Source organism: Eumetopias jubatus, unplaced genomic scaffold (assembly GCF_037043125.1).
Source record: "Eumetopias jubatus isolate StellerSeaLion01/CBP00866 unplaced genomic scaffold, mEumJub1_p1.0 scaffold_1, whole genome shotgun sequence".
NCBI lineage: Eukaryota > Metazoa > Chordata > Mammalia > Carnivora > Otariidae > Eumetopias > Eumetopias jubatus.
This window is the reverse complement of record NW_028274807.1, coordinates 188,143,281-189,188,909: the sequence shown is the minus strand read 5'-3', so window position 1 is coordinate 189,188,909 and position 1,045,629 is coordinate 188,143,281. Positions and strand designations below refer to the sequence as shown.

Below are 1,045,629 nucleotides of genomic sequence, written 5' to 3'. Positions count from 1 at the left end.
TTTATATTTACATACTGTGCCACATATAATTATATTTATTATGTTATGTTATAAAATTATTTCACTTTGCACTTATCACAGATGTTGCAATTGACATCTCTATCCCCATTTTATGGAGGAGAAAAGTAAACCTCAGAGAAGTTGAGTAACTCATTAATAAATGGCAAAGTTAGAACTCAAAACCATATCTTGGAAGACTGAATCTGAATTTTGTGCTCTTCCTATGTGACCACAAAAGATTCATTTTTAAGAATTTCCACCTGAAAGAATAATCCAGTAAACATATGTGAACTTTGAACTTAAACATGTATCTTATCAAAGTATCTCACAATTCTCTGATAACATAGCAATCAAGAACCTAAATTGTTATATCATTGTCTTCATTCATTTAGGTTATTTCTGCATCCTTGTTAACACATTGGAGTATATCAAACTGATGTGAAAACCATTCATCTCAGCTGTACCCCAAATTTTCCTCCTGTGGTGAAATTCTTTTACATTATAATGACTTTCCTGGTACCATTGCTTACCAATTTCATTCTCTATTACTCTCACATAGGCTATAAAAATCTTAGCAAGTTGTTTGGAAACATTAATTCAAACATCTATATCATTAAAGGTAAAATAATGTTCTATTAAAAAAAATCTGTCGGGGGACAGAGCAAGATGGCGGAGGAGTAGGAGACCTGGATTTCGTCTGGTCTCAGGAATTCAGCTGAATAGGGATCAAACCATTCTGAACACATACGAACTCAACAGGCGATCGAAGAAGAGAGTAGCAACAACTCTCTGAACAGAAAAGTGACCACTTTCTGGAAGGTAGGACGTGCGGAGAAGTGAATGCGAGGCAATATTCGGGAGGATAGACGGCGGGGGAGGGGGCCTCCGTCGACCGCTTCGGGCAAGTGATAGAGCCGCGGAGCACAAAATTGGAACTTTTAGAAGTCGGCTCCGCTGAGGGACGTCGCTCCAGTGGCTAAGCGGGGGATGGACCCCTTGCGGGACAGTGTGGTCTCAGAACCCTCGGGGTCACAGAAAGACCGGGGGCGCCTGACTGCGGCAGAGCTCCCAGATATCGGAGCGGGGAAGCCGGCTACAGAGATGGAGCCGAGGCGCGGGCTCTCAGCTCGGGGTTGCCATAAACTGTGATCCGCGGGCCAGTCGGGCCACTGCTCCTCCAGCAGGAACCCAACAAGCGGCAGGGCTGGGGAGACTCCCCTTCCTCCCCAGGGAGGAGCAGCACGGGAGCGCACCGCAGGGATCTGCTGGGTTTGGAGACTCCACATGGGGTTGGGTGCCAGAGATAGAAATGCTTGGTCACAGGCCGGGTGGGCACGGAGTGCGGCCCGGAGACCAGGGAGACGGGAGTGACTGACTGCTTTTCTCTGGGGGCGCACTGAGGAGCGGGGCCCTGAGTTCTCAGCTCCTCCGGGTGAAGATTGGGAGGCCACCATTTTCACCCTGGTCCTCCGAAGCTGTACTGAGAGCTTGCAGGGAACAAAAGCTCCTGAGAGCACACCCGAGCAGCTTGCTTAGCCCGGACGGACAAGGGCGGGGCAATTCCGCCTTCAGCAAAGACATTTGAAACCACGGCAACAGGCCCCTCCCCCAGAAGATCAGCACAAACAGTCAGCAAGCCAAGACCAAGTTTACCGATCAAGGAGAACGGGAGAACTCCAGCGCTAGGGGAATACTGCACATAGAATTCATGGCTTTTTATACTATGATTCATTAGTTTTTCAAAGTTAATTTTTTAACTGTTTTTTTTTTTCTTTTTCTTTTTCCCTTTTTCAACAAACATCTTATCAATCCCTTTTTTAAAAAAACATTTTTTATTTTACATTTTTAGAGTCATATTTTATCCCTTCATAGTAGTTACCCTTATTTTTGGCATATATATATAAGTTGTTCTCTCTTTAAAATTTTAAGATACAGTTTCTTCTAACAGATCAAAATATACCCTAAATCACTAGTGTATGGCTTAGTTCTAGCCTCCTGCCTGATGACATTCTCTCCCTTTTTTTTCTTTTTTTTCTAAATCATCTTCTTTCTTTTTTCAAACAATTTCTTATCTTATCAATTCCTTTTATAAAATCTTTTATAATTTTTAAATTTACACTCATCTTCCAACCCTCCATTGTGTCAACCCTTATATTGTACATATATGTCTTTCTTCCTTTAAAATTTTAGGAGGCACTTTTTTCTAACAGACCAAAATATGCCTAAAATCTAGTGTGTGGCACGGATCTATGCACTTGCCTGATCATATCTGATCATATTCGATTTTTTTGTATTGTTCTGTTTTTGTTTCTATCTTTTTCTTTTTGTGTCTTTTTTTTCTCTTTCTTTTTCCTTTCTTTCTTTCCCTTTCTTTCCCCTGGTTGCAGGTCTTTTCTGATTTGTATAGAGTATATCCTACTTAAAGGGTCTATCCAACAAGAAGATCTAACAATTGTAAATATCTATGCCCCTAACAAGGGAGCAGCCAATTTTATAAGGCAATTAATAACCAAAGCGAAGAAACACATTCACAACAATACACTAATAGTGGGGGACTTTAACACCCCCATGACTGAAATGGACAGATCATCTCAGCAAAAGATCAACCAGGAAATAAAGACTTTAAATGACACACTGGACCAAATGGACTTCACAGACATATTCAGAACAATCCATCCCAAAGCAACGGAATACACATTCTTCTCTAGTGCCCATGGAACATTCTCCAGAATTGATCACATCCTGGGTCACAAATCAGGTCTCAACCACTACCAAAAGATTGGGATTATTCCCTGCATATTTTCAGACCACAATGCTTTGAAGCTAGAACTCAATCCCAAGAGGAAAGTCGGAAAGAACTCAAATACATGGAGGCTAAAGAGCATCCTACTAAAGACTGAATGGGTCAACCAGGAAATTAAAGAAGAATTAAAAACATTCATGGAAACCAATGAAAATGAAAACACAACTGTTCAAAATCTTTGGGATACAGCAAAGGCAGTCCTGACAGGAAAGTATAGAGCAATACAAGCCTTTCTCAAGAAACAAGAAAGGTCTCAAATACACAACCTAACACTACACCTAAAGGAGCTGGAGAAAGAACAGCAGATAAAGCCTAAACCCAGCAGGAGAAGAGAAATAATAAAGATCAGAGCAGAAATCAATGAACTAGGAACCAAAAGAACAGTAGAAGAGATCAACAAAACTAGGAGCTGGTTCTTTGAAAGAATTAACAGGATTTATAAACCCTTGGCCAGACTTATCAAAAAGAAAAGAGAAATGACCCAAATCAACCAAATCATGAATGAAAGAGGAGAGATCACAACCAACACCAAAGAAATACAAACAATTATAAGAACATACTATGAGCAACTCTATGCCACCAAATTAGATAACCTGGAAGAAATGGGTGCATTCCTAGAGATGTATCAACTATCACAATTGAACCAGGAAGAAATAGAAAACCTGAACAGACCTATAACCACTAAGGAAATTGAAGGAGTCAACAAAAATCTCCCAAAAAACAAAGGCCCAGGGCCAGATGGCTTCCCAGGGGAATTCTATCAGACATTTAAAGAAGAATTAATACCTATTCTCTTGAAACTGTTCCAAAAAATAGAAATGGAAGGAAAACTTCCAAATTCATTTTATGAGGCCAGCATTACCTTGATCCCCAAACCAGACAAAGACCCCATCAAAAAGGAGACTTACAGACCAATATCCTTGATGAACATGGATGCAAAAAGTCTCACCAAAATACTAGCCAATAGGATCCAACAGTACATTAAAAGGATTATTCACCACGACCAAGTGGGATTTATCCCTGGGCTGCAAGGCTGGTTCAACATCCGCAAATCAATCAACGTGATACGATACATTAACAAAAGAAAGAACAAGAATCATATGATCCTCTCAATAGATGCAGAAGAAGCATTTGACAAAGTACAGCATCCTTTCTTGATCAAAACTCTTCAGAGTATAGGGATAGAGGGTACATACCTCAATATCATAAAAGCCATCTATGAAAAACCTACAGCGAATATCATTCTCAATGGGGAAAGGCTGAGAGCTTTTCCCCTAAGGTCAGGAACGCGGCAGGGATGTCCACTATCACCACTGCTGTTCAACATAGTATTAGAAGTCCTAGCCACAGCAATCAGACAACAAAAAGAAATCAAAGGCATCCAAATCAGCAAAGAGGAAGTCAAACCCTCACTCTTTGCAGATGATATGATACTGTATGTGGAAAACCCAAAAGACTCCCCCCCAAAACTGCTAGAACTCATACAGGAATTCAGTCAAGTAGCAGGATACAAAATCAATGCACAGAAATCAGTGGCATTCCTATACATCAACAACAAGACAGAAGAGAGACAAATCAAGGAGTCGATCCCATTTACAATTGCACGCAAAACCATAAGATACCTAGGAATAAATTTAACCAAAGAGGCAAAGGATCTGTACTCAGAAAACTATAAAATACTCCTGAAAGAAATTGAAGAAGACACAAAGAAATGGAAAACGTTCCATGGTCATGGATTGGAAGAACAAACATTGTGAAGATGTCACTGCTACCTAGAGCAATCTACACATTCAGTGCAATCCCCACCAAAATACCATCCACTTTTTTCAAAGAAATGGAACAAATAATCGCAAAATTTGTATGGAACCAGAAGAGACCCCAAATAGCCAGAGGAATGTTGAAAAAGAAAAGCAAAGTTGGCGGCATCACAATTCCGGACTTCCAGCTCTATTACAAAGCTGTCATCATCAAGACAGTATGGTACTGGCACAAAAACAGACACATCGATCAATGGAACAGAATAGAGAGCCCAGAAATGGACCCTCAACTCTATGGTCAACTCATCTTCGACAAAGCGGGAAAGAATGTCCAATGGAAAAAAGACAGTCTCTTCAACAAATGGTGTTGGGAAAATTGGACAGCCACATGCAGAAGAATGAAACTGGACCATTTCCTTACACCACACAGAAAAATAGACTCCAAATGGTTGAAAGACCTAAACGTGAGACAGGAGTCCATCAAAATCTTAAAGGAGAACACAGGCAGCAACCTCTCTGACCTCAGCTGCAGCAACTTCTTCCTAGAAACATCGCCAAAGGCAGGGGAAGCAAGGGCAAAAATGAACTATTGGGATTTCATCAAGATAAAAAGCTTTTGCACAGCAAAAGAAATAGTCCACAAAACCAAAAGACAACCGACAGAATGGGACAAAATATTTGCCAATAACATATCAGATAAAGGGGAGGGGCGGAGCAAGATGGCGGAGGAGTAGGAGACCTAGATTTCGTCTGGTCTCAGGAATTCAGCTAAATAGGGATCAAACCATTCTGAACACCTACGAACTCAAGAGGAGATCGAAGAGGAGAGTAGCAACAACTATTTGAACAGAGAAGCGACCACTTACTGGAAGGTAGGACGTGCGGAGAAATGAATGCGAGGCGATATTCGGGAGGATAGATGGCGGGGGAGGGGCCTCCGCCGGCCGCTTCTGGCAAGTGCTAGAGCCGCGGAGCACAAAATCGGAAATTTTAGAAGCCGGCTCCGCTGAGGGACGTCGCTCCAGTGGCTAAGCGGGAGGTGGAACCCTCGCGGGACAGTGGGGTCTCAGGACCCTTGGGGTCACAGAAAGGCCGGGGGAGCCTGAGTGTGCCAGAGATCCCAGGTATCGGAGCGGGGAAGCCGGCTGCAGAGACGGAGCTGAGGCGCGGGCTCTCAGCTCGGGGTGGCCATAAACTGTGATCCACGGCCCAGTCGGGCCACTGCCCCTGCAGCAAGGACCCAACAGGTGGCAGATCCGGGGAGACTCCCCTTCCTTCCTGGGGAGGAGCGGCGCGGGAACGCACTGCAGGGATCTGCTGGGTTTGGAGACTCCACACGGGGTCGGGCGCCAGAGATACAAATGCTTGGTCACAGGCCGGGTGAGCACGGAGAGCGGCCGGAGACCAGGGACAAGGGAGTGACTGCTTTTCTCTGGGAGCGCACTGAGGAGCGGGGCCCCGAGTTCTCAGCTCCTCCAGGTGGAGATTGGGAGGCCACCATTTTTGCTCTGGTCCTCCAAGGCTGTACGGAGAGCTTGCAGGAAACAAAAGCTCCTGAGATCAAACCCGAGCAGCTTGCTTAGCCCAGACAGACAAGGGCAGGGCAATTCAGCCTCCGGCAAAGACATTTGGAAACCACAGCAACAGGACCCTCCCCCCAGAAGATCAGCACGTACAGCCAGCAAGCCAAGACCAAGTTTACCGATCAAGGAGAACGGGAGAACTTCAGTGGTAGGGAAATACTGCACATAGAATTCATGGCTTTTTTTACCATGATTCATTAGTTCATCAAAGTTAGTTTTTGTTAACTGTTTTTTGTTTTTTTGTCTTTTTCTCTTTCCCTTTTTCAACCAACATCTTATCAATCCCTTTTTTTTAAAAAAAAAAAAACTTTTTATTTTTCATTTTTGGAGTCATATTTTATCCCTTCATAATAGTTACCCTTATTTTTGGCATATATATATAAGTTGTTCTCTCTTTAAAATTTTGAGATACGGTTTCTTCTAACAGATAAAAATATACCCTAAATCACTAGTGTATGGTTCTGTTCTAGTCTCCTGCCTGATCACATTCTCTCCCATTTTTTTTTAAATCTTCTTTCTTTTTTCAAACAACTTCTTATCTTATCAAGTCCTTTTATAAAATCTTTTATAATTTTCATCTTTACAGTCATCTTCTATCCCTTCATTGTATCAACCCTTATTTTGTACATATATGTCTTCCTTCCTTTAAAATTTTAGGAGGTACTTTTTTCTAACAGACCAAAATACGCCCAAAATCGAGTGTGTGGCACTGATCTATGCACTAGCCTGATCATATTTGATCACATTCTGCTTTTTTTCTATTGTTCTGTTTTTGTTTATATCTTTTTTTTTTCTCTATCTTTTTTCTTTCTTTCCCTTTCTTTTCCCCTGGTTTCAGGTCTTTTCTGATTTGTATACAGTATATTTGCTGGGGACGTTGTAAACCTGTTAGCATTTTGTTCTCTCATTCATCTATTCTCCTCTGGACAAAATGACAAGATGAAAAAAATCACCTCTGCAAAAAGAACAAGAGGTAGGACCATCAGCCAGGGACCTACTCAATACGGACATTAGGACGATGTCGGACCTAGAGTTCAGAATCATGACTTTAAAGATACTAGCTGGGCTTGAAAAAAGCGTGGAAGTTATTAGAGAAACCCTTTCTGGAGAAATAAAAGAACTAAAATCTAACCAAGTCGAAATCCAAAAGGCTATTGATGAGGTGCAATCAAAAATGGGGGCACTAACTGCTAGGATAAATGAGGCAGAAGAGAGAATCAGTCATATAGAAGACCAAATGATGGAAAGTAAAGAGGCTGAGAAAAAGAGGGAGAAACAACTACAGGATCACGAGGGCAGAATTCGAGAGATAAGTGATTCGATAAGACGAAACAACATTAGAATAATTGGGATCCCAGAAGAAGAAGAAAGAGAGAGAGGGGCAGAAGGGATATTGGAGCAAATAATAGCAGAGAACTTCCCTAATGTGAGGAAGGAAACTGGCATCAAAATCCAGGAGGCACAGAGAACCCCTCTCAAAATCAATAAAAATAGGTCAACACCCAGATATCTAATAGTAAAACTTATGAGTCTCAGAGACAAAGAGAAAATCCTGAAAGCAGCTCGGGAGAAGAGATATGTAACCTACAATGGTAGAAACATTACATTGGCAACAGACCTATCCACAGAGACCTGGCAGGCCAGAAAGGACTGGCAAGATATCTTCAGAGCACTAAACGACAAAAATATGCAGCCAAGAATACTATATCCAGCTAGGCTGTCATTGAAAATAGAAGGAGAGATTAAAAGCTTCCAGAACAAACAAAAACTAAAGGAATTTGCAAACACGAAACCAGCCCTCCAAGAAATATTGAAAGGGGTCCTCTAAGCAAAGAGAGAGCCTAAAAGCAGCAAAGATCAGAAAGGAACACAGACAACATACAGTTAACAGTCACCTTACAGGCAATACAATGGCACTAAATTCATACCTTTCAATAGTTACCCTGAATGTAAATGGGCTCAATGCCCCAATCAAAAGACACAGGCTATCAGACTGGATTAAAAAACAAGACCCATCCATATGCTGTCTGCAAGAGACTCATTTTAGACCCAAAGACACCCCCAAATTGAAAGTGAGGGGGTGGAAAACCATTTACCATGCTAATGGACACCAAAAGAAAGCTGGGGTGGCAATCCTTATATCAGACAAACTAGATTTTAAAAGAAAGGCTGTAATAAGAGATGAGGAAGGACACTATATCCTACTTAAAGGGTCTATCCAACAAGAAGATCTAACAATTGTAAATATCTATGCCCCGAACATGGGAGCAGCCAATTATATAAGGCAATTAATAACAAAAGCAAAGAAACACATTGACAACAATACAGTAATAGTGGGGGACTTTAACACCCCCCTGACTGAAAGGGACAGATCCTCTAAGCAAAAGATCAACAAGGAAATAAAGACTTTAAATGACACACTGGACCAAATGGACTTCACAGACATATTCAGAACATTCCATCCCAAAGCAACGGACTACACATTCTTCTCTAGTGCCCATGGAACATTCTCCAGAATTGATCACATCCTAGGTCACAAATCAGGTCTCAACCAGTACCAAAAGATTGGGATCATTCCCTGCATATTTTCAGACCACAATGCTTTGAAACTAGAACTCAGTCCCAAGAGGAAAGTCATAAAGAACTCAAATACATGGAGGCTAAAGAGCATCCTACTAAAGAATGAATGGGTCAACCAGGAAATTAAAGAAGAATTAAAAAAATTCATGGAAACCAATGAAAATGAAAACACAACTGTCCAGAATCTTTTGGATACAGCAAAGGCAGTCCTGACAGGAAAGTATAGAGCAATACAAGCCTTTCTCAAGAAACAAGAAAGGTCTCAAATACACAACCTAACCCTACACCTAAAGGAGCTGGAGAAAGAACAGCAAATAAAGCCAAAACCCAGCAGGAGAAGAGAAATCATAAAGATCAGAGCAGAAATCAATGAACTAGAAACCAAAAAAACAGTAGAACAGATCAACGAAACTAGGAGCTGGTTCTTTGAAAGAATTAACAAGATTGATAAACCCCTGGCCAGACTGATCAAAAAGAAAAGAGAAATGACCCAAATCAACAAAATCATGAATGAAAGAGGAGAGATCACAACCAACACCAAAGAAATACAAACAATTATAAGAACATATTATGAGCAACTCTATGCCAGCAAATTAGATAACCTGGAAGAAATGGGTGCATTCCTAGAGATGTATCAACTACCAAAACTGAACCAGGAAGAAATAGAAAACCGGAACAGACCTATAACCACTAAGGAAATTGAAGCAGTCATCAAAAATCTCCCAAGAAACAAAAGCCCAGGGCCAGATGGCTTCCCAGGGGAATTCTATCAGACATTTAAAGAATTAATACCTATTCTCCTGAAACTGTTCCAAAAAATAGAAATGGAAGGAAAACTTCCAAATTCATTTTATGAGGCCACCATTACCTTGATCCCAAAACCAGACAAAGATCCCATCAAAAAGGAGAATTACAGGCCAATATCCTTGATGAACATGGATGCAAAAATTCTCACCAAACTACTAGCCAATAGGATCCAACAGTACATTAAAAGGATTATTCACCACGACCAAGTGGGATTTATCCCTGGGCTGCAAGGCTGGTTCAACATCCGCAAATCAATCAACGTGATACGATACATTAACAAAAGAAAGAACAAGAATCATATGATCCTCTCAATAGATGCAGAAGAAGCATTTGACAAAGTACAGCATCCTTTCTTGATCAAAACTCTTCAGAGTATAGGGATAGAGGGTACATACCTCAATATCATAAAAGCCGTCTACGAAAAACCTACAGCGAATATCATTCTCAATGGGGAAAAGCTGAGAGCTTTTCCCCTAAGGTCAGGAACGCAGCAGGGATGTCCACTCTCACCACTGCTATTCAACATAGTATTAGAAGTCCTAGCCACAGCAATCAGACAACAAAAAGAAATCAAAGGCATCCAAATCGGCAAAGAGGAAGTCAAACTCTCACTCTTTGCAGATGATATGATACTGTATGTGGAAAACCCAAAAGACTCCACCCCAAAACTGCTAGAACTCATACAGGAATTCAGTCAAGTAGCAGGATATAAAATCAATGCACAGAAATCAGTGGCATTCCTATACACCAACAACAAGACAGAAGAGAGACAAATCAAGGAGTCGATCCCATTCACAATTGCACCCAAAACCATAAGATACCTAGGAATAAATTTAACCAAAGAGGCAAAGGATCTGTACTCAGAAAACTATAAAATACTCATGAAAGTAATTGAAGAAGACACAAAGAAATGGAAAAACGTTCCATGGTCATGGATTGGAAGAACCAACATTGTGAAGATGTCAATGCTACCTAGACCAATCTACACATTCAATGCAATCCCTATGAAAATACCATCCACTTTTTTCAAAGAAATGAAACAAATAATCGTAAAATTTGTATGGAACCAGAAGAGACCCCGAATATCCAGAGGAATATTGAAAAAGAAAAGCAAAGCTGGCGGCATCACAATTCCGGACTTCCAGCTCTATTACAAAGCTGTCATCATCAAGACAGTATGGCACTGGCACAAAAACAGACACATAGATCAATGGAACAGAATCGAGAGCCCAGAAATGGACCCTCAACTCTATGGTCAACTTATCTTCGACAAAGCAGGAAAGAATGTCCAGTGGCAAAAAGACAGTCTCTTCAACAAATAGTGTGGGGAAAATTGGACAGCCACATGCAGAAGAATGAAACTGGACCATTTCCTTACACCACACACAAAATTAGACTCCAAATGGTTGAAAGACCTAAACGTGAGACAGGAGTCCATCCAAATCCTAAAGGAGAACACAGGTAGCAACCTCTTCGACCTCAGCCGCAGCAACTTCTTCCTAGAAACATCACCAAAGGCACAGGAAGCCAGGGCAAAAATGAACTATTGGGATTTCATCAAGATAAAAAGCTTTTGCACAGCAAAAGAAAGAGTCCACAAAACCAAAAGACAACCAACAGAATGGGAGAAAATATTTGCAAATGACATATGAGATAAAGGGCTAGTATCCAAAATCTATAAAGAACTTATCAAACTCAACACCCAAAGAACAAAGAATCCAATCAAGAAATGGGCAGAAGACATGAACAGACATTTTTCCAAAGAAGACATCCAAATGGCCAACAGGCACATGAAAAAGTGCTCAACATCGCTCGGCATCAGGGAAATCCAAATCAAAACCTCCATGAGATACCACCTCACACCCGTCAGAATGGCTAAAATTAACAAGTCAGGGAACGACAGATGTTGGCGGGGATGTGGAGAAAGGGGAACCCTCCTACACTGTTGGTGGGAATGCAAGCTGGTGCAACCCCTCTGGAAAACAGTATGGAGGTTCCTCAAACAGTTGAAATTAGAGCTACCATTCGATCCAGCAATTGCACTACTGGGTATTTACCACAAAGATACAAATGTAGGGACCCGAAGGGGTACGTGCACCCCAATGTTTATAGCAGCAATGTCCACCATAGCCAAACTGTGGAAAGAGCCAAGATGTCCATCGACAGATGAATGGATAAAGAAGAGGTGGTATATATACACAATGGAATATTATGCAGCCATCAAAAGGAATGAGATCTTGCCATTTGCAACGACGTGGATGGAACTGGAGGGTGTTATGCTGAGTGAGATAAGTCAATCAGAGAAAGACATGTATCATATGACCTCACTGATATGAGGAATTCTTAATCTCAGGAACAAACTGAGGGTTGCTGGAGTGGTCGGGGGTGGGAGGGATGGGGTGGCTGGGTGATAGACATTGGGGAAGATATGTGCTACGGTGAGCGCTGTGAATTGTGTAAGACTGTTGAATCACAGATCTGTACTTCTGAAACAAATAACGCAACATATTTTAAGAAAAAAGAAAAAGAAGAAGATAGCAGGAGAGGAAGAATGAAGGGGAGTACGTCAGAGGGGAGAGGAACCATGAGAGATGATGGACTCTAAAAAACAAACTGAGGGTTCTAGAGGGGAGGAGGGTAGGGGCATGGGTTAGCCTGGTGATGGGTATTAAAGAGGGCACATTCTGCATGGAGCACTGGGTGTTATGCACAAACAATGAATCATGGAACACTTCACCAAAACATATTATTTAATATATGGTGATTAACATAACAATAAAAAATTTAAAAAAAACATATCAGGTAAAGGGCTAGTATCCAAAATCTATAAAGAACTTATCAAACTCAACACCCAAAGAACAAAGAATCCAATCAAGAAATGGGCAGAAGACATGAACAGACATTTTTCCAAAGAAGACATCCAAATGGCCAACAGACACATGAAAAAGTGCTCAGCATCGCTCCGCATCAGGGAAATCCAAATCAAAACCTCCATGAGATACCACCTCACACCAGTCAGATTGGCTAAAATTAACAAGTCAGGAAACAACAGATGTTGGCAGGGATGCAGAGAAAGGGGAACCCTCCTACACTGTTGGTGGGAATGCAAGCTGGTGCAGCCACTCTGGAAAACAGTATGGAGGTTCCTCAGTTGGAAATAGGGTTACCCTGCGATCCAGCCATTGTACTACTGGGTATTTACCGCAAAGATACAAATGTAGGGATCCGAAGGGGTACATGCACCCCAATGTTTATAGCAGCAATGTCCACAATAGCCAAACTGTGGAAAGAGCCAAGATGTCCATCGACAGATGAATGGATAAAGAAGAGGTGGTATATATACACAATGGAATATTATGCAGCCATCAAAAGGAATGAGATCTTGCCATTTGCAACGACGTGGATGGAACTGGAGGGTGTTATGCTGAGTGAAATAAGTCAATCAGTGAAAGACCTGTATCATATGACCTCACTGATATGAGGAATTCTTAATCTCAGGAAACAAACTGAGTGTTGCTGGAGTGGTCGGGGGTGGGAGGGATGGGGTGGCTGGGTGATAGACATCGGGGAGGGTATGTGCTATGGTGAGCACTGTGAATTGTACAAGACCGATGAATCACGGATCTGTACTTCTGAAACAAATAATGCAACATATGTTAAGAAAAAAGAAAAAGAAGAAGATAGCAGGAGGGGAAGAATAAAGGGGAGTAAGTCAGAGGGGGAGACGAACCATGAGAGACGATGGACTCTGAAAAACAAACTGAGGGTTCTAGAGGGGAGGGGGGTGGGGGGATGGGTTAGCCTGGTGATGGGTATTAAAGAGGGCACATTCTGCGTGGATCACTGGGTTATGCACAAACAATGAATCATGGAACACTACATCAAAACTAATGATGTAATGTATGGTGATTAACATAACAATAAAATTTTTTTTTAAAAATCTGTCTCAATTTTGAAATAAGCTATGTGAAAATGCACTCAAGCCTAGTCTCAATAGATTTTTTTTCACCATTAAAATGATCTTTCAGATAATTAGGTCAAAACAATGCAATAAAAATTGAGATTATTGTTAGAACATTTTTTTCTCAAGCTACTATAACTGTTTTTCACATCAAGACTGACAATTAGCAATGGTTTCCTACATCCAAAGGTGAACGAATTTCTCTAATTTCTAGCAGTGACCCAAAATTAATTATTTCTGGAAAATTAGTATTGTTTGTTTCTCCAGCTTCACAGTTCATAATTCAGTTAAAGACTAAAAGGATTTTTAAATTTCTCAACAATGGATCTCCTTGTTTTACATTATTATTGATATGCTCCTTCACAGTAACATTTTTTTTCCTTTTGACATTCGAGACTGTTGAACTTGTTGAAAGAGAGAAGGCTTAAGAAACGCATTAATCTGTTTTTTCTGAAAAACAGAACTCCTGTAAGTCTAATCTTAAAATATGCATAATAAAAAAGTATATCTGTAGCATTTCTGGGAAATAAAAATTTTTCCCAATTTAGCTGTTACGCAATTTCTTCTACTGTTTTCATTACTAAAGAACTTGACATCAAACAAAGATCAAACTGAGAATTATTACATAGTATATCCCTCTACCTTTTTATTTGCAATTGGTCTTTGAAGGACACTCACCATCTTATATCTTGCCATGGAATTACTTATGCAAATGGCTTATTTTCTTCTCCAGTACATTATAATTTGTGTATAACTAGGGCTGTTCTTTCAAATGTTTGGATCTTTTTCAGGCCCTAACTGAACCTCTCAAATTACCTACCTCTCAAATTAAGATCTTTTATGGGGCTTTTAGCCCTATAGGATTTCAGACACAATGCTAACAAAGAAATAATGGCTTTGGTCTCTGTATGGAACTTTTGATATTTTCCACTTATTCATCCATTCTTCAAAAGTGTCTATGGCAGGTTAAATTATTGGTTCCAACTCTTCACTCTCCTGTGATTAGAATTATGTGCATAATTTTACATTTTTCTCCCGTGTTGAATAAAACATACTTCTCTGCCTTGGTGACATCAGACTTCGTCGTTGACATACCTGCTTTGGTCAAGGAAATGTTAAAGGAGGCCACAGATGTGCTTGCATGGGTTGGCTGGCCTCTTACATTCTTGTTATTCATTATGAGAGCAACATTCTACAGCTACCTGCTGGTTCAAATGCGGGGGAGATGAGAGAAATGAGGAGTAAGTAAACCTGGACTCAACACGTAGATTGTGAAAAGGTCAGCTGATGCTACAGAAGCACAGTAGAATCATAGTCAGTGGTAGATCCACGAGCAAAACAAGATTAAATGCTTGGTATTGTGAGGCACTGAGATTTAAGGTAGTTTGTTACACAGTGTTATTGTAGTGATAGCTGTCCATTACAGTGTCCTCCTGTCTTTGTTGAAAAGATGAAATGAGATAATACGCTCAATTACTCGGAAATATTGGTTGCTGCTATTCTGCCTAGCTCAGCAAATGGATATAAACTATTCATTGACCTTTGAACAACACAGGTTTGGACTGCATGGGTCCACTTACACAAAGATTTTTTTTTTTTTCGATAAATACAGTATATAATACTATAAATGTATTTTTTCTTCCCCATGATTTTAATAGCATTTTCTTATCTCAAGCTTACTTTATTATATAGAATATGTAATATTATATATATAATATCTATTATATATTATACATAATATATATAATGGAATAGAACACACATAACATACAAAATATGTGTTAGTCAACTGTGTTATCAGTAAGGATTCCAGTCAATAGCAAGCTATTAATAGTTAAGTTATTGGGACACCAAAGTTATACGTGGATTTTCAACTGTGCAGGCGTTTGACACCCCTAACCCCCATGTTGTTCAAGGATCAACTGTAAAATCGAGAGATACAAGACCCCAAATGTGCAAAAATATATTTCCAATTGTTCTGCTATAGTAACACCATCCACTCATACTTATAATACAATGTAGTGCACGGCACAGTTGACTTCAGAGACATACGAATTTCATTACAGGAAAATTAAAATGTAGTACAGAAAAAAATCTAAGTCCAACCTCAGCTGCTGAGAATTAACTTTCTTGAAATCATAGGCAAACACATTTTGTAGGGGAGATAAGAGGGTTAAAGTGTGGGGCACTGAAAATACTCATTTAATTATTAATTCAGCTTTGGAAAACTATTTACAAAAAAAACAGAGTTGATTTCTATCCCAGCTGTCCACAAAGATTTATCTTTATAGTTAGCATTATTTTAGTAGCGAAAATGTTGGAAACAACATAAATGTATAACAATAGAGAGTTAATTAGATAAACTTTGACACAAACATGCAGTGGGATGGTATGAAGTTATATAACTTACCTGTTGTAAAAAAAAAAGTTGCATAATATGAAAGCATGCCCATTATATATCACTTAAGTGAAAAAGAAAGAATTACAAAATGATATTTGTGCCTTGACTTTTTTTAAAACATACACTTAAAATGTGAAAAAAAATTATGCTTATGAATTTATTAGAAGTATAAATTAAAACTACATCAAAAGCCATTTTCATGTATTAGATTACCAAAGACCCAAAGTTCAATAATACATCATATGGTGAGGGGGGAAGGAAGAAGTCATGCTCCTCCATTCCTCAGCAGAGTTGTCAGCACAACTTTTATGGAGGGTAACTTGGCAACACCTATAAAAACCACAAATGAACATAACCTTTTATTCAGCTATTCAAATTCTTGAAATTTATCCCCGAATATACTATATTATGAATAAAATGACATATAAACAGGTGTTATAGGTCTAACTGTGTCCTCCTCAAAATTCCTATGTTAAAGTCCTAAACCCCAGTACCTCGGGATGTGACCTTATTTGGAGATGGAGTCTTTACAAGGTAATCAAGTCATAATGAGATTAGGGTGGGCCCTGCCCCAAGATGACCGGTGTCCTTGTATAAAGGGGAAATCTGAACGCAGAGGCACACACATGGAGGGCAGATGAAGTGAAGACACATAGAGAAAAGATGGACATCGAGAAGCCATGAAGAGAGGAGGACTGGAATAGATCTTTCCTCATAGCCCTCAAATGGAACCAATGCTGTTGACGCTTCAATTTTAGATTTCTAGCCTCAGAACTGTAAGACAAGGCATAGAACAGTCTGAATATTAAGCCACCATTTGGGTGGGGGTAAAAAGGAAGAAAACATACATATAATTGTTTGAATCTACTTAAAATATCTCTGCAAGAAGAAAGAATAGAGAATAGGAGCCTCTATGAGAGGGAACTGGACAGCTGAAGTTCTAAAGGAGGAAGATTTTTTTTTTTTAATTCATAAGCGTAAGTATTTTTTCACATTTTAAGTGTATGTTTTTAGGCTGCTTAGAGCTCGTAATCTTTTGAATTTTGAACTATGAGACTGCATTACTTATTTGGATATAATCCATAAGTATGTGTGTGAATGTACATCCATACATTAGAGAAATTCATTGACAGCATATAAACAACATTCAGGCAGTGAGATAAGAGGTTGTTGTTTCTATTCTTGCCTCCTTTTTGCTCAAAGTGATTAGAAAAATCACTATGTTTTTAAAATAGTAGGTCATTCTTAAAATAGGGCTGTTTTGTTTGGCTTTGCTTTTTAACCAACATGGTAGTAGGAAGTACATTAATGGGACTTTAGGAAGAATCTGCCAGGCATATTTTGGCCTGAGGAACAGAAAAATAATTGGAATATTGGGTAATTTTTATAGTTACTGTAAATTAACTTCCACTTGTACCAAGTCAAGAATTATTTTCTTTCAACAGGTACAAATGCAACAACATAGTTTAATTCACTTGCTCAAAATGTAAAACCCATCATTCATTAGGATGTCATTAAAACAAAATCTACATGTGTCTGCTCTGAGATTTAGTCTGCTTAGAGCTAGTAATAGTCCGCCACTATAATTGTGAAGAAGCAGGTGCCATGCCATCATATGTAGAGTAGCATTAACAAAGTGTATCCTATCTGCAAGACTGTCTCTCCAAGGAGAGAAATGAAATTGAGGGCAGACAGTTGAACCCTTTATCAGTTTATTAATGAAGTAGCAACCTCTTCTGTATAATAGATAACACCACAGGGCCAACCAAGCTAAAGCCAGCAGTGATACTATTGTCCTTGAAGAAAAACTGCTTCTATAGGCATGCTGTAAGATAAACCAGGAAAAAGAAAGCCCTGAATAATGTGAATTTTAATGTTGACTTTGAAAAGATTTCATTTTTCTATAGGATAATCTAGGTCAGCAATAGACCGTTACAGATTTGCTAGTATTAAAGGTCTATAGAAGGAAATTGCTTATAAAAAAAAAAAAGACTGAACAATCTGTATTCTCTTGATTTTACAAAGCAGACAACATATCACTCATGGCCTCATATTTATCTTTAATATGTGGCTATTCAAGAACAAGGTAGTTCAAATGGGTTTTTCATTTGCTAGGTTAAAAATAAAATCTTGTCAAACTCAGTAGAGAATTTACACAGCGCTAGGTAAGATTGGTTTTGCATTACAGGTGGATTTAACATCCCAATTTCTTGAGTCAGATCCAAATGCTTCTCAGTTCTTCCTCTCCTCCTACAGAAGTTGGGATAAAATTCTTGGCTCTGCATCAGGAGGGAAATAATACATTGCTATTTGATGCTGGGCCGGAATGAGGAACACTGAGGCAAAATCATGTCTCCATAACTCCCAGTATTATGAAGAATGTTGAAGTTTCTGGATAGCGGATACTCCAAAAATTACCTTGGGCAACAAGAGGAAGATATTTCCACATGCCCGTTGGGGACCCTTTGTGATGGTTTAAAGCATGTGTACAACATTTTTGCTACTCCTCCCTTGAGAGATGGGGGTTTGTGTCACCTCTCTCTGAATCTGAACTGGTCTTAGTGACTTGTAACCACAAGAATGCTGTGAAAGGAAGGCTACATAATCCTGAAGCTATGTCAGAAGAAGTCATGTAGCTTCTGCTTTGTTCTCTTGGGATGCTCAAAGCCAAGTGCTGTGTAAGAGATCTGACTGTCCTGAGACCACCATGCTGAAGATGCCATGTGTAGGTGGTCAGATAGACAGCCTTGCTGAGCCCCAGCCAAGAGTTAACATAACTGCAGCCATGTGAGTAAGCCATCTTGGATATCCTGTCCACATATCTACAGCTCCAGCCAACACCTGACTGTAATCTCATGAGAGAGCCCAAGTAAGAACTGCACAGGGGCGGAGCAAGATGGCGGAGGAGTAGGAGACCTAGATTTCGTCTGGTCTCAGGAATTCAGCTGAATAGGGATCAAACCATTCTGAACACCTATGAACTCAACAGGAGATCGAAGAAGAGAGTAGCAACAACTCTCTGAACAGCAAAGTGACCACTTTCTGGAAGGTAGGACGTGCGGAGAAGTGAATCCGAGGCAATATTCGGGAGGATAGACGGCGGGGGAGGGGCCTCCGTCGGCCGCTTCTGGCAAGTGCTAGAGCCGCGGAGCACAAAATCGGACCTTTTAGAAGTTGGCTCGGCTGAGGGACGTCGCTGCAGTGGCTAAGCGGGGGGTGGAATCCTCCCAGGACAGTGTGGTCTCAGGACCCTTGGGGTTACAGAAAGACCGGGGGTGCCTGAGTGCAGCAGAGCTCCCAGGTATCGGAGCGGGGAAGCCGGCTGCAGAGACGGAGCCGAGGAGCGGGCTCTCAGCTCGGGGTTGCCATAAACTGTGATCCGCGGCCCAGTCAGGCCACTGCTCCTCCAGCAGGGACCCAACAAGCGGCAGACCTGGGGAGACTCCCCTTCCTTCCCGGGGAGGAGCGGCGCGGGAACACACCGCAGGGATCTGCTGGGTCTGAAGACTCCCAACAGGGTCGGGTGCCAGAGAGAGCAACGCTCGGTCACAGGCCGGGTGAGCACGCAGTGCGGCCGGAGACTGGGGACACAGGAGTGACTGCTTTTCTCTGGGGGCACACTGAGGAGTGGGGCCCCGAGTTCTCAGCTCCTCCGGGTGGAGATTGGGAGGCCACCATTTTTGCCCTGGTCCTCCAGGGCTGTGCCGAGAGCTTGCAGGGAACAAAAGCTCCTGAGATCAAACCCGAGCGGCTTGCTTAGACCGGACCGACAAGGGCGGGGCAATTCAGGCTCCGGCAAAGACATTTGGGAACCACGGCAACAGGACCCTCCCCCAGAAGATCAGCACGAACAGCCAAGCAAGCCAAGACCAAGTTTACTGATCAAGGAGAACGGGAGAACTCCAGCGCTAGGGGAATACTGCACATAGAATTCATGGCTTTTTTTTTACCATGATTCATTAGTTCATCAAAGTTAATTTTTGTTAACTGTTTTTTTTTTATATTTCTTTTTCCCTTTTTCAACCAACATCTTATCAATCCTTTTTTAAAAAAAAACATTTTTTATTTTTCATTTTTAGAGTCATATTTTATCCCTTCATAGTAGTTACCCTTATTTTTGGCATATATATATAAGTTGTTCTCTCTTTAAAATTTTGAGATACAGTTTCTTCTAACAGATCAAAATATACCCTAAATCACTAGTATATGGCTTTGCTCTAGTCTCCTGCCTGATCACATTCTCTCCCTTTTTCCTTTTTTTTTCTTAAATTTTCTTTCTTTTTTCAAACAACTTCTTATCTTATCAAGTCCTTTTATAAAATCTTTTATAATTTTCATCTTTACAGTCATCTTCCATCCCTTCATTGTATCAACCCTTATTTTGTACATATATGTCTTTCTTCCTTTAAAATTTTAGGAGGCACTTTTTTCTAACAGACCAAAATACGCCCAAAATCTAGTGTGTGGCACTGATCTATGCACTAGCCTGATCATATTTGATCATATTCTGCTTTTTTTGTATTGTTCTGTTTTTGTTTTTATCTTTTTTTTCTTTTCTTTTCTCTTTTTTCTTTCTTTCCCTTTCTTTTCTGCTGGTTTCAGGTCTTTTCTGATTTGTATACAGTATATTTGCTGGGGACGTTGTAAACCTGTTAGCATTTTGTTCTCTCATTCATCTATTCTCCTCTGGACAAAATGACAAGACGAAAAAAATCACCTCAGCAAAAAGAACAAGAGGTAGTACCGTCAGCCAGGGACCTACTCAATACAGACATTAGTACGACGTCAGACCTAGAGTTCAGAATCATGACTTTAAAGATACTAGCTGGGCTTGAAAAAAGCGTGGAAGTTATTAGAGAAACCCTTTCTGGAGAACTAAAAGAACTAAAATCTAACCAAGTCGAAATCGAAAAGGCTATTGATGAAGTGCAATCAAAAATGGGGGCACTAAATGCTAGGATAAATGAGGCAGAGGAGAGAATCAGTGATATAGAAGACCAAATGATGGAAAATAAAGAGGCTGAGAAAAAGAGGGAGAAACAACTACAGGATCACGAGGGCAGAATTCGAGAGATAAGTGATATGATAAGACGAAACAACATTAGAATAATTGGGATCCCAGAAGAAGAAGGGGGGGGGGGCAGAAGGTATATTGGAGCAAATAATAGCAGAGAACTTCCCTAATGTGAGGAAGGAAACTGGCATCAAAATCCAGGAGGCACAGAGAACCCCTCTCAAAATCAATAATAATAGGTCAACACCCAGACATCTAATAGTAAAACTTATGAGTCTCAGAGACAAAGAGAAAATCCTGAAAGCAGCTCGGGAGAAGAGATATGTAACCTACAATGGTAGAAACATTACATTGGCAACAGACCTATCCACAGAGACCTGGCAGGCCAGAAAGGACTGGCAAGATATCTTCAGAGCACTAAACGACAAAAATATGCAGCCAAGAATACTATATCCAGCTAGGCTGTCATTGAAAATAGAAGGAGAGAGAAAAAGCTTCCAGAACAAACAAAAATTAAGGAATTTGCAAACACGAAACCAGCCCTCCAAGAAATATTGAAAGGGGTCCTCTAAGCAAAGAGAGAGCCTAAAAGCAGCAAAGATCAGAAAGGAACACAGACAACATACAGTTAACAGTCACCTTACAGGCAATACAATGGCACTAAATTCATACCTTTCAATAGTTACCCTGAATGTAAATGGGCTCAATGCCCCAATCAAAAGACACAGGCTATCAGACTGGATTGAAAAACAAGACCCATCCATATGCTGTCTGCAAGAGACTCATTTTAGACCCAAAGACACCCCCAGATTGAAAGTGAGGGGGTGGAAAACCATTTACCATGCTAATGGACACCAAAAGAAAGCTGGGGTGGCAATCCTTATATCAGACAAACTAGATTTTAAAACAAAGACTGTAATAAGAGATGAGGAAGGACACTATATCCTACTTAAAGGGTCTATCCAACAAGAAGATCTAACAATTGTAAATATCTATGCCCTGAACATGGGAGCAGCCAATTTTATAAGGCAATTAATAACAAAAGCAAAGAAACACATTGACAACAATACAGTAATAGTGGGGGACTTTAACACCCCCCTGACTGAAATGGACAGATCCTCTAAGCAAAAGATCAACAAGGAAATAAAGACTTTAAATGACACACTGGACCAAATGGACTTCACAGACATATTCAGAACATTCCATCCCAAAGCAACAGAATACACATTCTTCTCTAGTGCCCATGGAACATTCTCCAGAATTGATCACATCCTAGGTCACAAATCAGGTCTCAACCGGTACCAAAAGATTGGGATCATTCCCTGCATATTTTCAGACCACATGCTTTGAAACTAGAACTCAATCCTAAGAGGAAAGTCGGAAAGAACTCAAATACATGGAGGCTAAAGAGCATCCTACTAAAGACTGAATGGGTCAACCAGGAAATTAAAGAAGAATTAAAAACATTCATGGAAACCAATGAAAATGAAAACACAACTGTTCAAAATCTTTGGGATACAGCAAAGGCAGTCCTGACAGGAAAGTATAGAGCAATACAAGCCTTTCTCAAGAAACAAGAAAGGTCTCAAATACACAACCTAACCCTACACCTAAAGGAGCTGGAGAAAGAACAGCAAATAAAGCCAAAACCCAGCAGGAGAAGAGAAATCATAAAGATCAGAGCAGAAATCAATGAACTAGAAACCAAAAGAACAGTAGAACAGATCAACGAAACTAGGAGCTGGTTCTTTGAAAGAATTAACAAGATTGATCAACCCCTGGCCAGACTGATCAAAAAGAAAAGAGAAATGACCCAAATCAATAAAATCATGAATGAAAGAGGAGAGATCACAACCAACACCAAAGAACTACAAACAATTATAAGAACATATTATGAGCAACTCTATGCCAGCAAATTAGATAACCTGGAAGAAATGGGTGCATTCCTAGAGATGTATCAACTACCAAAACTGAACCAGGAAGAAATAGAAAACCGGGACAGACCTATAACCACTAAGGAAATTGAAGCAGTCATCAAAAATCTCCCAAGAAACAAAAGCCCAGGGCCAGATGGCTTCCCAGGGAAATTCTATCAGACATTTAAAGAATTAATACCTATTCTCCTGAAAATGTTCCAAAAAATAGAAATGGAAGGAAAACTTCCAAATTCATTTTATGAGGCCACCATTACCTTGATCCCAAAACCAGACAAAGATCCCATCAGAAAGGAGAATTACAGGCCAATATCCTTGATGAACATGGATGCAAAAATTCTCACCAAACTACTAGCCAATAGGATCCAACAGTACATTAAAAGGATTATTCACCACGACCAAGTGCGATTTATCCCTGGGCTGCAAGGCTGGTTCAACATCTGCAAATCAATCAACGTGATACAATACATTAACAAAAGAAAGAACAAGAATCATATGATCCTCTCAATAGATGCAGAAGAAGCATTTGACAAAGTACAGCATCCTTTCTTGATCAAAACTCTTCAGAGTATAGGGATAGAGGGTACATACCTCAATATCATAAAAGCCATCTACGAAAAACCTACAGCAAATATCATTCTCAATGGGGAAAGGCTGAGAGCTTTTCCCCTAAGGTCAGGAACGCAGCAGGGATGTCCACTCTCACCACTGCTATTCAACATAGTATTAGAAGTCCTAGCCACAGCAATCAGACAACAAAAAGAAATCAAAGGCATCCAAATCAGCAAAGAGGAAGTCAAACTCTCACTCTTTGCAGATGATATGATACTGTATGTGGAAAACCCAAAAGACTCCACCCCAAAACTGCTAGAACTCATACAGGAATTCAGTCAAGTAGCAGGATATAAAAATCAATGCACAGAAATCAGTGGCGTTCGTATACACCAACAACAAGACAGAAGAGAGACAAATCAAGGAGTTGATCCCATTTACAATTGCACCCAAAACCATTAGATACCTAGGAATAAATTTAACCAAAGAGGCAAAGGATCTGTACTCAGAAAACTATAAAATACTCATGAAAGAAATTGAGGAAGGCACAAAGAAATGGAAAAACGTTCCATGCTCATGGATTGGGAGAACCAACATTGTGAAGATGTCAATGCTACCTAGAGCAATCTACACATTCAATGCAATCCCCATCAAAATACCATCCACTTTTTTCAAAGAAACGGAACAAATAATCCTAAAATTTGTATGGAACCAGAAGAGACCCCGAATACCCAGAAGAATGTTGAAAAAGAAAAGCAAAGCTGGCGGCATCACAATTCCGGACTTCCAGCTCTATTATAAAGCTGTCATCATCAAGACAGTATGGTACTGGCACAAAAACAGACACATAGATCAATGGAACAGAATTGAGAGCCCAGAAATGGACCCTCAACTCTATGGTCAACTTATCTTCGACAAAGCAGGAAAGAATGTCCAAGGGAAAAAAGACAGTCTCTTCAACAAATGGTGTTGGGAAAATTGGACAGCCACATGCAGAAGAGTGAAACTGGACCATTTCCTTACACCACACAGAAAAATAGACTCCAAATGGTTGAAAGACCTAAACGTGAGACAGGAATCCATCAAAATCCTAAAGGAGAACACAGGTAGCAACCTCTTTGACCTCAGCCGCAGCAACTTCTTCCTAAACACATCACCAAAGGCACAGGAAGCCAGGGCAAAAATGAACTATTGGGATTTCATCAAGATAAAAAGCTTTTGCACAGCAAAAGAAAGAGTCCACAAAACCAAAAGACAATCGACAGAATGGGAGAAAATATTTGCAAATGACTTATCAGATAAAGGGCTAGTATCCAAAATCTATAAAGAACTTATCAAACTCAACACCCAAAGAACAAAGAATCCAATCAAGAAATGAGCAGAAGACATGAACAGACATTTTTCCAAAGAAGACATCCAAATGGCCAACAGGCACATGAAAAAGTGCTCAACATCGCTTGGCATCAGGGAGATCCAAATCAAAACCTCAGTGAGATACCACCTCACACCAGTCAGAATGGCTAAAATTAACAAGTCAGGGAATGACAGATGTTGGCGGGGATGCGGAGAAAGGGGAACCCTCCTACACTGTTGGTGGGAATGCAAGCTGGTGCAACCCCTCTGGAAAACAGTATGGAGGTTCCTCAAACAGTTGAAATTAGAGCTACCATTTAATCCAGCAATTGCACCCCTGGGTATTTACCACAAAGATACAAATGTAGGGACCCAAAGGGGTACGTGCACCCCAATGTTTATAGCAGCAATGTCCACAATAGCCAAACTGTGGAAAGAGCCAAGATGTCCATCGACAGATGAATGGATAAAGAAGAGGTGGTATATATACACAATGGAATATTATGCAGCCATCAAAAGGAATGAGATCTTGCCATTTGCAACGACGTGGATGGAACTGGAGGGTGTTATGCTGAGTGAAATAAGTCAATCAGAGAAAGACATGTATCATATGACCTCACTGATATGAGGAATTCTTAATCTCAGGAAACAAACTGAGTGTTACTGGAGTGGTCGGGAGTAGGAGGGATGGGGTGGCTGGGTGATAGACATTGGGGAGGGTATGTGCTACGGTGAGCACTGTGAATTGTGCAAGACTGTTGAATCACAGATCTGTACTTCTGAAACAATGCAACATATTTTAAGAAAAAAGAAAAAGAAGAAGATAACAGGAGAGGAAGAATGAAGGGGAGTACGTCAGAGGGGGAGAGGAACCATGAGAGATGATGGACTCTGAAAAACAAACTGAGGGTTCTAGAGGGGAGGAGCGTAGGGGCATGGGTTAGCCTGGTGATGGATATTAAAGAGGGCACATTCTGCATGGAGCACTGGGTGTTATGCATAAGCAATGAATCATGGAACACTACATCAAAAAGTAATGATGTAATATATGGTGATTAACATAACAATAAAAAATTTTTTTAAAAAAAGTAAGAACTGTACAACTCAGTTGTTCCCCATTTCCTGACCTACTTGGTAGTGAGTAAAATTAGGCGGGTATTTTAGGCTACTCAGTTTGGGGACAGTTTGTTACAATGCAATAATAATCAGAGCACTCCTTTACACAAATTATGAAAAAAAAATAGATAATGCTTCATCTTTTTAATGTCTACAAAATCTAGAATCAGCAACCAGGCTTTGCTCCTTAAAAAGCATTTGGTATTTTTCAAACCTGCTCAGATACTTTCTGGGCTCTCAGTATTCCACTGATAGACTCAAATCTAGAGCATAGATGGGGCTAGAAGAGATTGGGCTGAGATGCCAATAACTTCAAGAACAATTGTTGGTCTCGTTTACCAGCCAATACAATTGATTATTCATGAAAGCTGAACAAATGCTACTTTAGTGAGAAATCAGCCCAGAGGAAGCCATTGTTCATGCTATGCTCAAGGGTCTAAGAATATTGACCACACAGAAATATCTCACTTGAGCATAGACATTATGCTCATGTCTTTTCTTAACCCCTAGACATTTTCATTCTCCGCCTATATTAGTCAAGGTCAGAATAAAGCTGGGATGTGTTTTTTGTTTGTTTTTTGTTTTGTATTGGCCCCAAAGCACAATAACCTCAAAGGCTAATAACACAGAGCACACCTAGAGCTGTCAGGATTTATGAAAAAACTTAGTTAATGGCCCATGGTTCATCCATATAACTGATTGTTGCAAGACATTTAAAGCCCCAAACCTAAATTTATCCTGCATAAAAGTGGGATGGTTAGATAGATTCAGTGAGCTTCAGTTCTCACTTGATTTGCTAATGAAGCCAAGAACTTCCTGAGATGGGTGAGCATTTTCAAATGATAAATGACAAAGCACCTTGACTCATCCATTTAGATCACCTCCACATGCGTTAGGATGAACTCAGGCAAAACAGACTGACTGGATTTCACAGTTCTGGGTTCAGTTCACTTGTGACATTTGTCCCATCATAATGATAAATTCTCAAACAGATAAGTAGGGGAGCTGTACCTGTCTCTCAGCTAAGAAAGGATTTTAAAATTTGCCCTGAGTTGTAATATTCTGTATGAATGATGCACCACTTCAAAGATGTTCTGTTGCAAAGAAAATTCAGATTTCTTCCTTACAGACATTTTAATGATTTTGAATCACCTAACCTCTTCCTAGATCACTTTCTCTATATATTAAGTGAAATTCGAGTTAACTGGTTAAAGAGGTTATTCAAAAAAAGAGGTTAATCAAAATGATGAATCAGTTTGGGTAGTTGGGGACTTTCAAATAAAGAGCCCTATATGATATCTATTGTATGCTCATTACCCTTAATAAAGTGAGTCATTTACCACATGTATATTCTACAGCCCATGATGGTTGATGCTAGGTGGATATAAACTGTGTTTTCCTGGCCAGCATCCACTTCCTCTTATTCTGGCAACAGGGCCCATATTTTCATCTGGGAAAATTACTTTCTTCATTCATAGGCCCTACATCTGTGTGAGGCAGACCCCACCCCACTCCCATTTCCAAGTGTGGGTACAGGATCCAGATCTTGCCAAACAGAATATTTTAAGAAGGGAGTGAGGGAATCACAAGTGGTGGGTGATGAAGAAACAGTTCATTCAAAGGACTCAACAAGGGAGAGCACAAGATGAGTGTGCTCATGGAGTACAGAGTTCAGAGGAGGAAGTGGGAAACTGTGAGGAATAGGGGCCTTGGATGCTTGCTGAGGAGTTTGGAATTCTTCCTGGGAGTCATCTGAGGGCTTCAGGCAGGGAACATAGGAGATCATATTTATGTTTTTACATAGTAATCCAGTCTGCATTGTACAGCATGAATTTTAGAGGCCCAGGATGGAATCAGGGAGATAGTTGGGGAGATGGTTATAGGAATCTCAGCATGTGATAACTGTGTCCTCAACCAAGGCTGTGATAATACGGAGGGCAAGAAGAAATGCTAAGGAGGTGAAAGCTGATTTCTGATTGACTGGGGATAGGAAGAAGGGGGAGGGAGAGAAAGACACAATTTGTTTACTTACAAACCCTCTATTATGTTGTAAACATCTCGGGGTAAGACTCACTTCACTATCTCTCACTAAGGGAGACCTGGTTTGAATCCAATATAGTGAGACGGTTAAGAGCCCAGATCCAAAAGTCAAACAGCCTATGTTTGAGTCCCAGCAGTGGCATTTACTAGCTGTGTGACTTATGCACTGTAGCAGGCCTTTGGGGTCTGTTTCCTTACCTGCAAAATGGAGGAAATGCCTAGACCTACCTCATGGGGTTGTTGTAAGTATTAAATAAGCCATTCCAGGGGCGCCTGGGTGGCTCAGTCGTTAAGTGTCTGCCTTCGGCTCAGGTCATGATCCCAGGGTCCTGGGATCGAGCCCCGCATCAAGCCCCGCATCGGGCTCCCTGCTCAGCGGGAAGCCTGCTTCTCCCTCTCCCACTCCCCCTGCTTGTGCTCCCTCTCTCACTGTGTCTTTCTGTCAAATAAATAAATAAAATCTTAAAAAAAAAAGCCATTCCATGTATAATACCTAAGATAGTTCTAGAACAGAGCAAGTACTACATAAGTGTTAGCTACTATAATTCATATAGCATACTCTCAATAGATATTATAAAAAGCAATTGACACTCCCCCCAAAACATATATATTTCAGGGGCAAGTATGATGTCTTTCTGACATAATTTATCTTGGCTATGTGTTCCTTGGTGTTGAAATTAAGAAAAGTTACAGGCTACTTTCTGTTTAAAAAAAAGATATATTATAAAAAAAGATATATTATAACAATATTTTAACAAGAAGAAAAACCTGACAGAATAAAAAATAACTGTTAACAGGCTAGAGTCAAATTGGGAAAAGCTGGGTGCCAGAAGGCAAAAACTGAAGCACATGCTATTTAATATCTTTATTAATGATCTGAAGTGCAAAATAAATTGTACATTATTCTTATTTGCAGAAAATCATACACAGTGAAAAAATAGATCAACAGCACAATAATCTAGAGACCTTGGAGAGGCACACGAGTTTAAGTGTGATGAGTTCAATTTACAAGAACATAAAACAATGCACTTTGGGAAAAATACTCTGAAGCACAAACATAAACTGAGAATTCTTCTAAAGAGTGAAAGGCTTAAGAGGATTTGGGGGTGATAGTCGATAACAAATTCACAAGAGTTTACAATGTGCTGCTAGTAGCAAAAAAAAAAAAAAAAAAAAAAATGCAGGGAGGTAAATGTCCTAGAAGAGGAGCAATACAAAATTACTGGTACTGAGTGAGCAGAATAATACCTGTGGTAATCGAAGTTATTCCAAGTCACCCCATGATTTTCCAATTTCTGCTCTAGGAAAGTACCTAGCAATATCTATCTCACTATGAAAACGTGCCTCTTTATCTCTGCGCTCCTAAAATAATGAGGAAATATAAGAAATAAATGGAAATAAATAGGACTCTTTTCATGGTGAAAAGAGGGCTCCCAAATAAAAAATTGCCCTTTAGGATTTTGGGTGAACAATAACACAGCACTGTTAGAAGCTAGTTAACTTTTAAAAAGATAATAGTTATTACAGATGTCAGGCTTTGCCATAGTTATCTGTAAGGGAACATAGAGAAAAAATACATTGTGTTCATTCATTTACTCATTCAGCAAAATTTATTGAGAAGTAAGATAAAAAATAATGAAATCAGGGAGCCTGGGTGGCTCAGTTGTTAAGCATCTGCCTTCAGCTCAGGTCATGATCCAGGGTCCTGGGATCGAGCCCCACATTGGGCTCCCTGCTCGGCGGGAAGCCTGCTTCTCCCTCTCCCACTCCCCCTGCTTGTGTTTCCTCTCTCTCTCTGTCAAATAAATAAATAAAATCTTAAAAAAAAAAAAAGAAGAAGAAGAATGAAACCCAAGTGTTGTGCAATGCCTAGAGATGCAAAAACGGTTGGGGTATAATTCTTCCGCAGGAAACAGGCCCTAAAGCTGAGCATTGTGACCCCATAAACCCAGTGATGGATGGACATAGGACAGGAACCCAGAGGATGGAGAGAGCTGGGCAGAGCTAAGCCGGGAGAAGCTGTAAGTAGTTAGTGAGGCCGGAGCGTCAGGTCCTGGCTGAGAGAGGTAAGAAGTGACACGAGAAAATCACAGGATCCCTAAGGAGTCACTACAGAGTGGTAAGCCAGGAAGAAGAATAGCCAGTTTGGGGTTCTATGGGTTGACCCTGGCAGCCGGTATGGAGGTTGAATTTGAGGGAAACAAGTTTGGAGAAAAATGACATCTAAGGGTTCAGACGGGGGCTGCTGTAAGTAACATCTGCTGTTTTTCCCGTGAGTGGCCTTTGGAAAGCAGGCCTTAGGGAAGACCCTTCCCCACTGGCTTTAGGCTTGGTGGGAAGATGTGGGCTGCAGGCTCAGGCTAGGCTAATTACACTCATCCTGGGTCTCTCCCTGGAATTTGAATTATGAGCCAAAGGACAGAGGGATTGAAGACAGATGGAGCCTCTTTACCCCTATGACAGTGTTCTCAGGGGATCACACTATTTTCTGTTCCCTACATCCCCAAAATCCACTATTGCCCTTCTACACCCCTGCTTGCCTCAGTTCTTCCCCTGGATTGTGAGAAACCCCCCATCTTTTTTGGGGGGGTTAAGTTAGCCAAATTCCCATTCTGTTACTTGTAACTAAAGAAATCAAACTAATTAATAAAGGTCTGAGAAATAGTTAGGAGTTAAAATAAGCCAGGCATAATTTCTAGGTTGTTTTTGTTTTTGTTTTAAGTAGGCTCCACGCCCAAATGTGGACTCTTAACCAACTGAGCCACCCAGGTACCCCGAGTTTCTAGGTTTCAATTTTTTGATTAATAAGTATGGCTCAGAATATAACCATACTCACATACATAAAAATATGTGCAATGCTTCTAAAAGAGTATGTACCAAGTTGCAAATATTAGGAAGTCCTAAAACTAGCAAAAGTGGGGCACCTGGGTGGCTCAGTCGGTTAAGCATCTGCCTTTGGCTCAGGTCATAATCCTGAGGTCCTGGGATCAAGCCCTGCGTTGGGCTCCCTGCTCAGTGGGGAGCCTGCTTCTCCCTCTCCCACTCCCCCTGCTTGTGTTCCCTCTCTTGCTGTGTCTCTCTCTGTCAAATAAATAAATAAAATCTTTTAAATAAATAAATAAAACTAGCAAAATTAAATTAGCAAGGATTTATAACTACTTCAAATGAATCATTCCAAAAACTTTTATTTGTGGAATTTCTGTTTTCAAGGCACAAGTAATTTAACTTTCAAAGATATTGGGTTTTTCCAACTAGCATTCACAGATATTTAAAGCTCTACTCCAGATCTCTTAAACACATCCTGAAGAGGCATATGAAATCAAGTCATGGCATCATAAGAACCACTGAACGGTGGGCGCCCCAAGCATTTTCCCTTAGGGAAAATGGGTTGAGTGCTTAAAATGATTTTTTCCATTAGGTATGGCAATGAATCAATTTGAAATTATTGAGTAGCTGACATTGTAGCACAGAGGAATAATGTCCTGGAAGTCTTACTTAAATTACTGACATCAGATATTTGAAAATGAATGACTATGAAATCTGCCTACAGGTAAGACACTATGTATGCAATTATTCTTTCCATTTCAACTAGAGAGACATGCTTTTAAAAGCTTAAAATAAAAGTTTTTTTTAAAAAATTCCATTACCCATTGTATGCATAATTGTACAATCATGGACACGGGGGCCTTCTCTTTCTCTAATAATTGGAGATTGTAAAGTGAGGGCCACCCCTACCCAGGAGTTAAGTACCAGCAAGATGTATACCATCGGGACACATTCCCGCTCAAAAATCTTTAAGGATTCTCCAATTCTCCTAGAATGAGTCCACACGCTACATGTAGCTTTCAGGGACATCTGTCATCAAATCACAAGGTCTTCCAAATTTCAAGCTGTGGCGCTGAACAAAATGTGCTCATTCTACTGTACTCTCTTGCCCTTGACTCCCTTCCTTGTGTGAAGTTCTTCCCCCACTGCCGCCGTTACTGTCTATCTGCCTGTCCAAATCCAGTCAGTGCTGAAAGATGTCCTCAGAGCTTATCTCCTCTACAAGGATCATTGCAGACCACCCTGGTTTATTTCTCTCTCAAGCTCCTCCTACCAGTGACTGGCATTGATCAAACATCTTTTTGTGTCGTTACATTCTTGTTACGTCTTCGCCTACCAGTTCCATATCAACTAGTCCCTGAATTCCTACTGTGTACAGACACGGTCCTCTACAGAAAGAATCCAACGTGAGCAAATCAGACATAGATACAGGCTAGTTGGGGAAGGGGGTGGAAACTGATTTTTTTTTAATTAATCAAATAATCACGCAGTTGAAAATGAAATTATTGTGTCCATGAAGATAGCTCCAGTTTCAAGTGGTAGAAAAATCACCTCAAACTGGCAAACAAACACAATATGGACATGTGCCACCTCTCATGAGAAGCTGAAGGTAAGGTGACTCCACTTGCTTGCAGGTGTCTCAGTGCTTCCCACCTCTTTCTGTGCTCTCTGTCCTCAGGCTGGCAGCAGATAACTAAGCTGTTCCAGGCAGCCCATCCTGGTCAGCAGATGCAGAAAATGGACTGTTTTCTTCGGAATCCTCTTTTTAACAGCAAGAAATACTATCCCCCCAGCCACCTCGCACACATCCCAAACTTGGTTATGTGCCTACCCCTTAACCAATCATTAGAAAGAGATTTACTAAGAGATTGAAAGACAGACAGCTTCTACTAAGTTACACAGGGAGGTGCAGATACCTGAACAAAATTTAGGTTTTGTTACCAAGAAAAAAGGTGGAAATGAACGCGTAGGCGGCTAGCTGAGTCTGATACAACTATCTACTAACTACCTACTTGGTGTTATGAAAGGAAGAAACATGATTCCATGAGAAGAAAAAAGGAACAGGGCACAGAGTTGGTACAGTGAAGAGCAATGGTAGGATTTGCAAGATAGGAGGTAAAATTGGCAGGTCTTGACGATGAACAGGCCAGCATAGTAAGAAGGGTGGCAACATCAGCAATGACCTCCAGTTTTCTGGATTGCCTCTGCCTTGAATAAGTCAGATAGATAGTGGGGCCATTTTCAAAGCTAGCAAATATTGGAAGGAGACTACATTTGGAAGGAAATTAAATCATAATCCCAGTTTAGTGCATGTGCTTTTTTATCCTATGAGACATCCAAGAAGCAATATCCATGAAGCAGTGGGTATATGGGTTTGGAGTGGGAGGAGCAATTTGGGCTGAAAATGTAAATCTGTGAAACATCTGTTTATGAGAGGTCAATGTAGCCAGGATCATGAATGAGCTTTTTTTCAGACAGAAAAAGTAAAGACAGAAAAGGAGATGACTCAGGACTGAGTCTTGATGAACTCCAACATTTAATGGTGAGAGATAAAAGATAACTGAAAGGGGGATAGAGAAAGAAAAGCCAGAGGTACATTGCAAGCATATCATATCACATCATATTTCCTATTTCTTGACTGGCTACAATTACTCTTTCCTTTTTTTTTTTTTTAAAGTAGTCTCCATGCCCAACAGGGGGCTTGAACTCACAGTCCTGAGATTAAGAATCACACGCTTTACCAACTGAGCCAGCCAGGCACCCCTACAATTACTCTTTCTATTTGACTCCCTTAATTAATGATTATCACAAGTAGCATCTTTAAAAAATACCATTATTCTCAGGTTGTCTCCAATATACAATTTAGCACTTCATCTTACCCATGTATATTGCAGCTCTATAGAATTGCACTTGAACTACATACTTCTGTTTGTTTCCCCAGCCAGACAGTAAGCTTTCCATTGACAGTGATGAACTCTTATATTTTATTTCCTTTGTTCTCAAGATCATAGCACAATATTCTTCCTACACTAGTCATTCAGCAGATAATTTAATTGATTCTGACACTTCCCATACATTTATAATGTCCTTAATTCTGGGGCATGGAATAAGGCTTATTGTTCTTGTATTGAGTTTAGAGCTAGGCCCACCTTACAGTACAGTAAAAAGAACTCAGATGAGGAACCAACCAGTCTATTTCCAATCCGCACCCATCATCACATTCCCAAGGTCAAAATTATCAAAAGGCATTTTTTACTAACTATGCCTTTGCCATTTAATCTGCAGCTCCTCATTATTTTTCTAATAGAATACTTAATAATTTACAAAGTACAAAAATGAAGATTGTGACTTCAAAGACACATGGCCCCTCCCTCTTTCAACTAGGAAGGAATTGCTAATAACATTAGACTGCTGTCCATCAAGCCACACCATTCTAATTTTATGTTCCTAAAATGTATTAGAATTCACTTATTCTCTGTCCCTTTAATGGCCAACACTTCAAATTAATTTTAGAAAGTCAATGAATAATGACCATAAGCTGTCCCACTTCTAAGAAGCTGGGTCTTAAACACAGCCTGTGGCCACCTGGTGAACATCTGTCCACTTTGGCATCTCCAGTAGAGACATAACCAAAGCAGTTGTCTTATGAGCCTGTAGAATCATTTTAAGTAAAGGGGCAAATAAATGCCCATCCAAATGGGCAACATAAAAATATCTCTGCCTGACTTTGAGGAGGGAAATGTTTTCACACCAGTCATCAGGAAAACAAAGGCACGGTATGGTCAGCAAAGAAGAAAAGAGTTGGTGACCACCACTAGTAAGTCTGGGGGTGAAAACAGCCAAACCAGAAATTCCAGAAGAGTTCTCTCCAAGTCTGTTGGAATTTCATGGCAATATCTCTGATATTTTCAGTAGGAAAAACTCCTGGGCCACACTTTTACCATTTGTGAGGACCCCAAAACAAAAGAGCTAGAAGTGTTATAAGGTGTTTCGTACCAACCTGAACAATTTACCTGCTTTGTATCCTGAAGCTTGTGTCCAACAGGCCATCAGTTAAGCTGTCAATCAAGCCATAAACCCATATTGAGAGCCTTCTGTAAGTCCGTGTGGAGAGGAAGCCAGGCTGGGGAAGCAAGCTTTCCAATCTGGCACCTCTCATTAAATTCTAAAGTCACTTGTCTTTGTCTCTGTATTAAAAGAAATGATTTCATGTCCAGTTTCTCTTTTAAAAAGTGACAGAACTCAACCATGAAATATTCATTAGTTCTTTTTGGCAACCCCATTTAGCTAATGGAAAGTCAGGTACATTCATGTGCAATTATTAGATATTGCAAAATCATAAAATGTCCAACTTTTCTTTTTATGGCACACACATACTTGCAGGTTTTACTCTAAGGCTGTGAAATAAACACATGCAGCTGTGACATGTCAATAACCTTCTGTGTAATTGGCAAGTTTTCAGTTTGCAGTATCTACGTATAATGTGATAAGCAGCCAGTTACAACATCTTTATCAGCTTATCTTTGCTGTAGTTTTTCCAATAAAGCTGTGCAGCTACTAACCACAATTTACCCAAAATAGGAGAAAGTTTAGGAAGGTGGCCTGAAGTGGGGAACTGTGCATCACTTCTACGCTTCCTTGACATAGACACCAAAAGGGCAGAGAACTCTGCATTGGTGGCTGACAGTGCTCAGCCTGGAGTCATCTGGGTCGCCTACATGACTTAGGGCACTCTGCTTCGTGTGGCTGAGCCTCGGCTTCTTCATCTGGAAGATGGAGATAATATTAGTACCAAGGCTAGGAGCACTAAGTTCAGGAGCAAAATTTAAGAGGGCACCGGAAACTCAGTAGTCAGATAAATCATATTTTAATGCAATATTCTAAGAAATCAGATTGGCAATCTACAGCCACCTATTTTTGTAAATAAAGTTTTATTGGAACCAGTGCCAGCATTGTAGTGAAGTAAGTAAGGCAGAGTTATGCAAGTGTGGAGTCGGTTCTGTCTTTATTTAAAATGTTGGTATTTTAGGGCGCCTGGGTGGCTCAGTTGGTTAAGCGACTGCCTTCGGCTCAGGTCATGATCCTGGAGTCCCGGGATGGAGTCCCGCATTGGGCTCCCCGCTCAGCGGGGAGTCTGCTTCTCCCTCTGACCCTCTTCCCTCTCATGTGCTCTCTCTCTCTCATTCTCTCTCTCAAATAAATAAAATCTTAAAAAAACTTTTAAGGGCGCCTGGGTGGCTCAGTGTGTTAAGCATCCAACTTGGTTTCAGCTCAGGTCATGATCTCAGGGTGGTGGCCTGAGCCCCCTATTGGGCTCTGCACTGCGCGTGGAGCCTGCTCAAGATTCTCTCTCTCCTTCTCCCTCTGTCCCTTCCCCTACCACTTGTGAGTGCTCTTGTTCTCTCTCAAAAAATAAATAAAATAAAATGTTGATATTTTTAGTTAGCATGCTTTTTTGCATTAATTTTGAGTCTTTCAAGTATTGCATTGAAGTATGATTTATCTTGATTACTGTGCTTTTTGGCACTCACTTGCTTTACCCTAGTACCAACTCTCATGGCATTATTGGGAAGGTTATATGAGATATTGGCCATCGGCTGCTCTGGGACCTCTCCCTCTATTTCCCCTCATTCTGAATCCTCTGGGTCCACCCCAACTGCAGGGCATAAGCTCCATATATGCTGACAGCTTCGCATCTCATGTGTCCAGCTTGTATCCTCTGCCTGGGAGCTCTCTCCTACACCAGGGGAGCCTAAGTAGCTCTTGAGCAAGGCATTCAGAATTGCCAGGAATTTAGGGGCGCCTAGGTGGTTCAGTTGATTAAGTAGCCAACTCTTGGTTTCGGCTAGGGTCATGATTTTGCAGTCATGGGATCGAACCCTGCATTGGGCGCTGCGCTCAGTGTGGAGTCTGCTTCAGATTCTCTCTCCCTCTCCCTCCAGCTCACATGCTCACTCTTTCTCTCAAATAAATAAATAAATAAAATCTTTAAAAAAAGAAAAAAAGAGGGGTGCCTGGGTGGCTCAGTCGTTGGGCGTCTGCCTTTGGCTCAGGTCATGATCCCAGGGTTCTGGGATGGAGCCCTGTATCAGGCTCCCTGCTCCGTGGGAAGCCTGCTTCTCCCTCTCCCTCTGCCCCTGCTTGTGTTCCCTCTCTCGCTGTGTCTCTGTTAAATAAATAAAATCTTTAAAAAAAAAAAAAGAGGGGCACCTAGTTGGCTCAGTCAATTAAGCATCTGCCTTTGGCTCAGGTCATGATCCCAGGGTCCTGAGATCAGTGGGGAGTTCTGAGCAAGGTTCTGCTGCTCCCCCTGCTTGTGCGCACTCTCTCTCTCTCTCTTTGTCAAATAAATAAATAAAATCTTTAAAGGAAAAAAGAAAGAATGCCAGGAATTTAGCACCTCCAGTGGGGAGACCTCAACCAGTGAGGACAGCAGTTGGTAAATAGATACCTCCATTCACCATATGGAGCTTTCTTCCCAAAGGCTGTTGACAAGCAGAGATATAGCAGCACTAAAGGGAAGCAAGTGAGGTGATCATCTTAGAAGCAAAATTTAAGGGAGTGCCAAAAACTCAGTATCAAGATAGAGCTTTTTTTTTTTTTAACTGAAGTACAATACACATATGACATTATATTAGTTTCAGGTATACAACATAATGATTCAATATGTGTATACATTGCAAAATGGTCACCCAATAAATCTAGTTAATACCCACCATCACACAGTTACAAAATTTTTCTCTTGGGGTAAGAACTTTTAAGATCTACTCTCAGTGGGGCACCTGAGTGGCTCAGTCGTTAGGCATCTGCCTTCGGCTCAGGTCATGGTCTCAGGGTCCTGGGATCGAGTCCCACATCGGGCTCCCTGCTCTGCTGGAAGCCTGCTTCTCCCTCTCCTGCTCCCCCTGCTTGTGTTCCCTCTCTTGCTGTGTCTCTCTCTGTCAAATAAATAAATAAATAAAATCTTAAAAAAAAAAAAAGATCTACTCTCAGCAACCTTTTAATATGCAATACAACATTATCAACTATAGTCACCATGCTGTAAATTATATCCCCATGTCTTATTTTGTAACTGGAAGCTTGTACCTTTTGACTCCTTTACCCCATCTCTCCCACCCCCACCCCTGACTGTAGCAACCACCAATCTGTTCTCTGTATCTATGAGCACAGGGTTTTGTTTTTGTTGTTGTTGTTTATAGATTCCACATACAAGTGAGATAATATACTACTTGTTTTTCTCTGACTTTTCACTTAACATAATGCCCTTGAGGTTCATCCCTGTTGTCACAAATGGTAGGATTTCCTCATTTTCTATGGCTGAAAAATACTCCATTGTATATCCAGACCACATCTTCTTTCTCTGTTCATCCATCGATGGACACTTAGGTGGTTTCTTATCTTAGATATCGTAAATAATGCTGCAATAAATGTGGGGGTGCAGACATTTTTTCAAGTTTGTTTTCTTCAGATGAATACCCAGAAGTGGAAATACTAGATCATATGTAATTCTACTTTTAATGTTTTTAGGAACCTCTAGATTGCTCTCCACAGTGGCTATACCAATACACATTTCCACCAACAGTGCATGAGGGTTCCCTTTTCTCCACATCCTCGCCAATACTTGTTATTTCTTGTCTTTTTGATAATAGCCATTCCAACAGGCATGAAGTAATAGCTCATTTTGGTTTTGATCTGCATTTCCCTGATGGTTAGTCATGTTGAGCCTCCTCTCATGTGCCTATTTGCCACCTGTATGTGGTCTTTGAATAGAGTTTTAATGCAATATTTTTTAAATCTCTTTTTTTAAGATTTATTTATATTTGGGGGGGAGGGGCAGGGGGAGAGGGAGAAAGAGAATCTCTAGCAAACTCCCTGCTAAGTGTGGAGCCCGACATGGGGCTCAATCCCACGACCCTGAGATTATGACCTAAGCCAAAAGCAAGAATCAGACTTTAAGCAACTGAGCCATCCAGGTGCCTCTGCAATATTTAAAAAAAATTTAAAACCACAAAGTTTAAGGACAGAAACTAAGATTGATTTGAGGAGGTTTCAAATCTTAAGCTCCACATCATATCACCTCAATCGTGAGGTTAGAGCTATCAATGTAGTTTCCAAATTAACAGAAGAAAGAGGTCTGACTTGCCAGGGATTCTGTTCCTTTTCCATTCCTAACATCGTAACACTCCCCTAACAACAGATGACTTATCACATGTGAAAACTAGGACTACCATGTTTTTGCAAAGCAAACGATGAGGTATAAAGAAACACATGCGGCCCAAAACCATTTAGCGAAAACCATTTAATGCTTCTCTGTTAAGAGAGGAAAACAAACTCAAAAATGTGAAACAAATAAAAGGTTTCTATGTGTTTTAATTCATTAGTTTCTTCAACTCAACCTAGTTTTTAGAGAGAAGCCAAGTAGAGTCTGTCAAGATCACATATCATATGCCTAATTCAGTGTCTCTTGGAAGGGCTGACTCTTTTCTTGTTTACATTCATCTCCTTAAGACTTAGAAAACCTAAACATGAGATTTTTTTTCTCTCCATAATCCTTCACAGTGGTGCAAGATTTTAATATCTCGCTTGTCCTTGCCAGTTTTACCTTACTCCTTCATTGAGCCAAGCCCTGAGGAAAATCAGTGCTTTTGCTGCCAAGAGGGATTGGAGAGACTGTCTGGAACAGAGATGTATGGGAACTGTAGTTTGTTTTGTACTGAGCTTCAAGACTTCCAGAAAAAGCATGTTATTCTGAAATAAATAATCCTGGAGGGTTGGGGATGTAAAGTGTCTATCTTTACTCTGTCAGAAGTACAGCATCTTTTGTTTTTGATTGTAGTTCTCTTTTTGAGGAAAACCTATATTCACTTGAGTAGCTGAGTTGTTTCTGTTCAACCTGAGACATAATCTTCCTCGCTCCCCCACTTGTGTTTCACCATGGCTGCCTCCGTGATTGTAACATACATCAGCCAGCATTTCTTTCAACTCTACACATAAGCCACCAGTCAAGCGGAGATTAGCTTCATCCCATTTGCATCTAAAATCTGAAGATCCATTCCCAGGAGAGCCCAGGCAGAAAATACTGATGAAAGTCAATAATAAGTAAGAGTAGTTATCATGGCACACTAAATTCAGCAATACCCTGGTAAACTTTCCAAACATAAATGCAGGCTGTAAGGGAGTGTTTTGGCCAGGTAAATTTCAAAGTACTTTATTGAAACTGCATGCACAGCTCAGAAAGAAATTAAAAGATAGGCAGGATTTCTTTCTTTCTTTCTTTCTTTCTTTCTTTCTTTCTTTTTTTTTTTTTTTTGCCCTCGGCAAATATCATAGCCTATTAAGCTACATTAACTTAATGCAAAATTAATCCCATTTTAATATGTTAGATATCAAAAATACATAATTTTTTAAGCAGCTAAGAAATATGTTAGTCAAAAGTGCTAACCACACCGTATGAAACCCAAGTAAGTGGGTGTTGGATTGTTGAGATGCATGAAAGTTCAACAAGGTTACCCAATGACAAATATTGCCTCTGAAGAAAATATTAAGCCCACCTTGAAGTGCAAACCATTCCAATATAGCTTAAATCATTGTGCAGAAAGCCAGTTGGAAAATTAGTCTTAAAATCAAGTGATAAATTAGTGCTATTAGAGTAAAATCTGAAATGGAAGAAACTGGCCAGATTTTTAGAAGATTGAATAAACAGGGCCATATTGAAAATTTTGCTTGTTGCTTAGCTTTTGTGATTTCAAAATTAGAATTTCCTTTAAACATTCTCAAAGTCTCTTGTGAATATTCTTCAGAATATATTAAGGGATGGATTAATCAGATTGCTTCAGGAATGACACATTCTGGTTAATCTAAGTAACCAGAAAATCTTTTTCTCCAACCTGTAACCTTGAAATTCTTACTAGAATGCCTTATGAAGGAGAGGGTACTGAACTTCATCTTCCCTTGAGACTCTGTCATCTTGGATGATCAGGCATCACTTAGAGCTCTGAAAGTGAAGCAGAGATTCAGTTGCATGGGTGCAGATATATGGCCATATTTGGAGGGGTGTGGAATACAAGCCACACTCCTGCCCTATATCTTCCCTTCCCTCTGACATATAAAAAGCCTGCCTAGTTGGGATCAGACTTAAAAATAGCTGGGGGTGGAAGTGGGATCTCCAGAGAAAGAGAACCAATAGGATGTATATAGAGAAATTTATTCTAGGAAATTGGCTCCTATGACTTGGGGGAATGGCAAGTCAAAAATCTGCAGGGTAGGCAGGCAAGCTGGAGACCCAGGGAAGGGGTGATGTTGCAGCTTGAGTCCAGTCTAGAAGCGGAATTCCCTCAGAGGAGGTCAGTCTTTTTTCTCTCAAGACCTTCAACTGCTTGGGTAAGGCCCACTCACATTAGGGAGGGTAATCTGCTTTACTGAATGTCCACTGATTTAAATGTTAATGTCATATAAAAAACAACTTCACAGCAACATCTAGATTAGCATTTGACCAAATACTTGGGTACTGTGGCCTAGCCAAGCCGACACATAAAATTAACCGTCGCGAATAGGGTAGAAGAAGAAATCACAAAATATACCATAGGATAATAAAAAATACAGGGAAGAAAGCTAGAGGGCAAACTCATCTGCTTCACCTTCAGATGTCAGGGCAAGAGAAGGAAAGGGTAGAGAGGTTAATATTATGCACATTAACCGAGGTCTTTTTTCTTTTAATCACCTGGTTTAAATATTTCCTTAAGTGCTCCAAAGCATTAAGTCCATGTTGAATGTTCTAGCATTCCATAGCTTTGCTCTGGGAACCTTGTGAAATGTCTGAGAGAGGTGGTATAAAGACATCCTAATGGATAATAGTGATTGAGTACTAGACACTTGCCATGCACTACCTGATTTCACTCTCCTAGCAACCTTTGAAGTAGACAGTAATACACTGCCATTCCACAGATGAGGAAGCTGAGGACCAGAGAAGTACAGTGACCAGCCTAAGATCACCCACCAGAGAAGGGGCAGAATAATGACTCATAGTCAGGTCCATAGAATCCCAAAGCCCATGTTCTTACACACTATAGTAGACTGCATCCCTGTTTTCCTTCATTAATTATCAAACACATATCAGTTGTGTGCTGCAAATAAACAGTGTGCCAGTGAGGCTACAAATAAATAGAAAGTGACAAGCTAAGTTTTGTTCCCTACCTCTCTCTCTTGTTCATTCCCACTTAAAAACCCCAGCCAAGCCATCTAACACATGCCAAATGGGTTATGTCACTTCCTTACATAGTTCCTTGAATGGTTACTGAAAAGTAAAATGAAATCATCATTCAGGCACAGAAAGGCAATTTAGGTATAAACAACAAAAAGGGGCAATATTGATCATCAAGGGAGCTAAATGTAACATGTATGACATGGTATACTGTACCTGGAAGGGTGTAAAAATTGCAATCACCCAAAGTCTAAACTTGTAAATGAATGTAAGTTGTTCTCCTCCCTAAGTATTTATGTAAGAGCAAACAAGGTGCACTATGCTCTCAAGAAGCTCAAACTCTCTTTGGAGAAACAAAACTGTGCTGGATGAACCAGAAAGGGGCAAAAAGTCACTCAAACATAATTTAGCACCAGCAATACGTATTTCAGGGTCCTCTAGGTGAGAAGCAAAATGTTGGTTAATAATTGGTCTCCAACTTCTAGATCCGCCAAGAAAACTCTAAGAAAAGCCAGACTCCTGCCAAGAGGCAGTGAAAATCAGTCAGTGACACCTTTCAAAAGTGGCATACCTCAGCTGGGAACTTCCAGTTCAATAAAGCCCTAATAACAACCTTTGGTGACTTTCCAAATGGTTGTCTTCACGAGATTGGCCTCCACAAGTGGCATCCAAAGAAATAAAAGCAACCATGAGTTTCATCAATGTTAAACAATAATATGGCCAACTTGGCAGTGGCAGCGGGCTCTGGTCTCCAGCACCTGTGGGATTTGGACCCAGCCCAGGGTATCCTGCTGTTATGCTTCTGGATGGTCCATGACAACAGAATCTGTGCCTAGTTCACTCCCGTGCCCCCAGTGCCCAATGCATTGCCTGGCACAGAGTGGGCACTCAGGAAATCAAGCAAATGAATGAAGCTACTCAATCTGATGGAAAATTGCAGTGTAATTTGTGGATGGTATTCACTTCTTTAGGTTCTTCCTACATTTTTATGATTCCCATCTCAAACAGAGAGCCAGACTTTGGGCTTCCTTATCTTGGGGGAGGTCTGAAGTCAGCAGCAATTCCTGTCTTATGTGGAAACCCAGTCACTGAACTGATTATTTTAATGGATTTTCTGGAGCTGGTGGAGAGAGAGGAATACCTTTAAAGGTTGTAGGAGGAGGGAAGGAGGCATTTCTCAGGGAAGATGAGGAAGCGGACAAATGCTGAGGATGTTCTGAGTAGCTGGGACCAACGGCCCAACCATGGCAGCACTCTGGGGTCACCAAGATCTCAGAGGGAATTACTCTGTGGTGCTTAAGCAGGCTGAAAGCTAGGCTCCCAGTTTCAACCTCTGCCCTGATTCTAGTGCGCCAAACCCAAGCAGGTCATGCAGCAGCAGAGAATGATACGCCATGTTTTCTTTGGGGCCACACTTGGTGGAGGGTTGGTGGGGGAGGGAACATGGGGTAGAAAAGTGTCCCCATAATGGCCAAGGTCAAAACTAGACTCACTCTGGCAGGATGAGAAAACATAAGCAAGATTTAAGAAAATTCAGAAATGCAATTACTCAGTCCATCTGTGGGATTGTAGGTGGAGCGTCATGCCGGCTACAGCAGGTTGGTTTACAAATTGGAAACAAGTGTAAAGTACTCAAATGGTGATGCATTTATCACCCAGCGAAGCCAGGTAAGTTGGTAAATATCACTCAGCAGGGAACAGCCATGCAGAGCTGTGCTGGAACGTGGGGATGCCCACATGAACCCTGCTATGGCACAGGCTCACGGGGTCCGACTTCCATCACAGGAGGTTCCTATTTGGAGCCTCAGGGAAGGATGCTCCACAGGTGGCCTCATCCAGCAGTTTCTTCAGCCCTTTCTTGCCTGACTACTCAAGTCATAAGGCGGCTCCCCAGGATTTACACGTTCATTTCAATGCTGGAATTTATGGTTCAACTTTGAAGTCTTTCTACCACCTAATGCGTGACACCTAATTGGTGCTAATAATAGCAACAAAGCCAACAACAACAATGATGGAAGTAACAAAATAACAGTGATACTATTTCAGAGTTCTTTTTTTTTTTAAGATTTTATTTATTTATTTATTTATTTGAGAGAGAGAATGAGAGAGAGAGAGCATGAGAGGGGGGAGGGTCAGAGGGAGAAGCAGACTCCCCGCCGAGCAGGGAGCCCGATGCGGGACGCGATGCGGGACGCGATGCGGGACTCGATGCGGGACTCGATGCGGGACTCGATGCGGGACTCGATCCCGGGACTCCGGAATCATGACCTGAGCTGAAGGCAGTCGCTTAACCAACTGAGCCACCCAGGCGCCCCCTATTTCAGAGTTCTTACTCCCTGCCAGGGACGACATTCATCTCTTTCCATGGATGGGTGAGGTAGACAAATGAAAAACAAACAAAAAATTCTTATGTTACCATTTTACAGATGAGAGGATTAGTGTATTATCTCCATTTTACAGATGCGGAAATGGAGAAGAATAGTTCTTGCCCAAGGTCCCAAGGAATAGACCTTGCCCCAGGTCCCCAAATTAGCAGGTGGCAAAGGCAGAGTTGTGATCTGGGCAATCTGACTCCAGAGCCCATGCTTTTCAGATATTACAGAAGATTGCCTTCATATGCAGTTATTAACAAATAAGTAAGTGCTAAGCGTTCAAAGGTAGTCCCGGGTTCAGAAGAATGTACTCTCCAAACCACAAAGATCCAGACAGGCCAAACCTTACCATGTCCCCTGATGTCCCCATTTTCCATGAAATGCTGGAGAGAAGGTGGCAATGTGTACCATGCATGATAGTTTATCACATTCTCTGTGCAGTGCAAGTAGATTTCGAGAAAGGGCATTTCAGCTCCACTTCATAGAAAAATACTTCTGTTTGATGGAGAAACGAGGGCAGTAAGTTGGAAACTCTCCCACTGGCAGGTTTGCATTCAGAAGAGAACTGAGTCCATACAATTAATATTTACATCTTCTCTTCAAAACCCCTAAAATATTGACTCATATTTTAAAACACAACATCTAGACCAATTCAATGTGACTGAAATTAAGCCACAGGGACAGCCTCATCATGTTGTTATGGCAACTTCTCACACAACTGTCCTTTTAGTCACTGAACAATTGCTAATTTCTTTGCTTTGCAAGAAGCCCCAAGTTGCTTCCTTAGAGGTTCATCCTGCTATCAAAGGAAATTGCGTATGATGGTGATAGAAATGTTCACAACGGTAACTTTTGGAAGAGTAATATTTTATTATTAGTCACGCTTTGCATTTCAATTTCTTTTCCTCCTCAGCATGCCATTTGTGTTGTCCCTGGCTTCCAACCGTTCAGCAGACTTTAGCAATAAAGGGGCGGGTTGGAACTTTGCTTTTTTTCTAAAACTCAGGCTGGCACGAAACACCAAAATCATCTGTTCCTGAAAAGGGATTTTACATCCATCTGCAATTAGAAACTGAGTTTCTTAAAGGCTGAGAATGAAGCTGTCTCTTCTCTGTGTCCTTCAGTTGAGCTAACATGTTTACTGGACAAACAACTTCAACAACACTGAAGTTCTAAGGTGTATTTTAAAATTATTTCCATCTTTTCTAAAATGCATAAGAATTATTTTATTTTTTAAAAGATTTTATTTATTTATTTATTTGAGAGAGAGTGAGAAGGAGGGAGAGGGAGAGAGAATCTGAAACAGACTTAACTGACTAAACCACCCAAGTGCCCCCATAAGAATTATTTTAATATTTTACCTTAGCAGGGCTCCATGGAATAATCCATGAAACAAATCAGGAATTTGATGAGTGGTTGCACCTAGATCCATATGCCTGAAACTTGGAAGGCAAAATGCAGATGTTTATAATAGAGATCTTTATTCATGAAACACTAAAATGTCTGAGGAACTGTTCTAGATTAAAGAAAGCAAAGAGACATGGTAACTGAATAAAACATGGGATCCTCAATTGAATCCTGGACTAGAAAAAAAAAAGCAATTATAAAGGACATTATTGGAACACTTGGAGAAATTTGAATCTGAGCATAATATTAGATAATGATCTTAAAGTTAATTTAGGTCAAATGTCCTGTGTATAATCATTGTATTATGTATCATATGCACACATACAGGTGCATGCACATTTATGCACATATGTATATAGAGAGAGATTTTAAAAAAGCAAATGTGGCAAAATGTTAACAATTGATGGATCTAGAGTATAAACTTGGTTGTTGTGCTCCTCTTGAATTTTTCTGTTCAAAATAAAAAGAAGGGCTAGGAAGTCCTTTATGATGAAAAGCTTCAAAATCTGCAGGGAGAGAAATGGCAAAAAAAATAAATAAATAAATATGCAGTAATTAGGTAACAAGAGAATATGATAATCTGACACTGTATTAAATTGTACAAAAATTCTTTGGGGACCAAAAGCATTCACGTAAGTCTCCATAGAGATAATATCTGACACTTACTACAGAAACAGATTTTATTGCACATAAGAAAGTACCCGTAGAATAAGAGAACTCAAGTGCAATGATCCAAGACCACTAAAGAAGTGCCAGAAATGGTCATTAAAGCAAGTCAAGAGAGAGAACTAGATATCTCAGACCTGTCTTCTTCAATGACGAGTCCATAGACAGATGAGTGGCAGAGCAGGGAACCTCGGCTTTCAGCCGCTCCCATTAGCACTGACATCAATTGTGTGACCTCTCACCAAAATGCCTAATAGCCTGCAACTGCTGAACTCAAGTTCATAAGCTTTCCAAACAGCAGAAAGATCCAATAAACCAATATTGCTTCTCAAGTTCATCTTAATAATGGATGCAAATCTGACAAATATTCCTTCTACTCATGTCTATTGTTCTTGTAAATTGTTTTCAGATTTAAAAAAAAAACTGATCAGTCTATTTCTTCCTTCAGTTACATTCTTCAAGAATCATTAAAACGCAGTATAATGGACTGGTAAAGGGTGTTTGCTCTGAAATTGCACTACCACAGATTGAAACTTATTAGCTATCTGATCTTCCACCCTGAGTCCTAGCATCCTCATTGGTAAAGTGGGGAAAATAAATACGTTGAATCTCACAGACTTCCTGTGCTTATTAAACTAGGTGATGCTTTGGGATAAGACTAGGCACACTCTAGACACCAAGTAAACATCAGCTAATATTATTTATAACTCATTTCAATGTATCTACAATACTTATTTCCTAAAACAAGAGATAGTGATATCTAAAAGCTACACACACAGCAGATATACATTGCCTGTAGTAAAGAAGACTCATCAAAATACTAACTCATAACCATCTAGGATGGCTGGGTGCCACATCGAGTGGGAGAAAGTATATAAACTGAAGAGTTTTAGAAATCTGAGTTTAAGTCTCTAATTTCTTCTCTTTAGCTACGTGCTCTTTGGCAACTCCTTAAGATCTTTCTGGTTCCATGTCCTCATCTGGAAAATGGGAATAATATCACCTTCCCTATGCTGAGCTGACACACCATGGGTACAATGCCTGGCACACAGCAGGCACTCAGGAGATGGGTAGCCATGGTGATTCTCATTCTGCCAGCCTACTGAACAGGTACGTGTGTCCAAAAACAAATCTATGTGGGTCTCTATCAAATTTTTAAAATATTTCAGATCGCTTCAGATATAGTACATAGCTAATGCAAGTATTTATTGCAACTTTTTAGCAACTGGCTTTGTAAACACATCCATTGTTTTGTTTTGTTTTACTTTTTAATTGAGGTTTAACATGCAGTGAAGTCTGTTCATTTTAAATGCACTAGCCACAAGTGTACAGCTTGATCAGTTTTTACATAATACATAGGTACACATCCATGTGCTCACTATCCACATCAAGATACAGATCACTTCCAGCATCCTCAGGCCCATTTCAACCAATACTTACCCCCCAGAGGTAATCACTGTTGTGATTTCTATCCACTTCAGTTGGGCCTATTCTAGAAACTCACATAAATCTAGTGGTCAGTGTGTACCCCCTTTTCTTCAATTGTCGTAAACAGTATGTGCACTTTTGAAGACACATTTTAAAATACGTTATAATTTCCAGTGTGTTTCTGGTAGGGCATATTACTGAATGTGGCTCCTTTTTATTTTATTTTATTTTTTTTACTTATAACTGGAAATCCCTTGTCTTGGTTTCACATATTCACTCACTGTTTGTTTCAGATCAATTTTCTGGACATGCTCAGAAATTAATGGACTACATCCAACCATCCTTCAGGAACTAAATGATTACTACTTGTGTGGATCCACTGGAATGAAAAACATGGGTGTGGGCATTCAAGTACATTCTCTAGAAAAAGAACACACAAGTGGCTGGTGGGTGCTATTATGTAACCAACAAGCATATTCTGATATAGGAGGGTTCAAGCATAAATGTTTCCTCTTAGAAGAAAAAAAGCAAAAATCCAATTGTATGATGAGTTCAGGGAAAAGAACACCCAGTATGAAGAAAATATAACTCCAGGAGATGGCTGAAAAACAGAATTAGAGAAGCAAAAGAAGCAAGAAAATATGGCAAAGCCTTCTAAAAATACAGTGGGACATTACACTCAAGAAAACAAAGGCTACTTTTGCTAAACCAGGAGAGAGAACATATTATAAAAGATGCAAAGAAGAGCGAATATAGAACGACTATTTTGTCTCTGCCTTTAACACAAGAATGGGGGAAGCAGATAAATATTAATGAGTCTCTGGGAATATCAAGGAACAGAATTAATAAGAGGCAGGTAAAAGAATACTTAAACAATTTAAATATTTATAAATCAGCAGAGCTGGATGAGATTCATTTGAACATGTTCAACGAACTGGCTAAGGCAGGACGTACCTCCAATACTAGTGTTTGTCATGGAGACTTATGTACCAGAAAAATTTAAGCAGGCTGATTTAGTGTTGGAGATAAAGCAGCCAAAAGCAGATCCAGGAAAAGGTGGGCTAGTTAGCGTATCCAAACTACCAGTCAAAACCTTAAATGAAATCATAAATCAGTCCATGAGCACCTTGAGGAAAATAACATAGTAAGTAATAGCCAAAGAGATTCATAAAAAATAGAGCCTGTCAAAGCAACTTAATCCATTTTTGGATATGCTAAGAAATCTGGAGAAGGTAATGGATGTTATAGACATAGTTTAGGGAGGCTCTGCAGATACCACCAGCCAATTTGTTTTTGACCCATCTTGTTGATGCAATGGCTGTTGTTCTCGCCCTTTCCAACACTGAAGAGCAATTTCACTTGCACATTTAATATGTGGGGATAGGACTCTCCATTTATTGCCCCATGACACCCCAGCATGGAATTTAGTTATCGGGTAAGTGTAGTTAACACCCAGAAGTACAAACTAACTGTTACCCAAATGACAAGGAGAGATACTGATAATACTGAAGCAAATCGAACTGACATCTTTTGGAGAAACACGTGTGTGTGTGTGTGTGTGTGTGTGTGTGTATGTGTGTCTACAACTATCAGCATAATTCAGGCAAAAACAAATGTTTTTGCTCGACCACTCATTTAATTATAGAAAATATAAAAGGATGTGAAAACAAAGGCCCTTTTAAAGATATGCAGATCCAATCACGCCACCAGGTTTTGCTGAAACTGTACAAAAGCTTCCCATTACTTAGACCAGAACGGCTAACCTGCCTGGGAAGCCTCCCTACTCTGGCTTGTGCTCACCTCTCCAGCCTCACTGACACCACACTTCTCCCCCATTCTGGACAAGCCAGCTCCTCTGGCCTTCTTTCAGTTCTTCTAAGGCATTCTGTTGTTCTTGACACTGGACCTTTGCACATGCTGTCCTGCCTTTCACTTTCTGACTCATTCTTCAGCTTTCTACTCAAATCCCACTTTTGGGGGGAAACTTTCTTTAACATCCCAGATCATATGCTGTCCATTGTATTTTGCTCTAGTAAAACCACATCTCCTTCCCAGAAGTGTTTATTTCAGAATGTAGTTTGATGCTCATTTCAAATAATGAATATAGTCTTTCCCTACTAGACTATAAGCTCCACAAGAGGAGGGACTAAATACAGTTTTTGTGAAGATTGTATCCAATACCTTGGACAGTACCAAGCACAATAAATATTTGTGATCAGGTGAAAAACAGTGAAAAATAAATACACAGATGGGCTCCCTTCATAAAGGGTTAACTGAAAGAACATCTTTCCATCCTGAGTATTACAATATTCTCTTCAGTTTTCATCTCAAGTAGGATAATGGAAAAAAACCTTTAATGAGCATCCTGTTGACAGAGGTATAAAAAACATTAGGCAGCTAAAACTTGAATTGTTGAATTCTACATTTGCACATTCTACTTACCTCTGATGTGTTCTGAAATTCCATTTCATGGTGATAATGAATCTGTGGGAAATTAGCATTCTATCACTCTTCACATGAGAGTGTTAGTGAAGGTTTTCTGAGCCATGTACCAGGCAGAAAACAAAATGTTTTTCTGGTAACTAACTTTGACATACCCTTACTACTTCAAGAGTGTTCATCTTTATACCTTGGAGGGGTCTAAACCTAGACTGAAGGAGAACCATGAAGTTAGAGAATGATTTTCTATTCTCAGGTCGGTCATTAACAGGAAATTTTCTCCTTTTCCAATAAGGCTTGGATGATGAGACTTTTTTAACACAGATTTGTAAATTCCTAAGAAACTAGATCGCTGAATGCAAGGTTTTGATATATTCAAGGGGGAATTAGTGACACAGGGGGGACTAGAACTCAAGTTTCTGGTTTCACACCATTGTTCTTTCGTTCAGGAAATGAGACTTGAACGGATCCTGTGAGTCTGGAACTGCTGGGTACCCTGGAAACAAAGATGGAGAAACTCTCCTTGTCCTGATGGAGTTGGTTAATCTGTGTGAAAAACCAAGCAGGAGGGAATGATGACAGCACCCCTGAGATGAATGCTATCTGGAACAGTTGCTGGTAGAGCCCCAGGCTCAAGGCTGTCAGCCCTTCTCTGACTCCAGGGCAGCTGTGGTGGACAGCCCCAAGCCTGCTGACAGCTTCCCTCTGCAAGGGCTTAGCTCAGAAGGTTGGGGTGTGACTGCCTTGGAGACTGACCCTCAGTCAGAAGGGGATGAGAGTCGGTGGATGAATGTCCCACGATTCGTCCTTCAGAAGGACAGCTCTGAGGGGCATTCTGTATGGTTTCTCAGAGGGTCTCCTCGAGAGTCAGCCCCTCAGTGTCCCCAGTAATAATAATAATAATAATAATAATAATAATAATAATAATAGTGTATCTTTACTGGCTTTTTGTCCTCCCCAGCTCACTCTCCCCATTCCTCACTCCTGCTCCCTAAGATCACCTCCCACATAAATTCCCTGCACCCAAGCCCTTGTTTCAGGTTATTGGGAGAATTGATAGCACCTCACAATATCAGTGAATGAGTTGAAGGAAGGAAGGAAGGAAGGGAAGGAGGAAGGAAGAAACGAAGGAACGAAGGAATGAAGGAATGAAGGAATGAAGAAGAGACACTAGGGACAAGGTTGCAAACTGGAGCATCTCTTATTGGCTGTTCACAAGATCACTGTCTATAGTGCAATGGTTTGTGGTTTGGTTTGGTTTGGTTTTTTAACCTACTTGAGGAACATGTTGTTAAGTGCTAGCTGTGGGGACGCAAGATTGGAGCATCCACATCAGAGCTGAATTGCTTTCCAAAAGAAATAAAGATGTATATGTGGGAGGAAGGGAAGGACCCAGGAGCAGAAAATGCTGGGCTGGCACACCTGTGGCCTAGAGAAGGAAAGAAAGGAGAGGAAAAACGATGAGCAGAGGAGAGGATGGAAAAACTCTGGGTACTGAGGACTGCTTTTGGAAACAGAATGTTAGGTGGTGTGATAAAAAAAAAAAAAAAAGTCCCCTGAGCCTTGGCCAGGCCCTTGTGCCTCCCAAGTGGCTGGGACCATACACACAGGACCAGGTTTTCAGAGTCATTTTTGTGACTCCAGTCTGAGCTCCTGGGAACTGCTATCATTCACAAAGATCCCTGTCAAACAAAAGACAGTAAATGAGAAGTTCAATGTCTGACTAGGGCTGGCATTCCTTAGGCTCTTCTATGAAAACCACTGCTTCCTTACAAGTCATGCCTTACAAGGCAGGAATAAAGATTCAGAGTGAGGGCAATACTGCCAATCAACATAAACTGCATCCGGTCACTCCCCTATGATGCTTCCCATTGTATTGGGATGATGTCTGTGCTGGAGCCCGGGCATGCAGTATAGTGCCTGGCACACAGTGGTACTCAATACATAATTATGAAAGAAAATCAGGAGGAAAAGGAGGAAGGGAGAGAATTAGTATGATAATCAATCAGTGCCTCATCAATCAAAAGATCCTGGTGTACACTCAGGATCAAAGCACAGAGCCCAGTAAATTAACTCTGTATAAGGATGAAGACATTAACATAATTCAGGATTTCCTTGGGTCCTTTGATGGAGAGGGCACTGAGGAATGGCTGGAGAGAACATTATGTTCTCATCGAAGAAGAAAAAGTTGTGGTTTTTTTTCCTTCAGAAAACATCAGTGGGTAAGATGATGCTCTCTTATTGGTAATGAGATAGGAGCTTTCTTCCAGAGAGTGACAGAGATCCTTCAAGCAAATCTCATGGTCTTTGATGTGAGCACTGCTGAGAAAATACTTTCAGCTGAGCAAGTATGGAAGAGAAATTTGAAGAAGGCATTTCATGTTCTTCTCTGTTGCATCTTTGATGTACACAAAGGATTTAGTCCTAGAAGATGAAGACTTTATCTGTTTTCCTTCTCCCTAAGGAGAACTTTGTTCCACATTTCCCTGTTGGGGCATGATCCTGGTGAGTAGGTGACGGTTAATTACAGGGTTTTCTCATTACCCAATTCCCCATAGGCAACAGGTCGCACAGAAAACTGTAAGTCATCATAACACAAAAATATTTACCAAAGAACTTACCATTTATAATATCTATAATAACCTTGATTTAAGTATTTCTTGTCAATTGCAAATACTCATATTAAACTCTGAATTCAAAACAGATCAACTCTTGGTGTTCCTGGTTGGCTAGTTGGTAGAGCGTGCAACTCTTGATCTGGGGGTTGTGAGTTCAAGCCCCACATTGCGGGCAGAGTTTACTTTAAAAAAAAACAAAAAAGCAAACCAACTGCTAAGACAAACTGAAAATCTTGTAAAGGCTACAAAGTTTCATGAGGTCAATAAAAGTGATCTGGGAGAAGTGCCCCAAGTATAGGCAAAGTCTTTGGCAAATGACAAATCAGCCTAGTTAAAACTAGTTAAGAGCTTAAAAAAAATGCAAAATGGGGTGAAGGGGGTCAGAAGGTAGAAACTTCCAGTTATAAAATAGGTAAGTCATCGGGATATAATATACAACATGGTGACTATAGTCAATAACACTATATTGCATATTTGAAAGTTGCTAAGAGAGGAGATCTCAAAGTTCTCATCACAAGAAAAAAAATGTGTAACTATGTACAGTAACAGATGTTAACTAGATTTATTGTGTTGATCATTTTGCAATATATATGAACATGCAGTCATTTGTTGTATACCTGAAACTAAAATAATGTTATATGTCAGTTATATTTCAACATTTAAAACCATAAGGGGATGACATAATAGCACTACAAAAAGAAAATGATCTGAATATGAAAAGAAGATACCCCTGGGAAAACTGGCAAAGACCAAATATTTCCCCCAAAATGATCTTTATTATGAACTCAGCACAAAACTTAAAATGAAGTGAAAGGTGTCACTTTGTCAATTTGTGTTGAAAATTTTGCCTTCTAAAATCATGGGATCTTTTTTTTGTCTTAAAGTTTAGTTCATAATTATAATTAATAATTTATTATATTAAAATAGAGATTTAAAAACTAATTTTAGTTTAATTTTTCAAGTTAGAGTCTCAATCTTTTGCCCTCACTATTTACTTGAAAAATTGGTCTCTGCATTAAATGGCTTTACTTCAGTGACCTCTTCCAGGTATCAATTCTCCTTGAATGAAGAAGACCTCCTCTCTTCTTGAATATCTCTCCTTTGCCCACCCCTATAGTCATTTCCTTACTCCAGACCACCTATATTTCTCTTCGGTTATTACACTGCCTCCGCCTCCAATTGCCCTGCCTTTTGGCTTGTCCACCCCCCAACTTCTTCCTCCCCACTGCAGGCAGATGGAAACTTGTAAAACACAAACATGGCTCTATCACTTTGCTCCTTGTGATGTTTTTATGGGTCTCATTGCCCTGTGTGTGCCTACAAGCTCTTCATGATTGAACCCCTTTCTTCCACCTTCCTGCTTCATCCATCTCTCTGACATCTTCAGCTCTCACTCCTATACAGTGGGGCTCTTCCTTCTAGCTTCTCACCAACATCCAATGTGCTAGCATCCCCAAAGCTCTGGTCCTTAAAACAGCCTAATGTCAATACAGCTTTCAGTTCTCAACTAAGAGATCACTTCCTCCAGGGAGCCTTTCCAGATCACCTGCATTTGGTATCCCTCCCTTACGGTCCCACAGCATCCTGCACTAACTGACAGTAATAAAGTACTTATGACACAACACTATAATTATCTATTAGGGACGAGAGTACCAGGCCTGACCCTTCAGAAGTCTCCAGCACCTTGCTCGGGACCTGGCCCAGAAAAGGGACTTAGTACATGTTTAATAAAGGAATGAATAAATGAAATGCCCAAGCTAACCAAAGCAAAACTCATACAGTCATGAAAGGAGCAAAGCTATGTGACTAAGCTAAGACATTTTCAAGTCTGGTAGGTAAAGAATATGAAAGTTAAGACATCAACACTGTACCCAATGGTTGTTTCTGGGAAGTGGGATCGGGAGGGTATGAAAAGGGAATTTCATTTTTTACTTTATACACCTAACAACATTTCATAAGACATTTTGTAAGAACGCATTATCATTATAACAAAAATTGTAAAAACAATAAATACCCATAATCAAATGTTCACTGTTAGTTTTCAAACAGCCTCTAATCACCTTCTTAATTTGAGTATTTCTACTTGTTTATTTGTTTCCAAGTTGTTAGGAAATAGAAAAACTTTAAAATAAAAGCTATCTTAAAGGAACAACATGTTCTGGACATTTTTAGTTTGCCTGTTAGGTGATGTTTATACAGGATCTCAAGGATTTTTGTCTTTTATGGAATCTTAGAATGTTCTTAACAATCACGTGTCCTGAGAATTGAATGCTGGTTTTTTTGTTTTTTTTGTTTTTTTCAGAAGGGTGAGATCGATGCGGGGTTGGCAGAGGTGGGCGGGTAAGAGGGAGATCAGGATACATTCAGAGGGAAGGGACTTCTAGTTCCCACAGTATACCTTTCTGTGCTTTTCAAAAATTTTACAAGAGGCACATATTACTTTTGTAATGAAATAAAAAGTGATTAAAAATTCAAAAGCAAATATTGGCAAGCATTTTATGAGGCTTTTAAAAGATACATTAACACTCCTGGCAGTTCTGCAAGAGAAATATTCTTGTCATTTTAAAGATGAAGAAACTGAGACCCCAGAAGTTCTGTGACTTATCCAAGGTCAAAAAGGTAATAGTGGCAGATGGAGGACTCAAACACAGGTCTGGTTTTAAGGTCAAGGTATAGCTCTTTAAAAACGTAATACACCATGTTTTCTTGTTTTATTAAACAAGCAGATGGTTGTTTGCTTTGGAGGATAAGTGTGTTACCTTAGGGATGGAGAGAGATTTATTTTCTTAGTTTAGGGCAGTAATAAAGCTTAGGGATTCAAAATAAATGCTTTCCTGGACTAAGGTACCCAAACAGGAATCTTACTAACTGCCAAATTTAAAACAAATTTCCTTCTAACATTATTATTAGTATCTTAAACATTATCGTATTCCCTAACTACTCTCCCAGCTTTGGCAACAATAAATCTTTCAACATAGAGCCTCGACTACAGGAAGCAATCAGTATTTGTTAAAGAATGAATGTGGGTGTATATGTATATACATAAAAATATGTATTTGTGTGAGAGTGTATATTGTATATTATAGAAAAATATACACCGACTGTTAGCAGTTGCATCTGAGTGATTAAATTATAAATACACTTTAATTTCTCTGGAATTTTCTGTACTTTTTCAATTGTCTAAGATGGGTACTCACTAATGTTATAAGAAGAAAAAGAGTGGGTATAGATCCACAATATAGAGATTTATTATAAAGTCATAGTAACCACGTGTATTGGTTCAGGAATAGACAAGTTGACCAATGGAACAGAATAGTGAGCCCAGAAATACATATGGAAATTTGATACACGAGAGAGAGAATATGGCAGAGTGGGGGGAGGCTGGGGAAAGGGAGAGATAATTCAATAAACTGAGCTGGTAAAAACTAGTTGCCCATAATAGAAAAATATGATTTTGGGTCCCTATCTCAATCATACTCAAAAGTCAATTACAGATAAAGTAAAGACTTAAATGTCAGAAGGAAATAGAGAGGATTGAAATTATTAACAAGATACAAAGAGTGCTAATCATTAAAAAAAAGAAGGCTGATAAATTCAACCCCATTAAAACTAAGAACTTATGTTAAGAACACCTTGAAGTAAGTGAAAAAGGCAAGTCATAAGCAGGGAGAAAATATCTGCCATGATACAACCACTGTATTAGTCAGGGTTCTCCAATAGGAAAGAGATTATATCTGTATGAGGAGATTGATTATAGTCATTGGCTCACATGATTATGGAGGCTGAGAAGCACCACAGTTTGCCCGTTGCCAGCTGGAGACTCAGAAAAGCAGGTGACCTAATTCAGTCTGAGCCTGAGGCTTAAGAACCAGGAGCACAGATGTCTGAGGGCAAGAAAAGATGGATGTCCCAACTCAAGCAGAGAGCAAATTCACCCTTTCTCCACCTTTTTGTTCTCGTGAGGTCCCCAAAGGATTGGATGATGCCCACCCACTGGAGGAGAATGATATCTACTCAATCTATAAACCCAGATGTTCATCAATTCCAGAAACACCATTACAGACATACCCAGAAATAATATTTTACCAGCGACCTGGGCATTTTTTAGCCCAGTCAAATTGACACATAAAATTAACTCTTGCAACCACCAACAGATTAATATGAAAATCTTACCGAGGACTTCTATAAATCAATAAGAGAATGGAAACAATGAAATAGAAAAGACAGGAACAGAGAATGCACAGAAATGGAGACATTTATGGCCAGTTAATATAAGAAGAGATGATCAACCTCATTAGTAACCAGAGAAATCTAGATCAGGGCCAAAATAGCATTTTATACCCATTAGCTTAGGAAAAATAAGAATACCAAGTGTAAGGGAGGATGTGGTTCAAGAGGAAGGCTGACATGTTCTGGTGGGAGTACAAATTATTATAGCCACTTTGAGAAATAATTTCCTATTATCTGGTAAAATTGAACATTCACATACCTTCAAGCCAGCAGTTCTACTCCTGGGTGTGAATGCCCAAGGAGAATAGAAGGAGAATATCCTGCTCGTGTGCACATGAAGACGCGTTCACGAAGGCCCGTGAAAGTACTCTCTGTTATACCAACAAAATGGAAATGACTGAAACGTCCATTGACAAGAAAACAGATGAAGGTGTCCAAGAGAGTGTCTGGTACATAGCAAACACTCAATAAACAGCAGCCTGTTATCTCCAGCCCTGAGTATCCATGTCTTCATGCATAATATGGCAATAACAGCACCTGTTTTACAGGAGTGTGCAAAGAATTAAATGAGAAGTGTAGGTAAGCCCTTGTCACATAGAAGGCATTTGATAAATGCTTCCGCCTCCTCACAGATCTGTGTGAGGGCTGGGCGTGAACTATCCAGTTGGTAATGGAGGTTTGTATGCAGGCCTCCAGTCAAGGCTTATTTCCTCTTGGCAGGCTTCCAAGGCTAGTGGTTTTTGTTTTGAGTCAACATTTTAATGTTTACTTTGTGCCAGGAAAGCACCATCGGAGGTAGTACTACTCTTATCCCCCAATTTTTGCACATTTGGATATCGAGTCCTGGAGAGCTGAGATGATTTGCCCCAGGTCACCCAGCTCAGAAGGATCCAGAAGATCTGGATTTGAACTAAGGTTGTTTGATTCACTCTCAAACCACCACTCTCTACTACTTTCCAAATGCCGCCAGAGCTGAACATCACCTCTAATAGGAAGTCAAACAAAATCTCAACTGGCAGAGAGTCCATGATCCTCCTTCTATTACCTATCCCAAGCTGAGGGCTGTGTGTGTGTGTGTGTGTGTGTGTGTGTGTGTGTGTGTGTGTGTGTGTGTGTGTTGGAGGAAGGAGGATACCAGTCTCGACAACTTGACACAACCAATGGGAAACCTTAGAGCAAATGTCAGCTTAGAGGAGCAGAAGCCATAAATGGTTAACAGCATAATTCCCTGAAGGGCATCAGAAAGTCAAGGAAGCAATTCTTGACCTTTCTGAAGCTATTATGAAGAAAACATAAAGAAACAATTCTGTAAGCTTAATGAAGGAACGCTGTGAAAAGTGTAATGGGCTATTTGTGCACATCTCAAAAGCATCATATAATTTGGCACAATTGGCAGTCTGTTCTCCAGCATGACCAAGCAGAGTGTTGCTACTTAGGCCCAAAGTGCCTTGGCAAAGCCAGGTTCCCACCTCCATCTCTTCTCTAAAACCCAGGGCATCTATTATTTAATTTCAAAGACTTACATAGCAGTGGCTGAAATGAAATGTGGCACAGGCTCATTCATTTTACCAGAGTGCAAAAATATGTTTTATGCTCCAAAATGTGAGCCCTGTTTTGGTTTTGTTTTTTTTTCCTGCTACACATACAGAGTTCTTTTTTTTTTTTTAATTACATTTTCAGGCAATTAGTTCATTACATTGACTCAGCTCTTTGTGATTCTGGTAGAGGCTGATGGAAGAGTGAGGTGGTAGAGTACTTCATTATTTTTAAAAATGGTTATTGGCCATGTTCAGTTCCCATATTTCATTCCCAATTTCATAAGGGCATTTAGTATGCAGAGTCTCTGTATAAGATCATCAGCTGCTACATTAGCACAATGGCTCTTTTGGAACCATAACTGTCTACCACGGAAATGATCCGTAGATTATACAAGTTTATAAGGTCTGATACATTTACAAACAAAGACTTTTTTTTCACCCCCTTTCCATTATTTATTCCTCATTAGGCTTCCTCCTCCCTTTTTTCTTTCTGCTTTTTAAAATGCAAAAATAATACACAAGGCCAGGAAGAAACACTCCCCAGTATGTTTAACTAAATCTAAGAGAATTCTAGAGAGACGATCCCACAAAAGCAATGGTTTTCAGTCAGCCCTGGGCTTCACCTACATCCTGTGTCTGTAGAGCGTCTGTTCGTGGTGCTTATTGCCTTCCAAGTAAAGGGAGCATGTGACTGTGGGGGTTAGAGTCCGCTAGCTTCTTGTGGTAGTTCCCACGGTCCGGAGGACAGTTATGTTACTTCCATACGGTGTTGCTATGTTGGCTGGAGTCTATTCCCGATTCTCAATAGTTCTAAAACTGAGTGGTAGAAGCAGGAAGCCAAACTGGTAACCATGCTTTTGGAAAACGTGGGCCTTTATAATCAACTGACTTAAAAGAGAGGAAGGTTTGCCTTAGGCTGGCAGAGATCAGTAGGCAGAGAGCAAACTGAAAATACCTTCAGTGGCCTGAGCGATGCCAGAATGAGCACCCATGTTTGCAAAAGCCATAAAAAAAAACAGCAGCGAAGTGAATGTACTGATAACAGAAACATGCCCTGGACAACTGTCACTGCTCATATTTGATTTGGATAATTCTTTACAAGCAGTATAGTCTTGCCCCTCACTTCTGACACCAGAGAATAGATTGTTTTCTTAGAAGTGGAATATTCAAGTGCTAGGTATTTTTAGACATCTGTAGAAATGCATCCACTGGAAACAGAGGGTTGACCATAAGCATTCATCGTCTCTCTCTGCCAAGACCCAATAAATGATAGTAAAAGAATGAGCCTATAACCAAGACAAGTACCGAAGGAGCGGGGGGGGGGGGGCATCAGTGAATAAGTCACGGGGACAACTGATGGGTGGGGAGAGGGTAGAAGGCTTTTGGTAGATGAAGGAGAGGAAGCAGGGAAGGAGCTGCAGGGTGTGTAGGAGACTCCAGAAGAGGAAGGAGAAACGTGGCTTAGAAACTATAGTCAAGATGGCCAGAAGCAGCAAAGGCCAGGAATGAAAAAGAGGTTGACTGAAATTATCTTTGGGGAGACTATTTCCAACAGGTCCCTCTCTCACCCACCTCCCTTCCCAGCCCTGCTGCAGTGGTACAGCACTTGGTTGACAGAGCAACGGTGGCTCCCACACTCCCCTCCCAGTTCCTCCATCCCCAAGCAAACAAAGCTAGGTTTCACCCTACTGCCACTACCTCCTGACCCCAGGATTTTACCCCTGGACTGAGAAACCGGAGGACTCTCATCCAAAGAAGCAGAGCTAAGGCCTAGGGAGGAAGGAATGTTAGCATGGATGCAGGTTGTCCCACGCTACAGACCTCTACCCTCTGGCGCTTGGAAGCCCCCAGCTTAGAATCCAGCTCCCTGCCTGCTGAATTCATTCCCTCCCTGAAGTGAAATCAGGTAAACAGTACTCCTGACCCTCCTACTCAGAGTGCCCAGGCGGTCTGCCCATTCTAAGGCCGTCAGTACAGATACCTACTGAGCCACACAGTCCATAGTCATCATTGTGGTCATCGTCAGTGTTGCTGCTGCCATCACCATCATCATCATCATCATCACCCTCATCATTACCATCATCAAACACTGAGCACCATCTGATATCATTCCTCAGATCTCTCAAAGGCATTCCAAACTCTTGCCCCAAACTGGGCTGACCACTTTCTCCCCCAACTTCCCCTCCCTGAACTCTTCCTCTTTCAATATTCCTCTTCCAGAAAATGGACCCACCAAACACCATAATTTACATCTATAGACCACATACCCTACTCCAGGCACTGTTCTAGGCCCATGACATGCCAGAAAAAGCCCACAGCATCAAGAATCTTACCTACAAGCTACATCTGTATCATGTCATGGGATTTACCAACTGTCCAACAAAAGAAACATGTATCTTATTTTTTTAAAAAATTTTATTTATTTGACAGAGAGACAGTAAGAGAGGGAACACAAGCAGGGGGAGTGGGAGAGGGAGAAGCAGGCTTCCCGCTAAGCAGGGAGCCCGAAGCAGGGCTCAAACCCAGGACCCTGGGATCATGACCTGAGCCAAAGGCAGACGCTTAATGACTGAGCCACCCAGGTGCCCCTGAAACATGTATTTTAAATTATAATTAAGGAATCCATTTTCTTTAGGGCATTATGAATATTTTTTTGAGGTTTCACATAGACACCACCACCACCACCACTACCACCACACACACACACACACACACACACATCCCTGAATCAACCAAATACAACGAATTACTGGTCCCATGAGCAAAGGGTGAGCACTCTACTCATCACTTCATTTATTCATGTTTCAACAAGGTATTTATAGAGTACCTACTAAGGCATAGCACTAAGTGCTAGGTCATGTGCAGACCCACTCAGACCCTTAAGAGTTGAGGTGAAGATTATGTTGAACTAAAAACATTGGAGACTCACAGGGACCCTGGGTGGCTCAGTCGATTAAGTGTCTTAACTCTTGATTTCGGCTTAGGTCATGATCTCAGAGCCATGAGACTGAGCCCCACGTCAGGCTCCACATTCAGCAGGGAGTCAGTTTGGGATTCTCTCTACCCCCGCCCCCGTTCTCCCACCTCCCCACACACACACACTCTCTCTCTAAAACAAACAAACAGACAAAAAAATTGGAGATTCAACAAATCCAGAAATAATCCTTTCAAAGCTTCCCTTTTCTGACTAAAGACAGAAACTTCTGGGAACGAGGCTGCCATAAATCTCCTCTTTGGGGCACCTTCACTCCCAGAGACAAAACAGAGTGAAACTGCCATAAATTTCCTCTTGGGGTAGTTGTTACTGGCCAGAAAGAAAAGGGAGAGGAGTTCTTGCACCTGCATAAACAAACATTTAAACAAACGAATCACAAACTTTCTTACCTTTTTGTTCTCTTAAAAGCACATTTGTTTCTCCTAAGGAAATTCATCTGTTCTTCCCATAAAAGCCTTTTCTCCCCACCTCCCTTTCCCCTTATGAAATGGATATATGAGCCTTTGGCGATCTTGTGAATCACGGTTTTTCTGTTAACTCTCAGGTCTATAAGTGAATAAGAATCTGCCTTTTCTCACGCTAAGCTTTGTCAGTTTAATTCACAGGCCCTCAAACACCAAACTTAAGAGAAGGAAAAAAAGTTTTTCCTCTCTGATAGTGACAAAGACAGAATAATTCTTGCTCTCGTGGAAACCACATCCTACCAGGAAAATATACACGGAAAGAACAAATACACAAATGAATATTTACAGATTGCAACACTGCTGTGAATCAGATAATCAGGTGGGTAACAGCCTCATTAATCTCCCCAGGACAAGGAACTTACTTGTTAATACTGGGGTCTGTTCTGAGTGGTTGATACCTATGCCTGAGGATGGTTAAATATATAGAACATCACGTGTGGCGGTCTAGGAAGGCCGCTCCATGTAGGCTGAGTCCAAAAGCATGAGAGCCGGCACTGGGAGAGATGGGAAAGAGCACCGCAGGTAGATGGAGGGGCACACACAAAGGGCCCCTGCCCCTCGGAGCGCTAAAAGAAGATTTTAAAATGGATCAAGCAAGCCTGGTGAAGAGAGTCTTTTTGAAAACAGGGTCAGGAGGCCACAAGGGAGGAGAAATTTATGTCTGTCCTCCTTGGAAGAACCATGAACTTTTTGCCAGCTGCAAGCCCTCAGCCAGGACTTAACCCTCTACTCACCATGACACCTGAGTCGTCAGTGCAACTTGACAAAGTTTCCATCCCTCGTTTGCATATCGACTCAACCAATTCCAGTTAACCTGGTTCCTATTCCTGTTTTGCTAACAGGCCTGGTTGACAACTGCATTCCAGAACCTTTCGCCTCTATTTAGCCCTGACCCCTCTTTGTCTTCCTGGGAACACAGGTCAGGTTTCTACCTGAATCTCTGTCTCCCAAATTGAGATTCTAATTGCCCAAATACATGCCTGTTTACTTAAATGTTCAATGAATTCTTTCTTGGTCGACAAAACTTGAAATGTCAAAGTTAAGTAGAAGGGACGGGGGAGGCAGGGAGGGGGCAGGTGAAGGATAGGCAAGGCCACATCCCACAAGACATGGCAACGCCTGTGTGTGTGTGGACTTCAGAATCTGGGAGGGTCACCCCTGAAATCATCAGTCTCCATGATGGCATTGGGGGAAGAAACTTAGTGCTTACAGATAAGTAAAGGGAGATACCAAGGAAAAAGAGAGAGGGCAGCATCTAAAGTCAGGAGATCTGTGAAGTACTAGATAGTCAATTAAAGAGCAAAGACCTGGCAGGAGCTACGGACGTCAGTTAGAAAGTAGAAGCTATCTGACCTTCAGAAATTGTGGGGGTGGGGGTAGGAAAGAGTCCTGATAATTGTTTTCGCCACGTGCATCCCAGGGCCTTACCACTTTATCACGTGGTACACTTGAATAGTACGGAGGGGGTCAGTGGAGCTGAATTCAGAGGCAGAAATATAAAGACCGAGTGCTTTTATCAACCCGTATAATATGGTTTCCAAACATCTGACCTGCCAATGTGTTTTGGTTTTTCTTTTATAGGAAATGTATAGAAAGGAAGGGTCACACAGTGGTTTCTGGACTCAAAAGAAGTAACATTAAAAAGGTCTCTTTAGCCCTCATCAAGTAAAAGGGGTCCTGATTTCCCCTAGAGACAGGCCCTAACACCCGGGGCCTCCTAGAAGGTAGGCAGGTCTGCTGAAAGCACTATTTATATGCAACAATAATGGGAAGAGTCTCCAAAATTACATGACTCCAATATTCCTAGAATTCTGTCTGGAGTCATTTATTAAAGACCTGGATTTATTTTCTCTAAAGGAGAGTGAGTTTTATGTCATCCTCGAGGAAATGCAGTATTTAAAGTTAACCTTATTACAGGAGGGATTCCTGGAAAGACATAATAAAATCCAACAGTTGGTGGATTGAAGCTGGAGGTCACTCTAATTAAGAAACTAAAGAGTAAATGGAATGCAAACAATCTTATTTAAAACTAAACAATTTAATGTGGGGGAATCATTTTAACATAATGACTCAAGGGCAGATTACATTCTCCCATGCATAGGCACAATCCCTATTGACTACCACCAGGGACGCTGATGCATATCTACAAACAGTTTGGGGCCCAGAGGCTGGTGAAATAAACTGTGTGAATCAATTTAAAATGCAGCCAGATGTTTTTGACTCAGAAAGCTGGGGAAGCAGGGATCCACAGAGAGCCCACAGGACAGAAGACTGAGGCACTGGCCACTCTCCCAAGTCAGCCATAAATTGGCTAACATGACCTCTTTTCCTATCTTGCTATCTTTTCATTCCATTAAGGAAAAATTCATATCAAGACATTATTTCATTTGATAAGCGTTCCTCCTCATTTTAAAGAACTCTGAGGAAAACAAAGATGGATTGACCTGAATGTTGATCTCAAGAAGTTTGGTTAATAGGAGAAATGATATGTGCATGTACAAGTTCAAATAAGGAAGACATTCAGAAAATAATCACAGATGTGTGAAAAAGTCACCTGTGGGGATTTCATGGAAGCATTATTGCAGTGAAAAAAAAGTTTTAAATAGGGAGTGAGGAATGATACTTTGTTTTTTTAAAGTATCTATTAATAATGATGGAATAGGTTGTAGTCATTAAAAAGGATGTTGGAGAAAATATTTAAGAACTTGGAAACTGTTGATAAAATATTAAGTAAAAAAAAAGCAGCTAAGTAAATGTCATCTACAGTGTGACTCTGTTTTTGAAAGAGAAAAGGAAAAAATGTTTTTATGTTGGTTTGTTTGTACAATGGAGAAAAAAAATATTTACCGAAATATGAACAATGCTTATCTTTTGGTGGTAAGAGTGGTTGTTTACTTTCTTTTAACTTTTTGGGTTGTCTATATTTTCCACAGTAAGTGTATACTACTTTTTGACAACTGAAAACGAAAAAGAAATATTAAAAGAAGCGTATAAAAAGAAGACAGAAATGGAGCACAGAGCAATTTAGAAGAGGCAGAGAATGTCTGACTACCAGGCATCATCCATTTATTATTCCAACTTTTCTTACTGAGCATCTCACAGGGAAAGTCAGTCTATAACTGGGAAGAGCGACTAAATACCCACATTTTCAGGGCTTAAACTAGAGCATGTCTAAATACAGAAAGGGTCTGCTAGATAAGGATTCCCTCTAAATGCTTTCCTGTGTGCTTGGATCGTGCCTTTCCCAAGAGATGTTAGTTACTTTAAAAAAAAAAAAAGAATTAAAAAAGAAGAAAAAGAAGGAGAAGGAAAAGAGATTGTCTAATAGATTTAAGGCTCTTGTTTTACTACACATTTAACCATTTGGGAATAAAACAAGCAGTCTCAGAACCAACTCACAGCTTTATTTTACAGCTTCGTTGTTAAAGAGGGTTAACGTTTGCCCACTATCTTGCATGCTTTTTGCCTGTTTGTCTGTTTCCTTTCCCTTTCTCTCCATGGCTTTAATGAGTTACCTTCAGAAAATAATTTGAATACTTGCTTCAGTTTTCTTGGTTCTTTTTGGCCACCCATGCCTTGGCAGGTCTCACCTTGTGTGGGTATAAGTACTCACGCTACATCTCTTCTGCACCCACTATTTCGTGAATCAAGTGTTAACTAACTCTGTAGCAAAACAAATCCATCTGGAAATTGGCATTTCTACGATGTGTTCTTAAAACTGCTGTTCATCATTCCCGACGTGTGAGCATGTGTGAAAACTCTGAATACATTTAAAGCAAGAAGCCCTGGAAAGGCTAGGCATACATTTAGAAGCTGGAATGCATGCCACAAGGGGAGGGCGTACTCCAAGAGCTCTGAAGGTTGACTTTGCTGGTATCAAGGCATGCTAAATATTTGACCATTTCAACAGAGCACCATTATTCTGAACATGTTCCACCTTCTCTATTTACCAAAAGATTATTTCCCAATTGCAAAAAGGATTACAGTTATAACAAGTTAAAATATATAGCCCTTTTTCTTCATTAGTTAATTTATTTATACCCGGCCCCGCGTGTGGCAAGAGGATTTGAGGTAGCTCAAACAGGACTTGATGAACTGAATAATCCGGGGACGCGTTCTTTTCCTATGCTGATTGCTACTTCCAAATGGATCACAGTAGTAAAATTAATAGCAAAGTAATGATTCAGCATCCCTAACGTCCTTGTACTGCCTACCGTGCGCCAGACTGCCAAGTACTCTGCAAATATTTTCTTACATAACCCGCACAACCCTATGAGTAGACAGTATTTTTGTTCCCATTTCATTAAAAAGTAAAACGAGGTGTTTTTTAAAGATTTTATTTATTTGAGAGAGAGAACGCATGTGTGTTTACATGAGTTGGGGGGGCAGAGGGAGAGGGAGAAGCACACTCCCCATTGAGCAGGGAGCCCAAGTCTGGGCTCGATCCCAGGACCCCGAGATCATGACCTGAGCCGAGGACAGAAGGCAGACCCTTAACAGCTTGAGCCACCCAGGCTCCCCTAAAATGAGGTTTAGAGAAATGGAATACACAACAGTGTAGTAAGGGGTGAAGCAGAGATTAAAATCCAAGCCTTTTCCAGAAAGTTGCCTCCCTACCAACACTTACCACTACATTCCTGGTGGGAGGTGTCAGGCTGAAAGAAAAGTTCCTAATCATTCACTTGAGTCCAGAAGCCCCTTACTGACACACTGGAGATGGATGATTAAGGCTGGAGGTACTAAGACAAAATGTGTGATTATCTGGAGTTGCTCAGATTGGTGGGGAAACATAATATAATGAGTTCCTATATGCTGGGGCACCCGAGGCATCCCCCTGGACTTGAGGGCGGTGCCCATGTCCATTATCTTGACTAGTCTATCCCCAGTGCCTAGCATGTTGGTGTTCAGTGGATATTTGCTGAATGAATGAATATACCATTGGGTTCACCAGATCAGAAAAGGAACCTTCTTAGGAGGTGAGAATGTCTGAAGAGCTATGACCTTCAGGAATTAAAGACTGGAGCAGAAAGATAAGTAGATTTCCCTCAACAATTCCACTTCCTGATAATCACACTCAGTATAATCCTTCCCATGATTATAGGCCAGATTTATTGGTTTGCTTTTAATGAACAGAATACGACAGAAGTGGTGGGATGTCCCTTCCAAGACTATTAGAAAAAGGCTGTGTGTCTTCTGAATTTGTCTCTTTCTGGTGCTCTCTCTCTCTCTCTCTCAGATGACCACTGTCACATCATGTGAATAATCAGGCAGCCCACAGAGAGACCCAGATGGAGAAAAACTGGGGCCTGCCAGCAACCTAAAAAGGGAACTTAGAAATAGATCTTTAGAAGCCACTATCAGCCATATGAGTAAACTTGGAAATGGATTCTTGAGGCCCCCGTAGTTGCCTTAAAATGACTGCAGCCCCAGCCACACATGGCCTGCACCCTCGTAAGAGAGCTGAACCAGAAGCACCCCGACAATCCGTGCCTGTATTCCCCAACCTGGAGAAACCATGAAATAATAAACAAGTATTGTTTTAAACTGCTCAGTTTTAGGGTAATTTGTTATGCAGCAATAAATAACTAATACATTCCCTAATAACTTTCAGTGAAATGAGGACTATTAACACATGTTGAAGCTATGAAAGGGGTATTAGGCCACTTATAACCGCCCCGTTTGTTACTTCCTGGCTGGTTTCCCCCATAGTGATTATGAACATCCTTACAATAGAGAGGGACCATGTGCTTATTTTCAGGGACAGCAAAGGAGTGAGGCAGGCTGGGGACTCTTGGTCCCCTTCCACAACCAGTTCTAGGGAGAGAGGACCCTCAAGAAGATGGACACGTCTCAGCATAGGGAATACAGTGGATGGTATTGTAATAGCATTGTATAGTGACAGATGGTAGCTACATGTGTGAGCCGAGCATAAGGTCTAGACTTGTTGAATCATGATGTTGTACACCTGAAACTAATGTAACATTGCACGTCAGCTATACTTCAATTAAAAAAAAAAAGATGCACATGTTGTCATAGCTTTGAAAAGGGAAGACAGCCAGACATGAGGAATGTGTCCAGAAGTAAAAATTAGGTCCGTGAAAAATTCATCTTGGTTCCTCTACGCTCATAATGCTTACGTTGGGTGATGTATCAATTAGAATTAGGTTCAGCTATATAAAACAGGAACCCCCCAAGTAACACTGTCCTAAAGGAAAACAAGCTTATTTCACGTAGGAGATTTCTCCCATAGGAGGAAGTCATTTGAGGACTGGTCTGGCAGCTCCAAGAAGTCATCCAGGTCCAGGCTCTTCCTATCCATCCTCAAGGAGATGCCTAGAAGACAGCCCCACCCTCCCAGTCCGGCAGAGTAGTTTGTTCACTGCACGTAGATCCTCATTCCAGCAGCCCGATGCAGGAAAGGACAAGCAAGAGCACACCCACCACTTTAAATAGACTTCCTAGAGTCCCATGAGACCCTTTTGTTTATATCTCATTGACCAGAACTTACTCACATGGGCATGCCCAGCTGCAAAGGACGCTGTATAACTTGCCCAGCTCAATATCAAGGTCCTGTTACTAAAAGGAAGGGGAGAACAGACATTGGGGAGGCAAGAAGTACCCTCCACTACAGGTAATCAGACTGAGAGAGCACCAGATGGTGTGTCATTCTAAGAGTTCCACAGTCTGACTCATCTCGTTATTTTTAACTTTCTTGTTCTTTAATTCCATCAAGCAGGACTAGACACCACTTTTTATGCTTTTCCATGCTGGCTCTACTGCTGGAGTCCCAGCCGCCTGGTCACTATGTATCCAGCTCCCATACCACTTCCTCTACGGTTCTTTTCTCAGTCCTCACCTTCTTCTGAAAGCTCATAGCACTGACTTGTGCCTTTGTCCAATTTAATAGAGAAAAAATCATGTACTTTTCGACTGCCAGACATTGCATTAGGAATGCAAATGTGAATAAAAAAAGGACCCAGCCCTCAAAAAATGTATCATAATCAATTGATAAATGTTTGTTAAATAATGAATGACTAATCTGCTTCAAAGTCTCACATCCAGGTTTGATTACATATAGTTTTTATAATCATGTGCGTAATGAAGGATGGAACGTGGCCCATGTACACTCTAATTCAACACAATTTTGCTTTCTTCTCCTAGGTGCTTGGCATTATGTTTTCCCATGATCCTTTCAGCCTTCATTCACACATTTATTTAATATCTACTTAGTGCCCAACATTGTGCAAGGCACTGGGCGTAAAAAGAAAGACTTGATCCCTTCCTTTGGGGACTTGGGGAAGAGACAGACAAATAAATAGGTCATTACAATACAGTACTGCGAGATAATAGAGTATCACAAAATAAGAATATATATACACATATATCTCAGTATCTGCCCCTGGTTCCTGGCATAGAGCTCCTAAACGCTTGTAATTTCCTGGGCAATAGGAGCATCTTTGGTTCTAATGAGGTGACTCTGAGTGGGACTCCTGAATGGGGGCTGGTCACCGGAAAGACCCAAGCCATGATTAGAAGCTTAGAATTTTCAGCCCTGCCCCCCACCCCCCATCTTCCAGAGAAGGGAAAGGGGCTGAAAATGGAGTTAATGATCTACCATGCCCACATGATGAAGCTCTCATGTAAATCCAAATAGTGTGGGGTTCAGAGAACTTCCAAGCAGGTGAACACATCCACGTACAGGGAGGGTGACACACTCCAACTCCATGAAAACAGAAGTGTGCAGTACGGTATTGTCGACCTTGCCAATACCTTGATTTTTAGACTTCTGGACTGGAATGTGAGAAAATAAATTTTTGTTGTTTAAGCCACCCAGTTTATGGTAATTCATTACGGCAGCTTTAGAAAACTAATTCAAGATTTAAAGAAACGTTAAGGAAACTATATCAACAAGACTGAGTGAGCATGAGGGAAGATTTTGTGGTTTCTGATTGGGCCAATTGGACAAATGATGGTGCTTTGAAATAAGGAACACACAAGGAAGGACAGAAGTGGGAGGGGGGAAAAAGGTTCGTCTGTAGACAAGTGGCTTTGGAGGTGCCTAAGGGCCATGGAGGTGACAGGTCTGGGATGGGGATTAAAAGTAGCAGCACTTGAAACCACTACAGTGGATCTTGCCCACAAGTTGAGACTTTCACATGTGAGATGATTCAGGAATATTCCAAGACAGTATGTACCAAACTGCTACAACGTGGAGCATAACTATTTCAAGAAGCTTGAATTCAGGGAAATCAATGTAAGGTGGAAAAAATGGCCCACGTTTCTATAGTAATGACAGGGTTGTTTCATTTTTATTATTAATTGGCACAGACCTGCATTAGCCTCTGACCAAGCAGGTTGTACCAACTCCGAGATCGGTTTTCATCACAAGCGAGGTTGCTCACAGAATGTCAGACCCAAGAGGACACGTGGCGTCCAGCCCCCATCCTGACAGATGGAGAAGCAGAGACTTTGAGGGAGACTAACTTGCCCATGGTCAGTAAGAGGACCAGGTTAGATCCCAGCATAGGCTCGGCCTTCACCCTAAAACTCACGAAGTAAAGGGAATCGTAAAAAACCTCATCTGAAGGAAAATGAGGTGTTGTTTGATCTATAAAAGTCGAGTGATGAGGAAAATGAACAGATAAAAATATTGTCAGGCTCCAGAGCCAGAAAGACCTGGTTTCAAATCCAAATAACCATCAGGCATTATCAGTAAGTATGCTTTCGATTTTTTTTTTTTAATCTCAACGATGAGGAAATTATTGGTTGGCATAATTGAAAAAGTCCAGCGACAGGGAGGGGTTTGAATGTGGTTTGAGCAGGGCTCCGATTCTGTTTCACTGCCTTCTAGGCTCTCTTCTGCTTTTAGCTTTTAGCAGCTTCGCCCTCTGACTGGTTTCCTACAGCCCCGTTCTGTGGATCCACCTTGCACCTGGAGCACACAGCGTCTGTACGCTGGGGTACAAAGGGCAGGGAGCAGGGAGCGGTCGACCACGGTGCAGGCAGTAGGGGGCATGTGATCTGCAGAGAATTTTAAAATAACAATAAAATCAACCAAAGTGGGTCTATTATTATCATCACAAAGCAGTAGCAATATGAAACCAGGTCAGTGATCAAATGCTTCTCCCAGCGAGGTCTACTGCTACGACACCCAATGCTTGGCCTGTCAGTACCTCTGTGCTCCAGAATTTCCAAACAGAAGTCCCCACCGCCACATAGGTCGGACTGGATTAAGTCAAGTACCTGCACTTCAACTAATCCTGGCGCATAGGAGCTTGGAAGGTGCTGATTGGCTTAGCTTAAATCATTGGCAGATTCCCAAGGCAGAATCAGCTTTCCCAAACACCTGGAGCTTCCCAGTTAAAGTCTGGAGTGGATGAGATGGAGAAAGATGAATCACATCTGTGACCTCAGGCAAGTTCCTTGACCTAAATCTCAGATATACACTAGATACTGTCCCAGGAGCTCTACATACACGTAAATTCCAACAGCAGGAGGTAGCTAATCTGATTACCACCACATATCAATCAGGAGCCTAACAGAAAACAAATAGCACACTCAAGTTAAAGCCCTTGGAGGAAGGTGTACTTGCAAAAAGGCTATTTTTAAAGGTGTAGGTTGGGTATAGGGAGCCACTGGGGAGCCCGCAGAGACCTAAGAATAGGAGCAGCTCAACCGTCACTACCTTCCCCGAGGACAAGGGGAGGGAAGAGTTGTCCCAAGCTGAGCGACAGTGAGTTCTATAGGGATGGTCTCAGCAACCTAAGAGAAGCCATGACATTCAGCTAAGAGGAAAGTTAACCAAGGCAAATTCCCAGGATGGGAATTCTGGGAAATAAATACCCTGCCCTCCTTCTCCTCCTCCCAGCTATGGCCAGGGCCTCCTGTTGGCCCGCCCCCACAGGAAGCATAGGGTGCCAGAGTCTGCTGATGGCATTCATACAGCTGGTCTCTTGGAGCAGAAATCAGGGTAGAAAGGGTGGAGAGCAGATTTGGAGGGACAGAGAGAAGATACCTAACATACTCCATCTTACAGATGGAGAAACTAAGATTCAGAGAGGTTAAGTCACTTGTCTGATGCAGAGCATAGACTCTTTTTTTTTAAGATTTTTTTTTTTAATTTGTCAGAGAGAGAGCACAAGCCCAGGGAGCGGCAGGCAGAGGGAGAAGCGGGCTCCCTGCTCGGGAATTGGTCCCAGGACCCTGGGATCATGACCTGAGCCAAAGGTAGATGCTTCACCAACTGAGCCACGCAGGAGTCCCAAGCATGTACTCTTTTTATTCCTTTTTCTTTCCTCCCCCCAGCTTTATTGAGGTAGAACTGCCAAATCAGAGTATATACTCTTATACTATACAATCTCTCAGAGCAAGTAAAGCGAAAGGTGGAGTGCCAGATACATAATATATGCTTCACAGATGTTATTTTTCCACTACATTTTAGTCTCTACTGGCAAAGACAAACCACTGATAAAATCAGAGTGTCCAGATCCTTTCCAGGCAGGAGCTCCCCCCAGCAAATGAACCAAGGCTCCTTCCCAGGGAGTCAGCCCACATCTCACAATCCACACTGTGCCGAAGCACCCGGACACCGCAGTATAAATGTAAAAGACATGCTGCTTTTCCTCTCTGCATTTCTAAACTAACTTGAATCCCTGGCTATACCACGAAAATAAATCAAAATGTGAGAGTCTGTGAACAGTATCCATCCAAGGTGCAATTGATTTGTTCCACGATGCACACTGTAACCAGAGCCACGCAGGCTAAGTAAACAGGATGTCTGACGATCTGTACACACTCTAGCGAAGCAGTGCCGGCATGCCCCCTCTTCCCAAGAAAATCAAAGTGTTCGACTGCCTTCCTCTTAATCCAATTCACACTCGCCTCACTCTCGTTGGAAAGGTGGGTGGCAGATATTATTTATCATCCCAGTGTCGCTGGTGGGCTCAGAAGGGTGACATGATTTACCTATTGTCAAACGAGTGTTCATAACAGCCTAACTCCATTTGACACATTCCTTTCAGCAAACCAAATATGCTGTCGGTCCATACCTTGAACGTGTCAAAATAATTTGCAAGCGACACCCACATCCCCATCCCGCTTGATAGAGTTGGGTTAGTCACTTGGAAGAGTTGCTAAGGAGATTATTCAGAAAAGAGAAATGCCAGAAAATCAGAGCTGCGGGGGCTTCGCCTCACTTGGACCGGGCTGATAATTAATTACAATACTGCCGTGTACAAGAGATGATGGGGGCAGGGCGTGGCTGCCAGGCCCCCATGTTCCCGTATCTCATTAAATGCTCACAAGCACCCAGTGAAGGGGGACTTCTGTCTCTACTATTCTACAGAGGAGCAATCTGAGTCTAGAGAGATTAAGTCACTTGCCTGGAGGCAGGGTCAGCCTCTTGAGCATACAACTTTAGAAAGGACTAGTACTTGGTTCAAGGCTCTGCTGTTGCCATCTTGAAATTCTTATTAACTTCTGAACAAGGGGCCCTGCATTTGCATCTTGCACTGGGCCGGGCAAATAATGCAGCAAGCCCTGCCTGGAGGCATTTATCCTCATTTGTCAGCATGACAAATGCTGACCTAGTCTGTACCAGGCACTGGACTAGGCAGAGGGGGTCAACAAGAAGGTCAAGTCCCTGCTCTCATGGAGCTACCATCCCACTGAGGGAGAAAGATGGCAAGGGAGGGAAGGGCAAGGTAACTAGAGATTATGATGAATGCTATGAAGAAAGTAAATGTGGGTGGGCGGGGTGCGACCTTATACAGTGTGATCACCTCCATACAGGTGACACTTACTGAGGTGTGAGGCTGAGGAAGAGCCAGCCTGGCAGGAGCCGGGAGAGAGGCTCGCGCCAAGGGAGTGCAAACGACAGTAAAGGACCAGGGGAGGCAGGCGTCAGATAGGCTGAAGAGCCGGGAAGAGACCTCAGTTCCTCAGCTGTGTGACAGGGGCTGAAGCACAGTGAGAGGACAAGCGCAAGGTACAGCTGAGAATCAGACAGAACCCAGATGTCACAGGGCCTTTTAGGCCAAGGGTAGGAGCTTGGATTTGATGCCCCTGCACCGGAAGGCCAAGGACACAGTACTAAGATGGCGCAAGAAGCGCTGCGGATGCATATTTCAGATTCCTCAGGCCGTTATGTGGAAAACGGGGGTTAGAGGAGGGCAACAGGCACAGGAGCAAATCCCAACTATAGCACCCACCACCCGGCACAGCTTCCAACGGGACCAGCCGGCTAGAGTATGAGGATTCCATGAAGGCCTCCAGAGAATCTACACATATACTAACAAATGTACAAATATATTTATACATACATAGGTACATCTATATGGTATTATGTGTGTATAAATATACATATGTCATATATTTTTAAATGAAAGGTAAAAAATATCCAATATGTACATATACAATATATCATATTGCAAATTAATACATCCAATGTATTAATTTGTGCTGGGTTAATGCATTTGTGTGTATAAACCGGAGATATAAAATTCCTTTGCCATCTTTGCTTATTTGAAGAGTCTCCTAGGATTGCATGACGAGATGATTAACAACACCATCACCATTTCAAAGCATTATTAGGCGCTTCCTAAAACTGCACAGCCAGATCAAAATAAATAGGATGCTGGGACCCATAGAAAATGGTAACTATTATCCAAAATCCATAATTTCACATTTGGGGTTCCCCAGCTTGTCAATGGCTATCTTTAAAGAACATAAAATGCTACATATTTAAAGCCATACTTGTGTTTTGTACTCTTAAAGACCAATTTGTCTATTTCATGTCCATTCAGCAAATGATAAATAAAATGAATACTGACAAGACAGCTTCCTTGTCCTAAAGCTTCACACATATTTACTCATGAAAGCTGACAAGAGCAGAAAGTCTCTATTATTACCCCCCTTTCACAGGTGATACAACTGAGTTTTGGAGAACGTAGTAACTCCTCCTGTGAATGACTTAATAACAAGTCACACAGCTAATCAGTGTCAGGGCTAGGATAAACACCCTGGCTGTCCAGCTGCAGGGCCATGCTCTCAACCAGAGGCTGGCAGACTGGGTTGGTAAACTACAGCCCATGGGCTAAATCTGGTCCTTTGCCTGTTTTGTTTCGTTGTTGTTGTTGTTTAAGATTTTATTTATTTATCTGTCAGAGAGAGAGAGAGGACAAGCAGGGGGAGTAGCAGGCTCCCCGCTGAGCACGGAGCCTGATGTGGGACTCGATCCCAGGATCCTGGGATCATGACCTGAGCCAAAGGCAGCCGCTTAACTGACTGAGCCAGCCAGGCACCCCCCCCCGCCTTTGCCTGTTTTTGTAAATAATGTTTTATTGGAAAGTTTATTAATAGCCAAAACCATGTTATCTATGCCTACTTTTGCTACAACAGCCGAGTTGAGTAGCTGTGGCAGAGATTAAATGGCCCACAAAGCCTAAAATACTTACTACCTGGTCCTTTCTAGAAAACATGTGCTGACCCCTGCTTTAAGCCACATAGAAAACTATATTGTCTATGTGGTAGCCACTGTTCCAGGCACTCGGGATAGAGAGCACACAGAACTAATGAGGCTTCTGCTCTCATGATGCTTATAATTACATGACAGAGTGGGCAAGATTTTGTGTATGTGTGTATGCAGAGGGGCCACGTTCTGCTGCTAAAAATCTTGACCATCCAAATTTAGATGATCCCTTACATCTCATTCCTTTGTTTCTTAAAAAAAAAAAAAAAAAAAAAATCTGGTAGTACCAGAGCCTTGGGTGTCTTAAAATTACTTAGGAAGGAAAAGCAATTGATATGGTTCTAGGGACTTCGGTCACAGGCGAAGTTACAAAGTGTGTGGCTCTGACCCAGCAGGGTAATTCTCATGTATAAAATACACCTGCCTATTAGAATGGTACAGCTGGCTTGTTCTTGACAAGTATGCCAATAAAAAGATAATTGATAGAAACAAAGATTGCTAACATTGATAAACGTTTATATCACCAAATCTGAGCTTGCAACTGAAAAGGAAAGCAGGCAAAGACTGCAGGAATTAAACTATTTCTGAATCAAAACTCTACCTGCAGGATTTATTTTTCCCTCACGCCCTCAGTAGTCTCTATTAAGAATTTGTGATTGTCAACGTTACCACGGCAATCTGTTTGAAGGGGCTGCAAAGAGATGCACCTCAGGCTTCCTACAGCTGACACTCGCCAATGATGCTCATCTTTGACTAGAGGGGTGGAGCACAGACTCTTGATGTAACCAGCATCCTATACCGAAGGACTTGGTGGTGGGTTCTTTTTTTTCACATTATCAGATAATTAAGAATTCATTGAATTCCTAATATGAGCTGAATCCAGGTAAGATTTCACATTTGTAATCAAAATGTGGTGAAAATCCATCAATAGAGAACAGTTTGCTGATCATATTATCATAATTGTTGATTGAGTGATAGATGACATTACCAGTCTAAACACAGATTTTCTTCTCTTTTGAAAAATTCACTCTTAATTCTAACTTGTGGCCTTCCTTCATGAATTTTGAAGCCACTAATTTGGGATTTGTGATTCAAATTCAATCAAAATGTATTGAGTTCCTAGCAGGTGCCCTCACATGCATCTTTCATTTAATTCTCTTAGCTACACAACTATTCTTGGAAGTAGATATTATCTCACCTATTTTGTAGATAAGGAAACAGAAGCTCAGAGAGGTTAAGTCACTTGCCCAAGGTCACCTAGTGAGAAAAGGGAAGAGCCGACAAATACTAGTCTACTGATGACATTGCCAGGTCCAAGCTAATGTCTATCATTGCTTAGCAATATTTTCTCCATAGACTGTTGATGATATATAGGGGGGAAGGGTAAGTATAAAATAAATGAGGCAATTATTTTTTTAATTTTTTTAAGATTTTATTTATTTATTTGAGAGAGAGAATGAGAGAGAGAGAGAGAGCATGAGAGGGGAGAGGGTCAGAGGGAGAAGCAGACTCCCTGCCGAGCAGGGAGCCTGATGCGGGACTCAATCCCGGGACTCCAGGATCATGACCTGAGCCGAAGGCAGTCGCTTAACCAACTGAGCCACCCAGGTGCCCCAATTTTTTTTTAAAGGTTTTATTTATTTGACAGAGAGAGACACAGCGAGAGCAGGAACACAAGCAGGGGGAGTGGGAGAGGGAGAAGCAGGCTTCCCGCCAAGCAGGGAGCCCGATGTGGGGCTTGATCCCAGGACCCTGGGACCATGACCTGAGCCGAAGGCAGACCTTAATGACTAAGCCACCCAGGCGCCCTGGCAATTATTTTCATGTTGCTCAAACTCTTTAAAATCTAACATCTCTATCCAAATATCTAACATGTTTGATGATAACAAGGAGCTCCCTCACTTATCAAAGTAGTTTAGAGAATTTTCCAGAAAATACTTGGCTTATAGTTAAGTTATTGAATAACCTTGAAAGAAACTGTGCCAGACATTCTGCATTTGTTCCTCTAGACCCATCATTGTCCACCCTATTCTATGCTCTGGGAGGCTTTGGCAGACCAAGTCTTCCTTTTGCTCTGGCTTCCTTCTGGGCTCAGTCAGTTGGCAGCACCATGGACTGGTGGACAGAAAGGACAGAGGACAGAAAGAAAGCAGGGTATTTATTTCCTTGACTCCCTTCCCACAAGTTGACAGTGGCCGCATTACTCTAGCAAATGCCAAGCTCCTTCCAGGGCACCTTATCCTAAAGCTGTAGTTCTCTCCAGGTTTCTGTAGAAACTCCCTCTTCTTGTGTCTTCAGGCATAAAGGGTGAACTTTCTCCCACTGCTACACTTGGGATGCTTCACCAGTCCTTGTTAGTTTCATTTATCCCTGCGCTACCCTTTACCAACAGTCCCTTTACTGAGTGCTCTTCAATCCTGGCTCTTGAAATGAGAGCTTAGATTATAGGTTTGAGAGCTTCCTCCTTCTTTATACAAGCATTAATGCTATAAATTTTCCTCTCAGCACTGCTTTTGCTATGTCCCATAAATTCAACATAAAGTCTTTCATTTGGTACAATGTTGTTTTTCTTTTTTTAAAAAAAATATTTAACTTATTTATTTATTAGAAAGAGAGAGCATGAGCAGGGGGTAGGGGGAGAGGCAGAGGAAGAGGGAGAAGCCGGCTCCCCGCTGAGCAGGAAGCCCAATGTGGGGCTCCATCCCAGGACCCCAGAATCATGACCTGAGCTGAAGGCCGACATTTAACCGCTTAATCAACTGAACCACCCAGGCGCCCGTTTTTTCTTTTTAATTTCCCTTGAGACTTCTCTTTTGGCCCATGGATTAGTTAGAAGTGTGTTGTTTAGTTTCCAAGTGTTTAGAAATTTTTCTGTTATCTTTCTGATATTGGTTTCTGGTCTGATTCATTTGTGGTTGAAGAACATGCTCTGTATCATTCCATTTCTCCTAAATTTGTTGAAGTTTCTTTATGGCCCAACATGTGGCTTATGTTGGCATATGTACCATGGGCACTCACAAAGTGTGCATATTATTCTGCTCTTTTTTTTTTAAAGATTTTATTTATTTATTTATTTGACAGAGAGAGACATAGCGAGAGAGCAAACACAAGCAGGGGAAGTGGGAGAGGGAGAAGCAGGCTTCCTGTGGAGTGGGGAGCCCAATGTGGGGCTCGATCCCAGGACCCTGGGATCATGACCTGAGCCAAAGGCAGACGCTTAATGACTGAGCCACCCAGGTGCCCCCATATTATTCTGCTCTTGTTGGGTGGTGTGTTCTATGAATGTTGGTTTGGGATTCTGGTGGTCGGTGGTTTTCAGTTCTTCTATATCCTTACTGATTTTCTGTGTAGCTGTTCCATCCACTAAGTTTTCAGGTGTAATTGTGGGTTTGTTCACTTCATCTTTCAGCTCTATCATTTTTCATTTCATGTATTTTGGAGCTGTGTGTGCGGCACCTCAGTGACAGCCTGGCAAGGTTGGGGCTTGGCTCCTCACACCATCGGGGCAGACAGGGATAAGGGTGGGGCAACAATTTCTTCTTTACAGCCATTGTTTTCTAAAAGTTTTCTGTCTTGCTAGGCTGCCCTTTTCCTGGTCCTTTGGTTAAAGAAAACAGGCTTTCCCTGCGGCTCATTTGTTTTGCATTGGTGGTTTGGAACTGCCAGTTTCTTCAGCAGCTGTCTGGGACATATGAGAGAATAAAGAAAGCCTAAGGGGACTCACTGCCATGTTGTTATTTGGGTCCTGAGGTCCCTAGCCAGTCTGTCTTCTCTCCACCTTTCATAGTCTTCTTATATTTGTTTTAAATTTGTAATATAATATGCTATAGCATAATAATAATTATATAATATATAATTTATATTTATAATATACATCATATAATTATTACATTACATTACATTATTTCTACGGCTTTTACTTAGAGTAGAAATAGGGTAAAGTATGTTATTCCATCTTCCCAGAAGCAGAAGTCTTTATGTCAGGAAGTTTGAAAAAGAAATTTAATACAGACAACTAGTTACAAAAGGTTAGACGAGCTGAAAAGCTAAACAGAGAACAGTGAAGCCACCCCACGATTTGCAATAGCAGAAAGCGGCTACTACCCGAGGACAGGTGGCACAAAGGGAGTACATGGTGTTACCAGAGCCCAAAAGCTGGAGCTGCTCAATGGGACATTGGACCAAAGAGGGAAGGGGTATCCCACAGAGAGCATGAACCATGAAGAAGATAGAGCCAGTGAAGGACTGTCATTTCCACCCCAGGTAGAAAGAGAGAGAAAAATACATTGGCTTATCCCCTCCTCCTTCCCTCTAGTTCCCTTCCAGTGCCTCCCAGTGGCCAAACTCAGCCACAAGCCACTTGTCAGGGGAGTTAGGGAAATAACATTTGTAGGGGTTGGCAATCTGGACACTGAACAGAGCAGAGGCAGACAGGGAGCAGGTCTGAAGGGGAGCAGGTACATGATTGGCACAAGGATGAATAGTTATTTCAGAAGTGCCTTAGATCTGGAGTTGAGAATCCCTAACAGAAGGATGGAATAATGGCAAAAACACAGTATGTCAGAGGCCACAGGAAAATATAATTATTGGGTGGCTCACTGTGTGCTGGGGGAGGAAGATGACCATCCTGGCATACCCGAAACATCCAGGTGATTTACTGAAAATCCATCCACTTTCCTCTGGTTATCACTACCTAGCTTGAAAGATAACAAACCTCCAATGTTTGTTCTTATGACTATGCTATCTTTAGACCCCAGTGTTCTAACAACTGGGGGGAAAATAAACCTAGAGGTATTAGGTGTGTCTCCTTCAGTGATCCTTCTTCATGATGTGTTTTCTTTTCATTCATTAGTGAAAGCAACTGCGTGTACAGTGGTTTTCATGCACCTGGGTGATCTGAGTAGAAGTTGACTATGCTACTACTTTCAGATGGGTACATGAAATTATAAAGAGCATTAAAAATGCTCTGTTTGAACAGGGAAAAGTCAACATTGTTACGAATAGATGTTCTATATCTAGAAATCTCATGGGTAGATCCATCCACAGAGAAAATCAATGGGCTTCAGATGGACGACTACCACTGTACCAATGATATTAATTTGATGGCAACTCATGAGCATTTTCTTGGAAAGGGTCTAGGATAAATTTAATTCAGCAGAATCTGTGGGGTTAATAACAGAGAATGATGAAGAACTTCAGCCAAGTATTTTCAAGAATACTTTCAAAGAATCCATTTTAATGAACAACTACTGTATTCATCAAAATTCTTATCCTTTTATTATACTTGGAAAATATATTTTGGAAATGTATTTCTAAACCTGGGAGATTAAATCAACATTTTTATAAAAATATTTATAACTCAGAGTTGTTAGGATACTTCTCTTGGTGCTGTAGGGGGTTTGGTTAGTTAGATACTATATGAAGGAACCTATGTACAGGACAAATAAGCTATGTCTGTTCCCACCAGTAAGTAACAGCTTTGATTGACAGTTTTTTCCTAATTAGTAGAGCAAACTATAGCTGACTATACTGGTGTTGGAAGCCCAATACAATAAATTATCCTTCAATTGTCATTCAAAGCAAAGTTCAAGAAAGAACTAAACATTAGGCAGGGGTAGAAAAAGCACCGTACACATGGTTTATTAATAATGTACAAGAATGGCCAGCACAGTACTTCATTGAGATGGAGGTGACAAAAGTAAATTAAAATCTTGAGACAGTTTTTGAGATTTGGAATATTAATTAGAGAAAGCAATTGCAGAATACTGGCATGACCAGGCACACATTTGAAATCTTGTTTGTAGTTCAAGAAGCCCATTTTTGAAAGCACACTTGAGAGACTGAAAAGATGCATCCAGAAAAGAAGCAATTAAACTAATTCAGAGCTGGAAGATGTTAGGTCAACTCTGCACATGTAGTACAAAAGGATAGGGTGGTCATCAGGACCCTCCAGGAAAACTACCAGCACAACTACTTCTGTGGGACTCTAGTGGTTTTTGTTGTAGGTTGTAGTTTTCATTTTTGTTTTTTGTTTTTTGTTTTTTGCAAAGGCCACTTTAAAAACGCAAATACAAGAAAGTCAATTACAAGCATGTAGTGTTGCAAACTATTATGAGTTACCTCTTTCAAGCATAAGTGAAAGAAAGGCCATTTCTACTCTGGTTAAGCAAATCATCTCTGTCTACAATAGAATTAGAGATGCCACAGACTGGGTAGCTTGGCTTCATTTCTGTGACAGGATATCTACTCTGCAAAAATAAAAATAACTAACATCTTTGAGAGCCTTCTTGTGTACCCAGCTCTGCAGCAAGCTTCTAAATGCTTTAGGCTCTCCAGAATATAAGTGACAGGAAGGCAAGGAAATTTCCTTGTGTTGTTTTGTCCCATGCCTGGCACACAGTAGGCACTTGATAAATACATTATCAATGCATGATGTTTCTCAATGAGTAAATTTTTTTTAAAGATTGTATTTAGGGGAGCCTGTGTGGCTCAGTCATTAAGTGGCTGCCTTCGGCTCAGGTCATGAACCCAGGGTCCTGGGATCGAGCCCTGCATCAGGCTCCCTGCACCACAGGAAGCCTGCTTCTCCCTCTCCCACTCCCCCTGCTTGTGTTCCCTCTCTCGCTGTGTCTCTCTCTCTCTCTCTCTCTCAAATAAATAAATACAACCTTTATTAAGATTGCATGCAAGTGAGTGGGGAGGGGCAGAGGTAACGGGGGGAGGGGAGGGAGAGAGAGAGAGAGAGAATATGAGGCAGACTCCATGCTCTGCATGGAGCCTGACACGGGGCTCAATCTCACAGTCGAGAGATCATGACCTGAGCTGAAACCAAAAGTTGGATGCTTAACCAACTGTGATACCCAGGCACCCCTCAATGGGTAAATTTTTTTCTGTATGTATTACTTTCGTAATCTGAAAAAATTCAATTGCATTTTTACTACCTCTTGGTAGGCATGCCCTTGTGCAAAGTCCCTCTCCTTGAAGGTTGGCTGGATATAGTCACTTACTTGTAATAAAGAAGTAATGGAATGCCACTTCTGAGATTAGGTTACCACATGACTCGGATTTCCTACTTGTCTTCTAGCTCTGTCTGGTGGAAGCTGGCTGCCATGTTGTGAGCTGCCCTGTAAAGGGTACAGGTGGCCAGGAACTGAGGAGACCTCTGGCCATCTTCCAGTGAGGAACTGAGGCCCTTAGTCCAATGTCCCATGAGCAACTGGATCCTGCCAGCACATATATGAGTGAGTCTGAAAGTAGATTCTCCAGCCTTAGTTGACTCTACAGATGACTGTGGTCAGCCTTGGCCATGTAATCTTGTGAGACATCCTGAGTCAGTTACCCACCCAATCCATACCTGGATTCCTGAGATATAGAAACTATGAGATAAAAATTATTTGTTGTTTTGAGCTAAGTTTGTGTAATTTATACACAGCTATTAAGAAGTGGTCTTTTTTTAAGTTGGCTTTTGGGTGGGTTTTTTTTTTTTTTTAAGACTTTATTTATTTATTTGAGAGACAGCAAGAGAGCAGAAAGAGGAGCAGAGGGAGAGGGTTAAGCAGACTCTGTGCTGAGCATGGAGCCCAATCCTAGGACCCTGGGATTATGACCTGAGCTGAAATCAAGAGTCGGTTGCTTAAATGACTGAGCCACCCAGGTACCCTGGTACTGGTTGGTTTTTTGTTTTTGTTTTTGTTTTTGTTTTGCAACAACATTCTAATTTTCTACTTTCAGTTCTTTATGGAATGAACTACTATTTCTCAAAAATTGACTTTGCTCTGGCAATGTGGTAACAGCTGCTCCTTCCATGACCAAAAGATGGAGGCAATATTACAACTGAAAATTTATTTTCCCATTCTAATATGCTACCCTAGCATATTGACAAAGTGGGCTTTAAACCGTTCCTAGAAAATTATAATTAAGACCAAATTCTAAAAATACTTTAAAAGCCATTAGGTTAATTCAGTGCAACATTGTACATATCATAGCGATACTAAGTGTGAAAATTGATCTTCAGACACCTTCCCATTGAAGTGAAAATGGGCTCTATCTGGTTCTATCTATGGTATAATGACATTCATCTGTTTTCTTCCTTATAGGCAGACAACAGCTGTACAAATGAATCCCTAGGATTCACACCATTTCACCATTCCATTCTAAATACAGTAGTCCACCCCCACCCTTATCTGTGGGGGATACATTCTAAGACCCTCAGTGGATACCTGAAATCGTGGCTAGTACCATACCCTCTATAGCATTAACCCTAGAACAACACAGGTTTGAACTGCCTAAATCCACTTATATACAGGGTTTTTTTTTTTTTTTGGATACAGTACAGTACTATAAGTATATTTTCTCTCCCATATGATTTTCTTAACAGTTTTTTTCTCTAGCTTCCTTTATTTTAAGAATACAGTATATAGTACATATAACATAAAAATATGTGTTAATCAACTGTTTATGTTATCAGTTAAGGCTTCCAGTCTAACAGTAGGCTTAGTTAAGGGGTTTTTTTTATATTTTATTTATTTATTTATTTGAGAAAGTGATTGAGACGGGGGTTGCAGAGCAGAGGGAGAGGGATAAGCAGACTCCACGCTGAGCACAGAGCCCAACACGGGGCTCGAGCTTACGACACTGAGATCATGACCTGAGCCAAAATCAAGAGTCAGATGCTTAACTGACTGAGGTACCCAGGCTCCCCACTATTAGTTAAGTTTTGGGGGACTCAAAAGTTTAGGCAGATTTTCAACTGTGCAAGGGGTTCATACCCCCAACCCCATGTTGTTCAAGAGTCAACAGTATACTGTTTTTTTCCCTATACATACATGTGTGCTTATGATACAGTTTAATTTATAAATTAGGCACAGTAGATTAACAATAATAATAAAATATAACAATTATAACAATATCCTATAATAAAAGTTATGTGAATGTTGTCTCCCTCTCTCAAAATATTTTATTGGAATGTACTCACCCTTGTGTGATGATGTGAGATGATAAAATGCCAATGTGATGAGATAAAGTGAAGTGAATGATGCAGGCATTGTGACCTAGTGTTAGGCTTCTACTGACCATTGGACAATAAGTCAAAAAGGAAATCACCTGCTTCTGGACCATGGTTGACTGCAGATTAATTAAAACCACAGAAAGCAAAACCAGAGATAAGGGAGGATTGCTATTTGGATATCATCCTGTTTTCTGGCCCCCAAGTTCCAATGATACCTATATATTACAGCTTGCTTTTGTACTACCAGTATTATAAATCCTTAAATTTTATAAGATACATCTAATACTTTAATGGAACCAAAGAGAAATTTTTTTATTAACATAGAATATATCATTTGTTTCAGGGGTACAGGTCTGTGATTCACCAGTCTTACACGATTCACAGTGCTCACCATAGCACACACCCTCCCCAATGTCCATCACCCAGCTACCCCATCCCTCCCACCCCCCACCACTCCAGCAACCCTCAGTTTGTTTCCTGAGATTAAGAATTACATGTATCAGTGAGATCATATAATATTGTCTTTCTCTGATTGACTTATTTCGCTTAGCATAATACCCTCTAGTTCCATCATGTCGTTGCAAGTGGTAAGATTTCATTTTTTTCTTGATGGCTGAGTAATATTCCATTATATATATATACCACATCTTTATCCATTCATCTGCTGATGGACATCTAGGTTCTTTCCACAGTTGGGCTATTGTGGACATTGCTGCTATAAACATTGGGGTGCACATACCCCTTCGGATCACTACATTTGTATCTTTGGGGTAAATACCCAGTAGTGCAATTGCTGGGTCATAGAGTAGTTCTATTTTCAACTTTTTGAGGAACCTCCATAGTGTTTTCCAGAGTGGCTGCACCAGCTTGCATTCCCACCAACAGTGTTAGGAGGGTTCCCTTTTCTCTGCATCCTCACCAACATCTGTCATTTCCTGACTTGTTAATTTTAGCCATTCTGACTGGTGTGAGGTGGTATCTCATTGAGGTTTTGATTTAGATTTCCCTGATGCTGAGAGATGTTGAGCACTTTTTCATGTGTCTGTTGGCCATTTGGATGTCTTCTTTGCAGAAATGTCTGTTTATGTCTTCTGCCCATTTCTTGATTGGATTATTTGTTCTTTGGGTGTTGAGTTTGATAAGATCTTTATAGATTTTGGATACTAGCCCTTTATCTGATATGTCATTTGCCAGTATCTTCTCCCATTCTGTCAGTTGTCTTTTGGTTTTGTTGACTTGTTTCCTTTGCTGTGCAAAAAAATAAATAAATAAATCTTTTTATCTTGATGAAGTCCCAATAGTTCATTTTTGCCCTTGCTTCCCTTGCCTTTGGAGAAGTTTCTAGGAAGAAGTTGCTGCAGCTGAGGTCGAAGAGGTTGCTGCTTGTGTTCTCTTTAAGGATTTTGATGGATTCCTGTCTCACATTTAGGTCTTTCATCCATTTTTTATTCTATTTTTGTGTGGTATAAGGAAATGGTCCAGTTTCATTCTTCTGCATGTGGCTGTCCAATTTTCCCAAAACCATTTGTTGAAGAGACTGTCTTTTTTTTCCATTGGACATTCTCTCCGGCTTTGTTGAAGATTAGTTGACCATAGAGTTGAGGGTCCATTTTTGGACTCTCTATTCTGTTCCATTGATCTGGGTGTCTGTTTTTGTGCCGGTACCATACTGTCTTGATGACAGCTTTGTAATAGAGCTTGAAGTCCAGAATTGTGATGTCACTGGCTTTGCTTTTCTTTTTCAACATTCTTCTGGCTATTTGGGGTCTTTTCTGGTTCCATACAAATTTTAGGATTATTTGTTCCATTTCTTTGAAAAAAGTGGATGGTATTTTGATAGGGATTGCATTGAACGTGTAGATGGCGCTAGGTAGCATTGACATCTTCACAATATTTGTTCTTCCGATTCATGAGCATGGAACGTTTTCCATTTCTTTGTGTCTTCCTCAATTTCTTTCATGAGTATTCTATAGTTTTCTGAGTACAGATGCTTTGCCTCTTTGGTTAGATTTATTCCTAGATATCTTATGGTTTTGGGTGCAATTGTAAATGGTATCGACTCCTTAATTTCTCTTTCTTCTGTTTTGTTGTTGGTGTATAGAAATGCCACTGATTTCTGTGCATTGATTTTATATCCTGCCACTTTACTGAATTCCTGTATGCATTCTACCAGTTTTGGGATGGAGTCTTTTGGGTTTTCCACATACAGTATCATATCATCTGCAAAGAGTGAGAGTTTGACTTCCTTGCCGATTCGGATGCCTTTTATTTCTTTTTGTTGTCTGATTGCTGTGGCTAGGACTTCTAGTACTATGTTGAACAACAGTGGTGATAGTGGACATTCCTGCCACGTTCCTGGGGAAAATCTCTCAGTTTTTCCCCATTGAGAATGATATTCTGTGTGTTTTTCATAGATGGCTTTTATGATATTGAGGGATGTTCCCTCTATCCCGACACTGTTGATAGTTTTAATCAAGAAAGGATGCTGTTCTTTGTCAAATGCTTTTTCTTTGTCTATTGAGAGGGTCATATGGTTCTTGTCCTTTCTTTTATTAATGTGATGTATCATGTTGATTGATTTGTGGATGTTGAACCACCCTTGCAGCTCAGGAATAAATCCCACTTGGTCGTGGTGAATAATCCTTTTAATGTACTGTTGGATCCTATTGGCTAGTATTTTGGTAAGAATTTTTGCATCCATGTTCATCAGGGATATTGATCTGTAGTTCTCCTTTTTGATGGGGTCTTTGTCCGGTTTGGGGATCAAGGTAATGCTGGTCTCATAGAATGAGTTTGGAAGTTTTCCTTCCATTTCTATTTTTGGGAACAGTTTCAAAAGAATAGGTATTAGGTATTAATTCTTCTTTAAATGTTTGTTAGAATTCCCCTAAGAAGCCATCTGGCCTGGGCTCTTGTTTGTTGGGAGATTTTTGATGACTGCTTCACTTTCCTTAGTAGGTTATGGGTCTGTTCAGGTTTTCTATTTCCTCCTGGTTCAGTTTTGGTAGTTTATACATCTCTAGGAATGCACCCATTTCTTCCAGGTTATCTAATTTGCTGGCATAGAGTTGCTCATAATATGTTCTTATAATTGTTTGTATTTCTTTGGTGTTGGGTGTGATCTCTCCTCTTTCATTCATGATTTTATTTATTTGGGTCCTTTCTCTTTGCTTTTTGGTAAGTCTGGCCAGGGCTTTATCAATCTTATTAATTCTTTCAAAGAACCACCTCCTAGTTTCGTGGATCTGTTCCACTGTTCTTTTGGTTTCTATTTCATTGATTTCTGCTCTGATCTTTATGATTTCTCTTCTCCTGCTGGGTTTAGGCTTTATTTGCTGTTCCTTCTCCAGCACCTTTAGGTGTAGGGTTAGGTTGTGTATTTGAGACCTTTCTTGTTTCTTGAGAAAGGCTTGTATTCAAGTATTTGAGTTACTTCCAAACTTCCTTTTGTGATTGAGTTCTAGTTTCAAAGCACTGTGGTCCGAAAATATGCAGGGAATAATCCCAATCTTTTGGTACTGGTTGAGACCTGATTTGTGACCCAGGATGTGATCTATTCTGGAGAATGTGGAACCAAAGAAATTTAATCTTTGACATTGGAAGGGTGTAAGAGTGCCAACCACACTGAATCCATCTTTGGCCCTCCGTCTCGTTCATGCCCATGCAATGACCTTGGTAGGGGCTGTGTGCTCCAGGCCCCTGTGGAGATTAATGTATATCCTGACTGGAATGTGGTGGAAAGGCACAGAAGGCTCCACTTTAGATAAGTACCTGTGACCCCACCACCATGCCCTTCATTCCACAAAAGCTGGGGATTAAGGTCTGGATTGGGCAGAGAATGGGGGGTAGAGGATACCTGTGTACCCCCTGGATTGTCTGTCAGCCCAATCCCCTCTATCAGTCAGTTATCCTAAATAAAACTCTGTGTAAATGGTATGGTGTGGCTTGCTTCATTTTTCTGTCTCAAAATGTGTACCCAGAAGGATACTTTACTGACCCTCCTCTACCTTCTAACACAAGGGTGTTAGGGTTACCATTATGAATACCAAGTATTATTCTACTTAATTAAAATAAGCCTCTTAGCATGTAGCTTTACCAAAGCCCTTTTACTTGTCTCCTCAGACTGGAGGTAATCTGTTTTATCACTGACAAGTACCTGGCATATGGTAGAAACTCAGGACTTTATGCCTAATGAATCAATACGTGAACTCCACCCTCCTTTATGCAAGGGCTGATGGGAAATGGAAGGAAATACACAAATAATCATGATATAAGACAGTAATAATAATAATTACTTTGAGAAGTATTCAAAATGACATTGAGGATTTATTAAAAATACACAAATCTCTGGACCCCAGCCTTCATTTTAATGTATAATTTAGAATGTGAGGGGTGTTGCAGTCAAACTTTTTCTCTAAAGGGCCAGCCATACAACTTCTGTTACAACTACTCAACTCCACAATTGCAGTGCAAAAGCAGCCGTAGACAGCACATAAATGAATGGATGTGGCCATGTTCCATTAACACATTATATATGGACATTTAAAGTTGAACTTCATATCATTTTCTCATGGTATGAAATATTGTTCTTTCAATTGTTTTCAACCATTTAAAAATATAATAACCATTCTTAGCTCATGGACTGTATAAAAACAGAGAGTTGGCCAGATGTGGCCTGTGGGCTATACTTTGCCAACCCTTGGCATAGATGAAAGAGCACAGACTCTGGAATTATCCTGACCTCACTTGATTCCAGCTTTGCTCTTTGCTAGCCTGTGACCTGGGGAAACTACTTACCCATGTGAACATGCTTCTCCACCTGAGTGATGAGAGCCTTCAGGAATACCTCCTACATCTTGAAGTGGCAAGAAACTCAATGAGAGGAAAAGAGAGGGAGAAAGAGAGAGAGAGAGGGAGGGAGGGAGAGAGAAAGAGGCTAAAAGCCTTGCATGCTAAAACAACAACTGTGCTACTTGAACTATCATAGTAAACATGTTTTCTTTTTACATGCCAATCAGGGAACTAATTTGGACATGAGATTTAATTAAATGCAGTTGGTTGCATCACTAATATACTCCTTTTTCTTCATCATATTCTTTTACATAGTAGTCATTTCTTTTTGGCATTTGTTATTGTAATGTGATGAGACCTCACCATAACGTGTCATGGAGTGCACCAGGCAGCATCTTTTATTTTTATATGACTAGGTTTTAATGGGATTTTGCAATTTAGCTCTAGGATGTCTAGCCTGCCAAATCATTCCTCAAAAGCTAAGGAAATTGTCTTAACTAGCACACTGCAAGTAAATGGTTCAGTTTAATACATCATAAAAATAATAAAAAAAGGAAAATAAAATGGGTAGGGAAAAATCATTTTGGAGAAAATCCTAGATTTCTCTTCAATTAAGATTTTAAGAAAGAAAGTTTACCTTTTATTTCTTCCATTTAAAGAGGGACAGACATTATACTTATCCTGACCATGATTCCTCCTCCTTTCCCTCAAAAAGACACATTCCTCATCTAATCACATTTACTTTACACTGTGCCTGACAAGTGGTCAGTCCTCCAGCCTCATTTCAACAATCTGTCCCTGATAAAGGGGAGTCTTAAAGGAATAATGCCTTAACCAGAGAAAATAAATATTCTAATAATAGAATATTATGCATTAGACTAAAGGCAAGTGGATCGTGGTGGGAGTGGTAAGGCAGTAAAGTTATAGACAGAAAACAAGCCCATACCTGTGATATGTGGGATCCAGGGTAAAAAGTACAAATGGAGACCACATAGCATGATGAAATACTTAGAAGTTATAAATCAACCTAGCTCTCAGCCAGCAACTCACCCAACTCTGTAGCCCAATGTCTAGGAATTTAGCCCTCCAGCCTGGATGTTAAAAGCCTGTTGCACCTAAAACTACAGCCTCGCAGTAGCATGGGAATGCTGGGCAAGACAGGGTGAAAGGTAGACCTGAACTAAGGGCCAAGCCTTCTGAGGGGTGCCTGGACTAAAATACTATGAGAACTCATGATTGAGTTCAGCAAGGTTGCAAGATAGAAGATCAATATACAAAAAGCTATCTGTATTTCTAGACACTGGCAATGAGCAACCCAAAACCAAAATTAAGAAAACAATTCCAGGGGCACCTGGGTGGTTGAGTCATTAAGCGCCTGCCTTCGGCTCAGGTCATGATCCCAGAGTCCTGGGATTGAGCCCCGCATCAGGCTCCCTGCTCAGGGGGAAGTCTGCTTCTCCCTTTCCTACTTCCGCTGCTTGTGTTCCCTCTCTCGCTGTGTCTCCCTCTGTCAAAAAAATAAATAAAATCTAAAAAAAAAAAAAAAGAATTCCATTCACAGTAGCATCAAAAAGAACAAAATACTTAGGCATAACTTTTCTTAAATTTAAATTCAATTAGCCAACATAGAGTACATCATTAGTATCAGATGTAGAGTTCAGTAATTCATCAGTTGCATATAACACCCAGTGCTCATCACATCATGGGCCCTCCTTGATGCCTCTCACCCAGTTACCCCACCCCTCCACCTCCCTCCCCTCTAGCAAACCTCAGTTTGTTTCCCATAGTTAAGAGTCTCTCATGGTTTGTCTCCCTCTCTGATTTCTTCCCATTTAGTTTTCCCTCCTTTCCCCTATGATCCTCTGCACTATTTCTTATATTCCACATATGAGTGAAACCATATGATAATTGTCTTTCTCTGACTGACTTATTTCACTCAGCAGCGTACCCTCCAGTTCCATCCATGTCAATGTAAATGGTAAGATTTCATCCTTTTGATGGCCAAGTAATATTCCCTCCACAATTTAGCTACTGTGGACATTGCTGCTATAAACACTGGGGTGCAGGTGCCCCTTCAGATCACTACATTTGAATCTTTGGGGTAAATACCTAGTAGTGCAATTGCTGGGTCGCAGGGTAGTTCTATTTTTAACTTTTTGAGGAACCTCCATACTGTTTTCCAGGGTGGCTGTACCAGCTTGCATTCCCACCAACAGTGTAGGAGGGTTCCCTTTTCTCTGCATCCTCACCAACATCTGTTGTTTCCTGACTTTCTAATTTTAGCCATTCTGACTGGTGTGAGGTGGTATCTCATTGTGGTTTTGATTTGTATTTCCTTGATGTCAAGTGATGTTGAGCATTTTTTCATGTGTCTGTTGGCCACCTGTATGTCTTCTTTGGAGAAATGTCTGTTGACGTCTTCTGCCTGTTTCTTGACTGGATTGTTTGGTTTCTGACTATTGAGTTTGATAGGTTCTTTATAGATCTTGGATACTAGCCCTTTACCTGATGTCATTTGCAAATATCTTCACCCATTTCATAGGTTGCCTTTTAGTTTTGTTAACTGTTTCCTTTGCTATGCAGAAGCTTTCTATCTTGATGAAGTCCCAATAGTTCATTTTTGCTTTTGTTTCCTTTGCCTTTGGAGACGTGTCTAGCAAGAAGTTGCTGCAGCTGAGGTCAAAGAGGTTGCTATCTATGTTCTCCTCTAGGATTTGGATGGATTCCTATCTCACATTTAGGTCTTTCATCCATTTTCAGTTTATCTTTGTGTATGGTGTAAGACAATGGTCCAGCTTCATTCTTCTACATGTGGCTGTCCAATTTTCCCAACACCATTTGTTAAAGAGACTGTCTTTTTTTCCATTGGATATCTTTCCTGCTCTGTCAAAGAGTAGTTGACCATAGAGTTGGGGGCCCATTTCTGGGTTCCCTATTCTGTTCCATTGATCTATGTATCTGTTTTTGTGCCAGTACCATACTGTCATGATGATGACAGCTTTGTAATATAGCTTGAAGTCTGGCATTGTGATGCCACCAGCTTTGGTTTTCCTTTTCAACATTCCTCTGGCTATTCGGGGTCTTCTGTGGTTCCATACAAATCTTAGGATTATTTGTTCCAGCTCTGTGAAAAAAGTTGGTGGTATTTTCATAGGGACTGCCTTGAATGTGTAGATTGCTCTAGGTAGCATAGACATTTTAACAATATTTGTTCTTCCAATCCATGAGCATGGAATGTTTTCCCATTCCTTTGTGTTTACCTCAAATTTCATTCAAAAATGTTCTCTAGTTTTTAGAGTACAGATCCTTTACCTCTTTGGTTAGGTTTTTTTTTTTTTTAAGATTTATTTTTACTTGAGAGAGAGAGAGAGCGTGAGAGAGAGAGAACACAAGTTGGGTGGGGGAGAGGCAGAGGGAGAAGCAGACTCCCCGCTGAGCAGGGAACCTGATGTGGGGCTTGGTTGCAGGACCCTGGACTCATGATGTGAGCCGAAGGCAGACACTTAACTGACTGAGCCACCCAGGCACCCCTCTGGTTAGGTTTATTCCTAGTTATCTTATGCAACTGATTCCTGTGCATTGATTTTATATCCTGCCACATTCCTGAATTCCTGTATGAGTTCTAGCAATTTTGGAATGGAGTCTTTTGGGTTTTCCACATAGAGTAACATGTCATCTGCAAAGAGTGAGAGTTTGACTTCTTTGCTAATTTGGATGCCTTTTATTTCATTTGTTGTTTGATTGCTGAGGCTAGGTCTTCCAGTACTATGTTGAACAACAGTGGTGACAGTGGACATCCCTGCTGTGTTCCTGACCTTAGTGGAAAAGCTCTCAGTTTTTCCCCATTGAGAATGATATTTGCTGTGGGCTTTTCATATAATGCTTTTATGATATTGAGGGATGTTCCCTCTATCCCTACATGGTCAATAGTTTTAATCAGGAAAGGATGCTGTATTTTGTCAAATGCTTTTTCTGCATCAGTTGAGAGGGTCAGATGGTTCTTGTCCTTTCTTTTATTACTGTGATGTATCATGTTGACTGATTTGTGGATGTTGAACCACCCTTGTAGCCCAAATATAAATCCCACTTGGTCGTGGTGAATAATCCTTTTAATGTACTTTTGGATCCTATTGGCTAGTATCTTGGTGAGAATTTTGGCATCAGTGTTCATCAGGGATATTGATCTGTAATTCTCTTTTTTGGTTGGGTCTTTGGTTTTGGGATCAAGGTAATGCTGGCCTCACAGAATGAGTTTGGAAGTTTTCCTACCACTTCTACTTTTTTGAAAGAGCTCCAGAAGAATAGGTATTAATTCTTCTTTAAATGTTTGGTAGAATTCCCCTGGGAATCCATCCAACCTTGGACTCTTGTTTGTTGGGAGATTTTTGAGTACTGCTTCAATTTCATTTTTGGTTAGGTGGCTGTTCAGGTTTTCTATTTCTTCCTATCTCAGTTCTGGTCGTTTATATGTTTCTGGGAATGCATCCATTTCTTCCAGACTGCCTATTCGCTGGCATATAGTTGCTCATAATACGTTCTTATAATTGTATTTCCTTGGTGTTGGTCATTTTCTCCCCTCTTTCATTCATGATTTTATTAATTTGGGTCCTTTTTCTTTTCTTTTTGAGAAGTCTGGCTAGGGGTTTATAGATCTTATTAATTCTTTCAAAGAACAAGCTCCTAATTTCATTGATCTGTTCTACTATTCTTTTGGTTTCCATTTTATTGATTTCTGCTCAAATCTTTACTAATTCTCATCTCCTGCTTGGTTGAGACTTTATTTGCTGTTCTTTCTCAAACTACTTTAGGTGTATGCTTGGGTTGTGTATTTAAGACTTTTCTTGCTTCTTGAGAAAGGCTTGTATTGCTATGTACTTCCCTCTTAGGACCGCCTTTGCTGCATTCCAAAGGTTCTGTACTGTTGTGTTTTCATTTTCGTTTGTTTCCATGAATTTTTTTAAATTCTTCTTTAATTTCCTGGTTGACCCATTCATTCTTTAGTAGGATGCTCTTTAACCTCCAAGTATTTGATTTACTTCCAAATTTCCTTTTATGATTGAGTTCAAGTTTCAAAGCATTGTGGTCTGAAAATATGCAGGGAATAATCCCAATCTTTTGGTAGCCATTGAGAACTGATTTGTGACCCAGGATGTGATCTATTCTGGAGAATGTTCCATGTACACTTGAGAAGAATGTGTATTCTGTGGCTTTAGGATGGAATGCTCTGTATAAATCTGTGAAGTCCATCTGGTCCAGTGTGACATTCAAAGCCTTAGGCATAACTTTAAAAAATAAATGGAAAATGTATACTCTGAAACTATAAAAACATTTTTTAATTAATGAAAACCTAAATAAATGGAAAGACATTCCATGTTCATATTAGAAGACTTAATATTATTAAGATGGCAATACTTCCCAAACCAATCAACAGATTCAACATAATCCATGTCAAAATTTCAGCTGGCTCCTTAGCAGAAATTGACAAACTAATCCTACAATTCACATGGTAATGCAAGGGATCCAGAATAGCCAAAAAAAAAAAAAAAAAAAAAAAAAAAAATCTTGAAAAAAGAAGAGCCAAGTTAGAAGACTCATACTTTCTAATTTAAAAAAAAATACAAAGCTACAGTAATCAGTAATCAAGGCAGTGTGGTGTATATATATAAGGGTAGACAGATCAATGAAATAGAATTAAAAATCTAGAAACATAACCTCACATTTATGGTCAATGGATTTCCCACAAAAGTGCCAAGACAATTTAATGAGGGAAATGTTTTTTTTTTTTCAACAAGTGGTGTTGGGATATCCACAAACAAAAGAAGAGGTCTGTTCTCTACCATATAGAAAATTTGACTCAAAGTGAATTATAGACCTAAACTTAAGAGGTAAAACTAAAAAACTCTTAAGAGGTAAAACTAAAAAACTCTTAAGAGGTAGGAATAGAGGCACCTGGGTGGCTCAGTTGGTTAGCATCTGCCTTTAGCTCAGGTCATGATCCCAGGGTCCTGGGATCGAGCCCCGCATCAGGCTTCCCACTCGGTGGAGAGTCTGCTTGACCCTCTCCCTCTGCCCCTCCCCCCTGCTCATGCTCTCACTCTGTTCTCTCTCTCTTATTTATTCTCAAATAAATAAATAAAATCTTTAAAAAAATAAATTTTAAAAAAGGTAGGAGTAAATATTCCATTAGGTAAAACCTTGTTAGATACAACACCAAAAGCACAAATGACAAAATAAAAATAGATAAATTAGACTCCATCAAAACTTAAGATCTTTTGTGTTTCAAAGGAGGCCTTCAACAAAAAGAAAAGACAACCCACAGAATGGGAGAGAGTGTTTGCAAATCATATATCTGATAAGGGACTTGTACCCAGACTATGCAGAGAACTCTCACCACTCAAGTGTAAAAAAGACAAATAACCCAATTTTAAAATGGGCCAAGGACTGGAAGAGACACTTCTCCAAAGAAGGTATACAAATGGCCAATAAATACATGAACAAATGCTCAACATCATAACTCATTAGGGAAACATAAATCAAAGTCATAATGAGATTCCACTTCACACCCACTAAAATGGCTATAACCAAAAAAACACGACAAAATGTGTGTTGGCAAGGATGGGGAAAAAATCAGAGCCCTCGTCCATTTCTGGTGTGAATATGAAATGGTGTAGCCACTTTGGAAAAAGTTTGGCATTTCTTCAAAAAGTTAAAAACACAGTTATTATATTGCCTAGCAAATGCACATTTAGGTAGCCAAGAGAAGTGAAAATATATACCCACACAAAAACATGTATATGAGTGTTCACAGCAACATTATTCTTAGTAGCCACAAAGTGGAAACAACCCAAATGTCCATGAACTGATGAATGGACAATGGGATATTTGACAATAAAAAGGAATGAAGCACTAGTACATGCTATAACACAGATGAACCTTGAAAACATGTGCTGGTGTAAGAAGTCAGCCACAAAATACCACATATTATATGATTCCATTTATATGAAATGTCTAGAATAGGCAAATCTCTATGGACAGAAATGAGAATACTGATGGCCTAGGGCTGAGGTGGTTGGGCAGAAATGGGGAATGACTGCTAACAGGTATGGATTTCTTTTTGGTGTGATGAAAATGTTCTAAAATTGTGGTGATTGTTGCATACCAGAAACTATTGGATTGTACACATTAAGTGAATTGTGTGGAATGTGACTATATCTCCAAAAGCTGTCTTTAAAAGCCCTAAAACTACAGCACCCAGTTATTTGAGTAACCGAGTCTGTCTAGACATCTGCTTAGGGTGACCCAACCTGAAACAAAAGCACAAAGACTGTGGTTTTCTCTCCCTATCCCCCACCCCCATACGTGCAAGCCCTCAGTCTCACATTCTCAGGCTGTGAGGTCCCAAATAGGTTCAAAGGTCATTCTTCTTTAGTTCCTGATCACTCAACTGTTCACTCAATTTTCTTACAAGAGTAAAAAGAAAAATAATCTTCAGGCTTGGATATTTGTCATATGTGGGGTCCTTTAAAACTTGGGTTCTTCTTATCTATGTCTAAGGGCAGAATCAGAAGAAACTTTTGGGAGGCCCACCACAGCACATGGAGAAAGTCATTGGGAAGCTCCTGGACACTCAGTTATTTCTCTTTAGCCCTTTAGTTCTCTTTAGAGAACAGGAAGAACCTGTCAATGTCCTCCTTCTGTTTGAAGGCTGAGCATTGCCAGGTTAGATTAGTTGCCTTGACTGCCACACTACTCACGGGTGAAGATTGAGAGGGTTTGTTTTAATGCACTTTAACTTAAATCCTAAGACAACCTAAATGGTCTAGGACGGGAACTGGCAAACTTTTTCCTCAAGGGACAGATATTAAGTATTTCAGGCTTGTTGGCCATACATTTAGATAGTCTATGACTGCTTTCAAGCAACAACACAACTTAGACAAATGGGTATGGCTATGTTCCAATGAAACTTTATTTATAAAGTCAGGCAAGAAACATAACCCAAATAACAAGGGGCCCACAAGCCTAATTTGCCAATCCTTGGTCTATGGCAGCCCTGTACTATCTCAAAACCAAGACTTCTGATGTGACAGAGTATACAGTTTGGATATAATCTGTCTCTAACTTTCCTGGTATTTTTCTCCTCACCTCCCTAAAGTGGAGCCAAGGCTTTATATCCCAGAGAAATCAGCTTCTCTTGCCCCAGGGGAGAGTTAAAGACTGTTTTTAATAAACTTCCAATCACAGAACAATATAATGATAATTATAATAATAGCTGACATTTATTGAAGGTTTAGTAAGTACTAGGCATGGTGCAAAGCATGCTTTATGACAATTAAATTATTTCATCATCTCCATAACCCTATACAGTGGATTTGTTATCATTCCCATTAGCTAGGAAACTGAGGTTTAGAGAATACCAACACATAGGTAGCTCTGGAAAGAGTAATGACTTCAACCTGGGCAGAGCCCATGATTTTAACTGCTACACGTATTAGAGTGCTAGAACCTGGTGTGGCACAGATAGAGGTTCTTAAAAATTGAAGGGAAGTTAAGTAGTCTGACCCCTTAGAAAGCTGGAATCCCCTAAAGCCAGGGAAATGGAAAGGCTCAATAAAGATGAAGACCTGTGCCCCTTCCCACACAAGAGCTTATAGGTTGACAAGAGCTTTGGTGGGAAAGTATGTGGGTCTCTGGGGGACTGAGCACCAAGCTTAATGGTATTGAAAGGTAGTATGAAGTCCCAGTAGCCAGGTGTGTCATAGAAAAAAGGGAAGAGGGGTGCCTTCAGAATTCCCCTCCCTCAAGTGAACCCAGGTGAGGGAGAAACAGAACAGTCACCACCAGCAGGTTTTTCCCAGACACTCATAAGTCCCTAGGACCATTTTCCAGCACTGAGAGGAAGAGTGGCCAAAATAATCCTGAGCAGATATCATGCCAACTAGATTGTTGAGGTCTAAGTTAAATGCAATTTAATTTGGCAAGCTAAAAAATACATGTTTCCTTGAAACCAAGAATCCTAGAACAAATTCATAGTACAAAGTTGGGGGGGGGGCATGGAGAGGAATGATGAAGAGATACTATCTGGTGACAGAACAAAAATAAGTTTATGTTTCTTGTCTGAAGGAGCAGAAGAGTAGAGGTCACTGGAGGAAGTTCTGAGGAAGGGGGGGGTGTAAATAACCTAATCAATCTTCATATATCATAGAAGGAAGCTACTCAACACCTAAGAACCCAGACCAAAACTTGCTTTCTGTTTCCGTGCTAAAGAGTACTGGGACCAAACTATACATAACTTAGTGCCTTGCTCCAGGGAATACCTGCAGCTGGTTGATAAGACCAAACTAACTACGCAGCTTCCTTATCAAGACTAACAGGTTGCTCATCAACATTTGCTTCAAAGTATCATCTTGAGCTCACCAATCTAAAATTAGTATCCCCCTAACTCAGCCCAATTCCAATCAGTTTCTGCCTTACAAGAGTTGCCTTAAGTCACCCAAAATTTTATACATATCCTTCTCTGATCTCCCCTTTCTGAGACTCTAGTAAGATTCTGGGAAAGTAATCTTTCTACAGCAGCAAATCTAATAAACTTAAATTCGCTTGATAAACAAGGTTTTCTAGTAGTTTTTCTGAGGAGTCGGTGGTCAACAATCCAAAGTAGATAAATTAAAAATTAGTAGCAAATGAAAAACATTTAAAGATACTGAAGTCATCCCCTGAAAACGGAAATGGTTAAAAGAGTCTCCCTCTGGTGGTGGGGAGGGATAGAGCAGGGGACAATTGCCTTTCCTGTTAAGCCTTTCTGTACCAATAATTTTTTAAACCATGTGGGCATATTACTATGGTAAAATATATTTAAAAGTTTTAAATATTAATAATGGTACCACAGTGGCTAGCAGGCCATTTCCCTAAACCTTTGTTTATACCAGGAGAGCTGGTATTCCTCTTTCTGGACTCAGCCCTGAAAAAAATGTAATCCTGAGCTAACAAAGAAACATTACAAGTTATGTCCATCCCCGTGGCACAAACATAAAAGTCACGGCTAATAGACATATTTTACAAGCACAGAAATGAGGCCAAGAGAATCAAAAATATTGCCGGAGTCCATAATGCACCCTTTACCTGCTGCCGTAGAACTTTCTAGGTAATCATGATGTGTGTGAATTGATCTTATCTGGGATTGGGTCCCCCTCCCCAAACCGCTCTCACTACACACATTCCCAGCCAATTCCTACTCTTAACTCACCTTCAGTGAGAAAAGATCACAAGGGAAGAAGTCATTTTTCTTAGAGGACAGACCTTTTCCCTCAGCCCCAATTATTTTTTAATCTTAAACCTTAGAGAGGAAATTACCTCTTCAGATTGGAAACCCCGAGTTTCTGCCTCGCTCCAGCCTGAGTTTATATGTTGAGTACCTTGCTATGAGGGCTCTGTGTTTGAGAAGTATTAGGAAGGCTGATGGGGGAACAAGTGGGGGATTATGGAAGTCCGTTGAGAGGTCTCAGCAGACCAAATGCACATCCGCTTCAGTTCAAAGACTAAATATGTATGTGAAGAACTTCTTTGAAAGTACATTTGGGATAAACACACACACATACATACACAAATGGCATGTACAAGAGCCTCTTTCCACAAAGACCATAAAGCAAGCTGAGACTGGATCTCAGAATGTCCTCTTCCCTGAACCATGAAACAAAAAGAAACTATCCACTGAGTCAAGTTCCCCTCACTTCAGAATCCAATGCCAGAAGTGGCTAAGAGACACATTCAGGACAGCAATGCAGCTTACTTTTTAAATACTCCCACCCCTTATTCATTCAACAATATCTACTAAGTGTCTCCACACGGCAGGCACAGCTCCAGACACTAGGGATGGGGGTGAACAAGACCAGAGTCCCTGACCACAAAAAGCCCCAAACTAGTCATCTGTACACAGTAGGCGCATCATAAATATCAGGTGATCAAATGATTCAATCAATAAATGTAAATATTAGGTCAAAAGATAATAAAATCACTCTTGAGTGTTGGATTTTTCTAATTCTCTTATAACACATTTAAAAATGCTAATACAAAGTAGCTAAGGTGGAAAAATAGTCAATGATGGGAAATATATGTGATACTATCTTAGAGAAAAAAGGACAATACAAACTCGATACACAGTTTTGTTTGTTAATAAGAAATACATAGGAGGGAAAAAAATCTATAATAAGACAATCCAAAATGTTAACTGTGCTTTTCTTTAAGTAATTTCTAATTACTTGTTTTCATATTTTTATTTTTCCCTTTTGTTCAATTTTTCTATACTAAGCACATGTTGTTTGTGTAAGGGGGACAAACTGCTTTTACAAGAGAAAAACATTGCTACGGTCATTCTGCACTTAGCAATGGAACTAAGGGATCCTCAGAAAATAGAGTGCTGACAAGCTACCTAGTGTCTATCAGCTTTGCCCTCCATATCACAAGACAACTTTATTTTCCTTTCTCAAATCTCATCTCTGTGTGGCATGATGGAGTTGCTAATGTTCAGAAAACGAACCAATGGCTCTGGGTCCAGGAAGAAACCGCCATAGCACAGAAAGCTGGAAGCAATGAGGAACTTGTTTCAGGCAGCGTGCATCTGTCACAGGGGAGCTCTTAAAATCACACATGGCTGGAAATGTCAAAAGATCGCTTGTTGTTGTTGTTTATTTCTTCAGTTCCCTAACTCATGAAACTGTAATAGTATATTTCATATTTACTTTCGTAGGTCTCACGGAACAAATGGACACTAACAATTACAATAATAGCTAATGTTGTTGCATACTTTCTGGGTGCCAGGCACTGTGCTCTACTTTGTACGTGCATTATTTCATTTAATTCTCAGACCCATGAAATAGGACTATTATCCATCACACTGAAAGGCAAGGAAACAAAGAGCAATGATAAGGAACTTGCCCGAGATCACAATACTAGTTGGCAGAGGTGCCTCAAACCCAGGTCTGGCTGCATCTCAGACTCCTAAGGACTAAGATTCTTAATTATTTACTATGATTTTTCTCTGCCTGTAACAACGAGAAATTTTCCAGACACTGTAGTAGATATTTTTCCAAAAACTGGGAGGAAAAATGCAAGGCTTAAGTTTTAGCAACCTCTACTTACCCTTTTGCCCATCTCATTTTTTCAAGAAAGTGAGGCTTTGGAGAAGGAAACATGCTAAAATAATTTTTTTTAAGACTGAAAGAATTAACTGTTACATATTATGTGATCATTTCCACATCACTTTTTGTCTTGTATCTTATACTGAAAAAAACACATGCCATACCATTATTGGGTATTTCCACCAGTCTCAAGGGGTCCGATATAGAAAACTGTGTAGGCAGGATAATATTCCTTTTGATGAATTTATTGCTTCAACTTAACATTTAGAATGTTGTGAAAAGAATCAATAAGCATATACTCTTCTTGGGACTCATAAACATTTATTTAAACAAACTCAAATTTCCTTTTGTGTATATTCAACACATAAACAGCCTGAAATTGGAAATTGGATCTATTCCCTTAAAAATCTCAGATGAAATCAAGTAAATGGAAAAGGGATTGTATGAGACAACAATGGCATGTATACACTCAAGGAGCATTATCCCCTTCTATTATTTGATAATAGTGTAAACTGGAGAGGTCAGATTTGGATAAAATGTCCCACTTCTATTCAGGGTCATTAGAACAAAGAGGAGTGGTTCTCAAACTCAGAAACTCTCAAACTTAAGAAAAATTAAGACTCATAGACTCCCATTTCAGAGATTCTGCCCGCTTTGGCAGCTGGGAATCACTACTTGACAAGTGTCCCCTGGGATTTCATGCAGGTGACACAGGGCTCACACTATGAGATACTGCCGTGAACAACAGTTAATAAAAGCATGGGTTCAAGAGCCCACCACACCTGTTTGCATCACAGCCCTGCCACCTATGAACATAGGTGTCCTTCATCAAGTAATTTAATCTAGAGTCTCTAAGCCTCAGTTTCTTCATTTGTGAAATGGTAAGACAGCAAGAGTATCTTTCAGAGTTGTGAAGAATTTTTAAAAATAGATTATATATACAATATCCATCCATATAATATCCATATATAGAGAGAGAAACTAACCACACTGTCCAATACAAAGTAAATGCTAAATACTCTAGCTTGCTGATATTAAATTATTATTTTAAAAGAGGAAGCCCCAAATCTCTAAAACCTCCTGCTGTCATGTTCTCTTTATTTCTTAGTCTCCTCTCAGGGATATTGACTTGCCTTCACATTTTCTCTTTGTTAAATCTTCCATGACTATTAATCTTAACTTGCTTTGATCATGAGGTCCCCAAATTTTGTAAATGCAGTACTAGGCATTCAAACAGTTCTCTCTACACTTCAAAATATTAGAACATTAGGAGAATCTGTTGCCTAATTTGGCCTTAGTTGGTACTATAATTGTACCTGGTCTTCCTGGATCCATTTAGGTGGTGAATAAAATAAATCCCAAAGCACAGAAGATCAATGAATTAATTATCAAAGTATTGTGCAGACATTTTCTACTAACAGCATTCTGCCCATCTGTTTGATTTTTTAAAGGTTATACACATGCACCCAAGAATTGATACTATACTGTTTCCTTCATCTTTGAATAATAGTTGGATTTTCCATTTCCAAACATTATAGAATCTTTACCTAAACCATTTTGCTATAGTTTGTATTACAGAGCATGGCAGAAGTGTTTTAATATTGAAATTCAGGTTTCCAGGGGATTTGTGTTTTTTACTTTGTGTTGATATATAATATTCATACAGTTAAGTACACAAATCTTAAGGACACTGCTCGATTAATTTTGACCACACTCCTATAACCACCAGTGCAACTGAGATTTAGACCAGCACCAGCACCACAGAAGGCTCCCTCATGCTCCCTCACTCATTACCACTCCCACAGGAAACCACTACTCTGACCTCCATCACCCTGATTAATTCCATCTACTTCTAAACTTGAAATAAATGGAATAATGAAGTATGGATTTCCCCTTCAGTATTAAGTCTGAGATTCAACTATATTTTTGTTTGTAATGGTAGTTCATATTTCTTTCATACATATATCATATTCCACTGTATGCATGTGTCACAAATTATCCATCTATGGACATTTCTGTTTGGGGCTATCACGAATAAAGTGACTCTGAACATTCTTGCCCATGTTTTTCAGCATACGTGTGCATGTAGGGCAGAATGGCTGGGTGGTAGGGTAGGTGTATGTTTGGTTTTAGGTAACATTGCTTAAAAAAAAAATGATTTTATCAGTTTACATTCCCACTAGCAGTACATAAAGCTCCAGTCTCTCAACATCATCACCTATTTTGGTATTCTCTGTCTTTTCATTCTAGTCATGTTGGAGGATGTGTAGTGATAATGCACTGAGGTTGTCACTTGCATTTTTCTCATGACTGATTAAACTGATCATCTTTTCTTGTCTGTATTGGACATTTGCATATCATTTTTTTAATTCCTCAGGTTTTTGCCAATTTTTGTTTTGAGTTATCCATTTTCGTTTTTTATTTTTAATAAATTTGGAGAGATAATTTTAGACTTACAGCAAAGTTGTAAAGATAATGCAAGGACTTCCAATGTACCCCTCACCTACTATCACCGGGTGTTAACAACTTACCTTACCATGGTGCATTTGTTAAAGCTTAGAAACCCACACTGGTACATTTTTGTTAACTAAACTTCAGGCTCTATTTGGATGTCTCCATTTTTTCCACTATAATGTTCTTTTTCTTTTCCATAATCCAAACCAGGCTAGCACATTGCATTTAATCATTATGTCTCATTAGTCTCCTATGGTCTATAAGGGTTTCTTAGTCTTTTCTTGTTTTTCATGACCTTGACAGTTTTGAGAGGTATCAGTCAGGTACTTTGTAGAAGTAATTGTCAAATTGTCCCTCAATTTGAATTTGCCTAATAGTTTTCTTATGATTGGACAGAGATTGTGGATTTTGGAAAGAATATCTGACATTTGTCAACACTTGCTTTATGACTCAGAGAATGGTTTATTTTAATAAACATTCCATGTACTAGAGGGTATTATGCTAAGCAAAATAAGTCAATCAGAGAAAGACAATTATCATATGATCTTACTGATATGTGGAATTTAAGAAACAAGACAGAGGATCATAGGTGAAGAAAGGGAAAAAATGAAACAAGACAAAACCAGAAAGGGAGACAAACCATAAGACACTCTTAATCTCAGGAAACAAACTGAGGGTTGCTGGAAGGGAGAGGGGTGAGGGGGATGAGATGGCTGGGTGACAGACACTGGGGAGGGTATGTGCTATGGTGAGTGCTGTGAATTGTGTTAAGACTGATGAATCACAGACCTGTACCCTTGAAGCAAATAATACATTATATGTTAATAATTTAAAAAAAAACATTCCATGTGCACATGAAAAAGAACGTATATTTTTGCATTTGTTGAGTGCAATGTTATACAACACACACACACACACACACACAGGCAAGTTTGTTAATTGTATTGCTCAAATATTCTATATCTACTAAATTCTTTGTTTGAGAGAGAGGTGTTAAAATCTCTCACAATAATTATGGATTTGTCTATTTCTCCTTTTATTCATATCTGCTTTTTTTTTAATGTGGGAGTCTATGTCATTAGGTGCACACAAATTTAAAATTGGTATATCTTCCTGTTGAAGTGTCCCATTAATCATTATAAAATGACTCTTTTATCTCTAGTATAGTTCTTGCATCAAAATTTGTCTACAACTGGTACAGATAAACCACCTTTCTATGGTTAGCATTTACATACTGTATCATTTTCCATCTTTTTCATTTCAACTTTTCTGTGTCTTTATGTTTAAGGCATATCTTTTATAAGCAGTATATAGTTGAGTTGTTTTTTTTAAATCCAGTCTGACAATCCTTGCTTTTAATTGAAATATTTTACCCATTCACATTTAATATAATTACAGATCTTCCTCAAACTTATGATGGGGTTGCATCCTGATAAACCCACTGTAAGTTGAAAATATCCTAAGCTGAAAATGCATTTGGTGCATCTAACCCATCAAACATCATAGCCTACCTTAAACATGTTCAGAACATTTACATTGGCCTACAGTTGGACAAAAACATCTAACACAAAGCCTAGTCTGCAATAAAGTGTTGAATATCTTATGTGATTTATTGAATACTCTACTGAAAGTGGAAAACAGAATGGTTGTCTGGGTAGAGAATGGTTATAAGTGTATTGTTTGTTTACCTTCGTGATCCTGTGGCTAACTGAACCGCCAGGGCTGTCACTGCTCAGCAATGCAAGAAAGCATGAGGCTGCATATCACTAGCTTGGGAAAACATCAAAATTCAGAATTTGAAGTACAATTTCTACAGAATGCAGATTGCTTTCACACCCAAAAAAATCCTAAGTCAAATCATCATAAACCAGAGACTGTCTGAACTAATATATTTGAATTTAAATCTACCATGTTATTATTTTTCATTTATCTGATCTTCCTGTGTTCCTTTTTTCTCCTTTCTTGCATTCTGTTTGACTATTCAATTATTTTACCATTCCATTTTCTCCCTTTTATTAGATTGTTAGTTACAGATTTTTTTTGTTAATTTAGTATTTACCTTAATTATTGCAACATACATTCAGAACTTAATAATCCACCTTTAATTAGTAATTGTACCACTTCCCAGATAATGTAAGAATCTCACACCTTAACTCCCATTACTCTTTTCCTGCCTTTTGTGCTACTGTTGTCATGTACTTTAATTCTGTATATTGTTTATTTTTTAATTATTTATTTATTTTAGGGGGTGAGGCAGAGAGAGAAGGACAGTCTTCAAGGGACGAAGCAAGCTCAGGGTCCCCCTACTACTCTGCCATCTTAACTCACTCCCTAGAGGGAGAGAGAGTCTCAAGCAGACTCCATGCTGAGCTTGGAGGCCCACGTGGGGATCAATCCCACAATCCTGAGATTATGACCTGAGCTGAAACCAAGAGTCCAACACTTAACCAACTGTGTCACCAGGCACCCCAATTCTGCATACTTTTTAAACCCACTAGACCTTATTCTTATTGTCATAGAGTCAATATTTATTTGGAGTTATCCATATATTTATCTTTGCAGCAGCTCTTCATTCCTTCCTACATTTCCATGCTTAACTTTTTCTTTTTTTAAGATTTTATTTATTTACTTGAGAGAGAGAGAGAATGCACAAACTGAGGGGGAGAGGCAAAGGGAGAAGCAGACTCCCCGCTGAGCCGGGAGCCTGATGCAGGGCTTGATCCCAGGACCCTGGGACCATGACCTGAGCTGAAGGCAGATGCTTAACCAACTGAGCCACCCAGGCGCCCCTAATATCATTAACTTTCTGCAAAGAATTTCCCTTAGTGTTTATCTTAGTATGGTTTTTCTAACAATGATTTCTCTCCATTTTTATTTGAATGAAAGTGTCATTATTTCACCTTCCTTTTTGAAAGGTTTTTTCACCAGGCATAGAATTCTTCTTTGGCAGTTATTTTCTTCCTAGTGTTTATATATATCATTGGTTATCTGCTAGCTTTCATCATTTCTTTTTCTTTTTTTTAATTTTAATTTTGTTATTTAAATTCAATTAATTAACATATAATGTATTATTAGTTTCCGAGGTAGAGTTCAGTGATTCATCAGTCTTTTTTGTTTTGTTTTGTTTTGTTTTTTAAAGTGTTACTATTTTATTTTTTATTTTGTTGAATACACATTTGTTTCACTGGCAGTCCAGATAAACAAGAATATAAAGGAAATATTTAAATTTTCTTTTGGTAGATGTCAAGATAAACTGTGCAGATTAAAATGCCTCAATTTAACCTGAAGAAATGGTTTTGAATCATACAAATTTTTAAGAAGAAAAATAAAGACTGTCCAAAGGGATTCTCCTAGCTTATAACACATTTCCAGAATAACTCTCAAAAAAAAATTCAAAAATACTCATTGACTACTTTAAAAATATGTCAATACCATATGGCTTTATGAAATAACTTCTAAAATTTATATTTTTTTATTTAAAAAGGATCCCAAGTTTTAAATAAACTGCTAGCAGTATCATTTTCCTCACTTAAAAGTGCATATCTCTGAGGGTAGGACATACATACTTTTTGAATAATGATTTTTACAAATTTATAACACACACAAAAAAAATCACTTAAAATATTTTTAAGAGGGAAAAGAGTTTTCACCAAAAGTCATCTTTAAATAGACTGCAGGAGATGACACTGTTCTTTTTTCTTTTTTTTTAATACCATCAGAATTCTCAAAGAGATGCTTTGGCAGTTTTAAGACGTATCATGGTCTCTACCAAGAGACACTGACATTAATGATGTCCGTGGAGATGGCAATTGCCTTGATGACTCAGTTTGAAAAGAGACATTACTGGGCTGATTCTCCAAATCGGAGGCAAAAGTACTCTCTTCTCTTACATCAAGAGTTTGTTCAACTGAAGCTGCCTGGGGTGGAATATTATCCATAGTTTTGTTGGCATTATTCAAGTTGTTATTAAGTGTGGTAATACTACACTCCTTGTCCAGGATGCCAAATTCATCTTCTATTGTAACTACCTCTTTAGCTTCAAATGGTTCCAAGGGAGGAGGCAAAAACTCATTTTGTAGAGAGTCCTGAGGACCACTATTGTCACATTCTGTATCCTCCTTTACTTCTGAATCCTTATCACTATCACTATCAATGGTAACTACAACTGGCGAACGTGAAAGATTGTCCCCATGGTGTTTCTTATGTTTCTTCTTGTGCTGCTTCTTTTTCTTTTTATGATGTCTAGTTGTATCAGTAGCTTTCCCTTCATAAACTATCTCTACACTGAGGCTCCGGGTCCTCCTTTTCTTCCTCTTGTGTTTTGTCTCTCTGTCTGATGATCGGCTGTCTGAGAAGCTGTCGCTCTCATTTTTGTGGTTGCCATCCAATTTTGATGAGGATTTTTGGTAATGACTTTCCTTTACTTTAGAAGCAAATTCACGAGAAGGTTGAGCCACTTCATTAGTACCCTCCAAATGCCGTGTCTTGTATTTTCGTTTCCCTCCGGGCTTTTCATTTCTTACCCAGTCAGGGCCTGTAGATGCAGTCTTTGATCTATTACTGGATAGGCTCCTTGATCTGTGCCTTTCATAGTAGTAATACTTTCTTTCACTGTGATTATTTTTCTTCCTAGCATTTGTTCTTTCAGAAAAGGACTGAATTCTAAATTCTGGACTTGAAGATTGTCTGGAATAATGAGCTCTGGACAGAGTCCTCCTCCTATAAGATGATTCATAGCCATCCCTGTCCTTGTTTCTACTATAGTAAGTATACTCCCACTTATATCTGCTTCCATAATTATTTCTTAAATAATAACGATCTCTATTTCTGCTCCGTGATCTTCTTTTACCATGATCACTGCTACGAGATCTTGATCTGCTGGTACTTTCACTACTGAGAGAGAGAGTTTGGCTTCTTCTTGACCAACTGCTATCTCTAGTTCTAGATCTCTTCTTGTCTCTTCTACCTCTAGGTCTGCTACTCTCCCTGCTTCTGGATCTTTTGCTTTTCATCCTTTTCTTTCCATGATGCTTTCTACGATTCTTCTGATCATGCCCACTTCTACTCTGGGAACGGGAATCTGAACTTCTTGATCTTCCCCTCCTCCTGTGTCTGCGGTTATATGGGGAATATACTCTGTCTCCTCTGATAGATGAGCTCAGGTCTCTGGGAGATGACAAGGACGAAGAATGTTTCTCTTCCTTTTTTGACTTGATTCTTTTACCAGAACCACAATGACCTTTATTCATTTGCTCATCCTTTCCAAGGACAGAGCGTGGAGATGAACATCTACTAACATCACTATCACCAGAACTGTAAGACTGTTCTTGTGTCTTCACAGTCTCCATTTTCTCATAAGAGCCTAACTCCTCAGAGGACAGTTCAACAAGTTCTGGGGTCCTCTCAGCTAGTGGTTTAACAAACCCAACAATGACACAATTATCTGAAGAAGAATCACTGTCATTATTTAGGTCTTCATTAGTTTGTACTCCTTGTATCTGAGACGTGGCTCTTCCTGTTCCAAGTTCTTCATCTGAACTATCAGAAGTATTTAAAAGGGAAGACATAGCAGCGTGCACCTGCTCTGAGCTTGAGTAAGATGGCCCTGGAGTTTCATCATCCCATGGTGCCTGACTAACAGTGGTTACATTGATATCCAACTCTTGGGTCTCAGCTTCATCAGGAGATATTGTTATGACTGAAGAATCAGAATGGCTACCTTCTTCATATGAAGGAGCAGGGCAATCATAATTAGCATGCTGGTCAAAAGCTGCCATGTTAAAAGGAGATCGAGCAAAACTGATAAATTCATGTATAAAATGCTCAGTCCGATTAAGGAGAAACGGTCTTAAGTCAGACACAAATTCCCGACTCTCCAAGTCATAGCGAGTAACATTACTCATGATGATGTGCTGGACGATATTCACTAAAGATCCATGAGCTCCAAAAAGAACTGTAAGTTCACGTTTTAACCAGGGGACTAATCTGTGAAGGCAAGCTGGATTTCTACGGAAAAATTCAGCTGAAATATCCCTGCAGCGACCACCATCTTCAATATTTCTAACACGGGCACCGGCACGGTACAGAGTTCGCCTAAAATTAATAATGTCCTGTTCTTGAATTTTCCGCAAAGATCTTTCATCTGCAGTAGTTGGCCTCCTAATTGCAATCTGTCTCATAAGTTGAGGAATTTCACCATTTCTAGGTCTTGTTGAAATGCCTAACCCTTCAAATAGTACTCCACTATCTGGTGGAGTTGTTGTTCTTCTATTCATGGTATTATTAGGTGAATAAACAGAAGCACTTCGATCCCTTGTCATAGTTGTACAATAGCGAAATCGTGGAACATCAGGGGTTGCAAAGGAACCATTATATGAAGGCCTTAGGACATACTCCTTGAAGTCATCTTCTGCCCTCACAGAATGGAAAATAGAATCAAAGGGCTGTTTACATAGTGGACATTCAGCTTTGTTTTTTGACCACTCCTGTACACAGCGAAAACAAAACTTATGTAAACAGCGATCTAAGTAAGACACGTTATCAAATCTATCCAAACATATAGGACACTTAGAATCAGGAGATGCATCAGCTGGTACTGTCTGTTGCAATTTGCTAGTACCAGCTTTAGGTGAAAAGTTGTCCATTTTAAATTCCTTAGCAGCTGATGCCATTATCTCGGAGGATACCGGCGCAGTCCCGGCCGGGGCGCTTGTGCCAAGCTCCCGGCGGCCCAGAAAGCTAGGTCGGTGACGGCAGGATCCGCGAAGGCATACCCGGCGACTTCTCCGCCGGCCTTCAGGAGCGGGAGCAGGCGGGGGCGCTTCACCCTCTTCGCGAGACAGCGGAGACCCCGGCGGCTGCTGCGACCCCATGAAGCCAGTGAGTCGCCGCACCCTGGATTGGATTTATTCAGTGGTAGGTCCCTGGTCTGGCGAGGCTCCACGGTGTCGACTCCGTAGGCCCGCAGGCGGAAGGCCCCCTATTTCTTCAGCGGCCAGAAACTCCAAAATCCTTTCCTGTAGTAAGGCTTTCACTCTCTCCCATCAGTCTTATATAATACCTAGTGTTCATTACATTACGTGCCCTCCTTAATGTCCATCACCCAGTTATCCCATCCCCCCACGTCCCCTCCAGCAAACCGCAGTTTGTTTCCTATGATTAAGAGTCTCTTATGGTTTGTCTCCCTCTCTGATTTCATTGTTTTATTTTTTCATCATTTCTTTTGAAAGGTCAACTGTCAGTTTATTGTCGCTCTTTTAAAGGACATTCACCTATTTTTTCTTGGAATATGATTTAGATTTTCTCTTTATAGGTGTCATCATTTTTTCCAGTGACACTTTGTGTTTATTCTGTTTGGGGTTTATAGGGCTTCATGAATCTGCAGCTTGATGTCTTTCATTAGTTTCGGAAATTATTTGGCCATTGTATATTCAATATTTCTTCTGCTCCATTTTCCCTCTTACACATTACTAGATATTTTTACAAAGTCTTATGTGGGCTCTATGCTCTTATCTTTATCTTCTATTTATTTTTTCTCTCTGCACTTCAAGCAATATTTTCTACCTACCTACTCATTAATTCTCTATTCTGCTGTGTCTAATCTGCAGTTAAACTCATCTTTTGACTTCTTAATTCTTCTGCTCTAGAACTTTTATTTAGTTATACTTTTATATTTTAATTTTATGGTGACATTCTCTATTATTTTACCTCATTTATTTAACATGTTAACCATGTTATTTCTAAATTATATCTCTGTTAACCCTGATATTGCATTGCTTACAGACCTATTTCTATTGTCAGGGGGTTTTTTTCTTAGCTTTTTGTCATTTGGTCCTGTTTCCTGGAATAGCTGGTAATTTTGGATTATGCATGAATGATTAGAGAGACTATAGACGATGTTATAGTTCTCCAGAGAATATTTTATTTCCTTTGCCTAACACGCAGGAAATTTTAATCCAATTAAAACTGAAATAATTGGAGGCTAGTATTAAGACTTTGTGAGGGCTGGGGTGCCTGGGTGGGTCATCCAGTTAAGCATCTGACTCTTGATCTCAGCTCAGGTCTTGATCTCAGGGTCGTGAGTTCAAGCCCCGCACTGGGCTCCATGGTAGGCGTGGAGCCTACTTAATAAAAAATAAAAAAATAAAAAAATACTTTGTGAGGGCTAATCTATTACTGATTTATCCCTATCACCAGCCATGATACTTCAGAGGTCTATTTTTAAAGCCTGGGGAATTTACTGAGATCTCTTCTCCTTGGCAGGTTCTAAATTAAAATTTTTGTGTCTCCTTAGTGCCATGAGGCTGCCAAAAGCTCTGGTTAGCTTTTTAACTGTTTAGCAACTACTTTTTTCTGGGTTACTTAGGCTCTCACTCCATTCATGCTCAGTTTAGGAATTAGCCTTATGTCTGACTGTAGGTTAGAATAGATAATTCAATGCAAACTTAGATTTGCTTCACCTTTCCCTTCATTTGAGGGAAAATTGTATAGAGAATTCCAGATCACTTCTCTGAAATTCCCATTTCTTCAGGATCTTGGCCTCATAAGTCTTGGCTACATTCATAGCCCTAAGTTAAATTTGTGGTTCCCCATCCTAGTGATATTGCTGCAAGCTCTAGGTCTCTGCTTTCTCTTCAGTCTCTATGCCTCACAAGGTAAATTAACAAATGTTCGAAAAGCAAAAGCATCAGTAAATGTAGGACTCACCTTATGCTTTTCCCCATCTTCTTGAGATGCTGGCCTTTCAAGTTGTGGACACCTTGATTATTGTCTGATAAAGGATGGGCTTTTGTACAACATCCACTTAGCTGTCAATTTCCTGGTGTCATTGCTCAAGAAGAATTGGCAGAATGTCTGGGCTTTATACATTAAGAGTGCCATGGGCAAGCCCCAGTGCTTAAACTAAGACACAGCTTAATAAACCTTACTGCCACCAGTAGCACTCACACACACACACACACATACACACACAGATTTTATACATATTATTTGTGCATGTCTTAGAATTAGTATTTCTTCTATTTACTTGAACATCTGACACATCATTCTGGAATCAGAAAAAAAAGTTTATAAATTTAAAAAAATCAAGGAGATTTCCATATGTTCAAATAGATAATCAATTCCAATGTCTAAAAAGTTATATCATGTGTGAAAACATAAACATGGATATGAATATGATACATTCATTTACAAAAGTCAACCTTTTTTCTACATATATAATTTTCATAATATCTTAGGACTAGAAGAAACCTTAAAATAATTGAACTCAGCCATATATTCTTTTTACAGATAAAGACATTGAGGTCCCAAAATTTAATTTAGGGTGACCTGAATGATTTATCCAACATCACAGATAGATCCTGAACTCTTCTGACTCCTAGTTCAATGCAATTCTGTCTCTATAAACTACCCCACCCAGTGTTTTCCAATTAGCAAATTCTTCATGTTCCTATAACAACAAACACTTCTCACTCCTATGTCCTAGTACACAAAGATAAAGGGTTTGGAAATCCTTCCATATTGAGTTATGTACAGGCAAGATTTATAAATTATAAAAAGGGCAAGATTTAGGCCTTTCACAAAAGGGCAAGAGATCTTCCTGTGAATTTCATAAAGTAATCATTAATATTTCTATTCACTAAACATTTGCCAGAATACCTACTTGGTAGTCCCCAAGGATTTCGTGTTGCAGATGGTTCATTAGGATTCTTTGTTTATTTCAAATGGAAGAATTTACAGAGTACATGATTTATTAGATAGTTGCAGCAGACACATCTGGTGCTCTGAGTGACATCTGCCTAGGCTTACATCTGATTTTAACCAGGTTGGAATAGATAATTCCATGCAAAACTGTATTTGCTTCACCTGATAGCATCTCACCTGTAGCCCACACAGTATCTCTAGTTTCTTCCCCAATGGTTGTCTTGGATACTAGCAGGAGTTTACTTGGCCCTTACATATGTGCAGGGAAAGAGCAGGGAGCAATCTTGACCAGTGAGCAAGAGTTAATGGATAAACATTCCTGCCTCCTAATCATTGTGTAGACAATTCTGGAAGGCATTCTATGTGTTTCTTAGCATGTTTCAGTAGAATGAAGCTCTGTTATCCACAATGGGTGTCTCAAAATATCACCCTTATGTTTCTCCTTTTTCTCATTTCCAATCTCATTCTTCCTGCTCCCTCATTCCTGCTCCAACATCACCTCTCAAATAAACATGCACGTAAGTCTTTGTCTCGGGGTATGCTTTTGGAGAACTCCAGCCACATAATGCTCAAACACTAAATCCTCCACTTATAAAATGTCCTTGTTTCAAACCTTTCAACTTCAGTTTCAAGTCTGAAGGCTCCTCCATAGCTTCTATTTCTATGGCATGTTTTCCTAGACAGTAAAGGATAATAACTATAATGAATGTGTTCTATTATGATGCCATCTAGTGGCAAGGATGAATCAAAACTCATGGCATCCAAGTAACCATGTTGTAAATATTAAATTTAAACCCTGGTAATTTTACATTACATGAGATAGATAGATGCATTCAAGAGCAGGCAATCTTACCACAATTCCACTGAAGGTCAAAAAGATAAATGTTTGTGACAGGATATTAAAAGGTTGGGATAATTTTATGATATGTAGGTAACACAAGCTAAGACAATGATAAAGATAATCAAATCTCACGCATGAAAAGGCAAAAGCTAATCACCTACAAGGTCAGGTAGAGCTCTACCTCTATGTTTTGATTTAGCTGAGCATAAAGCCATATTAAGCACACAAAATTGGTTCACACAGTATAGAAATCTGCCCCAACAGCCAGTGCTAAAGAGATCTCATGGTAGAAATAAGCAGTAATATGAAATAATAATGATAATAATTAATAATAATAGCAGCTACCATTTAATGAGTACTTACTATGTTCCAGGCCCTGTGCTAAATATTTTATCCATGTGATCTCATTTAATTTTTACAACAACCCTAGAAGGTAGGTACTACTAATATCCTCATTTGCAGATAAAGAAAAGGAGGCTTAGAAAAATTAAGGAAGTTCTTAAAGTCACACACCCAGTAAAGAGCAGAGGGAGGTTGAAACCCAGGTCTGTTTGGGTGCAAAGTCTGTTCTCTTATCCAGTTCACATTTCATGCTGCATCAGAAATCATGACTAATTTTATGCCAAGTACATTGTTAGTGATTGTTATCAATAATGACCCCCCTTTTTACAGATAGATATATTGCCTCAGGTCACTTAGAAATCAGTGGCCTGCCCGAATTAAGACTCTTTGGTCACTGGACTCTAGTCAAAACTTATATTCTTTCTCTTGACTAACTTCTGTCAGCGATTAATTTATATCCCTAAGCAAAAGATCTGATTGCCTTATCTTAGACTGTGTAACTACAAATACTATTATTAGATAAGATATTCAACAGAACTATGAAAAAAGTCTATCCAGAGAGTTTAACTCTGTGACATCTCCTGACAGTGAGATTCATAGTTCAATCAGGTTTGGGGTGAATCAGAACTCAATGGTCAGCATATGTTTCCCTAGCAATTCATCCTAACACAAGAATCAGGGAGGAGATGGATTTACCATCAAAGGGCATATGGAGTTTGATCATGATAAAAAGTAGAATCTCCTGTTACAGGCATATCCTCTTAAGAGAGAAGAAAAAATCTTCTGGATTCTGTTGAGCAACCATTAGCACAACTTTGGGTGGAATATTTAAACTTTCTGGACCTTAGTGTTTCATCTTTTAATAAGAAAAATGAAATCAATGCCACGGAGTGGTGATGAGGATTCATCTACATAAATAATCAGAATAACACATGATACTTGGTGGTAGGACCTTAAATGATTTTTCTTTTCTTTTATACCCTTTGTTTCATTAAGAATTGTTTAAGTTGCTTATGAAAAAAAGCGTCCAAAAAAAAGTTATCACTTTTCTTCTTTCTTCCAGTCCCAAAGAAGAAAAATTTTTTCAGCAAGTTGAATATCATATAGGACTTGAGAAATTAATACTTTTGGAATATCTGGGCTTCCCAATAGAGGACAGTTTAGCAATATCTAACACCTTACAAATATAAATACTGTTTGATCTACCAATTCCACCTGTAGGACTTTTCCCTGCAGATAAGTGATTGATGTACAAGGGTATTCACTACAGCATTAATTTTTTTCTTTAAATTTTTTTATTGTTATGTTAATCACCATACATTACATCATTAGTTTTTGATGTAGTGTTCCATGATTCATTGTTTGTGCATAACACCCAGTGCTCCACGCAGAACGTGCCCTCTTTAATACCTATCACCAGGCTAACCCATCCCCCCACCCCCCTCCCCTCTAGAACCCTCAGTTTGTTTTTCAGAGTCCATCGTCTCTCATGGTTCATCTCCCCCTCCGATTAACTCCCCTTCATTCTTCCCCTCCTGCTATCTTCTTCTTTTTTTTTTTCTTAACATATATTACATTATTTGTTTCAGAGGTACAGATCTGTGATTCAACAGTCTTGCATAATTCACTGCGCTCACCATAGCACATACCCTCCCCAATGTCTATCACCCAGCCACCCCATCCCTCCCACCCCCCCACCACTCCAGCAACCCTCAGTTTGTTTCCTGAGATTAAGAATTTCTCATATCAGTGAGGTTATATGATACATGTCTTTCTCTGATTGACTTATTTCACTCAGCATAACACCCTCCAGTTCCATCCACGTGGTTGCAAAAGGCAAGATCTCATTCCTTTTGATGGCTGCATAATATTCCATTGTGTATATATACCACATCTTTTTTATCCATTCATCCATCGATGGACATCTTGGCTCTTTCCATACAGCATTAATTTTAAGGGCAAAATATTTTTTAAAATCTAAATGCCCATCAGTAGAAGATTGGTCATATAAATTATGGCACATGGTACATCTACAGATGAGAATAATACACAACTAAAAAAAATTCCAGAATGCATTTTTAAGTGAGAAAGCAAGGTATATAGAACATTATGCATAATATGCTACTATTGTATTAAAAGGAAAGAAGATAAATATATATTAAGATTTGCTTGTATGTGTATAATAAACTCTAGAAACGTACTTGAAAATTTGTGGTTTCTGGTGAGTGGGGTGGAAGAAACCTGAACCCATGTGTGAAATGGGTGAAAAGGAGATTTTCACTGTATTTCACTTTTTCTAAACCAGTGGTAAAAATTTAATAAACTAATTAAATTTTTAAAATATTTTAATTGGACTTGCACCCACTTCCAAAAGATACCAGGACTTTAAAGTTTGCCATCTTATCTCACATATCTTCTAATAGACAAATGGATGAGCTGAGCCATAAGCTACCAGATTTTTCCATGGAAAGACCATCATCACATCCCGGAGACAGAGAATTACCCACATCTATAACTATTTCCACTATTTGTATATTGGTCACTATTTTATTTTTCTGATGCTGTTCCAGTAATAGAACCATATGGTGGCCATTGGTAGGTGAAGCACAGTTTCACTACTGACCTTTAACATAACTGACAACACATGCCCATACCCTTAATTTCCTTTCCAATCAAACAATTGACACTTAATTGGGAAGTGAATCACATTACTCAAAAGAAAAAAGCCTGGAAATTTGACATTTTTTAAATGTCAAACTCTTGCACTTAAAATCAAACAGAAGTCAGAAGACCACATGATGAACTCTCTTCTGATGGTGTTCTATTTAGTAAGCACTTCCTTACTTGAACTCTTATCTTTCTACTTCATATGTATACTCTAGCAAGAAAACATGAGAACAATAAATTTCTTTTACAATGCCAAGAGTCATCCATTGACTTCCATAATACACACTCAACAATATAACTTAAATGTTCAGACCTAACTTCTTGACTTCTACATTAAACATGCTACTACCCAAGCATTCCCCACCACATCACACCATACCACCAATTTACCTCGATGCTTAGGCCACAATCCTTAGAGTCAAACTTGATTACCTTTTTCTCTCATTCCCCACATCTGGTCTATCAGCAAGCCGTGCCAGCTCTGCAATAAAACATAAAGAGCAAAGATCTGTAAACTAAAAAATATAATTCTAAGTAAATTATTATTAAATATTATTGCAAAGTAAATAGAAGGAAGAAAACAATAATGATAAGAGAAGAAATTAATGACATAAGTCACACAAAATAATACAAAAAAATGAACCAAAAAAGAAAAGTTGGCTCTTTGAAGGGATTGATCAAATTGATAAACCCCGAGCAAGACTGACCAAAAAAGAAAAAAAGCCTGGAAATTATAAATATCAAGAATAAATGAAAGGTATCACAACAGATCCTATAGACATTAAGAGGATAATGAGGACTAGCAATTTTATGTCCATAATATTGACAAGTTGTAGGAAATGAACAATTATTTAAAAAACACAACTTATAAAAACTTAGAGAGAAAAAAATATAAAAATTTGAATAGCCCAATAAGTTAGCACAAATGTAAAGCACAAAAGTAAAATAGTATTTTTTCACAAATGATTTGGCTTTCTACATGGAAAATCAAAAACAATCTATGATTTTAAAACTAGTAGAATTAATAAGCTAATTTAGTGAGATTATAGGATATACGGTCAATATGCAAAAATCAGTTGTATTTCTCTATATTAGCAGCATCTAGAAAATTAAAACGTAAAATACCATTTCTAATAGCATAAAACACCATAAACATTTAGGAATGAGTTTAAGTGGGAAAATAGTACAACTTGTACACTGAAAACAACACATTAACCAGAAAAATTAAAGAAGTCATAAATAAATGCAGAGGCACATCATGATTAGAAGATTCAATATTATGAAAATGTCAGTTCTCTTCAAACAGATCTGCAAATTTAACAATCCCAAACAGAATTTCCTTGGGATTTTTTTCTTGTAGAAATTGACAAAAGTAATTCTAAAATTTATTTGGAATTTCAAAGGGGTTAGGATAACCAAAACAATCAAAAATAGAAAAGCTAAATTGAAAGCCTCCTATCACTTATTTCAAAACTTACTATAAACCTACAGTAGTTAAGACAAAAGTTACAAGATTACTCACTGGGGCTTAAAGAACAGGTTTCTTTTCAATAAATGATGCTGTATTAAATGTATATTGTACTAAGAAAGATGAAACTCAACTTCTATGTCACATTATACAGAAAAGTTTACTTGAAATGAAACACAGACCTAAACATAAAACTAAATTTGATACTTCTAGAAAAAAATGTAGAATACCTTCACAAGGTTTTTGAGGTAGGCAAAGATTACTTAGATTTAAAAAGCATTATTCATAAGGGAGTTTTTTCCAAAATCCTAATTTTTTGCTTGAACACTCAAGTTTTATCATTGGCAACAAATCTGTCAGTTGTTTTGAGAAGACAGGCTCACCTTGTTCATTCTTTAGAAAAATTTTGACAAAATGTCTGCCAAACACCTAAGTCTAAATAACCATAGTTTGTTCTATGAGAAAAACAGCTAGTTCAGCTTGCAACTCAAAACATCACCCAAATGTTCCCCAGCCTAGACGCAGACATTGAACTTTGTTATGCAGCATAAGTAAGTACTTAATGCAAATTTCCCCCATTTTGTCACACAGAATATTAAAAAGACTCGTATTCAGGAGTGGAGATTTAATAAAAACTAATCATTTATACTTTTTCAAAAAAGACACCCTTAAGTGAAGCTGGGTTTTTTTCTTTAACTGTGATTGCATGGCAGTGAGGAATACAATGTCAAGGGCAGTTTGGTGCACTGCCTTGATGCATGCTAAGGCACTAACGGTTTTACCCACCCTTGCTTTTGCACCATTAGTGCAAATGTCAATACAGTGAAGTCAGCAAATAGCATTTTAGTATTATAATGAAAACTCTTTTGACCTTACGAATTGCCAGGGGTCTGCAGGTTTTCTGAGCTACTCTTAGAAATACATGTAAAGGCCTGAAAGACAGATTAACGAAAGCCATAAAATCAGCTGCAACTTACATTCATTCATTCAGTTAAGTAATTAGTAAGTGTTTGCTATGTTCCAGGCCCTCCTGGCACTGCAAATAGAGTGATGAACAAAATAAGTCATCTCTTTTCTCAAAGAAATTTCATGTAGGCTGGGGATTAGGTAGGCTGAGGGGTGGGAACAGAGAAGAAAATACACGAATTAGTCCATTGTATGAAATATATTACTATTTGTTTATCCATTTATCTGTTAAGGGACATTTGGGTTGTTTCCATTCTTGTTGTTATTAAGAATAAACATGATGTGGGGCGCCTGGGTGGCTCAGTCGGTTAAGCACCTGCCTTTGGCTCAGGTCATGATGCCAGGGTCCTGGGATGGAGTCCCATGTCATGCTTTCTGCTCAGTGGGCAGCATGCTTCCCCCTCTGCCTACCGCTCTCTCTGCTTGTGCTCTCTCTCTCTTTCTCTGTCAAATAAATAAATATTTTTTTAAAAAGAATAAACATGATGTGAACTTGTGTGCACTAGTCTCTCTCTCTTTTTTAAAAGTAATCTCTACACCCATGGTGGGACTCGAACTCATGACCCTGAGATCAAAAGTTGCTTGCTCTACCAACTGAACCAGCCAGGCACCCCCACTAGTCTCTCTTTGGACATATGTTTTCATTTCTCTTGAGTAGATAACTAGTTGTGCAATGTCTGGGTCATAGAGTAGATAAACGGTTCTCAGCTGGGGGCAATTTTGGCAATGTCTGGGACATTTTTGTCATGATTGGGGAGATGCTTCTAGTGGGTGGAGGCCAGGGATGCAGCTATATTTTCTACAATACACAGGACGGCATCCGTGGCAAAGAACCAACTGGCCCAAACTGTCAAAGCATTGAGATTGAGAAAACTTGGGTCAGATGTATGTTTAAAAATTTAAGGAAACATCTAAACTGCTTTCTAATGGAATTGTGCACTTTTGCACTCCCAGTAGCAACATATGAGAGTACCAGTTGCAGAGAGAGAGCCGGTTTCCAGAACTTTTTTATCATCCCAATAATTACTCTATCCATTAAATAATAACTCCCCATTCCCACTGCCCTCCAGCTCCTGGCAACCTCTGTTCTTCCGTCTCTGTGAATTTTCCTATTGTAGATACCCCATATATGTAGAATCATACAGTATTTGTCTTTTTGTGTTTGGTTTATTTCACTCGGCATAAGGTTTTCAAGGTTCATTCATCTGTGTTGTAGCAGGTGTCAGAAATTCATTTCTTTTTTTTAAGATTTTATTTATTTATTTGAGAGAGAGAAAGAGAGAGAGAGAGAGCAGGAGCAGGAGGGAGGGGCAGAAAGAGAGGGAGAAGCAGACTTCCCACTGAGCAGGGATCCTGATGCAGGGCTCAATCCCAGGACCCCGGGATCATGACCTGAGCCAAAGGCAGATACTTAACTGACTGAGCCACCCAGGCACCCTTTTTTAAGACTAATATTCCATTGTGTGTATATACCACATCTTGTTTATCCATTCATCTGTCAATGGATGATGTTTTGTAAATAATGCTATGAACATTGTTGTACAAGTGTCTGTTTGAGACAATATTCTCAATTCCTTTGAGCATATACTTGGAAGTGGAATTTCTGGATCATAGAAAATTCTGTTTTACTTTTTGAGTAATCCTCAATAACTTTGAAGAGTATAAAAGGATTGGAAACAAAAAAGTTTGAGAACTGCTGTCCCAGAACATCCCAGCTTTGTCTGGATAACTCCTGCTTGTTATTCAAGGTAAAGACCAACATCATTTAAGAAGAATGTCAAGTCCACCCCTCCTCTGCATGGCCCATGTGTACCTCCCTCTTGGCTCTTAGTACATTGTATTTTATTACCTGTTAGCGTCACTTCTCTAACAATAAGTTCTTTGAGGGTGACATTCAGATCTCTTCCATTTGTGTGTATGCTCGATGTCTGGAATATAACAGTGCACAAGAAATATTGTGCAATATTTGAAGGAAATTAAAGATGATTATTTGAAATGCTCTATAGGAGGACTGATAAAGAATTTCACTTGTATGTCACCTCTAATTACCTGATAATGGCTGGTAGGATGGCTGTGTTGAGAGGATTCTGAGGGCATCTAGAGGCTTAGCAGGAAGAAATACAAGGACTAATTAGCAATGCAAGTAGGCTGTAGAAAGATCTATACCTAGACTAGATGCTAAGTCCCTTTCAGTTCTAACATTCCATGCAGGAAAATGTCATTATTTTTGTCTTCAAATCTCATCCTTATTAGTTTAGTTTAAAAATCTGATACATCTTTTATTAGTAAATTAAATGTGACTATGTTTGCAAAATTCACTGGATAAAAAACACAAATATTCCCTCTTCAGTCTGCATCTCTACCCCTGGATCCTACCAAGATCAAAAGTTCCTTTCAGAATTCTTCATGGATTTTTACAAATACATCAATGCAATTTTATGATAATATGAGGCTGTTAGACTTGAAATGACTCACACTGCTTTCATCTGGGGACACATTCCTTACCCGAGTAGCATTCAGATACAAATATATACAGCCTACATTTCAGTTTATTTCTAGTTTCATGTCTTTGGTTTTACTTACAAAAAGCTATACATGGTTAGAAAATGAAAAACATTTGAGTATGTGTTATTGTATTATTTCTCCAATCTCTCCTGTTAACAAAAGGATATTTATTGGAGTTAAAGAAATTACTGGCTAGGCTAAAAAAAAAATTAATGATGTCTCAGAAGAAAGACTAACAGGACACACTTGAATGGGGAGTCTGAAATCTTTATGGCCTCCATTTCAGAAAAAAAAAAAAAGGAAGACATCTATAAATTAAGTGTGGGTATGTTATTATCCATGTGGGTGACATAACACGCTGGTATATCACAGTATTAATTTATCAACAGATTGATCCATAGATGTTCAAATTGGACTGGAGATGTTACTCCCAGAGAGATCCTTTCATTTGTGCTGTTTAGATGTGTTCTAAGATTACTAGGCCTCAGAGAATGAGCTATGTACTTATCTTAAACTCACCAGGGACAGTGCAGAATCAATAAATGAGGAATTGAGAATTTCGTGAAAATCTAAGTGATACTACCTTCATAAAGGAATAGAATAACATCTTCTAATTTCTTTGTTTTTAAGATTTATTTATTTATTTATTTATTTATTTATTTATTTATTTATTTATTTATTTGACGGGGGGGCGCACACAAGCAGGGGAAGCGGGAGGCAGAGGGAGAGGGAGGGGCAGACCCCCCCCGCCCTCCGCTGAGCAAGGAGCTGATGCGGGACTCCATCCCAAGAGCCTAGGATCATGACCTGAGCCAAAGGCAGACACTTAACCAACTGAGCCACCCAGGCGCCTCAAAAAATATCTTCTAATTTCTTGAGGATAGAAGACAAGGAAGAGGGATGCTTTTTTCACACGCATATACGTGGGGAACAGCTGATAAACAAGGAATGCAATACAAAACGACTTTGCAACCAAGGCACCAAAAAATACTGCCCTGAGCTTTACAGCACTTTTTGCTTTTTGAAAACACGCTCACATTCATTATTTCATTTTATCCTCCCAAGAAACCTGTGAGGTAGGTAAGACAGGTTTCATTATCTCCAAGATTTATCTACCACTCTTGCCACTACTGTTTTATGATAGGACTCATGGATCCAGAGAGAAGTACTCCTCACATTATGACCATATCTGATGACTCACAAGAGCTGGAAAAATGAATTAACGAGTATGTACTGCGAGGGATAGGAACACACTCTCTTCACTTGGGAGTCAGCTTTCCTTTATAAATATTCTACCAGCAAAATTAGCAATAAACACATTTGTTCTGCTATATGGAGGTCGGGATTTCCAGACAAACAGCTTTTGACTTGCCAGCACTGGGGATAACCATAAAAGGTGACTCCAATGACTATGTGCAAAAAAACACTGGTTCTTAATTTCTTACCCCCTTCTTAACTCTTTCTTTTATTTAACCCTCTTTCCAGCCTGTAGAATATCAAAAATTAAGAGAAGGGGAATAGGAACATTTTAGATGAGACAATGCAATGACTAGAGATTGCCCTGGGTGGACAGAGACCATGTTTCTATTTAATTTAAAACTAATATATGTATCACTTATTCCATACCTTATTACAAATACAAATGGATAGCATTTATTACATGCAAATTATATACCAAGCAGAGTAAAGAAACCTTATAAAATTTTCTTTCAAAAATTCTTACATAAAGGGGTACCTGGGTGGCTCAGTAAAAAAAAAAAAAAAATTCTTACATAAAAATGTTTCTTGTAAAAAAAAAACCACTAGCTCCATATCAAAATGTACTCTTCTATTACAGTGAACTGAAGGATTTCTTTAGGAGCAGAGGGGGAAGAGCAGTGGGTCAGCTGTGTTTATCAGTATGGCCTGCTCACTTGTTTATGGTGAACATTCTTTGGACAGATGACTGGTGCCTGCTAGACATTTCACATACCATCTGTGACATAAACATTTGCTATTTTGTTCTCCTTCCTTTTGTGTATGCTTGAAATGACACACATGCACACACACGTATACATGGATATATATTATTATGTATGTTTGCAAATAAACATACATAACATGTATATTGCACATTTCTTAAAAAGAAAAACAGGTATCTATAAAGCAGGTCATCTTGGCTTATACAGTGGGGGCACCACTGCATGGGGGAGGGTGCCTGCTCCACAGGTATCTATAAAGCAGGTCATCTTGGCTTATACAGTGGGGGCACCACTGCATGGGGGAGGGTCCCTGCTCCAGTGCCCTTCAGGTTCTGATCTCCACAACCCCACTTACCAAGTTCTCGTCTTAGACAAACATGGCTTAGAGTCTGTCCTCTACACTGGGTCTTAAAACCAAACACAGTTGTTCTGCAGAGGCCTTCCATGTTTGGAGGTAATGAGAATGTTATATAGGAGTATAAAATAAGACACACATTTTAATTTGACAGTATTTCAGGAAGCCTCTACTGACACTTGCTGTGCCTACAGTTGAACAAATCTGGCCAAAAGGTTTTCTTGCTCCTCGTCATCCCCATCAATTCAGCCCGATTGGATAATACTGTTTAAGGGGACCCAGTGCAGCTGGATTTTGTCCTAGCTATCAGCAATTTACTTTTAATGGATGACAGGGGAATACCATGTCCTCTCTCTCCTAGGCTGGTGGCTAGAGCCTGGGTTCTGGAGTCACATGAGCCGGAATTTGAATTCTAGCACCTCTCCTTTCTGAGTGACTATGTGGCCCTTAGTTTCCTGATTTGTAAACTAAAGACACTGAAAGGCCCCACCTCAGAGGGTGGTTGAGGGAATTAAATGCTTTGGACACAATACCCAGAAGGTAACGAGTGCTTGATGCTAGGAAGGCATAGGTATATCGCTATAAAACATGGGTCTTGACCCTGACAGCAGACAATGTTATGAAAGGCAGAATGCTTCTATCCTGACATCTCTTCAGTCAGACCCCAAGGTGAGTACACACCTGTATTGAATTCTAAAGCCATGCTAAAGCTTAACATTGCCTTTTTATACCTTTTGCAATCAATTATTCCCTATCTCAATTCTACCTTGTACCTCACACTCACTTACATATTATTCTGCACGAATGCTTGCCCTGTCCACTATTTTGTCCTGTCTTAGAGAATGAATGCCTGGAGAATAGGGATCTTTTACTTAATATTAGCTTCTGCTACTCTAGCGCCACTGAAGTATGGTTAAGTTGATTTCTAAGACTTCCACAGGGTCTTTTCAGTCTTGAATATCCTGGGTGTACTTTGCTATTGGACCCAGTTGACTACTTAGGTCTTCTCAAAACTTTCACTTTCTGAGATGTTACTCTTGACCAATTCTCTTCTTGCCCACCTCTCTGTTTCTTCTTCTCCTTCTCTTCCCACCTGCCAAACATTGGTAGTCCCAGTGGGCAGCAGCAGGAAGAAGTAGTTCTGTACGCGTTGATGTAGATAGATTTCCCAAATATCTGGTAAAATGTGGGGAGAAAAGTATTTTCACTAATAACTTACTCTCTTTCTTTTTCTTATTTTTAAATATCCTAACCATGGAAATGTGTATTAGTTTCCCAGGGCTGTTCTAATAAAGTACTACAAACCAGATGGGTTAAACCACAGAAATTTATTCTCTCATAGTTCTGGAGGCTGAAAGTCCAAGACCCCAAGGTGTCAGTAGGGGTTGGTTCCTTTTTAGAGGCTCTGAGGGAGGAACTTTTCCTTGCCCTCTTTCTAGCTTCCAGTCCTTGCTGGAAATCCTTGGCATTCTTTGGCCTGTAGACTATGGCTCCAATCTCTGCCTGTTGTCACATGGCATCTCCCTGTGTGTCTCTGTCTTCACACGGCATTCCTGTCTCCATGTGCCTGTGTCCAAATTTTCCTTATTATATAAAGACACCAGTCACTGAATTAGGACCCATCATCCCTAAGCCTGTATAACCCTGTTAATATTTTAAAATAATTACAATCAGGAGTGCCTGGGTGGCTCAGTCAGTTGAGCAACCAAGTCTTGGTTTTGGCTCAGGTCATGATCTCGGGGTCCTGGGATGAAGCCCTGCCTCAGGCTCTGTGCTCAGCAGGGAGTCTGCTTGAGGATTCTCTTCCTCTCCCTCTGCCCCTCTCCCTACTCATATCCACACATTCTCTCTCTTTCTCACTATTCCTAAAATAAATAAATAAATCTTGAAGAAATAATTAAAAGCAAAGCATATAGTTATGGGTTGAATTGTGTTCCTCAGAAAGATATTTCTAAGTCCTAACCCCAGAATCTGAGAATGTGACCTTATTTGGAAATACATGTGCAGATGTAATTAAGATAAGGTTACATACATACACAGATATATATTTACATATAACATAATAATTAGTGCCTTGTAACTTTCTTTCCTTGTTCTTCCTACTCTATCCCCATCCTACCCAGAGACATCCAATCGGGAAAACTGGGATTCCTCCCTTGAGGGCTCCTTCTCACCACCTGGCTGATTCTGTCTCATTAATATCTCTCAATCCAAGTCCTCCTTCCAGCCTACCTGGGCTGTGCTTGAGTCCAAGCACTCATTATCTCTTACCTGCACCATTGCAATCACTTACTAATTAGTCCCCTAGCATCCAGTCTTGACCCCTGAAATCCATCACTTCCAGGATAGCTAGAGTTATTTATATAAAATGCAAATTAGATAAGTTGCCCTGCTGTGTACAATTCTGCCTTGCCTCCCTCCCCTCCAGTTCTTCAATCCATACATCCCACCCTCATTACCTGCCCTACCCATCCCTTCAGCCTTATCTCTTTCTTCTCTTTGCCTTCAACACTAACCTAAGAACATCAGTGGATTGCAGATCCTGGTTCACACTTCTTTTCCTCTGCTCTGCTAGTCTTCTATCAGGAATGTCCTGTCCCCGTCTACACTTTTATCAATCTTCAGGATGTATTCCGGGTGGGCATGTTCTCCAAGAAGCCTCTCTATCTCAGGCAAAGCAAAGTGTTTTTCATACGTGTGGCCAGAGCACCTTGAGCACACTGATCTCTTAAACTTTCCCATATATATTAAATAGCAAATTCTGTCTTTCTGTCAGTAAGCACTTGAACAATGAATGTCATATATTTTAAACCATGTATCTGTAGCATCTACCCCAGTCCCTGGCACAAAGTAGGTGCTAAAGAAATGTTGGTTGAGTGAACAAAGGAAGATATACTTTATTATTCAAGAATTTCTACAAACTGTTAATTAACAAAAGAATAAATGACCAGTTAGTTTTATTTTAAGAACATCACAAAACACTTTTTTTATATAGACCAGGGTTTCTCAACCTTGGTACTATTGACACTTGGGCTGGATAATTCCTTGTTGCAGGCGCTGTCTTGAGCATTATAGGATGTTTAGAAGCATCACTGACCCCTACCTATAGACAACAGTAGCTTCTAGTCTCTAACTGTGACAACCAGTTCGTTGGTTGTCACCAACCAATATTATCAAATATCCCCGGGAGAGGAAGGGAAGACAAAATCAGCCCCAATTCAAAAGCACAGACTGATGTTCAATATATATTTTGAATTTCATAACACCTGTAAAGGCAGGAATTTCCATAACATTTCATTTGGTCCCTTGGGATATCAATTATCCTTTGTAAGAGCAAATCTGCCATAGTTTATCATATGTTTTTAAAGGCACTTAAGGGGCAATTGGGTGGGTCGGTTGGTTGAGTGTCCAACTCTTGATTTCAAATTGGGTTGTGATCTCAAGATGGTGGGATCAAGCCTTGCGTCAGCCTCCGCACCCAGCAGGGAGTCTGCTTCTCTCCCTCTCTGTCTGCCCCTCCCCCTGCTCGCACTCTATCTCTCTCTAAAATAGATGAATGAATCTCTAAATAAATACATACATACATACATAAAGGCATTTAAATCGGCTGTATGTAAAAAAAAGTTTTTTCTGATATAATTTGTAAAAAGATGAGAGCATGTCATTTATTATTCTATAAAAATGTAGGTTTGTTTTTTTAAATATAATATAAAATATAATTTTAATTTGAAAGATGCTCTTCTCTAGCTATGAGAGAAGGAAGGAGGGAGAGAAGGAGGAGAGGAGGGAGAGAGAACTGTTTTACTGTATTTTTTTTTTCCAGTAAGCTCTCCACCCAACATGGGGCTTGAACTCACGGCCTTGAGATCAAGAGTCTCATGCTGCACCAACTAAGCCAGCCAGGCATTGCAAGAGAGGATTGTTTTAATCCAAAACAATTTAGGGGGGAGCTCTTTTTATATTAACTCCCCATTTTATTTGCTCTCCATGTGATTCTAATTCACTGTTATAGACCAGTGTGGTCAACATTAAATGAAGAATAGTGAACTATGTTACACAGCCTGGTCAGGCAAAAAGGTCAATCCAATACCCTGCTTGACAGAGGGTTTGCAAAATGCAAAGTAGTCTACTATTTATAAACACACCAAACATGAAAACTATACTAAAACATTTTAGAAATTCTGTGAGTGAAAGGAAGTACCTCCTATGGGCCAGGAATTACAGGCTTTTAAAAATGAGCCACACAGACATGATCTCGTTTCTCTGAAAGTTTATGGTCTAGTAAATGGAAATAAAAAAAATAATGAAATAGTCACACTGATGGGGGTATAATTAGAAATTGAATAAATAAATGCTATGAAGTAAAGTGATTAAGGAACATGATCTAAACTTGGGAAGTGATACTGGAGTTGAGACCTGAAGAAGAAATCTAAGAAATTAACTAAAATAGACAGAAGAAGAGCAGATGAAGGTGCAGGGGACAGTGTAAGTAGATGCCCTTGGCTAAGGGAGCATGTCGGGGACTGAGTGAAGAGAAGAGTAGAGCCTAATGGAGCTGGGGGGTAGGGGAGGAGCGCAAGGCAATCAGGCAGGGCCTGTTGGGCTGTATTGAGGGCAGATGGAAAGGTCATCAACTGATGAAGATGGAAGAAATCTCTCTGGCTGTGGTGTGGAGAATGGATGGATAAAGTATGCAGGGAGACCAGCATCTTACCAACATCAACATCCTTACTATTCCTTGAAAGCTCAGGCCAAAGACTCCCTGTTCTACAACGTGGATGAATCTTAAAAACATCATGCTAAGTGAAAGAAACCAGTCACAAAAGGCCACATAGCGCATGATCCCATTTATAGGAAAAATCAAGATAGGCAAATCCATAAAAATAGAAAGTAGATGAGTGACCGCCAGGGGACACACTGAGAAGGGATGGGTGACTGCTAATGGGTACTGGGTTGCTTTATGGGGAGATTAAAACGTTTTTGAATTAGATAGTGGTGATGGCTGCACAACTATGTGAATATGCTGAAAGCCAATGAAGTGAACACTTTATAAGGGTGGATTTTATGGCATGTGAATTATATCTCAATAAAGCTATTACAAAAAAAAAAAAAAAGCCTTCTTATTATGTCTTGGGAGAAACCAGGTTCTAAATTCCTAAGTAAAAACAAGGTTAAGAGCTGACTTTTTAAATTCTTAATTTTAAAGTCATGTTCTTTAAAATGATCCTTGCATTCTAAAATTCAATTAGCTGAAATGTAAGAATTATATTGAAATGGAAGCATTTAAACAAGAGCAGCTGATCAATGATTTAGAGAGAGTCCCATAATTCCCAAATCATAGTTTTTGTTAAGAAAAATTACAAAAGCACCAGCCACTGGGAATTAGATCAATTGGAATTTTACTATTTTGTCAATTCATTCAAATAGTGGACTTTAAATTTTTGCACGATTTTCATTTTCTACCCAGACAGCCACTTAGCAGTTATGTGATATCAATCTTGATTTCTAGCCTCAGCTTTCTTTATGAATTTAATGGGGGAAGTAATTGTGCAAGAATGTGTTTTAAAACACAAATCTCAACTAACCTATTATTACATTTACAGCTGATTACCATGTGAATTGCTTTCATGCTATGCAGAGTATCACTAACACTGTTCTTTCAAGGGGTACAGTAGAGAGTATAGGATACAGAAAATAGCCTTTAATAATGATGACACTGGCTAATATTTATTCTTAAATTCAGATTTGCATTAAAATTATTATCTAGAAAAAAGAACTAATGTGAGAGGTCACTTTCTACATCAGGACTCTTTTTGGTGTAAGTGACAGAAAATCCAACTCAAAACAATGTAAGTGAAAATATAATTTAATGGCTTTCTTAACTGTAAAGTTCAAAGGTGGTGCTACCTTCAGGCACAGCTGGACTAGTTTTCTGCAAATTATGAATTACAAATTTTCTGTAAATTTCCCCACTCACCAAACTCAACCAGAAGTCAGACGGTGCAGGAAACTTGCCCATTCAAGTCAGCCTTTGGAAGAGAATCCAAACTGGTTTCATTTTTGTACTCCACATTGTCTGGTTTTCTGCAAATTGGTTTTATTTTCATGCTCAAGGTGTCTCTCCTGATGGCAAGATGGGGGCAAGCAGCTCCTCCTTTCTCTCTGCCTGCATTCTTAGCAAAAGACTCATTGTGTCTCTCAGGTTCTAACCAAGCCATGTGTTCAGTTTTGGACCAACCACCATAGCCAGCAGGACTGGGCATGCTGATTAATTCAGGCCTGGGTCATATGCTCAGTCTTGCAGGACAGAATCCCACTCCAACCATACGGCCTTACAGTAGGGGTGTGGGGAGATAGATACCAATGTAAGTATTGTTGCTAGAAAAAACAAAAAACAATGGAGGCTGGCAGGGAAAATAACAAATGTCTGCCGGAACTTCCAGCTAAAAGCTGGGCCAGAGCAGTGGGTGGGCAAACTGACAATATGTTAGGAAGTTGAGTGGACCTCTCCTGGGGTATCTTTCTAACTGACCACCCTTCTCTGAAAATCTCTCTATTTGCCTCATGAATTGAGCCAATACCTTCCAACTTCCCCTCTGGATCCACTCTGCACCCTTCTAACCACACTTTCTGTCCCAAAGGCAGACTTGAATGGACAAGAGTAACAGTCCCTACACCCTTTGACTTCTGTTGAGTTTGGTGAGTGGGGAACACCCACAGCAGATATAAGGGAGGGAGGAAAGGGTCCTTGTAGTCTAGTTACAACCCTCAGCCAACCATTACAGTACCTGTTTACTTCTCCAGCTTTATAGAGATATAACTGACATAGGATATTGTGTGAGCTTATGATGTATAACATGATGATTTGACACACATATATATTGCAAAATAATGACCACAAGAAGGTTGGTTAATATATCCTTCACCTCACATCATTACTTTTATTGTTATGGTGGTGATGAGAACATTTAAGTGTACTCTCTTGGCAACTTTCAAGTATACAATACAGCGTTGTTGAATATTGTCACCATCCTGTAGATTAGATCCCCCTTTATGACCACCTTCTCTACTTGAACTTTCCTTCCTGGCTCTGTTAATTGCTCCCCCCCTTTTAGGCATAGAAATGGTAAGGTCTCTTGGGGTACTACGCTTTTCTTTGTGGGATTTCCTAAACCCTGCCAATAGCTTTGAAAATAGTCCCATAATTAAACCCTCCTTGAATTATCATAATTTGAATGCACCATCTGTTCCCTGCTGAGACCCTGACAGATATATGTATTGAATGTGGTGGACATGCACTTACTATACGACCTCACTTTATGTATTGTTCCAAATATTCACATTTATTCTATGAAATAGGTATTCTTAATCCCTGTTTGATAGATGAGGGAACTTGGGCTCAGAGAAGTTAAGTAACTTGACCAATATCCCACAGCTAGTATGGGACCCAGATGACACTGGTCTAATTTCTCACTTTGTATGCCTAAACTGCATTATCTCTGGACTGGACTATGACTTCCACTCTTGCCTTCTTGTAGGTTTTCTCCACAGACATCATCTGTTTCATAGTTCTGCCAAGCTTGCAATCAGCAGTCAAAGAAACAGCAAGCAATAACACATAGTAAAGTGCCTTACAAATGTAGCATATTATTAAGAGTACACTGGTGAGCGCTGTGAATCGTGTAAGACTGCTGAATCACACACCTGTACCCCTGAAACAAATAACACATTATATGTTAATTTAAAAAATTTTTAAAAAAGAGTACACTTGTCTCGATGAACACTAAGTAATGTCTACAATTATTGAATCACTCTATTGTACACCTGAAAGTAATATAACATTGTATGTTAAATATACGGGAATTAAAATTTAATATATATAAATAATAATAATAAAACATAATATACATATATTATCACTTAATATATATGTAGATCCTCTGGTCCCTTTCACAATTAGATTCCTTGAAGTTGGAGGATCCAAAGGAGACCCCAGAGGAATTGAATCTAGGCATCCAATCCCTCTGCACTCAGCTCATCCATCATCTTCTCCAGGAAGACTTTTCTGATACTCTGGGATGGAGAGGTGCCCACTCTATGCTCCATAGTATTTATCCCACCATAGCACTTATCCCATGTAGTGTCACTATTATTTGCTTTCTTCTCTCTACCCCACATTCTACACCATGATAATCATCCATTCACTTCTCTGTCTCTTTCTAGATTATAAGTTTTCGGAAAGCAAGGTCATAGCTATTATTTTTGTATCACTGGTGTCTGACACACACCTTTACATAGGTGCCAAATATGTATCTGTTTCTCAGAACATAGTTCTGAAAAAAATTCATGGCAAGCATTCCTCAAAATGGGACAATATCAAGGGGATTTCCTCAAGAGGAGGAGGATGAACTATGACTACTGAGAAGGCAACCAAACTAAAATTCTGTGATTTGGGATAAAAGAGCCATAAGCTAGTCAGTAGATGTGTTTCTCTCAAGAATATGAGTTAATAATTTTAAAACCACTTTATGTATTATAGGAGATCCACCCAGAAGAAGAAAAGAGAGAAAAGGGGGCAGAAAATTTATTTCAAGAAATAATAGCAGAAAACTTCCCTAATCTGGGGAAGAAAAATAGACATCCAGAGTCAGGAGGTACAGAGAATTCCCATCAAAATTAACAAAAGCAGGCCAACACCAAGACACACTGTAATTAAATTTACAAAATAGCAATAAAGAAAAAAATCTTAAAGCAACAAAAGAAGTCCCTAACTTGGGGCACCTGGGTGGCTCAGTCAGTTAAGCGTCTGCCTTTGACTCAGGTCATGATCCCGGGGTCCTGGGATCGAGCCCCACATCAGGTTCCCCTCCTCAGTGAGGAGCCTGCTTCTCCCTCTCCCTCTGCCTGCCACTCCCCCTACTTGTGCTCTCTCTCTCTCTAATAAATAAATAAAATCTTTAAAAAAAGAAGAAGTCCCTAACTTACAAGGGAAGACCCAGAAGGCTAGCTGCAGGTTTCCCAACAGAAACTCGGCAAACCAGAAGAAAGTGGTATGATATATTCAACATGCTGAATGGGAAAAGTCTGTAGCCAAGAATACTCTATCAAGCAAAGCTAAAATTCAGAATAGGAGAGATAAAGAGTTTCCCAAACAAACAAAAACTAAAGGAGTTTGTGACCACTAAACCAGCCCTGCAAGAAATACCAAAGAGGACCCTTTGAGTGGAAAGGAAAAACCAAAAGTGATGAGAACAAGAAAGGAACAGAGAAAATCTCCAGAAACAACAACAAAACAAGTAATAAAATGGCACAAAATTCATATTTATCAATAATTACTATCAATGTAAATGGACTAAATGCTCCAATCAAAAGACATAGGATGTCAGAATGGATAAAAAAAAAAAAAACAAGATGCATCTATATGCTGCCTACAAGACACTCATTTTAGACCTAAAGACAGCTGCAGATTGAAAGTGAAGAAATGGAGAAACATTTATCATGCAAATGGGCATTGAAAGAAAGGTAGAGTAGCAATACTTACATTGGACAAACTGGACTTTAAACCAAAGACTAACAAGAGACGAAGAAGGGCACTATATCATAATAAAGGGGACAATCCACCAAGAAGATCTAACAATTGTAAATATTTATGCCGCCAACACGGGAGCACCCAAATATATAAAACAATTAATAACAAACATAAAGGAACTAAGTGATAATAATACAATAATAATGGGGGACTTTAACACCCCATTTATATCAATGGACAGATCATCTAAGCAGAAAATCAACAAGGAAACAATGGCTTTGAATGATACACTGGACCAGAAGGACTTAGATATATGCAGAACACTGTATTCCAAAGCAGCAGAATACACATTCTTTCCAAGTGTACATGGAACATTCTCCAGAATAGATCACATACTAGGTCACAAAATAGGCCTCAACAAGTAGAAAAAGGCTGAGATCATACCATGCATATTTTCTGACCACAATGCTATGAAACTTGAAGTCAACTCAAGAAAAAATTTGGAAAGGGGCACCTGGGTGGCTCAGTCGGTTAAGCGTCTGCCTTAGGCTCAGGTCGTGATCCCAGGGTCCTGGGATCGAGCCCCGCATCGGGCTCCCTGCTCCGTGGGAGGCCTGCTTCTCCCTCTCCCACTCCCCCTGCTTGTGTTCCCTCTCTCGCTGTGTCTTTCTCTGTCAAATAAATAAATAAAATCTTAAAAAAAAGAAAAGAAAAGAAAGAAAAGATTTGGAAAAACCACAAATACATGGAGGTTAAACAACATGCTACCAAACAATGAATGGGCCAACCAGGAAATCAAAGAAGAAATAAAAAATACATGGAAACACATGAAAATGAAAACACAGTGGTCCAAAACCTTTGGGATGCAGCAAAAACAGTCCTAAGAGGGAAGTATATAGCAATACAAGCCTACCTTAAGAAGCAAGAAAAAACCTCAAATAAACCACCTAACCTTATACCTAAAGGAGCTAGAAAGAGAATAACAAATGAAGCCTAAAGCCAACAGAAGAGGGAAATAATAAATATTAGAGCAGATATAAGTAACACAGAAACTAAAAAAAAAAAAAAACAATAGAAGGAATCAATGAAACCAGAAGCTGGTTCTTTGAAAAAATTAATAAAATTGACAAACCCCTAGCCAGAATTATCAAAAAGAGAAAGGACCCAAATAAATAAAATCACAAAGGAGAGAGGAGAAATAACAACCAACACCACAGAAATACAATTACAAGAGAATATAATACAAAACTATAAGCCAACAAATTGGACAACCTGGAAGAAATGGATAAATGCCTAGAAACATATAAACTACCAAAACTGAAGCAGAAGGAAATAGAAAACTTGAACATACCAATAACCAGCAAAGAAATTGAATCAGTAATAAAAAATCTTCCAGGGCCAGATGGCTTTGTAGGTGAATTCTACCAAACATTTAAAGAAGAGTTAATACCTATTCTTCTCAAACTATTCCAAAAATAGAAATGGAAGGAAAACATCCAAATTCATTCTATGAGGCCACCAAAACCAGATAAAGACTCCACTAAAAAAGAGAACTACAGACCAATATCCCTGATGAACATAAATGCAAAAACTCTCAATAAAATACTAGCAAATTGGATCCCGTGTTACATTAAAAGAATCATTCACCATGATCAAGTGGGATTTATTCCTGGTTTGCAAGGTGGTTCAATATTCAGAAATCAATCAATATGATACACGACAGTAATAAAAGAAAGGATAAGAACCATATGATCCTCTCAACAGATGCAGAAAAAGCATTTAACGAAGTACAACATCCATTCATGTGAAAACTCTCAAAAAAGTAGGGTTAAAGGGAACAGATATCAACATAATAAAGCCCATATGTGGAAAACCTACAGCTAATATCATCCTCAATGGGGAAAAACTGAGAGCTTTCCCACTACGATCAAGAACAAGATGGGGATGTCCACTCTGACCACTGTTATTCAACATAGTACTAGAAGTCCTAGCCACAGCAATCAGACAACAAAAATAAATAAAAGGCGTTCAAATTGGCAAGGAAGAAGCAAAACTTTCACTAATTGCAGATAGCAAGACATCACCAAAAAAATTTCTAGAACTGATATATGAATTCAGGAAAGTCGCAGGTTACAAAATCAACGTACAGAAATCTGTTGCATTTCTATATATCAGTAATGAAGCAGAGGAAAGAGAAGTTGAGGAATCAATCCGATTTACAATTGCACCAAAAACATAAGATACCTAGGAGTAAACCTAACCAGAAAGATAAAAGTCTGTACTCTGAAAACTATAAAACAATGACGAAAGAAACTGAAGATGACACAAAGAAATGGAAAGACATTCCATGTTCATGGGCAGGAAAAAAAATTGCTAAAATGTCTATATTACCCAAAGCAATCTATACATTTAATGCAACCCCTATCAAAATGCCAACAGCATTTTTCACAGAGTTAGAATAAACAATCCTAAAATTTGTATGGAACCACAAAAGACCCCAAATACACGAAGCAACTTTGAAAAAGAAAAGCAAAGCTGGAGGCATCACAATTTCAGACTTCAAGTTATATTACAACACTATAGTGATCAAGACAGTATAGTACTGGCACAAAAATAGACACCTAGGTCAATGGAACAGAAAACCCAGAAATGAACCCACAATTATATGCTCAATTAATCTTCAACAAAGCAGGAGAGAATATCCAATGGAAAAAAGACAGTCTCTTCAACAAATGGTGTTGGGAAAACTGGACAGCTACATGCAAAAGAATAAAACTGGACTACTTTCTTACATCATAAATTCAAAATGGATTAAAGACCTAAATGTGAGACAGGAAACCACTAAAAGCCTAGAGGAGGACATAGGTGGTAACCTCTCTGACATCCGCCGTAGCAATATTTTTCTAGATATGTCTCATGAGGCAAGGGAAACAAAAGCAAAAATAAACTACTGGGACTTCATCAAGATAAAAAGCTTCTGTACAGTGAAGGAAAAAATCAACAAAACTAAAAGGCAACCTCTGGAATGGAAGGAGATATTTGCAAGTGACATATCTGATAAAGGGTTAGTATTCAAAATCTATAAAGAACTTATAAAACTCAAAACCAAAAAACAAATAATACAGTTAAAAAATGAGCAGAAGACATGAATAGACATTTCTCCAAAGAAGACATACAGATGGCCAACAGACACATGAAAAGATGCTCAACATCACTCACCATCAGGGAAATACAAGTCAAAACTATAATGAGATATTCACCTCACACCAGTCAGAATGGCTAAAATTAGAAACACATAAGAAACAACAGGGGTTGGTGGGGATGTGGAGAAAGGGAAACCCTCCTACACTGTTGGTGGGAATGCAAACTGGTATAGCCACTCTGGAAAACAGTATGGAGTTCTCTCCAAAAGTTAAAAATGGAAATACCCTATTCAACAGTTGCACTACTAGGTATTTACCCAAAGAATACAAAAATCCTGATTCAAAGGAATACATATACCCCAATGTTTATAGCAGCATTATCAACAATAGCCAAATTATGGGAAGAGACCAAATGTCCATTGATTGACGAATGGATAAAGATGTGGCACACACACACACAAACACACACACACTAGATTATTAGCCATTAAAAAAAAAAAATGGAGTGAGAGAGTCATGCTAAGTGAAATAAGTCAGTCAGAGAAAAACAAATACCATATGATTTCACTTCTATGTGGAATTTAAGAAACAAAACAAATGATCATAGGAGAAAAAAAGAGAGAGGCAACTCTTAACTATAGAGAACAAGCTGATGCTTTACCAGAGGAGAAGTGTTGGGGAGGATGGGTTTAATAGGTAATGGGGATGAAGGAGGGCACTTGTAAGGAGCACCAGGTATTGCATGTAAGTGTGGAATCACTAAATTGTACACCTGAAACTAATACTACACTGTGTGTTAACTAAGTGGAACTTAACTAAAAACTTCAAAAAACCCGCCTTAAGTAGTTTCTACAAACACTGATCAAATAACGAAATATATTGTAAATAATAAGACACAGACCATTCACTGTTGGACAAAAGGCTTTAGGGGAAGAACTGATGGAATTCAAATAAGGTCTTTACTGTAGTTAATGCTATCATAGCAATGTTAATTTCCGGTTCAGATCGCCGCATTTTGGTTATATAAGATATTAACATTAGAATAAGCTGGGTGAGGAATAATGAAACTTTCTGGACTATTTTAAAAACTTTTCTGTAATCTAAAATTAGTTCAAGATGCCACTGTCTAATGGCAGATTCTTTTAAAGCCACACCCTTAGAATCTAAATAGGTGATAAAATTTCACCAAGAAGTTCACAGAGTGTAACATATTAATAGCTTGCTGTGTTATTCAGAATCACAGACTTTACAGTTGGGATATGAGCTTGGCAGTCACAGTCCATCGTTCTCCTCTCAAGGAATCCCCTCGGTATCGTCTCTGACAGCCTGAAGCCTTTGCTGGGACATCTCCGGGGACTGCAGTGTACCACGGCTCCATAAATGAGTTGTGGAAGAAGAACCTGAATTGCAAGAAATGTCCTCCTCTTTCTACCCATCAAGCTGAAATCGATCTCTTCTTGAATCTCTGGACCCACATAAAGAATCATCACCATTCCAGGGCACCTGGGTGGCTCAGAGGGGCACCTGGGTGGCTCAGATGGTTAAGCGTCTGCCTTCGGCTCAGGTCATGATCCCAGGGTCCTGGGATCGAGTCCCGCATCGGGCTCCCTGCTAGGCGGGGAGCCTGCTTCTCCCTCTGCCTCTGCCTCTCTCTCTCTCTCTCTCTCTCTCATGAATAAATAAATAAAACATTAAAAAAAAAAAAGAATCATCACCATTCCTCCTGTGGTTTTTCTTCTTCAGCAAAACATCCTCAAACCCTCACCCACCCTCTCCAGCTGACATAATGATGTTCTAGCAGGGGGCTCCGATGCTTTGACACGGCCATTTCTGAATTTTTTCTTCTACCACAGAACTCCTCTTCAAAGAAATTCTTATAGAAGACAGTATGTAAAACAGATGTAAGTAAAATTCCTTTGCTGGAAGTAGTGGGGGACAGGTCCCAGGACTATCCAATTCCCGCACACCCTTCCGTACTTCCTTAAAGTACATCCTTGGAACATTAAAACTTCCAGAATTTGCCATAAACTCCTCCTTAAACCAAAATCAAACTTTTTCTTAAACCAAACCAAAGGTTGAAAGAACATGGAAACCTCAGATCCCAAGGCAGTTTTGTGGGGGAGAAGTTTTGAGGTACATGCTTTCTACCATGCCCAAATTATGACACATGGACTATCCCTGATTGTAGAGCTACACATGGTGGTGATTATAACAACAACGAAAGCTTTATATGTATTAATTCAAGGACCAACTGATATAGGTATTAGGATCATCCCACTTTATAGAAGAGAAAACAGAAGCATGAAGGCAAACCAACTTATTCAAGGTCAATAGAAGCGATAGAACTAGGCTTTTAACCTAGATCTCTCAGACTCTCAACCACGCCCTTCACCACTGTACCCTCCTGCCCTTCTGGAACAGAAATCCAGAAGGATGATGAGACTCCAGCCCCTTCATCTCTTGTACACTAGTTACTTTACCATTTGTAAGTTGTCCTGGAGTGGATTCAATAGGGAATCCATCATAAACAGTGTGTCTCTGACCTCAAGGCTCTACAATACAACCAGCATCCCTTCCCTTGGATATACATAAGTTTATTTGTTTTAAAGATTTTATTTATTTCACAGAAAGAGAGAGAGCACAAGCAGGGGAAGTCACAGGCAGAGTGAGAGGGAGAAGCAGATTCCCCACCGAGCAGACAGCCTGACACGGGGCTCAATCCCAGGATCCAGAGATCATGACCTGAGCCTAAGGCAGATGTTTAACCAACTGAACCACCCAGGCACCCCACGGATATACCTAAGTTTAAACAGCATTACCTGGCAATGTAATTGCTCTGAGGTCCTGAGGATTAAGGACTCTTACAATGGCTGGTCCATACACAAGGGTGGTCTGCAGACATGCTCCAGTGGATACCCAGCAGGGTGGTGGTTCACACCAAGCCCAAGAGCCACTTGTGGTTCTGACCAGTGGCAGTTTTATCCTTTCATGCAGGGCAGATGGTTCATGAGCCTCAGTCAGCAGCCTCTCTTCCCCAAGCAAGGGCTGGGATAGCAATTATCTGTTACTGCCTGTCTGGCATCTATGCTCCCTTTACTGATAATAACATGTTTCCTTTTGATGGAAACCTCCCACTTCCACCCTTCAGTATCTGGGGTTTGGGTCACCAGACCTCACTTCCCCAGCTTCACCCTGCGGCAGATACCTGGCTGAGCAATCAGCAGATTCCCATTTCCATGTGTTCCAAGCCAGATCAACAAGACCCAGTATCAGAACAGCTGTTGGAACCACTAGAGAAGACATCTCCCTTTTCCCTAGGGCTTCTCATTAGAGAGGTTGCAAATTCAGCAGCCATCTTGTCACTGGGAGAGTACCGGCCAGATACTGAAGCCAAGGAGAGGTGGGGAGAAAGCCAATAGATAAAAAAAACAGATTTCCAGAAATCTTCTCAGACACAGCACCCGCTGTGCCTAGGGAAAGACTTGTTACATTTATGTGAACTTACTTTTTTTCCCCAGCACTGATCGAACACACTATATATTTTACTTATTTGTCTTATTTATTTTCTCTCTCCTCAACAAAAGGGTAAACACCATAAAGGCAGAGTTTTTGCGTATTTGTTCATAGCTCTATCCGGAATGGTCCCTTGGAATGACGCTGGAACATAGTCGGTGCTCAAATATCTGTGGAATGAATGAATGAAAGAACATCAAGTGAAATAGTTCTAAATGCTTTTGACTGTTATAAAAAGAGCCCTTCTAGAGAGAGACAGGATGGAAACTTTCCCTGTGACCTAACATGAAGCAATTTCTCTCTCAATGTCAAATATCCATTCAATAAACATTTATTGAGCATTTACCTATGGTACTCACTCTGCTAAACACAAAGATAAATAACAATGCAGTCCCTGCTCTCCAAGAGCTCTCAGTCTGTTGCTACCAGTCCACCCCAATAGCAAGTAAACAGGGTGGGAGAAGAACCAGCTTTGGAGTATGAACATAACATCCATCCATAGGAAGACAGTGTGCCAATCTCTCTCTCTCTCTGTGTCTCCCTCTGTCTCCATCTGTCTCTCTGTCTCTCTCCCTATTTACAGGCTGACCTGCAAACTCAGAAGGAGGAGTCATAAATACCGCAGTCTGGAAACTGGCTATACAAGTTAGAAAGACAAAGATACAGCTTAATTAAGAAGAGTCTAGGAGAAATAACAACTTAAAAAAAAAAAAAAAACCTCAATAAAAACTAAACTCAAGTTTATGTGGCAGTGGTGAAGCTGACTCAATACTTGGCATCCGCTCCCTTTAGGTTGTAGGGAAGCTATTGCTACTAATTTGAGAAGATTGTAGGGATACATATGGCAGTGAGGGAGACAGGAGTCTCAGAAAGAACAGTAAATCTGACTGACCGTCTTCATGGGGCCAACTATAGCTCCTTCAGTATCCAAGGCTCCTAGCCATCTGGTTATCTCAAGGTCTCAATGGGAGCCTGCAGAGGTCGCCTCCTAGAGGCTGCTGTTAGCATGACAGCCACCCTTGGTTTGCTTCTCTTGACTTTGTTTTTCCCGTCTTTCTTCCTTTCTCCCTTTTGTGCCCCCCCCACACCCCCTCCCTTCTCCCCTCCCCTCCTTCTTTCCTTATTTAGCTTCGTTATTTATAATTGACATATTTAAAATTCAGAGTATAATTTTTGACATATGTTTACACCCACGAATCCACCAGGATCAAAAGAGTAAACATATCTGTTACCCCCCAAATTTTCTAAACCCCTTAATCCTCTTCCCTGCCCCTCCCCACTCCCAACCTCAATCCTCAGCAATTACTGATATGCTTTCTGTCACTACAGATTAGGTCATATTTTGTAGAATTTTTAATAAAAGGGATCATACAGTATGTGCTCCTTTTCTTTAGTTTCTTCTGCTCAGCATGATTTTGAGATTCATGCATGACACTGAATGTCTTTTTTTTTTTAAGATTTTTTATTTGAGAGGACGCACGCATGTGCACACACAAGTGTGTGTGCACACACAAGTGGGGGGAGGGGCAGAGGAAGAGAATCTCAAGCAGACTCCCTGTGAGCACGGAGACCAATGGGGGACTCGATCTCACAATCCCAAGATCATGACCTGAGCCGAAACCAAGAGTCAGATGCTCAATTGACTGAGTCACCCTGGTGCCTTAAAGTCCATTCCTTTTTACTACTAGGCTGTATTCCACCATATATACCACAGTTTGTTTATCCATTTACCTGTTAATGGATATTTGGATTTTTTTTTTTTTTTTTAGTTTTTAGCTATTATGAATAAAGCTGCTGTGAACATTTGTGTACAAGTTTCTACATAGACATATGTTTTCATTGTGATGGGGTAAAAACGCTAGGAGTAGCATGGATGGTCTTACAGTAGGTGCATATTTGTTTGTTTGTTTTTTAACTGCCAAACTGTTTTCCAAAGTGGTTGTGCCATTTGACATCCCTGCAGCAGCGTATGAGAGTTTCAGCTGTCCCATGATGGTATGTCCATTTTTTTAACTTCAGCCATTCTAATAGGTGTGATGGTATTTACTTGTGGTTTTATTTGCTTTTCTTTAATGAATAATAATGTCCCACATCTTTTTGTGTGCTTAATTTGCCATCCATATATCTTAGGTGAAGTATCTGTTCAAATCTTTGCCCACTTTTTTTATTAGGTTTTCTTACTGTGCTTTGAGAATTCTTTGTATATTATAAATACAAATTTTTCCTCATATATATGATTTGCAAATATTTGCTCCCAGTTGGTGGTTTACTTTCTCATTTTCTTAACTGCATTTTTTAAAATAGCAGAAAAAAATTTTTTGAAATATTTTATTTGAGGGAGCGCGAGCAGGGGTGGGGAGATGCAAAAGGAGAGGGAGAAACAGACTCCCTGCCAAACAGGGAGCCAGACACAGGGCTTGATTCCAGGACCCTGAGATCATGACTTGAGCCGAAGGCAGATGCTTAACTGAGTGAGCCACCCAGGTGCCCCAGAAAATTTTAATTGATGAAGTCCAATTTATTAACATTATTATGGTTTGTGCTTTTGATATTATATATAAAACATCTGCCTAACTCAAGGTCACAAAGATTTCCTCCTGTTTTCTTAAAGAAGTGTTATGGTTTGGGGGTTTACATTTAAATCTATGGATCATTTTGATTCAATTGGGGTCTATAGTGTAAGTTATGGATTAGGGTTCACTTCGTTGCATATAGATATATAATCATTTCAGCACAATTTGTTGGGAACACTATTATTTTTCCATTGAAATACATTTGGAGTGGCCTTTGTCAAAAAAATTCTTTTGACTGGGGCACCTAGGTAGTACAGTCGGTTAAGTGTCTGACTCTTGGCTTCTGCTCAAGGATGTGATCTCAGAGTCATGAGTTCGAGCCCCACATTGGACTCCACATTCAACATGGAGTCTGCTTGAGTTTCTCTCTCTCTCTCCCCCTACCCCATCCCCCCCATGCTAACATGCGTGTGCACTCTCTCTCTAAAAATAAATAAATAAATCTTTAAAAAAAAGAAACATTTGACTAAATATGTGGGGGTCAATTTCTGGACTCTGTATTCTGTTCCATTGATCTATTTGTCTATCTTGGCATCAGTACCACACTGTCTTGATTACTATAGCTTTATAGTAAGTCTTATAACATCTGATAATATTAGTCATCCAATTCCTTTTTTACAGAGCTATGATTATTATTATAATTATTATTATTTTGACTCTTTAACAAAACAGTCTGTTGGAATTTGAATTGGGATTACATAGACTCTATAGTTTCATTTAGGGAGAATCAGTGCTTTAACAATGAGTCATTCAATCCATGAATCTCTCTCCCTTTATTTATATCCTCTCCACTTCATCTCAGCAGTGTTCTGCAGTTTTCAGTGTACAGGTCTGGAACATCTTTTGTCAAATTTATGCCTAAGGACTACATTTTTTCTGATACCATCATAAATAGCATTGTTTTTGTAATTTTACTTTCCAATTGTTTGTTGCTAGTGGAGTTTCTTTTGTTTCCTTTCTATTTAGAGCAGATCTCATAAAGCCAGGCCATCTTGCAAGGTGCTGTCCTGAGTGGCTGTCTTAGGTGAGGGATCAGACCTGTCTAATCAGCTGTAGCTAAGAGTCCAGAGTCATTTGGTAGAGAGCATGCCCCTTGCCCACCTGAAGGATCAGCCTACAGTCACGGACCCTCAGCAAGGATAGCTCTTGATTAACCCCTTCCATACACAGGATGAAATTATCACTAACAAGCCAGTGAAATTATCTGAACCAAATGTTAATTTTGTGCTTTGAAATTTTCCCTAGGAAACATCACTATGGCTGTGGAAAGGGCCAGCAAAAGAGAATCTTGCACTAGAAGTTAAGTATTTATTTCTGCTGGCATCTCTAAATACAACCATATGGTCCTAGAGGCCAGAGTGTTACAAATTCCACCTACTGCAGGAAGATCTAAATTCCTAGGACACCATATATCTAATGATGTATCTCAGGCCTTTAACTTACACTCTGGTCTGTCAACAACTCTGCTTTTAACTGGTCTGCTAAGCATAGAAGGCAGGACAGTCCACTGAAGAGAGGATGAGTAATTAACAGTATCTGCTGTGAACTGCTATTTTTGAGAGGATTTAGAACTTTGTAACTAAGCCACTGCCCACCAAAAACAGGACATCTGAAACCCAGAGCAATTTTATTCTTTTAAAAGATTTTATTTATTTATTTGAGAGAGAGAGAGAATGAGAGAGAGAGCATGAGAGAGAGGAGGGTCAGAGAGAGAAGCAGACTCCCTGCTGAGCAAGGAGCCCGATGCGGGACTCGATCCCAGGACTCCAGGATCATGACCTGAACCGAAGGCAGTCATTCAACCAACCAAGCCACCCAGGCGCCCCCCAGAGCAATTTTAAAGGAAGGCATTTCTAAGCCCAGGTTATTGGTGAATTATGATGTTTTTCAACACAACTCCTATGCCTTGGTTTTGTCTTTTGTTTCATTCATTCATTCATTCATTCACTCATTCATTTTTTTTCCAGTAGACATTCCTGAAGAACTACATTGGGTCTCAGTGCCAGGGTGGTGGGAGGGAGGGAGGGAATACTGAGATTCATAACACTCAGTATTATGAATAAGCAGGGGAAACCCACACACCAGTACCATCTAAATAAAGATACAAGGTGGAATATTTGACAGTGATTTGTCAATATAAGGCACTATTGCGATGTGCAGTATTTTATGGCTCAGAAGAGGAGATAATGCTACGGAGAGCTGAGGAAGGCCTCACAGAGGATGCAGGAGGGTTCAGTCTGGTTTTACAGGTGAGCAGGCATTACTTTACTAGGAAAGAGGACACAGAAGGAGTCTGTTTTTGCCTATCCGCTTCACTGAAGAGCTTAGTGTGTTATGTTGGAAGGAAACTAGAGAAGAGGATGTGGTGGAGCGATGTGGTCAATCATCTTTTCCAAAGATGGCACATTTCTCACGAAGAGATGGATGGAATCTAATTCCCTGCCCTGGAACATAAATTGGCTTTTGTGACTATTTCAACCAAGAGAATATGGCAGACACGATGCTAATTTCAAGATTAGGTTACAAAATTTCATTTCTGCCCTTTTCCCCAGAAAGCTCCAGCTAGAGCCCTGAGCTACCATGTATGTACCCCCACTGCCCTGGTGGTGCCCTGTGGGTGCCATGTGGTGAGAAAGCCCAACCTCATCACTACAGAGATGGCATAGAGGAACCTGAGAAGACATAAAGAGAGAGAAATGGCTGGCCGGCCCGCAGCTGCTCCAGCTCCAGCCACCTCTGATTGCACGAGAAATGCCCAGCCAAAACAGCCCGGTCATGCCCTTCTCAAAGTTCTGACCCAAAGAAACGATGGGGCGGGGGGGGCGGGCATGTGGGTGGCTCAGTTGGTTAAGCATCTGCCTTCCTGGGATCCAGCCCCACATCCGCTTCTCCCTCTCCTCCCTGCTCGCTCGCTCTCTCTCATAAATAAATAAATTTAAAAAAAAAAAAAGAAGCAAAGAAAGGTAAGGAAATTACTGTTGTTGCTTTAAGTCACTAAGTTTCAGGGGGATTTCTTACATAGCAATAGATAACCAGAGAAAGGAGATAGGTGACTCAGCTGGGTTTTTTTTATTCATTTCATGTCAGATTTGGATTTGGTAGAATTGCCAGACTGGGGCTGATTGGAACTGACTCCCCAGTGCAAAAGACATAGTCAGGTTAAACCCAAGAGTAGGAGTAGAACCTAGATAATTGGTCAGAGATATAGTAGTGGACCAGGCCCTACTAAGCCTGGGGGACAAGACAGAATCACCATTGAAGCAAGGTTACTGCTAAACTGAGAACCAAAGCAAGGTCTCACACGCAGGGGGCAAAGGCAGGGACCTCACTACTCAAACCAGCGGCAAAGTCACGTGAAAATAAACAAGAAGTGAAGCTTTAAGATGAACAAGAAGTAGATGTGATGCTGAGTTGAGAATCTTTGGCCATAGTGTTTCTCCTAACTAGGGAAGCTAGAATGTTCTGAGCTTTTAGTGATGTGGGGCCTGTTATCCCACCTGTAGGGTTTAGATGGAGGCAGGATCAGGAGCTGGGTGCCAGACAGATTATTTTGTTCCCAGCCAGCCCTGATAACTGCCTATTTCCTTCCACCAACCCTCCCATGGAAGTTAAAAGAGAGACATCTAAAGAAGTCTTGAAGAAAATAAAGTCAAAGGAGAAAGTGGAGGGGACCATGGTTGGTAACCTGGAAGAGTCTACACCCACTAAAAAACCAAATTAGGTACACATCAGTGAATTGGCAACATGTATCAAAACATGCCTGGAAAAGTTTTAAAAAGACAGAACACCATGTAAACATATAAGCAACAGAGGAATGATTGCTTTGACAGTGTTTACAGTCACTAGATCCAAACCTAAAAGGGGAACATCAACAGTTTAATTTTCCAATAATTAGGTGAATTGCAGATTACCATGGAGGCTGTTTTTAAAAATGGCATTTGATAACATGAAGAAATATTCCCAAAGCATTGTTTGGTTTTTAAAAAGTCCCTTGAGAGCAGGTTTTTGGTTCTGTATTTTTATTTATTTTTTTAGAGATGGCAGGGAGGAGCAGAGAGAGGGAGAGAGAGAACCTTAAGAGGCTCCACCCCCAGGGCAGAGCCCATCTCAGGGCTTGATCTCACTACCCTGAGATCATGACCTGAGCCTGAAATCAAGAGTCAGATGCTTAACTGACTGAGCCACCCAGGCGCCCCAGTCTCTGTATCTTTAAACATGCCTGTAACAATTCCTTACACCAGCAGGTCCTCAAGAAATGTTGGTACAATGAATGAATCCTGTAGTTAATTTTTAGCGAGGATCTACTATATGCCAGCATGGTTTTAAGTTCCCTCCACATGTAAAATGATTCCACCTTCACATAACCCTAGGAGGTAGATACTTTTATCATCCCTGTTTTGAACAAGTGCAAACAGGGGCAGGGAGATTAAGAAATTTGCCGAGTAAGTAGTATAGCACTGGGACAGGTAGGGACAGGCAGCCTGGCCCCATGATATTGAATTGTCTCTTGAGCTAGATGATTCTTAAAACAGTGATCTGAAAAGAGGTCAAAAAATTAAAATTCAGTTTTGTCTTTACCAAGGCTGTACCCCTAAATCATCAAGAAAAAAAATACCATTTATTAGGTTAACAAATCTTTGAGAACTAAGGGCAAGGAGAAAAGTAGCAACGATTCCAGAATTAAAGAGGAGTAGGAGGGATCCTAAGATAGTTTTTATTTACATTTTTAATTTTTTTTCACTGGCTAGGGGAAATAGAGAAAGCAGAAGGGGAGAAAAAAGGAAAACAAGCTTGCTATTGGGTAATTTGGAATCATTACACAGGAAAGAAAGATTCCAGTAAAAATATTTTAAATGCATTATTCTGGGATCCTCCACTTCTGGATCCATTTTATTTCCCTACTTATCTGTATGCATTTGTTTCAGCACCTGTAACACAAGCATAATTTGTCATAAACTAATTTAGGTCTGTTCAGGCAATTTAAAGAAAATCTTACCATCAAGAATTAAGACGAAATGAGACTAGAGAAATAGCTGATCACCCCCTTCTCAAGAGACTGTGTCATGCTGTTTCTCAGCTGTTTCCAGCCTCAGGTTAAGACACCCCAACTCTGAACCAGGATTGATGCTGCATGCATATTGACCACTGGAAATGGGGAGGGTGCCAGCAAGTCGTTCTTACCCTCACACCCCTCCCCATTTCTCTGCCAGCATGGGGAATTTGGACTGAAGTATGGGTGCTGGTGAAGTGGGAGATGTGAACCCAAATCCCCCTCCCCCACCTTCTGCAGGTGCAGCGCGGAACATTTCAACGCGGTGGGCTCCCCACACCGGCCAAAGCGAGAGAGCATGTGGAGCTTCTCCTTGTGTTTCCATTCATTTCTCTCTTCTTTCTCGCTCTCCGAAGGAAATGGGCAAGGTTAGATAAAATTGCTACTTAATAAGGGGTTACTGAGTGTGTAATTTCTCCCAGAGTGTCTTTAGAGTGATAGTCCGCTGGTAGGAGCCAAGCTTCCTTCAAAGAATCTCGCTAAACTGCCCAAAGACTGCAATTGCATTCATTTGTTGCATAGCGTGTTATTTGAGTAACACGCTAAAGATGAAGGAGCATCATTTACTAAAAGCCTTTTCCTCTTACCTCATCCTCAAACCGGTCAGCAAATTCAGAAGTTCCAGGTTTTAATCTGTGAGTTGTGGAGCGAACAGGTCCTGAAGTTATTGCAGAAGTGACTCCCGAACCTTCTCTCGTACATCACAATTTCCTAGCACGTAGATGTGATCTTTGATAGGGTTGTAGGCAGATCACTGCACTATGTAACCTTTCAGAGCTTAAGAGACCTCAAGGATCACAATTATGTTCACGTGCCCTAGTTCACAAAGTAGGTCACCCAGCTGGGAGGGGCAGTTAGTTCTGCTGAGTGCTAAACTACCAGTATTTGTTTTCTCCCAGGACACAGGCCTGTCCTGACCAGAACTAAGTGCGTGGAGGTCCAAGAGGGATGGGTCACCGTCTGACTTGGCAGGGAGGCTTCTGCTCAAGTTGATACCATTCTCCCGCGGTATTAGCACTTCTCTTGATGAAGACTGTGCCAGTTTTCCAATGGTCCCTCGCCCCTGCCCCACACCTTATAGTTCTCAAGGCTTCCCCCTCAAGGCGAGGTGGCGACAGTGCAAGCCTCCCCATTTTCACAAGGATGCTCAAGGAGTTGTGTAAGGCCGCCATTAGAATTGCTGAGCTGCGGGGCACCTGGGTGGCTCACTCGGTTGAGCCTTGGACTCCTGATTTTGCCTCAGGTCATGATCACAGGGTCATGAGATTGTTCCCAGGGCCAGGCCCCTGACTCCCCCTGGTCGGGGAGCCTGCTTAAAATTCTCCCGCCTCTCTCCTTCTGCTCCTCCCCCTCTTGCGCAGGCGCGTGGAAGCGCATGCGCAGGTGCGCACTCTGGCTCTCAAAAAAAAAAATTTTTTTTTTTCCTGAGCCGTGCGCTCCTCTCCGTGGTTAAATTACCCGAATCCACTTCACAGTATCCAGTGTACAAGCCCGCCCCACCCCAAAAGTGGGTGCAGCCAGACTTCCAGTTGTTCCCGCACATCCAGTCCTGGGATTTGCACTTCTCAAAGGAGGCAACCCTGCCAGGCACATCCAAATCAGCTGTGTTCCCAGCGCCATTTACAAAGTGCTTTAGTCCGGAGAGCAGCAAGGGCAAGGAGAGCTTTCAGGGTGTCTGTGTCTCCAGGTTGGGGTGTCAGGAGAAGCCTCAGATTTTGTGCGCTCAGTAGTTTCTGGGGACCCAGACAGAATTAGGGGTTAGACACCCCACACGCACCTCCATATTTCCATGCTCTTTGGAATCTTGGAGGGTTTTTTCTTGTTGGTTTTTTGTTTTGTTTTGTTTTGTTTTGTTTTGTTCTTTCTTTTTCCTCAGGAGCCCCCATTCTGGGGGTTTTATTACCTTCGGTTAAGCTGCTCTGTTCAGTTGCTATAGGCGAATTTCTTTTGTTCATTTTTGCCATAATTTATTCCTCAGGTCTTGGGGAACAGATTGGCTGTGGGTTAGCTCTCAGGAAGCCATCTTCACTGGAGCAGCATTCACAAGGGAAATAATACCATCATGTGCCATCATCCCTTTTCTTGTATCCATTCTGTGAACTATCCACATACATAGTCCTTCTCTGTTACTCAGTGTGACTCTAGGCTTTACCCATGGGAGAGCTCACTGACGGCAGGGACCTCCTGTTCACATCTTTCCAAGATTACGGACAGTGTCTGAAATAAGCAGGGGGTCAACAAGTGTTTGTTGAATGAATAATAGTGAAATGTTCAGAGGATACAAATATTCAGAGGATTGTTTTTTAATCATTACAAAGAGAGCTTTGAAATTTGATGGGGTGCCTAGCTGGCTCAGTGGGTAGAGCATGCTTACAAGTTCTGGATCTCATATTTGTGAGTTCAAGCCCCAAGCTGGGTGTAGAGATTGCTTAAAAACAACAACAACAAAGAGATCTATGGGATTTGAGAGGAGGAGGAGGTGATCTAGTGATTTGGCTTACACATGTCACTGTTTACCATTACTAATATGGATAATTAAACACTATGGGTCCACAGAAAGAAAAAAGTGATAAATAATGGTCAATTACAAGGACTTAAAAGTGAACATGCTCACAAAATGATCTTGAGTTAGCTTTATAGCCTTTTTCCTCAAAGCTCTTTTGATTATAAGCAGTAGAAACCTACTCAAAATAGGAAACAAGCTGAGGGTTGCAGGAGGGGAAGTGGCTCGGGGGATAGGGTAACTGGGTGATGGGCATTAAGGAGGGCATGTAATGTAATGAGCACTGGATGTTATATGCAGCGGATGAATAACTGAACTCTGCATTAGAAACATGATACACTGTATGTTAGCTCTTTGAATTTAAATAAAATAAGTTTAAAAAAAAGAAATCCTACTCAAAATAGCTTAAATGAAAATGAGGGGAGGGGGTTTATTGTAATACTGTAGCAATCTCACAAAATCCAAGAAGAGTAAACAAAATTTAGCTGGGCATTATGCAAACCAGAGCATAAAGAAGAAAACAACCAAAATTTCTCTACATGGCTTTTCTCATTTCTGCATCTCAGAATCAGCTCCTCCCTCTTGCCCTGGCCTGGCTTCTTCTACCTACTCATCTTCAGCACACTCCAGCAATAATATCTTAAAATGCTAATTGTAAATTTACTGTGCAGGGGTGCCTGGGTGGCTCAGTCGTTAAGCGTCTGCCTTCAGCTCAGGTCATAATCCCAGGGTCCTGGGATCGAGGCCCGCATCGGGCTCCCTGCTTCGCGGGAAGCCTGCTTCTCTCTCTCCCACTCCCCCTGCTTGTGTTACCTCTCTCACTGTCTCTCTGTCAAATAAATAAAATCTTTAAAAACAAACAAATAAATAAATTTACTGTGCAACACAGCAAAATCATTCCTAGGTATCTAACCAGCAGAACTGAAAACATATGTCCACATAATGGCTTGCACACAAATGTTCATAACGGCGTTATTCATGATAGCCAAAAAGTGGAAACAACTCACACATCTATCAACTAGCAAGTGGATAAACAAAATGTGGTGTGTTCATATAATAGAATACTATAAAAATGAATTAACTATTAATAAATGCTACATGTGGGTGAACCCAAAATGTATTAGACTGAGTGAAAAAAGCCAAATACAAAAGACCACATATTGTATAATTCCGTTTATGTGAAATGTCCACAAAAGGCAAATCTGTAGAAACAGAAAGAGTAGATTAATGGTTGCCTGAGGGTAGGGTTGCAAACAAGAAGTGACTGCAAATGCATGTTTCTTCAGGGAGTGATAAAAATGTTCAAAAATTAGATTGCTGTGATGGTCACACAACTGTAAATTGATTAAAAATCATTGGATTACACACTTTAAATGAGTGGATTTTATGGTTAGTAAAGTATACATCAATAACGCTTTTTAAAAAATCTACGAGACTAAAAATGTGTATATAGGTTATGTTAGATAACCAAAACCCTTTGGCTGTTTTTTCATTTCATCATTTTGCACCCAATCCACTGTTAGTTTCACATCTTCCCGGCAATCAAACTTGTACAAAAATGATCTGAGCAGCATCAGAGGGGTCAACCAATTCATTGTGTGCTCTAAAGAGTAACAGAATTGTGTCCAGATAACATCACCAACTAAAGCTAAGATGATATTGGTTGGAGTAGCCTCTTCTTCATGTTCATGGCCTGGATGACCAGTAAACCATCCCCTGCAGTATAGACAATTTACTCATCTGGGCAGGTATGATACACTGTTATTATATGGGCTGTTGTTTGGTCCAGAAAATAGGGCCAGCTGGTTATTCTAGGGATCCCTAACAACTATAATGTAATTGTTTAATATAGAATGTAACATCACTGAATGGAGAGTGATGAATATTACATTCTTCAACAATACATATTGTGATGCTGCTTCTATAATCTCTTGAACATAAACTTGCCATGTGGAAGAGTTAAGGCTGGAAATGACATAAGGATATAGGAACAGTCAAAATATTTCTCAGCCACCAGTACCCTCCTCTCTCCTAAGTGGTAAAAGAGACATGATGTTGAACAAATAACAATTATAATAATAACAATATCATAGCTAGATATTTTGTAGATACTTTTCTAATTCAATAAAAAAAACTAATCTTATACAATTAGGTGACCAAACTCCATCCTTGCCATTAACACAATGCTTGAATACATGATTTGAAGTAAGGAATCACTCAACTTATCTACCGTTTCCCAAAAAGACTTGTGCTCTTAAAAAAAAAAAAAAAAAAGTTTATGCTTTTGCCCAGTCTCCTGGATGGGTCATAAATAATGTGAGGTATGTTTTAAAGAAAACTGACTCCTTTATTTTTTTTTTAATAAAGAAGTGGATTACCCTGACAAGCTGATTCGTTAGTTAAAAGTTTTTAATGCATGTACAAATATGTATTAAATATGTATACCTCAATGTTTGTATTTTCTTTCCACAACTGCTCCAGTTTGTTTGATATGGGTAACTTCTCTGATGATCAAACTGAACTGATAAGTGTTTGATTAATCTCTATGGCGAACCCCTAGCACTATAAAGTAGTCATAGAGAGGATTGTGATAGGAAATGCTAGTCAAGGAGATTTTTCAAGGTAATAGAGCAGGGCCTATAGTCACGTAGAAAAGAAAAGAATTAGCACCAAAGGAGTGAAAACACAAAAATACTTGCCGTAGTCTCTAGAAATGCACAGGGAACAAAATGGGTTAAGGATTCTTAAATGCAAAGTCAAATTATAAAATGTTTCCTAATTAACCAGAGCACCTTGTAGGTATTGATTATAACTTAGAAAAATAATAAACTTGTGCATCATAAATCAGGCAGAACATATTCTTTAAAGCATGATGGATGGAAAACAACGGGTTGAACTTATTAAAAGTTCATTGCAAAAATAAAACATTTTCGATGGTAACTGTTTATACTTCCTGTTTGTCATATGATCTTCCTAAATGAAATAGATCTTAAAGCACATTTTTCAGAAGCCAAGATACTGATCTTTCTAAATTAATAGGAAAAAAAGGAAGAAAAAAAAACATCAATCAGTCCAAAACATTACATGACTCAATGTCTTAGGGACATAATGGGATTATAAATAATGAGAATTTGATACCGATTTTTTTTTGGCTAATAACAGACTAAAGTCTGGAATTGAGGTGTCTGTCTTTAAAGGTTTATATGCAAGATATTTATTTATCTTTATCTTGGTCCATTTAAAATATACCTGAGCTTAGAAGGAAAGAACTGGAAATAATCACATTTTTGGAACTCTAAGTAAGAAAAGCATGCCTAAATAGTGTGAGAACAGAAGAATAAGTGTTCAAGAATGTGTGTACTGTAAAATGGCACTAATTTGGATTAATGAGGATAAGGCCAAGCTAAATTAGTAAAATATAAACCGGAAAATATTTGAAAATAAAATAAATGTTATTGTTTTTCTAGTACCTGCTCCTGAAATGGAAAAAAAAAAAAAAAAAAAAAGGCTAACAAAGCGCTGGACCTGATGTTAGGACAAGTTTTAATTGGTGAATGAGATTCATTTGTAAATGTGCATTAATTGCTTCTTTCACCTATATTAATCAACAAGTATTTACTGAGCTCCTTACCGCATGCCCACCCATGTACAAAATGCTAGGGAGAACACCAAAGGAACACAAGAGGACGAACATAAATCTGGCTGTCTTACAGATCAATTAATTTATAGAGCAGCCTACCCAATTAGAAACCAAGTATTTCTAAATAGTCAGGGATCCCTCCAACATAATAAAAGAACCTGTTTCAAAAAGAGTCCTTTTTGTGGGCATTCATCATTGACCTATACTATCATTCCATGATACCCAGGAACTATCAAGGAGCAAACAGTTCTGGAATATTTTCAGTCATTTTTACTTAGCATCTTCTCCAAATGCTGCTGGTCTGCCTTCAGTAACAACCCTCTCCGTTCTAATTTCCTGCTTATTCTCTCTATCCTTCTCTGATGGGAGACCGATTGTTCCCCCATTTTATTTTTATTTTAATCATTTTCATTATTTTAATCAAATCATGATTTCACAATTTCATTTTAATTTATTTTCATTTTAATCATTTTCAAGGTAATCATTATAATAATAATAAAGATTTCTATATGCCAGCCTCTATGTTAACCTGCTCAGGTGGACACATACTTTTTGCCTATTTCTTTTGGAAATAGCATCCAGATTTTACCTTGAAGAACCCCTACTCCCACACCTAAATACACACACACACACACACACACACATAATTCATTTGGTTTAGGTGAGTGGACATGTGATCCAGTCTGGGCTTCTCAAAGTATTCCATTTCCCTGGCTATCGTCATTGGTCAGGGTTGGTCCAAGTTGATCCAAAGAGAATTGGTTGCACTTTTGCTGGAACTATTGGGAGGGAGATGGTCTCTTTCTTCCATGGTGATTAACTATAAGGTCAATAATGTACAACTGAAGAGGCCTCTTAAGGATGATGCCAACACAGAAGAAAGCAAAACCTAGAGATGGGAAAAGAAGCTGAATCCTAATGATGGGTTTCCTGAATCCAGCTATACCTGAAATCCACTTCTAGACTTTTCTGTTATCTGAATCATTATAGCCTCTTTTTTGCCTTATGACATTTTTTATTCTATTTCTGACCCTTACAACTAGAAATAATGGCCTAATAAACACCTGTTTCATTTGATTTCTGTAACAATTCTCTGGGGAAGATATTGTAATTCTCTACATTTTATGCATCAGATATCTGAGACTCACTGAGATTAAGAACTTTGCCTAGTGACCCAACCATCAGGGGACAGAGCCAGGACACAAGTCCATGTCCATCTAACACCAATGTCCATGCTTTCAACCCCTGAGGTCATCTTCCACCATGCTTCTTTTCTCTCTGTGTCTCCAGCATTTAACACAGCTCTGACACATACTTGGTGTTCTGTTAATGTTTTATGATGAGCTGGCATTAGAAGACAGAGGAACCGGCTTTCCTGGCTAATGGTCAAAGACCTATAATAAAATAACATGGAAGAAAATAAATTGGGGAGTGGGGATTGTAGGGGGTGGGAGAGAGGAATGAGACAAATTTAGACTAGAAAAAAAGAATTGGGGGAATGCCTGGGAACTGGTCCAGTTAAATCCTTTAAAAACAGTTGATTTTCAAAAGTGGGTTAAACATTACCTGAACTATCTTATATATCTCATTCATTTACATTATAACCCCATACTTCATAGATAGTACACAGGTAGATTTCAAAATGCTTAAGCTTGCCCAAATTCCTAATGAGTAAAGGCAAATCAACATGTTCTTCTCCATATTCAAGACAAGCCTTTACATTTTGCTATTATATCATGACATAGCTTCTTTTTTTTTTAACTCACACCAGTTAATAATCTCAGAAGGGCCTACTTTCTCCTACTTTCTGCTCATGTTCCAAGGGCTCTGATGCTTATCTGAGGACAGACCTCTCACGGAGTTCAAAGGGAACTCTGCCGTCAGATATGCTCTGTGGAATAGTGTAGCAAGACAAGAAACAGCCTCCTAACTGGGCATAGAGACACATCTGTCCTAATTAAGTAATAGCCTGTGGATTAATCACATCACAAAGCACACCCCAAATATCATTAGCCCCAGTGTACACACAGTCCTATGAGAACCAGCACCGCAGTGCTAGGCAAAAATGTGCAGTATGAAAATGGTTGCTAAATTATATCCACATCATGGATCTCTGCCAAGGATGGCTGACAAGCCTCACCTGGCTAGCTCGCTCATCCTTTGCAGGTCTGAGTCCATTAGGCAGATGATGGGGGAGCGAGGCTAAAGCAAACTGAAGATATTAAGACTCCATACGTCCATGAAAATGGATGATTGTGCAGAGACTCCATCCCAAGTGATAGCCTGGGAGGCAAAGAACTCATTGAGAAACTCCATAAATTGTACTGACTATTTAGCATATGTAATATGTGAAATCACACTAATAGCTTCAGCTCACAGAAGGCTTGCTGTATTGTCCCGACACTGCTAAGCTTCCTGTGTTTCTCATCTCATCCTCATAACTGCCCATGGGGGTGTTCTTCACCACGCTAATTCCACCGCTAGGGAGAGTGAGGCACAGTGAAGTAAGTGACTGGCCCAAAGTCACACAATTCATAAGTGATGAGACTGAGGTTCAATCTTATGGCTGGCTGTCTTGGTCTGGAATGAGGGTACTTAACCACCATGTTTTACCATTGCTATAAGGGACTGAATAGAATATTAAAGATGTCCACTGCAATGCAATTTGGTTCAGTTGCATTGCTTTTCATATTATTTTTTTTTTGGTGGTAAAATACACATAACATAAAATTTATCATTATAACCATTTTTAAGTGTACAGTTCAGTGGCATTAGGTACATTCACAGCGTTGTGCAACTCTCACCACTATCCAGAATTTTTCATCCTCCCAAACTGAAACTCTGTGCTACTTAGCAATAATTTCCCATTATTCCTCCCCCTAGGCCACGATAACCATTAGTCTACTTCCTGAATTTGATTATCCCATGTACCTCATATAAGTGGAAATAAACAATGATTGTCCTTTTGTGTCTGGATTATTTATCTGACATAATGTTTTTAAGGCTCATTAATTTTGTGACATGTATCAGAATTTCTTTCCTTTTGAAGGATGAATAATATTTGACTATATATATGTATATGTGTGTACATACATACATATATATATATACCACATTTTGTTTATCCAGTCATCTCAGTAGACATTCAGGTTGTTCTTACCTATTGGCTATTGTGAATAATGCTGCTATGAACATCAGTATAAAAATAATTATCCAAATCCCTGCTTTCAATTCTTTGGGGGATATACCCAGATATTAAATTGATGGATTATATGGTAAATCTATGTGAAATTTTTTAAGGAACCATTCTTACTGTTTTCCACAATGGCTGCACCATTTTTCATTCCCACCAGCAATGCACAAGCATTCCAATTTCTCCACATCCTCATCAACACTTGTTATTTTCTGGGCTGTTTTTTGGTTTTGTTTTTTAATAGCCGTTCTAATGAGCACAAAGTGGTATTTCATTGTGATTTTGATTTGCATTCCCCTAATGATTAGTTATGTGGAGCATCTTCTCACGTACTTATTCACCATTTATATATCTTCTTCGGGGAAATGTCTATTCAAATCTTTTGTCCATTTTTTAATTGGGTTGTTTGGTTGGTTTGTTATTGTGTTGTAGGAGCTCTATATATTCTGGATATTAACCCCTTATCAGATAGATAATTTGCAAATATTTTCTCCCATTCTGTGGGCTGTTTTTTACTCTGTTGTTAATGTCTTTTGATGCACAAAAGATTTTAAATTTAACTGCATTTTAATGAAAAAATGTTTATCTCCTAGGCACACAGTATCGTAGTCAGGAAGTGAAGCTAAGCTGGGTGACTGAAATATTCTGCATCAGGGAGTGAGGCATACAAGAGGTATGATATGATTAAAGCCATATGGAGACATTAAAAAATTGTGGAGGGCAAGGTACAGAGGGAGTGATGGCTCATATCAACAAGAGGGATCTGGAAAGCCTTGTAAGTCATCTCAAGTGGGAATTATTGCCCAAGAAGTGAAGGTGGAGAACACAGAGATCCTTGATGACCACCTGCATATTCCCTAAGGGAGGACGAACAGGATCCAACCAGGGAGACTGAGAAGTTAGAGGAAAAGGAAAAGATCTACTGATTGCTGTAAAAGATCAGCATGTACATTGGGCAAGATGTCTTCCTGTTAAAAGACTAGCATTCAAGTCCTAGCTTTGCCAGATATCAAGGATGTGGAGCTGTTTGGAACAAGTCCCCTAACATTTCTGAATGTCAGTTTCATTCTAAAGAGGGGACAACAAGACCCGCCCTTTCTATATTCATGTTTGCTCCAAGGATTAGGTGAGATAATGTAGTTTTGTCATAAACTGCAATGCGCTGTCCTTACAGAATTATGAAAGCCAAGAAGAGACATCAGGCAGGAGGACATGCTCAGCTTTTTATAATTTGGCAAACCATTTAAGAATTTAAGACAGAGGTATAGCAATCTGGAAACCCTTGGTGTCCAAGGAAGCCTCTTTAATGGCAGAGGAGGAGTGGAGAGGCCAGATCACCACTGGTTGAAAAGTAATTAGGGGGTCGCCTGGGTGGCTCAGTCACTAAGCCACTGCCTTCAGCTCAGGTCATGATCCCAGGGTCCTGGGATCGAGCCCCGCGTTGGGCTCCCTGCTCAGCGGGAAGCCTGCTTCTCCCTCTCCCACTCCCCCTGCTTGTGTTCCCTCTCCAGCTGTGTCTCTGTCAAATAAATAAATAAAATCTTAAAAAAAAAAAAAAAGAAAGAAAAGAAAAGTAATTGGGAGAAGAAGGAGTCAATTCTGTGGAGAATGCCCTCAAGCTGTTTGGCAGTGGTTATTTGAGAGAGAAAGGGCATGGGAAAGTCATGTGGGTCTGATGGGGATGGCAAATTTATGGGATCCACTGTCTACAGCTCCCACAGGAGTACATGTCCACAAGACTTTGCCCTGGCTGATTAATCAGAATATCCCACCCATTTATCCACAGTGGTTGGCCCATGATAAGCATATAAAACAAATCAATCCTGTCAGACAGGGTTATAGTTGTAGATACTGGAAGACAAAAGAGGCACTCTTTCCTCTGAGGTAACCAAATCAGAGTGGTGAGGCGAGAGTTCTCATTGATCTCACGCCCCATCCCACCTCCACTCACCTGGTCATGTGGAGGAAGTCTATCTTTAGTCGAAAAGAACGAGATCAACATCAAAAGAACAGAGCCCTGTGAGAAAGAAACATGCACACTGACACCAGCACTTGACAATGCCTTCTGGGTCATCAAACATGGGTCATCAAACATGAGTCATCAAACTAATATCCAAAGGTCACATCCAGCCCTCCACCTGTTCTAATATGGCCTGGGAGTTGAGTATAGCTTTTACATTTTTATATGATTGGGGAAAAAATCAAAGGAAGAATATTTTGTGACACATGAAAATTATATGAAACTCATATATAGTGTCCATAAATAAAGTTTTATTAGAAAACAACCATGCTCATTCATTTACATATTATCTATGGCTTTTGTGCTTCACCTCAGAATTGAGCAGTTGTGACAGAGATCATAAGGTGGACAAAGTTGAAAATATTTACTGCCTGGCTTTTTACAGAAAAGGTTCACAGATTCGTGCTCTAGAGCAAGGCCAGTGCCAGCCCTGAACTGTTACGTGAGCCCCCAACATTTAAGCTAATGGGAGTTGAACCTCTATCACTTACAACAAAATGTTTCCCAAAAAATATTCTTTTGATTTTAAAGATGAAAAAAGGAAGTTTTGATGGAATAAGTGACTGGCTTGGTCATATAGTTAGTGACAGAATTGGACTAGAATCCTGGTATTCTGTCTCTCAGCTCTTTGCCATATAGGCTGGCCTCATGAGCAGTCACACAAAGCTCCCCCGCTCCCCGCTCCCGAGCCCTGGCTTAGAAGGACACTGCACTTGGATTAATGCTGTGTTACGACAATCTTGAGATTCTTAATACATTTTGAACAAGGGGTCCCGCACTTTCATTTTTGCACTGGGCCCATTAATTATGTCTCCAGTCCTGGTGCCACCCACCCAGTGTCCCCAACCCCGTAAACCGTAACATTTTCTAGTCACTTTCCACATCTACATTATAATTTTCTACCACCCTAGCACATTAGTATTAGAGAAAGTGAGATTGTAACAGCCATCATGTTGTAATTCCAACATAATTTATATATACTTAAAAGCACACATTTTCCCACTTTTATAACAAAATTAGGCTCCTCCAAGGTTCAAATAAAATAGCGATAATTTTATTTTTCGTGGGATTTAGTCATTCTCCTCACCATAATTGTTTCGTATTTACTTTTGTATTTCACTTGTACTCTAGGAGTGATACGGCACAGGGAATGGATTCAGTAATTCTGCAAGTTCAAAAATTGTGAACAGAATTTCCAAAATGGTGCCTGTTATTGAAGCATCTGCCTGTGAGGATAATTAAAGTGAAAACATTTATGAAGTGCTTTGATATCCCCATAGCAGAGCAATATATGTGTCAAAAAACTTACAGCACCGGGCAAACCACGAGGCTTAGCTGCCTAGTCAAACCTAAATCTCTGTCCAAAACAATTGGGTCCACAAAAATGAACCTAAGAAATACAAGAGAAAGGACAGTTAAATCACATGGTATAATGTTGTTCTCCGTTTTTTCAAACATTAACCTATTCAGGCTATGTTGAGTTTTTATTTTTGCAAATTACCAAAGTAATACATGTTTATTGTAGGATATTTTTTAAGTAAAGGTAAATAAAAATAAGAATGGAAAATCACCATCGTTTTACTACCCAAGATGGCCATAGCTAACATTAATTTTTGTTATTGCTAGCATTTAGAATATGCTTTCCTAATCAATTTTCTATGCATACATAAAACTTTCAAAAAATGGAATCTCGCTATATTCCATGTTAGGAATTTGCTGGGGAGAACTTCCCCATGTCTTCATTATTCTTCCTCATTGCCATTTTAATGACTACACTGTATAACACTGTGATGATTAATTTTATGTGTCATCTTGACTAGGCTGAGAGATGCCCAGATAGCTGGTAAAACATTATTTCTGGGTGTGTCTCTGAGGGTGTTTCCAAAAGAGATTAGCACTTGAATCAATAGACTGAGTGAAGAAGATCCACCCTCACCAATGTGGGGGGGCATCATCCAATCCTTTGCAGGCCCAAAAAAGAACAAAAAGGCAGAGGAAGGGCAAATTCTCTTCCCTCTGTCTCTCTTTTTTAATCTTTTTTTTTTTCATCATGGTAAGTGCACTCTTTAATCCCCCACTCACCTCCCCTCTGTCAACCAACAGTTTGTTCTCTCTAGTTAAGAGTCTGTTTCTTGGTTTGTCTCTCTTTTTTTTCCTTTGCTCATTTGTTTCTTAAATTCCACATATTAAGTGAGATCGTATGGTATTTGTCTTTCTCTGATTGGCTTATTTCGCTCAGTATTATACTCTCTAGCTCCAACCACGTTGTAGCAAATGACAAGATTTCATTCTTTTTTATGGTTGAATAATATTCCAGTGTGTGTGTGTGTGTGTGTGTGTGTGTGTGTGTGTGTGTGTGTGTGTGTGTATACCACCTCTTCTTTATCCATTCATCTATTGATAGACACTTGGATTGCTTCTATAATTTGGCTACTATAAATAATGCTGCAATGAACATAGGGGTGCACGTATCTCTTTGAATGAGTGTTTTATATTTTTGGGGTAAGTACCCAGTAATGTAATTCCTGTATCATAGGGTAGTTCTATTTTTAATTTTTTGAGGAACCTCCATAAAGTTTCTACAATGACTGCACCAATTGCCTTCCCACCAACAGTGAAAGAGGGATCCTTTTTCTCCACATTCTCACCACCCTTGCCTTGTTGTTTCTTGTGTTTTATATTTTAGCCATTCTGACAGGTGTGAGGTGATAATCTGTGTTTTTTTTTAAAGATTTTTATTTATTTATTTGAGAGAGAGAGAATGAGAGATAGAGAGCACGAGAGGGAAGAGGGTCAGAGGGAGAAGCAGACTCCCCGCTGAGCAGGGAGTCCGATGTGGGACTCGATCCCGGGACTCCAGGACCATGACCTGAGCCGAAGGCAGTCGCTTAGCCAACTGAGCCACCCAGGCGCCCCTGATTGTGGTTTTGATTTGCATTTCCCTGATAGTAAGTGATCATGAATATCTTTTCATGCGTCTGTTGGCCATCTGTGTGTCTTCTTCGGAGAAATGTCTGTTCATGTCTTCTGCCCATTTTTAAATTGGATTATTTGTTTTTTGGGTACTGAGTTGCATCAGATCTTTATATATCTTGGATACTAGTCCTTTATCAGATAGGTCATTTGCAAATATCTTCTCTTATTCAATAGGTTGTCTTTTAGTTTTGTTGATTGTTTCCTTCACTGTGCAGAAACTTTTATTTTGATGTAGTCTTAATAGTTTATTTTTGCTTTTATTTCCCTTGCCTCAGGAGGTATATCTAGAAAAATGTTGCTATGGCCAGTGTCCAAGAGATTACTGCCTGTGCTCTTCTAGGACTTTTATGGTTTCAGGTCTCACATTTAGGTCTTTAATCCATTTTGAGTTTATTTTTGTGTATGGTGTAAGAAAGTGGTCCAGTTTCATTCTATTGCATATGGCGGTTCAGTTTTCTCACCACTATTTTGTTTGCCTCTTTGTTGAAGAGACTGTTTTGTTTTATTTTTTACATATTTCTTTTGTATTTCTTTTATATATTAGTTCCTCCTTTGTCAAAGATTGACTATTTAATTGTGGATTTATTTCTGGGTTTTCTGTTCTATTCTATCGATCTATGTATCTCTTTTGATGCCAGCATACTATGCCAGTAGTTTGAATTACTACTGCTTTGTAATATAACTTGAAATCTGGAATTATGATACCTCCAGTTTTATTTTTTCTTTTTCAAGATTGCTTTGGCTAGTCAAAGTCTTTTATGGTTCCATACAAATTTTAGGATTGTTTGTTCTAGTTCTGTGAAACATGCTGTTGGTATTTTGATAAGAATTGCATTAAATCTGCAGATTATTTGGGTAGTATAGACATGTTAACAATATTTGTTCTTCCAACCCATAAGCATGGAATGTCTTTCCATTTTTTTGCATTGTCTTGAATTTCTTTCATCAGTGTTTTATACTTTTCAGAGTACAGGTCTTTCATCTCTTTGGTTAAGCTTATTCCTAGATATTTTATTGTTTTTGGTGAAATTGTATATGGGATTGTTTTCTTAATTTCTTTTTCTGCTGCTTCATTATTAGTGTAGAGGAATGCAACATATTTCTGTACGTTGATTTTGTATCCTGCAACTTTATGAATTCATTTATCAGTTCTAGTAGTTTTTTGGTGGAATCTTTAGGTTTTTTTTTTTAAGATTTTTATTTATTTATTTGACGGAGAGAGAGAGAGAGAGAGCACAAGCAGAGGGAGGGGTAATAGGAGAGGGAGAAGCAGACAGGGAACCCAACACAAGGCTTGATCCCAGGACCCTGAGATCATGACATGAACTGAAGGCAGACACCTAATTGATTAAGCCACTCAGGCACCCCTAGGGTTTTCTATATATAGTATCATGTCATCTGCAAATACTGAGAGTTTTACTTCTTCCTTACCAATTTAGATGCCTTTTACTTCTTTATGTTGTCTAACTGCTGTGGTTAGGACTTCCGGTACTATGTTGAATAAAAGTGGTGAGAGTGGACATCCTTGTCTTGTTCCTGATTTTAGGGGAAAAGCTCTCAGTTTTTCACCTTCGAGATGATGTTAGCCATGGGTTTTTCATATAAGGTCTTTATTATGTGGAGATATGTTCTCTCTAGACATACTTTGTGAAGGGTTTTTATCATGAATGTTGTACTTTGTCAAATGCTTTTCCTGCATCTATTGAAATGATCATATGGTTTTTATCCTTTCTCTTATTGATGTGATGTATCACATTTATTGTTTTGCGAATATTAAACCACCCTAGCATCCTGAAAATAAATCCCATTTGATTGTGGTGTATGATTCTTTTAATATATTATTGGATTAGGTTTGCTAATATTTCATTGAGGATTTTTGCATCTATATTCAGATGAGATATTGGCCTGTGGTTCTCTTTTTTTTTTTTTATGAGCTATTGGCCTGTGGTTCTCTTTTTTTTTTTTTAAGATTTTATTTATTTGAGAGAGAGAATGAAAGAGAGAGAGCACATGAGAGGGGGGAGGGTCAGAGGGAGAAGCAGACTCCCTGCTCAGCAGGGACCCCGATGTGGGACTCGATCCCGGGACTCCAGGATCATGACCTGAGCCGAAGGCAGTCGCTTAACCAACTGAGCCACCCAGGCGCCCTTCTCTTTTTTTTTTAATAGTGTTTTTATTTGGTTTTTGTATCAGAGTGATACTGGCCTCATAGAATGATTTTGGAAGTTTTCTTTCCTCTTATATTTTTTGGAATAGTTTGAGAAGAATGAGTATTAACTCCTCTTAAATGGTTGGTAGAATTCACCTGTGAAGTCGTCTGGTCTTGGTCTTGTTTTTTGGAGGTTTCTGATTATTGATTCAAGTTCATTGCTGGTGATTGGTCTGTTCAAATCTACTATTTCTTCCTGCTTTCTTTCTCTCTCTTTTCATAAGCTAAGACATCTATCATCTCTTGACCTCAGACATTATAGTTCTGGTTCTCTGGCCTCAGCTCCTGGTTTCTGGGCCTTTTGGATTGGAAGATACACCATCAGTTCTCCTGGTTCTCAGAACCTCTGCCTTGGACTAAATTATACCACCAGGTTTCCTGGTTCTCCAGTTTGCAGACAGTATATAATGGGACTTCTCAGCCTCCATAATCATGTGAGCCAGTTCCTATTATAAATCTCCTCATGTATATCTATATATCCTATTGGTTCTGTTTCTCTGGAGAATTCTGCCTAATATAATTATTTATTTAACAAATTCCCTATTGTTGAATATTTGGATTATTTCCAATTTTCAGCCGTTCAAAACAACATTGAGAAGAACATCCTTATATATTGATAAGTACACCTGTGTTTCTTTCTTTTTTTCATTTTATATTGAAGGCTAAAAGAAGTAGCCCTTAATCTCTGATTATACAACTTTCCATGTCTATAACACTATTGACAAGAAAGCTTAGATGAAAGTATATATATAATTTCAAACAGTTGCATAGCACAGTGCTACATACAGTATTTGCTCAACAAATGAATGTTATTAATAGCTCCAAGGCAGTATAGCCTCCTTGACATCAAATTCAAAGGACAGTTTTCCTTAGCTGCCATTTATACACTTTGACATGGCCTTTTTTAAGGGATTTAAATGTTTGTGTTAGGGCGCCTGGGTGGCTCAGTCTTTAAGCCCTCTCTCGCTCTCTCGCTCTCTCTGTCAAATAAATAAATAAATCTTTTTTTTAATTTATTTGACAGAGAGAGACACAGCGAGAGAGGGAACAGAAGCAGGGGGAATGGGAGAGGGAGAAGCAGGCTTCCCACTGAGCAGGGAGCCCAATGTGGGACTCGATCCCAGGACCCCGGGATCAGGACCCGAGCCAAAGGCAGACATCTGATGACTGAGCAACCCAGGCGCCCCTAAATAAATAAATCTTAAAAATATTTTTTTATTTTTTTTATTTTTCAATATTTTTTAAAATAAATGTTCGTGTTATACTATCCTCAGGAAATAGGTTCCATTTGTTTAATACTCTTGTAAATGGTATATTTATATATATTTTTGCCCCATTTATAGTTCAGTAAACCATTCATCCCAATATTTTTTTTAATTTTATCTTATTATGTTATGTTAGTCACCATACATTACATTATTAGTTTTTGAATGTAGTGTTCCATGATTCATTGTTTGCGTATAACACCCAGTGCTCCATTCAATACGTGCCCTCTTTAATACCCATCACCAGGCTAACCCATCCTCCACCCCCCTCCCCTCTAGAATCCTCGGTTTGTTTCTCAGAGTCCATAGTTTTCATGGTTCATCTCCCCCTCCGATTTCCCCCCCTTCATTTTTCCCTTCCTACTATCTTCTTTTTTTTTAACATATAATATATTTTATTATTTGTTTCAGAGGTATAGGTCTGTGATTCATCAGTCTTACACAATTCACAGCACTCACCATAGCACATACCCTCCCCAATGTCTATCACCCAGCCACCCCAACCCTCCCACCCCCACCACTCCAGCAACACTCAGTTTGTTTCCTGAGATTAAGAATTCCTCGTATCAGTGAGATCATATGATACTTGCCTTTCTCTGATTGACTTATTTCGCTTAGAGTAATACCCTCTAGTTCCATCCATGTCGTTGCAAATGCGAGATTTTGGGGTTTTTTGATGGCGGCATAATATTCCATTGTATATATATATATACCACATCTTCTTTATCCATTCATCTGTTGATGGACATCTTGGCTCTTTCCACAGTTTGGCTATTGTGGACATTGCTGCTATAAACATTGGGGTGCACATACCCCTTTGTCATCCCAATATTTTAAGATAAGATAAACCCATTCTTAAAAATCTGAAGAACACATAAAACCTATGAATTTATAGGGATATATTGTATGCAAAACAGAGTTCACTATTCTTTTAAAAAATAGATTAAAAATAGTTTTAGAAACAAAGATTCAATCACATGAATAGAAATTAATAAAGGGAGCTAAGGATTTTCACTTTTTATGTTAAATACATCTAAAATACTTTATTATAACTGGCAGTTATTTTTCATTTTTAAAAAATATCTGAAACACTATTAGTAAAAGGATGAAATTTCTTCCTTACTTGCTTCAATATGCTACAGAGAACTTAGGTCTCTTAGACTTTCAAGCAACCAAGCTTCCAATGTGGCAAATCTTCACTTAGATGTCAGCAGAGAACTCCTATATATTGCAGGGTTTTGATGAGTATCTAAAATAATCATCCCTTTAGGCACACTAAGGACAACCTTAGAGAGTGTTATGGCTTAGCGCTCAGGGTAGGGTCTGGTAGATAGGTTAACAACTAAAATGTTATTAAGTAAACAAATGAATCCATGTCATCAGATACTGCCTTTGGCCATTAACATCTGAGACAACTTTTATTTCTTCCCTTTATTTACAATCACCATTGATTTACAACTTCTCTTGTTTCCCTCATCTGTAAAATGGGAACAGCAACAGTGCTTTGTACGTTGTGAGGGTCCAATAATGTTGTGTATGTAAGGCGCCCGGCAGCAAGCGTAGAACTTGATAAGCCCTCAACAAATACTAGCTGTTCCCATTAACAGCAGCAGCATCATTAACATCACCATCATCATCATTATCATTCTGGAATGTAAATGCCATCTGCCCTGCTCTCTTTTTAAGCAGTGATGAGCCTTATTTTCTCCTTGAGAAAAAGATCGTTTTACTAGAGTTGTTTTCCAACACATTCCCCACCAGAGGGTACAATGTGGAAGGGAGTCAGAGTGTGAGAGCTGGAGGAGAAAGGGAGCCCATTAATTTGGAAAAAGTGACATGTTCCAGAAAACCTTGGCCTAGTATATGAGAAAAATGGACTTAGTAATTACAATTGTTATGAAACTTGTGTTTTATGAAGCCAGAGGCTGGAACTGTACAATAAAACAACTTGAAAATATCAAAAGATCACTTTGGGTGGCCTGCCAGTGGATTATAGACATGCCTTTTAAATTGAGAGGGATTGTCTGGCATTGAAATCAGAGGAACTATACTGTTTGAGCAGCAAGATATCAGTAGCTAGTTTAGGCTTAAAAAAAAATCAAAAGTGGCAAATCAGTACAACATAAGCAAAACCTAAGAGATTTGTTATGTACAGTGTCAAGGAAGAGGGAGTTCTCTGAACACCCAACTCTGGAAGAAAATGTTGGAGTCTTTTTTTTTTTTTTAAACCCTTTCTCTCAGTGCACTGAAATTTTTAAGGTCTTAATTGATTTTTAGGAAGACATTTAACATTGCAATCTGTATGGGAACATTCTTCAAGTTGAGAACAAATTTATCATAAAAGCTCATTTTTCTAATTATGAGGGGAGAGTAAAAAAGATTACAGGTTGGAAAGAGACATGGCAGAGGCCAGAGGGGGGAAGAAAATCACTCCGATTTCCTAACACAAAAGGAGAGGAGAAGTGCAGAAATTGTCCTTTGTTGAAAACCACACCTGCAAAAGCTAATGAGAGCAAGTCATGGCTCTGTGTCTGTCAACCACTGATGGTTGATAAGCAGCTAGCCTTAAAAATGTTACCAGTTTAAAATGGAAACAAAAACATGCATGAGTTTTAGCTCATAATTGGTGGAAAAGACTACTGCCGTTCCCAGAACTCAGCTTCTTGCCGCTCCCTCTTTCCAAGACAGATTACTGATCCAGGTGCCATTCGAGTTCTAAATTCATTTTTGCAGCAACCATGGCCATTTCTCATCCACTGGAATGCAACATATACCAAAGGTACAAGGTAGCAAAATGGAGTTATGTTTTAGGATGCTTAGGATCCAAGCCTTCTGTTAAAGCAGGTAAATTATGAAATAGAAGAGGATACCAGTGCTAAAACTGAACGCAAACAATCCATCATTTCTACTGGAAACTTTCAAAATGATTTTGCCAGTGAGTCACTCCATTCTAACAAAGAAGACATTTCTGGGCTTTGTAAATAATGTTGCTACATCTGCAGAAAGCCATCTCCGAGAAATAGATTTTTATAATATTAATACATTTTAAATGTTTATGACTGGACTCTAATTTACCTAGGTGGTTATTAAAAATAGAAGGCTTCTTGATGTGAGAATCTTGTATGCTACCTTGTCCTACAACAAAGCCTATTTGACTGGAGATCTGGCCATTGGCCTCCCAATCTTTCTAGAAGCAATTTCTGAATGCCTCCTTGATTGCCGCTAATTATCTCAGCTCCAACCAGTGTATATATATATATATATATATATATATATATACACACATATCTAGCCCAGACTCTTCTATCAGTGCTGGGAAAATCAAATTCTCTTTCTAAACTCTGACCAGTCTTGCTGTCACCAACCTTACCTCGGGGGATCAAGCCTCCACAGTGCCATCAGACACACCTTTCTAAAACTTAAATCTGATATTGTCAGGACGCTGTTTTAAAAATCTTCAATGGCAAACTGTTTTCCTATTGGATTACGTCCAAAATCTTTTTTTTTAAGATTTTATTTATTTATTTGAGAGATAGAGAGCACAAGTAGGTAGAGTGGCAGGCAGAGGGAGAGGGAGAAGCAGGCTCTCCGCTGAGCAAGGAGCCGGACATGGGACTCAATCCCAGGACCCTAGGATCATGACCTGAGCTGAAGGCAGCCACTTACTGGACTGAGGCACCCAGGCGCCCCTAGGTCCAAAATCTTGATAATAACCATAAGAAAAACCTATATGCTGAGCATTTTATAAGCAATTCATTTAGTAGCATAACAATTATGACATTTTATAAATTATTGAATGAAGATTTTTAAAAATTCCTCCTCAAGAATGTGCCCTGTAGCTTTTTGACTATTGAGTAAATGGTTTCAATTTTTCCTGAGTAGAGCAGATACACAGTAGAGCAGTGGTTTCCAACTCAGGACAATTTGTCCCCCAAAAGGACAAAAAGGTATGGAGACATTTTTGATCATCACAACTGGGAAAGGAAGTATCTAGTAGGTGGAGGCCAAGGATGCTGCTCAACATCCTACAGTGTACAGGACAGCCCCCCACAACAAAGAATTTATCCAGCCTGATATGTGAATCATGCCAAGGTTGGGAAACCCTGGGCTAAAACAATAAAATATATTGCTCAGCTATGACCATGAAATTCAGGTTTGGAGCCTCCTGCTACAGGAGTGGACCTCAGAGGCTGATGGGTGGGTCCCTGTGGGAATTGACCTTCACGTCATTCAGGTTATAGCGAACACTAAGGAAGGAGTCAGGACTGTATTGCACCAATATATATGGCACCCCTCTTGCTGGAAGCTCCAGATAAGGCAGACAGGAAAATCAAATGAGTGAAGGGAAAAAAGAGAGAGAGCCATATCAAGTAACAGACTCTTAACTATAGAGAACACATGCATGGTTAGCAGAGGGCAGGTGGGTGGGGGGATGGGAATGAAGGAGGACACTTGTCCTGATGAGCACCGGTGATGCATGGAAGTGTTGAATCCCTGTATTACACAACTGAAACTAATATAACACTGTACGTTAAACACACACACACACATACACACACACACACACAAAACAAAGGCAACCAGGAAAAGAGGTTAGGGGAGTTTAGAAAAAAAAAATGGCAAAAAAGACTCTTCTCATACTTGGCAGGGTCCTCACTCAGCACAGGTAATGACACTCATTGATGTAGGTCCTTATGAAGAACTTCGGGGACCCGAGAAGCCATCCTTCTGAGACCATGCAGTGACAAATTCTGCTCTAGCTAACAGTCTGTTTCTATATCCTTTGCCATTTAAGATCCCTACATCCTCCAACTTCATCGGGGGCGTTTCCATTAATCACCATCTCTTTAGGACAATGACGCACCAGGGAAACAATGATTTTGGAAGCTAGACTGAGTTGAGAAAGAAAAAGCAATTCCAAAACCCCCTTGAACATATCAAAAGTAAAGCTTGAAGATCTGAATGTACATTTTTTTTACCACAAGCCAGAGGAACCTGGAAATCAAGATATGACATAAGGAAATTTCCCTGCTTCCCAGATCGGAAGTGGAGGGTATTTGCACGGTAAGGGAGTCTGGAGGGGAGTGTGCAGGAAGAATAAAGGAGGCCAGAAAGAGGTCAGGCACAAGGGTACTGGCTTCCCTTCAGGGTCAAGAGCTTGGGTGGGGCTGAGTGAAAGGCAGTAAAAAAACGCCAGTAGCTTGAGATAGGAGCTGAAAGCCTCAGGAATTTGAGACCTACTTTCTACTTGTATTAAGGAAAGGAGCCTCTGGGTCCCTCTAACAAATGTGTAACAATGGAGGAAAAGGAAGTATGGCATGCTTTTGGCAGAAATGGCATGGGAGGAATCCAGATGTTTCCACACGCACCCAGTGAGGAATACAAGAAGATTGGGAGTCAGCAATGCAATGAGAGGTGACTGCTGTAGAGGCTCAGGGTGAACCACCAGAGTGTGGGCTCAGATGCAGGATGGAGCTGAGACTCAGGGCATCTGCAGCAAGAATGCCCACAGCAGCATGGAAGGGGAGGAAAACACAACGAAGAAAACAAAACATAAATAAATAAATAAATAAATAAATAAATAAATAAATAAATAAATAAAAGCTTTCCCAACTCTGAACTTTAGTGGCAATTACCAAGTGGGACCAAGGACATCTTCATGAGGCCAGCAAACACCTGGAGGGACCAGCCTTGTGAAGCAGCAGTCCAGAACCCAGGCCGTGACAATACATGTGATTCCTATACACAGGAACCAGCTTAGGAGAAGGAGGAAGAAAGACAACTCTGAAAGCAGCAGAACTGAAGATGTATCCAAACGTCTACGCAAGATTCAGGGAATGCGCGCTTACAATGTTTAGATAAGTTATAGAAATAAAGAAGCTATAATTTTTGGCAGTTGGAAATTGTAGTATTTAAAATGTGGCTACTCATTTTAGTCGGAAACTCCTACTTACGAGGGGTAATTATGAGGAATCTGAAGTCCAAAAAGTAACAACTTGCACCAATTCACAGAGCCAGTAGGTGCGAGGACTCTGGCTCCAAAGATCACCATCTTTTTCCACGGTGCCTCCTGTTATCGCGATATTCGAGCAGACCCTGGGCAGTCCTGCCCCATTTACTACTTACCTTCCCCCTAGGCTCTTGGTTTCAGTCACAGGATTATTTCCCAAACGTGCCCTGCATTTTCCTCCTACGTGCTCTTAAATATGTTTTTCCTGCTGCTTCAACGCACATCCAATCCACCTTTTTCTCTTCCGCCCAAATGAACACCTTCGGGTAGACTGTAACCCTCTTTGTTGGTAGTAAAAGGCGGGACGTCCCGAGAAACAAGCTGACAAAATTTAGTTACCCCAGCCAATTCCCAGAGAAAGAGAGCTACTGTCTCGCCCAGTCGGGCCTCCCCGAGGGGCAGAGGCTGCGAGGTCCACAGGCAAGGCAGCGTGGGTTTACAACAGCCTCCTTGATTTTTGCTGGCTGCGACTATGTCAGCAGAGTCACCCCAGGTCCGCAATGGCTGGGTAAGCTCTCAAATTCAGAGGCTTGGTTCAACCATTCTGTTTACCACAGCCCCACTGCCCCCTGACATTTCATTCTTGCTCCTCTGACACACAACCCTCTGCAATTTCTTTCCGACTTCCCTCCACAGTGAAATTGGCCAGACCACACACTGTTCTTGTTTATCTCATTTGCATGTGACTTTTCTCCTTATAATGTCATTAAGGGGAGATGAAAACCCCTCTAGACAGACAATCAGAAGTACCCCAGGCAAATCCTCTGCTACATTTGGTTTATCTCCAACTGGTTTGCCTCACTCTTGTGGTCACGAGAATCTAAACACTCTGCAACCTCTTCTCTTACCAACCCTTACTGAACTCTTCCTATAACTCCTCTGATCAATTCATGTTCCCCTAAACCCAATTAGGTTAGTACAGCACTTTCCAATAGAACTCCCTGCAATGATGGAATATTCTATGTCTGCACTGTCCAATATGGTACCCACTTAGCCTCATGTGGCTATGGAGCTTTTGAAATGTGACTAGTGTTCCTGAGGAACTGATTTTAATTTTAATTAATGTAAATATAAATAGCCGTAGGTGATCGTCCACTACACTGGACAAACACAGGGGCAGAACCTTCTATTTCAACCAGTGTGACACACAAGACTATTTCCCAGCCTATATTTAAAACATACATGATATATTTATATACCCACTGACCAAATACATCTTCTATATTAATATTTAACTTAAAATACTTTTCTTCCTCCCATACAGTGGATTTCCCTTTTCTTCAAGTATAAGTATCGGCTGTTATAACCAAGCCAAAAAATGACCTCCTCAGCGAAGCTGTCCCTGTCACCTCTATAGGAGCAAGTCATCACTCCTTTCCGAGGCTCACATGTAGTTGTGTACACGTGTCTGTCATAGAACCCATCATGGTGTATTAGTTCATTGTTTCTATTTTGATGTCCCCTCCCATTAGAATATGCTCTCCTTGAAGGAAGGAAGGGACTTTCTTATTCATCTTCGGCTCCCCACTACCTAGAGCAAGAGCGGACATGGTAAGATTGAAACTGTTGGATGAGTGAATGAATGAAAAAAATCACTGAATGGAAGATTGATAGAACGGTGGCAAATATTTTTTTTTAAATGAACATGGGAAAGATTAAACCTAGCTGGAGCAGAGAGAATTAAAGTATCATCCGTTTTCTGTCTTTTTCTTTCATGTTTCTTTTATGGAAGTCCCCGTGATCTACTGGAAAATGCTATAGACTCCTACTTGCTAATGAGGCCTCTGCAGGGCCAGCATTAAGCAGTATTTGAGTTGTCAGTTACCAAATGTTGGTGATATATGGGGGACAACATGCCTGGTGGAACAGTTCTCACCACAGTTGTCATCTGCTACACACACCAACCCAAGACATGTCTCGGCAGACTTTTGGGCACAATTAATACACTGGAATGTTGCCATCACTCCAGCCCCTCCAGTCCTTTTTCCAAACCACTGCTTCAGTTGTCTTTTTAAACGCAAATGGTGTTGGGTCACATCCATGATTCAAATCCATTGCTGACCAAACTCCTTAACATGACCTGCAAACCCCTATGTGATCTGGCACACGACCAACTCTCCAGACGCAATCCAGACTGCACGCCCCGCTCTGCTGCTCCTGCTACGCTGGTCTTTCCTCTGCCCGACTCCAACAAGTTCCTTCTGACCTCAGAGCATGCACACTTTCAGCTCGTGCTCCCTGGAACTCTCTTCCCTCTCTTTTTTGCCTAGTTAATGCCAACCCATCCATCAGCTCTCAGCTCTGGAATCACTTAGTGGGAGAAGACTTTCCTAATATCCAGGCAAAGCCAGATCCCCTTTTATAAACAACACATACCTCTCCTTAATAACACTCATCACAGATGGCTTTATATATATTTGTGAATATTTGATTCATGTCAAATACCACATGCTTTGTTCCACATGGACCTGAGTGCGTTTACTTTTATAAAAAATCATTTTAATATTATTTTTTAAGTAAACTCCGACACCCAACCTGGGGCTCAAACCCACCACCCCGAGATCAAGAGTTGCATGTTCCACTGACTGAGCCAGCTAGGCGCCCCATGAGTGCACTTACTTTTGTTCATCATGTGACATCTGGCCCCTAGCACTGCCGCTGTCTCCACAAAGTGGCACTCAAAAATATTTGCTGGATGAATGAAAGATTGCATAAATGATTGGCACAAAAAAATCGCCCTTAGGAATATAAGCCCAACAATTAAATATTATTAAAGATCACAACTAAAAATCATAACTCAAGTACCTAAAGATCACCAAGATTAGGTGCCCGATAAAGAATCAACACATCAACCATGGTCTGACTTCCTTATATTTAAAAACAACAACATTAATGACTCTCAAACAAAGGATAAGGTGCTAAGATGACTTAACAGATTCCATCTCATTCTAGGAAGTGATCCATCCAGTGGTCACTAAATCAGTGCCGCACCTCACCATCTGCGGTGACCAGCCAGATGCTTCCAGGGATAACTGGAAGCACTGATGTTAAAAAATCCAGACATTAGCACTGCAGAATTTACTCCAGGGGTCAAAGATATGGACCTTTTACTTTAACTATTTCCTGATTGTTAAAACAAAAGAAATGGTAAGTTTCACTTTTCACATTTTGCATCTGGTTTTATCCAAAGCTATACTATGTACTTTATAAATATACAATAAAACACATCGATCACATACTGATATTCACCCATTCATTCATTCAACAACTATTCAGTGACTCGCTAATATTGCCCAGCAGTAGCGGACAAACACAGATGTGCTATCTGACCTCATGGAGCCCTCACTCCAGTGGATGGTAGCAGCTACTATTTACTGAGTGTCTACTCTTGTTCCAAACACTGTGCTAAGAGCTTGACATGCATTATCTCATTTTAATACTAATAAAAATCATGTAAATTAGTACAATGGGCATTTCTTTGATGGAGGACTGCCCCAAATCCACAATTCTTAGCACCCACTGTTTCTCTCAAGAAATTATTCTTCCCAGGGATACTCTCCAGCTCAGACATTTAGACAAGGCTCCAGTGTCAAGATGTAACCCAGGTTTCTAGGCTAAGCAAGTGCTTGCTCCCTGGAATTTGAATACCAGTCATAGAGAATGGGACTGAAAGGGGCTGCATTCAGACCAGACTCCTGTGACCAGGAGACCACTCGGGGTGTCCTTCTTCCTAACATCTCATGTGTGCTGCCTTCAAATCTTTGAGTCCCTGATATCCTTCCCATAAACTGTTTTTGCTTAAGTTAGTGTCATTTTGTGTTGCTTACCAACTCAAAAATATTGTCATTGAAAGGATGACAACATGGGTTGAGAAGTTTTTCCAGTCATACAGCTAGAAAATGGTAGAGTTTGATTAGAATCCATGCATGCAGTCTCATTCTAGAGCTTTCCTCACTACTGAAAAAGAAGAGATGTCCTCAGGTGCCATGGGTAAATTTTAACATGTTCTGTGCTGTCCCACCTCAATGTAGGCTTTACTCATGTGCTACCAGCAGCCTATAATAGGTCCATGTCTCACACTCTTTATTTGAGTGGAAAGGGCCTCCTAGAGCAGAAACATGGAGGTTGGCTGCAGCAATGGCTTGGTGAAAGTTTATGAGTAGAACCAACCAGAGTCTCTAGGTCACCTACTACTATCACTTCAAAATGGACCCAGTAGCAGACAGGCTGGCTCCTGGCAGTTGGTGCTTTCCCTTGGAGAGCAACCAAAATGACCTTGGAACTGAGTCAGCTTCCAGTTTGACTGGTACCTCCCAAAGCTCTCCCCTCTTCCCAAGCAAGGGACTTACCTAGTTCTGGGGAGTAGAAAAACTTACCCTGAAAACAGGCATTTAACATCTTAGGGCCAGAAGCCTCTTTCTCTGAGTATTAACGTCTCTGTTGCAGCTTTCAAAGTGAATGACTCAAGCCTGGGGGAAGAAAAAGGCCCTCAGAGTACAAGTGAGAAAGCACAGGGGGAGGGAAACCAACCAGTTGGGGTTATAATTCTGCCCATTGACCTTGCTCCAAAGGAGGGCAATGATAAATGATCCCTGTAAACTCATGCAAGAATGAAATGTATGTACATACATTGTTGGAGTCCAGTGAAGAGTCCAAGAGTGTTTCTGTGACTATGTTGGTTGTGGATTTCTCACACATACAATAACAAGTTTCTGGCTTCCCTGGCACATATGCTTGAGCAATGTGTTGCTGTATCTCTGACAGTTGGTGACATTTCCTTTGCAATCAGCAAGATTCGTACAGAGGCTGTGTGTCCGATGAAGAAATTAACATCCTGAGTCCCTGTATTTTCTATTACTCATCTGTGCCTTCCTCCAAATAACATTCATTGAACACCTACTGTGTGCTTGGTCTTAGGTGACACAAAGATGAAACGAAAGCAGTGACTGCTCCTTGCCTTAAGGAGATGATACATGTACTTAAGTAAGTATATTGCCCAGTGATATTGATTAGAACCATTGCAATCAACATTTATTGGAGGACTTGCATTGTGACAGGAACTCTAAAATATTTTAAGTGCAATGTCTCCTCTAATCCTCACAGTAGCTCTGTTATTATATGCATTTTAGAGATGAGAAGCATGGAGAAATTATATCATTTCCCCAAGATCACACTAGTGAAATAAGATGGCAGGCACAGTACTTCTGGATTCCAGAAGAGCCATGTGAGTTGCACAGAAGAGTACCAGGAAGGTTTTGTAGAGGAGACGGTGTGTGAACTGGCGCAGTTACTCTGCAGTCTCTTAAGCTGGTGTTAAGAAAATGTGATCATATTTCTCTTGTAATTCTCACCCTTAAGTATCATTGTTAACACACATCCCTCGTCTGAGAATTGCTTATGAATCTGCAGGTACTGATAACAGACTTAACATGAAGACCTCAGGCTTATATTGATCTCTTTTCAAAGCTTGAAAAAGTTCATTCTATTGGTCTGTTGTGTTTGAGATCTGAGAATTCAGTAAATTGGTTTAAAAATTGCTGCAGCATTAAAAGATCAATAGAAGAAAGTGATATCTTGATGGATTTACCTATTGGCCAAAAGGCCATTAAACAATCAGAATGTTTCAACGGAGTAAGACTTTAGACACAAACTGATCACTTTCAATTTAAAAATGAAAGGATGAAGACACACAGAATTAGAAAGGGTTTGCTTAGGGCCACACACACACTCGGTATAGGAGCCAGGGCTGGCACCCTTGCCTTCCAATTCCTAATCCAATGTTCCTTTTTATTAAAACAACAGCAACAACTTTACTGGGGTATAACTGAAATATGCTCCATCACATATTTTTAAAATGTACAATGTGATCCATTTTGATGTATTCACCTGTTGAACTCACACTGCAATAAATACAAATATTTCTATCACCCTCAAATTTTCCTTATGCCTCTTTATCCCTTTCTATACTCCCATTCCTAGGCAGTCCCCCATCTGCTTTCTGTAAGTTTGTATTTTTGACAATTTTATATAAATGGAACCATGTAGTATAAAAGTACTCTTTGAGGCTGGCTTCTTTCACTCACATAATTATTTTGAGATTTATCCATGTTGTATGTATCTATACTTCACTCCTTTTTATGGCTGAGTAATATTCCACTATATGGATACAACACGATATTTTTAGCCATTTATCTGTTAATGGACATTTGGGTCATTTCCAATTTTGAACTATTTAAGTAAATCCATAATAAACATTCCTGTACACAAGTTTGTGTGGACATGTGCTTTCATTTCTCCAGACCAGATACCTAGAAGAAGACTGGCTAGGTCATATGGTCGGTGTATGTTTATCTTTTTAAGAAACTGCCAAACCGGGCGCCTGGGTGGCTCAGTCAGTTAAGCGTCTGCCTTCGGCTCAGTTCATGATCTCAGGGTCCTGGGATCGAGCCCCATGTCGGGCTCCCTGCTTAGTAGGGAGTCTGCTTCTCCCTCTTTCTGCTCATGCTCTCTCTCTCTGTCTCTATCAAATAAATAAATAAAATCTTAAAAAAAAGAAACTGCCAAACTACCTTCCAAAGTTGTACCACTTCACATCCCCCCAGCAATGTATGTGAGTTCTAGTTACTCCACATCTTCTCCAGCATTTAATGCCAATTTTCTTTTCCCTACTATTTTTATTAGCTAGTCACGATTCCCATCACCAGGGACTAGCACATTCTTCAATGCTGCACTGGGAGAGGACTGCCTTTCAATTGTCTGAGGCCTCAGGTGAGTTTCCTACCTTCATACTTCCTTTCTTCCCCTCCTAGTCAGTTTTGGTGGGATATAGTCTTTGCTCAAACAAAGCAAAAGAATAAATATTTTTAGAAGAGAGGTCATTGTTAAGTACAGAGAGGACTGACTTTCCTAAAAGTGCTCCCTTCCGTGAAGGATGTTCCATTACCACCAAGCTGGAGGGGACATGCACTCATAATACCAGGACCCTGAAGGATCCGATGATGAGAAGGAAGGAGCAAGACAAATGAAAAGTCTTTCCTCTCTCATTCTGGTGGGTTCCTTCAAGACCCCAAGTGACCTTCTCTTTCTTTCCCTAGACTCTTTGAGAGTGGACACCTTCTGTTGGTCATCCCTGTAGGAAATCCACAAATACCTAGTATTCGTTATATAACTGCAAGAGCTACTATTAACCTAGCAGAGACCTTGGGTCAGGAACCGTGCTGAGAATTTACATCTGTGTTCCCATTTTAATTCTCAGAACAGCCATGGGAGGTTGGTATTACTAGTTTCATTTTACATATAAGGAAAGTGAAATATAGAGATGTTAAGTAATATGTCCATGATCACCAAACTCGTTACTAGCAGGATAAACTTTGAACCCAGTTCTGTCTGATTTTAAAACCCAAACTCTTAAGCACTCAACTCTACTACCTTTCCAATGACTGAATATGAATGTTGTGGATGTAAGTGAACAGTAAATGAATAGAAAACCCTTTCCAAGACTGACCCTCAATAAGCCTATTCTGTAATATCATGGATTGATTGCAGGCATTGCATGCCAAATATTCAAGGAATTTCTGCAATCTTTAAATGTTCGCCAAGAGTAAGTCCTTCATGCTCCCGAGCAAATTCTGGAGGGAAGGGGGAATCCATATTTAGAATTTCAGTTTCTAACTGCACCAGTCTTTTCTGCCCATCCATTCAAGTTGATGTTACAGCAATCGCTATAGTATTTTCTGATGTGCTTACATGCACGTACCCCTGCCCACAATGTCCAGTGGTTATCCCCATTTGGTGTACCTAGGGAGCTTGTTAAAAACAGAAATGGCAGGGCTTCACATTCTGACCTGCTGATTCAAGAATTGGTTTTGAACCCAGCATCTGTATTTTAAACAAGCATCCTAGGTAGAGAGACAATCTTTACTTTGTAGCTACCCACCATTCACTCCCTGACCTAAAGTCAACTCGGTTTTTCCTTAGGGAATTGCCTCTCCCCTGTTGGGCTTGATCCTGTTGGGTGAGTAGTTCCAGACACTCACCTCCACTGAAGGCAAACCCCTTTCCCAACAATTGGTTTGGCCAAGGACTTGGCATGTGAACTAAGCCTAACTAATCATATGCCCTCTCCCAAGACAGTTTTGAGTGACGGAACAAGTGGAAATGAGGTAGCTCAGCAACAATGTCCTGTCTCACCCACGAGGTAATTGTCCACTGATTGCTTCTTGGCCAGTTTCCTTAGTACCTACCTTGTCCCTCAATTCAATGAACCCCCATCCCACCTACCCAAATATCTTTTCAACAAACACCTTTTTGCCGAAGTTAGCTGGTCAGTTTCTGACCCTGGCAACCAAAGAGATATCCCTTGGTGCCTCGGGTAATTTTGATGCAAGACATCCAGAGGTCAGCCTTTGAGAAACACTGCCCTTAATTTTCAGTAGTTCTCCACTTAACGATTCTGCGAAAGGATATGTTAGCAGCACTAGCGATCTCCAGCCATCATTCCCACATGAGTAAACTTGTCGAATCTCTTCAAAAGCTTAAGGAGACCCTATTTTCACAATACTTCATTCTCCCCTTTTTGCAAACCATGCTTGTAGCCTCTGCATATAATAAGGGTCTTTTGTGGGTTTTCTGGCCCTCTTCATTATTGTTAGAGCTCCAAAATACTGTTCTCGGGCTAGCAAACTCAGAATTACTAGCTCTTCTTTATTTGTACACCTTGGGGGACTCTGTTAGCCCAAAGTACGGGAAGAGTTGGTAGAGCCAAGTAGACATCTGAAAAGCCACTAATTACCTGCCTGGTAATATATTGATGAGGGACCTCAGGGAACTGACTGCAATAGGAAGATCCATAGGAAAGCATGGAAAACCAGAAGAGCACCATTATTAGCAACTCCTGGTAAAATGATGACATTCCAATGATAAAAATAGACACTAATTATCCCCTCAAATAAAGTTTCTATGATAATAAGCTTTTGGTCACAGATTTCTGACTAAAGAGTTAGTCATTGCAGAACAAATTGTAGCAGAACAGAATAAGGGCTGTAACCCTCTTTTCCCAGCTAAGGCAATCTCATGTACTCTCATGTTACATAGTGCTGTTAACAAACTAGTTATAGGCGCTGGAGTTATCTTGATATTTGGAAGCATGGATTTCTGGTGAGGGAGGGGACTTCTGAGGCTTTCCATTGGACAACATCATTATTATTCCCCTTCTCTGAGGATGGCAGCCCAGTGGGCCTCTGGGAGACCATTTCTCCATCACCATCTACATAGTTTCAGGGGGGCTGACACCACCTCCTTAGCTCCAGGGATGGGCACAGAAGCTAGGCTTGGCCAGTCAGGTCATTCTGTCTCCCTGGCCACAGTCATGGATCTGAGATGGACATATGACACAAGCCAGACCTGTGAGACTCTGACCTAAGGTTTTGCTGGAGTCATTGGGAAGAAGGTGCTTTCTGCCGAGTTTGTTAAGGCAGATAGATCCAGGCCAGTTCTGTCACGATCGAGGAAGGGCCTGTTTAAGAATCGAACCAACTAGGGGCGGAGCAAGATGGCGGAGGAGTAGGAGACCTGGATTTCGTCCCGTCTGAGGAATTCAGCTGAATAGGGATCAAACCATTCTGAACACCTACGAACTCAACAGGAGATCGAAGAAGAGAGTAGCAACAACTCTCTGAACAGAGAAGCGACCACTTTCTGGAAGGCAGGACGTGCGGAGAAGTGAATCCGAGGCGATATTCGGGAGGATAGATGGCGGGGGAGGGGGCCTCCGTCGGCCGCTTCTGGCAAGTGCTAGAGCCGCGGAGCACAAAATCGGAACTTTTAGAAGTCGGCTCCGCGGAGGGACGTCGCTCCAGTGGCTAAGCGGGGGTGGAAACCTCGTGGGACAGTGTGGTCTCAGGACCCTCGGGGTCACAGAAAGAGCGGGGGTGCCTGAGTGCAGCAGAGCTCCCAGGTATCAGAGCGGGGAAGCCGGCTGCAGAGACGGAGCCGAGGCGCGGGCTCTCAGCTCAGGGTGGCCATAAACTGTGATCCGCGGCCCAGTCGGGACTGGGTTTGAAGACTCCACACGGGGTCGGGTGCCAGAGATAGAAATGCTCGGTCACAGGCCAGGTGAGCACGCAGTGCAGCCGGAGACCAGGGAGACGGGAGTGACTTCTTTTCTCTGGGGGCGCACTGAGGAGCGGGGCCTCGAGTTCTCAGCTCCTCCGAGTAGAGATTGGGAGGCCACCATTTTCACCCTGTCCTCCAAAGCTGTACCAGAGCTTGCAGGGAACAAAAGCTCCTGAGAGCAAACCTGAGCAGCTTGCTTAGGCCAGACCGACAAGGGCGGGGCAATTCTGCCTCCGGCAAAGACATTTGGGAACCACGACAACAGGCCCCTCCCCCAGAAGATCAGCACAAACAGCCAGCAAGCCAAGACCAAGTTTACCGATCAAGGAGAACAGGAGAATTCCAGCGCTAGGGGAATACTGTACATAGAATTCATGGTTTTTTTTACCATGATTCATTAGTTTTTCAAAGTTAATTTTTTAACTTTTTTTTTAATTTTTCTTTTTCCCTTTTTCAACCAACATCTTACCAATCCCTTTTTTTAAAAAAAACATTTTTCATTTTTCATTTTTAGAGTCATATTTTATCCCTTCATAGTAGTTACCCTTATTTTTGGCATATATATATAAGTTGTTCTCTCTTTAAAATTTTAAGATACAGTTTCTTCTAACAGATCAAAATATACCCTAAATCACTAGTGTATGGCTCTGTTCTAGTCTCCTGCCTGATCACATTCTCTCCCTTTTTTTTTTAAATCTTCTTCCTTCTTTTTTCAAACAACTTCTTATCGTATCAATTCCTTTTATAAAATCTTTTATACTTTTCATCTTTACACTCATCTTACATCCCTTCATTGTATCAACCCTTATTTTGTACATATATAAGTCTTTCTTCCTTTAAAATTTTAGGAGGCACTTTTTTCTAACAGACCAAAATACGCCCAAAATCTAGGGTGTGGCACTGATCTATGCACTAGCCTGATCATATTTGATCATATTCGGGGTTTTTTGTATTGTTCTGTTTTTGTTTTTATCTTTTTCTTTTTGTTTTTTTTCTTTCTTTCTTTCTTTTCTCTTTCTTTTTTCTTTCTTTCCCTTTCTTTTCCCCTGGTTTCAGGTCTTTTCTGATTTGTATAGAGTATATTTGCTGGGGACGTTGTTAACCTGTTACCATTTTGTTCTCTCATTCATCTATTCTCTTCTGGACAAAATGACAAGACGAAAAAAATCACCTCAGCAAAAAGAACAAGAGATAGTACCGTCAGCCAGGGACCTACTCAATACGGACATTAGTACGATGTCGGACCTAAAGTTCAGAATCATGACTTTAAAGATACTAGCTGGGCTTGAAAAAAGCGTGGAAGTTGTTAGAGAAACCCTTTGGAGAAATAAAAGAACTAAAATCTAACCAAGTCGAAATCAAAAAGGCTATTAATGAGGTGCAATCAAAAATGGGGGCACTAACTGCTAGGATAAATGAGGCAGAAGAGAGAATCAGCGATATAGAAGACCAAATGATGGAAAATAAAGAAGCTGAGAAAAAGAGAGAGAAACAACGACAGGATCACGAGGGCAAATTCGAGAGATAAGCGATACGATAAGACGAAACAACATTAGAATAATTGGGATCCCAGAAGAAGAGGAAAGAGAGAGAGGGGCAGAAGGTATACTGGAGCAAATAATAGCAGAGAACTTCCCTAATGTGAGGAAGGAAACAGGCATCAAAATCCAGGAGGCACAGAGAACCCCTCTCAAAATCAATAATAATAGGTCAACACCCCGACATCTAATAGTAAAACTTACGAGTCTCAGAGACAAAGAGAAAATCCTGAAAGCAGCTCAGGAGAAGAGATATGTAACCTACAATGGTAGAAATATTAGATTGGCAACAGACCTATCCACAGAGACCTGGCAGGCCAGAAAGGACTGGCAAGATATCTTCAGAGCACTAAACGAGAAAAATATGCAGCCAAGAATACTATATCGAGCTAGGCTCTCATTGAAAATTTAAGGAGAGAGAAAAAGCTTCCAGGACAAACAAAAACTAAAGGAATTTGTAAACACGAAACCAGGCCTCCAAGAAATACTGAAAGGGGTCCTCTAAGCAAAGAGAGAGCCTAAAAGCATACATCAGAAAGGAACAGAGACAATATACAGTAACAGTCACCTTACAGGCAATACAATGGCACTAAATTCATATCTTTCAACAGTTACCCTGAATGTAAATGGGCTAAATGCCCCAATCAAAAGACATAGGTTATCAGATTGGATTAAAAAACAAGACCCATCAATATGCTGTCTCCAAGAGACTCATTTTAGACCCAAAGACACCCCCAGATTGAAAGTGAGGGGGTGGAAAACCATTTACCATGCTAATGGACACCAAAAGAAAGCTGGGGTGGCAATCCTTATATCAGACAAACTAGATTTTAAAACAAAGACTGTAATAAGAGATGAGGAAGGACACTATATCCTACTTAAAGGGTCTATCCAACAAGAAGATCTAACAATTGTAAATATCTATGCCCCGAACATCGGAGCAGCCAATTTTATAAGGCAATTAATAACAAAAGCAAAGAAACACATTGACAAAAATACAGTAATAGTGGGGGACTTTAACACCCCCCTGACTGAAATGGACAGATCATCTAAGCAAAAGATCAACAAGGAAATAAAGACTTTAAATGAAACACTGGACCAAATGGACTTCACAGACATATTCAGAACATTCCATCCCAAAGCAACGGAATACACATTCTTCTCTAGTGCCCATGGAACATTCTCCAGAATTGATCACATCCTAGGTCACAAATCAGGTCTCAACCGGTACCAAAAGATTGGGATCATTCCCTGCATATTTTCAGACCACAATGCTTTGAAACTAGAACTCAATCCCAAGAGGAAAGTCGGAAAGAACTCAAATACATGGAGGCTAAAGAGCATCCTACTAAAGAATGAATGGGTCAACCAGAAAATTAAAGAAGAATTAGAAACATTCATGGAAACCAATGAAAATGAAAACACAACTGTTCAAAATCTTTGGGATACAGCAAAGGCAGTCCTGAGAGGAAAATATATAGCAATACAAGCCTTTCTCAAGAAACAAGAAAGGCCTCAAATACACAACCAAACCCTACACCTAAAGGAGCTGGAGAAAGAACAGCAGATAAAGCCTAAACCCAGCAGGAGAAGAGAAATAATAAAGATCAGAGCAGAAATCAATGAAATAGAAACCAAAAGAACAGTAGAACAGATCAACAAAACTAGGAGCTGGTTCTTGGAAAGAATTAACAAGATTGATGAACCCCCGGCCAGACTGATCAAAAAGAAAAGAGAAATGACCCAAATCAACAAAATCATGAATGAAAGAGGAGAGATCACACCCAACACCAAAGAAATACAAACAATTATAATAACATATTATGAGCAACTCTATGCCAGCAAATTAGATAACCTGGAAGAAATGGGTGCATTCCTAGAGATGTATCAACTACCAAAATTGAACCAGGAAGAAATAGAAAACCTGAACAGACCTATAACCACTAAGGAAATTGAAGCAGTCATCAAAAATCTCCCAACAAGCAAAAGCCCAGGGCCAGATGGCTTCCCAGGCGAATTCTATCAGACATTTAAAGAAGAATTAATACCTATTCTCCTGAAACTGTTCCAAAAAATAGAAATGGAAGGAAAACTTCCAAACTCATTTTATGAGGCCAGCATTACCTTGATCCCAAAACCAGACAAAGACCGCATCAAAAAGGAGAACTACAGACCAATATCCTTGATGAACATGGATGCAAAAATTCTCACCAAACTACTAGCTAATAGGATCCAACAGTACATTAAAAGGATTATTCACCACGACCAAGTGGGATTTATCCCTGGGCTGCAAGGCTGGTTCAATATGGGCAAATCAATCAACGTGATATGATACATTAACAAAAGAAAGAACAAGAATCATATGATCCTCTCAATAGATGCAGAAAAAGCATTTGACAAAGTACAGCATCCTTTCTTGATCAAAACTCTGCAGAGTATAGGGATAGAGGGTACCTACCTCAATATCATAAAAGCCATCTATGAAAAACCTACAGCCAATATCATTCTCAATGGGGAAAAGCTGAGAGCTTTTCCCCTAAGGTCAGGAATGCGGCAGGGATGTCCACTCTCACCACTGCTATCCAACATAGTATTAGAAGTCCTAGCCACAGCAATCAGACAACAAAAAGAAATCCAAGGCATCCAAATCGGCAAAGAGGAAGTCAAACTCTCACTCTTTGCAGATGATATGATACTGTATGTGGAAAACCCAAAAGACTCCACCCCAAAAGTGCTAGAGCTCATATAGGAATTCAGTAAAGTAGCAGGATATAAAATCAATGCACAGAAATCAGTGGCATTCCTATACACCAACAACAAGACAGAAGAGAGACAAATCAAGGAGTCGATCCCATTTACAATTGCACCCAAAACCATAAGATATCTAGGAATAAATTTAACCAAAGAGGCAAAGCATCTGTACTCAGAAAACTATAAAATACTCATGAAAGTAATTGAAGAAGACACAAAGAAATGGAAAAACGTTCCATGCTCATGGATTAGAAGAACCAACATTGTGAAGATGTCAGTGCTACCTAGAGCAATCTACACATTCAATGCAATCCCCATCAAAATACCATCCACTTTTTTCAAAGAAATGGAACAAATAATCGTAAAATTTGTATGGAACCAGAAGAGACCCCGAATAGCCAGAGGAATATTGAAAAAGAAAAGCAAAGCTGGCGGCATCACAATTCCAGACTTCCAGCTCTATTACAAAGCTGTCATCATCAAGACAGTATGGTACTGGCACAAAAACAGACACGTAGATCAATGGAACAGAATCGAGAGCCCAGAAATGGACCCTCAACTTTTTGGTCAACTCATCTTTGACAAAGCAGGAAAGAATGTCCAATGGAAAAAAGACAGTCTCTTCAACAAATGGTGTTGGGAAAATTGGACAGCCACATGCAGAAGAATGAAACTGGACCATTTCCTTACCCCACACACAAAAATAGACTCCAAATGGTTGAAAGACCTAAACGTGAGACAGGAGTCCATCAACATCCTAAAGGAGAACACAGGCAGCAACTCTTCGACCTCAGCCGCAGCAACTTCTTCCTAGAAACATCGCCAAAGGCAAGGGAAGCCAGGGCAAAAATGAACTATTGGGATTTCATCAAGATAAAAAGCTTTTGCATAGCAAAAGAAACAGTCCACAAAGCCAAAAGACAACCGACAGAATGGGAGAAAATATTTGCAAATGACATATCAGATAAAGGGCTAGTATCCAAAATCTATAAAGAACTTATCAAACTCAACACCCAAAGAACAAAGAATCCAATCAAGAAATGGGCAGAAGACATGAACAGACATTTTTCCAAAGAAGACATCCAAATGGCCAACAGACACATGAAAAAGTGCTCAGCATCGCTCTGCATCAGGGAAATCCAAATCAAAACCTCAATGAGATATCACCTCACACCAGTCAGAATGGCTAAAATTAACAAGTCAGGAAACGACAGATGTTGGCGGGGATGTGGAGAAAGGGGTACCCTCCTACACTGTTGGTGGGAATGCAAGCTGGTGCAGCCACTCTGGAAAACAGTTAGGAGGTTCCTCAAACAGTTGAAAATAGAGCTACCGTACGATCCAGCAATTGCACTACTGGGTATTTACCACAAAGATACAAATGTAGGGATCCAAAGGGGTACGTGCACCCCAATATTTATAGCAGCAATGTCCACAATAGCCAAACTGTGGAAAGAGCCAAGATGTCCATCGACAGATGAATGGATAAAGAAGAAGTGGTATATATACACAATGGAATATTATGCAGCCATCAAAGGGAATGAGATCTTGCCATTTGCAACGACGTGGATGGAACTGGAGGGTGTTATGCTGAGTGAAATAAGTCATCCAGAGAAAGACATGTATCATATGACCTCACTGATATGAGGAATTCTTAATCTCAGGAAACAAACTGAGGGTTGCTGGAGTGGTGGGGGGGTGGGAAGGATGGGGTGGCTGGGTGATAGACACTGGGGAGGGCATGTGCTATGGTGAGTGCTGTGAATTGTGCAAGACTGTTGAATCACAGATCTGTACTTCTGAAACAAATAATGCAACATATGTTAAGAAAAAAGAAAAAGAAGAAGATAGCAGGAGGGGAAGAATAAAGGGGAGTAAGTCAGAGGGGGAGACGAACCATGAGAGATGATGGACTCTGAAAAACAGAGGGTTCTAGAGGGGAGGAGAGTGGGGAGATGGGTTAGCCTGGTGATGGGTATTAAAGAGGGCACATTCTGCGTGGAGCACTGGGTGTTATGCACAAACAGTGAATCATGGAACACTACATCAAGAACTAATGATATAATGTATGGTGATTAACATAACAATAAAAAATTTAAAAAAAAAGAATCGAACCAACTCAGAGGAAAGTAGAGACTAAGAAAGACAGATCCATGGTGTCCCTATGTGAGCCCCTGAATCCAGCCATGACGGAAGTGGCACTATCCACTGGGCTTTTCAATTACACCAGCCAATAAAGTCCTGTTTGGTTTGGCTTAAGTTATTTTTGAATCGGGTTTCTGTCACTTGCAACCACAAAGATCTTGAGTCATGCCCATGGGAAGCAATAGATTGACCCCCACAAAGATTATCCCGTGACCTTGTTAATCCATTCATCTGAAACTTTATAAACTACTCTTTCTGGTCTAGCAGGGAAAGTGATCAGGCATAAGGGAAGGACAGGAAGCTCTTATAATTGAATCCTCCTGCTACAAACACTTTCCCACACATTTCCTAAGCTATGCGGCAAAAATCTTATTTCCTTGCCTTCCTTCTGCACAATGTTTTCAAATTCAGAACATATGCCAAAACATTCCAAATGAACTTGACTTCCACTGTTTCTCTTTCTTCAGGAAACCATTTTACTTTTTGTGGCCTCCCCTATCATCTTGGCGATTTTCTTCCGGTTGTAATTTTTTTAAGAAGCAAGAACACCTTCCCATCAGACCAAGGTCATTAGCTCTGGCACTGCCATCCTGCACCTGGATCAAGTTCTTCATCAGAATGAATCCTAGAGAGAAGGCCCAGAGAAGGTAGGTTGGGGTTGCCTCCTCGAACTCATCCCGTTGTGCACACTCTGCTTCTTAATGCCTTCACACCTCAGTGAGGGACTCTGGTCCATTAATATTTAACAGCTTTTCTGATGCAATTGGATGGAAGTCCTGAGTATCCCAACATGCCTCACTCGTGTGAAGTTATAAAATCAATTTGCAGCTGATGACCATCCTTGACTCCTCACAAGTAATTTATTGCCCAACCCTGTGATCTCTGTCCTCAAGGAGCTTAAAAAGAAAACACAGATTGCTTAAAAGAAAACACACGGGGGTTTTCAACACCACTGCACCAGGGTGCAGGTAACACAAAGATCCTCTGCTTTAGATATATGACAAAAATTCAAGTCTAAAGCCTTGCAGAGAATGACTAGAGACAAAAGATTAAGGAAATGTGAAGGAAAAAAGATAGTAAGATCTAGCAAAAACTGGATGTGTGAATACAAAGAAAAAACAAATTGGAAATCGTGCTAGAGTTTTTTGCTCAGGAAGTTAGACACCAAATAGAAAACAGCCATGGATTAGAACTGGAAAATTAAAAAGTATTACTTTTTTTTTTAAACAAAACTAATACCATATTGTAGAAATAAGAATCACCTCTAATCACAATGCCCAAAGATAGACATGATTAAAAGTTAATGTGTTCTTATTATGCCTTGATTTAGAAAGGTAGGATTTTATTAGTATTATTTATTACAACCTGTTTATTTAAATGCAATATTTATGATCATTCTTCCACATTATTAAAATTCTAAACATGATTTCTAAAATTTATTCTTTTCAGTTAGTTATTCAGTATTTCAGACACAGGAAGAGGTATAAGAAATAATATCATGAACATCCTATACCCACCACCAAGCTTAAGAAATAAATAACCATGAACACAGTTGAAACTTTCTGTATATACCTCTGGAGTAATGTTTTCCTCCCCACCTGCCCCTTAAGTTTGATTTTTTTTTTCCTGGGTACATAATGTTCCCTCATAAAAATGTATCAGAATCTACTTAATTCTTGATTGTTCTGCATTTAGACTATTGCCAAATTTTCATTATTATAAATAACACTACAATGAACATCATTACATATATATTTTTACACACACATCTGTGATTATTTCCTTAAGACAAATTCCTAGAAATAAAATCCCTGTTGCCAAACGGTAAGAACATTTCTAGTATTGCCAAGTTACCTTCCATAAAATTTCCGACCAAGTACTCCCAGCACTGTTGGAAAGAGCTTACAAAGTAGCTACACGTGGAACACCGGGGAAGCCTCATAAAGTTTGTTTCCAGTTCATCTTTTCAACTAGCTACCAGGTGTCGGGTCCTGGGTGCAGGCTCTGTGCTGGGCACTGAGGGTATAGAGACGAGTATAGCCCTAACCATGTAGCAGAGAAGGATAGTGCTGGAACCGAAGTGGAAAATGTGCGTGTGTGCTGGAGACACCGCCTAGCAAAGTGGTTAGATCACTGCTATGGGTCCCAGACTCTCGCCGTGGGCAAGTTATTTGACCTCTCTGTGCCCCAGTTTTCTTTTCTATAAAATAAGCGTAGTCAAACTTGCCTAGCATAATCCGTAAATCGAAGGCACCATGCACAGTGCTACTCGCTCGGAAGGCAGTGTCACTCACCTACATGCAGAGCGTCTGCTGGGGAAAACAAAGGATAGAAAAGGACAGAGCTGCAAGTCAGAAGACAGAAACAAATGCAGAGCATGGGCAGTGCGGAGAGCAACCAGGTTTGTGCTCATGGAACAAAAATGCAATTATTCTCTGGAGGAAGAGGCCTGGGCAATGTCCTTGCCTGTAGTTGCCCCCAAAACAGATGAACTAAATGCTTCGTGACTGTGAGCTGCTCCACCTGCCTGAGGCTACCTCTGAGCCATTCAGAGGCAACTTACACAAGGGCCTGGGCTCCGGTGGAGAGGGGTGTGTTTTCTGTTGCCAAGAAATAAAGGAAAAGACTCTCCCTCATCACACTGTCAATACAATCTCAGTGTATTCATGTAGCCCCTGTATCATCACGTAGAAAAAAAGCACATGACAGACAGTATGTTGCATAAGAGCCCATATATATATATAAAATATGTATATAAAGCTGTAATTCATTCATTCATATAATAATGCATTAAAAAGTTTTATTGAAAACAAACAAACAACAGAAAAAAAACAGACTCATAAATACAGAGAACACACTGGTGGTTGCCAAAGGGAAAGGAAGTGGGGGGAATGTGGGAAATAGGGGACACAAACTTCCAGTTATAAAATAAATAAGCCACAAGGATAAGAAGTACAGCACAGGGAATACCGTCAATAATACGGTAATAATATTGTTTGGTGACAGTAAGTACACTCATCATGGTGAGCACAGCACAATGTATAAAATTGTGGAATCCCTATGTTGTCCACCTGCAACAAATATAACATTGTATGAAAAAAAAAAAAAGAAGTGTTTATTGAGTGCTTACTCCGCTCCAGGCCCTGTGCTACCACCCGCTGGGGGATATAATGAGGCTGGGTCGCTGCTCTAGAGGAGTTTCCATTCCAGCAGCAGAGACTGACATGGATCACGTCATATACTCAGATACTGTTTGATTTCTGTAAAAAAAATCACAGTTAGGTACTACTGGACTAATAAAAAAAAATGAACCTTTTTTGAGTTTCAGAATAATGACTCATCTGTAACAGCTGTAGGAGGAAGAGAGCACTAAGCACATGAAAACACAACAAAGCCAATAAAAAATGAACCGGGTCGAAGAAAGCACGGAAAGCCACGGTCAAGGGGGAAAGCACAGATGCTTCAGGAAGGGCAGTGGATGAAGAGGACACTGCTATTCCTAAGAATCTCATTCAATCTGTTCCAGAGCAGGGGTCGGGAAGCGTTTTCTATAAAGGGCCCAATAGTAAATATTTTAGGCTTTTTGGGCCACATGGTTTCTGCCAACACAGCATGAAAGCAGCCAGTGACAGACAATACTTGATGAATAGGCGTGGCTGTGTTCCAAAAAACTTTATTTCTGGATACAAGAGTCGAATTCCATATGATTTTCATGTGTCGTGAGTCTTTTCCTTTTAATTTTTTTTTAACCATTTAAAATCATTCTTCACTTGTGAGATAGATTTGGCCCATAAACCACAGATTGCCAACCCCTGATTTAAACAGCTACGTAATAGTCCATTTCATGGATAGTCCAAAATAGTTTTTTAAGATTTTATTTATTTATTTGAGAGAGAGAGAGCAGGGGGAGGAGCAGAGGGAGAGGGACTAACAGACTCCATGCTGAATGTGGAGCCTGACGCAGGGGCTGGATCTCATGATCCTGAGATCATGACCTGAGCCGAAATCAAGAGTGGAGCACTTAACAGACTGAGCCACCCAGGTGCCCCTGGATAGTCCAAAATATTTTTAACAAATCCCCAATTGGTGACATTTAGTTCATTTCCAGTTTTTCCCTATGACACACAGCGCTATGATGAACACTGTACATGTGTCTTTGCATCCTTGAGTGTGTAAATGACTATTTTCTACCTGTCTCTGAATCCACGCCCATGTCCCCAGCATGAGCCCATTTGAGAAAACAGTATGAGAGTGATTCTTGAAACAGTCCTGCTGAGCTCTGAATGCAGAGGATAATATTGCCTCTTTTATTCACCAACCTAATAATTCTATTTATAAAGGGCTGTCAAATTGCCTGCTATGAGTTATTCCATATGAACCCTGCTGCTTGTTTTCAGTGATCCACTGCGTTCAGTTTGTGCAGAATTTCAAGATGGCCTTTGCAGATTCATCTAGAAGCTGTCAGAAACACTCCACAGCCATGGGCCAGCCCACCCTGCCTCACTAAGAAACCCCTGCTCCCAAAGTCCCTCACCAGCTTCCTTTCCTATCTTTCTTTTAGACATTCAGTCATTTTGATATGAGATTTCCTTCCTACCTCCCCGGAAACTCAAATACTTGGATGGGGGTTTGGGGCATTGGTAGATTCTTTTCCCCAAGGATCCTAAACTATTTATACGTGGCTATCACCATCCGGTCTGTGCAATGCCTACTTTTTCCCTTTGTTTGCATCGCTCCAAGTTTTTACAGAAAATGTTTAATTTTTTTTTTTTTTTTGCAAAAGGAATGCAGGCTTACCACTGTAAGAAAAACAAAACAAACAGAAGCTCATTCAACTCTCTAGACTGTCTTCCCTTCTCTGCTCCCACCCCCAGCAGCCGCCCCCCCTTAGAAGCAGCTGTTATTCTCAGACACATCAGGGCTCGAGCTGCAGAACTCCTTGTCTGTGTGGCCTTAAACAAGTCACTCAACTTCTCTGAGGCTTAGGGTCTCTACCTGTAAAATAAGAGTGATGATTCCTGTCACCTCAGCTGGATATCATGCTTACAAAGCGTTTAACACTTAGCACAGTGCCCAACCATATAAATGCTCAAGAAACACTATGTTATCCTTCCTCTGTGCAAATGTAGTTAGTTTTTTAACATAATTGTTAAATGGTACCTTTCTATGCATAAACTTTTGTGATTTTTTAATCGCTTAATTTATCTGGAACATCTATCTTATTCTTAATCTTATTCTCTTAAATAACTTTATAGAATTCCAAGGCATTAGTATCCTATTATTTGTTTAATCATTTCACTATTGATGGTTATTTAGGTTTTCAGTGCTGGAAGGAAAATCCTTGAACATACAGGTTTGGGTGTTAATGGGAGTATTTTCTTAGGATGAATTTCCAAAAATGGAATTGCTGTGTCAATAGATATAAACCTTTTATTTTAATAGTTATGGCTCAAGGTAGACTCTTCTGTTCAGGTCCCAGAATGTTTCCAGCTTTCTGCCTTCCAGGGCCTCATAGGGTTGTACCTCCTGGTCCCCTTGCCGGTAGAAAGGCTGTGTGACTTGGCCAATAAGTAAGGAGCGCAAGGGACAGATGTCATCACCATTTTACTACCAATTTCAAACCTTCCAGAGCCTTCTTTATCTTCTGCCACAGTGACCAGCAATATTCCAGATAGTGACTGCTCCACCAGCCTGAGTCCTGTAGTGGGGACCATGTGGGACAGAGTCTCAGCTGACCCACCACAAACACACACATGAATAAGAAATAAACATTTGTGGTTATAAGTCACCATCATTTGGGAGTTGTTGGCTCCTACGATTAACCCGATTGATACACTGCCAAGTTCCTCTCCCAAAAAGCCTCTATCAATTCACATGCCTACAAAGAGGCCACTTTGTAAGAAAGAGCCACTTTGCTACACCATTTCTGCAACTTTTCTTAATTGTATAGACTTCTCCTTTCCATTAGTCTTACTAGAGATGATCAGGGGGTAAAAAAAAAAAAAAAAAAAAAAAGTGTGTAATGCCTCAGCTACTTACTAAGCCTTTCTTAATTGCACATGCCTCCTTATTTATTAGCAAATCCCATTTTTTCAGAAATACCCCACCATGCCAACATATAACTGAAGACCCTTCTCTTATTCTTTAATTGCTTTTTTCCCCTGAACATTATTTAATTCCCTGTTGCTGGCCAGATCTCAGGTTCACTAGCTTTAACATGTATGCCACAATTCCACCCATGTTTCTCCCCACCATCTTGATTTTCACAAGAGACTTTTTTCCCCCTCCTAGACAAATGAGCAGCCACGCTCTTTCATATCTGATTATACTGAATGGTCCTTTTGAAAAACACATCAACACATTAACAACTCTGTATCTCTTGCCTTTATTTTTAACAAGGGGGGGATAAATGTAAGTGTAGATCCCAAACCTTGCCAGTCTTTAAGAACCAGCGCAAAAGCCATGTACTTCATGAAGCCCTTCCTCATAGTCTTCAGCTCAAGGTAATGACTCCCTCTTCTAAATACCGTGTACATTTCCACATCTTTTTCACAGTGCTTACTTTGTAGAATTACAGTGAGAGGGGTCTGCTCTGCGAACTGACCCTTCCAGTTTCCCTTTTACAATCACATCATGCATTTATTTGCAACACAGTTTGCAATCACTGCATTACAAAGTTATTCACTGGGTAGCAGCTCTGACTGGGAGAGAAGGAACCACGTGACTTGGAAAAAACCTAGAAGCCTTAAAATCTGAATGCTCAAATTCTCAAACCCCTAATGCATTCTTGTATTTCTTTTTCTACACATTAAATGATTCTTCTACTGAGAAAACCCAGGAAGAAAGGGGACAAAGGATGCATTTTATGATAGCTATTGGCATCTGAACAAACTCTCCACTGGGGCGTAGCTATCTCTTGCTTGGAAGGATGTAGTAGGACAGTGTGAACTGACTCGGACCAGTTTGGTTAAGTACAAACTACTAGGTTTTCTTGTAGACTTAAGTTCCCAGAGGACACATAGTTGTTTAGCAAGCAGTTGTTCAAGACATGGCTAGAGATAGGTCAGCCCAAACTACCTCCCCCAAACCTTGCTGTAATAAAAGTGACTCTAGTACCAAATTCTAGCACACAAACTTTTATTAGCTAAAGACTTATCAGCAAGCAAGCACAAGAACACTCCGATAACTTCCAAGCTCAATGACATCCCCTTTATGTGTCGTGACTATTCTTTGCATGACAAATTCTCTTGAAATAGACACAACATTATCAAGGCAGGATTCAGTTAGTCTCCTAGCCAGCATAAGGCAACTAAAAATAATCTAATTTATTGGATGGAGGTAGGACCATGTTAGAATCGAGCCACCATTCCAAAAGTTGGAGGGTAAAGGGCCCACTGGAGTTTTATGTCCTGTTCATATAAGATTGGGAAGTAACTGTCTTTAATTTTTTTTAGTCAATCTACGTATCTTGGACACCAGTCATTTTACCAATAAAAAACCCTGCTAATATTTAATATGCTATTAACAAGACCTTTGGTATTGGTCAAAGATAAATATAGTTGAAGCACTTGTGGTTAAATTCATCTGGAGTGTGATGTTATGAATAAATGCAAACTAGCCCTTTCTGGAGCATATCCCCAATCAGAGAGTGTGCCCCTGGGGTATAGCTTAAAACTAATCAACCAGATATTTAGTTCATATTATCTCTGCTGGCATAATTTAAAATCAATCGTGAACATCAAAACACAAAATGTCGCTCATGTGAGCGTTTAAAGTATAAAAATTAGGGTATTTAAGCCAGCCATTGAAACCTGGGGTGGAGGTGAATACCAGGCACAGGAGACACCTCTCTGTATATCTCTAGTCATATTAACTTATGTGGCAGTATAATTAAAAGGAGAATTTGATTCACTAGGAAGATATGTCTCCTGGTAGAGCACCTGTGTTTAGTGGGAAGAGCTGAGAGGTGAGCCTCAGCTGTCCAGATTTGTCAGGGAGACCCCACCCCGTATGCCTCTTCCCACCTCCATCTCATTACAAGCATCTAATGAGTTTTAACTAAATGTTACAAGTTGTAACCCACAACTCTAAGATTGGGCATAAACAGCAGATCCTTTATTCTTTTTTTATTGTCTTTAAGAAGGACATAAAAGAGGCAACACCTGTTCTTGGCCCTTCATGCAACTGCTCCTTCTCCCGCATCTGTACCTCACTTCCCCAGTACAGATGTGGAGTTGACACAGATGGAGAGTTGAAAGAGGTAGCTCTGGACAACCCTTATTCCTCTCTCTCCTCCTCTCCATTGTCACTGCTCTCCGTGAGGGATACACTTTTTCTGGCCATGGGATTTTGTGCAGCATCTCACCGTGCCCCTTTAATTCCTCCACCAAGCCAAGGGGCAACATTTTAAGGGACATATACTTGCATATGGCCTTTTATTATTCCTTCAGTATTTACATAATGTCTTTTAAGTGTTTTTAAAATGTGTTTTAGTTCAGTGTTAATAGATAAAAGTGTTGAATGATAAGGTTCTGAGTGTGTACCTAGATTTTTTAATAATAATCCTTATGGAAATAATTTCCCATTATAGGTCTTTGTGCTGTAAGTTGCATTTTTCCTGAGAGGTAGCCTTGACATGTGATAAGGACTGCCTGTGTTTGCAGGCATGTTTATGTCCCCTGTTAGAGCACACCAAGCATAGGATCTAGACCTCTCTCATTGTTGTATGTCCAGCATCTAGCTCAGTGGAACAGAACATAAAAGGCCTTCAGTCTGAGTTTCGTGAGTAGGTGGATGGGTACTTCCTCGATTTGCAAACAATTAGCCATTATTTGTGCTTAGTTTGACTGTAATCCTGGCTGCATACAGACTTAAATTTGTTCTGAAATTATTTTTACTGCTCATGTGTTTAACTGTATCCTAAGTGCACATAGAAATTTAGAAAGTAGTTCATTTTATTTTTTCCCTAGTACTATTTCTACATTTTTACAGAAGGATGGTAGGCATTGCACCAAACCTACAGAATTTTTGCATAAAATTAAGTCAGTAGTTGCCATTTTGTAAAAGACTCCAAATTGTGGGGATGATTGGTAGCTAAGCAATTGTATAACTAGAATAAACCCTGGAGATAATTTAATAGTACTGGGGTACATTTCTTGTGTGCTTACTATGTGAAAGGCTTTGTGCTAAGTACCTTACAAACATGTTCTCATTCACACTTTTTTCTTTTTGCCTCAGACTCTAGTACAGCTTGGCACCGCACCGTTACGGATCCTGTCTTCATTGAGAATGTTGATATTTTGTTCAGCGTGAATTTTTTGCATTAATTTTGACTTTTTTAAAGTATGGTATTAAAATATTATTTGTTTTGGGGCGCCTGGGTGGCTCAGTTGGTTAAACGACTGCCTTCGGCTCAGGTCATGATCCTGGAGTCCCGGAATCGAGTCCCGCATCGGGCTCCCTGCTCGGCGGGGAGTCTGCTTCTCCCTCTGACCCTCCGCCCCTCATGTGTTCTCTCTCTCTCATTCTCTCTCTCAAATAAATAAATAAAATCTTTAAAAAAATATATTATTTGTTTTGATTGCTGAGTTTTTTGGCATCCCCTTAAATTTTGTACCCTATTCCTGGCAACAGCTTTAAAAGATTAGGACTATTCTTTTTCTCCCTTTAGAGTTGAGGACACTGGAAGTCAGAGTAATTGCATTTGCCCAAGGCTCTTAAGTGCCAGTGATGGTAGAACCAAAACTGAAATCTGGATGACTTGACAGATCAGCCCTCAGCTTAGGCACATAATCTCACAGATGGGGAAATTGAGACGCAGAGTGGTATGAGGATGGTTGGAGTCACTCAAAAGCTCTGCAGCAGAACCAAACTAGAACCCAGGATTCCCCACCTGTCATTAAAATAGCACTGTGGGCTTTTCATCGTAGATGCATCATACTCAAGGCTGCCTCAGGGAGCAGAATTCATTTGTTCAATAAGTGTTTATTAAGCACCTCCTAGGTGCTATACACTATGTACATGGTATAATGATGACTGACCTTCCTGGCACGGAAGCTGGGAAAAGTAGTCTTAGAAGCCACTCACTCATTCATTCATTCATTTATTAGCTCTGCTAGGCTCTGGGATACACAGAAGAATAAAATTCCAAGAAGTCCATTGAAAAGAGAGGTACAGACATATGCAACTAAAAAATTGGAATAAAATATAATACACTCAAAAGTTACAGAGCGTCCGTTCCAGATTCTGAAAGCTGGGTAGCTTTGGTTTAGGGAGCACCTTCAAAATTGTAAATGTTATGTTATATGCTGGCAGAAGAGGATTCAGAGAAATATAAAGTAAGCTTCCTGCCTTTCAGAAGTTGATAGTCAACTTGAAGAAGAGGGCCACATGCACAGAACATGTCCAGGATTTACCTACCTCCTTAATTTGATAGTTGACCCTTTTAAGGATTCTCATAGCTTATAGTACTTCTCTGTCATGGAATCATTCATTCATTCCCTCAATAATTAAGAATGTATTGCACCTACTGTGTGCCAAGCATTCTTCTGGATGTTGGAGATGTAAGTGTACATAAAATGAGCAGGGCCTCTGTTCTCATGAAGCTGTATAAAGAAATTAACTTTGCATAGCAATGAACACCTAAAGCAGGGTGATGGGACAGTTTGGTAAAAGAAGGCTTCTCCGAGGCATTGACATATGAGCTGAGACCCAAATGATGAGAAGAATCCATCAAGCAATGGATATTCCATATCCAATGATATGGAACAAGACCATGGGGAAGCAGCAAATGTAAAGACTCTAAGTACAATGACCAGCTCAGCTGTGCTGTTAAGAGCAGGGACAATAGTTTGAGATAAGGTAAGAGACATGCAAAAGGCCAGACGTTTGTGTTGCCTCACAGAACAGGGTAAAAATTTAAAATTTTAAACGAAATTTATCCATCTTGGGGGCACCTAGATGGCTCAGTCGGTTAAGCGTCTGCCTGAGGCTCAGGTCAAGATCCTGCAGTCCTGGGATGGAGTCCCGCATCGGGCTCTCTGCTCAGTGGGAAGCCTGCTTCTCCCTCTGCTTCTGTCACCCCTCCCCTCCCCGTTTGTGCTCTCTTTCGCTCTCTCTGTCTCTCAAATAAATAAATAAAATCTCTTAAAAAATTATCCATCTTGTAATTATTTAACATCTACCTTCCAAACTAGAAAATAAGATTCATGAGGACAGGGCTTTGTTCCTTTTGTTCTCCATAGTATTGCCAATGCACAGCATATACATGGTATAGAGTCGGTGTTCAATGAGCATTTTTGGAGTGATGAAGAATAAACAGAAATAAGCCTCTTAGGAACTGTGTCATTCTGATGGAATTTTGGATGCATATTATCTGTCTTAAAAGTTCATTTTGACATATTTATTTTTACCTTCTTTTTCTTCTCCTCAACCCCCAACTTTAATGATCCATCTGTGTCTCTATGGGCAAAAGCTATAAGAGATAGAGGGTATTAGGATAAAGGGTCCTTGCTGAAAAGTTTGTCTTAGAATTTCACTTCAGTAAGGAAATGGATGGTCCTCTCCCAATCTCAGGATTTAAGAGTCTAATAAATATTCGGTCCTTGGGTTAATGGAATCTAATATAATAACGCCCCAGCTATGAGGAGTCAGGTAGATCTAGATATATATCCTGGCTCCACCACTTGGGCAAGTTGCATGACCCCTCTGACCCACAGTTTTTTCATATAAAAAGTGAGGTTAACAGCATCCAGCGTATAGAACTGTTGCCCTGATCAAATCCAATAACATACACCATGGTGAACATAGATAGAGATGGGCCACCCACAGCCCCCTTCAGGGAGGAAGGTACCGTCGGCTACCCCCCAGCAGACATTCCAGCTGGCACTTCTCCCTCAGCTGCAGAGAATGCCTCATTCAAGGTCATGCCCTTCCCAGGGGAGCCCACACCTCGTGAGTGAGTGAGGTGTAAGTATGCAGCTTGGCTATTTCAGCCTAATGCAGGATTCCAGGATGGCTAATACTCACCTCAGAATTCCCCACCATGTTGGCTGAGAATTTGGGGGCCTTCTTCCACTGCCCTGTCCTGCTTTCTCCTCCTTCCTTTCACACTGTTGATCCCTAATAAACATCCTGCACCCCAAAATCCAGCTTAGCATCTGGTTTCTGGAGAACCCAATCTGAGACATATGCCAACTGCTTCTTCTTCTTCTTCTTCTTCTTCTTCTTCTTCTTATTATTATTATTATTATTATTAACGGCCCTAATGAAGACAAAAGTAAAACTGCTTGCTTGTTCTCAATATGATATTCTACAATGGTACTGAGACTAAAATTTTTCAGTGTCATTGCTGGGACTTTTGAGCCTCTGTCTATTGGTCTGTCTCTCTCTCTCTCCCTCATGAATGTGGATTCATTCATTTTTCCTAAACCATGAGTGACTACGGTGGGCCAGGCTAAATGCTGGAATGAGAAGAATACAAACAGCACCGCACAAACATTTTAATTGGCCTCAGCCAGACACAAAGATAGGAGTGGGACTTACTGCCCTCAGGAAGTGATCTTGCAAATGTATAGCTGTCTGTCCCTTGAAGCAGGGGCTGCAATAAGGAACGGGAAGGAGGAGACAATCCAGGGGTTCCACAGAGCATGGCAACAGCTAATTACTCTGTTGGGAGAAAGGAGAAAGTTACAGTTGGCCAAGGTCAGTGTGTCTACTACCACGTCCATCTGTTTTCTCTCGGGCTTATCCACAGGTGACAGAGGAAATGTGGGACTCCCTATGTGCATGGAGATTCTGGCTCCAGCTATGGCCAAAGCTAAAGAAGAGGAACATGCAAATAGTCAAGAACATACGAACACAATCAGGAAACAGAAACACTTTTAAGGTCCTTTTATTCAATCATTTCCTGAGCTGGCTGGATGAAAAGCCCAGCGATGATGCTGGGAGTAAGAGACATAGGAATAAGTAGGATGGTCTCTAGCCTCAAGAAACGAAACGCCTTTGAGTAGAGACTAAGACCTACACAGGCCAACTGTATAGAAAGTAGAGGGTTCTTACAAGTATTTGGGTGAGAACACCACATATGCATGAATATAAAGTGATTTTTATTTTCTCATTTATCCACCAGAAGGAAGAGATTTGCCTTATACCTGAATCCTTACCATGTCTCATTACAGGACATGAGCTCAAATGTCTTAATTTGGAGAACGAATTATTGAACCAAAACTGACTGCAACAATGCTGGTTTGGGATAATTATGGTGCTCACCTGAGGTTGTTTTTGTTTTTTGGTTTTTGGTTTTTGGTTTTTTGGGTTTTTTTTTTTTTTTTGGAGAATGAGAGAGAAAGAGAGAGAGAGTGCAAGTGGCGGTGGGGTGGGGAGAAGGGGGGTGGAGAGGAAAAGGGAAAGAGAGAGAAAGACTCCCCACTGAGCATGAGCCCAATGCGGGACTAGATCTCATGACCTTGAGACCATGACCTGAGCCGAAATCAAGAGTCAGACACCCAACTGACTAAGCCACCCAACCGCCCCAATGTTGCTTTTAAAAATAGATAAAAAGAGATTTAAGATAGATGCAGAAAGTCTTCCTCAGTGTATGACCTCACATATCTACGAGTCATATTATTTGTAAACAAAACTTTGAAAGACCATTTTTTTAGAAAGCAATTCAGGACTTCTGTGTCAGCAGAGCAGACACTAGATAAACAACACCACTGAATGAAACAAGTAAAAAGCTGGATTAAAAACATAAAAACGTCTGTTTAAGTGCTTTGCTGGGCTAGGCTGGAAAGAAGGATTCTCCGGAGGCCAGGAACAGAGAAGCACGGTTCCTGGGAGACATTCTTCTGAGACTCAAGACCTTGAACTTGACACTGACCGCTGCTCAGAGTGGATGTCTGAGGGGTAGGGTTGGGGTTGCAGAGGGGTGCTAATTTGGTGTTCTCACATAAAGTAGAAACCCAAACAGGTTGCACCCTCAGTGCAAGGAGCAAGGAGAAATAAACCTCGCATACTGAAAGCAACCAGAATAAAACAGGTCTGAATGAAGGCAGGGGGAAAAAAAAAACCTCCCCTGAGAATTTGTAACTACAAGCCAGCCTTCGCCTGGGTTTGCAACCCAAATTCTACTGTGTGATCACAAAACACTTCCAGAATAAAATTTAATATAAAGGAGGGGGCACCAGAGTGGCTCAGTTGGTTGTGTCCGACTTCTGATTTCTGTGCCGGTCATGATTTCAGGGTCGTGGGATCGAGCCCCCCTTTGGACTCCACATTCAGCGTGGAGTCTGCTTGAGATTCTCTCTCTTCCTCTCCCTTTGCCCCTCCCCCTGCTCACTCTCTCTTAAATGGAAAAGTAAATAAAATCCTTTAAAAACTAAAAATAAATAAAATTTAATATAAAGGAAGGGCAGGATAATTTGAAGGCTGTGTCTTTTCATCCATAAAACTATACAGGTACACTTAATTATCATATTTTAAAAAACAGAAAATACAAAAAATTTTAAAAAGAACAATTTTCAACAAACTCTGTATTCTAGAGAATGAATAAGAAATCAAAGAGAGTTTTAAGGAGAGTAACCAAAGCTAGCTCTGAGAACAAAAGACTTGCAAGAAGCATACTACAAAGAATGACTTGTTCTAACTATTTGCTTAACTTTTTTCTAACCTTTTCTTTTTCCTTTTTTTTTTTCCTTTCTGTGAGAAAAATGAGATACTAAGCTACTAAGCTTTGGGAGACATTTTGGACAGAATAAAGTGGTATGATGCTCCTTGTTAATTTGCTCAAGAAATGACAGCCAGTAACTTTCTTTAATTATATCAATATTGAAGCTTACCAGGAATGATATTAGACTTGCCACTGGGAAGAGGAAAAGTGTTAGATATTGGTTAAGTATTCAGGTCACCAGGGAAAAGCAGTATAAAGAGAATAATTATCTGACATACCAATGTTTTCCTCTGGTTATCAACTTCACTCTTCTCGATGTTCAAATTTGCTTTATGATCAAAGGGAAACAAAGAAGGCTATAAAGCACATGACTTAAATAGTCAGCTTCTAAATTTCATCCAAATTTGATTATTTCCTCTATTATATTATTTTCCCACAACTCAACACTCCTTTTTGCAGACATCCCTACTATATGTAACTTCAAGTAATTCAAGCATCATCATAAATTTAGCTGATGATAGACAATGAGATGAAGCTAATGCTCACCAATGCCTAAATAATTAGTAGTAGCTCTGTAATGGGAACAGGGCTTGGTAGTCAGGCTGGAACTATTTTAAATCCCAAATCAAGATGTCTCAACATGATTCCCTTCATACTATGAAAATAGATCTGCATAGTATTTCATTAAACATAAAAGGTACTTCCTTAATAAATCAGAACTGATCTCATGTTTCTGATGGATATCTTCAATAGGAAACGCTAGAGCCCATCCTCTTCATATATTTCTGAGGCAGTCCATAATCAATAGGTGGATGATTGTTCTCTCACTAAAGTCAGACATCTAGCTATACTCACCAAAAATTGGCAAAAAGATTATATTGCATTGCGATCTAGAGAGGAACACAAGAGTGGGCCGTGAAATAAAAAGGTACATTTTGGAGAGAACCTTTGTTGGTTGTCACCCGTGCATATCCTCTAAGCCTTTTGCCTTTCTAACAGGACCTCAAACTTCTCAGCCATGAGGTTTGGCTGGGATTAAATTCTCCCAAGAGTCTAAAGCTAGGCTCTGACTGGTTTATGTCAACCAGTGTTTCCTTCCAGCCAGAGTGAATGGTTTTTTGGAGGAATTCTGAGAAAGAAGAATCCTCTCTTTTCTGTGGGAGCTACCAAAAGAATTATTTCTCCTGTCCACTAAAACAGAAAAGTATCACCCCTATTCCTGTTGCCAGCCTTTGGTGTCCATAAAAGATGCCAATCTTTAAATGAAACTGATGATAGGGAAGACAGTATGGAGAAACAAGAAGAAACAGGGCTCCTAGTGACGTGGTTGAGCCCCTAAATCAAGCTATACCTGAAACCTGCAATCCCACTGCACTTTTCAGTTAAATAAACTGGTAAATCCCCCTTATTATTTAAACTACTCTAAATGGGTTATCTGTTACTTGTAACCAAATGTTTATAAATAAAAGATACTTGCAACCTAGTTAATTATGAATGGAGGCTGGAATAAGATTAGAAGATAAACATCCTTTAAAAACCAGACTTGAATAAAGTTATCCAGATGTCAGAGAGTCACAGCTTAGACAGGGTAGGGCATCTTACTCGACAAGAAAATGTAGCCTGGTGTTTAGTAAAGTTGAATCCATTACAATGAAAAGATTTTAACATTAACGTGTAGAGAAGTCTATTATTGCTGATAGAATGGCAGATTTTGTTAAAACACTTCAGTTCATCGTGGAAAAAAGAGCTGAGGTTAATATCTCCATCCATCCCTATGCATAGACTATGGGAAAAAAAAGAGCCAGTGCATAATTTCCTTCATCATCTCCATGGCAATTTGCAAAGTCTCCATCATGAAATGTTTAATCTAAGAACACTGTTTTGCTTTGCTTTGTTTTGTGTTTTAGTATAAATATGAGAATTCAGAGATATTCTTTGGACATCCCAGATAAAACAAAGACTGGGGGCTTTTTGTTTCATTTTTGTTGTTCGGCTTTCTGGTTTTGTTTCTGCTTTTTTTTTTCCTTTCATTTTTCCCTTTTCCTATTAAACACCACTAAGGACATTTAGAGGTTTTCTTGGTGTATTGTATACTCCTCAGTTTGTCTGGCCAGTGACCACCACCTGTCCCCTTTCCTCCTATCCAAGTGGTTAGAATACTGGGTTCCTGGCAGCCATTATTAGTTAATAAGTCCCTGCCACTGGATTCAGTTCATAGATCAGGGATGGATGCCTATTCCATGAAGCCAAGCAATTTCTTCTCTAAAAATGTCGATTTGGAACCAAGAGAGTGTCAAGTTAATTTGTTCCCTGAAGCTGGGATGGACTGGCCATTCTTAACCATGGAGACTGGAAAGTTAAGAAATTGAGCCTGCAGTGACATATTATAATAATAAGGAGAATTCAAAAACTAACAGTGACTGAGTGCTTGCTAAGTCGCAGGCACTGCGATCTGCCCTTCACACTCATTACCACTTCGTGCTCAGAACCACCTATGAGGAAGCTGTTGTTCTGATAGTTATTTTACAGATGAGCACAATGAGTGGTTAAGTAAATTGTTCAAGAACAGAGGGCTCACATCAGAGCAAAGATTCTGACAATCTGTCTGACAATCTGTCTTCAGAGCCTTTGCTCCAAACCTTCAAAACCCATCCCCACTGCCGTTCAGTGCCTAAGATCCTCCCTCTTGGAAACATGCAAAACCACCCGGTATTTCAGTCAGAGAGTTTCCCTTTCTTCTTAGTTTAAGTTGGTTTCTGTTTCTTACAACCTAAAATGTCTTAAGGAGCACATTACTGACAATCAGGAATCAACCTTTATAGCCCCCAGGAACTCAATAAGCGGTGAGTAAATGGATAAATAAGCAAATGAGTGTCTCATTACCACAAAGCTGCCTCTGCAGTGGGCTATTGGGCATCTTAATTCAGGGATAACTTCAGACTCAGATTCTCTGCACAATGCCTCTCATTTGTGCCCTGTACACAGCATATGCTCCATCCGTGGGCATTTTGGTAGTAGGTGGATAATTTCCTGGAAACGAAGCAAGTTCTTCATGTTCTTGAGAGGTACCACAGACAATACCCTCCTCTGCAGTCTTGGCATTTTGAAGGCCAGATGTAGGACTCGATCAGTAGTTAGAATCTAGGGGGGGAAATGATGCATTGAGGTTGAATTTTTGAAAAATAAACTGTTTTATCACTTATGGCAAGATTAACTCAAGGCTGAGAATAGAGTTTTGGAGTCAAGCAAATCTGATTTTGACACCCCCACCCCCACCCCACCCTCCATTGACTCTACCTCTGGCAGCTTTCACACTGGGAAACTTAATGTTTTTAAGTTTAATAAATTTTTAAAATATTACTTTGGGGATTGAAAAAGTACCCCAATAAAAATACAGAGAAAGAAAGAACAACCATATTTTCCTCAGAATTAATTGCCATTACAGCTTGGCTTATTTGCCTCCACCTTCTGTGTTTGCTTATTGGCTAATTGGTTTAAAAAAAAATCACATGATGATCTTCCTAAAATCATATGCATTCAATATAAAGGATCCAAACAATGCAGAAAAGTAAGAGGGAAGCTTGTTTTACTTATATCAAATTCTATCATCCAGAAATTCCTATTACATATATCAGGTGAATATTATCACAGAATTTTTTCTAGTATGTGCAGAGGGAAGGTTATCTACGTAGGTAAGCGAATTGTTAGATAAGTAGGTTAGATAGATGGATAGAAAAGCTTTAGTAAAATCAGATATTTTTAAAACCAGATGGTTTTTTAAAAAATCAGATGGCTTTTAAATAAAATATTAAATTTAATTTTATTTGACTTTAATAGGAAAGAAAAACCCAAAGGGCATTATTCTTGAAATTCTTAAGGTCTAATTTTCTTAGATTAAGACGCCCGAGTTTCAGCTGATGCATATACAAGTATCCCCAGCCCCCCTTACATCCACGTATCCTGAATTTCAGAAGATCATCCCACGCTCGTTTGTTTGTTTTAATTGGGGTAAAATATAGATGTCGCAAAATTCACCATTTTAATCATTTTAAAGTGTACAATTCAGTAGCATCTGGCACATTCACAATGTTGTACAAACACCATCTCTATCTAGTTCCAGAACATTCTTATCCCCTCAAATGGAAATTAAGCATGCACTCTCTCCTCCCTCCTTCCTCCAGTCCCTGACAACCATTAATCTGCTTTCTGTCTCTATGAATTCGTCTATTATGGACATTTCATAGAAATCGAATCCTAGAATATGTGGCCTTTTGTGTCTGGCTTCTTTCATTTAGCATAGTGTGTTTGAAGTTCATCTGTGTTGTAGCATATATCAGCCCTTCCCTCCTTTTGGTGGCTGAATACTATTCCCCTGCATGGCTATCCCACAGTTTGTTCATCCATTTATCAGTGGAGGGGCATTTGGGCTATTTCCCACATTTTGGCTATTGAGAGGAATGTTGATATGAATGTTCATGTACAAACTGTTGTGGGGAGACCTGTTTTCAATTCTTTGGGGTACATACCTAAGAGCAGAATTGCTGGATCACATGGTAATTCTGCATTTAACTTTCAGAGAAACCACTAAACTGTCTTCCATATCAGCTGCACCATTTTACATCCTCTGTTTTAATTTTCATCACTCACTCCACATCTTCAAAGGCTTCCTCCTGGAAGAGTTTAAAAAACCCTAAAGCCAGTTCCAATGCCTTTCCCACCACATTCTGCCAGTTGCTCTTTATTTTACTTGAACGGTGCAGTCAGTCATACAGGCAATTCTCATGTGAATGCATAACCTAGAACCACTACCAATCAACCAAACAGGAAACAGAAATTAAACCTTTTGTCCTCCATGCATTAAACCTCCTCTTATCTCTTGTTGGCTTAGGCCATCTTCCTAACTTGGAAAACCCTACTGGTTTCCCTAATCTCTGATAGCTGCTTGTTTTTGGTTTTGTTTTTCTAAGATTTTGTTTATTTATTCATTTGAGTGAGAGAGAGAGAGAGCACAAGCAGGGGGAGCAGCAAAGGGAGAGGGAGAAGCAGGGAGCCAGATGCAGGGCTGGATCCCAGGACCCTGGAATCATGACCTGAGCTGAAGGCAGACGCTTAACCGACTGAGCCACCCGGGGCGCCCTGGCTACTTGTTTTTAAGACCCACATCAGACCCATTCTCCATGATTTTTCCAGTTCCTGTGAACTCCCAGAGCCAACTTATTGTCTGTGCCCCATAGTTTGTGCCTATCTTGTATCAGTTAACTTTTATGGCTTTTGTTTATATGCATAGATATTCTCTCCAGGATAAATGGTGAAAAGCACGCACACTTGAATGGACAGAAAGTGGATCACAGAAGTCAGAGCAGGCTTGAGTTCACACTGTATTTAGCTGTGAACTTCCAGGACTACTTCCATTTCCTCTCTTATGGAATGGGGTGAGCGGGGTGGGAGGGCTGGGGAGGGACACAGATATCATAGGCTGGTCGTGATGATTAGAGATAATGCCTATAAAGCATCTAGGAGATCACTGGTAAACTGTAAAGATACAGTCTACATCATCACGGATATCTTGTATCTCCCTGTGTCACTGACAAGCAATGCACATAGCAGACGCTCAGAAAATGTTAGCAGATTGCTGTTTTCATTCCGTCAGCTTTTGGGTGAAGTGTGAGAACCAGGCAGAATCTCTTCCTTTTTTGTTATTTGTTAGTATTTTGTGCGTATTCATTTTCCTATCTATTTACACTCACCTCTTTCCAAAAAGTTGATGGGACATATTCTCTTGTCTAGATAGGTTCTTCCCCAAAAATCCCCTCAAAGTAGTCATGGACACAGGAAAGTGCCAGAAGGCCTACTTTACAATCCTATCCCTTAATAGATAATAACTCAATCGGACAAATATTAGCTCCCATTTACTAAGTGATCACTGTGTGCCAGGCTCTGACTCTGCATTTGGCATTGTTCCCCCGAACCCTCACCGTAACCCTATGATTTGAGAGGCACAATTATCATTCCTTTCAGGTGAGGAAACTGAGGCACAGGGCAGACACACAGCATCTCAGTGAGTGGCAGACATGGAATTTGAACATGCCATCCGACTGATGCCAAGTCCATGCTCTAAACTCATACACTATATACTCTCCCTCCAGCCTGTGACTGACCTTCCAGAAGGAGCAAGTTTTAAATCACATGGAATTTCACTTTATCAAGCACCTACAAAAGTGAGTAAAAGGGCCTCCGAGAAACTGGTTTGAATCTATTAACAAGGAAGAGGTGAAATGAAATGCCATCAACACTAATATACCCAATTCCTGAGTTTCACCAGAAGCTAGGTGGCACAGGTCAAATCACATTATCCCCAAATAAATAACAAAGTAACAGCTTTCAGCCCCAACATATTTCAACATCTATAAAACCTGATATGATCACACAGCCTTTCAATCATTAAACCAATGCTCATGAAACACTACTCTGTGCTGAGTACTGGGCTGATCACATGATACTTTTGAATGTTGAAAGAGGATTTATCCCACATGTTTAACTGTTAGATGTGTTGTATGTTTCAGGAAGAACATTGAAGGTGCTTTGTGCTTCTGGAAGGAGCTGATAATTAGCTACTAGGAATGAGGTTAAAGAGGAGCTTGAGTTTGTATTAAAAGCTCGATCGGTTTCTCCATCAATATTACTATAATTTGAGTAATTCTTATCACTTTTCTAATGTGAAAATTAAATGTCGGCTAAGCCTAAGAATTTCAAGTGTTAAAAAAAAAATCAAGTCAAGATGGAATAATTCAAGCATGCTGTCAGAATGAGACCACACATCCTGCACGTGCTTATACTCTAGCTATGGGAGGCAGAATAATGACACACACCCCCTCCCCCAAAGATGTCTGCATCTGAATCCCTGGAACCTGGGAAAATGTTACCCCATGTGGGAATGGGGACTTTGCAGATGTGATCAAGTATCTTGAGATGGAGAGATTGTCCTGGATTATTCAGGTGGGCTCAAAGTAATCACAAGTGTCTTTATTAAGAGGGAAGCAGGCAGGACAAAAGAAGATACACTGAAAGAAACAGGTTGAGGTGATACAGGGCCAAGGGTCAAGGATGCATGTGACCTCTACAGACTGGAAAGGCAAGGAAACAGATTGTCCCCCCAGAGTCTCCAGAAGGAATGCAGCCCAGCCAACACTTGGATGTTAGCCCACTGATTATGGGTCTCCAAAACTGTAGGATAGTAAGTTTGTATTGTATTAGGCCACTGAATTTATGGTAATTTTTAGAGTAATAGCAATAAACTGGCAGACAGAACTTTTTGATTCATAGGATGGTCAGATAGTAAATTACCTCTGATTATCAGATATGTCATCATTTAAAAGAACAGGAAGTGTCTTTTCATACTGTTCTTGTTAAAATGTTGCAGAAACTAAGCATGTTCCATTTAGGGAAGGCAAGGGAAGAGAGAAGGCAGAATGGCACACTGTGCAATCTGACCTTATGGAGAGGTCAGACCATCTTTTATAAAAATGGGAAAAATGTAAATTCAAAAGACTGTTTTAAGTGTAATCCCCATGAAATCTACACAAACCCTTACTATGTGGTTTAGTTTCAACACACACATCACATTCAAAGAAGCAACAACCAGAGAGAGAATCATGAGTCAGAGAATCTCGATTTAAACTTTCAAGAAAATTATAATGGGGAACATTCATTCTTAATAATTTCATGGGGCGCCTGGGTGTCTCAGATGGTGAAGCATCCAACTCTTGATTTTGGCTCAGGTTATGATCTCAGGGTCATGAGATTGAGCCCTGCATCGGGCTCTGCACTGCTGAGCGTGGAGCCTGTTTGGGATTCTCTCTGTCCCTCCCTCTGCCCCTCCCCCTCTTTCTCTCAAAAAAAAAAAAAAAAGATAATTTCTCAAAATCCTTTTGGGGCTTCTCTCATTCTCTGTCTATAGCAGTAGCTCCAAAAAACTTCCTCTTTCTACCACCCAACACTGTCTGCAACATCCAGTTCTGTCACCTCTCTAGCCTAGCTTCTTTCTCCTCTCCAAACCTCAACCATGAACATATATATCTGTGACTCTCAAGCAGGGAATGCTAAACATCCTACAATGCACAGGCCAGCCCCCAAAACAAAGAACTATTTGGCACCAAGTATCAAGGTGCCAGACATGTAGATGAACTGAGTCTCTGCATCTTCATTTTCACTTAGGAACACCTGGATCCTGTACAATAAAAGTAGCTGCTTAACTAATGCATCAACAAGACTCCTTCCTCTTTAGAAATGGGGGGGTGGGAAACACTTGCAGTCTCTCAAGATTCAATATATTGTTTCATCCTGTCCCATAAGAATTCAATGCAATAACATATACAAAGTGTCCAGCATGGCTGCAAAAACCATGGATGCTAATGGGTGCTCAAAAACATATTAATTCCCGTCTCTTTTCCCAGAAGGGAATGAAGAATCCAATTTATTCGTAATATGGTATCCCCAAGATAATAGCATCTCTGCCTACTGTGTCCTCCCACCGCACAGCGGCCTCAAATTTTTGAATATTTAAATTATAGAAATTGTTCACCTGCTATAAGAGAGATAGTGTAATGCATTCCCCAGGAGAATTGGGTTTTAGAAATAAGAACATCAGAAAAACAACAAAGAGGATTATTGAAACCCAGTGTTCAGCTGTGGAATATTGAAGGTTCCAATTAATATTTCAATGTTTAAAATAAGCAAAATTTTTACCGAGTAATGTTCACAATGTGTAAGAAAGGAAATGACTTCTACCTGTTTTTCAAAAATACCTCATTTTTATTATGATGACCACGAAAGCCTTTGCATTGAAATATAGACTATATATATTGAATATATAGAGTTGAAATATTGAAAATTTTATATATAGAATTTCAATTTTCTGTATATGTGCTTTTTTAAAACTGTGGTAAAATACCTAGATCATAAAAATTCACCATCTTAACCAGTATTTTAAAGATTTTATGTATTTATTTTGGAGTGAGAGAGAGCACGAGCAAGGGGGAGTGGGGAGGGGCAGAGGGAGAGGGAAAAGCAGGCTTCCTGCCAAGCAGAGAGCCCGATGTGGGGCTCGATCCCAGGACCCCGGGACCATGACCTGAACTAAAGGCGGACGCTTAACCGGCTGAGCCACCGAGGCGCCCCCCATTTTAACCACTTTTAAGTGCACAATTCAGAGGCATCGAGTACATGTTCATTGCTGTGCAACCATCATCATCATCCATCTCCAGAACTTTTTCCGTCTTACAAAACTGAAACTCTACCTAAGAAATAGTAACTCCTCATTTCCCCTTCCCTCCAGCCCCTGGCAACCACCATTCTACTTTCTGTCTTTCCACACTTGACTACTCTATGAACCTCATACAAATTGCATCATACAGCATTTGTCCTTTGATGACTGGCTTATTTCATTTAGCATAATATCTTCAAGGTTCACCCAAATTGTAGCATGTGATAGGATTTCCTTCCTTTTAAAGGTTGGACAATATGCCATTGTGCTTATACATAACATTTTATTTAGCCATTCATTCAGCAATGGACACTTAGGTGGCTTCCACCTTTTGCCTGTTAAAATAATGCTGTGATACACCTGGGAATAGCATATGTGTTTTTAATGCTCGAGTCATGGTGATAAAAGAACTCATCCCTGTACATGAGATTTGTACATGTTTAACATGGAACTCATTTTACTTCTACTGGCCTCTAAGAACATTGCAGTAAGGTAAGCTTTCTAAAGCAAAATTAAATAAAACAACAACAAAAGATGACATAATTATAGTAAAGCCAAGATTTCTATACAGTTTTTTTTATTTAAAAGATTTTATTTATTTATTTGACAGCGAGAGAGGGAACCCAAGCAGGTGGAGTGGGAGAGGGAGAAGCAGGCTTCCCACTGAGCAGGGAGCCCGATGTGGGGCTCGATCCCAGGACCCTGAGATCATGACCTGAGCCGAAGGCAGTCGTTTAACCGACTAAGCCACACAGGCGCCCCTGTCTATACAGTTTTATAAGGGTTCAAGGTGTGGTGCTCTGGCACCAGCTACTCTGGGCAAGTAACTTAACATTCCAATAATATTTTTTACCATTTATTGAGTACTTACTAGACACCAGATATTGAAATAAGCACTTACATGTATTAACTCATGAAATGATCATAATGGAACTATGAGAGGTATACCATTATTATTCCCATTTAGCAGTTTCATATCCAGCAGTTGAGCATATATGCTAGAGCCACATTGCCTAGTTTCAAATCCTGGCTTCTCTACCTACTAGCTATGGGACCTTGGTCAAATTATTTAACTGTGCATTAATTTCCTTGTGAAATAATAATGATACCACCCATTTCAGAGTACTGCTATGAAGATTGAGATGATTTACGTAAACTTTCATTTCAGGGCTTTGCATGTAGTTAGTACTCCATAAATATTACATGTTAATATTTGCATCCACTTTTTACTCAAAACAATCCAGGTACATTTATTCCCCATTCTTGGGAGTATAGAGTCATGTCTGAAGAGTGAGTACAGAATTTACAACTAACGTTAATATTAACTTAATGTACACATAATTAAGAAATGCTATGACTCTTGGGGTGCCTGGGTGGCTCAGTGGGTTAAGCGACCAACTCTTGATTTCAGCTCAGGTGCTGATCTCAGAGTCCTGGCATCAAGCCCCACGTCAGGCTCAGTGCTCAGCACGGAGTCTGAGATTCTCTCTCCCTCTCCCTCTGCCCCTCCCCACAATCATCCCCTCTCTCTCTAAAATAAATAAATAAAATCTTTAAAAAAAAAAAGAAATGCTATGATCCTCAAAGTTGATGTTTGTATCAAGCACCAATCATCGAAGCTGTATCAACCCCATTTTTTGGATAGCTCTTCACCTTTGGGTCCAACCTAACAAGACCCTGCTTAGGTTGGTTCTCTCAACTCTGTTGAACAGACAGGAAACATCTGCCCACTATATGACAAGTGTGCAAGGCAAAAATCTTTGCATTGGATTAATTCTACTGAATAAACAGTTCTTTGAAAAAAAGTCTACTTCTTCCAATAAGAAATCCCTAAGAGGTGACCTTTGGTTAAATATATCTCCTGCTTCCTATCTCTTCACCATTATGAATGAAACAGCTGACAAACTGAAGTTTTGCTGACCAGAAGACCCTGCACAAAGTCCATGACAGATGGATTTGGCCCCTTTCTGACTTTCTCATTTCTAGGCTTTTGCATGTGCCATTTCATCCACCCAGCATATCCTTCCTTCCCAATGGAACTATTATCCATCCTTCAAGGTCCAGTTCAAATACCATGTTCCTCCATGAAATCTTCTAGAGTCTACCAATTGTAGGTTTCTTTCACCCTTCAGCTTCAACGGTGTTAATTCATATATTTTCCATTGATCCTTATCATATATTTCTTTGCTTTCTTTGCATACATATGTCTAGGAACCTTATCTTTTTCATGTCTGGAATCTTCATAGCATTTAACGTGGCATGTTACAGATGCTCAGCAAACACTGACTGGTTGGACGCTACCTATAGACTACGGCATGAACCTGTAGATGCTACCTGTGAGATTGAATCTGATCATGCCTTCTCTGTGTCCCCCCACAACCACCCTCAGAGTAGAGAATGTTGGATCTACTTATCTGAACAGATTATTTGTTTTGCATTACCTTTACAATGTTTAAATACTCTGAATCAGAAAGTGTGAGAATGAGAAGCCCAGGAAATCAAATAAGAGCATCTTTGTTTATTTTAGAAGGAAAAAGCTACTTCTTATACTTGATTTGGTGCTGTCCTTAATGACCTAATGGAAAGAAAAACAAGCTTTGACTGGGATGACTTCAATAGTGCGCTACAAAGTTTCCCAAAGATAAACAATCAAACAACAAACAATTTCAAAAGCCATATGGGTAATCTCAAAGGACACTAAACTGGACCAAATCTCATTGCAAACAAACAATTTTGGGTAGGAAGAATGGTTGGAAATACACAAACATGGACCAATACCAATTTGCAACTTCTGTGAAGAGAAAGCAGATGGCCTTTTGGATTTATCAAAGTTATTTTTAAAACTCCACAGGGCTGTGGATTAAGAATAAAGTATTAGGGAACTGACAAGATATAAAAGCCATTGGCTGATGTTACTTAGAACTGAGGAGTTCACCTTAAATGTTGAAAGGGGTCCCTCTGTTTCACCTTGAAGAATTGAGTGATACATATTCAGAATCATCAGAGCCAATATAAACAAAGATGAAAGTTGGCAAGCAGTATTTACCATGAACAATTAATGTGGGGTTGGCTAAAGCCAGATTTCAGGTAATTCCTTGATGTAAAACCAAACTCACTGAATTACCTCCAGGGAAGTTCCCCATGTGTTAAATGGAAACCAGAGTCCGAAGATTCTGGAACTTGTTCTTGGAAAGAGAAAAAGTTGGCTACATTTCTGATGTTATCACCAGAAACTCCTGCCCACATGCTGAGTGATTTACATGTCCTGTCTTCCTTTTTTCTCAAAATAAAATCATATAAATATAAAATGGTCATTATTTTAACCAGTGCAACACATTTTACTGAAAACATCTATGCTGTGTTAAATGGAAGATGATTAAGACAAAGATGATGGGAGCAGTGTAAAGAAGAGAAGGCCAGAACGACCCCCCCTCAGACTGACCAAAGCCCGCATCACTGCATCTCTGCATCCAGCGCCTACATCCCCCTGTCGTCCCCATGCCCAAGAGAAAGGCTGAAGGGGATGTTCCAGGTAATAAAGCCAAGGTGAAGTTCTGCAATGTTATCTGCTAAATCTGTTCCTCCAGAACCAGGGTCCAGGCCTAAAAAGGCCCCTGCATAGAGGGGAGAGAAGGTACCCAAAGGGAAAGGGGGTTAAGCTGATGCTGGCAAGGATGGGAATAACCCTGCAGGAAACAGAGAGGACAAAACACACCAGGCACAGAAAGCCAAGGGCGCTGGAGATGCCAAGTGATACCTGTGTACTTGCGGTGACTGTACAGTCTGAAATACATTTTTTTTATCAAGTTTTCTAAAAATGCAGAATTTTGTTTCAACTTTTTTTAAAGCTATCTTGTTAGCACACAGAACACTTCATAGTTGTTTTGGGAGAAGGACATATGTTACTAATAGAATATCTCCGAAGTTAGATTGATACAGGAGGGAAACACCTTTCCCCTCTACTTTTGAGAAACTTCCTCTTGGTTCCCAGGAGGAGGGATTCCTTGATGTTGATATACATTAGCCACCTTGACACAAATGCCTTGTGGTGAGAAAAAACTAAAATTCATTTTTTTTATGTCCTCTTCTCCCTCTCTGTCTTCACCATAGACTTGACTCCCTTAAACCCAGAGACCTGTTGGAACCTGACCCCAAAACATGGCTTCCAGTATGTCAGGCAATCCGGACTCTACAGTGTCACCGTGGAGATGGCGTCCCTCAGAAGAGCTCCCTTTTTAGCTTGTGGATCTTCAGATGGATAATTCTGCCATCTTCATTTCATTTCCAGAAAGTCAGGATTGGTTGGTAAAAGTTGTTGAACAATACGCTAATGTGAAACATCAACCCTCACTCTAAACTCTCCCTGTTCAGAGCATCACATGAAGTGGCTTTCTGATTTTGGTAGTCCATTGAAGAAGGGAGTTTGAAAGTTGTTATATACTGTTAATGACTGTCTGCCCATGCCCAGCCTGAAATGCCATGACTGTTTATGAAAAGTATCTTGAATAAGGCTAGATACAGTATGGGAAAAAAAAGACAGAGATGACTAAGACATGGTCCCTAGTCTCAAGGAGCATACATTACATTAATAATTACAGTAAAACATGATGAATAAAATAATAGAAATAGCATAGAAGCACTCTAATCCAATGAAGAGTGAGGCCTCCAACCTTGGTTTTTTTTTTAATTGTGTTGACAAATCTAGAGCGTTTGCATCTACATTTAATTTTGAGGACTGTTTGTCAATTTCTATAAAAAAGAGGACTGAAATTTAGATTGGGATTTTGTTGAATCTGTAGGTCAACTTGGAATGAGTTAACCTTAACAACATTTAGTTTTATAACCCATGAATATGGTATATATATATGTATATATATGTATATATGTATATATCTCCATTTATTTGGGTCTTATTTGAAATCTCATCAATATTTCAATGTAAAACTCTTGGCTATCATTGGTAGTTTTTTTAAGTATTTTGTATTTGGGAGCAATACTGTACAAGGAATTTAATTTTATTTTCTCTGTTGCAGCTAACATATAAAAATACATTCACACATATTATAAATATTTTATATATTATAAATATGTATTTTAATTTTTTGCTTATAGTTTGTTGATAATGGTAGATTATATTGATTAATTTTCAAATGTTGAATGAGCCTTTCATAAATGGAGTAAATCCACTAGTCATGGCATATAATTTTTTTCCATACATACTTTTGGATTTGGTTTGATAACATTTTGTTAAGGATTTTTTTTTATTACAGCACTGTATACATATTTTTTATTATGTTTTGTTAATCACCATACATTACATCATTAGTTTTTGATGTAGCGTTCCATGATTCACTGTTTGCGTATAACACCCAGTGCTCCATGCAGAATGTGCCCTCTTTAATACCCAACACCAGGCTAACCCATCCTCCCATCCCCCTCCCCTCTAGAACCCTCAGTTTGTTTCTCAGAGTCCATAGTCTCTCAAGATTCATCTCCCCTCCGATTTCCCCCCTTCATTCTTCCCCTCCTGCTATCTTCTTCTTTTTTTTTTTTTAAACATATAATGTATTATTTGCTTCAGAGGTACAGATCTGTGATTCAACAGTCTTGCACAATTCACAGCACTCACCATAGCACATACCCTCCCCAATGTCTATCACCCAGCCACCCCATCTCTCCCACCCCCCACCACTCCAGCAACCCTCAGTTTGTTTCCTGAGATTAAGAATTCCTCATATCAATGAGGTCATATGATACATGTCTTTCTCTGATTGACTTATTTCGCTCAGCATAATACCCTCCAGTTCCATCCACGTGGTTGCAAATGGCAAGATTTCATTCTTTTTGATGGCTGCATAATATTCCATTGTGTATATATACCACTTCTTCTTTATCCATTCATCTGTCGATGGACATCTTGGCTCTTTCCACAGTTTGGCTATTGTGGACATTGCTGCTATAAACATTGGGGTGCACGTACCCCTTCGGGTCCCTACATTTGTATCTTTGGGGTAAATACCCAGTAGTGCAATTGCTGGATCGTATGGAAGCTCTATTTTCAACTGTTTGAGGAACCTCCATACTGTTTTCAAGAGCGGCTGCACCAGCTTGCATTCCCACCAACAGTGTAGGAGGGTTCCCCTTTCTCCGCATCCCCGCCAACAACTGTCATTTCCTGACTTGTTAATTTTAGCCATTCTGACTGGTGTGAGGTGATATCTCATTGAGGTTTTGATTGTTAAGGATTTTTACATCTAAGTTCATGAGAGATATTGGTTTGTGGTTTTCCTTTTTGTACTATCTTTATCCGTGTTTTGGTATCAGGGTGGTATTGGCCTCACACAATGAATTGAGGAATGTTTCCTCTTTTATTTTCTGGAATAGATTGTATAAAATTGGGGTTAACTCTTCTTCAAATGTTTCATAGACTTTTCCACGGAAATTATCTGGGCCTGGAGATTTCTTTTTCGGGAGCTTTTAAACTATGAACTCAATTGCTTTAATGCCTAGAGGGTTCTTCAGATTATCTATTGGTTGAGTTTGGTAATTTGTGGTTTTAAGGAATTGGTCCATTTCTTCTAAATTGTCAAATTTATGAAGATAAACGTGTTCACAATATTCTAATTATCTTTTTAATAGCTGTGGGATCTGTAGTGATATCCCCTTTTTCATTGCTAATATAGGGGATTTCTTTCTTTTATATATATATATACACATATATACACACATTTTTAAAAAAGATTATTTATCTATTTAGAGAGAGAGAGAGTGCGAGCACATGTGCACACATAGGGGGAGGGGCAGAAGGAGAGGGTGAGAGAGAATCTCAAGCAGACTCCCACCGAGTGTGGGACCTGAGGCAGGGCTTGATCTCATGACCCCAAGATCACAACGTGAGCGGAAACCGAGAGTCGCATGCTTAGCCCACTGGCACCACCCAGGTGCCCCATATATTTTTTAAAAGATTTTTAAAAATATGTATTTTTTAAGTCATCTCTATACCCAACATGGGGCTTGAACTCACAACCCTGAGATCAATAGTTGCATGCTCCACAAACTGAGCCAGCCAGGTACCCCTCTTTCTTGTATATTTTTATTTTTGTAGGTTCTACCAGAGGTTTATCCATTTTATTGATGTTTTTTAAAGGATGAGCTTTCTTCCCATTGATTTTCTCTACTCTTCTTCTACTTTCAATTTCACTGATGTCTGCTCCTTTCTTATTTCCTTGTATCTACTTACTCTGAGTTTATTTGGCTCCTCTTTTTCTAATTGCTTGAGGTAAGAATGTAGTTTATTGATTTCAGATCTTTCTTCATTTCTAGTATCAATATTAGTGCTATGAATTTCCCTCCCAACACTGCTTTAGCTTCATTCCATACACTCTGCTTCACCCTCTCCTCTGCCATTCCCTCCGTTTGTGCTCTCTGGCTCTGTCTCTCTATCTCTCTGTCAAATAAATAAATAAAATCTTTTAAAAAATAAACAAATAAATAAAATCTAATTTATCTTGGGGTCAGTTGATTATTTCTCAGTCATTGTGATATTCTTAGTTCTGGTATTTCAGGTAATTTTCAGTTGTATTCTGCACATTTTGTCTATTTTATTAGGACACTGTGAGTCCTATGTAAATTTTATTTTGGCAGTCAGTCACCTTAATTAGGTTTAGTGTGTTTAATTTTCAGAGAATTTATGATGTTATTTTGATTTGCTTGGGTTATCTGATTCCTCTGTTGTTGTCTGATAGGACAAATGAGGTTTCCCCAGGCCAGGCCACCAGATGTCTCCTGGTGAGGGAGATCCTAGCTGCCTTGTTGATTTTGAGTGAGGGAGGAGTTTTGAGGACTTGGGGGACAAAAAAGCTTTCTGAACCAGGCCACCTGATGTAGTGGAGGCTCTCCTGCAAGACTCTACCTTGTCCGCCTTGGTATCTCTTGGCAGAAATGGAGGTATCAGGTCTGGCAAGAAAAAAGAGACATCAGTTGGGTTTTAATGTTAAACCAATCTTGCATGACTGGAATAAATGCTACTTAGTCATGATATCTCATCCTTTTTATATTGTTGCATCTGATTTGCTTATTTTTTGCTAAGGATTTTTCTATCAGTGCTTCTGAATTTTGTATCAGTGCATCTGGGTTTGGGTGTTAGGGTTATGCTGGCCTCATAAAATGAGTGAGCAGGTATTCTCTCCTCTGTTTCTTAATAAAAATTGTGTAATAGCGGTTTGATGTCTTCCTTGAATGTTTGGTGGATTTTATCAGTAAAATCATCTGTGCCTAGAGGGTGTTTTATTTGTGGGAAGATTTTTGATAATGTATTTAATTCTAATAGATATGGACCTATTGAAATTTTCTGTTTCATCTTGAATTAGTTTAGGTAAGTTGTATATTTCAAGAAATTTGGCAGTTTCATCCAGCTTGTTAAATGTAGCATAAAGTTTATAACATTAAATTGTCCTTTTAATGCCTTTAGGATCTGTAAAAAAAAACAGCTATTTAATTCCTGATATTGGTGATTTGTGTTTTGTTTTTCCCTTTATCATTCTTAGCTAGAGGTTTGTGAATTTTGTTGATCATTTCAAAGAACCAAATTTTTGATTGGTTAATTTCCTTTGTTTATCTCATTGATCGGCCCTTTTATTTTTTAAAAAAATATTTTATTTATTTATTTGAGAGAGAGAGTGATTGAGAGCAGAGCTGGGGAGGGGAGAATGCAGGGAAGGAGCAGAGGGAGAGGGAGCAGACTCCTCACTGAGCAGAGAGCCCTGAGCTTAATCCCAGGACCCCAGGATCATAACCTGAGCTGAAGGCAGATGTTTAGCTGACTGAGCCATGCAGGCATCCCAAATTGATGTGTTCTTATCCTGATTTTTTTCTTCTTATTATTGAGGTTTACTTTGCCCTTACTCTATCTTCTTGTAAATATATAACTTTTGGTCATCGATATAAGTTTTTAAAGCTTTATCTTTCCTTCTGAATGCTGTTTTTGCTTCATCCCACCAATTCTGACAGGTGATACGTTCTTTATCAGATGGTTCAAAATATTTTCTAATTTTCCCTGTGATTCCTTTGATTCATGAATTATTTAGAAGTAGTTGTTTAATTTCTAGGTATTGAAGGTTTTTCTAAATATTATATTGTTATATTTTTTAATTCCTCTGCAGTCAGAAAACAAACTTTGTATGATTTAATTCCGTTTAAATTTATTGAGACTTGTTTTATGACCTTGTTTATGGTTTATTTTTATGAATGTATCATGAGCCCTTAAAAAGAATATGTATTCTGTAGTTCCTGCTATAGTAACATAAATATCAATCAGGTCAAGGTGGTTGATTATGTAGTTCAAGTTTTCCACATCTTCACTAAGTTTTTTGGTCTAGTCTTTCTATCAATTCTTGTGATGGAGTATTAAAATCCAGCACTATAATTGTGGAATCGCCTTTCTCCTTTTATTTATTTATTTATTTTTATTTTATTATGTTATGTTAATCACCATACATCACATCATTAGTTTTTGATGTAGTGTTCCATGATTCATTGTTTGCATATCCCCCGCCATCTATCTTCCTGTATATCGCCTTGTATTCACTTCTCCGCACGTCCTACCTTCCAGAAAGTGGTCGCTTCTCTGTTCAGAGAGTTGTTGTTACTCTCTTCTTCGATCTCCTGTTGAGTTCGTAGGTGTTCAGAATGGTTTGATCCCTATCCAGCTGAATTCCTAGGACCAGACAAAATTTAGGTCTCCTACTCCTCTGCCATCTTGCTCCTCCCCGCCTTTCTCCCTTTAATTCTGACAGTTTTTCCTCAATATTTTGAAGCTGAGAAGTAAGAAACAGCAGGATATAGTCAAGAAGCCTACTTTCAAAGTTATGTAAGACTGGGAATGAAGTAATGCTAGAGCTATTAATTTTCATCTTTATTAAATAATAATTGTGTGGGTAGTAATAACAACATTATCATGCTGTTCCCACCTCATATTTAAGGTTTTATTACAATAAAAATAGTGTTATCAGGAGAATCTGCAGGCATTTCCAGAACAAAATATCATTAGATGGAATTTAAACGAGATTCTTTATAGAAAATTATCTTAAAATGTATAAACATGAGTAGGTGTTATCATAATCATCATCATTATAAAATCATAGAGTCTTCTTCTACCCAATTCCATGCTAGAGAAGGTTGTGTTCTATCAAGACATTAGTACTCCTAAACTCTATTAGAACTGTTTTAAAGACTCTTTAAAGATGTCTTTAATGACTACTCATTAAACTCGTAGTCAACAGGAGCTATTTTCTACGGAAAAAAAGGGGAGTGGGGAGATGAAAATATTTTGAAAATTGCAAAAGGTACATTATTTGGAATACAATAGGATAAAAATTTAAATCTATGCATAAGCATATGGAAAGTTGACTAGAATACATGGTTAAATGAAAAAAAAGTTGGAGAAAAATATGCAATATGGTTTTTAAGAAATGACCATGTCTATAGCCACCTATGTTTATTTGTATCGTTCTAGATCCGGAATGAAACTGTTACCCATGGACAACTCTGGGGATTTTCAGGATAAGAAATGAAGCTGTTAACTGCGGACAACTCTGAGGAAGGGTATTTCAGGATAGTGAAGTGGCTGGGGGGCAGGGGGTGGGGATGAAAGAGGGCACTTTCACTTTTTACTTTCTAGAGTGTTTATTATTGGTGTCTTCTTTGACAACCAATGTGCATGACTAAACAATACTTTTTTTAAGTCTGAACAAAAAACAACTGATCAAAAAAGTGGAAAGTATGTAAAAAAAAAAGTTAAATTTTCTGATATTGGGACAGAGTAGAAACTTGAAGTGAGACAAAGAGGAGCTACTCAGTGAATTTCCCTCTATAACGCAAGGCTGGGTAAGATTACCGGAGTATTTTTTTTCATAAGTGCATGAAAATAATCTTCTCTGAGATTAATGATAATTATACATTGTAACTTGTTTGTTGTATTGGATTTTTAATCAAACTTTAAAAAAACTAAGCAAATACAAAGCTACGTCCAGAGCACTGCAGCACGATAGCAGCCTTCTTCTCTGCTGTCCTTTATGAGATTAATTAAGTTAGATTGCCTCTCAGGGCATCCGGAATTCTCCAGAAGCCCAAAGGAGGAAGACACATAGGGGTCCCTCGCCACAGCAACACTGAATCAGGACTCAGTTTGTTGGGGTGGTCAGTGAGACACAAAGGATTTGCTAGCAGCTGTAGCATCTTTAAGCAAATTCCTTTTCTCCTAACAAGATACTCCAACCTGCTCAAACGTGGTCATTTAGGATGTAAAGATAGAGTATATAATGGAAAGTGGTATGACCATTGTGTCTGAAAGCAGACACTTTTGGTTGGCAACCTAACAGTGATTTTTCCTACCTTAATTTCTTGCCAGCAGAGCCTTCCTCATGTTCCCAGGGAAGCTGAAAATCCCGATACTCAATTTCTGAGCCTCCTTGACGTTAGCGTGTGACTACGTGACCCAATCCTGTCCAATGGGACTTGAAGGGGAAATTTTCTGGGATAAAGAGAGAGATGAATGAGAGAAATCTCTTTGTCCCTTCCTGCTTTTGGACATTGTTGCTTTTTTGCTACTGCAGCAACCATCTTGTAACCTTGAGGGAATAGAAGTTGCTGATACACTGTGGATCAAAGAGCGGAAAGATGGAAAAAGTCTAAGCCCGTCCATCAGCTGGGAGACCCACCTTGGAGTCACCCACTTCTGTACTTCTGTTTCTTTGTCTTGGGATATAGAGGGGTCTGCTCAGGGGTTGAACAGAAAATGTGGGCAAAGAAGAGAGGTCAGGAGTCATCCACATCTTTGATAGAGCTAAAAGGATGGCCACAGTGTTACAGCAGAGATTTTAGGTATGTGAACAAGGAAACATTGTAACAAAAAAGTGTGGGACTGGCATGAAGACATATATATATATATATATATATATGATATATATCAATGGGATTGAACAGAGTCCAGAAATAAACCCATATATCTATAGTCAATTGATTTTTGATAAGTAGGCCAAGATCATTCAATGAAGAAAGAACAGTCTCATCAACAAATGGTTCTGGGACAACTTGTTATCCACATGCAAAAGAATGAAGTTGGACCCTTCACTCATACCATATTCAAAAATTAGCTAAAAACTGGGTTACCTGACTGCTTCCATTGGTAAAGTGTACAACTCTTGATCTCAGGGTCATGAGTTTGAGCCCCATGTTGTGCATAGAGTTTATGTTTAAAAAAGTTAACTCAAAATGGATCAAAGACCAAAAGACTAAAACTATAAAACTTAGAAGAAAACATAGGAGTAAATCTTCATGACCTTGGATTTGGAAGTGATTTCTTAAGTATGACACAAAAAGCACAAACAACAAAAGACAAAATAGATAAATTGGACTTTATCAAGAGAGTGAGAAGACAAAGCACAGAATGGGAGAAAATATTTGCAGATTGCGTATCTGATAAAGATTATTTAATAACCATAATATATAAGGAATACCTATAATACAACAATGAAAAGACAAATGACCCAATTTAAAAATGGGCAAAGGACTTGAATAGACATTTCTCCAAAGAAGATCTACAAATGGCCAACAAGCACATGAAAAGATGTTCAATGTCATTAGTCATTAAGGAAATGCAAATCAAAACCACAATGACATCACACCCACTAGGTTGGCCATAGCAACAACAACAGAAACCCCCGAAACCAAACAAAAATGGAAAGTAAGTGTTGACAAGGAGGTAGGGGAATTAGAACCTTTGTATGTTGCTGTTAGGAATGCAAATGGTGTAGCCACCATGGACACCAGTTTGGCGCTTCATTAAAATGTTAAACATAAATTTACTGTATGACCCAGCAATTCCACTCCCAGTTATATACCCAAAAGAATTAAAAACAGGTATTCAAACAAATACTTACATAAGAATGGTCATAGTTTCATAGTTTCACAGTTTGATCACTGTTCACAATAGCCAAAACTTGGAAATAACTCAAATGGCCATCAGCAGATGAATGGACAAACCAAATGCAGTGTATCTATACAGTGGAATGTTACTCGGCCATAAAAAGAAAGAAGTACTGATACATGCTACAACATGGATGAACCTCAAACACATTATGCCAAGTGAAAGACTCCAGATGCAAAAAGCCATACACTAGACGATTCCATGTACATGAAACATCCAAAATAAACAAATCCATAAAGCAGAGAGCAGATATATGGCTGCCAGAGCTCAGAGTATGGTGGAACGGGGAATAACTCCTTAATGGGTGCAGAGTTCCTTTTGGGGTGATGAAATGTTTCAGATAGTTAGAGGTGATGATTGCAAAACATTCTGAATGTAGTAAAAGCCACTAAATTGTACACTTTGAAATAGCCAATGGTTAACTTTATGTTTTGTGAATTTTACCTCAATTTTACTTAATGTCCAACAGGATCATAAAGTATAACCTTTATGATTGTCTATGTCCACCAGATAGAATTTAATTTCATCTGGCTAAGCCCTATCAGACAAAAACCTACAAGTTAACCTTGAGTCATAAAATGGCCTTGACAATAGAAAAACAACCCAATATTGCATTGAAGAACACCGAGCAAGCTCTTCCTTATTTTTAAGTTTTGGATATTTTTTCTGACATCACACAGAGTCTGAATTACCAGTTCAGACTTCACTCTTACTGAAGGTTGCTTTCCTCTTTGAAGACGACTTCCTTTTTTTTTTTTTTTTTTTCCCAGACAGCAGGCCTTCATCATCAGGGCCTTCGTAGTCCATTAGAAATGCTGTATTAAACTGGAAAAGTATTGGGATCTAGATGCCTTTCCCCCCTGAAGATTTCTTAACCCCTATGCAAATTTGCCAAACCATTCCCAGCAACAACAAGTAATCTGTATGTGGGTCTTTCTATCTACTTATTTGTAGGATATATTTTATCTGTGTCACCAATGGGTAAGGAATAAGAGTAGTGTCTTTCTCTCTGCTTATAGAATTGGATTTTCAGCCCTTTGCAAGTAAAGCAAACAGAAAGGTCTTTTGCCAAAAGATTAGAGAGAGGCAGAGATAGAGACAGAGAACTTTTCTGTAGCATTTCAATTTATACTAAACATTTTGGGGGGCTTTGGGGGGCAAGAATTTCCTGTTCTTTTCGTGATCCTTCTTGCTGGACTAAGAAGCAAATTGACTTGAGACAGGTTAACAGGACAAGATCAGATTTAATAGTGGACATACAGTGAATCCACACAAACATGGAAACTCCAAAGACAGGCATAATGAGGTATATATGTCATTCTGAACTAAGGAAAGGGGTATTGGGGGCTGAGACTTCAAAGGGAAGGAATGCAACTCACAGGAAGATGAAAAAGAGTAAATGTTTGGTAAATAAATGTTTGCTGGGCCACTCAGAAACAATGGGACATAGAGGACTTTGATCAAACAAACTTTGCTAGGTTTCTCCTGGGGGTTTCCCACACCTACTTTCTGTCAAAATGCGGTTATCCATGGTGATAGCTCTCTTCCTGCAGCAGTTCCTCTATCTAAACTCTTTGGTGGTGGTTGAGGGGGGAGGTAAAGAGCTTTTCCTGAGTCTGCTGGGTTTCAATTGCTTTTTAACTCAAAATAATCTTCATCCAAAGTGGCCCATCTTGGGGCAACCTGTCCTTGTCTACTATAGGGGCAAAAGAACTCTCTGAAAATTCAAAGGAAATTGAGGATTTTTCCTGCAGGAAAACACACATGGATACGTGAACCCAAAATTTGGCAGACAGGGGCGCCTGGGTGGCTCAGATGGTTAAGTGTCTGCCTTCAGCTCAGGTCATGATCCCAGGGTCCTGGGATGGAGCTCCACATCGGGCTCCTGGCTCAGCGGGGAGCCTGATTTTCCCTCTCCATCTGCCTCTCCCCCTGCTCATGCTCTCTCTTTCTGTCTGTATCTCTGTGTCTCAAATGAATAAATAAAATCTTAAGAAAAAGAAAACTTTGCAGACAGTTTCTAAATTTTAGATGGCTTTGTCCTTCCTGAAAGGTTTCTAGCTAAAGAATTCCTACTCTGGTTACCCCTAACCATCAGAAATGGCCAAAATAAACCATTTTATTCTATTTTTTTAAAGATTTTATTTATTTATTTGAGAGAGAGAGTGAATGAGAGATAGAGAGCACGAGAGGGAAGAGGGTCAGAGGGAGAAGCAGACTCCCTGCTGAGCAGGGAGCCCGATGCGGGACTCGATCCTGGGACTCCAGGATCAAGACCTGAGCCGAAGGCAGTCGCTTAACCAACTGAGCCACCCAGGCGCCCCAAAAATAAACCATTTTAAAATGTTCTGTGTGATCTATCTAACCCATCTGTGTACAAAGCCTCAAGTCTATAGCTTTCATCTTTTTGCAAAGATCCACAGAATATATGAAATTGCTTCCCCTATTTGTAGGATCCTGAAATGAGGAAATGAAATTGTGAATAGGAGAAAAAAACATCAAAGAGGAAAACTTCTTCATAGGCTTGCTTTTTGGAGTTGTTGGTTATTTTAACTAATTAGCTTACTACTCTTAAAAGATATTTATTTTGAAAAACTTCTTTATTTTTCTCTACCACATTTATTTGCTCAGTGTCACTCTTGCGTAGATTACTGGTCAATAGATTACTGGTCTAATTAGTTTAGCACAGCCTTATTCAGCGTGCATTTCCGTTTTAGGCTGAAAATGGCATGAGCTCTCTACATCAACTTCTAACTGAAATTAATCTTCTTCACTTTCTTCTCAGCTTGAGTACTTTTTATAGGCCTTGCTGCCTCTCTTACTCACAAACTCATTATTTTCATCTGCTAATTTACTTCTTAATTACTTATTTCTACTCTACTATACAACTGCATTCAGTGATTCTTGACTTAGTAAACCTTGGCCTATTTCAGAAAGAAAAACTCTCAGAATGGTATATTTTCTTTTGAATCTAGAGTTAAAAATAAGATTTACTTTGCACGCACCATTAAAGGTGATAAATCTCCCAGCTTCAGTTAAGAACATAACAGCATCAAATGTCATAGAAATTCCTTCTTTATGCCACTTATTTCATTATGAAAGCTAAAGAGAATTTAAGGTCTTTTTAAAAATGTCATCGAGTTGATGAACAATGCTTCTGGAAATTTGAGGAAAGAGCTATAAAACCAGGGCTGCTAATCAGTTACCATGCACCAGCACCCAGTATGGCTTTTTACATCAAGCATCCCTTTTCACTGGGCCAGTGTCCATTCTAACTGATCAGGCATCCATCCCTCTTTGAATGGGTTTCCCCAGTTTAAGCACTGGAAGTCCAGCCTCCTGGAAACCTTTTCAGTTCTGGGAACAGTGGGACAGCTGGTCACCCTAAGGAACCCTTCCAGCAAACCCCAACATCATTAATTTCAAAGTGCCTCGAGTCCACATTTTGTAAACAATTCACCGTCTTCAGGTTTGTAACACACCCCAGAGGTGTTTTTTTTTTTTTTTAATATTCAACTTAAAACATATTTAAGACCAGAATGGAAATTAGATGAGTATCCTGTTAGAGAAGCCTGGTAGCAGGAAAACCAATTTGCATTGGCATTTATAATGGAGAGAATTTACATATTACTTGTGAAATTAAAAATAAAGATTTTTTAAAAGGAGACAGATTTGGAAATATGCCTAAAATATGTTAATCTGAGAAGAGTATAGAATAGAATTTCTTCTGCAGCTGAGATTTGTTATTGTTTTTAAATTTGAACTTCATTGATTGGAATAGGTATAAATTTACATAGTATAAAAGTTCAAAAGGAACAAAAAGTGTGTGTACAATGAAACATCCCACCCTTGTCTCCCAGCCCTACAACTGCCCAAACAATTGTTATTAATTTTTAATACATTGTCCAGAGATCTGTGCAAATGCAAACAAAGAAATAGAATTTTTAGAGAGTAAAATGATAATTACTGCTGACAAGATCAGAGGGGTGCAGAGAGGCTGAGTTTGGAGTTGAAGGGAAGGAGTTAGCCAAGGCAAAAAGACAAGGAAGAACAAAAGAACAGCAATGGGTAAAGGCACAGAGTATGGAGTACCTTGGAGTATTCGTGGAAGGGCAAATAGTTCAGGTCAGAGCTAAGGATGCATGAACGGTGGGGGCAGTGAGAGATGAATCTAGAGAAACAGGCAAGGTCAGCACAATTTCTTCAGCATGAAAGCACAATTTTTATTTTCAATGAATGCGAGCCAAAGAAAATCAGATTAAGTCTCCATGGAGGTAGGATTTGGAGGCAGGGGGAGACAAATCAAAGGTCTTGATAGGCAGTTCTCTTAAAGCCAAGCCCGGTTCAAACCAACCTCTGGATAATGTTTTAGGTAACATAGCTTGAGGAGGGGAAAGATATGTGCATTTAAGACCAAGCTGAATTTCTTCAAGACCAATGTCCATCTCTATGAAGTGAACCATGAGCAAAGCTTTGACAAAAGGGAGACATTAGAGGAAACAATTTCAGTAAGGGCCCCTACATCCACCCAGACTGCCTTGAGAAGCTCTTTGTTTCTTTAGATTGTTGGAAAGTGCTGCTTCAAACAGCTCTCATCAGTCCCGCCTCCCACAATCTTCACTTGTCAGATGTCACAGCTGCAATCTTCTGGGACAGCGTTCTCTGTAACTGAAACTCTCTACTGGAGAAGCTTCAGGAACACCGTCCTTACTTGTGCATTCCTTCTGCATGTCAATAAACTTCTGGCAACTGTAAACATGTTCCCAGTTACTGAGCCAATAAATAGGTACACCCGTTCTAGGGAGGATAACTTGCACATCGCATAGCAGTTTCTAAGAAAGAAAAGAGACACAGTGCAAGATAGGAGTTCCCTAACCTGGCTTTTGAGAAATTAAAAAAAAAAAAAAAAGGATTCAGGACACCAACCTTGACTTATTAGGTCAGAATGGAGGAGAAACGATAAGAGTCTATCTTTTTTTATTTTTTTAAATATTTTATTTATTTATTTGATGGAGAGAGACACAGCGAGAGCAGGAACACAAGCAGAGGGAGTGGGAGAGGGAGAAGCAGGCTTCCCGCGGAGCAGGGAGCCCGATGCGGGGCTCGATCCCAGGACCCTGGGATCATGACCTGAGCCGAAGGCAGACGCTTAACGACTGAGCCACCCAGGCGCCCCAAGTCTATCTTTCTTAAAAAAGCACCACAGGGATTATTATTATGATCAGTGAGGTTTGGGAAACTCCATCTGCTAATTCAGATTGGATAGAGCCCTCAATCTTTTGTAATCATAGACTCATTTCAAATGAACCTAATTGCACTGTGAGTGTTAAAAAGTTTCTAATCACCTTCGTTGGGAGAGTCTAACTTCTTGGCAGGTTGTTAGTCTCCAAGCAGAGGAAATGGCCAGTGGAGAAGAAAGTCCTTACTGAAAGCCATTGGCAATGGGTCATTTAACTGTATTGGTGTATCTTAATGCAGTAGATGTGTTCCAGAAAAGAGTGAATAAATCAAAATTTTATAAATGGAATTTTTTTAGTGTACTAGGAGACCTAGAGGGATCTTGTGGGGCATTTTTCAAATCAGGATCTTATTTTAAATATAATGCATGCTTCATGGTTTAAAACAAATCCACACATAGCAGAGAGGAAAATAATATGAAAGGTAAAATCACTCCTCTCTCCTTACTTCACCCAAATAACCACTTTTAACCCTTTCTTGCCTCCCAGCCATTTTTGCTACATATTCCAGCATGATTTTTATAAAATGTTTGCCCCTTTTCTTCTCTTATCAATACATGACGGACACTACTCCATGTTGCGAGATAGAAAGTCCCCTTCATTCTTGCAATTGCTGAATGGATGTACCAGGCATCTATGATCTACATAAATATTCCTCTACTTATGGAAATTTAGGTGATGTCTTCTCTCTCTCTCCCACACACACACACACACACACACACACACACACACACACACCACTGCTCCAATGAACATCTTTGTGCATATAAGCAAGTATATCTATAGGGTAATTTCCAAGCGAAATTGATGGGTGAAAGAGTATGTACATACCATATATGTTAACTAACTTGAATTTATATAAAAACTTAGAAAAAAAGAAAGAGTACGTGCATTTTAATTTTGGTAGATAGACATCTCAAAAAGTATTCCCTAAAAAGGTACACAACTTCCATCCCCAACAGAGGTGTAGGATAGTCCTCTCATTCCCACGGCCTCATCTCTTCTCTGTATTATCAACCTGCTTCATCTAGGGCAATCTCATCAGCAAAAAATATTGTACCTCATTCTTACTGTAACTAGCGTTTATTTTATCATAAGGAGACTGAGTAGATATTCCTGTGTTTACTGATCACTTGGATTTTTTTTACCACAGCCTATTGAGAATTTTTCTGCAAGGCAGAGAATCCCTTCCCATAGCCATCCTTCAGCTGCCACACTTTATCCCTTTCTGAGTTTGGGTCATCAGAAATCAGCCTGAACAAGTCAGTTCCAAAGGGTAACCAAACACAGGTCACTCTTATTGTGAACAAGCTATTCCTTGATCCTGCTGGCATCCCATTTCTCTCCTGTGTTTGCTGCCAAGAGATGGACTCTTATTTCCTCTCTGTCCATACCTTTCTTGGTCCCGGAGATCTGGCGCCTGTTTCCACCACCCTAAGGAGCATGCTCTCTGGAAGTTTACTGAGGACCTCCTATGGCTAAACCCACAAGCTCTACTCTATAATCATTTTCTTTGATTTGTGGGGGTGCTTAGATGCTCCTGTGCTCTGTAAATCCTCTGCACCTCAGATTCCCTGGGAGATACTGATAAGAACACCCTTTCTGTCTTGGGTTTGTTGGGAGGCTTAAATGAAAACAGATGGATGTACTTGGTAAGCTATAAAATACTACCTAAATACGAATTGCTACTATTGTTCCCCTGGGCCCCCAAAGTTCCTAGCAGAGGCTTACAGCTTAAGAGGAGATCCCTCATTCTTATTGGTCGACTGATGTATTGCCTCCTTTAGTTCTTTCCCCATCTCTCTCATCCTGAGAGATTGACACTTATTAAGCCCCTACTATGTGCCAAGCAGCATTCAGGGTGCTGGGGAAACAGCAGTAACCACTTCGGGGGAAACATCATTAAGTGTTGACGGTGTGCAGGCACAGTGCGTAGAAACGTTCAGGGATAATGATGTTTAATCCTTTTACTGATTCTCTGAGGCAAGTATTAGTTTTACTTTGTTTTTAAAAGATAGGAATCTGAGACCCAGAGAGGTTGAGTAATTTCTCCAAAGTGACGCAACTAGTAAGTGGGAAGGTCAGTATTTGAACCCAGCTCTCTACTGCTGCTCCATGTAATGCCCATTCCACTACATCCTGTGTCATGGCTATTGGAAGAGTTAGGTGAGATCCCTCCCCTAGGTGCTTCAGGTGATGATGGAGGAGGAGATGAGATAAGGAGGTGCTTAATAGAGGCAGACTCTTCTAACTACAGGACCAAGAATGTCAACATAGTGAACTCCAGCAGGAGCAGATTCGAGACAGGACTGACAGGGGCAACACGCATGCCTCAGAGCACTTGGGTTTTCCAGGCGAGCACAACAGCGGCCCTGCATGATGGTCAGTCTTGCCACGACTGATTACCCATTTCCTCCTTCGCCACAGGGGTCCATGACAACTCTGTCTCATCCACTCATCTATCGGCCTCTTGCTGGAGGGAACGACAAGGGATCACGTGTCACACTACAGTCCTGAGTCCCAAGAAAGACTTTTGAACCAGGTCACTGCAGGCAGAGAACAGCATGCTTTCTTGGGAGAGAAACTTTGGCACTTCAATGTGTGCATAGTGTTTTCTCCAAGCAGGCACCCACGATTAGGAACTCTGGGTCATTTCGCAGATTCACTGAATAGATGAGAGACAAAGTTCATTGGCCAGCCATGATTCCAAAAAGTTTTCGAAATGAGCTACACATTGCTAAATGCTTTCATCAGAGAGTACACATGGTCCTGTGGTACATAATCCAAGTACTATCGTAACAACAATGGCTGCCGCCGTTTTCCACCCAACCTCAAGCAACATCAACTGTTGAAGAACAGTTGGCTAGAACATGCCACTTCTTCATGTGCAGTGAAGAAAAAGCGCTGCCAGTTAAACTGTGGCATGCCACCAGCTGCGAGACACATCGTCATCTCTGAGGAGGCTGAAAATGTGAAAAAATTAGGTGCCTCTAAGAATTGATAAACTTGGTCATGGTAAAAGCAACTGAATTTTCATTTTTTTCCACCAGCGAGGCAGTCTTCCAGGTGCTTTGCATACCTTGTATTATTCAATCTTCAGAGCCTTGTGAAGGAGGCTCTGCGCCCCTCGCCCCTCATTCACAGGTGAGGGTGCTCCATGAGGCTTGGAAACTTCCCTATGGCACACGCAAGGTCACAGAAGCACCACTGGGACCCAGGTCTGTCCAGGCCCAAGTGCAGTTTCTGCCGCCACCCTCCATCAGTTCAGAAAAGGTCAGCCTGTCCTTTGCAATGCCCAGCAGGCAAAGTGGAGTCTCTGAGACCACTCGAGAATGAGTGGTGGTGGGAACAGTGCCCAGAGCTGCCACCTGCCAAATGAGCCTGGGATGTGACCTGCGGAAGACCAGCGTGGTTCCCCAAATCATTTCACCAAGGTCATATAACATCAAAGAACATGAGAAAAGTTCAACACCAAGTCCGGCATGTAGTTTACCTACAGGCCATTATTCATCTCAAGCAATGAGCTGACATAGTGAGGGTGACAGTGAGCACAGTGGGTGGGACTCACTCAACCCATCCTAACGTCACTTAATGTAGCTCAATTCTAGAATGCTAAGAACATCCACAGAGAAGAATGGCTAGCAGAATCAGAAGCGGAAGGAAGTGCTCCTTCTGAATATGTTCTCTGAGAAACCTCCAGTGAATGCTCGAAAAGCACTTGTTGCAGTACGGATGCTTTTATGATTAAACACCTACTCTGAGCTCACCCTCTTCACACCCTTGCATGGAGCCACCTTATCTTCGTTTTCACAGCTGAGAAAATACACAAGAAGGAGGTTATCCAAATAGGGGTCATGGTAAAATAAAAGTCAGCCCCCTGGCTGCCCAATCCCACTCAAACCAGTTTGTATCAGAAGAAAACAGCTGGATCTTTTTACAGCGGAAGTCAGAGCTGTGATTAATAAGGGACAGCAACGTCCTCAGGCAACACTCCCAACCTGACCCAGTCTTAGAGCTCCCGTGGGGATTCTCATTTAAAATTCTGATGCCAGCACCCTTTCTTCCCAGACATCCTAAATCAAATTATCTAAGAATAGATCTAAAATTTGTGTTTTAAAAAGTGCCATAAGTGCTGGATAGTTTGGAAAACCCTGCCCCGAGAGCAGATCTAATTTCAATGCTTGGAGAGCCATTGAAATAAGATATTACATGGGTGGACGAATTGCTGGAATACATATGACCCCTTGAGACAAATGGATAAGTGAAAGGTTATTGGTTCTTACTTACCATTTTCTCTCAAAAAAATAGCTTTCAGCCAATTGCCTGGACATTGATGAGGATGAGTTGCACTCTTGGTGGCTACAGCATAAGAAGGAAATTCAAGCCTGCAAATCAGGGGGGTGTTTTAGTGGCTTTTGTTAATCTTCATGAAAACAGTGGTTGGTATGCCCTGTCATTATTCCCACTTTACAGATGAGGATTCCAAAGCCTACATAGGTTGATGATTTGGTGACGAGTCAAGTATGAATGAGACAAATGGGAGCGGAAGAGATAGCAAGGAGTATAGGGTGAACTTGGCATTTAAGGAGAGCCAATCTCAATTTGGAAATAATCTCAGGTCTTTTAAAAATCATTAGGCTTTGAGTTGGGAGGAGTAAATCCTACTCTAAAGGAAATTAGGTTCCAACTTCTTCTGCCATTCAAACTCAACTGAAAAGGGTTATCAAAACCCAAATATATCCAAGTATCCCAAATATTCTACAGGTATCACATGATGAGGTTTTTAAAAAACTGGTGGGGTGCCTGGGTGGCTCAGTCGGTTAAGCATCTGCCTTCAGCTCAGGTCATGATCCCGGGCTCCTGGGATCGAGCCCCACATCGGGCTCCCTGCTCAGCGGGAAGCCTGTTTCTTCCTCTCCCACTCCCCCTGCTTGTGTTCCCTCTCTCACTGTCTCTCTCTCTGTGTCAAGTAAATAAATAAAATCATTAAAAAATAAAATAAAATAAAAAACTGGTCCACTCTCTTATCATCCTTATTAATAAGGATGGAAAAAATATTCATTGCAATTCAGCTGCACTCAGTTGTGTTTTTAATTGCAAAGGGGCAAACTTACAAGAAGGAACTTTAACTTCCACACAAATCCAAACAAGATTACTCCATCCTTGTGAGTGTCGTCAAAACAATTCCCTAGTTCTGCTGATCAAAATTCAGTGTGGAAGACGAACCATGAGAGACGATGGACTCTGAAAAACAAACTGAGGGTTCTAGAGGGGAGGGGGCTGGGGGGATGGGTTAGCCTGGTGATGGGTATTAAAGAGGGTACGTTCTGCGTGGAGCACTGGGTGTTATGCACAAACAGTGAATCGTGGAACACTACATCAAAAACTAATGATGTATGGTGATTAACATAACAATAAAAAATTTTTAAAAAATTCAGTGTGAAAAGAACCTCTTGTGCAGCTTGTTAAAAATGCAGATTCCTGGCCCCAGCCCTTGAGATTTTAATTCAATAGGTTAGATCTCGGGTGAAGCCCAGAAACGTGCATTTCAATAAACTGCCCAGTTGAATCTTGTCCTGGGGACCCATTTATAAGATTCTGTAATAGTAAAACCTGTTTGTAACTGCTTTCCACTCTTACGGTTTCTTTCACTCCAAGGGAGACTGTTTTTTGTTTTTGTTTTTTAATTCAATTCAGAATTGTCGGAGGTGGCTGAAAGAGCTCGGAGTTTCAACAAAAACAGGTGAATTCCAGCAGAGTGATTTATGAAGTGAAGTAACTCACTCATTTAGGCAAATCGGCTCCCCCTTGTGGAATGTGTTCTGTGGCCGGTGCGGACCTCATAAAGGAACCAGAGGTCCTGGGGCTGCTGAGCTTGTCGACACAACTCAACCAAGACTATTTTTGTGGTTCTCGAAGCTGAATTCTGGGAAAGCCGTTTGGTTCCCCAAGTCCTGCTTCACTTGATTTCTTACATCTGATATGATGCTCAGAGTTTCTGTCTCACTGATGGCATGAATAGAAATTAATTGAATTAGCCATTTCCAATTTTCATTTTCACAAACCCACTTAAAATTTAATTCTACAATGTCTGCTTTCCTGAAAGCCCTCTCTTTTTAGAGGTAAAAATCCCTAGATAAACAAACCACCAATGAAAAGTTTTTCCCTTGGCTATTTCCAAAGATAGATAAGCTAAATGAATTTTGTATAATAGGTTCCATCATCATTTCTAAAACCAAATTTTTTTTCAAAATCTCTTAATTCTATGATAAGCTCTTGTAATGTGTGTTTGCTGTATTATTTAAGATTATTCACTTCTGCGATGGAAAATAAGAGAAGCAAATAGGGAAAGGAGATGAAACTAAACAAAGAAACAAGTAGCTTGTGAGTCACATGAGACATAGATAAACTAAGTGGAGGAATACATGTGCCAACATACACAGGAAGGGATGGACAAAACAAGAGGCTCCAAATATTTCTGCTACACACATTAAGAAGGAGATTTTTTAAAAGGATGCCGTGTAAGGAAATTACATTAATGTGATGGTTGCCTCCAAGTACATGAAGCGCACAATATTCAATCTATGAGGTCTTAAATTGGCTCCTGTTGCTGATACTCATCCTGATACCAGGGTTTCTGCCCAAGAAGCAATGATGGCTCCTCATCTGGCTTTTTGGCAAGCTACGGATGTTGACCAGTGGTGCTTGACAGGGTATGTGTTTCCAATAGAGCAAGTGTGTTTTATGATTGCAGGTAACTTAGGTCTGTTGGGTGCTCAAAACTCACTTCTCATCCTTGTAAACACACCATCGCTGGGAAGACTGACGTGGCAGAGAGAGACAGAGAGGGAGAGAGAATATGCAAACATCTCCAGAATTCAGATAGTGTGGGCCTTTCACCCCATTAGTACCCTATATTAAATATGTTGACTTATCCCATTTCTTCTTCCTAGCTTTGCAATGTGTATTTTATTTTGTTTTAAAATTTATCTATTTATTTGAGAGAGAGAGAAAGAAAGCATGAGCAGAGGAGGGGCAGAAAGAGAGGAAGAAAAATCTCAAGCTGACTCCCTGCTGAGCGCGGAGCCTGACCCAGGGCTCCATCTCACGACCCTGAGATCATGACCTAAGCCAAAACCAAGAGCCGGATGCTTAACTGACTGAGCTACCCAGGCACCCCTGAAATGTGTATTTTAAATTGCTTCAATTAACCATATGAATTGAACATCTTAATTTGGTTTGTGAGCCTTTCAGTTAAGTCACCTCTGAGGTACCTTGCCTGGTAATTAATTTGGAGGCTATCATTGATTGTTGTTTTCTCACACATCTATTTTTATATTGTCTATAACTTGTTTCAAAATATGTCAGCAGATACATAGTAGAGTGAAAGGATGTGAGCCCAGATTTGGGGGCAGCTTTTGGACGGAAGAGGAATTTTGAATAACAGACTCAGAGATCAGGAAGGAAGTCCCAGGGACATGGGGCACAAGAGATAGCCTCCTACATGGAGTGGGGGCAGAAGCAGCGCTGAGAACACCAGGAGTATATAGATAGATGGCATTGGAGTAGCACTGCGTGGTGGAGGAGGGTAGCTACACGTGTGGTGAGCACAGCAGACGGTCTAGACTTGTCCAATCACTGTGTTGTACACCTGAAACTAATGCAACATTGTGTGTCAACTAGATCTCAATAAAAAAAATAAAAACAAAACAAAAAATCCCCATACCTTGTGAGATGAAGCACCTTTGCCTGAAACACAGAATGAATACTGGAAACATAATATTCTTAAAAGAAGAAAAGAAATGAAAGAAAAGAAAGAAAGGAAGGAAGGAAGGAAGGAAGGAAGGAAGAAAGAAAGAAAGAAAGAAAAAAAGAAAGAAAGAAAGAAAGAAAGAAAGAAAGAAAGAAAGAAAGAAAGAAAGAGAAAGAAAGAAAGAAGGAAAAGGGGAACACCGAGAAAACCCCCAGATACCTTTTCCTTCTTGAAAGAGTCGATAAGGGCGCCTGGGTGGCTCAGTTGGTTAAGCAACTGCCTTCGGCTCAGGTCATGATCCTGAAGTCCCGCATCGGGTTCCCTGCTCAGCAGGGAGTCTGCTTCTCCCTCTGACCCTCTTCCCTCTCATGCTCTCTCTATCTCATTCTCTCTCTCAAATAAATAAATAAAATCTTTTAAAAAAAAAAAAGAAAGAGTCGATAACTCCTCCTGGCTTCTGTCTCTATTCTTACTGAGCCCTGCTTCGCACACACAAACATGGGCCATTCTATCATTTCTTCATCGATAACCAAGCCTTGGCCATGTGGACTGTTGGAGACAAACTCCCCCACTTTTAGCAGTAGCCCAAGACCAGCAGGAACATTCACAGCATTCCAGATATCATACTGCGCCATATGGTTTCCTTTTTCATCTAAGAATATGTGGTCCCCAGCATTGTTTAGAAATTGGATTCCCTCAGAAATGGATGAAGCTAGAAATGAGACAGAATTTAGAGATGAGGAAGGCATTCAGAATGGAGGTGGCAGGTCCATATTTACCAAGCATTCCTTCTTTGTCTGCCCCACTACCTTTCTTTCTCTTTGGTAAGGACTCAGTTTCATTTGTGTGCCCATCTCATGGACTCAGTGAGGCAAACTCTTTCCTCATAGGAACAGTGGGGGAGTAACCTAATAGGATCAGCAAAAGTCTATTGTGTTGCCAAGAGGGTGGCTTAGACATGGGTTCTGGTGCAAATCTCAACAATAAGGTCTTGGCAACAAAATAAAAAAAAACGTTATCTTACACTATACAAGTAATAATAATAATAACTCAAAAAGTCTAAAAAACTGGAATGTAAGACATGAAATCATAAAACTCCTAGAAGAAAAGATAGGTGGAAAGCTCCCTGACATAGGTCTTGGTGATGATTTTTCAAATCTGACACCAAAAGCAAAAATGAACAAGTGGGGCCACATCAAATTAACAAGCTTCTGCACAGCAAAGGAAACCATCCACAAATTCAAAAGGCAACCTGCAGAATGGGAGGAAATATTTGCAAATAACATGTATCTGATAAGGGGCTAATCTCCCAAATGTATAAAGAAGTCATACAATGCACTAGCAAAAACCAAAAACCAAAAACCAAAAAAAACAACAACAACAACAACAACAACAACAAGCAATCCGATTTAAAGATGGACAAAAAATCTGAAGACATTTTTCCAAAAACATAGATGGCCAACAGGTACACGAAAAGACACCCTGCATCGTTAGTCATCAGGGAAATTTAGATCAAAAGCACAATGAGATATCATCTCACTCCTGTTAGAATAAATATTATCAACGAGACAAGAAATAACAAATGTTGGGGCACCTGGGTGGCTCAGTCATTAAGCTTCTGCCTTCAGCTCAGGTCATGATCCCAGGGTCCTGGGATCGAGCCCCACATGGGGCTCCCCGCTCCGCGGGAAGCCTGCTTCTCCCTCTCTCACTCCCCCTGCTTGTGTTCCCTCTCTCGCTGTGTCTTTCTCTGTCAAATAAATAAAATCTTAGAAAAAAAAAGAAATAACAAGCGTTGGCAAGGATGTGGAGAAAAGGAAACCCTTGTGCATTGTTGGTAGGAATATAAATTGCTGAAGCCACTGTGGAAAACAGTCTGAGATTTCCTCAAAAAATTAAAAATATAACTATCACATGAACCAGCAAGTCCACTTCTTGGTATATACCCAATGAAAACAAAAACACCAACTTGAAAAGCTATCTGCACCCCCAAGTTCATTGCAGCAGTATTTACGGTAGCCAAGCTATGGAAACAACCTAAGTGCCCACCAGTGGATGGGTCGGTAAGGAGGTCGTGGCATATATATACAAAGGAATATTATTCAGTCATAAAAAAAATGAAATCTTGCCATTTGCAACAACATGGATGGACATTAAAGGCACTATGCGAAGTGAAATAAGGGAGACACAGAAAGACAAATACCAAATGATCTCACTTATATGTAGAATCAATCAATCAATCAATAAACAAATAAAAAAACTCACAGATGGAAGAGATTGGCGGTTGCTGGAGGTGGGAGGATGGGAGAAATGGGTGAACTTTCTTTATCTTTTTAGTTTAAATACACTGAATAAAAAAAGACATAATACAGAGGATGAACTTCGGAGCAAAACAAATGTCATCTCAAACCCTGACTCTAACAATAGTTTTGTGAGCTTGGGAAAGTTACTTAAGGGGGGAAAAAAGAGGGAGACATTAAGACACATGTGTTCTGTATGCGCACCACCATCTAGGTGTGGTGAAGTCAAAATGTCCTAATCAAGAGTCTATGTTCAGTCAGCATCGAAAGGACCTTCATCAGGAAATCAGCACACCAGAGAAGCCCCTTCCTCAAAAGCTTCAAATATCTCCATCTGAAACTGCACCAGAAGTTTTATTAATTAGCATAAAAGATGTTAAAAATAAGTTTCCATGTGTGAAATGATGTGAGGTTGGCAGGAAATTTTGTGCAGGCATCTTCATTCTGGCATGAATGAGGTATAATTATCTGGTGAGCCCAGAAGCCTAACGCCTCCTGAGTGACACCTGAAGTAGATAATTCAGTTCAGTTCTGTGTCATCTCGACTTATGAGAGGATTCCTTCACCTGATTCAACTAGAAGGTTAGTAGATTCTGCCTGTGCAACATGGTCACATTTGCCTTGAAAGGAACCTTTTATGCACAATGCTATCAGAGAGCCTAAAATGACAAAGACAAGGACTTTACGGAGTTCATGAGACTACATATGTGATTGTTTTGTGTCGGCTTGTTTGCACAGCAGAATTAGATCTGACACCTGACATTGTTTTTTCATTCAGTAATACTGTCAGGAAGAACTAGAGCTCTCACTTACCCTAATTATTGGAGGTTATCAATATCTATTGAAACAAATAATACATTATATGTTTAAAAAAAAGAAGATAGTAGGAAGGGATAAATGAAGGGGGTGAATTCAGAGGGGGAGACGAACCATGAGAGACTATGGACTCTGAGAAACAAACAGGGTTTTAGAGGGGAGGGGGGTGGGGGGTGGGCTAGCCTGGTGATGGATATTAAGGAGGGCAGGTACTGCATGAAGCACTGGGTGTTATACGCAAACAATGAATCACGGAACACTACAACAAAAACTAATGATGTAATGTATGGTGACTAACATAACATAATAAAATAAAATTTAAAAAAAAACAAAGTAAAAACAAAAAAAGAAAATAACATACAAATTATAAACGAGCAAATTTACTTAGGTTAATTTGAAGCACATACTAGTTTTCTACTGCTGTGTAACAAATTACCCTAACACTTAGTGACTTAAGAAAATAAGCATTTATTATCTTACAGTTTCCGTGAGTCAGGAATTCAGAAGTGGCTTAACTGGGTGGTCTGGCTCATGTTATCTTATGAGGCATTCACTGCCAAGTTATCAGGGTGAATATGGTCTCAGTATATCCAGAACTTATGATTTTTCAAGAGAAGGTGGGACATATATACACGCCATGTTTAATTTCAGAACAAAACATTTTGGGGGGGGGAAGTCAGTGAGCCTAGTTCAACCAAAGTTTGCCATTTTACAATGTCTAAACTTTTCATATTCAACAAAATCCTGTTGATTTCGGGATGATATGAGCAAAACTAAGGAAGTAATATGCAAGGTCAAAATTATAAAGTAACACTTTAAGGGTTGAAAGATGAGACCTTCACATATAAATATCAAATAGACAAAACTATTCACAGCAAGTTCTACAGTTATCTTAGTATTACTAATGAACTTGAATACTAATAGATGCCGTATTTTAGAATGATGTTAGTAATTTTTTAAAGGCTTAAAACAAAGATCTTTGAGAAAAAGAGTGAAAAAAAAAGGTATAGTGGAGGAAATTGGAACTGTCTGCATTTAAAGAAAATGGACTTATAATCAAGTATGAAATATCCTGGATAACTTTTCCCCCTTTCCTCTTACTGAAAATAAAGCAATTCTGGTGTTTAAAAAATAGATAGATGGGGCGCCTGGGTGGCTCAGTTGGTTAAGCGACTGCCTTCGGCTCAGGTCATGATCCCGGAGTCCCAGGATCGAGTCCCGCATCGGGCTCCCTGCTCGGCAGGGAGTCTGCTTCTCCCTCTGACCCTCCCTCCTCTCATGCTCTCTCTCTCTCTCATTCTCTCTCTCAAAGAAATAAATAAAATCTTAAAAATAAATAAATAAATAAATAAAAATAGATAGATGTGGAATATTATGCAGCCATCAAAAGGAATGAGATCTTGCCATTTGCAACCACGTGGATGGAACTGGAGGGTGTTATGCTGAGTGAAATAAGTCAATCAGAGAAAGACATGTATCATATGACCTCACTGATATGAGGAATTCTTGATCTCAGGAAACAAACTGAGGGTTGCTGGAGTGGTGGGGGGTGGGAGGGTTGGGGTGGCTGGGTGATAGACATTGGGGAAGGTATGTGCTATGGTGAGCACTGTGAATTGTGCAAGACTGTTGACTCACAGATCTGTACCTCTGAAACAAATAATACATTATATGTTAAAAAAAAAGAAGATAGTAGGAAGGGAAGAATGAAGGGGGGGAAATCGGAGGGGGAGACGAACCATGAGAGACGATGGACTCTGAAAAACAAACTGAGGGTTCTAGAGGGGAGGGGGTGGGGGGATGGGTTAGCCTAGTGATGGGTATTAAAGAGGCACGTTCTGCGTGGAGCACTGGGTGTTATGCACAAACAATGAATCATGGAACACTACATCAAAAACTAATGATGTAATGTATGGTGATTAACATAACAATAAAAATTTTAAAGAAAAAAATAAAAAACAAAATAACTAAAAAATAGATGATAGATAGATAGATAGATAGATAGATAGATGATAGATAGAAATAAAAATAAAGGTATTGAGATATGCCCTAAACTCAGCTTGTTGTTTTTGGTGATTTAGAAGTAAGTAAGTGCTATCATGGGGCACCTGAGTGGCTCAGTCAGTTAAGCCTCTGACTCTTGGTTTCAGCTCAGGTCATGATCTCAGTGTTGTGAGATCTTGCACCACCACCTGGGTGGGGCTCCCCAGTGGGAAGTCGCTTCCCTCTCTCTTTCTCTCCCTTTGCCCCTCCCCCTATTCACACACTCTCACTCTCTCTCTCTCTCTCAAATAAATATATAAATAAATAAATCTTTAAAAATATAAATAAAATAAAATAAAAATAAGTGCTATCAGGGCACCTGGCTGGCTCAGCCATAGAGCATACAACTCTTGATTTTGGGGTCATGAGTTCCAGCCATACATCGGGTATAGAGTTTACTTAAAAATAAATAAATAAATAAAAATAAGAGCTCTCTGTACTCTTAATTGATCAAGGCCCTTGTCATTCATTTTATCTCCAAATTACTTATTCTGGTTGAGTTTCTTTTGTTTTGGTTTTGGTTTTTTTTTTTTTTCCTTTTGTCAGAGAGAATGAAAGCACAAGCAGGGGAGTGGCGGGCAGAGGGAGAAGCAGATTCCCCACTGAGCAAGGAGCCCATGCGGAAATCGACCCCAGGACCCTGGGATCATGACCTGAGCTGAAGGGAGACGCTTAATCGACTGAGCCACCCAGGTGCCCCTATTTATTCTGTTCTAAGATGCAGATTACAACTGGGAAATAGAAATGATGATGTAGCGTGTCTTACTTTAATAACTTGAACTTTAAAGTCAGTAAAACTTAATCTACTAGGCTTTCAAATTTAAATAAGAAATCACGACTAATATTCTGGAAATGAAGCAGAGTGGGTGTGGATATTTGGTTTGAGAAGGTGAATGACTTCTGTAGATATATAAGCACAGGGTTAACATCAGGAGGGTATTGGTTAGAACTTGAGTTTTTAGCTTCAGATTCTTGGTTCAAATTTTAACCTTCGATCTTAGACAAGTTATTAGATCTCTCTAAGGTCTTTATTTTTTAATTTGTAAAATGGAGATAATAAGATACACATTTCAACGTGTTAGATAATAAGTTCATAAAGTAAAGTTCTATGCATATTGTCAGGCTCAAGAAATGTCAGCCACTTGCCTTCCAAATAGCTGCCTCCTGGTAGAGAAGTCGACCCACCTCATATAGATCTTCCTCATCCTTAAAAATCCACAGGGTTCCTTGTAGACCTCAATTTGGGCCAACAGCTGCTTTCTTCAAAGATAGTTTAACATCACCACGTGGGTGTTTGTTAAATCCTTGAAAGATTGCTGTAATGGTCTTTGTACAGGTTTAAATCCTGGAATTCTGGCCATGACCTCCTCTTACAAAGGGTAAATCACTTAAACTCTCAGCTTGTTTGCCTGGAGAAAAGAATAAAAAGTCACTTTCCCAACTGTGATATTAATTAGTAGAAGTAAAGTGTTTTGGAAATGCAGAATATGGTTAATTTTTAAAGGGTAAGATATAAATGTTAAGTGCAAGGAATTTTATCATGCTGTGGAAGAAATGTAACTGTTTCAATGCTTTTTTTGCAGAAAAACATTACATGGTGGTGATAATGCTTAGCTTTCAGAGGCCTGAGTTCATTTTGAGCAGAGCTAAGAAGACTTGGGAGATAAGGGAAGTTTTTGAAATTGGAGGAAAAACAAAAAGCACTAGGAATTTTATAGAACCACTTTCTCCATGAGATCCCTTTAGTAAAAATGAATTTGTTTCCAGTTTCCAAAGATTTCCACTACTGACTATCTCTAGCTTTAATATGGGCGTAATAGCACTCAAATTTTCTCTTTGTCACGAAGGGGCTCTCAGTTGAGTACTAAATTGCTCATTTCACTTGTGGAAGTGAGGGTCCTTGAGTCACTTACTCAATGTAATGGATTTTGCGAGCTGGTTTAGATCAGTGAGGTGTTCTAGAAAAACCACTTGCTTAAAGAACTATTTAGTTTTCCAGAATGGAGGTATTATCCATTTGACCAATAAAGTGCACATAGAAATCCCAAATGGGGGAACAATTGTCATGGCCCACATTGGAAATAGTGTTGCTCATGAACAAGGAAACTGGTGTGTTTTTTTGTTGTTTTAAGGGTGCTGATTTTGTTTGTATCCCAGTCTTTAAAAATCCTCTATGGGAGGTGTGCCTGGCTGACTCAGTCGGGGGAGCACGTGATTCTTTATCTCAGGGCTGGAAGTTCAAGCCCCACGTTGGGTGTAGAGATTACTTAAAAAGAAAATCTTTAAATAAATAAAAATCCTCTGTGGGGTCAAAGAGTAACATTGTCTCCCATTGACTGGAAGAAATCAAGGTAGTTGGACTTGGTGACTGTTTCTAAGCTTGTGACTTAAGCTAATGAAAGCCTGAATTAGAATCACTAACTTCCCGCACCCTCTCCTTGCTCCGCTGGACCCACTCCATCCCAGGCGAAAGCACTTTACTTCACAGTTTGCTGTTTGGTCTCGGAGTTCAGCCCCTCCCTATTCTTTTTTCCTTTGACTGACCTTCCAAAGACAGGAACATTAATAAAGTCCTCTCTCAAAATGGCCTGCCTGGCACTTGCCATTTTCAGACTTACCATAAAGAACAGGCTGGTGACACCCTAGCACTTAGCGAATTCCTTAGAAGGGGACAGCATGCCTCCAAAAAGGGGATTGACCCTGATGGGAAGAGCCTGGAAACGGGTCCTAGGAGACGATGGTTGGAATTAGATGAGAATAGGGAAACAAAATCTGAAGAAGGCCTGGAAGAGGAAATATGAAGGGGAAAAGACCAATAGTAACTGATGTTCTGCAGTGATTGAGAACAAGAGCCGGAAATCAAAGGACGTAAACTGCAGGAAGGACGTTAAACGAGGAATTTTCTGTCTCCTGGCTCTGCACAAAACGGTGGGTAACTTGAAGATGGTAGTGATGATATACTTAGGGAATGCTGTCCAGAGCAGAGAAGTAGACCAATGAGTTTGTTGGACCTCTTTGAGCCACACAGGGTTGCCGACAGTGCAAAAAACTCAAGAAATGACAGCCTGGGGGGACACCTAGGTGGCTCAGTCCATTAAATGTCTGCCTGTCATGATCCCAGGGTCCTAGGATTGAGCCCCACGTGGGGGGAGTTTCCCCCTGCTCAGTGGGGAGCCTGCTTCTCCCTCTCACTCTGCCGCTGCTTGTGCTCTCTCGCACTCCCTCTATCAAATAAATATATAAAAATCTTAAAAAAAGAAAAGAAAAGAAAAGAAATGACAGCTTGAGGGGCAGGTAGGGACTGAAGGATCTTGGTCAAATGCAGCTTCTGACTGAGTCTTAGCTGGGGTTCAAGTCTACATTTCTTTTTTTTTTTTAAGATTTTTTTTATTGATTCATTTGAGAGAGAGAGAGCGTGTGTGAGCAGGGAGGGGCAGAGGGAGAGAGAGAATCTCAAGCAGACTCTGCATTGAGCACAGAACCCGACTCAGGGCTCAATCCCATCACCCTGAACTCCTGACCTGAACCAAAACCAAGAGTCAGACGCTCAACTGACTGAGTCACCCAGACACCTCTCAAGTCTACATTTCTAATAAGCTCCCAGAGGACACTGTTGCTGCTGATTGGTCAGTGGACCACATTTTAAGTAGCAGAGCCCTAGGGTTAGGCTGTTAAATAGAAATATTAGAACCTCTGAAACAAATAATACATTATATGTTAAAAAAGAAGAAGAAGAAGAAGAAGAAGAAGAAGAAGATAGTAGGAAGAGAAAAATGAAGATGGGGAAATCGGAGGGGGAGATGAACCATGAGAGACTATGGACCCTGAGAAACAAACTGAGGGTTCTAGAGGGGAGGGGGTGGGGGGCTGGGTTAGCCTGGTGATGGGTATTACAGAGGGCATGTTCTGCATGGAGCACTGGGTGTTATACACAAACAATGAACCATGGAACACTACATCAAAAACTAATGATGTAATGTATGGTGATTAACATAACATAATAAAATAAAATTTAAAAAAAAGATTCTTCTTTGAGCTGCAAAAGAAAAAAAAGAAATATAATATGAGCCACAAATGTAATTTAAAACTGTCTAGGAGCCATCCTACAGAAAAAGAAACAGAAATTAATTTTAATAGATTTTATTGAACCCTATATATCTAAAATATTTTACCATAGAATCAATATAAAAAGCATTCATGAGATATTTTACTTTTTTCCCCTATACTAAGTCTTTGAAATCTCGTATGTATTTTACACTCTATAGAACAAGTGCTTTCTATATTGGGCAGTGCAGGTGTAGATAACCCTAGCAAAAACGTAGAAGGACCCAAATGCTCTTGGCAAGCTGAGAAGTTTTAATACTAGAACCCACTTGGGTGGGAACCAACCCGAGCCTTGGGGCACAATGAATTTCCTGCTGCTACAAAGCAGGAGACCTCAAGGCTTAGTTATTCACCAGGATCCCCTGTAGACAGGGTTAAAGTGCAGATTCTTGGGCTTCACCCCCAAAGATTAAAAAAAAAAAACAATACCTTATTATTATTTTAAAAATGTGAACATCCATTCCCCAAAATAGAGAGAGTGGAATAGTGGATGTCTTCTCCTTTTTTAACGCCTTTGCTGTGTTAGTTAGAGAAACTGGGTTGTCACTTCTTGATTTGGCTTATTTCTTCCCCATGGCTTTATTTCCTTTGTTCTTCTGTTCCTTACATTTCCTGCAAACTGGCATTTAGTCCTCTAGAATGGATGAGATTCAGGTCCCAGAGATTCTACTGGGAGCGGGAGGTTTCCACCATGGCTCCATAGGGGAAACACCTGAAAGCTTTAACAGTGACTGAGGCCAGGGTACCCCTCCACCCCCACCGCCAGAGTTTCTGGTTTGATTGGTATGGTGAATGGCCCACACACCAGGAGTTTTAAAAGCTTCTGGGGGGAAAACCATCAGATTAGACAAACTCAGGCTTGAAAAAAGGCAAGTGCTCAACCTCCTTATCACTCTGCCCTAAATAGCCCGTGAAGGAGCTTCAGCAAACAGCACAGGGCTAAGAATTAGGGTCTCCCAAGGAGCTGAAAATACTATCAATATCCACCTCTACCACCACCCCCCACCCCCCCCCCACCCCCTGCCACAGAGAATCTGATGTAATTGTTCTGGGTGGGCCTTGGTATCTAAGGTTTTAAAGTCGCCCCCAACCCAGGTGATTCAAATGTATGGCAAGGATTGAGAAAAGCAAGGACTCATGGTGCTTCTCAAATTTTCAAGAGCATACAAATCATCTGAGGATTTTGTTAAAATGCAGGTTCTGATTTTGCAGGTCTGGATGGAGTCTTGGGTCCTTCATTCTTATTGCACCCCCAAGTGATGCTGCCACTGCTGGGACCACCATCTGAGCAGTAAGCACGTAGATGAGCAATACGCCTCTGGAGCCAGAAAGAACTGCCTTAGAATTCTCTTTTTGCAACTTACCAGCTGTGTGGTTTTCAGCAAGTCACTTCACCTCTCTGAGCCTTTCTCCTCACCCAGAGTCGGGCTGATAAAGCCTACCTCTAGCCCATCCCATGCCAGTCGCAGTAAATGGGGCCTCATTACTGGCTGATGTGAATGACCCAGGGGATCTAGGTGGATGTTGAGTCTCTTTAGAGACCTTAGGTTCTTTTCCCATTGGGTGCTGGGTCACTTCCGGGGATGCTTGGCCATCTAGCCCATCCTTTGTTAAAAACTGACAGATCAGGGCATTTAAATAAGTGTTCTGAGGCCAGCATCCATGTTCCCCTGCTTGGTGCCAGACTTTCTGCTTGGCAAAGCAGAATTTGAGGTTATCCATGACCTGTCTCCTCACTTCTAGCCCTCATTACCTCTGATCATTTCCCTCCCACTTTGCTTCCCCCAGTGCTCTGGATTAATTGTCTTTATGTCACTGTAAATCACAGCCAGCACCACGTGTTTCTGTGACTCTGTTGAAATGAAAACTCTCTTTTCTCACCATCTGCCTGGCTTGCCCCTATGTCTGAACGTCAGCGGATTCTCCGGGCCGACTTTCAGCACTCAGAACACACGCCAAGAAGAACTGCCTCTATCCTGAGGTTGAGAAAGAAACTCTCCTGTTAACATTACTTATGAACTACAAGTTCAGATCCTCTATTTTTAGCCATATGGAACAATTTGGAAGTCTATAAATCACATGACTGCAAAGTAAACCAAAAGCACCTCTTTTTTGCATTTTTTAAAAAAGCTTATATTTATTCTGTTTTTGAAAGCTGACAGAAAAAAACAACACACACACACACAAAAACCCAAAACAAAAAAACAACCTGTTTGCTATGGCTTCCTGACTTCATAAATGTGCCTTCCAGGTGCTTTCAGCATTGTTCTGAGTCTTAACGGTACGGTACACAGTGGAAATTGATTAACAGCATTAATATTTTTCCAGTTCAACAGCCCTCTCCTATCTGAATTATTTTCAATATTTGTCTGTTTCTTTCTCCATACTCCTCATTCAAGCACCTGACTTCTTCTCAATTTGAAGTTCCAGTTATGTATTTTAAGGGATCAAATAAATTAGAAGACTTTTTATTTGTTTCCCAGTAGAGATGTTCTTATGCTAAATAAAGTGACTGAAAATGCATTTTCTATTCAAATTAAAGGGGGGTGAGATATTCTCCATATCAGTATTTTAAAAGCAACTATTTATTCATGGATTGAGTAAGCAATTTTTGGGTGTTTGCTGTATTAAAAACACCATGCTGAGTGCTCGGGAGGGCACCTACAAGGATGAAAATAATGAAAACACAAAGTGTCTTGAAGGACATGAAAATCTAGAAAGGGAAAGAAATCTACATATATGAGCACTTATCATATGAGCACAATGTGAAAGACGTTTTTCAAAGCCTTCCCAGGTCCTTGTACCCTGGGCTCACAATGCAAATATTATCCATTGTCTTATCATTTTAATTAATTGCCTACTGTCTGTCTCCTTGTCAAGGGCTATAAGGACTCTGGGTCTTAGCAAGGCCTGGCACACAAAAGGTGCTTGATGAATGAATGAAAAAGAAGAGCAGGCGGAGAGAGAGAAAGAGACAGAGAGAAAGGGAGCACTAACTTGGGAGTGACCTTAAGAGTCAGAAATGGGGACTGTGCCACAGACATTCAGAGCCTGTAGAGGGAGGTGACATTTAAGTCAGATCTTTAAGTCTGGGAAGAAAAACTTTGGGTAAAAATGAGGCAGAAGAATGGATCTAGAGGATGTAATGCTAAGTAGAATAAATCAGTCAGACAAAGACAAAAAGCATATGATTTCACTCATATGTGGAATTTAAGAAACAAAACAAATGAACGAAGAAAAGAAGAGACGACAAAACAGAATCTTAACTATAGAGAACAAACTGCTGGCTATGGGGGCGGGGGTGATATAAGGACAGAGATAAAGAGTTCGCTTACTGTGATGAGCACTGGAGTAACGTGTAGAATTGCTGAATCCCTATATTGTACCCCTGAAACTCATATAGCACTGTATGTTCATTATACTGGAATCTAAAAAATGAGGCAGAAGACAGTTAGGCTTCAGAAATGCTATGAGGAGAGTGGTTGAGGCAGAAAAGGTAGGGCCAATCTGAAGACTAATTCTTGAAAGTCCAAGATAGAGACTCTGAGAAATTTTACGAGGAAGAGTAAGAAGTGGAAACCCTCAGTAGCAGAGCTGCCAATAACAGCTGGTAAAAGGTCTGTGTCAAAGCCATCCCTCTTTTGTTCATGAACCCAACATGCTTGATTGTATGTACTGAGCCCTAGTTATGTACACATTCTAGTCCACGTTCTGGGGACTCAGCAGTGTGAAATGCAAATGGGTGAGCTTGCTGTCTGTATGAGACTCATACTCCAATGGAGGGGAAGGCAATGAGGGAATAAAACAACAGGACCATGCACACATGGGATGTGATAATTTACCATGAAGGGGATAGTGTGTCATGATAGGAAGTGACCAGTTGGATAGGGTGGTCAGGGAAAGCCTCCCTGAAGCTGAGTTCAGAGGGATGAAAATAGTATGGCCACACCAAGACATGAAAGAAGTAACTCCAGCAGAGGAGCAATCTCAACCTGGGGTGATTTTGCGCCCCCCCACCCCCCCCACCCCCCACCGCACAGGTAATGGCAATGTCTGGAGACATTTTCATTGTTCTCATCTAGGGGGGATGGAGGAGTTGCTACTGGCATCCACTGGGTAGAAGCCAGGGATGCTGCTAAACATCCTACAGTGCACAGGACAGTCCCCACAGCAAGGAATTATCCGGACCTAAATGCCAGTAGTGCCCAGGTTAAGAAACCCGAGCTAGAGGGATGGGCAACTGCAAAGACCCTGAAGTGGGAATTCACTGTGAAGCCTCAGAAACAGACAAAAGTGTGGATGAGAGGCGTCTGGGTGGTGCAGTCGGTTAAGCATCCAACTCTTAGTTTCAGCTCCAGGTCGTGAAATCAGGGTCGTGGGATTGAGCCCTGAATCAAGCTCCATACTCAGCGGGAAGTCCGCTTGAGATTCTCTCTCCCCCTCTCTCTGCTCCTCCCCCAACTTGCTCTCCTGAGGCCTGGGAGAGTAGAAGTTGTCGAGGGAGATACTTGGAGCCCGGTTGGCTTTGGCAATGAGCACACCTAAATGGTGGTGCTTCAGAACAATTAAGCTGGACCCCTCAGCTGCTACAAAGGATGACTTTAGGTAAACAAAGTATTTCCTTTAGTAACTTCAAAATAAACCAGTCATTGTTTTGGGTTTCTTTCTCTGGCTCACTGCTATTCCAATAACAGAGCAAAAAATGATTTTGGTACAATTTTCTTCTGAGGGTGTAAAGAAAAAAACTTCCAAACAGTTGGCCCCTTCATTCTGTGGATCAACAAAATTCCTGCAGCAAAAAGGGACCCAGAAAATGGAATCTTGTTTAACCTTGTTTAATCCAATTCACCAGTCTTCTGTCATACATCTTTATGGCTCTTTTGCCCACCCAAATTGCTAATGTGGAAAGAAAGACACCTTCATTACTGAGAACTCAGGCATGATGGATGATGATGTAATGATTGATTTGCCGTTGTTGGAAAGCTGAGCTGTACATGTTAAAACCTCAGCAGAGAGAAGCGAGATTGAAGGGAAACGTGGCTATTAATGTGGTTGCAGAGAAACATGAAATAATGTGCCTTTATAGGCTTTTGATGTGTACATAAATGTATAGTTTTATAAACATACTCATATGTACTTAGTTACCACTTATTCTATCATTCATGCATGCTCTTAATACTATTCATCACCTACTATGTGGGAAGAATGTGAATGGTGTTGGAAACTAAAAAAAAAAAAGGCAGCCTTTGTTTGCAAAGAATTTATGGTTTAGAGGTAAAGTATCTCATAGTCAACAGAGAATATAATTCAGTATTAAAGAAATACCAGGTGGAAGCCAGAGACATCCTTTGTTTCTGCCTGCCTGGCATATATTCTTTTTATTCTAATAACAACAACATGATCTTTCTTGGAGCAACATCTCCCACATTCTGTCCCTGTGGATTGGATCAGTCTGATCCCCAGGTGGGGTAGGCATGTGACCAAGGCCAGCCAGTCAGCATATTCCATTTCTCTGGCTGTGATGGTTGGCATCCACAATGCCAGGATGGACACGTGATCCAAGTTGGTGCAATGAGTCAGTCCTATCAAAGTAAAGGCCAGGCTTGAAATAAATCTAGCCTGGAGTAAGAGACACAGAATTGGAGAGAGGCTAATACCTGCTGGCATCTTTTAAGCCCCTGAATTCAGGTATTCCTGAAGTCAGTATTACCTGAACCAGCATTTTAAAACAATTTTTTAAAAATTTACATACAGTAAGGGTGCCTAGGTGGCTCAGTTTGTTGAGCGTCTGACTCTTGGTTTCGGTCAGGTAATGATCTCAAAGTCATGGGATGGAGCCCCACATCTGGCTTTGTGCTCCGTGAGGAATCAGATTCTCTCTCCCTCTCCGTCCTGTTCTCCCGCTCTCTCTCAAATAAAGAAGCAAAATCTTAAAAAAAATAAAATAAAATTTACATACAATAAAATTGACTTACTTTTTGGTGCATAGTTCTGTGAGTTTTAACACATGCACATGAATATGTATAACTAGCATCACAATCAGTATACAAACAATTGCATCACCTCAAATGCTCTCTCCCTCATGCTGCCCCTTTATAGTCAAACCTTCTCTATGTTCCTCACCCCTGGCAATTACTATCTGTTCTCTACCCTTATAGTTTTATCTTTTCCAGAATGTTACATAAATGGAAACATACAAATGTAAATTTTGAGACTGGCTGCTTATACCTGGGATAAAGCCTTTGAAATTCATCCGAGGTGTAGCATGTATTAATAGTTCATACCCTTATATTGATGAGTAGTATTCTATTGTTTAATTGCCCCACAATTTTCCTTATTCATTCTCCCATTGAGGACACTTGGGTTGTTTCCAGGTTCTGCTGATTATGAATATAGCCTCTATAAACATTCAATCATAGGGGTTTGTGCAAACATAAGTTGCATTTCACTTGGGTAAATACCTAAAGTGGAATTGCTAGGTCCTGTGGTAAGCATATGTTAAACTTTATAATATTTTCCATTTTATATCCCCACCAGCAATGAATGAGAGTTCTATTTGCCTTGTATCCTACCTAGCATTTGGTATTGTTAGATTTTTTTAAAAAGTCATTCTAATAGGTATGCAGTGATATCTTATTATGATTTAATTTTCATTTTCATAATAGATTATGATGTTCAACAACTTTTCATGTGTTTGTCATCCATATATCCTCTTTGGTGAAGTGTCTCTTTATATCTTTTGCCCATTTTTACTTGTTTTCTTACTGTTGAATTTTGAGAGTTCTTTAAATATTTTAGATACACGTCATTTGTTGGATATGTGATTTGCAAATATTTTCTCTGAATCCGTAGCTTGTCTTTTCAGTCTCTTAACAGTGTCTTTTGTAGAGCAAAAGTATTTACTTTACTGAAGTCATATTTATCGATTTTTTTTCTTTTAGGGATTGGTAAATCATTCTGGTATATCATTGAACACTTTGTCTAACCCAAGATCACAAAGATTGTCTCCTATGACTTCTAAATTTTTAAATTGTTTTATGTTTTAAATTTAGATTTATGATCCATTTTGGGTTAATTTTTGGGTAAGGTATGAGGTGTAGGCTGAGGATTATTTTTTTTGCAATGAATGTCCAATTGTTCCAGTACCATTTGTTGAAAAAAAATCCGTATTATATGAAATTGCCTTTGCACTTTTGTAAAAATCAACTGGCCATATTTGTGTGGGTCTATTTCTGAGTTCTCTTTTCTATTTCATTGTTTTGTGTCTATACCTCCACCGATACTATATTGACTTAATGTAGCTTTATAGTATGTCTTAACAATCATGTAATATATGAGGCTTCCAACTTTATTCTTCTTTTTCATAATTGCTTGATTTGCTTTTCTTTTCCATATATTTAGAACCAGCTTGTCTGTATCTAGGAAAAGTCCTCCTAGGATTTTGACTAGAAATGCATTAAATCTATAGATTTATTGAAAGTTGACATTGTAACTGTAATGAATGTCCCAATCCATGGACATGGTATATCTCTCATATATTTAGCTTTACTTTGATTTCTTTCAACATTTTGTAGTTTTCAGTATAATGATCCTACACATGTTTTGTTAGATTTATACCTAAGTATTTCACTTTTGGGGATGTATTATAAATGAGTTTTTTGACATTCAGTTTCCCATTAATCACAGCCTATATGTAGACATACAAGTTATTTTTGTAGGCCAACCTCGTATCCTAGAACCTTGCTAAACTCACTTATTAGTATTTAGAATTTGATAGGGATTACATTGAATCTATAGCTTGTTTTAGATAATATAGACATTTTAAAAATATTTCTTCTGATCCATGAATATGGGATATCTCTCCATTTATTTGTATCTTCGTCAATTTCTTTCATCAAAGTCTTGTAGTTTTCAGTGTACAGATCTTGCATCTCCTTGGTTAAGTTCATTCCTAACTGCTTTATTTTTTTTTTTATGCTATTGTGAGATCTTTTTATTTCTGTTTCAGATATTTCATACTTTGTGTATAGAAACGCAATTAATTTCTGTATGTTGATTTTGAATTCTTCAACTTTACTGAACTAGTTGATTAGTTCCAATAGTTTTTGGGTGTAGTTTTTAGAATTTTCTATATATAAGATCTTATCTGCAAACAAAGACAATTTTGCTCTTTCATTTCTAACTTGGATGCCTTTTATTTCTTTTTCTTTTTTCTTTTAAATTCCAGTATGTTTAACATACAGTGATATATTAGTTTCAAGTATACAATATAGTGATTCAACAATTCTATACATCACCCAGTGCTCATCACCACAAGTGCACTCCTTAATCCCCATCACCTATTTCACCCACTCCCTTACTCCCCTCCCCTCTGGTATGTTCTCTACAGTTAAGAGGCTATTTCTTGGTCTCTCTCTCCTCTTTTTCCTTTGCTCATTCGTTTTGTTTCTTAAATGTCACATATGAGTGAAATCATATGGTATTTGTCTTTCTTTTATTTCTTTTTCATGATTGTTCTAGCTAGTACTTCCAAATGTCCTGTGTTGAATGGGAATGGTGAGAATGTGAACTCTTATCTTATTCCTGATCTTAGAAGAAAAGCTTTCAGTCTTTCACTGTTGAATATGATGTTAGCTTTTATCATGACCTTTATATGTTGAGGTTTATTCTTTCTATGCCCAATTTGTTGAGTGTTTTCACATGAAGAGATGTTATATTTTGTCAATGCTTTTTCTGCATCTATGGAGATGATCATATGATTTTATCTTTCATGCTATTAATGTGGTGTATCACATATTGATTTGTATGTACTGACTATCCTGGTATCCCAGGGATAAACCTCATTTGCTCATGCAGTAGAATCCTTTTTATGTGTTTGTTATTATTTTTCATCAGGGATATTGGCCTGTAGTTTTCTTTTCTTGTGGTGTCGTTATCTGACTTTGGTATCAGGGTAATGCTGGCTTTGTAAAATAAGTCTGGGAGTGTTCCCTTCTCTTCATTTTTTTAGGAAGTGATTGAGAACGATTGGTGTTAATGCTTCTTTAAATGCTTGATAGAAATCACCAGGAAAACTATCTGGTCCTGGACTTTTCTTTGTTGGGAGGTTTTTGATTACTGATTGAATCTCCTTACTTGTTATTGGTCTGTTCATATTTTCTATTTCTTCATGATTCAATCTTGGTACGTTGTTTGCTTCTAGGAAGTTATCCATTTCTTCCAGATTATTCAATTTGTTGTCGTACTACTGTTCATAGTGGCCTCTTATGATCCTTTGTATATCTGTAGTGTCAGTTGTATGTCTCTTTCATTCTGATTTTATTTATTTGAGTTTTTTTTCTTAGCTAGTCTAACTAAAGGTTTGTCAATTTTGTTCACCTCTTCAGAAAAAAAAACAAACAAAAAACTGCTCTTTCATTGTTTCTATTGTTTTTCTGGTTTCTATTTCATTTATTTATTTCATCTATTTTTATTCCTTGAGTTATAGTTATATTGCTTATTTGAAATAATTTCTTTAAAAAAAAAACGTTTTCACAGTCTATCACTGTAAACTTCCCTCCTGGTACTGTTTTTGCAGCATCCTATAGGTTTTGGCATGTTAATGTTTCCTTTTTTTTTTTCCCAAGATATTTTAAGATTTCCCTTTTTCTTTCTTCTTGGACCCATTGCTTGTTCAGAAGTGTTTTGTTTAATTTCCATATATTTGTGCATTTTCCAGCTTTCCTCCTATTACTGATTTCTAGTTTCATACCATTGTGGTCATAAAAGGTATTTGGTATGATTTTAATCTTAAATTTGCTAAGACTTGTTTTGTGACCTATCATATGATCTATCTTGGAGGATGATCAAGGCACACTTGAGAATAATATGTATTCTTCTGCTGCTTAATGGAATATTCTGTATATTTTTGCTGGCCCATTTGGTCTAAAGTATAGTTCAAGTCCAATGTTTCCTTGATTTTCTGTGTAGGTGATCTATCCATCGTGAAAAGTGGGGTATTGAAATCTACTATTCTTCATGTTTGTGGGTTTGATTACTGGAAAATTATTGTGATCCTCATGTTACCTGATTTTTCATATTCCTTAAAGTTTTGCATTGCTGTGTTTGCATTTTAAAGTAGCATCACCTCCTCTGGTCTTTACTAAATACCCATTCTAATGTGTCCAAACTCTTTTTTTCTCCCCCTCTGGTGGTGGTGTACTGGGACTTCTCCTCTGGAAATCTGAATTTCCACAAAGCCTCTCGGGTCCACAAGTGATTGTTTAAGACAGTGTTTTTCATGGGCTCTCAGACTGTGGCCAAGAGGGGCCGGAGCTAGTTTGCAGGCCACTGCAGGGTGCACAGCTGAGACTGAGGTCTGTCTGCCTACTGCCTGATGTGTGGGTGGGCAACTCCTTCTGGGCCACTTTGTGAATGGTGCTGGATCCTCTAGCTCCCTCAAATGCTTTTTTTGTGGATGAATGTCAAGGTTTTGTTGTTGGAGGGGGGGATAAAAACAAAGGACATTTTATGTAACCATGATGTTGATATTACCATAAATGTTTTGTTGTTGTTGTTGGTGGTGGTGCTTTGAGAGACGGAGCAGGGGAAGAGCAGCGGGAGAGGGAGAGAGAATCTTAAGCAGGCTGCATGCCCAGCATGGGGCTCAACGTGGAGCTTGATCTTACAACCCTGAGATCCTGACCTAGGCCAAAACCAAGAGTTGTATGCTCAACTGACTGAGCCACCCACACGCCCTGTCTCTGTTTTTTAAAATAAATTTATTGTAGAAAAGTTTAAATGTATAAGAAATATAAAGAAGAAAATAAAAATCACTGGTAATTTTATCATCCTAGATAATCATTTAAAATATTTTAGTGTATTTACTTCCAATAACATATATATTTATTTTTTATTTTTCTTATTTTTTAAGATTTTATTTATTTATTTCAGAGAGAGAGAGAGCAAGTATGGGGGGAGGGACAGAGGAAGAAGCAGACTCCCCTCTGAGCAAAGATCCTGATGCAGGCTTTGATCTCAGGACCCTGGGATAATGACCTGAGCCAAAGGCAGACACTTAACCAACTGAGCCACCCAGGTGCCTCAATATATTTATTTATTTTTTTTAAAGTTATTTATTTATTTAACAGAGAAAGAGAGAGAGAGAGAGAGCAGGAACACAAGCAGGGGGAGTGGGAGAGGGAGAAGCAGGCTTCCTGCCTAACAGGGAGCCCCATGTGGAGCTCGATCCCAGGACCCCAGGACCTGAGCTGAAGGCAGATGCTTAACGACTGAGCCACCCAGGCATCCCTATATATTTATTTTTTATAAAGTTAAGCTAAGACTATGTATGCGTTTTCCCATTTTTACCTTACAAGCAAGGTAAGCATTTTTCCCATGTCCTCATAAACATCATTTAAATTTCTATGAAATAATCTATTACAACAATGATAGGTGTTTCAATTGTTTTTATGCATAATTTCCTGTTATAAATATCATTGCAAGAATACCTTTATAAACATTTTTGAGAGATTTCTATTTCTGATTATCTGTCTCTCTCTTTTTAAATAACCTCCTTTTTCCTAATGATGGACAATACTTTCCCATAATCGTTCATGAATATGTTTCTATTATTTTATTTATTATTTATTTTTATTTAGGTATTGCATTTTATTTATTTTTTTAAATTCAAGTGGAGTTGACACTGATTATCTCTCTTTTAAAAGTTTATTCACTTATTTTTTAGTAATCTCTACACCCAGTGTAGAGCTCGAACTCACCACACCAAGATCAAGAGTCACATGCTCTTCCAACTGAGCCAGCCAGGCGCCCCTACTATCTCTGTTTTAAGAAAGTACTAAAGTTAAATTTCTGGGGCCAAAAGTTGTAAGTATTTTTGAGGTTCATGATACGGATTAACTAATTTTTTTTAAGACATTTATACCAAATCGTATTTTACTGGCAGCATACAAGTACCCCCTTCGCTGCATTTTTACCAGCGTTTAGTTTATCAAGGAATATTTCGCATGTGAATTTTCTCTTTCTTTCTTTTCTTTTCTTTTTTTCTCTCTTTCTTTCTTTCCCTCCCTCCCTTCTTCCCTCCCTCCTTCCTTCTTTCCTGCCTTCCTTCCTTTTATGTTGTTTACTTTTTTAGGGGGTTAGGTTACTGAGACATTGTATATGTGGAAAAAAAAAGCCCCTTCAGAAAAATTTGGGATCTTCCTTCACTAACAAAATCCTAAACAGAAAACTTAAATCCATTGGTGTCACATATTTCCTATTTATTTGAAGTCCCCTTATTTTCTGCAATTGTGGAAAATGCTGTCTGTGAAAACAATTTTAGGTTTTAACACATTCACTTTCAAAAGCATCATTGTAAATAGAGCATAATATTCCACTAGATAGCTATATAATTATTCAATTGATCTATAGTTGAAAATCTACTTTTTTCCAAGTTTTAGCTGGAAATACTGTGATAAAGATTCTTGTTCATGAATTGTTATCACCATCTCTGATGACTGGGCCTACGATGTTTGTGAATCATGTTAGTATGATTTTGGCTTTGACTTTAGCCTTTAGGTCTGGTAACTAGGCTTCAAGACTTACTTTCCGAGCCCTGCCTTACTTTGCAGTCCTTGGTAGTGTCACTTCAAGTTACCCAACCTTTTGATGTCTTAGTTTTTACTTCTTTAAAATAGGAATAATAATTGTTCCCACTTTAGAAGACAGTTGTCAAGGCTTAAATGAGATTATAGCTACTTTTTTGCTGCCTATTCTTCTTCTATTCCTTATTCTTCTAATGCACTAAAAATCAAAATAAGCCTTGCCTCTACCACCAGGTTTGTCGTCTATAACCCTAGTCCAGGCAGAGGTATAGGGCCCAAGCAAGGGCAATCAAAATACATTCTGGGGAGTCAATATGGACATTGGGAAAGATCTCTCTTTGAGGCCAGGTGTCACCAGGAGCGAGACAGGAAAGTCAAAGGAAAGGAAAGTAGAGCCATCAGAGCTCCAGAGGGAATTTGGAGACATCATTGGAGCCTTAAACTTCCTTCCAAAGCCTTAAACTTCCTACCAGTGATATAAATCATTAACTTCCTTTCTTTGCTCCAATTGGTTCATTTGGTGCTTCTCCTGTTTGTAACCAAAGCAGCTTTATCAGTCATTTTTGCTGATAGTATTTAATCCTACTTTTATTTTTATTTTTAAAAAAGATTTTATTTATTTATTTGAGAGAGAGAGGAGAGAACAAGTGAAGGGGAGGGGCAGAGGGGCAGAGGGAGAGGGAGGAGCAGACTCCCCGCTGAGCAGGGAGCCCAATGAGGGGCTCCATCCCAGGACCCTGGGATCATGACCCAAGCTGAAGGCAGACGCTTAACCAACTGAGCCACCCAGGTGCTGCTTAATCCTACTTTTAAATAGTGTATTAAAACAGTACCACTACTTGTTCATTCTCTTTAGGCCGCTGAATATAGGGCATCATGTAATGACAAGTATCATTACTATTAGAGGTCTTTGAGGTTTTTCTTTTTTACATTTTTTTCTAAATAAACATATTTTGCTGTCTTTATTTCTTTTACCCTAAAATAAACACTGCCCCCGAATTGGAAGTCAGGATGACTAGAAGAGGTTTTCTGTTGTTATTGTTTTGCAAGGATTCACTTGTGTGGTTGAAAATATGGTCACAAGTGTGGTTTGTCTATCCATGAAAACCATCTAAGGGGAAAAGGTTAATGGCTTCTGTGCAAGGTCCTAGAGCTGCTCTAACAAAGTACTATAAACTGGGTAGCTTAAAACAGCAGGTATTTATTGCTGCACAGTTCTGGATGCTAGGAGTCCAAAATCAAAGTGTTGCCTGGGCCGTGCTCCTCCTGAAACATGTAGGGAAAATCTTTTGCTTCTTCCCAGCTTCTGGTGTGTGCCATCAATCCTTGGCATTCTTTGGCTTATAAATGTGTCATTTCAGTCACATGACCATCTAGTTCCCATATGTTTGCACATTGCCTTCCCTCTGTACTTGTCTGTGTCTGTGTCCATATTTCTCCTTTTGGTAAGGACACCGGTTTATTGGATTGGGCCCCCCCTCTAATGACCTCATTTTCACTTACCTCTGTAGAGACCCTGTTTCCAAATCATGTCATTCTGAGGTACTAAGAATTAGGTACTAAGGGTTAGGACGTCAAAATTTCTATTTTCGGGGGGACACAATTCAACCTACAGGCATCATCTGGTTTTAACAGTAGATAGTTTGCAAAGGCCACCATTCCTCTCACCCTTGTTTTCATACCCCATTTGCAATGAGAGTTTGCTGCTTCTCCTCATAAGAACTAGAGTCTATTTCTCCCTCTCCCTGAACTGGGGCTTTTAGACTTGATTTGACCAAGTCAAATCTTCCATAAAATGCAATGGAAGAGATGTGATGCCACTAGTGAGTCTAGATTTCAAAACACTTTATAGCCTCCACTCTCATTCCTACTAGCCTGAGACCATTTTGTGAATAAGTCTGAGACTGGCGGCTGGAATTGTCCATGGATGAGAACTGAGGTGCCCCAGCCAACAGCACTAATTGCCCGGCATGTGAGTGAGGCCATCTTGGACCAGGCTGATCCAGGCGAGACTCTGGTAGCTGGTGCTAAAGCTGCATTGAGTTACCTCAGACACAACTAGCAGAACTACTGCCCAGCCCAGCACAAATTGCTGGGCTACAAAATCAAGATTATATAAAAAAAAAAAGGTTGTTGTTTCAAGTTACTACGTTTTCCAGCGATTTGTTACGTAACAATAAATGATTGATACAGTCGATCTGAGCGTTTTGTTTACTATCTCAATCACATCACCTTGGTTAAATCACTTCTAAAAGCTCCTGCTTGTTTCTTTGTAAAATGTGGGTATTTTACTGATCTTTTGCAATCAGTTACAGGTTTCAAGTCTTTAGTTTCAATTTAATAAAAACCCAACTCAAAGAGGCACACGGAATAAAGGGACCTTATCAGTCCAAGTAAGTGACAAGTCCAGGGGCTTGGTCTGGCTTCCAGTAGCTTAATTGAAGGACTCAAGTGATTGAATCAAGAGGTCTGTTGGCTTCCCCCTCTCCATTCTGTTTTCCTCCGGGTATCAGCTTCATTCTCAAGCAGGCTCTTCCCAAGTGGAGCCCTGCTTTCTTGTTGAGGCTTAAGGTCATCCAATTTGGCAAACCCAGGAAGAAGTTTGGCGTTCATTGGACCAAGTGGAAATATGTGGCTGTTACTAACTCAATCAGGCCAGGAGGCTGTGATGCTCCAAATAGTCAAGGCTGGGCCATGTGTCCATGCCGAACCAGTGAGGTAGAAAGGCAGAGGGTAGTACTGGAGGAAGAAGGATCAAGACCATCCGTAGAGATTAGGACAAAGGAAAACTAGAGTGCTGTTACCGGAAGAAAAGACATGGAAGTTGAGCAGGCAGAAAGTAACATTTTCACCCTCTCTTGCATAGGCTTGTTGAGCAGAGAACAGTAATAGCGCACATTTATTAAATGCTTATTAGGTGCTCCACACTGTTCTAAGTACTTCACTCTTTTTAACTCCTTTAATCTTCTCAATTTAGAAGCAGGTGCAGTTATTACTCTCTCTTTATGAATGAGGAAACTGAGGCACAAAGTGGTTCAGTTGCCCGTGGTCAAACAGATACAAGTCCCATCGGACTAGACTGGCTTGAAACTGATCACCTGTAACTATCAGTCTATACTCAAAACAGACCACCAGCACTATGGTAGGTAGAACTCTAGGATGGTCCCCAAGATTTCTACCCCCTGGTGTATAATCCCCACTTCTGAGAGTGGGGTTAGACCTAAGAATGTGATGGGTTAGTTACTCCCTTCATTAGGTTATATTTTACACCCAAAGTGATGGGATGGTCACTCCCAAAACTTCTACATAGCTGCCTGTAGGGAGATTCTCTGTTGGCAGAAGTGAGCTGCCTTTTTGTGAGGGCTGTGCGGTTTGGACCTGAAGACCATCCCTAGCTGAGATCTACCTCTGGCGCACAACCAGAAAGAAAATAGGGATCTCTGTCCTCCAAATACAAAGAACTGAATTCTGTCAATAATCTGAAAGACCTGTGAGGAGAACCTGGAGATGCAGATGAGAATGCCTGGCAGACACCTTGATTTCAGGAGACCCTGAACAGAAGACACAGTTACACTGCACCCCAACTTTGGACCTGCAGAGCTGTGAGATAATAAACGTGTACTGTTTGAGGCTGCTACGTTTGGGGGTAATTTCTTACCAATACCAGCCCTCTCTGTCACCTTCCTATCTTCTCATCAGGGTATCTCTTCCCTCCTTTGGCACTCCCAAAGGCCCTCACACCAACTCTTCTGGGGTGCTCACCATATTGTGTAGCCCCCCATGTCTCCTGGGGGAGGGGTGTGTGTTGTCATCATCAGGTGGGCGCATTGTCGGGTTCACTACCTGGTCATTCTGTGCTCCCAGCACTTGATACAGTTGTATATATGGTATGTATGAGCTGTTCTGTAATTGATCATAGAGTGAATGAAAAGGCATCCTGTTTGGTATTCATTTAAACTTCTATTTTTATTAAGAGGCCTGGTAAGGCCTGGGTTGTGGGAGGGTGTTTTCCAAAACTTCAACCCAGGGCCCCAAGACAGTCACCAGCCTGGATCTAATTCAACATTAATTTTTAGTGTGGGGCATCCTCTACCATAAGGGTAGTGGTAATTTACTCTCCAAACCCATGTGAACTTTCCCCCACTCCTAAGCCACTTCTCCCACTCACATTTCAGTGTCTCCCCAAACCAACATTTCTTTGCCTTTGCCAAGCTATGAAGGCAGACAGGCCTCAGAATCCCGACTTTACTACTCACTAGCTGGGGATCCATTATTCTTCTCTGAGCCTGTTTCTTTGTCCATACATGAGGGAAAAAAATAATCCCCACCGCTGGCAGAACTCTTGTAAGGATTCCGTGAAAGAATGTATCCTGTACTTTGGCAGGTAAGCTCCACAAAGGTCACAGGCCTTGCCTTTTTTCTTCATGAGTGTGTTCCTACTATGCCCTGCACAGCTCAGCGCTCAATTTGTTGAATGAACACTTTGTGCAAAGAAGTCAGCACAGTGCCTGGGAGGTAGGAGGCATTCCACAAATGGCAGTTTTTATTATGTACATTTTGCAAAGGAGGAAATTCACCTGGGGATGTCTGTCCAGGAGGTGTGTTCTGTTCTGATTCAAATTACACGGATTTTATCAGTCACTCTTTAGTAAGGTAGCCAGACACGCAGGGGTCATTTTAACCTCTCTCAAAGCTCCTACTGACAAAGGGATATCCCTTAAATACGACACTCCCAAGAAAACTGACCTTCAAGCTTTTATGGGGGAGTCAGGATTCCAACAAAACCAGGAAGGACTAAATCCCAAAGCAAACAAACTCATTACCCGCACTGAGGGTGGGTGTTCACCCCTGTTCAGCTAAAGATAGAGCGCGGGCCCTCCCCGGGAACTTCCTGGCTTTTATTAGTTTGTAATCCCAAACGTAACTTTTCAAAGGTTTTTCTTTTGGAAGTGTGGGTGTGAAACTGCTTCCTAATCACATCTTGCAGGAGGATCTCCGAACATCTGTACATTATTTGAAAACCTAGCATCCGGTTGGGGATGTTTGGGTGGGTGGGTGGGGGACCCTGCGTGGTGGGATGAAACAGCAGGGGCACGTTGAAAACATGTCAGAATGGCTTTTAAACAGAGGCAGAAAAATTAGGCAAAAATTACAAATGGCAAATTACCTTGGCTCAATTACACGTTTAATCAAAAGCCCGCCTCCCCCACTTTTAGCACCCGCGTTAAGAAGAGAAAATAGGGCGCTCAGAAGTCTGAGCGATAAAGATCTTCTCACCGAGAGTCAAGAGACAAAACTCATTACAGATAAGCCCAGTCCTCCCCTTTCCCCCGGACGCCTCTCCCGGATTGCTAAAGAGACAGCCGCTCCCGGGGTAGCTGCCAGGAAATCGGTCCTGCCCCGCGGCGCTGCTTTCACCCAGCCGGGGGTGAGAGGCACACTTCCTGCGCTCTCCCCACCACCCAGCCGGAGCGCGGGAACCTTCCCTCCTCCCGCGGAGCTGCGAGTTGGAAAAACTCCACCGATCCTTCGTGGCGAGGGGAAAGAGGGTGTGGGGATCGGAAGGGCTGGATTTTGCAAGCCTAGGATCGATATCCCTCCCCACCCCCCGTCCCCAGCCGCCGACTCGGCCAATGGAAGCCTGAAAGAAAGAAAAAAAAAATTAAATCCCAACGCCGCCCGAGTGTACAGGCCTCTCGGCTTTGTTTCCAGGCGGGGGAATGTGCCGGGCTGGGGGTGCGAGCCGGGACTGAGCAGGGCGCGCCCCGCTGCGGCGCTGCTAGAAGCACTGGCAGCCGAACAGGAAACACCCTCGTTCAAAAAAGAAAGGCAGCCGGCCGTCCCCCTCCTCTCCTTAGACCCGAACCAAGCCCCCCCTTCCCCACAGGGGAAGCGAGCAACGCGGACGGAGGAGAGACCTTTCGTCAAGCCCGCGCAAAGCTCTGCGTCTTGAAGGGCTAGCAGAACTGGAATCTGGTAAAGACTCGCCAGTTCCAGAAGGCGGCCGCCCTCCTTCCTCTCTCCGAGACCCGGCCAGAGCCGTCCCCAGCCCTCAAACTGCCTCAGCCGAGCCCGCAATCTCGCGGGCCACGCGCGGGGAGAAGCCGGCTTTGAGACCCCTCGGAGGCTGGAGCCGAGCGCGGCTGCTTTAAGAGCGCGGTGAGCGCGCTCCCGCGGCCCGCAGCCCCGGCGGCGCGCCCCCGTGCCCGCCGCGCGCCCCTGCTCGCGCGCCGCCGCGCGCCCCCTGCTCGCTCGCTCGCTCGCTCGCCGGCTTTAAAGTCTCTGCCAGGATCCATGCTCACATGTTACTTCCTGTATGGAGGCATGGCCAGTTTCCAGCCCCGCGCTCCTCGTTCCTCCCCAGCCTGCGCTGGAGCCACAACTTTCAGGAGCATGGACTGAAGGCGCCCTCGCCCCAGCGCCCCTCTGAGATCCTTTGTGTTTTCCTCCGTTTCCTCCGGCCGTTTCTATTTTGGGGGGGCTCTTCGCTCCCCCCGCCTCTCCCCTCCCCTTCCCCGCTCGCAAACATGCCTCCTTCCTTCCCCGGGCCCTGGAAGGAGCTGCCTGCTTGAAGCCCGAAGACGCCGCGCCGCGCTCAGCCCCACCGCCGCCCGCCGGCTCTCGGGCTGCGCTGCGCCGCCGACTCAAGTTGGGGATCTTCGGCTGCTCGCCGCCGCCGCTTGCGGTCCCTGCCTGCCCCGGGCCCCGGGCATCGTCGCCGCCCGCCGATTCCTCGCCCTGCTCGCTCGGCTTGCTCTTTTTTGAACGGAAAGCAGCCCTTCTCCACCGAGGATCGTCCCCAGCGTGGCTCCGCGTTCCCGGTCACTTTTTGAGATTTTTCCGGGGGGCGCTCGGCGGCTTCCCGGATTCCAGGGGGACTCGGGCCGCCGAGCGCGGGGGGCCCGTAGAGCGGGCGAGCAGGGGAAGAGCCAGGGTTTAGCGGAGGCTCACACGGAGACAAGAACTTATTCAACAAGTTTACCCCCCTGCCTTCTTCTTTTCGATGTGCGTTTTCGGACATGCGGAGGTTACTGGAACCGTGTTGGTGGATTTTGTTCCTGAAAATCACCAGTTCCGTGCTCCATTATGTCGTGTGCTTCCCCGGTGAGTGCCGGCCGCTGAGGGGACCCGGCCCTGGCCGGCGCGCGCGGGGGATGCGGAGTTGTCTCCGCGGCACGGAGCTCGGGCGCCCGTCCCGGGGACCCCAGAGAGGGTGAAGGGGGGCCGGGCAGACGGGGAGGAGAGAGGGATCCGCTCCGCTGGTTCTGGCGGCGTTTAGAGAGGCTGATGGTTGGTGTGGGTGGAAGCAGGGGCTGGCCGGGAAAGGGGGACAGGGGCCGTAAGGGTCTGCTCTCGCTCAGGTTTTGGGGGGGTCTGGGGGAGCCCGAGTAGGAAGAAAAGCTCGCTTTGCTGATCCGTCACCGTTCGGGAGAGCCAGAGCTCTGGGGCGGTTGAAGAGACTGGGGCCAGGGGAGGATGGTTCTAGATTTGGGGGGCCCAGGGTGCGCCTCTCGCCCCCGACAGGATTGAAGGAGCTCGGAAGGAAGGGGGACTTGCTTTGCTGCTTCCCGACCATTTGGAGAGGGTGTTAAGAGGTTGGAAGCTGGAGGCTGACCGTGGAGGATTGGGATGTTGGGAGCAGCCTGCGTACTCGTGTCCGGGGCGAGGGACGACCCCCGCTCGGGGCTGGGACGCGGGGCTGCCCTTCGGTGCTGGAGCGAGGCAGCCTTCACGGGCGCGGGGGCCGGGCGGAGCTGGGAGCAGGCGGTTTAGGGAGATCGTGGCTCCCCCAGCTCCGGCCCGCGGCCCCTTTTACCCTGCAACTCTGCTCCGCGGGGTTGCTCCAGTAGGGGCGCTGGGGGCGGGGGTGGTCGGCGGCTGGGTTGCTGTTCGCGCCGGGGCGGATTTTTTTCTCGTCTCGCATGCCCTCCCTACCTTCATCTTTGCCCTTTTACAGGCTGTTCGTGGCTGGCCGACCTAGACCCGGTCCTTTATGGCCGGGTTAAGATGGGAACGGTATTGGCCATTGGTGACGATAATACATCACCGCACGTAGCGGTGTGCGGCTCGGCGACCCTCCACTACCAGCCCTCCACTGGCCGACCCTCTTTCCTCTCCCCTCCGGAAGGGCAGAGACCAGCCGCCCCCCTCCCTCGTCCCCCCCCCCCCCCCCCCCCCGCTACAGCTACACCTACACCTACACCTACACCTCTGAGCTCCTTTGAGTCTGTCCAGCACCCTCCCCTGGAGTGGAGGCCACGTCCTCTGCCCTAGCCTGGGGAACGGGTGGGAAGAAGGGGGTGATTCGCTTTTTCATCTCGTTGTCCTAGGGATAGAGAACTCCCCAGTTTTTCTGCCCTCTCATCCATTAACTCTTGGCTACCCAGAGGTGGGGGTTATCTGAACGAAAAAAAAGGAACGTGCCCTGATGTTTCTGCTCTCTCTGGTCACAGCCGCCTGTCCCCGAGCGGCCTGAGCGCAAGGTTTTGGTGCAGCGGGCCCCCCAGCTCCATCGTGCGCCCTGCAACAGGGCGCGGGCGCTCTCGCTGCCCTCGGGGACCTGCTTGGGGAGTGGCAGCGAGTGTCCCTTTTGCAGGCACAGGGGTGGCCTCGAGCAGAGAGGCAAAGCACAGTCTTTTCTACGGCACCCCCTTTCCCCTCTGCGCATCCTCCTGCCCTCGGAGCCGCAGGGAGCTCCTGCCACTGCCCAGGAACCCAGCTCGGATGGCTAGCGAGGACGTGTGCCCACACTAACCCTGAGGCCTGCGGTTTGCCTACCAGGGTCCTGCTTCCACGGGGCTGGGGGCGGCGTGGACATTTCCCTTTTAAAAAATGCCCTCTGTCCCTTAAAAGACTGTTGCTCCTTCTAGACTTTCTTTGCCGTGGACTTGCCGGCTGAGTGGGCTCAGGTGCACAGTGGGGTCGAGCTTTGTAAGGGTCACGCTTTAATGGGGGCAGGGGGAGGCAGCAGGAGAGCAGCCTTGCGAAATAAGAGGAATTTCTAATTCCATGTCTGGCGTTATCCTTAGCTCGGGTATGCAGCCAGTGGGTTGGCCGTGGTTTTCTTTTCCCTGATGTCTCAGGAAGCTTGAAATCCAAAATGGGACCTCCAGTGATACCGCCTTCGTGGGGCTTGGACAGTTTTCATCTTCCACATTTTCTTTTCGTGCCCACGCTGCGAGGTAAATAGCACATTCCCTCGCCTCGGAGCCTAAGGGTGTCGGAAAGGGAAGGGGCAGTGGTGTGAGGCACGGGGAAGAGGGTCTGTGGTTCGGAAAAGTGCCTCCGGAGAGGGCACAGCGAGCAGCCTTTGGAACCAGGCAAAGTTAAAAATGTCAGAGCCGGCTTTCCGTTTTTCCAAGGTGCCGCGACGCCGCTGGACCTCAGGGGGCGCCCCTGAGCCACTGGTTGGGCTCCTACCACCTCCACTGGTCCGGCTCGGCCTTCTGGGTGCGGTGGGGCGGCGGTGGGAGCGGGGACCCGGCGCACGCGGCCGGGTTCCGAGGCTCGGGAGCTGCGGGTGCGCCCTGGAGCGAGGAGGCGGCCTCCGCTGGGCTCTGCTGCTCCTGGCCCGCTCGGAACCCGGTGGGGGCCTGCGTTGGCTTTGGGACCCCCCCTTCTTGCCCTCTGTAACCTCGGAAGCCTTTATCTGGTTGGCACGACGGATAAAGATGCTTCTGGTGTTGGATTAGGGTCCTCCTTGTGAGGTCTTACCCCAAATCCCTCGTTATTTTGTTTGTTTTCTCTCGGGATGACCGAAGTTAGATTTGTTCTCAACTCTTGTTCAGGATACAGGATATCTGTAATTTGGGAGGGTTTTGGAAACAGCCCTGCCGTGGATCTTTCCCCAGCTAGTCGGAAACAGTGGCTTTTAGTCTCCCAACAACAGTACAGTATATGGCAGGTGTGGGACCCGCATCTCGGTTAGTGTTTAGAGTGGTATTTCCACTTTTCAGAGCAGAAGTGTTAGCAAACATATTTCAGTGCATAGTACCATTCTTTTCCTACATCTTTTAAAAAAATACTCTTACAGAAAGATTTATGAAAATAGGAAAATATAATGGATCCCTATGGATCCCCCTACCCACTTACAGCAGTTATGAGCTCAACCTTTTCTGTCCACCGCCACCCTCCCTAACACCTGCTTAGTTTAAAGCAAATCTTATGCATACTTCTTTTAAGCATTTGGCATATGTATCTAATCATTGGGAGTCTAAGTGCCGGCAACAGGATATAAAATACGGCACTTGAGAGGGTTAACATTTTATGTATTTTACATTTGTAAGCTATTCAGCAGAAACGTAAAAAAAATTTTTTTTTAATTGATTTCTTCTTTCCATCCTCAGTGAAACCGTTCTCTTTGATTCTGGTATGTTTGTACCATAATTACATTACATCTAGGAGGCTGACATTGGAAACACTTCAGATGGATAAGCTTTGCTGTGTACTTTGGATGTGTCAGAATCAGAGGATCCATGATTGATGTCTGGTGAATCTCTCTCCAGCGTCTCTTGGTGCATTTGCATGTACATGCTTATTCCTGATGGACATTCTATATGGCCTTCTTAGAAAAATGCAAAAGTAATGTTCGAAAACCAGCAGTCTTACTCTTTAGGGATGGAGTGAGAAATCATGCATGTCCCCCCACACCCTAACCCCCACGTGAGATATTCTGTTCCAACATGAAGAATCTTTGTCCAGTCTTGAAGCTTCGTCCCTTTGTGGTATACAGTCTTTTCATGTTTCCGTCTAAACAGTGTTCCTCTTACAGAGCTGATGAAGTTAGAACATTAATACAAATACACCTATCAGGACTCTTTAGAAATGGGAAGTTGCTGTTGCTGGAGGCAGAAAGGTTAAGGAAAGGTTGGCTGAAAAGAGAAAAAGATCTATCCAATAGTGAAGCATCTCCCCTTAATTATGGACTTGTTTTCACCGAGTAAAAGATTATATCGTTTACATGAAGCAGTGCAGGGATAGTAAAACAAAACAAAACCCCTTTCACGTTCATCTTTGTGTTCTGAAAAACTCCCAAGTTAATGTGGTATAATCAGTTATATATTGGTGTACCAGTTGGAATGGACTTCTGCCGTTCATGTAAGATCATTAAAAATGCCCCATAGCAGTTGTTAATTCAGACCACCCCCCCATCTTCCTCCCTCCCTTGTTTTTCTGGAAACTTCTTAACTAAAAGGACAGTCTGGACACTTAACCATTAACCTTACCTAGGTGAAGACAGCAAATGTTGCTAATGCTTTGTTGCTTCACCTCTTTCCTTTTATGTTTTTTTTATCTGAATTTCCATTCAATATTTTATTTGCATAGCATGCAGGATAATGCAGTGGTATTTCTAAGCAGGTAAAGCTTATAAGATGGGTGTACATTCTGAATTGCAAGAATATAAAAATTATGATTAACATTTTCATCCTGGGGCGTATCTTCATGTGGCCACATTTCATAAAGCAAAACTTCCGAAGTTATCTGAAGTTATCTCAGAAATTCTTGATTCTCTACCCCCTTCCCTCCCCAATAAGCCCTTGATGTGCTTTGGTACAGGTTGACCACTATCAGGCGATAAGTGGTAATCACTGAAACTACATTTTTGGCTGTATGTGTGGAGAATAAAAGGCCTGTATATCTAATAATATGAGGGAGGCCAAGGAGGTGTGCCTGGCTCCTAGCAGAGGTCATTTTAGGCAAAGCTACTAAGTACTGTATAGGGCTTCGTGGAAAGAAAAGAGATGTTCAGTTGAGAAGAGCCTGCCCCCAACAGGCAGTGGGAGTTGCTTATGGAGTTTGTCCCCGAATGAGGTTGCTTGGGCACCCATTAAGTCCTCACTAAGTATTTGCAAACGATGAAAAGATCAGGTACTTTGGATTCCCTGCCTGAGAAATGGGAATGACCATCTTGCTTGTAAAGAACTGAATGCCGGACTATGGCGATTTTCTGTGCACTTAAAAGATCAGAGGCACATTTGTAAGGTAAAGTGTTATCTGTGTCTTTGTTTTGACTTTTTTGGGGGGGTTCCAGAGGGCAGGGTTGTGTTTATGAGGAATTGTAACCAAAAAAAAAAAAAAAAAAATCCAAAAAGGACATGTGTTTTAAAAACCCTTTGTTTACCTCCCTGCTTTTTCCTACAATTCCTCTTTGTCTCCAGTTTCCAAGACCATGGAATTGTTAATGTCTCTTTAAAAAAAAATAAATCTGGAAGTAATGTAGGTGAGTTTCATTTTGAGGACTGATGATTGAGATCTATAACAGATACGTTTGTGGCTTGCTCCCATTCTGAAGAGGATGGGAGGTTTGTAAGAGAGCTGTGTAAGATTGCTTGAAGTAGCTAGAGGGCTCCCTGTGCCACTGTGTGCTTCTATAGGGACACCTGTACTTGGAGGGGCCATTTTACCTGGTATCGTTCGTAGCAGAATCTTTGGTGTTTTGACAGGAAAAAATATATATGAGATGGCTTGCCAGGCCTCTACAGGTTCAAAGATTTTATGAATATAGTGCTTGGTAAGCTTCTTTTCAAAAACATTGTAAAAAAGTGCTTTTAGGGTTACATGGAGGAATGACTGGACCAGGTTGGAGATGTGGCCGGCTTCTCTTTTTGAAGCCCCTCTAGCTGAATTGGGTGGTGTTCCTGCTGTACTGGGTGTGGGAGGCAACTTTCACATTGAGGGAGAACTTTGTTTCTTTTGAGGGTCACTGCAAGGAAAAGTCTTGTAGGAGCCTGAAACTTGTTAATACTTTCTGTTTTTGTTTTTAAGCCAGGTAGCTATGGAGAATTGTACTGAATATATTGAAGTATGTAATATTATGGTCTTGCGGGCAGCTGTGCTGCCTTAGACAAGTTACTTAACTTCTCTGTGCCTGTCTTTTTTTCCTCTTTCTCTGTGAAGTGGCACAGCGATAGTACCCCGACTCCTAAGGTCTTTGCGGGGCTTGAGCAAGATTGCATGCTAAAGGACTGAGAACTTTGCATGGTCAACAGTAAGTGCTCAGTACATTAGCCATTTTTATTTTACGTGTACTAAAGAGATTTGAAGAGGAGTGTACGGGAAGAGGAGACTAGAGCCGAAAAGGACAACTGTATGTAAAAACAAAAACATTTAAGAAGTATTTACATAAACTTGCGCAATGGGTTTTGGACCTGGTTTTGCTGTTGAGGGCCAGGAGTTAGAAGGACTAGCAGGAGGATATCCCATGTGAAAATAGTGAAATGGTTAGTTTTTGAGGTTTAAATGAGAAAGCCTCAACAAAGTCTGAGAGACCTCCTCGCTCACATCGCAAAGGAGGGTCTCCATGTCCCCAACTTTAAATGGGAAAAATGTTTTCCTCAGGTTTAAAAGGTGCCACGTGAACCTCCAAGGTGTTATCCTTTGTAGAAGGAGCTGCGTGGTCCTGCACCCTGGGATGCTGATTCTTCTCAGGCCTTCTGGACTGTGTTGTAACCCAGGAGGATGAGTGTGCCTGTTACTGTAATTTCTGGCTCTTAATTTTGTGCTGCTGTTGGGGAGCAAACCGTACCATTTGGGTGTTGCTTTTATTTTGTACTTGTATGGCCCTTGGAACACAGGCACGTCCCTGTCTCCATGTCTTCATGGCTTCAGGCTTGCAGAGCATGCAGGAGAGAGCCCCACACCGTGCATAGCTTCTGCCCTCGAATCAATTTATTGCAGACTGAAATCAGCATGATGGTTTTCTGGCCAAACAACAAAATGCGATTTTCAGCCACTCGACTTAGCTATTTTGGGGCTTGTGGCAAAGTGACACAGTTGGCTGCTAAAATCTAGCAACTAAAAAAGAAGAAATGAAAGCATAGTTCATGGAATATGTAACACTTCCATGTAAGAAAATAGGACAACTGATCTTATTTTTGGGTCTGCGATAGTATTTTTCTAAACGAGGAGAGCGAAACAGGTTTGTGGATTGATATTGCAATGGGTATACTTTTGAGGAATTCACACTGGTTGTATGATCCAAGAGGTAGTTGAATTCTTAACCACACTGCAGCCTTGTAAACTCCACAGTACACTTAAATCAGATAAATGCATCAATTTGGAATAGTTTGGATAGAGGACACAGCCATAAATAATATACCAAATATGAAAGCACAGGCCAGATCAGTGAGGAAATGTCATTGACTTTTTGCAAGGGTAGAGTTAGTCACACATTGGATTTATTTACAAAGCAATTGTTATTTATAAATGATTTCTTTTCCACTTTTTTTTTTTTTTAATTCACTTTTCCTGAAGTGTTTCCATTCAGCAAGTGTGGAGGCCGAGAGCTACCTGTGCTCTTGGCTGTGGTACTTGGTAGTTGGGCTGCCTTGGGCAAATTACCCAACATCTTGTGGAAGTGGGGCTGAGTGGTGTTGGTGGTCTGGGAGGTTGAGATAGATATATCTCTTCTTCAGGAACCACTCTAGGACCCCAGAGGCTTAGGCTGAAATTCTTGTTCTATTACAGCAGTGTTTCCTTGGGCAAATGGGCCTCAGTTTTTTAATCTATAAAATGGGAACAATGGTTATACTAGCTCACACTCACCAAGTGCTTGCCATTATCCAGGCACTGTGCCTAAGCTTTTTTTTTTAAAGATTTTATTTATTTATTTGAGAGAGAGAGGGAGAGAGCATGAGCAGGGGGATAGGCAGAGGGAGAAGCAGACTCCCTGCTGAGGGAGCCCGATGTGGGACTTGATCCCAGGACCCTGGAATCTTGACCTGAGCCGCCCAGGTGCCCCTGTGCCTAAGCTTTTTATGTACCTTTGATCTACCTGGAAGTAGAAACTGAATATATTTGCTTTAGGATGAAGTAACTAAAGCTGAGCGAAGTTGTCATTTATCCAGGGTATCACCCTGTAGTAAGTGGGGGGTGGCTAGAATATGTCTCTCTTAATCATCTGTCAGGATAATTTTGAATTTCAGACTGGTTGTGTTTGTTTGAAAACTGTTTCTCCAAATTACATAGGAAGGCCAATTAAGAGACAGACCCAGCCTGGTGTATTTTGCCCTCCTTATTTTCCCATATAAGCGAGGACCATAAACACTGGGTGAAGTAAAGGTGTCTTCCTGTATTTGCCACACATAAATAAGGAAATAATGCAATTAGTATAGGACTTTATTTGGTTTCATTGAAGAGATGAGCTTTCAGCAAATTACTTTAGCTTCTCAATAAGGTGATAATAACTGTGGACAGAGGGAGTTTGTTGGCGGTAAGTTTTTTTGATTCCTCTTCAGAGTGATCCAGTATAGTCTATAATTTGAGAACTTTTGTTTGGGGCATCAAATAAGGTTATGTTCTAACACTGTGGTATTATTACTCTCCCATATATCATTTAAGTGTGGGCTGCAGGCTCTGGAGCTCAGCTATCCTGGTTGTTTCCTTTTTTGACTGCAGGAGAAGGTCCGAGGGAGTTATACCTGGGGGCAAGAGATGATTTAGGTTCTGGATTTTTCCTCTGCAGTTTAGAACTAGCCACGGGAGCCAGCCAAGCCAGCTGTGGGATCTAGGCAACACCCTCTGTTTCTTTGGGGTTTTTCCCCCCAACACACCCTTAACTAAATGGCTTCTGAGATTTGTCTGAAATTTTAGGGATTGTTGATGCCAGGCTGGGCAGTTGGGGAGGTCGTGGCCTTCTGTAGTATGCAAGTCAAATGCTCACTGCATATGATGCTGTGATTTCTGAGATGTACTGCTTAACTTTCCTCTGAGAGCTCGCTTCCTAAGGCTCTGTCTATGAACCCTTTGATTATGTTGCTAACCTTGTGACAGAGTATCCCGAGGGAGTAGCAAACAAGGTGGTGAGTGGATCTTGGTTAATGGAATGCCTATAAACTGTTTTTTTTTTTTTTTTTAAACATTAAACCTTATTTCTCCAGGAGTTCAGGGAAAAAAATGGAGGCTTGTTCATGCCAATCAAGTTATGTATGGCCTTTAAAATGAACATGATTTGTGATTGGGGTTGGGTCGGTGGGGGGGCAGGATTCTTTGTCTTAAAAAGAGAACACAAAGTTGGTTCTGGATCTTACTCTGGAAAAGAGAAACGGAGACAGGCCAGTCATTCGGGTTATCTGGAGTTCTGCAGGGGGCATCTGGCCATACTGTTTTGGCCATAGTGTGTTGAAAAGAAAAAAAATGAAATTAAAAAATTGGGCCTTTTTGCATTTATGCCATCAAAAAGTGTATCCTGAGAACTTACAGTGTGCCAGGTGCTGTTCTAGGCCCTGGGGGGTGGGGATAGTGGTGACCAAAACTCCTGTCTTCATGGTGGCTTCCCATAGAAGTCTGGGTTACTCCTGAAAAATGGGAAGGTATTGCAACCTAGGGCCTGTGTCCTTGCTTGGCAACAGCAGTAAGCTTGAATTCAGTAATGGCTGCCCTCTGAGATGGGGCGCTCACCTGGCCCGCAGAGGTTATTTACAACACTCAGCTGGTCCCTGGAGGTGTTTGCCATCTGCCTGTGGGAGATTTCTGTTTCTGCTTGAGGGAAAGATTTTTTTGTTACTGTCTGTTTGAGGTTTTGTCTTCTCTGGATTGGTTGTATGTAAATGTAGATGTATGCATCTGTGTTACTGCAAGGAAGACCATCCCTGGCTGATGGAATGACTTCGTTCCTATCAGTCTGGCCAATGAAAGCTGGAGCTCAGCTCTGCTGGTTGTGTCCTTTTTTTGCTCTGTAAGTGGCCTGCTGCTTGGGTATTTTACAGTAACATGGTGACTTCTCTTGCTGATCTAAATTGCTGTTGGCTTATTCAATTTTTAAAAAAAGTTGTTTAAAAAATGTATCATTTAAGAACTAGCTGTCTTGGTCACTTTCTTGTTACCCAACTATCCAGGAAGGGGATGATGGTGGTGGAGAGTAGAGGTGGTTAAAGAGGATGGTGACCAATATAGAAGGATCCGAGTCCATTAATAGTGCAGATGTCGTTTTAGTGGGTCCCTTGCCAAAGATGTTTTTCACATAACGTCCTTGAGCCATAATTTTTTTTTTGCGTATGATACCCATGCATGGATTAATATATGATAGAAATATCCCACTTTAATTTTTCCAACAACATAGGAGAACCTAGACTTTGAATGAAGTAAATGGCCAGCTTTTGGCATAGACAGATGGAGGATTTGATTTCTTTGCCCTCCTTCCAGCACATTTCCTTAAGTGGCCATTCTAGTATATGGCATATTCACATGAATTCCTCATATATGATTCAGAGCCTACGTAGGCTGTTCGCTCTTTGAGACCAGGATGTCATTCCTCCTTCCGTCTGCTCTGTCTTCAGTATCTAGGTGGTGTTAGTCATATTTGAGGACTGATAGAATGAATGCTCCCTAAAACACTTAAGAGAACATTTTATAAGACATTGATATCATTGTGTATGGTTTCCAGAAATCTCACATTTGTAAATTGTATCATCATTAGAGATACGACATCCAAGGTTAGCTTCTTCCTTAAAAGAATTCAGAGTGTATATATTGTCATGGTGTTTGAAGTCCCATCTTTTAAAGAGAGAGAAGCTAAATTTGCACCTTCTGTTGCTCGCCACCGAGGTATCTTTTGCTGGAAACAAAATAAATTCTAATTAGAGTCGAATGTCTTAAGGGGCAGCAGGGTTATGTTTTGATGGTCACAAACTTTTTTTTTTTCCTTCTCTGTGGAATAACTTAGGCTGCATTCTGATGAACTGGTATTCATTTCCATCCGTAGTACCCTAGGTGTTAAAGGGTTGATTCCAGAGGAGTAGGCAACCTCATTTCTGCTTCAGTTGTTCTAGTCCTAGTGACATGAGGTATCTAGAGGACAGCAGAGCTTGCTTGAGCTGACCATAGAGCCTGAAGATGAATGTTGATCTATTGCCTGGTAATGGCTTTGGGCGGGTTGGTCTAGGAAAAGGGCTTGCCTGAACTGATCATTTTGCTTGCTTGAAAAGTATTGGTTGACAACCTTGTCGAATGACCTTGATGAGACAGAGACTCACTGGTGCAGCATGGTGGTTCCAAATGTTGGCTAGACAGAAGCTGAGTTTTCTAGAACACATTGCTAGTCGACGCCCACCCTATTTTATTCTTCCATCCATTTGTTTTCTCAAACTAGTCATTTTCTCTGCTTACATGTGTGCAAAGGCCGTGTGGAGGGTAAGGACAATCACTTGACAGTTTTAGGCATCAGCCCCTCATTTTCTTGACTGATCAGCTTGTGCAGAAGCTGCTGAAATTATTTCTTGTGATAGAGGGTGGGTAAACACTGGCATTAAGAGTTCTTTCGGGACCTTTTTTTAGGATGTGCTTTTGAAAAGAGAAGCTTCTCAGTGACCGAGGCAAAGGGGAGCTGCTGGTTCTTGAGGTTTCTGCCTTCACTCGGATGCCAAGTGGAGGAAAAACTGATTTCTGGAGAATGTGGGGGGAAATGGTAAGCACTCTGGCCAGAGAAACAAAGGAGTCTGCAGAAATAATTTTTTTTTAAGTTTTTTTTTATTCATTTGAGAGAGGGAGAGACGAGAGAGCACAAACAAGGGGAGAGGAGAGAGGGAGAAGCAGACTCCCCACCGAGCTGGGAGCCCGACATGGGGCTCTATCCCAGGACCTGGAGATCATGACCCGAGCCGAAGGCAGACGCCTAACCATCTGAGCCACCCAGGCGCCCCTGAAGAAATAATTCTTAACGTGCCTTGGGACCTTTAACAGTTTTGAGGAAATGAGACTTGAGACAGGTGGATTCTGGTGAAATAGGCCACTGGCAAGCTCATGGGCTTTGAATTGCACAGGTCTGTCCATCAACTTAAGTAACTGGCCCAACTTCGCGAATCCTGGCTTTCTGCTTTACTTACCTGGGCCAGTGACTTAAATTAGTTTTCTCATCTGTAAAATAAATAAGCGTTGAACCTTCTAGAGTCCTTTTGAGGATGCAGTGAGACTGTGAGTGCAAAGCACCAGAAAAGCATTAAGTACACAGGGCATTATAAATGGTGCCTAGCTGTTTTTAATAAAATCTATAAGAAATGCTTGCATAAATAGGTTCTTAGTTAATGCCCTGCCACCCCATGAAGAGGTGAGAGAGATGGCCCTCAGGGAGAGCGGAGATCCCACAGTTAATGAAACGGCCGAATCAGAATTTGAACTTGGCTTTCTAGATGGTGTCATGTTCCTTTGCTGCTAACAGAGTAGGTGGTGGATAAATTAAGGTGCATGTGCTACTCGGGAACATTTTCTATTGACAGAGATTTACCAAAGATGGCTATTAGGTTTCCATTTGCCCTGTATGCCCCCAGCTTGAAGGAACAGGTTTACAGTTACCCTTGGCATCTCATAACCGAAATTATCTATGTGGGTAGGATGTATATATGTCTGTTAACGTGGAGCCCGTCTTACCTGGTACACACACAGATGGAAATAGTCTGTGGAAGTCTATAGCATGTGTGTGTTCGTGTGTGTTTGTCTCCTTCTTGCCCCGGTGTTATTTTGCAGTTTTTCTACACAGGAATTAGAAATTGGCATTTGAGGTGAAGGTCCTCATTGCCCTAGCCTTGACAGACATTGCTTATTGATCCCCAAGCTCTTTCCTGCTGACACCTGAACTGGGTCTTGAAATTCTTTGTCAAGAGTTGGCCTGGAGAGGACTTTTGTGCCATCGCTGCTATTCTGAGACATTTAGCCAGCCTTAGAAGATAGCATAAGGAAAAGCATTTCCAAGGGGCTTTTATAGTCTTGCTGCTATAGGGGCGATTTTTAAGCCATGGAGCTATTTTGCAATTGACCTGAAAGAGCAGGTATCAATAGCAGGTATCATGTGCAAAGGCTTCCTGATCCATGACATTGATTTGACTCACGTTCATTTATTCAAGGGGAAAAAAATCCAATCTCTTGGTGGTGGTTACATCATAGGCTAACTGGTGAGCTTTACTAATGCAGGTTTAGGGACTTAAAATTGGTTGCTTATTTTTCCTTTCTTCAAAGCCCAGAGGTTTTGCATCAGATTAAGGCTCCTGTAGGACTGTTTGTATTCCAAAGTGACACCTTTCTGAATTCTTAGCTATTTAAGTAAGTGTTAAGTATGGGCTTGGTGACAGCAGTCTTTAAAAGTGTGACTGACTAAATGGATTCTTTCCCCCTGTTGTTTACATCTGGTAAAGTGTCTTGTATTTACTCTGAATAAATTCATTGTTGCCTTTAGGTAGCTTGTTTCTCAAAATTTGTGTGGTCCCCTGATCAGGGTTATTTTTGCTACCAAAATTGGACAGCAGGGATAGAAGGTGAAAGGGATTCTTCTGTGAAGTGACATCGGATAACTCTTTGGTATTTGGTAATACACCAAGTACTTGGAGGACGTCAAGTAATCCTGTATTTGTTCCCTGGATATGAATTTTTCTCCCTGAAGGTCCCCTCTGTCTGCTATAGTAGCCACTGGCTACATAAAACTATTGAACACCCAAAATGTGGCTTGTCTGAATTGAGATGTGCTTTTTTTTTTTTAAGATTTTATTTATTTATTTGAGAGAGAGAGAAAGCGAGAGAGCATGAGTGGAGGAACGGGGGACGGCCGGGGGAGGGAGAGGGAGAAGCCGACTCCCCGCTGACCAGGGATCCCGACGCGGGACTTGATCCCAGGACCCTGGGATCGTGATCTGAGCTGAAGGCGGATGCTTAACCGACTGAGCCACCCAGGCGCCCCTGAGATGTGCTTTAAGTGTAAAATGCACACTGGTTTTCAAAGACATATGGAAAAAGTATGTAAAATAGCTCATTACAATTTTACATTGATTGTCTATTGAAATGATAATATTCTCAATATATTGGGTTAAGTGGAATGTATTATTAAAATTTATATCGCCTGTTTCTTTTTACCGTTTCATGTGATGTGACTACCATAAAACTTAAAATTACATATGTGGCTTGCATTCCTCTTTTGTATTGTAGTTTTATCTGGTAGCAAGGGTTTAGAGTTCTCTTTCCAGGCTTATCTCGCCTTCCAGAAGAGCATTTCCCAGCTGGCCCCTGGTGTGACAAATCACCTCTCTTCCCCTACCGTATCTTTTTAACACATAGGGCCAGGAGACTCCTGTCATTGGTGGAAGGGCTTGCCTCCTGGAAGGCGCTGTCCCTAGCAGGCACTAGTCTGGGTATCAGGATAGTGAGTTGAAGTCATTCAGCCATGTGGGCTTGTCTGCCCATCTGTGAAATGGGGTAACAGTCCCTGCTCCGTGAGGTTGTTGAAGGACTAAATGAGGAAAGCGGTGTAAGGCAGTTGACACAGGCCCTGGCAGATAGTAAGCATTTGAAAATAACAGCCATTATTGTTATTTTACTAGCTCCTGAGTGGGCATTTGGCAGAGTTCCTGGCTTTGGTTTCTCCATCTTCTGGTTCCAGTTGATGATGCATTGTGGGATCTGTGGAGGGTTGCAGAGCCGACCTGCATGCTTTTAAAACGCCAACTTCTGCTGCCCTGGACATGCAGGACAGCGTGAAAGACCTTGAGCATTCTGACTGAGTTTGTGCTCAGCAGTTTGAAAGGCAGAATGGGCCTCGGAGATCTTCAGACTTGCAAGCTGGTTGTGGGGTTGTCAAGAGTGCTAATCCATCCCAGTGCCTGTTCGCTCCTGCCTGGTGGGAGGAGGCTGTGGAATGTTTCCTCATGCAGCACCCTGGGCCCTTGCTTTTGTTCTCCTGTGTATTTGGTTTTATTGAGGCCCAAGTTCCCATCTCTAGTTAATAGCCAAGTTCATAGCAGATCCACGTGCTGGACTGCAGGCTGTCAGCATTGGTCCAGGCGTTAACACAGCTGTGGATTCGGTGAGTTGGAGCAGGTGCATCTATGGAGTGTAGAGCTGTCCATACTCCTCTTAAGATGTTTGGTTTCTTTCTCCAACAGAATATGAAAATAGGAGGCTCTTCCAAGCAGAGTAAATATTCTGAACTTGCCAACCTGCTACTTAATTATGAAGTGGGAGATGGGGAAAATGCGAGAGAGGAACACCCTTTTCTTGGACAGCTCAGGTCCGCCTAGAAAGGGTTTCTAGCATTGGGTCCTGTGTATCAGTGCCCATCTGCAGGTCAGGAACTTGGGCAAGGGTGGCTGATGCTGGAAGGAAGTGGCTAGTTGGCTGGGAAGACCCATCCCTATTGAATTATTTTTCAGGGTCTGGTTGGGAATGCTTCCTTCACAGGGAATGTTTGACAAGGTGGACACATGCCCTTTGTTTGGTGCAGGTGATAAGAATCTGGCTTTCAGTTCTAAGTTCTTTTAGGAGGGATAAACAAGGATGTTGAAGTCCTCAAGTTAGAGTGTTGAAGGAGCATTAGCAGGTCCTCAGGACGCACCCTGAGTTGGCCGTGGACACCCAGGGGAGGGGTGGGGAGAGCAGCTGTGCATGCCCACGTGGAAAGGGCAAGAAAAGGAGTTCTCCAAGGACTTTCTTGTTCTCTTTGGCATAGCCAGATTTGAGTGACTCGTAAAGGAGCATGGTCCTCCAGGCCTTTCTGTCCACACAGAGCTTTAGTGTTTCTGTTGCCAGATTATCAGGGCACCTCCGTTTTTAGGTTTCCTGTGATCACCTGTGTCTGCTGCTCTGTCAGTTGCTTCCCTCTTGGTCTTTGACTCGGTCTGGGAGTTTTATACTCCTGAATAGTGTTTTCTGCTCTAAGCCCTGATTTCTAGAAAGAACACCTCCCTCCCAAGCCATTTTTGCTTGCAAGGGAGAGTGAGGATATCTGGAAATTTGGCTATTCCTCCTTCTCCAGGTGTTTTTATAGTGTGGCATGGCTAACATTCACTGCTGTTGGTTGAGCACCTACTATGAGCAGGTGGGCCACGCTAGGGGCCAGACACACCCTATTCGAAATCCTTGCATTTCTCAGGTGTGCAAGTAGAAATTCTGCTTAGTTAAGATACTTGCCCAGCATCAGATACCTTTGAAGGTGGGGATCCAAGTCTCTTGACTTCAAAGCCAGAAATCTTCTTCCGAACAACACGGGCTTCTATTAATAGATAATTGGCTTTGCACTTCTTGTGAATTGCACTCACTGGGTTGAACTCCGGGTTCATTCTGAAAAGGCAAAAGGCCAGGTGAGCGAGGACTGAAGGCTAACTTGAACAGTTGTCTTAATTCTTTCGCACTTGGCCAACATAGGGATATATGGGGTAGGGTCAAGTCTGTGTGTATTCTGACTTCTGACTAACTAACGTTGATGAAATGCTAGAATGCATTTTAAACTCAATAAATGATATGTATGTTAATAAAAATAAGGAAAAAAAGCCTTACTGGGTAAGTGTGTTTTATTCCTGTGGCCCAGAATAAAGTCAAAGGACTTAAAGATTATTATTTTCTTTTGGCTGTAGAAACCTTTCAGGAGCTCGTGGTAAATTACCTTGGATAACAGGATATAATTATACCTTTCAACCGCTGAAGGCATGTTTGCAAGGTACTGTGTGATTTGTACAGTTCCTGGAGGATTCCGAGTAGTTCCAGAGAAGTAATGTCTTTGATGGAGGGAAAATATTTCTGTTTCCTTCTTGCTCTCTTAGTCTCAGAGCCTAGCCCGCAGACATTCTCATTCTGACTTTTATAAGGCTTTGGGGCTCAGTCCACTCAGGTATTTTGTCAATATTTTTGGCATCATCTATAGCCAAGAAAGCAACCAGGTAATCGGGGATGCATTTTTGACTTTACTTACTTGGTGGTGGGTACTTCTAAAGGCGGAATAGGTAGGTGGACATTCTTTGAATAATGAACCCACCTCACTGAGTTCTCTTCTAGTTCCTTCCTGGAGAAGCTGTTGTAAATCTAAAGCCATCAGTTCCCTGGGAGAAAGTTGCCAAGGTTTGTTTTCTTCTTTCTTTCTCGCCACACCTGTTAATTAGTTCCAGACACTAGCTAATCAGATGGCAAGCGGGGAAAGCTCAAGGGTGAGAAGCAAGGTCAAATCAGTTGTCTTTCTCCCTATAACTGAAGCCCTCCTTGGAACAGAAAGGGTTTGCAAGGGTTGTTTTTCCTCTGTTCCCAAACTCTGTGTTTGAGTCATTTGTGAGTACAGCCTGCACGTGGTATGGGGCTCTTTGTCGCTTGTGATGTTAGATTTGTGCTCGCCTATTTGAGAGTATGTGGCTGCAAGAATGTGGGAGGGGAAAGCAGTGAGCAAAAGGGGCAAGGAGTAAATGAGAGAACCTAGAGTTGCTGCTTCATCTTGGCAGTTGCTGGATCCTTTTAAGTTTTTTGGCCGGGCATGCTAGATATATAAATAAATAAATATATAGAGATATATAGTATATAAATGATACAAATTATAAGGATAGCAACATGAGTGGCCAAAGTGATAAGTTGTTTTCAATACATTATTTTTTTTTAAAGATTTTTATTTATTTATTTGTCAGAGAGAGAGAGAGAGCACAAGCAAGGGGAGCAGTAGAGGCAGAGGGAGAAGCAGGCTCCTCACTGAGCAAGGAGCCCGATGTGGGACTCCATCCCAGGACCCTGGGATCATGACCTGAGCCGAAGGCAGACGCTTAACGACTGAGCCACCCAGGCGCCCCTCAGTACATTGTTTCTTATCTTGGCATGGCTCTTGAGATAGATAACTGCTTCCCTGGCAGGGCATGGAGAGGATGAAAGCTTGAACAGTTTAGCCAGGGTAGTGAACGCAGCTAGAAGGCAGTGTAATTTGAACCCAGGGAGCCTTTGCCTGTGTTCGACAAGTGTGGAATCAGTGTTGAATTTAACCATACACTCTTGTGTCTCTTGAGATGCTGGGAAGGGAAAGATGACCAGGTTCACTGTTGGGTGTGGCTGTTGACATCTTGACTTTGCTATTTCCAATCTATAGACTGAAATGAATGTCTGAGCTGTCCAGTGGGATGTCATGGTTTGTACCTACAAAGGGAGGGTATCCTCTTGTACATTAGGGCAAGGAAAGGAATGGATTCAAATCAAATAGTAGTGAAAACGCCTGTGTGTGTAGCACTTTGCTTCATGTTCATGGGGGTTCTAAAAATGTGTGTGAATTGGGAAAATAAGGTAAAGGCCCATAAAACAGTTTGCCTAGCTGTTTGGGGCTGAAGATATGATAAAATGGTGAAATACTGATTCAGTCCCTGAGTGTTTGGGAGCAATAGAGAGATGAGAAAGATACGTGCTCTCTAAGCCTCTGAAAGGCTGGCTGATACTGTCTGTGTGCACAGGAAGGAAGGGGGACCTAGTGAGCAGAGACAGGAATGATTCTGTTAAGGCGGGTTGACTCGTGGGTGAATGGGCGTATTCCAAGAGCAGAGTCATGCCATTCTGGGACATGGACCCGTGTCTGCCTTTATCTTAGCTGCTTCCTCATGGCAGAAAGCCACGAGTGACCGTCTGCTTGCAGATGGACCCTGTGGAGATTTGAGAGGCATGGGAGCCAATGTTGGATGCATTGGCTGGCTGCTGACTGCCAGGCAGAGGCACTCGGACTTGATTGTGGAGTCTGTAAAATTTCCCAGGGAGAGACTTTCTCCCATGGCCTTGTACACTGAGACTGTCGTGTTTTCTTGCTTCGTCCTGGGCTAGCTTGGTGTCCTTAGTCCCCGATTTCCTCATCCATAAGATGGGATAATGGTCATGATCATATAAGCTTGACATTTTTAGAATTAAGGCCCTGTCCCCTGCAAGCACTTGGCTATGGTCATTATTATTACTGCACTCTTGATTTTGCCTGCCCGGCATCCCTTCACCCTTTTTTGCTCTTAGCATCCTTGCTACTCTTGGGGTAATGATCCCTCCAGGACCTTCTGCTGATCGGGGGGCTCTATCCATCCCTCTTTGAGGCTGGCACAAAACCCAGGCGAGGTCGGTCACGGTCATACCTTTTCTCCCTGGAATTGGAGGGAGAAATATGGAAGGCAAGTGACACAAGAATGCTGACATTTCTCTTCGTTCCTGCTGTCTGAATTCCCAGAGCTGCCCTGATCCTTGCCCTTTCAGAAGCTGGATTGTTTGGCTGTTGATTGGATTCTTTGAGATGTCCCAAGTCCTTTCAATACATTCTTTTTTCCGCCTGTGTTAACCAAGGGTTGATTTTGGTCCTTTTCAATCAAAGGGCACCAGCGTCAGCCGGAAATACATAACGGGGTTGGTAACCAGGTGTATTGAGAAGGACAGGAACCATCTCCCTGGCCTTCCCGCAATAGTCCTTTAATAACGGCTTCATCCCTCCATTTCGCTTTTTTTGAGTTCATTCGTTTTGAGCTTTTTATCTCCAGGAATTCAAAGCGTTTTATTTTGGTGCTAGGGACAGCTTCTCTCGAGGAGACATGCTGATAACACTTAGCCTTAACTGCTTCTTTTGATTTTTGTAAATGAGAATCCAAAGGATCTGTAAGGAAATGAGTAAAACTTAATTGAATAACATTTAGAGGCGGAATTAAAAAAAAATAATAAAAAGTCCATAATGGTAAGAGACCCTGGAGGATGAGATTAATGCAGAGCTGTGAGTCCGGATGTGTATTTTGTCTGCACCTCCCACCCTGTCTATCATGTTGTAACTACTGCTTAGACCAGAGGTCAGCAGAGTGTCTGATGGCCTCCAGAGCTCTCTCTTATCATATCTTGTCCCTGCTCACAGTTTTCTCTGCTCGCATTATTGGACAGCAAATGTTCCAACCTAAATTAAAATCAATAAGAAGCAATTTCATTTTGTTTTTAACTACAAAGACATGTGCGCTTCCAGCAGAGCACTGTACCTTCAAGTAAAGTTCAGTTTTGTTTTGCTTCGTGTCTCTTTCCTCTTTCCGGATGGGGCCCCAAACGCATTAATTTTTCAGCGTAAGATGTTGCCGATGCTGCCCTGCTTTGATACAGGCCTCGTGGTCCTCCTCTTTTTTACAGCTGGGATGGTTGTCATCTGAGTTGTGCTGGTGTTTTGTAGATCCTTGGCAATCAAAGCACCATTGGGTTTGTCTAGCGATCACAGGAGAGCTTGTTGGAAATGCAGGACCTCGGCCCTGCCCCAGACTGATGGAGCCGGAATTTGCTCTGCAGCAAGACCCCCCCCCCCCACCCCGCCTCCCGGCTGATTTCCCACACCTTTGGAGTTTGGAGACTGCTCTTTGCCTTTGAATGGGAATGTTACTTTAATCTCCCTGGTTTTTGTAATGTTTTCTATTGAAGTGTAACAAGTGTTCATTGTAGAAAATAGGGGAATTCATAAAAGCACATAGAGGAGAATATCATCATCTGTAACCCCAACACCCAGTCATAACTAATGACTGACCATTAAGTTGTTGGTCTGTGGTCTTTTGGTGGGTTGTTGGAACGTTTAAAAAAAAAAAGCAATATTAGAATCATATCGTGAAATATATTAAAACATCTTTTATTCAGCGGAAAGCTTAATTCTCGGGAGAGGAAGGATGATCCAAGATCTCCTTTGGTCAATACAGAAGACTCTTGGAGACCTTCGTTTCTCCCAAACCTGTGTCATTTGTTAGGGACCTACTATGTGCCAGGTACTGCTACCTGCCTGTAGGACCCTTAAATCAGTAATCACAGAAGATGAAAATTTGAGACCCTTACTGGGCTTTTGATCCCTAGCATGCATTTTCTGGGTAGTTGAGACAAAGGAAAATTATTAATATGGCTTGCTTTTTACGGAATTTCCTTCCTTTGTATTTATTTATTTTTGCTTTGCTTTGCTCTAATACGGATTTGGAATTAACTGCTCCTTTGATTTCTCTGATTGAGCAGACCTTCCATCTGAAAATATTTAGGATTTGAAACTTAAGGTCGGGGAGGACAGCTTCTTCATCGGTGGGGGAAGAAAAGGTGGTTGTCTTGGCAGCAGAAGCTTGCTAATTACCCTGCCAGTTGTAATATCTATTTATGATGGAGGCACTGGGGACCCAATTAGCAGGTCATTTTCATGTCAGGGTTTTGGGAATGATACGGCAACCAGTGAGCACCTTCTCAGTGCAGGGGAAGTGGGGATGGTCTTAGATCTTGTCACCTGCTATAGCCACAGCTCACAGATGGGAAACTAAAATTCAGCTCTTCTGTCTGTTCATTTGAATCAACAGTTTCTAACGTCTTGTCTGCAGGGCCAACAGCATTAAAACATTGCTACTCTTGGGGCGCCTGGGTGGCTCAGTTGGTTAAGCGACTGCCTTCGGCTCAGGTCATGATCCCGGAGTCCCGGGATCGAGTCCCACATCGGGCTCCCTGCTCGGCAGGGAGTCTGCTCCTCCCTCTGACCCTCTTCCCTCTCGTGCTCTCTATCTCTCATTCTCTCTCTCTCAAATAAATAAATAAAATCTTTAAAAAAAAAAAAAACCAAACATTGCTACTCTTAAGAGATGCTGGCTTCCCAGGAAGGACCTGGCCATGGTGATGAGGCCAGAATCAGCAAACTGGGAACCACAGGGATGGGAGAGGCTGTGAGATCATCTCTGTGGTCTTGATTTGACATTTATCTTGGTGGAGGGTGGAGGGTGGGGGTCAGGGGTGGGGTATCTTCTTTTTCTGGACAGGATCTATTTGGATTCTTTCACTAGTGTTGATATGAAAAGACAGGGCATCAAGGGACAGACTGGGCAACCTTTTTCTACTCCTGTTTAATCCTAATCATTTGTAGGGCCAAGTATCACCTTGCTAGGTATCAGATGTCCAGGTATGTCTGTGCCCAGATATGTCCTTCTGCTTCCAGTCCTGTGACACTTGGTGTGCACCAAGGGTAGAGAGGTTGCCTGTGACCAGGCCACTAAAGGGGTCCCTGCTAGGGGGGATGGGGAGTGTTTTGCTTTTTTTCTTAACCCAGGGCAGAAATTCAGGTCCTATTGGTGACATCAGACACCATCTTGGTTTTACATAAGCATAATACAACCATCAACAGCAGAAAATTAACATAGAGACAGTGCTATTATCTAATCTATTGACCTCACTCGAATTTAGTCCGTTATCCCACTAATGTCCTTTATATGCAAACAACACATTTTAAGGTCGGTTTTTTTCTTTTCCTTTTTTTCTGGTTCAGGATCCAGATACTTGATTGCACATTGCTTGGGGTTGTCCTGTCTCTGTAGTCTTCTCAGATCTCAGACTTTCTTTGTGTTTCGTGAACTTGCCCTTTGAAGAGTATATATAGGCCACTTATTTTGTAAAATCTCTCTCACACTGAATTTGTGGCTGGGATGTTTACTCATGATTAGATTCCTGTTATTATTTGTTCTTTATTGCAGCTGGTACCCTGTTTCTGAGAAGAAACATAGAACTTGCCTCAGCTCTTCTCCGCCCCACCCCCCGCCTTCATGCCTCAGCTCTTGTTGTTCTGATACCCTTATTGGGGGCAGAAAGTTTTGAACATATACTCCTCATATACATATTTCTCTAAATTATAGATTATATTAGTCAGCTGGGGCTGCTTTAACAAAATATCACAGACTACGTGGCTTAAACAACAGAAATTTATTTCTCATAGTTTTAGGAGCTAGGAAGTCCAAGATCAAGGTGCTGGCTGATTTGGTTCTTAATGAGGATTCTCTTCCTGGCTGGCAGATGGCCATCTTGCCGTGTGAACATGGCAGAGAAAGAGAGAGCACACACGTGAGAGAGCTTTTGTTTCTTCTCCTAAGGGCACTCATGACCTAATTAAGTACCAAACGTCCCACCTCCAAATATTATCACATTGCGGCTTAGGCCTTCAACATCTGAATTTTGGGGAACAGAATTCATTCCATAGCATAGATGTACTATTATACTGATGTTATGTATCATAAAAGATTCCCAAAATACAAATTATGAGGGTCAAATGGATATTTATGTACATATTCATATAGATACACACACACATACTCTCCTATACATACATGTATGCGAACGCATAGATAATTCTGTTGTTTTCCTTCAAGTAGCCCAGTGCTGGAGACTCCTGCAAACAGCAGCTATGGTTGGCTCTCTACAGGGAGGAAAAATTAGTTGCATGATAGGTTGGGATTTCTTGGTCTCTGTAGGTTGTAGGATTTCCTCTGACACAGGGGTCGGCAAACCATAGCCTGGGACCAAGTGTGACCCTGCTGCCTGTTTGTGTATAGCCAGTGAGCTTACTAATGTTTTACATTATGGGGCACCTGCGTGGCTCAGTGGGTTAGGTGTCCCACTCTCGATTTCGGCTCAGGTCATGATCTCAGGTCGTGAGATTGAGCCCTGTGTCGGGCTCTGTGCTGGGAGTGGATCCTGCTTGAGATTCTCTCTCTCTCCCTCTGCCCCTCCCCTTGTTTGTGCTCTCTCGCTCTCTAATAAATAAAATCTTTTAAGAAAAAAGAATGTTTTACATTATTAAATTGTTGAAAAGATTAAAAAAGATAATTACTGAAGACAGGTGAGAATCATGTCGTTCGATTTTAAGGTCCACAAATAAAGTTTTATTGGAACACAGCTACACTCAGTTTTTTACAAACAGCAGCCCTACATGCCCGTACTACTTATCATATGGCCTGTTAAGGAAAAAGTTTGCCAACTTCACTCTGACACCATGTTATTAATGAAACTACCACCTGCTAAGTGATATGTGCCAGGTGATCTGAGCTTAGAGCTATCACAGCCCCATGAGGTAGGGGTCTGCTAATCTATCTTTTTCTAAAATACTGTCTCCATTCCCAAAGGAGAAACTAAGAAGCCCCCAGGGAGAAAAATTTGCCCCCAATTATAAGCCTGGTAAATGCAGGGGCTGGGGTTTGAAAGCAGCTTTTCTGAATGTTGGCTTTTGGTGGTTCGAGGCCATTCTGGACTTTAGAAGTCAGGTCATTGCTGGGGTGGTTGGGGGTCAGTGTGGGTAGCCCAGGCCGCTAGATGGCTCTGTGCAATTAAGTAGGCCTTGCCCATGGCCGTGTGTTTGGCATGCTGGGTACTGGTGGCTGCTTAAAGGGTTGAAGGATGGATAGATAGATGGGCAGACGATGCCTAAACCCAGTCTGAAAAATGAAAGTAGAATATGGGAGGTGTGGTCAGGCTCAGTTATTGGATTAAAGTTACAGAAATGGCCACTTCAAGCTGGGCTAGAGCAAGAGTCCTATGGCCTTAGGGAATCTAGGCAAGACGTTGAGGAGTTAGGAATACGAGCCGAGACTAGAAGCCCCGAAGGTGTCGGACCAAAGGTGTCCCAAGTATCCTGGTGAGTGGTTTCCGTGGCTGGCACAGTGCTTTGGGAATGCCTAGACCCCGTCTCTGTCTTCCATGGACGTGCGCCTTCTTAGGAGGATATCCTCTGTTTCTGATAGAGATGATGGGCCGGAAGCAAGGGGTCACCTACTATTGGGGTAGACACCCCTGGCATTAATTTTTTTCTTCAATAAAAAAATTGCATATCATATATGAATATACTTTTTCTTAGAACATTTCAGCTAAAGCTTAAATCTGTTGACTACTCATTCTGCCTCCCCAGAGTGTGAAGCCATTTTCATAGGTTTACATATATATTTATACAAATACATAGATTATTTTAACACAATATACTGTATCATCTACTGCCTTTTTTTCATTGCCATAGTCCTTTTACCTACAGTGTAGTATTCCGTCGTTCAGACTTTGCTGCAGAGGGTGGGAGCTTCTCCAGCTGTTGGTCATTAGGGTTACATGGCAGAGAACAACCTTTATACGCTCCTCCTGGTGCACATTTGCCTGTATTTGTTTAGGGTCAGTACAGACAATTAGAACTGCTGGGTCATGGAAACAGGAGTCTTAGCTAGTCTGTGCCCCCTTCGGGCCCTGGATACCCGAGGCTAGGATTCAGTTTTCCCTAGCTGGGTCACTGAGCCTTGGTACTTGTGTAAATTGCTTTTTTCTTTTCTTTTCTTTCTTCTTTTTTTTTTTTTTTTGGAGGTTGAGAGGGCAGGAGGATGAGCTTGCTATGACAGTTGCAGGCCAAGGTGTACACGAGCTCAAGGATGTCCCACATACTCTGTCACAGGCCCCACGATGGGTTTTCTTCCCTTGGTTTGTTGTGGAGTGACAGAAAGGTGTGCAGCAGGCTCACTTAGTGGGTAAGCCTAGAAACAAGATGCAAACCAAATCTGTCTACCCAGTTCCAAAGGCTATGCCCCCCCACCAACTGTATCACGGTGCTTCTGTGAATATTTCAAGATAGCACATCACGTGTTTTCTGCCAAGTTCAGTACCCACCCTCCACAGTTTCTCCCTAGTTCCTCCTACACGCCTCACTGCCCTCCCCTCTTCCTACCACCTTGTCCCCAGGTCGTTTTCACGTACTCCTGGCCCCTTCTCCTAAGACAGTTTAACATTAAGGTGGGGCTGTCCTGGAAAACCGAGTTAGCTGCTCTAAGTCTGGGTTTCGTTAGGATCCTTGAGAATCATTCCTCAAGGAGGAGATTCCCAAAGACAAGGGATACGAAGGGCCACACTCAGTGCCTGACCCTTACTAGGTGCTGTTAATTCTCTACTTTGTCCCAATGAACTGAGTTTGGTGCCAGGACTAGAAAGGATAATAAGATGTCTCACCTTCGGAGCACTCACAGGCTAGAAACTGGTATGTAAATAAATGAGCATAAGGAAAATGTTGGATGAGCCCTGAAGAGACAGGAGAAACTGCTGGGAGTTTCCTTAGGAAGAGGCGTTAAAAAAACCTGAGGGAAAAAAATACCTGTTGACTGAATCTTTCCTTTCACTGGAGCTTAAACTGCTAGAGCAAGTGAATATACCTGGGGTGCCTGGGTGGCTCAGTCAGTTAAGTGTCCGTCTCTTGGTTTGGGCTCAGGTTGTGATTTCGGGGCCGTGAGATTGAGCCCCAAAGTCAGGCTCTGTGCTCAGCGCGGAGTCTGCTTGAGACTCTACTGCTGCCCCCTGCCCCCTGCCCACTCGCTCTCTCTCAAGTAAAATAAATCTTTAAAAAAATAGAATAAAGCTTATACCTAAACAAAATGATTTCAAATTAGTTTTTTTAGTAGTAATTGTAAGAAATAGCCATTTTTCTGGTGGGGAGGAAAGGGGTGGATCTGTCCATCCGTGAACTTGATACACTTCTTTGAAAATCACCTTCTCTTGGTCAGCTGTACCCCAAGAAAGCTGGGGAGGAACAAAAGGGAAATCATCCTCCACCTTCCTGAAATCCGGCTGGTTCTCTTCAGTCCCACAGTGGATGCTGGGCATGCAAACACAACTCAGGTTCTGAATGGACCTAGGGCATTTGTTCTGGGATATTCCGTATCTTAGTATTCAAAGCGTCATGCTCTGACCAGCAGCATCAGTATCCCCTGGGAACTTGATAGAAATGTGGAATCTTAGAATCCCGCCCCACTCTGGATCTGTTTATTCTTAATAAGATTCCCCAAGTGACTCCTATGCACATGAATATATGAAAAGCTACGGGCTGGGACAAGTCAGGGCAACTGGCCATACCCATCCATCCCCTCTTGGCTGGCTTTTCCTCACATACACACGGGACACCTCTGTTCCCCATCAGGACAGATACCTTTGGAACCCTCAAACAATAAGCCAAGAAGGGCCCCGCTATGCTGAATTGCTTTTTGGGAGCCCTCTCCTTTCCCTTCCGCCCAGGATTCAGCATTTCCTTTGTTAACTAGGTAAAAATAATGAGATTAAGAAAGGAAGAAGGTGATCCAAATCTTGTTGCTCACAGTCAAAACAGCTGTGGTAGCACGGGTGGGAATTACTGCTTAAGATTTAAAGTCTGTTCCTTAAAAGTAAGCTGTTGTATACAGTTGTCCTTTTCTTAGCTAAACAAAATGAACTGGGTTTTGAAAATTGGAGATAGATGAATGAGGTTTTTATAATAATCACTTGCATTTACTCATCTGCTCTTGCTCTCTTCATTTCCTTTCAGATCGAGGCATTTTTAATGAGGAATTAGAAAATGAATGAATTAGAAAAGGGGCCAGGGAAACCAAAACACAGAAAGAAAAATTCTGCTGAGCTCTGTAGCTGTTCTCAGTTCTTTAAAGTGTTTGAAAAGTAATATTTTGCTGCTACTAAATCTAATTAATAGCTAGCTGGTACTCATCAAGACCTCATTTCTTTCAACCTTGAAGGCAGTCGGAAAGATACACAGATCTGTGTATTATCACAACAAACAAATTCTCTCCTCCCCCCTTAATCATTTAGAGCTTTATCAGCAGTGTAGGCAGTGGATGGACAGCTGTGTTTAAAAAAAAAATGAAATGCATCTCAGGGTGTTCACTGTGGCATGTAATGAATGTGTATTGATTGATAAAATTACTTTTTTAAAAAAATATATAATTTTGAAACCAGAGTCTAAACTGTGTCCTAGGCATGGTTCTTCACTGAGAATCCAGCCCGTTCCTGAGTACTGGGATGGAATCAACAAGTCTTTGGAAGCCTGTTTTCTGCCGAGCATGGACTAATCAGGATGCCCTGGACCAAAATGGATTTAAACACAAAGAGAGGATGAAAAATGCTCATCCGGGAGGAGCGGACCAGGAGATTACAGCAGAGCCCTGCATCTCTGCCCCTGCAGAGTGCAGCTGTGGACTGTTAGTTACATGGGCATTTCTTCCATTCTGAGCGGACGAAGTATGAATTGACTTGGTGGCTGACGTGCTGATAGGCTCAAGTAAAGTAGGTCAAGCCTTAATTGTAGCTATCAGACATTGGGAGTCCAAGCAGAAGAGAGGCAGCGATGGCAAATGCAGCTTATTTGGAGGACAAGAGCAGCTTCCAAGGGCGGCCTGTGTGCCCCTTGTCCAAATCAATTATTTCTTTTGAAGCACACCCAAGACTGGATGATGTTCTGTGGTTTTTAGGTAGAGTGTTACTCAGTTTGGCAAATATTTATCAAGTATCTGCTTTGGGCCAGGTCCTTGGTACAGCAGTTTAAGCCTCAAATCTACCATTTGGTTGGTGGTGCCCGGGGAGCCAGCCCCCAGAAGCGCTTTGCATGTCCGTAACTTACACTATGCTAATAATCTGGCAGCCCTGCTCTCAAGCCTGACTCTTATCAATAAAGCATGACAGAAAAATCTGCACAGTGTGTTTGGGGAAATAGCTTACAGGAAGAAACATGATGTTACAACAAAATTGGCCTGATGTAAGCGTAGCCAAGGTCTGAATCGACAGGGAATTGTTAACAATTAGTGCATTTTTTTCTTTTCCTTTTAACCATTCTTAATCTGTTGTGGGAAAATGAAGGAGTTTTTCTTAATCCAGATGAAAAGCGAGAAAGCCTGTCTGTTTACAGATGTTTGTCATTTAGCGAAAACACAGATGACAGTGTATGGTGTTTGGTTTCCATCTGGTCATGTGGCATGTGCCTGTGTGTACAGAGCAGTGATAATCTCCCACCTCCCTGGACAGAACTGAGCAAGACGTGGGCTGTTTCCTTTGTACCCTGGATGGAGGAGCTTTGCCATCTGTGTGTGTTGAGGAACTGTTCGTTTCCACAGTAGCTGGATGGTAGGATCTGCACAGTCACATTCACTTTATAAATTTATTAATTGTACTTACATCGTTTGCAGGCTGGGAGGAAAGTCTGATTGGATAGTGTGACTTCACTGCTCAAAGAAGTGATCCGAAGTAAAACTACGGAAACTCCCAAGGTGTCTTTTCTGAAACAGCTGGTAGTGTGTCTGCCCGGTTGGCTTGCTCTATGAGATGTGTTGACAACGTTGCGGTTCTAGCAAAAGGATTAGGTGTCAGAACTTGGGTAAAGGGGTATTTCTTATGTCTGTGTGAGGGAATGTGTCAGGGAATTTCATTAAGGCCTTGACTCGTCTACTAAATGAAACAGTTAATGTCAGGTTCACGAGGGAGTAGGAGGAGTACCACTTACATACACCCAGCAGCTGGGAAGCTCTAGGTGGAACCGTGTCTCAAATTTCCGTTCCTGACTGGATCTGGCTCTTAGACTTTATCAGTTTTAGAGGTTTGGGTAGCTGGTTTATTATAAAGGGCAAGAAATCTAGTTTATGTTCATATGAGGGTAAAAGATTAGAAAACTTAAATGTTGTATTTCTTTTTAGACTTCTGTTTCTTGAAGTAAACCAAGTTTGAGGCAGCTACACACTGAATTGTTAGCTCCATTGTATTCTGTAGCAAAACTTGAAAAATTGAAAATAGTTTTGAAAAAAAAACTTTTTTTCCCCATTTAATTTATACATAGGTCACTTTAAAAAAAAAAGATTTTATTTATTTGTTCGAGAGAGACAGAGAGTGCGAGCAGGGAGAGGAGGAGAGGGAGGGGGACAAGCAAACTCCATGCTGAGCGTGGAGCCCCATGGGGCTCGATGATCCCAAGCATCCGACTCTTAACTGACTGAGCCACCCAGGCGCCCCCATAGCTCACTTTTAAGGTAAAGCCTGTTTAGGCGGGAGGACAATTTGTTTTGGGGGAAAAAAAATGTGAACATCTCACTTTATTTGGTTTGGCTTCAGCAGGTATGGAAAATGTATGCCTCTTAGATCACTTTTTGGTAACTCTTCCCAAGAGCTACCTTCAGACAGGGGCGCCTGGGTGGCTCAGTTGTTTGAGCATCAGACGCTTGATTTCGGCTTAGGTCATGATCTCAGGGTTGTGAGATTGAGCCCCTTGTTGGGTCCTCCTGAGCATGGAGCCTGCTTAAGATTCTCTCCCTCTCCCTCGGTCCCCCTCCCTCCACTCACTCACACACTCTCACCCTCTCTCTCAAAGATATCTTCAGACAGAATTATTCTTCAGAAGTTGCTTATATTGAAATGGCTAGGTTAAAGCAAAAATTTATCTGTGATTATCTTATTCTTGAGCCTCCTAAAATTGGTCTCGACGTTTTTCCTTTATATATGAAAACGCTGGATATCTACACTTACCTTAGAAATAAGTGGAATTTTATTTTAAGTTCACATTACTTGTGTGCGTGTGAAACAACATACATAGTTAATTCATTTCTACAGGTAACAGGATTATTTTGGGGGGGGGAAACCCAAACAAAAAACAAAAGGCCAAATTTCACCAGTGGTTTTTCAGATTCTGTTTTTTTAAGCATAGAATCCGTTCTTCAAATCTGATTTTTCTTGTTGAAGCACAGAATGTGAAACACATAGAATGCCTTCTTTATTTGACAAATAATTGGGGGGCGGTACACAACACTCTCCTTGCCACGTTAGGTTTTAGAATGAGGTATTTGTTTTTGATGGAGTCCAACCCTGTGTCATTCCTGATGAGAATACTGAGGTCTGGGGAGTCAGACCCATTCAGGGTCACAGGGATTTAGTATTGGAATGGGTTTGAAGTTCATGTCTCTGAGTTGCTAATTCCTGATTGTTTTCTTTTTGAAAGAATGATGAGCAAGCATGATAATGGCACATATGTGAGTTTAGAGTCGGAACTGCTTTTTGGGATCGAATAATTTACTCAAGGTTTTTATTGTGTTTAACCAAACCTTTAGTAACTGTGTATGGGATTGAAGAAAATGGTATGGAACATATAATGTCAAATTTCATGTTCCTGACCTGTTAGCTATAGGATACTGCCAACTGACCACATTGTCTCAGGTCGCCAAGTCATTTAAGGGTCTGATTTAATCTTTTTACCATGTTGAGTTTGGTGTGAAGTATTGTCCTAAATTTAATAAATTTGTTTTAACAGCCTGTGTATTGTTTGCGTCTAGCATGTTTAATCAGTTATAATGGATAAATTTGCAAGGACATTGAAGATCCTGTATTTCTTTGACAGATTTCATGAGTCATTTAATCATTTTATTTAGCCACATATTGATATTTCTGTGAAAATGGAGAGACAGAGTGGTTTGTGTTAGTTGTAATTAGAGTCATTTTACTAATATGAAATTTATCCCCTTAAAGCATTTGGAACCATTCTCTTAGAGTATAAAACAAAACAAAACGTTATCCTAGCATGAAAAATCCACTTAAAGGGCACAGTCGTTGCTACAGTTTGCTTTTCTTTACCAACTAAGATAGGGCTTTGAAACCAAGGGGCATTGGCCATGGGAAGGAGCTATTGGCATGGCATGAATAGAAATTTTGCACATGCTTGTTTTGAAACTCGGCTACTTCTGTTCAGGGTTGACTGGTCTCAGTGGTAACAAGCTTAAAATGAAATAATGCCTTTTTGCCAACACCATCTTGATTCTTCTTGTATGGACTGCTTGAGCCAATGTAACACATAATGTAGAGCAAAACAAGGAATCGATAAAGCCATTAAGTAGCTCACTGTCTGGCTAGGAATGTTGATGAATGGGTCCGCATTTCCCCTTGGGTGTTTTTATTCACCATGGGAAGAAAAGGAACGGGCCAACAAAGTAGAGCAATTGAGAAGAACAGTTTTTCATGCTTGAGTGACGCAGTTCAGCCAGTGTCTCTTTTTACCTTGAAGACTTCCGCTTTCTTATCTGTGAACCAGGACCTGCAGTTGGTCATCCAATGCTGCCCCCTTCCTGTCTCTTATTTGTTGGGTTTATTATTAGTTGATGATAGAAGGGGGAGATATCAGACACATTCATAAAACTCAGGCATCAGTGAAATTGTAACGCTGCCGAGAGTCATGAGACCAGCGCCCGTGAGTGTGGAGCGGTGGTGTATACTGGGGCCACAGAAGAACATGTGAGCTTGTATGTTGTGTTAGTTTGTTAGGGCTTCTGGAACAAGGTACCAGAGTCTGGGTAGCTTAAACAGCAGAAGTGTATTGTCTCACACTTCTGGAGGCTACAAGTCCAAGATCAAGGTGGACAGGATTGGTTCCTTCTGAGGGCTGTGAGGGAGAACCTCTTCCATGCCTCTCCCCTAGCTTCTTACGGTTTGCTGACAATCTTTGGCCTTCGTTGGCTCATAGAAGCATCAGTTTGATCTCTGCTTTTATCTTCACGTGGTGTTTCCCCTGGGTGCGTGTCTGTGTGCAAACTTCCCCCTTTTTTTTTTGTAAGGACACTAGTCGTATTGGATTAAGTTTCACCCTCATGACTGCTTCTTAACTGATTACTTCTGTGATGACCCTGTTTCTAACAAAGGTCATATTCCGAGGTACTGGGGGTTAGGTCCTGGGATTAGGGTATATATGTGATTTTGAGGGACAGAGTTCAGTTCGTAACAGATGGATTTGATGGCTGATTTTGTGTGTTTCTAAAATTTTAAGAGTGGCTTCAAGTCAGCAACTTACAGATTCAAAATTAGTAAACACCTACTGCATTTTACAGTTTTTTTTTTCTAGGTACTTTCACATATCTTGTGTTTCTTCCCACAACAAACAAATATATTCGTGTTTGTGAAGGTTGTTGAGATTTTATAATAGAATAAAATAGAGCAGACTCTGTAGATGAGCAGGAACACCTCAGAATCTTAAACTCATCTTGTTTTCTTCTGGGTATGGAAAAACATAATAAATCCCAGTCACCTGCATGAAGAGTTTTTACTTTAATCAAGCTCAGTGGGTGGCAGCTGTTGGCATTACACAATACCTGTATTGTCGCATGACATAAAACGTACACTGTACTTTTCGAGTGATCCAAGGGATTTGTCAAGGGTATATTTTGACTCTTGTTAAAACCTTGTATACTGACTTTTGAACTTAGCCTCCTCACTACCCCAGATGGTAATCTCTCATTAGATGAAGGTTTGGTCAGATGGGTTTTTGTTTGTTTTGGCAAAAGGAAAAAATGTCTTAAATGAAGTTGTCTTTTTGTTTTTAAGGATTTTATTTATTTATTTGAGAGAGAGAGAGCGAGAGAGAGAGCGTGAGCACGAGCTGTGGGAAGAGCAGAGGAAGAGGGAGAGAGAGAACCTCAAGCAGACTCTGCACTGAGTGTGAAGCCTGAGGTAGGGCTCGATCCCGTGACCCTGAGATCATGACCTTAGCCGAAATCAAGAGTCAGATGCTCAACAGGTGCTCCAAATGAGGTTGTTTACAAGTCTGCCTTTCAGCAGTGGAAACTGTTTTGTAAATAAAATGGTACTTGATGATAATTTTTAAGGTGTATTTTCTTAGCAACTTTCACATATGCAATACGGTATTTGCAACTGTAGTTGCCATGCTCTACGGTACATCCTTGTGACTTATTTTATTTTATAAATGGCAGTTTGTATCTTTTGACCCCCTTCACCTATTTGGTCTACCCCCTCACCCCATCTCTGGTAACCACCAATCTGTTCCCTGTATCTGTGAGCTTTTTGGGTTTTGTTGTCGTGAATGTTGTTTTTTAAATAAAGAAGATTTTATTTTTAAGTAATCTCCATATCCACCGTGAGGCTTGAACTTAGAACCCTGAGATCAAGGGTTGCATGCTCTGCCATTGGAGCCAGCCAGGCCTCCCTGTTGTTGGTTTTTGGATTCCACATATAAGTATGTCTGTTATACCTCAAATCAGTTTTCACAATATGTTCTTTCGTTCATTTGTTCAACAAAAGATGAGAGTAATTTGTAAGATGTTGGAGATTCAAAGATCCGTGAGATATAATCTCTTCCATAACGGTTTTCAATCTTCGTTCATTCACACATCCAACCTTCCTTCATGCCTATTGAGGGGCTCCTATGTACTATGCCTCATTCTCCATGTTTGAAAAAGTGATGGAACTAATAATACCTGCCTTTGTGGGCTTGTGTTTTAGTGGGGGAAACAAAATGAACATGGTAGAGGTGATGAGGGTCAGGAAAAAGGCAAAAAGGTTAAGAGGAATTGGGTGTTGTTGGAGCTGGGGAGCTCGGTAGGCGCCACCTATTTTATTTTGTTTATTTTATTTTTTATTGTTTGTAAAGACTTATTTTTAAGTAATCTCTACGCCCAACTTGGGCCTTGAACCTACGGCCCTGAGATCAAGAGGTGCATGCTCCACCGACTGAGCCAGCTAGGTGCCGTGCCCCCTTGTGTCACCTATTTTAAATAGACCCATTGGAAAAAAAAAAAAAACTTTACTGACGAGTAAAGTTAAGCACGTGGTATCTGGGACAGAGGGGACAGACAACCCCCTCTCTCGCATAATCTCATTTGGACCCAACAGTAACTCTGTAAGAGCACGTACTGTTATGATCCACATTAAGCTAAGGCTAAAGTTACCCGGCATCAAGTGCCTAGGAAATGGTGCTGGACTTCCAGCCTTTTGATGCAGCATGCAGCTGCCTAACTGGACAGACATCTCTCTGTGACTTTGCTCATAGGAACCTTCTTAGGCTTCTTTCTCACGCCCTCCCTAGTTTTTTGCTGTTTTCCCTATGTGTGCTAGAAGGGCTGTGGCTCTGTCTTGCCCTGTTTGTCTTGGGGTGCCTAGCTCCTAGCTGTTGCTCATTATACACATGTTGGTTGAATAAGAAGGATAAAATATGGTTCCTGCTCCCTTGTAGAGAGAGGGTCAGACACCCAAGCCTGTGGTTGGTAACACCATTCCGAGGGGAGTAAGACCAGCGTCCTCAGGGTGGTACCAGCTAAGCATCCAGCTTTGGGTTGGAATTTCCGGAGCGCACTGCCCCTGGGGCTTACATACATGGGCTTCTCCTTTTCTCTGTGGGTCACGCTAAGTATTAGTCCATTGTTCATCAAGGAGAGGGGAAATTGATTTCAAATTACTCCTGTATTGGTTAAAAACCAGACTGCCACAAATGCTTTATGGGATCAGGGGGAAGATAGGCCCAGGGTTTTAGCTGCACTAAAACCTGCTTAATTAACCGAACACCTAGTCTAATACCACGTGACAGCAGGCGTGACCCCGCTTCTCAGAGGGGCTCGGTTTTGATGGCCGTTCTGCCGGGGCCAGGAGTAGTTTAGACCTGGGAGGGTGGAGGATTTATGCGTCGTGTGCTTCTCTTCTACAGCGTGCTCCCGTTCCTGGGGTCAGGGCGCTGTTTGTGCAGGCTCGTGAGAACGGACTGTTTTACATTCCCAGGAATTTTGTGAGCTGCTTATGAAACATAATCTTTTTAAGCATAAAATTATGTAAACTTAAATTGTATTTAGAAGTGATAAATACCCCAAGCTCCTCACTTCCCAGTTATGATACTCCATCGTACTGTTACCCGCGGTCTTGAGCTTATTTATGTCTGTTGTATCCCTGTGGTAGGAAGGCTGGATGACGGGGTGCTTTGGTCATCCCCTTCCTGCTTCACATTTAGTGATGTCACAGTGGTAGTTTGAAATTAGCTTAAACCATGGAAATCAGCTAATGGTACAGACCAACCCCCATCCCAGAACAGGATGGCAAAATACTTACAAATGCACCAGTGCTTGGGGCCATCCTTCATCCTGCTTCGCCGGGGCTGCCATGACAAAGTGTACTGCAAACGAGATGGTTTATAAGAGCCGAAGATTCCCGCCTCATAGTTCTAGAGACTACAAGTCCAAGGTCCTGGTGTCAGCTGGGTTGGGTCCTTTTTGGCGCCTCTCAGGGAGACTCTGTTCCTTGCCACATCCTAGTTTCTGGTCCTTGCCCGCAGTCCTTGGCATTCCTTGGCTTGTAGGTGCATCACTCCGCTCTCTGCCTTCATCGTCATTCACGTGGCCTTCTGGGTGTGTCTGTGTGTCTTCACATAGCCGCCTTCCTTCTGTGCTCCTTGCTCCTTACCATAAGGACACCAGTCAGATTGGATTAAAGGCCCATCCTATTCCAGTAGGACCTCCTCTCTAATTACATCGGCAATGACCCTATTTCCAAATAAGGCCACGTTTTGAAGTGCGAGGGGTTGGGACTTTAACATAATGTTTTTCTGGGGACACAATTCAACCCCTAACAGCCTCCAATGGTCTTGTATTTCCTATTGGGACATTTTGCATTTGCCAGCTCAAATAATAAAAATAAACGTTTAGGAGCCCCACATATATAATAGCCTAGTGGCATACTACGTGCTAAGTTTTTTTTTTTTCCCCCCCTGCATGTGTTCTCAGTGAATCCTCTCAGCCACCCTGTAATGCAAGAGTAGCATTATCCCCGTTGAACAGGTTAGGAATTTGGTTCTGGGCAAATTGGAACAATTGTCCTAGATAGCATATTAGGTATTTGAATCCAAATACCACTGCCTTTAGTCAGCTTACCTGTCATGAGTCTTATTCTCCAGAGCCCTATTAGCTGTGCTAAATCCACGTGGAGGGTTAATTGTGGCATAGTAGGAGAGAAGAAGGAAGAGCTGATGTTTTATAAACTCTTTGCAGAATCAGGCACCAGGTCTGGTGCCTTCATCTATGAATTACCTAATTTAATGCTGATGCCAAATTTTTGAGTTGTTACAGTCTGTGTAGCTGAGAAAATGAACCAAAGGGTGATAAAGTGAATTTTGTTCACTGGCCAGGAGCACAGAGCTGATAAAGGGGATGGCTGAGACCAGAAGCCCAGGTCTTTCTGGACCAGAGATCCTTCTTGTTGGGTTCTACCATGTTGTCTTTCAGCAAAACCCACATCTGATACAGGGTACATGCCATTCCTGATCCTTCTTGTGGGCTGAGGTGTTAGACATTTGTGTATTTATTTTCTCATTCAATTAGTAAGTACTGAGAGAGCCCTAATGATGTGCCAAGGACTGTGCTAAGGGATGGGTTATGACTTGTAAATAGATACTAACAGCTCAGCTCTCAGAACTAGAAGTTCTTTGGATTCCTCCATGGCCAAGCCTAAAAGGTCACGGGGTACTCTGTCTCTGCCATTTTCCTAGTCGCAGACAATTCTCAGCCAATCTGGTATATTTTGTTTGCTATCGTGGTGTAATAAATCACATAAACTCAGTGACTTCAAGCAACACAAATGTATTATCTCAAGTAACTATGGAACATGAATCCGGGAATTAGTTGGGTCCTCTGCTCAGGCTGAAATCAAGGACGTGGGCCAGGGCTGTGGTCTCATCTGAGGCTCAAGGTCCTCTTCCAACTTCCAAGCTTGCAGACGGTTGGCAGAATTCAGTTCTTTGTGGTCGTAGGACTGAGGCCTTAGCTTCTAAAAGCTGCCTGCCTTTGCCTGCTGTGTGGCCATCTCCACAACAAAGATGTTTGCTTCTTCAAGGCCAAGAGGAGAGTGACTCGACTGCTTCTAGGCTCTCAAAAACTCACCTGATTAGGTCAGGCCCACACAGGATAAATTCCCTATTCATTAAACTGAAGTCAGCTGATAAGGGACATTAACCTACAACGTCCCTTTTTCTTTGCCGTTCGTAATGGCTAGAAGAAAACCATAGTTTTCACTCCTACTCAAAGGAAGGGGATTATGGAAGACCCAACACAAGGGCCTTGGTCACAGGCCATCTTGGAATTCTTTTACCAGATACGGTAAAGGACTCTTCCACGCTTTTGGGTCTGGACCCATGTTATTTGCACGTATCTCCCTTACCTGAGCTGAATATGTCCACATAGTTCATGAACAAGTCAGAGTTTGAGTTCACTGAGCGTTCAAACTGTGTCTGGCTTTGTATGATTAGCATCTGCTTCACCAGTCCTTGTGATTAGTGTAAAGCTATGCAGATTCTTTGTATAGAGTCCTAGTTCTCTGGCTTCATCTCCAATACTTCTGTTTTCTATTACTAAAATATTCTTAATTTCAAAAAATTGCATTTTCATTTGGAAGGAAGAGAAATCAACACAAAGTAGCTCAAGCAGATGGAACTTAATAGTGCCACAGTATGAGGATGTAGTAGTGGTGGGTTCAGGCATGGCTGGATCCAGGTTTTCAAACCACGTTATCAGCCCTCCCCCCTTTTTTAATAGCCTCATCTGGTAGCTCTTGTGATGTTGATAGATAGCCACCCTTACTCCCCTAACACCTGCAGACTTCTGTGATATAATCTCCTTATTTCTGAGGAGAGAAACTTTTCCTGAGTCTCAACATCATGTCTTACTCTTTATTATCAAGACTTGGGTCACATTTGTCTAGACCAGTAACAGGACAAGCTCAGATCATGTCCCCACACCACTGTGACTGAGGTAGGAGTAGAAGCCCCACATTAGGCTCTTGCAATATCTTTCTGTTAGGATCTTTCCTTTGCCAAGGGAAGAGAGAGGAAGCATTGTCAGGTGAAAATAACAAATACCCAGTTTGGAACCTGGAGTGATAGATACAACCTAATGGATCATCTTTGGTATAACTGGTATTCCTTAACCCTCCTTCCTCAACCCATAGCTGCTGAGACAGAAGTGGTGTGGACAGCCACCTGTGGAGTAATAAAAGCTTTGGGTAAGTGGCAGTCCCCGGTAGGTTTTCATTTTCGTGTAGATTCTCTTTCTTCTTGACACACGTCTCTTTTAAAGACTTACGAATATTTTCCTGAGAAAATGCCACATGAATTCAAGAAGTCGGATCAAACTATATTCTTTGGGATTCATTAGAACTGAAATGCCTGGGGCCCAATCCTAGATGCATCAAACGCATTAAAACTCAGACAGCACTGAGTTGGATCACTCTGATGCTCTCATTTTATAGGATTCTTCCTTACCACAAAAAGGCAGCTTCGCAAACTCTTTCAGTCTTATACGACTTTTTTGGGCGGGCGAGGGGGACCTAAGAATGTGGCTAGAAATTTTTTATTACTAACCTACCTTTCCCCCTGCTTCTCCTTGGAATTGAATTCTCTGTGAAGAGGCCTAGAGGTGGACCTTCCTCTTGCTGGGTTTTATCAGTTTGAGGGCTCACGTTCTCCCCTTGGGATGGCTGATGTCGAGGTTGCAAACTCATATAAATGCCCTCTGGGCTCTGGAAGCTAACACGGAGGAGTGAGGAGAGCCAGAGGGAGGGGCAGGACTCTGGAGAAGTGAACACAACTTGCCTTTTCTCCAGGACCGGCTCTGTTTGGTTTGATTGTTGCCCTGAGGGGATTTGAGCCAGTGTTCGAACATTCCAGTATTTCAAGAGAAACTAGAGATCTTAAAATTCACCGAACTACTTCTGATTTAAAATTTTTCTAATGACTTTAGTTCTTATTACACCACGAAGGCTGAAGTAATTATCTTTGGGCTAGGCTCGTCCTCAGGGTAATTTTGGTCTCTGGTGTACATCTCGCCCAGGTCACAAGGCCTGCTGTGCATGTTGTTTGATGCCTTGTAGGATCCATTTCCTTCTTCCTCCCAGAGCCTCAGTTTTGGACAGGGCCCACCCTCCTCTGTGGACCCTTGTAGCTGGGGAAAGGCCAAACCCTAGGTCCGGGGTTGCATTTCTTGGGTTTCCATCCCTTACTAGTGATTGGTTCAGGATTGGCCATGGGCTCTGACTCTGTCCAATGGAAGGAGAAGATGTATCTGCTGGGCCCTCCCCTGGAAAGCTGCATCTTTCCTTGAAGCCAGGGAAGCTGTGGACTCTACTTGCCCTGGTTGCTGTCAGCTGATGGGCCACCCACAACTGCTGCAGCTGTCTTGCTGTCAGCCTAAGGATGAAGGCAAAGTTGAGGACCAACCCGGACGGGAAGGGAAGAACCTGGATTCTTGTTGACATCCTTGGAGGGCTGAATCAACTAGCCCTTCCACTGGACTTCCTTTTGTTTGAGATAATAAATTCTTTCTTGGTTAAGGCAGCATGAGTTGGCCTGAGAAGCAGACTAGGGGAGAGGCCCCAGTCCATTTGTAGACCCCATGAACTATTGGTGATAAAGAATGCCTTTCCTGATGCCGGGCTGGGCTGTCACTGCCTCAGGGCTAGATGATGGAGGGATTTCTTACGTCTTTGCTCTGATCCCTTGCTGTTGCCCCCCCTGGAATATTATCTAGGATAATACTCCATCTTTCTGTTGAGAAGGATGGTCTCTATGGGGAAGAGAAACCTCATCAGTTACATCTGCCACGGGCGCCCCGAGTGGTGAGCAGACCATGTGTTTGCCATCAATGGTTTGTGGTCGGATTCAGCCTGAACATGAGCCGAGGACTTAGGTTTCTTCAGACGGTTAGAGAAGGATTAATAATAACTAAACTATGACCTTTACCGTTTAGGAAAATTGTTCTTCAGGTGGATACACCTTCATTATGGAAAGAGCCTCATCCTTCCAGGAAAGGCTGAGCGGTGTTTTGTATAATCCACAAAGCTTCAGGCCCTTAGAAGAGTACAGAACAGGAAGGGGTCCCTGCCTGACCTTTAGTCTGAATGTAAATCAACTGGAAGCATCCCACTGTCTCTGAATGTTCCAGATGTTATTTTTTCTTCTTCTCCTCCTCCTTCGTTTAATAAGGAGTAACAGTGTATTTTAAGATGTTTTCTTAGTTCTGTCAGTTTATGCAGAGGATTCTTCCCAACCTTTTTCCAGTTGTTAAAAATTAAAGACTACCTTTCTGCTATTAATAGTACAGATAAGCTTGCTCATGCACAATTGATACTCACATTTATTATTATTATTATTTGATCTGGCATGGAGAGGCAGTGAGTGATGTGGTTGGTAAGTGGTGTGATTTCTGACGCCACAGTTTGGGTTTGAATCCCAGCTCTGCCACCTACTGGCTGTGGGTCCTTGGCAAATTGCTGGATTTCTTTGTGCCTCAATTTCCTGATCTATAAAATAAAAATAATTATAGTGCCGACCTTGTAAGGATGTTAGAATTAACAATTTAATGCATGGGCCCTTTTAAAGTGCTTGGAACAGTGCCTGTGTGTGTTCGCTACTAGACAGCATCACAATAATGGTAATAAAATCTGTGATAGGACGAGTAGCTGTAGCATCAGGCTTTGTTAAGAGATTTTGGAAGACCTGAATCATTTGGTAGATGGAGTGTCAGTGTCTCTGAGATTACAAGTGATTTATTGCTGGATGTAAAAAAACTGCCCTAGGAAGTAAGCATAGGGGAAGGAGTCTCCATGGGGCAAGGATGCTGGGCTGTAGCCAGCAGTCTTCATAGCAGACGGATAAAGAGATCATATAGCGTGTTTGCCTAGATGGATTTGGCTGTACTCAGGGTGATGGTAAGTACAGGAACCGACTGTTACTTAAGAGCCCCACACTAAAGCATGCAGCATTTAATAAGACAAATATTTCTCTGTTAAATGACCATTCCTTTCAAAGGTAGGTATTTCTCTCCTTCCCTTAAATGTTACTTATTCTCTTACTGTCTCGTTCTCTTTTTCTGAATTGCAAAGGCAGTATGAGTATTCGATCAGGAGTCCTAATCATTTTGAAATCGTTAAAAGTATGGGGTTTAGAGCCAGTGAACCCTGGGCCAGAACTCTGAAGACACCACGTACTGCTGTGGCCTTGTGAGGACCTCATGAGGATGTTGGACAAGCTCCCTGGGGCTCAGCCACTTCATCTGTGAAACGGGGGTAACCATTCCTCAGAACGTGGGTCTGCAGATCAAATGGAATCATGTATGTAAAGTGGCCAACAGAAGACACAGTGCCTTCATCTTTTTTCTTTTTTTTAAAGGTTTTATTTATTTATTCATGAGAGACAGAGAGAGAGAGAGAGAGAGAGAGAGGCAGAGGGAGAAGCAGGCTCCCAAGGAGCAGGGAGCCCGATGCGGGACTCGATCCCAGGACCCTGAGATCATGACCTGAGCCGAAGGCAGACGCTTAACTGTCTGAGCCACTCAGGCGCCCTCATCTTTTTTTTTTTTCATCTTTTTCCTACCCTTTTTTTTTTTAATTTTTATTATTTTTTTAAAGATTTTCTTTATTTGACAGAGAGAGACACAGCGAGAGAGGGAACACAAGCAGAGGGAGTGGGAGAGGGAGAAGCAGGCTTCATGCCTAGCAGAGAGCCCGATGTGGGGCTCGATCCCATGACCCTGGGACCATGACCCGAGCCAAAGGCAGACTCTTAACGACTGAGCCTCCCAGGCGCCCCTCCTGCTTTGTTTCTAACCACCATCTTGGCTACCAAGTCAGCAAACTTGAAAGCCTTTTTGCGGACTTTATGTACGTACGTTGTGTCATTTCTGCTGAGTTTTCTGAGAAGGGAGCCTATTTAGAAGGTAAAGAACAATTTTTCATTTATTAGTAACTACGTTTTTTTCATGGGCCTTCAGTTTATTTGGAGCTGTTTTCCTAAAATTTGTGGATGAATGAAGGCAGGGATTGCTAAACTTTTTCTGTAAAGAGCCAGATAGTAGACGTCTTTGGCTTTGCACGCTATATATCTCTGTTGTGTTACAGCTCAGAAGTAGAACATACGTCAATGAATGGGCATGGCTGTGTTTCAGTGAGACTTTACTTATGGACACTGAAATTTCAATTTCATGTATTTTTCAGATGTCACAAAATATTCTTCTTTTGATTCCCCCAACCATTTAAAAGTATAAAAACCATTCCTTTTTTTTTTTTTAAATATAAAAACCCTTCTTAGCTTGAGGACCAGACAGAAAGAGGCCATGGGTTGGAGTTTGCCAACCCCTCCATGAAGGTTTTGCTGAACCATATTATATAATCCAAGCAGCAGAGAAGGCTGTCATTTACAAAGCTTTTCTGGCAGCGTCTTGGAATCGGAAGCATCTTCCTGTAATATTGGTGGTGACTCCGCAATTTGATCAGGTTCCGATGCTGTTTTCTTGGGTGGCCTTTGCCCAAAGTGAGGTGCATCTGGCTTCCGGTTTAGTGTAGCATGAGGCCTGTTTCCAATTAGAAATGTTAATGCCTCGAGCCTCGGTAGCTGCTAGGCATGAATGGCTTGATTGCCTCCCCGAAAAGCTGTTAACTTCTCCACTGCTTTTGAAAGAAACTTGAGCTTTATGCATTCTCCAGCCCATTTTGTTCCCTAGGTGTCCCCCCACTGCATTAAAGGTGCATTAGTGTATTCTCAGCGCAACACTTTAGAGTTCTTGGAATGGGCAGAGAGCGGTTATATCCCATAATAGCAGGATAATCAATGGAAAGAGATAGATTGCCAGGTTGTAAATCATGTGAGAGAATTTGATGATATCAGCTTCGGGAGAATGGGATCCTATTACTCGTTCTGAATTTTCTGGTTCCTGGAATTAATTTTTTTTTTTGTACTTGTAATCGTTTGATGGAACAGACTTTGCCGTGAACCAGAGGATGACAAAGAACAGGTCAGCTGTGTCCCCTCCTTTCCTCGGTGTCCTGCTCACCCCTGTATAATTTCGGACCTGCTGTGTGAAATGCTGTTTCTATAACCATAGTGTGCAGATACACTTAGACTGTCAAAGTCTTGAAAGAGCATTTATTCCTCCATATTCAAAAGTGAAGAAAATCACAACCTTTAGACCAGGACACTCAAAAACCTAGCAGGATTCTAGCAGATGCAATTACTGGCAATAGAAAGCAAAGAGCTTTTTTTTTTTTTTCATTTTTAAGAGAAATAAACTGTACCTTTTACTTTCTGACTTAATGCAGAGAGATGAAAATATGCTAAAGACGTGGCCTTTTTTTTTTTTTTTTTTTAAAAGGCATAGACCAGAGACATTTTGGAACCTTTCACCTAGCAAATCCGGCTTCCCTTTAAGCAGAGCATCAGGATTGCTTCAATATTTAGGTATTAATATTCCCTTGTGGCTCAATTAGCTCCTTGAAATGAATTTCTCAGCACTGCTGTCATAATGAAAGAAAGACATGCTGAAGTGAAAGAGAATTTGTGTGTTTCTTAGATTGGAAGGATATGTTGAGTCAAATGAACATCCTCTCAAGGTTAAATTACCTGTTTAAAACCCTCCCAATTACAGTGCCAGGTACAATCTTTGATGAGATTCAGGGAGAACAAATGACTTAATCGGTGGGAGAAAGAGTCTCTTTGTATAAAGGAAAGCTATGAGATCAGAATGAACTGGACATTGTTTATTTTCTGGGGAAACGGTTGCTTCAGTTGAACGTGGTGTCTCACTAAAACATGAACTGTTACTGGGTGACTGAAGGCCCTGGAATAGAAGGGGTGGGGGTCAGTTCTTGCTCTCTGTGCTTTAAAAAAAAAAAAAAAAAGGAAGAAAGAGAAAGAGAGGAAAGAAGAATTGTGAGTTGACCAGAACAGAAAACTACCAGTAATATACTGTGACCTCTCTGCATGCAGTCTCATCCATCTAAGGAACTTGGATGGTGAATACAGTTTTATTTAAAAGGTAGTCTCCTGGCTTGGCCATCTAGAACAGTCGCCCAAGTCCTGTTGCTTTTACTCCAGATTTTAAATCTTGACTCTCTCTGGCCAGTGTTCCCCATCTCTTCTTTTCCTGACTTTGTCGAGGCCACTGTCCTGCCAGAGTTAAAAGACAATGATCACCCTTTTTTAAGTGTCTCTCTGCTTTCAGCAACATCTTCCCATTCATTGCACTTGGCAAAATCCAGACTCTCGCCTAGCGGTCCAGCTCCGTCCGACCTCAACATCTCATGCAGTTCGTCGTTTGGGGTAATCCTGATGGCGTAGGAGCTGAGTCTAGACCCTGGAGCCAGACTGGGAGCTTCAAATCCTGGCTGTGTTACTAACCAGCCTTGTGACCCAGATAAGTTACTGAAGATTTCTGTGTCTCAGTTTGCTCATCTTTAAGTTGGGTGTAATAATAATTCTAGTTGCTAATACTTAATAATACTCCTAAGTAAAGTTGTGAGGAATAAGTGAGTGAAAATATGGAAAGAACTTAGACCATTGCTTTGCACTCAGTAAGCACTGTGTAAGAGTCAGATGATGGTACTGTTTTGTTCTAAAATTAGCATCATAATTATCTCTTCCCATCGGAGTTTTGTGTGCTGGCTTCTTCTCTTGTACATCCCAACTTAAATGTCCTTTCTGAGTGACCATCCCCATCCACCTTCTGAAAGGACCCACCCCTTCCATTGCCACCTTGCACTCTACCCATTACAGGTTAGAAAAGCTTTTTTTTAAAATCATAGAAAAAATAGCAACAATAAAAAAAAGAACCCCCCCTGGCCTCCCGGAACCAGGTTGAATTCCTTGCCCACCTGGTGCCCTGTCATCTCTGAACACTTACATGTGTGTTTTCTGTATGCGTATTTCCTAAACACAAGGTCATTATCCTATCATGTCACAATCCATCCATCAAAATCAGGAAATTACCTTTGATACAGCACTTGCATCTAATCCTCAGGCCCCATTCGAATTTGCTGGGATTGTCCCAATGGAATAAGGAGCCATTTGGGATCATGGGCTAGTTGTTAGTCTCCTTGGTTCTGGAACAGTTTCTCAGGCTTTCCTGGACCTTTAAGACCTTGATAATTTTGGAGATAACAAGCCAGTTATTTTGTACATTGTCCATCTTTTTGGGTTCGTCTGGGGCTTCCTCACAATTACATTCAGGTTATGTGTCAGGGTGGAAATATCAACAGAAGTGAAGCCCTGTTCCTTTCATTGCATCTTATCAGGTGGCCCATGATTTCCATATGCCCATTGCTGGGCATGTTCACTTTGATCACTTGATAAAGGCAGCATGTACCAGACTTCTTTATTGTAAAGTTACTCTTTTTTTCTCCTTTGTAGTATTTTGTGGATGGATACTTTAAGACCCTTCCTAAACTTTCAACTTGTTTATTTATCATACCAGGTTTGAACTCATGGATTTCTGTTACCATTAGTTTGATGCTCAGATTCTCCCCCTCTTTAGATAGCGGGAGTTCCTTCCAGCTGATTCCCATGTCCTTTGACGTGTGTTGCCATCATTCTTTGAGTTCTAACTTACTTTTTGGAACAAGAAGTTCCAGGTTCATCTTGTGCTTTGCTGGTCCCAGGTCTGGATTTGGCTGCGTTGCTGAGGAGCCATGGAGCTCAGATTCCTTTTAGAGGAGAATGGCATTTAGAAACCAAGATCTGGGCATTAGATGTGTTAATTGCTTGTGAGATGTTATGGCTTCCAGACCTGTTCAGTGGATATATCAAGGGATCATATTAGGTATATGTATGTATATATATATATACACACGTACATTTGTATTTATTTCTGTATTTTTATGTATTAAAACTCACAAGTTCACTACCTCCAATTCCATTTCAACAACACGTGGTTCAGCTTTGTTTTCTCCTTTCTGTATTTGTAACTCCTTTCTCTTGACACTGAGTAAGCTGGTTCCCATTATCTTAGATGTATTTCCTTTTTCAATCATCCCACGCCATGTTGGGCCACTCTTCTGTAGAGACACTCTGCTCAGCTCTCTGAGATGCCAGCACTCCATGCCAAGCCTTTCTTCTCCTCAGGTGGAGACACCCTCTTCACCATACTCTGGACAGATGGTGCTTTTGTGCAAAGAAAATGGTACCTCCTTGCCCCTGGCAGATAGTGGCCCCATGCCAGGGCACCTTGAGTGGCAAGTGGCATGTGTTGGCTACATTTCACTTCTCTTGACTGACTTGTGCTGTACATCAAGTACCCACATTTTATGTGGCAGTGCTGATGACTCCACCCCTGACTACGCTGGATTAGTTGATGGCGGGCTCCTAACCTACATTGGGACGTAGGTGCTATTGCTGCTCATGCAGGGACGCTGCTGTGTTGCACCCAGGAGGTTTGAGAAAGGGTGCTACTGGTAGTTGACTTCCTGCCATTGGCACTGGAAGACAGAGGAAGCTTGGTTCAGTAAGAGGGAATAAAGTAGATGGACAGAGGGGATGGAGGAAGAAGACTGTTGGAGGCTTTGTAGAGGGGTTGAGTGCCTGATCCTAGTTTGTGTCTGAGGCTAGATACATCCCTGCTCTTGGTAGTTGAGTGACAGTCTCATATTCTCATAATAAATTCACTCTTGAAGGTAAGCTACCAACCCAAACCAAGTCACGTGGCCAAGCCCCAAGAGACAGAGAAGTCCAGCATAGAAGGAACTGCAAAGTTGATGGCAAAGGACCTGGATCGAGGGGCCAATTGATCCTGTCTACGAGGGAGAGGTCAGATTGTCTGCCAAAGGCTAACCCGTCAGTAAGTGGCAGAGCTAGGAATCAAATGAGGTCGGTTCAATTAGGACGTCGCCATGTAATCACTCTTCTGTTGCTTCTGGATAAAATCGGGGCTTGATCTGTATGTGGATTTATCAGGGTGTATAGGCCACGTAAAAGGGTGTTCCTCTCTTCTTGCTTTCTCCTGCCCTTTCATACATAGGAGGTTTACTTTCAAGAAGATAGTGTTAATCAGATACAGAACTTCTTCCTAAGAACCAGATGGCCTTCATTTCTTTCTTCCTGATTAGCTACCTAAAGCTAATTGTCCAACTGAGAGAGGCTTTAATTTTACAGGCATTCCTTACTGTTTACAGCTTTCCACCCCCCCCTCTTGTCTTCTTTGCCAGAGGCTCTGCTCCAGCAGGGAAGCCGGAATCGAATGCTAACAAATTTTGGAAGAGGCTAAATTTTTATAAGGAGTCACCGCGTAGTGGATAGAAGTGAGAACAACTTCTCTTTAATCCTACAGGTTAAAGGTGTGCCTGTGTTGTCCTTAGGTCCTCCATTCTCCGTCGTCTCTGTATTTATTTACTTTAAAGGGTTTTGACTGACACCAGGAGTCTGTATGGTGGTTTTCAGATAATGCCTGCGTTGATGTTCTGTAGGCAGAGGGCCGGTTGTGCTGGAGACCATATTAAGGAATTGTAATATAAAAATTACACGAAATTATAAACATGCAGGGACACATCATTATAACTAATTATTAAGCGTACAAAGAGGCCAAGTGGTACTTGGTAAATCTTAGTATTTCGTGTGGTGGAAAACTATTTTGCATCATTGGAAATACTACATGGAAGCATTGTGCCTTTTATACAGCGTAAAGATAATAGTGGCTGGAATACAGGGTCAGCCAGCCATGTGCTGTGTGAAAGATGGCAGGCTTAAGAAATCCATTTGTATTTCTGGCAAATTGTCTTCGCGTTCGAATTTAAAATATGAAAGTTAAACAAAGTTTATACTGAAGTTACATCCATTAGGAAACTGGTAGAACAGTCAAGTCTCCCAAGCCGAAACTCCAGTGTTAGATGTGTGTGCGTGTCTCCTGCTCATATCGAATTGTGAATTCACATTGCATTCCCTTGCAAGGATGTGCCATTTTTAATTAAGACTAAAACATGGTGGGGTATTCTAAATTAGGCCTGATTATAATTGCAGATGGCAATTGAGCTTTTGGAAGCTGGTTTCTTTTAACTGTTAAATAAAAATTGTCTTTTTTAGTGTTGGTTTGCAGAAGTTCCGCAGTGGTTGTTTAGGGGGGAAAAACCCTTTCATCTCTTTATTGCCATTAAACTAAAAATCACAGCGTATCCACCCATCTTCTATTGGGGGGTTTGACTCTGAAGAAATTTTTCTTAAGGGTTTCCTGACAATTGAGTAAATGAAAAATTTTGGCTCACGAAGCTGAACTCTCTGGGGGCTTTCTGCTGATGAATATGGGAAACCCGTGACATATTTTTCAGGTGGTGTTCTCTGAATAGTCCTCGAGCCAAAGCAATAATAGAGTGACAGGTTTTTTTTTTTTGTTTGTTTGTTTTTAATAAAAAGAGTACTTTTGACTATTAGGAGACTTTTAATGGTCAAAATTAGTAACTTAGCATACTTTCTCTGTTTGGTAGGCTAACTTGATTTTGTTCAGTGTCCCAGAAGGGTTTATGGGCATGATAAGACTATTGGGTCTGAACACCCCTGGGTGTTCAGTGGGTTTATGCTTGTTGTTCCCAGCTTATGGGAACCATATACATACAATTTCTGCCTGTTGATGGCACAAAGACTCAGTAGACCAGTGGTTTGCAACCAGGGGTTCCTAATTTTGCCCCTTCTCTCCCTTCAGGGGACATTTGACAATGTCTGGAAACATTTCTGATTGTCAGGACTGGGAGGTGGTGCTGCTGTCATTGGTAGCAGAGGTCAGGGTTGCTGCTAAACATCCTACCGGGCATGGGACATCCTCCCATAGGAAAGAAGAATCTGGGGCAAAATATCAGTAGTGAGGCTGTCGAGAGGCCCAGCAACAAACAGGGACCTCATCACGCCTCCCTTTGTCTCCCACGGTAAAGATGGGCATGGATTCGCCATGGATCTCCTTGTATTTTATCCTTCCATTACAGCACCGGTGGGTAGTATATGATACTAACCACGAACTGATAAAAAATCGTGTTTTCTGGAAGAATTCAGTAGGGAAGTCAAAAGTGAGCTATGTGTTTGGTAAGAGGCAGAAGTTTGCAGCAGGACCCGTAGTGGTTTTGCTTCATGGGCTTCAGTGAAAGTGGGTTGCTCTGTCCCACCCAGGAAGTCAGCCTTAGTTAGAGTAGATGGTGCCCTACCAAGCTGGTGACGAGAGCAGTGTCATAAGCAACGTCAATCTGTTGTGTTCCGCCTTCACCCTAATGAAGACTGGCTGTGTACAGCCCCCACTGCTTAATTTTGTTGCATTTTGTGTACACACCTCAGAAAATTAAGAGACCAGGGAACTAGGATTGAGTAGAATAATAAAAGGACTTACTTGAATGGTGGCACTTTGGGTGTTTTCCTGCCTTTCATGGCTGGAGCAAAACGGGAGAAGGACGTCATGGGCTTATAAACAGCTGATAACAACAGGCTTCATTTACATTTTGTAGCTTGTATGGTTCCCCCCTCCTTCAAGCACATGTGTAGGGAATTGAAATTGCAGTTTGCCTATTATGTGTTGGCAGTAATCTTTCAAAAAAAATTTTATGTTTCAAAATCAGGCAGCCAACAGCAGTAGCCAGTGATATATAGGGCTATTGATGTGAATTGAATTTGCAGAGGGAAAATGGGATTTGGTTGCAGTATGAACTCATAATGAGGTAGCCCCACAGATTTGTAATGGTCAGCCATTGTCTGTGCCCAGAATCAGCTAAGCATCAAATACCTTTCAAAGAGACTAAAATGCAGCTTGAGTTTTTGTTGCTGCTGTTTTTTTTTTTCCTCTAGTTAATGGAGTGGTTCCACAGTTGTGTCATTTAGTTTGGCTATTGTGAGGGTGCTGGAAGGTAACAGGTTCTTCTTTTAATAAGTGTGTAGCTGAGGGGCGCCTGGGTGGCTCAGTCGTTAAGCGTCTGCCTTCGGCTCAGGTCATGATCCCAGGGTCCTGGGATCGAGCCCCGCATCGGGCTCCCTGCTCCGCGGAAAGCCTGCTTCTCCCTCTCCCACTCCCCCTGCTTGTGTTCCCTCTCTCCCCTCTCTCACTGTGTCTCTCTCTGTCAGATAAATAAATAAAATCCTTAAAAAAAAAAGTGTGTAGATCAGTGGTCTTCATTGATCTTACTGTCTTATCAGGAAAAAAATTGGACCCATGCCCCCAGTATATGTCTGTTGTCGATTTTGTATATATGGTCTTATACTAAAATACTATATAAATTATAAAATGTAAAGAAATAGGAGTCATGAAGTAAGAACTATTAAGATAGAAGATAGTTTTTTTTTTTTTCTCCCATGCCTAAGGAACCAGGTTGTGCAACCCTTGGGTTGCTCACTGCTGGAAGTGACAGGTGCTCCTGTTGCCTTGGGTGACATTGTCAGGTCATGGAGAACTCTGGGCTGCCCTTCTTTCCATGGAAGAGTCTTAACCTTGAACCTTGATTATGATTGTGTGGTGGGAGCTGCAGTTGGGATTGGATTGATCCTAGACATTCAGAAGTGGTTTTCCTCCCTGGATGCGGCACACAAGATGGACTAGAATTAAGTGCACGAAAGCTGACATCTCACGTTTTATCTGGACGCTCTGCCTTAGAAGTTTACTTTCCGATTTATCTCTGTTATTTATTTTTTTTTTCTTGTTCTTTTTTTCCCCCCTCCCTTCCTCCTCCCCTTCTTTCTTTCCTTTTTTTTTGGGGGGGGCCAGGGGAAACTGGGACACCTTCTTTTCCACATATCGATGTTTTCTTCTAAGGTCTTCTCTCTGTATGAGGGTTGAAGTTAGAATGATTACAGCACTTGAATGAGTGAATGAAAGCATCAGTAGATGTATCCCTCTGTCTGCACTGGACTGGTTAGGTGATCTTGGTGAAGTCCCCCATTCTCTGTTTTCCTGTCTGTGCGGCCAGGATCACAGCTGACCCGTGTGTGGTCTGTCGGGTTAAGGAAGGTGCATGTGAGCCTTCCCAGCGCTCGGCACCAGGTCAATGCCCATTTCATTACGATGTGATTCTCTCAGCAGTCCCTGTCCTCCTTGGAATTCTTCTTTTTTTTAATTAAGCTTTTATTTATTTATTTATTTATTTATTTATTTTAAAGATTTTATTTCTTTATTTGAGAAAGAGAGAGAGGGAGAGACAGAGAGCATGAGGAGGGGGAGGGGGACAGAGAGACGGAGAAGCAGACTCCCTGCTGAGCAGGCAGCCCACCGTGGGGCTCGATCCCAGGGCCCTGAAATCATGACCTGAGCTGATGGCAGACGCTTAACTGACTATGCCACCTGGGCGCCCCTTAAGATTTTATTTTTAAATAATCTCTACACTCAATGTGGGGCTCGCATGTACAACCCCAAGATCAAGAGTCCCCAAGCTTGCTCCACCAGCTGAGCCAGCCAGGTGCCCCCTTCTTGGAATTCTTGAAAGTATTTCTATTTTTAAATTTTTTATTTTATTTATTTACTGATTTTTAGGGGGGAGAAAGAGAGAGAGAGAAAGGGAGAGAGAAGAAGAGGGAGGGGGAGCGTCTTAAGCAGGTTCCATGTCTCGCGTGGAGTCTGACACGGGGATCGATGTTATGACTCGGAGATCATGACCTGAGCCGAAATTAAGAGTTGGATGCTTAACCCACGGAGCCACCCAGGTGCCCCAGTTCTTGAAAGTATTTCTTGGAAGTCTTCACTTACTCTGGCCAACACTGATTTCACTTAGGTGTTCTTTCACTTCTTTTTTCTCCAAGCACATTTGGTTTCTGGAGGATGGAAACCAAGTCTTAAGTTTCTCTTGTGGTTGGTTGCCTTTTCTTGCCTTGCTGTCCAGCACCATGCTGAGTGAGTAATCAAAGAACTAATTCTTAATTGTCAGGTGAAAAGACATTTTTGTGCTGAATCAGAAGACTTAGCTTTGGGTCGACTCAGAAGACTTTGGAATTAGGGAAGTTGGAGGAAGAAGGGGGGAGTGGGAGGAATTTCAGAAATGAGATTTTGCTCATTGTAATTAGTGCCAAACAGAAGTTGGTACACTTCTGTAGTTTTGTGTTGTCAATCACTTTGGACTATGATTTTTTTTTTTTTTTTGCTATTATTTTTAAGTGACAGATTGCGGTACATATTTTAGGACCTGCCACCCATTTTGATTTGCAAGATTATGTTGTTGGAATTTCAGACACTGCAGGTAAAGATCTAATTTTACTCAACAACAGGGACTTAGGAATCTTGTAAATTACTTTGCTCTTGCAACTGAAAGTGTTTTTCTCTGATTTATTATGCGAATAATTGTAAATCCTGTAACAGAGCAGAGTAAAACTTCTCATGTCTTTTAGAATCTGTTTTCTGGTTTTGCTCATTCTGTAACAGTCTTACCTTAATAGGCAAGAAGTATAAATTGTGTGGATTACTGAGCAGAGATGAAAGGTAATATATTTTGGTTATTTCCAGTTAGCAGATTACCTCTTAATGAATCAGATTAAGGGCCTCAATCGCTTCCTTTCTTACAACTTGTCTTTAGTAAGCCACATTTGTATCCTGTATGCAATGCAGGGAGATTATTATTTTGCCACTTTTACTAAAAGCAATAATATCCTTATTTTCCTGTTCTGGAATTCCAGGCATGACCTCCTGAAGCTGAAGGAAAGACTAATTTCCAACTGTGTGTCTTAATATCAGGGAAATAATCTCACACGCGTATCACACTGATGCAAGAGGGTTTCCTTAATTGCTAGCAACGCGCTGGATTCCCACTGACTTAAGTCAAAATTTGGCTTTGGAAGGGTAGTATAGGTTTATTTTCAGGATCAAGGAAAAATGGGAGAGCTTGTGTTAGAATGAGTTGGCCCTTACCATGTCTTGTTTTTAGGGATGACACGTCACTCAAGAACCAGATCCTTCCCTGGTGAAATTCTGCTTTGCTTGGCCGGGGAGGACAGGGAACCTGCATAGAAAACGCAGAGGAAAATGGGGGGGATTATAACCTAGAGACGGTGGTGAAGGACCTTGAGGGGCTCTGGATTCCTCATGAAAGCCCTGAGTGAGCGATGTGGTGAGGGGATGCTACAGCTGTGGTTGTTCAGGCTAGTTTTTGTCACCTTTGCATCAGGCTAGAGAATTTCAGTCCTCAATGATGCTATCTAACATTGGGAAAGAAAATCTCTTTCAATTAGCAGAGACAAAGTATTGACAATGAAGTGGAGTGGATGCCTATAAATACAGGCCTTCTATAATTGGAAAGGACCAATTAAAGACAACTTGAAGAAAACTTCCAGTTGCTGTTTGTAGAAGCCAAGTAAATGACTACCTGTGAAAGCCTTCACCTGTTTGAGGAATATAAATATCACTTGCACAAACAAATACCCGAGGGGATAGTAGCAGGCAGTGTAAGTCTATTCTTAAATCTTATTGCCAAGCCCCAAATGCATCCTCTAGAATTTCCTCAGAAAATGCTCTTTTGGAAGCACATCAGAGGCTCCGTTGACCTGACTGCTTCCTTGGGTGCTTAGAGGTGCTCAGTTTATCTAGAAAACCAAGAGGAGAAGCCACTGAGCTCAAGAGCAGCTCCTGAGAGGCCAGAACTTCTCCAACTCCTTTTCAGTCAGGACCACCCCTTCAGAAGGTTTTGGGTTTGCCAAGGGTACAGTATAATGTGGTGGTTCCACATACGGGATTGGGATTCAGATGAGACCAGATTTAAATTTCAACTCTCCCATTTCATAGCTCTGAACTTGGGCACGTTTTGAACCTCTTTGAGCCTCTGGTGGATTTGCTTAATCAAGATCTATTCCATCCTCCCTTCCAACTGAATCCTTGTAGTGTTGGGGATAGCAATAAATCTAACTAAAAAAATAAATTTCCTACCTTCCAATGATGCAAATAGGGATGGTTGATGAGTTACAAGTAGAAGTTGTTGTTTAGGGGCTTCCGGGAAAGCTGTTCTGAAGGGATTTATTCCAGTGGGAAGTATGCTTTTTTTAAAAAATTTTTTATTTTTCACATTTTGCATTTCAGATGTGGGATATAGATGTGATGGCTAGGAGCTACAGCAGCCACTTTGAGATCATGAGGGAAAAGTGAAGGGAATTGCAGAGACGGGGCATCTTTGAGCTGCTGAGTGTCTACCTGCAGCCCCTGCCTCCAGACTTCTTGTTAGATGAAAGAAGTCAACCCTTATGTGTTTAAGCCCTCTCTGATAGCATCAGAATGCAATTCCTGACCCCAAAACTTCAGATTCCCCATCTGCAAGATGAGGATACTAGTACTGTGAGTTGTGGGGTCATTGTAAGGACTTAATGGCAACATGTGCAACAAAGTACTTACCATCATGATTGACAGCTGCTACTTTTCTTTTGAAACGATTGTTACTATTACTGCGTATTACATACATATCACCTATAGGTCCCTATATTCCTTTCCTAGGATTGCTGTAACAAAGTACCACCAATTGGGTGGTTGAAACAGCAGAAATTGATTCACAGCACTGGAGACCAGAAGTCCCAGATCGTTGGTTCTTTCTGAGGACTGTGAGGGGAGGGTCTGTTCCAGGCCTTTCTCCTTGGCTCGTCGATGGTTATCTTCTCTCTGTGTCTTATCATCTTCTCTTTATACGTGTTTGTGTGTCCAAATGTGCCCTTTTTGTAAGAACACCATCATATTGGATTAGGGCCCACCTGAATGGCCTCATTGTAACTTGATTACCTTTGTAAAGACCCTATTTCCCAAAAAGGGTCACATTCTGAGGTCTGGGGATTAGGACTGCAACATATCCTTTTTGGGGGGACATGGTTTAACCAGTCACGGTACATACATACGTAACCCATTATCAATGAAGTTTTAGTCTCTCATTCTTTTTCTCATTATGGAAATTCCTTATAAAAATACCAAATACTTCTCTATGAAAATCCCCCCCCCAAAGTGTCCTGTTTTGTAAATTACTTTTAATTTATACTTTTAGATTCTAGAATTAGTAAGGGCTTGTGAAAGGACTCTTTGCTATAATTTTAGGGCACTGACTATCAGCTCTGTGGCCCTCTTGGGTCTGAGTATTCACTTGGGTAGCTTTCAGGCCCCTGAGTAAGAAATCTGAGTCTGCTCTTTGTTATTTGGTGTTCTTCAGAATTCTTTAGAATGAAGTATCATTGTGGTCACAGTCATACACATTATGGGTCACTGGGCGCTCTTGGTGATTCCCACAATGGTGTTGGCCTCAAGGGTCCTCTCACACTGTGCCCAGGACATACCACCTCAGACTACTGAAAGTATCTGTACTGATGCTTCTAAACATCTCAGCCTCCAGTGCAGGCTCCGTAGGGTGGGACTTGTTTAAATCATATTCTGGTCATAAACATTTAAAAAAAAATGCTGCAGTTTCTACCATTGGAGACTTTTTTTCAACTCTATTTAAATTTGGAAGAGAAAATGTTAACGTGTAGTGTTCTTACAGCTCCTTTCTCTTTCCAAATATTTCAGGTATGGAGACTGTTACCCCCTGAGTGAAGCAGAGTAGTTTATGTATGAAATGAATAAATTTCCTGTCCCGTTAGGGTTTTGTTTTGTTTTTTTTTTTGAAGATCACTTTTAAGCCACATTATGTATTTGTAGGGGCTTGTCTTCAAATAAAAGGCATAATTGAAATACAGCCAGGTAGGAATCAAGAGTGTGATTCAAGTGTAAGGTAAAATTGATGACATCCCTTATTGCTTTTAGATGAATTACTTTATGGTGGCTTGTTTCCCGATAACGCTTTTTTAAAAACTAAAAATGCATTTTTCTACCCTCTAATCGTCCATACTGAGAGCAGCAAAAAAGAAAGTCTGTTTTCCCCCCCTCCCTTAGCAGTGATAGTAGAAATTGCTTATTGCTTGAAAATCTATATTTGCCTGCTGGTGTGCCATTAAAAAGGGATTTTGTAGCCTGAATTCCATTTTTTTTTATGTAACATAAGACATAAGGGGGTGCATTTTCCATATTGGCAGATTGTGAAATGGGTGGGTGACTCGAATGTGGTCTTTTTTGTTTGAAGTGTTCAAAACCTACGTGTGCCAAAGAATTGGGAATGTTTCCACATGAGAGCGAACAAAGATGATATTGGGGTTAATTTTCTCTGCACTCAGCAAGTTATTAACCTTCTCTGAGTTAGGAGCTCAGCCCCGGAAGGAAGATGACCACTTTTTTTTTTTTTTTTAAGATTTTATTTATTTGAGAAAGAGTGAGCGAGGGAGAGCACAAGAGGGACAGGCAGGCAGAGGGAGAAGCCGACTCCGCGCTGAGCGGCAGCCGGATGCGGGACGTGATTTTAGGGTCCTGAGATCATGACCTGAGCCAAAGGCACATGCTTATCCACCTGAGCCACCCACATGCTTATCCACCTGAGCCATCCAATGGTCACTGACTTGAAGATGAGCACTCTTTAACTGGTGCTGCTTGTACCCTGTCTTGGATGCCCACTTCCCAACACAGTCAGTAGTAAATGCCTGGAGGGGAGGATGTCTGGTTGGCAAATCGTTAAATTGTCATCCAGTTTAATTTATGTGGCCCGTCTCCCCACCTGTGATGTTTTCTTGGAAAAACGAGTAATAATTTGAGTCAGATCAGGCCTCTTGATCAAATGTTCGGGATAGAGCACAATGGAAAAGGACACACCTGGGATGCAATCAGCAGAACCCAGAACGAGAGGCAGTCTGTACTTCACATGACTCCATTTATTCAACAAACGTATTGAATAGTTTAAAGAATCAGAAAAGAACCTTTAGATTAAAAAGGATTAAAGAGGCATATCAACCAAATGCACGGTGTGGGCTTTGGATACTGATTTGATGAAATCAATGTTAAACTTTTTTTTTTGAGATGGGGAGATTTGAGTACTGATTATCTGACTCATGGCATTATTGTTATTTTTGGGTATAGTCAAGATGGCAGTTACGGAATTATATTTAAAAAAGAGTTCTTATCTTTTAGTGATAGATACTGAGTTAGTTATGGAAAATCATGATGCCGGGACTTGCTTTAAAGTTAATCCAGCTTGAGTAGGGAGTTGGGGTAAAAAGAAATAAGATTTTTCATATATGATTAAGTAAGATTTTTCCTGTCCGATAATTGTTGAAGGCAGGAGATAGCTATGTGGGGATTCTAATCTCTATTTTTGAATGTTTGAAATTTTCAATAGAAAATTAAAATGTAATAATGACCTACCTGTTTTCTACCCTCCATGATGACTGCTGATTTTACCAGACCTACTTCTTAAGTATTCTTAGGGCAATAAATATTTTAATATATAACCTTTCACCTCAGAGTAATCTAAATATAAATAATGGTCACTGACTTGCAGGAACCAAGCCTTAAAGAATTGACAGTTTTTATTTAATGACCCATTTTCCTTTATTTGAACTCAGCCCTGTGGAATAAAGGGGATGTTTTATTCATCAGACTCTTTCCTTTTTTTTCTTTTAGAATGCCTTTGTAGGAATTAGCAGGTGTTTAATTATCAATGGGAGGATTCTTTATTTGCTGAACACAGTGGAAAGTCATTAAGAGAAGTTTAAAATATGAAAGAATCCAATGGGAGAATTTGGGAGAAATGAATAAATCTGTTCTCCCGTGTCCTGGGTTTATTAAGGTCAAATGAGGTGCGGTTTAATGTTTTCCAGCTTCATTGTAAACTAAGCCAAAGGAAAATCTTTCTGCCCTTTGGTCAAACATTCCTGGGTGAAGAGAACACCAGCTACAATGGAACACTGCCAAGGTTTTTTGGGGTCATACCTTAGGCCTCCAGTGTTGTAGATAGTTGAGATAAGCCAGGATTTATGGACAGATTTATCACCCATCTCAGTGGTGGAGTGTGACTTCCACTTCTGCATTTTCTTTTCATGCTATGAATATTTTTCTGGAGTGCCCACTGAGGAACAGAGCTAACCAGAGTTTACATTTTCTTGCTCTTTTGTCTTGAACATAAACTGTTCCCTGCTCCTTCCCATCTGCCCCCTAACTTTTTCTTTTTCTAGCAAACATTGACCTATCAACTTCCAGTGATGCAAGGCCCATGGTGATGGTAAATGATTTGGATCTAGGAGAAAGGTGTGATTAAGTCGAAGCAGTTTGGAGGTGGGGTGAGGGAGGGTGGGGAGAATGGCTACCGTCGACCCAGCTCTGACCCTGTGCCAGGTACTGCCTGAAGAAATGTCTACTTTATTTCATCCAAAATTTCTGCAAGGTAGGAATCACTCCTATTTTACGAGGAAGGAAGGAAGCTCAGAGAGCTTGGATAACTTGATTTAGGGTCTCATGGTGCCTAAGCATCTTTGTTGGTTAATGCACCCAGGTCTGTGCAAGGTTGTGTTTGTAACCAACACGCCATATGCATTCTCCAGAGTGTAGGTAGTGAGGGCAGTTTTTCTTTGAGATAATGACTCTCTATTTTCACCATGATGTTGCTTCTTATGGACTCCATATGGCAAGTTGAGGGGCAGGAGGAGGGATACTGGGAGATGGGCATTTGTGCCTTTGTGTGGTTCACCTTGGGCACATGCACGGACTTCAGGATTGCCTAAATTAGATCTGTAACTCGCTTCTTTTCTGGATAAAAGGGGGCATAGGAAGGACAGACAGACACCGGTAGTTTGGTTACTGTGAAATGGCTTCATTACCTCTTTGTATTGCAGCTCTGTTTTAACCTCAAAGGTGAAAAGGTCTCCATGATGTAATACAGACAGATCTTTGTGAACAAAGCTGCTTACAAACCTCACGCATCGACGGGAAAGCAGTATCTTAAAGCTTGCAACTGACATTACTTTTGTGGTCTCCGGTAAGAAAGAGATAAAAAGCGTAATGGTTTACTGTAGATTCTTTTGAAGGCACATGGAGTTCGTGAAGTAATGATAAATGGTGGATCGCAGTTGATCTCGAGGCTCTCCAGGTTCACTAGTGCGCTCGACTTCGGCTCTGGGCTCCTTTTTCCTTCAGGAGCTGTTCTGTCGGGCTGCCGAGGAGCACCATGCCAGGAGCAAAACATTGGAAAACAGTTAGAAGGTGGATGGAGAACAGCAATTTCAAGTAATGGACAGTAAATCATAGGATTGGAGAAGTTACTCAGGCTGCGGTAATGTGCCCAAAGATGCTGAGTAGGGGCTGGTGACTGAGACGTGCATTTAAGTGGTATTTCTTGGCCGCAGGGCAGTGGGAATTGGTCAGCTAGATGTGTGCTTTAAATGGATGATCTTATTGGTGGGAAATAAAATGATGGGGAGAGAACTGTAGGCTTGCTTCCTGGACCTTACTCCGAATCTTTTTTATGGAGTTGTTGGCCAGAGCAGATTTTGAGATGAGGAGGTTGGCGTGATCTTCATTCTGAAGTAGTTTACTTGAACTAACTCATTTAATCTGAACAAATTCCACTATTCTGGTTTTCTACCTCTTTATATGTATAAGAGAGCCACATAGAAATAAAACATACACATTTTCCTTCAGTGTTTTAGGTACTAGACTATGAAATACCTGGTTAATAATACTTTAGCATTCCATGCTTTACTAGGAATAGCGAGTTTTTTCTAAGTCGGAGGTATTTTGTACTGTTGTTCTCCCCAGCCCCCATCAGAAAAAAAAAGTTAACTCTCTTTCTTTGGAGAGCTCTTTGGGGGATCTTTTTAAAGACTGGCTCAGCTGAAGGAATTTTCCAGTTCAGTTGACATGCTTTGCAGTGTTTGTGGTTTCACATGGTTCAAAATATTTATCATCTCAAGTTTCTTTGACAACAAGGGTAGAAAGAAGAATTCGTGTACTTTCCCCAAAGTAGTATGGTAATTGTCAAATCCTTAGAAAATGTCCTGCCACTTGCAACAACACGGAGGGACCTTGAGCACGTTGTGCTAAGTGAGATACATCAGAGAAGAAACAAGTACTATATGGTATATTTTTTTTTTTAAGATTTTATTTATTTGACGCAGAGAGCGACAGCGAGAGAGGGAACACAGGCAGGGGGAGTGGGAGAGGGGGAAGCAGGCTTCCCGCGGAGCAGGGAGCCCGATGTGGGACTTGATCCCAGGACCCTGGGATCATGACCTGAGCGGAAATCAAGAGTCAGATCCCTAACCCACAGAGCTACCCAGGCGCCCCTATGGTATCACTTACATGTGGAATGCAAAAATTCCCAAAATCTTTATCTCAGTTACTCATCCTGACGAGTAATAACCTTTATAGCTTGGGTACTGTTACCTCCCCTTATATATAAGAAAATTAAATCAGCAACTTGTCTGTGGACACAAATATTTATACGTAAGTATTAAGAACAGAGTACCCAAAAGTTAACATTTGTGCCAGTTCTTTCTCTGATTGAGACCTTTAACTATGATATTATACTGTTGTCTTCTAGATTTTGGCTTCGCTGCCTTGTTTTCTAGATATTTCCACGTATCCTTCAAAGTGGGTAGGGACTTAACCATGAAGTTCTGCAAACCAGATCAAGAGCAAAGGATTCTATAGAAGATGTAAAACATCAACCACCACAGAATCTGTGCCTGATTATGGTCTAGATTCAAATCTTACGATTCTAGTTCTTTCCACCTAGAGTGCCTGTTGCACTTGTTTTTTTTTTTTAAAACTCCTGCTTTCTGATGTTTCAATTGAAGTGTAGCCTCCTCCGTGAAGCCTTTCCTGATCTCAAAAAAACAGGTTCTTTTTCCCTTTATGTGGCCCTTGTATCTTGCAAATGGCTTCACTGAAACAAAATTTTTCACAATTATTTTCATTAAAGTGTGTAAGTTTTTTGGAGAGGCTGCTTTTAAATCTGCATGGCACAGTAGTTCTCAGACTTTGCGCATCAGAATCATCTAGGACTCTTTATTTTAATTTTTTTAAAAGATTTTATTTATTTATATGAGAGAGAGAGACAGAGCACGAGCAGGGGGAGGGGCAGAGGGAGTAGTAGGCTCCCCACTGAGCAGGGAGCCCGCCATGGGGATCAATCCCAGGACCCTGGGATCATGACCAGAGCCAAAGGCAGACGCTTAATTGACTGAGCCACCCAGGCGCTCCTAAGACTGCTGAGCCCCGCCCAGAGGTTCTGATTTAGTAGGTCTCTGGTGGGGCCCGCGAATTTGCATTTCTAACAAGGTCACAGTTGATGTTGATGCTGCTGGCCTGGACCACACTTTGAGAACCGCTCATCTGTCAGCGGGCATAAAAACATGTTAAATGAGTAGCTTTCTCTAGACTTCTATTGATCCCTCAGAACAAGTTTGCTGATACGTTTTCAGCAGAAAGAGTGATAAACTAGTAATCTCAGGTATGAAACTGATTCCCACACAGCACAGAGGATCAGAAGAGTTTACAGAAATATATTGCAGGTTTTGTCTTCCCCTCCAGTCTCCGTAACTAGTTTTTTTTGAACGGACAGGAGGAAATAGGTGGATTCTGAACTTTGAACGAGAAAAGGAAGTTCAGATTTCTGTGTCTTCTGCTTTGAGTTTTTAGGTGCTTATACGTGTTTATCAAAAATACAAAAACAATTTTGCTTTATACAAAACAAAATTAAAATTAATTAAATTTAATTAAAAATTAAAACCTAATTTTAATTTGCATTATTTTGGGAAAGTGGATAGCACACGATAGGAATTAGACTTGGATTTTAGGCATTCCTGTTTTATGGGAACCATTAGATTTAAAATCATTGGGCCCACATGTATCAAAGTAATTCATTGGTGTACTTCAGTAAAATAAATTTGCATTTTGTAGTATAAAAAATTTAAATAAATAAGCCAAACTCATAAAAATAGAGTAAAATGGTGGCTACTAGAGCATGGGGGTGGCTGGGGGATAAGGCAGATATTTAAGGTACAAACGTCCACTGTGCAGTAAATAAGCCCTAGAGACCTAATGCACACTATTGTGAGTATAGATGATGTCGTATTATAATTAACAAACTTGCTTAGAGGGGCGCCTGGGAGGCTCACTCATTAAGCGTCTGCCTTCTGCTCGGGTCATGATCCTGGGATCCTGGGATCAAGCCCTGCATCAGGCTCCCTGCTCAGCGGGAGGCCTGCTTCGCCCTCTCCCACTCCCCCTGCTTGTGTTTCCTCTCTCGCTGTGTCTCTCTCTGTCAAATAAAAAAATAAAATCTTTAAAAACAAAACAAAAAAACCAACAAACTTGCTTAGAGACTAGAACTTAATTATTCCAACCACTGAAAGAAGAAAAATTAACTAATGTGGTAGAGGTGTTAATTATTGCTACAATGGCAATCATATTACAGTCTATAAATGTAAAAAATTAACAAGTTTTACACCTTAAATTTACATGTTATTTGTCAATGAAAAAGAAAACGTATCTTGGAAGATTAACTTAAATCAAATCTTGAGACTTTTTGGGGGCAAGAACTGTTATTGGGTTGAGGAATCCAAACTAAGAGTTCTGGTTTCACTGCCTTGAAATTGGCAGTTAAAAAAAAAAAAAAAATGGTTAGCAACTTTTTGCCAGATGTAAAGATCCTCCCAGGTTTGTTATGTGAGTATATTATTTTCTAAAAATTGCATTTGTTATATGCAAATACATGTTGCTAACGTTTTTAAGCCCTTTGTTTTTGTAAATAGTTTGAATTCTGTAAGGGTGTTTATTTTACTCACATGTTAAGGAGATGCTTGATCAGTTTGGAGGAAAAGGGAAATTGCAAACACATGAAAAGCTTCCCCCTTTTGCAGTGATGTAGGCACTGGAAGTCTAGATATGAACAAGATATGGAACCTCTTTTCAAAGGAATTTTTAGTCTAGTGACAAAGATGGACACGTAGCTAATCAATTGCAATAAAATGATGTAGATACTCTGTGGTCTAGAGTGGGGGCAGTGGAAGCCAGTAAATAGGGAGTGATCAATTCTGCAGAGGTGAGATTTGCATCTTGTGTCTAGAAGAAGTGATAAGATACACAGATAATGCTTATAATACTGAATAGAAAGTGGTAAGTATTAAAGAAGGTAGACCAATAAAGTGCTCTTTGTTTCTAGAGAAAGAAATTACTTCTGTTTTAGGAGGTTAGGGAAGGCCTCAGGAAGGATGATGATAATTTTGCTGTACATTCAGCAGCAAATTTCAGTTTGCAAAGAGCTTTCAAATTTATCATCTGGGAGGCAGCTGAGCTATAGTAGATACTGGTTCAGAGAGGTAGGGTGGCATACCCAGGGTCACACAGCAAGTGATTATGCAACTGTGTGTTTGAGTTCAGCGTTTCTGACCATTTATTCCACAGAGAAGCAGAGTGATCCCTCATGTCACTTCCCTTCATTCCTCTTTCCCTGCCCAGTGGATTCCTGGCACATATCAGGGTAAACCTTTCCCTCTGGACCATAGCCTGCAAGGGTCCCGTATGATCAGAGCCCCGTCTTCCCCCACAGGGACTGGCCTTGGACAAACCCCCTTGCTTGCCCTACACACTGGTTGGTTCAATAACACACCAGGCTTGTTTTCATCCCAGAGTTCTTACATATGCCTCTGTGGTTGTGTGGAAACTACACAGAAATCCAGGCACGTGTCTGGCTCAGTCAGAAGAGCATACAACTCTTGATCTTGGGGTCATGAGTTGGAGTCCCACGTTGGCTGTAGAGATCACTTAATAAATATTTTTTTAAATATTTTATTTATTTGGGAGAGAGAATGAGAGAGAGAGAGAGCACATGAAAGTGGGGAGGGTCAGTGGGAGAAGCAGACTCGATCCCGGGACTCCAGGATCATGACCTGAGCTGAAGGCAGGTGCTTAACCAACGGAGCCACCCAGGCGCCCTTAATAAATAAATATTAACAAAAAGAAGAAACTACACAGAAACCAACCCCCACTCCACATCCCTTCTTGGTTTGGCTCATTGTTAGATTATTACCTCCTCAGAGAGCTGTCTTGACCTCTGCATCTCAGGCACACCCCACCTTCCCATCAGCCTCCATCTCTCTTCTCTGTGTTATGTCTGTTATGACGGTTAGCACTATCAGAAGTTACAATTTTTTTGTGTGTTCATCTGTTGTCTTTTATTCCAACTACAATGTGAGTTTCATGGAGGGAGGTAGTAGGGAATATTTGTTCACTGCCATTTCCCTAGTGCCTGGTATCGATACAGGAAGCACTTGATAAGTATATATTAAATGAACAAATGAGTCTTTAAGGGCTTAAGGTATGATCAAGATAGTCTTCCAAGAGCCAAAAACAAACATTATTGGAATGACTATAATTTCCTGTGTGTAGGTTGGAAATCTGGAATTTTTGGGGGACAAGGCTGATGTGAAACACAAATGTTAATTGCATTTTTGGATTGTTCATTGCTAATGTATAGAAATAGGATTGATTTTTGTATGTTCATTTCATTCTGCAACCTTGCTGAACTTCAACTTGATTGAATTGTTAGCTCTGATAGGTTTTTTTTTTGGTGGATTCCTTAGAATTTTCTATATACAAGATCATGACATCTGCAAATAGAGATAGTTTTAGTTTTTCTTTTCAAATCTTCATGCCTTTTATTTCTTTTTCTTGCTTAATTGCCCTGGTTAGAACCTCCAGTGTAGAAGTGAACAGAAGTGGTCCCCAGAAAAGAAGCGGTGAGAGCAGACACCTCATGCTGTTCTTGATCATAGTGGGAGGTTGTAGTCTTCAGCATTGATCGTTATAGCTTTGGGGTTTTTGTAGATGCCCTTTATCAGGTGAGGAAGTTCCCTTTTCCTCGTTCGTTGAGTGTTTTTACTATGAAAGGGTGTTGGGTTTTGTCAAATGATTTTTCTGCAGAAAAGTGGACTTTTAGACTAGCATTTTTCTTTTCTTTTTTTTTTTTTTTAAGGATTTTATTTGAAAGAGAGAGTACATGAGCAGGGGGGAAGGGCAGAGGGAGAAGGAGAAGCAGACCCCCCACTGAGCAGGGATTCCCAACTCAGGGCTCCATCCCAGGACCCCTGAGATCATGACCTGAACCAAAGGCAGAGGTTTGACTGACTGAGCCACCCAGGCGCGCTAGCATTTTTCTTTTTAAAGCACAGATTGCAAGACAAAAATATTCTTCTTGACCCCCTGCAGCAGAGGTTTGGGAGTTCCCCCTTTCCTCCTGTGAGCTCCTGAACGGCCCAGGGAAGCGTTGGTCACAGAACTGTCTGAGAAGGATGCCTGTGCTTGTTTTCTTGGAACAGCTCTCCTGACGGGATGTCTCCCTGTAAGTCGCAGGCACAGAGTGCTGGCCCGTGATGCCATACCTGCCACGCACCTTGTTGCTATGTTTGTTTTGCGGGTGTAATACTGTCAAAGCAGTGTTGAATGAGCTGATTTCAAGCTGTTGATATAGTTCAGACTTTGGCAGTTCTCTAATCTCCTCGAAGCTTTAGTGTTTGATTGCATTCGTTTGCCCTGCAAATAGTCAACGGTGTAAGTGATCTCAAAGTGAGAATATATCTAAAGCCTGTATTTATAATAGACAAGGTTCGAAGGAGAGCAGAGACCTTGTAAAATACACATGGACTTCCTGAGCATGTAATAAAGACTTAATTTCTACTCGTTGGAGCCTGTCAAACAGCCATATTGCAAAGCATGATTTGGTGCCATGGGACTTCTATTCTTGTTGTTAAAATAACATCCAGCAAAGTGAGTTGGTGCAAAAACAAGCTGTCAACTGTGAGAATGAAGGGTAAGGTAGGTTATCCATAAACTCATATTGCGTTCATTTAGCAAAGTCCGTAGTTTGAAGCATATTAGTTCTTTGTTGGGAGAGTCTTAATGTCCAGTATTGCCCGGTACCTTCATTAAGTTATTAAAACAGCACTAATGTTTCTTAGAACTTTTGGATATTTATTGGAAAACCACATATATGCTGGGATCTCTGTTTAGCAGAGAGTCCTGCCCCTTTTAATCTGTGAATGCTACTGGGTGGTATTTTAGTTTTAGTTGGAAATTTTTATATTATCGTTCATGTAGTGTTACTAAAAATGCTGAGATGCTGTGGCTTTGACTCATCTGGCTAAAAATTCACTGAGATCTATGAAAAGGGCCTCATCCTTTTGCTGTTGAGTTCTCACCAATTAGTCTATAAAGTATTGATTTGTTATTATTATTAACTCCATTATAGAAAATAAAAAGCTGAATCTTGGGTTGATTGCTTCCCTAAGGCCATATTATGAAATGGTAGAGAATGGATTTGATTGCAGGCAGCCTACCGCCACATTTTGTGTTCTTGAACATATCCGAATTCAGTGATTAATTCTTCAGTTACTTAAGTGTCAGCCATGGCAAATATAGAATTTTAGTATTTAGAGATAGTTTCTTGGAGTTTTCAGCCTGTAAATGAAATAAATCCCTTTGGTTGTATTCTTGACCAGAAAGTCAGGTGGTCTCTGCTTGAATGCTTCCAGCACTGAAGAGCTTACTACTACTTCATGTTGGCAAATGTTTTCATTATTCTTCCTTATTTTGAGCCAACCTATAGGTCAGATTGTTTTCCTAGAATTATAGCATGCAGGATTCTCCCACTATACCAAAGTAGAGTGTTTCTTTCATAGGACCTTTTGTAAGCCCAGGTGGCGTAAAGCCAAGAAGCAATTACCATTAATTTAATGTGAAAAAAATTTTGAGCATTCCCAGATCCCAAAAATAACCTCTTTTAGGCTTTTCTGATGCCTTAGGACACAACTTGCTAACGAATGCACAGAATAAATCGAGATAAAGCACAGATGCTCATAGACACAGTTCAAAGCTACAGTGGCGTGATGCTGAGATGCTGAGTGTAGTTCAGGGAGGAGCTTGGAGGGGCCACTCTCACTGCTTAGGGTACGTACTGCCTCTGTAAGGCTTGCTGCAAAAGAGACAACGAACACAATTTTTGCTTTTCACCTTTTTCCGTAAAAGCAAAAATCCCCTTCAGATTTCTTTTGGCTAGTGAAAATAGGTACGAATGCAAGTCTTTCTTGAAAGCAAAGTGGTGTAGAATTTCTGAAAAGCAGGGGATATCTCTATTGCTATCTCTGTTTATTTATTTTTTAAAAGATTTATTTATTATTTTATTTTTATTTTTTTAGAAGATTTTATTTATTTATTTGACAGAGAGACAGCGAGAGATGGAACACAAGCAGGGGGAGTGGGAGAGGGAGAAGCAGGCTTCCTGCTGAGCAGGGAGCCCGATGCGGGGCTTGATCCCAGGATCCCGGGATCATGACCCGAGCTGAAGGCAGACGCTTAACGACTGAGCCACCCAGGCATCCCTCTTTATTATTTTAAAGAGCGAGAGTGTGCATGGGGGTACAGAAGGTGAGGGAGAGAGAGAATCTCAAGTATTGACTTTCCAACTGAACACGGAGCCTGAAGTGGGGCTCCATCTCATGACCCTAAGATCATGACCTGAGCTGAAATCAAGAGTCAGATGCTTAACTGACTGAGCCACCCAGGAGCCCCTGCTATCTCTTTTTAAACATACAGACAGCTAAGTGCTCCAGATGGGTTTTTTTGGGGGGAACAGCTTTATTGAGATAAATTCACATACCATACCGTTCACCCATCTAATACAGGGTTGTGTGACCTTTACAACAATGAATTTTAGAACATTCTTAGCACCCTCCAAAGCAAACCCCATACTATTAGCAGAAACCTCCCAATTTTCCCTTAACACCCCCTAGCCCAAGGCATTAGTGATCTGCTTACTCTTCGTATCAATTTGCCATTCTGGACACTTCCTAGAAATGAAATCATACAACATGTGGCCTTTTGTGACTGGCTTCTTTCACTTAGCATAATGCTTTCAAGGTTCATTCATCTTGTATGTATCAGAACTGCATTCCTTTTTATGGACAAATAATAGTCCACTTATGAATATACCACATTATGTTTATGCATTCATCACTTGATAGACACGAGTAGTTTCCATTTGTTGGCTCTTATGAGTAATGCTGGTATGAATGTTTGTTCCAAATTATTTTTGACAGAACAGTCTGGTCTCTCCCTGATCCTGCATTGTATTTACTTTCTGGTTCATCTGAGTCTGATATTTTACATGGTAAAATCTTATATTGTGGGTTTTAGTCTGGTTCCACCTTGCTGGATGTTTGAAATTTGGGCTCTTTGATCTATTGTGTGATCTGTTCATTCCAACCTTGTACACTGTGCCAGTTGATTAAATCTCCACTCTCTGTCTTCCCTGAAATCATAGATCAAAATGCTGTTCTGTACAGAGTGCCTTCTCTGCCACATGGCTTGTGACTGTGGGAGGGCCACCTCCTTCCAGCCACTGATTTGTGTACAGGTTGGGGACCAACACACTTTTATGTTAGTATGAAGTATTTTAAGTTATGAAAACTTTTTTTTTTTTTTTTAAATTTCTGCCAGCCCCAAAGTGTTCTGGTATTACAGGATTATCTGTGTCATTTTCTTATCTCTATTTAGGTTAGTTGTTTCTTGTTCCAGCTCAGATCAGAATTTGAATCCTGGCCCTTGCATCACTTGTTACCAGAATGACCTTGGGCAAGTTACGGGAAGCTTGGTTAACGTTCTCTTCTGGAGAATGAGGATCAGAGGGGCATTTACTTGCCCAGGTTGTGGAGAGGGCTGAAGGAAGGAATCCATACAGAGTCCTGATTGTGTGCCAGGCTCCCCGGTGAGGGCTGTATTTCAAGGAAGAAAATGGGAGCCAGAAAGTTTTCTGTGGCTTTCTCAGTGCCAAAGCTAGGGCTACCACACATCGAGTGGCACTCTTCCTGTTGCTTGGGGGCCTTGTTCCCTTTTCAGTTTCTGAAGGAAATGAAGCTGTTCCACATCTGTGGAACTTTAGATTCCTGAGGAGTTGACCAGGTTCTGCACTGCCTCCTCCTCAGCATTTTTCGCTTGTGAGTTTATCATTGTTGGCCCCTCGCCACAAAGATGTCAGTCACATCTCCAAGTGCTGCAGGTCACCATCCAGAGAAAACTGCCCAGGAACATAGCCCTGTCCTTTGAGGGTCCGCCTCCCTTGTGATGGTGATAAGTGAGGATAGCCATCTCCTCATTCAAGGCTGTGAATGATTATTCATTCAGACTGGAATAATCTCGTGACAAGAACTGTGTGTTATCGCTGCATCGTAATCGGATTTCAGTTTATCACTTGGAGCTGTGACTTAGTCTTGTGAAATTCTAAGAACATCGTTTAAAGAAAACATGTCTGCTTGCTTTTTGAAAAGGCCGTTTGTTGGCCTTACATTTGTCAGACCTTCTGCCGCTATTGTCTTTTTTAAAATAATATTTTTTTCTTTAGTAAAGTCAAGTGTTTTTATTTTTATTTATTTTTTAAATTTTATTATGTTATGTTAGTCACCATACATTACATCATTAGTTTTTGATGTAGGGTTCCATGATTCATTGTTTGCGTATAACACCCAGTGCTCCACGCAGAACGTGCCCTCCTTAATACCCATCACCAGGCTAACCCATCCCCCACCCCCCTCCCCTCTAGAACCCTCAGTTTGTTTCTCGGAGTCCATCATCTCTCATGGTTCGTCTTCCCTTCCGATTCCCCCGCTTCATTTTTCCCTTCCTATAGCTTTTTTTTTTTTTAACATATAATGTATTATTTGTTTCAGAGGTACAGGTCTGTGATTCAACAGTCTTACACAATTCACAGCGCTCACCATATTGTAAGTAAGCTCTATGCCCAACGTGGGACTCAAACTCACAACCCCGAGATCAAGAGTCACATGCTTCGCCGACTCAGCCAGCCAGGTGCCCCCCAGCCACTGTTTTCAAGGTGTGGTACCAAGTTATCATCTGCAGATATTCACATAGCCTCGCCCTTTGAGGCCTTAGAAAAATGGAACACGCTGAGGGAAGAGAGGCATTTTATTGCTAATTCTCTTCAGACGCTGTTGTGGAACTGATAACTGATGTTCTTGTATTCAAGATGAAGCATAGTTAAGTCAATATTTGTGTGTAGTTTTTTTTTCCCCCCTGTTACGTTGAGCAAAATGTCAGCACTGTATCATAGAGCAGTGTTTCTCAAATTTCTTTATAGGCCTCTTATCAAAGGGGGAATCATCTTGCCAGAGCCCCGTGAATTTGTCCGAGCCCCACAGATACAAGACACCTAAGGTTTGTTGTAGGAACATGCCTTTTGACCACCAGTTACCAGGGTTCTGGCCGGGTTTGGTGTTCATAAATGGGAATATTTTATTATTAGTTTATCATAGAAGTAAAAAAAAGAAATCTTGAGCTTGTGGACTTTGGAGAAGACTGTAGTGTTCTTCCAACTGCGTTTTGAGAAACCTTGCCCTAGAGAAGAGCCCACTGGTAGGAAGTGAGGGGCTCTGATGGTCTCCAGGAGGTTGTGGTTTGCAGATTCATGAAGTTCTAGATCAGACCATATGAGGGCATCCTCTGAGATTTTGTTTGCTTGCAAGTTTGCAGATAATTTTTTAAAAAATTACATTTGTGTATGTGTATGTATATATAACTTAAATATATGTTTGATTTATTAACTTAAAATACTAGGCAGTCTTCTTTAGAGCTGACATCCATGTTTTTCTTAAATACCTGATATTTGTCCTCTACTGTCCTTGCATTCTTGCCTTGCCCCAACTGCCTTGAACTGCACTGTTGCTGTGTCACTTTCTGACATGGCTTCTTACCTGGCACCTGCCTCCTTCTATTTGTGGTTCTTGGGACCCCTTAAGAAAGAGGAGATAATGACTTGAGTGTGTTACCTGGATGGGTACTTAAATCTGTGAGTGAGGAAACTATATTCGTTTTCTAAAGCAAAACTTAAGCAAAACTTAAAACTTAAAAGGAGAATCTATTCTTTACCTCTTCTTCCTTCCCATGGCTGTCAGTATCCCTGGACTGATGACTCCATCTCTGTCTCTGTGGTCCAACTGTCTCCACCTCTTCTGCCTGTTAAATCTCCCCTTGGCCTCGCTCTTCTAAGGACACTTGTCATTGGATTTAGGACTCACCTGGATCATCTAGGATCAGTATCTCTTGCCAGAATCCTTAACTTAATCACACCCTTTGCTTGTAAGGTAGTATTTACTCTTTGACCATATGAGGTAATATTCACAAGTTCTGGGCATGAGGACATAGACTTATCTATTTTGGGGGGTCAGGGGTCACTACTAGTGTAACCTCTAAAGTTCTAGATTTCTTCTTGCTGACAAAAACATAAATGCAGAATGTTGGATGCTCAGCAGTCTCGAGAGCTGCCCTGTTGCTTTCCAGGGAACGAGGTGATGTATTAGTCTTCTGTTGCATCCTTCTGTTTTTTGCTCAGTAAAAACTTCGCACGTACTAGGCACCGGGTAGGCGTGGAGGGGGGTACCCATCAAAGCATTACAGATGCTTTGTGTGTCTTTAATTGGGTTTCCATTCCACTGGAGACTCTCAGTGTGTTGTTCTACTTTGAACTCTTAACCACCAGCTAGCCATACAGACGGTTCCCTCACTCCGTGGGCTCTCTGAGAGTCCTGCCCATCATCCACGATTGACAGCCTCCTTTCTGGTTGAGCGCTTTATGTGAACATGAAAATTCATAGCAGCCTTAGGGGAGGAAGTGAAGCTGATGTGGTTGGTGGGCAAGGGATAGCCATCACTATCTTGTCATTTCCCGAAAATGAAAGCTACCCTCTGGAGAACTCACAGTAGAACCTGGGGTATATGGCATGGCCATTTCCAACAATGGCCTTTCCATTGTGTGATAGATGTTGATCATCATCAGCATCATTGTCACCATTGTCCTCATTGTCATCATCATCCTCTTCATCATTCACTTCCTCCTCATGAACACAACTTGTAGACCATATAGGAAAAGTCAGACCCTGTGCCAAGTACTTTTTGCACATTACTGTATTTAATTCCCATACAATTCCCAAAGGGAGCTACTATTATCATCCCATTTAACAGATGAGACAGATGAGTCTCCAAGGAGTGAGACAGATGAGTCTCCAAGGAGACGTCACCTGTTTATATTCCTGTGGCTAACACATGTCTGAGCTAATCGATCCAGAGCCTGAGCTTTACCAGTAAACAACCTGCCTCTTTCTTCATCTTGCACAGTGGGCTTTCAGGTTTTAAGGAAATGAAGTCTAACACAAACTGTAGTTATTTTAAAAGCATTGCAATGATTTATTCAAAGTCCATTTGCTTTTGGATATTTCATGTCTTGTCTGCTTTCTTTTTAGTTCACTTTCAGAATATAATGGATCTGGAATAAACAGGGCCCCAGCCTTTGGAGTTTCTTTTCCTTTACTGCTTTAACTGGGAAGGTTTTTGCAGATCAGAGGAGAGGTTGATGGATTGCATGATGGCCCTCAAAGTTTGGGGGTTTCTGAAGAGCTTAGCATGGAGATGTGGGGCAATCAGGGGAGAGCTCTGCCAGCTTTCGCTGGAAGGGGTTCAAGCAGGTTGCTTCCTGATTATGTGCAGTTAGAGGCATAGTCACAGAGAAGAATCTGAAGCTGAACTATTTGGTCATCTCTTTGGAGTATCATGTTAGCTCTGAGTTACCTGGTTCTACTGAAATGAATGGAATTCCTTTCTTCTTTTCTTTCTCCCTTCCCCCTCCTTCAAGTATATATAGGACACCTATCATGAAGCATTGTTCTTGGCTTTAGGGGATGCAGCGGTGAACAGAAACGGCTGAAAACCCTTGCGTCAATGGGTGCTTATTTAACTGGGACAAATTGGAAATCACGAGAGGCAGAAGCCACAGCACATGGTTACCTTGTGGACTACAGCTATAGTATGAGGAGTTTGTTAGGCAGTGATTATTTTTATTAGTCTGGGGGAGAGAAATTTTTACAAATGCTTATTTCTCCTTGCTTTCTTTATTAATGTATTTTTAAAGGAAAAACCACTGCGTTAGTTCTCTCATTTAGGTAAGTGTTTCCAATTCATTTAAGGCTTATCAGCTTCTGTGTTTTGTCCCACTGCAGATGGACTTGTGGTTTCTGTTTAAAAGATGGACCGTTAGTACTTAGATAGAAACTTAATCCAGGTTTAGGAGTATCAACAGATGCCTCATGAAATCTGACAGGGATTAAGAAACAAAAAGTAATTTCTTTGTTTGGTTTGGGGAGGGGTGGGGCCCAAATCTAGATGCATGGTCATGAGCTGAAATTTCATTGCTTTGACTTTTAGAAAAATTACAAGCTGGAAGTAAACCCCTCCTGCTGTAAAGAGCTGAGATTTAGGATGGATGGGTCTAATTTTGTTTTGCATTTATATTTAATGGTCCCGGTGTCTTTCCTGTGGGCTGGTGCACATTTAGCTAATGAATGCCTTCTGAGGACACCTGGCTGGCAGGAAGGAGGTCACGCCCAGCCTCCCCATTTGGAAACCCCGGAGGGAAATTTGGTGCGGTGTCCAGCGGGGCCTTTGCAGGGCTTACCTGCGGACTCGTTTTCGCGTTCCCCGCTCGCCTGGATTGTTAGTTTTTCAAAATCAGAGGCCCAGGTAGAAGCCCAAGTGTGACCCGGAGTTATTAAATCGGCTCTTCTGGCCGTTTTTCATAGCCGCAAGCTGCCCACCAGCCACAGACCCTGACCCCGTGCTGTGGTGTGTGCCTTTCCCCGCCTCAGGCCGTCAGCCTTCCAATTTGTAAAGCCATCGTTAAACTGAGTTCAAGACTGTTGATTCCATTTTTCTTGTGCACAGTTTGTCAGTTCTCTCTGCTTTAATGCCTCCTGCGAGGACTCTCTTTGGCCAGCCCTTGGGGAATCTTCGGTTTGGTTCACTGATGCCTGCTTCAGGGCTGATGGTGCTGAGAACGCAACCGAGAGTGTTCGGGTCCCAAGTTCTGCACCACCCGGGCGCGTGCAGAGAGGTGGCGCATCACCCCCAGGACAGGTACGCCTGTGCCAGGGGCACTGCTGAGGAAAGGGAGGCCTGAGCTCTCTGCAGACCCCAGAGTGATGGCTCTGCTGCACTTTGTACCAAGTGCGCCCCTCCTGACCTTGGGGTACTCCTTGAGCTCTGGATCTGGCTGGAAAATAAGGAGGCTTTTGCTGTGGCTTCTGGTTATTCTATATGTAGTGGAGGCTTAGGTCTATAAGTATGTATGTATTTTAAAAATTAAGAATAGCTTTTGAGGGGCACCTGGGTGGCTCAGTCCTTAAGCATCTGTCTTCAGCTCAGGTCATGATCCTGGGGTCCTGGGATCGAGCCCCACGTCGGGCTCCTTGCTCTGCGGGAAGCCTGCTTCTCCTTTCCCGCCCCTCTGCTTGTGTTCCCTCTTTCACTGTCTCTCTCTGTCAAATAAATAAATAAAAATTTAAAAAAATATATTAAGAATAGCTTTTGATACCGAGTAACCAGGTAGTAGGAAGGTTTTCCTTTATGCAGTCACTGTAGCTAACAATGAAGGCAAAGCGGTGGACCACTTGGGAGGATTGACATTTTGCAACCACTAATGAATTGCCAAATCTAGACATGGGCATCAACACTTCCTCATATCGCAAAGACAGCCAGATTTTATGAGCTTCTGGGGGTAGAACAGATTACATCTTAGGAAATAATAGTCTTGCACCCCCTTCTCCCCTCTACCTTCCACCCCCGCCTCCAAAAAAACCCCAAACCAAAACCCCAGGTGAGTCTGTTCAAGTGTCCAAGTAAAGGAATTATGCAGGACTGAAAAAACATGGTAAATGGCACCATAAGAATACAGAAGGCAAATTCCAGACTGACCAAAGATCTGGATTAAAAAAAAAAAAAGATTTATTTATTTATTTTGGGGGGGACGGGCAGAGGGAGTGGGAGAGAGAATCTCAAGCTGACTCCTTGCAGAGCATGGAGCCCTGTGTGGGGCTCAATCTCAGGACCCTGAGATCACAACCTGAGTGGAAACCAAGAGTCAGGTGCTTAACCAACTGTGCCAAACAAGTGCTTCAGATCTGGATTTTTTTTTTTTTAGTTTTTATGTATGTATGTATGTATGTATGTTAATCACCATGCATTACATCATTAGTTTTTTGGATTTGGATTTTTTAATGAGTAAATTGCAAGGGAGAAATAAGAGGAAAACCTATAGATTAAGATTTTCTTTTTTTTTAAGATTTTATTTATTTGAGAGAGAACAAGCAGTGGGGAGGGTTAGAGGGAGAGAGAGAGAAGCAGACTCCCTGCTGAGCAGGAAGCCCAATGTGGGGCTTGATCCCAGAACATGGAGATCGTGATCTGAGCGGAAGGCAGATGTTTAACCTACTGAGCCACCCAGGCACCCCTAGATTAAAGATTTTAAAAGACATACTTGTCAAGCTCTGTATGGACCTTATCTGGATTCTGATTCAAATGAATTAACTATTAAAAACTAAGCATTTGGAAATTACATTTCAGATTGGACATGGTAGAGTATTAGGGAAATATTTTTACATTGTTTAGGGATAATGATAGTTTTATGGATTTTTTTTTTTTTTTTTAAAGTAGGCTCCATGCCCAGTGAGGAGCCCAACTGGAGATTAGAACTCAGGAACCTTAAGATCAAGGCCTGCGCTGAGATCAAGAGTCGGAGGCTTAACAGACTGAGCTACCCAGGCACCCCAGTTTTATGGATTTTTTTTTAAAAAAGAGCTTCTATTTAAAAAATATTTATGGTTTTGGGTAATACGCAAGGAGGGAATGCAGGGGGGCATCATGGAACAATATTGGCCATGGTTCATAATCCCTTGAGGCTGGGCACTGAATATGGGAGTGGGGCTTCTATTTATATTTGTGTTTGTTGGAAATTTTCCAGGGTTAGAAATAAAAAAGTGAGATATGGTAAAGCTTTTTCCAAAAAAGCTTTTCCTAATGTAAAAGCCACGTGTTCATTGTAATAAACACAGATAAAATAAATATGCCTTTGCATTAGTTACTTTGAATACCTTGGTGTATTTATGCATATAATTGTGTTAGATTTTTTTGATGAAAATTGTATTCTGTTGTAATTTGCCCTTTTCATTGAACTGTTTATTTTGCATGTTCTAGGCCATTACTCTTCTAAAACCTTTAGAGTTGACCATCGAGAAATGTTTTGTTTAATGCTTATACCATGATTTTATTTAACTATTTCCTTATTGTTAAATGAATGGTGCTTATTATTTTGGATATTATAATGAGTGCTGTGATGAAAATCCTTCTAACTAAATCCTAACACTTGGCCTACTTTCCTAAAATAAATTCTTCAGAAATGTAAGGCAGTATTTGTCCCTAGTGTTTTGGATAGCTTTTGCTTGCACAGTTGCTTCTGAAATGTTCTTAGCTTTCTTTCAGAATAGTAAACCTCATACTTTCAATATCCTTCCTGTTTCATAAACTTGTCAAGATGTCCATGAATGTTCACACAACTGCCTGTCGTTCCCTAGGTCTTTGAAAGACGCCATATTCTCATTGGAGCTTGGAAAGAAGATACCATCTTTATTACTTAGGTGGAGCCTTGTAATGACTGTAAAATAAAATGAATGTGCAGCATTTCATCCAGCTAAAAGCAGTGAGGCCCGCCCTATGCTTTGACATTTATTAGTCTGAAGGGGAAATTTCCTTGGTAAGCGTGGAGCATTGGAAATGCAGGAGCTCCCAGATGACTTTGTGGCCTTGGCGTTCGGGACAGATTTGGGAGAAGAACATAATACTGCCCTCACTAGTGTTTGAAAATGCTTTGGGTTGGGTAGCTTGAGTGCGGCCAGCTGCTAGGGTTGTTCAGAGACCACATTTTGTGATCAGAAGTCCGCTCTCATTTCTCTGTCCGATTTTTCTCTTTTCCTCACAGTGAGAGACTGGACAACCCGTGAAATTCATTGTATTTCCAGATTCCACACAGGAGCTTATGCGTTTCTTTTCTCTGGATGAAGGGACTTTGGTAACTAAAGAGTGAGATGCTTGGTTTTGGAGGTGGGGAGATGGGGAGTGGTAGGAAAGGTCTTTTTGTGCCTTTAGATAACAGAAATAGGAGTCAGATTTTAAAAACTAGAAATGAAGTTGCTCATCTAATTTGACAGTGCTCAGGCTGAAAACAAGAGTCCCACCTCGGCCTTCTGTGAAGGCAGCCGAGTGAACGGAAGTGCTCAGGACCCCTGCTTAGCCTTGTGTCATCCCACGGATGTGGAGGTTTTTTTGCACAGGCCTTAGGGAAAAGTGATTAACTCTAGCTTCGTGGTTAAGAGCAAAAGCTCTGTAACACAGACAGGACTGAGGTTGCGTCCTAGCCGCGCAGTTTCGTGATCTCTTGCAGATGATGTGAACTTGTGCGTCCCATTTCCGCATTTGTAAAATGGTGGACAGTAGTCGAACCTACCTCACAGGGGGGCTGTGAGGGATCAGTAAAATAAAAATGAAGTAATACATATGTTTACACTGAGTAGATCAGTGCCTGGTATATAATAGTGGCTTTATAAATAATAATTACTGATATGCTAGCTTTTTAAGAAGCATTTTAAGGCATCTGTGCCAGCACAGTGATTGCATATAAGTAGGCAGTCAGCTAATGCTTGTTACACAGTCAGTTTGAGTGTGTAACACTTAGCGTTCATTTAACTCTTCCAGATTGACTGGGCTACCCTTTGGTTTGAGTTTGACTGTTTACACCCCACAGAAAAGAACAGATGAGGCTTCCAGTTTTTTCCCTCATCAGGCTCTGTGGAATTCAATCCATTAGGTATACAGCACCTATCCTAACAGGGGTGATCACGATCACATTTAAATTATACTACACACCTACAGAGTTTCAGCAGATGTGTGAATATTAAGTTATTAATAACTAATTGGGTGCTAATTATGTGCCCTGGAGTTCTTGGAGCTGATAAAGAGGTGTCACCTATCGTGTCAGGCCTCTGTGCAGCCCTGGAAAATCATTTTTGGCAGATGTGCCAAAGTTAACTTTGGAGCTCTAGTTTTCAAACATCATCTCCCACAAGCCTTGGTTTCATTTTTTGGGCATTGTGAAACCTTCCCATGAAATTGAGGTGACTTCCCGTCAGTAGAAATTCCATTTGCAAAGGGGGTAGCCAGTATGCAGGTATAGTTTTTAATCTATGAGATGCAAGAACTAAGAGTCCTCTCAGGGAAGAACTAAAAGATGTGGAAGGGAATTCAGGAGTGATTCTAAAGGCTGGTGGGTTTTTGGTATATAAGGGGAGATGACTCTGTTCTTGAAGGAAACTTCAAATTGGATCTTGCAAGATTTAGCTTCAGCACTAAGGATATGCGTCTCCTATCGGCCTCCTCATAGCCCATCAGTATTTCTTCAGTTGTTCCAAATCTATCCCAGTTGGTAATAGTTTGGCTCTGTTAACTGGAAAAGAGTGTTGAGTTAGAAATCCTGGATGCAAGTCAGCATGCTAGGAATATGTTCCATGGTATCTAACATTTATGGAACCAGATAAAATCAAAGGAGCTATTTTTAATGAGATAATCATTGAAAATACTACTCCCTCTATCTTTTATCTCTCATTACCTGTAAGCTTGAGACTGCTGGAACAGGCCAGATACTCATTTGTCTTAAAGTCAGTATGATGAGAGAGGAAGGTGTTGTTTTATGATTGACAGAACCCATTTGCTGCTAGGGACTTGTTAGAATATTAGGGTTGCCTGGTTTGCTTTGTCTTTTAAAATTAGCTTCATCAACGCACACAATTGAAGAGACTCCTGAGCTTGGGTATTACCTTTCCTCCTACCCAACTAAGAGCATTTAAAAGAAAAAAAAAAATCAAAGCATTTCTAGGCCAGGGATAAAAATATACTTTAAGTGATATAAGGGAAAACTGAAGATGGAAGTAAACAAATGAGAGCCTAGGTTTAGCAAATATTGACAATGATTAACACCTCTTCATGGTCAAGTTGGCAGAAAACCCAGTGTTTGGGTTGAACCACAGGAAATAAAAACTACCCAGATGGGTTGTGGTTGATGGCTTTGTCCACACTACACATACCAGTTCCCTCCTGTGTGTTTGGCTGTCTGGTGCTAGAAACCCCTTCCTGGGTTTGGGCCTTGTCTGCTCTGAGTCGTGGAGGGGCCAGAGGCTGTCTGGTCAGGTTTCCAGCTTCCCTTGCAGCTAATATGGGGGCATGTGACCTGGACCTTTACATGTACATATGTCTGCCTCGGACTTTGGATCTCTTGCTGGCATTGCCAGGACATAGGGACAGAGGAAAAGGCATTTTGGCAGTGGCTACAACATTTTTTGACAGGCAGCGGTGGTCAGTTAGAGGGGCCCTTTGCCTTTTTTTTTTTTTTAAGATTTTATTTATTTATTTGAGAGAGAGAGAATGAGAGATAGAGAGCACAAGAGGGAAGAGGGTCAGAGGGAGAAGCAGACTCCCCGCTGAGCAGGGAGCCCGATGCGGGACTTGATCTTGGGACCCCAGGATCACGACCTGAGCCGAAGGCAGTCGCTTAACCAACTGAGCCACCCAGGAGGGGGCCCTTTGCCTTAACCGGCTTGGCTCCTGAGCTTGGTTATCTAGCCCAGAGGTTGGCATGTTTTTTCTGATAGTAAATATTTCAGGCTCTGTGGGACGTACAGTCTTTTTTGGAACGACTCACCTCTGCTGTGGTAGCGTGGAAGCAGCCATGGACACTATATATGGGTATGGGTTTGGATATAGTTTGCCAATCCCTGATCTAGCCTACCCTGTGATCCTGGGAGCTAAGCTACCTCATACGTGCAACAAATTTTCTTAGATTGGGCAAAATTGGTTTATTTTTCTTGCCTCCAGGAGGCTTATTCCTCCTTGCAGACTCCTTAGTCCTAATTTAGTGTGTGGAGGGGCTGTAAAATCCCCCCTGCTTTGTACAGACATAGATCGAGGCTGCGCCTGCCTCCAAAGAGATGGCAGCTCTTTGCAGGGTAAAATATGGCTTGCTCCTAATTCTCTGCAGTGTTCATTCTTTTTTTTTTTTTTTTTAAGATTTTTATTTATTTATTTGACAGAGACACAACGAGAGAGGGAACACAAGCAGGGGAAGTGGGAGAGGGAGAAGCAGGCTTCCCGCTGAGCAGGGAGCCGGATGCGGGGCTCGATCCCAGGACCCTGAGCCGAAGGCAGATGCTCAACGACTGAGCCACCCAGGTGCCCCTGCAGTATTAATTCTTAACTGAACTTATGCTCTTCATCTAAAACTCTTCGGGAGTTGCGCATCCTGTTACGATCTCACCAGTTTTGCACACACTCGGTTGTGTACATGGTATGCCTGTGTGTGTATTTCTGTGCGTTTTGATCATATTGTGTAAGATTCGTGTAACCACCACCACAGTCAAGATGCAGGACTGTTCCATCTCCACAGAGGTCCCACGTGCTACCCCTTTATGGTTACACTGAGCCCCTCCCTAATTCCTGGCTATCATCAATTCATTGTCCTTTAACCCTGTAACCTTTTGGGGTTGGCTTTCTTCACTCAGCATAATTCCCTGGACCCATCCAAGCTGTTGGTCCCCCTTTTTTTTTTTGGTTGTCAAATGATCCTTTATTGAAACATTTTCCTTTGTAGTTAACTAGCCGGGCATTCCAGCACACCACTGTTGATGTCATCTATGATGTCATGAGGGTGGCGGCCATCTACATTGCAGCCCACAGACTGGGCAGTCCCCAGGATCTCTTTAATGGTTCCAGAGAGTTCTCTCGCTAAAGATCGGTGTCGCATCTGTCGGGCAATATTGACAATCTCATCAAAAGTGGTATTTCCACTGTGCTTAATGTTTTTCTGCTTCTTTCTGTCTCTTGGTGGTTCCTTGAGGGCTTTGATAATCAGGGCAGAGGCAGAAGGTACCACTTCAATCTGGGCCTGTCTGTTCTGAATGGTCAGTTTCACCATAATCCTTAGACCCTTCCAATCACCGGTTGCCTTGGTGATGTCATCACCAACCTTTTTTGGAGACAGACCCAGCGTGCCTATCTTCGGGGCCAGGGCAGACGTGGCACCGACTTCGCCACCGGTGCACCTCAGGTACACGACTTTGATCTCGTTGGGGTCGAACTTAGGCCGCATGGCGGAGGTGGCTGGTGTCGGATGAACCTGGATTCGGGACGACCGAAGAAAGTTGCACCTTTGCCCTCCCCGAGCCGAAAGCCAAAAGCGCTGTTGGTCCCTTTTTGTTGCTAAGTAGTACTCCGTGGGATGGATGTAGTTTGGTTTGTTAAACAGTTATCTGTTGAAGGACTTCTGGATTTTTACAGTTTGGGGATATTACAAATAGAGTGCTACAAACCCTCACGTCCAGGTTTTTGATTGAACCTAAGTTTTCATTTCTCTGAGATAAACACCCAGGAGTGCAATTGCGGGGTCATGTGGTATGCACACGTTTAGTTTTATAGGACGCTGCCAAACTATTTTCCTTAGCTGGAGGCATGACAGCTTTTATTAGCAGTGTTGGAAGAGTTCTTCCTGTCTTCTGTTTTATCCTCTGTCAAACCATTATCTGGGTTAATTTTACTAAAACAATAATTGCAGCTCTCTTACCTGCCAAATATTATACTAAGCACTGTACACGTAGTGTCTAATTTCATCCTCATAACAACTCCTCAAGGAAGGTGGATACCATGGTTTTCTCTTGGAAGGGAAACTGAGTCACAGAGAGTGTAATTAACTTGTTCAAGTTCACCCAGGACATGAAGAGGCAGATCCCTCAATTCAAACTCTGTCTTTGGAACCAGTGCTGTTGACCACTTCTCTAGACTGCCTTTCTAAAGCACCACTGAATGTTTGATTCGCTCAGCACCCTCAGATGTTTCCTTATAAAGTATCTTAATTCTGATGATGGCATTTTTTTAAAGCCCATGACAGCCCGCCCACCTACTGACACACTCTTGCACCCAACATGAATCCTCTATTGCTTTGGATTATATTTGCCCTCTTGGCTTTTGACATACAGGAAGTCCAGGGCTTTCCACAACTTCGTGGTAAGTGGGGGCTTAATGTTGGACTAAATGGATCCTGTTGCATGGTCACCTGAGAATATTCTAACAGTGCAAGTGGTAAAGGACAGTATTGTAGGGTCTTGTGAACCACACTGGAAAAGAATTTCTGAGATTAAAATAACCCAACACATTCGTGTAGCTGTAGGTTTGTTACTTGTGCAAATCCGTTCCATGTCCAAGCCCTCCTAACTGAATCTTAGCTGGACTTAACAGAACTTAACCAGTAAGGATTCGCTGGCATCCCCAAGGAACCCATCCTTTTCCTTAAATGCCTTCATGTGTTTCAGGCACAGTCCCAGGCTCCACGGATCCAGATGTAAGACACTTAGCCTGCCCCCCATCGGGGTACACGCATTCACTAAGAGGAATGGCAAAAGAGAGTATCCAAGGAAAGAATGAAATACTCTTATATGCTCCTGTGGTAGAAGAGAAATTTTCTCCCAGAACACACATCTTGAAATACCTAAATTATTCTGTTCTGACACAAAAAGCCTTTCATTTTGTGCCGGTGACTAACTGCAGGGTGTTTGATTGGGGTGACTCCAGGCTAATGTACCAAGGGAACGCCTGCACCTCCTAGGCTTTCTGCTGCAGAGCGCACACTCCTGACACACTCATTTGGCTGCCATCTGGAATACACTTCTTCCAAAGAGAGGGGGTAGGAAATGTTCTATTTGGTTCTCTTACCCTGTATTGGAAGAATAATGACGTATTGCTTGAATGTTTCCCAAGAGAATGTTTTCATGTGCTCCTTGTATATTTCAAACTCCAAATAGGAAGAAGAGTAATGGTGGCGATGGGTGGGTTGGGTAGTGAATCTCCACTTTAAAGACTCTGATCTTTGTTGAAGCAATTATGTAGTTACATGAGAAAATAAAGGATGTCTTTTCCTTGAACTGTCTCTGCAAGCCCAGAAGCTTAAGAAATGCATACGTGTTTAATATAGGGTAGTGATGTCTAGGAACAGTCACGTGAGTTTATCACTAAGGTAGAACAAAGTCTAGTGGAAACTTTGGGCTCAATCAGAGTAACAACTAGGTTATTGTGTTCAGTGTGGTGCAAGGTTCTTTCTATCTTGACTGCTCTCGGAAGTACATTGTCCTATTTCACACATAAGCAAACTGACAGTTTTTTTACTCAAGACCACATGGCTGGTGGAGCCTGGGTTTGGGGTTTGGACTCTGCTTTATTATGTCCCTTAGCCCATTATTTCAGCCAGCATGCTGTGTTCTGTCTTGCCAAGAGCAGACTGTAAAGAACACCCTTTACAAAGAGTAGCCAGGAGGTCCTAATAAACATGGCACTGGAGTTTACTGATAACCCTAATAAGGGACATCTCTCTCTCAGTCTCTCTCTCTCTCTTTTTCGATTTCTCTTTGTCCTTAATTCTCCCTTCTTTTCTTCTGAAAAGGAAAAATAAAACTTAGAAGCACCAAGGGTTAGGATGCCTGGTAATGCTGGTTTTCCCTGTAGAAATTGCAGTGATAACATAGTAAAAATATGAAAAGCACCGCTTATCCTGCTGTCGAGAAATGATCTTTTGATGCAAAGGAGTTACAAAATGGAATCAAGGAAGCCAAGGGTGGAGGCTGCATATCCCGTAATCCTGAAAATGTTGAATGCCAGCGAAGTATTACGGAATTGGCCATTGCCACATTCCCGGGAACATTAGCGGGAATGTGTAATACAAGATTTTTGTGGAATGAGTCTCATGTTCGAAGAGCAGAATGGAGAGCTCTGCACAAAACTGCTGAGAAGCAGCCAGAAAAGAGCTCATGAATGATTGAGCCCTGGCCAGGAGAAAGGATATTTGGCACCTGACTTAATAGGATGCACTGTTATCCAACCATTGGATGCATCCGCTGTTTTCAGGAGGAGGACTGTGGGACCTCGCTCGGGGTGATGACTGAGGAAGGAAGTTTTGTGTTTGAGCCCATGTGTTTCTCACCAGCAGTGTTCTTTTCTGTGGAATGGATGTTTCTGAGCACTAGTGTGAACATTTAACCAAATTAAATAAACATTTCATCATCAAATGCAGTCAAGTTTTATTTTAAAATTTATTAACGCTATCATTTTCAGCTGCTTTGTGTTCTTTTAACTCTTGAATTGCAAATGAGCTCCTTTGTCAGATGTTTGCATTTGGAAGGGGCTTTCACCACTGCTTGGCTTTATGGCTTGCTTTTCTTGTTTATGTTATAAATGAATTTTGACTACCAATAAAAGTTTTAGGAATCCTATTTACATCTGAACAATGATTCAGCAACTTGAACCTCTATTTTTTGCTGTGGAGTTGTCTAGTAAAAAGTTTATATGATTCCGCTGGTTCTAATGGCTCAGATAAATTATACATTTATCTGTGTGTGTGTTTTATTTCTTTCTTCACTGCCTACACTTTTAGAACCCTATTTATCAACCTCAGTTACACCGGTGTATTTGGACACTCAGTTTTTTTTTTTTAAAGGAAAAACGTAATTTCTATATGCTACCAGATGGATGTGTTGGCTATAAGATAAAAATCCCAAAATACTTAACAGACCAGCTGGTGTCTTGGTAGGGTTTAGTTGATTAAGTTCTTGTGAACTGATTTCCGGTTCATCAGGGGTACCTCCTTTGGATTTTTATTTGTAAAAAATTGTTTATATTTTGTCCTATTGTTAATCTTTCTTTAGAACTTTCACCCAAGCTGTTGGTGATAGATGGCACCTGCCATTTGTTTATGTGCTCATGCAGTTACCGATTTGACCAGTGATAGGGTGTCCTGAGCAAACCTGATGAAGTTCAGGATTAGACTCAGTTCATGGCACACAGCTTTCTCCAGGAGATAGTAAATAGTCCATATGGGAATTGCCCTTCCCTGGATTCATTGGCATTGAGCTTGAAGCTATGCAATTTCCATGCATGTTTGTTGGAAGTTTTTTGGGCATGTACATTGTCCTTAGCAGGTCACCTCTTGTGTATCTTGGGCAGTGTTAAAAGCTACAGACACGTTGTTCTGTGCAAGTCATACAAGATTTAAATACATGGCACTATTATCCTCACTTTGTCCGTGCACAGTCTGTTAGCCATTGGCAGAGCCGATCTTTAAGTCTGTCTGCGTCTGACTTTGCAGTTGGAATTTCCTCCACAGTGCAGTTCTGTGTTCCCAATGGATGGCACACTTGCTAAGCCCCCTCTCTGTGCTGTGGACAGTGCTAGCGTTAGGGAATCCTCAGAGGAACGAATGTTCCCCATCTCTGTCTTTCTGGAAATCTGCTCTGGTACAAAACATTTTAAATACTGTTAATAATTTTTCTTCTCCTCTTATTTGTCTTTCGGATAGGCATTTGGGCTCCCCACAGTATGACTTTTATCCTAATACTTTAAAGGAGGGTTTCTCAACCTCAGCACTGTTGATACTTGCTGGCCAAATGATTCTGTGTTGTGGGGGGTTGTCCTGTGCATTGTGGGATGTTTAGCAGCGTCCCTGGTCTCTGCTGAGTGGATGCTACTAGCGTTCCTGCCCCCAAGACGAGACAACCAGAAGTATCTTCGGACATTGCCTAAAATCCTCTGGGGGCAAATGCGTCCTATTTGAGAACCACTCCTCTAAAGTTACTGCCAGCTTTTTGTCTTTGGGTAAAAGGCCAGAAGCTTATGTTTGCCGCTGCAGAAGTCTTCCTGTCAAAGGAGAGATTTACAACACAACCACCCATGTCATGGAGGTGGGAATTACGTCAAGCAACAAATTTGTATTTATTGTAAAACATTTTATAAATACATGTAAGATGGGGAAGGGCAATTTTTCTTTAAGATTTTATTTATTTGACAGAGAGAGCGAGAGCACAAGCAGGGAGAGGGAGACGCAGACTCCCCGCTGAGCAGGGAGCCTGATGTGGGGCTCCATCCCAGGACCCTGGGATCATGACCTGAGCCGAAGACATACGCTTAAGTGACTGAGCCACCCAGGTGCCCTGGGAAGGGCAATTTTTCAAAAGTACTTATAAGCAAAAAAGGGAAGATCATGAAGAAAATCATCTAGTAATCTAGAGATAATGCTGACTTGATATTTTGTTCTTCATTCTTATAGCTTTTGATTTATACATCTTATGTGTAGGAAAGACATAATACGCATAGAGGGAGAGATAGATATATTGCCCATGATGTTTTACTTTTTCCCTTTATATTGTGAACATTTCCCAGTTTTTCTCATTCCGCTTCTCCAGCATGGTTCATAAGGGACAGTACACCTTGTCTGCTATTCCTCATCCTTTTTAGCAGCTGCAATAATAATCTTTAAGTAATGGAACAAGATTTATTTTTCTATAATTTTGATGTTAGACGTTTAACTTGTTTTCAGGGTTTTTTTCCTGTTGTTCCAAAGAGTGCTTTGATTTATTCCCCAAGTATTTATTTATAATGTGCTATGTGCCAAGCCTTCCTGTTTCAGGTACCCAGGGTAGAACAGATGCGCCCCAAAGCGAAGTCATTGTACATATCTCTGCTTTGTCCTGTTGAGATTCACTGTGCTCTCCTGTTTTCTCATATGTGTCAGCTCCCGCTCCAACTTCCTTTGCTCATCAGGACCACCTCTTCTGAGTGTAAAGACTTAGACTCTATGAACGGAAAGCTCCAGAATCTGCTTGCCTGTGAGATTAGAATTAACCTTGGCTCAGGCTGCTTCCAGTTTCCTAGCAAAATCAGCGTGAGCCAGAATAGACTAGAAACAGCATGTGTGTGCTTTGTTAACTGGGGGAACTGTCAAGGAACATGTAAAGCTAATTGAGGAATTTAACTTTACCCAGAATGTTAGTGGTGTCTTTCTTGTGCTGGTTTTCATGGCTGGCCTCACGCGAAGCCCGGTGCAGCTCAGGAGAGGCATTAAGAGGGTGTGAGATTTCGTTCCTTTCCTATTGACCTTGGTGAATTACTTAATCTCTGGGCCTCAGTTTACTCTCGTGCCTCCATAGAACTGTTGATAGAAGTGGATCAGCTGGGTGAGCAGCCTGTGGCTTAGGGTCTGGGGTGTGGCACTTAGGAGAATGGTGGCCTTTAGACAGCTTTTGAATCACTTTCTAAGTACCTATTGTATGCCTACTCTATGCCAGATACTTGACATGCATTCTCAAGTCTTTTTTTTTTTTTTTTTTAAAGATTTTATTTATTTATTTGACAGAAAGAGACACAGTGAGAGAGGGAACACAAGCAGGGGGAGTAGGAGAGGGAGAAGCAGGCTTCCCACAGAGCAGGGAGCCCGATGTGAGGCTCAATCCCAGGACCTTGGGATCATGACCTGAGCCGAAGGCAGACGCTTAACGACTGAGCCACCCAGGCGCCCTGCATTCTCAAGTCTTAATGGTATGCTCGGGAGATAGATGGAGATGGAATTCTGTCAGTTTTTCCTTCATTTATTTGGAGGCTCCAGTTTTAGGTGAATGTACCTTTAGAATGTCTTTCTGGTCTGTTGACCATTCTGTCCTGGGTTCTTGTACTTGGCCCAGGGTTTGCACGGTTTGAACTTCCTGCAAAGGAGGGTTTGTCCGTGCTTTCTTTTCTTTCTTTTTTTACATTTATAAACATTTTATTTTAAAAATATCTATTTGTGTATAGGTTTTATACATACAAAATATATATTTACAGTGTATTTGTATAATTTATGACTAGAATAGATATATATTAGAGGTATGGGTTCAGGAACATTTTACTGATGGATCCAAGGTCAAAAAAGCCTGCAGACCCCTACTTTATGGCATCTAATTTAATTTTCTACTTAGTCAACCAAACAGGAAAAACATTAAAAAAACAGAAAAGGAAGATGTGAATTAGGAAAAGTGATTTTTATACTAGGTAACTGTTTTTCTATTCTTTATATTTTATTTTATTTTATTTTTTTAATGAAGTTATTTATTTTTATTAACATATAATGTATTATTTGTTTCAGGGGTACAGGTCTGTGATTCATCAGTCTTGCACAATTCACAGCGCTCACCATAGCACATACCCTCCCCAATATCCATCACCCAGCCACCCCATCCCTCCCACCCCGCCTCCACTCCAGCAACCCTCAGTTTGTTTCCTGAGATTAAGAGTCTCTTATGGTTTGTCTCATTCTGTGGTTTCGTCGTTTCATTTTTCCCTCCCTTCCCCTATGATCCTGTCTTGTTTCTCAAATTCCTCATATCAGTGAGATCATATGATACTTGTCTTTCTCTGAATGACTTATTTCGCTTAGCATAATACCCTCTAGTTCCATCCACGTCGTTGCAAATGGCAAGATCTCATTTTTTTGGATGGCTGCATAATATTCCATTGTATATATATACCACATCTTCTTTATCCATTCATCTTTTGATGAACATCTAGGCTCTTTCCATAGTTTGGCTATTGTGGACATTGCTGCTTTAAACATTGGGGTGCACGTGCCCCTTCGGATCACTACGTTTATATCTTTGGGGTAAATACCCAGTAGTGCAATTGCTGGGTTGTAGGGTAGCTCTTTCTTATCAGCTTGCTGAGATGTGGGCCAGAAGGGACCCTATGTGTCTATTGAGTCATCCTACAGGCAGGGCAGTGGAGTCTCAGAGTCCCCTGCCATGTCTGTCCAGAGTTGCATGTGTGTCCAGTGCTGCCTCTTAATGACAGGAAATAGGTATTCACTCCTTACCCTGCTTCTCCTTAGTCATCGTCGATTGCTGTCTTCGCAGCAGTCAACCACAGTTGCAAGTTGCACCTTTCATTTATTTGTTGACCTGTTCGTGGTCTTCCTTTACTCTGTAGGTTGAGGTAAGATTGGCGAGGGCTGTATCACTTTTATTCATTCTTACACAGGCACACCTCATTTTATTGCTCTTTGCTTTCTTGCACTTTGCAGAGACTGTTGTTTTACAAATTGATGGTTTGTGGCCGCCCTGTGTCCAGTAAGTCTATGGTGGGTGCCATGTTTCCAACAGCATTTGTTCACTTTTGTGTCTCGGTCACATTTTGGTAGTGTACAATTTAGGTATTCAGCAAGTCTGTACATTATGCTGTGCTCACCACAAGGCACAGCTACTATCATCTGTAATCTGTGATCTCTGACGTTACTCTTATAATTATTTTGGGGCACCGTGAGCCCCGTCCATATAAGATGGCGAACTGTTCCACCTTCGGGTTGTGCCTCCATCTCTTTCCCTCTCCTCAGGCCTCCCTATTCCCAGAGACACAGGAATATTGAAATTAGGCCCTTCACCCTACAATTAAAAACCTGACAATGACCTCTAAGTGTTCAAGTGAAAGGAAAATTTTCATGTCTCTCATTTTTTAAAAAGATTTATTTATTTATTTTAGAGGGGGAGGGGCAGAAGGAGAGGGAGAGAGAGTCTTCAGTAGACTCCGCGGTGAGCATGGAGCCTGATGTGGGGCTTGATCTCACAACCCTGAGATCCACGACCTGAATTGAAAGCAAGAGTCAGACACTTAACTGACTGTGCCATCCAGGCGCCCCTGCATGTCTCTTATTTTAAATCAAAAGTTAGAAATGATTAAGCTTAATGAGGATGGCATGTCAAAAGCCAAGATAGGTCAAAAGCTAGGCTTCTTGCACCCAACAGCCAAGTTGTGAATGCAAAGGAAAACTTCTTGAAGGAAATTAAAGATGCTACTCCTGTGAACACACGAATGATAACAGCCTTGCTGATACAGAGAAGGTTTTAGCGATCTGGATAGAAGATCAAACCGGCCACAACATTCCCTTTAGTCAAAGCCTAATCCAGAGCAAGGCCTTAACTCTCTTCAGTTCTGTGAAGGTTGAGACAGGTGGGGAAGCTGCAGAAGAAAAGTTTGAAGCTAGCAGAGGTTGGTTCATGAAGTTTAAGGGAAGAAGCTGTTTTTGTATCATGAAAGTGCAAGATGAAGCAGCAGGTGCTGATATAGAAGCTGCAACAAGTGTTACAGATCTAGCTCAGATAATTTATATAGACGTGCCTACACCTAAGCCATTTTCTATTTGAAGAAGATGCCATTTAGGACTTTCATAGCTAGAGAGGAGAAGTCAATGCCAGGCTTCAAAGCTTCAGAAAACAGGCTGACTTCTTGTCAGGGGCTAATGCAGCTGCTGACTTTAAGTTGAAGTCAGTGCTCATTTACCATTTGGAAAGTCCTAGGGACTTTAAGAATTATGCTAAGTATACTCTGTGCTTTGTATGTGAAACAAAAAAGCCTGGATGACAGCACATCGGTTTATGACATAATTTACCAAATATTTTAAGCTCATTGTTGAGACCTGCTTAGAAAAAAAGATTCCTTTCAAAATATTACTGCTTATTGACAATACATTTGATCATCCAAGAGCTGTGAAAGAGATGTACACAAGATAAACGTTGTTGTCATGCCTGCGAACACAGCATCCATTATGCAGCCCATGGATCAAGGTGTAATTTTGACTTTCGAGTCTTATTACTTACAAAATAGGGGGCACCTGGCTGGCTCCCCAGTGACTCAGTAGAGCATGGGACTCTTGATCTTGATGTCATGAGTTCAAGCCCCATGTTGGGTGTGGAGATTACTTAAAATATATATATATGTATACATATATATATATATATATATATATATATATTTCTAAGGCTCTAGCTGCCATAGAGAGTGATTCCTCTGATCGATCTGGGCGAAGTAAATTGAAAACCTTCTGGAAAAGATTCACCATCTACAGGCCATTAAGAACATTTATGATTTAATAAAAAGAGGTCAAAATATCAACATGAACAGGAGTTTGGAATAAATTGATTCCAACCCTCATGGATGACTTTGAGGGGTTCAAGACTTCAGTGAAGGAAGTCACTGCAGATGAGGTGAAAACAAGAAAACCAGAAAGAAGTCGGACCTGAAGATGGAAGTGAATTGCTGCAGTCTGATGATAAAACTTTAGCAGATGAGGAGGTACTTCTTATGGAGGAGTGAAGAAAGTGGTTTCTTGAGATGGAATCTGCTCCTGGTGAGGATGCTGTGATGATTGTTGAAATGACACAAAGGATTTAGAATATTATATAAACTTAGTTGATAAAGCAGCGGCAGGGTTTGAGAGCATTGACTCCAATTTTGAAAGAAGTTCTACTGTGGATAAAATGTTCATCAAACAGAATCACATGCTATAGAGAAATCTTTGGTGAAAGGAAAAGTCAATCAATGCAGCAACCTTATTATTTTAAGGTTATTTTATCTTGTTATTTAAAAAAAAATTGCCACAGTCACCCCAACTCTCAGCAACCACTATCCTGATCAATCAGCAGGCATCACCATCGAGCAAAACCCTGCACCAGCAAAAGGATTACAATTTGCTGAATACATTGTTTCCTTAGACATAATGCTATTGCCCACTTACAGCACTACAGTATCAGTGTAAACACAATTTTTATATGTGCTGGATAATCAAAGAATTAATTTGGTTCACTTTATTGTGGTTTTTGCTTTATTGCAGTGGTCTAGAATGGAACACACCACATGTCTGAGGTATGCCTGTGTTACATGTTCCTAGAGCAGTGGTTGGCGTGTAGTAGGTGCTTAAAAATACAGATTGAATGAATATTATTATTGAAACATCTTAGTTAAGGGGCATCTGGGTGGTTCAGTCGGTTAAGCGTCTGCCTTCTGCTCAGGTCAGGATCTTGGGGTCCTGGGATTGAGCCCCACATTGGGCTCCCTGATCAGCAAGGAGTCTGCTTCTCCCTCTGCCCCTCTCCCCACTCATGAGCGTTCTCCCTCTCAAATAAATAAATAAAAAAATCTTAAAAAAAAAAAAGGAAACATCTTAGTCAAGAAGGAATGTCAGTTATACTCAGTTTTTCTTAAAGGTATATTCAGGTTGATCTGTGCTAATTCATGGTTACACAGTTTGGCCATTTCACTCTTGAGTGTTGATGTCATCTTTTTCATGGAAGGGTTTCCTTTCTTTTGAGTTTGTGTGTTCCTGAGCATCCCTCACCTGATGCAAAAGATGAGGTGACACAGAATTGACCTAGTCTCAATGATTAGCAAAGGTAGCAATTGAAATGCTTCTACAGTGCCCAGTTTACATGTGAATCAATAAGAGCTGACTGTTCACAAGGTAGAGGATGGCTTGGCTGGATCATGTTTAGAATTCTTGAATATTGAAGACATTTTCCTTTATTTCTTGATCTTTTCTTTCTGGTTTCATAGCCTTAACCCTGTTTTTGCTTTTTTTGCTATTGTAAACAATGTTTTCTCCAGATATTATTTACAACCCACTGTATGCTTAGGCACCCAGGATAGAACAGTGAACAAAGGGGCGCCTGGGTGGCTCAGTCGGATGGGCGTCTGCCTTCGGCTCAGGTCATCATCCCGGGGGCATGGGATCGAGTCTCATGTTGGGCTCCCTGCTCAGCGGGAGTCTGCTTCTCCCTCTGCCCCTCTGCTTGCTCATGCTGCCACCCCCTTCTCTCTCTCTCTCTTCCTCAAATAGATAAATAAAATCTTAAAAAAAAAGCACCTCCATATGTCAATAAAGGAGCATTTATTCTTTAAAAAAAAAGGAAAAAGAACAGTGAATAAGACATCCCTGCCCTCATGAAGCTTACATGCTTGCAGCTAAATCATTGCATATATCTTTGCTTTTTGGGGGGCGGGGTTCGTTGTGCCCTAGTGTTTTTTTGTTTTTTGTTTTTGGTTTGTTTGTTTTCAATTTGTTTGTTTTGAGAGAGAGAGAGAGTGCAAGCCAGCTTGGGGGGAGCGGCAGGGGGAGAGGTGAGAGAGAATCTCAAGCAGACTCCCTCCTGGGTATGGAGCCCATTGCGTTGCTGGATCCCATGACCCATGAGAGCATGACCTGAGCTGAAATCAAGAGACGACGCTCAACCGATGGAGCAACCCAGGCGCCCTGCCCTAGGATTCTTTGAATGTGCTGTTCCCTAGCCCTCCAACTCTCTTGGCTCAAAATGGAATCAACTGATTAAAAATGAAATGAATACAGGAGGCTTTCAAGCAGTTATTCACAGTGAGCTGTTGGATTTTCCTTCTCAAAGAGTGCCGTTCACGTGGCTGCTGAGCACTGTGCTGTCCTCCCTGTCCTTAGGTGTATCGATAGCAGGCATCAGCAGGGAAGAGGCCCGTGCTGTGCTTGTCGAGAAGTGGGCTGCCAAGCAGCTGGGGTCCACTTGGCCATTGGTGATGTGCGAGCGCTCTTGAGCCGTGGTTCCTGTGCTTGCCTGGGCACGCACACCGGGTACTCACCCCATGGGCAGGCAGCTCTGTGAAGAAGACGTCTGGGAAGTGTAAGAGCTCCAGGCCCCAGGATGGGAGGGAAAGAGGACCTAATTTTCAGGAACTGCAAATGCTGCCAGAATAGGAATGTTCTAGCCTGGACCAAGCAGGTACCGGTGGCTGTAGGTTTGGGGTTGGTCACATCACACTTGGACTTTGTGAATCCAGATGTCACGACGAGAGGGTGTCCCAAGAGAGTGACTAGGTGAGATCCTTGGAGTGAGCACAGGGTTATTTTAGGAGCCAGTGTACCGTCATGACTCAGAGCTTGGATAGGCCCTCCAGCCAGGAAGCTAGCTTTGCCATTAACTATTTTGTGTGACTTTGGCCAAGTTGGATGACAATATGAGCTCATTTCTCCATCTTCAAAATATGAGTCAGATGCTTGCTTTAGTCCCCTCCCCCACCCCCATCACATGTGTGCTTTCAAATTTTGTTTTCTTTTTATCACTTACCACTGAGGTAAGGGTTTGTTTTATTGTTTATTTCCCCAACTAGGATGCTGTTTCTTTGAGTCAGAGGTTTGATTCTTTTTTTTTTTTTCACTGCTCTATTCCAGCAGCCAGCTCCTAAACAGTTGAAATATTTGTAGAATGAAAGAGTGAGTTTGCTGGAGTCTGTGTACTGGAGTCTCCTGGTCATTATCTTGTGCTCTCTGGCCCATATTTCTTTGCTGCAGCCTGGAAAAGATCATCTCTAATTAAGAACTCAGTATATGTTTTAGACCTCATGGATTCTGCCCATCATGCCCTTGGCACTCGACTTTTGAGTCTGTTTTCAGACCAAGAATGAGACACTTGTTCCCATGGCTTGCTTTGGAGGATGTCTTTGGGACTTGCTGCTGACAGCCTTCTACTAGGGAGCATGAGCTCTGCTGTGTTTTCTCCTGCCCCTGCCCCTGTTCCTTGTTCCCCTTTCTCTGATGGTGCCCGAGGCCAGACAGGGGCACCCGGGGGCTCCTGCAGCCTCAAAGACTTGCTGATCCCTGCTTTTAAGGGTCCTGAGCTATGGCCTGATGAACATCAAAGACAGAAGGCTGGTTGTTTTTATTTTTTTAGTTCCACAGCTGTCAGTTTGATTAGATGTTCTCAGGGCTTCATAGAGGCATATAAAATATATGTTTGCTTTCATCAACAAAGGCTATGATTGTGCAAGTCCAAACAGTGCCGCTCAGTTCAGTATTTTCTAGTTCAGTTTTCAGTAGCTCTTGACGGACTCTATTCTGCTTCATCGGAGAGGATGATGGTTTGATGGTGCCGGGTATGTTCTTTAAGTGAAAGAGCCTTTGCAGATAGTTTCTCCAGGCAGTAGTAGGATGTAGCAGGAAAGATAGCTAAAAAATGGGAGTCTGAATTCTGATTTTGAGCACTCACTACCCAAAAAAGCTTAGGCAGATACTTTTTTTTTTTTTAAACCCTGAGCATCAAGTTCTTCCTCTATCCAAAAGTAGATTAGATTCAATGTGGTATGGACATTAGATTTAATTTTGAGTGTCATGGGTGATTCATAGATTGAGACTGCTTGGATCACTGTGTTGAGAAGGATTTGAAGTTGTGTCTAGGCTCATTGGCAAAGTGTCACGATTGACTTACGATTTTCGGTAGCCTGTTTACCTAAACCGAACGATACTATTTTTCATTCCTGGATGGAATGTAAAGTTTCCGTTAAAAATAAGTTAGTTTAATTGAAAGAACTGAGTTTGTTTTTTAAAATAAGAGTAAATTCGTGTAGAGAGGGCATAGCTCGGATATGGCAGAAACCATGAACATACACTATGAGAAAGAATGAAATTCTGGAAACTTGAAGCCTATGAATGTTAACCTGTCTGACAGGATCGTTTGGGGGGATTTTCATGCAGGTGGAAGTTCAGTGTGATTTCTAAAGGTAGTGCAGAGGTATTGAGTTTTGTTAAGCTTCTTTTTGGACTGGGAGGTAGATCTGAATCCAAAGCCTGCCCACGTACTCTTGGAGAGAGGCTTTGTGTGTAGGAGTGAGCAGCAGTACAGAATGTAGAATAGAGGGGCGCCAGGGTGGCTCAGTCATTAAGCGTCTGCCTTCGGCTCAGGTCATGATGCCAGAGTCCTGGGATCGAGTCCCGCATCGGGCTCCCTGCTCAGCGGGAAGCCTGCTTCTCCCTCTCCCACTCCCCCTGCTTGTGTTCCCTCTCTCGCTGTGTCTCTCTCTGTCAAATAAATAAATAAAATCTTAAAAAAAAAAAAAGAATGTAGAATAGAGTAGAACCTGTACTCTGAACGTGGGTTGCCTAATGTTTATGTAACTAGGGGGAGGAGCTTCAGTGCCTCTTCATTAAAATTGGGGCAGGAGTCCTACCTGCTTCATGATGTTGGTAGGAGGATTTTAAATGGGTCCATTCAGGGGGACTATTGGACACAGGGAACCTTAAACAATTCATTAAACATATTTGAATATTTCCCTCCTCATTTTAAAAAAAGAGGCCTTACTGATTGCCGATACTACTCAAGTCTGAAGTCTTATTATTTTTATGAAAGTTTGCCCTTTTTTTTTTTAAAAAAAAGGAAGTTATTTCTGGATGGAGGAGTAGCAAATCTTGACTTTGGTGAATATCTTATTTCCCCCCTAGTTTCTATATATTCTTTCTTGTGCTTGTGTATATCTTATTTATCTGGTTGCCCTAGGCAGTTTAGAATATGTAAGCGTTTATGCAACTGAATATTTCTTAGAATTATGGCATCTTTGGTGAATGACTCTTTTCTAGTATCATGCTATAAATATCAGAAACACTAGAAATTAAAGAATGAGTTTATTTCATTTTTGTTTATAAATCCAACCTCTTTTATTTTCCAGTGGATGAAGTAATGTTTTAAAGGATGTTTTAAAACTACCTTGCTTTTTTTCTCCCCTGCAGAGTGAATAAACGTAGATAACTCATTTGTGCATAGATATTAACATTTTTATGTAAAGACTGCAGCGCTAGATGCATAAAATCCCAGTACCTGTGAGCTAGTTTTGAAATGTGATTTTGGAAAAGAGAATACTGATTTAAGAACACTGGTTTGTCAAAACAAAACAAACAAAACAAAACAAAACACCATTCCCTTACAGTTTCTTTCCAAATATTGATAATTTAGATTTTAATAACCACCAGGCCTAATGCCTCATCAAGTATGGTTTTCTTTTCTTATAATCATACACACTTTGGTGTAGCTCACCTAGATCTGGGAAGCAGACCAACCGCTCTCCTCCTCCAGGGGGGCCCTGGAGCGGCCCCTGGGGGAGGGAACCCTGGAAGAAGCGCAACAGTTGTCCCAGGGGAAAAGCTAGGCTCTCCTGGTACTGGCCCCTCCCTCACCAAGTTCCTGAGGGTTAGGCTGTGCCACTGTGACAGGACCAATCCTGAGTGACCCCGAGGGCTCACACAGGTAGGCCAAGGAAGTACCTGGTCTCTGCCAAGTGGGTGGAGCCATTTCAAGCCCAGGTGGACTCCCCCCTGTACCTTGTCCTTGGGGAGTTGGAGCACCAGAAGGATGAGGCCTCTGTGGGCAAGGTGTGGATGCTTACTTGTGTGGAAGGAGTGAATCGATCTTAGTTCAAACAAGCCATCCGGGAGCAAAGGATGTGCCAGCAAGAGGGGACAGCAGTTCGTAGGAAATGGCGGTTCCTGGCAACCATCCATCCCCCGACCCCAACCCAGCAACCTGCCCGGAGCCAAGCCAACTGGAGATGCAAGAGCTGCTGCAGAGAAGATGCAGGACTTTCCCTGGAGTCCTAGCCTTTGTCTGGAGCCGAGAGAAGAGGGGAGAAGTTGTTTACTTGGATTGTCCCAAAGAGACACCCTCCCACCAGGGGACTGTGGGAGCCCCTGCCTCCGGGGCTTTGGGGGCTGTGCCTGAGTGACAATATGGAGGGTTCTGGAAGGTCCTTGTGAATAAAGGCCCCAATGGGTGAAACCTTGGGGGAAAAAAAAAAAAAACCTTGGGGGAAAAAAAAAAACTTCCCGTCTGTGTCTAGATTTGCGGTTAATAAACCTGAGCTCTCTTTCCTCCTGTCTTGAACGGGATTATAAGGTAACAGTCCTCTTAAAGTATGCTCACAAATTCTTTGATTCTCCTTTCAGGAGCTGGAGCTGCTGATAGAGCTCTTTTATTGAGCATGGGCTGGACTCAGTGACTCATTTCTAATGGACAGAATTAAGATTAAAGTGATAGTGACTTAAGCAAGCAGGTGTCTGAAGAGACTTCTTCCCTTGGGTCACTCAGTGTGGGGGAAGCCACCTACCATGGTGTAAGGACACTCAAGCAGCGCCCAGGAGAGGCCCACATGGTGAGGAATGGAGGCCTTCTACTGAAAGCCATGTGAGTGAGCTAGGAAGTGTATCTTGTATCCCAAGTCAGATACTCAGATGACTATAGCCCATCTGATAACATTGAGGGAAGCCTCAGGAGGGAGCCTGTGCCAGAATTCATGGCTCAACTGCTCTGGAATCCCTGACCCACAGAAACTTTGAGATAGTCAGTGTTTGTTGTTAGAAGCAGCCATGTTATGGGATAATTTGTTACGCAGTAGTAGATAGCTAATAAATAGGAGCAATTAATCATCACTGAATCTCGATACCCTTTGAATTGGGACCAACAATGGTGGACACCCCGGGAAAGGACTTTTTAGGAGAGGGAAGGGGAATATTGTGGGGTTAGAATTGGTACTTTGCATGCATAAGGAAGATCTGTTATAGTAGCTATTTTTCAAGACCTCCCACTTAACACTTCTTGATGGTGACTTGGTTCCTTTGACTGTCAGTCTGCAGGAGTGCAGGTGGGCAAGGGAGGGCAAAGCAGGTGCTGCAGGTGTGCAATACAGAAATCGGCTTCTGATTAGTCTTCCAAGTCTGTTGTGATCCATTTACTTAGTTTTCGGAACCACTGGAAAGAGCTAGGACATGAAATCTGGCTTTGCCACTTAGAAGATTGTCATCTCCACAAAGGCCAGGATGTGTCATTCCCTTCTGAAGGTGTTGTAGAACATGGAAGGTTTTCAGTCGATGTTTGCTGAGTGACTGAATGAGCATCATCTTGTGATTTGTGAGCAGGTGACAATCTTTTTTGAGTCTCAATATCCTGTTCTCTATAATGGGGATGAATAACGCCTGTCTTACAGAGTTACTGTAAGGGCTGGAAATCATAAACATCCTAAATTGCCTGGCCTAAAGGAGGTGGGCACGTATTTTGTGAAATCCTCCAAGAGTGAATGTGAGGTTTGGTCATGTTCTTTCTGTTTTGGTGGAATTAGTCTTGTTAATTCAGTTCCTTCAGTTCTTGGTGATGAATTCAGAAAGTGGACTGTTGGCGTTGGCTTCAGGTCTGGATCATATTAAGTGGAATATCACCAAGTTCCCGCTCTGCATGCTCTTTGTAGTCTAGCTGATGTCACTCTCCTCTCCTTTCTAAGAAGTTAATGCTGCAGCTGTGAGTTGGAGTTACCCAGCAGGAAGCCCTGTTCCTGGGACTCCCTGGGGTGGCCTTGAGCAGAGCTCTGGATACTGATGGACCATCATCACTCTTCATCTGTCTTCTTCTGTCCAAGAGTGCCTCCACATAATTTCTTTCACTAAGATTGTTTCAGTGACCTAGTATAAATCCATATATTCAATAAAAACAGTGCTGCCTTTGTGTGGTAAATAATACTTAGCAGTAATAGTTTGGGGGTTAAAAAAGGCATAATGGGAAGATACTGAGTAGGAATTTTCTGTCTGAAGGGTTATATGAAGTTTAACCAATTGGGTGTACCCTACTTGTGTGTGTGTATATGTGTGTGTGTTTGGTACTTCTGACAAGTGGAGTTTTCTTTTCTTTTTTTAAAAAATTTTTTATTGTTATGTTAATCACCACACATTACATCATTAGTTCTTGATGTAGTGTTCCATGATTCATTGTTTGTGCATAACACCCAGTGCTCCACGCAGAACGTGCCCTCTTTAATACCCATCACCAGGCTAACCCATTCCCCCATCCCAAGTGGAGTTTTCTGAGAAATCTTAGTGCTACTATCAATATTAGTCCTGTTTGAGTGGGGACTCTGATGGGGGAAATTCAGATTTAATGTCCATTTTTGTTCTGTTCTGTTTTGTATTGCTGCACTGTGGTTGGGGTGGAATTGTGAAGAAAGGAAATCCTGTGTAGTAGGGGGGGTTAGTAATCTTGATCATGTGAATTCCTACCTTTCTACCATTCAGAACTTGAGACCTAGAAGAGGTACAAAATGGGGACCCAAAAAATACACTGTTTGGCCTTCTGCAATACTTGCCTATATATGTTTATGTATGTAAATGAAAGATTTTATTTTTATTTATTTATTTTTTAAAGATTTTATTTATTTGACACAGAGAGAGAGAGAGTGAGAGAGAGGGAGAGCACAAGCAGGGGGAGTAGCAGGCAGCAGGCAGAGGGAGAAAAGTAGGCTCCCCGCTGAGCAGGGAGCCTGGTGAGGGACTTGATCCCAGGACCCTGGGATCATGACCTGAGCCGAAGACAGCTGCTTAACCAACTGAGCCACCCAGGCGCCCAAGATTTTATTTTTCCAAAACTGAAATGTGCAGATGAAGCTCCAAGTGGAAAATTTACATGTGAATTTGAGAAGTCCCGCAATTGGAAAGGACTAGAAGGCTGGCTCTTAGAGACTTTTTTTTTTTGCCATACGAAATGGCTAATTACACTGGGAACCAGAGAAAGGTAGCTGTGGCATCTTACTTGGTAAATAAAGAATGATGTTAACCTCTCCAGAATGCTGGTGGCTATTGAATTTGGGCAGAAAATCCTATAAAGGAGAAAGAGCTGCAGAGTGTAATAAACTCCCAGGTGCTCAGTAAAACCCCTTTTCCGCTTAGACTGGCTGGTCAAGATCAAGGGCGCTGCTGCAGAGCTGTGGAAGGCTCCTTACCGGTGGGAAGGTGATGAGATTTCTCCTCTCCTGCTATCCGTCTGAATTACATCTAGGCTTCACGGAGACAGGGGACTCGCTTTTGATAGCAGTTCAGGACTTTGGATATCTTATTTCCCTTAAGTTAAACCCACCAGTCTTCGTCTGCCAAATAATTTCCACTTCTGGGGAGGGTGTGTGGTAACCCTGACAAGCTTGTGTTCAATTCTCTGCTGATCCTTTGAGGCCGTGGGACCTGGAGCAGGCGGCTGAGCCTCTGTACCATCTTTTCCTGGGTGAGCCAGTGGACCAGGGGAAAACCAGCTTTGCAGAGGTGTCGGGGAGCTGATATCAAATGATGCACACAGTGAACCTGGTTGGTGGTTTTTCAGTTACTGGTTTTCTCTTAAGTTTAAGGCAGTCAGCACAACCTCAGTGCTTCTGCTGTTTTGGACTGAATAATTCTTTGTTGTGGGGTCTCTCTTGAGCACTATGGGATGTTTAGCAGCATCCCTGATGCTACTAGCCTCCCCCTTACCCCCCTACCTGTGATACCAAGGATATCTCCAGACACATTTGCTCCCTGACCACTGATAAAAAGGTAATTAAAACCTAATGTTAGATTTTTCTTTTGATCGGAAATGGTGTTGAATAGTATGTGGAATGAAGGAATGACTTTAATTTAATATTATCTCTGATACTTAATAAAAAAATTACATCATGATAGTGTCTCTCCCTCCCTTTTTTTTACTCATTCATTGAATTGGTGATTTAAAAGGTGCTTTTAAAATTTAAGCCAAGCCGTGCGGCGCCTGGGTGGCTCAGTCAATTGAGCGGCCGACTCTTGACTTGGGCTCGGGTTGTGATCTTGGGGTCGTGAAATCAAGCCCCGTGTCAGGGAGATTCTTTCCCTCTGCCTCTCCCCCTGCTCACTCTCTCTCTCTCTCTCAAATAAATAAATCTTTAAAGAAAAATGTTAAGCCCAGCCGTTGGCTTAAACTAGCGTTAATCGTTTTAGGATAGACTTGAAAACAATAGAATGGTCTTCTGAGACCAACAATCATAATAGAATAACTCAAATCCTAAGGGAATCACAAATGAGCCCAAAACTTAAATTGTCCCCAACAAGCTGAATTCGATTGCACAGGTTATGTATTTGATTTAACCTTTTAACCTCTGCAGATCTCTAAAAATTTATTTTTCTAAGGTGCATAAGCACTGACATAGGGATGGGGAGAAGATATCTTTCTAACTTTTCCTGTAGAGTCTGGCATTTTTAACATAAGCATTCTAGAAATGAAAATATAAATATTTGGTGCTGGTTGTTGGATAATGATATTAGTCATATTAAAAATCATGCTCTTAGCCAACTTATGGTACTCAATATGTGCCAGCTACTCTTCTGAGCAGGTTCCTTATATTAATGTCATCTGCTTCACAGAACAATCCTATGAGGTAGGTTCTGTCATGACTGCAGCGCTCTCTGCATTTTACAAACAAGGAAACTGAAGCAAAAAAGTTAAGCAACTTGCCCAGAATTACCCAGCTAGTAAGTGGCAGCCGGGCTCCTCGTTTTTAACCTCATTTTTGCTGATTCTAAGACTTGATCCACAAGACCAAGGCGTGGCACACCATAGTCCAACAAGCAAGCATCTGGCCTACTATGTATTTTTATAAATAAAGTTTTACTGCAATACAGCCATGTCTGTTTGTTGACTTACTGTCTATGGCTATTTTCTTGCTAAGATGGTAGAGTTAAGTGGTTACAACAAACATATGGCTGGCCAACCCTAAAATGTTTATCGTCTGGCCCACCCCTGCCAAGACCATTTTCATCCACATGTGTAGTGCAGAAAGCTTGCGTAGGAAAATACAAATAATCATAATTCCGTAGACTTTCAAGTATGATTTAGTTAACATTCATCTCCTACATTGAGAGTCCAAGTATTTGGTGGTGTTCGTTCTCAGTGTTATAGTGGATGTTAAGACATTTCTAGGACACCCCTCTTCCTCAAGGTATTCTCAGCTGTTCTTTTTGGGAGGGGGAGAGGACCAGATAAAGTTAAATACGTGAAAAATTGGGGACAGCATAGCAGAATAGATAGAGGGACGTTTGTCAATGAGTGTGCAATTAAGGTGCGCAGAGATGGAGAATGAGTGTGGGAAGTATTACACTAGGAAGTGGGCTTTAACGCTTTGCAAAATTTGAAAATAGCACTCTGAAAGTTTCCATTCTTCTTCTTGCTTTTCTGTAACAGCTTCAGGATAGAAACTGACAGGCAGCTCCCCCCCACCCCCTGCCTTTTTTTAGAGAGAGAGAGAGAGAGCACACAAGTGAGCTGTCAGGGATAGGTGGGTGGGGAGGGGCAGAGGGAGAGAGGGAGAGAGAGAATCCCAAGCAGGCTCCACGCCCATCGCGGAGCCTGATGTGGGTCTCGATCCCACGACTCTGAGATCACGACCTGAGCTGAAATCAAGAGTCAAGACATTTGACTGACTCTTGGCCCTGACAGGCCCGTTTTTGTAGAAGGCAAATGGCAACATGTTGAGGGTGGGGGATAGAAAACAAGAAATGAATTCCTTTTGTCAAATCAGAAATTATGCAGATTTTACAAAAAGTATTAGAGGGAATGTATGGGCTTTAATTGGTTTTATGGTTTTATCACTTTTTTTTTTAAAGGTTACTTTGTGAGCATTACTCTCTGCTGAAAATTGTAGATACTTCCTGTGTAGACACTTAATGAGATCTTGGAATAAAATCACAACAAATGTGACTTTCCAACATTTTGAAGAGATGATATTATTTTAGACTAAAAGTATGTTACACTAGGCTGTCATTTCCTAGGAGGATTCACTCTACCACACAGGCTTCTCTTTATCTGAAATTACTATGAGCTGCAACATAAAGCTTTTTGGGCACACCTAATTCACAGAATACTTAGTGTATATTAAATCAATGGTGGCCTAGTTTTTTAGGCTCACTTACTACAGTGAACTTTAGTTAATATAAAGATGCTTTATAATTATAGTTTTGTCCCCTGCTAAAACTAATACTGCACATTGCATCTTTTTTTATTGACATGTTCTACGTACTCCTGAGTGAAGGCTGCTGGCAACTCCCTAGGCTTGGTTATTGAAAATTTTGATTTTTAGGGGCACCTGGGTGGTTCAGTCAGTTAAGTGTCTGTCGTTAGCTCAGGTCATGATCCCAGGTCCACATTGGGCTACCTACTTAGTGGGGAGCCTGTTTCTCTTGCTCTCTCTCCCTATGCCCCTCCCCACCGCTCGTTCTCTCTCTCTCTCTCAAATAAAATCTTTCAAACAATTAAAAAAAATAAAATTTTGCTTTTTAGGTTAAGAGGGGACCAGGCTTGTATAATCAAAACAAAAAGTACCAGCAGGAGTGTTCATTTCGTGGATTTTTCAGTGCTTCATTTCCTGTGGGATTGATGGATGGTTTTTGTGGCATAGAGTTGCTCACTGAGACCCAGAATTGGGTCAGAAAGACCAATGGCAGTGTGGCCTGCAGAGATGCCGGTCTCCGTGTGAAGGGCCGGGAAGGAATGTTGAGCACATCCATAGCCATGACAGCATCGTCCCAATCTGCCGCGTGCCGGTGGCTTGCTGCGTCTGTAGGGGTGCCTGCGCCTGTTCTTCCTTCCGGCGGCCTTCACAGACCCCCCCTCCTGCCCCCCCCATTAATTACAGTTTGATGTCTGTTTCTTTTTTTTTTTAAAGGTTCTTGAGATCTCTTTTTTTTTTTTTTTAAAGATTTTTATTTATTTATTTGACAGAGAGAGACACAGCCAGAGAAGGAACACAAGCAGGGGGAGTGGGGGAGGGAGAAGCAGGCTTCCCGCGGAGCGGGGAGCACGATGCGGGGCTCCATCCCAGGACCCTGGGATCACGACCTGAGCCGAAGGCAGACGCTTAACGACCGAGCCACCCAGGCGCCCCGTGATGTCTATTTCACATAGCCGATTTTACTAGTTGACGCCGGGACCTACAGTATGTTGTTGAATGATGGACCGCTTTGCCTTTTTCTTCCGAAGCAAGGAATTTCCTGCTTGGAACCACATCGTGCAGGTTTACCTTCGCCTCCTGTAGGACGCATATTTCTGAGGCATGTGTCCTCCACGGCCACACAAATCAGCCGTGCTGGACTGGGAAGGGACCCTGGCTCCGCCCTGGCGTCACCAACGGCTGGATGGGCCATATGAGGAGGCGGCAGGTGGGACCGGAAGGGAGCTCTCCGTGAACGAAGGTAGACTTCAGTGGATGCAGTGAGGTGGGGCTACTCCTTTTGGGGAAGAGGATGCTTGATAGAGAGGTTACGGCCTCAGCTCTGGAGTCCAGCAGACCTAGATTTCTGCCCAAACCCGGACTCCCTGGCTGTTTGACGTTGGACAACTTTATTCAGCCTTTTTGAGTATTAGTTTGTGTTTTAGCCCTTTTAGGCTGCTCTAACAAAAATCCCAGAACCTGGGTGGCCTATCAACAAATTAATTTCTCCTGGTTCTGGAGGCCACGGAGTGCAAGATCAAGTTGTCAGCAGATGCTGTGTCTGATGAGGTCTCTGAACCACTTTTCTGGTTCATAGTGTCTCACTGAGTTCTCACTTGGTGGGAGGGACGAGCCAGCACCCAGGGGTCTCTTTTTTAAGGAACTAATCTCAGTCGTGAGGGTTCTGCCCTCCTGACCTCATCACCTCCCAGCAGCCCCACCTCCTAATACATTATCTCACCTTCGGGGGTAGTATTTCAACATAAGAATCCGGGGGTGGGGTGGGGGTGGCGGGGGTTGGGACACACACATTCAGACCATAGCAGTCTCCCATGTCCCTTTGATGGGACTAAATACCTGTCTCATACATAGGATCTGGGGAAGGTGGTGAAAAGCTCAATACTGGGCTTGGCATGCAGTAAATGCTCTGTAAGTGTGAGCTTTTCTTTAGTTGAATCTCAGTGGCTTGAGTTGCATTGGGACTCAGTATGTAGGTTAGTGGCTAATGTTGAGAAACTTGGGCATTCCCTGAGTGGGGCTTGACTTATCCTGAAATCAGGTTCTTTTTGAAAATTTGTTACCTCTTTCAGGCCAGCAAGTGTCATCTAAAGATGTCAGAGACTTAACTAGTTCCCAGGGGTCTCAAAATGTCACTGTGGCTTTTGGACACACGTAAGTTATTTTTAAGAGCACCTTGCCTGGTAGGAGTCCATTTTGTTATATTTGTTTAAATTATGTTACAAAGCACGGTGGACTTGTAATCGGTGTCCAAAATGGCATTATCTGCCCCCATGCTGATCAGCTCCACATCTCTTACTTGCTTATCTATCTCTGCTTTGCATATGGTGAAATTCCAAAGCTGGACCTAAAGGAGAGCCACTAAACTCATTAACCTCTCTGACCCGATATATAAACCTTCCAGAAGGGGACTAGCTCTGGGAGGCAGAGTGTTTAAAATCTCTTTCGGCCCCACTGATTTTTTTCTGAGTCCCAGTCAGAGGTATTCGTATTAGTGCGAGTTGTCACAACAGGGAGGGATTTGGCTTTTTTGTGTGTGTTTGTGTTGTGGTCATTGAAATCCCAGCCCTCTGCAGGCTTGTTCTAACTTGGGGGAGGTGTGAAGTAGAAACTTCGTAAAACGGGAAGAATCCAGCTAGGTAAGGCAATGCTTATGTTGGCATCGGTTTGAGAACATGATTCAGTTGAAAACATGTTGGATGGTGGTTTAATTATTCTGCTTCAGGTCTTAGGAGTTCCCCTGACATGGGGCAAAGTGAATGCTTTGTCCAGAAACTGTTTCTTGCAGTTCCTCATATTTTGGAGGCTAAAAAGTTATGTTATCTCTGCAAGTAAAACAAAAGTAGTCCCTGCAGGTAAAGCCAGTGTTTTGTGCTTTCTGAAAGTAATTGAAATTTCTGTGTATTAACAGGTTGCCTAAGGTTCTTGACAGATCTCTGGCTTACAGTTTTATTTATTTATTTATTTATTTGAGTGGGGTAAAAAACCAAGAACCTGCGTGGTCCATGGGATAAAATACCAGATTGAGTCTTTACAAAGCTGGCCTCCCCTTGTGATCTTTCAGCGTGCAAAGTGAGGATACTCTATTAGAAACGTTACTGTAATTCAGTGCTATTACTGAGTGTGAACTTGGCATTAGGCATCAGACTGACTATAAAATATATCCCTACATGTTCTTCTAGTAAATATGAACTCTGAGCAACACTTGATTGGATGGGAGGGTTGGAGTAATAAGTAGCATGTAAATTTCTTAAGTTAAGAGGTAGTAGGAGGGGTGCCTGGGTGGCTCAGTCCCTTAAGCTTTTGACTCTTCATTTCAGCTCAGGTCATGACCTCAGGTCCTGGGATAGAGTCCTGAGTGGGGATTGATTCTGCTTGTCTCCCTCTGTCTCTGCCTCCCCCCAGCTTGCTTGTATACTCTCTCTCTCTCTCAAATAAATAAATAAATCTTAAAAAAAAAAGATGTAGTAGGAAAAAGAAACATGATTTTGTGCATGAGAAAAACCCATTGAGCATCTCTGAGATAGACATGCCTATGTCTACTTGAGTAGAAAGATCTGGATACTGATCTCCATTTCCTCCCTCTCATTTTTGGATTTTACTATTACCTCATGTATTTAAAGCCATATTGGAATCCTGTACTGTATTTTTTAAAAAATTGGCGGTGATGGTAGGAGGAGAAGATCCCATAATTCCCCAGAAAGTTTGATGTGCTTCTGGATTCTGTTTATTTAGCCAATGTTATTGAGCACCTGCTTATGGTTAAAAATGAATTTAAAATAACTTTATCTTGACCTTTCCTTTTTGCAATTTTTATAGCACCTTATGAGGTAGCTGGAGAAGTCCTGGAATGTCTTTCAAACTCTGAATGGGAATTCCTGGTTAGAAGTTGTCAGCTAGGGGCGCCTGGTGGCTCAGTCAGTTAAGCCTCTGCCTTTGGGTCAGGTCATGATCCCAGGGTCCTGGGATCCAGCCCTGCGTCTGGCTCCTTGCTCAGCGGGGAGTCAGCTTCTCCCTCTGCCTCTCCCCCTGCTCATGCTCTCTCTCTGTATCTCTGTGTTTCAAGTGAATAAATAAAAAAAAAAAAATCTTAAAAAAAAAGTTGTCAGCTAATGTCACTAGGGTGATAATTCCCCTCTGTGTGAATGTCATGGTTACAGTCTGCTTTTTTGCCTCTAAAAGAACAATTATATTCAAGAAATTTCCTAGTGCATTTAAAAACAGCTGGGTGAAAGTCATTTTAAATCCCCAAATCCAACACATTAGTTCTTTTATGCATTTAATTAAGCAGAAGTTAAAATAAATTAGAACAGAAGACATTCAGTGCTGATTGTTGAATCAACAAAGCAAGAAACAGCCTAGCATTACCCAACCACAGATGTCTGTCACTCAGCACTGTTGCCCTATAAATTTGCATCAACTCTTAACATTTTTTGAATAATGATTTCTTTTCTAGTAAAAACTGGCACGTGATGTATAGCAAGCAATGTTCTTTATACAGACTTTACTTCTGCATATGCGTGTGTGTGTGCGTGTGTGTATGTAATTTCTCTTCTCTTATATTAACTTTACATTGCTGGCTTGGATCATTTTTTTGGGAAGGAGGAGATTAGCCTAGTTTGGTAAAGTTTAGGAAAATAGAGAAAACAGAATAAAAAAGATGTTGCAGTAAATACAGATATTAGTGGAAATGAATCTGGAGATTGTTTCATTTTTAGTACTAACATATTCTTAAGGACAGGATGAATATGAGTTTAATTTGTCTTTATAATGTGAGTAATATATGTCTGGTTCATTGCAGAAGTAGTTGATTAAAAGCACATCAGCCAGAAACTTAGCTATATATAGTCTGATTATCCATAGGTATTGCTGTTACCATTTGAGATATGGATTTTTCTCGTGGTATGTATGTACTTTTTGCTTTTTTTAAATAGCAGTATGTTTTTTTTTTTTTAAGATAGTATTTATTTACTTGAGAGACAGAGAGTGAGCACAAGCGGGAGGGAGGGGCTGAGGGAGAAGCAGACCCTGCTGATCAGGGAGCCCGACATGGGGCTCGATCCCAGGACCCTGAGATCATAACCTGAGCTGAAGGCAGATGCTTAACTGACTGAGCCACCTAGGCACCCCTGCAGCAGTATGTTTTATAGGCAGTCTTATGTTGTCTTTTTTCCCATTTGATAGAATATCATGATTGATGTGGTGTCCAGTGTTGGCTTCCAAATAATCTTGGGGAGAAGTGAGGGTATGGCTGGTGTTTCAACTGAAACAAGATTTCACCACACATTTTGGATACTTTTTGCAGCTGGATAAATGGGTACATAAGGGTTCACTGTACTCTTGCTTTTGCATACATTTTGAATTTCCCTTAATAAAAAATTTATATCACTATGTGTCACTTAGTCCTAAACATCTCCCCAGTTCTACAGATGAACATTGCTGTCATCATTTTTGCAATCCACGTGTCATGCGATTATAGCATGGATCATAACCAGTAGTGTAATCATGATTTAACCATTGCCTTCATGTTAGATCTCAGTTTTTTAGACCATTCTTGCAAATGGATGCAAACTTATTTGATCATTTTCTTAAGAATTTCTTGGTTAAATATTATTTGTTTTTCATTACTCAACAAGGAATCTTGAATTACTGAAGAGAGGAGAACCAGAAATATTTATTTAGCAGTTAGTAAAGTTTGTGAAATCAGTACATTCTCTGAATGTGTAGCGGTAAACGGATGAATCTTACAGTCTCCCTCTCTCTCTCTCTCTCTCTCTCTCTCTCTCTCTCTCTCACACACACACACACACACACACACACACACACACACACTTTAGTCCACAAAATAATTTTTATTGCCCGATCTCTTGGTGCCTTGATATATTTTAACACCTGATGCAGTTTCCCTTGACGTTTCTGAAGACATCTTTTGGGTACATGGGAATTGCATAGTTCACATGTAGTCTGTCCTCTTTGTGTTGTCTAATTTACTAATTCCCATTTCTCAGCTGAGAGCTGTTCTAGACCTTCCCCTGGCCAGGGGGCAGTGTGGCCAGGCAGAATAGAGACTGGGTAGCTGTGTGATTATGGACCAGCAGTTTCTTTCTTACCTGATTCTATAGTTAGATTGAGAATCCTGAGTGAGGAGTATTAGTCTGCTCTGTGAGCCTCAAGTCAATTTGGGTAAGTTAATTTTGGGTTAATCTAACACCATTCACTAGTTCTTATGTGAGCTTAAGTATAGGGCAGGTTCTGTGTAATACCTGGTACCTACTTTAAGCAACTGAATCTTTAGAGCAGTTTGGAGGCAGTTTCTTTTATTCTCCCCCATTTTGCAAGTGTGGAAATGAGCCCTACACAGATAAGCGTGCTCAGAGAAGGTCACACCGCTAGATAGTTTTGGACACAGTAGTCAACCCATTTAGGAGTTTGGATCAAGAAGCAAATGGATCAGTGGTGAATTTTTGGTGGATGTGTATTTACTTAATGATTATAATATATGGAGCTGGAAAGCCTTAGAATACAGTCTGGGGATTAAAATCTGCCCATTGGTTTTGTGTCTTAAAGTTTCTTTTCTAGCTATGCCTCAGTAGCTAAATTTTACCGACTTTCCATTTTCAGCTCTCTTACTTCGGTTTGGAATAAACCGAATTGCTAATGTGTGGGGTCCCAGAGTGGTAAAGTGTCTTGCTTGTTTGATATATATGTTTTTTAAGTTGGCAATTTCTGATAATTGGCAGCCCCCTTTGATGTGGAATACTTAGAAGATGAGTCACTTAGAAAGGGTGTTTTGATTTATGGGCTGTGGCTTGAGGGTGGGTCAGGGAAGCGACTAGTAGAGTTTTTGAAAGGTAGCTTCTGTACAGCTCTTTCTTATGGCTTAAAATTTATGAAATCTTTTTGGGAAGTTCGATACGCAGAGGTACAGGCATCTTGTTTGGAGACACAGCATGTTGTGTGCAGAGCCTGAGCAGAGTCTCGATGTTGAGTATATTCAGATGCTTTATCATCATTAGTCAGAGGGTGCACACTAGCCGGTAAGGAGGGGGCTATGGCAGGGATGAGCAGGCCCCACTCAGCACCTTCCCGTGGCAGCCTCATGAGCAAGCCAAAGGCATGGGTGCAAATGCCCTCCCCCATGCCAAGGAATATGGATGATGAAGGTAAAATGATTGCTTCTTTGAAAGACACTTGAAAACCAGCAGTTGAAGGAACGATCCAGAATACCTGAATGGGTAGCCTGGTGAATTTTAAAAACTGAAGGAAGGGATAGATATTCATGTTTGGCCCAGGGAAGAAATCCTCAACATGTGTTTTAAAATGTCTGCATAGTGGTCTGGTCATTGTAGATAAAGTTGTCTGAATACACGAAGTAGGGCGGAGCCAGGTGGGATTAGAATTGTCAGGCATGACCTGATGGTATTTTCTCTCATCCCCCCCCTTTTATTAAAGATTTTATTTATTTATCTGAGGGAGAGAGACAGAGACAGAGAGAGCATGAGGGGGAAAAAGAGGGGGAAGCAGGCTCTCTGCTGAGCAAGAAGCCTGATGCAGGACTCGATCCTAGGACCCTGGGATCACGACCTGAGCCAAAGGCAGATGCTTAACCGGTTGAGTCACCCAGGTGCCCCTCATCTCCCTTAAAAAAAAAAAAAAAGGTTTCTTTCTTTACTTATTTTAGAGAGAGCAAGCGAGCAGGGGGAGGGGCAGAGGCAGAGGGAGTGAATCTCAAGCAGACTCCGCACTGAATATGGAGCCCGACCAGGGACTCTATCCCAGGACCTCGAGATCACGACCTGAGCTGAAATCAGGGTTGGGTGCTCAACCGATTGAGCCACCCAGGCGTCCGTCTCATCTCCCTTTTTAATTGGAAAGAAGTGAATTCCATTGTAGCTTTTCACTCCATCTTCAAATCTTTGATCTCTCCAGCTTGGAGTATCCCAGGAAAGATGGCCACCCCCGTGATAAAATGTTGAGTGGTTGAGAGCCTAAAGTGAATTTCCATCCTGGCTTCCAGGTTTCTCAGCTTGACGTGTTCCACATTTCTAGTACGGCATTATCTGAGCTATTTCACAATCCTGTTATAACCGTGTCCCATTTTGATAACTATTAAAAACAACCTGCAAACTCGTCCGCTTTCTGTTAGACTGAAACTTTCTTTTTGTTCTCCAAAAGTAAGTGCCCATTGTAGCACCCCATATGTTCTTTTAGATTGTATTCCCACCCCTAAAGTTTGGGATGCCTCTAAATGCCCACCCTTATTAAGAGTCTCTGTATCAGATAATTTTCTTTTTCTTCCTCATAAACTTTTCTGGAAGAATGTTTTTGTTTTTTGTTTTCTTAAGTGAGACAGTCATCCCTAAGTTAAGTTTATATGAGTAGGAAAGGGAGAGAATATTCATGAAGAAACTAGCTTGAAGTGACTGGAAACACTGCAAGACTGTGCCATAGTCAAACTGGATAGTTTGGAAAGCTTGCAGCCTCAGGGATGAATGTATATACAGAGTCCCAAATGGTACATTAATTGATTTTGATTATATGACTCCAAAGCTTGAGGATTTCAAACTGTTTTCAAACTAATGGCCGCCACATTTGGCAAGGAGCCCAACTGAGTCTTGGGTTCATTATAAAAGGAGATCTTGACAGCTCATCAGGAGGACAGAATGCCTGCTAGGTTTTTGAGTAGTTGCTCAGTTTCAGAGGAACTTGTAGTTTTTCCTTAAATGGTACTAGAAATTTAGGGCCTCTACCACCTGCCAGGCCAGAGTGACTCTGGTGAGCACTCTCAGAACCTTAACAGTATGATCTCAAGGTCTCATTAGATTCCAGCTACTAAAACCTCTGATGATCAGAGGTTTGCACAGTTTAATGGAATTCGATGAGAAGTTAAGGATTTTCCCCAGGAGAAGTAAAATCCGTGACATTTGCCCCCTTCAACTTGTCCCACTTTTTCTCAACTGTCCCGCTCCTGGAATTTTTTTCTCTTTCTCAGTTTCAGTTGTCCCCTTAAGCAATTTACTAATTAGACATTAAAATTTTCCAGCCTCTCACTCCCAAAGCAAAACTGATGAACACAGCAAACCAAAGCATTTGGGTTAGAAAAGAACAAAGACAAACGTGCTGCAGAGATTTGAAGCTGGAGCCAACATCAGTAACCTGACCAGGGTGGCTATATGTCCCGTTAACACCACCTTGTCCTAGTGCGATTATTAATAGTGCCCCCCTTCACTCTCAGAAGCGTCCCATTTTAGACAGTTAATTATGAGGTCATCGTAAGAATGAGTGGGGGTGAGTGAAGTGGGGCCAGGGGGGATGTAGTGAGTGATGGGTCCTCATCTCTGGGAGTGGCTGGTGCTGTGATCGACCAGCAGTGCCTTAGGTGGATGTGTCCCCACTCTTGTCCCAATTGAGCCTCAAGTCTCAAGCTGGAAATCTGGACTGTTAAGTGTATGTCCTAATTTTTAAAAGTTGGCAGTTATTCAGCTTTATAATAAACACTGTGGGACAGGCAAAATATGTGGTAGGTAATCCATTGGTCACTTTTTTTTTTTAAGATTTTATTTATTTGAGAGAGAGCGCGAGCACACGAGCAGGGGGGAGGGGCAGAGGGAGAAGCAGACTCCCCGCTGAGCAGGGAGCCTGATGTGGGACTCGATCCCAGGACCCTAAGATCATGACCTGAGCCGAAGGCAGATGCTTAACCGACTGAGCCACCCAGGCGCCCCACTGGCACTTTTGAAGAAAGTTCTTCATTCGTTCTTTCAAAAACCAAAACCAAAATAGGCAATAAAGGGGAAAAAAGGGAAGACGTGGCGAGATACTAGCCCCTCGTATGGGACATGTGGGTGAACAAACTTTTCCATGGCTACTTCTAATCATAAAGTCCCCATGGAGGGTGCTGGGGGCGATGACCAGGGATGCAGGATGCAAGAGAGTAATTATTGGCACCCGGCCAGTGTTTGGTGTTTTCAGCATAACTTGCTGGGTGATGAAAATCTGTACATGGCGTGTGTCAAGTGCAGCATGGGATGTATTTAATGGGAAAACGAGAGTGGTACAGAAATCATTATTTTCAAATGCATTTCAAAAAGTCATGGCTTTTAGGTCATGGATTTTTGTTCCTTTCCACAACCAGTTTAGATGAACGGCTTTGGGTTTGAGTCAGGTTGAGTTAATCTTATATCTTTATGTTCTCCTAAAAAAAAAAAATGTAATAAGGTCCAAGCTTCCCTGGAGCCATTTCTGTCTTTGTGAAATAGGCGATTTAAGGTCCATCCCATCCTAAAAGCTTTTAGCTTGTGAAAAGCTTCTTTTCTGGCATTTAAAACCTTCACTCTGTGTTTAGAATAAATGGCATTCCTGGATCTGTTAAATAGGCAGTTAATAATGCCATAGAAACTGCCCACTGCCCAGCCAACCATAAAACTTACTCAGGGGGCAAGGCATGTATTGGGATATTCTGTAATGATCAAATGCTGAAACATTATAATCAGCCCTGACCCTGCAATATGCATTCTTAATTACAGTCTTCTTTTACAGTGGAGTATTGATATGCTCTTAGTTTGTCCTGAAGGTTGACTGGATCTCAGTAATCTATTCATGTCAGAATGCTTGCTGGGACCAGCTTCAATTCAGCTTTTTAGAAGAGCATTGTCATAGGGAGAAGTCTGGGTGGTTTGTTTCACCTTGACGTATTTTTCAGCCTATGCTTTATTCTTGGGAGATGCTTTTTCGTTCCTTTTATAAGAAATGTGGACTATAAGGACTCACGCTCCATGGAGTTGCTGTGAGGTTTGATTGAGACAATTCTTGTAAAATGCTTGATAGGAGAACATAGTAAGCACCACATAAATAATAGCCATTATGATTTTTCTTACTCCAGATTTAAATTATTTTCAATCCTGAATTTTGGGTTACTAGTCTTGTTAACTATTGAGAAGAGTTGAAAAACGATGTTTGGCTTCATTTTCTTGATTATTGAAAAGTGAACTAGTAATGAAAATAAATGACATAAAAGAAATTAGTGGCATAATTGGTGAAATTTGAATATGGACTGTAAATTAGATCATATTACAGCAATGCTAAATTTTCTGAATTTGATTATTGTACTGTAGTTATGTAAGAGAATGTCCTGTTCTTAAGAAATTTGCTGAAGGAGGGGCGGGGTGCCTGGCTGGCTCAGTTGGTGGAGCGTGCCACTCTTGATCTTGGGGTTGTAAGTTCGAGCCCCACGTTGGGTATAGAGACTACTTTTTTAAAAAGAAAAAAAAACTCAGAGAAGAACATGGGGTGGAAGGGGCATAATGCTTGCAACTTACTCACAGTTGAGGAAGAAATTCTGTGAGAGAATTAGAAAGCAGATGTGCTAAATGTTGAGAAGGATGGGTATGGGTGAAGGATCTACAGAAGCTCGTTGTATTATTTAATCTCAGTGTTTTTTTGTTTGTTTGTTTTTAAAGAGAGCTGGGGAGGAAACATGTAGCTGTAAATGTTCCGTATTTATCACCAGGCCAAACTACTGGTTCATTTCTCTTAGAGCTTCCTGTCAAGTGATGGGTTTCTCCCAATTAGAAAGGTCCCTGTCCAACCGCCTTTCCCACCCTCCAGTTCTTGATTCCTGGGTATGGGTATGGTTATTTGAAAAGAGGAACTGCTTTGCCCGCAGTCAGCGCTCCTGCTGTTTCATTTCTAACTCCAAGTCATAATCCTTTGTTCATGACATTATAATCATCACCACAAGTGGCTAATTGTGATGTCACGAATGGAGGATTATGACTCAAATGAGGAATAAACAGCAGGGGCGGATTAATTCCTAAGCAACGAAGAAGGTTCTGTTTGGTGCAAATGCCCCAGGGTAATAAAATTTAAAAAACCAGAAATAGGCAAAAGGAAGACAAAGCTGAACATATGTGATCTATTAGACAAATTTGTCTTTAAGTGGAAAGCTCCCCCACCCCCCTTTGCTCCCCTCCTTCCTTAATTTTCCATGTGGTATGAATAGCTCCTCTCTGGCAGATAAATGGATTTGTTTTTAAGGTCTAACAAAGCTCAAGGTGAATTGCTGACTAATTACAGGGATGTCACGCCTGGGCCGAAAAGGGTATCATTACGGAGCCATCGAGGTGTTTTTATTTTCTGTCATGTCGAATTGCTCCTTGCAGTCAGCATCACAAAAGTCAGGCCGGAAAGATCAGCACGATGGCGGCAGACAGCTGGGCCGGTCCTTGACCGTCACCCCAACCTGGGGACCCTGGGTCAGGCTACAGCCCAATGAGACCCGCGTCAGTGGCGGAGGCTCAGGACAGTTTTCTGAATGGGTTACATGTCAGTGAAGCAGTGGTAACAGTTGTTGCTATGGGTTGGGCTAGAATTAGTAGTCAATTCTCCGCAGAACTGTAATTTTCAATTCCAAGTCAAGGATATATATATTTTTTTCTCTTTTAGGAAATGTGTGGTTCCCATACTATTTGGTTAACCAAATACCCAAATTCTCCTCTGCAAATGACACTTAACAGCTTCTTTATCCTTGGGGTTATTTGGCTGTCTCAGGAGCCCTTTTGAATTTGTGGCCTTTTCTAAAACCATGGTTTCTGTAGCCAAACTGGAAATCCCTTTGAATTGTTTTCCTCTTCGCAGGACACAGTGTTCCCTTCCGCCGTCTGTTAAATTTAGTTCGCTCGCGTCGTGCTGTTGGAGCCCTCTCTCGACTTATGACCTAACCCTCGCTTGAGTTTTTGGAAGCCTTCTTGAAAAACACCGGCTACGGTTTGGCATTAGGCGCAGAGCGAATAAACCCACATTTTAAAAACATGGTAAATTTAGTTATAAAGGAGACTTCCCAGTTGAGTCGAGGCATTTAATAATAGCCTCTCTGCCCAAAGTAGAAATTATGCGATTATTATCTCGAGGCTGTGATTAGAATGTGTTGTTATATTGGTAACATTGAGAAATGTGTAACCTCAGCCCTAGTTTAGGTGAAGGCACTCCGTGGTACCAGCACGCATGACATAACGTGGTCTTGTAGTTGTGCACTGGTTTGAGGCTCCCTGGAGACAAAACAGCTTTCTTTTCTCCTTTGTTTTCCTGAAGTGACCGGAGATGTTTTCTGTGTTTTTAAGAGTAACTCAAACAGAAATGCATCCGTGGCGGTGAGGCAATCGTGTGTGTGTGTGTGTGTGTGTGTGTGTGTGTGTGTGTGTGTGTGTGTGTGTGTGTGTGTGTTGGTAAGGGGAGCTGGGACACTGTGACCAACTCTTCCAGCATATGCTGTCTGGATGCAGGTATGTGGCTATGTGTGTCCTTTCGGGACTTCTCAAGGTGAGCGTACATTCAGTTTTTCCTTTGAGAGTCTTGTTTGGAGCATTTACAGCCCTTCAGAAATGCAGTCATTTTAGTGTGGGTTTTCTCTGAGTCAGTAATTGCCACACTCCAGCGATATTGGGAGAAACAAAAGGAACACGTCCAAGCCCAGAGGGGCTCTGTCAACATGTGACGGGAGCTCCCAAACCTGGTGTGGTTGTTGTTGTGGGAAGTGTCACAATGAGTGCTGTGGGAGACACAAAAGTCGTAAAATTGGGGGGCTTCTGATCCTGGGGGCATTTACAGCTTAGTTTGGGAGCCAGAACCTGACCATGTGAAATCGATCAGAGCAGTTTCAAAACCAAGAATCAACAAATGTGGATTGATATAGATTAAAATTTGCCTGTATGGTTCCAAGGGACTTGTGGATTTAAGTTTTATAGTTGGTTGGGGAAGGCTTCCTGGAATAGTTGCATTTGGGAACCAGATTTTAAAAGAACCAATATAGTGTGTGGTGAACATGATGATGATCTATGCCATTGGGAGGCACCTGGGTATGAGTTGCTTTCCTGCCATTGACTGACCTTGGGACAACTATTTAACCTAAGTCTAGTCTCCTGGAGATGGATCTTCCCTCTGGCTCTGGCTCTGCCCTTTCTCTTTCATTCTCTCTCTTAAATACAAGAGTACCTGCCGACCCCATAAGGCCACGGTTATGAGGATTAATTGGGACAGTGCCTGTGAAGAGTTGGGCCAAGTGCCTGGTCTTATTAAATTGAGAATTTGAAGTTATTGATGCAGGCAGAAAGTATGCAAGATGGGGAAACTGCCAGGTGCAAACGAACCTTGATAGACACGGGTTCAATCAAGAGCTTTGTGGAGAGCAGGATGGCTTTTAGAAAGGAAGGGTCTGATGAGGGAGATGAGGAGGGTTTGGTTAAGATAAGAGTCCTCTTGATGATCCCAACAGGGTGGTCTATCCACATGAGTTTAAGAGGGATGCAGACGCGGAGTTAGGGATACAAGGGGCTTTTTGGGGGTTAATGCCTGTGACAGATAAATGGTGGGGGGAGGCAGGATTGGACAGGGAGAACCTCAGAACGTACTGCAGTTCTGTCACAGCCTCAGCCAACCCCCTGGGAAGCACCGAAGCAAAGGTTGCCCATTACAGGAGTTGGGCTTTGGGCAGAAACATCCATCCCCCAGTGCCTCTGAACCCTTTATAGCTCTTGCCTGGGAGATGCTTGGGAAGAGCATTGTCTTGGCCCCAAGCTGCTTGGATTCTGAAGTTTCCTTGCAGCTGAGCAGCAGGTTCTTTCCTGAAAGGAGATCTGAGTTGTTTGCCCTGCCCAGGGTGTGGCCCTTACCTATATAATTGTTTGTCAGCAGACCAATAGGTATAGAAGAGGGCCTTTCCTGGCAGCCTGGCATATGACAGTGTGAGGTCTCTCATTGCCATGATCCCTCATTTGGCCTTGGAAAGAGTGCTTACCTCTTGATGGATTGTGAATTAGAATGTGGTCATTGTGAACGTGTGCTAAACATTCCCTGGGGGTCATGCATTGCAGTTACCTCACTTAGTCCTTCCTACATTCTGGCACAGGGAGGAACTAGCTTCTATTTGTTTACTGGGAGGATGCATGCAAGCATGTATGTCCACTTTATGGATGAGGAAACTGAGCCTTCGAGAACTTAGATATTCAGACTCTCCGGGGTCACTCGTCTCAGGAGTGGCAGAGATGGAACTTCAGTTCTTTCTGGCCACCAAGCCTATGATCCTGACTGCTCTGCTACCATGGGACCAGGTGGAGTTGGGAGCTAGGGGAATTAATGAAAGGAGGATTTGACCCATACCAGTGCCCTGAGACCTCTCATTGTTTTCTAATGGCCTTTAGAATTGGCCTGTGCTGTAAATAGTTGGTAAGGCTTTGGGGAGTTGGGGAACCTTAGCTGCTGCTGCTGGGGCCTTGAAATTGTTACAACTTCTCTGAACGTATTAGGCTATGTCCGCCATAATTACACATGCACATAACCTTTGATCCAGCAACTCTGCCCCCAGGTGAGTATTCTGCAGAGGAACTTCCACAGATGCCAAATGACTTATGTGAAGGTTATTCATTGCAGGAGCTTTTGGATTTGGAAGCAATTGGGAACGACCTGACAGCCCATTAATAGGATCTGTTTTAATAAATTATGGTATGCTAGATAATGGCACATGTGCAGCTGTTACAATCAGAGAAACAACTCTATCTGAACTGATGCATATGTTTATCTATATATCTATATTTCTGCGGATATGTGGTTAATTAGGGGTGGGGGGGAGGCAAGGTGCACAACAGTATCTAGATCCAGCTACTTTGTTCTGGGGCACGTATAGGGAACTAGTTTCGTGGTAATAGGTGTTGCCTTGGGAGGTATGCAGAGGAGGTGAGGGAGTAAAATGTTTCTACCGTGCATCTTTTTGCACCTTTGAATTTTATAATATATGCACGTGTTACCAATTCAGAACATTCAATAAGGGAATCGCCCTAAACCGACTAACTAAAAATGAATTAGGCATTGGCCATTCGGACCAGGGAGAAGAGATCATAGAAAGTTTACCGGTTAGACAATATCTACATTGCAATAAAAGGCGGAATATCTGTTTATTTCCTGTTGAGAGGAAAACACCAAGGAGATTTTCACCAAGTTTGGAGGAGATGTTGGGAATCATTCCGCTTGAAAATGTTATTTTCTGGCTTATCTAGAGTTTGCTTCAGGGGGCCTTCCGTGGCACCTCAAATTGGTACTTAGCCATGTGCCAGGTTACCCACTGACCCAGAATTGTGGCGGAGGGCCCATCTGCAGCTGTGTGAGCTCTGTTCAGAGTGACAGCCAACATTTATTCATGCAACAACCGTTACTAATTCTTCCGGCCAGTGAGGGGGAGTCCCCCATCCGCATGTATTTGGCAAGGCCGTGCATGGGCTCTGGGGGCCGGACATGAGGGGACCTGGTCTGACCTGACTAAATCTGGCTCTGGGATCCTTTTGGAAGTTACTGGTTGATGTTCTTTTTTCTCTCCCAAACAAAGTGATTTGCAGTGAAAAGAAAATGTAACTGTTAACTTTCATATTGATACAAAAGTATGAAAAAGAATGTGAAGTTAGGAAAGGGTGAATTATTTCTTAAGTAGGACTTTGTAGCTTTGTTGGTCGTAGAAATCTTTTTATTAACACATTAGACAAATTCTTTAGAAGCCAATTTGCATTCACTTAGAGAAACATTTGTGGGGGTGGCATATAATGTGCAGCAATACCTGCTTCTTTTTGGGAAATCAATTTGTTAAATAGCCCTCAAAATATGACAGCTTTATGGTAGGATTATGACTTTTTTTGTTTTCATGTCTGCTAAAGGGCTAACAGAATAAGACAGTTTAATCACATGCCATTATGTTGATAGGGGTGTGGGAAGCTCCGATGAGCTTCCCGAAGTGGAATTGGGTACCTGGCTTTTGCAAGCTGCTTCTTAGCAGAAATCATGTAAGTACAACTCTGCCATAATAACATGATTTGGGGACGTGCCCACTGAGCCCCTTCTTCCAAGGGTGTCTGCCCTTCCCAAGCTGTGGTTGACGTCATCTTCTCTACCTCGGGCCCATTGAGGTGGTTGTCAAGGAAGATGTGTTGCCAGGTAGGGATGTTGTCTCCAGAGAAAGACAGAGAGAGAGGCCTCCCCTGGAGTAATCCATGTTTCCAGCCAGACTTAGATTATTATTATTTTTTTAAAGATTTTATTTATTTATTTGACAGAGAGAGACAGCGAGACAGGGAACACAAGCAGGGGGAGTGGGAGAGGGAGAAGCAGGCTTCCCGCGGAGCAGAGAGCCCGATGGGGGGCTCGATCCCAGGACTCTGGGATCATGACCTGAGCCGAAGGCAGACGCTTAACAACTGAGCCACCCAGGCACCCCTCCAGCCAGACTTGGATTATTTTCAGGGGATTAGGGAGGGACTGGGATTTAGACCAGTGTTGCCCTGGAAAATTGTTTGCTGACCTCAAGCCTAAAAAAGGGCTGGGTGCTGACCAGCCTAGGGAGCAGCCTGTATTCAGCTTCCAGGCATTTGTTATCAGAGCTAGATGAAGCATGGGCTCTTCAGAGGCCCCCTTTCCTGGGCCGCCTCCATCTTTCAAGAGAGGCAGAGACAACCAGCGGTGGAAGCAGGTCTTGAGCTTTGTGGGTGATTAGCTGCGCGGCTGGAAGGCTCTTCACATTTCCCTTAGTCCCGGAGCTCTTTGGTGGATCGGAGAGGTCTAATCGGGCTCCTCACTGAGTGGGATCCATTGCAACTTAGTAAAAGAAAGGAGCCAATGTCCCATTGTCGCCCCCCCCCCCGCACACCCCCCCCACCTTGTGTTTTCCATACCAAAGGACCTAACACTTATGCTTGCAAAATTCAACTTTAGTGCCCTTGTCAGCTGCTACTTTAAATTGTGTCCTTTTCTGTTTTTGGGTCACTGCCTAGCAAATGGTAAATATTGCCATATCCCCCACTTTCCTTTTCTAGGTTGTCTTGTGGCGTGAGGCTTGTCAGTAGCAGAATCTCAGATAGGGTGGCTTGACCTTAACTGGCCTGCCAAGCTCGTAGACTGTCCTACCTCTTGGCTCCGTGCATCGGGGAGAGTATCCTAACCTGTCTGGTATAATCTTTCAGTTCACAGAGAGGGCAGAGGTTGAGGTTTGGTGATGGACCTGCGGTTGTTGAGGGAGCTCAGGCTGGTGAATCAGACGTAAACTCAGGCATCCCGGCTTCTGTTTGAGGACTCCTTCTACCAAAATAATCCAGCCCTCTGGGTTTTATATACTAGGAATGAAAATTATATTTTGCCATTAGCTCAAGGAGAACATCTTGCGGTTCCTATTTGGAGCTGCTATTAACAAAGCTCCCTAAGGTCAGCCGGAAGTGATTTGGTGATTGGAATGACCTATTTGGGGGAATGATTCATATAACTGCTCCTCTGTCATCATATGTAGTAAAGAGTTTAAACCTTGGATGGTTCAACTTAAGCTATTTCAACTTTACTGTGGTGCAAAAGCAATACACATTCAGTAGAAACCGTACTTCGAATTTTGCATCTGGATCTTTTCCTGGGCTGGCGGTATGTATAAGATCGTCTCTCTGATGCTCGGCAGCGGCGGCCTGACTTCCAGGCAGCCGCCCCATGGTCATGAGGGTCAACCACTGACACACAGCCATTCTGTACCCACACAGCTGTGCCATTTTCACACCTGTGCTGTACAGTACTCAATACCTTACACGAGATGCTCAACACTTTGTTTATAAACTAGGCTTTGTGTTAGACAATTAGACCCTAAGGTAAGCTAAGCTGAACTATGAGGTTTGGTAGGTTAGGGGTATTCAATACATTTCTGACAACAGTATTTCAGCTTATGGTGGGTTTATCAGGACGTAACCCCATTATAAGCCCAGGAGGATCTGTATAGGTGTCTTTCACCCATGTATGAATGCACAAGCGCACGCGTGTGCGCACGCAAACACACGATCCAACCACACGTGGTTGGATCTTAACTCTAGAAGGATTTTCGACAAGACTTGATATACATTTTTGATGGTTTGACTTAAAATGTGGACTGTGTGGCATATATAAAGTTCACTTCAAAGCGGCCTCGGGAGGCCAGCCTAAATAAAGAACTAAGTTATCTCTGGATTATCTCTGGAACTGAGTGAGACACAGTGAGAGGTCGATGAGGCTACCCGGTTTGGAAGACCTAATCTCCCTTATAGGATGCAAGCACCACGGTGTCCTTGGACACTTAGGAGCCCAGTCTGAAGTGGCACGGGCAAAGCTGAATTGCAAGCATTGATTGGCATCAGATCTGCTTCTCTCAGAAGGAGTGTAGTGTAGGTGACAGTAGCATTAGAAATTCTAGTCTTTCTATTTATTGACGGTGGGTAAATTTTCTCAAGAAATGGAGAACATTCTAGCATGTAGTCATAGTGATGACAGAAAGAAGTCCATCTTATTTTGGAGTGTGCTTATCCCATCGTTGAAATTAGTTGATCAGAGAAATCAAGGATTTAGCCAGCTTCCTCCACTGGAAAGGGTTTTGGGAATCTCAGTTTCTGTTTTGAAAATTCTCCAGCTCCTAAGCTTTAGCAGTTAGAAACTGTGTTCCTCTTAAGTGTTGTATAATGAGAGCACATGTGTGGAAAGACCGTCAGTCGGGCAAGGAGCATACCTTCTAGCAAGTCTCATTGTTCGTTCCATACAATTGTTTCCAATACTATTGTTCTTCTGTTTTTCTCCCCACCCTCCCTTCCTCTGGGCACTGTCCAAGCGGTTCCCTGGGTTCGGTGACGGGGGAGCTTTGCCAGACTTTGTTCTGGCATTAGCGCGAACCAGGCCGTGGGCCTGACTTGTTGTGACGGCTTCACCAGCCCTCATTGTCTGTATAGCAGATGGCTTGGGGCGCAAATGCTGTGACTAGGGTGACTGCTCTCACTTCTTGGAGGAGCGGAGGCTTCATGGTTCTTCTTCAATGACACCAAACCCAAGGATGGAGCGAGTGTGAGAGGACAGAGACTTACTAAGGGTCATGGTTGGATCCCTTTTTGAGCGTTTGTTCCTGATTCTCTCCAGGACAAAAGGCACATGTTTACTTGTCCCTGTGCTTGACTGGGACATGTGTCATATACAGCAGCTGTTTTGGGATCCTGTCTGACTTGCTTTCCATCTCTTGGACATCTGATACATGCAAAGTGTGCACAGGTTGGGGGCGGGGACAGGTTGCACCAACACACACACACACACACACACACACACACACACACACACACACGAGCCGGGAAAGCCTGGGACCCTAAACAATCAGTGTGTTTTTGCCCTGCAGATCCAGGAAGGGAAAAATTCATCCTCCCTCCCTGTCAACACACATTAAGGCCAGCATTGTGCCATTCATAGATTCCACGTCCTAAGAAAACCATTCACTCGAATGGTTTCTGGTAGTTGACTCCTGTTCTCTTTGAAATGCCCTTCTAAGTATTTGACCAGAAACAAAGCTCTTTGAATAACAGCAACCCTCTGCTGGCTTTTGAGCTTGTGTCAGGCTATTGCTAGAGAGTGGTTTTTTGTTTTTTTGTTTTTTTTTTTTCCAAGGAAATTAATAGATGAGGACTACACTCAGTGCCTGGCAGTTTTAGATCTCAGTGCTGTCTTCCTTGAAAGGCATGTTAGTATTTCTTCACATCTCTCAGATGAAACTCCTTAGCAGCAATTGATTTTTGCAGGGAATTGCTGTGTTTTTACATGGACAAAAGAAAATCACATTATCTGTCGACAGAGGAATGGTTAAATAAAATGTGGCACACTAGAAATGTGGAATATTAGACACCCTCAAATGATGTAAGCCTGTGTATGCTGACATGGAAAAATGTTTAATGTGTTGTTGGGTGAAAGAAGCAAGTTGCAAGGCAATATGTAGTAGAATTCTATTTCTGTTTTTTAAAGAAGTGGAAGGACCAGCCCAATATGTATGTGTATCTCTGTGTATGTATGTGTAATCACTTAGAAAAATGACTAAAAAGTTACAGACCAAACTGCCTTCAGGGGGCATGGGGCAGCCCTGGGTGGGAGGGGAACACGGGTGACCATTGTGCTTTGTTTGGACCTGTGTGTGTCCTAATCTTATAACGAGGATGCCTTTATACAATATGGGCATACAAATTTTGGAAAATATCCCCGTGAGATTAATACAGACAGTACTTTGCCTGAGGTCACCATTTGGGTTTCCACCAAGAACAGATATAACATCGAATACTTCAGTTAAGTTTTAATACTCTGAAGGGCAAATGGGGCTTTCTTAAGGGCTGATGGGTACAGCGTAGTTACGTTAAATAAACAGGAGTTACATGTGAACACTGACTCATAAAGAACTTAGTGATGGGGGCAGGGAAAAGGGATGTTACATCACATACAGGTTGAAGATAGTACATTTTAGGATATGGAGAGTAACTAGGTAATTAGGATGAAGGATGAGCATTCCATGCTATATTTACTTATATCCTTTTTGTATATTCTCCACTGCTAAACTATATCGTATAAGATAAATAATGAGTTTTGGGGGTGCCTCAGTGGCTCAGTTGGTTGTGTCTGACTCTCGATTTTGGCTTAGGTCATGATATCAGGGTTGTGTGATTGAGCCCCATGTCGACCTCTGCACTGAGTGTGGAGCCTGCTTGGGATTCTTTCTCTCCCTCTGCCCCCCACCCCGCCCTGCCCCATGCATGCGCTCCCATGCTTTCTCTCTCTCTGTCTTTAAAACAAAAATGAGTTTTCTTATAATACCATATGGTGTCCCCTCTTTAAGGATTCAGGTGCCCTTCAGTATGTGTGGTGCCAGTTAATAGTTTGAAGAGTTTTGTATTGCACGTAAATCGCAAATAATATTTTAAAAAATTTAACATAGACATTAGCAACTTTTTTTTTTTTAATTTATTTATTTACTTTGGAGAGAGAGACAGAGAGAGCCAACGGACTGAGCCACCCAGGCACCCTGGACGTTAACAACTTTTATGACACAGAGAATTGAGGTTTGGGTAGCGGTAAAGAGCATGCCCTGAGAAATTGGACAAACCACTATTCAAGTCTCCATTGTACAACTTGGTAGTAGCGCATCCTTGTGTTAAGCTTCATCTCATGGCGTTCAGCTACGAAATGTGAACAATAAAAACACTTGACTCCACACAGTTGATATGAGTATAAAGTGCGTGAAATAGTGTACCAAACTGACCTAACTACAGTTTGTGGCACATGTTGTTTGAGGGCTGTTAGCTGCTATTATTCCGTATTATACTGTGGAAATGATCAGAAGTGAAAAATTCATGGCAAAAGTTAACCATTTCTAGGTAAGCACATAGAAGACTTTTTAGTATGTTTTACGTTTTATTCAACATCTTCCCAGCTCTTTTATGAACAGTTGTTTTTATAGCAATTGGATATAAGAGTAAGAATTTTTATTAATTGGTTGCTATTCCTTGGAATAAAAATGAAAAAAAGATTAACAATGGAAGAATATTAAAAACGCAATTTGCCCATTCATTATCTCAGACAGTTCAGTTTTATGGAGAGGTAGGCATCATATTAACATCCAACTATTTAGCAAGATGTATAAATGATTAATATGTGAGAAATTCTGAATTTAATACCTGTCCCAAATTTGTTAGAATAAATGATTTTTATGTTTCCATTAGGTTTTGTGATGGGAAATAATATATTTTATGTAAGGGAATATTCAAATGCTTCTACTCATTACCCATGAGATGTTCTTAAACTTGGCACTGTGTTCCTTTTGCTAACGTATTCTTAACTCTTATGGTCGAATGCCCTGGCAATGTGTTACAACTGAATGCACGTCCATATCAGTATGGTCTGTCAGCCAGGATCCAGTAGATTCAGCAGAAATTTGCTGCTCATTAGGTGGCTGAACTTAGTGCTAATGAGGACCAAAAGATGGTTGAGTCCTAGCCCTAGAAAGGTATGCTCAAATACTCCCAAGAAAAGAGACAAAGGATATAATCTGCTACAGAACAAAGATACTAAAAGGTGTGTGTTGGGGGCGGATAGAGATGGTGAAGAAGAAGACACAACGGAATCTGACTCTGGGCCCCTGTACGGAGAGGGGGTGAGAGAGGCAAGACTTTGACAAGTAAGTGGTGTTTGAGTTGAGTAGGGGATGACCCAGTTGGGCTTGAAGGTCAGCACAGACATTTTAGAGAGTTGGGCTTGAAGGTCAGCACAGACATTTTAGAGAGTTGGGCTTGAAGGTCAGCACAGACATTTTAGAGAGTTGGGCTTGAAGGTCAGCACAGACATTTTAGAGAGAGCAACATTTTAGGTAGAGGGAAGAGTGTGTGTTAAGACATGTGGGCATAAAAATGTCAACTCTTTAAGGAGTGGCTGAGGATGTAACAGAGATGAAACTGGAATAAGAAGGTGGGCAAGAGGCCACTTCATGAGGGGCTTTGTGAGTCTTTTAAAGGCATTAAGGTTATAGTTAGTAAGTAGGGAGAGGTCGGTAAAAGGGTATACACACTTGCAGCTGTAGCATGAATAAGGTTTGAGGATCTAATGTAAACCATGGTGACCACAGTTGATAACACTGTATTATATCATTGAAGTTTGCTAAGAGAGTAGAACTTAAATGTTTTCATACTCTCCCCCAAAAGAGAGAAATATGTGAGGTGATGGATATGTCAAAATCAACTAGATGTGGGGAATTTTTTTTTTTTTTTACAATGTATACGTACATCAAATCACCATGATGTACACTTTCAATTTCTGACAGTTTTATATGTCATTTACACTTTAAGACAGCTTCAGTGACCAATTAAAAAATAAAAGAAGACCTGCTTGGTGTAGATACCATTTTCCACGGTCCTTACTCCAGCCTTCATTTTGCAGTTGCTTACTCCTACCAATGTGGTAGGCTATGTTTTCCTGTAGTTCCTCGTTCTCCAAGCTAGTATTTAAAAGGAGCAAGAAATTTTTCTGCTTTTTTCCTAAAGTTGAATCCTCACATACTGTTTAACCATTACCTTCTATCTTTTTATCAGTCCCATCACATAAATACTGCTTTTAGTAATTAATATGAATACTCTTTAGAACATGGAAAAAGCTGGAGAGAGTGGAATGAAGCAGTAAGGTGTGAGGCATTTATACTTTATCTCAAGCTAACAGTCAGTTAATACAGCATTTTACACACACACACACACACACACACACACACACACTACCTACACACCTTTACCTCCATATTTCTGATGACTGGTTACACTCATTTATTCCAACTCTTTTTTTTTTTCTCTGATTTCACTTTTTCTCATCTTTTTTGGTCCCAAATTGATCAATGGGTTAAGGACTCCAAGATATCACATGCACCAAGGATTTCTTTTCAAAGCAGTAAATATTACACATTAATCAAAAGGGCCAAGACTGATTAACATGATCTTTTTTACTCTCTAGGTCTTTAATAATAATTTAGAAAGGATTATAGCTAGTAAGGAGCCATTATGGGACTCGGTTTCATAAACTCCTTGCATATTAAAAACATAGTGAGATAACATTATTTATTTTATATTGATTGGTGGAGATTAATATGTTTGATAAAGCATCAATTAGTAAGGGTATGGATAAAGGTACTATCTACTTCTGGCCGCTATAACCATGTTAGTGGGAATGCATGCTTGGTTCAGAAATCTTTGGAAGGCAATCTTTAAGTTTCCAAGGAAAAAATACATACCTTTTCACTCCCATTCCTACTTGTGGGAGTTTATCCTGTGCAGAAACTTGCACATCTGTACCAAGATTTAGGTATAGGGATGGTAAATGCAACAGTCATTGGGTATAGCTGGAAACTTGAAACAACCTAAATATGCATAATTAGAATTCCTATTTGTGACATATTTGCATAGTGGTGCACTATGTAGCCTTTTATAAGAAAAGAGTTAAAAAAAAAAGTGGGGGGAGCACCTGGGTGGCTCATTCGGTTGGGTGATGACTCTTGATTTTGGTCAGGTCATGATCCCAGTGTCGTGAAATTGAGCCCCACGTTGGGCTCTGCACTGGGCATGGAACCTGCTTAAGACTCTCTCTCCCTCTCCCTCTGCCCCTTCCCATGCCCCTGCCCACCTTGTGCCCCCCCACATGTGCACTGTATATATTAAGAATAATTTCTGATTTAGATAGTGTGAAAAAAGGCTAAATGCAGAATTTGTATGGTATTCTATTTAAGTTTTTTCTCCAGTGAGAGGTGGGCGAAAGAAACATTCTTGTTCTCTTTTTGTCTATGTCTTAATCATTTGCACATGCGCACACAATTACCCATTCAAAGGATGTGGAAGAGCTATTCCGAAGGTAACTTCTGGGAACTGGGGAGGGACCCCAACTTTTCACTTGTATACTCTTGAACTACTTGATGTTTTGTTACAGAATACTCCCATGTCTTCAACATTTAAAAATAAAAATTCCTATATTGGTATGAAGCTCCCTGATTGTCCTAAGAGCCCTGGACTGGGTGGACCCAGTTATATCAAAGGCTGTGCTACTTAATTTAGTTTCTGGGTCTCAGTTTTCTTGCTTTGAGAATAAGTTCTTCTGACTAAAGGGTCTCTGTTCCCTTGCCATCTCTGACACCCTGTGCCTGGTGGGACCCCATGTAGCCCCTCCATTTTTAAGCATGACTTTGAGATTTTAGAGTTTGATTTGATTTGATTTTGTTTTGTTTTTTGTTTTTTTTTGACTCCTGAATATTGAAGAGATTCTTTTAAAGTCCGACATTTCAGGGCACCTGGGTGGCTCAGTCAGTTGAGCATCTGCCTTTGGCTCTGGTCATGATCTCAGGGTCCTGGGATTGAGTCCCACATCGGGCTTCCTGTTCAGCGGGGAGCCTGCTTCTCCATCTGCCCCTTCCCCACCCCACACCCCACTCATGCTATCTCTCAAGATGAATAAATAAAATCTCTAAAAAGGGGGCGCCTGGGTGGCTCAGTCGTTAAGCGTCTGCCTTCGGCTCAGGTCATGATCCCAGGGTCCTGGGATCGAGCCCCACATCGGGCTCCCTGCTCCGCAGGAAGCCTGCTTCTCCCTCTCCCATTCCCCCTGCTTGTGTTCCCTCTCTGGCTGTGTCTCTCTCTGTCAAATAAATAAGTAAAATCTTAAAAAAAAAAAATCTTTAAAAAATATAAAGTCCGACATTTCTATTAAAGGTATGATGAGTTCTATGGCCAGTATGACTTCTTCCAGGTAGCAGTAGTATAATTCAGAAAGTACTTTTCTATTTGTTTTGTTTTAATAATAGTAGTGCTTCTGCCAGCTTAACACTAATTGTAATAATCAAAGATGCTATTGATTATATGATACACAGAGTCAATTTTGAGATTAATAAAACACTACTACATTAAATATACGTTAATTTTTAAACATATACATATCTAGTTCAAGAATGTTAGAATGAGTGAATGAATGTATTTCGGCAAGGGGGATGGTGCGAGATAGAGACTTAAGGAAAGGTTTTGAGAACGTTCTATGGCACCGTCAATATGAGATTGAACTGATTGGAATGTAAATACAGGTTCTTAAAACTAAGACTTTGAGGGTGTTGCCATGAGAACAAACCTCATCGGTGCTTCTTTTCACAGTGTAGTACCCATAAATTCCCTCTAATGCTTATGTGGTCATGTTAAGTATTTCTTGTTGTTGTTCTTGTAAAGGGCCACAAATTGACATCTTAAGTGCACAGCCATTTAAGAAACTCCAACCACAGGCTCATTTCTTCTTTCTTGTTCTTTCTTTTTTTTTTTTTTTTTTAAGCGGTGGGTGGAACTTTTATTAACCTAATCAATAGTACCTACCAAAAATCTACAGCAGGCATCATACTCAGTGGCTAATGTTGAAGCTTTTTCTCTGGGAGGATTCCCATTATGACTACTTCTTCCTGTTCTCCTCCCCCTCCTCGGTCTCCCCCTCCCTCTTTCCTAGCCTCCTCCTCCCCTTCCCTACTCCCCCCTTCCCTACTCCCCCCTTCACCTCCTCCTCCTTCCAGCTTTATTGAGATGCACCTGATATACAAGAAAAGCACACATTCATCTCTAATGTAGTCCCATCTTTTGTTTTATAAGACTTTTTGCAGATTGGTTGCACGAAGACACCTCCTGGTATGTCTGCACTAGCCAGGCACTTTAGTGTGAGTGTACAGATGAGTAGGGAATTAACCGGAGAACTAGCTAGTCGTGGAAACAACGAGTCCTGTGTTCTCTTCAATAGAAAAGTACCTTTCTGAGTTTTGCTAGAAGGTTTTTTTGTTTGTTTTTGTTTTCTGTTTTTTCCTGGAGGTCTTTTGGAAAGTTACCATGTTTATTTTTCTTGCTTCTGTCAGGTTATGGTTGAACTTTGAGTCATACCTGGGTTTGCATATTGCCTCCTCCACTGAGAAAGCCTTGTGCCCAGAAAGTCCTGGAAGCTTTGAGTTTTAAACTTTTCCTCTGTACAATGGGGTCTGGTGGGGTTGCCCTCCTGGAGTTAACTGGGAAGATTGAATTGAGCCATGTAAAGTGCTCATAAGCACAGTGCCTGGTGCATGGGAGATGGCCAGTTAAGACTGATCATTGTCGCTGTCACCAGTATCATTTTTTCTGTAAAAGGCCAGATGGTGACAATTTTAGGCTTTGCAGGTCATACTGCTCTGTGACAACTATTCAGCTCTGCCTTTGTAGTAGGAAACCAGCCATGGATGATATGGAAACAAGTGGGATATAATTGTGTTTCAGTAAAATTTTATTAATAAAACCATTTATTAAAAACAGGCTGGATTTAGCACATATACAGTCTATAAACAACATAGCTGTGTGCCGATAAAACCTTACAAAAGCAGGCAGGTTGGATTCGGCCCAGGGGGTAGAGTCTGCTGATCCCATTTCTATAGTAGTGGTTCTCAAACCTTTAAACCTCAGGTATCCTTTACACTCTTTTTTTTTTTTTTTAAGATTTTATTTATTTATTTGACAGAGACACAGCGAGAGAGGAAACACAAGCAGGGGGAGTGGGAGAGGGAGAAGCAGGCTCCCCCCTGAGCAGAGAGCCCCACCTCGATCCCAGGACCCCAGGCTCATGACCTGAGCCAAAGGCAGACGCTCAAGGACCGAGCCACCCAGGCGCCCCTATCCCTTACACTCTTAAACATTAGGGAGAACCCCTCATAGCTTTTGTTTATGTGGGTTTACTTCTATGGATATTTACCCTATTAAAGTTTTAAAGAGATATTTAAAAACTATTAAATGACTAAAAATAAAACGAATAAAACCATAACATGGTAACATAAATAACATTTTTTATGAAAAATAACTATTTCCCAAAACAAGAAATGTTAGTGGGAAGAATGGCATTGCTTTACCTTTCTTTTTTTTTTTTTTTCCAAATCTCTTTAATGTCTGACTCAACAGAAAACGGCTGGATTTTCCTGACTGCCTTTGCATTCAATCTGTTGAGATGTTCCAAGTCATGGGGTCTCTGTGAGACTCCCACTTTATCCCCTGAAAGCATGACCCCCCAGGGGTCTCTGGACCACACTTTGAGAATCCTTGTTTTGTAGACATCATTAAGGGAGATTGAATTAGGTACTACCCTGTAAGTACCAGCTGCTTCCACCTTCCGTTTCCAAGTTCCTTTGTCATATTCTGAGCTAAAAGTGAAGGTTGGGCTGTGCTTCCCCTCCCCCCATCGCAGGAGGCATATTTAGTCATGTGGTAAGAGTTTGTGAAAGCAGCTTTGCTTTATTTTCTGAAATGATTGTCACCTTAGCTTAAATTGTCTGCTGCTGCATTGCAATAGAGTTTTACTAGTGTAGAGGAACAAAAGCCAGGAGAGAGTCTGAATTCACTGGAGTAAAGGAGAACAAAAGAAGGGAGCTTCAGAACAGGAAAATGCTTCTGATGACAAAGAAGCCTAAAAGACTGATTTGCATAAAATTGAAACACTTGAAAAAGTCCTAGAAATAAGGTTAAATGCAAAAAGAGACTCAACCCTAGAGTGGCTGTTTTTGAAATAACTTTGCAGGATTTTGACGAACAAATGTCTCCTACTTTAGTGTTGAGGGCCCTTGAACTCTAGGGCAAAGATACTTGGAGCTCTGGATTATTTGGGGGGGGAATGTGTCCCCGTGGTCCTCTTGGAATTGATCATTATTTAGGGAACAGGTGGCTCTGAATACCTTTGGATTTTTCATACCCAAGGATTTCCATTGGCTGGCGGAACTTGACTTTTCCACCAAGAAAGAAGTTGACTCATGCATTGCTAAAACCATACTGTGAGATCCCAATATGAACCCATCAATGTGTGATTTTCCTCATAAAGAAAGGCAGAATTACTTTATCTAGATCTATGTTGTTCATAGATACTGGCGAGCAAATAGATTGGGGGATAAAACTGCAAATAAGCTGAGAATGTGCAACATCAAGATTTTGTGTAGCCCCAGCTAGATAGAAATGAATATTAAAGTAATTCAGCACAGTGCTAAAAGCTTGTACCTAATTGCCTTTTCTGTATATTTAGCTTAACTTTAAGGGAAATTTATAACTAAATTGGGCTCAATGAATTCCCTGGTTGCCTACTTTTATTACACATGATAACATATTTCGGTTTAATTTACCGACTTTAGCACAGTGATACTTGCTGAGGAGATGAGTGTGCATCTGGAAGGTGGTGAAGTGAACTTGACTGCCTTTGGCGGGTGAATGCTAGGGCTTCTCAAAAGAAAAAAAAAAAAAAGAAAAGAATGGCAACAAAACAATCCTCCCTTGTTTGAGGACGCTCACATTTTGGGTTTTCTGCACGGAAAAGGATAAATATCCCTATTTTCTCAGACTACTGGTGGGTTCCGTCCCTTTCATTCTGTGTCCACCCCCCACCATTTATGACATGTTACTTGGATCCCCCTGTGCCCCTGTGAATCTTAAATTGCACGCTTTTCTACTCCGCAGGAAATACAAGTAAAACATCTTCACAAGTCTGGTGGAAACAAATCTGCATCCCTATGGTGAATGCTACCCCGGTAGGCTTTGCCTCCATCCAGGATCAGAAAGGCCCTTCTCCCATATAGGTAACCCCAGCCATTAGCCACGGAGTGAGCACGGTGCCAGGAGGGTAAGACTCCTGGTTTTCTGGAAACATGTAGGGGGAGATTTAGTAATTGCTCTCGGCCCCCCCCCCACGGCCCCCCTCGCCGGACCCTTTGTCTGTTTACCGCTCACTACAGATTTCTTCCTGTGTTTTCACCGAGCACTCTCCCATCGCGCCATATGGGCTTTTTCCTCTGGTGATTAATCAGGCTGCATGCTGGGCGCTCTGATTCTTTGGGGACCGTGCTTCCTCATGGTCTTGTCAGAACATGCAGAATAGCAGTGTGATACTTGTCACGTTTGCAACCCCTGCTAACAAGGTAGGTGATAAGTCCTCCCGCTGCACCTTGGCGGCGGGAGGCGGGAGGCCCCTCATTTTCAGACCTGTGGGTGAGGCTGAGTCCAAGGAGGCCCCAGGCCGCATTTTCGTATGTAGGCTGCATCTCTAGCTGCGTGCTAGGATGGGAAGCATGTATTTGTTCTCTTGGTGCCTGGTTTTGTGGGCCAAGGGGTGGGGGTTGAAAACAGCCAGGGCCCACCCGAGGGGCTGGTCCTTTCTCTCTAATAGGCTGACAGAAGTAAGGACAGGAGTGGCTTGAAGAGTTATCCCCGTAGTGTGAATGATAGACATCCCAGCAGCCTTTGCGTTTTGAGGCATCGTGGGAAGATTTAGTCCTTCCCTTGTTCACTGTTTTCCCACAACTTGGTGAGAAGACAGCCTCTTCTCTCCATCTCTCTTCTGGGAAGAGAAATTTGAGGCCCAGGAAGTTAAGTATCTGACCTTCAGTACCTCAGCTAGTACTGGCAGAGTTGGAGTTCTATCTTTTTACTTGTCTTTATTTTTTTTTAAGATTTTATTTATTTATTTGAGAGAGAGAGAATGAGAGCCAGAGAGAACGAGAGGGAAGAGGGGCAGAGGGAGAAGCAGACTCCCCGCTGAGCAGGGAGCCCGATGCGGGACTCGATCCCGGGACTCCAGGATCGTGACCTGAGCCGAAGGCAGTCGCTTAACCAACTGAGCCACCCAGGCGCCTTTTACTTGTCTTTAAACAATTAAGTGTTTTGATAGTTTGAGTGAGAATGTAAGTTAATATACAAATAAGTTTACAGATTATGTTGTAATTTAATTGGTATCAATAACCATATCTAATATATTAAATGTATATGTGTAATATATTAAAAATATAAACAATATGTTTTATTAAAGTCTCATATTTAATATAAATGTATGCATAAATCTTAAGTGCCTGGCTGGATACATTTCCATGCGGGTGTTAACTATTTTCCCCTGAGTGATCACTTTCCAGACCAAGAGTCAGACCATTTCCGACATCCTGGCCACCCCCGTCATTCCTCTTCACACTCCATAAGGTGGCCACTCATGTGATTTCACTCACCATACATACTTTTTTTCCCCACCGTACCTACTTTGCCTGTTCTGGGATTTCAAATAAACAAAACCATACAGTATGTACTCTTTTGTGTGTAACTTCTTTTGCGTAACGTAATTCCCGTGAGATTTGTTCATGATGTTGTGTGGGTTCTTTGGTTTTCCTTGATTATATAAATATATCGTAGTTGACTCCCTTTCCTATTGGTAGACCTTTGGGTTCTTCGTAGTTTTAGGCTCGTAGTAATCAACCGTAAAGAGCATTCTTGTATTTGCCTGTTAGTGCATGTTTGTCTGTAATTCCCTTGGGTCCCTACTGTAAGGGGATCCTAAGGTAGGTACAGAGCTTGAATTTGAACCTTGGTCCTTTATCCTTGGGGTATTGGTACTTTACCACTATCCTTTGCCTGCTGCCTATAGTTTAGAAATCTCCTCAGGTGATGGTGTTATAGGGTTGTTTTTTGGTTTTTTTGGTTTTTTTTGGTGAAAGTTCACTGGATTGGTACTTAGAGATGTGAAAAGAAAAATCTGTTTCCTCCTCTCCTCAGTGCGACTATCACGCTCTCACTCATGACCCTCGGACACCAGATGTGTGTTATTTTTTCCACACTGAGCAATTCTCCAGTTCTTTGCAGACACTTAACTGGGCGTCTTACAGTTTAATCCACTGTACTTGGAGGTAGCCTCAGATGCCAGAGGTTAGGGGCTTAATCCCACAGGATTGAATGACCTCTCCATTACCCCCCCCACACACACACACTCGTCAGATGACAGTTGCATGATGGGCCCCCAGGTTCCCCAGAACTTCTGTCCAACTTGGTTACAAATCAGAGGTACCCACAGTTCCTTCCTCAGATCCAGTCATTTGCTAAAGTGACTTAGAACTTGGGAAAGCTGTTTACTTACTAGATTACTGGTTTATTACAAAAGGTTATCTGAAAGGATGTAATTGAACAGCTAGATGAAGAGATAAATAGGGCAAAATCTGGAAGGGTCCCAAGCACAGGAGTTTCTGTCCCGGTGAAGCTTTGGGGTGTGTCACCCTCCTGGCACGTGGATGTGTTCTGGTTCAAACCTGAAAGCTCTCCCCACCCTATACTTTGGGGATTTTTGTTGTGGCTTTCTAAAAGTCACCTCATTAACATCAACTCATGTGTGGTCGAAAGGGGCTTGTTCATCTTTATAGTTGTTAACACTTAGGAAATCCCAAGGCTTTCAGGAGCTCAGTCAGGAACTGGGGCAAAGACCAAGCGTACATTTCTTATTGTAGGTCACTATATCACAAGATTTTCTTAGCAAACTTGTGTTTGCCTCATTTATACAGGTGCCAGACCATGAAACTGCCCACCATTTCAGTTTGTTTTCAGACTTACGCCTTTTTGTAAAAACAGATACAGGATGCCGGAAGAATGCATCTTCTCAGGATTGCTGGTGTAAAAGCTTGTGAAGAAGTTTTGGTTACAGTAATGTCAGATTCCCTAGGATTGGGCTTGAGAGGAACTATGTTTAACGAGGCTGGCACTTTTTCTATTTTGGCTTTGTTTTATTTAATACCAAGTCTGGGTAATAAAGGTTGAGTGATCCAAATTCAGAAACCAGAAATAGTGTTTCTAAATCGTTCCACAGGTTGGGGAGAGTTGACATCATTTTTTTTTTTTTCCTGTGCTCCCCTTGGGTTGATTGATTGTGTGGCCTTGGGAAAGCCACTTTCTCTCATACCTTAATTTTTTCAATTTTAAAATGGGATGTACAGGATTGCTTCAAGGTTTCCTAACCTCTTCTTGGTCTCCGATCCCTGTGGTAATCTGAAGGATGATTCTTTTGAGAAACAAATAGGGATCTGTGTCAAAGTTCATATGGGCTTGTTCATGCGTAGTTCCTCAGGATTCCTTGGTTATACAGGATATTTCCAATTCTAATATTGGATGAAAGTTTACCTCTCTGCATTTTGGAGGAGAAATCTTTTATTGCATTGGGTTTATTGTTTGGATGCCGGTAGATACTGTCACAGTCAAAATGAAAATGATACTCCATGGTCACCACATAAAATGAGTGAGCTGGGTGCACTTGGTGGTTGGTCACACGTGAAATAACTTCTTTGTGGACTGCCACTCTGAGGATGGAAAAGTGAGTCAGACTCCAGCCCCGCCCTTCTAGGATTTAGGGTCCAGGCAGAGGAGGAACAGGATGCGATGTGGTGAAGAGCTGCAGGAGAGGAGGAGCAAAAATTGGTTGTCTGTGAAGGCGGGTCGTATAATGGTGAGTAGTTGAGTTCCTGGAGGTAGACAGAGGTAGACCAGATGGGAGTCTCTGATGTATATGGGCCGGTTATTTAACTCTCTCTGTATCTTGTTTGTCCTTCTGTGAAAAGAGGATATGTAATAACTGTACCCACCTTTGAGGATTTTGGAGTTTTAAATGAGTCAAGGCAGTTACCCTGAACTGAGTTACTTTGAACCAGGTCGTTCACTGTTTTGGGGTGACCGTCCTGTGCATTGTGGGATGGCTAGCAGCATCCTTGGCCTCTACCCACTACATTCCTCCCCTTGTAGCAACCAAAAATGTCTCTAGGCATTGCTAAATGTCTTGGAGGAGGTAACATCCTCTGCCTGCCCTCAGCCCCTTGAGAACTACTGGCCTTATGTTAAATTCGATTTTCTAAATGCTATGGAATAAATCCTGGTGACTACTGCCTTAAAGAAAAACTATTTTAGGGACGCCTGGGTGGCTCAGTCGGTTAAGCGTCTGCCTTCGGTTCAGGTCATGATCCCGGGGTCCTGGGATCAAGCCCTGCATCGGGCTCCCTGCTCAGTGGGGAGTCTGCTTCTCCCTCTCCCTCTGCTGCTCCCCCTGCTTGTGCTCTCTCGCTCATGTGCTCTCTCTCTCAAGTAAATAAATCAAATCTTAAAAAAGAAAAACTTTTCTGTATAAGCCATAATTCCCTACCTGATGCCCCATTGGTGGAAACAAAAGCAAGATACTAACAAAACCAGGTAACAAAAGTCTGTTTTGTTCCCTGCTTACTGAATTATTGATGTGCTCTCTGAGATGAACTGCATTCATTCAGGTAGGATTAATACCCACCTGCTTCTTGAAGAATCGTCGCTATCGCCTGCCTTCTGCCCCTGGCTGTTGTGATGTGACAATTTCTGTCACCTGCCCATTTGCAGCCCAGCTTCCTGCGAACAGGGTCTGTTCTCCCGGTCCTTGCTCAGAACAGATCTGCTAAATAATGATAAAGCCAGGCCGCTCTGCCGCGAGCGGTAGCCTGCTGCTGCGGGTGTGGGCACAGGCGCCAGGCCGTGGGCGAGCTTAGCAGACGGTGATGAAAGACCCGAGCTGGAAGGGCTTTGGGTGGCTGAGACGCAAGCCCTGGTATTCTCTTCTCACCAGTTAATGACCACACACCCCAGAGGAATCAACTAAGAAGTGGTGCGTGGGGCCTCTGAGGCTGGGCGGTGCGTTGGTGTAGATGCTTGGGTTGTGCGTAAGAACGGGTCGCTGTGACCCTGCTGAGAAAGCCCTTGGCCGCTAGGGAGTGCAGTAGCAGCTGGCTTTGGTGGGGGTGGGAGTTGGAGGTTGGAAGAGACAGGGTAGGTAGATTCTGATTCTTCCTTTATTCTCCCTTTCTTTGTTCTAGGATGTTGTTTGGCTTCTGGCTTTGGATTTTGTGGACCAGTTTCAAATAAAATTTGAGGGTGATGTCAAGTAGCTGACCTTTACATTTGTCCATTAAGGATGTGTAAAGAAAAAAAAAAAAGAAACCATTTACGGTCACTATCATGGCATAAAAGAAAAGATGTTTTGTCCCCAAAGAAGTAGGAAGAACGTGACCATGGAATAAAGAGGGGTCGTTTATGTGGAATAAACTTGGGGTTCTGGACGGTGTAGGCAGCGGTTCTTCTTTTCCCTTCGTTCCCCAGGGCCAGGAGAAGAGGTCGTCCATTGTTTTACTGAGAATAAGAGAGACTCGGTGCATTGTGTTGCGTGATTACTGAATTAGTGAGTGGTGCTCTCACGTGTTTGCCCGCCCTGGTGGGGACTGGTGGTTGGGCAGAGGCTGTGATGCCCCTGATATTTGAGGTGCCCTCCTGAGGGCGTTTCTCTCATTTTTTTCCTGCACTCCTCTCCCCACCCATTCCCTCTGACCTTCCTCTAAATGGCTGGCAAGAGTGTCGAATTACCCAAGCATAGTCCCACTCCCAAGATGGGGTACCTCTTTTCTGCTTTGTTTCCTGTTAAACGTTTCTGTGTGCCCTCGTGTTGTAAGACAGTGAGTCCGCAGTGTCACCCACCCGGCCCCCCGGGTCTGGAGAGGGATAGCTGTTGAAAGTGCAGAATGTAATCGCTCTTGATGCAGACAAGATGAAATGCTAGCAATTCACCGCCATGCTGAAATGCTGTGGGCACTAAGGGGACATTTGGAATTGGGGGCTACCTGTCATTAAATAAAAGAACAGCTCTGAAAAAAAAAAAAAAAAAAAAAAGCTTGGGAGAATGCATGGTATCCAGCTGGGAGTTGTCCCATGGTGTAAGTGCCCAGTATGAGCTACATCTTCCATCTAAATCAAGGCCCTGACTGGTTTGTTTTACTAATAATTGGGCAACACAGTATCTGTAAAGCTATCGGTGAAGGGAGCCTCTCATTTCTGGCATTGGAGAATGAGCGCTGAAAGTACATTTTGTCAGTTTCTTTCTTTGATTTTTATCTTATTCTGCCAGTGTGTTAATATTTTTAATTTTTTTTGTTAGGAAACAAGACCCTTTTGAAAGATAAATGTAATGAATTTTGTGCCTTTACTGTGCTTTTACATATAGACAATTTTCATATTACACGAATGATACACAACTGACCCCTGAACAACATGGGTTTGAACTGCATGGGTCCACTTAACATGCAGATCTTTTGTGTTGAATACACCACAGGACTGTAAATGTGTTTTCTCTTCCTTACGATTTTCTTCTTTTATTTTTTTAGAGATTTATTTATTTATCTGACAGACAGAGACACAGCGAGAGAGGGAACACAAGCAGGGGGAGCGGGAGAGGGAGAAGCAGGCTTCCCGCGGAGCAGGGAGCCCGATGCGGGGCTCGATCCCAGGACCCTGGGATCATGACCTGAGCCGAAGGCAGCCGCTTAACGACCGAGCCACCCAGGCGTCCCCTTTATGATTTTCTTAATAACATTTTCTTCTCCCTAGCTTAGTTTATGATAAGAATATAGTATGTAATACATATAACATACAAAATATGTGTTAAGAGACTAGTTATGGGTAAGGCTTTTGGTCAGTAGTAGGCTATTAGTTAAGTTTCTAGGGAGTCGGAAGTTACAGGAGGATTTTTGACTGTGTAGTGGGGTCAGGGCCTCTAGCCCCTGTTTTAAGAGTCACCTGTATGTGTATTGTTAGACAACCTCTTTTTTTTTTGCAGTTACTATACCTTGGAGATCTGCACAGGTCATTCCATAAATAATGTCCTCATCCTTGTTTGTGGCCGCATGGTATTCCGCAAAAGAGCTATGGCCGTAGTTTATAGAACTGTGCATGGTTGTGTGTTACTACAAGTAATGCTGCAGTGAAAACCGAAGACTTAGTGCCTGCATCTTCTTGCACATGGGTCTTTTGACCTATGGTTAAATACAGAGAACTTAAATTGGTATTAAGGGTATTTTTAAATTTTATTTTTTTTAAAGATTTTATTTATTTATTTGGCAGAGAGAGACACAGCGAGAGAGGGAACACAAGCAGGGGGAGTGGGAGAGGGAGAAGCAGGCTTCCCACTGAGCAGGGAGCCTGATGTGGGACTCGATCCCAGGACCCTGGGATCATGACCTGAGCCAAAGGCAGATGCTTAACGACTGAGCCATCCAGGAGCCCCTTTAATTATAATTTTAATGTATATTTTTTCCTCCTGAAAATGCTCTGTCATTTTGTGTTACTTCCATCAACAGTGAATGCAAAGACTATCTTCATTCTGTATATCGTAGCCAATTGGTGATCTAAGTCGATTAAAAAATACTGAGTCACGGGCGCCTGGATGGCTCAGCTGGTTAAACGTCTGCTTTCGGCTCAGGTTGTGATCCCAGGGTCCTGGGATCGAGTCCCTCATTGGGCTCCCTGCTCCTTGGGAGCCTGCTTCTCCCTCTGCCCCCCCCCCTCTGTCTGTCTGTCTCCCATGAATAAATAAATAAAGTCTTTAAAAAAAATACTGAGTCACTACGATGCAGTGACTTGACTGTTGCCTGTCTTAAGTTGAATAGTGTGTAAAAATTTAATTCTGAATGGAGAACACCGGTCTGGGTTTCCTATAACATGGTTTGGGAATGTGTCATTTTTCATGTGGCTATTCCCAAACCGTCTTTGAGGTGACTGGCCCTGAGAACACAAATCAAGCAGGGTAATTTTAGAAATTGTCACAAGGTCTGGCAAGTTCGGATTCTAGGTCTGTCAGAAGGAAGTAAACACTAGGAGTAGGAACGCAGTTAAAACAAAGCGGCTAGCAGAAGGCAGGTTACTTGAGCAGGTGTGTGTGTGTGTGTGTGTGTGTGTGTGTGTGTGTGTGTGTGTGGTGTGTGTGTGGTGTGTGTGTGTGGGTGGTGTGTGTGTGGGGTGTGTGGTGTGTGTGTGTGTGGGGTGTGTGTGTGTGTGTGTGTGTGTGTGTGTGTGTGTGTGTGTAGAGGGCTGGGGCTTTTTGTGTCACAAGTCCATTCCGTGTTTTAGTCCTTCCCACAGCCCCACAGGATCAGAGCTCATGTTATTTCCAGTTTGCAGATGGGCCCACTCAGTACAGAGGAAATGGATAAACCAGAAAATGCATGTGACAAAAGTCTGCCTGAGTCCAAACTCTTGACTAAGGGTCCACAAATGTGACCCATCACCTGCTTCTGTACAGCCCACTGGCTAGGAATAGTTTTTACATTTTTAAATGGTTGCCTTTTAAGGGACCTACATAACCTTGATTTTTGCCTCTTGGTCCACAAAGCTTGAGATGGGTTTTATTTAGCCCTTCACAGAAAAATTTTGCAACCCCTGCTCTTGACTATTAAGTCAACTACCTAAGACGGAAAAGGACCTTTTGCACGCAAATGGGAAAGGTAGGTAGGCCAGTGGTTCTCAAACATTAGCATGGGTCAGAATCATGTGGAGGCTTGTTCCAACACACATTACTGGGCCCTAACCCTGATGTCTGCAGTGGGACCATAGGAGTGGCATTTTTAACAATTTCCCAGAGGGCCTGATACTGCTGTTCCTGGGAATGCACTAGAAGTATTGACTGAGTGAGGAAAATGAGGAGAAATGGAGGAGAATGAGACCTGCAAGAACGTCTCACTCCAGCTGCTCACAGAACAGCCTCTTGAAGCCTGAGCCGTAGGTTTGTAGAATGACAAAATTGTGCATTAAGTAAAGAAAGCTCCTGTGTGGAGAATGAAGAAATTTAAAATATGGTGGCAAAAGCTAGATGAGAATAGATAGCTAATACTTCAGAACTTCATTTTTTCCTCTTAAATATTTTCATCCTTCATGTGATTGAATATATATTTAAACCTGTTTCTTATTTAAATGATAGTAATTGGTATCAATTATTGATAACTTACTGTGTGCCAATCTCTGTGCTAAACTCTTAAAGGAATCCTATGAGGTTAGATGATAGTATCTCCATTTCAAAAGCAAGTAAATGGAGAGCTAAGATGTTAAGAGCTGTGAGAAGCAATTTCCCATCTAAGTCACTTGGCTAGTAAGTGGCCCCAGATCATTTAGACCCTTATTGATGATACAATGTCCCCATTACTCTCTTATCATCCGACCTTCACCCTCTTCCATGGCAACCATGTGTGAATCCTGTCTTTCTCTTCAAACTTAGAAACGTGTTACCCTGGGGAAAAAATGGCTCGTTAGGTAAATTGTTATGAATGTTATTTTCTTAGAAAAAGCTTTTGATTCTAGTTTAACTGTCATAATTATTTTTTAAAATTTGAATTATGGAAAAATTTTACGTGCAGAAAATAACACTAGACACTCAACAGTGAACAGATGCTAATATTTTGATCACAGTGGTTTGAGATTTTTTTGTTTTTTAAAGGAGAAAAAAACACCAGAGAATTGCTAAGCTCCGAAACATCTATAGTCCTTGCTTTCCTACCCAGAGGAATGCCTTGTTTTGTTTATGCATACTTATATATGTACCCAAAGTACCGAAACATGCAGGGGAAAATCATATATGTCAGCTTCAGCATGTGACATTATCATCGATCATGTGTTGACAATTTATTACGAGATGAGATCAGATGAGAGAATGTTGTTCCTTGATGTTCTGGGGGATTTGTAGGCAGCAGATGAATAACATTTACCACTTTCAGGTATTCCTATCTGGCACCCCAATTCCCCCGCTTTTATCATCCAGGTATTTTGTTGTTGTTTGTTGGTTCTGTTGGGATTCTCCAGTGTCTTGAAAATTCCTAGGATGTGTCTTTGGGTTTGGATCTTTAAGTTCCTATCAGAGTTTTGACAGAGTCTTTGAAGCCGTTGTATTTGTGTAAGTCTTTGTAGTGACCAGGTGTTTTGCTAGGCAAGAGGGAATAGTAGAGAAAGAGACAGATTAAGGAACCTGTCCCCATCAAGCTTCTATTCAGTCTGTACCAGTTCTCATCCCCAGGTCTCCCAATGCAGTATGATAGGATTTGTCTAAACGTTAGTGATACTCGTAGTTAAGTGGAACGCCAGATTCTACATGCCAGTCTCAGCATTCAGTAGTGGTCACCATGATCCCTGTGCATGTGCCCCAATTTTTGGTTCATAGAAGGTGGTCACCTTATCTATTATGTGGCAATGAGGCACCCGTGCTCTTATTAAATGGCCTGCAAAAGTTATGTGCCCATTTCCATTTGTTATTAGTCAGTATGCTAATTGCATGGGTGACTTAAATGTTAAAAAAGCTTTAAAGCATTTGTTGTAATAATTAACAAAGGATTGGTAGGTTACAAATGAATGATAGTGTCATATTTTAAAAATACAATGTTATATATCTGTGCAAAGTGGTGTATGTCATGAAACATTAATATTCAAATGAGAGATTTGAACTGAATGATCTCTAAGATCCTTTCTAGTAAGTTCTTTCTGGTTTTCTAAAGTACGAACACTATAACTGTTAATATATTTCGTGAGACATCAACCGTGTCCCTTCAGAAAACCTCAAGGAGAGGCCACAGCCTGCCTGTTGTCATATATCGGTGTATGAACCGACCCTTGGGTAGTGGACTAGGGATTGATGCTTTTCTTCTCTTCCTTCTTAACAATAGGACATCAGTTTTTCTAGGCAGACAAAAATGAAATAAAGTCCAGCTTTTAACCTCTGTGTTATGTGTGATTTCAATTTTGGCTGATGTGATATAAGTGGAAATGGCATGCAATGTCCAGAAAGTTTCCTTAAGGGGAAAGAAGCATTCCTTCATTATTTCTTCCTTCTTGTTAGCTGGAATGTGGACATAATGTCTGGATCTTGAACAGTTACCTAGGACCATGAGGTCGGTATTACATACAGTTAATGGCAGAGCCACAAGATAGAAGCAGTGTGGTTAGCACTAGACATTATATATATATATATATATACACACACATATATATTTCTGTGCATATTATTTTCTTGCAGAAAGATCTCTGGCTGAGAAGTTGATTAAGGGGCAGCAATTCAATACAGGCTGTGCTTCCCAAGGTGTGTATCTAGAGAAATGTTGGGCCTTTTGCTTTCTACAAAAGAATCATATGCTTTTTAAGCCTTGTACCCATAAGGGCTGCTTTCACCCTGAGGGGTACCTTTTCCTAATTTATTCAAAGGTGCCACATGAGCCTTGTTACTGTGGAATGTCTCAGCATCCCCAGACCTCCCTAATTTTGAATTTGATTAATAGTGGAGAGAAGTCACCCTTTAGCTTGTTTTAGCCACTGTTGTTTTGGCATTTTCTATGACTGGTGCTTTCATAGGCACCACTAAACCTGATAAGTATATCACTTCTTTGTAAGGGTTATTTTGGACTTTTTGTTTGCTCGCAAACAACAGAAACCAAATCTGGGCAAGTTAAGTCAACTGAAGTTCTGTGGAAGTTTATCAGGAACTCACGCAATAGGTAAGGTCATAGGCAAGGAAGAGAGAAATGCCAGGAGACCGGGAAGCGGGAGAGTCTGGTCAGAGGTGCATCTCCTGCCCCAAGGAACAGTAATCCCCTAGCCTTGTCTTTTCTCCGTAAGGAGCTCATTTGTGATTCAGCTGTGGCATGAGAACAGGGTGTCCAGTTGGCGAGGTGTAGATGCGAATGTCCTGACCCCTTGGCTTCCAATTCCTGTAATGGGAGCATGCACATCTGGGCTGACTTTAACGGCCTGCAGTGAAGGAAGCATGCTTTTCCAAAAAGGAATGGACACTGCTGGGAGCATGTGGGATGGATGCTGAGCACCAAAAAAGAAATAAAAGGGAACTAAATAGAAGAAGAGAGAGGAGGCACCTGGCTGGCTCAGTTGGTAGAGCATATGAGACTCTTGATCTCGGGGTCATGAGTTCAAGCCCCATATTGGATGCAGAGATTACTTAAGAATAAAATCTCTTAAAAAAGAAGAAGAAGAAGACAGGGACAACACGTGATCATACCACTGGGTGCTCTCAAAATAAGAAATGGAATAGAGTGAATGCTAGTTTCCCACCAAAGGTCTTTTTTTCCTCTTTGGTGCCTAATTCTGCACCGTTTAGAAGGGAGTGCTGTTTCTGTGTTGATGAGTCCACAGAGTGATCACCAGATCCTTACTGCCTGCCTGCCATGTACCGGGCAGTGTGCTAAAGATGAGAGGGACATTGTGATGTAATAGCTGGAGAAGGCCCTCCCTGTGCTGAGGGAGCCCAGAAGCTGGGAGAGGCTGCAGACATGGCTCTGGAGTCTTCGCTACCCTTGCACCTGCCACTCCTCTCCCCCTTGTAACTCTTTAGGGAATGCTTCATTTGCTTTTTTCCCAGAATTGGGGCTGATGTCTCACATCACACATCACATCTCACATCTCACATCACAAGGCTGAGGGTCTCACATCATCTTGAACCCTGCGGAGGTATGTTTCTGCCTCTGAAGTGCTATTTTGCGGTAATTTTATGGTTTTTCTTTATGAATAATTTACCCGTAGAGTCCTAGTATTTTTGTACGACAGTGAGTTTTGGTGTTCATCAAGGATATGTCTCAACTGGAGGAGAGAAATCAATTTCTTATTACAAAGCAAAGCAAACCATGAGATCATCTACCCTATGGGAAAGCAGTATATTTTATAAGCATTTTTGGATTATTATTATTTAAGTCAGGAACCTTTGGATATATAAACAAATTATTGTTCCTTCTTATAAAGAAAATAGTATGCTTATTACTCTCCTTATGTATGTCCTCACCACCTACTATTCTTATTGGGTTATAGAATGTTTGTAGTCACAGCATTTTAGGGGCTAAAAGACAAACCTGTGCTTAAACCCTCTTGCATAAATATTTGCCTAATCTTTTTATAAGAATTCCCGGGGACATTGACTCCTAACCTGTTTTGATGACTTAATTCTTTGTTAAACCCTTCTAGCCCTTATTGCAAGAGATGTTTTGGTGCTCTTGCCTACTTTTCATAAATGTTTCTTGGAATCACATGCTGTAAAAAGTTCCTTTGCCTCTTAAATTCAGCAGTCCATACTAGCTATTTTTCTTTGCCTCTTCTGATTAATCTCTGAATGCCCAAAGGAGAGAATAGTGATAATAGCAGTGGTTACAAGTAAGTGCTTCCCAAATGCAATGCATAATTCTGACCCATGACCCTATGAGGTATGGATGGTTATTATCCCTATTTTACAGATGAGGAAACCAAGGCCCAAATTCTCAGGGCTAAAGGCAAGAGAACCAGAACTTACCTGTGGGAAATCAAAATCACTCTTCTGTTTTCCCACAAACCATGAATTGATAGATACTTTGCATTTATAGTAGGTGTTACTGTAAGGGATGGTTTGTTCTTGATTGATCGATTGATTTATCCATCCAAGAGAGAGGGAGGGGGCGAGAGAAACCCAAACAGACTCTGCACTGAGTGTGCAGAGCCCGACGCAGGGCTTGATCTCACAACCCTGAGATCAGATGAGATGAAACCAAGAGTCGGACGCCTAACCAAAGACGCCCCAGTGGTTTGTGTTTTCTTGTAGGTATTAGAATCTGTTTGCTCCTGTTTGACCCAAACACAATTTATAAAAAGTAAGACTCAGAAAACCTTAACATATTTAGAAACTCCAAGTTCCTTCTCTTACTATTGACTTGTTATATTCAGGAAAGAATTTGTTAATGACATTGCTTATTATCGTTAATTACTTTTTGCTCTTGCCCACTGTAATGGCACATAGAAGTGAAGTGAAAAATGCCAGGTAGATTTGTACTGCACACTGAGGAAGGCCTGGACCCATGGGACATATACACTTTCATTCATTTTTGACTTTAGCGAGTTAAAAGGGTATGATGTTTGATACTGTCCTTTAGTTTTACAATCAAGGACTGTTTTATATTCATTATTGGGGTTGAGGGGAAAGCAGGAAGGTGGAAATTTTTCCAGTGTCTCTGTTGCTTTGAAATAGATCAGGGAAATTCGGTGTACCCTGAATAGCAGCTTGGGTACCAAGCTCAGTGCTCCCTTGACTTAGTAGCTTTTCTTTGGCCTTCTGGAAGCAGAGGACACTGAAGTGGCCCAGAGACTCAATAGGACGGCTTGATGAGCTCACCAAGGGGAGCCAGATTTTGCAGCAAGGTTGTGATAACCTTTTGGCTTGGTGCCCTGTCCCCTCATGTCCTTTCCCATTTGTAATAGGAGCATAGGTTTCAACGCTGTTGGCTTTGAGCAGTCATTGAATTGTGATGGCACACGGTGAATTTGAAGTATGGGTCTTAAGTTGAAAGGGGATAAACAGTCAACATTGAATGCCTACCTGGTTATAGCTTTGTTGGCTTCATAAATTGTCCCTAATGATCCCTCATGAGTGGTACAGGTACTGGCCATCACCTGGCTTACTAAAAGCCATGGAAATCCCTAAACCTCGTTGCAGGCAAGTATTTCCACTTTGGCTCCGGCAAAAGCTTTCTCAAACAGTAAGGATTCCATATATAAGACGTTGTGTTGCTCTTCCTGCTACTGAACCATAAAATCCTACCAAGGAGAGAGAAAAGGGCAATAGTGTATGAATGGCAGAAATGTTTAGGAAGGAATCTGTCCGATGTCGGGTGTCCGTGAAGATGTAATGGGGGAATGGCCCCGGGGTCCATCTCTTTCCTTAGAACAAAAGACTCCAATATTCTCAGGCATTTACCAAGCACCTGAAGCCTTGGGCCTTGACCAGAGGCTACGGGCACGACTGAGGTGCGGAGCCTTTGCCTACCAAAGCTTCTGGGGAGTGGCATCGTCAGAGTTTGGGCCCTGTTCTCTGTCCTTCATAGCTGCTGTAGACTCTTCTGGGCCTCCGTGCCTCCTGTCCTCCATCATGCAGCCTGAGGTAGTGTCTTTGGTGGCTGTCTCCATAGTGGAAGAGAAAGGGCAGTGGCGGGAGGCAGAACAAATCCGTTGGGTGGCCTGCCTGTCCTGTTTGGATGTCTTCCTCCTGTTTTCCTCTTCTCAGCCTCTTACCCTGTCTCCTCCTCGTGGCAGGTACGTGTGCATTACCTCAGACCTGAAAGCTCATCTCTGAGTTGAGTCTGTGTGCGCATCAGTCTTGGGAAAAGTGGGGCTGGCCACTGGGTTGAGTTTCTCTGATCATCACTTTCCCGGTTCCTTACAGAATGATGCAGGAGTGTCATAGGCCAGGAGGTCCGGCACGTTCTCTCTTTCCTTGCTTCTAGCCTCCCTGGTATTCCTTCCAACACTACAAAAGGTCTGTGGTTTCCTCTCGGCTGCAGTGTTTCTCAGCTGGTTGGGGGGGGTGTGTTGCTTCGAAGAGATTTGGCAACGTCTTGAGATGTTGTCATCTCTGGGGGAGGAGCTTGCTAATGGCATCTAGTGGGTAGAGGCTAGCAGTGCTGCTGTATAAATCCTGCAGCGTGTAGGACAGTCCCCACTCCCAACGCCCACCCCACCCCCCGCCCACTGCAGGTTATTGTCCTGCCCCCAGTGTCAGAAATCCTGTTCTACCGAGACATCTCCCTGGCCACCATGTGAGCCCGTCTTGCCTGGCACATGCATCACTTGTTGATTTATTTGTCTGAAATATATCAAACTGGTTTGCTAAGCCAGCTCATCCTTTAAAGTTTAATTTATGTTGCAAACTCTTTTTCTAGACAAGGTCAAACTAATCACTGCTTTAAAGGATCACAGGTTCCAAAGTAGGGGAATCAGAATTAGAGGTTCTGTTCCTTGGCAGTAATACCAGTTATCCACCATTTAAAGGAAAATGCTTGGGTAATCCACAGTGTAACCCACCAGCAGTATATGGGCTGGTAAGAGTAGGGGTTTTGAAGTTACACGGTGGTCCGGCTAGTAGCTGGCATCTTTTAGGTTGATCCCTTACTTTGTGCCAAGCCATGTGCTGTGTTATTTCTCTGGCCTCTCTTACACCAAGCCATTTGTCCTTTGGGGCTCACCTTGGCTACCACTTCCTCCAGGAAGCCTTCCTTCCTGCCTCAAGCTCAGAGTCATATACCCCTTCCATGTCCCTGGTCCTCTGGTGACAATTCTCAACTCCTTGAATCAAGTGGCTTGACTTGGAGGGCCAGCCCCTTCCACCTTTTAATTTTATTTCTGCCAGACACAGTAGGGCTTCTCTAAATACTTGCGGAAGAACTCTATCAAGGAAAACTAAAAGCCAGCACTTTGCTTAATTACAGAAGGAATTATAGTGGCAAAAAAAAAATAGAAACTCAGAGTCAGAGAACATGTGTTTTGGTGTTGGTTCTCTGACTCTCATTTATCAACTGAGTGGATAAATAAGTGGGTCTAATGAACCGCTTCTAAATGGGGAGCCTCTGGGTTTCTGGTAAGCACGTGAATGTGTACGATGCTCTCACTGTGAAAGGTGATCTGTATTATTAAAAACAAAAGGATTTGTGTGTATCTGGGATTGGCAGCAAGCAGAGTACTTTGAAATTGTTAACATGGATCTTGCCCCTCCTGATTGACATCCCTCTTCTCAAGCACGATTGCTCTCGGGAGCATCCGACCTCTGCCCCTCACTCACTCTGCTCCAGCCATACTGGCCTTCTTGCTGTTCCTCACACTTCCCAGACACACACCTGCCTCAGTGTTTTGTAATTGCTTTTCCCTTTGCCTGGCATGTTCTTTTCCCAGAGGCTGCCGTGGCTTGTTCTTGACTGCCTATGGGTCTCTGCTCAGAGGTCATGTTTTTGTAAGTCTGTCTCTGGCCACTCTGTCTCAGATGATAGCCCATCCCTGGCTTGTTCTAGCTGTGCTCCCTGATTCTTTTCACCTGAGCACATGCCGTATGTTTTGGCATTCTATAGGTCTTACTTTGATTTAGCTCATTCATTTTTTTCTTCTCTGCACCCCTCCACCCTTTGGAATGTAAAGCACCATGATGGCAGAGGGATTTCTTGTTCATTGTGATGGAGTGGAAACACGCATATGGAAAAGTGCAGACATTATGGTGGATGGCTCAGTGAATGATCTCAGTCTGAACACACCTTTGTGACTGGTCTCCAGGTCAAGAGACAGGATGTCACCAGCATTTCAGAAGGACCCCTCACATCTCCTTGTAGTCACTGTTTTTCACTTCAAAGGCTACCGCCACCCTGAGATCTGACAGCACAGAAGCACAGAAGACGTCTGGATGGTAGGGACCTTGTCAGTTGCCATATCCACAGCTCATGCATGAAGCAAGCGCTGGTTGAGCGAATTAAAACACTATTGGAAGTGAAACCTGCACAGCTGATGTAGCTAGATGTCTAAAGCCAACCAGCCTCCTTTTGTGGCTTCATCCCAGTGATTGGGAAATGCAATTGGAGGCTTTTCAAGTATCCAGTTACAAGACATTGGCCACTATAACTTAGCCAATTAGATTTGTCACTTGTTTCTGCTGTGTTGGCTTTGATTATTTAAGTATTTTACCTGTGATCTCTTTTAGTCCACTCTTCTTGCTCGTTATTTTAATTTATTGTCTATTCTGTTTGCTAGGCACTTAATCAGACATCTCTCTGGTGATTGTCTTACAGGATTATTTAACTTCTTCCTGCCTTTCAACTACATTGTAAATTCAGCCGAGCATAATAAATTTGCACCGAATTTTACCCTTCAGTCTTGATTCTTTCCTAGCTGGAATTATTGTACATTTCTGTTCCTGGTCACTGGCCACTCTCTGGGACTCATGGAGAGAATTGGTTACTGTTCCATTTGGACGCCTACATTAGAACTGCAACCTGAATGGTTTTAGTGCTTTAAGTAATAGAGGGCCATCAGATTTTATTGCATGTTAACTGTTTGAAATTTGATAATGAATTTAAGGATGCAGTGGTTTCCATTTAAGCCCCTGGGTTGGAACTGTATCCAGTTAAGAGATGTCTAGAAACTCAAGGATGTGCCGTTCGCTACAGAGGCACTATATGGTTGATGAGGAAAGTTACTGGGCCTTTGTCTTGGCAGATGGCCAGGGAAGTGTCCAGAAGAGGTACCATTTTTAGCTCACACATGTCACCATTATCAGCTGATGCTGGGCTTGACTATCTATATGACCGGATATTATGCAGTCATTAAAAAATGAAGAAGATGAGCATTATATTTGAGGACACATTTTATATTCTGTTTTTCGTAGTGAACACCATGCCCTGTATATTTCCCTAAGTCAGGAAGTGCCTGGAGGGCTTGATTTTTCTTAAAACCCACAGAGACCACACACTGGGTAGGACTGCCTTGTAAGGAAGACCCTTGTATTAATTCTCACGCTCTCAGCTGCCACTGAGGAGAGACCCAGCTTTGAGCGAGGAGGAAGAAGAAATGTTATTGTCCGTACTAGAGATCCGGAGGTAGTGGATTTCCAGGTATCAGTGGCCAGCCACTCCCCTGAGAACTCAGGTTGTTTCCAACGTTCTGCCTTGTCATCGGTGCAACAGATTTGTCCTCAGAGTGGCTCTGCTCAAGGGGACAGGGTGGAGCTACACAGGGTATCGAATCCAGACCAGCAGAAAGGGGGTTAGGTTAGACCCATTGGGGCTACTTCGCTGGGGCCATGAATTGAGGCAGCTTTCTTGAGGCTCACAGCTGAGTGGTGGAGGGGAACTCGGGACTGAATGTGGGTTCTGATCGGGAGGAGGGAGCAGGGCAGGTAAGGCTAGGGAACAGATACGGGCCAGGCATCCGACCCACTTGGTGGAATTAGAATTGCGCTTTTGGAGCCCTGTTTGCAGAAGTCTCCTCTAAACATTTCAAATTCTAAGCAACTGTTTGAAATAATGAAAGTCAATATCAAAGTATAAAAAGTGCCAGCCCGCATTTTGGACTTCTGACTGTAACGTTTTAATTGGAATGAGTTGAGGGAGAGAAATGGAACTTAAAGCATTGTTTGGGGAGGGGGGGGAGATTGGGGGAGTGGGCAGTGTGACTGATTACTTTAAAGGAGCTGGTTTTGTAATCTGTCCCTGGGTTACAACTATTTGGTACTCAACCTAGGCCAAATATTTAGGACTATGTTTTTGCTCTCTTTCCTTTCTTTTCAGGAAATGTCTTTGTTTTAGAAATGATATAATCTGTTCCTTAATTGGTACATTGTTCAAAGGCCTGGTAATGTGTGTTAACATACTCTTGTTTTATGTCCCAAGTATTTTATCAGCTGCTCAACAGGAAATTACAAATTTAAAATAATGGTGGCTTTTCCACTTTTTTCTCTGTCACATCATTAATTTTCATGATCAGATTATCTATGGGGATATCTTCCTAAGAAGTTGCTAAGCTTCATCTCATTGTCCCCCCCAACTCCCCCCATGACTATAGTAAATGGGATGTGTGCATAAATTCGGGGGAAAACAAGAAAAGGGGAAACTCTCATGGTACTATTGTCTGTGAACACACATTTCTCCTGGTATGATTTCCTTATTTCCATGCGAAGTTATCAAAATGGGTTAGCTGCAAAGCAGAAATTATGGCCCTTGTTAGACTGTCTAAAGTATTCTCTTTCTTGACTTTTAATTTTGAAATTATTCTAGATTGACAGAAAGGTGCCAATGTAGTACAGAGAGGTTCCCATGTTCTCTTTACCCAGTTTCCTCATGGGTTCCATCTTATGTAATTACAGCACAGTATCAAAACCAGAGGTTTGACATGGTACAAGGTGTGTGTATAGTTCTGTGCCATTTTATTACGTGTCTAGGTTGGTGTACCCATCACTGAAATCAAGATACAGAATGATTCCTGATTGTGGTGAGCTTTGTGTGTATAGAACTGTTGAATCACTGTGTTTTTGTTTTGTTTTGTTTCGTTTTGTTTTGTTTTGAGAGAGAGAGAGCCACAAGCGATAGGTGGGAGGGCGTGGATGGGGCAGAGGGAGAAAGGGCATCTTAAGCAGTCTCCATGTTTAGTGCAGAGCCCCACGCGGGGCTCCGTCTCATGACCCCGAGATCCCGTCCTGAGCCAAAATCAAGAGTCGGATGCCTTAACCCACTGAGCCACCCAGGCGCTCCTCGAATCACTGTGTTTACTCCTGAAGCTAATATAACACTGTCAACTATATTTCAATAAATGTAAAAAAAAAAAAGATAGAGAATGATTCCATCACCACAAAGATTTCCCTCATTCTGCCCCTTTACAATCATATGTCCTTCCTTCCTCTCCCATCCCCAATTCTTTCTTATGTCTGTATAATCTAGTCATTTTGAAAATGTTAGACATGGGATCATACAGTATGTGACATTTTGAGATTAGCTTCCCCCCCCTTTCTTTAAAGAGAATAATTGACATACAATAATACGTGAGTTTCAGGTATACAACATAGTGATTCCATTTTATGTCCATCATGAAATGATCACCATGGTAAGTCTAGTTACCATCTTTCACTATACAAGTTGTGACAACATTATTGCCTTTGTCCCCTATGCTGTATGTTATGTCTCTTATGTCTTCTTGTTTTGTACCTGGAAGAGCATACCTCTTAATCCCCTTCACCTGTTTTCATCCATCCTTCTCCCCCGACCCTGAGTCTGTGTTCTATTTTGTTTTGTTTTTTAGATTGCACATGTAAGTGAAGTCATATGTTATTTGTGTTTCTCTGTCTGACTTATTTCACCCAGCATAATACCCTCTAGGTCCATCCATGTTGTCGCAAATGGCAAGATTTCATTCTTTTTTACGTCTGAGTAATTTTCCATTGTGTATATATATATATATATCACATCTTCTTCATCCATTCGTCTATCGGGGCTGCTTCCATATCTTGGCTCTTGTAAATAATGTTGAACAAAGTGAACAAAAGGCATGCATAATTCTTTTCAAATCAGTGTTTTTTTTTTTTTTTCAGTTGAATATCTAGAAGTAGAATCATATGGTAGTTCTATTTTTAATTTTTTGAGGAACCTTCATCCTGTTTTCCATTCCTACCAACAGTGCACAAGGGTTCTCTGTTCCGCACCCTCACCAACACTTGTTATTTCTTGTTTTTTTTTTTTTTGGATAATAACCATTCCAACAGATGCGAGGCGGTATCTGATTGTAGTTTTGATTTGCATTTCCCTGATGGTTAGGTGGTTAGTGACGTTGGCTTTTTTCCCCCTCAGCATAATGTCCCTGACCTCCATCCAGGTTGTTATTTTCACCCATAGTTATTCAGCCTTATTTTATTTTATTTTATTTTTTTTTTTTAAAGATTTTATTATTTATTCATGAGAGACAGAGGGGGAGAGAGAGAGAGAGAGAGAGAGAGAGAAGCAGAGGGAGAAGCAGGCTCCCAAGGAGCAGGGAGCCCAATGCGGGACTCGATCCCAGGACCCCGGGATCATGACCTGAGCCGAAGGCAGATGCTTAACCATCTGAGCCACCCAGGCTCCCTATTCAGCCTTATTTTAGAGGTATGTCATGGCGTGGACACACCACAGTTTGTATAACCGTTTACCTTCTGAGGCAGGTTTCATTTTCTTCCCCTTGCTTCAAAACAAAGTCCGTTATTAATAGCTATGTACAATTTTTTGAATGGGCATTAGTTTTCACTTTTCTGGGATAAATACTCAGCAGTGCAGTTGCTGGGTCATATAGTAAATGTAAATGTTGTGTGTGTGTGTGTGTGTGTGTGTGTGTGTGCGCGTGTGCGTGTTTTTAAAGAAACTGCTGGAACGATTTTCCAGAATACCTGTACCCTTCCATGGGCCCACCCTCAGTGTATGAGAGATCTGGCTTGTCTGCATTTCCATCAGATTTTGGTGGGTGTCACTGTTTTTTAATTTAGTATTCTGCTAGGCGTGCAGTGAGAGCTCATTGGGGTTGCAATTTGAGTTTCCCTAGTGACTAATGATGCTGAATAGCCTTCCGTGCTTATTTGCCATCCTCTCTGCTGAAATGTCTCCTCATGTCCCTTTCTCACTTTCTCATTGGATTTTTTTTTTTTTTTTTTTTTTTTTACTGTTGAGTTTTGAGCGTTCTCCATATAGTGTAGATAGTAGTTTCCTGTCGGATATGTGGTCAGCAAATATTTTTCTCAGTCTGTAGCATCTCCCCTCATCTTCTCAATAAGGACTTTTACAGGACAGAACTTCTTGTTTTTGATGAAATGTAACTTACTCATTTCTTCCCCTCTGGATCATGCTTTTGGTGTTACTTCCAAGAACTCTTCACTGAGCCCCAGTCTGGAAGATTTCTTCCTGTTCAATCTCCTAAAAGTTTTATAGTTTTACATTTTACATTAAAATTTATGATCCATTTTGAGTTAATATTTGTAATAAGGTATAAGGTTTAGGTCAAGATTCTTTTTATTTTGCCTAAGGATATTCAGTTGCTCTATAGAGCACCATTTGATTTAAAAAAAGACTATCCTTCTTCCATTGAATTGCTTTTTGCACTTATGTCAAAAATCAGTTGTCTGTGCTGTGCAGGTCTCTTTCTCGGCTCTCTGTTCTGTTCCATTGATCTGTGCCTCTGTGTGTCTGACAGTTCCACACAGTCTTGATTACTGTAGCTGTATAACCAGTTTTAAGATTGGGTAGAGTAATTCCGCACTCTCCGTTCTTCTCTTTTGATGATATTCTCTTTTGAAGACTTGATTCTCTGCCCATCCCCTGCTTTGTTGTTGCTTGGAACCATCACTGTGTTCAATGTAAATGACCTCAATGCCCTTTAAGAAATCTGTACTTTCGGGGCGCCTGGCTGGCTCAGTCTGAAGAGTATGCGACTCTTGATCTCGGGTTGTTGAGTTCAAGCCCTATGTTGGGTGTAGAGATCACTAAAAAGAAATAAATAAACTTAAAAATAAAGAAGTCTGCACTTTAACGTGGCACATTTTATTCTTAGAATCAATTCCAGTGGATTGGTGCCGTCTGTTATAATCTGTTTTGTTTTATTCTTTTTCTGGAGTCCAATTTTGAGCAGGATTGAGAAGACAGGAGAGGCCTGTGAAATTTGAGTGACATCTGCCTTAGGTTTAGGATAGGCACATGGTGGCAACAATGCTGGGTTTCTGCTTACTGGTACCAAATAAGGCACTGTTGAATTTTTCTGGAGAAAAGCCAGAAGTTTAGGACTCTGGCTGGGATGGGTAAGAGAGGATAAGCCTTCCCCACATACTTAACCTAACCTCTCCCGGTGTAAATATTTCCAGTGACTCATCATACTCTCTGACCTCGTAACATAAATCAGAGAAGAGCTGCATTTCTGATTTGGTGGGATTTTTCTCACCACGGGTAGAGATCTGCGTGGATTAATGGTTGAAAGGTAAAGGATTTGGTTGTTAGAATATATCCAGAAAAACTGGGTGAATAACTTCTGGGGAGCATATTATTAAAAGCTCAATTTTTATAATGGAAATATACTACCATTAAATGGAAAACACCAACATATTGCTAAACATAATTGTAAGGAGATATTTTCCTACTTAGGATATTGATGTCTACAAGACCATCTTTTAATCCATTAAAGACCAGTGGTTGAATTCTATCTTCTTCAGTGCCCGTCTTCTAAATCACCTGTTCTGATGCCTGAAATTTCAGCATCTGGGTCTTTATTATTGTATATTTGCATCTCTAGAAATCTTCTCTATTAGATTGTCTGTTCCCCGGGCGCCTGGGTGGCTCAGTTGGTTAAGCGACTGCCTTCAGCTCAGGTCATGATCCTGGAGTCTCTGGATCAAGTCCTGCATCGGGCTCCCTGCTTGGCAGGGAGTCTTCTTCGCCCTCTGACCATCCCCCCTCTCTTGTGCTCTCTCTCTCTCTCATTCTCTCTCTCTCAAATAAATAAATCTTTAAAAAAAATAGATTGTCTGTTCCCCTAAGTTTGTGATATGTTAAGCTATAGACTTTAATTTGATGTTCCGTGGCATGTTTCTGAGTATACTAGTTTGGAAATGGAAGAGATGAGAGGGATAGGCCTGTGGCCCAGGTTGTTCAGGAGAGTGGGTTATATTATTGTGGCATCAAATCGTAATTTTCAGAAGTTAAAAGCATGACTCTTATACAAACGGAATTAATACATACCAAATTCAAATAGTTAATGAGACAACCAATAACGTGGTAAAGCTGGTGGTTGGAAGAGCTGGGTATTTTTAGTTAATAAAGAATGTCAGACTGTGGTTGCTAGGTTAGCTCCAACAATGGTTACTCTCCCACAGAGTTACAAAACCATAAACTAATTCTTTTGCTTTTTTTTTTTTGAACTGCATAGAAATCTCCAGGTTAATGTGTAACTTCACCAAGTCTGGCATTTACTGATAGTGAATAGCAAGTTAAGGTTGACATTCCCCTAGTTAATTAAATTATTTTGGGTGAGTTTGTTAAATTCAGCTGCAGTGTGACATCGAAAGGGACTTCCTGCATCCTCTTCTCTTTATTTTTTGTTTTGGATAATTTTTCTCATCAGCAGTTGGTGAAGCTTCAGAAAGACCGACAATGCTTGGGTTTTGCCTTTGGCTAGTGTTGATGGCTGGTCTGCCTGGTAAAGCACTTTCCAAGGTTGCCCTTGAACTCTGTGATATTTTCATTGCTTTCCTCCTTCTCTGTTGGCATTTTGCACTTCAGTCTCATCTCCAGCCTCACTTATTTCTTTCATCCTGGTAGAATGCATTTAAGCTTCTCCTATTTACTGAGTGTGCTAGCAAAAGAATGGGCGGATTCCTGAGCAATTTAAATTACTTTGCTGTCCTTCAGTTGGACACAACTCTGCCATGTCTTACCTGTGTGACCTTGAGCATATCCCTTAACCTCTAAGCCTCCCTCTTAGTCACCTAAACTGGGGTGAACAATGGTGCTTACTTCGTAGCAATGCTGCGAAGATTATAGGATTAAAGGAAAAAATGATGCCTACACACATAGATATGTGCATCTTGGTACTTCACATACTAGATGTTCTCTAAACGATTGCAAACCGACTTGCTTAAAAGGACCAGGGAGGCACACCATAAGTAACTGAAGAGTCTTAAAAGATCAAGCGTAGGAACAGTGACAACTGGCAAGTAATAGCCGGCATCCTAGCTGGGGAAAGATTCGTGATTGGCAGGTTTGGTGGCAAAGTTCACACTAAGTGAAGGGGGCTGCAACTATGTGTCTCAAGCCCATTGTTGCTATATGGTTCAGTACAGCTTTATACTGAAATTGTTTAAAGAGAAGACCACAGTCTGGATTGTCATAATGTCATTTCCCTTTGTAAGTGTTGGCAACTGATCAGCATAATGTACCATGTGTATGGGCTCCATAGAGTGGGACACCCATTTGCCATATTTGCTCTTGGTTGATTTAGATTGTTCAATAAGAAAGGTAAAGTTTTTCACATTAGACCATGTCAGCACTTGAAGTGACCGAAGTGCTTAGTCACTTCCCCAGTCTCCTGCTTTTATAGACAAGATAGTCCGTTAGGGCAAATTGGCAGGGCCCTTTTGTGATGGTACTTTTAACTTTTTTGGAAATGAGCTTTACTTGTACATATTCTTCCACTTGGGGAGTTATAAGGTTTAACACTATTTTTTTTTTCTTTTCTTCATTAAAGTATAACTGACAGTGTTATTAGCCTCAGGTGTACAACCTATTGATGGGACAATTCTGTACATTACTCTGCTCATCATAAGCGTGGTCACCGCACAACGTTAGTACAGTACTATTAACTGTATTTTTTATTTGCATGACTTATTTATTTTATAACTGGAAGTTTGTACATCTTAATCCCCTTCATCTATTTCATCCATCCTCCCACACACCTCCCCTGTGACAACCACCAGTTTGTTCTCTGTATTTAAGAGTCTTTATTTTTTTATTTGTTTATTTTGTTTTTTATGTTCCACATATAGGTGAAATCATGGTATTTGTCTTTGTCTGATTTATTTCACTTAGCATTCTACCCTGTAGGTCCATCTATGCTGTCCTTAACACTGACTCTTTTTTTTTTTAACACTGACTCTTTTTTGAAAGATTACTATGTATTTAAAAAAATGATCCTATTGATTATTGAAACAGAGGAAGGAAATACACCAAAATTTTGACGGTGGTTATGGTCATTTCTGTTTTCTTGTTTATGCACTTTATGTGCTGTCTTGTCTTTTTAATGTACTCTGCTCATTAATGTACTTTGCCTAATGTGCTTATACAATGAATAGTTATTGCTTTTCTAATCAGGAGAAGCGATAAATGGTATTAAAAACAGACTTCACTGTGGAAATGCCTAGGTATGTGATAATATGATTATTGATCAGTTTCATGGTTCCAGGATTTTTGCCAACAAAGTAATGGTTCCTTATTTCATTTGCTTCAGGAAAATGATAGTGTGATGTATCTTAGGGTGCTATTTAGATATGTTTAGATGGTCTTCTTTAGGTCTGCAGGAATTTCTTTGATGAAATGGGTTTTCGACCACACGGGGCAAATAAGTTGCCGGTTCTACTCTTGGGCAGCTTGCCTGCAAGGGATGCCGTCTGTTTTGGCAGAGCCGGAGGCTTGCCCTGCTGGGCTAGAGCCCACCAGCTGTCAGAACCACAGTGGCTCAGCTGTTGTGCTTTTATGCTAACTGTTATTAGCCATGCAGACCTTTATGGTTCAAACCAGGCCACATCTGTTGTGAGTCTCATGACCTTCAAAACCCGGAGCAGAAAGAAATGCAAAACTCCAGGCTTTCTGTAGCCAGGTCTGTTTAGAGGGCTTCATTAAAAATATTTTTCTAAAGTTACTCTGAAAAAGATTTTCATTTTCCTTGTTCTACATTAGCAGTGGATTTACAGTGTTGAAGATCTGAACAAATTAGTGTTGCTCAGAATGTGGTTTGTTGACAACCTGCATCTGATCCCAAAAGGAATTTGTTTAAAAAATTTTTCTGGAGCCTTACTGTAGACCAAGAGGATCAGGTTCTTACGGGTATATTCTTGCACCAAGATTTAAACCAGTGATTTAGGCATTAAGGGCAGAGCGCCCAAAGGGACATCCTGTTCTCTTTTAAAGAGGTGGGCACAGAGTCAGATGACACCAAGATCAGTGGTTATGTGGTGAATCGGGCACTCCCAGGAATGCCTCAGCTTCTGAGAAGGTTTGCTTTTGGGTGTAAGATATTGGGAAAGGTCCTAAAATCATGTTACCTGGAAAATGTTCATGGTCATTGTAAGAATGGAAACTGTATTTCCAGGTTGAACGTGGTGATTCATTTGGTTATGCTTTCCAGAAAGCGTAGTGTTTAAAGTGAAATTGTTCTCTTTGTAGATGCCGTGTGTCCTCAAAACTTAGTTCTTTCTGTGAAATAGAATGGCCTGCATGCCAAAAACTGTGATGTTTCTGCAGTGTTCAGTGCCAAGCCATTAGACCTCCTGATGCATTTATGACTTTATATTTCCATTGCTAAAGCAATGAAGAGACCATTGGACCATATGTCTCTATGAAAGTCCTCCCCCCTACCCCACCTCCAACTGAATTAATAGTCGCTTCAATAGAAGAATGAAAAAAAGAAGTTGAGTTTTTATATTTTGGGGGAATGAAGTAAATAGAAGGAAGAAGGAGGGTTTCGCTAAAGTATTTTAGGTCACATTTTGTCCTTGGCGCAGGAGCAAAAGAGACTAAAGCTGACTCTCACCGTGCTATTGACATCTTTAGAGCAACATGTTTCGGACTTTTTAGGTGGAGCAGATTTATTTTATCCAATATATGCAAAATATCATTTCAACATGTAATTTAAATGAAAAATAATAACGAGATATTTTGCACTCATTTCTTCTTACACAGTGTTGAAATTCTAGTGTATTTTATTCTTACGGCACAGTTCAGAGTAGCTCCATGTGGCTGGTGGCTACTGTATTGGAAACGCTTCTTCTCATCCCCACCATCTCTGTTAAAATGAGAACATATGCCTGCATGGAATATTCTTTTTTTTTCTGTTTTAGAGAGAGTGAATTGTTTTCTCAGCAGTTCATTGGTGTTAGTGTAATGCCTTCCTGTGTAGGCTGTAGTGTTAGAATTCTCTTTGCAAGCCTCATAATAATTTTGAGGAATTGTCACTTTTATTATAGTATTTTTAGTTGCAACTAGAAAGTTTTTAAACTGGGAATTCTTTCAGTGTGAAATCTCTTAAATGGACAATAAAAAAAAATCTCTTAAAAGGACAATAAAAAAAACCATATTGTTTCTTCTGGGACACGGGGTTGGGGCATCTAACTAACGAAGCGGAGTTCCAGAGACAGAGGATGTAAAATTAGATTTTAGATGCGTCCAGGAGAGTACGGGGTTCAGAGGTCACTTTGTATCAGTGTAAAAGGTTCTGTGTTAATGTTTTATGTTTGGGTCTTTGTATTGTTTTCTTAAAAGAACCCACCTGAGTGGCTCATCAGTTAAGCATGGGACTCTTGATTTCTCAGCTCAGGTCTTGATCTCAGGGTTGTGAGCTTGAGCCCCATGTCAGGCTGTGCACTTAGTGCTGAACCTGCTTGAGATGACACCCTCTCCCTCTGCCCCTCCCCTGCTCATGAGCAAGCTTGCACTCTCTCGCTCTCTCCTTTTCTGTCTCTCTTTCTCCCTTCCTCTCTCTAAAATAAATAAATAAATAAATAAATAAATAAATAAATAAATAAATAAATAAAATCTTAAAAAGAACCTAATATGCACTATTCATTTACATGTTGCAGGGCCCAGACTTTATAGGGGAGTCTTAGTTATTTTTCCTGTCTTCTGTGCATTCAGAGTGTCTGGGTTTGAATTCCTTTTGCATGGAGAATGTAATGTGACTTGGGTGAAGTACTTTGCCGTTCTGTGCCTCTGGAAAGGGGAATGCTGGGGGGATTGACCCCTCAAAGTTCTGGCAAGGATTAAATGAGAATCCCACTGAAGACCTTTGACACACTGCCTCTCAGCATATAGTAGTTACTACAGAAATAATAGCTATCTTCAGCACCTTCACTAATTATTTTAATTTTAGAAACTAAAGCAATACAAGGGAAATTTTAGGAATGAATGGATTTCTTTGACATTGAGATAAGGTTTAAAAAAATCCTTCCTTCTTCCTGAAACATATGTTTAAAATCTTTGTTTCTGCCCCAATATCTTTAACCTCATTTCCCCATTCCATCTGCTGTTCTGTCCTGGGATTGAGCATCTCTTCACTTTGGGGAAAAATATTTTAATAAGAATTCTGGTCAGAGCATCTCTATTCAAAGACCCTTCACCCCCCACCTCACAGTGTGAAGGGAAAAGTCCTGAATACATTTCACAGAGTAACTTCTCTCTTTCTGAAACATTGATTCCTGTATAAGCCTCAAATATCATGTATGATTTCTCAAACACCTAAAATCTGCAGCTTTTCTGGTTCCATTGTGTTAAATAACAAAGAATGGATTAACCTGAATGTGGACCTGGCACAAAAGAAAAACAGGAGGTCTCCAGCAGCTTCTAACACCATCCTTTCCTCTCAGTACTCACTCACTGGTTATACAGAGGCGTTATTTAAGAGCAAATGTGTTTAATAAACCTTTGTAAGTAATACTGAAAGGAGTGCTTATTTTCCAGAATTCGCTCAGGATTTCTGTAATCTGCAGTCCTGTGGTTTGGGTACATGTGTTGTACCCGTTTGTTCCAGAGTTTTCTATTGCTTATGCTACATCCTTCTTTTCTTTTTTTAATTTTATTTATTTATTTGACAGAGAGATAGCAAGAGTAGGAACACAAGCAGGGGGAGTGGGAGACGGAGAAGCAGGCCTCCTGCTGAGCAGGACCCTGGGACTCTAGGATCATGACCTGAGCAGAAGGCAGACGCTTCACGACTGAGCCACCCAGGCGCCCCATGCTACATTCAGTTTTGCCTAATAGGAAAGCCTCCAAAGACACAAAATTTCCTTTTGACATCATTATATTTATTTTTTTTTAATTAAAAAGAAACTGCCCCTCTAGTCTCCTTCCCAGCGCCAGTTTGATTGACTGTATTTGCAGAGTCATAAAAGGATTTAAATTCAGAGTTGAAAAGTCTCCTTGCAATTGATTTCATTCAGCTCCTTGTATACAAATAGATATTGAGAGGGGAAAAAAAGCAATATTGAACTGAAACTTTCAATTTTAGAGTTGAGCTTTGTGAAGTCATAAACCTGCTTTTCCATTTGACTCTTCAAATGGATCTTGCGGTATAATTGGTCAGAGTCATAGAAGGCTTTAGAAAAAGCACAACCAAAAAAGAAAAAAGAAACAAACTGTTCTTATTTAATAGCTGCCATTTCTTCACCAGAAAAGGACTTTTGGTTAAATAGCTCCTTTTCCAAAAAAGGGAAAAAATTTCCCCCCATATAATTAGTTTAAGCAACTGCTTTTAAAGCTAGTTAAAGCAGACTGAGAAATGCGTTAGCCGTCTTGATGTGATCTGGTGACAATTTTTATGTGGTTAGAATTTTTAATTAAATCATTTTATTTAAGATTGTACTAGCCCTTTCAAATTATTTTCGTTGAGACTTGCATTGTGTTATTTCAAGTTAATAACTCCTCTTCAAGCAAGCAGAATGCAGGATATTTCTTCTGATGATTTCTTTGTGCAATTGAAGAGAACAAAGCAAACCTCATTCTTGCTGGAAAGGAAGCAAAACTAACACCTAATAAAAATAGAGATAACAAAAATGAACTTGTAGCCCTGGGATATTCTGACCAGCAACATTAAATTCCTTGGATCATTTTTTACCTTTTAAAAAAAAGATTCATTTATTTATTTGAGAGAGAGAGAATGGGGCAGGAAAGGGCAGAGGGAGGGTGAGAATCCTGAAGCTGACTCCCCACTGAGGAGGAGCGAGATGCTGCAGGGCTCAGTCCCAGCACCCTGAGATCATGACCTGAGCTGAAATCAACAGTTTGGCCGCTTAACCAACTGAGACACCCAGATGCCCCATATTTTTTACTTTTGAAATTCAGGGTCCAGTCTAATTGATTAAATCAAATATAGCTGATGGGAGGCCTGGGCCTGTTCTCAGTGTTTTAGGAGGGAGAAGTCATTCTACGGACTTTTAATAACAGAGAGGGGTATGTATATATTTGGTAATCTGTCTCCTGACCAGCCACAAGGCATACTTGTCCCTGAATACATTTTTGTGATTATAGACAATCCTGAACAGTTGCTAAGACAAAAATTTTTGTCATTGTGCAGAGATGAATTACCGTAGATTCAATTTGTTAATTATCCTTTACTTGGGTCACTTTTCCATCGCTCACACCTAACTGGTGGGAGAGAGAGGTTTCTTTTAAGAATTGTTTGGGGAGGCAGAGAGAAGTCAAATTGGATTTAAAGCCGTGCATGTGTCTGTCCATGTTTAACCAGTAATAAAATTGTCCTTAAAAAAAAAATAACCCACCTAAGTTTCTTCTGGAATCTATAGTGATATGCTGTGTACTTCTCCAAGTATACCATAGGGAGGTATTTTTCTTATGTGATATTGAGGGTATAATTTTATGCAGTATATAGCTCCCAAAGAAAATACAGTGATAATGAGCATCTTGCTTTCTTTTCCTCATTTCGTTTGTAAATAGTTGTATCTGGTTTGCTTCTCATTGACTGTTACCTATTTTTTTTGACATGTACTGTATAAGCAATTAATGCTTGATCACATTACTGCAGATCCTAATTTAGATGAAAAGGCAAAGGGAAGTTGTAGAAAATATTAGCAAACTAAAACTAAAAATGAGTTGGGTAGGCTTTTGGCCATGTTGCTGTATATATTAGGCCATTGTTCGCTCTTCAAAACGTTCCCTCCAGGAGCTCAGCCTCCCTGCCCGAAGGTGCAAGTACACAATTGATGAGCGATTTGCCTCACCTCACCGTGGGGATCCGGGAGATGAGGCACTGTTTTTGACTCTTGCCTGCCTCCCTCCAATCTGTTCCCTGCACATCACAGTCACCTTTCCAAAGCGTACATTGATAAAAATGTCCTAAAATTAGATTATGGTAATGATTGCACAGCTCTGTAAATATACTAAAAACTATTACATTTCAGTAAAAGTGCTTTAAGAGAAAGCACATACCAGACCTAATTGGCTGACCCCTTGGAGTCCTTGGGTGCCTTTCCAGGCTCATTTCAAAGTCCATTATGGTCTTGCGGATCTTCCCTTCTTTATCCTCAACCTCCTTTTTCTGCCCCAACCAGCTCACCAGGCTTCCGCCAGGTTGGCCTCTCACGCATACTCTTTCCTGTCACAACATCCTCATACTTGCTGTTCCTCTACTTTGGACTCTGTCCTCCTGTCTTGACAATGCCTTCAGCTAAAATGGCATCTCCTTCCTTGACTACTCTAAGTACATTCCTTTTCTACTTGTATTCTCTATGATTGTACCATGTCTGTTTCATTTAATTTTCATATTTGTTTTGCCATGCATATCAATGATAATTTATATACTTTTGACTGCCCCCTCCCCCCCCCCCCCCCCCCCGCCGTGGACTGGAAGCTCCAAGAGGGCAGGAGCAATGTAGGGTATACACTGTTGAATGTCTTGATGTAGTAGCACCCTACCATGGAGAGAACATGAATACTTGCCTACACCTTACCAAACTCCTGAGAAATTCTCTTCTTAGCCAGAGGAGTGAACAACAACCTAAAACAGATAGTAAGTGTGAAGATGGAGTAGGTAGGTACTTTGCTGACCAAAAGCACAAAGCTCTGGGCAATAGATAGCTACCAGCCACTGAGTATCCAGGCTGGCCAGGATTCAAGTTGTACCTTTAATATGGCCCTAGAAGTCACAGGTTTCTGGGTTTACTAAGCCAGTCAGATCTGTCTCCACCATGATTAGTATCTTGAGCAAAGGAGTGTCATGGTTGGAGTACCCTCTGTTTTTGATCCTCAAGCCCAGTGTTTAGGGCTTGTGCCTACAGTGTGTTTTGCTGAGTATTTTTGTCACTGCACATTTTGCTAGGATTGGTAGATGTGCCATGGTTTGGAAATAGGGGCCCAGTGATATTTAAGACGACAGCTTTCTTTGTCCATTTCTTTTTGTTGTGTAAAAAAAAATACCCATTTCCTTCAATATTTTTCATTCTATATTTCATAGGGACTATGTGTGTATAAATGACTCAACTATATCAAAGACCCAAGTTATGAAGCTTATCCTTTATTTCTCAAGGATAAACATTTATTAGGCAGTCACAATGACAGATTTTAAACAAAAGAAAATATGAATGAAGAGAATTTAGTAATCTGTATCACTTTGTTTCCCTAACTCAAGTTGTAACTTAGTATTTATTTCTGCTTGACTAGAAGTGACTTTCTTTTTTATAGACAAGGACCAATGTTTATATAATTGTAATTGGATCTTCTCCACATCTTGTTAGAAAAAGCACTATATTTTTCTGTTCGTATTATCGGAACATGATTTTATCTTAGACTTGCCAGTAGTGGTGGGAAGAATAGCTTAGACAACTTCTTTCTTTTGAAATTGTTATGTTTTTAGAGGCGCCTGGCTGGCGCAGTCAGAAAAGCATGCAACTCTTGATCTCGGGGTTGTTAGTTCAGGTCCCACAGTGGGCGTAGAGCTTACATTTAAAAAAAAAAAAATAATAAAAATTACTATGTTCTTAGGGACGCCTGGGTGGCTCAGTCAGTTAAGCGTCTGCCTTCGGCTCAGGTCATGATCTCGGGGCCCTGGGATTAAGTCTCCCATCAGGCTCCTTGCTCAGTGGGGAGTCTGCTTCTCCCTCTGCTGCTCCTCCCCCTGCTTGTGCTCTCTCTCTCTCCCTGACAAATAAATAAATAAAATCTTAAAAAAAATAAAAATAAACTTGCCTTTAAAAATATTACTATGTTTTTAGTTTTCTGAGGCCCATGTAGAAGAATTTTTTTTTTCTTTTGAGCAGGTGTAGTAGCTGTTAGCTCACTGATATTTTTATGAGTCCTAAACTTCAATTTTGTGAAAAATAGTTGTAGTACAGTGTTAATTTTGTAGGTTTGAGAGTAATATCTGGTTCAGGGCTTTGTGTTCTTGGGCAAGTTACGTACCTTTTCTGAATAATTGTACCTAAGCCACAAGATTATTATTGGAGGAATTACACAAGCCATTATATTGATGGTACTTTTAGTAGTGTCTGCCTCATAGGCAATAAGCAAGTGAGTTAGTGAGTAACTTCTTATTGGGTGAGGCCATGGGTGGTAAACTCAGATAGCCGTAAGGACTAGATAGGAAATACAAATGATAAAGTAGGACTGCGTGGGCTTATGATTCTTCTCAAAAGAGCTACTTGCTATTCACAGAGCATACTGTTGCAATTAAAGTCCAGATTTCATTAAAAAATACAGATATTGGGGTTCGCTCTTGATTTTCCCATACTGACAAAAACACACAAACACACCCCATACCATACATACACACACACACACACGCACACACGCACACACACACACACCCATACCATACCATACCATATCATACTATACGTATCTGGAGGGATCGATTGATGGCTGTATTCCACGTGGTGGCCACCAGGTTGAAATCTCTGATCTGTATTTGCCAGTTTTGTTGATCATAAAGGATTCAAAGTGATGGCACAGTTGCAAAATCGAAGTACCAGTTTGTGGTACTTGACATCACCACAGCTCCATCTCTGACTAACCCTTGTTTTCTTGATAATCTTACAGAATTGAGAGACTTGATTCTTGGAGAACCAAACATTGTTAGCGTGGATTAGAAGAATTGATTGATTTATTTTATTCTGATGTTACAGAATATTTGAAGCCAGGAGCCCAATTCTGTTTTGGAAGGGTGGCTCTGAGGAAGAGTGAACCGTGGTATTTTTCAGATTTTTTTATGACAAATGTCTAATGAGCCCCTGTATAAATCAGTTTTCTAAGTGTACCTCTTCTTGGACTTGTTGGGAAGCATCTATTTTTATTTCTGAAGTTTTTAAGCTAGGATATAGTTAATAGCAGAGGGATGTCTTTAATTTTTTGACTCTTTTACTCTTGTCTGATCAAAACAGTAGATTCTGTATTTTGTAATCAGTGTTATTTTAGAGTAAAATCACAAAGAGAAGTTCAGTCTTTTGCTTCTCTACCTGACTTGAGCAGTCAATTTTACAAAATTTTTGGTGTTCTTTTTCCCCCTAGGTTACTACATTGCTATGTGATTCCTCTTTGCCTTGAATTGCAATCTGTTTTACTTAAAAAAAAAAAAAAGTTATGGCTCTATATTAGGTCTCTTTATCACTTTAGGTGATGCAAAAAATCTGTATATATTTTTGTAGCTGGGATAATAAGTACATTTGAATATGATAAAATAGGTAATCTCCTGTAATATACTCTATTGTGTTTAAGGTTAGCTCAGTATCACAAACAACTGGAGGGACCATTTATAATGCAACAGTTACAAAGGAATGTACTTCTTGATTCTACTTTTTGGGACACTCACTAAGTATATATTACTACGATTAATTGGAATACAGGCACAAAGGAGATGAGAGGCTGATCAGAATATTTAATTACTTTAACTATGATTTGATACTTTTGCCCATTGTAGGTACAAAAAAGATAAAGATTTATTCATTTTAGACTATTGTGTGGGATTTAATGTTCTTAAGTGCCCTTTAAAATTCAGAGAAAATTATGCTTGTTAGAGATTTTGCCATCCTTGAGGGATCTTTAATTTGTTTGTTGTATGAGCAGTTACAATAGATATAAACAGCTCCCTTAACTGCTTGTCTGCCATTCTGGAAATACGCATTCTGGATGTGAAAATGTGAGTGCCTGTACTTATTTTTAGTGGGCTTATTTTTGGCGGTAACTCTGGCAGAGAATTAGGACTCTTCATATGAGAGCCATTCGTCCATCATCTTAAGTAATTTTCATCCTGGCACTAGGGAACCAGAATGTCTTTCTTTCTTCTGATGTTTTCAATTTTGGTTGGAAGCTGACCAATTCTTCTAGGCTTCTAAGTCCTTTGGAATGACCTAGAACTGGACATACAGTTGAGTGGAAATACCCTCAAGTGTCACTCTCCTATTTTGCTTTGCGTACAAGATGTGTGAGACCATGTTATAGATGGGACTCTAGCCTGGTCTCATCATAAACTTACTCTGGTTTCACCTCTGCCATACAACTACTTTCCCTTGTAGAAGATCATGACATAGCTGGGATCAAGTAGACATTGTTGGTTCCATGTGGTAAGGTGAAAACGGTAATATGAAGGAATGCTGTGGGTGTGTTGAAATGCATAGGGACCGTGTGCCTTTCTTTCTTGGTGGGCATCCCAGACTTCCACTCATTTTCAGATACACAAATGCACGTGTGAATGAATGTACCGCCTTTGTCAAAAAAAAACAAGCCCTTAGTGTCAATTCATTTGCAATTTTGGAAGAAAAATATTTTCCATTATTCCGTAACTACGTTTAGTGTTATCCCATGTAGATTCAATGACCCCTCTCCCCAACAGTAGAGCCCAAGAAAAGATGCTATGTTGAGAATGTTATCTAATGTAGTGTTCAGAGGGGCTGGTCTCTTTGTAAGAAAAATGTTCAGCCTGCATATTAACACAGTAGAGTTCAGACAGCTTGAAACCCTTTCTTTATTTCCCCCAAGTCAAAATTTCTGTGAAACACTGAGAGTCAAGATTACACGGAATCCTCCTGAAGATACAGTTAAGGCAGATGGGATACACATCTGCTTTTATATTCCCAGAATACAAACATTTATTTGTATAAACTATGTCCGGTGGCTCTGGGAAATTAAATCATGCACATAGGAAACAGTTTCGTTGATATCCTCAGTGGTAGGTAACTCTTAGGATATTTTTATAGCAAAAGATTGGGCCTTTGGGTCTGGAAACATTTTTATCTTTTTTTTGCTTCGGGCTGGAAATGAGGTAGGCTCCAGAGAAGTTCTGAGAGGTGGTGGAGTTTATGAAATCTCCCTGATGAAAATACCTGTCACTCATTTTGCTCTCTGCATAGCAACCAACCTGACTTTTAAGCTTCCTCCTGCTGAGCGAGGCGTAAGCATCATTGGCTAGTTAATGCTATTGGTTTTGAAATCTTCACTTTCATCCTGTCAAAATTGAGAGGCTCAAATTCTCCTGGATGATGGGAGTAGCTGGGTGTTAACTTCCTAAACTCATTTTATTATACCATTCAGACTCTGGAAGTCTGCCCTGGTTTGATATTCCTCATGCCCAGGCGTGTTACCTGTGTGTGTCTGTGTGTTGGTGTGTTGGTTAAAGTCACACTGGAGACTACCTCTTTTGAGGTGGAGTCTATAGCATTGTGCACTATTGGACATCCTCTGTGTCTTCTACACTTGTTCCATCACTATGATCCCAGTTCCTTGAAGCATTAGCACAACACTCAAAGCCCTCCTGAGCTTGCTGTTGACAGATGACGTCAGCTCCATTAACCATAGTAAGTTTGGTGCTGTAGAACTTGATAGAGTATATGTTTGCAAGACACTGACTCCTCCCTCTTGTTAGTCACATGATAATCATAGGCAGATTTATACTTACTGTCTATTCCAAAGAATGAAAATACATATTTTCCTAAGCATGCTCCATTTTTAATTGTGTAATTAAGTTGCTGACATAAGCAAGTATGCAATTTCACATTAAGGTAAGGATCCGTAAAGGCATGCATTTGCATAATTTAATTTTCTGCACAGAAGATATTGAAAATCAATAGCATGATTCATAGCCTTACCGTATCATTGCCATGCTGCTGTTGGTTGGCTGTTAGAGTTTAGAAGAGTACAGAGAGTATTAAAATTGATTGAATTTGGTGTGCTGAGTCTGTATCTTTACTTGGGAACCACAGATTGTTTCATTTTGCAAATATCTCCCCCCTGCCAATAAAATATTATGTTACTTAATATACTTAATATACATTTTTTTTGACTGTGGCTCAAATAATTTCTAAAAGTTGTTTTTTAAAAAAATACCTTATTTTATGATTAAAATACATTTGAGGAGGGGACTAAAAATTTTGTTTTGTTTTAAATTATGCAAGTACCATTCATACATGATTATGTTCTTAGGGAAAAAGAAATCACACATTACTGATCCAAATGGAGTAAAAGGGGAAACTAAATGTAGTCATCTTTAATGAATAGTTTATGTGTCTCAAATCTGGTGCCAGGGTGATAAAGTCCTTTGCTTCCCTGTTCATTTCTAAGTTGCCTCCCTAAGCAATTGCTTATGAGGTACTTGGGGATCATTCCTTCCAGCTTCATGTTTTAGATGTTTGCCGTTGTGATGGGTGGGCAGGGACTAGAAAGTGAGACAGTGGGGAGAGGGTCGTGGTTTTGCTTGTGACTTATATAAACACACATATATACATGCATACACTCTTATCCCCAGCACAGACACCATCAGCCTTTATGTTGTTCATGTGTATAAGTATTCATTCACTCATTCACTAATTCACTAATTCACTGGGTATTGAAAACCTACCGTATTCCAGACTCCATCATGGCGGGTAGGTTGAGAAGCTCCTTATCTTCAGGTGGCTTAGAGCCCCTCATAGGCCATGCAGCATGTCCTTCAGAAGCAGAGTTTTTTGTCCATTCTTCACTTGCTGTGTGCACCCCACATCGTACCTCAGTACTTTGGGGGGTGTGATGAAGGCACGGATAACACACCTTCCTTGGCATAGCCCTGCTTTCTGTGTTACTTTTTGTCCGTTGGTCCGTGTCCACCCAAACCACACCTCTTCCTTTTGTCTGGGAGAACTTCCTTTAGACAGTTGTACAGCTCCTTTGAGCCGCTTATGCCACAGTATCCTGCGGATGGATGGCTGGGAACGTAACTGCTCTTTGGGGTGTGGATCCCGTTAGGTTGCAGCGTCAGAGGAGTTCTGATATTTACCTCCCTTGTTTCTTGAATTGGATATATCTTTGTAGGTTTGCTTTTTCCACTGAATGTTTAGTGGGCTTGGGAAGCTGGCCAGTGTGGGACCCCAAAACCCATGACCTCTCTCAAGTCTAGTTAAAGACTGATGGAGATGTAATCTAAGGCCGTGGAGGTTTTTACACTTCCCTGATATAGCTCTGGACTCTGTTGCTTTGCTTTTCCAGCAGCTGCCCACATGAAAGCCACTCCAATGAGAGATGGTGCTGGCAGCCTCTCTTGTTCCCTAGCCCAGTGTTCTCAGAGTTTTTGGAAAATGAAAATGAAAAGCACTGCCTTTTCAGGAAAGAAAGGGGGGCTAGTTGTGGAGATTGTGATTCTAGATAACATCTTTTGTAAAAGGTGTAAGTGAATATCCTTGAGGAGAACTCCATTCCTCCTTTACTTTTGTTTGAACTTTCTATTTCAGTTCAGATTTAGCTAAATTCTGAGGTTGACTCCATATTGGTGTGATTTATATAGCAGGCACTTCATCTCTGTCTGGCTAGCCTTTTCCCACCATTAACTTAGCCTGTCAGGTTCCGGGCTGTGAGGGTGAATTGAGAATGTCAAAGTTGAAGGGGACCTCGGGTTCAGCTCAGCAAGGAAGTTTGCGTTTTTTTTTATCTCTGGCTTTAAAATAGAATTTGTGGTGTTTTTTTTTTTTTTTTTTTTTTTTTTATCTCTGGCTTTAAAATAGAATCACTCATGGGGCGCCTGGGTGGCTCAGTCCCTAAATGTCTGCCTTCGGCTCAGGTCATGGTCCCAGGGTCCTGGGATCGAGCCCCACATCGGGCTCCCCACTCCACGGGAAGCCTGCTTCTCCCTCTCCCACTCCCGCTGCTTGTGTTCCCTCTCTCACTGTGTCTCTCTCTGTCAAATAAATAAATAAAATCTTAAAAAAAATTCTTAAAAAAACAGAATCACCCAAACAACATTTTTTTTTCTTTAAAGTACCTGTATCCTATATCGTGGTCCCACCCCAGGTCACTCGAATCTGAATCTCCAATGGTAGGGTCCAGGGAATAGGTTTTTTTTTGTTTTTGTTTGTCTTGCTTTTGTTTTGTTTTATTTTTAAAGCATCCAGGTTGAGAGTTAGAGCTCTAGTCCAACAATGACCTTTTATGGAGAAATTGATGATCAGGTGTAGAATCTACTCATTTGAAGGTCACCAACAAGGTCACCTTTCGTGTCATTTGGGGGATCTTTTGCATACAAGGGACGAAAAGCAAGTGGTTCCTGTAAATATAAAGCATCCCACAGGATCAGTTTCAAATTACCTCTGTCATGGGCTTAAATTTTGTCAACAGAACTGATGTATAGATTTTGCTTCCCTTGGTGTGGCTACATTTTTGAACTCCTCTGCTGATCTACTTGACCGCCCAACCAGGCTCCTGAGGCTCCTGTCCTAACACTGGCAGGAAGAAAGAAGAATCTCTCTGACTGGCTGATGTCCCCATTGCCAAACAGGTCGTAGGCACCAAGGGCATGGTTTACAATGATTGGCTAGCTTAAGCCAAACAAGGTCCGGCCCCTGGAACTGGCAGGGACGGGCTGACGGGACATGGCTATGCACTGCATGACTTGTGGGTAGGTGAGTGCGGGGTATGATGATTACAGAATCGAAATTTGCAACAAATTTCTACTATATTATTAGGTATTTTTAAAACACTCCATGCCCACTGCTGAGTTAGTTGCTCTGCTCACAGTGTCTTATGTTGTTTTTGTAACAATGCTGTGAAGTTGTTGCTACTTGTAGCACCATTTAACAGGCAAGGAAATTGAGGCTCAGCCATGCACCCTAATGGAAGTCCCATTGCCTTGTTTAAGACAGTGCTTTACTCATTACCTTGATAGAGGAAGGATTGTTTGGGAATAATTATTTAGAGTGAACTAGCTCTGAGAAGCATATTAAACAGATGCATAAAAATGTTTCCTGCATGCACAGACAATAAATAAGCCGAACAATTATTTATGTAGCATGCTTTAGTGGAGGGAAAAAATAGATTAGGAGTGTAGGAGATGGAAAATTTTATTTTTGATCCCTAGAAGCTTAGAATGGTCAACTTCTTAGAGCTCTGCATGGCTCATCTGCAAAATTGTAGGATGGGCTGGATGGTGGATACCTAAACCTTCATTATATTTTAAAAATGACCAATGAGCAAACATAAATGATACCAGATTTACTTTCTAGATATGTGCTTGAATTTTACAAGATTCCTGTTTCCCTGTAAAAGGCCCATGTATCTATGGAGTATCTTTGTTCTTAGTTCAAACATTTTTTCTTTTAAAGCCAGTCTTTGGAGTTGACATGCAAGCATAAAACGCAGATCTTCCTCCACTTATGATGGGGTTACGTCCTCATAAACTCATTGTAAGTTGAAAATATCTTATGGTGAAAATGTATTTAATACACTCAACCTACTGAATGTCATAGTTTAGCCTAACCTGCCTTAACGTGCTCAAAATGCTTACATTAGCCTACGGTTGGGAAAGTCATCTAACAAAGCCTAGTTTATAATACAGTGTTGAGTATCTCATTCATTGAGTTTGTATGGAAAGTGAAAAACAGAATGGCTGTATGCATGCAGATGGTTCTAAGTGTGTTGGTTGTTAAGCCTTGTGATCGTGGGGCTGACTGGGAGCTGGGGCCTCTGCTGCCCAGCATCACGAGAGAGGATCTTACTCTACATATTGCCAGCCCCGGGAAAAGATCCAAATCCAAATTCAAGGTTCCATCCTGCTGAATTTGTATCACTTTATTTTTTTTTTTTTAAAGATTTTATTTACTTATTTGACAGAGAGAGGGGGTAGCAAGCATGCATGAGCGGGGCGGGGTGGGGTTGGGGAAGCAAGGGCAGAGGGAGAAGCAGACTGCCTGCTGAACAAGGAGTCTGATGCTGGACTCGATCCCAAGACCCTGGGATCATGACCTGAGCCGAAGGCAGGTGCTTAACCGACTGAACCACTCAGGCACCCAGAATGCGTATCATGTTTGCGCCACTATAAAGTTGAGAAATTGCTAGGTCAGTCCATCATAAGTTGGGGACTGTCTGTACTTTACACGTTTCCTAATTTGCCATCATGGTGACATCATTATCATTACTTGGACTAATTCAGAATAGAGAATGTACTGTTTTCCTGGTGCCATCTTAATCTTAAATTGAATCTACAGCTCCCCTAACCATTTTCCCCTGCTTTTTAAAAGAACACTTGATTTTGTTTGGGTGCATTTAAATATTAACATAGACATCTGGGATGTATTGTTTGAAGTGTAATTCCATTTCATTTTGGATTCTGGGCACCTGTGGTATTTGTCTTCTTACAAGTCAGTGCATTCGGGTGTGGGCTCACAAGAAAAGAAATTTACATTCATGAATTGGCTGGGAGGGGAGGATTTTGAACACTGTAGCAGGCGGATGGAAGCTCTCTATAATGGCGGCGAAGATTGGATTCATTATGAGGTTTCAAAAAATACATCATTAGCGTTTCTTTTCTGAGCATCGTTGGCCTTGTGGGTTTCATATCTTCAGGTGTAACAGGTGACTCTTTGGGCTCCAAAGGATATGGAGGACTGGTACTCACCATGGGATGTCTCCCAGGCCTTAGACCATGATGTGTTTGGATGGCAGAGGCCCTTGCTTTGATGTAGGCGTGCTTGTGTTCGGTTGCCTGATGTGCTGCATGCTTACCTGTGTCACCTGGAGCCAGTCACTTAGTGTCTCTGAGCCTTAATTCCTCCATCTGTAAAAGAGATGGAATGACCCCTTGCTCTATGAGGATCATATAAGGCTCAGAGGCCTTTTGCAGCTAGGACATAGGCTTATACATGTAGTCGGAACAAAGACCTCAGGTTCCAAGTCTTCCACTACTAGTTGTATGACCTTGGGCAAGTTAAAGGTACTTAACTTCTCTAAGGTTCGATTTGCTTATCTATAGAATGGTCTTGTTATTGGGACCACTGGGTCTATTGCCTGGTTGTGTTCTGCAGATTATGTAAGATACTATATATATATATATAGAGAGAGAGAGAGAGAGAGAGAGAGAGAGCTTAGTGCCCCGTGCTTGGTGGCCCAAAGATTCATTGTAAGCTACTATTAGTATTAATATTAATCCTGGTCGTCTCGCTAGGTTATCCCATAGCTGTTTTTCTGTACAATCAGGAGGGTCTCTTCCGTTATCCCTGAGGTCTGTGCTTCTGGGAAGTCGCCGGTGGTGTGTTGGACACCCTTTCCCTGTCCAGTGGAGTGAAGACTTTTACTCATCGTGTTCTCCCTCTCTTCCAGCCTTGACGGAAGGCTACGTTGGGGCCCTGCATGAGAACAGACACGGCAGCTCAGCGCAGATCCGCAGGCGCAAGGCTTCAGGCGACCCGTACTGGGCCTACTCAGGTGAGTGGATGGGGTCCGGCCAGACTCACACCGGTCAGTGACCATCCCGTTGAGCTCACTGGAAAGTTCTCTTTGAATCGCTTTCACGCCAAACCTGTTTGTTCAGACCTTTTTTAGTTTCCTAAACTTTGTTGAGTTGAAACACTCAAGCCTGTTTTTCCTCAAGGTTCTAAGTACCTTAATTTCTCTCTCCCACCTGTTTTCTCAACCTGCTTTCCCCCCTCAGTTTGCATTTATTTCTGAACTTTACTTGTTAATGAGTGATTGTACCAAACTTGTCATTTCCCCGAAGACCCAGCCTTTTCTTCTCTGTCTTTTCAGTAGCTGCAATATCAGAAAGCAGAAAATAGAGGGCTAGTCTTGAGCTGCTAAATGTCTGCTAAATATTACAAAGCGTCACATATCAAAATGATCTGTTATACTTTAATCTAAAAAAAATGCAACTTTATTTTCAAATCAGATCTTGTTAGTTGAATGTATTTCAGCCCTCTATGGTATTCTGCAGTTCTTTTCATTTTTGCTTTTAAACTTTTAGCCTTCTAGCCAGTGAAGACCGAGAGCATTGTTAAAGCTATGTTGAATATTACATTGCAAATAATTTTCTTACGTTCTAAGGGGGGGAAAATGAAGACCCACAAGAATATACAGATGTTTCTGGATTATGTTCCCAACAACTACGAAAAATATGATAGGTGGATTATTATTTCTAAAAGAGATTTTGATGCTCCAAAATATATGGAAAATGTAGCTAATTGAGGAGCAATGGTTGAGGAAGATAGATCACTTTGGAAATTACTTCGGCACTAAATAATTCAAGTTATTTGTCTGAAAAGGCTTGAAGGCACGTGGTATTAGTATTAATAATAAATCTGTGTTTATGCAATGTCATTGCGTATAGAATTGAGAGGCATTATTTTCATAATGATGCTCTGGTTTTAAATCCTGAATTTCCACCTGCAAATCTTGTTAAGTTTATGTCAGTATAAAATTTATAGGCTTGATCTTTAATTATGCCTTATCTATTGGCTTTTTGCATCCTTTTGTCTATTGATAAATCTCCTGCCCCTACAGGGAGAATAGCCTATCTGTTTTGTTTTGCAAGGAACAGATAGTGATTCTGAAGTCTTCCATCACACCCAACTCCTTGTGATTAGAATTATCTAATTAGAGGCTTTTTGTCACCATTTCTGATAAATGAAGGGAATTGTGAGATGAAGGCCAAAATTACATATATATATAGCTTCTTGCCAAGAAACCGAAAGAAAATTTATCATTTTGTTCTTGTGGCTCTGATATCAGTTAGGAAGAGGCATAAAGTGGCCTGCTATTTACAGTTCATCAATTTAGAATAACAATGCTGTTAGTCAGGAAATTGGAAGTTATATCCCATCAGCATCTCCAGTTGCAAATGGCAGTGAAGAAATGAAAGTGCTAAAACTTTCCCCATTACTCAGTTAAGAATGGACATAAGTGGTGCAGTCTTTGGAATGAAGCAATTGTTGATATCCTTAACTCTAGTGGACTTAATGAGTCTCCATTTTGCATTTCTGGAATGCATTTGGGAACCGCTTCTATAGGTGGAAGGGCTAAGAGTTTGGCTGCAGACTTTGGCACCCCTTTTCTGTAAAAAAGCCAGACAGTAAATATCTTAGGCTTTGTAGGGTGTGGGGTTTCTCTTGCCACTACTCAACTTTGCCAGTATGTGCAAAGGCGGCCATCGATAATGCTAGATGATCTGGCTGGGTTTCCATAAAAATGTATTTATGAACACTGAAATTTGAATTGTATATAATTTTCATGTGTCAGAAAATACTATATTTCTTTTTCCTCAATCATTTAAAAATACAGAAACCATTCTTACTTAGGCTATATTAAAACAGGTCGCAGGTTGGATAGGGTACACAGGCTATAGTTTGTCAACCTCTCTCCTGTTTGATTTTTTTTTTCTGGGTGGGATGGGACAGTCATATGAGGAATCCCCCAGAAGGGTATAGACTGGTTTGGAAGAACCGGTGAAGTCACTTGCTTAAGAGCGAAATGGAGAAAATAAAGCGTCAAAGGAGAAGAAAAGAATGACAGGTATCCATTGATACCTTATGCTTTCAGCAGTTGTTCCTGAAAATTCTGCAGGATCAGTGGTCGCTTCACACCAATATGGTGGAATAGTGATTCTTGTGTCAACAAGGCTTGGGTCCATCAGAGACACTCCTTAGCATTGGGCCAATAGACAAAGAGCAGGAAGGAGTTGTTACCTGTCACTTTTGATGTTTCAGACCCAGGCCTTGAAACCACAGCAGACCAGAGGTCGGCTCTTAGCTGCAGGTACATAGACCTCTAGGCATAAATGCTGCTTGAAAAGTGGGGCGGCCAAAAGAAAAGCTCGTTGTTTGTAGAGGGAATTGTTTTTAAATTCAGCTAAAGTGAACCAGGCCATTTCTGAAAAGATGGGTTTAATCGTCCAGATTTTAATTTCATGCCTCTAATTCACAGATTTGTCTTAGTTCCTCCTAAGGTCATATTGGTGCTTTGGGGGTATGGTGTGTGAGAGTATGAATTTTTTTTTAATTTTTTTTTTTTAAAGATTTTATTTATTTATTCATGAGAGACAGAGGGGGAGAGAGAGAGAGAAGCAGAGGGAGAAGCAGGCTCCCAAGGAGCAGGGAGCCCGATGCGGAACTCGATCCCAGGACCCTGGGATCATGGCCTGAGCCGAAGGCAGACGCTTAACCATCTGAGCCACCCAGGCGCCCGAGAGGATGAATTTTGAAGTCATATGGGCTGTGGCTCAAATACAAGTTTTATCTTGTAACATCTTTAGGATGTTGGGAGGACATTTAATTCCTTGGAGATTCAGTCTCTCCGTCTTTGAGATGGGGATAATTAGCAGCACTTCCCTCATAGTGTTGTTTTGGGGATGAAATGAGATGATATGTGTGAAAAATGTACCATAGGCTCTTGCATCAAGTATCTAATATTCCTGCTGTTTTAGACATTATTAATACTTTCGGGGCTGTTGATGTTGTTACTGGGATTGTCGGTGGGTAACTGTGATGAACAGTGGGTGGGCACTAGGTTATCCTGAGAGCTAAGTAAACTGAATTTTGTCACTTACGATTCATAAGAACTCCCCATTTGGTATTTGGGAATGAGGGTTTAAACAAACTATCCTCAAGTTCAGGACTTGGCAAATTATACAAACCACTGCTGTTTTTGTGAATAAAGTTTTATTGAAACACAGCCATGCCCATTCCTTTGGCTATTGTCTATGGCTGCTTTTGTGCTGGGGTTGAGTAGTTGCTACAGACTGTTTGACCAAAAAGCCTAGAATATTTTTATCTGGCTCTTTAGAGAAAAGGTTTACCAGTTCTTGCTCACATTGAGATCGCTTGGGTTTTTGAGCAGATGTTAGCCTGACTCAGAACTGTTCAGAGATTTGGAAAATGTCTTTTTTTTTTTTTTTTTTACCCTCCCTTGCATTTTATCTTGAGCTGGAATGTCCTCCAAGTCTCCTAGTTAGCATTCAGAGTGAGTCGGGTGATCCTGCTTTTTGGAAAGGACTTGGGAGGAACAAAGATATGAGTGCAGTGGGATGTGCTTCAGGAGATGGATCAGGGAGGTGGGTGCTTGTTGGCGGTTCTGGGGCCCCTTGCCCCTTGGTGACTGTGTGTCCTGCTCATTAGGTTGCCTTTTTGTGGGTGGGGTTTGGTGCCTGATGCTGACCCAGTTACCCCACTGGCATTCCCCCCAGTCAGTTGAGGAGAGTTGCAGAAGTTTTCGAGCTGTGGATAGCTTGTCTTTAGGAGATTGTCACGATAGTAGTTCATTAATATTAGTGTAACTTTTACATTAGGACTAACCATGTTATTTCAACTTGTCTGTATCACTTTGAATAATGCACACATCCTCATTATATTTGAGATGCTAAAACCTTGACTTCTGTAGGCTTATTAGACAATGCCGTTGTGAACACCTACAGCTTTAGCACTGAGGACTGTTTATCGAGGAGCCTGGAAATATGTGCTGTGGTCCCATTGGGATCACCTGAAGATTGGTTATCTCTCTGGTTCTTAATTTTGTCTACTGTAAAAAAGGGGGTCATAATATCTGAATTCAATATGAAAGCATCATGCATAAGAGACATGAAGTGGAACATAAATTTAAGATACTATTATCGGTAACTCTCAGTAATAGCTTTGTAAGTTCAAGATTGCTGTATGTCTTTGGGTTTATTTTCCTTATTCCAAGACAGGGGAAAAAAGGGGAAAGACCTCTTTATACATACATAATTCATACAGAATTATACTGGGAAAAAAACCCCAATACATTGAATAAGAGTTTCTCACTGGAAATACTAAAACAGTTTTTCTGTTACTTTTATTTGACTAAGACACGGGTATTTTTCTGTGTTACTTGAAGTGATGACAGCTCATGAATTTCGGAATTTGCCCAGAACGTCTGTAATTATTACACAAAAAGTAACAAGTGCTAGGTAGGTCATTGTTGCTGGAAAGGGAAATGAGAAACAAATCTCGAGCAAGTTCAGGGGGAAACTGGAGGCATTTTTATAAAGCTATCTGTTTCTTCTCCTCCCCCTCAGAGACTTGGAGAAAAAAAATAGGTTGTGGTTTCTCCTCCCATCCTTTTTTTACTTCCCGCATTTGGTTTTCTGCATTTCGAATAATCAATGTCTCATGTTCCTTCCATATAGAAAGATTCTATGAATCAGTACAAGGGGGACAATTCTCATTGTTAGAGGAATCCAACATTGGGACATGTAATGACCAAAATTCCCTGTAAGAAGTGTCTGGTGTTGTGCTGAGGAGAGGCCAAGCAGGATTGTTCTAAGAGGCACTCCAGCTGTGGTCAGGACATTGTAGGAACAGACATCCAAGGTCCCTTTTAATTGCCCCGGGCTTGATGACTTGCTCAGCTGTAAAATGGAGGTAAAGAGAAGGACATGCCTTGCTGGATGGCTTTGAGGATTAGAGGTAACTTATCTACGCACCTGGTGGAATTCTTGGCCTCCGCTCTGGAGTGGAATACTTATTACCCATCTGGCTCTTAATTATATGCCACCCCACTACATTATTCATATAAACATCTTGTTTTATAATGCGCGTGTATGTGTGTTTGTGGTGCATGTAGGTGTTAAGTTTCATTTTCTCCAGCTACGTGTCCAGTGCTTGAGGGCAAGGATTATAGTTTATAATTCCTTGTTTTTTTTTTTTTCCCTGCTGTGTGTCAGAGTATCTCATTTTGTGCATATTTAGTGCATATTTTTCAAGTGGGTGAATGGATGTACCGATAAATGAATTCGTGTCAGAGTCTTGGCTTGAGAACACACTCGGGGGATCCTGCCATGAAATTTAGATAAAGCAGTGGGTGATTTACAAAAGGTTTCACCACTGGATCCTTTTAAGTAATCAGCTCCCCTGGTGAACTTAAGATATAATTAAATTCCTAAAATATCATTTCCATGCTTATTTTTAATCATGTCTATAAAAAGAGTAAAGCAAAATATACGTGCCTGCAGAAGTCTGCCTTTGTCCTGAGAACAATGGAAGCCACTGTAGAACCTCCGAGTTTGATATTAATATTGCATTATTTGCTCTTCTCCTAATGCCTTCTGTGAAGTTTCTTAAGGGAATCATTTCCCTGGAGACACTGCATTTGCAGTAAAGAGCTTCTGATCCAACGGAACCATACTGTTGGGGAGGCATCAGTCTTGAGATTCATCCTTCCAAGTCCCAGCTCAAAGTTACCTCCATGTTGATGCCTAGCCTGACCCCTCTCTCCCTTATCAGTCTCCCTTTATTTTTTTTATAATTAATTTATCTCTTCTCTATAATTCCCTATGACTCTCTTTATTGTTGTAAGTAAAAGATTTTTTCATTGAACACACTTACTAATTGCTTACTGTATGCCAGGTGTTGTACTATAATGGGAGGGGTCAGAGAAGCTCCCAGAATTGCTGCTGCCAGATCCCAGCCATCGAAGATGGGCAGGTGTTTGCCAGGATGTGCAGACGCCTTGAGCCGTGAAATGGCCTGGCAGTGACTGGGGAGCTCAAAGGAGCTTAGTAAGTATAGAGCATATGGCAGGGTGGACAAAGTTGAGGGAATAATGCAGCGTGTTGGACCATGAAGGGTCTTCACAGTATTCTACTAGTGACCTAGAACATCTATCTGAGGGTTATAGGAAGGCATTTCAGGGTTTCATGGTGGAAATGGACTCAGTTGGTTTTATATTTGAATAAGACACCTCGGGTTGTAGGGTTAAGGATTGGTCAGCGGGGGAAGAAGGCAGGATGAAAAATGATGAAGTTGTGTCATCAGAGATTTGAGAGATAAAAGGAGAGAGTTCATGGGAATTCTTACTATTAGTATGTGGAAGGGAACGTAAAATAGTCTAGGATGATCCTGGGGATGATTGAGGATGGCACTGCATTTAATTTAAAACGAGTAAAGAAGAGTGGTGGGTTGGTTGTGAAGGTAAACATTTTGGACTTGAACCTATTAAGATACAGTATAGAGTTTTGTCCATATTTCTTATACTCTTAAACTTTCTCCTTGAACAGAACCTTTGTCTGTAATTACTCTTGATATTTCCCTATTCTTTCTTAAATGTTTTGGAATAGGAGGGCCTCAAGGTAGGGAACACATTGTAGAACAAACTGTTTCTTCCTATAGGTACTCTTTTTTTCTTTTACACATGATTTGTGATTACAGGGATAGATAGGGTGAGAAAAAACACATATGGTCACACACTAATCAGGACTTTATGTATAAAAGAGAAAAATGTGTTGCCATATGCTTAAGATACCTTGAGCATTTTTCAATACTTGGCCGAGTTTGGCTTCCCCCCGCCCCTACCAGTTTGAAAGAAACTGTTCTCATATCTTAGAGATGCCTTCTTTTTCTTTTTTTTTTAAACTTTCTTCTCATCTTTGCCACCTGAGTTCTGAAGGTTTTTGGCATCTTCTCTCTGAAGATGGTTTCACAAGTGTTTGCAAAAGTTAATGGATGCTATCGTATGCTATGAGAGGGCATCAATAAATTCCTTAGGGTCCTCGTGACCCTTGGAAAAGCATCTTAGGAAGATGAAGTATTGTTCAATGCTGAATTGGTATCAAGTAGCATAGATCTGTGATGACCGTTTCAATTGTTGCTCTTATGGGACATTTCAAATGCGGCTAACAGGAAGCCTGAGAGTTGGGTTTTAAATGGACTCTGAAGGTAGCAGGTTGGTGGAGTCTTTTGGGAGGGCTCTTTGGCAATATCTGTGAAAATGTTAAATATTGATAGTCTTTGATCCAGCACTTCTGTTTTTGGGACTTTGTCTTTTAGAAACACTTGTGCACATCCCCAGCATGACATTGTGTTTAACAGCCTAAGTCACCGTAAGTAGGGAGTTGGGGGAATTGTAGTATGTCCTTATAATGAAAGTCATACTCCACATCCACCAAAATGAGATAGGTATAAGATACATTAAAATAATGTGGTGAGGGGTGGCTGGGTGGCTCAGTCATTAAGCGTCTGCCTTCGGCTCAGGTCATGATCCCAGGGTCCTGGGATCAAGCCCCGTGTCTGGCTCCCTGCTGAGCGGGGAACCTGCTTCTCCCTCTCCCCCTGCTTGTGTTCCCTCTCTCACTGTGTCTGTCTCTGTCAAGTAAATAAATAAATAAAATCTTTAAAATAAAATAAAATAATGTGGTGAATAGGGTCCTATTAATGAATAGAGCTGAGAGGTCTGGAGACTGTACGCAGACATTAATTGTGATTATTATTGAGAAATGAGGGATTCTGCCTCTTTTACATTTGTATCTATAATACTTTAATATCTTACAGAATTGTATCTAGAACATTTAAATTTCTTATACCAGTGCATTCATAATATTTCCTAAAGTAACCGTTTATTGCAGAATAGATGGCTGGATTGTATTAAATTTAGGCAGTTTCCTTTGAAGCAGTTTTGAGGAGAGAGGAAGAAAGGAAAAACTAAAAGGGAAGCCAGAAGGGAAGCAAAAGTCCCTTTGTCTCTTTAATTGGCTGTATCCAAATTTTTTAGGTGAAACATTTCCCTGGCATTTCAAATATTATAAAATGCTGATACGAACGATGCAGAAATTAATGAACTGATACTGACTCAGTTTGAAAATGGACATCAAGATTTATTGAACAAAGCAGTAAATATTGACCCAGGCAGAGATAAGGTCAATATTTGCTTTGATACAACATAAATCTCAACATTCAATAATCTATAAATTTAGTGTCTATAGAAGGCATCCAGAGTTACTATAATTTTTTCATATCTGTGATGGGTCAAAGTCAAATATCTTTTTTCCTGGTTTCAAATTTGAAAGGATGATGTTCTCTCCTTTGAAACTAGCTCGTTGGGGGCAGGGGTGGGGGGGGAGTGTGGGTTAGTGGAAGGACATCATTTATTTATTTATTTTTTAAAGATTTATTTATTTATTTATTTGACAGAGAGGGACACAGCGAGAGAGGGAACACAAGCAGGGGGAGTGGGAGAGGGAGAAGCAGGCTTCCCGCCGAGCAGGGAGCCCGATGCGGGGCTCGATCCCAGGACCCCGGGATCATGACCTGAGCCGAAGGCAGACGCTTAACGACTGAGCCACCCAGGCGCCCCTGGAAGGACATTATTATTTTAAAATTTCAAAGGGAAGATATACCTCGCCTTATACATGCCTTAAAAACACTGGAAAGCAATTATCTGAATGTGCTCTGTGATTTACTTAAAGGCTACTCATCTTTTTTCTAATCTGACACTATGTACTCATTTATTATATCTGATTTGGTTCATAAAACCCACTACCCTGACTCTATAAAACAGGGAAATATTCTGTCTTTCCCTTTGGATATTGTTAAGCAATGTTACATGGAATTTTTTTGGCAAATAAAATGTCATTGGTATATATCATGATGAGTAACACTTCACTGGCCTTCCCCGGGTTGAAATTAAGTTGAACTGCGCTCCTATTCTTAATCCTGTTGTCTCTTCTCTTGTTGGGGTAGGCCTGGTGGCAGTATAAAAGGGAGAGCTGTTTTGAGGATTGTGAACTTTTATTACTGCCCATATATAGCTGGTATGAATGTCTAATATGTGCTTAAAGATTGGATTTTCTCCCTGTTTATTTAAATGCAGAAGGGAACTCAGCCCACAAGGTCAAGTGTAATAAATCTTGTACCTGAGTAGAAGTCTTACATAGTCCAGTTGTGGTCAGTCCACCTTGAGTGTTCTTCCAGTCTGATGACAGTGTGAAGTGATGTTAGCCTTCAGTTGTTCGTTAAGTGATCCTGAAATTAATCTCACCGCCACCATTCAGCTGGTAATCTCCTGTGACCTTACTTAAAATCAACAACATTAAGGGTAGTGAATCTTCTTGGTTGTCTTTCTTGCTATTAAAATTTAACCTGTCTTCTGTTCCATTTACAGTAACCCCATTTTCTATCATGTGACTAAGACTTTGTTTAGTGGTAACGTATATAACATAGAACCTTGCCTTCTTGAGAAATACTTTGTAGTAGTCAAGTTAGAAATCCTTACTTTTCGTTAAGAATACTGCAGTGTATAATAAATAATGTTTTTCCTGAGTGGAGTATTGAATGTGATTTTATGTCATATGAGAAATGACTACCTGCTATATAAGAACCTGACTTTTAACATAATAAAGGCATTTCTTCTTGAGTTGTTTATCAAGGAGAAACTCACGGCATGGAGCTAATAGGTCTTTAATACTTCAATCACTTGCCAGTATCTCTTTTTAACAGAGACAGGTCTTGCCCAGAGCCTTTAGCTGGGAGAGTATTTTAGAATTTGATCTTGTGGCTTTTAGTATTTTCTGGTACCCTTCCTATCTGGCAGGCCATGCTAGTTTTCCATTCTGGTTTGTTAAATTTCCTGTTAATTATATATTTAAGGTTTTATAAGAAGTGAGCCAGTTTAAAGAAAGAATTAAACTTAGCATTTGTACAATTGGTGTTCCAATATGGCAACATAAATCGTCTTCTCTAGGAGACACTGTTACTATCACAGAAGAATTGAAAGCCTCTTATTGCGTGCTATACAATCAACTTTATCTGGGATGTGAACAGTCACAAAGGGTAAAGAGTTTCCATGAAGTAGCTTAAAAATGAAGGAAGATATTTAGTGGCCCACTTTATATAAAGTATGGCTTGCTGTATGTCCTGGTTCTAGTGCAGCCATATAAATTATTACAAATCTTAAAATACACAGTGGGCGAAGCCCCCTGAATTTCCCCTCCCTCACTTCTTGGCCACTCCTCCCATTTTGATACCTTCCCAAGATCAAATAGTGGACCCATCCTCCACCATCATTGTTATTGGTTATTGCCTCTGATTTCGTTAAATATTTTAAATAGATGGAATTTCGGAGTGAAAGGGTGTGGGTGTGGTGGGGTATGTTTTTTTTTTTTTTAAGATTTTATTTATTTATTTGACAGAGTGAGAGAGACAGAGAGAGAGAGGGAACACAAGTAGGGGGAGTGGGAGAGGGAGAAGCAGGCTTCCTGCCGAGCAGGGAGCCCGATGTGGGGCTTGATCCCAGGACCCTGGGACCATGACCTGAGCCAAAGGCAGACGCTTAACGACTGAGCCATCCAGGCACCCCTGGTGGGGTATGTTTTATGCTCTTCAGCCCACTTAGTGAATTCAGTTAACCATGACATCTTCACTGGGCTTGGGAAGCCACTTGATCCAGTTTTCCTGTTTACATAGATTCACATTCTCCCAGTTGGATGGCCCATTTTCTGGGAGGAAAACAAGCTCCTTCTAGAAGCTGCATGAAAACTTCCTACTCCCAAAGGTAACATTTAGTAGCTCTGCCCCAATTATTATTGGCCTCGTTCCCCCCTGGAACCCATTTTTCTCGGTCCCACCCTTACCCTAGTTCCAAGGGTTAGGACAATGTTCTTCCTTCTAGCAGGCATGCATGCTATTAGTACATTTGGTATTGATTGGTTTCTGAGAAATTTTAGCAGGAAAATAAAGTATGAGCTTCTTCTAGGCTGTTTGAGTAGTATCTGCAAAGATGAGAGGGGCCATTCTAGCGTGTTTCGGCTCCTGGGACTCAATGTGATAATGGAGGTATTTTCTCCTCACTTTTGTGAAGTACATAGTCCGCACTCTCCTCTTGGGGAATGATTTTGACACTTTTTGAAGGTCCTGTGGCTTTTACATTCTTACACCACCTCTTAATGAGCTATCTTATAACATCTTTTTCCTGTAAAGATTGCCCTTACCCTCACCATCCACTAGAGTGCGAAAAGGAAGTTTCAACACTCATGGCCAATTGGACCACATACCTGCTGTGTCCGAAAGAACTCGTCAAGATTTGCTTTCCTTCATCCTATGAGCCCTCCTGGCTGCTGGCAGTATTACCAGGATTTTTTCTCCCATATTCACACAGAAGTCATTTCCGGGAGCATGTCTGCGTATAAGGATTTGTTTTTGCATCCTTGACTGTGTTTTAGCCTCTGGAAAAGACCTCCTCCCTCTCTAGCCTTAATAATAAGAGCAATTTATGATCTAACATAGCCCTCTAGAGGCAGGGCACCTCCACACAGTATCTTTGAACTCTGCCATCTTAAAAGTATACTCCATGTTGTTTTACCATCTGTGGGCTTGTTCCTTAGAGTCACTTTCCTCATGCCTTTAATACAGCTTCAGCAGTCCCAGAAGTCACAAGCTGAGTGTACCAGGTCCGGAGAAAGAAGAGAAAGTACCCCCTTATTGCGTCTCTATTTAAGCGCAAGTGAAATGTTCTTCCAGGCACCCCACCCCTGGCCAATCAACCCTTTTCTCTCATTGGTCAGAACTGGATCACATGTTCGTGCTTAATCCAGTCACTGGCAAGAACAGGGAATGCACAAGGTTGACTTAGACCCATCAGGATTTACCCAAGCGTAGTAGGGGGAATGGCTGTTGGAGGAGTAGCCCGTGATGCCTGCTACCTTCATGATCTTTTCCAGATCTCAGAAGTGAAGCAACTGTGTGGTGCCAAATAAGGGAAGAAATTACAGGAAAGATATTTCTTTACTTTTGAAGTGAAAATGTGATTTTAGAAGCCTGACATGGTTGCACATAAGATAATAAAGTTTCCCGAATTTCGGGTGCTTTACGGTGTTAAAGGTTGCACTCTCCAGTTCTATCACCACTGGCCATACTTGGCCATTTACATTTAAATTAATTAAAGTAGATAAAAATAGCAGTAGCCAGACTTCAAGTTCTCAGTAGGCAAAAGTGGCTAATGACTATCTGGTCAGGCAGTGTAGATATAGAACTTTTCCATTCTTGCAGAAAGCTCTATTGGAGAGTGCCGTTGAGAGGATTTAGATATTATAGAGAAGCCAGCAGGTACATTTATTGAGTACAGACTGTCTCAGGCACTGGGCATATTGCTCTGTCTTAATTGATATTCAGACCAGCCCTCTGAGATAATGCCATTTTTTGCAGGAAGGCAAAACTTGGTTGGGAAGTGGCTTCCCTGAAATAAGATGGCTTAGGATTGCTAACCATGAAGGAGCCTCCAGAATCGCTGATTAAGCCACTGCAGGGCCATGAGAAAATTTAGTTACCCCGTGTGAAACCTGACAGGTCCCTTCATAGCTGGGTAGAGCATAGCACACATTCCTGTTTTTTTTTTTTTTTCCATTTTTTAATTGAATTGTCTTTATTATGGCTATGTAGAAAGTCTTAACATATTCTTTTTTTTCTTTAAATTTTTTATTGTTATGTTAATCACCATACATTCCATCATTAGTTTTTGATGTAGTGTTCCATGATTCATTGTTTGCGTATAACACCCAGTGCTCCACGCAGAACGTGCCCTCTTTAATACCCATCACCAGGCTAACCCATCATCCCCCCACTCCCTCCCCTCTAGAAACCTCAGTTTGTTTTTCAGAGTCCATTGTCTCTCATGGTTCGTCTCCCCCTCCGATTTACTCCCCTTCATTCTTCCCCTCCTGCTATCTTCTTTTTTTTTTTTTCTTAACATACATTATAGCATACATTCTTAAGAGATCACTTTTAACAAGGGAGTGAAAAGGAAAATAGAGCTCTGAATGATTGGCAGGTCATCATGATCCAGCATTTTGTCAAGTGTCAGCAGCTTAATATGGGATACGAGTTATAATAATGTTATAATAATGGCCATGGAGTCCTCATCTTCTGTGAGTGGATTAAACAAATCACATCATGTGGGGGCCTATAAATGTGGGTATATTTATCTAGACAAGTCATGGTGTCCTAGACTTTCTACAGAGCAGATGGCTGTTATGTGCTTTGTCCCAAGCCCTCTTGGACATGTTTAGATATAAAGACAGATTTATATGGTTGCTGACCCCAGGAGCGCAAAGTTTTTTCTCCTTTCTCTTTCAGAAATGAATGGTTAATGTTAGTGACACTGAAGGTTAAATATACCAAGATCTAATATATTTATCCTGATACTGTTATGGTAGGTCTTTGGAGAGTTTGAAAAGCTGTGGGATCACTCTAATGTCAGGCTGGCCCAGAAATATTCTTTCTTTATATATACATATTTTTTTAAAAGATTTATTTATTTTAGAGAGAGAGAGAACACGGGAGCCCCTATGCTCGGAGGGGAGGGAGGGGGAGAGGGAGACAAATCTCAAGCAGACTCCTTGCTGAGCTCAGAGCCCGATGCAGGGCCCATCTCGGGACCCTGAGATCATGACCTGCACTGAAATCAAGAGTTCGACGCTTAACCCGCTTAACCGACTAAGCCACTGAGGTGCCCCAAAATATTCTTTCTTTAAATTGGGATGATAACACCTTATGAAAATACTGACACATTCATTTAGATTATGTTCAGACATGTGTTGTTCTTAGTCCCCACAGTCTGAAGCTCAAGTCCAGAAGCCTGTTGATGGTGAAGGTAATGTGAGAAGCACTTGTCTGCCCAAAGAAATTTTGGAATTATTTTAGCTTCTTTTGCCCACCTTGGATTCTTTCTCACATCCCCGACTAATTCCAAAGGACTTTCCTCAGTCATTGATGTTGACAAGAGACTTTATTTTGGAGTATTTTTTTGTTTTAATTTTTTTCTCTTTGATTTTGAGTCTAACATTTCTGATTGATTCCACATTTTCTGGGTCCCCATCTGCATATGAAAAGGAATGGATTTGGGATTTTTAAATCCGGTGAAAATACAAACTGTTATAAAAAGGAAAGTATGTTCCTGTCACAGATGTATTATCTAACACCATTATTATATTAAAATATAGTTTCCTAATTAAAAATTCTGGATATAAAACAGCTACTCATTTTTAAAATGTGTGACTTAGAGTAATTACCATGTTCCCCTCCACCCCGACACACGCTCCATTTTTTTAATATGTATTTTTTAGTGGTAAGAATGCTACAGTGTATTCTTTTACTGTATTTTCTGGTGGCTTATTCAAATACATAATAATTTCACTGTAGTAAATAATTTGTCTTAATTTTCTTCAGGTAGACAACCCAAAATGTATAGATTCTCATTTAAGTAATTTGTCTAAAGGTTGCTTCACTGAGCACTGCCCTTTGCAGAATGTATTTTAAAGGATAGTAAGAGCATTTAAAGTATTCTTTCATATTAATTGCCTGGCATTTAGGTGGCTTCAGTTACTTTAATAAATTAGGTACAGGTGTAATATAAAAAGTGGAAAATACAGACTTCCAGGGTTCACAGACACTTCAGTGGGTTGTTGAATGCTTAAAATACAAGTTCCATACAAGTTCAGATGAATATTTGATACTTGATTTTGAGTTTCCATTACAGAACAGAATAGATTTATGCATTGGGAGGACAGGAAATATAATAATTAGGCATATATTAATTGATTTCAAATTTTTGTCTGTGAAATAGTAGTCATAAATATGGTTATTAGAATCCATGTTTATGGTCTTGGGATTTGATTCAGAGAGTGAGTTATTCATCAAAACAGACACTAGTCCTACCATTTATCACAACGAATCATGAATTTATATCTCTGTAACTCACAGGTGTGATATATGCCTTTTATTGGTAGGAACGTTTACTACAGGAATTAATTTTAGACATTGGGAGGCTTTTATAGCCATTTTAACTGTTACTTAAAGATTTAAACAATTTTACTGATTTCTTGGTGTTAGCCTCTTGGAGTAGAATTTTTGTGAGCAAAAAGATTATCATTAGAACAGAATTGTTGGAGTATCTCTGTGTTAACCTCAGTACTGAGTCTCAGGGTAAGAAGTCTTGTCAAGGGGTAATAAGTAGAGGTGGTTGCTCAGCGTTGTTCCAAAGTCTCTGCCTGGAACATGAAATCAGTGGGCTGTTAAAAGACTTTCTATGGCAGGAAGGTCCTGTGGCCAAGGAAGATGGGGAATTCCTGGGGGAAACACAGCAATGTTGGTTTCTTTATTGCAGGACTTACCAGAAACTTTAATACCCTACTCTTGGACACCTGACCTTCACTGTGCACTCAGAGGAGAGGGAAAGGGCGTGTGGGGGCAGAGTGTCAGTAGGTTAGGTAGGAGATTGGTTCTCGGGAGCTGGATTCGTGTCTTCTGCCATCATTATTTCCTAAGAGCTTTGAAAGGGCCATGCTGGTACTCTAGAGTATGGTTACTGAGAAATTTCAGTTGAAGAGGATGAGTTTCACATGATTCACACATCCACTATGAAGTGCAGAGATACATATGCTCGTTTTAAAGGAAAAGCCATGCCCATGTACATCAGAAATATTTTCCATTTTCTTCCTTACTTAGTGGAAATGGAACATTTGTGTATAAGAGAATTCCTTGGGGGACAAAATGCCATTTAGTTGAGTGTGATAAAAATATGCGTTCAAGTCACTATAAATGAAAATATTTACAAGAAACGACTACATTTAAATTTATGGACACGTATTTTGTATAATACCTTCTTTAAGAGGGTGATGATGTATGGGTTTGTGGGATGGTTTTATTTTATATTGAATTTGGGAATAATAGAATTGTCACCAACAAATGGGTAGATGAAAGGAATAAACCCCTTAAGAAGGGAATTTGCAATAACATGGAATTAAAGATTATTGTCAAACCAGACTACACATAATTGGTTCTTAGCAGTGAAGATGCCCGGGAAGATTAAGTTTGAATATTAAATTTCAGGAAGGAAGAAGGGTAGATAGTATGGAGAGAGAGATGAAAATAAGTGGTGTTGGCAAGTATGGAGAGAAAGAAGGGGGCCTTGATTCTCTTATTGTCCTTTTGTTTTTCTGGAGTGTGAAAACTGGCACATCCCCCAATCAGGAACTCGAAACATGTTTCCACATATTGCCACATGTCCCTTGGGGGTGCAGGCAGAGCAAAATCGCTCTTGGTTGAGAGTTGCTGCTATAGAGCGTGGAAGACATGATAATAATGGGTACTAATAGTGTGCAGTAGTGTAGGTTAGTTAGATGGTAAAGTTGGCCACGATGCTTGACCTGACAAATTTATTTAGGTAACTATCAAAGGTTCCTTATTGCAAGTGGGGGATTTTAAGTGTTTCTTCCTATTTGTTAGAACAAATGTGGTGGGCATGGATTTTATTTCCTCTTGATTTGTGCTATGTCAGCCCTGGAGAGCATGGATGAAGTTGGTTGTAATTCAGATTGAAGATGAAGAACAGTAAGGAATTGCCTTGTTAATGGGATGTATATTTGCCTCTGATTTGTACAATTTATTGTTTAAGATTAATACTTAGGGATGAATGATTTGTGTGTTTTTAGACATTGTCTACCTTAGCAGGATTATACCTCTAGCACTTCATTCCACATTTGCTTGTCTGAGGAATTAAAGATGCTGCCTGAATTAAGTCAAGACAGTAGACAAGGTCATAATGTTAATTATCCGAATAAGTCAGCCTATAGAATATATATACATACATACAGATGTACCATATTAATATATATATAGTTAATATATATACACACACACATACAGACATACCATATATATATATATATATGTCTGGGGGTGGGGAGGATTAATTCTTTGAACGATTTTCTTAACTTTGCATACACTGCCCCCCAACATTTAATCTTGTTTCATTCAGATCATCTCTAATTTCTGTGGAAATGGCTTCATAAAGCATTTAAAATGAACTGTGATTTGAGATCTTCTTTTAAAAAATGGAAATTGCATTTATCCGGGTTAGAATTTTATCTAGAATTGTAGCTTAATGACTCATAATATTATTTTCAAATTCATATTTTAATGCAATTAAAAGTTGGCTTTTGAAATTTCAGAGGAGCAAGCAAGCTTTTTCAACTTCTCTTTCGCCTGCCAAGGAATGGTTCTTTCCCCTTGGCATGGATGATGAAGGTGCCCTTTGTCACACCTTTTACCTTCTACCCTTGTGTCCTGGGCTTTTAAATTCTGTTTGGCAGACTTTTCCCACCTCCCTCTTCACCTCCCACCAGACCTAGAGAAGTTATCCCTACCTCTGGCTCTTGTTTCTGTGCTGTGACAGCTGAAATCTCCCATTTGCCATGGCCTCCTTCATTTCTCCAACTTTTTGTGTTTCATGTTTGGGGAGCCTGGTGAGGTAGAGGGAGTCCAGTTCAGTGAAAGGAAAGTGGACTCTTATCTCTTGTACACGGTACAAGAGACTTTAAAAAAAAAATCAGAACAAAGAGAAGATAAGAGGCATTATGATGAAACTTTGACACTTGATCCTAATGAAACTTTTAGTTCTCATAATGTTGAGTGGAGGCCGGAAAATCTGCCAAACTCTGTGTTCAAGCTCAAGTTTGCTCTCACATCTAAGAGGGGAGGAAAAAGGGGTTGTGGAAACTTGAGCGCTTTATCTTTCTTTTTTTTTTCTTAAACTTTTTACGTAAGTTGAAAGGCATATTAGTTTCATATTCTGGTAGTTTCATTGGAACCATATAAGCTGTCCTTTACGTGTGACTTCTGTCTATGTGTTAACTCACATTTAAAGATCATTAGGATGCTGAGGGTTATTACTCTAATCCGTTGGCTTCTCTTGTAACTTATTTTGTTTTGCCATTTAATTATCATGGAGATGAGATATAAATCCAATACCAAAAATAATTATTGGACCTACACAACTCATTTTTCATACATTGGCTTAATGTGTTCCTATTCCATTGAACTTTGGGAACAATGTTAAAATGATACTCCCTCTTCCTCCCTGTCTTCCTCTGTTTTTATTTTTTATTTTTTATAAGAGAGAAAGTGTGCATACCTATGTGTGCTTTGTGAGCAGGGAGGGCAGCGGGAGAGAGAGAATCTTAAGCTCCATACTCAGTGGGGAACCCAACCTGGGGCTCAGTCTCAAAACCGTGAGATCATGACCTGAGCCGAAATCAAGAGTTGGTCTTGGTCGCTTAAGCGACTGAGTCACCCAGGCACCTTTCCTCCTTTATCCTTTGCTGAACCATAGTAGGGTTGGGCAGATAGGAAAACTGTGATAACTACTCTAATCCTTGTTCACATGCACAACATTTTTCTTTTTTTAAACCATTTGCTTTTTTTGCTAACGTTATTCTCTTAGCAATGTAGAATAGATTTGCATCTGAGTCAATACATAAAGGCCCATTTTTTTTAATAACCACATTTCATTCCATAATATAGATTCAGATGTATCATAAATCACTCAAACATTTCCTTAATAATGGACATTTGCATTGTGTCCAGCTTTTTTGGACACTACTGAGGGGCTTCAGAATTCATCCTTACATGCTTGTGCTTTTCTTTTTGTTAAAGAGATCATCATAAATAAGGGTGCGAGATCAAGGAATATGGTGTCACTTTTCCCCATGCACTTCATTATAGGGCTTTTCAGATCTGATTATTTCTCTATCACAAAGAGTGGGAGAAATGAATGGAACAACTCCATTATATATAGACTGAAAATAAGTGAATTGGTCAACCATGAAAGAATTGCTTTTATAGCCAAAGACAACATTTAAAACATCTGATGTTGGTTTGCTGAGCTTAAAATACACAGGTGCATGTCTTTTTTTTTTTTTTTAAGATTTTATTTATTTGAGAGAGAGAGAATGAGAGATAGAGAGCACGAGAGGGAAGAGGGTCAGAGGGAGAAGCAGACTCCCTGCTGAGCAGGGAGCCCCATGCGGGACTTGATCCCGGGACTCCAGGATCATGACCTGAGCCGAAGGCAGTCGCTTAACCAACTGAGCCACCCAGGCACCCCGTGCATGTCTTAATAGATATGTATGTTGAGGGCTGGTGTAAGGTAGGGTGTGATAAGGTTGTGTTTGGGGAAATTTAATCTTATATAAAATCTTTGGAAGGATTTCTGGACAAATGTTGTCCTGTGGAAAGTATTCTGAAAAAAAGTGACAAATACCGTACTCTAACAATTACTTATTTAAATTAGAAACTTAGGAGATGGAAATTTACCAGATACACTATTAGAAAAATAAAGTGATCCAGTGGTTTGCTTGCCCTGTTATATATTGTTTATAGGTTTGAGAACTATTTATTGCTTGAGCTGAGGAAAAGGAGGGAGGAAGAAGACACACTGATACCTAACTATTGACCAGTGATAGAAAAGTAGTGAAGGACTCCTGTGTGGTAGAAAGTTACAGGGACACTGTAGCTTGGGAGTTTGATACATGTGGCCAAAATGAAACATTTTTGGGATGGATGATGGTGAGTGGATAAGTAATACTTTATCGAACGGTTCCTTTGTATAGAGGTATTTCAGGTGAATATTGTCTTTTAATTTCTCCCATCAAGCCTGAGATGAGCATATGGTTATTGGTGTTCTTTATAGGTGTGCAAATCAAGGAACTTAGGGTTAAGTAACTTGCTTTCTGCTCACTTCTGTATCCTGAGGTCCTAGAAAAAGGTCTAGCACATAGCATGTGGTTAATAAAAATTTGTTCCATGTGTAAAATACTTCAAAGCTTCTACCTGTCTACTTGTCTATCCATTGAAGGCTTTGAGAGTATCTAAGAGATTGCAATCCTTCCCCAAATTTGACCACACAGAACATAGCAAAGCATGACACTGAAGGAAGATTTAAAAAAAAAAAAACAAAAAAAAACAACCCAAAAACCTAGTTAATTCACTAGGGCAGTGTCTACATGGGTTTGGTGACCAAGGGGTCTCCATAGTGAGAGATCTTCATGCTAGTCCGGCTGGTGCAGTGGGAAAGTGTGCCTAGACTGCATGGCTATTCATTTGTATGCTTCAGCTAATCATCTTTGCAGAAGATAGTATGGATGTAAATACCCCATTTGGAATTTGTTTCCTGGCCCTTGGAAGTTTCGCTTTTTCTGTAAGTAATGTGACAGTTGGTACCGGGGCTGTTCATAAGAAGTCCTCACCTCATAAGAAGTCCTCGATCAGCTTCTCGGGTGACCGTGAAAACACAACCCTAAAACAGGTTAATGGTGAAAGCAAGATTGAAATGGGTGCCTAAATGACCGAGGGATTAACTGGGTGTGACCCATTCCCTAAAATGGAGAATTTATTCTTTCAGAACACCTGCTCCATCCAGTTCCGGGTTGGCCCCCTTTCCTGCACTTTCTATAGTTCTTAATTCCCTGGTCAGTGCCCTGTCTCCTCACTCCCCCTCCCCCCCGCCCCACCCAGCCCCAGGAATAATTTTAACCAGCTTGCGATTGAGTGTGATATTTTATCTTTTATTTTTTATTTTTTGATATTTTATCTTTTAAAGAAAATTCTTTCAACATTTTAAACTTGCAAGGCTTTAGGAATGCTCACATAGCAACACGGCCCACCTTATGTCTTGAATATGGGTGTTTCTTTTTAATAGTACTACAATAATATTGCAAGACAAATGCTTACCTCATAAGGGAAATCTTCCTTTTGATAATATAGTTGATATAAAAAGATAAACCAAGTCTTATCAAGTGCCCAGCAGACTTAAAAATACATATATAGCTCACGTGTAAAGCGAACACTGAAGATCTTGGCTGAGAGTTGAAGGTTCTGTTATCAGTAGATTAGGTTGGTCTGACAAGTTCACATCTCCAGGTTTTTCTCGTTGTCATGGCAGTGGTTTGGATGCCATGGATGGGACTGGAATGACTCTCCAATTCCAAAATGTTTTGCCATTTTCTTCTTTGGGTGAATGAGAGCCATGAGGCTGACCCTCAAAGGTGGATGAGTGGAGCCCCAAGTTCCCATTATTGTTGGAATTTTAAATTTAGTTTTTTTGAACACATGGATATCAGCAGAGGTGCTTTTCCCTTTGCCCAACATGAGTAGAAATCCCACTTATCACTTGATGGTTATGGAACATACCAGTTTGTGTCTGTTAACTTATTTTCTCTCGATTGGACTAGTTCTCAGCCTCAGAAAACTGGGGGAAGCTCCATCAGTAGTGAGCCTTCTACCCTTGGGTCTTGCTAGGGCCACTCCACGTTTTCTACACAGGAAAATCTTTCCCTTTAACAGGAGGCTCCAGTTTCTCCATGGTCTCTGGTTGCAAACATCTATAGCCTTATATTTGCCACACTCTGTCTTAGACTTTTACTGCAGTGCCGAGGACATTTGTTATTCCTGAACGTTCTCTGATTTTTCCTGCACCTGAATCCTAATTTACACAGATTTTCAATCTGGGATAACCTCTTGTTGTTTGTGAAAATCCTCCCTGTCTTCAAGATGTATTTCTTTGGGGCACCTTGTGGCTCAATCGTTAAGTGTCTGCCTTCGGCTCAGGTCATGATCCCAGGATCCTGGGATTGAGCCCCGCATCGGGCTCCCTGCTCATCAGGGAGCCTGCTTCTCCCTCTCCCACTCCCCCTGCTTGTGTTCTCTCTTTCGCTGACTCTCTCTGTCGAAATTAATAAAATCTTTAACAAAAAGAGACGTATTTCTTTGCCCAGTGTTTGCAGACTTTTCACTTTGCTCCATCCTCCAATTTGAATTAATTATTGTCTGCTTCTGTGACTCCCTTGTTATTTTTGCGCTGAATTTTAGCGAACCGCTAACTGATGCTCTTTTGCCTTTTGAGATTCTTGAGGGGCAAACTTTGTGTTCCATTCCTCTCTGAATCTCTGTTGGGCCTAACCTGGTATTGCACACAGAGCTCTGAGTTCCTAAATAAATATTTGAAGTATTTTATTGAATGACATGTCTCTGGAGAACACAGAAATAACATTTCTTCTAGTCAATAAATAATAAAGTGTTTACTTGGTAGCTTTATTTTGTAAAGATCCATACCAGTGCTGTCCAAGAGAGTTCTTTACAGTGATGGAGATGTTCTGTTCTATGCTTCCTAACAGAGTGGCCAATAACCAGATGTAGTCATTGGACATTTGAAATATGGCTAGTGTGGCTGAGGAACTGAATTTAAATTTTATTTAATTTAAATTTAAATAGCCATGTGTGGCTAGTGACTACTGTATTATACAGTGCAAGCAGAGAAAGAACTATTTTAATCAGGATCTTTTCCTCTTTCATTTCAGCAGTCTTTTTAAAGCACCTGTTAGGTGACAAGACAATTTTTAGGCCCTGGTGATACCAAGAGAGTTTGTTAATTCTAGGACTTGGGAATCTCTCACGGTACCGCAGAGAGACCAGCAAGATGCCAGCACTCATTCAAGCAGGGCAGTAAGTGTGCTAGTGTCAGGAGAAAACAGAGAATTGGGGACACGTAGATGAGGGTGGTCAAGCCAAGGGTTGTTTGCAGCTACAAGTGTGGAATTGGGGGCAGGACTAGAGCGGTCAAGTCCTTCATTCATTTCTTTGACTCTAAGCCCTGACGCTTAAATTTCCAAGGTTTTCAGGTTATCAGGTATATTTAGCTTATTGAATCTCCAGTGCCTATCACAATACCTTCCATGTGGAAGGCAGCCAGGAAACTTACATTCATTCATTTTTTGCATAGCAAATACTTGATGCTTTGGTGGAGGCCAGGTACCGTGGCTCCACTGGAGAACGTGACCCTTTGGGTCCCTGGTTTCATGACACCCATCTTAGTGGGGCAGGCAGGCAAGACATTGGTGAATATCAATCGATAAAACTGACCCGTTATAGCCTTGAAGGAAATGAATGGGTCTGGGTTAGATAAAAGCCGTCGGGGTCTGTTTTACGAACAAAGAATATATGGTGGGAAAAATGCTTGGCTTGCTCTGACATCTATCTGATGGGAGATCATGGAGCTTGGAGTAAGGTAAGAAAGAGATGGAAGTCTTGTTAGATGAGGTCCCAGAGGGAGGGAAGGAGGAAGGCAGGAGCTAGAGTTACAGAACATTGTAGGATGTAGAGAGAGCACAGAATCCTGGGGATCGTGAGAAATCATTAAAGGTGAGCAACTTTTACATTTATTTCAAGAAGAGTTACTTAGAGACACACTCAACACATTTTGAGGAAAGGAAGTTTGTCAAATTTTATTTTATTTTATTTTATTATTTTATTTTATTTTATATTTTATTTTATTTTATTTTACAGATTTTATTTATTTGATAGAGAGAGACACAGCGAGAGAGGGAACACCAGTAGGGGGACAGGGAGAGGGAGAAGCAGGCTTCCCGCAGAGCAGGGAGCCCGATGCGGGCCTCGATCCCAGGACCCTGGGTTCATGACCTAAACCCGAAGGCAGACTCTTAACGACTGAGCCACCCAGGCACCACCAAGTTTGTCAAATTTTAGTCCCTCCGAGAAGTTACTCAACACTTATGGTCAGTTACACTGCTATTTTGAGATACCCTCCTTTTGGCCATACATTAAAATCCATTAAGAAACTGTGCAGGATTCTGTATTCTCGTGGGAGTACTTGAAGCAAAGTAAACTGGGGGGACATCTGATGAATCCTTGGAGAGACAAGCATAGAGGACATAATGCTGCACAAGTAGGTTTCGACTGCAGGTCTCATTTTAAGAGTGAGCCCCCCTGCGAGAGGCACTAATTTGCCAGAAGAGTGTGATTGCTCCTAATTGCCTTCCTAATTGCACATGTGGGTGTTGGGGACTGCAGGCCTGGTGCTTGGCACTGTACATCACAGACGACTTGTTCCCGAAGCCACAAGACTGAACTATCTCTCAGGAATGAACCTTTTTTTCGTAGCCCGCACAGGCAGTGGAGATGGAGACTTGGAGAGGTTAGGGATTGTAGGTTAGTGAAGGGGCTTTTGTAGGCCGGTAGGCGCGAGCCAGCTCGGCACACATCCCACCAAACCTTTCAGCCCGAGGAACATTTTCTTAACTTCGTATTTAAGCTCTTGGTCATTATCAATAGGGTGTGCCAAGAAGCTGAGATAGCATATAAGCTATTCGTCTTTTGCCCCTGTTTCCTCTTCTCCTGGGTGCTGGCACCTGTAAGTTTTTGCTTGAGGGCCCCATGGAGCCACAGGAACCTGCGCGGGGCAGTTGGGAAGAGCCAGGGGGAAACCCACACCCCTTGCCAACAGCTTTCAGCCCTTGGTTGAGCAGAGTTGGGTAGTACTTCCCTGAGTCCTTCCCCTCCCCTGTTGTTTCTTCGGTCACCTCCCAAATGAAGTACTCGTACTCGAATCTTTGTCTCTGGATCTGATCCTGGGGAACCCCAAACTGAGATACTCTACATTAGGAAGAGTTGATCTAACAACTCAACGTCCACAAAGCTTCATTACTAGACAGGGAAGTCACGTAGGAAATCTAAGTATGTCTCTGGGAATAAGACGAAGTCAGAGTTATTACATAAAATGTAATCACGTGATGACAATTTACGTGAGATCAGTCATTTAATCAGCAGCTCTGGGCAATGACAATCAGATGTTGCCTCTTTTTTTTTTTTTAAGTAGGAAGGACCATTTTATGAAGCTGGAAAATACCAGAATATTGAGTGGGGGACAGGCAAGACACTAAGGCCCTCAGTGAAAATTTTGGGGTTGCTTGATGAAACTATGGCGAATTTCCTTCATGAGACCAAATCAGAGGCAATACATTTGTCTCTGATTTGGTCAGCAGATATTTTATTTGTATGTCTTTGAATTAATTTCCAACTTTTAAACATAGGGGATTTTAATTGAAAAGGCCAATATTAATATCTTCCTTAAATTAAACGTGCAGTGCACACATTCTAAATGAAACTATAAAATCAGGTGGTCTGGTGATGCTGAGCCCGCATTCCTGTATGACAGCCATGCTTCCTTCCAGTCAGTTTCTGCTGCTCTGTAATTTTGTGTGCTCTGCCATTTATATTATCTGCCTGGCCCCATGAGACAGTTGAATTTGCATCCATGATCTAAGAATTTGTTTTCCGTTCATTAACTCTTTGAAAACTTAATTCTTACTCGCTCTTGCCAATTAGCTTTAAATATGGAGATAAAAGATCTATGAAATTAAAATGTGTGCCTGTGTCCATCTTCTTTGTCTTAGAGGGTGATCTACTCGATGGTGTGACATTATAAGTTAATGGGATTTTGTTAACAAAAACATCGATTAGCTCAGGTCTCTCCCAGAACGTGCCTCGAGAGGGAAAGGGGAAGTATTTTTGTAATTATGTAGCTCTTAGAGTATCTGACTTGGGTCTCTTTAGTTATATTAGCTACTTTCAGATGACTTCTGAGTGTCTGTCAAAAGGTTGAGGGGAGATGTAGATGCTAAACAGGTTTGGGGAGGAATTTCTGCTCACTGATGACCTCTGCAGGAGGAAGGATATTCTTTGTATCTGTCGGGAGATTCATGATTGATTCCTTCCTCCCACCCACTTTTAAAAAGTTCATAAACCTTTAGGAGTAGAAGAGTCAGTGAAATGAATTGCAAATGTTTCATATAAAATAGGTTTATTTGTGTGCGCGTTTCAGTTAAAACATTGAAGGATGCCTGGGTATGTGCGTGGATAGGGTCTGTTTTCCTAGGAGTTAAATGGTAGGAGAAAACTACTTATCTTCAGTCTGATGATTGTCCTTTGAGTGATCACTGTTTTCAAATCTATTCTATTTTTTTTTTTTGAAACTTATGAGAAGTACTCTGTGTTGTGTGGAACAGGGAATTGGGTTCATGTTATCCCTTCCCACATTCTGACCGCTCTATGCAGACAATCTTGGCCATGACCACGGTGGACTTTTTGTCAGTATGCTAACACCAGCCACTTCTAGATAAAGGCAAACAGTTGATTTTCAGTTGGATTATTATGAGGATATCATTTATTTAAATTAGTGGATTTGTTAAATCATTAATTATTCTCCTCATTTTTCTTAATAAATGGGATTTAAATTGGTCAGAACTTCTGCTACTTCACAGAGTGAATATAATTCCATCTGCAAGCAAAGGCAACCATGACAGTTATTTTGTGTAGGATCTTTACGATATTGGGAAACAAGGTACTTCGTGGTTCCATCTTCCTTTGGCATCCATTAAAACTTATTTTAAATGAAAGAAATATGCCTGTCTCATTTATCATCTCTTCAATGTCAGATGTTTATTTTCCAGGTATCACTAGGCTAATTTGACAAACCAATCAGTGCTAATTTAATAATAGACGAGGACAGTGCTTTATTCATCAGTTGACTCATGTGTTAAATCAGTCAATAAATTGAGTGTGAACCATCAGCCTGGCTGATGAACCCTGCCTATCGTTGGTATTAGAAACAGACAGGAGACAAATAATTTCACCAGTCATTGATTTAAAAGCATGACGTGTGCAAAGATGTTTGGTGTGTGGCTGACCAAGAGTATTGGGTGAGCCGGAAACTGTCAAGTTTTAAGGAGGGGGTGGTGTTAACTGAGATGGAGTGGGCTAGAGAGACAAGGGCCAAAGAGATTGTTTAAGAGGAATATGTAATCTTGTTGAACCTGGGGCATTGTAGAGCCCTCTCTTGCCAATTGATATTTAAGCTGAAGGTTATATCCAGGATCTGCTCTTTCTTCCAAGTTCGTAATTACGTAGGGTGGTTGTTTATTTCATTTTGTAATATACATTTTAAAGGATATTGACTGAGTGTCCACTTTGGGTTAAGCACTGTCCTGGGTACTTAAGCACTTAAAGGCTGTTCATTGTAGTTAGGGTAGGTGAGATACAGGTGACAATTCACATAATACTACCATGTGGTAACTGCAGTAATAGGCAAGGGTACATTTGGTTGTGGGACCTCGCTATAATCTATCCTGCGGTGTGGTTGGGTGGACAGGGAAGATTTTTTGGGAGGGGGGTGGCACCTGTGCTAAATCATAATAAATTGAGGCCATCTGGCTGAGGAAAGTGGTGTGTGTTGGGGATAGAGACTGAGACTGTTTGGGTTGGGGTGGGGCTGGGGGCAGCCTGTTTGATGCAGGGAGCAGAGTGTGAGCAGGCTGTGGTGAACAGACTGGCCTTTCTCACTGCTGGGCAGCCCCAGGCAGATCCTGAGCCCTGAAGGAACTTGAGGGCAGGGAGTGGAGATGGGTGAGCCTGGATTGCCGAGCAAGGGCTTTATCATGGAGAGTCTTTGTGCCACATTTTGGAATTTGAAATGGGGAGCCATAAGAGGGAGCTGTGCCAGGGATTGACTGAGTTAATCTGAGGATAACCAGAGGGTATCTTGCTGGAGAAGTCCCACGAATCACTGGATGTTTGAGCCTGAAGATTAGGGTGGCATGAAGATTTGGGATTCACTGAGACGGCTGAAGGAGAGTTTATAGACCAAAGCCTCCTGAGAAATGCCAATTTTTTAGGAGCTGATAAGGGAGGAGGAACCCCAAAACGAAGGCGAGGGATGGCATGCAGTGTGAAGTTAGAGTGTCGGGAGGCGAGCCAGAAACTGCTTGGGAAGTTGTAAGGAGCGCCTCACTCACATGAGACTGTCACCCTGTTCTCAGTGGCCAACCCGAACTGCACAGCTCCATGCTGCCCGGGGTGGGGTGGTGCCGACTGGGCAAGAAGTGGCTGCACAAGGATGTATTTTTTTTTTAAAGATTTTATTTGTTTATTTGAGAGAGAGAGAATGAGAGATAGAGAGCACGAGAGGGAAGAGGGGCAGAGGGAGAAGCAGACTCCCCTCTGAGCAGGGAGCCCGATGCGGGACTCAATCCCAGGACTCCAGGATCATGACCTGAGCCGAAGGCAGTCGCTTAACCAACTGAGCCACCCAGGCGCCCCAAGGGTGTATTTTTAAACTCAAAAGTGTGTGTGTGTGTGTGAGAGAGAGAGAGAGAGAGAGAGAGATGGAGAGGGAGAGGGTGTGTGAGAGAGTGTGTGTATGTGGGAGAGTGTGTGTGTATGTGTAAAAGAGAGGGAGAGGGTGTGTGAGATGGAGAGGGAGAAAGTGTGTGTGTGTGTGTGTGTGTGTGAGAATGTGTGTGAGAATGTGTGTGAGAGGGAGAGAGTGTGTGTGTGTGAGACAGGGAGAGGGAGTATGTGAGAAAGAGAGTGTGTGTGTGTGTGGAAGAGAGAGGCAGAGCGTGCGTGAGGGAGAAGGGAGTGTGTGTGGGGGGGAGAGAGAGAGTGTGTATGTGAAAGAGGGAGCGTGTGTGTGTGTGTGTGTGTGTGTGTGTGTGTGTGTGTGTGTAAAAGGACTCCCAGAGTTCATTCCTGGAAGGGGTAACGTGGATGGGGAAATTGAGGCTGCATTCGAAGTTACATGACTGTCAGCATCTGTGAGGCACCAGCTAGCAGAGCTAGTCGATTCTCTAGGGAATCTTTTTAAGTTTCTTGTGCATGGTACTGGGAAACTAGGAGCTTGATAATTTCATTTAGTGATCATGATCTGTTTCTTCTGCCCTTCCCTTTTTACATGTAGAAGCAAATATCGTTAACAACCAAAATGACCCATATGCTCTCATTATGAGATACAATTCTTTTAAGAATTTAGTATGCATATCCTTGACCTTTTTGGGAATTAAAAATTATCTTGAAAATTTACCTCTCCATCTGTAATTTCTGTGGTGTGCTCAAGAACAGCTTAATAGTCTGAAAACGGATGAATTTAAAATTAGAGAGTTGAAGGTCGTAACCCAGCAGTGATAACTCAGCTAATGAAATATTCATTTCCAACTACGAAGTGGCACTGTATATCAATATGTTGTCACTGTCTGTCATCGTTACGTAGAGCGCAGGTATATTTATGCATTTATAAATAGCTGAGGGAAAAAAAAGAGGCTAATTACATGCAGAAGCGCGACAGAAATTTTCATGGCTGTGCTTCTAACAGGCACCAGCTAACCATTTTTCCAAGCCATGTTTGTGAATTAAGTATAGGTTCTGCGCATTAACCTCTGCCGTATTTGGTTTTCAGAATGTTGTAATTAGAGGGAGGACAATGCAGGAGATATATGTGCTTTTTTAGGTCATGTCCATACCAGGGGTTTGTTTATACAAATATAAAACGAAGTGCAGAATTTAGCACTTACCTAGGAAAGTCAAACAAGAAACCCTTTGGATTGAATAATCTAGAAAATTGTAGAAGAGATATATATTTATATAATTAGCTTTACCAATTAAGAATGAATTTACTTTAGCAAAAATCAATGCCATTATCCAGATAATTCAAGCTAATTAAAGTCCTTCCCAAATCCTTAGACTTTCATTGGCTGCATGTTTCTGGTTAAAGCAGTATTTTGGGTGTTAAATGAGCTTTATAATTTGTGTCGGTCTTGCTCTATTGTGTTGGTGTAGACCTGGCTTCCATTGATAGTGCACACTTGATAAACAGATGTCCTTCAGGGAGAAAATAAAATGGGGAATATAAAATATTACACATCAAGTTGAAAGCATGTTGGCACTCATTGACAAATCTTCTTGGAATTCAGCGTGCATATCCAGATCTACATAGACAACAGTAGAGGTTTCATTAGAAGTTATGTGAACAGATTTGAACATACATATATAGGGTTATCATGATAATATCCTAGTGACTAGTCCGTTGTGTACACACACACAGCAGGGTTCAGGACTCTGCAACCCCTTTCCTTTCTTTGATTTCTGTACTTCTCCCTCTTGTGTAAAGAACCCTTCCTCCTGATTCTGGCCACCCATTAGCCTTTTCCTGTAGCCTTTCCCTAAACTGAAAAGGACAACCACTAATTAGATTTATAAATAAATGCCCCCAAATCATATGGGTATCTTGCTTTTCTCCCCCATTCACTGTCGAATTGAAGAAAAAAAAGCATATTTTTCCTTGTTATTTGAAGGGGGTGGAGTAGGTGGTATTAGATGTGCCCGTCAGAGCAGTTGCTCAGAAATTAAAAGACGAAGATTTGCCTCGGGCAACTGGTACTTTATTTTAGCTTCTAAAAAATTCATTTTGTTCCTTTTCTTCTTTCTTGTTTGTTCCTAGCTTTTAATGTGAGAAAAGAATACAGACGGTAGCTCAGGCTAACCTCATGACCAGGAAGGCCTATGATACAACAAAGCTTAGTTCAGCCAGTATTTAGCTGTGGGTTGACTTGGTAGCTGAGCTGCGGATGGCATTATCTCATTATCATTTGGTCACTAGATGTAGTCCTTCATCTTTGGAGAGCTTTAAGAAACATTTTGAAACAACCAGGATGGTTGTCCTACTGCTGTAGGAATTCAAGAGTGGTTGGAGAGTTAAGGTAGGGAAAATCTGGAAAAGATGAAAGAAATCCATTTTACAGGTGGGATTATATCATTTGGTAGGGTCAGGAATAGGCAGGAGTGGTATTTTTGGAGGAAATGCCTGCTTTTACCTTTGTGGTCCTTTTATTATTATATTTGTTTGAAATTTTTTAAACACTAGTAATGACATATATCTATCACATTTTGGAACTAATATGTTTTAAAGTGATGAGTCTCTGTCTGATTTGATCATGTAGATTTAGGGTATCCTAAATCTGAAGAAATTTAGCATGATACCTTTGAAATGCCCCAGTGGGACTAGAAGCCATACACATTGCAACTGTGCTTAAGTGACAGGGAAAAATAGTTGTGTTCTCTGTTCTTTCTGAATTACCACTCTGGTTTTCCATGTCTCGCTGCTGGTCTTTCTAAGCAAAGTACAGTTTCAGTTTTTAACATATATCCCAAAAGGGAAAATAGTAGGTGATCTAATGTGCTTCTTCAATTGTGTTTTATAACATAGACTGAAAGAATCTCTAATTTTTTCCCAAGAGCTGGATGGTTTGTGTGGAAAAGGGGGGAAAAAAAGAATAAGTTCTTTAACCTAAGAATCAAGTAGCTTGTTGAGTTTACATCCCCACCTCTGATAAGGCGGTTGTTGAACATCGAATCCCAGGGATGAATAATTCGTAGTGGTTTTTCAGTGTTCATTTGTAATTCCTGTTGATGATTAAAGTTGAAGAAATTATTTTGGAAAGAACCCAGAGGCATGAAATCTCTACATGGAATTATTTAAATTGGATGGTTAGTCTCTGTTCTGTCTTGTTCTTTAGTGGACCTAAGGCAGCGTTGGTAGAATGACATTGTCTCGGTTCGAAAAAAAAACTTTCCTGTGTTTGGTTTCGGTGGATGGGTTACCTCACTGGTGTTTGAAACCGTGAAGGTTGGGAGTGATATCGTTCCTGTTTTGATTTTCAGTGATCTGTGAAGTAGAAGGCCCCTCCTCAACACAGGACTTTTTACTCATACAGGCAGTAACCGAATCGCCATGGTCTGCTTTATTAGGTTCTTCTGGAGAGCTCAAAATTGCTTGATCACTGACCCCATGGACCACAAATGTCTCCCTTTGCCTCTTCTGGACCTTAATGTTTATTCCTTATTAGAAGCCTTTAATTTTGGTGTGATGGACACAATTATATCACAATGGTTCCTATGGAGTTGTTAAAATCAATTTATTCTTAGAAACTTCTTAAAAGGCCAATTTATTGACTTGATGGGCTGTAAAACTATTTCCGTTTATTAGGAGAATTGCCCTTTTAGGTAGACACTCGTGCCCACGATGGCTGTTGTAATACCCCTCGTTACCCAGTGGAGTCCTATTCAAAGTACCAAAATTAGGCCATTGATTCCCCAAGGACACCGTCTCCATTGTTGTACTTTCTTCTTGAAGATGGCGCCTGATGTGGGGGCAACTGCCAACATGTGGGTTTGAATGAAAAAAAAAGAAAGGTTCTGTAGCAATAGCCAGAATATCTAAAGATAGTAGCTCCGAGTTTGAGAGCCTCCTGCTGCTTACTTCTTCTTCTGTCCTCAAAATTGGCCATGTTGGCCAATTTCTTTTCCTTTCCCAGTTTAATAGCAACATATTCCCATGGTTCAGAGTGCTATTTTCAGCATCTGGCTGGACTGCATGGGATAGACTCAGTATCAAGACAAAGACTCACCATTTCTCCTGGGAGTTAGAAAGAAGTTCAGGTGCCTAGGACGACTATATTTATAATCACTATTTTAACTGCATGTATCAGAGTCCATAGGATCACAGAGGGAAGTAATTGTTGAGATAGTTATAAAAATATTAACATTTGTGACTTGGTCTTACATAACCGCTTTATTAAACAAGATTCTAGTAGCAGGTCTAACAGTTATTGTCATATTGAATATGAAGTTGTCATGAATGCCTGTCGTGTTTTGAGATAAATGGCAGCAACCGTTAGGTGAGTGATTTCTGATGGTGATAAATTCTCAAGTGCTGCTCATCGTCCTGTGGTTTTGCCGACATACATAAATTGAAGGAAATGCTAAGTGCTAAATTCAGCAACCAGTTTGAGGTGGTTGAGAATAAAACTAATTTCTTGTTTTCATCTCAAGTCTACAGATGACTGGAGTTCTAGCTACAGGTTGTGCTAAACCAGGGGTCACCCCCTTTTTCTGTGAAGAGCCACATAATAAATACTTTTGGCTTCATAGGGCATAGAGTCTCCTGTTGCATCTGTCCAGCTCTGCCTCGTGCAAGTACTTCTAAACAATACCTAAATGAATGGTCAGGGCTGTGTTCCAGGAAAACTTCGTTTAGAAAAAGACCAGGATTTGGCCCGTGAGCCATGATTTACCGACCCGTTATCTAGATGAAGGCTCTTGCTGAGACTCAACCCTCTCAACTCCACCTGGCTGACACATTCTCACTTTGGGATGTAATCATCAATACTGTTCTTTGTTATTTTGCATGGGTCTTTCTCATCACTCATGTTTGGGTGCTGTGTCTTACACTCCTTGTATTCCATTCAGTTTAACAGGTGTAAGTCTTGAGCCCGGGTATGTCTGTCTTTTTACATCTTTACAGCGAAGATGATCAAGACATACTCCTGTTCCTGACTGAACCTCCTCCTGGTTAAGGAGACCAAAATGGGTCACTCTAAGTCCAGTGTTACCAGTGCTACAATAGTTAAGCATGAAATGGTACTGGAACCATGAGGAAGACAAAAATAATACCACACTCCTCCTTCACAAGACCTCTTCGTGCTTTTCACTTAAAATTTTATATGGATGATTTTCCTTCTTTTCATGACCCTATGTATCTGAAACATCACCATGTCTTCATTTACATAAGTATTTTATTTGAAAAGGGCAGAGAGCTCAGAAATCCTAATTGTTCAGATTATGGTAATGTAAATTTGTTCGCAGATGGAGTAACGTATTACATTGGATATATTGTGTTCCATATGAGTTGGTTATTATTTTAGGCTTCTGTTTTAAGTAAGGTGAGGTAAAGATGATGCTAGAAAAGTAATTCTTTCATCTGAGGGAGTGAATTTTGTGCATAAAGTGAGTTTTTTTTTACAACTGGCATGTGCTGTCCTAGTTGAGATTTTGTACAGCAGGTTATGTAAGCCTTCATTTTCCTGGTACCATCAGGGTCAGGATGGCCAGTGGGGCTTTCGTTTGCTGCATTTACTCAGATGGATGGTGTCTACCCTGAGATCTTGGAGTTCCCGGGCTGCACTTGCGTGTGTGTGTGCAGTGACCAGTGTGAGCACATGGCCACGGCTGTCATGGCCAGTGGAGAGGCAGGGGCTTGCTGCCCTCTCTCCATCTCACACCTGCACTGGGGAAACCCTGAGGGCTGGTTGCTTTTCTATTAACTGAGAAAGTCCTCGTCTCCTACAGTTGCTTGCCCGCCCCCCAACCACCCCACCACCTTATCTTCATAGTTAATCCTAAGAGCCTATTATGAACTTGGCATTTGAGTGAAAAAGTTTTTAGTCCAGGGGTTTAGATTAAAATCAAACTTGATGACAAAACGCAGACCAGTTACTATTTTACTGCAGACATCAATAGTGACTTTATTTGAACTTTGAGAGCTAGATAAGAATTATCACGGAGAACAGAATTGCTATTGATGTGTGACTGACCTTCATGGATTAAAATATGGACACAGTTTTTTGGGTAAGATTATGCATGTATGTTTTGGCTACATCCACACGTGACAAAGTACTGGTGCAGAATCTTGATAGCTATTTATTTATCACAGCTTCACCAAAACAACTTCTCAGCCTCAGAATTCCTTCCAAAAGTTCTTTGACTTGTCTGAAATTTTTTTTTTTTTTGGTAATTTTTTTCCCTGAAAGTCAATTATTCACTTTGTGATTTAATTATTTTATCTGGTAAAGTATACCTGAATAAGTCATTCATCTCTGCCATTGGTAGGTACAATGATTGATTTGTAGATAAGTCTTTGTATATCAATAAGATTGGGTATATGTAAAATCTGATCTCTTGATCTGTTGTATATTACCAAAGGAATTCTTGCTTGAAACGAATTATAAATCAACACTGCTTTTTTCCTCTTCCTGTGCAAAGATGAGGCGTGGGTCATCAGTTTAAAACAACAACAATCCAATCAGTTATTGCCATGTTGGTAAATTATTCATGAAACAGGGGAAGAAGTATCATGTAACTTTTATTATTTGACTTGACTTCGCTACATATATTTATATATAATTAATCCAGAGCTATTAGCTCTTGGGCTTTGGGGATAGTTTTGGGAAGCCATTTCTCAGTGGTCAGGACAAATAAGAACATTTACCAAAAGAACATTTACCTACTTAGAATGTCTTGTTTCTTAGATTTGCAATTCAGGCTTGCTCTCAACAGAGGCTGGGAAATTATTTCTTATTGTAAAGTTCCTTGAGACATGTTGTTCCAGCCTTTGATTCAACATCATCAAGTATCTTGAGGAACTAAAATGATCCTATTATGTAGGTAATCTGCTTGTGGCCGAGATTGGGCAGGTATTTGTAACAGTTTTAGATGCCCAGGACTGCTATATTTATAATAAATTTATTTGTAATCCTTTCTCAGTGATTATTCCACAAACCACAAGTCTCTGTGCTAGTTGGGACATTGTTTAAGATACTCTTTTGGATTAGGAGGAATTATTTATTAATGAATTAATTTTAATCTCATCTCACTTTTTTGGTTTTGTGAATGGTTTGCAGAGCTCGAAGAGAAGAGGGCAGAAAAGTACGTATTTAATGCATCTTCATGAATAAGAAATAGGACCCTGAGTTCTAAAGGCTGGAACACTTTAGTTATTAAAGCTCAGCTTTCTGCTTGGGTTGCCATGAGCTCAGAGTACAGACTGTTTTGGAGGCACAGGAGAGGTGAGAGGGTCTGTGGTCTTACCATTGGTGCCGTGTAACCAAAGGGGGTCTCTGGTGAGTGCACGGATGCCGAGCCCCTCCTCTTCCCCAGCACAGGAGACTTTGTGGCTTTGCTTCACCCATGACTCTACCTTTAGGGACCTCATGTTGGCACACACCACCTTTCTCTGTTCTGGGTCCCTTCCCACCAAAAACTGCAGGAATTTGTGTTCGAATCTCAGGTGTGTTTTTCACATCTTCCTTAATTCTTTTTCCCATGGAATGTCTTCCTCTCTCTTTTCTTCTCCCAGCTCACAGCTTACCATTCACTGGCTGAATAGAGGCTTTGAGGGCGGCACAAGAAATATAAGCACGGGGAGGAAACGGTCTCCAAGATCGGGAAGGTGTGAGAGTACTGAAGGCCTCTGAAGAAGGGTCCCTCATGGCCCAGCCCATCCCTTCCCCAGGTCCTCTCTGCACCCGCAGTTTACACAGTGCTTATAGGGTTGTCTGTCACAGTGATCAGAGCCGGTGCAGGCCAGTTACCTAGATGGGTGCCTTTCACATGAATGAGGATGTCACCCAGGCTCGTCAGAGTACCAAGCCATTGTGGTGGTTTGAAGACTGGTTGTGCATCCCAGGCAAGCCTCATGAGTGTCTCCCTTAGTTTGCTAGGTGGACCCCTTGCAAACAGTGTCTCTTCATATTTATTTATATACTTATTTGAGTAAGTAGGCTGGCTCTTTGTGCAATGTGAGGCTTGAACTCAGCATCCTCAGGTCAAGAGCATGCTCTACCAACTCAGCCAGCCAGGTGCACCCAGAGAGTGTCTCTTCTTTTGGATGTGCCTCTCATCCAGAGGAGAGTGTGTTGCAGGTTTTGGCTTTGTGAGGACAACTTTTTTGTCTGAGAATTAGAAAAAGAATCAGAGCCATGATGACACCTATTGTCGTCCTTGGAACCAGACATACCTGAAGCCTCATGCTTTAAACTTTCCAATTATTTAGTCCCAGGTTATTTAATTCCTTTTTTCTTTTCTTAGAAAAGGTCTAGATTTATGACCCTTTCAGTGAAAAGGTACCCAAGTAATACACGGGGATGAGGGGCATAAAAAGTCACTGATTCAGTAAGAACCAGAAGCTGCTGTTCTTAGCACAGGGCCTTAACCTGCAGATCGACAGGAGTTTAGGTACTGCTTTCTGGATGCTGTCTACTTGTCTTCTCTTTGGTCACCACCCCCCGCCACCCACTACCTTGTCGGTTTCCTTTTAGCTAAAAGGACCAAAGTTTAATTCCTGGTTTGGGTAGGTTGTAAAGAAGGAATTGTGCGAATCATCTGCTCTCTGTTTCTTCCTGCCATACAGAAATAAACAGCTTTTTGATTATTCAGTTAGAGCAGAACTGATGTTTTTCCGTGGCATGTTGAAGCTGTTCCCACCAGATAGCTTGTTGGACCCGACCGATCGCCCTGGAGGAGGTGACATCCCCCAAAGTGGATAATGACGCAGTTTTTGCTGTATCTGCTTAATGCCGGAGACTCACTTTGTTTTCAGTTTGTTCAAGTGCCTCTCCACTGTATGAGCACAGAAGATGATTTTGGATAAGTGCTTTTTATCTGCATCCTATCTTTTTGTTTTTTTACTACTTTCCCCTGATACTACCCCCACCCTCATTTTACTTTTAAAAAATCAGAATGAAATGTATTTTGCTTAATGATGTTGGACTAGGGTTTGGGGTATCTTTTTTTTTTTTTTTAAGGATATGTTAGATTTACTGTTTTTTTTTTTTGAATTCTCCTTTATTTTCCTATTGCCATCTGTTCGTTTAAATTTTCTCAAATTGTTTATGGTTTCAGTTATTCCCTCCATACATTTCCTGGCATTTGGCTCCCCTTTTCTGACACAATAGGTCAGGCCTTCAAAAATCTGGCCCCTATGTAATTGGCCTTTTTCTGCAGTCAACACACTGCCTATGCCTTCTGAAGGCTTTCATCTCCTAGGTCTTTGAGCAGATGTTAACTGTTTAAATATTTTGTTGTTTGGGTGTAAAGAAAATTGAAATGTAAGAAGTCAGTGATAGCTTGCTTTGTTATACCAGAGCAGATTGCTGCCTGCGAATTGACTACGTAAACGCCTTTCAAACATGGAGCCAGCTCCCCTTATGCATTTTAACCATCATCTACAGGTTCTGTACTTTGAGAAATGAGTTTAATTTCATCAGGTTATAATGAAGGTTTTTGTTGTGTCTGGAGCAAAATCACTGGTGTTTTTCTTTGGCTTGGTTTACAACAAGACTTCCCCTGGGGGGAAGGGCTCACCCTTCTCTGTGGGGATGAGAAAGGAATCGGGTGTGTTTGATACTCTGTAATTTCTGCTTCGTCTTGTATTAATGATGGCGTGTGGACTCATTTGGTTATACTATGAATGGGCTAAAATAAATCGTCAGTTAGTGATGTTGTAAAATCGAGAAGGAACGCAGTGGTTTCAGTAGCATCAGTGACCAACTTTCACTCTATGCCTCGTATATTCCTGACACCCTGCCAGGTGTCTCACTTAATCCTTCAACCAACTCTATACATTGATCCCTAGGATGGTCCCATTTTACAGACAAGGGAACTAAGGCTGAGAATGGTTAACCGGCTTTCCTAGGTCATACAGCTCATAAGTAGTGGAGCTGGGATTTTCCGTCTTGGGGTCTGAGTCGCAGTTGCTTATGGACTGAGCCTCTGAATTGCATTTCCTTGTGGTATAGGCCTTACGAATACAGGCTGTGAAGGTCATGAGTACTTAACATCACTAAATCTTACAGGTTTTTTCATCTGTAAAATATAGACGGAAACTGTATCTACCTTCAAAGTGTTGAGAGGTAATTGGTAAAGTACGGATGCCTAGCTGATAAGTGCTCAGTAGCTACCAACTATTATCATCGTTATTATTAAGGCTATTGATTCGTGTTCTCCTGTAGAACTTTAAGCTTATTATGTACCCCCCCTCCCTGCCACCCCCCCCCCCCCCGCCCAGTCCCAGAGGCCTCTGAATAGTAAATGTTCATTGTGGCTTTGTGTGCAATCATATTGTTAAAAAACAAAATTCAACTGAGTAAATTGGAAGATCTAATTGGCTTTATTAAATGATTCACGAATTGGGCAGCATCCCGTGTAGCTGGAGCTCCCCGGAGCTGTACAAAATGAAGGTTTTTATAGGCAGAAGCAGGGCAGGACAAGGAAGTTATAAGACTGGATTATTTTAGGCTAAAAGTTACCTTTCTTTAGGGGAAGGCAGGGGGTCTTATCAGACTGATTACCTCACTAGTGCTGACCAGGAAATTCCAGACTGATTGGTTTAAAATTCCACCCCTTGGGAGAGGCTGAAACTGAATTAGGGTAGATATTACCGCTTGGTTTGCTGGCATGAGGCTTAGCACAGGTGGTTTCATTTGGGCCCTATTGTCTTTTTTTTAACACTACCTTTGGGTAGATAATGAGTCCCTACCTCTGTCTTACGTGACAGATTAAATAATGGAATAGCTGCAGATTTCTCCTTAACTTTATTCAGATTTCATCCTTGGCCTGTTCCCCACCAGCCAAAATGAGGAGAAATTTGTAGCTCGGGCCCTCAAGTTGAAAGTGGGCATTAATATTAGCAAATTCTCTTTAATAATCATCACATTAAATTTGATAACCAGAGGGGACGTCCTCATAGCTTGTAACTGAAAGTAATGTCTCTGGGAGACAAGGGAGCGTTTCCCAAATGTTAACCACTGAGCAAGATTAAAGAGAGTGCTGACCCGGGAGTCCGTTGGTCGGTGTTATTAATCCTGTACTCCACACTCAGGTAACTGGAGTTAGGTTTTCCAGAGCATCTGTGGCCCTTTAATCATATAGCTGCAGAAATTTAAAAAGAAGATTGTAGAAAGCAGTCTCAAAGCAAAGATTATTGATAGTTTTTCCTCCTAAATGACTCAAAACAAAAGAGGACTATAATAAATAATGGCTCTGGCCCTTGAGGTAATTGACCATGAGTCATTAAATCCAGCAGCTGGGAGAGCCCAGAGCTGCCAGTGCTAGAGTCTGTTGAGGCAGAACTTGGTTCCTTGGGGAGAATGAAGCAGTGTGGTTGCTTAGAAAGGACCATACCTTTGGACCCTTGTGTGCGTTGTTGCCGTTGCTCTTTTTTTCATGGCAGGATCCCCTCTTCTCTAGATCACTGGTTCAATGTCGGTTCTTAGGTGTGGCGCCTCCGGAGCAGTCTTACCTTAATCCATCCCCTTATTTGTGTGGTTGCTATTAACTTGTTGATTGTTTCTGTTGCTGTTACTAGACCCCATGGCGAGGATTTTGTTTCTCCACCACCTACTCGGGCCTCACATCGGGCCAGGTGGCAAATAATGAACACATTTACTCCCGTCCGTATGTTTTAAGTGTAGTTTGCTCTCAGGTGAAGGGCTAATTTTTGGACCCATCTTTCTATGCCTGAAAATAAGAAACCAAGTGAAGGGCTGCAGATAGAACAGGAGCGTGCTTTCTGTCAGGTTATTGAAGGCCAGGGCATCATGTGAACATTCCTGCGGTTCCCAGCGGCTTGGATGTCCATCATCAACTCTTTGCACCTAGTTTCCATTTCATGTGAAATGCAGGGAGGATGCTTACCCTGTTAGGGCCTTCCCCTGAGCATTACATGATGTAGTAGGTCTCACGGATGCTGAGATTTTTTTTTTTTCTTCACATTTTAACATCTCTGAAATCAGAATGTAATTTTCATTTAGTGGTGTTTGAAAATGGTTATTGGGTGTTGTTGTTTTTATCACATTTGAACATCCCTGAAATTGGGATGAGTCTTATAATCAGTGGTGTCTTCACCTTCTTGAAATCAGGTAGTTAGGGGAGGTGTGTCTGTGTTAGGTGTATACTAAATGTTTGTTTCCTTATCTCTCTTATCACAAAGCAGAAGAAAACGTTGGTACCAACATCACCGAGAGAAAGAAAGGCAACGTCTTGCTGAAGCAGAAGCATAGGCCTGGGAACTGGGAGGCTGGGTTCTTTCAGTTCTAGCCTTAGCAGGAAATAAGAGTCATCTCACCTCTCCCCGCCCTCCTTGGTGAATCGAGGTTTTGGTTTTCTGGATTGTCAGTTAGGTTTCCTGTCTGGTGCCACTGATGGCCAGTGGCTCCTTGGAGCTCTGCGTTCAGAGCTGGGGAGCCAAGGCCTGGGCCGGTGGGCGGATGTCAGAATCATTGCGTGCTGCCCGCTGGGAGCGAGGCGTAGAGGAGGCATCTTACCAGTGCCCTGTATTCCCACTCCTGGGGTCCCTGTGCTTCAGCTCCAATTGTCAGTGTCAGAAAGCAGGAGACAGAACAAGTGGGGGAAGGAAGGAAAGAAGGAAGACGAGAAGAGAAAGAAAAAAGAAAAGAAGGGAAAAACAGGGCCTGTGGAATTTTCTTCCTAGCATAAAATAAAAGAAGTTGGATTTTGAGACTGTCTACTGAATCCATTCATAGAGTACTTCCTTTGGGACAGTCCGGCCACGTACTTTTTTCCTTTCTTCTTAAAATATTTGTCTACGTTTACATACAGATAATTGCATGAATTATTTCTCAAAGGAATAAGCTTTTTCCACAAAGGCTCACCCTGCCTAGCATTGTCCAGGGCTTGCTTTTAAAAATTAATTTAATTTAATTTAAATATAATTAATTAACCATTAATTAATGATTTTACTTATTTATTTGAGAGAGAGTGAGAGAGCACGAGTGGGGGGAAGGGCAAGAGGGAGAGGGACAAGCAGATTCCCTGCTGAGCGGGGGGCCGAGTGCCCAGCTGGATGCCAGGATTCTGAGCCAAAGTCAGATGCTTAACGGTCTGAGCCACCCAGGCGCCCCTGTCTAGGACTTTTAAAGAGTTTAGTAGCTGGGATATAGGAAGGATGACTGTGGAAAGTAATGGATACAACTGTAACTGTAAATTGCAACTCAACATTTTAGACTGCTCCCCCAACCCCCATAAGTTCCCACCAAAATACTATAGATGACAGTAAACAACAAAGAGCTCTTTTGATAGGTTAAGAAGGATTCTTTGGGTGTTGAAAATAATACCAAGGTAACAATCAGTGTAGTGCTGGTCAAAATCCTTTGCAACTTACTGTTCTTCCTCTGACGCTTCTGTACAAAACATTTCCCAGAAAAGAATAAACATTTTTCAGTAACATTGCTTTTTAAAAAGCCTGTTCTTTACCACCATCCGAAGGCATTCCAAGTTCTGTGGTAGTTGCCTTTTATTTTTTTTTTAAACCTTTTTATGATTTTGAATCTTTTCATTTTTACCTTTGCTTTGGAAGGGGCGTTTAATGAAGGTGTTTTTTTTTTTATTGGTTTTGTTTTTTGTTTTCTTATTTGTTTTTTTGTAAATATTTTCACGTTTTTTTGGTAAATGTTTTCAGTTAGTAGTTGGCTGAAAAAATGGCCAGTCTGATAGCTCAGATAGCTCAACAGTGGGAATTAGATAATCTGCTTTTATGGTTGAGTAGCAACTAGAGAATGAAGCATTCTGTGGGACAGACTAGAAGCATGACGACTTTTGGAGCGCCTGTAGCTCTGCAGGATTGGGGCCAGCCTTCCATTCCTGATCACAGTTCCCTTCATTGCTAGAACTGTAAACTGAGGGCTTCTTGATCTTTCACACCTTTCCTCCAACTTGTTAGGGACAAAAACACTTTTTACAGTAAACCATTGCTGTTACATAGTTTTAGATTTATGGAACAAGTGCAGAGATAGTACAGAAAGTTCCCATATACCCCATATCTAGTTTCCCCTATTATGAACCTCTTCCATTAGTTTGGTACATTTGTCACAACTAATGAGCCACAGTTGATGCATTGTTATTAAAGTTCACATTTACTCAGATTTCCTTAGTTTTTGCCTAATGTTCTGTTCTGTTCCAGGATCCCATCCAGGATACCACGTAACATTTAGTTGTCACGTCTCCTTAAGTTCATCTGTACTGTGATGGTTTCTCAGAATTTGCTTGTTTTTTCATGATCTTGACAGTTAAGAGGAGTATTTCTTAGATACTTTGTAGAATATCCTTCAATTTGGGTTTGTCTGATTATGTTTCTCATGATTAGACCGGGGTTGTAGGTTTTTGGGTAGAAGAAAACAGAAGTAAAGTGGCATTTTCACCGTATCCTATCCAAAGGTACATGCTACTGACATACAGTTTATGCCTGTTGACGCTGACCTTCATCACCTGGCTTGCTGGGATGGTTTTTTAGGTTTCTTCACTGCGAAGTAACGACCCGCTCACCCCTTGCTTTCCCACATTGTACTCTTTGGAGGAAATTCACTATGAGCAGCCATACCTAAGGAGTAGGGAGTTACGCTCTCTTTCCCTTGAGAGCATGACATAACGTTTCCTCTCCAGAACAGTAAGTGTTAGCAAGGAACTGTACTCCTGATCTGAGATAGTGTACTTCTCGATTTGGGGGATGGCCTGTACGCTACGCACATTTGAGTGTGGACACTGAAGCCAGACCAGCCTGCGTATGAATTCCAGCTCTGCTACTTCCTAGCTGTGTAGCCTAGAGAAGTTACTTAAACCTGCCGTGCCTCAGTTTCCTCCTCTGTAATAGGGGGCTGATGATGGGAATATAGTGAACATTAAATGAAATAATCTATGCAGTGCTTAGCCCAATGTCTGGCAAATTGTAACCGCTTAATAAATATTATTGAGATTATGTAGTAAACAAACTAGTTTGTGTGTGTATGTGTGTGTCTGGGAGTGGGGGGGGGGGACTTGTACTATTGATTTTAAATGTATTTGATGTGATTTTTTTCATAGAGCCATCTTTGTGGAAGGTGGTAGGGCTTCCAGGTGAGTTGAAGACAGATGTCATGCTGCTCCAGCACCAGTTTCAACAATCAGAATGATCAAACATGGAAGCATATGGTTTAAAACTATCCGGAGCCCTGGGAGAGGATAAAGAGTTGTTATTAGAAGAGTAGTAGGCTTGGAGACTTGTGGATATTGTCAGGGTTGCATCTTGGCATCCTGGCCGCTCAAGAGGGTGCTCCTTCTGGGGAGGATGTCTATCTTGCCTCCCTCTGAAGCCAGAGTTCCCTGTCAGGGTATCGTGTATTTCATCCTGTCTCTCAGGATCGGTGTTTCAAGCTGTTTTGGAGAAAGTCAGTTTTCCTGAGGTGATAGGAGTGGGGGAAAGGAGAGTGACCTTGGGTGTGGACATACCTCCGAACACCTCCCTTGAGGAAGGAGCCGGGTGGAAGCAGACATCTGTTAAAATCTTTGTTTGCAGTTTTGCTCAGGTGAAGCCCCCCAATCCAGCACTACCACTTTCAGTGTCCCTGTGGGAAGTGACTTCCTGGTGAGGTAAAAACTGTAACCAGCTGCTTCCACAAAACAGATGCACTGGCAGCTCAGGGGAGTGCTTATGAGGTGGGAAATGGCTCCTGACTGCTTAATTTCACTTCAAAAGCACACATATTTTCATGATTACTCCCCAGTGGTGTTTACCTGGAGGATGTCTGTTTGTGTGTGTGTGTATGTGTGTATGTGTGTGTATTTTAACACTCACACAGAGAGAAGAGAAGAGTGATGTGGAGGGAAGGAAGGGGGAGGGCATTCAGGGCAAAAGAAGGTGATGGTTATATGAATAAACCTATGTCAGGTGCAAGCAACAGAAACTCAACTCAAGTTGGTTTCAACAGTAAAGGAAAAGAATAAAGTTTGTGTTGTACTCAGTTTTGGTCGGCTCCGGCAGCCTAAGACTGCGGTCAGGGATGCGGTTTATTTTGGTCTCTGGGCTCCGCCACCCACAGCGACAACATTATCCTGTTGCTGGCTCCCCATCATAAAGGAGAGGTAGCTTCCACAGCACAGGAGGCAGGAAGGGTGGTTTGGGAGCAAGAACTTTCTTAGAATACCCAGTGGCTCAGTGTTCCAGACCGTGTCAGGTGCATCCCAGCTCCGTTATTTGTGCAGCTGCTTATCTTAAGCTAATTGAGGTTCATGCTACAACTCTGAAGTCCAAGTGGAACCTTAAAAAAATATTTTTTGAACTATGAAAATTATCAATAATGTGCAAAAGTAGAGAGAGTAGTGTAATATGCCCCCATGTATTCATTACCCACCTTGGGTGGAACTTCTTAAGAATTTTTTTACTTTTATTTGTCAGTTTTTGTCAGTACAAATAAAAAGATTTATTTTAGAGAGAGGCAGAGTGCTGGGGAGGGGCAGAGGGAGAGAGAAACTCAGACAGACTCCCTGCTGATCATGGAGCCTGCGTGGGGCTCAATCTCAACGACCATGAGATCATGACCTGAGCTGAAACCCAAGAGCCAGACACTTAACCGACTGAGCCACCCAGGTACCCCTGGGTGGAACTTTTTAAAAAATCATTAGTTCTTGATTTGGATAGGGAAAGCATGACCTCCCAGACTGAATCCACCAGGCATGTTACCCAGAGATGGTGAAATAGAGCTTGGGAAGCTGACTGAAGAGGTGAAGGTGAAGCCCACTCCAGTGTTCATTGCAGACAGTAAGGGAAGCCAGCCCTGTTCGATCGGTTTGGTGGGTGTGTTTCATAGTAACACGATGTGCTACAGAGGAAATGGCACTGAGCATTCCCTTCTTTGTTTATGTCTGCATTTTGGAGAAAGTTGACCAGTATTTTAATTATAGGCCTAGCTTCTTCTTTCAATAATGTAACTGTATACATTCTGATGGAAGCCTGTTCTCCAGATATAATTATCAATTATGCCTATGTTAATTCTCAAAATTGATTTTGTTGGATGATCAGTTATATGGTCAACTAACTTACCAGCTCCTGATAGAAACGCCTATTATCTGATTGGCTGACTGTCCAGCTCTTTGTTATCACACCAGTTTGACCTCGGGAATGCTAAATGCACATGACTCCTGTGTGAAGGCCAGACTTGGGGAGTGATGGTCAGAGGGAGGGAACTGTGGGAGCTGGAACCCCCTTGGCCCGTTCTAAAGGCATTCAAGTTCAGATTTGCTTAAAACCCATGCTGGATACAAAAACATATTTGCAGGCTGAATTCATATCACAGGACCCTGGTGTATTCATCTTCCTCTTCATAGGGAACTGTTAATGACTGAGACCCCAGGTTGGCAAGCTGGAGCTCACAGGCCAAATTCTCATTTTTCTGCCTGTTTTGTAAAGAAAATCTTATTGGAATACAGCCACAGATATTTGTTTACATATTTTCCATGGCTTCTTCACGCTGAGACAGAGCCTGGAAAATTTACTATCAGGCCCTTATGGAAAGTTTGCAGACTCCTGTTCTAGAACAGAGCTGTCCATTAGAAATACCATGTAAACCAGACATGTGAGTTACATATATAATTGAAATTTTTTCAATGGTTGCATTAAAAAAGTAAAACAGAAACATGTGAAATGAAATTTAATAGTATGTTCAATCCAATATCTCCAAAATATTATCATTTCAATATGTAATCAACAAAAAAAATTGTTAGTGAGAGTTTTCTTATGTTCTTTTTTTCCTGCTAAGGCTTTGAAATCCAGTGTGTGTTACACACTTTGAGCTCATCTCAGTTCCGACTAAGCCACATTTCGAGTGCCTATTTGACCATGTGTGTGTTGGAGACTATGGCTCTAGGTCTGCCTGAAGCATTTTTCTGAGCTTATGGCAACTCACAATACCTTTTCAACTTAGGTTCATGTTTTATAGCACACTCGATGAGACTTGCTGAGAGAATTTTTTTTGCTGCTTCTTGAACGTTGCTGTTTTCTAAGAACTCAGGGCTGGAGCGTTAGTGGTGGTCAGCTAGGCCCTCACTGGATGACGTGCCACCATGCACCAGCTGTCAAGTCGTTCTACCTTCAAGAGATTCAAAAATACCTCCTTGCTGTGGCTCTTCTAGGTCTGTTAGAATAATTGCCAGGCATTTGGAGAGTTAAAAGTTGCAGTGCCGGGTCTTTTGTACTACTTCCTCTAAGACATAACTGTCAGGTGTGAAAAATCTACGGTGGCTAGATCCATTTGTTGTATTAATCACTACCTTTCCTTGGGAGTTGATTTACGTTTCAGGGAGAAATTCTGAAAAAATGCTTAGTGCAAACAAGACCACGTTCGTTCACGGAGAAAGATTAGAAGGTAGGGTTGAAGTAAGGAAAAATAAGTTTCCAAGGCCCCTGGGAAAAAGTGTTTGGTCACTTATGTTTCCGTGAGTTTTCTGTGAGTAACATCAACCTATTCTGTATATGGGTCTTGTAGTGTCTTACACACAAGAGCAGGGGAGCAGTTTAATGACCCTGGGGCGACTCACTATTAGAAGCCTTTTTGGATTAGTTTCAGATTCCCATTGTAGTTTGATGTTTGATGCATAAAGACCTAATGGCCCAGACTGCCTTTCTTCTTTTGTTAGAAAGCTGTGGACTTTGGGGGGCAAACTGGGGTTAATGGTTAGAACTAAATTGGCACCCTCTTCACTGGGACGTGAGCTCCGTCACCTGAATAACCCAATTTCGGGGACAAGGATGGTCATCTCAGGTTTTAGCTTTCAATCTGCCAGACTTGGTTTGCTTTTATTTTCCCTAAATGGTACTGGAATCTTCTTTATCCCAGTGGTACCTTGTGGTAGACCGAATTTGGCAACCTCTCCTACCAAGGGGTTAAAATAAATCTGTCTCATCAGTGTCTTTTTGTTTAAGAAGAGCTTAAAAGTGCTGATGGTTAGCTTTCCTTCCTCATATGCTCATTTTTTATTTTTACTGCGGGAATTACTGACTTTTTCTCCCTGTCTCTCTCTCTTTTCAAAAAAAAAAAAAAAACTTCATTGATATGTCAAAAAGATGAAAAGATGTTATAAACATACTTTGACTTTTCTGTTTCTTTGCTTCCTTGCCCACTCCCCCCCACCACCCTAAGTTTTAAATATGGGTCTCATAGAATCAGGCATTTGCCAAAGCAGCAGTTTTTAAGCATAAGGTTTTCCCCTTTCCTGATGTATCAGTGCTAACTTTCCTCCCTCCTTTGCAGACACAGGCATTTTCCCTTTTTGGGTTGTAGTTTTATGATAGCACATTATGAAGGGTTTGACAGCTTCTTTAAAATAAAGATCGATTCATGATCTTGGCTTACAGGTCCTGGCAACTCACGGAGGCTGGACAGACCTGCAACATTCCTGGGCCAACGATGCCAAGACCTACCTTTTATAACTGTAAAGGGACTATCTCTTGCTCTAACGCAGTGGTTTTCAACTGGGGGCAGTTTTATCTTCAAAGGGGCCCTTTGGCAATGTTCGGAGACTCTTGGTTGTTGAAATAGGACTGGAGCTACCAGCATCTAATGAGTAGAGGCCAGGGATGCTACTAAAACATCCTACAGTGCACAGGACAGCCTCCCACCAACAACAAACTGTCTGCTCAAAATGTCAGCGGTGTTGAGGTTGAGAAACCCAGGTACAAGGGATGCTTTCTAGGATTGAGCTATGGCCTGTGTGTTTCTTTCTCTTGTTTTTAAAAACATGCCAACAAATGAAAAGCCACCAACTATATTCATAATAATAAACTGTCTCTAAGAAAATCCCAGGTCTACTCTTCCTGCAAAAAGGAAAGAGAAAAACATTGAAGTGGCCGCATGGTATGAGTGACCCACTGATGATATTCCCTCGGAGAACCGTTTTCTGGGTTAGGGTAATTAACAGAGCTCAGAAGGTTGTGAAGTCACAGCTAAAGGGTGTCAGAGATTCATTCCCCAGATGGGCCACCCCACTGGGATGTATGACGGTATAAACCACAATCAAATCTATGGTGCGTTTCCTTTTTGATGGGAGGAAAAGAAAGGAATGCTCTTTAGTCATTTTTATTGGAGAAAAACTCGTATTTTTTACTTTAATGTGATTTCTTAGGAAGGGTAGATGCCAGATAGTGAAAAGGGGGAAATGAATTTACAAATCTTGTGCTTTGCAAAGTATGACGTGACCTTTTATTTTTATATTGTGGTTTGTGTTTTCTATTAAGCCATCGATCATATTTTCTCTTTGCCATTTAAAAAAGAAAATACAGACCTTTTCACAGATTTTAGGACACGGTGACAAAATTTGGTATTATGATGGCTAAAGTTCTGGGCCAGACTTTTGGAGCTAATTTCTTTTGAATTGACAGGTATCAAGGGCACTACACACGGTTCTGTGTGCCTAAGTCTCTGCTAGAGCTTGGGCACTGTTTTTAGCCTGAGCTTAATGAGTTGGGGTCACTGAGATGATACTTGAGCATTATCATTTTGATCTTTCAGAGTGGAGGGAGGGAGAGAGAGAGGATCTAGTTATATCAAGCATGCTGAATTGAATAATCTTAGAATGGACTTTGTGGGTAATAATGGTGTTGACAAGAAACAGAGTTGGGTTTCTCAAGTCAGTGACCCCACTCCTCTGTTGGTGCAAGTGCATCCAGGCAGTGTCTCCTCGGAATAATCGAAGGGTATTTGCAAAGACCTTGCTTCACCCATCCGCCTCATCCAAGTTCTAAATACATCTGCCCTGTCTCATTTTAGATGCAACTAGTGGAAAATTGAATTTAATGATTAAGTCCTTTTGATTTCTGAATTGTGGAAATTCTTGTGATTTTTGTACTTCTGGATTTGCAGTGCATCTTAATGAAAATCCTTTTTTCTTCTTAAATTAGCAATGTGATAGAGTAGTTAGTGGGGTTGTGCTGGTTATATCTGTGGGCAAACGAAAGAAAAGGAAGCGACAAAATGGGTTCTGATAGGCTGAATCTCACAGAGTGGTAATTATTCTTTAAATACTAAAATAGAGTTTTACCTATTAGAAGCCTCATAAAACCAGCGTCCACCATCTATCTGATTTTGCTGTTGATGTAATTTTAGGAAATCAAATGAACCGCCATGGAAATTAGGTTTCATCCTCAATGGCTTGTGTACCCCTCTAAGTTCTATTAGATTTAATAGGAGTTTTGCAGGTGGAAACACAGCAGGGCTGAAGCTTTTATCACTCCAGAGAGCAGGCTTTCATAAACAGAGAATATAAAATCATGCCTTTTATCTTGCCGTTTAAGAATTCTTCATTTTCTGCACCCACGTTATTTATCACATGCATGGAGAGGACATTCCAGGATATTGTATTTTGAAAAAGGGAAAGAGAAGCCATTCAGATTCCTATTAGAATGAATCGCACGAGCTGTACATCACTTTCTAATTTCTGAGACTACTTGTAAATCATAGGGAAAGAGGGCATTGTACCATTGGTCAGGGGAAAAATGGGAAATTTAATAGTTTGTCAAAGATTAATAAGAAAGGATTACCGCTTGGAGAGACCCTGACTTGGTGAGCAAGTACGTTTTGAAGTTCATCAAGCTTATAAGCAGATGGAGAGTTTAATTAAAGTTACTTGTCATCGCTCAGGTTTGCCTCTGCTGTCCCTGGGACCGAAGGATATGCAATGCCAGTGACTTTGTCAAAACTTAGATTTGACCTCGAGAGCCATGTGTTGCTCTTTCATGTTCTCTCTATTTTCCTTTCATCATTTAGGTGCTGATGAGTATCTTTTTGTTGTGGTCTGTTCTATGTCTTGATCAGTATAAATTCCAGTAGTCAACTTTGTTTTATTCATTTAGTGTTCACTATTTTATGTTTTGATTAATTATTTAGCCAATACAGAGTCAAGTTGAAATAGTCTAAGACTGCCAGGAAAGAAGGGGTGTGTGTGTGTGTGTGTGTGTGTGTGTGTGTGTGTGTGTACACATGCCCATTTGCACATGTGTAAACGTTGGTAACAGAATCAAATGTGTGTGTACATATGTGTGTGTGTGTATGCATTTATTATTGAATGTTATCAGGATATTTAACCTTTCATATTCTGAGCTGCATATCGAGACTATTCATACATTTCTTCTGAGCAAAGCCCTTTCTTTCCCTCTTGTTCTGGCAAGAGAATGACTTTATCTGGGAGGCCGCATTTTTGATCTCATATAGAGCTAGGAGCACTCTGATGGTTCAACAAAGGCACCCAAGCTCAGGCATCCAGCATTGGTAGTGCTCCAGTTAATGCTTGTTTATCAGATTATTGAAAGGCAAGCTGCTTTCCTCAGAATGTGCCCCCTACTCCCTGAGTATGTGTAATCCTACTTGGGTACCATCCTGATATCATTATATAAACAGAACTCTCAATAGACACTGCTGAAACTCATAGACTGGGTTCTTTAGGATCAGGCCTTTTGTGTGGATGTAATCAAATATGTAGGAGTAACATTCACAGTCTCGAGCTTTTCAAAATTGTAGTTGTTGGAGATGAAAGCCAGAAACGATGACAAATTCCATTGATTTTTTTTTTTTTTTGGCATGGTTATTTTTAAATTGGTGAGTAACAGAAGTGTTAACAGTTGAGGTATAGAATGGACTGGAATCCAGGGGTTCTCAAATCTTGCAGTTCATTAGAAACCGCAGGCTTTGTAAATGGCTCCCATCCCTATTCCATAACTGCGAAATCTGTTTTTTTCAAGCACCCCCAGGTAATTCTTATGCAAGTGATCCCTTGGTCCAGTTTGGGAACCCCTAAAATTAGGTTATCAACCTCATCATAACCTTCCCAGGCAGGAATTGATTTCTTTGGACGTAAATCATTTAAATTCCATAATGTGATTTTGGATTTTAAAGCAGATTTAATTATGTAAGATAGACCATCCTTTTCATAAGACACACAAAAATTTCGAGTTAGGCCTAAAATCTTTGGGACATATAGTCTGTTGGGCACAGATCCACTGGCCTAGATAATACTGAATTAAACTCTTCTCTCTCTTGGCCTCCCACAGAAATTGGCCAGGCTATCCCAGCGAAGGTTATTCTCAAAACCAAGCCTGTTGTTCAGATCTGGCAGTGAATAAGCCTTTTAAACTTGGGTCCACTCCTAATGGAGCCTTTTGATCCAAATGCTTTAGAGTTAGACCTTTTGTATCTTAGTTGATGAAAACTGAGGTATAATATAGCATTAAACATTTTTTATTATTTCTTTCTGGGCCTCTTGGATTTGAATCTGGTTTGCTACCTGTGAGGTGTGTGACCTCAGACGGGTGACTCCATGTTGCCACACTTTGTTGTGCAACCTGTAAAGCGAGGGTAATAGAATTCATAAAGTTATCACAGGACAAACTGAAGGAGTGTGCAAAGTGTTGGCTCACTGTCTTCCACGTAGCAGAGGCTCAGTAACTGTTGTCTCTTACCACTGTCACGGGGGGTGGGAAAGTTACAAAATGAATGAATGGCTGATCTTACCTTCGTCAAGAGCTTGCAGCCTCCAATTTGGCATAAGGTGTAATTAAATTACCATAGTACAAGCAGGGAAGGACTGAAGGCTATGAGGGAAGAAGGGAAAATGATTTGCAAGTTTTTCAGAGGAGAAGGTGATTGCGTAGGACTTTCTGCCGCATCTTGATAGGAAGCATCGCATCCCTTGTGAAGTGGTTTTTTGAGCTGAGCCTCGAGGGAAGAACCTAAAGGAGTGGGACAGATAGAAGAACCCACTGGAAGAGGAAATGATGTGGGGTAAAATAGTGTCTGGCACACAGAGGGTCCCCAAGAAATAATGGTTGGTTGAAAGGCACGGGGCTTCATGGAGAGAAATTGACATGTGGACTCTGGTCCTGTTGTCTTTTATAAAATGGGTGCCACGACACTGACACTGAGCACGTGGGCTCATGGAGTGAGTGGATGGTACATGTGATTTGCCTAGTAGGATACTGGGCATGTCGTGAGCACCCAACTACCGGGGGCTAGTGTGTCATTATTCTCTACTGGTATGAAGGGGAATAGAAAGCCATCAGCTGGCGATATAAATGTGCACCAGATGATGAAGACATTTTAATACTGAGCTAAGGGGCTTGAGTTTTATTCACTTGACAGGTGGGAGCCATGGGAGCTTTTTGATCAGGTGCATAGACATTGAAGGGTTCTCCTCTCCTGATTTCAATGTAATGCCTCAGGGAATAGCACAAAAAATTTCTCTCCATACCCCTCTTTCTGTCGGGGAGTTAGACCTTTTCCAGAAGCTCCACTGCACACTTTACCTTGGATCCCTTTGCTTGGGATTGGACCCCAGGCCCATACCGTAGCCGTGTGTGTCTGGAAACTTGGTCAGCCTGTGGTGTCTCTGTAGCTGGAAGACAGCTCTCTGTGTGCAATGGGAATGGCTCTTGGAGTATGGCCAGGCAACCAGCAATATCTGTCCCTAGGAGTAGCATGGCATGTTGGAGCCCAGCGTGTACTCAATAGGAGGCACAGGAAAAAATAAGAAAAATACGCCGCCGCAGAAAAACAGAGGAAGAGGTAAAGGTGTGTGTAAAAAGCTGTTAAATTCAGTTGTAGACCCAACGTGAGTTCAAGATACAGGTGATCGCTTCCAGGAAGAAGTGATTCACAGGCAGGAGAAATTAGGATTAGACTATAAGGTTGGAGAGGCGGCTGGGTGGCTCAGTCAAGTTAAGTGTCTGCCTTTGGCTCAGGTCATGATCTCAGGGTCCTGGGATTGAGCCCTGCATCGGGCTTCCTGCTCCGCGAGAAGCCTGCTTCTCCCTCTCCCTGAAGCTTGTGCTCTCTCTCGCGCGCGCTCTCTCTCTCTCTCTCAAATAAATAAATAAAATCTTAAAAAAAAATAAAAAGACTACAACCCTGGAAGTATTGATTTGGGAATCATTTGCTTAGAAGGTTGCAAAGAACCCTTGAGATTCCCAAGTAAGGAATGAGTAGAGAGGCATGGACAAGAACCAAATAGTAAGGCTAAGGGAATGATTTCTTTTTTGGGAGCTTGTGCCAGTGCCAAGGGAGGCCTTACTCAACATTGTTAAAACCACCCTCTCCACTGTTCTCCATTAGCCTTCATTTCCTTTAAGGCATGTGACCTTCATTAAAACAGCAGTGGGCTTATTACACACGCCCAGCTAGAAGACAAATTCTGGCGTGGCTGCCCACCCCCACGCCCACCTCTCCTGGGCAGATTTCTCCTCTCAGCTCCATCTGTATAGAAATTCCATTGTTGGGCGCCTGGGTGGCTCAGTTGGTTAAGCGACTGCCTTCGGCTCAGGTCATGATCCTGGAGTCCCAGGATCGGGCTCCCTGCTCATCCTGCTTCTCCCTCTGACCCTCCCCCCTCTCGTGCTCGCTCTCTTTCATTCTCGCTCTCAAATAAATAAATAAATAAATCTTAAAAAAAAAAAATTCCATTGTCTTCACTGTGGCCACTCCACTGGCAAGCGACAGTCCCTGTTAACCTGTCACTTACCTGTGGTGGAGATTGGGAGACTCAGCAGGAGGGCGGCAGGTGTGATATACGCTCCCTGTAATTGCCCTGCAGCCCCTTGGCTGTGGAACTCTGCTAGGCCTCCAGGTGGGTGGACACCTTCCTGCCCCCATTGACTTTGGGCTGGGCTCTGTGATTCTCTTTGGTCAGTGGAATGTTGTAGAAGTACGAGAGTAGAGGGCTTAAAACGTGCTTGTGTGGTTTTACTTGGCCTTTTTCTGCTCCGGCACCTGCTGGGAGAATAGCATGTCCCAGCTTTCCTGGTAGGTAGGTTATGGTCCCAGAATGAGAGACGTGTGGGCAGCATCCTGGCCCCAACCCGCAGCTTCTGCTTAGTCATCTAGCACACCTGAACCCCAGTGAGGGAGTAAACCCTTGTTGTTATCCACCACCAAAATGCTTTTCTTTATTTATTTAGTTTTTGGTCACGGTGTTTTTTAGCAGAAATCTGACCTATCCAGCTGCCACAGGGACTTATGTAAATATTCTTCATCCAGAAAACTGAGGAACTAGAGTGGTCAGCAACGTGGGAAATAAATCCGTGGCTCCCGGGGGCACATCGTCTGCCCTCCGTTTGACCAATGCTGAATTCCGTTGAAGTGCCCTATTCAATCATGCCTGCATTCAGTATTGTAAAATGATATACTTTTTCACAAAACACAACTTCGTCTTGCGTATTCTGATTAATAAAGGCAATGTGCATTATTAGACTTAATTTAAAGGTGTAATTCTGTGTCAGTCACGTAAGGAAAAAACAGTACCATGGACCTTTTCCAAATTCCCAGAGGCTTAAAAAATAAAAACTCCCTGAAGAGTGCTGACAGCACACCTTGCCTGCTATTATAGCCCAGGTTTTTTGTTTCCCTGCCGGTGCCAGAATATCATTAGGTTACAAATCAGATGTAACGGCTCAGATTATTGTTCATCTTGAGCTCTGTGCTTTCTCTCCATTAGTTGTGACATAACAGAAAAAATTTAATTTATTTGTAGGCCTGCCTTCAAAAGAAGCTTTTATTTCAAAATGTGTTTGAGGATGTAGTAGGGAAAACCATGAGTTTATTTATCCTCAGTGCCTCAGCTAAAATTGCGAGGATAGGACAGGTTTTGAAATACATGTGCTTTTGCAGAGTAAAAGTTGCTTGTACCCTGATACAGCACATCCTTTCTGCAAAGAACAGATTTTTCTAGCAACTTCTTTTTGGTAGCTTTAGTTTCGTGTTTGTTTTTTTTGTTTGTTTGTTTTTTAACGTGTGTCCTAACCATAATTTTAGGTTTATTGTCTCAAAGGTAAGTGAGCAGTGGTCCTGACATTTATTCATTCGTTCCACTTTGTCAGTTCACCTGTCAGCTGTTCAACAAATATTTATTCTCCACCTTCATTTCAGGGCATGATCAATTTTCCTTTTGTACATGGTCATCTTTCACACAAGGTTGGAGATTATTCAGAATGGATATGTACGTTTTACAATATGGCGAAAACTCCCCGATACAAAGTCAGACTTATTTCAGATTTGTCAGGTTAAATATCCTAAGTTCCCATACAGTGCCTTGGTAAGCTGCTTTCTCCAGTGGGAGCTGAGGATTATTCTAACCATCTGTGTATGCCCATGTAAGTGCTGTGCTCTTAGGGCCCTTTTAACACCTACCCACAGTAGACCTCGGTAGTCCTCTGCGTTGCGCCAGCCCTGAATGAAACCCGCTGTTGTGAATGGGAGTGTAGGAAGTATTTGCGGGCGTTTTGGCATATTAAAAAAAAAATGCCGTGAACAACTGTTTTGCTGGTTTGATGAGTATTTAATGTGCACCTACTGGTGGAGGATGCTGGATTCATTTAAATGTGCATACCTGTCTTAGGGTCTTGAATGCCCCATGCTTTATGGAGACATTTAAATTTTAAATCCTATAAAGCACTTCTGTTACTTGCAATGAATAATAGCTTAGATTACCTTAAATAGGTTTCCATCCATTATTGTTTAGCAAAGATGGGTCTTGATAAACGAGAATAGGTCAGTGAGGGTAGGACGTTAGTAAAAATCTAGCATGAGGTATTGGGTGGGGGTCAATTTAATGGCAGAGTATGGTGTCCAAGGCGTTAGGCAGGGTGAGAAAAATAAGAACTGAAATCTGCTTGTGTGTGTGTGTGTGTGTGTGTGTGTGTGTGTGTGTGTGTGTGTGTGTGTGAATGTAGTGGTTTGTTATCAGCCGTCAGGGTTTTAAGAGTTCTGGATGCCTTTAATATAATAGTAATAGTTGAGTGGTAACGCAAACCAGACCCCTGGCCTAATGCTGTCCTCTTTACATGGACTATTTAGGTGGATTTATCCCAACAGTCTCACAATGAAGGGGCTGTTAAAATTCTCATCTGACAAAAGGAGGAGAGGGGTTTCTTTATGTCCCAGACATTTATGTAGTGTTTTAGTATGTGCCAAGCATTCTTCTAAGTGCCTTTCAGTTGTCACCTTAGTCCTTACATAAATCTTACGAGAGATGATTTTTACAGAGGAAGAAATTGAGATGGAGAAAGTTAAGGGACTTGTCTGAAAGTTAAGGGACCAGTTAGTAAGTGGTGGAGTGGGATTTGAACTTGGGCCCTCTGGTTGTAGAGTGGGCTCCTTAACTCTTTCCAGTGGTAACTAGCCCATCATAGTCATGGTTCTGGGATACACTTTGGAACCGTCTTGCTTAGGAGCTTGTGTTCAGTAGCCCATTACATTATTCCACCTCTTGTATAAGAGATCCAAAGACAGGCTTTGCTTGTCGTTAACAGAGAGCAAATCTGAAATTGGCCAGGAGAACTATGTTTGGTGGTAACTTGCTTTTCTGGGGTTTGATTTGCTGTACTTTGGCCTCAGTCGAATAGTCCCATATATGTTTTCCACTTGTTTATTTGTTTGTTTTATAATTTAAGATCTGCTCTTGAAGTCTTCTCAGACCTCAGGGAACTGTGAGTTACATGGAAGGCTGCAGTCTTTATGTATAATAAGCAAAAGGAGAAAGAACATATGTAAAAACTTAGGCGCCCTTACAGGGTATCTCTCTTGTGTCCTACCTCCATCTCTCTCTCTCTTTTCTTTCTTTTTTAAGTAGGCTGCAAGCCCAGCATGGAGCCCAACACAGGGCCTGAACTCAACGACCCCAAGATCAAGACCTGAGCTGAGATCAAGAGTCGGTCACTCAACTGACTGAGCCAGGCGCCCCTTCTTTTTTGTTTCTATTTATTTAGGATGACTGGGAGGGGCTTGGGAAAATAGATTTCATTACACGACTGCTTTGTGCAAAGTATGTTGTTGCTAAGTGCTTTGCATATCTGATCTCATTGGTGCTGGGCAGCAACTCTCAAGGAACTATAGTTGTTAGCCCTATTTTATAAATAAAGATGCTGAGGCTTAGGGCTGCCAGAGTAGAAATGGAATTCAAACTCACATCTGCCTAACTCCAATTCTGATACTTTCTTTCCTCCGGAGGGCTGCCTCAGACTCAAGTTCTATGTGACCTGCCTGCTAGTTTGGTCCTTAAGGGCTGCTGCTTTCTCAGATTTAGTTTTGTTTGTTATTAAAAGAAATCCCATTGTTTCATTTTGCTGGCTGTAATCTTGTTTCCAATGCAGCCCAGAGATGGCATACATTACAATGGGGATTACCATTTCCCAGTGTCATCTCTCATTTGAGCTAATAGGAGAATACGAGCTTATATTGGCAAGATTGTAGGGACCCAGATGATGGGGCTTCATTGTTTTACTGAGCAAAAATAGTTTATCCATTCTCTATTGCCAGGGCTCATTGAGAACCATATTGCTCTACGGTGTCAGTCATTACCAAGCAAGATGAAAGATACCGTGACTGTTTATTAGGTTAAGGGAGGCCCATGCCTCCATCCCACAAATATTTATAACGCTCGTGTTACATGGCGCTGTTATAGGCCCTGGGATACAGCGGTGCCCGAAGCAGATCAGGTTCCTGATTTGGCTTCAGAAAGTAACTAGAGTTGGGGAATTCTAGAATGGACCTCTCATTATTTTAGTTTTATTTAGTCAGAGGCTATTTTATTTCATAAAAACACTGGTTACTAACTGTCTTAACCCCTGAAAATATCACTGCAAATGAAAAATTTTTAATAGCGGAACTGATGCCTCTGGTTTGCTGAGTGTTCCTTTCACTATTGAATACACTCTTTGAAGTTTGTTAGAAATCTGAAGGATAACTTCAAGATCATCTAGTCAAGCTCTAGATGTGGAAATTGAGGCCCAGGGAGGTGAGATTCATATAGCAAAGCAACTTAGTTCTGAGTAGGGATTTTACCTTGCTGTTCTTTGGTGACTTGGCATTCCCGAACAGAATTCAGGAACCCACAACAAGTGGTAGACTGTCAACTGTGTCCCATCTAACTACTAGACTGTCCCAGCGTTACTGGTGTTGACTGCATCCCATGTAACTACTACTAGGGAGGTTATAGCTCTACTGGTTCTTAAAAGTTTTGGGGGCCAAAGGACTCCTTGGACATCCTCTTCCCAGAAAGCTACCCATGGCTACAGATAATCAAATTGTTTATATGTTATTCAAAAATGGTTTGAGGAGGGGCATAGATGGCTGGTTTTGCAGTGGCCATTGGGAGACATGCTGAAGATTGACTGGGGATGATAATGGGGGAGGTAGGAGTGAAGGGATTCGAAGGCTCTGGTGAGACACAACTGACACCTTGCTGTGCTGATCAGAACAATTTCACTTGTAAATCCAAATGGAAATAGGGCCTTTTTGGGGAGATAATTTGTTGATAAAATTAATTTAAGTGTAGTGGTGGGAAGCTTGTTGGTAAGTATATGAGGGTTTCATTAATCAGTTCTCTTTTTGTGTATGTATTTTATGATATGTTCACAAAGAGCTTAATAATCTAAGAAAAAAGGTATTGCTAAACCTTTTTCATTTAAATCTTTAAAATTATTTCATGAAAAACAACAAAAACAGAGCTTGAAAAATTTTACAGAAAACATTGGTAGGTGGGACTCTTTGAGGGGAGTTTGAAATATTTTTATGTACCTATTAATATTTATAAGTAATATAAGAAGTTTAACTGATGGTTAGTTTGCAGTGAATTCTAGGAAGAGACCACCAGTGGTGCTAGTTTTTCAATCTCAAATTTCTCCAAGGAAAAAATAGAGCAGTGGGAAAGCTAAACTACAAAAACCACAAGCAATATCTGCGATTAAAACCGGGTTACAAGGTATCCCTGTCATTCTCCGAATATGTGAATGAGACAAACCACTCGACAGCTCAAGACCTGTGTAGAAGTGGCCTTAGATGGAAGTGAGGGAAGATAAGAGCTCCCCAAATCAACCACAGATTCCCACTGGAACATTTGGTGGGCCCAGAGAGAGTGTGCATCCCAAACCCGGAGCGGTTCCACAGGTATCTGGTTCCTGGGTGAGGGCAAGCAGCCTACAATGTAGCAAGTTCTGGGCACTGAGTGTCCCTTCCGAGGTAAAACTCAGCACCCAGAAGCAAGTAATGGGAATAGAACCCAGACTGAGCAAGACGGGGCAGGGAGGGTCAAGAGAAGAGAAACTCAGATAAATGTTGAAAAGACGGACCATGATGGTAGGTCAGTTTTTGGAATTGCTCCGTGGGAACAGTAAAAGCAGCAGACCAGACCTTTGAACAAGAGAATCTCAACTACCAACTCCCCTCTCCACAAAGTTGGGGAATATTTATTTTAAATAAGAAACAGGCAATAGGGTTAGAGTTAAACTCCATACACATTTATTATAATTAAAGAGAGAATAAGGAACAGTACTGACAAGAGTTGACTACTATATGCCTGACTACGACCCAGCAATTGCACTACTGGGTATTTACCCCAAAGATACAAATGTAGTGATCCGAAGGGGCAGGTGCACCCCAATGTTTATAGCAGCAGTGTCCACAACAGCCAAACTATGGAAAGAGCCAAGATGTCCACCGACAGATGAATGGATAAAGAAGGTGTGTGTGTGTGTGTGTGTGTGTGTGTAATGGAGTATTATGCAGCCTTCAAAAAACCCGAAATCTTGCCATTTGCAACGATGTGGATGGAACTAGAGGGTATTATGCTGAGTGAAATAAGTCAATCAGAGAAAGACAAGTATCATATGATCTCACTGATACAAGGAATTCTTAATCTCAGGAAACAAACTGAGGGTTGCTGGAGTGGTGGGGGTGGGAGGGATGGGGTGGCTGGGTGATAGACATTGGGGAGGGTATGTGCTATGGTGAGCGCTGTGAATTGTACAAGACTGATGAATCACAGACCTGTACCTCTGAAACAAATAATACATTATATGTTAAAAAAAAGAAAAAAAAGAAGATAGTGGGAAGGGAAAAATGAAGGGGGGGAAATCGAAGGGGGAGATGAACCATGAGAGACTATGGACTCTGAGAAAGAAACTGAGGGTTCTAGACGGGCGGGGGGTTGGGGGTGGGTTAGTCTGGTGATGGGTATTAAAGAGGGCATGTACTGAATGGAGCACTGGGTGTCACATGCAAACAATGAATCATGGAACACTATACCAAAAACTAATGATGTAATGTATGGTGATTAACATAATATAATAAAATTTTAAAAAATGAGACAAAAATATTAAGAACATGATGGGGGTATGAAAGAGCCTTCCTTATACATCAGTATAAGGAAATGAAGATTTGAAAGGAGGGGTGCCTGGGTGGCTCAGTCGTTGGACATCTGCCTTCGGCTCAGGTCATGATCCCTGGGTCCTGGGATCGAGCCCCACATTGGGCTCCCTGCTCAGCGGGAAGCCTGCTTCTCCCTCTCCCACTCCCCCTGCTTGTGTTCCCTTTCTCGCTGTCTCTCTCTGCCAAATAAATAAATAAAATCTTAAAAAAAAAAGATCTGAAAGGAAAGATGGCAGAATTCAGGAAAAAGCAGAAATAAAATGATAATTTTGGAAATTAAGAGTAACTAGAAAAACCGCAAGAGCAGGTGAATGCAATTGTTAATGCTTAGACGCAAACAGAGGAGGTGGAACCTTTAATGAGCAAAAAGTATGGGAATGAGAAAGATTTCAGGTGAAATTGTATAGACGCTATCTAAAAGAAACCAAATATGTGTAAGAGGAGTCCCATACAAGGAAATTGGAGTTAAACGGCAAAAAAGAATAAGAAAACTTTATTGAAAGAAGACTCCTTTTAGCTAACTGTTGAAAAGGCCACTTTGTTCCTCATAAAATCATCTCAGATCATTACTGAGATGTATAGTATAGTAAAAGTATGGTCCTTAATGAAAGGAAAAAAACCTTTGAACATCCAGACCAAAAACCTTTATTCCTGTAAGGGAAAGAAAATTAGATTCTCATGAGACTTTTTTTTGACAGCAGTGTTTTGTGCCAAAAAAACAATGGAGTATCATATTTAAGATAATCGTGAAAAAAAAAATGTGAGCCATGAAATTTATAACCAGCTAAACTGATCTTCAAATATAAACCAGGAGACAAATTACCGCGATTGTGCTAGAAATCAGGGAATATTATTCCTGTGAGTTCTTCCTGGAGAACTTAGTAGAGAATAAGCTTCAGAGAAGCTTAAAATGTCAAGTATTGATGATACACATCCAAGTAAGTAACTAAATGGTTGATGTAGGATCTTTCTCTTTATAGAAGTATTTCAGGTAATAAAGCTGCAGTTCTGCCTTTGAGATCATCATGATTTCAGTGTCCAGTGGGTTCAGGGAAGATTGCACCAGTGGTGATCTAGTTGGACCACCCTGAATCCATTTATGGATCCAGGCCATAATAATATATTGAGTGCATTACAAATAAGGAGACTCCTAGACATTGTGTCCTTTCTTTATAGATGTATGTAGCACTACCTGAGAAGTTGTTTTGCCAAAGAGATATGGAGCTTTAGTCTGATCAAGCTTCTAGGTCTGTCTCTAAATTTACAGAAAAAAATAGGGTAACATGTTAAATCACACCACGGGGGGATGTAAAGAGCAAAACTGGCAAAATCCAGACCATGGGAAACGTTACAGTACAAAAAAGGGGAACCCATAGATTTAGGAATACATTGTTTTATCTTAATGTATGGACAGTTTTTGGTTCCTGAATCAAACAAGCAAACACCTTGTAAAATAGAAAAGAATGGTAATGTAATTGGGAAGATGTGAATATTGGATTTTTAGGAATTGGCAATTCATATTTTGTGTTTTATGTTTTCATTTTTTAATTAAAAAAGATTTTATTTACTTGAGAGCGATAAAGAGAGAGCATGAGCAGGGGGGAGGGGGACAGCGGGCGAGGGAGAAGCCGACTCCCCGCTGAGCAGGGAGCCCAACACTGGACTCATCTAGGACCTCGGGATCATGACCTGAGCCGAAGGCAGACGTTTAAGTGACTGAGCCACCCAGGCGCCCCTGATTTTTATCACTAATAAAGAAAAAGAATAAATAAATAAAAAAGGTTTGAGTGACCAATTAGTGAACATGGGATGCTGGATAACTCAAGATTTTAGTAGATGTATTAGAGTTCTCCAGAGAACAGAACTGGTAGGATATAAATAAATCAAAATAAAACAAGCCAAGCAAATAAAAATAGAGATGTGTTCTGTTGAATGGGCTCATGTGATTATAGAGGCCGAAAAGTCCCGTGAGGCCCAAGAGAGACAGTGGTATGAGTCCTGAGTCAGAAGGCCTAAGATGACCAGGCACAGCTGGACTTTTTATTCCTCAGCTTTGTGGTTCTAGTCAGACCCTCTGAACAGATTGATGCTCACTGTGGGGAGGGCCCTCTCCTTTACTCAGTCTACTGATTTATAATCTCATTTAGAAACACCCTCGCGGACACGCCGGGAAATAACGTTCTGCCAAATGTTTGGGCAGTCAAGTTGACACACAAAGTTAACCATCACCATAGGAGGCACCTTTTTCTATTTCTCAGTCTTGTGTTCCTTTTGTCTTCTTGGGGATAGATGATCAAGCAGTAATTATTGGTGTGGAATCACGTGGTCATCAAAATGGAAAGAGCATGTTTTGCTGTTGAGTAAATTGAGACTTCTGGTCATGGGGGATCGTTCTAGTAACAGCTACAGTGTTCACCTTCAGGGGTTCCCTTTTCGCACTTCCTCTGTTAGGGTAGTGGGAAATCGTATGCGAGCGAGATTTCCTGGTGTTCCTGGCCCCTTGGAGAACTTAACTTGTTACCTCTAACACCTTTGTAAGACATGGGGTGTTGTTGGTTTTTTTGGGGGGGGATTCACTGTGAACTGTTATGGGCTTATTTCTTTATTTCTTTTTGTACACCAAGCATTTCAAATGCTGCTTTCCTTAGAACTTTTAAAGGCTGTGGTTCTTACTGACTTTGTCTTTCTGTTATACTATTCATCTCAATATAGATTTACGCTGGCTATTGACAGCTACTTCTCAACCTTAAGAGCCTTAACTTTTTCACTAATATTGACAAAATCATATTTATTCTCCGTTAGTTCACATTTTGTAGGCTCTCCTCAGGTTGATAGAAAACCTGAGAAGTTTCGCGTTGTTTTACATTATTGAATCCTTTATGGTGCATTGTCTTCCTTTCAATTTTGAATGCCAGAAAACCAAGGTTTATGTGATAAGTGACTTGTTAGGGGTCAAAAGCCAAAGAGGGAAAGTTAGGAGGACCCTAAGGGTACAAAAAAGAGGCAAAAGAAGAGGAAAGAGACAGAAAGGTTAAAGTGGTATGGACAGTAGGGTGTGATGAGTGGTGAGCTATGTATATGAATAACAAGTAAGTGACGACCGTACCCATGATTGTAAGGGTAGAGAACATTCTCCCAGGAAGCACGGTAAGCGCTTTTGTAGCATTACACCACCGGATATCCGGGCACCTTTTTGAGGTACACTATTTCCATTTTATAGATGAGTAGACAGAAGCCTTGCACTGGGCTGGCCTAGCCAGTCAGTGTGGGACCGTGACCCCATGATTTAACTGCCTCCCCACACATCGCAGTAATGTGTTTCACTCCTTCTCTCAGGGAGTAGGTAACTGTACACCCCAGACAGGTTAAGTAACTTTGCTCAGCACTTAACGTTTCAATCAATGGCAGAGCCAAGAAAATAATCTCTGTTCACTGACTGGGAAACATTACGACTCTGCTCAGTGAGTTTGTTTTTAGAATAGCTTCTCTTAAGGCAACATTCTTGTCTTTTCAGTACTGTTTCTTTCACTTCCTTGACTGTTTCTTATTGTTCACCTCTTCACTTTCCACCCACATTCCCAAGTATGAAGGAAGTAATGGTTGAGTTTCACGTGATAATCGGAAAAGATAAAAGCCAGCCTGAAAATAATCCTGGTCTGTTGGGAATGTTTGCTTGATGTTTAGAGAAATTTTTTTTCTTGTCCCTGACTTTAGACTTAACTTTTCCGTTAATGAGCAACGTGTTAATGTTGTCCCTGAACTTTATTTTCAATAATTCACCAATGGAAGCACTCATAGCCAGCTCTGCTAATGAATATAGAACAGTGACATTCTGTAGAAAAGGAAAGAAAAAAAATCTTTTCTCTTCTCCCAGGGATCTTTCCTGTTTGGAAAAACCAAACAGACAAGAAAAATAAATCAGGCACTTGAAGGAAAGAAGCTACATCCCTGAGAGTGTTATATTTATAAAAATTCTAATAGCCCAGAGATTTTCTTTCCAGTTTAAGCAATGAGGAATTTTCCAATGTGAAAATGGCCATTAATAGGGTATTTTTGGTGCTAAAATAGTTGCTGGTCTGTGGTGTAGCAATCTTGACTCTTCCAGCCGGAGGAGAATTTCCTCTGACTGTGTTCTCAGACCTTCCCCCAAAAGGGACATGGGGAAGGCAATATTTGTTTTATTATTTATTTATTTATTTACTTATTTTTAAAGATTTTATTTGTTTATTTGACAGAGAGAGAGAGACAGTGAGAGCAGGAACACAAGTCGGCGGAGCGGGAGAGGGAGAAGCAGGCTTCCCACTGAGCAGGGAACCCAGTGCAGGGCTCGATCCCAGGACCCTGGGATCATGACCTGAGCCCAAGGCAGATGCTTAACGACTGAGCCACCCAGGCGCCCTGGCAGTATTTGTTTTAGATCTTTACGTGGCTGAGAGTGTTTGAGAACACCTTCCATGCGTTTCTCTTCACAGGGAAAAAGAAGAACAAGGGAGTGACCATTCTCAAGGGTCAATATTCCTGTGATATTCTTTGTGTTGTGTTTCCCAGTCAGGAGTTCTTGAGGCATTTGATACCCTCAGGTTGAATATCTTCCACCATCCACCTTATCCCATTTTGTGCTCTTTGCTCCTGAAAGTTTGGTTGCCTTAAGAGATTGATGGAGCTGGAGTTAACGAACCAGTTGCACAAGGGTTATGAATTAGCAAAATCATTATTTAATGCAAAGGAGTAAGTAGAACTTAACTGCTATGTATTTTTGATGTGCAATTAAAATAGGATAGATTTTAACTTGCAGGTAGATTTTATCTCGCAGATTACATGTTAAGGTGCTACAAAATAGAACCACCCCTTCCCCCAAAACCCTGTTCTTCATGGAGATAAAAGTCACATGGATTCACAATGCAATTAGGAATGAATAAAGTAGGACAATGGAAAAATATCTTTAATTCTTGAATTTGCCTGATTTACAGATGATCTTTTTCAGTGTTTTAAAAAATTCTTATTTTAAAAATTGCTGCTTTATTGAGGTAGAATTGACATAAAATTGTAAGATATTGAAAATGTACATTGTGGTGATTTGATACACACATATATGTTTTTTAATGGTTCTAAAAAATTAGTTGACACTGTGAGATTTGGGTCAGAAACCTTAAATAGTTTCACAAGCCAGACTAAAATATTCCTGTTGAGTTATTTTTATGTATTTCTGGAATTTTCTGTAGAAAATACTTGTCATATTTATAGATGAACATGTTCATTCTGCCTGGGAAACCAGGCTGAATTTTCATTTGTTTGCTTCCTTGGCTGGTAAGATTATACTTCCTAATACAGCAAGCATCTTTCACCCCACAAAGCCCATAGAGCCTTCTACGACCAGGCTGTTCAGGTAGGGTAGTTATATAGAAGCAAACCAAAATTTCCATTGAAGATGAATCCCCTTGAAGCAGGGAAAATGTAGCAAGTTCATTCCACTGTGAGAAGTTTTAGTCTCAGTTAGCAGCTTAAGTAAAATTGTGATTTCTCTACAGTCAAGAAAATTTTGCACAAGGTAAGCCAAAACACCTTAACTATGCTGCTTCTCATGTTCATAACCCATGCAAGGTCCAACTGGCTGGCTTCCTTAGGTTTAGCAACCCACTTAAGGTGAAGCCTCTGATAGTGGAGGAACTGGGCTTGACATCTAGTTGCTTTCATGAGGTGTGGCCCAGAGAGGTAGAATGGCAAGGCTACGGGAGACATTCCAGAGGAGAGAGCAGAGATTGCCTTCTAACCCTTGTGAGAAGGATCAGAACACTGAAGATGCAGCACAAAGCTTACCACTGATATTTACATGGTCTGCAGAGACTTTCTGGGTTATTTGGCAGAACTTGAAAACATTACACATCAATGTGACTCAACACTTCTAGGGATCACCAGTTAAGAGAAACTCAGTGAGTGGGCTTACTGTCTTCCCAGGTTTTATTTTGAAGCCCAGTAAATTATATGCTTCATGTAGATGACTGGTCATTTGAACACGGAATCGATAGAACAACTATACAAAAATGTAAGCGGGTACTGGAGGTCATTTAAGAGATGAGTTTGCTTCTGATTATGATCTATAGATATAGTAAAGACCAGAATATACAAAGGGGAAATGTGGGTATTTTAGTATTCCATATGTATTGACTTGGTGACTTTATAACATCTATTACAGTTAAAAATATTTTTTTAAATAGGAGATAATATTATATGGTAGCTAAATTTCACAAAGTTGGGAGTGAGACCAGATTTGATATTAGTGCAATTATTGCTAATTCCGTGGTCTTGTTAATAAAATGAAGATAATGGTAACAGTTTTGTAAGATTCATAGAAATAATTCATCTAAATTATTTAGTAATGTGAATGGTACAGAGAGTGCTCAAAATTCCTTGGCCAGTATTCTCATTAACAACTAGCTCTATAGTTTTGAGAGGATAAAAATCTTTTCTGAAAATTTTAATTTTTTTTTTTTTTTTTTTAATCAGTGAGTGTGGTTTTTGGGTGGCATAGCCTGCAGAAGCCTCTTCCTTTGTTTCACTCCTGGAGAGTTAGTCTGTATGACTAAAAGCATTCATCCCTTTTCTGTCAAAGGGTCCCCTCTTCCCCATGGTGTGTTGCATATGGTGAATATCAATGCAAATACATTCAAATCAGGGAGGCGCCAGGAGACTAATGGGCAGTGATGCTAAGTAGATCGGACATGATAATGACATGGAGGGTATTGATGATTAATGCAGGTCACTGGGGATCATGGGAAATGCATGTGTCCTTTCACCTGACCCTCCCACCCCCACAAAAGTTTTTGACAGTAATCTTGGGGTCACTCAGTCCATTTCTCCACATCTTTCAGAACTTACAAATCTGATGTTTATACAGTTTTCCTCCTTTCTACTTTGGGTGACCGCTAACTTGTTAAAAATGTAAGAATGGGTGAATGTTTAATATTTTGTTAGTAGCAGCCTGGAATTTAGTATGTTTTTCTTTGATGGTAAAAATACTTGCTTCTTACCCTACCACTTGTTTATTCCACCACTCTGTATCACCGTTTTTGTTTTTTTTTTTTTTGTAAGCAAAGATGAGTGACTCCTCTGTGGTCCATCTGCTAAGTACTATTGGTCTAAAGTCCCTTAGACTCAATGCTCAGATATAAAATTTTCTGAAAAGGCAAAGTTCTGTTTTATTGTTTTTAATTGGTCCTAGGGTGGCCAAACCTCACCTGTCCTGAAATCATTTGGTGACAAGTAGTAATGACTGCACTTCGCCTGGGTGGCTCAGTTGGTTAAGCGACTGCCTTCGGCTCAGGTCATGATCCTGGAGTCCCAGGATCGAGTCCCGCATCGGGCTCCCTGCTCGGCAAGGGGCCTGGTTCTCCCTCTAACCCTCCCCGCTCTTATGTACTCTCTCTCTCTCTCTCTCTCATTCTCACTCTCTCAAAATAAATAAATAAATCTTTAAAAAAAAATGACTGCACTTCAAAGAAAAATTTTTAACTCAATGCCTCTAGGTAGACGGTTGCATGACTCCACCCTGCCAAGTTGAGGGTGGCCCTTAGATTCGGACCAGGCATCTGGGATGTGAGCAGGTGGGTGTAGTGTTCTCTTTAGGTGGAAGCCTTAAGAGTGAGTGCACACTTTGCTGTGTACCCTTTTCTGGCCTTGGAAGTCAGGGAAGTGTGAGGGTGGAGCTTTTCAGCTTGGGTGCCTGAGTGAGGAGGATGAACCTCACCTCCTAGAGGGTACATTTGCAGCATGAGCAAGAAAATGTCTTGTTTGAAATTTCCATTTTGGAGGACTCTTTGTTTCTGGAGCATAACCTAGTTTACCATGAGAAATATGGGGTAAAAATAAGACGTCCGTTTTTTTAGTCCCTAATGTAATTTAATACACGTTTTGCTTCCTGCTTCCCACTGTGATCTCTTCACACTTTGTTCCTAGTTGGGCTTCATCTCTTCCCTCCACACTCCGCCCTAACAGCCCACGTCATATGGAAGGAGGACAGAATCTGGAGGGACAAGGTTCACTCATGGATCGAAGGGCAGACATCTTTTGGGTGCCATCTAACCAGTGTAAACATTCTTCCCATGGCTTCTTGGCACCCTGTGACGTCCTTGATTTGCCCTTCAGTACATGGAAATGTCCCTGGCTGTAGGGGTAGTTTCTTGACAGATTTATGCGTATATGTATGTACTTACGTATGTTTGTATGTACATACGTATATAAATATGTATATATTTATATATGTGCATATATCTATCTAGAAGGATCAATATTCCTCTTTCTATCAATCATCTATCCGTTCCCCGGAAATAGATTATATAATCATCAAAACGATATAAATATTAACATCAAGTGGATAAAATACAAGGTCTTCTATTCTAAAATACAGATTGTCACTGGTAGTCCTATCTTTATATAGCTAGTTTTTTTAAAAAAGATTTTATGTATGTATTTGAGAGAGAGAAAGAGAAGAGCATAAGCGGGGGGAGCGGCAGACGGAGAGGTAAAAGCAGACTCCCTGCTGAGCGGGGAGCCCAACGATCCCAGGACCGTAGAATCATGACCTAAGCCGAAGGCAGATGCTTAACCCACTGAGCCACCCAGGTGCCCCTATATAGCGAGTTGAGAGGCCTAAGGAGATATTATCTACTTTGTAGGATTGTTTCAAGAGAGAGTACATGCTGTGCTCATTATATAGTAACTTAAAAATACCTATATTAAGAGATAATGAGATAGCACATTACCTCATGTGTATTACTTGAAGAGAGGTACTTAGTCTCCATTTATTTGGAAATATTAGGTACTGGTTTTACAATTATCCTATATTTTTCCTTAAATCAACTCATGACCCTTGGATCAAGTCAATTATGCATTATCTGCTTTGGTTCCATCTATAATAATTAGTTTTTGTTTTGCTTTTAGTCCTAAGTCATTGCTACATTTTTGTAGTTGAGTGTGTGATTTTATTTTTCTACATGCCCTTTCTTCTTGGTATATCAAGTCATGTCACATGGATTTTATATTCCAAGCATTCCTATGAAACAAAATAATCGTCATTCACGTTTTATAAGTTTAAAATCCTGGGCTTACACAGGGGTAAGTCACTTTGCTATATGTAGTAATCAAACCTGGGTGCCACAGTTGGAAAGATAAGTTAATCTCTGTCTATCCATCTGTCTGTCCATCCTTTAACATAGCAACACATGCGTTGTACTGCTCCAGTGTATTAGACACAGCAGCACCTGGAAATGTGCGAAGGAAGAAGTCCTAAGTCCTTGCTACTCCACGGGGAGAATGCAACTGGACTGAGACAAGGTGGACAAGGTCTGTTTTGTACATGGCCTGACCCCTGCATGTGCACGGTGCTGGCATGTGCCCAACACCAATAGGGAGTGAGCGAAAGCAGGGGCACCTGTGGCTGATAATTGCCATGCTTCCCAACAGGTGCTTCATCTAGCCTCTCAAGGGGCTATGTGTGAACCCCAAGGAGAGAGTGACTAAGCGTGCATGGTTGGGGTGGGATCTGTTGGAAAGGCTTCAGATAGGGTGGTATTGGACTCGAGCCAGCGGGAGTTGGCTTGGTGAAGACTTCCGGGTGTGTGTGGGTGTGAGTGACAAGTCTTGCCTACAGTGACAGCAGCTTGTGTGAAGGCTCGGTGGCAAAGATTACGAGAGAAGAGGTGAGGTATGGTTTTCATTTCCCTGAGGACTCTTTTTATTTGGGCCAATATCTTTTATATTTCCTTTTTTTTCTCTTGGTCATAGGTATGGTATAGTTACCTATGTGCCCGAGCCTCTACTCAGAAGAAGTCAAAGCCCAGACCGTTTCTCCAGTATTTACAGGTTTAAGTTGGGTTAATATCTGCTTTCTTTGTTACAGATACACATCCTTTGCACATGGTGTGCGTGCGTGTGTGTGTGTGTGTGTGTGTTTGTGTGCACGCACATTTGAGCAAGAAAGAACAGACCTGGTAGGCAGCATGAGAATAAAAGATATTTGGTATTTGATCAGATACGTGTATCCCAACAAAGGAGAAGTAAATGTCTCTGTGGTATCCCACATAAAACATGAAGCACTAAATAATATTGAGAGCGCCTCGCTGAGCCCTCCATGAATTGTACATTAATGTCAGGGAAGTGTTGAGGAATTCCCAGAGAGCATTGTAGTTCAATAATGACCGTTATTTATCACAAACGTGCACTCTGTTTGTTCACATTGGGTAATGAATGACCTTTCTGTTTCTGTGGCCAGAGCCAAACGGGCCTGTGTCGCCGCTGGTGCGGGCTGGAGGGCTATTCATCATGCCTCACTTAGCCGATCACTGCTTTAAACGACACCACCAGGGAAATACGCCAGCTTAAAGGATCATTCCAAAGGAAAGCCTTCGTGGGTTAACTACTTCAAAAGCAAATATCGTCTGACCCTCCCTGCTGCCTCTGTCTTTCTTCCTCCCGTTCTCTCTCCATCTCTCTCTCAGATTCGACTCTTCTAGACCTTGAATCAAATCACTTGACCGTGTTGTCAGGGAGAGGATACTAATCCACAGGAAAAGTGTATTTCCAACATTGATGACTCTTGCAAGGTTTTGTTGTTCTGTTTCTGTACGGCAGAACTTCCTTTTTTTTCCCCCCCATTGAACATTTCTACCATCCTTCAAGTGAGAGGCCTGCGGTCCAGAAAATCACTTAGTTAGCCAGCCTCTCATGCTCCTGAATGTCGAGTAAAAAGTTGTCTTGCTCGTGGTGTGTTTGGTTCTGTTGGTTTAGCATGTAGCTAGGGAAGACCCTTTCCTTTGATTTATTCTGGTAAATCCCTTGAGGTTCTTGTAGCCTCCCCATGGTGCTTATCTTACAGAAAAGCAGACAAAACCCTTTGCACAAGACGATTCTAATCCTGCAACGTAAGGCTGGTACCTTGGCTGCACACCATATTTGTCCCTAAAAGTTAGATTTACACCAAAAGCTGGTCAGATTTGTTCACTTAAAAATGCATTTAAAAGCCGGCTCTGAGAAATGCTGTGATGTCATCTGGCCTAACCCTGGGAATGCTGCCCGTTCTGGAAACCTGTGCAGCCAAGCAGAATTGCCATATTTTTGGAAACGTCACTGTGTGAATTTTGAGACTGCTATGCTTTAGAGAATTGTACATTGTGAGCTGTTACTCTCTCATAATGCTATTGCCTTCGAGGTTGGTAATGTTTAATCTAGTTGCATGATTTTATTCCAACCATAAACCAGAAAAGAAAACATATATGTTAATATTAAATGCATGCGTGTGTGTGTGTGTGTGTGTGTGTGTGTGTGTATTTTAAATGATGGAAAGCCGATTTTAGGGTCTCTCTAGGTTTGCTGATCCTTGATAGATATGTTGACAATTTTCTCTTCATCTGGGACTACATGGTTTAAAACTGGTGGTGGTGCTTTTCATCAGGAGCTAACAGCACATCACGATCTGTGGAGCCAAAGTGAAATTTGTGCTTAATTTTATATAGTGGCTTTCTTTCAGTTTTAGGACCCAAAGAGAATGAGTAGCAAACGTTCTGGTTCAAACGTAGGAAGCCTTACCTCACACAGTCTAGTATTTTCAAGTCAGGAAGCAAATCAGGAACGTGATGGGCATTTAGCTACAAATTATATTTCTTGTGTTCCTGTACTAAAAGCTGGGGTAACACCATATATATATCTATGGTATTTCTGTGGAGGGGTCAGTCGGCACATGGAGGGGTCAGTCGGCGCACAGCTCGGAATATTCCTAGCTAATAATTGCCAACCTTTTCGTTGAAACATATTAATAATGAATATAAACATCTGTCTCACAAATTTCATGAGAGAACAAATACCCACTGATGCTGAAGAGAAGGAATAAGCTGCTAAAAAGCAAAGCAGTTAAGTGAGCAATTTTAACTCCTATAACTTGCTTGGAACTATTGGGATAATTTTTACCTATTATAAATATATTGTGAACAGAATGAACCTTTTTAAATTTTATTTTAGGTGACCCTGGTTTTCTCCCCATATCACTGCCCTTGCTTCATGCTCAACACAGGTGAGAGTGGAATTGGACATTCTCTCCCATGGCTCCATCCATCTGTTATCCTTTACTCTGCTAACCCGATTGCTCCATGTGTAAGTGTTTCCCCCATTAATGATTTGGGAATTTCAGGACTGGATGAGTTGGCATAATGCCAGTGGTCATGGAAACCAAGACACAGTACTACCAAATTTGGGGTATTTTTTGACTTATCTCTTTTATGGGAGATGATATTTTTCAATCTTTTTTCTCCCACTGAGAAAAGGAGCTAAGTTTTTAATAGGAATCGTTGGTTCAAACAGTATGTATATGTGCATATATCTATACCTGTGCATTCACATATATATCTGTATCTGTGACGGATATTGATGGTGGTGAAAGTTTTCTAAATGCTTCGGACAAGAAAACCAAAAGAATTAACTTATTGCGAGAGAAAAGAGGATACACTCACATCTTAATCGTTTATAACTATTCTAGGTGGCATATTTGTTTCAAAAAAAAAACCATTTAATATTTTACAAAGTATTTCTAGATGAAGAACTTCAGTTATACATTGATTTATATATTTGTATCTTATAAAGTATCCCAGAAAAAGTCAATCAAGAAATTATATCTGGCAGAATAAGTGTAATTATGTTGTTCAGCCTAACAAGACGGAGGTGCTTTGCATGCACAACTCCATGCAGATGAATTCCCATTTCCATGTGGCTGTAGCAGGAATAGTCCCTCCACAGCTGTGCTTTTAGTTTTGACATGGTGATAGAAGCTCCACTTTCAAAATTATTGGATTTGGAAATAGGGTTTGGAATATTGAATTTGCTGCTTAAAATAATGGCTATCGTTTTTTCCCCAAATGCCGTGTGTGCCAGGCACTGCTCAAAATCCTTTGCCTATACTAACTCATTTGATTCTCCTAACAATCCTCTGAGGAGGGTATTGTGATAATCTCATTTTTGGCGGGAATCTTGAGGCATAGAGAGGTGACGCATTTGGTACAGGCTCACACAGCTGGTTAGAGACTGGTCTGGACTTGAACCCAGGCTTCCTGGCACTGTTAACCACCTGGTATGCGTGCCTTCAGGGTATCAGACCCTCACTTCACCTCGTGTTGCCTATTTTTCCGGTGCTCCTACGGCAGGTTGGGGGGGGGTGGGATATTGTTATCTTCGTTTTACAGCTAACAAAACTGGAACTCAGATTAATTCCCTGGGACAAGAGCATTGGTATTCTTATCTTTATTTTCCTGCATCTTTTTATTGGACAGAAGGAGTGGAATTGGCTGAGATGTAGGTAGAGTCTCTTGATTGGAAGTTTTAAGTAAATTCCACACAAGTCCCTAAATATTCTATAGGGCATATACCTTAATACCCATCATTTTGCAGGGCAGTTTGCTCCATCTATCAAGATTAAGCATACATACTTTTAATAGAGCGACTCTAATTAAAAACAAGCAAAAGAAATCACAAGAAGATTGTTACCAGCTTTTCCTGGTTTAATCTGGTTTATTTCGGAAACTTAGATTTTATACTCGAGATGGTTTTTGCAGGTATCCTACACCTCGTAGAAAGAGAGCTTGCAAGCTTGTACCGAACCAGCGCATCCAGTGTGTTCCTTTATCCACTGCCTCTTCTCCCCGATTCCTCATTCCTTCAGTGTTGAAGTGTCTTCCATGGAAGCACATTTATAGAAGGAGAGCTCTAAGTGTTAGGTATTATTATCCACAAGGCTATGGGTTTTCTTTCTTTCCTCTCTACATTACTGCTTCAGTTAAAATGCTGTGCAGTGGCTTCATATGATTAATGAAGTGAAGGTCAGCTTTAGGACGCCTGAAGGTATTTTTTATTTTTTTGGCAAATAAGCATTACAGATAGTTTATTCTTATATTCTTTCTTTCAGCTTGTTTGTCAAAAAAGACATTTGCCTTGAAAGGAGATTATTTGTATAGCCTCTGCTTTTGGCATGTTTCTTCTCTTAAGTCATTTCTTCACACACACACACACACACACACACACATCTCCTGTGGTTATAATAGTTGGAATGAGCTTTGATAAAAATTGGTCTTGGAATCATCTGGAATATTTTTATTGTCAAGTTTGTTCATAATTACTTCTTTTTGACCTTAAGAAGTTTCTTTCTCTCAAATAATTCTCCCTGCTGGGGGCGGGGCAGTTTATAGTACAGAACTTTCTTTACTGTTGAGCTTAAATTATTTAAAAATCTGGTTCTGGTGTGTGATGCTTATTTTTACTTTTTTTAAAAGATTTTATTTATTTATTTGACAGAGAGAGAGAGAGAGAGAGCACAAGCTGGGGGAGCAGCAGAGGGAGAGGGAGAAAAGCAGACGTCCCTGCTGAGCAGGGAGCCTGATGCGGGGCTCGATCCCAGGATCATGACCTGAGCCGAACGAAGGCAGTCGCCTAACTGACTGAACCACCCAAGCACCCCAAGATTATTTACACTTGTATTCAGAATTAATGCTGTCAGGTTTGGTACTTTCTAGGTCTCTTTTGCATTGGCAGAGATAGGCAGCTGTTGAACTTAACGGCGGTTGTATTCCTATGACTCTACCTCAGGGTTCTCTTGGAAGAAAGGGTTTAGGTTATTACATCAACTGCTGGTCAGTCCTTCGTGACTGTAGTGTTCCACCATGGAGTCAATTGTCTTTCTCAGTTGGATCATGTCATTGCAACCATTCAAGTCTTTGATGGTCTGACCTTTGCCATCTTGAAGTCTGTATCAGTGGTTCTCAAACATGGCTCTCTATCAGGATTCCTGTGGAGCATTTGATGAAAATACAGATACCCAGGCCCCACTGCACGTTCATGGCTCTTTGGGTACTTTCAGGCATTGTCCTTAAAGCTGTGGCTGAGAACCATTTGTGAGTGAGACCTTCCCAGTCTCTTTTCTTCTTTCTTGTTCCTTGTATATGCCTTTATTAGAGTATGTATGTCTTGTCTGTTTCATCCTCTCTGGTCTGGGCATCCTTAGCTTCTACCATGTTTTTCTGAGTACATAGCACATAGTAAGTACTGGGACATAAACAGTTGAAGTGAATGTCATTTGCAGTTATAATATTCTGGGGTCTGGTATTGGTATGCAAGGGTGGTAGGCTCAATTCTAGAACAGGCCACTCTGTTTTCATCTCTCCTGCCTGCCAGCTTCACTTAGGGATAATGATACTAAGTATAGCAGCTGCTATTTACTGTGCTCTTAATATCTTCCACGCATCTTGCTTAATGTCTTTTTAGTTTTCAATGAGGAGATGCTTTCAGGGTTTGATTTTTGAGGGACCATCAAAAATAGGTTGAAGGAACAGCAGCTAGGTGCATTAGCATGCTAGGGCTGCCATGTCCACATAGCACAGACTGGTTGGCTTGAAAAACAGATTTTATTTTCTCATAGTTAGGGGGGCTGGAAGTCTAAGATCAAGGGGTGGGCAGGTTTGGTTTCTCCTGAAGCCTCTGTCCTTGGCTTGCTGACTGCCATCAACTCGCTGTGTCCTCCTGTGTTCTTGCCTCTGTGTGACCTCTTATAGGGACACCAGTCCTACTGGATTAGGGTACTGCCCATATGACCTCATTTATTCTTAATTACCTCTTTAAATCCCCTGTCTCCGAATACCATCATTTTAGGCATTAGGCCTTCAACACACAGATGTTGGAGGGGACAGAATTCAGTCCACGACACCAGGCAAGGGTAAATGACTGGTCTGAAATTGCAGATTTGGCAAATGGGAGGGGACTGGGCCAAGAAGCCAGAAAGCCACAACCTATGGTAAAGGTACCGCAACCATTGTCTTCAACTTAGTATGTGAGAAGCAGTTAACTTGGAAAGGTTATGCTGTTGGGTGGCCTACCGCAGATGAATTGAAGAAGACTTGTTCTTTGTATTAAATGATTAATTCTAGAGGTTCAGCCTGACTGTAAATTAAGGCCACCAAGGTATATTTACTTTTTTTTTCTTTGTAAGATCCCTTTTAGATTTAATTAGAAAATAACTTTGCCACATTTAACCTCATCGTAAGTTTTAGCACACCCTTGAGTTTTCCACGTTCTTGATTCAGTCAGTTTAGCTGCTTTGTAGGCCTGGCCTTCCATGAGACAACGAGTGCCTGAGTTGTGTTATTCTGGCCCTCGTGGTGATCGAAACCAGGCTTTTCCTTTAAAACTCTTCATAGCAGTTAAGGGCCACACACATCCCTTAAGTAAAGATGATCCCTTAAGTTAAGTGATGTACTTCAGTTTGCTGGTGTGGACTGAACCTTTTGAACCAAATACCAAGCTGGAAAAACTTTTTAAAAATCGTCGACTAAGTTTTACTTCAGTAACACTATAATCTTCGTTATCAAATGACTGGTCAAAAAGAAAAGGAGTATGTCTTACCATTCTCCCTGAGCTTTTTTTTTTTTTTTTTCCCATTTGCTTTCTCCTGCTAAAACTGTCATTTAGAATTAGTTCTTGTCTCATGTTTTTGTAAATAAAATTGATGGCATGTTATTAGTGTCTTTGTTTCCAGAATTCTGAGAGATTGCATTTAAAAAGGAACTATATAAAAAAATCTATGCTGTTCATGCTTAATGGGCTGGTCTTTAAGTGAACAATAGTGTGAAGTTAGCACATATTAATTAAAATGTCTGGGAACCAAGTGCTTTAGGAATTCCATGAGGATTGAGAGCAGTGTGCAAGTTTCTGATATATATGTTACTACCAGAGAATTTTTAATGTAAGCAAATCTAAATCCAACAAGGCAAATCTCCTGTAAGATAATAAATAACTTTCATTGGTGGGTTTTAAAAAGCTGAATTGTAGTAAGAAACATCACTGAGGAAAGAACTAAGGATGTTTGTTTCAGGGAATTTTAATTTTTTTGGTGGAAGAAAAAGCTTATTTGATTCATTCACTCCGTCAAATATCTCTAGAGTTGATGACACACGAAATGCATTTACTGTTAGATAGATCTGGAGTTTGGCCTCTGGAGAATGGAAGTTATTTCAAGTGCACAGCCAACGGTGGACATGAGAATGTTCTGTGTCTTTAAAAATATGTCTTCCAACTCCTGGAAGACCCAGGTCAGCCAGGAAGATAAATGCAGAAATAAACTAACAGAAAACAGCAAATATTCTCCAGCTGCCAGAAGAGGGGAATGTCAGGGACACACCAGCTCCAAGAGCTTCGGCCAGAGATCTATGAAACCGAGCTTGACAGAGTTGGGGCTTAAAGGGGAAAGATAGGAATTTGCCTAACACAACTTTACCTAGCAACATGACATTCTGGTTTGAAAAAAAGGCTGTAAAAATATCTTTTGATGAAGTTTATTTTTAAAATTATAGAGGCAATGTGTGTGCTCAATTTAGAGAAGCTGGAAAATAAAGAAAAACTTAGAGAAGTAAAAATAACAATTAATTACATTAAGGAAAAAGATTGCTTTTGACATTTGGCGGGTTTTATTCCAGTGCTGTTCTCTGGCTGGGTACTCTCTCAGCTCTCACCCTCGTGCCCCTACCTATGCACAGCATTTTCTTCGTCATAAAACTCACCCTCCTCACACATTTGGTTTATTTTGTAATCCTAATGCATCTCAGAGCCGTGTGTATTTTATGTGGTGCTATTTCTTTTTCCTCCCAAAAAGCTGCTATTAAAATGACTGTATTTCAGAATTCATGGAGTCTTAGAATTTAGGGAATATAGTGCACATATATTTATATATACACTTAACAATTTATATGCATATATATATATTTAGATGTGTGCCTGCATTTTTCCCTTGGTATCATAAGCATTCCCCAGTACTAGTAAGGTCTTGGTACTTACAATGGCTAACCCATGGGAATTTGTGTGATTGTGTCTTAATTGATACGCTTTTGTTGTAGTCATTTAGGTTGCTTTTAATTTTTTGACTAAATATAATTAACTTTCTTAAGAACATTCTTTGTGAATTCTCTGTCTAAATATCCAGAAACCATTTTGATCTGTATTCTTCTAGTTACTGAATCTTTGAAGTTTGAATATTGAGGGTTGTAAGCTCAAATTATCTAAAAAGTGATTGTCTTACATATTGAATTACGATTTGGGAGTATGTATCGTATTGTTCTAAGGCAACAAAAAAAAATAGGCTTTCATCTCTTAAACTAAGTGATTTAATAAACAGTTAATAAGCATGTAATGAGGACGATTTGGGGTTTATTTATAAATGATATCAAAGTGTGAATTGTGCAACTATTTTTTGCTTTGGTCATGTTGATTTAAGCATGGGATACATATTCTTTTATTCATCAAAGAATACTTTAGTTCCTAATCCTGGGGAGACACTTTTTGGGTATGGGTGAATGGGACAGAGAATGTGTTTTATTTCGTTGGAGGAGGGAGGATTAGTAACAAGGGTTAGTAACAAGAGGGAGGATTAGTAACAAGGATTAGTAACAAAGACAGTTACTTTCAGATAGGTATCTCTGTTGTTTTCCCATAATACCTTTTATCCATCCGTTGATTATTTTGCCAAGTACATCACAAATGGAAAAAAATTAAAAAGTATCAGCTCATACACTGTGACTGTTACAGAAGTTAAACCAAAAAAGTGCTAAAGAGGTGTTTTATATGTAGTTAAGATAGTCATAGTGAGGGGGGAAATACTGTTTTATTTGGCTTTCCAACTCAGATGGTTGTTGAAAAGATGAATTAAAGTGAGAACTTTCAGTGCACACTCCAGGTGGAGAAATTACAAGCCTATTGTTTTCTTTACATTAATCAAGTTTTGTGAGTTTTTTGTTTTTTTGTTTTTTCTTTTAAAAGGAGGAAAAAAATCTTTGTCCTGTAGGTGTAAAGTCATTCCTCGGACTAATGGGGCATTGAACTAACCAGAGGTACAAGGTGGACTCTTTTTAAACCTTTTTGTTGAATCCTTGACTGTCAAGTCAAAGAAGGTGTGATTAAATGTAGTCCTCCTTCCCCCACCCTGTTGCCCTTGAGAAATGTTTTCCTGCCTAGGAAATGGCACCAAAAAAGAACAATTAGGTATTCCACCCACTGGTATTTTACGAAGTGAAATTAACTAAAGGTAAAGGACAAAGAGAGTACTGTGGATTGGTGAATTTGCTTGGTTACAGGTAATTGGGTGAACAAAGGACCACAAATGGATATGCCACATGGTCAAGGGGGCTCACTGTGGTAGGACCTTGTAGTCCTGCTCACTGCCTCAGTGTAAGACTGAGGTAGGTGGCGTGATGTCCCTGAGAAGATATTCCGAGGTGATGGAGGCAGAGAACCTAGAGCCGAAGGTAGCTTCCTGAGGTGCAGTTGGGCAGTGAATCAAGTGTTTTTGGTGGAACCAAGGAGGGAGTGTGGGCTGCCACCTAAGTTAAAGGCAAAGGCTGTGTAGACGGGGAGATGCAGGAGTCCTGTGGAAGGCTTGGACCAGCAGTGAGAACTGAAAGAGGAGGATCCAGCCTTCTGAGATGCCCAGAACTACCCTTACTCTGCGCAAGCCTGGCAGTTTAGGAGCCCTGTCTGAATGCACATGATCAGGGCGGACAGAGGTGTGAGATGGACGACAGGCTAGCCAGGGAACCTACGCGTTGGAGTCTCTTACAATTACGGCTAGAAATTGACATACAGATTCTAGGCGGACTCAATAAAAAAAAAAAAAACAAACCACCATGCCTTTTTATAGAAACTGGCAACCTGATTCTCAAATTTATTGGAAATACACAGGACGTAAATAGTTAAACGGAATCTGAAAAAGAAGAGCCGGAGGACTGAAACTAACTGCTTTCAAGACTTTCTGTAAAGCTACAGTAATCAAAACAGTGAGGTCCACCAAAAACTTGTATGCCGAAACTGGAAACAACTCAAATGTCCCATCAGCTGGTGAGTAGATCAACAATATGTGGTACATCCATATAGGGATTCAACTCAGGAAGAAATGTAGAAAGAAATGTACCACGAATACATGCAACAACATGGATGAATCTCAAGCCAGACGTAGAAGATGATGGCATGTATGATTCCAGCTCTACAGAATTCTAGAAGAGATGAAACTCTAATGATGAAAATCAGATGTGTTGTCTACAGGTAGCAGGGAGAAAATTGACTACAAGGGGCATGAGGATTCATGCTGGGGTAATGGAAATGTTCTGTAACTTGATTGTGGTGCTAGTTATATAATTATTTTGTTAAATAGTCAAATTGTACACTTGACAATGAGTGGATTTTATTTTATTTTATGTAAATTGTACATCACATAAGTTGATTTAAAATGAAAATGAGAGGTATCTAGACCTCCTCCCTTCATCTTTGAAGTTATGTCTGAAAGGAGGGTTTGGAAAGGTATTCCGTAGTAGCTGTAAATATAAATTCCCTAACTGATCTATGACATGGACGTAAACCACAATGTTATTTTACTTTGCCTGAGTTTTGCAGCATTCTAAATGAATGGAATTGATAACTTGGAGAATTTTATTTTTTTAAAGGAACATTCAATTTTTCAAAGAGATTTTCTGCTAGAGTACCTTGAGTATCAGGTGTTGGCATCAGCTAATAATGTATTTCACTTTAGCACTGTTAGGGAAGGATTTGAGCTAAGATTTCGAGTTTTAAAGGAAAAATCTTTACTAGTCAATGGAATCCTGCCAATAAAGTAAATATTTCTGGTACAGTAATAAAAAATGGAGGAAGATTGCCTCGGGGATATACCTCTTGGATTTGGGAAGGACTGAAGAATTTGGGAACTGCCAAAATTATTAAGATACCTTACATACCAGTCCAATCAGCATTTTAGCTTCTTCACCTAAACTTTTTAGTTAATTTCCCCTGTGAGTTGTCGAGGGTAGGTACTAGCCTATATTCTTTATATCTCTCTTATTTTCCATTTGTACATGGGTCTGTTTTTAGGCCCTGCATGTATATTTTATTTATCTTTATCTATTTTTGGCAGTACCACAATGTAGGGTGTTTTTTCTTATAATGCAAATCCTTGATATTAATTTTCCTTCTTGCAAATTCTTTCTGGTGATTCTTGTTCCAGAAGAACTGTAGACTTAACTTCCAAATAGTGGTGGTAACATGACTGATGAAAATTTAAATTGACATGTGTAGCAAAATTGGATTTTTTTTGCAGAATGAGTCAATATGAAACTGAGATAAAAGAGATTTTTTTTCCCCTCTAAAGTAGAGAAGTATTATAATTCAGGCCGGAGTGACAGAATTTTGGAGAGATTTCATTAAATTTCATTTCATTAAATATATTTTGGATTTCTATTTGCAGTGCAAAGGCTTGGGCATATACTGATAATGCGAGTGGTTATAATAATAGGTTCTCAAATCTCAGTAGTTCCAAGTTTGCTTTTAACTCATGTACAGTTAGGAATGCAGGTCTAGGTTGTCATGCACAGAGCCAGGTTCCTTCTGTCTTGTAGCTCTGCATCCTCATCAAACTTGAGAGCATATTATGGCTCAGGCCTAGAAGCGGTGCACTTGCCTTCTGCCACATTCCACTGAGTTATATGATTTCTTTTGTCCTCTCCTATATTGTAGTGAGGGAGTTTGGGACATTTACTGGATGTGTCATCAGGATGAAAAGGAAACAAGTTTCATTGTAGCAGAAGATGACTCTGCTGCAGCGTATTAGTGCCCTCAACATGCTAAATATACATTGGGTTGCTTAAATGTGGGCCTTCAGAATTTTGCTTCTCTGGCTATGGAATACAAGAGCCAAGTGCAGTGAAGCTAGATTTGGACCATCCTGCCTTGGGGATATTTCTGGTACTGACTAAGGTCAAGATTGAAGATCTTAGCCCAGGAATGCTGCTCACCAGGCTGGTGAGAGAATGTATGAGTGTATTTATGAGGTATGCATGTGCATGTTGGAGTTAATCCACTGCCTTTCAAGAGTGTGGCGTTCTCTCTAGAAACAGTAAGAAAGTGTACTACTACCGAGTGATGGATGCACATAGTATTGATAGATGTTTGGAGGGACGGATTTCTAACCTTGACTTTTTTGGATTAAGTGCGGGACAGGGTGTGATAGCATATTCAAAGACAGACTTATGTATCTCTTCCCCCTGTTCAACACTGCATTGTTTCTTGTAACTGCACTTATCAAATAAAACCAGAAACTGCAACCCCATAAAACAAAATTTTAGTTAGGTCTTCCATTTTGTTGTTGTTGTTGTTGTTCGGCCGTGGGGTGCCATTCACAGCTGTGATGTCGTGTTTCACATTTCCACATGCAAAGATGAGAAACACGACATGGTAATTTGCCTGAAGTTATTAACTATGAGAGCCCTGGTGCAGAAATCTGTATTTCATATTTATTTTGCAACCTAATATCACTGGCCAAACAATACGTTAGGTTTGCCAGATGAAATATAGGACATACTTTTTTTTTTGTTTTTAAAGATTGCATTTATTTATTCGACAGAGAGGGACACAGCGAGAGAGGGAACACAAGCAGGGGGAGAGGGAGAAGCAGGCTTCCCGCAGAGCAGAGAGCCCGATGCGGGGCTCGATCCCAGGACTCTGGGATCATGACCCAAGCCGAAGGCAGATGCCCAACAACTGAGCCACCCAGGCGCCCCTAAGTATAGGACATACTTTACATTAAAAATTATTTGTCCCTTATCTGAGGTTCAGATTTTAACTGGTCATCTGTATTTTATGTGCTAAATCTGGCAACCCTGGTTTCTGGAACTATATTATTTGTATGACTTAAAAAGGATATTAAATGGGTTGATCGTTTGGAGATAAAACTACAATAAATATGGTGATGTTGAAAGGTTTTTAAGTCTCTATAAACTAGGGTAAGGCTGTATCTGACTTATTTGTTGCTCTGTTCCTAATCTTGTTATAGTGCTTGTCACATGGTAAGTGCTCAATATCCATTTCTCACATGATTGTTTATGAATAAAGGGGAAATTGATCCATTCATTTTGGCATTCTGTTTCTTTTCAGTTTGTCACACTTTCCCTGGCAGCCCATTTTAAGCATCTTGTGGGTGGAGATTGTTTCATATTTTTTTTCTGTGTGTGTGTTTTCAAAGCAATAGTGATTTGAAAGGCACCTTGTAAGTAACTGGTAGGAGGTTCATGAATGAACAGTTACTGATCAAGGGGTTTTGGTGGGTGCAAAACGCTGAGAGAGGTCGATTATTTGGGATAGCAGCTTGTGGTTACCATGTTGAAATTTAACAGAAAGAATTTTAAGCTGTAGATGAGGACAAAAAACCTAACAGTGAGGACGATTAAACTGTGGGGTGGCCTCTTGAGGCAAACTGCAGAGACTGTTGCTTTAGTTAGTCAAAGGCAAATGCCTCCACTGGGAAGTTGTCTATTGATCTTATTATCTGGGGACTTGAAATAACGTTTCAATTTTCCCCTTGAAAAGCCATGATGTCGTTTTTTTTGTTTTTTGTTTTTTTTTTTTAAATCTCATACTTCATCCTTAAACTCTCATGCAAAGCCATTACTTGAGCTAAACCTTCCTCACCAGAAATATCTTCAAGGAACACATTCCTTGTAAAGGATGTGTATTGTGGAAGATTAGAAAAGAAAGTGTTTTGGTTCTCTACGGTACATGGCATGGGCTCTTTCCAAGGTGAACCCCTTTGGAGGCTGTGAGAAACTTACTATCCTACAGCGTAGTATTTTCCATTATATTACTGGCACATAAGCATATATATTAATAAGTTTTATATAAAATCAAATGGCAAAGTGGTTTAGGGAGAGAGTTTTGGAATTCTGAAAGATGTCAGTTGGGGACCATTCATTTGCTGAAGGCAATCACTTAACCTTTGAAAGCCTCAGTTTGCTCATCTATGAAATAGGGATGATAAGAGTAATTAATGCCAGGATTGGAGGGTATCTGTATAAAGCACTCACGTCAATGTATAATATCTGATAAATGCTATAAAAATTTGAGTTGCTATATTTTATTATTTACGCATGTACTATTTAAGAGATAATTATTGTTACACTGTTAAGACCGAAAGCTATAATAGCAAGTAATTAATCCCTATAATAGCAATTAATATCTGAGTGATGAATTGTCTTCCCAGAAGAGGCAGCTAGGAGTGCAGTCATCCATGTTGCATGTCCCAGGAGAGTTACAGAAGTTAAATTGTAATGCAAACAGCTGTTGAATCAGCTCAAGGCATAGGCTTTGGAGTAAAAATATTCCACATCCTGATTCACTCTGACTTAGAGGCTCTTTGACCTTGAAAAAAGTGCAAGTAATTAGCCTCTCTGAATTTAGAGAAAATATTTTGGGGTTATATTGTCCAGTATAGTAGCTGCTAGCCACTTGTGGCCATTTAAATTCAAATTAATTAGAATGAAATATGATTAAAAATAAGTTCCTCAGTTCTTTAGTTTAAATCGCATTCTCTCAGAATTTGTATGTTGAAGTCCTAAACCCCACTACCTGAGAAGATAATCCTAATTGGAAATAAGGTCATCGTAGGTGTAATTAGTTAAGATGAGCCCTTAGAAGGAACCAGCCCTCCCCACACCCTGATCTCTGGACTTTTAGTCTCCAGTGTCCTGCAGTAGTAAATTTCAATTTCTTTTTTTTCTTTAAGTATTTTGTTTATTTGAGAGAGAGAGAATGAGAGATAGAGAGCACAAGAGGGAAGAGGGTCAGAGGGAGAAGCAGACTCCCTGCCGAGCAGGGAGCCCGATGTGGGACTCGATCCTGGGACTCCAGGATCATGACCTTAGCCGAAGGCAGTCGCTTAACCAACTGAGCCACCCAGGCGCCAATTTAGGCCACCTCGTTTGTGATACTTTGTTACGCAGCCTGAGCAGAGAAATGCGCCGAGTCTCCCTAGCCATGTTTCAAAGCCAGAAATAGCCCCATATAGGGTGTGCCTCCTGTACTGGATAGTAAAGATAGAGAACATTGCTCTCATTGCAGAAAGTTCGGTTGGACAGTACTTTTTGGGAGATTCCAGGCTGCTCACAGCCCTTTTATACTTTCAGCTTAAAACAAAGTACAAAAGGTTGAATGAATTTTATGAAGTATGTTCTTTGTCCTGAAATCCAGGGCAAAACACATCAAGGATTTAAAAGGGAAAAAAAAAAAAAAGCTCTGCCTGAAAACTGGGCTGGTCAGACAGCCAAATATTCAGGAGGACTTCCTGTTCTGGCGGATATGGAGAAAGAAGCCAAGACACCCTTGTCTCATGTGCAGGATGAATCTCTGCTTCTGCTTCCACCGTTAACACTCTTACATAATTCTATTCTATATATAGAGCTTCCCTTTGTATCCAGCCCTGTCTTTCCCTCTTGTTTTCTTCTTCAGGCTACATAAAAGTGTTTGCAAGGAATCCTTGCCCCCACGCCGCAAGCTGTAAATACACAGGCTGCTGGGGGATTGCCGCTCTGGTTTTCTGCTTCCTGATGTGCAAGGGTCGCAGAGCCTTCCCTGTTCCCGGCCGTGGCCGAGGACATATGATGAAACTCTTGTGCACCCTCTCCTTTGGCTGGAGCTCGGATGCCAGAGAACCTATCTGGGAGTGGCTCAGGTCACCGGGCTGGCAGGGGAAAGCCTCTCAGCCCTGGACTAGACCTTAAAACCTCCCTGGCACGGAGGCCCCTCCTCCTGGATGGGGACCGCAGCTTGCTGGCCCCCGTGGTGACCCTGATGGGGCGAGGTCACAAGCCTTTCTACACACTTCGTCCTTCTTTTCAAGAGATTGTACCTTGGATGCTAGTCAGGCTCTTAGGGTCCTTGGTCAAGTGAAAACAGTTTGTTCACCTGACCTTGGAGTGGCACCTTTCTGCGCTGAAATGCCTCTGTTGGCAGAGGTAGCCTTCCATGAGTCAGAATTGAAGGGGAAATGTTGGAGGAATATTTGCATTTTTTTAACCTGTTTAAATTAAGGGTGTTCTTTTAAAAGTGGGGTTATACTTCAGAGTATCTTTAATATACCTTTTATAGCAACTAATATGGTCTTGAAAACTTATCTTTTCATATTAGAATTGTTATTTCAGACTATTTTTATTCATTTAGGGTTTTGTTAAGCTGAAGTCATTGCAATAATGAATATAGAAGATAAAGAACTGTTCCTCCTTAAATAGCTCAGTATATTGTTTCTTGAGTTGTTTTATAGTTAATCGTAATACTCTTTATGAGAAAAAAATTTCCATGTATGTTATAAACAAGACCATTACTGTGCCCTACTGTGTGCGCCAGGCATTCCACTAAGCACAATGCATTCATTTTCATCCTTACGCTAAATCTTAATAAAGAGGCAGGTGTAGTCCTCATTTTATAACCTAGACAAGGAAACTGAGGTTGAGGGAAATCTAAACAGATCGACTGGCTGGAGAACCGTGGAAGCTTATCAGACATCACGGTACAGGCCCCCCTCCCAGAGAGTGTGTGGAAGGGTGATTTCACGAAACATTGTTAAAACCGAAATTGTGTTTGTTCTTGCAGTCTTGGGAGCACACGGGGCCTTTTGCAGTCAGGACAAGCCCATTTCCTTTCTCAGTGGGAAACATTCCAAGTATTCCTCTTGAAACAAAACGCCAAGGATTATTTTTGCAGACTTCTGTGGACTCGTTTTTGGACAACACCCTGGAACAGGAAACCACAGTTTCTCCTAAATTTGTACAGGATGAAAATAGATAACATTCTTTATAAAACCACTGCCACAATTAGTGCTTTCAAATCAGCATCACGGTGGATGGTTTCATTTACGCATTTCGTACCTGAATAAATTACTGGAACCTACTGCATGGGAAATTCATGAATAATTTTATAGGGCTCTATTTTATAAACTGGAGATGCAGCAAAAAGATATGTGTCGTTGAGGAAAAAGAGCACTGTATGATTGGAGCTATTTGAAAGCTTTCTTTGGAAAATGGATTTGAAGTCAAATAGGGTACTGCACCGTTAAGTGATGAGAACAAGATTTCCTGTGGCTACCTGAAGCCTGGGTCCAGCTAATTGGGACTGGAGCAAATGTGGCGAGCTTAACGAAATAGGGGATGACAGGCGAGAGAGATCTACCCAGTAATCAGAAAGTGACGGTCCTTACACTTCGCATTTTCCTTGTCAAAGAACAGTAGCCGAAACTATGCATAGAACAAATCCCAGGTATACCCATGGCGGATCTGAAAGGATGGGGGTGCTCAACGAGTTTACCCCAGTCCTTGGGCACGGAGTCCTCCTTCCTTAACCGTTGGAACTCCTTTTGTATTTTGGTAATAAAGTTCGGTAGCTGAATTGACTTAGGCTGAATTGAAGTTTTTTAGGCTACTATATTTTTATGGTGAATTTTAAATTATTATAAGCGATACGTGGTTATATTCTCCTGGGAAAAAAATAGAAATGTTTTGTGCAAGCGTCATTCTCTCATTTGTTCCCTAATACCGGACCCTTTTCTTTCTTCCTCTAAAATAAAAGATATCACTGGTTTTGTGAATATACTAACTACTTTTAATGTGTATATGTGGATCTTCATATCCCCTTGGGAAATATTTATGTCCTTTTTTTTTTTAATTTTTAAGTATAGAACATATATATGTTTATGTGTACATGTGTGTATAAATATTATGCTTTTTAAAGATTTATTTGAGAGGGTGAGAGAGAGAGAGAGAGTGTAAGCAGGGGAAGGGACAGAGGAAGCAAATCCTCAACCAGTCTCCCTGCTGAGCATGGAGACCGATGCGGGGCTCAATCCCAGGACCCCGAGATCATGACCTGAGCCAAAACCAAGAGTCAGACACTCAACCAATGAGCCACCCAGGTGCCCCTAAATATTATACTTTTAAACACCTACTGCCCTGTTTGTGTCTTGCATATGTTGTCCACATTAGTGTGTATTTACTTGCGTTTATATTACTAGATGTTTAGCTTGTTTATATTTTGTTGACTTTAAGAATTGTACTTGACTGCACATCTGTCTACATGCCTTCTTATATCCTTGTGCTATCGTTATGGTAGGCATATTAAAAATTTTAATAGTGCAAAAATGAGAGCGGCATCATTAAGCAAATTTTAGGGATGCTTTTTGCAAAACAAAACATGCCTTTGTGTGAAAAAGGATATATTTAAAGGTAGATCTCAGTTTTGCTTCCCTGTTTAATGTCTTATCTGCAGGGATATGTTCCAAGACCCCCAGTGGATGCTTGAAACCATGGATAGTACTATCTTTTTTCCTTATACATACATACCTGTAATAAAGTTTAACTTATATATTAGGCACAGTAAGAGATTCATAGCAACAACAATAATAAAATAGAACAGTTAAAACAGCATACTGTAATAAAAGTTACAGGAATGTGGTCTCTCTCAAAATTCCTCATTGAACTGTGCTCACCCTTCTTCTTGCATCGTGGTAAGATGATAAAATGCCCTCATGACATGAAGTGAGGTGAGTGATGTAGACATCGTGACATAGCTACTGTTGACATTTTTTTTTTTTTAAGATTTTATTATTTGAGATAGTGAGAGAGCGTGAGCGGTGGGGTGGGGGAGGCAGAGGGAGAGGGAGAAGCAGACTCCCTGCTGAGCAGGGAGCCCAATGTGGGGTTCAGTCCCAGGACTGCAGGATCATGACCTGAGCTGAAGGCAGATGCCCAACCAGCTGAGTCACCCAGGCGCCTCTGACCTTCTGATGTATGTCAGAGGAGGATCATCAGCTTCTGACCACACCTGACCTCGGGTAGCTGAAACCGTGGATAAGCGGGGTGGGGGGGGCAACTGTACTAGGTTTCTGAGAGCTTATGCGCCGATGAGCTTCGTGCCATGTTAGGTGGGCTTGTCAGAATGCTAACAGTAACTGCCCCTCTTTCTGTCTGCTCACTGATAGTAGAGTGCCCTGGTTGTATGATACCGACACTGAATTCACAAATAATGTAAAAATTAACTTACGGTGTGTCAGTGTCACAAACAACCAAAGGCTATTCTGGCTAAGCTTAAGGAAAGATGGACTTTACTGCAAAAAGATAGGGGGGCTGGGGAACACTCTGGGAAAGCTGAAAAATCCAGCTCAGAAAGGATTGGCTTCAGGGATGAATCTGCTCCATGCTTACTTTAACTGTTGTGTATAAAAGTCTCTTGGTTCTATCATGGGGCTAGTCTAGGGTAAGGTGAATACCTTGCTTGAAAAGATCTAGTGGGGAAAGCATAGTAATGCAAAAGGAAATCCAGTTGCTTTTAGCAGAAGGCATAACACAAAGCTGGGGACACACAGTATCTGCTGCCACTGAGTAAATGTACCAATATATTCCATAAACTATTTTATGAATACCCACTATTTTCAAAGTTTGGGTTTCACATCTAATCCTTGTTTACTCCCATGGTGGGGGAACTGGTTGTTTGACTTAAAGTACCCATTTTCGGATGCCTGGGTGGTTCAGTTGGTGAAGCGACTGCCTTTGGCTCAGGTCATGATCCCAGGGTCCTGGGATTGAGCCCCGCGTCGGGGTCCCCATGCTCTGCGGTGAGCCTGCTTCTCCCTCTCCCTCTGCCTGCCACACCCCTGCTTGTGCTCTCTCTGCTCTATCTCTGTCAAATAAATAAATAAAATCTTCTTTAAAAAAATAAAGTATCCATTTTCAAAGAATAATTAGTTGAAGGTGAAGTATACATTAAACACGTTTGAATTTTCAAGTGCCTGAGAACTGGCATCGGGAGGCTTGGGATTATTAGACTGTTCTTGATGGGTTCATGGTTACTTATAAAGATAGAAAAGTATTCTGATGGGGGTACTCAAATGGCTAGTACAGTCAGTTCTTTTCTCTTTTGCCTTCAATACAATAATTTTGAATGTCGAAAAATGAGAAGGTGTGGTGAAGAAGGAGTCATTTTAAATTGGAGCTACATCGTTTTCTAATGTTTTCGATTGTGGTTGTGCAGATGGCTGACCCTCAGAAACTGGGATGTAATGAATGTCAGTGGCTTTGAGTTACTGGATTTTGAGGTCATTTATTATGCAATAACTGATAACAAATGCAGTATCAGTACAGTTGGACCTCTATTTTTGGTTGGTAGGAATATATTTCTGATGATTTGGGGATTTGATTTTAGAGAATTGAACAAAATCAGCTGTGTTTGCCCTCTTTCTAAGATGTTTAAGGACAATACTAGATTCTAGTTTTCTCTGCCTCTACCCTTCCCTAAAATTCATCTTTGAAAAGGAGGTACTTTGCTTCTTGTTCATTGTGCTTTTCCAAGAGGCCTGACTTTCTCTTTTTATGGTCAGTTCTAATGTTGTAATGAGGATTATGCTGACCTTCCTTGAGAATCTGTCATGGTGGGTTACATTTCCAACATGTTGTACAGTGATTATAAGATGGGCCTGGTACCTAGGATAACAACTTAAAAACAGAATCTGACATTAAGATGCAGGTCTAGGTCTAGATGTATCCGCTTCCACAATTCTTATGTTGCTACTTGCACAGTTTTATTTATTTATCTTTTTAAAAAAAGATTTTTATTTATTTATTTGAGAGAGAGATAGCAACAGAGGTAGTGAGAGTATGAGCAGGGAGGAGAGGGAGAAGCAGGCTCCCCACCAAGCAGGGAGCCCAACGCGGGGCTCGATCCCAGGACCCCGGGATCATGACCTGAGCTGAAGGCAGACGCTTAACCGACTGAGCCACCCAGGCGCCCTTCTACTTGCACGGTTTTAAAAACATGCTCATCCTCTGTCAGCCTCTAGCTTCAGTTGCAATTATGGAGATGAGTTCGTGGGCACAAATATGTTGCTCCTTATGAGCACTGTTGAGTGCCAGACAGGTGAGGGGACTTCTAACTCCTACAGGTCACACACTGTCGTCTGTGCCATCGTCTCCTGATCCCACTAACTAGCTCTGATTCCTTGGGGGAACATACCAGCAAAGGGTGTGAGTCCCAGGAAGTAAGGATCATTGGGGGCCATTTTAAGGCTGGCACACATCTTATCTAAAATTTCAGCTTTCTCCTACTTCTGCTTTAACTTTTTCCCCTTGGAACTTAACACCTTTTAAATTATTATTCATTTATCTTACTCATCGTCCACATCCCGCAGTAGAACGTAAGTCATAAAAGGTTGGGAGTGTTAAAGTTTTGTTCACTGTTTTATCCCTTGTAAAACTGGGCCCGAAAGGCTCTGTGGCTTCTACCTTGGCCTCATGGTTTCCCTTGGAACAAGTGACCACGATGTCGCGAGGTGCTGGGAAAGAAGTGGGTCTCCTGCTAACAACCAGCACCATTTTGCTGGCCATGTGACTGAGAAATGGACCTCCAGTCGAAGTTAAGTCTTAGGTGGACTACAGGCCCAGCTAACTTATTGTCTGCAGTCTCATTAGAAATCCTAAGGCAGAACCAGCCAGCTAAGCCCTTGCTAAATACTGACCTGTAGAGACTGTGACAGGTCATGAATGTTTATTGGTGTTTTAAGCTACTGAGTTTTGGGGGATTTTGCTACAGGGCATTTGATAACCAATGTAGGGTGCCAGGAGAGACCTTACCTAAAATGGCTTTGGGGAAATACCTGTGCCCTTCTTTCCTTTCTCCTCCGAGTTGATGGATTCTGGGGTGAGCTCTTTCCCTGCCCTGGGCTCTAGGCATGGTTATGCGACCCAGGCATGGTCACTCAGGGTCTGATGATTGTTTTGACTGGATCAGAGATGTACGTGTGGCCCAAGCCCATCTAAGGAGACTCAATTCTATGCTTTTCTTCAAACTGTCATGACCAAAAGCCCTTTCTATGCTGAGGCTTTTGTGCTGATAGGAACATAAGCTAGGAACTACTGGTGGCTGTTCAAGAGAGGAAGGCCTGCTTGAGATCAAAGCCAGCACTGGAGAGCAGAACTGAAAATGTGGGGAGAGGGGAGGGAGTGTTCTGAGACGAGGCACTTGGATTCTGTATTTAGTGGCTCTGTGTCCGTAGATGCAAGGTGTACCCCTGGACGTTCCAGGTGTGTGAGCCAGTTAACTCCTTTGCCCCTTTGTTTTGTTTTCTGTAAGACAATTTGAGGTGGATTTGTTTCATTTTGGTTTTCTCATCTGTAAAATGAGATTTCTGATTTTTTTTGAGAAATCAATATGAGCATTTATGAAGGAAGGCAATATACAATCCTGGCAGTGGGAAGGGGAAAGATTCTATCACTCAGATACTTCCATAGGATACTGACCCAAGAGCAGGGCTCAGCACCAAGTTCCCAAACCACACCTTCCAGAACAAGTATTACTGAGCACCGTGCCAGGCAGCAAGGGGGATGTGCGGGAAGTTGTCTTACACATCGCATCTGTCTTTATGAGCTAATAATACTGGCAGGTGAAACAAAACACATGGAAAAATCTAGAGTATAAATACTAAACTGTGTATATTGTTAAAGGGAAATTTTGTCCAAAAGTAGGATTCTGGCTAGGGTTGCTTTCTGCCTTCCTTCACGGGTCGGATTTTACCTACTTCAGTCTGTCTGTCCTGAGATGTTGATAGGGGAAGGTAGGCAAAAATCTTCCTCTGTCCTTTCTGTTTAAGTCCATTTGCCCTACCCCGACCTACACTCCATTTCAAAACGTGGATTTTTTTTTTTCCAACTAAGATCTGTGCCTCTTGAAAAACAAACCGAACAAAAATGTGAACCAATGTATCTATCTGTACGTATATGTGTATGTATATATATGTGTATATACATGCACAACTTTTTTTTTAACCTTGCCCTATTGTGAAGACTCTCCTAGTGCATTATAATGTATGTTTAGCAGTAGGAATTTGCAGCCTTATTGGGAACTATGCTAGGGGAGGGACATTGATAAGACTCAAACAGGTCTTCTTCTGTCCTATGAGCCATCTGGGTGGGCAGTCCTTAACCTGAGGTTTAAACCAGGTGTCCCGTGAGAGCACCACCACTCTGGAGAAACACACACCCTAGCAATCTGTGATGTGGGGTGTGTAGAGAAAGAGTGTTGAGTATGCTATACAGAGGGATACGTTATACTTCTGGTTTACCAGATAATGCTGCAGGTATATCTGCATGTTACAGTTCTAAATTTGAGATTCAAAACTCTATCCATTTTAGCTTCTTTCCCCTTAACTGACGGAATCAAATATTTGCATTACTTTTTCTAGTAAAGCTGGAGAGCTGCTGGTTTATAGAGGTCTAAACTGGCTGTGATTTAGATTTTTTCTAATTGTCATTGCACTGGAAGGAGAGCACAGTTACTGTACAATTTTCATGTTTGATGCCGAGCATTTCCTTGCCTGTTTTGTGCCCAGATTCATGTTGAGGGCCCTAAAAAGATTGCTGAGCTCTCTAACACGGCAGCTGCTGACCTGAAGGCATGATCGGGTAGGGGGTGACAGTAGTAGTAGGATTTAAAGCTTTCACAGTTGGGCAAATGTACTCTTTTTATAGTTCATCTCTGCCCTTTTATTTCCTGTAGGAATTTTTTCCCAAGTGGTTCTCTGAAAACCATGGGTTTTGTGATCATCTCATTACAAGTTTTACAGGGTTAAGTCTTCTGTAATTAATCCCCTCTATGCTTTCATGGTCTAGATGGAGATGCTGTCACACCCCTTCTAAAAGAACAGGATCTTTGCCCAAGTCTGATGGTTTTTCCAAGCGTATTCTAGAATTCTCTGGCTTCTTGGAGTCTTAACAGAATTTTACTTTCTATATTTTGGTCTTCCAGGTAAAACTTCAAAACTCAGTTTGAAAAAAGACTTGAAATAGCTTTAAAAGTTTATGTTAAAGTAGACTTTATAGTTCTGTAATATTTTACTTGGGGATATAAAATACGATGGGAGGGTAGACCTTTTAAGGTAAAGCACATGCATAATTATAATAATTTCTTAATTTCACTACTCATGTTCTTGGTTTGACTAGTGCTGCAGGCTTCATAATAGGAAACTTGCTGTGGCTGAAAGCCTCGGTTGCATGAACAGTTCTTGCTGGGGGTCCTGGAAGACCTTGAGGGATTGATAGGCATTAAACCAAGAACGTTTAGGGGGAGACACCTGCTGGAGATCAGGGTGTTGTGGAACCTGGGGATGGGTTTCCTATGAATTAGGGAGAAGCAAATGTTTATAAACCCTTTTGGGCACAGCTAGGCATACCTCTTCCTACCCCTGGAGGGACTTCCAGAGTTCCTTTCCTTTCTTCCCACCACTGTTGCCTTTATTGCTCCAAGTCGGCTGCTGGAGGTATAAGTGATCGTGGTCAAATGTGATGGTCTCAATCTCTTCTACGCATATGAAACATTAAGACCAAGAATGATGTTGGGGCGCCGGCTCGGTTGGTTAAGTGTATGCCTTTGGCTCAGGTCATGATCCTGGGCTCCTGGGATCCAGCCCTGAGTTGGGCTCCCTGCTCAGCGGGGAGTCTGCTTCTCCCTCTCCTTCTGCCCCACTAACTCTCCCCGCCCCACTCTCGTTCTCTTTCTCCCCCTACCTGTCTCTCAAATAAATAAATAAATAAATAAATAAATAAATAAATAAATAAATAAATAATCTGTTTGGAAAAAAAGACCAAGAGTGATGTTAATTGTAAAATATATATAACATAAAATTCGCCATTTTAAGCACCGTGAATTGTACAGTTCAGTGGCATTTAATACATTCACAGTGTAATGCAACCAGCACCAGTACCTACTTCCAGAACTTTTTCATCACCCCAAATGGAAACTCCATACCCATTAAGCAGTCATTCTCAACTTCCCACTTCCTGGCTTCTGGCAACCTCAGTCTACTTCCTAAGACCAAGGATTTTTGCAGGATATTAAAAATATGAGATTTAACTTTTTAACCTATAGATAGCATAAGGACAAGCCGAAAGGATGAGGTATGTTGAAGCAAAGCGCACAGTCTAACCCACAAGTTTATGCTTCTTTTTACCCCCCCAGCCTTGGTGCTAAACATCTTAGGGTGTATCCTTTCCCCACTTTTTCTCATTGCATGCACACATGTATTCACATATCTTTGATTCGTTTTCTTATTCCTTATGAATACGAGGTTATACTGAACACATTCCTCTGCAACTGGCTTTTTCTGAACATATTTTATGGATATCTCTCCAGATAGGTGCAAACAGCTTTGACTGAGTTACTGTGCAGCTCTAGTGTGGATAGTCCATAAATTACTCAGTCACACTATCTCTTGGGAGCCCTTTGAAGATTCAGTAATTAATCTAGAGGAAGTCCCGTGAGGAGGGCCAGGCAGGTAGAATTAGCCCCTTTTGTATATTAGGACACTGACCTCAGAGAGAGGTTAGATCATTTATCTTAAGTCAGACACGGTACTGCTCTGTGATGCTCTTACTCACTTTGAGGTCTTAAGGATTTAATTCCAGTCGATTTTTTTTTTTGTGCTATTGCATGCTGTTTCCTTTTTTCTAAAGATAAAATGCCCTTTTTTTGCTGGCCATTTCTTTTTTCTAGTCAATTCTCACCCTATTCTATTCCTGTGTGTGTCTAATACCTCTTCTTCATTCCCACCACAGAGCCTCAGACATTTAGTATTTGGCAGTTTGCAGTTGAGCTATGAATACCTCATTACTCCAAAAATCTCATGTTGAGACATCTTGCTTCGAGTTAGAATTGAAAACCCCTTGTAAGAGCCCCTAATGTGTGTCATATACCTGAAGAAGTAGACTCAGAGAGGTCAAGTGACTTGCTTAAGTTCATACAGCCCTCCAGTGGCCAAGGCAAGACTTGACCCCAGCCCTCCTGAAAGCCTATTCTATCATGAATACCAGATAGACAACATCTCCGGGTCAGTTCCATGCAGTGGGGCACCACGTGAGAAAGAATCCAAAACTCGGATTCATTATGGTATGGTATCTGTTATCTGCCATGAATAGCGGGGCTGACTAGTCAGTGGTGGTACCTGTGTCATGTCTTCCCGTGTCCCAGTGTCCCGTGCTGATGGTGACAATTCTCGAGTTTAACCAGAGACCTATGATACTTAAAGGGTTGCAAGAGTCAGCCTGGGGACCAATCACAAACTCAGGTTCAGGTCTTAATGTGTTACAAGTCTTTGAGATCAGTTAGCCAATATTTGCTTTAACTCTTTTTAATGGTTGAATTATAAGTTGCTAATTGGTGCTGTTACTAATGTCTTTTTACTCATCTTGGGAAGACTGATGTCGTTCCTAACTTTATCCATTTTAATTAGTGTATTACTCTTGAATGATATGTTTGTGGACTTGGCTTATTTACTTTTTCCTGCAATAAAATAAGACTTTCTTTTTCCTTTAGAAGAAATGACACAGTTAAACACAGCTGTCTCAACCTCAGCCTGTGGACTTTGGGGGCCAGATAATTCTTTGTCATGAGGGTTTGTTCCGTGCTTTGCAGGATGTTTAGCAGCATCCCTGGCCTCTGCCCACTAGAAGCCAGTAGCCCCACACCTCAGTTTTGACAACTGTCAATTTCTCCAGGCATTGCCAAATACCTCAGGGGCAAAATCACTACTGTATGAGATCCACTGGCTTCACTGGGTTGTAATAATTTTTTAAAAAGCTTATTTTCTCTGGGCCAGAGCCCATTTGTATTTCAGGTGTTAGAAATGACAGGAAAACATGAAGGAAAAGAAACTCATTATCTTGAGAGAGACAGTAGGACATTTGGCTTCACTGCAGAGCAGGCTAGGAAAAAACCCACAAATATAAAAGCTCATTTTGTGACAATAGGTGGCACACTACTACCAGAAGCTACTTCAGAAAGTGGATGGAGGACATCGTTTCATGAGTTGAGTGTATTTCAGTCCATTTTTATTAACGACATTGCCAGCTTCTTTTAGTTCTTTTGAAAGGATGTTACTGTCACAGTGCTTCTACAGCCAATTTTATTCTTAAAAACGAGTACAAATTTGCCACTTAGTGTAAAAAACAAACCTATAATCACGCTAGTGTTTATAATAGAAAGATCCTATCATCATGGGAATAAATGAAATTAACTTTGATGCGTCAATTATTTCCTCAGTGCAGTACAGAAAAAAGACATTTTTTATTTTTCCTAGGATATTGGTGTTCCATGTATATTATTTTAACAAGTAAATGAATTTTTACTCACTGTTAGTACTTTAGTAAAGAAGCTATTAGATATGGCTTCTGTTGGAAACAGGTCCTGAGATAGCCAGCTGCAAGGAGGTGAAATTAAGGCAGCCCGATGCCTACTTTAGTTATAAAGTACCCTGAACTTTTTACTGTGGTGTCTTGGGTATAACTGGAGAAGACTATACATTGAATTTTAAAGATTATAACCATGCTGCTTATATCTAGCATGACAGACTAGTTCAGTACAAGCTCGTTTTAGTAAATTGTACACTAATAAGTTTAAAAATAAACACAGCCCTTTTCCTATTTTAGTAAAACTTCACTTCTGGTGTTTTGTGTTTCTAGGTTGTGATGAAAAACTTAGAATGTGGAGACAAAATTCTCTGAATGAATATTTACATTTTTTATGATTGTGTCCTTTGACTCGTTTTGCGGTTGGTTTTTAAAAACTTTAAGTGGAATAAAGATTAAGCTAGTGGAGACTTTCAAAAAGAGTGATAATCTTTTTCAAAATAATTCTACTTTAAGTACATTTTAGTATTAATGTTTTAAAATATTTAAAGATGCTTGGATTTTTTTAATCATTAGAATACTGTTGATCATTTATTACGTACCTGCTGTGTGCTATGCATTGTCTAAGACTTAAGGGACATTGTCGTACTATAATCCATACAATAATTTTGTAGGAATGACAAAGTTGAGTCTGAGGGAGGATTATTAAGTAGCTCACATCACAATGTTATTGAATCACAGAGCTGAGATTCAAACCCAGGTCTGATTATAAATTACCCTTTATCTGAAAATCATAGAATGTCACAGCAAGGAAAAAAAAAGAGTCATCATGAAATTAAAAAAAAATCACCACTTATTAACCCCAAAAGAAACAATGGCTTTAATAAGTCATCAATACGTGTTTATAGCATTAGGTAAAAATTTTGTGGGGAACTTTAAAATGAATGTGTGGATGATGCTAACATCAACAAACCTATACATCAATCTTTAAAGATTCTTTTTTATTATTTATTGAAGTACAGTTGACACACAGTATTCAGTTAGTTTCAGGTGTATCATATAGTGATTTGACAATTACATACATATGCTCACCCTGGTAAGCGTAGTTACCACCTGTCACTATACAATATTACTTTAATGTTATTGACTGTATTCCTTATGCTATACTTTGCATCTTCATGACTTACTTATTTTATAATTGGAAGTTTGTACCTGTTTACGCTCTTCACCTATTTAAGTCATCCTCCCACCTACCTCCTCTATGGCAACCGACATTTTGTTTTCTGTTTTTGTGCATCTATTTCTGTTTTTTGTTTCTTTGCTTTTTTTTCTTTTTTTGGATTTCAGGTGCAAGTGAAATCATATGGCATTTGTCTTTTGACATGTAACTTCTTTCACTTAGCAGAGTATGCTCTGTGTCCAACCATGCTTTTGCAAATGGCAAGAATAAAATCTTATGTCTTCCCATACCTCTGTTACCGGTTTCCTCCTTCCTTTAGGTATGGAAACTTTGTTCAAGTAAAATCTTGTTGACAATTGGACTTGTCCTTTCAGCTGTCACTGACTCAGATGATTCCTCTCTGCCATTAGGGCGGAAAATGGCTTTTTCCTATTATGGCATAGAAGTATAGCTGTTTTTTAAAATTAAAATATTTCAGATATCCGAAGCTTCACATGTAGTTGTAACTGGGAAACTGTTTCCTCTAGGAGGTAACATTTTTGCACAACTGTAGGGTCACATCACAACCAGGCTCTTGACATTGATACTATGTGCCTGGCTTACTCAGGTTTGCCCAGATTTCTTGGACTCATTTGTGTGTGTTTGTGTGTGTCCATGTGCATGTTATGATCTATACAGTGTTAACCACCTGTGTAGGTTCATGTATCCACCCCCACAGTGAACAGTTCCCAAACCAGGTGGATCCCTTGTGTTGCCCTCATTTATCTGTACCTACCCTACCCCCAGCTTCCCACCCCTGCCCCTAACTAACCCCTATCCCCGACAACCACTACATTTCCAGAATTTTGTCATTTCAAAATGCTTTATGAATGGAATCATACAATCAGTGATATTTTGGAATTTCGCTTTTTTTCTACTCAGTCTGATTTTGATTGTTGAATATATCAATAAGCGGCTTGTTTTTAATGCCAATTTTTAAAAATACATGGACTGTTGTTTTAAGACCATCCGTTAGGAAGCAAGGTTTCATGATAGTAGTTTCGGTGACATAAGATGTCAAAGGCAGGTTTTTTGCTATAATTGTTGTTCTCCAGAGTGTCCACTGAGTAGCTTTTTTTTAAGTTAAAAAAAAAAATGGCACAGACATCTCTCCTTGAAGCTTTTGTCAAACTGGGGGCCGAAAACAAAATCCCACAAAGGCAAGGATCAAAGATATCATTGTAGGACGAAGTCCTCGAGGGCAGAAAATGCTGTCTTCCTTTTACTGGCTTGCTGTGGTTGGCTGTTAGTGGAGTCCCATCCTTTGTCTTCAAAGCTTTGGAGAAATGCTCCACATAAAAGAAAATGATGTGGGGGGCCACTGAAGAAGCTTGTCTTTGTTGTTGTTTATGAGGGAAAGTATTGTTCTCTGCTATTGGCAAAGTAATTTTCAGCTCCAGGTGAGCCGAGATCAGTCACAGTGGTTTTCACAAGCCTTATAGGAAGGCCTAGTGTGGTGTTAATTAGTCAGAGATGGGAGAGGGAGGGCATGTGTCGGCTTACATGATCAGGTTGGATTTCCTTCTGGAGGCTGGGGCACTCCTCTGCTCTCATTGCCTCAGAGAACAGTTAGTGTACGTGGGTGCCCGGGGCTTTTACTGTGTTATTTAACTCTTCTGCCGTGTATCCTGATGGTGGGGTGCAGTGCTGTTTGAGACATGCCGTATGAGTTGTGACTTTAGATGGAAAGAATTTTATAGGGGCAGAATGAAGATAGGACACAAGGAGAGATTGAGGGGGTAAATGTCCTTTAAAGGTGTAGCATCATGTAATAAATGCGCTGAAACTTTTTAATGTCGTCACCTGGAATAATGGTCTCCCTTGAACTTTGGCCAAAGAACCATAACTCATATTAGGGTCTAATTAAGAGTCTTACACTAATTACTGGACTTACTGGTAATGTGGGTTATTTCCCAGACTTAAAAGAGTAGCCGAATACAGTTACCTTTTACTTATCTGGGCTTTGTGTTCTGGGCCTGCTCATAAAAATCTATTTCAAGGGATTTCCTTCCTGTTTCCTTAGTTTCTTCCTGCCCTCTGCTCAATTCGTATTTCTGCAAAGACTCAAGGCGGTTTACTGGAAAGTTCTAAGGTCTCTCCTAGTATGTGACCCTGGGCCTGATGTATAACCTCTCAGGGTCTTAATTGTCTCCAGTGTGAAGTAAAAGATTAGATTTCACTTAATGACCCCCAAAGTCTCCTCCAGTTATAGCAGTCAACAAAATCTGTGAGTATAAAGTATAAGACCTGCCACCTTTATCTGACCCGAGATTGAGGAGACGGTGGGTTCCCTGGAATTTCTTGCATAGACTCAGGAACTGGCTGTTTAATCAAAGGAGTGAGCCAGTCTCATTTGGTTTCTGGTGCTTAGGACCAGGCGGGCACAAGTGGGGTGCTTCACATTAGTTGGGGAATGAGCTAACAGTGGACTGGTACCGTGGAATCGCCTTCCTCCACCCTCTGCTTGAGTGAGGATGGTTTCACCTGTCTCATCTGTAAGGCCTGCCTCGATGATGTCAATGGAAGCATTTAGATGGTGGGCATGTAGGTGTTCACTAGAAAATTCTTTCAGTGTTGTTGTATGTTTGAACATTTTCATTGTAACATATAGGAAAAAGATCAAGGGGGAATTTCATTGCTTATACTTCGGGAGCAAATCAGAGTGTGTGTTTAGCTGTAGGTCCCTATAGCATAGACTTAATTCCTGGTCTTCTCAGGTTCTTTTTCAGGGTATTCCTGTGGAGTGACAAGTGTCTACAGGGCAGGAATTTGTAATGGGTGAAGGACACCCCCATCTTTACCTTCTCTGCTTTCTTGTGCAAGGCAGTTTATCCCAGTTTTTCATCATGGAGGCTTGGACTCCCCATGTCATCTTAGGCAGCATGACCCCAGGTTCCTGGAACAGGGCTCTCCTCCCTCCTACATGACTTTGTCCCCCCCCCCCCCCCGCCCCATCCTAGGTCATCATTCAATTCTTAACGTATCATTTAAATTAGTAAAAGGAAAGACCAGTTTTGCATGTGTAGTGAGTGTGCAATTCAACTTTTCCCCACTTTCATTAAAAGAGAATTCAGGAGGTTAAGAGAATTACCTAGAAGGAACCTCAGAGTTGCCTCATGTACTTAGCAGAGCTCATTTGTCAGTGCCAAGTCTGAACACGCTGCCCAACGTTGGGTTCATGCTGGTTGAGGAAGATAGCAGTGGGGCCAGATAGCTCTGGGTTAGAATCTGAGATCTCACCCTCTCCTAAGTTAGGGAACTGTAGGTAAGTCACCTACCTTCTCTGAATCCCCAGTTCTTCTCCTTTGTAAAACGGGGATGGTAAAATTACTTAGCACATGGGATTTTTATGAAAACAAAATAAATAACCCCTATAATATCCCTTTGTACCTGCCACTGATAATGGTGGTAGAATTCTTGCCACCTAATTAAGACTTATTCTGTCATTTCGCTCCTTTATTTATTTACCTAGAATTTTGTTCAATACCCCTAGGAGACAAAGGTGTTTTTCTCATAGACACATGGGGATGTCGTCCTGTGACCTGATCTGTAAAGATGTCCATCTTTGTCTGACATATTGGCAAGTGGATAGTGCTGCCCCGACCCCTGATTGCTGGGTATGGAGGTTCTCAGCCCAGTTGTAAGCAGAACAGCTACGCTGAGCATCTCAAGGATTCTAGGAGAATTAAGGCAAATCCCAGGAGTATTAGGAAACCACAGTCGTTTGCTTGTCACTTGATCTTTTCTCTCATCAACTATCAAGTTCAGCTTTGCATGGTGAATAGAATTTGTTTCAGCTCTTAATTTTTCACCTTGTCGCCATAATCCTCTGGCTGCCATTGACGTCTTTAAACTGGTTCACCAGCCACCCGGAGCATTTAATAACCCGGCATTTTAAGTTTTCCTCTTCAACATCTGTGCTTTGGAAATTGAGAGGAGACCACAGTTTAGGAAAGCACTCAGAAGGAGGCAGGGAGGACCGCAGGATCCAGCTCCTCATACTGTGTAGTGACTGTTTTCTCATTTTTACCAAATTGTTCCGCTGCTATTTAGTGGTTCTGTGGAAGCTCTGTCATGAGATTTCAGTGTCTTCCAAGGGTCCTCTGTGTCAGCATGCTGCTGTCAAAGAGGCGCATCCAGTCGTTCTCTCATTCACCCATGCCGACACCATTTTCTGTTTTGTTCTGTGCCCTGCTGCATGCTCAAGCATTTGGTTGTGTCTGGGTATCATTTTTGACCAGGAGTCATTTTTGTTGATCAGGGGGGATGATGGTGCTTTTGTCCGGAGGGAGCCTGGGGAGTTGCTTTGTGTATATGGCCAAAGTATTTGTGGGGTCAGATATGATGCAAATTAGAACGTTGCCATTTGGGGTCTGTTCCCTACTCTATCCATGTCAACCATATCCATGCACAACGATAGTGATAATGACAATAACAGTAACAGCAGCTACCACTAGTGAGAGAGCTCCACTATTGGATCATCTCCTTTAATTCTCTAAAAGTCCCATGAGGAAAATACTATCTCCCCCCTTCCCATTTTCTAGTTGAGAAAACAGAGCGCTGGGGGTCTCCATCCAAAGCACCTGTCTTGTAAGCGGTGAAGCCAAGATTTGAACCCAGGCCGCCTCTACCCCTATACTCGAGTTTGTACTGACTGTGGGTTGGTCCTTCCTGACTGTAATTCTCAGCTGTGGAGTAGGCGGGGGTAGGAGCGATGTCCTAATACAGATGGCCTCATACCTGAGCTAATAAAATCATCCTGTTTTGGACTTGGGCACCCCCCATGCTGACAGGGCAGGTGGCAGCAAGCTGCTTCCACGACGTGAGCATGGCAGAACCCTCCTACCTTCTCATTGACTGAGTCCTGTCTTCCTGCGTGTGCATCCCCTGCCGGTGTAGCCAGATTTCCGGGCCCACCTCCCTAAGGATAAAATGTATGTCCTCTGAGGGCCATGTAGCCGCGGCAGCCACAGAAGGCCTGGGGTGTTGTAGCCAGGTTATTTTCTGCTGGCTTTATCTGGACTCTTCTAGGAAACGCCGAGATTCGGCACTTGTTCAAAAGGCACTGACATCTAATTATCCTGTAGGCTGTTGCCATCACAGGGCTGCAGAGTTAAGTCAGTGCTGATACAGGCTTCCTTTGCCGGTCAGAGCCGCTCTGGTTTGTTTATGGGCCTAATCTTTAACTCTTTTGAATGGACCAACATAAGGATAGTGCAGAGATTGGGTCAGTTGTAAATGAACCAGCAAAACTCGTCTGGTCCAGGTAACTTGTGCAAACGCCATCTCCACTACATCCAGAAATGGGCTGACTTTCATCTGTCCCCTCTTTAGGGACACTGCCTCCAATTACTTTCCTTGGATATCACTTTGTTATTCTGTACTGCCTTTGGAACACCTGTATTTCCTTATCCCCAGCTTTGATGCACATGTAGAAATGCTCTTCATTTTCCCCACGGTAACACACACTTCTGTTCACCCTCACCGTGATCATTACCCTTAGCTCTGGCCTCCCAGAGGAGCAGAAGATGACGTTGGGGATCTGGAAGGCTTCTGACCCCCTGTCCAGGGTGGTGTGAGGTTGGGGCTGTGACTGAGGACCAGACAGAGAAAGGAGGAGCATGTCCGCATGTTAAAGCACCTGGCTGGGAGTTGGGGGGAGAGAAGTGGGCATAGTTGCTTCTGTAAAAATGACATTTATTCAGAGTTTTCCCCTCTGGAACAGGTTGCTCCTTTATCCTGGTGGAGACTTGGGTTTGTATGGAAGAGATACCGCCGGAGTGCTAGGGCCCGAGTTCCGAGAAGGGCTAGACAGGAGAGTGAAGGCTTCTTACTAGCTGTGAAGAGCATTAGCCTTTGAGCCAGCAGTAGTCCTTCCTCAGATTGCCCAGGATTGGGAAGGAAGCTCTACCAGATGGCCTCCTGGCCCCAGAAGTTCCTTCTGGAGCCGAGCAGGGTTTTCTTGTCACTGTGATTCAGCAACAGCAGGCGTTGATGGTGCCCCCACCGGGTGCCTGGCATGGCCTCCTACCTCCTGCCTCCCACAGCCTGCAGCCTTCCTCCGTGGCCAAGGAGCGACTGCACGTGGAGGCAGAGCAGCGGCCCCCATTGAGCTCCGTGGTTGCCTGAAGGGAGAATGGTTAAATGGGTAATTAATGGAAGCAAAAAGCCAAGGGAAGTGGGTCCCTGCTGGGTAGCTGGTTAGTTAGGGGGCTGTGTGCCTGTAATGGGGCTGAAGTTGGTAACCTTTCCAAAATTCCAGTCTTTCCCCTTGTCTTCTTTCTCCTCTTTGTGTTTTATAATAATAACTTCAGTTCATTGCTTTCGTATGAGCCATAACTAAGCTCTTTGCACCCAGTATCCATTTGATCTTTTCATGACTCTTGAATTCATATTAAAAATAGGGGAATCGAGGCCCAGTGAGGTAAAGTGACGTGTTCAAGGTCATGCGTTTTGGTAGATGACAGACGCTGGGCCTGGGACGGCTCTCTGGAACCCCATCCTGTGCCTCTTCTCTGTCTCTCTCTCTAGCTCTCTCTCCCTCCCTCCCTTCCTTGGGGATTCCTGAGTACCCATCTTGTGCCAGGTTGTGAGGGAGTTCCAGACGTAGAGGGCATAGGTCTTTCCTTAAGGAACTGAACATGCAGTTGTTGGGGGAGAAGCAAATGCCTCTCAACCTTTTATAAGGTGAGGGAAGCCCAGAGCTGTGCGGACCCCAATGGTGAGCTCCCACCTCAGCCTGCAGTTGGGTTATAAAGTTGGAGAGCTGCAGAGAGTCTGAGGACTTGGGACAGCGCAGGCCTGAGCACCTTTCTCCAGACAGCCCAGAACCTGAGCCGCTGGTGTGGTTCCCTTCCCCTTGGCTGTCCTGCAGATGTGGCTTAACAAGCCGGGTTGGTTAGGTATGCCCGTGTGCGTCAGGTCTCCTGTTTCACTCCATCTTCCTCGCTCTGCCCTTGATGTCTCCCTTCACGGAATGACGAAGTACAGAGGAGAAGAGAAGGGACATGTCTTGAGATCTGGGTTTGTGCCAAGTGCTGGACTGGGCATTTAAAATGTTATGTGTTGGGGCACCTGGGTGGCTTAGTCAGATAAGCATCCACCTTCGGCTCAGGTCATGATTCTGAGGTCCTGGGATTGAGCCCCGCCATCGGGCTCCCTGCTCAGCAGGGAGTCTGCTTCTCTGTCTCCCTCTGCCCCCCCATCCTGCTCGTGCTCTCTCTCTCTCTCTCAAATAAATAAAATCTTTAAAATTATTTAAAATGTTGTGTCCTGTCATCCTCATAAAAACTCTGTGCACTGGATCGTGTTCTGTCTTATCTCATGGTGAAAGAGTCCTGGGATCAGAGAGGGTGAGGTATCTTTCGTGTCTCTTCTTTGTTCAGAATCCTCTTGTGGTTCCTGGCCTCTCAGAACGGATCGCAGAGTCCCTGAGTTCCGGAAGAAGAGCCTTATATGATCTTGCGCATGGTTATCTGACTTCATTTCCTACCTCTCTGCCCCAGCGCCCGGGCCTCTCTGCGGCCCCTCGGTGTGCTGTCCGCTTCCCACCTGGCTTGGCTTGTGTGCTCGCTCTTGCCTCCATCTCTCTTCCCTTGCTCGTCTCCCTGTTCCAGATGCCCCCACCTTCTGTTAAATGTTTCTCGTGTGAGTTTGATGTTGAAGGTTCTGATGGGCAAAGTGAACACATTTGGCTTATAGAATTGCCCTGAGGCTAATTTGTACAGAACATTGTTTGTGAAGGGATGGATTTTTTGTTTGAGTAAGCACAAGTTAGGCAGACATTCTAGGGTCAATGTCAAATACTGTTCCTTAAAGCTTTTGAACTTTCTAGGGCCAGCCTGTCTAGTTTTCGTACTTAGTATTTTGGATTCCTTTGGGCATCACTCTTCATACCTGAAATAGCCTCATATTTAATTCAACATGCACATTTATAACAAGGTTTTATTTGATAACTCCCTTAGGCTTTTTTTTTTTTTTTTTTTTTAAGATTTCAACAGCACCATGGGATCTCTGGTCTTTGGGTTGGTCACCAAGACCTGTCCAAGATCTTTTTTGGTAGAGCAAGTCTGGTCTACTGTGTGGCCTCCCTGCTTTGCAGACAGTGAGGAAGATGGGATTTCATTTGCAAGCCACTGTGGCCTTTCCTGCCCCAAATTTTAGTTTTGCTCTGAGGTATCTGTGCTTGGTCCATTGTTCTAGCTTAACTGTCAGTTCCAGGTCAAGCGATGATGTGGTCCATGAGGGACTGGGTTCAGATGATGGACAGTACTCAGATCTCTCTACATACAGGTTTCCCACTTTGAAGCATCCCCATGGAATTCAGAGTTTATTTTCTCTTTTGACTTAGGGGTGTCCTTGCACAAAGCCCTGTGGTCGTATTGAGCAGGCGACACAGCACAAAATGAACATCTTGTGGTCAACCTGTAGGAGGCAGACCTTTGTGAAAAATTTAATCATGTTTCAGTATTTCAGCTGCATGACTAAAAAAAAAAAAAAGGTCAAAACCCCAAACGAGCATTTGCTTTAAAGTCGGGCGGCTGCAGGCTTTTCAGAGTGTGCCAGTAGATTCCTTAATGTGTTGACCTGCGAACATTCCAGAATTATCTGTGGTGCGCTCCTGTGCCCTGGGTACCGTTCTTGATTTTGTCACTTTAACGCCCTTGTGACATTCTTCTCCTTTTCTCTCCCTAGTGCCACCGTGACCCCCACCCCGCTCCCGGTCCTCTGCCGCTCCTCCTTGTCATCACCCCTGCTTATTGAGCAGGAATGAGTAAACCTTCCCTGGAAAGGGCCAGATGGCAAATACAGTAGTTCCCCCCTTCTCTGTGGTTTCAAATCCTCTTATCCCGTAGGCATTTTATTGTCTCACATCCTCACAAGAAGAAGGGTGAATACACTACAATCAAGATCTTTTTTAGAGAGAAAGAAAGAGACCACATTCCCATAACTTTTATTACAGTGTATGGTTATAATCGTTCTATTTTATTATTTGTTATTGTTGTGAATCTCTTATTACTGTGCCTAATTTTTAAATTCAACTGTATCATAGGTATGTATGTATAGGGAAAAGAAGCATAGTATATACAGGGTTTGGTACTGTCTGTGGCTTCAGGCGTTTATGAGGTATGCCCGTGTGCGTCAGTGCTGATACAGGCTTCCTTTGCCGGTCAGAGCCGCTCTGGTTTGTTTATGGGCATAATCTTTAACTCTTTTGAATGGACCAACATAAGGATAGTGCAGAGATTGGGTCAGTTGTAAATGAACCGGATGAAGGGATGTAAATCATGTAATTGAAGGGATGAATCCATCCCTTATGGATGGGGGGGGCATGACCATATTTCGGGCTTCGTGGCCCCATGGTTTCAGCTGCAGCTTTTCGACTCATAAATGACTGAGGAAGCTGTATTTGGCTTGCAGACTGTAGTTTGCTCACTTCTCACTTGGAGGGATGAAGTCACTTATCCAAGAACATACAGCTAGTAGTGCCAGGGGTAAGATTTGAACCCTTACTACCCAATTCTAAAGTCTCTTTGTTGAACCTCTGTGTACTTCACAAGAGACGTATTGGACTGTTCATCAGCTCATTTGCGCCTTCCTCTTTTCTCCTAAGCAAATGTGGTTAATAGTATTTTTTTTAGGGTTATTTCAAGAGTCAACAGTATAGGAAAGGCTCTAATTATTTGAAAGAATAATGATATTACATAGGAACTAAAATAGGTCTTTAATAGATGGATAACTATTAAACAAACTTTCAATCTGCCTTTTCTTTTGACTTGTAATTATTGAAATGCCAATTAGACTCTCACTTATTGTTATGGAAGAAAAGCACAGATGTGCCTATTTATTAGCCTTTGTATACATCAAGGAGTATGTTGATCAAATAAATGTTTCAACTATTTACAGAGATCTTTCTAGCTTTTCAGAATGTATTCCTTCACTGAGCTCAGACTCGTTACCCTGTCCTTTGTTCGAGGGATCAATCAGGTCCTGTAAAAATAATATGCCACTTCCCGCATGCTTCTGCAAATTAGTTTTGTTACTTTTTTTTATGACAGGGTAGCACATGTGTGGGTAAAAGTGCACTCACCTTCACTGTTCAGCTCAATGAGACATATGCTGAAATGCACATAACCACTACCCACGTGGATGCCGAGAATATTTCTAGCACCTTATAATGATTCCTTTGCACATCTTCCTTATCTGTAAACTGCCCTCTCCCAGAGGCAATCGCTGTTCTACTTTCTGGGACCACTGATAAATGTCGCCTGTTCTCAATCTTCCTATAAATGAAATCGTATGATAGGTACTTCCATGTGCCTGGATCTTTCTCTCCGTCCATCTGTGAGATTTGTCTATGCTGTTGCATGTACCGGTGATTTGTTCCCTCTTCTTGCTGTGTTCTGTGTCATTGCATGTGTGTATTACCATTTATTTATATCTTCTTCTGTGGATGGGCATTTGGGTTGTTTCTGGTTTGAGGCTATAGTGAATAAAACTGCTGTGAACTTAACTGTCAATACTATTTTTGTGGACTATGTATTTTTATTTCTCTTCAATATGTAAGTGTTATTTATGAGGGGACATTGGAGGGCACTGGAATGTTTGTATTTGAGAGTGCTGAAGAGCCATGGTGACGGAGTTTTATTCCAGATACGTGCATATTAGGGCTTTAAAGATAAAAACATTTTAAAAAGACATAATTCTGAAAATATTTCAAGTGTCTTTTTAAAGGAGGGCATAAACAGTGATGATGCATATTGTCTTAGTTAATTAAAATATAATAGGATGATTTAAAATCATCCAAGCAAGAATATATGTGAAATGCAAAATGCCCTGCATTATCGTTTCCATCATTTTAGAAAAGAAAGTGTTTATGCTATTGTATAAACATCATTGTTTTCTTGTCTTTTGATGGGAATACATAGAAATAGTTTCTATACACAATGCACTTTGCCGATGCTAAATTTTCCATTGTAAAGTAGGAAAAGGGATTCTTACCTCCTTATTTTGAGTATCAGATGAATCACCTGATATAAAATCTGCAAAAGTGCTGTATAAATCACAAATTTCCATTGAAATGTTGGTTAAAATAGAGGCAGTCATAACAATAATAACTAGGTTGTGCTAGGCTTCCGTTTGAGAAATAAATTAGATCATTTATGGAAAGCTCCACTAACGATTACGACTGTTAAATTTTTTTTTTTTTTTTAGAAATTAGCAGTGGAATATAGTTGCAAATGAAGATGCAAATCAAGGGTGTGGGGGAAAACTGAGATGGCTTTCTTTTAGATTGTCAGTCTCTCTGGGCTTTAGTTTCCTTGTTTCTAGAATGAAGGGGCAGTAAGTAGAGTATCTTGAAGGTTCCTTCCAGCGCTCCACTTTCCCCACATCCCCTTTTCTTGCTCAAAAGCATCAAGATGCTGATTCTCCACTGGGTATTTGATTCTAATAGAAAAAATTTCTCCTCTGGGGGCAGTTGGATCATGGGATGGATTGTTTGATGGAATCTGTAGTAACTTCCGTGAAAAGAAGGAAGATTTGTTGATGTGTTAAAAAATTTATTTTCTCTCTTCTGCCAGGATCTGACTGTTGTGTTCGGAGCCACTGGGTTTCAGGTTAGTTACCCTAAAAGTGACAAGTTGGCACAGGGGAAAAGGAGAAAGACTTGTTTCTCTCTAGCCTTCTATTTTAGAATTCATCTTGCGTCCCACTTTCCATTGATTCAGGGGGTAGTAGCTTTGGTAGTCAGGGCAGCGGGTTCTGGAAATCAACCGAGGCCTTTTGGAATCACAGCTCCCAAGCAACAGTGCCTGTTTGCCTTCTCTTTTGAAGGAGATAAATGGTGCTCTCTCTCTTTCTCTCTTTCTCTTTCTGTCTGCCTGCCTCTCAGCAAGGCTGTTTAACTTTAAAGGCCAGAGGCATTAAGGATCCAGGGATCTGTGTTTTAAAGCTGGGTGTTCCTGCCCAACATTTCAGAAGCCAAACTCAAAGCTCTCAGCTGCAAATACCCGCTTGCTCTATTCAGCCAACACAGGAGCAGCTGATTCTAGGTTAACAGAGATTTTTCTCATAGGCTCCATTTACTGTAGAAACCTCAGTAAAAGGAAACACTTAAAATGTCTTGTTATGGAGAGGATTGGGCCAAATAAATACACTTCCGGTGGAAAGTAACATATACACTTGTAGTAAAGGGCAGTCTCTGTAGGGTAGCTGCTGTTTGAAATGCAAGAAGAATGTTGGTCCTAGAGTTAGGATGAGTTGCTTTTCCAGTGTTGGGCTCTGCAGCCAGCAAGCTTTGTAATCTCGGGTAAATTACTTATCTGAGCCCCCATCTATAAAACAGGCATCACGCTTAGCTCTGGGATGGCTTGCTAGTACAGGCAGTGTTTGCTTTGCCTGGCCCTTAGTAAGTGCTCACTCAGCATGACCACCTTTTTCTTTTCCCCTCGTGACTATCTGTGAAGTGTATCATCATATATAGAGAAAGGGTCCCAGCAATTTCTCCTGGGGAGCCTTTCACGTGGTCTGCCTCAGTGAGCTGCACCAGTGTGCTCTTGTGGAGACGTGAACAGTCTCTGGGCCTGGGCCAGGTTGTGTATGTGAGACTTTGGTATGGCCAGGCAGTGTTCCTAGAAGAATCCAGAAGTCGTGGCAGGAGTAAACTAACCTGGCAAAGCGATGAGGTCTGGGGTGGATGATGCAGGATGGTTTCCTTGAAATTCTCTTCCTCATTTGAGATCCATCTTTAGAAAATCCGGGGAGTTGGTTTTGGCTCAGACTCAACCATCATGGGAATGATGAAGAGTCAAAAAATTAAATAATAGAGCTACAAAATGTGATTGTCACCCCCTGTTCTTCCTTAGAAGACTCACTGGATGGGACAAAATTGATTCAGCCATTTGGGGAGGCTGTTCGGTAAAGTGGAAGATGTATATGTTTTATGATCAGGTAATTCCACTGGTAGCTTAAGAAAAAGAAAACTCCTGATACATGTAGCCTGGGTGACACGTACAAGAATCTTTATAACAGCACAGTTTGTGACTGGGAAAAATGGGCTCAATCCTAACATGATTTTCACCAGGCAGTAAGTAAATATATGTGGTCTATTCATCCCTTGGGGGGACCATGTGGCTGCTAAAATGAATAAACCAGAACCGTTTATCTACGTGGATGCATTTTCAGCTTTACCCTGTAACATTTCCTGTCTTTAATATTAAAGGAGATCTAAAGCAAGAAGGGCAAAGCATTAAACGTTGTTAAATAATGGTGGTGGCTATATGGCTGTTAGTCATATTGTTTCTGTGTATTTGAAACGTTTCTTAATTTTAGATAGCGGGTAGAAAAAAAAAGAACCAATGTCATAGGATGGGTTATGGGTTGCTCTTGGCATTTATCTTCATGTTATAAAAAGAGGCCTGGTGGAAGATGACCTGAGGGGTTGAAAGCATGGACATTGGTTTTAGATGGACATGGATTTGAGTCCTGGCTCTGTCCCTTAATGGTTGGGGTCACTAGGCAAAGTTCTGGAGGGAAATAACGGTAATATGTGGCACAAACAAAGTGTTTTGTGTGAATGTGGGTATTTTTTTTGTGTTGGGGTAGTTTTTCTTAACCTCATTATCTCCTTACCATGAAGACATTTTTTTCGCACGTTGGCTCTCCAATGTGAGAAAAAGCAAGTGGCCGGTCAGAAAGCAGCGTATATGAGATGCTGAGTGAGCAGGATGCTGAGTCAGCCCTCAGGGTGTCTCTCTCTGTTCCTGCTCCGAACAGTTATGGGCTATGAGGATGAGAGCCAACCTTCCGCCCTGCTGCTTCTCTATAAAACAGTGTCCATTAGGGTCGTAGGCAGTGAATGGGGTTATTTCTGTTGATTCAAACGCTAGACGGTGTTTGAGAACGAATGTTCGCTGTTTTTATTCTTATAGTTTGCTGTGGGAAAAGAACTCCATAATGCAATGTGAGGGCCCTAGCAACAGAAGCTCTGCGCCAGGCTCTGTCACAGCCCGGTGAATCCAGAGCCCATAGCACTGAGCCTCGCCATTTCCCCACTACTCAGCTTGTCTCTGCAGCTCCCGATCTCCCTGGGCACTCTAAGAAATAAGTGCTGTCCCCGTGTCTGTCTATTCCCCTCCTGGAGATGTGGGGTTGGCCTGGCTGCCTTTGCCGGATTCCATCAGCTAGCTTGGGGAAGTTCATGATCTCCACTTTGATCCTCGTTCATCAGATTTGTTTCTTATCCCGTGCACGTGGTTTCATGTTGGTGATAACATACACACACTCCCTTTTTGTTTGTAGGACTTGGTCTGGGACGGTGGGGAGTCCTCCACCAGGGGTGCCCCTAGTAGACATTTGGTAACGTCTGAAGACAATTGTTTTTTTTAAAAGATTTTATTTATTTGAGAGAGAGAACAAGCAGAGGGGAAGGGCAGAGGGAGAGGGAGAAGCAGACTCCCCACTAAGGCCCCCCCCCCCCATGCGGGGCTCAATCCCAGGACCCAGAGATGAAGGCAGAAGGCAGACGCTTAACCAGCTCAGCCACCCAGGCGCCCCGTCTGAAGACAATTTTGATTGTTATGATTTGAAGGGTGGAGGGAGTGTGCTATTTGCATCTAGTGCACAGAGGCCAGGGATACTGCTGCCCCATACCCTACATTGCACAGGACAGGCCCCACGACAGAAAATTCTCCAGCCCCAAATTCAGTTGCGCTGAGGCTGTGAAGCTCTGCCCTTGGCCCAGTGAAAGTTGTAAACTGAGGGCCATAATGGGAGTTTCTGGGCCTCATCCCATGAGTGTTGTTTCAGCTTGGAATAAATATGGCATCAGAGACTGATGGAGAGCCAAAGACAAAGCAGGCCAGGGGAGGAGAAAACCTGTTAAGCATCCCCCCGCCAAATCCAACCCCCCTGCCCCCCGGCCCTGGACTCCCAAGGGTGTCCAGGATAAGCCCGAATAGAGAATTGCTTCCTTTAGAACTTCTTCTCCCGCTTTTTCCTCTGCCATGTGCGCTTATCGGAAGAAGGGAGATTCAGAGTGGATAATGATCTTGAGAAATCTGTTGCTCTGGCTTTTGATCCCTCTTCTCATTTTCTTCTTCTCTTTTCAGAGGGTAGAAATCATATGTCAAAGCACAGACCTGCTTAGAATATTGAGTGTTAATAGCGGCTGGAGCCTTCTTTCTGCTGCATTCTGGCTCAGCAACTGACACTCGAAGAAGTACTTCCTATTGATACCATTCGGGAGCCGTTTCAGGAGGGCCCTGGAACTGTGAGGGGATGGTATCAGAAGCACTTGAATCCCATCTGCAAGGCAGAAGGCCTTGAGGGAGAGAGGATCCTCTTTGAAAGGAATCATAATGTTTTTAATGTTAATTATACAGTCTACCCGATGAATCCTTTAACTTGTCTTTCTATATAAAGGGAACTGGGAATTGTTCAAAATGAAGGTTACCTAGTGGCTTGAAAGATCTGTTTGCTCTGTGTTTATATTTGGGGACTTGGATAGCTAGTGATTCAGACATCTATCAGATGGAGGGTTGTCTGCTTGGAGCTGTGCCTCAGCTGCCCACACGCACACGGACATGCACACACACAGATGCACAGATTTTATAGACTGGCTTCATGCATTTTCTGAGGTCCTTCTATTCTTACTTTTAAAAGTGCCATCATTTCTCGCAGGGATGTAACTGGAGAGCAAACCTTACAGAGGCAGTTGAATTTGTTTTCACTTCTATCCTCTGCCTAGCATCAAGATGAAGGATAGGCCAGAATCTACTTCATTCTGGACCCACTTTGGTAAGAACCCAAGGCAAGAGACATAACTGGCAATGGGGAAACCTTATAATTGAAATCCAATCTCCTTTAAAAAGTCTTAATCATGATCAACTAAAAGCAGGTTTTTTTAATTAAACAAAGCAAGATTTTACTTATTTATCTGAGAGACAGAGAGCGAGGGAGTGCATGTGTGTGGGGGGGAGGGGCACAGGGAGAGGGAGAAAGAGAATCTCCAGCAGATTCCCTGCTGAGCGTAGAGAGAGAATCTTTTCTTTATTTTTTATTTTTTTATTTTAGAGAGAGAACCTTAAGCAGGCTCCATGCCTGGCACAGAGTCTGATGTGGGGCTCGATCTCACAACCCTGAGATCATGACCTGAGCTGACACCGAGTCCGAAGCCCAAGTGACTGAGCCACTCAGGCACCCTCAATTTTTCCATTTTTGTTAGCCTTATGTCAGTAAAAGGGATTTTTACAATGAGGTCAGTAATTAAGAGGAATACAACATTACTTATATGACCTTCTTGCCAAAAATGCATAATCTCATGCCAGCCTTGGGATGACATCAGACAACCCAAATTGAAAAACCTACAGCAACTAATGAGGACATTTTTGTCAAGATCGGGAAGACTGGCAAATTGTCACAAACTGGAGGAGGCTAAGGAGGAATAACTTAGCGCAATATGGGATGGGGAACTGGAAAAAGACATTAAGGGAGAACCTGGTACAATTGAAACAATGTCTGTTGTTCAGGTAATAGTATCATGCCAATATTAACTTCGTGGTTTTGATCATTGTATGGTTATGTTAGCATGTGGGGAAGCTGAGCGAGGGGTGTATGGAAACTCTGTGCTATTTGTGGAACTTTTCTGTAATTCTAAAAATTTTTTCAGTACAAATTTGTTTTTTAAAAAAGCAATAATTAATATGTGTAACCAAACTAAGTTAAACAGTTTCTGTTCTTCCCTCATCCAGGTAGCAATTTAAATAGCACTTCACATAAATAGTTCGCAAGGGTGTTTTATGAATTACAAAACGATGAACGTATTGGTTGCAAATATTAAATGGCAAATTTATTTTTTAGATTGAGAGGATACATTAAACTTTTTCAGGTTAGTACTTGGCATTTAAAAAACTATCATGAAGGCAATTAGGCTTACTGTAAACATTTAAATAATATAAAGCAGAGATGAGTATTCTTCTCAGTTGCTTTCTCCACTTCTCCTGACATTATCTCTGTGCCACTTTCCATTGTGAAAAGTTAGGTGCAGACATTTCCAGGATTTCTAGTTCACCAAGTACCTGAGTTACGGAATATCTATTAAGCAGAATGTGATCGTGCTGTATGAGCCCTTCAATAACTGACAACCCCTCCCCCACCTAACAGTAACTCAGGGCTTTCTTCAGTACGTGTATTTCTATCTTATCTGCTATCAAATATTATTTTTTTGGATCCTCCATAATGTATTCATTCATCTACTTATTTATGGAAATTTCATCTATCTTCCAGATTTCATTCATCAAATGTTAAACATCTCCTCTTTTTGCATTCCTTTTTTTTTTTTTTAAGATAGCTTTTAATTCAGGCCTGTATTTTTGTGCCAGAAAGAGAGTATGGAGTCTTTTTTGCCTTGTGCAATCTTTGCTTTCCTTTTTAATTATTTTATATCTACAGTGTAACTCCTAGACACCAAATATGGGTCCAAATATAATAACATTTTACATTTAATCTGCAAAAAAGCAAAGTCATGTTTAAGTCTGTGGTTTCCAGCTTTTTATTGAATTTTTAGACCAGTGTGGACCTGCAAGGAGCTTAGAAGTGTGACTTTGTGTCTGGATATTTATTCCTAAGTACTGAGAAGGCGGCCGCTGTTCGGCAGAAGAGAAGTGCGTGCGAATGCTGGCCTGGCCTTCAGAAGTTAATTTTGTGCTTTTAAACTCTGCTTTACATGCCTAAGCTCCCAGCAGGGGGTTAATAAGTAAACCACAGAGAAGCCACACAGGTGCCTAGATTTGGTTGTTCTGCAGTTTATCAAGAGACCAGAAAGGAGGGGGAAACAGCTGAGTAAACAGTTCTCAGAAATTTATCACATTTGAGTGGTTCATAAAAATGCATTAAGGAGAATGAACTTCAGGAATTGTGTGCAGGCCTTGGCAGAAAAGGCAGTAATGGCTTAGCTTTACATCAGTAACATGTGCGTGGGATGCTAATATGTTTACACATAGGCATTTCTGAGGCCTTGGGACTGATATAATGAAAATGATGGAAAAACAGGGAGAAAAGGTAAAGTGAGTACTAGCTGGGGAAGGAAAATATCTCTTTGGTTCCCAAATATTTAAACTCCAAACAAGCTGATCATGTTGTGGAATTTATTGTGTTAGTGGTGACACCTTTCAAAATTAGGAAGAACAAGTTGTGTTCTCAAATATAGAAGGCTGGCATAATTACTGAGAGTACAGTAAATGTCCCTATCATTCTTTGGGTTTAATCTTAACATAATTAGCTCCTTGCACAATAGAGTAATTTGAAATGCTGCCAAGGTTTATTGAGAGAACTACTTCCTGAGATCTCTTTTGTTAAATCTGGGACTTTGTGTAGGAGATAATTTTCACTAGAATTGTCAGGGTATCTGAATTGTTGCTCATATTCTGGCCTTTATCGCTAAAACTCACTGAATCACTTAACATTTTCAGTTTTATTGATGGAGCCTTTTATGAATATTGTGGAGTTTGCCCAATCACATGGAAATAAATTAATTTCTGGAGACCTGACAAGCCCATTTGCCCTGCAGAATCTTCCTTGTTCAGTGACTTGGGTAGCAAATGGGCATCAGTAGGATTTAATTCCTTCATTTCTTGTTTTGGATTTTCTCTAATTGTTTATTGCTGAGTCACGGCAAGAAATATAAAATTGTGAATACCAGTTTTCTTCATTTGCATGCCTGTTTGGGTTGTCAGTTGACGTTTCCCAGGTTTGTAAAACACAGTGGAGTCTTCAACAGCTTTGGGGTTGGAAAGCAGGGTGCTTCCATGTGCTTTCATAGTTTGTAGATGTATCAAGTGATGTGGTTTCACCAGTAGTACATGCTAGTCTGTAAGGTCACCAGCCTGTGTGTACTAGAATTCCTTGGTGTTTTTAACCTTCCATAGAGTACAAGAAAGAATATCAAGAGTTTTATAAAAAACTGAAAAGCAATCATTATTAAGAACCAACCCAACATAGGTTCAACCTGGAATAAATCCTGTGGAACTCACTTCATTTCCTTTTTTGTTAAGAAATAAACCCGAGTTCTAAAAAGTTCCTTACAAAAATAATTGGGAAGTGTGAGCTCTAGGATGATGAGACAGTTTACTTCACAGGGTGGTCTAACAACTTGGGTGATGATTAATAAGGCAATGGAAACCTAGATAAGGCTTCTAGGCTGCATATCTCTGTGTCTTCAGGGTCTGTTCAGATTGAATACTAGGGCAATTTTAAGTCTTCTGATACACGAACATGGGATGTCTTGTTTATTTAGGTCTTTATTTCCATGATACTTTGTAGTTTTTAGTATACAAGTCTTTTACTTCTTTTGTAAAATATATTTCTAAGTGTCTTACTCTTTTTTTGTTTTCATTGTCATTTTTCCCCCAAATTCCTCAACAATTTTATTAAAATCACAAATCTAGCAGATTTTCATATGCTTCTAAGAACCGAAAACACACCCGCATATGCACACATGCGCACCCTATATGTCTTAATCTTTTTGATGTTTTAAATGGAATTGTTTCCTAATTTCATTTTTGGATTATTCATTGCTAGTGTGTAGAAAAACCACTGAGTTCTGTATATCGATCTGTGTCTTGTAGTCCTGTAAGTTTGTTGAGTTCATTTATTAACTGTTCATTTTTTGGTGGTTGTCTTTAGGGTTTTCTGTATATAAGCTCATGTCATCTGCAAGTGGAGATAGTTTTACTTATTCATTTCCAGTCTGGGTGACTTTTATTTCTTTTTCTTGCTTAATTGCTCTGGCTCGAACCTCCAGTACAGTGTTCAATAGAACTGGTGAGAGTGGACATCCTTGGCTTCTTAATGTATTTCTGGGTGTAGTTTCGTCCTCTTGTACTGGATATATAATCTTATGTGGTGCTTTGTAAGTCTTCCTATTATAATGAAACAAACTGGAATTCATTTTATGGTTGAAGATGGGGAAGAGAGGACCAGGGGTTGTTTTCACTGCAGCACACTGCCCTTTTTCTGAATTTTCTTGTTACATGGTCACACGAAAACTGACCCAGTAATGGTTCCAGTGACAGACCGTTTTCTACGCATCTTCACTGCATTGTAGTGTAAAAAAGAAATCCACAGTCTTTGGCTCTATTAAAAGAATAGTCACATCAAACAAACGTGTAGCGTATTCACCAAATATTTAATAAGTGCTTACCAATACCAGGCAAAGTCGATGTTCTAGAGAAATAGCAGTTCGTAAGAAACTGAGAGTCTGGTTGCTTGCAGACAAATTAACACTCAAATTGGTAGATAAAAAATTTGTTTAGACTGTTTATTTCCTCCCCACTACCTTTCCTAGAATTACTATTTTCATATGCACTCAGAGACTGACATATGGCATGGTGAGAAGGTCTGAAACCATGTAATGTGAGGAAGAGCTAGAAGAATCAGGGAGTGATTGAATGATGTTTTAGCCAAGAATCTTGGGATGAATGAGGGAAGAAGGAAGGTACATGTTAGTGGTTGCTATTATTTATCCTCTGGACACAGTGACATCTTGGTTAGCATTCAGATGGTGGCCAACAGGTGCAAGTTGGATTAAGAGAGATTCTCCATCTCTTTATACCAAGAGATTTTCACTGGGTCAATGTTTCTTTCATTGGGACAGGTTAGACTGTGTAGCCACTGACCGCTTTTGACAAAGCATGCTGTCTTTTTTTGCCACAGTCCCTACCATTCCCTACTGTCTCCATTTGGCCTGTTTCATTCTTTTGTTATCTTCTTGGCATCCTTATCATATCATTTGGGTTGTCATACCATTTTATAGTGGGATTTTTCTGGCTATTTGAGATGTCCATAAGAAGAATAGGGAGGAAATCAATGATAGTAAAAGTGATAGCTCCTTTCTGCAAAGGAAAGTTCTAGTTATTTTTCTTAGAAATACAGAGTTGGCTAGATTTATTATTTTTAGGTACAGAACACTTCACTCAAATACTCTTTCATAACACGCCTCCTTACCCCCTACCTCCAGTATATAGACATGAAGTGAGAATCTTCGTCTCAGCCCTGTCCTCTTAGCTTCCTTCTCATTCCTTAAATAGTTCCTGATGGGCCACTTAAGGACCATGGGGCACATGTGGAAAATCACTAGCTTTGATAATCATTGGAAATCTGCATTCCTCTACAATAGTGTTTCTCAGGTTTGGCACCATGACATTTTGGGCTGTGTAATTCACTGGTGTGTGTATGGAGCAGACTATGTTGTGGGATGTTTAGCAGCATTGTTGGTTTCTATCCAATAGATGCCAATATCACTTCCCTCCCCATATTGTGACAATCAAAAATGTTTCTAGACATTGCAGATGTCCAGGGGGCTGTGGGGGTGGTCAGAATTGGCCCTGGTCAAGAACCACTGCCTCTACTTTAGTTTGTCATATCTTTTTAGTCTTCAGTACGTATCTAAGAGTATTTACCGGGTTTTCATGATGATGCATCAACTTTAGTGAATTAGGTATTTGATTCCTCTATGATTTATTTGTAAAATGGATTTTATTAATACCTTTCTCATGGGACTTATGAAAGTAAATGTAGACAAAGTATGTAGCAATATAGAACTTAGAGACAGAGTATAAACATCACAATAGATTGGACTGTTTTTAGTGTGTTTATTTCTGAAACTGTTTTGCGCAGGCTATTTCTAAACATTCCTGTAATTCCTTTGAAATACATGTTTATTTCAGAGTGTTAATCACCTTTCACGGTACCCACTCCTGTGAACTATATTCTTACAGCCTCCTAGCCCCACCCTCAATCACTGCACATCTAAACACACACATAAACAGGCTCTGTTGCTTTCCTCTTGAGGTCTCACGCAAGGGGTAAGAGGTTTGTGGGATGGGCATTCCACATTTGATTAACTTTGTTACGTGGCATTAATACTGGGAATGTCTTTCCTTCCTTCTCAATAAGGAACTTGCCAAATCTTTCATTTCCTGAGAACATAAGCTGGGAACAATTTTCCAAATGGAAAAATCATTTGGCATTTTGAAACATAATTAAAGAACATCTGAGTAAGTCATAAATTGTGGGTCAGTGAACTGCATGGGCTGTGTACACAATGCTAGCGACTGGTTGGAAAGCTCTCTCCCCTGAACTGAATAGCTTGCTCAGATGGATTTGCTTTCTGAAAGACAGGGGCTGTTAAAATAGGTTTTGTACCCTTTGGGTAACCAAAATATCCTGGAAACTGTGCTGTTCTGATATGACATAACTTTGAAGTTATATTAATGTACTTACTATGGAGTTACTCCTAATTGCATTGGGTAGATGAGTTGTTGCTCTTGGTCATGAGGATTTGGCTTGGTCCTATCTTGGTGACACAGTTAGTATGAGGTAATTTTAAGCAGTGTGCAATGTCACTTACCTATATTTGTCCAGAAAAGTTTGGAAGTCCCACACACTCCCATGACTGTCAAAATTCGTAAGTCATAGATTTATGCATCTAGATAGCTTATACCTCATGCTAGTTGACATCTTAATTTTTAGAGTATTCCTCTCTGGATTCAGGGCACTGTGGGTTTACCTCTGTCAGAATCCTTGTTATACTGTGGTGCAATCACCTGTTCATTTCTCTGTCTTTCCTGCTAGATTGTGTATTCCTGAGCACCGGTTTTCGTACTTGCTTTTTTCCATTTTTTTTAAAGAGTTTCTTTATTTTACAGAAAGATAGAGAGAGATCATGAGCATGGGGAAGAGCAGAGGGAGAGGGAGAGAGAGAATCCCAAGCAGACTCCCCGCTGAGTGCGGGTTTCCATCTCACAACCCTGAGATCATGACATGAGCCAAAATCAAGAGTTGGTTGCTTAACTGACTGAACCACCCAAGCGCCCCTTTTTGTCTATTTCTCTATCCTACATGTCCCTAAAGAAAGTAGACACACAGCAGATGTTTGCTGATTACATGAGTAGCCTGGTCTCCTCTGGTTCTTCCTCCACAATCTCTTTTGGTATTTACCCTCCCTTTTGCATTTCCTCTGTTGCCCTCTCGAGGCTCTGCCATCTTGACTGGGTGATTCTAGGAGATGTTTGGTGGTCACCCCAGTGCCCATCTTCCTCTTAGAAGGCAGAAGTCATGATATAACCTTCACCTCCAGTTTTCTGAATTTCTCAAGGCAGCTGTGTCCGTAGATGGTCACCCACAGTTGAATGCCATGGCAATTTATATGGACTGGGTTTGAGGCTGGGCCATGGGGTTATATATCCTTCTTGGGGATTTATAAAAATTTTTTAAAATTCTCACTGTCAACGTAATAAAACCTAGGGAAAGAAAAAAAAAAATGTCATAAAATTGAGATGCTGAACTACATTCCTGTCTTCTAACCAAAGAACCTCTCAGCTTCTTTCTGTGCTCATTCCTGTATCAGGCTCTTTGCCTCTCTTGTGTACTGGCGAGTGTCCTTCTGTTTCCGGTTCCTGTCTGCCCTTCCCTGTAGTTCTCCACCTGGGGTGCTCTGGCCCATTCCACAAGGCCTATGAAGTACAAAAGTCCTATCATTTGGAAATATTTTCCTGATTTCTCCAGGCAGTATGATCTTTCTTACTAGAATGTCCTTTTAGAATACTTGGGAGAAGGTATTTGCAAATGACATATCAGATAAAGGGCTAGTATCCAAAATCTATAAAGAACTTATCAAACTCAACACCCAAAGAGCAAATAATCCAGTCAAGAAATGGGCAGAAGACATGAACAGACATTTTTCCAAAGAAGACATTCAAATGGCCAACAGACACATGAAAAAGTGCTCAACATTACTTGGAATCCGGGAAATTCAATTTAAAACCTCAGTGAGATACCACCTCACACCAGTCAGAATGGCTAAAATTAACAAGTCAGGAAACGACAGATGTTGGTGGGGATGCGGAGAAAGGGGAACCCTCCTACACTGTTGGTGGGAATGCAGGCTGGTGCAGCCACTCTGGAAAACAGTATGGAGGTTCCTCAAACAGTTGAAAATAGAGCTACCCTATGACCCAGTAATTGCACTACTGGGTATTTACCCCAAAGATAGAAATGTAGGGATCCGAAGCGGTACGTGCACCCCAATGTTTATAGCAGCAATGTCCACCATAGGCAAACTGTGGAAAGAGCCAAGATGTCCATCGACAGATGAATGGCTAAAGAAGATGTGGTATATATACACAATGGAATATTATGCAACCATCAAAAGGAATGAGATCTTGCCATTTGCAACGACGTCGGTGGAACTAGAGGGTATTATGCTGAGCGAAGTAAGTCAATCAGAGAAAGACATGTATCATATGACTTCACTGATATGAGGAATTCTTAATCTCAGGAAACAAACTGAGGGTTGCTGGAGTGGTGGGGGGTGGGAGGGATGGGGTGGCTGGGTGATAGACATCGGGGAGGGTATGTGCTATGGTGAGCGCTGTGAATTGTGCAAGACTGTTGAATCACAGACCTGTACCTCTGAAAGAAATAATACATTATGTGTTAAACAAAAAAGAAGAAGATAGTAGGAAGGGAAAAATGAAGGGGGGAGATGAACCATGAGAGACTATGGACTGTGAGAAACAAACTGAGGGTTCTAGAGGGGAGGGGGGTGGGGGGATGGGTTAGCCTGGTGTTGGGTATTAAAGAGGGCACGTACTGAATGGGTATTATACGCAAACAATGAATCATGGAACACTACATCAAAAACTAATGATGTAATGTATGGTGTATAACATAATAAAATAAAATAAAAAAAGGAACAGATGTATTCAATGGTTAGAAATTGTGTAAAGTCCTCTGGAGGAGGAAAGTTTGAGATAGTTGATCTGCCTTGAATAGAGGTTGCAGAAGGTCTTCTCAGGATTGCATTTGAGCCGAACCACAAAAAAGTGTGTAGACTTGAGATTTTCTTGGTTGTTGAGGTGGGGTGTTGTCTCTGGCAGAGAGAACAGTTTACCCAAAGGCCTTAGGGCTAACGATACCTTGATAGGTTTGAAGAAGTGAGGAGTGTCCAATTATTATTGGGGGGAATAATAATTAAAAGGTTTTTCATGGGAAAGTTGGAATTCTCTTTAAAGGCATGAACTTTTTACTTTGAAGGTCCTCATCTCTTTTTGTTTAAAGAAGCAGGTGTCTATACAAGGCTGCGTTGGGCTTCCAGGTTTTCACATGCCACTTCTACTAAATTGTACGGGAGTCGTCTTCAAATTTGATTCCTGACAGACTTAAAATGCCCCTAGCAAAAGAAAACCCCAGAGGAAAAACATGGTTAAAGCCTGGGAAAGTGGGATGCTTCAAGTTTAATCAGAATACCTGCTCTTATGCCCAGAGCTGCATATAGATCTGTCCTGCATTTGTAGTCAGTAAATAATGTTGGCATGTGGTGTTTGCTTGCATTGTCGGCTAGAGCAAAATGTCATTTATTTTACTCTGCCAATTTGAAAACCATGCTCTTTTATGGAAATACAAGTAGATGAGGTGTAGAGGTGGAGTTTTTGCTGTCTTTTCAACCACGGTGTGAATTTTATACATCATCTAACAGGGTAAACTGTGACAGTTTTGCTTAGAATCAGACACTGGGCAAAATTTGTTCTGAGTTTTGCCTGTGACTCTCAATTTTGCTGTCCTGTTTCAAAAAACCCCAAAAAACTCCCCAAAACTTACCTGTGTGGATTTCCTTTGAATACTGTGGGATATTTGGAAAATACACTTAAGACTACAGAAGCAAAAATTATTACCCATTCTCCACCACCAAGAACTAGGTGTTATTGGTATGTTCTTTTCTAGTTTCTTTTTCTGTATTAGCATGTTCAAATTGATTTATGCAGAAACTCTTGTGTGTGCAGTTTTATTATCCTGCTTTGTTCTTTCCTCTCCCCCGTCCCCCAGTGAATGTCCGTTAATTGAGAGAAAAAGCGAGTGTCAAATCAAATTATCCATTTCATCATTGGTAATGCTGAATTGCACAGCACTTTACAAATGGACGATCTTTATACTTTTTTCTTCAGTCTAAGTCTTGGGACCTATCCATAGGTAGATGGAGCATGCACGGTGGATCTAAAGCAGTTAGACACTTAGACGACTACCCTTTAGGTGCAGGTTGTATACTAGTTAGAGAGAGAGAGAGAGAGAGAGAGAGAAGGTATCATACATAGACAAGCTATCCCTAGAAAACCTGTAAGATAACTGCACTATACCTACACCGACTAGGCCCTCCTTTCAGTTATTCCACATCAGAAGGGCCACCTCCTTCCTCAGGAGAGAATTGGAGAGGGGATTGAGATGGAAAAATTATTATTCCCCTTTTATAAGGGATGGAGTATGGAACCATTTCCTTCCAGGCCATTTGAGGATACACATAAAAGTAAGCATTTCTTTTTTTTTTTTTAAGATTTTATTTATTTTTTAACAGAGAGGGAGAGACAGCGAGAGAGGGAACACAAGCAGGGGGAGTGGGAGAGGGAGAAGCAGGCTTCCCGCCGAACAGGGAGCCTGATGTAGGACTCGATCCCAGGACCCCGGGATCATGACCCGAGCTGAAGGCAGACGCTTAACGACTGAGCCACACAGGCACCCAAAAATAAGCGTTCCTGCTTTAAATTTCCAAATCTTAATGTTATGTTGAATGACTACCTAATAGTTCATTTATTTATCTGTATTTTTTATGACTTTTTATGGGGCGCGGTGTTTTTGTTTTACTGAATATTTTAATTTGAGATCACATGGAAACCATTGCAAAGATGGGTGACTTGGAGTAATTAGGATAGTGGTCAAGGACGTTGACACTTGATGTAGGTTATTCTGCAGCTTGTCTTGTGTGCCTGCTAGAGCCCATCTATAGTTTAGGATGCGCACAAGTCAGAGGGGAAGGTAGAACACTCGAATCAGGTAATGGGGAAGCCAATCCGGAGGGTTATTTGACACAAGACATGTTCCTGGGGAAATACTTCCTAGTTAGTCATGAACCACGATCATTTGGAGCTACCTTAACTCCCCTTCCATTTTACATTTCTTTGCAGATTTGTGTTTTATAGATAATCTTCTTCCAAATAGAAGGGTTCTATTTTCTGCTTAATTAAGTGTAAACAATTGATTACATGTTTGCTTCACAGACTCTGAGTGTTGTGGCATTTTTCTGCTGTTGGAGAATTGATCAGCAAGAGACCTGGACTTCTCTCTCTCTCTCTCTTTTTTTTAAGTGAAGTTTTGATTAGGGATGAAGTCAAACAGTGCTCAGTGTTCATGGACGATCAAGCAAAGCAATGAAGCATCTTGTGTGCTCTGCTAATAGGAAAAACTCTTCAGCTCCAATTTTCTGATTGTCTTCCACTTAACCATTATCTGTAAATACTGTTTTTAAAATATAAATAACCTTAACATCTTATTTTTAAGTGCCATCATTAAATACTCGTTTCAGCCTGGTAAAACAAATTCAGTCCTTCCTGGGGAGAGAAAGGAAAGTCAAAAACAAATCTATGGGATGAGACTCTGCTGTGATTGCTAACCCCCTGGCAGTCATTTCTTCACCCCAACCAACAGCCATTAAACCAATTTTAACAAGACCTCTAGACACAGTGAAAAACACAAGCTAAGAATAAAAAGTCCAGAAAACTTTGAAGATTTTCTCACTTAGATTTCCCAATGCACTATTTACAGTCATGTCCCCAGTGTTGAAGTGTTTTCAGATTTCTTAAGGCTAGGAAGAAATAAACACATACATACCATAAGGGAAACTTATTTACCGAATTAATGAAATTCTTGGAACTTTGGATGTGAGTTGCTGTTTTAACCTTTTGTTTGCTGTGTGGTAGCTTTGGACAGTAATCACATTATATGGTTGGACTACCGCTGTGCAAATTCTAAACCATGCTTTAGTGGTCTAAACAAGCTTTAATTATTGATGATAGCTTTCAGTAGGCTAAAAAAAGGTGGGGGGAACAAAAGCTGACCGTTAAATCATCTATATTTATTTAGGGCCAAAAAGAGGACCTCGGAGCATCTTTGCATATATTCTTTACTCTCAAACAAAAATTAATACAATACTTATCTAAATATTGCTGAGGTAACATTCCTGGAAATGCAGAGATATTAGAGGAATATTACTCAATCTAATTTGCCATAGAAACAATGTTATAGATTCAGCTGGAGAGTTCTGGAGAATCCAAAAATGGATTAAGGTGATATCAAATAAGGGAGATATGTTTAAAAAAAATAACAGAGCTTGAGATACAGATGATACTCAAATATGTGGTTTCACGACTGAGTAAATCATTCATGTCTTTCTCTACACCGTTAAGAGTTTTTTGGGTAACTCTGTATTTTTATATAATTTCAAACTTCAAAAAACAGTTGAAAAATAGTGCAAAACTTTGTCTTTAATCCAGATTGGTCAATTTTTAAGTCATTTTTTCACTGTATTTATTTTATAAAGTTCCAAACGTTATGCCCCATAACTTATAAATACACACTTCACTATATCCTGAGAAAAAGGATATTTTTGTACATAACAAAAGTAAATTGTCTGAATCAGGAAATTCCATGTTGGTGTGATACTGTTATCTAAATCCACACTCCATATTCAGATTTCACCATTTGTCTTTATTATGTTCTTTATGGCAGTTTTCTCTCCCATCCAGGGTCATGCACTGCATCAGCTGTAATGTTCTTTTCGTGAACTTTAATCTGGAACAGTTCCTTAGTATGTCTTCGCATTTTATGAAATTGGCATCTTGGGGAGAAGAAGCTTGCTTTTTGCTTTTTGTTTTGTTTTGTTTTGTTTTTGTTTTTTGTTTTTTGCAAACTGTTCCTCAAATTAGGTTTCTCTGATATTTCCTTATGGTTAGATTTAGGTCATGCATTTTTGGCTGGAATAATCATAGGTGATGTTGTGTTTTTCTCTGTGCATCAAATTGGGAAGCATCGGATGTCAAGTGCTATATATATATTTTTAAGGATTGTGTTTATTTCTTTGAGAGAGAGAGAAAGAGAGCATGAGCGGGGCAGGGGAGGGGGTAGCAGAGGGATAAGAAGACTCCCTGCTGTGCACTGAGCCAGGCACAAGGCTCAATCCCAGGACCCCGAAACCATGCCCACCCAAGCCAAAGTCAGATGCGTAACTGACTGAGCCACCCAGGTGTGTCCCCTCAAGTGATATTTTTTAAAACTGAAGATTAAATCTGGTATCCACCAGATTTCTCAACTGTGAAACTATCATATTCTCAGGTTATTATTAATAAATGTTCTTTGGGTGATACTGTGTATCTGGGTGAATTTGCTCTTTTTTCATCAAAACTTTACCCACAGTTTTAACGGCCATTGATAATTGTGGATGATACTGTGACAGTTGTCAAAAGGTTCTTTTCTCACTCTGTGATTCCTTTACAATTATTTCTCCACATTAGTTGGCATTTTATTGGAAGGAAGTACTTTCTTTTCTCCCCAAATTATTTGCTTATTCATTCATTGTTGTTTTGTCATGAGAACTCATCTGTTTTTGCTTTTATTCAATGGCTAAAATTTTGGTGTTCAAATTGATTGTCCTCGATTTGGCTAGTGGGATCCCTTCAAGCTAATTCCTGTGTCATTTGAACATGTCCCTATTATGTCTAACTTGATTAGAAAAGTTAAATTTTAACAGAAGAGTGGAATATTTATATACCCCACTGGGTGAAAATTTTAACCATTATAAGGTTGCTTTGTTCTATCAGTATTTTTACGTTGCTCACACAAAAGGCTGTGGTTCTTATTTCTGGTGTATATGTTTGAATTTTTAGCTGGTTTAGACATTATGGTGTACTTAAAGTTAATTAATATTGTCTTAAAACGGAATCTTCCAATAAGTGGACGATTCTTAGGGGGATGGCATCATGCTCTGTCCCAGAAATCAGTCATGCCCAGCTAAACTATTTCCGTAATGAACTGCAGATGTGATTTCATGTGTATTTCCTTCTTGTTATTTTAATATTTAGCTTATTTCCCTTGTCACTTCGGCGGCAGGCCCATATTCATAATCTGGATTTAATTAAAAATGGAGTTTTATAATACAGTGCCATACCTGCAAACACAAATCGATGTCAGAGAAACTGAGGATTGGGAGGGTTCTCTGTTAACCACATGGAATCACTTTAGCAAGTGTTCTGCCAAGGGACGGCCAAATCATGAGATTTTGCACATAACTATTCTCATACTTATTGAAGAAAGATATTTTCAGTTTTTCCCACTTAAGCTTTTCTGCAGGGGATATGGGGACAGCTGTTGCATTCTTTTTAGTAGCAGAGTATGATTCATTTTGCAGTCTGAAGATCAAACTGAAAATCAGACTCAATTATTATCCTTAAGGTATTTATTGGATGGAAGATAATCCATAGCTTGATATTTAAGGTTAACTGGATTGTCAAAATTAACTACAGGAACAGTTTAGCAAAGGATCTTATCATTTCTTTCTTTTTTTTTTTAAGATTTTATTTATTTATTTGACAGAGAGAGACACGTCGAGAGTTTATTTATTTATTTGACAGAGAGAGACACATCGAGAGAGGGAACACAAGCGAAGGGTGGGGGGAGGGGAGAGAGGGAGAAGCAGACTCCCCGCTGAGCAGGGAGCCCGACGCGGGGCTCGATCCCAGGACCCTGGGATCATGACCTGAGCTGAAGGCAGACGCTTAACGACTGAGCCACCCAGGCGCCCCGTGGGGATCTTGTCATTTCAAGTCTTGGATTCTCCTTATCTCCCATCTCAGTGAATACCTATGTTAGTATTTTGTATTAACCAAGCCCTGCATTTTCCCACACAAGGTGGTGGGTGATGGAAGTATTGGTAGGTATTTCGGTTTATCTTTCTTCTTCTTCCTCCTCTTCCTCTTCTTTTTCTCCTTCTCTTCCTTCTCCTTCTTCTTCTTTGCCTTTTCATAGTCAGGTTTTGTCAATTTTCTTTTCAGGTCCTAACTTAATAGCTCTGTAGTATTCGAGCTAAGACATCTGGAAGCTTTAGCAGCAATGAAATTACAGGCGTTCCTTGAAGGCGATGTTACTACATTTTTCTCTTCTTGTTCTAAACATGCAGAGGGTTGAAATCAAGTCTCCTTATCCAAGTTTCAAGTTTGATAAAGGGTATTTGGTATACAAATTGGCTTTTTACATCTAAACCCAACGTGAGCCCAGTCAGAGTTCTTGACAGAAGACTTTGCTTATGTCAGTATGAGAGAAAATGGGGTATGTCCCACAGTGTTTATCCTGTTACTTTTCACCAGCGTCAAAAGATTGCTCTTTATTTTAGAATTAGTAATGCACTTTTACAAACCTTGACCAGTTTAAAGTCATTACGCTGGCTCTTGAAAGTTCAGTGTTTTCATGGGTAGGAAGTGTTGGTTTCGGGTGTCTGCTTTATTTAATATCATCGGGGCCTTCCTCATCCTCCATCCCACCCTGCATTTGTGGTCAGCTGGCTCAGGTCTACTCTGTGAGAGACCTTTTTCTGAATCCTCTGAATGACATGAGTCTATATGGAGGTTATCAATGTGAAAACCATTCAATTTTTGTGTTCCAGTGGAAACATAGCTTGGCCGACTTAAAAAAAATCCTTTCAGTCAGCCATTTTTTTTGGTGAGTCAACCTGGCGTTCACCTAATAGTGGAGAACAGATACATTATTCAGAGAATAAAATTCTAGTCATAAAATGTTCTTATGTAGACACTTACCTTCTGGAAAGTACATGGAGTCACTGAGAGCAGTAGAGACAACCAGAGGTTGGTTTTTACCAAGGTGTACCATCTAAGTTCTTAAAGGGATGGTTCTAGGACAGGTCAGTATGATTTGTTACACATCATGTACTTACTGCAACTTATTTGACTCTTTAACTTACTATGGTCATTATCTCACTATAGACAGTAGTTGATGTAAGATGTTCACCCCAAGTGTCAGTCCTGGAAGTTGGCACTTTTCGAAGAACAGTTGTGTGATTTCCCTCAATTGTTAACACAAACTGGTAATTCTTTTTCAGTGTAAATGGATTTAGCTGATTTTCAAAATAATTTCATGGCTGTCCCTAGGAAAGTAGTTACAGCTTGAGTTCTACTGAGAGCTGACAATGTGCTAGGCATTGTGATATTTTTAAAAATGATTTTCATTCAGTATTTTCCAGAGCTTTGTGACATCATTAGTATTATTGTTAATCTCCATTTTATAGATGAGAAGGCATATCTCAGCTTAAGGGTTGCTCTCTAATCCATCCAAGGTTCAAGTATTAGAAACTAGGTTTCCAACCCACTCGGTGTGACTGTAATGCTGAGGTAGGTACCTGGCCTTCTCTAGTGGGTTATCAATATCTACATGTATCAATTACTGAAATAATAAACCAGGCATACTTTGTTCAGTTTTAAGTAAGATGGTCTTATGGGTCTAGGCTGGCTAACAACTAAGGAGAAGGTATAATACAGAATAACAGTCAAACTTGATGTGCTCAAAGCCTCCATTCCCAGTTTCTAACAGGGATGTAACAGATGTGATTGCATTTGGACTGTTATCTTGATCGGTGGCACATCGTTATCTGCAAGTCCTGATGGAGTGCAGATGACCACTGCTGGGAGCCATGTGCCACTGGGGAGGGAGCTCTAATTGGACTGCTCCGAGTGCAGAAAATGGAAGACCTTATCAAGGTCTTCGGTGGTAGCATATTTGGACAAAGTGAGTGAGTCTGCAAGCTGTTGAGAGATGTTAGGGTAGACACGTTGAGGAATCAAGAACTATGAGATGCGAGGTTATAACCTTCAAATTCCTTTACTAGTGAGGATAATAATAGCACTATTAATTGAGCAGCAGGTCCTGTTGGACTGCATTGTATGTAATAACTAATTTCATCTTCATGAGAACCCCACGAGGTAGATACGGTTTTATCTGTTACTAACATTCGTAGCAACTAAGACCCAAAGTGCTTCGGTTATATTGATTGTAGGTGGAAAAGCCAGTCGGTGTTTGGATTCTTGACCAGTGTAGTTCAGCTGGCTCTGTGGTTTGATGCCCCCTACAAAGATCCATTTGCAGATTCGATAATACTCCCTTTAACAGAAAGGTTTTCCTTTATCTAATTAGTTACCTGAGTGCGTTTGGAGTCTTTAGGTGCAAACATTTTCTTCTGACCCTCGAAGGAGCCGCGTCTGTGAGTTCTCTATTTTCTTTTTAGTACCCAACATCGCCAGGCTCTCAATGTGTGCAATAAATATTTGTTGAGCAGACTTAGATTCCTGAGCTGCGGCATCTGGTTTATGTGACTAGGGCCCCAAAGAAACATTTTGTTTATACAGACAACTCTTAAGGCATATATCTGCCATACATTTCTTTGGTGTCAGTCTTGTGAACTACTGCATAGATAATGGGAAAGGTGGTTTCTGCATAGTTAAGTTTTCTCTTATATGAGTATTCGTGGAGTGAGGGAAGTGGCTGATAAAGATGCTGGCCAGGTTATCCACAGAGAAAGCAACTGCCACCTAGTGTACAGACTAATTAGAAATGGCCAGTTCTTATCTCCTGCCACAGGAGAAGAGATCAGTTGAAAAGTAACCAAATTCAACCCCAGAAAGATGTAGCATCAGAAGTGGTTCACTCCATTGGCAACTGAGAAATAACAGATGGAGGTGAGAATGGGAGAGAGTCTATTCACAGTAACAAAACACATTTCTTGTCTGGGATCTATGCTGAGTCTCTGAGAGTGTCCTATCTTACGTATTTTCATTTTCCTAACAGCTCTTAGAGGGGAAGAACAGTTATGAATCCCCCTTTACAGATAATAAATGGAAATTTGCCAAAGGTAACTACCTAGTTGAATGTCACCCAGATATTAAGTGGCAAGACTGGGATTCCAACCTCGACTTTGTGGCTTCTGAATTGACGCTCTTAAAGCATAGTGATCACAGAGAAAATCTTTCTTGGGATGAATCAGACTTAAGAGGATGAAGGGAGTAAGATCTTCCTTTGCCCTTGGAGATTTCAGTTCCCCTTACTAGCTCTAAGTTATTAAGTTTGCTCTCCCATGTTTTTATAGTATGTGAATATTCCTCTTGTTCAACCCAACACAAGTCTTCTCTATGTTAGTGACCTTCAACCTCAGCATGACTGATGTGTTGGGCCCAATAATTCTGTGTTACGGGGCCTGTCTTGTGTATTGCAGGATGTTTAGCAGCATCCCTGGTCTCTACTCACCAGAGGCCAATAGTGTAGTCCCCCATTTGTAACAACCAAAATGTCTCCAGACTACTCTATATGATGAAGAGAGCAATAAATTGTAAGCAAGGAATTATTTCATCACAGGTTCTGAGATTTTGGTGTGCATGAAGTCACTTAATACTCTGTGAAAGAAAGGTGGCCCTTTCTTTCTTTCTTTCTTTCTTTCTTTCTTTCTTTCTTTCTTTCTTTCTTTCTTTCCTTTCTTTTTTTTTTTTTTAAGCATACTTTGTCTTAGTAGGTCTTGGTAGCAGCTGAGGAATCTGCAAAGTGATTGATGTGGGTTAGTTCTTGGACGGTCCTTTAGAGGAAGTGGTCAAAGAGAGATGATACCGGCATCCTTTTCTGCAAGCCAGCCATGCTTCCTTCCTACTTAGCAACAGAGCATAGTACCTTTGTGGATATTTAAATGCTTTTCTCCCTGTCCTTTTAATCTTTGATCTGCTGGCCTATCTTGCCAGTGATTAAGTTTACAGTTCAGCTAATGATTTGCTCGAGGTTTTCCAGCGTGTAAAATCGCATGTCGTGCATATAAATGTGTAGGATTTTGACCTTATAAACTGAGGAGCAATTATCTGCATATCTTAAGACAGGGGAGGCCACCTTTTGACTTTGGAAAATATCACCAGGAAGACATTTTATTTTAGGAAGTCAAGTTTTGTGTTCCCAAATACCTGTTTATTGGGCTTCTTGGTAGCAATTTAAGACAAAGTTTTATTATGAATAGGGGCTGAAACAATGATAAAAATGAAGTTTGGGATTTAGTGATGTAATTTAGATTTTATGTGTTACTTATTTCTTGTTGCTGCAAATAAGCAAGAGTTGGTTCTCTGGGTGAATTCTGCTGGTATTCTGTATTCAGTGTGTTCTATCAAACTCTCAATTGGGAAGACGATCCTTCACATAAAAAGGTGTACTTTGCTTTTCAAAATACTATTTGGAAAAACAAAACAAAACAGAATTAAAAAAAACAAACCCACTGGGGCGCCTGGGTGGCTCAGTCGTTAAGCGTCTGCCTTCAGCTCAGGTCATGATCCTGGAGTCTGGGATGGAGCCCCGCATCGGGCTCCCTGCTCCGCGGGAAGCCTGCTTCTCCCTCCCCCACTCCCCCTGCTTGTGTTCCCTCTCTCGCTGTGTCTCTCTCACTGTCAAATAAATAAATAAATAAATCTTTAAAAAACAAAACAAAACAAAACCCACTATTGTAGGCTTGCCTTTGATAAATTTAAAAGTGATACCATTTTCCTTTTAGGATCCTCACATTTAAGCAATATATCTGTCCTGGTCAGCAGCCTACATTTTTTTTTCTGTTAAATTAAATTTTTATTGAGATTTTATATTCACTTGGTAGGTATACAAAATAATACAGAGCGATCTCTTATGTATTTTGCCCAGTTTGCCCCCATGGTAACATCTTACAAAACTATAGTATGTTACAGGATACTAACAATGATACAATCTATTCATTTCATTCAGATGTCCAGAGGTTAATGTATACTTTCTTGTGTGTGTGTATTATGTTCTATACAATTTCATCAGCAGTGTAACGGTTCACGTTTCCACCATCACAGCCCAGAGAACTGAACAGCTCTGACACCATAAAGATCTGTCAAGAATCCCTTTATGACATACTCACCTCTTTCTGACTTCCATCCCCAACTCCTGGAAACTCCTAATCTGCCATCCGTTTCTAAAAGAGATGGCCACTTCAAAAAATATTTTATAAATGGAATCTTATAGTATGTAATCTTTAGGGATTGGCTTTTGTCAGTATAAATTCAGGGGATTCATCTAAATTGTACGTGTCAGTGGTTTGTCTCTTTTTACTGCAGAGTAATACTCCCAAGTGTGTATGTGCTAAAGTTTAACCTTTCACCTGTTGAAGGGTGTCTGGGCTGATTGTGGTTTTGGTTATCACAAATAAAACCACTGTGAACATTCATGTACAGCTTTTTGTGGGAACCTAATTTTCTTTCCCTGGGATAAATGTCCAAGAGTATAATTGCTGGTTCTCTGGTGGTTGCATGTGTAGTTCTGTAAGAAACTGGCAAATGGTTTTCCAGAGAGACCCTATAGCATTTTCCATTGGCACTGCATTGTATGAGTGATCTATTTTCTCCGCATTCTTGCTAGTTTTTATATTGTCACTGTTTCGTTTTGTTTTTTAATCTTACGCATTCTGGTAGGTGTGTAGATATAATCTCACTGTGGTTTTAATTTGTATTTTCCTGATGGCTAATGATGTTGATATCTTTTCATATGCTTATTTTCCATCTGTATACTCTCTTCAGTACAGCATCTTTTCATGTCTGCTGGTCATTTTCTCTTCTAATTGAACTTCTTTTCTTTTGACTTCTGAATTTTGAGAGTACTTTATGTATGCTAAATACTAGTCCTTTGTTGGATTTTTGATTTGCAAATGTTTTTCCCACTCTGTAACTTATCTTTTTATCCTTTTCATGTGGGCTTTCACAGAGCAAAAGTTTTCAGTTTGGATTAACTTCAATTTATCAGCTTTTTCTTTACAGATGATGCTTTTCATTTCAAGTCCCAAGAATTCTATGCTCAGCCCTGGACCCCAAGGATTTTCTCTTGTTTTTTTCTTTTTTGGGGGGGGCACAAAAAGCTTCTCCAGCACTTGGCCTGCTTTTATTTTTTAATAATTTTTATTGTTCTGTTAATCACCATACATTACATCATTAGTTTTTGATGTAGTGTCCCATGATTCATTGTTTGTGCACAACACCCAGTCTTGTTTTTTTCTTAAAAGTTTTATGTTCTACATTTTACATTTAAGCCCATGATCCGTTTTGAGTTAAGTTTTGTATGAGGTACGAGGTTTAGGTCAGTGTTCATTTTTTTTTCCCTTTTCCTATGGATGTCTAGTTATTCCAGCACCATCTGTTGGAAAGGCTGCCTGTCTTTATTAATTTTAAATCTTCATTAAAAAGAGTTGAGCATATTTCTGTGGGTCTATTTCTGGATTCTTCCTTCCATTCCATTGATTTATGTGTCTTTCCCTCCACACTGTCTTGATGATTGTGACCAGCATAGTAAGACAGAGTGATTCTTTCCCGTTTCTTCTTCTTTGTAAAGATTGTTTTAGCTTTTGTAGGGCTTGTGCCTTTCCATATAAATTTTGTAGTAAGGTATTTTATGTCTACAGAAAGTTTGCTGGGATTTTTATAGGAATTTCATTAACACTATAGATCAGTTTGTGGAGCACTGACATTTTTACTGTGTTGTGTCATACAGTCCATGAACACCGTGTCTCTGTTTATTTAGGTCTTCTTTGATATCTTTCAACATCATTGAAATTTTCAGCATACAGATCATGTACGTGTCTTGTTTAGTTTATACCTAAGTATTTAATTTTCTTTGGAGGTATTTGTAAATGGTATCATTTTCATTTCTGTTTGTTCATTGTTATATATACAAATGTGGTCTATTTTTTTGTGCTCATCTTTTATTCTGTAACCTTGCTGAACTCACTTGTTAGTTCTAAGATCGTTTATTTTGTAGGTTCCTTGGGATTTTCTGTGTAGACAATGGTGACATCTGCAAAGATAAAAGTTTTCTTTCTTTTTTTTGTTTGTTTTCTCTATGCGTTTACTTCATTTTCGTGCCTTATTTTAGTGGCTAGAACTTCTAGTACTATGTTGAATAAGAGTGACGGGAGCAAACATCTTGTTCTCGATCTTAGGGGAATGCGTTCTGTCCTCCATCATTAAGTATGATGTAGGTTTTTGGTAGATGCTGTTTCTTTAAAAATTTTTTTTTAAAGATTTTATTTATTTATTTATTTATTTGAGGGAGGGAGAGAGAGCACATGCACACACGCATGTGCAGCAGCGGGGAGAAGGGGTGAGGAGAGGGAGAAGCAGACTCCCTGCTGAGCAGGGAGCATAACAAGGGGCTGTATCCCAGGACCATGGGATCAGGACCTGAGCTGAAGGCAGAGGCTTAACTGACTAAGCCACCCAGGTGCCCCAGTAGATGCTGTTCTGTAGATGCTTTTTCACATTGGGGTAAATCTTTTCTATTTTTAAGTTCCTGAGAATTTTGATCATGAATGAACATTGGATCTTGTCAAATGCTTTTTCTGTAGCAATTGATATGATCATATGATTTTCTTTGTATAGCTTGTTCATACGGAGGATTGTGTTCTTACTTTTTTTTTTAATCCTTCAGTTTCACATTTTATTTTCATGACATTGGGTTTATAGAAGTCAGGAAGCCTACATCTCTTTAAGCATTGCACAGAGGTGCACTTGCTTCATTGCTTGTTCTCATGCCAATTTTATTTCTCTGTCTTCCTCTTGTTGTGACTTTGTTTCACTTGTTATGTGTCTACAAATTATGCTTCAGATAGTCCAGGCCAGAAAAGTTGGATTAGGTACTATTAGTTCCTACATTTGAATCATCTGAGTTCATATTTAAATATAGCTTTTCTGATTTGGCAGTGGATATAGGTGTGACATATCACGTTGCATTGTTATTCACAGGTATTGTCACTCTTCAGTATACGATTTTTTAAAGGATTCTCTTTTGGATTGGTCAAAGCTTATGGGGAAGGACTTGATATGGTAAGAGGGTCTTCTCTTGTTGGTTTATGTGGTGCAAAGTGATTAAATAACACGGGGATAGAGAGCCAAAAGAGGAACTTTTAAAAAAACTGAGAAAAATAGAAAATGATTATATTGATTACAGGGTTAAATTAATCTAGCTTGAACCCAGTTTCTGGGAATTAGTTATAGTAGGTCCCTGGGTAACATGTTCAACCTTTTACAAGTTGTTTTTTTTTTTAAATCTGTGAAATGGGACCATCTCTCTCAGGTGCCTAAAATGAAATAATACAAGTCAACGATTGCTTAGTCCCTAGGAACCTTGTAAGTTCTTCATCAATGGTGGTTCGTTCAGGTCATGGTGTTGCTGGACATGGAATGTGTGGATAATTCTAGCAGGGAAGAAAAATGAAAAGTAGAAGGTGGCTGTAGAATGAATGCCAAAATGGAATTGCTACTATTATCAGGTAAAAGGAACTGAAGGGGAATTTTTTTCGGGAAAAAGGCCAAAATGCCCCAAACCGTTGCTTTTGAGAGTGAACATGATGAAAACCTGTGAATTGAAAGTGATATCTAATGGGTTGTTAAAGGCACCTTCCTGCAGGAGAGCTGCCATTTTCCGCTTTGGTATGTTCTAGTCCTGCCTGTGGGGAAATGTGGGGAAATGTGGGGGTAGGGGGTGCTTCTGGAAGACCCACCAGTGGCAGGTCCTAAACTGGATGGCCCTGCAGACTCATCTGGGGAGCCCTCCTGTTATGTGAACAGATTTTCAGGACCTGTTTTGTGGATTCTGAGTCAGAATGTTTGGAGGAGGGCCTGGGAATCTGTATGGATTCTTTGAGACAGAGATCCCAGGAAATTCTGAAATGGAGCTGAATGGGGAATGAGATCCACGGGGATGAAGTCACCACTTGAGGTGCAACAGCTAGATTCTGCTACCAATTTTGTGTGCAACCCCAGGTAAGGCGCTTAACCTTTTTGTACCTTCCTTGACTCAGCCTTTTGAAAGAGGAAGCATATGGGGCTCCTGGCTGGCTCAATCAGTAAAGCAAGCGACTCTTGATCTCAGGGTCATGAGGTTGAGCCCCGCTTTGGGCATAGAGCTTACTTAAAAAAAAAAAAAGAAAGAAAGAAAAGAGGCATAAGGGATAAGAACTCTTGACCCACTTTACATGGTTGTTGTTAAGAATTACTTAAAACTGGAAAGCACTTAGCAAATAGAAATTGCTCTCTAAATGCCTTTTTAAAGAAATGTTATTTTCTAACACAGTTTTAAACACAAATAGTCTTGTTGAGTGCATTGTCTCAAATTATAAGTATCAGATGACATGATATCATGATGTCCAGAACCCAAAGTTGGAGGCAATAAGGAAACAACACAAGGTTGTAATGTCTTCTTTTTATCTGTATCATCATTTAAAAATAATGCTGATGCTAACCTCTAAAATCCACATTTGCCCATTTGGTTTGTTTTGTGTTTTTAATAGGCTACTCCCACCAATTTGAGAATTTAATTGGAAAAATAAATGACTTTTACCATTGCTGCTGTGTTGTTCAGCCTCCCTCCCCCAGTCTCTCAATTAGTGGCTTGCTCCTCCTGTCACAGACACATCTGTGGATCTGTTAGAAGTCTGTAAATTGATGCACACCTGCAGAGTTGGTGAAGACACTGTTAGTCCCGTCCCCTGATGCAAAATAATGCTCCCCTGTCATCCAGGCATCCCCACAGGAGTTCCCGAATCTGTTCCCCTTCAGGTCTGCCATCGTGCAATTTCCAAACCACCCTTTCTCCAAGGCTGAGACAAAAGGAGGCCCTTTGGGGAGAGGTACATGATGTCGGTTTGGGATTTACGGATTATAAACTCATTTTTCACCTCAAAAATCAGTGGCAGTATTGTTGAGGTGGCAAGAAAAATCAGGTTCGAGGGGAGAGTCCACGGGTATTCAGAACGTGTTAGTTTAGGCAATTGCTGCCATATTCATGTTTTGTAGTTAAGACAAAGATGTAGGTGGTCATATAGAATAATTGTTCTGGAGTTGGACTGGCCACGTACAAAGTCCTGGACCCACTGTGGCCTTCAGCAAGGGATCTGAACTCACTTAACCTCTATTATCTTTCTTTATTTTTTATTTTTTAGGATTTTATTTATCTATTAGAGAGAGAGAGAGAGAGCGCAAGCATGAGTGGTGGAAGGGGCAGAGGGAGGGAGAGAAGCTCAAGAAGACTCCATGTTGAGCATGGTGCTCAATGCAATGCTCACTCTCACAACCCTGAGAGCCTGACCTGAGCTGAAATCATGAGTCAGCTGCTTAACTGACTGAGCGACCCAGGCGCCCCTCTGTTACCTTATTTTTAGTCTGGGGATGCTAATAGCAACTATCTCATAGATGTGCTGTGAAGCTCAGTGGAAAGCAGCCATAGTCTTAGTTTCGGTTCTGCCCCACATAGTTGAGCATCATATCTAAGATAAAGGCAGTCATGCCTTGTAGAAATAGAAGGCAAACCAGGTGAATGACTGTGGATCTCAGAGCCTGGAGCAGTCTGCATTTACACGTGTTAAACTCAGAAACCAATAAATGTATCTGTATGTATTGCTTACCTTTCGTCGGATTTTCTCTTCAATTGTATTTTGTGATGATTCCAGTGAACGTTTGTAGTTCTTGGTACCTAAAACCACACAGAGTGATGATAATATGTGGTTATTTACAATGTGTTTTTATAAGGCAATGGGAAACAAAGTTGAATTGGAATGCAGCCTCCATTTAAAATTTTTGTTTTGCAGGGGCGCCTGGGTGGCTCAGTTGGTTAAGCAACTGCCTTCGGCTCAGGTCATGATCCTGGAGTCCCGGGATCGAGTCCCACATCGGGCTCCCTGCTCAGCAGGAAGTCTGCTTCTCCCTCTGACCCTCTTCCCTCTTGTGCTCTCTGTCTCTCATTCTCTCTCTCTCAAATAAATAAATAAATAAAATCTTTAAAAAAATTTTTTTTGTTTTGCAAAATGTTATTGGATGTCTATATTGACTGCAGATGACAGGAAAGTATTGTCTTAATCAATGGGTGTCTGTATTGACTGCTGATGATAGGATAGTGTTGTCAGTTGCTCACTCTGGGTGATGTACATTGAGATCAGGTAGAGTTGGAAATAAGAAAAACTTTGAATGTAGTGCACTAGTCCCTTGGATGCTATAACTCAGAGGGAAAATCTGCATGATATCTGCACAATTTATATGCCTCCTAGTTTCAGCTGGAGATCCTTCAACCCAAAGAGAAGTGGTCTCCTTTTGCACTGTTGAGACCAGAGTAAGTGTTAATAGCATCCCAGAATCTTCAGTCCGGGAATCTTAGAGCCTTTTCACACTGTGTCTGAGATCAGCCAATTTGCCAGTTGCTCTCCTAGGGTGACCACCTGCTCCTGGGGTCAGAACCATCCTATTTTAGATAAACTGAAGGTTCAATTTTATTTTTTTTAAGAGAGAGAGAGACGTGCAAAGGGAGAGGGAGAGAGAATCTTAAGCAGGTTCCACAGCTAGTGTGGAGCCTGACATGGGGCTCGATCTCACAACCCTGACATTATGACCTGAGCCAAAATCAAGAGTCAGACGCTTAACTGACTGAGCCACCCAAGTGCCCCGAGGATTCAGTTTTTGTAGACTGCCTTTTTCTTTCATTTTTTTAAAACATTGATACCATTGCCAGATACTTGCACTATTAAAAAGCAAAAGGAATCTGTTTAACCAAACAGACATATTAGAATACTATTACCTCATAGTTATGATTGCCTATTTTTATGCCCGCCCCCCTTTTTTTCTCAATGAAGATTTTTATCTTGTAAGGAAACATGGCAATAAAGAACAGATTGGTTGAGAAGGTATTTTCCTACTAGCTTGGTATAGAGAGATTGAAAATGTTAAGTCTACACAGATTGATGGGTTATCACCCAGTGTGGATTGACCCTGTCTCACCCACCCTGATGGTATACCCCATGTTGACCAGTTAGCTTGCTTTGTAAGCCTGCAGAGAGAGAGAGAGAGAGAGCGAGCGTTTTTTCTCTTCTCTGTCTCCCATGTGGGTTGAGATCAAAGAGGGCTGGCGTGGCTGTCAGGGTGGCCTCAGAGAATCTTTCTGCCAGCTTGTGGGGAAAGGATTAGGTAGGAGAACATCCGAGAGTGTGGTGTGGATGTTAGGACTGCTGAGCGTGCTTAGATACAAGTGCATCTAGGCCCGGGAGGATGCACTTAACTTCATGGAGCCCTAGTCTCTTATCACCTGTATCTTGAGATGACTGAATACTTTTATTTCATCAAGCAGATGATTAATGATAGTTATAACTCACCATTGTGTATGAAACTTACTACTCTTTTATGTACCACTAAGGAATAAAATTCATTGCTAGTTTAACTATGACATATTGCTAAGGATGCCATCAGTTATAGGATCTCTCCTGATTTCAGAGAGACGAAGATGTGAGTTGTAAAATACGGAAGCAATCACAGCATACATGTGTGAGAACCATAGCACTTCATACCTGTGATATGGGAGTGGTGTCCGAACACATGGTGAGCACTCAGGAATCAACTCTTTCCCCTTACTCCTCTCTCCCGGTGCTGTTTTCTTCCTAATCAATTGGCAAATCTCTTCTGAGCGCATAATCCATATCTGACCTTGTTTTTTGTGTCTGGGACGTATCAGTGAACAAGGAGACATAAACCCTAGTGCTGGGAGCTTGTACTCTACCTTGTGGACATAATAAAGGACCGCCTAGGGTCCCTCAGTAACCAGCAGCATTGCCCTCCCCCCCCGCCCCAGCACCCAGCCCTCTTTCCCACCAGCGAGACCTGCTTTTCTTGGCCATGTCGTTGGGTTGACTGTCTCAGTAGCATATACACATGCAAGATCTGCCAGACTCCTTCCAGTTTCATTACCCTCCCGCATTTGCTGTGTACCTTGCATGCTGGCTAAATAGATAGCTTCTCTCCGATCTCTCAAACCTTGCCATGCCTCACCTCCTGCGTCTCCCCATGCTGGTTGTTTTCTCCACCTGGCATTTCCCGCCCTCAGCCATGAACAGGCAGCTTGGAAGTTACCTCTTGCCCGATGCCTCTCCTAGCCCTTGCATCGGAACGGAATTTAATCTTCTTAGACTTTTTCCCCCCAGTGCTCCTTTGCATTCGCTTCTGCTGTGTTCCCCTCCCAAGGCAATCTTGTAGCCATGGGGATGGAGGATCCTGAAGGAAGCCCAGCGAACAAGAATTGCAGGCCACAGATACATGCTTTTATGAATGCGTATCAGCACGTCACACTGAATTCCTCACTTGGATATTCTCTGTTTCAAACAAATTAAGTCCAGAGCCTTCTAGCTGGGTCCCATGGCAGTCCTGCACTTACTCAGTTATTTGTATGTTTTACTAACAGGAAGCGTGTCAGGAAAATCTGAAGGCTCTCCCCACCTATTTCCTTGGTATATGTATCTGTTCTGTCTTCTCACATTTCTGGACCAGCTTAAACTTGTCAGCCAGAAAGACGGATGTCATTCAGGTATTGGCAGGAAGAGATGCTTCTGTAAATAGTCTTTTTCACATCTGGGTGTTCCGTTTCTCCTGCTGGGGCTGAGAGAATCTGATGAGCTCTGGGTATTTTTTTTTTCCCCCATACTCAGGACAGATCTCCCTTGCCGCTCTGTGCCTCCGCTCTGGCATAACCTCATTCTGTTCTTCCTCGTTCCAACACCCAAGTGCAGCTGTGGGGCCCTTCATCCGCCTCATACTTGCTGGTATCCACCACTTGAAACTGGGCCCTGCTGTGATGCTAAGTCTCCATCTAGAAGGAGCTGGCTTTTTTTTCCCCCCTCGGGACTCAAGAGACTGTGAAAGTCTCATGAAAAGGAAGAATTTTGTGCCAAGAGAAAGGAGTGCAAACACCCTCTGTTTTCTGCCTCTAAAGCAGGGCCAGTGGTTTCTGCTGCTGTGGGTTTTTTTAATGTCATTTGACTAACCATCTCCCTACAGGCCCGAGCAAATGTGGGCAGCGCTGATGCAACCTCCCAGGATCCTTTGAGAGTTCCTGTGATACAGTATTTTACTGACTACCTCCTTTATAGGATGGAAAACTTTTCCTCTCAGATGCCCACAAGCCTCCGGCTCCTATCTACCTAGTTCTCTGGTCAGTTCTCTAACTCTTACATAATTCCCAGGCATACAGCTGGGTTTTTCCCTGCATTGAGAGTGTTACTTAGATTTTAATGTAGTCTTTTTCAAAAGCCGTCCCCTAGGTGGCTTAAAAAAGGTGTAAATCCAATCGGTAAAAGCCACAGAGGCGTGTATATGTGAACACAGTTGGCATTTAACTATGTGTATTGGCATTTCACACATACATTCTTTTTTTGGCTGACACAAATCAACCAAGTAATTTTATACTGGGTTTTCAACCCTGGAAAGTAAATTGTTAAATATGACCAAAGTATAAAGTGATCTTTGATTTTAATCAGAAAGACTTTTCTTTTTGATGCTCAAGAGCAAAGTTGTAAATGGATAGAAAATTGTACATTTGGCTCCTGCTGTCTGCCTTTTCCAGCACTTTGATGAAGGAATGGCTTTTATCGGCACATAGAAGACCTCAAAGGGACTGCTTTTTTAAGGAACAGGCTCCTCCCTGCTCAAAAGATTGCCATACTGTCAATAACTGAAAACCAGAGTAATAATTAAGAAGGTTGTTCTGATCATCTGACTGCGCTGACCCATCCAGTTGGTATTACACTCACATATATGTTAGTTATTCCAAGAGAGCTAGGCAGGGCACCTAGACTTCCGTGGGGGTAAACTGAGGTTTATAGAGGTTTAGGAGGCCTGCTTATGATCATAGAGCCAGGACGTGGTGAACCCAGGACTCCAAGCTTCATTTCCCCTCCTTTTTTTTTTTTTTTTAGATTTTATTTATTTATTTGAGAAAGAGAGAGAGCATGAGCGGGGGGAGGGGCAGAGGGAGAAGCCGACTGCCCGCTGAGCAGGGAGCCTGATGCGGGGCTTGATTCCTGGGTCCTGGGATCATGACCTGAGCATAAGGCAGACAGACGCTTAACCGACTGAGCCACCCAGGCGCCCCATTTCCCTACCTTTCAGTGGTCTGGCCATGCACTTTCCAGGAGTCACATTAGAATCTGCGAAGACCAAATCTAGTGGCTGTTTAAGTCCTTGAGAGGATCACTTCCCTTACTGTCTTTTGATGCTTCTCTTCAATCCTCATGGTTCTTTGCTATCTGAATTTCGTTTTCTGGAATGAACTTTCATCTTCTCGGGTGTAGCTGTTTTTTTAACTGTTGCTTGGCATAGTTTACGAGTTCATCCATTTCTTTGTTGGACACTGAACACAAATCGCCAGGACCCAAAAGTCTCTTAAGTGCATTTCTGAGAACATTTCACATTTGGGGGCTTGCATCTGAGTGAAAGACCCACATGTTCAAGACAGAGCTTCTGAAATCATCAAGCACATTCAGATGTTTATCCAACTTTGTAGGATATTCAGTCTTGCTCTGGTGGAATAAAGAGAGGTAATACTAGAAAATTTTCTTTCTTTTTTTTTTCCTTTTTTTAAAAATTTTTATTGTTATGTTAATCACCATATATTACATCATTAGTTTTTGGTGCAGTGTTCCATGATTCATTGTTTGTTCATAACACCCGGTGCTCCATGCAGAACGTGCCCTCCTCAATGCCCATCACCAGGCTAACCCATCCCCCTACCCCCCTCCCCTCTAGAACCCTCAGTTTGTTTTTCAGAGTCCATCACCTCTCATGGTTCGTCTCCCCCTCTGACATACTCCCCTTTTCTTCCTCTCCTGTTATCTTCTTCTTTTTCTTTTTTCTTAAAATATGTTGCATTATTTGTTTCAAAAGTACAGAACTGTGATTCAACAGTCTTGCACAATTCACAGCGCTCACCGTAGCACATACCCTCCCCAATGTCTATCACCCAGCCACCCCCCATCCCTCCCACCCCCAACCACTGCAGTAACACTCAGTTTGTTTCCTGAGATTAAGAATTCCTCATATCAGTGAGGTCATGTGATACATGTCTTTCTCTGATTGACTTATTTCACTCAGCATAACACCCTCCAGTTCCATCCACGTCGTTGGAAATGGCAAGATCTCATTCCTTTTGATGGCTGCATAATATTCCATTGTGTATATATACCACCTCTTCTTTATCCATTCATCTGTCGATGGGCATCTTGGCTCTTTCCACAGTTTGGCTATGGTGGACATTGCTGCTATAAACATTGGGGTACACGTACCCCTTCGGGTCCCTACATTTGTATCTTTGTGGTAAATACCCAGTAGTGCAATTGCTGGATCGAACGGTAGCTCTAATTTCAACTGTTTGAGGAACCTCCATACTGTTTTCCAGAGGGGTTGCACCAGCTTGCATTCCCATCAACAGTGTAGGAGGGTTCCCCTTTCTCCACATCCCCGCCAACATCTGTCGTTCCCTGACTTGTTAATTTTAGCCATTCTGACGGGTGTGAGGTGGTATCTCATTGAGGTTTTGATTTGGATTTCCCTGATGCCGAGCGATGTTGAGCACTTTTTCATGTGCCTGTTGGCCATTTGGATGTCTTCTTTGGAGAAATGTCTGTTCATGTCTTCTGCCCATTTCTTGATTGGATTATTTGTTCTTTGGGTGTTGAGTTGGATACGTTCTTTATAGATTTTGGATACTAGCCCTTTATCTGATATGTCATTTGCAAATATTTTCTCCCATTCTGTCAGTTGTCTTTTGGTTTTGTGGACTGTTTCTTTTGCTGTGCAAAAGCTTTTTATCTTGATGAAATCCCAATAGTTCATTTTTGCCCTGGCTTCCCGTGCCTTTGGCGATGTTTCTAGGAAGAAGTTGCTGCGGCTAAGGTCGAAAAGGTTGCTACCTGTGTTCTCCTTTAGGATTTTGATGGACTCCTGTCTCACATTTAGGTCTTTCAACCATTTGGAGTCTATTTTTGTGTGTGGTGTAAGGAAATGGTCCAGTTTCATTCTTCTGCATGTGGCTGTCCAATTTTCCCAACACCATTTGTTGAAGAGACTGTCTCTTTTCCATTGGACATTCTTTCCTGCTTTGTCAAAGATAAGTTGACCATAGAGTTGAGGGTCCATTTCTGGGCTCTCAATTCTGTTCCATTGATCGATGTGTCTGTTTTTGTGCCAGTACCATACTGTCTTGATGATGACAGCTTTGTAATAGAGCTGGAAGTCCGGAATTGTGATGCCGCCAGCTTTGCTTTTGTTTTTCAGTATTCCTCTGGCTATTCTGGGTCTCTTCTGGTTCCATACAAATTTTAGGATTATTTGTTCCATTTCTTTGAAAAAAGTGGATGATGGTATTTTGATGGGGATTGCATTGAATGTGTAGATTGCTCTAGGTAGCATTGACATCTTCACAATGTTGATTCTCCCAATCCATGAGCATGGAACGTTTTTCCATTTCTTTGTGTCTTCTTCAATTTCTTTCATGAGTATTTTATAGTTTTCTGAGTACAGATCCTTTGCCTCTTTGGTTAGATTTATTCCTAGGTATCTAATGGTTTTGGGTGCAATTGTAAATGGGATCGACTCCTTGATTTGTCTCTCTTCTGTCTTGTTGTTGGTGTATAGGAATGCCACTGATTTCTGTGCATTGATTTTATATCCTGCTACTTTACTGAATTCCTGTATGAGTTCTAGCAGTTTTGGGGTGGAGTCTTTTGGGTTTTCCACATACAGTATCATATCATCTGCAAAGAGTGAGAGTTTGACTTCCTCTTTGCCGATTTGGATGCCTTTGATTTCTTTTTGTTGTCTAATTGCTGTGGCTAGGACTTCTAATACTATGTTGAATAGCAGTGGTGAGAGTGGACATCCCTGCCGCATTCCTGACCTTAGGGGGAAAGCTCTCAGCCTTTCCCCATTGAGAATGATATTCGCTGTAGGTTTTTCATAGATGGCTTTTATGATATTGAGGTATGTACCCTCTATCCCTATACTCTGAAGAGTTTTGATCAAGAAAGGATGCTGTACTTTGTCAAATGCTTTTTCTGCATCTATTGAGAGGATCATATGATTCTTGTTCTTTCTTTTGTTAATGTATTGTATCACGTTGATTGATTTGCGGATGTTGAACCAGCCTTGCAGCCCAGGGATAAATCCCACTTGGTCGTGGTGAATAATCCTTTTAATGTACTGTTGGATCCTATTGGCTAGTATTTTGGTGAGAATTTTTGCATCCATGTTCATCAAGGATATTGGTCTGTAATTCTCTTTTTTGATGGGATCTTTGTCTGGTTTTGGGATCAAGGTAATGCTGGCCTCATAAAATGAGTTTGGAAGTTTCCCTTCCATTTCTATTTTTTGGAACAGTTTCAGGAGAATAGGTATTAATTCTACTTGAAATGTCTGATAGAATTCCCCTGGGAAGCCATCTGGCCCTGGGCTTTTGTTTCTTGGGAGATTTTTGATGACTGTTTCAATTTCCTTAGTGGTTATAGGTCTGTTCAGGTTTTCTATTTCTTCCTGGTTCAATTTTGGTAGTTGATACATCTCTAGGAATGCACCCATTTCTTCCAGGTTATCTAATTTGCTGGCATAGAGTTGCTCATAATATGTTCTTATAATTGTTTGTATTTCTTTGGTGTTGGTTGTGATCTCTCCTCTTTCATTCATGATTTTGTTGATTTGGGTCATTTCTCTTTTCTTTTTGATCAGTCTGGCCAGGGGTTTATCAATCTTGTTAATTCTTTCAAAAAACCAGCTCCTAGTTTCGTTGATCTGTTCTACTGTTCTTTTGGTTTCTAGTTCATTGATTTCTGCTCTGATCTTTATGATTTCTCTTCTCCTGCTGGGTTTAGGCTTTATTTGCTGTTCTTTCTCCAGCTCATTTAGGTGTAGGGTTAGGTTGTGTATTTGAGACCTTTCTTGTTTCTTAAGAAAGGCTTGTATTGCTATATACTTTCCTCTCAGGACTGCCTTTGCTGTATCCCAAAGATTTTGAACAGTTGTGTTTTCATTTTCATTGGTTTCCATGAATTTTTTTAATTCTTCTTTAATTTCTTGGTTGACCCATTCATTCTTTAGTAGGATGCTCTTTAGCCTCCATGTATTTGAGTTCTTTCCGACTTTCCTCTTGTGGTTGAGTTCTAGTTTCAAAGCATTGTGGTCTGAAAATATGCAGGGAATGATCCCAATCTTTTGGTACCGATTGAGACCTGATTTGTGACCTAGGATGTGATCAATTCTGGAGAATGTTCCATGGGCACTAGAGAAGAATGTGTATTCCTTTGCTTTGGGATGGAATGTTCTGAATATGTCTGTGAAGTCCTTTTGGTCCAGTGTGTCATTTAAAGTCTTTATTTCCTTGTTGATCTTTTGCTTAGATGATCTGTCCATTTCAGTCAGAGGGGTGTTAAAGTCCCCCACTATTATTGTATTGTTGTCAATGTGTTTCTTTGCTTTTGTTATTAATTGCCTTATATAATTGGCTGCTCACATGTTCGGGGCATAGATATTTACAATTGTTAGATCTTCTTGTTGGATAGACCCTTTAAGTAGGATATAGTGTCCTTCCTCATCTCTTATTACAGTCTTTGTTTTAAAGTCTAGTTTGTCTGATATAAGGATTGCCACCCCAGCTTTCTTTTGGTGTCCATTAGCATGGTAAATGGTTTTCCACCCCCTCACTTTCAATGTGGGGGTGTCTTTGGGTCTGAAATGAGTCTCTTGCAGACAACATATTGATGGGTCTTGTTTTTTAATCCAATCTGATAGCCTGTGTCTTTTGATTGGGGCATTGAGCCCATTTACATTCAGGGTAACTATTGAAAGGTATGAATTTAGTGCCATTGTATTACCTGTAAGGTGACTGTTAACTGTCTGTTGTCTGCGTTCGTTTCTGCTCTTTGCTGCTTTTAGGTTCTCTCTTTGCTTAGAGGACCCCTCTCAATATTTCTTGGAGGGCTGGTTTCGTGTTTGCAAATTCCTTTAGTTTTTGTTTGTTCTGGAAGCTTTTTATCTCTCCTTCTATTTTCAATGATAGCCTAGCTGGATATAGTATTCTTGGCTGCATATTTTTCTCGTTTAGTGCTCTGAAGATATGTTGCCAGTCCTTTCTGGCCTGCCAGGTCTCTGTGGATAGGTCTGTTGCCAATCTAATGTTTCTACCGTTGTAGGTTACATATCTCTTCTCCCGAGCTGCTTTCAGGATTTTCTCTTTGTCTCTGAGACTCGTAAGTTTTACTATTAGATGTCGGGGTGTTGACCTATTATTATTGATTTTGAGAGGGGTTCTCTGTGCCTCCTGGATTTTAATGCCTGTTTCCTTCCTCACATTAGGGAAGTTCTCTGCTATAATTTGCTCCAATATACCTTCTGCCCCTCTCTCTCTCTCTTCTTCTTCTGGGATCCCAATTACTCTAATGTTGTTTCATCTTATCATATCACTTATCTCTCGAATTCTGCCCTCGTGATCCTGTAGTTGTTTCTCTCTCTTTTTCTCAGCCTCTTTATTTTCCATCATTTGGTCTTCTATATCGCTGATTCTCTCTTCTGCCTCATTTATCCTAGCATTTAGTGCCCCCATTTTTGATTGCACCTCATCAATAGCCTTTTTGATTTCGATTTGGTTAGATTTTAGTTCTTTTATTTCTCCAGAAAGGGTTTCTCTAATAACTTCCACGCTTTTTTCAAGCCCAGCTAGTATCTTTAAAGTCATGATTCTGAACTCCAGGTCCGACATCGTACTAATGTCCGTATTGAGTAGGTCCCTGGCTGACGGTACTACCTCTTGTTCTTTTTGCTGAGGTGATTTCTTTCGTCTTGTCACTTTGTCCAGAGGAGAATAGATGAATGAGAGAACAAAATGCTAACAGGTTTACAACGTCCCCAGCAAATATACTGTATACAAATCAGAAAAGACCTGAAACCAGGGGAAAAGAAAGGGAAAGAAAGAAAAAAGAAAGAGATAAAGAAAAAAAAAAGATAAAAACAAAAACAAAACAATACAAAAAAGGCAGAATATGATCAAATATGATCAGGCTAGTGCATAGATCAGTGCCACACACTAGATTTTGGGCGTATTTTGGTCTGTTAGAAAAAAGTGCCTCCTAAAATTTTAAAGGAAGAAAGACATATATGTACAAAATAAGGGTTGATACAATGAAGGGATGGAAGATGACTGTAAAGATGAAAATTATAAAAGATTTTATAAAAGGACTTGGTAAGATAAGTTGTTTGAAAAAAGAAAGAAGATTTAAGAAAAAAAAAAAGGAAAAAGGGAGAGAATGTGATCAGGCAGGAGACTAGAACAAAGCCATACACTAGTGATTTAGGGTATATTTTGATCTGTTAGAAGAAACTGTACCTCAAAATTTTAAAGAGAGAACAACTTATATATATATGCCAAAAATAAGGGTAACTACTATGAAGGGATAAAATATGACTCTAAGAATGAAAAATAGAAAATGTTTTTTTTTTTTTAAAAAGGGATTTATAAGATGTTGGTTGAAAAAGGGAAAAAGAAAAATAAAAAAAAACAGTCAACAAAAATTAACTTTGATGAAATAATGAATCATGGTAAAAAAAAAAAAAAGCGGCCATGAATCTATGTGCAGTATTCCCCTAGCGCTGGAGTTCTCCTATTCTCCTTGATCGATCAACTTGGTCTTGGCTTGCTGGCTGTTTGTGCTGATCTTCTGGGGGAGGGGCCTGTTGCTGTGGTTTCCAAATGTCTTTGCCGGAGGCGGACCTGCCCCGCCCTTGTCGGTCCGGGCTAAGCAAGCTGCTCCGGTTTGCTCTCAGGAGCTTTTGTTCCCTGCAAGCTCTCGGTACAGCTTTGGAGGACCAGGGCAGAAATGGTGGCCTCCTAATCTCCACTCGGAGGAGCTGAGAACTCGGGGCCCTGCTCCTCAGTGTGCCCCCAGAGAAAAGCAGTCACTTCCGTGTCCCCGGTCTCCGGCCGCACTCCGTGCTCACCCGGCCTGTGATCGAGCGTTGCTATCTCTGGCACCCGACCCCGCGCGGAGTCTCCAAACCCAGCAGATCCCTGCAATGCGTTCCCGCACCGCTCCTCCCCGGGAAGGAAGGGGAGTCTCCCCGTATCTGCTGCTTGTTGGGTCCCTGCTTGGGGAGCCGTGCCCCGACTGGGCCGCAGATCACAGTTTATGGCAACCCCGAGCTGAGAGCCCGCGACTCTGCTCCGTCTCTGCAGCCGGCTTCCCTGCTCTGATACCTGGGACCTCTGGCACACTCAGGCACCCCCGGTCTCTCTGTGACCCCAAGGGTCCTGAGACCACACTGTCCCGGGAGGATTCCACCCCCCGCTTAGCCACTGCAGCGACGTCCCTCCGCCGAGCCAACTTCTAAAAGGTCCGATTTTGTGCTCCGCGGCTCTAGCACTTGCCAGAAGCGGCCGGCGGAGGCCCCCTCCCCCGCCGTCTATCCTCCCGAATATCGCCTCGGATTCACTTCTCCGCACGCCCTACCTTCCAGTAAGTGGTCGCTTCTCTGTTCAGAGAGGTGTTGCTACTCTCCTGTTCGATCTCCTGTTGAGTTCGTAGGTGTTCAGAATGGTTTGATCCCTATTCAGCTGAATTCCTGAGACCAGACGAAATCTAGGTCTCCTACTCCTCCGCCATCTTGCTCCCAAAACCAATACTAGAAAATTTTCAACTGAGTCGATACAAGTTAAAATAAGAGGCCAAATATTTCTTCGCTCTTCATCTCTGTCCATTTGACTTCCCAAATATTTCTCTTCCAGGAAACATGGAGCGTATTGAATATTGTAACACTCACGTCACATTCATCGTGTCTTCAGGAGGAAGGGCCTTTGTATTTTAGCAAAAATATGCTCTGCAGAAAGAATCACGTAAATATTAATTTTTCCATCAACGTGTTTCATTTTAGACAGCTGTGAACCTATGTAGCCTTATTTTTTATGCTTTCATTTAGTTCCACAATTGCATGTGTCCTCATTAAAGTTGGAGGGATCCTTTCCTGCTGTGGAGAAAGTGAAAGCCTATTTGAGGAAAACATTTCAAGACCTGGGATTTTAAAACTATGGTTTTGTATTCCTGTTGTAGAACGCTAACATATTTGAATTAGGTTTTTAAAGTTCTGACTGCTATTGCTCCTGGCTAAAACATTAAGAAAAGCGCTCAGCTTTGTCTTTGGGAAAGAGCTCAATTTTTTTCTTCCTTAATAGAAAACAGAATGAAATTATTGCACTTCTGATTTGGACAACTTAAACACATAAAGTTTGAAATTACAGAGCATTTTCTTGAGCAGTCGTTTTTGGGGGTAACATTGCCACCGTATGCTATGGGTCCTTCCTCCCTCCTGGTTTCCCTCTCTTCTTTTTTACATTAATGGTGTCTCTTAATAAATATTCATTATAGAGTATGCCTGGTTCGTGCTGTCACTACAAAAAGCTTAAGGGTGACTCTCAAACCTAAGACTAGTTTAAAACTCAATGATTGGAAAGCCTTCAATCCGGATCTCCAGGCACATCTCTCGCCGTGCTCATGGAAGACCTTGCCAGTGGATCAGTCTTCCCCACAGAGCCCAGATAAGCCCCCCTGGGTCTTTTCAGCACAGCTCTGCAAGCTGCCTCCATCAGTCATGTCAACATGAAATCTGTTTGTCATTTTTGGATGAGAGTATCTATATCAAAGGTCTTTTTATGGGCAGACCCCCGTGTTGAAGGGGAGGTACAGAAAAATTCTTTATTCTAGGAATTGGTATTTCTGGTTGGGAGGGTTGCTGCAACACCATAGCACCCCGGGACTGTAGCACCATCTTACAGAGGCAGCGGCAAAGTGCACATCACAGCTCTTGTAATTAAGAGGATACAAATGGTCACTGTCTGCCTGGGAAAATCCTGAGTTATTCTGATTTTATCTGAAGTCGGACTGTCAGGGGAACTTCTTTCTCAATTGTGGTGAAGCTGAAGGACTTGTTTCCTTGGTAAGTTTTGCAAAGAGACCTGAGTACGGTTTTGAATCAACTTTTTGAAATCCGTATTGGGAGGCCACTGGCTGCACACGTAAACTTTGGAGGACATGGTTAGAGTTTTGAGTAATTTAGGATCCACAGTTCAATCCTGTATAATTTAGTGACTCAGCACAGTAATAAACCCTGGAACGTTCTGCTTCTGTTTCTTCTCTGCAGGAATAAGGGCAGATAGGAAGAATGCAAACATGAATTAATTTGATTTTATGTGCTTAAGCAGACATAATGAGAATCTGTTGGTGTGGCAGAAGTTACCACCAATCTACATAAAAATGAATAATACTGACATTAAGAGAAAGAGCATTAATTATGTTGCTCTCAGTGCAGACTTAAATCATTTCAGGGGCTTCTGCTTACACATAAGGGTCTCAGGTCTCTGAATTTGTTGGACATTACGGGGAAGCCCATGTGGGTCTTAAACGTTGCCATGCCTGTCCCAGGTGCAATTTCCCGGTGTTCCATTCATTGACTTGCTCTTTCACTAAATAATGCCACCTTTTCTCAGAAAGACTAAAAAGGCTTTTGTGTTTTCTAAGAGTAGAAGCGAAATGGGTTTTCCCACCCCTTTTGATAACTAGGTACTTTTAAATAGCAAGGCTATTCTTGGCTTCGTTTCTTGGCCAGTTTCGTGATAATTTTTTGAGCACTTGGGAGTCCACATTCTCTTCAGTGGAAAAATCAGAGATCAGTAACCCAGGATTCCAGATTTCCTGTTATCAGAGGTCAAGCAAGTGGTACAACCTACACATAAGTATTTCTTGGAAGGTAGAGATGCTGTTCTCTTGGGCTGTTTGTCCTTTCCAGCTTGCTAATATGTGTATACAGATGATTCTTTATGTGCATATATGTTTGTACATTTGTGTATATATCAATCCCTCCATCCAAAATGGGTTTCTTGAAGTTTACAAATATAATGAGTTTGGTAATTAATGAATTTCACAAAGGTCTGTTCCATCACCTCCCAAAATGACTGTACCATTGTGCATCACCAGCTTTTGTGTATGGGATTCACATGATCTTACCGATATTTCACATTGCCTGATATTCTAATCTTTGCTGATCCAGTGGGTATAAAATGTAACTAACTCTTTTAATTTTGCCCTTTGTTTCTTGCTACTTAAATTGAGCATTATTTTATGTATCTAACCATTAGATTTTTCCCCTTCTGGAAATTGCCTATTCAAATCAGTTTCTGTTTTTATTTTTATTTTTTATTTAATTTTATTTTTAAGATTTTATTTATTTGAGAGAGCGAGAGAGCAAGAGCAGGGTGAGGGGCAGAGGGAGAAGCAGACTCTCTGCTGAACAGGGAGCCTGACGTGGGGCTGGATCCCGGGACTCTGGGATCACGACCTGAGCCAAAGGCAGATGCTTAACTGACTGAGCCACCCAGGCCCCCCCTCCAGTTTCTGTTTCAAAAATTGCATTTCCCTTTCTTTTCTCGTGGTGGTTCCTCTGTTTTCTGAGCTATGTTGGAGAAGTTTGCATGAAGTCATTCTGCAGTACTTGGAGCAGACTCCATGACTATGAGATACCACCTGAGGTTCCTTTTAACAACCTCAAGACTTGCTTGTCCCTGTGCAGTTGTTCCCCACCTGCTGTTTGTACCCGAGCTCCTGCCTCCCTGCAAAGCGATCCTGCAAACTAGAGCAAACGCTTTCTGGTCATTGCTTTGCTTCAAACCTTCAGTGGCTTCCCTTGGCTTTGAGGATCAAGGTCTGAATCTGCTTGGTCTCCAGGCCTGCCTTTGATTTCATCCTTGACTCTGGTCCTCCCTGGTGCTCTGTGTTCCAGCCACAGAAGACTTCTTCCTCACCTTTCCAGGGCCTTCTCTGCCTCAGCCCAGGCTGTTGTTCTGCTCCTGTGGCTGCCCTCCCTCTACCTGGAGCTTTCCATGACATCTTCAGGAAAGCCTCCCTGGTCTTCTTCACACTAGGTTAGGTCTCTTAATGGCCCGTATGGCCACCTCTACTTCTTTCTTTCTTCTTTTTTTTAAATGTTATTTATTTATTTGACAGAGAGAGACAGTGAGAGAGGGAACACAAGCAGGGGGAGTGGGAGAGGGAGAAGCAGGCTTCCTGCCGAGCAGGGAGCCCGATGCGGGGCTCGATCCCAGGACCCCGGGATCATGACCTGAGCCAAAGGCAGACGCTTAACAACTGAGCCACCCAGGCGCCCCTCTACTTCTTTCTTTGAAACTCTTGCTCTTACTGAACGGTATTTAATAAATGTTTTGTTTTAAAAGCAGAAGGGTGGGAGCAAAAGCATTTCCCTTGGGAACTCCATGAGGTCAGTACCTGTGTCTCTGTTTTTCTCTACTGTATCTCGAGCATCTAGCTTAGCCCTGGAGATATAGAAGCAGAATTAGTATTTGTTGACAGAAGGATAAAAGTGTATGTACATTAAATGGTAATTCTGTCACTTTGGTTTTGTGTCTCATTTTTGCTAAACATTTGGATTTATTAGTCTCTCTGGGCCTACTTTTGATTCTACTTTTACGTTTAGTGCATAAATGTATTTAATTGCGTTTTTCTTGTTGATTGAATAGATATATTTAAGTACATTTCTCTCTCTTAACATTGTCTACCAGTTTATTTTTAATAGGGTTGTGTGTGCATGTTATTAGCTTAAGTATCACTATATACTGAGCTGCTATGTCATGGCTTGTATAATTGTTCCCTTATTTTGAAGCATTAGGTCGTTTTCACTTTCATTACTTTATAATGAAATATAATATTTCTTGGTGTAAATTAATTTCTCTTTTTCCCCAAGTTATTTCTTTGGAATTACTGGTTTTGAGCAGCTCCTATTAAAGGCTGACAGATTGTTTAGAAAGATTGAAGTTGGTTTCATTGCCAGGCAGTGTGTACCTGTTTATCTAGAGCTCCACCAAAATTGAGTTTTATAATTTCATTGTATTTTAATAGCTCTGAAGTGTAACTTTAAAGCTGTTTCAATTTGCGTTTCTTTCTCTGCTAGTAAATCTGTGCATTTTTTGCCGCCATGATTTACGCCTTCAATTTCCTCTGCTTAAATTGTCAGAGTGCATCTTTTGATGTCCTCCTAATGTAATCACATCTTTTCTTTTTGTGAGTGGCATAAGGAGCAAGTAGTCAGGATCTTACCTTCCTGCTTACTATTTTTGGGAGTAGTTTTTGAACCTTACAGGATTTGCTTCTAAGAATATTCTTTAATACTCTAAGAAAATATGCAACAAAATAGAGTCAGCTTTAGAATTACCCCTTCTTGGGTACGTGCACCCCAATGTTTATAGCAGCAATGTCCACAGTAGCCAAACTGTGGAAAGAGCCAAGATGTCCATCGACAGATGAATGGATAAAGAAGATGTGGTATATATACACAATGGAATATTATGCAGCCATCAAAAGGAATGAGATCTTGCCATTTGCAACGACGTGGATGGAACTGGAGGGTGTTATGCTTAGTGAAATAAGTCAATCAGAGAAAGACATGTATCATATGACCTCACTGATATGAGGAATTCTTAATCTCAGGAACAATCTGAGGGTTGCTGGAGTGGTCGGGGGTGGGAGGGATGGGGTGGCTGGGTGATAGACATTGGGGAGGGTATGTGCTACAGTGAGCGCTGTGAATTGTGCAAGACTGTTGAATCACAGATCTGTACTTCTGAAACAAGTAACGCAACATATTTTAAGAAAAAAGAAAAGAAGATAGCAGGAGAGGAAGAATGAAGGGGAGTAAGTCAGAGGGGGAGATGAACCAGGAGAGATGATGGACTCTGAAAAACAAACTGAGGGTTCTAGAGGGGAGGATAGGGGGATGGGTTAGCCTGGTGATGGGTATTAAAGAGGGCACATTCTGCATGGAGCACTGGGTGTTATGAACAAACAATGAATCATGGAACACTACACCAAAACAAATGATGTAATATATGGTGATTAACATAACAATAAAAAATTAAAAAAAAAAAGAATTACCCCTTCTTTATAAGTACTTTCCATTTAAATGTTGTTTTGGCCCCTGAGTGCTGCTAAAACCAAGCCAGAGCATTAACACTTCTCTTCGTGTGCGTGGGAAATATTCCACCAAAAAGATAGGTATGCATGGCATGGAGAGTGTGTTTTCTTGGTTCCCTTTTAAATTTAAAAGTTATTTATGAGTTTATATTCCATGGTGTCCCAGCATCATTGGGAATTAGGCTTGCTTATTGAACTCAAACTGCAAAACTTCACTTAAGCATGACTCAATTACGCTTTAATGTACCAAAAAAAAAAAAAGGCAAAGAAAAAAAATCCATCAGAATTTGTCATTATGATTGATTCGTGTGCACAGAAGACTGGCAATCTTTCCCAAAACTTTCATGACTGGTTTTTTTGATCCTTTGCCTTTTTGTTTGATATACTTGAATAATCTGCATAGTTTTGATATTTAATTCCCCTTATTCTTGTCAATTGGGAGCTCAGATTGGGAGGCTGGCATTTCTTTATTCTCTCTGCAGTTAGGGGTTTCTTCTAAAGCATTTAAATTATGCAGAGTCTAGAATTATTTCAAGAGTGGTTTGATAAGGGTAGTTTGGTTTACAGGGAGGAAAAGGACTGCATGGACTCAAAGCAAGTCCTAGCTTGATGTTTAGATGTTATTTATTTTCACTATTTATTTATTTATTTTTTAAGGGCGTCAATTAATATTTATTTTTTAAATAATTTTTTATTGTTATGTTAATCACCATACATTACATCATTAGTTTTTGATGTAGTTTTTTCACTATTTAAAAATACTTCTTTTTGTTCCAATTTCTTTTCACTGTTTTTTTTCATGCTGCAAATAGCATGCATTTTTTCATGGGAAGGGCTGCAGTGGACAGCTGAGCAGGATGTTCACTGTGCCAGAGCGCTAGCCAAGGGCACAAGGTGGCTGCATTCCAGAGCTAGGAGTACCTCTTCCCAAATCACAGACACTCTCTATGAGGTGGTAGCCATCTCTGCTGGTACATTTGCATTTTTCACCATGATGGATGTGTGAGCTTAGTAGTTGCTAAGCGTTTTCTAGGTTTTGTACTTCTATGTGGGTTTCTTTTCTTTTGTTTCTTTATAATCTTCCTTTTCTGATCTTCATGAAGGGATATCCAGTGTTGTGGGGGCCTTTTTTTTTTTCTATTTATAGCATATTCCTCAATAAATCAGCACCCTTAGCTGGATCAGCATTACTCTGTCCATTTAAGTTCAAATGAGTGTATGCCATTATGTTAGTAACCTAAGGGAATACTTCCTAGTTTTTAGTTCTTTCTGGTGCTTTCTTCTCACCGGTGGGAATGTCTATTTTCTCAAAGCCATGTAAACTGAGAGGCGAGCGAGCTCGGCTCTCAAGAAATGAGTAGAAGTTTACTAAAGAGTTTTCTTTTGTGTCTGTGCTCTAACAAAAAAAGAACTTCACCCTTTTTTCAGCCTAATTGAGTTTATTTCACAGTGAAATCACGAAGGATCTGGTTTTTTTCCCATCTGAAAGGAAACCTTGGGTCATGGAGTTCTTTTCTTCTCTTTTGGAGTTCCCTTCCAGCATCTATCTTGAGTGGGAAAGGACTTTGGGCCGATGTTCCCATAATTGTCGTCAGGATCACAAATCAGATGAAGGTCATGATAAAGATTCCATTGACCTCTGGCTTTTTGAATTCTTTGACCCAGTGTTCCTGTGTTGGAAGGGATTCATGTCACTTGACATACCATTTCTTCCTTGTCATTCCATGTTGGCGTAAGACACCAAGTTCATTGATGTTCCTGGAGGTGAGTCTTTCTCTTTAAGAGCCAGTTTAAATCAATGCCCTCTTGGGAACTTTGGATTTCTGCTCTCTGCTCATTTTTAGAGAAATGTGCTGGGGACTCTCAGCCATATTTGGCAATTCCTTGCCATCCGGTAGTCATCACTGTCTATGTCTCTTTCCTGCTATGAAGATGGCAGTTTAGGAGGGGGATATCTACCCATCTCCTTTTTCACCTGTTCCACGTTTAAGCATCTGAAAGTATTCTTCATAAGTAAGTCCCAATGGTCTTTGTCTTTATGGCTGGAGGTGGAATTCTGAAATGACATTAGTTTTTCCTTTTTAGAGAGAAATCTCTGCCCTGTTTCATTAGCTTAATCTGCATCCTAACTTATTACCAAGGAAATAAAAGATAGATTCTACAGAGCAGGCTTGATTTCCTGGGTGTATACGTTATAGAAAAAGAACTGGCAGGGTATTTATAAGCCTAGGATATCATTCCGTCCCCTCTGAAGAGGATGAGGACATGGATCAGGAAGAAGATGAGGGGTGCATTTTGTTTCACCAAACACAACTGCATTGTTTGACTCTTTGACGATGAGAATCTGTTGCTTACAAAATAATTTAAGTGGACACAATTTTAAAAATTATTCGCTGTTTTCTGAGTATTTCAGGCTCGCTCTCTTCTCTCCTCTTGGCTTGAGTATGGGAGTGACGGGGGAGTTGAGCTAAAATCCTGATTAATGTGGAAGTATTCGTGTTTCTTTACCGTTTTGAGCAAGAGACAGCTTCCAGTTGGAGGAAGGCATTGTTGTTCTGTAAATAGAGCTGCAAAATCTATCTTCCTTGTCATCATCTTATTATTCTTTGGCCTCTCGCGAGACATCACCATAAAGTTTGTGGATCCCTCTTCAGAAGTATCTGCCATAAAATGGAACTTTTTTTGTTCTTTCTTAGAAGTTCGGGTAGTGTTTATTTGTTTGTTTTCAGATAGTCTATGTAAATGGAAATTAATTTTTCAGCAAAAGTGCTCCATTGTAAGGGGTATTATCGGAGTTTACAGAGCACCATGTTATCACTTGATTTAATGTCAAATACCTGAACCTGAATCATAGAGGAAAGTCCAAATAGTGACACTGAATTTAAGACAGCTTGGGTTGCTGGCACCTGGGTGGCTCAGTTGGTTAAGCGACTGCCTTCGGCTCAGGTCATGATCCTGGAGTCCCGGGATTGAGTCCCACATCGGGCTCCCTGCTCAGCAGGGAGTCTGCTTCTCCCTCTGACCCTCTCTCCTCTCGTGCTATCTCTCATTCTCTCTCTCTCAAATAAATAAATAAAATCTTTAAAAAAAAAAAGAGAAAGCTTGGGTTGCATTTATAACTTGTAGCTGTACAGAACGAACAATTCCAGTCCGTTTTGGAATTAATATGTCCGGGCCTGTGTGACTTAACACATATGAGGGTGGAGTCACCAAGTAAACGATTCAACTGTTGTTAATTCTTATGAATAGGAAATACACTCAGCACCGTTAAGTCAAACATGAATATTATGACCCTTTAACCCTTCAGCCTAAATGGAGTCCATTGTATTTGACATGGGACATGGAAGAAATTCTGATTTATCCTTTAGTCAGGAAGCTGAAGGAACATTCTCCTCTTGAGCCATTAAAAGTTGGCTCTGCATTTTTCTTTGTTGGCATTTGTAAATTGAGGTTTTGACGACATTCTAGACTTATTTTTGACTCTATCTATAAAGCCATAATATTTATTGAAAATATAGTTCAATTCAGAAATAGGGCACTATTAAAAATTATTTCAGTAACAAGATTATCATAGTCATAAATTAATTTTGAAAGTCCTAATTTTAGTGCTAGATGGCACCCAAGAGACCGTCTGTCTGACCTCTTGGGTTTTTTATAAATGATTTCTAGAGGTGAAGCCATGGCAGAACAAATTTCACTTTCAAATAGGGCACTTTTTTATGTCTAATATGAGATAGTGACAACTTAGGTGAAAGATGGGGGCTCCATAGATTCTTGTTTGCTTGTTTCTCTTTAAATCTGTTCTGGAAAAAAAACTAATAAGTACACATTATTTTAATTTTTAACCATTATATATTTTTAATTACTTGTATTCGGCTTCATACATGTTCAAAATTCCTATGTATATTTAATCCTCATACCAGTCATGTGACAATTAGGTTACTGTTTTCATGCCCATTTTTTAAAATGAAGAAAATGGGGTATAGGAACATTACATGACCTGCCTTGGGGTCATTTAACTGGTGGCATGTGGTAGATCCATTTCCATTCCAGATATCAAGCTTTTAATCACTGTTTATAAAACTCCAGCCAGTGCCTTTATAAGTTTAAACATTACAACATTCTGAAAATGTCAAAATAATGGGACCACAGCAATGGTGAATGATGCCCATTCTTGTGGATAATTTTTTCTTGTGTTCTGAGCCGTTCTCCTATTAAGCCTTCGACCTTTCTTCATCCCAGTGATGCCGGAGCTGGAATCCTACAGAATCAGCTGTACTGGCTGATGGCAGATGCATTTTGGGTCAAGGTGGCAGCCAATGCTTTTTGTGTCCCCCGCAGCTGTTGAGACAATATGAGTCTGTGCGGTGGAGGTCTGCCAAGTTAGACTCGCAGCTCCTCATTATCCTCCGGGAACTCACACTTTCCACAAACCTCCTGCCCTGCAGCGGCTCACATCAGTGCATTGCTATGTCAGGCTGAATAATTCGCAGCATTTAGCACTTAAATTGGCTCATTGCAGACAATCCAATTAGAATAAAGTCTATTATCGTTTTGGTACCTTGGAATGAAATGGAGTGTTTAAGCGATGAACATGCCACGTTGCTGGCAGTTGCTCTGTGTCTAACTCATCGTCTTGCAGGTCCTTAGCGTCTTGCTAAAATGACGCCCTGCCTTGGTGTGAGCCATGTATGAAGTTCGGTAACACACCTGTCTCATGCAAGTTTTCCTTTGGTGTGTCAGGATTTGGGGACTCCTCAGAGCTCAACACACACCTCTTCAAATCTTGGTTACATGTCCTGTTAACAAGGGACATTGAGTTAAGGTTGCTTTTCAGATCGAAGCGAAGAACCCAAACAGGCGTTGATGAAGGAGGTGGTAACATTCTGCAAGGAACAGACCACGCCCCACCGAGATCAGTAAAATAGAAGTTTTCAGCAGGAAGTAGTTTATGGAATTCTTGCATCACGCTTCCCCCCCACCCCCCAGCCCCGCTCCCATAACTTGACCAGTAGTAAGTGAGAAGAGGGGAAGAAAGGAGGCAAAGGCAGCATGGTGGAGATGATCCAAGAAAGATGCTGAACAAAAAGTCCCTGCATTGTATCCAGGATGAATGATGGTTTCTAGATGTGGTGGGGGGTGGGTTTGTGAGCAGTAATTTTGATGTGAATATGAAAGTGGGACAATTTTGGGAGACTAACTTAGAAACAATGAGTTGTTCCTAGCTGATGTCATAAGGACACAGATACATTTGGACTGGTCAGGTTTATAAATTAGGGGAAAAACAATTATTGAATGGATATATATTTTTAAATTTATTTTTAATTATTCTAAGATGCCTCACGGTGCTCTGGAAATAGCACTGCGTTCCAGACCTGGATTTGACATTCAGCGGCATCATTTTCTAGTTGTATAACACATCAGCTAGAGACACACCAATTAATTTTTCCGAACTTCATCTCTAAATGAGTATAACGTCATCCCCCCGTACAGATAGTAGCAAGGGTAGGAGATAGTATGTAAATGCCACTTGCATTTAGTAAAATCCGTAAATACTAACTGTTTATTTCAGCTGTTGACCGTGGATACAGAAATCCCATGCATAAGGAAGGTGCCTGGAGCAGCTTCCTCTGCCCCTGGAAGGTTTTGAAAGGACTGTATTTGAATTAGACACCATGAATGGATTGGGGGCCAGGGGTGGGGAATGCCCTTGCCATGCACTGAGTATGGTGGTGATTTAAACCATCTCTCTCTACCTCTCCTTCCTTTTTGTCTAACGTACATTTTATATAGCTAGCCAACTGATCCTCATTGATTTCTTTTATACTGTGAGTCAAAAAGGCTACCTCATTTCCTGGGGAAAGCCTGGTTCTGTAAATACCATTTTATCTGTCTGTAAATGCTGTTAATGGCTCCTTGAGAATTCAATGGTTGTAAGAATGGAACCAGGGAATCACTGTAGTCTGCTCCCACAAGGTAGGAGGTGAGTTGGTTTTTAACTTGGTTCCCAGTGGTGGAAATGCTCCCAAAGGTCAAGGCTTTGGTGCTTGTAATTCCTGTGATTGCCTGCCTTTGAAGTCCCACACGTGATCTAGACTTAGTGCTGTCCTCAGTCAGCACCGCTTTCCAGCTGCAAAGGGAGTGCTGCTTTTGCGTGGAGTCTAGCCATCAGATAATTGCTTGTCTCCTGCTCCGTTCCAAGTGTTGTGTGCATCGTTGGTGACGCAAATGCGGTTGATCGTGCATGGTAGAATGGGGGAGTGTTTGGGGTCTCTCCAAAGTTAAGAATGTGACAGTGGTAGCAGAACGTCTAGAGAATGGTCAAAAGGGTTACTCTCTGCTTATGTTGCAACAAAGCAAATAAAAAGCCAGACAATATCCAGATTCATTTGTCGATGGACCTAGTTGTCCACTAACCTACTACTAAATTAATTAAACAAGGAGGCTGTTAGACCGAGGTGGCTCTAATGTCATGGTGGCCTACATCACAAACCATACATTAAGCCTACAATGTGTCAAGGTTATGAAATTGACACCAAAGGACAACCAGTCACAAGCAGCCAGTGAGGCTGTGAGCTATAGCCAATCAATAATTTCCTTCCTTCCTTCCTCCTTTTCTCTATGAAAGTCTCTCCCCAGCTCCTGTTAATGGATTGCTCCTAACCACTTCCGGTTTGGTGTGTCCCCATTTGAATGGACTTCTGCTCAAATACATGGTTAACATTTGTAATACGCCTCCCCGTTGATATTACACTAGCTATTCACCTGGTGTATGAAAGCTGCAATTTTTAAACAAAAGTGCTTCAGAAATTGGGTGAATAGTTGTTACCCCTTCTTCCCTTCACCCATCCCTCTTCCCCTCGGCAGCCTGTCCTTAGTACAGGGGCACAGTCATCTTCCCGGGGCCTGCCTGAAGAGCACTCACAAGTAGTTGCTCTCTATTAATCCTCTTAGTTACCCATGAGAAGAAAAAAATTGTCACCTGGCACTACTTGCATCCCAGGCACCAGTTAGGAAATTCTCTTGATTCTCGCCTGTAACAGGAGGCACGGTTAAGTGTGAAACTCAACTACGTTCCAGCCGTAGGGTAGTCTCAGGAAGTGTGATGATCTCTGTTGTGAGTGAGGGAGATGTTCCCTTGATGAAGAGAGGTTTCCCTCCATGAGGAGGTAATGCATGCCTGGATATGTCCACACATCTCATTTCTAGAACAAACCCCTCCTCCCTTGTCAAATGTGCTTTCCAGAGTATTTCCAACACTGTGCCTATGGGAGGCCATGTCAGGAAATGTTCTACATCATCACATACTCCTGTTGTGAGTGAGAGAGAGAGAGAGAGAGAGAGAGAGAGAGAGTGTGTGTGTGTGTGTGATTGTTGCAGGACCCAAGGACTGTCTTCCTTTACAACAGGCTTGGGGGCTTGCCCTTAGTGTTTCTCATCTGGAACATGAGCCCCTCTCCACCATCCACCTCTGCTCCCACCCCCAAAGCATGTAACTTGCTCCTTCACTCCATTCTGGTCTCTCTTCAAACTTCACCTTCCCAGGGAGCCCTACAGACAAGCCTTTGTAAAACAGTACTTCTGTCACATTCTATTTCTTTCTCCCACCTTCCTTTAATTTTCTTCAGAAAAATGATCCTGCCGGCCATTGTTGTCATATTCCTCTGTTAGAATTTAACCCTTGGAACCCTGTCGTTTCCCTAGTGCCTAGAGCCTAGTAAGAACTGATTAAAAGTTATTAAGTGCATTAATGCTTACATGTCATGTCAGTCTTTTTCATAAATTTGAGCCCTTTAAGCTACTTGTCTCTTTCCCCCAATCATCACAAAATTAACCTCTGTTTTATAGGTGTGTAGGTGGAAGCCCTCAGCTACTAATGACTTTAGAATAGTAGTAACAGTGGACTTATAGATACATGATATTTGCTGTTCTCATGTATTTCTTATGTGCTGACGGAGAGGCCTCATATTGCAACTCTGTTTCTTATTCATGTTTCCTTGAGGAGGAATATTCAGACACAGCCTGCAATAGATTGGTAATGATTAGCTTATATAGTATTTGTAATATCTTTTTCAGGAACAAGCAAATATTGTAGGATGGGGAAGGTTCCAGTATAGAAAACAAGGGGTTTGGTGTCAAAATAGTTTATAGGGAGTGGCGCCTGGCTGGCTTAGTTGGTAGAGCATGCGCCTCTTAATCTCAGGGTCGTGAATTCAAGCCCCGCATCAGGTGTAGAGATTACTTTAAAAAAAAAAAATAGTGTATGGGGAAAGGCAATTAAATTTTAGAAAAAGAGTAAAGTTGTTAGGTAATGTATTTGGATGATTTTCTATATTTTTGCTTTAAAAATGAAACTGCAACAGAATATCTTATCATCTAATTAAATATTCACCTGACAAATGTGTAAGAGAGTTATTAGTATTATGCCTATTTTAGGGAATAGAAGCTGAGGCTTAGAAAGGTTAAATGAAGGGCACTTGGGTGGCTCAGTCGGTTGAGCATCCAGTTCGTGATTTCAACTCAGGTCAGGGTCTCAGGGTCCTGGGTTTGAGCCCTGTGTCAGGCTCCACGCTCAGTGGGGAGTCTGCTTGAAATTCTTTCCCACTGCCCCCCGACACACACGCATGCATGCTCTTTCTCTCTCTCAGAAATAAATAAATCTTAAAAAAAAAAGAAAGGTAAAATAATTTATGTAAGTCCCCAAGCAGGAATTCTAGCTACATTCAGATTCTGTGGTCTATGTTTTTTGTTTCATCATTGTGTGATTCATTCATACGCTATGTAATAGCATGGAGGGGATGTATGGACTGCTAGTTTTATCAAGGAAACTCTTCATCTTTGAAAATAACTAGTAAGCATCTATTTCCATCATAGTATTTTGGTATAAGACGGTTTTATGACATGTTTAGAGGTCCCTTTAAGATATCCTGAAGTAGCTCTTATGCAGTAGGAAGTTGGGGCTTTTATCATCCCCGGATCTTCTGCTTCTTTTTCCTTTATTCAAAATTTATGTTTCCTATTGTGCTTACACCCCGCTCCTGCGTGTTCTCTCTGCTGTGATCTCAAGTTGCCTGGAAAACAGGCTGTCCACTGCGCATTTGCCCAGGGTCTGGGGGGTCACGTAGATTCTGACCTGGATTTCCAGGTCTCGGGGTCTCCTGCTTCTGGATAAGGCAAGTCCAGATTTGGAAACTCCATTCTGTCCTGGCTGTAATCAGTCTAAGAGGAAGGAAATGGAGTTTGTAAAGGACAAAGAGCAGGTTATTGTTATTAATAGGAGGCTATATGAAGAACTGTGATTTTTAGCGTATTCTAAATGCCTTACATTGAAGAGTCAGAGAAGGGAACAAAACTTCAAAACATCTTGATTATAAAGTATGGGCTTGGGGCGCCTGGGTGGCTCAGTCGGTTAAATGTCTGCCTTCGGCTCAGGTCATGATCCCAGGGTCTTTGGATCGAGCCCTTCATTGGGCTCCCTGCATCGGTGAGTCTGCTTCTCCCTCTCCTTCTGCCTCTGATCTCTCTCTCTCTCTCTTAAAAAAAAAAAAAAGTATGGGCTTAATTACAATTTGCATCACTTGTTGAGTGTCTCCTCTATACCTGGTGCTGTGCTACGGAGCAGCATCTGGTAAGAAGCAAGATGGCTAAAGAGTTTACTGTCCAACAGGAAGACAGCTGTTGAAGCAGTAATGACTAGTTCTGGAAGCGCTGTCAAGGTGAGATGGAGGATGAATAAAGCATGTAGCATATGGAAGGTGCTTGAATGATCTAGGCTAGGGGTCAGGAGAGTTCTTCTGAGAAGGGCCAGATAGTACGTTTTTTAGGCTTCAGGAGCCAGGTCTCTCTGCTACAAGTACTCATCTCTGCCACATTAGCACAGAAACAACCCTATCCGTCAGTGAACAAATGGATATGGTGGTGTCGGGTATAACTTTATTTGTGAAAACAGCGGTCTGGAGTTGGCCTGTGGGTCATAGCTTTCTGACTCTTGATCTTGGCTCTTTTTTTCTGCTTTCATTTTGTCGCTGTGTGCGGTCCTTCAGCCTTGTCTTTCTCATTCTGTGATTTCAAGATGGCTCCCTCAGCCTCTTATAAGCCCAGCCTCCCATGGCAGGGGCCAAAGCAGGAGTTAAGGGAGGAAGGAAAACAACTTTTTCCTCACAGGGAGTTTAGCTGACATCCCCTTACAAATCACTGTCCAGTGTTGGATCATTTCCTCACCCCTCTGCCGGGATCTAGCAGAGAGGACTGGGATTCCCAGCACTGGCTGGCTTGAGCATGACCCATCCCTTGGGTTGAGTGTGTTGCTGTTCCAGTGAAGTCAAGTTTCTTTGAGTGAGAAGAGAGGAGAAGGCTGATAGTGACGTCGCCCACAGTGTGTCCATAGGAACCGAGATCCTGGCTACTCTCAGCTTGATCCTCTGACCTGGGACATCGCATCACCTGGAAGCTTGTCAGAACTTCAGAACCTCACACCTCACCCAGAACTACTGAATCAGAACCGAATCTGCGTTTTTAAAACAGGATCCTCAGGTGATCTGCAGAAACATTAACATTTGGGAAGTGCTGGTCTAAAGGGCCATTTTAAGGATGGTTAAACTGGATTGGAGAAAGAGTGTATTGAGTGGTTGGTAGCGCCACCTTGACTCCTGTTCATATAATGCCATCGGTAACTACAGTTTGTAACATTTCACCTTTAAAATTTTAGTACATTTTGTGGTATTGAGTGTTCAAAGTGAACCACAGTTATTTAGAGGACCCATTTCATTCCTTTCCCCCCCCAGCAAGTCCTAGCTGTGTTCATGGTATTAGGCGATTGAAACAAAAGAAAACAAAACAAAACACAAAGTCCGGGGAGTAAAGCAGTCTATTAACCACATTGTTCTTTTGGGGCGCCTGGGGGGCTCAGTCGATTGGCTGTCCGACTCGTGATTTCAGCTCAGGTCATGATCTCATGGGTCATGGGATCGAGCCCCATGTCAGGGTCCCTACTCAGCAGGGACTCTGCTTGGCATTCTCTCTCTCTCTCTCTCCCTCCATCCCTCCCACCACTCACACGCACGTGCACTCTCTCTCTCTAAAATCAATTAATAAATCTTTTAAAAACACATTATTCTTTCTTACCCATATTAGAGCGAATATAGGTGACGTGGCATTTTCTTGTCTTTATTTTGTATAAAATTCTCCATCATTCATTATGGGCCATTGCCTGAGTGCCTGTGATTGTCAAGTGTCTGGATTCCATTTTGGACTGCAGGAAACTCCACAGTTAAGCAACCAAATTCCACTTCAGAATTCTATTTCTTTTTTTTGTTCTTGTTCATTTGATCTTTTCCACTGGTAGGCACACTATCTTCCAAAGCACGAAGGATGTTTTTTCTTCCAGCCGTATTCTGCTCAGAGTGCTGAGGGCTTCCCCAGGAAATAAAAGCCCGCCTAACTGGACGTGTGGCTGGTCTCATGGTACCTCTTTCAGTCGTGGCCAACAGGTCTTTGCTTGTGGTCATTTTTGTAAGACTTGCAGCACAGTCTAGGGCAGAACTCTCAACTGTGCCCTGGAATTTCATTAACTGGTGTGCTGTCGTGAGCTAAATATGGGGAGAGGCCTATTGAAGACTGTTCCTTCCAGCTGGGCAGGTCTCCCACTTGGCCGTTTGGAGGGTAGTTATATCCTGTACTGTTGAAACAGGATGAACTTGGCCACGAGTGTCGGCCAGAAGCCCTCTATCCCATTTATGCGGCCATGCTGGCTGGGTTCTGAGAAGTGCATGATTTCATTTGGGAACTCACTGTGGTTTGCTGCTAACCATCTGAGTCTGCAAAATGATGCCTTTTAAGCATGACCGGGACAAAATAACCCTGGGGCTGCATTTGGTGTGGTTTGTCTGTAAGCTTTAAAAGCTCACTGTAGGATTTTCTTGCTTTATAAAATTGAGGCCTCCTTTAAAGTTGTGTCATTTCTATGTTTTATAAATCGGATTATCTTTCTATTGTAACAGTGGTAGCTTAATATTTAATAGAAACTGGAGATAAGATTCCTCTGGAAAGATTTCATAAGTGTTTGTTTGGTAAAGTTGTACATTTTCTCTCTCTCCAGGTGAAGTATACTTTTCTCAAAGAGGAAGGGGTGGGAGGGGGAGGGGGTGCGGGGGAAAGGGGTTGTCAGGAAGCCGTCTGTACCTTGGGTGTTTTGTGTGTGTCGGCCACCCATCTGAGTGTGAAGGAGAGTCTTCCATGAAGGTGTGGAGGAAGATAAATTAGCCAGATGATAGATTACCCGCCATGCCATCCTTCTCTTGCTATAAGGCGTATGGAGTGAGAGGTTAAGTGACTGACATACAGTCACGTCATTTGTCAGCAGGGGGACAACAAAGCAGGGCTGCCTGGCCTTTGGAGCTCGCTCTGATAGCTCACACCTAATTGTTGAAGTCATCCACCAATGTGTTTGTCAACCACACAGAATGTGACCACTTTCCATCTCAAGTGAATGGGGACTGAAACCCAGTCACATTTTCCAAATCACGCTTGTTCTTTTGCCTCCGCGTCCATTTTGTGTCCCTCAATTTCTTTTGGGAAGATGAAATTACATGAATTTACCGAAAGAGATATCGTGTCAGTTGTCAGACTGCACGTAGAGGGGATTGACTTACCTTTCACAGATGGGACCAACATTTCCTAGAATAAGTTGCTGAAGTTTGTGAGCTTTTACATGATAGAATGTTGTTTGGGAGTCTTCATAAAACTGAAGCTTCTCTACCCCCGTGGTAATGTGACTTGGAGAAGACCATGACGCTGGTGGTTTAATTTTTTTTTTTTTTCATTTTAGTTCTTCTATTTTAAAAGTTTTGGATTTATTTTTGAAATTGCAAAGATGTTGGCGATAAAGAGGTTGAAAATGTCTTTATCTCTTTCCAGGCTTGATAGGTTTATATAAAGGTATCAACTACATTGTGACAGTCTCTGGATGTAATAAAATGTCATTTCTCTATCAAACAGTGAGATTGGAGTAGAACAGTGGTTCTCCACTAAAGGTGATTTTCCTCCACCTCCAACCCCCCAGTAGGGGGTGACATTTGGCGATGTGTGGAGACATTTGTGGTTGTCACAACAGGGAAGGATGTCGCTGCTGGCATCTAGTGGGTGAAGGCCAGGGACGCTGCCAACCATCCTACAGTGCACAGGACAGATCCCACATCAATGAATTACATGGTGAAAAAGAAACCTTGGAATAGCATAACCAAAACCAAATGTTCCGCCCCTGAGCTTTTTGTTATTTAACGTGACATTTAAGACATCCCCCAAAACATGTCAAAAACGTATCAGCCATTTATCACATGCAAAAAGCATTGTGTTTTAAAATAACAAGTGTGAGCCTTCTGAGCCAAATTGTTTCCTAGAGGTTTTTCTCTCTTTGGGAATGAAGGCTGAAGTACTATTTCACATTATAAAATTCTAGTTTTTTGAAGAACTATCTTCAAGTTTTTAAAAACTGCATTGCTTTACAGGACTTACTTTTTCTTTAGTGATTTTCTTTTTCAGTTCAGTGATTTTTGGATGATCCCATATTTAGTCCTGAGGTTCTTTTCCTAGACTGGAACTCAACATTTAATTGTAAAATGAATAGCCCATTCTGGTTCCGTATGCTTTTCATTGTGAGCTTCCTTTCAGAAAAGCCCATTAATTGAGTCAAATGTCCTTCGATGTGGGTTTTTCATTGTGGATCAGTGCCCAAAAGATGATGAATGAAACTGTTAGATTCATTTTAGTTGTGACCTGAGATGAGCAGAAATGCACTTGAAAAATGAAGCACGGATTGTTTAGACACACTGAGCACCACACCTCAGACCCATGACAGGCATTTAAGTCCTGCTCTTCCCCTTCAGCCTGCAGTGTTTGAGCAGAGAGAGCTCTGGATAGATTCTTTGCAAAGTGACATCCTTTTGACCTTGAACTGCATTAAAGTTTTCAGGTGTATAGTTTCCGCTTCTTGATTTTTATTCTCTTTGTGTGTATCCTATGAATACAGACTCCTGTATACCAATTTCTATTAAATAAAAGGCACTGAATTGTCAGTAATGAACTATCAGGTTTTAATTAAAGTTATCAGTAATGCCCTTTCTTGTGCTTGGAACTTAGATATTCACATGCTTAGTGATAGAATAACAGAGAATGTGGTATTTCTTTGCTCCTGCAAATTGCTTTTAATTCTTCATGATCAGGTTGACAATTGCCAGGGGAAGTATTTATATAGAAAGATAAAGCTGGAGCTACCTACACTGTGTCTATAAATACAGCCGTACATACAAAATGTGATGGTGACAGCCATCTTGAATGTAGCATATATGTGTGTTTTTAGGAAGATTTGAATATACAATATTTATATAAATTAGTTTCTGTATTTTATGCGACTTTTTACCTTCCAGGGTGACCCAGAGACACCAGAGAATTAATCCCAACAAGTTTCATTTGGAGGAATGTGGTGATTCTCTGAAGATCAGAGTTGTGGTGCTCTTTCTCGTGTGCTCCCTCTCTCTCTTTCTTAAGGAACATACTTAGAAATTCACAGCCCAAGGGGGATCATCACATCACTTCACTTTGGGGTATGGGCCTGGAATGTTCATAGTACCTCTTTCTTTTTTACATACTGTTAGGAACTATTTTCCTCATCAGTTGGTTAGAGACAAATGAGAAGCAGAAAAGGAGGGAGAATACTGAACATTATTTGAAAAACAAAAGACCTCAACCGTCTGAAAGTAGGGTAGCCTGTGGTTCTTCCTCTTTTTTTTCCTTGGAGGCAATCATCTTGCTGGGCATCATCTCTGGGTGTCTCAGAACTAAATAATAGTTTAAGAAATAATGCTGGTAATTGTGCTGTTGAATCCCCATAAAGGAGTTTGTAAAAGAAGGTCGTGCAGCTGTAATCCATTTCTTAGTAAGGACCCAGAACTTTCCTGTGCCCACGGGACCGCACCATCTGCCCCCCACTGGCCACGCTGGTTTGGTCTCCTACTTCCCCGTCTCTTCCTCCTCGTGCTTCCGCTGAGCTCTCTGCTGCTTCACCACGCAGTGTTCCCATCTGCCCTTGGGTCTCTGCTCCTGGCTCTTGCCTTGTTGAGCTCATTGTCACTCCCAGCATCTCTTAGTAAATGCACATTCTCATTCCTAGTCATGGCTAACTCCAAGTTACCTTGTTTCGTTTGTTTTAGAATTATTTTTGACACTGCTGTGTCATGAAGGTAAATTCTTCGAGGAGAGAATTTGTCTCAGTCATTGCTTATCCACTATCCCCCATGCTCTACCACCACCGGCCCCATGGAGTGAGCACTCAGTAAATGTTAATTGAATGGATGACTAGTTTTTCTACCCTAAATTATTTAAATCGTGCTTTTTTTTAATGATTTTTATTTATTTATTTGACACATAGAGAGCACAAGTAGGCAGAGCGGCAGGCAGAGGGAGAGGGAGAAGCAAGCAGTCTTCCCGCGGAGCAGGGAGCCCGATGCAGGGCTCAATTCCAGGACCCTGGGATCACGACCTGAGCCGAAGGCAGCATCTTAACCGACTAAGCCACCGAGGCGCCCCGAAATCATTGTAATTTTAATGTTTAAAGGAATAGACATCCATTTTTCTGGAATTCTGCTTGACAGTATTTGATGAATAAAGTATCGTTCAGCACAAATTGATTTTCTACTCCATTTTATACTACAAGGTGATGGCATGTCTACAGTCATTTTAGTTCCTTTCTTAGCTAAGTTGTGACTACCTTGCCTTCCCTGCCACCTCTGGAGGTAAACTAAACTCAATGGATCTTCTGGAATGGCACTGTGTGTGCCTGGCCCCAGTGGATTATTGCTCAAAGGACAAGCCCTCCCTCTCCCGGCCTTCCCAGCCACCTCTGACCATGATGTGTCCTCATTTCCCTCAGCCCAGGCAGGTATTTAGGTTTATGATCCACCTCGATTATATATTTTTTTAAAACTTTTTATTTACTTATTCATGAGAGACAGAGAGAGAGAGAGAGGCAGAGGGAGAAGCAGGCTCCCAAGGAGCAGGGAGCCCGATGCGGGACTCGATCCCAGGACCCTGGGATCCTGACCTGAGCCGAAGGCAGATGCTTAACCATCTGAGCCACCCAGGCGCCCTCACCTCGATTATATTTTGTGAGGATAGCCAAACTAGCAATGGAGTCAAGGCTCTTAACTTTGCGGTAGATTAAAAGAAAAGAAAATATACCTCTATCGGAAAAATAAAAACAAAACCAAAACAATGCCAGTACATTGTTCAAGAGTGATGATCATCCTAATATTTTTCAGGGTTCCATCCGTGGGGGTTGTTCGATGGCTATCAGAGCAAACTCTCATCTTTATGAACAACATGGTGTTCCCATTCTCTGCTCTAGAGTGAACCCTTGGGGCCAAAAGTTTTTAAGATTACCCTTGAAACACTGCTCTTCTTTGTTGTCTTCCTTTCTTATCACCCAACAAAACTATTTTATCCCCAATATAATAATAATTATTCATTTGTATTTTCCTTTTTTCACTTCCTTTTTACGATTTGAAACATATTTTCTGTGAAAAGTATTTCCCCCTCCAAAATCCGTTTGCTTATTCTCCAGGTCAGTTCAGTAGGTCCCACTGAAAGTATGTGATGTGAGGTCTACAGATGTGGGGCTGGCTTGCTTCCTTCTTAGACTGATAGTTTGGTAACGATTTGTTGACCTGGGAGCTGCATCCTTTGGTTGGATATTGCATAAATTCTTGTTACACGGCACTGCATGGAATTATCCCAATGTGCACACTGGTGTTGAACACAGCAGACCATAAAATTCCATTTCGTTTCTGTTGCATAAACATAGGTTCACAAATAGTGTGATTACTTCTGGCAGCCTCAGGCATCTTAGTTGGGAGGAAGATGTGGGAAAATATGAATACTTAAACGTATTATGAGCTTCCCAGCATGAGCTGACCAAGTGCCTTTGGCATTAGTCTTTAAAAGAGTCAAATACAAAAACATCTAATACCATCATTTGCTGAGTTCTTACCATGTGCAAGGCACTGTTTTCAATTGCCTCGTCACAGCCAGTCTTCAACATTGTGGTGTGTTACATTCTCATTCTCCAACTGAGGAGGCCCAGAGAGGTCATGAGACTTGGCAGAGTTGCACAGGAAGAGAAAGGGCTGGGTTTTGAACCCACATGCTTTGAACCCAAAACTTGTAACCACCACCACCATGGAAATCTTGGTTATGTAGTTAGAAACAATTCACTTGTCTCACTGTTTCTTTGATCTTCATTGGCTTTCCCTTGCAGATTTTTCAGGTGTAACATGCCTCAGTATCTCTTGAGAGGCAGGCTGTCCCTGAAAGCCACGAGTCACATGGTCAAGATGGGAGCTAAGAAAAAGCAATTACCACCCCTCCACACACTTGCTACTTTACTTTTAACTGAAGAAGTGAAAGTCCAGAATGGTGATGCTGGCCGTCTGGAGAGGGGACTGCCAATTATGAAACCCATATGGCCAAGAATTTGTGGTCAGACAAGCAAAATTGTTTGAGCAGAGCCTCTGCTACAATTCTGTGATTGGGGTCCCAAAAGCAAGTATCTGCAGGAAGCCAGGCAGGGATTATTATAATATGTAAAACAGGGAAGGTATAAGAGAGTCGGGACGATGGAGCCTGAGTCTGCACCAAAGGGTGCATTCTCTTTTCGAGTTAGAAGAGTAACAGTAATAAAATTTACAAAAAACTTAATGGCTTTTCAGAATGTTGCCGGGATACAAATTTGTGTTCTCTGTAGTTAGAATGTCAATCTATGGAGGCAGAGATCTTATCTTCTTTTGCTCCTTTATGTTCTTAATTAGTAAGTGTACAGGGAACCCTGTGGGCACTCATCGAATCTGTTGTGAAGCAACTGTAGGCCTCAGTTTCCCCATCTGTAAAATGGCCATGATAACCAGTGGCCAGTTCACAGCTCAGGGTTATTGAGGAGATAAAATGAGATTCGACACAAAGTGCACTTTGCTTATAATGTCTGGTGATTATAAGTGATACCTGAAATGTTGGTCATTAACAATAGTTTCCACTTATTGATTAGTTGGTTCCTGCTACATCACTTCTTGCTTAACTTGGTAGCAATAAATTTTTGGAAAAGATTATCTTAGATTTTCAAAGTGTGATTCTCATCGATCGTGGTGACCTCCGCTGCTATTTCAATCCTATTGTTTCTGTATATTTCCTAGGGTTTTCAGACTCTGTATCTCACCAGTAGCAAAAGGACATGATGAGATAATCCAGCAGATTTCCTGCTTGTCTCTTCAATGATGCCAGTCTTTTCTTTCTTGGGCATTCATATCAAACATGTAATCAGTAGATCAGCTAGTTTGAAAATAGTCTCCACTGTAGAAATTCACTCCATTAGATGGCTGTGCCATCAAGCCCAGGGAAAGCAAATTTCCTCTCTGCAAGTGAGCCATATGTGGATTGGGCTGGGGCCTTGTCTTCCATTCCTGCACCTGTGTTTCCATGCCTGAATATTTTTTGGATGCAGTTATAGTTACCTTGCTCTGGGACAACATTTCGCTTGTTCTACTGGGTGTTTTGATTCTTAGTGGTAGGGGGGAATGCATCCAAGTTATATATCTTAGAGTAAAAAGTAAGGTATCAGTCTTAAAGAAAACTCTCATCATATTAAGTTCTCTATATGCATGTAGGTAGATGTGTGTATATATACTTACGTATTTTTATATATGAATGAGAATTAGAATCACTGACATTGCATATTCTGATATATGTCAGAATGCCCCCCTGGAGATAGATGTGTAAGTGATCTAGAGCGGATTATATTCTTGCATTTGCCCTACAACTGGAATTTTCCAATACAGTCTTCCTCCACTTTCTGAAAGTAGGATGTTCCTATGAAACCTTTCATAAGCCAAAATGGCATAAAATAAAGGAGTAATTACCATTAATTTATACGGAAGAATTTTTGAACATTCCCAGACCCTCAAAATACCCTCTTTTAGGCTTTTCTGATACCTTACGACACATCTTGTGAACGGATGCAAAGAATAAATCGAGATAAAGCACACATGCTCACAAACACAATTCGGGGCTATGGCAGCTTGATCTGGAGAGGCTGAGTGTAGTTCAGGGAGAGTTTAGTGGGGCCGCTCTGGCTGCACAGGGTGTATAAGGGGTGCTGCCTTTATAATGGCTTGCTGCAACACAAACTTCAGATGCTATTTTCGTTTTTCACCTTTTTTGGTAAAAGGGAACATCTTCTAATGCTTTTCGTTTAGCAGAAACAGGTACTAACGTAAGTATTTTGTAAATGTGACGTGGTGGAACACGAACTTGGGAAAAGCAGGGATACCTGTATTAATCTACCATTCACAAAATCCAAGTATCTTTTCTGAGCATGTTTGTTTGTATTATCCTATTCGTCTGCTCTGACAATGGCCTGTGTAACTGTGGCTTAAACAATATAGTGAATTTGGTTCTCAGGTGGGCACCCCAGCTCTTGCTATCATATCTGTCCTCTGGCCAGGAAGGTGTGAAAGGGAGGTGGAAGGTGTGTCCTGTTCCCTTTAAGCGCAAGTACTTTGAACTGTCCATTCTGCTTCTCTTCTTTTTTTTTTTTTTAAAGATTTTATTTATTTATTTGAGAGGGAGAGAATGAGAGACAGAGAGCACAAGAGGGAAGAGGGTCAGAGGGAGAAGCAGACTCCCTGCTGAGCAGGGAGCCCGATGTGGGACTCGATCCCAGGACTCCAGGATCATGACCTGAGCCGAAGGCAGTCGCTTAACCAACTGAGCCACCCAGGCGCCCCATTCTGCTCCTCTTCTTGTCCTATTGGTCACAGTTTACTCCCATGTGCACACCTAGCTGCAAGGGAAGCTGGGAAATGTAGTCCACTGTGAGTGGCCATTTGTCCAGGTAAAACTTAGGGGTTCTGTTACTAATTTCTTTCAGGTGAGTTGACAAAGGCTATAATCTTCTCACTGTGAGGAACCTTTTTATCCTGTTGAATGCCATGTCCCTGGTGCTCAGATCAGTGGCTGCCACGTCACTGAGGCATGACATGTATTACTTGAATGAATGGATAAAATGGAGCCCTTTTCATCTTTGCAACTTGAGTGTGGGGTTCCCCACAAATCTTTCATTGTTTTTCTTCCTATTCTAAGGGTTTACCAAATAACCCCATTCCTCATGCCACGTATGTGCCTTTAGTTGGTTTCAAGATAGCTACCGAGTATATTCTCCCTGTCTCCCCCCGCCACGTCTCCCCAGGCCCAGCACCCACATTTCTTTTTACTGTTGCACATTTTTGTAAGCTGAGGTCCTTCCCCCATACTTGTCTCTCACCTCCAGGCACATTCCAGTTTTGCTCATTTCTCATTTAAAAGTGTGATCTACAGAATGGAACACAGCTTCTCAGTTTTGCAAGTAACAGATGGACAGAAAGCACTCTGCTTCATGTGCTTTTGATGGACACCCTGTCTTCTCCAAACTTTTGACTGCAGCTTCTTTCTATGTGGCACAGGAGTGGCCAAGACATGCGTGTGCATATATACCCGCCCACACATGCTGCCCCTCCAAAAATACACATTAAATACATTTCACAGCAAGTAGAAGGGATGAACTTTCCTCATTCTTCTCTAGACGCTGGAAGTATGGTTTTGACCTCTGGCTTGCTGCTTTCATCTTTTTTTTCCCCCCTACCCTCATTCTCAATGCCCCCATCTTTTGAAAAAATGTTACATTTTTTATATATTTGCAAGATGTCTCAAATCCAAGGAAGCGCTCTTTATATTAAAGATGTATGTCTTAAAATTATATTAGTATTTGCCACCTTCACCTAACCCTGGGTTGGACCAGAGCATTGTTCTAAGCACTTCATTTAGAATATTTAATAACCCTGTGGAGTAGGGACCACTTGCATCCTCAAGATAACTGAGACTAAGCAAGGCAAGTAACTTGTCCATCCTTCCTTTTCAGAGATGAGATTTAGCGTTAGGAGGTCTGATTGCAGACCTCACGCTCTTGAGCAATCATTAAGCTCTACGGTATTCACTTGTGACTTTGATGGTATCCCATGGCTGTCATCACAGTTTGGTGTACAGTAAGTAACTGATAAATGAAAGCCAGAAAATAGTCACAGAAACTCCCTTCACCCTCCCGATGTGCATACATGAATATGCACATATGAGCGTGCACGCATGCACTTACCAGTCAAAATGGAACTGATCCCAGTCTGTTGGAGATATGGTGACGCCCAGAATGGAGAGCTGGGTGTTGAGAAGGACCGATTTCCATTGCGGCTCTGTGGCTCAAAGCATGGTGTTTTGCTTTTCCTTTACATGTCTGCCGCAAAATGGGGGTAACCACATTTGAGTTCTTTGTAACACTTCCAGGGCTCGGGGTTCTAGCTCAAAGCCTTACGTTCTGGATGTGGAGATCATGTGTTATTTATAGCTGACACGTGAAGAGAATTTCCAGAAGCGATCATCGGGAGACAATGATCGATCACGATGAAGCTGATCGTCATACCTTCCGTGATTTTACTTTATAAAAAACAACCACCGCACAAACACCCCCTTAAAAAAGCCACACTAAGGTATGTTTGGTGTAGAAGCAAACCTTGATCCTTGAAGAAGTTCAGAAAAGTGAGGTATCCGAAGAAATTCTTGCTCTTAGCCTCACAGGTATCTTGAGAATCAAGTGGCCAGGCAGCCCGAGGCTTTCTTTTTAGACATTCCTCAGCATGTTCTGAACTAAAATAGGAACCTTCTCTAAAGACGGTGCATTGTTGCCTCCTGTTGCTTAGATGAGATGTACAATTGGGAAAAAAAAAAAAGCACTCTGGATATTTCAGTTGCAAAAGACTTTCATTGGAAGTCACAAGTTTTGGAGGACACCTGATCTGTGAAAGGAACTGCATTCTTGGGAGTCAGCAAGTATGGGATTGACTGTGCCCACCAGATTTGCCTTCCTGCCAGTCCCTTTTGATGAAGAATCCCCAGCCATTCCATTTTGGGCTCAGCACTGTTGCACGCCGTCCTTTTGAATCCCGAGGGCGCGGACGCAAAGCTTGCCTGCCACATTCTGACATCACGGACGTTCTGTCTGTGAACCAAACCTGGAGTCCGGGCCAGACCACCCTTAGAAACTGGTTATCAGATCCAAAGTCTTGAAGCCATTTGAAAATACAGTTCTTGTCGTTGAGGATTTCAAGTGGATCGTATTTCTATTATTCAGAGCAAATGCTTAAAAATGTAAAAGCAACTCGCAGCTGAAGAAATTTCCCTTTATGGGCTCTCTGTTCTCTTCTTTGAGGCCTGGAAACTTGGAAACATTTTCACAGCTTCCTGCTTATTTTAGAGGCAAGAAGCATGCAGTCAGAGTGATCACATTTTTAGATTTATAACAGGTGACGGCAAAAGGAGAACATTGTGCTCATCGAACTGCTGGTGCCACTTCCAAGTCCCAGCCCCAGTCTATTTATTAACATCTTTTTTAGTAAAGTCTTAAAATTATCTATTAAGCACAATTTTTCACCCTTTCTGACAGATTACCGGTGCTGCCAAGAAGCTTTTAAGCTGTAAATGAAAAGGAAAAACAATCCTGCATTTGATCTTGGGTTTTTTCCCCCCCTTTCTGAGAATTTATCTTAGAATTTTGCCATGAGTACTTTTGTTGGAAATTAAAACTATAGTACCACCTTTTAATTCTGTCTGGACTTAAGATTTCCCACTGTTCCAAGCCTGCATTTGAAGTGATCTGTCTTATCTTAGGAAAGGTTTTAAAAATACTGTTCCTTTTAATCTAAATTTCTTTTCTCTATAGTTAACCAAATTTGAGTGATTCATTTTAACAAAGCTTTAATATGGTGGGTTTCTTTTTGTCCTCCTGGGCAGCTTTTCCCTTTTCTCTTTTCCTGTCTTTTTCCTTTTTTTTTTAGATTATTATTTGCGAGAGAGAGAGAGACAGAGACAGAGAGAGCACAAGCGGGGTGAGGGGCAGAGGGAGAAGCAGGCTCTCAGCTGAGCAGGGAGCCCGATGCGAGACTTGATCCTGGGACTCCGGGATTATGACCTGAGCCGAAGGCAGACAATTAACCGGCAGAGCCACCCAGGTGCGCCCCCCACTTTTTGCTTTAAATTATTTTCCAGATTTACTTGAGTAACCATGTGGTATGGGTGCATAACTTTTTTGTATGGTCATAAACTTTGAAAATCGGTTTTAAGAGAGTATCTGTCTCGTCTTACCCTGAAAATCAGAGACTTTCTGATTTGGAAAAGGGATTTCGGTATGCCTCATACATTTCTCTGGACTTGTATGGAAATGGAAATTTACTATGAATCAGGTTCTATTTTTGGTGTTTTAGGGGTGTCTGTAAATAACCAGTAGAGAAGGGAGATCGATCCAGTCTTCAGTACTCTTTGATGAATATAATAGGAAGTGTGTAAGTGTTCTCCCTAACATTAGTGATATTTTCTAATACCCCTTCAGAGGAGCCTGCTCATGAAAGCTGTTACCAATTTTTGTTGCTTGGGGTGTGGTCAGATGAAATACGTACTGTTGCTCTGTACTTTCTACAAAATGGAGTTCAAAATGTTGAATGACGGTTTTTATTATCATGGCCTATTTCTCTAGAAGAAGGGAAGAGGTAGATCTTCTGGAATGAAAAGAACTTTTAGCATTGGTTAACATTTTGATCCAGCTGTTGTTGGTGTCCAGATTATGGCTTTGGGCATGGAAACTTTTATAAGTGGCTTTTAATTCCCCATTCTCTTTGTATGAATGGAAAGTAAATTCAGACATCAATGATGATTACTTGAAATGGCCCACTGAAGTTGAGTGTAAATGTGTCCTTTCAATTAGAACTTGTAGAAATTACTGATGCTGTTGGCACCCCAGACTCGGGGACAGCTGCAGTGTTCCCACTTGCCATTTTGGCAGGTGTTTGGATGCTGTGTAGGTTAGACCGAACTGGTCATCACACTTGCAGTGCATTTGGGAGTAATTTTTACACAAATTAAGGAAACTTTTAACAATAAAACACTGTTTTCTGATGCAAAGCAGCTCTATATTTACTCAGCCTCAGATCACAAAGCTTAGTGGAATAACTTGCTATCAGGTGCCTCTAAGCAGATGTCAAACAAGCTCCTTACCTCCAATAAGTTTAAGAAGAGGATGCTTACAGAGCAAAATTGAGTAAATATGTGCAGAGCTCATAAAAAGTCATAAGTGATTGAACCTAAAGAAAAAGCCAATGCTTAATGAAATTGCAGGGTGAAGATATACTGCTAAATCTATTGTCATAGCAAAATGCCAGGCAAACACAGAGAAATTGCCTAAGACTTTCTAAGATTTTTTCTTTGAGGTGTAGGCATGTGAAAGGAGTGAGGCACCACAAAATAATCCATATTCCCATTTCTGAAGTCATGGACTTCTAGTTTTTATTAATAGTACATAAAATGGTTTGAGAGGTATGTTTAACTTTGTTTTCGTGTAGCTGGTAGCAGATCGGCTGGCTGGCTGCAGGATCTTGACCTAGTTTTGCAACATTGAGAGAGAGATGTTTAACTGCATTCAAGGGTCCAGATAATGCAGACTTTTTATTATTTAGGAAATAATAATTCTTGATTTTGGAAAGCTAAATAGAAAACTCTAGCTTGCCTTTTCACAAAGAGGTGGAGTTTCTGCACCTAGAATCTTGCGTGCAGGCTCCCTGAGCTGCCTCCTGACCATAATGCATTTGCTGTGTGTCCACCCATGATAGATTGGGAGGTAAAGCCAAAGAAAATGCCAGGGACCTTTTGAATTGAATAAAAGAAGTCTGGACTGGGTTCAGGTCTTGTCTTCATCACCATCTTGTTTTTGAGGTGCTTGTGTGACTTAATTCTTCTGTACCTCCTTTAAATTTTAAACAAGTCATTTTATAAGAAAATACGGAGGAAATAATCATGCAGGCGATGGGTTGGTAGGGCACCAGTTGTAGATGGCACACATGCATGAGTGAAATTTGATTAATGCGGACCTCGGAACCTCTAATCTCAATTCTTAGAGAATACTTTGAAAGCAGTTTTGATATTTTTTCTAATTTCACCAGTTGCTGGTTTCGGACCTGATTGTTTCTGCATCTGATGTGGCGTATGCTTATATATATGTCATGTGATTGTTTCCGGTTTTGTTACGTCAGTAGGGTTTTGCATTTTCTTTTCGGGAAAAGACCAAATTTTATTTTGGTTTTTACTGAGTCCTGTGGAGTCCATAGATGCTTATGATACGGTGTTCAGACCGATGTGGTCCTGATGGATGCAGTTCTGTACTTGAGGTTGGACAGATTGACATTGTGATCCCAACACCAATTGTGGGTTGGTACTTCTTCGGCAAATTAATTGACAGCATTGTGCATTCAAAAAAATGGGAAAGAAAAGTCCTATTTCACAAACTTGTGTGGGTCAGAGATGACAATCAATGATGTCTCTGTAGGAACCGGTGTCCTGTGATCTCCTACAGTGCTTCATTCATATGTGACTCTCATCTGTAGGATTCTCTCCAGGGATTTTTCTCGTGGGGCCAAATGATCAAGATGCTAATGATTTTGGGTACCATAGAATATGACTTAGTGGTGAATTGTCCACTTAAATTTAGCCAGCAACCTCTCCCCGCTTCTTGTTCTTGTCCTTCTTTCTGTCTTTTACAACAGTTTTTAAATTGCCCATCTTGGCTCTATATGGTTCTCAAACATTTTGGCTCCTACTTTGTTGATTTACACTTTGTTTTAAAAGAAATGTTTGACATTGCTATCCAGCATGTAAAACCATAGATTTTTTTTTTTTTTTAAATCAGAACACTTTGCATCCTGACAAAAACTAACCAGAGCAAAGTTGGTATTGTTCTCTTTACCTGAATATGTGCTCTCGCATTAGCCCTGGTCCCCATCTGTCCCTACTCCCTTGTAATTCAGAGGCCAAATGTTCATTGCTATTTGTCGCCTCACGCACATGCTGTTGTTTTCCAAATAGAACTAAGAAGTGAAGTACCTGTTACCTTCCTATACCTATTAAATAAGGAAAAACGAAAATTAGGCCAAGATCAGCCAGGATTTCCCTTGACCCTACGGAGTCAAATAAGTTTACTGCTTGGCCCCTTTGATCCTTTTTAGTTTACAGACTTTATTTGTGGGCCAAAATCCAGCCTAACAAATATTTATGGCCCACTTTATGCTAAGTACTGTGCTAGGTATGTTCCCATATCTCATTACATCTTCCCAACCAATCTTTGAGATAGATAATGATTATTATCATTATTTCTATTTTCTTTAAGAGATGAAGAAATTGAGACTCAGAAAGGGTTTGTGAACTAATCTCAACTAACGCAGCTATTAATTAGAAGAGCTAGACATAACACCCAGACCTAGGTAGTTCTCGGTTATTTTTACCCATTTTCACCAAATCTGCCCCAAATCTTGAAGCAAAAATATAGTCAGTTATTATTATCTTTATGTTGAAAATAATCAAGAAAACATTACTTCTTCCTCCATTAAATATCTTTTTTAAAACTGTCCCAGGGTATAGAAAAGGGTGACTTTTTTATAAGACTTGGAGCAAGCTTTCTTCCTTAGCATGAATGATCTAGGAAGTAAGTGCAATCTCCTTCAAGTAGACACTCAGACTTCCAGAATATTGTTTGCCAGTAGATAAAAGGGCAGTACCCACAATTGGAATGTGGAGAGTGGTGTGCACAGACCTTTGTCATGTGGCTGGTAGCGGATCTGCGGGCCAGATGCAGAATGTTGACTTTGCTTTGCAACATCGAATATTCCAGCTACGCAGACAGATCATTTCGAAGTTCAAGTGATTTGTGTGTAAGCAATTGTGTTTTCATTTCAAGTTTTTTCCTGCTGTTGAGGCACCAGATGCTGAAAAATCCCCATGTTAAAAAAAAAAAAAAGATACACTAAAAATGATTATTCATAGTGTGAAGAGCACTGAATTAGGGAACGGAGTTACAGGGTTTTTGGCTTAACCCTACCCTAGTCTGGGAGTTTGGGCATATCATCTTATTGTTCTAAGTCTGCTTTTTAAAAATGCTGATATATAAATGCTAATAAAAATACATAAAGTAGTTCTCCTTTCAGTTTACATTGCCTATGCAATACTGAGGAACACAGAGCAATTAATAAATTTTTATGTTTTAATTTATTTTTTAAAAATTTATTTATTTATTTTGGTGGGGGGAGGAGAAGAGGGAGAGGGAGACAAGCAGCCTCCACGCTGAGTGGGGAGCCTCTGTCGCCAGGCTCATTCTAGAACCCTGAGATCGTGACCTGAGCTGGAATCAAGAGTTGTATGCCTAATAGACTAAGCCACCCAGGTGCTCCAAGATTTTATTTGTAAGTAATATCTATGCCTAACGTGGGATTGAACTCACAACCCCGAGATCAAGAGTCACATGCTGTACCGACTGAGCCAGTCAGGTGCCCCAGTAAAATTTTAATGAAGGGTAGTTTTTAATCATGTCATTGTCTTAACACCACCATCATATTGCCCTAAAGCATTTCATTCCCTTGGTGGGATACTTGGGAATTTTCCATACCAGTCACTCAGTGTGAGTCCGTATAAACAAAGCATGAATGAAATGAGGGGACTCATGCTCTCAGAAGATGGGATAGCTGATGTTTTGCTGATGGAGTAGAGATCATCACCAGTCCCCAGGGTGGACACCTAGAAAATCGAGAAGCAGGAATTTCAGCGGTAGTGCTCGCTTCGGCAGCACATATACTAAAATAGGAATTTCAGCAGTAGTCTCAAATCTGGGGTTATCTCTTTATACTTCCTTTAGTTCACTTACACTAAAAGTCATTTTATCTTTTCATTTAATATATATTGAGCAACCGCTATATGCCTGGGAAACAGCAGCAAACAAAATAGCCATATTTCATCAGTAGTCTCAGGGTTTCTCAACCCCAGTGCTAGTGACATTTAGTGGGTGCTGTTCTGTGCATTCTACGGGGTTTAACAGCATCCTTGGCCTCTACCCTCGAGATGCCAGGAGCATTGTCTCCCGGTTGTGACAATCACATCTCTCTAGACAGTGTCCAGATGTCCGCTGGGGAACTAAACACCCGGGGTCGAGAGCCACTGTGTTTATGATGCACGGTTTTTCTGTATTAGTGTCCCTGTCATTGGGATGCTTCTTACAACGGATGACCTCCTGTAGTCAGGAGCGGCAGGAGTGAGCGGCAGGGTGGCATCGGATCATAGATGAGCAGACCCTTCAGCCATTGTTTACTCTGGCTCTGTGCTCAGCTCACAACATGCTGGCTGCAGTGCTAGTCTGGAGACCAGATTAAGGTGAATTTAAGTGCCTCCCGGTTTGAAGAACTCCTTGATGTTATGAAAGCCTCAATCTCTCTTTCCCAGAGGGCCAACTTCATGCTACACAATAATCAAATCGTCTGATTTTGAGCCCTTTAAATTTACCAGGGAATGGTTGGGATGACTTGCCAAAGTATAATCCTGGGGAAAAAAAAACAAACTCAATTTAAATCTACAGTCTTTTCCTCTGGAATGTACTGTTACCAACAATAGACTGGGTCTGGTTAATTTTTTTTTTAAACTTACATGATTAGCATTTATCTTAATGATTTTAGCTGCTGAATTAAAACCTTTTGGGACCCAGACAAGATGGCATCCTTGGGCAGCAGGCTTCCCCCCAGCCCCACCCTTAACAGAAATTCTTCCTTTTGGTGTTAAAGGTATTTTGTAAAGTGCTCCCTGAGATCTATCCTACAGACTGCAGTGGTTGCTGAGAAAGAAAGGAATTATATTTAAGCTACAGTGTATGTCCTGAAGACTTCCACAGAGTGTGTATGTTTCTCTTTTTTTCTTCACCGGGCTCTTCTGTGAAATGTGTCTGCAGCGGATGGCAAAGGGGCAAAGCTGAGTTTGAGTCCCACTGTAGAACAGAATATCCAGTCATGTTTTAAGGTATACAGTCTTTGTCAGCAAATTCTAAGCAAAGTACCAGAATTTTTTTATAGTTTGACAAACGTCTGATGAAACATTGGATGCAGCTGACCCTGAAAGTTCAAGTTGGAAAACTTTAAATTGAGGCACATCTAGGCGATTGCATGAACTTAGCTGAACCACTAAGGATTCATCTACAGATTTCTCAGGGAAACCATGACCTCCTGCTGGAAACATACATTTGTTTGCTCTATTCAGGTCATTTTGCTAAATTAATAACAGGGGCTACTGCTTATTGAGCACTCACTGCATACCCAGACACTGTTCTGAGAACCCTGAATATAAAATTAAAACCGACAGTGACCATGAAGATGGACCCAGCAGTAGATATGATTACTGTTCCTGTCTCATGGGTGGGAGAAATGAAGCACAGAGACGTATAGTGGCTTGCCCAGCCTGTGTGGTTATTAAACATCACTGTCGCAATGAGCTCTCCTCTGCCTCGCCAAGTTTTTTTGACTGAATTCATTCATTCATTCATTCGTTCGTTCATTATATTTTCAGTATTATCTTACCCCTTGTATCAGACAATAAATTGTTACCTAGAATACGGGATGTGTGATTCAGTTATTGAATATTGAAACAGCACAAAATTAAAAACCTGTTTTGCTGGAACGTTCTTAAGGCAGGGCTGGGGATGAATATTTTCTGTCTTCCTCATCCAGTCCCAAGTTCTGCTCCATCCTCACTACTAGCAGGAAATAAAAATCTGACGGGATAAGAAGTTTCAAATTTGTCTATCAGACGTGTGATCCAGGCTGTGCTCTGAGAATACCACCACCCGTGGCAAAAGCTGAGAACAACATAATTTTTTTTTAAAGATTTTATTTATTCATGTGAGAGTGAGAGAGAGCGAGCAAGCGAGCACAAGCAGGGGGAGAGGCAGAGGAGAGGCAGACTCCCCGCTGAGCATGGAGCCCGACTCAGGGCTGGATCCTAGGACCCTGGGATCATAACCGAGCCGAAGGCAGAGGCCCAAAGGACTGAGCCACCCGGGCGCCCCAACATACATTTCTTTTAATGTTGATAAATAAAAATGTTAATTCCTGCCTTGCCTGAGAAGTTTGGAATGGGAATAGAGAAGGATTTTAATTTAGAGATGATTTCATAAAGACTTAAGTTATAATTAAGAAGAATGAAGTCCCACACTTTTCTCTGGGACTATTTGATAGTGGGCCGACTCTCCCCTTCAGAGGTGTTCTCCTTCCCCGCTTGAATAGTAGCGTGCATGTTTTATCCAGATGAGTTGCTTATCCACAGGTAAGGCAGGTACAGGTACATTTCACCGCCATGGAATGGAATGAGCTCTGTCTTGCTTTTGCAAATGAGAGGCCAAAAATACCTGGGCTCAGTAATTACTACCGCATACGGTACCGACGTGCTATTTTGGCACTGCTCTTTTCTGTTGCAGAAATGTGAAGACATCTGTTTACTTTCAGCTGTGAAAGACCTTTTTAAGCACGCTACATTTGTAGGACATGAGCTTGTTCTTACGTTAGAGTTCCTTTCGGTATCTTATCTCTTCTAGAACATTTTTACTAAATTATTGAAAATTAGTGAAAACATTTGAACAAATTTAGACGTGGCATGATGAGAAATGACAGCTCTCAATACAGGGAAGACTGTTCTGCTCAAATCTCTTTTTGGGGGATGTGTGCTCTGGTTCATTCAGGAAGGGTTTCAGAGGTTTCCCGTAGAGATTTAGCCCTTTCTGGAAAAGGCCCAAGTTTCTTTTAAAAATCACCAAAGTGGACTGACCAGGGTGACATTGCTTTTATTAGTGGTGATAATTAGTCCGGCTTAATTATGTCAGCATTTGGGCTTTTGATTGCATGGTAATTTGTGGGCCTGGAAAGGAGATAAACTTTTGTGGAATAAAGTCAGTTTTGTGGTTGGCCTGTGTAATGAGCAGCTCTTCAAAGTATATAGAACGACTGTTTAAAAAATCTACTGCAGTTCTCGGAGCTACCTTACAGTAGCACGTAGCACGGCCAGTCCTTGATTGATACCTGAATGTAACATACGTGACACAGGGGTGGATTAATTTTAAGCAGCAGTGGTTTTAGACCCGTGGCTCAACAATATAGGAATGCCAGATTGATATCAAGTACAAACAGGTGAGGTACTCAAGGGACAAATGCCAGTGATGTTTGGGAAATCTTCAGATGGGGGGTTGTCCTGATGAAGGGCAGGAGGTGCATGTATCCATGAGGATTTGTTCAGGAGCATGTAACAAAATCCAGGACAAACTGGACTGTAGCAAAAATCGGAATTTATAGACAGAAGTAACTGAAGGGTCTGGTCCTGGTTCTGGGTTCCAGCTTGACTGGGTCTGTGTGCCTCTCCTGGGTTGGCTTCCTTTGCGTTTGGGTCCTTTCCTTATAAATGTCTCTAGCATTTGCAGGCTTAAAACTTCCTTATGGCTTGCAATACTGACGGAACAAGAATGCCTTTCCCTAACAATTCCTGCAACGGTCTTATCCTGGGACCAGTCACTCTCTGCATCCAGAGAGATAAATATGTCTAATGGTTAGTTCTGGATTTCTGCCTGCCTCCTTTTTCAGAGGACATCCTGACACCTCGCTTGCCTTTTTCAGAAAGATGGAGTATGGATCGAGGAGATAGTTCTCCCAAGGGAAATCTGAGTGTGTCATCAGGAGAGGAATTGATGCAGGCTAGGCAGGGACAACACCTCTTCTACAAGGGATCAAGAAGGAAATTGTGGTCTGATTATTCATTCATTCACTCATCTTTTCAGCAAGGAATTATTGGGCACCCCTTATGGCCAGGAATTGTTCTAGGTGCTGGGAGTTCCAACAGTGCACAAAACCTCCCCAAATCCCTTTCTTCTTGGAGCTTATTACATTTTCATGCTGTTGGAGGGGTCAAGAATGGAGTACGTTCCCCAAATATGAAGCGATGGTTGCTATAGGTACCATGACGGGCAGTGGGGTTGACTGGTTCTGGAATGGCACAAATATTCAAGGGAAGTGGAGATTGGGTGTGTTAGAGAAAAGGAGAGAAAGGATGGAGAGAGGTTTGAATATCTCTCAAGAGGAGATTGAGGGCGGATGCCTGGAGTATTTTATAAAGCGCAGAGGGATTTAGCACACGTGTGTAAAGAGCCTTTTTGTTCATTGGGACTGAGAGTTAATGTATTTACCTCTGAGGATGCAGTCATGACACTGTGTTATTTTAGATGCTTTGCCTGCCCTGGAATAAGCACTGAGTTGATGATCTAATAGCTCGTTACCACTGTTAATGTCTATGATTATCTTTGTCACCGTGGGAATATAGCTGTCAAGGAAAGCAAGAGGCATTTCTTCTTCACTTTCAGTAACAGAGCTCAACTTGCTAGCGCTCCAAAGAAAAAGCAAAGGTACTTAACGAAAAATACAAGCAAAATAATGCCACAGGGCTCTACCATGTGGTAGATTTTCTTTTCAAGATTTTATTTATTTGGGAGAGAGAGAAAGAGAGCGTGCGCATGCACACAAAGGGGGAGGGGCAGAGGGAGGGGCGGACTCCCCGCTGAGCAGGGAGCCCTGTGCAGGGCTCCATCCCAGGACCCTGGGATCATGACCTGAGCTGAAGGCAGACCCTTAACCGACCGAGCCACCCAGGCGCCCCTCATATGTGGTAGATTTTAATGTCAGTGCTCAAATGGTCTCGCCAGTGGCCTGACTCCACCGACCCCCCGCCAAGATCTCTGCTGTTTAGAGCATGACCTGGTGACGTTACAGGTGTGATACAGCTTTCCGTAATGGAGGAGAAAATGGGACTAAGTGAGCAAATGGAAAAATAAAAATAATACAGTTTTTCTTGTTGATGGAAACAGAATAAGGATTCTGGCACTCTCTGTTTTTTGAGTGGGAATATAAAGGAGAGGGTCTGGTGCAGGCTGAGGAAGGGTGGTAGCATCAGAAATCAGGTATGTGGAGGAGAACCAGCGTCTGAGCACTGCTGGGGAGAAACCGTAATTCAGGCGAGGCTTTGTGTGGCATTTACCATGTGCCACTTGCCTCACAAGGGCCTCGTGTGTCTTATCTTTTGCACAGCTCACCCTCCCTGGGAACCCAACATTGTCCTAATTTTACACGTGAGGAATTTATGACAGAGAGAGGTTAAGGAGCTAAGTTTTTACAGCTGGTAAATGGCAGCTCAGGCAGTGAAACCCGGGACATTTCTAACTAAGCCTTTGGTTTTTAACGACTGCCTGGAATATCTCAAATCATCTGTTCAAACCTTGCAAAGGTGGCCAGGACCCTGCCTCTAGGGATTCCCTGAGTGGCTTTGCATGGTCACTGAGATAAAGTCTTCAGTTACTTCGCGTGGATTCCAGAGTTCTTTCTGGACCAGCTCCTGCAGATAGTTCCCACGCTTACACTGAATTGTTTGGTCCTTTCTGACATTCTTTTTGCTCCCACGTCTTTACCACCCCAGAGGCTGCCATCTTGTTACCTGCTTTGCCCATGTGATTTTGCTTATGCCTCCTATGGTGTTTTCCCATGCGGGAGCTCTGGGGAGGTTCAGTTTTGCAGAAGTTGCATCTTATTTTTTTTTCCCACATAGTAGGTATTCAGTGAAGTAGATGCTCAAAGAAAAAGTAGAAATGGTAGTTTTGAGCGGATGAGTAGTTCTTGGTGTCTCTTGTCAGACTGAATGAGGCCTCAAGAACTTTAGGAGTAGCAATCATACCTTAAGTGGTCTTTATTAACATTAAAAAAAATAAGTGAGGGGTGCCTGGGTGGCTCAGTTTGTTAAGCGTCCAACACTTGATTTCAGCTCAGGTCATGATCTCAGGGTCTGGGACTGAGCCCCACATCGGGCTCAGCACAGAGTCTGCTTGTCTCCTCCCTCTGCTCCCCACCCCCCCCGTTCTTTCCTCCCCCTCTCTCCCTTTCTCAAGAAATTAATATCTTAAAAAGAAAACCATTGACTAAGGATTCGTTTGCTGTGGTTGTGTTAGGGACAGGTTGCATTTGCTTTCTTGCGCGTCTGATAGTTGGATGAAAAAGTCTTCATTCGCCTAGGAAATCTTGATTCGTACCTGAACTGGCTGATTCAGTCCTGATTCTCCATATTTGTGCCTGCCCCAGGAAATGTGAAATTGGGTATTTTTAGGACCTTTGGTTTAAATGTTTAATACGAGAGGTCAAAACTGGAAAGAGAGCTCAGGTGCTACATTCATAAACATTTTCAGGTTGAAGAGTAGAATGTCCTGGGATGAATCAGGGCAATAATCCTTTGTCCTGTGGTGTGGACAAGTCCTGCATGTGGAGATGAACCCGGGAGTCTCCAAGCCATGCCATCTTTCCCTTCCAGCTCACTGTCTGTGCAGAACTTCATCGCAGGAACTTGGAACTGGATAAGAAATCATTTGCTTTTGTAGCGCAAGAGGCCGTGGATCGTTCCATAGTTCTTAAAGACAGTAATCGTTGTCAGATGTGATAATGCATACCATGCAGAATTTAGGAATGCTTCAGTCTTTTTTAGCCTGTTATGCTCTTATCTTTTCTATTGGAAAAGAGTCTTCTCCCCTCGCATTTGAGCTCATTCTCCTAGTTACTGGAATTGGAAGTGACAGTTCTAATCTCGGCTGTCCAGTGTTTTCTATGGGGCCTCGTCTCTAACGATTTAGGAAGTGTTCTTATTGGACCAGGGTAGCTGCTCCAGCTGTGGCTTCTAATGGTCTTGGTTTCGTAACAATTCTGTCTTTTCCAAAATGTACTTGTTTCTTTAACCTACTTAGACTGTATCTTTGTGCTATTTTGGAAATTTATCCTTTCACTTAGTATTACAGATGTCACATCAAGGTTGCATATTTTCCTCAGGCAAACTTTTCAGAAACATTCGTCATCTTTGTATAGTGGTGGGAATTCTTCACATGTTTAGATCTGGATCATTCAGCAGCAGAGGCATCCCAGTCTGCCCTCTTTGGTCGTCCTGAGAGCACAGAACTCATCAAATTTCCCTGTGTATCTCCCGTGCCCACTTCACTGACCGGCTCTGAGGCCAGCTACAGAAAGTGCTTGTGGGGGCAGGAATGGGCAAGGCTATCTTCTGGGCAACAGTTTACTAAAGACTGATTTTTACTAAGTGCATAAAGCGTGTGTTCTGCTGCTGAGAGAGCGCTTTTCGTGAAGTCCTCCTTGTCTGATGGGCATTAACAGATAACTCAAACCAAAATAAAAATGGTAGAATCAGAGTCCCATCGTTCCTGAGACTTCAGAAGTAGAGGCAGGTCATGCTCAGCAGCCTTAGGAAGGACTGCAACCCCAGGGCCCCGGGCAGCCACCGCTGACCACACAGGACCGTCTTGGCATCTGGCCTGTCAGCCAGGATTGTCAAGTTTCTGTGGGCAGTGTTGCTTTGAGCAGTGAAGGGGAATTCTGTGCAGCTTTGTGATCTGGGAGTGACAAGCCATCATTTTAACCACATCAAGGCTCTGAATGATAAAAGGGTCGAATCATTGTCATTCATTAAATTCGTTTAACTGTTGGAATTTCTCTAAGGATCCAGATGGAGGCCCTTTCTCTTCTCACTCTGTGCTCTGTCTCCCCAGGCAACCTTATAATGGCTTAAATTACCATTTATTCCAAGAGCACTCTCAAACTGATATTTCTGGCTGAGATTTCCTCTTTGATCTTAAGGCCTGTATAGCCTACTTCTTCCTGGGGACACCTTAAAACGGGGCTTGGTACTTGCTCCCCTTCTGCTTCTTTACCTACAACCTGCTCCCTTCCAGTCCTTCCTGCCGCAAGGAATGGCAGAACCATAAGTCCATTCGCATTAACCTCAAACCTGGGCTTCCTTTCTTCTTCTGTCTTCGTTAACCTTTAGCTAATGTATGTCAATTTTACCCCTGGATGTCTCTGGAATCCGTTTTCCTCATTGCTCGAACTCTATAATATCGCTGGCCTGAATGACTTAAAAGCCTTCGGACATCTCTCCAGGTTTGCTTTCCTGTGCACTGTGTTTTACACAGAAATCTGGAGCATCCTTTAAAATGGAACTGTGAATGTATTACCTTCATGTTGACAGCATTTTAGTGGCTTTCCATTAGTCTGAGGATACTTTCCAGGATCCAGCAATGGCTTTTCTTTTCTTTTCTTTCTTTTTTTTTTTTTAAGATTTATTTATTTATTAGAGAGAGAGAGAGAGAGAATGAGAGGGGCAGAGACAGAGGAAGAGAGAGAATCCCAAGCAGCCTACCTGCCAAGTGCGGAGCCTGACTCAGGGCTCAATCCAACGCTCATGACCCTGACACCATGACCTGAGCTGAAATCAAGAGTTGGGTGCTCAACTAACTGTCGCCATGCAGGCGTCCCCAGCAAGGCTTTTCTTCGTGATCTCTCCCTGCCGACCTCCTGTGGCCCACCTCAAGTCCACAGTTGCCCTGCAAGCCTTAACACCTGCAGCTGATTCTCCTTGAAACTCATTCATCACTACCCCCATGTCCAGTTTTGCCTTTCCACTGTCACTGGTTAAACTCGAACTCCTGCATCAGGATTCAGCTTACATTACCACCTTTGTTCGGACTGTTAAGGATTACTTGTGAGGGGTATAAAAGAGAGAGAGAGAGAGAAAGGAGGTGCTGGAGTAGGCATGCAGGTGAAAGGAATGGTTACACCGTTGAGGGACTTGAGGCTACACCTTGCTGTTTGTTGTTGACTGTGCTTTTTAGTATTTAAAAGTCTGGCATGATCTGAGAAGGCTACCTACTGTATGATTCCATCTCTATGACATTCTGGAAAGGGCAATACTATGGAGACAGTTTAAATTATAGTATAGATCATGGTTCCTCGGGTGGCTCAGTCCGTTAAGTGTCCAGCTCTTGATTTTGGCTCAGGTCATGATCTCAGGGTGCTGAGGTCGATCCCCATGTCCGGCTCCATGCTGAGCGTGTAGCCTGCTTAAGATTCTTTGTTTCCCTCTGCCCCTCCCTGCTGTATGCTCTCTCTCTCTCTCTCTCTCTCAAATAAATAAATAAATAAATCTTTAAAAAAATTATAGTATCGATCAGGGGTCGCCAGGGGTTTGGCAGGTGGGGAAGGGATGAATGGCAAAGCACAGAGGATTTTTAGGGCAATGAAAATACGCTGTATGGGGCACCTGGGTGGCTCAGATGGTTAAGCGTCTGCCTTCGGCTCAGGTCATGATCCCAGGGTCCTGGGATCGAGTCCCGCATCATGCTCCCTGCTCCTTGGGAGCCTGCTTCTCCCTCTGCCTCTCTCTCTCTCTGTCTGTCTCTCTCTGTCTCTCATGAATAAATAAATAAAATCTTTAAAAAAAATACGCTGTATGATACTACAATGTTGGATACTTGTTATTATACATTTGTCCGAACCCATCGACTATACAACACCAAGTGTGAACCCTAAGGTAAACTATGGACTTTGGGGTGATATTGATGTATCAGTATAGGTTGGTTCATTGGTTGTAACAAATGCACCGCTCTGGTACAGAATGTTGAGAATGGGAGAGCCTATGCATGTGTGGGGACAAGCGATATATAGGAAATCTCTGTACCTTCCTCCCAATTTTGCTGTGAATCTAAAACTGCTCTAAAACTCAAACCTACAGAAGAACCCCTAATCAGTGCTTCTATAGGAATGTGAACCCTTCTGGATGCCAGGCAGCACGTTTGAAGGTTTACCTAAGGGCTCCCTAGTAAATTAATGTTGGTTGGATATTGCAGTGGCAATTAAGCAGTGTTAATAAATGTGATTGTTGTGGTTGTTCTGGGGGGGAGGGTAGATTCTTCTCACAGGCTGGGTGCCTTCCCTGCTGCTCTTCTAATTAACATAATTTCTAGCCCCAAGGCTCACTGCTGAACTTTCTCCTCCAATGTAGGACCGTGGAGATGTACCTTGTACTCTTTTAACTCATCATATTCAACTACACTGAGAGTGAGGGGAAAAGAAACAAAGACTCATGCATTTATTTTTTATTTTTTATTTTTAAAGATTTTATTTATTTATTTCAGAGAAAGAGAGAATAAGAGATAGAGAGCACGAGAGGGAAGAGGGTCAGAGGGAGAAGCAGACTCCCCGCTGAGCAGGGAGCCCGATGTGGGACTCGATCCCGGGACTCCAGGATCATGACCTGAGCCGAAGGCAGTCGCTTAACCAACTGAGCCACCCAGGCACCCAAGACTCATTCATTTAAATACTACATCTAGTTCCGCTGGTCTCCCAGATGCTGCAACCGCTTCATAGGGTGACTTACTGCATGGGATTCTGAAGTTCAAGATTAGTCTGTTTCCTACCCAAGGTCAAGTCGTAAGCCAACTACTGTATTGAGTGTCCTTGGACAAAGAGAGATGGGTTGAAATGCTGGGTAGAGGACAGGCTGAACGGCCTTCCAGTTGTCTCCCTAAGGATTTTGGAGGGTAATTTTGATGATATTCTGAAGTCACGTTTTGTGCTGACTTTAGCACCTAAATCCCATCCTTGCCTAACTTCCCACCCCCCACCAAATGTACTAGTCCACTGCCCAGATGTGAATGCATGCATAGTTCCCTGCTGAACTTCTCTTGTTTGAGGTTCATTGTATATAATCTGTAATGATGATGTGTGGGGAAAAGTATCAGTGGTCAATATGCACATTTTTGTTACAGTGTTGAGAGAGGCTGTGCAGCAAGGGTGTTGAATTATAGGATTCCTGACTCTTAGGGCTGGTAAAAGCTATAAATACCATATGTTCCCATCACCTTGATGGACTGTATATGATAAAATGATAGATAAAGGCAAGGTTGGTTTGCAGAGCTTTTCTTTTTAACGAAGTAAGCAATAGGGACCTTCAGAGATTCATGGGGGAGACATTTCTTATAACCCAGAAAAATGGCACACTTTGGGCAGGCGAGATTGCAGAGGGCAGACTAGACTCGAGAAGCAAGGGGGAGAATTTAAGATGATTTTTCAGATACTGACACTCATAAGATACTTCCCTTTATCCCTCAAGAGATCCCAAATGACATCCATTACTTTTTCTTGAGCTAGGTTATAGCAGTGATTCACTGGAAATATTTTGTGGTGAAATTACGAGAATTCTGCAGCATAAAGTAGAAAAATCAGGAGATGTGCAGGGGACAACATCTCAATGAGATGTGGAGCGGAAGGAAGACTTAACAAATCAGATGGGAGAGGAGATGCTTGAAGAGAAATCAATTCAGTTAAAAGGGATGCAGGCATCAGAGTTTGATTGAACAACACCAACATATCCTGGGAAACTTCCCTAATAATGGTCTAATCGAATCAGCTTGTGATACACTGTTAGAATCATAGTATTATTTCAATCTAATGACCATGCATACTGGCATCTCCCAGCAATTAATCTAACATTAACCCCCATCTTAGTTCTTGGATATAAGCTGTAGTTTCAGCTGAAAACATGATGGATAAAAATTAGTGACTGTTCTGGACCTGTGTATATATGTCAGATCATTGAATTTTATTGTTATTTTCCTACTTCAGTCATTTTCAGACCTTCCTCTATGAGACCCAATTCTTTATTAATTGTGACCCAATAGATATTAGGTGTTTTTAAACTGGGAAATGTTAATGACCATTTTTTTTTTATGAGAAGCAAATGTTGTATAAATTGAATTTTAATGCTTTTATTGTCCCAGAGGAAGATAAAAACCATTAGCTAATGACGATAGTAATGTTCAAATAGTTTTTAATTTTAAAATAATATTTATAACATGCAATGCTATGTTGTCTCATTTTGGACTTAGGAAAAATTTATGAACATCTACATAAATGTATGTGAATTAGACAGTAAGAATAAAATGGCTTAAAAGTACAACTATGGCTTAAGTCTATTTATATGTATGTTTGGAAACTGAGCGATGTAGGTATAAGTACAACTATGGCTTAAGTCTATTTATATGTATGTTTGGAAACTGAGAGATGTAGGTATCTGGCTAGAAATCTGCCTGCTAAGTTGTAACTGAATGTCACATTTCCCCTACAGTTACCCATTATTAAAAATATCCTTGTCTTAAATTTACTTTGGCAGGGGAATGTGCTTGGTGACTATCATATTGGGTTACTCTGGGGAGTTAGATTTATATTGTTTTAGTTCTGCTGAAATCGTAGCACTTACAGGCACAGACGCATCTATATGTATATACAAATGTACTTGAGAAGTTGTTTTTTAACAATAGATGATTTTAATAATGTCCGAAATTAAAAATGCTCTGTTTCATATCACTGTGGAATGTCATGGGGTTCTTACTTATTTCTTCACTCCCCAAATAGGTAACACAGCATAATATGTTATGCTAATTAAAAAACAGAATTTCAGTTTCTGCGATAGTTCATTATTTCTGGAGAAAGGAACAAGTACTCCTTTGTTTAACCTGAAGATGAAAGAGTGCATTAACTAATGAAATGTATTTATTAGAAATGGAATTTTCTTAGATAGTCTTTTATGTCTTTATTTCCAACAGACATGGGATTCCCACCCTCCAAACAGTGCCATGAGGAATTATTTTTAATTTTTGATCCATTAATTATTTACATTGTATATATCACCATAACATTCAGCACACACACGCGTGCGCGCGCGCGCGCACACACACACACATGTGCTTACCGCATACTCCACACATTTGTTCTACAGGGAAGGAGAGTAATAGAAGAAGGTATTATTACTGATACTGTTAGAGCTGTTGCAAAATCATCTCAGAGCCTTTTTATTGCAACTTTTGGTTAGACTTTCTGCATATCATTGCCACTCTGCCCTGCTCTTCATTGCAAAAATATTTAACGAGGATCGAGTAGGGGTCACAGTCTGGTTAGTTTAGAGAGATCCGGAAAGACTGATCACTTACCAATTCCTGTTTTAAAACTCATCTCAACATTCAAGTCTATGGATGTACCAGACACTTGAATGTAGGTAAACTGAAAGCCAATAACCAAAGGGCAAAAAGCATTGTTACTTGTATATTAAAGTGAGAAATATACTAAAACTTCCATATCTGTGTGTTGAGATTTTTACTGGTCAGTGGTGGTAGAGTTCAGTGGCCTGTCTTTCTTTTCAGAGCCATTGCAGGATGTAGTGGCTTTTTAAAAAAGATTTTATCTATCTATCTATTAATCTATCAATCGATCTATTTATTTGAGAGAGAAGGAGAGCGCGTGAGCATGGGGAGAAGCAGAGGGAGACAGAGCATCTGAAGCCGACTCCCCTCTGAGCTTGGAGCCCAACATGGGTCTCTATCCCACAACCCTGAGATCATGACCTGAGCCAAAAACCTGAGTGGGATGCTTACCCGACTGAGCCACCTGGGGGCCCCCCTATTGTGACATTTCTGATTGGACTGGTTATGTGACATCCAGGAGGGATTTTTAGTCATTGGTGATTTAACCATCTCTCTTTGTCTAGGAATAGTACCTCAGTATGCTTCTTACTCTGTTTAAACATTCATTAATGAAATTGCTCTCTGTCCATACCCATCTCTCTGATTTGCTTCTTTTATTCTGTTGACTGGCTTAAGGTATAGAGGAAGTTGGGTCGAGAACTTGTTAGCATTCCACATTAATATTAACTTCAACTCTTTCCCTTCTATCCCTAAATCACTACAAATAAAAGCTTGTACACTGATGCATGTGGTTTGTTTATAAATATCACCTGAAACAGAACAAATAAAGTCGTGTATGTTTAACTGGGAAGAGTTGAGAATTAATGCTAAATTAAAATATTGTCACACAGATTAGTGTAGTCATACTCACAAACAGTCTTTGATGCCATTCTTTTTACTGTGAACACTGAATAATAATTATTTTATGAAGGTAGTGCATTGTAAATATTTATAAACAGAAATGTAAAACAGTGAGACCACAGTGAATAAATTATTTTGAAATATTTTAAAATCCAGTTTTTATATGCTTTTTCGTAAAAATTATTCATGGTGATCAATATTTCTTTCTCACTTCCCATCTGCTCTGCTTCTTCGGCTGTGCCGTTCTAGGTGAATGATGAACTGTGCTGTATAATGCACTCCACAGATTTATTGACTTGGATGCAGCATTTTTACAGAGAGCATGCAAACATGTAATCACTAAACATAGGTCTTCTGGTATAGGTAATTGCCAATTCTTTCCCAACCCTGAGGACAGTTAGGTAGTCATTAGGTTTGCAACGGGATGCCTTCTCTCTTCATGTAGGTGTCATTCAGTGGCTCCTCTGTGGGGAGGTGGAAGAAGTTCATCCCACGGATTCCTGGAGTGACTGGGCAAAAGAATTTTATTTTGTCTTTTGTAAGCAATTGAGGATTTTCCCTTTGCATCCGTGTAAAGATCCCTGTTTTCATGCCATTCCATTTTAATTGACTTTTCAGCAGTAAGTTTTGCACTATTGAGGCAGCCCACCTGCAAGCCTCAGCTAGGGTCTTTGGGGTGAAACAATGGCACTTAGGTGGTTTGGCCACCCCTCTCTTAATCTGAAAGCAGATGTTTGCAGCCAGTTAATAATCTGTGACTCTAGTACTTTACTTTCCGCATCTGGCTTGGAGGATTTGCCTTAATGAAGTTTATGTGTTTTGTTGGTTTGTTGGATACACTTTCCATTACCCCAAGCAAACCATTGTAGACCCTCTTATTAATTAATTAATCAGCTAATTAATTAATTAATTTCTGCATGTTGTTGGGCTGGTTATAACTATTCAGGGAATTTTCTTGAATCAGTTGAAATAATAGCGATTTAGTGATATTGCTTGCATTTGAGGACGGATGAGGGTCAAGTGTTGTTAATGGTGCCTGTCCTGTGAAGCTGTCTTTGCTTCTCCTAGTTTGAATTGATCACCCTGTTTTGTATGCTTCCATAGTTACTAGTTTTTCCTTTGTTGTGTTCTTTTATGAGTCTTCCTTGCTTAACTTGCCTTTATGATTGCCTCCCTACTGGATGGCAAAGCCTTCCAAGACAGGAACGGAGTCTTATTCATCTTTGCTTCGCTTTTCAGAACACAGAATATGCACTTGATAATTACTTGTTAAACTGGAGATTGTCAGATTTTCTAGACTAAATACCCTCTGAACCCTCCTTGTATCTGTCAAGGATTATCGGGTGGCAAGAAGGGAAATCTGCATAAACTTGCTTTAGGCAAAGGCGGGAATTTGTTTGGAGACTGTAGATGTGTCTCTGGCAACCAAGAGGCGGGTGTCTTTTTCTCTTCCTGAACTACTGGGGCTCAGAACGATCTTGCCTTTCATGATGCTTTTAGAGAATTGTCCATTCCCTTCATTTTGCATGTGCTTGGGCTGAGCCATGCCCTGCTCCCCAACTTCTACACTGCAGGCTTCTTTCCTACTGTGCAGTGTGCCCAGACTGTCCTTCCCTGTTTTTCTGTATCCATCAGGGCTCAGCTAAAATGTCACCTGCTCCAGACGCCCTGTATTGCGGGGAACCCCCCTGAAAGTTTTACTTCACGTTCACTTATTTCATAGTCTTTTCCTTCAGTGCATTTGAATATGTTTGTGCTTTTTTGCTTCTTTACTGCCCTCCTCACCCCCTGGAATGCAAGCCCCCAGAGGAGCCTTAGGCCGCCTCTGCCTTGTCCACCTTGGATCCCAGGGCTTGGTATGCAGTAGGAGCCGCCCCATGAATGCCTCTTTAACATGCAGTTGTCGGGCTGCCATACAGATCCCCGAGATGTGTCAGAGCCTCCTCTTGAGCAGCTGGAGGTGAACCCCGCGTGAGGCCATCTGTATCAGGGTGATAAATTCCCTGTTTGTGCAGTTAGCTGCCCTGCCATGAACATAGCGCTCCATAATGTGCATAATATAATCATTTAGCTTTTGGGGTTGTTTTTCTGCATCATTTGATCAAGTCATAAACTTAAGTTATGAAGTCAACTCTTGAGACTGAGTCTAAGTAAGACAGATCAATGGGATCTGTCTCAGGAACCAGAAACTTAATATACCCTGCTTGACAGCCATTGTTTTTTGCTTCCCAGAGGCAGGACTAATTGTCCAGATATGACAGAGGTGTTTGCTTTTTGTTCTTGCTTCTTGATGAGCAAGCTAAGAGTTCTCTTCCCCTACCTTCTGGATTCGAGGATGAGATGGTTTCTGGCCTGTCGATCATGGTATTAAGAAATCACAGCTTTATAGTGAGACTTGGGAGGTATCGCCCATCCCTGTGTTCCAACTAGTGTTTTCTCTCCTTAGCCACCCAGCTTCTAAAATTCCTACAAGGAATTTAAAGAGCCGCCAGTCGTGTGGGTAAAAACTTGCACGCCTAGAGGACTAGGTTGACATTCTTGCCGTTCCACTGATCAGCAGTGTTATCTTGGACAAGTTATGTAATCCATTAGCCTCTGTTTTTCATTTGTAAAATAGGGATAATAGTATTATTGCTTGAGCAGGGATCCAAGAAGGATTCATTAAGGTGCTCTATGTTCTCGGGGCGCCTGGCTGCCTCAGTCAGTAGATCATGCACCACTTAATCTCAGCATTGTGAGTTCAAGCCCCACAGTGTGCGTAGAGCCTACTTAAAAAAAAAAAAAAAAAAAAAAAGATTCTATGTGTTCTTAACACAAAGGCAGACAGTGAGGTGTTTTATAAACTTTGTCATCACCCTCCTCATCTTCATGCCTCCGGGAGACCTTTAAAAGATGCTACAAATGTTACCTGGAACGAGGCCAGAAAGGGGGACAGGTGGTACTTCTAGGCACAAACAGTATTTTGAGCGAGATAAACATCCGTAAACATGAATTTCTTTATTATTTATTGCTTTGAATTGAGCTATCCTGATTGTTTCCAAATGACGTCTTTAGGGGTTGAGCTTGGGGATAGGCATGTGTGTGGTTTTCCCTCAGCAGTGGTGATACATTATGGCTTAGGTACAAACGGACATCTTAAAATTCTAAACTTTGCCTGACAAAGCACAGCAAAAATAAACCACTTTACTTCACTTCATTGCCCACTTCAGATTGTGTTCTGTTTTCTTGGGGGAAACCCGGCTTAACGCTTTGCTTTGGCCCCGAAAAATTAAAGTTTAGGCACATCGTTCTTCAAGGATTGAAATCTTGTTCTGTTTGATTGGCATGCTACTTTAAAAATAAAAATAGAATGGGAAAAATCCAGCCTTGTTCAAAAAATCGTAAGGTTTCTCTGGATCTGCATTTCTTTCTTTCAACTATGGTGTCCAGAGCTAAGCTGCTGTCCTTAAACCTGTTGTTTTCAAAGTGTGGTCCCTGGACCAGCAGCATCAGCATCGCCCGGGATCTTTAAGAAACACGCACTCTAGATCCCACTCCAAGTAAGGTTTCCAAGTAAGAAACTGTGAGGTGGGTGCAACGACCTCGATCAAGCCTGAAGTGTTGCTTATGTGGGGTGTTTGAGAAGCTCTGTGTTAGCTTGTGCCTTAAAGTTCTCCACAGTCCCCACCCTTCCTTGTAATCATGCACCATGCGCCCAGCTCGACTCGCTGAGCTAAACCACCTTCCTGGTACCTACAGGCATTTATGTCTGGGGAGTGGTATGGATTTTAGAGTTGGTTTGTCTGTGTGTTGATTTACGTTCTGCTTCAAACAGATCTGACACCTTAAGCTTTTAAGTCCCCTTTGTGTCTCTAAATCTAAGGGAGAAATACACAGTGAAAGGGATATATCTTGAAGAGTATGTTTACCATTGTGGAAGAACATTGACAGCTGTGTTGACTCGCAAGACAAGATCAAGGGTAATAGACTATCTAAAAGGAATGTATTAATTTTATTCTTTGGGACATAGGGAATCAACCCTTCCTATGTACACTAGAAAACTGGGGTTTAGAATCAGATTTACCTCATTGCAGAATCTCAGCTTTGCTCCCAGAACTGTGTGGTTTGAGTGAACATCTTCAACCTCTCTGAACACAGCTTTCCTCATCTGTGAAATGGGTATAATTCATCCCATCTCAAAGAGAAACGGTGAGGGTTAAGCTATATGTACACAGAAAACATCTCCTTAGCTTCCAGGTTCTTTTGCAATCAAGTGTATCTGGCTTTTCTGAAGAATGAACACACACATTGAGAAGTATAGTCAAAACTGGTGAACTTATTTATTGATTAATCAGTAAGCCATATATTTATTAATTCGTACATTAATCTGTTATGTGCATAGCGTAAATCCAATATGACTCACACTTTCAGTTAATGGTTTTGGGGGCTTAATATGTGTCAGGCACTCTTTTAGAGACTGGGAACAATGCAGAACTCTTCAGACTATTCATGCTTTTATGGCGCTCATCTTCTAATTTGGAGATGAAGAGAAAAGACAAGAAGCAAGCATATGAAGTAGATGGGTTTTGTGATTTCACTTATTCTTTCTAATGGCATCCTAGACAGTACTTTAATCACAGTACAGTGGCTCATTGAATGCATTCAGGGAATGTATAAATAGTTGGAAAGCAAACTTTATTAATATAAACGGAATTGCAAATATCATATGGAAGCTGCTTCAGGAGGTATAGACCACACGGTTAATGTGTTATCTTTTCAGGAATATAAAACAAAGTTGATGGGACAGAGAGAGTCATTTTATCTTATAATCGCTAAAGTGGTTTGGAGATTTTCCCAAAGATATTGGCAGGATGGCTTTATAACATAAACCATGACCTTGAGAGGATGAAATTAATCAATAATCTTCCCTGAGGATTAAATGGTGAATGAGGTGGGACGTGTCATGGGGAAGATCCCTTTTGTACATTTAGGGAGTTTCTTGAGCGGTTCCCCCCCAAGAGTGTCTACTCCTGGCCCGTATTATAACATGTCTTTATTTATTGTGGGGTTATGAGTTGATCACCCACCCCCACTATCTCTGTCATAGCAAAATGTTAGTTGGAAATCAAAACCCTGTATCCAAAGTTGTTGAGTTTCAAATTGCTAAACTGCCCTTCACTGCAAGGAAAGTGTTATGACCTGTTCTGTGTTTCTCCAGGCGCCTATAAAGCCAATAATTCTCCATTCATGTGAATCTCCTCTTGTTTTTATTGCCTCGGCCCCCTTTCCCCACTCTTTATTATAGTTCCTTTGTCTGTCCTTGTTGTGTCACGGCTTTACACGTGTGGCTCAGCCTGAGCTTGAAGCTTTGTTCTTGCTGCTTTTTTAAAGCCTTTTTGATGAGTCGCCAGGTAGTTCCAACCCACACTGTTGTCATTTGATCGCCTACCATCTCACTGACCTAGAATTTTAGAAGAAATTGTAGTCTACCTTAGGTGTGTTTGAATTATTCAGCCTTTTTTTTAAAACAAGAAATCCGGCCAAAATGAAATAATAGTGTCTTTAGTAAAGAATCCAGGATATATATAATGCTAAGTTAAAGCTTTTACGAGGGACCCATATTTATAAGTAGAAAATGTACAAGTTCTTTGTAATTGGGTTCCATTTAAAAAAATAGAGATTTTGGTATGCTCAGTCATCTCATGGGCCTACTGTGTGTTCAGTGTGATGTAATAATATGCTTACAGTACTAATAGGTGATACTTAATAGGTGGTATCCTCACACTTTGCAAGCACCATTTTAAGCACTCTGCTTCGTTCTAGTGCTATGAGGTACGTACTGTTATTATCCCCATTTTACAGACAAGAAAGATGAAGTGCAGAGAGTTTAGGAAACTTATCCAGGGTCACTTCCCCACCAAGTGGCAAAGGTGAGATTCAGTGGTCTGGCTCTAAAATTCATGGTCTTTATCACTAGGCTATGCACGTCTTCTTTCCTTACTGAACTTCTCATCTAGTGGAACCTGATCCATACAGTTGCATTTTCAGGGTTGGCAAAGCAAACCTTTCCCATAGCAAAAAGCAAGTCTTTATTCTAACTCTGTCTGCGTGACCACAGAATCCGAATTAATGGAGTTCGAAGGATTGAGATTTAACCATAGGTACCATGCCCCCGCACCTGACAGGTGACTTGTGTGTCAACAAGGTCTTCCATATTGACTGACACTTACATGTGATATTTGGTTATGGAGTTTAACTTGGGAAGCAGCTTGCATGCTTAACTACCTGCTGGTGAAATTTTCAATGCCGTGGAATGCGTCTGAGCCGGTGGGCATTGCAAGTTAATTGCTTGTGTACACCGCGACCAGTGCTGCACACAGGCAGCCCCCAGCTGTCGGAGGATGATCCATTACTTGAGACCCCTGACGTTGGGCTGTTAATGAGTCATTTTTATGAGTAGGGAATGGGGAGTGTCAAGAAGGCCACATATGGCCTTGTTCTGGTGGCATGTTTAGCCTGTGAACCAAACCGTTGTTTTAAGGCGGTGCACTGATGAGAGAGAGGTTGACTTCTGGTGGCATCGGGCGAGTTGGAGGACAGAGATTCAGCATTGATAAGGCCACATCAATTTCATATGAACACCATGTGTGAAGATGATTGGAGCCACTGGCTTCGTTCCCATTCATTTGTCACTTTGCCTTTCACTTACTCATTCAAGAAAGATTTCCTGGGTGCATAATATGTGCCAGATACTTCTGCTGTGCTCAGTGGGAACAACTGGGAGCAAAATGGACAGGTGGCTTTACAATTTCTATCGAAGATTCAGCCACTACAGTGTGGGTGGAAGTTGGAGCCAGCAGGATTTGTCTTGCAGCAACATGGGTATAGCAAGCACTTCACCTTTACTTAGCTTGTATGTTTGTTTACATGACGTTGGGGAGGTCCACAGCCAATGTTCTCTCCTAGCTATTTCTTGGAGATGCCATGAAACGTATTCTTGGTTCTGGTGGGAAGTAGGAATCGTCACAAACACTGGAGGCCCCAAATCTTCCAAGTGAATGAATGAAACTAGGAGCAGTGGTACTAAAGGAAAGCAACGTGGTTTCCTAAAGCTTCTGACAAAGTCAACTGACCTAGAATGGGGGACCGAGGAAATATTCCTTGAAAACATAATTCACACGTGATCCTGAGCCTAGGCCTGACCTGGGTCATTATTAGACCAGACACAAGGCCTACTGCAGGTATCACAGGGCTGACCTGTATCCCATATTCCTGGTAGGGAGATGAGCCTGTCTGTGGGGGCTGCTGATTGCCTCTCACATGGAACTCTAAAGCCTTTCTAACAAACGAGGCAGAATGGAGTGTTAAAAACCTCCATTAGAAAAATCTCAGCTTTTCCAATTCCATAATAATCTGCTCTACTTGTCAGAAGTAGTAAGAAATATTATCCCACCATAGGAATGGTCTCAAGCCTCATTTCAAATGTTAGTGATGCATCAAAACCCTCAGTGTTGTATTAGCTGCATTCTAGATGTCTAAATTCATTCCCTTACCAGGAAGGAAAGGTGTACAGTTAAAGGCAGAAAAGGGCTAATGACATAATATTTGATAATCATGGCCTTCTGATTGGAAGTGAGTGACATTCTTCCAGATTTCATGCACACGACTGTCACCCAACACTGATTATAAATTTAGCTAATTTAAACAAATGCTTTCCATGTTGGTTAAGACACCTTGTGAAGGGGCTCTTGGCCGGCTTGGTCGGTGGAACATGGGACTCTTGATCTTGGGGTCATGAGTTCAAGCTCCACGTTGGGCGTAAAGCCTACTTAAAAAAAAATATAGCTTCTGTATCCCTGACTATTGTTGTAGGAAAATATTCTTTGAAGTGGAATTTTTGGGTCAAAGTGAATGGGTGTTTTTAAAGATGTACGTAAACAGAAGGTTGTATGCATTTTGTGAATGCATATGTATTTGTGTATATACAAGTGGCTTTTAGATTTTCTCTAGTGGACATGTAAATGAAGTATTTTCAGTAATAATACAAATGGTGTATGACTAACTTTACATATAAGATCAGGTCTTCCATGGAAAGCTAGGAGTGGGAAATATGTGTGTTAAAATATATCAAGCCTGTTTTATTTTGGAAGTTGAGTCCAAACATGGAGAAATTCCCTTAACATCTTATTCTTCCGTGAAGTGATTTCTTTTGACATTGAGCTAAGCAGTTGATATCATTCTGATCACAAGCAAGTACTACATTTCGCTGTTAAATGATCTGAACCCTTAAAGGTAAAGAATTTTATTTTGTCAAACCTTTATGGTTGTAGATGCCGTTATAATCATAGTAGATATTTGACCTCTTATCCTGCTTTTCCTACTTGTCATAATCGTTTCCCTAGTCATAATCATTTCCTCTGTTTTGGATCTATGTTATATTCCACCAGGTGAGGATCCTCTCTCATTTTGGGACAGGCAGTTGGTTCTTCCTTTTTGTCCTTAAGAAAAAGGATATGAAGCCTATGTACGCATAGCTCTCTTTCTTTACTAAACTAGGTTTTCTTGAGTCCTTAGATTCCCACATATAGACTCCGTGGGTTTCAATTTGAAACTGTTAAGACATTATATATATTGTGAGAATTCTCCCCAAAATATCTGTGCTAAATTGTAGTGCCTCTGGCATTGTCTGACAGTGCTTCCGCCCTTGTGGTGATCGCGGAAATCACTGGTGGTTTCCCGTGTGGGAATATTTGTTTGATAGAAATTCTCAACATGGTAAAGTCAAGGTGCTGCTATTATTTCTGAGTTGTCTTTGGGCTATTTATTTAAGCTCCCTCAACTTTACTTTCACCTGTTAAAGAGGTGGCGAAGGAGGGTGTGGTAAAGGATGATGATTGTGGTGGCACTCCCCCTGGGATTGAGGATGCTCTTTCAGGGGAATTAGACAAAGAAAATAAATGGTAACACAGTTGGTCCACCTTAAAGAACATTTTTTTAGGGTCACTATTCTTATAGCTTGCTTTGATTTAAACTCACGTTCTTCTGAGACATGGTGTCTGTTCTCTGCACGTTTTACTGCAAAGTTGATGTCATGTATGATGATAAAGAGTACAGATGAGCCTCAGATTCATCAGAATTTGTATTCCCACTCCGTGTGACTTAACTCCTTCATGCATCAGTTTTCACATCTATATAATGGGAATGAATGCCATATTGTTGGCATTCAATTGTTGGGAAGGTTGAAGAGTGAAATGAAATATTACAGGCCCATCGCCTGGTTCAGTGAATGGTTCACTAATGGTAGGGAGCAACAACCACAGCAAGACTGGTGGTGGTTGTGTGCACAGGAAATGTGTTCTCCATTGTGGCTCAGAACCTAATCCCTCAACAGCGTTCCAGTATACCCAGGATGCAGAGCTTGGTAACAATGAGCCCTGGAGAAAACGTTGAATGAATATTTGCATCAGTGAAAGCAGAATAAAAGTAGTAAATAATTATCGATATGTGGTGGGTGAATTAATTCTTCTTCTTGGGGGAATTTTAATTAAATACATGACATAGAAAATAACAGTTAGGCACACAGTCATGCAGTACTGAATTGTGTGTGGTGCAAGTCCTCTTGCTCAGAAAAAGTACTGGAGAAGATGAGGAAGGAGAGGGGCAGGACCTGGGCAAAGGGGTGAGTGCAGTGTGATCAGAGAATAAAATGAAGAGGTGGGGTGGCTCTGGACTCTGCAAACCATGCTGTTTAGAATGATTTTTTTCCACAGATACACTGCAAACTCGGTGCCCTTCATTCCCTCCATCTTGCACGTGCTTCACATGCTTTGTGGCCCCTGGTGAGCACATCTGGCCATCCAGGACTAAAACCTGTGGCATCTTCCAGCTGCAGGTAGCCAACCAGGGGAGCAAATCACCTGGCCCAGTGTGTCTTCTGGCTGCCGTGGGGGAGGAAAGTTACAGAATGTTTTTCCTCTTGGAAAGCTGCAGTGGGGAGATGTACATACTCATGTGCCTCTTAGTTCTATCTGTAAGGTAGATTTATTTACATGGGTATGCAAATTAATATGACATCAATGAGGTAGTTTTTGGGGATTACATTTCAAAGTAAGTTTGCAATAATTTTGAGGTCAGCCTATCTCCAGCCATAGATTCCTATCATTTTCTTTTTAGCGTGGATAATTGTTCATTTGACTCCAGTCATAAACTTTTTAAAAAACATTTTACTTATTTATTAGAAAGAGAGAAAGAGAGAGCGCAGGAGCAGGGGGAGGGGCAGAGGCAGAGGGAGAAGCCGACTCCCCCTCAGCATGGAGCCCAATGCAGGGCTCAGTCCCAGGACCCCAGGATCTTGACGTGAGCTAAAGGCAGATGCTTAACCAACTGAGCCACCCAGGCGCCCCTCCAATTGTAAATATTCTTAAGCAAGTTAATGAAATGCCAGCTTTTTGAACCATATGAGGTGTATCTTCCCGTTGTTTGTGTTTATAATGTCAATTCAAGTTAATTTGATTCACCAGTATAGGGGATCTGTGTGACTTTTGGATGGTACTTCATCTCTCATGAGGGAAGGGAAGGAATGATTTTAGCTCCTTTGTCATCTGCCAGCGTTTTTTTTTTTTTTTAACTATTTTCTTTATTTATTTAATTGACAGAGAGAGACAGCGAGAGAGGGAACACAAGCAGGGGGAGTGGGAGAGGGAGAAGCAGGCTTCCTGCCAAGCAGGGAGTCGGATGCGGGGCTCGATCCCAGGACCCTGGGATCATGACCTGAGCTGAAGGTAGTCGCTTAACCAACTGAGCCACCCAGGCGCCCCTTTTTGTTTTAAGACCATACGTAAGGGGTTTTCTTTTCTTCCTTGTTTTTAAAAAATTGCCAACAAAGAAATGAAGAAAACAAATATCTAGTGAGGTCTGAAGAAAACACAGTCTCCTTATTTTCAGATTTGTTGTTAATGTTTGCTACTTGTAAAGCTAATTTAACATCTGCATCTGCAATTTATAAGTAATACTTGAAAGGACAGACACACTGTGTGTGTTTTGCTTTGAAATTCTAGTTGTTAATGTGTAACAAATTTTCCATAAATATGCAAGGGAAAAAACACCTTTGGGATTAGAAGGGGTTGCTTGATATAATCAATAGTAAGTGTAGATTACTAGTAGTATCTTAATTGTGGTTTTTAAGTTGGATGTTCAGAATTTATTTTGAGCTCTCTATGAAAATTTTAGGATTTGAATCTGAATCTTAAAGTGATACTTACATCTTGGCTTTGAATTTTGTAGGTCTGCAATGGCAGGTTAGGGGGAGAAACCCCAATAAATGAATTTGACCCAAGTTAGCTCATGTATGGGAAGTTATACCTGTCATTTTGGCTACAATTTCTAAAACCCTAAGGGTAACTACATGATGTTGATTAACTTTTTATTTATTCTCTCTCCTGTAGTTAGTTTATTAATGTCCCGGGGTGGTTCAAATATTAGCGAGTGGTAGTTTCAAGGAGCCCTTGGTTTCCAAAAGTGAAGGTTGCTAATTGTAGGTTCACCGTCATGGAAGGACACATCTGGTTGTATTTGAATGAGAACCCATTGAGGAGGAGCCGAGTCCCATTGGTACTATATCAAGAGGAGAAAATGTTTTCCACATTTGGTAGAGACAATGCCAGGAACTCCATATTTGTATATTGATTTCCTGTGTATGTTACCCAGTGTTTTCTGGTAAAAGAACACAATTCAGATTCTACTCCTCTGTTATTTCCATTGATCTCACGGTACTGGGTACTGTGTATAAACTAAAAAAATGCTTCCATCTGGTAACAAAAGGAAATCATAAAATGATGAGTAACAGCGGTCCATGACCAAGTTACTTTTATTAAAAATCGTATGCCTAGAAGTTTGATTGCCTTTTGTAGCACAAGGGAGGAAAGGTTATGTAGGTACTTTCCAGTTACAAATTTCTCTCCAAATCGTTTGATGTAATGGAAGTGTTCTGAAACTGGAATGTGTTGATGGTTGTATAACTCGATAAATTGACTAAAAATCTTTGAATTGTATGCTTGAAATGGTTGAATTTAAGCATATATCTTATACCTCGGTAAAGTTGTTTAAAACCCTCTCTATTTTAAACTGAAACAACATTGTTGTTTATTTACGTTTGGTAGACTGTTTCCTGACTTGTATATATACAGTGCATGTAACAGGCAGACCCCTGCCCTTAGAGAGAGTTTGCATTCCGGTGGGGGCGGTGAGTAGATAGCAGGCAATGTACAAAACAAGTATTTAAAATATTAGGAGGTTGAGGGCTTTGGAGGTAAAAATAAAAGGAAGAAAGCATGTTGAGCTGGGAACATAATTTGAGTGGTAGAGCAGGTCTCCATGAAAAAGTGACAGGTGAGGAATGGTCTCAAGGAGGGGGAGGTGAGGGGTTACTTGTTGCCTTGGGTAGGCAGAGAGGACAGCAGGAAAATGCTGGACACGTTCAGGGACAGCAAGGAGGCCTGTTTGGCTTCCATTGTGGGATCAAGGCGGACAGAAGTAGGAACTGTGATCAGGGAGGTAATTGGGGTCAGGAAGCAGATGCGTAGTGCCTTATACACAATTTTTCAGTCTTTGGCTTTTTCTCTAAATGAGCAGGATGCTCTTGGAGGTTTTTAAGTCAACGGCCTATGTTTTAACAAGGTCACTGGCTGCTGTTCTGAAAAAAGACTGAGGGAGGGGAGGGGTAGTCAGGGAGTCAGGGGCGGGGGAGTCAGGGACTCAGGGGCGGAGACAATGGCAGTGATCCCTAGGAGACCTGACAGCAGCTTGGTGGGAGCAGGTGGAAGACGTCAGCTTCTGGATCTCCTCTGAAGGTACATCCTAGGATTTGCTCCTGTATCTGAGGAATAACATATAAAGAAGGTGTGAGGGTTGACACCAAGATTTTTGTCCTGAATACGGGAAGGATGCCAGTAAGAGGGTGAAGGCCACACTACACTGTATGACGTTCAGGATGGAAGAACGATCTGGAACTTCAGGATTACACACGTGAAGTCTGAGATGCTCACTAAACACTAGTAAAGATGTGGAGTAGACAGATGGATTCAAGACTGGGATTTTGTGATCTGATGTCCCCATGGGATGTAGATTCTGCCAAAGCCTGTCCTGTGGGGTCAGAATCAACACTTGCACTCACCACAGCACCCTTCCAAGCTTGCAGAGAAGTGTGAGGCTGAAGGTACTGCTGATTCCTTTATCTACCTCTAGTCTCAGAAGGAGCCGCATGCCCTTGGGGGCTCAGGACTTTGTGGGCAAATGAGGACGTCAGGCCAAAAGCCGTATGGGTGTTAAGTTTTATTCACTATTGATTTTTTTTTGAATCCTTGCTTTATGTTTTATTTATTTTTAATTTTTTATTGTTATGTTAATCATACATTACATCATTAGTTTTGGATGTAGTGTTCCATGATTCATTGTTTGTGTATAACACCCAGTGCTCCATGCAGAATGTGCCCTCCTTAATACCCATCACCAGGCTAACCCATCCCCCCACCCCCTCCCCTCTAGAACCCTCAGTTTGTTTTTCAGAGTCCATGGTCTCTCGTGGTTCATCCCCCCCTCCGATTTCCCCCCTTCATTCTTCCCCTCCTACTATCTTCTTTTTTTTTCCTTAACATATATTGCATTATTTGTTTCAGAGGTACAGATCTGTGATTCAAGTCTTGCACAGTTCACAGCGCTCACCATAGCACATACCCTCCCCAATGTCTATCACCCAGCCACCCCATCCCTCCAACCCGCCCCCCCCCGACTCCAGCAACCCTCAGTTTGTTTCCTGAGATTAAGAATTTCTCATATCAGTGAGGTCATATGATACATGTCTTTCTCTGATTGACTTATTTCTCTCAGCATAACACCCTCCAGTTCCATCCACGTCGTTGCAAATGGCAAGATCTCATTCCTTTTGATGGCTGCATAATATTCCATTGTATATATGTATATATATATATATATATACCACATTTTCTTTATCCATTCATCTGTCGATGGACATCTTGGCTCTTTCCACAGTTTGGCTTTTGTGGACATTGCTGCTATAAACATCAGGATGCATGTACCCCTTCGGATCCCTACATTTGTATCTTTGGGGTAAATACCCAGTAGTGCAATTGCTGGATCGTATGGTAGCTCTATTATAACTGTTTGAGGAACTTCCATACTGTTTTCCAGAGTGGCTGCACCAGCTTGCATTCCCACCAACAGTGTAGGAGGGTTCTCCTTTCTCCGCATCCCCGCCAACATCTGTCGTTTCCTGACTTGTTAATTTTAGCCATTCTGACTGGTGTGAGGTGGTATCTCATTGAGGTTTTGATTTGGATTTCCCTGATGCCGAGCGATGTTGAGCATTTTTTCATGTGCCTGTTGGCCATTTGGATGTCTTCTTTGGAAAAATGTCTGTTCATGTCTTCTGCCCATTTCTTGATTGGATTATTTGTTCTTTGGGTGTTGAGTTTGGTAAGTTCCTTATAGATTTTGGATACTAGCCCTTTATCTGATATTTCATTTGCAAATATCTTCTCCCATTCAGTCAGTTGTCTTTGGGTTTTGTTGACTGTTTCTTTTGCTGTGCAAAAGCTTTTTATCTTGATGAAGTCCCAGTAGATCATTTTTGCCCTTGCTTCCCTTGCCTTTGGCAATATTTCTAGGAAGAAGTTGCTGCGGCTCAAGTAGAAGAGGTTGCTGCCTGTGTTCTCCTTTAGGATTTTAATGGACTCCTGTCTCACATTGAGGTCTTTCAACCGTTTGGAGTCTATTTTTGTGTGTGGTGTAAGGAAATGGTTCAGTTTCATTCTTCTGCATGTGGCTATCCAATTTTCCCAACACCATTTGTTGAAGGGACTGTCTTTTTTCCATTGGACATTCTCTCCAGCTTTGTTGAAGATTAGTTGACCCTAGAGTTGAGGGTCCATTTCTGGGCTCTCTATTCTGTTCCATTGATCTGGGTGTCTGTTTTTGTGCCATTACCATACTGTCCTGATGATGACAGCTTTGTAATAGAGCTTGAAGTCCAGAATTGTGATACCACAGGCTTTGCTTTTCTTTTTCAACATTCCTCTGGCTATTCGGGGTCTTTTCTGGTTTCATACAAATTTTAGGATTATTTGTTCCATTGTTTTGAAAAAAGCGGATGGTATTTTGATAGGGAATGCACTGAATGTGTACATTGCTCTAGGTAGCACTGATATCTTCACAATATTTGTTCTTCCAATCCATGACCATGGAACGTTTTTCCATTTCTTTGTGTCTTCCTCCATTTCTTTCATGAGTATTTTATAGTTTTCTGAGTACAGATCCTTTGCCTCTTTGGTTAGATTTCTTCCTAGGTATCTTATGGTTTGGGGTGCAATTGTAAATGGGATCGAATACTTAATTTCTCTCTCTTCTGTCTTGTTGTTGGTGTATAGGAATGCCACTGATTTCTGTGCCTTGATTTTATATCCTGCCACTTTACTGAATTCCTGTATGAGTTCTAGCAGTATTGGGGTGGAGTCTTTTGGGTTTTCCACATAAAGTATCATATCATCTGCAAAAAGTGAGAGTTTGACTTCTTCTTTGTCGATTTGGATGCCTTTTATTTCTTTTTGTTGTCTGATTGCTGTGGCTAGGACTTCTAATTCTGGGTTGAATAGCAATGGTGATAGTGGACATCCCTGCCGCGTTCCTGACCTTAGGGGGAAAGCACTCAGTTTTTCCCCCTTGAGAATGATATTTGCTGTAGGGTTTTCATACATGGCTTTTATGATATTGAGGTAGGTACCCTCTGTCCCTGTACTCTGCAGAGTTTTGATCAAGAAAGGATGCTGTACTTTGTCAAATGCTTTTTCTGCATCTATTGAGAGGATCGTATGCTTCTTGTTCTTTATTTTGTTAATGTATTGTATCACGTTGATTGATTTGCGGATGTTGAACCAACCCTGCAGCCCAGGGATAAATCCCACTTGGTCGTGGTGAATAATCCTTTTAATGTACTGTTGGATCCAATTGCCTAGTATTTTGGTGAGAATTTTTGCATCCATGTTCATCAAGGATATTGGTCTGTAATTCTCCTTTTCAATGGGGTCTTTGTTAATGGTGGTCTCATAAAACAAGTTTAGATGTTTTCCTTCAATTTCTATTTTTTGGAACAGTTTCAGGAGAATAGGTATTAATTCGTCTTTAAATGTTTGGTAGAATTCCCCTGGGAGGCCATCTGGCCCTGGGCTTTGGTTTGTTGGGAGATTTTTGATGACTGTTTCAGTTTCGTTTGTGGTTATAGGTCTGTTCAGGTTTTCTATTTCTTCCTGGTTCAGTTTTGGTAGTTGATACATCTGTAGGAATGCATCCATTTATTCCAGGTTATCTAATTTGCTGGGATATAGTTGCTCATAATATGTTCTTATATTTGTTTGTATTTCTTTGGTGTTGGTTGTGATCTCTCCTCTTTCATTCATGATTTTGTTGATTTGGGTCCTTTCTCTTTTCTTTTTGATAAGTCTGGCCAGGGGTTCATCAATCTTGTTAATTCTTTCAAAGAACCAGCTCCTAGTTTCGTTGATCTGTTCTACTGTTCTTTTGGTTTCTATTTCATTGATTTCTGCTCTCCTGCTGGGTTTAGGCTTTATTTGCTGTTTTTTTCTCTAGCTCCTTTAGGTGTAGGGTTAGGTTGTGTATTTGAGACCTTTCTTGTTTCTTGAGAAAGGTTTGTATTGCTGTATACTTTCTTCTTAGGACTGCCTTGGCTGCATCCCGAAGATTTTGAACTGTTGTGTTTTCATTTTCATTAGTTTCCATGAATTTTTTTAATTCTTCTTTAATTTCCTGGTTGACCCATTCATTCTTTAGTATGATGATCTTTAGCCTCCATGTATTTGAGTTCTTTCTAACTTTCCTCTTGTGATTTGAGTTCTAGTTTCAAAGCATTATGGTCTGAAAATATGCAGGGAATAATCCCAATCTTTTGGTAATGTTTGAGACATGATTTGTGAGCTACGATGTGATCTATTCTGGAGAATGTTCCATGGGCACTAGAGAAGAATGTGTATTCCGTTGCTTTGGGATGGAATGTTCTGAATATGTCTGTGAAGTCCATTTGGTCTAGTGTGTCATCTGAAGTCTTTATTTCCTTGTTGATCTTTTGCTTAGATGATCTGTGCATTTCAGTGAGGGGGATGTTAAAGTCCCCCACTAGTATTGTATTGTTGTCAATGTGTTTATTTGCTTTTGTTATTAACTGACTTACATAATTGGCTGCTCCCATGTTAGGGGCATAAATATTTACAATTGTTAGATCTTCTTGTTTGATAGACCCTTTAAGTAGGATATAGTGTCCTTCTTCATCTCTTATTACAGTCTTTGGTTTAAAATCTAATTTGTCTGATATAAGGATTGCCACCCCAGCTTTCTTTTGGTGTCCATTAGCATGGTAAATGGTTTTCCACCCCTTCACTTTCAATCTGGATGTTTCTTTGGGTCTATAATGAGTCCCTTGCATACAGCATATCGATGGGTCTTGTTTTTTAATCCAATCTGATAGCCTGTGTCTTTTGATTGGGGCATTTAGCCCATTTACATTCAGGGTAACTATTGAAAGGTATCAATTTAATGCCATTGTAGTGCCTGTAAGGTGACTGTTACTGTATATTGTCTGTGTTCCTTTCTGATCTATGTTGCTTTTAGGCTCTCTTTTTGCTTAGAGGACCCCTTTCAAGATTTCTTGTAGGGCTGGTTTCGTGTTTGCAAATTCCTTTAGTAGTTTTTCCTGGAAGCTTTTTATCGCTCCTATTTTCAGTGACAGCCTAGCTGGATATAGTATTCTTGGCTGCGTATTTTTCTTATTTAGTGCTCTGAATATATCATACCAGTCCTTGCTGGCCTGCCAGGTCTCTGTGGATATGTCTGTTGCCAATCTAATGTTTCTTTTTTTTTTTTTTTAAGATTTTATTTATTTATTTGACAGAGAGAGACACAGCGAGAGAGGGAATTCAAGCAGGGGGAGCGGGAGAGGGAGAAGCAGGCTCCCCGGTGAGCAGGGAGCCCAGTGCAGGGCTTGATACCGGGACCCTGGGATCATGATCTGAGGCGAAGGCAGACACTTAATGACTGAGCCACCCAGACGCCCCACCAATCCAATGTTTCTACCATTGTAGGTTACATATCTCTTCTCCCGAGCTGCTTTCAGGATTTTCTCTTTGTTTCTGAGACTCGTAAGTTTTACTATTAGATGTCGGGGTGTTGACCTATGTCTGTTGATTTTGAAAGGGGTTCTCTGTGCCTCCTGGATTTTGATGCCTGTTTCCTTCCCCAAATTAGGGAATTTCTCTGCTATAATCGGCTCCAATATACCTTCTGCCCCTCTCTCTCTTTCTTCTTTTTCTGGGATCCCATTTGTTCTAATGTTGTTTCGTCTTATGGTATCACTTATCTCTCTAATTCTGCCCCCGTGATACAGTAGTTGTTTCTCTCTCTTTTTCTCAGCTTCTTTATTTTCCATGATTTGGTCTTCTATATCACTGATTCTCTCTTCTGCCTCATTTATCCTAGCAGTTAGCACCCCATTTTTGATTGTACCTCATTAATAGCCTTTTTGCTTTTGACTTGGTTGGATTTTAGTTCTTTTATTTCTCCAGAAAGGGTTTCTCTAATAACTTCCATGCTTTTTTCAAGGCCAGCTAGTATCTTTAAAATCATGATTTTGAACGCTAGGTCTGACATCATACTAATGTCTTTATTGAATAGGTCCCTGGCAGTCCATACTATCTCTTGTTCTTTTTCTTGAGGTGTCTATTTTCTGTGTTGTCATTTTGTCCAGAGGAGAATGGATGAATGAGAGAACAAAATGCTAACAGGGTAAAAACGTCCCCAGAAAATATACTCTAAACAAATCAGAAAAGACCTGAAACCGGGGGAAAAGAAGGGGAAAGAAAGAAAAAAGGAAAAAAAAAAGAAAAAGATAAAGATAAAAACAAACAAAACAAAACAAAAAACAGAATATGATCACTTATGATCAGGTTGGTGCATAGATCAGTGCCACCCACTAGATTTTGGGTGTATTTTGGTATGTTAGAAGAAAAGTGCATCTCAAAATTTTAAAGAAAGAAAATCTTATATATGTACAAAAATAAGGGTTGATACGATCAAGGGATGGAATATGAGTGTAAAGATGAAAATTATAAAAAATTTTATAAAAGAAATTGATAAGAAGTTTTTGAAAAAAGAAAGAAGAGGATTTAAAAAAAAGGGAGAGAATGTGATCAGGCAGGAGAGTAGAACAAAGCCATACACTACAGATTTGCGGCATATTTTGATCTGTTAGAAAAAACTGTGTCTCAAAATTTTAAGGAGAGTACAACTTATATATACATGCCAAAAATAAGGGTAAGTACTATGAAGGGATAGAATATAACTCTAAAAATGAAAAATAGAAATGTTTTTTATTAAAGGATTGGTAAGATGTTGGTTGAAAAAGGGAAAAAGATTAAAAAAAGACTTAAAAAAATTAACTTTGAACAACTAAAGAATCATGGTAAAAAAGCCATGAATTCCATGTGCAGTATTCCCCTAGCGCTGGAGTTCTGCTGTTCTCATTGATGGGTAAACTTAGTCTTGTCTGATGGTTTTTGCTGATCTTCTGGGAGCAGGGCCTGTTGCCGTGGTTCCCAAATGTCTTTGCCAGAGGCGGAATTGCCCCGCCCTCGTCCTCTGGGCTAAGCAAGCTAATCGGGTTTGCTCTCGGGAACTTTTGTTCCCTGCAAGCTCTCGGTACAGCTTTGGAGGATGAGAGTGAAAATGGTGGCCTCCCAATCTCCGCTCGGAGGAGCTGAGAACTCGGGGCCCCGCTCCTCAGTGCGCCCCCAGAGAAAAGCAGTCACTCCCGTCTCCCCAGTCTCCGGCCGCACTGCGTGCTCACCCGGCCTGTGACTGTGACCGAGCGTTTCCATCTCTGTCACCCGACCCCGTGTGGAGTCTCCAAACCCAGCAGATCCCTGCGGTGCGCTCCCGCGCCGCTCCTCCTGGGGGAGGGAGGGGAGTCTCCCTGGCTCTGCCGCTTGTTGGGTCCCTGCTGGAGGAGCAGTGGCCCGACTGGGCCGCGGATCACAGTTTATGGCAACCCCGAGCTGAGAGCCCGCGCCTCGGCTCCGTCTCTGCAGCCGGCTTCCCTGCTCCATACCTGGGAGCTCTGCTGCACTCAGGCAGCCCCGGTCTTTCTGTGACCCTGAGGGTCCTGAGTCCACACTGTCCCACGAGGGTTCCACACCCCGCTTAGCCACTGGAGCAACGTCCCTCAGTGGAGCTGACTTCTAAAAGTTCCGATTTTGTGCTCCGCGGCTCTAGCACTTGCCAGCAGCGGCCGACGGAGGCCCCCTCCCCCACCGTCTATCCTCCCGAATATCACCTCGGATTCACTTCTCCGCACGTCCTACCTTCCAGAAAGTTGTCTCTTTTCTGTTCAGAGAGTTGTTGCTACTGTTTTCTTCGATCTCCTCTTGAATTCGTAGGTGTTCAGAATGGTTTGATCCCTATTCAGCTGAATTCCTGGGACCATTCGAAATCCAGGTCTTCTACTCCTCCGCCATCTTGCTCCACCCCCTACTATTGATTTTGATAGAGTTTGAACAGCCAGGGGAGTAGTTGGATTGATTTCTCTTAATGTCTACCAATTTGCTTCTCTTTAGAATCTTACCCAAAGAGAGGGGGGCAGCCCTAGTTTGACCTATTGTAAAGCAAATTCAGACTAAAATATTAAGTACATTACTTGAAGATTGCTCAGCATCACAGTGGTTTAGAGGTCTGTTCATATGACCCAGTAAGCATGGTTAAGAACCTACTGCTTAAAGAAATGTCTGTTTCTACTCAAATCCTTTCCCCCCCTATTTTTCTGCACTCGGTGTTTTTGGAGCACATTGGGAAGAATTTTTAATGCTAATAAATGAAAACAAACTCTCTTACCTCGATACCCAAAGGGTCCTGATTCCCCTGTAAAGAGTGGTCCTACGGTTGAGTAGTAAGGGTACAAAGAGCATGAAAGCTGATTAGAGTATGTTTCGTCCTCTTTGCCCAGCATCTTCTGAATATGATTATTTTATATTGAGGCTTTGTCCGTGTTAGCGGTTTTATCTGCAAGGAAAGGACTTGTAATTTGCTAATTAGAGATCTTCTTTTTCACAACCGGGATCCTGCTGTTTTGGAAATCACTAAGCATTTTCTCTGGGGTGTGAGCTCCTAAACTAAAAAAATTCCAGCAAAGTTCATCAGTATGGTTGACAGGTATCGACTTTTACTTGCTTAGGTGCGGCTATCGTTCTCGAACCCAGAGGGGAAATGTATGGTCTGTCTCCTGCTTAGTCACAAGGTATGGGTCCTTACTTCAGTTTCGTTTTAATCCTATTTCTGCATCTTGCCAAATAGGATTCTTCGTTGTATTATCTAAACAGTGTTTGGTTTCTTCTCTTTTCTTTGAAGAGTCCCAGATATAGGAATCCCAGCATATAACTGTAAAACTGTGCTTTGTTTTCTTAATTTCATAGGTAGTATACCTCATGGTATTGATACTTAATCAACTCATAGAAGAATTACAGAACCGATACCAACGGCCACACCTCAAGCAAAGTTTTTTCTTTTCATCGAAATATAGTTATTTACTGTGATGCCTCACCACTGTTTTCTTTAAAGTGGGTTAATATTGTTTTAAAACATTGTTAAACCTTTTATTCCTTAAATAAGGAAGATACTCTCAATAAAAAAGGATGTGTGATTTTAATTAGTTGTATATGTAATTTTTCCCATCAGTTTTTTCCTTCCATCTTAATTCTGCAATGTTTGTGGTATTTAGTATGGTAATTATGGGACCTTCAGTCCTGTGAATGGCTGGCTTTAGACAACTAATAGTCCTTGCTTACTCGCTTCATTTACCTGTAGCTGTCTACTTAGCTTTGTGCTCCAACTAGAAACACATGATGTTATTGAAAATGTTAATACATTTGATGTTGATAAATATTTTATTTGCTGATCTTGAGGTACCAAGGTCAAGGCTACCAGTAGGCTATTCTCCCCAATCTATGGCCTTAACTGAGATATTCAGTCCTTTTTTGGAGCAGCTTTTTGGCTCTAGCCATGCAACCCAAGCTGCAATTGACCTCCAGATTCGGTTTACATCAGAACTGCCCAGAAGTGTCTACCCATTAAAATATTACTACAGCAGGATATTTAAAGGGTGAGGGGAGTCTCTGGAGCCAAGTGAATGTGTTTGAATACTGGTTCCACTTTTTGCTCAATGGTGCGATCTAAATACCAAACAAAGTAACCTTTTTATAGGCATAATATCTTCATCCATAAAATGGGAATAGTATTGCCAGGAACGAATAAAATAATCTAGGGCCTTTGGTCCATTGTTAGTGACCTGCAAATATTAAGCTACATGTAAAGAATGGGTGTGAAGAGGGGAGGTTAAAAGCTGCTTTTACTAGGGATGTGGTCTTGGACCACTGTGACCCTCATGTGCATCATCTGTATGATAGGGATAATAGTGAAGTTTACAACTTCTGATGGATTTGAGGATTAGGTGATATTCTTGTAAAGAACTTTGCACAATGTTTGGAAACAGTACTCAGTGTCCTATCTTAGGACTGGTGGTGGCTGTTTTCATTGTTTTCAAAACACAGTTTCTTTGACCTCCACTCTTGAAGGTGCTGATTTGAAGGCTGAGGTATGGGGATTTTATTTTTCTTGAACTTCAGTGCATCAAGCCCAGCATTTGTCTTTGGTTCAGCATTTGGGAGCACTGTTCCTATCATTCCCACGGCCGTCAGTGGGCTGCCACATCTTGCCACTTAAATCCTGAGATGAAGTTGTAGTGCACTTACCATTTAAAATTGTTGGTATTTTTCTATAGGATACTGTTTTTTTTATGGTGACTGCAACTTTCTTGCTGTCAATATAGTTAGCTCGCATCTGTAACTCTCAGAATTACATTTGTTTATTCTTCATCAATAATCAATTTCATTCCTAAAATATAATAGTGATTCTTAAGATTTATGAAATTCCCCATCAGACATTTTCTTTTGATCACACATTTTTGACAGAATGAAAAACAAGAGAGCCTACCATTTCTGTGCTTTTCCTGATTGGCTCTTTTTAATATTCCCCTTATATGCCCTATTTATGTCCTGCAATCTTTATTGATCCTAAATGGCTGCACTGCCAGATGTGGGTAACAAGGGCGAGGAAATTCAACTGTGTCCTGCCCTCAGATGTTCTAATGTTCTGCAAGGGAGGTTCCTGTTTTAAGCTGTGTTGTGTGTTGAAAACATTACTAGATTTTCAGGAACAACCAATATGGGTATCTGGATCTCAGAGAGAACCTTGACAGAGTATCTCTTGATATTCTCAGAGTTGAGATGGAGAAATGAGGATTCATAATAGATTGAAGAACTCTTCCCAGGGAATTTTGGATAATGTACCACTGTAATGATGGAAAGTTTTATCTTTGGCTCTGGACTTTTGAGTATTTTTATTAACAACTTGGTGGAAGGATGGATTTATTAAATTTGCAAATGGCATGCTGGCGGGAGGCACAGCCCTGAGATTAGATGACAAAATCAGGATCTCCCCAGCTCCTGAGAGGCGGGAATGATGGATGGAAATTAAATACGATATAGAAGAGAAGCAACAGGTAGTGCGCCCGTATGGAAAAATTGTACAGACTGTTTTTCAAATCACAACTTCAAGACTCGCAATAGCCACTGCAAATAACGGTGAGGAACATAATGACTTGTCAATAATATTGGCTCTTTTTATAGTTTTCTCATTTTAAGGTTAAAATAGAATATCTGCTTTAATAAGGATCTGACTTAACAATCATAGTGAAAAGATTCAAGGATTCTTTTTGCCCACATAATTGCATAGTACTTTCTTTTCTCAACCTTGTTTTCTATTATTGTCTACTCCTCCAGGAAGCCTTTTTAGACATTTTTATCCCTATCATACCTAGTGCATGAAATTTTAGTAACATCAGTAAACATAGACTGTGTATGTGATTATGGATTCGATGTGTATCTATGCTTTAAAGCTAAATAGAGTAACATTTTGCCCCCAAGAACAAACTTTTTTTCACCCAATATCACCCCTGTTCAGAGTACATAATATATAAGACCTCAGGAGTTCCAGAGTCCATTGAGAATATTCGGAGGTCTAGATCTCAGAAGTGTATGTGTCCAAATTTTTTTAAATAAGTTTTTTTGTTTTTGTTGTCAATTACAGAAGTACTACATGTATTCTTTTTTTTGTTTTAAGATTTTATTTATTTGACACAGAGGGACACAGTGAGAGAGGGAACACAAGCAGGGGGAGTGGGAGAGGGAGAAGCAGGCTTCCCACCGAGCAGGGAGCCTGATGTGGGGCTCGATCCCAGGACCTTGGGAACATGACCTGAGTGGATGGCAGGCGCTTAAGGACTGAGCCATCCAATCGCCCCTACTACATGTATTCTAAAAATAAATATCTTCCTAGATCATAAAGAAGTAAGAAGTGAAAAGTGTCCCATCCCTTTTCCTCTTCATTTACTAGTGTTAGGGTTTCTTAAATATGGTTCTGAAGGCATTTTATGTACATACAATAAACATATATATATATATATGGTCTTTTCATTTTTAAAAGAAAATCAGTAACATGATTATAATGTATAGCAGTTTTTTCACCAAAAAAAAAAAAAAGTCATTTGGGGGATACCTGGCTGGCTTAGTTGGTAGATCTTGCAACTCCTGATCTCTGGGGTCCTGAGTTCTTTTGGTGTAGAGTTTACCTTAAAAAAAAAAAAAAAGTAACTTGCAGGGTTTACCATGTTAGCTTAAAGAGCTCTCTATCTCTTCTTTGTTTTCTCCCATTCCATACTATTCATTGCAGTTGATTTCCCCTAGTTTGGTTAACTAGCCCTTTGGTGATGGATGTTTATCGTGTTTCCAGTCTTGGATATTACGAACAATGCTGCCATGAGGAACCTTAACCCTGTACAAAGGCAAATATATCTGTAGAAATCACACTAGTGTCAAAGGAGTGCACATTGGCTATTTTAATTGTTACTGCCAAATTTTCTTTGAGAAAGATTGTATCAGTCATTCAATAGCCATAAATGAAAGTGCTTATTTGTATACATCCTTGCTTACAGTGTGTAATCAAACATCTTGATGTTTACTAATTTAGTAGGTGAAAGAATGCATATCTAAAATTTTAATTTGTATTTGTCATTATTAATGAGGCACAGCAACTTTTCCTACATTAAGGGTCCATTTGTATTTCCTTTTTTGGAACTATTGGTTCATAGCCTTTTCCCATTTTTATATGGGTTTTGTGGCTACTGATTTCTAGAATCTCAGTGCTCTAAAGAACATATATACTAAAGAATTTTCCCTTTTGTGGTATGAATTGCAGACGTTTTTGATGATTATTCATCTTTTGATGTTTCTTATGTGCTTTCTGGAATCAGAAAATTAAATATTTGTTTAACATATTTGATTTCATCAGTCTTTTCTGACTTTGGGATTATACATGATATGTAGAAATGTTTTTCCTATTACAGATTTCCCCACAACTGGTTCTTGTGCTTTTTCTACTTTATTTTAAGTGTTTAAACCTTGGATCCATTTGGAATTTATCCTAGAGTAAGATTATCTGCTTTTGAACCATGGAATAGTATTAAGTAATGGCTGTAGTTTCCTTAACAAGTCTCCATTGATTTTTTTTATGTTCCAGTAAAACTTTATTTAGAAAAATAACCGGTGGGCCAGATTTGGCCTGCATGTCATACTTTGCAAACGCTTGTAGTGTATAGGTTAGTCCCATAGATCTGGAATTGACTCTTTGATCTGCCACTTACTATGTGAGGGTAAGTTTCCTCTCCTGAGCCTTAATTTCTTTATCTGTGAAAGGGGGGAGACTAGCACCTATCTTGACACAAGTTGTTGAAAGGATTAAGGAAGATAAAAATGTCAAAACTTGTCATCACAATGCCTGGCATACATTTTAAACTTTAAGATATTACATTAAAATGTTATTTAACTTGACAGCTGAGGTTTTGGTGAATGCCTCAACCCAGTGGTAGCCCTTTTAAACAGATATTTATTATTGAGTATCTTCTGTGGACATTATGAACAAAATAGACAAGGATCTGACATCATGGAGCTTATTTTCTCATGGACTGCTTACAAGGAAGAGAAGTGAACAAGGTTAGGGAAATGGAATGTGGATGGGAGTGCTCTTTCAGATGGCTAGGTTCAAGAAGACTCCTCTGACTAGGGCAAGTGGAGTTGTTGATGTTCTTCTTGTCACCGTCACTTCTGCTAAATCCCTCCAATTTTCCGTCTAGATCCCCTTTATGGGAAGTTACTTACACTTCTACATTTCTTGAAATAGAGAAAAGTACAAGTTACAGTGAACTGTTCGCAGTGCAACAGAGACACAGGCGCCGTCATGTTGTTTTGGCTTTACCTCATAAATGTGTCGCTTTATGTCTAGACATTCCCCCAGATAGCGTTTAATAGTTAATACATTTAGAGCATACATTCCTCCTTTGATAGTTGCCACAGGAAGCGTGTTAATCATCCTGTCTGCACCCTCTGAAGTGCCTCCCAATCCCACACACACCCCTCCACACCAGGCCCCTCAGCTGTTGAGTGAGTGCCTCATAAAACTGTTTTTAATTTCTTGTTCTTTTCCTCTCAGCCCTTATGTTGGTGGATTGTTACATAGACTGTGAGCCCTCCCAAACACCAAACTTTGGGAATTTTCCCTCTTTCTCCTCGTGATTGGGATTTCTCCTGAGCATGTGGAGCGTGATGCTGGCATTAGAGAGTCATGGCGAGAAAAAGGACCCCCGAGCCTTGTCTGAGCCAGACCTCAACTGTCGCTTTTGTCTCCTTGGTGGGATGTGGCTGCGACCCCGGGGGGTCTTCCCTACCTACTGATTGTACTGTGGCTTGTGTCTGAGGCAGAAGCCTTGGTGAGAGGCAGCTGTTCCAGTGAAGGCTTTCAGGGATTCTTACCCCTGACCCCTCCTTTACCAAGAGTAAGAATTTACAGCAAGGGACTTCAGAGTTTGTCCCTTTTCCTGTTGTCTAAATGAGATCTTTAAACCCTCTCCTACAAGGAAAAGGGATAGCTAGAGACTCAGGAAGGAAGGGGGATCAGGAAATGTTATCCTTCTTTGTAGTCCATCCAGCATGCATTTCTGATTTTTATCTTTATAATTGGACATTTTCGTCTTAGGGATGAATGTAGAAAAAGCATTGAATAATTTAATTGTTGGTCTTTTTGAACAAATACTCTGATTATATCTTGTATTTTTCAGTGACAAATAGCAGAAAGCCTACTCAAGCTGTTGTAAACACAAAAGCATATAAAACTGAAAAGTCTAGAGGTGAAATTTAAGTTTCAGGAATGGTTTGATCAGTCTTGCTTCCTCCCTCCCTTCCTCTCTCCTCCCCTCCCTCTCTCTACTCCTCTCCCTTCCCTTCCCTTCCCCAACCCTCCCCCTCATCTCCCTCTCCCTCCCTTCCTTCCTTTTTTTCCTCTGGCCTTTATACTTGTCAGTTTTGGCCTCTGGTTGATTGCAGTTCAGCTCACTCGCTTCCTCTTGTTCATTCACATTCTAGGAGGAGGGTAGGTTTTCCCTCAGGCTCTGAGCAGAAGTCTGGAGTTTTGTTTTTGTTTATTTCCATTATGTATATTTAATATCTTTATTAAAAGTCAAAATGATACAAATTAGCCATATATAAGCAATTTCAGATTTATGAAATAAAAATGAAACATCATAGGATTTCCCTAATTTCTGAAAATTTATAACTAAGCAAATCATAATTCAAATATTTATTTTAATGTAACCCAAATATTACAACAATTCATAAAATAACATATAGATTTCATTAGTTTAATATTCTTCCTCTAAATACTAAGGTCAAACTATTTTTAACATTAAAATTTTTTTAAATTTTATTTTATTATGTTATGTTAATCACCATACATCATTAATTTTTGATATAGTGTTCCATGATTCATTGTTTTGCATATAACACCCAGTGCTCCAATCAGTATGTGCCGTCTTTAATACCCATCACCAGGCTAACCCATCCCCCCACCCCCCTCCCCTCTAGAACCCTCAGTTTGTTTCTCAAAATCCATAGTCTCTCATGGTTCGTCTCCCCCTCCGATTCCCGCCCGCCTTCAATTTCCCCTTCCTACTATCTTCTTCTTTTTTTTTTTAACATATAATGTATTATTTGTTTCAGAAGTACAGGTCTGTGATTCAACAGTCTTACACAATTCACAGCGCTCACCATAGCACATACCCTCCCCAATGTGTTATCACCCAGCCACCCCATCCCTCCCACCCCCCATCACTCCAGCAGCCCTCAGTTTGTTTCCTGAGATTAAGAATTCCTCATATCAGTGAGATCATTTGATACGTGTCTTTCTCTGATTGACTTATTTTGCTTAGCATAATACCCTCTAGTTCTGTCCACGTCATTGCAAATGGAAAGATTTTGTGTTTTTTGATGGCTGCGTAATATTCCATTGTGTATATATACAACATCTTCTTTACCCATTCATCTGTCAAGGGACATCTTGGCTCTTTTCCACAGTTTGGCTATTGTGGACATTGCTGCTATAAACATCAGGGTGCACGGACCCCTTCGGATCACTACATTTGTATCTTTGGGGTAAATACCCGGTAGTGCAATTACTGGGTTGTAGGGTAGCTCTATTTTCAACTTTTTGAGGAACCTCCATACTGTTTTCCAGAGTGGTTGCACCAGCTTGCATTTCCACCAACAGTGTAGGAGGGTTTCCCTTTCTCCGCATCCCCGCCAACATCTGTCATTTCCTGACTTGTTAATTTTAGCCATTCTGACTGGTGTGAGGTGCTATCTCATTGAGGTTTTGATTTGGATTTCCCTGATGTGCAGGATATAAAATCAATGCACAGAAGTCAGTGGCATTCCTATACACCAACACGACAGAAGAAAGAGAAATTAAGGAGTCGATCCCATTTACAATTGCACCCCAAACCATAAGATACCTAGGAAGAAATCTAACCAAAGAGGCAAAGGATCTGTACTCAGAAAACTATAAAATACTCATGAAAGAAATGGAGGAAGACACAAAGAAATGGAAAAACGTTCCATGCACATGGATTGGAAGAACAAATATTGTGAAGATGTCAATGCTACCTAGAGCAGTCTACACATTCAGTGTAATCCCTATCAAAATACCATCCGCTTTTTTCAAAGCAATGGAACAAATAATCCTAAAATTTGTATGGAACCAGAAAAGACCCCGAATAGCCAGAAGAATGTTGAAAAAGAAAAGCAAAGCCGGTGGTATCACAATTCTGGACTTCAAGCTCTATTACAAAGCTGTCATCATTAAGACAGTATGGTACTGTCACAAAAACAGACACATAGATCAATGGAACAGAATAGAGGGCCCAGAAATGGACCCTCAACTCTAGGGTCAACTAATCTTCGACAAAGCAGGAGAGAATGTCCAATGGAAAAAAGACAGTCCCTTCAACAAATGGTGTTGGGAAAATTGGACAGCCACACGCAGAAGAATGAAACTGGACCATTTCCTTACACCACACACAAAAATAGACTCCAAATGGTTGAAAGACCTCAACGTGAGACAGGAGTCCATCAGAATCCTCAAGGAGAACACAGGCAGCAACCTCTTCGACCTAAGCCACAGCAACTTCTTCCTGGAGTCTTGTTTTGAGTCATACCAACCTAAAACATTCCCTCTGATCAGGGAAATCCCATGTGCTAATTGGCTTAGTCCTGGATTAACACCCTTTCCCAAGCCAATTACTTTTTAAGGAGGATGAAATTAAACTGAGGATCAAATACCAATCAGACATTATTTCCAGAGCCAGAAACAGGGTCAGGCTTTCCAGAATTTAGGGTTTGAATGTAGTTTCCAGAAGAAAGTATACATAATCATATTTATTGAACAGATACTGTGTGCCAAGTACTGTGGGACATGCTTTATATGTAGTAACTTATTTAATACTCATCACATCTCTGTGGTATTTATTCAGTGAGGAATGTATTCAGTGAGAGTGAATGTTGGCTAGGCTATTAACAAATATTTTATATGCCTAGTTCTTTCTTCCAGGTGTTACAGAAAGCGTTCTTGTGAATTTAGAACTCTTATAAATTTTAGCGATAACCTGATACAATCTTCTATTTTGTGTGTGAGGAAATTGAATCATTGTAAGACTTGACCGCTGCCACATCCAAGTCTGCCTTCCAGAGTTGAGACTGGAATGAAAAGAGCAATTTTGTGGCAGGACTGTCACCACCTACCTCTCTGGTGCTCTTGACGGGCATTGCTAACTGATCTGGTCTTTACTGATAAGTCATCATACAGTCATTTGGAGTTAACATGTCAGTTAAAACTTATCGGCCATCTTTGATCTAGAACTCAGAAGGCTAGTTTCCTTACCCAGCGCTCTTTCCACTATGCCACCTGGCCATTTTCGTCCTTGGATGTTTATATTAAATTTTGTGGAAGGCAGTCAGAATTCTAAAAGAGTAGATCTTTGTCACATGAAGAGTGTTGATTGCTTGAAGACATAGTTGATCTGAAGGTTGAAAACTTCAGGTCTGGAGCAAACTTACATATAGCTTATAAACACTTGAGATGTTTGGTGATTTGTTGTTGTTGTAGTAGTTAATAGCTCAGATGCTTTTTTAACCAATTCCTTGTTGTATCTACAAGAAGCAAAAATGAAGTTGGCCCAACTTTAAACAATATTTGTTAGATTTTGAGTGAATAAATTCATCTCAGTTATTAGTAGGAATTTTGACTGCATGTTTGGATGAGGGTAGATTCCATATGAAAGATACAACTTTTTATATCCCAGGTACATCTAGACATGCATCAGTACAGACTTTGTCTTTGAAGGACCAGAATCCTCTAGTCTGTGAATTGCATGCCTGCATAGTGCCTGCTTTACTGCTGTCACATAATCATGCAGACATCACTAATCAATCACCCAATCCTTTTGAGCCTCTACTCAGCCTCAGATCTGTGGCTCAGAACTCCCAGGTAGTCATTACTGGCATCCTTACTCTATGCAATACCCTCATTTTTTTTAAGACTTTATTTATTTATTAGACAGGGAGAGGGAGAGAGAGAGAGTGGGAGTACACAAGCAGAGGGAGCAGCAGAAGGAGAAGGAAAAGTAGGCTCCCAGCTGAGCAAAGAGCCCAGTGACAGCTCAATCCCAGGACCCTTGGATTGTGACCTGAGCCGAAGGCAGAGGCTTAACTGACTGAGCCACCCAGATGCCCTGCCATACTCTCATTATTAAGGACAATATCATAGGCTCCGGGGAGATCTTCAGCATCAGGATTAGAATCAGGGACCTTCAATTTAGAGATTGTGCTGTTCTCTAGTTTTAACATCTAGTCCTAAGATAGAGATCCTGTGGAATTAAATGAATAATAGTTGGTATTAAAAAAAGTGTAAAGTAGTTCCCATGTCTGGTGTTACTGTCTGATAGTATTTCTGGTGTTATGGTTAGTTATTGATAATACCTTAAAAACACACCATTGATGTGAAATGGAGGAATGAAGTTTTTATACCTAAAATTTAAAAATAAAAAATTTGCCCAACTCTTTTATTACCGGGAAGGAAAATTTACATTTTCTTAACTGGTTTAAAAATTAGAATATTCCTATGAATAACGTTGAAACACTTCATAATTATGCATGTGTAAAAAATGAAAACACTGGAGATCAGCAATGTGAATGCTTTCTAGCACTTTTTCCTTTTTTTAATATATACGGCAGTAAATGCATAAAAGGTAATTAAGTTCCTGGTAGTGGAGAATGCAAAAGAATCGCAAGCTAAATCCCATAAAGCTTTTTAATTAAAACATGGAACAGTTTTAAGATGTGTTTTAGATTTGGGAGAAAAAGCATTAGTTATAATATTAGGTAAAAAAATGAATACTAATATTTTTGAATTGTTGCTGTTGGTTAAAAGTAGACAACAAGATGCAGGGTAATAAGCCTGGATTCAGGTAATACTTTTAATATAAGTTCCTCGAGGGAGGCATTAATAAGCATATTTGACTAGAAACAGCACATAACATGTATTATCAGTTTTGTTTTTAATTAGATTTAGACAGAATTCATTATTTTTAATGGCTTTTCATTAGTGAACAGAAACCGTTATTTGGATGTATTATGGTAAAATAAATTCAAGTTGTATGCTTATTTTCTGCAAAGAATCTCTTAGGTATTTAAAGAAATCATTGTTTGGAACATAAATCCTAGATAGATATTTGAAATTCCTCACTTTTAGATAAATGTATGATTTATATGCTCTAAAAGTAGCAATTTTATCTCTTTCTCAAGTCAGGTGTTAATAATGAACTATAACTAAATAAGATTGTTTACTTCAGTTGTTTAAAAGTCTTATTGATATATTTGTATCTCTTCATATTGGGCTTTTCAAATAATATTGCTGGAAGTTGGGGTCAAAATTAGATTTTCCTCTCAGATTTTTATTTGAATTTTCTTCGAACACGATAACATACTTTTGGTCCAAAATTTATGTATGTCCACCAAATTCTTTGGATTAAATCTGCCTTAAAGAGACACCGAATTTAAAGTGGGATCTCAGACGTGAGCCCAGATTTATAGTATTTGCTGTTATTTTCATGTGGGGAATTCTGTCTGCCTTAAATAGGCCAGTTGGACTTAAACTCCAGTTGTGTGATTTTTTCACTTTACTGTAGAAACATGTCTTCCTGATGCTAGTCTACTGAATTGTAGCATCTCAAAATGAGAAAAATACAGTGACTTGTTAATGGTACACCAGGGAGGTAGAAGTAGGGTTCTTTCAATGCACAAGTGAGCTGTAAATTAAGCTAATGATGTTCTTCTTTAACTATAGTTTTTAAAGGTGAATTTCTCCAACTTTATAATGTTTTTATATAATGTTAAATAATGAAATATCACCCACAGGCTTGCTGTGTTTTCTTCAAGTCAGTCTCTCTCTTCCTTTGGTTTTACTCAGTGGAAATTCATGCAAAGAGCTTAGGACAGCAATCCCAGCATTATATATAAACCAATGCCCATCACCTTTATCTGTTAGGCCATAGATCTGCCCCCAAATATATAACAGTACATCCAATAAAATCTGGATATTTATATGACTTCTGAGCAGTTTCATACATATTTCTTCATCTTGTCGGAGTAATCACTGGAAAATGACCCCATAGACAAAGAACAACCAGGAAATAAACATGGGTGTATTACTATTAACTGACTCAACTTCATTCAGAGCTCATGAGTTTTCCCACTCATTTCCATGTTTGGTTCTGCTACTTAATCTAGAATACCACCATGCAGTTTTGTTTTGTTTGTTTGTTTTTGACCACTCCTTAGTCTTCTTTGTTCTGTGACAAATTTTCAGTCTTTCCTGGTTGTTCATGACCTTGACATTTTTGAGGATTATCAGCCAGGTGTTTCATAGAATGTTCTTCAGTTTGGGTTTGTTTGATGTTTTCCTCATGATTAGACAGAGGCTATGAATTTTTAGAAAGAACCCCACAGAGGTGATGTACCCTTTTTACCACATCTATTAAGATGTGCATGATGGTCTGTGGCATCACAGGTGATGGTAACCTTCACCACCTGGTTAAGGTGGGATTACCAGGCTTCTCCACTGGGACATTGCTCTTTTTCCCTTGGCCTTTTCTGTTCTTTGAAAGCTATTGGAACTAAATCCAGCTGGTGCTGGGATTACGCTCCTCTTCCCGGAGGATCAACCGTACTTTTGACTCTCGTCCTCCAAAATGGGAAGCACCAGAGCCCCATACACCTCTTAGCATTTCAAGGAGTGACTCCCCTGAAATGTCACCTTCAAAGTCCTGCCCCTGGGGAGGTGAGGCCCCCCCCATTTGTGTATCACAAAATACTTGCATCCACCTGCCTTAGCCCTTAGCCCCTGATTGGACTGCATATTGGTTTCCTCCATTAGATAGTCAAGTTCTTGAGGGCCTATGACCTGTTTTTATGACACAATAGCAGTGGCAGTAGGAGCACCCACCATTTACCAAGTTTTCGTTGTCGGGCCCTTCTTTTTTCAAGATTTTATTTATTTATTTATTTGAGAGAGAAAGAGAGAACAGAGGGAGAGGGAGCAGACTCCCTGCTGAGCAGAGAACCTGACGTCGGGCTCCATCCCAGGACCCCAAGATCATGACCTGAGCTGAAGGCAGATGCTTAACCAACTGAACCACCCAGGGGCCCCATTGTTGGGCACTTCTTAAAGTACTTTCCATTGCTTATCTCATGTAATCCTCAAAACTACCCTTTGATGTGACACCACTAATTTTTCCCATTGTACAGATGAGCAGACTGAGGCTCCAGCAGCTTCAGTTGTCCAGGGAACCCCAGGGGAACTGTGGCAGCTCCACCTGCTGGCACCCATTTCATAGCCCTGTGCCTGGTACTGAGCAGGTGTCAATTCCATACTTAAATGTCTACAGTGATAAACGGATTAACAAGACTGCTTTTGCTCTTTAACTGACCTTCTTTCAATAGAGAACTCTGTTAAAGCATCGAAAAAATAAGAGAGCCTTAAAAATAATCATGCTTCACTAGAGGCGTTAAAAGCGAAGTTCTGTCACATTCCTTTCTTTAAAAAACTGTAATTGGTGGGCTTGTTAAATTTGCACACAGATTCCTTCATGCACATCATACACCTGGAGCTATTTTACCTTCTCCATATTCAGACTAATTTAACATATTAGTGATGAAAGGAAGGAGGTTGACATCCTGACTCTTGAGACCAAGGGAGTCAGGAAGACTAGTAAGAAGTCAGCAGATAAAAGTATAAAATTAAATCCAAAATAGCACTGTAGTGTCATTAGAAGACACAACTATGCAACTCTTTAATCTCGTCTTGTAATTTATGTATTTGTGCCTAAAAATAAGTACTAGCAGCGCCCTGTAGGTAGGGCCCTGCTCTAGGTATAAGAATAATGCTGAACAACACAGAGAAGGAAGCTATTCTCAGAGCGTCATGAACTAATGAGGAAGACAGACATTAAATTAAGGAATAGACGCCAAATTACATTAGTGATAGGACGTCCCAAGAAACACAGGCGCCCATTGCCGGGATGGTACACGACCCTTGTGTATGCCTCATGGAAACCCTCCATGACAAGGGTGTGTTTACGATGACATCAAACCTTTAGCCAAGAATTTTAAATGCATTCGTGGAATTCATTAAAAAGAAAGTATTGTTTCATCACAGGTTGAGTGAGATTCCACTGCCACTGTTAGATTCTCTTGCAGCAAATATGTTGGCAGTGTGTCTCCATTAAGATCTCGTTGCCACAAGACTCTCAACAGGTGAATGGCAGATTACTTTTGGCAGCCCAACTGCCCTGTGGTTTCTGCCCTCCCGCTCCGCCCTGCCCTCTTTGAGAAGGTAGCCTTGTATAGTAGGTCGCCATGTCAGAGTTGGGGAGCTGTTGAAAATGGGTCCGGCTGCCAACTGCACATATCCTGCTCATTCTAAGAAAGAGTCAGTAAGGGGAAACTGAAGTGCAAATGACTTTTCCTTCTTATTTAGATGGGTTATGTCATACCTGAGGGTAGAAGGCTTCTTGCTGATTGGTTTTCTTCCCAAAACTAGGTTTAAGTTAACCATGGCCTTTATTTAGTGTCATATTTTTTACTTAAAAGCGTTTATTCAAACTTCTGAAAAACAAAGCATTCAATACTGTGAGATTGTACAGCTGCAAATGATTAATGATATAATTCTCAGCGCTTTATAAGTGTCCTAACACTGAAGAGATTTATACAGCGTGAAATGACGATGGTGCTTCGATGTGAGAATAGGTAATCAATACCTCGAAGCTTGGAAAAGTGTTCTATTTCCTCCACTAATGACATAGGGGTTTTTGCAAGGCAAGGGTGTTTGGAGCATGAAGCACTCCAAAGAAAAATTAATTTAAAATCTGAAGTGGAAGATCAGTTTCAATTAAAATTGCACTTGAATGTACATTGGGTAGAACTGTGAAAGCAAGCATGTAGTCGGCTTAAGTCTTCAGATTGTTACCAGTGAATAAATTAATCCCACTGGTATGAACCCTGGTTATCTTGTTACAGAGTGCTAAATTGTATTTCACCCATATCTAGAGGGTTTTGAGAAATAATATGAATGGAAAGTGCTTTTCAGAGGTTGTAGAGTACTTTTCTTTATTAGTAGGATAATTATAAGGAGTCTGTGTTTTTACAAATGACAGCTTGCATTCTTATTTCTTTGGAGTCATACATATTTGGATTTATTTTACTGTGCATTTTTTTTCCCATCGAGTATAATTTTATCGTACTAGGGACTTTCTAAAAGTCATTACACACACACACACACACACACACACACGCACGCACGCACGATATTAAAACACTAGTTACCAGGGGCGCCTTGGTGGCTCAGTTGGTTAAGCATCTGCCTTCAGCTCAGGGCATGATCCCAGGGTCCTGGGATCGAGCCCAGCCCTGGGGCTCTCTACTCAACAGGGAGCCTGTGTCTCCCTTTCCCTTTGCCTGTGGCTCCCCCTGCTTGTGTGCTCTCTCTCTCTCTGTGTCAAATGAATAAATAAAATATTGGGATGCCTGGGTGGCTCAGTCGGTTAATCATCTGCCTTCAGGTCAAGTCATAATCCCGGGGTCCTGGGATCAAGTCCTGCATTGGGCTTCTAGCTCAGCGGGGAGCCTGCTTCTCCCTCTGCTTCTGCCGCTCCCCCAGTTCATGCACTCATTCTCTCTCTCTCTGACAAATAAATAAATAAATCTTTAAAAATAAATAATAAATAAATAAATAAATAAATAAATAAATCTTTTAAAAAATAAGGTAAAACATTAGTTTCCATAATTTGAACTTAGAAGCTCATGAGATACATCAACAATCACTTTATCTGGAAGAAAATTTAAAAAATGGACAGGAAAATTGGAGCCGTTCCTTATGTCCCCTTTCGCCTCCTTTTTTCCTTCAAATGTAATGATGCAAGATGAAAATAAAGTTTGGCTAGAGTATATGCAAATGCACACTCTGTTCCTTTATGACTCATCAGAGTCTTAGGGAATTTGACCAAGAGGTGAAGAAACATGAGTGAAAAGCCCTTGATGTTTCTTCTTTTAGCAAGAAGTCTTAAATGGTGATGTTAACTTTTTCTAGAAAGCCTTATGACACTTGTAAATGATTTTGAAAAGTGCCCTGAGGTTGCTAAACCTTTGCCAAGCGGTGAGCATGTTCTTTCTGATAGTCTCTTTTATCCTACTGTTTGGGATGAGAATTAGGGAAGATGACCCAGGCCAAGTTATTTGCCAGATAGCAAGAATATGCACCATTTTCAGGGGGTCGCATTAATTGCTCTTGTAGCCTTGAAGCTTCCGTTATTGAGACTGAAAAGATGTTCTGTGATTGTCTCTTTTTTCATGGGACCATTGTTTACACCACCTGTGAATTGTAGAGGCTTAGGGGGTTGGGGACATTCATGGCCTGTGTGAACATGGCAGTGGGTTGGGCACAGGTGTGTGGGCTTTTATTCAGCAGTAGGGAGACTCTGTGTCTCTGCTCCTCCATCACACAAGGCTAGGTATAGAGTGAGGTACGAAAATACTGATTGTTGGTGGTTTGGTCTCTTCAGATCACTTTGGCCATTCATCCTCTTCTGTCTGATATGTGAAGAAGTTTAAAGCTATAAATCTTAGGAATCCATGTATATGTACGTATACATATGTATACACATTACTGAACCTAAAACCTAAAAATTGTAACGTTTAGACTTATTTCATACCTAATTCTTAGAAAGAGATTTATGTTAATCTTTCTGGCGAAGGATGTTTCCTTTCAATGGGCCCTTCTGCTTTTTGTCATGTCAAGAAGGTTCAAGGCTGGGTGCAGAAAAATCTCAGAGCTTGTTATCAACTTAATAGACGTCCCCCCAGATTATTTCATTTCCAAGTAGTGCAGACAGGCGGTGCAGTATGTTCTCTCTGCCTGTGCCTGCTTGGTACCCAGGAGGATTCTGCACTGTTGCATTCTCTCTTAATCTTGCAGCATATATGCCCCCAAAGCCTGTATTTATATGAGAGCTGCGTTCAATCTGCAGTTACCTTTATACCTCCATCTCCTTTGCCTGGGAGGGATTGAGAAGGAGAGGTGAGTGCCTGAACACGCAAATTTACAAATTCTGGCCCAACTGAAAAATCTTCCACAATTAACCAAAGGAAAACCCTGCGTCATTGACCCATTATTTGTAATGACTCTCATCCTGTATTATGGTGCCTTTAATTTTTTTCTTTTTCCAGTTCACAGACTCCTAGGAGCTAATAAGAAAGTTAGGTTTGGGGCACCCAGGTGGCTCAGTTGGTTAAGCAACTGCCTTCGGCTCAGGTCATGATCCTGGAGTCCTGGGATCGAGTCCCACATCGGGCTCCCTGCTCAGCAGGGAGTCTGCTTCTCCCTCTGACCCTCTTCCCTCTCGTGCTCTCTCTCAAATAAATAAATAAAACCTTTAAAAAAAAAAAAAAGAAAGTTAGGTTTGGTATACCATTGGTAATAGCAAAACATGCCGAACAGAGGAAGGTGTTTTCTTGTGAATAAATGCTTTGCTTATTTTGGAAGACTTACTTAGGATTTTTTTAAATGTTTTATTTATTTATTCATGAGAGTCAGAGAGAGAGAGGCAGAGGCAGAGGGAGAAGCAGGCTCCCCACTGAGCAGGGAGCCCGATGCGGGACTCAATCCCAGGACTCTGGGATCATGACCTGAGCCGAAGGCAGACGCTTAACCATCTGAGCCACTCAGGCGCCCATTACTTAGGATTTTTTAAAAATAAGAACAACTCTGACAGCCCTTCTGCTCAGCTTCCTTAATCTGATTACAGATAAAGTAGCAAATGTTTGATTACAAATCAAGAAACAAAACTATCTTAAGGAACATGTCTTTTCTCCAGTCTTATTACCCTATCAAGCAAATGGTTTGGATTCATAGTTTTCAACGGACTGACATCTTTGGAGTCGAACGTGGGGGGAAATGTACCTTTAGAGATACAGCGGTTGGCTTCCTACGTCCTGTTCATTCCATCACCAACCCTTGGGGCATGAAGATTGAAGTATTGTTTTCTTTTAACAGGTGCCTATGGTCCTGAGCACTGGGTCACGTCTAGTGTCAGCTGCAGGGGCCGTCACCAGTCTCCCATAGACATTTTAGACCAGCATGCACAGGTCGGCGAAGAGTACCAGGAGCTGCAGCTGGATGGCTTCGACAGTGAGTCTTCTAACAAAACCTGGATGAAAAACACAGGGAAAACAGGTAGACTGTGATTTTTTTACTAGTCAACAAATAATCAATGTGGAATATTTTTGGCTATCTCTAGTATTTGCCTTACCCATGATTTGTCCCTTAAGTAGTGCATGTTGTTCTGATGAACATACAGCTGAGTGAGAACTTTGGAATCAGCTAAATTGCTTCAAGAACCAGCCACTTGCTCCCCTAGCTGTGTGATTTGGGGCAAATTACTTAACCACTCTGTGCCTCAGGTTTTAGAAATGCAATAAAGATGCATAATAAAATAATATCAGCCTTATAGGGTTGTAAGGATTTAGTGAATCCATATATGTAAAATGTATATAGAATGGACTTTCAGAAATCTGCCCTACCCATTATGGTGGCCACTAGCCCCATGGCTATTTAAATTTAACTATTAAGTCAGTAAGTAAGTAAGATTAAAGTTCACTCCCTCAGTTGTAATAGCCACATATCTTTTTTTGCTTTCCCCCCCGACTTTGTTAGGTTGTCTACGTGCAGTGTTTGAAAGCAGAGGATACACATTCAGATCTTTGTGGAGTTTTTTGGGGGGGAAGTTCACTTGACTTTTATTTAACATTAAATAAGTTTAATATATACAATGTGATGATTTCATATATGTTTATATTGCCAAGTGGTTATCATAATTAGGTTAGTTAACACTCCCATCACTTCACATCCTCAGTTCCCTCCCTCCCTCCCTCCTTCCCCTCCTTCCTTCCTTTGTTTCTTTTGATGAGAATATTTAAGACATACTTCCTTAGCAGTTTTGAAGAATAAGGGATTGTTGACTACAGTCCCCATGATCTACATCCCCAGAACTTACTTCTCTTAAAATGGCCCTTTATATCCTTTGATCACATCTTCCCATTTACTGCATCTTCAGCCCCTGGCAACCACCATTCTACTCTTTGTTTCTATAATTCCAGCTTTTTTAGATCCCATATATGAGAACATAGAGTGTTTGTCTTTGTCTGACTTACTTGAGTATAATGCCCTTAGGTCCATCCATGTTGGCACAAATGGCACAGGATGTCTTTCTTTTTTATGGCTGAATAATATTCCAATATATATTTTCTTTGTCTGGTTATCAGTTGATGGGCACTCAGGTTGTTTCTGTGTCTCAGCTATTATGAATAATGCTACAGTGAACATGGGGGTGCAGATATCTCTTCAAGGTAGTAATTTCATTTCCTTTGCATACATACCCAGAAGTAGAATTGTGGGATCATATGGTAGTTGTATTTTTGGTATTTTGAGGAGCTGCCATACTCTTTCCTATAGGAGCTGTACCAATTTCCTTTCCCAGCAACAGTGTACAAGGGTACCCTTTTCTCCACGGCCTCACCAATACTTTTTATTTCTTGTCTTCTTGATAATAGCCATGCTCACAGGTGTGAGGTGGTATCTCATTGTGGTTTTGATTTGCATTTTCCTGATGCTTAGTGACGTTGAGCACTTTCCATGTACCTATTGGCCATTTGTGTGTCTTTGGAAAAATGCCTATGGTCTTTTGCCAACTTCTAAGCAGGGTTATTTAGGGTTTTTTTCTTGTTGTTGTTGTTGTTTGGGGTTTTTTTTTGGATTTTATAATGGGTTTTTGTTGTTTTATGCTACTACGTTACATGAGTTCTTTACATATTTTGGTTATTAAAATCTTTATCACATGTATAGTTTGCAATTTTTTTTTCCTATTCAGTAGATTGCTTTTTCATTTTTTAAATTGTTTCTTTTGCTGTGGGGAAAGAAGCTTTTTAGTTCAATGTGGTCTCACTTGTTTGATTTTGCTTGTGTTGCTTGTGCTTTTGGTGTTCTGTCCAAAAAATCATCGCTAAGACCCTTGTCTAGGAGATTTTACCCCATGTTTTCTTCTAGGAGTTTTGTGGTTTCAGGTCATACATTTAAGTCTTTAATTCATTTCAAATTAATTTTTGTGAGTGATGTAAGGTAGGAATCCAACTTCGTTCCTTTGCACATGAATATTTAATTTTCCCAGCAGCATTTATTAAAGAGACAGACGATTCTTTCCCATTGAGTGTTCTTGGCTCTCATGTCAAATATTAGTTGATTGTATATTGTATATGTGTGGGTTTATTTCTGGGCTCTAGATTCTGTTCACTGGTCTGTGTCTGTTGTTATGCCAGTATTACACTGTTTTGGTTACTATAGCTTCGTAGCATAGTTTGAAATGCCTCCAGCTTCATTTTTCTTTCTCAGGATTCTTTTGGCTATTCAGGGTCTTTTGTGGTTCTATAGGAATTTTAGGATTGTTTTTACTGTTTCTGTGAAAAACGCCATTAGAATTTTGATAGGAATTACATTAAATTTGTAGATCATGGGTAGTATTGTACTAGCCGCATTTCAAATGCTCCGTAGCCACAAAGGGCCAGCAGTTACCATAGTGAGGTAGCCAGACAGAGTACGTTCTATCATTGCAAAAAGTTCTGTTGGACAGTTCTGCGCCAAATGCATGAGTGGAAGTAAAATTCTTACCTCCTTGAGTTTTTTCTTTAATATTTCCTATTATATTAGGGCACAGAGGAACATGTTCTCGTCCTTTTATCTATCAGGCCAGCAACTTGAATCTCCTGCTTTTTTTTTTTTTTTTTTTTTTTTTACCCCCATCACCCTCACTTGTCTTTTGAAATTTTTTAACACAGAACATCGTATTTTCACCATGGCTAATACAAAGAGCTGCCTCCCTCTTAATCACTATTGTACAATTACCAGTTTCAGATTGTCCATGGAATTAGAGAATGCCTTGCTGTCCTCCGCTGTCTGATCTGAAAATAAACACAGGGCTGTTGTATCTTTGCCTAGTGTTACCTGGGTTTTTATTGGTACTAAATATATTTTTCATATCTTATTTTTTAACTCTTATAACTCTAACCCATTAAAACAAGCTCACTCTCTTTCTCTCTCTCTTTTTTGAAATGATCCCTTTGTAACCAAGGATGTCACTACAAACCACTCTTAGTAATCCCTTTCAAGAGCCTGGGCTGGCCACAGCCCCCACACTGGGCTAAAATGACTTCACTGTCAGCCCTTTGGTTTCATTCTTATTATGGGTCAACAGAGTTGCCTTTTCTTTTTCTCTTTTCTTTCTTTCTTTTTTTTTTTTTGGTTTAAAAACTTTTATTTTAGAAAGGGATAGAGAGCCCCCACAGCTCGGGAGTGTGTGTGTGGGGGGTGGCACAGAGGGAGAAGGAGACAGAAACCCAAGCAGACTCCACTTTGAATGTGGAGCTGGACCTGCGGCTCGATCTCACAACCTTAAGATTAGACCTGAGCTGACACCAAGAGTCAGTGCCCAACCAGCTGTGCCACCCAGGCGCCCCAGAGTTGCCTTTTCTTTTAATCTAAGTGGCCGCATGTGCAACTTTGGGAGGATCCATTTTCTTTCTCCAAATAAGCAATTATCTGAGATTATTCATGGCTGATGCTTTGGGTTGGTCTGGTTTCTTCATAGAATTGCTTCTCACTAAGTCAGCACCGTGATTCCTGACTCCGGGCTCTTCTCCGTAATATTTTCATAATCAGTTCTCCTTGCCTCATCACAGGCTACCCTCTCCTGTAACTTGAGTCATCCATCTGGGTAGCTGCTTAGGAAAAATGTGTGACTGGTAAGATTATCCGTACACACTTTTTCACCCCTACCTCTAGTCTCCAATGTAGATTGTACATTTATTGTTACAATTCAGAATTTCTTTACCAGTGGTCCTGCTTTATATTTCCAATGTGAGCATCCTTTGGAGAACCGTGATGGGAATATTGACTCCCCCCGACAATCTGAATGTGGTGGGCGGGAGTGTTGCCATACTGGGTGTAATCAGATCTCAGAGCTGAGTGCCACATTCCGGAAGCCTGCCAAAGGCAATTCGTTGGGCTCTCTGATGCGGATTTCTGCTTGACTTGCAATGCTTGACAGCCTTCTGCAAAGATAACATGTTTCAGTGACAGCTTTCAGCTTGGTATCTCCAATGACAGGTTTTAGATGAGTGTGGGGTTCACCCAATGCAAGTTGATTCATGACTTTAGTCTTCCAGGAGCTGATTATCAATCTCTGTCACTGTGCTGACTTCCTGGAGTAATCCACAACTTGTTGCATATCTGTGAGTGTGTGCGCCTGGTTTTGGAGTACAGCCATCCAAATGTGAGCTCATCTCTCTCAGAAATTTCAGAAGAAGCACACCTTTCTGAGAAGCAAGAATAAGTCCTCATTACTTCTCAAATTGTACTTACTGTAAATTGGTGACATCACCCTAGATAGACTATATCTCAGATAATCTAAGATGATTCCCTAGGACTCTTTTCTAAAAAGTGACAACCACGTATATGCAACTTCAAACAAGGACATGGAATTGTTTTCTGTTCTCTTAAGTTTCAATGTGTGATGGCGTAGAAACTTGGGTGCAGAAATCACCCTTTTTCTTCGTTTTCTTTGTCTTCTTTTTTTTTTTTAAATAAGCACAGACCTAGAAGCTTCTTTCATCCTGTACTTCTTAAAATGCTAAAGGAGTTCATGAATTTTCCAGTATTTTGGAGAAATGAAGATTCAGTGGCTTTGTTATTACGCATGGATCATATAAATTAAACTGAACAACAGTATACATATAGTGCAGGTGCTGTGTCTACATTAAGGGTGAGGATTGATAATATCCCCAGTGAATACTGTTGATAGGTAACTTAGAAAAACACGCATATCATCAGCCCTAATTGAAGATGAAATGGACCTATAGGACCCCAACCGGGGAAGGAAGAGACCTCAGAGTGTGAGGAGAAAGTGGCCAGCAAAGGAAAAGCACCAAGTGCTGGAAAAGTCCGAAGATTAAATCCCTTTGCTGCTACTCGTGGCATGAAAGTCTCCACAATTCGGTCCTGATCCCAATATAGCTGTGGGAAGACAAAGGCCTTCCTAGGTTTGGCGACCTCAAATGCTGCAGAGCCCAAGACCCACGGTAGAGGCCCAGGGAAGAAGCCGAGAATCAAAGAAGAGGAAGAGAAAGAATGAAGTTCTTCATTGGGGAAAGAGGACCCATGACAGACTCCCAAATAGCAGAGGCCAAGTTTTTCACTACTCCTAGTAAATCTGCAAGAAAAGCTCCCCACACTCCAGAAGCCTGGCCCAGAAAACCCAAAGTTCCCCAGTCGACCTAAAGTCAGAGAGTCAACCAGAAGGAAACATCCAAACTCCCTGAAGAGTTTTTAAAAATACCCAGGTCCTGACGCCTGTTGCAGCCTTCTCCAAAAGTGAGCCCCGGACTTAAGTGCTTTTTTAAAAGCCTTGACAAGTTTTACGGGTGTATGTTTGTGGGTATGAGAACCCGTACTTTGAAGTAAATCCATTTCTTTAAAATTGTTCTTCTGTGTATTTTCTAATATAATTGGGGAAAAACACAATGCTTCTCATGGTTTTTTTATTATTAAAGTATAACATTTGCTTCTGAGTAAACTGTTGGCATTCCAGAAAAATTTTTAAAAATACAAAACACGCATATCATTTAACTATGGTTTTGCCAGATGTTACTTTTTTGAGGAACTGGACAAAGGGGACACAGGACCATTGTGTTATCTCTTACAACTGCACGTGAATCTATAATTACCAGAAAAATTAAAAGGTTAATTAAAGAAAAGCCACATAAGCCACATGGTCTTTCTTTGTTGCAGTTCTTCATTTTATATTTATCTTGGATACCTAGATGAAGAAAAAAACTTCCCTTTCCTTCTCCATTAATTTTTAAGCAACACATGGTTTTTCTCCAAAAGTCCTTTTTTGAAATTTGTTCTTTCAGAAAATAAATTCAGTAGAAAGTATTTATTTTTTGTGATGGAAATTTACAGGTCACTTATCTGTAAAATAGACTGTCTTTTGGATATTAAAATATGAATATAGAACATTAATATTTAAAGCAGCCTATTACATACAGACAGTAACTTTCCCATAAAACAGTTCTAATGTTCATATCTGTCTTAACCCCCTGAGAGTGCTATATATCCAATCCAGCATAATCAATAGAGCAAGTTAGTTGTACGTAGCCCACTTCTCGAAAGTTGTCTAAAATATCTTTATAAGACAGATAGCATCTCTCTTTTTCTTCCTGAGGAACCATAACTGTCTGCGTGCCACTTCTCATTTGATTTCATCTAAAGTTATTTCCCTTTCTTTCATTTTTGTAGAATGAAAAGATAATGCATTCATCAAGAACATTTCAAGATAATCTTGCTGTTCCTAGCATTAGCTTCTAGCTAAATGATCAGAATTTAAGACTTAGATAGTGCATTTGATGTATGTTAATAAGCCATGGGCTTCTGTGAATTTTAACTATTTGGAGGGCTTTTTGGTGTTTCACTACTTGTTCTTTCCTTCCACACCAAGGACAAATAGTAAAGGCATTTGTCATCATGCATTCATTTACTTCCATTTTCCCACTTTGTATTTTATTTGTTCACTATGTGCTTTTGTCTTTGCCTACATTCTTTTCTGTTTGTCTGCATATGCCACCATGCCTGGCATCGATGGATTCAGGAAATCGTTGTTAAATTAATAAAAGAAGATAGATTGCAATAGGCAAAGTATGGAAGCAGCCCAAGTGTCCATCCATAGATGAACAGATAAAGAAGAGGTGGTATATATATACAATGGAATATTATTCAGCCATAAAAAAGAATGAAATCTTACCATTAACAACACAGGTGGAGCTAGAGAGTATAATGCTAAATAAAATAAGTCAGAGAAAGACAGATACCATATGATCTCCCTCATTTTTGGAATTTAAGAAGCAAAACAAATGAACAAAGAAAGAGACAAATCAAGAAACAGACTCTTAACCTCCCCGGCTGGGCGGGGGGGTGGCGTGGAGGTGGCGAGTTAAATAGGTGATGGGGATTAAGAGCACACTTATGATGAGCAGTGAGTCATGTATAGAATTGTTGAATCACCTGAAACTAATATAATTCTGTATGTTAACTAGCTGGAATTAAGATAAAAACTTAAAAAATAAAATTTTTCCTATTTCAGAGGTCCAAATTTTTGGGTTCTTTCATCCTGTTATTACTCAGTCTTGCCTGAACTCTGGAATTCAAGTCAGAGCTATTTCACTGGGTCTGTCTTTAGCTAGATATACTACAAACTCTTTTTCATGTCTGCTCAGCTCCATTTCTTTTCTCTGAATCCCACAGCCCCAGCCCCTATGGTAAAACTAGTTTTGGAGGAGACAGAAGCCAATTATGGTCCAGTTACATAACCAATGATAATGGGAAAACCAGTGCTATTTTACGTGGGGAGACTTAAGTAAATTTTGAAGTTTGAGGGTCATTTTTGAAGGCTGTCTTTCTTTTTTAGGGCACAGGACTCTGCTAGATTGACATACGTCATATCTTGTATGATTAAAGGGTCAACTTACCCACTTTGTTCATCCTGCTCAGGTTAGCAGTGAGTTAACTGAGACCCTGGATAATCCCATGACTTGACAGCTCATCAATATCTGAGGCTGTTCCAACTTAACGTGTCCAGTCTGTCTTTAGCAGATGATGGCAGTAACCTCCCAACTTTTGTTCCCCCAACTAGTGTTTTCTTTCCGGGCCTTCTTTACTTAGTAGCCGGAATAATTTTATTTCCTAAATCTGATCATGTCTGTCTTTCTGTCTCACCCTCTTTCTTTCTTGTTCTCACTTTCAGCCATATCAAGGACTTTCCATTTCTCCTGGGGGTAAAGACACATTGATCACTGTCCCTGCCTCATTCCACAGCTTCTGTGTCACACACCCTGCTGTCTGGGCGCCAGCCACCCTGGCTTCCTCTTGCTTACTCCCACTACCACAGAGCCTTTGCGTGAGCTTCTTTTTCCTGCTCCCCTCTCGTCAGCACTTCCCAAGGTTGCTCCTTTAACTCTCAGCTCATGTAATTTCATCAGTCCTTGCGGATACCCACTCCTCTTCTCCTGTCTGGGCTTGGTTTCTCACCTGTTACCACTTGTCCCACTTGCCGGGCTGTTTTTGCTGTTTAGTTGCCAGGGCCTGTCTTTCCCACCAACTGTGCCCTCCATGAAAGCTATGCCAGATTTACTAACCTTTTCTTCCCACTCATAAGTTGGTCAATATTTGAAGAAATAAATGCCAGTGTTAAGCTCATGTTTCTTGACTTCAGACCAGAACATTTCCCTTTTACCAAGGGCCCAAAGCATCCCCAAATGGACACCTATATTGTGGGTGGTCGGGGTGGGGAGTGGGGGCCGATCCCACCATTAAGATCCAATCATAGTGGTCTTTTCTCATTTTATACTGTTAAAAATTGGTTGGGGATAGTGGAAGGAAGATAGCAAGCAGCTAGTTTCCCTCCCATCCATTTTTATTTAACTTTTGGCACCTACTGCTGTTTACTCAGATTTTGGTGTGAACATTTGCTTTAGCCCAGAATCATATAGACATGTTGAGTTTAATTTATAAACAGTGGGTGGATGTCCTGCAAACAGTGCCATGGATGCCAGGTCCTCAGTTATCCCTTCGAGCTCCAGGGAAAACTAATGTGACTCCCACCTGTCCGTTCCCCCTCTGCATAGCCTGGGGTATTGTTATATTCTGGGGAGACTCAGATACAGGGGCTCCTCTCCCGGATGATAACCTTTATAAACAACACTTACACAATTATGCAGTGTCATCTTTATGCTATAATGTCATACAGCAATTACTGTTGTAAGCATTCTTCATTTGTCATTCCTGTCATCTCCTAGCAAAGCCGTGAAGCTACTGTGGTATTATTCCAGTTGTACCGAACAGGAACTGGGGCACCAAGAAATATAATGCCTTTCCCACAACTGGAGTGTGACAGATGGTAGTAGTCAAATTCAGACTCCACTGGCTCCAGAGTCTGGCCCCAGATCTGCACCCATGCTCTGCATTTTACTTCCTGTCTCAGGAGGGTATAGACCCTGAAGCTCCTGCCGTGGACTATGAACTCTAGGTTAAGAAACTCTGAATTTGGAGACTTAGCTCCTTTCACTCCCTTCATTGTTCTTCTGTGATTCCATCCCAGTCCACAGTAACAGTTCAACAACCAGAGGGCCTTATTCTAGAAAGTCCACTCCGAGGTACCTTTCCTGCTTACCCCTCCTTTCCTATCAGTCTCCGTTTGTTAGCTCTTGCTTGCTACCTTCCTAATTGTCTCCTAATCCAGATTCAACTTACTTCTATTCTTTTAAAATTGAAATTGAAATTCATTACTACCAGCGTGGAGCCCAACGCAGGGCTTGAACTCACAACCCTGAGGTTAAAACCTGAGCTGAAATCAGGAGTTGGACGCTCAACTGATTGAGCCACGCAGGTGCCCCTTTATTATTATTGTAGTATTATCTACTTACTGTTTTTTCTTTCAACTGGCTCTCTTTATTTTAATTAGAGGAATTGATTATAAAGGAAAACTTTTTACCAACACCTTAATGGAAAGACCCGTGCTATTTGACATGAATAGACTAATATAAGCATGTATGTCTGTGATCTGTGAAAATAAATCAAATTATACCAAAGTTATTAAATTCAGCATAATACTCTTGGGTACAAGGGGGAAATGAATGAATATCAGGGAAGTGTGGAGAGCATGTTAGCACCAAATTGAGACTTGTTTTTCCCCTCGATGTGACCAAAGCATAGAAATAATCAAGAAGAGGAAATACCTTTTTACTCTGTGTTGTAATGAATTCAAAGCATCTACTCAGCACTTATGATCTCAAGTATTGCTGTGGTGTCTGTCCTAGGACACTTCATTTTGTGGGGAAGTCAGTATTGCTTTAAAATGGAACTTGATGGACTCCTGGCTGGCTCAGTCAGTTAGGCATCTGCCTTTAGCTCAGGTCATGATCCCAGGGTCCTGGGATGGAGCCCCAAGTCTGTCACGGTTCTTGCTCAGTGGGGAGTCTGCTTCTTCCTCTGCCCCTTCTCCAACCCCTCCCCCTGCTTGTGCTCTCTCTCTCTCTCTCTCATAAATAAGTAAAATCTTTAAAAAAAAATGCAACTCTATCTGAAAAAGGAGAGGTCCAAGGGCCTTGCCACTTAGATCCTATTAGTGCCATGTGAACAGGGGTGGACACTGAGGCACAAAGAAGTCAGGTATCTTACCCAAGGTCATACTGCTCTGAAGTAAGCGGAACTGGATTCCAATCCAGGTCTGTCCATCTTCTGAGCTCTTGGCTCTTAATATATTCTGTGTTCTGTGGGAAGTACCTTTGTTTTGTTTTCAATCAGCTCTGTGTCATCAGTGGTCATCAGAAAATGGTTACATGATAGCTGGGAAAGTTTTCACTTCCCAATTTTGTAGGTAAACAAAAATAGAAGCCACGTTCAGAAGAGGGAGTATGAACACGGAGCGTGCTGTGTGCTCTAGTGAGGAATACAGTAAAATGAAAAATGAGATTAATGTTTCAGATTGTACAGTTCCCTAATTATGCTTTTAATTATTCATATAAAACAAGTAAAATGACCCCTGACGGAGACATAAATGATTTAGGTAAAATCAAATATTTATAAGATGCTGCTGAGTCCCTGGGTATATATTGTAACAGATGCACTCAAAATGTTTTGCCTTCATCCTTTGGATGCAGAGTGTTATGTATAGAATTTATAACAGGATGAGAGTAATCAACAGTATTTAAGACACTACTGAGCTAATTCATAGGTATTTTGGCTTTAGAACTAAAGACATATGATTGGTTTAATATATTTTATCTTAGAAAATATCATACTGTGTTTTAAGGATCGCCAAATTACAACCCCTGCTTGTTTCTGCATTCTTAATGGTTGAAAAAAAAAATCGAAGCTAGATTAAGATTCCATGACACATGAAAATTATATCCATATTTTAATTTAGGTAAAGTTTTGTTGGAATGTTCATTTTCATTTTGTGTTTGGTGGCCTCAGTGCTACAGAGACTAGGTTGGGTTGTAGCAACTGGGATCCTATGGCCCACAGAGCCTTAAATAGTTACTATCTTGCCCCTCACAGAGAACATTGCCAACCCCTGCTAAAACATGCCTAGCACACAGCAAAGATGAAACAGCGCCGTAGCATGTTTAATTGGCGCAAGAAACACTTGGCTTTGACTTCGTTTCATCTCTTAATTTGCTGTCCCACTAATTAAACATTCACTGTATTTTTTTTCAGAAATTGGAGAAAAACTGTCTTTTGAATGCAATAAAAAGGGATTTATATGAGCAGGGTTCCTTTACTTGCTTTTAATGCTTCCTTTATATAGAGGAGAACTGAAACTAATTGCACTGTTTTAGAGATGGGTCATTAGCCTAGTCCCTATCTTTTATGGAGACCTAATTTTCATGCAGGATTTCTCTCTAAAGCTTGAACTGGTATCTCTTTAGGAAGAAGAGACAGTGATGATACAAGAGCTTTTCTGTGGTTTACACAAAGTTGACTGTTGATCACAAACCATGAAGTGTATTGATTGACATCTTACCCGTATTTAGCAGCCAATAAGAGTTGAACGAATGCATGAATTCACTTTAGAAAACAAACAAACAAAAAAAGGGAATGTATCACTTGTAAGATAAAATCTGTTTGTTAGGCATTTGGATACTACATTCCTTTTGGGAAGATAATTGTTATGCTAGTATAAATCCAAGTTATTTGTTCTCAATGTCTCTCTCCTGTGTTTCAGGAGGGGAATGTTTTTGAAAGTTAGGGTTTAAATTGACGAAGTTTCCCTATGTCTTGGAATTCTCAGGTGTTCTTTTGGATGGGCTAAGTAAAATTTTCCTATACATGGAATAAAACAGAGTATTAAATGAAATCTGGTTATCTGCAATTATTTGAATGACTTAATGAATAAAATTTTGCCAGCATTTTCCTGGGCACCATTTTCAAACACCATGAATGCAGCCCCCACCTTGGCCGTATGCCCACTGATATTGCCTTAAAATTGGAAGAACCTGCAAATTTTACTTCCTGATATCTTTGCGTAAGCTTTCTAATCAAAGAAACGTGCCTCTCACATCTGGCTTATCATATGTTTTTCCCATCTCATTTCAGACCTTGAACCCTGGGGTAGCCCCAGGAGTCAGGGTTTACAAAAAGAAAAATCTCCCTCTCCAGGTTGTTTTGGTCGTCGAGCAGACTTAGGAGACCCTGATCCAGAGCGTCTTACTCTGTGACTGTCTCCATTCTTTTTCTTTTTTCCTTTTTTTCCATCTGTGAAATGGATAAGAAATTCTGAGATCATTCCCTGGGAATTTTCAAGATTTAGAGTGAGCTGGAGCTTGAGAACATTCTGCAGCTAGATTGTGCTAATTTATTCAAACTAGTGTTTTTGAGTTGTTTTTTAAACAGGAACGTGAGGAAATAATTCACATCATGTAAGCCTGAACTTTATTTGAAGCAACGGAGGAAGTCATTCAGTTTTCCCATGGAAAGATTCACTTTGTTCCCTTCCCTTCCATTTTATACAGTTGCCATCCTCCTAAAGGACGACTATTTTGTCAGTGGTGCCGGCCTGCCTGGCAGATTCAAAGCCGAGAAGGTGGAATTTCACTGGGGACACAGCAATGGCTCGGCGGGCTCTGAACACAGCATCAACGGCAGGCGCTTTCCTGTGGAGGTGAGAACACATCGCGATGTCAAGTGTAGCCCTTCTTTGGGTCCTCACATTAATGAGATGCTTCCTCTTGACCCCAGTGACTTCGCAAATCAAACTTGTACCGTCCATGCCTTTGTCTCTGGAAATCCTTGATATACAGCTTGACGGGTGTTATTTTCCTCCTCAAGCTTCTCACCTTTGTTTAACTGGAGAAGCATGGGGAAGTCAGGGGCATCATGTTCTGAGTAGACTCACCCCTGGCCAAGGATTTTCAACCATTTGTTTCATTTGACACAATTCCTTTACTCTGTTTCTGAAGTCCCACTTTTTAAAGCTGAAATTCTGTATGAAACTCAGGTGACTGTTTTCAACCTTTTCTAGAAAAGAGAAAAGTTACTTGGTACATGAAGAGCCATCTCAGAACCTTCTCTCAGTGGGGAGGCTGTTGTAAGATTTGTTTGCTCCTGCCAGTTTTCGAGAAAGAGGCTGTGGCCATTGGTGGTGTGACTCTCGGTTAACATTGCTGGGATCAATGGTGACATTTTGCCTTTCCTGTGTCAGTTTTCTCAAAGAGCCACGCTGCTAGACACAAGAAAGGTGTGGGTACGGGAGATGGTTTGTATCTTTTTGGTAAGGAACGGAGGGAGAGAGCAAGACTCTAAATTCCTTCATTAATGTTGGGTGGGGGCAGCACACCCTTTCCATTGCTAACCTTATTTTTACCTTTCATCATCATCAGGATGTGGATATTCTTTTGTTGGGGCACACAAGTTTGTTAGGTTGTTTGGTTCTCTTCTGTGGTAAGCTTTACAAATTTGAGGAAGAACTGAATGGGTGTGACTTCTAGCCTATGACTGGACTCAAACATGGAACAGCAACTCTTAGTGTTTTATAACTTCTAGTAAGTCATGACCTACTCTGATTATCTGAGGAATACTTGAGATCCCCTCCATATAGGGAAAATACATGGATATACACACAGATTTGCACATAGTTTATAGGATTTCATCATTCACCCTACCTCCTCAAGCCCATTTATGGACCATTTAGGCATCCTTGAAGCATAAGTGAAGAATCCTTTCAAGATGAGAAAATCAGTAGTATTTCTTTGTTTGGAGATGCCTATATTCACATATAAATTTGTTTCTTATCTGTGATTGCTGAAGAAACCAGAGATAACTATTCTGAGAAAATGCTTCACGCTTTTTCTTGTTCAGCTGACAAATTCCCGGTACTAAGATTCTTCTGTCTGTGGGACTTCTTGTACTAGTTACACTAGTTAAAGGTCTCCTGAGTAGGGCTTTTGCTAATGGGCTCTCCTCCTTTTGTACTGAATGAATCACTTCTTAGAGTTCTTAGCTTTATTGCTGCTTGGAAAACTTGATTCCTAGAAGCAAAATGATATCCTCTTTTTACAGGTTTAGGGTTTTCCTTCTGTTCTTGCTGACCAGTTCTCATTGGCAGTGTGAGTTGAAGGGATAATTTGTGTCCAGCTAGTTTTTCTTGAAAGCCTCTTTATCTCAGAATTGGGCTGCCGTTTGTTCATCTGGTGTTGTTTGAACAAAAGACCTGTGCTTTGAAAGATTGGGAACTGATTTTGGCAATTGCCTTGGTAAAGAAGAGCTCTAGAGATGGGAACTGGGAACTTTTGCCTCATTCTTAATTACATCCCTTAATGTGGTGACGGGCCTGTCTCCTCCTCTTATTCCATTCATATTTGGAGAAATGCATAGACTAGATGCATATTCTTTCTAAAAGTTACTACTTTAAATGAGTATTTCACTTTTCTTTTACTCAGAATGCCCTGAAATTCAGAAGCTAATTAGAAATGGTAGCTACAATGCACAGACTTATTGTTCAACCAAGTTGTTTGAATTTATTTCTTTTAAGTAATGTCAGATGGTAAGGCTGCCTGTATTAATTTGGTTCCTCATCGATGTCCATCTGGTTTGTAGCTTGTTTTTTTATTTTTTTAATGTGATAAACATGTTAGATTACTTAATGGATGTATTTGGAGGAAATTGGAATTTCAGAGATCAAAGGTAATGGGATCAAATTTAACTTTAAAAAAATGCAAGGAAAAGTTGCTCACTTTTTCCCAAAACATGTCTGTAATATTTTATGTTAAATTGCTTTATTTGAGCTCTTTATCAACAGGAACTCTCCCTGATGTTCTTACAGTTTGAACATCTCAGACTTGGTTTATTTCACTCCATATAACTATGTTGTTTTCTAAGAAATTAAAAATGAAAGTAAGAAGGGGCACCTGAGTGACTCGGTTGGTTGAGCCTCTGACTCTTGATTTTGGCTCAGGTTATGATCTCAGGGTCATGGGATTGAGCCCCAAGTGGGTTCCGTGTTGAGCACAGAGTCTGCTTGAGATTCTTTCTCTTCCTTCTCCCTGTACCCCTCCCCCAGCACATGTTCGCTTTCTCTCTCTCTCCCTCTAAAAAACAAATAAATAAATCTTTTTAAAAAATGAAAGTAAAACTGTAATGTATCATGGGGTCATTTATCAGCATTGGGGACATTATTTATCTGTCTTGTAAACAGAGTCAGAGAAGAGTCGTGGTTGAAGATTGCACTGAGATTGATAGAACACAGCGCTGTTTCTCAACTAGAGATGGCCTTCCCCGCCCAGGGGGACATTACACATTGTCGGGGGACATTTTTGGTTGTCACCACTAGGGGCAGTGGTATGCTCCTAGAATCCAGTGAGTAGAGACCAGGGATGCTGTTAAACATCCAATTCATAGGACAGCCCCCCAGATAAAGTATTATCCTGCCCAAAATGTCACTGTTGTGAGACTCTGAAGCAGAGAATGCAGTATGTTTCTTTGAAATCGAACCTTCCTTTACCTGTGTGTGGCATTGCTTTAAGTATGTTTGAATCCTGAGGACTCCCTGCTTGAGGGGTTGTTCCATCTTCTTGTGGATTTCAGAGAGGAAATGTACCTCGCCTGATGGGTAAGAGCATTGCTGGTTCTGGTTCCTTGAGGTTCCACTTGAGGTTAAGTCGTCACCTTGGCTATTGATTTCAGCAGCTGCCTCAGTGCTCCAGCTCTGCAGGCTGAGTTGTAAGCATATGCCCTGCAAGAATCTGGACCTGCTCCCTGAGGGTCAGTTGCAACAAGCCCAACTTTGTAGGTTTTGCTGCTTCCCGGGAATTCCTTGAGGTCACCTGTAACAACTTCGTACACATCCAGAGATTAGACCTCCCCACATTTTCCTGGCTGTGATCCTGGACTTGTTCTTGGAGTTCCTACACTTCAAAACATCCCATCTCATAGAAAAATAAATGGCCTTGTAAAAACAAAATAAGAGCCTTTCAATATCCAGTTTTCTTTACAGCTTAGTTTAAGTTAGGAAACAAAGTCGGAATCAGATTACAATGCCATGCCTAGGAGTTTAGACCCAATTTGGATCCCCAGATGCCCTCACTTCCTATTATGCAGTTTTATTCCTTGCCGAGCAGCAAATTTTTCTGGAGTACCTACTGTCATGTGGGCGCTGGGTTATAAAAGTGAACCAGAAAGACAGTGACCCTAACTCTGAGGTATTTGCACTCTGGTAATGACACAGAAATTGAGCAAGCAGTCACATAAATATAGCTGTGTTATATCGGTCATGATACTGTCTCTGAAGAAGAGGGATATTTTGCCATGAGATATGGAAGACCTCTAGGCAGATACTTACTAAGCTATATTTATGAAGTGATATTTGTTAAGGTGGAAGAGATAAGTTGGAACCTGCCTGTAGAACAGGAACATGCAAAGGCCCTGAGACAGGAGATAACTTGGTAAGTTGAAGGAATAAAGAGAGATCATTGGGGGTTTTGATAGGCAGGATAGTGCCCCCCCAAAATGTCCACTCACTCATCCCTGAATCCTGTGAATATATATATTACTTTACATGGCAAAAAGGATTTTTTAGATTTGATTAAGTAACCTTAAAGTGAAACCACAGAACATTCAGTGATTAAAACAGTGGTGTGTCCCGCTCCAGTTCTTCCATGGCTCTTCAACTTTATATTACCTCTGCGACCACGGTTGTCTATGACAGCTTCTACTGTATCCTAAGTTTTCTCTCTGCCCCTGCTCATTCCCTGTTCTGTGATTGGTAACTTGAACAAAGGTTCATGTAACACTTGATAGGATTGAATCATGTGGATTTCCATAGATAACTGAAGTTGGAGTTAATGCAAAGAGAAATCTCCAGATAAAACCTCTGATAGCTCCATTAAAGTGGAGGTTCATTGCATACTTGTTGTCTAAGGTCATTAAAATCTTGTTTATTACAATAAGAGATCGCAGGAGTTGTTGGTTCAAACTTATTGGTACTTTATGAGTTGAAATCTTCAATAGGCTTAAATGATCCAAATTGATTGTGTGCGCCCTTTCCAGTGAAACTCACAGCTGGTTCATTTCAGCTCTGCTTTGAGCATCCTAGCAAGTGAATAGCAGCAAAGGCATTTTTCCTAATATACACCATGTACACATTACCATATGGTACAGGCCTGCGATCCCTTAGCTGAAACTCATGAGGCCAGAAGTTTCAGAATTCAGGATTTTTTCTGGAAAGGTATTATGGTGCATATGCTATACATATTACCGAGGACACATAGTGGGGTCTGGCCCTCTAGAACTCCTTGAATGTACCAATAACCCTGCAACATGCAGATGAATATTCACACTAAGTGGGAAATCTCAGTATTCTAAATGGCTTCACATCTCTTTACATCAGGTTTTACCACCAAATTAGTTTTCTCCCACAAATCATAAATAACAATAATAACAAAACACGTTTGGTCTTGAAAGCCTTTGAGATTTCATCATCACTGATGAAGAATTTATGAATCTGTGTTTTAAAAAGTGGATCCGTAGCATGGCTCCACTGGCTTAGGTTCCTAAGAACATGGGTTCATTGCAACCATGGCACAAACACATTGGATTATTTGTCTCCCTGGTGGGCCGTGTGTGCGGGAACGATTTGGTGGTGGTGTACGGCATTCTTAAGAGTAAAGTTTTGTTCAGGGGGCAAGAACTTACTTGTTTTAGGCTGACCTTGCTCTGTGATTCTTTTCCCTTTTAACAGTCTGCTTAGGCCTGCAGTTGTCTTCAGTATCCGTGTCTTTCGGCATGTTACTTTGCCCTGCTCCTGTCTTCCCTCCTGTCCGCCAAGCTCCCATCTTCCTGCCTAGAGACAAGCTAATATTAACACTTTTCATTTTGGGAAATGGATCTTGGTTCTTCGAATGCTTCTGTTACATTCTGCTTAGACGCTTATCTTTCTATTGGACCCCTCAGTTATGTTGCCAGTGACTTGCATCTGCCTTCCTCCTCCCAGGTGAGCTCATGCACTTGTGACACACACAGAGGCCTCCCCCAGCGTCACTCTGCACACTCGTGCAAGCATGGCAGGCTGCGACACAACTCAGACGTGGGCCGGTCCACCAGAGGCTGAGCTCCTGTATCGACCCCTGGCTTCCGTAGTCTGATATTCTGGAGCACGGACTAAATGGTCAGGTTGGCTAGCACTCCTTTATGGATTCCTTCTTTTCTGCTGGAAGTAGATTTAGACACAAAATGCCTTCCTGCAGATGTATTTTATATTGGCCAATTTTAAAGGCTTCTTCTCCACCAAAGAAATCTGTTTACGTTTATTTAACTCAGTTTTTGTCCAGACTGGTATAACCCCAATGTCCCACTCTCCTCTCGGTTTAAGTTGGCAATATCACTCTTTTGGAAATGAGATTTATAACTTTCTCCTGTCCTCTATTCCATATTCCTTGTAAGAAACGGAGGGGATGTCTGGGTGGTGCAGTTAAGCGTCTGACTCTTGGTTTTGGCTCTGGTCATGATCCTCGGGGTTGTGAGATCAAGCCCTGCATGGGGGCTCCATGCTTGGCGAGGAGTCTGCTTGGAATTCTCTCTCTCTCTCCCTCTGCCCCCTGCTCATTCTCTTTCTCTCTCTCTCTAAAATAAATAAATCTTAAAAAAAAAAAGAAAGAAATGGAATCCCGTTCAAATAAATGTTTCCAGAAGACACCAATAATGATTTTGATTTCACTTATCTTGAAAATTGTGAGACCCAACTTGGCTTGTTCACAAAACAGTTGTCGTTAATAAACTCGATAGTGTCTTGCTTTCTCTCTCATTAAAATGGGAGATTGAGGGGCACCTGGCTGGCTCTGTCAGTAGAACATCTGACTCTTGATCTCAGGGTCGTGAGTTTGAGCCCCATGTTGGTTGTATAGATCACTTAAATAAATAAAACTTAAAAAAAAAAGAAGGAAGATTGAGACATTTTCTATTAAAAATAAGTTTTGCCACATCATGTTTTTCACCCTGCCTTGTACTTGACTGGAATTCCTGGAATTATTGCAGTTTCTCTGAAAACTTGCTTTGTTCCCGGAGAGTCCTTTGTGGGTGTGCTCAAGGCACTGTCTGTTTTTCTTGTCCTGCCTCCTAATGAACACTGGCAGTATCAAGGACACTGTCCCTGGTTATCTGGTGTTTGCTGCTCTGTGATGGGGCCAATCGTGTCTCTCTCTGTAGTGACTTCCATTAAATGGTGAGGGAACTGGCTGAAGTATATTCAATGACTTTACTGAAATAAAGATTCCATTTTAGAGCAGAATGTTTCATCCTTTGGTAGTGAAATACTTGATTTCCATCTGGCTGATCTTTTATGTGTATGTCCTGGGTTAATATGAAGGAGAACATATGAAGGGGCCCTAGTACTTAGCTTATGCTCAGTGGAGGGGTAATGCCTGGTTGTACGAAGCTGGAGACCTGGTTTGGCGAGGCAGAAGCCGCCTTGGCCTCTGGCCTCCATACTGTCCCACAGGCCCCATCACACAGAGTCTTCCTTAGATGTGAACTTGGCTCAGGGCTGTTTGATGGTGTGTCGCTGACATGTGTGGTGTGCTCCTACCGGGTTGGATTGTACTGAGAATCACAGAAATGCAGATGAGAGTGTGAAAAGAAAACCCAGTTAAATTGGAGATCATTTCAATCTAGAAACGTGATGACCCCAGGGGAGCCCTTGGACAACCAAAAAGAAGGCGGAGAGGTGGTGGTGATGGTGTTGGAGGTGGTGCTGGTGGTTGAGATTGTAATGATGATACTGTAGACACCATTTAATAAGCGTTGCCGGTGTCAGGAACATTCTAGATGGTACCTCATTTAATTTTCTCACCTCCCTTATGAGAGGGGTACCCTAAGGACGGGACAACTGAGCTTCTGGGAAGGTACGTGGCTTGGCTGAGATTTATTGTTAGGACTTCAGAACCTAGACTTCAGTGTCTACAAAATCCTAACCAGCATTCTTTTTATTTGATAAGTCGTTTCCTTATTTTTCTTGTTATTGCTTTAGGTTGTTTTTAGAATCACTGATGCAGTAGAAATAACTTTGCTGGACTCTTAACTGCTATTTATTGGATAACAGGGAGAAAAAAAAAATCAAAGAGCTTCATATGTTCGTAGTGGCTGAACCAGTAGTAAAACATACAGCGAGGAGAGGTGAGGGGAACTGGAAATGCTCTCAGCTCTTTGTCTAGAGGTATCTGTAAGAAACACTATACATTTTGTCTGGATCGGCCACTTCTGTTTATTTTTAATCACGTAGAACAACACTGATAGAAAATATAATGTGAGCCACTCATTGTACTTTTTAATTTTTGACAGCCACATTAAAAGGTAATAAGAGGGCACCTGGGTGGCTCAGTCAGTTGGGCGTCCGCCTTCGGCCCAGGTCATGATCTCAGAGTCCTGGGATCAAGTCCCGGTTGGGCTCCCTGCTCAGTGAGGTGTTGGCTTCTCCCTCTGCCCCTGCCCCCGCTCGTGCCCGTGGGCATGCACACGCTTTCTCTCTCTCTCTCTCTCTCTCTGTCTCTCGCAAAAATAAATAAATAAAATCTTTAAAAAATAAATAAATAAAAGAGGTAAAAAGAAACAAGTTATTTTACTTAATTTGAATAATTTATTTTATTTTATACAATTTGTGGGGTCTATTTCCCCTTTAAATCCCCAGCATAGAATTGCTTAGATTCCCCCCCTCCCGCCACCTGTACCCCCTTTAATAGAAGGGAGAGGAAACTCCCGAAGCTTCCCTCCCTGGTTGCAAGGCCTCGTGCTGTGTGGAGCGCAGATATTGCATTGGGTACATTTACTGCAAGATAGGGAGACCAGCTGGGCAAATTCACCAAAACCTTATTTTACTTAAAGATATAAATTTCATCTCTTGAATGTTTGAGTATGTCTTAGAAGACAGGGCTTTAAAACTCAGGTTAATACACGAAAGGTATTTGGGTTAGTAGTAAAATGACTCCTAAATCCCAGCTCTTAGTAGATAGATAGAGCTTTGATTTCTGAATCTCCCTATTGCAACCTTTCCTGCATTGGTTTATAAAGTTCACTATTTCAGGGAATCTTCTTACGGTGTGCCCCAGTGTCCCCCATTCCCTGATCAAGGAAGGCTGGGGGTGAAAGAAAACTCATCCCACTACCCCCTGCCATTTCTCAGCCGGTAAATTTGCTCTAGTCTCTGTCTCTGATCACTGTATTTATTGGCAGGGGAAATGTGGGCTAAAACATGATAACCATATGTAGCAGCCCCTGGTACATTTTCTGGATTTTGTTAGTTGGTCTAAATGCTCTGCACAAAAAGTATCTGGTCAGATACATTTAGGAAAATGCTGCCTTCTATTACCTTTCTCTTGTACCTTGATCATGGGCTCACATAGTAAAATTATTAACAAATACTCCAGCAGAAAAACTTGTTCAATTTTCATGTAACCAGGAATCTCCCAAACTCAGTTGACCATGAAGTTCTTTTTCTTTCTTTCTTGCTTTTCTTTCTTTTTTTTTTTTTTTTTTTGTAATATCCTGAGAGGCTAATGATAAGGAGAATTTCCTGCATGGGGGAAATGCTCCCCAACATGTGGGGGAGCTCTTTTTTATGCCCTGATGCTATATAAAATGTTTAAATTATGTTCTTACACTCTTCTTTCATTTCTAAATTATCAACAGTGTTCATTCAGTTTTTAATAGAGCCTTCTCTGTGTAGGACAAAGAATGCCCTGGCCTCAAGCGGCTTTTATTTCAGTAGGCCCTGAGGCAGAAGCCTGTCCTGCACGTTTGAGCAAGCAGAGGGCAGAGTGATAGGAGTGCAGTCAGCAAAATAGTTGGGGTCCTGATGATATGGGTCCTGGGGGAGCATGGGCAGCTCTGTGGCTCTTACTCCAGGCGAGATGGAAAGCCCTTGGACTGTCCTTAGCAGATAGTGGACATTATCTGCCTTACATTTTAGAAGGATCCTTCTGGCTGCGCTTGACCATAGGAAACACCTGTGGACACTGAAGTCAGAAGGTGATTATGATATTTCAAGAGAGGTGATGGTTGCCTGTGATAGAGATGCATATACTTCGGATTATTTTGAGGGAAGGAGGTATGCTAATCGAGAGATAAGATAGGGATGCTTATCCCTTTTGATAAAGTTTGTATTTCCTGTTTTAAAAAAAGGCAATTTTAGGATAAAAAATCATGGATCAATGATCAGTCTGTACTGTTTTATAGCATTTTGTTTCATTTTTTAAAAAGTCTTTTAAATTGTTGATTATGTAATATTCAAATTTTATTTGTGTTATATGGATTATAGACCGGTTTGGATTACATGCTATCTCTTGTACACTAAACAAGAATGTTGGGGCAATGTCGGGGCAGCTGGGTGGCTCAGTTGGTTGAGAGTCTGACTCCTGGTTTTGGCTCAGGTCATGGTATCATGGGTCCTGGGATCGAGCATTGGGCTCCGTGCTCAGCGGGTAGTTGCTTGAGGATTCCCTCTGCCTCTCCCTTCCCCAATAAATAAAGAAACCTTAAAAAAAAAAAAAAGGAGAATGTCCCATAGTGAATTGATGAAACACAACAGGGCCAAAACAAAGCCCCTTTCCGAAGGCTTCCTTTGAGTTAATAGATGTAAGTGCTTCCAGCAGGACCCGGCACAGGCGGCATAGGCTAAGAGCTTGCTCGGTGTTAGCTGCTGGTATTGTGTCCGGATCCTCTGCTCACATTAGGCAGCACATCCTGAATTCATCTGTTTCTTTTCTTTGCTACTGTTTCTCCCCAGGTTCAGGCCATCACTGCTATAGATTCCTGAGAGTTCTCTCTTGCCCCTGGACCATCCAATGCCTGTCTAGTAACCAGAGTGTTCTTCAAAACACTTGGCATCACATTATGTTTTCCCTTTGTTTAAAAAATCTGCCAGTGGTTTTTCCGGTCACATGATGAATAAATCCAAAGATCCTACTTTACCCTACAAGGCCTTACCAGATGTTGGCCCTACTCCTCCCACCCCTCAACCTCCCCATCTCAGTTTTCACTGGGTCTAGAATGTTCTCTCCCCCATTATCCCTTCTTGTGGCTCATTCCTTTCTAAATCCTACCCATCATGACATTCCACGCTCTCTCCTCTCAACTCAGCCCTTTTGTTCCTATTACCCAGCTTCATTTTCTTCATAGCACCCATCATTTTTTGAAATTACTTATTGATTTGTTTACTTGTTTATTAACTCACCTCCCTCAGCCCCAACCCCATACGCTGCATGTCAACTTCTGGAGGGGAGGGGGGCCTGTCTTGTTCACTGCTGAGTCTCTGCTACTGACGGATATAGTCCCATAAAAGAGTAAGCAGTGATACGTATTAAGAAACCAACATTCTTGGATTGTATCTTCATCTTCTTGTCTCAGGGGTTTTAAAGGGTAAGGAGCTCTAAATCCTGAGAAGAAAAGGTTCCATAGTGTAATGGTTAGCACTCTGGACTCTGAGAAGAAAAACATGTAATTCATTCATAAAAAGGACGTTTAAGGAAGCAAATCCTCCCCTAAAACTACCTCTCGTATTAAGGATGTGAAAGACCCAAATAAATTAGTTACTCCCAAATAAACACGTCATCCTGTTGCCTCACGCTCTGAGGCTGAGGATTAGTCATGCAGCTCACAAAAATGATCTTTTTAAGGTCTGTTCTTCCAGAGTGTAGCTCTTATATTAACAACCATTACATCTACGTATCAAGACAGATTGTTCCAATTAGTCAATGAGGTCCAGGTTTTTGAGAGTTGTTAATATGTCCATGAGCAATTACTGGAGCAGAGTTAAAAGGCGTGCCTTTGGGAATTTTAGATTGAGATTATCAGTTTCATTCATGAGCTAAGGCAGGAACCCTGAGAGTTATGTGCTGCACTTCTCTGCAGATTCATTCACTAGAAGGTTCCCCAGTGCCTATACATAAAAGTTTATGAAGTTGCCAGATTCCTCTCCTCTGCCCCAGCCTCACCCCATCCCAGACCAGTGCCTGCCTCTGTAATCATTTAGAACCAGGCATTGTGAGAAGCACTTGGGAATTTCATAGTGAAGAAAACAAATAAGTCCCTTGCCTTCATGACACCTAAGAGACCAGCAGGGTGGATCTTAACCAGAAGTTACTTCAAAATCATGCAGGCATTTAAAAAATTTTTCTAAAATCAAATTTATGTAATTTTCACTCATTTCTTATTACTGGTGAATGGAAACAAAACAGAACAAAACAACAAAAACACTCATAATCAGTCTGCTTTTCCATATTCAAATAAAATGCTATGTATTCTTCACATGAACACCGTGCCTCTCCCCTGTGCTCAGAGTTGCAGCGTTTACTAGAATCCCATGATTTATGCTGGAACTAGATTTGGAGTCAGATAATAGATGATTTGTAGACTCTGGGAAGTGGCCCCCTCTTTCCTGTAGACCAGTCTCTTTAAATGATTGAGACTAGGTCAGTGTCAAATGTGCCTGAAGTTCCCCCATTTGAGTTAAGGTATTATTGCCTCTTCAAATGCTAACACAAGGGAAAGAACAAAGTATAAGAGTTTTATCTCTGTTGAACACATTAATAAAACTCACCAGATCCACTCCTCATTTGGAGTAAGATGGGTCGGAAGTAGACTCTAAGGATACACAGTGGGTTGGATGAGATACCAACCAGGGAAGGAGGCCCCAGATACTCTGTGAACAAGGGTGCCGACTAGGGAGAGGAAGTGTCAGATCTGGAAGACACACTGGATTGATCAGTGCTGGTACTTGAGCTTCTGTCATCTGGAGAGCAGATGATTGGCATGAACCGTGGTGTGCAGATAAGAGTGTGTTAGTGGGTCTTGATATTTTCAAAGGGATTCTCGTGGAAGAAGGAATCCCCTTAGTCTTTGGGGGTGCAAAGTGGAACCAGAACCTATAGAAGCAGACTCTACTGAAGAAACTGGTTACAGCTGGGGCATAGCACCCTGGCCACATAATTCAGAAGAGATTTTCAAAATCATATTCCCTCAGTCCCTCTGGGAACCTCCTGCTTTAGGTGGGGAGAAGCAAAAGATATTCCCCCATTTTGATAGTTCTTCTATCAAAACGACTCCTGTGATAATAAGGATAGGTAGCTCTTCAAAAGGTACCCACTGTGTGTACTTAGAGACCTCTATAAACATTGCATCATTTAATCATCACGTATTAGAAACATCTTTCCATAAAAACAGCGGTTAGGAACCAATATCTCTTCTTCTCAGTCAAGAAAATTGAGGTAAGAGAGCCATTGTGAGCGAAATCTCAGAGACTACACTGAATTTTAAGGAGTTTAGTGGTCTGAGATTAGATGCCGTGTTTAAGTGATCACAGAATGATCCCTGTTACCATTTTGAACAATTTCCTTCCAATATGTGGTGGAGGATGGGGGGGGAGATAAAACTATGGTCCGTATTGAAGTGAATCATAGCCTATTCATCACTTCACATTTTGTGAATATTTTCCGTATTTTGAAAGATTCTTCACTCCTTTAAAAATGAAATCTAATTTTCTTACTTGAACTTTGCTGCCTTCTACAAATTTTTCAGAATTAGCAGATTTTACTTTAAGATCAGGGAAGAAAATAACAAGAGAATGAGTAATTTAATGTCATTTCGGAGACCTTATTTTTTCTAAGCAGAAGCAGGTACAAAGGCAGCATATGAAAACATAAAAAATAATTTTTTCTCAAATTGCAAATAGTTTCATAGTCTTTTGATTATCAAAGTTATATGTGTTCATTATAAAATAATTCAAACAATATATGAGCTAAGAAGAAAGGACATGTTTCTCTTGCAAATACATAATCCTCTTTAGAAATGTCAGTATGCACATCGTTTTATAGGCTCATCATCACTTACTAGATGATAGAAGTCTTCCATTGTCAGTAAGTAGCTGTCTGCATCATGATATTTAAATGCTGCATCACTGAGGCTCTGAGCCAGATTACTAGAATTCAAATCTCATCATTGCCATTTATGAGCTGTGTGACTTTGGGCTTCTATTAAACCTGTTCCTTTATCTGTAAACTGACATCTAATACTAATGTCGACCTCATGAGAGTTTTTGGAGGACCTAAAAATGTAATATTTATAAAGTACCTAGTTGAGTAACACATAGTAGGTTGATAAACATTTGCCTCTCTCTATGGTGTGGGTGTGACATAATTTATTCTAGCAAAGCCTTATTGGTGGACATTTTGGCTGTTCCCATTTTTTCCTGTTACACCGTCACAGCTCTGTAGAGCATGCATTTGGGATAAACTGAGGTTGTCTGGGGACCAGCTAAATGACATGAGGTGAAAGGTAGGAATTATCTAAAATGGTTTTTGGATTGTTGACATTTGGGAATATAAGCCAACATTAGTCAGAACTTCCAGCTTTTTCAAAAGAAGCTGGAAATCTCTGTTTGAAAAAGCAAAAATCTCTGTATTCATCCATGAACTACATCCTTTATGTAAAATACACTATCTTGGCTTTCGCAATTTACTGGTTGGCTAGCACTGGTGATCAGTTAGGGTTTCATATCCAGGGTGTTTAATCTCAGAGCTAAAGTTTTTTGTGTTACAGTTCACCTTGTCTGCCTTTACCTTCATGAATTAGGAATGTTCAGGATGCGGAGCGCCTGGGTGGCTCATAGTTAAGCATCCGACTCTTGATTTCAGCTCAGGTCATGATCTGAGGGTCTTGAGATTGAGCCCCATATCGGGCTCTGCGCGGGGCAGGGAGTCAGCTTAAGATTCTCTCTCTCCCTCTGCATCTCTATCCATCTCTTAAAAAAAAAAAATGTTCAGCATGCTATACAAAGTCAGTTTGGTATTGTATGATAATATAATTTGGTAGCTTTGTATACAAATTCTGAAACTGTCTGTAATAATAACTACTTTACCCACCAGGATGTAAGTTCCTCCTATGGGGCTAATAAACTTCCTGAAATTTAGTTGTCTTTTCTTTTTCCTTTCCTTTCCTTTCCTTTCCTTTCCTTTCCTTTCCTTTCCTTTCCTTTCCTTTCCTTTCCTTTCCTTTTTCCTTTCCTTTCCTTTCCTTTCCTTTCCTTTCCTTTCCTTTCCTTTCTTTCCTTCCTTTCCTTCCTTTCCTTCCTTTCCTTCCTTTCCTTCCTTTCCTTTTCCTTCTTTTCATTTCGTTTTTCTTTTTTCTTGAATCTAGGGCTTCATTTAGACTCTGGGATTGTTTTCTGTGCTCCTCTGTATTCCCCTCCAAAATAGTAAAGAATCTGGAGGGAAAGGAACAGATTTTTATTTTGTACAGGACTAATTTGTCTTCTACTTTCTAATGTACAGAATATATGAAGTTTACATAAAATTTTATTCATAACCTCTTTACTAATGTCGTGAATTTTCTAGGATCCTGAGGGCTCACAATGAAGGGTGATGTGTCTATTCTACCAGCATCAATGAGCATGAACCATCACTCTCTTGTTAATTTCCGTAACGTCACTGCCAAGCACAGAACCTACTTTGCAGGTGACCTGTTTAAATTTCTTGTGAAATAAAGGAATGTATCCGCTATTCTCTATCTTAGTTAATTTAGACATATAAGGAGCCTTGGAGCTCAAGCTGTTCACAAGAACTAGCTCATAAAATGTCTCTATCAGTGAAATCTGGTCCCAGGGCCAGCCCCTGGCACACCAGAATCAGTATTGATGGGCATTTTGTTTTGACATACTGACTGGCAGGCACAATGCTTGTCACCTTCCTTTGGCTCTGGAGAGGGTGGAAAGTTCAGCAGGTCTTACCCAACAGGCTTTGTTCAATTTAAGTAGCTTATAGTGTGAACGATGGAGGTGGAGATGAAAACTGGCAGGGAGCTGAGATTTGAATAGGACCTTCAATTTATTTGACATGTCTAATATCTTATGAATGGGGAAGGAACCCTGGTTTTTGGTGATAGGTAGAAAGATTGGCTTCAGGATTGATAGAGTCTTGGGTGGATTAGTAAATCGATTTGCTAAGAGCTAGAATGATACACTTTGGGGTCTGAAATTCACCCCAGCAACTGCTTAAGATAACAAACCTAGTGGTGCTAGCTTTTCAAAGTTATTTTACACATAAGCTGTAAGTGGCTTTTCTGTAGAACTATTATTTCTGTAGAATTAAAAGCTATTATTTTTATTCATAAAATAGGTAATTGATTGCTTGGTGATATATTGTTTATCTGAAGCCTCTTATTTTTCTTGGCTTTTTTTTTTTAAAAAAGATTGTTCTTTGGCCTTCTTATTGTATGTTTATTAAAATAATATGGTAAGTAAATTCAGAACAAAACGATCTCATTACTTAGGAGATACTCTACCAATTAATTAAATTTGACCTCAAAAGGCTGCAGCTTAACTTTACTGCTACATGTTTATGGTTAAATTACCTTTTCCAAATAGTTTAATAAAACAGAAAAAGCCAGTACCAATGCCTGTTTTCTATTTAGTAAATTATACCTCTGTGTTATATTTACACACAACCCTGAATCAATCTCAGATATGAATATATTAGCAAGCAGATGTTAAGGTTTTTACCTTCATAGTCCGTCAGGAAATCAGAACTTTTCCTCTGCTAAAGATGGAATTGATCAAAGTCATTTATGATGACATTCATATCAGCTGTTCATTAGTGCTACTGATACAAATGTACATTTTCCCAGTGTGCAGCCATTTGGAAATTTTAGCCAAAGACCCCCTCCTCCCCCCACCCCTGGTCTCTTCCAGTTCTCTTTATATCTTCTTGCTGAGATTTCTGCAGCCATTTTTCTTTTTCTTCTTTTTTTTTTCCTTTTCAAACTTCATTTTCATTTTTTAGTAATCTCTACCTCCAATGTGGGGCTGAAACTCACGACTCCAAGATCAAAAGTCGCATGCTTTTCCCACTAGGCCAGCCAGGCGCCCTGTATTCAGCCGTTTTCCTTTAGTTATTAGTAAGGGCTCCATCTGGTTTGGAATGTTTCTGATGGTTAATGCATTTCTCCGAGTATTGTTTTTGAATATGATTGCTCTCCATTCTCTCCATGATCCTTGGATAAATACATTAAAAACACACAATCAATAAGCAAAAAACAAACATTCATTTCTAGGCACGGTTACCAAAAATAACTAGGATTTCTGAATTTTAGATAGTGTGAAAATCTGCCTTTTTTAACTGATGTGGAAACCCAGAGAGACTGAACGTTCTGAGATCCCAGGGCCAACTTTGGCAATGCTAACTCTTGTGTATGAAGAAGTTAAAATCTACTTTCCTGGTCTTTGGTAAACATTAAGGAAGGCACTGGTTATTATTGTGTTTTAAAACACACTAGAACCTGGATAAATGTAAGGTTTATCGAAAAATACAAGATTACAAGTTATTGGGGGCGCCTGGGTGGTGCAGTCAGTTAAGCATCTAACTCAGGTCATGATCTCAGTGTTGTGAGATTGAGCCCCATGTTGGGCTCCTCGCTCAGATTGGAGTCTACTTGAGATTTTTTTCTCCCTCTGCCCCCCCCACCACAAGCACGCGAGCTCTCTCTCTCAAATAAATAAATAAATCTTTAAAAAAAATTACAAACTACTGTGCAATAATCCTTCAATGACAGTGTTATTAACCTCATTCCTCTTGGGGAATACTTGAATTCTCAATGAAAAACTTATCTTAAGACATATCATAATTGTCTTTTCAGACATGAAGAGGTTCAAAGAAGTCTAAGTGTGGTCATTATCAAAAAGACAAATGAAATAAGGTTGTTATGAAAGAGTCTGTTTAGTGGTACCTACCAACACTTTCTAGACATTTACTTTCACCATTTTCCAAATGCTTTGTGCCTTAATTCAGTACTTTGGTTTAACTGAACCTGGTGGTAGTAGTGAATGAATTTCTTTTTCTATCAAGACACTGTTACTGGGACACCTGGGTGGCACAGTTGGTTAAGCATCTGCCTTCAGCTCAGGTCATGAGCCCAGGATCCTGGGATCGAGTCCTGCATCGGGCTCCTTGCTCAGCAGGGAGCCTGCTTCTCCCTCTGCCTGCCACTCCCTCTGCGTGTACTCTCTCTCTAGCAAACAAATAAAATCTTTAAAAAAAAAATTTAAGACACTGTTACTGATCCCCCATGTCTCCATCTTTCCATGATGTAATTTATTTTGGCAATAGCTATAATGAAAGTCCACTACGTTATCTTTGTGGTGTGTTTGCTAGAAGAAAGTTATAGAATGTACACCTTTTTTGAATGCCAGGCAACTTCAAAAGCGCATTTGGCTCTGTTACTGTTATGGACTGCTTTTGATTTCCCATGCCATCAGACCGAGATAGCCTGTACCATCTGCATTTCAGCAGATAGAATGGAAGGTGGACTCAAATCAGAGTTGAACTGAGTTTCATTAGCTGTGTGTGGATTTCCCACTTTACTCACTTCTCTGGAATCTTTTCGGCATTTCACTGCTTGCTACCTTTATATCAAGCGGGTATTTGAAGAAAGTAAATGCTTTTGGAGGCAAATCTTCTTCTTGAACCCCTACTGCGTTATCTTAGAAAAGTTGATCAATTAATGAATGAATTTAAACTCAGTAGGTCTGATAAATGCTTTAGACCTGAATTCTTATAACTGGGCTTAGGATCGTGAATTAGGTTTTGCTTTGTGTGCGTGTGTTTTGTTTTTGTTTTTGTTAGATTTTCCTATTTGCCACCATCAGTTATTTGCCACATTTTCAGTCATTATCGGTCTTGAAGAGCGGGTTGCTACCTTTGTCATTAAGACCTACACTTAGAGTGCTTCCTTGTTGTTTATTAGTATGAGAGTGATCTTCCTGGAGCGTGAAAGTCATGCTTGTGACCCCAATTAGGAGGGAGATGTTTATGTAATAGCCTGGGAGTTCGACCAGAAGGTTTTTGTATGTGGGCAGTGAAGCCCGAGTTAGACGCTGTAACTGGGAGTGGGAGGCAGCACTAAAAAATTTTAATATGTGGTGTCTTAGCTGTCACTACCCACCTCTGCACTTCAGAGAAGAGCGTATTGTAAAAAAAATTATAGGTCTGAATGCATATATATAGTAACACACATATTCTTGATGTAGATGCACTAATGTTATCAGGGGGAACTTTGCTTTACGTTTTGCTTTGGCCTTCGAGAATTTGGTTGTGTGACCTTGCCAGAAGCACTGGGAAGTGCTCTGACAGTGTGTGGTGTGTGTGTGTGTGTGCTTCTACCTACAATTATTTTTTAGGAATTCTCAATTCAGTATGATGGAAAACCATTTTTTCCTAGTTCTTTTGATGGCCGTTTTTCCTCTATTACAGTAACCAAATTTTCGTCTATTATTTTTGAATTGAGATGACCTGGTTTTAAGCTCCTAGGACTTCAAAAGGGAGCCAAGATTTTTGTTTTCTTGACAAATGTAAAATATAACCATTCTGGAGTAATTTCTTTCCCCCTTTGAATTCTTTTCATATGACCCCAATTATTCTTATGTTTTTTTCCCTTTAGTATCTACCCATCCTTAAAAATCAAGTTTCAGAACAACCCTCTTTTGAACAATGTAAGAATTATCAATGTTTTAGCATAAATGCACAATAAAACCAATCTGATTGGGAAAAAAAGTAGCTGGGGTAAGCTATGTAGAACCGTCAGCAATAACCTAATTAATTTTTTTCCGAGTTTTAAGAGAAAACCTCAAGTATTATCTTCCTTAAATTTTGGCTTTTAAAACGCAAAACCATTTTTATATCCTTTCTCATATTTTACTGATATATTTATAATCACGGTTTTTCAAAAAGCTTAATAGAAATTGCAGTGCTGTATTGTCGTGATGCTTAAATGATTTCTTTTTCAATAGGGCATGTTATTAAAGAAAAAAATGATTTTGCAACCCATGCATTAAAGAATGTAATGCTATCTGTCTTAAGGCTTGGTAATCAATGGTGTAAGTGAGGCCAGTTTATTTCTCATGGATTTACTAGCGTCACTGCATAAATAGCCATAATGGAATTGATCTGTTAGGCTGAAGCAGCTTTTATCACATACAAGGGTTTGATGATGACTGTGTTAAACATTGGCCTTTGATCAGCCGTAGTCTTTCTTGGATACACAGGTTTCGGAAACCTCATACTTAAAAGATTGAAAACGTGTCATTTTTGACATTAAATTTTTTTTCACATTAAATACTTGCCCATGTGTTTTACTTCCTAGACAAGTCCTATCTTGCAGGTATCTTTTCTGTCACTCAGTAGAGTTACAGTTTCCGCCGGCACCCCTCTGTGCTCACCTCAGAGACACAAAGAACAATGTGGTGAATAAGCTTCAAAGATTTGAACTCGGACGTGGACCTGGGTTTGAATGGCAGTCCCTTCGCTCCTGCCCGTGTGACCTGGACACATAACTTGACTTCTGCAAGTCTCAGTTTTCTCATCTAAAAAATGGGAATGAAAGTGCATAGAAGATTACTGTATAAAACAGAACAAGTATGTGTTGATGGTACTTGGCAGCCTGCCCAACATACAGACAAATACATGATCATGATTGTTGCTATTATCGGCTCTTCTTATTACTACCACTGAGTCCAAACAAGACTCATGCACAGCAGTCATTGAGAGTCAGCATGGGTATTGTATTCTCTTGAGGAAAATTTAAATTTTGGGGTGTTTTTTTTTTCTTTTATCATAGTGTTCCCCCTCAAGAGCTATTTAATGGAGTAAATTGGGGATGGCACTTACTATATTAATCCAAAATGGGTTTTCTGCAAAGGATTTTTAAAAATCACTAATTAATAAGGCAGAGAAGACCTAACTTCTGGGCAGATCCAGCTCTGAGGAACATTGTAAGGGTGAGGACATCTGTCTGTACACCATCCAGTGCCCTGACTATCCCCAGAACGGTCCTTTAAGCTGAATTTCACTGCCTGTACTATATTCTGATTCTGGTCACAGAAGGTGGCTGACAGCCTCACCTCAGAGCCACAGCTCTCCTGCTGCCAGCCCCACCCTGCTCCCGGGAGATGCAGTGTTTACCCAATGGGCTTGCGTCGGAGTAAATCAGCTCCTCGACACCCATTCAACAGACAGAGTCTTAGATGTTCAGGATCCTCGGTGAAAGCAAATGCCTGCTTAAAAATAATTTGTCCCTTACCTGAAAAAGCCTCTCTACCATGCTAAATCTAATGTCTCCAAATATTTTCAAGTGCCAATTCATATTTTAAGCCAAGCAACTGACAAAAATTTACCTGTAGGCTAGCTTAATCTGATTTTAACAGTTAGAGGCCTAGCCAAAGAAATAAACTTTCTTCGTGAGTACAGATTTCCAAATCTGTCAAAAAAAAAAAAAAAAAATGTGCCCCACAGCCAATGTGATTTTTTTTTTTTTTAAAGGATTTGCTAAATGAGAGCCCGGGGAGTGTGTGTGTGTGTGTGTGTGTGTGTGTGTGTGTGTGTGTGTGTGTGTCTATAGGACAAGGCCAGGGGTTAGAAGAGAGGCACATTTTTGTGTTTCAGTAGGTAATTTTCCTTGTTATAATAAAAAATCACATCCCTTGTTGGAAATCTGGTTGGTGCCCAAATGCTCCGGGCAAGTATTTGCAACTCGTGATTATTTATTCCCCAGATCTTTTTAGATGTGCTATGTGTGAATCAGCTCAGCCTGCATTTAAGGCTTGAAAAATGTTCTTTAGGATTCCTTAGTATCAAAGCATCCATTAATTACTGAAAGGATAAGTCATTGGCTTACTGGAAGTCAGAATCTGCCTGGTTCTTTGTTCTGAGAAAAGGAGTCCTCCATAGAAAGGAGAACCACTTTTAACGATACCCTTTTAATATCCTGTTGAAAGGGCATTTTTTTAAATATAAGAGTTCTTTCAAAATGATCTTTTTCTGATGACATCCACATTATACTGGAAAATATTCTTGTGTTTCTGGCAGTGATACACTAATTAATGCCTATACATTTTTAATAGTTTAATCTGTCATATTCTGGGAGAGAACTGATTCTGATTCCAAACAAAACTCAAATGCATGACCAACCACATTATGAAATATGTGGTTTCATTAAATCCTATTGATAATTCAGTCAGAAGAAAATTATTTAGTTCAAACAGAGGAACAGGAGTTCTGAGGTATTATGATTGCATTTCCAAATATGCACAGACCTTACTATTTGTAGTCAAACCTGCCGCCATGTTATGTTATGTTGCCTGGTAGCCATCAAAAAAGGAAGTCATGTCACAATTTGAAATCAGAAAATTGTGATATGCTGTGGCTTTGTTTGCATTCATGGGCTGCGCAGAACAGAAACCCATTCTGGTCAGCTTAAACACAGAAGAATAGTTTTTCATAAATATATAGGATTGCCTCATGGAATGCAAGAGCACCACTGTGGCAAGAAAGGGACTAGAAAATGGACAGAATTAATTAATTAATTTATTTATTTATTTATTTATTTTACATATTTCGTTTTTGTTTGTCTTCCTGGTTTCTTCCTTTGTATCTTCTGATGTAAATAGGTTCTCTCAGTTATTGTGTTACTTACTGGTTCCTGAGCCTTCTTGAGTTCATAGATTATGGGTTGATTCTGACAGTCCCTTGGGCCTAAGACCAGAGACCCAGGAAAGATAAACTGGTCCAGTTGGCTCAGGCAGTTCACGCCTGGTCCAGTTGGCTATGCCCATGGAATAAGAACAATATGGCAGGCCTGGGCCTATCCTGTGGTCCTCTGTGTGGATGTTTCCAGAGAAAAGGGGGCCCGCAGAGTCCCTAAAATGTCCCTTTTCTTGCACACTAAGAACTTTTTCATTTTTACCTGTGAAAGACTATGTGCATCCGGGCCAGCATCAGATCTCGAGTGATGGTCTGGCAAGAACTCTCTATGTATCATCTAGACACGGCTTGGCAAGCACGACTGGCAGAGGTCTGAGTTAGAATTTATCTAGAGACCCTACTTACTACTTCAGTCTTCCATTTTCACATGCTTCAAATTTGCCTCCTAGAACAGAAGAGAAAGGTGTCTATTGTTTAAAGGCGGGCTCATTATCAAAAGGTGACCAGGGGTGTCCTAGCTACCATTCACGTTCCTAGCACGCCCTTAAAAACTGCTAAAACACTAGGTATTATTTATGAACAAGTCAAAATAGCAGCATGTCCTCTGAAGGGATGCCTAGGTTATTTATTTATTAATTTATCCATCTCCGTTGGAAAACTTACCATCTGGATGCTGTCCACATTTAAAAAACACATAAATTAAAATCCAAGGCAAGTTGACTGTAATGTGGATGACCTTCAAACCCTCTCTTATAGCAGACAGCATTTCCTATTCTGATGCTACAGAAAGGTGGGGGAGGAAAAAGGGAAAATGCATGCACACAGATATATCTGTTCTTGTTTATTCGGTGAGATCAGGTCTTCCTTCATAAGACCTTGCATTTACTTTAAACTTTGTATTATAGGCAATGAGAAAATGTGAGTTATGAATACCGTGCAAGAGTCACGTTCTTAAAATAACACAATGCATTTCCTCTTGCCTGGCCACCTTCCACCTGTCATAGGGCATTGTCCAATCTGATTTTCCAACTTGCATTTTCTGGCTGTGCTTGAATGACTTCATAAATTGCTTTCATGATTATCCTTACGTTCTCTTAGAGGATATGGGTTATATACGTAAATATATTTTTTACAGTTTGCCTCTATCATTTGTATATTTTGAGTTATTCAAGTTTTAACTTACTTGAGGCTTTTCGGGAAATCATGTGTGTCTGAACACCGGTTTAATTTTGATGCAGATACGCATCTTGTGGATACACACAGTTCTAAAACAACGGAAACATTTTCTCTTCTTTAAAACTTAAGCCATTTTCTGCATTTCTTTTATCTAAGTCCATTTTGGCACATTACCAAAAAAAAGTTTAGTTTATTAAAATGTTTTTGTTGTTATTGACATTTATATAGCAACCTAATGTCAAACTGTCAAAATCCTCATAGATGAGTTGCTTGTAAAAACAGTCTTACAGAAAATAGTGCTTTAGGGAATTCGAGGCAGGTAGGAAGACGAAATATACATAAGACTAATTAGTATTTTTTAATAGATGGCACAACATTTCTGTATATTAAAACTTTCAGCCTAGGGATTTATTGTACCATTGTCGCTAAATGGGTATTAGTCAGCTTCGGCATGTTTCATAATTACGGGTAAAGAGAATCAGGCTTTTACTGGAAATGCCATCACTGATCCATCAGTGGACTTTCAAGTGAGTACTGAGGCATAGATCTGGGAGTGGGGGGGGCGGTTTCATAAATCATAAAGTCCAGTTTGGTATGCAAGATGTGCTCATGAACAGTTATGGAACAGCAAACAGTGTGAAATGAAGACTGTTGAGTTGCAGACAAATCCAAGGATATGACATGAGTGTCTCTAATGGGATCAGTGGTGCAACAATCTGAACAAGACAGGAAATTGTCATTGACTTCATTCAGGATGAAGGCTGACTCACCTCTGGAACAGGGTAGGAGTTTAGACTGACCCCCACCACCGCTGTAATAATCAACAAAGGGGTATAGAGCATGGACTGTATGCCGATCTCTGTGCTAGGTGAAGTGAACCTGGTGCCCTAATTTCAGTCAAAGGACAACAGGTGACCTATAGGCTATGGGGAGAAAAGCAAGATGAGTGATTTATCTAGCCTGGAAGCTCAGGAATGACTTCCTGAGAGGAGCTACAGACTCTCTGAAACCTTAAGAATATGGAGGAGTTGGATGGGGGAGCCTGGGGAACTGTGTGTTTCATGCAAAGGGGACAACACGTCAGGATCCAGAGATTAGGGAGAGAATGGCACATTTGAGGAAAAAAGTCCAGCACAGCTAATGGACAGAGTGAAAGCATAAGAGAGGAGACTGGAGATGTGCGCAGTAATGAGTTTGTGTTCTATCCTGAGGGAAATGAGAATCCCTTAAAGTGTCCTGAAGAAGGAGAGCAAGGTGATCAGAGTTCTCCATTAGGTAGTGACTGTGACTGTGGTGAGGATGGTGGAATGGACTGAGGAGGCCTGCAGTCTGAGATCACCTTGGGAAACTCCCACAGTAACACAGGTAAGTGATGATGGTTACTTACCTAGATCTGCCTGGACACAAGGGCCAGGGAAAGAAGTGGACTGCTTTGAAGGATATTTAGGAAGTGAGATTGACAAGGCTTGATGTGGGTTGTGGAGAGCTAACAGAGAGATGATGTCAAGGGTTTTGGCTTGCACAACTGGATCCAAGGTGCTGCTCCCCTAAGGCAGTGTGCCCTGTGGAAGGCCCTAGATCCATTCTGTTGTAGACAAACAAGGGCATGTCCAGGGGGAGAGGTCTCAGAAACCGGTTCGTCAGTTGGATCTGCCACTCAGGAGACAAGTCAGAACTGGAAGTAAAGATTCGAGAAGTGTTCACACGCCTGCACAAGTGAATGTCTTAGCGCTGATGCAAGTGAGCAGGGGCAGTGCGGTTGAGAGAAAAATGGGGGGTCGTGAGCCGTGAGTGACACCAGCCTTTAGGAGACACCTGGGGGAGGATGGCTCTGCTGCGAAGACCGAGGTGGAATCGTCCTCAAAGGCAAAGGGAAACCTGTGCTCCCAAGGGCAGGGGACACCCTTGTTTTGAGAAGGAGGAGCCAAGAGTGTCACGTGTTCCCTTCAAAGCCACATGGGCATAAGGACTGCGATGGAATTCAGCCACAAGAAAACTGGTGACCGTTCCCCAAGCAGTTGCTTAGATTTAATCAAGACAGATTTAAATAGAAATATTCAACACCCCATTTGCTGAACAAACCTGAAGAGCAAACACACTATTAGAGGAGATTCCGAAGTTTCCAGTGGCTAACCGGCAGTGCCCATAGACCCTCTGTGGCCAGGAAGGAACAGAACAACTGAATTTTATTGAAAAGCATTCCACTTTTTAGAGAAGTATTGAAGGAAGGAGGGAAGCAACAAATCTGATTTAGTGAAGACATTTTCCTTGACAGCAAGATTTACTCCTGGGTTATAAATTTGCCATGATCGAGACTAAAATGCAGTGAAAGTTAAATTTCACCTATATCTCATTCAACGCCTAACGTGATTTAAATGACAAGATTTCAGAAGTGACATGTAGCCTTGGATCTAAATATATTTTTTATGGCTGGAAATTTTAATTTCAGATCAGTGAAAAATCATGACGCCTCTTCATGTATAAGAGACTTAGAGTGGAGTGTGAGGCCGGTGCAGATGGTTTTGTCAGGCAGAACTATTAATGCTAAAGGGAATCAGATGGCAGAATTTGCACAGGCTTATCTATAAATTCGCTTCTGCAAGATAATATTGAAATGGTTGAATGACCGACCTAGTTCTAAGATAGAGACACGATGAGTTCATCTTGTTTGAATCTCACATTGGATGTTCAATTTGCCTGTGACGATGCTGGCATAGACATCCTATAAAAGTATTATGTGTGCATGACCCCCACTCCTGCCTCCCACCCCTGGCCGCCACTGGGAATACCCTTTCCCTTTGTTTCTCCACTCGTTTCAGTGACCCTTTTCCTTTAAATGGCCTTGCCCTTCCTGCCCCAGGACCTTTGGACCTACTCTCCTGGCTTGTCCTACTTCTGAACAGACTTATCCTCTTTGTATATAGTCTCAGTGCACATGTCACTGTGGGAGGAAGTCTCCCTTGCTGAGATCTAGGGTCCCTGTCTTCTATTCTTATTGTCCCCTATACTTTTTTGAGTGAGTGCAAGTTAGGGAGGGTGGGAAGAAAAGAGAGAGTTCGGTAAAACCACCCCTTTAACCACCCTTGAGGTTTCCAGTGACCATTCTTGTTAACTGAGGATTCTCATAGAGAAAATGATAACGCAAACTAATTTTTGAGTGCTCGTTATGTGCCGAGCATATCGATCATTTGAATTCTCACAGGAAACTTCTGGTGTCTTCATGCACATCACAAGAGGAAACTGAGATACAAAGAGGTTAAGTCACCAGCCCAGGTCACCCAGCTAGTAAGTGCAGTGGATGGTGGTGATGCAATTCAGACCCTGGAGCGGCGTCCTTCGTGAGCTCTGATGGTGGTGTGGAGTCTCTTGAAAGGCAGCTGCTGAAAGCGGAGTGCTGAGTCTCTTGCTAGGATGTCTTTCAAACCTCTCTTGGCCGAACTTCCTAGTTTGTCAGTTACACATACTTCGCGATAGGCATCCATTAAGATTCTTCACAGCTAGCGTAGGTTTCTCTCTTCTGATAGTGACCAGACTAGTCACGTTATCGAGGGAACGGAATTTTGGCAGCACTAAGTCAGCACTCCCTCCCCCCAAAGAAAGTTTAAAAGTACCCGTCCCGGCAGAAGAAAACTGTGAATGATTTAAAAATAAGTAAAATCAACGCTGTGTCTTTGCTGGGTTTTCCGGATGATCGTCTGCAGTGGGCTTGGCCTCCACAGCAGCCTTTCGCGGGGGATGTTGGTTCGATAAATGTAATGGAAGCAATCTGACTCTATTACTTTTAAATTAACTTAGTCTGTGTGGCTGTCCTCATTCCTGGCTCCTTTTTGGGGAGCAGGACTGCTTCGTATTGATTCGGGTGATGGATGAGAATATTAAGCGTTTCAAGGCAGGACCGGAACCCTACATTGTGGGCTCCTCCAAGGCAGGCCCCCGGCCTCTGACTAAGTTAGTGCTGCTGAATCAGAACAGCAAAACCCTGGGGCAAAATTAAAGTTGAAAATCTGAACATCAAAGCTCTGCTTGGAGCTTGAAAACGACACTGTATTCAGACTCTGCATTTTGAAGACTGTTTTTTCTACCTACAAGTCAAAGCTAGAAGAGAGTGACATGAATCCCTGGTCATCAGTCAAGGCTGGTACTTCCAAAAAAAAAAAAAAACTTTGCAGTACCTGGAAACAGGGAGGTAGTTCCTTGAAACATAAAAGCCAATCAAAAGGGTTGCAGTTCAGCTTTCATGCCCTGACAAATAGACAGGGTGGGGTGAGAAGGTGTAGATTCTTCCAGGACATTTCAGAGTAATTATAACAATAATGCATTAAAATGTCAGTAGGGGAAATGATTAATTGAGTTTGCCCTCATTTTTCTCATTTATTTGCTTTTGGTCCTGTCTTCACTATCCTCCGTTTAAAAAAAAAAAAAATACAGGTAGTTCTATTCTGCCTAGTCCCCAGCACTCTCTCTGAAGTCCTTTATTATTGTAAGTGACATATATACGTGAAACCTTGCCACTGACATTCATAGACTTATAATCCTACCGCTTCCATTGCTTTATTAATGCTTTGGCTTTCAGCATAAAAGCCAGCATATTGAAAACCACAGAAAATTTCTGATTATGACAATGACATTTATCATTCTCTAATGGAGGAGCTATAAGCTTCTAGGCGGAAAGTTGGCGGGTGCATCCGTTGCAAAATTCCTCATTTTAAACGCGATGCTTGCCGGGAGTAGCTGTTCTCTCTGGCACGGGAGACTATGTTCATCTTACACAGTCGTAGGTGCCTGTCCGACAGTTGGTGGGAACGCTGTTAATTTTTAACTCTAGGTTTTAGGGGTGAAGAATCGATGTTCTATTAATTCAATGCTGCATCCCACGTATTTTGAAATGCTTTCTATGTGCTCCAGACGCTGTCCACGCACTTGGGATATATCGGTGAGTGAACAAGAATTCTTACCATCAAGGAACTTACATTCTAACAAGGGGTAGAGAGACCAAAAAAACATGATAAAATATCATATGTTAGAAGGTGAAAGTGCCCTGGAAGAAGAGTGTACATTAAGGGAAGTCAGTTGGGCCAGGGATTTGTTGGGGATCAGGGTAACAGCTTCATAGACCTCATGAAGAAAGTGACATTTAAGTAAAGCCTTGAAGGAGGGGAGTCTGACCTGGGATATCTCAGAGTTCTCACAAGGATTTCCGGATTAGGCGGGGGAAAAAAAAATCCGTATTAGAGAATATTAAATCCTGGGTTGCTGGAAACTAAAAATCCTTTCCTTTCTTTCCAATTTCTAAGTCCTCTTTCCTTCTTTCCAAGCCCCCAGCAATATTGGAGGACAGTGGCCAGCCCTCCTGCCACTCCTCACTTCAAGGGGAATTGGATGAAACCGGGAGACTTCAGAATGTGACATTTGTGTGTGATGCTTCCAGTGTGTCCTGAGATCCATTCAAGAGTTAAACAAATGGAGGGTGTTGGCTTCAGGCATGCTTTTGCCTAACTTTTATTAGCGTTCACTGTGATTCATGGATCTGATTCAGTTCTAATGGTTCACTTATATATGCAACTTCATAGGAAGGGAAAAGATAAAAATGTCCCCAGAGCAATTTTACTGAGATTTTGGTCCAAAAAGGAACAGTGTAAATAAACAGCAAGAAAAGCAGTAGCTAAGGCAGTGTGCTGCAGAACAAGCCAGAAGACAAATGCTGGGTAATTTGTACTATCCTCTGATTAAATGGCCACGAGCAAATCATCAGGGCCTCCGGGGCACCCTCCATTCCTCTTTGTTGTGGCTGTGGGACGGCGCCCACACGTGCATAGCTCTGCCCTCGGATAACTCACGCTTAATTGCCGCCACCCCTCCCCACCACCCTCAGTACCACACACGTAGTGTTCCCTTGTGTACAGACGCCAGTAATGGTAATTATTTAATGATAATAATCTTTCTGGGCATTATCTAATCTCACAATAACCTTATTAGAGAAGTGCTTTTTTTAGGTCCTCAGTCTACAGATATGGAAACAGAGACCACGTGTCGCTAAATTAGCGATGCCTGTCATACACAGCTGGTTAAGTGAAGGGGTCGGGGTGGCCACCCAGTCAGTCTGGCCCCAGGGGTCGTGCAAGAACACATCCAGTTATATCCAGATACGTCCTTTACATTGAGTTGGTGCTGGATTATAGGGCTGATGGAGTTTGTCTCTTGATGTTGTAAGTGAACATCTCCAAGATTCACATCTTGACTTTAATCTGCCCCTCCATGTCCACGTGTCCCTTATACTTGGATATCTGCTTTCTCACCTGGAGACTTTATGCCTGTTGATAAAGTCGGTCACCGCGACCTGCCACTTTTCTGGTGCTTCTGGGAAGTTCAGGAATATGAACACACCTGCAAAAGAACCAGTGCCTGGTTTTTCTTGTAGCCACTGGCCTGCCTGGCAGGGAAGGTACTCTCTAAGTATTTGTTGCATTCATCCACATGCTTATGCAACAGTGTTTATGGAGGGCATAATATATGCCAGGCAGTACTCTGGAACAGGGGTTCTCGAACTCAACACTACTCAGATTTTGGGCCAGATAATTCTATGTCGTGGGGGCTATCCTGTGATTTGTAGGATGTTTAGTTAGCATCTCTGGCCTCTCCTCGTTAGATGCCAAGAACACCTCCTCCCGCCCTTGGACAGATACTGCTAAATGTTCTTTGCAGGGGGAGATGGCCTCTGTTTGAGAACCTCTGGTCTAGGTGCACAATTTACACGGATTTGTTCTCATGTGTTCAAATCAGACTCTTTACCTCTAGTCAAATTTCCAGTCCATCTAGGAGCTTTCAGCTGTGGCTGCATGTATTAGTCAGCCTGGGCTGCGTAACAAAATACCAGTGACTGAGTGGGTTCAACAATTAGAAATTTATTTCTCACAGTTCCGGAGGCTGGAAGGCCAAGATTAAGGGGCCGGGAAGGTAGGTTCCATTTTGAGGCCTCTTCTCTTGGCTTAGTAGGCAGCATTCAGCTTGCTGTGTGCTCCTATGACCCCTTCTTTCTGCCCCGGGAGAGAGAGAGCAAGCTCTCTGCTGTTCTTTTGTAAGGGTGCTAATCCCATCATGAGGGCCCCATACTCTTAATTACTTCCCAAAGGCTCCATCTCCAAAAACTATCACAGTGGTAGTTATGGCTTCAACATAAGAATTTTGAAGGGACACATCCATTCAGTCTATAGCCCTGAGCCTTGATGTGTTGGAACAATAGAGAGGATGAAGTCAAAAGACAAGAGTTCGCTCTCCTTCCAGCTTAACCTTTCTTAGCCTCTTTCTTGACTTGCTATATAGAGATAAAACTCTGTGGGTTTTGGTTTGGAGATTAAAAGAAACAATCTGTCCTCAGATGTGTAATTTTTAATAGGAAAGAGATTTTTGTTCTTTCTTTTTCTCCAGAAGTCTGTCTCACCATACATACCCTAGGTGGTGATACAGGACTACCTTCAAAGTTGGAAAAATACACTGAAATTGAAGTTTTTAATATGGTGTTGTAGTTTTTGTAGAGCAGTTGATTACGTGTGTTATAATTTAGCCAATGAATAATTATGCTTTAATATTTCGTCACCAGAATTGTCACAGCTGAAATGAGGCAAAGGTATATGTATGGGGATACATCTATCTATCTATAGATCTAGATCGAGATCGAGAGATGTATTTTTTTAAAAAAGAGTATAGGTGTGGGGGCACCTGGGTGGCTCAGTCGTTAAGCGTCTGCCTTCGGCTCGGGTCATGATCCCAGGGTCTTGGGATCGAGCCCCTCATCGGGCTCCCCGCTCTGCGGGGTCCCACTCCCCCTGCTTGTGTTCCCTCTCTCGCTGGGTCTCTCTCTGTCACATAAATAAATAAATTCTTTAAAAAAAAAAAGAGTAGTAGTGTTTATGTGTACAGCTTTCGTAAAACAAAATTTTTTAAACTAGTAAGAAACTTCTGGAAAGTTCTTTACCATACAGAATCAGTGTTTTTATGCAATGGGGCTGGGGCGGGGGGAGAATCTCATTTCCTTTAATGAAATCGTGGAAACAAGATGAATAATAGTCATGTGGAAGCACAGGTTTTCCAAATACTTTGGTGTTTGACCCACATTTTCCTTCCCTCAAGGCGAATCATAATCATGTACACAAATGTGAACTTCAGATCGATTTTGGGGTAGAGCTGAAGAGAGTCTATGTACAGAACTATTATTTGCCATTCCAAGAAATTAATTTCGGGGATGCTAGAAACCAATGTGGCTGTGTGTTAAATTGATTTCAGAATATGTTTGGGGTGATGGTCTTTGTAGGGGCTTCTCCAGCTGGTGATCCTTAAAAATGCTTGATACGGAGTCCCGTCTGCTACCAGCACAGCTGTAAACACTTGGCGCCTTTGCTTTGTAATAGTTACAGCACGTGCCGTTTTTCCCCCAGCATTAGCGCAATGCTAATCATTAAGTATGTTAAGTAAAAAATACCTTCTCAGACTCCGAGTGACTCTATCTGTTAAATATTTTAAAAAGTTATTCCACTCAGTGAGACACTCTTGACATTAAATAGATTTAATAAGAAATTGTTGGTTTCTGATGGTTTTCAGTGTTAAGTATTTTTTATAGGTAGTTACTTTTCCAGCCGACAACCAGCTCCACGTGTTTAATATTTAAAAAGTTGCTTTTATAGCTGCTTGGTGCATCTGTGTATAAAACATAACATGAGGATGGACTCTAAATTTTGAAAGACTCCTCCTAATGAACATAAGAAGAAAGCGTTTTCATTTTCTGAGCATATTTATATTTCATACACCAAAGTAGATTCTAAGCTTCACAAATTGGAGACAATTTTCCCCCAAATATCAGTTTAAATGTCTTATAAGACACCAGACACAAAGGCACAATAGAAGAAATATATTTATTTAGCATTGAGCACCTATGGGGAATGTGTTGTGGGTAATGATTAAGACATATAATTTTGTTTCCCATGGAAGCTCTCTGAGACGTTACAGATAAGCCAATTTGTCTTCACTGAGTTTATCTGAGGTTGTACATGGTTCCCACGAGTGGAGTTTTAAAGTGGAACATAGGGCAGCGAAGTTCAGGAATTCGGAGCTTGGTCAGCGACTTCGGGTGGGAATGAGTCCACACCTTGATTTGTGTTGTGAGAGAGCTCCATCCTAGGCCTCTGCAGTTTATCACTCTTAAAGCTACCGTGTGCCCTCGGCATGTACAGTAGCTTCGATAGTCTTGCTTACTCTGATCAGGTGGCTCACTCAGGCTAAGCGTTGGGGCTGACATGCTGCAGGGAGCAGATGGAGAGATTAGGCAGAGGTGATGATGTGCAGCAGACTGAGCTTTGGGGCCTGGCCCCGCCCACTTGGCTTAGTCAGTCTGGGTCAAGATACTTAACCTTTCATTAGATCATTTTCTTCCTCTATAAAATATAGATAGTAATATCTGATTCTTATGACTGTCATGAGAATTAAATGAGAATTAAATGAGCTAATGTATATGGAAGTCTTCTCGGCATCCACACTGTATTAAGTATTCATGAAGTATTTACTGCTGTTGTGTTTTTGTGGATGTGTGCAATGGAACAGCAGAGTTCCTTCTTTGCAGCATTGTTTCAGAGAAGGATTGACTTGGAGACTTAGAAGCCTACCGGGATGCCAAATTTGATAAGTCCAGGACACAAAAGGTTGTTTCTTCTCTTACAGCATTTGACGAACACACTGGCATATCTTCCCAAGCGTGAGCTGTTGTGGTCAGAAGGTTGAGGTGATACCATACATGAATTCTAGGAATATATAGGACTCTCTGTCTGAAATTGACAAAGGATTGAGGTTGTGCTTGGATTCCTTCCCCTTTGCAATGCAAGGGGATTCTCCAAAATCTCTCCCTTTAGATAAAACCTATGACCCCTTATTTGGAATATCCAGATTTCTCCCACTGTGCTTAGAAATCATCTGTTGGCCATCTCCTACCCCCCAACATCTGGCATTCTGGGAGAGTCTCCTGGATTAAAGTGGTGAGCTAAAAGGAATTTCTCATTTCTGCCTGCAAAATCTTCCACTAGACCTTTTTGCCCAGATATGGTGATGGTGGTGATGGTGGTAATGGTGATGCTGGTGATTTTGGTGATGGAGATATTGGTGGTTGATGGTGATGGTGGTGGTGGGAGTGATGATGATGGAGGTGGTCATAAGGATTTTGACAATAATGACTTTGGTGATGATGGTAGTTCCCTTGTCTTTGCTATTACCATGTGATAGGCACAGTGCTAAGTACTTTCCCTGCCTTATTTCATGTAACCCTCTTCTTAATTCATCATCATCATCCCTCTTAAATGGGCAGATTTTAGTTGACCCAGGACTTTAACCCAGGAAATGGTGCGCTGAGGTCAGAATCCAGACCTGCCTCAGCTCCTGACTGCTTTGTGTACTAACCCTCAGAAGGTCCCTGACAATCTGACCTGGCTGCCATGCCAGTTATTTCTAGGCTAAGCGCAGAGTCAGAGATGGGCACATTTGAGTTGGAGCTTTCCCTTCACTTACAGAGATGTAAACAGTGTTTCTAAAGCCCTGCCCAGGGATTGGTGTGGAATAAGCCTGGGCTTTGAAGGTGGGAATCCAAGTGACCACATGCCTTCAGCACAAGTCCCACGGTGGTTCACTGTCCATGTTTTAAAGACCTGTGATTTCGACACTACGTCCTTTTTAGGCTGAAACTCTTGCTGTATTTAAACGTTCTGATCATCTGACAGTTATTCCAGATCTCATGCTCTCTTTCTAGATTCCTGGCCCTTAAGGCTGATTGATGTTTCTTTCCCTGAAACTTTCTTCCCAACTGCTCTCCCACCCCATGTGGCCAATCTTTGCTGTTAATTTTCCTCTGCCATCTCAGCTTAGTTGCTTTATTCTAGAAACCTTTAGACCTCTAACTGCCTTCTCAGGTGCCTCTCCTCAGTGTCCTAGGGTCACCTTCTGCTTTCAGAGGCTGTGTCACAATGTGCTTGTTTCCTCCTTGTCTTTCTCTTGAGACCATCAGCTTCCTGGAGATGCTAACTCTTGTGACCCCTTTCATCCCTGTGTGCTCAGCATTTAGCGTTTGCCTTGGTACAGGGAAGGTGCTAGGTAAATATTAGTTGCCTCCTTGAATGAATTCATGCCATGTTTGCATCTCTGAACCGTAGAGTTAAGGTTGTGACCTTTTATCTTAGGCCCACATTGTAAAAGGGTCAAACCCTTTACTCAGGTACAGTTAACCAAGATGTAGTAAAAATAAATTTCCAGTTGGAAGATACTCTTCAGGGTATACTTTTTTTTTTCTTTTTGTCATTGAGAAACATGTGTCAAGGAGGTTATTAGGGTAATGGGGCTAATAAGTTCATCAGTTTGAAATTTTCACTTTTAGCGGACAGAAGGCATAAGGAAATACAAAACTCATTTTTCTACTCTGTTTAATTTGATCATATACGATTATCTCGACAAATACGAGGAAGCCCAGTATGTTTTTTCATTAGGCTTCTATATTTATTTTGTAGAATCAACGCTACAGGTCCACGTCCAGCATTTTGACTTCCAAAATGCAATATTGTTTATTTTCAGATCCTATTTTCTCTCTCCAGCAGCACACATCAAGATTTTTTAAATCAACATTTAATTATCGACAAATGACTTCCCTGCCTATTCCAGAATGATTTTAACGTGGTGGTGTTTATTTTATTAAAGAATTTTTATATCTGCCTTGGGATAATGCAATTAGAATTTGTCCTCTTATGCAATCACTACAGAACCCTTCGCAGGAGAGAATAAAGAAACACTTTCCTAGGGAAGGAAAGTGGTTTTGTTTTATTTTTAAAGGACAGATAAGATTGTCCTGTGCTTTAAAAGGTCTTTTTCGGCCCTCTATTGAAAATTCAACAACTTGGGAGACTCTCATGTGTGTAGAATTTAGGGCATCTTGATTTCGGTGTAGAAAAACAGCTTACGTCAGGGCTCAGTTTTATTTCTAAAGTTCTGCCAGTTTTATTATCGGGATCATGGTAGCCTCTCATGGGTTCCAAAAAGGTAAAAAAGACACAACTCCCATCCAAGGGGTGGTATGATTTAGTTAGGAAGTACATGAAAGAGAAAACAAAATTATCGGTGAAATGCAGTTTTGAAATCTCTGTCAGAGCCCCTTAGAAAACAGGGCAGCTTTTCGAAAGTCATGGTGGGCTAGTGTGCAGATGGTTAATGTGTACAAAGAGCTAGAAGCAACATGGAAGATTGAGGTGGAAATTTTCACTTTTCTTGGGTAAGACGTTTTGGGGGTAATCTGTTCCCAGTGATAATGGAGCCAGCACCCTCTTACCGAGCCATGAGTCCCTCTTTCTTTTTTTCTTCAGTTCTGGCTTTGCAACCTATCAGAGTGACTATCACATTTCAAATGCTGCCTCTTTTCAGAGGCAAGATGACCAGAATCTGATTTTGAATGCAGATTCCCACCTTTGCTGCTTAGTAGCTGTGCAGTAGGGAGCAAGTCACATAACCTCTCTGTGCTCAGTTTCCCCATCTTTAAAGTTAATAGTGATGCTTCTTCCCTCTGGAGATGATTGTAGAATGAAATGAGCTGTGGCATTTAGAGCAGTTAGTTCAGGGCCAGCCACACAGTAAATACTCCTGAAATCTTTGCTGTGGCTATTCATTAAAAAAAAAAAAATCAATAACATATATTATTATGCAGCCGTACTGTCATGATTGTTAATATCCTTCTAATCTCAGATATGCCATTTCTCAGCCCAAATGCCAGCTTTTCCATTATGCTTTCCCTCGTCACCCATTGGAATTAATTACCCTTCTGTATTCTTATTTACTTTTTCCTATATGTTTATTAGAGCCCTTACTACTTAATGGATTTTATTACGTATGTCCTGGAAACTTGGGACCACTTCTTACCCATCCTTTTAATCAAGCCTGAGCAAAGTAATTTATTTTAAATTAAACAGCATGGTGGTAGAGGAGAGGATAAAAGAGTGTGACCCAGAGGAGTGTTTTAATTTGCTTTCATTGCAAGAATGGGCAGGGGGTGGTGTTGGGGGTGAGGGCAGCCATTTCGTGAAACCCTGAAGAGTTGTCCCAGAATGCTACCTTGATTCTTAGCGTTTGAATGTTGGCTTTCAAATGATGCAAACTCTGTCTTAGGTCGAATATTCGTTTTCCAGTTCAGGAAGAAGTTTCCCCAGATGGGAAGCCCTGAATTATTTATGCAGTGTTTATCTCTGAGTTTACTTCCCATCACAACCAATTAAGGCTATTTGGTTTCATTAAAAATAGCATTTTCTCGTTTGGGAAAACATTTATCTGAAGGAAATTTAAATTTACCCACTTGGAGGCTCCAAAGCTGGTGTCGGGTTAGCCGTAAACCCTTAGCCAAGAAACAGAAAAGGAAACTGATACATTTTTCTCCTCAGTGGACTTTTTTATTCCTTTTAATTCTTCAAAAGACAAGAATTATGTAGTGTCCAACCTTATTTTGTCCAGTTTTTAGATTTGAATCTTTACAAGTCAGAAAGCATATAAATGGCGCGTGTAGGTAGATTGCATGTCCCTGAAAGCTGCTCTTCTCTCTACCCTGTCAGGTGCCCTTAGTCATGAGTTGTAGTACTTCAGTACACGGAGAGTGGGGACAGTCACTCAGTGCTTAACCATTGTTCCCCAGTCATTATCTTGAATAAAATATGTTAAGTCTTCTCTTAGTAGGTCATGACCTATATAACTCATGGTTCTGAGCTCCTCCTTACCCCCAAACCTAGTGGAATTCCATTGAAAATTCTACTTAAGCTTTACCTTTTACAGTACAAGCTTTGCATTCATTCATAGATGCCATTTTTAAAAAAATTTATTTATTTATTTGAAAGAGAGATTGGGGGGGTTGCAGGTGGAGAGAGAGGAAGAATCTCAAGCAAACTCCCCCCTGAGCACAGAACACAACATGAGGCTCTATCTCATGACCCTGAGATCATGACCTGAACTGAAATCAAGAGTCTGATGCCCAATTGACTGAGCCACCCAGGTGCCCTGATAGATGTCATTTTTTTTAAGATTTTTATTTTTATTTATTTATTTGAGAGGGAGAGAGAGAGCACAGAGGTAGAGTGGGAGGGAGAATCAGACTCCACACCGAGTGGAGAGCCCGATGTGGGGCTTGATCCCAGGACCCCGAGATCTTAACCCCAGCTGAAGGCAGATGCTTAACCGACTGAGCCACCCAGGTACCCCGACAGATGTCATTTAAAAATTTTTTAATTTTATTTAAATTTCAGTTAACTAACATATAGTGTATTATTAGTTTCAGGGGTACAGTTCAGCGATTCATCAATTGCATTTAACACCCAGTGCTCATTACATCACGTGCCCTCCTTAATGCTTATCACCCAGTTACCCCATCCCCCCACCTCCCTCCCCGCCAGAAACTCTCAGTTTGTTTCCTAGTGTTAAGAGTCTCTTACGGTTTGTCTCCCTCTCTGATCTTATCTCATTTTATTTTTCCCTCCCTTCCCCTATGATCCTCTGTTTTGTTTCTTAAATTCCACATATGAGTGAAATCATATAATTTTCTTTCTCTGATTGACTTATTTCACTCAGCGTAATACTCTCTAGTTCCATCCATGTCATTGCAAATAGTAAGATTTCACTTCTTTGTTGGCTGAGTAATATTCCCATGTATATATTTACCTCATCTTCTTTATCCATTCATCTCTCAATGGATGTCTGGGCTCTTTCCATAATTTGGCTATTGTGGATGTTACTGCTATAAACACTGGGGTGCAGGTGCCCCTTCAGATCACTATATTTCTATCCTTTGGGTAAGTACCTAAGTAGTAGGTGCTATTTTTGAAATAAGACTCAGTTATACTTTGGTATGGCGAAGTGAGACAAAGGGGTAGGGCCAAAGGCTGAGTGACTGTTATGCCAGGGCATCTCAAGGACAGTGTCCCAGCTGGACCACCACAGTCTCGGGTTCTCCACTAGGTGGTTGACTCTGAGAGGTGCTCTGTTCCCTCACCTTCCCCACCTGAGATGGTTGCATAAATCAGCATTAGCTTCTCTCTGCTGTTATTGAGGGCCATAACTATCTATGGGATGCTCAGTTACCTCACCAGGGCACTTACCATTACAAACCTGCAGAAGGCCAGTTATAACCTGTTAGATAAGACTGGTATTGGAGCAGTACTTAAAATTGGATGATGTTGCTCTTTCCCCCAAAAGATGTCCTTGTGCGTTTGCATCTATTCTGCTCTATCTATGGTTTGAAGGTTCATGCCGGGGTATACCGTGCAGGATTTCTTCTGTTTTTCTCTCTTCCATGTGACTGTCCACCTTCCACTGACCTTTTCTCTTTCAGGAGGATAACAGCAGTATATATGGAAGAATTTTAAGTGCCTTATGTGTAAAGCTCCTGAGCCCGTGCTAGACATCACTACCTGATCATAGAATCCTTTCCCCTGAGTCTAATAGGATTTCCTAATCCTTCTGGAAGATTGGAGCCAAACAGCCACCACCAATTAGTCAGCATTCGCATGCTACATTAAACCTATTTGCTACCTTTGATTCAAGTTCAACTCTTTCTTCCCGATGTGCAGCCTGGGGGAACTCTCTGTCTCCTACCATTATGTGCTGATTTTTTTTAAAAATCAAACTTTCAGAATTCATGCATCACCCACAATCTGAACTAGTTACATTTCCTCACTAGTCACAGATTTCCCAAAAATCTCTGTATATGTCAGCTATACCTCAAAGGAAAAAAAATCTTTTGTGTGATTTCATTCAGAGGAAGAATATTGAAAAAAATCTTTTGGGAAGATCATCTTTGAGTTTAGCAGTAGATATTTGTAGGTTATTTGGATTGATATGACCCCTCCTGGAAGGATGTTTTGGACCTGCTGTATGCATTGGGAAAATATGCTAAATATAACCACTACTCTTTATTCGGCACTAACTGGGTGCGGGATTGTGTGCTGAGCTAATTATGAACATTATGGCATTTAATTCCCATAAATGTGCTAATAAGTAGGTAATATCACCATCCCGTATTATGGATAATATGAGTGGGGCTCGGAGAGGCTAATCTGACCATGTACACATGGTGCCAGAGCCACAAATAGAGCCCAGAATTAAAACCCCTATCTAGGGCGCCTGGGTGGCTCAGATGGTTAAGCATCTGCCTTCGGCTCAGGTCATGATCCCAGGGTCCTGGGATCGAGTCCCGCATCAGGCTCCCTGCTCCTTGGGAGCCTGCTTCTCCCTCTGCCTCTCTCTCTCTCTCTCTCTGTCTCTCATGAATAAATAAAAAGTTTAAAAAAAAATAAAACCCCTATCTACTGGATTTACATCTTCATCTCGAATTTAAATCCTAGTCTTTCTGTGTAAAATACACTGTCTGACACAACCCCATCGAATTCTGTCTCTTTGCCTTGTGCTGCATGCAAGGATTTATTTGGATTTTTTGTATCACTTGCACAGCTTCCTGTTATTTACATAGTATCCCTGAATGCCTTGCTCACAGTTTCAGACTTGCATGAAGTTCGAGTTTCTTCTGCCCCATTCAGCTGTCACCTTATATAATACGCACTTCCCTCTCTCTTTAATGCTGGCTGTCAGTGTTGGCTTCCTCAGAGATAGCACATGCCTCAGGATGGTAGGACCCCTTCCCAGATAGAAAGCATTCCAGCAGAGGCCTTTGAGTTCATCCATGCAGTAAGCTTGACTCTCCCTGTCCTTACCACTCCCTTCCCTGCCTTCTTAAAACAGATTTCAGGTTAAGACTCACACGAATGCAAAAAAAAAAAAAAAAAAAAAAAAAAATGCCAGCAAGGTTATTGAGCTGCAGTCTGCAGTTAAAACAGTGGGATGCATAGCTAATTTCACTCATATTTTTGTAAATGTGCATTAGTAACCTGACACTCCATTAATTACTATATTTCATATTGGGAAGTGAAACTTGCTTTTCTTAGAAGCCTGCTGAAAGTAAAACAATTACCTCTGCAAGCCGCCTCTGAGTGTTTCATATTTAATATAACATGTTAACATAATAATGTTGTTTTATGGAGAAAAGAGGGTGAATTATATACTGATGTTAAAAAAGCCTGCTCTAAAAAAGGAAGAAAAGAAGGTGATGATGAATATTGCTCTTTCCCAGGATTAGAGAAAACACACCCACATGAGGCAGTGTCTACACATAAGCCAAAAAAACCCCGCAAATCTAGTCAGGTGCAGGTGGGTAATGGGTGTTGTAACCTGCTCATTTGGGCAATTTATAACTTTACTGCTACCTGCCTTTGACTCTTAGGGGGTGGGAGTATGGGGGACAGAACAGTCTAGAGTGTCCCTACTTCTCCCAACATGTGTATTTTGTGACCACTAAGTGTAGACATAATAGGTAGAACTAAATCCTTCTGTCCGTTCAACGGAAAACTACAGTAGCTTTTTATCACCTCTTATAAAGTTGAGAGGTAGGAAAACACTGTAATGTTATCAACAGGAAGGATACCTTTTGTAAATGTAGGTCTTCATACCACCTTTTTAATTTACCACCTAGTCTCTTTGAGTCCCTGGAAGCCCCTGGAACACTTGCAAACTGAAACTGAAGGAAAGTGTTGCGGTCTTTTATTCTCCATCTACAATCATGCAAGTTAGCAGCGTTACATAATTGCTGTGTCATCACATTTTATTTGATCTGTAAAGGTGAACATGTTCTTTTTCCCCTCTTGCAAGGAACAAAGCCAGAGAATATGTATAATTCAAAAATTGGTCCAATGAAGGCCCATAACTTTCATTTAATTAAAGGCTCTGAGTAAAGGAAGTTTGAGATAAGCTTGAACAAGTGGCCCACTGCCTGTTTCTCTCTCTGGCCTTTTCAGAGGGGATACAATGTAGAACTGAATTTTTATGAACTGAATGAGGAAATAGGAAAAAGGAGAAATGACTTTGACACAAATTTGAAGTTGATAACCTTGAAAAACAGTGTGAGAAAGCGAAGATCCTAAAAACTATTAAAAAAAAAACAAAACAGGATCTAGGAAAAGAAGAATCTCTCCTTGTACCTCTTTTGTATCCTTCAACTAACTCAGTACCAAACGACTTCCTGTCCATTTGGGATTTATATACAGGAGTCCCCCCTTATTCCTGAAGGATACATTCCAAGACCCTCAGTGGATGCCTGAAACCACGGATAGTACTAAACACTATATATCCTAAGTTTTTTCCTATATATACATACCTATGATAAAGTTTAATTCATAAACTAGGCACTGTGAAAGATTAGCCACAACAATAAAATAGAACAATTATAACAATATACTGTTATAAAAGTTATGTGAATGTCGTTTCTTTCTCTCAAAATATGTAATGATACTATACTCTTTCTTCTTCGTGTCTTGATATGATAAAATGCCTATGTGATGAGATGAAGTAAGATGAATATAGGCATTGTGACATAGCGTTAGGCTACTGCTGACCTTCTGATGATACATCAGAACGAAGATCATACACTTCGGACCATGGTTGACCATAGGTAACTGAAACCATGGAAAGCAAAACCGTGAATAAGTAGAGAAGACTGTAATGTGAACAGCATGTTTGCTTTTATAAGGTTATGCTCCATATTGTACATGCTTTTTTTAAAAAAAGATTTATTGAATTTTTTGAGAGAGAGAGAGAGAGAGCGTGTGGGGGGATGGGCAGAGGGAATGGGAAAAGGAGGGAGAGAAATTCCAGCCGATTCCACACTGAGTGTGGAGCCCGACCCACTCGATCTCACTACCCTGAGATCATGATCTGAGCTGAAGCCAAGAGTTGGGCACCCACCCAGCTGCACCACCTGGGTGCCCCTATGCATGCTTCTTTTTGCCTTGAAAATGAGTTTTAGTTTATAGAATTTCTCCATTTCCAAATAAATTAATGAGGTGCTTAGTCATTTGATATACTGGGTAGAGAAGAGTTTGTTTAGAAGTAATTTTGAATGTCTCAGTCTGGTAAAAATGTCTTTCCCATTTGAAATATTTACATGGCAGTGCATGTTTAATGAGTTTACTTTGAAGATGCTCGTTTTTTCACGTGATCAAATGCATCTTTACTCAGTAAGTTTCTATGTAATGTGCCGGATTTTCACTGTCTTGTGCCCATTAAAGTCATCAACTGGATTTGTAGATTTTTGCTTATCTTGGTAGATAAGTAGCAAAAGATGCCAGGACGTAATTTGTTCTTGAACTTGCATGGGTTTGCAATACCATAACAGGTTGATGGGAAAAACTTCTAGGGAAACTTAGATGTAGAACACTTTATGAACTCTGCAGTACTCAGCTTGCATGGTAAGTCAAAAGGAATTCAAAGCAGAGCAGAAAAATATTCCTGAGCTGTTCAGATAAATTCTGAGGAAAGCTAAAATTTGTTGGCTGAAGTACAGTGGTGTTGGGAAGTAATTTTCATGGGACTTTCTCTAGAATTTATCTTGTTTCTCTTGGACGTTGAAAAACACAAAGGATGGTGTTAAAGTAGGAAAATATTAGAAATAATTGAATGTGTGATTCAATTGACACCAAGGAGTTTTTTTTAAAAGATGTCAGTGGACTGAAAAATTAAGCTTGTTCAGTGTTTTAGTGGACATCAGTAGTATCAGAAGAAGGATAATATCTAAATAGGGAAATTGTTAAAAGAGGTACAACAGGTAAAACACAATAAATCTATTATATGAAGAAAAATAAGATACAGCGATTCTTGACTTGTATAGAAAATAATAGAAATACAGACTTGGCTGGTGCTTTAGAGGCAACCCAGTGGCTTTGATTTTTTACAGAAAATTAACAAACGGGGTTAATAATGGCTTCCACAGTTGTGTTAGCATTGTTTTGATTGGGAACTACAGAATCCTTAAGAAAAATCTGGGAATTGAGTGGCCCACTTAAGTGCAAAGTCCATGGGTAGGATCGGTTTATGACCATAAAGACAAGTTATCAGGAATCTCTCTCTGTGGCCTGGTTCCTCTTCTCAAGCAGGCAGTCTTCTTGGGGGTTCCTACAGCAACTTCAGCTAATATCCTTCTAGGTTCAAATCCCATGGAAAAGAGAATTCGTCCTGGAGTACTTCTAGATTTTCCGTTGAATTTTGTCTTCCTCTGAATGGATCACATTTCCATTAATCCAAAGCTCCTTAGGAAGCTTTTCTTCTAAGAGTGGGAAAGGTATCCAAAGAAAATCACAACTTGGTTTTCAGAGGTGGGGGGTCAAACCTGCAGGTGTCCCAGAGGCCATACATAATAAGGCTACTTCTGGGCAGAACTCATGCTCACCTCTGGGTGTCCTGACTCTATGACATCAGGCCGCTATTCTTTCCATTGGGACTTAATCCTACAAACACTTAACTGCATGTCATCTATGAACAGGGTATAGAAGGTAGCAAGTTTCACTACCAAATTGATCCTAGGTTGGATTGGAGAGACACTAGGGTACTCGTGTCCAAAGCTGGCTGCCATGGGAATCCTTTAGCACAGCTCCTCTGGACTTCCTAGATCAGAATTTCTGGCATGGGAGCCCAGAAATGTGCTCTTTCAACAGGCCTCCTGATGAGGAACTAACTACTTGCTATAGAGGAGTGTTCTAAGTGGAGAAAAATGTCTATTAGTCATTTGCAGATTATTTTCTATCATATGTGCGAACCGCGTTGGAGTTTCTCAAAGCTGTGGGCATAGAGTACCTGATGTGGAATTAAACTCTTCAGATTCCAGGACCCCTAATGGAATTTCTGATTTTAGGCTTAGGAATCTTTGTTTTCTTTAAGCTACTCAAGGGAATTCTGATACATGATAAAATTATTCTCTAAAGTGAGCTGCATAACCTTGAACCGCTGGGGCTCAGGGAAGAGTATTTGCTAGAATATTGTTTTTATGTTTTTTAAAAGAAAGCTGTATTAATATTTGCTATGTACATGGCAGCTGGTGCCCTCACGTGGTCTGTGTGCCAGGTGGTCATGTCTTTTGTGGCAGGTACCCAGTGGAAAGAAAGGTGTGCCAAAATGCATGAGCTTTCAGTGGCTTTCAGCATATTGCAGTCAATTGCATTTTATGTATCCCTGTGTAAGTAAACGTATGTGTTAATATTATGTTTGTAACTAAACCGCCATTCCCAAAATAGACAAATGGCTTCATCAACATGCTCTATGTCATCCATCTTCTGGGTAAAAATTAATTAGGCTCTAATTGGCTCAGACAAGGAAACTATAGGTTATCAAGATAATTTGATATGTGCTTTTATGTCCCTTGTCATTAACCATTATCAGTCTCACCTAAAATTACATTTTATGAATTTACCAAATAGTAATATAAAGATGAGCATTATATTTTGAAATCATGTTTATTTCAACCCTCTCATATTCCTTTTTCTATTTCTACTTCCGTGTGTGTGTGTGTTAGGATGAACGTACTGTATTATTTTTATCAGTGAACAAGAAGAGTGAGAATGCATGTGCACAGAAGAATTTGTACCCATGGGGTAGGCGCATCATCTTAAAACGATAGAGACCAGTGCTTGGGTAAAAAAATTAATGACCATCCTTGGAGGTCTGGCTCCCCTATGATGGTGCATTTGGCTAGCCTTTCATTTCCTTATTGCTTGACTTTAAAAAGACAAAAGAGAAGAATCAAAAATAAACTGCCATTTAGTGTTAGATTTAAGCCATAAGGAAACTACCTCCTCCGTATTTACATGTTAATAAATTGCCTTCGCTCTGTCAGATTCATTTGCGTATTGCTTTGCTGATGGGAAAGAGGGAGATACCCAGAGTAGCCAGGGAGCTCAGCTCAGGCCACACATTAATTTTTAAACTATTCTTCAGATCAGAGTCTCTTAAATCCATTTGCTTTTCCAGTTTCAATGCCATTTGACAAAAGGATGCACTAGTGTGCATTCTCCGGCTTCAAAAAAAATTTTTTTTCCTAAGTGTACATCAAACTCTTGACAGATATTTGAGTGTCATTTTTCTTGGTTTAATATAGACTGTATTCATATTTATAAATGTAATTACTCTCCAAAGGAAATCAGTAATTTGTAAGCGATTATCTGTATTTTGAACATCACTGCCTTGCTTTTAATATGTTTAAAATTTCTCTAGCTAGTGCTTAATATTCTGAAGGCATGAATTTGTTTGCTGTAGGAAAGATAAGCATGACATCTGGTTCACACCTGTGGTGTTGGGGATAAAAAGTATGCAGTAAGTTATATTCAGGGCCCTCTGGGTCTTCAGGAAATGGTCTCCGTTCTGAGATTTCTTCTCATCTAAATGTAAACCAAAATATAGACACCCCTTCTCTCTCCCATTCTTCCTCACTCCCAAGGCTTTTTAAAGGGTCAGAAGGCTCCCACTGGTGGATAGGTAATTTGGCTTCCTAGCTCTTCCAAGCCAGCTATTGATTCAGTGCTGGATTTTTGAAACATGCCTATAGTAAAGTTTTTAGGTAGTAAGTGTACAGCTTGATGGAATTTACAGACGTGTACACCCACATAACCCCCATCCAGATCAAGATACGGGATATTTCCATCCCCCTTGATGTCCCCCCGGGGCCCCTTCCCATTCAGGAACCTCTCTTCATCCCAAAGCTGTCACCATGCTGACTTGGGTCCTCTCCTGTCCCCTTCTGCCCGTTTATGACCAAAGTTAATCACTGCTGATATCCTGGTTCTTAGTGTATTAGAGTATTATTCTTGGGATACTAAAACCTCTATGGCACCTGTATCTCTGAACCAGGGAAAAATCCTATCAGAATTTTACAGTAGGCTTTCTATAATAATCAAGCATCTATTATTAGTTAGCTACTATTTTGAATTATCGTTTTATCCCTCCTTTGGTCTTCTTTCTCTCCAGTTGTCTTTAATATACTTTAATAAACAAACACCTGTCTGTTAAGATGTTAGTATCTGCAGAACCATTTGTCAGGGTCACTGGATCCCATTGGCTTGCTGTTCCTTGGTGATGGGTTGGCCCTCCCGGGAGAGAAACACGGGCCGGGTAATTTGATGAAAAGAATCAAGAAAGTCAGTGGTTCTTCTGAGTGTCCCTTGATTTCACCTGTCTGCGAGGCAGGAAGAGCCAAAGTTAACAGTGGAGCCCCGGGCAGCTGCCTGATCATGGGTCTCTTGGGGATATTTGAATTCTTCCAAGTTTGTGAAAATGGAAACAAAAATGGGGATCTCGATTATGTTTGTACCTTTAAAATTCATATAATAGTCCTTTTTAAAAAAATATTTTATTTATTTTTAGAGGGAGAAAGAGAGTGCGAGCAGGGGGAGGGGTAGAGGGAGAGAGAGAGTCTCAAGCAGATTCCCTGCTGAGCAGGGACCACCCCCCCAATGGGGCTTGATCTCACAACCCTGAGATCGTGACCTGAGCGGAAATCAAGAGTCAGACACTCAACCGACGGCTCTACCCAGGCGCCCCCAGAAGTCACATGTCGTAGTCTTCACAAAACTGTTTTCCTTCATTTATTGAGCATGTGGCAGCCTGTGACAGGACATTCAGAGATGAAAAAGATGTGGTTTCTGTCTATATGGCGCTTACACAGGAGACACATGTATGTTGCCAAATAAGTTTATAGACAAGTTATAAAAGCCGAATGATAGCCTATTTGGGGAGCAACATGTGGTCCCTGCCCTCCGGGGTTTGTGGGGAAGCAGGTTGGGGAATGATGGCTCCCTGGTCAGGAAAAACTTCGTGTAGCAGGTAACACTGCATCAGAATCTTGGAAGATGATGAGTGGGAGTTTTCCAGGTAGAATTATATCTTAGGCTTTCCTGCTTCTGGTTGTTCTGAATTAATACACTCACATCACAGCTTGCTATTGTGGTTAATATTGTAATTAAGGCCCAATTACGCCTCAGGCATTAGTGGGATCGAGTCCGTGCTTTTACTGCATTGCAAGATTTAAGACAGTAATTAATATAGGACTATTATTATAGCATTACACTCAGTTTAAAGATGACATCATACTTAATTTTTAAATTCTGGATTAGAATTGCAAAATGTGGTTAAAAAAAAGGTGAAGGTGTAACAGAAGTAGGGGTAACATGGCTGGTGTCGTGGAGGCGAGGCAGGCTAACAGGACGGATGCTGCTTCTTGCCCATCCAGTGGCAGGAGTGGGAAGTCACTTTGCGTCTCCCTGTGTCTCACAGTTAGATCTAGCCGCTACTCTGTTTTGTACCACTTAACAGCTCTAGAAACCTGAGATGTGTACTAGTTTTCTAGGGCTACCCTAACAAGGTACCATGAACAAGAGAGAGCTTAAAACAACAGAAATTTTCTGTTCTTCATTCCTGGAGGCAAAAAGGTCCAGATCAAGATGTTGGCCACATTGGTGTCTTCTGACAGCTCTGAGAGAGAATCTGTTCTCCGCTTCTGGCAATCTCTGTCATTCTTTGGCTTTGTAGACACAGCATCTGCCTTCGTCTACGTATGACATTCTCACTGTGTGTGTCTTTGTGCCCAAATTTCTCCTTTTTTTTTTATAAGGACATAGTCATATTGGATTAGAGCCCACTCTAATGACCTCATCTTCATTTCATCATTTGCAGAGACTCTATTTCCAAATCAGGTCACATTCCCAGGTCCTGCCGGTTAGGACCTCAGCATCTTTTTCAGGGGACACAACTCAAACCATAACATTGTGTAAGCTCTCACAGCTAGAAAGCAGAAAAGAGATAGAATTCAAATTCAAGTCCACGTGACTCCATAGCCCAAGGCTCTGGCAACTGTGCCTCCTACATTTGGGAAATGCATTCATATCCAAGTACATGGTGCACTTCTGAATTCAGCAGTCAGTTAGCAAACATCATGGTATTAACATCTTGTCCAGACAGGGGTGACGGAGGAATGTGTCCTGGTAAGAAGTGTTAGTCCAGTTGTCATGGACTTGAAGGGCTTTGATTGCCACTCAGATATAAGTTATGTGCTTCATTCTGTGTGCAAAGAACAAATGAGTCACATTGCCTGTTAGTCTAAATAGAGCAGAGCATCTCAACCTTGGCAATGACATTTTGGCCTGGATAATTCTCTCTTGTGTCATGTGCATTGTAGGGTGTTTACGAGCATCCTAAGCCTCTACCTATATGCCGATGGCACCCCAGCCACAGTTATGACACCTGAAAATGTCTGCAGACATTGTCAAATGTTTCCTGGGGAGCAACATCACCTCCGTTTGAGAATCACTGGTTTAGAGAAGGAGGAATAGCGTGTGGCCTGGCACTTGCTCTGCTTTGCCTAGACTTCATGTTTATTTAGGTGGTTGCCAGTGGAGAGGGGGAGGAAGACAAGCCATCCTTGCTGAACTTACTTGAAGCTCGGTGGCATCTGTGGGCAGGAGGAGAACAATAGAGGTAAAGAGAGTTATTTTTATTTTTTTTAAAGATTTTATTTATTTATTAGAGAGAGAATGAGAGATAGAGAGCACGAGAGGGAAGAGGGTCAGAGGGAGAAGCAGACTCCCTGCTGAGCAGGGAGCCCGATGCGGGACTCGATCCCGGGACTCCAGGATCATGACCTGAGCCGAAGGCAGTCGCTTAACCAACTGAGCCACCCAGGTGCCCAGGTAAAGAGAGTTAAAGACCCAAGGCACATTGTGTGCTCTCTGAACAATGTGATTTCTTTTTTTTTCAAAGCAAGATAGTGGTTTGGGAATACATGTGAGATAAAAGGAAAGATCTTTTATTTGAACATTAAGGGGTTATCCATGTTTCCAGAAAAAAAAGCAAATGACTATAATGGCAGACCAGAGGTTAGTGTTTTTACTTGCTGTTTTGGGAGATACTTGCCATTGAGATCAGGGTTTTAATGGGCCTTCTGTCTTGGGGAAAGGGAGTGGTTTACCCCGGTTACACCGGAGGACATTCGTGAGGTCTTCTACCTTCGTCTTTATGGTCTGAAGCCATGGTCATTCTCAGCCAGACACTGGAGCAAATCATCAGGAAATTCTGACTTAAGGCTCACCCACATCCTTCAGCTTCCAGTCCACACTGTTTTCTCCTGCTCAAGAAAATGGAGTGTTGCTCTTCTTTTCAGAGAAATGCTTCTTTGTGGGTCACTTTGCTGGGACACCCACGGGACACCATTTCCCAAGATGTGCTGGGTGTTACACCCTAGGGTGTTATCATGTCTCCACATCAGCTGGTGCATTTTCTCTTGGCCCCAACCATTACCGTGGTTGTGTACCCTGGTAACAGCTCACAAAACTGGAAAATGAACTCAGAGCTCTCCTGCAAGAAATGCCAACTAACAAAGATAGCTCCGCCTAAGTGGTACCCGGACAGGTTTGCGGCTCCAAGAGCCACTGTGTTGATGGCCTGGAAAAGCCCGATAGAATGCTTTTGAAAAATGAGAAAAGAATATCCATCTGCTCTGAGGTTAACATTCCAGAAAGGTAATGCTTTCTCCCCGAGGGGTCCTAATGTGCTGTTTAAGACACAGGAGCTCTATGTTCCACACCACTCCGTGCTCCCAGACTAGGAACGAAAAACAGGGCATCTCCATGAGGTGCAAATAGACAATCATGTGGGGGGATCTGTGGGAAGGAATTATTGAGCCAACATGTTAAAAATACTTGAGGTGTAGGCGTTTGAAGAAATAATAAACCCCAGTACTCCAACCTTTAGACCAGGACATAGGGCTATATTAAGATGGAATACAATACTCTGAATAAAAATATAACCCCTACCTGTGACCCCTTTGGAAAGCCAACAGTGCATGTGCAGATGTGTTCCTCCTAGCACGCAGATCTTCATTGATCCAGCCTTTCTCTGTGCCGTTCAGAAAGTAGCATGGAAAATTGTGCTCACCTGGCCAGTAGCTATGCATCTTTCTGCGCCCTGTGTAGAGTGACTCCACTCCTGACCTCTACTTTAGTAACTTTGGAAGTGAGCATAAGTTGCCTTGTGGTGGGGAGGGCGCTTGACAGCACAGTGATGTTTGGGTATTCAGTTTTAAATGTGTCTGTTCTTTTATTCTAAAGCCTGCCCCCTCTCCCACATTTTGTTAGTATCCAAGTAATTGGACGCTCCTACAGATTCTGCTGGTCCTTGTTCTCGCCCTGCATTTATGGCTCTGGGAAGTTTGTGTGCTAAGTCTGTGAGCAATGGGTCTGCGCTGGGCTGCAGTACATGCCCAGGTTCTGTTGGTGAGGGTGACCCTAGTAGGAGGTAGTGGCCAGGTTGAATTCAGAGTCACTAACAGCGTCTAGCAGATTGGAGAGAGTTTGAATTCCAGCCCAAGCTGTTATTAAGACAAACTAGGTCCAGGTTCCCTAAAGAAAGAAAACAGAATCCCAGTGATCGGACCCTCTGAAGTTGAGCTCTGATCTCAAGGCAAAGGCTCTTTCCTGCTCCAAACTGCGTTATGGTGTCTGCTGGGTGCATCTTGCCCTTTGGCCATGAGTGATCATCTCATCAAAGGGGCTCCACTCTTGATGGGCCAAAGTGAATAATCCTCCGGCATCTGACTGGCCCAATGGGGTATACCACATCCCCAGGTATCTGATCTGTTGAGGAGGAGCAAGTCTGGGTCCCCAACTGCTTACTGGCTGTTCCTGAAGCAATTCCTTCACTTTTCTAAATCTCCTGTTCCCAGCCTTTAAAATGGGGTAACAGCAGCACCTCCCTCACAGTGATGCCAAAAAGATAAAATTCCCTTACCTTTGTAAAGTATAGTTTGTGATTTTTTTTGGAGTGGGAGGTTCTCAAATTCTCGTTCCTCAAACCTCATTCCATCCACCTTGGGCAATCGTCTTCAAAATGGATCTACTAAAAGTTACCTCTGAAGACTCTGATACCACTCCACCAAACTCCCATCATCCATAAAACAAGTGCTCACTGATCGTACAGGTGTCAGCCTTGTAAACATACGGACTTTGCCTGATCTGAGAGGATTAACTTTAAAGTATCATAGAATCTCATGCATAGAATGCCCTTAAAAGAGAATTCTGGAAGATGAGTATCTGCTATTGGAAGTCAGGAGATGGTTACTCTTGGTTGAAGATACTGGCGACCCAGTGGGAGCACACAGGGTTTCTGGAGGGCCAGAAGGTTTACATGGGTGTGCTTCCTCTGAAACTGCATCAGGATTGCCCGTGAGTGCACTTACGATGGGCCCTCTTCCGCATATATGCCAGTACTTTGTAAAGTTTGATAAATCTTTTCATCCATGTGCTGTTTGGTTTCCACTTCAGTCTTTCCTTGTGGCTGTTGTCTTTCACTTATTATTTCAAATATCTACAGAAGCAGTTTTCATCGACCAATCTTTAAATAGCACTGAACACATGGAGTCAAAATGGAAGCCACTATTTTGTACTTGTCTACATTTTCAGTTCTCAGAGGTAACCACAATTAAATTTCTCATAGATTGTTCCAGGATTTTTTCCCTCTGTGTATGTTTTGGTATATTTTTCCTTTACTTGAAAAATGAGATAGTGTACCATAACTTGCCTGTTTAACTCAATAATATATCATGGGCGTCCTTGCATATCAGATACAGAATCTGCATCATTCGTTTTAGTAGCTGTGTAGTATTCCACAGTATGGATACACCCTGATTTATTTAGTCATTCTCCAACTGATTGACAATGGACTTGTCTACAGTATTTTGATATCATGAATAATGCTTCTTGAACTCTGTGAATCTCCCTTGTAACATCTGTGACACTGCTCTAAATCCCAGACAAGGCAGCAACTTAAGCTGCTCTTGATTTAGAACACCTTCTTCATTAAGATTTTGGGCTAGGGTTTTTGTGAGCAGGGGTCTGGAGATAATGAACCAGGTTTTCTGGGTAGACTCCTGAGTGTGTTCACTGTTTCATTACATGTTACAGGTTCAAGACAAGTAAAATGAACAAGTGTTTGAGCCCAGTTATATTTATTGTAGAGTCTGTCTGTTTGTGTTCTAGTGTTAGCTAATCAGGGACATGAATGGAGCCAATCAGTAACGTGATTATTGGCTGACATTCTCTCCTGTAGATTCTTGGCTTCATAAAACCATGGCTTTGATATTTTGTTGTTTTTATCTCCTCCCTTAAACGCTGTCTTTATTCCTAATTATTAATAGTACCCTGCTGAGATGTGGCTATCAGAATCTCAAGATGTTCTCATTAATAGCATTATTAACCCCCTCGCAAACCAGCAAGGCGTCCTCTGGCTTGGACCCAAAGCTTGGAATATATTGCTTGGCTTTCTGTTAATGTTGAGACTACTAGTTTGACAATGGCTGACTGTTGGGAGAATGATGGTGGGTTTTTTTCCTTGAAACCTCAGTACCTGACTGAATGGATGGATAGAGGAATGGACTGTTGCTTGATAGAGAAAGTGTATTAAAATGTTAATTGTAGAATCTAGGTGCTGATATACAGGTGTTAACAACAGCAGTATTCTTTCCAAACTCATCCAAAGTTGTACTCTAGGGAATTCATAGAAAGAAGGCTCACTCAGCCAAGAATAGTTTGGTCTCTAATCACAGTGATGTTGGTGGCAGAGCTCTGTCTTCACCACTAAGGCTGTCAGTCTCTCCCAGAAATCATCCCCCCGCCCAAAAAAAAGCCTCTCCCCAAATCACCCCTTCCGGGTTGTACCCAGTAAGAACATTAGCAAAGCTGGTGCTCTGCCTGGCTTTGGGCAACATTGTTTTGCTCCCTTTGCTGCTGTCTTTCTGACCAAAGATATGGTCTGAGACAGTTAGTACTTTGTGTTTACCAGGTGTGCACTGTAATTTTATGGTTAAGTAGATGGGAAACTATTCATCTACATAAATCTATTTTTCAACAGAGTTACTAGGTTGAATAGTCTGTGCGGATCAGAAACAGGAGCTTCATTTTTTCTCCCCCCCCCCCTTGCAGTGTTAGCTTGAATGGTTGTATGTTTCATTGCAGGCAGAAATAAATGAGGAGTGGGGCGCCTGGGTGGCTCAGTCGTTAAGCGTCTGCCCTCGGCTCAGGTCATGATCCCAGGGTCCTGGGATCGTGCCCCGCGTCGGGCTCCCTGCTCGGCGGGGAAGCCTGCTTCTCCCTCTCCCTCTGCCTGCCGCTCCCCCTGCTTGTGTTCTCTATCTCTCTGTGTGTCAAAGAAATAAATAAAATCTTAAAAAAAAAAAGAAAGAAAGAAAGAAATGAGGAGTAAATTGTGGCAAAGTGATATCAGGGATAAAGCAGGATCATAGCCTCTGTGATGTTGTGCTGTCTGTCACTAGGGGCTGATGGATTCATTCCTTTGGAGCACTTTGCTGATAAGGCTGGTTTTCTGAGTTGGGTCCCCAAACAGAATCATTAACTTCACCTTCTCCCTCTGCAGCAGTGGTAGGGATTTTTGTTTTGTTCTTTTCCTTTTCGATTTTTCTTTTTTTCCCTCTCTCTCATTTTAAGGAAGACTTTTTCCCTTAGATGGGCCGTTAGTTAGAACCACCAAATATTTTAAACAGTTGTGATGAAACAAACCACCTTTCTTGGTCCCAAACCAGTCCAAGCCCCCTCCCTAGAGAAAACCACGGTTATTAGTTTGTGTTATTTTCCAGAGCCTTGCCCCGCACCCGCTTTCTTAGTTCTGGACATCTGTGCAGCTACATACACAACAAATAAAGTACTTTGATTTATGGCCTTTTTTAAGTCAAATGTGTATTTATTTTGCATCTTGACTTTCTCCATTAGCAATATATCTTTGAGAACTTTTAATGTCATTGCTTATTGGTCAACTTCTGTTCTCCCCTCCATAGCTCATTTTACCACTTCTCCTATTTATTATGCATGTCCATTTTTTCCCTCTGATACCAACAGTGCTGGGGCAAATCTGTTTGCCTTTGTATTTGCAACACTTATGGCAAAGTCATAATTTTCTTATTAAAGAGGCTTCCCAAATGATAAAAAGAAAAATCATTAGAAAAAAATGAGTAAAGATCCTTATTCTTATTGGTTATTGGGAAAATTAAAAATAAGAACAGATATGTTCATCCAATGTATAAAAAATAAGAAATAAGGATTCATAAATACGCTGTTAGCAATGGTGTAGGAAGATTGGCATTCCCGTACATTGTTGACTAGAATATAAAAGGTGTGTACAATTTTCAGAGGACGGTTTTAACTGCTTCTGGGTATCTGTCTTAGGGAAAGGATTTTGTGCTCATGGAGAGCATGTTCACTTTTTTTTTTTCCTGTAGCCCTGATTCTTAACCTTTCTGGCTTGCAGAGCCCTTGAAGATTTTGACAAAAGCCGTAGACCATGTGAGATCAGGGCTGAAAATGTACCTTGAAGAGTTATCAGCACATGGTAGTAGATGGAACCACAAGAGTTCATCTGATGGAAAATGAAAGACACTGTCCACATGGCCATATTTCAGGCAGCCCTTCTGGAAGCCACAGCCATAGCTCCATAAATTCGTTTTCCTTACTCTACCAGTCATCTTCCCAAAGGTGTTGGCTGTTAGGGAGACTCAGGAATCAGAGAGGCTGTGAATGGAGCAGTGCAGTGCATTTCCTCCAGTGTCAGAAATAATGTCCATTCATTTATCCCATAGTCATTGCATGAGTGCCTACTACGTGCTTGGTCCTGGGGCCAGCATCTCCCCCGGGGAGAGGTCCCAGCATATTGTATCCAGAAGAGTCCATCAGAAGGGAATCTCCACCGGAGTTAAACAGGTGACCTGAGGAACAGACAGCGGTTTTATAAAATGTTGTATTTGGGTTGACCCAGCTAATCTAAAAAAAATCCTTCAATGTTGAGATTATCCTAAAGACACTAGAGGATTTGATTTTGATTTATAGAACTCAGAAGCATTTGGGAAGCATCCAGGTTGTCTTGGATATGTGTTCTCAGAAATGTTTTGCATGAACCTTTTTCTTACAGATACCCTGATCTGGTGGCATTCACTGTGTAGGGCAAATTACAGTTTTCTGGATAAAACTGCCTAACTTTTCTTTGTGCCCAAGTTTTCTTGCGGGATTCTAGCTAGGAGAAAGGGAGGAATACCACCGGCGCTCTACCTGTGTTAATTTCATTTAGCTTAATTGCAAATTCTTGGCGTCATCATTTTCCCAACTCTTATTATGGGGTAGAAAATACAGTATCAGAAGTGAGGAAAGAACTATAATGGGAACTTTGGGTGAGTAAGTAACAAATAAACTATATTTCAGGTTTCTTGTATTTCAAAAGGAGAGCCGTATTGCTGATTCCTAGTTGGTTTTGAATGATTTATAACCTTTTATTTGTGGTTGAGTGCTGCAGTCTATGTTGTCATGGAAATTCTATTGGATTTATAGGTCCATTTATCCAAAATGATTTTCCAGACTTCATTTCATGGTGAATCATGTGGCTGTTACTACCAAGTACAAAGCAATTTCTAAAAAGTTTCATATTACAAAGAGCACAAACACTGCGGTGGTTATTTTCGCGTTTTTGAAATACAAATGAGTTCCAGATGCACCTAGGGATCTCCTCCTCTCCACTGTGTCCAAGGCGTTAAGCTCCACTGCATTTCAGAACCAGCCTCATGTGTTAATATAGTTACTCAGGAAAGGAAAGGTTGTTTTAATAGAAAAGAAAGTTATTACAGTAACTCCAAGCATAGGTGAAAGTGGTTTGAACTTACTGGTTCATGCGTAGGGGTAAAACTGCTCTCCCAGTCTTTGGGCCCTATTACAATAGACTTGTTTCTCCCCCTTTAGAGATCAGTAGTAGTGGGAGAGGGGAAGAAAAACAAAATGCTTTACCATATCCATTGGCCAGGTTTCATGTGACGGTGAGTATAGACAAGGTGTCTACACCTCAGCACTATTGACACTTTGGGCAGGATAATTCTTTGCTTTCGGGGGCTGTTCTACTCATTGTAGGGTGTTTAGCAGCATCCCTGGCCTCTACCCACTAAATGCCTGTAGGACCCCTTCCAGTACTGAAACCCAACATGACTGTAGACATGGCCACTGTCCCCTGGAGTCCATAGTCACCCATGGTTGAGAACCACTACTCTGCAAACTTTGTGCGAGGGTCCTGGAGGTAACTAAGAGGTACTCCTCATTGCTAGTGGGAATTCTGATCAGGATACCTTACAGAGAGGATTTTAAATGTGTGGGTTCTGCAGTCAAATGCCTGGGTTTGAATCCCAGCTTTATTACTACTCAGACAAGAGTAGTAATGGTGAGGATGAAAGGAATTAATTAATGTAAAGTATTGTAAGAATCGGATACATTTAAGTGGCCCTGTGGAATGTTTTATGGATATGCTACCTCTGGGCTTCCTTGGCCATGTCTGCCTTCAGGGAAAAGGTGGGGAAGAGGTGATGCTTGGTCCAGGCAATTGTTACGCGGTCCTAGGCTGGCCTGATTCTGCACACTTAGGGATGGTCCCCTTTAACTTGCTCTGTCAAGCAGATAAGTTATCTCTAGCCTTACCCTCAGATTTGGAGTAGCCTCCATGAAATAGAATGGGTCCCACAGAGGGGTGCAAACTCTTCCCTGGTCTTATTATTAGGTGGCATTATACTTTTGTTTATCCCAGTTTCAAAAGCACAGCAGTTCATGAATTTTATTTAGTATTGAAATATCCTTTACAAAGAGGAAAATGAACAAAGAATAATAATACAGGCTAATGAATTTTCATATTCTTGTAACCAGCCCTGAGATCAAGAAAGAGCACTTATTAGCACCCCCAGAATCCCTTTTTCACTTACTGCCCCCATGGGTAACCACTGTGTTGGCTTCGAACTGCATAAGTTTTTCCTGGTTTTTGTACTTCATTTCAATAGAATCACACAGTGAACTTTTTTTTCTAATTTTAATTCTTTTTTTTTTTGTATCTGCCTTATTTGGCTCAGCATTGTTTGTGAGATTCGTCTATATTGTTACCTGTAATTATAGTGCATATTCCATGGTGTGACTCTCCCAATTTGTTTATCAATTCCGTTAATGTTTAGTGTTTGGTTTCCAGTTTGGGGTGATTGCAAATAATCCTTTCACCAACTTCTTTCCATTTTATTTTTCCTGTTAACTAATTGTTAAAGACATGTGAATCATTTCTGATGCTTTCCTTGACTTATTTTGTTTAATGCTCACTATACCCCAGTGCTGCATTTCTTATCCTCCGTTTACTAATGGGGATGTTAAGACTCAGAGAGGGTGACTGATTTCAACTGGGTCACACAGCTAATTAGATGGCAGAGCTGTAGCTTACCACTCCCTTTCCTGAGGACTTGGAAAGGGTAGCTGGCCAACATACAGGCAGATGTTGAACCTACCTCCTTTGTGTCCGAACTTATGCTGAACTGTAAGAAATAATTCGTGAATCAGGCATAGTAAATCCTTGAAAAACTCAATTTAATACTGTAAACAAAGCCTGAATAGTTCCTTACCAAGGGAAAAACACAAAGATTAAATATTTATGTGACTAATCAGATGCATCATCGAACCAGAAATTCCAAAAATCAACTGATAAATAGACTTAGAATGGCACAAACAGGTAACACACAGAGACTTTTTAAAGGGATCTCAGAAATCATTCCAGCACCTCATTGTGTATGAGTCAGAGCCCTAGTGTGCACTTTGAATTCTTCTGCTCCAGAAATTTGGATTCCTGCTGTAAAGTAGTTGAAGATAATTCCATGTTACAGGGAAAGTAAGAAAAAAAAAAAGGGAAATGATTAAGGATTAGCGTACTCCGTGATTAATGATATTGTATAAAGCAAATGTTTCAGAATGTTTATTTAAATGCTTCCTTGCCTACAAAGGGGCTGAATACCTGCTATTCTTTGGAGCACAGTTCTTCTAAAAATAGTCATCCAATGAAAGCTGGGTGAAGCCTGCACACACCCTTCTTTGCTGTACCTTGTGGCATGATGCACTGGGTTGTTGGCTGGCCTGTGGAAACAATTGACCTTCAACTTAATTCATATATCCCTCTGGTCATAAAGTAATAAAGATACGTAGTAATAAAACATGGGAGCCCCTCAGTTCTTTCTTTACCATAGCATGTGCAGAGTGGATGTGATGAGGTTAGCAATACCCCTGTAGGACAGAAGGGGACAGCACTGAGCCTTGGGGCTCTCATGTGTCTTCGGTATTTGAATCAGGTCTGACTTTATAGCCCAAGCTCTTGGATCACCATTTATGTCACCCATAGTCATGTGGTCTGCCATCTTCATGGCCACCTTGCTGTAAGCCACAAGAGTGTGAACTGTGTTTTAAGAGGGGCTACATTCTCCAGGGGAGAGCCCTGTTAGAAAGAACCAAATGAAGACATGAGCTCAGAGCTCAAGGAAGTAACTGGTTTGCAGAATGGTTTTAGAATGCGATACACAGTCACATATACGTGTCTCTTATATAGGTGCTTAAAATCAGTCCTGACCTTTGGGGGTGTATGTCTCATTCAGTTGTGGGGGCAGTCAAGTCCAAAATTTGCAGAACAGGCTGGAAATTCCAACAAGAGTTGATGTTGTAGTCTTAAGTCTGAAGGCTGTAAACCCAGGCAGAATTTCTGTGTTAGAATCTGGAAAAACAATTCCTTCCACTTAGGGATGCTTCACACTTTCACCTGACTGGATGACACCCATCACATTATGGAGGGTAATCTGCTTTACGCAGAATCTACAGATTTAAATATTAATCACATCTAAAAAATACCTTTATAGCGACATCTACAACGTTTAGCCAAACAGCTGGGCAGCCAGGCCTAGACAAATTGACCTATAAAATTAACTGTCATGGGTAAAAATATAATAATCATCCTTTTAAAAAGTAACTGGGATTAAAACTGTTCATTGATATAAAACAAAATTCCCATATAATGATTCTGAATTCAGAGTGTTTGTGTTATCTATTTCTATATACTATAGATAGCATGTATTTATCATGCTCTCCATAATTTACATGACTAGACTTTCTTTTGTTAGAGTATCAAAATTTCAGGCTACTTACTTGGTAGAAAAGGGTTTGAATTTCTTGTAGATTGAGGAGAAAATAATATAATCTGTGTTTAGCAGAACCATACCTGGGGCCACTTAGCATTTCCAAGTGGTTTTGGCATGTATTTGCGCTTCCGTGAGCATTTTCTCCAGTGATTTAAATCCATTCATTCTCTTGGTAATCTAATCCCTCCTTGCTCCTCATTTAGTTATTTATTCCTATATATAGGAAGAAACCCATTATATTGTTTTTGGATTTATCATTTCTCTGCCCTTGCTTCCAGCCACTCAGAGCCCCGAACTGTGTTACTCACGCCAAAAATAAATTACAACTATTTACAACGAACAGCGCTCTGAAAGACCTAGCTTTGACTTGGCAGATGTACTTCTGCCTGCATCGATCTTCCTATCTGATGGCAATGGCAGAATTAAAGAAGTAGAACATGCAGTGTTGAGTGTGTATGATCTGGCTTCATAGCAGTTAAGATGCAGCACAGTCTACAAATCGAGTTAGATTAAGAAGTTATTTTGCAAAAATTTCAATTCTGACATCATCCTATCCAAGTCCTCCAACAAGCCGAACCAGCGGATCATTAACTGCGTTTGAAATTTCGCTTCGTCGTTACTGCACATTTTTATACTTGGGCATGTGTTTCTAGTCCTCCACCATGTTCTCAGCTGCCTTACTCCAGGCTGGTGCCAAGTATGATCAGAAAAGTACATTTCACCTCTTTGGTTCTGCTATCTGCTACCTCCTGTGTGGTTTTTAATTTCGCTGTTGCCTTTCTTGTTACCATCTTTATCTCATCCCATTTACATTTCATCTCTGTCTGTTCTTCTCCTGTAGCAGTGTGTGTATTCTTCCACTCCATTGAAGAGGCCCAACAGTATCTGGAAATGTCTAAGGAATCATTCAGTAGATTGCCTTTCCTCTGAACTATCTGCATGCTCTTTCCTTACTTAATTTATCATTTTTTTTTTTTTGCTTGGGTGTGTAGGTGTGTGGGGGGTGCAGAAATACCAGTTGTTTGAAATTAAAATGTAGAGCTTTCTAAATCACCAAAGAAGTCAGTGTTGGATTTTTCCCACCATGTTGGGGTCATTGCCTCTTACCTCCATTATCCTGGAGATGGGAGAGCTGACTTATGCTCACAACTGTAACAGTAAATGATAGAAAGTCCACCTTAAAGGAAATGTCCCCTCTGACCCATCACCCGCATTATTTTAGTATTCATTTACTACCTGCCTCACTTGTCCAAGAGCCATTCATTGCCTCATGTTTTTTTTGTGATACATTTGTGTACGGCTCTAACTTTGGCATTCAAAAAAAAAAAAGTTAACCTTTCATCGTTGATTTTTTTTTTTAAAGATTTTATTTATTTGAGAGAGACAAAGCATGAGTGGAGGGGGAGGTCAGAGGGAGAAGGAGAAGCAGACTCCGCACTGAGCAGGGAGCCCAATGCAGGACTCAATCCCAGGACCCTGGGATCATGACCTGAGCACAAGGCAGACGCTTGACCGACTGAGCCACCCAGGCGCCCCTCATTATTGATATTTCAATCTTTCTAAGCACAAACTGTGTCTTCATCTGTCGTAGTACCTTATATATAATGGGTAGTAAGCAAATTTACTTGTCCACTGTAGGGAAGCCCAGTAATTAAGACCTGAGCTCTAGGATTGGAAAGATTAAGTTTCTGTGACAATCCCCCCCCCCCATTCCCTAACTGCTTTGAAAATTTTGGAAATCCTGGGTTTCTTTGGCTATAAAATGAGGATCATGGTGGTACCTACTTCAGTGTGTATTCATGAATGATAGCACAGTACTTGGCATACAGTAAGCACTCCCTCAATGTTTGGAAAATAACAACATTAATAAAAAATATAGAAGGCTCTAGTTTTCAGATTTGTTGCTTTGCATTTGTTCAGCTTAACACAACTAGTGATTCAAGTTGGAAACCAGGCATAAAGATAGTTTTTATATCAAATTTTACCTAGAGTCATTTTAAATATATGGGGGGAAATGGCTCAAGACAAGAGAAAGGAGAAGGTAAGTGGGCATTTTGTTGTGACTCTGTATGCATCATGCTAGTACCTTTCAACAATAGAGCATTGACCTTGGTCAACCTTATGCTCACACTATCCATTTCATCCCCCTCCTATTACTTGGAGGTGTTGCTATTCATTCAGGCACTTTTCATATCTATATTTCGGTATCTGCCTCCTGGTCACTGGTAGGGCTTTTTCTCTTTGTAAAATTCTCCTTTACAAATGTCAGGTTATGACATAGGATATTCTGTTTTTTCTGTCACCCTGATCTGGCTAGAGAAGTGCCTTGATGGGGCGCCTGGGTGGGTCAGTTGGTTAAGCGACTGCCTTCGGCTCAGGTCATGATCCTGGAGTCCCGGGATCGAGTCCCACATCGGGCTCCCTGCTCAGCAGGGAGTCTGCTTCTCCCTCTGACCTTTCCCCCCTCTCATGAACTCTCTCTCTCTCTCTCTCATTCTTTCTCTCAAATAAATAAATAAAATCTTAAAAAAAAAAAAAGAAGTGCCTTGATGGTTTTCCAGTCCAGCCATTCCACAAGGAGAATCGAATGATCACCCAGATCTGTGAGGCTTGCTCGTGAATTTGAAGGATTTTGTAGAATTGGTCCCTCGACTGTGCACTGGGTACATAGACTACCAGTGGCTTTTTAGTTGATCTTAATATAGTTTGTTTCAGTGGTTGAGGAGACTTAACGTGTCTCATGGCACTCTGTGTGATAGAGTGACATCAATTTATACAAAGTTGATCCAGCTCTCCTTCCCTTGCAAGGAAGGCTCTGGTTAGAATAGAGTCACTGAGCCTTAAAGCCATATAGTTTTCTTGAAGCACCACATTTTCTAATCTCAGACATATTTGGAAAATACTGACTTAGGGATATAATGTCTTTAAATACCATTCCTTGTTAAAAGGAACCAGAATTCACCCAAGTTATGGCCAATTTTAGGGCTGGGGCAGGGAAAAATCAAGATGAGTCTAGAACATCTGTATCAGCTAATAAGGAGATGCTAAAAAATATAAAATGATGGGGACATAGCAAAATGACAGAGGAATCCATTTGGACGGTTTCCTGCTGTGCAAAAGGTCTCCTATTGGGACAGTTTGTACATTGAAATAAATAATGGTAATGGATTGAATAAAACAAAATAAATGAGTTCATGTGGATTTACATAAAGGAATGAACGAATAAATAAACTATGCAGAAGGGAAAGCAATTCCTTACACTGGAATCCCTTTCATGCATATAGAAGGGTAGTGCAGTTAGAAAATCATCAATGACTACTGAGACTAGCGGGTGGACATCAGATGACAGACAATGTGTTTATGTAATCCTAAGCAGCTCCCTACAAAGTACTTTTTAATTATAAAAGGAAAATTAATGACTTTATAGTGGAGAAACCTGGCAGACATCAACTTAGCCATAAGATCAAGTTAAACACCCCTCATACTGGGAGAAATCCACAGGGTGCACTTCCCGATACGGTGCACCGTGAAGACAATGTCACTCCTGTGGAAACCTGCCCCGAATGCATCACCTGAATCTAATCATGAGAAACCACGAGACAGACCCTGATTCTCTCTAACAACTGACCTGCACACTTCACACTGTTCAAATAAAGAAAGACTGAGTAACTCTCCCAGATGAGAGTGGGGGCAGGAGGGGTCAGTATAAAGAGGCGTAACAACGAAATGCAGAGTTTGATCCTAAATTGGATTCCTGGACTAAGAACCAGAATAATGATCTGTAATGGACTTTATTTGGGCATTTGCCAAAACTCGAAATGGATTGTGAATGAGATAATAGTATTGTATCAATGTGAAATTTGCTAATTTGAATAATTATACTGTGCTTACCTAAGAGACTGTCCTGATTCTTAGAAATTATACACTTAAGTAGTTAGTGGTAAAGGGGCATATTTTCTCCCACTTACTACCCGGTGATTCGTAAAAAGAAACTGTGTATCTATGTGCACACACACACACACACACACACACACACACACACAGAGAGAGAGAGAGAGAGAGAGAGAGAGGATGAAAATAGGATAAAATGTAAATAATAGGGGATGCTGGTAAAGGCTGTGTGGAAGAGTTCATAGATCTCTCTGTTGCCGGATTTTCCTGATCTTTTCCGTCAGTTGATGTGTATCGTGATTCTTCAGGAGGAGAACTGCTACCCTAAGTAAGCATGACTTTGATTGACTTTATTAGGAAGAACACTCTTGGTGATGCTAGAGGGAAGACTCTGGGTATGGCTTTTGAGAGCAGATACAGAAAGCCAGTGGGCTACTGACAATATTTAGTAGCCACCCCAACCCCTTCCAAAGATGGTTTTGTGAAACAGTTTTCCAGTTTCTGCCCCAATTTGTCCCATCAACAATAACAACAAAGCGATTTAAAGTCCAGTTCACTCAGAAAAACTCCATCCACTTCTTACTGTCATATTTAAGATAGCTTCCGAAGTTAACCTAATTCAGTAGAATACAACTTTAGAGAAAAAGCATGGAAAATTGATATTTCATACTTATGCTACTCTTCGCTTTATGAGACATTTTATTATCCTGCTGGGTGGAGCCATGACTCAAAGACATTTTCTGAAAATGAATTTCCTCACCCGGTCGTAAATGAAAATGCCCTTGAAGAGGTCTTAAAGTATTTTGTATCACACACTATTCAGGTGATGCATTAAACAATGCCACCCCTGCTCATGGGCTGGAGAATAAGAAAAACTTGTATGAACTTAATTTGAGGGCCTGAGTTTTAAAAGGAAACTGAAGTGTTATTTCCTGAATATGCTTGTGTGGCGTTTCTTTCTTGAGTTCTTAGCATTGTACCCAAAGCAATTCACCTAAGTATTAAACTCTTTTTTTCTGCACCTCGTTGAATGGATTTTTCTTAATGTACATGCATGATGTCTAAAGCTGTCCAAACCTAAAGGCAACACATTTGTAAGAGGCTGCTAGAATTGGTGAGAATTCACAGTGTTAGAAAAATTATTCCCTGTAAGAAGGGAAGTCCTTCAAAGGAATCTACCCATCCTTCTTTCATCCACTTGGGTGTCTGACTTTTCCTAGAAAGTATCCTGATTGAGCCACCTGATCTTACCCTTCAGAAAAGAAGTGTCACCTTATTCTTAATGTCTCAAGTAACCTTTGACTTCAGCTAGTTTTGCTGACTAAGCTTTCCTCTCCGGGAAGTTATCATTTGGTGTCATATCTCCAAACTCCCTCTGGGGGTGTGGTTGTTCAGTTTGTTGTGGAGAATAGCATCACGTCATTTGGAAAATAGGAACGACCTAATGAATGATAGAGGAAATCTGATTTTCTGTAAGGAGTAGGATCATTCCAGAAGATTCAGTGACATCACGGTCTTATTAGAAATTTTAAGGTGTCTACCAGATGTTAACCTTAAAATATGATGGTGATAGTGATGATGATGATGATGGTGATGATAGTGATTTGCTGAGCATGGATGAAGGGTAGGCCTGATGCTGCTACATGCTGTACACTACAACGACTCATTTACTTTCCATGCCCACCCTCCCAAAGGTAAATACTTTATTCTGTACATGAGGAAGCTGATACTTTGAAATAGGCTTGTTTGTCTGAGGTCTCACAGGCAAGTAAATGAAGAGACTAGAATAGAAACCCAAATCTGTTATTTTTATTATATATGTATTCTTTCGAGAACACTCCGTGGTCCATTTTTGGTCTCTGCATCGTACTAAATATCAAAGACTATTCAAGCATTAGGATCATATAATGACTTTAAGTTGATCTGTCTGTATTCTGCTTTTTGAGTAAGAAACTCTACCCAAATGTAAGAGAAGGTATTTCCGGTTGCAGTGAGAGCCCCTGGATTTTATAGTTTTCCTCTGATGTTCAGTCTTAGCCAAGTTAACATGAACTTTCTAAAAGCACTATTTCTTCATCTGTAACTGAGGGTAGTCATTTCTGCCCTGTCTTCACAGGGGTTGTTAGATGAATTAAGTGAAATAATGTATGGTACAGTTTTGCAAGCTGGAAAATGTGAAGTATTATTATTATTATTATTACCATTAAATTTCGGGTGGATTCATTGAAATACTCCATTTGGGTAATTGACCCCTTCAAATTCCTCCAAAAGAGTGTTTCTTATAAAGATGTGCCCATTTAAGTTTTTATAATTTAAGCATGTGAACTGAATCTCACAGGCTTAGTTTTGTTTTGTTTTTTGTTTTTTGTTTTTTACTTCAAGGTGTTTTACTCCATTAAAATTTTGCTCCATAATAGGGAACTTTCACCATGACATGAATATCAGGCAATCAGAAGGTGTCAACATTATTTCTTTTGGGTAGCAGGAAGGCTCTCTGGTTATGTGAGAAGTGTGATTGTGTGGTTTGTAGGGGTAAAATGATACGATGTCTGGGGTTTGCTCTTAAGTACCTTAGCAAGGGAAAAATATGGATAGATGAATACATTTGGCCAAATCTTAGGAAGTGAGGAATCTGGGTCCCTTGTACTATTCTGTCTACTTGTGTGTAGGCTTGAAATTTTCCCTAATACATATTTTAATTGTTCTTTTACAGATGCAGATTTTCTTTTATAATCCAGACGACTTTGACAGCTTTCAAACTGCAATTTCTGAAAACAGAATAATCGGAGCCATGGCCATATTTTTTCAAGTAAGTTAACGGTGGCTCAAGTACTTCAACCAGAGAGTTCTCTGAGTATTTTTTTTTAATTCGCCGAATTGTTCTATGTTTAATGAATGCATCTGTTTTCTAGTTCACACCTGTCTAAATGAAAGATATTTCATATTGTCTAATGCGTGATTTAAAATGTAAATAAGTATGTTTAGAAACATAATGAAAATTTTTGCATGAATTATTCTGATTTTATTGCTACTTGACTGGTGCACAGATTGAAGAACACATTTATCATGTAAGTTACTTCACTGCTGAAGCATTTTGAACAGGTTCCTTCAGCATATTAAAAGGCTGATGCAAGAAAAAAGGAGATTTTCTTTGGAGCAACTTTAAAATTTGACGTTACTTACAAGTACATTAATAAATAGCATCAGTCACTTCTCTGAAGAGACCCCTTTTCTTTCGCTCCCAGAAATCCCCATTGTAACTAAAGTTTTCACTGAGACCATTTCCACGTTAGTACATTTATGAACTCTCACCCTTTCTTTCTCTTTTTTATTGTGCTTGTAGTGAGTGTTTCTTCTGGTCTGTGTGTTGGCTCTATAGCTAGAAGCCAAACCTTGTATCCTCCCATGGGATAATACTGTCCAGGCTTTTTAATAAGTCACATCAAATTAAAATAGTGTCAACCATCAAGTGTCTTGAAATAGTAACTGAGAGGAGACCCGGTGCCTTTTTGGGCGGAAAGTAACCTGAGTAGTAGGTATGTGACTTGTCTTTCAGTCTTAAAATTTGCCTGAAGACTACATAGCAGTGTTTCTTTCATCAGTGAGGCATTGTTGGACAATGATGTCTTTCTGACAACTCAAAGGAATATTTAAGACAGCAGAACCTTTTCCACCATGGGTCTTTGACCCCTGCCTTTTGGGGCAAGCTTTTTTGTCTTTGAGATGGAGCCATTCTTGTTTGGAGTATGTTAATTTCACTACGCTTTTTAGCATATGACACATGATGGACAGTTCTATGCACTGCCTTCTCTCCCTCTTAACTAATCCCCCCTTCCTTTCATGCGTAAAGGTTCAAATGGAAGATTATATATGAAAAATTGAAAAACCCAATATTCTACCCAAACCTCAGAAATGGTAAGAAGAGTGGTGGTCATTAGGATTGGTTTTGGCACTGGTTTTCAAACTGTGGGTTCTGACCTCCTCGTGGGCCATGAAGTAATTTCAGGAAATCCTGCCAGCACTTTTAAAATAATGATGGAATAGAAAAAATGATCAGAAAATATCAGAGTGTATTACTCATAGTAAGGGTAAATATTTTTGCAGAGCTTTTTTTTTTGTAGAACTTTTTTTAGTTGCTTTTATATAGAGAAGCATAGTGGGTATGTATTTCGTCATGTTATAAAACCTGTTTCTTACCACGGCTCATGGTCCGATGTCTTGTAAGTTTTCTGTTCATGTATTCGGTTGGGCTCCCCTTTGTTCTTCTACACATCTCTTTTCCCTGATTACTTTCATAAATCAGTTGAGCATAGCATTTTAAAAACTCATTCACTAGCGTCAAAACTATTTGCTTGTGAGTCCCATCTCTTCCACTTAATAGCCGCATAATGGTGAAGGAGTCATTTAAACTTCCCAAGCTCAGTATTCCTACCTGTGAAATGGTGATAGCAACTTCTGTCTGCGCCATCAAGGTTGTAAGATTGTACGTAGTCATTAAATGAAGCCCCTAACGTGGGTTCTGGCATGCAGTAGACATTCGTTCAATGCCAAATAGTATGTATCCATATCCATACAATTGTTTTCCGATGGGATGGAGACCTGTGGTATATGTGTCGTCTTTGCATCAACAGAAGTCTGTTTCGGGCACTGCCCTGTGGGCACGTTCCTTGAGTTCTGTCTGTACCACTTCTGCATCTAAGCCATGATCAGTTTGCCTTAGGCAATGCTGAGGTCACTGGAGCCATTCTTAAACAGTGCCCACCTCCACGGTTAATCCCTTCTTTTCTGTGATCGCCCTCTTGGTGCGCCACTCTGCTTGTAGCCGCACCATCAACCTACCCTGTTCTCCTTCTGCCCTGCCCACCCGTGCCCAGCCCAACCGGGTCCTACTGTATAAGATCACCTTTCTGAGAGGAAAACAAATTTTAAAATGTTCCTCTGAGTCCTGGAAGAACCAGTTCACAATATGTGCTACACAGAAGGTTTCTGTGTTTCAGCTCCTATAAACTCTTGTGAAACGTAGGACCAATTAGAGTCTTAGGCAGGCAAAGCCCGTTGGTGTACGAACCCGCAAAACACCTCAGTGTGAAATGTAGATTTTAAATTTTCAAAGTATTTCTAGGACATGATGACTAGTTCACACACAAAGATATATTTCATCTGATACGTCCTTCTAAAAATTTTTGCTTGCTGCCCCGTATACGTAACATAGAAGGTAGGTAACGTAAAATAGAACAGATTTTTTTTTTTTTAGATACCAGCTGTATTGACCTGCTGCTTTTGTTTTCCTTTTAAGTCCACGTATGCATTTATACATCTTTGTTCACACTACGTGGAGCAATGGGGAGGAAAACAGTATTCCTGTTATTTTAATTTGGCAGTCTAGTTACATTCCATACTTTGAGATCTTCGTATTTTGAGCCTTCCTGTGAGAATGTTCAGTTTCTTCCCCCAAGTAGTCAGATAAATCTTCATATATATTTTCAAATTCAAACCTGGTATCTTGCATTTTGGTATTGAAGAAGTATTTATCATCTATTCAGCACTGATGCAGTGCCGGGAAGGGCACTAGTTGCTACATTAAATATAATAAATGCAATCAGCTCCTGCCCACTAGGACCTCACTGTCAGAGTTGCACGGGATAATGGCTAGCATGAGGTGAGTGGAGAAACCCTTACATTTGTAAAGAGGCTGTGTGCTGACTTACAAACCCACATATTAATTATCCAGAGTGACATGATGTGAATGACAAGAGCATGTCTAGGCAAGGCTGAGTTCCATGTAGATGTTGTCGTCTTGATGTTAACTTACTCCGTACCCTAGTTCACACACATCTTTGGATCAGCAGCTCTCCAAAAGATCTAGGAGATCAGTAAGGGGGAAGGTTGATTTTAAAGGATTTTTAAAACTAATTAAAGAACTGGCAAAGGATGGAGATATCTGTTGTTAAACCACTAAAGAGAATAAGTGCTTGTGTAGCTAATTTATATAAGTACAGAAATTAAAACAATTGTTTGTTAAAGTAGAATCTCTACTGTTCTTTGCTGTTAGCCTCATTTGAATTCCTGTAAAAATGTAAAATACCAAGTGCCATTAAAATATTCTTTAAAAATATTCTATTATTCTGGTAATACTCTACCTAGCTTATCTGTTTAAAGAAAGAAATATGAAAAACTTACATTGACAGGAGAGCTGAAATGACAGGGGAATGATTAGGTAATTTGTGGAAGGATGCTTTGCTTTGAAAACAACACACAAAAGGATTTGATTGGCTCTGGGTTAAGTTTATTGAGTAGAGAATACCAGGTACTCAGAATGAATGACCTTACCTTAAGCAGGCCTGTATGTTTTTAGACCAAGAAATCTTCCATCATCACCATCTGAATTGGTTTTTCTTTCTTCCACTGTTTCTTCACTGTTCTTGTTGAACGCTTCCCTCCATTCCCCGTCAGAATCCACATGGCTTCTCTCCGTGCAAACATCTGCTGGCTTTCCATGAGATGCTCCTACAAAGTTGGTATCCCCAAGCTTTTTGCAGTTGTGATTACTGTGGGTTTACGGGTATGATGATTGGGTTTTTTCAAGAAGCACATTATTATTGCTGAGTTTATCATGGGGGGGGGCATCTCCTTTGTTTTACTACCTAGTGGTCATTGTTGGAATGCCTAAAACTTTATTTATATTTCCTGATTCCCTTGACCTATGGGATTATAAATGCATGATTTTTTTAAGAGCAGCTACATTTAGAAACTTTTCTCATGAGATTTTCTCGCCGGCCTCCTTGGTAGACCTTTCTGGGTAGAGTCTCTTCTTTTTTTTTTTTTTTTTTTAAGATTTTATTTATTTGACAGAGAGAGACACAGCGAGAGAGGGAACACAAGCAGGGGGAGCGGGAGAGGGAGAAGCAGGCTTCCGGCGGAGCAGGGAGCCCGATGCGGGGCTCGATCCCAGGATCCTGGGATCATGACCTGAGCCGAAGGCAGACGCTTAACGACTGAGCCACCCAGGCGCCCCTGGGTAGAGTCTCTTCTGAATCTTTGCATCAGATGCAAAGATATAAAATTTTTATTATGTCTGCATCCGGCGGCCCAGTCAATGGCATATGCCTTGTACTTTTAAGAAATAAATTGCATCCTGATTTATTTATAGATTGTCTTAAAGTGTTGTGTTTTTTGTTTTTTGGTTTTTTTTTTGACAAGTGATCTTCAACGAGGTTTCTTCATTTAATGTTTCAATTTTGCTCCTGGCAATGTTGAGCCCCCTTGCCCCAGTATTTTTTTTTTCTATTTCTGTGTAAATTTCTGCCCAGAATATGACTGTGGTCGCTTGGTTTTCTCTAACACCTCCAGTTAGGTGGTTGCCCCCTTTTCATTTCTGCCCTCACTTCAGAGTCAAAAGCAAACTTCAAAACTCAAATGTTTCACAAGTTGCTAACCCATTCTTTATATCATGTCGGTGGTACAGACTGCTTAATTATTTTTCTCCATCTGGAGAGACTTAGTAATTAAATGAAATGGCAGCACCTGGGATTATTTATAGACCTTGAGAAGGCAGGAGGAGTTCTTGATGACTCATCTATCTAGGGCTGGCAAGGAAGGCTTTTTCTCCACTTCCCCGCATTTCGCCCTCCCTCCCGCCCGCCGCGGGTAGATGGGATTCGTCCTTCCTTTAACCCGCTGTTCTCTGAGCATTCCGTCATGCATTAAAGCTGTTCCTTTACTTGCTTGCTTCTGCCTTTGTACTGTGAGATCGTTGAGGACTGGGAGTCTTCACTTGGTCATCACTGCATCTCTTGCAAGTGACTAACACTGTGGCTTGGTTGTGCCAATTCTTAACTAAATTCAGTGGAGACATACTTGGGCTCTGTTGTCTTGAATGGAGAGGAGCAACCTGATAGCCTATGAGCTAAGGAGTGTCAGAAACAGGCCCTAGGAGGTGAGGGACCTAAGAATACTACAACGGAAACTCTTTGAGGCTGAGCTCCATGTCTTGTTCCCCTTTTGTTTGTACCCGACCATCCACCTTTCCCTTGCCCACCTGTCAGTGTCTTGACCTCAGTTACTGTTCAGAAATATATACTGAGTAGGGCTAAGTTATAGGAATCCTCTCAGGGTCCTACCACAAAGTGAATCATCTGGGTTGTGGAAGAGCATGTCTAGGTGGTTGTTTGTGTAAGCTTTACCTAAGAGGGGCTGTGGTCATATAGAAGTTTAAGACCATCTCTTGAGATGGTCAAGGACATGAACGTGAAGGCTACAAGTCTCCTGATTCACTGAGGATGGTAACCCTCTGAGGATGTTAACAGGGCTCCATTGGGTCTGACATGCCAACAAAGGAATGTTTCTCCATTTACGACTGTGGTTGTGAAAAGGCAATCTTAAAGTAGTAGTGCATTCAGAGGCCTCAAAGGAGTGTTTCAGTGCCAACATGTTGATTGCAATGTTGATTGCAAACAACAATCTGTATCAGAGAATGTTTTTTGTACAGTTTCCTCCTAGGGTGCCTGGGTGGCTCAGTCAGTTCAGTGTCCTACTCTTGATTTCGGCTCAGGTCATGATCTCAGGGTTGTGAGATTGAGCCCCGTGTCGAGCTCCACGTTCCACAGGGAGTCTGCTTGAGATTCTCTCTCCCCCTCTGCCCCTTCCACTGCTGGCGCGGGTGCTCTCACATGCGCTTTCTCTCTCTCTCTCTCTCTTTCAAATAAATAAATAAATAAATCTTTTAAAAAATAATAAAAAATAAAGTTTCCTACCAAAATGCTTTTATCTCAGTAGATGGTGGATGGAGAGGCTTTTGTGGATTATTTTGCTATATTTCTTTCTGGCTTGCCTGTGGTTCTTTCTTTTTTTTTTTTTAAGGATTTCATAATGTGCAATTTATTTTTTTTTATTTTTTTAATTATTATGTTATATTAATCACCATACATTACATCATTAGTTTTTGATGTAGTGTTCCGTGATTCATTGTTTGCATATAACACCCAGTGCTCCATGCAGAACGTGCCGTCTTTAATACCCATCACCAGGCTAACCCATTCCCCCACCCCCCTCCCCTCTAGAACCCTCAGTTTGTTTTTCAGAGTCCATAGTCTCTCATGGTTCGTCTCCCCCTCCAATTTCCCCCCTTCGTTCTTCCCCTCCTGCTATCTTCTTTTTTTTTTTTTTTTTAACATATACTGTATTCTTTGTTTCAGCGGTACAGGTCTGTGATTCAACAGTCTTACACAATTCGCAGTGCCCACCATAGCATATACCCTCCCCGATGTCTATCACCCAGCCACCCCCTCCCTCCCACCCCCCACCACTCCAGCAACCCTCAGTTTGTTTCCTGAGATTAAGAATTCCTCATATCAGTGAGGTCATATGATACATGTCTTTCTCTGATTGACTTATTTCGCTCAGCATAATACCCTCCAGTTCTATCCACGTTGTTGCAAATGGCAAGATGCCGTTCCTTTTGATGGCTGCATAATATTCCAGTGTGTGTGTGTGTGTGTGTGTGTGTGTGTGTGTGTGTATATCACACATCTTCTTTATCCATTCATCTGCCGATGGACATCTTGGTTCTTGCCATAGTTTGGCTATTGTGGACATTGCTGCTATAAACATCGGGGTGCACGTACCCCTTCGGATCCCTACATTTGTATCTTTGGGGTAAATACCCAGTAGTGCAATTGCTGGGTCGTATGGTAGCTCTATTTTCAACTGTTTGAGGAACCTCCATACTGTTTTCCAGAGTGGCTGCACCAGCTTGCCTTCCCTGTGGTTGTTTCTTATTTATATCCTTCTGGGGTCTCTTTGTGATAGTTGATGGGTTAGTTTCTGTGTGTTTCAGGGCACCTCTATGTATGTTTCTTTGCTTTTTCTTGCTCTTGCTATTCTTTACATGTCTGTGTTTTTCTTCCTCTGTCCCCCTTTTTCTCCTTCAGATTCTCTAACTGAACAAAATGTAATATTTTCTCATTTATTTATTCATGCACTCATTTGCTAACTCATTTGTTCATTCTGCAGTATTTGTTAAGCATCTTCTCTGTGCCTTTCTCTATGAAATGTGTCAGTGTATCCTCAGAATACTAGCTTGCCCACAAAGTAATTGGGAAACTGGAGGTTTTGAAAAGAATTGGCTTCTGAATCCTTTCTTCAGTGGTAGCATCATTTTATTATTGGAATAGGAAAGGCAGATCAGGTAAGGGAGATGAAATATCAAGGAAAAAATACAAAAATGATATCTTTTGTACATTTTCCAAATGGTAAATATTTCATTTTAAAGTATGAAGTTCCCTATTTGTGAATTTTAGAACTGGGCTCTCCTGTCTGCATGTTTTTTTTTTCTTTCCTCCATCTTTCTACAAAGCAAAACACCACTGTGGAAGTATAACTCATCCCTTTTATGCATGGTGAGCTAAATCGATCTTTTTATTTTTTTGACCATCCCCTAGGAGTCTTTTCCTTATTTATTTATTTATTTTTTTTGCTACATAAATTAACCCATTTATTATAGGCTAGTAATGTTTCAAATGGTGAAGCTTCTACTGGTCTTTCAACTCCTTCAGTCTTCTGATAGCAGACTTTACTGTGACAGCAGAAGTTGTGTTGTAGGTCCAAGCGCCACCAGCGACAGTTTTCATGCAGGAGCCACAATGCCAGATCCCCACAGCTCGTCTTTTCATCTTTGTTTTGCCACAGAAGGAGCAAATGTACTTGGCGTGCTGGCTTATTTCAATCTTCTTCACCATTTTTCTGAGGGAAGCACCATAATGGGTCCCGTGTTTACCCACGATTCCGACCTTCTTGGTGCGTTTCGCCGTGTCGCCACAAACTAGGTCTGAGCCCAGAGAGCAGTCTTTTCCTTTTTTAAATGAAGAATACATTTGCTATCATTCCTATAGTTAGCTCTAATTTTTTTTTTTTTTTTACTTTTGACCATTCCTATTGGGAATGTGAAACAAGGGCCCCTACTGCATAGGAAAAAAGAAAAGAAAGAACAGATGCAAAGAAGGAAGAGAGAGAAAGGAGCAGGAAGAAGAGGAAGAGAGGGAGGGAGGAAAGGAACTAAAAGAGAAAAGGAATTACTAATTATACCCATCTACCAACACCCACCCCAAAAGCCAGTAACTATTTTCTCGTGGGAGAACTTGTGAGTTTGAGTCAGTGAGCGGTGGTGAGTTGTAAAACTTCCTTCTTAGACTGCTCTTCAGGCCAGTTGCAAATACTGACATGATTCTTAATTTCTTCCTTGCCAGTTGCTGATGTTTGAATATCATCCTTCTCACTTTTTCCACATCCTCGGTTTTATCCGGTTACAAGTTCACTTCTTTCACTACATTACCTAGAAGTGTAATTTCAGAATGTTTTGGGTTGATTAGGAAGGCTTTTTTTATACACACACAAAAATTAAAATACATATGTTCCAATTAAACTGTTTTAACAGCTTAATTGATTTCATAGGATTTACCATTAAGTGAAGGCTGCAGTCATTTTTAATGTCCGGATGCAAGTTTGGAGTAGATTTGTGGATGTACAACATTGAATTTATAGCCTATCAGGTGTTTTCAGTCCATCTCTTGTCTGCAAATGGCCTGTAATTCAAATTTCCTCTTAGCGGACATTACAGAGGACAATTTAATAATTGGCAAAGCATCACATAATTAAGAGACTTTGAAAAAGACCGTGTGAAAATCTTCTTTAATTAAATCATTGCACTTCAAGGATGGTTACCAAGTACTTTGCCCCTCTGTATATCACTAAGTGAAAATAGTTTAGAATCTGTCATTTGGTTTAGAATTTAGTTCTTTGGGCCATTTGTTCTCATAGAAGTCATAGAATCTGATTGTCATAGGGACATACTAGGAACTCTATAGCGGTCCACCAAACAGGACAATTTAGAGACCTAGCTCTGAGGGGTTTTAAGATTGACCATGATCCTCTAGCTCCTTGGCATCTACCAAGACAAGAGAATCCTGGTTCCGTGACTCCTGATCCAGTTCTCATTTTTCCTAGCCTTGCTCTTCCTGGAAGTGTGATCTAGTAGGTCCTTTGGCTGACTACAGCTTTTGGGAGATACAGATAAAGGACTTTGCATCCCAAGTAGAGAAGGAAGTGGCAATTCTTTTTCTTCCTCCTCCCCTCCCCCAGATCTAGTTGAAAAGATGCTTTTAAAAAGAATACGGGGGCGCCTGGGTGGCTCAGTCAGTTAAGGGTCGGCCTCTTGGTTTTGGCTCAGGTCGTGATCCCGGGGTCATGAGATTGAGCCCCATCGCTGGGGCTCTGCATTCAGCAAGGAGTGTGCTTGAGATTCTCTCTCTCCCTCTCCCTCTGCCCCTCCAACTGCTTCTTGCATGCGCATACACTCCCTGTCTCTCTTTAAAATAAATAAATAGAATACAAATACTGCTAATAAAAGTTAATATCTTATGTGGACTTAATTCATGTAAAATGCCAAAATAAAGTGCCTATAATTCAGTATTACCTTATTTAACCTTTACTGGGACCCCTCAAGGTATTATTATGCCCATTTTACAGATGCAGAAGCTTGAGGCATGGAGCTTCTTTTCAATGTCGATTTCGCAAGACTACACAGGCCAATAGAAGTTAGAGCCAGTATTTCAACAGCAACAGCCCGTCTCCAGGGTCTGTGCTCTTAGTGGAATACCGAATCAGAGAAGCTGGTGTTCTCTTCAAAAGGGTAGAGAAAGAAGTAGATATCATTGGTTCCAGTTATTATCACATGTATAGAAGTGCTTCAGGGCCTCTCTTAATTTTGCTGGTACCTGAAGAGCTAGTATCTTGTGACTTAAAACTGTGTTCTTATTCTTTCTGTCCATAATGAAGAACTTTGGTCCTATTCTATATTCTCTTGCCTGTAATTACGTTATACATTTGATGACAGCTTTTTTTTTTTTTTTTTTGCTTCTTCCTTTTTATAAAAAGGTATAGAGTGTTGAATGAATGGTGTAGTTAGATAAGGATAATGTGCGTGGATGGGGTAAAGATTTCAACAGTCACTTACTCACTTTTTTAATGACAGTGGTTCTTATGGGGGGGGAGGGGACAGGGACTTTGCCTTGTGGCTATGTCTGGAGACACTTGATTGTCGTACTGGGGTGGCGGTGCCCTGGCATCTAAGGGATAGAGACAAGGAACACTTGCCCAATGTCCTACAATACACAGGACAGCTCCTCCCAGCAAAAAAGTATCCAGCCCAGAATGTCAGTGCTGAGATTGAGAAACCTTGCTTCATCTTTACCAAGTAAGTATTTGAGGACACTTCAACGTTGTAATCTCAGTGGATGGGGGAGCTGTTTGCATTCTTCTGCTCGTTGATAGCCATAGGAATAACTAAAAATTTCCTGCCTGAGAATTCCCCAGTCGCTGGCCAACCAAGGTATGAAGATTTACATGCCAAAATATTTAAATCGGCCCCGTTTTAAATCAGCCCAGGTATTCCAGGTTCACCTATGCCCCTTTAAATTAAAGAGCCCACATGGGTGTTTATTCCCAGATGCTACAATGGTTTGTGAAAGGAGCACCAATTTGATAAAACACTCCCTCAGACATAGAAAAATAAACAAAGGTAAGAGCATGTGCAAATGCCTTTGAACTTGAAATCAGTGGGAGCTGGTTTGAAAACCTCAAAGATCAGTGAAACTCCCTTGTGGGGGGTGATAGGAGACTCTGTCTCTGCCAATCACAGCGCTACCCTGGTCCCATGGCTTCGCAGAATTTCCCAGGGCAGGATGCTGGTTTTATTTTAGGGATTTGTTACTGTCTCTGAAAGTCTTGTTAGTCTCCGTGCATCTAGGCATTATCCCAGAGGAATGATTAGCCATCTTTAACTGTATGAATTCTGATGCTACTCACCTGTGGTGCTGCAACACGGGATTGCCTATAGGAGAAGAAGCTTACAATTTTCTTTTGTATTTAGGCGTTACATTGAAACTACTGTTTGTTTTCTCTGTCTGTAGCGTCTTGATATATATATGGTATGTCTGTACCCATCTGAAGCCCAGAGCCTATTTCTGGAGGGTGCCTCTGACGCATACTTTCAAAGCACATGTCATGTACCGTTTGGGTGGTGTTTCAAAATAGACCAGTTTGCATAGATGCTTCCTATTTAGTGGGAATCCATTCAACCATTTTTACAGGATGTGATAACAAACCAGTAAGAAACTGAATTTCACCTATCTGTGTGAGACTTTGTATGAGTTTCCAGTAACCCCCTTTCCTCTGCACCTTGATCTTTGTAAGACTGTTTGGCCAACTCTGGTGTTTTTCAGGAATGCAACTCCTTTGGTTTGTGAGGGATTAGGAGACAGAGACAATGGGGAGAACTTCCAAAATAGAAATATTTTATCCTTCCTGCCTTTTAACTTGCAACAAGTAAGTGTCCAAATGGGATAGAGTAAAAGGCACAGTAGTTGGGGCTCACCTCATTTCTTTAAGACTGCCCATGTGTCTTTCGAGAAAATTATTAGTGTTGGATCCTCTCCGTTTTGGGCTTTCTTTGTGAGATCTGGGAAACATACCTGCACATAGACTCATCTGGACACATTTGTAAAACAGATTCTGTTTCTTAGCCTTCTGTGTTTTCTGAATATCTATGAAATTACATGATTTTGATGTGCATGCAAATTCCTAGGTAGCTGTATACAAAATAATACAATAGCACTAATTTAGAGCTTGCTTACCTGGAATTTGGGTTTGTCCAAAGTTGAGGTAAGCCAAGACTGTTGCTGAAGAAAGCATTAATTAAGCACATCAGTCCTATAGACAACACTGAATGAGAAGAATTGCTTAATCTGTGTATATCAATTGAGTACTATCAACCGATTTTATGTGGTATTCATTTGATATCAGTCCTTTGGTTCTAACAGATAACTTTTATATATCAAATAAATGGGTTTGGTCAGGAGTACTCTTAAAATCACACTACTAGGAATTGGTTTGCACCACATGTATGAAATAAAATCATATATCTCTGAAACAATACCCAGTTCTGACTCTTTGATAATGCAGTTCCTAGAACTTCTAGATTCTATTACTAAGGTCTTACTCGACTTTCTGCAGTGTTTTCCCTGGTGGCTTGGCATCCTTGAGCACCATTCTAATGAGGTTTCAGTGAATTATTTCTATTTTTAGTCACTCTCCAAAGGTGGCTGCCAGGCACTGGTTCTATTTTTTAAAAAAAAAAAAACAACAACCAATTATAGGGTTTAGCGCCAGATGTGTCAGAAATGCAAGCAGCTAACTAACACAAAGCCAATTCCTAAATCTTTCAGGAAAGGAAATGAATATTTAGGGCCACATCTGCACTTGGTAGGCTGACTAGCCTTCCCCCTTTTTTAATGGAAAGCAGCCTAAAGCTTTGGTTCTTCTCTATTTTACATTGTATAGATGTCCTCATCCTGCTAAAACAGTTCCGACAGGTAAAGTCACAAGTCTTCTAGAAAGAGATTTCCAGTTTCTGATTCTCTTTGAATATAAACATAGTTTTTTAAAATAGGTGACAGTTATGGACTCTGGTCATGTGTCAGGCCCTCTGCCAGTTCTGTCAAGCATTCTACATACATTATCCCACTCAGTTCTCATAACAGCTCTCTGAGAAGGAGATTCCGATTCCAGAACCTTCCCCAGATGCTTCGATTCCCTTCGATGATGAAATCAGTGTTTAGGAAAACCGCTGGAAAGGGTTGGGGTTTTGGAGTGAAAGGCTCTATGCTACAGTTCTAACTTGCCACTCACTGCCATGTTCCCCTAGACAAATCTATCTGTTCCCTCACTGCTTCAATTCCTTTTGTCCATCAGATGGAAATATTGATAGCGATGGGCTTGTTGTGAACTTCAGATGAGATCCGTATATATGAAAACACCATGGCGCAGACTTTGAAGCACTCCATACAATGTGTTAAAATAGTAACGATGATGGTGGCACTTAGTAATAACTAGAGCTGACCTGCTAAAATAAAAGGGAATACTTTGAACCCTTAGTCTTGCATATCCCGAAGCCTGGCCCAGAACTGGTAACATTCAAATAAATAAACATTTTGCTTGGGGTGCATCAGATGTGTGCCTCCTGCCAGTGTACTTGCATTTGGGTGGAGGGTGCTTCAGTTCTCGGATGGCCTTGGCTGGGAGACAAGATTCCGAATTCTCAGGGGTTGTTGTTGGTGCTGTCACTCACTAATTCAAGAGGAGGTAACCAAATTCAAATTTCCTCAAGGAGCATCGACACGTCTGTCTTACTACTTTCAAGAGGAGCTAAAGTAATTAGTTGTAACACCTTGGCTAGTGAAATAAATAGTTATTTAATTGGAGCCGCCAGGCATCTGAGAGCGAGACAAGCAACATATGATATGGGCCCGGATGCCTGCAGATGGTGGGGAGGCCATTTGGAAGTAAAAGGGCCTCCTCGGATTTTCCACTGGCCCCCAGTGACTGCTTATTAATTCCTGGGAGTGAGTTTCTCTCCACTGGCAAAGGTGTAAACCAGGCAGCCTTTATGTGGCCTTATTTGTGCTGGAAATGTCTCCTCATTTAGGAGATCCCTTATTAGTGTCTACTTGGTTAGAGGCACTGCCATCCATAACGATGTGATCGTTACAGATTTTTAAATACTATGGCCTGTGAATTATTGCCGTTTGTGGCAGTTCATTTCACTCGTCCTTGTGTTTGATGCGCACTGAAGATTAGGGTTGTGAGTAGGAAGTGCGTTCCCTTCTGCATTTTGGCAAGTGTGGCCGTGTCCCCCCTCATCGAAGGGGAATGAGATAACCCCGAACACACGCCCCTCTCTTCTCTCTGTAACCCTTCTCTTGCTTCTTTGTTACTTCCCTTTGCAAAGCCATGGAGTCACGATGGTGTCCCATGTACGGCGGTCAGCGTAGTGTCCAGAGGATTGAGTAAGGCATGGTCCCTGTTGTCGAGGGCGTGACTCCATGCTCTCTCTCTCTCCCTCAACACACACGTACACACACACACACACACCCACACACACAGATGCGTGCACATATCCACACACTTGCAAGCTCCTTAAGACAAGGACCTCTGCTCGTTTGGTGTTAATATTCTCCATGCTGACCATAAAGATATTGAATGAAAGCAAGAGACATCACTTGAGAGTCTGCTTGATAAAGAAAATGGACTCTAAGGCCCAACAGCTTGATTAAATCCCAGTTCTGCCCATAAGTAACGGTTAACTTCGGTCAGGTTCACTTAGCCTTTCTGCCCCTGGGTTTTCTCATCTGGAAAATGGAGCCAATAATAAGATACCTATCTTGGAGGGTTGTTGTGAGGACTGTAGTAGTTAACACAGGTGAAATGACTATGTGCCCAGTACATAGGAAGTCCTCAATCAATGTCCACTTTCATTACCACTGAAGCAACAACATGCATTGTTATTAGTGAAGTGGTAAAAAATTAGCCACCAAACATAACAGTAATGTGGACAGTAGAGTGGTTAGCCTTCGCTGTGTGGGAGAGGCAAGGCATGCTCACCTGAACAGGGTTTATGACATATCATCTGTGGGTTTTTTTCTCTTCTTCCCTAGACTTAGTAGGCTGAAAGGGCATGGACAGTTGTCCTTCACGGTGGCGGGGCAGTGGGATCGCTGAGCAAGCGCTAAGTAACACTGATACCTGGGTCCCTCTCCTGGGACTTCGATGGCATTGGTCTGGGAGGTGGCCTGAGCATCGGTATCTGTAACAGCTTCTCACGTGATTCTTCAGTGCAGCGCAGGTTGTGAGAACTACCAGCCCACCCCCACTCCTGCCCAGCCGGCCCTCTGCTTAGCAGGTGATGTTCCTTTAGACCCTACTCTGTGGGCGTCTCGTTTTCTTGAGAGACTGCTGAGACCCTGCGGAGCCTCCCTTGCTCCACTTCTCAGAGAAGCACCAGTGCCACGCAGATTCTGTTCTCACATTATAGGGAGCGGTTTCAGGAAATGCTGTCCTCTGTTGGGGACTCCATCTTGTATTTATGAAAGCAGTAAAATTCTCAGAGGTGTAGGGGAGCCTGGTCATTTGTGCCTCCTCCTAATTTGGGCCAGAAGAAGCTCAGGCGTAAGCATTGTTTGGTGATAAGGCAGATTGAGCGATATGACGGGGACTGGAGCTCACATGAGTCTACCTGTCTTGGTCCCTGGAGAGGCTGAGCAGAGTAAGGCCAACCTGGCTCATGAACCCAGGAACCAGGGGTTAGGACTGGGGTCTTGTCTCCGCCGGCTAGGTTTGCTTAGTGCTGGAGGCTAGAAGCAGGGGCATCCCCTCTGACTTGGGGATGGCTGGGGAGCTGGGAGGACAGCTCCAGGGGAGAGGGCTGTGCTTGCTTTTCTTGGAGTGGCCCAGCCATTGAGGAAGGAGGATTGCCTTTCCCTTGGGGAGGGGGCTGTGGAAGGCAACTGGGAGCAGGAAGTTGGAAGGAGAAGAGAGCGCTTCCCCAGCACTTGTGAATCAATGCGGGTTGGTACAGATTTCCACTTCGGAGGGAATGTGGGAGAGAGAAAGAGAGAAAGAGTACATGCTTCTGATGTTTCCATCTTTGTCCTCCTGCTCCTTCTGTGACAAATAATATTAGGGAGGAGAGTTTTATGTTTCTGTCGGCCGGTCTATACCTGTTACTTTTTTTGATGCCTCAGGTTTGTGCAGTAGGAACATCTATGCCTACCTGACAAATGAGGAAACCAAGGAACAGCCATGTTTGATGATTGGGCCAAAGTCACAGGACTGGAAAATGGTGGGATTTGAACCCATGGCTTCCGTACTCTGGAGGCTCTTCCTCTCTTCTCAACCTCAATATTATGCTGCTTCGTACCATCCTGTAAACCCCATAGCCCCCCTCTGCTCCCCAGAACTGTAGACCTGGGGTGGACGCCCTGGTGGCCGTTCCCAGGACCTGACCCAGTTAGGACTCTAAGGGAAAGTCTTCACTGGAGAAACCTGTATTTTTGAACCACTTCTCCTGCCAGCACCTCTTGTAAAATTTGGATGATGCTAAGGTGGTGAGAGCTTTGCGTTTTCTACTACCCTGCCTCCAAAGCACATGCTTTTAATTAGCTACCTATGGAACCTAGCTTCAAGCCCAGCAAAACTGGATTTTTATGGTGGGTTCCATGCAGCTCCCTCAGCCCCGTTGCTTCTGTAAAAGATTTTGGATCTGGGACGTTCCAAGCTCTGGTGGCCTTTGCTCGACGTCTCAGTACCAGAGCCAGGCCCCACCTATGACCCCGTGTCTCTGGTGAGGCCATCTGGAGTTGATGCCGAGCCTCCCCAACCCATGGGGCCAGGAGGCAAATGTGTTTGCCTCGTGAGCCTGAGGAGGCTTTGGGGGGTTGGCTGATGAGCCTCTGGGTGCTGCTGAAACTCTTCAGAAGCCCAGAAGCAGTTCTGCTCACATCTTAGCTGTGTTCTGCCAACACTAGGCATTTTTTGATGTTTCCAGATCAGGAAGGCTGTGACCTGCTGCAGGAGTACTTCTGTCCACGAGCTGCCTTTGCCCATCCGATTGATAATCTACCTTCCGTGCCTTTATCTGCCCACGCCCCAAAGTAATAATCTTCTCCCCTCTCGCTTTATAAATGATGAAATGTGGCAGTGTTTTTCTGTCAGGCAAATGTGTAAAATCAGCCCAGACACCCAGCAAAGTACTGTGCCTTCAATTACATCCTTGTTGTAAAAGCTTCATTGAAAAATTCTTGAGCCATAAAGCAAAGTGAGAGCAGTATCTACCATCACAAGTTGTGAAGCAGAGATGGTCTTGGTGTCAGAGGTCTTGGTGTCAGAGGGGCCTCTGGTAGGCAGTGATGCTATCAGTCATCGACAGTGTCAAAGCTACATCCCCTGTGTGGCCTTCAGTGTGCCAGAGAAGTATGTCTAAAAAGATTTTTACTATTTGGTTTGGGTGCTGCCTAACTAAGGACTTCTAAGACTCTTCTGCATACAAATGACAATAGTGGACTCTATACCACGAGTCCAGCAGATCATGGACCGTTCTGCATCCTCCATGAAAGAACCCATTTAGTATCTAGGTCTTTCCAGCTTCTGTGTATAGAATTATCTGTCTCCTTTCAGTTTTCATTGACCAACTATTTCTTGTAGCCAAGTGTATACCAGTCTCTCTGATAGGCACCGGGGCTACCCTGGTAGACACATAACCATGTGGTCTTTGTCCTTTGCCAAAATCATAGTCTGTTAGAGGAATAGATACTCATCAGAGAAATGTGCCAGTGGATGCATAATTCAGTCGGTGTTAAGTCCAGCGAAGAAAAGAGATAGTCAGAGCTTCAAGAGCACACGATGGGAGGGTCAAGAAGTTCTCAAGTCCAAAGGATAGCACGCGTGATGACTCCAGTGTGGGAGAACAGAGTGCCCGTGGACCTACAGGAAGGTGCTAGGGCTGGCGCTGGACCCCACGGACCCTTGAAGGCCATCAGCTCTAGACTTTTATCCGGGAGCCATTGAAAAACTGGCTTGGGCAAGGGGACCAACTTGGTTAGCTTTTTGGAGCTCATCAGGAACACTGTGGCGAGCTTCAGGCTGGAGAGAAGCCTAGGAGGATACACTGTCACCCGTTTGTCATAAAGAAAAGAGATGGTGGTAGCTGGAACCTGGGGAAAAATTATCTCTTTCTATTACCAAGATTGTGGGAATTTTATGTTCTTATGGAGGAGGAAGAAAATTAGTTTCAGGCTCTGGGAGCATGCATCTGAAGTAACTTGGTGACTAATGAAAATAACACTTCTGGGGTAAGAAAGCAGGTCAGAGGGGTTTATGAATGCTGCTCACGATCGGGTTTGTAGAAACATCCTCGTTGTTTTGATACTGGCAATTTCATTGCTTTTTGCATTTGATGTTTTCTCCTGTTTGTGTTTATTTCTTTACTTGTTTTATGGGCATTGTGCAAGTGTATTGAATGGGCCTTCTGTCTTCTTCGGCTTCCATTTTAATTTTGGAGAGCCGGACAGGGCTATGATTATGATTATCAGTTCATATGTGCATTTTGCCGGGGTGTTGTCATTGCAAATTCACCCGACTGCTTTCTGCTGTGAAAGTTAATTTTGCAGGCACATTGCAAAACCTGGAAACCCACCGATCGAACTTCTTGGAGGGGAATTCAGTCATGTGTTTTGCAAATAGTTCTCAGATGTCTGATATATAAAAATTAGAGTCGTCATTTATAATATCACATTATCTCTCCACCCTCTGTGTTTCAGGACAGATTGATGACCTGGCTGAAACCTGATTATAATTATCACAATAAAAGGCCAAATTAGGTGGATGGCCCCTAGCTGCAGTGGCCTTTAATGCCAATCACACTTACACTCTGTTGCAATTTACAGTTTAAAAGACCTTCCATTTAGGTTTCTTTTATGGCACAGAAGGATTTTTTAAAAAAACACAGTTTACCAGCTCATCTTCAAAACACAAAGCAAAAAGCCATCCATCTGAAAAGTGAAATTATGGGGCTAAGCTGGCTTAAGATGACACCATTAGGAGCCCACTGTCAGAAGCACAAAAAAGCCCCTAGCCAGTTACTATTATCATGCATTTAAGCAAAGGGCAAACTCTCAGATTCTCTTTGTAACTGATTGCCTTGCTCCACTTAGTCCTATAAAGGAGATATTGGTTGTAAAACCTAATGGTATGAAATAGACCTGGTAAAGGATGGCCTTCCCAGTTCCTTTAGATCTTGCTCATGTAATCTTCCTGCTGCAAAGTGAGAATATGACTCCTATTAAATGTAGTTCAGGATGTTCTGCCAAAGGCGATATTATTACTCCTCCAGACCTGTGACTGTTCCAGCAAATGAAAACTTAAGTAACTCCACAACAGCACCTAGTGTTCTTTAAAGAACTCCTGGTTTGAGCAAGCATTTCCACATAAATAAACACTCTCAGGAGTTTTGACATGCTCATGTTACTGGTATATGAATGTGAATTTTGGGGGCACGCCTCTTTTAGGGGCAAAAGAGGAGTGAGTCCTCTACAGCCCTCCCCCAAATTAGAAAATCCCATAGCATAGTAGGGATCTGCTCAGAAAACAGAGTTCTAGATGGTATCCCTTGTGTGAAATAAACTTCACTCAGACCTTTGGACCCTCTCTATCCAGAACGCTCAGGAAATAGACTTTTCAAGAACCCCGCCCCCCAAATAGTCCAAAAGTTAAATTCAGTGTTTTGTATATTAAATAATAATGAAAATGATACTGAATTATGTATTTAATAAAGAACAAGTATTAACTAGTCAGAAAATACTTAAAAACTAGACATTTGTTTTCTCAAGGATCTCTTCCATGGAATTTCTATCCTGCTATAGTCTTTCTATTTTGAAACGTGGGTTAAATTAAATTATGTATTTTTAATACAGAGGAATGGTGTTGATTTTCCTCCTCAGTCCTCTTCTGATTTTCTATTATTTTAGAAAGGACACAAAGTATATTATTTATGTTTTTAGAAATACTGTTAAGTGGAATGACAAGCGTAGCCAAACAGCATCATCTCAGAAAGCAATCTCTGGCAGAGGAGACATCTGGGATTCTCAAAAGTACTTTCAGTAAAAAAAAAATTTTTTAAACGTAGTATAATGCTAGGAAATTAACTTTAGTCATTAAAGCAGGCAATAAATATCTCAGAGTAATTACCACCATGATACGTCACCAGGCTTGAACGGTCACTATCTTAGAGATTTACTAATCCTAATTAGACATTATGTTCTTTATGGGTCCTAAACTTTTGAGAGATTAAGTAGCTAATTGATAAAAGAACTAGAACGAATACTTTAATACCATTTTACCTTTCTACAGGGCTTGACAATTCGTCAACTGCCTTTACTTACATTGTTTGATCCTTAGGACAAGTAGGCAAATAAGGTATTGTGGATTTTATCCCACCTCCCATCCTGGCCCTCATTTCTGTTCTGGAGATTTTTCCTAACAGACTTGGAGAAAGAAAAATCAGAGGCTAAGTGACTTTGCCCTAGATCACAAAGCTGGAACTGCCTGACACTAAATATTATGCCCATATTCTTTACTTCCTTCCAGGAAAGCTGATGTATCTGTAACTGTTGGCCTTCTCTTAGGTTTCATGGGTGGACAAGTTCAGTGAGTGTTCTGAAAGGCATGCTAGGTAATTTGATATTTACGTCCAGGAAGGCAGCAAGGTCTAGTGGTTCCTAACCTTCCATGCCTCGAACTCACCATTAACAGGTGGTAGGACTGAATCGAATCCATGCACTGAAAGGGTTGTAGCCACAGAGTGTATCCTGACTGTAGGGAGGAGACACTGAACATGTAGAATGTCTTAGAAACAAAAGTGCATCTTTCATTGGCACTGGACAAATTCTGAGACGATGAACTTTTATTCAAATTTAGAACTTAGTGTTGTTTGAGACAGGAAGTGCCTCTGACAGCCATCAGCCATATAGCTGCGTTTTCGGATGTACTCCTAAAATTCCCACATTTAAAGATTCTCACCGTCGGTGCTAGAGGTGGGATCCCTGTCTGGGCTGTGACTGTCTAAGAGGATTTGCTTGTACTTGTGACTCGGAGCAAAGTACCAGAATCCACCATTGGATTCGTGTAGGGTTTTCAAAACCATTTCTGCTTTCACCACAGCTTGTGGTTGAAACAAACCCTCAGTGTGGAATATGGGTGTTTTTTTATTCTTTACCACCCACCCCTACTTACAGTAGTCTTTCAAAATGGTATTTTAGGACTGAAACTTAATCCTGAGAAAGGTGTTCCAATGGTGGAAAAGGTTTGGGCACAAAAGTGTTCATTACACTATTATTTATGATAATGAACAAGTCGATATGCCCAGTCTTTCAGAAATGATGTAAATCAGGCCCATCCTGAAGCTGGAATATTATGTAGCCATTAAAAGTTACGCTTTATGGAGACTCTGGATGACCTAAGTGACAAAAATCACATTATTAAATAATACTATTATTGATAAAATATCATTACTGTGACTAAACAAAGCAATTAAGAGCAAACACACATATTTGTACGTATTATGAGGTGCTCATCTAAGCACTTGACATACATCATGTCACGTTGAGGTTAGTACTCCTGGTACTTATGAGGGAAGTGCTTTTGGTAAGTTCATTTTTTAGATGAGGAAACTGGATTCCAGATGTTGGGTCACACAGCTAATAAGTGGAGGAGTGGGGATTTGAACCCCTGTCTTAACCACTCTGGTTGTTCTTCCAGATGTAATGTTTGTCACACATGATCTCCTCCATATTGCTGCATGTGTGCATGTGTGTATGGAAAATTTGGAAGGGCATGTGACCCAATTTCCGGCTCTGGTGACCGGTGTGGTGGGAATTTGGATGGCTTAACCTTGTCATAGTGTTTCTGTCTCTTCACTTGATCGTAGCCAAAAAGCCTTCCAAAGAACATGTGCTGTTTTTGTTATTAGGACATAATGCAATTTTAAATAAATGAATAAAGGGGAGCCTTCTTTACACTTCCGGAAATTCCTGTCACTGAGTGAAAACCCACACCTACGCTGTCATTCCTGTGTCTTCCAGTTTCTGTGCAGTCAGACCACAGTGGCCAGGCTTCTTCCACCATGATATGGAGGTATCACTTGAGTGAGTTTGGAAACATTCCAAATTTGCCTGGACATTTTTCTGCTTGTCAATCATATGCAAAAATCCAGGAGGCACGGGAGAATATATAATCTGAGTTCTGGATCCCTCAGATCCCATCTTGTAATTTTTAGTTGATTTGGCTAAATATATGGGCAGTTTAGCCATGGAACAAATACAAGTAAAGACTTTATGGAATAAATAATGGGAAACATTTTCAAATAGTGAGCTGTTTCCATTGAACTATGGACAGATGGGGTGTTTATGCTATTTCAAATGCAGCCCCCCCTTTTTTTTAAGTCTTTTGCTGGTAAAAAATAGAATCAGAGTTCTTTTGTTTTTTCCTTGACTTTCTTCTAAACCTATTTATTTATTTATTTATTTATTTATGAGAGAGCAAGTATACAGTTGCGTGAGCTAGGGAGAAGGGCAGAGGTAGAGAGAGAATCCCAAGCAGACTCCACGCTCAGTGCAGAGCCCCATGCAGGGCTCAGTCCCACAACCCTGAGATCATGGCCTGAGCTGAAATCAAGAGTTGGATGCTTAAAGGACTGAACCACCTAGGCGCCTCTCTGCTAAACCATATTTTCAGTGTTTGCCTTTATAAACTATAATTTGCAATGATCAAGTCATACCCCAAATGCTAAAGGAATCTCTTGAAAGACATTTGAAAGAGTCCCTTTCTTTTAAAAATATGTATGAAGATAGTTACCAATAAAACATTGGTTGAAGATTTGCTTCAACATAATTGGTGGATGTGAGGATAAAGATGAAAGAAGATTGGTCATGAAGTGGAGTGATGAGCTTATAGGAGCTCATTACTCTTTCTACCTTTGTTCATGCCGAAACATTGTCATCATCAAAAAAATGAATCAGACACCTAACTGCTCTCCTGGTGATTCCATTGCATCATGAGACGCAACAAATGTCGTTTGAAAGGGAAATTTTCAGGGAAGTTACATAGAACTTTAGTCTATAAAATGCCAAAACAAGCAGTTAAAATGTGAAAAATTGTGACAGTCTATCACATTGTTTGCATACAAGGCTTAACCATGCCAAAGAATAATTTGACGGGTTTTTTTCAACTTAGCTAACCTCATAGTAATCATATTAATGGGTTTTGATATGGTAAGTGTGGCTTTTGAGCTGTCAGCCTTTTAGAAGCCCTTAATCTCTTACCCATGAACTTTTGTGCAAGTATCTGAAATGTCCCATTGGATTTCAGACTCTCAGCCCTCCAGGCCATCCTACCTGTTCGCTTGAGACGGGTAGCACTTTTCCTTCGTCATGATCCTTGCCTGGAATTTGACAGTGAACCTCTGGTTACCTGTGCATAAAATCCGTGTTAGTCTGGCCTAAACCTACCCTGAAGATTGATTGCTTCGACTACAGACCATTTCCTAGAAATGGAACCATACAATGAAGCAAAGAGCATTTTGAAACCTCTTGATACTCATTTTCAAATAGTCTTCTGAACAGGTGGCACCACGGTGCTCCTACCGAGGATGTAACTGTGCCCATTTCACCACACACACAAAGAAGCAGTGGGCATTATTATTTTTCAGAATCTCTCCTGATATGGGGGGTGGGGTTCTCCTTTTTATTTATTTATTTTTTTAAAGATTCATTTTTTCATTTTAGAGAGAGAGAGCACGTGAATGGGGGTGGGGGAGGCGAGGGCCAGAGAGAGAGAGAGAGAGATAGAGAGAGAGGCAGAGAAGCAGTCTCGCCACTGAGCGCAAAGCCCAGCACAGAGCTGGATTCCAGGACCCCGAGATCATGATCTGATCCGAAACCAAGAGTTGGAAGCTTAACCGACTAAGCCACCCAGGCGGCCCCAAAGTCTCCTTTTGAAAAAAATTGTCACGGAGGATAAATATTTCCCAAGTTTTCATTATTGTTCACTTCTTTTTCCATTTAAAATGTATTTGTTCATAAATGCCCATCCTTTTAAAAAAATTTTTATTTATTTATTTGACAGAGAGAGACACAGTGAGAGAGGGAACACAAGCAGGGGGAGTGAGAGAGGGAGAAGCAGGCTTCCCCGCTGAGCAGGGAGCCCAACTCGGGGCTCGATCCCAGGACCCTGGGACCATGACCTGAGCCGAAGGCAGAGGCTTAACAACTGAGCCACCCAGGTGCCCCATAAACTCCCATCTTTTATTATTATCATATTTAGAGCACTGTTTTACAGCAGGATGCAGGCTCACCCTCTGTTCTCATATGTAAACTTGCTGAGAAGATCCTGTTATCTGACCCATTTCTGCATTCGCAGTACCTGCTCTAATGTCTGGTGCAGGGTAGCTACTCAAATGTGCATAGAATACAATAGTGTCCATTTTGAGTAGGAATTTCTATAATATTTGTTGTTAGGAAATCTATTTTATTTCATCAGTGCGTCTGAGAGGAAACCCCTGGAGGGTTCTGGGAAGCCAGTGGCTGTAATGCAGGAATAATTGCCCTTCTGATTCGTGAGCTGTGCTTTCCATACCAGTAGCATCTTGTGGGAAAAGGAACAGTGTTGTACTGAAATGTGCAGATTGATTGTATGACATCACACTCACCAGTAATTTCTCTTGCACTCATGCCATCGCCTAAATTAAAGACTTAGTATGATTGACAAATTTGGGGAAGACTTTTTTTTAGCTTGTTGCTATAGATTATTCTAGTGGCATTTTTTTTCCATTTCTCAATCTTGGTATTAAAAATTAAGAGATAAATCAGAAGCTTTTTATTATTTCTTTTTTTTTTAAGAATTTATTTCTGTGTGGGCGCCTGGGTGGCTCAGTTGGTTAAGCAACTGCCTTCGGCTCAGGTCATGATCCTGGAGTCCCGGGATCGAGTCCCGCATCGGACTCCCTGCTCAGCAGGGAGTCTGCTTCTCCCGCTGACCCTCTTCCCTCTCATGCTCTCTCTCTCTCAAATAAGTAAAATCTTAAAAAAAAAAAAAAAAAAAAAAGAATTTATTTCTGTGTAAGCTTTACACCCAACGCAGGGCTCGAACCCATGGCCCCGAGATCGAGAGTCGCATGCTCCACCAACTGAGCCAGCTAGGCACATCACTTTATGTTATTTCTTGCTAGTGCATCTTTTTTCGTTTCCTGCTTCCCTTCTTTCCCTCATGATTTTTGGTCCTATAAAAATCCCTTTTTCATAGAGATTTTCTCATAAATCTTGTTTCTCAGCTATTTCTCATCAACTTTCCTTCACTTTGTATTTCTAGCTTCTGGGAGCACTGAACCCAAAGTTATGTGATTTTCCTGTGGCATGCCTGGACTCTGGTAAAACCTGAGAAAGCCAATCTTTTAGGTTCTTACTGTTCTGGGTAGATGTCCATTATGTCACAGTCTTTTTTTTTTTTTTAAGATTTTATTTATTTGACAGAGAGAGACACAGCGAGAGAGGAAACACAAGCAGGGGAGTGGGAGAGGGAGATGCGGGGCTCGATCCCAGGACCCTGGGATCATGACCTGAGCTGAAGGCAGACGCCTAACGACTGAGCCACCCAGGTGCCCCATTATTACATCACAGTCTTAATGAAATTTTGTGTCACTCAGCTTTCCCCAGGTCACCGCCACTTACAGAGCTAAGCAGAATTTTGCCTTCTCTTCTCCCACATTGTGCATGGAATTCCTCTGAAAGAGTAAAATAAGAGTCATCCATTTTAAACACCTCAGATTTCAGTCCTGTTTTTCTAAAAGCATCTTCCCTGTTCCCACAGTCTGAGATGTACCTAGAAAGGCCAACCCTAGGAAGGAATATTTGATTACCCACCCCCAGTTCAGTCCATCTCCTCAGTTCCTCGTTCCATCAAAGCCTATGATGCTTTCTCCTTCTTTTCATTCTGGTGTCATTTGGTGACAGATGGTGAATAAAAGCAGCGATCCCAGGCCAGGTGAGAGAGTATCTGTGTCTGCATTTTGACGACACCTGTCACTGGAGAATGTAGGCATACAGACTGAGATAGTGTCCAGGGACAAGGCAGAGGAAGTGGGCAATCTGGAGGCCCCTACCAGCTGAGGAGTGTACTGGGGTCTCACGAGCTTATGCAGTTTTGATCTGATTTTGTAGGTAGACCCAAATTTTTAAGCAACTGGCATTTCACAGGAGTTGCTCATAACTTGACTCATGTTTTCTCTTGCTTGACTTTCCCACCATGAGGTGCAGGATTCTGTACAATAAAATCATCAGTGAAATAAAAGCACAGTCAACATTATGCCACACCTGTGATTAACCAAGGTTGTTAGTTCAGGTTCTAGAATATTAGGTATATTTTTTTATTCTCTGGCGTAACTGCTTAGTACTATGCTTTGGTAAAGAGAGTAAGCTAGAATTGTTTCCCTAGGTGACCTGCTATCCAATCTGCATGTCATTTTCAAATCAGCTGAACTGTCCAAACTAAAGCAATCCACCAGCAGAAATCTACCCCCAACTTCTTGCCAAGCTAACATTCTGGTGGGACTGCAGAAATGGAAGAATTTATCATTTTGACCTCTTGACGTGACAGGCTTTTTTGACACAGGGCAAAAGAGAGGAGGAATATGCTTACATTTACTCTGTGATCAGCTGTCTTTCTGTTGGCCTCCTAATACTTTCTGTTCTGAAATATAGAGAGAGAGAGGGAAGAGAGAGAGAAATGCATGGATATACGTGTCTGTATCTGCATGTAAGTTTAGCTATTTACTGTCTCTTAAGTGTCACCGTCAGTCTGTCCTGTGGTTCCTAGATTATAGCAGAGCTTTCCAACTCTAGCTGCTAACACTGCTTCATCAGGGCTGTTATCCTCTAGCCAAATCAGCAGAGAATGAGCCCTGCCTGGTTTTGAATATGAAGCTTCGTGGCTTATTCGTCTCCCTCGAGTTATCATTTGTCTGATGTCCTCTGCTTGGGGTCACACACGGTGCTACAGCCCACACTTTCTACTACGTGGGAGGGAGTCCTACTTGCTTTACTTTCTGTCCAAACACAAAATGCACTTTATGGCAACACTAGTGTGGAACCTTCCAGAGATTTTTTTTTTTTTTTTTTAACAAATGGCAGAAGGACATAGGACATTGTTCTGGTGCTGTTTCACCCAACGTATCGACTCAGGAACAGTGTCATGGTGACATGATAGTATATGTACATTGCTTTACGTGTATCCTGCCCTACTCTCGTGATGTGCAGTTATTGTCTTGTTTTATTTTGTGAGCCAGAAATGAGATTGGGCCATGAAATCCTACAGCTTTGGATAGTCCAGAATCCCTCTCTTATAGCCAAAATTAAGTAGCAACTCTAAATGATACTGAGAAGTCCAGCCTAAAGAGCTTTCGGTTCCTTGTCTTTGTTATCTGGAAATTGTCCTTCTCTCGGCAATGATTTTGGCTTTATTCGCTTGTACCGTCAGTCGTTTCACTTAGTAAATTAGGATGAAATATCAGGTATGCCCCAGGCACTATTAGATTATCTCATAGCAAGCTCATTCTCCAGTGGAGAAATGTGGACTGGTGTTTGTATTTACGGTATTAAGGACCATATAAAAGAGTGGACTTGAGCTCCTCATTAGGTTGCTTTTGGTGGGGAACAGAATTCACTTAAACACTTCATCGGGAAAAGTCCCTCCATGCTCTGTGGGAGTGAAATCTGGAAAAGTCTGTCTGCAGTGCCATGTGTGACCATGAGTCCAAAATTGTAGCTTTACCGAGTTTTCGAAACCTGGCGATTTTACTTCTAGAAGTTTATCCTAAGGAGCTTAACATGCATATGCACATAGCTGTAAACATGCTCATTCAAACTTTAAAAAAATAGTGAAAAATTGAATACAATCTCTATGTCTGCAGGTGAGATGAGTTACATACATTGTAGTCTATCTATGCAGTGGAATCATAAACATACACCACAAGTGATGTTGGGGGCTCCTGGGTGGTTCAGTCGGTTGAGCATCTGACTCTCGGTTTTGGCTCAGGTCATGATCTCCGGGTGGTAAGATGGAGCCTCTTGTTGGACTCTGTGCTCAGCTTGGAGTGTGCTTGAGATCCTTTCCCCCCTTCATCTCCCCCTCCCCTCTGTTCCCCCCCCCGCTTGCACACCCATGCTCTCTCTCTCTCTAAAATAATTTTTAAAAAGTGATGTTGAAGAATATTTAATAACCAGGAAAAAAATGAAGTTGTTTTTGTACATGTACTTTTCACACATTTGAGAAACAGGAAAATGTTGGGGGCCCCTGAGAATCCGACTTCAGTTTATCAATCACATAGGGTCACTGTGAAAATCAGTGGGCTAATTCACATAAAGCCCAATATTTGGCACGTAATAAATGTGGTCTGTAATAATGTCCATGATAACAATGATTGGAGATTGCATTGAATAAAGACTAGAAGTCTACACATTGAAATATTAACATTGTTTACATTTGCGCGAGAGAATAAACTTTGATTTTGATTGTTCTTTTTTTTTTTCCACTGTGCCTGAGTATTTTTTAAATTTCTGCAATTAACAGTGGAAGTGTGGTCACTTCGGCATTACGAGCACCAATATTTTTTTATTAATAGATGTAGGAACTTCATTGTTACGGTGGAATTGGGGGCAATGAAACAGTTGCCCACAGATATTTATGGCTAAGTTTCACCAAGACAAAGAGCATGCTTTCGCCATTGTCAGTGGGAAAATTCATTGTATTTCTAGGGCATCTGTATTAGCAGTGGTGGCCAAATAGCTGTATTAATGTTCTGGTGTGTGATTTGGGTTAATTACTGTCATAGTTTTATTAGACTTTGACATGACTTTTTTCCCCAGGAAGTAAAATTTGAGGCTATTCAAGATTGGTATTAACTATCTTGCTACAAATGCATCTCTAATATGGACAACTAAAATCAACAACTATAAAACCGCAGTGTCTATAGGGGAGTGAGGATTTCCTAATACAGACATCGCATAGAAAGCCTCCTTTGGTTTTGGTTTTGGTTTTTTAAGATTTCATTTATTTATTGGTTTGTTTATATTGGGGGGGGAGAAGGTGTCAGAGGGAGAGGGAGAGAGAGAATCCCAAGCAGACTATGCTGGGTGCGGAGCCCAACATGGGGCTCGATCCCACCACCAGAGCCAAAACCAGGGGTTGGACACCCAACTGACTGAGCCACCCAGGCACCTATAGAAAGCCGCCTTTGATCTTACTTGCCTTTGGACCTGTGCTAGTTTACTTGCCCACAGAAGCATTTAAGACCAGAAGGTTCTAGAAAAGGGACTGGTTGCATTTGTTTCTCTTATTTCCGTTAGAACCTTTTTTTTTTTTTTAAGCTTTTTGGTAGTTAACCACTTTTGACTCACTAGCCATTCTTTATATTAAATTTTCCCTGTTCAAATTACTGATGAGGCTCCTGTCTCCTAACTGGACAGTGACCAAAAGCGAAGGGACGAGAGAAAAGCCACCTGCAAAATGAATTAATTGCTACCGGACTGTCAACTCATGACCAACACTCTGTATTCCTCAACGTGCTTAATAACTGATTTTATTTTAGTCTGGATTACATCAGACAGCCCATAATCAGGTGCTGAATATGCCCATCAGCATTACCACATTGAGTACAAAATAAGTAAATACCCTCTATGCCTCCATAACATGAAGGCATTTATCCACTCAGCAGAGATTTATCCAGCAGGGTCAGCGTGCTTGGCACTTGAGGAGGCGCTAAAGAAAGGAATGGTCCTCTGGCCTGGCTGTGCAAGCTCGTGGAGGAGATGGGCCCTGGGTATGTGGAAAATTAACCAACAATGCAATAAGAGTTTGCAAGGCAGCTTACAGTACCATTAGCATTTGTGTTGCTTCATATTTCCAGACTAAGTAATGTTGCAGAACACCAGTATTCTGTTCTGTGCCACCCGCTCACATTTCTGAGCGCATGGGCATTCATTTGTCTTTTCAATTGTTTTCCATTTTCCCCGCATACTCGATACTTGCTGGTAGGAATTTCAAGGGCTGCAAATGGGTAGGTCCTCTGTAATCAATGAAAATAGTTTATGACACCGGATCTTTGAAATTGTGTCTGAATATGCACACTTTGGGACTTGAGGAGTTATCTCTTTTACTGTATAAATTACTGGCAGCCAGCTGTGCAGGATGAAGCAGGAGTGCTTTGTGGAATGCCAATGGTTTGGAGATTGTAGGGCTCCATGGGAAGCAACTCAAGTTTTGGAACCTTTACGCAGCTAAGACTCATGGAGCCAGATTGAGAGTCTGGTGTCCCTTCATACATGTGCCCTGTATGGAATAATACTGAAGATGTTCCCTTCTCAGCATTGTTCTAGTGAGTCCCTCGAGGGGAACTGTGTGCCCTTCTCTGTGCGGTTCATGCAGAGGCGTTAGATCACACTGACAAGCCATACCTTGGTGTCTGGGACTCTGAACTGTTAGTGAAGGTAATGCTCTGGGATTTGCTAGCCCAGCCTTTGTCAGCACATGCTTTGAGTAGTACTGGTCCTGGAAGATGCTCGACCTTGGTCAAGTCCTGGAAAATGCTATCTGGTCTAGAATATCCTCCTTCCCTTGGACACTGACAGTGCAGTTTAGCGTAACAAAGGCTCTCTGGCAAATCCTAAAATAAAACGAACATGTCGTTTTCTAACAAGGTATTCATGAAATTGTGTCTACGCTGGATCCTTTCTTCCTTTAAGTATTGATTGTCCCACCAAAATACTGTTTTCTCTACTTTAATTAGGGAATCTGACTGTTGTTTTTGAATAGCTGTCTTCAAAGCCTTCAACCCACCTGTGTGTGTGTGTGTGTGTGTGTGTGTGTGTGTGTGTGTGTGTGAATTTTTTGGTGGCTCCTGCCGTCCCTAAGAATTAGAAGGTCTGGATAGAGGGTCATGGGGCCTGGAAGGGGAACCATGCATTTGAGGTATAGGAATTGTGAGGTAGGCAATGGCTTAGATTGTACCAGAAAGACCATGGTCTCCAGTTGGAGCCCTACAACTTTCTAGCTATAATTTTGACAAACCACTTGTCATAAAGCCTTGGTTGCCAAATCTGTTACGTGAGCATGATTACTTGTTCTTAACCTCAGAAGTATGTTGTGGGCAAAGTGAAAAAAAACGAACATATAGCACACGGCGTAGTATGTGGCTCCTTGTCCCCTCTGGCTGGATACTAACTGTTATTAATTTGAGGAAACATAGACGGTGGCCGGGATTTGGGATGGTCCTATGCAGAGCCCACCTGGGCTTGACAGAGGCAGTGACTGAAATTTTGAACTAGGTTTGTTAAGCCAGAAACATTGCCATGTCCCTTAGGTGTGTGTGCGTCCACGTCTGCAAGGAGGGGTCCTTGAGGAATGCAAACAAAACCCAGCGACTCACACAAAGGCTGCTGGAGGAGCTGGGCATCCCATGTCTGCTTTTTCACCCCTGGGCTGTGGTGTTCCTCCAGCTTCACTGTGCGGTGTGTTTGCTCAGTGCAGAGCATCTGCCCTTCAGCGCAGAGCAAGTCCCTTGAAATCCGATCCCAGTATAGAGGATCACCTGCTGCACAATTCACGGGATTAAAAACAGTGATTCCTGTCTCCGAGGGGATTTCACTCTGTGCCTGTTTGGGAAAATAGCTGCTTATGCTTAGCTTAGCAAAACACTTCTCTGTTTTCCTAGCCCGGGTCAGGGTGAGGCGGGGCTTGTTAAGGTCCATAGAGATGTTCATTTAGTGGCATTTTCTGTCCCCATCCAGGCCCCCTTGGGAGGAGGAGGGGATGGATGCAAGAGAAGTGGTATGGGAATGTGGCCTCTGGTTTTCCAACCTCTCAACAGTGTGTCAGAAAGACAGCAGCCCATTGGAAGCCAAGGCAACACTGTTGGTGTCACCGGCCCTGGGTTGTCTTTGCCAAAACACTGGCTTACTTTAAGATAGGCATATGTGAATGAATTCGTTTATCATGTGAATATTTGATATACATATCAAATTAATCAAAATTAATCAATCGATATATACAGATAGATCAGTATTTGAATGCAGTGTTTTCTCGAAAAGCAAATGCATTTTTTTTTCTGGTTCTAAAAATAATCATGTTGTTCAAATTTCAAACAGCACGAGGGCAGGGCCCATTAAGGAGAAGGGAAGCTGGGATGTCCTTGATCCCACCCTCCCAAGAGAACTGCTGTTGTTTGTTCTATCTGCAGTCAAGAGTTTAAAAAAATTTTAAGATTTTATTTATTTGATAGAGAGTGAGCTAGAAAGAGAGAGCGTGAGCAGGGGGCGCGTCAGGCAGAGGGAGAAGCAGATTCCCCGCTGAGCAGGGAGCCCGATTCGGGGCTTGATCCCAGGACCCCAGGATCATGACCTGAGCCAAAGGCAGACGCTTAACCGACTGAGCCACCCAGGCGTCCCAGCAGTCAGGAGTTTTAAAAGCATTTATAAATATGTGTCACCTAAGTAGGATGAAACTTTACTATAAAGTGGTTTTGACCCTAGTAGTGTGTCATAGACATGTCTTGATGTTGGTAGATACAGATTTTCCTTGCCCTGTTTTAACCACTTTATTCTGTTATACTGATACCATAATTTAACCAGTTAGCTATTAATAGATTCTTTTAAGTTGTTTCTACTTTTCCCTATAACGAGCAACACCAAAGTGTTATCGTCACTTGTCTGTGCCCTTACTTCTAAATTTTTTTCTTTATATAAGTTCTTAGAAGTGGATTTTCTGGGGTAATGAGTATGCCAGTAATAATTTTGGAAGGTCGTCACAGATAATACTACTCGAACCAAGTCTGCCAGTACCTACTTGACAAGTTTCTCATCAACACGGGGCATTTTTTGTTCTGGAAGTCATTATTTTAACGTGCAAAGTTTTTGTGCTGTTATACCGTCTCATGCCTCCTCTCTTCTACCCGTAGTAGCCTAATGACTTCACCCATTTCAACTGTTGAAAGTGTGTAAGTAGGTCAATAGGAAACAACAAAAACATACAAAGTTAATTTAAAAAGTAACCAATTTTTTAATCCAAAATAAATAACAGCAATTTATACTCTTGGATTAGTGGTAGTAGCTACAACCTTGCTAAAATGGGATCCAACTAAGTGCTTTAGCTGTACAGAGGCACAGTCAAAGCTTACCGATTTCCAAGCCATCAGGAGAATATAGATTTCCAGGCCATGATCACGTTTGTCTCTTCTCTTATCATCCTGCCTCCCGCCTCTTCTGTGCCCCAGTGGCCTGACTTCCAACCAGACAGAATTTTAATCTCCCTTCGGTTTCATGGGAGGTGGTATATACAGAGGATCTCAAATTCATAGATAAACCTCCTATAGGTTTATCTTCCCAACACTAATGCAAATGACTAAAAATCACAAATGAAAATTTTCCTTTCCCTCAGGAGATTAAAAAGAATGTTTATCTCTGACACAGACTCCCAACTAAAATGGCGTTCTTTAGTTTTTAGTTATACCAACAGATTTTCAAGGGGTTGGAATATAAGCAGGTGGGTTACTGCTCTGTAAAAATGAGCATGGAGGAAAGACTCTGAAGCTCATGTTTGCTCTTCACTGACAGCTAAGCGCAAAGAAAAGAATTCATATGTCACTTATATATGTGCTTGAAGTATTATTAATTTCTCTTTATTATCTAAGAATTTCAACTTACATTATAGAGTGTAACTGCACCAAGCACCGTATTGATTGATCCAAGACACATTCTCATAGTGGGAGAGAATGTAAGTAGGAGGGTTATTACAAAAATCAGCTTACTATGATTTTTTAAAGTTTTTTTTTTTTTTTTTAAGATTTTATTTATTTGACAGAGAGAGATAGACCAGGAACACAAGCAGGGGGAGTGGGAGAGGGAGAAGCAGGCTTCCCGCAGAACAGGGAGCCCGATGCGGGGCTCGATCCCAGGTCCCTGGGATCATGACCTGAGCCGAAGGCAGACGCTTAACAACTGAGCCACCCAGGCGCCCCACTATGATGTTTTTAATTAACCAGAGTTTGTGTATATTGTAAGCAACTTTTCCAAATGTATTTTATATATTGTATTAATATGGTACAGTGATAATAGTAGTTGAGGGTGCATATTCCGTAGGTGGATTATAGCCTCAGTTCTCATGACAGCCATAAGAGGTTATTAAAACTGTGTTTACTGGGCGCCTGGGTGGCTCAGTCGTTAAGCGTCTGCCTTCGGCTCAGGTCATGATTCCAGGGTCCTGGGATCGAGCCCCACATCGGGCTCCCTGCTCGGCAGGAAGCCTGCTTCTCCCTCTCCAACTCCCCCTGCTTGTGTTCCTGCTCTCGCTGTCTCTCTCTCTGTCAAATAAATAAATAAAATCTTAAAAAAAAAAAAAAACTGTGTTTACTGAATTTTTCACTGCTTATTTTGAGATGGAGAGAATGGAATTGCAATGAGGTTCAATGACTTGCCCAAAGTCAGCCTGATATCCAGAACTGAAACCTGAGGATCTGCCCAACTCACAGAGACCTTGCACTTGACCATGAGGCTCTGCTGACTGCCCTGGTCATGGGACAGATGGTTAGTCTGTCATAGTATCAGCCATGCCTTTTGGCACCATTTGCATACAATTCAAATTCAGTCTCATTGCTGTGCTGTCTATTTTCCCGAGATGTTGTCCCACACTCTTAGGTGCTTTATTGGCTGAAAACCTTCCCATAAACTATGTCAAATTGGTCATGGTTTATATGACAGAAAGAGACATAATTTTCCACTAAAATAGCAAATGTTGGATGAATAAATTATGATCTATTCATATGATCGTATTCTCTACAGTAATAAAAAAAGAACTATTGCTACATGGAACATGGATGAATCTCATTGATACCGCAATGAGCAAAAGCAGGTGAAATGAGAGACTGTATGATCCTATTCTAAATATATATGGAATATGGAGGGGTTACCAACTGGTGGGGGGGGTCATAAGGGAGCCTGCTGGGATGCTGGAAATGTTTGTCTTCATCTGCACTGAGATGACAGGGGTGTATACACCTGTGAAAAGTCCTACAGCTGTATACCTAAGGTTTGTGTACTTTATTGTTTTATGTTGTATCTCGATTTAAAATCCAGATGAAAAGTAAATCACAACACACATTTCATCTGGGGCTTCAGTGTCCATGGGAGGGCCATTTTAATCTCAGGACATCTGCATCTTAGAGTTGATGCTTAATGAGGCCTCTTATTTAAAGCCTGCAATATATTTTATAAAGGTTTTACCCGAAATTATAAGAAAGTTTGGGAACTAAAAGGGGACGCTCCCCATCGCTGACAAACCACTTTATGTGGCTCATTCTCTATACTCTTCTATCAACAGAATGATTGCTCTGCGTCTTATGTAGCAAGCAGTGTTGGACTTCACAGATTTAACATTCTAAAGCAGCTCTCGTGTTTCCCGGTGCAGTGTTAGCCTTTTTGAATTACTTTTGCAGTGATATTCAGGTCTGACTAGCACAACACCTGCCAAAAGCTGTTCCTAGATTTTAGGAGATTTTTGTGTGATGTTTACAGATGGACACAGTTCATTTCTTGTGCCGTAAAACTTGGGCAGATTTTGCGCCATCATTGAAACTCCCTGCTCCGGAGTTGTAGCAACCATCAATCAATCAGTCATTCATCCCTGGAGATTTTTTTGAAGTCTTAACGTGGAAGAGTCCACCGGCTTCCTATTATAACTCTTCAAACAAAACAAAGCTCAAAGTCTGGTTAACACCGTCCTAATATTATACCTCCTAATACTCATGTCACTGTTGCATAGCTCATAGGCTTTGAGAACATTATGGACAGAAAAATTTCATACTCTTGTGTTTCATGTGCTTTTGTTCATCTAATAGATATATGTGCAGCCAAATAGATCCTGCTTCAATTGTTGGCACTTATTAGGTGCTTTGTAAATATTTGTTGATTTTATTTTATTTTTTCTTAAGTAGGCTCCGCACTCAATGTGAGGCTTCAACTCATGACCCTGAGATCAACATTCACAGACTCTACTGACTGAGCCAGGCAGATGCCCCAATATTTGTTGATTTTTATAAGTTAGTGAGTCAATTAATGAATAGGCAGGTGGTTGGTTGATTGGACAGTTTAGCACTGATAATTGAACAAAAATATTTACTATTCAAAACTTAGCAAATTCTTCATATAAATGCCTGGCGCTGTGCTAAGTATCTCATTGAACTTTCTCAACAGCCCTATGAGGGATATATGGTTAGTATCTCCATTTCATAGACTGAGGACACTGAGGCTTAGGGAAGTGAGGTAATTTATTTACCTGAAGCCAGGACTGGCAAACTTTCTCTGGAAAGGTCAGATAGTAAGTACTTTTGGCTTTGCTGCTCAACTCTCATTGTAGCCAGAAAGTAGCCACAGACAATATGTAAACCAATGGGCTTAGATGTGTTCCAATAAAACTTTACTTACAAAAACAGATAGTGGGTACAATTTTCTCAATGACGTCTTTTGCTGACCCCTGTCACACCCCATCAGTGATGGAACTTTGACTTGAACCAAGGCAACATGACTTTGAAGACCATGTATTTAACCAGTTAGGAACAAATTATGATCCATTAAAAAAAAAAGGTAGGAGACTTGCTTTAGCAGTCTTCTTCATTAATAATTATTTTAGTCTATTTGCTTGTTTGTTTTGCTTTTTCTTTTCCTTCCAAAGTCTTCCTTTATCAACATTACTTTTCAGTTGTGATTTTGGAAGAAAATAAAACCAAAGCTCACCTCATAGTAATAGTCCCCTGGTCTGTATGCTGTGGAATGTGATGCCTGTTGTCATTCACATCCTTTCATTCTACACCTGCAGGCCTGCCCCAGGAGGTGTGAATCACTGTCCACTTGCCCAGAGGTATCAAGTCATGGACCTCAGGTCACACAACCAATGCAAAGCCAGGACTGGAATCAGATTCTTGGGACATAAATCCCAGATTTCTTGGCTAAAAATTTCTCTTATCTTTTTTTTTCTCTCTTATTTCTTTCCCCCTTCTTGCCTCTTTTATAGCTACCTGTTGTTCTTTCTGGAAAGCAAACATTTGTTAGTGTTTGCTTGGTGCCAGTACTCAGGTGGATAGAGCTGGAAATAGAAAATCAAATTAAATAAAGGATGAGCCCTGCCTTCAGGAAGCTGTCAGGGAGGCAGGTGTTTAAGCAGGTCATGCTATGACAGGGTGCATTACAGGTGGCACCTGGTGACACTGGGGGGGATGAAGACCTCTGACTTGCTTCAACTTTGAGGACCCCCTCCCCCAAGCCTGGATTTCCTCAGTGGACCAACCACCTGGGTTGCCCTCTGAGCTTCGGCTAGTGACAAGGCAGGGACTGGTGCTAGGGAGGAACAAGAGAGTGATGAGTTAGCAGATGTTTGGTAAGGCCAGTGTGGTTGGGGTGGTTGGGGAGAGCCTCTTGTAGCTGAGATCTGAAGAAGGAGAACCCACCCTGCAAGGATCAGACAGAGGGGACAGGGTCAGGGCCAAAGTGAAAAGACCCACGAGTATCTGAGGAAGAACGAGGAGGAAGGCCGGCGAGGCTGGACTGTGAGGAACCACGGGAATCGTGGCGGTACAACTCTGCAGGGGGCCTTGGCCCAGATCCTGGAGAACTGCTAAGCAGGCATGTCTTGTGATTAGATTTACCCTTTGAAGGATCATGCTAACCCAGTGGTTCTCACTGTCAGAGTCACCAGGGAGCTTTCAAACATCCAGATGCCCAGATCCTATCTCAGGTCAGTCAGAACAGTGTTTCATCATTGTTGTTGTTTGTTTTTCTTGCTCTTAAAGCTGATTAAAGGTGATGCCAGTGCTTGGAGGGTACAGTAGACAAAGTAGGGAAGCCGGTTGGGTGAGGCTGTGGGAGGTCTTTTAGGTTCAGAGTGATGGTAGGCTAGGCAGCAGAATGGAGGAGCTGGAGAGAGGTATGTTTAGGAGGTAGAATCTTCTGGACTTTCTGGTATCATCCTACGTGGGTGTGGAAAGAAAATAATTCCTGGGTTGGGTGGAAATTAATTCCTGGTCTACTGGGTGGAAAGATGTTACCATATTACTGAAATGACAAATTGGGGTGGGGGAGCTTATGCTTGGCTGGATTTAGCTTGGAACCCTGATACTATTGGTCTGTCTGTAGCCAGAAGTAACTGTACCTGTATCTTTATGTATGTTTCTGGGTAGCAGCAGGGCATGCCTTCCCCTTTGGGGTAAGAGTAGCTATGGCTAGTTTTATAGAATCCTGGGTATGTTAGGCACTGCGCTGAGCATTCATTTAATCCTCTTAACAACCCTGTGGGGCTAGGGGCAGTAATCATTTTTTGACAGATGAGGAAACTGAGGCACAGTGAGATTGTAATTCACTTTCACATGATCACCAACTGTCAAGTGGAAGAGGGGTTTTGAACCTGGGTCTACCAACCTGGTTTCAAAGACTCCGCTTAACCCCTATGCTAGTCTTATACATGCGAGTTTCCGATGAGTTCATCACAGGAGATGCATGCTCATTGTTTTCCAAGAAGTGACTTATTCTCAGGTCATTATCAATGACAGTTTTCACAAGATAAACCTCTTCCTGGTTAAATATTACCTATACCTCCCCTACTGGGGCCATTTTTTTTCAAGTGAGCTGCTGGAGGAATTGGAAGATCCTGAGCACTGTGGCCTAAATAAGTAGACTGCATGCTCTATGAAGAAATCATATCATTTTCTAAAAGGAGAGAAAGTTGGCCCAGTGAGACAATGATTGCTGGGAACAAACTTTCTGGTTTTCCATTTTGTTCTGCTACAAATAACACATTCTATCAATCAAGACCTGCCGGGAAAGATTTTGTCTTTCCTTATTGCAATTTAATTTTATCCTCTGTTGAACTCAGGTGCATTTTCAATACAAAGCTGAGATGTTCAGTTAGCATTAATCTGTGTCCTTCTTGAGATGGGGCTGGCCCTCCTGTAGACTATCACGTACTTGAAAGGAATTTTCCTAATTTATAGATTTGAAGACATTTATACACTTAAATAATATTTAGTATCCCCCAAAACATTGCTTAACTAAGGCTCTTAAATCAGATACTCCAACTTTAATGATAGTATCCTGAAAACAATTTTCACTGGTTTGTTGGTGTATACATGGGATGTTTAAATGAGTTAATGGATTGAGTCCTGAGGCCAGTGATGGCATAAAGTCCCATTTACAGTATTGGGCACCAAATCCTTCACGTAAGTGTGTGGTTTGGAATAGGGAATGAGCCATGAGATATTGCTTGGGAAAAGTGGATTGATACTTAATGAATCTTCAGGAGCTACAGTATGGGAGCAATCATCCAGTGCTCTAAAAGAGGCACAGAGAAGAAATGCCCCTTCCAAAAGAAAACGTGTGAAGTGTGTAATTAGTCTGCACTTAGCTTGGTTGCTGTGAATCAGAAGCAGCAGCTGCTCACACTGGTGCATTTTGCTGTGCACCTTGCCCAGGGGCATCTTTCTTTGAGAAAGCCTCGGGTTTGCTGCTGAAATTTATCGGTTTCCTATGTTTGTTCAAACATAAAAGCTACTGAAAACACTTTGTCCCAGAATTGATAATGGATGGCTGTTTGCTCCATTTGGGGTTTGCTCACTATTTTTGCCAAATTTCCTGGTTGGAACTTGGATTTTAAACATAGTGCCTCCTCTCAAACTCTAGAATCTGTGATGTAACATAGCATTCAGGTCTGTAAGAGGCAAGAACCTGTTCAGCGGAGTGGGGACTGCCTTGAAGAGCTGATGCAGCAGTGTAAGGAAAATGGTGACATGTGGATTTTTTAGGGAGGCCAGTGCCCTCGTCTCCCTGTGGGAATGAGCACTGGACTGTCAGATCTGTGAGGAGGAGGTCTGTGATTTGTTCAGTGCCATAGCCCAGCCCCCAGTTCTTGGCATGTGGTTATCTACTGCTGCATAACAGATGACCACAAGCTTAGCAGCTGAAACCACACACATTTATCATCTCATAGTTTCTGTGAGCCCCCCTGCTTCCTGCTTTCTAAGCAGGCTGCAATCAAAGTATCAGCCAGTGTTGAGGTCTCATCTGAAAGTTCAGCTGGGGAAGGATTCACTTCCTCAAGGGCTCTTTGAATGAGGGCCTCAGTTTCCTTCTGGCTGTTGGCCAGAGACCACCTTCAGTTCTCACCATATGGGCTTCTTTAGCATGGCTGTTTACTTCACCAAAGTGTGCAAGCCAAGGACACCATAGTGAGAGCAAGATGGAGATTAGAGTCTCTTATAACCTAATCATCGAAGGGGTCTCTTTTTGGCTTGGCTACATTCTACTTGTTAAAAGGAAGCTGCTGGATCCAGCCCATCCGCAAAGGGAGGAGATTACACAAGTGCCTAAAAACCTGGAGCTGGGGATCATTGAGGGCCATCTTAGTGTCAGCCCACCACAGCATGCAGTTGGCACATGGCACATAGTTATTGAATGAATGAGTATAAGACCTGGGTTCTTGCCATTTAGGCCAAGGGCATCATTCCATTTTCCCATCACCTCTTTATAGAACTATAAGATGAGCAAGATCATTTTAATATTTTATATATAGTACCTACATGGTATTTACAGAGTCTTCCCCCATCCCTCATACCACCATCTGGATGCTTCATTTATTTCCAACCTGATGACCTTACCTACTTCTAAGGAGGAATGTTTTCAAGAGAAGGATCAATCTGGTGACCCCTTTGATCCGATATGCCTCATCTTTCATATTTTTCTTGCTGCACACATGGTAGGGATTTAAAGCAGTCCCCACACAGTGCTTTCTGGATTCAGAGTCTTTTGTAAATGGACTGCCCTAAGCAGCTTTTTGCTTCGGGGAATGAGAAAGCCAGGGTGAGAGTTCACATGTAATGTGTTTTGGTTGAAGCTGCTTGCTCCCTGTGGAAGCAGTCCGCTCTGCTTTCTCCCCCAAGACTTTGATATCGTTGGGGCTTTTTAGTGCATGGCAGGATTATTAACAAGAGAAAGGCCAAGTTGTCTAGCACTGCCACACTGAATCGAGAGAAACTTGCAGGCGAGAGTCGAGTCACTGAACCTGAAATAAGCTTCTCTTGCCCCAGCTTCCCCAGATTGCATGCCCCTTTTCTCCCCCCTTAAATTCAAAAATCATAACAATATCTGTGTGAAATGGTTTGCACTCTAGCCTAAGACTCTCGGTCCTACTTTGCTAGGTTGGGATTTTTTTTTTTTTTTTTTTTTTTGTCTCTTTCCAGTTCAAGAGCAACCTTTACTTTGAGAAGACTGGCAGGGGTGGGACAGGCAGGTTCTGGGTCTCTGTTTGGAACTGCTGTAAAGGCTTCCTCACTACCTTCTTGGCTCTGAAACACAATGCATTAAAAAGACAAAGAAGGACAAAAATCACCATGTGGAACTTCCATTTGTCAGGTGCCCCAGCCTGCCCATTTTCTCTCTCTCTCTCTCTCTCCTTTCTTGGCTTTGAAATTGAGTTTTTAAGTGAGTCCAAAGCCAGAGGAGATGGCATTGTCTACTCAGTCCGGGACAGTTTGATCCTCATGAAAAGGAGAAATTGCCTGCATTGACAATAGGCAAGGATGCTGCTGGCAAGATCCACAGGAGTGCAGATTTGCTACTGGGCCTCGCTGTCACCCTGCTGGGTTGGTTTTTCCAGTAATAGACTCCTCCAAGCCAGGTCTGACAATTAAGTGGTAAATACTCTGGTGAGCAGGAGTGGTGGGAACAGAGGGATAGAGAAGGTCCGTTTAAGTAGACCAAGAGCATTAAATTCATTTCCTCCATGGCCTTCTGTGGCCATGCATCTCAGTTCCCTGGAGATGAATAACTTGTAAATTGACTGGTTTCCACTAATGTTATGAATTAACAGTAAGTAAGCTGTGTCATTGCTCCAGCTCCATTGGCGGGGGAGTGAATCCTATTAGCATTTATAATTGTGTTGCCTTTTCATATTAATCCCTTCCCGTGGCTGAGGAGTTAGGAGTTTTCTCATCTGTTGATGGAAACCAGTCCCAAGAGGGTGTCCCGTCAAGTGCCGGAAAATGGATGATGATACGGGGCCATACCCTCCCTCCCCACCACCCCCCCCCCCACAGGAGCTCTTGCCTCTCTTGTGAGATGCATCTGTAATGTTCTGCATATCTATGAGATAAGGCTTAAAGTATGATTCTGGAAATCTCTTATTCAGAGTTAACCAATCCCCCTAGCCAAGAGTCCATACTTGGTGACTTGCTTTTAGCTGGCTGGGAGACTAAAATCCCTCCTTCCATGAAAGGCCCTATAGCTTCACAGAGCTCCTTTTTCCTTTGCCATGCCTCATTCTGGATTGGGTCTATATTTTCTCTCTGACCTTATTCCATGGTACTTGGGGGTGCTAAATGCACCAAGACCTCTGATTCTGCCTTTTGTGATCCCATGGCAGCAGCGACAGTCAGGAGATAATAGAAACCATCGCTGGGATGTCAAAAGAGAAAAAAAGAAATTTCTCCCATCAGACACCGAGGCTGTAGGCTATACATGAAGAAAAGCCCTATTTGTGAGTATTTATAAGGAAAGTCAGGAGAACAGTGTTTTCAGTGTGGATCAGTGGGTTAGTGGTTTGATGCTATGTCTCCTTGAACATAGACATGTTTCCTAAATTATCGACCAGCGTTTAATTTATTAATAAAGAAATCTGGTCTGTGTTCTGTCTCTGGGTCGGGCTTAGCCGAAATGCAGTTTGTGAACATGGCCAAGTTATGAATGATTTGAGCCAGGAAGCTCCTGATGGCAACTTGAATCAAAATGTGGTGAGTGGTAACCAAGGTGTTGAGGTCAGAATGAAAGAAGCTGAGGCATCCTTGCTACGTGGCTCTTTAGGTAAGAGCCGTGGGAGGAAGAGGAGAATCAGATCTGAAATCAGATCTCCTGAGAAGTGCCTGCCCTTGTCCTGATCAGCGGACAGAGTTACCCACTAACCCTCGGAGGGGCTGGATCATCGCCTCTGCAGTTCAGGAAGGCCAAAAAGGTCCTGCTGTTTGTCACTTTCCTTTGCAGGCACGGTTTAATGGTGTAGCTATTCACTCCCAGCAGGCATAAATCCTTTTTCCCACAAGAGGATATTGGCTGGATGTGACGTTTATAGGACTAAAGGCACGATGTTGGATTCAAGGCAAGTAGGTTGTCTTGGCCATCCTAGTTAGCAGATGGCCAGGACTTGAGAGATTGAAGATAATCAGGATCCAAGTCAAGGGCCAAATGGCACGGTGGACTGGAAAAGTAGATGGTGGCAGATATCTGAACGCTGGGGCCTCTCTGCTTCCATTTCATCTGGCTTCCAGCAGGAGAGACCACAAGGTCCTCCTAAGGGCCTGGATTCCAGACACAGCTCTAGAGATTATTGATAACTTGGTTACGAATCTGATAGTTGGTTCAGTCCTTATCATGGTCTATTTTTTGGGAAGAGAATGTTATAAAGATTAGATTTCATTAGGCATTCCTATGAATTCGGCCTTTTGCCCAAACATATGTGTCACGGTTTCCTGTATTGCTGATGTCTCTGTGTAGTTTGTTATATCTAAAAACAACTTAAAGGCTTTAATTCAGAGTCCTCTGTCGCGGGCATGCCGTCCTTTTGAAGATGACTAATGCCACGAAAGCTGCTCCGAAATGGAAGGGCCAGGAGCTAAGTTTTGCTGTGAGAGCACAAACCGCAGGGGAAGGTGGCTGGCGGGGGGGGGGGGGGGGGGGGGACGGGGAGAGGAAGGGGGTTCCATTTCTTAGAAGTCATTTTAGGCTCATTTGTGCAATTGCCACCTTCTCAGTATTACTTCACAACTCCTTTGATATCGGAGTGGAAGGTGGCAAATTTCAAGAGCCAGGAAAGCTCTTCATGTGGCTTTAAAAGGAGCAGGGCATTATGAAGTTGAGTGGATGTCAAATAAAACATAAATTTGGATCTTTTGAAATGTGAGCTCAAGTAGGTATTACTTTTAGAGCCAAGTACACTGAGAAGTTCAGGGTTGAAATTGCTGTTGTTTGACACTCGTTTAAATGTGACCGTTTGGATCAGGTTGTTGCCCAGTCATCTCCATTCCTCTTGAATGTTGCATTTGGATTCAGCGTGACGCTCCAAGCTTTGCGCATGTAATCCTCAGGACAGCATTATGAAATTATATCCCCATTTTACAGGTGAGGACACTGAAGCTCTAAGGGTTCATCCCTGACTCGAAATTTCATTTCCCCCCCCCACCCCTTGCCCCCTCTACTCTGGATTGAGACCAGAATGTAAATACGGGTTGCTCAAACATCCTTCTTCACTGTAGGCATATTTCAAAGCTGTCCAAATTGCTTAGCTTATGTTCGTGAATTTTTTTTTAAGTGACAAATTGATTGAAACAGTAAATGGAAGGGATTATTTCAGTTAGGGTGGTGCCTTTACTGGAACAAACCCACTTATTAGCATGCTATTTGGATTCCCACCCTGAGTTTTGGAACCAAGACACAGACTGGAGAGTAAGCTCGGTATTATTAGTAAGTTACTTGGACCAGCCAAAAATAATCTCTGTTATTTTCTCCCCTTCTCCTGATCCATCTTCTCAACTCCCGCCATGGAAACTAGCAGTGGGGGCTGTGGAGGTGAATGGGCATTGTAGAGGGGTTTTCATGTATGGGGTTGCTTAAAGTCCGGGGTCAAGCCCTTGAGTTTGAATGAGACCAGACCTGAGTAATCAGATATGGAGATACCGTAGCCAGAGGTGGTCAGAAAGTAAACCTGCATTAGGTTGCTTGGTTATTTTCCTCTTGTATGAGCTCCAAATGTTATTGGTGGGTTTAAGTCATGGGGGGTTGGAACATTTTCTTTGAGTTTTCTCATCATCAAATAAGACTGAATGCATTAAAAGGTACCCCTGACTACAAAACATCACCTCCCCCCACAGTTGGGATTGAAAATTAAAGTGTCTGTGAAATATTGCCATGGTAGAGGAGGCGGAACACAGTTTTTGCGAAATGCATGAGTTAGTTGGGTTGAGGGTAGATGCTGTGTCTTGGTATGTGGAACCTCACTGAGAAACCTTTATGACAAATCATAAGCAAAGCGTATTGGTTAAGAAAATTATTGGCATCATAGTCTGTCCCCAATCATTCACTTCTACACACACTCATAGAAACTCTCTCACAGTTAAATTTTCTGATGTAATAAATGATCCAAATTAGTTAACATAACAATTATTTTACTGCTTTATGACTCTGTAGGTTAGCTGGTCAGTTCTCCTGGTTGGGACCAGTTTGAGTGGTCTCTGCAGACTTCAGGTAGTTCTTCTGAGGCTGGTGATTCTGGAACGACCTTAGCGGAGACTGCCTGTCTGCTCCATGTTGTCTCATCCTCCAGGAGACTAGCCTGGGATTCTTCAGCTGGTGGTCTCAGGATTCCAAAGAGTAACAAGAGAGGATAAACCTCTGGCAGGCAAGCCCTGTGTCAGCTGCTCCCTATATCATGTTCGCCAATGTCCGATTGGCCAGAGCAAGTGATGTGGTCAAGCCCAGTTTCAAAGAGGGGAGAAGCTGATAGACCCTCTTGATGGGAGGAGTGGCCAAGTAAAAGCACAGAGATACGTGTGACAGGGATGGTGGGAGTTTGTGGCCCTTTTGCCATTTCCCACAGATGTCAGAGTAACTATGGGTAGTTGAACTGGCATAAACTTCTCTGCCAGACTGAATCTGGACAAGGGAGAAGGAAGACCATGTTTTTGTCTCTAACTTCAATTTGATATGGGATATTTCTCTCAGCTCTTATTTTATTCTTTCACTTTGGAAACTTGGCCACATTTACTGGTAGACTCACTTGTCTTGCATTCTTGAGTTGTGATTCCATTTTTGACCAGGTTTTTAAAATGTTGGTAAGTATTTGCTATGGTGTAAATATGAATGTTTCATTTTGGTGTATTTTTTGTGAATGTTTGCCTTTCAAGAATGTTTTGTGCTCAACCAGTATGTTAAAGCCCTGACTAGGGCTTCCTGTCAGGCAATTTGGAGGTACGCTAATGCCAACTCCCAAAATTCCACTGTTGTGATCTGATACACACTCGGTTCTTATTCACTCATCCCTTTTTAAGTACCTGTAGTGTTTACGGTGTAGGACCAAATTCCACCTCACTTTATTAGTCTGTAAACATAACACCATACCTAATGATACCTGTGTTTGAATTTAGTCATAACTCAGGGTTCCAGACATTAATAGGTAATCACTGTTACCTCATAGAGCACGTAACCCGAATTTCTCAACCTCAACTTCTGCCCCATTGACACCTGGGGCCGGGTAATTTCTTGCTGTGTGAGGTGCTATTCTGAACATTATGACATTTTTAGCAGCAGCCCTGCCTCTATCCATGTGATGCTAGTAGCCCCTCCCTCTTCATCCCTACTTGTGACAACAACAATGTCTGCAGTCATGGCCCGATGTCCCCTGGGTGGGGGTAGGGAGTGAGAGATAGGTAAAATCCACCTCCAGTTGAGAACCACTACTCTCACTTGGAGATGCTGAAGCAGAAAAGAGAAAGAAATGCATGAAGTATGGGTATTGTCTGAGAGCAAAGTAGGAGCAGCAACCCAACAGACAATTTGTAAGGGGTGGGGGGAGGAATGTGGAAAATTTTCAGTTACCTTAAAATTTTCACCTAATATGGCACTGAATTAACTAGGAGACATCAAGTTGGGTCTTGCTACACGTTGAAAGGTTCACTAGTATCACAACTTCATTATGTTAGAAGTGGATTAAATAAAAATATATCACTCCTGAAAAAAAGTTCAGGAGATATGCTGACCACAGAGAATGGATTTTGGAAAACTATTTGGGAAAAGTTAGTTATCCACAAAAGTAGAGAAAAGTATATCAAGACGCACTTGATATGCCTCATTTAAGTTCATAAATGACTGATTGAGTGCCAGTCTCACTGCATCTATGCCCTGCTCGCTTTCTGAATGGCTATCCACTCCTGGATTATTTTAGAGTAAAATCTAGTCATCATTTCATTTCATTTTATTTATAAATACTTCAATAACGTGTCTAAAAGAAAGTACCTCAAAACCAAAATTACAGTATGCTGGTGGAATTGTAGCCTTCTAGAAAGGGCAAGAATGAAAATTTGTGCTGAGTAATATCAGAAAGTTAGGGGAAAATGGGTAAGAGACTTGACTTTGGGGGAATTGAAAACCCCAGGGGAAATGAAGTTGGGAGACACTGTCTCTTCAGGCTCCCCTCTGTGCTCCCCTCTCCTGCTTTGACTCGTAGAAATTCCTCGTACAGTATGGGGTAAAGCACAGGAGACTGGGAGCCTTAGAAAGGAGAGGGGGCTGACAGGGCACAGATCCATTTTCCAAAAAGGAGAGAAAAAAAAACACATCACAAGAAGGTATTGAAATATTCAGTCAATGATGGATTACTCTTTGATGACTTTCAATGACTTTTTAGCAGATCCGGGTGTACTTTTAATAAAACAAAAGCAAGAGGGAAGTCTTGCGGTTGCTTTTTAAGATTTTACTGGGACTGTGGTATTTCTCTCCCGTTCTAATGTATCCTGAGAAGTTTCTTTCTTTTGATTTAGACTTCCTCACTTGATTTTATGATGTCGTAAATCTCTTGTGTCTGGTGAGAGCCATGGTCTATGGAAGACCTGCACAGCCTGCTAAATCACGTCTATTTTCCCCCTTTCTCTTCAGAAGATTAAACTGAGGCTGTTGTGCCTGATGCCAGAATAGATTTAACCAATCATGTTTCCTTTACATGTAGGTCAGTCCAAGGGACAATTCCGCACTGGATCCTATTATCCATGGGTTGAAGGGCGTCGTACATCATGGTAAGTAAGCCACGCACGCTTCTTTTTACTGGGATGTGAAGAGCTAAGGTCTCCACCTAGAGGAAGGGGGTTATCTTGCAGAGGACAGAGGGTGACACCCATTCCTCATCCTCTGATGTTGAAGGGCATTAGAGCCATTATTTGATGGGTAAAGAGCATGCCCATTTATTACCTGCAAATGGATCTGGGTTAACAGTAAGCAATTTGTTTCTCTTCAGGTACCACTTTGAATGCCTATGTTATAAATCAAAGCACCCTAAGATGTACTATTGGTATGCGCTGAACCTGCCACTGTCTCGTGTCTCTCTTAAAAATATTCTTCTTTCAAATATCTTTGCATTAATAAATCTCTTGATTTGCCTCTCAGATTTAGGGGAAAAAATGTAAGTAGCTGTGACAAGTCATTAAACTTTGCCGCATGTGAGCAAGCATCATCAGCTGCTAGCGTGGAGAAAGCTAGGCCGTGTTCTGGGCAGCAGACGTCTTATCCTCAGGCATAAAACTGGGAGAGAAAGTAAGATAAATGGGTTCTGTCTTTCCCAACTGGTTTTTATTGGAGGAATTTCCCTGCAACTTTATTATTGGCGATGCATCATTACCTATGACATCAAGATCCTCTAATTTCAAAAGTACCCTTGTCACAGGGAGGTGCGGAGTCTTGGAGGTAATGCAGTGATTTGCAAAGTTTTAATAATCTAATTAGAATTCCAAAGACATTGACAGAAATAGCATTAGTAACCATAATAAATCTCCCCTTCATCTCCACAGCTGTGATAAAACATCTTCACACCTTTCTGGGAGGATTGTCTTTCGACATTAGCCAACTCTGCAGAGCTTAACAGACATCTTCCCCCATTTCTCTCAGGGAAACTAAAACCAGTTGTCAGCGTGCAGATACTCAGTTGATCAAACCCCTTCCAGAAATTCATAGTGTAGACTGAGTTTGGGGGGTTTGAAATGTAGTAAATGATGAGTAGATCTTCATTCCCCCTGACTTTTCGTCCTGTTTTAAAACAAACACACCATGGAGAGTTCTAGAATCTTCGAAATAGGTACCTATTCTTCAGTCAGAGAGTAAGCACTCCACCAGCTATGGCCTTTAAGTAGATCTGTGTGTTCTTATTTCCACAATAATAATTGAAGGAGATTCCGTATGTTAAAGGTAAGCAGAGGCTTCTCTTAGCTCCCAGATCCCCAAATCTCTGTGAACTCGCTGCGTAGTCGTCATTTGGTTCATGGCCTCTCTGCTAACATAATCATGTTATCCTTGCTCAGTATCCACAATTAACCCTCCCAGAGGCTGTTCTGTATATGCCCTTCTGTGTTTCCCTGTTGCTGGGAGGGTGGCAGAGATGCCTGGGATGTAGTTTCAACACTACTTCCTAATGGAGAAGTCAGAGGACACCTACCAGAAATAATTCCCTGCAAAAGGGAGTTTACTTATTTATACAGCAAAAGTGTGGCAGGCCCCCTGTGTGTGATTGAGAGATGTGCAGGGAGGTGTCTGGAAGGGAGGTGAGGCGAGGTGCCACCTCTCTCTACCCTGCCAGCCTGCCCGGGGTGCTCTCCCTCCCAGGTTTTGCATTTGCTGTTTCTGCTGCTTCTGTCCAGAAAATTCTTGCCTTAGCTCAGCACAAGGGTGTCTCCCTTTATTATTTCAGGTCTCAGTTCAGATTCATGCCTCCTCAGAAAGTTCTTTCTTTATTATCCTATCAAGTGCCCCACCGGCTCCCCCCTCCCATGGCTCCCTGTCACATCATCCTCAGTTCCTTTCTTCGAACCACTTAAAAGTATGTGAAATAACTGTGTGTTTTATTTACTCATGTATTACCTACTAAAGTGTCAGCCTCATGAGGACAAGACCCCCTGAGTGTGTGGCAGGTAACAGACGCTCCGTAAATGTTAGCCAAGTCAGATAAACCTACAAATAAGTGAAAATATCAAAATATAGAACTGAAAGAAGAGGAGAAACCAAAGGCCACTTGAGTTTTGCTTTGGCTGGGAAGAGAAAGGCAGAAGAGAACATCTTGGAAATCTGACTTTGTCCCCACCCCCAGTTCTCGGGCTGTTGCTGACTTCATTGTGATAACAGGCCTCCCTTTTGTTGGAACTAGAAGCATTTTCAAGTTGAAGGTCCTGTGAGGGAACTGAATGATCTGTTAATTTGATGGGACATAAATAATCGTGCCCTTCACAGAATCTCTGGCTTGGAAATGATGATAGAAATGTGTAAAAAGGAAAAACCAATATGAATTTCTTTTACAGTTCAGAATTGGTTTTATTTCTTCAGCTCTGGGAGTCATATCATAGAATATTAATTCCTCCTTAAGTCTTAAGTTTGTTTGCTTGTTTTTTAATAGGAAGACTCTTATATATTCTTTGAGCTGAAATGACAATGAGAAATCTGGTCACCCCCACCGGAGGCCGACTGCAAGGTGGGGTTTTCAGTGCAGGCGAATTTGCTGGCAGGGAGGGCTAAAGAGGAGAGGGAGAAGCAGGGCTGGGTGGGGACAGTGTCAGCACCACAGGATAGGTCTGATCTCTCTGAATAGGGAGGGAATCTAGGAGGACTGCCTGGAGGCAGCTCTCAGAAAGTCTTGGCCAGGCTATTGAAGCGCCTCAGAGCCAAGACTGCATGTGAGAGGCATCCTGTGTTGGGTTCCCCTGCCATGTGGAGTCACTGACTAGAGCGTCCCATCGAGACCAGCCTCCAGGAGAACACTGGTCAGCCCTGAAGGGGCAGCAGCTATTGGCTGGCAGCTAACAAGGCTCCTCATGGCAGTTTGTCTCCGGAAGGAAGATCTCGGGCATGTACCTCCCTTGGCTGGCACGGAGGTTCACCTCTTCCTTCCTAATCCTATTTTCAAAGAGGTTTTTACTGGGTCCTCTCACTTTTAAAATGCTCACAGGTTCTTAGAGGCAGTGCTTGATCCTGTTGTGCGTAGTTATTAAGTGCCTAATTGAGGCATACCACGAAGCTAGGCAGAGAGAGACAGCAGACATAGACCTGCCCTCCTTGCATTTATAAAGTCTCCGGAGACACGTATGGTTAAGCATTGTCATTGCGTTAAAGAGTGGGGAGCAGCAGGTTTAACTGAGACTCGGGGCTCTCGAGGAGGCACCTCAGGCAAAGTGACCACTGAGACCTCAGGAGTTCAGAGAGAGTGTGCGGGCAGAGAAGTGAGCAGTCAAGGTTTCAAGCAGCACCACTGTCGATGGAGGTCTCTGGTGGTAGAAGTGCATGTAGCGTGTTTGAGGCTCCACGCTCGGCAACATTGCTTCTTTCCTGCCGGCGAGAGAGATCTAGAAACCTCTTGGCAAACATAAAGTGTTGTTTCTTATGTGTTCGTGTTCCCATGTAAATTGTGATTTTTACAAACTCGAGAGCCATGAAGCAATATAAATAGAATGGAGAGATGTGATTTGCCATTGATTCTGGCCCCATCTATCCATTGAGCAATAGACGGCAGCTCTAAAATGTATCTAATCAGCTGTTTTATTTACACACTCCCACCAATACTCACTGGGGAAGAAAGATTTAGGGAGAAACTGTGAGTCCTAGTCACAGCATTGACTTAGTCATCTACAGTGCTTTTTGTATTCAGGAACTGGTACTTAATAGAAGCCACACCTGGAGTGCAAGCTGGTGCAGCCACTCTGGAAAACAGTGTGGAGGTTCCTCAAACAGTTGAAAATAGAGCTACCCTACAACCCAGCAATTGCACTACTGGGTATTTACCCCAAAGATACAAATGTAGGGATCCGAAGGGGTACGTGCACCCCGATGTTTATAGCAGCAATGTCCACAATAGCCAAACTGTGGAAAGAGCCAAGATGTCCATCGACAGATGAATGGCTACAGAAGATGCGGTATATATACACAATGGAATATTATGCAGCCGTCAAAGGGATGAGATCTTGCCATTTGCAACGACGTGGATGGAACTGGGAGGGTGTTATGCTGAGCGAAATAAGTCAGTCAGAGAAAGACATGTATCATGTGATCTCACTGATATGAGGAATTCTTAATCTCAGGAAACAAACTGAGGGTTGCTGGAGTGGTGGGGGGTGGGAGGGATGGGGTGCCTGGATGATAGACATTGGGGAGGGTATGTGCTATGGTGAGCGCTGTGAATCACAGACCTGTACCTCTGAAACAAATAATATATTATATGTTAAAAAAAAAAAAAGATAGTAGGAAGGGAAAAATGAAGGGGGGGAAATCGGAGGGGGAGAGGAACCATGAGAGACTGTGGACACTGAGAAGCAAACTGAGGGTTCTAGAGGGGAGGGGGTTGGGGGTGGGGGGATGGGTTAGCCTGGTGATGGGTATTAAAGAGGGCACGTATTGAATGGAGCACTGGGTGTTGTATGCAAGCAATCACGGAACACTACATCAAAAACTAATGATGTAATGTATGGTGATTAGCATAACATAATAAAATAAAATAAATAGAAGCCACACCTGGTAGAAATATTGGTTCTGAAAAACTTAGTCTAGTTCTGTTTTAAGAACCCATTTAAGGGAAAAAAAAAACAACTTGTATGTGAATTGGTATAGAATCGCAACCATCCTTAAAACTAGTTTTACCCAATTGACCAACGCTCAGAAATGTATATTATATCTATGTCAATTAAAAAGTTTTTTTTTCATTTCACATTTTTGGATTACCTGCTTTTCCGTTCTTTTTTTATAATATCCATCCAAAGAAAATCGAGGCTGTTTGTGTACATATTCTAGAATACTGTGAAAATGCATCAAAACCCTAACCACTCCCTCATGTCAATCATCTAAGAGAGACGAATTTTTTATTTTTGCAAGGAAATTTGCTAGTAGTGATTGGCTTGGTTGTTGAGCTCTGACTGTCTGTCTGTGTTTTCCCATCACCCCCCCTCACCATCATCTTCCACTGAATGTACCACCTTAGTGAGCAGGACGGTACCTTTCTCTTTGAGAGGAAATGTGAGGGGGACAGTTAGAAATTGCCTGAGACACTGGCCAGAGCCAGACGTCTCATCCCCCTGTCCTCCCTCCCCAGGTTCTTCCAAGAAAGCTGTCGGTGAAAGTACAAATAAATGATCACCTGAGAAGCACCCTCCAATTAAAGAAAGTCACAAAACGAGGTTCTTACAAGTTTTTCAGTGATGGAAGTTGGGGCTATGTCAGGATCAAAACTTTCTTTGCAGAATAGCTTCCCAACTGACTCGTTTATTCACTGGGTTCATTTTTGGGGTGTTGTACACCCATTTTCTCCCCTGCCCTGGGATACTCATCAACTCACCAAATCTATGGACAGAGTCATAGAATAGCTAGAGTTCAATCCAGGCATTTGGCAGAAAGGGAAGAAATAAAGGAAATTTGCGAATATACGTGACTACCTGGCCAGGCATTTCCATGCAGTGGTAGGAGATGGGAGGTCTGCATTTGCTCTTTTTTCCATATTCCACTTGCTGGAATTGAGGTTCCTATAATCAAGAATAACCTGAAAGAGACTCTGGACCTGGGAGTGATCTGAATTTCTTCTAAAACAGTGGATAGGCTTTATCTTACACAACTGCTGATACATCACTCACCACATACACTATTTAAAATGAAAACGGCCCAGGGCATGGCACCCTTGGCACTTTGGGACAGCGGTGTTGGGGATGCAGATGGTGCAGCCTTTCTGAAAGCCATATGGCCATTTCTGCCAGAGTACCACCTCTGCCTTATCCTCTGAGCTGGCAAGTCCACACATAGGTATGTACCCAAGAAAAATGTCCACAGAAAGACTTGTCCATGGGAGCTTTGTTTATATTAGCCCCAAAGTGGAAACAGCCTAAATGTCCACCAGTGGGAGCCTAGATAAGCAAATTGTAAAATGACCAGACATTGGAATATTACGCAGCAATGAAAAATAATGAGCTATTTGATGTACATGAAAACAGAAGAGCACATACTGTATGGTTCCATTTCTGTCAAGTTCAAGAACAGACAAAACTAATCTTCGGTGATAAAAGCCAGAATACTAAGGTGGAGGGGTATAGTAAAGGAGAAGAAACATGAGGAAATTTCCTTGGATGATAAAAATATTATATATCTTGATCAGGAAGATGATGACATAAGTAATAATATAAAAATTCACCACACTGTCCCCTTAGATTTGTGCTTTTGACTGTTTGTAAATGAAAGAATATAGCCCATGTATACTACACATTGACTTCTCAAAGATAATACATTCACAAAGCTCAGACATCTGGCAGCATGCACCACATAGTCAAATATTAAAAATCCTGACAGAGTCCAGTGTCGGCAAGGCTAAGAATGCCAGGAACTCTCACACTTTTCTGGAAACACTTTGGTGGTATCCGGCCAAGTTGATTCAGTACACCAGCTCCCGTGTATGTCTCCCAGAGAACGCAGATAAAAGTGTACCATGAGATGCGTACAAGAATGTCAGTGGTGTTGTTTTCCCTAGCTGCCCAAACCTAGAAAAGCTTCACATGCCTGTCGTCGGCAAGCCAGATAAACACAATGCAGTCCTACAAGAGAACATTTCACCCCGATGGAAGGGGGTGGAATCTTGTGCCTCTCCACAAACCTGAGCACATCTGAGAACCACAAAGTGAAGCAAGAGTCTGAAGAATGCATGGAGTATTTATCAACATAAAGTTCAAAACCTGAGGAAACCCAGCCTGTATTGTTTAGAAGATGCACATGTAGGTGGTAACCCTAAAGGAAAAGCAAAGTCACGATTACTTTTAAAAGGAGAATGGTGGTTATTTCTTGAGGCAGGTTGGGAAAGTGATGAGGCTACCGCCCAGGGAGGGTAGCAAGGACTTATCCTGTTTTCTTCATTCAAGGGTTCACTTTAGGATTATTTGTCAACAGTATATTTGTGTTATCTATTTATGTTTTGGTCACCTTGCTGCATGTGTGTTAAATTTCACAATCAAAGACAGTCACTAGCTTTAGAAAGTAAGAGATTCTGACTGTGCTTTCCTCTGGGACACATCAAGTACCGAGGGGCTTTACAGCAAGCAAAGAGGGAGAGTGACAGCACTTTTTAAAAAAACTTTCACCGCAAGTACCCCTGACAGGCTGTTTGTTTCTCTACAAATTGGTTACAGGCCAAAGAAAGAACTGTAGCTGCCTTGGGATTCTGTCATTAAGAGATGACTTTGAGAGCCAATAACTCCTTTTGGAATTGAGAAAAAGGAAATCAGAAAGAGGATGGGGACTCAGTTCTCAGGTCTAAAAACAAAGGCTCCCCACTGCTGCCGGGCTGGTGCACGCTGGGTCTGCACCAGGCAAGGGTCTCATTAGCCCAACAGGCACCACGGAATCCCCCAGAAAGCCTCTGAGACGCAGCTCTCGTGCCCCCCATCATATAGAAGGGCAAGCAAAGCCAGCTTTGGCTGGGTGGCTTGAACCAAGGTCTTCATGACTTGAGACTGGCTCTCATAACTCCCGGACCATCTCCCCCTCTGTTCTCTGCCAAGGTCACACCACCTGCCTCTTTCAGCCTTGACTGAGGTTCATCATCTTGACCATGGAACGGGCAAGTGAAGAAATACTTAACAGGACCGTAGTCTGTCGTCATCACTCTGGCATCATTGTGATTATCCCCGGGGTCTGAGATCTGGACATAAACTCTCTGTCTGAGGCTAAATGGCGCAAGTTCCCGGAAAGTATCTTGCATGAACTTTGGAAGCAAAGGACAAATCTCAGAAAAAGGGACTTTCGGGGGAAATTAAAGTATTGGGCAGAAATAGTCTGTGCCATGACAATCCAGCAGCAAGAATATGGGGCAGAGATGCATTGATATGGTTTGAAGAGTTCTTGCCTGTTCTGTATACATGAACTGAGTGAACTTGAAGCTTCTTTAATCATAGAGTCTAACCATTGTCCCATCCATGGAGGGCCTAATAAGTGATAGTCAAGGTGTTGAGGGTTAAATGATGAACAAGCTTTTCCCTGCCTTTAGGGAAATTTTAATATCATGAGAATCCCCCCCCCTTTTTTTTGGCCTTCCCATTTCTGTTGCTTAAGATTAAAAAGACTAATATTCTTCACCTGCAAAGTAATCTCATGTGTTCATATGAATAAGCAATTAGAACTTTGGAATGAGTTTTTTGAAAAGTCTGTGTTACAGAATATGTTTAAAGAAATGGAATTTGTTATTTTTCCCTGATAATGTGACTCTTAGGAACATTGGATTCTGGAAGGATTCTGGAGCAATGCTTCAGAGTTCCAGCTGTCTTGATTTTGTATCCTGACTCTCCAGCCTGGGAGCCGTGTGATCCTGCACAAATTGCTGCAACTGTCTGTCTTTGGGGTTCCACCTTGTAAAATGGAGATAAGGAAGGTACCTGCCCCATAGGTATTAATGCTCAATGTATTAGGATAGGGAAAGAACCGAGAAGGAAGGGCGCCTGGCATGTGTCCACTGTCCTGTAAATCGGCGGCCAGCAAGTACAATCTGTGAGCCAAATCTGGCCTGCTGCCCCCTTTTGTAAATAAAGTTTTATTGGAACACAACCACACGCGGTTTTTGACACATTGTCCGTGACAGCTTCTGCATCACAACAGCAGAGTTGAGTAGCTGCAACAGAGATACTATCTGGCCTGCAGAGCCTTAAACACTTCCTCTCTGGCCCTTTACGGAAAACGTTTATCAACCCTGCCTTACCTAAGCAGTAGCAATTCCAGTAGCTCTCCTAATAGAGTTGGCGTCTCCCAGTGGCTGGTTTGTGTCGGGATAATGTAAATACCTACTCGGGCCATTACTTACCTACCATTTGATAGACTTTACGGAGATGGGCTTCACTTTTGATCTTGCTCAAATCACAAGCCAATCCAAATGTGTTTCACCTGAATTAATGAGGGCTGTGTTTTAATGTTTACCTCAGAGAAAGAAATCAAATTATTTTCTCCCTTTTGAATGGGAAGCCCAATGCTATATTATTGAGCAACCCACGGATAGTTTTGAACATCTTAACACACGACACAATTTTCCGTTTGAAGTTTATGTCTCCGGCATTTAATTACATGGAACTTTCCTGAAGTGTGCTATAAATATGCAGTACCCTGGGCTTGGCTAATTAGCTCACATCTGTTATGGATCCAGGAAGGGCAGATGCTTATCTGAACACTTTTGATCTCAAAATCTTCAAGAAACAGGCACACTTAGGCCCTTTCCCCAGTTTCCTGGACTTCAGGGTGTCAGAACCACCACCATAGATGTGAGCCATTTGCGTTTCTTTTCTTAGCCAAAGCCAGGAAATGGGATGCTGTGCAGCTCCTATTTTATCACCCATAGTGTTGTGAACAATAATGTTAAGACAGAAAAAGACTTCAAAAGTGATTCCCTTTAGGTCGGATTTGAATTTGAGGCTAGTTGTCATTTGGCCAGCCTTTGTCAGTATTTGATCATTTGAATAGGATCACGGGAGCCCAAGGAAATGCCCTTTTCCTGGTTATTTCCATGGGATGTCGAGAGCCAAGAGAGAGATTAAACTGTGTCTCCTGTCATCTGCAAGGTGCTCACTAGAGTATCTGGGGCTACTTTGTGTGATTTTCTCACCTTGCTATACCCATGTCACCTTGGTATGGGGGAGGTGCTGGGGTGTCGTGGCCAAGGGCACAGGCTCTGGGGGTGAGTACCAGTTGTGCTTTGGACTAGTCGTACAGCCTGCACAAATCGCTGCAGCTTTTTGTGGCTCAGTTTTCTCCACTATATACTGAGGGAATAATAATGCCAGCCTTATTGGTTTGTCCCCGGGAGGCAGTGACTTCTCGTTATCTACTTGTGCCTCGCACACGGTCAACACTCAGCAACAGCCACCTTCACCGCCACCATCCCCATGACTGTTGTTACTTGTTGACGTGCCTCTCTGGGGCAGGCCGTGTGATGACAGGAAGTGATTGTAGACCCCCAAGTGTTCCCGCCATCACTACATGGGTATTGAAGTAGGATGTGTGTTGCTTGAGTTAGTTGATTCACACAAAATAAAATGAAATGAGGAAGGCAATGGTCCCCAAGTGATTTGGAGTAGCCAGTCCCTTTAAGATCAGGAAAAAGGGTCAGGGGCAAGGAATCAGAAAGTGTGGGAAAGGAAGAAGCAGTAGCCTCTCCTCTGTTAACGCCTGGCTGTGGACCTGCCCCTGCCCGGATGTTCTGTATGTATAATCTTAATTAATCCTAGCCAGTAGCACAGTGAGGTAGATATTCTTAATCCCGTGTTACAGAGGGGTAAACGGAGATTCAGAGAGATTGGCTAATTTGTCTCAGCTCGTGGAGTGGGACAATAATTTGAACCCAATTGTATTAGATTCTGAAATCCTTTCTCTTGCCAGCTCTGCTGGGCCAGTTTCTGTCTCCATTGACTAACTTCCTGATTATTGTCAGAACAATCTCATTCTTGCGAGCCTCAGTTTCTCCTCTGTGAAATAGGTGATTGACCGAGCATCAGAAGGAGGCTAAAAGACTGTACATACCCTGTCAGTCATGGCCACCCTGTAAGGAGAGAGGCAGCAGTGGAACTGTTCAGTGACAACACTGGGTTTTTGTCACTGTATGAATCTGTATAATGTAAGTGTCATGTTCATTTCTTTAATTGTTGACAAGACCCTGCTCTTTGTGTTTCTTTGGAAATATTATTGACAACATATGTTTCATTCAAATGTCAACCCTTAAATCAAAATGCCACATTCCACCAACTGAAAAGACCAGTAAACTCAAGAAGCCTAAATGTCCTTGAACGAGGGCGGATGGCTGTTTCATGACCTTGGAGCTCCTCTCTGGGTGCTTGAGTACAAGAATCTGTTTAATCAGGTAGGCTGTCTCCTAATCAAGCTGCCTTTGCTCAGAACCTGGAATAACACTAGCTATTCATGTCATAATATGGGCCTCTAGGATTTTCTCTGGACTGTGCCTGTTGGAAAAGCCAAAGGGTAAGAATTTAATTCTCTGCCCACTGGTGGAGAATGTTTCAAAAGCAGAAATAAGGTCCACACCTCTACATTCCCATGTAGTTTGCCCCATTCATTCTCGAATGGGATTGCTTGTTGCCATCCCTTTTAAATGTCCTACTTCTCGTATAGGATCAGAGGTCAGCAAGCTTTCTCTGTAAAGGGATCGATAGCAAATGTTTTAGGCATGGCTGGCCATATATTCTCTGCTGTAGCCCCTCAACTGTGCAGTTGTAACCTAGAAGCAGGCATAGGTAATCTGTATACAAATTCCAAAAAAACTTCATTTACAAAAATAGCTACTAGGCTAGATTTGGCCCCTGGGCCACTTTTGACATAGAGTTACTTAGTGACTTAGTTTGATCCATTTTTTTCAGCCATGTATGAAGGACCTACTCTTGAAGGCACTGTGTTGTGTCCGGGGGGTACAGTCAGGAGCTATGGTCTTGCTGTAATGGAGCCTCCAGCCTGCGAAAGAGAGACCACTCTCAACCAGTTACACAGCCTATAGTGAGACTGAGCTCTATACAGTCTTGACCGTGAGCAAGGTATCAGCCTCTCATCAGGATGTCGATACCTACTACACAAAGTTGTGAGGCCTCATTTTGAGAGAACCTACAGCCGTGCTTGACCCAGTGCTCACACACCATAAATGTGACCTGGTAAAAAGAGGTGAACTGCAGAACATCCTACACTGCAGAATGCAGTCTTGGGTTCAAGTCATTGAAGGGTAAACTGAGGCTAGAGAACCTCGGCAATGTGAACAGATGGGAGTCAGTGCTGCTACCTGGCTGTATGAGCACGCTGCACTGTGGTCCCATGAAATAGGCCCTGACCCAACTTCTAGTAGACTCATAAGGATGCTGGGGTCCTTTATTGTGAATCTTGTTGAAAACGTCATGTCAATATCCTCGTGTCATCAATTCTGTGACTCTCATTTCTTCATATATTTTTTTGTCATATGTTTATGACAGTCTTGTCATTATATTATTTTCAGGTATACAACATGATAGTATGATAGATGTATATATTGTGAAATGATCACCACACCAAGTCAAGTTAATATCCCTCATCACACATAGTTGTGGGTTTTTTCATTTCTTCACAGTTTAACAACTCTAAAGTCGGAATGCACCTTACATTTGATATCATGTCATTGTCTAATTAGCAACATGTTGCCTTTAGTAGTGGCATTTGAAATAATGATGCATCTTATAGTCATTAGTGACTTAGATATGAATGAAATACAATATCTAGGATTTATTGGTTATTTAAAATACCCCAACTACCATGCTTGTTTGTTCCTTCATTCTCTTTTCACATAACTATTAGGAACCTACTATGTTCCAGGCAGTGTTTTAGTTGCTGGGTGTATGGGGTGAATGAGAAAGGCAAGGTCTTTGCCCTTGTGCAAAATCAGGCTCTTGAGGGAGACAGACAGTAAATGAGTAAACACACATTTGGAAGGAAATGAACTAGGTGTGATAGAGTTAATGGCAGCAGGAACATACAAGATGGAGTCTTCGGGGTGGGCTCTCAGGAGATGACGTTTGAGCTGAGTCCCCCAGGGTGAAAAGGAATCTCCCGTATGGAGTGGTGATGGGGAGGCGCATTCTAAGCAGAGGGAACAGCAAAGTGAGGAGACAGGCGGGTGACCAGCAAGGTTGAGAGCAGAAGTGAAGGGCTGCAGAGGTAGACAGATCGTGTAGGGCCCAGGGCCATGGTGAGGAGTGTGGGTTTTATTCTAAATGAAGTGGAAGCCAGTGGAAGGTTTGAGCTGGGCAGTGTCAGGGCTAGATTTATGTTTGTAAAAGCTGGAAGAATTCTTAGTCTTCCGTGAGATTTTCTCACCTCCTTGTGTCTACATCAGGGAGGTGAGGCACTTGGAACCCTGGGACCCAGAATGGGGTGGCAGAAAGAGCCCAGTTCTGGCTGGACATCTGAGACCGAGATTCACTCCCACCTAACTGTGTGACCCTGATCCAGTCACTTTTCCTCTTTGGACTTCCTTTTCCTCGTTTGTAAAATGAAATAGAACCGGGGTGCCTGGGTGGCTCAGTTGGTTAAGCAACTGCCTTCAGCTCAGGTCATGATCCTGGAGTCCCGGGATTGAGTCCTGCATTGGGCTCTCTGCGCGGCACGGAGTCTGCTTCTCCCTCTGACCCTCTTCCCTCTTGTGCTCTCCATCTCTCATTCTCTCTCTCTCAAATAAATAAATAAAATCTTAAAAAAACAAACAAATGTTTAAAAAAAATGAAATAGAACCACTGTCCTCTGTAACGCTTTGGAACCCTGCAGTGCTTTGTGATTCTTGGGGGACTTTTCCCAGGATCCCTTCATTGTAACCTTAGGCTTGTTGCTTAAAATCATCTATCATGAAGCCTTGTAAATAGCTACACCTTGAAAATGGGCCAGGCCCAATTCCCTTGGTACATCTTTCCCATTCCTTCCTGACAGCCAACATCCAGTTATATAGAGCAGGTATCATTGCTTGTATGTATGTATGTATGTATGTATTTTTAGAGAGAGAGAGAGAGAGAGAGAGAGAGAGCACGAGCACGGGGGAAGGGGTGACAGGTAGAGGGACAGGGGAGAGAGAATCTTAAGCAGGCTCCACATCCGGTGCAGAGCCTGATGTGGGGCTCAACCTCACAACCCTAAGATCATGACCTGAGCTGAAATCAAGAGTCAGATGCTAAACTGACTGAGCCACTCAGGTGCCCCTCACTGCTTGTATTTAGATCATAAAATTAAGTCCTTGGCTTCTTCTGGGAGGCTTCTGTCACCATCTTAATTATAATCTAATGCTTTCTGACCCTCGCGATGGCTTCTAGAAGCCACAGTCCTAAATTCCCTGGAGTCTGGCCCTCAGGCTCTCTGTTTCCACTGTGACTTCCATTTTCTGTTTCTGTGGTCAGCAGGCCCTTTAGTCATGAGCTCGTCACACCCAAAACTCCTCCCAGATCATACGGCCCATTCATGGCCGATCCAGACTTAACTCTGAGCTGCTGACTCTATGTTCTATGTTTTGGCATCTTCACAATTTTTAGCCAAATTCCAGATTGTACTTTAACCAGCAGCTGATTTTTTTTTTCCTTCTAGAGCCCGTCAAATTTTGGGCTCTTGTACTTTTCCTTCTATCTTCCCTCTTGCTCACTTCACTCCAGCCACACACCCTAGGCAGAATCCCTTTGCACTAGCTTTTCTCTCTACCTGGAATGTTCTCTCGAGGTTGCTGCATGGCTCACTTCTGCCTTCGGGTTTTTAATCAGATGCTTCCTTCTCAATGAGCCTGCTCTTAAAATTGCCATTTTCAGAATAGTAGTCAGGGGAGACCTCATTGAGAAATGTGTCATTCAAATATGACTAACTCGTTAGCAACTGAAAGGCATTTGGTCTAAAACCAGCCATGAATAGAGCAGTGAAGAAATGTTTCAGGCAGAGCGAAGAGCCAGTGCAAAGGCCCTGGGGTAATGTGATCACGGGACAGCAAAGAGACCAGTGTGCCAACACCTAAGAGTCAGAAAGTAGCAGTGGATGAGGCTGCAGACAGTGTGGGAGCCTATTTACACAGTCCTCACAGAAACTGGCTACTCTAATATGCTCAGCATAAAAATGCAGACTCTCAGCCCCACCCCTGGGGTGGGCTGTTACTGGATCGGAATCTACATTTTAACAAGCTCCCCAGGTGATGTGCATGAACATTAACTTTGAGCAGTGCTGTTAGGAATCTTCTTCCCCCATATAGAGTGACATATGACCCAGTTTTTTCCAATGTTACTCTCTCCTTACCCTCCCCAACACAAAGCAGAAAACCAGTCCTGCCCCAGTGCTTTTAAGTTTTTAAGGAAAACATAATAGCTTTTCCTTATAAAGTTTTGGGAAATCCTGAAGGAACTAAATAATCACTGGGCTAAAAACAGAAGCTTGGGCTTTCTTTTATTAGTTTATCTTACCCACTTCCCTAAAATTGGTTGACTGCTTTTTTGAGGAGTGGCACAGATGTTCTTCCCGTGGGGGCCACCATATTCTGCCCCATATACCTTCTAATGTAATACTTTGTTCATTGAGGTATGTGTGCTTATGTGTGTTTTCAATATAATTCCACGATTCCTGGTTACTGCATAGGTCTCATCTATATTTTGATTGTTCATCGTATCTTATAAAGAACTTTCTTTCTTCCTATATAACCAAAGCATTGAAAATATTAGGTTATTGACACACTGAAAAATGCAATCAATCAGATGATTATCATCTAATGTTTTAATGATCACATTTTTAATCCAGTTATGCTTGTTTGAATCTTTCAAATTTTCTTTAATTAAAGATTGCCTCCTGGCACTGCTGTCAGAAATAAGGAATTGAACAGAATCGAGCCAGATATAATTTAATGTTGAAAGGAAACCAAGGATGACTGGGCCACGCTGGGTTTAATGGTTGACCATGACTTTAAAGCCCTCATACAAAATTTCCTAATTGATAAGAAAAATTTAATCATCTTCAGATATACTCTGTTTGCATTCAAATAAGGTATTTCTTTTTCTAAATAAACCTCCCCTAACTGATTATTCATATTGTCGTGCAAAATGCTTAAAAATGAAAGACAGAGTTGGGTGAAATGTAGACTCCTTAATACAGTGTGTATTTAATATAAAAGTCATACATTATTCATTTTTGCAATTTGAATAACTTTGAATTTAGCATCCCTGTTCTTCATCTTTTTCTTTGATGAACAATTAATTATTAAAATATAATATTGTCTGCATACAGCACTGGGATCCTTGAAAGTGGAATATGAGATTCATTCCCTTTCAATTCTTTTATCTAGTAATGCACAGAACCTGCTTATTATGGTTTAATGGGATGAATGGTGGTATAAATAGAGTGTTTCAAATATTTTTCTCAACTAGGTAAGTGGCTGGGATAGGAATGTTTTGAATTCAAATTACTAATTTGGGTGAAAGTTGGAGGCAGCATGCCCTGATCGGGATGGGTTTGGAGTCAAACTGCCCTTTCCGAACAAGAGCCATTTAACGAGCACTTATATGTACTTACCCTGTCCCAGACACTCTCCTGAGCTCTTAACTCACGTTAACTCACTTTATACTCGTTTATTCATCTAACTTGCTTAGGAGCTTGACAATATTGTAATCCCATTTTGCAGACAAGGATACAGTTACAGGAGAGGTTAAACAACTTATCTTAGGTGAGACCTTTAAGTAGACCAGTTCGGATTCAAATCCCAGGGGCCTGGCTCTAGCACTTTTCTCTGCTTTATAATACCTACATTTGTTAAGATTTTCTTAGCGGAAGAGTTTACATTCTCACCAGGAAAAGTGCATTCTTCCTTCTTTGTGGGGGCTGTACTCAGGAAGCCCTCGTCTTGGGTCCAGCCAATTGAGCGCCCTGTGGCTTATGTGGGCTTTGTGGCCAGTGCTAGAAGTAGAAGCCTACCGTCTCCAAAATTATTTCTAATTTACAACTAAGCATTGCGAGCACCCCATTTGTTAGTGGAACACTGCCTATGGGCCTGAGCAGGAAGTGGCATTTTCAGAAAGATGAGTAAAAACTGATGTTCGTCTTGAACTAGAAAACTCAAGGAGGAAAGAAAACATCTCAGGAGTTAATTCTGTAATGTATGTTCACAAAAGAAATGATCATCAGTGGTGGAGGCATCAGAACATGTAAAGTTACCCCCCCACACACACCCCAATTCTATCTCTGGTTATCATGGTGACTTTTTTTTTTAAGAATTTTTATTTATTTACTTGAGAGAGAGCAGAGCACATAAGCAGGGGGAGTGGCAGAGGGAGAGGAAGAAGCAGGCTCCCTGCCGAGCAGGGAAACTGACCCTGGGCTTGATCCCAAGATCCCAGGATCCCAGGATCATGATCTGAGCTTAAGGCAGACGTTTAACCAACTGAGCCACCCAGGAGCCCCCAAATTTGTTTGTTTTGTTTTTAAGATTTTATTTATTTGTGAAAGAGCACAAGGAGGGGGAGCAGCAGAGAGGGAGAAGCAGGCTCCCCACTGAGCAGGGAGCCTGATGCAGCTCGATCCCAGGACCCTGCTGAGATCATGACGTGAGCCAAAGGCAGACACTTAACCGACTGAGCCACCCAGGCGTCCCTCATGGTGACTTTTCCAACACTGGCAGCAACCCCCCCCCCGCCCCGCAAACAGTTGCTTTAAAAAACAGCAGGGAAGGGGCACCTGGGTGGCTCAGTTGGTTAAATGGCCGACTCTTGATCTCAGCTCAGGTCATAAATTCAGGGTCCTGGGATGGAGCCCAGCTCAGCGGGGTCTGCTTCAAGATTCTCTCTCTGCCTCTACCCCTCCCCACCGCTTGCTCATGCTCTCTTTCTAAAATAAATAAATAAATCTTAAAAAAAAAAAAAAAAGAGGGTAGGGGAAAATGCAGCCTGTTGGCTAAATCCATTTCACTGACTCTTGTTGTATGACCCTTGACCTAAGAATGGTTTTTATATTCAAACTCTAATTAAGTGAAATGTTATTCCCCCAAAAGAATTCTTATTCTTCTCATAGTAGATGTATATATTTTAAATTGTCCTCTGTTGTTATTAGCATTTTGAATATTGTTAATAAGGTTGTGGAAATGTGTTTGTTAATGTAAGTACTCCTATAACATCTTTGATTTTGCCTCTTGGCCTGCGAAACCTAAAATATTTACTATCTGGCACTTTACAGAAAACATTTGCCAATCCCTGGCTTCAAACACAAAATGAGCTGGTCTGCTCTCAGCCAAGTGCTTGCCTTGATAAATCAGGGCTCCCAAGGCACTCTGATAAGCCCCTTACATTTATGAGCTTGCTTAATTTTCACAGACTTTCTGGGGGTGTAAATACTCTCTGAATTCCCATTGTACAGATAAGGGAAATAGCTCAGAGAGCTTAAGTCCTTTCCCTAAAGTCACACAGCTGTTAAATATCAGTTGGTTCCAAAGCTCTTACTAGAACTTTGGCAAAGAAAATTCTAACCTGTATTGCTCAGGTTGATGCAGAATATATCAGACATGATGCACTTTTAAGGTAGTAGTAGTCAGGGTTTAAAAAAAAGACACACGTGCAGACATTTAAGGAAGCATAGGTGTAGGCGGCTAGACCTTGGTAGTTCAGAAAAATAATAATAATGATAATAATATGAGTCATAAGAATTAGAATAAGAATGATATCTATCATTTATGAGATGCTTACTCTGTTTCAAGCTCTCAACAGCCTAGGAAGCTTCAGGTAACTAGATCACAGAGCTTACAGGTGGAGGAATTGGGATTTAGACCCTGGGGGTTGAGAATCTCCTCTCTTGCCCAACTTCTGTAGGGATGGAGAAATGAGATGCTGATGAAGACAGTGGTTGGATTTCAGTTTTCAGCTCCTGCTCTTAGGTGACGCTTTCTGCTCCTAGGCTTACCGTTCCAGATCCTAAGTGGATTCTTTGAAGAAGGGATCTTATCTGAGTTTGTGTTCTCAAGTTTTTGACCTCCCCTCGAGTCTTCCATTTTCCCAGCAGTAAAATTAAAGAACTGGACTAAATTGGTAGTTTCCAAAGTGTCCCTATGTTCCCAGCTCAGCTTTAACCACGGTGGAGCTGCATTTGAGCTGTTACAGTTGGCTGTCTCCTGTGTAAGATTTTGTTTGAATAAAGGGTTCCTCGGCTCCCAAAGCCACTGAACGAGGGTGGTCTAAGCCCCTTCTAGGTCTCAGAATCCTAACCCAATGGCAGTGACTGTGGCAGGGTCAACAAGCAGCAAAGCCTCCTTCTCTGTCCCCCTCCCCCATGTCTACCACCCCCCCCCCCCCGCCACCCATCTCATTGCACCTGCTAATCACTTAAAGCCAGAACCTGCCTCTGAAGCCCTTGGGTTGGTCAAGGACAAAAAAAGGCCCTTCTGCCTTTGTAGCAATGGTCATGCCTGCAGTTTCCATCAGTCCCTGCCAAATTCATAAGCCCATACAAGAACTTATAGGCGACTCCCAATCCTGCTGAAAGCAAGTGCCCTGGTGAGATCCAGTCACCTCAGATGGTTGGGGCAGGTGTTTCTGCTTTATCTTTGTATGTTCCTTAAAGCCGTGGCCTCTTCTTCCAGTGGATGCTCTAGATAGAGGCTTTGCCACTGCAGGCTTTTGGGCACTGTCTTGTCACTACCCGTCTGCATGCTTAACTGCAGCCCTAATATTGGATCAGGCTCCTATGGGAAAACTCTACAGGTTTTCTGGTCATTCAGCCTGAAGCCCTTGATCCTAAGGCAGATTTGCGTGCTATGGTGCGATGCCAAGTTCACATACAACGTGGGGGGAAAATGAAGATGGTGATTTTGTGGTTTGTGATGCCAGGCCCTATGCTCCCTCTATTGCTTGGGGCCTTGTGTTGGATGTTTACATAGCTCAGGAAGTACAGAAGCAGCAAGCAAAGGCGAGAATTTCTCCTCCCAGCCAACCCAATCGTAGCCAAGCACGCTTGCAGAGATTTACCCCATCATTAGGTTGCTGGTAACCAGGTTTAAATTAAAACCCCCACTTGCCAGTGGGCGGAGGGGCAGTTCGGTGATTTCCGGCCTTTTATTCAAACAGAACCTGCTTTTGTCATTTTGGTTATAGAACCCTATAATTTGAAGACTTTGGCATTTATGAGTTAATATTTAATTTTTCCTTAAAAATATAGAATTGAAAACCTGTATGAGAATCAGCCAAGTTTCTGAGCCTCATGAATAACTGCTTCTCTTTCCCCAATCCCTAGTGATCTTCAGCTTAGTCATTTAAATTCTCTGTGCCTTGATTTCCACATCTGTGAAACTGGAGTATTTAAAGTACACACTCCAAAGTATTGTAAATTGAAAGCATATAGTGATGGCTTAAGAATAATGAAAGCCTGGATTCTACACTCAACTACCTGGTTGTGCATTCGAACTCCGTAAATTGGTGATGATAACAGGATGACTTCATGAGGCTATTTTAAGAATTAAATAAATTAATCTTTATAAAGCTCTAAGAACAAGGCCTAGCACATACAGTGAGTACTGCTTAAATGTTTGCAACATGTAAACCCTTAGAATAGTGTCTGGCATATAATAATAAAGCTAAATAAATGTTAAGTTTTATTCAATTAACCTTTACCAAAAGAAAATTGCCATTTTAATTATTTTAAAAGAGTTGATTTCTGTTGGGGCTTTTGCATATCCCCCAGTTACAGAGATCTCTCAAGTCCATGGATACACATTTGCCCAAAGACCTGTACTGGCATGAAAGAAGAGGAAGGAGGGGGTGTGAACCCAGAAGGACTACTCCTGTAGGCACAAATGTGTCCAGGAAGTAACCTGGAGCCCTGAGGTCCCCCCAAGGATGTCCTTGGGCCCATGGTAGAGGCCATTAGGAAGCTAAGGCAAACCATTAGCAGGACTATAATATAGCCTTAGTACATCCCGAAAAGGGGTAAGAAAGATATCCCAGACTTAAATTCAGGGCTAGACCTTTGGAGACTCAGAGAGAGAGTAGAGCCTTCTCTGATTTGGGAAAGAACCTGGATGATCTACTGAGCCTTTTTGGGAGAACTATAATACAGTGCCCTAAACTCTCTTGCACTGTTTCTTCCTGCCTCAGGACGTTTGCACATGCTGTTCCTGCAGCCCCAAATGCTCTTCTTCCCTTTTGCCCCCACCCTTCAGTATTCACTGAAGTTAACTTCAGCTTCTTCATTAGCTGAGTCAAAGCTGTGCAGGCTCTGGTGTCAGAGGGCCTGGGTTCCTATCCCAGCTTTGAAACTTAGGAGCTGTGTGACCTTGGGCAGACACTAACCCCTTCCACACCTTTTTTTTCTCATAGAGTTATTGTCAGGTATCATTTTTAGGTCTCGGTTGAAAAATCATTCCTTCTATTTAAGGAAAGACCCCTCTGATTTTGTAAAAAGAAGAAGCCTGTTTTCCCCTCCCCCGTTTTATAAACTCAGGGCTATCGGTTGGTTAGGTTTCACTTTGATTTGGAGAGGTACTGGGTGAGACCACAGTCAGATGTAACCAACTGAAGAATTGAACTTTACCGTTGGCTGACAGTTTTCTTTTCACGCTGCATCTCTCGTGGGTGTCCCAGCGTTTATGCCACTGATTGTTAGTTTCTAAGTAGCGGATGGGGAAGAGTTCTGTGGTGAAGCAAGATTGGGAAAGGATAGGTTACATGAAATCAGGTCCACTTTTTTTTCTGCAGGACTTCTCAGAGACTTGACTATGGTAGTGTTTTGTCTGTTCCCTGGGCGGCGAGAGGGAGGGGACGGCAGGTTGCCCAGAGGCGCTCTTCATGGAACCCATTTTTCGTTTTTCATGAAATACAGTTCACCGTCGTTCCTCCAAGTGCACCCTGGGAAACACTGCTTTGTTTGCTGTGGTCCTCCCACCGCCAAATGCTAGTGCTTCTCGGGATGTAAACAAACAGAAGGCTTGTGATGTGGCACCAGCATGCCGGGGGTTTCGACTGTATGTCTACAGCATAATATGACTTCTCATCATTGTGCCTTTCTTTTCCTTCTTCCTCCACACAGAGAAGGAGACCTTTCTGGACCCTTTCGTCCTCCGGGATCTCCTGCCTGCGTCCCTGGGGAGCTATTACCGGTACACGGGTTCTCTGACCACCCCGCCGTGTAGCGAAATTGTAGAGTGGATCGTCTTCCGGAAGCCTGTCCCCATCTCTTACCATCAGGTAGATATTCAGCCCCACACGGGACCTCTGTGTTCACTTGTTTTGCACTGACTTAGCCATTTAACATGGCTCCAACACACCAGTAAAGATGTTTTCGTTTTTTATTTTTTAATCCTCTGCTCCCCATTGATTCGTTTTTCTTTCCAACACACGTTTTTGAACCCAAGAATTGAAAAATATAAAACATGGTTTCTCAGCTGCAAATTAACTGGCTGAGAATTGCTGGTATGAGATCAGGTATTAGGTAAGTATTCGATCTTGAGGAGAGAATAGCTGTTCTCTATGATGATGACAGCTTGTGCCAGAAACTCTGCTGAGCTCTATATATGTGTTCACCCATTTAATCCTCAGGAACAACAGTCCTCTTTGTAACCCCCTTTTATAGAGAAGAGATACAGAAGTGAACCAACTTGCCCAAGGCCGCACAACTGGTTACTAAGCCATAGTGTCTGATCCCAAAGATCATGCTCTGAACCCCTAAACCTACCCGAAGTTCAGAAAAGGGAGAGATTTGTATACACGATGAAATGAAAGAGTAAGTACCATTGATTGAGCTCTGTGTGCTAAGCACTTTATATATGGCCAGTTTCGTGGCCAAACAGTGTGGAGAGATGGCTATTGCACCAGGATGGTGCACATAAGGATGTCATGCCTGGAGAGATTGGGTAACATGCCCAAGAATTCATGGCTAATGACTGTTGAGGCCAGAAACCGAGCCCAGGTTTGTCTGATTCCAAAACCCATGTTGCTAACCATTACACTGAACAGCTTCTCTCTGACTGTGGCCGGGGCTGATTTCCTAGGAGGGTGGATTTAGAAATTGGTGAAATGGAGATGGGGTTGAGGGCTGTGTCAAAGGAAGAGGAGCCACTGGGAGGGTGGGAGTGGGAAGGGGTGGGGAGCCTTGAAATCACCTCATGAGGGATAATAGATGGAAGGCGAAAATTCCTAGAGGGGATGTGTTAGTCATCATAATGCAGCATGCACTGAAGTAGAAGAAGAGTATGTTTCTTCTCCATAGTTCCAGAAAATAGAGCCAGCAATAATGGGTAGGATTCTAAGAAATGGGATTTGAGCCATTAAGCAGGACTGTCTAAAAATGGAAGGTTCTTACCAGAGCTGCTCATGGAAATGCCCTCCCAGAGTGTGACAGGTAGGACTAAGGGACATTGTAGTGGGCCAGGAGAAGTTCTAGAATTATGTGATAGTATCGGTGATGTAACTGAAGACACGGGGAACAAGATTATGGATCCGGCTGCGATGGGGAATAGTCCAGAGATTTTCCTGGTAAAGGCAGAGAGTACAGAATAGGGAGTAGGGGAAATAGGGTTGGATGGTATCCCAGTCAGGTCTGTTTTGGAGTTAAGAAACAGAAAGCCACATAAGGTAGCTCAGGTAAGGGAGCATTTTAAGGACACAGTGGTCGTGGCATCCTGAGATGGAGCCGTCATAACCAGGACGCGAAGCACTCTCTGTCCCTCAGGGGCCACACAGGCTCTTAAATCTTGGAGTTTCTGCCACTGCTCTGTGATTCTGTGATTCTGTACTTCTACAGAATTCTCATCCCTTCTTACTCCTTCTTTTGTTTTGGTTACCTGGCCGAATATGGTTGTTCCAGTGCCAATTGACCTTTCAACCCAAGGGCCAGCTACCAACTGACAATAGTGTGGGTCCTATTTCAGTTATTCAAGAAGATAGATTTGAATAGATGTTGGTCAGCCAACAGCTTGGCTGGCCGTGGGTCACGTGTCCATCCTCAGATCAGCAGAGGGACCAGGGAGCTTCCTAAAACATCCAATGTTGCCGCTCTGAGAGTAAATGGGACAGGTTGTTTAGAAGGAGCTATGTGCAGGAGAGACATATTGTCCCACTAACAAAGTCAGGCCAGACAGACTTGGCTTCATTGCTGTTGGCAGACATTTTACTTTGAGAAAAATTTTTTTTTCCTTTAATTCTTCTCTGATGACAAAAGAAGTACTAGCAATTTGGTTGCTGAACAGGATCTGCTAGCTTTAAGAAGATAATGAAATAGGAAACGAGTTTTCTTCCTAATGGTGAAGCCAGCATTGTTTTATTAGAATAAAGTAAAATTGCAGTCCAAATATTTATATCCCCAGGGTTGGGGCAGGGGACTTTGAAAAGAGATGCCTTTTGTCCATTAAGATAGATGCTTTTGTCTTCAAAGATATAAAGGCTTGAGATAATGAGGCTAAGAAATAACAAGTCTGGCCACTTTTTTTGTAGGACACTCTGTGAAGGGGAGAGGCAAAGAGTAATAATTGTGTAGTACTGGGGTTTATTAGAATTTCAAATATTTTGTGGGTCCAAACAAAAGGCAGAGTCGTAGGCTTGGATGTCTTGTCAAGTGTTTGTCAGTTAGAAGCATTTTGACGTGTGGTAACTGGGCGTCTTAGAAAATGCCTAGTTAACATCTGTTTACCCTTCACTCTCTGCCGTTCAAAGACTCAGAAGAAGTAGTGGAAGGTTTTTTTCTCTGTGACTTGCAATATATGACGTCTCTAGGTAGTTTTGTTTCAAGGAAATAGTGAAGAAATCAATTAATCATATAGGCTTCCCAGTTTCTTTACTATAAACCATCCTTAGACAATACTTTTATTAGACACAGCCTCACCTACCCACCCCCCCAAGGGAGGAGAAATAGCTCATTTTCATGTGGCCAAACGGGATCCTTGCTGGCACACCACATGGAGGTCACAGTGATAGCAGCGCTCAGAAGGGAAACCATTAGCCATCCAAGTATTATCACTTCAGACCTTCCCACCCTGACCCTGCCAACATTCTTTAGGCAGTTAGCACAGAATGTTCATTTCAGAAAGGCAGACAGCCAATGCGGAAAAGCAAGTAGACAGAATCCCTCATCTGCTGCTGTCAGAAAGAAAACATTCCTAGTTCCTGATCCTTCTCTTTCTCCAAAAACTGTTTCCTCTGTCTCTTCCCCCTTACACCGTGTGGGTACCTGTAAGCAGTGAAAATGAGAATGTGTCCACCATAAAATGCAGTGGGTAGCACTTGTATGATGACTTGTATGATCGGGATTTCTTTGAAGCCTTCCAGATATGAACAACTACTTATTTTGCCTCTTTTGTGAGTCTCCTTGGACATTCAAGCCAGCCCCATAGCCAGTGAGCTCTGACTCTGGCCCGTGTGATAAGCTAGATCTAAATACGGTGTTGCTGATGGAATCACATGTTGGCTTGGTTGGCCAGCAGTCAGCATGGCTTAGGGGGTTGGTTCCGCTGAACATCTACTGTAAATAGTAGGCACACATCGTGTTGTGACTTTATCATCCAAACAAAGTGGTGGCACTCTCAGTGCTGGTTTACAAGGTCAACGGAGCAAGACTAGCACATTGAGATGGTGCCTGTGCTGTGTTCATGATCATTTGAGTCCGTTATACAGGGATGTGTTTTATTCTAGAACAGTGACTCTGAAATGATGGCGCGTTGGCCATTGGAAACTATCTGAACCTTTCCTTTCCAGGACTGTTTGCTTCCTGTAGTTTAAAATATGAGACTGCCTATAATTTTTCCTAGCACAAATTTTGTTTAAGTGCTTCTTGGAGGCGCTATCAAAACAACAGTAAATAAATATGAAGATGTCTAGTTTGTTTGCTTTTGGATATTTAATTTTTTTTTCTAACAGTAAGCTGGAGTGGTTAGGAAAGGTTTATTTGCAATACTTTTTTTTTTTTTAAACCAATGTTATCTCTATCATAAAGAGCAGAGAAACTTTTGAATTAAGACTGTGTTCTATTCGGAGCCAGACTGCCTGGGTTGCATTCTTGGCTCCATTTTTTCAGGCAAATAATTGAGCTACTCCACTGCGTACTCTGTGCCTCAGCTTTCTTCTGTAAAATGGGATGATAAGAATATACTCACTTCATGGAGTCATCATAAAGATGAAATGATGGAATGTGTGTGGCACGCCTCGACTAGTGCCTGGCACCACAGGACATGCACAGGACATGTTAGGTGGGGTTTTTTGTTGCTGTTATTAAATGATCACCAAGGCTCGAGGGCAGCACTGTCTGGTAGAAATAAAACAAGCCACATACGTGATTTCCTAGTAGCCACATTAAAAAATGTAAAGAGAAACAGGTGAAAGTCATTTTAATATTATATTTGATTCAACTCAGTATATCAAAATTATTATCATTTCAACACAGGGAGCTCACCACATTTCTAGTGGAATAGCTGCATTTGGCTCCTGGTTGTTGTAGTCCTCACATTGATCTTAAGGCCACAACACCGAATGAATCACATAATTCAGAGCGTTCCAATTCCAACACCTCATAATGCCCAGTGCATGTGAATAGAGAGGGTTTTTTTAAATGGTGGGGTGAAGGTGTCATTATTAATCCCAACAGATAGCTTTCTTTGGTGGTAATTATGGTTAAATTCATTTCTTTCTGTAGAAGGCCTTTCTATAATCGTCTTCACGCAAAACTCTCTGTTGCTGCAGGAGGGACATGTCCTTGCAGTTAGCTAGCTCTTCTTGGATTTTATTTTTACATCCATGGTTCAATAGGTAAAACTTTGGATGCTCCGGGCTGTTGGGAATTTAATATTCCATCACTTTTGTTTAATAAGGAGGCAACACAACTGGGCCTGCCCTGTCACCCCTCAAATGTGTGGTGAAGTTGAAGTGTCTCCGTGACCTTAGGTGTGACATTTCAGTTCTTAATGCTTACCCCAGCGTTTATTATTATGTTTATAATGGACTCCGGTTTTATTTTAAGGCCATTATATGCCCATCCTATAACATATTGTACACATCAGCCTTTTAATGGTTCATAATTATATTACTTTTGATTTTCTCTCATTTTTCCCCTTCAGCCATGATGGTCCCTTCCCCACATCTCGTGGACAAGAGCTCTTACTGCACACGAACAGCATGAATAGATTTCAACCTTCCTTTGATTTGAACTGACAGATTAAAAACTAATTATTCTCTGTAATATTTTTATAATAAAAACTAAATTGAAATGATTTATATACACTTCCAGCCAACACATTTGCAATTCAAGGTTAAAATTATTCTTGAAACAGCACCAGTTAAAATGCAATTACAACTCCCCAAGCAGGGATAAAAGAAAGAAATGTTTTACATGTTCACTTCAAAAGTTAAAAAGTCAATTTTACATTATAGAAATAAAAACTTTCATTTATTTTTACTAAATGATAAAGACTTCATTAGTTATGTTAAAGTCAAGATAAATCCAAGTGTGTTTATTACTTACCTCTGGAAAAGAATAGGTGAATAAGTGTGGGTTTTATGTGGTGCATAGCTTTTCCTCCTTGTGCCCACCATCTTGTTCCTGGTTCCCAATTCCTTCTGTGTTGAGCCATAAGCTGTTTCTGTCCAGAGTGCAGAAAAGTGCAAATAGATTTATGTTGCCAGTGGTGGGTGCCCTGCATAAGTGATCTCTCAGGTCAGCTAGAAGGAACTCTTTGGGGACTTCTGTTATCACATTCAGTAACTCCACTGCAGTGTTACTCTTTCCGTGAATAATGCTGCAGGTCTGTTAGGCATGTGACATGCAGTGGCTATGAGCATGAAAGAGTCAAACAGACCTAGGTTTCTAATCCTCACTTCATCGGGGGCGGGGGCGGGGGGGGAGGGCGGGATGGGCTGGGGGGTGCAGTGCACATGAGCAGTGGGGAGGGGCAGAGAAAGAAAGGGAGAGAGAGAATCCCAAAAAGACTCTGAGCTGAGTTTGGAGACTGATGGGGGGACTCGATTCCACGACCCCAAGATCAGAACCCGAGCCCAAACCAAGAGCAGGATGCTCAACCAGGTACCCCAGTCACTTCAAATCTTACTTGCTTTGTGATCTGAGGCAGGTCTTGTAAAGTCTCTATGCCCAGTTTCCTCATCAGTCACAAATAATGATAATGATATCATAATACCACCAACTTTATGAGACTTCTATGAGGAAGTAAGGGAGTAAATTAAACACTCAGTAAATATTTAGCTGCTAGTGTTAATGATATAACAGTGTTAACAATGTCACTTTAATGTTATTATGTTAAACTAAAACAAGTTAGAAACCAAAGTAATGTTTGTGAGTTCCATAACAAAGTACCTGTCACAGAATGCGTTTGATAAATATACATTCCAATGAGGACAGGAGGGAGAAGCAGATAGAGCATCTTACAGTTGTTGGAGGTTTATAATACAATCCTAGTTACCACATTCCTCATAAGATAAGAATAATAATAGTAATGTTAATAATACTTAGTGAATATCTACTGTGTGCCCAGAATTATTCCAAACACATTATATATAGTAACTCATTTAACAGTAGCAAGAACCACATGGGAATAGGTATTAATGTTATCTCTGTTGTACAAGTAAGAAAACCGAAGCACAGAAACATCAGATACTTTGACCAAGGTCACACATTTAGCAAGTGGGGGTTGAAAACAAGGTTTTGAACCCAGGTACCAAGAGTAAGAGTTCTGAGTTTGGAGAATTAGGCACAGGCCGGATCCTTAGGGCCCCACCGTTAGAATTGGAAGCCCTTGGAAGTTTTTGAAGAGAGGCGTGATGGCATCTCATGTACATTTTAAGAAAATCACTGTGTGGCTGTTAAGCAGATCTAGAAGAGTTGACAGTTTGTCCTGTGGCTGCAGAGTTAGGTGGTGCTGCCATCTGGCACAACTCTAGGGGTTACCTTCTCATTGTAGTTTTTATAAATGGAGTCCCTTGGAATCAAAAAGTAGAGGTCTGGGTGGTGGTCGGGTTCACCTTTATCGAGTGTGGTTACAAGGCAAGGGTGAGGGTCAAGGACAACGGGAAATAGCTATGTAATGATTTATCAGTGGATTTCTCACGCAGAGTATCACTGTTCACCTGCCAAAGTGAAAACGTAGACTCCCTTTGCCAATCCAGGCATCATGGTGGTTTCCACCCAATGGCCAAACATGCCAGGCACCAACGAGAGAGACCACTGGCAATTTTCACTCAACTTAAAGGAATGACAGGGTTTTCGTGAATGCTGCCAACATACCAAAGGACATTTGATGAGTCTGCTAAGCTTGACCTCCTTTTCCTCTTTTGTATGACTGTCAAGCGAAGCTATGATCCAGTTGACAATATAATATCGTCCAGGTCATCAGTTCACTCTGAAAACCGTCATATCCTTCCTTGGAAATCTTTGGGCAAGTTGAGTTAATGACAAGGAAGCAGCCAAGCTTTTAAGCCATAGCATGTCATTAAGCTGTAAGAGCAATTTAAGCAAAAGCATTTTTGTGTTAAATTCAGAACCTGCCTCTTTTTACAGTTATATGACTAATTCTTTCCTGAGGCATCAGAAATAAACTTTTTAGGAGAACTAAATGCTAGCTGTGAAAGAAGCAAGTCTTCCAGAGAATAAACAAACCTTAGAGTCGGATTGCCGAGACAGTCTCCAAGGCCATCCTTTTCTGGCATCTCAGAGATTAAACTATTTCAGGACAGATGGCTTCTCTTTCAGAAAATTTCCGGTCTAACTTGCTATGTATAGCAGCCTGGCCGCTTAAAAAAAAAAAAAAAAAAAAAAATCGCCCTGAAAGTTGAGGAATTCTTTCTATTCAACTCACGTCTCTAAGGCTTTAATTTAAACCAATTCCCTTTTTTTGGCCTTCTCTGGACATGGAGACTGGTCAGCATCTTCCACATACAAGGGCCTTTAATCAAATTACTCCTAACTTGCCTATTTTTTAGGCTAAACACTTCCCACTTCCCTTCACCTTTCCACAGGGGATTTAGCCTCTGTCCCTGTAATCACTCTGGTTGGTCTTTCCCTAGATGGTCTCCAGAGAGTCTTTGCTAATTCCTTCCATGTAATTTTAAGAAGTTATTTTCTGTAAGGAAACTCTGAAACCTTCTCTCATGTATGGATGTGTTCAGTTCCGAGTTGGGTTGCCCTATCGAGTACGCATTGCCAGGTTGAGGAGATTGGATTTTTTCAACACCTCCAATTATCTTCATCTGAGTGCGTCACATTTGGCAGAGTAAACAGTCCAGTTTTCTTCATTTTTCTGCTGTTACTGCCTTTCTTTCTTAACTATAAATAAAGAAGGAACATCGCAAGGAAGACTGGGAAGAAAGGAAATTTTGAATAGCCACCATAGGAGTTGTTAAAGGTTACGAGACTGGTGGAGAATTGGAATAACACCACAGGACCAGATGACTCTTGCTTTTAGGCTGGTTGAGAGATCATTCTGGCTCTATTACCTTGATGAAAAAGCAGAAAAGATTTCATGGTTTGTTATCACTTTCCATTTACAGGAGAATTAGAGGGGAGGTGGCATGATAGGTGAATCTAGGTACTTAAGTGATTTTTCTTGGCTATGATCACTATGCACATTCATTGCTTTCTCATGCAAAGAGGAGTTTCAGATCAAGCAGGTCAATTTTTATGACATTGTCTGAAGCTGTTTGAGAAACACTGGGGTTAGTCCCAGGCTTCAAGATGACCATCCAGAAACCCAGGTTTCAGGGGGTGCCTGGCTGGCTTAGTTGGTGGAGCATCTGACTCTTGATCTGAGGGTCGTGAGTTCAAGCTACACGTTGAGCATGGAGCCTACTAGAAAGAAGGAGGCAGAGAGAGAGAGAAAGAAAGAAAAAGAAAGACCATCGTAACGTTGCTGTATATTAACATTGGTGTTGGCCACCCACTGGTCCCCGAAAGCCTAGGGTGGCCACTCAGTGGCTGCTTGGGAAGCATCTGACATCATTCATCTTATAATTCTCTGCTGCAGAAAGCATTCTGATTGGGTATTCAGTGAGCCAAATGGACCAGAAAGAGTTCATTCAGTTTCTCTCTTTTTCATTCCATTTTCATCCCCCACTTCAAGGAATTAGTATTACCCATGCTGGGCATTTTAGATTAATTTTATTTCTTTGGTGACCAAGGTAACTTTGTGGTCCACTGAGAACAGATCTCTGGCACCCAGCCTCAGCTTCATTTCTTTTACATCAAAACATTACTGTGTGTGCGTTTTTTTTTTTTTAATGAGCAGAAGATTGAGGGCCACAGAGAATCCTTTTTAATAATGGAAATATGACCCTGAAGTCCTGATTTTTTTTTTCTTTGCTTTTCCATAAAAGTTTGGTCTGTAGCCTTGTGGAAAGTATTTTTTAATAGTATGAATAATAATGATCACAGCTAATCCTTACCATGGACTTAATGGCTGCTAAATAATTTACATCCATTTTAATGTTTTCAATGATCTTATAAGATAGCTGCTAGTATTATATCTGTTTTATATTACATATATATATAATGTTTATATATATATATAAAATGTTTATATATGTTGAGTTACTGATGCTTTAATGGTTTGACTATGATTACCCATCTGGTGAGTGCTGAAATTGCGTAGTTTACCTCACGAGCCATGCATTTAGCAGCTTTCTGCCTTAGCAACTTTGCTGAACTGAATCCCTAGTACATACGCAAGAAGATGCTTAGTAAAAAGTGAATCACTAGTATTTACTGAGCTCTTCTGTTCCCGGGACTGTTTTAAGCACTGCACATGGATTATCTCATTGAGTACTGGCACAAACCCTATCGGGGTGGGCACTGTTGTAATTATCACTATTTTATTGAGGAACAGTTGAGTCTCAGAGCAGGGAAGCAGCTTCCTCAGGGCCCCAGAGTGGGTGAGCTATGGAGCTAGAATTTCCATCCAGGTCGTCTGGCTCCGGAACCTGCCAGTTTCACCATAGCCTTGTGCTCCTTCCCAGAATACTAACGGTCTTGCCAGGGGGCAGAGCAGAAGGACTGGAACTCTTTTCTGAGACACAAACTAAAAGAGTTCTGTACAAGTCTCCTCCGGTGGAGTGTTCTCCCGGTTCGCACACACCGCCCCCCCTACCCCCCGGCCCCACGTTGTACCACATCGCTTTTCTCATTCTTGGTTTTTTCCCCCCTCCCCTCCCTGGTTCTCTGTTTAGCTCGAGGCTTTTTACTCCATCTTCACTACAGAGCAGCAAGACCACGTCAAGTCGGTGGAGTATCTGAGAAATAACTTCCGACCACAGCAAGGTCTGAATGACAGGGTGGTGTCCAAGTCTGCGGTCCGCGACGCCTGGAACCACGACATGACGGACTTCTTAGAAAACCCACTGGGGACAGAAGCCTCTAAAGGTATATTTGGATTAAGTGCCCCTGCCCGGAGGAAGATTCCTTATCATAAATTACTTTAAATTAAAAGGAGTTCCAAACCAGCCAAGAGTTGGAACTTGGTGTTAAGAGCATATGTTTCTCTGTTAAAAGAGGCTTGTCTGGATGATAAATAGAAGCAGTTGTGGGAATAACTTCAGTTAAATAGATATGTTCAGAATTGCCCTTTTGACTAGTAATACGTCAGTCATTCTGTTGGTATTTTTACCTTGTAACATCAACACTAACTAGTGAATGTCTAAAGGCAGCTCTTGGGTTGCAGCTCTTTTACCTTGCACCTGCCCCCCCCACCCCCGCCATTGGGATCAGGACACTGTCTCTGACCTCAGGCACCAGCACCTTTGACTTGCCCCCCAGCGCTCCACCCTGCAGCCTGCCCTTACCTCCTTACCGACCTCTTCCACACCAGGCAGAATCTCCCCCTCCCGCTCTCCACCCCTACCAGACACCGTGTGGCCTTTTTAAAACCATTATTTAACAGTTTGATTCCCGTATCCGATAAACATGAGTTTATTCTTTTCAGGCATCTTAATCTTTTTCCATTTCTACATTCTCATGTGAACTGAACGTAAATTTCTCTCCCAGCAAACTAGAAAGTTGGATCCTACCCTGACAGCTCAACTTCAGGCTCCATGATTTGTCCTCATTGTGGCTTTGAGTTTGGGAAACACTTAGAGAATAAGGCTGATCAAAATTCCAGTACTAGGGGTGGAGGGTTGCCTGGGTGGTTCAGTCAGTTAAGCGTCTGCCTTCGGCTCGGGTCATGATGCCAGGGTCCTGGGATCGAGCCCTGCATCGGGCTCCCTGCTCAGCAGAGAGCCTGCTTCTCCCTCTCCCTCTGCTGCTCCCCCTGCTTATGCTCTTTCTCTTTCTCATTCTCTCTCTTACTCTCTCTCTCTCTCAAATAAATAAAATCTTTCAAAAAAAAAAAATTCCAGTACTTGGAAGGGAGGAAGGAATAAGGAGGAATTTTCTTTGGAAGGGAGGAAGGAATAAGAAGCAATTTTCTTTGGGTGTGAGGAGATGATTCTTTCCAGTGATCTCCTCTCCAAAATTGTGAGCTTGGGTCATATGGAAGGGCTTGTGTCATTAATCAACAGTGGACACAGACTGTGGTATTTTTAGTGGTGTAAGTTACATGGGGATATTTTGTTTCAAGAGTGCCCCCACCCCCAATAAAAAGGACCAATTTACTGGCGTATGACCTTTGTAGGAACAAGGGGGGGATGCGATTATATTCCACAAATAACTGCATTGATGTGCACTTTGATGATAAGAATGAGCCCATTTTCCAGGCTCAAATATCTGAAAAGAAGCTAACAGAAGAGGAAAAGGAGCTTAAGAATGTGATCATTTCCTTCTTTTGATTTTGTGTGAGGATGGTGAGAGAAGCTAGTCTGGACAGGTGCCATCAAGAAACGCTTGAGATTCAAGTAATTTGGAGCCGACACTTTGTCAAGGGCGTCATTTGTCAGATAGGAACAATGGGTGGGTTAAGAAGCACGCAAACCTGGGAAATGTCTTAGGTTGGCTGGCATAGCAGACCTCTCTTGGGCTAATTTTGTTTTTTAACCGAGCTAAAAATAAAGAAAACGACCAAGCTCGAAAGCTTTCTCCCAAGAGAACTTGCTTGGGAAAAGAAGAATCTCTTAGGGATTGAGTATTTTGTGAGAGGTGAATGCGGAGGACGTGTGGGGCATGGCGAATTTATATCGCAAGTGAATGCAAGATCTGGTAGCTCAGAATTGCTGAGGTTATGACAGTTACAAAGTTCTTTCCTAAAAAATGGGCTGAGTATACAATATATCAGCTGTGCAGAGGGAATGCATGGCTCTTATTACCCAAAAAAGTCAGAGAAGATAATGGTTTCTGTCGCATTAAATTGTCAAAGGGGGCAAGATCTTCTACTGAATGGGCTTTCTCTGGATTTGAGCACAGCCTTGGACCCTACATTAAATATAGGGAATCAGTTCTTCATACTACAAGATTTTGTTGCAGTTATCATGGTGTGTGTGTGTGTGTGTGTGTATTGCTGCCTCCTAAAATGTGTGAATATTGAAATGTTTTGTGATCTTTTTAGAAGCAGAGAAGGTAAGTAAATACAGTCCTATTTGTGTTTTAAGCATAATCCTGGAGTGTAACGTACAGAAAAGCGTACATGCACCACCTGATGCATTTTTACCCCCCGAATAGACTTGAATAGCAAACCCCCAGGTCAAGAGACTAGCATCACCAGCTTCCCTGGGGCACCTCCATCTCCTTCTTCCTAGTAACTGTCCATTCCCGTGGGAAACTGCGAGCATGAATTAGCTTTGCCTGTTGTTGAATTTCACAGAAATAGAATTATCCACTCTGTCCTTTTTTGTGTCTTGCTTTTTTCACTCTACACTGGTTTTGAGGGTCATCTATGCTGTTGCATGTAGTTGTGGTTTGTTCTTACTGCTGAATTCCATTGTGAGACTCTACCTGAATTTATTTATCTGCTTCAGTATATATGAATTGTATGGATGGTTTCCACATTTTTGTGACGATGAAAACTCTTGAAGGTGCTTTTTGATGAGCATCTGGACACATCTCTATTGGGTATGAACCTGGGGGTACAGTGACAGCAGCCTGCAGTACACACATATGTTCCGATTTGGTTGGATACTGCTCAACAGCTCCCCAGAGTGATTCTGTGAACCAGCAGTCGGTCAGTGTTTCCTGGTTTTTTTATGGCGTAACGTACATATCATAAAATACAGCTATTGTAAATGTACAATTCAGCCATTTTTAATAAATTTAGAGTTCTGTTTACAGTTATATATGATCCAGTTTTAGAACATTTTCATCACCCCAGAAAGTTCCTTCAATTCTTTCTCCTATCCTCAGCAACAGGCAACCTCTGATCTGCGTTTATCTGTCACGTGACATTAGGATTTTTAAGATTGTAGCATCCATCAGTAGCTCATTCCTTTTTACTGTGCACTAGCATCCCTCTTTGTTGTTTTTTAATAACGGCTTTATTGAGATTTCATCCACATGCGATAAAGTTCATTTTTTTTTAAAGCGTGCACTTCGGTGGAATTGAGTATATTCACAAAGTTGTTCATCACTACTACCTACTTCCAGAACAGTTTTATCGCTTCCCCAAAGAAAGTCCATACCCATTAGCAATCACTCACTCCTTCTTCCTCCCTTTATTTCTCCCATCCCTCCCGCTTTCCTGGCCCGAGGCAACTTTCTGTGTCTGTGGATTGGCCTAGATAGTCCCTATAAATGGAATCATACAATACATGCCTTTTTGTCTCTGGCTTCTTTCAGCGTCATATTTTGGCATAATGTTTTCAAGGTACATCCATACTGGAATAGATCTCAGGATTTTTCATTTGATGGCCAAATAATATATCATTGTACGAATATACCACAGTTTGTTTATCTGCTTATCAGTGGATAGATGTTTGAATTTTTTCCACTTTGTGGCTGTTGTCAGTAATACTGCTATGAACATTCATGTTCCAGTTTTTGTGTGGACATAGGTTTTCAGTTCTCTCAGATGTATACCTAGGGGTAGAATTGCTGAGTCACATGGTAATTCCAGTTTTCCCGTTTTGAGGAACTGCCCACCTGTTTGCCAGAGCCCTTGCCCCAGTTTGCATTCCATCAGCAGTGTACGGGATTTCTCCACATCCTCACCAACACTTGCTATATGTCTTTTTTTATTTTAGCCATCCCAGTGGAGGTGAAGTAGTACTGATTTGCATTTCCCTAATGACCGATGATGTCCCTGTTTGTTTTTAAATGCACATTTCATGGAATCATGGTCTACGTGACCAAATGCTACTCCTTTTTTTTTTTCTCCAAGAAAACTCAGGTAATTCCATGGCACGATGGGCCAAAAGCCAGCCACAAATGCTCACAATCAGGCAGGCAGCCTAGAGGGCATAGATTACTGACCTTAGACGTTTATGCAGTAAAGGGTCCCAATAGAAAGGAAGAGTCCCTTTCTCTTCTCCAGTCTTCTGCAAAAAAGATTTGAAAGAGAAGGATGGTGTCCTATAATCTTCAGGTAATTCAACAAAATGAAGCCTGTCTGGTTGGCATTCTGTATCTGATCACTTTTGGAAATTTTCAGTGCCTAAGAGAGCTACAGTGTTGATCATGGAACAGTGCATTTATTATGCTATTGTTATAGAAGAAAGAAAAATAATTATCTAAGACAAGAGTCAGTAAGCTTTCTTGATTAAGGACCAACTAGTGAGCACTTAGTGTCTTGTCGAAACTACCCACTCAGCTCTGCCACTCCGGCATGAGGGCAATCATGGACAATATACAAATGAATAGGTGTAGAAAACATCTTCCAAAAACACCTTATTTACAGAAATAGGCAGCAGGCCAAATTGACCAACTGATGCTCTAGGGGATGGCTCAAAGGAAGATGGAGAAACTCAATCATAGGCTCAGTTTAAGGTAAATATTTTCTGTCTTAAAGATGGTGGTGACCATGACCATGAAGCATTGGTTGGTTCTACTTCTCCATTCCACTGCAAGACCTTAGGACCAGTTAGACATTTATTAACTCAGTAACCAGCTACTTACCAATTCGCTTTAACACCTGGTCATCTTTCACAACAGACGTGTAAACAGAGCCTCCGTGGACTGATTACAGCCCCGTACCTCCCTCGTTCCCTTGGCAGTGATCATTAACTGGTGTTCATTGAGCAGCACAGCGAGGAGTGCCTGAGTTGATGTGCCCCCATCTTGCCCTTCTGTCAGGATGATTGGACATACTGGAATAGAGAAAACAGAATCAAGCCTTTCAGTGCCAGCACTAGACACATGGCCATGTACAACACCAAAGGAATGGGGGGGAGAAATCATCTTAATACTGGATTGTTGCTGAAGAAAGACTTATAATGGATGTCATCCATAAAAAAATATAAAGCTTTAGTTCCAGTAAAAGGAAACAATATTTAGGCTCAGTGGATTGTTCAAGGGACATCCAATTCGCCACTCTGCCCTTTGTCGGTAAATAACTTGGACAGACTTTAGGATTTAATGGGCTGTCATTTCAGTTATTCTGCAGAACAGCCCGGGCACATGGAAGAGCATTTGGTGATTAAGTGCTGAATACTGTCTATTGTGAAGACTTTTGGAACAGTGAACGGAGGAAAAATAACTTTCCTTCCAACAACATGAAACATATGGTTTATTAATTTAACGAAACCTGTTCAAACCACAGTGGAATCAAAACCACTTGATCTGATAATTTGATTTGATGGCTTAATTAAAGTGGCACTGCATAATGTAATAAAAGCAAAGGAAACAGTGAGGACATGGGGTACCCGTATGCCCCTCCAGTCTCCTAAGTCATGCCATATTTTTTGAAGGATGGTCTTTGCTTCTGCTGATGAAGCGATCTCTTTTTTAGCTACATTTTCAATGGTAAAGATTGCTTCCTGTTTTGTTTTAAAGCAGTTTTTTAAGAACATACACCACTGTGTGAGAATGTCTAAGTAACTAGCCTATTTTAAATCAATACATTGAGAAAGAGCATCCCATTTCCCACCCAAATTGGCAAACAAAGAAGTAAATCCATGATTGCTTTTAAAAAGAGTTTGACATTGAAATTCACGGTTTTTTGCTATTTTGGGAGAAAATATTAATGTTCTATTTTCAGTTTAGTAATTTCTACTCACCAAATTAATGAGCTTGAATTACTTTATCTTATTAAAAGAAGCTCTGATATGAGCACTTAATTCCTTTGTAGGCAGCTGTCCTCCCAAAAACTCTTCAAAAAGTTATCCTGTTACTTTCAGAAACTTCCAGCACAGGAAAGTGCTAAGAAAAAAACACTTTTAACACAGCTCCCATGGAGTGTTTTTCACCCCTTTCTTTTAAAAATAACTGTCATTAGCCATTACTTTTTAACCTTGCGAGTGATTAAAAAAGAAGACAAAAAAGTAGGGCTGTTTTAAGGATTCTCCATCATCTTAGGTTCTCATTCTTTTGAAGGTCATGCCATGCTGTATCAAACATTTTTACATGCGTCAGCATCCTATGATTACTGTAACTTTATGTAAATAGGCAAAGAGTTGGTATAACTTGCCTTTGGTTGACATGAAATTGATATTTAGTAGACATTTAATGTAGCATTAACTACTCTTGCTTCATGGTTGATAGTCAGTGAATTTCTTTTCACTTGTTAGACGTCTTCAAATGCCACTGGGGAGCTTGTTGACTCTAGAAGCTGTGCCTAAAGCACCAGTGGTTGGTTACACAGGCTAGGTGGGGGGTGTTATAAGCCAGATGCTATGTTGGCCTCATCTGTTCATATGTCTTCTTTAATCCTGAAAACCACCTCTACCACTTTTCATTTCACTTTTTATTTACCAAATATTTCTTGAGCATCTACTGTGGACAAGTTCTAGGCACTAGAACTTAATAAAGGTAACAAGGGGGCAGAGTCCCTCATGATGGAGCTTGTGTTTTAGTGGGGAGAGAGAAATAAACAAGTCAACTGACAATGATAAAGCTTCAGTGTTCCAAAGATCCAATCGGGTCATATTGTAAGAGTAGTAGAGTGTGGTGAAGCAGTGGGGAACAGATCTTCCCTGGGTAGGACAAGAGGTGATAAGGAGCCAGCCCTGCAAAATTCTTAGAGGGAAAGGTCATTTGCAAAGGGCCTGAGGCATAGGCACCAGCATGGAGAGATGGGCTAATATCATGTGGCTGGAAAAGACTCTTCTTGGTATTCTTATGGCAGTGGGAAGCCTATAGAGGGCTTTAAGAAAGGCTGTGGAACGATCTGAACAGGTTTTCAAACCCGTCTCTCTGTTATGTGAAAAATGTTTGCAGGGGACTTGGGGTGGAACTTGCAAGACCAGGACATGGGCGATAGAAATATTCCCTGCAGGATAAAAGTGGTTGCGTGTTGGTAATCCTGGTAGAGGCAGAAGTGATCCATTAGGGATGGAGTTTGGAATAGAGCCTCTGAGATTTTACTCATCATTTGGATGGAGGCTGTTTGGGGGTGAGCAAAAAGAGAAACATAGCATTACTGTTTCTCTTTAACAGATGGGAGGGGTCTGAGACTCAGAGAGAGCAAGGGAACATCCAGAGCCTCTCAGCCAGGAAATGGAAGAGCGGGTGGAGATGTGAACCAAGGTTTTCTTATGTCCAAATGCAGCATTCTTTGTGTTTTCCAAGGGACTGCCAACTTCCAAATGAATCTACAAGCAGTGGCCTCTTTGTTTTAAATGTCATTAGGTGGCTTGAACAAAACAACACAGTGTATTACTCCCTCTCTGAACAAAAGAGCTTCAAAAATAAACATACTTGTGGGGATTGGGTATTCTTCCTAAAGATCTGAGTTTATCATCTGAAAAGAAATCATGGGGCTCAGTCTTTATCTGCTTGGCTTACATTTGGAGGGTCATCTTGGGTGCTCAGGGCACAGGCTACTGCGGCTTTGATCACAGGGTCATTCCCTGGGAGGGCCAGTGCACCCACTTGATCTGCATGCTGGGGCCTCCTAATCTGAGGGTCTTGTGCATCCTTGGATCAACAGTGCCTGACACAGCACCTAGGACTTAGGGGGTATATAGTCATTGTTTGCTCATGAAATGAATGAATGAATGATGAAATAATATAAAGTGATAGGTAAAAATATAGATTTTGGAGTCAGGTAAACCTGAACTCAAATGCCAGGCCAACCATTTACTCTTGTGCATCCTTGCTCAACTTAATACCCAAGTCTTGCTTCTTTGTCTGTAAAATACAAATAATAATTACAACCCCTTCCTTGGCTTTGGCCTTTAAAATGAAACAATGTAGGGAACAAAGAGTACAGAGCCTAGGACATGAAAGTTCTCTGCAAATAATTATACTTTCTTGTCTGTAGGTCCACAGTGGATTCTTTGTATGCTCAGGACAAACTATTATATGTGACATGATTACTGGAGAACACATTTCAGAATAAGGGGACCGGATCTCTTCCTGGTAGAAATGCAGACCGAGGCTGTTGGAACGTCTTAAAACCTTCCCAGTGAAATCTACTGTCCTTACATGGTGCCCAGGTCCAGGCCCCTTGGTTCTCATTTATGTAACTATGTAAAGAGTTGGTATAACTTGCCTTTGATTGGTTGACGTCACATCTTGAACTTCACTTCCCTTGGCATCCTGCACATCAGTTCACCTACACTCCCATCCCAGACGGGTGGATAGATGGACGGATGGATGGATGGATGGGAGGAGGGGTGGGTAGGAAGGAGGGAGGGATGGCTGGATGGATTAAGCTAATCCATACATGCCAGGTAGCTAAGAGTCAAAGGATTCTTGCCACAAGAGTTGGCACATTCGGGACATTTCTGATCTAGGCCAGACTAGGTCCTCTTATGGCAGGAGCATAGCTGGACATTTGGAGTAGAATTCCACACTACTCCCAGTCCCTGACATCAGAGAGCCTCCTGAGATTTGGGAAGCCATCTTCTACTTTGACCATGAACTACTTAGATGCAAGTGTTCATCTCAGAAAACTCTGGACAGAGGGCTTTCCTCTCCCTCCCAAGGAACAACCAGTCTACCACACCGAAAAGCAGAGAATGGACACTTAACATGGCATAGGCACTGGTGTCAGGATGCTTCCAGGCAGAACTGTGTTATGGCTTGAGAGATGTTGAGCAGATATCGGAAACAGACACCAGGGGCCGTCTGTTGTCACTTTATAAATATTACCTAATTACTTAATCCTTGCTATCTCCAGGCAGATAGGCAGAGTTTGATCTTCAAGGCCAACTTAGCAACCCTCCTACAGCTTCAGCCTTTCTTTACTCTCTAGAAAAATCTTCCCTGACGTCGGGTTTGTTTGTGTGGACACGGTGGAGCTGGTGAACAGTAATCTGGAAATTAATAAAGGTCAGCAGCATCCTTCCTCCCAGAGCGACACATGTCCCCTCTTCCTAGCTAACCAGGATTCATGGCCTGTGAAGCATGAGGCTCCGAGATGTTCACGTGCATCTCCGTGGAGTCACAGGAGAAATGTAGCTGGGAGACACACTATTTATCTTCCACATCCTTCCCACTGATTATTCCGCAGACAGACACGCTTTAGATGAGGCTGTTTTTCTTCAGGTGCAAGGAAGGTGTGCAGAACCCTTGGCTTTCTCAGGCCACAAGAAACCGCTCACCTCCCCCATCCCTGGGGCCTGATAATCAAAGACCCCTCTGTAAAGGCACAGTAATGGGAGCCTGTGTCAAGTCTTCTGGAAGCATCTTTTTCTCTTGCCTTCTCGGCACAGCCAACGGTCCTCACAGCTACGGGCTTCACTCCTGGGCCTTCTCTTCCGTGGTTCTGTGATTGCAAAGCAATGGTCTGAGCGCTTGAAATGAGCATCTTGGCTCTCCCATTTCAAATCTGCCTGTGTTGGAAAGGTGCTGTCTACACGTCTGACACTAAATGATAATAGGTATCATCGAGTGCGAAGAGCCCTGCGGTTTCTATGCTCATGGTCTGGCACCAGCAAAGCCTGCCCAGAAGAGAGGAGCCTTCTCAGTGAGGAGTGTACTGACCATGTAAAACCGTTGGTTCCAGCAACCAGCTAGAAGCCCATGTGGCTCCTCAGGGTGTGTGGATCCATATGCCAGGGGCAGCCAAGAGACCAAGGGGACTCAGTCCTTCCCGTGTGCTGAATAGGTAATTGCCCCTGGGGTCCACTAGGGGCGCTTCCTGTTCATAGTCTGGTTCCTCCTGGAAGTGGCAGACTTCCTGTTCTCCTCTTGGGACCTCTTGGCCAGGCCTAGGAATGGCTGCTTGAGGCCGGTCCCCAGGTACGGGAGACCCTGGAACCATCCCACTGAGGGCCATCCTAACCAAACGGCCTAACCAAATGGTGCAAATGCCGCATCTGGGGGTTGAAATGACGTTGGAATCCAAATAGTGGAGCCCATGCCCTGAGCGACAGCTGAGATCAAATAAGAGGAGGATGCCAAGGGAGAGTCAGAGATTTAATTTTTTTTTCTAGATTTTATTTATTAGAGAGCACGAGCAGGGGGAGGGACAAAGGGAGAAGCAGACGCCCTGCTGAGCAGGGACCCCCCCCCCCCCAACACGGGGCTCAATCCCAGGACGCTGGGATCATGACCTGAACCGAAGTCAGGTGGTTAACCAACTGAGCCACCCAGGCACCGAAGAGGCAGAGATTTAAACCTAACAAGGTGACTGTTGTGCAGGAGCCAGGACACCCCTTTCAATCTTAGTAGATACCCAGCCTTGGGGATACCTCTTTGTAAGAGAAAAATTATTGTAAGAACCAAATTGAAACAAATACGGGCACCCTGACCTAATGAATCAAATCATCTAGAATCAGTGGCTAAACTTATCAGTGTGGGTCTTTAGCTGATCTCTTGACATGGCTATTGGAACCACTTATAAAGGCAGCTCATGGGATCTTAGATCTTGGGAGGTGTTTAGGTGAAAAAGTCCCACAATGCTGAGGGCAGCTACAGAACTCTAGGTGACTGGGGTATTTCTTGGTAATCAGTGAGGCCATGACATCATCTCAGTGGTGGGAAATAGGAGACTCGGCCAGAGAAAACCCAGCTCCAGCACGAGGGCCTTGGGTCTCTGTTCACCCTAGCCCTGCACCCTGGTGTTTGGTACAGACCTCCCTGTGGAGTCCATGCCCAGGGCAAGGCAGAGGGAGAGGGAAGAAGTTCAGGGGTGCTGTCTGGAAAGGATGCTGGGTTCACTTAACAGTGGGATGGGTCCACTTTGCCCTTCTGGCAGGAAATCACAGCGTCTTCAACTTGAAAGGAAGGGAAGGCGGCCCTACAGTACAGGGAGTCCAGCCTACCACCCAGTGTCCGAGAAGCAGCTGTTGTCAAGTGGGGCTGGGAACATGCATCGTTCTGAACTTGGCCACCTCCCCGAGCGCCGAGCTGAACAATGCTTTTTCCTGTACAGGACATGGACACCTCCCATGCCTTTAACTCTCAGGAAGAGGGCTCTCACGTAGAAAAAAAAAGACTCCAAGGAGGTAGGAGAGGTCAGGAAGAGCATAATGTGGGAAAGTCAGAACCGTATGCTTGGAGGACTGGAGAACTGAATTTCTGCTTCAGCCCTCCCGGTCACTGGCCGCTGTAGCTCAGTGCTGAGCATGGGGCTCTGTTACATGCACAGCAGAGACAGCTGATGAGATAAGCATGCTTTCAGATTTGCTGTCTTCCATGGTAATTGCCACACAGAGCATCTAATCCTCACTTGTTGGCTGAGAAACTGATTGCACACCGGGGCTTGTTCATGGGAATGGAGGGGATGCCGTTGGGTGGTGTAGAAGAAAAATCCACAGATAGATCAGAAAAACTTACAGTTCTCCCTCCTGCGTAGGGGAAACCCCAGTTCTCAGTTCTGATACTGTCTCCCTGGAGATAGAGCATCAGATCCCACAGATTAGGGGCTCAGTCCCAAAAGATTGTGCCCACCCCACTTCAGATGCCAGTCATAAGTAGTAGGTCCCCAGGTTACCAAAAACTTCTGTCCAACTTGGCTACAAATCACAGGTTCCCACAACCCCCCCTCTTCAGGTTTGATTAATTTGCTAGAGTACCTCACTTGGGGAAGTACGTAACTGTGCTCACCAGTCTGTTAAAGCATATGATAAAGGATACAGATGAACAGCCAGATGAAGAGGTACATAGGGAGAGGTCTGGGAGGGTCCCCAGTGTAGGAGTTTCTGTCCCTGTGGAGTTAGGAGCATGCTGTCACTTAGAGATTTACAAGAGTTTCAGGAGCCCTCTGCCAGGGATGGGGTCCGGAACAAACATTGGAACAAGAGATTCTCCTAGTGCTCTTATCACTCAGAAAATTGCAAGGGTTTTAGAGGCTCTGTGCCAGGAACTGGGGGCAGAGACGAACGTATGTGTTTTCTGTTATCCCATAACCGGATGCACTAGTTAAGACACCGTAGATTTAAAACCTAAAAACAGTTGTCCTTGTGCATGGCAGAACGTGGGGCCACCGTGCACCGGAGTCTCTCCCATCATGAGAAGGTAGCTGTTCAGCAAAGCCTGGCCTTGAGAAAGACCCACCCAGGGATGGACTCTGGCTCCGACACCTCCTGGCTTTGAGACCTAGTCTTTGACCCTTTCTCTTCACTCTCTGCTTGCCAGCCATGCTAGTTTTCTTTCCAGTTTTCCAGCTGCAGGGCCTTTGTACAAGCTGGGTTTTTTTCTGTCAGACATATCTAAGCCTCCTTCCTTCCTGTTCACTTGATAAACCTTACTCTTGTTCAGATGTCATTTCAAACATCACTCTGCTCATTAAATCTTTCCTAACCAACCCCCCAAACCTGGGTCAGGGTTCCTCATTAAACCTTTGTACAGGGGCGCGTGGGTGGCTCAGTCGGTTAAGCATCTGCCTTCCGTTCAGGTCATGAGCTCAGGTCCTGGGATGGAGCCCCATTGTTGGGCTTCCTGCTCAGCCGGGAGCCTGCTTCTCCCTCTGCCCCTCCCCCGCCCCCGACTTGTGCTCTCTCTCTGTCTCTCTCACACACTCTCTCAAATAAATAAAATCTTTAAAAAAAAACCCTTTGTACAGAATAACTGTAATATTTTTTTTTAAGTTACATAATCCTTAGTGCTGGGAGTATTTAAACATTTTGGATGCCATGGACCCCTGCAGCCATCTGGTGAATCCCATAGACTTCTTTTCATATAGATGGTTTTTAGATGCATAAAATAAAGTAAAATAGATTACTACAGAAGCCAATTATCCTTAGATATTATTAAAAAAATTTTAATTGTGACACAGTAATTAATCTGCTTCTTGATGAAGGCATTAAATTATAAAATCTAGCAGCAGGTCTAATAACCATTGTAATTTTGAAATAATAATGAACATGAAGGAAAATTTGAGATCTTGGCAACAACTGTAATCTAACAGGAATATATCTGTGATTTCTTTTGGTGATGTCTCATAGGTCCTGCGAATTACTGCTACTGCACTTTTTGCCAGTATTTGAAATGTAAGGCAATACTAAATTTTAGAGATCACTGAAAATAAAAGTATATTTTTCCCCCATCCATGTTCACAGATTTCTGTGGATTCTATCTAGAGCCCCTGAGAAGCCCTAAGTTAAGAACTCTGTTTTAGGAAGATTAAGTGGTTGATGTGTTTCTCTGGGCTGTAATCTCTAGGAGGTCCAGGACCATGTCAGTTTGTGTTCCCCCTTATCCTTAGTTCCTGGTCAGCGTGCTGGTACCTAGCAGGTGCGCAATAAATACTTAACCATAGCGACTCTCTGTAGCACACTTCCTATACGTCAGTCAGAATGTGCTTGCGCGTTGCGTTCATTTATCCTGAAAGTTTTACCCACGCTTTATCCAAGACCATACAGCTGGTATGTCCAGAACCAAAGCAGTCTGGCTCCAAAGTGAAAAAGTGAATGGGTGACCCTCCTGGATCTCTGACTCTAAAACAGGGGTAATGATGGAGCCAGGAGCCCGAGAGAATTAACAGAGAGGATTTCACGACACGGTTTGTGACATGCAGTAACTCAGCCCAGGGCCAGGCTCATCAGATTGTACTCATTACTACTACAACGTCAGCACGGAACGGTGCAGAGGAAAGGCTTTGGGAGTGGGCACCCTGCACCACCCCACGTATTTCCAGCATCCCCATGATGGTTTGGGGGACCATAAGCTTAGACTGTATTTCTGATAGGGAGAATGGTGATAGGGCTCCATCCATCCAGGGCCTCGAAGGAGTTTGAGGCTGCTCTGGAAATTGTCTAGAGACCCTTATACTCTCTTCTGTCATTGAGAACAGAGAGGATGGGGAAGGCTGAGAGCAGAAGGAGGCTTGCGGTAGCCATGTGTCGTACCTGTTTGGGGCCGATTTCACCTTTGAAACCTCTGAGTAACTCTCCTGACATTTTTATTACCATCTTGCAGATAGGAAAACCGATGTGTGAATAGAACGCTGATGACCTTCCCATGGCTCGCCCACCACCCACTCTGGTTTCAAGTACAACAGATTGGGTTCTAGTCTGGAACCCTCCTCCCTCTCTGTTATTGGCCCAGCGTTGTGACTTGGGCTCCCTGAACCCCATATCCTCATCATCTTTAATGAGGAGAATAAATGAACGCACCCCTCGGATTTAGCTATGCGTGCATGGATTCTTTGAGATAAGTGCACGGAGCCTGGCCCTCGGCATGTGCTTGGCAGCCGGCAGGTCCAGATGGACATTATTCAGATGTCATAAAAACCCAAAAGGCCGGAGCTGAGGCCGGCTTTGATGTCCACCTTCCTGGTTCCGGCACCATCGTCCCCTGTGCGGCTTCCCTTTTGTGAGCTCTTGGCCGGGGGTGGGGCAGGTGACACCCCAGAGCACCAGGATTACAGGTTTGAAATCCTACATGGTCTGCTTTGGGGGCTTTCGTGTTTACCTAGGCCTCTTTGATTCAGCCCCTCAAAAAGAAAAATCCTTCCCTGAGGCCATTTCTTTGGAAATTTCCCCTACAGGACTCCATGTTCAAGGGTTCTTGAGTTGAGCCGGGAGGAGAAAGAAGTGACAGGCGTCTAAGCTGTCTGAGGCGAGGCTCCATGGCTCCCGGCCACTTGAGTGTGTCTCTTCTGCTCCAAGAGGAGATAGTGTTACTGCCCCCTCTCCCTGCCAGGCAGGGGCCCTCAGACACCCACCCTGTGTGGTAGATGATGTCACAGATTCCCCCTTCCCCAGCCCCCTGGCCCAGGCACAGTGTGATTGCCGGTGAAAGCATTGTGAAATCATGAATCTGCGCCAAGTTGCTATGTTGGAGGAGCGCTGGCCCCTTGACTCCTGATCAGGAATCAGCCTGTTGCCTCCCCGGGACACTTGGGCTATGGGGTGCAGGGAGGAGACCCTTCAATAGTTGAAGGCACTTGCGGGTTACCCGGGACTTTGAAACAGAGTCTGTCACATCAGTTTATTTCCCCCCCAGAAGGAAGAGGGGTAGGGGTGGGGCTGGGCGGGAAACGACCCTTTTCTAAGAACCACTGAGAAAAGATCCTTGACATTGATTTAGAATCAGAGGACCTTGGGTGCGCTGTTAGAAGCCTCTCCATTATTTAACAAAGTCTGGGCTTATAATTAAAGGTGGTTCAGAATGAAGGCAGAAATTCTCAGAGCTGGTACCGAGCATCGTCTGAGATTCTTGTGTAAAGCAATCAGTGAGAACGTAATCAGGCCCCTGAGAAGGGGAAGGCTGATGTCAGGAACACCTCGCAGGGGAATATTTGTTTAGAGAGCCAGCTATGGCACTCCCGCATGGTTAAAAGGCTTCAATTTTGTGTAAAAGATGATTGGCCCACTCCCTGGGTTCGGTGCAGCTTGCCATGGTCATTGTCAAGGGTACTGGGCACCTGTTGGATGCCTAAGACAGGGCTCCTGGTGCTCGTTTGAGACCAGTGGAAAACTTAGCTGACCTTGGGGGCTGGGCAGCTGTGGATGACGTGGGCCGGGCAGAGGCAATGGGGAGTGGTGGGGACTGTGGCAAAAGTGAGCACACCCCCGCACACACCCACTCTGAAGGGGAGGCTGCTTTGCTGCTTCATATGGATGCAGGCCCAATTTACAAATCCAGCTGTATATGTAAAATATGACATTTAAAAAAAAACAACACCACTGTGTGGGCCCAGTGGCTTATCCCTGTATTTGCCACTGGGCCTGAGCCTCACAGATTCTTGTTCAGCCCCACTATTCTCTATAATCCTCACCCCAACCCTGTGAGGAGGATTTTGCCAGGTATCAGCCGTCCATTTTATAGATGAGAACACAAGGGTACGTTGGAGCCCATGCTTTGTTATACCAGCTTTTACAAACTGTTCCACAAAATTCCTCAATGCTCTGTTTTTATATTTTGCATTTTAAGGGAGGTTTTTGGGAAAGAGATTCCATCACTGAAAAAGCAAGCAAAACTTGGAACTCCAGAGCACAGGAATGTCCTGTCTGCTTAGGTGCCTGTTGTTTGGAGGGCATCTGGTCATCTCACACCCCCCAGCCACTGAGCGTACTGGAGTTTTGTCACCTCCGTAGACTGAATGTTTTTTCTGATTGGCAAACATCCCCTCACCGGAAGATGTGAGTTAAAGCCTGGGGGACAGGATCCTCACACAAACTTGAGGTTTGGTGACCCCAGGGATGGACTGTGTGGCACTAATTCTGTAGATGGGAACTTTATCAGTGGTCCTGACTGAAGAGCTAAATACCTTCCCTCGTTCCGTGATTGAAATTTGAGGCCCTGTCGAGGGCATGAGTGATGGAGAGTGTGGTCTCTGCCCTGGAGGCGCCTACAGCCCCGTCACAGAGACGGAGAGGTGGGCTGCTGATGGGGACAATGCATGATGGGCAGGTTGAAATGGGGAGCTCTGGAAGCACAGAGACGGCAGAGGGGAAGCGTGAGGCTGAATCCACACCTTCAAGGAGGACGGGTCGGGGTGAGGGGGGTTGCTGGACAGAGAGAAGGGGGGAGGAAAATGGCAGTCATGGAGGGGGTGATGGCACGCAGGCCCTGTGCACCAGGGGAATCAGGCATTTAGCCCGTCCACCCAACATGCCATGCCTTCAGCCACAATGGTACTGAGGGCCAGCTCTGTGCCAGGCTCTGTTGTAAGCACCAGGGATAATGTGGCAGGCAAGACAGAAAAGGTACCAGCCTCGTGGAGTTTGCATTCTAGTGGGCAGCTGGATTATTTATTACAGGTAATCAGTGAAGTCAGTAGTATAATTCCACATAGTAGTAAGTGCTAGGAAAGAGTCTCAGCTCCGTGGAGGAGTCGGCCTCTCAGGCTGCGTGGAGGGGCAGAATCCAGTGCTAAGAATGCAAATGCAGGTGGCAAACATGCTTCAGATAAAAGTTTGGCCTCCCTTTATCTTCCATCAGGGATCAGCAGACCACTGACCCATGGGCCAACTTGACCACAACCTTCTGTACCACCATGAGCTAGGAATAATTGTTTTATTATAAACAGTTAAAAAAAAAAATCAAAAGATTTCCCAACACATGAAAACCCATGTGTGAACTACGTTTTTTAGGTTTAAATAAATAGAATAAAAAATGACTATTATAGATGACTTGGTATCTAAATAGTAGCTGTGCAAGTAAACATAAAAGAAAAAAGAAAATCATATGAAATTGGAAGGTAGTGTCCATGAATGAAGTTTTACTGGTATGCAGCCATGCTCATTCCTGTACATATTGCCTGAGCTGGTTTTGCACTTCAAAGACTGAGTACGTAGTCTGGGACAAGCGCGGACCTTTGGGGACCCCTCAGTTACTGAATTTCAATCCCATTAGATGGTCTCCTTAGAGGCCAGACCTGCCTTTTTTGTGAGCTTCACTCAGTATTTTCTCCTACACTGTTATATACCTGAAACAATGTAACATGGTATGTCAATTCTACTCAAATAAAAATAGTTGTTTTTTTTTTTAACAAAGGTCCTGTGGGACAGAGATTCTCCCTAGTTGTCATGTGATCCACAGATTCTCCAAAATGATAATCTCAGCATTTAAAAAATTAAGTGCTAGTTTCAAATAAAAGGCTTCAATTTTAAATATATATATATATATTTTTTTTTTCTTCTAGTTCATTGACAGTGGAGTTCTCTACCTCTATACCCTCATTCAAAACAGTAATGCCAGGCCCTCTGTATTGACAAGGAAGTATTTTCATGATTTACTGGGTAAAACACAACAACAATGTAACAACTATTATGTAAAACCACATCCCATTTACATAAAATTGTATGTGTGTGCTTTTCCATGTATATGAATAGATACCCAAATAGGAGATCACCAGAAAGTGAACAGTGGTTATCTCTAGATTCTGGGATTTTGGATGATTTTTTTTAAGCTCTCTTCTCTTTTTGTATTACTTGGGTTTCTTTTTAAAAACATTAACATGAATCATCTTAATCAAAAGGAAAACCGAGCTATTTTAATTTCAAAGAATAAATAAGAAGAATGGTTGCATCCGCATGTGGGTGATAGAATTATTTGTGTGGTTATGATGTAACTGTTGGAGATATATGTATCCCCATACAGCTCACCACTAATTGGAGCAGAGGAGTGATGTCTTCAGAATAAGGGAGATTAAATAAGAACATGGTAGGATGTGAGAAGAGAGGTAGAAATCAGGAAATCTGACACGGTCGTCATTGTGAGGGATAGAAGCTTTCTAATATATGAATCTCCTTGGCTCATTATTGGCACCTGGAAAGATGGGGTGTAGATCTTTTCCTGATTCTTGCCCCCCCCCCCCACCCCCATGGTCTTGAGAAACTACCAGCCACTTAGTAAATTAGGGTATTTAAAAGTGGTATGTTAGCACCACCTAGTGTCCTCATGTTGTCATTACATCCCCGCGTCCCGCTGGAAGCCTCCCTTCAGATTCCTTGTTTGATGTCCCTGGGCTGGTGGCATTTGCGCGGCAGGCAGCACGAAGCCTCCCGGGGTTCTGCGGGTCAGTGGGAATGTCTCATTAATTTATTTCTTCCTTCCTGTCTCAGTCATACAAAGTGAATCTCTCCAGCTGAAGCATGATTTGGCAGTTGAAGAGCAAAAGGATGCCTCCCTGTCAAAATCAATCTCCACTTGTCTCCAGCAGCCAGGTCCTTAAAGCTGGGCCCATGATTCTGTGGCAGGAAAGCCATCCTGCTACACTGGGCAGCCTTGGGCTTGGGGCTCTTGTTTAGAAAATACGGAGTCTGGCTCGCAGTGGGCTGCTTGCCTTGTGATTGATTTTCTGGGAGATGCCAGAACCCAGCCATGGTCCCCTGACCCCTGTCCTCCAGTGTTGCTCACCTCCTGCACCCCTAACCTGAGCATGGTCCTCACTGCTCCCCTCTCCCTCACACCCTTCCTAGTCCAGCACATCACTCGGCCTCTCTCGGTTTTCCTCTCTTTGCTCTAGAAGCCGCTGTTCTCGTACCCTCTCTCTGGTCTGCAAGGCTGACCCCCTGCAGCACCTCTCCCCCACCTCCCTCCTTCACTCCGGGCTCCTCCAGGTTCTGCTACCTGGAGGTAGAAGCTCAAGGGATCTTGAGAAGTGCAAACCTGCTTGCATCGTTCTCTGGTTCAGTTCTTTCTAGTGGCTTCTCAGTGCTCATAGGATAAAAACCAGACTTTGCACCTGGGGTGTGAGGCCTCTCACTCCAGCTGCCCCTGTCACTGCTTGCCTCTTGCCTTGTTCTCTGGGCCTGGACCCAGCCCTGCTGGCTTCCTTCTGGCCCCTCAGGCCTTCCCCCTGCTGTAGTCCCTTGACCTGCCCCCTCGTACTCCCACCCCTTTCACCTCCACTCACCTGTCGGCTCTCGGGCAGATGCGCCTTCCTCGGGAGAGTCGCTCGCAAAACCTGAGTCAGATCCTCCCCTCCTGTGCTTGGAAAACACCACGTACCTCTCCTCACATGCATCCATTCTGTCCAGGTGTGTAATACCAGCTGCACCTGTCATTCTTTGCTGAATCCCCATCTCCCCGCCGCTTCAGACCCGTGGTTCTCAGCTGGGGGCGACTGGCTTTCCAGGGGACATCTGGCATTATCCAGGGACCTTTTTGGTTGTCATAACTCAGGCAGGGAGTGCTCCTGGTATCTACTGGGTAGAGAGCAGGGATGCTGCTAAACATCCTACGGTGCACGTGACAGCCCCCCAAGAACAAGGGATTGTCTGGCTCAAGGTCAGTAATGCTGAGGCTCAGAAACCCTGCTGTTAGACTTAAGCCCCCTGGAGGCAGGAATGATGGCCACTGGGAAAGAACACATTTGAAGGCCTATGTCACACTGTTAAAGGCCAGCTTGATAGTGTTGACCCTTGAATGGCCTTGTCTGTCGATAGATGGAGAACCACCTCCCTCCAAACCTGCCAGCCACAAGGGGTGAAAAGGAGAATTTGCCTGGCTTTTCCTCAGGCTCCTCATCAGGGTAATTACACGAGGTACTGCCAGTCCAGAGGAAAATCATCCCTGTTTTTGTGTCTTTGCTTTAAAATTCTTTAAAGTCTCATTTTAAATTATATTTGTTTATACTCTGAACTATTTACAGCCAAATTGCATCTACAATTTCAGTTTGTTGGAATACCCCACAAATCAAATGGCCTGGCTTCTTCAAATAAGTCACCATGGAAAGAAAAAGGCCAGGGGACTCTAGTAGATTTGAAGAGGCTAAGGTGTTGTGACAACTAAATACAACATGGAATTGGGGGGGAGGGGGAATGGCTAGAAATAATCATTGCACACTATTAGGTAAATTTGAATATGGACTATATATCAGATGTTATTTTTTTAAAGATTTATGTATTTATTTATGTGAGAGACCAGGAGGGGCAGAGGGAGAAAGAGAGAGAAATCTCAGACTCTGCTGAGCAGGGAGCACCACACAGGGCTCGATCCCACGACCCTGAGATCATGACCTGAGCTGAAACCAAGCTACTGCGCCACCCAGGCGCCCCTCAGATCGTATTATTGAATTAGTGTTTATATTCTTAGGTATGATAACGCTATTATGGTTATTGTCTTAGCTCAGGCTGCTACAACAAACGACCATAGCCTGGGTGGTTTATAAACAACAGAAATCTTTGTTCTCATGGTCCTGGAGACCAACAAGTGCAAGATAAGACACGGGCAGATTTGCTGTCTGGTGAGAGCCCACTTCCTGGTTCATAGACGGCGGTCTGCTGGTGGGGTGAAGGGGTGAAGGGGTTCTCTTTTATAAAAACACAAATCCCCTTCATAATGAGGGCTCCACCCTCATGACTCAGTTCCCTCCCAAAGACCCCACCTTCAAATATCATGACATGAGGATTGAGGCTTCAGCTTATGAATTTGGGGAGGGGAATGCAAGTGTGCAGTGCAATGCAGTTATAGAAGAGAATGGCCTTATTCTGAAGGGATGCAGGCCCGAGTATTAAGGAGTGACGTGTCAGCATGTTTGCCACTTGCTTTCCGTGATTTTGCAGAACAATTGTGTGTGTGAGAGAGAGAGAGGGAAGGATGGAGGGAGGGAGGGAGAACACAGAGGTGCAAACTGTTAGCAGGAGGTGAATCTGGGTGGAAGGAGTTTGGCTCTTTCCAGTACTCCTGTGCCAGCCCTCGGAGGTTGGAATGTGTAGGAACTCCGGGCGGAGCATGGACTCGTGTGCTGCGCCCGGGGTCCCTGAGCGTGGCCGTGTGCTGTCTTCAGTTTGCAGTTCTCCGCCCATCCACATGAAGGTGCAGCCTCTGAACCAGACGGCGCTGCAGGTGTCGTGGAGCCAGCCGGAGACCATCTACCACCCGCCCATCATGAACTACATGATCTCCTACAGCTGGACCAAGAACGAGGACGAGAAGGAGAAGACGTTCACGAAGGACAGCGACAAGGACTTGGTAAAAGCTCCCTGTTGTGTTCAGGACGGCGAGGGCAGTTCGGAGAGGGGCCCCCTGCGCCCGCGCGGGGTGCCTTCTCTGTGTCGGCGCCGCTCCCGCCGCCCGGGCTGTGCTTTGTGGTGCAGCTGCTGCCGCGGGGCCCGTGGTCCGAGCTCCCCCCTCCCTCCCCGGTCCCGGGGCTCCGTCCACACTTACCCCGCTGCCTAACTACACCACCAGGAAAAGCTAGGTCATTTCTTTGGAATCAGGCTCTTCACAACGGACTGCTTGTTCTTTCATTCGAAAAACCACTAGCTGCAATAGAGTTTCCACGAAGCGCTTTTTAGCGCATCTGGTTATTGTAAATATTAAATGAGCTATGCAAACGCACGACAGGTCCTAGCTCTAGTGAGTGCTAGATAAAGGCAGGCTATTGTTACTAGACCTCCCCCTCCCCCCCGTCTGCTGCTACTTCAGTCACTCTCACGAGGCAGCTGTCCGCCGGCCCCACCACTCCTGTACTCGATCAGCCTTACAGGTGACCGTTCCACGGAGGAGCCCTATGACGACCATGTGATTTTTTAATCACTGTTCTCGGGCTCTCAGACCCTCGACTCTAACCTCACTGTGAGCCGTCCACGCCCAATTCAGCTTCTCATGTGAACATTTACATCAATGTTTAATGGCCAACACCCAACGGGGCCCTTCCGAACAGACGTTTGCAGATGCTGTCTTCTGGGCTGGAAAAGCAAACGCTCCCAACAAGCCGGAGGCTTGAAGTCTTTGCCTAGAAACTCAGAGTGACACATTTAGGTTTGAAAGCCTTGCACTTATTGTTAATCAAAAAAAGGCTCTGGCGTAATGAAACCATAATTGTATGTGCGTATGAAAAATACAGTAGCACCAAGTGGGGTTCTTAATGACGGTTATCACTTTTTTTTTTCTTCCCAATCCAGAGTCCCCAGGGCCCATTCAATCAGTTATGGAATAATACTTTTCATATTCTTTTAGATGAAGATTCCTTTACTTCATTTCTATTTATATTTTCAATTTCCCCAGTAGACATTATTATCTGGGTCATATTAGGGAATGATGAGCTTCATGAAATCAGAGAGAAATCTGTTGAAAGGCACCCAAGGTTGTGACGTGTTCTAACCTTTCTCTTGTCACTACTGGAAGTTCATAAGGGATTTTTCTCTTTCTGGAGTAAAGATGACTTGCATTAATCAGCAGAAACTTGTCTAGGTGCTTATGCAGTTTCTTGTTCTAAGTGGAAAATAATTAAACACACAAAGATAAATAGATACCGGCTGGGAGTGAATTCTAATAAACCCTTGCATAGATGGAGCAAAGACTTTGCTCCAAACGAAGACAGAACAGGGGTCAGAGGTTTAGAGAATGAGGCACAAATTAGTTTCAGAGAAAGGGAGAGGTGGTGAGAAAAACGTGCTTTGACAGCAAGTTCTTTTTTATCAGAATTTTCTAAGGGTGGTTATTTTCTTTGGGGACACACAAAATGAATTTCCTTAATTCCTCAAGAAGTCGAGTGCTGACTTAGTGGCAACAAAGCTGTTCTCTAACTGAACAGTGGCGGTGGCTCCGAAACCTAAACGTAACACTTAACATTCGTGAAGCCTTTTCCAGCTTGTGCCCTTCTTCCTCGTGGCCTCGCTACACACCTGTGGGGCAGGTGTTATTACCTGCCTTTTCCAAAAGGCGGAAATGAGTCTTCGAGTGAAGTAACTTGACCCCAACCCAGTGCCATCCCCAGGAAGCCATTCGTGAGGCCACACATGTAGTGTAGTCAGTCATATTGGCGCACCTGTTCAGAGCATCTCACTAGCCATGTCGGGGAAACCCACTCAGTGGTTAAGCTCCCAGAGTTGCTTTCCATACCTGGCCCAGAATATACGTTTCAGTGACGGGACAGTTCATCCATTAGGCAGTCTTTGAAAATCAGTTCCTTTTGTTGTGTGTTGTTTCAGGAAGCAAGGGCTGCTTGCTTTTTAGGAATTTTCCATTTTCTCCTTTTCAGAGGCTCTTGGAATAAAGCTTTGAGGAGTGGGGATCTGGATTTAGCTGATGATGCTTGACCAGGGATTGGCAAAACACTTTTTAGAAAGAGCCAGATAGTAAAATTGGGGGGCTTTCGAGGCCATAAGGTCTTTATGGCAGCTACTCAACTCTCCCGTTGTGGGGTGAAAGCTGCCACAGACAACATGTAAATGAATGGGTGTGGCGGTGTGCTAATAAAACTTTATTTATAAAAACAGATAGTGGGCCGGATTTGGCCCGTGGGCTGTAGCTTGCTAACCTCTAGACCGGGGGGCATTCTTTCTTTTGTGTGGTGTGGAATACCTGTGAACTAGCTTTGCATGGCCTATGTTACGGAGCACTCACAAGAACCCTGTGAGGTCACTGCTACTCTTCCCATTTAACAGTTGAAGCTGGCAGAGGCCGAAAGACATTGAGCAACTGGCTTGGAATCATGCCGCTAGTGAGTGATGTGACAAAGGTAGATCTCGTGACATCTGGCCTCTAGTCAGGTGATCTCTCCTGGCATCGTGCCCCATATTATCCATTAGTCAAGGTACAAAGAGGCCTTTGAACTGCAAAGAAACCTATGCACCAAGATTTTGTTATTGATATTAAGAACTCTGTATGGTTCTGAAAATTCAGTATACTTGATAATTCTAGAGACTGTCTAGGGTCAATAATGATAGTTTATAACTATACAAAAGGTATGGTCATTAAGGAAGAAGTCCAAGTTTGGCGAGTGGTAAGAAGGCTGGAGACATGTTCCAAGCCACAGTCAAGAGTGAGTCAAGACTGATTCTGTTGCATCTGTTACCCTGCACATGTGAGTGTTGAAAACAGACTCCCAGCCAGTTATTTCTGAACTTCCTTCCCTTTCAAAGTGAGCCTTTGGTCAGTAGGGAAGTATCATGGCTCTCAAGCTTGGCCATGGGACCCAGAAACCTAAAAGGAATACTTCACCTGATTTTAGGTTCGGCTTCAGAAGGTAAAGCATGCAGCGACCTTCAAAACCAACTCACTGCCTTTTCTTTCTTCACCTGCAGAAAGCCACCATTAGCCACGTGTCACCTGATAGCCTTTACCTGTTCCGAGTCCAGGCCGTGTGTCGGAATGACATGCGCAGTGACTTCAGCCAGACAATGCTCTTTCAAGGTAAGGCCGGTTCCCTTCTTTCTGGCCCTGAGTGGCCCTGCGCCCCTCCTTCTTTATGCTGCTTTATCTTTTTTCCTGTGAAGGGACTGGGACCAAAAAAAAATAAATAAATAAGGCTAGCCTAAGAATCAGGGTGGAGTTTTAAATCCCACCTGAAACGCCTCAGGAATTTAGGTCTGTCTTTTAGGTTGAGGGTCTCATAGGCCAGAAGAGGGGAGAAAAGAGCAAAGTGTTGATTATTTATTTTACTATTGATATTTTTCCAACTATGAGGAACCAACCAAGTATTTTTCTAACACTGTCATCACAAATTTGCCTCCCAGTCATGTTGTAGCATATCATCTTTGGATTTCCAGCCTGATTCAGTTAGTTCTTCTCTTAAGAACTAGAGCCCAAACATACGGCACACTCTTCTGGCTCGTAAGCCACACAAATGAGCCCCTGCTTGCAGGATGCTTCTTGAGAAATAGATGCATGTACATGCTGATAGAGGGTCTAGTGGAAAGTTCCAGGGCCAGGACTAGGGTGGGGCAAGAGAGGCATTTACCTTGGTGCAAAACTTAAGAGAATACCCAAAAACTCAGTCATCGAGATATATTTTAATGAAAAAAATTTTAGAAGCAAAATCAGTAAAAAAAAAAAAAAAAGTTTGTGGACAAAATACCCAGGTTTTTTTTTTTTAAGATTTTATTTATTTATTTGACAGAGAGCACAAGCAGGGGGTGCGGCAGGCAGAGGGAGAGGGAGAAGCAGACTCACCGCTGAGCAGGGAGCCCGACATGGGGCTCAATCCCAGGACCCCGAGATCATGACCTGAGCCCAAGGCAGACACTTAACCGACAGCCACCCAGGCGCCCCAAAAATACCCAAATCCTAAATAAAGATAGGATCCACTCTGTCTCACTTGTCCCAAGCTAATCCCAACCCTGGTTCCGCTGAAACTTTATTTACAAAAATAAGCAGCCGGGCTGTGGGCCCTAGTCTGCTGACATGGTTTGGCGACAGGCATCAAGACCAGCATTGGGGAGGGGCGGGGCAGGGCATTGGGCCCTGCTCTGCCAGCCTAAGGTCCTCTCTGATAAGGTCCTTTCCTTCCAGGATCTCCCATTTCAGAGAAACCTCCACACCAAACCAGTGGTTCTTAATCTTTTTGAGTCACGTATCTGACGAGGGCATTGGACCTTTTCCATAGAGAATGCCAGAATTTTGCATACAGCTTAGGGGGCCCCATGAAGCCCATGGTCTGTGGACCAGCAGCATCAGCATCATCTGGAAGTCTGTGAGAAATGCACATTTCTGGGCCCCTCCCAGAACAATTGCCTCAAAATCTCTGAGGGTCGGGCCGGGAATCTGAGTTCTAACCAGATGGCCCAGGTGACTGGCCTGCCCAGTGAAAACAGAAGTGCTGGTCCAGAGCTGGGGCCCCGGAATGGGGGCCCCAGGTTTGAGTCCGGCTGCCACTCAGCGCTGGTGGGACTCAGAGAATGTTTATAAGTTTCTCCAAGTTACAGTGTCCCAGTCTGAAAAGTGGTAGTAGTGACAGTACCCACCTCACAGGGGCCTTGTGGGAGTGACATGCAGAGTGCCTGGTACCATCCATAAATAGCCCCTGAGATTCGGTTTGATCTAAAAAATAATAAATGATGAACCCGTCAAGAAGCCCTCCAGCCTTCGATTCCCTCTGAGGATCCCTCCTAGCTTTATAGTTTGGCCTTTAACTGTTATTTGCTCATGTTCACATTATGTCACCCTTCCTTTTAAACTAATTGAAATGAGCATGGCTGAATATTTTGCCCACATAAATCACGCTCGCCGAGTCCACCTGTGCCCTGGGTGTCTTGGCGGCTCTGGCCGCATTGAAGAGGGTCCAGGGGGCCGAAGCCAGGTCTGTGCCAACCCAGGGGAGAGAGAATGGGAGGCCATCGTGGGAGCTTGCTGAGGCCGGGGCCCTGGAACTTTGGACACATAAATCATGATTAAGCCTCCCCTGTGCTCCGACCGAGAATTGGGCTCTGCAGAATGCCTTTCCTGATTAATAGGCCCCCGAGCTTGCTGGCTTCTGCGTGGACTTTGAAAAATTAAATGTTTGTAATGTAATGTAATTCAAAAAGGCCTTGTCAGCTATAAATTCCAAGCATGGAATATTTAAAATGTCTGATCACAGAGACTTGTCGGAAATGGCCAGTGTCTCCTCTGTGTGTGGACTCACTTTGTTCAGAGGTGGATGTGAGTTGACTCGTTTTATATATTGGTGTTTGTCCCTATGTGTTGACAGAGGGGCATGATCCCCCGCTTCTCCCCGTGGTAGCTTTCCTGTCTTCCCTACAGCAGCCAGCAGCCAATGTACCAGCTAAACCTTTGGGTAGGCTCGCACACCTCCTGTTGGGAGCCAAGTATGCATTTTTTTTTAAAGATTTTATTTATTTATTTTTGAGAGAGAGAGAGAGTGCGCAAGCCGAGGAGGGAGGGGAAGAGGGAGAAGCAGGCTTCCTGCCGAGCAGGGAGCCCGATGAGGGGCTCAATCCCAGGACCCTGGGATCATGACCTGAGCCAAAGGCAGATGCTTAACTGACTGAGCCACCCAGGTGCCCCCAAGTATGCATTTTTGAGAAGTAGGGCCCGGTGTACAATACTGAGCAACAATTAGGACTTAAGTGTTAAAAGGGAAGAGGGAAAAGCATAGAGATTTTCACAAAGGCCTTGCTCAGAATAATTGGGCTTCCCAGTGATGAAATTTACATCTGGTTTGGGAGCATGAGGAAGCCAGGTGGACTCTACATTATAGTAAACATAACACTATTTATGTTCTGTATAATGTAATAAATGTTACCTATTTGCCTCAGTGTGGTAAATACAATAACAGTAATAGTAGCAAGTGGTATCTGCAGAATGGCTCACAGTTACATTTCCCATTAGTTATGTCATCTGACCCCGTGGCAGCTTGTAATGTTCCTGCTATTTTACAGATGGAGAAATGATTTTCTAGGCAGTCAAGTAACTTGCAGAAGAAATCACTTGGCTAGTAAGAGGGGTCTGAATTTCTTATTCCAAAGCCCAGTCATTTATACACAGCAACAGATCACCCCTAAAGAGTAAATATTACCCTGTAACCCCAGTAACTCAACAAAAATAAGCAAAATACATAGGAAAGGGAACAAATTATATCCAAATACAGTTGTCAAAATATTTTAAACAAATTTGGATGTAGTCATATATGTTTTGTTTTTTTTTTTATTAAAGCATTGAATGACAAGCAGTAGGTCTGTTGGCTACTGTGATTTCTGAGTGGTGATGAACATAAATGATGCTCCAAACTAGCTATGACAATTAGAAGGCAGTATAAAAATATCTGACTTAGGTCAGAGACAAAGCCACCGGTCCCGCTAGTGTGGCTGAGATTTGTTGCCTGCTTTCATGGTGGAAGGAAACGCTACATGTCAGTGAGAGCTTAGGGGGAAGGCAGATGCATTTTTCCCCCGTCCCTGGATCCCATTAGGCCTGTGGGCACCAGGTTCAGCGCTTTGGATCTGAACGGTCCTGGAGAAACGTCCTAGTCACCCCGACTTGAACCAGGCAAGAGCTGTTCGATTCCAAGGCTGCTGTGTTTGACCTGGTTGTCCTGACTTCTAGATGGGTCTCTTCTCCACATCTGTCTCTTCACACGTTGGACTTCACAACTGTGCACAATGAATGTATCATTAGGTTGGGGGTTGCAGACTGACATGCCCCTGGGGCCGTGCAGGGAGCCTGTACAGAGGAGGGGAGGGTTATCGATGGGAAGCTGGAGATCCTACGTCCACCAAAAGGGAGTGAGGGACGCTCAGCCCCAGCAGGAAGGAGAGTTCAGTTTTACCGAATATTGAGATTTTTCAGGATAGGGGGAAATTGGGATTTTTTTAGGTTGAAGGCTACTGCAACAGATTCAGTTTTTAAGAAAGCTTGCCAGCCAAACAAAAAACTGTATCAGTCATTGGCCACCTCTGGTTTAGGTAAAAACTTACAACAGGTATACGTATTATTTATTTTGGCATTTAGCCTTTTTTTTTTTTTTTTTGCTGATATTTCAGTGCCATGTATGTCTAGGAAGCAAACTTTTAGTTTATATAACAGTACTGTTTTTTTGAGATAACCACAAAGAGGCATTTTTTTTAATTACACTGTTTCCCATTATTCACAATAGCGAAGCAACCCAAATGTCTACTGACAAAGAATAGATAAATAAAATGTGGCATATATACACATACAATGGATTATAATTCAGCCTTGAAAGGAAAGAGATTCTGACACATGGTCCAGCATTTGTACGAACCTTCAAGACATCATGTGGAATGAAATAAGCCAGTCACGAAAGGACAAATGTGTATGATTCCACTTACATGCAGTAGCTAGAGTAGTCAAATGTGTAGAAAGAGTGTGGGAAAGGGGGAAATGGGTCTTGTTTAATGTGTACAGAGTTTCCGTTTTGAAAGATGAAAAAATTCTGGAGATTGGTTGCACAACAATGAAAATATACTTAAACACTACTGACTTGCACACTTAAACGTGGTTAAGATGATAAGTTTTATGTTATGTGCATTTTACCACAATTAAACATTTTTTTTCAGTTCTACTGAAAATGATGATACTGTTTAACAACAGTATGATGTTGTTAAACTGCTCATGAAGAGGTGAAAATACAGAAACAATTACATTTCTCACTGTTTATGTTATGAAAAGAAGCTATGCAACAGAGTTAAAGCAGTTGTGTTTACAGTACTAACATATGGCCAAAAAATACTGCAAGAAGGAGGAACACCAGCACGAGTATTGTGTGGGTCATATAAGAATTTGACCACTTAAAGCAATGATGGCAATATCTTACAGGGTTTCAAAACTTTAGAAAAAATATATGACAATACACAAAAGGTGAGGCAGGCAAATAGAGTTAAACTATTGTACAGCTCTTATGTTTTTAGCAAGTGGTAAAAGTACTAATTTAAGGTACACTACAGTAAATTCAGGATTCATATTACAATGACTGAATGGGTAACATAAGAAATCATACACAAAAAATAATAGGTATTGAAGGTGGCTTGGTCAGAGAGCATATGGCTCTTGATCTCAGGGTGGTGAGTTCGAACCCCATGTTGGGTGTAGAGATTACTAAAAAAGGATGATAATAATAAACTTTAAAGAAAGATAACAGGTAGGAATAGTGGAATACTATGATTCCACTTATATGAAGTTCAAAGATAGACAAAACTCTAACAGAGTTCAGAATTGTGGTTACCTTTCGGAAAGGTGGGGCAGGTATTGAGTGGGGCGTATTCACACCTGCTGGGGTCCTGGAGAACATCTGTCTATGTCTCCGTACAGGTGGTAGTCACACAGGTGTTTACAAAGAAAATTAATTAGACTATATACCTAAGCTTTGTATATTTATTTAAGTTGCACTTCAAAACAGAAAACAATAAAAATTCAAAAACAAATTTTAAACTAATAGCTTAAGACAAGAGCCAGCAAACTATATAGCATTCTGAAAGTTCTTTAATGATTCACAAGCTAAGAAGGGTTTTACATTTTTTAATGTTTGGGGAGAAAGTCTGCAGAGGAATACTATCTCGTGACATGTGGGAATTATATGTAAAGCTTAAGTTTTGTTGGAACTACAAAAAATGTGTATTTCTTACAATGTAATTTCTTTGTTTCAGCTAATACGACTCGAATATTCCAAGGGACCAGAATTGTTAAAACAGGAGTGGTAAGTAGCAGATGGTAATTGCTTTGTCGCAGCCTGTTGTTAATTCACATGCAATTAAAACTGTCACCACGAGGTGGCAGTATGATGTTGTTAAACTGCTCATGAAGAGGTGAAAATACAGAAACAATTACATTTCTCACTGTTTATGTTATGAAAAGAAGCTATGCAACAGAGTTAAAGCAGTTGTGTTACACTGTACAAGTTTTATCAAGATAAAAACTCTCCAGATTTTAAATTATTTATCATCTGTGGGATCATACAAGCTAGGAGTGCAAAAGGTCTCTTCCAAGCCCTTCATTGGACATGTGCTAAAATTCACAGGTTGTCATTTCCCAACGTTACATGGATTTGCAAATTTCTGGAGCCTCAATTAATATCTAAGCTTTGCCATTTCTAGTGTAACTAACAATCATAATATTAACCACAGTGTTGGTGATAATAGTAGTAGCCTAAAATTTACTGGCGTTTCCTGGGTTTTAGGTACAGATTATTTTATTATTTTATTTACTCCTGGCGGCATCCCACGAGATTGGTGTCACTGTGGTTCCCATTTTACAGATGAGGAAACTGAGGTCCAATGAGTTAAAAGCGATGCATCCCCCAGACAGGGGCCTGTTAACTCAAGCCCAGACCGTCTGACTTCTCTGTCTTGGGTGCCTTATCTTACGTGGCATTTGGCATTTCATTAACCAGCTTCAGAACCTAACATTTGCTAACTTGACCATCATAAACGACAAAGTTTCCCAACTACAATATGGTGATCATGTTATGAAATCAAAGTTGCTCTGGCTGTGTTGTTTTGAACCCTAGAAGTGATGGGATGCAGATCTGGATTCTGTACACCAGGTTATAAGAACTAAAATTAAACGGATAACTTAGAGCAACATTTCTTGTTTTCCCCAAGGTACCATGTGTGGCTCCCACACATAAGCCCCAGTTGAGTATGGTGGGAAGAATGAGCCGGGGCTCGCACACAGGCAGCCCTCCCTCCAGCCCTTAACATCTCTGTGCCTCGGTTTCCTGACCTGTAAAATGGGGTGATGATCCTGTGTGCCTCTGGGGTAGGGTGGGAAGGCCTGGCACACAGTTGGTACTTGTCAAATGGAATTTCTCCTGTTGCCACGTACGTGGGCGTAGGTTTCGCCGTGGATAGAGCCAGAGACTCTGGAAGTTGCGGCGGCTGTCAGCCTGTTCCAAAGCGTGCCGTGTTAGGTTGTAACTCCTGCCTCTGCAGGCACGGGGGGCCGCTCCAGAGGGCTTTTCTAGACCTCACTGCTGGATGCTCTCCACAAGGGCCACTGGTATATGAAAAAGCAAGGGCTCCTGTCTCTTCCAGTGTCACCCTGGGATCATTCGGCCATCCGATTGATGTTGCCGCTTTGTTACTTAGTTGATACTTATTTTTACGCCAACTTCAATGGTACTTACTTTTTTTTTTTTTTTTTTGGCAGTTGGCTTCCTCCTAAGCAGTTGGGGTGAAAAGTTGGGTTTGATATGCTAGTGAAAATTTTTAATGCACTCACACTTGTTGTAAAACCATTAAGACCAGGGGTGGTCAACCGCGAATCACCTCTTGCGGCTTTGGCACTGCTCTGCGAGAGACCCTGTGAGGAAAATAAAAGATGAGTAAAACCCATGAAGCGTCCTAAGCAGGGCCTCTTCCCCAATCCTGATGACTGACACCACTCTGCTCTCTCTCCTGTCCCCTCTCCTGCCCTCCCCGGGCGACCCCTTGAAGCCCACGGCGTCTCCTGCCCCGTCGGCTGACATGGCCCCCATCAGCTCGGGGTCTTCGACCTGGACCTCCTCCGGCATCCCCTTCTCATTTGTCTCCATGGCGACTGGGATGGGCCCGTCCTCCAGCGGCAGCCAGGCGACCGTGGCCTCGGTGGTCACCAGCACGCTCCTGGCCGGCCTGGGCTTCAGCGGCGGCGGCATCCCCTCCTTCCCCAGCACCGTGTGGCCCACGCGCCTGCCGACGGCCGCCTCGGCCAGCAAGCAGGCCGTCAGGCCCGTCCTGGCCACCACGGAGGCCTTGGCTCCCCCGGGCCCCGACGGCGACCCGGCCCCGACCGAGGACAGCGAGGGCGCGGAGGAAGGGGAGGATGAGAAGAGCGAGAGTGAAGATGGGGAGCGAGAGCACGAGGACGAGGGAGAGAAGGACGCCGAGAAGAAGAAGAGCCGGCCGAGCCACGCCGCCCAGGAGCCGCGTCAGGACGAGCCCACCTCCGCCCCGTCTCCCAGCGGGACCGCCGAGGACGGCGGGCGTCAGACTCTGCCCGGGCCCGGGCGGGACCCCACCGCGGCCCCCACACACCAGCCCGATGCCGCGGGGGGCGCCCGCCCGGGCCTGGACGCCGGCCCGGCCACCGCCACCCCGGGGCCCCCCACGGCCACAGAGGAGCGCTTCGAAGGGAGCGACCCCAGGAGGCCCCAGACGCCGTCAAAAAAGCCCATGTCCCGAGGGGACCGATTTTCCGAGGATAGCAAATTTATCACGGTTAATCCAGGTAAGTGGCCCGGCCCTCACCTGAGGCTCCACGCTGCTGTGAGCAGGCTCGCCCTTTAAAAAGAAATAGGGATGGGAGATGAAGCTCCAGAAAGTGCTCGATGTTCCTGAAATTGTAGATGTTCCTGGCATAAAAGATGTGTGTGCGTGTATTTGTCTGTCTGTCTGTCTCTCTCTCTCTCTCTGTTTTTTATTCTATAAGAATAACCTCCTCTCTCACTGCGGCTGGAATAAGACCTTCTGTGATATTTGTTTCCTGATAAAATCTACTTCCCTCAGAATAACTCCAAGGATTTAAACTACACAGCGAGGGGCCCCCGGGTGGCTCAGTCGGTTAAGCGTCTGCCTTCGGCTCAGGTCATGATCTCGGGGCCCCTGGATCAGCAGGGGAGTCTGCTTCTCCCCTCCCTCTGCCCCTCCCGCTGCTGGTGTGCTCTCTCGCTCTCTCTCAAATAAATAAATACAATTTTTAAGAAGAAATAAACTACACAGTGAAGGAAATGAATAAAAAAGACATCGATCTTAAGTTTCTTCATTAAGATTTCACTCCTTATTCACTTACTCAGCGCCTGGGTTTAGGGACTGTTTGGTGCCAGGCACGGGGTGGGTGCCACCCTGGGGCCGGGGGGAAGCACAGCCCCTGCCTTTTGAGGCTTGCTGACTGCCTAAAGGACACAGCGATGGTGACACTGAGCTAGCGCACTCGCTGGGAAGCTGGAAGCAGGGCGGTACAGAGCAGGCAAACAGGGTGGCTGGCTAGCCAGTAAATGAGCTAACTGAGGTTGAAGATGGTGAACGGTAACAGGAAAGAAGCAGGTACTGTTGAAGAGAATCATGAGGAGGGCAGGGACCCATCTTAACGAACATAGGCCAATCTGGGGACATGACCTGCACCCTGAAACCAAAAGCATGAGATGCCCCCGAGTGGGGAGAGTTGGTGTTAACCCACCGGCCTCGCCCAAGCAATGGGGCTCTCTATGCCAGAGCCCCGTTTGCTGTACGCATAACCCAGCTTATGGATGGTGAGGCCGCGGCATGGCTGGTCTGGCCTCCGCCCTGAGGTGGTGATCCCCGTCACCCTGACCAGTAGTGATTCAGTGTTCTATCTATGTGCTCAGATCCTACCGAACCGTCCTGATAGTCTCTGCGAGGCAGCCGTGAGCATGAGGGGTTGTTATTGTTGTGAGGGGTTTTCTTAATAAGAAATTCTTCTTTTTGCCAGACTACAAGATGTTTAGCAACAATTTTTTTTGCATCTAAGCTGTTGTGGAGTTATAAGAGTGCAAAAAAAAAAAAAAGCAACTGGTAAATATTTATTTGCTTTTGCACTTGTAAACATTAAAATTCATCTAAAGCTGAGATCTCGTATGTTAAGATACAACTTAGAATAAATTTTCATGTTTTGAATTACGTTCCTCCTTAAAGCTGGTATGGACTCGTTTTTTGAAGTTTGGGTTTCCTATGGGTGTTGCTCAGTTTGTCCTGGTTTTCAGGAAAAGTGTAGAGTAGCCTTCTGTGGAGTTGAGTGGAGGAAATACTGGGCAGCTTATAAAGCTGTTTGAAGCCATTCCGACATGAACGGTGACATTTCCTCTAGGAATTACTGTGAGACAGTAGAATTTCTTGCATTGGAAGATATTAAATATTTATGGAGTACCCGCTGTGTACCGGGCACCTCATGAAACATTGGGAATGGAACACAGATCAAGGCAGGCTTCTGTTCTTCCGGGGGTTTCTGTTCTAGTGGGGGAGCTGGAGGATATTCCAGTGAACGAGTGCGTAACGTCAAATAGTGGTGAGCGCTTGGGTTGGGGAGGGGGGCAGTGTGGCATCGAGTGGTCAAGGAATGACACTTGAGCAGAGACCCAAGTGGTGAGGAGGTAGCCATGTGGAGATCCTTGGGAGATCGTTCTAGGCTGCAGGAGGAATAGCCGATCCAGAGACCCAAAGTCGGGATTGATTTGGGAGTGGCCGAGGAGCGATCCCAAGGCCAGTGTGTGTGGACCCTAGAGAGTCAGGAGGGAGGGATAAGGGATGAGTTCACAGTTGGGCAGAGCTCAGACCAGGAGGGGGCTCATCATCCATGCTGAGGATTTGATTCTAATTGAAATGGAAAACCAGTGGTGGATTTTAGCGGGAGACTTGCTCATCTGATTAGCTTTTTTGAAAGACCCCTCTGACCTCTTTGTGGAGATTATACAGGGGAGGCAAGAGGGGACGCAAGAAGCCCAGTTAGGAGGTGATGGCAGTGGCAGCTTGGACCAGTGGGGTTTCTCCGAAGACCAGTGGTAGACCTTGTCGAGAATGGATTTTCAAGCTTGAGCGGCTGTGCCTGTGGACTCAGGGCTCTGGCGAGGAGGTCTTCTCCGCCTGTTCCTCTTAAACACGTCTTTGCCCATAGTTCTGACAAAGATGGCTGTTGAGAGCTTAGGTTGGGAGTGTTCATACCTCGTGAAACTAGAGAGCAGTGGGGGACCTGGGCCAGTTCCAGGTGGGAGGCAGTGAGTCACTGGGATTGATGAACCTTGCAGATTTGCTGCCCCAGGGTTGGGGCGTGTGGGTCTGCAGCTTCGACCGTCAGGCATCCACGCGTGCCATCTTGGCAGAGTCTTGGCAAGCAGCTTCTGGAGTCACGTCACCCCGGTAGCCAATGCCGCTTATTCACTCTGGCTCCTCAGGCGGTCTCTGCTCAGCGTTCTCGTCAGTAAAGTGGGGATAACAAGAGCTCTTGGTGCGGACGGGGGTGCAGATAAATGGAGTCACCCTTGCTGTCAGTCGCAAGGAAGGAGGAGCTGTCCACAGCCCAAAGGCCACAAAATCACAATGGCGACCATGAGGAGGCCGCTAGCAGGTCTTTCTTTTGTGGTCCTCCCTGGACATTAAGGAGCATGCCAAGAGTCTGGTCCCCAGTTAGCAGGCATTCAGAATGACCTCCAGGAACTGTGCTCTTTCCCCAGACTGGTAAACCAGAGCGACTCCCTCACCACATTCATCTAGTGGGAAGGTTCACGTCTCAAAAGCCTTGTGGGCCATAGGTCTCTGTCGAAACTTGTCTGTCCCGCCAGGTAGCACAAAAACACTCAAAATCATACGTAAGTGAGCAGACGTGGTTGAGTTCCAACAAAACGCTGTTTACAAAACCAGACAGTGGGCCTGCTTTGATCTGTGAGGCGGCTTTACCAACCCCTGGTTTAAGCAGAAATACGTGTGTGCTTGGTTGAGGAAGGATATGAGTGACTAGAGGGTAAAACCCCCAACCCCACATCAGTCCGTGATCCCTACCACCTCACTTCGCTTCCAGCCCTTCTGGCCTTTCCCCGCCTGCCTCCTCCAGCTTGACATTTACTTTTTAAATACAGCCACTCACCTTCATGTCAGTGGTGACTTATTTTAAAGGCTTTGCATGTACATTTGTTTAAATCTTCATTTAGTTTTTCTTCACAATAAGTAAACACAATTATTTTCATCAATCTTTAGCCTCCTTTTTTTTTTTTGAGAGAGAGAGAGAGAGAGAATCTCAAGCAAACTCCCCACTGAGCGTGGAGCCCAACGGGGGACTCGATCCCCAGGACTCCAAGACCAGGACCTGAGCCGAAATCAAGAGTCGGATACTTAACCGACAGAGCCACCCAGGTGCCCCTATAGTTAGCCTCTTTGAAACAAGCATTAATGTTTAAAGTTACAAACTCTGTTCTGTTTTGACCAGCATTTCCAAAAGCCTTGTTTTAAATTCCCTTGATGTTTGGTGACATCTTTTTAAGTCCTGTGAGTAGTAGCTTTAATATTAATTCACAAGGAAGGAGAAGAGGAGTCCTTGTGTGGGAGAAGCAGCAAACTCAGGCAACGAGAGAAGGCAGACGGGTGGTATCAGTGAGAGAGGAGGACCACCAGGTGGTGGACATTAGGGAGGAGTGAGGACCACAGCAAACCAGAGTGCACGTGTCTTTGCTAAAGAGGACAGCCTCACTCACTTCCCCTGATTGTAGCCACTGACGATGCCTCACAAGCCAGAAATCCAAGCCTTTGTGCAGCATCTTCCAATTTTTAAAACATTTTCTCTTTTTTTCCTTCTTTTGTTTGTTTGTTTGTTCGTTCGTTTTCACATATGCCAAACTAAACACATCCCTGGGCCGGGGAGGTAAGAAGCGCTGGTACTTGGCCTCGACTGTAGAGTTGATTGCCCTAGTTCCAGCTGCCCTGCAGGCTGTGGGAAGGATTAGAGGCCTCCATGCAGCGCCTGTGTCTATTTGCTAGCATCTACTAGCACGAGGCCCTCGGCGGGATGTGTGCCGCGTGGAAATCTGCCCCGGCCCCTCTCTTAGGAGCGCAGGCGGAGCGTGGTGCCGGCACCCCCAGTAGCCAGTTGATGCATGTGTGTGTGGTCCTATAGCACCCCTGTGGGGGCTGTGCTGTCCTTGTTGCCTTTGGCCAGTGAGGAAACTGAGGCTCAGAAGGCTAAGGAACGTGTCCGGGCATCACAGAGCTCCAACACGGGCCCCGACTCCAGAATCCAGGGGAGTCCCCCTCACATGGTGCTGCCTTCCTTCTGGCTTTGGGCTTATTCCCTGAGTGGGCAACACAAGATGATTTCAGATGACATGTTAATTATTAAGTGAATATTTGTGTGCTTTAGAAAAAATAGCAGTTTTCCATTTATGGCAGAGGTTCTCAGCCAGAGAGCATTCTGCCCCCCTCTCCCCAAAGGCATTTGGCGATATCTGGAAGCACTTCCGGTTGTCGTGCCTGGGGAGGGCTGCTCCTGGTGTGTAGTTGGGTAGAAACCAGGGATGCTGTTGAGCTTCCTACCCTGCACAGACTAGCCCCGCACAACAGACCTCCCTGGTCCCAAGTGTCAACAGTGCTGTGGTTGAGAGACTCTTGATTTATCATATTAATATAAAGTTTCCTTTTCAAAGTTCACTTGAGGAAAGAAATAGTTAAGGACAGAAATAAGTGCTAGGACACGTTCGTGAAGACAGGGCAGAAATCATGAACGTGGCACTCAGCCGGAGTGTACGGAGGTGGAGGGAAATGTAGGAGACTTTATTTAAAATAAATTACGGCAGGCATTTGTATGGACTCTCCAAAGCACTTTGCAGCCAGGGCTAGTTTCATGGGTCAGGTTCCCTTTTTTGGAGGTGTTTTTGAGATTATCCTGCCTGTCCGTGTTCTTGGCTGTCACCTTCCTGGGAGGGCCAGAGGGCATGCGCCAGGAATGGCTTGGAGGAGTTGCTCAGTGCCAGTGTGGTTCAGCGTCCTCCTAGAACGTATCTGGGCCCTCGAAATTTCTGCCCCCCGCTAAGTGATGTTTGAAACTAGGACAGAGTCTATCTCTCTTGGTGTGGGAAACCAGACCCCACTGAGAACAAGTAGAACGTTCCATTGGAGGCTGGGGTCAGGAATTGAGGTTGATAGAGTATAGGCTCACAGCTGAAGGCCGAGCCACATGCTGTTGCAACCAAGTGTCTATGGTGGTGGTTTGGTAGGTCAGGACCAGCGTATTTATAGGGCTTAGAATGAAATTGGGATTTATCAGACACCTTCAGTCTTCCAGTGCCTAATTGAAGTAGGCACGACAGACTATTGTTTCATTATCAGAGTGTGATGAAGGGAGCTCTCCATGAAGGAGTAAGGAGTGCTTATTCACAAGAACTCCGGGTGGTAATATAAACGGAAACACACGATGCTCTAATCCAGCTCAGGCACAGGAATGGGAGCCCAGAGCCCATGGTCCCTTGCAGGAGAATGTATGTTTTTGTAACTGACAGTCGTGTCTCTGCAACCGTGGCTTAGATAAGGCTGGGGCTCCAGAAGAGTAAAGACGAATTTTGTGGCCTTGGACAAAACCAGCCACCTTCTCACTTCACACCTGCTTGGGGGGGCTACCACGCAAACAACAAAACCAAACAGAAAATAACAACCGTTGGCGAAGATGTAGGGAATTTGGAACGTTCGTGCACTGTTGGTGGGAATGTAAAATGGTACAGCCGCTGTAGAAAACAATATGGTGGTTCCTTAAAAAATTAAAAATAGAACTACCATATGATCCAGCCATCCCACTGCTGGGTATCTACCCAAAAGAATTGAAAGCAGGGTCTTGAAGAGATACTTGTGCATTTGTGTTCATAGCGGCATTATTTACAGTAGCCGAGGGATGCACATTTGGGTTGTTACCCAAACAGATGAATGGATGAATGAAATGTGGTCTATACATACAATGGGATGTCACTCAGCCTCAAAAAGGAAGAACATTCTGATACACACTGCAACACGCATGAACCTTGAGGACGTGATGCTACATGAAATAAGTCGGTCACAGAAAGACAAATGTATTCCATTTGCATGAGGTGCCTAGAGTCGTCCCAAGTCACAGAAGCAGAGGGAGAAAGGTAGTCGGCAGAGGCTGGAGGGAGGGAGATTGTGGTTTAACGGGTACGGAGTTTCCATTTTGCTGGGGAAAGACGGAGTTTGGAGATTGGTTGCCCAACAGTGTGAATACACTTGACACGACTGAACCGCGCTCTTAGAAATGGTTAAGATGGTAAGTTTCATGTGTTTTTTTACCACAGTTTTTGGGGGGGTGTGTGTTTTTAAAGCAGCCGTCTTAATTCACGGATGTGGGTGGTTTTTAATGAGTGGTGTTACTCAGAACAAATGTAGTCAAGTTGCCCGCAGTTGAACCGGGCTGTATTCTGAGTGTGGAGTGTGTCCTTCTCTTGATCTTTCCTGAAAAGTGAAAGAATCCCGCCTTCGCCTACTCCTGAGAGTGGTCTCTTGGATCCAAGCTCGTTTTAGTCTTGACAGCGTAGGGGTTGTTGTCCTGTGGCAGAAGCTGAGCCCTTACCGTGGGGTAGGAAGTGTTTCAGATGCGTCCATCTGATGCATGACTGCCTGTAGCATTTATAGTACATTGTACTCCGTTTTTATTTGCTTCTACTGGGATGAGAGCCAAGCCAGTAAAAGGCAAACAGCATTAATTCAGTGATGACATATGCCACTGAAAACTGTTTTTCTTTTCTTTTTTTTTTTTAATTTTTTTTTTTAAAAAACAGAATGGAGGCACTTTACTCAGATTCTGTTGGATGCTGAGATAAAAGCTGGGGGGAGGAGGGGATGTGGGGAAGGTCATTCATCCTTGAGCCCCCCCCAGCCCCCCCCCCCCACTGCTGGCGAATGCTCCGAGCACGTTAGTTAGCATCTTGCTATAAGTTTTATCTGGAAGACATTTCAGAAGGAGGCTCATTTTCTGAGTCCCCGCTCTGGCTGGCCTCCCTGTTCTTAACTTCCCAGCAGCCCTTTGTCACAGCCACGGGGGGAGAGGGAGAGGTGGGTGTAAGTTGTTACCCCTATCCCGTTTCATCCTGGTGCACACGAACCAGCAAGATGCAGCTCTGAAAAGAGTACGGAAAAGGTCCATCCAGGTTCATTGAGGGGAATGGCCCCCATAGTATGGTTGGAGCAAGAGCCTGGTTACTTTCTAATTGATTGAAAAATAAAATCTCTTTGAAAGTAAGTATGGGATTAGGAAAGGTGCCTTGTCCAGAAGCAGCGTCTCCTCTTGAGCCAGGTTAGTGACTTCAGAATCCTGGTCAGGAGTTTCTTAAACCATAAGTCTTGCTTTTGATGATGAGGCCTTGTGAAAAGACCCAAGTCCATGTTGTTCTGCTCATTCCATGGGTCAGAGTGTGCCCTCCCCACCCCCAACAGACTGGAATTAGACGGGCTAGAGTGAGCTGCCCGCAGGGTCAGGGGTGAGGACAGCAGGTCTAGTGTGTGACATTAGGGAGCAGCGAGGCCTGTGGCAAACTAGGGACACATGCCCTGTCTAAAGAGAGTCTGCTGCTGGGTTCCAGCTGATGTTTGCCATGTGGGAATTCAGTCCAGTGTTGCCAACCTCAAACATTGCTGGTAGGCAAGCCCATTGTTGGTTTATGTGAACTCTATTGCCTATTAATGTTGGCAGCTATCTCACCATCTAATAATTAGTGGGGGAGGGGTGCCAAGCCAGGCGCACGTGTGGGTTGCCAGTTCACACAACCCATGGCGGGCAGGAACCGAAGGCTAGTTCTGCTGGGAAAACCGGACCATCTGGATAAATCAGAGATGGAGATGAGGAGAGGAAAAGCTCCATTAACCCAAAGGTCCTGCACTTATCCTGCTGTCAGGATTTGGGCATCGGGGAGGGGAGCACGGCCTCCAGGAACCAGGCAGCCAAGTTCTTGCAGGAGGCAGCTGGGTTACAAGTGAAGCTCTGAATGAAAGTGAGCTGCTCCCAACAATTGGGAGTGTCTCATTTTGGGGGCACTGTTGCCTGGTTCCATTGGAAGGAAGAGAAGAATAAACTCTCTGGTTGCCTCCTCGGTGCCAGGCCCTGTGCTTATCGCCTGACTGGTCAGGCCAGCCTCACGAGCATGGGACCTGTGCTCAGAAGGCCCTGTGCTGGCCTCCACGCTCTGCTGTCCCCATCCTGAAGCTCTTCTAATAACTTGCGAACAGGAGGCCCCCAGTTGCATTTTCCACCTGGCTCTGTAAATTATGTGGCCATAATTTGCACAATCTCCTTCACGTTGGATGATCTCATTTACTCCTTATAAGTCCTCTGAGAGGTGAGCGTCATCATGTCTCCCTTTGATAGAGGAGGGACCAGGGGCTCAGAGATGGGCAGTCACTTACCCAAAATCACACAGCTGGAAGGGCCTGAGCCAGCGTTTGTCATCAGGTCAGCCTGACCCTGAAGTGCACGATGTTGGTTGTACTGAATAGTTTATAGCATGTTCCAGTCCCTGGGGGGCCTTAGCATGGGGAGGATTGTCGGGGGCCTGAAGGTCCAGGAGCAGGAGAGTACATACCCAGAGCAGGCGGCAAGTCGTGTGCAAGAAGCGTGGTGCGGTCTGGTCTCAGGGCCAACTGTGAGGTTTTGCCTCCGCACCCGCAGAGTGCTAGCACCCAGCTCGTCTGAGCTCCTCTGTGAGTACCACTTAGGTACTCAGATGATATCACAGGGCAATGGCACTCCGCAGACACCCAGTGAGCACTCAGCATCTGCCTTGTGCCGCTGGGGTGTTGACGAGGGGATGGGGATGCAGATGATCATCATCCCCATCGATAACATTAACCAGCTGCTGAATGGCTACCAAGCAACAGTCTAAGTGGTTTATAGGTACCAGTTCATTGACTCCTCGCACCCCACAGGGTAGTAGGCAATACGACTGTCTCCATTTATAGAGGAGGAAATGAATGCTCAGAGAGGTTAAGGAACTTGCCCAGAGTTGCAGAGCTAGTAGGAGACAGGGCTTCTCTGCTGTTTTTCCATGTGCAGATGGGAGTCAGCCCTCCCTTTGGGGACCCTTGTAGTAAATAAAAGAGCAGGTATAATTGAGGGTGACATGTACAGTAAGGAAAGTACGCGATGAGGGTGAGAGTAGGTACACAGCATTGCTCAACGCCAGGCACATCTTCCCATTGAACTTTGCCACCACCTCTGTGAAGCAGGTTTTTTATGGAGGAAGAACTCCAGGCCCAAACCGATTCAGGTTATTGGTTGAAAGTCACATAGAAAGTGGCCGAGCCAGGATTTGAACCTGTGATCTGAACCCTATCTACTCAGCCCCTCCAGAGATAGCACAGCCTGAAGGCTTGGGGAGGCCTCAGGGAGAAAGTAGCACCAGAACCAGGACTGGGGGGTCGATGGGGGCTTCTGGGGGCAGGGTGGGAAAGGCACTCCTGGCAGTGGGATGAAAGGGACAGAGGCAGAGAGGGGGGACCCACTGTGGCCCAGCATGGTCACTGGTTGGATGGGTGTTCCTGGAACACAGTGGGGGGTGGGCAGGGAGCAGCAGGAGATAATGGGAGCTGGGGGGGGTGGCGGTGGCAGGCTTGCTGTCCCTGAGGGCAGCGAGGAATTCCTCAGGAGAGGGACAGGAGCAGAGTTCACGTGGTTGTGTACAGATGCGATGAAATTCCAGGCTCCTGGTACCATGAAGGCAAAGCAGGACAGTGAATGTGATGATGAAATCACCTTTGTCAGGCCTCACTTGGACATCCGGGAGCGCTCGTATTTTTGCCTGGCCTCTAGGGCCAAGCCCCAGGCACATCCAGCTGCCGGCGGAACAGCGTTTTCTTAGGTCTGGAACGCCGCAAGGTGTTACTGACAGGTTCACTTCTCCACCCCCTCAAGGCAAAATTCGCACACGAGCACTGTGAAATGTTAGAAAGAGAAATGACTCGGGCGTGCAACCTGAGGTCAGCTGGGACTTCCAGACCCCTGCTCTGCAGAACATGCTCTCCTCTGGCAAGTCTTCTCTGAGACCGGAGGCTCCCCGAAAAGCTGATGAAAACTTGCACCCTCGCTTTGTGGGAGACGAGAGAGGGACAGACGTAACGGCTGGTGCATGGGATTTCTGGGACTGTGGAATATGCCATTGGCCTTCACAACTAGACCATGACTCATAAGGCCCAGAAATCCTGGAGTGGCCACTGTTTACTGATTTTAGGATGGCAGAGGTAGCCTGGAGCTGGTGTTTCCAATGACTGTTTAGAGATATGGATGTGAGGGGCTATTTTGGCCAAGGGTCCTTTTCAGTGCTTCAGGATGAGTAGGACCTAAAGTTTGCATTCAACCTCCACCCCTGCCTGTGTACCATGTTAGTAGCCCAGGCAAGAATCCTTTTCTGTCAAGAGACCGGGAGAAAAATAAGACATTGGGAGTTCCCCCAGGATGCCAAGGCCTCCGGGGGGGGGGTATACTGAATTCACTGGACATGTGGCCTGTAATGTCAGTCCTCCTGCCATAGTTTCCTTTAACAGGACCTTCCCATCTTTAAGATACTCCGAATCCGTCAGCCAGCTAGTTGCCCTGCTGTGCTGCCCCCTGCTGGAGCCCAGCACAATTATTCTTGTTTGTAACTGGTTCTTCTAGGCGGTCATCAGAGCTTTGCTATTAAAACATCAGGCCAAAGGAGAGATTGCACACCTGATCTTGTCAGCCTCAGCTTGCAACGCTGCAGTAGCTTCCAGTGCTCTTGGGACTAGAATGTCTTCTGAATTCAGCTTACAGGGCCCCAGCGGACGTGGCCTCCACCACTCTTACCTTGGTTCCCGTCATTCTCATGCTCTCTGTCCAGAACACCCGTCTTCCCCTGCACTCAGCCTGCCTAACTCCCCTTCACCCCCCAGGTCTCTGTGTCAAGGAGCCCCCTCTACAACCCCCTAGGCTAGGACGGCTCTTGCCCCTATGCACAGCCCTCGGGCTCTCCCTGGTACCCCATTCATCTTATCCTACCTAATTCCTTGTTCTTGTGCCTGCCTCCCCCCTCTTCAGTGATCCCCACAGCACAGGGCTGTTTTTGCCTGACGTCCTGCTGCATCCCCATCCCCTAGCACCACGTTGGGCCCACACTAGGGACTTGGCAAATAGCTATCTAATGAGAAATTGTGGAGCAAGGGGTCAAGAGCAGTGGGCTGGCACAGTGAGGAAGATACTTCAGTGCCATGTTACAGTGTTTCATCAGAGTATGCCTGCCTGCCTGCCTCTGTCTGCTTACCAGTGAGCTGGCCTCCATCTGGCCCCAGGTGATGCACAGGGCTGTGCATGAAACAAAGGAGGTGATCAAAGGAAGCTAGAAGAAGCCAGTGAAAAGCTAGAAAAAAAGCTGGTGAATAACACGCTTCTTCGTTACTCAGGAGCCTTGCCTCTTTATAAATCTGCTCCCCGGGGCCAATTATTTCTTTCCTGGTCAGCCCACCTTCTCTGACTTGGAAGCCCAGCCTGATTAGCCCTGCACTGAAGCCACCCTGCAGAGGGACACTCTGGGCTGGCTGAACATTGGCCTAATTTTTGCAGAGCAGGAGGATCCTGGCCGAGCACGAGTCAGCCTGCAGCCTGCTGTAGATTTTTCCTGGGGCTTCTCCCCGCGCTCACATTTAACCTTTGCTTTCTGGCCACCTGCCTCCCATGATTGTCTGTGAGCACCCCTGCCCTTCCCTGCACCACCTGGAGATTTCCATGCATCTTCCCTTCGGTATAAAGGAGAGTAGGTTCCTTCCAGAGACTCCTGGGGACTTGGGAGGATCCTCGGGGCCTGCGAGAACCAGAGAAAAGAGCTGCCTGGGTAAGAGGTATCTGCGGATCAGAGAGAAGCCCGGATCATTTCAGATTTGGCTGTGAACCTCTAGACTGGCTGCTTTTTAGAGGCCGACTAACTTTTAGAAGCATGGGGGTGGGGAGTAATGGGAGAAGATGGAGAGTTGGAGACACACGACCTCCGGGGCTCTGGGGGCTGGCAACCGCTGGGTGGACTGTGCTGTAATTGAGTCTGAGTGGCTGGGACTCCACGGGGAGAGCTGCTGCCCTACCTGGAGTTCCGGGCTCACCCCTACCCTTGCCCGGGAGATTGGGAGCCCCATGCTTGGATGATCGTCCCACTATGACTTTATCTTTTAGGGAGAGGTGCTTTCCCCAAACAGAACTGGGTGCAGGTACTAGAGGAAGGGGTAAGGGGTGCTAAGCAGGCGAAGAAGAGAACCATTGTTGTTACTGCTGGTTATCTTAGCAAAACCCATCCTGCCCTTCCTCCGGCCTTGGCGCTGGGGAACCTGAGAGGCTCCCAGCCACCTCCCACCACTCCAGTCCCTTTCCAGAGGCAAACGTGATGCTGCGTTCAGGCTTCAGCACGTTTCTTCAGTGTATCCAAAAGCTGCTCTGGGTCGTAATGTTCTTGGAGTGAAGCTGGATGTCACTCTCCCTGAGAACATCTTGACCTCCCTCTGCGAGTCCTTCCCTCTGGCAATTAGAGAAAAAGCCCCACTTGGGTTGAGACTCGGTAGGAAATGGTGCCCGCTGCAGATTGCCTCTCTTGTCCCAGGACAGCCAAAGCAGGCGGCTCAGTCCTCCGGAAAGCACCCCAAAGTGGAACAGAGCGCTGGGTCTTACTCTGGCTCCCCGCTCCCCGTCTCCACTAGCCCCTGTCCTCTAACTGCCACGGTTTCTCTTTGCAGCAGAAAAGAACACCTCTGGAATGATAAGCCGTCCTTCTCCAGGGAGGATGGAATGGATCATCCCTCTGATTGTGGTCTCAGCCTTGACCTTCGTGTGCCTCATGCTTCTCATTGCTGTGCTAGTTTATTGGAGGTAAGCCAGGCTGCACCTACAGACGGGATGTGGGGGGCTAGGTTCTGCTGTAAGCACCCTGCCCTGGGAGGGGCCGGCTGTGGGGAGGGGAAGCCCAGGGCCTCTCATTCAGTAAGGTGAGGCAGCTGGAGTGTGTCTAGGGTCACCACCTGGGGGATCTGCTTTATCTGGAAGCAGCTGGTGGGCTAGAGCCACAACTGAGATCAAGGCACTTAGGAGGAGCTTCTGTGATTGAGTGCCAAAGGAGATTTTGCTTGGGAATCGGGGACATCCAGGTTCAGACCCCAGCATTGATACTTGCTGGATTCAAATCCCATTTCCCCCTTAAGCTTTAGTTCCTGAACCTGCAAAATGAATGAATAAGCTTCCTAGCATTTTCAGGTTCTCTGGGGCCGTGTTTCACTTTGTGGTATCTGCATAATAACCCTTCTTGACTTTAAGATGTTTGTGAAAGCCTTTTGCTGAAAAATCAGGTGATAGGGAAACATTTAGCATATTATGTGACATTTAATACACGTAATATAAAAATGGCTGATTTTTAAGTCTTCCCTGAATTATCACCGTCCTTGAACTGGTTCTCACTGTTCCCCCCCGGGAAGCCTGTTTGCAGCTTCTGTTTAAAAGTTCTGTGTTTTCCAGCTGCATTCTCTGAGGCAGCGTAACTGAGTGAGGTCGCTGGCCCACTTGGTTGGCCTGGCTACCTTCACCTCTCTGACTACTGTAGGAGGCTTCTGCCCTTGAATGAGCTTCCTCTATGATGAACAGGTGTCCTGTTTCCATCCCTTGCTTCCTTTCTTGCCATTCACTCAGTTAATTTTGAGCTCCTGTTACGTGCCAGACAGTCTTACCTCCTGGAGCTTACTTTTTAGTGGGGGAGACAGGTAAAGCACATAAGATATGTGATACTTAAAGTGATGGTAAGTGTGTAATGGAGAAAATTAAATCTGGAAATGGGAGGGGCATTCTGGACTTAACGTTGAGTATAGTTAAGGAAGCCCTAAGTGGCAAGTGATATTTGAACAAAGACCTAAAGTAGGAGGGAGTCGGATGGGCTCCACTGGGGGCAGGTGACAAGCAGCGGAAACTGCACGTGCAAAGGCCCTGAGGCAGGAGTGTGCCCCGGCACGTTTCAGGAATAGCGAAGAGGTCAGTGGGGCAGGTGAGCATGGGGGAGAGTGGTAGGAGAGAGGATCAGGAAGAGATGGGGTACGTTGCCTTTTACCCTGAGATAAGTAGGGTTTGCAACAGAAGTGTGCTGTGATCTGACTTCTGGGTTACCTAGCTGCTGTGTTGCAAAAAGCCTGAAGAGGATCAGGGGTGCAGCAGAGCAACCAGCTGGGAGATTGAACAAGTCCCGAAGCAGGTGTTGAGGGGGTAGCAGTGCAGGTGGTAGGACTCAGTTGGATTTAGATATATTTTGAAGGTGGGATCAACAGAATCTGCTGGCAGAAGGGCTGTGGGTCTCTGGGCCCATTCTCCATTCAGTAGAATCAGGGGATAATGAAGGGTTCATCTCTGGCTTCCCCAGGTGTCTGATGGCACCTGCAGCACCGTGAATATTACAGACGGGCTAAATCATGAATTTCATCATGTTTGGGTGAGCCCAGGAACACTAGACTCTCCTCCCTGTTGTGCCTTCTCTAGAACAAAGTGGTTTGCAAACAAACATTGGTCTGGAGCCCATTGGTAAATGGGAAGCTGCCTGACATGGGTTTAACTGAGCACACAGAAGTGACAAAAGGTCTGCACGCTCCTCTCTTGGCTCTGTTCAGTACCGTGTGTGTGGTTTTAGTCACGGACCCTCTCCACGGAGGAGTAGAAAGCATACACAGCTGCCCCCTGACTGGACACGGTTGCTTAGCAGCCCTGGCGTGAACAAGTTCCTGCCCTAAGCAGTTGTAGCGAAAACCTCAGGACTGTTTCTCACGGGCCCACCTTGGTCCTCTGCCCATCCAAGAACAGATCACTGGGAACAAGGGCTGTGTGGCCAAGCATCCGCAGAGACCAGGCCAGCCAAAACATGCATGTTGATACTATAAGCTACATAGAGGAAGGGCCTGTGTCCTACAGTAAAGAGAACTTTATTTTTTTCAAAGATTTTATTTATTTGACAGTGAGAGCAGGAACACAAGCAGGGGGAGTGGGAGAGGGAGAAGCAGGCTTCCCGCTGAGCAGGCTCGATCCCAGGACCCCGGGATCATGACCTGAGCTGAAGGCAGACGCTTGATGACTGAGCCACCCAGGCATCCCAAGAGAACTTTAAGACCCTTCCATTCGAGATGCATTTTCCCATTAGAAAATGACAACTGTCTATATTTTCAGAAAACTCGGTTTGAGTAGAAAATGCTTTGAATAATACTTGATGTATCAATTGTATGATTTTTATATATACATACCAGTTTGTATATATTCAAAGCTGGATTTAAAATAACCAGAAATTTCAGTGTCAGTGGACTCTGCACACGAGCATTCACTAGACTCTTCCTGCCAGTCCGCAAAAGGGAATATGGAGGAGAACATTCTTACAGATGAAAGTAAAATTGAATTAGTATTAGGATGGATGAGTTGGTTAAGCATGAGAGCAGCCAAGAGGCGACAAGGACCTACTTTCTGTCCAACTTTTTTGTTTCTCATGAATGTGCAAGAAGGAGGCACTGGGGAGCTCACACAGAAAATTGGTAAGTGTGGAAGAGATGTGCATTTCTCACTGGCGGCGCGGTTTTGAAGCTAGGACCAGAGTGCTACTCTTCTGCCTTTTGAGGCACAGCAAGAGCAGGTGATTGCCAGACAGACTTGACATATGTAGAGCATTGAGGCAGATCAAAACCTTCTGGATTGTGTCCTCGGTGGCAGGCCTGGCACTCAGGGGTTCAAACCAGCTCACTGTGGTGGCCGTTTCTACAACCCAGAGCTGACCCTTTGCAGCTCTTCTGGTTCCTGAGTGTGTTGGAGTCATTGACACTGCCATCGAATGAATTCAGCTCTCTGAATTCTTTTTCTCCACCAGTGTCCCTTTGTACGATGATGATTGTGCTTGCTGATGTTTCCCGAGTCCCTTTTTAAGTGCCAGGCACCACGCCAAGAGCTCGCATGACACCATCTCCTGTGATTGTTTGTGTAAACCTTAGGGCATGTACCATTATCCCCATTTAAGAATAAGGGACTGGGAGCTCCTGGAGGTCCTGTAGAAAGTGGCGAACTCTGGTTTTGAACATAGGACCTCTTCACTCTAGAATCCATAACACTATTGAAGCATCAGGATGCTGGTCTCCCACCTCCATACTGTGAAAGCTGAGCATGACCGACGTTTGGCAAAGTCAACCAGAGGTGGGATTAGTAGGCCCAATGTGCCACCGCCTTCCTGTGAGCCTCCCCTGCTAGCTTTGACCAGTGGAAGATAAAGGAACTAATGTTTGTTGCAGGCCCACTATGGGCTAAGCTGTGTGCAGTATTCCCATACACCGTGTTGGAATTTACAAAAATCTATTTCAAAGGGCTCTAAGCACAAAGGGGCGGCAAATCCGTTGATTCATGGAATGGAACAGTTTGGAGCATCAGGCCCAGCTAGACTGGCGAGATGCAGTGAGGACAGCAGGGCTCGGCGCGTGTTGTGTTCCTGTGTTTGTCTCCCTCTTCCTCTCTGGGGTCTGCTCTTGCTGTGTTGGCTTTTCTTGGTGGCCCTGGCCCATGTCAGACTTCTATCCTCCCATCCCAGTAAAAAGGGAATTTCTCTTCCCTGACAGTTCTGGTTAAATCTGCAGATTGTGTCTCTTAGAACAGACTCTGGTCATTTGTTCACCCCTAGAACCTTCTGAAGCAGAGGGATTAAAGACTTTGGTCAGGCCTGGCTCTTAGATTAACTCTGGAGCCCAGAAGCGAGGTCTTTGCCATCGTAAACCACATGCACTGAAACTGCACACGGGGTGTTTTCCCAAAGGACCCTCAAAGCCCAGCAAGGGGACCAGATGCAGGTGCCAGGCAGACAGAAGCAGCCAGCGTCGGCTCCAAAAGAAGCTGGGAAATTATGTGAGGAGGGGAGGGATTTCTGCTGAGAAAAGGGAATTCTGACTTGGATAGCAGAGATGACACATGCGAGCAGGAGGAAAGCCAACAAGGTAGGTACATGAGCTCAGCCTGGTCAGCCTCAGAGTCTCATTGAGGACTCTGTTGCCGTGAACGCATGGGCCACGGACTGGGAAAATAAGGGCCACATCCAGTCCCATCCCAGCTGCAGGATCATTAGAGCGTGATATAGCAGTTGAGAAGTGTCGTGGTGTTGAAGAAATGATAACGCTGTTTCTTCTGTTGCACGGGCACTTCCTCTGTTCATGCGGTGTCTCTATTGCACCTGCCGCCCATCGTTCTGGGCCTGGGGATTTGGGGATAAGCTCTTTTCTCCCAAAGTCCTTGCAGTCCACTGGGGGAGGCAGACGAGTACATAAAATCGAGTATAGCGCATGTTTGGAGGATGAAATCCAAGGGCTTCATCCAGGCCCTGGAGAAGGGGGTGGGATCAGGGAAAGCTCCCCGAAGGGCTGATGCCCCAGCTGGGTCTTGGAGAGCAAGCAGCTGGAAACGAGCAAAGAGGGTGTGCAGGCAGGGGGCTGGAGAGAATCTGGCCAGTTGTAAGCGGGTACCCGTGTTCAGCATTCACTGGAGCAGAGTATGGAGACAGCAAGAGCCAGATCCTGAAGGTCCTGGGTGCCACCTGAAGGGATGTGTACCTTACCCGAAGCATGGTGGAAAGGCACTGCGGAACCACACTGCAGGGAAGGCAAGATGAGAAAGAGGCAGTGCTGTGCAGTGGTGCAGGGGTGGCACAGGCCAGACGCACCCAGCCTGCATTTGGAGCCAGCTCCACGGCTCACGACCCAGGGCCTCAGAGCAGGTGTCATTAGCAGGTGTGCAGTTATTCCCAAAGGGGTGAAAATGGGTACTTGGGCGGTAACAAAACAAGACTGACTTTATATATAAAGCACAGGTATACAGTACACAAATATACAGCATGTTACTGGTGTTAACATTTCACTGGGGGGCAGTGATTAGGAAGCGGTCTATAAAGTCCCCCTGGGAAGTGCACTTGTCCTGATGAGCGCAGGGTGACGTATGGAAATGTTGAATCACTGTATTGTACCCCTGAAATGAATAGAACACTGTATTCTGTTGACTCACTGGAATTAAAATAAAAACTTTTTTAAAAGGCCCCCTAGGAGAGGTGCCGAGGTGCGGAAAGGACAGAGAAACTGGATCTTTGACAAAATGATTCTGCCACCTTCAGCTTCTCTATCTGCAAAACAATTAAGAAATGTGCCCATTGGGCTCCCATGAGGATTAGGTGTGCACTGTGGGAAAGGGTGATCCCAGTCCCTGGCAGGTGGTAAATAAACAACGATAGCGTCAGGGAAAAATCAGATTTTAATTCTGGGTCCTGGTGTGCCTAAAAAGTTGTTCTTTAATAACATCAGATTTGTCCCCTAAATGTAATCCATGTATAGCTGTACATTTTCCAGTCATAGGTCCTTGCTCAAAACATTGCTTGAAAATAGCTTTTGGAAGTTCCTTCTCGAGTTCATTCTTTTGAGTATCAGTAGTGCCAAGTATTTATCCTAGAAATAGCTAAAAGTCACATGTCTGGAGCTAAATATAGTGTAAATGTAGGTGAACCAACTGAGGAGAACCACTTTGGGCCAAAAAAGGAAAGGTTAATGAAATGGGTTCCGGTGATGCTCCCAATGGGCCTAGAGGCAATTCCAGAGGAGCCTATCCCTAAGTAACTAGATTAGAGTCACGACTGACCTACCACCCACCCCACTTTGAAGCCCAGTGGTCTGCCTCATTCACTCAGGAGTGGCTGCATTAGCTTCAGTAGCTGCTGCAGACGCACCCAACACCCTAGTGGCCTCATCACTTGAAGTTTATTTGTCACCTGTGTATGGTCTTGTGGAGCTGGCAGCCCTCTTGCACCTGCAGCATCTCTTTCTGGGACCTGTGTCCCAGAACATGGCTGCAGCAGGGGTAGAAAAACCAAGGAGGCACCTCGTTTTCAACTGCATGACCCCAAAGTGGAATCCCTCCGTACCTTTCGCTCACCATGGGCCAGAGATGGTCACACAGCCCCCAAGGACACATGCTAAGGTGGAGAGCGCACGGATATTCCTTGAATGGCTGGAAGTATCCTTAAGAATTCAGACCCACTGGCATCATTTAGCAAAGAGTAGATTTCCTTAAAGGAACAACTTTGGAGGTCAGTCATTAGATGATTCTCCTTACTTCACATTTGGCCCAAACTAAAAAGTATGGTAGGGACCTGTTCCCCCCACCCCCCAATTGGAAGATTCGTAGAGGCCCACTGGGGACTATTTGAGCAGTATGTTTACAGGCAGCAACATGGATCTGTGCAAGAAACTTATTTTTAAAAGAGTATTGGTTAGCTCAGATGTCACAGGTAGGATGTTACAGTTCTTTCTTAAATGCTCCTTGCACGGATCTGCACTGAAGAGCTGTAGGGACCAAAATCCCTAGCCATACTGAAATTGCTGTGAAGCTCGCAAGAAATACTTGCAGAATGTTTTGGAGCCAAGGTTGGGGTTGTAGGGCAGCTAATACAGATAAAATCAATAGTCACGGTTTGTGTTCTTTTGCAAATGGTGCCCCGTGTGCGCCTTTTAAGTATTGTAATCCATATGAACCATGCGATGGTTCAGAGCTATGAGAGTCTACAGAAAGGAGGGAGAAGCAATAAATCGAATCGTTTTCGAAGTGTGCCATCTTGGCCTTACTACTCGGGATGAAACCAAAATGCACCTTTTGAATTACAGTCAGGAAGTGCATTCCAAGAGCTCCAGATCCCCTGTCTTACCAAGACAAGCTGTTTACACGGCACCAATGTGCTGACGTTCCTGAAGACCGCAAGTCGCACAGCTGCTGCCACTCAGAAAGAGGAGGAACATTTTTGGAAGGTTTCTTTCTGATTTGCATAACTTGAGGTAGAGGCTGGGCGAAGAACTCTGCAAGCAGCCCCGTCACCGTGCTTCGGCTTGCAGCTTCTGCATTCACTTGTTCTGTAGCTTAGCTTAGCTACTGTGAGCAAGACGTTAGTGTCCACTGAGAATTGGGACTATTGACAAGTCATTTAAAAAATTTTTGTCCTGGGGGCACCTGGGTGGCTCAGTCGGTTAAGCGGCTGCCTTCAGCTCAGGTCATGATCCCAGGGTCCTGGGATCGAGCCCCGCATCAGGCTCCCTGCTTGGCGGGGAGCCTGCTTCTCCCTCTCCCGCTGCCTGCCTCTCTGTCTACTTGTGCTCTCTCTGTATCTCTCTGCCAAATAAATAAATAAAATCTTTAAAAAAAAATTTTGTCCTGTAATTTGGAGGAAAATTGCTTTAAAGGTAGCTCTTTTCTCTTTGAGCAAAATCGCACGCCTAAAATGAGTTCGTATATCTTAAGGATAGAAAAGATACCTTTTCTTGAATCTTCACCATACTGTGGTGTGCTTAGCAGATGACATTGCCACCTAATCAGCATTTAGATCCTAGGAATTCCTGCCTTTTGCAGATCAGAAAACCAGGGCTTGGTGAAATCAGGTGACATGCCCAAGTCACAGTGTTAATCTTTGGTGGATCCTGGATTTGAACCCAGCCACTTTTTTAATCATTACCTTATTTTGCCTAAATGAGGAGTAGCATGTCTGGAGGCATTTACTTCCTTCTGTGGCCTGTTTTGATAGCATGTTTGTTTAAAAAAATCCTATGGTTTGCATTTGCCAAAATCATGTGGAAGAAAACTTTACAGGACCAACTATAATTTCAAGGGTTTGAGAAACGGAATTAAGTTTTGATGTTGAATCAGATAACCTGTATGTTCTTATTCCGGCTAATCATTGCTATAGTACCTTGATGACAAGCTGAGCTTCTTACTGACCATAATTCTAGCTTGAAGAACTTTCCAGAAACATAGAGCAGCTTTATTTGTTATTTTTTTAGATTTTATTTAATATTTGGGGCGCCTGGGTGGCTCAGTCATTAAGCGCCTGGCTTCGGCTCGGGTCATGGTCCCAGGGTCCTGGGATCGAGCCCCACGTCAGGCTCCCTGCTCCGCAGGAAGCCTGCTTCTCCCTCTCCCACTCCCCCTGCTCGTGTTCCCTCTCTCGCTGTGTCTCTCTCTGTCAAATAAATAAATAAAAAATGTTTAAAAAATATTTTATTTATTATTTGACAGAGAGTGAGAGAGCACAAGCAGGGGGAGCAGCAGAGGGAGCAGGCTCGATCCCGGGACCCTGGGTTCATGACCTGAGCTGCAGGTAGCTGCTTGACCCACTGAGCCACCCAGGTGCCCCCATAGAGCAGCTTTAATTCTAAGCTTCAGACGGCTGAGTTAACTAAGACTCTGGAGCAGAAAACTGGAAACTCTAAGTGGTTACTGTAACATCTGACCCAGGTTTGTTAGTTCGACATTAGGAGGGTTTCACGATCTGATCTGAGAAATGTATGTCCGCCTTCAGCCCATGATCGAGCCATCTGTAAATTCTGTGGCAAATCAGTCAACACCAATTTTGCCTCATAGGCAGAGAGAAAAAAGGTCTCTCTTACTCCCACCTTTATGCTTGGAGAAATTTTGCCATGGGCTGGTGCCTCCTCATTAAGAATGCAATTCACGAAAACAAGTGAGTTTTGTTGATAATGCAGGGTTGTTTTTTTGCTTTTTTTTTTTTTTTTTTTTGCTTCCCTGGACATTTAGTGGGAGACAGCGTAATAAATCGGAGGGGATGCAAACCCCAAGTGTGGGGGGGGCATTGTGTTGGTATAATGAGGGCTCCAGAAAACAGATACATGTGAACGTTGAGAGTGGGCATGTGGTGATACCCCCCCTCCTGCTCACGGAGTGACTGAGCACATGTGCCCCCGTGATGCACGGATCCCTCCTGGATTCTCGTGGAAGCAACAAGGACAGAGCTGCCGTGAGCCCGGGCACAGGCTCTCCATACATCTGCTCTAGCGGCCAGTGCTTCCAACTTTACTCTCTGATGACTGCATTAGGTCTAGGTGTTTGTCCCCCTCCGTCCCAGGGAAGTCACAAAGGAGACGGATGCCATTAAGAGTGTTTTCGCCCATGCATGTGGCCGTGAACCATAGCAAAGGGTGAACACTCATCACAATAACCAGTAATTGTTGAATTGATACAAAGCAAATGTTCTCTTGAATCCTCCTAGCTGACCTAGGTGGTAGCTAAGGGGTCACGACTGCATCACCTTCTTCTCAAGGGAGGAAACCGCTTCCAGAAGGGGAATGACTTGCCCAGGATCACAGAGCTGGTATGTTTTAGAAGTATTCAAATCTAGGGTTTTATTTTGTTGACCTGAGACCCTTTATGGCTGGCCTGTTTATTCCTTCCTGAGTTGCTTGTTTGTTCAAAGATGTTTTTAAAGCATCTAGCTTATGCCAGGCACGGGCTACTCAGCGAGGAGACCGAATTCCTGTCTTCAGGCAGCTTGTAGGCTAATGGGGGAGATGAGCAGGTGAAGAAAGGTAATCCCAAATGCAGGTCCAAGACCTGTTTTATTCAGCTGATCTACGGTTTTCAAAAAACTGGTTTGTTTTGAAAATAGGAAGATTTTACTTAAAACCCCAGCTGTCTGGGTTCTCGTGATGAATCGGGTGAGGTGGTAACATTGTTGTCATGTTCTCCTGTGGCATTAGTGGGCTGGATAGAGCTAACCACGGGACATCTTTTGGGGGTGAGGGGTACCAGCTGGCCAGACTGTCAGTCTCTGCCCTCCCTGCAGCCCCCCAGCTGGCCCCTGCATTTGGGTTCCCCTGAGTTGCAGTCGTGACTTAGGGAGACTGTGTTCTGGAATGGACTCTGACCACTGCCAGGGTGGGGCGGGGATGAGTCCGAGCCAGGGGAGGCTCCTTGGAGGAGAGGATGTTGAGCTGTGATTTTCACGGAACAGAAAAAAGCCACACATGCTCGGGGCAGAGCTCTGTGTCAGAGCTGACAGCGAGGCACTCGGTCACTGCATGATCAGTTTGCCAGAGGGAAGATGCTGTCAGACTGCCCTTCGTCCATGCACAATAAAGTCTGCTTTTGTGGGTAGAATCAGAATCTTTGCTAGGGGATTCGGCTTGTTCAAAGGCACTGGGTTAGTCCAGCATGCTCTTAGGTGGCTTGTGTGCAGAAGGGAATGGGAACGAAGAGTAGGTTTACATGCTTTACTCAAGTCTAGCAAAATCCAAGTTTCCAACTCGCACTTTGTGGTGGCTTTGTGCGATCACCTTTATCTCTTCTGCAAACAGACTGCTCACAGGACCCCTGGTATTCCAGGCATCAATTTTTTCTTTTAAAACTGGTGATTGCCCATGCCCCTCATCCCTTTCTGGAACCCGTCTCTGTGGCCATATTTCTAGATTTTTTTTTTTAATCATTAGGAATAATTTTTACAATTCAACCCTTCAGATCCTGACAATGTGTCAAGCCAGTGGGGAGAGCTAAGGCGCGTTGCATGATGCCAAAATATGGCTTGCCTCGGAGGGCTTGAGTTGATGACATGGTGGTGCTAAGCTGTCTTTGCTCTGAGATGCTAAAAGGCATGGGGGTGGGGAGCCTTCCGAGGTCCCCAGCTGTTCCTTGAGGTGGGCACTGTTTTTCCTTTCTCCCTGCAGCTGTGTGCCGGGGATCTGGGTCAAGTACCAGCTAATGTTGCCGATCCCAGGCAACTTTTCGCTCAATAACCGTTTCCCAAATGGCTACTCGGGGGCTTTTCAGAATTCACAAGAACTGTCAGTTGTTATAGTAACCGGCCCCCTGCTGTCGAGTTGGCCCTGAGATGCCAGTCGAAGCTCTTGGAACAGGCTAACACGTAGTCATTAGACAAAAGCAGGGAGAGATTCGCTGCTGAAGGTTGCCATTTAAACATATTCTGTGATACTTAAAAGAAGGGATTGGTTCTGTTAAGGAGGAAAGAGATGGATACTTTTTTTTTTTTTAAAGCAAACTGACTTTTCAGGAAAGGGAAATGCCTATGTTGAGTCTCTGCTACACAACCAACACCTGTCTTTGGATTTCTCACAATTAAGTGCCCTCTCTCCCAGGGTCAATTGTGTCCTATGGGCTTGCTCAGGTGGCCCCCTCAGTTATTCAAGGTATTTTACTGGTTTTATGGCATTTGCTTCTCAGCGAAGTGTTGTCAGTTTACGGGTGGTAGTTTTAAACGCCTGTGATTGTGTGTGAGGAAAAGCTGCGGAGATAGCCGGCTCCACTCCAAAATTCCCGAAAGAGTAAATCTGGCAGAATTCAGAGTAGGGCTAAGGGTTGAGAAGAAGTCTAAATATTTTAGGAAGCTGCAAATTTCAAGTTTCTATGAAGATTTGCAAAAACACTCCCAACACGCTCGTGATTTCTTCAGATTAATGTTCATCGCTGCACCGAGTACGTTTGTGATGTTTTGAGGACAGTTGTTGTAGTTCCAGAAGGTACTCAATAGAGGGAGACAGGGAGTTCTGAATTATAGCACGCTCCCTGCCCCCCACCCTGACCCACACACGCTTTTTAATCATATTCCCCACTTTCGGCTTCTCCAAGTTTTGGTTCCTGTTCCAAGAACTTTTACCCAGTATAGAGGCTAATGATTCTCAAAATAAATGAAAGGTGGTATTAGAAGAGAAACCTAACACTTGAGAATTCAAGGATGTTCATCCCAGAGTAAAAACTACCAGGTAAATCAGAAGCTCTCCAATGTTCTTTGGAATCACACACCTGAATTCAGAGTTCTGAGTGGGGCTCAACAGAACTTCCAATGAAAGAGAACTTTGCTACAAGCGAGTTTGCCTTTGCTGTTCTATCAACAAGAGTTTGGGAAGAATAGGAATCATTCCGGTGTGAAATCCTATATAGCCTAGGTTGTTAGGGGATTAAATGTAATTAAGTAAACACCTTCCAGTGTTCCTGTGGAACAAAAAATAAATGTATCTTTCAAAAGCTAGAAACAAGACTCAAATGCTGCCGTTACTAAGTTTTAAGGGGAAACTGAACATTAGACCTAGTAGATAGTGGTAGACTGCTTCTCTGAGGTGTCTCTCCCACCAGTTCCCCAGTCTGGTTTGTGAATCAGTAAAGTGTCTGGAGATGAGAGGCATGCATGGAGAGAAGACAAAACCCTAACTGGTCTAATGGCACCACATTCACATACAGTTGCGACGGAGGGGAGGTTCCGATGATCTCCAGGATATTCCTCCTTAGTTCTGTTGACTTTAGTGGTGTTTTAAATGATCGCATTTGCCAAAGCATCACATCAAAGGTGGAAGGTTAGATATATGAATGGGAAAATCCAATCATGATTGGATTTGTGATATCCCTACCTACCATTAAGACCAGGAGTCATATAGGTTTCTAACCTGTAACAACTGCTTTTAAGAGCAAAGTTCCCATGTGGTATTACTTAACTAAGCACAAAAAAAGCTTGATAAACCCAGTCCCCTTTGTGTGTAGGCTTTCTCTTTTGAAAATGCCCCAAATTGGGACCAGTGATGGGTATGTCTGTGTTAGGTGGGAGGGAGGGCATTCATGTGGAACTCTTGGTGGCCAGTTGAAAGTACTGTCTTCTATACCTGTTCTCTTTTGTTTTTTGTCTGTTTAGAGGGTGTAACAAAATAAAGTCCAAGGGCTCTCCCAGACGTTTCCGTGAAGTGCCTTCTTCTGGGGAGAGAGGAGAGAAGGGGAGCAGGTGAGGGGCGGTCAAGCTTAAGGGGGGATGCCTCTTTGGCCGGGACTGGCTTGCTGGATTTTTGTTTTGTTGCCCTGGGGATGAAAGTCCTTTAGACAGCACAGTGCTGCCATTTACCTCTCTTACCCCAACTCCCAAAAGTTGAGAATTGCAAATAACCAACACAGCTTGTGGGTAGCTGGTAGCAATGAAAGTATGTCCCACGTGTGCTTGCTTTGCTTTATTTGGCAGTTTTGGGGGGTGTTTTTATTTCTGGAAGGGGACATACTGGAATGTTCTATGTTGATGTGTCTGTATGTCAGTTGCATCCATTATCTTTCCAAAATTTCAGATGTTTGCATGTTTCAGAGCTTTAAAAAAAAAAACAAAAACGCATGCATTAAGCCTTACAAGTGAAAAATATCCTTTAGAAACCTAAATGTATAAATAAGCTAAGGAAGAAGAGTAGGAAAGGAAGAGAGAAGTGAGCAAATGGGGGATATAACGTGTTTTCCCATAAGAGTGGAATTTTTTAAAAATGAAAGCACACTGGTTCTAGATAGCTTGAAGACTGGGAAAAATTATTGTCCTGATGTACAGTAAACCTTTAGAACTCCTGGTCATGTGATCTTAATCACCCCACATGAGCCTCTTGATAATATTTTTATAAGGCTTATCTAGGCAAACTCTACTTAATATTAATGTGGTAATTAATATTTTAATATTGCCAATTAGGATAATTCACTAATATTGTGTTGTGAGTAGTTTCTTATTACTTTCAATGAACCAATTTATAGTATTTACCTTAGAATCTTTACATGAAATGATTTGTCTCCCTTGGTTGAGGATAAGTCAGATTATTGAGATGAAATTTTAGATACCCATCGACTCTAATCAGGTGTACTTATGAGATCTGAGAAGGTAGAGTACAGGAATTGTGGAAGATGAATGAGAAATTCTATGATCTACCTTCTTTTAAGCTACATGGTGTGGTTTTGGCCTTGTAGGGAAAAGGGGTAACTGCTGACACCGGTAATGTAATTATTCTTTCTAAGATCTTTTTACTTACTGAAGACTTCAGTGTTCTAATCTGTTTCCAAAACTCCAATGATAAAGACCGAAATAGAATCCCCTCTGTATAGCATTAGATTCCAAGTTCTAATCTTAGAGTACCTTCGACATTATGTAAATGCCTAATATTCATGCCCAGTCTGTTATAAATATGATGTGTTTCTGACTGTAACACTTTAAAAAGTGGATCACCTCAGGGACATCACAGAGATAATGCGCATCTGATGTCTACATTCTCTTCAGACATGATACTATAGCTAGGTGGCCCGTGGTTAACTCTAACTTCTGTTCCTAGCCCCAGATGTGGGAGTGGGCTTATTATAAATGTATTTTAGTTCCTAGGAGGGTGTGTTTTGTTACAAGGTGCTCAGTCTCTCTGGTTTCTTCTCTGCTTCTCAGTGCCAGAAGCTTGGGGGTAGCACAATGACTTTCATTTAGATCTAGAAGTCGAGCACTATCTTGGGAAGCTACAAGTGTTTATAGAATCCACCTGATTATGGATCCCATATTTTACTTTGTTGATAATATAGTAGTAAAGATAGACAGGCCTTGGCTCGGGGAGAGAGGTTCTCACTGCGGCTCTATCTCTTCCTGGTTGTGTGACCTTACACAACTGAACAAAGCCCTCTGAGCCTTGGTGTCCAATGATAGTTCCTTTTCATGGGGTTGTTGCGAAGAGGAAATGAGGGAGTACATGTGAAGTGCTTAGTGTATGTAATATATTTCCCCATCCAAAGGATGGGCAATGGAGACTCTGAGAAGTTCCTTGACTGGGCTCCCCTCTTGGGTGGCTGAGGTGGGACAGCCCCGTGGCGGTCTGAGTCCGGAGCAGTGCCCCTTCTCCTCACTGCTGGATAGGCTTTGCCAACCAATCCATGATGAAGGGTGGGTCAGATAGAGATCCTGTCCTCCGGGGGCTTGGATCTCCCCTATTCCTTATGCCGGCTGCCCTGCCATACTCTGTTCCTCCAGAGCTTACAGTTTCTCGTTCCTCTTGATAGCTGCGTGTGCCGAAGACCACCAGCCCACTGTCCCCTCTCCTCCCTCCTTCTATATCCCGGGAGCATTGGCAGCAGCCTCTGACCCAGTTCTGTCCTCTGCTGCACTATAAAAAGCCTCCCAGAGAACAGGGGCCCCACCCTCCCCTGCCAGGCTGCAGATGCATCGGGGAAGTGGGGCGTCAGCCTCTCATCTCCTGCCTTGGCCTCTTTCTTCCACTCTCATTTCCTGTCCTGGTCTGCATCCCATCCAAAATGTGGCAGGGAATCAGAAGAGCCCAAAAAGCTGCCCGAAGAGCAATCCTCCAGACAGTTACAATAGCTCTTGCAAAGTCTGTGCACATAAACCCGAGGGTGATATCCATTCGCCCATTTGGTCTGACCTCACTTGCCTTGAACCGTCCCCGCGCACAGTGGGAGGAGGAAGCCTGTGCAGTCTGAGGGTGGACAGAACCCTTAAAGCAGACACTGGTTACGGGAAGTGACAGCCAGTTATCCCCCCAGAACAGAGAAGAAAAAAAATAAATAAAAATCAGACCCATGGATTTAATTTTTCCACAAAAAAAGTAGTTGATTTAAGTTTTGAATAGGTAATACTTGACGCAGCTGAAAGTCAAAGAGCTTCATTTTCTGTATCCCCCTCCATCTCATCTGGTCACCTACCCATCTGACTCCCTCCCTCCTCATAAATAGGTAACCACGACTGCTGGTTTGTTGTCTCTTCTTCCAGACATTGGGGGCGGGTGTGTAAGCAAATAGGAACCTCTACCCCCAGATCTCCTTTTACACAGAACACTGCGTACTCTATCCTACACCTTGCTTGTTTCACTTAACGTGATTTTCCTCTGTGCATCAGTGGTTTCCTCGTGTTTTCCAGAAGCACACTATTCCTTTGTGTGGTTGTCCTGATTTATTTCACCAGTCCTGTATGGCTGTCCTTTTGGTTGTTCCTAGTCTTTTGTTATTACAAGAAGTACCAAGGTGAATAACTTTATGTCATTGCACAAGTGGAGAAGTCTATCTGTAGGATAAAAGTCGGGAAATGGGCTCTGTCAGGAGCGACAAGCATTTGTAATTTTGATGGATGGCACCAAATTGCCCTCCCCGGAGCCATACCCACGGTGGCTTCTCTCAACAACACGTGAGCCCCTGTTTCCCTACACCTTACCCAGCATGGTGTGGTGTCAAGCGGGGGTGATTTTTCCAGCCTCATGGGTGGGGGGAAAAATGGTGTGTTAGTATAGTTGGAATGTGTTGTCTTGTATCATGAGTGAGGCAGAGCATCTTTCATGTTTGTGTCCTTTGTGTTTCTTTTGCTCTAAATTGTTGGTCTTTTGCTCATTTTTCCTTTGCATTGTTGGTCTTTTTCTAATCGAGAGAGATGACTGTCAGCAATCAGGGTTGCAAATATTTTTTCCTAATCTGTGGTTTGTCTCTGAACTCTGTTTCATGCTGTTTCTTCGATTTCATATACTCAGATTTACCCATAAACTTCTTTTTTGGTTTCCAGATTTTGAGTCCTTGTTAGAAAGTCTTTCTCCATTCTGAGATGACTTATTTTAGTACTTTTATGATTTCAAAGTTTAATGTTAAACTCCTAAATCGTTTGGAATTTGACCTGGTTGATAGTGTGATGTCTAAATCAACTTTTCTCTTTCCCGGAGGGTCCCAAGTATTTAAAAAGTACTACCATAGGGCTTTTTAGTGAAAAGACATGTCATACCTTGCTAGATCCTTAAAATAACACTCTTCCAGCTGAAGGCTGACCGACTTAGCATATTAATGAAATAGTCGCCAAAAAGTGTTTACCAGAACATTGTACGTTACAGATGTTGAATCATGTGTAATGAATAAAACGTGAGTTTACATTTCCCACCTCCTGCCCAAAAGGAGTCAGACCATCCTGTCCCCATGAACTACTTCCATCCGTGGTGGATTGTGTCACTGCCTTGAAACAGTGGCAAGAGGAGAGGTGGAGAGTCCCTTAAGCCTCAGTTCAGAAATTCAGAACATTCCAGGCCAGCGTTCTAAGTGTGGGACAGCTACCTCAAAGCCCCCGACTTCAAGCCTTCTTTTCTGGGTAAAAGCTCGGAGGACTGGGAAGTGCAGTCTAGAGCTCCCTTGCTTAACACCAGCCACGACGTAAAAACCGCCCTGTTCAGGTTCTCGGTCCACTCAAAATGTGGTTTATGAAATGACCACTGCTGTCTTATCTCCTGGAAAGCATTAGCAGTATTTCCGTCATTCCTACGACTCTCCAGGGATTGCTTGGCAAACTTAATATTTAGCATGAAAGTGTATTGTGCTGAAACCACTTAGGTGTATATAATTTAATTTCCTCCCACATTCCTTAGATGCTAATTGCAGGCACTTAGTATCCTCCCATGAAATTCTCGCTGCAGAAATCATGTTTTTGTCACTTGCAGCTGTAACAAGAGTTGAATGGGCCATCTCTCCTGACCATGTGAGACCCAAAATATTTTGAAACCTTTTCTCCTCGTTTAATATACATATCCTCTCTCACACCTCATCCATCTTCATGGTTGGGTACACTTTTCCTCTTTCCTTTTTCCCTTCATCTCCTCCTCACATCTGACAGGCTGTAGTTATCCAAGGTATGACAACCCTGTGTCCCGGGATTTCCAGAATTGCCCTGAGGTGAAATATGCCATTTGATTATTCCCCAAAGTACTTTGATATTTGTCAGATCACATGTGCCTTTTACGGTTTGGAGCATATGAAAATGAGCAGTGCAATTCTGAATTCTTCTTTCTAGGAGATTCCTTCCTGGAAAGATGATACAAGCATAAACTGAGCTGACAAACAGAATCATTTCACATACAGTAAAGGAAACTGAACAGCAAGTGAGTGGTTGCATCTGAAAAAAATCTCAACTCAGAACTTAGAGTGGGCTCTTTTCCAAGTGGGACCCCTAAGTTATTTCAGGCAGACACTCCTCTTTGAGGAAAAGCCCAACAACGGCCCCAGGCTTTTCCTTTATTGTCTTTGTCACTTCAATTTCTAGAAACATTTTGCCCTAATAAATCAATCCACATCTTTTTAAACACAGCTCTCAATCAGCTTCCTTGAAGGCATGTGAATATCCCCAACTTTCTGTTTATAAGTGGCTCTTATTCATACATGGTTTACTACAACAGATCCATTCACGAAAGTAAATATTAATGTGATTTCTGTACTCAACGGCATGAAAATAAATGGGATTATTAGCAGGCATTGCACTGTAAATTTAGATGAGGGCAGTATATAAATCAGTTAGGATTGCTTAATTAATATGCAGCAGTAGCTTAGCCAACTGCCCGTTCTCGTCTGCAATTAGCATTTTGAGCTGCACACTGCTGACAAACTCCTTGTCACCCTGACATGATTATAAAACCGTTAGGCTTAATTGGAAGATAGTGACTGGGCTTCTGATCCCCACACATTGTTCGGTTATTTTGTCATCCCAGGTTTGTGTAGGACTCTAGGAATGGCGTGGTGATCTGCTCTTCCCCGGGCCCCAGCGGTGGTGATGTGGAGGGCAGTGTTGTAAGAAGCCAGGGATCCAGAATGAGAACAATGGGACCTCTCATCTCTTGTCTAAAGGGATGTACACTTTGACCCAGATGTCTGTGTAACTCAGAAACCTCTGCTCCTGTAAGCAGGGCTGGAAACGCTACCTTTTGAGGACGCTTTTCGATATACAGTGGTCCTAAGTGGAATTCCAGACCTTTCCAATATTCAGTCTTTCAGAACTCAAGATCAGCAGTTTGCTTTTGAAAAGTCTCTATCGCCTCGATTATTCCCAGATTCTTGTTCGAGGGGCAGAAAGAGATGTAAGAAAGAATGAAGATAGCAAAGGTTATCTCTGCAAGTATTTGGGGAAAAAACTGAAGCAACAGAAAGGAAAGTCTTTCTGTAGAACTTGGGTCATTCTGGGTGTTCTTCGTTAAGGGTGTGTCTGATTCCTGGAAGGAGATGGGTAGGGAGAAGGGCAAGTCTAGAGATTGCTTCCTCATCTTTGTTTGCTGCATTTTATTTGAATAGTAAGTCTCTGTAACTTGAGTAATTATTGACACTGATAAAGTACTGTCGGAGCCGCTGCAGTCAGGGAGTGTGTCTGTCTGTCTGTCTGTCTCTCTCATCCAGAGAACCAGTTAAATGCCCCGGGCCTGTCCTGTGCTGGCAGCGTGTGTGCACGCACGCTGTTTGCGGGGGGGCCGGTGCTCGGAGAATCGACACTCATGGCTTGCTGATACTGGTCAATATTTACTGCATCCTGATGACAAGCAGAGAATCCTTGGTTTTTGAAAAAGCCTCTCTCTCTCCAAAATCTCTTCCTTACCTAAAGGAATGAGAAGGTACTTTTAGAAATCTTAGTCCAAGACCAAACGCTCATGACTGTCCACTTAACGTGTCCATGGGCATTTTATAAGCTCGACTGATCCATCCATGCACGAGGCACCGCACGGGCCCAGACCACAGATGTGGGGTTGGGCTTGAGACCGAGGGAGCTGCTCGCAGAATCCATATCAATTTGATGAGCTACTAGAGAGGGTATCACACATTATCCTCTTGACTCCCAGTCAAGCCTTTCCTAAAAGTCTTAAAATTTTCTAAAAATGGATGAATGAATGAAAAGTGATACAGCTAGTGTGTTTGCATTTTGCTACTTGGAACTTTTCGTGAGTTGCATGTCTATCTAATAGGTTGGCCATCTTCAGTCAAGCACCAGAAACACTGGGCTTGGATTTAGGAGCTGTGTTACATGAAAAATGTATACTTTTAAACGGTTGACTGTCAATTCAGTGCAGAGAGGCGGTTTTTCTATGAGAGGCACGTAAGGAGTGCAGCCAACTAAGGGACCAGCAAATGCACATCTCCCTTTTTGTTTGCATTCTGGTCCCCGTATCCCTTGAGTTGGAACTGAAGAAAAATTACCTCGTGCCCACTGGGGTGTCTTTCTTGCTGCTATCTAGAAGCATTCAGTGAGTGTCTGATATAACTCTATCTTGATATTTCTTCACGGGGATGAGTTCGAGAGAGCCGTCTGACTCTGTTTTTCAGTTTTGTTCAAGTGGCAGGACACTTGGAATAAGTACATCAGAACATCCATGAACTACTTAATAAATAAATACAGATTCAATTCCATGACACAAACCAAAATTTAATTGGCTGGCAGATAAGCAGAGCAGTCCACAGCGTAAAGAGTCACTTTAGGAGGAAAAACTTTCACTTGAGGAATCTGCGATCTGAGAAGATATTTCTCCAATATGGGTAGCAGAACACGATGCTCCAACTTCAGGAAATGCCATCCTCTTTCTGAGAACTTAGGTTCCAACAGAAACAGAGCGGAAGACCTTTCAAATTCTTATTTAAGTATGTGAGATGCAGTTTATTTTTTCCTGTATTTGAAAGGATTATGTTAACATCCTTGAATTCTCAGCTACAGTTTTTTTTTTATCCCATCTGGGACCCTCTAAATTCTAGATGCTTGCTTTTATGGTCACTTTTAATGGTATGTGCCATCTGAGACTGTTTTATTTCTTCAGTGGCTTTCTTAGAGTACTGAAGACTCTCTGGAACCATTTTCCCTGTATCACTGTGCTTCTTAACCAGGGACAGTACACACCAGCATCCTCGGGGGAGTTTTTCCAGATGACACAGGCCTGTTCCTCCACCCTGGAACTGCTCAGCTGCAGTCACTAGGAGTGGGGCTCCTCCAGCATGGGTGTTTTAAAAGCTCCCCAGACCAAAGAGATACATATGTACTGCTCATTGATAACCACTGCTTGACTGAAACCCTATTGGCGTGTGCGCGTGTGCATGTGTGTGTGTGTGTGTGTGAGAGAGAGAGAGAGAGAGAGAGAGAGAGAGAGAGAGACTGACTGACTTCAGGACCCTCCAAAACCTAATTTGGATCATGACTAAGCCAGTCAGGGTCATTGGAAAAAACTTACCTGTTCTCAGTTCCTTAGGGGAGACATATGGGTGGCGACAGCAAGGAAGGGAAGGAAAAGGGGGGAAAGGGAAGAATATAAAATATATGGTGGAGATCTAGCAGACTATAATTGGTAATTAAACTTGTAAATGTATTTTTCATTCCCAACGTGGTCCACTTCATTGTTTTCCTTCCCTTTTTAAGGTATTTGCTAAACAAATGTTCATTGTGAAGTAATGATAATTTTAGAAAATGACCCTTTATGATCCAGAATCTGTTTCTTTCTTTCAAGGAGGCATTTTTAGAATAAGTTGGTTGAAAGAGAATCGGACCTAGACAGAAATTTGAAATTGTATGCACAGGGACCTGCTTGAGCATTTTCAGAAATTCTGTCTCCATTCTCCTGAGCTCAAAATGAGAGACAGCACTACCTCTTCCAACACATCACAGTGGAAACATTTAGAGGCATGAAAACTTGTTTTTCCTTTTCCCTCATTTTCAAAATCCCTGACTTGTTTATCCCTGGACACTGCCGAAGGCCAAAGACAATCTCTCGTGGGACTTCTCTGAAAGGAGTGAGTTCAGACCCAATGTCATGTGGCATTGACCCTGGACCAGCTGATTTTCTTAGGTATTAAACCCACAATGTCTAATTTGCACACAAAAGAGTTCACCTCAGTGTGGTCAATGGTGTTGAAAAGTGGACACCAAACTAGCACCTGGATCAGTCCCTCACTCAAAGCAGACCTCCAGGGGCACCTGGGTGGTTCAGTCGGGTAAGCGTCTGCCTTTGGCTTAGGTCATGATCTCAGGGTCCTAGGATCGAGTCCCACAGCGGGCTCCCTGCTCAGGGGGAAGCCTGCTTCTCCCTCTCCCTCTGCTGCCCCCCCCCCCCTTGTGCTCTCTCTTTTCTCTCAAATAAATAAATAAAATCTTAAAAAAAAAAAGCAGACCTCTAGTAATTAGTGATTAAAGGGCTAAATATCTAACCATGTGACACATCCATAAAATCGGGAGGAAGCTAGCATTAATGAGTATGTCAGTTCCTGTTTGTTATAAGGGAGTTAGGTACAGTATGATTTAATTTTGTTACAAACACAACAGAAAACAGCCTGTCCATGTGTCTGTATGTGGGTGGATCTCCTTGCTCCATTTTTGCTGCCCTGTCCCCCCGACTCATCACATGGCAGCCAGAATGAGCGTTTTTAAGGAGATGAGTCTGACTGTGCCCCTCCACTGATTAAAGCCCTTGGTTGGCTTTCCATTTTCCGTAGATACCAGGGAAACTTGTGGCCTTGGAGCTGCCATGATCTGGCTCTTGGCCACCCCTCCCCCCTTGCCTCCTGCCGCCCTTCCCTGCTTTACCTCTCGCTTCCTTTCAGTTCCTCCAGCATGCAAGCTCACTCTGCTCTTGAATGAGTTGCTTGACCTGCCTGAAGTGGTCTTCCCCGACACCTGCCCATGGCTAATCTCCTTCAGCCAGGTCTCTGCTCTGGTAGCAACCTCAGCCCGTCTTACTTTCTTCATAGCCCTTGACTATTTGAAATCACTGGTTGACTTGTTTATTGCAGATCTTCACCCAGAGAAGCACCTTGTCTGTCTTGTTGGTCAGACCGCTCTGGCCCCTCATCACCGATGATTGAGGGACAATAATAAAAGAGGAAAAGCATGGAAGAATATACCCCCAAAATGTTAACAGTAATGATCACTAGGTAGAGGATTTGGAGTAACTTTAATTGATTGCTTTTCCTTTTCGTTCATGTGTATTTCCTAATTTTTCTGTTGCCATCGTATATTATGTATGTAATTCGCATGCTTAGCCAGGCTTAAGGAAGTGGCTTTAAAGCTTCTAAGCAATTGTAGAGGGAAGGCATTATCTGCACGCTCCATGCTGAGCAGTGGGTGCTGAGTCCTTATTCTAAGGGAAGATATTTCCCCAAAGTTCTATAGGTAGTTGCCCACCTGAGTCCTCATGTGGGAGGAAAGTAGGTGTGACATGCACCAGGGTACAGATGTGGAGAGCTGTGTGTCTCCTGGATTTCTGACCTTCATCAGCGCTGGTGCGCTTTTCTCTGACAATCACAGGGTTATTTTGCTCCAGGGAAAATCCATTATAAACAGCAACACATGGGGCACTGGGGTGTGATGTGCTTCGGTACACACTGCCTTTTTTTTTTTTTTTTTTGTCCCCGAAGAGAATGCAGAGCCGTTAGCTCCACATGTAACAGTGAGTGAACAGTCTGCCTGCCTTCTTCCAGAAAAAGAATCGACAATATAGTTTATCCTTTCAGAGTCATCTGTCTTGAGCAATGCCTTGGCCAATAGCAACTCTTTGTACTAATAGCTTTATATATTAGAAATTTAACAGGTATAGTAATTATGTCTTAAAACAGGAGACTCATTTGTTGTGTGTGTGTGTGTGTGTGTGTGTGTGTGTGTGTGTTTCCAATTAGTTCGAGTCTGACCTGATGAATTGCATGTCATTTCAGTGTTACAGAGCACTTCTTTGGGCTAGTAAGTTCTTGAATGGTCCGGTTTCTCAACAAAGGCAGGTTTTCCCTAGCTATGACACTGGGCGGTTAAGGTTTTACCTCATTTGTGAAGTCTGTCACCTGTGTTTTAACTTGAATGCTACTTTCTGGAAATCTGTGCAAATTTGAGGAAGAGAGGAATCCAAGATTAGAAAAACTTGATGACTGATTTAGAAACAGAAAGAAGCTACTCCCTCAGACAAGTAAATCGTGTGTGTGTGTGTGTGTGTGTGTGTGTGTGTGTGTGTGTGTGTTTTCGCATGGATTTCCATCATTTTCACATTCAGTAGAAGATCTGGTTATTACCAGAGCCCTAAAACATTTTGTGCATTTCATATCCATGTAGCTTAAGTCAGACTGACTGACGTTCTTTCCAAATTTAGGTAAAGGCAGCTAACGATGAGTGATGAAAACTTGTTTTATTATTTATATTACCAATGCCAGGCATTTGTAGGGGGAAAAAATCATTTTCAGCCCTCTGCAAGAGCAGTCCTGCAAGACGTGTGCCGAGTAGGAGTGACTTATGTTCAGAACCCCCTAATGGCATGGAGCAGCAGTCCAGATTGCTTCTAGAACAGTGCCCAAATGTACAATCGGTTAGAGCTGCTTCCCGTCTGGAAACAGGCACTGCTTAAAGAAAAATGCCATGCCCAGCAGAATCATCCCAGGATACTTTGGATTCAAAGAGCAAAGACAACTCTGAAGAAAAGTTGACTTACTCTAGTGGTTGGAATGCAGCCCCCAGGAACAGTAGAGCTGCAGTGTGTGTAATCGGGGCTTGGTGTGAGGCGCCAGAGGAGCGGGCTGGATCCCAGGGACACCGAGCACCAGAAGGATGCCGCCTGCTTGGCTCACAGCCCCAGCAGTAGGGCCAGCTATTGTGAAGCCCCTCCGCCAGACGAACAGGGACCCTTCTCTGGTCACAATAGCCATTCACGCTGAGCAGCCTCATTAAATATTCAGCCTGTGCTTCCGGCAGCTCATTAGGGCCGCAATGAGCAGTGACGTGGATGCTGGAAAGCCGAGGGCCGGCCAGCATCAGTAGGCAGAGGCTGAGTGAGCTGCTGATGGCTTTTCTGTGAACTGCCTGTCCTATGATGACCAGTGTTTGCTCCCTGCTTTGCCTGAAGTCCAGGTAAAATAACACAACAGGCAGGGGACACCTGCGAGCTCTAGGTTCTTACCTCTGATGTGGTTTGGCCAGGGCCTTGGATTTTGAGGGCTTGCCCCCTTCAAGCCCTCTGACCCTCTCAGAGAGCTGTCTGTAGCTTCGGGGGCCTTTGCTGAGCACTAACAATGTGGTGCTATTGTGTACTTGGGGCTCTTTGATGACTGCATTTGGGAGGGTTAGAGGTGTGGTTTTGAACTTGGTGCTGGAGGTTTAGAAGATCAAATTACTCTTTTGTAACAGGTCAAATTTAGAAATATTGTGGGGGGGGGCTCATCCTAACGGTTTGTGCACCAAGTTTTGCTCCGTTGATGCCAAGTGTTGGTGGATTTGAGCGGTTTACGAGTAAGCTTTTCCCTTTTGACTATCAGGAGATGGTATATGGTACAATAAAAACCAAAAGTAAATATTCTTCAGCTCTTGGGGAGTCTTCCCATAGATGGAATGTTGTCCTTCTTAAATCTTGTTACTTTTCCATAGGCTTGCACTCAGTGCTATGTGGTATTTAAAGCTGGTAAAATCTGTGAAGGAAGAATTGAAAAAAAAAAAAAGACCTCAAAGTGTATTTCTCTGGTCTCACCGTTGGCATGTTTTTCTCTTTCCTACCCAGAAAATGTTTTCAGACAGCTCATTTCTACGTGGAAGATAGCAGTTCCCCTCGGGTGGTCCCCAACGAAAGTATCCCTGTGATTCCTATTCCGGGTAAGTAAGACACACTCTTCTTTCCAGTGGGCTAATTGTTTTTCTCTTTTGTTTGCACTTTTGTGTGACAGCCGTGACAAAATATTATTTTCCTAGCCTTTGAAAGCTTGCCCTAAGAGATCCTTCACTGAGGGGGATTTAATGAAATCTTTGCTCCTTTACATATCTGCAGTGTCATAAAGTCCTCTTCAAGAGGAACAAACAGCTATGAGTTTATACAGGGTAGACTCACATGCAGGGAGGGGAGGTAACAGTAGACAAAAGGGAAAGCACAGATATTTGCAATCCACTTGGACCAGGTTTCATTTTGATAGGCAACTTGGCGCTTACTTTTTTTTTAATCGCAATTTGTGATATGGTTTTCTCGCATTTTCTCCTAAGATTCCTTCCTCTGCAAATACTTTATCTTAACGTTGGAAGTTTTGCTTCTTAGGATTTTGTGGGCAAGTCTAGGGATACACTCTTGGTCCAGGGCAATGGAATATTTCATTGGTCCTCAGGTAGAAAAGATGAAACCCTCAGTTGGTGTTAGGGGTAGGGACTGGTGGGAGACACTCTAGTGAATCCTAGCAAATGCCATAAACAGTAAGAAGTGCAGCAGCTGGTTGGTCGTAGTAGGTGGGACGTGGGAATTGAAGATGGTCCCACCATGTGTATTTGGCATCCCTTCCTTTTTGCCAGATTTGAACTTGCTTCCTCTGGGTTTATGTACTGGTAAATATCTATCTTTAGATATCTCTGACATCCATCCTCCTGCCATTAATTATCTTTCTGTAAACAGAGGCACTACTTTCCTCTAGCGGTGCATCCCACACACCTGCAGCTCCCCTCATTCTCCACAAAGGTCTTCCCCGTCTGATATACCATGTATTGTCCTTGTTGGCTTATTGTCTCCTTCTTCTCCAATGAGAGCCTCATAAAGGCAAGTGGGTGTCTCCTTAGTGCTAGAATAATACCCGGCACATAATGAGCATTTTTAATTCTCTGAATAAATGAATTCATGTCAGCAAACCTTTCTTAAAGTTCTTCAGAGGCTCTATCTGTGAAGCTCAGAGGTTACAGTCGTTCTCCTGGTGCCATGGAATGCTTCTATTGTTTAAAAACCTTCACAAGGAGCACCTGCGTGGCTCAGTCGGTTAAGCATCTGCCTTCCGGCTCAGGTCATGATCCTGAGGTCCTGGGATCAAACCCCACATCGGGCTCCCTGTTCAGCAGGGAGCCTGCTTCTCCCTCTCCATCTGCCTGCCACTCCCCCTTGTGAGCACGCGCTCTGTCAAATAAATAAAACATTAAAAAAAACCTTCACTAGGTGCAGTTATGGTAGGGGAGTTAATTGAACCTTTATGTGTCGGTATATGTGAAGTCACCTTTGTGTGTCGGTATATGTAAGTCATTAGGTATTGCTGGAGTTGACCATGTTTTCTCCATTCTGGTCACCTTCTCTCACGAAAGCTTGTCACACAGAAACAAGAGGGGTAGCAGAAAAGTCTCTGGGTAAGTTCCCACTGGATCATTTCATGGCTACTAACCCATTCCCAGACAGACGGGATAGGTTTTGTGTTCCCCTCCATTCTTCTTCGCTGACCCTCACCCTTGAGTCTTGGTAGAGGAAATTGCACTCCTGCCTTTGAGAGGAGAGGAAGCAGACAGGAATCCTCAGTCTTCCACTTGCATGAAATAAGTAGTTTTGTCCAATCTGCAGGATTCATGCGCTAGCACGTGTGTATAATCATTTTCCTCTTGCATCACCTAGAATATGTGTTGACCTCTGGAAAATGCCTAGGAGCTTCTCTCTCCTCTGAACTGAGTCATCTGACAGACACAGCTGGTGGGTACCTGTACAGCTGAAGTCCATTCTATAAGGTTAAATGGTGAGGTACTTCTTGGGCTGTCTTTCAATTTTTATTTTCTTTTCCCACGGGATAGGGAATCAGAAAACCTAGGATCTCGCCCTGCCTCCGCCGTGAAACCTTTGGCCAATGCCTTGACCTCCCTGAGCCTGAGTTCCCAGAATCTGTAAAGTGAATAGGATGCTTGATCTACCTGCACTTGAGGCAGTGTTAAAACTCCGATGAGATGTTATATGTAAAAGCATTTTGGAAACTCTAAGCCAGTTGTTGAAGCGTTCCCTCCCAAATCATATTATTCATCCCAGTACCTGTGGAGAGCGAGCGTTTGCCTGGTACTCAGGTTAAGATTGTCCCGCACACTGAACCGCATTCACTGGGTGTGGCCCACCACGCCTTGCTCTTTGCCTTGGACTTGAGGATTTTCAGTTCACTAGAATCCTCAGAAAATGCCAATCCATTGTTCCTGCCTTGCTGCACCTCTGGGTAGGTGTTTCAGACCAGAAAGGCTTTTGAGTGTTTTCTCCCTCATTTCCCAGCTACCTGTTTAATCACCAAGGTAAATACAGTAGTCCTCCCCACCCAACCCCTTCGCCGTGAGGCATATGTTCTGTCACCCCCAGTGGATGCCTGGAACTGCAGGTCTTATCAAACCCTATGTATACTGTTTTCTCCTATACGTACATACCTGTGAGAAAGTTGAATTTATAAATCAGGCACACTAAGAGATTCACAATAATAACTAATACTAAAAGAGAAGAATTATAACCACGTATTGTAATAAAAGTTACGTGGTCCCTCTCTCAAAATATCTTATTGTACTGTCCTCACCGTTCTTGTGATGGTGCGAGAAGATAAAATGCCTGTGGGACGGGCTGCAGTGAGGGGAGTGACGTAGGCTTGGTGACGTAGCATTCGGCTACGATTGTCCTTCTGACGGTACATCAGGAGGAGGAGGGGGATCACCTGCATCTGGACCGCAGCTGCAGGTACCTAAAACCCCGGATGAGGGGGACTACTGTACTCACAACCCAAGGGCGTTTATTGAAACATGAGTTTTTCCTAATTCGTACTCGCTGGTGGTGTAAGTACATGGAAAGATAATTGCTTCAGATTCTCACTGACTGAGAAATCCATGGTGGTCAGTTGTCCCTCGCTGGACATAGTAAACGCAGCCTTGAGCTGTAACGCAGCTGTGGAAATGAAATAGTTGGAATGGGGTAGTGCAGTGTGACAGTAAAGGACGAGAGGAACCAAGAGTGAGGCCACTCTTTCTCTGTTTTCCCAGATGGCACAGCCTTCGTGGTGGGGGAGCGGGGGATGCCAAGACCAATCAACTCATTCACCCTTAACTGGGAAGAAGTTACTCTCCATGACCTTTCTTTGCAGATTTTTCAGTTTCATCCCATTCTCTCCCGTTTTCTGAAACAAAACCCCCACTGACCTGTTTGATAGTCCCATTTGTAAAATATTTTGCAATTTATGATGCACTTCAACGATCCATTATTCTCTTTATTCTTACGGTTTCTTCTGGTTATTAGCATCCAACTATGTCATGCGTAAGAAATAAATTTTTAATAAATTCGGGGGTTATTTTCACTCTGGTAAAGCTTTCAACCTAACTTTTCCTTAGTGGAGACCTCCTTGGGATCCTTCTGAATGATTTACCCGAGGAATTATCTCGTTGTTCTTATTTCCAAAAATAGTAGGATATTTACAGAATTCATATGAAGTACTTGTTCTACCCGCTAGACCTCAGTTACATATTTTTTTAAGATTTTTATTTATTTTTGTGAGAGAGCGCGCGCGTGCATGAGCACACAGGCAGGGGTGGGAAGGGAGGAGCAGAGAAAGAAGCAGGCTTCCCACTGAGCCGGGGAGCCCGATGCGGGACTCCATCCCAGGACCCCGGGATCATGACCTGAGCCAAAGGCAGACACTTAACCGACTAAGCCACCCGGGCACCCAAACTCAGTTATATATTTTATCCTTGTTCAAAACCTAGTAACAGGGCTACTGGGCCTCCAGTTTATCAACCTTTATCACTTGAACTCCTTATTTCCTATAACTGATTGTTTAAAAAAAGATATTTCCAGACAACCACTCTGGTAAACTGAACCATTATACTGGTTAAAAATGTTATGGATGCAACAGGGTAAGATCGAAAACTCAGGCACCAAACTGTTATAAAATAGAGCTTCTAGGTCATCACTAGAATGTGCAATAAGCTCTGTTCCTAGGACTTCCTTTACATTTAACCTTGTTTTTAGAAAACATCATCATGCAAATGTATTGAACGTTTACTGATGACATGGTTTATTTTCACTAGTCAGCCTTGTGGAGACAGGTGCAGTGGACAGCCTCATCTTAATAGCTGCAGAAACTGAGGCTCAGAGACCCTATTAATTCGCCTAAGCTGATTGGAAGGGTGGAGCTACCATTGGAATTGTGTGTGTGGCTTCAAAGCACAGATGCGTTGAAATGGCTCTGTCATCCCTTGGCATGCTCTTCTGACAGTTCTGGTATCTCAGGACTTCAAGCTCCTCATCTGGATATTCATTAAGTCAAGGCATTTCAAATACATGTGAATATCCCCTGTAGTTTGCCCCCCCCCCGCGCCCGCCACCGAGTTCTTGATGATGATCTTCTACCAATACTGACCTTTTGCCTCTCTGCTGAATTCTCCTACAGCCCCTCTGAATAGTTTTGTTATTCTTTTGAAGTTCCTTCCTTATCAAAAACTCATCTCTAATTCTGTTCCCTGGTCCCTTTTATTCTCTTACTTTCTAAGAAAAGGACTCTCCACCCACCTATACTTCCATTCCCTGTGCAAAAATAGGCCTACGTGATTTAAATGACCTAGGGAGAAATTTATAAATACGTTGAAACTTTTGCATGATTCTGCTGCGGTTGAAGTTCATAAACAGCTCTGGTCTTTAAATCAAAAACAGCATAAGTGGAATCAGTAAGTTACATTAGATTTTTAAAAAGTATTATAAAATAGGCAATGGTTAAGGAGAGCTTTGCTAATTGATCACTCATCCCTTGGAGATAGCCATTTAGTAATTTTACTTAACTGAATTGAAATTCAGGAGTTCAGAATCTTCAGTATGTTCTCCTGATTTAACATAGCAAAGACAGTCTTGTCAGAATGAAGACTTTTTTTTTCCCTGCTTTCACCTACACTTAGTAAAATGTGGAAATGCTAGATAATGTGAATATGATGGCTGAGGTTGGTTAGCCACATTAGAAAGAACTCTTCTTCGGATGCAAGAGTATTTATCCAAAGTGAAAGAAATTAAAGAAGTGCTTTTGAAGTTAGGTTCCAATCTCTATAAAAGTGATATTAATTCTTTAATCAGGAAAATTTGGAATTAGAGTGCCTGCTCCATATATGGGAACAGTGGTTAGGTGGTTGGTTGGTTTGCCAGGCAAGCTGAACTCTGACTTGTGCAGGAGAATGAAAGGGGTTTGACTCTTAATATTTTTCACTAAAGGTTTTTCAGAATCGAATGTTCCATGGTTATGGGTTCTCCATTGTTAACCCTGGGAGGGTAAAGCATAATTGAATGCATGCAGTAACTTAGCGATCAGTCCCCTTCTAATGCTTTCTAAGTAATAATTCTGTGACATTTTTAAGATAATTGAAGTGGTCACACAGTTCCTTTAAGATCCATATTATTAACATCTGCAAGTACTTTTAAAAATCTAGACTTTCCAATCAGGAGATACTCATTTTAAAGTACAAACTTCAATAGTGTTTTCATTGCAGTTACCGAAGCATTACGTACATACATCATCTACAGACTATTTTCACTGCATTATAGTATTCTTTCAGACTTTAATGATATTCCAGCTTTTTAAAATCAAAACTTAGCTCATGAAATTAACCTGATTATTGAATGTGTTGTGTGGGCTTTGCCAAATGTGCATATTGTCAGGCACAAATGTCCTTAGAAATGCTTTTTTGTGGAAATTAGAGGATCTAACTTGCTAATAAGAGCGTTACAAAACAAAATGTTGCTGTTAACCAGTAGCTTGGAAATCCAGAAATGATTCATGCCTTTCCAGCAGTTAAAATACATCTTAATAATTTGAAGGTCACTGGCTTCAGCAGGGTGCCAGCCTATAAAGGGGTTTTAAACATGCAGTTTAAAACCCTTGGGATTAAACCAACCTTGTTGGCATATTTTATTTATACAGAGATTATCTCCAAAGGAGATTCATTGGTCTTTTGACTATAATGAAGCCTTTTCTTTATTGACTTCATTGTGTCATAAATGAAAAGAGATTTCTTTTTATGGCAGGAAATAAAATGTTCCAATCTCCACAACACTCCTTGCATCCGAAGAGTCTGATTTAGACAAAAATCTATTTGTTGTGCCCTAACGCGGAAACTAAAATCCCAATAATGTTCTTTTATTTCATGTTTGCTTTATCTTCCTAAGTGGACACAGAGGTATTACCAAGTGCAGAGAGAGGTCTGAAATTGGCCTCTGGGAGCTGAACAGGCAGGCAAGAAGGGACTGAGTTCCTGAAATCCAGGTCTGTCCACTAGAGGGGTGGTAAACAGCCCAGTTGTGGGACTTGGGGGAGCAGGGAGTGTAAGGTCTGAGCAGGAGGGACTTGACCCAGGGACTGTGTTGGGGCTTTATAGGTTCCCCCTGCAGAGAGACAGAATTGGCTGGGATTTGGCATAGGGTTGCAGGAACTGCTATGGGTTAAAGGAACTTCACAGAGATGGGTGGCACAGTGGGTGACTTAAGGCCCTCTGGAATGGTAATGGTAATTATATATGTACCCGTACCCTGCCGGTACGGGTATTTTCTTAAATGGACGTTAAGCCAGTCAACCCCAGCACTAAGTGTCTTGGCAAGAAGGTAAACACTACAACACTTGATTTTACCTGGCATAATCAACGTGATCAGAATACCAGTGTGAATTTTCCAGGTTGACTGAAGCTTACTGTTAAAGCTAAAGTGTATCATTTCATTCCTTTTAAGTCAGAAAGTTTCTTTAAAAAGCATTATTGGGGGCACCTGGGTGGCTCAGTTGGCTAAGCGTCTGCCTTCAGCTCAGGTCATGAGCTCAGTGTCCTGGGATCAAGTTCTGCATCAGGCTCTCTGCTCAATGCGGAGTCTGCTTCTCCCTTTCCCTCTGTGCGCTCTCTCTCTCTCTGTCAAATAAACACTGCTTTTTATTTTTTTTAAAGATTTTATTATGGTTTTCTGCCCTCTCTAACCACGTATATTCAATTTAAGGTCTACAGAGAGAGAGGTCAAATAAGGCTTTGGAGTCAGCCTGGCCCCATGCCTGATAATGACAGTGGACCTTGGCCAAGCTCTTGGGTCTCTTTTAGCCAGTCTCCCCATCTATAAAATGGGTAATCATAGCCCCAAATCAGGGCCACGCATGTAAAGCAGTTACCACCCAGCAATAAATCCTAGTTATCAAGCATTTACTAAATGCCAAGCACTCTTGTAAATACTTCGGTCATCTGTTGACTCTTCGTAACTCTCTATGAAAAGTCATTATTATTCTCATTTTATAGATGAGGGAAGGGAATTACAGAGAGGTGAAGTCGCACCACCAGGCCATCTGGCTCTGGCTTTTCCACTTACACCACTGCCCCTAGGTGCCTGGCACACAGGATGCTTTCCACCATCGGTAACAAGAATGACAGCTAGACAGTTTTACTGAGTGACAGGCTGAAGACCTGACCACGGAGCCCCATAACGGGCTGCCCTCTGTGGCACCTCCCTGGGGTTGATGTTCAAGAACAGTCTTGGCTGCTGATTTTTTTTCTTTCTAATAGCAAAAAAGACAAGAAAGCGAGTTTTTTCCTTCTCTGTTTATGTTATTCCTGAAGAGGAAGAGAAAGCAAAGTGAGCATGTACAAAGAGGTTAGAACCATAGACCAATATAGGGGTGATTTCCCTCTACCTTGCTCCAAATTGCAAATACAACAGAGACATAAGCAGATTCTGGAAAAGCTTTTCTCTATGTTCAATGTGTTATTCTTTATTTCTTACAGTGCTTTATTTAACGTTAATAATCTCAAGCTCTTTTTTACCTCCATGGAATCTCTCACCTTTGGTACTTTCTTCTCAGTAGATGTTCACCCTCTCCGAATGCACCTCTTTGGGTACCTACAAACCAGAGACTCATTTCAGACTCCATAAGAAGTGATACATAAGGATGTTGACCAAAACAAAAGACCTCTTATATATGAAGTTTAATTCCAACCACCAAAGGCTGAAATCTTGGAACAAAGTGTAAATAATACCGAGTAACAATCTCACTCTGAAGGTGCTGATTCTCAACTGACTACACCAAACATCTTATAATGGGGTGATTTAAGGATGAAAGCAGGGCTCTCATTTTTGCCTAATTTAAATCTTTGGTATCTGAAAATTCTGTAACTAAAAATACTGGCACAAAATTAAACAGGAACATTTTATCCAAGATACTCCGTTTAATTAACCAAGATACTGTTTAATTTCTTGTTCTTCCTGGAAATTGTCCTTGGAGAATGAAGACAAATCAGGCATCAGTATGGAGGAGCACAGGCCTCATGTTCAGTACACCAGGATTCAGATGGCATGCTTTGGACATGTTGCTTCCTTTGACTTGTGTGTCATGTGAGAACAATGTCCCCTTCACCTCGTTCTGGTAAAGCTAAATGTATGGAAAGCATTTAGCACAGTCCCTGATGACCAGTAAGGGCTTAACACATGGTGATTGTCTTCTCATTCTACTGAGTCTCTCTTGAGATCGTTTCATTCTATCATCACCATCTCCCATCTAAACGGTACTTAGTGAAAACCGCTTCCTTTGACTCAAGCTCATATATTTTTTCTTCATGACCACTGTGCTGGTAACATTTATTCTCACCTGAGTTATCACATCCCTCCTTTTCGTGACATGTGGAGTCTTCACCATGTAATTTTTGCTCACTCCTGCTGATAGTCATCGCTTCTCCAACACAAATGTGCCCCTTGGGCAGAGACCCATCTCCCTGATGTCTGGCTGAATCCTGGGTGCTCAGTAAATGCCTCATCCCGTGGTTTCCCGTCTGGGAATTATATATGTACTCGCATAATGGCTGTGGTGGCCCAGACCACAGCCATTCTCCCTTGACCTTGGGTCTGCAACCAGCTTCTGCCATAGTCCAGCCTTCAGTTAATATTTCTGAGCTTATTTTCTCAACTGTGAGATGAGTAGGAAAATAGGACCTATCTCCCAGGGTTATTGGGAGGATTGGAGTACATGTTAATCCACCTAAAGGGCATAGAAAGTGCCTGGCCCGTGGTTAGTGATGGTAATGGTCTCTGTATTCGTTAATGAAACAGATTATGTAAGTGACATAACATCTTTCCAATGGATGTCCTCTAACACCACAGGGTCTTCCCAGACAAAAACCGAGATCAGGTCTACAGCGTTGTCCTAATTGCTTGGCCTTCTGCTAGTTAATAGTAATTTTATAATTATCTGGCTCATGTTGTGAGAAATTTCATAGAAATATGTAAGAGGATAACTATGAGGCCTTCTAATTAGCCATAGCCTTATATTCATCTTAATACTGAGAAAAAAGATTTGTCACCCTTCCGCTTCATTTATCTTGATTGAAAGACAATGTGTGATCTGGGTAGCTGGTGGTGGTCAGTAGCACATGCGTGTCTGCCTGTCTGCCTGGTAGTTTTATGATGTTACTGGCGGTGCCTAGAAACCCAGAGGGGTGTGGTTAGACTTCCTTGGATCAAGAAGGTAATTGGAGAGACTAGTGAGTGATATATTTCCATGATTATCCTGCTGAGCTCTGCTGGGTTTTTCCTGCATCTAGCCAGGGGGATAGCAGGCCGACTGAATTCTGGGCATGTATGGCATTACTTTGGATGTTATGCTTGAGCGCTTGGCAAGAAAAAAAAATTATGAATTGTTTACCCTGAAAACATTTTTTAATGACTTGAGGTAGGCTTTGACCTTTAAAATGCCGTGTTTTTTGCCTTTGCAGAGTAAAATACCTCTAAAACTGCATGTGTTTGCTTATTTTGAACTAGAGTCATGTGCACCATAAATTTATTGGAATTCTACAATTCTAAGTTAATCATGGGATAAATGTTGCCTTCAGCCTATTGCGCTATTAACGATGTCCCGCTCGGAAACAGTATTGTCTTTGGTTTCTAAGTAAGTTGGAAGGAAATGCTGCAGTCTATATACTAGAGTGTTCGCAGGGCTAGGTTCTGTCCCATCTCTCTCATTTTGCCTGTTGTCCAAAGAGGAGTTTCTTTGGGTTAATCTTTTCAAGACTCCAATTTTGCATATATTAATCCTTATCTCAGTTTCATATCATTTCTTTGTCACTTGATCTTTATTGTAGAATTTGCTGACTTCTAAACATTTTAGGCAAAGTTGATCAGATAATTTTGGAAATTTTTCTTGAACTGTGCATTCTGCTCAATATTCTGGGGAAATGTTTTGGCTCTGCTTACTTTGTTAATGCTGGTTACATCATTATGGGAGCTATAGATTTCTTGGGCGTGCAAAATGATTGCATATTCATGAACATCTTCAATCTTGAAATATTTGTAAATAACTTGGCAATTTTTTTTTCATAAGGTGGCCTGTTAACATGATTAGGTCTTTGATTGTTCACACAGAAAGAAATGGTGCTTATAGAGCACCATCTATTTGATCAGTAACATTTCTGCGCTAAGCAATTTGGATTATGAACATATAAGTCACCTTCCTTAAACAAAGTATAAGAGATGCTATTTTCCGCTTAAGAATGATTCAAGTTTGAAAATGTCAATAGATGCAAAAAGCCACCCTAGAGCTTTGCTCTCTCGAAAGAAAGTAGAGAAGGAATGACATAGTCAATGTTAACTGTCACCAGATGAAGAGAAATCAGATTGTCAGGCCTGGATCTATAACATTCTTGCCAAAGTAGGACCTCATTTACACATACAGATCTTCATACCCTTTGCTAAGAAAAGCATCTGCGGCAGTTTAGATGTTTGTGCGTTTGCCAAAGATCTTTCACTCTGAATAAAGTAAATGTCATGTCTGTTGTTTATCTCAAATTCAGCAGAGTATTTTTAAAGAAATATTTGCAGGGGAGGGTCGAGGGAAGGAGGTTGGGGAGCTCCAGTTAGTGGGGTGTGGCAGTTTTGTGGCCAGTCCTCCGCTATCGGACCAGAGCTGGAAAAATCTGCTCAAAACGAATACTTTGGGCTCATGAACTGCAAATGTCCTTCTGAAGTGACAACACTATAATAAATTGGAATGTGGAGTCTTCCCGAATCTATACCTAGTCTGTCAACACCCAAAATATCCAGTTAATTCAGTCAAACTGATTATTTGGCATTGTGTAGACACAGCTGTCTTGAACTAAAATTTTGCACACTTAAACATAGATGGCATTGTACCCGAAGCCAGCTGGTACAATGGCATCTCTCTGTGTATAAAGATTGCTGCGACTTCAGAGACTGGAAATAGAACTTCATTGCTCCAAGTTCAAGCTGGACCCCACTGAAGAGCAATTTAAAAAAAAAAAAAATCTTAGGTTGTGATAAAATTTCTTGACAAATAGGTACCCTTAGGAAGTTCAGACTTTCAGTTAAGAGTCTGATGTGGTAATTTAACTATGTAAACTGCCTTAAATATTTTTTAAAAAAAAGCTAATTCCCTATGTACTTTTAAAAAAAACAAAACTGTATTTAACCTAGCTTCTAGGCATTCAAAATCCTAGTAAGACAGACAAGTAAAATACATCCTGAGACTTTTCTTGAAGACATCTCCTTCGAGTGATACAGTTCTATCTACTCCTCACACAAATCAAATGTTTGTCTTTAATAATCCCTTATCGGTGTTACTTGTTTTATCGAAGTATATTCTGTGTGACTCTGAATATCATTTTATCCCCACAGATGACATGGAAGCCATTCCTGTCAAACAGTTTGTTAAACACATTGGTGAGCTCTATTCTAATAACCAGCATGGGTTCTCCGAGGATTTTGAGGTATGTTTCAAAACTGAAGATTAATTTCCAGAAACCTGACTCTTACGAGGATTTTTTATAAACTTGACATGAATCCATTCAAGCATAACAAAAACAATACTGGAAAAAGTTGGAGATTGTGTGTTTTTTTTTTCTTTTTTCTTTACACTTCTACTTCTGGCAGGCATTCTTTTCTCCCCAAAAGACTAGGTGAGAGGGAGGTGGTTGCCCATGTCCTGCACGTGCACTTCCAGAAAAGAACAGACTTAAGTGGAAAAGAGGCAAGCCCCCATGTTCTGTCTTCATGGTCATCCTAAGTGGCACAGTGGTCCTCACGCCAAGGGCAGGGCTCGCCTCTCTGGGCTGCCCGAGGTGTAGAGGAGACGGCCGATTTGCAGTCTGAGGGGCCTGGGGCTGGCTCCGTGGGAGGCAGTGTGCTTCCTTATCCTCGGACCGGTCGCGTCCTCTCTGGTGGCCCGGCTGCCCCAGTTTTTGGAAATGGCGCTCATGTCACTGACATCCCGAAGTTGGGGCAAGTGAATGATGCACGCCCTTGCAGGTGCCGGGTTACCTGTTAAGGCCCTGCAAAGGTGGATGGTGGTGGGTTTCGTGATTATTAATCCTTGGAGGGAAGACGTGGGTTAACGCAGCCCTGTGATTTTAAGAACCGTTGTGCAGGAAACAAGGTAGAGCGCGCACGCACCACCCTGCCAACTCTGGGTTCCGTGCCAGTTCAGCAGTGACAGGGTGTCAATGAGGAGCTATTAAACAGACTGCCCTTTTCTTCACTGAGGCGCTTAACTAACGCACATCTCTGGCAGCCAGAGTTGTGCCGAGGAGGCCAAGTTTTCATGGCAGCTCAGCTGTCTTCTAGCTTTGTGGGTGAGTCGGTGCCTTTCTCTCTCTCATTCTTCCTTTAAAATGGAAATGACGATGATGATGCTAAACTGCCCACCTCTGCACAGAATGGGTTTCGGGGACCAAACGATGTCATGGAAAAGGAGGCACAATGAGAAATGAACACGGGACCCAAAGCCCCCGTCTCTGTGCAAAATCAGAGCCCCCAGAGGCCATCATAAAGGCAATTATATTGACAACTGGTTTTCAAGGAAGTCTTGTCTTGTTTGGTTTTCTGAGCAAAACCAAAGTAGAGGTGGGAGAGAGAAGGGACCCTCTGATTTATTCGGCAGAGTCCTATGTATGTCTCATGGGACAAACAAAAACATGTCAAGTATTTAAATGGGGCTATTAGATGCTTACCAGAAAAAGGTGCCTATTCAAGTACAAAGCACATGGTTTAAAGTCAAACATTTTGTATTCATGAGGACAGCAAATGTGTGTGCTGTTGAAGTGATTTAGTTCAATTGACTGTTGGCTGGATGACTGAGCAAGAATACTGAGGCATTTAACAATGTTGATGGTATTCAGGACAAACATTTATCCTCTGGAGAACAGAATTTGATCAGGATGACCAAATGCAACTCCAGTTTCTCAATTATTTATGATTTGAGACCCCGGTGCTATTCATCACAGCTGGTTTTGACACCATTTAATTATTCAAAATAATCAGCTACACCTCTATAAACTCGATCTGACTTAAAATGGGCTTTGCTACATCAACATCAAGCCTGTTAACAAATTCTGGGCATCTGCACCCTATTTCTATCCTTAAAAAAAAAAAAATACTGTGGCTTGAAGCTTTTGTCTTCTATATTGAACTTTATAGCTTTAGTCTTATTAGCTGGTGGTGAAGGGAGGGGTGCGGGAGGGCAGGGACAAGGGAGGCCTTGGTCTGTGATTGTCATTTCACAGTTCCTCCTGGTCTGAAGGTGGAAAAGCAGAGCTATTCAGAGTAGGAAGACTATCCTTTCTTCTGAAAAGAACAATAAGGCAGCAACCTAAAGGGAGGAATGAGACAGAACAAGTCCTCAATATACTGTCCTCATTGAGGGAGATTTCGAAGTATTTGACAACAGTAGTGGTATTCGTTTTCGGCAGCTCTGCTAAAAAGGACAACTGGTGGCAGGCTATTTAAGAAATTATTAAGGCTGTTTTATAAACGAGATAGTAATAGGCTATAAAAGAAGGTCAGGAAAAGAGATTTTTGTGCAGATTTAAAGAAAAACAAAACTGGGACGCCTGCGCAGCTCAGTCGGGGGATCGTGCGACTCTTGATCTTAGGGTTGTAGAGGTTTGATTCCCACGATGGGCGTAGAGATCACTTAAAAATAAAAATCTTAAAAAAGGGGGGGAGAAAAAACAGAACCTCATTATGGTAGGAAAGTAGTAAAGTCAACCCCAGATTTCCAGATCTTTCTAAGTGGAAGAACAGTGGCCCGCATGTACTCAGCCCCGCACGTGGATTATTTCATTTGTTCCTCAGAATTACCCCATAATAGGGTGCTATTCTCTGGGCCCCGTTTTACAGATGAGGAAACTTCCTCCATGGGAAAACTGAGGCTTTGGGTGGCTCAGTTTTGAAATGGCAGAAGTTAGGTTTTAAGACCAGGCTCTCAGACTCAAGCTCACATGTGTAACCTCAAGGCCCTCCAGACTGTCATTAAAGTAGTGTGTCCTGTGGTGACCTGGAGTCAGAAGGAGAAAAAAACCCCGAGATTACCAATGACTGTCTAAAAATGATCATGCAGCTGACAAGCCAACGATTGCCTTGGCAAAAAAAGGGGGGAGGGAAGGAAAGGGAACAGTCGAAATGAGGAGGCCCCCCACCCCACTAAAAGTACTGGGAGCCCATTACATGATTTATGGCCTAGAGCCTTCTGGATGGTTTGAGAGTCTGACTTATAAAAATCTTAAACAACATCTGCAGAGAGGCCTCAAGTTAGTCAAAGAATTCATCTTAAGATTATAAATACCATTTGACTATTGATGTGCGGCCATTAAGAAGAGAGAAAAGCAATTCATCTGACAGTTACAGAGTACCTGTTATTCTGTGGACATAATACAAAGTACAGAGTCGAATTTGAGACCTTGCCCGCAAGGAGTTCAGTCTGGTGTGGGTGGAGAGCAAAATACATGCTAAATACGGATAGAAAGTTCCAGAGGAGGGCAAAGAAGAAGAAAGGCTTCTACAAATTTTGATTATTTCACCGGAATTTCTCTTTGCCCCATCTTGTTTTAAAATCTTGAATGGAAGTGGGAAAAAAAAAATTGGTGAATAGCTGTCACATTTTCAGAACTTTGCTGCTTGGAGGAGAATGAGAAAAACGATTCACTGGTAATTCTGAGTCTTTGTCTAGAGGTGATGCAGCTTTGTCCTTGTCAGATAAACTTGGGAGACTGTTAAGAGCTGGCAACATTATACCTCTAGCAGATTTTGCAGTCACTGGAAATAACATCAATCCTTGTCTCAGGATGGCGTTCGATGACTCTGTTCCCTTGGCTACCTGAGCTGACTTGAACCTCACTCTTCCCTGGCCTCCACAGTCCTCATCCAGGCGGCTTCCAAAGGTGCAGTGCTAGCATTACCTTTCAAGAGGAGAGAATTCCAAGGCCATGTGGGTCAACAGAATTAATAGGCAGCGGTCAGGAGCATCACAAGTTGGAAGGCTGAGTGCAGAGACCAGGCCAGAGGTCCAATACCCCTTGACGAGATCCTTTGGGGGAATCGCCTCGCTGACAATTAACTCCAGCTGAGCTAAATTTGGGCCAGTTGCTCATCTTAAATCAGGAGAGCAAAGCTTTGTCCACCTGAGCCCATGCGCTCGAGGGATCAGTGGCCACAATTACTTTATGTAAGATGCAGCGTTCCAACGTTGCCGGTGACACATAACAGGGTATCGCCAGACGGGGTGGTCATGCTGCATGAGACTGCAGCCTGCAAGGTGGCAGAAAAGGACTCTGAGTCCCTGTAACAAAATGCCACTTAGGGTCTGAAATGTCTTAAAGAACATTTTTAAACCCTTAGCATGAAGAAAATCATAGTTGAGGTTTTTATGAAGAGTGAAGAGAGAGATAGCCAGAATTCACAAATGGTGTACAGAAAACAATTGTACTTTATAGACCCGAAGCAGAAAGTCCTATGGTCTTTTCAAAGGGCACAGAGGTAAAACTGGGAATGGGAAGGGAGCTGGATGGAAGATAGGATGGGACCTTGAAAGCCTGGCTAAGGAATCTGGGTTCTATCCAGAGGTTTCTGAGGAAGAGAATAACAGAGTCAAAGCTGCAGCATTTGAAGTTGTTGGGGGTGGCCATAATTTGTAGCCTGAGCAGAAGCAGGAAGATGGCATGTCACGGGCACCCAGCAAGGGCCAGCTCTGTGTCAGACACAAGGCAAGCACCAGGCCATAGTGATGACCTAAAGTGATCACCTTCGGTAGCATGGTCCCCGTAACACAGCTGTGGGCTCCCTGAACTCACACATTGAAAATGTTCTGTATACTCAGTCTAACGCTTGGTCACCTGGTCCAAAGTGTGTTCTTCCCAACTTCTTTGGGAAGCTGAGTAATCTGAAAGATTTCCAGGTGTATTTTTATTCCATCATGATTTCACATCGAGCCACAGAATGGTAGGACAGTAGGTCTCCACATGCCTTTTTGATAGCTTCTCACCTCATTGACTCCAGGCAGCAGGTGACTTCACCCACTCGATCTCCTGAGAATTCTGAATATATCAACTTGTGGTGTTTTCGTTTAAGTTTTACTTTTTTTTTTTTTTTTACATCTCTTGTTTTCACTTGGCTTTTTTCTGTGGTTTTGTGCCTGTCAATACTCAGGATATTCATTTTGAGAATTCCAACTCTGTTATATGGACAGTAAAATACAAACTTAAATCTTAAACCGTTTGTCAGACTGTCAAATAGGTAACTTGGCTATACACACTCCATCAGCCAGTGTCGCTTCAAAGGGTTTTAACACCTATTAAAATCACATTAACTTGGACATGCCAGTTCTGATGGAGAGAAGCCACTCCAGGATCAGATGATACTATCAGCATCTAAATGAGCCAAACAGTTCTGCAAGGAATTACAGATGACATTATTATCCACAAGACAAAATCAGAAGGCCTTAGGCAAACCCCTCGGGTTCTAATAAAATCAGATTTAACATTATTTATGACTATTCTTTGTTTTCTGTCATTCACATAATTGGAAAAGTGAAATAAGAGGCAACGGATCAGACCCAGGGTTTTAGATAATAAAGAGTTTGATTGGCCATATTGAATGACTGCTCTAAACAGTGCAGACAGCTGCTCCCAAGCAGTCTTGGTCAATTGCATTATATTATAATAGAGACCCGAGCTCAGTCCATAGTTAGGGTGGTCAGATCCACACGATGGAAAAAAAAAAAAGAAAAATCAATAAACCAAGTGAATTTCAAACTAAAGGACAAAAAGCTATAATCTCTTAACACAAGATGCTTTAGCAACCCAGCCCATGCCAAAAGTATGACCTTCAAAACCCAGAAACAAAAGGATGTCAACTTATTTCAGGAATTTATGTATAAATTGAATTAATGTCTTCCAGAATACAAATCTATTTTCAAAGGTTTTCTGCCCCTGAAACTATTCAAAAGAGTATGCCTCAGGCGTTCAAGGCAATTCTAAAAGGCCAGTACTCCCAAATACTTTGAGTAGAGGCAGCATTGCTTATATTTTTGGAGATGTTAAGATATCAGACTCATCACTTTGTGCCTACCCTTTATCTCATTTTAGAAAAAGGAACTAAAGGCAGACTGAAGCCCCTTTAAATCAACATTTGCAAAACCATAGGTTATAAACCATTTTAGAAGAGTAAATAGCAGAGTTTATCACATCTAGTAAACATAACGAAAGAGTAAGAATTGTTGTGAAACACTTTCCCCAAGAGGTGTGTTGAATTAATACCTGTGGATTTTTTTTCTTTTCTTTTTTTTTAATGGACAACTGGGAAGGTCTGCAACTATTAAAAACTGAACATACCGCTTCCAAGAATCAGGAGTTCATGAGTATGGTCTCTTTACATGGGTAGTGACCCTTTGTTTTTAGACTTTAAATTATTTGATTACAGTGAGTTAGTTCCTCCTTGGAGAGAAGAGAGGGACCCCTCACTGGGAAGTACTTTGTGAATATAAAAGACAACCAGTTCCTTGTTTTCATTATGCCTAATGTAAATGCTGTGGAAAACATCCATACTTGCTATGCATCTCCTTCATGGGGGGCGGGGGGGGAGTCTGCATGTACCCAACTAAACTCTGTTACATCTGTTATGTGTAAAATATTTCTCCTGATAATTTTCTGTCACTTACTCCGGCTCTTTGTAGCAGCTGTGCACTGCTAATGACTTCCCTTATTAGTTAATGCTGGTACTTTCTTGGAAAATTTGACTTTACAGCAACCTTGTAATACACTAATGGATGATGTTTACATTCGTGGCAAAGGTAGCTGAAGAGTTGCCTGCTAAAGAAGGAGAATTTAAATGAAACTGGAGTTCACAACTAATTCATCAAATCTATATATATTTGAGCCACACAGGACAGGTCACTGGGCAAATATGGTAGTGTCACTTCAGGACGGAGGGTAATCAATTTGCACTCTGATAGTTATAAAAGGAGCTATATGGTCTATACGCATATTGCAAATGATGGTGGAGACTCTACTTCTGCCTGGAAAATTCTTGTTCATCCTTTAAGACTCAGGTGAATGAGCTGCCTGAAGCCTTCCTGTGTGCTCCCACCAGAGCTTCTTGAGGCCTCTTTTCTATTAATCACATTTGACTGTCATTATCTTTTGGCATGTTTTCTCCCTCATCAGGCTGTGGCATATTCAAAGAGAGAGATGATGTTTTGTAATCCCCATGCCTAGGTCACAGTCTGGAATGAAGTAGATGATTGATGAATTAGTAAAAAAGGAAATCCTTTTATCTTCTTCACATCCTTTATATGTTTGTTACTAATATGTCAGTTATTTCTGAAATTGAGTTTGGGGAGGTAATGGTGGCCGCGGCTAGGGAGTAAATACTTCATGCTTTTGGATATATATAGTTCCTTTCTTCCTACACCCTTGCTAGGCATCGAAAGTGTGTCTAAAATCTTTGAAATCTTGGTTTTTTTTTTCCACCAGGAAGTCCAACGCTGTACGGCCGATATGAACATCACTGCAGAACATTCCAATCATCCAGATAACAAGCACAAAAACAGATACATCAACATTTTAGCATGTAAGTAATAAACTTTAAACTATCTTCAACTGTGAGGAAATTAAATCTTCATGCTGGGGATAAGCCGAAAGCCAAGCAATCCGAATCAGGAATGCCAAAAAGAATTACATTCACCAGTTAACCTCTCGTTAGCCCATCTTCAACAGAGGGTAGGAAGAAGTGGGGACATTTACAGCCCTGAGTCTTTCATTAAGCTGTCAGATCTCCGCTTAAGAATAAGGTAGGACTGAAAGAAATGTTCAGAGCTTCATGGTTCTCTCATGAAGTGATTTCATACCAGACACTGGGAACCAAAGTTTGAATGTCCTGTGGCTCTCCTGACATTGTTTTTAAGTGGGGAGAGCCAAGTTTTTAAATAAAATAAGAAATACTGAAAATGGAATCAATAAGCTGAATTTCTAAGACTAGGTAACATACCTTCAGTGGTCTATACCGTAAGGGATGGAGCCACCAGTCCTTGGGGCCCATGTGTTTTGTCCTTTCTACCATTTTTCCAAAGTCAGGAGTACTCTGGCGGTTAGGGATACGAACAGATAAGCATTCTTCTTACAGAGCCTTACGGGAATACCCTTGGAGCACTACTTCTGTGGTTAAAGTGCTACTTCTCATAGACATTGGGGGTTTGGGTCACTGGCAGATAATCTATGCTTTGATACTAAAGGCAGGGGCACACATGTTTATGGTTAACATACACTGTGGTAAGGAACACATTCCATAGGATTTTATAGTGCATTAAATCGAACCATTTAAATGTGAACACTACTGTAGATAAAGCTTTTTATAATGCTTTAGTGAGATAAAAATCACATACCATATGAAATTCACCCATTTAAAGTTAATTTATATTTAAATGGGAATTTAAATATAAACTGAATTTCAGTGGTTTTTAGTATACTCGCAGTTGTACAACCATCACCACTATCTAATTTTAGAACATTTTCAACACCCCAACAAGAAACCCCACGCCCATTAGCAGTCGTTCCCAATTCCTCCTTTTCCCTAACCCCTAGAAACCACTTACCTGGTTTCTATTTCTGTGTATTTGCCAATTCTGGACATTCCATATATGGAATCATAGAATATGTGGCCTTTTGTGTCTGGGTCTGTTCCACTTAGCATGATGTTTTCAAGATTCAGCCATGTTGTCGCTTAGATCAGTACTTCATTCCTTTTTATGGCTGAAAATTACTCCATGGTATGGATATGCCACATTGTGTTTATTCATTCGTCATTTGATGGACATTTGGGTTGTTTCTACTTTTTGGCTATTATGAATAATGCTGCTATGAACATTTGTGCAGACATATATTTTCAATTCTCTTGGATATATACTTAGGAGTAGAATAGCTAGGTCATATGGTAACTCTATGTTTAACATTTCGAAGAACTGTCATACTGTTTTCTAAAGTGGCTATACCATTTTACATTTCCCCCAGCAATATATGAGAGTCCCAGTGTCCATATTCTCATCAACACTTGTTACTTTTATATAATCTGTATCTATAGATATATACAGACTTAGATATCTATAGATAGAGATATATAAAATAACTGCTAATGGGTGTGAAGTGGCATCTCATTGTCATTTTAATTTGCATTTCCCTAATAATGAGTAATGTTGAGCATCTTTTCATGTATTTATTGGCCATTTGTAGATCCTCTTTGGGGAAATATCTATTCAAATTCTTTGCCCATTGTCTTTTTGTTGCTGAGTTGTAGGAGTTCTTTATACATTCTGGATATGAATCCCTTATATAGATAAACAGTTGGCAAATATTTTCTCCCATTCTGTGCGTTGTCTTTCCACTTTCTTGATGGTGTCCTTTGAAGCACAAATTATTTTAATTTTGGTGAAACATAATTTTTCTTTTGTGGCCTGTGCTTTTGGTGTCATATCTAAGAAACCACTGCCTAATCCAAGATCATGAAGATTTACACCTTTGTTTTTGTCAGAGTTTTATGGTTTTAGCTCTTACAGTTAGGTATTTTATTCAAATAACTCTTATATGTGTGAGGTAGGGTCCAAGTTTATTCTTTTGCTTGATAGCCAGTTGTCGTAGCACTATTGGTAGAAAAGACTCTTCTTTCCCCCACTGAATTGTCTTAGTGCCCTTACTGAAAATCATCTGACCATAAATGTAAGGGTTTATTTCTAGACTCTTAGTTCTCTTTCATTGATTTATATGTCTGTCCTTAGGCCAGTACCACTTCGTCTTGATGACAGCCTATAGCTTTGTAGTATATTTTGAACTCGGAAACTGTGAATGCTCCAACTTTGTTCTTCTTTTTCAAGATTGTTTTGGTTATTCTGGGTCCCTTGTGTTTCCGCATCAGTTTTAGGATCAACTTTTCTATTACTGTGAAAGACGTAGCTGGGATTTTGATAGGCATTGCATTGAATCTGTGGATTAATCTTAACAATACCGTCTTCCATCATGAAGATGGGATGTCTTTCCATTTATTGAGGTCATCTTTTATTTCTTTCAATGATGTTTTATAGTTTGCATGTGTTACACTTCTTTTGTTAAATTTAAGTATCTTATTCTTTTTGATACTATGGTAAATGGAATTGTTTACTTAATTTTGAAATCTTTCATTGTGAAGTACAATTGTTTTTTTTTTAAACATTGATCACGTATCCTACAACCTTGGTTGAACTCATTTATTCTAATAGTTATTTTTTGTGGATTCCTTAGAATTTTTATATACAAGGTAATGTCATCTACTAATAGAGTTCCACTTCTAACTCTATAGTTTTAAAAGAACCACAAGACATTTTTGAATAAGAGTATTGGTTCCACTTATATGAGAGAATGAGGAGCTAACAAAGAGAACAAGAAAGAGTCAAACTTTGCTTTTCTCTCCAGTCTTTGAATGCATGGACTCTGACAGTATTTGTTGGCCAACCTAGTCAAGGCTCACCTTGCCGAGATTATAAGGATCTGTCCATCTATATACCTCATTTCTAACCATGTAAATCAGGCAGGGATATATACACATGTGTGCCTTGAGTATATCCGCACACACCATCCTCTCCACCATGGCAATCCTTCCTTCTGGTGACCTCAGTGTTTGGCTGAAAGTATGTGGCAAAAAAGAGGGAGGAAATCAAAGAAGTGTCTGCGTGATAGCCCAAGGGTCATGGTGTTGCCTGGAAAGTGTGCCATCTGTGGTTTGATATGGTTGTACTCTCACCAGTTCATTTATGGTTTCACTTTCACAAATTCAGATTAGATGCGGTTTTATTTTCCTAAGTTCAGAAGGTTGGATTCTGGCGTTCATGATGCCTGGTCAGATTCTGGACACATCACCCATCATCTTGGTCTACCCCTATAATAGGGCTTAGTATAGCAAAAACCAGGATGGAAATGTCATGAAACAACTTACTGTGCAGGAAATAAAATGTATGAAAAGCCTTCTCTCACAGAGCCATTACAACTTTCAAGTATGGTGCTACTGTACCATCTCCTGTACTGATCTATTTAGAGAGGCTTACCTTTTAGATTAAATATGGATTTTGCAACTTGAAGAACATGTATTCTTATTTGTCATTCTGAAAAATAATATGCAATATAGTGCTACTGAGCTAAGGCATAGTGGTTTGTATTCTGATAACTTGGGGGGAAATTGTCATTTGGAGCCTATTTCTAGCAGGCAGCCCTTCTGCATAGCAAGTGTAGTCTGAGAGTTTGTCAGAACAACAAACAAAACTCACAGTCACAAGACTGGAGAGGGCTTTCAAAAAGTGCTTGATAAATAGTCTGAGGTCATTAATGTCTAGGCTAAACCACTCTTTGGACTTCTTGAACTGGACTTTTATGATTATAACCAGAAATGTAAATTTACTTTTGCCCTTTTTGTTCCTAGCTAGAGGGAATAAAATTATGACCTTCACTTCTTTTTATTTCATTTGCTGTCCTAAAAATTCAAGTTCATTTTGCTGGGCAACAAGAGACACATATCCCACTTTTGTGTTCATAAGCTGAGGTTGAGTGGATCCTAGAATCTGATAATTCACCAGATTCCTGCAAGGAGATTACTCTCAGGAACAGCTCTGGTTTCCTCAATTACTTTGGTTCTATTAGGGTAGGAGGGAGTCTAACTGAATTCAGCAGAGGAATCTCCTGAAAATAGACGTTTAACAAGGAGATGTTATTCTGGACCTAATGTAACAATCACCTTTGTACATTTGTATTAATGGAAAAGGGACATAGCCATGGGTAATCAAAGGCCTTGGTTTTAAAATCCAGGACAAGGACACTTTGGAGGGTTGCAACTTGAAATCATTTTACATGAACTAATAAGGACTTCAGTTTGCATTTCTTGGGCACTCACAGGTCAGAGCATGATGTAGAAATGTCCCTGTGTTTTTAAGATGGGTTTCAATGCTGTATCTTTAAATTTTTCACTGTTGTTCTGCCAAAAGTTTTTTTGGGGTACTCTGGGAGATGCCACATTGCCGATTTGCCTTGTTTTCTGCTTTAGAATGCTGGTAGTTTTTGAATTACACATTTTGTTTTTGCTTTTTTTTTTTTTTTTTTTTTAATCCTCTATAGATGATCACAGTAGGGTGAAGTTAAGACCTTTACCAGGAAAAGACTCTAAGCACAGTGACTACATTAATGCAAACTACGTCGATGTAAGTCAGAAGTGTTTTATAAACCTGTTTCTCATAATTGAACAGTGCCACAGAGACTGTTGAACGTGTTTTAATACTGCACAGAACTTTTCCTAAAAACACAGCCTAGTCAAATGGAAGGCACTTGAATTATTAACTGGTCTGTGATACTGCTTTCATCTTACTTTGTGCTGTGTCATCTTTGAAGGGTTACAACAAAGCGAAAGCCTATATCGCCACCCAGGGACCTTTAAAGTCTACATTTGAAGATTTCTGGAGGATGATTTGGGAACAAAACACTGGAATCATTATCATGATTACGAATCTTGTGGAAAAAGGAAGAGTAAGAGCCTCTTGGCTTAATATCTTAATCATGTACCTTCATTCAAAACCTCTTTATGGAGCAGCTGCTGTAGGGTAGGAACTTGACCAGGTATAAAGAGTTAAGGAGATAAAAAGCATCCTTTCTTGCCCCTGCCTTGCTTGTGGTCTGGTGGGAAAGAGCTGAGCGCCCACAAGAGGGAATTAAATGGGGCAAGAGGGGCGAATAGAGTGTTAGAATGTGGATGCTGTAAAAGGGATGGATACTCCTCTAGGACTGAGATTTTGTAAAGGAGCTAATAGGTGAGGTGAGCTGTGAACAATGAGGGAGGAGAAGGAGTTACAGAAGGACCTTCTAAGAGGACAGAAAGCACAACAAACAGGGAAGTTGGCAGAAACGTAGTGTAGTGGGGGAACTACTGATAGTTGGGGGGGGGCAAGCAGAAACACTGTTGAAACACCTTGACCATCATTAAGAGAACCTTTTTTTAAGATTAATATTTTAGAGTTAGTAGATTAGGAGTTTATATTACATGATGCTGATTTAGCCTGGAATAAAGGCTAAGTCTCAAATTCATTACTCAGAATCACTACAGCTTCACCTTGACTGTGGAGTCCCTGTTTCACCTTTGGTGACCCAAGAGGTAAAATGAAGATTTTTCACTGTTATAAGATTCTCTTGCAACTCAGAAGGCAGCCCAGCCTCCTAACATAGCCAGCCCTTCTTGCTTATAGGCCAAATACAGGTTTCCTTCTGAGGCCCTCTTTAAAGTACATTGTCTGTTCAAAGATGATCATGAATACGAGACCCATTTCACAAATGATCTTGCCCAAGGTTGTCCCGAGGTTAACCTCTTCAGAGGTGTGTCTACCTCTAAGCCATTGGGCCCTTATGTTCCTTTTTCAGTTCAACTATATGGTGATATTACCTGTTTTAAAGACGCTGGAAATCACATTACCAACAGTACAACTGTGGCATAAATTGCAGTGGGAACTGACAACTTTTTCCTTTTTTGCAGCGAAAATGTGATCAGTATTGGCCAACAGAGAATAGTGAGGAGTATGGAAACATTATTGTCACACTGAAGAGCACAAAAGTACACGCCTGCTACACTGTTCGTCGTTTTTCAGTCAGAAATACAAAAGTGAAAAAGGTATTGAAGGAATATGGGTGGGCTGCCAGGGCATCTCTCTTTAAACTTGTATGAAAATTACTGTACAACCAAGGCCAATTCTCAGAACCAACTTGGCTTTAAAAAAGTATTTTTAAAAAACATTTTTTCACAACTCCTTTGATTGACATCAATGTATGCTGTGAAAGATACTGGCAGAACACATAATAGAATTTAACTGGCCTGATTAAATTCTTTAACCTCCTCATGACAGCTTCATTTAAAAAAAGGAGGGGAGGGCGTACTTCCAGGTCTCGGTGACCGGCAACTACAGCAGCACCTGTTTGTGGATTTAGCTTTTCAACAGCAACCTTCTGACAGTTTTCAAGCATTATTTTCCCAAACTGTGTTCCAAGGAATGCTAACCCTGCAAGATGCTTGCAAAAAGGAGATTCTACTACTTAATAAGTATGGAACATGAATGCTACATAATATGTATTCCTCTTTAGAAATACGTACAATTTACACAAGTGGCCAGAGCACTAGTTAAGAAACCCTCTTTCACTCTTATTTGCCTAGTGTTTCCTAATGTGACTCAACATAACCCTTTCCTATACAACTGTTAACATCCAATTTCCACACCTTGTGGAAAATGCTGCTTTCAAGTTATCTCAATTTCTTTTGTTCAAAATCTACTGTTCCATCAAGATTCATGGACCATGACAGCATTACTAGAAACTCTAGGTAGATGTTCATTAAGAAAATGTGAAGTAATTGCTCTAGAGAGACTTAGGAATGGCAGTTGTTTGTAGCAATGGATGTAATTTTTTTTTTCTAAGTCTTGGCCATCTTTGGGAATGTGATCAAACTACAGCCCCCTGCCCCAGAAGAATTCACATTTAGTCCAATTTTTATATACAATTTCATTGGCTCCAAAACCCATCTGTGATCCAAGGTTTACAATCTTTTTCTATGTTTAGTTTTTTTTCCTAGAATGGCAGAAGTATATAAAAGTCAAGTAGCACTATGTTCATCTGTGTTCTAATAGAGCTGTTAGCTGGCTTAAACTAACCAATAATCAGTTTATGTTTACAAAGCCCATTGCTCATGGAAACCCTTCAGGTATTTAAACATCGCCCACTTATTATCTTACAAACCACTCAAGTTGGAGGACGGAAGTCAAATAGGAACTTTAGGTGTTTTGTGCAAGAGGAAAAAGTAGTAACTGAAAGAGGAAGAAATAGGAAAATGAGAGTTAAAGGAAGATTTCAGAAATCAAAGCCATAAGGCTTCTGGAGCCGAGGGCCGAACACCTTAAATGCTCCAGCTGATTAATGACCTTGAGGCATCAAAAAAAAAAAATTTTTTTTTTAAGACATTTACAAGTTTATCAGTTATAAGAAAAACCTAAAACAGCAAGTTACCTGTTTGGGAAAATTTTTCATCCAAAGTGGTTAAAATGTAAAAAGCTCAGCCACTTAAAAGGAAAACTACTCTGGAAAATTCATTCATGAGAGTGACAGATAAATTCATTATTGATGTTGGAGACTGAGAATCACTTCCTGGAGTATAGCAGCACCCAGCACTCCGGATCCTAAAGGTCCAACCCAGACAGCAGAGAAAGGATGGGAGTCATGGCCCACAGTCAGATGAGAGCGAAGGGACCACGGCCTTCTGGAGTCGGGACAGGAAGTCAGAACATGAAGGCTTGTGTAGGCAAATTACAGAGTGCATGAGACGGCCGCCAAGGGGAAAGTACCTAGCTTAGGAACAGTAGTTAGGGCACATGAAATGGAAGGTCATGTTTCATACATCCTTATGTTTTTTTTGTTTTTGTTGTTTTTTTTAAATCCAGAATGCCCGCTATCTGCTTAAAGACCTCTCTTTTCACCTTTCTCCTAGGGTCAGAAAGGAAATCCCAAGGGTCGTCAGAATGAAAGGGTCGTGATCCAGTATCACTACACTCAGTGGCCTGACATGGGAGTTCCTGAGTATGCCCTCCCCGTCCTGACCTTCGTGAGGAGATCCTCGGCAGCCCGGACACCAGAAATGGGCCCTGTGTTGGTGCACTGCAGGTGGGGCCAACATCTTTCTCCCTTTTGTGCCTGGGATTCAACATCTGAAGTGGGCAGAGTGGGAGGATGTGGACCGCTGGGGCCCTGCTTTGTTTGATTTAGAAGCAGAGTCTTCCATTGAAAACTGGGACCAGTATAGCCTGTTAGGGTTCTATAAAATCACTTCATTCTCAAAACATTCAGAAGTCATCAGCTATTTCTGAGGCTAAAACAAAATCTGCTCTTAGAGAATGAATCTCCAGTTTTTAATAACATCTATTAATAAAATCCCCATTGTTTACAGGGAATCTTGAAGCTGCTCCTATTACATGGAAATCTGACCTTAAACACAAGTCCAGGGCTTTCTACACTGGAGAGGTTGAGGTTTTGTATATGGCTTTTCTGTAGGGTTCCTCTAAATAATAAAATTCATTGTAGGAGTGAAAAGATCTTTAATTTTTTAATTGATACATGCTCTAAGAAAGACCTTTTTCAGAGCACTGGGAAAGCCTTTTTTCCCTTAACTACCTTAAACAACTTTAATAGGTGGTTTAAAAATACTTTTATTATCTTTCATTTGTAATTGCATTCTTGGCTTTTTTTTTTTTAAACTTTGGTATTCAAATAGATGCCTCCTCTTCTGTGAGTTACGTTGCAGAGCTGCGTGGCATTTTCTAAGCATTTCTTCTGGGCTGTTGTTCATAACGTGATCACAAAGCAAGTCCTTGGCAGATGTTGGAATGCAGCCCCTGTTTCAAGCCTCATGAAAAGTACATTTTCTTGCTAACCCATTGAGGAATCGCTAAAATAGACATGCAAGTCTGTCAAAGAGCTGGGGTATCAATGGAGTAGTCCTGGGAGGTGGGGAACCTGCTGGGGGTACTGCAGAATGCCCATCTTCCTGACTGTTGTTTTTTAGTTTTGTGTTGGTTTGTTTAACAATGAGGAAGTGTGAATAAAAGAGGCCAGATTTTGCGGGCATGCCATTCTGATTCCATATGGGGCTGACTAAAGGAAGGCACTCCTTTAGGTAAGAACTTTCTAATAGTGAACAGACTAGGGAGGCATGCAGAAAGGGGACTTACCGAAAGGATAATGGGTGCTTCCAGAATCAGAGGAAGTTGGAGAACCAGGCACAGACTTAGGCATCAAGGACACAAACTCCCTACCTGGGTTCTCGGCACATGGGGTTCTGGTGGGGGGATGCCTCTGCCAAGAAGGGCTGCTGTCCGTCCCTTGCGTCACTGACTTCCATCCTTGGCTTGAGCAGCAAGCGAGACTGAGAAAGCAAATACATACGCGACATTTTACCCCAGCTCCTGTGGTATTTTTGAAAGGCTGTCTTTGCTCTCCGTCAAGACTCATGGGAAACTCCCTAATGAAGTTTTTGGATGCTGTCCACAATGAATGACCTGTGTCAACTCTCTACAAGGTTATCTAAACAACAAGGTTATTTTTAAGCTCATTTGCTACTGAGACGGTAATTTCTGCCGTCTGCAGTTAATGGCTGAGTGTCTTCCTTTCTTCCAGCGCTGGTGTGGGCAGGACCGGCACCTACATTGTAATAGACAGCATGCTGCAACAGATAAAGGACAAAAGCACAGTAAACGTCCTGGGATTCCTGAAGCACATCAGGACACAGCGTAACTACCTCGTCCAGACTGAGGTGAGTGCCCGCAGTTGCTTGCAAGAGGTTCTAGCACGTGCTTTAAATGGAAGTTGAATGGTACTGAGGAGAAAATTCACTCTTGTAGGGCCCAAAGGAACGCACAGGTTTGTACCAGAAGCTATGCCGACCATGAGACTGTTCTTTGACTCCCAGTTTCCCATGTCTGTGTGCATCTTAAGTGTGATTCCTCAGTCACGACACCAACACTTAGGAAGCAAGATAACAGCTGTATCTAGTGCTGTGTTTGAGGCCATGGGGAGTTAAACATTTGGTGTCGGGCCTGAAAAGTTGAAGGGTTTCTAAAGACCTTTGTTAACCACATTTCTCCACGGCTTGCTGCACTGAACCTACTGCTTGGGGCGTGGTATGGAAAACACAGGCCTGACCCTAAAATAAGTTACGAGGGATAAACCGGTGAGTATGGGAGCAAGGCATCTGGCTGAAAATGCTTGCAGGAGCTCACAAGGAAGTCCCTGTGAGAAGAGTTGATCGGAGGTCAGCTTCATGACTTGGATAGAAGTGGCTACTCCTTACCAGCTCTCCTCATTCTGTCCCTTATAGGAGCAGTACATTTTCATCCATGATGCCTTGTTGGAAGCCATTCTAGGAAAGGAGACCGAAGTATCCTCTAATCAGCTGCATAGCTATGTTAACAGCATCCTCATACCAGGAGTAGGAGGAAAGACACGGCTGGAGAAACAGTTCAAGGTAGTGCTCCGAATAAACGTCTGGGTTTTGTAAAAAAGCAGAAGTACAGAAACGGCTTGTGTTTGGGGGTCATATCTTTTTGGCATGAATGTATAGACTGAAAGGGATTACCATTTGTATTCTTCAAATGTTAACGGGAAGCAAAGTTTCGACCTGTGTATGAACTGTTGGGATCCTAACACCACAGTGACTCTAAGTTGGAGTCTGTCACTCTAGTCCAAAAAAATACCCCTGTACTTCTTCTGAACTAACTTATCTTACCCTTAAGAATGATTTATTTTTAGGACAGTAGGTCGACAAATAAGCTATCTGAAAGACTATCAGTTTAGAAACTAAAAGAGGTACTAAGGAATACCAGAGAGAAGTTAACTTTTCCCAAAGGATTCTTCTTTGCTTGGACGAGGGCATGAAGAAATTTAAAGGCAGTTAAGGTTTATATGGAATTAACTGAGGGAAAGGTTAAAAAAAACAAAAAAAAAAAGGGACCATAAGGACAATAAAGTAATTCAGATCATTAAAAGCTCAGTCCTTTATTCTAACCTTTAAATGCTGTCCCTCCAATTACTAAGTACTTTCTTATTTATTGGTCTCTCATTAGTCTTTTCAATTTTTTTTTGCATTACCCCATACGTAATTTCTCATTTTGTATCAAGATGGAAAGAATGAGGCAAATCTGTACAATTATACTTTTCATGGCAAAACTTTGTGAAACCATCATTTGAATCAATGAGACTGCCAAGCAAAGTAACAAGCTAAATTAATTTTCATTCCATAACAATCTTAAATTTCTCGCTCTCCTTTTAAGAAAAACCATTTGAGGTAATTAATAATGAGGACATGTCTCATTTTAAATGTTTAAAATTCTTAAAAAAAATTAAGTACCAACATTTCTTAAATTCTGCCTTTTCTACTTCTGCAATGTTTGTTTCCACATAGTTTGATGAATTTTTTAAAAGAAATCTCTTCATTCCCTTGGAAACCAGGTAATTGGTTCTTTGGTAGGCACTAACCACTTTAGAACTTAAGTAGAAGGAAAAAAACAAGAATCAGAAACTTGAAAACTACACCCAAGGCCCTGGACAGTAGTATGAAAGCTAAAAAACAAAACCGAGGATTGACACAGTGTTTAACCAAGCTATACAAGAACAGGAAGAATAACCACACTACTGGGCTACTTATAGTGGCCTTAGAACAATGTTAGTTTAGTTCAACAGAAACGTACTGAGAACCTAGTAAGTTATGTTCAAGAAACGTAATTAGCTCCTATGACTATAAAGCAGTCTTTTCTAGTGTAGACCCACCCGAATCTCATGTGCCTGTGAGAAATTACGGAAGACAAATTCCAAAAAGCAGTGACATTTTCAACAGAAAAATCCAGATGAATTCAGTAAGTATTTACTGCCCACACTGAACCTGTTATCAGAAGCCTAGGGCCTGATAGTAGAAATAAGACAAGCTTACCCTTAACCACGGTAATGGGACAGAAGTAACCACTACTAAAACACAAAAATATATTCCTTAGGATAGAAAAATGTTTTTGCTCCTCAGTAATCCAATTACTGATTGGCCTTCTTTTGCCAGATCATCAAGCAAATGCTATCAATTATAACTTTGTTTTGTTGTTTCCCAGCTTGACTGAGATGTAACTGATATATAACATTGTGTAAATTTAAGGTATAGAGAGTAATGACTTGATGCTTGCTTATATTACGAAATGATTATCACAATAAGGTTAGTTAATGAAAACTACAACGTTGCTTTTCTTTCAGCTGGTCACACAATGTAATGCCAAGTATGTGGAGTGCTTTAGTGCTCAGAAAGAGTGTAACAAAGAAAAGAACCGAAACTCTTCCGTCGTGCCATGTAAGCTCTTAAAATCAGTTTGACTTGGTTGAGTGTGTATTTTTTCACCGAATTTTATGCATTATGTAGAGGCCGCAACTACCAAGGGGAATAGTTATGCCAGGAAAATTAAGGCAGTTTGATCAAACCAGGAGGGGTGGCTGTCCATGCCAGCGAATTGCTGCATCAGTGTGACATGAAGTCTAGCTTCCGCTCACCTCACAATTCAAGAATTATGGTCCTTCTACATTTTAACTAAAAAAAAAAGCCATTATCACTGTGGCATTAATACTCCTAGAAAAACATGAGTCTCCGATTAATCTGTACAACTGGAATGCATTATTACATTCTTCTGGCTATTGAGATCAGGGCACTGTGGGTGGATGGGGATCTTTGTATAAATAACTCGGGACCTAGCAGAGGAAACTGAGCTGTAGACACAAGCATGGGTGATCACTGGAGAGATTCTGAGAATCTACTGACAAAGGCCACTGTTTTCTAAGTACGTTACGGGGAGAAAAATGGGAAAGGAATGGCAAAAGAGCAAAAGTATAGTGTGTTGGTATAATTGTAAGAATATCAAACCAAGGCCAAAAATTATCTGAAATCCTCTCTCATCTCTGCACAGAGTGTTCTCTTTGTGATCTGCTGTGAAAACCTCTCACAGTAAGATTTTATTCCTGTAATGCCTCTACCCTTCTGGGAACGTGCAGCAAAATTCCATTTACATTCTGCCTTAGCTGACACTTTAGCTTAGTTAAAAATATAGGTGAGTTTTAAAATGAAAGGGGAGCCAGGGAAATAGATTACTCACCAAGTGAATCTCAGAAAGCATTATTGGTTATGTGTGTGTAATAAGGCAAATGTGGTGGTGTTTTTTTTTTTTTTTTCCATACAACAGCTGAGCGTGCCCGAGTGGGTCTTGCACCGTTGCCTGGAATGAAAGGAACAGATTACATTAATGCTTCTTATATCATGGTGAGAGTCAACAGTTAATTATAAATAAATTCAATTAAACTAAAAGGTGCTAAAGAGCAGATACCACCTATGTGGCTGATTTCATTTTTCAAATAATTTCTCAATGTGTAATATAGAAATTAGAGAGATTTCTGTATCTGGAGACCTTTAACAAAAGACTCCGAATCAGCGGGGGTACAGAAATACTTTAAGAAAAGTGTTTGTTAAGGAATTAATTTTCTTGTTAATTTCACCCATCTAATGTTTGAATAAATGTTGAAATTGCTGTTAAGTAAAAACAGCAGGGGTAACGAGAAGGGAATTGTATGTGGAGAGAAAATGATCTACATGTGTTAGCATATACCTCTAAAAATTAGCCACATGTATGGACTGCCTTTTTTAATTGTTTCAGTGAGGTCAAAACAATGCTGTCTTATTTCATGAACGTATTTTACTACCACAACATCAGAATAAAATGTTTCTAACTGCTGATTTTCCGTCTCCCTAACTGAAGGGCTATTATAGGAGCAATGAATTTATTATAACCCAGCATCCTCTGCCACATACTACGAAAGATTTCTGGCGAATGATTTGGGATCATAATGCACAGATCATTGTCATGCTGCCAGACAACCAGAGCTTGGTAAGCAAAGCACATCTGCTATATATTAATGAGCCTGTGAGGCCATAAGCATAAATCATTCTGATACCTTACCACAGGCCTGCACTGTCTGTGTGTGCTCGGGAGGGCATCTAGACTTCTCTCCTCTTTAAGGCTGACCGGGTTCCTTTTGTATTCTTACAGTACAGTTACTGCCCCTATCAGCTCCATTACTTGATGTTTTCATGCTGTACATGGCCAGGCAATAGAAGGTTTTGGAAAAGGGCCTTTGAGTAACCTCCTTTAACATATGACCTTAACCTGACCTCTCAGTTGCCGGATGTCATTTGTAAAAAACAAAATAGCAGCTAACATTTGAGTATTTAATCCTCTCTACCACTTTGACACAGGTACTACTATCATTTCATTTAATAGCTAAGAAAATTGAGGGAAGTAACTTGCCTAAGGGCATATACACAAATAATTAGAGTCAGGATTTGAACCTGTGTGACCTTTTAATCCTTTTGCTAGGCTATATGTCCCACCCCACATCAGAGAAAGGTTTCCTAGCCCTCCCCCAAAAACTTTATATCAAAAGTACTAATAATGTATCATCATTTCTCCCCCATTCCACAGGCAGAGCAGATCCATTACAGGGAAGGAAATATAGAAAGGCTATTTTGTTCCAATTTAAAGGTGCTTTTAAGACCTTGACTGAGCCATAGCCTCTCTCTCCTCCCCTGAGTCCTTCCCTGCTGTATCTGGAGATTATGTAAAAGAAGGGTGAGCAAATTTATCAAGATGAGCTTAACTTTCAGAATTAGTTGGGTGTTCAGAAGTTATTATGAGGACATGTAAGCCCACAAAATGAAAACAAAAAACAATGAGGAGTTGCTTCCATGAGTATCAGATTAGTGAATTTTTTTAATCAAGAAAGAACAGCATGTGATTGAACCCCTAGTCTTGATGACATGCATTTGACTGTGTGCCCAGTCAGTAGGAACTTCTTCACTTTGTCGCATTTTGCTCCAGCTTCAGAATACCAAGACTGCTTCTGTATGATAGAATGGCAACAAAATTGAGAATCTTAAGCTAAAAACTGGAGTGTAAATTTTCAAATTAGCTGGCAATAGGGGTCTATTCTGTTTGGCATGTGGAAATTGGAGGCACTTAGGGTTGTTAAAACGTTCATTTGTTGGATGAGTCAGTTATTTTGTTATTGTCACTTAACACAGGATGGTCACCAAAAGCATCTATCACATGGGCTCATTTGTATTGGGGAGGCTAGACCACCTGAGTCCATACATGCTCTGCAGACAGTGAGGACCTTGACCTGCCCCGGAACAGGTCATCTCAGTGTCTCAGGCTGAGGGAGACCTGGCTAGAATCCTGCATGTCTGCATTCTCAGCTCCAGAGTTGAAAGTCAGATTTATTAGTGCACATTTTTCCTGAAAATGTAGATTCTCTTTGTTTGCTTTATTATTTATCACTGCTATAACTTGACAAGACCGTGATGCTTTGAGTAGCCCAAAGTCACTGGTTCCTAGCTCAGAAAGCACTGTTAAAAATACAGGGATCTTTGATCTACAAATATATTTGTAAGCAAGATAACCACAAGACTGGAGTTCCTGCTGAATTAAGCAGCATGTATTTTTCATAGTCTTTGAAGATGATCAGTTTGCGCTCTGTATTCAGAAGGTTTTTGTTGTTGTTTTTTGCCTTTCTTCCACCATTATTAAAATCCCTTTAAAAAAAAAAACCCCTTTGGCAGTTATTAGGCCAATTTGGTAATTTATGATTCATGTTAATTTCTTAGAGGTACATAATGTTGTTATTCCCACTTTTCAGATATGGAAATTAAGGCCCAGATTAATTTATTCAGGATCACATCCAGTCCTAAATCCTATGCTTAAGCTGTGCATATTGAATAAATGTATAGGCTCTGTCCATTATTACCTTACATCTTTAATATCTGTTAAAAGGGTCTTACTTCCATTTCCTTGGACAAAATGTATTAAAACCCCTGACAGTTACAGACTTCTTTTGTATAGACTAAACCCAATTGCTAATCTGTTTCCCCTTATGCTGAGCTTTAAAAATAAAAATGTAGTTGGCAATAAGCTATATTGAAACTTGAAAGGGTGATAAGTCTTATTGGACTGTTGGCTCATTTCTGATTCAACAATGTAAGATTAAACAAAACCTTCTTTGTTTTGAACATTAGTCAGAATTATTTCTGACTTCACTAGTAGTATCTAAGCATTTTCAGGACCATGTCCCTAAAAATATAGATAATGCTGGGCAAAGTAAAGTTTGCCATTTGAACTGATGAGAAAAAGAGGCATGGCAATGGGGGTCAGGGGTCTTAGCCTAATCGTTGTACTTCTCACAAAATCTCCAACATATGTACCCCTTAACTTTTTCTTAGGCCTCCACAGTTTTCAGGGATGGAATTCAAGTACCACGCCTGAATATTTATTTTTAATCCTAAAATAGATGAACATTTAAAGTTTGCCTGATTCAGGGCTGACTTTTTCTATGTTAATCTCCATTTGAAGTCTAACATGGATAGATTAACTGGTCTTTGAAAGAGCACTTTGTACTTCATGCCAACATAAGCTTATTTATGCATAACCTCTTCCCAGACAGGTTCTGTTGCTTACCATTTAGTAGCAGAGTGACTTGGGACAACTTAAGGACTTCCCTGAGTCTTGATGTCCTCCTCTGTAAAGACAGATGATAAAAATCCCTTACCTCACTAGTATATTGTAAAAACTAAGTAAGATAATGTTGATGAAATTCCTTGGCAAAATGCTAATCAACTGTAGAACTGTTTACATAATCCATAGGAAGTAAGAACTAGGATGTCTTAGTTGCTTAAGCAGTTATGAAATGATATACTAACTCCAGTTGAGAAATGTTCTATAATGTATCACAGTAAAAAAAAAAAAACAAACTTAGAAACCAAAAAAAAAACAAACAAAAAGCAGGATCTAGGTCGATTAATTTTAATATATCACCTCTAGAGGGAGCATTTTTGGTTGTTACAGTGCCCTAGGTGGGAAGTGCTAGGAAATGGTTATTATCAAGTATATTTTACAATCACCACTGAACTTGATGAACTGGGCATGATGAAGTGGTGACTCGGGAGGTACAGGAGATGGCAAACAGTATACATCAATTTGCGAGAAAATTCAAAAACAAATGTTTGACAGCACTGCAGAGGAATTTTTTCTTTGGGGGGGTTCCCATAGGCAGAAGATGAGTTTGTATACTGGCCAAGTCGAGAAGAATCCATGAACTGTGAGGCCTTTACCGTCACCCTTATCAGCAAAGACAGACTGTGCCTCTCTAATGAAGAACAAATTATCATCCATGACTTTATCCTTGAAGCTACACAGGTAACTTAAACCTCCATTTCTCAGTAACTGACATACTTGGGCCCTGCATCGTGTAAGTAATAATAAAGTCACATGCCACCCTCGAGACAGGCCCAGGCATTTGAATGTGACTTAATTTTAAATATGTACACTTCCCTCTTTCCTTCCTTCAAATATTTGCTTTTTCCAGCTGGGTAGATGAAATGTAACAGTTCCTCTGAGCATGCATACAAATAGGTCTGTTGACCTAATTATGAAAACAATATACCAGAGCTCAACATTCTCTTTGCCACCAGAAATGTAAATCTTGCAATGTGTTACTGATGATAATAGTAAGACTTTTTTTTTTTTTTTTTTTTTTAGTAAATGACATTTTGATATGTAATAACTTATTATGGGGTGGGGAGAAAGAGGAGCTGTCTTATATTATTAACTTACATGATGATCTAACCCTTGGTCTTTTTTTCCTTTAAATGTATAGATAAGATAGAATAGGATATAAAGTCTCTTATAATTTATTGTCACTTAAAATGTTATTGTCCCCAGAACAAAAGAGGATTCTACTATCATGACCTGGTCATTTTTTAAGGGCAGGAAGTCAGTCCTCCCTAGTATTTGGCATTCGTCAATTATACTTTCTCAGGAGCAAGTTCTAGTCCCCAGATTATAGGTGTCAGGAAATAACGGATGGGCTATGACTTGTTGTACTGGTTATAGGATGACTACGTCCTAGAGGTTCGGCACTTCCAGTGTCCCAAATGGCCTAACCCAGATGCCCCCATCAGCAGTACTTTCGAACTTATCAACGTCATCAAGGAAGAGGCCTTAACAAGGGATGGCCCCACCATTGTTCATGATGAGTATGTATCTCTTTCTTAATTTTACAATTCAAACATTTTTCTTGTTGAATTGCTTTGGGAGTGGAAAGGGAAGATCGTGCCCATTCTGTGTTACCAGTGTGTTCAAGTGCCTGTTGTAGATCTGTTTGCATGTTAATGTGTCAGGCCCTTCCGAGACTTCAGATATTCCTGGAGTGTATGTTCTAGAAGGCCAGAGCACTATACCAGCCTACAAAGGTAGACTTGCAAGCTTCCTGAGGATTTATGTTTCAAAAACACTAATTAAACAGAAAATGTAAATAGTTAATTAACTTAATTAAATAGTTATTTTTATATCCCTACAGTGAATTTCAGCAAACACTTATTAGAGAAGAAAACTTTTTAAATATGGTTTCGTTGATTAGGAGTGAGAAAGTTACTATTAATGATAAATTTAGAGTTTACGATCTGTTTTGGAAGTTTAAAGAATATGACTCTCAAAGAGAACAAATAATTTGCTCCTGGTGTCAGAGCTTCTAGGCATTCACATGGTATTCAAACCCAGACATTTTCCTCTTTAGTCAGAGGGAAAGGTTGATAGATAAACCTTATGGTATGTGAATATTTGGAGTCAAACTTCATGGCTGGGATTGACCTGTAAATCAGTTTGTAATCCCAGATTGTTTAGACTCTAACAAGCTTTTAGCTAATATGGCACCAATTATAGATCCTCATTTCTTTAAAAACAAGAAAAAAAATGATTATTTTAAGAGAGTGGGGGCAGTGGGAGAGAAGCAGACTCCGCACTGAACATGGAGCCCAAGTGGGGATGGATTCTGAGACCCTGAGACCATGACCTGAGCCAAAACCAAGAGTTGGATGCTCAACTGACTGAGCCACTCAAATGCCCCTCTATCCTTTCTGTTTTACTTCCAAGGTAGCTCCTTTGGTCAGCAAATTCTCAGTGTGTACCCATTATGTTCATTAAATTAACAGCTACTCTGGAAGCATAGTTATTAATCAATTTGAGAGTAAAGCATACTGTTAAGTCTTTCATTTTTTCTAAACAAATACTGCAACATGAAGTGAACACAGACTTTCAGTGTAGGTCAGCACCTATACCTCAGATCATGATTCCTCATATTTGAAGATCGCCGTATTAACTGGCTGCTTCCAAAGATTTTTATGCTCTTTTTTAGGAAATAATGACTATTTCAAAATGTTGGTCCAACTCTTAATTAGATTGAATTTAGGGGGGAAAGAAAGGGGAAAACATTATAGTCATTACTAAGATGCCTAGAAACAGGGCAACTCTCAGCAGTGTTTAAATAGCAAAGCTAAGATGCCTAGGAATACACTAAGTTAAATACACTAAGTTATGCACTTAGTTAAATACACTAAGATGCCTAGAAACAGGACAACTGCCAGCAGTGTTTAAAGAGCGAAGCCAGCATCAAAATAACTGGGCAGCTAGTACTGGTCTATGGAAATTTGGGGTATGCAGTTATAGTATAAAATTAGGGCTGCTTCTGTAGTTTTCCCCCCACTAATCTGTATTAGCTTTCCAAATACCTCTGGGTTTCGCCAGCTTCTGCCCATGCAGACTGAATTCTAATGCTGCTGCCCAGTTCTGTGACTGATGTTGCTGTGATTTTGTGCTCAATGCAGTCATGCAGCTAAACTTATATTTCATGGTAAGGGATGTGGGGAAGAAAAAACTAGCAACTTGTTAAACCATTTAAAAAGAACTATTTGATTCATTTGTCTATTCAGTTTGGGGGTATATTGTCTTATTCAGTGATTTTTATTTTATTTCACATGTTGCATATATGTCACCTCTGAAATTAATCAAACGTAGCTTGTTCTTAGGCCTGCATAAGAAAAGAGCAAATTAACTCTGAACTAGATCAGCACAAATCATGTAAGTGAGCTGGATTAAAAGCCACTGAAGAAACATGTTCCTTTCTTTATCCACTCTTCAGGAGATAAGCAATCCCGTAGAAGTGATTTTTTCCCCTTTACCCGAGCAAATTAAACAGCTGCTCGTGGTAGTGCAATGTTCTGAACACCAGTTAGCTTTCAGTTTCCATCCTACCTACTTTTTGTACCTGTAAATATCCCTTCCTGGTGGCCCACAAATACCTCAAATGTAGCATGTCTAAAAACAGACTCATCATCTTCCCCTGCCTGTCCCCAGCCACGGAGTTGTACAAACCAGAAACGTGCCAGAGTCCTTTTGGTATGCCCCCTCACCTCCACATCTCACTGGCCACGAGTCTTCTTGATGTCACCCATTCTCTCAGTACACTTTTCAAATTCCTTTATGATCTGGTCGAAGCAATCCTCCACTGAATTACTTCCTGCAGGCCACCTTGCCCCTGCAAATACTATTTCCTTTGAGGGCTCTTTCAGTCAACAGACACTTTAAAAGTCACTCTCTTTGAGGAGGTAATCATTTAAAATTACTAACATCACATTCTTACCAGTGCTGTTCTTGGGTAGCACATCCTGTTGCAACTGCTTGTTCACAGGACTGTCATCCCCACCTTGCCGAGACCAGCAAATGAGAGGTAACTCATTTGTCCCAGTCTCCACTGGGTGAAGCTCCGTGCCTGGCACAGAATGGCTACTGTGCTTCAAACTGACCTACAAATTAAGGATATGTACAATATCCTTAATATGAACTTTCCCCAGAGAGCCTTGTGCCTTGCATTTTGTTTCTCATTATCTTGCCTCCTTACGAATGTTTAAACTCTATCAAAAGTATAAGTGAGCAGGCCGGAAGAGAAGGCCTTGCGGCTAGCACTTTAAGAGTTCAACGTTGAGTGGACAAACTTGATATTTATCGGGTCTACACAGAGATCTCTTAACACCTACTCTCAGGGTTCTCAGCTGTGTGCCAGATGGATAAAGTTTCTAGATAAATGATCTAAGGATAAAATTCCACACCCAAAAGTAAACTGATTCTATTTGAAGGCAAGCACAGCTTAAAGGCAAACTGCTCTATTCACAGCATCCTGTATTCAAGACCATTCTCTCAGGGACTCATCTATCAGCATTACTGTCAGATTTTTTAAGCAGAGCCTACATTCCGACGGAAGAAGTTTGGAACATAAGTACAGTTTTTACAGTCTCATGTGACTACAGATTAGACATTCACTCACAGAAGAACAGTTTCTTGTGCAAATATTTAATATTATTCACTGTGGAGATATATCTATCACCCTGTTAGAGCTCCTAGAAGGCTAATTCCATTAACAATTCTCAAAGTATGATCTGAGGACTACAGGTTGGGAAGGAGGCCATTCCAGGGGATTCAAAAGGTCAAAACTATTTTCATAATAATGCAAAGATACCATTTGCCTTGTTCATTCTCACTCTGATGTCTACCATAATGTGTGCTTGCATGGTTTTGTGTTTAACATTTTCTCAGTTCCAATTTATGATACAGCAAATATCGATAGATACAGCCCAAATAGGCAAAAGCCCTTTGAGGATCACCAATAACCTTTTATTTTTATTTGATCCTGAGATAAGCCATAGGAGATGCAGAACTGTATGGACTGCTTTCTTTGTCAACTGCTGCAAAGATACCCACAAATATAACTAATTCTGTTTTTCATTTGAACCTCAACATTACTGCACTAGGAGGGTAATTTTAGGATCCCTTCTCACATGAGAAAATAGGCAGTGTGAAGCTAATAGGGCCTGTGTACACAAATAGTGTCAGCTAGGACCAGCTACCATAATTTGTGGGGTCCCATGTAAAATGAAAATGCAGGAACTCTTGTTCAAAAATTAAGAATTTCCAGATGAAGAGTTCAAAGTAATAGTCATAAAGATGCTCACCAGGCTTGAGAGAAGAGTGGATGAACTCAGAACCTCAACAAAGAAATAGAAAATACAAAAAAGAATCAATAACTGAAATGAAAAATACACTAGAGTAGTGCATATATACTAACATTCCCATCATAGGGGTCCCAGAAGGAGGAGAGAGAGAGAGGGGCAGAAACTTCCCTAAACTGGAGAAGGAAACAAACATCCAAGTACAGGAAGCAGAGACCCCAAACAAGATGAACCAAGGGAAGTCCACAGCAAGACACATAATAATTACAAAGATGGAGAATCTTAAAAGCATCAAGAGAGAAGCACTAGTTATTTAGAAAGGAAGCCCCATAAGGCTATCAGCTGATTTTTCAGCAGAAACCTGCAGTCCAGAAGGGAGTGGCATGATATATTCAAAGTGTAGAAAGGAAAAAAAACCACAACCAAGAATACTATACCCAGTTAACATTCAGAATTGAAGAAGAGATAGTTTACCAAACAAAAATTAAGAGTTCATCACCACTGATCCAGCCTTAGAAGAAATGCTAAAGATGATGCTTTAAGTGAAAAACAAAAGGCTACAGCCTATGAAAGAAAAAAATTTTACTGGTAAAAGCAAATAACATAGTAAAGGTAGTAGGATCAATCGTAAAGCTAGTATAAAGGTTAAAAGGTGAAACTAATATCTAAAGAATTAAGGGATTCACAAAAAGATGTACAATACAGCATCATACACATAAAATGTGTAGCTTTTAGAATGTGTTTGAACTTAAGCAACCACCAACTTAAAATAGACTGCTATATACTTAGGATGTTATATATGAACCTTATAGAAACCATAAACCCAAAACCTGTAATAGATACATTAAAGAGAAAGGAATCAAAACATAACACTAAAGAAAGTCATCAGTCACAGGGAAAAGAGGAAGAGAAGAAGGAACATAGAACTATAAAAATAACCAGAAAACAATGAACAAAATGGCAGTAAGTACATATCTCTCAATAATTATTTTAAGTATTAAATGTTCAATCAAAAGACATAGGGTGACTGAATGGATTTAAAAAAACAAAAACAAAAGCCCTGTCCAGATGCTGCCTATAAGAGACTCACTTCAGCCCCAAACGCACATACAGACTGGAAGTTGAGGGGATGGAAAAAGATATTCCGTGCAAATGGAAATGAAAAAAGCTGAGGTAGCAGTATTTATATCAGACAAAATAGACTTTAAAACAAAGAATGTAATGAGACAAGGACATTTCCAAAATGATAAAAGAATCCGGGGCGCCTGGGTGGCTCAGTCAGTTAAGCGTCTGCCTTCAGTTCAGGTCATGATCTCAGGGTCCCGGGATGGAGCCCTGCATCGGGCTCCCTGCTCAGCGAGGAGTCTGCTTCTCCCTCTGCCCCCACCCCTGCTTGTGCTCACTGTCTTTCTGTCAAATAAATAAAATTTTAAAAAAATAAAAAGGATCAATCCAACAAGAGGATATACAATTGTAAGTATCTATGCACCCAACATAGGAGCACCTGGGTATATAAAAATATTAACAGACACAAAGGGGGAACCTGACAGTAATAAAATAGGTCATCCAGACAGAAAATTCATAAACATTGGCTTTGAACAACACATTAGACCAGATGGATTTAACAGATACATACAGAACATTCCATCTCAAACAGCAGAATACACATTCTTTTCAAGTGCATATGGAATATTCTCCAGGATAGATCACATATTAGGCATAAAACAAGTCTCCATAAGTTTAAAAAGACTGAAATCACATCAAACATTTTTTCTGACCACAACAGTATGAAATTAAGTTATAAGAAAAAAACTGGAAAAAATACAAACATATGGAGGATGAGTAAAGAAATCAAAGAGGAAATCAAAAAATACCTGGAGGAAATTAAAATGGGAACACTAAATCTTTGAGGTTCAAAATCTTTTGAGATGGGGCACCTGAGTGGCTCAGTCAGTTAAACATCTGCCTTCAGCTCAGGTTATGAACCCAGGGTCCTGGGATCAAGTCCTGTATCAGGCTCCCTGCTCAGCAGGGAGTCTGCTTCTCCATCTGCCCCTCACCCCACTCGTGTTCTCTCTCTCCCTCTCACTTTCTTTCACTCTCTTTGCCTCTCTTTCTAATAAATGAATAAAATCTTAAAATCTTTTGAGATGCAGCACAAGCAGTTTTAAGAAGAAAATTTATAGCAATACAGGCCTACCTCAAGAAAAACAAAAAATCTCAATCTAACCTTAGTAACCTAAAGGAACTAGGAAAAGAACAAAGCCAAAATTTAGTAGAAGGAAGGAAATAATAAAGATCAGAGTGGAAACAAATGGAGACTTAAGAAACTAAAAAGATCAATGAAACAAAGACCTGGTTCTTTGAAAAGATAGGCAAGACTGAGAAACTTTTAACCAGACTCCTCAAGAAAGAAAGCAGACTCAAATAACATTAGAAATGAAAGAGAAGTTATAACCAACACCAAAGAAATACAAAGGATTATAGTAGACTACTATTAAAAATTATAAGCTAGCAAATGAGACAAATTTAGAAGACCTAGAAAAATTCTTGGAAAAAACTCCCAAGGCTGAATTAGATGTAGGAAATCTGAGCAAACCAATTACTGGTAACAAAATTGAATCTGTAATGAAAACCTCCTAACAAACAAAAGTCCAGGACCAGATGGCTTCACAGAAGAACTCTACCAAACATATTTTTAAAGATTTTATTTCTTTGTGTGAGAGAGAGAGAGAGAGAGAGAGAGAGCAAGTGGGGGAAGGAGCAGAGGGGTAGGGACAAGCAGACTCCACAATGAGCATGAAGCCCAGCAATGGACTTGATCCCATGACCCCGAGATCATGACCTTAGCCGAAATCAAGAGTCGGATGCTTAACTGACTGAGCCACCTAGGTGCCCCTCTACCAAACATTTAAAATAGAGTTAATACCTATCCTTCTCAAACTATTCCAAAAACAAAACAGAAGAGGAAGGAATTTATTCTAAGAGGCCACCCTCACCCTGCTACCAAAACCAAAGATACTACAAAAAGAAAATTACAGGCAATATCTCTGACAAACATAGATGCAAAAATCTTTAACAAAATATTAGCAAACTAAATTCAGTTCTGATCTCCAGGATCAGATGGGATTTATTCTGAGGATGGCAAGGATGGTTTGATATCCACAAATCAATCACATGATATACCACATTAACAAAATGAAGGATAAAAATTATGATTTTGGCAATAGATTCAGAAAAAGCATTTGACAAAATTCAATGTCTACTCTTGATGATAAAAGCTCAACAGAGGGAGTTCACAGGGAACATACCTACATATAATAAAGGCCATATATGACAAACACAGCTAATATTATACTCGATGATAAGCTAAAAACTTTTCCTCTAAGATTAGGAACAAGAAAAGGATGTCCACTGTCATCATTTTTATTCAACAAAGTACCTACAGTCTTAGCCACAATAATCAGACAAGAAAATATAATAAAAAGGCATACAAATTGGTAAGGAAGAGATAAAACTGTCACTATTTGCAGATGTACTACACATAGAATGAATGAATTTAGTAAAGTTGCTGGATACAAAATCAATATACAGAAATCTGTTGCATTTCTATACAACAATAAGTGGCAGAAAACAAGAACACAATCCCATTTATAATCGCATCAAAAAGAACGGAATAACTAGTCATAAACCTAAACAAGATGAAAGACCTATACTCTGAAAACTTTAAGATGCTGATGAAAAAGACTGAAGATGACACAAATGGAAAGATATACCATTCTTATTTAACAGTTATTAAAATGTCCATACTACCCAAAATAACCTATAGATTCAATGCAATTCTTATCACAGAACTAGAACAAATAATCCTAAAATTTGCATGGAACTACAAAAGACCACTAACAGCAAAAGCAATTTTGAGAAAGAATAACAAAGCTGGAGGTCCCTGATTTCAAACTATACTACAAAGCTGTAGTAATCAAAACAGTATGATGGTACTCACACAAAAACAGACCCCTGGATCAATGGAACAGAATAAAGAGCCCAGAAATAAACCCACGCTTATATGATCAAGTAATCTACAACAAAGAAGGCAATAATATACAACGGGGAAAAGACAGTCTTTTCAGTAAGTGGTACTGGGAAAACTAGACAACTACAAGCAAAACAAAAAATAAAAACAAACAAAAAAATGGGACCACTTTCTTACACCATACACAAAAATAAAATGGATTAAAGACATAAATATGAGACCTGAAACCATTAAAGAAAACACTAGCAGTGATCTCTTGGACATCAGCCTTAGCTATTTTTCTGGATCTGTCTCCTCAGGCAAAGGAAACAAAAGCGCAAATAAACAGTTGAGACTACATCAAACTACAAAGCTTTTGCATAGTCAAGGAAACCAACAAAACAAAGTGCAGCCTACTGAATGGGAGAAGACATTGGCAAATGAAATATCTGATACGGAGCTAATATCCAAAATATATGAAGAACTCATAAAACTTAAAAAAAAAAAAAAACCTGATTAAAAGTGGGCAGAGGACCTGAATCAACCTTTGTCCAAAGAAAATATCCAAAGATGACCAACAGACATATGAAAAGGTGCTCAGTACCACTAATCATCAGGGAGAAGCAAATCAAAACCACAGTGATATGTCACCTCGTACCAGTCAGAATGGCTAATACAAAAAGGGGAAGTAACAAGTGCTGGCGAGGATGTAAAGAAAAGGGAACCCTTGTGCCCTTTGGGAATATAAATTGGTGAAGCCACTGTATAAAACCGTACAGCGGTTCCTCAGAAAAGTAAAAATAGGAATACCATATGATCCTGGAATTCCATTTCTGGGTATGTATCAGAAGAAAACAAAAGCACTGATTGAAAAAGATGCACACACCCCTAGGTTTATTGCAGCATTATTTACAATAGCCACAATATGGAAGAAACCTTATGTGTCCATAAACAGATGAGTGGATAAAGAAGACGTAGTATATACATACAATGGGATATTACTCAGCCATAAAAAAGAAGGAACTCTCACCATTTAAAACAACGTGGTGGAACTAGAGGGTATTAGGCTAAATGAAATAAGTCCTATAAAGACAAACACCACATAGGGGCGCCTGGGTGGCTCAGTCGTTAAGCGTCTGCCTTCAGCTCAGGTCATGATCCCAGGGTCCTGGGATCGAGCCCCACATCAGGCTCCCTGCTCGGCAGGAAGCCTGCTTCTCCCTCTCCCACTCCCCCTGCTTGTGTTCCCTCTCTCGCTGTGTCTCTGTCAAATAAATAAATAAAATCTTAAAAAAAAAAGACAAATACCACATAATTTTACATCTGTGTGGAATCTAAAAAACAAAAACAGAATAGACTCAATACACAGAGCAAACTGGTGGTTGTCAGAGGGCAGTGGGGAGATGGGCAAAACCAGTGAAGGGGATTAGTCGGTACAAACTTCCAGTTATAAGTAAATCACAGGGATGAAAAGTACAGCGTAGGGAATATAGTTAATAATACTATAATAACTTCGGTTGCTTCACTTATCTTGGTGAATATTTCATAACGTGTATACTTGTCAAATCACTGGGTTATATACCTGAAACTAATATTGTATGTCAGCTATTCCTCAGTGAAAAAAAATAATGTACAGATGGCAACAACACAGCATTAAACTAAGTTCAGGACTCTTCTGAGGAGACCCATCAAAGTGCAGGACTCTCCGCAACTACACAGAGTGAAGCCAGGAAACTGGCCCTGGCTGCAGTCAGATCCAGATTGATCATCGAATTCTGCTTAACACTGCCTCCCGCTGGATGTCACAGGAAACACTCTTGCACTCATCTCACTCAATTTCTTCAGACTACATTTTTTCCTACTTTATTTTCTCATTCGCGTCCCAAGTTTTAATTTCTTAAAGTCCTGTGGAAGGCTTTTGTGTTGCCTTTATTCCCCTGGATTGATGAGTATTCAAGCTTTAACTCTGTTTTCCTTCCTGCCATATTGATCTCTAAGGGAAGCTTTGCTTTCTTCATAGTGACAGGGTTATAACTCTAAATTTCATTCTTAGGATTTTTAAAACCTCTTAAAAGCAAAGGTAGGATAATTGTAACTATATGGAACAGTAAAAAGTATCATTAAATGGGCAGGGGTATATACACTGACAAAACAAGGAACCCCAATGTGTTTTAAAGTGAACATGAACACTTAAAAACATTACTTACATCAGGTAAGTAAAGTACAAAAGTACTTTAAGTACTTTTATTTCCTTGAGGTATGGGCAAGACGAAAATACATTTGGTTTTTGTTTTTTTTTTTTTTTGCTTGATGCTGTCATATGTCAGTCATTTTAATTCAGGGACATGAATCAGTTATCAGTCAAGAACACGTGTGGAGGCAGGAGTAAAAAAAAAAAAAAAAACAACAATAAAACAAACGGAAAACAAATCCATAACAAACCAGAAGCTCCATGTCTCTGAATTACTTCCTTTAGCAGCTATCCCTTGGGTGAGAGGTCACCCCAGTACCAATGTGAATAGACCAGGGATTGGCCCTTTCTTAACGGCACTAAATAAACACTGCTCTCAATGGGCTCTTTGAAAAAGGCCAACTACCAAAGCCAATTTCTTTATACACTATTCTTGTTTTATCTAGGTTATAAATTACTTGTATCACTTTTTCACCAAGTCCTTGTAGTTTGAAGTGCAAATCCATGAAACTTGATAAACATCCTTTAATCCTACTTAATTGCCAAACTTCTGACAATGGCCTTCATTTTTTCAGGCTTAATTCTTTCATTATAATGCTTGGAATGTAGAAGATACTTAAATTATCTGTATATTTGACCAATTTGACTTAGTTTCCAGTCATGTTTGAAATCTTACTGTGTAGGTACTTCCTTTTAATTTAGGTACTTATTTGAGAGTGGCAAAAATCTAGGAAAGGCAATCCTAGGAAAGGCCAGAGTAATCCTACAGAGCTTACACACTATATAATAAAATATGTAATACCTGACTTTTCTGAATGGCTATAGATAGCTCTAAGAAAAAGATAAACTGGGCGGGGGGGAGGGTCCTGAGTCTTAACAGTTTCACTAGAACAGAGTAAAGCAAAGGTTAGATTTTATCCTACTAAAAAAATAAAGTTATGCTAAAATGAGAAGGTATACTTGTACAATTTAGAATGTGAGGAAAGCCATCAAATCAAGAACAACAAAAAAGTGATTCAGTTACTAGAGCAGTATTAAGAGAATTTAAAACTATATGCCCTGAGATCTAACCGAAGACTATGACCTTAATCAGAAGCATGTATTACTGACAGAAACAAATGAGAGTCTAAGAGTCTAAAACAAGATGGGCTCGTTAGTAGTGGTAGAACAGACAGAAGTGAGATAGAACTCCATTACAGAAGCTAGGTAAGTTCTAACATATGTCTGAGAGGTGATCCACGTGGAGAAGAGAGAGGAAGAAGAAGAGATAATGGCTGAGATTTTCTAAGAACTGAATAAAGGGATGAATAGTCTCATAAAAGATAAAATTTTGGAAAATGGTGGAGAAAAAATTAGGGAAGGCATAAAATAACATTGGGAAGGAAAAGATCTACCATTGATCTGTAGTTACATAAAAACCATTTGATAACTGTTAATTTGCTTAGGTGTGACAATGTCTACACACTTTTAAAAATCCTTATCTTTTATACAAAAATACTAATGAATAAAATATTTGGGATATGCTTCAAAGTATATGGGAGAAGAAGTAGATGTGAAACAAGTTTGGCCATGAGCCCATGACAACTGAAACTGAGTAATAGCTGCAGGAAGGCGACTGTGCTTGGGTGTATGTTTGATGTTTTCTAAAAATAAAAGGTTAAAAATAGAAATATTTTAAAGGAAATAAACACTTGAAATTCTTTATACTCATAAATGTTGAAGAACTGAATACACAAGTGAGTTCCCAAACTGTTAAGGTCCACCAAGTCCTCACCAGGCTACCCTTGAACAGTAACACAGGAAATTTAATGTAACCATGGTTAAAAAAAAAAAAAAAAAAAAAGGCTACCACCAGAATGGAAAAGTTTAGGCCAATCTTACTTATTTGATTATGGATGTAAAAATCTAAGTAATAAAATACTGTCAAATAAAATCAAGTGTATTGGGTTCAAAGAATTTTGTATCATGAAAAAGTAAGATCTGCCCTAAGGCTTATAGAGGTGGTTAAATGTTAGCACTGTTCTCTCAAGTGAATGCAGGACATTATCAAAGGAATTTCTAAAAAAGCCAATAGATGTTGGAGAGTGCAGAATAAAATCACACTCACTCCTGATCTCCCTCCCCCTCCAAAAAAACACTCTTAGGAAACTGAAAGTCAAAAGCCTCTTCCTGAACTTGATAAAATTTATTTATTGGAAGCCTACAGCAAACATTTTTATTTAATACTAAAAACTTAGTAGCTTTACCATTAAAGAAAACAATGATACCTCCTTACAAATACCGGTTAGAATGCAGAGCTATTAGGTTCTAGCCAATGCAATAAAAGCAAAAGATGTAAAAAGTATAAAAGTTGAAAAGAGACAAAACTGATATTGCTGGTAGATAAAATGTAGCCAACTTCCTAGAGAATCCACCAATTACTAGGAACTTAACTGCGTGGCTGGATGCAAGTTCACCATGTGAAAATCAATAACTTTCCTATATATCAACTAAAACCAAGCAAAATGTCATAAAGAGAGGCCATTCTTAGGAGTAACAAACTCAAAACACCTAGAAATTACCCTAAAATGAAAGTGGCAAAGACAATGAAGAAAACTACAAAATATAAGTGAAAACTACAAAAGACCCAAACAAAGGGAGAAAAGACGTCATGTTCATGAACAGAAAAACTCAAAAAGATGTTATTTTCCTCAGACCAATATATATATATATGTATGAATATGTATGTATGAATATATATATATATATATTCGGCACAAGCTCACCAAAATCACAACAAAACTTGTATTTGACAGTCCAGTTTCAAAATTAATATGAAACAGGATGCAAAGGGATAGAGGGATGGGGTATTTGGAAATGAGTATACAAGTGAAAATGAAAATATGTTTGAAGCACAAAAGAAAAATGAAACAAGGAATGTAGAGACAGCCAAGACTACTGTAGAAACTTGCTTTTTCAGATGTCAAGTTATCAAAACCTTATGGGAATTAAATATGGGGAAATACATAAAAACAAATTGAAGGGCCAGAGAGTTCAGAAACAGGCCTGCATATATGAGGATTTAGTATATGATACGAAGGAAGCTCAAATCAATGAGAAAAGATGAGACTACTCAATTAAAAAAAAAGTAGTTATCCGGGGCGCCTGGGTGGCTCAGTCGGTTAAGCGGCTGCCTTCGGCTCAGGTCATGATCCTGGTGTGCTGGGATCAAGCCCCGCGTCGGGCTCCCTGCTCAGCGGGGGGCCTGCTTCTCCCTCTCCCTCTGTCTGCCTCTCTGCCTACTTGTGCTCTCTATCTCTCTGTCAAATAAATAAATAAAATCTTTTAAAAAAAATTTAAAAATTAAAAAAGTAGTTATCCATGGGAAAAATAACTAAAATCAGACCTTTAATCACATCAAAATAAGACTCAGATGAATTAAACAATGAAATAAAAAATAAAAATAGAAAAATGTAGAATATTTTTAAAATGCTGAGTTAGAAAAAGCATTCTCAAGATTCCAATTAAGCCAAAAATAAAAGACTGATCAATTTGATTATGTGTAAACTATACTTCAGTTTAACAAAACCGCCTACAAACAATGTTAAGAGAAAGACTGGAAAAAATAATTACCACCTATCCTATAAATAAAAGAGACAAAGCTAAGAAAAATGGCCAAAGTATATTATTAAACAATTTCAGAAGAGGAACTACAGATGGGCCATAAACCCAGAAGATTCTCCACCTCCCTGGTAATAGAGAAAATGCAAATTAAAACATTAGATACAATTTTTCTCCCATCAGATTAGCAGAAAGCGTGTCAACTTTAAAATGATGAGGAGAGGGGCACCTGGGTGGCTCAGTCCATAAAGCGTCTGCCTTCAGTTTAGGTCATGATCTTGGGGTCCGGGGATCGAGCCCCACATCAGGCTCCCTGCTCAGTGGGGAGTCTGCTTCTCCCTCTACCCTTCTGTCTCTCTCTCAAATAAATAAATCTTTAAAAAAATAAAATGATGAGGAAAAGCAAGTATTCTCCTGCTGGGAAAGGTATAAACAGGTAACAACCACTAGGAGAGAAATACTGCAGTATCTTTAAAACTAAAGATGGGCATACCTGTGACCTAATTCTCCTACTCACTTCTGCTAGTGGGCACAAGATACGAACAATGGAAATGCCCATCTACAGGAAAGAGTACATCCAATATGCATACAGCACATGAAGTCATGAGCTGGACTGGAATGTACTGATATACCGAACTCTGGGTGGCTGGACCCAAATGTATAACAAGTTTTACCTCTAGATAGGTTACCTCTCACGCTGGGGACTCTGGTCTTTTTGTATTAAAGATGTACAACATCTGTAATGGTTTAATTTTATATAACAATAATCACCTCAAACTGCACATTTAATAGTTTTTAACAGAATAGTGAGCACAGGGCATAAAGTTCTAGTTTCATTTCTACCAGCATCACCACCTGGAACAATTCATTTAATCCTCTGTTTTCTTATCATTGATACACCACCACAGGTTCCTGGAAAAAATGAGGTTGCCAATCTAGCCTGATGAGCAAGTCTACCCTTCTAAGTGTGTGTGCGTGTGTGTGTGTGTTGAGAGTGTGCCATATTTTTCCAAGACTTTTATCGAAGGTACTCTTACTAAGTTATACTTCAGTGCCAAAAATAATTACCTACTATGAAATTCATTTTGAAAATTTTCGGACTGCGCTTTGAGCCATATAGTTCCATTTCAAGTCACATTCTGGAAGTTCAATTTAGCTGTTTGGGATGGTTAAAAAAAAAAAAATTTTTTTTTTTTTTTCCAGATCCTTTCACCACCTCTACTTGTCCAGGACTCTGTAGTTGGGTTCCTTATGTTCTTTTTCCTGTTATGTCCCCCACCTCGTCCCCAACATTATGTCTCCTATGGCCATCCCCAGTCTAATGTTGAACCTCTCATTTCATCTGGGATATAAAGCTGAGCATCTGATAAGCCAGCTTGGGAGATTTCACATTCATGAACAAATGTCACCTTTATGCTATAGCCTCTGCATCTCCCCACCACCAGCATTGCATTCACTTCAAGAAGAGTGGTCAGTGCAGTCTACTTAGCTTCTATGCAAATACAAGACATTCATTTCATTTCAAAAATTCAATTCCTTAGAAAATCTGAAATAGTATCCTTTTTTTCTCCTCTCCAAGGTATGGAGCAGTTTCAGCAGGAATGTTGTGTGCCCTTACCACCCTGTCCCAGCAACTGGAGAATGAAAATGCTGTGGATGTTTTCCAGGTTGCAAAAATGATTAATCTTATGAGGCCTGGAGTGTTCACAGACATTGTAAGTACTTTGTTTCTTTGTGAAAGCTGTTCTCTGTCATCAGCTGAAACTCCTGCTCACACTTGAATTAGAACACTGGTTGTCCCCTGGGGATGGTTTTGCCCCCAGGGGATGTTCAGCAATATCTAGAGACTTTCTGGTTGTCACAACTGGGGATGGAGGAAAGTACTCATTGGAACCTACCCAGAGATGCTGCTAAACATCTTGCAATGCATCAGACAGATCTCTACAACAAAGAATTATCTGCCTCAAAATGGCAGTAGTGATGACATGGAGAAACTCGGTTTTCTAGAGTATGATATTCTCCAGTTACAACATACAGATATTCTGTGATCTTAATTCACTGTCAACAGAATTAGTTCCAAACTAACAACGATCCAGGTGACATGCAGAATGCATAGGTCTTGATTATAAAGGCTCCAAGTCACCTTTTTGAAGTTTCTTAGCATAAATGTATGTTCTCGTTTTTTACAATTACATTTTTAATTGGTCTTGCTACCTTAGATGAAATGACTCAGCTGTTCTTTGTCTCAAATGGACTTCCTCTTGTTTTTCAGGAACAATACCAGTTTGTCTATAAAGCAATGCTCAGCTTGGTCAGCACTAAAGAAAATGGAAATGGTCCCATGACAGTGGACAAAAATGGTGCTGTTCTCATTGCAGATGAATCAGATCCTGCCGAGAGCATGGAATCTCTGGTGTGATTGGAATCCTGAAAGGGCACTTAATTTGTAAAACTTCTGAAGACTGAGAACTTTTTTGAGGCCTTTTTTGCCAGACTCTAGGTTATACAATAACCCAGTTACTTTTTTACACTGATAAAAGTTTTGATATTTATTTTTTGCCATTTTATGTCTTAATGGTATCCTACTGAGCATTTGCACCTCTGTTCATTTCACACAGTGAAACGCAGTTTTCCCTAGTTTGCACTATATGATCAGTGTTACTGCCTATAATCTAATACTAAAGCAAGCCCTGATGTGACATTCCATGACAACATACATGCTACTTTTTAGTTCAGTACAATGAAGGTCTTTGTTATGACAGTGGATCTTGGTTTATTATTATTATTATTGTTATTATTATTATTGTTAGAGCAGTTGCATCCTCCTAGCAGGCAATGCTGAGCTTTTCCTCAGTCATCTCCTATTTTTTTCAGGCACTGCTCCATGCTGTCTGCCTTCTGTATTTTAATGGAGTGAATGGGCATTGTGTTCTTTTAAGGAGTAGCAGGTTCCTGGGAGCTACTAAGACAGTCTATCAACCTCATGGCCTTGAAACAGTTCCATTTATGATGGTGAAGGTATCCATTAAGAAATTAGAAGGCTTTAAGAACTTTATGTGAACATCACTTATTAGTTAAAGTTATACTCATAGCCTAAAAAAATGCCCAACTGTGTCAAAATAAAGGATATCTCTGTATTACAATTTTCACAGTAGCTATGTGGATGGTGTGTGTTATTTCCATCTTGACCCTCTGAAATAGCTACACCCTACAATGAGGGCTATCTTTTACAATAGAGATATGGCAATATTTTACACATCTCACCTATCCCTTTAGTAACTCTCCATTCATGCTTTTTGGTTTCTAATATCACACCTCATGGCAGGTAGAATAATGAAAATTTCTGCAGGTGTGTAATTTTGAAATTAGTCCTCTAAAATATCCCTATTACTATCCCTATATAGCTATCTAATAAAAATTACCTATATAGTTAACATTCTTTTCTTTCCTTTTTTGCCAAATGTTTCCTGATAAACCCCATAATTACATACATTCTTCTACTTAGGATAAAAGTGAAAATACTGTTATTAACTAAAGTCTTGGGATAGATTCCCACGTCTTGTGTAGATTCCCACACATGGATAAGTCTGATTCGGAGAGAGGAAATCAGAATCTTAAACAGAAGAGGAGATCAACATTCTCAAGTAGATTTTAAAAGGAGATGGCTTTGTGTGCTCTTGTGTTGTGGAGCCCACAGAACAGACACACTTCACTCAAAGAGGCTGATAATCATTACACAGAACCCAAGGAAGTTATTTGACCTAGCCTCTGGAACCATATTTACCCTGCAGTAACTACATAATTGGGAAATTAGGAGCATTAATAAGAAATTTCAGTTCAGTTAGAAAAATAAACTACTACTGAGATCTGTTCTATTGCGTATTTTCATTTGAGGAATAACTTCTGTTAGAAGTGAAATCATCACCAGAACTGGGCCTGTCATGGAGAAAAGGGTTTTGGTTAATTTTTATGTCAATAAACTTCGACAAAAAAAAAACCCATACTGGCTACTATCATACTATCTGGGTAGTCTCTATAACATTAACGATAATCAGTGCTGAGGTTCTATTGACCTTCAGTTGGCTATGAAGTTTGTCAGAGTGGTGCTATGGAACCAAAGCTGCAAAGGAGAGGCTACAGGCCCAAGTTTGAGAGGTCCAGTGCAGAGGCCAGGTTGATGGAGTTTTCATGAACTATGTACCTTGCCAGGGTTAATCTCATGTTTTCATCACAGAAATTCTGCAACATGGAAAACAGTCCACTGTTCATGCACCGTGTAGGTGAGGCTTAAGAAAAGGTGTACAAGTGAGCAGTGTGCTAAGTGGTATGTGCTAGAGGAAAGCAACACCTTTGAGCCCCGCTGCTCCCATCACAGGTAATACCAGGAAGCTCCACTGAACACCTGAGGAAGAAAGCTGAACATAGGAACACCACCACTGCCAGAGGCTAAGAGGAATCAGGAAGGGCAAGGTTGCAGATCATGGCAAGAGCTAGATCATTTCAGTCAATTAAGCAGATTACACTTCATTTATATATTGATAGGCGTGAACTCTTTTTAATAGTTGGCACATATCGGACTTTCAGAAGTCATGTTCAAGTTGGGGCTCATGGTCCCTTGGTAATTTTTTCTCTTACACGTTAACATTGGTTAGAAAACGGCAAGTGTTTCCTTCTATGCTATTTATAGCGGACTCAAGTCCTGGAAGGGCTTAAGTTCCAACACAATTTTGTGACGATTTCTTAACACAGGTATCATAGTCATAATAAAAGAAATATAGCTAGTAAATAGAAACATTTAAAAGGATGGTTTGAAGTTCTCTGAGAAAGTGTGTGTCCACAGTGGGCCTGAACCAGTCTACAAATCCTGACACACTGAAATCTGAGCAATTGCTATTTGCCCATCTTGCCAAAGTGGTCCAAACACACTTCAATGAGGACAGTTCTATTCAGCATTTCCTCACTTTCCCCAGAGAGTGTATCCTGAATATTAGTCTTCATTTGTTATCGATGTTAATATTCTTGCATCTTTGCAGAGGCAGAGAGTTTCAAAGACTGTTTTCTTTGAGACATAAACACACTGCTGAACTACACAACAAGGTTATTAGCACTTGCACTCGGGGGGGAAGGAAACAGCTAGTGCAGACTAACATGTGCTATCTTATAAAATAAGCTTAATGGTTGTAAGAATTTAGCTCTAGGTGAACAAAATGCACACTTCATACAATACTGAGTTGCAGTGATCAGACCAAGTGGCCATGCTGGGCATCAGAGAAGACCCATATTGCCATCAGGAGAACTCTTGAATCCAAAAGCCACATCATTTTTTATATTTGTGTGTGTGTGTGTGTGTGTGTGTGTGTGTGTGTGTGTGTGTTTAAAAAGTTACTTCTGAACTTCAAGAATAAGATTAACTGAATTGGCTTTCCTAAATTTTTATGCCTTGGAGCTTTTAGTCTATTTCAAGTTGAAGAGTCCAGCATGGTCAGAGAAGGTTATGGTGTTCAAGGTTTGGCTGTTGGAGATTTTAGCCCAGAGTGACATACTGAAATCAACAAATAACCTTAATTATTTTATAATGACACAGCACAACTGCCTTGTTACGAATTTTTTCTTAAATGCATATATACTATATTTAAAAATTAAACTATAGATACCAATTTACCAAAGATACATATTACTAATTCTAAGCAAAAAATAAACCCAAACTCATCACAATTTAAGAAGTAATAATCAAAATGTAGTTTGTCTTAAGAATTTAGCAGTTATACTGGAAAATGCATTTTCAACTCCTATGTTCTAAAGTTTATGTTCAAAGGGTGCCAGTGAATTTTTATATGAAGGGAAAAATGCCTACTTTTTTTTTTAACAGCTATAATTTCACTTACCCTTTGCGCTTTCCCTTAGTTGCAATTAACATGCAATATTGGCTTCACTTATCTCTAGAAAGAAGGCATGCTACAAATAGGAAGGAATTGTAATAGTATTTGGCCTCTACTTTGTCTTAGCTGTTAAACTGTTTTTAGTATTTTTGTTAAATATTTGCAAAGGGAAGCATTTTCTACAGAGGATAATTACTTTCAAGAAAAATATCTTGAGTTTTAAGAAATAAACATCTCCAGAAAAGGAGACAGCCGATTTTATAAAATGTTGCAACTCTCCAACATTTGGGGTAGTGACTCCTTTTTTGTTAGGACATTTGAAACTAGCAAGCAGCCATTGTTTCTAAAAAAGGAAAAAAGAAAAAAAAAACCTCAGCCTTCATGTTAATTCATGTTTCTTTCACTTCATTTTGAAATAGCTAAAATCATTAAAACTGTAAATATTTTGTTGCTTGGATAAGCATCTTCTGGGAACTTTGTATCCATGGTATATAATCATAGAATTTTATATTTTCATATAAAGCTAATTTTTTTTCTAGTTTCAACTCCGTCATAGTTTTTTTTTGTTTTGGTTTGGGTTTTTTTGTTTTTTTGTTTTGTTTTGTTTTGTTTTTGTGGTGGATATGTGAATTCAACTTTCTGTGTATTGAAGTAGCAAAAACCATCTTTGCATTCCGAAAGATCCAACGTGTGTTCTTTCTTTGATGCAGTGATTGTGAAAATTGGGTTTTCTTTAATTCCATTGACCATTTGTGCAATAGGAATTAGACATAATTAGTCACTGAATACATTCGTTGCATTGACCCATTTGGAAAAAGTGGTTGGTTTTTGTTTTGTTTTCTTTTTAGTTTGTTCAGGGGGGAGGGGTTTTGTAAGCTGAAATTTTTCCCTTTTTTCTTCTGTTTAAAACTATATCAAATCATTCTATTATAGTGTTATTTAATATGTAAATTGTATTGCTATACATAAAATAAAGTATGGTTTTTAATGTATTCATTAGTGCTGAGCATTTCTATGAAAATATGTCCAATAAAATTAAGTTACTTGTCTCCCTTAACAGATCACTTGCCAACCTTTATACCTGCCAACCCTTTGTCTTTACATAGGCAGCAAACCAAAAAGAAATGTCTTTTCTGAGTTCTTCCATCTTTAAAGAATGAAGAATGACAAAGTTTTACCTACATTTGGAATCAAACCTTATTCACATTATGAACCTGCTAAGTTATAAGCATAATTACTATTTTCTCCAGTCTATCAACTAGATTTATAGCAACTGCTCCCTCTTAATTATTTACTATGTTGGATGAAGGATGTATCCTGCTAAGACTGTTGGAGAATCTATGAGATGTATGTAGGATCACTACAATTGCTTCTACTTATAAGCAATTTTGACATTTCCAAACAGGGAGGGGTACACAGGTCTCAAACTTGGCAGCTTGGGCCCACCATTCTCTTTGAACTTTCAGTAGGCTCACATCAGGAGCTCAATTCTTACTACCAGGGCCCCAATTTTTCTTTCCCACAGGGATGAAGAGCTTACATTTCATTCTCCCTAAGTAACTGGGAATTTAAGAAACAATATTAATCTAATCTATTCTATTGCTATCTCTTAGACCAATTCCAGCAAAAAAATAATGAATCTCTGATGATAAACCCTAGTCTTCCCCAAATTATACCCACAGAGACTCAATACTCTCTATCACAGAGCACAGCACAAACTGATGGCCCATAGATCATATTCATCCACAGATCTATGTTATTTGGCCCATAATTTTAACTATTTTTAAATTTTATTTATTTAAGTAGACTCTACACACCCAACATGGGACTTAAACTCACGACCCTGAGATCAAGACTCAGATGCTCTACCAACTGAGCCAGCCGGGTGCCCCATGGCCCATAATCTTAAAAATTTACATTAGCTACCTACCAACATCTTAAGAAATGGAAACTTTCACATTAAGATTCAGATTTCAAGCTCCTTTCAAAAATGCACAGTGTTAATATAGCAGGCTCACATTCTCAAATGGCACTAACAAGCTGGAGAGGGAATCAGAGTTGCCCCTTTTGATGCTTGTACTCTCCAGTTCACCAGAGTCTCCCCCATCTCTCCCGTCACCTTATGTCTGCCCCCTATCAGCCATTTAAATAACCTGCCTGGATTCTATGAGCAGTTGCATAAGAATTTCGAGATCATCTTCCATCATTTAAAATCCTAAGAAGCCAGCATGGGACTTCTAAGTCCACCCAAAATGGCTCCATGCAGAAGCAGTTATAACTGTTCAAAATAATTAACCAAATTAATTCTCTACTATCTGATTTTTACTGTCCAGAGTAGAACTATAGACAAGGAAGCCTCATTTCTTCTATCAAGAATGGGGCAAAGAAACAAGAGTGCAAAAAGCTACTACAAGAACTCCCATTTTCTAACAGTTAAAATTGAGATTGTTAAGAACTATAGGATTTAGCAACAAGTTACTAGTAACTATGCCTAGATTCAGAGACAGGATTAAGGACACTGGCTTTATATTTATGACTGTGTTGGTAAAAGCATAAAGGCACTAGCAAATAAGAACTAGAAGTTGGGAACTGGCAAAGTAAAATTGGCTTTCGTGATTATGAAGTTTGGCAAGAAAGATAATCAGAAAAGAAAGAAAGATAATTAGACCAGCAGTTTATCTGAACCTAACAATGACATTATGTTGCTCACAAATTGAAAAATAGGAAATTAACTTTATCTGATTTATGGTAATTTGAAAAGCATTTGACTTGAATAGTTACTGGCCCATAAACTAATTATATTCCTTCTCTTCCCCACACTCTACTTCTGCAGGGCATAAAGTCAGGCTTTGTGGCAAGAGCCAGTGGGCCTTGCAAAAAGCTTAGGCGAACATTCTAAATTATAGATAAATTTAGCATTCTGTTAGAATTCATCCCAAAAGCATTTGCTCAATGTCTATCACAGGGCACATGTTAGTTATATCCTGTACAGAATGTAAAGTTGTTGGCAGAGGCCTTTCAAGTCATATGAGGCAAAAGTTACAACTTAATCCTAAAAACTCATTCTTTGACTCACTCAAAAATACTTATTTGGCTCTATCATAGAGATGGAGTACAAAAGACTATTGTGCAACACTGTTAGCAAAGAAGTAAAATCTGTAACCACGGACTCCCTAACTTACACACTGCTCACACAACTCTATTTTATATTAAACTTGCCTCTGGAACTTAGAAAGCATTTTCCCACAGGGGGAAAAAAATGTTAAAGAATAAGGACTACAGGGGCGCCTGGGTGGCTCAGGCAGTTAAGCGTCTGCCTTCGGCTCAGGTGATGATCGATGCGGATCGAGTCCCGCATCGGGCTCCCTGTTCCGCGGGGAGTCCTGCTTCTCCCTCTGCCTCTGCCTGCCACTCCCCCTGCTTGTGCTCTGTCAAATGATTAAAAAAAAAAAAAAAAAAGGAATAAGGACTACAATCCATACAGCCAAAGTGTCCAGTCAAGTTGGCCACTGACTGACAGTGCTTTGGGGCAAGTTGCTTGACTTCTCCAAATGCCATTTTCCTCATCTGTAAAACAGAGAAATCAATGTTTACCTCCCAGGACCTGCTGTAAGGAGTGAATGAGATGCATGCAAAGCTCTTGGGACAGTAAATTAATATTAACCATTATAACGATCCTATCACCTAGCTTTATTTTTTTTAATTGCTTAGCAGACCTTTTGTCAATCATGAAACAAAAAGTCAACAACCTGAGCTTACCCAATTAAATAGTAATACTGAAAAATTTCCTTCATTGATGAGGAAGCTCACCTCATCAAAGTAGATCCGAGGGAGGTAGATGGAGATGAAGGTGAACAATGAAAGTAGTCCATGTATCCTATAGCCCAAAAACAAGAGTGCCAGAAGCAGGGAATGAACACATATACACAATGTCCCATATGTTGAATACTTCTCTTCTAATGGTTTAAATCTCTCAGTGCATTTTAAGAACTTTTTTTAGAAAAGCTCCATAGTTTGAGAAAAGTCAAATATATTTGTTAACGTCAAACCCAAGTGCAGAATACTACATAGCACTGTGATAAATATGAACATATCTACACTAGCTACAAGGCCCTATCTCAACTCTCAAACCCTATAAACTAATATGAACAGTGGCAATTCCTTTTTCCTCAGCCATTTTTTTTAAAGATTTTATTTATTTATTTGAGAGAGAGAGAATGAGAGATAGCACGAGAGGGAAGAGGGTCAGAGGGAGAAGCAGACTCCCTGCTGAGCAGGGAGCCTGATGCGGGACTCGATCCCGGGATTCCAGGATCATGACCTGAGCCAAAGGCAGTCGCTTAACCAACTGAGCCACCCAGGCGCCCTTTCCTCAGCCATTTTTTATCTTCTACAGCTCTCACTACTTTCAATATATCACTCTCATTATCAACCATCGTCTTCCCTCACCCTAGACCAGAGTTGGCCTGTTTAGCACTCCCTATCCTACTGTGAAGAAATGGCCATAAATTAGACACATTTCCTGGTTTTGTAACAGATTCTTAAAGCCTATCAAGTATTATTATTTCAGAGTATCACCCTACGTAAAATAAGATCGTTTGTTTCCTCTGCCAAAACTGTCGATTATTTAAAGGAAGAACAATCAGAATGAATTATGATTATTTAATATTACAACTTTTGGTGCTTTAACAATACATTAAAATATATATTCTGATAGGGCCTCCTGGGTGGCGTAGTGGGTTAAGCAACCAACTCTTGGTTTCTACTGGGGTCATGATTTCAGAGTCATGAGATCAAGCCCCCTGTTGGGCTCTGAGCTCAGTGGGATACTAGGTATGAAACATTTTTCATGGAAAGCTGCACATTAATCATCTGAACTTAAGCTCAACTTATTGATATTCACTATGTATTAAGACACCTCCTGTTGGGAGTAAATTCTCACATTCCTTAAGAATATTCAAACTGGGGGCACCTGGGTAGCTTAGTTGGTAGAGAATGCGGCTCTTGATCTCGGAGTTATAAGTTCAAACCCCACGTTGGGTGTAGAGATTACTTGAAAGGTAAAAATCTTTAAAAAAAAAAAAAAAGAGAGAGCGGTTCCTGGGTAGCTTAGCCTCCAACTCTTGGTTTCAGCTTGGGTTGTGATCTCAGGGTCATGAGATTGAGCCCTACACAGGCTGAGCATGGAGCCTACTTAGGAATCTCTCTCTCCCTCCCTCTCTGTCATCCCCTGCTCCCCACTCATGCTCTCTAAAATAATATTATAGGGGCGCCTGGGTGGCTCAGTCATTAAGCATCTGCCTTCGGCTCAGGCCATGATCCCAGGGTCCTGGGATCGAGCCCCGCATCGGGCTCACTGCTCAGCGGGAAGCCTGCTTCTCCCTCTCCCACTCCCCCTGCTTGTGTTCCCTCTCTCGCTGTGTCTCTCTCTGTCAAAAGAATAAAAAATCTTTTAAAAAAATAAAATATTATAAAAAGAAAGAATGTTTGAACTGGATTTCATATCATAACATCCCAAAAAGTTGTCCAGGATTCTTTATTTTTAAGCTTTCACCATACCAATAATCAAATATTCTCTACTAGAAAAAAAAAATTTTCATATTTGCCTCCTTGCCCTTATTTTTTAAATGCCTCATGCAGATGTATGCACGTGAGCATCCAGGCCATACAGTTCCAAAACCACCCTTTGGCTTTTAAAAATTATCTCACGGTTTTTAAAAAATGATGAAGGAGAATTTTGCTATCTTCAAAAGGTTTATTTGGACTAATTATCCCCCCACATTCTAAGTAGTACTAAGGAAAACATAAAGTGCTGCAGCACCCAACCCCACCACTGTCTCCCTCAAGAGCTCCCCTTTTGATCAATGTTCTAAAATTTCTCTGGGTTAGATTCATAGGTAACCCATATCTCTAAAGAAAGGTGTACACCAGAGCAAGTGAATTATGGCTGCTTAGCTGGCAGTAGCTATAATCTATTTTTCCTATCCCTATCATATTCTCTATTTATAAAACATAAACACTGTGGAAAGCATGGTTTTGTTTACCGCAAAGACAGTCCAAATAAAAATACAGACGGCCTCTAGAACTTTATGGTGTATTATAACACCTTCACTGACAACTATGTTTACAATTAAAAAAAAAAAACTTAAAGGACTTAAGGCTGCCTTATCCCAATAATCAGGCAAAAGTAAACTGAAATCATCCTGGACAAGTTTTTGGGATGTTATGATATCAACTTCCCTACATTTGTAACTCATGATCTTTACCTATACCTCCCTCCTGTTACAGCAGAAAAGGTGTCCTTGCTCCTATTTAAGACAGCCCTTCCATCTTCCATGACTTGTTAATGGCGCATTCTTGTCGTCTTAAGGACTTCATCTGCAGGGGCGCCTGGGTGGCTCAGTCGTTAAGCATCTGCCTTCGGCTCGGGTCGTGGTCCCAGGGTCCTGGGATTGAGCCCCGCATTGGGCTCCCTGCTTTGCGGGAAGCCTGCTTCTCCCTCTCCCATTCCCCCTGCTTGTGTTCCCTCTCTCGCTGTCTCTCTCTGTCAAATAAATAAATAAAATCTTTAAAAAAAAAAAAAAAAGGACTTCATCTGCACATTAGCTTTCCTATCAACTTAAGTCAGATGATACCCTGCATTCTCTACTGAATCATTCATTTTGGCATACAAATATATTCTATTATCACCACCTAGAAAAACCTCTTGATGCCAAGAATCCTTTGACTAGCATCTCATTTGGTGTTTCCCTCTGACTGTTAAACTTCATGAGAATTGTCTAGAGTGACAAGATCCATCCCTTACTTCCATTCTCTCAACCTGTGTAAACTGGGATTCCAGCAGAAGCATCCCACAACTCTAAGTTCTCCAAATACCTTGTTCTTTCCCCTCAACTCCACTAATTTGTTAGCAATCAACCACACCACTTTCTTCTTTCAGCACTCAACAAATATTTACACAGTAATCACTATGCACCAGGAGAGTAAGAATTACAGCAAATCTATCATAAACCATTCAAGCCATAAAACAACGGAGTGACATATTTAAAGTCACAAAAGGAAAAATCTGTCAACCCCAAATTCTATATCTAGTGAATAAATTATTCTTTCACAATTATTTATATAAATGGATAAAACTTATTTTCTATTTAGAGCTATACTTTTTTTTAAGATTTTATTTATTTATTTGGGGGGGAGAAATCACAAGCAGGGGGGAGGAGCAGAGGGAGTGGGAGAAGCAGACTCCCCACTGAGCAGGGAGCCCGATGCAGGGCTTGATCCCAAGACCCTGGGATCATGACCTGAGCCAAAGGCAGATGCTTACCTTACTGAGCCACCCAGGTGCCCCAGAGCTATACTCTTACAGGCTGTTTTTATTTTCCAAATGAAAGTTAACACTTGCTGAAGATATATTTTCCTGATGATGTTCACCAAATATGATTTAATGATAACCTAATTAGGAGTTATCAAAGTATTTTGCTTAGGGAAAAGTTAGTACAATACCTATGTAAAACTACCAACTAAAAACAGCTAAAATTAGTAGAGAGAATGTTATTATATTATCACACTTATCCGTTGCCATTAAAGTAAGATTATGTTGCTTTGTTAAGGAGTCCAAAGAAACAGATAACTACACCCAGATTCATATCCATATTATGCAACAACAGAAAATGAAATAAAAAACATAAGATTAAATCCATTATTGGAGAATAACCAGTACATCTTCAAAAGACACTTTGGCAGAGATCTGAAGAAATCAAAGTACGTTGTTGAGTTTGCATGAGGCAGGCTACGTGCAAGCCACATGAGATATGATGCAAAAGAGATAAAAGAAAATGTTTAACAAATGTATTCAAAAACATTTTTAGAGAATGCAAGAACAAAACTCTGTTAATTAATCTCCTTTAAAAACCAATCAATTTAATCTTGTCAATCTTCCTTGGAACATTCAATTGTTTTCTTTCTGTACCATATCAGACGTTAACTCCTGGCTTTAATGTCATTATTCCTCCTTTTACTACTACTACTTATCCAACCTTATATTTCTTCTCCTCTTAAACTCACACCTCTATTCTAGCAAAGTCCATTCTATTCACTCACTGATGCAAAGACACTGTTTCATTCCTATACTTAGACATTTGCTAGTCACTCCTCTCACTTGGAATGTCCTTCCCTTCACTTCTATCCAACGCTCTGATTTCTCCTGGAAACTATTTCTGATTAGTTAACCTTAAAGTCTAAATAGTAAGATGAACCGCTTGGTTCTTATATTGACAATTTGTCCTAAATCTGTTTTTCATCTTGTTACACAGGAGTTCTTCCTGAGAAGTTAAAGGTGGTGGGTGAAGAATGAGGACATGAGATAGGTCTTACCCTGTAAGGAGAAACAAGCACAAAAAGGTAAAATGGCCAACACTCCCCAAAAAGCATTGGACAGAGTCATGTCCATTTAACATTGTAAGCTGATGCGTAGAGAAGCTCTCAGTTATGACTATATAACCCGGGGGCTTTCAGTAACCAAGAACTGTATAAAGAGAACGTATGATGACTAAAGATTATTTATGTTCCTAAATATGTCCAAGCTTTTCAAAATGAAAGTCATGTTCTACATAGAGAACACTCATGCTCAAAAAGTATGCTATCGGAGTCGACCAGAGGTCAGTCCATCTTTTATTTTTTTATTTTAATTTTTTAAAGATTTATTTATTTGAGAGAGAGAGAGAGTGAGCAGGTGTGGGTACAGAGGGAGGGGCAGAAAAAGAGGGGGAAAGAGTATCTCCAGTGCACTCAGCCCTGCTGAGCAAGGGCTCGCTCCCACCACCTTGAGATCATGACTTGAGCCAAACCAAGAGTCAGATACTCAACCGATGGAGCCACTCCAGTAGCCCAGTCAGTCCATCTTTTAAATGTTAAGTCAGACTTCAACCACGAACTACGAAACTAGGGAAAGCAACTATCATAACAGTTTTAACATTTACTGAACACGTTTTACATACTTCTCCTTGCATATTCTAAGCCTGGTAGAACATAAGAACAATGTAAAATAATATGTGGTCTCTCTTATACACACCAAAAACATATACAGATCTGAATGTTAAATAACGGTGCATGCCAGTTTATCATTAGGTCCCACACAGACTAGGATTATTAACATAAACAAGTGCCATGGCAGTTAAGAGGAAAGGTTGAAGGAAATAACACTAAAGGGTAACCCGAAAAGATGGCTGGATATTCAGCGACAAAATAAGTAATGAAGGACCTGCAGTTTATGTGAATATTGGGGAAAGTCTTGAATAAGCAAAATTTTCATCTAAAAAAAAATAAGATGAACTTGGAAAAGGGGGTCGAGGTCTATGCCATGGAAAACCTTAAATATTAGGCTAAAGAGTTTGGACTTGACTTTGCCGGAAGGTGAGAGCCATTGAAGATGTAGATATATCAGTAACATTACTGCTAAACAAAGCCTACACAACAGACCATTTCTTGGTTAGTCCAGTTAACTCAAGAAATTTTCCTGAAAACAGCTCTTCTCAAAGATAGATCTGAATTTTCTCATGCAGCTTTAGATAAGATTCACGCTACTAAAAATGGCCCTAGGAGTGACTGCATATTTTAAATACAAACAGTATGGCTCTCTTTTAAACAGTAAATCAGAAATAGCTGAATCTTTTTCATACATCTGGGGATTAAGCGGTATTATAATTTTGTGCTTTCAAGAAATACCTCAAAGTCCAATAGATTTGTCAATCCTACTCTCCTAAGAAACTTTACTGTGTACATTTAAAAACATTTTAAAATTAAGGGTAGATTATTTATCGGTGACTTTTGAGAATGAATTTTTATAAGTTCCAGAATGAAAAATGAATACACAGTAATTTTGAGTCTAAAAAGCATGGGAAAATTAGTTCACAAAGCCTAATAAAAAAGACAAAGGACGTACGGACATTATTACAAGATTTACTCTAAGAAATTTACTTTATTTGCATATTAAATAAATGTATAAATACCTTTATTCACCTGCTAAATAAGCTTAGAATTTCTCAGTCTTTACAGCTCATGTCATCTCAGAGATGAGAGAAAATACTATCTTTGAAAAGACCTTAACTGGACACTCTTAAGCTAAATCGGAACAAAAATACACCAGAGCCTTGCTATCATGAGTCCATGAGACAGAACCACATTCCAAGTTAGGCAATTTATGGTAAGATTTTTACCACACAAAACAAGACTATGTATGATACTAAAGAATAATAGTCTAATAAAATAGATCTACTTTATCATTAATGCCCCCCAAAAGTAAAAACTTTACATTTCACAGTACCTTTCATTTCTGAAAGCACTTTCATATGCATTATTTCATTTGGTCCTCATGAGTATCCTGTGGATAAAGAAAGTTAATATTTTCTCTTTCTTGCCAATGATGAAACTGAGTTCTTAAGTAGCAAATCTGGAGCTAGAATCCATGTGTTCTAATTCAGTGATATCTCCATTTCACCACCCTGCCTCTCAGCATGTATCAGGGCAAATATCCAGTGCATTTCAGTCAAGAAGGTCAAACTTTTAGGCTTATTCACAGCATCAACTGGTTTGAAATTTCTATGATGTCTGGGATAGGAAGATGAGTTTACTCCTTTCATATTCCTTTTCCCTGCATACTTTGTTTAAAGGTGGTCTTTTAATGAAGATGGAAATTTTATATGGATATATTTATGTATAGCAAAGTATGTAGAGAAATAAATTTATATAAAATAAAGAGGTTTTTTTCCCCACAGAACTTTCCATAAAGTCACATAAGTACTCTCAACAGACTATATTTAAACTATCAATGAAGACAAAAATGGTGATCTTAAAAGAAATTTGAAAGCATTCACAGCTGTCAGAAATTCATTTGAACCATAAAATTATATAGCTTTGGGAAATAAATAAAATTGGGACACAGGACATAAATGAATGTTCCACTGCTAATCTCCCAAATCATCTTTTTTAGGAAACTTGTCTCATACAAATAGATAAAAAGTTCATGTGCAAAACAAAATTATAACAAAAATTACTCAAGAAAATCTTGATTTCAACAGTGCCAAATACTTCCAAATTTACCAAATTCTCTATGTTGTATCTATGGTGAATTGCCTCTCTACCAAGAACTTCTACACACTAAGTAGATACAATGCAAAGAAAAATACCATATAAATAATTACTTAATTTTATTTCTCTGAATCCTAAGTTCTCTGATAGCAATTTGAAATATCATGAAACACATCCCCAGGATTTTATTGTGACCCTCAAATGTAAACATTACTGTGTAGATTCAGAAAGGATAACTTTCTACAAGGTTTTGTATTCATATAATAATCCACATGCAAAAAATCGTGCCATGATTTAGTAAGTCAGTTACATGAATGTAGTCCTACAAAGCATGTTTAACATACCATTTTTAAATTCTATCACACAATATAGAAAGTCAAATTTCTAAAATTGAAAAAAAGCTACTGAGGCTATGGGTTACAACGATGGGCACATATGTCAAAAGTACAGCACACGAGGTACCTGCGTCATAATTTGCAGTGTCTTCCTAGCTTTGCCCCTGTAACCCCTTTCCAAACTTGAAATTTCTCTACTACTCAATACTACCATGGTTGCCTAGATCTTATTTATTTTACAGTTCTGTTAAACAGAGTAGGAGGGGATGCTGTTCTAGGTATTGAAGGTACAGCAGTCAGCAAGATGAACTGTGTTCCTGCGCTCATGAAATTTATATTCCAGTGGGAGAGGAAGACAACAAACATGTAAGTAAATTTACCAGATACATAGACACACACACACAAATTTGTATCAGGTAGAGGTAAGAACTATTAAAAAAAAAAAAAAGACAAGGTAAGAGGACAGAGAATGATAGGAAAAGGGATTATTTTTGACTAGGTGGGCAAAAAAAGACTCTCTCAGGGAGTGACATTTATGGAGCATATAAAGCTCTGTGTAAGATGTTCCATGTAGAATGAACATATCTTGAGATGGGGCTGAGTTTGGTGTGCAACAGCAAGATCAGATCAAATGAGGGGGAACCTGGTAAGAAGGTAGTCAGAGAGGTAAGCAGTGCCTGATCAAGCAGAACCTTGTACTGTGTGCAAAGGAGTGTGGATTTTACTCTAAGGGCAATGGAAAGGCACTACAGGATTTGAGGAAGGGAATTATGAGTTCTGATTTATGTTTTGAAAAAAAAATCAGATTGTAGAAAGGGACAAAGTAGAAAAAGAAAAACTAATGAAGAGGCAATCATACATTTCTTCAGTACTTGCATTTTTTGGATCCAAAGTAGGCAGCACATGGTAACTATAGCAAAGCACTCCCAAAATTTAAGGTTACTCTTCAAGAATGAAATTAAAAAGGATCAAAATGCAAAGAATGGGAACAGATATCTATAGATAATATTCAAGAGTCTGATGGTGGACATGAAATTGAAGACTTCCTGAAAGACCCCAAAATCTAATTTAACTAGTGTAACCTCAAACAAGTACGACTGGACTGTACCATAACTAAAATAATTAAGCCAATCAATCTTATATGTTATTAAAAAAAAAATGAGGGTCTCCTGGGTGGCTCAGTCTTTAAGCGTCTGCCTTTGGCTCAGGTCATGATCTCAGGATTCTGGGATTGAGCCCCCTGTCAGGCTCCCTGCTCAGCGGGAAGTCTACTTCTCCCTCTCCCTCTGCCCCTCCCCCTGCTTGCGCTCTCGCCCTCTCTCTCACTCTCAAATAAAATCTTTTTTAAAAAGGAGCTAAAAAAATTAGAGTGGTATACATTGAAAGTTGTAAACCATCAGTTTGCTGTTGTATTTTTTTGTTTTTCTTTATTTGAAATAGTTGCTAACACTGAAAAATCAGAAGATTTCACATGAAAATCCAAATTTCTACCTTCCCTTGAAAAATCAGAAGCTCTGGCAACTCCGTATCCATGCAAGGCAATAATCTGCTAGAGATGGGCAGCAATTATATTAATCCTTATAAAATTCTAGTAGAAAGTTCCCTAAAATAAATAAATTCTTTTCCTTTTGTTTTTGAGTAACATGGGACTGTTTTTATGTTGCTTAAAAAATTTTTTTTTATCCTGGGGCACCTGGGTTGGCTCAATCGGTGAAGCAGTTGCCTTTGGCTCAGGTTATAATCCCAGCATCCTGAGATCCAGCCCCACTCAGTGGGGAGTCTGCTTCTCCCTCTCCCTCTGCTGCTCCCCTGCTTGTGTGTACGCTCTCTCTCTCTCTCTCAAGTAAATAAAATCTTAAAAAAAAAATAATTTAAAAAAATTATCCTTGTCATCTTAAATATATTCGACAAGCATTTATCAAGGCCCTACCATGAACCAACACCTGCTATTAGGAGTTTGGAGTCTAGGAAAATAACTCCAAGGGCATAAGAACTCTCTACAATGTGATCATCTCTCTTGGAGAGCCTATTGAACATTAATTCTACTAACTCAAAAGACAAATGCTAATTCCAAGATCTGAGGTGTTCAAAGTCCAGGTTCCAGTAGGCTGCCCTGAACCTCCACACCTTTGTGGCTGAGAGGCACTTCACCCCTGCCTCCCTGAGTGCAAGGCTACCAAGGTTTTGGAACTGTAACAGCTATAATCCACTATTTGAAAATAGACTCAGGTCATAAATTGCTAAATACAAGAAACAAAAGTCAGTCAAATAAGTCTTCTCAAAAGAATTTAATTACTTCATATAAACCTGTGATACAACATTTTTTTATTTTTTTATTTTTTTATTTTTTAAGATTTATTTATTTATTTTTTAACAGAGAGAGGGAACACAAGCAGGGGGAGTGGGAGAGGGAGAAGCAGGCTTCCCGCCGAGCAGGGAGCCCGATGTGGGACTCGATTCCAGGACCCTGGGATCATGACCTGAGCCAAAGGCAGATGCTTAACGACTGAGCCACCTAGGCACCCTTTTTTTTTTTTTTAAGATTTTTTAATTTATTTTTTAACAGAGAGAGGGAACATAAGCAGGGAGAGTGGGAGAGGGACATTTTTTTAAAAAAGATACCACCTCTTTTCCTTTTCTAAGCCACCCGACAAGACAGATGAGACTAATTAGGTCTACTTTAAATCCTTTTTATTCTATTCACCAGTCACCATATCAACATAATCATATACCAGAGATAGTTGTGCTCCACAAATTTATAGAACACACTGTCTACTCAGAGCTGAGACCATGAGAAGAGAACAAAGTATGATCTGCCAAGCTTTTGCTTTCTTTTATAAATACTATAAGAAACATAATTTAGTACCCCCAAAAGCACGAAGCTAATGTGAATTAAATACTTTTTTGTAAAAATAAATAAAGTAAAATAAAATGCAATCTCAAATGTACATGTAGGGATATTTATGCCAGCTTTTGGGATGGACTAATATAGAACACATTTCCTCGTGAAAATAGGCTTTACTTATATTTTAACATTTTAAGACATTAAATATGTAATAGTTTTCCCAATGGCATATGGTTTGAATTGATATTGGTAAATAACTGTACATAAAATAAAACTACACTGAATTAAATGTTAGTAAAAATGACAAAATAAAACAGGCAATATAAGCCATTGCACAGGTGTATGCCATATTACCAGTTGAAAAAAACCTTGCAATTACAGGCCTACACTATTTATTTCACTTGTGTGTAATTACATCTTATACATGTTTGTTTAGTAATATCAATCCAAGACATCATTTTGAGAATATAATTAACTGGATGGTAGAACAGAATGTGCGTGTGTTTTACTATTTTTGTGTTTCTGTATTTCAAACAAGTTGGTCTTTGTTAGCTGTGTTTAACTGCCATCTAGAGTTAAAATGAATCCATTTCTTTTCCCTTCTATTAATTTTCTTCAAAATTTTAGGCATTTAAGACAACACGTTTAATCTCTATTTCATATCAAACAAGTACTCTTCAGACAACAAAATTGTAAAGGACAACTTTATCCAATTTTTCAAAGTACCATTAATATTTCCACCAGCTGCAAATATTTTAGGTTGACTAAAACTTGAAGCTCACATTTAATCTAATTAAAACATTTTTTGAATGTATAAACGAGTAATTAACCTAACACACATTTGGACTTGGGGAAATACACTAAAAACTTGAAGAAAATTAATTTGCCATCTTTCTCTGTGGCTTCCTACTTGTATTTTTTTCAGAGCCCAAGGAAAGCAGACCCATATGTAAAGATATTCAGGAATTATTTCATGTTGTTAACCTCTGAAAAATACGATTATAAAATCAGCCAAATCCCAAGTGTATATTTAAAGTTTTCCATATTCTTACATTAAGAGTAACATTCATATTCAAATTTGAGATTTGTAAGAACCATCAATACAATCAACTCATTTTCAATTTAATAAAGTCTGAAAAGCAATACCAAAGAGATACTTAAGAGAAAAACAATTAGGTTAGAAAGTAAGATCTGATGCTCTAGCAAAAGAAGAAATGTATTCATATGAAATGTTCAAAAAACTAGATAAAACACTGTCTCATGCTGTTTTCATATAAATGAAGGATATGGGCAATTTTTTAATAATTATCTGTCCCAAATGCATTAATCCACAACAGATTTTTCTGACAATATCTTTACATATCATTAGATCCTGAAGCAAAGAAGTTGCAATGTGGTAAAACTGCAACCCTTGTTCTTTCAAAGGAAATTATAAATTTTCATGTGGATGCATACAGCAAACAATAATGATGAAGAAAACAGGCCAGCACAAAAAGGCTCAAATGTTTTTAGTAAACACAGTCGCAGAGTATCACAAAAAGATGGGAACTGCAGAATACAATGCTCCAAGTAGTCAAGTATGCATTAAGAAGGTTCTTAATTGCTTACTCAATAGTGGACTGAGAATGTTATAGGGTCCTAAGAGCAAAAAGAGGAGATAACATGGAGAAAATAAACAGGCAGGAGAGCTATGAAAGAGAAAATTCCTACTTCAAGAAAAGCCTGAGCTAAAGAGTTACAGAGAGACTAGTGAGTAAACTGAAAGCTGCTGGAAAATCAAGGAACCAGGATTAAAAAAAAAAAAAAAGCCTTTTAAATTATACACAGCTGGAAGGGTATCAGTTTAAGACAAAAGGATTTCTGTGAGCTTTAAATCACTGAAATTTGGGAATGAGGAAATATACATATTTACTATGTATACAACAGAAATGATTTGCTAAGAATTATCATGTGTGCTTTCAATTTTTAAAATTCTAATGCGTTCTCAAGTGAATTTTAAAACTAGTGAGGTTTTTAAAAATTTTCTCTCCCAAGAAGGAAAAGCTTATGCAAATTCTTACTGGAAATCTCTAGGAATGAGCATAGTTTTATCAGCACAGTCTTGTTCTCTCAGCTAAGAATGTCTACAATGCAGGCACCAGCTGTGATAATGATTTCTCTGTTGCAGAGTTTTATCTGAATGGACCTAGATTGATAACTGATTCATTGACAAAAGATCCTAAAGAAGTATCTGGCTGTAAATTCTCTGGTCAAAACCCATCCAAGGCCAATTTAAAGCATTTCAGAGATATTATAAGAATATTTTTCCATAGTGAAATGGACAATCTATAACTATAGAAAAAGATAAAAGTCTAAAGACTGTATTTCAAAGTGAAGAAAAGCAGAAACACAAGCAATTGGACCCACTTTGCCAAATTTCATCTGGGATTTCCTGAAACAAGGGGAAAAAAACAACTAACTCCATTTCAGGCATGAGTTCTTCATTTTCTTATTATTTGTCTACACAGAGTACATCCAAAGGAATCTAAAAAGAAGGCCTCTGTATAAACCATAACAGAATTTACTGTTAGTAATTTGAAGTCTTTGATACTGTCAAGGATCCTGGGATTCTTTTCTTACTCTTTAAAGCTTGTCTTTCCTTTTGCATCCTCAAGCCTTTCTATTCTTTACTTACCAGTCTCATCTTCTCCAATATCTCCTTCTCTTTATTACTGCCAAACTTCTGTTTTCTAAGTCTCTGACACCAGAAATGAAATCTTCAAAATTGCGGGAAATGAGGCGAAAACATTCTTCTCAATGCTTCCTCTCCACTGGCCCTCACCCTAGATGTATCTTCATGCACACACTTCTGTACATACACATGCCTCCTTCACTTAGAAGACTTCATGGCCCAAGGCGCCTGGGTGGCTCAGCCGTTAAGCATCTGCCTTCGGCTCAGGTCATGATTCCAGGGTCCTGGGATGGAGCCCCGCATTGGGCTCCCTGCTCCGCGGGAAGCCTGTTCTCCCTCTCCCACTCCCCCTGCTTGTGTTCCTGCTCTCACTAACTCTCTGTCAAATAAATAAATAAAATCTTAAAAAAAAAAAAAAGACTTCGTGGCCCATCTTGCCATCCGATATACCCAATTACAAAAGCTGACCTCCAAATTCCACCCAGTTTTCAAAATTCACCTCAGCCTTCCAAAATGTCATCTATACCATTCCAGCTCTTGGTGCTCCCCTCTTTCTTCTCTAGCACCCTCATAATCTGCAGGACACATTTTATTTACACATTCTCAATATTCTCTATATAATTACATACAATACTAACATCAAACAGGCCAAGGCTCATTTACTTACAGTGTGATCATAAGTCATGTCTCTAAGCCTCAGTTTTCTCAGCTATAAAAATGGGGATAGTAAGTAAGCTAGCAACCAACCCTGTCCTGCTCCCAGGGTTGTTATGAGGATTAGATGAGATAAATCATACGCAGTGCCTAGCACAGAGTGAGCACTCGATGAGTATTAGTCATTTTTATGTTGTCAGCCAAAATCCTCTAGCTTTTTGTGTATACCTTAAGAACCTTCTAGGCTCCTGAGGGTGGGGACTACATCTTAGAAATATTAATAAACACATCTTTAAAGAATTTATTACTAAAAAGCACAAGAGTTTCTAAATAATGAGGCTAAGGGGACAATTTTAGCATGCTGGTGGAGAGAATTATAGCAGGGTTAGGAAATATTAACTTCACTGCACATTTACAGAATGTCCCATTATGAGCTAGGCCTTACTTAGTAGGTTCTAATAATCTGCATGGTAGGCTGCAAATATCTCACTACAGGAAGTACACAAACTTACCTAATAAATAGAGAAGCCCTATACTGACAGACTGCAATTGCCAGAGACACTTCTTCTCCAGTCATTTGTCTCACAGAAAAGATCAACTGGGGGCTGTCATGAAGATGGGAGCTATGACAGCAGATCTTTAAGTGGAAAGTACTTTTTTGGGATGCTATAAGATGTATTATCACAGTCTATCTAGACAACCTCTAAGTGTCTGTGAGGTATTCCTGATTACCATTCTCCTAAAAGTTGCAAGAAAATTCCAAGGTATTCCTTGATTCATTCCTAGGGCAGACAATAACCTAAAGAAGCTAGATTCAAAGTTAAAAGGACTGGGTTTGTCCCAATTGTGTCACTATGCAAACTTACATAAAGCAGGGAGAGGAACAAAGTTTGTTTTAAACAACATACACATGCTTTAATGTGCAGCTTCTTTGTTTTCTATTTCATGCAACCCATTCAAAGGTCTGTTTTTCTTCTTTACTAAGGCTGTGGAAGAGCTAAATCAAAGGTCCTATGAACTGAAGACAGACCTCTCTTAAATTATTATGGAATTTCCATCCAAGATTATTTCAAGGCCATTTTAGTTGCTGAGGATACAGCAGCAAATAATCAAAAATACTTCTTAGGATGTTCGAATTCTAGTAGGAGTGCACTGACAAACATATGAACAAGTGATTGTAAAATGTGTTCAACAGTGTGTTCTGGAGAAAAACCAAGCAAGAGAAGGAGGGCAGAGAGAAAAGAAATGGAGGTTGCTATCTTACACTGAAGGTCCAGGGAACTCTTCTTCAAAGAAGTAGCATTGAAAGATGAGGCACTCAGTCTATATGGCTTTCTGGGGAACAGCCTTTCCAAGCAAAAGACGCATGAAGTGCCGTAGTCCCGAAGCAGGAGAGGAGTTTCATGTAGATATTCTGGGATTTAAGAAATAAAAGACACCTGGACTGGAGTCCTAGCACTTGGCCCTTTACCAACTCAGTAACCTGTAGGAAGAAAACTTAACCTCTCTTGAATCTCAGTTTCTACATCTGAAATTAAGAATAGTACTTTGTGCCTCACCAAGTTATTTCAAAGGGAAAAAAAGGTTTAAGAACGCAATTTACAGCACTAATGGATTATTCCCAAGTGTGTGACCTGAGGCCTGTGAGAAATTTCAAGGCTCTGCTGACTTCAAGCTCCGACCTAAATAAACGACCATGCTGGTTTGCTCTTCTATCAAAAGAGGATGATAGTCAATAGCCAAACTATGGAAAGAGCCAAGATGTCCATCGACAGATGAATGGATAAAGAAGATGTGGTATATATACACAATGGATTATTATGCAGCCATCAAAAGGAATGAGATCTTGCCATTTGCAACGACATGGATGGAACTGGAGGGTATTATGCTAAGCTAAATAAGTCAATCAGAGAAAGACATGTATCATACAATCTCAATGATATGAGGAATTCTTAATCTCACGAAACAAACAGGGTTGCTGGAGTGGTGGGGGGTGGGAGGGATGGGGTGGCTGGGTGATAAACATTGGGGGGGGTATGTGCTATAGTGAGTGCTGCACAGACCTGTACCTCTGAAACAAATAATACAATATATGTTAAAAAAAAAAAAAAGCAGGAGAGGAAAAATGAAGGGGGGAAATCAGAGGGGGAGACGAACCATGAGAGAGGATGGACTCTGAAAAACAAACTGAGGGTTCTAGAGGGGAGGGGCGTGGGGGGATGGGTTAGCCTGGTGATGGGTATTACAGAGGGCACGTTCTGCGTGGAGCACTGGGTGTTATGCACAAACAATGAATCATGGAACACTACATCCAAAACTAATGATGTAATGTATGGTGATTAACATAATAAAAAATTTAAAGGAAAAAACTAATGTAATGTAGGATGATTAACACAATAAAAAAAATAATAAAATATAAAAGGATCTTTAAAAAAAAAAAAGAGGATGATAGCACCTACGTCACCAGGTGTTGTAGGGGAAGGGCTGAGGTAATTCACCTAAACACAGCGACGCACGCAAACCCCTCAAAACGTCCACGATCGATATCACTGTCCCTATGGGGGTGCGGGCAGGGGCTCTGCTCTGCACCTGACAAACGGGGTGAAGCTCTCTGAAGCAAGGAGATTTTACTGACTGTGCAGACCATTCAAACACTCTGGAGTACTTTGAAGGATTTTTCCCTATTTCCATATTCTGTGACATTCTAGCTTCCCTCTCTAAAGCATATTCCGGTCTCAGTTTAAAAGGCCTCGAAACTGAGCTACCACCAGGCACTTTCGTAGGGCTCGGAACGACCGCTTGGGGAATTTCTCCGCTGAGCGCAGCACCGTCACCTTTCGCGCCAGAGGCCCGCCTTTTATAGCGACGTGATTGCGTCACCTCGTCCCGCGTGCGCAAAGATGGTGGCGTGACCACGCCCAGGCCTGTGTTGGGACCCGGCGTAGCAGGCGCCTTTACGGATAAGGTCCGAGTGCGACTGGGTGAGTGAAGTCCCACCGCGTTACGGCCGGCCGGTGGGCGCCCTGACCGTCCGAGAGCAGCGCAGGTGCTCGCAGGGCCGCTGAGGAGAATGTTGTTAGAGGGGGAAGAGCTGGGGTGATGAGGAAAGGTCGTGAGTCCTCTGGATATAAGCAGGGAGTTGGAGTGGTTGCAGGGTTGAGGACTCTGAAACCGTGCGATCTTTGGTTCGAAAGGCAGAATTTATCTTGGGGTTTGTCTGGAGTGCTGATGGGGGGCGTGACGGAAAAAGAAGTTACCGTGGACTAACTTTCCGAGATTTCCTTGACGCTGCATTCGAAAGGGGGAGGAAGGCGGTGACGATTGGTCCGTAGTGATCTTAGAGGATAAGTATCTGTAACTAGATCCTTGCGGGCAAGCTGGCGAGCGATTGCTGTCCTCGGTGCTGAACGCAAGACATTGCTTCCTTTAGAAGGAAACCCCTTGAGGGCAGGACAGTGTTTCCTTGCCCTTGGCTGGGCTCAGTGCCCTACACCTCCATGTATGTGCAATGAAGGAAGAGCTCAGTCTCTCAGCGCTGGACGCTCAGAGATTAGCGACAGTGTTTAAATCATAAAATTTAGGAAAGCCAGTGCTTCGCTTCAGGAAAAGAATTTCATTCCTGTTTTTTCTCCCTTAGGACAGTCACCTTCAGCTTTTGCAGGCAACCAGATGATTTGCCTTCAGGCTCTGAGCCTTCAAAGCACGTCACTTGATCTTTATCTGTATTGGCCCAAGCTCTTCAGTCAAGGTGAGCTTGCTCATGTGCCGTTAAAATGGGCTTCCCTAAACTCCCCAAATGGAAGTCCTGAACACCCAGGGTAAGGTGAAGAGACCAGCTGGGCTTTTCCCCGCCAGTTATACATGAAAAATACTTTCTTATTTGGAAAAGAGATGGTAGAACTGGGCAGTCTTCCAATAAAGGAAAGACCATGAGTTTCCAGTTGGTTCTTATACTTGTTTGCCTTTCTATGTGTGTGTGCACATGCATAAGGGATGGTATTCCTGTGTTGAATTTTACAGAGTGGATTTTTTTCTTTCTGTTGATTCAATAAAATGTTTACTAGTCTTAGTACCAGCTGCTTGTTTGTTTTCAATGCAAATTAAGGTTAAAGTGTGAGGAAGTTAAGAGGAGGAAATGTGAAATATGTTGAGTTTACCTGATTCATGGTGTTTTTGGCTGCGTCTGGCATATGGAAAACTGCATCATAAATAAAAATGGTTTTAAATGCATTCTTTCATTTTATACATCATTATATCTCAATTTTTATTTTTCTCTTCTGAGAGAACCAGTGGGTTGAGGTAATAAAACAATCAACTGCTGTAAAGCTGAGAACATTAAAGTAACTTTAAATGTTTTTATTATTTAGCAGAAAGCTTATAAGGCAGCTTTGACTAAAGATGACGTCCTTGTTTGCTCAAGAAATTCGCCTGTCTAAAAGACATGAAGAAATGTAAGTTTTTTTTTTTTTTAAGGCTTATCTAAATGAATAAATTGTACCGGCTTTGTTAGTGAAATATTGTGTGCACAGAAGACTTAAGTCTGGAAGTGCGTCAATTTGAATTTTCTGACACTTGAGAGATTTTGGTGTTAGGGAATGTCACTGTCTCTTAATAACAAAGATTAAAAGGTATAGTCATGTTCTCTTACAATTCTTACTATTATCTAGATAAATTCACCCTTCTCACCTTTCTAGGTTTCTCACTGATATTTAATGGACTTCTGTATACCTCTTACCCAGGGCAGGCTCCATGAGTATGAGGCCTATGTACTCACAGTCCCTGTACTTGGTTTAATGCTCTAATGTTGCTGTCCTGAAATTTCTAATAGTTTTTTTTTTAAAGGAGCCCCACATTTTCACTTTGCATTAGGCCTTGCAAATTACATAACAAATCCTGCACTTATACTTGATATTAACCTTCTCTACCTCTTTCTGTGGGCTCTCATGTTTTCCTTTAATTAATTACCAGGCCCTCTTCCTTGGCTTTCTAAGATCTTGCCCTTATAAAAATGTTGAAATTACTCAATTTTAATGCTACCCTCAAGAACAGCCCTCTGAAACATAGCATTTCTTAAGAATCTCCACAACTATCTGGAAAGTGGTTAGACTGTTATATATACCACATGTGTTTTTTTATCGTCTGACATTTTTTTAATCCATCATTTAAGGGGACCAAAAAAACTTGTAAAATGAGCATTTGACCAATGAGAAATTTTTAAAGTATATTATATATAACAAAGTAGTTTGATAATTTAATTACAACTTTTTACATCTTTCTTCAATTACTGTTTCACCTTGTTGTGAGTATGCATACATACACACAGCCTCTCACTCATATATGGAACCATCATCTTTCTCTTGGAAAAAGAGGAAAAAAATATTTTTATTGCTTCTTCAAACATATGGAAGTTTAGCGCAATTCTAAATGTGTAACATGAGATTCAGGGGTATTGAAGTGTTAAGCAGAAGGTTTCGTATAGCAAGTTATATCAATGTATGTGTGTGGGGAGGTATATATAAGTATGTGTACAAAGGGATATGTATTACAGTTTGCATTTTCACCAAAAATTAAAACATGTTTTTAACACTCTAAAATAATTGCAAAGACCATAGAGGCTAAAAAAACAGAAGCATGTACTTACGATAGATATGTTAATGAAAATAAGAATAATTTTACCCAGATTTAAGACTTATTGAACTATCTAAGTTTTCCACTGTATTATTAATGGACATAATAATTGGTTTTCAATATAGGTTGAACTTGAAGTGAGGTACAATTAAGAAACAAATTTTTTTGTTAGTGAAGCAAAAAATGAACCCTTTTAAGAAAAACTTTATATAATCTTCATTTTTTTCTAGAGTATCACAAAGAGTAATGTTACTTCAACAAATGGAGAATAAATTTATAGACAAAAACAAGGAAAAGGCATCTCAGATGCAAGCAGCTGAGACTGCTTTTAAAAGGAACCTTGGTCTTTTAATGGTAAGTTTCCATGACTTAAGTATAAAGATTTTCTTCCCACCTTTGCAAAAAAAGGTTTTAAGTGAATTTCATAATTTTGATATATATACTTTGTTTTGAGTAATAAATACAATTAATGAAGTACCATCTAGTTTTCAAACTCATGTTAGTTGGATACATTGCATATGGATTCTTTTTTAAATGAAAAATAAAAGGAAGTTTGTTTAACTTAAGTGTTTTTAATCAACCAGAAGAACCCATGACCATAGAAGAAATTTAAAGGTCACCTTTGTGCAAGAAGTAATAAATACAAGATGTAACTTTCCATCTTCCATCATCTTTTATTTATAGGGAGATCCTAAAACCCTATGAAGTACCTATAATGTTTTTAGATCCAACTCAAAACTATTTAACATCATAAAAACAAGAACAATTTGATTTTGCCCTACTGGGGCCACAGTCAGCACGCAGAATTCATATCTAAGATAACAGATTTCCCAGATCTCTCTTGATAGTGATGGAGGAGGTGGTCAAAGTATGTGATTGCGCAGGGCCCCACCATTTGGCCAATGTGCCCATTTGGAGTAAAATCATATGTGTAACATTTTTGGCTGCTTGCTATACTTTGCTTCCAGAATTGTATGGCTTCATCCATAATTAAAACCCTAAAGTTTGCTTCCATTCAAGCTTCCAAGAGATCCTATGACTAAAACATTTGGGAGGAAGGCTATATTATTTAAGTTATAAAGCAGTGTTTTCAGTTTTTTATTGTTAAATATTTTCATCGATAGGCATGATATAGTTATCTTATGTAGTCACTAAAGGATAAAGGAAGAGGAAAATTCAGTTATCTTCTCAGCTTCTGGCAGTTTGATCCACAGTAATTTAAGTCACAGCCATAGTGCTACCAAAGCATTCTATGTTGCCATATGTCTTACTTGCCCAATGGTGTTTGCAATATTTATTTTTAAATGGAAATATATAGGATAATCTGGAATTTGCTGTGACAAGTCAGAAAAACTAAATTAGAAGCCTTGAAGGCTTGATCGCTACTTACCTGCAACAAGTACAGGTACTATTTGGATTTTTCAATTATCTTCCTTTTAGTGAGCAAGTATTTGGTGAAAGCCCAGAGGGGCCTTACTACCGAGCTAGTTCTGAGCAGAGAGTGGAGTTAACAAAATAATTCAGAGTTCTTTACATCAAATAGCTAACAGGCTTAACTGATGACATAAGGTTGTCACACACAACATGAGACCTTAGTTGATCAAACATTAAGTTATGTGGAATCCTTAGCACTTTAGAAGTACGTATAAAAAAAAAAAAATCACCGAAAGCTAGAATATCCTAACAAGTCTGAGAAGGGAAACTAAGCTGGAGCTGTATTTGAATAGGCAGAATGCAAAATATTCCACTGCATTCTTACAGAAGAATCAAGACCAGAAGAATGAGTAGCCCTGTTAGTGTCCATGGGACCCTGAGCTAACTAGCTTGTAAAGTTATGGGAAACAAGGTTGGATATGTTTTGTGAGACCAACTGAAGAAGTTGAGACCTGATATATAGGGATAATACAGTACTAAAAGTGTTAGAGCAAAAGAAAAATAGAGACTTATATAAGAAGCATATGGGTATTTAAGAAAGATTCACTTCCTATTTAGATGCAATGTGATTTGCAGAATGGAGAGATTAGATTTAAGGAGAATAGCTAAGAAATCATTGCCATATCTGGAAGGAAGATAATGAACCTAGTTTCATAGTCATTAGAAACAAGTTTGGATGGTGTTTTTTCCCCAGATTATAAAAGTAATATAGTCTCACTGTAAAAAGGTGGAAAGAGCCAAAAAGATGAAATAGCATACTTTCCATATCATCCCACCCAGCTTGAAATTAATGTTTTTGTATATTTCCCTTTAGTCTTTTAGTAAGCATTTACTGAGCTCTTATATCCCAGATACAGTGCTTGCTTATAAGACATGCAGTCTCTTCCCTTTTTTTTAAACATACTTTGAATATTTGTATATGCAATTTTTTTAATCCTGCTTTTTTCCTCTTATTATTTTGTTTTAAACTTTGGAACTAATTTTAAGGGCTCTACCATAGAGGTTATAATGAAAGTGACCTAAATAGGACTTGATCACAGAATTTTCAGGTGGGAGAAACTTTAAAAAGCACATAGATTAGATTTTCACTTAAGGCTTTAATTTTTTTTTTTTAAGCATAAAAAATTTTTTTCAAAGATTTAAAATAGGTCAAAGTGGACCTGCTTTGGCCAAAGGCCCATCCATTCAGCCCCTCCTTGCCTGTTCTGTTGTGATCTAAGGGATGGTGAAAACCGCTGACTGCGCTGATCTCTTAATTTAGAGAAGAGGAAACCATAAAGTGACTACTCTTAATACCCCCTCCCTGTCGAGAACAGGTTCAGTCACATCAAGATATGTACTTAGGTACAGAATACACTTTAAAAATGGTTCCACTGCAACTTGGAAACTTTCCTATAAAGATACTAACAAAATAAGTATAAGTTCTATTACCATCCATTATTTGACCTTATTTAGATGCTCTAATATAAGAAACACTAACATGGAGTGAGCTTTAATTTTTGGAAAGATATAACCCTAGTATTTTTAACTGATGAGGCCATATACTTAGCAAAGCCAAAGTTGTTTAAAACTGGTATATCATGAGTTGAGTAAAATTAACAGATAAAATGTAACCATTCAAAAATCTATAACAATCCTGTATATACAAATGGAAAATATGAAATCACATTCACATTAGCAATGAAATTATAAAATACTTGGGAATGCTCTAAACAAGGAATATGCATGATTGGTATAGAGATAATTCTTAACTTCAATGGGAGATTTAAAATTTAAATGGAGACACATGCCTTAATCCTGATGGGGAAACTATTATTTTTCTAAAATCAGTAGTCACAGTGTTATTTTTAGATTTAAAAATAGCCCCACCAAAATCTGCATCTAACACAACAAAATTTCTCTAAATATATTTGGAAAAATAAAAGAATGTTTTAAAGATGGAAACAATAACAAAAAGACTAATCCCAAAGGTTCAAGCATAATAGTAAAAGAATGGACATGAATTTAAGTAGTGAGGAAAACTCAAATTGAGGGTTTAGTCAGTAAATATCACAGATGATAATGGATTGTTAGTTTCTGCTAGTTTCCCTATTAATAAAATAAAATGTGTCTGCCTTTTAAAAACAAACATGATTGGTACAGATTTGGAAGAGAAAGAATTTTGTTTCTATAAATACTTCCATGAGGTAAACTATCATCTATTCGACCTCTTTCCCCATCCCACCCACCCCCAACCAGTAAAATTTAGTTTAACCCAAAAAGGCAATCTTGTGGTAGTGAGCATCACCTCATGAGGAAGCTGGACAAACGTTCCAGGGTGAGAACGAATGGTAGTGTGCCACAGCAGATTAGACCTAACGGCGTGTCCTGGAGGCCTTCTTGGGGAAGCTGACAGTTACAGCCTTCAACAAACTGCACCCCCCCACCCCACCCCCAGGGCCAGTGATTTACAGGACCCAGTCTCTCCTCTTTCCTCCTCACACTCCTTTCTCCAGTTCAGTGAAGAGCGAGTTTAATGAATGCATAAGGGTTCCTTGAAGCAAGGACCCTGTATCTCATGCTTTAGGATCTTCTTTTTTCAATCCCAGAAATTGTCCCTTCAGCAGATTAAAAGATTAAACCCAGTCCAGCTATGGCTGGCTTCACTGTATATATTTATAGGAAGATATATATTGCTGGGTTAGGAGGAAGGGACATGTCTAGGGAGGGGGAAAGAAAGAAATCTCAGTACATGACTTTTTGTGCTCATAGTTTACCTTTCCTAATCACGAGTCAACTCATTTACAGAGGCTGCTGCATCCTGCCATAGAGTAACATTTGTATCACCATTCATCCCGGAAACTTGTTTTTTAATTGTTACGAAATATTTCAAACCTATGTGGAAGGAGGAATAGAAGAATGTACTTCCATGTGCTTATCACCCAGATTCAATAATTTTCAAAACACAGCCCATCTTGTTTCATCTACACTCATCACCTTCACCTGCAGCCCGTCAAATGATGTTGAAGCTAATCTTCAGACATCACATTGTTTAATCTGTAAATATCACGTCTTTTTCATCAGTGTTTTTCACCCAAAGATAAGGGCTATTTTGAGTACAATCGCAATACCATGATCTGTCTAAGAAATTAACAATAATTCCTCAAAGTTTCAGTCAGGATTCAGATCTCCCTGATTAACCTGTTTTTACATTTGTTTGAATCCAGATCCAAATAAAGTCTAGTACGTAATTGACTGATAGGTCTCTCAAATCTCTAAAGTTCCCTCTGCTTTTTTTAACCCCCTTTTAATTTGTTGAAGGAATTGGCTCATTTCTCCTAGTTTCCCACACTCTGAATATTACTAATTACATTGCTGAGGTATCACTTAGTAGGTTCCTTTGTTCCCTGTAATTCCCATAAATTGACAGAAGTTGTGTTAGGCAACAGAAACATAATACAAGTAATTTTAAGTTTCTAGTAACAACTTTTTAAGTTTTTATTTAAGTAACCTCTACACCCAGCGTGGGGCTCGAACTCATGACCCCAAGATCAAGCATCCCATGCTCCTCCCAACTGAGCCAGCCAGGCACCCCCCTAGTAGCCACTTTTAATAAAGTTAAAAGACACAGATTAAATGAAATGTATTAAAATTAATTTCATATTTCAAATGTAACTATTAAAAGTTAGTAAATATTTTGTTTTTTTCCTCACTGAGCCTTCAAAATTCAGTGTGTATTTTACATTTACAGGGCTCCTCAATTCGGACTTACCACATTTCAAGTGCTCAGCAGCCACTGAGCCTAATGGATATTACATTAACAGTGCAGATCTAGAGGCCTGATCAGATTCAGGTTCAATGTTTTGGGAAAGAACACTTTGTAATGCCTGGTTGTCTCTCTTTCTGGAATGTTAGCAGTCACTGATGATCATGGCCTAGATATGTTCATTAGGGGTCGCAAAAAGTGATATTCAAATTCCTCTGTTCCTTCTCATTCAATTGCTGATAATTTATAAGAAGATAAACATCCCCTCATCAATTATTCGGTTACACTTCATATAGGAAAAAGCATGATCAGTGCTTGATTCTTTCTCTGTACTTAATTTTCCAAAAATAGGTTGGTTCTCTAGTATCCTCCAGAAGTGACCAATTAGATGTTGATGCTCTTAAATACGTCTGTGATTTGAAAGATCTCGACCCACTTCAATTTGTATTCCCAGTGATGCTCAAATTGTCCCATTTTTACCAAGTGGGAGCCCCCATGTTAGCTCCTGAATGCCTCTGACATGATCTTAGCATGCTTTGATTGTTTTCTTTCTTTCTGACTCTGTGATATCTTCCAGGCCATCATTTGCTGCTTAGACCTAGAATTGGCCATTGCTCCAAGAAGCCCTGGATCCTTTTGATGGGAATATATGTTTAGAGCCCTTAATGTCGGCTCTAGGGATGTTTATTACAACTTGTTTTTAAAGACAAAATTCATCAAGAGCTCCTATCAATAATTCCATTTGATTACATGACTGTAAGACTTTTAACTTAAAATCATCAATCTTTTACCTCTTTTTCCCCCCCTCAAACCAAAAATCTCAGTTCCTAAATCATTTTCCAGTGCTAACATAACTACTCATTTACTTTATCCCACGATAGAGACAGCACTGCCAGCAACAATATGATTACTGAGTATGGCTTTCAGTCAGATACTTTCCATGACGCTTTTTGTCCTTGGGGTAGATCTCACTACAGATGCTCAGTCAAAATACTGTGTTCTAAGACCACCTGATGTACTTTTTCTTGATGTGGTTATGCCACCAACTAGATGGCAGTTAGATTTGTTTCCTTTTGTTTTTAATTTTTAGGGATTGCTTTTTTCATTTGTTCTGTAACAGTATAAATTTTTAAACGGCCTGGCGGCAGATCTAGAAGACAAGATAACAAGATCCAGTCAGGTGAGCCTGGCCTCGCTTCATCTACTTTTCTTTTCTCCCCTCACCCCCTTGGGTAATTTTTTTTTTTTTTAAGTTTTTTCATTTATACTCCGGAAACTTTTGACACCTCAGTCATTTGTGTATATAATGACTATTTAAGTGTTTGGTACATACCCTGCACTTCGTTAGATTCTCGGATGCTTAAAGATTGTATGAGACAGTCCGTACCTTCTGGCAGCATATAGTCAAACAGAAGGTTCCTAATTGGAAGTAATGGGATATGACTCGCCACAGAAGGCAGAGATTTTTCAGTCAGGCTAAGGAATTCATACTTTATCCTCTGTGTAGTGGGTCTCTATTTTTTTTTTTTTAATCTGTGTAAAGACATATTTAAAGTAGTAATTTTAGAAAAACTAATCAATTCCATATGTGGTGGAAGTAAAATGAGACGCAGTCCAAGTACATATCTGTTGAACCAGTGAGTGTGATAATAAGACCCCAGCACTGAGAATGGCATGGACAGGCTAGCGGGGACGTCCTGCAGGAATCGTCTGCGGACCTTTTGAAGTTTTAAGTGTTAGGGAGAAAGAACACCTGAAGGTAGAAGATACAAGCGTAGGTGTCTGGGGGAGTAGAACTCCGACTGCTGTATGTTCAGAACCCTCAGGAGGAATACGGGGAGTTTAGTTTTATTAGGTTGAGAAATAAGGGCCGGGAAGAAAAGTTACCCATCCCTCTACATGAATAGCTGAAGCTAGATAAGAGACAGTCTTGGAAAGAGAAAAAGTAAAAAGAGGAGGACAGATGTCACAAATCTTAGAAAGCCCACACTTAGGATTAAGAGAAAAAGGAGCCAGCTAAGGAGAGAGAGAAGTAGGAGTCAGAGAGGTAAGCAAAACATCGAAGAAAGTAAAATCTCACTTACGAAAGAAGTTCCCTTGGAGGGGTGATAATCCCTTGCCGACAGGCTGTAGCGATGACTGTCAAGTTACTAACCACAGGCCTGTTTTACCAGGCCCCAGCTCCCTGCTCGTACCTACTCTTCCACTGCAAATCTGCTCTTCTGGGAGAGGGAGCCAATAGCCTTATTTTCTGGTCTTTAAGAGAAGTGTTTATCATCTCGTCTGCAGGTGCCAGTGGTACCTAGATCTACCACCAGCAATAAACGTACCACTGTTCTTATAATGATGTCAGTGGAGTCGTGAGTCTGTTGTTTGCTTGGTTTATGAGAGTAAAAAATAATCTTCCCAGGACCTTGTAAAATCTCAGTGCAATCACAGAAGAGTTAATCTTCGCTATCTGTTGTAGCATTGGCATCAAAAGCTCTTTAGCGTGCGTCTTGGCCGTAAACTTCTGGTAGGGAATAGACGTTGCTAATAGATGGGCTTTTTATCCCTAAATTGACGGTTTTCCCCTTCAAATCACCTTCAAGACAGCAGGTGCATTAATGGTTGTGCAACTTTGGGGAGTCCCTTTAGGGAATTTCCTGTTTTTCCCTTTTACATTTCACACCCATTCCTTGCTCCCGCCACTGCCATCTGCTCGCTCTTTTCTCCTGTTCAGCATTGGATTCTTCACACCCCACTCCCACGTCCTTTTCCATCTCTCTCCGTCTGTCCAACAGCCCTGTACTTAGATTGCTCCAATGCTTGTACATGGATCAGAGAACTTTCTCTTTTTGATCAACTCACTGAGCTCAAAGGAGAGACAAAATTTACACGGCCTCCAGCCAAGGCCTCTGTGAACTTGACAAACATAAGCAAGCACTAGACAACATAGGTGCCAATTTGGGGAGCATGAAACAGAGCTCCAGTGTTTCACTAACAACTTAGAGAGTCCTACATTTCTGGGCCTGTACTTCATCCACATATCGAGGTTACATTTTTACCCGGGTAAGCATTAAGTGTAATTGCCCCTGCATTTCTACAACCGTAAGAGAAAATGCACACACCCACAAGTCACACTACAGATTAAAGCACAGGCCTTAAATGTCATCAGCTGAATGAGGTACCACCCAGCCATAAAGCTGGCCATCGAGAATGCCCCAGAAATTGAGTCCCAAAAATCTAGAGTCCAGTGAAAAGGTTCTTGTCCCAAAGTACTGAGGTACCTCACTGACTTTCTTTTGAGTATGTGGAGGATTTGCATAAGCATAAAATTAAAAAATAGAATACTGAACAGATGAAATGTGTGACACTAATACACCATTTGCATGATCTGGACTAGAACTCTTCACTTGTAAGGTTAGCTCAGTGTGGGGCTGACTATCTGACTGTTTTTAGTATCTGAATATTTGACCATTTTATCCATCTGGCTATTTTTAATGGTCTTAGAGCTAAGTTAGTGTCCTGAGCAGTTTTGGAAGAAAGTCCTTTTTGCCAGAATTATTAGCATTTACTATTTTAAATGAAAAGGAAGATCTTGAAAGTCCTACACACCCCACCCCCACTTTTTATTTTAAAACAAGAAACGCTGCTTTCTCTATTGAAACTGATTAAGTAATGATCAGTCCTCCTATTTCAATGACCTTCCTTCAGTTCAGACTGTATATCCAGAGAAGAGTTGAGATTTGGGATATAGACATTGCTATTACAGGTGCCATTTGTATGTGTTACGTAAATACATTTTGTTTCTAAAACACTGATACCTATTATAGGATATAGAAGCAGCAGAAAAGTCTCTACAGACCCGGATTCACCCAATTCCATCACCAGAGGTGGTTTCTCTTGAGGTGAGAATCTTAAAGAACAAATGTATAGGAGAGACCCCATTCTGTTAGTAGTACGTTATAAATTAATTGTGGTTATGTGTATTTCCCAGACTTATTTATTAAATATAAAATATATATAATATATATTATATAATATATAATATAAATATAAGATGCGTCTGATTGATCCTTCCATGTCCACAGTGCTGTGCTTTTTACACAGTAGGTAATTGAGAAGCATCTTGATTTTTAAAAATTTATCAAGTGAAAATTTTATAAAATCCTCTATCTTTTCATCTAGAAACACCTATCTTGTTAAACCCTAACGGACAGTAGACAGTATGCACTAAATCTTAAGATGACAGCATGCCTAACCAAAGTGCTTTTCCTGTTGGCTAATGTTAGCAGTTCGGTCCCTTCACCAAATTTCAACCAAAGCTATTTAAATGCATATTATCATGCAGCATAGTGTGGCTTTTGTCTGTTTTATTTTGCTCAGTTCAAGAACAGATTGGGAAGACTGTTGGCAAAAATAAACCCTATTTGGTATATGAATATATCTGTGATGAAAGAAAATTTACTACATATAGAACAGTTTAATTTTATATTCTTAATGACCTTTTTCAAATACAGTTTTGCTTGCTGCCTAAGCAGGGATGTTGAATAGACTCAAAATTAAAGGCTGAGAATTTGCCCTTCAATTTTCTGTGTCATCTAGAGTAATAAGGAAAGCCAGTGATCAAGGATAGAAAGAACAGTGGTACAAAGTTGTGCCCTGGGCATGTCTTTTTCTTTGTTGAATTCTCCAATACCTTACTCTGGCCTATACGGGGCCCACACAATAGGGGTTAATCCAGCCGTGAATGGTGGAGAAACTCCCAACCACAGGCCTTGGTTGGTATTTTTCTCAGCTAGTCTTGCACAGCAGGATGACCTCTGTTTTAAGTGTGTCAGGCTATTTCTCAGACCACATGCACAGATGGGCAGATATGTAGAACTCACAATTTCAACTTTCAGAACTCCTGTGCCTTGTTAATGTGCAAAGTGAATCCTTACATGCTCTTAATGCCATGTAATTCTTTGGCTGAATTCCCCAAAATGAGATTGATAGTGATGATACAATCTAAAATGCCCTCCTAGGATACAGAGCTTTTGGCAGTTTACTTTTCTTTGGCCTCCTTAGGGCAGTCACCCAAAAAAACATCAAAGCTTGTAGATATTATATGGTGATCTTGCCTGAGCTTTTATAGCTTATAGACTTGCTCGTGTCGGGCCAATAATACAGTGTCTCCACTTCCGAGTTACCGGAATTAAAAATGGTTACATGATATTAGTATTATTTTCTCCGTATACCAAAAAGAGAAAAAAAAATTGGGAAGAAATGACATTTTACCATATCGAGTGCTCTTCTAATAGATATAGTGGATGCATATTTTAAGTGTTTTTCCCCATATAATTAAGGAGTCAATTTACCTGAATCCTGTACTATAACATACTGGTTATGTTTCATTTCCTCATCTTATCCCAGGTGAAATCTTTTTATGTCAGCTAAAAAGCAGTCGTTCATGTCTAATCATTTCATTATAATAATTTTAGTATGGGTAATCACTTGGTATGGAATTTGGAAGAGTAAAAACAAAAACATTTAATGATTGTAGCCATAAATGATACCACCGGTAATAATCACACGGTTGGCCACAAGAGGGCGTGTAAAATCACAATAAAATCCCATAACCTGTAATTCTGCCAGGCTCTGGTTTTACTGAGAAATTTGAAAATTAACACTAGTAAGTAGCCAGATTTCTTTCTAAAATTAACATAAAATATTCTGTAGAGGAAGTGCATTCTACGTATATGTGTGTATGTACACGCACACACACACTTCAGTGAATAAACATTTAGACTATTATGAAGAGCCAAGTTCAATTGCTTGATATGCTTTTTTACTTTTGGATGTTGTTTTTTTTCCAGACTCTTTACTGGGCATCAGTAGAAGAATATATTCCCAAATGGGAACAGTTTCTTTTAGGAAGAGCACCATATCCTATCGGTGTTGAAAATGAAAATGAAGCAGAAAATACCGTTCAGAATGAGGCGCAGTGATAACATCTTCACATACTCTTTTCAAAAAAACCTGTTTAGTACAGCTGAATATTAAAGAATATGTGGGTCATTTTGGGTACCTTAGGAATCGAATATGTTCATATTGTCCCAATACCTCCTCAATGACATGAAGATAGGAGAATCGGCTGACAAGTCTCAGGTTCTATCACTTTGAGACCTACTATTACTTCAGGGTCACAAATTTGCTTTCTGCCAATCCCATGGAAGTGTTAAGAGCTAATATTGAAAAGTGGACTGTTTATTAAGTAAGTCGCTAAATAAGTGTTGTGTGTGTCATTTTTTTTTAAAAAATCATTTATTGTCATTCTCATCTAAACAGTGAATACTGGTTGTTCTGATTTTACATTTTCTAGAATCGTTTTGGTTATTTTTTTATGGGGATTGGGTTCAGCACAGGATCCAAGTGGCTGTTGGCCCTTTTAACAAATGGAAAAAATAGAGGTCTTTAACTGCTTCAGTATAGTATTTATTAGACAATGGATTCATGGGATTTTGTCCCACATAGAAAATCAAACCTCTGAAGGTTCTGGAGGAAAGAACTAAACTACAAAGCATTCAAGAAGTAGCCAGTTTCAGGGGGGCTCAGACTAGTCCTGAAAAGGTCACCTATTAGAGCTGGGAATGGTTATTGGATTTTGACTTGGTTATTTAAGGACTACCAACCCTGTGAATGCAAGTAACTCCTCTCATCTTTTCATCTTGAAACGTGCCCTTCCCTCTCCTGTTTTCATTATTTCTGAAACAACTATCAGAAAGCTTTGCGGTTCCTCGGTCCTCCACTGCTGGAGCACTCAAAAAGATTTTTTTTTTTTTCAATTTTTCTGATTATAGAGGCAGCTCCTGCTAGTAAGGGGAGTCTATGTTCATTACAATTCAAGAGTTTAAAAATTTCAAACTGGTGTGTATTTTTACATGAAGACAGTAGGACAAGCTTTAAAAAAAAAACAACAACAACAACAGGGCGCCTGGGTGGCTCAGTTGGTTAAGCGACTGCCTTCGGCTCAGGTCATGATCCCGGAGTCCCAGGATCGAGTCCTGCATCGGGCTCCCTGCTCGGCAAGGAGCCTGTTTCTCCCTCTGACCCTCCCCCTCTCATGTACTGTCTCTCTCTCATTCTCACTCTCTCAAATAAATAAATCTTTTTAAAAAATTTAAAAATAAATTTAAAAAAACTATATTGAAACGTCCATTGTGCTGATAAGTTCCTTTAAACTACCATCTTGGAAATACCCTGTTGAGTGGGTGTTGGTGTGGGTAACAATAACGTTGTTTTCATAATATGCGCTGGCAGATTAGCGCACTTCTCTACAGTGTTAACAGTTGTAATTAAAGAATAAACCGCACAGAGTGTCAGTCCGATGACAATTTCATCTATAGTGTCACAATACAAAATGTCACAAAATATTAGAACTGTTATGGAACTATAAAAAGTATGGGCTTAAAAGCTGAAAGCCTTAAAAAAAAAAAGGAAGACAGAAAGGAAGAAAAAATAAAACTGGCATAGAGACCAGAACAATTTATACCTTCTCAAGAATGTTCTGACATGAAAATAAATTGATAATTTTTTTTTTCCTGTTACATCACAGTTTGGTTTCTAGCCATCCAGTTGATTTAGCAGGAGAATACAGGGCTTTTTAGCAGCTTTGAATTGGTAAACAGATTTAGATGTAGTAGAAAGGAACATGAGGAAGTTTTTTTTTTTTTTAACATCCAATCTTTCCCAGCATATGCACATAAGAAGGTGAATGAAGCGATGTGAAACTTATTTCTCTTTAGTCAAGTGAAAAAAAGGCTAAACATTTGTTGAGATGGTAAAATATTGTGTCAAGCAAGTAGGCACATTCCAAAATTAAACAGTGGTTGATACGTTAACATCCTCAAATATTTGAGTGCACACTTCCTTTGAGTTCTGTAAATTAAATCACCAGTAGATTAGATTAAAATACAAAATGAATAGCAGTTTAACTATCTCAGAAAAGGTTGTTTTTTTCTCCCCTAATTTGTCTAACTTGCTAAATAGTTTCTAAAAAGAACATACATTTACTATACTCTGGGTTACGACTTAGGGCAGAAGCGATGTCACTTCTAGGCTTTAGCTGTACCATTTCCCCCATTACTAGTGAATACCTCAAAAACTCCCACAGATGACTTTATTCCTGGCCCCCACGGAGCTCCCCCCCCTTCCCTCCTTGTAGACTGTAACAGATTGCACCACATGGTGTATGTTTAAAAAAAAAATTTCCATAGGGACCTAGATACCCCATTAAAGGGCTTTATATTCCTCATGGCAAATTAGCTTTACATAGAAATTTCCAACTATTGTTTTCTGTAAGGAGGAAAGAAATATCATATCTAATGTATATTTTGTATTGCTCTTAGTAGGAATCAACAAGGAAAAAGAAAGGTCATCTACTCATACTACCCGCCCGTCCCCCACCCCACTAATTCAGTGCCTTTACCATATGCTACATTGTACCTCTTACTCATGAAAACGATGAATTTATTTTTTGGGGTTTTTATAACAAGATTTTCAAAATAAAGGGGTCATTTCAAGATTTTCTTTGCACAGCCTTTCTTAGATTACTGCAAATGCATAAATACTCAAAGCTCATTTTATGCTGGAACACTTTTAGTATATGAAATTATTAAACTATAAAACACTAAGGTCAGAAGGAGCTGCAGTTTTTCTCCAAACTTCAAAAAATAAATTTTACTAGGGAAAAGCCCAATACTCTAGAAACCAGACATCTGGTCTTTCCCGGGCGTTAGGAACAGTGTGAATGAAAATGAGGTCAAATGGACAGTTTTTCCTCTGCATTACGTGCAAGGTGTTTTCACTTGTCAGCTGAAGACCTAGAGGGCTGTAATAATCTTTACCTTTCTTCACAATTTGGTCTTCTCTGCCTCATCCCCTTTTCCATCAAAAAAAAAAAAAAAAGATAGATATAATCAAAATTAAGCTTACTTGGAGATTATTTTGTCACTTCTAAGATAACTAGAGACAAGCCTGGGGGTGGGGGTGGGGCTGAAAAACCAGGGTTTGCAATCACAAGAGTAAGGCCCCGTCAGGTAGGTTTTAGAGTATAAAATTTAGCGCACAAGGCCATGAATTTGGCTTATCCACAAAATATATTCTTTTCTTTTCCTTCCTTATTCTGTTAGTCTTTATTATTCTAAACTAATTCACATTTTATTTTTTAAAAATACTTAAAAAGTTTTAAATCTTTCTGAAGAGTTTCCACCCTCCCTGTTTCAAGAATTGCCCAAACATAATAGCTACATGGTTTAAAAACACTCTTTATTTCAACAGTCTGGTTGACCTCTTCCACTTTAATTAGGATTCTAAGATATTTTTTTAAGAGTTTCTGACTAAAAATTTACTCTTCAGAAAAGGTACTAACTAGATAGTGAGTTCTAAAGTAAGAAAAAAAGAGAAGAAAGAAAGAAGAGAAAGGAAGGGAAGGAAAGCAAGAAAGCTGTGGAAAATATGGAGAAGGGAACGAGAAATTACTTGAAGAAAGCTTTAAGTGGAAGAAGTGACCCCCCCACCTTCTCGTGGTGTTTTTATTTGTTTCTCTTATAATTTAGAAGTTAATTTGTCTACATAGGAAATTTAAGTCCCCATTGCTAAGAAAAGAACGTTTTCAGTTTTCTGAGACAAACATAGGGACGTGTCAAACTTCAGCAATTAAGGAGAGGATTGATATGTGGATTTGACACCTGGCATTGTGATCTCCTTTTCTAACTGGAACTGAGATTATATCCTTACTAAAATCCATGACAAGGAAAATGACTCCAACAAAGACAGAGGCTAAAAAATACTTCCGGACATCATCCTACCTCTCAGAATCCAGTTTCCTTGCTTAACAAGAGAAAAAGGACCAGGTTCCCTACTTTACAGTAATGTTGCAAAGTTCCTGCTTTTTTTAAAAAACTCTAATTTGTATCTCAAAGACAGAGCCTGAGACTCTGCTAAGGCAGTACCTAGACTGACTAGTACAAAGCAATAAATAGTTGAATTGAGCAGAAAACAATGGAGTGTTCTCATTTAAGAAAGGGATGATTTACTTAGTTTGTTTCTGTGTTTTTGATGACAGTTGGATCATTTAACCTCCACTGTTAAGGTTAAATGACTTTGTATTATTTCTTCCGAAGTCTGGGTTATCAATGTTCAAGTGTCTCTGATGTTCTGCATGTTATCACTTTGAGGACACTACAGTCAAATTAGAGGGGGACAAAATTCCATGTATATAATTTGTCTAATCCACCTCTATCTTCTTTCCTTTCCCAATACAACATAATCATTTTTCGTACCTTGTTTCCAACCATTTATAAGGTCTATAACACAGACATTTTGCACTAGAATGCTCTACCCCAGGAAAACCAATAATACTGAGATGTTCAAAAGAAGCTAAATATAGAACCTTTTAAAATGCTATCTAGGAAAACATAAAGCTGGGTAACATTTAAGCACCATTCATTCATGCATTCAACAGATCTTACTGACTACCCACTGTGTAGTATGCACAGTTCTAAGCACCAGCGATACAGCAGGACAAAACTGTTCCTCAAATCCATGTCCTTCTGGAATTTACATTCTGGAGGGGGTGGGGGTGGAAAGGGTTGAAGGTAGATTAAAACAAACAAGCAATACATAACATATTAGATGGTGATAAGATCTAATATAGTATGAACAACTAAAATAACATCTCAATGCAAGAAAACAAAGCAGATTTTCAGTTTCTTAGAAAATATGACTAGAAGACTTTTCCCCCCATTCAAGATCCTGAGTTGGGGTTTTCCAATGAAGCAACTTTCTCACTGCTTAATGGACAGATTTGTAATAAAGAATGAAATCCTCACTACTTCAGCAGATAATTTGTTACATGAATGTTCGTGGCAGCATTATTGACAATAGACAAAAAAATGGAAAGAACCCAATGCTCACCACTGGTTTAAATGAAGAAACAAAATATGGTACACAAAAGAAAGTGGGGGTAGCTATACTTCCATTGGACAAAATGGACGACACCAAAAACAGTACCAAGAGACAAAAAGGTCATTATATAATAAAGGGGTCAATCCATCAAGAAAGTATATCATAAATATATATGCACCCAACATCAGCTACATATATTAAGCACATAATAACCGATCTGAAGAGAGAAACAGACAACAATACAATAATAAAGGAACTTCAACACTCCACTTTCACTAATGGACAGATCATCCAGGCAGAAAATTAGCAAGGAAACCTTGGACTTGAATCATACATTAGACCAAACAGACCTAACAGACCTAACAGACATTTACAGAACATTCTAGCCAACAGCAGCAGAATACACATTCTTCTCAAGTGCACAGTTAACATTCTCCAGGATAGATCATAGGACAGGCCACAAAAGAAGTCTTAACAAATTTAAGAAGACTGAAATCACTTCTTTCCTGACCACAATGGGATAAAACTAGAAATCAATAAGAAAAAGCTGGACAATTTACAGTCACATGGGAACTAAAGAACACACTCCTGGAGAGTCAGTGTGCCAAAGAAGAAATCAAAGGGGAAATTTAAAAAAATCTCAAAAGAGTGAAAATAGAAATGCAACACAGCCAAACCTATGGGATACTGCAACAGCAGTTCTTAGGGAGACATTTAGAGTGATGAGTGCATATATTAATAGAAAGACATCAAGTAAACAATCTAACCTTAAGAACTAGAAAGAAAACAAACTAAGCCAGAACACCTGGGTGGCTCAGTTGGTTAAGCGACTGCCTTCAGCTCAGGTCATGATCCTGGAGTCCCGGGATGGAGTCCCGCATCGGGCTCCCTGCTCAGCGGGGAGTCTGCTTCTCCCTCTGACCCTCTCATGTGTGCTCTCTCTCATTCTCTCTCTCTCAAATAAATAAAATCTTAAAAAAAAAAAAAAACAAAGCCCAAAGTTAGAAGGAAGGAAATAAAGTTCAGAGCAGAAATAGAGACCAGAAAAAAAAATAGAAAAGATCAATGAAAATAAGTGTTTTTAAACAGATAAATGAAATTTACAAAACTTGGGCTAGACAAACACAAGAGAGAAGACTCAATCAGAAATTAAAGATGAGACATTATTACTGATACTACTGAAATATATAGGATAAGAGATTACTATGAACAATTACATGTCAATAAATTGGATAAACTAGAAGAAATGGATAAATTCCTAGAAACATACAACCTACCAAGACTGAATCACGAAGAAATAGAAAATCTTAATCAGTAATCACTTAGAAAATTAAATCGGTATTCTAAAATCTCTTCACTGGTGAATTGTAACACACATTAAAAAATAATTAACATCGATCCTTCTCCAACTCTTCCCAAAAATCTAAGAGAAGGGAACTCTCCCAAATTTATAAGGCCAGCATTACCCTGTTATCAAGGCCAGATAAAGATATACAAGAAAACTATAGACCACTATCCCTGAAAAATACAGATGTAAAAATTCTGAACAAAATATTAGAAAACCAAATACAACACATTAAAATGATCATACATCATGAAAAAAATGAAATTTATCCCTGGGCTGAAAGGATAGTTCAATACACACGAATCAATAAATGTGATACACCACATTAACAGGATGAAAGATAAACCATATTATTTCACTAAATGAAGAAAAAGCATTTTACAAAATAAAACATCCTTTCATGATATAAACGCTCAACAAACTGGGTATAGAAGAACATATTCAACATAATAAACCCACAGCTAACAAACCCACCGCTAACATCATACTTGATGACAAACCCACAGCTAACGTTATACTTGATGACAAAGATTAAAAGCTTTTCCTCTAAGAACAGGAACAAGACAAGGATGCCCACTCTCAGAAATCCTAGCCAGAGCAAGTAGGCAAGAGAAAGAAACAGAAGGTATCAAAATTGGAAAAGAAGTGTCATTATTTGTAGATGATATGATCTTACATAGAGAAAATCCTAAAGACTCAACCAAAAAAACTAATCAACAAATTCAGTAAAGTTGCAGGATATTAAATCTACAGAAATCAGTTGCATTTCTACACAGTAACAATGACATATCTAAAAAGGAAATAAAATTATCCCATTCACAAAGCATAAAAAATAATCAGTTAGGAATAAATTTAACCAAAGAAGTGAAAGATTTGAACAATAAAAACTGCAAGACGCTGATAGAAGAAATTGAAGTCACAAAAATTGGAAAGATATTCCATGTTCATGGTTTGGAAGAACTAATATTGTTAAAATGTCCGAAGTACCCCAAGCCATCTACAGATTCAAAGCAATCTCTTTCAAAATTCCAAGGTCATTTTTCCGAGAACTAGGATAAACTTAGTTTATCCTAGTTAGTTTAGATAAACTCCTAAAATTTGAATGGAACCACAAAAGGCCGTGAATAGCTGAAGCAATCCTAAGAACTAACAAAGCCAGAGAGGTATCACATTTCCTGATTTCAGACTATACTACAAACTTATTGTGATTAAAACAGTATGATATTGGCATAAAATAGAGCAATTGGCATTGCTCTATTGCCCAATAGAGCAGAGACAGCCCAGAAATAAACCCCCAAATTCATAGTCAACTAATATTTGACAATGGAGCCAAGAAAACTCAATAGGGAAAGGACAGTCTCTTCAACAAATGGTGTTGGGAAACTGACTAACCATATGCAGGGAAATGAAATTGGAGCTTGATTGTACACCACTCAGAAAAATTTACTCAAAATGGGGTAAGCCTTTAAAGGGTTAAATTTAAGACCAGACATGATAAAACTAGAATAAAACACAGAGAAAAAGCTCATGTCTCAGCAACAATTTTTTTAGATAGGACATCAAAAGCAAAAACAAAAGCAAAAAACAAGCAGGTCTACATCAAACTAAAAAGCTTCTGCACAGCAAAAGAAATGATCAACAAAATGAAAAGGCAACACACAGAATGGAAGAAAATATCTGCAAACCATGTATTGGTTAAGGGGTTAATCTCCAAAATATATAAAGAATTCATACAACTGAATAACAATAACAACAGCAACAAAGCAATCTGACTTAACAGTGGGCTGAGGAATTGAATAGACATTTTCCCAAAGAAGACATCCAGATGGCCAACAGGTACATGAAAAAGTGCTTATCATCACTAATCAAAAGGGAAATGTAAATCAAACCTGCAGCGAGGTATTACCTCACACCTGTTAAGCTATCATTAAGAAGGCAAGCAATAATAAGTGTTGGGGAGGGTGTGGAGAAAAGGGAGCCTTTGTACACTGTTCATGGGAATGTAAGGTGGTTCAGCCACTATGGAAAACAGTAAGGAGTTCTCATCCAGCAATCTGAAAATAATTGAAAAAAGATTATCAAAAATATTTCTGCACTCCCATGTTCATTGCAGCATTATTCACAATAGCCAAGACATTCAAACAACCCAAGTGTCCATCAACGGATGAATGGATCAAGAAAATGGGTGTGTGTGTGTATATATATATTCATATATACAATTAAATATTATTCAGCCCTAAGAAAGGAGGAAATCCTTTCATTTGTGACAACATGGATGGACTTTGAGGGCATTATGCTTAGTGAGATAAGCCAAAGACAAATATTGTATGATATCATGTCTAAAAAAACCAAGCTCCTAAAAATAATAGAATAGTAGTTACCAGGGTCAGGGGTGCAGGAGGTGGGGAGTGGGAGATATTGTTAAAGACTACAGACTTCAACTGAAAGATAAGTTCTGGGGATCTAACACACAGCATAGTGATTATAGTCAACAATACTGTGTTATATGCTTCAAAACTGCTGAGAGGGCGCCTGGGTGGCTCAGTCGTTAAGCGACAGCCTTCGGCTGGGGTCAAGATCCCAGGGTCCTGGGATGGAATACCACATCCAGCTTCCTGCTCAGTGGGGAGCCTGCTTCTCCCTCTGCCTGCCACTCTCGCTTGTGCTCTCTCTAACAACTAAAAACTCTAAAAACAAAACAAACACCAAAAAAAAAAAAAAAAAAAACCAAACTGTTAAGAGACTACATCTTAAATGTTCTCACAGAAAAAAGAAATGATTATGTGATAGGACAGAGGTATTAAAGCTACGATGGTAATCATATTACACTATATAAATGTATCAGAGGAACTTACACAAAGTTTTATGTCAATTTTATCCCAGTAAAAAAATGGGGTATATACAAACAATGAAATCTTATCCAGCCTTAAAAAGGAAACTCTGGCACATGCTACAACATGGATGAACCTTCAAGACATTATGCTAACTGAATTAAGCCAGACAGAAAAGGACAGTATTTATGATTCCACTTATAGGAGGCACCTGGAGTAATCAAATTCATAGACATACAACAGAATGGTGGCTGCCAGAGTTTAACGAGCAGAGTTTCGGTTTGGGAAGATGAGTAAGTTCCAGAGATGGATGGTGATGATGGTTTTACAGCAAAGTGGATGTGCTTAATGCCACCGAAATGTACACTTAACAAAGGTTAAAATGGTATATTTTATGTTATGTATATGTTGCCACAATTTACAAATTCCTCACTAAACATAACCTGAAAACTTCCATAATGTAAGCTATTTGATTTCATTGTTGTTACGTGTGACAACCAGCATATGTATGCAGGTTCATTCCTCCTAGAAAACTTCCCTATCCACAGTTAATGCATTACACCCCATGCATTCCAATTCATCTGACCACCCGTCTTTTGAAAGGTTGGTATTCCAGATCATTTAATACCTATGAAACTCCTTACAAACAAGGTTCTAGTCCCAGGTCTGCTACTAACTGCCACTCCGTTTTCTCAGTGAGTTGAAGTAGATCCATGTTTCTGTGATGGTGGAAATGTTCTTTATCTGCACTGTCTAAATATGGCAGCTACTAGCCTATATGGCTACAGAGCACTTATAATGGAGCTGGCTTCACTGAGAAACTTAATTTTTATCTAATTTCAATTGCTGGAAAAATTTCAAGTATGTTTGGAAGAAGCTGGGTATGTGAATGTACTCTTTCAACTAAGTTTTATGAAATCTAAATAGAGATCAAGTATTTCCATATCTTCCAAATGGAGATATGCTATAAGGGTAAAATATACACTGGATTTTCAAGACAGTATGAGCAAAAAAAAGGTAGCTTAATTTCTGTATTAATCATATTGAAATGATATTTTCAATATATTGGATTAAATATATTAAAATTAATTTCACTTGTTTCTACTTTTTCTAAAGTAGCTACTAGAAAATTCTAATTGCATATGAAACTTGTGCTGTATTTTACTGAGCAGCTTTAAATTAGAGAGTTTCCAAGAACACTAGCAACTCCCTGAATCAGAAACTATAAGCATTTTTTTAGATTATTTGAGAGTCAGCACGCATGAGAGGGGGGAGGGGCAGAGAGACAAGGAGACCCCCTACTGAGTGGGGAGCTTGAGTGGGGCAGCCTCCCAGGACCCTGAGATCTTGACCTAAGCCAAAATCAGATGCTTAACCAACTGAGCCATCCAGGCACCCCTATAAGCATTTTTAAAAATCCACTCTCATATTTAACAACAAAGACTATAATTACTGAATTTGGGGAAAATTTTTAAGTAGTTGACATTTTCATACTTCACTTCCAACAGAATACTTCAGAAGTGAAAGTTTACAAGAGCTGAGTAGAACATCGTTTCGTCCTCAGAGTTGTATTTAAGATGTATGTTCATTTAAAAATCCCAAGTCTGGCTTTTCTTCCTACTAATCCTCTCCAGTTTACCCTTCCCACATCCAAAAAGAAAAAGTACCTGAATATTCAGAACAGGTGTTCCTGATTTGAAAACTCTAAAGAATTAAACTGGAAAAGGTATTTCACTTATTTTAGTGCTCTAAATTTACTTTTTACAATTTTCTGCAATCAAGGTCCTTAGAATTAAAAGGTGTTTGAATTGAAAATTTGTATAAAATCTAGCAATTCATAAAAATGCACTAGAAATAGATTCTAATCACCATCATTACATAATGACAAACCTTTTTAAATGGGTCAACTTTGTGGCAAATGCCACCAGAGATATTAAGTTGCACTCATATAAGTACCAAACTATAAAAGGAGGTCTTCTGCATTTCAAGTTTGCAAGGCACCCGTGTACTTAAAATATGTATGGAGACCTCCTGTGCAGCAGCTTTGCCCCTTTAATTGGGGTACATTAATCTTACGGTATTTATCCACCCAACCCGACTGAGATCTTGCTCCAAGGGGCTTTAGGTAGCTGCCAGTAAATTATTTTAATTGCTGTCTTGAAGTTAACAAGTGTTATAATGAAATAATCTACCTGATGCTAAATAAAGGCTTTAAAGAGAGAATGTTCAAAAAAAAAAAAAAAAATCCCAAGTCCAAGCACAATGGCTGGGAGATACTAGGTGCTCAATAAATAGTTTTCGATGAATATTAAAACTAGGACTTGCATTTGGACCAGACTCTTAATTAAAGTACATTTGATGAGAACGTTAATTAAAGATGAAACAGCATCAGGTCGCTAGCCAGATGAAATAATTTGGCATTGGTTTTCTTACAGTACAAGATAAAAAGAAGTTGGATACTGAAATCAAAGGTTTGTTTTTCCTCTGAGGACCCTGCTAATCACTGGAGGCAGTGTTAATACTTGGTGATAACAAAGCATGTTTTATGGGAGAAGTACATTACAGACAAATACTATTAATCATCAAATTATAGATGGTGAAATGGAAGCAGTGTGACATTAGTGACTGTGAAAGTCACATCAGGGGATTCACTCCTACACCTGGGCACTCAGCATTCGTAGTTTCTACTTCTCCCCTGATCCAGGGTCACACCAACAGGTTCCCCAGAGGAACCAGAGAGAAGCAATTACCAGTCAAAATCAGGTTGAGAGGAAACACTGCTTTCACAAAGCACGTATTTTAACTTCAAAAACTTAACAGGCTGGCTCCAAAATGGAAATTAACATCATTGTCACTCACTGTTAAAGACTCTGAGCAGACCTTTGTATTAACCTTCATTCAAAATTAATTTTCACACATACACACACACACACACACACACACACACACACAAGGTCCTTGAAGTGCTCTGCTCTTATTGGCAATACCCATGTCATGAGAAATGGGGCTATTTCCGCATCAATTAGTTGTTTGCTCATCTAATAGAATTTATTTTCTTTATTTACCTCCTACATGCGCATCAAATTCAGGTTCCCCTCTAACTACAGCAAAGCTTCCTTCTATCTCAATTCTTTTAGAATTGAATTGGAAATCAGGTACAATTCAATAAATATTTATTCCTGAGACCTGGAAGGGACCAGGAATTAGGACATAAAGGATGTGGCTGCCTCTGAGCCTCTTGTCTTTGGGTCGTCAGGCATACATACAGCTAAAGTAGAGTGTTGTAGAAAGCAAGGTAGGACATCTGTCACAGCCTGGGAAAGCCAGGGGACAGCATGGGGAGGTAAGGAGGCTCAGAGAGAGAAAGAAACCAGTGCTATATTTTAAGTATCTCTGATAGAAGACCAGAAATTAGCCAAAAGACTTCCAACTTCAAGATCCCAGAGATGTGGGGCACCTGGATGGCTCAGTCATTAAGCGTCTGCCTTCAGCTTGGGTCATGATCCCAGGGTCCTGGGATAGAGCCCCACGGGAAGCCTGCTTCTCCCTCTCCCACTCCCCCTGCTTGTGTTCCTTCTCTAGCTGTGTCTCTCTCTGTCAAATAAATAAAATCTTAAAAAAAAAAAAAAAAGGTCCCAGAGATGTGGTACTGACCGTTCCCTGGCTGTAGCGGTATATAAGTGTACACCCCTCATTTATACAAATCACTTCCTCACCTCCGATTTTCTCTCCAACTCTCTCCACGGAGACTACTCCAGTTGAGGTCACCGACGCTTTTATCATACTATGTCCAATGTTTGCTCTAAGCATGCATCTTCCTCAGTCCTTTGGCAGCATCTGACACAATGAGGTACTCCCTCACTCTTTATTTTTTTAATTTATTTTTTAAAGATTTTATTTATTTATTTGCCAGAGAGAGAGAGAGAGAGAGAGAGAGAGAGCGCGCACAAGCAGGGGGAGTGGCAGGCAGAGGGAGAAGCAGGCCTCCTGCTGAGCAGGGAGCCTGATGTGGGACTCGAACCCAAGACCCTGGGATCATGACCTGAGCCAAAGGCAGACGCTTAACCGACTGAGCCACCCAGGCGTCCCTCCCTCACTCTTTTTTAAAAGATTTTATTTATTTATTTGACAGAGAGAGAGCAGGAGATCACAAGCAGGGGGAGCGGGAGAAGCAGCCCCCCCTGCTGAGTAGGGAGCCCAATAGGGAGCAGGACCCTGGGATCATGACCTAAGCTAAAGGCAGTCGCTTAACCGACTGAGCCACCCAGGCACCCCTCCCTCCCTCTTGAAATGGGTCTTCACTTGGTTTCCAGAGCCCTGACAATTCTTACCTACTAGCTCCTCTTCCTAGGTCCCTGACTCTATATTGGGTGGCCCTCACCTCAATCTTTGACCCTATTCCTCTCTCCAGCTCTTCCCTCATTAATATCAGGCAGTCCATGGTATTAAATATGATCCCAAATATATATTATCAGTTCTGATTTTTCCCTTGAGCTGAATGCCCACTCAACACTTGGAGATCTAATAAGCACCTCAAATTTAACATGTCCAGAATGGAACTCTGGATTTCTTTCCTCAAGCCTATTCTGCCCAGTCTCCTCCATCTTTGTAAAGGCCATCACTACCCCTCTCGTAGTGCAGGTCAAAATCTTGGCATCACCAACTCTTTCACCACCCACCATACATATAATCCACCAACAAGTCATTCTGGCTGCACCTTCAAAATATATGCCACACCTATTCCTCACCACCTCCATCAACCTGATCCTGGTACACTTGCCTGGACTATGGCAATACCCACTTGACGCTTATCCTTCTTTTCATCAGAAAGCAACTAGAATAATCTAAATGATACTTGCCTGCAAACCTCCAAAGCTTCCCATTACCCAGGAAATAAAATAAAGAATCTTTATCATGGCCTCCAAAGTCCTTCATGATCTGGATCCTGGCCACCTTTTCAACATCAGTTCCTAACACTCTGCCCCTTGACCTCTGAGCTCCAGCCACAACAATTTTCTTCCCATTCCTCCCTTTTACCTCAGTGCTTTTGCACTTGCAAAGGCATCTCCTTGGGAGGCTCTTCTCACTCTCATCTCATGCGGGTCTCTGGCTCACGTGACTTCCCTGACCACCTTCTCTAAAATAACACACTCCCTCCCTTATGCCTCGTAAGTTCTACCATCTTACTTGAGTTGTCTTCATAACACGTGACATTGTACTATGAACCATTTATTGCTATGTTGTCTATTTCTCCCACTGAAATGCAAGCTCCATGACAGCAGAGAGTCCACCTTGTCACCACCACATCATCAGCCCCTGTCACGGTGCCTGGCACCTACCAGGCACTTGATGAATAGATTTTGAATAAATTAAAAGAGAAAGACGTTAATACCCATAGAGCCCTGCTCAAAACCAGGAGGAAAACCTGGCCAAGAGTGCCCAACCGTGAGAGCAGAGGAGACAAAGTAGTGAACCAGGGCCCCAAACAAGAAGAACCAGAGAGGGCAGGCAGAAGCGAGACAGTCACCAAAAAGGAGATGACAAGATCCACTCAAGGTAAGAAATAATGTTAAATCTCAACAATAATCAGCAAAATCGGGTAGAAATAATCAGGAAATATTAACGAGAATCAGGAAATCAGGAAGAAAAAATTAACAAAGTTTAGTATCATTCAGTGTTGGCAAAGAGGAGGGGAAAACGTCCTATCGGATGCTGCTGGGAGGAGTGTAAGTAGGGGCAGCCACATTGTAGGGCAATTTCACAGTACCTAAAAATCCCCCAAATTCAGGCACCCTATGGCCCAACATTTCCATTTACATTCTAGAGAAACATTCACACAGCCAGCCAATGAGGCATACAGAAGAATGCTGACTGAAGCCTGGCTTGTAGTATTAAAAGAATTAGGGACAACATGCATATCCTCAGTAGAGAAATGGATAAAAACCCCACTACTTATTCATACAATGGAATAATACACACTAGTTAACCGCATGAGATAAACCTACACATAATAATAGGTACTCCTCTCAGAGACACACTTTTAAGTGAAACAGGCAAAATGCAGAATTATTCAGTATATCATTTCTATTAAAAATATGAGCACACAGGGGGGCCTGGGTGGCTCAGTGAGTTAAGCATCTGCCTTCAGCTCAGGTCATGATCCCAGGGTCCTGGGATAGAGGCCCGAGTCAGGCTCCCTGCTCAGTGGGGAGTCTGCTTCTCCCTCTCCCTCTGCACCTTCCCCCTGCTTGTGCTCTAATAAATAAAATCTTTTAAAAAAATAAAAATTAAAAAAAATATGGGCACACACAGTTACTACTACATGCCTTACAAGGAGATAATGTGCATGTGAATGCCTGAGGGCACAGAAGCAAGTTAACTGTCAAGGGGGACCTTAACTTTATAGGTCACACTTAAGTATTTCACAGGTAATTCACGGGAAAATGTAATTTAAAGTATAAGGAAATTAACGGAAGAACTGGGTGATAGGGTTGGTGTTTGGAACAGAGCTAACAGCAAGAAAGCATGAAAGAGGCATATCTGGAGAACATACAGGTCTGTATTATTGGAGCATTTAAGACTGAAGCAACAAGTGACAGAAATGGAGACTCGAAAGGCTGCCTGGCGTGAACTGTGAACAGTCTTGCAGGCTGGGCTAAGTCTCATGGACTTTATCCAGTGATTCTACACCATTCACCCATGTTTCTAACACAAGTCATAGCTTTGAGAATGATGGGAAACTTCTAATAACCAGGATTGACCTTACACATTTTTAAATGTATCTTATGGGGCACCTGGGTGGTTCAGTCGTTGGGTGTCTGCCTTCAGCTCGGGTCACAATCCCAGGGTCCTGGGATTGAGCCCCGCATTGGGCTCCCTGCTCGGTGGGAAGCCTGCTTCTCCCTCTCCCACTCCCCCTGCTTGTATTCCCTTTCTGTCAAATAAATAAATGAAATCTTTAAAAAAAATAAGTGTATCTTCAATCATTACATTCTCTTACAGCCTTGCAAAATAATCATTATCTATAAACCTCTCTCCTAATTTATAAAAGTTGTCTGGTTAATATCATTGTATTAGTTTAGACATAAAAAAAAAAAAAAAACACAGACTGACTTTGGTACCTAAAAAATCGCCCATGCCCCACTTCTTTGAAACTCCAGGAAAACTCTTAAGTTGGAAAAAAGACAAGGATGCTTAATTATAAAGATGTTTTCAGCCTGAATATTTAACTGCCTTATGGTGAAAGCATTCAGTTCAGTCAGCACATCATTCACTCATCAAATTTCTGTTAAGTTCAACTGTTTTAGGTGCTGAGGCTACAAGGATAAGCAAAGTCCCCGTTCTTGTGAAGCCCCCAGATGAGGCAAGTAAAGAGATATTAGACGAATTGCTCCAACAGAGAAATGTAAAATTACAACACTAATTAAGTTCTAGAAAGGAGTGGCCCATGGTGGTTTAAGCACATAATGGTGGAATATGACTTAAAAAGCTCAGAGAAGGCTTTGCTAGGGAAGGGGAGATGGAGATTTAAAGGAAGAAAAGAAAAAACCAGAAGAAGCAGTAATGGGTAAAGAAGTTAATTCTTCCTGACAAATGAAACTGTATACTCAAAGGTCCTGCGGCTGGAAGGGTAGAATGCCGCTATTTCAGTGGACCTTTGAGAACATGGTTGCTGAGAAAACTGTTTCATGCTATTCCCTAATTTGTCAACCTGAAGATAGACTTGAAATATATGTCACATAACTAAATATTGCCATCTTACCCCACATAATGTTTTTTTTTAGTTGAGAACAAGGTTCTAAATCCATTATTTGCTTGAGGAGAGTCTCTTAAACATGAGGTTGCATCTCCTCAAGCCTGAATTACATAATCAAGTACCACAAATAGTCAAATCAGTAGCCTCTTTAGAATGAATGGCTTGTGTATTCATAAAATAAGAAAACTCATACTTCAGCTGGGGGAAAAAAAAGAGCACTTCTGTAGCTCTGCTTAGAGGAAACAAGCAATTGTTTGCTGATATTTTTACCTTATGGGATCTTTAAGCATCTATAGAAACTTCCTGTCTACGAGAATAAAAGTTTGTTCCTGAGTCTCCAACAAAAACTTGTCAATGTCTTCAGAAATGACTTCCCAGAATGTTTTTAATTACAATCTATATTAAGAAATCTATTTCACCACAGATATATAGACACATAAATAAAAGTTTTATGTTTCAAATAAACCAACTATAAAAAGATTTATTTTTAAAACGAGTCCTTCAGGTAAAGTAGAATATTTTGATATTCAGGAGACTGGATATTATATAATATTAAATAATTGTTAATTTTATTGAGATTGATAACAATTACATTGTGGTAATGTAAGAAGAGGTCTATGTTTTTAAAAGTAGATCCTAGGGGCGCCTGGGTGGCTCAGTCGTTAAGCGTCTGCCTTCGGCTCAGGTCATGATCCCAGGGTCCTGGGATCGAGTCCCACATTGGGCTCCCTGCTCGGCAGGAAGCCTGCTTCTCCCTCTCCCACTCCCCCTGTTTGTAATCCCTCTCTCGCTGTGTCTCTTTCTGTCAAATAAATAAAATCTTTTTGAAAAAAAAAAGTACATCCTAAAATATGGGAGTAAAATGAAATAATGTCTGGGATTCACTTTAAAATATATCAGCAAATACAATGGAATATTATGCAGCCATCAAAAATACGAAATCTTGCCATTTGCAACGACGTGGATGGAACTAGAGGGTACTGTGCTGGGCGAAGTAGGTCGGTCAGAGAAAGCCATGTATCGTGTGATCTCAGTGATATGAGGAATTCTTAATCTCAGGAAACAAACTGAAGACTGCTGGAGTGGTGGGGGGTGGGAGGGATGGGGTGGCTGGGTGATGGACACTGGGGAGGGTATGTGCTATAGTGAGCACTGTGAATTGTGTAAGACTGTTGACTCACAGATCTGTACCTCTGAAACAAATAATACATTATATGTTAAAAAAAGAAAAAAAAAGAAGATAGTAGGAAGGGAAAAATGAAGGGGGGGAAATCGGAGGGAGAGATGAACCATGAGAGACTGTGGACTCTGAGAAACAAACTGAGGGTTCTAGTGGGGAGGAGGGTGGGCGGATAGGTTAGCCCAGTGATGGGTATTAAAGAGGGCACGTATTGAATGGGGCACTGGGTGTTATGCACAAACAATGAATCATGGAACACATCAGAAAAAAAAATTAATTAAAAAAAATAAAATATGTCAGCAAAAAAAAAAGATGAAGATGATATGGCACAAATCTTAATTGTTGGATCTGGGTGACAGGTATATGTGGGTTCATTCTACTACTCTCTGAAATTTTTCATAATAAAAACATTAAGTTCAAATGAAATGAATCCACTTCACTCTTTCCCCTACTGTGTATAATGCTGCTTGATACTTTCTGTTCATTTCTAAATGAAACAATAGAAAGGGGAAAATGCTAGTAATGACCCGTATATTGATTTCATGATACACTAAAAGGTGTGTGATGCATGGCTTGAGGTTGCTGGCTACCTTGGTCTTTGCTCTGCCCACACGAATCATTCTCACACAGAAGACACTTTTTGGTCACTTGAATGCAAATTAAAAAACGAAAAGCCTAATTCTCCTCAATGTTTCCAACTTCTAAAAATGTAATGCTTCTTGACATTTCCATAGTTGTCTATTTAAGTTCAATGTAAATAGCTGCTGCTACTTTGGGAGTGCCTGATAATGTCTATCACAGTACCGGGGTATGTGTCTCTCTGGTGACATCTAAATGTTGATCTTGTAAATTCTACAGCAGCACATAATGTACTACAAAGATATGCCAAGTAGCATCAAAAACATTTTTTTTCAAAATCTGGGTTTAATATAAATGTCAAATCAAATTGAGAGGAAAACAAATTTACAAAGTATTTCAGATGACTTCAGCTAATTAATTATCTCCATTGATAATATTTTGAACTTCGGACGCAGAGGTTATTAAATGCTTTCCGTTGTTAATTAGAGTTGCTAATTTACAAAACAAATTAATTGTATAAGCTGCTAATTTAAAAAAAAAAAGACTAATTCTATTCTTGTATTAAGTGGGAATTTCCAACATTAAATAAGTCTATCTAAACCCAGTGTTCTCATTGTGCTAAGAGGTGGATAAAAAAAAAAAAACCCTATGATCCAAAAGATATATATATATATATCACACTCAACCTTCCTTTTGCTAACCCAAGGAAATCATCCATCGATTTCTACAATGCCACCCTGGCTTTGTAAAACGCTTTTTTATCTTCTTCCCCAAATTTAGGTGTAGCAGACACTGTTGGCTGGCTTTCTAGCACTCTTATCACTGCTTCCTCCAACCCCTTTTAATTTTCATTTTTTTAAAAATATTTGAGAGAGAAAGAGAGGGAGAGAGAGAGAGAATGTGTGTCCAAACAGGGGGAGGGGCAGAAGGAGAGGGAGACAAGCAGACTCCCCCCTGAGCAGGAAGCCTGACACGGGGCTCAATCCCAGGAACCTGAGAGCATGACCTGAGCCGAGACTAAGAGTCAGATGCTTAACTGACTGAGCCACCCAGGTGCCCCGACCTCCTTTTTGACTGCAACTTGGTTTTATTCAGATATCTCATCTCTCCAAGAATTAAGTACTTCGGGGAAGCTGCCCCACCCCAACAGGTAGTTTCAGGGGATATACACCAACTGATCTAAGGCCAGTCATGCTAATCCCCTTCTTCTTGCCATTGACTGGTTTAGGAATGAACTCTGTGATAAAATTCTGACCAATGAGGCAGGACAGCAAGTCAGCCAGGAGGGCTTCTGGGAAATATTCTCCTGCTCCTAAGAGACAGAAGATTGTTTATTTGGACATCATCTGGCCTGCACAGAGCACTGGGACTCCTGCAGCATCTTTCCATCAGCCTCAACAGAGACTTCACACAGGGGAGGGCCAATCTAAGAGAATCACATAGAAACAGACCTGAGGCTCCTACTTCTGACTTTCTTATAATATGAAAAGATCGATTTCCTTGTCAGTCAAGCCACCTGCATGTAACTTGCAGGTTAGAGTTCTAAACGATACATTCGCTTTTTAAAAATCCAGGCAAAACATCCTATCTGTCATTGGTTAAGCAGATTGTGAACTTCAACTAAGAGCAGACATGTAGGACTCCATAACAGCTGGTCTTTTCACCTCAGAACAACAAAAAAAGTAGGTATACGAGTTGGTATGGTATCAAGGAAAAACTCCAATGGCACAATTCTCTAAGTCTAGGGGTAGTCTAGCAAATGGGATAAAAGTAAAATAGAGAGCAAAAAAAAGTAGACAAGAAAACTGATGCCCTATTAGAACAAGGGGAAAAAAGAACTCTCACACATCTGAATTTCACACATCATTATCCCTAATACATTTGGAGGCACAACTCTAAGGTGTCAGCTGCTAGAGAAGGATCTTAGAATTCTGGCTAATTAGAGACAAGCTGCACACTTAAAAGGATGTCCAAACAGCTAAAGTTCTGAACAGACACAAGATGGGCTGACCTATTTCATTACACGGTACTGCTGCACGGGATATATAAGCAGGTGATTGCTGAGGTTAAATATCAGCAGGAGGAGAAATGCTGATCTCATCTTGCCAGGCGGTGTGGGGGGTGGGTAGGGGTGGCGGGTAGACTGAATATTGACAACAGATCCTTTTGTGGGGAGGGGGAGGCTAGGCTATCCTCATTCTGCAACTGATGAGAGATCACTGGGCAAGGAAACAATCACTCCTTTCCATTTTTCATTTTTGGAGAGGCATGCCTGGTGCAAGAAAAGGTAGGTCGCACTTGGTTTCCATTAACTGTAGGCGGGTAACATGAAGATAGTGGTTTTGACTCTTAAAAAAAAAATCTTGGGCTCCTTGAAAGAAAGGAACTATGTAATTTTAAAATAAGAATAATTATGTATTTTATGTAAAAGAGTTAGATGCTTGGCTTATGGTATTTAAAGCAAAATGATCGCAGCATATGTTTGTTTTATATTATTTGAGAAGTGGTATTCAAATTTAGAACATTGCCTAGCACGTAGTAGGCACACAGATCCTGGCTGAAGGACCATCTGACCAATTACTAGAAAAAAAGTTTAAGGGGCGCCTGGGTGGCTCTGTCGTTAAGCGTCTGCCTTCGGCTCAGGTCATGATCCCAGGGTCCTGGGATCGAGCCCCGCATCGAGCCCCGCATCGAGCCCCGCATCGGGCTCCCTGCTCCGCGGGAAGCCTGCTTCTCCCTCTCCCACTCCCCCTACTTGTGTTCCCTCTCTGTGTCTATGTCAAATAAATAAAAAATCTTTAAGAAAAAAAGAAGTTTAAAAGGACGAAGGCATATTGTTCATTCATCTGAACAGAGGGGGGAAAACGTTTTTTAACTTTTAAAACTTTTAAATAAGCTTAAAGTCTTTTTTGTACGAGATACCTTGAGAATAAACGATTCCTATCATTACCTTTGGGTTTTTTTTTTTTTTAAGCTGACAATTTTTTAAACTAGCAAATATATTTTTAAACAGTTTCTAAAACTAAGTGAAGCCTGATAATTAGGTGTAAATTGAGATGAGTGGCAATTCTATTTAAACTCTTTCAAATCCATTCTATACTTGTCAGTATTCTTAATATAACATTTGAATTTTAGAAGAATTTGAATGGAGATAACGTATAGGCTTATCTGCCTGCTATGGAGGCTTCTACGCATTTATTTCAAACAGGTTTTTATTTTTTAAAGTTCCATAAGCCTAGTCTAATACCTTAACAGGATTTTCCCTGATAGGGGCAGGACATTATAAACCACATCTCAGACATGTACAAAGTACATTTAATTTTAATGTGACCCACACATGTACTATTTCTTAGAAGCTTATCAAATCTAAGCCTTTGAAAATGCATACACTGTAACAGATTTTTCAAAAACATGATGGAAAATATATACCACCCAGCTAAACACTCTCTTGATTTAGAATCGAGGCCTATATGTTTCTATTTCCATAGTGACTATTGCTGTGGAATCGACATGTTTTAATTTAGATTTGAGATTATAAACATCATTTGGAGACAGAATTTATTTTCTCTCCTACAACTTCTGAAAATTGATCAGTCTAAGTGCGACAGAACAGAAGCAAATTCTGGAGCAGGATTTAGAAATTATCTGGCTTAAGAGGCATTATATCTAACAAAAGGTGAGTATTGACAGAAATTCATGGCTTTTTAATGCTTAAATTTTTTTTAGCTTCATACTTTATGAAATAAGTGGAAGAAGGGATTTCTTAATCAGGCCTCCCTCTAAACATGTAATTGTTTTAAAAAACAAAAACAAAACCACAGGGTGATTAGGTGAGTACAGATTCTGCACAGATTTTGGTCTAAATTTCCTCAAAAGTTGAAATGAAATGAGACATTTTATCTTGACCAGTTATCTAAGAAGAGTAACTCCAGTGTGATTCACATTTGGGTCAAATGAAAGTGAGCAAACCAAACTGCTAATGGAAGGGAAAGGGGAGAGCAAATTATATGCACTCATTAGTTTTTTCAGTGAACTGTTTTGGAACCCCTCCTATCCATGTGCCCAGGAAGCCTGTGGGCAGGGGAGGAAACCAGCAAGTCAGGCAGAGCCTGGAACGTGCTGTGGCAGAGAGCATCTAGGTGCTGGCAGAGCGGAAATGAAGCACAAGGGGGCTGGGGGGGCGGCGGTGGCGCTGGGTAGCAAAGTGTCCTGCGATCTCTGCAAAAGGGAAAGCTTTAATGCACTCCAAGGAGGCACTGCTTCTTGAAACAAAAACAAAAACTCAGTCTGCTCTATTTAATATGGTGTAATCACAGAGCCCAGCCGCTCAGAAGCAGGCACCATCCCACACCTTGGGACCTGCCATCATTAAAAAGCCACACTAATTAAGGTCACACTTGAACAGCCCCATTTAGCTTTGGATGAATAAGATTGAAAAACGCTTCATAAACCCATGCTCTTCAACTCCTTCTGATTGCTTTTTTGTTTCCACTCTTAAGAGTAGAGAGAAACCTAGAGGTATCTACATACCCCAAGGATTGGGAGAACTGCCCCACCCTTAAATCCAGTTCCTTAGCCCAGAGAGGGTCTCCCATGAAAAGAAACGGGAGACTGCAGAGGGGAAGCCATGAGAAATGTCAGCAGGGACAGGGGACAAAAGATGGCAAGGAAAGACATTTTGTTTCATTAATAATTAGCCAGATTCGCCAATGACAGCAGAAAGCAAAAAGCTAAGGCTCTGCAGTGTTAGTTCCGTAGTATTTCTCTTGAAAGTCTTGCAAGGGCTTGCTGAGGAGCTGCAGTTAATTCACATGTATCTGGTATACTCTTAGAAGGGACCATATTTAGTATCTAAGTGACAGTCATTCATTCTTTGAAGTGAGATTCAATGAAGTTTTGCTGTTACTCCAACGGCAATGAGGAACAATGGGGCAGATCAGATGGGGCAAGAAAGCCATTCATTTCACATTTACTGTGCACCTACTATGTGTTAGGGTCTAGTCTGGGATCCAGGGTTGCAGCAGTGAAAGAAAATATATAAAGATCCCACCCTAATGGGAGTTTACACTCTAGTGGGGGTGGGGTGGGAATGGACAATAAATATAGCACAGAAGGGCAGAGGGAATGTGTGACAATAAGTGTATCTGTGAGCATCTAAGAGAAAGCTTCACATTCTGAATAAATTGGTAGAGGAAGGCCTCTTTCAGAGAGCAAGATCTGAGCAAAGACCTGAAGGGAGAAAGGGACGATCCACAGAGAAGAGGGTTCCAGAGGAAGGCACAGCAAATGCAAAGGTCCTGAGGCAGGAGCTTGCCTGGCACATGTGAGAAACATCGAGGAGGTGTGGAGAAAGTGAGGGGAAGAAGGCAGAGGAGCTCAGAGACATCAGTTCAAGGGGACGGGTAGGCTTGTCAGTCACTGTAAGGCTTTTTTTACTCTGAGCGGTAAATGGTAAAGCCGTAGAGAGCTTTGAGCAGAGGAGCGACATGATCCAGTGTTTTTCAGCAAATATTAAACTGAGCACCTACTGTGGGCCAAACACTGTGTTAGGCCATCTACTTGGGTGCTGGGCATATACTGATGCATATGACAGACACAGTCCCCACCTTTCATGGAGCTTATATCTGAGTGAGAAAGAAAGAAAAGCAAGTCAACTGGCTCACAGAAGTCACAGCCAGTTGTGATTATGCTGAAAACCACATCAAGGACCTTACATACTGATAGATAGGTGAGGGGAGTGCACCGTGAGTCTTCCTTTGGGTATGGGCATCAAGGAGAACTTCTTGGAGGTGGTAATATTGGAGGAGAGTCTTAGAGGAGGCAGAGGTGAGAGCTAAATAGAACCCGGGAGGAGGGGCGCCTGGGTGGCTCAGTCGTTGGGCGTCTGCCTTGGGCTAGGGTCGTGATCCCAGGGTCCTGGGATCGAGCCCCGCATCGGGCTCCCTGCTCCGCGGGAAGCCTGCTTCTCCCTCTCCCACTCCCCCTGCTTGTGTTCCCTCTCTCACTGTGTCTGTCAAATAAATAAATAAAATCTTAAAAAAAAAAAAAAAGAACCGTGGAGGAAAGAATAGGTCAGGAGAGGGAACCACACATTCAAGAGTCCAAGAAATGAAAGTTGTGGCCTGTTGCAAGGACAGAAAAACCAGTACAGCTAGCCTCCAAAACATGAAGGAGAGAGTTACTCAGGAGGCAAGTATAGCATAGGCTGGAGCCAGACCGGGCTGGATGGGTAAGCCCGGGCAAAGTGATCCGAATTAGAAATTGGTGATCCGAGGTAGAAAACAGGCATCCTAAGAGAGCTGAGGATAAAAAGCTGTGAGAGTTTAAGAAATACGACTCCCACTGGGGCATTTGGAAGAAGGAAGTAGTGTTGCGCCAGACCTTCAGGGAGCACAGAATTTAGCCACGTCCAGGCAGGGAGGAGAGCTCCCTGGAAGGGACAAAGCTGGATGTGGCTTCTAATGCTTTCTCAGCCAGTAACAGCAGGGCCAAACTGGAGCCTTCCAGAACCTCCTTCCCCTCAAGTAACAGGACACGTGCCTTGCAGGTTAGAGAGAAATAAAAATAATGCTGATAAAATTCCCTTTACAGAGAAGATGCCAAATAAATGCAAGTTCTCACAGTAGAATATAAATTCTGTTGGGTTTCTGCTCCCCACTCTGAGTGAGAGCATACGAATGGAGACAACCACAATCCAAACCTTGTGCATCATTCTCCCCACGATATTTTCAAAGAGGAGGTATGTGACTTCATCACCCCGAGATGTGATGGGTGCTTACAATATGCTAGGCATGGAGCGAGGCCCTGGACACGTGCTCATGGCAACACGACAACATGACTGTGGTCCTTCCAGTGTACTTGGGAGCAAACAAGAAAGGAACAAGTAATACATGATTTGCACAACTCCTAGGAAGGGAAGAAATAGGCAGTGAGCAGGGAAGAACAGAGGAAGAACATCTAAGTTAATGAGGGGAGCGAGCAGAGACATAGGCTCTTTCCCAGGATAAGCCTCTTTGTAGGCCAAGCCCACCCCTACTGTTACTCCCCGGTCTGTGTTATTGAACCCTTTCCTTGCCAAGAAAGACCTTCCTGAAATAAGCCATACTAGGAGGAGGAGAAGGAACCAGCCGCAAGAAGGCCAAGGTAGAGGAAGGGGAAGGAGGCCACTCCATGGGCTGAATACAGGGAACAGCATGTGCAGAATACTAGAAGTGGGAAAGCTCAAGCGGAAAAAGAAATGAGCCACTATTTAAAAAAAAAAAAAAAAAAAAAACAACCTCATGGGGAAATGAAAATCTCCCAAATCTCTCCTCTCTAGCAGACACTTTGGCATTTATTTTCCCAGAGGCTGGGATGTATAACACTGTCTTGCAAAGCTACTCATTTCCCACGATCTACCCAGAAGTGATGTGATGAGTACTTTAAGCTTAGAGCAGCCACTTCGGTGTTCTACAAAGCGCCCCTTGAGGGATGCAATTGCAAACATCAGTACATTCTTTTTCCAACACAATATTCCTCTGCAGCAGATAGTCAATGGTCTAATGTCAATTTTATAGATCTGAGAGAAAACCGTAGAGACCCCACGCATCTTCTTCAGATTAATCTTAGTTCTACAGTCAAATCCCACATTTCCTCTGGCTCGCTCAAGACCGCCAACTCTGCTCTGCCCTCCTCCCCAGAGAAAACCTGCAAATTTTATGATAGATGTATAACATATGAGAAATTTATAGGAGAGAAAAAGTCTGGCCGGGAGGACACTTTTACTAGAAGCCATGCATTTTCATGAACCAGCCACAGTAGTCAGAGGGCTTTGGCTTCCCGCATTTCTTTTTCCATGAACTCTGTGCCATGACTGAAGTTGGCTGGCACCTTCCAGTCACAACCCAACTGATGCTAACCCCATAACAACTTGATCAGTATGTGGGTTTGTGAGCGCAGACTTCACAAGATTCAAGATTGAAGGGGTAATTCGAAAGGAAAATCTCTAAGAAAATCTGATCAAGGAAGCTGTTCTATTTGTTTTCTGGTGTTTCTTGAAGACAGCAGCAGAATAAAACCCCCTGTCGTTCCCATTTTGCCTTAGCTCCCAGAAGATTCGGTGTCTGTACAAGCCAGTCCTCTCTCTAACCCTTGTAGCTCACACATTTTTCTATTTGTTACCTTGATTTTCTATTTCTAGTGACCACCTTATCCAATATACGGGGTTCAGGGTAAAATTATATTAATTTGTTTTTGGAAGAGGACAAATAATAATGCTTCTTGCCCCAAATGTGACTATGTTTTAGGATTTGTGTTCTTCTCAGCTCAGAGCCCCAGAAATTAAAGTCAGCCTTCTTTCCATCTCACTGCTTGACCTCAGCCAACTTTCTTCCTAAAGTCTATGTTGAGACATCCTTTTCTGGTGTGTGTACTACACTCTACAAATTGTTCCTACATTATGGGAATGCTGGAAAAAAAAGAACTAGATCATATCCTGAGTGTTCTTCCTTCCTTCTCAGGGGGGAGGGGTATTTTTTATTTCCCCAGCTTTACTGAGATATAATTGACATATAACACTGCATACAAGGGGTTGATTTGCTACACTTATATTTTGCTATAGGATTACCACCACAGCCTGAGCTAACACCCCCATCAAGTCACATAGGTATCACTGTGGGGGCTGGGGGTGGTAGTGAGAACATTTAAAATCTATTTTCTTAGCAACTTTCAAGCATAACATACACTATTATTAACTGTATTCACAATGCTGTGTATTAGATTCCCAGAGCTTATTCATCTTCTAAGTGGAAGCTTGTGCCTTCCGACAAACATCTCCCCATGCCCTCCACTCTCCCCCTGCTCCCACCTCGCCCAAGAGGGCTTTCTACACAAAATAACCCTACATCTCACCACTGTTGTGCTGTGTTTAACTTCTTTCTTCTGTGAATTGCTTGAGGCAGCCTCAGCCCCACCTCATCCTGAATACTCTATTTTTATTCTAAATATGAAATGTGGGGTGTAGGTAGGGTTATAGGGTTTTCTTCCTCCAAAATTGTTTCATGTAGCAAAGTAGGCCATATCCACTTGGAAGATTCTTGAAACTAAAGGATGAAATTCAAGTAGACAATGAAAATGCTGGACAAGAAAATCTCATCTTTAACTTCAGAGGTTCGGTTTCTAAAGACTGTTAAGGAGAAGGTGGGTCATGGGTGGGAAGATTACTAGTCAGCATCTTTGGTTGTAAGCCACAGAACACAACTCTAGCCAATTGATGTGGAAAATTAATTCATTGGAATGTTATGTGGGACCTAATAAAACAAGGAGAGTTGTAATACCAGGTTTGGAAGGGCAGGGATTCGGGCAACTCAGGATGTCTGTAAGTCGCAGGCTGATCCACAGTCTCCTTGGAATGAAGGTCCCATCAGTTACCTGTAATCTAATCCCTGTGTTCAAGGGTCAAATTTAAAGAAGACATCTCTATGACCTGGTTCCTGCCCCATGTCTATCCCTTGGCCAGTGGATGTGGCATGGGAAGCCTTCTTCACAGTTACAATGGTCTGTGCTCAGTGGAAGAGGGTAGCTCCCTCAAAGCAAAAGCAGAACGCTGATAACCAGAAGAAGGGAAAGGGGATGACGGTCAGGCAAAAACAAATGAACCATCTTTATGCTTATGAGCTGTTCAACAGTGGCAGTGACTGGCACCAAGACATCCCCTAAGCCTCATCATTCCGTGAGCTGTGTAACACTTCACTCTACCGTCCCCCTCTCCTGACACGACAGCTAGGTCTCTGACTCCTGTGACTTCAGGAAGTGTGAGAGAAAGAGTGGTATCCTGGAAAGCTCGCACCCAAAAGTCTGTTAAGAGTCTCAAGTTCCTAAGACAAGCAACTACCTCCTTGTGGAAAAATATGGCCTACCCAATATAACTGTTAAACAGTCACATTTAAGTCAAGGATGTGTTGCTTCGGTGATTCCATCTGGAGACTTGGCTGGGAAACACAGGCTTTAAAAACATGGCAGCAGTATCTCTTTCTATAAAATTTTTTACTTTGATCAATTACCATGCCATTCAGTAGGAAAAATGGTATGTGGGTCAATGGCCTATAGTACCCACTGCCCAGGGATGCTTTTTGTTTTCCGTAGCATACCTTGGAAAACCCTATTTTGGAGTCCCAAGCAGATTTGAGCTGGACCAACCAAAAGGGTACTGTGGAGCTGTGGGGAAGAGGCTCTTTTTTTTAAGTACAAATGGATTAATTCTAGGGTCCAACTTGAGTTTTGTGGATGCTTCACGTAGCTCCTGGGTACAAGAGGTGTACCCACACTGGTGCTGGTGCCAACCACCTATTTTAAGCAGCCTTCTCCTACATTAAGTCCTATCATGTCACTCTCTTTTATTTCCTTCCCGGTGTTTACATAATCTGAAATTATTTCCTGACTCTTAGCTTATCCGTCATCTGTCTTCCGTCAGCAGATAAAGATCTACCAGGGTGAACTTTGTCTTGTTTACAGTTCTTTCCCCACCACAATGCCTGGCACACAGCCTTCAATAAATATTTGTTTTATAACTGAATCAGTACACAATGGAGTGCAAGTGTCTGCCTACACTGAGCAGGGGAACCTTCTAACCCATGGGGAGGAGAAAGAGAGGATATCCACCTTATAATTTTAGTATACCTACTATGTGTCAAGCTTTGTGCACACAGCAGTGAACAAAGCGGACAGTCCTTGCCCTTGTAGCACACACAGCACTTCATTGTTAAAGAATACTGCAGTTCTTGATGAGCACTGGGTGATGCATGGAACTGTTGAATCACTATACTGTACACCTGAAACTAATATAGCACTGGCCGTTAACTACACTGGAATTAAAATAAAGAATACTGCAGTCCTACTTACTTTGCGGACCAAGGATCTCAAAAGTATTTCAATGATGATTCTAACAGTCGTAATTAGTAGTAAGAGTAAATAGCTATAATTTATCGAACATTTACAATGTGCCTGGCACTTTACACATATTATCTCATTTAAATCCTTCTAACAACCAACTTAATGTTAAAGATGAGGCAGCTTGGTCTCCGAATGTTAAGTGGAAGCACCCTCAGTCCCACAGCTGGTGAGTGGGGCAATCAGCTGGTCTAGGTGACTCCAAAGCCTCCAATACTGCATCTACGTAGCCTGCCTCACTCACAAACAGGCAGGCTTCAGCAGCCAGGCAGATGAGGACAGGAGACTAGGGGAGGAATCTCTGCCCTAAGATAGTTCTAGCTCCAGCAGACCACGCCAGTGAACCAGGCAGGCAATTTCGAATGCCAAGCAGTCACTCTCTCTTAAGGTGCCTCAGCTTCCGCGGATCACAATTGCCGCCATTCACCTGAATGCCTGCAACAGAATCAGGTGTTTGACTTGCCCCACTGCATTGACTCCTAACAGCCCACTCTGCAGAGAAGAAATCTAAGGCTTAGAGAGGGCAAGCCTCCAGCCCAGAGTCCCACAGCTGCTCAGAAGCAGAACTGGGTTTCAAAGTCACACCTACCGATATTAAACTATACCGTATCTCCCAACCCCATACCAAAGACCACCTACTTGCATCAAGTCACGGTTCTTTAACTTCTGGGCTTTCGCTTAGGCAGCCGGAGATGGCTCTTCCTCCGTTCCTCCATAGCTAGCACCTCCTGGTCTTTGAAGACTCACATCAGGCATCACTTCCCTACAGTGGCATCTCAGACTTCCCTTTCTTCTGCCCAGTATCAGTCAGAATTCTTAGGGAGAGAGCAGAGACTCTGTATTAGAGCAAATAGCCATGAAGTCCATGTGTGCTTCGGCCTTCAGTCACACCAGAGTCCAAGGAGGTCTTTAGGGCGGGCTCTTAATTCCGCTCCCTCTCCGCCTTTACTACTCTCAGTACCGGACGGTCTCTGTTAACCGTCCTACACCACACCCCCAAACCGACGACCAACCTTCTAAGAAACCCAGAGGAAAGGCCTCCGCTTTGGCCAAAGTCCTGAGTGGGACTTTTATTGGGTCAGGTGCCCTAGTCCTGAGCCACTCACTGTGGCCAGGAAGATGCTGTGCTCTGATTGGCCGGGCCTGGGTCACATGCCCATCGTGGGGGGACGGACTAGCCCCCACCTTAACCATATGGACTGAGAATGGGGGAGGGGTGACGTCTCCAAAGGAAATGTTGGATGTTGTTACCAGACGGGGAAATGATGATCAGCAGGCAAAAATAACAGATGTCCACTACACACCCAAACCCAGGCTGGATTGAATGCCCAATTTCATCTTCATAACCAAGTTTTGTATGGGGATTTTTGTTGTCTGTGATTTTTCTCCTCTAATAAACTGTGAACTCTGGGACAGAGGCTCTGCCCTTCTCCTCCTAGTAACTCCGGTACCCAGAGTTGGACACATTGGAGGTATTCACGTCACATTTGTGGAATGAATGACCAAATGTATTCATTAATTTATGAAAAGCTGATGGTCTTATTTTTTCTATCAAAGAGCGCATCGTGGTGAGGTGGAAAGAACACAGATGCTAAACAGTGTTTCTTAAAATGTAGTCTGAGAAACCAACTGCTTCAGGTTAAAATACAGAGTCCTGGCCACAGAGCAGATCTGTTGACTCAGAATCTCAGTAAATGGGGTTCAGGTGCATTTTCAGCCAAAACTTGTGATTCTTGTGCACGTTCCTGTTACAACCATGATAGCATGGTCAGACAGAATCGCCTCAGTGAGTCCACACGCCATTGTGTCCCACTGTGTGAACTAAGGGGAGTCATACCTCCTCAGCAACTTCCTTTACTCCTCTTGAAGATGGGGCTAAGAAAACCTACCTAATACATATGTAATGAATTAACAAGGCAACGCAGGTAAAGTTTCTGTATAAAGTGCTGTATTCCAGTTTCACTACTTGAGTTTTTGTAATCATAATCACTAACTTCTGGAATACTTACTATGTATGTGCCAGGTGCTGTTCTACATTCTAGTTATACGTGTTAACTCATGTTGGCCTCACATCTACCCTGTGAGGTACGTGCTCGCTCTTTCTCTTGCTCTGTCTTTTTTGAGGTATAATTGACATCCAACGTTATATTTGTTTCAGATGTGATAGGTACACCTAATATTCCTATTTTGCAGATGAGTAAACAGAAACAAAGTCATTTTTCCTGATAAATGGCTGAGCTAGCTAGGATTCGAACTCAGCTGCTTGGATGCCAGACCCCGCTGACTCCACTTTCTGCTTATAGATAGTATATTATCATTCCCTAGGCATGCACCACTACCACCCACTTTTGGCGGGGGGGGGGGGCAAAATGAGGACAGTGAAACTCTCGGAGGAAAAGGAGCTCCAAATATGGCCTCGGACTGAAAAACACTGAAGAGAGAAGACAAACAATGACAATGGTGTGTCAGGTCATGTCTTGGTGAAGAACTAATTATTTCAGTCTCTGCTTCATCTACAATAGAAAAGTCTCATTTCCTCCCCTTGCCTGAAATGCACCTTTCTAGATTTTATAACACCTCTGCGCTTTGAAAACCAGAACTAGTCTTTAATCTTAGATGACTGTTTTTATTTTTATTTTGAATTGGTATACTTCTTCTTCCTCATTCTTTACTTCTAGACACCAATATATTTTTTTCCATGAAGCATGAGCAAAGCCTGAAGTGCAAGCCAAGCCCTCAGAAATGTGATAGCTGTTACCAAGGATTTGAGAGTAAGAATACAAAACCTAGAATCAAGATTTAAATGCTGCACTCTAGTATCTGAGATGGCACTGGTCCCACGTCAAAGATGGAATAAATAAGGCATTAAAAAAAAAAGCACACAAAATTTGTTCTGTGCTCCTTAGCTTTTTCGTGGACTGAACTGAAAACCCCATCTCACTGCTAGATTCTGTTTACCTGGCTCTGGACACTGGGTGTAAAGGAACATCCAAACACTTGTGCTGTTAGGAAGCCTGGACACTTAAGTTTAATTAAGATGTAATGTATGTCTCATATAGACACATACCATTGACCTACTTTGTTCAAAAAAGGAAACATTAAAATGAAGTGGTTTCTTAAAGCCAGATGAACCACTATGAGAAACAGTTTTAAAACTTCTTAACCAGTTCCATGAAGCCCTGTGGGATCAGTGTCTTCATCTCCTTGCCCCCTCTGCACTCCGCAAAATTAGGAAGGCAGTCACCTGGTGGGGAGGGTTTCCAATGGTCACCAGGAGGCAGCGTGGAAGCACTGAATGTGAACGGGTGACATATGGTGCTCCTGGGGGGCCGATGACTCTAGAAGAGAGCGAAGTAGTTTGGTGAATGCCAGGGACTAATTACCAGATTACCAGAACTTCGAGGGAACCCTTCAAGGCTAGCCTGATACATTTTTCACTCACGAGAGAAACATCCAGAGGGCAGGGGGGTGGGCACGGAGAGCTTCAGATAAGCATCTTCAAAGCCTGGGGGCCGGTGGCTGGAGTTTGCTCTGCGGTGGAGAGCCCACCTTTCTGCCTATTTCCTAGCTCTTGGCCCGTCGAGTTCTGTGTCCAGTGTCCAACAAGGGGCCTGGCCACAGCTCCCTTTTCTTGGGCTATGTACTTTCAACCAGTTTTGAGCAGCCCCATTTCAGATTGGCCTTTTTATGTTTGATATAAAGAATAGTTGTTGGCCAATTTCATCTTTTCATCGCTGTTCTCTAGGCCTGAATCCAAGCAGTTTGTCAGATGCTCATTAACTCCCCCTTTGGCTCTTTCTAGTGTGTCTCCTAAGCTCATTGTGCCAAGAACTAACGCTTTCTTTTACACGATTCTCTTTCTCTGCTCCATCAGGGAGACAAATTACTTTCCAAAAGGGATCGCCAGGGATGGTTTAATGAGAATTTCTTTGGGGCTAGGCATGGAACGCAATGTAGTTAACATTCGGTGGACTTAATTGGACTTTTCTTTTCTGCCTCTTTTTAAAAAAATCTGAAGCTATCCTGTTAATCTCTCATTTGTAATCAATTGTGTTGACTAAACAAAAGTCTAGGTCGTCTTTTCTTCCTGTCCCAGACAATCCTTTGTTGCCTCTAAATGCCTCATTCTTGAGTGATCCTGGTCGTAGATGGGCCCGATTGTTGACAGTTCATTATTGCGCTTTTGTCCATTTAATCTTTCTTGCTGTGTTTTGCATGTGCATGCCTTAATGAGCTCCGTTGGCAATTAACATGTTTCTAGGAGCAAACTGGTTGCTCAGACGTTTGAGAGGGAAGTGCAGGGAAAAGGGCAACGCAGCTGCCTTGAGGTTGTTTATTTCCCAGCGTTTTCTCAAGACTCCTGTCCTCTCTTTAGCAGCCCCCCACCCTGACTCCCATCCCCCCTCTTCTTCCCCCAGCCCCTTCACCACCAGCACACCTGGATGCCTTGGTGCTATAACTCTCACCCCGAGCTCAGGCAGCCTCCTATCCTCTTGGGAGCCAAACAGCAAAATGGGGACCACATAGATCCACTTCTGCAGCCAAGGCAAGGACGAGTACAGTACCCCCCAAAATGTGTCTGGATGCTGGCAACTTCCCTGTGTCGCTCTTTGCAGAGAGGAACCTCTAACCCGCCTAAGGCAATAGGACTGTACAATCTGTTATGTACAAGGCTGTGGCTTTGGAAGAAGGAGGGTTTTTTTTTTTTTTTTGAGTCTTGCTGGCAAGATTGCTGAAGTGTGAGCAGTCATGGACAGAACAAACATCTTGAAGGGGAAAAGATAATTGGAGTCTTTTTTGTGTCTGTGACAGGATTCCCCTCCCCCGCAATTTGATTTTTTTAAAATATTTTTTAAGGGCGGCCTCTTCAATTTAATCAAGGTTAGAATAATATGCAGCTGATGACTACCTTGTTTAAGTCACTTATTATTGCAAACTACAAGTCATGCAAACAGTTTAATATTAAGGGTGGGGAATCAGAAAACAGAGCCCTTTCACCCATCAATTCCGATGCATGGTGAATAGCTAAGAAGGATCCCAGTTGAGATGATTACTGAAAGGCTTAGTGTTGGCTTCAGAACCTTCATGGGCTGTGAAAGGTGTTTAGTCACTCAGGCAGAAGGTTCCTTTTCTCTTGGTACTCCCCTTTGCAGGTGAAGGAATCCTTTCTTGAATCCCACACCTGAAGCAGGACATCATAAACCCGGAGGAGTGACTTCAAACCTGTGGAAAGCCGAGCTAAGCCCTGTAGATACCGGAGAACTCTCTGTTTATCTGCAATTACCGCCAGATGTGAAATAACACCTCCTCAGGTGAGAGCGATTGACGGGAGCTGGTGTGAAGGTTAAGTAACAGCCAGGTTATGAGGAAAACAACCTCAAGGAGGTTGGAGCATGCCAGACACTCTGCTCAGGTGAACCTCAGAGTCACAGTTACTGCAGAGATGAGCAGTCCAGGAGAGAAATGTCTCGTGCTCCACCCATTGCTTGGATTTCATTTGCTGCCTTGTTTGCAAGCGCGCCATCTTCAGAACTGTCACCTGGAAACAAATTTCTCCAGTTTTATGAGATGGGCGACACCTGTAGTCTTTCTCCTGTGAAAACTTAGTACAGAAGAATTTCTCAAAGTTTTCTTCCTTGAAGGTTACAAAGTGATTTCCCTGGATGGGGGTACCCCATCTACTTTTTTTAAAATCTTTTCTTCTTAAAGGGAAAGAAGAGAACTTGATCACGATTTCCACATGAAGGCCAACTTTTTAACCCGATTCTCTAAGTGGATGATTTGCATGAAATTTTGTGGTGTCCGCCCCTCGCCCAAAGTTCTGAAACTATTTAAAAAGAAGGTGGGCTTGTCCTGACCATTATCTGGTCTCCAAGAAGTGAATCTGCAAAGGATCTTTTCAGGAATGAAAGAAGGAAAGGACTTCAGTTGAGAGGACTGTCACAGGGCCCCACGATCTCCCAGAAATGGGGGAGGGTGTGTGTGTGTGTGTGTGTGTGTGTGTGTGTGTGTGTGTGTGTGTGTCAGGAGGGTCAAATAAAACCTGGTATGAGCACAGGGGGGAAAGCTGACTCCTCAAACCAGCCCGCAATCCCCCTGGGGATAGATGTCTGGGAAAAGCAAGGCGATATTTCCATATCCTTAGCCGCCAAGTCCTCCTCGCCCATCCTGGGGTTTCCTGGGGTTTGTGGCATCCATGGAGATTTCGGAGTTAAATCTGCATATCCCTCTGGGTCCCAATCTCCCCTCAGCGAACTGCAGCCAGAACGAGCTAACATTTAAATTCCTCCTCGCTTCCTCGTTCCCCCTCCCCTCACTGCGTCTTCCCAGACTTGAAGGGGGGGGGGGGATTACAAAAACGAGGACGCTCTCCTTTCAGGAAATGGAATTCTAATGTACACGTTCCTATTTCTGAATCGGAGGTACTAAAAATACTCCCGCGACAGCCTGAGGAAGCTGTCGCCGTCCTCTGTGCAAACAAAATCGACAATTCTCCTTCCCTGCGCAATGGGTCTGCAAACTGGGCGGGGGGCCGGGACCCAACCTTTGGCTGTAACCTGGTCAGAGCTTCCACGCAGCAGCCGAACGTCTTCCTCCGGGTCCCAGCCTGGGCATTCATCCCCCACCCACGAGAACTGAAGGCCGGTTGGGTTCCCGAAAAGCCTCCCGGATTTCGAATCCCAGCGCTACCCAGTCCTGTGACCTTAGGCATATCATTTGGCTTATCTCTGTCTCAATTTCTTTGTCCGTCCATAAATCATCCCCAGCTTGAGGGTTGTGAACATTCGAAAGAACGTGTGGCGAATGCCTGGAATGGAGGCAAGCCCTCGGGAAATAATCGTGGAAGCCCCCTGGCGCTAGCAGCGCTGAGCTCCTACTGTATACCGGGTGTTGGGATAACCCGCGCTCAAGTCACTTTCAAAGTTACGGGCGAGTTTCCTTTTGCATTAACTATCTTTCCCTCCAAATAACCTCCACTTGCCGTGGAAATCCGCGTGGGATCGGCCCCCAGCTGCCGCCGCCCTAGCCCTTGCAATGGCAAGGCTGCGTGGAGCGCGCTCCCCGGCCCGGCGCCGCGTTTCCTCCCCACGCCTGGAAACATTGTTCCAGAGACGTGGGCTGAATCGCGGCGCGAATATTAGGGTGTGTGTGTGTGTGTGTGTGTGTGTGTGTGTGTGTGTGTGTGTGTGTGTGTGTGTGTGTGTGTGTGTGTGTGTGTGTGTGTGTGTGTGTGTGTGTGTGTGTGTGTGTGTGTGTGTGTGTGTGTGTGTGTGTGTGTGTGTGTGTGTGTGTGTGTGTAGTGGGGGGAGGTCCGGCGCGCCGAGCCAGTAATCTGAGCTCTTGATTATCCAGATTCGGATCAAACGGGGCGGCGGCGGCCGACCCCCTCCTGGGAATGATTAGATGATTAATGTAATGCTGTTTGAAGGGTCTCTGTTTTCTCTCTTAATTTGGGTCATTACTTAGGAAGCAAGCGTGAGATCATTTCATCAGCGTGCTCGGCGGCGGAGATAGCTATTCAGAAAATGGGCTAACTGCGCGGTAATCAGGGCGCTGGAGGCGGCGGCGGCGAGCTCCCGGAGTCCGGGTGCGCCCTCCCGCGGCAGGGCGCACAGCACCCGGAGGCTGGCCCCAGATCAACAGCAGCGGCCAGGGAGCCCCAGAGCTCCGGCTGGGCTGGGGACCCTTGGCCTCCAGCTTCTGTCTCCCGGAAAAACTGGGAGGAAGAGTCTCCCCGCCCCCGCCCCAGAGGTCGCCCAGAAAAGGGAACATGCCCAGAGGCTCCCCGGCGGGGCAGTGCCCTGGCCATTTGCCCTCGCGCGGCAAGGCGATTTGCTGAAAGATGCACCTACACCAGCTCTCCTACACCCAGACACTTTTAACCCCTCCTTTTTCTTTTAATTTTCTCACCCAAATAAGGCAACACCCAGAATCCCAAGCATCGGAAGAGTCACCAAAGAAAAACTTGGCACCACGTGTAGGCCCGATGTAGACCTTTGCTCCCTCGCTCCTGGTGTGTATGGGGTGGGGGGCTCTTAATATGCAGGCGCCGCAAGAACCCCGGTTTGGCTTCACCCTGGTCCCAGCGCCCCAAAGGAAGTCGCATTTGGGCAGGGAAATGCTATAAACGCCTATTTCCTTCTCATTCTTTGGGGTTGCCGAGCTGACCCGGAGGCGGGGGGGGGGGGGGAGAAAACGAGCACGAGTGATTCTGTTTATTGTGTTAGACATGTATATATTCCGAGTTCGCTTGTACAGGAGGATTTACATGGCTGTATAAAGATGGCTGGGGGCGCCACGCTCTTCCGGGGCGTTCACGTGACAGGCTGGGGTGAAAACCCGCCGCCCGAGGAGAAGCGGAGGCCTGGAAGGAAATGCGTTTCAGCGCACTGGGTTTAAATAAGTTTCCCGAATACACAAAGGTGGGAGCCACGCGTTTGCTGCCAGTCATCGAGGAAACGTTTAGCTTTCCAAAAAATATGCTGGTTTCGATAAATAGATTTTAGCCTCTCTGCTATAGTTTTTTTTTTTTAATTTTCTTTGAATTTTAGAAATAAGTTTATACGTGTGATCTGTTTTGGGGCTGGATGGGGCTGGAAGGGAGGGCGAGGCAGTAGCTCTCAGCTCTGCACTGTCCGAGTAAGGTCCTTTGTGGAGGGCGCAGTAGGCCCCACGCTGTCGTGGAGTTTGCGCACGTGTTTCTTTAAGTCAAAGTTTCTGCAAAACCCTTTGCCGCAAGTGGCGCACGTGAAAGGCTTCTTGTCGTTGTGGGTGTGCATGTGGAAGGTCAGGTTGTAGACCTGGTGGAAGGCCTTGTTGCAGATGGTGCATTTGTACTGCTTCTCGCCGCTGTGGGTCAGCTTGTGGTTCTTGTAGTTCCCTACGGGAGACCAAAAACAAAAAAGGAGGGCGGGGGGAATGAAGTAGGACGCCCCCGCCACCCCCCGAGCGTCCCGGGGTTGGCTCAGGTGCCCGCGCAAAGAAGGCGACGCTTGGCTAGGCGGGCGCGACCTCTCCGAGTGAAGAAGTTGTCAAACTTCGTCTGCGTCAAGCCGAAGGCTCTCACGGCAGGATGGAGGGCCGAGTCCCCGCGTGGCCGCCCCGCGCCCCTGCCCCGCCCGGTGCACAGGCCCCGCGCAGCGTCCCTCCCGCTGTGCTGGGCTGGCGGGGAAACTTTTGCACAACCCAGAGACGCACCGGGTCCTCCTCCCCGCGGCTGCCTCGCTGGAAGAAATTCGCACGAACCCGGGCTTCGTCCCTCAGTTTCTGTTTATCTTCTCATTTTAAAAGTTACTCCCTCTGGTCCACCCCCCCCCCCCCCAGCTACCACCTGGAGATCCAAAAGTGCCTTGGAAAACCCAAGCTGGGCGCGCCCGGCCTGGAGGTGTTGGGGACAGGAATGGTTTCCCCCAGTCTTGTTATTCCCAGGAGGTGGAGTTTGCCTCGATTTTTTTTTTTTCATCTGAAAGGGGTGTCCCGGCTACAAAGACAAGCTTTTTCTATAGGGCAATAGCCTCTCTTTCTCCTACTTCCTTTCCCTCGGCCCCTTTCTTTCTTCCCACCTCCCAAACTCAGAGTCTCCCCGTGCAACCAGCCTGACTCCAGCGAGGTTTACTAACCCGGCCCGAGGAGCTCCCACCCAAACCCGTCACAACCCGATTCCAAAGAAATGCTGCGCCCGAGCTTCCAGCTCTCACGCTCCCTCTCTGCGGATCCTTCTTTGCCTTCCCGCTCGCAGCGACCCGCCGAGTCCCGAGGTGAGAGGTGAGGAGAGGGCCTCGCCCCGCACATTACCTTTTTGGTGAAAGCCTTTGCCGCAAAATTCGCAGACGAAGGGCTTGTAGCCCGCGTGGATGCGGATGTGCGTGTTGAGCGTGGAACTGCGGTTGAAGGCTTTGCCGCACTGGTTGCATTTATGCGGCTTTTCCTGCGGAAAGGGGCGCGCGCACAGTAAGGCCAAGGCCCCGGCCAGGAGAGGCCACCTCAGGGGCCCCTTGAAGGGGTACCTTGAAGGGATACGGGGCCCCCGGGAGGGATAAGGGGAACCCTTGCCACCGTCGCTCAGGCGCGGGGTGTTGCGCGCGGGCCGACCTGGACCCGGGGGCCACGTACCTGGGTGTGGATAATTTTGTGTCTGCAGAGCGTGCTGGCCTGGCGGAAGCCTTTGCCGCAGACTTTGCACACGAACGGTCTGGCTCCGGTGTGGACCGGCATGTGGCGGGTGAGGTTATAGTGCGCATTAAACACCTATGGAAGGACACGAGGGGGCCTTGTGGTGTGTCCGGCCGAGAGAGGCTAGAATCAAACTGGGGAGGCCACAGCCTACACCCCCCAACCAACAGTCCCTTCAGAAACCAGAGCCCTTTTCATTTCACAAAGCGCTTCCCAGCCCACTGCGCACGCCAGTCCCGTGTGGCCGCTGACAACGACATCCCCATTTTACAGAATGGGAAACTGAGGCCCAATAGGCCCCCAGTGTGAGTAGTAGGTAGCTACTGGGGAGCTCCTGAACTTGAGAAAAGGGAGGTCCAGGCTGCCTCAGGGAAGCAGCTGTCCCTGCTCATCCCTCCCATCCCCCCGCGGACCCGGGGCCTCACCTTGCCGCACACCTCGCAGGTGAAGTTTTTGGGCTTGCCGTCCGCAGAGCCCCCAGGCAGCTTGCTGTGGCCCTTGACGCCACCGCGATCGGCGGTTAGAGCCGAGTTCTCCTTCAGCACCTGCTCCAGCGGCGCGGGCAAGCGTTCCTTATGGGCATAGGGGGCCGGATGGGGGAACTTGTCCGCGGCCAGGCCGGCCAACTTGGCATTCTCCAGCAAAAAGAGCTTGGGGTGCGCAGCCAGGGCGGCGGGGGCCTGTGCATTGAGGAGGCCGGATGGGAAGAGGTGGCCTCCGAGGAGCTCAGACGGCGGGTACGCGGCAGAGTCCAGGTAGTTGAAGTAGTAGAGCGAGCCGCTGGCCGGCAGCCCCACCGCCTGGTTGATGACCTGCGGCTTGATGACCCTGCCCGCCGGCAGCGCAGACGGCGCCAGGCCCAGATCGGCCTTGCAGCACACGCCACAGTTGGTTTTGCACAAGCCGCTGGCGCCGCACACCGGGGCCCCCCCGCCACCGCCGCCACCACCGCCGCCGCCGCCGCCTCCTCCTCCTCCACCGCCGCCCGCCCGGAGGCTGCTTTTCCAGAGCTCGGAGTAACTGAGCAGCGTCTTGGACGGCACCTCGTAGCCTAGGGGCTGGAGGGGGATCATACAGGGCAGCGGCGAGCAGAGGTTGAGCAATTTCTTGCCCTGGCCGCCATCTGCCTCCAGCGTCCCCGGCCGGGGCTCAAAGGGCGCACGGGGCTCCGACGTCTTAGCCATGATGCGCTCGATGGAGAAGGCCAGCGTCTTGGAAGTGGCCGGCGACGCTCCAGCGCGCGGGCAGGCCGGGGGCACCATGGTCTCCAGGGAAGCCGAGCTGGCCATGGCGCGCTGAGCCGAGCCTTGCCGCGCCGGACTGGGCCAGGGCGCAGCCTCTCTCCTCCTAAGTCTGCATTCCGGAAAAGGCAGGGAGGGAAACCGCAATTTAATAAGCACCTTGTCGGGTCCAGGTCACCCATTTGCATTCAAATGAACAGGGGCAGAACAAAGTGCACCCAAGGGTACCAAATTACCGCCCATTAACCCGGCGCGCAAAGGAACCCACCAGCCCCTGCCCTAAGACTTTGAAAGGGGGAAGAAGGGGGAGGGTTTACAAAGGAAAAGGAGAGAGAGAAAAAAAGAAAGAAAGAAAAGAGCCTCAAATTAACCCCCCCTGAGCCGTTCCCTGGACCCTGGCCTCCGCCACGCGTGCGGGGAGCTGGACAGTGAAGGGGCAAAGTTAAAGAGGACCAGGAGAGCCACCTCGCATTTACCTCTTTCCCCCACCGCCAAGGAGATGCGTTCCGAGCCATGCAGCGTGTCTCCTCTGTCACATTTTGATGGCAAACATCTTCCCCTCCGCGTGAGATCACTGTCTTTTACATTCAGCTGACATCACATGAAGTCACTTGAAGTGGAATGACATGGGCGGCGGCGCGGCTCCCGTAGCGGCCCCTGTGTTCCCCCGCGCCTGCCGGCCGCCGCCGCCACCGCCCCTCAAACTTTAAAAGGAGGCAACTGGCGCCCGCGCTCCCCTCGGGAAAGTGCGAGCGGTTCGCGAATCGGGAAGGAGGGAAGAGACGGGAGGGGGAGGGGGAGGAATCGTGATGGTTTTGCCGGTGGAAAGAAGGTGGGGGGAGCCCAAACCCAGGCAGAGTTCCGTGCGTGATTCACAACTTTGGGGGCCTATAGGTTTGAGGGACGCGGGGAGGGCAGAGGGTCCTGCACGCGCCGCCCCAAAGGGCCCCTGGGTGTCCGTCTAGTCGCTGAACTATCCCTTAGCCCTCTGCAGCCGAGCTGGGCATCGTGCTAATAAACTGCCATTTAGCCACGGAGCCGGCGCCAGCCCCGAACACGCGCAAATGATAATTACCTCATTAGGATGTGGCGCATGGACGCGGGCGCCGCGTTTGGAGGGGGGAAACTTGTTAATGGGGAAATATTAATTTATGCAAAAACAACGAGCTCGCCTTGGCCGGCGTCGGGGGTCGGGAGAGAGCTCCCGCCGCCTAAGGACGACCCCGTAGCGTCCGGAAGAGCAAGGCCGCGCGCCCAGATCCCGGGGGCCTCAGCGCCCGGCGGGTGCGCCTCCCCCTCTCTGGCCGACTCCCCGCCTGCGGCTGGGGGAGACTGCACAGCAAGCTGGAGGACTGTTTGAGATCCTAATCGATCAGAATCGCTGATTTGTGATCGGGTTTCTGAGGCAAAGCTGGGCTCCGCGGCTGGTGCGGGGAGGATCCGGAGGGCAGCTCTCCCGGCTGATGGGTACTTACTGTTTGTATAATTGAGAAGGTCCAATCTCCACCTGTTTAAGGAGCAGATTGAAACAGCAGAACCTCCCCTGGATCCTATTAAAACGTTTTTCCTCCTAAGGCCATTCAGTCGAACCAATTTTCCGAAGTGATTCATAGAGCTGAATTCTGCCAAGGCAGCTCTTTCACTTTTAGCCACTAAAGCACCGCGTGGAACCGGGTTTTGTGTTTTTCTAAAATAAAGAGAAGGATTATCAGAGGGGAAAGGGAGGGGGCTTGAAGGGGGGCGGGCAGAGACTTAGTGTGGCCAGAGGTACAAGCGGAGGGAAGAAAAGGCCCTTTTCTAGACAGGCCCCAAGTAAGTTCGGAGGAATTCAGCGTTTTGTGCCTGGCGCACAAAAGCAGCGCGCTCCACGCTCGGTTTGGAGGGGCTGAATTCATCTGTTTGCAGACCATTCCACCTGCGTATCACAACAAACTGCTCAAAGACGCTCCAACACTTTCAACAGGCCGGGCGCTCTTGGCGACAACAAAAGTGGTCGAGGCTGAGGGTTCTTGTGGGGGTAGTGGTGGGGGGACGGCCAGCCAGGGAGAGAGCGAGAGAATTAGGTTTAGGGAGGAGGAAGGGGGGTGCAGGGGTTTTTGAAAACTTTTGGACGGTTTTGTTTGCGCGACAATTATATCTTGCCAGCCGGCTTTTGCAAGACCACGAGCTTTGTAGCCGCAACCACAGTTTAAGAGGATTACGGTGGGTATAATATGAGCAAACAGGGTTGAGGGTTTGATAGTGAATTTTATCTCCAAAGATACACGATCTTGTGGACCTCGAGAAAATGGCACTGGAAGCAAACCCTTTCCTTTTTCACTCAGGAACAGGTCTTGAGGAACTGAGTATCCTGCCCGAGGCCTCTCAGCTGCAAAACATCCCAGAAAAGAATCAGGGAGAGAATGGGAAAGGTCTAGTTGTAACTGAAGGCAAAGCGCTCCTTTTCCCTTCAGAACTTCTCTCTACTATCCACTCCCCCGCTGCCGTGCAATTTCAGACCCGATATTGACCTGGCAGGTGAGGGAAAGGACCAGTGTACTTGGAAAGCAAGGGGAGGGAAAAAAGAGAGGTCTCCGAGGGAAAGTGGCCTGGAGGGTGACATCCTTGGGTGGATTTTCTCACCCTGCCTAGCTGGGAAACTGCCTCTACTGCCCCAAAATTCAGCAGGCATGAGTCTGTCCCCCTAAAACCCTTCTCCTCCAACTTCCAGATTTCGAAGCTAGAAAGAAGCTTGCTCGTCTGAAAAAA

At 41.5% G+C, this 1,045,629-nt stretch overlaps 3 protein-coding genes and 4 pseudogenes across 4 annotated transcripts; 3 read left to right on the top strand and 4 right to left on the bottom strand.

Moving 5' to 3' along the window:
• Window positions 1–107,635: 107,635 nt before the first annotated feature.
• On the bottom strand, window positions 107,636–110,944 carry LOC114214671 (E3 ubiquitin-protein ligase Topors pseudogene; annotated as a pseudogene).
• Window positions 110,945–216,344: 105,400 nt separating this feature from the next.
• On the top strand, window positions 216,345–216,600 carry LOC114214685 (non-histone chromosomal protein HMG-17 pseudogene; annotated as a pseudogene).
• Window positions 216,601–267,672: 51,072 nt separating this feature from the next.
• PTPRG (protein tyrosine phosphatase receptor type G) lies at window positions 267,673–964,061 on the top strand. 2 transcript variants are annotated; one of them, XM_028110376.2, is made up of 30 exons: window positions 267,673–267,772; window positions 443,552–443,656; window positions 682,061–682,240; window positions 694,681–694,829; window positions 760,389–760,484; window positions 807,965–808,031; window positions 829,531–829,688; window positions 839,655–839,847; window positions 861,077–861,261; window positions 864,321–864,429; window positions 870,120–870,169; window positions 871,908–872,679; window positions 885,675–885,807; window positions 898,439–898,525; window positions 910,821–910,912; window positions 922,689–922,780; window positions 929,816–929,912; window positions 934,469–934,551; window positions 934,739–934,873; window positions 935,871–936,005; window positions 937,866–938,038; window positions 939,548–939,683; window positions 940,248–940,394; window positions 942,164–942,257; window positions 943,138–943,214; window positions 943,708–943,836; window positions 947,050–947,196; window positions 947,893–948,035; window positions 963,222–963,357; window positions 963,915–964,061. In XM_028110376.2, the coding sequence occupies exons 1-30, from the start codon at window positions 267,688–267,690 to the stop codon at window positions 964,059–964,061; spliced, it is 4,332 nt and encodes a 1,443-aa protein (XP_027966177.1). In that variant the 5' UTR covers window positions 267,673–267,687. The 2 variants fall into 2 exon arrangements, with proteins under 2 accessions (XP_027966177.1, XP_087878079.1); XM_088021953.1 differs by lacking the exon at window positions 898,439–898,525 and having other exon boundaries at window positions 267,688–267,772.
• On the bottom strand, window positions 347,848–348,407 carry LOC114214612 (large ribosomal subunit protein uL11 pseudogene; annotated as a pseudogene).
• Window positions 768,148–768,546, bottom strand: LOC114214611 (large ribosomal subunit protein eL43 pseudogene; annotated as a pseudogene).
• A 23,952-nt stretch (window positions 964,062–988,013) lies between the features above and the next one.
• Window positions 988,014–1,003,003, top strand: CEP15 (centrosomal protein 15). Its single transcript, XM_088021947.1, is given in 8 exon segments — window positions 988,014–988,092; window positions 988,749–988,859; window positions 989,479–989,562; window positions 990,970–991,093; window positions 999,734–999,830; window positions 999,833–999,858; window positions 1,000,805–1,000,811; window positions 1,001,759–1,003,003. Coding segments are annotated over 6 exon segments (393 nt in total). The 5' UTR covers window positions 988,014–988,092; window positions 988,749–988,859; window positions 989,479–989,509; the 3' UTR covers window positions 1,001,845–1,003,003.
• Window positions 1,003,004–1,040,088: 37,085 nt separating this feature from the next.
• FEZF2 (FEZ family zinc finger 2) lies at window positions 1,040,089–1,042,929 on the bottom strand. Its single transcript, XM_028110482.2, has 4 exons — window positions 1,042,066–1,042,929; window positions 1,041,581–1,041,715; window positions 1,041,263–1,041,395; window positions 1,040,089–1,040,348 (listed from the first exon to the last, which is right to left on the bottom strand). The coding sequence occupies exons 1-4, from the start codon at window positions 1,042,927–1,042,929 to the stop codon at window positions 1,040,089–1,040,091; spliced, it is 1,392 nt and encodes a 463-aa protein (XP_027966283.1).
• Window positions 1,042,930–1,045,629: the final 2,700 nt, after the last annotated feature.

Bases quoted from the DNA above. Each gene is read 5' to 3' on its own strand.
- FEZF2 (XM_028110482.2), bottom strand. From the start codon at position 1,042,929: ATGGCCAGCTCGGCTTCCCTGGAGACCATGGTGCCCCCGGCCTGCCCG. The intron at 1,041,716-1,042,065 runs GTGAGGCCCCGG...GTCCTTCCATAG, and splicing joins CCTGCGAGGTGTGCGGCAAG to GTGTTTAATGCGCACTATAA. The intron at 1,041,396-1,041,580 runs GTACGTGGCCCC...CCCTTTCCGCAG, and splicing joins ACAAAATTATCCACACCCAG to GAAAAGCCGCATAAATGCAA.
- PTPRG (XM_028110376.2), top strand. From the start codon at position 267,688: ATGCGGAGGTTACTGGAACCGTGTTGGTGGATTTTGTTCCTGAAAATC. The intron at 682,241-694,680 runs GTAGACTGTGAT...CATTTTATACAG, and splicing joins GAAAAACACAGGGAAAACAG to TTGCCATCCTCCTAAAGGAC. The intron at 861,262-864,320 runs GTAAAAGCTCCC...CTTCACCTGCAG, and splicing joins AGGACAGCGACAAGGACTTG to AAAGCCACCATTAGCCACGT.